The sequence below is a fragment of the Sus scrofa genome, chromosome 13, assembly GCF_054392235.1.
Source record: "Sus scrofa isolate SSC_HxYL_T2T_F1_AM1 chromosome 13, Sscrofa_HxYL_maternal_Yorkshire_Landrace_v2.0, whole genome shotgun sequence".
Taxonomy (NCBI): domain Eukaryota; kingdom Metazoa; phylum Chordata; class Mammalia; order Artiodactyla; family Suidae; genus Sus; species Sus scrofa.
In genome coordinates, this window is record NC_139395.1 from 60,792,966 (window position 1) to 61,722,019 (window position 929,054).

General features: G+C 40.2%; 2 protein-coding genes and 2 long non-coding RNA genes across 63 annotated transcripts; 2 read left to right on the forward strand and 2 right to left on the reverse strand.

The window, feature by feature from the left end:
• Window positions 1–63,984: 63,984 nt before the first annotated feature.
• ADAMTS9 (ADAM metallopeptidase with thrombospondin type 1 motif 9) lies at window positions 63,985–237,413 on the reverse strand. 28 transcript variants are annotated; one of them, XM_084988877.1, is made up of 40 exons: window positions 236,952–237,413; window positions 235,976–236,376; window positions 230,250–230,412; window positions 204,942–205,231; window positions 202,062–202,145; window positions 201,847–201,962; window positions 200,684–200,724; window positions 200,462–200,567; window positions 194,773–194,919; window positions 193,367–193,508; window positions 190,212–190,316; window positions 183,155–183,269; window positions 174,928–175,109; window positions 174,697–174,833; window positions 173,099–173,216; window positions 172,778–172,873; window positions 164,438–164,604; window positions 164,217–164,346; window positions 163,486–163,612; window positions 158,078–158,288; window positions 157,426–157,590; window positions 155,634–155,798; window positions 151,859–151,978; window positions 149,043–149,147; window positions 148,740–148,907; window positions 146,400–146,669; window positions 140,613–140,774; window positions 138,019–138,195; window positions 113,239–113,406; window positions 105,963–106,136; window positions 92,331–92,504; window positions 87,100–87,294; window positions 85,968–86,100; window positions 85,661–85,755; window positions 85,450–85,544; window positions 85,224–85,357; window positions 82,697–82,788; window positions 77,294–77,398; window positions 67,565–67,659; window positions 63,985–65,528 (listed from the first exon to the last, which is right to left on the reverse strand). In XM_084988877.1, the coding sequence occupies exons 12-39, from the start codon at window positions 183,265–183,267 to the stop codon at window positions 67,570–67,572; spliced, it is 4,068 nt and encodes a 1,355-aa protein (XP_084845003.1). In that variant the 5' UTR covers window positions 183,268–183,269; window positions 190,212–190,316; window positions 193,367–193,508; window positions 194,773–194,919; window positions 200,462–200,567; window positions 200,684–200,724; window positions 201,847–201,962; window positions 202,062–202,145; window positions 204,942–205,231; window positions 230,250–230,412; window positions 235,976–236,376; window positions 236,952–237,413; the 3' UTR covers window positions 63,985–65,528; window positions 67,565–67,569. The 28 variants fall into 28 exon arrangements, with proteins under 28 accessions (XP_084845003.1, XP_003132346.5, XP_013837305.3 ...); XM_003132298.7 differs by having other exon boundaries at window positions 183,155–183,300; XM_013981851.3 differs by having other exon boundaries at window positions 172,742–172,873; window positions 183,155–183,300.
• LOC102162007 (uncharacterized) lies at window positions 105,990–142,260 on the forward strand. 12 transcript variants are annotated; one of them, XR_014823481.1, is made up of 7 exons: window positions 105,990–106,154; window positions 113,544–113,844; window positions 113,919–113,979; window positions 117,646–117,893; window positions 129,276–129,370; window positions 130,764–130,845; window positions 132,036–133,384. It is a non-coding gene; the product is annotated as an uncharacterized LOC102162007 (long non-coding RNA). The 12 variants fall into 12 exon arrangements; XR_014823482.1 differs by having other exon boundaries at window positions 117,747–117,893; XR_014823483.1 differs by having other exon boundaries at window positions 117,767–117,893.
• LOC106505633 (uncharacterized) lies at window positions 234,337–630,875 on the forward strand. Of its 22 annotated transcripts, XR_014823460.1 has the most exons (10): window positions 234,337–234,771; window positions 355,356–355,424; window positions 394,773–394,878; window positions 487,700–487,942; window positions 498,202–498,264; window positions 510,358–510,532; window positions 545,610–545,709; window positions 625,041–625,187; window positions 626,518–628,941; window positions 629,991–630,875. It is a non-coding gene; the product is annotated as an uncharacterized LOC106505633 (long non-coding RNA). The 22 variants fall into 22 exon arrangements; XR_014823478.1 differs by lacking the exon at window positions 355,356–355,424; XR_014823465.1 differs by lacking the exons at window positions 625,041–625,187; window positions 626,518–628,941; window positions 629,991–630,875 and adding exons at window positions 497,807–497,986; window positions 552,804–554,657.
• LOC146397369 (uncharacterized) lies at window positions 277,860–398,535 on the reverse strand. The gene is made up of 6 exons (XM_084988919.1): window positions 398,307–398,535; window positions 351,190–351,334; window positions 346,454–349,321; window positions 337,694–337,807; window positions 323,866–323,906; window positions 277,860–277,940 (listed from the first exon to the last, which is right to left on the reverse strand). The coding sequence occupies exons 3-5, from the start codon at window positions 346,756–346,758 to the stop codon at window positions 323,876–323,878; spliced, it is 450 nt and encodes a 149-aa protein (XP_084845045.1). The 5' UTR covers window positions 346,759–349,321; window positions 351,190–351,334; window positions 398,307–398,535; the 3' UTR covers window positions 277,860–277,940; window positions 323,866–323,875.
• Window positions 630,876–929,054: the final 298,179 nt, after the last annotated feature.

Here is a 929,054-nt window from a genome sequence, read left to right on the forward strand (position 1 = left end):
AGGGTCTGACTCATTGCAAATGCTTCCCATTTATTAAATAACTAAATAGAAGGCTGTTGCTTTGGCTAGGGTGGGGGCAGGGAGTGTTAGCAATTCAAACCCCAGTTATAATCAGTCCCAAGCCCAGAATGCCCACCTGACCTTCTCAGTAGGACTACCACACACCCAGCTTAGCACTGCACTGCACATGGCTTTGTAACTGGCACAAGCAGGCCAGGGAGGGCAGTGTTCACACTATGGTTATTACCGATTTGTATTTTAATTACAAAGATGTTTAGCCAAGGTCAGTAGCAAAACTCGTGCATTCCAAGTTGCTAACGAATGGAGGGCATGATCTGTAACTAGAGGAAGCAGCATCTTTTTTTCGAATTCCCTGGAAAAAAACCCAAGGGCCAGTGGTATGGCCCTGCCCCACTTCTTGCACCTGGGTGGTGAAGGAGGCAACAGCAGCAGTGCCATGGAGAACACGGTTTAAGGGTTCCTGGGCCTTAACTTTTGTTTCTTGATCAAAGAGGAAACAAGATATAAGTGGTCTCCATATGCTTGACTGAACCAGCCAAGTGCACAAGACACAATCCCACGTCACAAAGGGGGGTCGTAAAGATTGTCCGCCACCCCCCCCCCACCTGCCACAAAAGCATCTCATTGTGGCTGATCTATTTCTTCAGAGCCTGAGACAATTTTCCCTGGGCTTATTCACACTTGAGGCTCGCTTATGTGGGGTACTATCTTACTTATCTATTCAGCAACCATTTTAATCTTGCTTAGGAAGATGAAGCTTAGTAGTAACCCAGGAAGAAAAAGGTATTTCTGTCAGCCATAGGGAAACCATAGACAGTTTTATTCTGCTTTATCACTGCATGGGCCCTTCATAGACATCTTTGATTTATGTTCCTTCCTCATCTCTCAAGGCAATGCAGTGACTCATAGAACTTGAAGAAATCCTCATCCATGACTATTGACATGGGCAGATGCCTTCACTATAATATAAAGCAGAAAAACAAAACCAGTATACAGCTGCTAGGCTTTAGCTAGTCTTAAGATAGATGTATCAAGGAATTGGAAAGAAATACACAGAACCTTGAAATGGATGGTGAAATGATGTGGTTTTTTTTTTTCTTTTTGCCTTTTACATATATTTCTTAGCATGAATATGTGTTCATTTTTTCAGTTAGAAATGTACACTTATTTATCTAGATGGAGAACTGGGCCTTTGTTGCCTGAAGTCTTTTAACATCAAATCTATATCAAGTGTAGCAAGGAGCTGTTTATCACCCCTTCCCTTGGCCTGTATGTACTGGTCTTCTGTATTTTGGCTTTTATATTTTTTTTCTTTTTCTTTCTTTCTTTTTTTTTTTTTTTTTATTGCCATTACTCTAGAAGATCTGAGAAGATATTGTTGTGGTTTATGTCAGAGAGTGTTCAGTCTATATTTTCCTCTATGAGGTTTATAGTATCCAATCTTATATTTAGGTCTTTAATCCATTTTTGAGAGGGTTTGGGGTTTTGCTTTTTTTTTTTTTTTTTTTTTTTCGTTTTTAGGGCTGCACCCATGGCATATGTATAGAAGTTCCCAGGCTAAGGATTGAATTGGAGGTGCAGCTGCCAGCCTATACCACAGCCAAAGCAATGCCACATCCTTAACCCACGGAGCAAGGACCAGGGATCAAACCCACATCTGGATTCATTATCCCTGAAACACAATGAGAACTCCTTTTTTTTTTTTCTTAAGCCAGGTGAAGCCGCTGATGCCCTGTTTCTACACACCTGCAGGAAACCTCAGGGATGTATCCACACAGTACTTTCTTTTTTTCTTTTTAGGGCCGCAACTGAGGCATATGGAGTTTCCCAGGCTAGGGGTTGAATCAGAGCTATAGCCACTGGCCTACGCCACAGCCACAGCCACATCAGATCTGAGCTGCCTCTGTGAACTACACCACAGCTCATGGCAACACTGGATCCTTAACCCACTAAACGAGGCCAGGGATCCAACCTGCATCCTCATGCACACCAGTCAGATTTGTTTCTGCTGAGCCACAATGGGAACTCCCAAAGCGCCCTTCTAATGAAAAGTCTACAATGAGTATTTTGAAAAAGACTGTGTAAAATCATGCATGGTGAGGGAGGGGATGGAGGTGAACAAAGGGCAGTTTCTCTCTCAGTAGTGGGATGATAGGAGACCTTCCTCTTTCTTCCCAATGCACATATGTCTGTAGTCTACACATTTTCTCTGTAGGAGCATGAAACTGACATATACCATCAGAAAAAATTAAATCAGGAGAGAACTGGAATACAGGGACAGTGTTGGAGAGCTAAATATTTCATAGGGCATTAAATCATCTTACACTCATAAATGTATTTTAATATGCTTTAAGTAAAAATATTTGAAATGATAAAATGACACTGAGCAGTCTACATCCTTCTCTTTGAAAAACCTTAGGATTCTACAGAGACATTGCCCCAGCTTATCTTAAAAATTAAGTTACCAGAGTTCCTGTTGTGGCTCAGTGGTTAACAAATTCGACTAGGAACCATGAGGTTGTGGGTTAAGGATCTGGTATTGCCGTGAGCTGTGGTATAGGTTGCAGGCACAGCTCAGATCCTGCGTTGCTGTGGCTCTGGCACAGGCCAGCAGCTGTAGTTCCAATTAGACCCCTAGCCTGGGAACCTCCATATGCTGCAGGTACGGCCCTAGAAAAGACAAAAATGAACAACAACAAAAAAAAAAACCCCACAAATAGGTGGTTAAAGGAGAGTCATGGCAGTTTTGTTGCTAAGAGGAAAAGGAAAAATTGCAAATGAATGAAATACTTAACATTAGGTGACCTGTTAAATAAAAGTGCATCCTTCTAATGGAATTCTACCCAGACATTAAGAATGAAGTTGCAGGACATGGGGAAATGTGTATGAACATTGTTTGGGTTACAACTTAGCAATAAGATTTTGCATTTACAGAAGAGCCTGGATACTTGCTATGCTTTCAAAAATACACATATTCCAATATTGAAAGATCCAAAAACTGTAACAAAAAATACTATAGATTGTGATCGATTGTTTTAAGGTTTGAGTTTCAAGTGATTTAATAGTGTCCCTTTTCCTCACCTAACTTTTACAAAATGAGCATGCATTCCTTGCATAATACAGGTAAAAATATAAAATAGGTAAATAATTACATAAGTTTTTAGAGTTCTAGATGATTAGGAGGTCCTGAGTGGTAGGATATAGATGATTTTTTTTTCTTTTTTCAAACTTTGTTTCTGCAAGAAACATTGTAGTTTTGAATTTAGGAATCTTTTAAATTTGAAATTATAATGGATTTTAAATATGTACAAATAATTATTTTATGAGACAAATACCATTATTCTTTCAGAAGGAGGAATTTCAAGTTTTATGTCTTTCCAATTTTCTAAGTTTTTTACCCATGACATATATGTCTTTGGAAATAAAAGAAAAATCTATTTTTGTTTTCCCTTCCTCTGACACTCCCTTTGACCATGCAGTGAGGGTTTATAATTCTGTGTGCCTGGTTTTCCTAGATCCTTTATAAAACCACAAAGATGGAGTTCCTATTGTGACTCAGTGGGTTAAGGACCCAACATAGTCTCCATGAGAATGTGGGTTCGATCCCTGGCCTTTGCTCAGTGGGTTAAGGATCCAGTATAGGCTGCAACTGTAGCTTCAGCTCCAATTGGACACCTGGTCTGGAAACTTCCATATGCCTCAGGTCTGGCTGTAAAAAGAGGAAAAAAAAAATAATAAAAGCACAAAGATGCAAAGCTGACTCGTTAGACAGTCCTGTGCCCTTAGGCAGACATCTACTGTTTACAGAGTACATTCATAAATATCACATTGGAAACCTGAGACCAGCAGGAAGGTCAGAAGAGGAAACACACTCACTGAGGTAGTGTGATCAGCTTAACACTTTGTGCTGTTAAGAGAGATGGTTCCAGAAAGAATAAAGCCCAGCTTTGTTATCCCAGGTTTTCACCATCTGTTCCTGCCCTTTGGAATCACTTTCTATTAAAGCACATTCTCTCCCACTCACACATCCACACACTAAGCATTCAGGGTTCCTCACCTGCCTGGGGTGGGAGGTGGATGCATCCAAGGGGGCCTTTTAATTTACACACAGGTGCACTCGAAGGTCCAGCGTATTTAGGAAGTTGAGTGGACATCCTTCCCTTGACCACGTTTCTTTCCACTTATTCCCAGTCTCTCTTCCCACACCTCACTTCTCAAGGCTGCCCCTTTACCTCAGCTCTCAGGTTGTATCATCTTCCTGCAGTGCCTTCTGCCATGTGAAGAGAAATCATGAAAAGGAGACAGAAGGGTACCTGGTACCCATTTCTGCCATCCTTGTCTGTTGCTTGAAAAGCATTCTGCAAATGACGGTATTAGTTTGACATAAGGAGCTGGCATTTTCCTCAACCCTAACTCAAAAATAAAGTCTAGTCCCCCCTCTTCCCACTCCACCTCATATTTAATGGCCTGTTTGTCTCACCGAGACACAGAATTTAAGGGGGGTTCCCATCGTGGCTCAGCAGAAACAAATCTGACTAGTATCCATGAGTATGCAGGTTTGATCCCTGGCTTCATTCAGTGGGTTAAGGATCCAGTGTTGCTGTGAGCTGTGGTGTAGGTCACAGATGCATCTTGCATCTGGTGTTGCTGTGGCATAGGGTGGCGGCTACAGCTCTGATTTGAACCATAGCCTGGAACTTGCACATGCCCCCGGTGTGGCCCTAAACACACACACACACACACACGAAAGGAAAAAGAAAAGAAAGAATGAATGAATTCAAGGGGTTCTAAAACTGTCTAGGTTTATACACAGTTTTTCTAATGGTGGGAGTTGGAGAGCTCACTTATAAGGAATTAAAACACTCAAAACAAGACTAAAAGGGTCAGCAATCAGGACAAAGCAATAGCTCTTATAAGCTAAGAACCTTGGTTGTCCTTTTCACTTCCTCTTTAGCACTAACCAGTTTGTACAGAGTGTCTCAAACTTGGCAGAGTGCTAGGAATGACTTGGGGAACTCTTAAGAATCCCAATGCACAGCCCACACCCTGGGCCAATTAAATCAGAATCTCAGGGTATGCAGCCCAGGCATCAACATTTTAAGGACTCCCCCTGTGATTCCAAGGAGCAATCACAAAGCAGAACCATTGCCTCTGCAGTGCCTCAGGCAATGGCTGTGATTTGCACACCCCCCATGCTTTTTTCTTCCTCCCAGAAGCAGTGCTCAGAATAAACTGCTCAGCATCCAGGTAACAGCTGATAACAAATCCTTAAAGAGGGCAGGTCTGGGTTTCTAGAGGGCCTTGTGTTTGCTCTGCCTAGAAACAGGTAGTCAAGTTGTAACCCATCAGGACCCAATGGGGCCTTCCCATGAAAGATCCCCCACCCCATGTTCTCTGTCTGCCTCTTGTCTGTAGAAAACTTTAGCCTCCAGCTCTTCCCTGATTTCCAAAGAATACATTTAATCAAAGAAGTGAGAAAATGCAGAAAGGAAAACAGTCATGCAAGATAAAATAATAATTTAGCTATTAAACAAAATCAAAGATCTTTAGTTCTTCCTCAAGGGCTATAGATATATTCTGAGCCATGACCTTTCAGCTGTTTGGCAGACACCAAAACCCCCTGCAGGTGAAAGAAGTTCACCGTATGCTGCCTGCAAGCAGAGAGACCCCAGACTTGTTGGAACCAGAAGGTTGAAGTTAACACTGATGACCTCACCACCAACCAATCAGAGAAATGTCCAAGAGCAGATCATGCATTCCACAGCCTCCACTCCCTCACCCAGTCTTTAAAAACCTTTCCCTGAAACCCTTCAATAAATGCTGCAATAAATGCTGCCCCTTCCTTCAGCTCAGCCTAGTGTCAGTAGATGAGCTTTATTGCATGCAGGCAAGTGGGCCAAGTTTGGCTTGGTAGCAAAGTGTGGTGCAGATATGACAGAGCCAAACTCTGCTCCAAAGTTCTAAAAGTTTGGAAGGGGGAGGTGGGTGGAGGAGCCTCTCCTTATTGGCTGTGTGCGAAGGCTTCCCAGGAAGAGGGAGAGAGAAGTGCCCAGGGGGTCTGTTCAAGGGGAATGTTGTACAGTGCCTGACGTGGCCACTGCCCCGAGGCATAAGGAATCTTCCGTAAAACCACAATATTGGCAGATACATACATCGTATGCTGAGATCCCGGAATGGGGCTGAGCTTTGTGTTCAAGGCTGGCAAAACACCAGCTCTGAGCTGGCTTTTGGTGACAGTAAGGCAGCCCACCCCTGGATTTCGAGAGCTTAAACTCAATCACAGCAACACCAATTATGATCATGGTCAGAGGGTGTTGGAGCATGTTTGCTGGGCTCAGGGCACCTCAAAGGAGAAACCACCGAATTGGGGCCTTCATTGATGACTGCAGCCAAGAAGGCTTCTGTGTTCCAGTGAGAATCATTCAATAGCCTCTGTAAACACAGAGGACCATCAAATCCACAATGTTAATGAATCCAAAAGAAGCTCCAGTTCAAAAAAAAAAAAGAAAAAATAAAGGCATGGATTTCACATCTCCCATTACCTTTGGTTTCTCAACAAACAAACAAATGCCTTCAAATACTCTGAGCTAAGTTATCGTTTCGGCAACAAGAGATTGAGTGTTCTTCTAACAACTTAATCAAATGGATCAGGTTTTTCAAGGTTTCAACCTATTAGCTTCTTTTACTTGCAATTTTCATGAGGCTTTTTCCCCCTAAATTACCAGCCCCCAAACCAAACCTGATCTAGAATCTTGATAAAGATGACTGATTCTTTTCAACTGGGAAAGCTGCTTCTTGTCTAGCCCAGAAGTTCTCAACCCTGAGTGCACACAAGAATCACCTGAGGGGTTAATGGCTTTAATATGGCCTGTCTGGCCCCATCCCAGTCAATTAAATCCATGTTCCTGGGTGAGACTTGAAAATGGAGAGTTGGAAAGCTCTCCAGGTGAGGTGAAAGTCCAGCCAGGATTGAAAACCTCTAAGCCATTTCTTTTTCCATGATTTCTATACTCATCTGCCTAGATTTCCCCCCCTGTCTGCTGACTATATGTCATCCTGATCCAACACTTCCCCCTCCTCCCCATCCGAAGCAGACGATACATCTCTTCTATGTGGGTGACAGGGGAAGAAAAGTACCTTTGTTTTCCTAGCTCTTCAAAGGTGATGTCAGCCTTGAAATGACTACCTGAGAACTCCCTTTACTTATATAATCCTGCTAACTCAGAATTTGCGCTTAAACAAGATCCCCAGATGGTATGAATGCACACTGGAGTTTGAGAAACAGTGTTCTAATTGGGACAGAAACCCACATCCTCATTACAGACCCACCCTGAAGCTGCTCCCTCATGTGCCAGGACTAGAATTATGTGCTCCAAGCCTTCAGTCCCCCCATAGGCCCAGTCCTAAATGCTGCCATAGACACAGGGTCATTTTATCCCCGTTGCAGCTCTGTGAAGTCAGTTTATTATTATTATCCTGAAATGAAATAAAACAAAGCTCAGAGAAGTGACCTTGTTTGTCCAAGTCAGTTAAGTGATAGAATTGGGATTGTGGGTGGCAGAGATCCATGTGATTCCAAAGTTGGTTCCTTTTATGATAAAACATGTGTCAGGGTGCTTCTTCCAGAAACAGGCTGGTACACAAATCAGGTGGAATGGCTCCTGCATTCCTAGCCCTTCTGGCTTTGCACTAGAACTTGCTAGATCCTCTCTCTGAGGAGACCAGAGAAATTGAGTCCAGCAGTCCTGCTCCAGGGGTGAGTCATTGTTTCACCGTGAAAATGACCAAAAGGAGTGTTAAGAATGGTGTTCACGGCACCATTGAGAACCCTCCAGAGAGCACAATCTGTTTGGCCCTTTCCTGGCGGAATTCTCCCAGACATGGAGTTCATTTCCTCTTCAGCAAAGAATCGGATCTCTTGAGTATTAAAGCTTATACTTGTCTTTCGTGTTCTCTTCCTCAAGCCAAAAAATCATCAAACCAGATGGCCCTTTCTCTGTCGCGTACAGGACATTCACAGTTTAAAGCAGTTGTAAAAAAAAAAAAAAAAAAAAAAAGTTGGAACTTAGTTCTGAACAGAATCGAACCTTGGTACTTAGCTTAGAGCTGGAGTCAGTATGACCAAATGGCTAAGTGAGACTACTCACTGGCCCACAAAGCCACCTCTTTCATCTTTTATACAGGATAATCAATGCCACAGACTAGGCTGAAAATGAGACCTCAGCAGAGGCTGCCAGCATTCCTTAAGCTTGTGAAATAGATGAGCAGGAGACTGAATTGTCCTTTCTTCATAAAGGTGGTTGCCAAGACATGTGTCTGTATTAGTCATGGCAGCCCCAGCTGGTCAAACAGTAACTCTCACAGGCCAATCCAAAGAGCTGTTTATTTCTTGCTCACATTGCAATCTAAGGGGAGGGGGAGGAGAAAAGGTGGGGGGGGGGTGATGTTCTGCCCCACCCAGACATCCAGGCCTATGATTCTCCTCACACTTGCATCTGGCAGCTTCCACAGCTGCCCTGTCCAATATGGCGACTCTCAAGTCCCATATCAGAGTATATACTATTTAAATTTATTGAAAGTAAAAATTTGGAGTTCCCGTCGTGGCGCAGTGGTTAACGAATCCGACTAGGAACCATGAGGTTGCGGGTTCGGTCCCTGCCCTTGCTCAGTGGGTTAACAATCCGGCGTTGCAGTGAGCTGTGGTGTAGGTTGCAGACGCGGCTCGGATCCTGCGTTGCTGTGCCTCTGGCGTAGGCCGGTGGCTACAGCTCCGATTCAACCCCTAGCCTGGGAACCTCCATATGCCACGGGAGCGGCCCAAGAAATAGCAACAACAACAACAAAAGACAAAAAGACAAAAGACAAAAAAAAAAAAAAAAAAAGTAAAAATTCACTTCCCCAGTCACACTTGCCATGTTTTCCAATCTCAAAAGCCACATAAGACCAGAAGCTACTGGATTGAACATTGCAGAATAGAAGCTTTCCATCATTCCAGAAAGTTCTGTTGGACAGTTTGTTCTAAACTTCAGGGTCTTTCACTGGACTATGTGCCTGTAGACTGCTGGTGAGGAAGAGGGGAGAATCTGGGTGGTCAGAGGAGGATTCAAATCAGCTGTGAGAATGGTGGACGAATTCCCCCCAAGGCTATCTGTAAAAACTTAAGACCGGCCCACCTTACTCAAGGGCACTGGGATGTGACAAGTCTCTCTGTGCGAAGCAGCATAGAATCATCAATACAGGTGAGGCCTTGGGCCTTCTGACCCCAGGAGCCTTCTCACATGTGCACAACTCCTTTCCTCATGCGTCTAGAACTAGCCAAGCTTGGAAGGAACAATGCATTATTCTCAATTGTTGTAGAGGTTAATTCTTCATGAAAGGAATGGAAATTAAGGTGTCAGTGAGGGTAGGCTCTTAAGTACCTGAAATCTTTGAAAATAGCCATGTCACTTGACAGAGAGGGCCTCATGACGCTCACCTCCTCAATGGCAGGCCATGTGGAAAAGATATTCTATTTTTTTCACTTTGAATTGTGGTTGGTAAATTGACTCTGTAAAGAGCCAAATAGCAGGTATTTCAGGCTTTGCTCTTGTAGTCTTTAGCCCCATGACACAACTCTGTAATTGTAATGAAAAAGCAGTCAGAGATGAATGGATGAGCCTGTGTTTCAGTAAAACTTTATTTTTTTTAAAAAAGGTGGTAGGTCAAATTTGACCAGTAGGCTCAGTTAGCTGATCTCTGCTCCAAGTCTTTCACAAGGTTCTCTTCATTTACTAGCAAAAGAACCTTTTCTTCTGCTCATCTCTCACCCCTAAAATGGATGGTAAAAAGAGAAATGGAAATAGTGATGCATGCAGAGAAGCAGCACCCTGCTGTGGTACCCATTTGAGTTCCGTGAAGTCCACTTCCTTAACATCACACTTTGGGTTACATTTTTCATTGCCCCATTTTACAGATGAGGAAGCTGAGGCACAGAGAGATTAAATGACTTTCCCAGGGTCATGCAGCAGGTAAAGGGCAGAGCTGGGATCTAAAACCAGGTTTGGATGTTCCCATCGTGGCTCAGGGGAAACAAATCTTACTAGTATCCAAGAGGACATAGGTTCAATCCCTGGCCTTGCTCAGTGGGTTAAGCATCTGGCGTTGCCATGAGCTGTGGTGTAGGTTGCAGACGCAGCTCAGATCTGGCATTGGTGTGGCTGTGGCCACAGGCCAGCGGCTATAGCTCCAATTTGACCGCTAACTTGGGAACCTCTATATACCACAGCTGTGGGCCTAAAAAACAAAAGACAAAAAAAAGAAAGCAAAGCCAGGTTTGGCTGATGCAGAGGCTTAGATTCTAAATGCATGGTCTGTACTTCCCTAAAAGTCATTGGAGTGCTCTAAGTCAGTAGTATTTTTAAATACCCCCCAACATGCTAATCAGGGACAGACATATATAGACAATATCAGAGAAGGGGAACTAGATAAGAGCTGGGGAACAATTACAGAAAACAGTTGGGAATTGGTGGGATTTATTGATGAATACCTGTGCCACCTGAGGGGAAGGGGTTAGAAGAAGGAGGAGGCACTGTGTCAGCTATGTGAAGCACCAAGGTCTTGCAATGGAGAAATGAGAAAAGTGCTATTGTGATGAACACAAGGTTTATGAATGCACCATGGTGTCCAGCTTTAGCCCCCACCCCGCACATCTCATAAAGAGAGTGCTATCTTGAATGTCCTCTTCTCCTTTCCCCAGTTTCTGGCTTAAACAAAAAAAGCTAAATCATGATATTGGGTATAAAGAAATAGGCCCAGGTAGAATGGAAGAAAGGGGGAAAAATTTTTGTCTGTTAGACATTTTCCTGGGCTCTCTGTTGTGGAAAGTCTGGGTAGCAGACAACCAGGGGAGAGAAAAAGAGCATCCAGAGGGATGAAAATCAATCTACATACTATACTGCTGAGAATGGAAACAGGAAAGAGCCTGAAGAGGGATGCAGACTGATCTTCGGGAAATTTGTGCCTCGGGTGGTGAACGGATGGGTATTATAAAAGAATTAAGAGGAAAAGGGAGAAGGATTTTGAGAAATGTTACCACAGGTAATGAATTTACCCCTGACGACATTCTTTGGGTGTGGCTGGTAAAGCCCTAAATTACCATTGTAATTATTTTTGCTTTTGAAGATGTGGTCCTATGCAGAGACTGGGCCCCATGGGACTTTGGAATTTTTCTTTGGTTACACATGCAAAGTGACTCTGTTTTTCACCTCTGAAAGGATGAGAAGGATCCAAGTTAGAAGCAAGAGAGAATAAAACAGGCATAGCTGTCAAAGAGTAGAATGGATTAGCTCAGAAGGTAGAAAGTTCTTCTCCGGAAGTGCTCATGTAATAATCTACTGTGATGCTGAAGGGGAGAAATCCATGAGCCATCTAAAGACAGGGCTCACCAACCTGGCCAAACAGCCAAAGAACCAGAGCTTTCACAGTTCATAGGCCCAGGCCCCCTTTTTAATGGTGTAGGGCCTGGACCAATTGCAAAATTTCTCTAGGGAATTCTAAGGTCTGAGAGCCGATGATGGCCAGAGTTGGTCAAGGTGACCACTACTTCCTCTTTCAAGTTTGACACAGCATTGTCCTCTGCAAACCCCTCCTTCATAAAAAGATGCCTTGCAGAGACATTTAGCCAATCAAAGCACATTCTATGAAAAGGAGAGTGCATCCAAAGAATCTCACAAATAAATATAGAGAAGGAGAAGGCACAAAGTCACTATGAAGTTACATCCTGCTTATTTTTAGGTTGACTTGGATGTTACCTTAAACACATAAAACTAATCCATTTATTTATCTTTGTACCCTTTATTCAGGTCTGTGGGGCGCCACCCTTTCTCTGAATTCCCTCCAAAAACCCCTTTCAAGGGAAAAGAAAATCGGATGGACAAAAAAAGAGAAAAAATGTTCTTTGGCCTGGCACAAAAATTCTTCTCCAGTCCCAGTAATCATGGCTAAGAGTTGTATCTGGAAAATGGTAAATAAATGAAATGTTTATAAATGCAGTTCCATGTGAAAAGCTGTACAAGAGCTCCTTATGGCAAAGACCAAGATAGAAGAATTTTTCTGTAAAGTGAATGTGTGTATCAAGGTTTTTGGTTTTGTTTTTTTTTTCCCTGGCTGAACCCAAGGCATATGGAAGTTTCTGGGTCAGGGATTGAATCTGAGGCACAGATGTAACCTTACACTGAAGCTGTGACAACACTGGATCCCACTGTGCCAGGCCAGGGATTGAACCCATGCCTTCTCAGTGACCCGAGCTGCTGCAGTCAGATTCTTTTTTTTTTTTTTTTTTTTTTTTTTTTTGTCTTTTTTGTTGTTGTTGCTATTTCTTGGGCCGCTCCCGCGGCATATGGAGGTTCCCAGGCTAGGGGTCGAATTGGAGCTGTAGCCACCGGCCTACGCCAGAGCCACAGCAACGCGGGATCCGAGCCGCGTCTGCAACCTACACCACAGCTCACGGCAACGCCGGATCATTAACCCACTGAGCAAGGGCAGGGACCGAACCCGCAACCTCATGGTTCCTAGTCGGATTCGTTAACCACTGCGCCATGACGGGAACTCCCAGATTCTTAACCTACTGCACCACAGTGGGAACTCCCAAGGTTTGTATTTTTAGTGGTTTGCTCCTAATTGCAAAAATAATCTATATTTAATGGCAGAAAATATAAAACATTTAGAAAAACAGAAGAAAAATTTTAAATGTGTAATTCCATGACTGAGGCTTATTTTCAACATCTTAGAGTATGTTTCCAAATGAACACAGATTCATAAGATATATGTTAATATATATGTCTGTGTAATAAATTGTTTTCCAAAAAACTGGAATCAAATTGTACATACTTTGTAACCTACTTTTTTTCTACTTCACCTATCTTGAGCATTTTCTCATGTTGCAAATATTTTTCCATAGCAAACTTTCCAAAGGCTGCAGAGAATCCTATTAAATCCTGTTGTTGGACATTGAGGTTGTCTCCAGTTGTTGATATGATAAATAATGCTACCTGTCCACATTAATGTTATTTTAAATCAAGATGCACAGATAGAAGAAGTGATACCAAGTAAGAGTGACACTGCCGAACGTCTCATGTTTTATTTATTCTAAAAACACTGAAGTGATGCTTTGGGAATGGGTTGACTGATTCAAGTGTGTGAACAAACCCCACTCCTCCTGGGGAGCTGGTGAAATGCTGACTCAGCCATCCTGGGGTTCAGAGACGAGAGAATCCCCTCAGGTGAACCAATGCTCTGGCTGACACTATGGCTCCTGGACTTGGGAAATTTCTCAGCCCCTCCAATGATAATAATACTGAAGGGATAGAAGAGGAAAAGGAGTTCCCATCGTGGCTCAGTGGTTAGGGAACCCAACTAGCGTCCATAAGGATGAGGGTTTGATCCCTGGCCTCGCTCAGTAGGTTAAGGATCTAACGTTGCCGTGAGCTGTGGTGTAGGTTGCAGACATGGCTCGGGTCCCACATTGCTGTGGCTGTGGCGTGGGCCAGTGGCTATAGCTCCGATTGGACCCCTAGCCCGGGAATCTCCATATGCTGCAGGTGAAGCCCTAAAAGGACAAAAAGACTTAAAAAAAAAAAAAAAAAAAAAAAGAGGAAGACGAAAAGAAAGTGTATGGCTTCTCTTTGGGGCTAAATTGTGCCTCCCAAAAATGCTTAGCAGTAATGAACCCAACTAGTATCCATGAGGATGTGGATTTAATCCCTGGCCTCTCTCAGTGGGATAAAAGATCTGGCATTGCTATAAGCAGTGGTGCATGTTGCAGACCTGACTTGGCTCTAGCGTTGCTGTGAATGTGGCTGTGGCTGGCAGCTGCAGCTCTGCTTCAACCCCTAGCCTGGGAATTTCCATATGCCCTGGATGCAGCCCTAAAAAGACAAACAAAATGAAAACAAAACAAAACCAAAAACTATAGGTTGAAGCTCTAAACCCCTAGTACCTCAGAAGGTGACTTTATTTGGAAATAAGATCTTTAAAAATGAAATTCAGAGAAAATGAGGTCATATAAGGGATTCATACCCAACATATATGAACAGTTCATACAAGTCAATATCAAATAACCAAAACCCAATTAAAAACTGGGCAGAAGTGAACAGACATTTTTCCAAAGAGGAAATGCAGATGGCCAAGAGGCACATGAAAAATGCTCAACATTGCTAATTTTCAGGGAAATGCAAATCAAAACCACAATGAGGTATCACTTCACACCTGTCAGAATGAGTATCATCAAAAAAACCACAAATAACAAATGTGGGTGAGGATGTGAAGAAAAGGGAACATGTGTACACTGTTGGTGGGAATTTAAATTGGTGCAGCTATTGTGGAAAACAGTATGGAGGTTTCTCAAAAAAACAAAAAATAGAACTATGATGTGACCCAGTGGTTCCACTCTGAGGTTAGACCAGAAAACAAATAAACAAACAAACAAAAAAAACACTAATTCAAAAGGATGCATATGCCCCAATGTTCACAGCAGTATTAGTCAAAATAGCCAAGATATGGAAACAACCTAAGTGTCCATCAACACATGAATAGGTAAAGAAGATGACACAATAGAATACTGCTGAGCCATAAAAAAGAACAAAATTGGGGGAGTTACCATTGTGGCTCAGCAGGTTATGAACCCGACTAGTATCCATGAGGAAGTGGGTTCAATCCCTGGCCTCACTCTGGGGTTAAGGATGTGGTGTTACTGTGGCTGTGGTGTAGGCTGGCAGCTGCAGCTCCAGTTCAACCCCTACCCTGGAAACTCCCAAACGCCCCAAGCGTGGCCCTAAAAAAAACAACGAATAAAATTTTGCCATTTGCAGCAACATGGATGGACTTGGAGGGTATTATGCTTAGTTAAATAAGTCAGACTGAGAAATACAAATACTGTACAATATCATCTATATGTAGAAATAGAAATAGTGAATGTAACATAATAGAAGCAGACCCAGGAGTTCCCTCTGTGGCACAGTGGTGAAAGAATCTGACTTTAGTGGCTCAGGGCACTGAAGTGGTTCAGGTTTGACTCCCTGCACAGTGGGTTAAGGATCTGGCCTGGCCCCAACTGTGGTGTAGGGTGCAACTTCAGCTTGGATTCAATCCCTGGCTCAGGAACTTCCAAATGCCATGGGTGTGGCCATTTAAAAAAAAGAAGAAGAAGACCCACAACATAGTGCACAAACCAGTGATTACCAGTGCTGGGGGAGGGGCCATACAGGGTAGGGGAGTGGGAAGTGCAAACTATTGGGTGTAAGATAAGCTCATGGATGGCCTGTACAACACGGAGAATAAAGCCCATATTTTGTGAACACTTTAAATAGAAAGTAACCTGTTCCCATCATGATGCAGCAGAAAAGAATCCAACCAGTATCCATGAGGATGCCAGTTTGATCCCTGGCCTCAATCAGTAGGTCAGGGATCCGACGTTGCCATGAGCTGTGGTGTAGGTTGCAGATATGGCTCGGATCCTGCATTGCTGTGGCTGTGGTGTAGGCTGGCAGCTACAGCTCTGATTCGACCCCTAGCCTGGGAACTTCCATGTGCCATGGGTGCGGCCCTAAAAATAAATACATGAATAAATAAATAAATAAAAAGTAACCTTTAAAATTAAATAAAAATCAAAGATTAAAAAAAGAAAAAAGAAACAGAAAGATAAAATGAGGTCATATGGTGGGCCTTGATCCAATAGGATTACAACATTGTAAGAAGAGGAGGTCAGTATACAGACACACAGAGAGAGGACCATGGAGATAGTTGGTCCATCATCCCCATGCCAGGAGAGAGGCTTCAGAAAACAACCAATCCTGCCGACACCTTGATCTTTGACCTCTAGCCTCCAGAATCATGAAAGAATAAACTTCTGTTGTTTAAGCCACCTAGTTTGTGGTACTTTCTTAGGGCAGCTCTAGCAAACACACACAGCTTCCTAACTCTTCTTAAGAGAAATTCTATTAAAACAATTTTTTTCCTACCAAAAAACCCAACTATTTTTTTACTTATAAAAATAACAGTGAGTTCTTGTCATGGCTCAGAGGAATCAAATCTGACTAGTATTCATGAGGACGCAGGTTCGATCCCTGGCCTTGCTCAGTGGGTTAAGTATCCAGTGTTGCTGTGAGCTTCGGTGTAGGTCACAGATGCAGCTCAGATCCCGTGTTGCTGTGGCTGTCGTAGGCTGGCAGCCATAGCTCCGATCCAACGCCTAGCCTGGGAACCTCCATATGCCTCGGGTGCAGCCCTAAAAAGACAAAAAACAAAGCAAAAATTGCCCCCACCATGGCCTTTGATTCCAGTGGAGTTATATCCACAGAATAGGCAGCTGTAGATGCAGAGAAACGGGACTGCTATGAAGGCTTAGGACTCAGGAGCTGAGTCATCTTCAGCATGACCTTGACGTTTGTGGGCCTCAGCAAAACCTCATATTTGAATAACGGTAAAGAGTCCTGTCATTAGTAATACCCACCTTTGGGAGGATTTTGAGCCTTCAGAGGCAGTGGTTGAACCCTATTAGCCCAGGGCCTGGGCAAGCTGATCTCCACCCTGTCAGATAAAGTGGGTTGTGAGCAACCATACACCTTTTAAAAAGAGAACTTAGTGCTCAGAGCTTTTTGCTTGAGGGCAAACTTGCTTTGCCCGCGGAATGTTTTTTAGAACTTCAAATTAGTTGTCAATATTTTTAAAATTAGGAGATGCTACACGAGTTCTGAATTTCTGGCTTTCTGGTTGGGTTCTGACGGAGACACCAAGCACTGCCCAGATGCCCAGCTCATTCAGGTCTCTGGCCACAGAGCTCATCTGTGTCACCTGAAGGCTCTGTAGCATTGAATTTGTAAACCTAACCCTTAATGTAGAAACTAATTTTCTTTCTTTTTTATTGGTTTTTTTTTTTTTTTTTTTTTTTTGGTCTTTTTAGAGCCGCACCTGCAGCATATGAAAGTTCCTAGGCTAGAGGTCAGACTGGAGCTACAGCTGCTGGTCTATACCTCAGCCATAGCAAGGCCAGATCTGAGCCACGTCTGTGACCTACATGGCAGCTCACAGTAACACTGGTTCCTAAACCCACTGAACAAAGCCAGGGATCACACCCACATCCTTATGGATACTAGTCGGGTTCTTAACCCACTGAGCCACAACAGGAACTCCTGTAGAAACTAATTTTTATAAATAAAATACTCACACATATGTATACATATGCACAGAAATGTGTGGGTGTGTGTGTCTAAGGCTCATGCCTCATGACTTCATTGTTTTCACACCTTTTCCTTTTTAAAAAATCCACTGTGACTCAGAACACCTACTTTTGATTCAACACATTGAAATCTAAAAACTCTATCACCCCATACGTCCTAGAAATGTAAGGGAAATGTTACAGCTCCCCTAATCTGACCTCTTATTTTATACATGTGATCACACAGCTAGTGTAGAGCCAACAATTTAGCTTCAGAAGAGGCATCAGAAATTATTCAGTCTTCATAAACCCTTACTTTGCTAGAAACCTCATTTAGGAAAGGTTTTTGTTATCTGATTCAGTTTTTATAAGAAATAAAAGAGAAAGAATCAAAGAAACTCAAACATTTAATTAGTCATGTTAATTTTCTTTCTTTCCCTCCCCCAAATCCCCAAGTATCACAAAAATGCTCCTAGATACTCCAAAAACAGGTTTACCTCCCCCTAGCCCTGAGAACCTCTGTGCTGTCTTGTATTAGTTGCTAGGTAACTGAAGAAGATTTATGCACATCTATTGTTAATTTTGAAGACAATTTTCAGCTCTGCCATAAACAGCGCGAGAAGCAGACACCACACTTGCTTAAGAGAAACTCCTCTCACCTTCTCTAAGCCACTGCATTCCAGAGCACATCTACAAGGTCCAAAATATTCTGGTAAATCTCCAGCTGTCTGCAAAAGTGGTTCAGCAAATCTGAGACGGGTGGGCCCATCTCCAGTGCCCTCTTGTGCCAGACCCATTGGAAGTTTTATTTAAAGACCATAACCATTGTCTGCCCTCTTCGTTAGCCCGCGTGAAATCTAATCTTGTGCTTAGATTCCCTCGCCTCCTTCAACCCTGTTCTTCCCTGCAGCACCATAACTTCATCTTGGAATGGAAAACTTTGTATTGCAGAAGCATCTGCAAAATTATTCTCAAGCCAATGGTTTCATTACCTTCTTAAAGACTCTTGTTAAGCACAAGTACAATTTATACTGGTTTGGGTCACAGGTATGGCTTTTATTGGTAAAGGGATGAGGGGACTCAGCTTATGCGATGGCCCCCCGAACCAAAGTTTTATAGAGAGATCATCGTTATAATGATCCTGTGTATTTGGGAAGCAGTTCATGTTTTACTAGAAACTTCCCTGGACATCCTACCAGTTGATTCTCACCAAAATGCCACCAGAGGCAGGGTCCCTGGCATTGCCACTCCTGGCTTAGATGACTTGCAGGGTTCAACAGTCAGCCAACTGATGATCCAGCTTTGTTGTATACTAATTTATCTGCCTCATAGGCGCCAAAGAGGTGTCTCCAAAACAGAAAACTCAAGTTCCCATTGGGGCTCAGCAGTAATGAACCCAGCTGGTATCCATGAGGACAGGAGTTTTATTTCTGGCTTCACTCAGTGGGTTAAGAATCTGGCATTGCCATGAACTGTGGTATAGGTTGCACATGCAGCTTGGATCTGGCGTGGCTATGGTGTACGCCGGCAGCTGCTGCTCTGATTTGACCCCTAACCTGGGAACTTCCATATGCCACAGGTATGGTACGGCCCTAAAAAGACAAAAAACCAAAACTAAAACAAAACAAAACGAAAAAAAAACAGAGACAAGAATATGCCAATTAATTGAAACCAGCTAGTGACATTTCATCACTTACAGGATCCAAGTTCACATTCCTTAGCATGGAAGCTGAGGGCTTCCATCCCTGCTGGCTACCTCTTCATCATTTCCCATCAGGTTCGCTTCAGGTTTTGCATCCCACCAGCACTGCCTTCAGTCCAGTGCTCTGTATGTCCCACCATTTCTTGCCCTGGGGGCTTTGGTCATACTGTTTATTCTGCTTCCAAATCACACATTCCCACCATTAAATTCTTGCAGCCTCTCCATTGGGAAGCCTTCTCTGACACCCCTTCCCCACTTCACCCCTGCTGAGCTAGATGCCCCTCCTCTGGGCTCCCAGAATACTCAATGTATAGCTCTGTCAGCACATCTGTGGAATTGTTCTATCATGCTTTGCTCATCTGTCTGTCTCCCTCACTACCTGCTTGAGTTTTTTTCAAGGCAGTGTCTATATATTCTCTCCCTCCTTTTGATATGCCCCAGAACACACTACTCAGCCCATCTTGATCCCCAGTTTGCGGAAGGGAAGGCACAGAGAAAACAGAGAAAGCAATTGTAACAGGGAGGCCGGTACCACCATCAGCCTGAATCACAGAGAAGGCAACCCTGGCTCTGAAACCCCAGGCAACGCGTTATCAAATGGAAGATCTGGAATGTGAACAGGAAGAAGGATCCTTAGAGATAACCCAAACTATCCTTTAATATAGTGGAAAGAGCTCCTGCTTGCATACTTCCAAGGATGGGGCACTCACTGCCTCCCCCGGCTGCTATTCCCTTTGTTGATCAGCTAGCCTGTGAGACCGTTTTTCCCTTGGGTGATGCTGAAACCAGTTTCCCCATGATGTGCATCAGCCAGATTCTGCTTTTGTCTTCTGCTCTTAGACATTTCCTCTTGGCAGACAGAAACCTCAGACTTCCCGCTGCATGGATGAGACACCCTCGAGTTGTTCCTGCCTCCCTCGATCATCATCAAAAATGCAAAATTACCAGATTCCTGGCCTGAACACAGGCGCTTTCCATGCACTTTCTAACCCAAACCTCCCTGAGACGCAGTTGAAAACCCCGTCCAAGATCACACAGCTAGAAAGTCACAGATCATGCCTAGACCCCAAGGGATCCATTTCACATTCATGGATTTAACTACCTCACTCTCGCCTGTCTGAGTGCTTCAGCCATTGACAGTGAAAAGCTAAGCTGATTAAAGGTACAGAATTTGCACACCCTCTCTTCCCCACCCTTTCCTCTAATAGAGCTTTATGGGGATATCTCTCCTCTGAGCTTTGTTTTTAAAGATAAATTTATTTCTTATCGTTCCTCCTTCCCCAGCCCCATCTGAGGAAAAAGATGTCTGGGTTGCTGGCTCTGCAAATGTCCTGTGATTCACTGGTGCTGCACCAAGATGAGCCAACTCATTAGTTTCAAAGTCTCAAATTAATCTTACATTACTGTTCCTGAAGGTGAAAGGTCATTTTTTATCTTCTTAGCTGTATCCACCCGCTCTGGGAAGAAATTGGATCTTTCTGCAGGCAGAGACCCCACCCCTAATGGACCAGCTGTTGATGTTTCTCTTCTTTGTCCTGAGCGAGACTACATAGAGAGCCAGGATTGCTTGAAAAACCCAGAGGTGGTTGTTTTTAAAGCAGGAGGGTTTTGCAAATTGTAGGGCAGAGAAATGAGGAAGAGGCTGGCAACGGGAGTGTTGAAAAAAGCTAGAGACTGACACAGAAGACTCTGCCAGAAGGAAGCCTGTGGCAACTGGAAGGAAAGTCCCTTCTCCCAACTCCAGCTTTGCAGCTCCCTCCTCCGGCGCCTCCTAGTGGCAGAACATAGCATGGCACCAGCTGGCTGGCAGAAATGGCAGTTCTAGCGACCATATCACCAAACTGCAGAGACTTTGAAGCTTCAAGACAACAGTTTAATAACCGGCACCAGCCATCATACCTACAGCAAACTCTGTTATGAATTTGATTGGGCTGGGGGGCGGGAGGGGCAGGGGTGGAGGTCCTGGTAGGGTGGGAGTGCTTCATGGAATGGTCCTAGCTCAATCCTGATAACCTCCCAAATCACAAGGGGCACTGCCCCTCCAGAATGAGACATGGTTCCCAGGTTGGGCTGTCTCAGTTACAGTGAAATTCCTCCTGGATAGCCCTAACTGGATCAAAGCTGCATTGAGGAGGGGAAGAAAGCTGCATTGAACGCTGCCTGCTTGTGTTCACAAGAGCTATTGTCTTACCCTTAACCTTGTAATCAGAGCGAATGCATGGACCAGTGTTTGCTTTCCCCGACCTGGACCTTCTTCTAAACATTTTCTCCCAAACATTTTCTCCCAACCCCATGGGGAAGTTTGGTATTGAAAGGAGGGTTGAAGGGGGTGGAGTGCAGCTCGAGGAGTAATGGGAGTAGAGAAAGCATAGCCTTCCCTTTACATAGTGAAGTGCATCTCCATGATAGAAGCCTTGGAGAAAGCATGGACTGTCCTGTAGCTTTGGGGTAGGATACCATCTGAAGGAGACAGAAATTAGGTTTTTTTATTTTCCAGTGTATTAGGCATCAAAAATACCCCAGGAATATCTTGGAGCCAAACGCCATTCCTTAAAGATAGCAGAACTAAAGAGAGCAGGGAAAAGGTCAAGGTAGAAGGTGAGATTTTGAGGAAGGAAGCAAACCATAACCACTAGAGTTTTTAATTCATCTTAATTTTAACTGATATTTAGCAAGAATTGAATGACCCCATGAAACCAGGCCATGGTGGTAATATTTATTGCATGTCATGCTTCCAATTTGGTTTAATTCTCCCTCAAAGACAGAGAGGCAGCAGGGCATGAACCCGCTAGAGATTAGAGCCCCATGAGTGCAATTGAGGAGCAGGGCTGGCAAGAAAGAATGGCTCTAAATCAGGTCCAGGTGTGGAAGCAGCAATTATTCCAGCTACTGCTTTTTACCTCCAGTTAAGCTGGCATCATGGGGAAGGAGGGCAAGTTGCCAAGTAGTAGCCTGCCCATGGTCTGAAGCCATTTTCCCCATTCCAGCCTGGAAGGGGACAGAAGTGAGGAACGAGATCATATCAACCTGGGTGGCTCACCAAATGCTGTGTCCTGGGTCTCCATCCCCTGGCCAACTGATTTTTTAGTTTGAGTTGACTTTCACCCTACACAGACAGGTGTAGACATGAATAAGGCTGGTTCCTGGCTTAATATGGAGCAATGGACACAGGTTTCTACAGACCCTTCAGGGATGGGGTATTGAGAGTCAGTAACTCTGTTTGCCCAGCATCCTTTCTACCTTCTTCTGGCCACAGTAGCATGATTTTCTCATGGTGGACCACCACTTCTTCACTTTCAGCAAATTAAATCTTGGTTCTAGATTCTTCTTTTTCCAACTTTACCCAGCACTAGGATTAGACATAATTCTGGCCAACTGAAATCAACCCAGGGATTTTTGCTGGAACCCTCAGGAAGGAAAATGTTTCTTCTGGGGGCAGTTGCTGGGAGAATAGCTTTTGCATCCCTCAGCTATGGTTACAAATCTGCATCACAGACCCTCTCATGGCCCAGGTGTCCCGGGTAGCACAACAGTAAGTGTTGATTGTCACACTGACAGGTCTGCAGGTTGGCTGGCATGCTTCCACTTCCAGCTCATGTCTGTGGTCAGTGAGCCAGCTCTGCCCTAAAAGTCTTATTTTTCCTTCCAGGACCCTCTGGCTAACTGGGGCATGTTCTCATGGTGGTTCCAGAAGAACAAGAGAAAGGCAAATGAAAGCAGGCAGTTTTTTTTAAGGGTGAGACTTGGAACTGATGCACTGTCATTTCCAAGCATATTCTTTTGGCCAAAAGAGATCATATAGTTACACCCAACATCAGGAGTGGGTGCAAAGTCAGTGGCATGTAGGAAGGGTGCTAGATTGGGAAACTTCTTGCCATCAATCCCACAGCATAAGCTGCCTTCCCTGGTGGCCACTTTACCACATGATGGGACAAGCTCATCTGCGTGAAGCCACCAGAAAATAGAGCAAAGCAAGAGTTGGAAACTTGGATGTGATAATATCACTAGAGTCCCTGAATCCTGTTGTGTCCTAACTTTTCAACTATTTCATTGTTTAAGTCTGTTTCAATTGAGTTTCTATCATTTGCAATAATAAGACTGATGGATCTGTATTGCTCAGGATGCTCGGGAAGTACAGTGGCAAGTCTGAGAGGAGTGGCTGGATCCAAAGGGAAGTCAAGAGAGAGAAAATGGGTTCTGGAAGCTGAGCCCAGAACAGCTGCCAGAGGCCATTGGGCTTGGATGGCAGAGCCTTGCAAGGCACCCACAGGTGGCCAGTGAGCATGCTGGAGGTTACTGGCCTTAGCTTGCTTGGGACCAGAGATCTACATGGGCTCTTGTTTCTCCAGCATTCAACAGAAACAGAGGAAGCCTATCAGAGGAGGCCCTGCAGATTCGAGCTGCACTTCCCACCCCCAAGGAAAGAAAGGCTTCTATTCTGGCAAAATGCCCCTGGGATTTCCAAGGTTGTAGGTACTAGACCAAGTCCTTGAACGTGTGATTCTAGAAAAGGAACCAAAGATTGGAGAGAAGCAAGTGAGGCTTCTGGCCTAAGAGGAAGGCCCACAAGGACACCAACATCTGAGTAGCTTTGGAAACCACATTAACTAGAGCTGCTGCAATTTTTTTTTTTTTTTTGGCCTTACCTGTGGCATGTGTCAGTTCCCAGGTCAGGGTTTGATCCCATGCCACAGCAGTAATAATGCTGGATACTTAACCCACTGAGTGACTAGGGAACTCCCCAACATTAATATTTACTGAGAATAACCCACACAGCAAGCACCCGGCCAAGGAATTGTCAGGTATTAGAATATCTACTCACAAGCAATCTAAGAAGTCGGTATTTTGCTGTCTTTGACAGAGGAGGAGGAGGATGAAGTTGGAGAGTCTCCAGCCCCTCTAGGGTCCTCGGGCTGAATCCTTGTCCTGCACCAGAGCCCTCATAGTGACATCAGGCTGCCAGCCTCCATGACTGTCATTCTCCTTGTTCTTTCTGGCCCCAGAATCCACAGAATGAACACTTCTTCCCCTTCACATTTTATAGCCTCGTATTCTTTGAAATGGGGGCCCAATATCAGATCAGAGAGAAAAATATCCTATGGAGCACAGACCTTGAGTGTCATTACAGAGGGCCATTGTGGATTCCCTTGCCTGGCTTCTTCTGGGTAAGAGCACCTAGATTTCCTCTGGGGAATCATCCTCCGCCAACCCTCAGTCCAAGTGATCAAGGTGGGCCTGGCCCCATACAGGCGACCTTGCACCCCTGCTTCCCATTCCAGGGCTAGGCTGCCCACCGTGCATTCCATGATGTTACAGAGGCTCACAGTGTGCTGGGGCCAGAGTGCTGTGTGACCTTGAGCCACTTACCTAATCACTTCTGTGTCTCAGTCTTCCCATCTGTAAAATGGGATAATGAAACTTCTGTAGGGCTATTATGGGGAAGAGTTAAGGTAATGCCTATAAAACATATTTTACACACCCTCAACAAGAAACAGCTATGATCATCATGCATCCAGGCATGGCCTCTCCCCTACCCCAACCCCCATCCAAGCTGATGGGAATCTGTGCCGTGATCTTATTGGAAGTACTAAGCAAGCAGCTCTGCCCATCTCCACCTCTCCCCTTCTCCCTCTTTCTCCATCTCTCTGGTGGGGATATTAAGCAGTGGGCTGTGGCCTGGAACAGCCAGTGGAAAGAGATGGGAGAGGTCCAGGAATAGCTTTTTCTCAGCTTCATTTGGGGGCCTGGGTCTGGCTGTGCCTGCAGTCACCACTTCCCTGGACTTTCCACTAGCATGTGCCAATGATCCCCTTTGTGGGGTAAACCAGTTTTATTTTCTCTCTCTCTCTCTCTTTTTTTTTTTTCTTTTTTGCTTTTTAGTGCTGCACTTGAGGCATAGGGAGGTTCCAAGGCTAGGAGTTGAATCAGAGCTTCAGCTGCTGGCCCACACCACAGACATAGCAATGCCAGATCTGAGCTACATTTGTGACCTACACTGAAGTTTGCAGCAATGCCAGATCCTTAAACAATTGAGCGAGGCTGGGGATCGAACATGCATTGTCATGGATACTAGTCAGGTTCGTTTCGTTACTGCTGAGCCATGAAGAGAACTCTGAAAACCACTTTTAGATGGAGCCGGGGAGGGGATGTGGCAGCAGAGTGAAAGGGGTAAAAACTGTGGGAATATTTTCAGACTTCAGCATCTTCTGACTTTTCTCTCTTAACACATGAGACACAGATAGTAGTAAACTAGGACAGGGGAGGAGAAAAAAGAAATCTTTATGGGATTTAATTCCCCCCCCCCCACAAGTCAGGCCAAAGAGCATAGTTTTGGTACCACACACACCCAGGTAGCACCTCTGCTGAGCCATTTCCCAATTATGAAAACACGGGCAGTTTTTGTAAAACCCTGGTTCAACCATATGAAATGATCATTTTTGTAGGTCAGGAAATACTGACAACCTCACATCATTCAACCTAACCTTCCCTGCCTTATGGGGTTTTGTTAGGATTAAATAAAATGATAAAAACGCAGTTCTTAGCAAGATGCCTGCCCCTGAGATAATGACTATTATGTGTTAAATGCTGCTCCTACAATGATGGTGATGATGACGGTTAAGAAACAGTCACAGGAGTTTCCATCATGACGCAGTGGTTAACGAATCTAACTAGGAACCATGAGGTTGTGCGTTCAATCCCTGGCTTCACTCAATGGGTTACGGATCTGGCATTGCCGTGAGCTGTGGTGTAGGTTGCAGACGTGGCTTGGATCCTGCATTGCTATGGCTCTGGCATGGCTGGCGGCTACAGCTCCGATTAGACCCCTAGCCTGGGAACCTCCATGGTGCAGCCCTAAAAAGACAAAGAAAAGAAAAAAGAAAGAAATAGTCACAAATCAAAGGCACAAGAAAGAGCAGCAGCCGTCGGCAGCTTGACTGACTATTCTGTTTATTCAACCCCCCACCCCAACAAAATCTTGCTCTTCGAGATTTTTGCCATTTCTATCTCCAAAGAGACAGGGAGACAAAAGTTTGCAAAATAAGCCCGATCCCTTCAGGCCTCAGTGGCTCTTATGTATTGAGAAGATCCCCTGGAAAGCCTGGGGTTGGAGGGGGGGCTGTTGCAGAATCACTACTCCTATTTTTTTTTTTGCTTTCTAGGGCCATACCTGTAGCATGTGGAAGTTCCTGGCTAGGGGTCGAATTAGAGCTACAGCTGCTGTCCTATGCCACAACCACAGCAACGTCAGATCCGAGCTGCATTTGTGATCTACGCCTCACCTTGCGCCAACGCCAGAGATCAAACCTGCATCCTCACAGAGACAATGTCAGGGCCTTAACCTTGTGAGCCACAACAGGAACTCCTATTTTTAAATATCTTGACGTCAATAAAACAGTTTCCAATTCAGTGACAACTGAGGCATTTGTTTTGATCGTGGGTTTCTCACCCACCAGTAAGTTATTTTGGTTCAAACAGAGCATTTGTTTTCTGATAGCGGACAATGTGATGCATAGTTATTCTCATTTCCTGAGCCTTCCAGGTATGGCCACCCAGTATTCAAGCTGCACTTCCCAGCTCCAGGCTTTTGGACATGTTTTTCCCTGAATCTAAGTGCCTTGCCCTCCTTTTGCACCTAGCTCACTCTGCAGAGCTCCCAGTCCCATTCAATCTTGGGACGCATTTAGGCACCTCCAGTCCATTGACTCTTTGTTATATGCCTGTCTATGACTTGCTAATTTCCAATGTTTTCTCCATTGGACTCTAAGCTCCAGGTGACAGGTGCTAACTGGGTCTGATTTACTGTCCACCATCCCTAGGACCTGGCTGGAGGGATGGCCCATGGTGGATACTCAATGATATATGTTAAATGATGAATCCATCTTTAAGTAGTTCCTAATAGTTAAGTCAATAACTGCATTAATCAGTGGCAGAGGAAGGCTTGGACCCTCCCTGTGGAAACAAGCTTGGTTTTTGAATTGGGATGCAGGGGCCACCTGGTCCACTGTCTGAGGAGGCAAACAAGAAAGGAAAATCCTTTGAACATATCCCAACTTGTGAAATCTGGGAAAGAGGATTGAAAGACATTCCAGCACTGGGTAAGGCAATCATAAAGAAGTGTCAATGATTCATGGAGTTCCTGCTGTGGCTCAACCTGGCTGGGCTGCTGGAGTTTCTGCTCACACCTGAGTGCAGGAAACTGAGCATGCTCCCTCAGCAGGGAGATGCTAGGGCCAGGATGCTGCCCTCATCCCAAGCTTCAGAGAAAGACCAGACCAGCACACTGACCTTCCAGTATTACTATGAGCCTCAGAAAACTAAAACTGCCCTAAGGAGCTGAACCAGAACTAGAAATTAAAGAGCAGGAGTTCCTGCAATGGCACAATAGGATCTGCGGCGTCTCTGCAGGGTCAGGATGCAGGTTCAATCCCCAGCCAGGAATAGCTGGTTAAAGGATTCATCATTGCCTCAGCTACAATGCAGGTCAAAATTGCGGCTCACATGTGATCCTTAGCCCGGAACTCTGAGGCAGAACACTGACTCATGTGGTCAGTATAGGAGCATGGGCTTCGATGCATTCTTTGATATGGTTATTGATTAACATTTGTTGTTTAAGGGCTCCAGAGAGTAATTCCCCACAGGCCTTGTTTACTATAGGAAGTGTACCTATCCCCACATGCACCTTAATCTCTAACCCACTCCTCAACTGACAGAAAAGGAATGAGAGAAATGGTGACTCTGTCTAAGGGAAGAGGACAAAGAAATCATAAACCTTATGGGACATTTCCACCCCTAAAACCCCTTTAGGACAAGGACTGATATAGGTAACTGGGCAAGGCCAGTGGGAAAAAAAAAACCACATCTTTCTGGACCCCACGTTGGTACCCACTCCCCATCTTAAAGGGATAAAAACTCCTATAGGACAACAGAGAGCAGGGGCTCTTCTCCCCGCTCCCAGCAGCCCTGGGAACTATTTGCTTTCCTGTAATAAAGAGTTTGCTTGCTTGTGGCCTGTGTGTTTGCAGAGTTCATTCTTCGACTGCATGAACAAGAACCCGGATTCTGCTAACATCTTTTTGGGCATCAACTCCGTATGCCAAAAAAAAAAAGGAGTGTCAATGATTCATTTAAAGTGAACAATGATAATGCAGAATGTGAGGACATCTACATTAGAATTAGATGAGGTAAAGGTAAGGGACCCTTGTCCTTCACCAGGAGACGGTGTTCTTCATCACAGATTCAGAGGCAGGCCTCAGGTACTGTCTACAGCCCCATGGGCCAATCATTGGATTTTGCAAAAAGGAACGAAAATCACAGCAGATGTAGGGAGGGAACACTTTGTTTGGGTTACACTTACCAATCAGACACTAATCTATCTGCCGTCTGTGAACTGGAGTTTGGCACTTGCCATCTGCCCCTACATGGATTAAATCATGAGCCACTGCAGCTGCTGACCGGCAGCACCTGCTGAGCAGAGCTCAGGGTAGAACCCTGGAGAGAGGCACTCTGTGCTCTGGGAAAACTGGAAGAGCCTTCTTCAAATAGCGAGCTATTTTTAGGAGATGTTTTATGAGCCCACTTCTTGCATCTCCCATCTAGAGAAACATTAAAATCCTTCATGGTGTCTACTCTTTGTGACTAGTAGTGATCTTCATGAGACCAGCCATAGACTTTGCAAAATCCGTGCCTGGCTGCCTACACCTCCCCCTTCACCTTTGTCACTTTTGTCTGGATATTTCCCCTCTTCTCTTTGGGTGGTATTTCAGAGCTATCTGAAATACTGCCTCCTGGGCTGTATTGAAGTGGACAAAACAAAAGATGTCATGGTCACCAGCAGTGAGAACAGCTACTCCCAAGAGAAGGCCAGTGAGCCCTGAGGGAACTCAGGAAAGAAACAATGAATAATGGCCCAGAGCGGAAGTGCATATCAAAGGAGTGATTCCAGTAAGCCCAAATCTTTATATCTTCCATAGAAACTGGTTTTCTGTAAATCTGGTTATCTGTAAATCCTTTGTTCCTACTACCTTCCCTTTGCTACAAAAACTCACTTATCCCAGCTTCCCCCTTGGCCTCCTCAGACTGGTTTCTCAGGGCTACCTGAGATGCAGACTCCTAGGCTTAACTCCTAATTTTGCCCCAAATAAAACATAACTCTCAACTTTCAGGTTGTGTTTTTTGTTTTTGTTTTTGTTTTTGTCTTTTTAGGGCTGCACCCACAGCGTATGGAGGTTCCCAGGCTAAGGGTTGAACTAGAGCTGTAGCTGCTGGCCTACATCATAGCCACAGCAACACATGATCCAAGCCTCCTCTGTGATCTATACCACAGCTCACGGCAATGCTGGATCCTTAACCTACTGAGCAAGGCCAGGGATTGAACCTGTGTCCTCATGGATGCTAGACAGATTCATTTCCACTGAGCCATGACGGGAACTCGAGGTTGTGCATTTCTTTTTGTCCACACATCCATGGTTGTCTTCTCTGCTAGACAGCATGCCTTCTGAGGTCAGAAAGTGGGCCTTGCTTTTCTTTTCAATTTCTATTATCTGGAATCAGTGTCTTTGCATGAGCAATAGGAATCATTTCTTTACTGCCATATAGCCTCTCTCCCTCCAAAAAACAAAGCCTAACCCAAATCTACAGGTCAAGGTCATTCTCATTCCATAAAATCTCCATTTTCAAGAAACACATGTTCACAGAATACTTACAATGTACTATACAGCCCCCCATACTTTGAGAGTTGCACAGGGACTAGAGTCTTAAAGAGTTTACCTGGTTAGAAAGTACATAGTAAGGAGTTTCTGCTGTGGTGCAATGGGCTAATGATCTGGCTTGTCTCTGTGGAGGTGCCAGTTCGATCCCCAACCCTGCACAGCAGGTTAAGGATCCAGTGTTGCCACAGCCATGGTGTAAGTCACAGCTGCAGCTTGGATTCAATCACTGGCCTGGGAACTTCCATATGTCATGGGTGTGGCCAAAAAAGAAAAAAAAGAAGAAAGTACCTAGTAAAAAGTGGATCCATATACTAGAAACCTGTTTGATTTAACTCAGGAGAAAAAAAGAATAGGCTATGGAATCCAAGTTTAGGCAACAGAGGTTAGCCAGGTGACATGAACAGGAAAACCAAGAATAGAGGTGACGTCACTGTCTCTCTCAGGTCATACTGAAGCAGGAGATAGATGGGTCCCAGACTGAGCAGCTGTAATCTGTTCCCAGCTGGACAGATAATTTGAAGGTAAAAGCTGCATTCTGCTTGGATCAAAGATAGAGCACAACTATTTCTCATTCTTGAGCAAGGAGACCTCGGTAACTACACACTTGCAGAAAGGTTTCTGGGGTCAGAGAAAGCAGGGGCACCAGACCTTGGTACATCCTGTCAGCTTCCCAGAGACCCTGGTGATAAAATCCATCCTGAGTCAGGGCCCTGAGTCAGGCCATGCCAGATGAAGCAAGATGACTGGCCAGAGGAAGCCTGGAAGGACCCTCCCCATCGGAGTGATTTAAAGGACCTCCAAAGCATAAGTTCTTCTCTTCCTCTCTCTTTCTCTCTTGCTTTTTCTCTCTGTGTCTCGGTCTTTCTTCTCCCTTTCCACCCCCGACCCCAGCCTTCCTATGCCTATATTTTCTCCACACCTGCCTTCTCTCTCTTTTCTCTTTAAACAATTGCCTCACTGCCCTCGGTCTCTTTGCCTAATTCTTTTTCCAAAGGGACAGAGTTCTGTGGACTCACATCAAGTGGTTAGGGTTCAGCATTCTCACCCCACAGCCACCCAAGAACAGTTTCATCACATGTAACTCATCACATGTGGGACCCAAGGTGGTGGGCAGCCCCAGTTCTACATTTTGGCCCTGAGGGTCAAGTGCTCACCTGACGGATCCGTCATGGCTGGGGAAGTATGGGTCACACAATTCACTGCCTACTTACCTGGGCTATGGGCCAGTTGCCCTTGGAAGGTCTGGCACACAGTGACTGACCTTTCAAGTAGGGGCGAAAAGGATCCACATACATGAAATGGTATGAGAAGAAGGGACCAGCACACAGTGTTTACATTCCAGGTTTGTAAACAGAACTGTAGCTGGGGAAAAGCAGGTCCCAGAGTCCCAACCTCTGTCTAATAAGGGGTCCCAAACCTCTCCCATGAGCCCTGGCTGTGAGGAATCAAGGAGCAAATGGACTGCGAGCAAAACACATACTGTTGTCTTCTATGTGTATGAGTCCCATAATGAAGGTCAGGATCATGATTAAGACTAGAGAATCCAAGGGAACTTTGGCCTCATCTGTGATAGATTAAGATTTTTTAAGAGTTCCTGTTATGGCTCAGCAGATATGAATCTGACTAGTATTCATGAGGACGCAGGTTCAATCCCTGGCTCAGTGGGTTAAGGATCCGGAGTTGCTGTGAGCTGTGGTGTAGGTCACAGACGTGGCTCGGATCTGGTGTTGCTATGGCTGTTGTGTAGGCTGGTAGCTGCAGCTCCGCTTTGACCCCTAGCCTGGGAACCTCCATATGCCGTGGGTGGGGCCCTAAAAAAAAAAAAAAAGCAAAAAGCCAAAAGAATTTTTTAAAATGGAGAATGGCTTCATGTCATACTTGGGTAATTATAGTTTAATATTTAAATAGGAAACCTGGCTGAGAGCACGCTTCTCCAAGGAACTTCAAGAAAGAGAAGCTTAGCTGCCTGATTTCCATGAGGCCAGGTCAGGGTCCAGCCCCCCTACTCAGCTCTCCACCTATCATGTGGTCCCAAGAATTTAAGAAGCTGGGTTTTCCAGCTTAATTATGAACGGAACTGAAAAAATGACTTTCTGGAGAGTATTAATGTTGATGTTGATGTCAACATGTTGATTTCTTTTTTTAAAAGGAATCATCTGGTTATGTTTTTCCAACTATTGTTAAAGCAAAATTAGATGGGAAGACAAATGTGCATAAATTGCTATTCTGGGGGACTCTTGAGAAAACAAAAATATGAAATAAACAGAGCATCAAGAAAATGCGTTCAGCTGTGGATGAGGCATAACTACCTTCTCCACTCTTCTCGGTGAATTTCAGACACACGCCTTTTCCTAATTTTGTTCTTACAATTCTCAGGAGCTCAAGGATGAAAAATCACATAATCAACATTTAAAAACTGTCAATGGATCAGACATGTAATGGAGAATTTATAGCCACAGATCTTCCTAAATCTCCCAGCTAACCATTGGTCTCAACTCCTTTAGCTACAATCTTGATCAAATCCACTGCAAAACCACAAATACTTAAAAAATCGTCACATGTAAAGCACTTTATACTCTTCTTTTCCCTCAGCCTGTTAGAACTGGTGTCATATTCTCCCTCCTGTTGGGACCATATTGTGTAAAAAAAAAAAAAAAAAAAAAAAAAAAAAAGATTCCCTGGCCTCTTTATGCCTCCCTTTAAGGCATTCTGAATATCTAGTACTTCACGGGAGAAACTAAAAATAATTCAAATCTCTTTTTTGTTATTCTTTATCAGAAACTGGGAGGAATCGGTGAACTAAACTATAGAATTAGGTAAGAGTGTGTTCTCTGACTGCACTTGGCGCCTGGGAATTAAGGATTTCTTCCCCCCCCCCACTTTCTTTCTTCCCTTCCTTCCTTCCTCCCTCCCTCCCTTCCTTCCTCTCTTTCTTTCCTCTTGCTTTTTAGGGCTGCACCCACATCATATGTAAGTTCCCAGTTTCCAGACTAGGGGTCGAATTGAAGCTGTAGCTGCTGGCCTACGCCACAGCCACGGCAATGCCAGATCTGAGCCTCATCTGTGTGCAACCTATACCACAGCTCATGGCTTTGCTGGATCCCTAACCTACTGGGCAGGGCAAGGGATCAAACATGTGTCCTCATGGATACTAGTCAGGTTCTTAACCCACTGAACCACAAGGGGAACTGCAAGGATTTCTTTAAAAGACCAGGAACCCAGGAGTCACCTCCAGATCACGGATAGTGCTGAAGAAAAAGTCACCTACCAGCGAGAAGGACAAGGAAGACACCCCTGGGAAACCTAAGTGAAGAAATTGGAGGTTACAGAGTGGCCTGGACATAGACATAACCACAGCTGACAGATAGGGAGGTGCCGCCAATGGCAGACACCATCTCATTTAATTCTCTTCACAACCCAGTCAGTATCCCCACTGCACAGATGCAAAAACTGGAGGCTAGGGAGGGGAGGTGATAAAATTAGTAGGCAGAGGAGCTGGGATTTTAAGCAAAGCAGTCTGAGGAAGGAAGGAAGGGAGGAAGGGAGGAAGAAAGGAAGAAGGGAGGGAAAGAGGGAGGAAGGAAGAAAGGAGGGAAGGATGGAGCAGTGTTGGGAAGGAGGGAAGGGGGAATGGGGATGAGGGGAACAGATGGATCATTATTACTCTGAGAGAGACTAAAATTGAGATATTTCTGGTGTGGGTACAATCAGCAAATATCTTGACCATAAGCAATGTTTGGAGGGGGAAGTAAATCTCAGTAGAAAGGCTCCTAGAGCCATGGGGAATATAAATCCAGCAAAACCCGAAGGCGCATATATGCCAAAGCAAGGTATGTCAGTCAGAGCCCTAATGGAAAGAGGTGACACACTCCAATTAGGATGATTGGAGGAAGATTTATTTAGGAAGTGACTATTTAAAGAAATGCAGGCACAGAGGAGCGTCAGGGCTAATGCCATCACCCTGGCGGGCTGGGGGTCCATCATCCTGCTCTGAAGGGATGGGGGAGGGAGTTGTTAGCTATTAGCAGAACCGACAGAGCTACACAGGGGGGTTAGCCTGAGAGGAGCCAAGACCTTAATCTAGAGCTCACACCTGGCCAAGGTGACCTTGCAAGGAAGGACCGAAGAAACCCCCACTGCTCCTTCTCTTTTCTGTCCCTCCAGAACCCCTAAGACTCAGCATTGACAGATCCCACCTGAACGCCCCAGGATAAGGGTACCTTGTCACAGCTGGGCGGCCACAGGCACAATGGAAGGAGTGGGGGGAATCCAAGACACCCACCCTGAGGATGAAGGCAGTGTTTTCACCTAGAGACAGAGTGAAGGAACTTCTGCTGTGGAGCAATGGGATCAGCAGCGTCTTGGGAGTACTGGGACTCAGGTTTGATCCCCGGCCTGGCACTGCGGGTTAAAGATCCAGCATTGCCACAGCTGTAGCTTAGGTCATGACTGAAGCTCGGATGTGATCCCTGGCCCGGGATCCATATGCTGCAGGCAGCTGACAATGAAAGACAAAAAACCAAAAATCAACAACAAAAAGAGAGAGTAGAGGAATGGGTAGTTAAGGGCTGAGGTCACAGACTCACTCTAATATTATGGAGTCATAACATGCAAACCCATCCTCAGCCCCTGGGTGGGAATTACCATTTTCACAGAGGTCACCTAACTGGGGGGTGGCGGTGGGGGGTGAGTGAAGCACGTCATAGCTGCAGCAAGTTCTTGGAGCCCTGTGGATGTTTACCTGCTCCATACCAGGCATCATCACGTGCCCCATATGGAGTACTGACAGCCACACGGGTTGCTGCAATTCTGGCAGTGGCTGATGGGGAGAAGGACAGACAGCCAACCTTCTGGGCAGTGGGGCAAACCTCCAGCAGTGAGAAGCACGATGGGCAAGGAGCCAGCCCCAGGGATCCCTCCACTCCTTACTCGAAGGCACCACCAGTGCAGAGGGCGTCTCTTTATTCGCATCTGGACCCCACTCCCCAGGGACGGAGGGACTCAAGTAACAGGGCTGGGAATGAGCCATGTTCAGAAAAAGTTAAAAAAAAAAAAAAAGGAGTAGGTCATTCAGGCAGAGGATTCTCTCTGTTCTTAAGGGCTTAGATGTAGAGTGAAAGTGAAAGTAAGAAGCCAAACAAAACACCTTTTCTTCACACAGGGCTGTTTGTGCTTGGGACCACAATTCTTGTCCAAGAAGCTGGGCCTTAGGACAGTGAGTAAGGAAGCGAGGATCTGCAGTCCTGATGCAGGAAAGCCAGCCCTGTGAGCTGATGGGGCTGCCCAGGCGACAGAGGAATCCTGTAACTCAAGGTCAGGCCAGAAGAGGGGACAGGCCAGCCGCCCAGAGTGCCAGTCCATGAGGAACACTAATCATCTCTGGAAGACACTGGAAATCAGGGGCCCACTAACTCCTGTTTCTTTATTCAGCCAGCTGGACGCAAACTGGTCCTAATACAGTCAAAGCAGAAATTACCCTAAGGTGGAAACAAAACCATGTCCATCAGGACACACCTACGTCCGGAGGAAATTGTTGTCCCTATCCACTATGGGCTAGAACGTTCAACCCCTGAATTTCCAGGTTTGCCAACTGACTGTTGTGTAAAAGCCAGGTCTAAATAGATGAATATTTTGAATCAAGACATACTTGATAGAGCGCTGCTTCCTGGGAACCAGGTATTTTCTTATTTACATTTTAAGCCTTGAAAAAACTTTTTTTTTTTTTTTGCTTTTTGTTTGTTTTTTTGTTTGACTTTTTAAGGCTGCACCCATGTCATATGGAAGTTCCCAGACTAGGGATTGAATCAGAGCTGTAGCCGCTGGCCGACACCTCAGCCATAGCAACGTAGGATCCAGGCCGAGTCTGTGAACTACACCACAGCTAATGCAACACTGGATCCTTAACCCATTTTGGGCAGCCAACAGTGGATCCTAGTCTGGTTCTTAACGGCTGAGCCACAGAGGGAACCTCCCTGAAAAAAGTTTAGAAGAAGTTGACTGCTTTATAAAATTGCAAGAAACAATTAAAGAGAAGGGCAGAGAAAGGGAGGGAGGATTTCTTTAATCAGTGAATGAAGGAATGAAGGGAATTTGTCATGAACAAATACTCTGTGACTAGAACATAAGCTTGTTCTTTAACCCTACTAAGTACATGATAAAGAAATATTGAAAGAATTCTAGCTTGAAAAGTAAGAAAGTAGCAGCCCTGTTCCAGGCACCCCCTGTGGGTACTGAAAACTGACTGGGAGCTTTTCCTCGGGGAAGTCTGAGCATCTAGTTCCACAAATGAATAAAATGTGTCAAATGCAGCTCATGGCTTTGCTGGCTGGTTTTCCTAACTTTGCTGGGTTTTTTTGGACAAATTCAAGCTTATTGAGCTTTTTCTATATGCCAGGCTCTAAAGGTTGAATATGGCTTATTTTATTTAATACCTAAGGGACTTTCAAGGATACACAGACTTTGATCTCAGATACATTTCTTCACACCTCACTGTCCAATATGGCAGCCACCAGTCACAGGTGGTTATTTAAATTTATTATAATTGAATACAATTTAAAGTCTAGTTCTTACATTTTAAATTAGCCATGTATCAAGTACTCAATAGCCACATGTGGTAACAGACTCCAGCACTGCACCAGGCAGACACAGGACATGTCCATCATCACAGAAAGGACTGTTAGATAGCACAGTTCTAGACACTTCAGAGCCGTTTCTACCTCCTGGGAAATCATTTTAGGTGGAAAAGCTACTATTAATTAAATACCTCCTCTGAGATGTTCAAGGTTCTGAGTCAGTTATTTAAGATCATCTCACCCCACTTTAGAGGTGAATGAACTAAATAGAGCACAGAGAGGCTAAGTAACTTTCTCACCGTGGCCCAGCAATTGAGTTGCAAAGCCACGGCTTTTCTCATTCAGGTGATGCCATCTTCTAAGAGCTTCTTCCCCAAAGTGTGAGTGAAAGCAGCACCAAGTATAAGAAAGAGCTGTTGGGATTTCTGGCTCTTCTGCCAGAGAAGTGTTTACACACTTTTGGGGTTGTATAGGCTAGACCACCAAGCCCAGTTTCACAAGCTGGGTGACCCTGGCCGAGTCATTTATCCTAAGTGTACGTAATATGGGGCTGCTTACGGCACACAACTCGTAAGATTAAGAGGGTTACGTGGTCCACGGAAAGCACTTAACACAGTATCTGGTACAGAGAGGCTGTGTAGTACACGCAGATATGATTATTTCCACAGTGAATTCCTCTCTACTAGTTGACTTGGAAACAGCAACCAAGGTTCGCCCCACTCCGAACAATGCACATTTCTAAGTCTAGCACACCCTCTGCTGGTAGCTCCTTGGATACATCACCGGGCTGGATGTTTCCTGAAGGGTCCCATTCTGAACGTTCTGGGGCTTCTTGGCTTTAAAACAGGAGTGTCCCATTGGCGCATTAGAGACAGGGGGAGGGGTCCCTCAGCATTCAGGATAAAGAGCTTTCTAACTGTGCTACAGTCTTTTTTTCTGCCTTAAATACAAGGCAAATAGAAAGGATGTACCTCTTAAGCTACCTGGGCTCTGTGTCCAGCCTATGTTCCCAGCATCCACTGGCTGCCAGTGACCTACAAAGTGTAGGTTCTTATTACGCTGGAGTTACCTTCAGCCTGATGCTGAACGTGAAGTCCCACCCCTGTCCCCACAGCAAATCCATTTAAAAGTCTTGCTGATTTTATTTCTCCTGAATGTATTTAAAACCTGTTTCTGATTCCCCACCTTTTCTACCACCAGCCCAGTCTAAGTGGCCATCTTCACTCTCTTGGACCTCTGCATCAACCCCCTAGTTGGTCTTCTTGCCTCTTCTCCCTTCTCCCTCCAGTCTAGTCTCCACAGCCACCAGAGCTATGATAGCCAGAGCTACTGGAACGCCTTGGGGGAGCTTTAACAAACTACCAACACCCAAGTGCCAACTCTAATGCTGTCAGAGTCTGGCAGGGGTGGTTGGGGGGGGGGGCGGGGGAAGGGGCGGGGTGTCTCTCAACAGGTACAGCTCCTTAAATGCCGGGATGTTTCAGGCAGTCAGATTGGAGAACCCCTGGGCTTCCAGTCTGGCCTGCAAGCAGCAGCAGCATCACCTGGAGGGCTTGTTAGAACAGACAGCTGGGTCCCACCCCAGAGTTTCTAGTTAAGCAGATCTAGGCTGGGCCTAAGAATTTCCATTTGTCGCAGGCTCCAGGTGATGTTGATGCTGCTGGTCTGAGACCACATTTTGAGAACTATGGTGGTAAAAATATAACTTGGACCACAAAACTCCACTTAAATGGCTCTCTCTCTCTCTCTCTCTCTCTCTCTCTCTCTCTCTATATATATATATATATATATATATATATATATATATATATTTCACTGTCTATACCATGGCCTGCTGGGCTGGGTACAGCCTCTCCTATCTCCTGGCCCCTCCTCTCCTCTGCTCCAGCCACAGCTCCTCTGGCTCCCATCTGCCTCTTGATCATTTAAAGACCTTTGCACCGAAAGGCTCCTCCTTTAGTTCATGTCTCAAAGACCTTTGCACCGAAAGGCTCCTCCTTTAGTTCATGTCTCAAAGAAATGTCACCTCCTCAGAGAGGCCTTCCCTGACTGCCCCATTCAGCCTGTGCCTGACCCCTGATTCTCCCTCTCAGCCACCTGTTTCCTTTCCAGCATTTATTACAGTTGGCAATTATTTTGTGTCTTTGCTCACTTATCTACCTCTCAGCTAGAGTGCAAGCTGAGGAGAAGGGCTTTGTCTTCTTCCTCTGTGGCTGGCATAGTAGGGGCTCAAGAAACAGTAACTGAGTGGAATGAGTAGAAACACAGCATCAGAGAATGTGAGGGCTAGACATAGCAGTGACAATAGAAGCAGAAGCCATTTTTTCCCTTGAGGAGTTGCTGTGTGTGCTGGTCTTTTAACATTACGTCTCGAATCCACACAAGGACCTGGCAAGGCAACTGACATCACATTCAATGGACAAATGTGGAAATGAAGCCCCAGAGAGGTACGAAACTTGGGTGAAGTCATCCAGCTTAAAGTGGCAGAGCCAGCTGGGAATCCAGGCCTGCTTCTACGTTCACCAAAAGGTGGAAAGGAAGGAAGGGAGGGAGGGAGGGAGGCAGCAAAGACAGAGCTTGAAGAACTCTTCCCTCAGGGAATTTTTAACTCTAAACTTTGAGCCAAGTCGAAAATAAAAAACTGAGCTGAAATCAAAGAACCCTTGCCCTACTTTCCAGCTCTCTGATTCTCCCAGCATCTTTTCAGAAGAGAATGATCAAGCCATGACGGGTGTCTCAACTTGAAAGATGTTTTAGCAGCTTGCCCAGAGCCTTTGGATGAAAAGCCCAGGGAGGAAATGAAGAAGGCAGGACCTAAACCTGGCCGTGCTTCCTGCAGAGCCAGTGTGCCCCCATGCACCACACCTGGGAATAGTTCATTCAACTTCCTTTTGTGGCCACCACCTTGTGACTATATTAGTTAAGGTAACACTAGATGCTAGAACAAATAACCACTTCATTCCCCAAACTCAATGACTTAACATAACAGAAGTTCTTCTCTCCAGTTAAGTCCAAAATAAGTGCTTCTGAGCGGGGTAGGGAGAGCCCTCCTGCTGTGGCTGGGAAAGGGGACAGACTGTGATGGTTTCAACAGCCAGGCCTAGAAGCTGTTTATCTCCTTTGCACCCACAGTCAGTAGCCATAACTCAGAAGGGTGGCCCCACTTAGCTGCAAGGGAGGCTAGGCAATAGAGCCTAGTTGTCAAAGTCATCCAACAGCCAGCTAGTCTCTGCCTCATTCCCTGAGCTCTGTGCTGAAATCTCCACCCCAGTACATCTCCTCTCTCTGATGACACCATTTCTACAATCACAGAGAAGACTGTGGATGCAACCAGCCGTAGGAGGGAGACTCACCTTGATTTTAAATTTACATCACAGGAAATGACAGGTGTCCAGAGGTCCCCTGAGGGGATGCTGGAGGTAATGGGAAGGGCAAGGGAAGGAAGACAGGCTAAGACAGGACAACAACTTCATCAACCATTTTGGTATGGTTTCCAAAGTCTACCTTGATTTCAACTCTAGATTTTTCAAAATTACACTAACCAAGCAAACATATATAATTTATTGTTTTGTGTTGGACTTCAAGGCGTATTTAATGAAATAGAACTCAAAGCCTCCGGTCAAGACAAGATTTACCAGACCTTTATAACTGCCCCACCTATCTCACTGCAAGGCCCCTTTCCCCATCTTGAGAAACCTGTCCTACTCCTTCTATACCCTACTAAGAAAGGTATGTGGCCCACTCTTCACCCTGCCCCTATAGGGGGTTTATACACTCCCAGCCAACCAGCAAGTGCATCCTAAGACCCCCCTTCCCCCAACCAATCAGCAGGTCAGCAGGTGTACAGTAAGACCTCTCCCCCTCCCCGAGCTATAAAAACAGACATGACCATACACCTTGGGGTGGCTCTCCCTGATTAATATGAAGTCTGGGTGCTGTGTTAACAGTGTCTCTCATCTCAATAAACTCTTCTTTCTCTTCACCTGGCTATTTCTGGAAATTTTTTTTTTGGCCTGTGTACACATACCACAACATTTTGCAGACATAGTCCTAGGCATTTGGGATACCAATAATTAAATAAAGAATATGATATAGGCCCTATTCTTTATCTGGTTGAGATTTTGAAATATCTTTGATAGAAATTGGACACAAATAATATCCAAGATTGTATTCAACATGTGCTATAAATGATCTCATTTAATCTTCACGATAATCTTATGAGGTAAGTATGATTATCGTCTCCATTTTATAGAGGAGGAAACCAAGACATAACAGAGGAAATAATTGTCCCAAATTCTAATGCTCATAAAAGTCAGGCAAGAGTCTTAAGTAAATTATGCTATCTATATTAAACTACAGGACTATATGCACATTGACATAAGCACAGGCATGATGCAGATGGCTTCAGCAAACAGAAGGAGATGGAGTTTTAAACAGTTACTAAACTCAAGAACAGGCTGAAACTAAGCCCAAGTAATTGCAACATGACCTCACAGTTAAGCAAGCTGGGTGGCTCTGGAGGAGATGCTCTCTCTCCCTGTTCATCAGTTCCCCCTTCTGTAAAACAAGGGAGCTGGCTCAGATGACTCCTAAATGCCTTGTTCCTATACAAGTAGTGTGGCCATTGGGAAGGCCAGAAGTTGTCATCTGTCAGAATCAAGTTCTTTCTGCCTATCTCAGCCTTTGTTTTCCCACCTGTGATACTGGAATGGGGTCTGATTTGCTCATTTTTCTCTCCCTCCTGTCTGACACAGGGAATATAATAGGAGCTGAATAAAACCTGGTCACCCCCTTCATCTCGCATCTGAATACAGATGGCAGGAATCGTGTGAATAGAATGCAGATCCTTGAGCTGTGAGCTGCCTCTGGCAGTACGGGGCATCTGAACCTCCACCCTAGGGAATGAGGGGCATTCGGGAAGCAGCTTAGGACCAAGTGTAACATCGCACAAGGCCTCCCCCTGCCCGTCCTCACCATAATCTAAGCCCTTTCCATCAAGGAAAAGGCAGTTTCCAGCCCTGTGAATCTAGATTCCCATGGATCCCTCAGAATCCCCCACAAACAGGTTCCTACAACTTTGGGTGGCAGGGTCAGAGAGAGGACTATTAACTGTCCCTGCAGTCCTCCCTAGCAAGCCTTCTTTTTTATAATGTCTTCGGTGATGCTCCCAGGAGCTGTGCTTGCCTGGCAGATATTGAATAAGGGGCATGGAGGAAAAGCAGTGTCTTGGAACGGTTGCCTGGTTACTCAGAGGTCTGGATTGCAAGGTCTCCTCCCCAGGAGGCTGAGCCTGAGGTACTGAACAGGGGAGCAGAGGGGAGGGGCACTGGACCTTGCACAGGGAGGAGGAGGGGCAGCTAGGGTCAGCTCATAGACATGGGTATCTTTTTTCCCCCACCCCCAACTGCCCACAGGCCAGGCCAGGACAATGGGACAAGTTGCCTGGGTGGGGAGCCTGACTCACCTACTGACCAGCTGTAGGATCTGGGCAAGTTGATATAGCTTATCTGCACCTTCCCTTCCTCATCCTTAAAATGAAACTGATAATAGTACATACCTCACTGGGGTTCCCAAATCTTCAAAACGGGTAAAGATAGGAAAAGGGTTGAGCATAGGGCTGGAATGCAGTAGGCTGATCATTAAAAAGCTAGTGCTGCCCAGCCAGAGCTGGAGTCTGATGGAGTCAGAAGTCCCCATCAGGACTGGCTACCCAATTTGAGGTCCCAGTGCATATAAGAAATGCAGAACCCCAGTTCAAAAAGCAGGAGAGAAGTGCTATTAAATGTCCAAAAATAGAAAGCTTTGTTTCCCCTCTTGCAGTCTTTCTGGATGACAGTGCTTTTTGCTTGCTATTTAATGCCCTGGTCCCTGGTCATGGGGACAGTGCACATCATCACAGGCACCTGGGAGTGCACCCCACATCTTGGCATATGTGTGCATTGCCATAAGCTACCAGGTGACCCCAGATATGATAACCTCCACATTCGCATGCACTGGGTACTTGAATCAGGGTCAGAAGAGACTCACTCCTGCTGAAAGGGAGAAAGGGATGGTTGCAGACACGCCCTCTTCTAGGACCTGGATGGTGATGGGGTGGGGGTGGATGGTACTGGCAGGGAGCAGAATGGGCCACCAAGACACCAGGGGGTTGGGAAGCTGGCAGTAGGTGCGGGCTGTAAACCTACCTAGGGAGGTGGAGGGGCAGGTAGGAGGGAGGCTGGGGGAAGGTGGGGCTTCACATGAACTGAGTGAACCCTGGGTACCTGCACCATTGTCCCACTGGACTCTACTTCCAAGACATGATTTAAAGATTAAAGTTTTAAATTTAAAGATTTAAGAATTTCAAGATGTGACAGCAGTGCATTCAATTCCAAGCACAGGTTCTGAATGACTGTACTGGCTGGTCACACACCATCATGGAGACCCTGTTCTGAGTTCTGATCCTGGTTGTCACTAAGTCCTCCTCCCAGGACCTTGGTTTCCCTGTCTCTAAATGAGGGGGCAGGGCTACGTGGTTTTTATGCCCTCTTCCTGCTTTGGTATTTTATGACTTCTGTCCCATTGACATGCTGTGTGGCCACAGGCAAGTCCGTTTCCCTTGGGTATCAGTTTTCCCATCTGTGAAATGGGAATTTAGTGATCCTGAAGGACTGATCCATGGCTAATGCTCAAAGACAAGCCTTTTCTCCTTTCTTTCCTTGTTCGAGGGGCCCTTTTCTTTTGGAGGAGGTCAATTCATCAAGCAGGTCCTAGGACACTTCTGGTCTTGTCTTTCTGCCCAGGAGGGAAGAGCAAGCAGCCTGTGTCTTGTGTCCCTTGTGAGATAATAGAAAATAGACAATGGTCTCTTCCCCCAGTTTCTGGAGGCACAGAGCTCTTGCAACCCTTGTAACTTCCTAAGTGATTAGAGCACTAAAAGCATCTTTTGTTCTAATATTTGGTCTTTGGCTCTGGTTCCTGACACAGGGAAACCCTTGTAATTTCCTGGGTGATAGCAGTGTCTTTTGTTCTAATGATGTAACTCTGGGTGGGTTCCTGGATGGCTTCTGGATGGCGGTTGGTCACTGCCAAGACCCAACTGTAATTAGAAGCTTAGAATTTTCAGCCCCCTCCCCCTTCCCCCCATTCTCTTGAGAAGGGAGAGAGGCTGAAAATGGAGTAAAAGATCCATCATACTTACACAAGGAAACCTCCCTAAAAATCCCCACAGTACAGGATTTGGGGGGCTTCCATGTTGGTAAACATATCCCCTATGAGGAAGGAGTCACATCCCAAGACCATGGGGACAGAAGCTCCTGTACTTAGGATCATTTCAGACCTCGCCCTGTGTGTTCCTTCATCTGGCTGTCATCATATTCTTTAGAAAACTTGCAAACAAGGAAGTGTTTCCTGGAGTTGTATGAGCCACTATAGCAAAGTAATTGAACCTTAGGAGGGGGTTGTGGGAACCTCCAATTTGTGTCCAAGTCAGGCAGAAGTTGTGGGTAACATGACATTGCAATTGGCATCTGAAGTGGGAGGCAGTCCCGTGGGATTGAATCTGTAACCCACAGGATTAATGTAGTCTCCAGGTACATAGTGTCAAAATAATGAAACTGTAGGATACCAAGCTTGTATTGCTTGGTAGGGGGCAAACCCTACAACTTTGGTGACCAGAAGAGTCAGAAGTGTCCTCTGTGAAAGTAAAAAAGAAAGACAGAGGAGAACTGTAGGTTTTCCTACTTCACTCCCCAACCCCATTAGGTCGTATGTTGAAGCCTTAACCCCCAACGTGAGGGCATGGGAAGGAGGGGTCTTGAGGGGTAATTAGGGTTAGAGGAGGTCATGAGGGTGGAGCCCCCTCACCTCACTGATGCAATTAGTGCCCTTTTAAGAAGAACAGAGACACCAGACCTTCTGCTCTTCCTTGCATGAGGATACAGGGACTATTGGCAAGCCAGATAGAGGGGCTGCACCAAGACTGAATCTGCCAGCATCCTGATCTTGGACTCCCCATCCTCCTGAACTGTGAAAAATAGATGTCTGTTGTTTAAAGCCATTCAATCTACACCATTCTGTTATAGCAACTTGAGCAGACTGACACAGCCTATAAGGAAGGCTGACCAACTGATGGAACAAAAAGGCAAAGAACAGATCATCAGAGGAGGGGAGAAAGCCAGCAGCACTGTACAACTGACTCATTCATTTATACATTCATTCATTCATTCATTCATCTGCCTGCAAACTGCAGTGGCCTTTACCATATCTCCATGCTATTCCCTTTATTTATTTATTTATTTACTTTGGTCTTTTTGTCTTTTTTTTAGGCCCACACCTGAGGCACATGGAGATTCCCAGGCCAGGAATCCAATCGGAGCTGTAGCAGCCGTACAGCAATGCCGGATCCTTAACCCCTGAGTGAGGCCAGGGATCAAACCAATGTCCTCATGGATGCTAGTTGGGTTCACTAACCACTGAGCCATGATGGGAACTCCCCATGCTATTCCCTTTTAATGCACTCTCTGCACAACAGCCTAAGGGAACTACTTATGTGATAAGCAGAACCCCATCTTTCTCTTCTGAAAACCTCCATCATCTGGAATTAGGTTCTGCTGGGATAGACGACGCACACTGAAAGTGTCTTAAATAAAAGAGACATTTATCTTTCTCTTAAGAAGCCTCAGGTGTTTGGTTACCCAATGTCATTGGGCAGCTCAATGGTCAGAATGCAGGCTCTATCCCTGACTTCCATTTCCAAGATCATTTCAAAGTCCAAGATGGTGCTAGGGCTCCAGCCATCAAATCTATATACCGCAGAGCAGAAAGGATGGGGGGGGGGCGTGCCCTCCTTTCCAAGTTACTTCTCAGAAGTTCTCACACACCACCTGGGCTGAAATACTAGTTGCTGGAGCTTAGGTCACATGACCACACCCACAAAAGCATCTGGGAAAAGTAGGCTCTATTCTAGGCAGCCAGGTGCCCAGGTTAACACTGGGTTTTACCAATGAGGAAGATGGGGGTGGGGCATGATTGCTTGGAAACAACTGTTGATTTTTACCACCCAATCCTTCCATAGCTCCCTACTGCCCTTAGAATGAAATTTACACTCCTTACTATGCCCCACTAGCCCATTTTCCTACCCCTTCTCCTCCCAGTCTCCTTCCCTCATCAGGCTTCAGGCCTGAATGGGTCTCTCAAAGGCCTCCTCTGGGTCTCTCAAAGGCGAAGTCTTGTGCCCACACAGGGGTGTTTACCCACAGTGTTCCCTTGGCCCAGAATGCCCTCACCCCACTCTGGGCAGCTTTTGCTTTGGGCTCCATATTTGTGTTACTTCCTTAGTGAGGTCTTCCCACCATGCCGTCTAACATCTAACAGAGTTCCTTTCATCTTCCTTTTTTTTTTTTTTTGCTTTTTAGCGCCACACCTGCACACATGGAGGTTCCCAGGATAGGGGTCCAATCAGTGTTGGTTGTTGGCCTACGCCACAGCAATGTGGGATCTGTGACCTACACCATGGCTCATGGCAATGCCAGATCTTTAACCCAAGAGAGAGGCCAGGGATCAAACCCACATTCTCATGGACACTATCCAGGTTCTTAACCTGCTGAGCCACAGTGGGAACTCCTTGACTCCTTTTTTGACTCCCAACAGCCCTGGAGCAGCCAAGCTTATGGTTGGTGTCCTTTTTAGCCTCTTTCCTGGCTCCATCCTTGGTCCCCACCCTCTGTTAGTGACCCACTTTTATCTTCTATGTTCTGTGGTTTATTCCTTATCCTTGTAAGCAGCTTTACATCCTTTCTGGGGGAGGGTGGAGTATAAACAAACAAATACAAGATAAAATACATAAGGTACTTAGGTGGATCCAGTATCCAGGAATAGAAGCCTGCTCCAAGCAGTACCAGGCTTCTCATGGGGATGAGAGAGCCCAGCAGGCACCCAGCCATGGACTTGCCATCTCCTCTTGGGTGTCTTCAAGGGCTTCAGCTGGGTGTGTCCAGAAAGCAACTCACAGTCCCTTTCAAGATGCTCTCCTAGTCTTGGGGAATCAGTTGTCCCAGGACTGTCCTCAAGAGGTCGGTGGCACCATGGTGAGAATAGTTCTTAACAGTGTGACTGGATATATTGGGTGGATGGTCCACTGTGGTGGGGGCTGGCCCATGATGGTAGGACATTCAGCCACCTTCCCAGTCTCTGTCCATGAGGTGACAATGGCACCCCCACCCCTGAGCTGTGACAACTGCAAATGCTTCCAGATACTGCTAAACATCCCCTGGGGCAAAACTGTCACCACTTGAGAACCACTGGTTTAGACAAAGGACTTAAACCTCAGACTTTATGGGTTCACATTTCAACTCTGCTGTGGAATGTGGGGCAAGTTAGTCCCTCTTTCTGTGCCTCAATCCCGCTTTTACAAAGTGAAGAAACTGATAGTCCCCCGTAGAGGAATAAGTGAGCTAGTGACTATAGAAGGGTGCCTGGCACAAAGACAGGTTATGCTAGTTATTACTCTTACTTTTGCAATTATTCCTGGTTCCTCAAGCCAATCCATCATCCATGTCTACACAATTTCACTTTATAAACATCTCTAAATTCATTCACCTTTCTCTATTATTACCTTTATCTAACCCACCCGTATCTCTTGCCTCTGATTAAGGCTGCCGGTAGCTCACTCTCTCCAGAGGAACCAGTTTCATCTGTTCAAACCCTTGGATGGTTCAAACCAGTCACAGAGTCCCACTGTTTTCAGGAAATAGTCTTCAACAGCCTAGAGATTATAGAATGACTTTGTCCATCTCTAAAGCCTTGTCTCATAGCTACATCTCCCTTGTTCACCAAATTTCAACCACAGTGGTTTTTCTCTCCATTTCTCAAAAATGCCATTTTTATGCCTGCTACCCTGAGGCCTTAAAGTGTTCCATACCCTCTAACTATAAACTCAAATGCAGTGATAGTAAACAATTTTTTTTTCAAAATATAGACAGGCTATTTCCTGGGAGGAGAAAGAATTGAAGTGACTGAACCAGGAAGGGCTGCCTTGTTCAGTGGGGCAGTGTGTGCACTGCACAAACACTCAGCCAAGGTAGCCAGAAGAGACTGCAATTCATCCCAAGCTCCACTCACTAAGGCATACCCTATTGGAGAGCCATATGTTTGTTTGTAGAGCTGTACTCTCTGAAAAAGGACATCTTCTGGTAATTTGCAATAGATGCCCTAGGGTTTGGTGGCAGCCGTACAGTCAGTGTGCACAGGAGTGATAATTAATAGAAGAGCTACATTTTAAAAGTACATTTCTTGTCTGTTGCAGGTACATTAAAGGGCCAAAGACAAGGGAAGAGACTGATTATACCAATGACCTGGCTCTCTTGTGTTCTCTTTCTTTCCAGAGCTAGAAAGTAAACAGTTTCCACATCTCTGGTTCTAGTTCAGAGCCAAGGCCAACTGAGAAAAACTGCCCCTTACTTTGTGCATTGAGCAATTGGACAACTTTCAAGTCTCAGGGTGATACAATTAGCACTTTTTAAAAATTAAATCCTCTGTAAAATGCCTTCTGGGAATTCAATATCTTTTTTTTTTCTTTTTGTAAATGAACTATTCTTATTAACCTCATTCATCTGTCTCATAAAAACTGTCAACTAAGGCCAGCCATGCAGAACACCCATCCTAGCCAATCTAATTATCACTAAATATTTAGCTTCACAGTTAAAAAACTTTCAGAGCCAAAGACACTGGAAACATCACTAGAACACACATTCACCTTGATTATGAATAAACTGGGGCTCAGAGACTGGAAGAACGTCCCCTGGGTCACTTACCTCAGAGGTGATATTGCAAGAGGACACCTAGGTCTCCCGTTTGCCATGCTAGTGTCCAGAGGCCAGAGTGGAAAAAGGGAAAAAAAAAAAAAAAGACCCCCTATTCTCTCAACAGGCAGTAAGTATCAATGAAAGCCACATTTCTAACTACTTGGTCTGTATGCAAAGGGTGCACTTTCACAGCACTCGTGGGCAGCTCTGCTTTGCATCTAATGACAATCAATTGCAAGGACTATTGTTGACTTCAGATGCAACATATTTTGAGAACATCACTATGAGAGGAATACTGGGTCTGGGTTGCTGAGACCCAAGCCAAGATGCATGTTGGCATTTTCATGTTATTTAACAGGATTGGGAGCTCTGAGACCATCAAACTTTAAGCAAATCTGAGTCCTACATATTTAGGTCAGCAAAACATAAAAGTGAATGAGTTCCCAAAAGTCTGCTCCCCTTGCACATTTTTTTTTTTTTTATGGCCGCACTCACTGCATGTGGAAGTTACTGGGCTAGGGATTGAATTGTAGTTGCAGCTGAGGCCTACGACACAGCCACAGCCACAGCAATGGCAACGTGGGATCTAAGTTGCAACCACAATCTATGCTGCAACTTGCAGCAACACTGATCCTTAACCCACTGAGCCAGGCCAGGGATTGAACCTGCATCCTCACAGAGACAACACTGGGTCCCTAACCCAGTGAGCCACAGTGGGAACTCCTTCCACTTATACATTTAAATGGGGTCACTTCCTATAATCCATTTACACCCATTTTTAACTCAAGGCCATAGAAGTCAGCATTTAATGACATGCACATGTGGTGTTCCAGTGGGCATAGCTGTGGAGGTAGTGTCTCCAGCTGATGCTGTTGGACAGACCTGGGCTGCAATTCTGACTGTACCACCTACTTATTGTCTCCCATGCACTTCACCTCTCTGGGCTGCAGTGTTCATGACTGTACATAGAAATGCTAATAGCCACTTCCCAGAACTGGTAGATAAAATAATACAATGTACAAGAGAACACTGTGAGCTCCCCAAGGGGAGTCCTTTTTATCCTGTTCCTTTAACAAGGCTGTGGAGTCTTTTTAAGGCCTTTGCCCATTATTCTCACCTCATCAGGGTGTCTGCAATGCCAGCCACAGGGACTTCTAGTCTAGTCTGTGCTCAATAAGTATTTGTTGAATTAATTAACAGACGTATGAGTGTGAGAATGGGTTACATCTTTTCCTGTGTTTGCAACATGAGCCAATTGTAATGGTTTGAATGGTGCCCCCTCTCCACCCCCCAAAAAAACCCTGATATGTCCATGTCCTAAACCTCAGAACCTGTGAATGTGACCTTATTTGGAAAAGAAGTCTTGGAAGATATAATGAATTTAAAGATCTTTATATAAGATCCTCCTGGACTATCTGGGTAGGACGTTGATTTAGATCATTCCGGCTGCTGTAACAAAACCACCATAGATTAAGACGCTTATAAACAATAACATTTACTTCTCATGATTCTAGAGGCTGGGAAAGTCCAAGATCGAGGAGCCAGCAGACTTGGTGTCTGGTGAGAACCCACTGCATGGGTCATAGCTAGCTATCTTCTCTGTGACCTCACATGACAGAAGGAGTTAGAGATCTCTCTGAGGTCTCTTTCATAAGGGCACTAATACCACTCATGAGGGCCCCATCCTAATCCCTAATCCCTATCTCCAAATACTATCTCATTGGGGATTAGGTTTCAACATAAGAATTCCGAAGGGACACAGAAGTTCAGTTTAGAGCAAACCTAAGCCATGAGACACAGAAGTCACAGAGAGTTCTTATGAAGATGCAGGCAGAGACTGGAATGATGCAGCCACAAGGAATGCCAATAGCCACCGGACATAAGAAGAGAAAAAAGAAGAATTCTCCCCTACAGCCTCCAGCAGGAGCGTGGTCCTGCTGGCACCTTGATTTCTGACCTCTGGATTCCCGAACTGTAAGAGAATACACCTCTGTTTTTTCAAGCCACCCAACTTGCAGGAAACTGTCATGGCAGCCACACAAAACTCACATGCTAGCATGTGGCAGGCACTCATTAAACACTGAAAGAAACAAACTGAAGAGATTCTGACTTGCGTTTTCACATCAAATCCTTGGACACTACTGTGTACCCAAAGAACTTCACCCAAGCCGAGTCACCTATAAATTAGAAATTTGGAGGGGGGTACATTAAACGTTTGACATTCCATGACAGAAGGGGCAAAAAATCCTGAAAAGCCACTAGATGATACTAACTTACTTTTATTAGAAGAATATACAATATACTTCCTTTCCCCTGCCCCCCACCAGACACCCACAGCAGATAGTACTTCTAGATAATACCTGCTTTTAGCCAAGTCAGAGACATCCATTAGTCATCCACTGGAGTTGCCAAAGAGCAGATGGACATTCCACCTGGAGCTGGCATCCAGAATGGCTCCAGCCCCCACCCTGTGATCCACATTCATTATCCAACATTTCCCCCACTGTCATGTGCAACTTCTCCACCTCCAAATCCAGCCACGTCATTCTTCAGTCATTCTGCTCTCAAGTCCACCTGTGGTCTCATCTCTCTCTTCCCATCACATGGTGCTACCTTGAAAATATGCCTGGAATCCAATCACTTTGCACAATCATTATTGCAGACCACCGGGCTTTCTAGACTGGACTAATTTAAGCTTTCCTTACCTGTTCTTTTCTGCTTTTCATAGTCTCCTTGCCTCCTATTTTTCCAACTGACAGCCAGAGAAAGCTTCTTTTTTTTCCTTTTTATGGTCGTACCTGTGGCATATGGAAGTTCCCGGGCCAGGGGTCAAACTGGAGCTGCACCTCATGGCCACAACAATACTAGATCCAAGTAATGTCTACAACCCACGCTGCCAGATCATATCCTTAACCTTAATACTGAGCGAGGCCAGGGATTGAACCTGCATCCTCATGGACACTATGTCGGGTTCGTCACCTACTGAGCCACCATGGGAATGCTGAGAAAACTTTATAAAATCTAAAAAATCAGGTCAAATGGATTTCTGGTTCATTCAAAATGGAATTTAAGATTCTTATTCTGGTCCATAAAGCAATGTATAAACTCCCCATCCTGCCTCTCCCTGTTGTGATTTCATCTCTTCCCACTCTCCCTTCACTTGCAGACAGATTGAACCTCCCAATCTCTGTTCTCTTTGCTCCTACCCCATTGCATTGCATCTACCATTCCCTCTATACCTGTCAGCTATCTGTCTGGCGTTGTCCCTTCCATTATTCAGTCTCTGATCCTGTGTCACCTCCTAAGAGAACTCATCTCTGACTACCCAGCATTTTCTAACTCATCTACTCTGCTTTATCTTTTTCTCTATTCGCATTGCATATCCCGTGAATAGAATGACCTTGGACATTGCGCTTAAAAATCCCACACCCTGCTGAGAGTGAGCTACAATTTAATCAGAATTCTGTAACAATTGTGTGGCCATGAGATTATGAAAGAAAAAAGCACTAGATTCTAGTCAATTACATGTGTCTTTTAGACCTGGGGATAGAGGGACTTCTTTACAGAATGAAAGAAAGACCAAACCCAACCATGTGTCCATCTGGGTGAAGAGTCCTTAGTCACATGTGAATTTAAGGCACATGGGTGAAGTCATGAAGCTACCATCATCGTCTGGAAAATGGGTTCAGGTGGCAGGTGACACCTCAGGGTATAGCTGCATCATGATTACTAAACTCAGTGAACCTGGAAGGCCACCTCCCAAACTGGAAGAGGTTTGTTCATACCATCATTTCCTTAGAGGTTAAGCATATTTTGACCCCTGGGAATTTCAAATTAATTGTAAAGATGTTTAAGAGAATCAAATCCATCATATTAATATTTACATATTAAATATGTTAACACTAAAATGTTCATTTTACATGATTATTTTGTCTATTGGAATGAACAGATCAGCCTAGTAATGCATATTTAAACTCGGCAATGGAGTAATAACTGATCTTGACTTAGGATTTAATTTAAAATCCTACTAAAATGATATAAAATGTTAGAACATTTAAGACACTTTAAGGATCATCCTATTTATGAGTTTAACATATTTATAAAAATTACTTAAGCACCTAGGAGGATTTGTCAAAAACACAAGTGAGCTACTAATAAAATGAAACTGAATACACAGACTTTATCAACATAGCTTAATTAAGTTTGCAAACGCAATCACTTTCCAAATGCCCTTAAAATGATGGCTCATGTTTTAGAGGTAGATGTATAAGCTGAGCTTAAACCCATGCTTTTTTAAACATGTGACTTTAATAAAGCAATCATTAATTTCTAAAACCAAGATAGACTTCAGAACAGTCTTTTCTTTACCCACAAACCATGAAGGACTGCAACCACTATTTATCTCATTTACCCTCATTTGATAATGGTTTTTGCATGTTAATCTACAGCTGTATTCTTAGTCCTTACATTGTGTCTAGCACACAGTAAGGACTTAGGAAAAGACTGTTGAGTGAGTGGAGATTAATACCCTTGCCCCTAGACCCTACATGATTCTTAGGTTCTTAGTATGTCCTGAGAAACAAAAGGCCAATGACAGTATGGCAGATGGTCAAGATCCTAAATAAAGTCAAATGGTATAACCCCTGTAGAGAACAGTAATGAAGTTTCTTAGAAAATAAAAAATAAAACTACCATCTGATCTTGCAGTCCCACTCCTGGGCATATAGCTGTAGAAAACCATGATTCCAAAAGATGCACACACACAATGGTCACTGCAGCACTATTTACAATAGCCAAGACATGGAAGCAACCTAGGTGTCCATCGACAGAGGAATGGATAAACATATACACAAAGGAATATTACTCAGCCATTAAAAAGAATGAAGTAATGCCACTTGCGGCAACATGGATGAAGCTAAAGATTGATTCTAAGTGAAGTAGCTCAAAGACAAATATCATATGATACCACTTATATGTGGAATCTGATTTTTATTTTTTTTATTTTTTATTTTTAGGGCCTCTGTGGCTTATGGAAGTTTCCAGGTTAGGGGTCAATTGGTGCTGCAGCTGCTTTGCCTGTTCCACAGTCACAGCAATGCCGGATCTGAGCTGCATCTGTGACCCACATTATGGCTCACGGCAATGGGGAATCCTTAACCCACTGAGAGTCTTTAATCCATGTTCTCATGCATACGAGTCTAATTCAATACCACTAAGCCACAACGGGAACTCCTTGGAATTTAATTTTTAAAATGATACAAATGAACTTATCTACAAAACAGACTCACAGCCTTTGAAAACAAACTTATGGTTACCAAAGGGGAAACATGGAGGGAGGGATAAATTAAGAGTTTGAGATTAACATATACACACACTACTATCTATAAAATAGATAACCAAAAGAACCTACTGTATAGCACAGGAAATTCTACTCAATATTCTGTAATAGCCTATATGGGAAAAGAATCTGTAAAAGAATGGATATATGGATATGGATAACTGAATCACTTTGCCGTACACCTGAAACTAACACAACATTGTCAATCAACTATACTTCAATAAAAAAACATGTAAAGGCAAATAGAAGGGTTCAGGGACAGTATTAGGATCATGACTTCCTGGACTCTGCTCTTCATTGGCATCTATCCTTGCTACCTCCTCCATGAAGGCCTCCACTGGACTCAAAGAGCATATGACGTCCTTTACAGGGCTCAACCTTATGAGATTGGACTTCTTTGATTTCCTCTTACCATGGGTTGAAGGGCTCTACCTTTCTATGCCACACCAACATCCTCATATGCTTTTCAAATGAATGAATATATAAGTGAATGGACAACAAATGGCACCTTTATAAAACAATGTTTGTGCCCATTGCTGAAGCAGAGGTTAAAGAGCCCAGGCTTTGCAATCAGGCTGTAGGGTACTACGTTGCAGTGGTGTGTGCCTTCAGCCTGTGCTTAAGAAATTTTAAAAATTGGGAGTTCCCGTCGTGGCGCAGTGGTTAACGAATCCGACTAGGAACCATGAGGTTGCGGGTTCGGTCCCTGCCCTTGCTCAGTGGGTTAACGATCCGGCGTTGCCGTGAGCTGTGGTGTAGGTTGCAGACGCGGCTCGGATCCCGCGTTGCTGTGGCTCTGGTGTAGGCCGGTGGCCACGGCTCCGATTCGACCCCTAGCCTGGGAACCTCCATATGCCGCGGGAGCGGCCCAAGAAATAGCAAAAAGACAAAAAAAAAAAAAAAAAAAGAAATTTTAAAAATTCTTCAAGCTTTAAAAGTAAACTCTAGCCTCAGTCTGCTACCAGGCAAGATGAAAGGAAACGCTAACCTCAGGACACAGTAGAAACATTTAAAATTGTTTGCTTAAGATACGTCAATAGATACCTGCGAATATAAAGACTTACCGGGACATGTAGGCCCTTGGGGGAAAGAATTTCAGCGTGGTTTACATTTCAGCTTCAATATTTATAAACAGAATGAAGTCCGGAGGGAAGGAGCCCCGGGAAGATAAGCCTTTAGGTAAACAGTTCAGGAAGCACAGAGAGCTGCTTCCGGGGATGGGCGCTAGGGCTTAACAATGGGGGGTGGGGGTGGGGTAGAGCAGGAGAATAAGGTGAAAGAGAAGGAGGGAAAATAGAAGAGACCAAGATTTTTTTTTTTTTTTTTGGCAGCACCCATGGCATATGGATGTTCCTGGGCCAGGGACTGAACCCGAGTCACAGCAGTGCCAAGGCTGGATCCTTAACCACTAGGTCATCAGGGAACGAGGATTTTAGACCAGGGCTTCTTAAATTTTAAAATGCACGTGAGTCACCTGGGCCTCTTGTTAAATGCAGCTTTTGATTTAGTAGGTCTGGGCTGAGACTCAAGGTTCTGCATTTCTAACCAGTGCCCAGGTGATATCAATGCTGCCAGGACACATTTTGAACAGCAATGGAGTCTGGGAGAAAAGCATCCCAGACAAATATCAGTACACAAAAACACCCCCCGCCCCCCCCGCCCCAGAAACCCAAAAGTACACACAAGGACTAATGCTGCATTTATTCTTATTGGGTAGGTGTCCTAGAAGCTTTTCTTAACATAAACTACCTGGCAAAAATTCTAAGATTCATTTATTTGGGTAACAAATATTTTGGGGCATTTATTGTCAGACACTGTTTCGAGTTTTGGGGAGACAGTGGGGAATGACCAAGACAAGTTCCCTGATCTTAGGAATTTAGTTCCAGTATGGGAAGTCAGATGAAAACCTCATAAACCCATAAAGAAAGCCACAAGCCAACAAAGATAAAATTGTCTCAGATAGGGATAAATACCAAATGAGAATAAAACAGAGCTAGGGGTTAGAGAGTGGTTGGAGAAGGAGGTCTGTTGGGAGGGTGAGGAGTCATGAGCCTGTAAAGCTCTAGTGAGAGAGTCTTCCAGGCAATAAGTGCCAAGGCGCAAAGTGAGAAAGAGTTTGGCAAGATTGCGGGCCAGTCACTTAGTGTAGCTAAGGTGCAGTGACCGGTAGGGAACAAATTAGCCCTGAGCCAGATTAAGGGGAAGAACTGGGATTTTATTCTAAGTGTGATAGGTTTTAAGCAGAAGGGTGAACACTTTAAAAAGACCACTCTCATCAACCATAAAATCACTAGCTGTGGCACAAGCCATTAGGTACTTCATAATAAAATAGAATATGGAGGGCACAGCGTTGCTTATGAAATAATCTCACTGAATACAGGTATTTAGATCCAACATTTACAGGAATGACAGGGGACAGGGGGACAAGTTCAAAGACATCATGAGGAAGCACTCAGACCGTGGAACCACAGGCCTCCTTTCTTCTCAACAAATCAATGGCATGAAAAAAGGGAGGGGGTGGTGCCTTAGATGAAGAGAGAGTTAAATGACATCACAATCCAATGCATACAAGACAAGGCTCCAATTAACCATCTGTTAAGGTGACATTTTTGAAACAACCAGAAACATTTTAAGATGGAAACAGGATCTTAGGTAATAACAGAAAATTATTTTAATTATTTTAGATGCCATAGGATGTTTAAGGAGAATTGTAGGTGTGAAAATTCATGTTTGAAATTTGCTATAGATGAATAGAATAAAGCAAAAGGAATAGGATGTCACCTCCAAGATGAGGTTAGAAAAGCCATGCAACTTCCATCCTGCTGGCCTTCTCTTTCTAGCTCCAGCGTCTTGACTATAGCCTCTAAAAGACCCTGAAAGGGACTCAGACCCAGCTAACCAGACCTGCATTCCTGATCCACAGATACTGCGGTGGGATCATACAAATGTGTGTTGTTTTAAGTTAATAAGTTTTGGGGTGACTTGTTATGCAGCAACAAATGATAGATGGTAGATAGATAGATAGATACAGATTACCTATATAATATAACACTATTATATAGATTTACCATAATTCATTTAACTCATCTATTACTAAGGGGTGTTTAGGTTATTTCCAAGACATCTGCTGTTATAAATGCAGTAGTAGGAGTTCCCTTTGTGGCTCAGTGGAAACGAATCTGGCTAGCATCCATGAGGAGGCAGGTTGAATACCTGGCCTCACTCTGTAGGTTAAGGATCTGATGTTGCTGCTGTAAGCTGTGGTGTAGGTCACAGATGAGACTCAGATCCTGCGTTGCAGTGGCTGTGGTGTAGGCTGGCAGCTGCAGCTCCAATTCGACCCCTAGCCTGGAAACTTGCATATGCCATGGGTATAGCCCTAAAAAGATAAAAAATAAAAAAAAATAAAAAATAAAAAAAATCAGCTTGCTCATCTTTGTAATTGAACATAATGCTTTAATTTGGCTAATGCTTCCCTGCCAGTCTGTAATTTATCTTTAGGCCATATTTATGCGTTTGCTTGCTTATTTTTTCATATCTAAAATTTTTACTTTCATGGGGTTAAAGAGGTAATTATTCTTCTTTATAACTTCTGGGTTTTGTGTCATTTCCAAAAAAATAATTCTTACTGGAAGATGAGGAGGAGGATAGTGATGAGAGTGGGGGGGGGGGGTGGAAGGATGATAGTGCTAACTAAAAATTGGCACTTGCCACCTGCCTCTACAAGGATTAAATCACAAGCTGCTGCGACTGCTGACCTTCAACACTCCCTGAAAGGAGTTCACGGTGGAGATCACGAGTGAGGCACTCTGTGCTCTGGGAAAAAAAAGCTGGCAGAACAGGCCTTCACATAGCTAGGTACTTTCAGGAGCTTTTATGAGCTCAATTCTTGCATCTTCTCGTATCTAGAAAGGCACTAAAATCTTTCATGATGATGTCTGCTGCTTGTGACTAGCAGCAACCTTCTGCAAAATGTGTGCTTGGTTGCATGTACCTTCCCCTTCACCAAAATTACATAGACACTGACCGTCCCCCGGCCTCTCTGGAGTAGTTTCTCAGAGCTATCTGAAATGCTGCCTCCCAGGCTATGGTGATCGTTTTGCCCCCAATAAAACTTAACTCACAACTCTCAAAGCTGTGCTTTTTTTTTCCCCTGTTGGCAGTATTTACTTTCTTTATCATGCTCTAGTCACTGTTCTAGAACCTGATTATTTACCTAATCCTTGAATTGTCTTTTTTGTGTGTGTGCTTTTTAAGAGCCACACCTGCAGCATATGGAAGTCCCTGGGCTAGGGGTCTAATCCGAGCTGTAGCCGCCAGCCTATGCCACAGCCACAGCAAGTCAGGAACCAAGCCAAGGCTACAACCCACACCACAGCCCACAGCAACACCAGGTCCTTAACCCACTGAGCAAGGCCAGGGATCAAAATCACATCCTCATGGATACTAGTGTTGGGTTCTTAACCCTCTGAATCATGGGAATTCCTGGAATTGTCTTCTGAGGTTAATGCCATGCACGAGCAGTCTGATTTACAAATGAGGAAAGTGAGTTCTAGAAAAGTAAGCAACTGATCCAGGTTTTAGAAACTGCACTCTTCAGCACCGCACATTTGCAAAGACTGCTTTTGATGCCGTTTCTCTGTCAGAGTTTAAGCTGACCCAGAGCCCTCTGGTCTGTGACGGCCAAGCCCACTCTACTTTTTGGATGCTGCAGCTGATTTTAACGCTTTTCCATTACCAAGGAAACCTTTTATTCCATAGGTAAATGGAGCCATAAATGGTTGCACACACACAAGGAGGCAGAAATGGAAATGGTTGCTGAAAACCAGCTCCTACCTGAGTGATGGATTGGGACTCAAACAGAAGCCTGGCCTTTCAGAATTGCTCACATCCTACACCAATTAAGTGTTTGGGGAAGCCGACAATGGCTTCCTGATGTGGAAATCACTTTGAAACGTGTAGGCTGGTAGTTAAAGCCATTAGTCTCACTTGGGCTTCAAGCACAACTACAAAGAAAATATTTTGTAAATTGCACATGAAGCATGGATTTGTCAACCCTTGGTTAGCCCAAACTGGTCAAGCAATTGCTTTTAACACTTTATTTCCTAAGTGGACTGATACCTGGGGGGAGATGGAAAACAAACTTGACTTCAGACAATATAGGGCTTCTTAAAAGCCGCAGGTCTCTGCAGCAAACAGCTGCTGAGTGAAGAGCTTGGCTCTTTCCTCGGACAAAGAGTTTTTATTTCTGGCCCAAGATCTGTTGAGGGAGGGCCGTAAGAGGGAGATGCAAATGAGCCCAGAGTCTCTAGCCTGACCTTTCCTGGATGGAAAAGGGATGATTGCTTCAGGGGAAAGGACACAGATGCAGGCATTTCTAAGCGCTGCTCAGTCATATTAAAAGTTGAGCCACAAAGGCCATAAGTAGATAGGAGCTGAAGTCTAACCAATTAAGTGGAAACTGACTTTCATCTTAACTTCGTGGAGCTTGTGACTCTTAACTGCTGGTATCTGGTTGAGAATATAGTTGAGCATCACAGGAAATATTCCTGGCCGGACTATTTTCCTTCTTCCTCCGCTCGCTCATGTGAAACAAGGTTCTAAAATTTCTCTTCTCTTCTTTCTATGAGGAAGCTTGCTGGCGTGGAAAGTCGGTGTATCTGGAGGGAGATGGCAACTATGGTCTTGGCCTCGGCCTTGGCCTTGAAATAATTTAATGCCCTGGACACGGCAGCACCTTTGGGTCTCATCCATGCGGAGACAGGGCTTAAGACTCTGGGTTTGGGAGTCAGGCTGTCAGACTTTCTTAAGCCCTGATTTCCTCATCTTTAAAATGGGAATAAAAAAGAGTGGCTCCCTTAGAGAGCTGTCATGAAGTTTCCATGAGAGGACACGTGCAAAGCAGGGAGGGCTCAGGGTGAATGGTACCCCCTGGAGTTGTGCAAGGGAGTGGCTTTGGCCTGTCACATATTGTATTACTGAGGGTTCTCCAGAGAAACAGGACCAACAGGAGATATCTACCTATAAATATAGACTATATCTATTTATATATAGATATAAATATGGAATATATCTATGGCTATATATCTCTCTATATAGATGTATAATATATAATATTCTACTATCTATCAGTCTGTCCTAATGTAAAGAGGACCCTATAAGCCTTGACGACAGGTCAGATATACCCAAGCATGAGAGAGATCCAGAACTCAGCACACCATCACTTTAGTACCATGAGAATTCTATGCCCATCATTAATATGTCTACAAATTACAAATGCTGGAGAGGGTGTAGAGAAAAAGGAACCCTCCTACACTGTTGGTGGGAATGTAAGTTGGTACAACTACTATGGAAAACAGTATGGAAATTCCCCAGAAAACTTAATATAGAACTACCACAGGATCTAGCAATCCCACTCCCAGTCACAGATTTGGACAAAACTATAATTCAAAATGATACATGCACTCCTACGTTCACTGACACAGTAGTCACAATAGCCAAGACATGGAAACAACCTAAATGTCCACTGAAAGAGGAATAGATTAAAACGATATGATACATATATACAATGGAATATTACTTGGCCTTAAAAAGAATGAAATAGTGCCATTCACAGCAACATGGATTCAATGAGAGATTATCATATTAAATGAAGTCAGAAAGAGAAGGACAAATACTGTTTGATATAACTTATATGTGAAATCTAAAATATGGCACAAATGAACCTATCTACAGAACAGAAACATACAAACATGGAGAACAGACTTGTGGTTGCTAAGTGGGGAGGGAATGGGATGGACTGACTTTGGGGTTAGCAGATGCAAATTATTGCATTCAGGATGAAGAGACAATAAGGTCCTACTATATAGCACGGGGAGCTCTATCCAATCTCCTGGGATAGACAATGATGGAAAATAATATAAAAAGTATATATATATATTGTATGACTGAATCATTTTGCTATACAGCAGAAATTGGCACAACATTGTAAGTCAACTATAATTTCATTAAAAAATAAAAATATTCTATGTCCTAGGAAGCATATGCAAAAACACAGAATTCCTGATAATTTCAAAAGTCTTTGGACCAAGACAAGACGATATTTATATATAATGCCCACATGCAAAATCCAATCAAGCAATCTAACTGTTGCAGAGTTTGGAATGAGGGTAGGAAAAAAAATCAGGGAATATCTAGAATGTGAATCCAGGAACATGGGCTATCGGACCATCCTTCTCTTGAAGTTAAGGGTCACCAACATAAAGGCTAGTGTGGTTTATTGAGGTTTTGGATAATCATGTCAGCATTTAGGGCCAATCTCTATAGTCCCTAAATGTGTGGAAAATGTAATAGACAGAAAAATGACTCCCTCACTCTACCCCAAAGATGTCCATGTCCCAATCTCTACAACCTGCTGATATGTGACCTTACTTTTCACAGGGGACTTTGCAGATCTGATTAAGGTAAGGATCTTAAGATAGGGTGGTCATTCTGGGATATCTGGTGGGTCTAATGAAATCACAAGGATCCTGAAAAGAGGAAGGCAAGTGAGTCAAAGTTTGAAAGAGGGGATGTAATGATGGAAGTGGAGGTAGAGGGGGGGAGAGAGAGAGGCTGGGAGGTGCTACTTCACTGGCTTTGAAGATGAAGGAAGGGGCCACCAGCCAAGGAGTGCAGGCAGCCTCTAGAAGCTGGAAAAGGCAAAGGAACATATTCTCCCTAGGAAATAGAGAAGGAATACAGTTCTACTAACCCAGTGAGATGTCTGACTTTCAGTACTATAAGATAATAAGTCTGTGTTGTTTTAAGCCTGGTTTGAGGTTACCTTATTACAGCAGCAATAGGAAATCAAGGAATACAAAATTCTTCCCCAGATGGAGAGAGAGGAACCATCTTGGTCTCTGCTGTTCCAATTCTTACACCCAAGGGGAACCTCTGGTTCTGCAACAGTGGGATGAGCTCACAACTTTTATTCCTGTTAAGAGTAAGATTTAGGATATACAATTTTTAAGGGAATCAGAACCACTGTGTTTAGATGTGTTTAGGAACATGTGAAAATTTGATGGCTTATATAAGTGTCATGATTTGAAACATTAGAGTGGTAGCTCAAAATGCCACTTTAAACCATGTCATTGAGTACTTGATCTAGATTTGTCATTTTAAGGCAAAACCACACTAAATCAATTTGCCACTTAGTAATATTTCAAAGAAATTTAGGGTCACCAATTTATGTAATATTTATACTTTTGTACTTATAAAAAGTATTTAAGTAGTCAGAAATACGTGCTTAAGTCAGATAATTGAAGGGCTTAAGATAAAAAAATTCATTAAATGTATAAATAATGTATAAAATATTTAAAGGCTTTTTGTTGACTAAATGATAAATGGAGAAAACACTATTCAAATGTTTTATAAAAAGTAGTTATTAAAAACCAGGCTGATAAATAAGTAAAATAATAGGATTTATAAGCTGAACCCAAAGCTTAAGGAAGAACATTGTTTTGAACTTATAATAAACCATTAAATTTTTCTACATACAAACACTATTTAACCTCACTGTAACTCTATCAGCAGTCTGTAAGGCATTTGATCCTAAGTCATAATACAGTGACGTAGTACAAGCTGCATAGGAATGTGTACATTTCTTTACAAAATTACATTTCATCTTCTTTCCATTGTAAACGAATGCTCCTTTTATTAGTCTTTTGCTCCTTTTGTCCTTATCAGACATCATTGTGATTAATAATGTTATAAAACTAGTTGCTTTACCTACTGAACAGAAAAAATACATGCCCAGGGCTACAAGCAAAGATAGTCTTCAGGTTTCAGGGAGAAAATTGCTATATAGTGTTTTTTTTTTTAAAGTAGTTTTCATGGGGAAGAAAAAAAGCCCTCTAAATTCATGGTCTGGAGTTATTTTAAATTTTAGGGATTTCAGGGGAGTAACAATCTTTTCAGGACAAAGAACCTCTAAAGGTCTTATGTACACCCTGCATAATCACCTGTAAAATCAGCAGAAAGAAACTGCAGGCTTAACAGTGCAATGCCTAGACTTGATACTAAAATATCAGTACAGGACCTCTCCCGCCATCTGTTGGTGACAGGTAGAGTTTCTCGTGGCCACTGTGGCAGACAGCAAAGCTAGGGCTTTGTTAGCAGCTATGTAAATTCCTAAAGAAGGAATTCCTGACCACCCTGTTTAAAACAGCAACATGCTCACCCAGGAGCACCCAGCATCTCTCTGGCTCGCTGCCTTTTTTTTTTTTTTTTTTTTTTTTCTTTTTAGGGCTACACATGTAAGTTCCCAGGCTAGGCTAGGGGTCGAATTGGAGCTACAGCTGCTGGCCTACGCCACAGCCACAGCAACCCAAGACCTGAGCCGCGTCTGCGACCTACACCACAGCTCACAGCAACGCCAGCTCCTTAACCCACTGAGGGAGGCCAGAGATCAAATCCTCATCCTCATGGATACTGGTCATATTCATTTTTGCTGTGCCACAGCGGAGACTCCCCCTCCAGCTCCCTGCTTTATTTCTCCCTCTGGTACTTCTCTACCATCTCACAGACTAGGTTTTGCTTGCTATTTATTACTTTTGTATCAATCCAAAAGAAAAACTGACACGCTAAGGCAATAATAGACATGTAACAGCATGTGTGAAAGCTTTGGGGGATGAAAGTTCATGGTGTTTGGGGAATGGCATGCTGTGCCATGATTGTACACGGGTGGCCATTATGGAAAATATGCTCAGATCTATTATTGGAAAAGAACTGCAGAGCAGTTTCCTTGTTCATTTGTTTATTTTCTCTCTCATCTGCCACCACTAACACGTAAACTCCGAAGGGCAGAGATTTCTGTGGTTCTTGCTCACTGCTTGTGGCAGAAGCAGCTAATTGGCCCAGTGGCCACTCTTCCCTCCTTCCTTTTAGTTCTTGAAACCCCATCTCCACTGAGCATTAGTGGGGGAAATGTGGTTGCTATCTAGAGTCCATTTCCTTCTGCAATTCGAGTAGGCTGTGCATCTAAGCAATGCCTAATAAGCTATAAATAAAAGTTATCCTTGAACCTCCAGGTATTGCCTTCAAATGACTGGCTCCTCCCTACAGGCTAGACACTGACAGAGGGAAGATGAGCCAGATAAGGGCAATACCTTGAGAAAGGCCCAGCCACCAAACAGAAGGAGCCCAATGCTCCGCTGACATTCAGAACAGTCACCCACCAGGCCCAGCTGCCTGCTGACTTCTGCATAGAAAAGGAGAGAAAAAGAAACATCCATCTTATTTTGGGGTCTCTTTCTTACGGTTCTGTGAGGAAGTGAATTTCTGCTCCAAATTTGCACATTGAAATTGTCACCCCTAATGTGATTGTACTTGGGGAGACCAAGCCCCCAAATTCCACTTAAATCCCCTGTTCTGTCTGCTTACTTGTTCCCCATCTCACAGACAAGAGGTTTATATCTCTGATGCTCAGCAGAACCACTTCAACTGATTTAAGTCATGAAAAGACAGAATTGGGGGCCATCCCCGTCCCTTCTCTGTCTCCAGAACAGCAAATGTAATCAACGGGATTAAGCAAATCTGCCTTTCTTCCCAACTTTGCAATCTTATAAACTAGAGACTTGCTCATTCCAACTTGAATCAAGAATCCAAAAACCATGTGAAACAGAAATGTTTGGATGTGGTTGTGGTATTTATTCATAGTATATTTTCACAATGTATTAATGATGGAGAATAACACTTATTCATACATTGAATATAACTTCCTGGAGGGCCTTGGAGTTTGGGTTTGGAGAATACTGCCAGGTTTCTCTGAATCTCTGGTTTTCGGAAATGGGAGGGTTTCTCAAATCCAAGTGTCTGACATGAATAATGACTTTTCCTCAGTCGAGGCAGAAGAGCAGAAACACCAGGGCTTTGGTACTTCTGTTTTGGAAAGAAGTAACCAAGAGCATGTCCAAAGATTCACAGAAGCTGAGAAAGATTCAGGCATCTTGAACTCCACAGTTCATTTCTTCTTGTGAATTCCAATTACTGCAGCAGTCACCAACACTGGCAGAGCTTTAGGCTTCTGGCCTAAATAGAAGTCAAGTCACCAGCCAATGTTTTCATGTAGAAGGCAATCCCGATGATGAAGAGCCTGGTCCTTAGTTTCTTCAGATATGCTGGGGGTGCTAATAGCACCCCATCCCATGCATCTTTCTGTATTACAATTGTTAAAGTAGACACCATTTGAGAATATCTTGTCAAAACGCTGAGCAGGTCTCATTTGCTCAATATCACTTGGTAATGAAACTGCTTGTGGGGACCCTCCATTTAACCAGAGAGAGAGCAACGCACCATGGACTGAAGCAAAGTATCAGTAACAATAACAACAAGAAACAAGTCCAAGTCTCTTTCCAGAAAGGTATGTCTCAAAAAAAGGGTAAACAGTCTTATTTTATCCAAGTGATTCTGTCCACTGGAAGCTGTCCTTTGTTTTCTCCCTTTTATTAAACTGTTTACATTTCTGAGTCTGATGATCGCTTAAATACATACAATATTAGCACCAAGGCAGCAATCTTTTTTTTTTTTCCCAGAGATCACATGAAACTGAATAGATATTTAACATAATTAAGAGCTGGTACAATCTGTGACATCACTAAATTACTTATTGGCTAATGATACTTTCCTAGAAATGCCAAAAATATCTTCATACGACTCTTGTAGCACCTTGATGGCAGCTAGGTTGTTCCTTTTTTTTTTTTTTAAATTACAATTTTAAAAAAGTAACAAGAAAACATTTACAGATAGGAAGTAAACAATAGTGTACCGTGATAATGAAGGATCACTCTTGTCATAGTACTACATATAATGTAGAGTACGTAAAATGCAGTGGTCTGACTGCAGGGGACAAAATAATGCCAAAGGCAGTCATAATAGAATCATTTTACGTACAAAAATATTACATCACAATAAATAATTTCAAACATAAATATTAAACTTTACATCATTAGGATATTCCACATCTATATACACACACATATATACACACACATACATGTGTGTGTATATATGTATATATATATATATGCATATGTACACACACACACAGACATACAAGTCCACACACACATACAGACACACACGCACCACACACACACTCACACAAATTTTAAGGTGGAGGTATTGCATCACTATCCTTCATCCATCCCATAATGGCTTCCTCTTCAGAGCATCTGAAAACAAATGAACCAACCAGGAAATGTAAATCTTCTGTCTCCAATGACATAGAGTCAAGAGTAGGTCAAGCATAAATTTTTACATATGGAATTTTAAAATAACACTATTTTCTATAGATTTTATTTGGTTGATTTATTTTTTGGCCATACCCATGGCATGCAGAAGTTCCTAGGCCAGGGATCGAACCCACACCACAGCAGTGACCTCAGCCACAGCAGTGATGATGATGGATCCTTAACCTGCTGAGCCACCAAGGAACTCCTCTCTAGATTTCAAAAATAATGCTTATTATAAGAAACATGGAAACGTCAGTGGTGTATAAAGAATAAAATAAAAAAACCACTAGCCTTTGATTCCCTTCACCTAATGTTCTTCAAATACTAGTGTGTTTCCTCCTAGTCTTTGTTATACATAACATGTAAATGTTATATGTGCTCACTCAAATCTTACCATACATAAAATACATACAAAAATTTACTAGACATGAAATACATACACTACATATAAAACAGGGATCTCTAATGGATACCTGCTGACTTTGCCTGACTTTATCCCATCTCTTTTCTGATAACAAACTCCTTATGGTCCTTTGAGAACCATCTCTCTTCCAAATGAAGCTACTGGTCACCTGACTCTAGGTGGTACCTGATCTCGGTCTCTTGGACGTTGTGATTGGTTTGGAAATGGACATGTGACACAATCAGAGGCAGAGTTCTTATGCAGAATAGATGCTGGAGGTTAGCATTAACTTGGGGCTATGAGCTGTAAGGATGATGTAAGCCTAGAACTGCCAAGAACCATCTTGTGGGAGAGATGATCAGCCTGAGAATGAAGCCACATAAGAGGCAAGCATTGCTGATGGATGGAGAAAGAAAAGAGTCCTGATGACCCTGTTTGAGCCTCTGGATCCAGCCATACCTAAAGCTGGACCATTGCTTGGACATCTCAGTTATGTAAGACAATAAGTTTCTTTTTTCCTGTTGCCTCCTGCAGTGGAAATAATCCTAATTTAAGATCATGATTTTGAGTATGGATATTTAATTAAACATTGGCACTGATATCTAAGTGTCAATCACCATCTTGAAGAGCCTAACAGGGTAATGGGCTGCTGGAAGCTTGAGGGAAATCGTAGGATGGGGGGGACTGGGATGAGAAAAGGGACAAAAAGAGTGATTGGTTCAGTCCTCTGCCCAGCAGAGGGCGTACTTGCTGGCATAATGTAGTTAAACCAGGAATTGTTGACCTTTCACAGACTCTCCCACAGATTTGTTAAAATGCAGATTCTGATTTTGTAGGTCTAGAATGAGCTTGAGATTCTGCATTTCTGACAAGTTCCCATGTGATGTGGATCCCACCAGTGGATCACAGTGGTCCTCAGATCACACTTCAGTAACCAGTGTGCGGAAGAGTACATGAATTCAGAGCACTGGCTTTGGGGTAGGACACTCCTAGGTTCTGCCAAGGGAATTCATCATGACCTTGAGCAAGTTCCATAACAACTGTGGGTCTCAGCTACCATCTGTAGAATGAGAATAACTACCCCAAATGATAATTTCATTGTGAGGATTCACTGAAATAAAGCCTGACCAGTGCTTAGCATGGTGCCTGACACATGGTCAGGGAGCAATGAATGCCATTAATACCACTCTTTCAACAACACTCCTGGGTGCTATCTCTCAAAGCATGATCTGTGAGTCACCTGCATCAGAATTCCTTGCATTAAAAACAGGTTCCTGGGTCCACCCAAGACTTACTAAAGCAGGACCATCAGAGGTGGAGCCCAGGGAGCAGCATTTTTAAGAACTGTAGAGGAATCTGATGCAGGATGTCTAGGGTGGCACGTCCAAGGGTGGAGAACAGATGGCCTCAGTTATATGAGGACAGATGTGTAGCAGAGACAAAGATGGAACAGCACTGAGTCAGCTCAAGATGCTTAGCAGTCACCTGTCTGGGGGGGCAAATGACCTACTTACATTTGTGAATCATTAGGCTACAGAAAAAATAAGAGAGAGAGAGAGACAGACAGACTTACCTTAACTATAAAACTCGAACCTCCAGGCCAGTGCCAGAGGATGGAGCACATTTTCCGCAGTAACCACCGCATTTCCCTATGACTCGAGTACCATCCTACAAAGAGATGCATTGTCTTAGTCCACCTGTTTGGCTGATCTATTTCTGGGGCTTGTGCTGGCTTTCCTGTTCCCATAGCAGGTAGGCCTTCTGAACAGAAAAGGGACCCAGCATCCTCACCAAAGTCTAAAGCAGGTGTGGCTGAAAGGTGAGCTGTGGGCCCAATCCAGCCTGCCTACTGGTTTTGTATGGCCCACATTGTAGTCGAATACACCTCAGCTTTTCTGCCCCCATGTTTGCTCACCCTCTTTGAAATATGCTCAGTTATACTGTTTCACAGAGATCATACATGGAGACTAAGTCTTTGGTGCCTTAGACCTGGCACAGTTGCTTCATATAAACAACAATTGAAGAGTATCAATAAGATCTAGCTACTCATCAAGAGCAAAGGAAACCACTCCAGTTAATTGCTTTTTTTCCTTTTTCTTTTTAGGGTCACACCATGGGCATATTGAAGTTCCTGGGCCAGGGGTCAAATCAGAGCTGCAGCTACAGGCCTACACCACAGCCACCACAACGCCAGATCCTTAACCCATTGAGCAAGGCCAGGGATCAAACCCATGTCCTTACAGAGACATTGTTCGGTCCTTAATCTGCTGACTTACAATGGGAACTCCTGCTTTGTTTTTTTGTTTTGTTTTGTTTTTGTATTTTTCTAGGGCCGCTCCAGCAACATACGGAGGTTCCCAGGCTAGGGGTAGAATCAGAGCTGCAACTGCCAGCCTACACCACAGCCACAGCAATGTGGGGTCCGCACCGTGTCTGTGACCTACACCATAGTTCACGACAAGGCCAGATCCTTAACCACTGAGTAAGGCCAGGGATCGAACCCATGTCAGGGACACCAGCTGGCTTCATTGACACTGAACCATGACGGGAACTCTGAGATAGTCTGTTTTAAATTTTCTAAATTCCTGACCATTGCTTTCCTCTCAGTCAGGAGTATTTTGACAAATGCTGAGTTTGGTCATGCTGGTGTAGATGGTATTCTTTTAGCACAGCTGTAGTGTCGCTGCATGATAAACATCAAGCTTTGCCATCTAAATGTGACAAAAGAATAATCCACATGCTCTTGATCTTTAAAAGTGCAATAGTCAAGTCTACATTTTTCTTGTTTTGACATACAATGGTAGTTTTTTTTTTAAAAAAAGAAAATGTTATAATATAGCAACACACATGGCACTCAAAACACTGTCAAGTTAAACTGTGCTGCTGTGACTTGTAGTGTGTGGAGTGGCAGTGTGAGGCCATAAGAGGCAGTGTGAGGCTATAAGAGCCAGTGTGACTCCTCACCCCTGCTGTTGTCACATAAGAGCAGCCACAGTCAGGAGGCGAATGGAGGGACAGGTCTGTGTTCCAGGAAAACCTGATTTATGGACCCTGAAATCTGGATTTTTTTTTTTTTTTTTTTAGTAGAGCCACACCCATGGCATATGGAAATTCCTAGGCCAGGGGTCAAACTGGAGTTGGAGCAGACAGCCTACACCAAGCCACATCAATGCCAGATCCAAGCCACGTCTGCAATCTATATCACAGCTCATGGCAATGCCAGAGCCTCAACCCACTGAGCGGAGCCAAGGATCAAACCCGAATCCCCGTGGTTACTAGTTGGTTTCGTTCCCACTGAGCCCCAACAGGAACTCTGGAAATCTGGATTTTATATCATTTCCACATGTCAAGAAATAATCTCCTTGTTTGCTTCTTTTCACCCATTTAAAGATATAAACCCTATTCTTGACATTGGGAGTGACCTCAACTGTCAGTTAAAAAGCAAAGCAAGAGTTCCCACTGTGGCTTAGCAGGTTAGGAACTAGTGCTGGTAAGAAATATGTGCAGAGGAGGAAAGGCATTAGTTGGACTCATTTACAAAACTTGTGAAAATGTAAGATGTTGAAAGCCTGTGATTAGTCATTGCAGAAAACATACGAACCTACCCAGTGTTACTGAGTTGGCGGCATCAGTGATGACCTGCTTTTTCTCTCATCCACTTAACCATCATCAGGAAATCTGGGGTCAGGACGAGAAGCTGAATGCCCTGACTTACTCTAACATAAAGGGGTTTGATAACTAAGCAGTGAAGAATTTTTACAGTGATTTTGAGCCCAGGGCCAGGATTAAAATCTTTCTGAACAAGAAGAGCCATTCTCAATCACTGTCATTGAGCATTAATGGCTTTGGGCATTATCTTTTGCTACTGAGTTGATAATGTTTCTTAATGAACTGAAGCTAAAATTACAAGGCAAAAATTGCATGTATAGGCCAAAACTTACACTGTGGTAAAGTCATTTCAATAGCAACATTCTTCGAATCATAAATCAAGTTAAGGCACATTGTACACTTCTCATCCTATCAAATGTTAGAGCAAGGCTCTCTGCTGCCATTCCACATACATTTACAGTGCATATATTTCCTGAGCACAAACCCCAGTTCCAGCAGCATTTCTGGACTTTGATGTCCATGCAAAGGAAATTGTCATATTTCAAAACCCATCTAATGAGTTAATTGAGGACCTTCCATCTCACCTTCAATTACAAGTGATTAATCTGTAATGTAATGGCATGCTGAAAGGCAAATATCAAGTGAAAAATCTAGTAGAATTCCACAAATGCCTGTGAAGGCATGAATATGCCCAATTAAAATGATGTCGTTGTAGATGATATTAGTGTTTGGCAATATCTATCCCTGCAAAGAGACATTTACAAAGCTGAAGTACAAAAATATCTCCTTTCAGATTGGCATTAACAGATACATATTTGTAATCAGTTCTGATAACAGAGAACACTAATAAAGCAAAATGTTATCTTCTCTCACTATTCCACACTTTTCCTGGGTAGATCTGTATAGCAAAACTTGATACTCAAATATTACTATGTTTTGATTTATCACTAAAAGGTTTGTGTAAATTTGTTTTTGCTCTTGTCATATAAGTACATATGTAATATTGATGATATTTACCTCTTGGCTGGCAATGTCTACAATATTTTTTATCTGGTCCTTTACAGAGTTTGCTGAACCTTGGTCTCCGGCCTTGTGTGGCTGTCCAGGATTCATCCTGCTCCATTTTTTCCCTCTACCCTCCCTCCACCTCCTCCTCTGCATTTCATTGCATTGCTCTTCTTACACGCCTCTTATAACACAGGGCCTTTGCACGTGCCACTTCTCTAACTGGAACTCTTTTCCCTCTCCCTCTCTGTGGGCACTGGACCAGCCATCTTTTGTCTGGCAAATTCTTAGGAACTCAGACTGAGAAACCTTTTTGATGCAGTTACCTGCTGCAGAGCATCCTGTTAAAATGGGGAAATTCTCTCTTCATGTCTCTCTCTCCCCCTCCTTGGAATGTAAGCCCCAAGATGGCAAGGCCAGTGCCTTGTTAAAATCTGAGGGTCTCTAGAATGTAGCCGTATTTGGCTCATAGTGGTCTAAATACACATTTGTTGAAAGGAAGGAAGGAAGGGAGGGCGGAAGAAAAAGCCTGAAGTTCAAGTACACTCTTCTGTGTGAACTCCAATTCAGACGGCCCTGCTTATCAGTCCCCTTCATGCTTCCCTGTGTTATGAAAAACTCCATGTTTATCAGCGGCATCACATCCCGTTTTGCAAATCACCGTGTCATATAAGCCACACCCACCCCGATTCCTGCACGGTGTTCAGCATCTAAGATGTTTTACATTTTCCTTCTCCTCCATGCTTTTTGAAGCATACTTGTGCCTGCATTTCAGGTTATCTTTGGGCTATAATTGGTTCATATAGCCAAACTATGGAAGACTCTCGAAAACAATGGATAATCTCGTTTTAAAACATAAAAGGAAAAAAGAAAAAACTTGCCAATTAAAAAAAAATTCACTCTTTTAAAAAATTTGCATGTTTTTGATTATGAGTGAGATTAAGGTGGGACTCTGATTTCCATCACCCTACTTGGTCCTGGTTTTAAGGGTCCATGATAGTTCTGGAGTTAGTTGGACACCACCAACTAGGCAAGATGCCAGACCAAATGATCTTCTAGCCAAGAACATTCACCCTAGGCTGAAGTATAGGTCTGGTGGCCTTAAGGATGCTGACACAGTAGATACCTTCTGTCTTATTAAAGCTTATATTTTAGCCAAACTCTTCCTGACACAGCAGCAGAGACTGGATTGACTTGAGTTTGTATTAAATCTTAAAAAAAAAAACAAACAAACCTCTTTAAACTTCAATTTTCTGGTGCATCTGTAAAATGGGGATAATACTAGTCTCCCTTATGGGTGTGCTACAAATGAAAGAATGCATTAAAAAGAGCTTAGCTTAGTTGGCCTAATGTACTACTCAGTAAATAATAGATTTTTTTTTTGTCTTTTTAGGGCCACACCTACAGCATATGGAGCTTCCCAGGCTAGGTCTAATCAGAGCTGTTGCTGCCAGCCTATACCACAGCCCCAGCAATGCCAGATCTGAGGCGCATCTGCAACCTACAGCACAGCTCACTGAGCAAGGCCAGGGATCAAACCCACAACCTCATGGCTCCTAGTCAGATTCGTTTCTGCTGCGCCATGATGGGAACTCCAAAAAATAATAGATATTTTTGTCATAAAGGTATTTTTATGTGTGGATCTCCCATCACAGCCTAATCTCATGGAGATGAGGCTGGCAATTATAAAATTGCTGATATCAGCTTTGCAATGTTCATGTTATTTTTAAGGACTCCATTAATTTGATTTAGGTAAAGGCTATGCTAGCTTATTTCTACTATATAATAAAAATACATACTGAGAAAATGAATAGCATAAACATGGCTGTCAGGGAAACAGTACCTATTGAAAAGAAAAAGGGATGTTTTCCAGCATTTTTGAGGCACCCCCTCACAGACAATGAAAACCTAATTGTAAATCATTTTTATTTCTTCATTAAAGCCATGTCCTCTAAAAATCTCTTTTCAATAAATATTTTGTGAGCAGAGTTTGAGCCACTGCATGTATTTAAAATGAATGACTCTCTGTTCCATTAAGAATAGTTTATAGTTCGTACTTGTCACTTATTTCTCTGCTTTTCACAACTGATACGACCAGAAGAGGTTGACTCATGGAATTGAGGACAGCCAGCACATCTCTGATGGAAGTGTGCTTATTTGCATTTCTTTGGAGTGTGCTGGGAGTTAAATTGCCCATAAAACACGGTTTTTGGTTTTTTTCAAAATACAGTCCTAAGCACACTTACATGTATGTATATAAATATATATATCTATGTGTGCATAAGTATATGTAAATATATACATACATTATGTATAAATGTCTAACTTCAATGGGATTTATAGAATAAAATGTACACACATATAAATGGTAGTTTCACTCGTGTGCAGTATGATTTTTACACTTGGTGGATAACTGGATTTTCATAAATGACTTGTGGGTTAGGAGGCAGCCTGTGATAGATAAATGAGAATTGATTCTGTGCTTACTACACATACACACACACACATACACACACTCATATTGATCTCATGTTACCTTAACTCCACTGGTTGGAAATGAACTAAAAGATTCAACATATGAACTGAGTCATTCTCCTCTATGGCAATGTCACTTTCATTAATTTTTAATTTCAAAGCAATTCTTCCATTTACAGCTCTTCCCCCAGAATAAGGAATGACCATTAGGTCTGGGGTCAGGCATCCAGGCCTTAGTAATATAGGCCCCTGGCTGCCCGCTGACCCTGCCAATCCCTCAGGTACAAAAACAGCACAAAGCCCGGCCTCAGTGAGCCTCCCCTCACTGTGCCTCACTCTGAAGGCCCTTCCAGGACCTCCTGGACCAAGGGCCAGATGGCATCTCTGAGAAAGGGCATTTTGAAGGGGTACTTCTAGATGGGGCTGAGGGCCCTTTCACACCCTGAGTCCACTCGTTGGGGAAGAGTGCCCAGAACATCACTGGCAGAGGAGCTCAGAACACCAACATTTCTGCTGCAGTCTCACACCTGGGCCACACCCTCTCTGCAGCCTGTCCCTCACACGGAAGCGGAGTGGAACCTGGGTATCCCTGAGCCAGGTAGGCACAGTGGAAACACTTGTCTACAAGTCCATCCCTGGGCCGGGGGCATCCCCTCCCCCCACTCTGTGCCTCACTCCCAGAAGAGGGGACAAAATTCACTGGGTGCCGTGGGTGCCAGCCAGGTCTAGGCTTGGCCTCCGCTCAGGCTGAACCTGCTTCCTTCATCCCCTCGACCAATTCTGAAACCTTATAGCAAGCCTCAGGCCTATGAAAACACTGCAGCATTAACTGCAAATACTGGGCCCCTACTGTCTGCCCTGTGACGTGCTGACAGCTTTACCTCCTTATGTCATTTATGTACCACAAGAATCCAGCTGGATAAGGACTAGCATGATCCCCATTTTACGGATGAAGAAACGGAGGCTCCTGAGAAGTTACATAACTTGCTCAAAATGGCAGAGCTAATAAGTGCCTGCCAGGCGATCTGACTTAATTAAGGTTTGTACTCTGCAGCCTCTGTGGGCTTTGATTTCAGCATTTTACTTTGAATTTGAGAAAGCCAGAAGAATGGGATCTCAGGCATGTAAAATGTCCAATAAATAGTAGCTATGTCAATGACACAAACCATTATTATTATGAGTTTTTTTTTTTCTTTTAAGGAGAATTCTTAAAAAAAAAAAAAAAAGAAAAAAAGGAGAATTTCTTCCCATTACATACAGGCAACCAAGAGTGAACCTGACACAGACTTTTCCCAGTTTTGTTCCTGCTGGTAAGACCGTGTTCCCACCCTTCAAGCGGTCCTGGCAATTCAGTTTTATCCTGAAAGACTAGAGTTTTCCTGTAGTTTTGCTTGGGGAAAACATTTTATTGCCAAGCATTGGAAAATGGAGGTATTCATTGTGTTTTTCTCTCAGTGACTCCCAGCAGAAAAGTGAGAGAAAGTGAGGACTCAATCAAAGCAGGGCTATTCGGAGAGAAAATTAGGAGCAGCCTCAGCCCCTCGGAAGCCAGATGGTGGTAAATCACAATGGGAGCTGGGACATCAGTTTTCCAAAGTGTGTTCCATGGAACACTGGCAATCCAGGAAAATTCAAAGGTGTAACTTTGGAAAAAAGGCTCTGTGGTTGGTTGAACTCAGGTCAGTGGCTCTCAAAACGTGGTCCCAGACCAGGACATCAGCATCGTCTGGGAAACTGCTGGAAATGGACATTATGGGCTCCTCCCCAGACTGGCTGTTTGACCAAGTCCTGGAGGTGGCACTGATGCACATGCCCAAGTTGGAGAACCAGTGATTGGGGGACACGCTGACCTGAATAAAACCACACAGATTTCCTTCCTGAACTCTTTAGCCCAACCTCCAATCCACACATGCTCACTGGGACTCTTTAAGAGGGAAATAAAACATATAAGGTTTCCAAGTGTCTTTGGCTGCAGAGGCTTAGTTTCCGTGGAGCATCCCTGGGGGATGATGCTGGATGGCATAGCAGGTGGGGTACACAGCATCATTTCTCCCTGCTGCTAGGAGACTGAGATTGCTCAGTCCTGGCTCCTGGGGATTCATCAGGAGTGCTCGATAGACCCTGGAGATTAATTTTTTTTTGAGCTCAGGCTCTCTGAGCTGGCAGGGAATACCAAAATTGAAAGGAAAAAAAAAAAATGCTGACAGGTAATTGTGAAAGCAATTCCCTCCAGCACAGGCATACCTTCCCCCAAAGGCTGGAAGAAAGAAACAGCTAAGGCAGAGTGCAGTGACCACTGTCTCCATACGGTGGTGCTCCTGGATGTATTTTTAAGTTGTGGAGAAAATCTGCAATATTGACACTGACTAACAGAACTAAAACTTGTTACACCATTTACATAGATGGCTTCCTACATAATCAGGCTTCATGTATGATCACATTTTGGGTAAATAATCTGTGCGTGTGTGTTTGTTTCTCGGACACTAAAACATAATATATTGTAGGAGCGGGACAAAACATTCTAATTTCAGGGCAGAGTGTAAAGCTCACATTCGAAAGCAAACTGTGCTGTCTCTTGGCTCTTTTTATTCCTTTCAGTACAAGGGAAAAAATGACTAATTTATAAGCAAATGATATGGCCATTTAATCAGATTTGAAGGAGCTGATTGTCTTAGATAGAAAAAAAGAGAGCTTGAAAGAGGTGTTTTTGTTTGTTTTTTCCCCAAGACACAGATTTACCCCTGGAAGCTAAAAAAAGGATCATGAACCTCGGAGATTTTGCTGGCATGTCACAACTCATGTTCCTTCCCTTCCTGGGTGGAAGCACGTTACACTTACATTCTGAGCTTTTTTTTAAGGGCCGCACCTGTAGCATATGGAGGTTCCAAGGATAGGGGTCGAATCAGAGTTGCAGCTGCCGGTCTATGTCACAGCCACAGCATCGCCAGATCTGAGCTGTGTCTGTGACCTATACCTCAGCTCACATCGGATTCTTAACACACTGAGTGAGGCCAGGGATCAAACCCGCGTCATCATGGATCCAGTCAGGTTCCTTACCACCGAGACAAAACGGGAACTCCCCAATTTTGATAGGGTTTAGCAAATAAAAATATCGGATGCCCAGTCAGATGTGAATTTCAGAAAACACACACTTTTTCAAGAACAAATATGTCCTATACAATGTTTCAGACAGGTATATAGTAAAAAGTCTTCCTTATTTATTTGCAATTCAAATTTCACCAGGTACCTGTATTTTGTCTGGCAACCCCACCTTGGAATAATATCCCACTTGCTAGTTTATTCTCCCCTGCCTCTTAATCACATTTCTGGAGACCCTGTGGGCAGAGGTCATGGCTAATGCAGGACTGGGACCAGAGGCCACACCCTGGTAAGTTTCCTTGCCCAGGGGTCAAGCTCTGGCCCCACATTCTTGGAGCCTCCCAAAAGACTGTGAAGGACAATGCTTTCCACCCAGGCTTATACATTAGCATCACCTGGGGAATTTTAACTTCTCCCCCTGCATCAGTGCATCTGGGAGGGGCTGGGCACATGCATGCTAAACTCTCCCACGTGATTCCAACACACGCCCAGGCTGAGAAACAGCACATTGACCAGAACTTTGCCAGCTGTCCTGGCAAAGATCCTGCTCTGAAGCCCCAGAAACTGCATTGTCTACAAGCTCTTGGTTGAGGTGGACGCTCTGCAGGGACACACCCTTAAGCAACAAGATGCTGGAGCATGAAAAACAGACTTGCAGAACCTGTGTGTGCTTCTCAAACTCTCCAGAAACCCTCCTGATTGAAGGACCACAGCCCCGTTTGTATTTCAGTTCTTCTGAAACAGACATCATTGTCGCTAAGTTCTCACAGGTGGATGGCATGTTGGCTAATTAACTGAGTGTGTAGTCTGAGCCACACACTTTGCTGAGGCTGCTGATTGCTTTTGTTTCCTACCTAGGCATCTTTTTAATCACACCAGTGCTTCGCATGTTCACATTGGGAAGAATTCACCAGAAGGGAAGTAAGACTATGCTCCAGTCACCTGTACATGCTGAACTTTGATTTCCGTCCTCAATTTTCTCCCTGACACTTTGTAAAATGGTTTGAGAAAGTGGAAAAGCACACCCTGCTCCTTTAGCATCACTACCTCAGGGGGAGGGAGAGAGGAAGAAAGAGAAAACAAAACCCATCCTCCAACCCATTGGTAACCTTACCGGGGACTTCTTGATGTCAGAGACAGCATAATTCCCTTGAGAGATCCATCTGGCAGATTCAGCTAGAGACAGGCCAGTTCCATAAAGGTTGATGCTGAAACGACCCTGGAATAAACCGCCAATGAGAAAGATTTTTAGTCCACATGACATCCCAAGCAAAGGCCACACTATCATCAAAGGTAAGGTGGAGAAAAATATTAATTAATTACGATAGCTACTAATGACTGAGGATTCATGGGGAGGGGGGACATTTTATGTACATCATCTCATCCACTCTCACCAGAGCTCTTTGAAAGGAGTTTTCTGTACACACGGTAACACTAAGGCCCGGCGCAGGTGGTTCACTTTTTCCAGGAGACAGGGAGAGCCCAACGCACATTTTCCTGACTTCAAAGTCCTCGCTCTCAAGCACCGCTATTCTGCGTCCCTAACACAGCAATCCTGATGTTGCTCACAATTATCAGATTCCTTCAGAAACAAAATGCCACAGTGTAATTTTTCTAACAAGATCTCGCTGCCAAAGCTTCCTGGGCTTCAGCTCCCCGCGGCGCTGAGCACGCCGAGTCCTAAGCACAGCGGGGCGGGGACTTCAAAGGAGAGGCGCTTTCTCGGGACCTGCCAGCAGAGGGCGCGCGCGACCTGCTCTAGGCTGCGGGGCCCGCACCGCCGCTTCCTTCAGGGGCCAGGGGAACCCGGACCTCCCAGCCTGGATCCGGGATTCCTTCCCAAACGTGGCCTCGGGTGTTTCCCTTTTTCTTTCCAAGGAGTCTGTGCAACGGCGAGTCTCTCTTGCTTTCGCCATCTGGCCATCTGTCTCCGTTTCTTTCTCTCTTTCAAAAATGACTCCGCAAAGTCATCTAAAATAAATACTTGAGGTTTCCTACTCCAAGAAAGTTTCAGAGGTAAAAGTGTACTTTCTGGATGAACGTGCTCACAGTGAGTGAATGCTTCCTCTCCGAGCTTTATGATCGAGTTCTTTGTCAAAGTGGTCTTTAATAAGTCAAGGAGAGCAGCGAGGCGGAGACTTGTACTCAATCAGACCTAAGTGTAAATTCAGCTTTTTTTTTTTTTTTTTTTTTTTTAACCTTGTAAGAACGTTGGTTTCTCTACCTGTAAAGTGGAAGCACCTCCTTCAGAAAAGTGTAGAGAGGACTAAATTATGGCTGGTACCTTGTAGATATTCAGAAATACTGATACTAGGAGTTCCCTTGTGGTGCAGTGGGTTAAGGATCTGGCATTGTCACTGCCATGGCTCAGGTTGCGGCTGTGTGTTCATATCTGGCCTGGAAACTTCCGCATGCTGTGGATGTGGCAAAAAAAAAAAAAAAAATACTGATATAAGCCCTGATAAAGTCACACACACAACTGTTTTGTGTTACTTTTTTCTCCAATACAACAGTAAGCTCCTTGAGAGGAAGGGCTTGATATTTGTTTATTTTTATCAGTTATAGTTTTTAACATGTCTAGACACTTGATAGAGTCTTCCTAAATATTATGTCCAAGCTCTTCAATTAAGACTTCCAGGAAAGTTCCATTGTGGCTTAGCAGGTTAAGGACCCAACACAGTGTCTGTCCATGAGGATGCAGTTTTGATCCCTGGCCTCCCTCAGTGGGTTAAAGATCAAGCATGGCCACAAGCTGCGGCGTAGGTCATAGATACGGCCCAGATCCAGTTTTGCTGTGGTGTGGTGTAGGCTGGTAGCTGCAGCTCCAATTAGGCTCCTAGCCTGGGTTCTTCCATATGCTGCAGGTGTGGTCCTAAAAAGAAAAAAAAAAAAATTCCAGGACTAGGTATAACTTGGAGGTTTCCTCTCCATGTTGGTTCCATAAATACTTGCTAACCAGAGTTTATGAACTCTTTGGGGCCCTTAAGTTCCACACCTGTACACTGGGGACAAGTAGGATTTCTGTTCACAGAGGTGATGGGAGGACTAAATTTGCTCTAAATCAGTGGAGCGCATCAGAGGTCGAATTTGCTCCCAGAGGGAGTTGGCAATATCTGGAGATATTTTTGGTGGTCACATTACCACAGATGGTGGATGTGTGTGTGCCATTAGCTGCTGGTAGAGAGAGACCAGAGATGTTGCCAAATATCCTACAATGCACAGCATGGTCCCCTACAACAGAGACTTATCCAGCCCCAGGAATGCTGAGGTCTGGGGGATGGATTTATCCTAGAATCCTGACTCTTCTACCTTTTGCGTGACCTCAGGCTAGTGGCTTACCTTTCCTCAGTCCATCTGTAACATGGATTAATAAAACCTAACCCATGAATAGGAGGCAATTAGACAGAAGGTATAAGGCACCTAACACATTACCTGGCAGAGGGTAGGTGATATTTAAAAAATATATTTGTGAGTTCCCCCTGTGGCACAATGGGATCGGTGGCATCCTGGGAGTACTGGGATGCAGGTTTGATCCCTGGAGGTGCACAGTGGGTTAAAGATCCAGCACTGCTGCAGTTGCAGCTTGGGTTGTGACTGCAGTGGCTCAGATCTGATCCTGGCCTGGGAACTCCATATGCCAGGGGGCAGCCAAATACATACACACACATATTTCAAACTTATTTGTGACAGTACTATGCAAATGTTAGTAATTATTAAGGCTGAGCAGTTTTAATACCCAGGTGATTGTGGCTACACCGGAGGCTCAGAACCCTCCTTGCTCGGCCTCCTGAGACTCTGGTTTCTGCGTTCACCATGCCCAGACCACGCTCTCTTCTCTCCCTCCCTATATGGTTTCCCTCTAGGACTGCTTGTCCCACCTGCATTGAAGAAGGTAACCTTGATCTGCTGACGTCAAACGTATATCAAAGGTCTTAGAAGGCCAGGCTTCTAGCCTGAGGATACCACCAGCTGACCTAGGTGTCCAGTGTCTGAGTACGTAGCCCAGCTGACTGCGTGCTAGCTAGATTTGCTCTTTTGGAGCAGATGCTATTGTCTCTATTGTCTTTCTGCCTGTTCAGGTTTAGGGCTTTGCATGTTCAGCCAGCGTCCTAGTTGATAAAGAGCTCTCTGAAAGTTGAGTGTCATCAGAGTCAAGACCCACTGTCCTTTCTAGCTCTAGTCTGGGATATCTTGCTCTTCCCCAACCACCCCGCCAAAAAAAAAAAAAAGGTCTTATCTTCTGGGTCTAAAAAGCAAGAGAGTTTCAGCCTATCACTGGCTGCTGATTTAAAAGAGTAATTAACACATGCATACAGTAGGTAATCCAGAAGGGTTAGTGAAAGACAGACCTCCGACAAAGAGAGGTTTTGCTTTCTGTTTGACAAGGGTGAATGCTGCTGAAGGTGTGTCTGGAAGTGAGATTAGCCAGACCGTCTGCCATCATGGGTTTGGACTCACCCATACTTGGGATCAAATCTGGCCTCTATTGAGCACCGGTGTAGGTTTGGGTAAGTCACCCAACCTCTCTACACCTCAGTTTCCTCATTGGTAGGAAGGGGCATGCTGTAGGAGGTGGTGGATGATGAAACGCCAGTGATTTAGGAATGCTAAGCACAGTGCTTCAAGCATAGTAGACAATTAATGCTATTAGCACCAGCATCAACAATAATAATAATGCCATATCCACTGTGATCGGGATAAGAAAATACTCTGGCTGTATCTGGAATAGAGGGCTCTTGGGGAAACCCACCCTTATCAAAGCAACAGCAATGGCTGAGGAGCAAGAAGCAGCAGTCTGTCAGAAGGTCCCTTTGCTTTGACTTCCCTGTAGTCATGAATCAAAGGACAAGCCAGAACTCTGAGAGGAATTCGCATACTCATGCTTTCTGCAGATTTTTTTCCTGGACAAGTGATTTGAAAACCTTGGGTCTTTCATCAATATAGATGGTGCTCAATAACCTTCTAAGGAATTGAATTCTTAAAGTATCCAATAGGGTTTGAAGAATGGGCTGGAAAAAAAATACAGATGAGCCTTTTGCTGGCTTTGGTTTTCTCCTGTAGCAGCAGTTGTAGTGTCGGGATTTAGAAATCAATCAGTTCATTTGTCTCTGAATTATCAAAATACTGAATTTAAATTACCTCTCATTTCCTTAGGTTTCTCCATAAAGATGCACATATCAAAACCAGAAAATCCCTGAGACCTTTGAAAAAGGCAGGACCAACCAATCTATAAGCTGTTAAATGCAACCCATACGAATAGGGTGTTTGAAGTCCTCCACTGCTCTAAAGAAACCGCACTTCAAAAGTTTTCAATTCCTGGGTAATGGAGAAAAGGCCCTTTTTAACATTCTGTCCTTTGTTTATTTTCTTTCTCCCTGGAAAGCTTCCTTTACACTTCTCTAAACTGTTTAGCAATACTTTCTAAAGCTTGGGGCTGAGAAAACAACATCGTTAAAAGAAAATTCAGATGTGTTTGTCTTCAGATGGTCTCTGTGGTTGTGTGGAAAGGCATCCTGGGGAGACAGTGCCTGGGATCCTGAGCAGCACCCAGTCCCAATTCCTAGAATGTGGGACCAGCAAAGGGGAAAATTCCTCACCCAGAGTTTAAGGGCTTTTCTGTGAAGACCGCAGGTAAAGCAGGTAAATAACAGGGGCCGCCTTCACCTGTTCAGAATCACCTAATTCACTGTCTATCCTGTCTTCTTACAGGAGCTTCTGGCAAAGACTGATACCTGCTTTGCAAAAGGAACCCAGGACGATTATCACAACACATTCCAAAAGGCAAGTCAAAACTTGCCATACCTTGGAGGAGGCAAAAATGTGGGCAACTGCCATTCAGCTGCTCTGCTACAGAGGGATCTCAGGAGATAACTTCCTGGTCTGAACGCTGCACATGTACACAGATGAAGCAGGAGGGACAGTTTTTTGGTTTCATGTAATATTCAGAATTTTTTAATGGCTGATCTTGGGGTGTTGAAACCCGCTCGTACTGGCTTATTGAGAGACAAGTATGTAACTTTCTCCCAACTCTCCATTTCATGACAGCATACTGATGGCTTGAAATCAGTTGGGGAGAAAATTTACACCACAGAAATGGGCAAATGCCACACAGCACTGCTTTTTCCCCCCTATTTCTCTGGAGCACAGGTCATTAAACATTTACCAGCACATGACATTCATTTTATGTTAACATCCTAATTTGTCTAACCAAACCCTTGCCATCTGATATTTAATTTGTTTCAAAATTGTTACCATGATCTCAGATGCATTTTGCTGAACACAGAAGTTGGGCACGCAGCTATGATCATTTCCTCAAGAAACACTCATAGGGGTGGAGTGACTCAGTTATAGGCTGTGAGCATTTGTGAAGCTCCTGATGCAGGTGGTCAAACTGCCTTCTAGAGCAGCTGTCCTAATGACATCTGCAGAAACAGATGCTGCTGAGGGAGTGGTGGGGGACAGGGTGGTATGTGGATCCCTGGTGGGGGGTGGGGTGGGGAGGACTCTCAGCACCTACCTGTGGGCACTTGGCAGCGCTGTAGCAGTCCCCAGCGGTGGCAAAAGGTACAGGATGTCCTTCGCTTGTTCGGGCAAACTGTAAGTCGGTGGCTGTGGGGTTTTGGAGAAAGGGTTAAAGGGAGCAGAAGGGTGAGAGTGGGAGAAAGATAGAGGGCAGGGGGCAGGATATGAACAAGGGGACAGAAGAAAAGAAGAAGAGTTAGATAAATAAGTGGGGATGAAAGGGAAAAAAAAAAAAAAACCCACCCAAAGTCTGCTTAGTGAGCAAACAGAGGAGGCAGGTGTACGCTTGCTCTCGCCACCCCCGTGACATCTGTGGTTCCTGGCACTTCCTCTCCTGGCTTTTACCTGCACTGTCTTTCCCAGGATGGAAGCCCCAAAGGGGGTTTAAGATGTTTTGGAATAGATTCCTATCTAAATAAATATGTGAATCACCTGTAGTGTAATTGGATGACTATGAATCTCCTATAGACAGTGGCCTCAAGGCTGCAGGACGGGAGAAATAAAGCAGTAAAGCATTTCCAGCTCCTCAGCAGTTATTCCCCGAGGCGAGTCTCCTCCGTCCACCCTCGGCCCAGGCACTACTATTCTTGCCAAAATGCAGAGCAATCAGAACCCACATCTTGGAAGTATTAATGGCAGAGTCTCAAGTTTGAGGCTAACTTGTAGTTTAAAAAAAATAAAAAGATAAAAATGCTCATGCGTTTAGCCCTCTTGCTGCTTCTGAGAGCTGCTTGACCAGGGGTGAAGGTGGTCAGGAGAAAAGAGGTTGAAAATCCTGCAAAATCTATCCCACTATTGGGCATATATCCAGACAAAAGTTTCCTTGAAAAAGACACATGCACCCGCATGTTCACTGCAGCACTATTCACAATAGCCAAGACATGGAAACAACAGATGATTCGATTAAGAAGATGTGGTATATATACACAATAGAATACTACTCAGCCATAAAAAAGAACAAAATAATGCCATTTGCACCAACATGGATGGAACTAGAGACTCTCATACTAAGTGAAGTAAGTCAGAAAGAGAAAAACAAATACCAAATGATATCACTTATATATGGAATCTAATATACAACACAAATGAAACTTTCCACAGAAAAGAAACTCATGGACATGGAGAACAGACTTGTGGTTGCCAAGGGGGAGGGGGATGGAGTGGGATGGACTGGGAATCTGGGGTTAATAGATGTGAACTATTGCCTTCAGAATGGATAAGCAATGAAATTCTGCTGTATAGCACTGGGAACTTTATCTGGTCACTTGTGATGGAGCATGACAATGTGAGAAAAAAGAATGTATACATGTATGTGTGACTGGGTCACCTTGCAATGCAGTAGAAAACTAACAGAACACTGTAAATCAGCTATAATGGAAAAAATAAAAAATTATAAAAAAATAAATAAAATTGTGAATCACGCACACACACACACACAAAAGAAAATCCTGTAAAATCTGGTGGAACTGGGACCAGAGGCAGCTTTGTAAACTTCTCTGCTTTGTTTTTTGGGAATAGCAAGAGAAGGCCTTCATCTTTTTGTAGTTTGGTGGGAAGGAAACTTGAGTGCCCTGTGTTGAAAGGCAAGAAGCCCTTGTCTGCTTCCATACACAGAAGCCCTGAGTCTTAGCATGGGGTGTTCTCTAAGCAGAGAAACTACAGACTCTGTCCTTAGCCCTCATCAGTCTAGCTGAAGGCAATTACAAATATCTTGGTACAAATCAAGTTTAATCTCCCTCCAGAGGAAAGCAATGTAATATTATGGGAACCATGCTAATGAAGAAAAATTAATTATTCATTATTTCTGTTTTTCCTCTCTTCAAGGGAAGGTGTTTGGATATTTGAGCTGTCTTTAACCATTCCTATGATTAATGGCCCTAACAAAAATGCAGTGTTGGCCAGAGTATGAAATCAGCCCACATGCAGGCCAGTTTAAAAAAAGGTAATTCTGTCCTCCATTTTTCTTCTGTAAATCTACAGAGAAAATTAGTTTTATGCACACGCATGCATGTGTGTGTGTGTACATGTACACACTGGGCTGGTGGGAGCCCAGGGTGGGGTGAATGTAGCTACATGAATAGCTTTGGGGTTTGGACCTGATAATCTCTTCTCCCTTAAAAACTTCTGCTACCACTCTTGCTTTGCCCACCTTGATACCTGAGGCTCACTTCCACTTGGCCTTAAGGTCTCAATTTCAATGTCAGGTTTTAGGGGATGAGGCCCTGGCTCTCCCCCCCACCCAGCAATGGCACCCCGTTAATGTGTCTCTATGGCCTCCATTCATTCATTTGTCACAACTCTGATGGAGCACCGCCCTGTGCTGGGCACTTTCCAGGCATTGGGGTAAGTGTTGAGGGGAACAGCTGTGATCCAAACCCACCCTCAGTGATGACCTGTCATTGCTGCATCCCAAGGTCCTCTTCGCATGCCCTGTGCCTCGGGCTAGCCCCTGAGCAGGATGTATCACTGCCTTTACGGAGAGACAGATGAACATGTGCCCCAGGGCATCCTGCAGAACTTACTTATGATCTGCATGGTGGTCAGGTCTATTCTGATCTTCTGGAAGCTGGAAAACCCAGCAGCCGTGTAGTCCTTCCGACACTGACAGTCATCACGCCGGCTTCCGTTGTAGGGACATTCGGTTGGGTTGTGCAACCTATGTTTTGGAGAGAATGTTCCAGTGAGGAGGGTGAGGCGTCTCCTGGGATCTCCCAGCCTGCAGGCTCTTCTGAGCCCTAGCATTCCTACCTGTGCCCATAAACCTCAGAGAAATTCTCAGAGTCGCCGTGAACCAGTGTCATGTACTCCTTGGGGTGGTCAGAGTGCATTCCAGCACAGAACACCTGAAAGACAGATCAGAAACATCCTGCAAAAGGGCGGATGGGAGAGGGGATCAGGAGAGCCAGGGCTGCTGGCTCTGAGACCAGTCTGGAAATAATGACTGAGCTGTGATGCTCACCTTCAGGAGCTTTCCCATGACAATCAGGAAATACTCCCCATCTTCACCAGCACCTTTCAGCCTTTTGACTTCCTTGCAGTTCTGGGGCAACTCGCCTGCAAAACACAAGCCGTGAAAATGGGCTGTGATCCTCCAGGGTGTCCAGAGGCTCAACCTGATGAGTTACACTGTTCACCCTCACCATTGTCAGTAAGGGGGCCAGTTTCCCCAAAATTAATTCTATATTTCTGAAAAGGGCAGGCAGACACATCAACCATGAAACCTGTTCTTCAAGCTCCAGAAAGGTGGCTTTGGTTGGCCAACTTACAGTTATAGATATTCTGGCAGGTTTTTCTTTCTTCTGGCTTCAGATCAGCAGGGCATAAGTGGCTGGGCTGGTCTTCATTGGTTAGACACTGCACGGATCTGTGCATCACTCCGACGCCACAAGACACAGAGCACTGTAAGGCAGGGCAGGATCAGTGATGTGGCTATGGAATCCGGAACCATGGGCTTCTTGTGGTGGAGCTCAGAGCCTGGGGGCTTGCACAGGACCCCATGCTGCTGAAAACAAATATCTGACACATACAGAGCACTCACTACAGGCTACGTTCTGTGCTGAGTTTTACACATATGTATATGTACATATGTATTCATGCATATGATAAATATATATCATATATATATACTATATAAGTTTATATGTATATAATTTTCTCATCTAAGCCTCACATAATCCTGTGGGATAGCAGTAGCATTATTCTATTTTTTTTTTCCTTTTCTTTTTATGGCCACACGTATGGCATATGGAAGTTCCCCGGCTAGTGGTCCAATGGGAGCTGTAGCTGCTGGCCTACACCACAGCCACAGCAACACCAGACTTCAGCCACATTTATAACCTACACCACGGCTCACGGCATCGCTGGATCCTTAACCCACTAAGCAGGGCCAGGGATCAAACCTGCAACCTCACGGATACTAGTTGGGTGTGTAACCACTGAGCCATGATGGGAACTCCTAGTGCTTTTTCATTTTAAATTATGGTCCAATATATGTAACCAAGAAATGTGCCATTACAACCCAAGTGCTTTTGATGCATGAACCCATTTCATCTTCGCAACCACCCATCCTGCAGGGGAGGAAATGGAGACGTGAATGTTAGGCACGCTGTCCCAAGTTCGTTCAACTGGGAAGCCTCAGAACCGGGAATCCCAGGAGGCTTCTGGCTTCAGGGACCCTCTGCGCCCCTGCCCTCCACCCCCCATCAAGCACCAGGCCATGCAGCCCAACAAGCGGGGAAACCTCCTTTCCCCATCAGCACATTTCAAGATGCTAACTCCTGTTTCTCACCCAAGGCTGTCCTGGGAGGCAGTTACAAGGACAGCTTGGGCAAGATGTGGTTAAGACGGGGTTTGAGATTCCAGAGCTTTCTGGAATTGATGACTCAGCCATCTACTTACACTCCCCCAGTTGCCGACTCTCCAGGAGGCTGAGACCGGGCACTCCCGCAGGTAGCAGGGCTGGACGCTGGGCGGCTGCGTGCCCGGGCAGTTGATGGTGGTTTGGTAGCTGTACTCGTAATTCTCCTTGCCGGTATAAATCTCACTACAGGAGACAAGCCTTTGTCTGTAGCCCTTTCCACAGGTCACTGAGCACTGAGAAGAGAGGGGATGAGAGCAGAGGTTGGAGCAGGGCCTGGGGGCAGCCACAATAGGCCCCTGACCTCCACACCGTCGAAGGCTGACCCCGGGACAAGGTGGCGGCAGAAAGCTCTCACTTTATTAGCTGCTTCTGCGTTTTGAGCCCCAGCCCCCAGCACACAGGGGACGTGCAACCCAAGGACAAGAGCCTTCCTGGATCCAGTGCCGCCAGAATATTTTCTGGCTCCCACTGCAGGCAGGGGCACCTTAAGCCCCTGCTCTGGATTTCAGGAGAAGGGGATGGGGGAGGCACTCCAGCTATCAGTGGGGCCACTTACAGCATCCACAGCCCTATATGTCTGCTGACAAATCATGCTTTTCCCAACCTACAAGGACTGCATCAAAGAAGGAAGCAAGAGGGGTGGAGAGAAAGCCAGAGATCACCTGTGTGTAAAATCCAGGCACTTCCCCCAAAGGCACCCTGGGACATAAAATGCATTTACTATGAGCCCATCTTTTGTCACTCTACAGTTTGCTTTCCCATCTGCCCTCCACTTAGTTTCTTTCTCCCTCCTCTCTCCCTCCCTATGTATCTTGAATTGTTACCTTTCTGTTTTGCTCTTTCTGTCTCTAAATCATGCAGTCATTTAGGCCTTCTGCCATAAGTACATAGCATTTTCTTTTTCTTTTTACAGCTGCACCTGTGGCATATGGAAGTTCCCAGGCTAGGGGTCAAATCGGAGCTACAGCTGCTGGCCTATGCCACAGCCACAACAACACTAGATCAGAGCTGCATCTGCTATCTACACCATGGCTTGCAGCAATGCCAGATCCTTAATCTGCTGAGTGAGGCCAGGGATCAAACCCATGTCCCCGTGGTGCGACACTACATTGGGTTCTTAACCCACTGAGCCACAATGGGGAGACCATAACTATACAGCATTTTAAAATACTCAGAGAATACAGAGAAGGAGAAGGAATATGTGTTTTACTGGTGCCAACTCCCTCTGTGATGGGACAACTACTTGGTTACTTATAAGATTTCAGTTTACCCAGCCATAAAAAAGAACAAAATAATGTCATTTGTGGCAACATGGATGGAACCAGACTAAGTGAAGTCAGAAAGGAAAAAACAAATATCATAGGATATCACTTATATATGGAATCTAATATATGGCACAAATGAACCTTTCCACAGAAAAGAAACTCATGGACTTGGAGAACAGACTTGTGATTGCCAACGGGGCGGGGGAGGGGAGGGAGTGGGATGGACTGGGAGTCTGGGGAAAATAGATGCAAACTATTGCATTTGGAGTGGAAAAGCAATGAGATCCTGCTACATAGCACAGGGAACTATATCTAGTTACTTATGATGGAAAATGATGGTGGATTATGTGAGAAAAAGAATGTACATATATGTGTGTGACTTTGGGTCACTTTGCTGTACAGTAGAAATCGACAGAACACTGTAAACCAACAATAATGGAAAAAATAAAAATCATTGAAAAAAAGATTTTAGTTTATGTTCAACCTCCCCAGCTAGGTATTTTATATAATATCTAATTTCAAAAAGAAAACTCAACTAACCAACAAATTCAGTTTTGATGATATCTTTAAGCAAAGTCACCAAGTCATTGGCCATACTCCGTGACGTAAAAATTAAGGTAGCATATCAGGATTCTGGAGATCAAAGGTTCTTCGGTGGGGGGAAGGGGGCAAGATGAATCTTGGGAAGAGTTTGCAGCATGGGGTGTGTTTTGCTTTTTCTGGGATGAGAGACCAGAGCCTCCATCTGTTCTGATTCGCTATGAAATCCAGTGTTCCTCTTTTTCCTGGTGTCTTCTGAGCTGTTGCTTTAAGCCACACAGCTTTCCTCTCTGGTGACTTTTTCAGAGGGAAGGCTCCCCTTGACATGGTCCCAGAGGGAGGAGGGAAGAGGCCCAGCCACAGGCACGCAGAATATTGCTGTGCCTTCCCTTCCCTTCCAGCTGACTTGGGACCTGGAAATACTCTGCGTACATTTCTTCCTTCTTTGGCTGCCACTGTTCAAATGCCCCAAGACCCAGGTGACACCAGGCTAGGGGAGTGCAGAGCTGGTCTGAGGTGTTTCAGGTGTGGACAGACAGCTGACAGATGCTTCTGTCCAAGCCATGGCTATTTTAGAGTATCTAACTCAGCGCTTGCATGCCTGACCTCAGTCTGTACCAATTTAAATGAGGTTGTACCATCTGAGAAGGCAAGTGCCAAGACCCTTTACCACTGCCCAGGAGCCAAAGCAGCCCAGTGGCTATTTATGTGGGGGATGCAGTGGGGAGGCAGCATTTGCAGATGGAACTGAGCCCCCAGTATGGCCAGGCTTTACTAAGAGGGCTCCACATCTTTGAAAAGAAGCTGGAGAGAACACCCACTCATCAGTAGTTTTTAAGAGCATCCTGAAAACATTGACTGCCTCTGGCTTCCTTAATCCATTGCAGACCAGAGTTCTGACATGTAAGAGACTCTCTCATCTCTGGGGAGGGAGAGCAGCAAGGGGTGCGGGAGTCTTACTGCTGACTCGCCATGCTCCGGTGCCACATGCATGTTCCCTCATGAGTATGAGGTGCTTTTCTAATTTGAAAGGAACAGTAAAGCAAAATGAAACAGTGAGAATGTGGGCTCCTTGCACTGGCAATATACTCTGGGCCCAACCAGAGAAAGACACACATTCAACGGGGGGTGATGGCGCCCTATTCTCCAGTAGGGAGCACACAGAACACTCTCAGAGAGAAGGGGTATCTTCCTGTGGCTCCTGCATTTTACTAGAAGCTTTTCTAGAGGAATTCTGGCGCAGTTCCTTGGGCATCACTCCCTTTGCAGAGTCCCTTCCCGTGGTCCTTGTGTCTGTACCAACTCCTGTCTCCAATGCTCTAATCTTTGTGTATAATTTGCAGACTTTTCAACTCATGATACATCTCAGAATTTGTGTCTGTATGGAACACTTTAAAAAAAAGCTCTCTCAATCTCATCTTTTGGGCTTTAAGAGTAAGGTGATACAAAAGCCATTAGAGTAACATGACAAGTTTTAGAGAGACCAGAACCCTTTCAGCATAATAATAACCACACATCCACGACCAGCTAAGAAGAGGATGTCAGCCTTGACAGTGTGAAGGGCATCCAAACTCTAGCAGGATGAGTGACCAAGAACCAAGCCAGAAACTAAGAAGAGGAGGCAGAGAGGTGAATGGTCCAAGGAATGGAGGTATGAAGCAGGAGAAGGGGCAGAAAGGAAGGCTTTCCTCTGCTGTGTGCCAGGGGTTGGCCTTGTGCAGCAGCCCTGGGACCTGAGGTTAGGGACCAGGCCTTTCAAGGCACCAGCAGGGGTGAACTGATGAGACGATTAGCCCCCGCCCCAGGCTCCTTCCCCTACTCCACCTTGGTATCTGAATGGGTTGGCATTTATGCCTCAAACCCAAAGTCAAGGACTATTTTCAAGTCCTCTGGGCTTCCCATGTATCTGGGTGGCTGATAGTAAATCTATTTCTAATAATCCAGGCTACATCTTTTCTCCACTCTTTGGAAACATATGAAGAACAGGTAGGGTTGGTGTACAGCAGGGTTTCTCAGCCTCAGCACCACTGACAATGGGGCAGGAGAGCTTTCTGATTTGGGGCAGTGCTATTCACTGTGCATGGTTTACCAGCATCCCTGGTCTCTATCCACCAGATGCCAGTAGCATCCCTCTTCCCCCATTTGTGACAACTAAAAGTGTCTCCAGACAGTGCCAAATGTCCCAAGGGAGGGGGAAGGGGGAAGGAAAATTCACTGGAGTAGAGTGAAGGATGGGAAGACATAGTAGAAAAGGCTTTAGGAAGAGTTTAAGAGTAACAACTATTCAACACCCAACACACATACCATCTAAGTGCAAATATCTCTTTAAAACATGATATTGCTGCTCTGTCAGACTATGATGAGACCTTATTGATGGCAAGCATCTTTGCTATGCCCAGAAACTTCCCTTCTTTGGGGCAAATGACAACTGTTATTGATGTTATTTAAGGTCTTTTAGTATTTGAAAATACAACGAGGTTTGAAAATATAATCATGTGACTATTACTTTTAGATTATTAATAATAAAAATTGTAGGTAGGCACTGTGTACCGCAAGAGATAAGGAAAAATAGACTTTTGATATCCCTTGGATGTTACAGAGAATTATTTTGTTCCTCCAGATCAGAGATGGTTAAATATGGGTGGGCAAGCCATATCTGGCCCAAGGTAGTATTTGGTTTGCCCCATACAAAGCTTTAAACAAATAATTGCAGCCCTCATTTTCTTTTTCTTTCTTGCTTTTGTGTTTTGGCCGCCCCTTGGCATATGGAGTTCCTGGGCCAGAGACGAGATCCGAGCCATAGTTGAAACCTATGCCACAGATGTGGTAACACCCTTGATTCTTAACCCACTGTGTCGGGCCAGGGGTGGAACCTGCATCCCAGGGCTCCAGAGATACAGCCAATCCCAATGCACCACAGCAGAAACTCCTGAGTCCACATTTTAAAATTAGGAGAGCTCACATTAAAGCCCGTATTTGTGTCTTCTCTTAAAAGCTCAGATTTGGTAACAGCGGGCCCAAATTTCTGCATGGCCTCCATTGGAGAGAAAGACAGCCTGTTTCCTTTACATATCACATGCTAGTTGGTCACAGATCTCACTGTTCCCTATTGCCTCCCTGACATGAAGACATTTTCTTATACTTTCTATTTTCTTTAGACACCAACAGATATCATATGAATTTGTAAGTCCTGTAAGAATTGTTTTTGAATCACACTAACAGGACGGCAAGGTGAATGACAGAATGAAGAGGTGAGGGGAGCATGGATACCATCATATGCACTCCCTCAGTCTTCACATGAAGGACTCTGGCCCAGGAAGACAGAGGGACTTGTCTGAGGATTCACAGTTCTCAGGAGTAGAATCAGCAGGTGGGGGTGAGTCTTCTACATTCCTGCCCTCATACTCTACTATCCTTAGGCCATCATTGACCTGAAAGTGGTGACAGAATCCCCAGGACCATACCTCTGACCATTCTCCTGTGATCCACACATACTCGCAGGGTTGCAAACTACAGCTCTCGCGGTCCGCAGGCCGTGTGCTCATGTCACAGTGCACGCCATGAACCTCACCACCTTTGTCCTCATCCACGCATACCACCTTGCGGTACCTGGAGCCTTCGCCACAAGTCTTGGTGCACTGTTAAAGACAGACAGACAAGTGGTGACATGGAAAGATAACAGATACAGATGACTTCTCATATCCTGTGATACATCATCATAATTCATTTTCCTATTTACCCTTTAAGACTGTAACTTTTTTTTTTTTTGGTTTTTAGGGCTGCCCCCATGGCATATGAAAGTTCCCAGGCTAAGGGTTCAGTTGGAGCTGCAGCTGCCAGCCTTTGCCACAGCCATAGTAATGTGGGATCCAAGCTGCATCTGTTACCTACAACACAGCTCACATCAACACCAGAGATCCTTTAACCCACTGAGTGAGGCCAGGGATCAAACCCACATCTTCATGTGTACTAGGTGTGTTCACTATGTCTGAGCCACACAGGATCTCCCAAGACTGTAAGATTTTGAGGGCAGGCAGGGAACTCGTTATTTTATGCCCATTATTTAACAGTGTAACAGAGAAGAACAAACTGACTCCATACTGAAGCTCTTCCTTTAGCTCGAAGTCTTGGGCTCTGCCACCTATGCTTAGTCATGCTGGCTCTGCACCTTTGTAAAAGAATGCTGCCTATAGTCTGAAATCTACATTACAACCCATTCTCAAGGCTCTGACCTTTAAAGGTATAACACTTACCCATTCATATAAAGACCAAAAGCTGCAGAAAAGAAAGTAACAATGGTTTTGTTGGAGAATTATAGGAACATTTTGACCAGAACTACTTGGACAGCTGTAAGAACAAAGGATTCCTGGGCCAAGAAATTGGCAACAACCAGCCACACCCCCTTCTTCTTTTAGCCTAAAAGAAGACTGAATTCTAACTCAGATAAGATGGTTCTTTGGGACATTAGTCCACCATCTTCTCAGTTTGCTGGATTGCTGAATAAAGTTGCCATTCCTTCCTGCCAACACTTCTTCTCTTGATTTACTGGCCTGTCACACAGTGAGCAGTATGAACCTGGACTCATGTAACAATGACACTGTTCCTGGAACAGCATTTGGCATTCAAAAAGTGGCTATCTGAATGAAGCAATCAAAGTGTGAATGAATGGATTTCAGGTTTAGAAAGGACCTTAAGCCCTGATTACTTCACCCATTCGAACACTGACTCTCTTTATGGCCAGATGGTGTTGGAATACCTCTAGAATCAGGGAAGTTATTCCCTGTCCAGGAGGCCCGTTTCATGTTCTAAGCCCATCTCTCTGCAGACTCCAGCCTCTCATCTTAGTTGTCAATTTCAGGGGACAGTTTCATACCCCATAAATAACCCCCTTCAGGGACTTGAGAAGAGCTTTTCTGTATACTTTAAAATTGTTAACATGGTGAATTTACAATATATGTATTTTACTATCAAAAAAGAAGAAGAAAGGCAAGAGGTATATCAGGAAAGACATTTCTGAGTCAAGTTGGATTCCAAACTCATGGGATGAGGCAGTTAATAAAAGAGAAGGAGGCTAATGAGGGAAAAAAAAGAAGTGGAATTTATGGGCCTCCCTAAAGAGGCTAAAGGAGAAAGTTTAAAGGACATTATGTGAACAACGACAGCTTACAGTAGTGGGATAAGGCCCAGGGGCAACAGGTTTGTAATCCCTGGTTAAAGGGAACTTAAACTGTCCTTAACCCAGCTTGGTTACATGGTGGCTTTTCAATGTAATCTAGAGTTTTAAAATGCTGGGTGACGCAGATGCTTCCGATAGGATAGGCTTTGGAAGACCTTTAACAACACAGATAATTTAGGTAAAAACCTCTAAGGTGGGCTTTGCTGTTGGTTAAAGCAAAAAAAAAAAAAAAAAAAAAAAAACCAGAAGGAATCTGTGGTCGGCACAGAGATCCTCCTAGAATGGAACGTCCAAGAATACCACTTGCTCTATTTTCTCCACTTGGTTTATGGGAATGAAAACATTGATCCCATCCATCTCACAAAAACCTGGGTATCCTGGGATCAATTGTTTAGGCTAACTCCCAGTTTACTCATATGAAAAATGGAATTTTAAATAATAACAAAACCTTGCTACTTAGCTGTCTACTTCTTCAGTGTCCATCTTTGCTACTAAAATATAGCTCCTCTCTGAGGGCAGAGGCTGTGCTATTTGTGTGCACTCCTGTTCATCTCCCCTTCCTCCCAGCCTGCAGCCACCACCCATCTTCTTCATATCACTATGGAAGTCATCTGATATACGGCCTTTCGTGTCTATCTTCTTTCATTTACTTATTTATTTACTTATTTATTTTTATTATTAATTAATTAATTTATTTTGCTTTTTAGGGTCACGCTTGCAGCATATGAAGTTTCCAGGCTAGGTGTCAAATCAGAGCTGCAGCTCCCAGCCTACACCACAGCCACAACAACGCGGGATCCAAGCCACGTCTGTGACCTGCACCACAGTTCACAGCAACACCAGATCCGTAACCCACGGAGCAAGGCCAGGGATCAAACCTGCATCCTCATGGATACTAGTCGGGTTCCTAACCCACTGAACCACGACAGGAACTCCTGGATTCTTTTATTTAGCATAATGCATTCAAGGTCCTTCCATGTTGTACATAAACCAGTACTTCATTCCTTTTTATGGCTGAATAGTCCATTGTATGGATATACCATGTTTTGTTTATTCAAATGTTAATGGACATCTGGGTTGTTGGCTTCTTTGGCTATTTGCTACTATGGACATTCATACAGAAATCTGAACACCTGATTTTGGCTCTTTTGGGTATATCCTTAGGAAAGGAAAGGCTGGATTATCTGGTATACCCACATCTTTTGGGAGCTGTTTTGTTTCTTTTTTTTTTCCTTTCAGAAAGTAGAAGGGATATGTAGGTGGTATGTCCTGGTAGCCCCTTATCATGTACAAACTTAACTCAAGGTTTCTGCCCCTTGGAAGCAAATCTCAACATTGAGAGTACAGAATCATTCATAAGTTTTCTGGGGCACAACTAAAAATAGAACACAGTGTGAAATGAGCAAAGAGGAACAAATCCCTTCCCACCAGTGCAGGAGGCTGGCTGAGCCCAGTATCTAGCTCAACCCTGGCTTAGCAGTTCTGGTGGTTTTTCTTCCCCTGGAGGATTCTGGGAACCGTTGTGAAGGAATAATGTTTTTGTTTCTTTATTAAAAACACAAAAGCCAAATAAGGCACTGAATGTTACAAAACAAAACAATGGTTAATCTGTGATGTCTAGAACTATGAAGAAGACATATTTAACTCCCCATGGAGAAGTAATTCCTTATTAAATCAGGCCTTAGGTGACTCAGAGAAGACAATGATTATTGAACAGCCAACCTGGACCAAACCATCCAGTGTTCTCTTCCATTTTTACTAATCCATAGGGCTTCAACCTGTATCAATAAATAACAGTTTAGAGCAGAAAAGCAAGGATTACTGGGAACTTTCTGCCCATTAAGTGATTCTGCCCTGGTCTTAGATAATGGTTAACTACCATAAAAACTATTTTCTCAATGGTGGCAAAGGGCGTTGGGAAACCTTACTTTGAATATAACGTTTAAAAAAATTAAACTAAGTAAATAAGTGACTTGCCCGGTGGTTTGGAATGAGTCAATAGCAGCTCTGAACATCATGAGCATGGCTTTTCTCCTGGAGTTTTAAATGCTAACTAGAGCATAGGGGCTGGGTAATCAGAAAGCAAATCCAGCCCACACTACAGGATTTTTTTATCAGCTTTCGGTAATATCACTTTTCCCACCCACTTCGGATTTATGACTTCTCTGTCCTGGAATATGATCTAGAATGTTCTAAAAAATAGCCAGAGAGCTTAACTAACCTTATTTTAATTTCCAAAAGATTTTTTTTTTCTCCAGTTTCATTACAGCTTTTAGGAAAAAACTATACCAAGTATAGTCATACCACCAGCCTCTTTGCAATTCAGCACACACTGTAATTAAGAAAGCAGTATCACAGCCCTGGGTTAACTTGGGTAGCTTGCCTATTGTCCCATAGCTACATGTGATCGTAAATATGGTGAAACCAACAGGGAGGAAATAACTTTTTAAAATTGAGGGCTATAAAATAAAAAATAAATAAGCTATTTTATTTAGCTAGGTTGGTTGGCTACAGGGTGATGGTCTAAAAGGGTCTTTTAATACAATGGGTAGAAATTGTCTCCTTCAAAAGTGGAATCAAGTTGCTTTACACTTTTTTGGTGAGATACCCTAATCATGGAGGGAAGAAAATCATTCTTCATAGTCACCTACTCAACTTTTTAAGGTTATTGATTTTCTCCATGGATGAAAGAACTTGTTGCATCCTTATGAGGGCCAGGCTACCATTACTGGGTAGTGTGCGGACAACCAAGTCAAAGGACAAACGGGGAAACTGATGGTGCAGCATCTGAATGTGCTACACAGAGTCTTTGTGAAAAGGAATGCAAATTACAAATCAATTATTTAATATTGCTTTAAATTTTGCTTTGTTTTTTAGGCCCACACCTATGGCATATGTAAGTTCCCAGGCTAGGGGTCGAATTACAGCTGTAGCTGCTGGTCCATGCCACAGGAATAGCAACACCAGATCCGAGACACATCCGCAAACTATGCAGCAGCTTGCAGCAACACCAGATCCTTAACCCACCGAGTGAGGCCAGGGATCAAACTCGCATCCTCTTGGACATTATGTCAGGTTCTTAACCTGCTGAGCCACAACAGAAAATCCATAACATTTCTTTAAATTAAAAATAGAAAAAGCCATCCTCAAATTATCAGCAGGTTCATTTTCAAAGTCAGATGTGTGGAGTTTGGACATCTTTGTCCCCCAACAGTATACTTGCTAGGGAAAAAGGCAGAAATAATACTGTGGAGACATTTCAAAAATTTAAAGTTACTCACTCATTCAACCAATACAAGCAGACCTCAGAGACTTTTAGGGTTTGGTTCCCGATTATTACAATAAAGAGAATACCACAATAAAGCAAGTCACATGAATTTCTTGGTTTTCCAGCACATGTAAAAGTTATATTGACACTATAGTCTACTAAATGTGCAATAGCATTATGTATAAAAAAAAAAAAACAGTGTACCCAATTTAAAAAATACTTTGCTGCTAAAGAGAGCTAACCATCACCTCAGCCGTTAGCAAGTTCTAGTAGTAACATCAAAGATCCCGGTTCACAGGTCACTGTAACAAATACAATGGAGAAAAACTTTGAAATATTGAGAGAATTATAAAAATGTGACACAGAGATGCAAAGTGAGCAAATGTTTTTGGAAAAGTGGTGCTGATTACTTGCTTGACGCAAGGTTGCCACAAACCTTCCATTTGTAAAAAAACCCCAAACACCCCACAGTACCTACAAAATGCACTAACATGAAGCACCATAAAATGAGGTCTGCCTATCTGCAATGGGCCAAGTTCTGTGCTGGGCATGGGGTTAGAGCCCTGACATCATCCTACTCATCTACTGTCTCTGTATGACATCCAGTGTGGCTGCTTCTTCCAGCTGGAGGTCCATGTGTCAAGACAGCTGGTTAACTGGTGACCCCTGGGGTTTAGCACTAGGGGCCACCTTGTATGGCTGTGTGAGCAGGTTTGGGTTTCCTAACAGAGAGTGTGAGAGGCATCAGGGTATCTGCAGCTGGGACAGTGAGAGAAGAGGAAGGACCAAGGGCAGGAATGATCACAACTGGAAAGGGTGCCCAGGGAGTGGGAAGAGGCGGAGCTGAGTTAACTAGGTTTAGGGGAGATGTGGGTGATAGAGGTGCTCTCAGGAGGGGTTCAGCAGGCATTGCTGGAGGTGGGTGTTGTGGGGAAATGGAGCAGGGGAAAGACTACAGCAGTCTGAGGTCCTTAGAGCCTTCAGTTTGAGATGGGGATTCCATAAGGAGGGTGGAGGCCAGGTCCCAGAAGGGCTTGGAAATTTCCTACACTGCTTAGGAGAAAATTCAAACCCTTGTCCTGGCTTACAGAACATATAAAATAACCTGAGCACTCCTGTGGGTCCAGCATCAGTTCAGCCTTCTGGTCCCTTTGTGAGCTCTCTCCCAACATGCTCTGCCTTTGTCCTCAAACACACAGGGCTCTGTCCTTCCTCCTTCTACCTAGAATCACCTCCTCTTGCCCCTTACATCCAACCACCCTAGAGAAGGAAGGACTGGCCTATCATGCTCTGTCTCTATCTCAATACCTTGCTTTTTGTTCCCATCACAGCATTTCTGTCTGCTTGTTTTCCATCTGTCTCTCTCACTAGATCATCAGTCCCACTACAGCAATTTCCCATTTTCCACTGCATCCCTAATGCCTAGTGCCTGGCACTTTGTAGGTGCTCGATAAATATTTGTTGAATCAATTAATGAGGGAATGAGTAATAAAGAGTCAATATCTGGTCCTTGTTCATACATCAGAACCTGATCATTCCCTATTGAAAACTTCATAAAATCTTTGTGACCAACTGACTGAGGACCTGCAGCTCATTACTAATTTTCCTGTGCTAAGGAGATGAACTTGGGTATCATTCCCCAGCTGATCTCAATAAAAGTTTTTAAAATCCAAATATGCATTAAAATGGCCCAAATCCCTGCTCTGGGTCAAACATCCATGGGGTGGGCAGCTCTACAAAGGCCAGAAAGGTCCAAGCACAGCTTGTCCATGGCAGTGTGACAAGGAAATAAAACAGCTGTTCTTGCAGGCGAAACAGAGTTTGTTGGACTGCTCTAAAAGACACTCTAGAATGTCATGATTCTAAAGAGTTAAAAAAGAAAGGCCCAATTGGGAGACATTGTTCTATAATGTCTTGCTTTTCCCCTCCTTCCTTCCCTCTCTCCACCCAACTATTATTTTGTTCCTCCATTCCATCATAGATTTATTCATGCATCAACTGTCTTCAGTGTTGTAGATACAGTGCTAAATGCTAGGGAAAACTCTGGTGAACACACTTTCTGAGCTCAAACAGCTGATATAGCATAGACAAGGAAACAGGCAACAATAATGGGGAGTGCTAACTACTTAAGCAGAGTATTTTCAGGGTGATATGAAGGCTGAGAGGAGGGCCATTAGACTCAGTCATTTGAGGGGAGGTGTGATCAGCAAGGCCTTCTGAAAGGACGTGACATCTTGATTGAGGCCTGAAGGATGAATAAGGGTCAGTGAAGTGAGGGAAGGAGCAGGGCAGCCTTGTTGTGATGCAGAGGTACCAGGGAGGAAAGAGAGTATCCTGGGTAAAGTTTAAAAAAAAAAAACACTTGCAAGACCCAGGAGATTCACTCCTTATTAAAGCTAAGAGATACATAACTTACATACTCACAATTCAAACTTGATCAAAAGACCTCTGCAGTTCTAAGTAAATTCATATATTAGATTATAATACTATTAATAAGTTTTTATGACAGTAATTTTCAAAATAATTTCAAAGTCATATTTAAACTCAGCCTCATGAGTATAATAATTCTTTTTTTTTTTTTTTTGTCTTTTGTCTTTTTTTGTTGTTGTTGTTGTTGTTGCTATTTCTTGGGCCGCTCCCGCGGCATATGGAGGTTCCCAGGCTAGGGGTTGAATCGGAGCTGTAGCCACCGGCCTACGCCAGAGCCACAGCAACGCGGGATCCGAGCCGTGTCTGCAACCTACACCACAGCTCACGGCAACGCCGGATCGTTAACCCACTGAGCAAGGGCAGGGACCGAACCCGCAACCTCATGGTTCCTAGTTGGATTCGTCAACCACTGCGCCACGACGGGAACTCCAATAATTCTTAAAGTGAGTAAAAAGTGAGCAGTGAAAAGCTAAATAACTAGCCCAAAGTTGGCGGGTGATCTTAAAAGCCCAACACTGTTACAGAGACTAAGCTGAAGTGCTGATTGTCATATGAAACCTCCATCAAGAATCACCTGTACAAAGAAAAGGAACATTTGTTGTAGGTCTAAAATATTCTAGGCACCATGCCAAATCCCTCACTTAATCCTCTCCATGACCCTTCAGCAAAGGACACCATGCAATTCCCATTTTGCAGATGAGTTAATTGGAACTGAGAGATTTGAAGTCAATTTCCCAGAGCCACATGTTCAACGGTTTTTGTTTAAAAGACAGTGATTCTAAGGCACAAACAAATGGGACATGAATGTCTGGAAAGAGCATTTTTCTCATCTCCAATTATTTTGCTCTACATCTGAAAGTCCAAGCTCTACCCTTATGTTATGGTGAAGGCACACTGGTGCCCCTTTCCCTGCACAGCCAACAGGCCTCTCAATGAATAATGATGAAGTGCTTTGTCATCATCAATACTCTCTCCCAATTACATGGCTTAAGATCTGATTGTCAACTAACTGGACCCAAAATTTCCTTTTAAGAAGGGAGTGGGAGTAGTCACCAGTAAAGGGAATTCTACTTTCAGGCCAACTGTGCAGAAAGAGGTTGGACAAGCCATTAAAAATAAAAGCGTTCAGGGAGTTCCCATTGTGGTGCAGCAGAAGCGAATCTGACTAGCATCCATGAGGACTCAGGTTTGATCCCTGGCCTCACTCAGTGGATCAAGGATCTAGTGTTGCTGTGAGCAGTGGTGTAGGTCTCAGACACGGCTTGCATCTGGTGTTGCTGTGGTTGTTGTATAGGCCGGCAGCTGCAGCTCTGATTCAACCCCTAGCCTGGGAACTTCCATATGTCACAGGTGCAGCCTTAAAATGCAATAAATAAATAAATAAATAAATAAATAAATAAATAAATAAATAAATAAAAGCTTTCACATTAGATGCATGTTGACATGGCAGGCAAGTAGAATATAAAGATTCAGAGCATGGGATCCAGAGGTCAGGCTGCTGGGCTTCAAATCCCAGTCTTACCACTTAGCAAATGTATGAACTTGGAAGAATTAACCTGGCTGAGCTGCAAATTTTCTCATCTTTAAGTGAGGATAAAAATTTAATTATGACATCACAGAGTTATGGAACAGGTTAAATGAGGTCTTCCATTTAAAGATACTAGACAAAGGGCTTGGTCCAGAGGTTAATAAACAATGAGATAGATTATTTTTATTACCTTCTACATCAGGGCCAGTGCACTATACAGCTCCTCACAGTGTAGCTTTGGGGAATGGTACTCCCCAAGGTTGTGCAGTGTATCTGTGCGACTGTATATAACATCCTTGATGATCATGCTCTTGTGGGTGTGCAGAACTCATTTCCTCAAGGTGGGCACCTGGACTATTTCTCATGAAGAGAAGGGTGCCATTGGCTATGTGCCTGGCATGAAATACGTCTTCCAACAAAATGGTGGGTATTAATATTGTCTGGGGGGAAGCAAAAGGGAAAAGTGCACACTCAAAAAGCAAACAGCAGATTTGAATTGGTTCCCAAAAATGGCTAAGAAGAAGAGAACTTCCTATAATGGAATGAGGTAGGGGTGGCTTCCAGCATCTGATTCAGTGGGCTCTCAGACTGTGCTCTGCCATCTCACTGCTGTATCAGGTCAAGGTGTCACCAGATAAGGGGAAGAACGTCACGACACATGCCTGCACAAAGCAAGCATCCGGTAAAACAAGAGCAGAGTAAGTGGGTGCAAGGGAGGTGGGAGCCAGAACAGAGGTGAAGCCTGATTGAGGGGAGCCTGAAGGGTGCTTTACTATCAAGTACTGCTTACAAGGACATGTTGGATCAAGAAAGTAGGGGCAATGAATAATTATACCAGGACTGCCCCAGGCAGAATGAATAGGACTGCTCCAGGTAAATAGGACAACTGGTCACTCTTTTCCTGATTTGGCTAAGAAGGTAGTTGCCCTTCTGCTGGCAACATCATTCCCTTGAAGCCTTGTGGCTGTGAGGACATTCTGAGAGGAACACCAGCATGATTTTCAAATGAGGAAAAGAGGCTTTCTTTTTTCTTCTTTAGTGCTGCACTCTCAGCATATGGAAGTTTCTGGGCTATGGGTCTAATTGGAACTGCAGCTGCCGGCCTATGTCATAGCCAAAGCAACACTGGAGCTGAGCTGCATCTTTGACCTACACTGTACCTCATGGCAACGCCAGACCCTTAATCCACTGAGTGAGGCCAGGGATCAAACCCACATCCTCATAGGTACTAGTAAGGTTCTTAACCTGTTGAGCCACAACAGGAACTTCAGGAAAATACACTTTGGATGAACCTTCTCCCTTTCCCATCCAGTTGCCCTGAGCCTCCCTTTGGCCAATTCATTGTCACTTGGGAGTCTCTCACAGTGCTCCCACCTCCCTCATCACCCAGGTCCACCAGCTTCAAACTCTCCACTTGGGGTCAGGCAGATGAGAAAGCACGTTGGTAGGAGGGTAACTACCAGAAAATGCTTTTCTTGTTGCTTAAAGACTGTTTTCTCTTTGGGAGGATAGTTGACCTCTGGTCAACTTCTAAATTTAGTCACAGACCAGGCTATTTTAGGATGTCTTCTGTTCATATACGGAGCCTGAGAGCAATATTAGAAGAAGGATTCATAAAGTTCCACCTGCAGGACCCATGCAAACATGATAGTTTCTAGGCCCATTTTGGATGATCAGAGGAGAGGTTTTCCTTAGCACACATTTGGCAAGGTTTCTAGTCCTTGGAATTCATAAGGAATTTTCAATGGAGATTACATTTTCCAAACTGGCTCTAGCATTTTCAAAAGTTGGCTAAAGCATGAGCTGTCAGTTTAGAGTCATTTCTGAACACTCTCTTACTTTGCGTCCCTTGGAGCAGTCACATGGGCTGAGTTTGGCAGAACTTGAAGAGAGAGAGTAGGTAGTAGGTCTGAGGCAAGAATTACAAAGACAATCAAGAGGTAACACACAGGCAGGCAGAGATGAAGAAACCTCTTCTTCCTTCTCTATCTGATGCTGTCAATCCCCAAACCACTGTCTTATTTCTAATTTTCTCAGGACAACTTTGCATAGTTATCATTATTTCAATTTTACAGATGGCAAATACAAAGCACAGAAAATTAAGCTTCCTTGTTCTAAGTCACACAGCTGCTGACTTAGAACAGAGCTGGGAGTCTGCATCCCCACAAGGGTTAAGAGTGCAGTTGTAAATAAATAAATGTTGGTTGTGAAAAAAAACTGCAGTTGTAAGAAAACAAATTCCATTTAAAACTGCATCAAAAAGAATAAAATACCTAAGAATAAATTTAACTAAGGAGGCAAAAGATCTGTATGTTAAAAACTGTAAGATGTTGATCAAAGAAATTGAAAACAGAAATAAATGGAAAGATACTCCATGCCCATAAACTAGAAAATTTAACATTGTTAAAAGTGTCCATACTACCCACAGCACCACATGCAAAAGTGAAACCGGACCCCTATCTTACACCATACCCCAAATTAACTCAAAATAGATTAAGAACTTGAATGTAAGACCTGAAACCATAAAACTCCCAAACTCCTTGACATCGTTTTTGGCAATGATTTTTTTGTTTTGAATTTAATACCAAAAGCAAAGGCAACAAAAGCAAAAATAAACTCAAAAGTAAACATTTTGAGCAAACTCAAAATGGGCAAAGGACTTGAATAGCCGTTTCTCAAAAGAAGACAGACAAATGGCCCACAGATATATGGAAAGGTGCTCAATATCACTAATCATCAGGTAAATGCATGTCAAAACCACAATGAGATGTCAACTCATACCTGTTGAAATGGCTATCATCAAAAAGACAAGAAATGGCAAATATTGGTAAGGATGTGGAGAAAAAAGAACCCTCCATACACTGGGGGTAGGTATGTAAATTGCAGTAGCCACAATGGAAAACAGTACAGAGAGGGTCCTCAAAAAGTACTACACGATCCAGAAATTCCACTTCTGGGTATTTATCTGAAGGAAACAGAATCACTAGCTCAGAAAGATATATATGCAGCATTATTTACAACAGCCAAGATATGGAAACATCCTAAGTGTCCAACGATGGATGAATAGATAAAGGAAATGTAATAGAAAGAAAAAAAATGAATATAATTCAGCCATAAAAAGAAGGAAATCCTGCCATCTGCCACAATGTGGGACTTTTATGCTAAGTGACATAAACAGACAAAAACAATATAGTTTCATTTATATGTGGAATCGGAAAAAAAATGAACTTAAAGAGGACAAATTCATGGCTGCCAGAAGTGAGGGCAGGGTGGGGAGCAGGTGAACCGGTAAAAGTGGTCAAAAGATACAGAGTTCCAATAGTAAGATACATAAGTCCTAAAGATGTAATGTATAGCATGGTGACTACAGTTAACAATACTGTACATTAAACGTGAAAGTTGCTAAGAGAGTAGATTTTAAATATTCTCATCACAAGGAAAAGAACTGCAACTCTGTGAGGTGATCAGAGTTAAGTGTAACATAGTTATTGTTAATAACAAACACACTTATTGTAGTTATCATTTTGCAATATATACATATCTCAAATCACCATGTTTTCACTTAAAATGAATACATTCCATGTCAAGTATATCTTTAAGAAATGTGGGGAAAGTGGCATCGCCATTAGCATTTGCGTTAAAAAAAAAAGAGAGACAAAAGAATGCAGTTGTAGCATCTTATGGTTTAAGAGAATTAAAGAGAATTGCTTCTTCTGTTTGCTAAGTGTCTGACACTTGGACAAATGAGGTTGGGTCTCCAAACCTCCGTTTCCTGTGATAAAATGGGATGATAATAATAATACCCACTTTGTGCAGTGGTCAAAAAGATTAAGTGAGATGATGAACATAAAGCACTGAGCACAGTGCCAGCACTGTTTCACCTCGTTCTGAAAACCATTCCTGATGTGAAATTCTTATCTTACCCTTTGTATTGCTGAACATTTTACAGCTTGTACTTTTTGTTTCATTCCAATGTCAGTGGACAGGATTTTCTTTTTAATATCCTTTACTGCCCCCCATTTTCGCTCACTGAATCTTCTGTACTGGAAATAGAGGTGACCTTCTACTTGTGTTCCAGACTTGCTAGCCAGGCCATTCCCTAGAGACACTTAGTGTTTTCTTTAACTAGACATTAACTTGGAGTGGGAAAAAAACAAAGTGGCTATTTCTGCATCAACGGAGCAGTTCTTCAGATGCCCTCGGTTTTTTAAATGTTGGAAATCCTTCACTAATTAATCAGGATTTCGAATGCATGCCTATCTTCTAGCTGACAGCCAAAGTCACAGAAGGAGGACAAAAATTCAAGACAGGTCCTCCCTAGAGTTGGCCTCTGGGCTGTTTGAACTCATACAGAAAGACCAAGTCCGAAGCCACAGATTTAAAATATTTTTTCCATCTCTGCCTCCTTCTGTGAAAGTTATCGTGAGTGTATTTGGCCCAAGGCCTGTTAAACTTTTTCTGGAGGCAGGCAGATTTTGACAGTCAAGAGCACAGACGTAGGAACAGCAGAAAAAGGAGGAGCTCTCCCAACCCCTGTTGGACAGAGTGAACTCTGCTGGCTGTCTGACAGCAAACCTTTTGGGAAACAGCCAGCCTTGCACCGTGCTGGAGGGCTTCACAGGGGAACGGATGTGATGAGAGCAAGGGGGTTGAGCGAAAGGGCTGGCAGGTGCCCACTTCCTGGCTCTACTTACTTCTTGCCACTCCTCTGCCCTCCAAGTGTAGAGCGGACACGGTGGGGCTTGGCAGGCACGTTCCGACTCTGGTCTGGTGTACTGGTCGCACCCGGTCTCTCTGGCTACTTTGTGTGTTCCCATGTGACAGCCCACATTTCTCCGCTGGACGCCTTGGCCACAGGATACAGAGCACTAAGAGGACAAGAGAGTGTAAGTGGGGGCTTTGGGTCATGTGTGGGAGGGGGCAATTGTTGCGGTGGAGAGGGTCACAGGCCTGGGGGACGCACCCGTAATCCAATGACCTTCACAGCTATTCACAAGGCTTTCTCACATCTTAGATCTGCAAACTCACTGCCTATCAAAGCTGGCCGAGTGAGGAGGAGACTCAAGTTTGGGGGCAAGCTCTGGAGTTAACAAAACTCTTGGAAGAGGCTGGGGGAGCTCATTAGGAAACAAACAGTCAGTACAACCTAGAAGTGTCACCTTGTGAGATGAAAATCCCAAATGAGTTCTCTCCCCGAACATTGGAGGGTCTTAAAAATGGGAGATACATACGGCGATTGTACAAGAAAACTTCTTGGCAGATTAAAAATGTAACCCAAGGAAAGGAAATCACTGAAGCTTTTAGGGCCTTATAAGTAGAATTATTTCCCCCAGTCTTTCTTTTTTTTGCTCCTATTCCTGGAGATAGGAGATTTTTTTTTTTTTTTTAAACTATGGAATTCGTTACACTCTTTGTCTGTGTAGAACCTCAGATGAATATATGAAAAATAAAAGCGGACAAAGAAAAACCAGTTCCTTGTGTGTTGTGTTTTCAGCCCTTGAAAAATACTGTTAATCAGGCTGAAGCATTTTGTTGACCAAGCTGCAAAACGCCATATTAATCTGCAATTAACTCTCCTCTAAATTAATTTTTTAATGGTTTCCTCATTGCTGTGTTTCATAATCTCACTTACGGGCAGGCCAAGAATTATTGTCTTTATTAAGCTTTGGACAGTCAGAAACTAAAGGCAACGTCTGACTGGAAAGCACAGTCTATTATTTCACCTAGCTATTAAAAATTATTACCAAGTTTTTGTGATCGCTCAGCTTCCATTCATTTGTCTGATTGAGAACACAAGCTTAACATACATTAAGGCCACATTCCTAAGAGGAAGTCTTCTTAAAGAAGAGAATCACGCCTTTAAATTAGACAAAGATTCTTGTCCAATTAACCTGCAGCAGGATTCATCCTACTCAGAGGCTAATGGGAATTTACTATCAGGAAGCACGCCCTAATGAATTCTGCTGCAAATGAATCTTATTTCCATTTCAGATGCAAAGAAAACAGGGGGCAGTGTTTAGAAGTCAGCTTGGGAAATCATATCATTTCACATGAGCCTATGGCAGGCAGGAGCTTAAATGTTCACGTCCAAGCTAGCTGAAGAGAAGGAAATATTTTGGAGCAACATAGCTACTATTGTTTGGGTTTAATGGCATTAATTGGATTGAATGAGTTGATGACCCACAAGAAACCCGACTTTGAAAGTTATTATGTACTGGGGGGAATGAGAGGGTGCCTGAGACAAGTGACTGCCTTGTCTACAGAGGATGGTCATTTAATACTTATGGGAGCTACATGTATATTTCCCAGTGATGAGACAGGAAATGAATGAACTCTAACATGGGAAAGTTAGCACATGAATGACAGAAAGAATCATCTAACGCTGGCAACAAATAACAACCAAAATATCCTTTGGCTATTTGAATTTGAGGTCTTAACTATAAAGGAGTACACTTTCAGAACAATGCATCCAAATGGAAATACAAAGAAAAATAAGAACGACAAAGTAAATAAATTTGAGTTTGGCACAGGGCTGATATGTATTCAAAATCTCATGATGCTTTAACAAGGTAAAGAAAAAGGAAAACATGTTACGGGCTTTTAGAGTGTCTACTATTCAGGCTCCAAGAAAATGAAACTTCTTTTTGATGCTATTGTTAGTTAGCGAGTAAATTATTACTCACGGTTCAGCAAAGGCAAGGTACAAAGAGCCATAAGCATCCAATATTTTAAAAATCACTTCTACAATGTTCAATCATTTTTCAAAAGGCAAATAAAGACAGAGGAAATTTCAATTATATCACATGTCATTGTGACTTCTGATTTTCTTAATGTTAAAGCTAGCTTTGCATTAGCACATTGAAAAATTTCAACATGACTTATCTGTGCAGCAAGGTGTGGGTCCTGCCTCTGTGAATATCTCATCCATGGTAATCTTTGTTCAAAATGAAGTACGCTGCCTCAGAGTTAGTTTTCTGTGTTCACATTTTCTTCCTGTGCTGTCTCAGGGGAGGCATCATTTTGCATACAGAGCCAGCCAGGCTTACTTGTTGAATTCTGAGAGATTTGATCAGAAACCCCATGAATAAAACAGCATCAGAAAGACCTCTGAATGACCCTGGAGGTGGTGACGGAGGTGGTGTGTGCATGTGTGCATGCTTAATTCTTCTTGTTCTATTTAGTCCAACTTTTAGTCTGCTGAGGGAAAAGGTTGAACAGTCTCTATTAACGTGTCTCCCCCACAGCTATCGTTTCTGCATGGCAGTCTGTGCAGGTTTGAAAGTAGATGTTTTTAGTTCCAAACTACTGAGCTGGGAGCTGTGTTTCATCTCTCTGTACTCCCTCCTGTGCAGGTGCCAATTTAAAGGGGCAACCTACGCTTATTTCCATAGATAAAAAGAATCTCTGAGCTTCTGATGTTTGGGGAATTATAATATACACCTCAAAACCTGGACAGAATTTTACATACTTTCCTCCAGGGTTACTGCTGAAATCACAGTGGTGATATTATTTAGGGGAGGCACTAGCTTGAAAAACTAACCAAATATGAACCAACTTTAATAAATAATAACTGTTAATAATGACAGCAACTTCCTAGGCACTTACTATGCTGGGCTCTACTCTCAGGTTTTTCAACTTAATAATTCTTTGTTGTTGGGGGCTGAACTGTGCATTGTAGGAAGTTTAGCAGCATCTCTGGACTCTTTGTTACTAGACGTCAGTTGCATCTCCCCTCTTTTGCCAAATGGAGACAACCAAAACTGTCTCCAGACATTGCCACACGTTTCAAGAAAGTACAATATCACTCCCAGTTGAAAGCTTAGTTCTATTCTAAGCATGTTACATAAAATATTTTTCCTACTTCCTAATAAACCTTTTAAGCTGATGCCCCACAAATCAATAAAGCAAAGAAAGGAGATAGTCACCCTAACTCAAACAAAAGCAAAACCAAAATATAGTTCAAGTAAATTCTATCCTAGGCAATATACCAAAGCTACTATGGATTAAAATTTGACTTCCAGTTTTAAAATATGCTGCTCATATGATACAGGCTTTTGTACTATATCAGCAAAAATGTGGGTGAAAAGCCTGTCTTCAAACAACTCAACATCCAATGACTGCAATTAAAATACAAAGTAACAGAGGGTAGAAATCACTAATGCAATGCCAGTTCTCAGGACCATCTGCACATGGTTTCCTTGGTTTCTCAAAGGACACATGCTACCCATTTGCCATGTTTCTCCATTAGATACTCGTGGAATATTTTGGAATCAGACATCACATCAAGCTGCTCTCATTGTAATCATGAGAAAAGTCCTAACCAAAAATGTATGGTAGGTTTATAACACAATTTGCCATTTTCCATTTTGGCATGACCTCTGAAAATCTTTTAAAAATTAAATATTTTCCCCAATTTAAGACACCACTGATTCCAAGACACAGTATTATACGTTGTATCGCTCAGAAAGAAAATCAGAGTGATTAATTAAATCATGGCTTTTTACTGGTTGTTAGGCCCACTCTACCACAGAGATATTAAAGTATGAAAAAGACAGGCATCTCAGGATTAAATGAATTCATGATCAATTAATGATGATAAAGTGTTATTTTCATTTTAAGCTGATCATTTATTCTGTTGATTTCTAAGCTTCATTTGTTTAAAAAACTTCTAAAGGAATAGAATTCAGAAAATTCATTTTCCTCTGGAATGCTTTTGAATCATCATACCTTGGAGGCTTCACATTTATCAAGCTGAATCAAGAATCTGATGCTGGAAGTTCCCATTGTGGCTCAGCGGTAGTGAACCCAACTAGTATCCATGAGGATGTGGGTTAAAACCCTGGCTTCGCTCAGTGGGTTAAGAATCCAGCAATGCTAGGAGCTGCTGCAGTGTGGGTCACAGATGTGGCTTGGATTCCGCATTGCTGTGGCTGTGGCATAGGCTGGCAGCTGCAGCTCCAATTTGACCCCTAGACTGGGAACTTCAATATGCCGCAGGTGCGGCCCTAAAAACAAACAAACAAAAAGAATCTGATGTTGATTTTGTCTTAAAAGTTCCTCCCTCGGCTCTTAATCAAAGCCATCTAAACAAACTGAATGTGAACTACTGGAAAAAAAAAGAATGCTTTCACACTTTAGTGAGGATTTTTTTTTTTTTTGACAAATTCAAGATTTTCAAAAGATGCAGAAGTGAAACCTTCCACTTTAAACTTCAAAATACCAATTTTGAGGGAGAAACAAAGATGGACATGACTGTACTAGTTTCCTAACCTAATATTCTACATGTTTAATTGTCATCGGACATTTTGACATGATGAGAAATTGTAGTAGTTCTTCCCCCTACCCTGAAGAAGAGATGACCAGCATATAGCTACCATCAGAAAACAGAAGGACCAGATATAAAATCGCCTAAATACTGTTGCAAATGGATAATCATTCCTCTTGCATTATATTGCTGCCTTGGGATATTTCTGTTTACCACTGGATCATTAGAAAACCAATAATCTTTTAATCATGCAGACTGTCTTTCTCTGTCAACCACTGGGTCCGATTATTTTCAGGTATGCTTTTAAATTGCACAAGTCAGATTTCACCCGTGCACCATCTTGTCTTGCCTGCTTTTCTAATTCAGTTCTACAAATCAAATCAGAGCATTAGGAAGTTGGCCCCAGACCATTACATAACTGTGTTTGCTTGCATGTTCCACAAAGGTAACTAGACTTTTCTAAGCAATCATTTTGAACAGGTGCAGTCTTTTCTGCAGAGGCATTCTGATAATCCTATTACCTTATGTTTGAAAAAATCCCAAGGGTTCAAACCTAATCATCCCGGCTTTGTGAGCAATTTCAGACTTCCCATCAGGATCACAGGATACGAGAGTAAAACTCAGTTTGTGGTTACCAATAAGGAGTAAAAGCTTCTTTTAATCGTCCTTTTTACTGAATGAATTGGCCTTTAATATGAGCATCATTTAAATGCTCTCAACTTTATATTCAGGACAAGATGCAAATAGATAAGCAGAGGCCAAAGAACATAAAGAAAAGTAACAGAGCAGGAAAGTGCACCAGAGGACAAGCTAATTAGTGCAGTGTCTTGAATAATGTTAGCTGTAGGCTTCTACATGAATTGAATAGCTCCAAAAATAAAAGGGCTGCAAGTTACAGATGACAGTAGGTACTCAGACAAACCATTAAGGAGGACAGGTATGAAATACTGCTTAGAAATCGGATCCTTAAGGAAGCCAGAGGAGGAACCATCTCTAGCTGGGCATCCATGCTTTGATTGCTAAGTTAAATAAAAACTTCCAAACATGATCATTCTGATAAAAGCACTGAGAAGGATGAGGCTGTTCTGCTGGGGAAGGATGCAGGCCAGGTTTTCTACCTCTGTGAAGGGAAGCATGACTGGGAGGCAGAGGGTCCCATGATGACAGCTCAGGGCAGTTAAGAAAAAAATCACATTTCTTGGAGTTCCCATTGTGGCGCAACAGAAACGAATCCGACTAGTATCCATGAGGATGCGAGTTTGATCCCTGGCCTCTCTCAGTGGGTCAGGGATCCAGCATTTCCATGAGCTGTGGTGTAGGTCACAGAGAAGGCTCAGATCCCATGTTGCTATGGCTATGGTGTAGGCCAGTGGCCTCAGCTCTGAATCGACCCCTAGCCTGGGAACTTCCATATGCCAAGGGTGCAAGCAAGGAAAAAAAAAAAAAAAAGAGAAGAAGAAAAAGAAAGAAAAATTCACGTTTCTGGAGGAATTTTCCATGAGTCATATTGGAATGGAGGATCCTCTACTCCTCCTCCTGTCAGCACGGCTGTGCAAAGCTTTTTGGGGGGTCTTAGAAATCAAGACCCAGACTCTGAAAGAATCAATTCTAGAGGCTGCCAAACCTGAATCTAGTTTTCTATAGGTCCTTAGGAGGGTCTTCACCCTTCTCCACTGCATGGGAGAACCACATGTTTAGAAAAACCTCACCAAATCAACTAAGTGGAGAGAAAGAGCAGCATTAAATACAGAATATATGAAAGGAAATTGGGCCTTGTTACTCTTAAGCAAGCACCTCAACCCAGCTGAGGAAACGTCCATGTGTGGGGTGACAAAATCTACTCTAAGGACCAGATGTGATGACTTTTGTTCACCCATCAGTTGTTCATAGACAAATAGAAGCTTGGAAAATTCCCTCTTGAATTCAACAGGGAAATGCTCATACCCAGTTTCTGATCAGATTACCATTAGAACTAACAGAGTCTAACTATAATCAGTTTCTTGGGTACTTACCCTCCCCACACTCCCTTCCCCACTGGATATACCACATTACACTCATCCAGACAAAATATCACTCTTGAGAGCTTATGAAAGGCCAGTGAGCTAACTACGTGCATTCAACTCTGCATTAAATCCTCAGAAGAGCTACATGAAGTCAGCTCAGGAAGGTTAAACAAATCACCCAAGGTCATATAGCTAGGAAATGACAGAGCACCCACCCCATCTGTTCCCCTACTTCTGTTTTTTACAAGCTAACAGGCAGAGGAATATTCTCTAATACTTTATATTGACAGTCCTTTCTTTAAGAACCTCAAAGGTAAATTCAGACTCAATTCCTGTCAGATGGCCAGAGTCAACCTTATTGGAATCCAAATTAGTGGTTTTCTAAGTGGTCAATGATAATAAAAAATGCCATCAGTGGAGGATGGAGGAGCTACTCTGTCCTGGACAGATGACATCTACATCTACCACCACTTAAGACTTCACCTTCACAACTGTCATAGGTATTATCCAAAGCACCAAGGGCTGAAGCCACGTGGTCAAGGTCCCACAGCGAGTAAGTATCCTGTCATAAAGATCTTTCCCTCCCTGCTCAAGCTCCCCTCTGAAACACCAAAACCGTGCAGGGAAAACAAGCCAACACACTGGTGTCGGCCATGTGGCCGAAGGTAAGGAAGCAGTTGGTAGAGGAGAAGCATTGCTCACCTGACTCCAGGCGCCAGCCTTCCACTTGGGGCATCGTCCTCCTCGGCACTTTCTGTGCCCATTTGGCTTAGGAAGGTGTTTACAGTAATCACCTTCTAAATGGCTTCCATCTTTTGCCATGCAGTAAACATTTCGTTGTTTATGCCCTCGACCACAAGAGACAGAACACTGAAATATAAAGCAATGGCAAGGTTGTTGTTGTTTTTTTTTTTTTTTAAACCACATGGAATTTGATTAAAAAAAAAAAAACCTGTCACAAGATGCTAAGTTCATGCTAACAAGAGTCACCATTCCCCCTTCTGCAGCGCCATACTGGAAAACATCTCAAGGCTCAACATGGAAGGAAGGAAGCCTTGGAGGGAAAAATGTGGACAGCATGACAGCAGGAACCCTGTCTAGTATTTTGGGTCACTCAAGAGTGAGGGTAAAATCTTGATAATTGAGGCCAAAAATGAAGGCCATGAACCTGGTATTACTATGAAATTCTGATTTAAAGAAGATATACTATGAATTAGTAGAATTCCTTTTGGACATCTCACTTTGTGCAATCTCTGATGAAGGTATTTCTTCAACAAACTGCCTCGTGATTCACTCTTTTGGATAAAGGTACGTTCCTAAAACAGAGCTGTGTCCCATTTCCTAGTGAAATGATTTAAGGAAACTCTTCTACCATTTTTCAGAGGATAAGCTCTCATTTTCCCAGCACATTGGAAAGGAAGTGAAAAAGGCACGTTTTGAAAGGTAAGCTAGCAGGTGGGTCTGTGCCAATTTTGGGAGGGAGGCATTACCTTTCAACTTTGATCTGAAGGTTCACTGAACTGTTTTAAATGTGACCTTGTCTGACCACATCTAAGAAACTTGACTTTGATTTCCGAGTAGGTTTCTCAGGAAGGTTTAGGAATCAAAGTGCCCATGGACTCAGGACAAAAATTTGATATGACAGCTTCTTGTGGAACAGGCAAGAGGCTGGCCCCAGTGAGTATGCTGAGATATTCAATGTCCATTGCCTCATTAGCGATTACAGAAGTCATTACCCCTGGGATTATAAGCTTGCTGGCTCCGGTTTTCAAGACACATTATTTCCCAATATAATGTTCTTGCATTTCAGAGGGAAATGAGTTTAAGAATGAAGAGCAAAATGGGAAAATGCAATGACAATAGATTTCAAGTGTCATTTCCTTCTACTCAATATTTCGAATTTCCTCTGCTAACTTTGCGATGTTATTAACTTAAATGGCCAAAGTGCTCTTTTATGGCTAATAGATAAATAATACCATGTAAAACATGTAGCCTAATATAAATTCAACCACTATGACCCACATGCTCAAAGTGATACCATTCATAAATGAGCCAGATGTGCTTTTCTAGTTAATATAAGCCATTTAAAAATTTTAATAGTTGCTGGTAGAGAAATTTAAAATATGTATATTAACATGTTTAGCTGTAACTTTTTACTTTAGGTAATGGAAACACTATTCTTTTCATCTGAGCTCTCACCTTGTGATTATTATGATTTAGTGTACCCATTCTGGAACTTTTAATAGAGAATACAGTGTGGAAGGAAGGCGCCCAATTGGAATATCTACACCAAAACAAAAACATCCATCTTTAAACCTACCGTATTTTGATGTATATAAAGACTTTGGGTTCTAATTCCAGAAGGCTTTTAGAAAGAATTTCTAAGAATTAATGCTATAAACCAATGGTCTAACGACTTACACATAGATAATCCCTATTATTAGTGACTAATTTTTATATTTTTCACTGTTACTTTCATGAAAAAATACAGGCAGAATTAGAACTTGGGGTGAGATCACTTCTTTAGTCAGCCAACATTTACTAAGCACCTATGTTTCAAGAATTATTCAAATTTCTGGGAATATAGTGATGAATAAAACTGACCTAATCTCTGTCCTCATGGAGTTTACAGACCAGTGAGGAAGACCAGCATCAATCAAGTGAGGGCAGGAGTAAATATGTACTTGTTAATTGAGATGAATGCTCTGCAGAAAGAAGGCTAGAGTGGTTGCAAGAGGGCTCCCTGAAGCCAGACTATGCAGAACTCGTGGGTCATAATCATATACTTTATTCTCCACAAGATGGAAAATCATTGACGAGTTTTAGTTGGGTTAAGACATGGTCTGATTTTTGTTCAAAAAATTCTACTTTGACTACTGAGTATACAATGAGTAGAAATATACCATGAGCAGAAATAAGAACATTGCTTAGGAAGCAAATGCATTTGTTCAAACAAGAGGTGGTGGTGGCTTAGATTAGGGTGAGAAATAGTGGGGTGAGGGAAGTGGGTGGATGTAAGATATTTTTTGAAGTAGAAATGATACTTTCTAAGGCAGGTGGAAGGCAGAGTTAGGAAGGCCTCCCAGGTTTCTGGCATGTGCAGTTGGAGAGACAGATGGGAAAAACAGCACTGGGAGTCAAGAACACATTTGTAGGAAATAAGCTGAATTGAAAGGCTATAGATTTGTGGGTGGTAACATGTGCTTTATTTGGGTGAAGAAACAGAGTTATCTTTGAGTATCAGATGAACATGGGTCAACTTAAAGCTTGCCTCTCTCCCTGAGGGATTATCATTTTAACATACAAATAGTCCAGACAAGCTGTCCCTTAATATGGAGGGGAAAAAGAGAGTTAATGGAGATGTTGATTTAGAAATCTGTCCAGGGAGTTCACATCATGGTTCAGCAGGAAATCAATCTGACAAGTATCCATGAGGATGCGGGTTTGATCCCTGGCCTTGCTCAGTGGGTTAAAGACCTGGTGTTGTTGTGAGCTGTGGTGTAGGTCACAGATGCAGCTTGGATTCCACATTGCTGTGGCTGTGGTATAGGCTGGCAGCTGTAGTTCTGATTCGACCCCTAGCCAGGGAACTTCCATATGCCAAGGGGGCGGCCCTAAAAAGCAAAAATAAATAAATAAATAAATAAAAGAATCTGTCCATTGGGCTGTAAATTCCAAGAGGGCAGGGATTAAGACAGTTTCATTCATCACTATACTCCCAGCACTTTGCATAATTCTTGAATTTAGTAGATGCTCAATAAACGTTGAATCAACAAATGAGACAAATCCCATTTAATGGTCATTGGAAGAGAGACCTTAAAAATACAGAGCAACCTATAAAGGCAAATTTGAAAAGGCACAGCTTCCTCCCATTCATTATATGCCAGGCACTCCTCTAAGACTTTATAAGCATTATTTCATTTAATCATTCCCCAAACCACAGACATAGGTACATTATTGGAGACATTACTGGAGACAACTGGGTTTTCAAAATAGCATAATCATAATGCACAAGATTTATATATCTTCCCACATGACTCCAACACAAGTGGCTAGATATCTGTTGGGAACAAGAAGAGCACAATGAAAATAATTAAGTTATCAACAATATTACTGATCAGAATTCATCTGAGGGGCATCACTGATGCTACTCATATCTACTGCCCATGAAATGAAGATAAAGTTGATCTGAAATGTGATACCTTAAAAATCTTTTAAAAATATCTGGATTAGCTGCATCCCCTTCATTCCTATATGTAGTCCTCTTAGTTGGGGACTTAAATGGAACTGACTTGGAATAAAGGATGAATACTTCAGCATGAGTCACTCACTACACACAGTAATTGCCAAAATCAAGATCTAAAAGCGATAAGGAAATTCTCATGGTATCTAATCTGATAGAAAACACTTTTCATTTCATGCTTTCTAAATTACCAATGAAGAAAAGCAGCTGCTTGTGGAAATTTTCATGTCTTATAGGTTTATTAACAATTTCATAATAAGGTCTATTTCTAACAGGGTCTATTATGATTTCATAAAGAAGTTGTTTTGATAATCAAATAAACACAGGTTTTAGCTCTTCTATTCTGAGGGAAATTTCCATCTGATCATTTCCAGTCCTTTACCAAGCAATGACTTTTGCACCAATGTGCATCAATGAGTTAAATTTAGTGCATCACCTAATACATGCTATTTATTGGCTAAACAGCTGAGCCTTCTTGCTTTGGGGAATATTTAACTTCTTATATTTGTAGGCAGAATAGCCTCCCAGTTTGCCGGTAGGACTCTTGACTTTTTCTCTCTTTGGGGAAACAAATGAACTTGTTCAAGAGAAAAATTTTTCCCCTGGACTTTGAGTAATACTCTTAGACAATGTAATCTCTGCTTATTACATAGAGACACCAAGGTCAGTATCTCAAATGTCTGGACTTTCAGGCGTTTGTTTCTGTAAGGGTGTTCAAAAGGAATGTTTAAATATGGGGCTCTGTTCAGATGTTGTCTTAACTTTTTAGACTAAGGTCTCAGAGTTTGAAATCCTTGCATTTCAACATATCTGGTGGAAGTGAAACTCCAGTCAGAACCTCTACTGAGAGTTGGCTCTCTCTGCAGTGGTAGATTTGGATGCTGGATGCATTTGTTTGCCACTGTTCCTGGTGTGCTGTCCCTAGCATTAGGGATGCTCTGCATTGGTCCTTTCACTCATATTGAAGGTTTGGTCTCTGAGTCACAGAGAAACCAGAAAACAATGTCTGCCTTCATGAGAACGGCTGCAGACCTAGAGAGAATGAGATCCCAGTATTGCTGAAGCTGCTGAGAACCTGGACATTCAGATGGATATGGAGGACCACACAGAATTGGTAAGGATACCATAAGAAACTAAGAAGGAATAAGAAGGGGAAGGTGGAGGTCAGGGATGCATGAAGAGTCTGGCCAAAAGACAGCTGCTCAATGGGGCTGGATGATGCTGGGGTTTAGAGGAAGCACTAGAGGCAGTGGGTTGTGGACCAGCACTGAGCTGTAGCAAATGCTTGATACATAAGGTTACTGGGTGGTCCAGGAGGACGGCCCCGGCAGAATGTCTGGGCACAGTTGAGTATATCTGGGTGGCTCCTACCTCCAAGTGATATGTACACAAGAGATTCTGTTGATATGAAATGTATTATGGAGGACAGTGATCAACTAGTCCATATTTCCAACCAAAGAATTGCCTGACAGCAGGTTAGAAATAAGACAGAACTGAAAAGCCAAGAAAAAGGCCACATTCTAGAAGCTAATACTAAGCTAAGCCAAGACTCTGCTGAACTGAGGATTTTTTGACAATCAAATAGCTAACCATCACTCTGAGACTGGTGGAAAGAGTTCAGTTGTGAGGCAGGAGATTTTACTAATTATTATTCGGGGCCTTTCCCTTGAGATGATAGAAAATACGAAAATAACATCTAAATCACTTCTTTTAAAAAGAAGTGCATATCTTTTCATAACAACAAGCTCTTCTCGATTCTACTCTCATTTTGACTTTACCAAAACATAAAGTTAATCCTCATCTGTAAAGTATGATCTCAGAACTTCCTTTGCCAATTACAGTGACAAATGAAGTAACTATTGCATGAACATGACACCATCAGGAAAGGAAAAGGGATTCCATCCAATACCCACTGTTCCACCAGAAGAAAAAAAAAGAAGAATGTGAGCACAAAAATATAGACTTAGGGATCAAAGTTTCAAAATCGTCAGTGCCAGACTTGAAGAAACATACAGGCTTGTCACATAGAAAAAAGACAGTAACTGCAGTTCATATATGTTTACTATTGCTTTCCACATGGTAGGCAATAAGCAAATATTTATGGGAACGAATGAACACAGGAAAGCTAGAGCCATCACAGAAGTGTACTATAAACCAAATGCCATGTTTTCCTAAAGATTCCAAGAAATAACCACCTGGAACCTGCCCTATAGTGCTAATGCTGAACTGATTTGGCATGGTTATTTAGATTCACAGAGGCTGCTCCAAGAGCCCTGTTTCAGCTGGAGCAGAACTATTAGAAATCACACTAGCTGACTTTCACTGAGCTTTTACTATAAGTAGGACTATGGAATGAAGGATACTGGCTTCTCCCATTTAATCCCAATAGCAGCCTTATGACTCTGGTACTATGGGGATTCCTTTTTACAAATAAGGAGACTGAGGATTAAAAGGGTGACATCACTTGCCCAGGGTAACAGAGCCAGGAGGAAGCAGAGGCAGATTTCAAATATAGCATGTGTGTTTCCAGAACCATTATTTTCACAGGCGGCTCACCTCTTGTTCTACAAGAGAAAACTAGGACCTCAAAGAAATATCTCTTAAGACTATTTTAGAGACCTCTGCCTCTTTAGTCTCTCAGGAGGAGGGTAAATACACAATGTTTCTCTGACTTTAATACTTTCTGCACAATCTCTTTAGCATCTTGGGAAGAAAGAAGCTATGAAAAGCAAATATGCAATCATGTAAAGATAAATAAAGAGCCACATGTCGCTTTGGACAAAGCCACACCCTAGTTCTCTCTTGGCTGATTTTCAAGGTTGATTTACTCTTTGCAGCTGGCCTGATGCCACATGATCATCTCTATTCACTGATGAAGGGCCCTTTGCATGATCATGAGTGGAAGGTTACAGGTTGCAGATTCACCAAGGACTAAGCTCTCAATGTTTGAGGTATAGGTCATCTCAGAGATTATTCAGCCCATGTATTTATTTTACAAATTCAATGCAATGGAAAAGGAGAGAAGTCATGCTCACAATCACAGAGCAAGGAAGGAAGAGATGTGTGCTTATGACTAGGAGCTCCGGTACCTAGCACATTACACTATTTGGCACCAATCGCACTAGGGACTTCTGACCAGATTCTGGTGTTCTCTATATTGCCTGGGAACCACAGATAACTCAGACATCCTGGTCCTTTCCACTTCAATTCAAATAAGTTCACAAAGAGCTAGCAAGATGGGCTGGGGCCAACCAAGGCAGGCATAGATTCTGCACCTCTGGCTCTGAGGGACTGCCAATACCAACAGGATTAAGTATAAGGTGCCAGTTAAGAACAAAGTCCAAGGGGTGGCTATGCCTGGCATATCACAGCTCACCTCATGGGTGCTTGTCTTCCCCTTGCTCTAAAACACACCCCTTCAAGACTAAGGCACAGGTTTCCAACCAAGTCAGATCTTGGTTGGAAAGCTATCTACTGTTTTACCATGGTGCTATTAGGAACAAGCTACCTTTTCTCAGCTCAGATTTGTTCCCTGTAAACTGAGGATATAGCACCACGTACACTCACAGGAACTGCAGAAAAATTAGGTGAGACAGTGCCTATAGACCTTTTGGTGTTTTGGGTGGACAGTGCAAAAATCAACACCGTCCCTGTTACTACTCCTCCTATTCAGTGGAGTCTTTCAAAATATCTCCTAACATGCACTTTAAAAGGTGAACATTTAAAAAAATATATGTTAACTAAAAAAAAAAAAATTAACATTCTAATACAGGCACTGCTGGGTGAAAGAGGGACTTAGTCTGGTAAAATCTCTTCCGTGTGAATGGGTGAAGGGCTTTCCTTTCTAAAGGTCACAGAGAAATCCCCAGAGCAGACATAAATGTTGACAACTCCTTCTTTTCTGCAGTGCCCTTTTCATCCTCATAGGCTATTACTTATTAATACTCTTTCTTCTAACCACAGAAGACAGAAAGACAAGAGGAAAGAAAGACACCACACCTGAAAGCCACCCCTATTTTCTATTCCATTGTTTCCTGCTCACATTTACTATCTTAAGAACTCCTGTGTTTCTCGTTTGTTTGTTTGTTTGTTATTTCTTTAAATGTCTCCTCAAGCACAGAATCAACATCAGCGATGACCGTGACCAAACACATATTCATTCACTTCCCTGCTGGGTTCAGCTCAGCTGTGGGAGTGGTAAGAGCCCTTTGTCAGAAAGCAGAGCTCCTCATTGGCGATGTGAACCTATTTAGGGAAATTTTTATAGGGCTTCCCACAACTCAAGAATGGCTCTGAACAGGGGCATCAGGGAACCAAAATGACCGAGCAGAAAGGAGAGGAAAGCTTGGCCAGGAAACAAGGGCTGTGACTTCAGGGCGTAAAGCCAGTGCTGACAGGCCTGCCTGATGGCCGTTTATGTCCAGGACCACCATGGAACTTATTACCATGAAAAGGAGCTAAGAAAGCATGAGATTGGCAGGGAACACCCTGGAAGAAAGTGGATGTGGGAGTCACGGTCATGGCAGCTGGCCATCTTTCCACCCTCAACACCCCCAGCCTTTTCAAGGCTACAAAGATCTAAGACTCGGGAGGAAAAGGAACTAAGAGCCACATGTCAACTGCTAGAGCACACTTGAGGGCTCCTTTCAATACTCTGTCCAAGTAGGTGGCCCTGCATATGCCTTGCAGGGGAGATGGCAGGGCCAGGAAAAGATGGGGAGGCAGGGAAAGGTGCTCATGATCCCCACTTCCCATCACCCCTAAGAATTATGAGGTACCGGGTTCTCTAACCACCCTCTGCAACCTCAGAATGGAATAACTTTGTAATAAAGAAGGGAAATACATTTAAACATGAAATATAGTAGCATATGAAATTGGCTATGGAACTTGTGAAACCCAGATTGGGCTGCTTCTTGTTTGTGGAGGAAAAACATTACAGTTTTTGTCCCTATCAAGACAGAAACAAAACCTAAGAAAATGTGCAAAAGCCATACATGGTCATTCTAGCCTGGCTACACCTAATTGGTGCCAGCAGGAATTTGAGGTTCCATTACTCCTAACATGCCCTCTCTCCATTCCCAAGCACAGTGCCTATATTTGTAAGGATCCTTTTCATGGTTAGATGTGATGATTCTTTGTAACATGGCCTCAGCAAAATCATAATACTGGTATCTTTCAGGAAAGAGATGAAGATGGTAGCAGGACCTATACTCTCTGCTTGCTTGGGGCTATTTATAAAGGCAGCTTGGAAGATGGGGAGGGTAGTAGGTGAGGTTTTTGTTTGAGCATTCTTTATTCCCAGCTATCCCAAAGGTGGGTGAAGAAGAGCCTGAGTAAATAAATGATGGAAAAGTTATGGCTGGTGACAATAAGAACCCAAGTTTTTTGGTGCTCTGAAGGTGAACTGTGACTGAAGGCCAAGGCTAGAGGGTTCAAGGGGTACCTGGAGATGTCATTCTGCTAGAAGGTGACAACATTGGAAAGACCCAATTGTGACTTAGGCTACTGTCATAGGCAGCCAGGAAAAGATCCAGGAAGCTTACATCACTTTTGGGAAGGCGTCTATAGAAAAGCAACCCATGGGGCTGACTTTGGACTTTCATGCAACCAACCAATTTCTAGTCTTTGAGCTTTTTCCTCCCCCCAAAGAGCTAGACTAAGTATAATTCAGTCATTTAAAAGACACTTGGGCAGAGTTCATTTAATTGCCTCTTTCAGCCTTCCTTTCTCTGCCTATCTGGCTCTTCCTCCATCAATTTGGTATGAGAGGACCATCTTTATCTGCCAGCATGTCAAATACTTTACACTGAAAAATTTACAAGTTTGGGGGCAAATAGTTTATGTAATGAATTTGCCTTTGGGTGGGTATTAATGCCACTCCAGAACCGAAATGTGCAAACCTGTGTCTGTAATAAGAGAAACAGATCTCAGCAAGAGAGAAAAAGGTTGTCTTAACCACTGTTGAATGAGATGTTCATCCTCCAACTTTGTAATGCTCTACTGCGAGTTCCATTAGGACCAAAACTGCTACCAATATGCACTGTTCAAGTTCTTCATGGCTTTCCTGTCTCTTTCTCCTGCTTACCTTTGGTAAAGGTAAGAAAAGGCTTTGGTAAAGAAAAGACTCAAAAATCCCACTATGAAAGGATGAGATGAAAAGAAATAAAAAAACAGCTAAAGTGAAATGGCTCACAACATGGAACTGAGCATGAGAAGTGGCTAAAATTTTATGTGATGGTTTTCCATGAATTTCAATTATTCCTGCACTATTCTGGCTACTATTTAAATGGAAATTCAAGGGTTGAGGCAGAAGAATGTGGGAATTATGAACTTGGTTCTGGAATCAATCAGACCTGGTTAGACCAGTACTATCTCCTTCTTTGTGATGTGATGCAAGCTGCTTAACCAGGTATGAAATGATGACGAGGAAGCATCTTAAACCTAACATGTCTGAAAAAGAAGTCCTGATCTTCCCATTATCTTCTTCATTTCAGTCAATGGATGGAAATGCTATCCTTCCACTTACTCACTGCACAGAATTTGGAGTCATTCCAGCTCCTTTCTTTCTCTTGTATCCCATATCTAAAGTCAGAGTGAATCCTTCAGCACTCCCTTAAAATATATCAGAGTCCTACCACTTCTCATCACTTCCACTGAACATTCTCATCAGAGTATTTCAATGGCTTTCAAGACCTACTTTTATCTTTGTTATCCTGTAGCTTCCCCTAAATTCAGAAACCAGACTCATTCTTTTAAAACAAATTTAGGTTCCTACTCAACTCTCCCTCCCCCCAATCCCCATTGGCTTCTGACCTCAGTAAGTAAGCAAAAATCCCTCCAAAGATCTCTTTCTCTCCTTCTCCCATGATCAACTTCCATGTTCCTCTCCATCAATACCATCTCTAATTTTATATCTAACCAGCCACACCCCCTCTATTCCAGCCACACTGACCTCCTTGTGATTGCCAAGGTATTGCTATTACCTGGCACACTCTTGTCTCCAGATCTTAACCCAAAATACTCTTCTCCTAGGTATCCACATGGCTTACTTTTATGTTGTCTCATTTCTCTGCTCAAATGACACCTTATTGGAGACCTGCCTGACCTTAAAATTGCAGTTCCATCTCTTCTTCCATGTCATTTTCTCTTTTAACATCTATGGAAATGTCACTTTCTTTCACAATATATATTTTACCTTTGTTTTGTGTGTTATTTATAGGTTATCTGCCCCTCCCTGCTAGAATGTAAGCTTGAGGAGTTCAAGGATTTTTGTCTCTTTTGTTCACTGCTATCTCCCCAGTGCCCAGAGCAGCGCCTAGTTTACAGAATAGTTAATACACACACAAATGCATTAGTGAATAGTATCTAATACAGACTAGAGCCACTTATCTCACAAAAATTTTTAACAATTAAACAAACATTCTGTATAATGCTTAGTTCATTGTAAGAACCAAATAAATAATGACTGCCCTCTTCTATCTCCTGTGTCTATTCAGTCTAAAACTGGCTAAGCACTCTCGAGGTTTAATATTTAATTTATAGTTACAGAACTGCATACTGCACAGGGGACATCTAAGAGGAAAGTTATCTGAGAATGTAAGATAATGGAAAGCAAGGGGTAGAAGCTGGGAAAAAAAAAGCAAATAAAAAACAACAAACATACAAACATTAAAAAAAAAAAAAAAACCCCAAACTAAAGACTTACACACCTGTTCCAAAATAATGTGTCTAAGTTTGAGCCTGATTTTTTTTCAAGTTCCTTTTCCTTTAAAAAAAGACTCTTGAATGTATGGTATTCAGAACTATAAAATCAACATCAAGCCTGAGACTGTATAACTGCAGACTGAATTCAATGGAATTAAATAGTTGCCACCCTTCTATACCCTCTCTGTAAGCTAGCTACCACAAGCCTCTCTACTAAGTGAGGTGGTTTTACCCAAATAATAGGATCAGGCCACATGCAGTTTTCTTAGTTCAACAGATCTCTCCTTACAGATATACTAATTCACATTCTCGTGTGCTAGTGCTATAAATGTTCAGGGAAAAATTAGCTCTTTTCAGAGCTCTGCTCTGAGAGTGGGTGACCAAGCCCAATTTCTGAGTTGCTCTGAAAACCATTCAAAAGCAAGTGAAGTGTTAAAAGGGCTTATTCAAAAATTCAGACCCCAGAGACTCAGCTTCTAGGGCTTTTAAAAAGCAGAGGAGAGCTAAAATGGTTTCCACTATGGCAAGAGCCTGTTTCTTTTATGTGTCACAAATCCAAATCCGAACTTCTGGAAGTTTTGGAAGCCCTACCAGAGAGGAAGTGGAAAAACATGAAGCTTGGGAGTCCGCTGGGTCTGGATCCAAGAATTACTTATTGTATGATGCTAGCAAACTTGTTTAGCCTTCTTAGAGCTCAGTTTTTCCTACCTGCATAATGGACACAATAGAGTCCACTTTGCAAAGATTAAATGAGGATTAGTAATAATGCTTACAAGGCACAAGGCCCAAAGCTTGACTCACAGGAGATGTCTCCTCTTCTAGTCAAATCCATCTGGTCAAATGCAGATGGATACTTCTATGTGCACATCAAGACATGTAAGGTAGCAGGTTATCAGTTGGTGACTGGGATGTGGAGAAAAACCATTCATTCAGAGAAGTGAGATTTCAAGGGTGGCTTCATCTTCTCATAGCCTCTAATAATTGGCAATACTATACTTAGTTAAAAAGCAAAACTCCACTTCTAATTTGAAAGAGATTTGACATAGTTAGTCCATTGGTAATTAATTTAAGATTCTAATTACTTCTGGAAGGTGGAACGCACTCATCTTATGGAGAACCAAGGTCTCTTCTCCACTGAGCTCCAATGAGTATTTTTTTTTTTTTCATAAAAATTTCTGGTCTTCCATTCAATAAAGTTTAACCACTGTAGGAAGAATCCAATATTTCATTAGGGCTTAGGTACCACCATAAAATTACTGAGGTTGATGACAGGACCATGCCATTTTGCTTGCTTTTCCTCTACCGATAGATTTCTTCTTTGGTCTTAAAAATTTGGAGTCGCTACTAGAGTTTATAATCATTTTTAGTGACCTTTTCGAACAAGAAGAATTGAGACTGATTTTCCTTCTAGGGCCAGGAGATGCATCATCTAAAATGTTCTGTCTCACTGATCTCAGAGTTGTGCCTGCCATTCTGATCATATACACATATGTCTGCAGGGCATGGGGGCTAAAGTTGGTAAATGCATAGCAATGTTATTTGCTAAAGCAGGAAAATTTGCAAAGTGGAAAAGGAGAGGTATGCAGGGGTAGAACTTGAGAAACTTTCTTCCCCAGAAGTTCAGGCACTGAAGAGCCAGGTTAATGCCACACATCTGAAAAAGCTGCTCACAGCTTGCCTTCTTAATGCCTATTAGAATATGGAAAGGAAAGTTCTGCTGAAAGAAACTCAATGAATCATGGAGGAGAGATGCCCCCTCCCAGAGGACATTTGCCAATGTTTGAAGATACTGTTGGTTATCACAACCACAAAGATATGCTGCTGTCATCTTGTGGGTAGAAGCTAAAGATGCTGCCAAACATCCTCGGATGCCCAGAGTAGCACCCCGACCAAAGAAACTTCTGGTCCCAAATGGCAATAGTGCCAAGGTTAGGAAACCCTGCTGCAGGCCTGTTTGCAACTCATGGAACACTTTCTGTACCACTGTCTCGGTCTCTAGTCAGAAACATGGTCCCACTAAGATTAATTATGCTTTTATAAAAGTATCCCCCCCAAACCTTTAAACAGTCAACTCTGAAACCAGTTCCTAGATATGGCTGGACCATTACACATGTGCAAATTCTACCGTGGATGAGGGAAGCTGTTTGTTTGAAACATAAAATGTAGTGGAGTATTTCTCTCTCTTGCTTGCTCTATTTATCATTTATCATTTATCTATCCATCCATCCATATCTATACAAACAGTGCTATCAGAACAATCTAAACGTATGAACATGTTGGAGTAATCCTTGTTTTCTTAGAAATTCTCATCCTCCTTTAGGCCTTTCTATGCAAAGTTGGTCTCCCCTGCCAACACTGCCATGCAGAATGTCTGTGGACCGCACTGGGCACATCTGTACACATTCACAACTTCCCTTCCTGGCTCCAGAAAAAGAATGACACTGCCTGTTGGTCTGTAAACTCATAGTCTGGTTGGACAACTTTGAAACCTCATATTTTCAAGTTCATCTCTGAAAATCTTTGACCTTGCTGGGTTCCTAGGATTCCATATACTATCTGACGGAAAATTCAACTCTTCAGAGAGAAGTGTTTTTGAGAGCTAACTAGCATCATTCCATGGGGCTTGCAACTGTGACTTCAGCTTTGACTTGAGATTATGAGTCCTCCCTCTCTTGTGGGGGCCACACTGTATATGGTAAAATGCTTGGAAATAACCCTGCTTCTCTTTATTAGATGTCAATAATACCTCGGAACCCAACCAACAAAGCCTTTAGACATTGCCCAATGTCCACTGGTGGGTAAAAATCACCCCCAAGGGAGAACCACTGAATTTTCCTGAGGTTTTCAGAAAGTCCTTCAACAAGCTCTCAAAATTGAGTTGATTTTAATTGACTTGATGGGGGCCATGGCACACAGAGATTTTTCTGGATGGGGGCGGTAAAGGGCCCACTGAACATTAATTTAACAAGGTCAAGATCCTAGGCTAAAAGGGTTGGGAGGCCCTGGTCTTAGAGAACATGACACACACAGTGTAAAATCAATTCCCATGCACAGCGATGGAGATCACAACTGCAATGAAACAAACAGGCTCTTCTGGACATCCCTTCCTCAATGACATCATAGCCATGACCCGCCACTGCTAAGAGGTTCCCAGATATTCCATATCTGACTAAGAGACAACCAAGGAGAAAGAAATCATGATTTCACTAAGAAAGGGAAAACTGCAATGCAGGAAGAGGGGAGTTGGTTGGGGGAGGGCTTTTTGTTAAGCCCAAGGAAAACAAACTATGCATTTTTGGAAAAAAATCTTTAGTTTTCAAAGGAATCTGAGCTTTGACTGGGGATAAATAGGTAACAGTGGATACCTGTATTTGGCCAGGTATGTACTGGCAAGGCTGGAAATGAAAGTCTGGGTTTTCCTGGGAAAAGGGGAGCCAAAAAAAAAAATTACACACACACACACACACACACACACACACACACACACACACACACACACACACACACACCCCATTCTCAGGGGACTTTCATTTTAGCTTCCACTCCTGTGGGAGGGGTGAGGGAGGAAGGGAGGAGACAAGGAGAAGAAAAAGTTCATGGGAAAAAAAGGCAATGAAAACTTAGGAAAGAGGCTGTGTGTACCAAGCTCAGACTAAAGCACCTACTTTTATTATGATGCTACAGTGCAAATCTTAGATTAAAAACAGCTTCATAAAATGTGTCAGAATTTTTAAAGCCCTGAAATAAATTCAGACCTACCTTCATCTCCTTGTGAAGTAAAATACACACTCCAAACATATTTATGTTTCCCTAAGAATTTTTTTAAAAATAAGAGTTCCTGTTGTGATGCAGCGGAAATGAATCTGACTAGAAACCATGAGGTTGTGGATTCGATCCCTGGCCTCACTTAGTAGGTTAAGGATCCATTGTTGCCGTGAGCTGTGGTGTAGGTCACAAAATAGGTGTACACCAATTTTGTTCCATTTGTGTACATGACTGTGTTGACACGGCTTGGATCTAGCATTGCTGTGGCTGTGATGGAGGCCGGCTGCTGTAGCTCTGATTCGACCCCTAGCCTGGGAACCTCCATATGCCGCAGTGTGGCCCTAAAATAGAAAAAATAAAATAAAATAAAATAACTTATTTAAAAAAATTTCATACTTGAAGAAAAACTGCAAGAATATCACAAAGAACTCTTTCTCCCTCTTATCCAGATTCTTCAACTGCCAACATTTCACTACATTTGTTCCTTCTTTCTTCCTCCCTAAACACATTCATATATGCCATTATCATTTTGTTTTTTCTAAACAGCATGCAGACAAAATGTCCCATCATCTCAAAAACTCTAATTTTCTCAAATCAAGGATACTCTCCATGAATACCATACAAGTTGACAAGTTGGAAAAATCACTATTGATATACTACCACCATCTAAACCTCTGTGTTTCTTTTTATGATTCCCTCCTATAAGTTAGTTTTTTATTTCCCTAGTTTTAGGTCAGCACAATAAGGATTTCAGCTCCTGAGCAGCATTCAGAATGGGGTTGCTCATTCATTCATTCATTTGGATATTGTTAAGGATATGCTTTGTGTAAAGCACTGAGCTTGAACAGTGGGCCTCTACAGGCCAAAGGAAATTTTGGTTTGGGGCAATTAAATAAATTATTTGGTTAAAAGGAGTTTCACTTGAAATGTGGTGGCTATGTTTACATCTCTTCCTTTGTTTTAGTTAGAAAAAGGAAGCGAATCCACTTTTTTCATGTCAACTTTTCCCTCACTTCATCTTTCACAGCTCCTACATGATAACCACGTCTTAACACGCACCTGCCACATGGATGGAAAATACGTCAGGAGTTGGGAGGACAAGGAGTGAGGAAGGAAGCAAATGTAAGGACAGAACTCAAGGGGGTTAACTGTCCTGTCAACGGGCAGGAATAAGCCTGACTATTGCCAGAAGAAAAGTTCAATTCCTGTAGCTTAGTTTTAGCTTAAGAAAGAGTTTGCAAGATATCCCCATGCATTTAATGTGCTTCATTTCAACCAGAAAGTTACTACTATGAGATCACTTTTTAATAAACTTTAATTAGTTCATTTTCATAAATCACTTGTAGTGCAACAGCATATTATGTGCTATGATAAACTTTATCACCACAAACACCTATAAATCCTCTAATTGGCTTTACCAAAATCTAACTTATCATCCTGATTATCTATATATCTACTGAACAAAGAAAACACAGATTTATTATCTCAAGTTATTCTATTCCTCTTTTGTATATTAAAATGTCAGACATATCACCTAATGTGCACTTAGTAAGTACTGGATGCCCTTTTTTTCCCCTCAGAATCTCCTAGAAGGTCCAAATCTTGCTCTTTACTTGGTTTAATTTTTAAGAGAAACAGTTTTCTCATACTCATTCCTTTAAAGTGCTTAGCCAAATTTGAAAATGACTCAATAATTCCAGAATGTTTCAATCTGGAAAAACAGAAAATCTTAAACTGCAAACATTCTCTTTCCACAGCTTTTTTGCCACTTCCCCAACTATACAGTAATATGAGGGAATTACATCTTGGTGATGAGGTTCAAATCCTGGTTTAGCCAGTTAGACCTAGAACCAACTTGCTAAGTTCTCTGATGGTGCTAAGCAGAAGAGATTAAATTTGATTACGTGAGGAAACGGCTTTGCATAATTCCTAGCAAAAAATAAATGCTCCAAAACATGACTTACAATAAAAACTCAAAACCATCACAGTAATTACAGAAGGAAATTTTACCAAATCAGTGAGGGAAAAACAGCTCTTTTGTGAGTAACTGAAGTGATCCATTCATCTCCTTGCTGAGATACTTCAGAAGAAAGTAGCTTAGGGACAGTCATTTGACTTATTTTCCATTTTAGTACATAGACAACCTAAGAGTGGGCATAACAAATTAAAAAAGGCTTCTAAAAAATGACCATCTGAACAGTTAATAGATTAATTCAGATGTCAACCTAAAGGGGCAAAAACCCCTCACAATTCTCTCAGGCAGCTGGGAAAGAGAACTGATGACATCATTGAACAATTTGCAGCCAGTGTTGTTACATACATTTTGATATCTAGAGGTATCAGTATGGGATATGAATGCAAAACAAACCATGATCATTTTCTTAACACTAGGGAGTTGAAGTTAAAGGAGAGCAATTGTAGCCATGGAGGAGACACTGCCTCATCTCTGGTGTTCTTCTGAAGAGTCTTTGAAAGAGAACTCCTTAAATCTAATCTGCTCAACCTTTACCTACAGGGCTCTGTGAATATGGAAGTTCCCCTCAAGAAACTTCTCCTTCAAAGAAGGAGTGATCTCTTGGAATTCAAGCTCCTACAAGGTGGCTACCTGGTGTTGTCCATTTCTGCTTTCTCCTAAAACGCATCAATCAAGCCTTGCCCTTTCAACCCACAGAGCACATAAACATTCTTTCTCCTTAACTGAACTTACTGCCACGGTGAACTTGAACTCTGAGATGCACAAGAGGAGAGTCTGTTTTAACAGCTGCTTGGACACAGAGGCCCTGGAGTTACTACTCTCAAGACAGCTGGTTCTGTCTCTCTTTTCACTGTCCTATTTTTTCAAGGCCCAGCTGTCAGGATATACCCACTGAAGTGTTCCCAAACAAAGGCACAAAACAGAAGACAGGCAAGAGAGTGGTACTTATTGGAGACGAGGGCATCTGACACTGGGACCCTTTACATGCTGACATAGGGTTTTTCTCCCCAGTTTATTTTTATAATTGACCCCGTGGCTAGTTGAATATTAATTGCTAAGTGCCTGAGGCTGCCCTGCCCAATTCTGTTTAAATGTAGAGTAAATGAAATAACAATTTAAAATGCAGGATCCATGTTGCACTTAGCCACATAACAAGTGCTAAATTATCAGTCACATGTGGCTAGTGGCTTCCATATTGGGAAGCTAAGATAGAAGATGTTTCCATCATTATAGAAGGTTATTGGACTGCTTTGGCCAAGGTATAATCTCGTTCTAATAGGAGAAAGGGATGCTGATCTGGCTAAGAATGATAGCTTTGTAGGTTTAGCCTATATTGATTGTTTTCCATCCTACTTTCTATTCACTCTTTTCTTGACTGCCAATTTTCTACTTTTATAAATTTCTGCACAGGGATGTGATGGTGATTAAAACAATCCATGACAATGATCCCACTTTAGAGGAAAAGACAACATCAAGAAGCAAAGACAGTGGTGTGGCAATCCACACATTCCAGATCTTTTTATTAGTATCTATGAAATAACAAAGGGGGAGAAGGACTCTCAGCCACAACTTCCCACACTAGTGTGGAGGCTGAAAGATACCTGTGGGGAGAGGCAGAAAGTCAGGCCCTCCACAAATCCTGGCTCTCAGATCACTGAACTATGTCTGGGTTCTAATATAAAGGTGAATAGAAACACACTTTTTCTCAGAAGGTTTTTAAAGTTTCCATATCATTAGCCAGGAAGCATTGTGTCAGTTTTTTATGTGTTCAGTTCTGTTTGTTTAATATCAAATTTTCTCTGTCTCCACCAGAGTGAAGAGCTCTGACTTGTTCATCGCTGAATCCTTAGCATTCAGAACAGCCTGGTCCCAAAGAAGGCACATAAAAAGTATTAGCTGAAAAACGAATGCCTTTTTTTTTCTTTTAAAGGAATGACCCAGAGTCTTTTACTCCCTCCCCATAAAATAAATCTTCCTCAACGGCCTTAATAATCAGGATTCCCTCCCAGCCAATTAGACTTGGACTCAGCCTCTGCCTCCCGCTCTACATTCCAAAGTTTCCTTTGCTGGCCATTCCAGAAGGGCAACTCCCTGAACAGAGTCGAGGGAGGAACTACAGTCCTGCTCAGGGTCTAATGTCTCCCCCACTCCTGCCCCCACCCCTACCTTTGGGCCTTTAAAAACTGTAAAAATAGAAATCTGTCAAGCTATCCTGAAGTGTCAGCTGCCAGAAGGCAGGAACAGAGTCTCTGAAGGCATATAATCACTCTACTTAACAACAACAACAAAGTCCAGCTGAATTTTATCTCCAATGAAACAGAGCAGGCCAGGGTTTGCTTTTTTTGAGCATACTTGAGGTGAGTTGTTTATAGAGTCTTAATCTACCCTGAGTTCAGGTAAACACTGTAATTTCATATGATTGCAATGTTTTCATTAAAAAAAAAACCGATATTATTTTTTATACTCCATATTAATAAAGCCAAATAACACATTTTTTAAATTTCTTTTTTTAAAAGACACTAGCAGTACAATTAACATGTGCCTTCATTAGTTAAAACAATCTTATATTTATAAAAAAATGCATGTGCATTTAATGTGATATTCCTTGTGGCCAAAATCTTTTTATTATCCTTCTAATCTGGCCATTATTATAACTTTAAAGTAAAAAAAAGTTTTGGGTTTTTTGTTTTTTTTTTTTGGCTTTTTAGGGCCACATCCATGGCACATGGAGGTTCCCAGGCTAGGGGTCGCATTAGAGCTGTAGCTGCTGGCCTATGCTATAGCCACAGCAACTCGGGATCCGAGCTGCGTCTAGGACCTACACCACAGCTCACAGCAACACTGGATCCTTAACCCACTGAGCAAGGCCAGGGATCGAACCTGCACCCTCATGGATACTAGTTGGGTTCATTAACCACTGAGCGACAATGGAAACTTCAAAAGGACTGGTTTTTTTTCCCATTCCCTTAAACTTAACCATTTGCTTGATGTGTTCATAGTTGCTGGTTATGGGAATTTAGCAATAAGTTATAAATTTGGATTTTCTGCTGCTAGAGTCAAATGGACAACGTCAATATTAGCTAAGCAACATTCAGGTCAGATGGAGTCTGGGTTTTAGGTGTACCCTTTTATTGAATATAAATGAGAGTTTAAAAAATTCATTCTGAGCATGGACTGTTTCTTTCTACCAACATAAAGTGGATTAATATAGTCAAGGATAATGTCACTGAAGTCTTAGCACTAGATTATCACATAGTCAAATGGGTTTATAAAAACACCTCTCTTATGGGGTAGCATGGATGCTAAATGCGACACATATTTCCTTAACTTGGCTTGGTATATAGTAAACACTCAGTAAAATAAGCTACCATCACCTGCTTTGGAAAAGTTCTCTTACTCAGCACCTTATTTAAAAAAAAAAAAAAACAAAAAACCCTCAGATACATACAGGGACTCCCTTATTTTGTCCTTTCCCCCTCAATTACCATAAAAGACTAGAGTGCATAATAAGGTCATCCTCATGATTTATCATTTGTTTTGGAATGTGCAGGTTCTCAAAACTTTCAAGTTTATTGTTATATTTTATTTTTCTCTAATAAGAAATGCTTTCTGACATGTATTGCAGGTGAACAAATAAGAAAATGACAAATGTCATTAAGTCTTTTACAGTTATCCAGACACAAAGAATAAGGTATGATCCAACTAATGCACATTAGGTGAGCTTTTTGCTGTACCTGGCTCCTCTTACATGTTCAGAACCATTTCTCCTAATCACTTGTTTTGTCTTCTGGCTATGCCTTATCATTATCTACAAATTCAATAAATGGAGCATCCATATTTCATAGTTGGGACTCAATGAATCAGGACAACAGTGTGAGAAAAGAAAGAAAAAAACAAACAAAATGTTAAGCCTCATATATTTTTGTTTATATCACTAAGCATTGTTCCCAATTCAGAAATATTTTTTTGAAGTATCCCTTTAAAATACACACTTTAAACTATCCAATTCCACAAAGCTTGCCATTTGGCTACTCAGATTTGGGAGAGGGATGGTACAGGTTGGGGGGGGATTTACAAAATTAAAAATGTGTCTTTTTAAAACCAAAAGAAACATATACATGCATTTCTAAGAACATAACCTATTTGCCTTTACAGTCTGCTGATAAACACTCATTTTTCAACATTGTGTATAAAATTAAATAACATGGAAAAAATAAATATGCTTTATTATATAAACATAGAAATCTGTACTGCTCAAAATATTCAGATAATACTAGGCTTGGCTGCTTAAAATTGTATTCCGAAAGTGGGGTAGTGATATTTACAATCTTTATTTTTGCTAGAGACAGATGTGGTGAGGTGATAAAATACTGATGTCAGGCATTTTCTCTTCCTACCTACAGAAGCTGCAAACTTTAATATGAAAATGAGGTAGACACAAATTCATAAGTTGGTCAGGCAGAAACAAAAGCACAGTTCCTTCGTGAGCTCATAAATTCTCATTATTCGGGTCGACAAGCATTACTCCAAAGCACCTAAAGCAAGGCTCAGAGAACACTTTCAGGCTTGTCATGAGAAACACACACGCCATTTTCACCTAAGGAGACCGGCGGTCTCCAAGACAATCAGCCAGCAGGTCCACCGGGCAATGCAAAATGGAACCATCTTGGAAAGGGGACATCCCACGCCACTTTTTGGCTTTATCTCCAAGCAGCTCACTCTAGAATGCTACCAGTTTTTAACCCATTTCCTTCCACAATTTGACAGGATCGAGCTCTCTTTCCAATTTATCCCTCTAGTCACAGGGTGGGTGCCTGCACTAGGTGAATCTGGGTAAGAACCTTATTTCAAAAAACAAAACGTTACCAAGTCAGAGTGCAAGGACACATGCAAAAGAGGACAGAGAAGATGAGGTCGGGTGAGGATGTTTTGCACAATCATGATTCTAAATCACTGGTGACTTGAACAAAGGGCCTTAAAATGGGTACTTGAACCCTACATTCACAGAAGCTTCATTTTATAGTCCTGAAGCCATGCTGACGGGGATTTGGAGTTTCTTTCTTAAATGCTGCTCTTTAGTAACAACTGTTGATCTAGGCTATCTCCATTTTGACCTTGGAAAGGATCTACTCACACAGCAATAGCTGCTTCTCAACACTATCTTCAGTGTGGGAGTACTTGGGAGAAGAAAGCAATACAGCCAGAGGACGGCTAACAGCTACCCTTGGTCTCTAATATATCTAGTTGGCTTTCTCTTGAAAGCAACATGTTAGCACCTCAAATAGACTTTTTGTTGTTAACGTCACTGTCAGTTACAAGGATAAAGCACCATAGAAGTGGCTTTATGGCTATTAACACAATTCACTGAGGTATGCTTCAATTTAGAATTGCTAAAAAACTGTACCAAAGCATCTATCTAAATCAACACAAAAGTAAAATCCAAATACTACAGTTAAGTCTGAAGGCTGCCCTCACACACATAATTTAAGTATGTTACAAATTTAATTAATTACAGATTTAAATAAAATGCTTTTGATTTAATTTAAAAAATCACAATGAAAAGCCTTGTAGAAGTGGCCTTGCTCTCAGGCTGCAGAGGGATTTAAATATATATTTGACTAATAATCATTTTATAAAAGAAGCATTAAAATCATATAGGCAGCAAAAATACTTTAAAAATCCATGCATTGGCTCCTGTGCATTACAGAGCATTTAGAGTCTCTCTCTTTTTTTTTTCCTGTGTGCTTTTCAAAAAACTATGCACAGGTCTAAGAACAATAACTACAATAAGAAAATGTTAAACTCTTTGGTTAAATTAATTAGCAGATCATATTTTAAAATTTACACATTTAAGCTCTTAAAATATCTGTGGGAGAGTGGTGATCCTGTGTGAAAGAAAATTAAGACGTGTTTAGAAAATGTTCAAAAAAGAGGAGTTCCCGTTGTGGCGCAGTGGTTAACGAATCTGACTAGGAACCATGAGGTTGCGGGTTTGATCCCTGCCCTTGCTCAGTGGGTTAACAATCTGGTGTTGCCGTGAGCTGTGGTGTAGGTTGCAGACACGGCTCGGATCCTGCGTTGCTGTGGCTCTGGTGTAGGCTGGCAGCTACAGCTCCGATTCGACCCCTAGCCTGGGAACCTCCATATGCCGCGGGAGCGGCTCAAGAAATGGCAAAAAGACAAAAAAAAAAAAAAAAAAGAAAGAAAATGTTCAAAAAAGAGAATGCAGTGGAAACTAAAATGTATATAATATATATTGTATATTGTATACAATATATAATGTATAGTGTTATATTATTATTATAGTATATATATACACACACACACACCCTCTGAGGGTCAAATGTTTTTTGGTCAATATTAAAGAAACAGAGCTTTTTAGAGAGCTATTAGACTTTTTGATATGTAACTTCAGTGTGGTGTTTGTGTTGGCTGAGTGAACAGAGTAGAAATATAATGGGTTCAAGAGGGAAAATTTCATGAAAAGTAATATTTAATAGGTGACTTACGGAGGTTGAAATGTCAGAAGATGTTCCTGACATTCTGAGGTTATTTCTGATCTTTTTCGAAATGTTCATTCTGGAAGAGTGCCAGTATTACAGACAAAACACTGTGTGAACAACACATCTGAAATGCCCTTGAGTAAAATCTTTAACAGCCCAGCCAAATAGTACCAGTTGAGATGACACTTTAAGTTCTTCCAGATTTCTACCTAATAGAAAGTACATTAATTATACAGCTTGTGTTCAACCTGCAGACACAATCTGCGACATTGAAACCCTTGATTCTTAGAAGCATCAACAGAGATTAACCATGTCAAGTCAGTTAATCGGCTCTTTAGATGGTTTCAGGAATGGTTAAGAATTTTCCTCCGAACCCTATGAAATAAAAAGACTTCTGGATATGACTCGCTATAACATGAATTCAGCTTCAGTGCAATTAACGTATTTACAGGAAAGTTTACTCTATTTACATGAAACAACCCTAATGGCTCCATACCTATGGCACAATTTAGCCAAAGTATTGCTTTGACATAGCCAGTCTTTCTGTTTGCCAAGAGCTGCCCTGGAAGTTTGCATAGTATTTACAGTGGCAAACCTGTCTTACAATGTCAGCTAAGAGCAGATCGCAAAGGAAGTCTAGGATCAGAGGAAAAATGGCCTCAAATGGGCTTTGTTTCTTGATAGACGTGAGAGAACATTTCAGATGCCTTGAATGGCATCAAGTCACCGAGTCCACTGTTGGTCTTTGGATGTTTCCCAATGATTTCAATCAGCTTTGTGGGCACAGCCTTCATGGTGCTTGTGTTGAGAGCTGTCCCCGAGTCACAGAGGCAAAGTATAGCCACTGAATCAAAAACTTGCTTTGGCCTTAACAAGCAGGTATCTTCCCGCCGAAGTCAAAACTACCGGCTTCGTAAAGGAAAGAGTATCTGCTTTTAAGTTGTCTACTTAAATCACTTTAGCACTTAATAATGACATGGAGTTATGCCGTGTCTTTAAAAACACACACGCAAATATATACAGTCTAGTTCTAGGAAAGGAAGCTATTTCTTGGCATCGGCACCAGGCCGGTGTGAGGTACGTGTATTCTCTGAAGTCACTTTGGCAATATCATAAAAAAAATTCATTCTGTCGTGGCTCACTATGAAAAGAGTAACAGACTATTTAAAGCACAGTTTCAGGGCTGTCTTGTAAGATCACGGTCTGTCTCAGAGGAGTGCCCCAAACACCTTGGAATTGGGTGTGTTAGTTTAGGTAGTAGGCTTAACAAACATGAACAGTTAAGGCCGTACCGAACTCCAAGGGCCAGTACTCCAAGCAGGGTCTTGAGGACAAGCCTGGGTGTTACACTGCTCTCGATCCGGAGGCTTATCGAGAATTTCACAGCTCAGATCTGGAAACCGTTCCCCGCTGGGCCTCTGACAGACCACAAGCCTTGTTCGCAAGCCTCCGCCACAGAGCTTAGAACACTGGAAGAAGGAAATGGAAGGCAGCAGTTATTTTGTCAGCAAATTTTCTTTTCCTGTAAGAAAAATGTCTTAGCTGGACTCTATGATGGCATCAGGCCAGCTAGGTCTAGATGCAGAATGAAGCCTATTTACCCTAAGTAATATATACAGCAGATGGGAAACTTCTGCCTTCATGGTAGGTACTGTTTACTGAGTGTGTGCGCTTCATCTGCACTAAGTGCTTTTATATTTATTTTCTCATCCAGAGGAGAGTGTTAATTATTTGCCACTTGCTATATATGGGGCAACTGAGATGAAGAGAGGTTAACTTGATCAAGGTCAATGGCCAGAGTCAAGGATAAGGTTACAGCCTCTGAGGTATTCAAAACTAAACATCAAACAAATAAAAATCTAAAAACCAGTCAGTACCAAATAAAGGAAATAAGGACTTAGCTGGTTTTATTTTCTGGCAACCTCTAAGAAGCCGTCATTGACTTTTGGCTCTTCTGTGACTCCAGTCTCCACAGCCCCCGTGACGTTAAAATATTTTACGATATTTCTGCATCTGAGGATAATGACGGCTATCCCCTAGGATGGGTAAACAGTGCAGTGGGAACGTTGGATAAGGTTCTGACTGTCGGCGAGACCCACGCTTCTGAGGCAGGAACAAGCTGTATTTCTTGCATAATCCCAAGGCGCTCGCATCCAGGAACACTGACAGTCTCTCCCCCCCACCCCCCCACAATGCTGTGTCAAGGCCAGATCTCCCACAGAATTTGGAAGGATCTGGTCCGTGCTGACAGCCAGCATCCCGGCAAATGCGTGTACTCGCCTGGCCTCAATCCAGTTACAGAAGCTGAAGCACAGGGCCCCATGGGACAGAACTTCACGAGGAGTTTTGGGAAACTCACAGTACACAAGTCTCCAAACCTGACTTCCCCTTCTGGCCTTTCAGAAAAACCTTGCAGGATGACGTACTCTCAATGAAAAGTCAACAAAACTCTCCATTAGGACTGCCTATGACTACCTGGTTACGTGTATGGGATCATGAAATGTGGGCATGTGATTTCGCTTAGCCAGAAGGGGGGACCAATATGCCCATGCATCTCATCTGTCTTTCACCCTGCTCTTGGTAGGGAGCGGGGTCTCCAAGATGTTAACCCTCATGTTTCATTTTTTAAATGTTAAGAGTCAAGACAGAACAACTCAACAAACTTTAAATACGTGCTCTCCCTGTGGATTCAAGAGTAGAGGGATATGGTCTTTGTTAACTAAACACAAAACAATAAGCATCTGAGTCCTACCCATGATAGTGGTTCAAAGTCCCATTCAATAATAATAGTCTTACCAATGATAATTATTAGCAATAACAATGATTATCCTTATTACAATAGCAGTGAACTTTAATTGAAGGCTATGTGCTGGGCTTTTGACAGACAGATTTCATAAAATAGACATGGATACTGTGAAGTGGGTGTCCTTACTACTCCCATTTACAGGTAACAATACAATAGAGATAGTTGGCAAAGTGATGTTATTTGTTAAAATTACAAAACATTTAAGAGCCATGAGTGGGAACTGGGCCCAGTTTTGTCTGTTCCAAATATCTGACTGCCTTTCAGTGGTCATAGTAGGTGGCTCTTAAAAGGTAACAGCTGAAGAATTTTATTATTTGAGACTACACAGCTAATTATTCACCTCTATGATTAGAATGCATCACCTTTGATAGGAATAACAACTCCTATTCATGATGGCTCCTCAGGGAATTGAAATATTGGGAGACATGATGCCATGGAACCAAGGGTACATTGCATACACCCCAAAAACCATGAAGAACATGGCAACATTTCCAGAGACTAATTTAACACATTTTTTTTTCTTTTTATGGCTACACCTGTGGAAAATACAAGTTCCCAGGCCAGGGGTTAAATTGGAGCTGTTGCTGCAGCCTATACCACAGTCATAGCAACACCACATCCGAGATACGTCTGCAACCTGTGTTGCAGCTTATGGCAATGCTGGATCCTTAACCCACTGAGCAAGGCCAGGGATTAAACCCGCATACTCAGAGAGACAACACAGGATTCTTAATCCACTGAGCCACAATAGGAACTCCAGCACATTATTTTCAATCACTTTAAAAGTGTCCGTTAACAATTTAAACAGAGGTTAACAACTTTACCATTTTTCTGTATTTCTTTCTGATTTTTCTCTCCTATGTATTCAAGCTGTTTCTACTTGGTAATAAATGCACTGAAAGAGTCCAGAATTAAGGCAGGTCTCCTAATTAATCTGAAAATCAAGAAGCTTTAACTAGCTCTAGATTCCTTCAAATAAATTCCCTCAAATCAACTATGAACAGTAACACAGTTTGGTGGTTTTTTATTTTTTATTTTTTTTCTTCCCCCAAAGGATGCATAAATGGAGTTGGCTCTCACCTCTCCCCAGCTGCCGTAAGCCCACTGAGGGCAAGGGCCGGATTCACAGGCTCTCTGCTCATCTGGTTTGATTCTCTCCACACAATCATTGGCGGTGTATCCGTTTTCATCTTGACACACAACAACACGCCGCTGGGACCCACCAGCACAGGTACTGGAACACTGAACATAGCAAACATTAGTCAACAGGTTACTCCTCACCTCGCTCTCCATCTCAGGGCCACAAAAGCCACTGGCTGAAAGGTCTGAGACAAATTTGACAGGAGCTGTTCTCAAGTCATCTACAACGGACAGAAAGCAATCCTGAGGACCTCCCTTTCAAGGGGCTGTTTAATGTTCGAGTTTTATCAACACTGGAAGGCAGACACATACCTTCCCCTGTAAGCCTGATAGGTCTCAGTTGGTGTTTAATAAATGCCTCATGAGTGATCATGCCTCCTGATTTCCAAAGCTGTCCTATTTATGGTCCACATCTCTGAGTGGTACAGAGGTGCTGACTGACACCACCGTCTCCTGGGACATTCTTTTCAAAACTGCAAGTGCTTTTTGAGAACCAGGATTTAACTCCCCTTTCAACACAGGGGTCAAATCGCATGCTGAAGGAATTGCTGGTTGTTGAAATTAAGCTTCTCTATATATACACTCCTTCAATTACCCAAGGAAAACATCACAGAATGTCACTTACATATCATTTCTTTGCAGGTAATGTTCTTTTTTCTCTCTTCACAAAAGTGTCTACTTCCGTGGCAAATGGTAGCAAGATCTGTTTTCCTTCTTTATTTTTATTCCCCAATGAACTTGCTTTTATTCCCTATTGACAAACCTCTCTTCAGTGTGCTTTCAGCCTAGCGCTCCCTCTCATGGTTGTCACAGAATTGTGTTTGCCCTTCAGTTGATTTCTTACACAAGCTTCTCATAGTTCTCTTATTTATCTATATCTTGAGTGTTTTCTTCTTTTCCTATGTGTTTGCTAGTACCCTTCACTCTGACCCTTGACTTGGAAAATCTGTTTGTCCATAAAGCAACCATCTAATCCTCCAAGCAAGGCCATTCACATGAATAATCAAGCCTCAAACTGCATTTGCAACATTGTTTTGAGTTTCAGGTTCTGACAGCTGATTTGTGTGCTGTTTAATACCAGCTCAAACCAGTGTTATTTCAAAATAACGCTGCTTGGCTTTTTCCATAAAAAGATGTAAACACATATCTTTTTGGCTTATTGCACTGGACTTCTGCTCAATTTCCCTGCCCATGCTGGTCAAATTGTGAATGATTTTCTAATATACTGAGCTTGACTTTTAAGTATAGAGCAGGAAATAGATTTATGAATTCTGAGAAAATGTTTAGGTAACTTTTGGTTGATAACAATTCTACCCTATTCTCTGAGGGTGTGATATACTTACTCCAAACTTGAAAATATATCTTTTCTACTTTTAAACAGCTTAGTTTTAGAAATACAGAGAACTATTATTTTAATTGGCTTTGCTTGGGGGCCAGAATTGTAAACATTAGGAAGGACCCTCCATATTGCAGATAGGTTTGGTGTGTGTGTGTGAGTGTGTGTGTATATATATATATATATATGTATGTATATTTCAGCCCTTAAATTTTTCCTTTGATAATAAAATCTTATATTATTTGTTGATTTTGTCACCTGTGTTATTGTTCCCCCAAAATGGTAAACTCCTTTGGAGGGGATCAATGTCATACCTGTAGCTATACTAGCTCTCATTGTGCTGGTAATAGTATTTACTGCTTGGTCTGATTAGAGTTTCTGAAAGCAAGAACTCTATAAACCACAGGCGACCCTCCCTTCAATATGGCTGACAGAGCAGGGGAGGACAAGAGATCCAAGGTCAGCTAGTCCACTGGCTGCCCAGTGACCAACCAGATGTTTCCCACTGAGAATCTGACCAAAAGAGAGAAAGCGCTCAGTAGGTGGCCAAGCCATTGCACTGCACAGTCTAGAACCTGCACTCCACGTTTCTTTCTTTCTTTCATTCGTTCGTTCATTCTTTCTTTCGTCTTTTTGTCTTTTTAGGGGTGTACCCTCAGCATGTGGAGGTTCCCAGGTTAGGGGTCTAATCGGAGCTGTTGCTGCTGGCCTATGCCAGAGCCACAGCAATGCCAGATCCGAGTCTCGTCTTCGACCTACACCACAGCTCAAGCAATGCCGGATCCTTAACCCACTGAGCGAGGCCAGGGATCAAACCTGCAACTTCACGGTTCCTGGTCATATTCATTTCCACTGTGCCACGAAAGGAACTCTTGCACTCCACCTTTCTGAACCCAGTGATGGCCTGGGTCTTTATACTCCAATACATGGGTGAAGAGTTAACACATGATCTTTCTCCAGGTCTAATTTTGCTATTTTTTTGATTAACAGGGATGTTTAGCACCATTCCCATGTTACAGAATTTCACCCTGGACTTCTTCAGTTTAGCAATTTTCCTGTCCTCTTCAGATGACATATTTTCCTAGGTAAACATTCACTGTAATAAACCTTGCACCTATTATTCACACTGCACAAAACAAGAGAGATGACTGGCTACTAGGGAAACAAGATATGATGGACATCTATTTTTTTTTTTTTTACCTGCCCCAGACACTTCCCTTTAACACGTGGCAGCTCAATTTTCTTTCTTTTTTTCTTCCCTTTTTATGGGTGTACTTGTAGCATACAGAAGTTCCTGGGCCAGTGGTCAATTCTGAGCCACATCTGCAACTTAGGCTGTAACTTGCAGCAATGCCATATCCTTAACCCACTGACCGAGGCCAGGGATCGAACCTGCATCCTCATGGACACTGTATCAGGTTCTTAACCCACCAAACCACAACAGGAACTCGTGACAGCTCAATTTTCCTTTGAGAAACATTTTCTCTGCCAATTGATGCCACTTTAGTGGGTCTGTCTTTTAAGATTCTATACATTTCCCTGATCAGGCTGAGCCAACTGCACTTTTCTGGAAACTTGAATCCTAAACAGAACAACTCAAGGGTGGTTCAGAGATGAAAAGGGCTCCTTAGGACAGAACCTCCTTAAAGACATTACCCTGTATACACTGTTCCATCTAGATCAGGGATTGGCAAGCCACAGTCTGGGGGCTGAATGTGGCTCTACCAGCTGTTTTTATAAAGTTTTATCAGAACACAACCATATATGCTCACTTGATTATGTTTGTTTATTTGTATTAGGGCTGAACCTACGGCGTATGGAAGTTCCCAGGCTAGGGGCTGAATCGGAGCTGCAGCTGCTGGCCTATACCACAGCTGCCACAGCCATAGCATGGCCACATCTGAGCTGCATCTGTGACCTACACTGCAGCTCATGGCAACTCCAGATCCTTAATCCACTGAGCGAGGCCAGGGATCAAACCCATGTCCTCATGGGTACTAGTAGGGTCCATTACCACTAAGCCACAATGGGAACTCCTGATTATGTACTGCCTAGGCCTGCTTTTGTGCTAGGACAACAGGGCTGGTTAACTGCAGTAGAGACTGTATAGTTCACATAGCTGGAAATATTTTTATCTGGCCTTTTGCAGAAAAAAATTTGCCAACCTCTGCACTAAATCTATGAAGATGCTCTGCTCCCAGTCTCTACTGGGGCTAAATGAACAGTTTTGTTTGTTTTGCTTTCCAGTGAAAGAGCCACTTTCTCCTCTGTCACTTGGAACCAGAGATGCTTAATTAGTAACACATGGTAAACCTCACACAAGGTTCAAGTTTATACAGAAACATGCTGTAAAATGAAGTTCTGATTCCAGAATCTATTGAAAATATTAGATTCCCATTCTCTAGTGTTCACAGTTCTCTGCTGCCTTTTCTGCTCTGGAGGGAGCAGAACCAGGCCTCCCCAACCAGGCAGGGATGTGTACACATGCCGATGCCGCACTCTCCTGGGAGCAAGTAAGGCACATCAAGCTGGAGCTGAAAAATCACATTGTCCACCTTCAGCCTCACTTAACTTAGAAAAAATAAAAAAATCCCCAAACAAAAAACAGGCACGGTGAAGAGAAGAATGGTATTGCCCATTGCTGCAAAAAGGTTACCTAATCCTCCCTAATTGGGATCTCTGCCCAAGGGCAGAATCATTCAGTCTTAAAGGAATGCATTATCCACAAATGCAGTCCTCAATAAGAATAGCTTTCAGGGCTCTATTTTTTTTTTTTTTTTAAGTTTTAGTGCTATCATTAGAATACACACATGTGAGTTGTGAGTTTTTCAACTGGAAAAATCATGGGACACTCAGCGATGACCTCTCTTGATTATCCTTTAATTTCTCACAACCCAAATGTCTTGCAACCCAGGCAAAGGAAGGCTTAAAGAATGAGGTGGTGAAGGTCCCAGGCAACTTGGCAGATGTTCTGCTTACAACCAACACCTGCAGTGTGTGAAAACACTCAGGGGCTATCAGCATTCACAGCAAAGTAAACCTAATTTATGGAAACATAACCATGGTGGGAAACTGACAGGTTCCTTCTAATGCTTTCCAGCCCCCAAATAATTAAACACAGTTGGCAGAACTAGAAGGAAACAAATAGCAAACAATTAAAAAGAAGACTCCCTGAGTGATTAATAAACACCTAACTCCCAGACCTCCCCTACTATCTTACCCCTCTTGTACTTCCTTTAGACATGTCCAGGACTCCACAAGATAACTGTTTTTTGGAAAATTATTTAGTTAAAAGTCCTAAAACTTTTGGAGTTCCAGCCATGGTGCAAGGGGTTGTGAATCCAACTGTAGCAGCTTAGGTCACTTTGGAAGTGCAGGTTTGCTCCCCAGCCTGGCACAGTGGATCTGGCATTGCTGCAGCTGAGGCACAGGCTGCAGCGGCAGCTCAGATTTAATTCCTGGCCAGGGAACTTCCATATGCTGTGGGTGAGGTCATAAAATTAAAAAAAAAAAAATTAAAAACTTTCCATAGCATATTTTTCCTCTGAACATGAAATATTGTTTGTCAGGTTCTTCCTAATTTGAAAGACAAAGATAATGATGCTAATAAATATAATCATTGATATTTAATAAATTCTCAGAACCCTGTGGCAGACAGAGTGTAAAACAATTTATTTGCATCACTGCTTTTCTTAACAACAACCCAGGAAATCTGGAATTATCATTAACTTTGTTTTACAGATGAGGAAACTGAGGCTAAGAGGGGAGAGGAGAACTGTTGGAGACCCCAGACTTTGAAAAGTGCAAGTCCTCGGATCAAACAGAGGCACCTTCCTTCAAAGTCTGTGCTGATAACCACTAAATTATGGTATCGTCCCTCTAAGCACAGATTTTACCCAGATTAGTGTTTTCTTTCCCAATCCAGAACAACGATCTACTACTACACATGGTATAGCAACTGGGCCATTCAAGACGACAGGTATCTATCTGGCAAAGAGCATGCAGGAAAATGACTTTTTCATTTTCCTGAAGAGCATTCAGGAAAAACTCCCTTTCAGAAAAGTTCTTCTGTCCTTTCAAGTCTCCTTCAGGTGGAAGCTGCTCACCACCTTCAGGATCAATCATCATGACCTTCATGGTCCCTTCCAGGATGCCATCTGATGGAGCTGTTCAGGAGCGGCTCCCTGCCTGCTCCACCCAGTTAAGGCAGCTCAGAGATGTCTGCAGATCCTCTCAATGGCCATTGACCCCAACAAATGAAAATGCACAACATCCATCCCTCCTGAGATAAAAAAAACGCTCCAAAGGTGTTCCTAATTTGTCTCCTCCAGATGCTACCTCAAGTGAAAGGGGAGAAAGCAGATTCAGGAAAGACTTGAGTGAATACTCACGGCTCCCCAGGGACCTGTCCTCCACTGGTTTCCTCCGAGCACGTGGGTGCGGCTGGGGCTGATGCTCCTGGGGCGATAATCCTCATTTTGGAAAGGGTGCTGAGCGAGGCCACCATCCGGGGTCCGTTGAGGGCATGGTGACATGGAACAGTCTTGGTCGGTTTCTGGGATATGATCTGGGTCACACTCGCTTTGATCAATCACATGGTCGCTGTAGTTGACACAGACCACTTGCCGGGTCGCCCTACCTTGCCCACACGTTGCGGAGCACTACATTGGAGGTTCAGAAGAAGAGAGGGTGGGTCACGTGCATGTGTATTTTCTGTAAGCGGCCCAACGCTCAGCCAGTCGGTCAGCCCAAAAACCTTGGCAGCACCCTCTTGTCTCATCCCATTTCTTTCCACCCCATGGCTGGTTCATGGAGAAACCCTGTTGGCTTGGTATTCAAAGTATATCCCCAATCAACCACTTCTCACTATCATCTTCTGAATTCAAGCCATTACCTTCCTTTGCCAGGACTATTGTAATAATGGCCTTTCAGCAGGGATCCTGCTTGGAATCTTGATGCATTTCCATTCCCTTACCCCACCCCCAGTCTCCTGTCCACATGTCACAAACTGTGAGCCTGGCAAACAAAAGTCAGATCATGTCATTCATCTAGTGACTTCCCAATTCCCTCTGAATAATGTCCAAAGTCCTTACCCTGACCCAGAAGGCCCTTCATGATGTGGCCGCTGGGAGCTCTTTGACACATTTCATCACTCTCCACACACTGCACTCCAGCCCCACTGGCCTTATGGATGCTCTCTGAGCAGGCCAAGAACACCTCCCACTCAGGGTTTTCACAGCACCTGCTCCACCTTCTATGTACAACATGGATATCTGCATGGCTCACTCCTTCACTCCATTCAAGCACTGCCCAATGCAATGTGGAGCCTTTTCTGACCATCTTATATAAAAGCACATCTCTTCTTTCTCACTGCCATTACTCTGCTTGACCTTTGCTTTAGTAATTATCAATATTTGGTATATTATATATTTCTTTCTTTTTTCTGCCTTTTTTGTAAGGCCGCACCTGTGGCATATGGAGGTTCCCAGGCTAAGGGTCAAATCGGAGTACACCACAGCCACAGCAACACAGGATCTGAGCCACATCTGTGAACTACACCACAGCTCATGGTAATGCCAAATCCTTAACCCACTGAGTGATGCCAGGGATCAAACTTGGTCCTCGTGGATGCTAGTCAGATTCGTTTCCAGTGAGCCACGACGGGAACGCCTATGTTTATTTCTTTATTTGCTCACTGACTATAATTTTGATAAAGGAAAGGACAGTATTATTTTTCAGTCACTGCTCTAAGTAAGTTTTTCAAATATTGGTGAGTAGATAGACATATCTGATAGACGGATGTATATATGGGTGTAGGTACATATGTTTTGAAGCTCAGGGCGTGAAAGTGAGATTATTTACCATTTATTGGGAACCTCCTTCGTGCTAAGCATTTAACAGATATAATCTCACACAATCCTGACAACAAATAGAGAGTAGGTATTCCTTATGGCCTTTTCAAGAGCAAAAGAACCTGAGGTTCAAGGTTTTACACCAGACTGCTCAGGGTCATGCAGCCAGTGAATGTCAAGGTCTGGATTTTTATACAGCTCTCTTTGAATCCATCCCTCAAGTTTCCTATCTGTATCATGGTATTTATTAAGATATTCATCTGCATTCTCTTCACCTATCCTAAGCTCTGTATTTCCTACCCTGGGGACTTTTTGCAAGGCAGGAAGCAAAATTTACCTGAAGACAAAGGACTTTTTATGATGCAAAGTCCACGGATGGTACTTGGTGTGGACCTGGGCATAGGAGTGCTTCGGCATAGGAGGCCATGTCCCCAGCACTGCATGAGGATCCCCCACTTCCCACTCTTGGCAAGGAAGCCAGAGGCACTGGACTTTAAGTGACCAGAGGATGCAGGAGGCATCCAGATTCAAGATAAGAGGCCCTTTTCCAACTCCCATACTTCTCCCTGCCACTTCTGACACTTTCCAAACCCACTACATTCTGATGTGACTTGGCTCAATTAAGACTGGATTTTCCAATCAGCCCAACAGGATGTGTGGGCTTAAGCAGACTGTAAGTTGATTTACACATTTTTTAAAGCCATACATTTCTTGATGTATGGCTAAGATTCCTACCAGCTGCACATACATGGAGAAGAACAACTCGCGAACTAAGTCCAGTTCTAACACAGTACCCAGTGGCCTTTGGGATGCATGGCTAATCATCTTCCTTAAAGCTGCCCTGGTCCTTGCCCAATTCCAAGGAATTCACTTGCTTACAGGGCTCCAGTCCATAGCCTTCCACTGCCCACAGGGGGTCACTGAACATTCCTCCTTTGCCACCGGTCTAGGCAGGGTCGCACAGGCACTCTCATCAGCCACAGAGCCGTCCTCGTCCCGACAGCTGACGTATCTCATCCGGGTACCCTTTCCACAGGTGGCTGAGCACTGGGTGTTGGAGTAAAAGGGTGCAGAAATATTATTTGAAAAGGTCACTCACCGGATAGAAACCCATTTTCTAAAATCATGTCGGAGAACACCTGCCTCCCCTCCCACCCTCTCTTCTTCCGTTCTACTTCTTACTGGAGTCCAAGACCCAAATCGCCACTGGGTCCTTGGAGCACTGTGCGTGCTTCTCCTTGGTTCTGGGGCAGCTGGGGGAGGGTGACAAGATGGCAATTCACAGTCCTAGACGTGAGATGAGAAGAAAAAGCCAAAGTCAGTCAATGCACACATTACTGGTCATGGTATATACAAATATAAGGACTAAAAATTCTAAGAGCTCTTAGTCCTTATATTTGTATGATTTGGGGCAAGGCACATGACATCTCTCAGCCCCAGTGGCAAATTCAATCGTAAACTAGGTTGTGATCTGAGTCACTTTGTGGGTGTCTTTATACACAGCAGGGATCTACTGTATGATTTTTAAAACTGTTAATGTGAAAAGACATTGTAAAATGGCCCATAATTTAGGAAAGAACGGAACACCCTTTAAAATTATTGTTAATTAAAAAAAAAAAAAACTATGAAGGCCAAATTCTGTTCCTACAGTAACATCATCTGTATGTAGATAAGAGTCTCAGATTTGCAAATAGGAAAACAGTAGTACACATGTGCTTGTGATCATTCTCAGCCTCAGTGGCTGGCAAATACTCTTTGATTAAATATATATCTGTTAAATGACCAAGATGTACTGGGCAGGGTGCAAAGTACTGGAGGCTCAGCACTGAACTGACTATAGGAGGCTTACCAACTGAACAGGAAATTCTGCTACTTGGCTCCAGACCTTGCCTATTATTCTGCCAGGGGTTCAAAGAAAGGCATTGAGAATGTGTCACATAGTGAACACTTTATCCACGTGCTACAACTGTGGGAGCTGCCCTGTAGTCAGCATGGATATTATGGAATGACTTAGAAATGTGCAGTTTGAATCTCTGGGAGTCGCCAAGTCCTGCCTTCCTGATTGTTAAGATGTAGTAGCTAACACTTCCCAGGCATTTATCATGTAGTGGGTGAGAACATTTCAATAAAGTAATAAAAATAAAGATGAGACAAGTCACAAATGGTGTTTGGTTAACTGATCAGAGATGACAGCACGAACAACACTGCCATATTCATTTACTTTTTTGAGACTCTTCATCCATCAACAACACATGTTGCAAAGTAGCAGACTGAGGGTGTTCAGAGCCAATGCAGTGCAGTGGCCAGATGGGGCCTCAGAGTGTGAGTTCTGGACATGGTCTATGTTTGGGTTCCACCTTCTACAGTTAGCAAAGTTGATCGGCAAACCCAAGTCTTCTCTTTACACATTCTCCTTACATAATTGATGCCAAAAGCAAGGTCCACATAGAATAGTGTGCTGGTGAATGATTATTAATTAGGTCTCTTTAAGAAACGAGGTGTGCTTATGTGTGTTTGCAGATGTGATATATATACACACATATATATATTACACGAAAATATGCAAATATGTGTGTGTGTTTATATATACATGCTTTTTTTTTTTTTAATAGGGCCACACTTGTGGCATATGGAAGTTCCCAGGCTAGGGGTCAAATCAGAGCTACAGCTGCTGGCCTACACCAGAGCTCACAGCAACACCAGATCCTTAACCCACTGAGCGAGGCCAGGGATTGAACCCACATTCTCATGGATACTAGTTAGGCTTGTTACCACTGAGCCACAATGGGAACTTCCTATATATGATTGTTTATAAGTTTTTCTGATACCAAGAATGCATAACATAAAATTTATAAATAAGAGTAAAATAGACAATTCTTTATTTTAAGTTTCATAGAGCCAATTGATTCTCACAGAATACTTTTGTTGAACTCTTCGATCTGTGGCCAAACTATGGTTGTAATTCCTGGACAAGTGTGGCTCTGGTGTGAATGTTAGTTGATATTTTGTTTATGTTTAAAAGTACAGTGAAAGAGAAATAAGGAAGATGGATGTTAGAACGGCACTCACTCACCAATGACATGAACGACTTCTCTGCAGAACCAAAAAATAAATTTCAAATACCAGGACAGTATTTCCTTAATTTTTTGTATTCTTTACAGTATAACGACTGTAGACACAAGACTTTCTAAAGTTTAATCTGCATTATTAACATCTGCTCCATCACTTTTTAGTCTAAAAAAATCAATACAAGAAACTCTGAATTATAGCATCTGCTGATTTCTCTAGTGTAAATACTCTCCCATAGCCAATTTCTTTTTTTTTTTTTTTTTTGCTTTTTAGGGCTGTACCCGCAGCATAAGTAGGTTCCCAGGCTAGGGGTCTAATTGGAGCTGGCCTATGCCACAGCCACAGAAATGTCAGATCTGAGCCATGTCTGCCACCTACACCACAGCTGACAGCAATGCCAGATCCTTAACCCACTGAATGAGGCCAGGGATTGAACCCATGTCCTCAGGAACACTATGTTGGTTTTTAATGCACTGAGCCACAATGGGAAATCTTGGGAGGTTTATATTTTTAATTTTTAATAATGGCTGTATTTAACAACCACCTTGCAACATTTCTGAAAATTTACTACTCATCGCTTGTGAGTTGGAACAAGCCAGCTCCAGGACATGCCTAACCCTACACTGAAATCATTAAAAAAAAAAAAAAAATCTGAATTCAAGAAAACCAGTTCAAAAAGTCAACCTTTGCCATCTCATAAGAATAAGAATCAGACCTACATACAATTCAAATAAGCAGAGAAGAATAAAACCTGGTACTTCAAAATATGAGATCCAGAATTTAACAAGTAAGTCAGTCCAGAACAATTTAGCTAATCTACTGTTTCCTCTACTTACCTATGAAAGGACTTCAATTTTGACTGTGCCACTGGGAAGTTTTGGAATCTTAGTGCCCAAAGACAATCAATGATTTGAATAAAGGAAACTAACCTGGGTATCAGTTGGTCTAGTTGCTGCATTGCAGTCATTGTCATCCACCACTGACATGTAAGTCCCAATGATGCATTTCACTGCTCTTAGTTGGTATCCCTGTCCACAAGTGACACTGCACTGGGGGAAAGAAATAAAACAAAACAGATATACAATCCAGCAATCCTCCCATTGGAATTTTATTTGTAGGAGTTCAATAACTGTGAACCCATGGAAGGAGGGGGGTGACTTTCAATCATTTTACATCTTTCATATTATACCTAGCAGAGTGCTGTGGCTAAAATACCGTATTTGACCTCTGGAAATTTTTCTTAAAGAAATAATCAGAGTTTGCATGAATATTTTTGTATAAGAATGGTCTTTGCAATACTATTTACAAAAGGCAAAATATTAGAAACCACCCAAATAGGTAAGAATCAAAAGTCAATTAAATGTGCTATGGCAAACAGATCATAAAGAAAACAATGTAGCCACCAAAAGGCTAAATGTTAGATTTTAAAAGCAGTCTGAAAAACAATAAGGAGAGAGAGTGATGTCATCGAAATGACAGATTAGGAAACTCCAAGAATTAATCCCTCCACTGAAGCAACTATTAAGCTGGCAAAAACTAGCAGGATCAGTTTTTTTTTTTCTTTTTGAACTCAAATTTAATCAAGCACAGTAACTAGGTGAGTGCTTACTGTCAAATTTCAATAAGAAAGTGTTGTGACATTTTTGCTTACCCCCAACCATAATACACTTTTCTCTCAAATGCACATGGATCATTCCCTAGTATAGGTCATATACTAGGCCACAAAATAAGTATCAATAAATTTTAAAACACTGAGAACCAAAGTATTGTCTCTGGCCACAGTGGAGTGAAACTAAAAAGCAATACTGAGAAAAACTGAAAAATTCACAAATATCTTCAAATTAAACATCACAGTCTTAAATAACCAGTAGGTCAAACAGGAAATCAGAAAGGAAATTAGGAGGTACTTTCAGATTAATGGAAACGCAAATAAAACATAAATTTATGTTTTAATAACTATAAAAATGCAGCAAAAGCAGTGCTAAGAGGGAAATTTATGTCTATAAACACCTATATCATTAAAAAAAGAAAGCTCTATAATCAATAATCTTTTATTATTATTGTTTTCTTTTTTTAGGGCCACACCTACAGCACATGGAAGCACCTAGGCTAGGGGTTGAATTGCAGCTGTAGCTGCCAGCCTATGCCACAGGCCAGGTGCAGCAAATGCTGAATCCAAGCTGCATCTGCAACCTACATCATAGCTTGTGGCAATGGTGGATCCTTAACCCATTGAGCAAGGCCAGAGATTGAATACGCATCCTCATGGGCACCATGTTAAGTTCCACTGAACCACAGTGGGAACTCCTGAAATCAGTAATCTAACTTTACACCTTAAGCAACTAGAAAAAGAAGAGCAGATTAAACTCAAAACTAGCAGAATGAAAAAAAAAAAAAAGACTTGAATAGAAAAACAACAGAATAAATAAAATTATAAGTTTGCTCTTTAAAAATATCAACAACATTTATAAACATTTACTGAGACTGACCAAAAAGAGAAAGAGAGAAGATGCAAATAACTAAAATCAGAAATGAAAATAAGTACATCATTCCTGACCCTATAGAAATAAAAAAGGGTAATGAGAGGACTGTGAACAATTATAGGCCAGTATATTACACAATCTAGATAAAACACACACATTTCCAAACATAACACAAATTACCTAGAAACACACAAATCACAAAATCTGACTTAAGAAGAAACAAAATTTGAATAGACCTACAAGAAGTAAAAAGACTGACTCAGTAATCAAAGACCTCTTAATACAGAAAAGTCTAAGACCAAATGGCTTCACTGGCTGTGTTATACCAAATATTTATAGAAAAATTAAGCACTATTCCTAATAGCCAGAAGGTGCAAGAAATTCAAATGTCCTTAGAAGGATGAATGGACAAATATATCCATATGTGGACTATTACGCAGCCATAAAAGGGGTGAAATACAGATGTGTGCTACCACATGGATTACCTTTAAAAATATTATGTTGGATAAAAGTAACCAGAGTCCCATGTTGTCATGATTCCATTTGTATGAAATATTTAGAAAAGGAAATCCATGGAAGTAGAAAACAGATTGTTGGCTATAGGATTCAAGGGGAAATGGGAAGAAATGGGTAATGTAATGACAGCTTAATGGGTGTTTAGGGTGACAAAAATATTGTGGAATTAGACAGAAGTGGTGGTTGCACAATATTATGACTGTACTAAATGTCATTGATTTGTTCACCATAAAGTGGTTAATTTTGCTATGCAAGTTTTACTTTAACAAAAATTGGCCAAGTACAATCCGAATATTAGTTCTTAAAACATAAGAAGAAAATCATAAATGTATTAACTTTGCAGTGTAGAGTTAATAATGTGATTTTCTTCTTTTTGTTAAATAAGGAGTATGAGATTAACAGATACACACCACTACATTTAAGATAGATAAATAACAAGGATTTACTGTATAGCACAGGGAACTATATTCAATATCTTGTCATAACCTACAAAGGGAAATAATCAGAAAAAAATAGATATATGAAATTGAATCCCTTTGCTGTATACCAGAAACTAACACAACATTGTAAATCATCTATACTTCAATTTAAAAAAATTGGAAAAAATAGTCCTGTTAGTTCTAAAAGATGTTATATTCAAATCATAGCAGTAACCCTGAGGTGTGTTCTCCTCCTGTTACTATTCACAAGAGTTATGCAGATGTAGACAAAAAGGAGGCAAGATCTGAAGGGTTAAGTGAACCCCCCACCCCTGTTTACTCAGTGTAATCAAACACGATTAACCATTCTGAGTGAGGATGCTGTATAATGGGAAGGAGTCAGAAGGGCACTGGTGTTAAAGACAGAAATTGTCAGGGGGCAGTAATAAAGCTGCTCGCATTCACTGTACACAGGTTGGAAATGAAGACATAAGCTAGAAGGCTAAAGAGGCTGTGGCTCTTGCTGGATAGGGTAAAGGGAGAGTCATTCTTTAAAGAGATTACATAAGTGACAGCAAACAGCTGCCCTGCTTCTCTTGGGAACTTGGAGTGCTACTTAAATAGTACCGGGAATGCTTTTGCTTCTATATTAGGAAGGCTTCAACTCCAAGAGTAGTGGCTTCTCAGATGCAAGCCCAAGGGAGACTTTCACTCTTTCCTTTAAGAACTGTTCAAGTCGCTGTGGAACCTCCACTGGGGGGTTGGAAAAGATTCTTTCAAAGACAGACGATTTCCGTGACTTCTGATCTAATTAATTCTGTTTGAAGAGTCTGACTTATTTACAAGAGGTGAGCTTAGGGATCACGACACTGCAAGCCAAAATATCCTTTGCCAAATCCCCAGTCCAGACCCTTCTGCCAAAGACGCTGGCGCTGGATCACATTCTGTAACAGACCCACAGCCACACGCTGGTAGATAACATCAGCCAGACATGAGATCTGTTGTGAATTTGTTCAAATGTGCGTGTGCTCAAGCTAAGGTTTTAACCCAAGGGTGAAGGCACGCACGTGGGTCTGGAAAGGGAATAATTAGCTCCAGGAGGGCAAGCAGCAACCCTCAGAAGTGGGGCAAAATGGTTGCAGAGTTGCTAGCACTTGGTGCCATGGAGGTACCTTTGCAAGCCACATGCCATAGGGGTTAAATCCCTGCTTCTGGAATGTCCCTCAACGAGCCTACTCCAGATAAGAAGGAAAGAATGTAGTTAAGAATGTTATCATTCAAAATACCTGTCCCCAGGGACCCGCCTGCCAGGACGCACATTCTGGCTGCTGACAGGTCTGCATGGAGGTTGGCTTGGTCTCAGGGTCACAGATCCTATCACTTAATCGATCTTCACCAAACTGACACCAGACTTGGCGGTGCTTATGCCCTTTTCCGCAGGTGACCAGGCACTGTAATAAAAGATACAGTCAGTCAGGGTCATTTCTGAACAATTCACTGTGGTTCCCAGGGCTGAGTAACTGATTTAGCAGGACTGAGGTAGGTTCTTTTCCCACAGCAATCCCTCTCTCTCCTTGCAATTGGTAAATACTTCAAGGCTCATGCTTTTCACGCCTTCACTCCTTCATTCATTCTGTCTTTAACCAGGATCTGGGCCAGTTTCAAGCACAGAATAAATTCAACAGTATCATGCTCTGAAATCCTGAAACACAGCCTTCATGGTTTGATAGCATAGGCATGAAAGGCATGGGAATTTATGAGTCAGACTAACCTGGGATTGACTGGTTGATTGATTGAGTGAGTGATTTTTGCTTTTTAGGGGCCCAACACTCTTGGCATATGGATGTTCCCAGGCTAGAGGTCAAATTGGAGCTATAGCTGCCTGCTTACACCATAGCCAGGGCAATGCTGTACCTGCGACCTATACCACAGTTCACAGCAACACCGGATCCCCGACATACTGAGTGAGGCCAGGGATTGAACCTGCATCCTCATGGATACTAGTTGGACTTGTTTCCACTGAGCCACAGTGTAAAATCCCAAGCTTAAAAGTTTTTGCACAGCAAAGGAAACCACTGACAAAGTGAAAAGACAACCTATGGGATAGGAGAAAACATTTGCAAATGATGTGACCAACAAGGGGTAAATATTTGAAATATACAAACAACGCACAACTCAATATAAAATAACCAAATAACCCAATCAAAAAATGGGCATAAGACCATGTCTACAAAAGGCAAGAAAGAGGCACTACTTTCTCTCTCTTGCTGGCTGAGGCCACCTGTGCCAAAATGGAGGGTTTGCCATTTGCCTCATCAGGTAAGGACAGTCAAGGCGTCAGTCTGGAATACTCAGCCTGGTCCTTTCGCTTTTCCTCAGGTTTTCCACCATCAACGGGATGAGTAATCAAATGGTCACTCACTGAGGTCCAATTCTCTTATTTCAAAGATAAAAGAATTGGAGAACCTCATTTTTTGACTTCAGATCTGAGCCAGAGCAGCTCTATAATTAATAAGGCCCCAATTTCCTTCATAGCAACTTTGCCAGGGATCAAAGAGGAAGGTAAGTGAGGAACTAGAACTTTAAAAATCACCAACAGACGTGTTCCCGTCGTGGCTCAGCGGGCAACGAATCTGACTAGCATCCATGAGGATGCAGATTCCATCCCTGGCCTTGCTCAGTGGGTTAAGGATCCAGTGTTGCCCTGAGCTGTGGTGTAGGTCACAAACACAGCTCAGATCCTGCATTGCTGTGGCTGTGGCACAGGCTGGCAGCTACAGCTCTGATTCGCCTCCTAGCCTAGGAACCTCCATATGCTGTAGATATGGCCCTAAAAAGCCAAAAAAAAAAAAAAAAAAAAAAAAAAGTCATCAACAGAAGCTCCCATGATGACTCTGAGGTTTCCAGTGGACCAGTCAGGTTCATTACGACAGACATGGGGCAGGTGGAAGGCTGGAGTTGTTTCCTCAAGGGGAGGTGGAAGAAAGGTACAGCTGGTTTAGCCTTGAACTAACCTGGGGAGGCTCAGAACTGAGTATCACAGATGACCCGGGGAAAACAAGAGCCCTCCCATCTCACCTCTGACCAGTGTCCCGATTTCCACTGTGGACAAGAGAATTCATTACACCTCTGAACGGTGACTTTCTCTTGATGTGTGCATTTGCTGTCATCCAGTACATCATTACGGGTGTTGACACAAATAGCCCTTCTCCTCTGGGTTCCACCATCACAGCTTTTAGAACACTGAAAGGAAAGAAAAATAAATAAATAAAACCTGTTGCTAACTCTCTCATCAAGCATGCTTAAGACACTGGCTAGGCTAGCTTGTCTCTTCCAGTCCTTAAGAAATAACCAACCAACAAACCCTGGTCAATTCTACTTGTTACTTGAGGTGTATATGTTCATATCATTAATTTATTTACCAGGTTTATACTGAGTCTTTATTAGCAAACAGGCATAGGAAAACAAAGCAGGAAATGGCCTGTGGGGTGTGAAAAAAGTGACTGGTTGAGTTGTTCCATCACTCCCAATTTTCTACCTGCCATGCCCAAGCTAGACATTACAAATGGATCATGGCACCATTTTCTTCAGTTTTAATGGGGGGGGGAGGCATTATAAATCAATCATACTACTCTAAATGGGGTTTCTCAGTGCAGCCCTGCAAGGCTGATCATCAACTAATTAGACTTAGTGCTCAAGAAGAAGGCTCTCTGGGTGAAAAGCAACTTACTTCAGTCCAAGCAGAATAGCGCCAGCCACCTGTGTTGCATTCTCCTGAACATTTTTCCCGGTTGCTTGGTTTGGGGTGACCACTGCAAAAACTGTCATCAATCTTCTCAGTCTTCCCATCTAACCTGCTGTATTTGGCACAGTAGATGTCTAAGGTGCGGTAACCCAAGCCACACTGGGCACTACATTCACTCCTGCTGGCCACGTGCCACCTACACATAAGGAAGAAACCAACATTTCTCTTAAATATATATGTCTTATCTAGGCTCAGCAGTTGGAAGAGTTGAGTTCTATTTTCTTTCTTAACTAAAATCCCATGAAACCCAAAGCCACAGTCAGTTACTGAAATCCAATTTTAAACCAACACATCCATGTATTTTTTATGGCTGTCGATGTACGTGGAAGTCAGAGTGACAGTCAGATCTATCTTTGTGAAGATTCTCCCTGATACAGTCAATCTGAATTCAAGCAACCAAAAATAAAAAACATTGGAATTCAACAGAGCAAAAAAAGCAATTTTATATTTAAAAGGTTCGTGCAACCCAGCTTTTGATTTATCAAGTAGGTTGCTTTAACAGAGAACCACTATTGGAAAGACTCCCTAGGAAGTCTCCTTTATGTGTGCCTTTGCTGGAAAATGCTCAATAAACATTCTGTGAATTAATGAAGGAATGGATCATTTGGACTATAATTATGAATTTCATGTATGCTAAACAGTATATACATTATCTGTGAAAAGACGAGAAGTTCCCTGAAGACATGTATCATAGTCTGTATAAATCCATTGTTAAAAAGACTAATTTTTTGGAGTTCCTATTGTGGCTCAGTGGTTAACAAATCCAACTAGGAACCATGAGGTTGCGAGTTCCATCCCTGGCCTTGCTCACTGGGTTAAGGATCCGGTGTTGCCATAAGCTGTGGTGTAGGTCACAGATGCAGCTCAGATCTGGCATTGCTGTGGCTCTGGCACAGGCTGGAGACTACAGCTCCAATTAGACCCCTAGCCTGGGAACCTCCACATGCCACAGGAGTGGCCCTAGAAAAGGCAAAAAAAAAAAAAAAGACTAATTTTTTTCGAGCAGTTTTAAGTCCACAAGAAAATTGAGAGGAAGGTACAGAGCTACACCTTGCTCCTACACATGTGCATTCTGGGCATTCCCCACCACAGCCCTACAGTTGTTACAACAGATGAACCTGCACTGTTACGTCGTTACCAACCTAAAGTCCACTGTTTACATGAGGGTTCGCTCTTGATGTTGTACATTCTATAGGTTTAGACATTTGTAAGGGTGAAATGCATCCACCTTGTTGGTATCATACGGACCTAAAAACACTATTCATCCCTCCCTCCCCCACAATTATACACTTTTAAAATTAGAGTCTTTAAATTTTTGCCAATTTTGAATCCCTAATACATATAGTAAAACTTTCTTGGCACACAGTAGATGCTCAGAACATACTAATAAACTAACTGGCTCTGTGAATGCCCCAGGAACATGGCCAGTACTTAAAAAAAAAAAAAAAAAAAAAACACACAACAACAACAACAAACCTTATCCTGAATAGAACAAGCTAAATAAATGAACTTGAAATGTGTTTTGGTGATCATATTTAGCAATTCCCCAAAGGATAACTTCTTTATAATCTTAATTTGAATTTTCTCTTGATTGTTAATTCTTTCTTGCTTAGAACTCTGGTGGTTTGCTGAATACCAATGCCTTAAGAATTCTCCCATATACACAGGAAAAAAAGAGGAGCATTGGACACATGCTTATCTTAGAATTTCTCACAAATGCTCAAAAGTAGGTCAGAGTTGACTTATTTCTACATTTGGCATGTAAAGAGAACTAATGAGATCTTCCCCTAGAATGACATTGTCTTTGGAGGATTTTGTTCCAACAGGAACATGTTACATGAGGGATTGTAAAACAGTGCTTTATCTCATCCTGTCAAAGTTTAATCTGGGCAAACTCTCACTTCCCTAAGGAAGTGAGGCCAGAAAAAATGTGGGCCAGTTCAACAGAGGCATCTGGAACTTTCATCTGCCCTTTGATTCTTGGCCACCTTCTCTTTGCCTTCATCATCATTTCCTTGTGGAAAGGTTATTTTCCATCCTGGCTGAGGAGGCAGGTACCCTACAAAAAACCAAAAAAAACAAACCAAAAAACCAAAAACCCAAAAACAAAACACACCAGCAGCTTGGGCTGGAAAAGTGTATCAGTTTCCCTGATATTCATACAATCCCCGGAATCCGTGCAGAGACAGTGCAGGAGTCTGTGGAAAGGTCACAGCACTGCCTTAGGAAAGTTCTTCCCAAAATGCTATCACATACTTGGTGTTTTCACTTCTGGAGAGTCCTCTTACCTTCAATGTTTTGAATTCATTCATGTGACAATTGTAATTTGTTACTCTATTTCAGAAAAGCAAAGTGTTAATGAGTGGGGGGAAAATGGTGTATGTCTTTGGGTGTGTTTGGCATTATGGCATTGAATAATTCAAGGAACTACTGATTTAATCAGTTTTCTACATTGCAGAACTTCTCAGGGCCTTCAAAATGTTAATCAGAATTACTAATCTTCACGTGGTGGAAGAGACCGTAAGACTTCTCGAACATACTAGTTCACCATGGATCATCTTGCAGAACTAATGTTTCATAAAAATGTTTCGGGAAAAACTATTTTAGACTCTGAGCAAACCTCTCTCCAGTCTTCTGGTTTTGCACACAATACTAGAAATACTGGCAATAATAATTAGTATAAATATTTACACTATAAATAGTATAAAAATAATTGCTATAAATCACAATTAGTGACTATCAGGTTGACAGAGAACACAGACAGTAATGCCTTCTTTGGGCTTGTTTTCAGCATTTATATGCTTTTCAGTAAACAACTTTATTCTTCCAATACTCTTTAAAGCCAGTAAGATATGACTTTGAATGCTGACAAATAAACATGATATTTTACTTAATTTCAGATGTGAGCATTCACTTGTCTAGTTATAAAGCTGTATAAACTAATCCTGAATGCTTCTTTTTTCTTTTCATTTTTAAATTCTTGCCCCTAAGATCTGTCATTTCTACCATAGACACTTCTGTCAAAAGACATGGCTATAATTCCTTCACTTTCTTTTCTTTAATTAGCCAGAGGTGCTATCTTTATCCAATCCTGTTCCCTGAGCTACTGTCTTGCTTTGGTATCACTAGATTTAAAGGTTTTTTTTTTTTTTTTAAGTATAAAAAAAGGTGATTTTCTCCAATTGAGGAATTTAGAGTAGCACCTTTGACATACCTACCATAGGAAATGTAAAGATTTTAAGCCCTGACTTTACCGAGGTATTGTGCAATGAGCTTTAATAAAAATCAGAACCAGAAAGACCTGCGTGCTAATACAAGCTCTAACACTTACTAGCTAAGTGACTCCAGGCAGGACACTGAACCTCACTGAGCCTCAGCTTCCCTGTCTGTGAAATGGGGGAAAGTAGGATCCAATTCATAGCACTATGAGGAGGATTAAATGAGGCAAGGTATATGCAGCATCTAGTACCCATGGCAGACATTCAAGAAAAGTATTATTATTATCACTACCGCCTTTGTTTTATTCCTTCACCAAGTTCTGAGTATCATGTAACTTCATGTAAATCAATAATACAAAGTGAAGAGAAATCCAGTTGAGATCTTCTACAGAATTCTACTCATGGATTTGAAGATACCTTTTAAACACATTTGCGACCTATGACACAGTTATGCCAATGCTGGATCCTTAAGCCATTGCACAACAGAGGGAACTCCAAAGTGGAGATAATGTTAATATTTATGTCACTGTGTTGTTTGAGGAATTAATAGAATATTAATTACACAGGATATACATATTAATAGGATATTAATTATGTTAATAAGATAAAAGTATGGATAAGAACTACTAATATAAGAATATTAACAAGATAACATACAATTGTTAAAAATAGTTCTTAGTAAATGGTCGACTCTTATTAATACTTTCAGAGTAGTGCCAGTCAGAATTATATTAATATTATTGATATTATTTAATATTATATTATTTTCAGTGATAATTTGAAATGAGGCTAATATGATAATGTCACCTTTCCCAGTTTAACAAGGTTATGCCTCCAACAGTCTACCCAATAACTCAATGTTTTTCCCCCCTAAATTTTAGTGATTAATTCAGTTCAGCAATTAGTTAACTAATTATTTTTTTGAAAAGACCTTAATTCTACTTTAACTAATTTAAATCTACTGGCTGAAGCTATGGGTTTATATGGATATTACTTAAAACATGAATTAATACTACCTAGTATAAGGTCTGTCTTTTAATGTATTGTTCTTATTTGTTTTGTCTTGTTTCATTTTTTGTTTTTCCCTGTAATGACTTTTTGGAGAGAAAGTGCAGTGGGGCAGAAAGACACTGAGCTTTGAAGTCAGAGCTTCAGGTCAGGACTGGCACAGATGTGGCACATGTGTCACAACCCCCCCTCCTCCCATGACAGACATTACCAGTTGATCATAGCACTCCTCTCTTCTCTCAGAGCCTTGAGAGTGCTTAAGACTCTCTACTCTAGCCCAGGCCTGACAATCCTACCACTTACTAGGATTTGCTATGGTTATGTAGAACCTGCAAAATGTTTAAATATTCACTTTGCTGCTTATGAATGATGAGACCTTAACAAATACCAACCACTACGTGCTGATAATTTTTCTTCTGTAAAAGAAGGATAAAGTACCAACTCATCTTACTTTTGTGTAATTGACAGGCAGACTATATAATGCAACCCCCAGACTACCGAATACTCAACTATGAGAAAGTCAATTGCAGGAAAATGGAAAAGCTTTATAATTCTCTACTTACTCACAAGGTCTTCCTTCAGAGTTCTTATTTTTCTTAAACATAGAACTGTGTGCATTTCTAGACATCTGTCTATAGATTTTCTTCTCATTCCTTCCATTACTCTACCTTAGTGCACTGCAACTTTCATGTCTGTAAAAGTTCTTACACTGGGCAATAAACACTCTGGATGGACATAGAACACTGTGGATCCTTTGATGGATGATGTTTACCCTTTTCTGCTGACTTTCAAACCAAACTTTTGCATTAGATGTGACTCAATGAAAATAATACCTATGGAGCAAGTTGTGAGGGTCAAATGAGAACTGTTTCCGGCAAGTGCCATACTCTATTAGCTATTTGTAATTCTTAGGAGAAGAATAAGAAATTTGCCGGCATATGTCTTGGATAATCAGTTTCAGAGGGATGGAAAATTGGCTAAAGCTTATTTCGCTGAAACACACGGGAGTCTAAAGACTGACATTCACACTTGCTCCTCACAGAGAGAGACCTCCTACAAAACCCTCTCAACTCAGTACTAAAGACCACGAGGAAACACTGGCCTCACCTTAGGTCACAGTCTGTGCCACAGGGTTCAGTAATGGGTGCTGGCTGGGGCAGCCGGTCACATCTTTGATCAGAAACTGTAAGCTGATCAGATTCCCTGGTGCAAACAGGTTTTCGTTTTCGCTCTCCTAAGCAAGGAGGAAAAAGAAAATTATTCAAAGGACCCTACTCCATAAACTGTTTAGACCAGGAATTGGCAAGCATTTTTGTAGAGTTATAAAGTCAATATGTTTGGTTTCGTGGGATGTATGACCTCTGTTACAACTACCAAACTCTTGTTATAGGGTAAAAGTAGCCACTTAAAGATATTAAGAAATTGGTATAGCTGTGCTTCAATAAAACTTTATTTATAAAAGCAGGCAGTGGGCTGGATTTGGCCCACTGGCTGTCATCTGCTAATTCATAATTCAGGCAAAAGGAAACCAGATAAACTGCATATAATACAACCATTAAATCTATGGCTCTGGAAAATCAAAGTGGCAGAGCTGATGTTGCTCAGCTTCATACGTGTGCATGAAACCGCTTAGGATGAGAAAACCTAACACTGCCTGTATCCCTTAAACAGCTTAACTTACCAGCCCAAAGTGACCAGATAGATGCAGAGAAAGGTTAGGAAATGCATGCAGATAGAAAGGTTTATAGACTGTATGTATTTGGCTGCTTCTCAAAAAAAAAAAAAAAAAAAATTAAAAAACATCTCAAGTCCCCAAAACTCAAGCTAAAAGCCAATACCTTGGCAGGGTTTGCTGCATGCTTGCCAGGGTCCATAACTGTTCCAATAAAACTGCTGGGGTTTGTCTTCAATTGGAATATTGAAAGAATAGCGCACGTCAGGGTTGTATAACTTTCCCACTGACAACACCTAGGATGTACAACAAAATGGAGAGGCTGTTGGGGGTCCTGGTGACTCCAAGCATTAGAAAAGGTGCATGGGCTCATGGCCAAGTTCTCACCTGAAGCAAAAGTTCTTGATCAATGCGATCCGTAGAGTTGATTCTTTCCACAACATTGTCGGACCCGCTGTACTCTATTACGGCATTCCCAATCCGGATTTCCCTTTTGGACATTGTGACAACAAAGTCTCCATTTAGCAAGAATTCACCTTTACTGCTTGATAAAGCTGGAGATGAGAAAAGGGAATTCACTGATTTGCTGCCAAGGAATTTCTGTTGGCAAAATGAAATAATACTTTGATAGGCAGAGAGTCAGAATGCCAAGAAAGAAGACCTTCAGCCAGAGAGGCATGGGCTGGAATCTGAGCTTTGCTACTTGCCAGCTACGTGGCCTTGGGAAGTCACTTTCCTTAATCTCAGCCTTGATTTCTTAACGTCTAAAATGGAGGTAAAAACAGCTATCCTTCATGGTGCCTGTGAAAACTAGCTGAAATATAAGTATAATAATTCATTGAGGTTTGTGATACAACCCCCGCAATTACAGCATTATAGACGGAAGCAATGACTTGTGGTTACCAGAGGAAGAGGGATGGGGGGAGGAAAAAAATGGGTAAGGGGGATCAACTGGGCGGTGATGGATGCAAATGAAATTTTTTGTGGTGATCACATGGTATATACAGAAGTAGAAATATAATGCTGTATATGAGAAACTCATATAATGTTATAAAACAATGGCACCTCATTTTTAAAAAAGAAAAAAGTGTTCTGATTTAAAAATAGAGACTAATGAAATGGACATTTACAAAATTGGTTCCCCCACAAATAACCCTTTCTACTTCACAACAGAGTTAGTTGAGCCTACTGCATCTTCTTAGTTTTCTTTGTTTAGACAGAGGTTGAAAAGTGAAAATCTATAGCCAATATGACACTCAAATATACTTGGTCAGTGAGGCCCACTGAGATAGCTGGCTTCCAACGTGGCCCCAGTGATCCTTGCCTTCTGATAGTCACACCTTGTGTCATCCTCTCCCACACTGAGTAGTCCTGAATGTATAATCAGTAGGATACTGTGACTTCCAGGGCAAGGTCAAGGGCATGATGGCTCCACCCTGCTCTTCTTTGAATCAATGGCTTTGAAAGAAGTCAGCTGCCACTCTGTGAGGATACACAAGCAGTCCCACTTCAGCCCCACCTTGCCTCCTGCAAAGAGCAATGAGGAACCGAAGCCTTCTTCCATTAGCATCTAAGTGAAGCATCTGTAGGTGGATCTGCAAGCCCAAGTCTAGCTTTCAGAGAGGATCACAGCCCTAACTGAGGTCTTAGCAGCCATATCAGGAGAGACCTCAAGCCAGAAACACCCTGCTATGCTGCTCCCAGATTCCTGCCACAAGGAAACTGGAATATTGTATACACTTGTTGTTTTAAGCCACTAGACCTTGGCATAATTTGTAACATGGTAAAACCTACCCGGATCATTCTTTTTAAAACTGCAAGTCCCTCTCACTGGAAGCCCAGGTTCCATACTTTCTGTGCTATTTTCCACCTTAATTTTTCCGCAGAGTGCTCTGTTTATGCGCTCTCTCCCCAAATAGGAATGAAAGCAAGGATTTGGGGACTATTTTATTCACAGCTACATCTCAGCTTCTGAAAGAATACATGGTAGATGCTCAATAAATAGTTTTGGGCACAGGGTGGGGAGAATGAATGAATCTACTGAAAATCATGCAAACAATGAACAATCAGCCAAAGTGAAAAAGTAATGTTGGAGAACTGCTTGAGTCAAGTGCCAAAACACCAGCCAACTGAGAACATGACAGGGTTAGGCCAGTTAGAAACTTTAGAAAAGAAAAGAAACTGGACAAACAAGATGAGATGACTGCTGCTTCAGAAGGAATAATTTATTTATCTAAGTGTCAGAGAGGCTATTGGGAAAGTGAATACGAGCTTAGGAAGCTTTTCAAAAAATGATTCCTTTCCAGGTTGAACTGTTAAATTCAAACTTTAAGCAAAGAACGTACTACTCTGCGATCAAATAACTGGACTGGAAAATTTAGGCAAAAATATTTATCAACTGCTTTATCCTTTATTCTAGAAACCTAGGCATGACTGACATGAAGAAATAATTTTGTTAAGCCTAAGAAAAAATAAAATTTATTCTTACACTTTTTGATTAATTTCTCAGATAAAATCCCAATCAAATCTTTTTTCCCCTAGTATTCATTATAAAATTTTGGTTTTAAGCCCCCCCCCCCTTTTCAGTATTATTGCTCCTTGAATAATGAATTCTGGTGTGTATTGAGCTTGACATGTAGCAGGTACTCAAGAATGCAGAGCTATTAAACATTTGAGCTCGGGACAAAATACTAGAAAGAGGCCCCTTAACTTTTGTAACTTGTGCACAATTAGCAAATCTCAGCAGGGAGGGAAATCTTGAAAGGCACAAGCCATGTATTTAAGTGAATAAAAGGAATGTGGAAATTTGAGTCAGGGCTGGCAAAGAGGTTTCATCCCAGACACCAATGGCAATCTTTCAGTACTGGCTGCTCAAGAAGCCATGCAGAGCAGGATTCACTGACAGTATCACGTCTCAGCATCATTTTAATGACATCTGCATTGGATATGGGATGAGAAACAGCCAAGTTATCTTAGGTATTTGACCATGGAGACCAGAGCTATTTATATGTAGAAGAGGTTGAGAGGATTTAGGGAAAGTAGATATGGTACCCATAGGTGGAGATGAATGAGGGTTATGATGAAGCTCTGAATAGTCTCTGGAGCTTAGTAGCAGCAGGGTCCTTGATTCTTTGGACATGGGCACCTCACAGAGTTCACTCAGTTGGACACTACACTGATGGAAGGATTAGTCTTGGCAGGATCAGGAATTAACTGCATCAAATTTGGTCCCTCGACCTGCATTTCACCTGCTAGAATTCCTACTCATGTAAGTCCCATCTTGGCTGTGAAGAAAGAATAAGATGCCTTCATTTGAAATGGTTTGAAAGAAAGTGATGAAATTGAAAAAAAAAAAAAAAAAAAAAAAGCTTTCAAAAAGATAATCTTTTAAAAAAGGCAGCCCAAAACCTTGGCTTCTTCTTCATGATTCAAAATCCTTTGACTGTCCCTAGTACCTACAGAATGTAGTTCAGACTCCTTAGCATAACCTTTCTATATCTTTACAAATTTTATCTTTACTTATCCTTCCAACCTTTTCCATTCAGTCCCATTAATAAACCTCAATTCCCAGTCTTGTTCATCCCCAAGTCAGCTATATATTTTTCTACATAGAGGCAGTAAAGTGAAGTGGTTAAGGGTAAAGGGTCTGAAGTCAAACCAGTAGTAAAGATTTTAATTTTTCCCACTTTCTGTTTGTGGGACCTTGGGTAAGTTATTAAACCTCTCTAAACCTCAACTTCTTCCTCTGTATAACGGATTTCTTATAGGATTATTGTGAACATTAAGCAAAATCATGTGTATTCATTAGCTGTCAGATCAGAATGCCTTCAAATGCATTTCCTCCTTATCACACTTTTATAGATACTTATATTATGGATAAGAAAAGCATGCTTAACATGCTTACGATACTTCCTAAGGCCAGGTGACTTCTAATCATGCAAGTCTGTCTCCAAAAGCCCATTAACCACTAAAGGTTTTCTAAGAAGTGCAACAAAAGTCCATTAAATGAGTGAATGAATTCAGCCATTTTTTATATTCTGTGCAAACTGAAACCAAATCATGTTTTGCAGCAGTTTTTTTAAAAATTTAAGTTGTTTGTTTTGCTAGAGTGCATGAGCCTATTGAAATCAAGCCAACGTTTAAAAATCACTTTGATAAGCCCAAGACCGTTCTCAGTCCATAGTAGGTGCTCAACCAATGATGCTGAAAGAACAAGTGACTGATTGAACCTGGCATTCTTGACAAGGAGAACAGAGAGCTTTCAGCCAAATAACTGCTTCCCCATCAGTATAAACCTCTGACAACCTTGTCTCCCCTGCAGCTCCTGCAGCCCTGCAAGATGCAGGAGTTTCAATGGGTCACTGGCTGCAGACGAGCTTGTTTCCGTGGCCCCTCAGGCCTCCTGAGGCTGCCTCCTAATGTGGGTCACTTACACGGCGATGGCAGGATATGCTGCCAACAAAATCACCCAGCGCTTTCAAGTGAAGTCGCATGCTAGCTACCCAGCTGATGTTTCATGGAAAGGGGGGAAATGAGATGTCACACGGCCAGGTCTACAAATGAAGCGATAAGCCAGTTCTGTTCATATTCAAAAAGCCAATGTCGAGTCTAGGTTAATGATGGGCCTCCTTTCCAATGTCTCTCAGCCTTCCTCTCAGGCTTATGCTGACTTGGGCCATTTCACCCTTCACTGCATGCTCCTCATCCCAGGAGATGGTGGGGAGGAAATGAGATAGGAGTCATCAGGTGAACTGGAGTTCCCGCTTTATCTCAAACTGCATCAGTTCCTATCTTCCTGCTGCCACCATTCATCAAGGGCTAAGTGTCCTGGAGATGAATAAGCACCACAGGAATGACTCCTTTTTCTTCTACAGAAATATGAACATGGCAGCAATGGGTGCAACTTGGCTTTAACCCAACTGGAGGGAGGGGTGTCTCCTGAAAGGATGACCTTTGACAGAGAGACTTTCTGCTTCAGTACCTTGTGAAACAAATAGTTTCCTGAAAACAACAGCCTACTGCCCAACCTCCCACTAATGCGATTAGGGAGCTAATTTCCTGGGTTGGTTTTCCCCCCCATTTCACCCATCACAGCTTCATTGCTACAAAGGCCATCTCTCCTAGAAACTGCTCCTCCACCAACACATGCGAAAAGAGCATGACTTGACTGACCTTGAAAAAAATATGAGGGATAAGGATGAAGATTGCTTAGCAACCAAACAGCTGTTACTAGACTCGAGCAACACTCAACCTTAAAACCTTCCTAGGACATTTGCTGCACCTTCCTTCAAGGCAAGAGTAAATGTTTACACACGTCAGGTTTGATGATGACATCATATCCTTCCTAACTTGTTAAGAAACCACTGTAAGGTTCAGGGAGTTCCCGTTGTGGCGCAGTGGAAATGAATCCGACTAGGGACCATGGGCCTGCGGGTTCAATTCCAGGCCTTGATCAGTGGGTTAATGATCTTGCCGTGAGCTGTGGTGTGGGATCTTGTGTTGCTGTGGTTGTTGCGTATACTGGCAGCTGTAGCTCCAATTCGGCCCCTAGCCTGGGAAACCTCCATGTGCCATGAGTACAGCCCTAAAAAGGCAAAAAAAAAAAAAGAAGAAGGAAAGAAACTACTGTAAGGTTCAAAGGCTCTGAGGGCTTGACCTTCATACTCAGTCAACTGTGACTCATCATCTTTGCTTGAAATTTGCATTTGCTTCCAGAAAGACATTCTTTAGGCCAAGAGGTAACTTTCCCATAATATTCCATTAGAGAGCCATGACTACCTTAGACTGCCTGTCCTAGATGACAAATCTTTTTTAAAAATTTTGCTCTCATTCTTCACAAGGAGATTAAGAAACCTCCAGGGGGGAAGGAAAGGTTATTCCCAATGCCTGGCCTGGCTGATAAAGATGAACTGAACTGAGGCCATTACTTGGAAGGAGATTATTTTTCCAAGAGGGAGAAGCACAGTGGAGAACCCTTCTCCTTTTCGAGGAGAAGCAATGAGCAGCTCAACCTGGCATTCAGCTCTCAGGAAATTAACCAATAAAGGAGATCACATGCAATGCTGCTGGATTTAATTAGGAAGTAGCAAGGTCACAGCAGTCACAGGGTCAACTTTATAACCCAGGGCACACGAAGAAAAATTCTTGACCCATTTTGCACAGTGGTGGAAGGAGAAATGTTGGATTCCTCAAAAAGTGTCTGAAAAAGGTCTCTAAGAACTTTGTTAACTGTTTTGTAAGACACCACTCATTTGGATATTTGGGGTGGGGAAAAGCTGATGCAACCACTGAGAGATTCCAACTAAGGTTTTACAGCCTTTAAAAGAAGGGGTGACTGTATATTTCCATGGTAATCCCATCCCTGTTAAATGTATAGTAGGTACTCAGTAAAGACAGCATGAGTAATGATTATTCAGCAATGCAGACATCATTACTTAGCTCATCTCGTGTGAAGGCTTTATGTCAAGAACTGAAGATATAAAGCCACAGTTTCTGACCTTAAAACACTAGCAGTCACATGGATAAATAAAGTCTCATCTCAGTGAATGGCAACTCCTTCCAGTTGCTCAAGCCAAAACTGTGTCCCCCCCACCACCACCCCAACTTCTCTTTCTCACTCACCGTGTTCAACCCATCAATTAATCATGATGGCTCTACCTGCAAAAGATATCCAGAATTTGACTACATACTGCCAACTGTATTTCTCCCACTTGGGGCCAAGCCACCAGTATCTCTTTCTTGGATTACCGAAATAGCTTCCTAACCGGTCTTCCTGTCTCTACCCTGTACCCATCTCTCCAACCCCATCCATTCTGAACATAACAGCCAAAGTACTCTTTTGAAAATATAAGTATGATTATATCATGTTATTCCTTAGTTCGAATCCTCTAGGCTCCCCTTGTCTCTGAGTTCAAGTCCTTTCAATGGTTAAATGCTGATACCTATTTAACCTCATTAGGACTCTCTGTGCTTACCCAGCACCTGTCTCACTGGCTTCCCTCTATGCTTGGACCAATCCAGACATATTCCATTTTCAAGGATTTGTACTGGCTGTTCCCTCTTAACAGAATGCCTTTCCTCAGATATCCATTACCTCCTGCTACAATTCAAACATTTCAGTTCCACTAGTCCCACTCCATCCTCAGTATCCCAATTTCCTTGGTGCTGCTCTATTTTCTCATTTTACTTATCACCTTCTACAGTGTATAGTTTGCTTTTCTATTAAGTCATTGTTCATGGTCTATCTCTTTCCACTAAAAAGTAAGTTATAAGACAGTAGTTTAAAAAAAAATTTTGGGGGGGTTCTCTTTTGTTCATTGTACCTAGAACAGTGTCTGACACATATTAAATAAGTGGCTGAGTGAATGATAAAACACTGCAGAAAATGCTACAATGGAGGAATATGTAAATGTTATGCTGGGTTAGCAGGCTTGGCTTTTGGATCACTGTCTATCTATAAAGGATTTCACACAGACCTTCCAAATTAAAGATACAGGTGCTAATTCAATTCAACAAATTCTCATTTACTAACTCAACATGTGCAGGTGCTTGGAAGAAGCCGCTATAGAGATAAATAGAGTCCCTCCCTGGACATTATAAAATGCTCCATTCATTTATTTCAAAAACTGACTGCCCAGCAAGAACTTCCTTGATTTCTTCTGGATCTAAGTGCAGGCAATGTTTATTTCCTCAACAAAGAAGAGTCCTGTCGTGTAAGGTAATCAGTTGGATTCTTTTCTGTCATTACCCCAGTCCCTGCGTTCTTCTTTTAATTAAAGATGGCTGGGCGAGTTTCTTAATCACTTATGGAAGTTTAGAGAATGATGAACCAAAGTAGGACTGGGCCGAGGAAACAGGTGAAAACGAACACAAGGGATGCTGGTGTGATGTGATTTGAAATATGGGAATAGATATGAATTAACCATGTGCCTGGGCATGGTGAGAGAAAGATGAAGAATCTATGAAGTAGCAAGATGGACCATGTTAACAATGATGTAAGAAAAACACTGCCCCTACAGAACTTTTTGGAATGACCAGACATAATGAAATGAATACATCCACCAGAGGCCTGCTCTTAGTTGAGTAACTCCTCTACTAAAATATATGCATGTCAGTTACCCAAAAGCCAGATTTCTTTTTTTTGAAGACTCAAAGAGAGCAATGATTTTAGGCAAAACTCACAAGGCAAGTACTTTCAAAACTCTGATTGGGGGCATTTGAATTTCCTAAGATCTAGAGCCAGTTTCTTGATTTTGTTTTTGTTTTTGTTTTTTGGCCTTTTTCTAGGGCCACTCCCAGGGCATATGGAGGTTCCCAGGCCAGGAGTCTAATCGAAGCTGTAGCCATTGGCCTATACCAGAGCCACAGCAACGCCAGATCCAAGCTGCATCTGCGACCTACACCACAGCTCACGGCAACGCCAGAACCTTAACCCACTGAGCAAGGCCAGGGATCGAACCCGCAACCTCATGGTTCCCTACTCGGATTCGTTAACCACTGAGCCACGACGGGAACTCTGCCAGTTCCTTGATATTGACTAGTATAAGTTTATGACTGCAATCAGTATTCTGAGGGAGTGATGTATAAGGGAGAAATGGAATAATGGGCTTCACAATCAATTTCTTTTATGAAAACACATGACACCCGAAAGCTTTCCACATGCTGTAGGGCAAAGGGAGTAGCATCTGCTACCTGCTCCAGAGAACCAGGACTCCTGTAGACTCTCACCTAAGTAGTTATCATCCTCTGATTTCCCTGAGAAACTGTGCTGCCGCACATCGATATTGGTAGCACCAGCTGGGATTCGGACCACAGTGTTGTAACCTGAAAAGAAGTGAGCAGAACTTGAGCATGCCACAGAATGGTTCATGTTCTCCAAGCATGGAATACAGCAGAAGTCTCACTATTAGGTGCCTTACAGCCAGATGGGTAACGTACCTTAAGATGGATTTTACGCTTGGCACTAATACTTTTACATAACACATGTGGTTAACAATGTTCACACTTCGACCCTTTCCCTTCTCACGGTTTTTAGGAACAAATTCTTACCATAATGTACTGTATTAAATGTTCCTGCCACTGTTTTGCACGAAGAATTATCGCCACCACAAACCCCACATTTATCTCTCCGGGCTTTTGAGTTTAAAACATGATCGCATCCAGCTTGCTTTTAAAAAGAAAACAGTTGAAATAAATGGTAAGTATTAGAGATTATCAAATGGTAAGTAATGTGTTTCTTTGAATGCAGTGCATTCAAAATGACAAGAAAGTTCAGTCTCTTCAAACCTGCAAGGATTGGAAACTCAGATTGTTGTTAGCCTTGCTATGGGAAAATGTGGTCCAAGGACCAGCTGCCACGGGCATCCCCGGTGATGCTGGGGATGCAGAATCTCAGGCCCCACCAAATGGGCTGAGTCAGAGTAGATTTTCTGGCATGTTAATAAGATCCTTGGGTGCTTCATCTACAGATTAAAGTTTGAGAAGCACTCATCTACGAATAAGTGGAACAAACAAGAAAAACAGCTCAGGAATGAACATATGTACAAAGGAGTGGGTGAGGACTGTATCCAATTAAAGAGCTCACTCTCCATTTTGAGGGAGCTATCCATTAGAGGCTACTGCTGCCATGCAGAAGTAGGGGACAGTGTAGACAGTTCCCAATGTTTCAAGAGGCTCTTGCTATTTTGATTTTACATGAAACCCCATGTTTAAATACTGGAAATGAATGGAAAATAAAACATGACTGCAGGCTGCTGGGTTGAGGCTTCTGGCCTCAAGTGGCCTCTTCAACCTCTTCAAGTCTTAATGCAATAGAGCAGTGTAGACCGAGCACTGAAAAGGACCCCAGTGACCAGCAGAAGACCAGGAGGATGGAGTTCACATTCTCGTGCAGTTTGTTCCTTTGAATAAACCGGTCTTTGAGGATAAACTCAATGTCTGGCTCTGGGATGGGCTGACAAGGAAACCCATACTGTAGCTGTGGGTCAGGAAGTGGGTGATGCTCACAGGGCTCCACACTCACATCTGATGTGACTCGGACCCACGCAAGGGACAAATACATCATTCCAGAGCTTGGCTGCATTCAGGATGATCTCTGACTGTTAAGAGCAGGGAAATGATATCAAGCCCTGGAGGAATGAACACTTCTGATGCTTTCCTATCTGTTCAGAGGATCTGGACTTTCCTGCCAAGAATAATCTGCAGGTATGCATCTGGTAGATGTTATCATGCTTCAAATCAGCAAAAGAAATCTGAGTGAGGTGGGCTCATCCTCAGAACCTCTTTTTTGGAGCAGAGCTACTCAACCTACAAAACTTGCTGTCAGGAAGCTTTTGGGTTTAACCTTATGAACTGCGGTTAAAGTAAAAAAATGTGTATGTGTGTCAATAACAAATCAATTTTCAATGGGAGATTTTGTACAGACCCCACCCCCCACCCCCACCCTGAGAGTGTTGGAAAAATCTAGCAGCAGAGGTTCTCAAACTCTGGCATGGTGATAATGCTGGTCTGGGGACCCTGCTTTGAGAACCACCACCTTGGAGCTAATAATACACAGACACCAGCAGCTCCTATTCTATCAAGGTAGCAACACATCACAGCTGGGCAGCAGGACAACACAGTGAAAAAAACGGCAAACTTGGACTCACCCGGCAAAGGCCTTGAACACAGATGTCATTGGTGTCCTGGCCACATGGAGTCCCATCTACCACTCTGTCACGGAGCTGATAGTAGGCCGTGTTCCCCGCCACCCTGCAGAACAGCTTGCAGCGGTCTTTCATCAAAACTAGACAGGGGAAACACCAAGCATCGTGACTCTCTTGTGCCTGGGCTGGAGGGGCCAGCCTGCCAGATGCGGGCACCTCCCTGGAGGCACTTACTTCCACTGTACTTCGGGACCCAGCGCACATTGGGAAGCAGACCATTGATGTTGAAGTGCTTCCCATCAAAATGAGCACACTGCTCGTCTCGGAAGTCTCGCTTCTGCTTGAGACACGGCTCCGTGTTGCAGGATTTAAATTTCATTCTGCGCCCAACACAGTACTTCCCACCGTTTTTTGGCCTGAGGAAAGGTAAAGAGCGCGTGCGCTGTATCAGACTGTGTTTCTCCCCACATCAGTCTCCCCTCTGTGGCTCCCTGTCATCCAGGGAAGCAAATGTGAAGTGGTCAGAGACAGAGACCAGAGTCAAGGGCTCCAGAACTGGGTTTGCACTCTGTCTTCATTATCATTAAGTGCATAACCTTGGGTCAGTCACCGGACCTTTGCAAACCTCAGTCTTTACATCTATAAGATGGGAAGGCACCATCTGGTAAGACTGTTCACACTCCTGTCTGCCTTCCATCCATGGTACTCCTCTTATGGACTACCACCCTAAAACTTGTGCTAGTCCACTTCCATTCATTTCTGGCCCTCTTCTCTCTCCCCCTGAATGACCACTGTTTTGTTCGTTTTGTTTTACAAATCAGATAGACTGAGATGTGCTCATATTTTGACTAATTTAATTGGAGAAGCAAGAGAGAGTGTACTGGTTTCAATACCTTTTGTGTGGCAAGGGTATGGAGGACACCTTGCAAAGCATCAAAGTGCACATTTAACCTCAGCATGCAGCCCCGTTCATGTATTTTCCAGATGTGACCCACTGAGTGAATTATACAACCCATCTCCCAGCAGTCAGTAGCTTGCCAGATGCATCATGGAAACAGGAAGATCACAGAGTCAGAGGAAATCAGGCTCACCAACTCCACACTGGAACAGTTCGGATTTCACAGTTACTCTAGGGCACCCCTCAAATGGAAAGATATCCACCTTTCATCTTTAGAATGAATCTTTCAGAGTATTTTGGACCATAGGAACCATTTGTTTGTTTAACCAGAGTTTGGAGGAATAGGAAATCATCCATGCCCATAAAACACAGAATGAGGGACAATCCAGCAAAGCATGGGAGGCTCGAGTTGCAGCTGGGTTCCAGTCTTGGCCCCATCCTCACTGTGTGACCTGAGACAAAGTTCTTAGGCTCTCAGAGCTTCAGGTGGAAAACTAAAGGACTCTAAAATAAGTACACATGGGAGATGCCTAAAAATGTTAGCTGCTATGATATATGTCAGCACAACCAAACCTAATTCGATCTGATTCAGCAGTCTGCTTAGCCATACTAAATTTGAGCTATGACGTGCTGTGCACTGGGAGGCAGGACTCAGTGGTACTGCAGGAAGGGCTGCCTGGCCATGATGTTGTTGGAAACATGCTCTCCATCAAAGATTTGTAGAGGGAGGCAGGAGCATAGGGCTTTGCACTTACAAGTTGGGAAACAACATGTGAGTTACCTGACCTCCCTGAGCTTCATGTAAACAGAGACAACTCCATGCACCTGAACGGTGTGTTATAAATGAGGACCTTCGCAAGAAGTCTGATAAGTATTCATTGTTATTTATCATGAAGAAGATTGCATCTAGGGGTGCAAAACGGCACATAACCCAGCAGTATCCATGTCTGATACCCATTAAGCCCATATAAATTATACCTGCTTTGGGTGCTTGACCCCTCCAAAACCCACTCACATCTTGCCCAAGGGGTGGGCAGTTGAGGTACTTTTATATCAAGGGAAGGTTCAGAGAGGTTAAGAACTTTGCCCAAGGTAACACAGCTAATAAAAGGGCAGAGACTGGAATTAAAGCTTCCCAGATTCTTCCTCTATGCTCTTTCTGCATCATTATCTGGGAGCTTTTGTTCAGAGTTCTGTCTTTTTCATCTTTGGTGCCACTGAGAGATATGGCCTTGGTTTCCTGTATACCAAGTTCTTTTCTCAGTATCAAAGCACCTCAGTCTCATGCAAAAAATATCAAAGATGACACATGAATAATAGCTCAGGCCCATATAGCCAGTCAGGTGAAACCTATTTTAAATATGCTACAAGGAAGACCCCCTTCAATTTTTTTCTCAAATTGAAATGATCTTTGTGGAATCTTTTTGAATGTCCCAACTAACTAGCAGATCCATCAGATCATTCACCTGTTGCCTGAAAGTAACTCCTATTTCTTTTCCATTGAAAAAAAAGTAAGTTGATTTCCTTTCTTTTTTGATTCTCTTATATAAGGAGTCTTAACTGACTCCTGAAATTGATCAAGTGCTATAGTTCTTTGTACAGCAAATGCTTAATGCTTGCAGGTGGCTTCCCCTCACGTGGTCACAGATTCCATCTTTGCCTGTTTTGACCACTCTCAAATGCAAAGAGCATTTTGTGGTTTGTTTTTATAAATGACATTTTAAAATAAACAACACATAGAAAGCACTCAATGTAAGAGGCAATATTACTGAAGGTGATAGATATGAACTCTGGAAACAGAAGGTTTGCATTCCAGCCCTAACTCTGAATCACAGTGCAATCTCAGGCAAATTGCCTAAACTCTCTAAGCCTCAGTTTCCCTGTCTGTAAAAGGGAGATGATGCCAGAGGGCTGAGTGAGGGTTAATGGGTTAATAGAGTCAAAGCACTTGAATGCAGTAAATGTTCAGTTATTACAAGAGTATGTAAATTACAGCCTGTGGGCCAGGTCTAGACTACTGCATGTTTTTATATAGCTGATGAACTAAAAATAGTTACGTTCTAAAAGTAATTTAAAAGTAAATAAAAAGATATTTTGAGACTCAGAGGAATGACATGAGATTCAAACTTTTATGTCCATAAAGAAAAGTTCTATTGCAGTATAGCCACACCCACTCTTTACATATTGTCTATGTATGTTGCTCACTACATCAACAAAGTTGGAAAGTAGGCACAGACATCCCACGATCTGCAAAAATCTAAAACCTTTATTATCTGGCTCTTTATGATCAAAGTTTGCTGACCCCTGAGCTATTCGTGCATATAAGACACCATGTCACTTTCCAAGTTCTGTCACTGACTGTGCACTACTTTTTATATAAAGGCAAATGATATTATTTTTTAATAAGCATAAATTTGCCCTTTAGAAATGTATGTCTTTTTAATATCCAAGACAACAGGATCTCTGCCTGATTTGTACATACTAAGAAATGGGTGAGGGCTTTAGCTAACTGAACTCACCTTTCAGCATGGAAAAATTCATGTTATAATTTAGTAACTTAGCTGGAGAGGAGTTTTTTTCATACAGGCAAATACTGAAAATTATAGGAAAGGTAGCTTTAAAAAATAATGCTAATTACATTTTTGAACTACTAAGATCCTTTCAAAATATTATTTGCTAAACAGGGAAGGAGAGGACTCAGGGACAATGCTGATTAATTACTATGAAAGTAACTAGATTCAGCACAGGCAAGCTGAATCTTTCACGCACATGCCTACTAATATATACAAAGCAAATCTGTGATGTTTCAGGGCCAAAGCTATGTGAGAATTTCTACAAAGATCATCACAAGTGCATTCTGCTCTTGAGGAAAGCTAAACTGTGGTCTGCAAATGGGTTTGAACGAAATCTCATCTATGTTTACTTACAATCATTAGCACAAGGAAGAAACTGCTCATGATACAATAGGCAGCCTGAGAAAGTAGAGTGTTCCTTATACGGATGATTTTAAGAACAGGTCTGATGACCAATAATGGAGGATGCTGAAAGGCTATTCAAAGATTAGATCCGATGGACCAGGAGCCATACTAATGATCATTAATAATCCTGCAAAATGGGGCAGACTATGAGAAGGCATATCTCCATTCATTCATTCAAGGTTCTCCCACAGCTGCCAATTCTTGACAGTTTCAAGAGACAGAACTTTCTCAGCTTATGAAGGGATTATGTCCTGATAAACCCATTGAAATTTGAAAATACCTTAAGTTGAAGATGCATTTAATACACTTAACCTACTGAATGTCACATCTTAGCCAATAGCCGAGCTTATCTTTAATATGCTCAGAACACTTCGTGGTTAGTCTATAGCAAAATCATCTAACGCAAAGCTTATTTTATAATAATATAATAATACATTATACTAGGTGTGAAAGAATAGAATGGTGCTAAGTGTAACAGTTGTTAACCCTGATCACATGGCTGGCCAGGAGCTGCAGTGGTCACTACTGCCCAGCATCACCAGAGCATCATTAGCTTGGGGAAAGATTAAAGTTCAAAATGTGAAGTACACTTTCTACTGAATGTGTATCGCTTCTGCACCACTGTAAAGTACAGAAATCTCAAGTCTAACCAGCATTAAGTTGGGGACCATCTGTAAATTCATCCAACTCGGTGCCTCCCAAAAACTTTGCCACAATTCCTCACAGCCAAATGAGACACTAGTTTTCTTAGATGAAAAAGACAGAAGTTTATTCACTTTTATGAAAGATTTCATAAGCAGTTGTTATGGACAAAGCCTAAATGGGAAATATTTAGTGCACAGTTTTGTCTTTTCCTCAAATTTATGTTTATTATTTTTCAGTTTAACCTTCCTCCTCAATTAAAAGCAAAACAGAAGCACAAAAAGGAAATACTTTGCCTTTCCTAAAGAAGTGGTAAGATTTTTTATTTTGATGGACCGTCGCAATTCTATTAACCATTTGTTCCAGCCACCAGGAAGCTCAGAGCCTAATTTAGAGCACAAAATAATATGTATATGGCCCAATGGCCTGGTAATGCACCTTCTATTTCCAATGTTTTGTCTAGTTTGGACACTCTAGTTAGGTTTGTGATGGTTCTGATTTTAAACCTTATTCTATTACATATTTCTTATAGATCAGGTGGCAAAAATTAAAAAAATCTTTAACCCAGGACACCTTGAGAATAAGCGAGTTAACAATACCTTCTCCAGGACAACAGACTAAAATCAGGACTATTCCTACGAACTAGCACGTTTGCTTAGCTTATCTCTAGGGCATCAGTCAAAAATGGGATTAAAAAAATAAATAAGCATTTATAGACAAAATATTGGGTGGGGATCCATTTCATGATGGCAAACTGATTGAGACCAAAAATTTTTTTAACCAAAATTAGAAAGCATATGCTTTCTCTTTTTTACCTTGCAGGCTTTCAAGAAAGAAAAAAAACAAAAACAAAAACACATAAAAATACAGATTAAACTATCCAGATGCTAAATACATTCCTTTTTGAGGAATACTGAAGTATAATTAATTTATAAGGCTGTGATATTTCTGCTATACAACAAAGTGACCCAATCATAATATACACATATTCATTCATTCTCTCTTGGATTCTTTTCCCTCATAGATGATCACAGAATACTGGGTAGAGTTCTCTGTGCTGAACCTCAGGTCATTCTTGAATCACATGAACACTGTCAAAAAACGGGGACAATCCCGTGTTTCTCTGCTAGAAGCATACTTTGGATTCTAAACACAGAGCCCTTCATTATATTCTAAGGGCTCCTCAAGTTGAGAAAAGCAGTCTGCCAAACTCCTTGAGAATCAGGACAGCCACCACTTCTGCAGTCTACATAATGAACCATCTGGTCTGTGAATTTTTCTCAACAAGCTTTTACACTGACTTGGACCTGATTTTTCTCTTTCGAAGTCCCCTTCTCTTGTCTGATTGACTTCCCCAGTACCATTGTGACCTCGGTTTTGTGAGGCCACTCCTTCCTGGGTTCACAGGGACATCCCAACGTGCAAATAACTCGGAGGAGTTTAAATGCAATGATGTCAGTGCTGACAGTCAACTAGGTGGATTGTATTGTTTTAAAACCTCCCCTAGCCAACAGCCAGGACAAGGACCTCTAATTGAGGTCTTTAATGATCCTTCTTAACTTCTGAATGCGAGGATCTTTGCTTTACTTTGAAGCTCAAGATCTTTTCCTGCTGAGATCTTTACACAGGGTGGTTTTCTTTGTCTGGCCCATTCCAATTATGGAGTGATTTATCTCTTTCTACTTTTCACATTACTCCTAGAATTGCTCTAAGACCTCTAAGACTTTAAAAAAAAAAAAAAGTAAAAAAGGAACAAACACTTCTTTTGAATAGAATACTCTTGAGTCGAAATGTTAAAAGTGCCTACTGTTTATAATATCCACACCCTCATGATAATAATAGCTTACTACAGTAACAATAATTTGGTTCAATACAGCCACCAATGGTTTTTAATTTAAAAAAATCATCATATTTGCTGCTAGCTTAAAACATTCGATTTTAAAACTTCAACAATACAAGCAACTAGGATATATAATTGATTTTAACAAGGAAGATGTGTAATAATCTATACAGGATGACCTTTATAATACATATTACATCTATAATCTTTATTTAAGTCTGAAATTATACACCACGAATTGTTTTCTGGTGGTTATTTCTTGTGGGGAGTAGGTAGGGATAAGAATAATAGTGATGATTTTTTATATCATATACTCCTGTGTCTGAACTTTTGGATACCATGTACTATATTTATATTATCATTTAAAAACTAATACTAAGTATAGATCCTATGCAAAAAGCAAATGGTTATTAGCTTATATCCATAGCCACAGTGTTAATTTTTTTTTTTGGTATGTGCAAGTTCCAAAGGCAGGAATCAAACCCATGCCACAGCTGTAACCAGAGCCACAGCAGAGACAACCACTGAGCCACCAGGGAGCTCCTGCCACAGTGTTAATTTTACAGACCAATAAACTATGTCTTATAGCTCTTTACTTGCCCTTAGAGACTAATATTACCTGGATATGAACAGAAACAAATTGATCACTGTCTGTGATTTGGACTATACGAGTATTTACTTAGATCAGGGCTTGCAACAGTTGGCTAAAGCTGTGTCCTTTTAGGTACACACAACTCAGATTTTCCTTATAAAATACTGGAAGCTTTGTCAACAGTAGACCCTTTTCCTGAGGAGCACTCTACCCTTGGTCTCTGCACTCTGCAGCACAACCTAGCCTATCGCACTAGCTCACTTCATTCTTACCTGCTTGCTTCTCGCTGCAATCCAGCCTGCTATTCTTAAGGTAGGGTGTTAAAAATAAATGAGTACTGCTGAGCCAAACCATTTTACATAATCCCAAAGCAGCTGGTTCTTAAAAATGATTGTGAGTCGGCACATCAAAAAGCTATCTCTAATCTGTGAAGACCTCTTGGGCTATATAGGTTCAACGGCAATAATATCACGGATTTTTTTCGATTCTTTTAAACTTTATACATCTTAGAGCTACACAAAATTTGATGTCATTTCTTATAATGCAGAAAGCAACTATTTTAACCTACATATAAACAGCCTCCCTCCAAACATGTATCTACAGCAATCAGATGCTGGGAAAAAAGCCTGTGGATATTCTTTGAACATGTAAGTTTCAATAAGGTTCTGCTGGTAGAGATAACCATGGTCATATTCTGAGAATTATCCTGAAAAGCAGTTGTGGAATGGGACCTCAGGAGAGTGGGAAGCAACTAGCTTGATTCAAAAGAAATTCCTGACCTGGGGTTCCAGGTCCCTTGGGATTTGCTAATGCCTCCTTGAGGGTCTGTGTGCCCTTTTCAGCCTTTCAGTAGCTAACTAGAAAGAATATCTTCATCTACGAACTGCATGGAAATGTCCCCATTCTTTGCTTCCTTGTGAAAAATCCATTTGTTCACTTTATTAGCATACCATCGCAAGCTGGGGGAGGAGCAGTGAGATATACCTCACTGTCAAAATTGGTAAACAGTCTGATCAACACAAAGCATCCACCGTTTAATAATAAAGGGTCATAGTAGACAAATAATACAGAGGAATAGAGTTTAGATATCACCGGTTTAGGGAGCTCTACATGTTCATCCAATTCCCTAACTTCTAATTTGGAAAGAGCTGCTGCTTTTTTTTTTTTCTCTTTTAATGGCCGTACCTGTGGCATGTGGAAGTTTCCAAGCTAGTGGCTGAACTGGAGTGGCAGCTACTGGCCTAAGCCACAGCTACAGCAATGCCAGATCCAAGCCATATCTGCTACCTACGCTGCAGCTATTGGCAATGCAGGATCTTTAACCCACTGAGCAAGGCCAGGGATCGAACCTGCATCTTCACAGACAGTGTGTCTGGTTCTTAACCCACTGAGCCACAAAGGGAACTCCTGGAAAGAGCTCTTAATCAGCCTGCAGCTGAATAATTCCCTTTAGCAATTTTTCACCCCTGCTACCCCCAGAATAGTAGCAATGAGTGAGTTCTGAGACTTACTCTGGTCTGTTGCACTCTCGAATAGCTGTTTTGATGCCCCCTCCACATGTTCTTGAGCAGGTTCCAAAGTGACTCCAGCTTCCCCAGGATCCATCAGTCACAGGGACCTCCATTTCTTTGGGAACACAAAATCCAAACTTGCAGTGCTGTATTTAATAAGGGGAACAGTGAGGGAGAGCTCGGAGCTTGAGATATTATAGGACCCACTGTCCTTTTAAATATACCATACTTTGCTTTTCACATGCTGCTTTGCAATGCTGCAATTCTGTCATCTATGTGAGTAACAGAAACTGTGGAGATTTGAATTTCAGACTTAGTGACTTTAGGGGCTGTGACTTCATTTACAATGCACTTGATTAAAACTGGCCAATGAGTGGTGGGCTCCAGGCCATCAGGGTAATGCTAATGGCCAGCTTTGAAGTGCTCAATTAGTCTATTGGAAAAATGAGGCATGGAAATGGGCTGTCTTCTGGTTGTAGACAGGGTGGAAATGACTTACTGGATCTGCAGAGAGCATCTTCATTAACAAGGCCTAGAGATGTTGTGAGCCTGGTAAAATATAATGCTTTACTGCTCCTCGTGGATTTGAAAACTCAATTTTAATTAAATGGGAGAGGAAAAAAAAGCTAGTTACACGATTCCTATAAGCTCACTCTAGCAAAGCACACAGGATGAGACTAAAGCAAGAGTGGACACATTACAGGGAGCCCTAAATTTTATTGCTTTTTTGTTACTAATGGTTTCAGATTCTCCAGCTTGGAGCAGGAAGGAGGACATGATGCTTAAAACAAAACAAAACAAAGTAAAAAACTCCTCAGCAGGACAAGGGAGTGGAGAAGCTCATTTCAACCCTCTGCCATTGTTGGGGTGTGAGGCCCTGACACAAAGCCGGGGTCACTGAGCACTGGACAAAGGAAGAGGGGCAGCAGTGGCGACAGGAGGGTGACGCCCCGCCGTTCGCTCAGATCTCTGAAGCAGAGCTGGTGGTAGCCACTGTGATTTATTCACAGGGAGGACCTGGGCACAGAGGGAAGAGGCAGAGGGCCACAGAGGCCAGGCAGTAGGGAGCATGCAAGGAAAGGAGACAGATAAGAGGCTGGTGAAGGTCTCAGGCGGAGTGGCCAATCCCAGCAAAGGCTTGGCAAACAATTGTTTCAGAGTGCAACTGGGCTTTCCCTGTTCTGCTCTGCCTTCTCTCTTGTAATAATCCTCTGGAGTATGAGGACACAGCCCTGTCCCTGGGCCATTTGGGGGAGGCTTAAAAGGTTTGGCATGCAAAGAACCCTGGGCAACTCTGTACCCGGAGAAATGTGGGCAGAGGCAACCATATCACTCCCTGAAATCATTTTATAGTTGTCTTTACAGTGGTGTTGAACATTCCTTGGAACTCATGCACATAAAATCAATGAGAGAAGCAGCTTGGTCTGGAGCACCACCATCCAACAAAAAAGTAACATGGGCCGCATATGCAACTTAAAATATTCTAGCAGCCACATTAAAACAAGTAAGAAGAAAACAAACTGATTTTAATATCTTTTATTTAGTTCAAAATATCTAAGATGTGATTACTTCTCCATGTAATTTATAATATACAATTATAAATCAGATCTTTTCCCATACTTTTTCATGTTTGACCTTTCACAACTGCTGTGTATTTTCATTGGGCACAACTCAGTTCAGACTGACATTTCAAATGCTCAGTAGTTACACGTGGGTAGTGGCTGCCATGTTGGATAGTGTGTAGGTCTTAAAGGAATGTTAGCAGGCAAACAGCCCAGCAGCGAGTGGTGGCTATTCCATAAGCTAACTCTATTACCTTGGGTGAGTCACTGAGTTCTACTTCCATAATTGAAAAATGTGGACCTACCTGTCAAAGTTGTCTTGAGTATAACATGAGACAGTATATGGAAAACGCCTAGTACACACCTGAGCACACAGGAGACCCAACTTGAATAAGCTTCCTAATATTTACATAGCCCTTAATATTTGCCAAGCACTATCTGAAGCACTATATGTGTATACACACACATATACTTACTTAATCTTCACAGCATACTATGGTACACATATTATTATTACCCCCTTTCTACAGAAAGGAAAACGGAGGTATTGGGGGGGTGTTGATGCTGAACATCTGGTAAGGGGTTGAGCTGATACTAAAACACAGACAATCTGGCTCTAGAGTACTATACTGTATTCTTAACTGTGACACATGCTACCTCTTAACTGTGAGCAAATGGGAATCATTTTTGATGTCTAAATAAAGAGTCAAATTTAGAAGCAAGAATAATGAGATGGTTAAGTGAGGCTGACACTCCAAATTGTCTACCCAATATCCATTCTCTCCTTCATCCTTTTTAATGGAATCTATATTTCCCTGGATTCTTTTTTTTTTTTTTTGTCTTTTTGTCTTTTTGTCTTTTTAGGGCTGCTCCCAGGGCATATGGAGGTTCCGAGGATAGGGGTCTAATCGGAGCTGTTGCCTCCAGCCTATGCCAGAGCCACGGCAATGCCAGATTCGAGCCGCATCTGCAAACTACACCACAGCTCACAGCAACGCTGGATCCTTAACCCACTGAGTGAGGCCAGGGATTAAACCTGCAACCTCATGGTTCCTAGTTGGATTTGTTTCTGCTGTGCCATGATGGGAGCTCCTCCCTGCATTCTTATAGAGATAGGAATGGTCAAAGAGATGTTAGCGGAGTGAGATTCCTGGGAAGGTCCTTTTGCCCCTTTGTTCCTTGCCCTTTGGCTTCATTCTGTTTGGAACTCAGAGTTGATGGCTGGAGCCAGAGCAGCTATTCTGTGACCCTGCAGATGACAGCTATTTGCATATGATAGTGAAACAGAAAGAAATTAGAGGAGCCTGGGTCTGTGATGATGTTGTAGAGCTATCATAACAGCTCTATGACCTGCCTATCTCTGACTAGTTTTTTGGTATGTGCCAGAAAAAGAGCCAATTTGCTTACACCACTAGCCATTTTGCTTAACTAGGTCTGACCTGAACAAACCCTGATATACAATTGAGATCACAGCTGATGCCCAAATTCCACCCTCAAACCTTGATGCCATGATACACATTTTATAAATTCTACAAACTAAAGAGAACATTCCTATGACTAGACATGGACTTTTATAATGACAAGTTGTCTGGAAATACATTTTATTTCCACTTAACTCCAGTCTTCAGTCTTTTGATCTCTCTACTCTATAGATTCCACCTTCACACAAAAACAATCTCCAAGGTGACCACAATTGTCATTAAGCATTACCATAAACCAGGGCAGAATAAGGGTGTAGGTTAAACAGAGTGTTGTCATTCAGGACTGGATTCAAATGGCCTCATAATGTCTCTTTTTAATAGAAAACCTAGGAGTTCCTGCTACAGCACAGTGGGTCAAGAGTCCAAATACAGTGGGTTGAGAATACAACTTCAGTGGGTTGAGAATACAACTGCAGGTCACTGCGGAGGTGAGGATTAGATCCCTCGCGCAGCACAGTGGGTTAAAAGATTAGGTGTTGCTGCAGCTGAAGCATAGGTCACAGCTGCAGCTCAGATTCAATCCCTGGTCCAAGAATGTCCATATGCCATGATGAGGCCATTAAAAAAAAACTGATTTAAAAACACATCTATAAATTAAATATTTCTTAGTGATATGACCATTGATGCAAGTTCAAAGGGGAGGGACAACCTCAGAGGAACAGGAGTACCTGAGGTAACAGGCTGGAACTACGGATTATTTGGCAAATATATATCAAGATAATCTATTTTACCAGGAAATGGAACAAACAATAATTATATACTGGAAAAGCCATTACATCATAAGAAAGTAATGGGCAACTGGTGGAGCCAGAGCCAAAATATAGTCGGCCTTTCCTAGAACTGTCCAGAATCATTTAAATAATATTTTACATAAATGCTTTGTTTTAAAGAGATTGGAAGAAGTTCTTGGAAGCAATTTTGTTCCATGGAGGCTTAAAACAAAAGAGTTTCATACCTCAGATTTACAAACAGGGTTAAAATGAAAATGTTAATGGACTTAACAAGAGAATGGAGAAAATAAAGGGACATTAAAGAGTCATTCATCAAAATAACACTGTGTCAGCAGCCCAAGACAGATTACTGCTGAGGGAGCAGGGCAAAGAGAAGAGAAAGAAAAAAAAAAAAGTTAACCCAGCAGTAAAGGGAGTCAGAATTTGCTAGAGAAAAGGCATAGGGGTTTTACTGCCAACTCTATGAAAACAAAACAAAATGGAAAAACACAAAGAACTTCCGTGCCAACATATCTACCATCTTCGGCATTTTGTAAAATGAATAAATACTCTTCACATGAACATCCAGATCTCTAATATAAGCTGCTAGCTTTAGCTTCTTTTCTGAAATAAACTAAAAATCTACCTATCATTTTCTTTGCATAGTTGCTTCTCTGAAAGTATTCTGAGTCTGGGCTTTGGAATGCCTTGATGTTGCTTGCTCTCACTGAATACATGGGAAACGGTTTGTAGAAGCTCTCCCAAAGTCCCCATTCCTCAGGTAGAAGTTTACCCTTCAATCTCTCATCTTCTGTTTCTCTTACAAAAACAGAAGATTAGCAAAAGACACAACAGACCTCTTCTCAAGTTCTTCTGTGCGCTAGGATTGACTGGGGAAATCATAACACTGTATGGAGATTGGAAGCCTGTACGTGACAATTTTACTAAATGCAATCCATTTCATCATATGATTGAGAATTCTTCTTAGTTATGGTTTTTTTCAGCAGTAATATGTGACAGAACTGGACACAGTAGGTGGGTGCTCAGATTGACTAAGAAACAGGACTTAATACCAGTAAGTTTTCTGAGTTCAAACAGACTCAATTTAAATCGTATAGTTGCCTGGCTTTAACTCAAGCCAACAAACCAAAATATCAACTCGATACCATGTCTACTGTCATCTCCCATCAATTGAGAGCAGCTGAATGGGTCACTGTTTTTAGAAGGACTCTGAGGCCACATCTTTACTTTGGAAGAATAAGTGAATTCTTGTTTTCTTCTTGTTATGGCTACACCTGTGTCATATGGAAGTTCCTGGGCTAGGGGTTGAATCAGCTGCAGGCCTATACCACAGCCATGGCAATCCCAGAACCAAGCTGCATCTATAACCTACACCACAGCCTGTGGCAACACTGGATCCTTAACCCACTGAGTGACGCCAGGGATCGAAACCACATCCTCACAGACACTATATTGGGTTCTTAACTCACTGAGCCACAATGGGAACTCAAGAATGAGGGAATTCCTGATGGCTGCCATGGAAACCTGACAACCATATCCCCAGTCAAACCTATGATGCTCTAGTCATCAACACATTTGAGTTAAACGTTTTGCAAAAAGTGAAAAGTTTTCTATGGCCAAGGAGATATGTTTCTCTTTAAGCTAATGAAAGGTGCAGTGCAAGAGCTGTTATGTCTAAGTCCTTATGTAGTTTTGGTTAAGTTTTTCTTGGAAAAAGTTGTATTCTCAATTGCTAAGGTTCTAGACAAGCAAGACCCTGAGCTGAAAGAGTCACCAAGCTAAGTCAGGTACAAAATAATTTTCATTGTAACTTTATAAAACCACCCTGAGAGATGAATGAAGAAAGCACTGGTTCTCCTATTTGACCACAGAAACTTAGGGAGCTCAGGGCGCTTGAGTTATGCCCACTCCTGTGGACCCTGGGCGCTTTAGTTATGCCCACTCCTGTGGACCCTGCAGCCCCTTCCCACCAAGAAAGCAAAAGAGGGAATAAGAGGGGGAGGGGCTGGTGTGTGTGAAGACTCTATCCTAAACGAGCTGAGTGACCTTGAGCAAGTCACTTCTTTTTTCTGTTCCCTATCTAGAAAATTGGGGAAGGGACTATTTCCCATGTTTCCAGGGAAATAGTCTGGGAGCTATTGATTCTACAAGGGAAAGTGGAAAAACAGAAAATGAGATGAGAACACAACATTAAAAATAAGTAAAGTGGTCAATGAGAGATGAGAAAAGAAAGGAAAAAAAAAAATGTGAGATGGCACGAGACTCACAGTGCAGGGAATGGGAAATAGGGAAGAGAGAGAACACCATTTTCTGCATGGATTTAAAAAATCAGGTTTATAGCTAAAAGCTTTTTGTAACCAAATCACTAACATACTCTTTTTTTTGTCTTTTTTAGGGCTGCACCCGCAGCATATGGAGGTTCCCAGGCTAGGGGTTGAATTGGAGCTGTAGCTTCTGGCTTACACCACAGCCACAGCAACACCAGGTCCAAGCCGCATCTGCAACCTACACCACAGCTCATGGCAATACCAGATGCTTAACCCACTGAGCCACCAGGGAATGAACCTGCATCCTCATGAATACTAGTCAGATTCATTTCCACTGAGCCACAACAGGAACTTCCCCCACGTTCTTTCTTTTTTTTTTTTTTAAACGACACCAGGTGCAAAAGGTTGCATTAATCATACACTTAGTTGCTGGAGTATTGTTAACACTGGGCTGTACGAGCAGCAGATTTTGTTTTGTTACTAACAAATAAGTGGGACCATTATAACCAACTCAGAATTTGCATTTGTATATATCCCAGGTGACATCACAGCTCCTTAAAGGGATCAACACAGGCTGGGAAAGCCTGGTATCTGACTTGTGAGCACAGTGAGTTTACTGTCCTTCTATATTTCCTTGATTTTAAGATGTTCCATCAACTTAATAAAAGCCTTCTACTATCACCCTGAAGAGAGAGAGAGGAACAATAAATGCTACCCTACATTAAATGCACCCATAACTTAAAAAGCACAGTGGGATTTTAAAAACATTAAAATGAGGAAAAAGTATGTCTTTAAATTGAGGCCATGATGATAGCCGTGTCCCTGGTGTCATGCTATATGCTATAATGTAAACTTTCACAGTAAAGATGAACCTCTTGCCTCCAAAAAGCCAAAAAGTATTATGCATACTGACACACACTGCATTCATAAGTTCTAAACAATGGTGCCTGAGCCTACAGCTTAAATCTTACCCATTTCCACCCCAAGACAGAAGGATGGATCAGGGCGTTACTTGCCTTTCCAGGCTCACACTCGGTCCCATCAGCCCAGGGTGTGTGCTGAGTCCGGCAGCCTTTGTGCGCTCCCTCCACGTTATTGCACCAGAGCCGTCTACACTGCATCTGCGTGATTCAGTTAAACGCAAATCAGTGACAGTGTAATTACACGATATCAAGCAAAGGAAAGGTCGCTTTCGTAACAAATGTTTTGTCAGTGATATAGAGTATAGGTTGGAAAGGGATCTTTCTTGGTATGATAAATGATAAAATATCCCAAGACATGCAGAGAGCAGCCCAGGGAACATATGTCTATGCTTGGGAGGACATGCAGGGGTGTCAAAGGGAAACTACTGTCCGCTGGGAACATATGAGATGTCGTGTGGTCCCAGTAATACTTCCTCATATTACGGATGAGGAAACTGAGGCTGGCAAAGACCAAAGGGACTCAGTATCACACTGGATATATGTGATCTGGGATTAAGTTTCTGATGAGTTGTGCCTGGAGAATGGATGTTGAGTTACATTGTGATTAGACTTTAGGTGTGGCTTGATGTCAAAATTGTTGTTTTTAACCTACTAAGCCACACATTATCATGACCAGATTATGACTCTTTTCTAGGGCTTTCAGGGGTTATCAGAGGAAAGAAGGGACAAAATATCATGAAATACTTCAGGCATACAAAAAGTATGAACAGTCACATAATGGATACCACATGCCCATCACCCCACTGAAGAAAGAAGACTGTACAGGCCCAGCTGAGGGCCCTGCAGACCATTCCTCAATCCCGGTCACGGCCCCTTTTCCCCCCGATGACCATTATTCTGGTGGTGTTCACCACTGCATCATTCCCATCGCTTTTCCTATGAATGTATAAATATCTACCAATGACATACAACATTTTGGCTTTAAGATACTATTCGACATTTCAGAATATATGGATATGTCCTACAACTTACTGTTTCTCCCCCCTCTATACACTACATTTTTTAGACTTATCCAAGTTGATATATTTAGCTCTACTTCAGGGTATCTTTTTAAAAGATTATTTTCCTCCTGACTCTTTTTTTTTTTTTTACATCTTTTTTTTTATTACTCAAATGAATTTATCACATCTGTAGTTGTATAATGATCATAACAATCTGATTTCACAGGATTTCCATCCCACAGCCCAGGCACATCCCCTCACCCCCTAAACTGTCTCCTCCGGAGACCACAAGTTTTTTAATGTCTGTGAGTCAGTATCTATTCTGCAAAGAAGTTCAGTCTGTCCTTTTTTCAGATTCCACATGTCAGTGAAAGCATTTGATGTTGGTGTCTCATTGTATGGCTGACTTCACTTAGCATGGTAATTTCTAGGTCCATCCATGTTGCTAAAAATGCCAGTATTTCATACTTTTTAATGGCTGAGTAATATTCCATTGTGTATATTTACCACATCTTCTTGATCCACTCCTCTGTCGATGGACAATTAGGTTGTTTCCATGTCTTGGCTATTGTAAATAGTGCTGCAATGAACATTGGAGTACATGTGTCTTTGCGAGTCATGGTTTTCTCTGGATAGATGTCCAGGAGTGGGATTGCTGGATCAAATGGTAGATCTATTTTGAGTTTTCTGAGGAATCTCCATACTGCTTTCCACAGTGGTTGCACCAATTTACAATCCCACCAACAGTGTACTAGGGTTCCTTTTTCTCCACACCCTCTCCAGCACTTATGGTTTGTAGACTTTTTGATGATGGCTATTCTGGCTGGTGTAAAGTGGTACCTCACAGTGGTTTTGATTTGCATTTCTCTAATAATGAGTGATGTTGAACATCTTTTCATGTGTTTTTTGGTCATCTATATGTCTCCCCTGACTCTTATAATAAACCATGCTCAGGAGTTCCCGTTGTGGCTCAGCAGGTTAAGAACCTGATATTATCTCTGTAAGGATGCAAGTTTGATCCCTGGCCTTGCACAGTGGTTAAGGATCTGATGTTGCCACAAGCTGTGGCACAGGTCACAGATATGACTCAGATCCAATGCTGCTGTGGCTGTGTTGTACGCTTGCAGCTTTAGCTCCAATTCGACCCCTAGCCTGGGAACTTTCATATGCCACAGGTGCGGCCCTAAAAAGAAAAAAATAAATAAATAAACAATGCTCATAGTAGAAAACTTTAGAAGGTCCTAATAATTTACTTTTAATGGGAAAAAAAGCTTTAAATGACCTAGTATTTCCTGAAGCTTTTCTTCCCCAGTTACATTGAGAACATACTTGGTAAAATAATTGCCTATTGTGCTATTTTAAGTTGAAACTAGAGCATGAGTATATTCCCATATGTAGTTGCCTTTCAAGTTGTATAGTATTCCATGAGATGAAAATACTATAGTTTGTTTAACCTTTCTAGTCTTGGGCATTTGGGTTACTCGGAATGTTTGCTATTGTGAGAGAGATGAAGATAATCATGGATACATTTTTCACACATTTTTTAAATTATTTCCATAGAATCATTGTACTTTCCAATTCACTGTACTACCTCTGAGCTCTCTCCCAACAAAACAAACAAACGCCCAAAGGAAGAGACTGGGGCATCTCATAAAAGCACAGTTCTGTTGATATGTCTCCTAATTACCACTGATTCATATCATTGGTCCAAATGGTAAAACACACACATCAAAACATCACACCCATGCCAGGTGAGCTACTACCAGAAACAAGTTCAAGCCACAGGGGGTCATAGGACATAGCCTTGACAAGCTGCAACAGGGAAACAGGCTTGTCTCATGAACTACAGAATCTAGAAGAGTCCCTATAATAAAGACCATCTAGACGAGTCCATGGGAAGAAAAGGGGCCAAGGAGAGAAAAAAGCTGAAGTCTGTCGTGATCAGCTCTATAACCTTGTACCCTCTGAGCCTCACTGACCCACTCATAAAATGAAGATGGTAATGGCATCTTATTTTTTGGGTTGAGAGTGCAGTGAAAAAGGGCTGATAAAGCCCCATTCAACACCAACACGATTACTCTTTATCCCTATCATCATTCTTGCTACTGCCATTAATAGTCAACAGACCGTTCAACTTTTCTATGAGTGGTTTCCATGACTAAGAATCCCATGCAAAACTATGAATAATAATAATAATAATAAAGCAGAATCCATCTATGGGGACAGGAATAGCCCCTAAATACTTACCATATATGGGCACACCTGAGAACCTGGTCCAAAAATCAATTCACATTGTTTATTCACGTTGTAAAGGAGGCCTGGCAGTTGGGAAGGCAAAGGGTAGGGTCTGGATTCAGGTTCATTAAGCAAACACTCGCCGTAACCAGTGCTATGGAAAGTAGAAAAACAAAGCTGGTGAGGGCATTGGATAAGATGTGATGGCAAAAGACTCCAGCAGACAGTGGAAGCCCTTCTGCCGTTTTAATGGCAGAGAAGATGATTTCTTTTTTGTATTTATTTTATTCTTTTCATTCAAACTTGCGTCTGGGAGCTGCATTTCGATTTCTGGTGTATATTTGTTTGTGAAACCACTGGCTATGCATGCAAAATAACTGACAGCAAATACATACCTGTTCTAGCACTTATCACATTTCAGGGCAATTATCTATTTATTTTTTGCTATCTTCTCCAATAGAGTATAAACTTCTTAGGGGTAAAGATAGTCTACGCCTTTTTTCACCCGAGCATGGGGCCCCATCCGTAGGAACAGTAGGAACAAGTGTTTAGTAAAGAGATGCTGATTAGATTGGTGAGTGGAATCAATGACTATGATAAGAAACACTTTAGATCATCTACTTAAAACAAAAGCAAAAACAAAACGGGCAACCTGCCAGTTTTGGGACATTTCAGCAAACATCTCTTCTGCAAAATTCACACCCGGTGAGTTCTGATCAACAAAACCCCCTCTTCCCTGCGGCTGGAGAAATATACACCCAGTGACCTTGGGACAATCACTTAACCTTTTGTACATCTGGGAGAGAAGAGCAATAAATCTGTGACACAGGGATATTGCATAGTGTAATTGGCTCTTTGTGCAGCCTGGAGGGAAGCTTAACAACAAAAACAAAAAACAGAAAACAAAAAAGAAAGAAAGAAAAAAGAGGAGAGAAAGAGAGATAAAGAAAGAGAGTGTTCTCAATGGAGCAACATGGGGGTCCATGTAATTTTCATCCACCCGTATAACATTCTCTGGGGGCCTCTCACTATCTTACACTTTCCCGTCCAAAATTACTAAGTTAAAAGCACATAAACATTTGTGGCCTTCCTTCATCGTGCAATCACATTCACGGTCCCTTCCCTAAGACCTGAACTCATTTCATAGCTTTACCAAGAATGAAGCAGCATTTACGGATTCTCTTTAGGATCCCAACCTTTCCCTTGAGCTCAGCCTGTAATCTTCTAAACTCTGGCGAGGACATGAACTATCCAGATGTCAAGAGAGTATTTCTTTTTCCCTCCTCCCAAGGAATGTCAACAAAAATAACAACTCAAAAGGAATTCTTGGCTCTACATTTTCTTTCCCACAATTAATTCACTACGTGGAAGGCAGAGACTAGTCTGAAAGCTGGGCTCAAAGAAAGTTCAAGTCTTACTCTAAAAATTCAGTGATATATTTTCGACTGCACTTTGACCACATCCAGGGGTTGGTATAGAAGTTCAACGTTGGGGCCATGACATGCTGGGGGCTCTTAACTCCTTCTTCTTTGCACTTGTTGTTGTCATCATGAGGCATGTTGAACCTAAGGCCGAGAAGACAATGATTAAAAAAAAAAAAAATCAGTAAACACTAAAGGATGGAAATGTTATATTGATTCGAGAATGCATCTAAAAGAAAAAATTTAACTGACTATTGCATTATGGATAATCACCTGAATCCTGGTGATTAGAACAAAATTTACTAAATGATTAGAGTTAGAGAGTAGAATAAAATATACTTCTGACCCAATTTAATGCAAAATACCTTTAACGTTAAAAAAAAATGTGAATTGGGCCATTATTTTGTTTAGATGTATTTTTGGGGAATTGCAGAAGCTCTGCATGTGCTGCAGCTGCTGCTAGAATACAATAGTTGGAGTTCCCAATAAGCTGTTAAAAAAACAATTTACAGTCCAGCACTTGGCCAGTTATGATAATGCTGTACATATAAAGCATCAGTCAAGTGTCACAACTTGAAGCCAGAAGCTTCCTCATAAGAGGTCCACGGTGGGTCTTGGCATCTCCTTCTTTTGGGGTCAGGCTGACAGATACTACAACCATGTAAGTATACCATTATAAAGGTATGCAAAGTCCATGCACAATAAAACCCATTAGGAAAAGCTGCTAGCATGAAACCAGAGGTGCGCCAATTCAGCTGGCTTAACTCAGATGGCAAACAGCTTCATGCTTCATGCCAATGACAACTGATTGGTACAGGCTTCCTGAAAATCTGGGCACAAAAGGATTCTTAAACTCATCCAGGTTCCACCCAAGAAAAAGCTGTGATGTAGTACTAATGTCCTCTTGGGTCTGGGTGGGAACTCAGCAGTGGCATTAACACATATTTGCCATTCTTGGCTTAGCCAGAGGAAGTGGGGGAAAAAATGGGAGGAAGTATTTCTCAATCCAGAAAACATCAGTTTGAGGACCCACGTGGCTTTCTCAGCTCAGGTAATTATCCGCTGGCTAACAAACTACAGGGACTGTCCTCGCTGGAGGTCTATTCCCCATCACAAAATTGATGTATATGATTAACTGGGCATAAAGGGAGGGATTCCCTTCGCAAGTTCATCTTGAGAAACAAAAACAAGGGAGTCAGACAAAAGCATGTAGAGCTGCTTCATATAAAAGTAAAAGCTGGGAGTTCCCATCATGAATCAGTGGAAATGAATTCAACTAGTGTCCATGAGGATGCGAGTTTGATCCCTGGCCCTGCTCAGGGGGTCGGGGACCTGGTGTTGCTGTGAGCTGTGGTATAGGTCATAGACTTGGCTCAGCTCTGGCATTGCTGTGGCTGTGGTGTAGGCTGGCAGCTGCAAATCTGATTAGACCCACAGACTAGGAACTTCCATATGCCCACAGGAGCAGCCCTAAAAAGGAAAAAAAAAAAAAAAAAAAAGGGAAAAGCTGGAATAAAGGTCTATGAAGTACATCCCAGTAATTTCTCATGTTAGATTTCCTTTTCTTTTAAAAATTTGGACCCCTCAATAATTGCCAGGCAGGAAATGAGAGATGAGAAAACGCTAACCGTCTTGGTTCAACTTAATAGTATTTAAGGGAACCAGGGAATATATATGCATGTAGAACTGAGTCACTTTGCTGTAAAGCAGAAATTATCACAATATTTTAATCCAACAAATATACTTCAATAAAATTTTAAAAAAAGAAAAAAATAATCATTGATGCTAGAGTCCATTTTCTTAAAACAATGACTGCCCAGGTTTCTAAATGTCAGATGCAGAGTCAATGTAATACCTATATCAACAAACCTAATTCAAGCAAAGCTTTCAAAGCTTCTTTGTTTTTCTCTGGTGCAAAGAAGCTGGTGTTATTTTCCCCTCCACCGTGACTTGATAAAATCCCATCTATTTCCTCATATAAACAGAAAACTTTTTCTTCATTCAAATGTCAGGCACATTTGCTTATAGCAGGGGTTGTATAACAATAAATATTCATTAAGCACTTACTAAAAAATAATTACCAAGACTTTTTTAGCATCCACAATGCACCAGGCAGTGTGTTAAATGCATTTGATGCTTTATTTCTTTTAATGGCTTATTTGACCCAATGATTAGTGTGCTACTACTAGCCACATTTTACAGAAGAGGAAACTGAATTGTAGAGAGGTTTAACTATTTGATGAAGGTCACAAAGCTACTAAGGGGTAGGGGGTGGGGGATCTGGGATCCACTTCAGTCTGATTCTAAAAGCTCCTGTCTTAAACTACATAGCAACTACATTCCCTCCTGTGAAACAAATTGAGGAAGAACTGTCAGAACACTGAGAAAGGATTTCTTTCTGTATCCAGGAGAGACTCAATTACCTCCCTAACTCTCCCTAACTTAGATTCTTGGTGTCTGTGAAGCTGGTACAGAGAAGGAAGGAGCTTTTTTTTAAAGCATCCTATGATGCTCAACAAACACGAAGTCAGTTGCTTTATCCCTGAAAGAGCTCTTAGGTTTTATACTATCTCAAAGACATGACTGTTAACAAATTAACATTTAGTTTTGCAAAAGGTTGTTAGAAAATTTGCTGCAGAGTACAGTAGCAAGAAAAAAAATTTTTTTATTTTTTTATGGCCACACCTGAGGCATATGGAAGTTCTCAGGCTAGGGGTCGAATGGGAGCTGCAACTGCAGGATCTATGCCACAGTCATGGCAACACCTGATCTGAGCCACATCTGCTACCTACGCTACAGCTTGTGGCAACGCTGGACACTTAACCCACTGAGTGATACCAGGGATTGAACCCCCATCTTCACAGAGACAACATCAGGTCCTCAACTTGCTCAGCCACAATGGGAACTCCTTTTTTTTTTTTTTTTTTTTTTTTTTAAAAAGGATTTTCACTTTTCTTAAAATACAAACAAAGCTATGAGACACAATAAAAATAATAACTCACTAACAGGCTAGGGACACACGTTTTGTTTAAACAACAGCTCACATCATTCACCAATTATTTCATTTTTTAATTCTTGACACATTTGATATGAGGTGCATAGGTGCTGTTTCCATCATACAGGAAAACACACAACATATATTTTTCTCAAGTCAAAGAGATGTTATAACAGTTCAGTCCAGAATGTGGGTACCTGGTGCCTTCTGACTTCTACCATGGAGCTGAAACGCCAACATCATAGGCTCCTATGCCAGCATTAGCTACTAGACTTTGGATAATTTACCATCTCTAAATAAAATGCAGGGAAACAATAATATCTACTTTGTAGGGATTATAAAGATTAAGGGAGGAGTTCCTGTCATTCATGGGTCAGCAGAAACAGTCTGACTAGCATCCATGAGGAAACAGGTTTGATCCCTGGCCTTGCTCAATGGGTTAAGGATCTGGTGTTGCTGTGAGCTTGGTATAGGTCGCAGACGTGACTTAGATCTGTCACTGCTGCGGCTGTGGCGCAGGCCAGTAGCTACAGCTTCTATTCAGTCCCTAGCCTGGGAACCTCCATGTGCCTCAGGTGTGGCCCTTAAAAAGAAAAAAAAAAAAAAAAAAAAAAAGATTAAGGGAGACAACATAAATGAAAGGTCCTAGAACAATGTCAACAACATTTTTTGTGTGTGTAGGGAGACATCTGTTAATTGTGAAATGAGGCTTCTCTATAGGTGAAAATATTTCATTTCTGCTACTCAAAATTCTTACTTTTTTTAAAATATCAACTTTACAAACTAAAGTTTATCTAAAATGAATTTTATAATCTCTTCTGTTGGAAAGGAATTAATAGGGAATTAATTATATTTCTTTAAATAGTATATTCTTGTTAGCCATTATTTTGGGTAGAAATGTTAATCTGTTCATTACACAAACTCTTGCCCTTTGAATACATTCCTGCTTCTCTTTCTCTATTCCCATTTCTGGGGCAGGAAGAACTGCCCCTTTGAAATGCCACCCTATTCCTCATGGTCATATCTACACTTCCTATTTAAGGGTCTAAAGTAATTTACTAGATTTCATATAAAATAAATAAGTGAAAATCCCCCAAAGATCTGTTAAAATAAGTTTGGGAAAACTGAGTTAAAAAAAATTAACACTTTTATACAGGACTTGTCAGAGCCTTAACTTTATGCCATTTGGCCTTAGGACTCCAGGCAGAACTAAAATCAGAAAAAAAATTTTTTGAATCATTGGACTACAAAATCTCCATCCCCACTCCCCTGCCACCATGGACCATTCTCTTGGAATCAGTGTTAGAGTCCTTTTGGAAATACTGGTGGAAGCAGCAGTTTTCAAACCTAGTTCCAAGAAACCCCTGAGTTTCATGAAGGTGTTTCAGAAACCAAAAGGACAGAGAGGTGACTGATTAAGTAGGACTCTGATCAGTCCCAAGGGCTTAGTTGAAAGTCATGCCTCTTTTATTCTCTAAATACTGTACATCTAACAATATTTCCTTTGGAGAAAGAAAGGAGGGTATACTCTTAAAATATTTTTGAAAGATACTAGTTTTAAAATATACTCATTATGGAATTCCCTTCATGGTGCAAGAGAAACGAATCCAACTAGTATCCATGATGATGAGGGTTTGATCCCTGACCTCGCTCAGTGGGTTAAGGATCCAGCATTGCCACAAGCTGTGGTATATGTTTCAGAAGCGACTTGGATCCGATGTTACTGTGGCTGTGCTTTAGGCCGGCAGCTGTAGCTGGGAACTTCCATATGCCGTGGGTGTGGCCCTAAAATAAAATAAAATATACTCATTATATGTTGAACTGAATTAGAGATACCTCTATATAAGCATCTTGCTTTATGCCTAGCATGGTACACTGCACATAAGGTGCCTTCAATAAACATTTGCTGAATGAAAAGCCTGCTTAATAGATGATGTTATCTCTAAAGGTTAACATCTGACATGCAGACTGATCTATAGCCATATTATACTAATGACATCTTTTGAGAAAATTACCTCAAAAAAAAAGAATTTAATCATTCTAGAAAAAAAAAAGAATGCAGATCTAAAATTGAATAACTCTGAGGGAATTTAGATGACTCTGTCCCATATTCTAAAGAACAAATAGGAAAAGTCAATTTCACAATGACCAGATGCTTAGTGACCAAAATTAGGAAATGTTTTCTTCTCTGGAGCTTTGTTCATTCTTTTCCCTGAGAGAGAGATAGCTCTGTTCCTGGAGGCTAACATCTGAATGACAGCCTTGCATAAGGAGAATCAGGAATGATGTGGTTTTGGGAAATCCTATGAGCCAGAGCAACTTTGGAAAACCCTACTAAACAAAGGTATTAAGTCAGCAAAGTTCGCTAAGCTGAGAGACCCCCTGCTTCAGTGGAGGGGGCAGAAAGACCTTTCCCAATAGGAAAGGGGCGTGTTAGACAATGTCTAGAAAATGTGTACAGTTAAGCCACAGCCGTGTGAGTTACGGCTGAAGAGGGTACACTGCTTTACTTGGCATCTTGAAGGCAAACTCATTTCTCCCAGTTAGATTCGAAGCTTCCCAACCCTGCAAACTCAGCCATGCCTGGAGAAGCATTTTACGCCCTTGAAGTCAAGCGAAGGCTGACTGATGCAAAGAAACACAAGTTTTCGGTCACTCTGAATGAAATGAACATACGAAAAAGAAACGTACACGTGGCCCAGTTCATGGGCTATTGTAAAAGCTGTACTCAGTCCACTATCTTCACTAATAGAGCAGCTTCTGTAGGGATCACAGATGGTTCCCAGTTCAGCCAGACCTATGAGAAGGAAAACAACAACAACACAAGGATTTACTTTAAAAGGCATCTGTGGCTTGGAAGAAAAACATGTTGTAAACTGCCGTAGCCAGAGAGGATACGCACAGTGGACTCACCTAAGGTATCACATTTGTCATGAGCTCTGCAGATATCCTGCCTGAAAGCAAAGCAGACTTAGGGCCTTGACAACAAACAGTAAATGGCAATACAAGCAAACACTTTAGAATCTTTGAGGCATTCACGACAGCACAGCTTCGGGGTGGGAGTAGTGGGGTTACAAAGAGCAAGCTAACAAAGCCAGGGGTTTGCAACTCAAAAAAGTTGAAGCATCACTGGCTTACAGATTAAAAGCTGCAGGAAGAGGTCACCTTCTGTCACAGGGGTAGCCAAGGCCAAGTGGAAACCTCTTTTTCTCATATCTTGAAGCTGGTGATTCTAGTTTCTTAATGAACATCCTGAGAAGGCTCTAAATGCCTTTATGTTCCTTTAAGAGCGTTTGTGACCCTAATGGAGTTCCCGCTGTGGCGCAATGGGTTAAGAATCCGACTGCAGCGGCTCGGGTTGCTACAGAGGCATAGGTTCAATTTCTGGCCAGGGAACTTCCATATGCTGTGGGTGTCACCATTAAAAAAAAAAAAAAAAAAAAAAGAGTATTTGTGAGCATATCAAACATGGCCAATGGGAGGCAAAATTAGGCCAGCATACCTCTTCGTTGTCCCGCACAGCATTTTAAATATTTCTGAGCTAGAAGCTACCATTTTAAAATTGAGAGAATTCACATTTAAAAAAAAAATCCTTATTTCTGGCTTCTTACAGAATCACAAAAGCTGGCAACACTGAACTTACATCCTGCACAGTAACAAACAGCTCAATCTGAATGGCAGCTGCCCCCTGTATAAGTTTACCTTCAGGCCTGCCTAATGTATTAATTGCCTACTTGGCAGCTACTGGTCAGTGGTTCTCAACCAGGAGTTATTCTGCCCTCCCACCAGACTCCTTCAGAGGGCATGTGGCAACATCTGGATGACATGGTTGGCTATCATAACTAAAAGGAGGAAGGACTACTGGTATGTAGCAGAAAGAGATCAAGGATGCTGCTGAACATCCTGGTGGGCACAGGGTACTCCCTACAACACAGAATTATATGACCCCAAATGTCACCCAATTCAATTTGGCTGAATTTGAAAAACCCTGGACTAGGGGCTGGGTACCAGGACTATGACTTTATCCCATCAACTTGCCCGGAAACTAAGACTGGAGGAATAAGACATCCATATACCTCGTTACAAGGACAGCTGTATCATGCTGAATTCCACCAGGATGGTTCTTTGAATGCTGCCACTGGCAAAAGTTTTTTAACGTTGTCTGGGCATTAAAAGATATGGAAGGTCCCTCCTAAATACAGAAAAGAATTTGGTTGGTCTGTTGTACCAACACCAATCACTTATGCCATTTCGGATACAGATAGAAGAAAGAAGAAAAAAACTTTATTACCTGTTCATTATGAATCACAACTAAGTTCACAATAACAATATTAATTAAATTTCCAATACTTGGGTCTTTATAGATAGAGGCTACCTGCAACCGAGATAAATTTTTCAAAGTTAATTGTGAACTCTGTGTAAGCAATAAGCAATTCACGTCTTACGTTGGGCTCCACCTCTTTTTATGGTTCATGCAACATATGCACTATGGAGTTGTGAGTTTTCATTCCATCAACAAACATTTCTTAAAAATCTCTTTGTAAAATTCACAGATGGCGGTTTTAGACAGTAGGCATGCAAACAAGTTTAAATATCAAGGTGTTTTCCAAGGAAATTGCATTGCCACATAACTTAATGCTTCTCTGTGCCAAAACACTGGATATTAATTTTTGATCAAGCTTTTTCATCCCAACTGAAGTCCAGGATGGACTGCCATTTATAGATTCTCACACAGAACACATGCTTGCTAATCCGGCAGCTGCTCATGTTTACCAACCACTTGTGTTCTCCACAACCTGGTAACCTGCTTTTGTTTTGTTTTGTTTTCATCACTATTATGAATTATGAGAGCTAACATCCTCTGAATGCTTAAGGTGGGCTAGATCCTTGCTGAAAGCTGCATATGCCTTTGCTTTTAGTCCCCAGAGCAAAACTGAGCTATTAATACAATCTTTGCTCAAAAAATGAGGAAACTGAGGCTCAGAGAAGTTAAGCAACTTGTCCAAGATTAAACAGTGGTGAGTAGCAGAACTCTCAGCCAAGATCAATTTGACCCGAATCCATGCTTGTCACTGAAATGCTTGACAAGTCTGAATTTATGGGATCAAAATGGAGTTGTCGGTGCAAGGCCTGACTAGGTTTTTCTTTCCTTCCTCCAGAGCAGGAGAGGGCTGGGGTACATGGGACTGAGCATGAGGAAGGGGTCTGAGAGAGAATGGGGGGGGGGGGTGGGTCTGGTTGGGGAGATGGGGAGCACAGGGGGAGGGTTCACAGCGGTGGGGGGGAAGAAACCACAGGCCACAGAGAGGGGAGAAGAAACTCTAAACTGATGTTCCCAAATGGCTGCTTTTCATCCATTTGGGGAATTTATTACATGTAGATTCCCATTTAAATAAATAGGATGATTCTATTAATAGGAATTCTACACTGAGCCTTAACATGAATGAAGGCATATCATATGGGCTATTATGGAACAATCTCCAATCTTTTAAGAAAACAGCAAAATATAAAACTGTATATAAGAGTTGCTCCAGTTCTGTTCAGAAAAAAAAAGTATATTCAGACACATTTGCTTAAGAAATATCTTGAGTTAGACTGTCCAACACAGTAGCCACTTGTCCCATGAGGTCACTGAGCACTGAAATGTGGCTAGTCTGAATTCAGATGTGAAAACACACACCAGCTTTTGAATACTTAGTATGGAAAAAATGTTAATGTCAGCAATAATTTTTAAAATGATACTATTTAGATATAAAATAAGATACAGGAGTTCCTGTTGTAGGTGCAGTGGAAACGAATCCCACCGGTAACTGCGAGGTGGCAGGTTCCATGCCTGGTCTCGCTCAGTGGGTAAAGGATCCAGCATTGCCTCAAGCTGTGGTGTAGGTTGCAGATGTGACTCAGATCCCACCTTGCTGTGGCTGTGGTGCAGGCTGGCAGCTGTAGCTCTGATTTCACCCCTAGTTGGGAACTTCCTTATGCTGTGGGTGTGGCCCTAAAAAGCAATAACAGTAGTAATAATAATAATAAATCATTAAAAATAATTTTACCTGTTTTTTGTGGTGTGTGTGTGTGTGTGTGTGTGTGTGTGTGTGTGTGTGTGTGTGGCTAGCTGGAAATTAAAAGTTATATATACTTAGGAGTTCCCTGCTATGGCGTAGTGGGTTAAGAATCCAACTTCGGTGGCTTAGGTTGCTACAGAGGTGCAGGTTCAATACCCAGCTGGGTTCAATGTGTTAAAGCATCTGGTGTGACCCCAGTTACAGCATAGGTTGCAGCTGTGGCTTGGATTCAATCCCCTAGCCGGGGAACTTCCATATGTTGCAGGAATGACCATACAAAATATATATATATACCTATATTTTAAAAAATGATGTACATGGCTTGCCTTATATTTCTGTTGGGTAGTGCTGGTTGAAACATGGGCAAAAAAACTTGTCACAGTGGTTGCCTCAGGGAAGGGAAGGGGCCTGAGAGTCTGGGTGGAAGAAGGCACTTAGACTTTCTCACTAATCTTTGAATCTGTTTGATTTGTTTTTCCATCATGCAAATTTATTACATTTTCAATTCAAAATGGGAGTAGAAAAAATTCAAAATGGGCATGAGAGATTACTAAACCTCACCCCAGAGCCGCTTAATGAGAACCCTGGGGAGGGAGGGTAGAGACAGACAGCTACATTTTTAAAAGCTCCACCAGTGACTCTGATTCACAACCCACATCCAAAAGTCTTACCAGAGACTCCCATGCGGCTATGCAGGTTCAAAGAGCCCTGGTCTGGGGAACTGGACCCGCTAATGGTCACAGGCACTCTCTAAGCCACTTGCTAGCTTTTTGTGACCCTGGGCAATTGACCCAACTCCTCTGAGGCTCAGTTTTCCTAGCTATAATATGGGGATGACAATCTACCCAGTGGAGTTGCCTGGAGGATTAGAAATGATGCCTTTTTAAGGCAGGAGCACATTGCCTAACACAGAATAAACACTCCATATTGAAACCCATTATTGCCAATATCAAAAGGCAGCCAATGAATAATCTTACAGCCTCTTCAGTCACTTGCCTGAATCACTGCAATGCCAGCCCTAAACAGTCCTTCAAAGCACTGGGTGGAAACCCACTCCCCAATGGCACATCTAAGGACATCATAAATCACCTTCTTTTGAATGTACTTACAATTGACATTAAAGTTAAAATATAGTGTTGCAGGTTTGCTCCATGATATAAAACCATTCTGTTGTCTGCCACCACCATCACTTCTACAAACCGTGGATAGGACAAAAAACGTTTTGTTCTTCTGTGGGTCCTCTTTTCCCTTGTGCTGTCCGTCTTGTTCCCATAAGCAGAAAGTGCCTGTGTGGCTAAGTTGCTTTTTAATACTGCCACATCATCAGCCAGGCTCCTCCTCGCTCCCCATTTTCTCGTCCTCGTTTTTCTCTTGTCCTGACTGTGACTACTTTTGTGTTCTGTAACAAATCAGATGGCATGCATTACATTTCAAGCCACATCCGGTTCATATTAAAAATTTAATGTGACACAGCTTAAAGTGATGCCTCTGTAGTCAAATTACATACAAAATCAAGTTCTTCACGCCATGGACTCTCCATGTGAAACTCAGCATTCTCATCTAAATGACTAAGGACTTGAAATTAGCTTCCCTGGAAGCTTGATCAATGCTCACCTAAGGTATTAGAAAATCAGGCCTGAGTTTAGGGGAAACAACTGCTTATTCTTTCCAATTGGTGACAAGAGTCTGGCTGTGATTTAAGTGGTTTGTATACATTGTTCTTTGTCATACAGAGAATAAGGGCCAACAACACTATAGAGATTTAGAGATTGGATACAGAGATGCTTCACATACACGACTTTCGATATTCATTGAGATACAGTATACAGACGCCTGAAGGTGGGCAAGCTAGTAGACAATGCAAAGGATCTACAGAAAATGCATGACAAAGTATTATTCTATTACCATATTCAGTTCTTGCAAGGCATGAATGGAAGAAGAGAATCACTGCTGTTCAAGGCTCCCAAAGTTTTAATTAATTTATTTCAGGGCTCAGTAAAGGAAGTAGATTACACTCAGAGAGTATCAAGAGACAGCTGGGACTGTGATGTATAATGCCAGATAAGCTCTCCTCATTTCTGACTCTTAGACTCTACACAATCTTGCAGCTCAAAGTGTGGTCTGTGGACCAGCAGCACTGGCAATCCCAGGCGCCTGTTAGAAATAGAGATCCTCTGGCACCATTCCAGATCTGATGAATCAGAATCCACATTTTAACAAGATCTCTAAGTGATTTATAATCATGTTAAAATTCTGACAAGCACTACTCTTAAATTTGGTTGGAAGCTTGTAGTGCAGGTGAAGATATTCAATTTCAAAGTTATCAACTGCACGATAAACCGAAAAAGCATAAAAGTGCCTGCCAAAATACACTTCAGGTAAAAAAAAAAATTTCATCAGTGATCTCGCCTATCAAATCATAAATGTCTTTCAAAGCTTTAAGGCCACTAGTTTGTAGTCAAAGCAGGCAATAGAGGAGTTTCCGCTGTGGCACGGTGGGTTCAGAATCCAACTTCAGTGACTTGGAGCACTATGGAAAATCAGGTTCGATCCTGGGCCTGGCACAGTGGGTTAAAGATCTGGCATTGTCACAGCTGCTGCACAGGCTGCAGCTGCAGCTTGGATTCAATCTCTGGTCTGGAGAACTTCCATATGCCACAGCTGCGGCCATAAAAACAAAAAACAAACAAGCAACAGAATTGCACAACTAAGAATTATGCTTTCCTAAGACACAAGAAAGAAATTATTACACTAGTAATAACAACAAGAAAGTCAAACTCTAAGTAGTTTCATATTTGAAGAGCTCAAATATTTAACCATTATAAGCTATTGCTAAAAAAATCAATTTAGGCCAAGACGTGTTTTTTGCCCAAGTTGAGTGTTTTAGTGGTTGTTAAAATAGTGAAGTCAGTCCAAACTATCAAACAAGCTATATGAGGTGCAGCTATAGATAAATGATCAGCTCAAAGCCTGGCATGTAGTAGGATTCAACATTAGACTATTGTTCTTCCAGTCTGTCTTTCAAGAGTATTCATATATGCATACCCATGCCATGTAGGTAATTAAGCTGTCATTCCACTTTTATTTTTTTATTTTATTTTACTTTTGTCTTTTTGTCATTTCTTGGGCCGCTCCCACAGCATATGGAGGTTCCCAGGCTAGGGGATGAATCAGAGCTGCAGCTGCTGACCTACGCCAGAGCCACAGCAACGCAGGATCCAAGCCGCGTCTGTGACCTAAACCACAGCTCACAGCAACACCAGATCCTTAACCCACTGAGTGAGGCCAGGGATCAAACCTGCAACCTCATGGTTCCTAGTCGGATTCATTAACCACTGAGCCACGATGGGAACTCCTCATTCCATTTTTAAATCACCAATGATTATAGAATAGATACCAGTCAAGTCTCTACTATGTACCAGATACTGAACTAGGCTCTTTTGCATGTTATAATTACTCTCAGATTGAGAAAACTACATCTATTTTACAGACAAGGAAAATAAATCTCAAAGAGATTACGTGTACTTGTCCAATGTCACATGCAGAAAGTGGTGGTATCAAGAATCAGGCACAGATGTGATCAACACTCTAAACAGTGTCCTTTCTGTCAGGCAAGACTTCTCAAGAGCTGGGAACTGAAATGGGCTCATGGTTTAGCTGACAGTTTCTAAACTGAATCTGAATTGGAAAAAAGACAGTGCCTAGGGGATATTTCCATAAACATTAGCTTTTTACAATATGTGTAAGGAAGCCACATTGAAAACTGAACATCTGGTTTTCTTAAATTTTGTTATTATAGTTGATTTACAATGTTCTGTTAGTTTCTGCTATACAGAAAAATGACCCAGTCATACATGCATATTCTTTTTCTCATATTATCTTCTATCGTGTTCTATCACAAGTGCTGAGTATTTTAAATACATTAAAACATGTCACTTGTTTTGTGAAAAATTATCCTTGCTTAATGCCTTTTGTAAATATTTTAATATTACTTATTATAATCAGTAAAGTTTCAAAGATTTTAAAGCCTTTCATTTTTCTATTTTTGATTTTATTAATTTCTGTTCTAATCTTTGGTATTTCCTTTTGCTTGCTTTAGGTTTAGTTTTTTCTTCTCTTTCAAAAAAGTATCTTAAAGTGGAAGATTAGATTTTTAATTTGAGATCTCTCTCTTTTTTTTTTTTCCAGGGCCACACCTGCAACATATGTAGGTTCCCAGGAGGGGTCTAATCAGAGCTACAGTTGCTGGCCTACACCACAGCCACAGCAACACAGGATCTGAGCCACATCTGTGACCTATACCACAGCTCATGGCAACACCAGATCCTTAACCCTCTGAGCAAGGCCAGGAGTTGAACCTGAAACCTCATGGTTCCTAGTCAGATTTGCTTCTGTTGCGCCACAATGGGAACTCCTCTTTTTTTTCTTGAGAGAAACATTTAAGACATAGCTATAAATTTCCCTCTAAGCCCTGCTTTGGATGCATCCCATAAGTTTTTATATGTTGTATCTTCATTTTCATTCATCTCAAAGTATTTTCTAACTTCTCCTGTGGTTATTTAGGAATGTGCAGTTTAGTTTCCTAATATATTTTAGTTTTCCATTTTTTCTTCTGTTTATTGATTTCTAATTTCATTCCACTGTGGCCAGCGAAGATACTTTGCATTTTTTATGGCCTAGCATATGGTCTAGTCTAGGGAATATTTCATGTGCACTTCATTTTTTTTTTTTTTTTTGTCTTTTTAGGGTCACACCCATGGCATATGGAAGTTCCCAGGCTAAGGGTCAAACTGGAGCTGCATCTGCCAGCCTATGCCACAGCCACAGCAATGTGGGATCTGAGCTACCTCTGCAACCTGCAAGCTCATGGCAATGCCAGCCAGATCCTTAACCCACTGAGCAAGGCCAGTGACTGAATCTGTGTCCCCATGGATCCTAGTCAGGTTGGTTACCACTGAGCCACAATGGGAACTCCTTTAATGTACTTCAGAAGAATGTGTGTTTTACTGCTGTTAGAGTTTTCTACAGATGTCTGTTATGGATACTTGGTTTATAGTGCTGTTTAAGATTTCCATTTATTGGTTCATCTTCTGCCTAGCTATTTTATCCACTACTTAAAGTAAAATATTGAAATTTCCAACTATTATTGTCAAATTTATTTTTCCTTTCATTTCTGTCAGTTTTTCCCTCATGTATTTCAGTGCTCTGAGATGCATATATGTTTATAACTGCTAAATATTCCTGATGAACTGCCTCTTTTATCATTATAAAATATTTTGTTAAACTTTATAAGTAAAGTGAAGTAAGCCAATCACAAAAGAGCACATATTATATGATTCCAGTCATATGAAATATCCAGAATAGGTAAATCCATAGAGATAGAAAATAGGTTAGTTGCTCAGGGTTGGAAGTATGGTGGGCACACGGGGCATGGGAGTGGGGAGAGTATTGATAGGTAATGGGTACAGGCCTTCTTTTTCAAGTGATAGAAACGTTCAACTAACTGTGATGATGGATGTGCATATCTGTGAATACACCAAAAACCACTGAATTGGATACTTTAAATGGATTAACAGTATGGTATGTGAACTTCATCTCAATAAAGCTGTTAAAAAAAGAAAAGCTGTCACTTAGTTAAAAAAAAACTAATCTTTGCTTATTGTCTTCCATAATTATTTTGATTTATCAGGTTTATTTAGAGAAAAGTATAACTGAAGTGAGAAAAATACTGAGGAAATGCTGTACAGAATTCACTCTTTGGACCCCTAAGGGGAATCATCTCTCAGAGAGTCGTGAGAGGAGACTTGGGCATGGAAAAACCTGGGAGTAAATCAAGGCACTAAATGGAAAAAAGGTACACTTATTTAAGCAGCAAAGTAGAAGAAATTAAGGCATTAATCACACACAAAAAGGAGATTTCCAACACATAACAATTCTAACAGAGATAAACCCAGAGTAAATTCTAATGTAACTGGAAGACATTACATCCACAACTAACCTGTGTATCAAAGAAACAATCAGGATGCTTTATGCGGTATAAATGCAGAAATAAAATTACTTCTTCAGAATTGAAAGCAACATTTTCTAATACATATTTCCCAGTCTTATACCCATCTGACCTTCTATCCTAATGAATTAGAATAATATTTATTGACCTAATTAGCCTGACTAATTTCTACTACATTTATTTTAGCAAGCAGTTTTGAATTTGGCATTACAACGAGTATGAGCTTTAAAGATTCAAATATTCACTGTGACTACAGATGCAGAACATTTCTACTGAAAATGAAAAAAAAGGGGGGGGTACTATAACTGGTATATCTGCTCAAAACACTTTGCCTCTGAATAGAAACTGTTAGTATCAGAGAATTATTTCCACCAAGGGATGTGAACTGTTAGGATAAAAAGAAGGTCATTCACATTTCTTCTTGGTGACCTTTTAGCATAATGGAATTGAGACTAGTATTTCCAATTTTCAATGTTACTTTGCTAACAGTTTTATCACAATGGGATACATGATGAAATTTCACCCTGGGAGAAAGCACATTAAAAATGGTCTGTCGGGAGTTCCCGTCGCGGCGCAGTGGTTAACGAATCCGACTAGGAACCATGAGGTTGCGGGTTCGGTCCCTGCCCTCGCTCAGTGGGTTAACAATCCGGCGTTGCCGTGAACTGTGGTGTAGGTTGCAGACGCAGCTCGGATCCCGCGTTGCTGTGGCTCTGGCGTAGGCCGGTGGCTACAGCTCCGATTCGACCCCTAGCCTGGGAACCTCCATATGCCGTGGGAGTGGCCCAAGAAATAGCAACAACAACAAAAAGACAAAAAGACAAAAAAAAAAAAAAAAAAAAATGGTCTGTGATATTTGCTCTTCCTTTTACTCACATAAGACTTTACATTTATTATTACTTTTTAGTGAGATATAATTCACATACCATAAAATTCACTTTCTTGGTAAAAATTTCAAGGTTTTTAGTTTATTTATAGAGTTGTGCAATCATTTCTATTATCCAATTTTAGATAATTCTTATTGCCCTCCAAAGAGATGCTGTACCCATTAGCCACCACTCCCCATTCTCTCTCTCCCCACCAACCCCCAGTCTCTGGCAATCACTAACCTACATTTTGTACCTATGGACTCTCATTTCATACAAAAGGAGTAAAACATTATGTTGATTTTTTTGTGTCTGGCTTCTTTCACTTAGCATAATGTTTTCAAGGTTCACTCATGCTATAGCATGAATCAGTACTCTATTATTTAGTATTGCCATCTAATACTCTACTGTAGAGATATACTACATTTTGTTTTGTTCATTCATAAATTGGTGGACATTTGGGCTCAACAACTCAACTAAATAATGTTGCTATGAACACGTGTGGACAAGCGTTTTTGTGGTCACGTTTACATTTCCCTTGGGTATATACCTATGTTTCATATTTTGAGGAACTGCCAAATTGTTTTCCATTGTGGATATACCATTTTCATGCTTCTTCCTAAAGTTAAAGTACAACACTCAGAAATAGGAAATCATTTTTTGGTAGCTCTTCATTTCACATTTACTTAACAAAAGAGGTTATAGGCAACCTGGCCTAGTTAAAATTTTAAAGTAGCATGTTGAACCAAAGAAGGTGTGCAGATGGCAAATAAGCATATGAAAAAATGCTCTACATCATATATCAATAAAACACAAATAAAACAATAATGATACCCCCAAATCCAAACACAAACAACAACAAATGCTGATGAGGATGTGGAGTAACAGAAACTCTCAGTCATTGTTGGTGGGAATGCAAAACAGTACAAGTCACTTTGGAAGACAGTTTGGGCGTTTCTTACAAAACTAAACATACTCTTAATGTATGATCCTGCAATCATGCTCCTTGGTATTCACTCAAAAGAGCTGAAAATTTACATCCACTCAAAAACCTACACTTGGGAGGTTTATGGCAGCTTTATTTGTAATTGCTAAAGCTTAGAAACAGCCAAGATGTCCTTCAGTGGGTAAATGGGTGGATAAACTGTAGTGTAGCCAGACAGTGGAATATTATTCAGCCCTAAAAAGAAATGAGCTATTAAACCATGAAAAGATTTGGAGGAACCTTCAATGCATACTAGTAAGTGAAAGAAGCCAATGTGAAAAGGCAATGTACTATATGATTCCAATTATATGACATTCTGGAAAAGGCAAAACTATGGAGATTGTAAAAGATCAGTGGTTGTCAGGGATTGAGGCAAAAGAGGGATTTTTAGGGCAGTGGAACTATTCTGTGTGATACCATAATGACGGAAACTTGTCATTATGCATTTGTCCAAAACCACATAATGTACAACACCTAGAGGGAATTGTAATGTAAACTACAGATTTTGGGTGATAGATGCATCAATGGAGGTTTGTCAGTTGTAACAAATGTACCCCCTAATGGGGTTGTTGATAGTGGGGAGGCTGTGCATGTGTAGGAACAGGGGAAAATGGAAAATCTCTATATTTTATTCTCAAGTTTTTCTGTGAATGTAAAATGGCTCAAAAAAAAGCAGACAATTTTCTGCAAATAGCATGTGATATCTCCAAGAATCAAATGCACACTTGCATTTGGGAAAAAGTAAAATATTCTGCAATTTGAAGCCTTACATGTGCATGAAAACAAATTCATGTTAAATTCATGTTAAGCAACTCTAACTTGCAGTTGTGTGCTTTCTAATGCCAAGACATATGCATTACAGCGATAACGCTTTATTCCAAGATCATAACTTAATGTTGGCTTTTACAATTGTTTTGGCCTTGAGAACCATGAAAGGGAAGTAGTGATGCTTATACCACTGCTTATAGCCAGGGCTCTAAGATCTCATTCTGAAGGAAGTCAGCTTCAAGGTCTATTTAACCTTGGGCAAATAACTGACCTTTTCTCACCCTCATTTCTTCCACTTATAAAGCTGAGTAAGAAAAGTACTTATTTCAAAGAGCTATTTTGAGAAATAACTGGAGATCATGCATGTGAAGGGTATAACAGATAGGAAGCAATCAATAATTTTTTTAACCAGTTATAAAATCAGGTAGTGAGTTAGAACTAAAAGGAACCATTTAAGGGAGAGTGACTATTCTTCTTAAAAATAATTTTCTGGCTTAAAATAACAATTTTAAAGACACCCTTAAATGATATTCCTGAATCACTTCTCTTGGCCTCAGTTTCTGAACCTCTTAAATGGGTAAACACATGGCTATTAAGGCTAATAGCCACATTAAGGCTATCTTGAAAATTAAATAAGAAGATATATATAACATTCCTTGTAAATTATAAACTGATTTTTTTTTTTTCTTCTCATGGCTGCATCTGTGGGATATGGAGGTTCTCAGGCCATGGGTTGAAACAGAGCTATAGCTGAGACCTATGCCACAGTCACGGCAACAATGGATCTGAGATACATCTGCAACTTACACTGCAGCTTAGGGCAATGCTGGATCCCTAACTCACTGATCCAGGCCAAAGATCATACCTGTATCCTCACAGAGACAATGTTGGGTCCTTAACCCTCTGAGCCACAACAAGAAGTCCAATGAATTTTAAAATATTATTGTTTGCACCTATTTTGTACAAAGCACTGGAGTAAGTAAGCTAAAATAAACACAGCAATAACAAACAAAAATAAAACTTGGGGCCGATCCATAAAAAGGAAGTATCATAAAAATGTACGATGGTATCAATATTAAAAAAACCCAACAGCTAAAAACTTTAACATTTGCTTCTTTACTGGTAAAAATGTTTTCAATGAACTTCATTTCATATCACCAGGCAATAAAATGCATAGGGCATTGCTAAAAAAACTGGAATTATTTTAGAAGGTTAACATCCTTGCCTGGTTATTCCCCAGTTACTCATTGAGTGTTTCCCACCCACTTGGTTTGAGCTAAAGAGATTTGAATGTTAACTTTAACAGCTGGGAAGTTAATTATTGCTCTCCATGTTCATAAGGTTTATCAAAATTTAACTGAATTTCCTTAAGGCACTGAGCCACCCGGTGACCTCGTGGTCTAGGCGGGCAGCGGAATTTGAGCACAGGACCCAAGAGCAAGTCCCCCTTCTGTTCTTCCAGGACTTGACAGTCAAAAGTGGACAGGAATTGCTAGTGGTTTCACACTTGGATTCTGGAGCCAGACCAGCCCTGGTTCACATTCCTGCCCCAGTGGCACTCTAGCAGCCCTTTTCTGTGCAATTTCCAATCTCAAAGCCTCAGTTATCTCATCTGTAAAATGAGGCTATGAACAGCACCTACCTTAAAGTGGAATTGTAAGGGTTAAAAGAGAGAACATATCAAACGCCCATGGCACGGAGCATGGTGCTCAGGAAAGGCGCATTCAATAATTCATGCAATAAGAATTATTAACTGTTATTGCTTTGCTAGCATGCCAAATATCTCCTCTTTATAAATGAGAATGTTGACGTCAGGGTTTCTCAAACAAAACAATTCTATTTTTGAAAGAAGCATCTAAAGGAATTGGGGAGAGGGGGTAGAGGAAGGAAAGTCATAAAGACCAGCCCCTGCTCAACTTCCAATCCAGGCAAGGGGCACACAGAGAGTGACGTGAGAAGACCTAGCCTGAGATGTAATTAGATGGAAAGAAATGCCACAGACACTTCCGCCTCGCAACTGGCTCCAATAGCTCATAACACACGGGAAACAAAAAGTGGCAGCTGACGGTAGCTCTTGGCCCTCTGTTCTAGCTACATCTAGGATTGGCCCTCTGAGAGTTACTCAATGCAGTCTTCAGAAAGGGACTCCACGGGACAGGAACAACAGCCTAGAGGGATCAGAGGAAGATGGGTAAACAAGCACAACGTGCAGGATTGGGGTGGGAAGAGATAAAACATAAAAATGAAAACAGCCATAAAACCAACGAATGTTCTAATAATAAAGAACAATGTGTTTCCAGAAACTGGGCAGGGAGGGAGCTAAGGGAAGGAATTGTTCTGTGTATATAAAGCTCTAAAGCGTATGAATGAAAATCACTAAGGTTTAATTCTTTTCAAAGGTCCTCAATTTGACAGCCTTAAAAACAACAGTGAATTCCTAGATACTCACAAGAGTCACGTCCCCAAACCCATTTCCCTGAACAAATGTGAGCTCTGCAGGGGAGACGTGTTGTGCCCAGCATCTAACAGTGCTCCACGCACAGGGTACAAAGGGACATGAGTACAAAGGACAGTGGCAGGAGAGATTTCCTTTCTGGCTGGTCAGAACCTTTACGGACAAAGTTTCCCCAAGATTGGTGTATAGAACATTTGGCCCTAGAAGATATTTCTCAAAGCAAATTAAGCAGGTTTGCAAAACACTTTACACAGCGTTCACATTTGGGATTCTCTCCACATACATGGCATTTTCAGAGCTCCGAGAAGTCTTGCAGGAAAGAAATCAGCCTACATTTTGTTGAGCCATGGAATTGGGAAACATATAGGATCCTGGCCAATGGATGAGTGGATTGAGCCATTCCTGGAAGAAGAACAGGATGAAGGGAGTGTGTGGACAGGCTTTTGTCTTGGGGAGGGGAGGAGATGCTGTTGGGAGAAAAGTTGAGAGGAATCTTGCAGTTCAAGGGGCTGTGATGGGTGATGGTTGATGTGTGGTGGGTTGTGGGAGGCATGTCTGTGGGTCATCTCACTACCTTCAGCACTTAGGGAGGTAAATGTGCTGACTCAGATGCACCAGCTGGACCCCCTGCTCCAAGGCTATGCCGCACCCTCTCTCATTCAACATCCTGTGGCTCTTCAACTCCATGTGCTATGATGCCTACTGTTATGGTAATCCTGGCTAATGTTCATGGAATCTTTTCCTCTGTGTCAGGCACTCTTCAAAGCACTTAGAGGGATTAACCTCCTGATCCCTCACAGCCACCAGATGTGGCTATTATCGCCATTTCATAAAAGAGGAGACTGAGGCACTCTTGAAATCACTTGAGAAAAATCTTAAAGCCTCTATTTGAAATAGTATAAAATGCTGAACATACCTGGGCCTGTGATAAATTATGTGGTTTGCTGTTGATATTCCGCACAATACATCCTAGGGAAATGCTGGTTTTGACTCACTCCACCTCTGAGCGGAGAGGGGAGATTGGACCTTCTGCCCAACGGGTGGGGTCCCAGCTGCCCAGAGTCACCCTGCTTTCTGCTCTCTCTGTGGCCTGTTTTGTTTGTTTGTTTGTTTTTAAGGGCCACACTTGTGGCATATTTAAGTTCCCAGGCTATGAGTCAAATTGGAGCTGTAGCTGACGGCCTATACAACAGCCACAGAAATGAGGGATCTGAGCTGTGACCTACACCACAGCTCATAGCCAACACCAGATCCTTAACCCAGTGAATGAGGCCATGGATTGAACCCACATCCTCATGGATACTAGTCAGGTTTGTTACCACTGAACCATGATGGGAACCCCCTTTTTTTTTTTTATTTTTAGCCACCTCTTGGCACATGGAACCCCTGGGCCAAGGATCAGATCCAAGACACAGTCGCAATCTAAGCCACAGCTGTGGCAATGCCAGATCATTAACCCACTGTGCCAGGCTGGGGATCCAACCCACATCCCAAAGCTTCCAAGATGCTGGCAATCCTGTTGCGCCATAGCGAGAGCTCTCTATGGCCTGCGTGATTTTCTAGGCCAGTACTCTCCAGGAGGAATAAAATGTGAGCCCCCACTTGGAAGGTAAGAATTTCTGGCAGCCACTTTTTAAAGTCAAAAGAAATAAATGAAATTAATTTTAGTAATATGTCCTATTTAGCCTGATACATCCAAAGTACGATCATCATGCAGCACTAGTCCCATTTCAAGGGCTCAGGAGCCATGTGAGGCTACTGGCTGTGGTCCAGGGTGGTGCTTTCAAGGCAGTAAGTGTTTGCAGAGGGAATATGGGAGCCAGAGGGACATGCTAGGTAAGAGTATGACAGTCAGAGAGACCTATGTTCAAATGCCAGCTTCTGTGCATTCAATCTGTGAGACCTCAGGCAGGTCACTGAAGCAGTGTGTGCCTCGGTTTCCTCATCTGTGAAACTGGGATAATAAGGGTTCTCCCCTTATAGGGTGGTAGGGAGGGTTGACTGATTTCATACACAGAAAGTGCTGAAACAGGGCCTGGTGCAGAGTGAGGGCTCTAGGGGAATTGGCTGTGGCAACTCATGATGAAGGAAGAGCCACCTTTTAAGGCTGTGGGAATAAAGGGGCTCCTGCTAGGTGACATTTCAGTGGAGCTCGTGGGTGGCCCTGTGGTGTCCGTGGTGGGTCTAGATATCACCTCCATATCAGAGATTAAAGGGCACCTGGGGTTGGAGCTCTTTGAAAAGGCTTCCAAGCAACTCCTAGGGAACACTTCTCCCAATTTCCTTTGACACACAAGCTTCCCAGTTTGCAGGCAACTGAGGACGAGTTTATACACCAGGGCCTGCAGAAGAAACCCTTCCTCATCCCAATGTCCACATCCTGGCCACTGTGGTAATGAATGGTCACAGGGACATGCTGTACTCAGATCACAGGTTGAACCCACCAGGGACCCTCCAACCACAGGCCATCTCCCTGCAGCACCCTGGCCCAGCTCAGATATTTAGTTGCAATATGCTGAGCTCCTGCTGTGACAAGTTAATCCGTTAAGTAAATTAAAAGCCTAGTATCTTTCTCTATAGCCTTGATAGGACTTCTGAAACGATCCCACTAGTTTATTCTTACTTATCCTATACTTAAAACAGACCCAGTGACACTCTCTAAACCTCATGTGAGTTGCACTCCTGAATATCCTCTTTCTAGACACCATCCACAGAGAGCTTTTCCTTGATTGACAGCCTGGAAGAAACACAGGACTGGGAAGGAAGAAGTCTGTGTTCAGGCTTCCTTGCCTGTTAAGTTGTAGCGCCAAGATTACGAATCCCTTCCGATTTCTAAGCCTTGATCCTCTTATCCACAAAGACAGGGACTAGAAGTTCTCTCAAGTTCCTTCTAGTATTAAAAGTTTATGAGTCCTTATTTCTGTAAGATGAAAGTGAAAAATGCTAAAAATTCAAGTCTTAAGTTGATGCAAAAGGGCAAAAGCCAGCAGTCTCCTCTCTTGGCCACTGTCGTTCTTAGAGAGGGCAGCAAAGAAATAACCTAACACAGGGGGATTCCATTGTGCCTCAGCAGTAATGAACCCAACTGGTATCCATGAGGATGCGGGTTTGATCCCTGGCCTTACTCAGTGGGTTACGGATCTGGCATTGCTGTGGCTGTGGTGTAGGCCGGCAGCTGCAGCTCCGATTTGACCCTTAGCCTGGGAACTTCCATGTGCCTCGGATGCAACCCTAAAAAATAAAATAAAATAAAATAAAATAAAAACCAAATGCAAGGTGAGGGGCAGAGGAAGACAGAAAAGCTGTAGTGGAGAGAGATCATCAGAAAAGAAGTAGGGGAGTTCCCGTCGTGGCACAGTGGTTAACGAATCTGACTAGGAACCATGAGGTTGCGGGTTCGGTCCCTGCCCTTGCTCAGTGGGTGAAGGATCCGGCGTTGCCATGAGCTGTGGTGTAGGTTGCAGATGCGGCTCGGATCCCGCGTTGCTGTGGCTCTAGTGTAGGCCGGTGGCTACAGCTCCGATGAGACCCCTAGCCTGGGAACCTCCACATGCCGCGGGAGCGGCTCAAAGAAATAGCAAAAAGACAAAAAAAAAAAAAAAAACAAAAACAGAAAAGAAGTAGGCTATGGCTGATGTTAAATAACATCCAGGAAAGTGCCATATACGCATGTCCATTACTCACTGCAGGTTTATTTTGGACCTGAAAAAGTAGGTAAGAGTTTCTGAAAAGTATTTCCCTTCTCCAATTTGAGTAGTTACAGTAGAATAGCATCCAATTCGAGGATTGGGAAATGGGTTTAAAAAAAAAAAAAAAAACAGTGCATAATCACAGTTAACTTTGGAACCATTCTATTGCCCACAAAGCGCAGAATAGGAACTCTGGGGAATAATGGAGTTTTATCTCCTATTCCTTTTCCCCCAGGAGCAATGGAACATGGCTGTACTCTTAGGAAGCCAGGGCTTCCTTTGTAATGATTCTCATCCATAAACCAAGAGGAACCCATTTCTATCATTAACTACCTGCAGTTGAAATTCCAAGTTGCATTTCTAGACATGAACTGGAAATAAAAACAACATCCCTTTCTGCTGGCAAAGACAATGGCTTTAAATAAACAGTCCTAAATAAACCTTTCCTGGTTCATTTCTCAGTTATCTGTGTCTTAGACAAACTCTATACTTTGCTCTCTATATGCTTTCGTATAGTGTCATCCTGTTACAGCATTAAATCCACCTGGCATGAAATGTTTGTAATAAAATAAACGTGTATGAAATAAGTGTCTGAAAATGAAAAGAATGAAAAGACAAGACATGGTCTGGGAGAAAATATCGGCAAATTACCTCTCTAATAAAGGGCTTATAACAGAATATATTCTCTCAAACTTCAAAAATATGAAAATAAATATTCCATTTTTTTTAATGGGCAAAAGATTTGAATAGACACTTCACCAAAGAAAATACATGGATGGCAAATAAGTGCATCATTAGTCATTAGGGAAATGCAAATTAAAACTCTGATGAGATACCACTACACACCTATTAGAATGGCTAATATTAAAAAACAAAACAAAACGAACAAAATACTGGCAATACTGAGTGCTGGCAAAGACTGAGGAGAACAAGAATTTTTTATACTCTGCAGCTGGGACTGCACAATGATACAGCCACTTTGAAAAGCAGGTGGGCAGCTTCTTACAAACTTAGGTGTTTAACATATAACCAGATATCTCCCTTCTAGGTATCTCTCCAAGAGAAATGAAAAAGTATGTTCACCACCAAATCTGCATGCAAATGTTGATGGTGGTTTTATTCGTAATTGCCAAAAACTTTAATCCTCCCCTAGAGAAAAAGTGTGGTCTACACAAACAATGGAATACTATTCAGCAATACAAAAGGAAGAATTACTGATATGGGCAATGGTGTGGATGAACCTCAAACGTGCTATGCTTAATGATTATATTTATACAACATTCTGGAAAAAGCCAAGTTACAGAGACAGAGAATACAGGGCTGCTCCCAAGCACAGCAGAAATCCTTCTCTATTTTGACTGTGATGATGATTACACAACTGCATGGTATTTACCAAAAGTTGCAGAATTTACCCTAGAAAAGACAGCTGATTCTGCATGTAAATCAAATCTTAGCAGAAAAATGTGGAAGAGCAGTTTCCATTGTGGCACAGTGGAAACAAATCCGACTAGGAACCAGGAGGTTGCAGGTTTGATCCCTGGCCTTGCTCAGTGGGTTAAGGATCCGGCGTTGCTGTGAGCTGTGGTGTGGGTCACAGACGTGGCTCTGATCCTGGGCTGCTGTGGCTGTGGCACAGGCCGGCAGCTGTATCTCCAATTTAGACCCCTAGCCTTTGCATCTGATGGCAGCCAGCTGCCCTCCACTGTCATTTCTCATATCCCTTCTTTAGAGGACGTGCACCTTACACTGTTTCAGGGAGTTACTGGGAAGATAACAAACTACCAAGTATCCGTCTGAGGGTTTTCCTCAGCTGGGAATGGGTTTTTGAAGAAAAATAAACAACCAAGATTTGATGTTAGGTGACCGGGAAGGGCCCTCTCTTGGGACTGAAGGTGTGGCAGGCCACCCTGGGGCTATCTCTGGATCCAGAAGCTTATCAAAAGGGCTCCTGGGAGGGGACAGGAAAACACACGTCCTACCTCACGGAGACCTAATTTCACATCCAAGCCTAACTTGCCATTTTACATTCCCAAATGCAAACTGGCTTTTCTGGGCTTCAAAACACAGGTGAGTGAAATTCTTGGAATGGAAGATAAGGTTATCTCAGTAAACACTGTAAAGGGAGGATCTTTCTGTTGGTGGGTTTAAGAAGAAAAGGTCATCCAGAGTCAAAAAACTACCTTTTGTGCTCAATGAAATTATGAGTGGCTCATCCTGATCTTTGTTTCTGGTAGAGATTCTGGGTTGGGGGGCTGACTCTGCCCTTTCAAACTGTTGCCAATGCACCTTATCATAATAAAGATGAATCAAAGAGTAAAAGAAATGGAAAGGAAGGAAAGGGTCAGGAGGAGCAAAACTAAAACTAGAAGGAAAAATGGCAATTTTTATAGCCAGGGCAATGACAACAAAGTGAGAAGTTACTTTAGAGACCTAACAATAACTGCACTGTACCTTGTTTGGATCATCATCTAAACAAATAGTAAAAAGGCATTCTGGGGACAACATGGATATCATTTAGGTGATGGGGGTAATTACTGTTGATTCCGATCGCCATGACAAATACTATTACAGGTAGATTTAAAAAAATTTGGTGTTCCCATCGTGGCTCAGTGGTTAACGAATCCGACTAGGAACCATGAGGTTGCAGGTGCAATCCCTGGCCTCGCTCAGTGGGTTAAGGATCCAGTGTTGCCGTGAGCTGTGGTGTAGGTTGCAGATGCAGCTCCGATTAGACCCCTAGCCTGGGACCTCCACATGCTGCGGGTGCACCCCTAAAAAGACAAAAAGACAAAAAAAAAAAAATCCTAGTTTTTTAAGAGAGGTATATTGGGTATTTAGAAAATTTCACGATACGTGGGTTTACTTTAAAATACCCCAACAAAAAGGAAAAATAAGCAAATGTGGAAAAAAAATCTTTTCATCATTAAATGAAGACAGTGCATGCTAGTGGTTCCTTTACTGTTGCCTCTGCTTTTAAGTGTGTTTGAAGATGTTTGTCATAAAATGTTTTTTTAAAAAATGATGAATTTTTTTATACATTATATGAGAACAGCTCCCATATTAGAAGTTTCTTTCTTTTTTGGGGGGGGGGTGTCTTTTTGCCATTTCCTGAGCTGCTCCCACGGCATATATGGAGGTTCCCAGACTAGGTGTCCAATCGGAGCTGTAGCCATCGGCCTACGCCAGAGCCACAGCAACTCGGGATCCGAGCTGCATCTGCAACCTACACTACAGCTCACAGCAACGCTGGATCCTTAACCCACTGAGCAAGGCCAGGGATCGAACCCACAACCTCATGGCTCCTAGTCGGACTTGTTAACCACTGAACCATGACAGGAACTCCAGAAGTTTCTTTTTTACTATCCTTCGCCGAGCTTTTGAAGTGTTGCACTATTAATACCAACATTTAAAAAAGAGAAAAGAAAAAGGAATATTTTAATATTAATGCCACAAGAAAAAGTTGAAGAAATAAGCTTGAGAATTCAGTTATTTAAAAGAATGCTTTTTAGTAATTTATTAAGGATTTTAGAGGTTATAGCTTATAGTGACTACTTTTTAGACATAAAGTCCATTGAGGGATATAAAAAAAGGAAAAAAGCTATAAAGATGGATGAGGAACAAAAAGAGGTAAATGAAAAGAAATTAAACCCCAACAACACCAAAGGGCAAAAACCATCTTTAAAGATTCTAATTGTTCCCAGGTTTGGGGGCTAGCTGTTTCCCTTACACACTGCAGACAAGCTCATTCACGTCTCGGAGTTTAGTTTTCTCACGTACAAAATGGGACTAATTGGAATATCCTCCACCCAGGGCACTGTTCCAGGAGTAAATGGAAGAACTCATAATGTGCCTTCACACTGCCCTAGCATAGGGCTCTATCAGTGCTACCCGTTGTCATGGTCACAAGCTACGAGGTTGAGGGGGAAGGATCTGAGTAGAGAGAAAGGCTATGGGAAAATGGCGGCAGGTGGTCCTCTCAGCCAAATCATTAATCAGTCCACCACCACCAACCTGCTCAGGCCCAGGCCAGACTGCCAACTCAGCCAAAGCGTCTATCACTGCCTGGACCCCTCAAGCTGTCCCAGAATTGTTGACTTGCAGTCCCCCTCAGAAGTCTGCTCCTTCAGTGCTGTCTCTCACTCCGTTTGGGCCCAACTTTCAGGGACGCTAATCTAATCAGCTAATCTATGCTAAACTATTAATGGGATCCAAGAGGTTAATGTGTAACAAGTCTATGCTCCAAGGGAGGCTTGCTGGAGACACAGGCCTTGGTGAGTCATCAGAGTCTTGGTGGGAATTCCAGGCACCAGGCAACTCTTCTCAAACCAGATCAAATTCTAGGAAGTCAGTTTAAAAAGCATGCCGGCAAAAAAATATAATTCATATGTGAATGCAATTGAATCAACGATGGGACAGGCCAAAAAATCCTTTCACTCGACCAGGACAAAAGGGTTATGGAAAACGGTACATTTAGGAGTTTTGTAACATTACAGAGTTTTTTATGTTTCTGTTTTCCCATCTGCAAAGCAGAGGTTAAGGTAAGGCAAGAAAGAGTGCCTGCCATGCAATGCGTACTCAACAAACCTTAGCCATTGTTAATATTACTTAGCGATAAATTGGATAGAAGTCAAAGGAGATGCTCTGAAAATTTCAGTGAAAGAGGATTTCCTAGATGGTGGCTTTCATTTGTGTTTTCAGTGCAGTTTGGGGCACAGGGTGGCACACTGGAATCAGATCTGGGTTCAAGTGTCAGGCCCACTTCCTACCAGCTGTGTGACTTTGGACAAATGGCTCAACCTCTCTTAGCTATGATTTTATCAACTATAAAATAAGGATAAAATTACCCACTATGTAGTATAGACGAATGAACTACATAGGATAATGTATGGAAAATATGTAGCATAGCGATTCAATAGCCCAACAAATGACAGTTTAATCATTGTCTTGTATTTTCCAGCTTTATGATTGCATCCAAAGGACCCCAACCAAGAATTGATAGTGCAATCTAATGGGGGTGATGGGCAGAGTCCCCAGTGCCTAATAGAGACTAAGCCATGGTAATCCCATTAGAATCCCAATAGCTGATGAGTCCAACAGGCACAAGTCTACTTAGCTGGAAGGGGATGGAGCCTTGGGTTTGACCAGCTCTGGTGTCCCAAAGAAGTAGACATAAGGCAGGAATTTTATCTGCCCGGTTATTGAGATTATCTCCTTCCAAAGACAAAAACATGGGATCCTGGGTTGGCTATTGATCCCTGGGGACAAGAGCCATGGGACTATGAAATAACTACTTGCCATTACTCCCATTTCTTTTTTTTTCTTTCTTTTTAGGACCACACTCGGCACATGCCACAGCCACAGCAATGCCAGATCCAAGCTGCATCTGCAATCTACAGCACACCTCACTGCAACACCGGATCCTTAACCCACTGAGCAAGGCCAGGGATCGAACCCACAACATAATGGTTCCTAGTTGGATTTGTTTCCTCTGTGCCACAATGAGAACTCCTCACTGCATTTTTTATAATTAAATTATTATAAAATCATGGCCAAATATATATATAAATAAAAAGGTAATGATATATATGTTCCTACCAAAAGAAATATTTTGGTGTATGTTACTTCAAATTTTTTCTTTACATACACGTGCTCCCACATATACTTTGCCATCATTTAAAAAAAATGAGATCATACCATACATACTCTTTCATCACTTGTGTGTTCACTTAACATATCTATTTCTGTGTTTGTTAACCTCAACCTATGCTGTCATTTTTAATGGCCGCCTAGGAATCCATCAAGTGCAGGCTTCATAAATTATTGACCTATCCTCCAACCAATGGCACTTAAGCTGTTTCCAGCCTTTTGCTGTGAGAAACAACACCAGGCTGAGCATTCTCACATAAACGCCTTTACACAATTGTCCAATTATTTCCTTAGAGGTGGTATTGATGGGTCAATGAGTGTACAATTCTTAAATGCCTTAAGAAAAAAAAGCTAAACAAAACAGCTAGCCTTGCTGAGATGGGAGGGCCAGAGAGGCATTTTAATAACAGAAAGACACCGCCTTTTAGACCCTGGCAAACAAAACAGCCTTCTGTTGCCCTCCCCCACCTCCCTGCCTTTCTCTCATTCACCAAGCAGGGAAACACTGATAAAAACAACTAAATCCTCTTGTACAAATTCCAGGGTCAAATAGCAAGTGTCTTCGAGACAGAACTACTTCTCGAAGAACTCTGGGGTGTCATCTGGAAATGCAAAATGAAGGACCATCAGGAAGTGGCTCATAAAAGCAACACACTCTCCTGAATGGCTCCTGGTGAGCCTGCCACATGGCCCCCCTAGTGTGTGGGGCGGGCAGGCAGGCAGCTTGGTCAGTGACCTGTTGAGCCTGAGGACCTGGTGTGTAGAGGGGACACAAGGGCATGTCCTAGGAAAGAGAAGCCACCCCATTCCCCACTCTAAATCTTGAGGAACCTACAAATAGGATGAAAATCACAAATCAGCAGAAACACTCAAGTGGGCCCACATGCATACACAGAGACACAACCAATGATGGCAAGATGGAGATGCAGCCACTGGCCAAGAGAAAGCAGCAAGAAAGAACATTTCAAAATGCTGCATTGGGTATAGAGAAACATGCAGCCATAAGGGGCTCTCAGCCCTGCCACTCACTGGCAGGGAGACCTAGGGCAAGTCCCATAAGCCTTTAATGACCAGGTGACCAAGAAGCTCTCAGCTTAATCCCAGGAACCTGATTAACTTTGGGGTTTGGTATTTTGAGGTTTTCTTTCCCAGGTTATGGTGTTTTCATTTCTCTTTTTATGATTTCTTAAAAATCTACCATTCAGATTGTCTACCATCTGCTGAAAACTGTCCTGGGAGCTTTCATTATTTCATACTCATGTAATCCTGACTACCCCTTTGGAAGGTCCATGTTATTCTTCATGCTCTCAATGTGCTCAAGGTCACACAACTAGCTGGAAGAAAGATGGTTCCTGGTTTTATCCTCCTGGCACAGAGGCATTACTGAATAAACACTTCATAGCTGAATGAATAAATGCACACATGAATAAATAAATTGTGCTGTAGACTCCTTTCTAAACCCATGAAGTTTTTACCACCTAAGACTCCTTCTGCACATGTCTTTTTAATACAAGTTATCTCAGCATTTTTTTTTTTGAAAATCTGCATACATCAAGAATCAGAAACGAGCAAGACTATTTCATCTGTAGGCAGGAATGTGACAGCCATGATGCCCTGCCCTGGGAAAACTCATCAACCAGCAACTAAAGGGTTACACTGAGCTCAGCAGGGGGCTGCCAGGGGCCTGTTCCCAGGCCTGGGTGATCTTAAATTCTGATGGTTTCTTGCTAAATATATAGAGTATCACTCCTGGAAATAAGTAACTTAACATCCCAGGCCTATCGTTTGCTCAGCTGTGCAGAATTTGCATGTTGACCTAGAGCTAGTTTCCTCTAGCTCCAATATTCTATCACCCTATGAGAAGAGAAGACAGAAAGCAATGATAGAAAAATTCAAGTCCAGGGCAAAGTGAGCATTGGCTATGGATAGTGGTTATTGCCCTAAATCCAACATTAGCAGGAACCCTCACATTTTTTTTTTAACTTCTGAATCACTTGGCATATTTAATAAACCCACTGATTCTTTTTTTTTTTTTTTTTGTCTTTTGTCTTTTTGTTGTTGTTGCTATTTCTTGGGCCGCTCCCGCGGCATATGGAGGTTCCCAGGCTAGGGGTTGAATCGGAGCTGTAGCCACCGGCCTACGCCAGAGCCACAGCAACGCAGGATCCGAGCCGCGTCTGCAACCTACGCCACAGCTCATGGCAACGCCGGATCCTTAACCCACTGAGCAAGGGCAGGGACCGAACCCGCAACCTCATGGTTCCTAGTTGGATTCGTTAACCACTGCGCCACGACGGGAATTCCTAAACCCACTGATTCTTGCTCCATCTCACCTCCCTGGCAAGAGGGGTTTGTTTGCTTGTTTGTTTAAAGAATTGACATGAGGTTCCCAGGGTACATCTAAAGTTTACCCTTGGTTGCCAATCATAGTTCTTGTGGGGGGACTCCCTAAAGCTGACTTATTTTTGCAGGGGGGGGGACAGTTTCCTCTCTGGACAGAGGGACTTCTGTCACTCTTTACCAACTTTCACTCCCTGTACAAAGGCTACCTGATCTGGGAGGTTTCCATGACCTACTGGTCCATCCCTCTAATGGCTGCTGGTGAACTGTGCCAAATCCCAAAGGTCTTTCCCATTATTCTGAGCCTCCTACATCTGAATTCAAAGAAAGGGTGTAAAAGCAGCTGGAAGAGAAACCAGAGTGGTAGACTCCAGCACCAACCTTTGAAAGAGCCAATCACATCTGCTGGGCTCTGGATTCATCACACAGGGCAGAGGAAGGGCCCGTCATATTGGTCACTGGCAAAGCAAAATCAGGAGGGAGACTAAAAGCTGGCACTGGTGATTTGGAAGGAGGCAATCAAAGGTCCCGATACCAAGAATGACTAGAACCCAAATAAGCTATTTTGAAAAATTGGGACATCTTCTATTGTTCTCAAACCTCATGTTTTCAGATTCCCATTTTTTGTGTGTTTTTAACTGACCTTGACAATGATTTGCACTTTAGTCCAGAAAATCAAATGTCCACTGACTCTGATAATTGATTAAAAAAAATGGACCATGAGAAACTTTTGAATGATAGTATTAAGTAAGACTTCCCTCTATCTTTCCTCTCCCCCCTCCTCTCTTTCTCTCTCTCATCCAATGCACACACCCATACACATCACAAATGTGTTGTGGAATACCACAGGAAAGCATGAGTTGTCATTACGGATTAGCTATGAGGTTATGGGCAGGTTGCTTCTTCTCTAAAAGCCTCAGCACCTTTACTAGGCACATTGGAGGGTAAAAACTGGGTCCATCTCACAGGGTTGTGGTAAGGATTAAGTGAACTGGTGCATGCAAAGTGCTCTGTCCAATGCCAGTAAAGAACAGGACTCTAATAAACGGTATTTTCTTGTTTGTTTCTCTTTCTAGGGCTGCACCTGCCACATATGGAAGTCCCTGGGCCACGGATCAAATCTGAGCTGCAGCTGCAGGCCTATGCCACAGCTGCAGCAACATCAGATCCAAGCCACATCTTCAACCTATGCCACAGGTTGTGGCAATGACAGATCCTTAACCCACCGAGCAAGGCCAGGGATCACACCTGCATCCTTGCAGATGCTATGTCGTGTTCTTAACCCACTGAGCCACAATGGGAACTCTGTAAATGGTAATTTAAAAAAAAAAATGTTGGTATGCTGCCACTTGAGGGCTGAAGAATGTCACAAAGTGCCATTTTTCAATAAGTTGATCAAGGAAAATACTGAGTATCTTTTGGACATATGCTAAGAAATAGAAGTGGAGTAATCCCGTATTTCCCATCACATGATATATGTATGTTTTATACCCATGTTTAAGATACGCAGCTGCTATTTCAGATTTGGAAAGTCCAAAAGTAAAGGTCAACATTCTTACTAGCAAAGTCAAAAATATGTTGATAAAAGAATTTGCCATTGACCTTTCGAGCAGACAGCAGCCTTGGCATCATGCAAGACGCAGGGACTATTGTTTCTGAGTACTCTCTTCCCTCAGCCCTCCAATTCCACCCCTGGGCTCTGTAGAGAGTCTGACAGAATATTTCAGTTATGTACCATGTAGCCCTGAAGGTTAAGAACACGAAACTGGAAGGGATAAATTTGAAAGATGTACAATACCTATGACTTGCCTATTCCACATTCTAAGCAATGAATGTCATTTTTTTTTTTTTTTTTCTTTTTAGGGCCATACTTGCGGCATAAGGAGTTTCCCAGGACAGGGGTCAAATCGGAGCTGTAGCTGGTGGCCTTTGCCACAGCCACAGCAACACAGTATCTGAATCGTGTCTGCAAACTATACCACAGCTCAGGGCAACACCAGATCCTTAAACCACTGGGCGAGGCCAAGGATTGAACCTGCATCCTCGTGGTTACTAGTCAGGTTCATTACTGGTGAGCCACACTGGGAACTCCAATGTCATCTTTTATTAGAGGATTCACTTTAAAAATAATAATTCCTTTTCTGTGGAAAGGTTCATTTGTGCCTTTGGAATGGATTAGCAATGAGATCCTGCTGTGTGGCAATGGGAACTACATCCAGTCACCTATGATGGAGCATGATAATATGAGGAAAAGGAATGTATACATGAGTCACCATGCTGTAAAATAGAAAAAAATAATAATGTACTGGGGAAATAAAATAAAAAAAATTTTTTAAATAATAATAATTCCAAGAGAGACCAGGATATCACATTCCATCACAGTGGAAGAACCTGTTATAGATACAAGATGAAACAATTCATCATTTTAGGAAAATACCACTTGGTTGTGAATTTTCACCTTATTTGGAGACGTCAGAAAGACCCTGAGAAGTTATCTAACTAGGGGAGGCAATGAAGCAACTTTTAAAAATAAAGAGGGAGAGGGACAAATTTTTTTTTCCTTTTTACGGCCATACCTGCAGCATACGGAAGTTCCCTGGTCAGGGGTCGAATCAGAGCTGTAACTGAGGCCTATGCCACATAATAGCAACACCAAATCCAAGCCGCACATGTAACCTACAATGGATTACAGCAGTACCAGATCCTTAATCCACTGAGGCCAGGGATCGAACCCACATCCTCACAGAGACAACATCAGGTCCTCAACCCACTGAGCCACAATGGGAACTCCAGGATAAAGTTTTAGAAACAGCAAGTTCAAGAGTTTAAAAAGTAGTATTTTAACAAACATCCTAAAACACAAGACAAAATAGAGGTATGATTTCTAATGATATGCCATCATCAGAGAGAAAGTTACTAGGCTTCAAGGACACTTAAAGTCTGCTTCAAGATTGCAGCCTGAGAAGCACAGACAAGCACAAGCATCCCAAGGTGCCCTAGGACACACCCCTGACAATGGTCAAGCCTGTCAGCACCAAGCCTCAAAGAATTTGGCTGGAATGGAAGGAATTCTAGTGGTGGGCATATCTACATTTGATTGAAAACTGGCAGTGCAACCCAGAGCTCCATTCTTATACTTCCTGAAGCCACAGAACATTAGCTAAACTGACGTTGACTGAAAAAAAAATTCCAGTAAGCACACTAAAGTTTTTGTGAGTTCCACTGGTAAGAATTTCCCATAACCCTACATGGTAAAAAAGAAAAGAAAAGAAAAAACCAAATGAATAGAAAACACTAACCAAGAAAACAGAAGCAACTGCTGATTGAAGATCTGGCTACATTAGTCTCAAAGCATTATTAAAGCCTAATCCTTAAAATTAGCAACTTCAGCAAAAGAAGTCAACTCTACCCAGGGTGGGTTTGGAGTCCCTGGTATTTGAGTTTGAATCCTGCATTTGTCACTTATCAACCATGCAAACTTGGACAAGTTATTAAACCTCTTTTTAGTTTATCTGTATAATGGGGACATATCTGTCTTGAAGACTAAATAAAAGGGAGTGCAAATGGACACACTTTGTAGCCTGTGAAAGAGCTACAAAAGAGCACTGCAATTAACCCAGTTCATGCAGCCAGGATCTCTGATCAAGCAAGAAGCAAATACCTGGGGTGTCACATGCATGCCTTCCTGTTAAGGGCTCTCTGCGTGGGGTGCTGCGCCTATAGATAATGTGGGGTTTGTTTTGCTCCTCTTCATCTTCTTGTTCATCGATGGACAGTAGTGGTTCAATAAAATAATCCCCATCATGGGACCGGAATGTGCCCAGCTGCAAATAGAGAAGAGAGGTTGATGTAATATAACTCAGCCACCGGGAGGAAAAGAACAATGGAACGTTGCCAATGGAGTGGCTCCATCTTGCCCAATCCCTTTCCCATGAGGACTGCTTAAGCTGGAAATCCTGCCCACATATTTGGAGAAGCAGTTTGGGGTTTTTTTGTTTGTTTGTTTTTGCTCTCTGCCATACCAAGACATTACCCTTGATTTCACTCTATGTTATTGCATCTGCCATCCAAATTTGTATCTAAAAAATATTTCTGGAGTTCCCGTCATAGCACAGTGGAAAGGAATCCAACTAGGAACCATAAGGTTGCGGGTTTGATCCCTGGACTCCCTCAGTGGGTTAAGGATCCAGTGTTGCCATGAGCTGTGGTGCAGGTTGCAGACGCGGCTTGGATCTGGCATTGACATGGCTGTGGCATAGGCTGGCAGCAACAGCTCCGATTAGACTCCTAGCCTGGGAACCTCCACATGCTGTGGGTGTGGCCCCAAAAATACAAAAGACAAAATAAATAAATAAAATACTTTTTTGGTGCTCAAGTTCTCATTTCACTCCTGCGGGCTGATGAAAGAGAGTTTCTGTATGTTAAGACAGCCTGGAAACTTAGGGACAAGTGTGAGATCCAAAGGGAAAAGCTTACTCATGAAAGCCTTATCACTACTTCAAAATCAGGAAGGATATGCTGACCAAAAGGCATTCAGGGTGGTGCCACCTGTGATGATGGCACAGGACTCTCTTACTACCCCTTTGCAAGAGGGAGTGACATGGGACCAGACTTGGCAGTGAGGCCGTCTGTCCTATCTTCCAGTCCCAGTCTCACTTACACACCCACCTGGGGCAAGTTTCTTAACTGCTGTGAGCTTCAGCTTCCTTGTTTGTCAATTAGAAGATAAAAATACTGTCTCTTATTTATTGTGCAGATTAAATGAGATAATGCATACAGAGTGTTAAGCAAAGTGACACTTTGTAAGGGCTTAGAACGCATGAGTGGCCTTTGGGGTTGCAGTGTTAGTCTTTAACCACCAGGATACAATTGACATTTGCCAATCATTCTAAGCAACTTGAAAGAGGTAACTCTTTCTCCTCCCCTTCCCACACACCCACAGATTGTGTGGGAAGGTTAAATCACCCAAACTAAAGGCTATAAGAGCACTTAAAAAGTTCCTTGTGCCATGCCGGTGGGCAGTGTTTCAAGGAAGAAAATCAAGCTCTTCTTTTTGTCCATTGTTCCTTTTCTTTTAGCTGAGGAAAAAAAAGGACAGAGGCCATGACTTTCTCCTGGACACAAGGAAATGACTGTCCTCGAACGTCAGAGGTAGCATCAGCATCATGCAGGAGTTTGTTAGACATTCAAATTGCATTCCATCCCACATCTGATCTACTGAATCAAAGTATCTTTAGATAGGGCCCAGGAATTGGAATTTTAGAATTCTGAGGCAGGATAAAGTTTTTCAAGTACTAGGCTAAAATACAAAGGTTGCCAAACCCAGCTAAGTGTGAAAACTGCCCAGGAAGTTAAAAAAAAAAAAAAAATTACAGGAGTTGTCATTGTGGCACAGTGGAAACGAATCCGACTAAGAACCATGAGATCGCAGGTTCAATCCCAGGCCTCTCTCAGTGAATTAAGGATTCGGCATTGCCGTGAGCTGTGGTGTAGGTCACAGACATGACTCAGATCTGGCGTTGCTGGTGTAGGCCAGCAGCAACAGCTCCGATTAGAGCCCTAGCCTGGAAATCTCCATATGCCATGAGTGCGGCCCTAAAAAGACAAACAAACAAAAATTACACTTGGGGGTATTACCCCATATCTGCAGATTTGGAATTTCCAAAGTCGAGGTCTAGAATCTATTTTTTAAAAGCTCTCCATGTGATTCATAGGTCACTGACTTAATAAGGAGACAGCTCTAGGGTAGTCTGGCATCAGAATAAGAGAGAGAGTAGCTGGTTTCCAGAGAAGAAGCGATTTAACAAGTTTATTTTCACCCAGGCATCTTTCATCTTTCTGTTTTCAACACACAACTCACATGTTCTCTGGGTACAGAGAAGGAAGCAGGCCACAACACGTGAAAGCAACTAGAGACAGGCTATAAATACTGGGAAAGAATCTGGCAGTTTTGATTAGTAAAAGGGGAAACTGAGGCCCGGGGGGAGGAAGTGACTTGTCCTAAGTTCCCCCTCAGTGACAAAGAAGCAGCTGCATCTGAATCATACCAGGGCTGAATCTAGAATTCAGGTACCCTGACTTCGGACCAGTGCTTTAAAAAAAAACAAAAAACAAAAACAAAAACACTTTGAAATTCCTCAGATTCAGTCTCTGGTCCACGGTTAACAGCATGGGTCAGAAGGACTGGGTGGGAACCCCAACTCTGCACTCAACTAGCTGTGAAATCACTAGCAATTCCCCAACTCTCAAAGCCTCAGTGTCCTCATCTGCAAAATGGATTGTTCAAGGGTTGGGCCATTGTGAGGATTTGGATGAAATAATGCAAACATAAAGTACTTACTACAAGATTCATAATAAGAGTTCAATAAATGGTATCAATAGCAAGCTAAATTAATTTTGTGGCGATTCACAAAACAGCTGCTTGACTGAAGAGTAATCCTTTCTTGGTTAAAGTCGCCATTCATTCAAACATTGGTACTAAATACAACATTCAAGGCTCCAACTTGGGAGAGAAATAAATTGATGCTGACCCTGCTGCCAAGGAAAAGGGGATAGAACAGGTGTACCAGGAGCTATAACACAAGGGAGCGCATACTAAGCATCAAAGAGAAATGCAAGCAAGAGTCTAGGAAAGTGGAGAGGGAGAGATGACAGCAGGCTTAAGGACTAGGAAGAAGTTTCTGGGGGAAAAAATATGGAAGTTACTCTTTGAAAGAAAGGAATGACTTGAGCATGTGACATTGGGTAAAACGACCAAGTAAATCCAAAAGGTCCAAAGGCCATGAGGTAGGACAAGGATGGGTGGGAACTGCAGAGAAAAGAGCAAAAGCAGACTGCCTGAAATACAGGATTTGTGAAGGAAGCTTGATAGGTGAGACTGGAGGATGGGTGAGAAGGTACCCCTGGAGGGTGTGAGAAGGGGATGTGCCAGAGGTGAGAGCATACATTGTCAATGGTCTGAAGTGTCAGATGACAGTTTATAGTTGTTCTAGGTGATGGGAGCTCTGTGAACAGGAATAAGTCAACAGGGCAGCGATGTGATCTTGCACCTTGTCATCCTTAATCTGTTAGCAGTGTGTGGCAGGGATTAGAGAGAAAAGACTGGAGAAGCAGCAGCCAGATGGAAATATTTCTTAGACTTTAGTCCCAGTGAGAGAGGTAGAGAGGGGGAAAGGGGTCTAGAATGTTCGGAACAGGTGAGAAACATCTGAGAGGTACCTCATTACTGACGGTGGGGTGGGGGTAGGGGGAAATGTTGGCAAGACTCACTCTAAAGAGGGAAGATTTCCTGGAAGGTTTACTGCCTAGGAATGCCATATCATCACTGCTGTTGAAGTGGCTAAGGGGGCGTCTTGGGAGGAAAGATAAATTCCAGAAGGAAGACAAAGGAGCAAGAGTTTTGGAACTAGGTTCACTGATGAAGATAGTAATAGCTAGCTCGCATATTTTCAGTGTATGTGGGACCCTCCCCACCATGCCCCACCCCCGAAGAGCCAAATTGCCAATTACACACAATAAAATGAATTCAGCGAGCTCTAGGCATTCAGCCTTCCTGAGGTTCGGGCCCTCAATTCCCTAAGAGAGTCACTACTTGCAGTTCCACGTACGAGTCACCACCTAAAATTACCAACAGAAATGAAGATCCTGCGCAGCAAAACATTTATACCACTGTTGGGGCCACTCAGCGGGGTGTGGAGGCGGGGAGGGAGGAGGAGTAAGGGCTGTTTACAAACTTGACGTACACGCTCAGTCCTATCAGGAAGGTTCTGGGATTGGGGGTTACAGCCTTGGGCTCTGGGGCGCTCCGATGCTTTGGGATCCCGCGCCCGACTTAAACCCACCCAGACCATACCTTTTCAAAGCACAGCAAGATTCCAAGCATCTCGGGGCAACGGTGACTCACTGCAGCACCCTCACCTCTTTCGCCAAACTGCCGTCCCCGCCGCCCCCCAAATAATCTCAGCAACGCGCCGCGGCTTCAGGCGCTTTGCCAGGGGCGAAAGGGGTTCAACTCCATCCCCATATACCAGCAAGCTAAACGCCCCACCCGCCTTCGGAGTCTTCAAGATTGCCTCGCTCCCCAGCAGACCATTCGGCTAAGGGGCAGAGATGGATAGGACACCCACATGCGGCATTCTGGATCCACTAAAAGCAGCGCGCAGGGGAGGCAACCAAGCGCTTGAGTAAGTATTCAAGCTCCTACTTAGAAAAGTAACGGTGGGGAGTGTGAGTGCTCTGGGGAAAAGTAATCGCATCAGCCTGGCACCGAGCGCCTTGCGCTGGGAGAGCCTGGCTCGGGATAGTTTCTGCGTCATAGCGCGTAGCAGAAACGCACATCGCTCGCGAAAGTAAAAAACAGTTTTCGCTCAGGCCAGAACCTTACCGCGGGTCCTCAAATATCATGAGAGGGCGGACGCCGTGAAGGACCCACTGGGGGGAAAAAAGGGGCGAGGGGTGGAGGTAAGCATAGGGTCGGGGTACCAGCTTGGATTCCCTGCTCTGCTGCGTGTTTTGCTACGCGGGGATGTGGTCGCCCCGCCCTCTCGCCCTCCCTCTCTCGGGAAACGTGCGCCGCAGGCTCTCTTTTTTGATTCTCTGAAACCTCATGGGTCGTAGAAACCCCAGAAGAACTGAAATCTCCTCCAGGCAGCCTTTCCACACTCTCTCCCATTAGTTCTGTTTTCTGGGGCCACCCCACCAGCAGGGTGCAGAGTCGGACTGCGCCGCACCCCCACTTCCAGTTCCTCCCTAATTCGAAGCGTCCGGGGCAGGCTCCGCCCTCTTCCCCGCCCCCGGGCCCCTCGGCCCACCCTTCCGTTCTTGGGACGGGACCTGTTCCCTGTCAATCCAATTCAGCCTTAGGGTTCCCGGCGCGTGAAAAAAAAAAGGCTCTAAGAGAACTCGGGGACTCTAGATTACGCACCGCCCTTCATGACAAACAGAAGGAACTCCCCGTACCCGAGGCTGGGGATCCTCACCCCACACCCCCGACTCAAGACTCGCCAATGAGGAGTCGGGTTCTCGCGCTCAGCTGCTCTGCTCCTGGGCGGCTGAGTTTGCCGCACGGAAGGACAACACTCTTCGAGTTTGGAAACTGACTTCTCAGCCGCCTGCTGTTTGGGGCAACGCACAGCTGAGTCGATTTCGGACCCTAGAAAGCTCGGAAACATCCAGAACCTCCCGGTGGCGGATGCGTGCGCTCCTCTCGAGTATAAGCGCATGCACCAGGCTAGCCACCCAAACCGCAGGAGGCAAACTAGTTTGTAGCTGTTATTTAACGTCAGAACGGATATGGCGCTGTGAGGGTCTTAGGCTAGAGAGCAGTTAACTCTTCCAGAAGCGGGTGAGAAGGCGGGAGGGCAGGGGAGGGATCGTACACCCACTTACCATTCCTGAGCAGAGGCTGATGACCGCCGTGTGCTCGGCCTTGGTGTTGACATGTCCTTTGTAGAAACAGTGCTTGAGTTCCGCTTCCTCCTCGGAATAAAACTTTGTCTGGTTCACCCCGGGTGCCCCGAGGAGGGTGACAGTGAACAGCGGAGCGATGAATCCCGCATGAGCGGTGAGATTAAATAAAAATTGCTGGCCGAAGGCGGAGAGGCGGTAATGCGCCTCGGAGGAGGTAGCAGAGGAAGAGGAGGCGGCGAAGGTAGGCCAGGGGTCAGAGGCAGAGTTAATGCTCCGTCGCCTTCTTTTGAAGTGTACATTTGTGGGAAAGGGTTCTCCGAGAGCGTTCACTCGGATGGGAGACGCGATTTCATATTCGCTCAGGGTCTCTAATAATTTCACTGTGGAGAGAAGCAGAGGTATATGAACCAATAATTCGATTTTACGCAAGTTTTACTTTAAAAATGAAGGTGGAGGCTTTGTCCTGAGTTATTTCCCAGCCCCCCGCCAATTTGAGCCAGTGCCTTCATCTCAGTCCCTGGCACATATTCGCTCAACACCTACTACTATGTGCCAGGAACAGTGTTAGGCATTGATGATACACCATTCGGAGCTAGACAATGAACAAGTCAAAGTAGTTAAGATGATTTCAGATCCTGACAAATACCCTGAAAAAGTAAAACATGCCACTACATGGTGCCCCCAGTTGCTAAGTAACTATAGTTTAGGGCCTGGGGTGGAGAAAGAAAAAAAAGGCGGGGGAGGAGGACGACTAAGTTCGTTCTACAGTGTCTCTCTCTAGAAATTGGCTGGGAATGACCTAAAGGGAGAGGCTGCAAAGCGGGACATAATTCTTTCTAGGAAAAGGAGAGAGAGAGAGAAGGGAGCCTCCACTACTGGGTGCCCGCTGTGGGACGCGAAGCCTGGGGAGGTAGCGTCAGGGGCGGAGGGGTCCCGGTGGCCGGAGCCTCGTTACCTTGCCTCGGGTGCAGCCTGTCCTTGCGCACGGCCGCTGCGGCGTCTGGGCTCCCCATCTCAGCCAGGTCCCGCACCAGGAGCGTTAACAGTGTGGCCCAGGATACAAACTGCATGGTGCTTCCCACCCCTCCCCCGCTGCCCCCACCCCCCCCTCCCTTCTGCCCTCCTTGGCTGCGGCGGCTACGCGAGGCAGCAGCCGCGGAGAGCGCGCGGAACCCGGCGCCCGCCGCCAACTTTTGACTTTAGGAGTTGCTGAGGTCTCGCCGCGAGGGTCCCGTCTGCGATCGGCTGAGCAACGCCGCCGCCTGCCGAGAGCTGAGCCGCTTGGGCTGCAGGAGGAGCCCGAGGAGCAGGAGGAGAAGGAGGACTGGGGCTCGGCTGCTCGGCCGCATAATGTCCAGGGAACCGGCGGGAGAAGACGCGGAACGTGCGCTCCGAGGCGCGCCGGGCGCGCTGTGCTGGCGAGGGTAGTGGAGCGGCTTCTTGAATGGGGGGCTGGGGGGGGGGCGGAGGCGGGGGGGGGGGGACCGCGGGTCCTCTGCAGCTCAAATACTCCCGGTACCCGCCTCTAGGAGGAGAGGGGAGGAGAAAACGGAGCGAGCCGGGACCGCCTCCTCTCAGACTGTCCCCTCCTCGGCTGGCCCGTGCGGGACTCCCAGACGGCCTACGCTTGCAAAAGGCGGGGGTCCCAGGCGGCGTGAACGCCCGGGCAGCCGATCGCCGTCCCGCGGCCTCACGCGGATGGGCTTTTCTGAGATTCTCTGCCCTGCGTTGGGAGAGCAGAGAAAGTTCTCTCTTTTTTCTGGTGCTAGCAGTATCTCTGTCTCTCGCGTCTCCTCTCTCCTCTTTCTCCCTGTCTCTCTGTGCAGCTCTGTCTCTGCTGCCCTTTCCCTTCTTGTGGTCTTTTCTCCTATTATGCCCCTCTCTAGTGCCTGCATCTCCCTCTTTCCTTTTCTCTTTCTTTTCTGTCCCCATCTCTTCCTCTTCTTTCTTCCCAGCTTTATGAATTTCTTTCCCTGACTATTCCCTTTTAGTTTCTTATAAGTGAAAGTGGCCTAGCGCTGGAGCGCCTTCCCTTCCTCCGGTTTCTCCCTGGGGACGAGATTTGACATCTAAACTGCGTGCACCTCTCTTGGTTTTATCGCCCTAAACCAAGAGGTTTAGCGTTAGGGTTCTTATCTTGCAGTTCGGGGTGTGTTTAAAATTCAGGGTCTCCCGAAAGTTTGGCAAAGCTTTAAAGCTGTTCTTTCCCCAATCTCTGTCCCCATTGCCATAGGGTCCTTAGCTTTCTGTAGGTCTCCGGCCCAAAAAAGGTTAAGAACCGCTTTGGAAAGCGAGAAGGGGCGGGGATTTCGGCGCCCCCGAGTGCCTCCGGGTTTAGAGATAGGCTCGGGGGTGTGGGTGGGGGTGCGAGGGGAGTGTCGTCTACTCCTAGGGGAAGCACCAGCGCCTGGGGGGATTTCTCAATCACTTCCGCTTGCTCTTTGCCTGAGAGATGCTGTGAGCAGCTCAAAGCTGACACTCCGTCTTGGGATGCAAATTTGGAAGTCAGAAATTATGCCAGAAAGGGAGGGATGTGGGATGTGTGTGCGTATGGGGGGTGGGGGTGGGGTTCTTTAATCCTGGATATTTCGAACAATTTCTGTAAAAAGTATTACTAATGAATATTTGCCCAAGAATCCCAGAACTAGAGTTTTCTGTTGCTTAGCTGGCACTCGGGGTTGAAAATATCAAAGATTGCCAACACTGGGAACCAAATAGCAATATTTTATAAGTATCTACTACTGCAGAAACATTAATGCATATATTTCTCCTTTTGTAGAGGTAAGTGACTTGGTAGGACTAAAATTGCCTAAATAAGTTGTTAATCAATGTTGCCATCATCTAACTATATGATTGGAATTTATGATGGGTATACACCATATAAAGATGGCACAACAGAAATACCTGTCAAGTGTACAGCTAGCTTTTTAAAGGATAACGTTTAAAGCTGTTTCTTAAACCTTCAAAGTAGTTGACAAAAAGACATTTCTAATACACAATCTTTCTTTCCATTATGTAATAAAAATTCCTCAGTCACAGGGTCTGAGATTGGCTGAGAGTTTAGCAGAATAGAAAAGTACCAAGAAAGCAAACTATCAGCTGATTCCCATGGAAAATACTCTAGGACCTCCACTGTAAAGTTGCTTAAAAAATGTAGCACCTTTCAATATTTCCCATTAGACAATTTCCCTCTTTTTCAATTTAAATCCCCCCGATAGAGAATTTAACGCTGTAGGAATTATTATACGCAAGGCTAGACATATCCATTGTGTACTGTTTCTCCTTAGCTTTCTTTCTAGTACTTGGCATTAAAGGATGAACTTTGTTACCGTTCTTTAACATTGCTCCCCTAGAACTCAATCATTTCCACAGCTGAAAGGGATGAAAATACCTTATGGGAGTTCCCCTGTGGCTCAGTGGTTAATGAATCTGACTAGGAACCATGAAGTCAAGGATTCGATTCCTGGCTTTGCTCAGTGGGTTAAGGATCCGGCGTTGCCGTGAGCTGTGGTGTAGGTCGCAAACGTGGCTTGGTTCTGGCAGTGCTGTGGCTGTGGTGTGGGCTGGCGGCAACAGCTCTGATTGGACCCCTTGCCTGGGAACCTCCATGTGTGGAGGGTGCGGCCCTAGGAAAGACCAAAAAAAAAAAAAAAAAAAAAAAAAAAATGCAAAGTATCTCTTGCAGCCTGCTGAGTTGACCAGAGCTTAAGTTTTCAAATTTCTCATCCTCAGTGAGTAGGTTCATCATTTAAGTGATAATTAGCTTACCTTTTAATTTACATCCATAAACAAGTCTCAAAGAATCTTAGGAAGATGTTTGAAATAACAAGAAATGAGTAGGACAAGTGAGCTAGCAAACTAAATAATTCAAGGCAAAGTCTTGTCTGAATAATAATGTTAATAATCAAATTTTATTGAGTGCATACCATGTGCTTAAACCATGTGCATTTAATTTGATTCTCACAGTGGCCCTATGAGACAGGCAGTACCTGTAATTTAATTTTACAGATAAGGATGTTGAGGTCTAAAAAGGTCTAAAAAGGCAATTTTATAAGGGTCCTCCAACTAGTAAGTGACAGACGTAATTTAAATTGTTTTGGCAGTTTAGTCCAAGTTCATAATTATATATAAGGAATAAATGATCAGAAGTGGTGCTAGGTTTTAGAGGGTGGTTTTGGTGGGAATCATTGAGAGAACTGCCTTGATTGTTTTTGTTACGTATACTTTTTCTTTAGCTCTCTATCTCCTTTTTCTAATGTTGAGTATTTTACAGTAATCATTTCAGTGACCTCAGTGATATTTCACGGTGTTTTCCTCAACATCTAGTACAGGTCTGGCTCACAGTAGGAGCTCAAGAAATTTCTTTTTTCTTTTTCTTTTCTTTTTTTTTAGGGCCGCATCTGTGGCATATGGAGGTTCCCAGGCTAAGGGTTGAATCAGAGCTACAGCTGCCAGCCTAGCCATAGCCACAGCAATGCCAGATCCAAGCTGCATCTGCACCCTACACCACAGCTCATGGCAAAGCCAGATCCTTAACCCACTGAGCAAGGCCAGGGGTCAAACCTGTGACCTCATGGCTCCTAGTCAGATTCTTTTCCACTGCGCTGTGAGAGGAACTCCAAGAAGTATTTATTGAATGAATGAATGGATATAAACCTACTTTGTTTCAATTGGGATGAAATGATGTATCACATTTATAATAATATAGTTAGAATAATCTATATTAAAATACATATATAAGTTAATAAATGATAAATAAACTTATACTTGATATCCTTTTTAAGGAATATTTGCCACCAAAGTTCAGGCTGGAAAGTCACTAAAATAACTGTTTAGAAAAGAATCACAATGATATTTTTTAGATTTTTGCTATATACATTGAGTTGTGTACAGATTAAAATATATGTGTACTGATTCTCAAAACAATCAATGAAATAGAAATTATGAAAGAAAAAATATATTTATATGCCATTTGAAAGGTGGTTCTATAAATAGGAATGTAAAATTACCTGAGTACAGGAGGGCAAAGTGGATTTTCTAATAATTGGTCTCTCACAAGAGCTTCCTCTGAAAGAAGAACAACTTGTTGAGGTCACCTGGAGTTAATGTAGGAGGGAAAGTTTTGAGCCCATTTTCTTCTCTGAGGCTTTACTGGAATTGAATGTTATTGTAGGTTAAATGAGAAGCGTCTTTGGCTGCTGCTTCATGAAAACTGAATCCCAGAGGAATGACCATTGAGATTAGTCACTGGGGAGAGATAGTCTGGTCAATAGAAATACGAACAATGACATCACAAATGACTTTGCAGAACGCCAGTGAAAACAGCAGGAAGGAGATTTGAAGCAAAGCCATCTATTTCCACAGCAAGGGAAAACCCACACCCAAATGATAGGGAGAGACCAGGAGCCAGAATTAAAGTGAATAGTTTCCTGAGTGGTCAGCAGTGAGTAGTTTCAGCAATAGATAAGCCATGGTACTGGGTAGCATAGGATTCTGGTAAATGAAGCACCAAGCAGGAGGTAGCTGACCTCTGAGGCCTTGAACAGCGCCCTCAGTACCCTCTCTGATCCAGTTTCATGTTTGCAGAGTGGAGGTGGGGAGACACTGTGTCATCTTTTACGTGACATGGGGGACATGATCTTAGTATATTTTTGAAAGCCTTCCAGTTACTGATTTCAAGCATAGCATAACAAAGTAGTTTATATCCTTAGTAATAATAACATGAGATTCTTTTCACTGAGTTCCTACTTTGTGCTAGTTATTTAATCCTCCTAGCAGTCCTGCCCTGTTCTACTCTCTACATTTTATGTACGTTGAAAAATACTCAGCCAAGTTAAGTGACCTGCCCAGCATGACAGAGCTAGAATGTGATGAGTTGGAATTTGAACAGGAGTCAGTTTACCTCCAAAGCTTGTCATCTCTGTTCATCAGAGCAGCCTAATGGCACAAAAATGTTCACTTTTTTTTTGGGGGGGGCTGCACACTGGCATATGGAGGTTCCCAGGCGAGGAGTCCAATCAGAGCTATAGCTGCCAGCCTGTGCCACAGCCACAGCAATGTGGAATCCAAGTCACGTCTGCAAGCTACACCACAGTTCGCAGCAGTGCCAGATCCTTAACCCACTGAGCGAGGCCAGGGATCGAACCTGCGATCTGCTGGTTCCTAGTCAAATTCGTTTCTGCTGCGCCATGACAGGAACTCCCGCCTAACTGTTCTTGATCTTTCAGCCCTTACACCTGGCCTGATGAGTATCTGAAAGAACATTTTTTATTAAAAAAAAAAAATCCTTTTGCTTTAATGCTAAATTTAAAGTTCTAAATAACTTTTCTTGAGCCTATATGTCAAGTCGTAGTCCCAGTTTTTAAGATGGCTCTAGAGAGCTCATGACTAGCTTATGGCAGTTCCACAAAGGTGTTCACTCACCAGGTGTTCTCTGCCTGCTTGTCATTCCAGAAGACCATACTTTAGCTATTGCCCAGACCTTGGAATCCCAAACAAATCCCATTAATAATCCTTGAGATTCTTTGGGCCTCAAATCCTTATTCTGCTCCCTCTAGTATCTGTGTGATAAACCTTCAGACCTGGGGTTCAGCATTATAACTAGGAATGATTCAGAAGTGCAGGACTTCTAGCTCAGACCCAAGCCACTCTTAAACTGAAGCTTAATTAGAAAACAATACACTGTGCGCATTTTCTAAAAGTGCAATTGAACATAGACAGTTGTTGGAGATAAGCTTGCATGGAATCTTGACAATGCTCAGAGTTTTGTGCATGGCACCAGAATGCTGCATGGCTGCTGAGCCCTGAGCTTCTCCTGCCTTGTTTCTTTGACCATTTTTTGTTCTTGTTGTTTTGCTGTTTTTGGTTAGCCTTTCAACCACATGAGGGCAAATCGCTCACCCCCACCACTTTATCCGCTTCAGGGTACTTATTAGGCACTCAATAAATATTTCTTAGATGATGGTATTTACTGTTGCCACAAACTGTTTCTGGTTATCAGAGCTGGTGCTTCTTTTAATTTTTAACAATCACATTTTTTTTCATTCATATATACCCATACATAATCCCAGGCATGATGGAGGTAATCTCTGTTTCTCACAATACCGCTACTCATGGGAGGGAAGTCCTGCTTTAATTAGAATCTTATCATGATTATTATTTTCTGAAGTAGCAACGTCAGGAGCTAGTCTTTCCCCAATGCCTGCTTCAGGATTGTGAGCATAGAAAGTCAGAGACTGGTACTGTGGTCCATTTCCATATCCTTTCCACATTCTGAAAAGAGGGTAATAATCAGAGCTGCCTGGCTTGAGGGGATGCTGTGAAAATGAATGCACTGATGCCATTGCAGGCTTAGTGGCAGGCAGATAGGAAGTGATCACTAAACATCCAGATCATCAGTCTCACCTGCTGCCTAACCCACCTGCTAGATAGGCAGTATGGTTCCTGATTCAATTTGACAGAGAAGAATGATGGCAGCCTAGCTCTTCTGCCTCAGTTAATAGCCTTCCACCCCTCCCCAACCCTCATCATTTTATGGGCCCTTCTTCTACTGGCAAAGAAACCATGCCATGAGGGTGCTTATGTTTCATTGACTATATATTTTTTCATACTCCTTTCACATTCTTCCTGTCAGCTCTCTTGTCTTTGTAAGGTTTCTTTTCATTTTTCAACCAGCCCTACTCTCTCTCATATTCTACTTAGATTAGCAGTTTATAGAAGTCTGATTTAGCAGTTTTTCAAGCATTGGGCTTTTTTTTTTTTTCTGGCAGAATATTCTAAAGAGCCAAAAATATTAACCAAAACCAATTTCCCTTGGAAAATCTCAAAAAAATTTTTATAGGGTAAATAATACTTACGCATGCAAACAAGTCATTTCCTCTGCCAGACAATGCTTAATCAGCCATTATAATAGAATTTATTATAGTAAGGGTTAACCTTAGTGATTGCTTACTATTTCCAGGCACAGTGGATAAGAGGGTACTCAATGTGTCTGACAAGCCAATGAAAGAGAAATGCCATGAGCTCCACTTTACAGAGGAAGAAATAAAGACACAGAGAGGATGAGTAACTGGACTGAGGCTACATAGCTAGTGAGCAGCTGAGTGGGCCCTCAGAGGTGGCTTTCTGTGATTTCAAGACCTGTGTTCTTAACTACGACGTTATTCTGACTTTCACGTGTACTTATGTTTTGTTAAGCTTAATAGAGGGTAAATGGTGATGGTCAGGGACATAACCTCACAGAGTGGAAAACTAGTCATTAGAATTTATTCAGATATCAGGCCAACTGGAGGAGGGGGATCTGGTTTGGAGAGTCAGTAAGGTAAGGAATCTGGACATCCTACCAACTGGGGTGGAGGAGAATGCCTTTCCACACCCAGATCACTGGTACCTAACTCTAAGGCTGGCCCTTGGGATCATTGGTCTTCTTCACTGGCCTTGAGACAACAGCCATCCTTATAAACTCCTATGGGCCTCAGTTCAGCCCAGCATCTGTGTGATATTCAGGCTATACCGTGGCCTTGACTATTAAAGCAGCACAGGGCCAAGAGGCCTGCCATGGAGTCATAAAGTGCTGCAGAATTTCAATTCCCCTGTGAGCTTATGTGGAAGTCTGCTACAAAGCAGGTCTTTTAAAAATGCTTCTAAGAAGCTGCAAGATATCTCAGCTCCTGGAATGACCAGGCACAATGGAGAGGGGCTGCGGGCAGGGAGAGATAACTTCATTTTCCAAACTGATGTTCAAAAACACAGATGTGGGAGTTCCCCTTGTAGCTCAGCAGTAATGAACCTGACTAGGATCCATGAGGATGCACATTAGATCCCTGGCCTCGCTCAATGGGTTAGGGATCTGGCATTCCCATGAGCTACAGTGTAGCTTGCAGAAGTGACTGATCCAGTGTTGCTGTGGCTGAGGTATAGTGTGGCCCTAGAAAGCAAAACAAACAAAAAACAAACACAGATGCATTGCATGCACAGGTTGACCCACGAATGAGACTGACATCAAATCAATACCAACAAGTAATGGTGTATTCACCGTGCATTGCCTTAGTATTACTTGACACCAATAACACAAAATAGGTGACTTCCTGAAACATAAGCCTAGCCATCAGCACCTTGCCAATTCCATATTAGAAGTTGGAAAGAAAATTGGTTCCCCCACCCCCACTTAAAAATAAGTTGAACAGTACGTATTGATGGCATTCATGGCAAGCATAACTAAAATAAAGTTAAGCTACTTCTGTGACCTGTGCTAGAGTTGCAGTTACAAAAAGTAACACTTTGGAGGTTGTAATTGTTCTTTTGGGCAATCTTCCCAAGGTGGTAGTGGACTGGAATTCTCATTACAGTTGTAACACAAATGCACCCACAAATTTTTTTTTAATCAGTACTTCTTAAAGCTGATTATTCAGTTCATTAATTCTGACCACAAATCTGAATCTCATGGAACTTACATTTTGCTCTAAGTTACCTTTTCTGACAAAAAAGAGGCCACAGGAGAGAAATGACTCCTGGGCGGTGACTTTGCTCCTCGTGTCCAGGAGGGATGGAGGTCCCAAAAATTGAAAATATACAATTCAAGACTCTGTCCTCCCCAAGTCACTGATAAGGTAGAAAGGGAGGGAAACCATTAAGAGAGAGTAAATGCAATGAAATATTAGGCAGTTTAGAGTCAGGAAAAGCAGTGTGTTTTAGCACATAAATATGTCCAAGGTGTATTATTAAGGAAGTAAGTCACAGTGGGGTTTGTGTAATTGGTTCCTATAGTACTGTAAACAAAATAAAACCACCACAACAAAATCTCAGCCTGTCCTCCAATAGCATCTGCATAGAAAAAGAAGTGTAGAACGATGAGTACACGTCGCATTATAACCTTGACTATGATCTCTGAGACTGGGAATTATGAAGATCTTTTATATTTTTTATATGTCTATGATACCCATTTCCATAATTTGCTTATGTTTTACAATAAGAATAGGAGTTCCCATTGTGGCTCAATGGAAACAAATCTGACTAGTATCCATTAAGATGTAGGTTTGATCCCTGGCCTTGCTCAGTGGGTTAAGGATCCGGTGTTGCTGTGAACTGTGGTGTAGGTCACAGATGCAGCTCAGATCTGGCATTGCTGTGGCTGTGGCATAGTTTGACCCCTAGTTTGGGAACCTCCATGTGCCTTGGGTGCCACCCTAGACAAAAAATAAAATAAAATAAAAAATAAATTACTTTCTTAATGAGAAAATAGTTTTTTTAAATAAAGAGACAATAATAAAGAAAATACTTTATCACCACCCTTATGGAAATGTTTCTCACAAATTATATATAATGTTAGCTTTTCCTGTAACCTTTGATGTGTGTTTCACACTTTGAAAATAAGCTCATATACATTGTGTTTAGGTGAACACTAAGAAGAGATTTATGATAGCTATGTCTGGCTTTTGAGGGAAGATTATGATTTAGATAGAAATATAAGCATTTGATATATAGTAAGTGTGGGTTTAAAATGTGATTGGAGAATAATAACTGAGTAGCAGGGAAAAGTATAAGCTTACCTACCCCCTGACTGTATAAACAAGGAAGACATTTGTTTATTTATTCAATAAATATTTATTGAACACCTACTATGTACCATGCAGTGGGGCAGAGAGCAGAGAAGCTCACGGTTGAGTGGAGAAAAGAAACACTAAGTAAACAGGTGAACAAATATATAATTAAACACTGTTCAAAGTATTGTAGGGGAGATTAAAGGGGAGATAGTTAAGATGAGGTGGACAGAGAAGGCCTCTTTGAGAAGTGCCAGATAACCTGAAGCTGAGATAGCAAGAAGGCGCCAGCCTCTTCAAGAACAAGCAGAAAAAATTCCGGGCAGAGAAAACAGCAGAACAAGGTCTGAGATAGGAAAGAAGTAGGAGGGTTCCAGAGCCCAAGGAAGTCCCTGTGGGCGGAGTTGTGTGAAGGAGCAGGAGGAGATGGAGAGTAGGGCTGTAGTGAGCCAGGGCCCGGTGATGTGGGGCCTTTCAGGAGAGGGGTTTGCCTTTTACTCTGAACAGGAGGAAGCCATGGAGGATTCTTGGGCAAGGAGATGGCAAGACACTCTTTGCATTTTGGGAAAAAAAAAAAAAAAATCCTTCTGGCTGTTTTGTGGAGGATGGGATCAAGGAGGCTATTGTGTTGTTCGAATGAGAATGAAGGTGGCTTTAACTGGGGATGTGGCAGGATTTAGATATGTAGAAAGTAGATTTTAAAGACAGAATCTACCTAGGATATGGTAAAGGAGGTTATCACAGCGATAAGAAGTCAGAGCAACAAGAATGAGTCCCAAAATGATTATGCAGGTATTGTTGTCTTTTATATATATACAAATTACAACCAGCTAGAGAATATCAAAGAAGAAAATCCCACATACAATAGCAACAAAAATCACTGGGGATAGAAAAAACAAGAAACATGCAATACCTATACGAATAATATTTCAAAACACTAACGGGAGTTCCTGTAGTGGCTCAGCAGGTTAAGAACCCGACTAATAGCCTCGAGGATAGGGGTTCAATCTCTGGCCTTGCTCAGTGGATTAAAGGATCCAGCATGTCCATGAGCTGTGGTGCAGGTTGCAGAAGTTCAGTGGGTTAAAGGATCCAGCATTACTGTGACTGTTGTGTAAGCCACAGCTGTAGGTCAGATTTGACCACTATCTTGGGAAAGTCCAAATGCCACAGGTGTGGCCCTAAAAAGACAAAAAACAAACAAACAAACAAACAAAAGCCCCCCAAACAAAAACCCACTAATGAATGATTTCTCTTGTGGTACAGTGGGTTAAGGTTCCAGGATTGTCACTGCAGCAGCCTGGGTCACTGCTGTGGGGTGGGTTTGATCCTTGGCCCAGGAACTTCCACATGCCACGAGCACAGCAAACAAACAAAAAACCCCACCACACACTAATGACACTTTAAAGGAGATGTGCGTAGATGGAAAATACTAAATTCTTAGGATGACTGACCATCGCAAAGGTGCCCATTCTCTCTACATTCTAAGACAGTTTGTAAAATGATTGGAAACAAAATATAAATATCAGTAATTTGTTTCTGTTGTTTTTCTTTTGTTTGAATGAGACAAAACTGAGCCAAAGTTTATTTGGGAAGACAAACAAAAAACAGGTTGGAAAACTTTGAAAATGAAGAGCAATGTGGAGAATCTAGCATTAATGCCTGACATTAAAATATAAACTAAAGTCTCAGTAGATAAATAGAGTGATACTGGATCATGAATGAACAGAGAAGCCCAGAAAATCTAGAAAATCCAGATACAGATTTAGCTGTGAGAATTTAATTTCTAATAGAGATGGCTTCTGAAATTGATGGGGAAACCATGGACTCCTCTCAATCTAGTGCTAGAATGACTGGGGAGCCATGTGGTTTTAAAGGTATTTTTATTAATAAAAAAAATTTTAAGTTGATGGTGAGGATGTGGAGAAAAGTGTACCCTCCTGCACTGTTGGTGGGAATGTAAATTGATATAGCCACTATGGAAAACAGTATGGAAGTTTCTCAAAAAACTAAAAACAGAGAACTACCATATGACCGAGCAATTCTACTCCTGGGTATGTACCTGAAAAAAAACCAAAAACAAAACAGTAATTCAAAAAGATACATGTACCCCAGTGTACATAGCAGCATAATTTACAGTTGCTAAGGTATGGAAGCAAAACCTAAGTGACCATCAGTAGATGAATGGGTAAAGAAGAAGTGGTATATGTATACAATGGAATACTACTCAGCCATAAAAAATTAAAATAATGCCATTTGCAGCAACATGGAGGAACTTGGAGGGTATTATGCTAAGTGAAATAAATCGGAAAAATACAAATGCTGTATGATATCACTTATAGGAGGAATCTAAAAAATACGACAAACTAGTGAATATAACCAAAAAGAAGCAAACTCACAGATGCAGAGAATAAACTATGGTTGCCAGTGGGGGGAGGGGCAATACAGAGGTGGAGGAGTGGAAAGTACGGACTGTTGGGTATAATATTGGCTATAAGGATGGATTGTCCAACGCAAGGAATATGGCCAATATTTCATAATAACTGTAAGTGGAGTTTAAAAAATTTTACAAAATTTTTTTTAAAAAGTTGAATCTATACTCATACTTTAAACAATGCTTGATCCATATCAAATGGATCAAAAATCAAATGTAGGGAGTTCCCGTCGTGGCGCAGTGGTTAACGAATCCGACTAGGAACCATGAGGTCGCGGGTTTGGTCCCTGCCCTTGCTCAGTGGGTTAACGATCCGGCGTTGCCGTGAGCTGTGGTGTAGGTTGCAGACGCGGCTCGGATCCCGCGTTGCTGTGGCTCTGGCGTAGGCCGGTGGCTACGGCTCCGATTAGACCCCTAGCCTGGGAACCTCCATATGCCGCGGGAGCGGCCCAAGAAATAGCAACAATAACAACAACAACAAAAAGACAAAAAAAAAAAAAAAAAAAAAAAAAAATCAAATGTAAAAATTAAACCAAAACAGGTTTAGAAACAAACAGGAATGAATAATTACTTTCCTTCAGTGGTGTAAGGAAGGCCTCTTGATGATGACTGAGAATCCACAAGAAAAAAAGGTGAAATATGTAACTTCATTAAAAAACAGATAAATAAAAACAAGTTCTGCCTACTAAGAAACATCACAATCAAAATCAAAAATCACAATCAAAATCAAAATAAAAAGTCAAATGACAAACCAAGAATATGTATTTTCAGCTTATAACACAGCTACTAATACTTTTCCTTAATCTAAAAAAAAAAAAAACTCTGCAAAAGGTATCAGCTCACAGCTGACAACAAGGAACATGCAAATAGTGCAAACTTGTGAAAAGATACTTAGTTTTATCATAATAAGAAAAATTTAAAACTATACCAGTACCAGTTTTGGTATAGTTTTACAGCTGTCAGGCCATTCCTGATAAATATAATCAATGATTAAGACTTTGGGTAACTCTGATACATTGTTATTGAATGGAAACATTGCCACAGCCCCCAAAGGCAATATGACAACATCTATCAAAACTGCACAAGTCATATACCTTTTGACTTAGCATTCTATATTCTCTATAAATCACATATTTGTGCATATGTAGAAAAATGACATGCACAAAGTTCTTCATTGATTGCAGTATTGTTTCTAATGGCACAATATCACAAGTGATAAAAATATAATCTGTAGGTGACTGACTAAATCAAATAAGAGCTACACATTAACAGTGAAATGCACATCACACAAAGCATCTGCAAAAGGAATGGGGCTATGTGTGTAAAAAATGGAGAAAAATAACTTTACATATTTTTATTTGCTTCTATATCTAAAAAACTCTGGCCACATAAGAAGCTAAGCCCAGTGGTACCCTGGGAAGAAGACTGGGAATTAGACAGATAGGGAAAGTTGAGGTTTTTCAGAGAAACAGAACCAAGTGTGTGTGTGTGTGTGTGTGTGTGTGTGTGTGTGTGTGTGAGAGAGAGAGAGAGAGACAGAGAGAGACAGAGACAGAGTTGTAAAGAGATTTATTATAAAGAATTGGCTCTTGTGATTATGGAGGCTACCAAAACCCAAACTCTACAGGGTGAGTCAACGAGCCGGACACCCAGAAGAGCTGATGGTTTAGAACCATCTGAAGGCCAGTAGTCTCAAAACTCAGGGAGAACCTGTGTTTCATTTGGAGTCTGAAGGCAAGAAGCAGATGATGTCCCAGTTTTAAGGCAGGAAGAGTTCTCTCTTAAAAGGGAAGGTCAGCGTTTTTGTTCTTTCTGGGCCTTCAGCTGGTTGGATGAGGCCCACTCCCATTATGGAGGGTAATGTGCTTGACTCTGTCCACTGATTTAAAGGTTCATCTCATCCAAAAACACCCTCACAGAAACACCCACAATGATGTATGATCCACTCTCAGGGCATACTGTGGCCCAGTCAAGTTGACACAGAAAACTGACCATCACAAAATACCACAGGCTGGGTGGCATACACAGCAGAAATGTATTTTCTCACAGCTGTGGAGGATGGAAGTCCAAGACCAAAGTACTGGCAGGGTTATTTCCTGGTCAGCCTCTCTCCTTGGCTTACAGATGGCCCCCTTCTTGCTGTGTCCTCACTTGTGCGACTTATTCCTGCCATCTTTTCCTTTTCTTATAAGGACACCAGTTCTATTGAGTTAGGGCCCCACACTTATTTAACTTTTTTTTTTGCTTTTTAGGGTCGCATCCAAGGCATAGGGAAGTTCCCAGACTAGGAGTTGAATCAGAGCTACAGACACCAGCCTACAACACAGCCACCGAAACTCGGGATCCAAACCATGTCTGTGACCTACACCACAGCTCACAGCAACGCTGGACCCATAACCCGCTGAGCAAGGCCAGGAATTGAACCTACATCCTCATGGATACTAGTTGGGTTTGTTACTGCTGAGCTGTGATAGGAACTCCTCATTTAACTTTAAATATCTCCGGAAAGGCCCTATCTCCAACTCTAGTCGCATTGAAGTTTAGGGCTTCTTTTTTTTTTTTTTTTTGTCTTTTTGCCTTTTCTAGGGCCACTCCCGTGGCATATGGAAGTTCCCAGGCTAGGGGTCGAATCAGAGCTGTAGCCACCAGCCTATGCCAGAGCCACAGCAACGCGGGATCCGAGCCGAGTCTGCAAACTACACCACAGCTCACGGCAATGCCAGATCCTTAACACACTGAGCAAGGCCAGGGATCGAACCCCCAATCTCATGGTTCCTAGTCGGATTCATTAACCACTGAGCCACGATGGGAACTCCATTGAGGGTTAGGGCTTTAATACATGAATTTGGGAGGAACACAGTTCGGTCCATATCAGGGAGTAAGGGTGGGAGGGAAACGTTCACTGTTTACTTTCTATACCTACTAATTTTAAGTCACCAGGGTGTATGACCTATTTTTTATAGTTTTGAAGATGAATACTGCATTTCTACCTCTAGCAACTTGGACTATACTTGTGCCTTTGATGGGTTGGAGAAGGCTTGGGGCGAAAATAATAAAATATTAATATATTTTTATTAGTATTAATTATTAAATATTAATAACAAAATATTAAAATAGTTGGGCATGCGGGAGTGGGGCAGGGAGCATTGGAGATGTGGGGGAAGTGCCCTAGTGGAATATTAGTGGAGCAGCTGGTGTTCAGGAGAGGAGTTGAGGTTGGAGGTGAGAAAAAGGAGGTTTACAAGTTTACAGTGTCAGGAAAATGTGGATCACCGACGGCACTGGTTTTTAAGTTTGATTTAGCATGCTTCAGGATCATCTGGAGGGCTGGCCTAAGCTATACTGCAAGGTACCTGGCCCCTCCAGTTTTTAAGGTCAGTAGTTTTAAGGTCAAGCTCAAGAATTCACTCTCCTGGAGTTCCCCTCATGGCATAGCATAAAGGCATCCGACTAGGAACCATGAGGTTGTGGGTGTGATTCCTGGCCTTGCTCAGTGGGTTAAGGATCCAGCACTGCCATGAGCTGTGGTGTAGGTCACAGACGTGGCTTGGATCTGGCATTGCTATGGCTGTGGCATAGGCTGGCAGCCACAGTTCAAATTGGACTCCTAGCCTGGGAACATCCATATGCCATGGGTGCGGCTCTAAACAAAAAAACAAACAAACAAAAAGAATTCACACTCCTAAAAAAATCCCAGGGGATGCCAGTACTGCAGTTTTGGGACTCCGCTTGGAGAACCATCAGCCTAGGTTCTCCTTTCTAGTCTCCTGTTAATATCAAAAGGAAAGCTAAGAGAAAAAAAATACCATTACCTGCAATCACCCCACTGCAGGCCAATCATGTCAGAACTTCTGGGAAGTGAGCTTGGGGGCTGGTACATTTCAAAACCTTCGCAACTGATTCTAATGGACAGCTTAGAAAGAGAGCTTCTGGCCAAAGGAAAGAGACTCTGGAAAAACAAGCAAAGTCCAAGAGCGAAGACCTTGAGCTGTTACCTTTGAAGTGGGCTGGAGGCAAGGAGGAGCCAGGCAAGAGACTGAGAAATGAAGAGGTCAAAGGAAAAACCAGGAGCCCCATGCATGGTAGGCAGTCACCAGCTGGCAGGCTCTGTGCTGGATTCTGGGGATAGCGATACAAATCAGACAGACCCACATGGCTTTCAAGGAACTTCCGAAGAGTTAAGGATCAAGATGCTCTTTTAAAGAAGTAATGACATCATCTCTCCACTTTTTGATGGGTGTCCTGCAGAAGTACTTGTTCAGGTGCCCAAGAACGCATGTCAGGGCTAGTCACGGCAGCATTGCTTGTTAGAGTGAAAAATTGGAGACAGCATGTTCTCAGCAGAAGAATGGTTACAGTCTAGAAAATGGCACGTTTATATGGCAGAACACTGTACAGCAGATCAAAGGAGAGAACCAGGTAGACTTTAATTGGTGAGATCTCAAAAAATCTTGTTGAAGGACAAAAAGCAAGTTGCAGCATGATGTGTGTATCTCTCATGTTCAAAACAACTCACACATAGGGGTATTCATGCATAAATATAAAAAGAGGTCTGGAAGGATGGAGTCTAAATTCATCCCTGGAGAAAGGGAGAGGGGACAAGTTTGAGGGTTCTGGGTAAAGGGACTTAAGATTTATGTGTCATGCTCTTAAAAAGTTTAAGGCTTCTAATACATGCACATATTTAATTACCTCCATGCTGTGCTAATTGAAATGTTTTAAAAGTCTTTTACAAAAGTCAATAATTATTAGCAAATGCAAAGTTAATGTATGCATACACTAGAATTTTTTACTTCATGTGGGGCCCTCAAATAACCCTGTTTGTATCCCCCTTCTGATTTTGGGGTTAAATGAAAATCTTCACTCACCGCATGAGGTAGTATCTGAAAAAAAGGCAGAAACTGTAACTTCAAAGGAAATAAACCACTTCTTGGCTGTTACTCCTCTCTGAATTTCTGCAAAAGAATCGTGTTTGAAATAGCATTTCAAAGATACAGACAACTTCCTTCCCCATAGCCTTGCCTGGCAGACATTCTAGTTATTCAGTCAAGGAACTGTGCTGGAATGCAATTCTAAAAAGGCCACTGAGATTTTTTATTTTGCAGGCCCCTGATTTGCAGATAGTAGGTAAACAATGCTGGGAGATGCTGGAGATAACGCTGTGAAAATCAACTGAAGTACAAGTTAGCCGACCATATCTGTGACCTTCTAGAAAACGAACCTTGGAGCTACGTGTGATGACAAACCTCATTGTCTCCTTGGAAAGCAATAACTTTTAAATCCTTAGATCTTCATTTTCAGAGTCAGAAGGCAAGTTGCTTCTGTAAGTTCCAGGAAAGCAGGGACCCTATCTGTATCATAGCCATTGTGTCTCCAGTGCTTTGGTGGACAGTAGCCACTGAGTAAATATTTGGGCAGTGAATGAAGCCACACAATAGAAAGATAAAATCATGGATGGATTCTATATAATATTGAGCCAAAGAAACTAGACACAGAGAAAAGCATATTACATTTTTCATTTCCATAATGTTAAATAATAGATACGATTAACTGGGGGTGAGAGAGAATGGTTCCTTTGGGGTGGGTAGTGATTTGGAAGGGCACAATGGGGGCTTCTGGGATGCTGATCAGAGTCTCTTACTTGATCTTGGTGGTGGTTACAGGATGCGTCCCTTTTGTAAACGTTCATTAAGCTATATAATTATGTGCTGTGTCATATATTGTACACTTTGCTGTAGGCATATATATGTATTTTTTAGTGTAAACTAAATGAAAGCAACTCTGTCCATGAAAATAGTTACTGTTGAATAAAGACATATTAGTTGAGGTTTTGGAGTTTTAATCCTTATGTCATCAATGATTCCATCTCTGTGAAATTATTTTCCAGCCCCAAAACATATCTTCGTTTTGTATTTCTAAAGAGATGTATAACATCACCTCTAAGGCTCAAAGGCTTAGCTTGTTCTCTTCCAAGGTATGTGCTCTTTCTTATCAGAATTCAGTTGATGGTAAAACAGCTGTTGGAGGATTGGAAGCAGCTCTGCTCTTGGGTTTTTAGCACCCATTCTTTTTCCTGCCCCTACTCTTTTGAAATTTCTGACCCCTTAACAGACGACAGAGACTATTAAAAGAAAACTAGAATGCAATCTGGGGAAAATATGTGACATTTCCCACCATTTAATAACCACCAGACTTATTAGATGTTCTATTTTTTTTTTTCTCTCCCTCCTTCCTTTTTCTTTTTTTTTTTTTCTTCTTGATAAGGTCATAATAACAAAAGCATTTAAAAAAATCCTTGAACCTAGGAATCCAGAAACTTAACTTATACACATATGCTTGCCCATGTACAAAGTAGAGAATTCCAAGATAACCCACAGATATGTATACATTTGGTTAAAGACAACTGAAATCTCCATCAAAGAGGACTTTTAAAATATCTAACATTCAGCAATGGAAATGTGTATGACGGTAAGAAAGGGTGAAGAGGCTATGTTCATGATATATAGGTAAGTGCAAGGTACACAGTGTTTAGAATGCTACCATTTATGAATACATAAGTTGTTTCTGGAATAATACACAAGAAACTGTTAATGTTGGAGGCCTCCACAGGGGGAATAGTGTACATGACCAGGAGACAGTCTCCAGTGTATAGCCTTTGGTTCCCTTGACATTTAAACTGTATTTTGTATTGATTCATCAAAAATAAATTTTTAGAAACATAAAATAATACTTTTGGCAATGGTCAGTAGAGAGAACTCTAATTCTGTGAAGGATGCAGAACCAGGGGCACAATCTCATGCCTCATTTTGGAGGGGGAAACTGAGATAACCTAACAGGAAGGCAATTTGTCAAAACCTATCAAAACCTTTCAAAGTTTCCTTTTGACTAGATATTTCCAGTCCTAGGAATTTACCTTTAAGAATGTAACTGTAACTATTAAGACAGCAATGAAAGACATCAAGGAAGACAGAAATAAATCAAAGATATCCCATGCTCGTAGAGAGGAAGAATTAATACTGTTAAAATGTCCATACTACCCAAAGCAATCTATACATTCAGTGTAATTCCTACCAAAATTCAATGGTATCTTTCTAAGAAATAGAACATATAATCCTGAAATTTGTATGAAACAATAAAAGAACCTGAAGAGGCAAAGTAGTCAGGGTGAAAGGAAAGAAGAACAAAGAAGGTGAAAAGAAGTGGAAGAAGAACAAAGCTGGAGGTTTCATGCTTCCTGATTTCAAACCATATTGCAAAACTAGAGGAATCAAAACAGTATATACCAGCATAAAAATAGACAACTAGATCAATGGAATGGAAGAGGGAGCCCAGAAAAAGATCTGCATACATATGATCAATTAATTTATGACAAAGGAACAAAGAATATGCAGTGGAGAAAGGATAGTTTCTTCAGTAAATGGTGCTGGGAAATCTAGACAGCACATGCAAGAGAATGAAACTGGACCCCTGTCTTACATCATCATCATCACCATCAACACACACACACACACACACACACACACACACACACACACACACTCACTCACTCACTCCTAAAAACAGGATTAAAGACTTGAATATAAGACTTGAAACCATAAAACTCCTAGAAGAAAGGCAGTAAGCTCCTTGAGACACTGGTCTTGGCAATGATTTTTTAGATTTGACACCAAAAGCAAAAATAAACAAGCAGGGCTACACTGAACTGAAAAGCTTCTGCATAGCAAAAAGAAGCCATCAACAAAATGAAAAGGCAATCTATAGAATGGGAGAAAATATTTGCAAATCCTGTGTTTGATAAGGGGTTGATATCTAAAATATAAAAAGAACTCCTACAACTCCATAGCTAAATGAACGAACAAATAGAATCCAAATAAATAATGGGCAAACAATCTGTATAAATATCTTTCCAAAGACGACATACCAATGGCCAACAGGTACATGAGAAGTTGCTCAGCATCACTAAACATCAGGGAAATGCAAATCAAAACCCCACTGAGAAGTCACCACATACCTGTTACAATGACCATTATCAAAAAGACAAGGATTTCCCATTGTGGTGCAGTGGAAATGAATCCAACTAGTATCCATGAGGATGCAGGTTTGATCTCTGACCTTGCTCAGTGGGTCAGGGATCTGGCATTGCCGTGAGTTGTGCTGTAGGTCACAGACACAGCTTGGATCCCATGTTGCTGTGGCCGTGGTATGGCCCAGCAGCTGTAGCTCTGATTCAGCCCCTAGCTTGGGAACTTCCATATGCCATGGGTGCATCCCTAAAAAACAAAAACAAAACAATTACAACTCCCCCCTCCAAAAAAACAACAAAAACCCCTGAGAAATAATAGGTATTGGAACAAACTGAACCCAGGGAACCATTCAACAACCAGACATTAAGGACAGGAACCAGGTGGTTTTGAGGAGCACAAGAGTTTGTGGACTTTGCCTCCAACACTGTAGTAAACTTGCCTCCCTACTTCCAGTTTTCTCTCTCCCATTTCAAACACTTACATGACAGTATCTTACTCGCTCAGCGTGGATCAATATTGGTCCCTGCCAGGGATGCAGAACTGCAGAGTCCAGTTCCCTCTCTTTAGGACTTGGGTGCTCTTTCTCCCAGATGCCAGCAGGGTTGGCTGTTGCCCACTCTCTTGAGCTGAATCTTTGCCAAGGACTTGCCCTTGGCTGAAGATACCTTATTCCTGCAGCCAGTGATGGGTGATGCAGGACAAGTCTGAAGGATCATTCCAGCTTCAGAGCTAAAGCCTTCTCATGGCTGTGTCACAGTTCAATTTTTTCTTTGCCCAGTCCTCCTTCCCTCACTTTCCTCCAGGTACTGATCCCCAAAATACCTCCTGCAACTAATATCTGACTTAGATCTGTTTCTCAGGAACCCACGCTATTAAAGTCTAATCCAGTAGCATTGGTTGAGGCACTGTTGTAACGTCCTGGGATCTAGAGCCAACATCCGAGGAGTTGGAAGCTGCTATCAGAAATGGAAGGGCTGGCTTATGGTCTCCTACTGTGGAATAGTGAAATGGTTTACAGGTGTGATCTTCCAGTAACACTGGAATGAACAGCCTCCATTTTTGTGTTATTTTGAATGAACTCCTATGAGTTAGATTATCATTGCTCCTGTGTATTTTCATGCTGCTTTTAGGAAGATTTTGCCGATCAACAAAGCCAGCAGCAATGAGCAGATACTTCTCAGAATTTTTAATATACTTGTAACCAGAACAGGGATGGAAAGAGGTGATATCAGGTGTACTAGGAAACCTGCCAGGTGGTTTAGGTAAATCCAGTGTTGTTCTCTTTATCTCTGGCAATAACAGTAATTAGAAAACAAAGCAAAACAAAACCAAACCCCAACATTACTTGAGCTATTGCATCTGAGAATGAACACTACGCTTTCTAACTTGTCCCCTACTTAGACATGTGACCAAGTTCTGCCCACTGGGATGTGAGCAGTCATTGTGGAAAACTTGCATTGTGCCTTTAAATGAAAGGGGTGTACACCCCACTTTACCTTTCTCCTTTCTGTTGGCTGGAATGAGATCAAGGTGGTAAGCCATATTGAACAATTAAAGGTGAGAGCAACATAGTGGAAATGGCAGAGCCACAAGATAGAAGGAACCTGGGTCCATGATGCCATCAAGCCACCATACCAGCCCCAGGCTACTTGAGCTGTTTTTTTTGTGGGTTTTTTTTTTTGTTTTGTTTTGTTTTTTTAATATGGGAGCAAAATGAAACTCTTTCTTGTTTAAAACACTGATTTTATGGATCTCTATGATAGCAGCTGGATCAATATACGAACTTATACACAATACCTGTCTTCCCACTCTGTCTTCACAACAATCCTTTGGCAATAGGTATTTGTGTCATTTTAGATATTAAGAAAGGGAACATCACAAGTAATAAGGAATTTACCCTAGAATCACATAGCAGAAAAGTCTGGATCAAATGTGGGTATCTGATTGGAAAGACAATATTGTGCTAGTCCATATTTTTTTCACTGTTCTTTTCCTGGAAAATTTATAATCCTTGACAGGCACTTAATTTTCACATTTCTACATGGTTGGACTATATTGTAAGATCTTCATACACATTATAAATTGCAGTAATCACACTGTTAACAGTGTAGAGATAAACACTGCCTTTTCTCTCTACATTTATGACTTCTCTCCCTTTCTTGATTCATTTTTTTCCTGATCTCCATACGGAATAGGTGTGAGAGCTATTTTTAAGTAATCTGAAGTTTTTTGTACAGTTTTAGGTGCTAAGTAAATTTGATTGATTTATTCACAGATGTGTAGGAACACTCACTATATGCAACATCATGAAGAGAGCAAACCAGATCCTCCCCAGCCCTTGTCCTCTAGGTGCTCACAGTCCTGTGAGCTTGATAAATAATTTTAACCTGTGGGAGATGACAAGAAATATGAGAAGTACAGGGTACTAGGAGATTGTTAAGGATAAAGGGCCATCCTTTTTTTGAAGCTAGGGAAGCCTTAGGAATTTGTTGATCTTCAAAATGAACCCATAATTATGGGTAGAATTTTGTATAACTGAGATTTTGGTGTTTTGGTTTTTAGGGAGAGAAGCCCAGTTCAAGCTGATCTAAGCGAACACAGAAATATGCATTGGTTGAGCTAACTGAAGAATGCATGGGTATCTTACTTCAGGCATAGTTGTATCCAGGGCATCTAAATGTTGCCCTTAGAGCGCCGTCTCTCTAGTTCTTGGTGGTTTTACCTTATATTGGCTATGTTTTCAGACACACTTATTCCTTGTGGAGGAAAGGATGAACAACCATCTCTCCCAGGCCACGCTTGTTACCAAAATCATCAATGACATATTCATATCTCTCTTGATAAATGGAGCAGAATATACAAAGTGGGCTCTGACTGACCTGGTCTAGATCACATGCCCGCTTCTGAACTTAAAGATGAGCTCTGTCCAGTGACCCTTGGACTGAGCTTGCACAGGAGTGGTTCCCTTTGAATTAAAGAGGATGCTTTAAAATCAGAAAGGGGAAATGGATGCTGGGTAGTCAAGAACAAGAGATGTCCATCACACATTTCACAGGTACAGAAGAGAGTAAACAGGAAATTCTAGGAGGAAACAACAGACTGAATAAAGGCATGGAGGCAAGATAGTAAAGTCCAGTTTGACAAGAAGAGAGAAAAATTAAGCTGGAACTCTGTTTTAGAAAGCCTTGACTGTCAAGGTGTTCAAGCCCAACTTTTTTTTTTAGGAAAAACTGAAGTATAGGTGATTTACAATATTGTTCTAGTATCAGGTGTACAACAAAATGATTCAATTTTTTATATATATATTTCAGATTCTTTTCCATCATAGGTTATTAAAAGACATTGAATATAGCTTCCTGTGATATACAGAAGGTCCTTGTATATCTGCTTTATATATAATAATATGTATCAGTCATAATATATATTATATACATAATTATAATATGTATTATATATTATATAATTATAATATGTAATTATATATGTATTTTAATAAATATGTATTATGTAGTATTTATATATAATAATATGTATCAGTTATCTGCTTTAAATATAATAATATGTGTCAGTTCATCCCAACTCTTAATTTATCTCTCCCTTCCCCTTTCCCCTTTGGTAACTGTAAATTTGTTTTCTATGTCTATGAGTCTGTTTCTGTTTTGTAAATAAGTTAATTTGTATCATTTTTTCAGATTCCACATGTTATATCATACAATATTTGTATTTCTCTCTCTGACTTACTTCTCTTAGTAAGATAATTTCTAGGTCCATCCATGTTGCTGCAAATGGCATTAGTTCATTCTTTTGCAAGACATTCCAGTGTGTGTGTATGTGTGTGTGTGTGTGTGTGTATACATATACAAGTCCAGTTTTAAAGGCAGTGGGGATCCAAAGAAGCACCCAAAAATACCACATATTACATATATAAATAAATATATCACCAAGTATAACTGAAAAATCAGTTTTCTTCATTTTCTTTAAGAGTCTGGTATTTACAGAGTTCCCATTGTGTGGCTTAGTGGTAACAAACTTGACTAGTATCCATGAGGATGCGGGTTCGATCCCTGGCCCCCCTCAGTGGGTTAAGGATCCAGCATTGCTATGAGATGTGGTGTAGGTTACAGATGTGGCTCAGATCTCAAGTTGCTGTGGCTGTGGTGTAAGCTGGCAGCTTCAGTTCTGATTGGACCCCTAATCTGGGCACTTCCATATGCTATGGGTGTAGCCCTAAAAAGCAAAAAAAAAAAAAAACAAAGTCTGGTATTTAGTTGTATGCTTCATTTATAAGGCATTTAGTTTCAATTAAGCTATAAAACTTACTTGACCTACTACTTGAAAAAGTTTCATTACATTTTTAAAATGTACTTGTATCTCCCAGCTTATTAAATTTCACTCTTGTCTATAACTTTGGGATTTGGCTAAACTGAAAAATACATATTAGTATGGGCAAGCCCAGGTGAAGGACCAGAGAACTCTCAGTGATAAATAAAAAGAATGCAACCAACCATGAATTCTTGGACTTGATGGGCAATTTACAACCTTACCACTTTAAGGCACTCATTTATTCTTCAGTGAAAGTTGTTCTCTCAAGCTTAGCACAGACTTTGGAAAAAGAAATATTTCATTATAATATTAATTAAAAGGTGCCTTTGGAGGAAATAAGTTGCTGATGAAGGATAATTTCTCTCTCCCTTCCTCCCTGATTTTCTGTGTGTCCTCTCTAAAAGCAGAAATGAGAAAATGGTTGACCAGAGCCCCAGAGTAATGGATCACAAAGTTCCCAAAGCAGGGTCAACCTGGGTTGACCACAACAGAGTTTTAATGGCCTCCCTTCATGCTGGGGTTACATGAGAAAGGGCTTTGCAGAATTCATGCTTCATATGAATTCATTATCGTCATCTCAATAAGCAGGTGAGATCCACGAAGTGGGGTTCCCATGGTTCCCACTTTTCTGATGTGAGGCAGTGTAACTTTGTGATAGCCATGCCTTGAACTCCCAAATAAGATGGTTCTGGGTTTTGTTAAGCCCTCACAGCCTCATCTGTGCTAGAGAGTTATAAACGTATCTACTTATCTAATAGAGCTCTGGGGAGGATTAGCTGAGATAAAGATGAATAAAAAGCAACTAGTTCAGTGTTTCAGCCTGACCCACTCAACCCAGTCTCCCCAGAATCACCCTGGTTTTAAAAGTGTCATAAAACCCTTATCCTGGGAACCTACTTAGTCTCAGGCAAACTGTGATGGTTTTTAACCCAAGAGGCAGGAACTCAAACTCTCTTAGAAAATATTAGCTATTTTTGTTTCAGAAGAGAAAAATAAAGATTAAAATACTTAAGATGGTGTAAGGAACATAGGCATTTTGTTAAAAAAAAAAATCATCCATTATAACTACAGAATTCAACTTCAAGTTTCATATCTAAGGCTTCTAAATCCAAATCCAGTTCTTTTTCTGTGGTGCTCTTATTCATTCTTTCATTCTAGTCCTCATTCACCTAATTGATCACTGCCCTTATAGAGCTTACAGTATAGACAACACAGACTTTTTTTTTCTTTTTAGGGTCACACCCCCAGCCTATGCAAATATGTAGGCTATGGGTTGAACTGGAGCTGCAGCTGCTGGCCTACACCACAGCCACAGCAACATGGGATCTGAGCCATCATGTCTGCGACCTATACCACAGCTCACAGTAATGCCAGATCCCTAACCCACTGAGCGAGGCCAGGGATTGGACCTGCATCCTCATGGATACTAGTTGGGTTCGTTACTACTGAGCCACAATGCCAACTCCAACACAGACATTTAATAAATAGCTACCTTACCCATTTAAACTGTCTTTGTGCTACCTCTGGCAGTTGCTCATGTGTGGTTTTCTAGGGATTTTCCTGAATCCATCCACTCTCAAGTCTTTCCAGCTGTGTATGTTTTTTTTTTTTGGTAACACGGATACTTTGGGGTTATGGTTTAGCCTTTGGCCATGGAGGAGGGGAAAGTTAATTAGCCTGAAATGACATGTCAGGGGGTTCCTTTTTTTACCTTTTCATGGCTTAGCAGATTGAAGGAGCCTGGGGTCCTCTTCTCTATCAGGGGACCAGTCCACAGTCACAGAAGGCTGGCCTGTAACCAAAAGCAAGGGCCTCCCTGATCCTCACAGGTCACTGGGTCCCCATCTGCCTCCCTGAGGTCACAAAAAGACCCGAGAGGCTTACATTTCCCCTCACACTCTCACCATCCACAAGAAAGGGAAGGTAAGGCTTTCCAAATGTATTCCCCCTACGGAACTGTGTGGTCTTTTATTTTCATTTCAGTGGAGCCAGGAAATTCAAAATCAGTCACCTAGTCCAAAATATAATAACCTTTTGGTATTCTATTTACGATAACATTATCATAAGGTAAGTGAATACTTCATTTGGGAGCCAGGGCAGTCACTGGGGGCTGACTTGCCTTAGCAGCACCATGTTAATAAACTCAAGAAGGCCCTATACTAGGTTAAAATGCGACTTTTCACCCCCTGCTGGCATGGCCAAGTGAATGGGGGAAGGCAACCTCTAGCAAAAGAGGATTAGATTTCACAAAAAGATATGGGAAGGGATACAAAATCCCTCACCGTGTCTCCTGCAAAAATAAAAGAACAAAAGCGCCAGTGGCCATTTCTTCAAAGAAGAGCCTTCACTGGACTGTTTCCACTTAACATCTAATTTTTTTCTTACCTTTAAATTTGGGTGGCCAGTGTTTAACCAAATCTTTACAAAGCTCAGTGTTTTATTTCCTTCTTATTTTCATTTAAGATACATTTCAGGGAGGATTGGTAGGTATTTGAATTTGGTAGGAAATTCTATGACCAGGTCCTGAGAAGAAAATAGGCTTTTGGGTTTTTTTTTGGTTTTGTTTTCTGGGTGTTTTTTTTTTTTTTTTTCCTTCCCGGTTTGGACCTCACTGGAAAGACAAGTAGGAAACTGGGAAGGACAGTGGTTCTGTGGCACCAAGTATCAACAAGCTGGCTTGAAAATACAGCCTCAAGGGTATGTCAGCCGCAGCATTTTTATGAGCTTTTTCTTTCTTTCTTTTTTGAAATTGCAGCAAGTCTGTGGCTATTTCTTAAAGGAATGTAGTGCAAAAGTTGTGCCTCTTGCTATTCTGAGCATTCTGAGGTCTTGCCCAAGATTTGAAAATATGCCCAATACAGATATGATCTGAGACTTCAAATGAAGAAAATAAGTTCAAAATAATATTTTTTTCTTGATGGTGGGGTGGGGGAGTGTTAGAGAGGACACGCATCTGGTTTTCTTTCCTTTTTTCTTTTCTTTTGCTTTCTTTCTTTCTTTTTTTCTTTTTAGGGCTGGATCTGTGGCATATGGAAGTTCCCAGGCTAGGGGTCTAATTGGAGCTGTAGCTGCCAGCCTACACCACAGCCACAGCAACACGGGATCCGAGCCACATCTTCGACCTACACCCACAGCTCACGGCAATGCCAGATCCCTGACCTACTGAGTGAGGCCAGAGATTGAACCTGAATCATCATGGATACTAGTCTAATTTATTTCCGCTGTGCCACAACAAGAACTTCTGCTTTCTTTCTTTCTTCCTCCCTTCCTCTGTCTCACTCCCTCTCTCTTTCTTTCTTAGGAAGATCCTTTGTTAATCAGACATCCTAGAAGGAAATTAAAAAGGAGTGATCTTGTCATTGCTAATTTTGCCAAGTGTTATGGGTTGGCTTGTGTCCTCCCCACCATGCCCCACTTCACACCAATTCACATGTTGAGTCCTGAGCCCCAATACCTGAGCATGTGACTGTCTTTGAAGCCGGGGGCCCTTAAAGAGGTAATTAAGGTAAAAGGAGGTCAGAAGGGTGGAACTGAATCCAGTATGACTGACATCCTTATAAGAAGAGGCGGTTTGGACTCAGACATGCACATCCAGAGCAGGGACCATGTGAGGACACAGCAAATCAGCATGGCAAGGAGAGAGGCTTTAAAAGAAATTAACCTTGCCAACACCTTGATCTTGGACTTCTGGCCCCCAGAATTGTAAGACAATTCATTTCTGATGTTTAAGCCATCTAGTCTGTGGTATTTCGTCAGGGCAGCTCTAGGAAACTAGGACACTGAGTCAAAGGACTGTTTCTGCCAAAGGATGTTGCCGCTGGAGCATGATAGCGCCTTGTTTGAGGAAAGAGTGGCTTGTTTTCCTTATCTCTTTGCTGTGTGTTTTTAGCTACCATTTATTTATTTATTTTATGTATTTGTTTTAAATTTATTATCATTACTTGCTTTTTTCAGGACTGCACCTGTGGCACACAGAAGTTTCCAGGCCAGGGGTCGAATCTCAGCTGCAGCTGCTAGCCTGCATCACAGATACAGTAATGCCAGATCTGACCCGCATCCACAACCTATACCACAGCTCATGGCAACTCCAGATCCTTAACCCAGTGAGTGAGGCCAAGGATTGAACCTGCATCCTCATGCAAACTACTCGTGTTCATAATCTGCTGAGCCCCCAGAGGAACTCCATTTTTAGCTACCTTTTAAATGTGCACATAGAATTAGGGAATTTTGGTTTCATAGTTATTTTGGCAGAGGTAGGCTGGGAGAGATGTGAGAATGTATTTCAGTCACATTTTATTAATGTGAATTCATTTTAATATGCTTAATAAAATTCTGAATCATATATGGCCTATAGTATAATTTAAACCTAAAATAATATTTATGTATTTTTTGCGAGGTTTTGATTTCTTTGCATGGCCTAACTTGGATTTCGCTTTTTAAACTTAAAATAACAGTGTAAGTTTTTTTTTTCTCCTAAACTTTGTTAAGTTGCTTAAAATGTCCAGGCTCAACTTCAGAGTAATTAAGGTAAATATGAGATAGACATAGATGGAATAAATGCAGCTGTTGTAAAAAGATGTTCCAACACCATGTCAAAAAGTATTTTTAGTGTGAACTGGAAAAATGATTTAAACTCATTGTATGTATATTATTACTGCAATTATGCATAGTTATATGTAAAGTTTGTATATTATAATTATATAGACAGCATTGTTACAATGAGATTTTTTCTAAAGCCTACCATAGGAAAAAGCACTGTGAGAAATATACTGAACAGTGATAACTTTTAGGGAATGGCATTATGACTGCTCCTTTCCCCATAGTTTATTCTCCTTTTTGCCTACATTTCTTTCATATGCATGTACTGCTTTTATGATTAAAGAAAATTATTTCGCCAGTGTGAAAAATGCATGTGAGTTCATTATACATTAATAATTAAATGAACTAACCACCACCAGGTGTAAACACCTGGCATAGTACTCGGTCCAAACTATGAGCTCAAGTTGAATTCTCTTGGTCTACTCTAGGCCAGACCAGTTTCCAGGCAGACAACAGGACATGGGTGTCCCAGAGAAAAAATCAAAGAGTCCACATGATTTAGAATTGTGGGTAGGAGGAGGAAGGAAAGGGAATGCAGATCTCATAATAAATAGAATTTCATCTTTTTACTGAATCAGTACTATTTTATGTTCCTGAGTGGTAGCCTTGCATATCGTTTATTAAGATGTTATCAATTAAAGAGTTTTGTGGAGTTGCCAATATTATGGATGCCTCCCCTCCAAGTACAAAAGGATATTCTCCTTCAGAAAGATGGGTGGAAAAATGAAAGCTGTGTTGCAAGTTTGAAACGTTTTGATGAAAAGACATTCTTTCGGCATCGCATAGACTTTATGTAAAATACTGTTTGGGGTTATTATTGAAATAAGTAAGGACTGCTTCATTGACCAGGCTGCCTTTGCATTTGGACACAAGACACTGGGCGAGAGTATGGAGGTGCCATAAAATTTCTGAGCACATCTGGTTGATAGCAGTAGAGAGACTGACCTGGGGCCAGCACTCCCAGAACTGTGCCTTTTTCTCTTGCTACTCTGTTTCCTGACCCTCCTCTTTCCTTGGGGGGGAAAAAATCCCTAAGCCACTTTTAGAACAGCTAAGGAAGTTGTGTAATGAGGCATAGGAAATGCTTGCTGGTGATTCTAAGAGAGGGCTTTTCAATATGCTCTAGCCAACTAGAGAATTCAGAAATTCTAGATTTTTTTTTTTCTTGAAGGTGTCTAGAAACCTAGAACCTAACCAAACTAAAAAATCAAACGCCAGGTGCAATCTACAATCTTATTCATCCTCCCACAGAGAGACAAGTACCTTCAGTCAGGACAGGAAAGTTTCTGGTTTATCAGTACTGTTTCTTACCTGATACAACTCTAGCATGTTCTTGATAAAGTGGAGATAAAAGCAGAGTGAAGAAGAATCTCTGAAAGATCTGCCCCATGAATCCTTTGTATTCCTAGATTCTGAGTCAAGTAGTTCTTTCTGAACTCAACAAGGTTCTTTATTTTCTACTTTAATGCGAGTTGACCTGAAACTTTAGGCCTGGGCCAAGTTACAAATATACCCTACCAGGAATTGGCCCGGTTAACAAATTCCAAACTGGAGTCCCATTTTTAACTGAGATCTAGCTCAACCTCACCAGCACAGTAGGGCTCGCTCTAACAATATGAGCTTTCAGGGCCTTGCTATTTAAGATTCTTTCTCTCAGACTAAATAAGCAAAACTACTCCCAGACATCCATCACAAGTATCACAAGAGTGACTTAACATATCATGTAACTTAGAACGGGCTGGTTTGGTTCCTTCAGACTTCCTGACTTGAGTTAGCTGCATCTGCTTGTGTTGGGATTGTGTTTTGAAGACATTGTATCATTTGGCCAAGAAAATGGAAAGCCGGATGGCTTTGAAAGAATATTAAATGGCAGAAGTCTCTTAGAATGCTTAACTCTTTCTAGACATTGTGCTTATATTTCTTAAAGAGTGTCTTCTTTCGCGTAAAATGCTGCTCTTTTATCCAAACCAGAGGTAAGAAAGAAGATGAATACTTTCAGGACATTTTTTTACAAAAAGGATGATGAAAGCTTTTTGAAAAATGATTAAGTACAATTTTGAGTATCTTGTATTCAGAGGATATTCAAAGGATGTTTTTAATCTTACTGACACATTCTCTTTTATTAGAGAAGGCATAATATTTACTGTTAGCTTTCAGAAATGTGTTTCCTATGCTGAAGGAAAAATTTTCAAAACTAAAATGATATATCCTTTGCTCATAATATGGTAACCTAAGTACACATCAAGAGGATGCAAAGTATGCATGTTGATCTTTCCTGTCACTGGGATTAATAATATCATGTAGAAAAAATTCTTAGAATGATGCCTGGCCCCTTATAACTGCACAATAATTTAATTACTGTGAAGCTGCAGACTCAGAAAGTCAACCTCTCATTTCACATCTCCTCTTGACTATGTCCCAGCCACCTCAAACTTGACATATTCCAGGATGAGTTATTTCTTTCTTCCCTGTTGTAGTCTGGCTCCTCCCACCAACCTCCCTTAGTAAATGACATCCTACATTTGTTCAAGCCGGAAATCTTATGAGTCACACCTGATACCTCCCTCACGTCTCCACATTCATCCATCACCAAGTCCTGTTCATTATATAAAGACATTTTACATTTATCTACTCACCTCTATCTATATTGCTAAACCTCTAGCCTAGGCATGTCAGCCTCTGCACTATTGATATTTTGGGCCAGAAAATGCTGTGGAGGGCTGTCCTGGACATTGTGGGATTGTTAGCTGTACCCCTATTCTCCACTACTGGATGCCAGTGGGACTCCCCATTGTTGACAACCAAAAACGTCTCCGGACCCTGCCAATGTTCCCCAGGGAGCAAAAATCTCCCTCTGTTGAGAACCACTGATCCAGTCCAAATGGCTGTTATCTCCTACTTCAACTCCTACAAAGCTACTTCAACTCCTACAAAGCCTCCTTACTAGTGTCTCCCCAGTAAGGACAAGACCCCTCCCTTCACTCCCCTTTAAGCTTTTTTCGAGGGAGCTGTCAGAGAGGTCTTTACACCATATGAATTTCATCAGTTCACAGAGCAGCCTAAAGCCCCAACCTGCTTTTGCTTCACACTTAGAACAGATGCTCCCAACCCATGTCCATCTTCACTGAGTCCTGGTCCTCTCTCCAACCTAATCCCATGCCTGTCCCTCCTTCTGCTCTGGCTACAGTGGAATTCCTCCCCCATATACCAGACATCTGCACTACAGCCCCTGCCCACTGTGCTGCACCCTGACTTAATTCTCATCCATGCAGGGGCCTGCTATGACTTTCTATCACAGGACCCCAGTAGTTTCCATCAGTGCCTTCACCATGATTTTCAGCTCTGCATTTTCAGTCTTTCGTTTGTTGTTTGGCTCATCCTAGGCTATACCTTTCCTGAAGGCAGGAGCAGGTCTGTTTTATTCTTTACTCAATACCAGCACCCATCCCAGTGTCTGACACATAAGAGGACAATGAGGCATATTGGTGGAGTGAATGAATGAATGCTGAATGAATGAAACAAAAGCAGTTTTGGTTGGAAGTTGCTGTCCCCATTCTTAGCACTGGGGGGTGCTAAATAAATAAATAACTTTATCATAGCATTTAGGAGGTTTGGATGTTCCTTTCCCATGATACCACTTAAACTGAGTGGCCCAACCAATTGTTTTTCACAGTATTAAGATTATTAAGTTGAAAGAGTTGTGCTAATGAAATGAAACATTCCTGCAAAGTGCTTTCCACAGTAGCACCAGGCAATTAGAAGTGCTCATTAAGTGCTAATTGTTATTTTAATCTTAACTTTTTAAAAATTCGGTCTTTATCAGCCTTCCCATGAAAATGGTTGGGAAAATAGTTTAAAGTGAAGGACCATTGCTCTAACCTATATTCCCCTTAAATGACTATACCCATGACCTGGGCTTTTCACTATTTGCATTGAAACATACTTTCTGACCCTTACCAAAATGTGATCACTTTGAAATACAGAATGGCTAAAAATGTGAAGAATAAAGTACTCCATAAAAATGTTAGAATGACTTCATTTTAAAGTCAATCATTGGTTTTCTAATTCCTAAATAAAAATGTCATATGATGAGAGACTTATCTGAAAATTCAGCCTTGACTCCATTTAAAATTTATTAAGGTTTTCGAAAGCCCTGTTGCTGAGTGAGGATTTTATGACACATCTCACTAAATTGGAATAGCTACAGGTTGTGTATCCCTTTGCCAACTCAGAAGCCAAGTCTTGGTAGTGTCAAATGCTGACACATTGCTCTGATATTTCTCAGCAAAATATTTTGAGTTACATGGTATTCACAGCCTTCACTTCATCCAGAATGCTGAAATTCTACCATCTAAGGGCATTAAAATCTCTTAGGTAGAGAGAGTATGAGAAGAAATAAAGAGTGTCTTGCAGCTATCTTTTTGTCATATATGGTGTAGTGATGGATATTTTTCACACTGCAAAAGAGGATGTAGGTACAGAAGTCGTAATTTCACTGTTTTCTGCTGTCCCTTTAGATATTCAAATTGCCCTGATTTCTGCATTTTGGGGTGACATCTGTAATTCTGTACCCATTAGATCACCAGAATGAAATGGAGTGGTTACTCTTAAGTCCCAGGAAAACGCATTACCTCCTAATCAAACTTTTACCCAAGGAGCCATTATAAATGGAAGAAAAATACCCCAAAGGAAAATTCATGGAGGATAAGAAAGGACCCCAATAATAAAACTATTTCATGCAGGCAGTTCTATTGTGCAGCCAATGAAAATAACTCAGGGACTAGTTTGGGATTTCATTTTTCTTTCATGTCAGACTAGTTAGCTCAGCTGGTTACAAGTGTGGTCCCAGTGAGGCCAAGCTATTATCCAAGCTGGCTGCCTCTCTGGTGAAAGCTAACAACCAGCTTACCAGCCCCAGCTCCTGTTCACAGGGCAGCCTGGCCTAAGGACTCTAGAGGAATAATTTCCAGTTTGTAGAATGCGAAACACAATTCAAAGAGTTTTGGCCTGCAATGATAGGGTTTTCTTATTTTTCAAGCTTGTATATGTATAAAATTGGCCTTTAGAAAAGCATCGCAGGTGAAGGTAGGGGTTAGATAGGAGAGAGGATCACCGAGCTTATCAGTATCATGCTTATCATCATCTTCATCTTAGTTATCTTCTACTTCATCCTCCTCCTCCTCATTATTGATACCAGCATCAACATCATCACTGCTATCATGTTCTAATTATGAGCCAGGCCCTGGGCTAAACGCTTTAACTGTGTTATTTAATCTTCTCAACCATTTCGTGAGTTTGTCTTGGGTGTCTTCATCTTATTGTTAACAAAACTGTGGATCTAAAAGACTACCGAACACCTGCAAGAACACCCAGTGAGTAAATTTCAGAGCCTGGATTCAAATCGAGGTCTCTCTGATTCCAAGTTCCTGATCTCTGCATCTACACACATATGCTAACCTCAGGGCAGTAAGGCTGCCAGCTTCTGTTCTACGCCAGCCTCTGTCCAAAGGTTGGGTTATCTTTTTCTAACAAAAACTTTTTTTGTGGTAAAGTTTAAAACTCTTTTGAGGAAAACTTTACAGTGACCCAATTCTTATGACCTAGATTCTCTAAGTTAGCTTCCAACGGACACTTACCCTTAAAACATTATGAAACATCCTTCTGTTCAACTCCTCTAAAGAGTGTACCAAGGTCAGTATAGGCCTATCTACCAATAAAAAGAAAACTGCCTCAGACGTCTGACACCCAGCAATGCTGTGGAGATAAATCCTGCCTTTTTACAAGGAATACCTTGCAAAATACATTGAAAAGGGGTGTGTTTGTAACAGTAGCTAACCATTATTGAGCATTTCTCCATTCTCTTGAGAAAGTCAATTATTTAAATATTTTATGCACACACATAATTTCTGAGAGTTTACTTAACTGGTTTTTCTTGTATATGTGTGGTCTTAGGGAAGGGATGGTATTTTATCCTTCTCACCATTGCAGTCCTTGGTACATAATAACTGCTTACTCAGCTACTTACTTGATGATATTAACTTATGACTTACTATCACAATAGACTTACTGTTGTTTTTAGGTTATGAACTCCACAGACAATGTCTACCTTAATGATTACTGTATCCATAGCACCCAGCACAGTGCCAGGAATATAAGAAGGACTCATTATTAATAACTGATTAACATCAAACTAGGACTAAATCTTCCTTTGTAACCATTCACCATGCTGGACACCTAGCATGTGCTCAAATATATTCTAGAAATTTCACAGTGACCTTTGGCTGAGAGATGAAATTTTTCCTACTTGCTGCTTCTACCTCCCTGGTAATGGAATTGTGCTGGTCCATCCACCCAGGTCTACTCTGTCACTTGAAATGGGGCTGCCCATGGAATGGAACCAATCGTAGCAATAACATCTTAGAGTTTGAATAAAGGGAAGTAACCCCTACATGGATCAAAACCACGACCTTCGCATCTCCAGTTATTGCTACAGTAATAAAAAAAAACGTGGTCTCACAATAACAGAAGGAACGTTTAGGAGCAAGTGAATACCATCTGGTCAGAAACTCTATATTAAAATGCTAGATGCATCCCAAGCCAGCCTCCTAACACCCCATTAAATTAAGTTGTATTTCCTAAAGTAGGGTCTGAGCTGCCAGGTGGCATGTAAGGGACATTTTGAGGGGAAAGGTGTTTTTTATTGCCAAGAAGCTGAAGTCTAGAAAATTCATGGACTGGCTTAAAAAAAAAAAATCCCCACTCTTTTATGAGTCTTGAAGGAAGAAATTTTTCTATAACCTGAACAGCAAACCTGATAATAAAAGGAGATGGAAAAGTGAGCCTGTTACATTTAGGAATGCCATTTCATAGCCTGGTAGAGTGGTGAGACACAGAACTTGCTGTTAGTAGACTTGGACATACGTATCTTTGCTTTTGCCTGTGTTGACCTTGGGCAGGTTGATAACGTTTTTGAGGCTTAGTTTCCCCATCTATAAATGAGGGCTAAATCTCTTGGCCTAGCACCATGGGGTGATGAAACCCTGTGATCAAATCTCACGTCCAAGAATAATTTCAATTGTAGATGTTTGACATTATCACTAAAAAAGTTTCATTTAATGTTCCTTAGATAATAAAAGTTAATTATATGGCTTAAAATGTATGTTCTATTAATAGACAGCACAATGCATTATAAATTAATGTGTGTTTGTGTTTTTTGTAAATTCTGTATTTATCTTGCTTTAACAAAAGCATATTACATCTGGTTAATGTAAATATTTAAGAATGTAGCACAATTTTCTGGACTGGGGTAATCTTTCATTACAATAGAAAAGCTGAGCTGAAGCACTTCCTTTGAAGCTGCCCCCACCCAAAAAGTTATGCTAACTCTACATTTAAAAATGGTTAAAGTATAGAGTTCCCGTCGTGGCTCAGTGGTTAACGAATCCGACTAGGAATCATGAGGTTGCGGGTTCCATCCCTGGCCTTGCTCAGTGGGTTAAGGATCTGGCGTTGCCGTGAGCTGTGGTGTAGGCTGCAGATGAGGCTCGGATCCCGCGTTGCCGTGTCTCTGGCATGGGCCGGCGGCTTCAGCTCCAATTGGACCCCTAGCCTGGGAATCTCCATATGCCGTGGGAGTGGCCCAAGAGACAGCAGAAAGACAAAAAAAAAAAAAAAAAAAAAAAAAAAAAAAAGGTTAAAGTATGAGGATTCCTCAAAAAACTAAAAAGGGAGTTGCCATGTGATCTAGCAGTCCCACTCCTGAGCATACATCTGGACAAACTATAATTCAAAAATGCACGCACGCCCATGTTCATAGCAGCACTATTCACAAGAGCCAAGACATGGAAAGAACCTAAGTGTTCATCAACAGATGAATGGATAAAGATGTGGTGCATGCGTGCGCGCGCGTGCACACACACGCACACACACACGGAATACTACTCAGCCATAAAAAAGAATGAAATAATGCCATTTGCAGCAACATGGATGCAACTAGAAATTATCATACTAAGTGAGGTAAGTCAGAAAGAAAAAGATAAATACCATATGATTTCACTTATATGTGAAATCTAAAATATGACACAAATGAACTTACCTATGAAACAGACTCTAAGACATAGAGAAGAGCCTTGTGGTTGCCAAGGGAGAGAGAAGCTGGGGGAGGGGTCAATTAGGAGTTTGGGATTAGCAGATACAAACTATTTTATGTAAATATAAAATGGATAAACAAAAAAGTCCTACTGAATAGTATGGGGAACTATATTTAATATCCTGTGATAAACCATAATGGAAAAAAATATGATGGAGTTCCTGTCGTGACTCAGTGGTTAACGAATCCTAGGAACTACGAGGTTTCGGGTTCAATCCCTGGCCTTGCTCAGTGGGTTAAGGATCCAGTGTTGCCGTGAGCTGTGGTGTAGGTTGCAGACGCAGCTCGGATCCTGTGTTGCTGTGGCTCTGGCGTGGGCTGGTGGCTACAGCTCTGATTAGACCCCTAGCCTGGGAACCTCTTGCCGCGGGATCAGCCCAAGAAATGGCAAAAAGACAGAAAAAAAAAAAAAAGAAAAAAATATGAAAAAGTTTATACATGTGTATGACTGAATCACTTTGCTGTACAGCGGAAATTAACACGGCATTGTAAATGAGCTGTACTTCAAAAAAATTAAAAATGACTAAGATGGTAAATTTTATGTCATTTATTTCACCTAATTATTTTTAATTTTTAGAAAAGAGATAATTATTATTTCTCATTTAAATTAATTAACTGCCTAATGTAAAGCAGTTAATAGAAATAGCTTAAAATTGTGGTGCCAATTCTGAATTTTAGATGAAGAAAGAAATGGAGCATCAAGATTTCCTTCCCTTCTACACATATTTGTGGAGCTGCTACTTATTTGCTGACACTCTTTGAAGAGTTAGGAAATAGGGATAAAACAAAGTTCCAGTGCTCATGGATCTTTCTAGTGAGGGGTGGGGACAATACATAGGAAAACAAATAATGTAAGAGATAAATGCGATGAAGAAAAATAGTCAGGAAAACAAATATTTATTGACCTTCTACTTATTTGCTGACCCTCTTTGAAGAGTTGGAAAATAGAAAGAAAACAAAGTTCTGGTGCTCATGGTTCTTTACTTCTGGTGAGGGGCGGGGAAAATAAACAAGAAAACAAATCATGTCAGGCAGAGATAAATGCTATAAAGAAAAATGGTAAGAATGTATTGGGGGCCAGTGCTGTTTGGGAAAGGAAGTTTTCCTCCTCTACTCAGGTGAGTGGAAACTTGAAAGAGGGGGCCTACAGCTACCTGAAGGAAGAGCTATATCTGGGCAAAGAAGATAGTGTGTGCAAAAGCCCTGAGGTAGGAATATGCTGAGGGTTCCAGGAGACCTACGGTGCTCTTGTGCAGAGAATGAGTGAGTGAGGGAAAGAATGGTGAGAGCTACAGCATGAGAGATAGGCAGGAACAGAATTAGGTTCTTGTGGGTCATTTTACAGTGAAGAAAGTGAGGCTTACAGAACAGAGATGACTGAACCCAATCTAGAGATAATGCTCTTCCACTCTGGAAGCTGCTCAAGATGATTAAGAGCCTTTTTTTTGGAGGGGGGGGAGTTGGTGTTGATTGTTTTGGGGTTTTTTTTCCACTAGAAATTTATCTTGTCTGTGCAGAGTCAAGTTACAAACCTGACTCAATCCTTTTTTGGTTCTTCCTTCTGAAAACTGAAAGTATCATGAAGTTCATGACACCGTATGTGAATGAAACGTGATTAGCTCTCTCCCAAAATTTGTGACTATATGTATATGCCTTGAAGGAAATGCAAAAAGAAACAGCACATGGGGAATGAAGAACACTCTGTAATTTGGAGAACTTGCATGATATAGTCATTTTGGAATTGTTTTTAAACTAAATCCAAGCATAGTTTGATAAGGGTTATAATAATATGTACAATTAAGCAAGCTTAAATTCTACAGCCAGATATATTTTAAAGCTATGTACATCAGATGTATGAAATTATAAGACTTTACAGCCAGTGTTGTTTAATTGTGCAAAGCAGATCTGTAACTAGCGGGTTTTCTGGTTTTCAGGTATGCTGTGCGTGTCTTTGTGCTAGTTATTTCTGTTTTTGAAACTGGTATTTCTTAGATTATTACCTAGCATTGATTTCTACTTATGGGCATTGAGGGTTTTTTTTTCCCCAGAGTTTTAAACATGCTTCATTTTCTAGCCACACAAATCAAATTCCAATCGTGAATGGAGCAGAGCTCTAATGCAGTTAGTCAAAGTGGAAATTGTTCTGCGGTTCTGGAGTTACTTAGAGATGCTTCTCCATCTGCGAATGGGCATAATTCCACTTGGCTCACCTCTCCAGATTGTAGTTTGATGAAATGAAAGAGCATTTTTGAAATAAAATGCTTCATTTCCACCAAGTGCCTTGTGTCCTTCTAAATGCACACAGGTATGATGCATCATGACCGACAGCCTGTGTTCCTAGGCTTAAAGAAACACTGGTCTCTGATAATAATAATTTTTAAAATAATTATTACGATACAAATGGAAGCAACTATCCTCTACTGGGGGCTTCCGCAAGCCAAATTTTATGCCCTGTTTGTGTTGTCTCCTTTAATCCTAGAGTTTTTCACTAAGGTAGTGTGTTGTACTGTATTACAGTTGGAAAAACCAAGGCAGGGAAAGATGAAGTACACTGCCATGGTGACACTCTGAGGAGGGAGCAAAGCTAGTACTTGAACCCAGGTAGCCTAATTCCAGAGTCTGTGTTCCACTGGTGGTCTAGGTTTAGTTTTTCCATTCTTGTTTATTTTTCTAGTTTCTTTTCCTTACAAGTTGAAAAACCTCAAGAGATGCTTCCATAAGAACTCACATTTCCTTAAGCATGTATTAGGTGCTAGGATTTTGCTTATTGTTGTTTTTGTACCTTTCTTCCTCTTTCATGTCTATACATCCTAGGATGGGAGGAAGGAAGCTCCCCGTGGAAGTAACAGATAAGGACACAGAGGCTGTGAGAGGCTGGATCACTTAAAGTTCTAGAGCTCCCAGGAGGCCTCTGGTTCCATCCCATGCATATGCTATTTTCTGTCACAGCTATCCTGGAGCATCTAATAATTACAAGGCCTTGAGTGCAATGGGTGTGTTGTGCAGAGATGCACTGCAAGCTTTATGCTCCGTGATCAGAAAGCACCTGGCCAGAAACCCTCTAGATTGTGGTGATCTGAAAAACAATTAAGCAAAAATATTATCTTCTGAAAGGAAAATAAAAAGAGATAGCATTTTTCTGCCAGAGTCAAGGCTTGTAGATCATGGGGCCCCTTTTTAAAGCTTCTGCAAGTGCTTCATGGTCCCCCTGATGGTTTTTCTGGTAGGAAATGTCCCCGACACTGACATCCTATTGCATGACAAGAAGACAACAGTGCTAAGAAGGGGCTTTCCCAAATGTGACTCCGAGGTGCCTGTTGAGATGTTTTCAGGTTCTAAAATAGCCACTTCCATGCAGGGTCCTGCAGGGTAATTATAGCCGGGCCATTATTCCCGGCCTGGCGGTGATCCAGGACTCTGCTCTCCTTACCTCATGGCCTCACCTCCTCTCTGCTGAGGCCCTTTCCTACGCCTGTGGGGACAAGCTGAGCCTTCCCACCAGGTCTTCAGTCTAGTATTTCCCTGAACATACCTGCACGTCCCGAGGCAGCTCCTGATGGAGGAATATTGAGGAGTCAGCCTTTCAAAGAGAACAGATGGGACAAATGGAAGGTGTTTTGTAGTCTGTGAGTCACAAGGGTGCTTGTAACCTCTTCTCCAGGTTTGGGTGTGTATTTATAGACCGTTATAAGAATTGGAGGGTTTGGGGTGGAAGGACCGCTCTCTCCAAGGAGAAAAGAAAAACATCCTCTCCCACTCTATTTCTTTTTAAGGCCACCGCTGAAGTCATGCTTACCTTCCACTGTGAGGCACGGTGATGTTTTTCTAATTGTCTGCAGTCGGGTCTGCCACACTTCCTTGACTGCATCTTTCCTTCCTGTCGGGGACAGGTTCCTGGGGTCAGGCACGCAGCAGGCTCCAGCCCAGCAGGCCAACTCAGAAGTCAGGAGCCACAGTGTCCTTCAGATGGAGATCTGTGGCTCAGGACTCAGACTTCTGAACGTGGACGTGACTGGAAGCCAGAATAAGCCCCTGCACACCCGAGCTGACCTCGGGCATCCTCACCTCTCTACACTGGTTTTCTGCTGGTGTTTCACTAGCAGCCTGGCTCATTAGAGGGGCCTTGGCCAATCAGCAGAGCTCAGTGTGTGCACTTGGCCAATCACCAGAGCCCATGCTGAGAGGAGGTGGGGCTGGTTAAAGTGTGCTGTCACCCCTAGGAGCAGAGTTGGTTGCCTTCCAAATACTCTCTCAAATAAGTCCTCATGATCACCTCCTTAATTGCTCCTATTATTCCCATTTTAAAGATAAGGAAACTAAGGTTCAGGGAGATAAACATGTCTAAGGTTACACGGTATCATCTTGGTTTGTGCTTTGACTTGAAGCAGAATCTGTGACAGGATTTGAGTGAAAGTAGTTTATTTGAGATGTTCAGGAAATACCAGCAGAGGCATGGGAGAAACAGACACAGAAGGGTTGGCTGCTGATAAAGGCGGTGCTGTCAGGCCAGTGGGAAACCAGAGGGTTACCCTAGAGGGAAACTTGAGAAAACAGTGTAGAGCGCATGCCTCAGAGTCATCTCTTCCAGAGGGTGGGAATGACAGTGTATTTTTACACCATCTTCTATTGATCATTGAAGAAGGGTGGGTGGAGCGCAGATGGAGTGTTCATTTCTAAGCTTGAACAGAGCCCTTGCAAGGCTTTGGAGAAAGCCCCCAGACAGAGAGATCCAGATACTGATAGTTGGAAGCCAGTGATCCTGCACGGATGTGGTGAGCTCCACCAAAATAAGAGCTGGGAACCAACACTGTGCTACATACCTTGAGGGGCAGGGTGACACCTGCCCCTCTCGGCTAACTCTTCCTACAGAATAAACCACCCCAAATTTAGTGGCCTAAAACACCAACCATCATATTTGTTCACAAGCCTATGGGTCTGCAATTTGGGCTGAGTTCAGCTGGACTATTCTTCTGCTGGTTGCACCTGTGATCACTTGAGTAGATGGACTCATTTGCTAGTCTAACTAGGGAGCAGCTTGTTTGGGGTGGGTGGCAGGGGGCAAGGGCCAGATAGTCAACATTTTGCTTTTTCAGGGTATTCAGTCTCTGATGCACCTACTAAACTCTGCTGCTTGGAATGTGATGGTAGTCACGGACAGTACAGAGACAAGTGGGCATGGCTGGGTTTCAATATTTTATCTACAAAAACAGGTGGCAAGATGAGTTTGGCCCATGTGTCATACTCTGCCAATCCCTGAGCTAGACCAAACTTCACCACATAGGGCTTTACATTTTGAGAGTGTTAAGGCAGAAACTACCAGGCCTCCTGAGACCTAGGCTCAGAAGTTACACCACGTCCGTTCTGTTGCTTTTTACATCTCAAAGTGAGTCCCCAGCCCAGCCCAAGTCCAACATTAGCAAGAGAGACTTCAGCTCCTGACGGAAGGCTCTGCAACATCAGATTGCAAAGGGTGTGCCTTCAAGGAGGAGAAGAGTTTAGATGTTCATCTTTGCCAAAAGTCCACCCTCCAGCTTTTTCAAATAAATGTTCCTCCCAGGACCTCAGCATTCCCAGCTATAAAATGGGAATGCAGCAGCCCTCACAGAACTGTTGTAAGCATGGAATTATATAAAGTACTCATTACAGTGGCTGGTTCCTAGATAATCTTAAATAGATGTCCAGTTATGATCATTATTATTTATGTTATACAGTATGTAAGTCAGGGATCAGTAACTGTGTTCTCATTGAGCATTTATTATTTGACAGTTACCATGCATCTTGCTCTGCCCTCATTACTTCATGTAATATTTTCAACCACCTTATAGTTTAATAAACCCCTTCTGCAGATTAAACAAAACAAAACAAAACAAACAAACAAAAAAACAACCCAGAGGCTCAGAGAGCTTAACTAACCTGCTTAAGAACAGTGGTGGTGTGGTATTCCCACCAAACCCTATCTTGAACCACTTTGGTGTGGAAGACTGGATGCTGATGCCTTTGACTTTCCACTCAGAGTGCTTTGTTTTCTTTAGGGTTGTGTTGGCAGACTCTTTTTAGAACATGTAGTCAGGCTAGAAGTATGATTGGCTCTTTAAATACATCCTAGCAGTTATATTAATAAACATGGCTTAGATAAGTGCCAGAGAATTGGCCACCATAGCCAAGGAACAGCCAAAGGAAAATTACCAACATAATTTGGTTCTATCAACAAATGTGTCTGGGAGACACTGTGAGCTTTACTTGCTCCCAGAGACCTGGATGGTGATGCAACTCAGGGGACAAAGCTTATTGTCAGTCTTTAACTGTACCTGCAGGGGCTCAGGATTCCTACTTTGGAGAAGCAGAACTGACACATGCAGCATGACGTTTGTGACGCAACATGGCCTAAGAGCTAAGAGCACAGGCTTGTCGTCAAATGTTCAGGGCTGTGAAGCCTACTTTGGTCCCTTCTGGCTGGGTGAACAGAGCCAAAGACTTCTATTTCTCTGAGTCCCAGTTCCACTTATCTATGAACTGCAAATAATGAATATTTATACCCTAACTTGTTGCTGCAAATGTCTTGTGAATATGGAGATAAAAGAGCCCAATGCAAACATGATATACAGCTACATATGGTTACCACCCATCGTTAGCTATTACTCTTTAGGCCTAGATATCAGCATATAATGAGTGCTCTGTTTTTGGAAAGAGTACATTACTCCCCAAAGATTTTTAACCAGTGTGTCCTGATGCAAAAGGTATTAATAAAGGAAAAGAAAATCCAAGAGGGTAGAGACATTGTTCAGAGGGCTACTGAGGGAAGAAGTGGGCTGAATTTGGGGCACAACTTTTAGGAGCACCCCCTGTACTCTGTGCTAACTTGGTCTCTTCCCAACCTTTAAAGGACCCTGCAGATTTGGAGAGAGAAGGCTAGTCTGAGAGGTGAGAGGAGATGGCTTCTTGGATGGGGAGTAGGTGGTCCTGTCTCTCCCTCCAGATGGAGATTAACAATGACTTAATTCGAGAAATATTGTCAGCAAGTAAAATAAATAGACTAATCACTGTGGGCAAATTGTATGTTAATGAATCTAGACATTGTTTCCAGTCTAACCCTTAAAGATACATTTAATCAATCAAGATGGATGAGTCATCCTATCCTTAATTAATCTTTTTGGACATTTATAGAGAAAAGGCAAACTCTTTACAAAGATCTTATAAATGTGTTTGAGGTTAGTATGGATTTTTATTTATGTGCCTAGCACAAGAAGCCCTTACTTCTAAACTGATAGCTTATTTTGAATGTTCTCAGATTTTCAAAATGTCTTATGTCTACCCTTGGGGAGAGAATCGGGGTTGAGTAGAAACACATGATGGCCAGTTCCATGGCATGAACTGGTAACCTTTCTGGAATGTGCATGTTTGTTTGGATGTTAGAACACTGAGAGCAGAGACTGGCAGAAAGAGATGGAAATACTCACTCTCCCCAAGGCCTCAGTTAGGAAATGGTGTCACCATTCAGGGATTTGTCTCAGTGGGGGTGACCCTGGGCTCAATCTCCTTTGAAATCATCAGTATCACAAAAGCATTTCTCTGGAGGCTGGAGGATGGCTCTTCCAGCAAACACCAGTACAGTGCTCAGTGGCACTTGTCATGGGCTTTTGTTGTGGTAATATCGTTGGGGATTAACCATTTGCTGGGACTCAGGCAGTTCAGTTCTAATGCTATTTGTATGGATTTAACTTAAATTGGAATCACTTCTTCTAGGACACAAGCTATGTGTATATGTGTGTTGCAGTGAATGGCAACACTACATGGTCCTCTAGCTCCTCTTTGTCCATTAGAATTTTGGACTTCAGGATCAATTATTTTTGCTACTTCTGGCACCAACTTTAGCTTTTGGTGCTTGTGTGTATTGAGCACATTTGCTGTGGCAGGCATTGTGCTGATAGAGCAGGTGTTGAGAGTACAGTGTTGTATACTGTATAGACCAACAACTTGTTTTTATAGGTTTAGAATAAATCTGAATTCAAGATACCAGTGACTGCCATGAAAAAGTGAAGCAAGGTGCTAAGGGTAGCATCTTTGAGAGGCAGGAGTAAGTCTAGGGAAGCTGGAGGCTTGTGGACCAGGCAAGTAATGGGTTGAGATGTGGCCAAAAATGTGGTTAGGGACCAGGTGGGTCTCAAGGACCAGACACTGGGTCTCAAGGAACACAATGAGTTGGATTGTATTCCAATAATAGTGGGAAGCCACTGGGGGATTTTAAGCAGGGGATTGACATGAGCTAATTTAGGTTTTCCAGAGATCTCTGTGACACGTGTGCAGAGCTTCCCACCCAGAGCACAGTTCATAGGTAGACTGGCTGCATGAACACTGTTTGGCAGTTGGTTAGAAAGGCCTCACCCTGGTCCTTTGACGCAGCATCTGCATTTTAAACAAGATCCCTAGTTTGAGAAGTGTTTTTGCAGAGAATGGAGAAAGGCAAGGAAGAGTCATTGTACAAGCCCTCCAACTTCACTCTCTTCTCAGGTATAAGAGGTGAGTTGTTCTAGACAGCTCTCAAAAGGCCAACCTAAGCATGGTTCCAAATTCCACTTCTTTTCTTTTTTTAAAAATTTTTAGGGCTGCACCCATGGCATATGGAAGTTCCCAGGCTAGGAGTCGAATTGGAGCTGCAGCTTCTGGTCTATGCCACAGCCACAGCAATGTGGGATCCAAGCCTCTGCAACCTACACCACAGCTCACAGCAGTGTCAGATCCTTAACCCACTGAGCGAGGCCAGGGATTGAACCTGAATCCTCATGGATACTAGTTGGGTTGGTTTCAGCTAAACCACAACGGAAGTCCCCCAAAGTCTACTTCTGATTGAACTGTTTCACATATTCTGTTCTCTTATTTCTCTAGTTCTTAGGTAACTCTCCTTACTTTTTACCCAGCAGGTAAACTGTCCATTTTTGGTTTTTCTTATTTTGTCATTTCACTTATCTACTGATTGTGTAACTCTCCAACCCCCAAGAAATGACCACCATTTCTTTCATAATTCCAAGTGGCAGTTGCATGAAATACCCACATATTAACAGAAAGACAATTGGATGCTGTTACACGGTTGGCATTCATATTTGTAGTCTAGCCATAATTACTATCAGGATTTTCCTGAATGCTGTTGCCATTTGTGCCAGTTAGGATCAAGTTTGCCTTAAATGAATAAACTTGTTACAATGGCTTATAGATAGTTTATTGTCTTCATGTCAATATCTGGAAGTGGGCAGTGTGGGCTTATTATGGAGGTTCTATTCCATGAAAATCTCTGGAACCCAGGCTTGCTCTAGCCTCTATTTTCAGTGTGTATGGCCTCCCTATTTTTTCCAAGATCATGGTCCAATATGGCTGTTTTACCTCCAGCCAAAACAATGAAATTCTAGCCACCAGAAAAGAAGAAATGAAGAAGATGGAGTGCAGGAAGCACAGTAGCAGACTTTTTAGGAAGATTTTTAGAGCTGCCACATGATACTTGCAGTTACAGAGTATTAACCAGAATTTAGACACATGGCCCCAACTCTGATAAGTACAGTCTTTGTTTTGTGTGGTCAGATACCCAGCTTAAAATCAGAGGTCTCTTTCTACAGAGAAAAGGGAAAGCATGAAGGAACAACTGGCAGTTCCTAATACAGTATGTTTCAATGAATGTGATTTGATGTATCTAAATATATAACAGTACCTCCCCACTGCATTTAATCTAGGCAGAATACTTTGCACCATCATCATCTCATTATGGTATCTTGCATTTCTTTCCATTTTTCTTTCCAAACAAAAATATGTGTCTGATGTAGCAAGAATGCACTTCTACATTCGAAGTTGAAATGTGAGGATAAACCTCACCCACTTGAAATAAGATAAAAGAAATTCCCTGAATAGAGGAAAATATGCAGACGGTTCTATGAATACAAGTATCTTTTCCTGAATTTCAAATTATGCAACAAAGGAATTAGAGGTCTCCTACGCTTACCGTAGTGTTACTGGCAACAACTCCTGATGCTAGCATTACTACCAAAGGATTAGACCTTCAGAAGACTCTAATTTCAAATCTGGCAAAAATGTTTCAGTTCACTGGCTCAGAGGACAGGTTGTGGAGTCATCTAGGCCAGAAATGGTGTATTCCTAACCAGCGGATAACTTTGGGGGCAAATTATTGCTGATCTGAGCCTATATGCTAGTTAAGTGGTTAAGAGAATACGCCATCAATGGAGGGTTCATTAGAAAATTAAATGAGACATTATGCAGAAAACTCTTGGCACAGAGCCTGATTCATTGTAAATATTCAAAAAAAAAAAAAGTCGGGTATTCTAAATTGAGCCCATATTACACATTTAAAAAAAAAATTTAAAGGGATATTTAGGGATACCCTTGAATCATATATATGATATTCTATATTTATTCCCTTATTGGTTCATCCATTAATTCAACAAACATTTGATTCCTACTGTGTGCCAGGTCCTGGTAGGTACTGTTTCCAGGAAGGGAAAGGAAATATACTAAGATAAATAAAGCAATTTCTGCCCTTAAGCTTAAGGAGCTCACTGCTTAGTGGAAGAGAAAAGAACTAAATGAGCAATTACATGCCAGTGAGAAAAACAAGAAGTATAAAGCATTGCCAAAATGAGAAGAAAGAGTTAGAATCACAGGCACTGAATCTGTGGCATTTCTTTGAGGAATTAAGACATCTCTTAACATCAACTTTTTTTTTTAACTTGGGTTTTTTTTGTTGTTGTTAGTCAAATGAATTGATCACATCTGTAGTTGTTAAACATCAACTTTTTAATGGGGGCAAAGGAAAGAGAAATCTTACATTAAATATATACAATGATTCTAAGACTTAGTTTCAGAAACATGAATACGTCAAGGAAAAGGAAAATGTGTCTAAGAGTTAAGGGAAATAGTCATTTAGAAATAGTCAGTAGCAAATTACTTTGGTATTGTTAGATGACACAACATTGGATTGGCATGCAAGCTGCAGGCCTGTGGACTGCAGCCTCAGAAGGGATATTCCAGCAGAGAAAGAGCTTTGCTTCAGATGAGGACTCATTTCCACCTCATTCCAAGGTAGTGCCTGGGCGCATCAAATTTTGGAATGCAGGGCTCCGTTTTGGGCTCTCCAGGCCTGGAGCTGACTGGTTCCTTATCTCTCAATTGGCCTATAGAACCATCATACCCATGGCAGGAACCCCTGGACTCTGCTAGGAGGGTAGGATGGTGTAAAGTCTTCATGCCTTTGCTAATAGGCTATGAGTGAGAGCTAAGCATTGATTTATCTCCCTACAAAACTCATCATGGTACCACATACCCTCTTCAACTAGCAGCTTTCTGTTTCTCTTAAGATAAAGACCAAAACTTTGAACATGGCCTAAAAGACCTTCATGACTTCATTCTCATCCTCTTGAGCCTCCTCAACCTAGTAGAGCAGTTCCATGATCATGTTTAGTGTCACTGAGCCTGAGTGCCTTATACCATGTTATTCCATTCCTACTCTGATTCATTCAATTAGCTTTTTTCCTCAGGTCCTTATACTCATCTTGTTTTTTCCTTGCACTGTCTTCACATGTCTAGAAAGCCTTTGCTTCCACTTTTTGTCTAGAATATTTGGATATCACCTCAAGTACTTCAGATCCTCCTGAAACCTTATCTAATCTACCCCTTTTGGGGGAATAGGGGAACTTGCTTTGCAGTTAACATCTCAAGATTTTTTTTTTTTATTTCTCTCTTTTCACCATGAGACCATAGACATTTCCTGCTCATGTTTCTTCTTGATTCTTGTTCTCATAAATTCTTGAGTATTTCTTTATCTCTGGTTTTTTCCTGCAAGTGATTTCTTCCTTCAAGGTTGCCCTGTTAAATGCTCTTGTAGACATCTTACTCTCTTCAAAAATTGGGTAGGCGATGAGAAGAAGGCTAGTATTGATAATAATAGCAACTGACACTTATGGCCCTGTGTATCAGCGTTGTTTGAAGGTGACCATCATGAATGGAGCAAACAGGTGCCTTATCCTACACTCTATTAACAAAGAGTTTCTGTAGCCTAACAAACATCCCCCTGATTGGACTACCTTGATCCTGTGGCCAGGGGGATGCCTGCTCTAATTGGCCAGGATGGGTTTCCTAGCCCATCACCACTGTAAAGGGAAGAGGATTTCTCTGTCTTTGATTGCATTGGGGCCCAACCCCTGGAGCAAGTGGAGCAAATCTGATGCTGTGGCTGCTAACCATTACGAGATGGGGGATATCCACGTTGGATCCATGTTAAGGACGCAAAAACCTATTCCACTGCTGCCAGGCATCCCATTAACCAAATCTAGTGGGCAAGTTTGCTCTCCACACTGCTTGACTTTAACATTGGTGCTTATCTCAGACTTTGAGAGTAAGCAGATTAACACCTTTTACTTTAGGATCTACTATTGTCACCTACAGTGTTTACAGGGACTAAAAGCCTATACTCCACTAATTCTTAGTGCTAATCTCTAACAAAGTAAGGATATCCATAGGATCAATAAACATACTATTAAGTTTGTTGAACTGCATTTAGCACCACATAAAGAAGGCATCTCAAGGTGAGATGGCTGATTAGATTTATCAGCTCCTTTTAAGAACCAGTCACTTTTAGCCTTCAAAGACACATGAAACTGCTTATTCACACCTACTTAAAGACTACTTTCAAGGATGGCTCAATCTCATCCTGCCACCTACGGGATTAGAAAAGTGAGTTGTTTTGTTTTGTTTTAAGAATACCAGTGAAAGGTGTCCGCCTATGCAGAAGAAAAGGTCAGAATTATCTAATGTGCATCATATTCACCTGGGCTTGTTAAACACAAATTCCTGATGTGATCCAGCAATCCCACTCCTGGGCATATATGCAGACAAAACTTACATCAAAAAACAAACATACACGCCTATATTCATCACAGAACTATTCACAATAGCCAAGACATGGAAACAACCTAAATGTCCATTGACAGATGAATGGATTAAGAAGATGTGGTACATGTATACAATGGAATACTACTCAGCCAAAAAAAGGATAAACTAATGCCATTTGCAGCAACATGGATGAAACTAGAGATTCTCATACTGAGAGAAGTAAGCCAGAAAGAAAAAGACAAATACCATATGATATCACTTATTTGTGGAATCTAAAATATGGCACAGATGAGCCTATCTACAAAACAGAAACAGATCACAGCTCAGAAGAGCAGACTTGTGGTTCCCATGGGGGTGGGGGGTAGCAGTGGGATTGACGGGCAGTCTGGGGTTTTTGGATGCAAACTGTTGTATTTGGAATGGATGGGCAGTGGGGCCCTACTGTACAATACAGGGAACAGTGTGATTGGGACACTTTGATGTACAACAGAAACTGAAGAAACACTTTAAATCAACTATACTTAAAAAACAACAACAACAACAGAAATTCCTGGCTTCCAGCCCCAGCATTTCTGATTTATTAGGTCAAGGGAGGGGCCTAGGATTTTGCATTTCTGACTGTTTCTTCTATGCCACTGCTGCAGGGACCAGGTTTTGACAACCACTGAACTATTACGATCCCATTTGAAAATTTGAGACAGAGACTAGAATTTACCCAAAGTTTACCATGCTCCCTTTTGAAAGTATGACCCTAAAATTGTAAACATCATTATCAGTCCAGGAGAGCAATTCCATGACTATTTTATTGTCTATGTACCCAAGTGTTTTCTACCTTGTGCCTGCATTAGAACACACAAATGCTCCCTCCTTCCGTAAATAATTGGAGACTCTCCTCTGACCCCCTCTGAGTGTCCAGTTAACCACAGCTAGGTTGAAGAGCTCACTTTGGGATAGGACCAAGCTCCCTGGAGATCCTAACAATTATTTTGGCAGCATGTAGTGAGCAGAATGGTCTTCAGCTTGGTTGGCATGTTGCTAATGGCTCATCCAGCATTATGGCATTTAAACCTTACCCTACCCCTGTGGATTGATATTCATTTTACTCCTATCTTCTGGTGAGGAAACAGAGCCTGAGAAGAGGGTAAGTGGCTTCCTCTTTTTACCAAGCAAAAATCCAGCCCAGGTCATCCTGACCCCATGCCCAAGCTCTCAACAACCCAGTAATACTGTCTGTTAGAGGTAACTCAAAGAAAAGTAAACTCTGGAAAATCTTTCTACCATGATCTCAAAAGCCCTCCTCTTCCCTCTCAGATTCCAGTCCTATGCACCATGTTCCCCCTCTAATCTAAAGAAAACAGTAAAAGGGCTGTGATTCCTGAATACCTATTAATCAGAGAGAAGCAAAAAAAATCCCTACCGCAGCATGTTACTATTCATATCAGCATCTCAGGAGAGAAGTTACACTATCCATTACTTTGATGGGTCCTGGAGGGAGGGTAACGATGAGCTCAGCCCCAAACGGATCTAGGAGTTATTGGCAAATACAGCTGGAGAGGGTGTGTTTGATACTTTTTCCCAACCTTTGACAGAGGATAAATAGCATATGACAGTAAGCAGTTATCTGTTTGAATACACAACTCAAAAAGTCTTGCAAAGGGAAAAATGAAGTCAGGAATAGAGAAGGTAGCAAAGCAAGGATGAGCGCTGTATTTCTCTGTCACTCAAGACTTGGCCATGACTGTGTCATACTTATCATCCCTGAAATGACTTCTACTCAAATTATTTCTAAATTTCTGACCTTAGGTTTGTTCCTAGGCAATGAAGAAACAACCCTAGGTTTGTCTGTACCCATTGATGAAAGGTAATTTTTTTGTTTTTACTTTCAGGAAACTGAAGACATCAGCCTGAGAATGAGGCAAAACTGAACCTTGGCTAAAAAGAGTGTTTATAAATAGTTGGGCTGGGATGACAAGAGCTTGGTGGTTTTTCCCTACATTTGCTCCGGTAGAAGGTTGTATGTTTAGATTTGCTCTGCAATCCGCCAGGCAGTTTGCTGTGGGCTTGGACTTGACTCCCATGTCCTCTGTATTTATTATTTTAGAATCATTGCCCCCAATAAGTCTTCTCGTTCAACATAGATTTCCAGTAAATGGCAAAGGCACCTTAAATCTGTCTGCAGTTTTAGAACAGACTGGCTCAAAGCCTTACCATAACCCTGGGTGGGCACTCATTGAAGGGCTTGCTGTCATGTTTATTTACACAGTTCAAAGGTAGGAGGTTGCCTGCCAGCTCTGGGAATGCATGCAGATGCTGTGATGATGAACAGTTGAAAGGGAGTGCAGGCTAAATGGTTGGGCTTGGAGGAAGCTGGCTGGAACCATAACCCAGACAAGGTCAGAGAGGAATGCTATTATTATTTCATTCACATTATCATCATCACTTTATTTCCCCAATTACCCTGTAATGGGTCCAATGTATCTGCAAGTCTGTGACTAAGACACAGATCACTTATCTTCTGTTCAGCAGTCATTAGAATTGTCCAAGGCAGACTTCAGCCCTTCTGGCTCTAAATCCAATCTTGATCTTCTTCAGTGGTTATTCAGCTCTTACTTACGTGTCTACTTAGAATTCGCCTTTAAACTTTGAGGCATCGAGGGTAAAGCCAAAATTAGGGGTATTACATATTCATGCGGCTCACAGCTTTTATATTTACTATAGAGATTTTAACACTATTTTTTTCAATGTTATTTTGAAAGACATTGTTTCACTATGCTGATGTATAAGGTATAAATACTCAACAGAAATTCCTCCTGACATGATTGCTGAGGGAGTTAGGTTTTTCTCCCTTTCTTTTTGCTCTAGGACATGGTTTTTCTTAGATAAATTCTGCCTGGGATAATTTTGAGTATTAGAGGAGGATGGAAGTAAAATTCCTAATGCAAGTCAGTCACCAATACATCTTAGTTCCTTTCCTACTTGTTTTCAATTCTGATCTTAGAAAGCTTAGAATTCTTCTACATTCATGCAATAAGTTTAGGTGAAAAGAGTTAATACATACCCAGTTCCCACAATTAATGGATTGACTTTATTTGCCAGTTAAAATGTATGACACCTAGAAACCACTTGACTGGGCGTTTCTTGAGGTCAAGTGCTGTTCCAGACCCATTTCTGTGTCCTTGTCCCCTAACAGAGCACTTGTTCCAAAGAAGGTATGTATTCAGTGATTGATGAATTAAATTTCCCCATTTCTGCATCATTCTAAGTACCTTTCTAAATGTAGGATGATATAATAAGATAAAACATAATAAAATAATTGAGTGTTAGTAAGGATATTGTTTTAAAGGTGGCGAAGCAGGTATGGAGAGGTGATGTGACTTAAGGCTTCAGAGTCAGAACTATGAGAACTGGCTTCAGGTCTCAGTGTCCCAAGAGGAGACTCTGTCCACCATAGCCTTCATTTAGAGCCACTGATATTTTTAAAGATGACGTATTACCCTTAAAAATCACATATTTCCCAAATTTTACATTCTAACCCCCTAGTACCACAAAATATGACCTTATTTAGAGATACAGCCTTTACAGAAGTCCTCAAGTTAAAATGAGGTCATGGGAGGGCCCTAATCCATCATGACTGGTGACCTTAGAAAAAAGGGAAATTTGGACACAGAGACACGCATGGAGGGAAGACGATATGAACAAACCTAGGAAGAAAATGGCCCTCTACAAGCCAAGGAGAGAGAGATGGTCCTCTACAAGCCTGGAACAGAATCTTCCCTCCTAGCCCACAGAAGGAACTTGCCCTGCCAACCTTGATCTTGGATCCCTAGGCTCCAGAACTATGGGACAGTGCATTTCTGTTGCTTAAGCCACACAGTCTGTGGTACTTTGTTAGGTAGCTTTAGTAAACTAAAACTGATTTTGGTATTAGTTTTCTAGGGCTGCACTAAAAAAAAATGCCACCAACCAGGTGGCTAAAACAATGGAAATGAACTGTCTCACAGTTCTGTAGACTAGGAGTCCAAAATCAGATGTTCTTCCAAGGGCTTAGAGGGCAGAATCTATTCCAGGTTCTCTCTTTGGCTTACAAATGGTTGTCGTCATGTTCAAATGGTGTTCTCCTTGTGTTGACATGTCTTATGCTTTTGTATGGTATGGAATAAAGAAAGCTGTTTAGTTTTCTCTCTCTCCTTAATCACATCTAAGGCAATATTGGGTCTTCTCGTGTTTGCCTCTCTGCACTTTCACAATCTTTCATTTGCTAAGTAAAGTTTACAACATCATTTTATTGCCTTCTTTCCTGTCTTACTATCTTCCCTTCCCTCCTTTCTCACTTCTGAAGCTGGCCCCAGGCCTCTTTTATATAATTCCTTCTCCCTGAGTCCCATCACCACCTTCTGTGTATTGGTTTTCTATTGCTGTATAACCAAATACCACAGACTTAGTGTCTGAATAACATTCATTTGTTAGCTCACAGTTCCATAGATCAGAAGGCTCAGAGGTCCCCTACTTAGGGTCTTTCAAGGCTAAAATCAGGTGTTAGCCAGACTGGGGTCTTATCTGGAGCATCTGGGAAGTATCTACCTCCAAGATGCTCCAGTTCTTGGCAGAATCCAGTCTCTTACAGCTGTGGGATCAAGGTCACCTTTTTCTTGCTGGTTCTTTTCTGGACATGTGCCCTAAGCTCCTGGAGGCCCCCCCAGGTCCTTTTCATATGGTTTCTTCCAATGTTGAAACCAACAACAGAATCTCTCTCTTGAATTGAATCCTGTTCACACTTTGCATTTATTGGGCAGCTGCTTCTGGCACCAGCTGAAGAAGACTTTCTGCTTTTGAAGAACTCGTGATTGGGTTAGGCCCTTCCAGATAATTTCTGTATTTTAAACTCAACTGATTAGTAACCTTAATCACATATACAAAATCCCTTTTACCATGTAACCATGGGAACTAGGGGGTAAGAATTAGGGGGTCACCTTAGAATTTTCATACCACTCTCTGTTACTCAATTGAAGGAAAAACAGTGGATAAGAGAAACAAACAAACAAACAAACAAAAAAACCCTTAAACTTCCAAACTTAACTATTTCATCCATTTGTTGGCAATGGGGGCATTCCAAATTAAGTAGGCATTTGAAATCTAAGAATAGGGTTAGAAGAAAAGCGTTCATGTGAGGAAGGCTATGCTCTTTAATCCAAGTTATTTATCAACTTCCACTTTAAGAGTAGCTGTTGTTTATTAAGGGCCTTCTATGGGTCAGTACATTGCTGGCAGTATTTTGAGTTTTAACGGTGATTCCCCAAAATGAGGTGCACCAAAGAGGAAGCTGAGACACTGGATTTAACAACATGCACAGGTGCTGGTGAAAAGATCCCCAGTTCAAACCCATGTCTGGACAGAGCAAGTCCTAACCAGAGGCTTGCCTCTTACCAGGAAAACCCACAGAACATATGTGGGATTATTTATGCATAGGACAGCATTATAAATCTAGCCTGCCTCATGAGGTGATTTAGAGAGCATTTCCTAATAAAATTAAGGTGATTCCATAGAGGCCACCATGAAGCAGGCACCCTAGAATCTGGAATTGGGGAGATAACACGTCCCTATGAAATGATGCTGTAGTAAACAGGGCTGATGATAAGAACAAAGTTAAATAGGATGGTGATATATAGATAGACAGATACAGATATATAGATATATATCTATATCTGTCTATATCTATATATAGACAGATATATATATCTGTCTATATCTATATCTATCTATATATATAAAAGATTCAGAGTGGCCAGTTCGGGGCCAATATGTCTTCATTTCCCTAGGAAGAAAAGTTCATTTTTTACATAGAAAAGGCTTTGTAAAACAGACAACTAATTAAATAAGCTGTACTAAGGCTTGATAGCAACACTCTCTTTGATGTCCATTTCCCTCACTTGAACTATGATTTACCATTTGGTGTGTACTCTTCAATAAGATGTTTCATCTAGAAAAGTAAACCTAGTTCTAATACGAGATGCTTTCTCCCTTCTTGCACCTCTTCTTTGTTAAATCAGTCAGTTAATCTTTAGTAAGCACCAACTATGTTCTAGAAATGTGTTAGGCATGGGTGATAGGACATTATCTATCCTCCAAGAACGTCCAGCACGTCAATTCTGTTCCTGTTTTTCACCAGGTGACATGCAAAGCAAGAAAATAAGATGCCGTTGACCAGTGGTGGCATTCAGAAAAACAGATAGAACCAGGGGGAACAGCACAGGCAAAGAATGGTCTTTGAGAATTATTTCCAATGTGTAACGCACAGTTGTTCAGAAACTTGCTATGATGAAAGAAACATTCTAGACATCTGTGTATCCAAAACGGGAGTTAGTAGCCACATGTGGTCCTTGAGCACTTAAAATGTGACTAGTATGACTGAGGAACTGAATTTTATTTATTTATTTATTTATTTTTATTTCCCTGATACATTTATTTTTATTTTTTGTTGTTATTTCTCCAATACAATTTTTTTCCTACTGTACAACATGGTGACCCAGTTACACATGCATGTATACATTCTTTTTTCTCACATTATCATGCTCCACCTAAGTGAGTAGAAGTAGTTCCCAGTGCTACACAGCAGGATCTCATTGCTAATCCATTCCAAAGGCAATAGTCTAAATTTTACTTAATTTTAATTACTTCAGGCACATGTAGCTGGTGGACAGTGCAGGAAAATATCTACAAGTATCCGAAGGTTTTCATCCACTGGGTTGTTTTGAAACCTTTACCACTCTCCTAATTCTTGACTTCTAAATGTATTTTATCCAATATGAGTTATTTCCTCATGTAAATTAATCTTCTGAGATTAGTTTCTGGGATCAATGTAAAGATACAGCAAACCAAACAATTTTTTGAGGTGGAATCACAAAGCCAAATACTGTCTCTTTAAACAAGCTGAAAAAGGGTATCAGCCAGGGAAACACACCAAGGGATTGAAAATAATTAGTCGCATCATGTTCTTTCAATCCCATGTCTCCGTGTTCTAAGCAGACTCATCTCCTGTCATTTGGAGAAAGTTGCCAACATTTGCCCTTCTGTCCTTGGAGGAAACATGCCAAACATGCTTTTGTTTCATCCTGTTTAGACAGTTGTTTTAATGCCCTTTTCTGATGTTATCCCTGAACACACAATTAACAGCTTTCTACTGAGATGCCAGCCGCAATGAGAATTGTCTATCTGTCACTCGTATGTTGCTTCAACCTTGGCTCCCTTACATCAATGGGCAATCAGAATCTATAGTGACTTTAAGCTGTTCCATCCCAACAATAAACTCCATGGATTTTCGGTCCAACCCTTTTTTTTTTTTTCCATTGGGCAAGTTTACCTTTTCTGTTCTGAGCCTCCGTTGAGCCTGCCATACCACTTTTAATAGGCTATGAAAGTTTTATGGGTTTTGGACCATTCTGCCTCCTCCAGGCATTTTGATGCCCAAGATATCAGACATACATTCCTATTTCTTTCAGCCAGTGACTTGCATCTGTGGCTGCTTTGTTTATTGTTTGCTTTTTAGGGCCACACCTGTGGCATATAGAAGTTCTAGGCTAGGGGTCAAATTGGAGCTGCAGCTACCAGCCTATGCCACAACCACAGCAACTCCAGATCCAAGCCATATCTGCAACCTACACCACAGCCCAGGGCAATGCCAGATCCTTAACCCACTAAGCAAGGCCAGGGATCAAACCCATGTCCTCATGGATATTAGTCGAGTTTGTTACTGCTGAGCCAGTGGAGGAACTCCTGCCAGCTGCTTTTTTAAACAGGTGTATGTGATTGGAAAGGAGCCCTGAGATTTTTCTGGCGCAATAAGAGAGACTATATATTGAGGCTGTTGTTGCAAATCCCAACCACTATCCTCTCAGATTCAGCAACCCAATAAGAATGTGTCCTTTGGGCATGACAACAACTCCAGCATGAGGTCCCTTCTTTCTCAGGGGTAAAGGGACAAGAGGTGGGCTTAATGAGGATGTGAGAAAGAATGGTGGGCTCTCTGATGACATTTTCAGGAAATATACTTTTTAAAAACACCCACATAACATGGAATTTTAGAAAATGTTAAACATAAGCATGTGCTGAGAAGGTTATGACCTAGCAATAAGTCTGTGACCTAGCAATTCCATTTTCAGGCGTCAATGGTAGACACCTAGTTGTATATGTGCCCAAAGAGGCCCCCTGGGGAAAGATAATGAATTGGCAGAGGTAAAACCATCTCAGTGTTCATTTGTAGGGGGACTGGGTAAATTAATTGCAGGACATCTCTATGATGGAATAATTTTCAGGCATTTGAAAAAAAAGATGGCACAGATTTCTAAGTCGTGATGTTGAATTATTTATTTATTTTTTGCTTTTTAGGGCTGCACTTGTGGCATATGGATGTTCCCAGGCTAGGGGTTGAATCAGAGCTGTAGCTGCTGGCCCCTGCCACAGCCATACCAGATCCAAGCTGCATACGCAACCTACACCACGGCTCACGGCAATGCAGGATCCTTAACCCACTGAGTGAAGCTGGGGATTAAACCTGCATCCTCATTCATACTAGTCAGGTTGTTTACTACTGAGCCACAATGGGAACTCCTTGAATGATATTTAAAGTGAATTAAGGGGGGGACAGCAAAGTACACAACCACGTGTTTTGTTTGCTTCTATTTGTGTTCTTAAGAGGCTGATTTATACAGTATAACTCCAGTTGCCCACCTATGTGCTTATGTATACAAACACAAATTTGGAAGGTGACTCAAGAAACTGAAAAAGTGGTTATTTGAAGGGGGTTGTCTTTTGAATTCCATTTAAACTGTGATCTTTTGAAACCATTTGTACTGTGGACTTTTTTGAAACCAGGAGCATGTTTTAATTTTTCCAGTGAAAAGTTGTTTAATAGAAACTTAATGAAAATCATCTGTAAGCCCACAACTCAGAAAATATGTTAACATTTTGGAGTATATTCTTCTGGGCTTTACTTTAGCTTGTATATGGCATATGTCAGATAATGTTGTACAGCCATTTTATCAATTTGTTTTTTTCCCCAAGTAAAAATCTCTCATGTTTATAAAACACCTCTTTTTTGTTTTGTTTTAAAAAACTCTGTTGATAATGCAAAGACAATAAAATGCATCCATTTTAAGTGCACAGTGTGTTAACAAACATGGAGAAAAGCATACAATATGATTTTTAATGGCTGCATAGAACTGCTCCATACTAAATAGTGATTTCTGTCTCCTGGGTCACAGAAACCAATTCAGGGATAGGTGGATGAACCAAGTCAGCCCAAGTGGAACCATTCCTGGAATTTCTGGTGGAAATGCCACACTTTATTGCCAGTTCCGGAGAGATGGATGTTTAGGATCTTTCTGATTTTGAACTATTACAAATAATGCTGAGATAAATGAGTATTTTTGTAGCCAAGTCATTGCAGATGTCCTTAATTACAGCATTTTCTTATTATAAGTTGCTAGGAGTAGATATTCTGGAGGGAAGGATATAAATGATATTGCTAAATTTCCCTCAAGAGAGTGTGCTAACTTATGCTCCCTGCCCTTCAATTATCTCTTTTGCTTTACCTCTACCTGTTATATTTGCCACCTTGGGAAATGCAACCAGGTGTATATTGGAGCACAGCTCACTAGTTGACCAAGTAGATATGGAAGGTTGGGATGCATTTGAAGAAACCATGATTTCACGTAAGGGAGGTTTTTTTACAGAGCAGGGTTTCATGCTTCCATCTCTGTGTTCAAACAACTTATTGCTCTGCTGGAAGTTTGCTTCCCCCATCTGTAGGATCAGTCCTTTCTTCTCTCCTGGATGGCCCTCGCTCAGCTGTTACCTCCTCAGTGAGGTTTCTCTGTCCAGCCAGGTGCATCTGTACCCCTTATACCTCTTCCTCACTTTATTTTCTCCTTAACACTTCTCTCCTCTGACTTACCAACCATGTTTCTGTTTTCATTGATTCTGTCCTCCCATGCCAAAATATAAGCTTCTTTTGAGCATGGATCAGTGTTCTGCTAGCTGATGTATGTGTACTGGGCACAGAATAGGCCTCCAATAATTTGCTGAATAAAGGACAGAGTCATACCTAGGATCCTAAGAAGCACTTTTACACACAAACTGTCTCTTGATCACCACTACATCCTGTAAAATGAAAGGGGCTGGCTCCAGCCTTTATCTTCCAAATGAGGAAGCTTGAGTCTTCAAAGGACCAACTGACTTGCCCAAGGTCACACATGCCTTTTCTGACTCCAAGTTCAGCTTTCTCTCCACCTTACTTGGTGCATTTCTAAGCACAGGTTATAGGCTATATCTTTCTCCAAGGAGACTGTCCTATTCTCTCATCGGTGGAGAAATAGTACAGGTTATAACAGTTGGGCCAGGGACTCATGGAATGAAGGGCTGAGAGTCAGGAGAATTCTAAGGCTGCCTTCTGCCACTGAATCACACATGCAGTGTCAGTCAACATTCTTTCTCTCTGTGGACCTCAATTTTCCCCTTTATAAAATGAGATCAGACCAGATGATCTGAGGTCTTTTCCAGCTTTACTATTCAAAGACCCTAACAGGAAATATCCACCCTGGATAAATAGATGTTATCCGTCATTGGAGGCCAACCCTCGTGCATTTAAATTCATGAACCCAAACTGTCTCCAGTCCACCTTTGGCTCTAAAAAGGCCCCAGTGCAAGAAAGTGTGCTATCACCTACGTGTCTCCTTATCACAAGAGATGGTGTCAGGATGGAGCACCAGCTTAAAGATGACAGAAAATTCCATTCTTGAATCCCAAGCTTGTTAAATTCTAACATTCTGTTCTAGGTACTTGGTTTGAGCCTGTAAACATTTTTATTTTTTCCTATTAGTCAAGATTCTTTTCGTCACAAGAGCTTGAAAGCTGACCTTAACCAACTTAGGCAAAAATGGGAGTTTTATTGGCTCATGATCCTGGGAAATTTCAAGGGGATGTTAAGCTCTAGTTGGGGCTAGATCAAAGCAGAGTCATTAGAACTGTCTCTCAGCTCTGCATCCCTCTCTGGTCACAAAGTGGATGCCAGTGCTCCATACTTTCATGCTATTCTCTCAGCTCTCTTAAATCATCCCAGGATTTCTGTCAGAAGTACATGAAATGGTTGTGATTGGCCCAAGTCAGAGATCCCATCCCTCAAAGACAGTCTCTCTCTCTCTGGTCCAGGAGATGGAAGACACAGACTTCAAGGCCTGAATCCTGCATCTACCTCTGGATCACAGGGCTTGGTCTCTCATACAGATCATGTGAACCAAGAGAGGGACAGAGGAGCTTCTCTCCATGAAAACAAAGATACTTACAATCTAAGGTGGCGGGGGGGAGATAGGCTTGGCAAAAAAAAAGAACAAAAGTTCACTGTCTTCTGGCCAGTTCCACTTTCCCCTTCCTTATACCTCTCCAAACAGCTTCAGGATATGGCTTTTGTTCTTGGGGTGGTTGGTGTAGTTGTTGAGGAATGAGAGCATTTTAAAGCTCATTTGATTGTGAACTACTGGGGAGGGGAGGGAATTCCCTCGTGCCCTGTAAGGTCCCTGGAGATTCCCAGGGATGTTCAAACAACACAGCTCACTGTTACTGCTTTGGAGAAACAGCCAACAATGCTTGCCTTGATGCTGCTCAGGCTTGCTAGAAATGTCTCAGGATGCAGTGGACAGAAATGCGTCTCAACAAGATATTGGAAAGGTCAGACTCCTGAGGGCCCCAGCATGCAGGCCCCAACAATGAGGCACAGCAGACCCTGCCAGCATCCTGGGAGTTGGAAGGCTTACCAATTATAATCTGGAATCTTCAGAAGAGCCAACTATTCAGGGCCTAAAGATTTGAGAGGAGACATTTCCTGTGTCCTTGTTTCCCCCCACAAGGGACACAAAAAGACAAGCTTTATACTCATTAATCTTCCCCCCCCCCCACACACACCACCATAACCCAAAGACAACATTAAGCATTTTAGAAAATCTTTTCTGCCATGTCTTGGGGAGAAAGGCCCACTTGTGGAAGAACTGCAGTAGTCACAGAAGATTGATTGACTGATTGGACCATCTCCATTCTTACGTTCAATCCTATGTGTTCTCAGCCACCATTACACACCATGCTGGCCCAAGGCCTCATGTCAGGTGCTGGGGATACAGGGATCAAAGACTTGGTCCTTGTCTGCCAGGTTCTCATGGTCTCTGATTAGGGTCTTCACAGACTAAAGCTTAAGAAACTACTGGAAATGAGATTAGGAGTGGGCAAACTACAGCTCAGAGGCCAAACCTAGCCCATCATTTGTTTTGGTCAGTGAAGTTTTATGGGAACATAGACAAACTCATTTGGGTAGGCTTTCCTGCTTCAGTAGCAGGATTAAGTAGCCTAAAATATTGACTCTCTAGATCTTTAGAGAAAGTTTTCCAAACCCTGCCAGAGACCATGGTACCTACCCCAGCTACCATGGTGGTGGTAGCATATGGGGAGGTGGCCTGGAGAAGCAGTACCACAACTGAGATGGGGGGAGGCAGAGGAGTCAGGTGAACAAGGCTCAGAAGCCAGGAGAGGCAAAGGCAGAAGGACTCCTTGTGCCAAGACAGGGGGATAAGACAGCGAATCTTGAGGTGGCGGGGTGTGCAGATCTGCAAGGGCGGCCAGACCAGAGATAGATGCTGTGTCTGTGATGTGATTATTCAGAAGTCAAGGGGAGAGTCTTGAACATTTTAAGCAGGGCAGGGGTGGATCAGATTTGTGTTTCAGAAGCTCAGTCTGCTGTTAGCTGAGCAGATGTGTTGAAATAGAACTGTTTCCTTTCCCTCCACTCTCCCCTCCCCCACCTCTCACAATATTCAGCTCCTGGGAAGCAAGTCGGTATAAATGTCCAAAACCATCTAGTCTTCTCCCCATTGGCCTTGGTTACCCATGTGACCCCACGGCCTCTCTGTTCTGTGACCACCTGGCTGTGTTCCACATGGGCTGCCTTCTCATGCAATGTCACGGAAGGAATAGGGGACGAGGGAGGCTTGAGAAGCCATTTTCCCACTTGGCATTTATTGTCCCCTCAGCCTCCAGATAGAAATTTCAGTGGCAGTAATTGGATAAACAGTTTAATTTAATGGTAACAGAAGAATTGGGCCCAGTGCAAGGAATCTCATTGTCCTTCTCTCAAAGTGCCTTTCGTTTCTATGCATTACGATGTAGCAAAGCTATTGGGGATGCAGAGAAATACAAGGGATTGATTTTGCCTGGCAAGGAGGTCAGACTGCAAGAGGCAATTTTAATAGTCTTGCTGTGAAAGAGATGCGGTGGCAGGGTGGGGGTGGGGGGCAGCAGATCAGAGCTGGGTGGGGAAAGTCAGAGGGAGACGGAAGGGAAAGAATATATGTTTCCTATTTATTTTGGACAGCGAGATATACCTGTTCAAGGTAATACCTCTGTCCTAATTTCAAGTTCAAGCTAGATAATTCCCTTATATACTTGGAGCTTTATTTCCTTTTCTTTATTAAAGAAAAAGAAAAAACCAACTCAAAGCATTCCTGCTAGAGACATACTTCTGCTCCCTTTACTTATAAAATTACTCAATTTGAAATGTACCAAAAAATTTCCAAACTTAAATTGGTGAAAATTCCTTCCCTGGGACTTTTTGCCCCAGACTCTTTGCCCCAGAAAGAGACCTCAAAAACCTAAACCTCTAGTGCCAGGCAGACCTTTGTTTCAAAGCCTGGTTAGGCAAGTCCGTAGAACCTCCTTGTCTCTCCTTCTCTCCTTCTTAAGTATAAGTTTGGCCTTGCATCCAGGTATCTGGTTCTGGTTATCCCTGTGCAGTGTTTAGTAATAACCAGGGTGGTAGCCAGCATGGATACAAACCCTCTTCTGAATATTAACAGATGGTCCAGTTTCCAAGAAATGGGTATTCAGAGGGGATGTAGTCATAGTCGGCTGCGTACCTGGCTGACACCTGAGGCCAAGATTTGTTAGTCTCTAAGCCTATGTTCACAGCGTTGCCGGGAGTACCACTGCCCTACCTGGGAGAGGGAAGGGATTTTGAGAGGTTCTCCATTATGTGCTCAGAAGTTGGCAAGCAGTGGCAGGAATAACCACACACAGCAGACCAACAATAGACTTTCAGAGATGACTCTGGAAACCACTGACCAGCAGCTTGGGCCTTCCCATTTAGATATTGCTTAATAAATTTTATTATTTCCTATGCTATTTTATTCCCTAAGCAGCTAGAAGGAGAGGGAAGCAATTCAGGTAGGAACGAAAGGGGGCCAGAGAAAATCTATGCACATGTAAACCAATTTTGGCCCTTGGGTGAGGCACCCTGTCTTTTCCCTTTTCTGCCTCCCTTTCTGCTCCTGCTCCTCTTTCTCTGTACTGTGTGGGCATCAAGCAGGTTCTAAAGGGAGGTCTAGTAATTACTCTGTGGGATAATTTGTTGTGTGGGATGTTTGCTGTATAGAATGAAATAATGGCGTCATTGTAGAATGGACTTCAGAACTGAGGTTCTGGAGTGACACTATAGAAATGCAATTTCTGATTCCCTTGTGTTCAATCTCAGTGAACTGGGACAGGTGATTGCCCCTCCCTGGGCCTTCCTTTTATCACCCATGGCAGGAAGAGGGTGGTGGTCCTGACTTCATGGTATTGTTGGGATGACTCAATCAGATAACACACAGGAAGGGCTCAGCCCTGTGCCCGGGTATTGTAATTCCATTCCAAAAATCAAATAGCTTGTGTATGGTCATGGCCATAAGGTGAGCATGTTTACAGATCTGTGGGCACTCTTCCTGCCACCAGCGTCACCAACTGCTCCATCCCTTGTTCCATCAAATACATGTGGACCACCATTCATACCTAAGTCATGGGAAGTGGCGGCAAATGGGAGGCAAACATGAATGGCTGGTGGGCTGGGCATGCAAAGGAAATGAAGGGAAGAGAAATAGCCTGTGGCCCGAGTTTTAATTCAATAAATATTTACTAAACTCACACCATCCTCCAGGTATAAGAACAGGGTATAAAAAGTCATGGAGGACACAGATATGATCCCTGCCCATAAGGGCAGAACTCTTATAATTAAGATTTAGGAAAGGTATAAATGTGTAGGAAGGATATTTGGATAGAGAAAGGAAAGCCAGGGAAGGGGGGTTTAAAAAGAAAACACAAAAGAAAACTAGGATGGAGCAGATGGAGGTACAGGCATATAAATTACATACAATTAGACATCAGGCCTGGCTTTTAAACTGTCCTGCCTAGAATGTCCTCTCTGTCATCCTAGGCTGATGAAATATAACACAATATCCACCCCCAGTGCCACATCCTCTGAGAAGTCTTTCAGCATCAGAAGCAGACAGAAGGGATCTCACTGTCTGTTTGTGTGTCTCTCTCCTTCTCTCCCTCCCCTCTCCCCCATCTCTCTGTCTTTCTTTCTCTCTTTCTCGCTTTCTCTGCTACTCCTCTAAGTGTTAATACATTGTCAGGATAAGATTCCTATAGCACTTACTGTAAACCACTTTGACTATTTAGACCAGCTGTCTGTGCTGCTCAGACTTCATGTGAAAATGTCTGTAGTGACTCAGTGCTTCCTGACTGATGGCAGCCACACCGTTGAACCCCAGAGTCACAGGCGGCATTTGCCTACCCAGATTCCCATGTGCTTACAAACACAGCTGTATACAAATTACAAAACCACGAACTATTTACCTTTTCTTCCCAACCCGTTATGGCTACATGATCTTATTGAAGACCCGACTAGGGAACTTCAACATGACACCAGGAGGTGCAGCTGTGTTTCTAAATGCTGCAAGAGGCTCAAATAATTCAGAGTTTACATGAGATGCCTCTCAGTATTAACAAGGTGTGGGATAAACTGTTTACTGATGAAGGCTACGCCTTCAGGTAAGATGAACACTTCTCAGCAGCTTGCGTTTTGACACTGGCAAAGCAAGTGGTCATAGCCAATTTTCTTGGAGGCCCAAAGGCTGTTTATCTTCCTAAGAAGCCAATTACAAGCAAGCATCAGAAATATATAGCCCAAAAAGAGGCCAAGTGTTTAGCTTCTGCCAGAAGGACCAGAATCTCAACTCACGACATGCAAACACTAAGGATGTTTGTTTTCATCTTCTTTACCAGGGAGATAAATGTCGTTTACTCTTTTAAGAGGATCTTTTAAGGCCATTTATTTCTCTTGACTTCGAGTAGAAGCTGCAGAGAGGGACCAGTGGTGTTTAAAACCTGGGTCCATTTTGTGAGGAAGCGGGCCTCGGGCCATGTGCTAGTGCTATGGGGCCTCGATGGGAATTCCCAGGTTTTACTCTAGGAGCCGAGCTAGGTCAGCAGAGACAGGCCATGTTTACTGAGGAAAGCTCATCTCAGCAGATTTACTTCTCTGTCCAGAAAAGGGCATTTTGTTGTGATCTTTCTTGGACTTTACCCTTATAGACTTGGATGGACCATTAACTGATGTAGAAACAGCTGAAAATCCCACATTGGCTGTGTGTAACACGTACTTCTCTCAGGTCTTTATTTTCTTTACCTTTTGATCTTGCAAGATAAAGGCAAAAGATTCTGTATATGCCCTGTCTCGTCAGCCACCCTGGTGGGGCATTTACAAAGAGAATGACCATAAGAGCTTCTTAATCTTTTTGCTGGTGAATTGCTAGAAAATGCTAGAATACTTGATTTTGGCTTGGCCCCAGGTCCATTTTACATGCCAGACACAGCAGGGCTGAATTTGTTCGTGTTCACTTGAGGACAGGGAAGCAGAGGAAGTTGTGTAAGGGGTTTGGAAATGGATGTGGTGAGGGGGTGGGACCTGGGGGAGGGCCACTGCAAATCTCTAACAAAAGGTAGTTTATTTGTTCCACAGAATATGCCTTTCAGGAAAAGGCCATTTCTAACGTACAGCAAGCTGCAGTGAGGGGAGATGGCAAAGATAGGGAACTACTTTGTGTTTCTAATTCAGTGAACTTAGAGCGTCTGATCTTACTGTTAAATTCAGCAAGGAAAAACTAATCCACCTATCCACAGTGAAGATATTTGATGGGGAAGAAATAGGATGGAGATAAGATAACGACTGAACTCAAAAGAGAGTGATATAATGCAGAAGAAAAATTAGACTTTATCTCTTGCCTTGTATACAAATCAAATCAAAATGGATTGAAGATGTAAATAGAAGACCTGAAACTGTAAAACCATTAGAGGAAAACACAAGGAAAAAAACTCCTTGACATGGATCTGAGCAATGATTTTGGTGGGGGTTGGGGGCAAATAGCATAGGCCACAAAAGAAATAACAGGCAAGTGGGTTGCATCAAACTCAAAAGCTTCTGAACAGTCAGGAGACAGCCTATGGTGTGGGAGAACATACATAGGATAAGGGGTTAATATCCAAAATATGTAAAGAACTCAAACAATTCAATAACAAGAAAACAAATAAGCTGACTGAAAAAGAGACACAGGACCTGAGTAGACACTTCTCACAAGAAGGCATACAAGTGGCCAACAGATATTCAAAAGGTGCTGAACATCACTGATCAGGGAAGTGCAAATCAAAATCACAGTGAGATGTCTCATACCTGTCAGAATGGCTATCATCAAAAAAGACCAGAAATAACAAATGCTGGCAAGGATGTGGAGAAAAGGGAATCCTTGTACATTGTTGGTGGGAATGTAAATTGGTGCAGCCACTAGAGAAAACAGCATGGAGATACCTTCATATGTATATATGAAGGAAATGAAATCTGTATCTTGAAGAGGTGTCTGCGCTTCCATGTTCATTGCAGTGTTATTCACAACTGTCAAGATAGGGAGGCATTCCACTGTGGTGCAGTAGGTTAAGGATCTGGCATTGCTACAGCTGTGGCATATGTCTCAGCCATGGCTCAGATTTGATCTCTGGCCTGGAAACTTCCATATGCCATGGATGTGGCTGGAAAAAAAAGATAATGAAACAACCCAAGTGTATGTTGAAGAATACATGGATAAAAAATGTGTTTTATATGTGTGTGTGTGTGTGTGTGTTATATATGCACACATACAGACACACATGCATACTATACAATGTTATTACAATATTATTTAGCCATGAGAAAGAAGGAAATCCTGCCACTAGTGGTAACATGGGGCCTGGAAGAGAATATGCTGGGTGAAACAAGCCAGAAACAGAAAGAAAAATACTGTATGATCTCACTTATATGTGGAATCTTAAAAAAAAAAAAAAAAAAAAAAAAAAAAGGTCGAGCTCCTAGAAGGAGAGAGTAGAACAGTGGTTACTAGGGGCTGGGAGGGGCAGGGGCAATGGGGAGACTTTGGTCAAAGGGCATATACATTTGTAATTATGTCAGATGAGTACATCTGGAGATCTAACGTAGAAGAATGAGGACTATACTTCATGATAACTCTTTTGAACAATGGAAATGTGCTGAGAGGATAGATTCAGGTCACTCATCACACACACACAAATGGCAGCTATGTGAGGAGGAGATGTGTTAATTAGCTCAGCTGTAGTGATATTTTCACAGTGTGTATGTATATCAGATTACATTGGAAACCTTAAATATATACAATTTTTATTAAAAATTTTTAAAAAATTAAAAGGAATAATATGGGATATAGAGAATCTTTAAATGAAATTCATGTGTGTGTGTATGTGTGTGTATCTATTTAAATATGTCTACATGTTTTTTTAAAGATCTAGATTCCAATCTTCGGTCTGGTACCTACTAGCTTCTAGTTGACTGCAAATCACTACTGTGACCTTGAGTAAGTTACATAGTCTCTTTGAACTTCAGTTTTCCTAACTCCAATTATGTCACCTTAACAGAGTTGTGAGGTTTCAGTTAAATACTTTGTGTACCATGCCTGCTATATAGCATGAACCTGTCAATAAGGGGACTTTGAAATTGTAATAGGCATTTTAATAACATGGATGGAAAATAGGCCTTATTTCTAGGATCAGCTCTGAGTCATGAGTTATGACTGCCTGGACTGCTGTGTTTGGAATGACTGTGAGATTGAGAGGAGACTTGTCAGAGAAAGAGTACTGTGATTGATTATTGATGTCTGCTACTGACACCAAGCGAGGGAGTACATTTGCCATCCTGAATCTAGTGAAAAGGGACATAAAACGTCAGTAGGCTCAGTCTTTCAGCCTCCAATTAGCTGGATAACCTGGGAACATCTTTTATCCCCTCTGGGCCTCATTTTTCACAGTGTAAAATGAATGAGCAGAATTTTATAATCTCTTAGGTATCTTTGGGTCTGAGTCCTCTGATTCTAAGCTAGATAATATTGTTACTGCTTCACAGCTTTGGAATGGTAAGTTTTACAAAACGTTTTGCAGTAAGTACCTTGATCTATGAGAAATTATTCTGTGGCCCTGTTTTGAAGCATATTCACTATCACCTAAGTAAAGAAGTGTGTAGGTCTGTATATAAAGTCATATTTGAGGCTTCCTCTTATGACCTGTGTGCTCTTATTTCTGCAAAGATCTCTCTGGGCCTCAGTTTCATCACCTGAAAAAATGGAAATGGAAGAAAGATTACTTCTGTACCCTCCTGACTCTCTAAGACGTGGAGGAAAGAAATGGGGACACGTTTCCTCGGTGTTTTGGACTTGTCAGAAGGCAGACCATATGAGACTCTGAACTACAGGTATTCTTAAAAATGTGGCCTAGAAATCGCTCCCTTGATAGGGTGCACGTTAATATCCATTTGATGTCCTACAGCTTTATTACGACAGAGAGACACTTACAGAAGGAAAATGAGTTTAGTTTAAACCACCCAGACTTTATCGTTTTCCATTTAAGTTGAGCTTCTCTTTTCTGGAGGTGTAAACCCTATGGTCTCCAAGGTCAAAAACAAAGAAACAAACAAACGAAGCTGAAAGAAGCTTGGTGGCAAAGTAGTCCACTTGGCAAAAATGGCCTCGACAGGAGTATACATGCACTTGCTACTTACAAACACTTAAAACCAACTTCCTATTGAAAATATGCAAAAAAATGAGTCCCCCAGGAAGCTGAAATATCTCAGCCCCATAAATAGTTACAACAATTGATCCTAGGGCCAGATTCTGTTCCTGTGGACAAAGCCAGAATTGGAAAGAGGTCACATGATTCCCCAAAGCCAACATTCTTAAGAATGACTAAATTAACAATGGGAAAAAAGTGGCCCCAACTCTCATCTCAGACTACATCTAGGACAAAGAAGATAAGCCTAGCTATGTAAGGAGGATAAATTTGCTTCTTTTTGATAACTGTGAATAAACAACTTTAACATGTAAATAAAAAAAAAAACAGAATTTCTACCATTTATTCCATCTGAGTATATTTCTTTCTTCGCCTCTTACTGGTAGATTCTGGGCAGTGATGATGACAGTTACAGTAATTGCTATGGCAACAAGCTTTAAGAATGGAACTCCTGTCTCTTTCAACTGAGGTGTCAATATAATAGATTCAAAAGGATAAGGCAAGTAAAACAATTGTGTGTATGTGTATTTTTATTTATTTATTTATTATTCTTGTTTTATTATTTTAATTTTTTCCCACTGTATAGCATGGGAACCAAGTTACCCTTACATGTATACATTTTTTCCCCCACCCTTTGTTCTGTTGCAATATAGGTATCTAGACATAGTTCTCGATGCTACTCAGCAGGATCTCCTTGTAAATCCATTCCAAGTTGTATCCAATAACCCCAAGCTCCCGATCCCTCCCACTCCCTCCCTCTCTCCCCTGGGCAGCCACAAGTCTATTCTCCAAGTCCATGATTTTCTTTTCTGTGGAAAGTTTCATTTGTGCTGTATATTAGATTCTAGTTATAAGTGATATCATATGGTATTTGTCTTTGTCTTTCTGATTCATTTCACTCAGTATGAGAGTCTCTAGTTCCATCTATGTTGCTGCAAATGGCATTATGTCATTCTTTTTTATGGCTGAGTAGTAGTCCATTGTGTATACATACCACATCTTCCTAATCCAATCATCTGTCGATGGACATTTGGGTTGTTTCCACATCTTGGCTATTGTGAATAGTGCTGCAATGAACATGCGGGTGCATGTGTCTCTTTTAAGTAGAGTTTTTTAAAGAAAAGATTTGATAAGCTGGTCTAGTACTCTTGACAGACTGCCCTCCTCCCTTCCGCCAGTCCCACCTTTAAGGTTATCAAAAGAAGCCAGAGTGTGGAGGGTGAGTTAGTGTGAACAGATGGGTGGGGAGGCTTTTTGGGTGAGACTTCTTGTATTCTGTGTGACATCTTCATTTCCTTGGTGTTTGTGTTTTGTTTTCTGGAGGAGGGGCAAGGATTCTGCCATCTAACCCAGAGTCAGGAAGCTATAGCCTGTGGGTCAGATCTGGTCTACTGCCTGGTTTTGTTAAGGCCCTGCATTCATAATGGTTTCTTGCATTTGTAAAATGTAAAATGTGGGGGAGTGAAAAAAAAATACCTTATGGCATGAAAATTCTCTGTAGTTTAAATTTCAGTGTCCATAAATAAAATGCCATTGAACACATTTACTTGAATAGCATCATCTATGGCTGCTTTGGTGCTACCTGGGAAAATTTATCTTTACAGAAGTCTGCTGGCCCCACAAGTCTGGTGGAAAGAGATTTCAAGATACTCTTGGAGAGTTTGGAATGTATCCCCAGTGTTTGGGAGACTTAGATGACTAATGTCTGATTCAGGCCTGAAAAATCCCAACTAAGGGGACTGTGGCCTGGGGACTACCTCGTTCTGGGGGAACCAAAGAAGGTTGGTCAGCTGCTCTGGGAGAGGCTGCTGGACTGGCACAGGCTTGTGTTTTCAGAATGTGTTGGGGACTGGATGCAGGAGCATTGCTCAAGGATAAGATGGGATGTTGGGGAGAGGCTGGTGTGGGGTCCTCTTGGCTGCCTGGAAAGGACCTCAGTAGGAAGTAGAGTTGGATGTACCCCACTGGAGGCCTAGCTATTAAGGATGTGGTCACGAGAGACCCCCTGCAACAGCCAGCACTTTGCTTTTCTGCCAGTCCCAAAGTGGCCTGGCCAAGTGCAAGCCTTTCTATCCTGCCATGAGATAGCAGTTAACAAAAAGAAGGTGACAGGGAAGGTGAGGAGGGATCAAAGCCAGCCATGCCCTATCCATCTTTCCAGCTTTCTTGAAATTACCTTCACCAATTCAAGAGACGGTGAAAAACAGAAATAGTTATGTTGTATTAATGCCGGGATCCATGCATAGCCAATGCTACACCTCTACAATTTACTGAGCAGTTCCAATAAACCAGGGCTCTATCGCCATATTCTCATTTAACTGTTTTGACAGCTCTATGAGATTTGGTGGACCCATTTTATAAGTGAAGATACCAAGGTTGAGTGAGTTTGGAAATTATACTGTCTCAGGCCAGTAAGTGGCAGAGTCAGGGTTTAGTCTGCTGGATACTCAAGTGTGTCCTCTTTTCATTGTACCCTGGGGGCTTTCATCTTAGAAATGATAGTTTTGGTGCTGTATTTGTGTCCAGAACCCACGTACCCCAAATGTTCATCAGGCAATTTTGTGGTTAATAAATAAGCATTTACTCAGGTTAACTTAAGAGACGGGTTTTTCCCAAAGTTCACTGCAGTGCTATTCACAGTAGTCAAGACATGGAAATAACTAAATGTCCATGACAGCAGAAAGGATAAAGAAGATATGGTACCTATATATAGTGGAATACTACTCAGCCATAGAAAAGAATGAAATAATGCCATTTTCAGCCACATGGATGAACCTAGAGAGTATCATACTAAGTGAAGTAAGTTAGACAGAGAAAGGTAAATATCATTGATATCACTTGTATGTGGAATCTAAGAAAATGATATCAATTAACTTATTTATAAAATGAAATAGAAACACAAACATACAGTTACCAAAGGGGAAAGGGATAAATTAGAAATTTGAGATGAAGAGATACATACTACTCTATATAAAAATATGTAAACAACAAGGACCTACTGTATAACAGAGTGAACTATATTCAATATCTTGTAATAACTAGAAAAGAACCTAAAAAAGAATATATATATATATATATACACATATAACTGAATCACTTGGTTGTATACCTGAAATACAACATTGTAAATCAACTATACTGCAATAAAAAATTAAATTAAAAAAACAGAGAGGTTTTTTTTTGTTTGTTTGTTTGTTTTTAGGGTCCCACCCATGGCATATGGAAGTTCCCTGGCTAGGGGTCATATTGGAGCTGTAGCCGCCAGTCTATGCCACACCCACAGCAACACAGGATCCAAGCCATGTCTGCGACCTACAGCACAGCTCACAGCAATGCTGCACCGAACCGGCATTGTCATAGATACTAGAGGGGTTCGTTAACCACTGAGCCACGATAGGAACTCCAAGATGGGGGTTTATAGTAAGAGCACACATTGCCCCAGTTCACCCATCAGAGGAGTTCAAACTCTGAACCTTGGAGTTCCCATTGTGGTGCAGTAGGAATGAATCCAATTAGTAACCATGAGGTGGCAGGTTCAATCCCTGGCCTCACTCAGTGGGTTAAGGATCTGGCATTACTGTGAGCTGTGGTGTAGGTCGAAGATGTGGCTCGGATCTGGCATTGCTGTGGCTGTGGCATAGGCTGGCAGCTGTAGCTCAGATTCAACCCCTAGCCTGGGAATCCCCAATGCTGGGGGTGCAGCTCGGAAAAAAAAAGAAGCAAAACAAACTCTAAACCTCTGTGTAGAATCGCCTCACTTCAATAAGAACTGTGTGGTGGTGGAGCAGTTTATAATCATCCAAATTATTTTACACATTCCTTAATTGAATCCTTGCAATAGTTAATGGAAGCAACCAAGGACATTTTTGTCCTCATTTTTCATGTAAGTAAATACAGGTTCAGATACTCCAAAAATAGTGATAGTGAATATTTGCTGAATTAATAAATTAATGAATATACTCCACCCCTCTGTGTATATATGTGGATAGCCAGTCACTCCTCTATGCTTGTTTGAATCTTTGATTAGGCTTTGAGCCATGGCAGCCCCATGTCCATACCCAGTATTTCCCAACATAAGACCTTGTATACAGTGAATGCTCCATAGATGGTAGTGCAGAGTCTTCATTATCCTCTAACAGAAGAGTCTTTCTAAACAAATGTTTTGTATTAAGTAGTGTCCATAAGGGACTTAATGCAGCTAAGGTGTTTATTTCCTTCAGGGGCCAGGCTTTGGATGAAAAAGAGCAGGATCTCAATTCTTTTGCCTTCACCTACTTAATTATGTTTCTAAGAAGTTAGCAGACATGGTTCTCAATCCTGCTCTACCATTTCTTGGCTCTCTGACTTTGAACAAGTTTGTGTCTTTATCTGTAAAATGGGCCTGAGGATACTCCCACCCAGCTGGCCTTTGAGACTTAAGTGATTCAAGCTGCCTGGTTGATAGTGGCTACTTGATAAAAGTTATTTTTATTTCAAGTGGCCAGCTGATGCTTTGATTTTCTGAAGTTTACTCTGACCTCTTCAAATCAAATAGTACAAAACTTAGCTCATGGGGAAGGGACTAGGTTCTGCTACCCCGTCCACGTAAAAGGTGGCAAGTTCTCAGACTGTGTGGATATGCTATTCAGACTTTCTAGAACCATTTGGGGGCCATAGCTGACTATAATAACAGCTATGGCCCCCAACAGATCTCAACAAAACAGGCGAAGTCAATGAATGTCCTAGGGTGCAAAGGAGCTGGGTTTTCAGTTCCTTATCCAAACCTGGTAGATTTATTTTTGAAATTTCCAATCTTGTCTTTTCACTTAGATCATTATGTAATATATCAAAGGCATCTTAAACTCAGAGGATAACCTTTCATTTACTCAAGTCCAAATTCAACCATTTTCCTACTTTCATTTGAAGCTGGTGATGACTTAAGAAGAATAAAAGGATCAGTGGTTAGAGAATAAGATCAGGAGCAGGGAAGATTTTTGAAAAAGATTTTTATCTGGACACCTTGCATCCCAAATAAATTGAGCTCACTAAGTAAATTAGATCCCACTAAAGCATGATTTTCTAATTCATTGACTAATTAATCATGCATGCAATGACTGAAACAAAGTGATTTTCCTCTGTAGATATAGTAAGTTACTACTTTGCAAGTGAAAAATACAATTTCTTTTAAAACAACTGATGAACATCTTCCTTGGTGATGCCTCAAGTATCTTTTCTCTGGATCTAAATCTGCTTTAATCCAAAATTTCTTGATGTCATCTGGTTCTTCAGTCTAAATTGAATGTAATTATGAACTGGTCATTTGTGTTTTATTTTCAGCACATAGTTCCCACTTTGCACTTGTTTCCTTTTCTGCTAGTTTTTTGACTGCCCAGAGTGCTCCTTGAGGGGGAATCTGCTTCTCCTTATTTTCATGCTATTCCCATCCCTTTATCTAACATAGTAGGTAAAGAGTAAATATGCTTTGAAATGGAATTGAACAGCTTAGTTAAGTGTTTCCTGCCCAGAAAGGCCAGCCATGCCAATCATTGGGTAGCAACGAGTTATGCCAATGGGAAAGGGAAGTGAGTGGTATCATTTCACACATGGTGAATTCGGCCATAGAGTAATGCATCTGGGAAATGCACTTCCCACTAACTGGAGGGATTTGATCTGCTCTAACTAGGTGGCCCAATTGGAGTCCTCCACACTAATATTATTTGGTCACAGATTCTCTTTCTTTTCTTTGATGTCACATTCTGCCTTGAGTGTTTCATGCCATGAAACACATGGTCAAGGGGCCTGTGACAAACTGAATGTTCTCCAGACTCGGCTCCCTCAACTTGTTCCATCTTTTCCTATTGTTTTTGTGGTCACATGTCTCAGGCAGGAACTGAAGCATCCAGTGTCCCCTGATTACAAAACACTTACAGCCTGGGGGTGTACGGCCAGCCTTTGCATCAAGTCCAAACAAATAGAGATAGAGAGGCTCTCCTATGGGTACTGATCTTCACCATAATAGCAGCATGGTGCTCTCAGGGTAATCCCAGTCTAAACAACCAATATTTAAAGTGACATAAACCTTTTCCTTGGGAGCCCGGCAAGTTTGCACAAAACCTCACTTGGCCCTTCCTGAAACGTCTCAGTTCTAAACTCCCTTTCGTTTTGGGTCATCGATGCAGTTCCTTTTCAAGAGTTGGCTTGGGAGATTATTTGGATTTGATCCTGCTGGCCTGGGACTGCATACTTTACTGGCTGGGACTTCCTGGCTCTGCTGATGATACTGCACAGCAGGAGCAGAGAAGGAGTCTTGGTAATTCAGATACCCCATGCTTGAGCAATTTACAGGGATCATTGGGAACAGATTTATCTATATATATATTTATAATAGTTTACATATATTATATGATATACATAAATATATGTTTTTGTCAGTATACCTATTGTTTCTTACATACCACAATTCCAATGACAGTCTTTCACACTGCAGTTTGATTTGCACCTTATGGAGTTGCATAATACACATCCTGTACAACTGTATTCAGAAACCCTGATTGCCCTATCTAACATTCATTGAGCACTTACTATATTCTAGGCACTGTGCCAAGCCCTTTCTGTAAATGATCCCTCCAGATTTTCATAAGAGCTTTATGAAGTTTCACTTCATAAAAGGAACTGAGTTTCAGAGATAATTTGTTTTTCAGCTTTTATTTTATTTCCCCAATACATTATTTTTTTTCTACAGTACAGCATGGTGACCCAGTTACACATACATGTTACACATACATGTAGACATTATTTTTTCTTACATTATCATTCTCTATCATAAGTGACTAGACACAGTCCCCAGTGCTACACAGCAGGATCTCATTGCTAATCCATTCCAAAGGCAATAGTCTTCATCTATTAACCCTGAGCTCCCAGTCAATCCCATTCCCTCCACGTCCTCCTTGGCAACCACAGTTCTATTCTCCAAGTCTTTTTTGTGGAAAGGTTCATTTGTGCTTTATATTAGATTCCAGATATAAGTAATATCATATGGTATTTGTCTTTCTCTTTCTGACTTACTTCACTCAGTATGAGAGTCTCTAGTTCCATCCATGTTGCTGAAAATGGCATTATTACTCAGCCATAAAAAAGAACAAAATAATACCTTAAGGAGTTTAGACACAGATAACGTATCAAAGAAAAAGCAGAACTGTAATAACTCAAGATTATTTGTAAGTGTGCCCTACCTCTAATCCTCAAGTGCAGGGCATTTGTATCCCAGGGGGCATATCAGAAATCTCTGTGGGTAGGTTGATGGAATGGATGGGGAGTTAATAAAAGCACATTCCATGTTGGAGTTTAATAGTTGGAAATTAAAAAGCAACTTACAATTTTTTATAATAGAATTGGGGGAAGGTCAAGCTTGACAAATGTTGCCATGTGGTCACCTACAGAAGAGAGAGTTTAAATTCTGGGGTTGGTGACTTTGAACAGTGAAAGAGAGGAAGAAAGAGATGAGGCTCCTCCCCACCCCCACACAACCAAGGATATGTTTCAAAAACTCTGAGGGTTTGGTGTGGGATATTTAGGTTTATCAAAGGGCATGGGTTGTAAAAGGTTAAGGAAGTCCAATTAAAGGAAACTGATAATTACCGAATCTCTACTATTGCAAAATTATGTAGATACAGAAAAGACTAAAAGTTGTATTTTCATTCTGGTTTGCATTATACTGATTACTGAACAATGACTCTGTCTTTCCCTCTGTGAAGTTCTGGCTGGGCAAAGCTGGACATTGCACAGAATGTACACATTGTGTGTGATCGCTGGGAAAATCAGACCTTAAAACTAGAGGATTTATGGTTCTACAACCCAAACCAGCACTGCAAGGCTACACAAAGATTAGAAAAGAGATATTTGGACTGAAAACAGCAATAAAATGCTTCTCTTTCTCCACACATGGCTATCTAGGATTTTTTCTCCAAAATTGGAGATTAGACCAAGAAAATCATAGCTACCTAGAGTGGAAAGGGCCTTTGAGAACTATTTGTGGCAATTATTATCTATTGGTAGAAAATGAAAGCTCAGATTGGGCTTCCCTAAGGACGTAGAGTGAGAAAGAGTAACCAAGCTGGGATTCAGAACCACTGCATCCATGCTGACTTTTCCTTCATTCCGTCAAGACGTCTGACAGTAGAATGGAGCCCCCTTTGTTAGATTATTACTATTGATGTTGCTGTTGTTATTATTATTATTATTATTTTGGCTGTGCCCATAGCGTGCAGAAGTTTCTGTGCCAGGTACCAGATCTGTGCCACAGCAGTGACCCAAGCCACAGCAGTGACAACGCTGGATCTTTTATTTTTCTTGCTTTTTTTTTAGAGCCGCACCCATCATATGGAAATTCCCAGGCTAGGGGTCAAATCGGAGCTACAGCTATCGGCCTATGTCATGGCCACAGCAATGTGAGATCCAAGCCACATCTTCAACCCACACCACAGCTCATGGCAACATGGGATCCCCAACCCACTGAGTGAGGGCAGGGATCAAACCCACATCCTCCTGATTAGTAGTTGGATTTGTTTCCGCTGTGCCACAACAGGAACTCCCCAGCGCTAGGTCCTTAACCCACTGAGCCACCAGGGAACTCCCCCTTCATTACATTACATTACTGACCAACAAACTGAGTACCCCTCTTTTATGCTTATTGAGCTATGTTTTCTTTTTCTTTTTCTTTCTTTCTTTCTTTCTTTCTTTTTTCTTTCTTTTTAGGGCTGTACCCACAGCATATGGAAGTTCCCAGGCTAGGGGTCAAATCAGAATTGTAGTTGCCAGCCTACACCACAGCCACAGCAATGTGGGATCAGAGATGCATCTTTGACCTACATCACAGCTTATAGGATGCTGGATCCCTAACCCACTGAGAGAGGCCAGGGATCAAACCAGCATCCTCATGGATACTAGTCAGATTCATTTCTGTTGCACCACAATGGGCACTCCCTTTGCTATGTTTTTAATGGACAGTGTTATTTGGCAGATGTCTCTTAAACTATGTCCTGAAACTTGGGTGAGGTGGTAGAATGTTTTTGCTCTGGTTGTCCCAAATGGTTCTCCTTTTCTTTGGGAGCATAAGTGTGCAGTGGATCCTTGAAAACCATGGGTTTGAACTACTTGGGTCCACTTATACATGGTATTTTCAGTAAAGATGTACGTTAGTACTACATGATCTATGGTTGGTTGAATCTGTGGAAGCAGAACCTTAGATATGGAAAGCTGACTGTAAAATAATACACAGATTTTGACTGCATAGAAGTTCAGCATCTCTAGCCCCCTGCACTGATCGAGGATCAAATGTATATCTAATCTTAGTACTCTGACTGTGGCCCATGCTAGTGTCCACACAGACCTTCCTTGCAGTGTGTCTAAAAGTTAAGTCTGTTCCCCTTTGCTCAAGGAATCAGTAGTGTAAGAGCAGTGGAGCTACCAGTTACCGTCGACTCCACCTTGTGAAGAAGCATAGTGACAAAACACAGAGTGAAGGCAACATCAGTGTTCAACTGTCCAAGTTCAAATGCTCGCTCTGCCTTTTCCCACATTACTCTGGGGAACTTCACTTCACTTCTATGAGCCTTAGTCTCCATCTGAAAATAGGACTAACAGGGTGAAAATTCAATTACATGTATTAAAAGTACAATTTAGAGTGCCTGATACATAAAAATGCAGAACAAAACAAAGAAGGGAAGGTAATTAAGATCCCTACTCTATTTATCTCTATGGAATTTGAGTAACTACATTTCTGTGTGTTCTTATTTTATACATGTGGTTCTTGGCAGAGTTAATCCATACCATTCACAGTGGCTTAATAATTGTTCTTAGCGTTTTTATTGTAAGTGGTCAGGTAAATATGGTGAATAACGTTTATTCTTGTTAGGGGGGTGCTGGGTAGGGAGGCAGGGGAGTCTTGAGGGTCTTAGTTAGCTACAGTCAGCAATTTCAGCTTTCTAGCAAAAGTAAAGATGAAGGGTGGAGAGTGTTGTTTTCCAGAATCTGGGTCTATCTTCTGTCCTGTGAGGAAATTGTGGCTGGTGGATTTCTACTCTAGCCATGACTGTGTTCGTGGTTCACAAGACCCGTTCACTGGTTCATTGACTGTGTTTGGAAACTCTTTTTGGAAGCAAATTTACACATTTTTCCAGTTCCAACTATGAGAAACAATTCCTGGTCTTAAAAGATATTTATGTGTTGTCTTTCACTTATTCAATGATATTTATTGGGCACTTACTGCATGCCAGGTTCTCTTAAAGTACCTGGGGGTAGGAATATTGATCTATTTTGTTACTGCTCTATCATTTTAAAATTTGCTCTTTTGTCACATGGAGAAAATTCACATAACATAAAAAAATGAATCATTTAAAAGTGAAAAATTTAGAGGCATTCAGTTCATTTGCAATGTTGTGCAACCACCACCTCTGTCTACATCCAAAATATTTTTATCACCCAAAAGGAAAACTTGTACCTGCCAAGCATTTGCTCCCCACTTTCCTAAAACCTGTCTATGGATTCTTCATACAAATGGAAACATACAGTACGTGACCTTTTCTGCCTGGCCTTTTTCACTCAAGCACCATGTTTTCAAGGTTCCTCTGTGTTGTAGCATGTATGAATACTTGCTTTTTTTTAAAGGCTAATTAACATTTCACTTATACTACATATAAATATACATACATGTAGTACATATATACTATATTATTCTTAACCATTTATCTGCTAACGGACATTTGGGCTCTTTCTACCTTTTGGCTATTATGAATAGTGCTGCTGTGAATATGCATGTATATGTACTTGTGTGAGTACTTGTTTTCAATTATTTTGGGTATATACCTAGGAGTGGAATTTCTGGATCATAAAGTAATTCTATGTTTAACTTTTAGAGGAACTGAAAAACTGTTTTCTAAACTAGCTGAACCACTGTACATTTCCACCAAAAACATATGAGCATTTCAATTTCTCCACGTCTTTGCTCACACTTGTTATTTTCTATGTTTTCTGTTACAGCCCTTACAGTGGTTGTGAAGTGATGTCTCACTGTGGGTTTCGTCCTTCCTCATGACTACTGATGATGTGGAGTGTTTTTTAATGTACCTATTGGCCATTTCTTCTTCTTTGAAGAAAGGTCTATTTAAGTTTTTTGCCCATTTTTAAAATAGGTTTGTTTATCTTTTTGTTATTAAGTTGTAAGAGTTCTTTATATATTCTGAATACTAGACTCATAAAATACATGATCTGTAAGTATTTTATCTCATTCTGTAGGTTGTCTTGTTCTTTTTTTTTTTTTTTTTTTCCTGTGGGATAGTAAGTTCCCAGTCAAAGGGTCAAATCAGAGTTAAAACTGACAACCTGCACCACAGCCACAGAAATGTGGGATCTAAGCTGTGTCTGTGACCTATGCTGCAGCTCACAGCAATGCCAGATCATAACCCACTGAGCAAGGACAGTGATCAAACCTGCATCCTCATGGATACCAGTCAGGTTCGAGCTGCAATGGGAACTCCTGGTTGTCTTTTTTTTTTTTTTTTCTTTCTGGCTGCATCTGTAGCATATGGAAGTTCCCAGGCCAGGGAATGAATCTGTGCTGCAGTTGTGACCTGTGCCACAGTTGCAGCAATGCCACATCCTTAATCTGCTATGCCACAAGGGAACTTTCAAGGTTGTCTTTTCTCTTTCTTGAAGATAACCTTTGATACACAAATTTTTTTTATTTTAAGGAAGTCCAGTTTGTATACTTTTTCTTTTGTTTCTATGTTATATATAAGTATTCATGTTCAAATAAAAGGTCATGAAGATTAATCCCTATGTTTTCTTCTAAGAATTTTATAACTTTAGTTCTTATATTTAGGTAATTGATGCATTTTGAGTTAATTTTTCTACACGGTGTGAGGAAAGGGTCCAACTGTACTCTTTGGCATGTAAATATTCAATCTACCATTCTAAAATAAGAAAACATAATATCATGAACATAGTAAAAAATAATTGCCAAGAGGAGTCTAAGAAGACATACAACTAAATGTAATAGGGCATCCTGGATGAGATCCTGGAAAAGAAAACAGACACTGTGTGAAAACTAAGGAAATCTGAGTAAACTGTGAATTTTAGTCAAGAATAATATATCAGTCTTGGTTCACTAATTGTGACAAATGTACCATACTAAAATAAGATGATAACAGTGGGGGAAACTAGGTGTGGGGTTTATGGGAACTCCTTGTCCTGGTTTGCAATTTTTCTGAAAATTTAAAACTCTTCTAAAAAATCATTTTAAAAAGATAAGTTAATAGCATCAGAAACAACTGCAAGATCCAGACCCAGACAGCTTCACACGCAAATTTTACCAAATACACAAAGAACTTACACTCATCTTTTTCAAACTCTTCCAAAAAATGGAAGAGGAGGAAACACACATTCTATGAAATCACCATCACCTTGATACCAAAAACAAAGGCACTTCTAAGAAAAAAAATTACAGGCTGATGTCTTTCATGAATATAGATGCAAAAATTCTCAACAAAACATTCACAAATTGAATCTAACAACATATAAAAAGGAAAAGGATCATACCTCACAATCAAGTGGTATTTATCCCAAGTTCATAAGAATGATTCAACATACACAAATCAATGTGATACACCACATAAACAAAAGTAAAAAACCTCATGATCATCGCAATAGATGCACAGAAATCATTTGACAAAATGCAACATCCATTCATGATAAAAATTCTTACCAGAGTGGGTATAAAGGGAACATATATCAACATAATATGAATTATGTATGATAAACCCACAGACAATATAATAAATGGGAAAAGCTGAAAGCCTTCCCCCCAAAAATCTACATAATACGAATTATGTATAACAAACCCACAGACAATATAATAAATGGGAAAAGCTGAAAGCCTTCTCCCTAAAAATCTAGAACGAGGCCAAGATGCCCACTCTTTTCTGTTCAATATAGTATTGGAAGTCCTAGCCACAACAATCAGACAAGAAAAAGAAATAAAAGATATTCAAATTGGAAGAGAAGAGGTAAAATTTTCATTATATGCAGGTGACATGATACTATATATAGAAAACTCTAAATACTCCACACAAAAACTATAGAACTGATAAATTCAGCAGGGTAGCAGGATACAAGATTAACATATAGAAATCAATTACATTTCTTTACAGTAACAATGAAATATCAGAAAGGGAATGTAATAAATACCTTTTAAAATTGTACCACCAAAAATAAAATACTTAGGAATACACCTCACCAAAGAGGTGAAATAATTACATGCTGAGGCTATAAAACATTAATAAAGGAACTTGAAAATGATTTAAATATATGGCAAGATATCCAGCCTTCTGGATTGAAAGAATATATTGTTAAATTGGTCATACCACTAAAAACAATCTACAGATTTAATGTGATCCTATCAAATTACCCATGACATTTCTCACAGGACTACAACAAATAATCCAAAAATTTATATGGAACCATAAAAGACCCAGAATTGCCAAAGCAATCCTGAAGCAAAAGAACATAAGAGGAGGCATAACCCTCTCAGACTTCAGATAATACTACAAAGCTATAGTAATCAAAACAGTGTAGTACTGGAACAAAAGCAGACATATGGATCAATGGAACAGAATTGAGAGCCCAGAAATAAACCCACACACATATGGGTCAATTAATCTTAGACAAAGGAGGCAAAAAATATACAATAAGAAAAAGTCTCTTCAGCAAGAGAAAGATGTTGGGAAAGTTAGAGAGCTGCATGTAAATCGGTGAAATTAGAAAACACCTTCTCACCATACTCAAAAAAACTCAAAATGACTTAAAGACTTAAACATAAAACATGACACTATAAAATTCCTAGAAGATGGAGTTCCCATCGTGGTGCAGCAGAAATGGTTCCGACTAGGAAACCTGAGGTTGTGGGTTCGATCCCTGGCCTTGCTCAGTGGGTTAAGGATCTGGCACTGCTGTGGCTGTGGTGTAGGCTGGCAGCTGTAGCTCTGATTCAACACCTAGCCTGGGAACCTCCATATGCCACAGGTACAGCCTTAAAAAAAAAAAGCAAAATAAAAGAAATAAAAATAAAAGAAAAATAAAATTCCTAGAAGAGAACATAGGCAAAACATTCTCTAACAGCAACCACTGTTGTTGGTGGGTATGGAGAAAGGGAACTCTCCTACACTGTTGGTGGGAATGTAAATTGGTGTAACCACTATGGAAAACCGTATAGAGCTTCCATAGAAAACTAAATATAAAAACCACCAGATGATCCAGAAATTCCACTTCTACTCATATATCCGGACAAACCTATAATTCAAAAAGACACATGCACCCTTATGTTCATGGCAGCACTATTTACAATAGCCAAGACATGGAAACAACATAAATGTCCATCAACAAATGAATGGATTCAGAACATGTGGTACAAATATACAATGCAACACAACTCAGCCACAAAAAGAACAAAATATGCCATTTTCAGCAACATGGATGGAACTAGAGATTATCATACTAAGCAAAGTAAGTCAGAAAGAGAAAGACAAATACCATATATCACATATAGGTATAATCTAAATTATGGCACAAATGAACCTATATACAAAATAGAAACAGACTCATGGCCAAGAGAACAGACTTGTGGTTGCCAAAGAGGAGGGAGTTGGGAGAGGGATGGAATGAGAGGTTGGGGTTAGCAGATATAAGCTATTATACATGGAGGGGATAAACAACAAGGTCCTACTGTACAGCACAGAGAATATATTCAATGTCCTATGATAAACCATAATGCAAAAGAATGTAAAAAGAGAATGTATATATAAATATAACAACTCACGTTGCTGTCCAGCAGAAATTAATACAACATTGTAAATCAACTCTTACTTTAATTCAAAAAAAAAAAAAAAAAGCACAACTGCAATACCTAGAGATAAGCCTCATGAAAGATCTACAGTATCTCTACACTAAAAGCTACTAAATACTGCTAGGAGAAATTCAAGAAGACTTAGTGGAGATAAATCACACTCATAGATTAGTAGACTCAGCATTGCTAAGATGTCAGTTCTGTCAAATTTGTAGATTATGGCATCCTAGTCAAAATCTCACCAAATGGTTTTGTAGAACTTAAAACGTTGACTTTAGAATTTGTATGGAAACACAAATGACTAAAGACAGCCAAAGTACTTTGAAAAGGAAAAATTTTTGGTGGGAAAAATTCTACCATCTGATTTCAAGGCTAATTTTAAAGCTTCAATAATCACAACAATATGGCAATGACAAAAATATGACATATAGATCAATGGAAAAGAACACAATCTGGAAAAAAGCACACACACTGATAGTAAATGAAATTTTGGAAAATGTCCCAAAGTAATTATTTGCGAAAGTAAAGTCGTTTGCAGTAAGTATTTTGAGATCACCTAGATTTTCATATAAAAAATGAATTTTGCTGTCTACCTCATGGCATAAACCAAAATTAATTCATAATAAATGCTATGTCTAAATGTAAAAGCCAAAAAGATAATATTTCTAGAATAAAATATGAGGGGAAATTTTTTGTAATTTTGAGAAAGCAAGGGTTTCTTATACTAAACATAAAAGAAAAAGTGATAATTTGGGATTTATCAAAATTAAAACTTTTTGCTCTTCAAAGGACACCGTTAGGAAAACCAACAGGCAAGCCACAAATTGGGGGAAAACATTATTAATACATGACTCTGTCTTATGTCCAAAATATATACCCCAGAATATATAAAGAGCTTTTAAACTCAATAATAAGATGACAAACAATTCAATTAAAACAGGCTAAAGACTTGAGAAGTCTATATATCTGAAAGAAAATATATAGCTACTAATCACAAGAAAATATATTTAACATCGTATTAGTCTTTGTGGGACCACACATTAAAACAAATGAGAGACAACTTGACAGCAATAAAATAGCTAAAATTAAAATGGCTAACAATAATAAGCATTGGTGAGCATCTGGAACTCTCATACACTGCAGACAGTTGTGTAAAATTGTACAAAATTTTTTTTTTTTGAATTTTTAGGGCCGCACCTGTGGCATATGAAGCTTCCCAGGCTAGGAGCTATAGCTGCTGGCCTGCCTATCCCACAGCCACAGCAACTCTGGAATTGAGCTGCGTCTGCTACCTACACCATAGCTCATGGCAATACCAGATCCTTAACCCACTGAGGGAGGCCAGGGATTGAACTCGAAACCTCATGGTTCCTAGTGAGATTTGTTTCCACTGTGCCACGACAAGAACTCCTATACAAATTTTTGAGCAAACATTTTGGGAGGTTTTTTTAATTGACTTAAATAAACACTTACTCTATGAAATAGCAATTTCATTCCAAGGCATTTACCTAAGAGAAATGTCCACAAAAAGAATTTTGACACAAATACTACAACAACTTTATCCATTATAAGCAACAAGTGGAAACAACTGAAATGCCCATGAACAGATGGATAGATAACACAGTGTGGTATATTTATGAAATGTTAAATAAAAAAAAGTACATTATAAGATACGAAATGGTATATTTATAACATGTGGTATGTGATAGGATGAAAATTTATAAAACAGAACCTTAAGCAATAAAGGAGAATGAGGTATTGATACATATGACAGCATGGATTTAACCTCAAAACATGCTTAGTGAAAGAAGGCAGATACAAAGGAGAACACATGGTGTAATTTCATTCCAAGTCTTTGAAAAGGTAAAGGTAATACATAATGGTAGAAAGTGGATCAGTGTTTGCATGTGTTTAATTCTGAGAGTTAATGCTTTCCTAGCTTTCTGCCCTAAATACCTCAGTCACTTCACCCTAGTCCTGTCTCTGATAATCATTTAAACTTGTCTTGTGAAATAAGTCTGTTGAGAAGTAGCTTTGTGTCAAAGATTTGGTCTGAAGCCCCACTACTCACCCCATTCTCGTTACTGTTCTTCCTCTTGAGTCATCAAAGTTCTGCAAGAAATAGCGGTGAAAATATTTGAAGTTTTTTCTTGAAAAATACAATATAACTTTTGAAACCAATTTAACTTTCTTTAATGCTCAAGAGAATTTAAGTCATAAGTCCAATTGTGAGATGTCACAAAAGCAAGACTCAAGCTTGCCTCATGTGGATAGTTTTTTAAAAATGAGTTATATATTTACTTTTACATCATGATCATGAAGTTCAGTTTGCAAAAATATATAAGATCTTTATGCACTGTTCTCAAGGACCACACCTAAGTTTTGATGCTTAGCCCTTCTCTCTCTCTCTTTTTTTTTTTTTTTTTTTTGCTATTTCTTGGGCTGCTCCCGCGGCATATGGAGGTTCCCAGGCTAGGGGTCGAATCGGAGCTGTAGCCACCGGCCAACGTCAGAGCCACAGCAACGCAGGATCCGAGCCGCGTCTGCAACCTACACCACAGCTCACGGCAACGCTGGATCGTTAACCTACTGAGCAAGGGCAGGGACTGAACCCACAACCTCATGGTTCCTAGTTGGATTTGTTAACCACTGTGCCACGACAGGAACTCCAGCCCTTCTCTTTTGAGACATCTATAATGTCATCATGCTTGTTTATATTCCTTTCTTTTGTTATATCTCATTGCCTTTGGGACAATAAGAGCAATTCTGCTCAGTTGGTAAGAGCCCATATATTTTGTAGTATTTGTTTTATTTTGCATTCCATTTGCATTATTTTTGCACTTTGGGGTATTTTAAAATAGCAAACAACCTATGAGACACAGATTGGCAAGTGATTATACAATGAGGAGAGAAAAGCTAAAATTAAAGCAAGGGCTATTTGAGGGAAGATGAGTTTTAAAAGAGGTCTTTCTTTGGGGACACAGGAAATGAACACTAAGGTGATGGGGACCTCCAATACTTGGAGCATAGTTCACTGAAACAACATCGTCCTGAAATTAAGATGCTTTTCAAATGGAGTCAGTTGTTGATTTCAGTAAATGATTCTGGGATAACTTCTTAACCATATGGAAATAAATGAAAATGGATCTTGACCTAATGGATTAAAACAAAAGTTAAAAGAAAAAATTTTTAATGACTAGAGATAAATATAGAAGAATATCTTTATGACATCAGAGACAGGGAAGTCTTCTTAAATTAGATTAAAAGCTCAAAGAGAAAACCTCGATGAATATGACTACATTTAACATACATAAGTCTATCAAAATAAATAATTAAAGAGTAAAAAACTATAACTAGAGAGAAAGAATTTAACATATACACAATGAAAACAAAGACCTATATGATGGTACACATAGTTTATACAGATAAATAAAAAGAAACAAATATGAGAAAGACAATGTGTATAGGTGTACGGCTAGGCCACTTTTCTAGACAGCAGAAATTGGCAGAATGGTAAATCAACTCTAAAAAAAACTTAAAAATAAAAAGAAACTAATATTTAAATAGAAACTTGCATAAGTAAAAATGCTAGTGGCTGATAAGCCTAGTAAGAAAAGCTCAACTCAACTGAAATATAGAAAATACAAATTAAAATCCAATAATATAACTGGTGCTCCTCTGTTAATAGTATACTAGTTAATTTTAAACAAATTCTCCTTCTGAGAATAACTAGACAAGCTCAACAAAATAAAAATCTCTTTAAAAACATTGACAATATCAATACGGTAAAAACTTGCAACACTAGGGTTGGAAAGGGAGTGAAATCCCAAAGAAGTGAGCCTGAAATCTGAACTGCGTTTCTCCTTAAGGAATTTGTTGATATGAAAGGAACGAATGGTTCAGAACTTCAAATTATTTCTATAGCTTTTCAAAGCCAATGTTCAGCACTCAGAAACAGGGAGAAACACAAAAAGATAAGAATTGACTTCTACATAAGAGAAAAGAGTAAATAGTAAAAACAGACCCCTAGAATATCGGGATATTTTTGTTATCAGACATGAATATTAAAATAATAAAGGTAAATATATTAAAATATTAATTAATGAGAAGGAATATTGATGGAGAACTGGATATTATACAGTGGGATCAACTGGAAACTTTAGAATTAAAAAAATACAATTAACTGAGATTAAGAACCCAATCACTGGGCTTAACAGAAGTTAGGTACAGATGAAGAGAAGCCAGAATCATCTTAATACCAAAAACTGACAAGGATATTCCAAGAAAGTAAACCTACAAGTCAACCTTTCCCATGAAAATATATTTTAAAAATTCTAAGCAAAGTATTAGAACACTGAATCTAGCATATCTACAATAAAGCTGAAATTATTCCAGGAATGTATGGTTAGGATTAATATTCAAAAAATCAATCAATACAACTCAACAGATCAAGAGCATGGAGGAGAAAATGTATATCTCATTAGTTGCAGAGAAAGCACTTAATAAATTCTACATGCTTTTGTGATAAAATATAATAAACTACTTATCAAGGGGGAACTTCCTTATTCTGAAAATAAAATTTTGAAACCTTCAATAATGTCATATGTAAGTGAAATGTTGAATTTTACTTCAGACTGGGAATAAGACAAATGTGCCTGTTATTACCACTTCTATTTAATGGCATCCCATTTGTCCTAACTTTTATGTGTTTGAGAATACTTCTGTGTTATATATTTTTTTCAAATCAATAGGAAATAGCCAGACAATTCAACATAATAAAGTGGATAAAAGTGTTGGACTGGTACTTCACAAAATATGTTGAACAACAAATGAACTTTTATAAAAGTGCTCACCTTCAATAAGCATTAAATAAAAGAAAAATAAAAGCACAATGTGATACACAGCCATCACTATGGTTACTCTCATACTTTGCAATGGGAGAGCAAATTGTATTATCCCTTTGGATAATTATTTGACTATATCTGTTACAACTGGACTTACATATAGCTTTAGACTCAGCTATACCAACACGAATATGCTTCAAAAGACCTGTACATATATAAACATGGCATTAAACTTATTCAACTCATTAAACTCATACAACCCAATTAAAAATTGGGCAGAAGACCTAAATAGACATTTCTCCAAAGATATATGGATGACCAGTAAGCATATGAAAAGATGCTCAATATCTGTAGTTATTGGAATAATGAACATCAAAACTACAATTAAATACTGGTCAGAATGGCCATCATTAATATGTCTACAAATAACACATGCTGGAGAGGGTGTGGAGAAAAGGGAACCCTACTATGCTGTGGTGGGAATGTAAACTGGTACAACCATGACAGAAAACAGTTCTGAAATATAGAAAATACAAATTAAAATCCAATAAAATAACTGGTACTCTTTCTTGTAATAGCATACTAGCTAATTTTAGACAAATTTTCCTTTGAGAATAAGTAGACAAGCTCAACAAAATAAAAATCTCTTTGAAAACATTGACAATATTAATACAGTAAAAACCTGCAATTCTAGGATTGGAAAGGGAGTGAAATCCCAAGGAAGTGAGCTTGGGAACTCACTTCTCAACTATTTAGGGACTATTTATATGACCCAGCAATCCCACTCCTGGGGTATAGCCATGCAAAACTATAATTTAAAAACATATACCCCTATGTTCACTGAAGCACCATTCACCATAGCCAAGACATAGAAGCAATCTAAATGTCCATTGATAGATGAATGGATTAAGGAGATGTGGTACATATATACAATGAAATATTACTCAGCCATAAAAAAGAATGAAATAATGCCATTAGCAGTAACATGGACGCAACTAAAGATTATCATACTAAGTGAAGTAAGTCAGAAAGAGAAATACACATGATATCACTTATATGTGGAACCTAAAATATGGCATAAATGAACCTATATACAAAACAGAAACAGACTCATGGACAAGGAGACCAGACTTGTGGTTGCCAAGCGGGAGGCGGGAAGGAGTAGGATGGACTGGGAGTTTGGGTTAGTAGATGCAAACTATTACATTTAGAATGGATAAGCAATGAGGTTCTTCTGTATTGCATGGGGAGCTATATCCAGTCTCTTGGGACAGACCATGATGAAAGATAATATAAGAGAAGGAATGTATGTCTATGTATGACTGAGTAATTTTTCTGTACATCATAAATTAACACAACATTGTAAATCAATTATAATCTAGTAAAAAAATAAAAAATATGGCATTAAATAAATACTGGAAAAACTCAAATGTTGAAATAAATAATTTTAAATTAGATATATACATAACTATACAAGCTATACAATAATGAACAGTAATGAGTAATTACTGGGCACAACAGAAATGTGTCTCACAAACATAATGTTAAACAAAAGAATCCAGACAGAAAAATGTGCTGTTTGGTACCATTTCCTAGTAACACAGTTTGTAATAGAGAAAACAAACAAACAAAAAAACAACCCCCCCAAACTAAAGATAATCCCAAGTTCAAGATATCCATGAACAAGAAAACAGATATGCTGTGAAGTGTGTACATAATAAAAGTCCAGTCACAGTGAAAATGGATGATCTAGCATTCCATGCATAAATATATTAAATGAAAAAAGCAAGGCATAGAAGAACATTTGAGAGTACGACAGTAAACTAATATCTTGCTTGGAGATATATGTATTTATGTAGAAAAGGGAAAGATCAACCCAAATTTTAAGTAGAGGTTTCCCTTTATAAAATGTAAGTTCCAAGAGTCAGGGCTTTTTGTCTGTGTTTTGTTGTACTGTTTTGCAGTACCTAGACAGTGTTTGATACATAGTACTCATTTGTATAAATGTTTTTGAATAAGAAATGAATGAAGAGAGAGAGATTGATCGATAGAAATGGGAAATTTCAATAGGCTGGTAAAGTTCTCTTACTTAACACTTGGGGATGGGTACCCAGAGTAGGAGTAATAGTATTCTTTACACTGCATATATGTGAGATGCAATTTTCTATATTGTAAAATATGCTTTAAAATAAGAAACTGTACTACTGACATTTCACATTGAGAAACAATACTAGGTAAGTATAAAACAGACCACTTCATTCCATCCCTCAGACCCACTGTACTCCTGCCTCTGCCCTCATGGAAAGTGAGTTGGATTGCTGAGTAGAGGGTAGGTGTTAGTCACAAAAGGCGCCTCAAAGAGTTTGCTGACCCTGTATTTTAGGTAAATAAAAAAAAGATTAAAACTCAACATTTTTACATTATGATTGCAATTCAGAATTCCATCTTGGTATGTCCTGCTTTGTGCCTGTGTGAGAGCTAAGAACTCAAGAAGAAAGAGAGATAGGTAGGTCCACCTGGGGGGATCTGAGGTCATGAATGACTTCTAAGAAAGAGTAGTATTTAATTCATATTTCTTTCCTTTCTTTAGCTCCAAAGAGAATTTTCACAGTATATGCACAAGTCTCTTTCAGATGAGTGAGTACCAAACACCTATACCGGGGTATCCCCCAAATCCTGTCTTAGACAAGTGGAAAATTGCCCATCTAATCACATGAAATAGTCTGCCCAAAACACCATTTCCCCCATACCATGAGGATCAACTGGAGATCAATCCCATTTAATTTCTTTTACAATATGTTCTTCTTTCAAAAAGAAGCCATCTGTTTAAACAACTTGGAGGATGAATGTTCTTACTGGTGTGCCTTTTTCCACAGAGTATTTTTGTTCATTCCAGCAAGTTCTGGCTGAGTGCCTGTGATGTGCCTAGCATGTTATGGATGTGTGGAAAGCAGTAGGTTCTAGTTCAAAAACAGCTCAAATACAGAGCAAACCCTCTATCACAACCAACTTGATAAGTTAAGAAACTGGGTAATTTCACTCCTTACCATGTTATCCAGAAATCTACACTGGTATTGTTGAATGTCAGACATATGTCATCTTAAGAACTCTTATTCTTTAGTATATCTTTAAGACATTGCAAAGATAAGTTAAAAACTTCAGTAAGATCTACAGTAAGTACACATAGTCTTCAAAGAATTGTTATCAAAATATGTGAAAATGTCTGCAAACCAATAAGAGTAACACAAACAACTCAAGAGAAAAATGGACAGAAAACAGAAGTAAGCATTTCGCAGAGGAGAAAACACATATGTACAATATATGCATGAAGAAATGTTCAATACTATTAGTGATCAGGGAAATACAAATCAAGATCTCATGAGATACAATTTTCTTGATAGTTGAGTGGCCCAAATGAAGAAGGCTGATGATACTAAGTACTGGAGAGAATGTAGATCCATAGGATTTTATATACATTGCTGGTAGGATAAATTGTGCCATCTCATTAAATTCTAGTTTGGTATTATATCTAAAAGTTACAGATTCACATACCATATGACAAAGTTCTACAGTTAAACGTTTGCCCATATTCGACAGGAGACATGTACTTAAATGTTCAGAGCACTTCTGTGCACAATGGCAAAAACCTGGTGACAACACAAATGCCCCCCAATGGCTGAGTGGATGCTTAAACTGTGATAGAGTCATCAATGGATTATAATACAGCAGTCAAACCAAATTGCAGCATACAGCAATACAAATGATTCTCAGCAACATATTAAGTAAAAAAAAAAAAAAAAGCCCCAGATACTGCTTAAGCATGATACACTTTTTATAAAGTTAAAAAACAGCCAATACAAGACAATAAAGTTTAGAATGTACAGCATGGTGACTATAGGTGATAATACTGACTTAAATTTGGAAGTTGCTAAAAGAGTAGATTTTAAAGGTTCTTATCATAAGAAAAAAAGTGTAACTATGTCTAGTGACAGACGTTAACTAGACCTATTGTGATCATTTCACAATATAAACAAGTAATGAATCATTGTTTTATAATTGAAACTAATATAGTATTATATGCCAACTATATCTCAATAAGAAAGTATAATCCTCTATTGTTTTGATATGAAATTGTATATACTTAATTAAAAAGGGAAGTAGAATACATTAAAAATTGAATTATTAAATATTTTCCTCAATTAAAAAATAAAGTTTACATGCAGAGAGGCAATTGATCTATTTAAACAGAAAGCAAGAGAATGGTGATCATAGTATGTAGCGTCAGATATAAGGATGCAGAAGAAAAGAACCCGTGTATCATGTTGCCTACTGTGAAGATCTTAGCTTTTGTTTTGCCTTTTGAATTTGGGAGTGCTTATTAAGGTATAAAATAACTAGCAACATAAATATAAATAGGTCATGAAAGGACCAATTATGGCTGTGTCATGGGGTCAGGATTATAGTTAATTTAATTCTGTGCATCTCAGATTCATAATAAAGAAAACAGTAAGAAAAAAATAATGTATTGAGGAAATAAAAAAATAAAAATACAAAAAGAAAACAAACACTTTGTCATAAAGAAAATATAAACATTAAAAATGTAGAACAACTTCAAAAAGTGTAAAAGAGAGCATCTGTGTATGGCTTCAAATCATCCTTTGTACCACCAGGGATGTATACAGTATGGAAACAATTGCCCTAACTTATGACAGTGAACAGAGTGTTTCTGCTTGCAAGGAAGTCATGGTTGATAGGGAACATAAACGAGGGGGTAGTTAGAATTAACTAAGTGATAGGATAATCATAAAGAAGTAAAAGCATAGGGTAGGAGGTATGAAACAAGCTCAGGCATGGAAGAAGGCATCTTAAGAAGATGTAGAATCTAATTTTGAACTTGAAAGGGCAAGATATTTTAAGCCCTTTCAAGACCCTCACAGGAAGGAGAGCGATGGGGCTTGGGAGGTCAACAGGAGCCTTGTCATGAGGGGCCTTGTAAGGTCTAAAGTGGACTTGGGGCCTTATTTCAAGAGCCACAGGAAGCCATCAAAGAGTTTAAGCAAGGGAGTCACCTAATTAGACTTCTTGCTCGTAGACAGCAGGACCACGGGTAGGAACGATCAGTTAGCTGTGGAGGTTGATGCAATTGTCCAAGTGGGCCATGGTGATGAATACAGTTAGGAGAGAGAAAAGTAGGCAGAGGAGGCACTTACTGAGGAGGTAGAATAAGGAGGACTCAGAAATGTATTGGGTATAGGAACCAAATAAGAGGGACAAGTCAATCATGACTTTCGCTTTGAGGAGCTGGGAAGATGATGGTGCCAGGTGCTAAGGCTTGAGAAAATGGGGGAGAGAGCACACGTATCTTCTTTGATAGTATATCCCATTTGGCTCAGCACTGGTTCATAGTGTCTCCCAAGCCTTTTAAGATGAAGCTGACATTTCTCAAGAAAGGAGGGCTTCCAAACTCTAGAAACAACAAAGATCCTCTTGTTCCCAGACACCTGGACTGAGCTAGTAAGAATGCTGTCCCAAGGTGCCGTGGGAGGAATGTTTAAATCAAGGTTTCCCAACCTATGACCTAACATCATAAAAGCTATTTCATTTTATTTTCTAAGTAATTCCTGGATTTGTTACTTGTGTGGCTAACGATTGGTGCCAATGACCTCTAATTATAAAGTGAGGTCAGAGTTCCTCTGAGATTATTTTCCTTCTTTTTAAATGCAAGAGAATTACCTAAGCATAGTTCTAATGAGCAGTACCTAGTAACAAAATCTTTTGCTTCAGGTATGTCATAAAGCAATTGTACGTATCCCCTCCTTTCATATAGTGGACCATAAACGTGATGTAAGCAACATTAATTACCTAGAGAATGATTGCTGAGATTAAACTTTCTGATCACTGATAAAATGGGAAGGCATGGACCTGAGACCTGTGACACACCTAGTACTGTGGTCATTTTATAGATAATTTCCTCAGAAACCTTTAAAGGAAGATGGCCAGGGAGTGATGTGCTGCCAGCCTGTAAGAATTGTTGATCCATTACCACCAAATCAGTCCATGAAGGGACTGCTAATATTTGGCATCGGGGAGAGGAGTCAATAAAAATTCACATTTACAGTATTTATATACTCATGTGCAAGCAGAGGGAAAGCTAAGGGAAGTAGAAATTGTTTACATAGCACATAATGAGCATCATTAATATTAGTCTCCAATTGTCACACTGCAAATGTGTGTGTTTACATGGATGCTAATATTGCAAAGCAGTTAGAATGGAATTTCGTGTTGGTGAGACTAAAGTCAAATCCTAGCTTTCCCACTTAAAAAGCAATGTGACTTTGAACAAATTATTTAAATTTTCTAAATATTAGTTTATTCATTGATACAGTGGGACAATATGCCACTTCCTTGGGTTTAATGAGTTTAATGCATGCAAAGAATTTAAACCAGGACCTGGTGTATCTCAAAATATTCAACAAATGGAGATAATGGAAGTGAAGCAATGTAAATGTATAGTAATGATCCATAGCAGGCTATACTGTCTGATATTAGACCCAGAGGCCTAGTATAATGAAAACATTGTAAAATACTTAAGGGAGTTCCTGTCGTGGCACAGCAGAAATCAATCCAACTAGGAACCATGAGGTTGCAGGTTCGATCCCTGGCCTCGCTCAGTGGGTTAAGGATCCAGCAGTGCCATGAACTGTGGTGTAGGTTGCAGATGCAGTCTGAATCTGGCATTGCTGTGGCTCTGGCATAGGCCAGCAGCAACAGCTCTGATTAGACCCCTATCCTGGGAACCTCCATATCCCACAGGTGCAGCCCTAAAAAGGACAAAAAGACAAAAAAAAAAAAAAAAAAAAAAAAACCTTAAATTTGTGGATGGTTGATTTTTTAACATGGTCTGCAGGAAACACAATAATACCACATTCCATTGACTCGATGATGCGCACTTTTAAATATTTAAATGAGAGGCATTAACTGCCTGAACGTACATATCAAAACTTGCAGAAAGGATGACAGCAGCTTGGAAGAAAATCCCAGACCCAATAATGGAATATTCTTTTCAGCAATGTTACATCATCAATGCTCTTGTTGACATGGAGGATGACACTGTGGAATGTCACTAAGGATGCTCATCTGCAAAATGATTCAGAAGAGCTGGACCCTGAGCAGATCTAGAAAACACCTGCTTCCATTTATTTTGTTTATGCTTTCTGTTTTATACATGCACAACAATAACATTAGATAAAAATGTATGTCTAACTAGGTCTTCTTATTAAATAGAGCATTTTCAAATCAATATAAAATAAACATGCTAGTGAAAAAGTGCCGTGTCACAATTTAACTGTCAGTCTTGACTGTATTAGCTCATAAGTACTGAAACATCTCACAACTGATGACAACTTAGCGTTACTGAAAAACGGTAAACAAACAATAAACAGTTAAAAGTGAGAATTTAGAGAAGTTACAAAACTGAGTTGATAATGGCAAATTTACCTGGGTTCAAATCTTAGTTCCTCTCTTTCCAGTTAAATTAACTTTGAACAAATGACTAACCATTCACCCAAGCCTCTGTAAATGGCAATTTAACCTAAATAATGAGGTAAATTATGTGGATTAAATGAAATTATACAGATGAAATGTTTAATATCATACTAAGTTCTTCAAGACTGCAATAGATGATTGATATTATTATAATAATATACTGTTTTATTTTAAAAAATCAAACTACTTCAGATATGTGTCACAGCATATAATAGAAAACTGTATTCTATCTACCAATCACCTTCATAAAACAAACATACACATTTTAATATATTAACCTAAGTTATACATTAAGTTACTCCATGTTTTTATTTAAGGATAACAGAAAAATGAATGAATGTTCACCAGATTTGAAAGTTACATTCATAGTGGTATGGATTAAAATACAATTCAAGTTCCCTACTCAGGAGTTTCCATCGTGGTGCAGTGGAAACAAATCTGACTAGGAACCATGAGGTTGTGGGTTCAGTCCCTGGCCTTGCTCAGTGGGTTAAGGATCTGACATTGCCATGAGCTGTGGCGTAGTTTGCAGATGTGGCTTGGATCTAGTGTTGCTGTGGCTGTGGTGTATGCTGGTGCCTATAGCTCTGATTCAACTCCTAGCCTGGGAAACCTCCGTATGCCACAGGTGCAGCAAGTTTCCTACTCAAAAATTTAAGTTGGGGAGGTCCTAGACAGGAGGCCATTTTCTAGCTGAAATGATGAATGGGAGGAATAAGTGACTGCTGATCAAAAAAGTTAAGCCATGTGTACTGAGAATACAACAACTGAAAACATCATTGTCACCAACAGGGAATTCAAATATAAGACTTAAACTGGGAGATTTATAGGCTGATACACTAACATTACAATTGAACTCTTACCTATATAGATAATTATGAAGAATGCTCTAGGGCACCTAGAAGGAGTTTTTACTTCATTTAGCAACAGCTAATGAGATGATAGTGTGTTAGAGATACACGTGCCTTTCTGAAGATCCTCTCATTGATTCTCAAATTTCAGATTCCTTGTAAAGAAAAATTGTGGTTTTCTGGTGTTTTCAAATATTTGATTATAATGCTACTTAAATGTGTACATATAAAGCTAGATATTAGCAAATATAAATTAAATAGAAGCAAAGAAAAAAAATAAAGCCAAGCCAATACAATTAAAATTGATTGCATTTGTTAAATGGACTTGCTGAAGCCCAGTAAATGCTTGCAACATGACCACAGTGTTGACTGAACAAAGATTCCTTTGAGTTCAGCCCACCTCAAACACCAAGCTGGGGATGATGAGCCATTTTCCTGTCACTTTCCTTTATGTGAACTATTGCAAAACTCTCTCACTTGACATGCAGTTATTAAGTCTGCCTCTCTTCTCTTCTCTAATAAATACATGGTTCCAATGCATCATAAACCCAACTGCAAATAAGGACACCATAGTAGTTATCTCTTGCTTTTTAACAAACACCAAAAAATTCAGGGGCTTAGAATAGCAGGAGTCATTTCTCTCTCATGCTTTCTTTGAGTCAGGAAAACCCAGGAGGGGCTCAGCTAGGTCATCCTGGCTTAGGGGTATTTGATGATGTTGTACTCGGTGGCTGAGGCTAGAAGTTCTTAACACTCACATAGCCAGGAGCTGAGCTGGGAAGACTTGAATAGCTGGGGCTCCTCTACCAGCCTTTGTGTTACCTCTTCATTAGGTCTCTGTGGCATGACAGCTTTAGGAAAGCCCCATTCCTTATATGGTATCTCATTGTTTTCCCAGGAGCATGCCCCAAGACAGAGAGCCAGGTGGAAGCCACATCTTTTCCAACTTAGCCTTGGCAGTCATGCAAGGCCATTTCCCCTCATTATTCTCATTAGGAGCCAGTCACCAAGTCCTTACTGCATCCAAGGGAAGGAAAATTAGAATACTCTTGTGGAAGGGAGGTGTGTGAGAGAACGTGCAATACATTGAAAACCCTTCAGATACCTAACTCAGGTGGCTATATTTCATTTCAAAATGTTCATCTACATGGTTCAGTGTATGCTTTCATCCCTTTACACATCTCATGGGGAATTCACAGAACTCCAAGAAGAGGTAAGCCAACCCCCACTGGACTATGGACCCCAGCTTGAGGAAAATTTAGTTATGTTGTAATTACAGTAACATGGAACAGAGTTCCTTTAGATCACAGGGTAGGAGAGAATGAACTTCAAGGAACAGGAAGAAAGAAACTGCAGTGTTTTTCAAACTGAAGAGGCTGAAGAACTTGATGGATGCATGGATGACTTTACACCTATTTAACTGCCTTTCCCATATATTCCTTCTTTTTTTTTTTCTTTTTAGGGCCTCACCTGTGGCATATGGAAGTTCCCAGGCTAGGGGTCAAATTGGAGCTGCAGCTGCCGGCCTACACCACAGCCACGGCATCTTGAGATCCGAGCAGTGCTGCAACCTACACCACAGCTCACAGCAACTCTGGATCCTTAACCCACTGAACTAAGCCAGGCACCACAACTTCATGGATATTAGTCAGGGTTCTTTACTGCTGAGCTGCAGTGGGCACTGTCCACATATTCTAATGATGGCAAGGAGCTAGGATTTGATGCTGAGAACCTTCAGTGTTCATTCATCATTCAGTAAGTATTTGCTGTTGCACACAACACAACACCCTTCTAGGTCCTGGGGATCTGTGGGTAAGACTAGTGCAGTCTCAGTTCCCATGGGTATTATGGACCTCGTGGGGAAGACAGGTATTAATAATTATAAATGTAATAAGTGCTACAAAAAGGAAACCATAAGGTTCTAGGGGAACACTCACTTAGTCTAGGGGAGGAGGCTGAACAGGGAATGACAGGTAAGCAAACAGTCAGAGAATGAGAAGGCACTCACTAGATGAATGAGGGGGAGATGAGTTTTCTGGCTTTTCGATATTTGCTGTCAGCCCCTGTGATACCTCTTGCTTCAAACGTTATTCCACAAACTTGTGTTTACCACTGAAATAGATTCCTGGTCCATGAAAGAATATTGTTGGTGATGGCATATAAATCCATATTCAAGAATTATTTGGGGAGTTCCCACTGTAATGCAGTGGGTTAAGAACCTGACTACAGTGGCTTAGGCTGCTGTGGAGGTGCAGGTTCAATCCCTGGCCTGGGGCAGTGTGTTAAAGGATTCGTTGTTGCTGCAGCTGTGGCTTGGATTCAGTCCCTGGCTGGGAATTTCCATAGGCCACAGGTGCAGCCATAAAATATGTGTGTGTGTGTGTGTGTGTGTGTGTGTGTGTGTGTGTGTGTGTGTGTGTTTGCATAAAATTTGGTGATCTGCAAATTCTGTAAGGTCTAACAGGAGAAAAGAAATGAAATGGCTTGAGTGAGTCTTCTGCAAATCCACATCTCACAGAGGCAGGCCATTGGGATTTAGATGATTTTCAGGCTGGCTAGTAGCCCATGATCAGCTGACTCTAGCTGGGTCATTCTGCACATCCGCTAACAATTCATTTCCCCATCTCTGCTGCAAGAAGGGTCAGAAAGAACAGCTTACCTCCCATTGACTTCAAAAGGCGCCTGGGCCTGAGGTGCCCACAGCTGGCAAGCATCGCTTTTCTGGTATTTCTCATTTGTTGTCCGTGGGGCTCTCGTTACTTGACGCATGGCTCTGCCATTCCAAAAAGAAACAACGACAGTGAGAGAGGGTGCAAGACCTTTCCTATTTCTGACAATTCAGATGCCCCGAACTCCCATCTACAGGGTAGGCCTTTTTTTTTTTTTTTCTCTTTAACAAACGCCTGAAAGGACATGGAAAGGCCTCTTTTATTTTTTTAAATTTTTATTTAAGTATGGTTGGTTTAAACTGTTGTGCTAGTTTCTGCTGTACAGCCAAGTGACCCAGTCATAACTTTATATACATTATTTTTCTTGTACTATCTTCCATCATGTTCTATCCCAAGAGATTGGGTATAGTTTTCTGTGCTATACAAAAAAAAAAAAAAAAAGCCTCTTTAGAGTTTCTAATGCCCAGCCTATGTTTTCTCTTTCTAGGCACTCCCCCGCCTTGCCCCCCCCCCCCACCATACTTTCTCTAGCATCCTTGGCATAATCAGCTTTTCTTATTTGAGATAGGGATGCTATCCCAAATGACTGAGATGTAGCCTGCAATACCCCTGTGAAGTTCCCATTTCCTGGAGGGATGACTGTGTGCTGGCTTTTGTGTCAATAAAGGGCTCCTTAAAACTACCTAACAGAGGGAGAGAAGGAGCTGACTAGTCAGAATGGAAGCGTGCCACAGAGACAGACCTCAGCCCTTTAATTTCTGAATTGTGGGGAGGCCCAGGAGCCCGAGGGGAGAGGAAAATAGCCTCAGGACAGTGAGGCTGGCTAACTGGTCTGGACATATTTTAGAATTTTAACAACCAGTGCTTCTGTAATAATGGTGACTGTTGAGTAACTCAGTATTTGGTGTGGCTTGCACACACCCTAAAATGACAGGTGTGCTCTGCAAAAGAATTGGGGTGTTGGGGCTAGATTTTAGTGCCTGCTTCTGTAACTTGCTATGTGACTTTGGGAAAGGCACATCTCCCTCAGTCTCAGTTTTTCTATCAGGCTAAGTGATGTTTAAGCCTCCTTCCAGTCCTAACATCCATTTTCACCCCTGAAAGCCGTGGTCCAGGATTTTTATTTTTAATTAATCAATTTGTCTGCAGGCTGCACCCGCAGCATATGGACCTTCCTGGATAGGGGTCAAGTCAAAGATAGAGCTGCAGGCCTATGCCACAGCCATAGCAACCTGGGATCCAAGCTACACCTGTGACCTATGCCGAAGCTTGCAGGAACACCAGATGCTTAATGCACTGAACAAGGCCCAGGGATGGAACCTGCCTCCTCATGGATACTAGTCGAGTCCTTAACCCACGGAGCCACAACAGGAACTCCTGTTTTTATTCTTGAACACACAATATTGTGTAGTGATTGAGAGCCTGGGTCCTGCTACTTGGTCTGAATCCTGCTCAGCAATCCTGGGCGGGTTCTCCAAGCTCCCTAGGTCCCATTCCTTTAAGTGTCTGATGGGGAATATAATCAATCCATCCACCTAGGGTTGTATCAGATGAGGGCTAAAAGGGATAATGCAAGAAGGGAATTTAGAACCACGCTTGGTGCAACAGGATGCAAAACCTGTTACTTTTTTATTACTCCAAGGGCTAGAGTGAGGTGAAGAGTTAAAGAGCATTTCTTGTCATCCTTCAAACCCATCCATGAACTGCAAGCCTATTTTTGCAGTACAAAGCTGCCTTAGCCCTTGAGCGTATTCCTTGTTAATGGCACTCTGAGTGTGGAGGTGGGGGGAGGGGGTACAGGCCATGTCTTTAGAACGTGTTCCAGGCATGGCCAGGGGCCCATTCTCTGATGTCTCAATCTGTTCAGCAAGACTCTGCCACGTGCCAACTTTTGCTAAGGCATGGAAAGATTGAGTTTAAGGTGAAATGAGGTATTCGACAAAGGTGAATTCTTTCTTTGGTTGGGATGTAGCAGAGATATTTCAAAGAATCTTCATTTCCAACAGGATCTTTTTTCCACCTGTAGGTGTGATTAGGCTAAGGCAAGTGGTGGGGGTTCTGGATGTATATCGCCCAGTTAGCATTTTCCTACTAAATTCGAATTTGAAGGATATGAACCTATTAAAGAACAGCTATGACTCAGAATTTTAATATAAGGGAGGAATGGACACGTGGGTAAATTATAATTGGTTATAAGATGAAACCAATCTGGGGAATTTAGAGCCCATTTCATTGAAGGGTCCAGGAGATGTACTGACTTCTGTCTTGGCTGGTTCGGGTTGCTCAAATATTTTCACCGAGACTTGTACTCTCTCCATCTTTCAGCTCAGTTTTCCTCTATTCTGGCTTCATTTTCAGAGGGTCTTTTCCCAAGAGGTGGCTAAGAAGTCCACTAGCAACCCTAGGCTTGCATTTTGCCAATTTCTCAACCCCAGCAGAAGAACAACACTTCTTTTCCAATCACGCCAGCAAAATCTCAGGTGGGATTCTCAAGGGTCCAGCTGGAGTTATGTGCTCCTCTCTGAATTCACTGAGGCCAAGAGAAACATCACTCTGACTGGCTGGGCTCAAGCTACAGACCATTCCCTTGAACTAAGAGGAAGTACTACATTCAGACTTCACCTACTAAGAACCAGTGGAAAGTTGGTTGCCCCCCAAAAGATGCATATGTTGTTTCCAAAAGAAAGCAGCCAAAAAACCCAGAAGATCTCATTCCAAATAAGGATTTAGAATGAAGAAAGCCATCCACATACACGTGCCCACAGATGTTTATCTGGAAGCTGTTGTGAAATAGATGGAAAAATCAGGTGTTAATGTTGATGAATCATTTCACTGTTTCCTTTTCTTTAGCAAAGCCTCACCTCTGTAAAGCCTTTACTCTGTGCCTGGTGGTGTGTTAGCAGCTGAGGATAAGGACAGAGAAGGACGCTCTGGCTGAGAGCCAGAATATACCATACATTTGTTTTATTGCTCCCCAACAAGGATTTCTATATCCTATCATTCTTTCAAGTAGCTATAGATCTGCTTCTTCCCTTTTGAATGCTGAGGGCCCGTCTCTGAGTTCCTTTGCTGGAAGGCGTATTATGAAATGGGATGTCCCGCCACAGACACACCTAAGAAATCTCAACTGATTGGCCTCATGTAAACCCCACGGGGTCTCAGTCAAGGGATCTTTCCCCCTTGCAACAGGTGTAGGGACAAAAGGCCAATTGTCCTTGGGAGCCTATAGGATAAATAGAAAGAATATGTCCTTGCTAGTTAATCTGCTGCTGATAAAGAGTATTGTTTTATCTCCTGCCATCTCCACGATTCTAGGGGATGAGAACTATTGTGACACAAAGTCCCCTTTGTCTTTCTAATCCAATGAGATGCTCAAATTGACCTTTCATATAGCCTTTGGTTGTCACAATCTGAGCAGTGAATTGGTATTAGGCACTGAGGCGATTACTTCTGTTCCTAAAAGGGCACTGTCATCTACAGAGATGCTGTGATGCTGAAAAACAGCTTGATTCCCTTCTGCTAAAAAACAAACAAAAACAAAAAAACCCTATTTTTTAAAGCATTTTTAGGTTTACAGAAAAGTTAAACCCAAAGGAGAATTTCCATCTACTCCCTCAGCCTGCGTTGTTCCTGAGCCCCCACCCTTGCATTAGTGTGGTAGTGTGTACATTGCCTATGACTGATGAACCAGTATTAAAACATGATCACTGGGGTGCTAAAGGGAACAAATTGGAAGGGATGGACTGGGTGTTTGGGACTGTGTATGCATGCTGAGGTATATGGAATGACTGGCCAATGGGGACCTGCTGTATATATAGCACAGAGAACTCTACCCAGTATCTTGTGATCATCTATGTGAGCGAAGAATCTGAAAAAGAATGGATGTATGTACCTATATAACTGAATCACTTGGTACAGCAGAAATGATCACAACCTTGTACATCAACTATACTTCAATGAAACTTTAAAAAATAGAAAAAATCATGACATAACATTATCATTCATCAAAATCCATCATTTACATTAGGGTTCACTCCTGACAGTGTACATTCTGTGGGTTTTAACAAACGTAAAATGACACCTACCCACATTGTCATACAGAATCATTTTACTGCCCTAAAAATCCTCTGTGCTCTGCCCCTTTAACCCTCTCTCCTCCTCAGTGTCTGACCCCTATAGATCTTTTCACTGTCTCCATGGCTTTGCTTTTCACTCAATGGCATGTAGTGGGGATAATGTGGTAGGTAGCATTTTCAGACTGCTGTGTTTTACTTAGTGATATGCATTTAAGGCTTCTCCATGTCTTTCTGCAGCTGGATAGCTCATTTCTTTTTATTGCGGGCTAGTTTCTGCTTAATATTTAAAGCATTCAGGCTACGAGAGGAACAGAGTTGTCCTCACCTCTCACTTCCTCCTTAACTGGCATTTCTTTCATCCTAAGAGATTACTAGGGCTCACCTAAGTTTTAAAAAATAGGCTTACTCTGGTGCGTTATTTCAAAGAATTAAATATTCTGGAACAATTTCCAGTACCTTTTGTAAGACCAAAGAACCAGTTCTAGTATTTCCATCCCAGGCAAACTAGAGGGGGGTCTGTTTCAGCTGTGGACAATACTGATGTTCTTGGCATTTTTACCCTGAAGAATTTATAGCCATATAATTCATGTTTTTCCAAAAATAAATGATTTCCTGACTTTTTTTTCCTCTAGCAACATCGGAGGTCTTCCTCACTTGCTTAGTAAGAACATTCGTTTTAAGTACGTGAACCCAAGCATTTTCCCTCTTTATTTACATTTCCTCAACAGAATCTACTTTGTTCATGAAGAGCACGGTAGAGGAGGGGCCTCAGGTCTTGTAACTGCTATTTGATAATCCTGAAATGTGCAGGCTTTAGAATTCAAGGAAGTGAGGTGAGTGTCCCGCTCTGCACCCTTTACTCACTGGGTGCCTTTTAAAGAGTCCTTTCTCCTCTCTCTGCCTCCATTTTTTCCCTTCTGTAAACTTCAATGAAGAACAGGCTCTTTCTTGTAAGACTGTTCTGGATATGGAAGGAGAAAATCCAAGGAGGGCAGTGAGCACAGTTTCAACAACAGAAAACTGCCTCCAACATCAGCCAAGCCACATCAGGTAATTGGCCTGTGTATAAAGGAAATGCTGAGTTCACAGTAGATGCTCATGAAATTATTCCTGATGTGCCAAGGGGGGCAAAGAAAGGGCAACCCCATCACATGAAGGCTCTTAGAGAGCACTATGGAGGAGATGGACTTAACCGGGGTGGAGTGTGATGAAGCAGATTAGGTGCCCTTGCAATCTCATGGAACCGAGGACATCACTTCTACCATCTTTTGGCTCTGCCCTTGCTGAGACAGGGCCACTGCTAAGAGCTCACATACTTTTCTCCAAAAGCCCATTTCCTACAAGCACATGCTGTGGAAAGGTGATTAGCCAACAGCAAAGTTCCCAGGTGTTTTTCCTTTTTGATTTTTTTTTTTTTTTCTTTTTGGCTGCCCCCACAGCATATGGAAGTTCTTGGGCCTGGGATTGAATCCAAGCCCCAGTTGCAACCTATGCCACAGCTGTAACAATGACAGATCCTTAACCCACTGCACTGGGCTGGGGATGGAACCAGTGCCTCCACAGAGACAAGCCAACTCGTTAAACCACTGTGCCACAGCAGGAACTCCCCAGTTCCCAGGTTTAATAAACAGTTTCTTTAGGGTGAAACTAAATAGTATAGCCTCATTCTCTGTCTCCACTTCTCCTCACCGCACCCCCAACCTCTCAGATAAAATAACTTATCCCATAGTTATTAAGATACTGATGGTGGAAGAAATCTCAATCCCACATAACAGGAGAGCTAACTACATAGGGACTGTGGGCACTCTTTTTTTTATCCTACTTTTACTTTTTGATTCACTTTCCTTTTGCAGACAAAGACTCCCCTGCCAAAGGCAGGGTAAATAAACTCAGACACATCCTGTCTCCTTTACATCTTTGTTTATCCATAAACCGTCAAAGATACAGATGAAAATCCACCAAAGTGTGCATGGAGAAGTTAGACAAAGGCTAAATGAGGCAGGAGCATAAAAGCTCGATGATGGGGAAGATACTATCTGCAGTGATGCCAAGCTGGCTCTATGTGATGACATGAATATAGATTAAAGAAATCAACAAAAGATGACAACTAATATAGTTAAGAATGGATTTGGTTATGAAAGGAAGCGATAATGGAAAAAGGCAATATGAGAAAGGATCTGTATACTTACTGGGAAAGTGATAACACTTTATCACCACCAATGTGCTCTGTTGACCGCCTACAGCCCTGAGGGGGGTGGGGGAGGGGATGCTAGAATGCCAGGCTCAGTTGGATGGAGCTGGGACAGGTGATATCCTTGTGAAATTCTTAAGAGACTTGAGAATGAGAGTGTGTTTGAAACCTGGCTCCTCATTTACCTTTTCCCTTTAACTGGGTGACCTTTAGCTACTCCAAACCTCACTTTCCTTGTGTATAGATGAGATAAGTTAATATCTACCTCAGAGGATTATTTAAGATTTGTTGAGGTAAAGTATAAAAGTGCTTGATAGTGTTTGGCTCAGAGGAACTTCCAGTAAGAGTTAGCTGTTACTTTTTTCTTTTTATGGCAGCACCTATGGCATACAGAGGCTCCTGGGCTAGGGATCGAATCTGATTCTTAATTTACTCAGCAGGGCCAGGGATTGAACCTGTATCCTCAAGGACACGATGTTAGGTTCTTAACCCATGGAGCCGCAGTGGGAAATCCTATGATACTTTCAATATAGTAATAAAGATTATGAGTCAAAGGGCACATTGCACTCAGTGTTGCCCCATTTTTGCCACTATGAAACTTCTTATTCCAAGGCATCCCACAAGGTTAATGTTCTGCAGAAAACAATTTGGAAAATGCTACCTTAAGTAAAACCAAAGCATTGGGTTGGAGGGCTGGGGTTTAGGTGGGAAATAGGATGTATGCCTTGAATATCCTCATTAGAAAGGTAAGACTTCTAAAGTGGTATTTGTGGCAATTCCTCTAGCATTTGGAAGATCGAGTCTGGGGTCAAGAAGGTCTTCTTTATGCTGTCCTCATTTCTGTGGAAAATCAGATTTCATTTCCATCATGCCTGCCTAACAGTAGTTTTTCTGGGACCTAAATGAAAACAAGGACTGCCTGCTCAAATTGGTTACAAGATTTGCAAAGCACTGTTTTCTCTTTTGACCTCTACCCCGGCAGCAGGCCTGCATCTACACTACCCTGCTCCTGGGTCAGAATGTCCCCTCATGTCCCATGAGCACAGAGCTGTCACATACCCTTGGGAAGGGACTGGAGCCTGGAAGAAGCATCTGGAGAAGAAGAAACTGTCTGCAAGGCTGTGGATGTTTTATGATCTGGAAGGGATGGAAAATTCAAGGTACAGGCTTGCAGCTTATGTTCCACTCCCCTCCCCCCAGTCCTCTTTTTTTAACACAAGTCTCAGCAGTGAGACTCATTTTCCACGACTCCCAAAGTGGTTGTGCAGTATATCTGTTAATTTAATCAGCTTCCTCCATGGAGGCCACCTTCTCTAATTGCATTCTTGTGAGGGATGATAGATATGACAAAAAAGATTTCATCTCTAGAAAGGAAGCCAGTCTCATCACTGATACTAGTAATCAATCTCCCATCCCCCCAAAAAATAGTGCATGAGCCTCAGGTGCCACTTGGCATTGGGCACACCCTGTCTCAGGTCACATTTGTTTACTAGAGCATCATCTCTTTCTCCTCCTTTCTGGGGCCAACGATGAGAAAGTGAAGAGCCTGAAGTGAAAATGGAGTGTCTACAGCACTACCTGGGCCAGTAAGTAAGTGGACTAAGTTGCTTTCTAGAAGTAACCCAGAAGATTGCATTAGTGCGATGGGAACTTGTGTTAAGAGTGAAAACAGGAGTTCCTGTCGTAGCGCAGTGGTTAATGAATCTGACTAGGATCCATGAGGTTGCAGGTTCGATCCCTGGCCTTGCTCAGTGGGTTAAGGATCTGGCGTTGCCGTGAGCTGTGGTGCAGGTCGCAGACACGGCTTGGATCCCACGTTGCTGTGGCTGTGGCGTAGGCCAGTGGCTACAGCTCCAATTGGACCCCTAGCCTGGGAACCTCCATATGCCATAGGAGCGGCCCTAGAAAAGGCAAAAAAAAAAAAAAAAAAAAAAAAAAAAGAGTGAAAAAAGTAGAACACAGAATCTGAACAACAGGATCTTGTTTCTTTTCTTTTTCTCTGGTAGGGTATTTCCTCTCCTCTCTTCCAATCTTAGCCACAGTGGTGGGGTTTGGAAGGGCCCCTGGCAGGAATGTCATACACACAGCTGTTGGCCTAAAAAAATCAAGAATGTGCAACTAGATGCCTCCTGTTCCCCAATTATTGGACACATAGAACATCCAGATCGAGCTGGTATCTGTTCGGGGCAGGTCAGTTGCTGAGAGAGAGATCCTAGAAAGGGAGTCAGGCCTTTCAGAATTACCTACCCCGTCTGAAGGGGTTGGAGAGGAAAGGCAGATGCAACCTAGGTTTTTTCATGCTGGAAAATGAGAGAAGCAAAGCAGGAATTAGAAGAGGAGGAGAGGGAAGAATTTCACAAGGATGTCACCTGTCCCAGCTCCATCCAACTGAGCCTGGCATTTTAGCATCCCCTCCTCTGCCTCCCCTCAGGGCTGTAGGCAGTCAACAGAGCACACTGGCAGTTATAAACACAGGAACTCACCTGTGGTCAGCGGACAAAGGATGAAAACTGGAGGAAGAGCTCTGACAAATGCCATCGTCCCTGCAAGTTGGATGCAAACACAAAAGAGCCAGTGTGCTTCCTCCTCTGTAGCCGCAGGCCCTCAGTGGCGCGTGAATAGGGGCACTGATGGGGCAGAGTGGCAATAAAATCCCAGGTGCCCTCATTTCAGTCCGGAGTTGTGGTTTCCCTGCTTCCTCCCACTGGACAGCTTCAGCATGAATTGCTCCCAAAACCAACAGTAAAATTGAACCACCACTCTCGCAGGAAAGAGAAGAAATTCTCATCTCTTCCGGGAATTTTCTTTTGGTGCAAGTCTTGCAGGCTTTGGCACGCCTCTCAGATACACACAAACTTTGGGGTTTCCAGACATCTTTCTCTGTAGAACAGGGCTCTCAACACAGTGTTGTCCTGGGACAAGGAGGATCAGCAGCACCTGAGAATCATTAGGAATGCAAATTCTTGGTCTCACCCAGTCCTACTGAATCTGAAGCTCTGGGGCATTTCACAAGCCTCCAGATGATTCCCATTGAATGCTTAATTTTGAGAGCCACTGATACAAGCTGATTATTTTTGCAGAATTCCTCATATTTCTGTACCTATATCTTTGGTCCTCCTAGTCCCTCTGTTTGGCATACTTCTTTCTGTTATGCTTAGCAGTTTCCTAATCAGTCCTTAAAGCCCTCCTCAAAATGCCCTATCCTATGTGTAAGCCTCCCCTGACACCATCCTCCCCACCTTATTTGTGTTCTGACAACACTTCAGGCAGCCATTAATATTATATTACAACCCTGTATGTATTTTTCATACCAGGCTGAGAGTGTAGGAAAATGTCTAATTCAGCAAATATCTTGTAAAAAGTATCACAGGCCTATCTTTGTGTTAGTGCTGGTGATGCCGACATTTAGTAATAAAGATCTTAATTAAAAATTGGATACTGCCTCATTTACATAATTCACTGTTGCATGCCAAAGGAGATTGCAAACCCCTGGCTTAGTCTTAACTCTGACAAATGACAGCTGTGTGACCATGAGCAAATTAACATCTTTAAATCTCCATCATAGTAAGGAGATGCTCTTCATATGTACCTTAGTGTCTATGGGATAATTAGAAATATGTGTACAGTGCTCTGTGCAGTACCTGGCCAGAGTAAGTGCTCAGTGAATACCTGTTGTTATTACCAGTTATAATATTAACATCATCATCAATGTCATCATCATATCACTAACAACTTGCATGGTGCCTGGTACAGGCAATGTGAGCATAAGTGTGAAGATTTGAAAAAGGGCAAGGTTCAAGGCCTATCTACCTTACTTCATGGAGTACTTGACACCTACCATAAGCAAATTTGACTTTATAGAGGAGGTTTCATATATTGAAAAAGATACAGAGAATTCCAGCACTGTCCCCCTAAGTTGCCCAGTGCAAGAATCAATCAGTACTTTGAATCTTGCTGGTTATTTCAAGGTTGTATGATGTTTACTCAAATTCTACCACCCTCCTCGCCTCTACTCCTACCACATGTACACACTGTGATTGGTTCTCAAATTTGATTTCAGGTTAGAATCACCTGCAAAGCTTTTAAAACAAACTTGCGATGCTTGTGTCTACCTCTTAAAGATGTAGATTTAATTGCCATGAGGTATGGTGTGGGCAACGGAATTCTCAGCCCTTTACTTCCAGTGTTGGAAAGCATATGGAGAAAGTAAAGGGTGTCTCAGGATAAATAGGGAATGATAATAAGTCTTGCTGTGGAGTTCTCGCTGTGGCACAGTGGGTTAATGATCCAGCTTTCATCTGTGGAGGCCCAGGTTCAATCTCCGGCTGGGTGTAGTGGCTTACGGATTTGGCGTTGCCGCAGCGGTGGTATAGGTAGAAGCTCTGGCTTGGATTCAACCCTTGGCCTAGGAATTTCCATATATCACAGCTATGTCCAAAAAATTAAAAGGTGAAAAAAAATAAGTCTTGCCATTTTTCACAAAATTAAAGTTGGATGACTCTTGGTGATGTGAGAATACTAAAACAACTGAAGGGTCTAAAGACATGTTTTAAGTAATATAACATTCGATGTGGGTAGGACCATCTTCAACAAAATGATGCCTAAATCTGCCAGCATCGGGAAGAGCATTTCTATGGCACCTGTATCTGCTGAATTGACCTTAACTTTCAAGTTGGTTTCACAGCTTTCTCCTCATGTCTTCACTCTGGGTAAATCAACTTCCCCTAGCAACAAAGCTCCAGAGGACCCTGGGAGGTTAGCCGTCACATCAGCCTAGACTCAGCTGCTCAAACGGCCAACAGACATCTTGAGACTGCTTTTCTCTCTGCAACAATTTACAGGTTGTCTTTGCTTGGTAACAAGAGTCCCATGGATTAAAACTTCTTTTCCAGACTCCACATCAATCTTCAAGCGTTTCTCTCCGACACTGCTTCTCTGATAAAGCAGCCCAAGTATGATGGCAAGGAGGTGGGTTCTTGGGACGGAGTCCAAATGCCATGCTAATCCTCCTCCTCAGTGCTGCTTAGGACCAAAAATGAAGGGTCTAGATGGCAGGTAGAGTTTATTTCAATAGTCAATGTGTGGGAGAGGCGCCAAGGCCCTTAAAAAGGTAAATAATGCTAAAATAGCTATTGGGGGAAATGAAACAATAATCAAGCCTGGGGTAGACTTTATATGGAGAGAGAATTCCTTTTAACTGCATCTTCAAGAACTGAAGCTGTTTTGACAACCATTTTTTAAAGTCACCTTGCTGCTAAGCATGAGCTCATTCCTTTCCTCTTATTCACTTGCTCCTTCTTCTCTCTTCCTATGAGCATGTTCAGGGTCAGGGAAATCTACCATGGTCCATGCTGCAGGGACGTGAGGAAGGCAGAGGGCAACTGAGCATTATGGAACAAAATCTCCTTTAATCCCCACAATACCCCACAAAGGACTATTATATACCAAAAACAATTGAATAAGGAAAATGAGGCTCAAATAGTAAAATACACTTTTCCCAAGGAGGTATAGGTAGCAGGTGTGAGAGCCAAGATTCAAATTCTGAGCCCAGGTTCTTTATATTGCACTGAGCTGGGCTGGCAACTGCCCTCTTCCAAGTCGTCAGTGACACTAAGTTTTGTGTGTCTACGAATGGGGGAAAAGGCCCCGTTTGGGCATATCGTCTTGGCTGGTGAGACTGGACCAACAAGACTTCAGAATGGATAGATCTCTATCTTGTACTCTAACTCTAGTCAGACTTTCTAAGCATGTGTCCATGCCTGTGACCCTAGGGGACTCCATGACCCAGGCACAGACATACCAGAGGGGTTGTCTAGACTTTCACAGTTTCTTTATTAGTGCAGCATTTCTTATATTTGTAGGCAGCAGAAGGAAGACAGACAGAGAGAGGAAAGTCCCAGGCAAGTAAGAAGCAGTGGGATTGGTAGATTTGGAGTTAGTAGATGCAAATTATTCCATTTAAAATGGATAAGCAATGAGGTCCTACTGTACAGCACAGGGAACTATATTCAGTCTTTTGGGGTAGACCATGATGGACGACAGTATGAGAAAAAGAATGTATACATTTGTATGACTGGTCAGTATGCTGTATGGCAGAAACTGGCACAGCACTGCAAATCAACTATACTTTAACAAAAAAATTTAAAAAAGGAAGCAATGGGAGAACAATCAGCAGCAAATTCAAATGCCTTTGGATAAGCATCAATTCTCAGACTCAGGCTTGGCCAAGATTATTGCTCTGAAGCGAGAAAGGACCCAACTGAGTGAAATGGGTGTTGCTTCTGGCCGGACCCATTTCTTCCTTTGGGAGTCTAGGACAGCCTAGCAAAGGGAATTTTGAAATGGGGTCCCACAAAGTGAAAAAGATTGAACATAGGCAAATGAACCATTCACTGAATCTCTGAGTTCTTGCATTTTATTATCCAGTCATTGGTGGGCTTTGCAACTCAAAAATGGGAATAAATTCTAAAAATAATACCCCTTTTCATTAAAAAAAAGCTAGGCTGTAGTTTTTCCAGGGTCAGCAGGGTACTATGCATATTTTCATAATTTCTTTGGGTTTTTGGAGTGGGACTGGTTTGGTGTTATTGCAGGAGAGAGGATTTTAATGTATGCTTTTCTCTCCTCTTTCTGAGGTTGTGGTGGACAAGCAGGCATTCAAATTTTGCAACTCTGTAAAAGAAAATGACAACCTTACTTCATTTGGTTTGGGGCTGTTTTTCCAGGAGTGGGCACAGATGGTGTTTCTGTCTCCTTCAGAGAATGTTTCAGGACGTAAAGTCTCTGAAATACATTATTCAACTGAGGCCAAAATAGTCTTCTGGAAAAAAATCATATATGAATAGGAAATAAGAGCAGCTTGGCTGGGGCTGAAAAAAATTTAAATGCAGCTGGTTTTCAGAAATGGTAATATTTGTAATGTTTGTATTGGGAATGTAATGAGACCTGGAATTGTGGAAGGGGGTGTGGCTTTATCCAGGAAATTTAGTGACTGTCCTTTCATTTCCGCCCCCTCCATCCACCTCCTCCCCCTCCTCTTCCCCTAACTTCCTCCTCCTCCTCCTTCTCTCTCTCTCTCTCTCTCTCTCTCTCTCTCTCACACACACACTCACACACACACACACACACCCACACACACCCACCTACCCACCAGCACAGGGATTGGTGAAGACTAGGCAGAGGTCTTTACTTCTAAAACTTTGATGTACAGATGAATTACCTGGGGATTTTGTTCAAGTGCATATTGAGGTCTGGGGTGAGGTCTGAGAGTCTGCATTGTCAATTAGCTTCCAGATTAGGCTGGTTTCCCAGCCCACAGATCCTGCTTTGAGTAACAAGTGCCAGGGGAAGTTCCATCATTATATCTAAAAAAGAGAGTAGAGTAAAACTGAGTTGCCAGGCGAGTACAAGAATTCTTTCACTCATTCCTTCAATAGGTATTTATTGCAAACTGCTCTGTTCTGGGCTCTGGGCCAGGTGTTGGGGAAAAAAATGGTGAGCCTAACAGACCCCATCCCTCTCTTTGTTGAAAGTCTAGTGTATATGACAATCAGATAATCACATCTTGAAATATTATATTGCAACTATATTAAGTCCAATGAAGGAGGTTGAGAAGATCTTAATATGGGGTGTTTTTATTGAGGGGGTCAGAAAATGCTTCCTGAGGAAGTGATGTTGATCTGAGCTATGAGATAATAAGAATACTTGTTATTGTTATAATAGCAAGCAGCTAGCCATTGTTGAGCATTTGCATTGGGCTGGTGCTTTACAATCGCTGCACCTTATCTCATTAAATTCTCATAGCAAGCTGATAAGTGAGGTGCTATAATTATCCAGATTTACAGAAGAGAGACCTGAGGCTCAGAGAATGAGAACTTGTAGATGTCACTCAGTACAGAGCTGATTCACGATGGATGCAAATACGGGTCACACATAGTCTTAATGACTCTACTTAACACCTTCTGTTCATCATCTAGGACATTACCTGGAAAGATCACTGGAATCAAATGAATTGGCCACTTTGCCCTTTGCTGTAAAAACAGCCACAGGGGAATTAGTTCTGCTCTTGTGACATGATGTCATGGGGAAGTCTCTGAGAAGGAATCAGAAAGTAGAATTTTGGGTTCTAGCTTTGTCAATAACATGCTATGTGTTTGGGCAATGGTCATGACAGCTACCACTTTTCAAGTACTCACTGTGTGCCGGCAACCTTGCCAGGAGTTTAACATATGATAATCCCAAATTTTCAAATAATTTTATCAGATCAGAGATATTTATTATCATTTCCATTTTACAGGAGGGAATTGAAGTTTGGAGAATTTTATGTGGCATAATTTGTAAGAGGTAGGCCGTAGATGGGAGAGGTCATTCAACATAATTCTAAAATTGTGTTTTGTGGAAACCTCATCATGCCTAAGGCCTTTTCACAGGGCTGTATGGTCAAAACTCTTTGTATAATAACACTAAGACATTGCATAGCTAACTTTTATTATTTTATTGACATTTGCACTAAGGACTCAAAAGAAATAATAAGTAAAGTTGTTGGTATCATAGCAAAATATTTAATTTTTTATTAATGATATTCATTGTATAAGGTGAAGTAATTTTCCCCCTTGAAGTATCTGAGTACTTTTGATAAATATGCTTGCATAAATGAACAAAGTTTTAGAAGATCAAAGCATAACTGCAACTAGAAGCTAATGCCTAGAGATATATGCTATGTCAATGATCATAAAAGCCTCTGGGACAATAACCTGAAAGTATTTCTTGCCAACAGTATAATTTTTGAACTCTCAAACAAGACCTAGAATTTTGGAAAACTTGTATCTGCCACCATTAGTTTGCCAGCTTTCCAATTCCTAAAGCCCTTAAAAAAAAAAAATGAGGAGTTCCCATTGTGGCGCAGTGGTTAACGAATCCGACTAGGAACCATGAGGTTGCGGGTTCGGTCCCTGCCCTTGCTCAGTGGGTTAAGGATCCGGCGTTGCCGTGAGCTGTGGTGTAGGTTGCAGACGCGGCTCGGATCCCGCGTTGCTGCGGCTCTGGCGTAGGCCAGTGGCCGCAGCTCCGATTGGACCCCTAGCCTGGGAACCTCCATATGCCGCGGGAGCGGCCCAAGAAATGGCAAAAAGACAAAAAAAAAAAAAAAAAAAAAAAAAAAAAGAAGAAGAGGAAATCTAGATAACATTGAATGCGATAATGACTTTAGATATAACAGCAAAAAAAAAAATGAGAGCTGTTACAGACAAAGAAAACAAACTGGTAGTTACAAAAAGAGAGCAAAGGGAGGGATAAATTAGGAATCTGGGATCACAGATACACACTATTTTAAGCAAAATAGTTAAACAAGGACTGACTATATAGCATATGGAACTAGATTCAACATATCTAGTTTATCAGTATAAGTTTATCAATATAAGTTTCAAATTTTCACATTACAAAATTTACGAAAATAGTACTTATCAAATTTAGTATACAATCCAAGAACAGCTACAATTATTAAAAAAAAAACTATTAAACTATTCTCTTCTTTTCCAATCATGTATCTGTGTGAAGTTTAATTTTCTTCATCTACTTTAATTGAAACAACATATAATCAAAGGCAGAAGAATATATGATCATCGAACTGTCTCCTATTGAGTCAGACATTAAATGTAATATGTATATGACACTCTTTTTGCCACCTGTTTTCTATTTTTGAAAAATATAATCATTTCTCTTGGAGTTTCTGCTGTGGTGCAGTGGGTTAAGAAACTGACTGCAGCAGCTTCGGTAGCTGCAGAAGTGCAGGTTCCATCCCTGGCCTGGTGCAGTGGATTAGGATCTGACATTGCCATAGCTTGTGGCATAGGTCACAGCTACAGCTTGGATTCAATCTCTGGGCTGGGCAATTCCATATGTATAACTTTTTCTCTTAACATGTTATTTAGGTTAATATAAAATGAGTTTGTTGATATTATTTTGATGTTATTTTCAAATGCGTTAAAGAAGAAATTTTTTTTTCTTTTTAGGGTCACACCTGCGGCATACCGAAGTTCCCAGCCTAGGGGTCAAATTAGAGTGTCAGCTGCTAGCCCACACCACAGCCACAGCAATGCCAGATCTGAGCCACTTCTGTGGCCTATACTACAGCTTGCAGTAATGCCAGATCCTTAACCCGCTGAGCGAGGCCAGGGATTGAACCCATATCCTCATGGATATTGTCAGGTTCTTAACCTGCTGAGCCACAGTGGGAACTCTGAAGGAATATTCTTAAAATGTCTTAGTTTTGATTTTGAATGTAATAAATAACTTCAGGTGTAATGCACAGAAACAAAGCTCTTTGGGGTCTTTAACATATTTTATGAGTATTAACGAGGTCCCAAGACCAAAAATTTTGAGGACACTTGGCATAGTGCACAAGAACATGGACTCTGGGGTCAGATCTTCCTGAGTTCAAATCCTCATCACCATATCTCATGAGAGAGAGGGTCTTGGGCACATTGTTCCCACTCTCTCTGCCTTACTTGTCCCATTTATCTCATGGGGATGAGAACAATAATTCCTATCTCCTTGTAATGCTAAACAGGCTAATACTGATCATTCTGAGAACATTTCCTGAAGGTATTAGCTCTTGTCTGATTCCAGAGCCAGTGTTCTTTCCACTAGATTCACTTTTCTCAGCATCACCTTCCTAATTTCTGAGACTTATTTTTAAAGCCCCTCAGCTTATCCATTGCATGCTTTTGCAAATATATTCCCTACTGATGAGAGAACATAATACAGTAGCATTCTAGCCAAAAATGGGGCTAGCTTGGAAAACATGCTATTTAGCCTTTGAATAGAGGTTAAATGCACTATCTAGACAAAGGAAATTATTTTAAAAGCATACCTGGCTTTGCTATAGATTTAGAAGTGCTCTGTGGATTTGAACTTAGGTATTTTTTTTAGAATTGACTGGCTCTGATCAAGTATTTTGATTATGAAAGTGAGCACTGCTAACATACCAACAGGCACTGGGTTGCATTAATTTTTCCAGCAAATACTTATGGAGCCCCTCCTTTGTGATCAGTATGCTTCTTGGTATGGGAAGAAAACAGATGAAAGCAAATGATGGCAGGAATGTGTATTCTGCATGGGACTATCAGGGGAGAGACAAACTACAAACAAATAAAAATGAATAGCCTATTAGCTGATAATAGGCACAATGAAGAAAGATAAAGCAGGGAGAGGGTATGGGATGAGAATGTGGGCTGCAATTTTCATGAAGATAATTAGAATCACTGCAGAGGGGATTTCAGAGTAAACCTGAGGATGTGATCCATGTGGATATCTGGGCAGAAGAATGCTAGCCACAGGGAGTTGCAAGAGCAAAGACCTAACAGAAATCTTCCTGGTGTTTTACAGTAACGACGAGGAGGCCAGTGCGGAAGGAGTTGAGTGGTCAAGGCAAGGGTAGAAGATGTAATCAGAGAGGTAAGGCAAGCTGGACAACATAGGGTTTCAGTAGCCTTTACACACTGATTTGGAGACATTGAGGAAAGGTGGGACATGTTCCGCCTTCATTCTAACAGAATCAGAGAATCTACTAGGATATTATTAAAATAACATGGTCAGAGATCCCAGTGACTTGGGTTATGAAGTAGCCATGGAGGTGGTGACCCATGGGCAGATTCCAGATCTATTTTGAAACTAGAGCCAATGGGAGTTGCTGATATACAGGATGTGTGGCTTGAGAAAAAGCATGGAACTGAGGATCACTCTCAACCTGGATGCCTGGTAGAATATCTGAGACAGAGGAGACTAAGAAAGGGGCAGATTTGTTGGGAGAAGAGGGGAGATCAGAGATCAGGTTTGAATATGTTAACTGTGGGATGCCTACCAGGTACCCAGATTTCTTCAGATAACACTCAAGGATGATCCAAATTGATGCAAGCAGCTGATAGATTGTGAGAAGTTGCTAAAAGCATTTTAGGTGGCTGCATTTCTTTCTTGAAAAAGAAGCCTGGAAAATTACATCTAAGTTTTTTTTTTTTTTTTTTTTTTAACATTGCTCTGGTGCAGTTCCAGAACCGAACACCCTACTCCAGGTGCAGTCTTATTAAAGTTTTAGAAGAAAAGACTATCTGTTTTGAGACACAATGCCTCTACTTATGGAGCTAAAAATAGGCCAGCTCTCACTCCCTAGTGTGTACAGGGATCTCTAATTGGTCATTCACTCATGCCCATGTTGCTTTGACAAGTGAACATGCAAGGCTCACCTGTCCACCACTCATACTGTATCTGGGTTTTAGATTCATTTTACTTTTCTTATAGCTTCTTTTGCCTTTCTCACCAACTTTTTCTCCTGCATTTTTCCCCTCTCACTGATGCTATTGTTGAGTCTGGCTGCCTGATCCATTGTCATTAATCACAAAAACAGCCTTTCCCAATTTAGTATCCTCTGCAGATTTCATTAACGAGCTGTTGGTATTTTTGTCCTGATATTTCCCAAGAATGTCCAATAATACAGATAATCATTTTACAATTAAAGTCAGGGAAAGGTCTGTTTTTTGTTTTTGTTTTTGTTTTAGGATGAAAAGGGATAGGCTTTCTGTTGTTATTTTTAATAGCTCCTTTGCTCAGAAAACGGACAAGAAAAAAGGAACAGGGACAGATTTTTTTTTCTGAGGATGCTAATCCATTTGTGGGTTGGGGAGACTTGGCCAGAAGCTTAAATGATATTCCTCATCTACATTATGGCACATATACTTTCTAAACAAAGGCAAAAAGGAAACACAAATTTCATAACCTAAAATCTCTTCAGTTTCATCAGATGCCAGTAAGCAAATGCCATGGCAGAATAAAACATATTAATATGTTTGACATAATGATCGTGCCTGTTTCTCCTTAATAAGCCAAGCTTAGGATTTCCAACCATATAGAGGCAGGGCAGGGCTGTCAAAGTACCAAATGTGCTCCAGACTTCTAAGGGACATTTCCTTAATGGACCATCTAAGCACTTGTCTCCACATCAGCAGTGATGCAAACATGACATGTCTGAGCTGGAGAGTCACTCGTGTGCGCAGACAACTTCATGAAGTCATGGGAGAGGACTTGGAGAGGAATTTTTAACAGGGAACACATTTCAGGGCTCAGCTATAGGCTGAACACTCAGAAAGGAATTCCCTTTCAGCTACTCTGTGAATCCATGGAGCAGAGCCGTTCTATTTTAGCTCTGCACAGCTGGTCAAATGAGAAGCTCTATTTTTCTCTTCTCAGAGCAGAGAAACATCTTTTTTTTTTTACATTAAAAAGATTTAAATTATAGTTGATTTACAATGTTGTGCCAATTTCTGCTGTACAGCAAAGTGACCCAGTCATTCATATATATAGGAATATACACAGACACATACTTTTCTTTTTTTAATATTGTTTTCCATCATAGTCTATCCCAGGAGATTGGATATAGTTCCTTGTGCTGTACAGTAGAACATTGTTATAAACCCATTTTAAATGTAATAGTTTGCATCTATTAACCACCAACTCCCAGTCCATCCCACTTCCTCCCCCATCCTCCTTGGCAACCACAAGTCTGTTCTCCATGTCTCCAAGTGTGGAGAAACATCTTGTTCACGATTTTTAGAATGATTGTCCCTGATTCTTTTTGGTGATTTTTGTTTTGTTTCTCTCAACTGGGATATTTCTTCTCACCTAGGTAATTCCCCACCTTAATTTTTTTGGCTCATGAGTAAGGTTTGTTTTTGTTTGTTTGCTTGCTTGGAACAAAAATCACATTGGGTTAGCTTCATCAAAAATAAGGCTCTGCCATACAGATGCAATGATATTACAATGGAATGATGAGTAGGAATGCAGCGAGGGCTCAGAAAAGACCAGAAGAGTGAACTTTGAGGGAAGGCAGAAAGCAGAGCATACACTGTCTCCAACTCTGCTTGTATCTGCACATCTGTTGCCTTTTTTTTTTTTTTTTTTTTGATGACTCATCTCTGCTCCTCATTCCACATGGTGGGAGAAAGATGCCCACACACAGCTCCCAGGGACACATGTTGAAGTTCTGGACAAGTGGGGTGACTGAATACATTCCATTCTCTAGCTCTCTGCTCTAATTCCAAATTCCTGGGAAACATTGACCTAACTGACTTCAGCTCTCACTCCAGGTCCAGTTGGCTGTGAAATTCCCTAGCATGGCTTCTATGAGTCCATTGCTCTGAGTCAGATGAAAACTAAAGAAATAATGGTGAGCATTTCAGAAACTCCAAAAAGTGTCTTCCATTGTTGCGGGAGGGTATTCAGGGCCAGATGAATTTAGAAAAGCAAAAATGAAGGGCACAAGAAAGGAAAACTCTGTTCTCATTTTTCATGCAAAGTAGGACACAGTATTCCAAACATACCCTCCTCACCCCCCAGCCCCACAGAATCTGTCAAATGATGCTTAGGAGCGGTTTAGCAGACAAACTGAAAAAATCGGCAGACTTGTCCTATGTTTTCAACACCATGAAAACATCAGACTTGGCTCTCCTACATTATTCACCCACAAAGCATCTTCCCTCTGAATGGCTCATGTGCTGGACGAGAAGATAAAGTTCTGTCTTCAGGACTGTCTTAAAATGCAAGGGAAGAGTGTGAGACCTGATTGTCTTTTTGATTTGGGTTTTAAGACTTTGGCACATAGACAAACATCAGTTTGTAAGGACTCCACGTAATTTTTTCAGTGAATGTTTTCTGAGCATCTCCAGTACACCAGCTGCTCTGTCAGGTAGTGATAGTTATTTTTATAATGACAAGTATATGAAAACTTAACATATCAGCTCATCTACTTGGAGAGCCTGGAATAGCCCTAGCTAAATAGACCAAGTAATTCAAGCAAATGTCATCAGAATTTGGCCACTGTACATCTTTTTCTTCTGCTTCTACTTCACTACTATCCAGGATCTCTCTACATGGTAGCTCCAGATTTATATTGTCTGATTTAAACATTAAAAAAGAAAAAAAGAAAAGAAAAAAATTCCCTCTTTTCCACAACTCCCCTCAACTTCTTTTTCTTCCTTATTTTAGCAAAAGTCCTGGAATTAGCCTTGATTGGCTGTGAATGGTCATAGGTCATTCCCAAGCCAATCAGTGAATTTAGGAGGAGGTGATACTCTGACTGGCCACACCTGAATCATGTGGGCAATCCTGGAATTGGAACAGGGATAGCTCCAACCTAAACACAGGGATGGAAAGTGGGGGAGGGGTCATTGTGCCCAGGAAATCAGGACGGTGACACCCATTTAGATATTGTGAGGAGTTAGATACTGTGAAGGCAAACCTTATGAAAGTCTACTACACAGGCTAAGAAATAAGGAGAAACACACACAGATTACTGTCATAAACACCGATGGTCATAGGTATTCTCAATGAGGTATTTGGAGAAAATGTTGAGAAGCCATTAATTCTGAGAAATCTAGAAATATGGTTCTTTGGAAAAGAACCTTTGTGTTGAACTTTGAAAGATATGAAGATTTTGAATTGAGAAAATGGTGGGGGGTGGGGCATGGAGAATGGGAATGGACAATTCAGGCAGAGGGAATAATATGTAAATATAGTGTGAGACATCTAAAGTGGTATTACATTTTGGAGCATTGTAGGCCAGTGTTGTACTGAGGGCACTGTAGGTTAATACAGTATGACATTCCTGACCCTTGAGGCCTGAAAGGTTTCCTTGGCATCAATGTGTGTGGGTATTTATGAAGACACACATATAAGTTTTCAACTCACAAATTATAAGCAAGCATGGACACATTACATGCAATGGTGAAATCAGCAGAGACTGTGAATGTAGTCAGACCTGGTATGAATCCCATCTCATCCACCTACTAGCTGTAGGACTTTTGGAGAAGTAATTAGAGTTGTTTAGCTTTAGTGTTTTCATCTATAGGATGGGGATACATCAATACATATTGCCCTTCTGAGAACTAACTGAGATGATTTGTGCAAAGTCAGATGGTATCTGTGACATAATAGACACTCAATAAATACATTTATTTTCCCTTCCCACTTCCCACATTTCTCTATGTTCCTCTTCCCATTTTCTATACTGTCAGAAAGGGAAAGTTAAAAAAAAATCCCATTAAAAATTTCATCCAAAAAAAAAAAGTTAAAAATAAACCTGACTAAGGAAATGAAAGACTTACATAATGAGAACTATAAAACATTAATAAAGGTAACTGAGGATGATTCAAAGAAATGGAAAGATATTCCTTGGGTTGGAAGAATTAATATTGTTAAAATGGCCATACTACTGTAAGCTATCTAAAGACTTAATGTGACCCCTATCAAATTACCCATGGGTTTTTTCACAGAACTAGAACAGAAAATCCCAAGATTTATATGGAACGACTCAGAATTGCCAAAGCAATCCTTAGGAAAAAGAACAAAGCTGGAGGCATAGGATTTCAGACAATACCACAGAGCCATGGTAAACAAAACAGTGTAGTATAGGCACAAAAACAGACATATGGATCAATGGAACAGAATAGAGAGCCCAGAAATAAGCCCACACATTTATTAACTAATCTTCAACAAAGGAGGCAAGACTATACAGTTGAGAAAAGACAGTCTCTTCAGCAAGTGGTGCTGGGAAAGCTAGACAGTCACACTTAAATCAGTGAAGGCAGAACAAATCCTCACACCATACACAAAATAAACTTAAAGACTTAAATATAAGATATGACAACATAGACTCCTAGAGGAGAACACAGGCAAAATATTCTCTGATATAAATTGTACATATGTTTCCTTAGGCTAGTCTCCCAAGGCAATAGAAGTAAAAGCAAAAATAAACAAATGGGACCTAATAAAACTTAAAAGCTTTTGCACAGCAGGGGAAACCATAAACAAAATGACAAAGCAACCTACGGACTGAGAGAAAATATTTGCAAACAATGTGACCAACAAGAGCTTAATTTCTAAAATATACAAACAGCTCATACAACTCAATAACAAAAAGACAAACAATCCAAAAAGAAATGGACAAGAGATGTAAATAGTCATTTCTCCCAAGAACACATCCAGATGGTTGATAGGCACATGAAAAGATATTCAGCATTGATAATTATTAGAAAAATGCAAATCAAAAGTACAGTGAGGTTACTAGCTCACACTAGTCAGAATGGCTGTCATCAAAAAGTCTACAAAACAATTAATGCTGGAGAGTATGTGGAGAAAAAGGAACCCTCCTACTCTGTGGGTGGGCATGTAAGTTTGTGCAGCCACTATGGAAAACAATATGGGGATTCCTCAAAAAAACTAAAGGTTGAGTTAGCATATGATCCAGCAATCTCACTCTTGGGCATCTATCTGGAGAAAACTCTAATTGGGGAAATAACAATTTTAAAAAATGATATAGGCATCCACTGTTCATAAAACACTTCTCAGAATAGCCAAGACATGGAAGAAACCTATATGTCCATTGACAGAGGACTAAACAAAGAAGATGTGGTATATGTATACAAAGGAATATTACTCAGCCATAAAATGAATGAAATAATGTCATATGCAGCAACAAGCATTCTCATATTAAGTGAAGTCAGACAAAGACAAATACCACATAATATAAATTACATGTGGAATCTAAAAGCTGACACACATGAACTTATGTACAAAACAGAAACAGACTCACAGACATACAAAGTGAATTTATAGTTACCAAAGGAGGATGAATCAGGAGTTTGGGATTAGCAGATATGAACTACTATGTATAAACTGGATAAACAATAAGGTCTGAAGTTCCCATCCTGGCTCAGTGGTAACAAACCTGACTAGTATCCACAAGGACACGGGTTCAATCCCTGGCTTTGCTCAGTGGGTTAAAGATCTGGCATTGTCATGAGCTGTGATGTGGGTCCCAGATGCCACTCAGATCCCACGGTATTGTGGCTATGGTGTAGGCTGGCAGCTGCAGCTCCAATTCGACCCCTAGCCTGGGAACTTCCATATGCTGCAGGTGAAGCCCTAAAAAGACAGAAGAAACAAACCAACAAAAAACAAGGTCCTACTGTATAGCACAGGGAACTGTATTCAGTATCTTGTAATAAACTATAATGGAAAAGAATATTAAAGATATATATGTATATACATATGAGAAAGAGCAAGAGACAGACAGACAGACAGACATGTTATTTGATAGACGCAAACTTTATCCAAACCCCACCAGAAAGGTAACAGAATGTTGGAATCAAGACAGGTCTCCAGCCCATACCACACATCCCACAAGACCATAGAGAGAGCGCCCTTTGTTCTGATTTAGAGCTTAACAAGGATCTTTCGGAAATAATTCTGTGTTCCAAGGAAACTGATTTCAGGAAGTCCTGACCCTTAGGAAAAAATATATCTTCTGTTGTTAATTGATGAATTGCCTTTCTGGCTGAGAAGCCAAACTTCAGTGGTTTCCTTAGGCCTGACCAGTATAAGATGAACAAGTAAAATGTAGTTCCTTAGTGCTCCCCACCCCCACGCCCTCAACCAAATTGAGTTACCTGGTGAACTTTATCCTAAAAGAGTCTGGCCTTTATTATTTTATTTAGCAGGCATTCATCCAATACAAGTATAATAGTAATAACAGAAGCTACAATAATAAGGGGGTTTCACGTGTATTAGAGATTCACTCTGTGCAGGTACAAGGCTAAATGCTCTACACGAATTGTGTCATTTGCCCTCCATAATTTTCAGGTGAAACAAGGTAGATCATCAATGGAATGCTTGCTGTGTGCCAGGCATGTGACTGGTGATGGGGATGTAAGGGTGAGCAGGGTCTTGATTTAAAGGAACTTAATGTCTAAAAGAGACAAATAATCAGCGAAGAATCACAGAAATAAAGTAACATTTATAGATGCATTAAATGCTACGTGTGCTGCTATAGTATTCACTGCAGAGATAAGAGAAATCACTTTGAGAGAAATGACATGATTGGTCCCAGGTCACAACTTAAGAAGAGCCCGACTTTTGGTCCAGAACTGTTGACTTGGACCCTTCTTGGGAACCACTCTGCTATGCCTTGACCCATGCCTACTTTTCTCCACCATTGTTTAAAGTTCCACATGCTTGTCTTTTCTGTTGGTCATCTTTAAGTGGACAATTCCGCCATGACTGCTTGGCTCCAGAGTTTAGTTTTATTGACTCTTATTACAAACATTCCTCATATGTGGACATTTTAAAAAGTGTCCTCAAGTCATTTCTGGAGTCTCTGACACCGACTTGCTATCTCATTCCATTAGGAGTTTGATTCCAGGCCCACTTGTGAAAAGTGAAAGTGTGTACTCAGTAAATTCCTGAAACTGACAAGAACCCTTTGGCTATTATTCAAAAATGTCTAATACCGTGAACTAAAGTGGCGAGTTATTTCCGCCTTCCACACACAACCCCTCTCCCTGTCTCCTTCAAATTAAAGTGCTCAACTATGTTTAGCATCAGGTACCAAACCATTTCCCCTTGCAGATAATGTGATATAATTTGATAATGATGGTGGATTGGAGAGCTACTTTGACAAAAATCTATTGAAATCTGCTATGCTTTAATAAATTTACTTTAACTGACCCTACTTGTATGCAATAAACTATTTGTATAGGACTTTAAAATTAAACTTCACACACTGTTAACTAGAGATGGCATTAGTAAATACAACTTTTCCTCTTATATTAACATAGCTACACTTAGGGTAAACTTGCTTTAATTTTTTTCTTCCCCATAGTATAGTCATTTTTTTCATATATAAGCAATATATGTGGGCAGTGCCTGAACAAGCCAAAATTCACCATGCACCTAATAGTCCCTGTAGGTATATTAGGTATATACAAGCGGAAATGTTGGCTTTGTACCCAATTTAATTTTTTAAAAAAGCTTAGTTTTAAGTTTTTCTTTTCCATCTGCACCCAAGATCGTAATATAGTACAAATTAGTTTCAAACAATTTACTTTTTTTTTTTTTTTTTACATTTTTACAATTTGAATTAATGGCAAAAATACTTAAAATAGGCATTTTTCCCCCTTTGGAATAAACATACTTGACAACGTTTCCTCTGGGCTGCTCACTGGCAAACCAGCTAGCAACTCAAGGAATGACCCTCAGACTTACATAGGCAGCACTGCATAATCAACAGCACAGATTGTGACCAAGTATACAGCACAATTCAAATCAACACAGCAACTACACAATTGTCCAGGCCCATTAAAATGGGTGACAAATGCCATTTAAGAACCTGCTCTTCCATTCATCACTCCTTCCCCCATCTCTATATCTGTTGTAGCAGAAGATTCCTGAGACATCATTTTCATCCTGCCTAGAACTGGTCAGCTCTACTTTAGAAATCCCAAAGTAAATACTTACAATCTCTGTACCTTAAGTGATCAGTCAGAGGGGACATGACATGTTCTTTTAAGTGCCAAACAGCTGTTTCATTTCCCAATTAGGGGAGACTACTGTAAATGACAGTTCTAAAATAAATATATAATGTAATCTACTGATAAAGACTATGTAAATATGTATGGCAATTAGGGAAACAAATGTACACATATTTGAATATTCACCAGAGGTCAAAATCCTTCCATTGTAAACCTTTGGCAAAAAAAGTTTCTGGTGAGTTCTGCCGAGGAAGTGGGGCGTTTTGCTTCGAATCTGGCTCAGGCTCTAAAAATGCTTAGGGGAGTAAGATTCCAAAGGAAAGAGACACTTTGAGTAAACTGCCTTCTGGAATAGAGGCTGGAATCCCTGTTCTCTTGATTTTAAATCCTGGGTGGGATAAGACTGAATATTCCCTTGGTGTGAGGTACCGAGAGACAGAAAAGAGGGAGTTTGCAGAGGCCTGGACAATCCATTTTATACATAGTAACCAAAGAGATCAAAACATTGCTTCAGTGTGAGAACATTTTTTTTCCCAGATAAGGTTGTACTTCTTCATAAAGCACATAAAATTAAAAAATAAAAGAATATATTATGCATTACAATATTGCCTCCAATTTTATGAAAACCCTACTTAATTTTAGACCATGCTTATCTGAACCTTAGTTTTCCCATCATTAAAAAGGGATTGTGCCATTCCCTCACACTGTGTACAAAAGTAACTCAAAATGGTTTAAAGACCTAAATGTAAGAATGGAAATCATAAGACTCATAGAAAAAAAACATAGCCAGAAGACTCTTTGACATAAATCATAGCAATATTTTCTGGATCAGTCTTTTAAGGCAAAAGAAATAAAAGCAAAAATAAATAAATGGGACCTAATTAAGCTTAAAAGTTTTGTTTGTTTGTTTGTTTTGCTTTTTAGGGCCATACCCATGGCATGTGAAGTTCCCAGACTAGGGGTGGAATCGGAGCTGTAGCTGTCAGCCTATGCCAGAGCCACAGCAACACGGGATCTGAGCTGTATCTGCGACCTACACCACAGCTCACGACAATGCTGAATGTCCAACACTGAGCAAGGCCAGGGATCGAACCCTCATCATCATGGATACTAGTCAGATTCGTTTCCGCTGAGCCACAACGGGAATTCCCAGACATGAAAGTTTTTGCACAGGAAAGGAAACCACTGATAAAGTGAAAAGACAACCTATGAAATGGGAGAAAATATTTGCAAATGATATGACGGACAAGGGGTAAATATCCAAAATATATGAACGACTCACACAACTCAATATAAAAACCTAACAACCCAGTCAAAAAATGGGCAGAAGACTTGAAGAGATATTTTTTCCAAAGAAGAGAGATGGGTAACAGGCACATGAAAAAATGCTCAACATCGCTAATTATCAGAGAAATGAAAATTGAAACAACAATGAGATATCACCTCACATCTGCCCAAATGGCCATCACAAAAAGTGTATAAATAACAAATATTGGATTGGATGTAGAGAAAATGGAACCCTCCTACACTGTTGAGGGGAATGTAAATTGGCACAGCCACTATGGAAAACAGTATGGAGGTTCCTCAACAAACTAAAACTAGAACTGCCATAAGACCCAGCAATTCCATGCCTGGGTAAATGAAAACACTAATTGGAAAAGATACATGAACTGCATTGTTCATAGCAGCACTATTTATAAAAGCCAAAACATGGAAGCAATCCAAGTGCTCATCAAGAACTGAATGGATTAAGAAGATGTGATATATAGATATAGATACAAATGCAGATAGAGATACACACACACTCACAAATGTCACTCAGCCGTAAAAAAGAATGAAAGTTTGCCATATGCAGCGATATGGGTGAACCTAGAGAATATGCTTAGTGAAATAAGTCAGAGAAAGACAAATACTGTATGATATTTACACAAAGAATCTAAAAAATAATGCAAATGAATGTATGTGCAAAACAGAAACAAACTCACAGATTAAAAAAAGTAAATTTACCCTTACCAGTGGGTAAAGGGAAGGTGGGGAGGGACAAATTAGGAGTATGGAATTAACAGAAACAAACTACTGTGTATGAAATAGGTATGCAACAAGGATATACTGTATAGCCCAGGGGACTGCAACCATTATCTTGGAATAATCTACAATGAAGTGTAAATACTGAGTCACTATATTATACATCTAAAACTAATATAATATTGTAAATCAATTTACATAAATTGATTTATAAATTTAAATAAATAAGTAATTTTAAAGGTGGAAAAAGGGATTGTGTTATATCCCTTCTAGCTTTCTTATTCCATGCTTTAGAAGACAGTTTGAAGTTCCAAGGACTATACTTCAACTTTTTAAGACTATTTCCTGATTATAAAAATAACAAATGGTCATTATAATACAACGATGAGTGAATAAAAAGACAAAAATTATTTATTTTTCCATCATCAAAGTTTTCACAATGAGTATATACATGTGTACACACACATAATACACATATGTAAAGACTATGATGAATATACATATTTGAATACCACTTCTGTGATCTTGCTATTGTGAATATTTCTTCATATCACTAAATACTTTGTGAAAATATGGCTTTTAATGATCCACAGTATTCTACTGTGTGGAAGAATTGCCATATTCTTAATGGCAACTATTGTGAGATATTCAGATTCTAATATCACAATCTGTATAAAAAAATGCCTGTCCTTGTGTTTTAGAATCTCTCACTCTCTCTCATGGTTGATTCAAGTGCTAAGACTGGGAAGTCAATAAGCTCTTGTTACCAGTGTGATCTCTGTGGATGTTTAACTTCCTGGGGATCTCAGTTTCTGGATCTGCCAAATGAGGACCACAAGCCCTATCTTTCATGGTCATGGTGAAGGTGTGTTTATATGCATGCCACACAGAGGGATCCTAGTAATAATCAGATTTTTTTCTCCTTCTGTCTCCCTTTGTTTTTTGCTTTTGCTTTTTAAGGCTGCTCCACAGCATATGGAGGTTCCCAGGCTAGGGGTCGAATCAGAGCTGTAGCCACTGGCCTACATCACAGCCATAGCAATGCCAGATCCGAGCTGCATCTGCAACCTACACTACGTCTTGTGGCAACACCAGATCCTTAACCAACTGAGTGAGGCCAGGGTTGAACCTGCATCCTCATGGATGCTAGTCAGATTCATTTCCACTGAGCCAAGACAGGAACTCCTCCCTTTGTTTTAATCCAGGAGTCCAAGCCGTCATGATTAAGTTTCAGTGTCTCTATAAGAACCCCTAGAAGTGTGAGCTAAAAAAATTTTCTTATTTTTAAGCCCACACCTACAGCATATAGAAGTTCCTAGGCTATGGGTCGAATTGGAAGCAGTAGCTGCTGGCCTACACCACAACCACAGCAAGGTGGGATCTGAGTCACATCTGCAACCTACACCACAGCTTGACACAATGCTGGATCTTTAACCTACTGAACAAAGCTAGGGATCAAACTCACATCCTCATGGATACTAGTTCTTTTCTTAACTCACTGAGCCGTAATAGGACCTCCGGTGTACAAATTTTTGTTCAAATATCTTCCAGAGGAAAAAAATCCACAAGTATAAGAAACATCACAAATTTCCATCCTCCTCTGTAGCTTTCCATTTTACCATAACATGGTAGGACTGGCTTAACCTGGTCCCTAAGGGCTGCCTTATTAGCTCTGCTTTCTCTTTGAAGATTTTCCTCATTTGTTGGGGAGCTAACTGTTCAACAGGAACCCAGACTGGAACACAATCTCCATGCTGACATTCCAGGATGCTCAGTCCATTCCTTGGCACACAATGAACATTCAGTCACTCAATCAATGTGATTTTTTGCTGAGGTTATTATATACATGAGGAATTTTTTAGTAGAGGTTCATGCATGTTAGATTAAATGACTAACATGATCATGGAAGTTATGGTACATACAAATAGCCCCCTCTTTCCTTCTCTCTCTTTCTCTTTTTCGACTGAGACCTGTAAGGATTTAGCAAAATCCTGAAACACTTCCAAATTCCATTTATCTTATGAAGACTTACACATAATCAAATGAGTCAGAGATTACAATTTCTTTTATTTTCATAGCAAATGATGGGTGCAGGGGAGAGGAATTTGGCAAGTGGCAAATATCAGTATAAGATGTTAAAATAGGATGATGGTCCATCTGTCACGAATAATTCAGACCACAAGTTGACTAGCAAAGAGGAAACTTCTGAGGTTCTTTCCAACCTTGTAATTCTCTGATCTTACAGGTGGTCCATTTGACAGATCTCTTGAAAGCAAATATGTTCTAAAATGTCCATTACCTTGTTAGGCTACTTGAGCTAGTATGCATATCAAGGCAATTCCTCCATTGTGAAGCTTCAGGAATAGGTCACTGATGCCACTGCATGCTTTCTAAATTGCTAACTTCAAAATCACTTGATTTATTCCTTTTTGCTCATAGCAAGAGCATTCTGTGACAATGCTCAAGAAAATACAGGGGTTGGAATTCCCATTGTGGCTCAGCAGGTTAAAGACCTGATGTTGTCTCTATGAGTTTGCAGGTTTGATCCCTAGCCTTGCTCAGTGGGTTAAGGATCTAGTATTGCTACAAGCTGTGTAATAGGTCCACAGATGCAGCTCAGATCTGGTGCTTCTCTGGCTGTGGCTGTGGCCGTGGCCAGCAGCTTCAGCTCCAATTCAACCCTAGGCTGGGAACTTCCGTATGCTGCAGGTGTAGTCATAAAAAGAAAAAGAAAAAGAAAAAATTAAAAAAGACCTCAAAGGTTTTTTTTTTTTTTAGTGCTGCATCAGCCACATATGGAAGTTCCCAGACTAGGGGTCAAATCGGAGCTATAGCTGTGGGCCTAAGCCCAGCCACAGCAATATGGGATCCAAGCCAAGTCTGCGACCTATACCACAGCTCATGGCAACACTGGATCCTTAACCCACTGAGTGAGGCCGGGGATCAAACCCTTGTCCTCATGGACACAAGTCGGTTGTTGCCGCTGAGACATGAGGGGAATTTCTCAATTTTTTTTAAAAAGGGAAAAAAACAAGGGTTTCTGTCTGATTTTCTTTTGCTGTATATAACAGGTGCTTCTAGAAATATCTAGAAATGAATTCAGACCATCAGAAAAGAGTAGTCAAGGAAAATAGAGCCTGGACTCACTTTATCCTTAGGTTGGGTTAGGGAAGTGAATGTTTTGGAAAGGCTTGGTTTTGAACCTCCCTTTGTTTTAATCCAGAAGTCCAAGTTGCCATGATTAAGTTTCAGCATCTCTATAAGAACCCCTAGAAGTGTGAGCTAAAGAAGTTTTAGCTGAGAACCTCAATGCATGTGGGAAAAAAAAAAAAATCTCTGCATCATTTTCCCCTAGTCTTTTCAGAAGCCAAACTACAGTCAGTATCCCAAATCTTAGAGCATGCTTCCTTTGTTCCTTTAACCACACTACCCAGGTCAATTAGAACAAGCTTTTTTCTTGCCCTTTACCCTTGACCAGTGTGTTAGGTCCCCAGTGAATCATGCCTTCCTGTATCTATGCCCTTGTGTAGTCCCCTCCCACCCTGACCAGGTGTGGCTATTTGATTAGATGTGGCCAGTGGGATGTGAGACGATAATGTAAGCAGAGGCTTGAAAAGTTTTTTGAACTGGGGCTTGTCTCTCAGAATGCTATCACCCTATGCAGAAGCCCAGACAACTCTTCTAGAAACACATGAGCCAGCACCAAATGCTGCACATGTGAGTGAGGCCATCTCAGAACCTCCAGCCCCAGATGAGCCACTTGATGATTGCTGCTGAATGCATGGTGCCAGATGAGACTGACTGAAGAACCACCCAGCTGACCCCAACCCACAGGGCTAAACTCTAATCAGGGGCAAATAAGATAGTTCTTTTAAGCCACCGAGATTTGGATGTAGGAATGGATAACTGAGACATCTCTTTTTGACTGAGTAGAGGTTGACAAATCAAAGATTGCTGGCTGTTCACTTAATATTCATGCAGTTGACTTCCCTCTCTAGTTCAGGAGGGGCTGACAGATGAGAAGATGGGGGAAGTGGATGACAGCAGAAGGAGATAGGAAAGTCTGAAAGAAAGAGATGACTTCTTTCTCAATTCTCTCTATTCCCTATTTAGTTTTCCTTGGACAGTTATGCTGGGTTCTCCTTGGCTGGTTGGCTGAGCAGAATTTTAATAGTAGATAAATAAGACTTGCTTTCCTGCTTCATGCACTACTTCTTCAGAAGGTTTCCTGAAGAAGCCAACCTTTATATTTGACTCACATATTTGAATGAAAAGTTATTGTCATTTTTTCCCCTTTATTTTTAGAGTTGTACATGCAGCATATGGAAGTTCCCAGGCCAGAGGTCAAATCAGAGCTGCAGCTGAGGCCTACGCCACAGCCACAGCAACATTGGATCCAAGCCACATCTACAGCCTACACTGCAGCAATGCAGGATCCTTAACCCACTGAGTGAAGCCAGGGATTGAACTTGCATCCTCACGGACACTATGTCAGGTTCTTAACCTACTGAGCCACAGGGGGAACTCTGGGATTATATTTTAATGGAATGCCACTGAGTTCTATGGTATGCAATGAAAGATTTCATCATAGGTCAGCCTCTACTTAAACTTGACATTCTGAAACCTAAACTTCCTGGCACAATTGTCAATGTGAGGCTTTACCACAGCAAGTTTTGGGGTTTTTCTATTAGAATATAAGTAACTACCTGGTAAGTGATGCAAATTCCTTTTCCTTTACCTACAAAATCTAATATTACACTTTTTGTAGCATTAAAAAGTTTTTGTATTTAACATAAGTAATTGTGAATTAACCGCAAATATAAATATGCAGCAACACAAAATAGGCAACATCCTCTAGGTCTTTAAGTTCTAATGTATTTCCCAATATAGTTTAACTAATGAATAACATCTAGGATATATATCTGAAAAATGAATGTGTCATCCTGCTTTCACATGTCAAATGTTCCTGTGTTTCCTCAAAACTGTGTTCTGGAAAGGATGGGAAAGTATAGCTAGAAGAGTCCCCACTAGTCTCTACCTTTACTGCTACATGATATAGTCTGGAATTTAAAAACTATTATCTGTTAGGATTAAGGGCTGTTGGATTCTTCGAAAGAATACTTCTACAATTACATGGGTGGACAAACACCCTGAATAAAGAAATGAGCAAACTTTCCCAAGAGCTTCCTTGGCTGGCTGAGTCACTGAATGGCAGCTGACAAGGTTTTCAATAATGCCAACTCGGCTGATTCTATAATGCTGTGTGCCCCGAACATAATTTAAAGCATTAACAATTCTGTAGCCTTTATCAGACCATATTCCGCCCCCTGCATGCCTTCAGTGACCTGGTCACCACTACTAGAGACAAATAACTCTCTTGTTTGACTTTATGTACTAAGGTCATTGTACCCGAGGCAACTTCTCTGACTGTGTCATCCAGAAACCTAGGAATCTCCACAGCCTACCCAGATGGATTACACGGGGTCACTCCAGCAGCATCTCTTTCCTTTCTTGGATGGCGGCAAACAATTAAGCCTCTTGGAAGTTTTAATGAGGAGGGAAATGCATATGGTTTGGGTCATGTTCTGTCAATTACTGTAAGTCCATCCACACATTAGTGAAGTGAGCTAGGTTTCCTTGTAGAACATTTGCAGTTGAAAGGGACTTGAGAAATCATCAGGTTTATGTTTTTCATTTTGGAAAATTAGGGCTGTAGATGTGAAATGGTTTACTAGATTCTGAGCCTTCTACCTGCTCATGTCCCCTTCCTATGCGCCAATGTAGAAATGTAAGAGTTTGTATCCATACCTCTAGAGCCAGGATCAGGGATTAGACCACCCAGGTCTAATTCCAGGGGTGGAGGTAGTCATTAGTGATTAAGATGAAACAATACCCAATATTCACTCTTTCTTTCTTTCTTTCTTTCTTTCTTTCTTTCTTTCTTTCTTTCTTTCTTCCTTCCTTCCTTCCTTCCTTCCTTCCTTCCTTCCTTCCTTCCTTCCTTCCTTCCTTCCTTCCTTTCTTTCTTTCTTTCTTTCTTTCTTTCTTTCTTTCTTTCTTTCTTTCTTTCTTTCTTTCTTTCTTTCTCTTTTTTAGGCTGTGAGTTTTTTTTCTTTCTTACATGGCATATGTAAGTTTCCAGGCTGGGGGCCAGATTAGAACTGCAGCTGCTGGCCTACGCCACAGCCAAAGCAACACTGGATCTGAGAGACATCTGCGACCCACCCCACAGTGTGTAGCAACAAGGGATCCTTAACTCACTGAGTGAGGCCAAGAATTGAATCCACATCCTCATGGACACTATGTCAGGTTCTCAACCCACTGAGCCGCAATGGAAACTCGGATGCCCAATATTCTTAAAAGGTGAGAGTGAATGCATATTAAACACCTACCTAACGTCTCACTTGTATTCAGTACAGAGTAAATTGCAGTGATTATTTTTTCTGATATGTATGACATTACAGATGAATGGGTGATAGACAAGACTGTTACCTTCCTTATTAGTCTGCTGGTCAGAAATGAAACCCTTCTGTACTCTGCTAGAATAAGCATGGTGACTTGATCACAGTCTTCTTTCCCTGATGATTCTCCTTGGAGCCTTAGAATTCTTCAGAGGGCATCACTTCCAAGAACCACCACCAAGTGGTCTCCAATTGAAACTTACTTGTTATGCTTTAAGATCAGGATCTCCACCCTGTTCCCCTCTGCATCTCCCCCCCCCAGGACTCTCATATTGCTTTGTGCAGAATAGGTACTCAGTAAATATAGAAAAAACATACCATCAACTTAACACCAAGATGATAATTACAAGAGTGCAACAAGGGGGAAATTAGAGGTTGGAGATTGCTATTTATTCTGAAAATTCCAAGCCTCTTGCAGGGTTGCTGGGAGGAAGGACTCAAAGGACCAAGTCAGAGAGACATCTTGGCTCCTTAGAGCTCCTTTCATAGTTAACACAAGAGTGCTGGGGGAGAGGGGTGGTCAAGGGGCACCTGGACCTGAGCTGAAGCCATGTGGTTCTACTTGGAGCTTCCAAGTCAGTGGCGCCAGTAGTGTTTTACTCAGTTATTTCAGACCAGCATCTCCCCGCCTTGGCATTGGTTCTGGATCTTTGTGGCTGAACACTCACCCTCCATGGCTCCACATGAATACTTCAGGGAGGTGGACCGAAGCCAGAAGCTACTCCAGAGCCCCGCATTCCATCCTCAGCTCTCAGATGAGCTTTACTTAATGGCACTGAGCATCAGGAAGAAGAATATGCACAAATGATTCAGCATCATAGCCCTTAAGGGGAGGAAAAAAGCCCCAGGGGAAGAGAGGAGCATTTATCTCCTGTGAAGTTGAGAAGATAGAAACTACTCACCAAAATATGCTCACTGGAAATAAAATTAGAGATGAATCAAATCTAAATTAGACATGTTAATCCAGTGAAATATTTAATTAATCTTAATTAGCTACCTCTGAATGTAGCTTTGCCTCCATATCTTTTTTAAATTTTTATTGAAAATTAAAGTATAGTTGATTTATGATGTTGTGCCAGTTTCTGCTGTACAGCAAAGTGACCCAGTCACACACACACACACACACATATATACATTCCCTTTCTTATATCATCTTCTACCATAGTCTATCCCAAGAGACTGAAAATAGGTCCCTGTGCTATATAGTAGAACCTCATTGCTTATCCATCCTAAATGTGATAGTTTACTTCTACAAACCCCAAACTCTCAGTCCTTCCCATTCCCTCTCCCTTGGCAACCACAAGTCTGTTCTCCATGTCTGTGAGTCTGTTTCTGTTGTGTAGATAGGTTCATTTGTACCATTGTCACCATTTCTTAAACATAATAGAAACATTTACAGCTCAAGTTCTAGATTGTATGATGGGTGTCAGCCTACACTGATGCATAAATGCTGATAGAAGTGAGATGGTGTTATACATATTTAAAACAGGGGTTTCAAATTTGAAAGCCTTCTTGTCCTATTGCTGAGATCTTAATTTGAGCAATAGGACAAGAGGTTACCTGGGATGAAGTTTTTTTTTAAATTTGGCTTAATCTTTAAATTTAGTATTTTCACACATTCCTGGCCATTCAAAGAAAACCCCTTCTGCAGTTCAAATTTGGCCAAACCATAGGTGTTTACAACCCTTGATGAAAAGATGTTCTATAAGTGAATTTTAACTCTCTTTTTAAAAAATTGTTATACTCAAATAATAGATGAATCATTCATCAGGGTAGGGTTATTTTCCAATTCTTCATTTTAAATCTATACCTCCTATCCCATCAATATAAAGATGGGCAACTGAGATCACAAGAATGTTTAGCTATAGAGTGAGAGTCATATAGAATGGAAATATTTAACAAAGAGTACAGTTAGGTGTTGGCCAGTGAGAATGGATGCCAGCTGAAGAACCAGAGCCCCCTTAGAAAGCTAGGCATTTAATTTCTGGAATGTGAGGAGGTTTGTAGGACCTAGGGTGAGGGGAGGGGAAGCTAAGGTAGAAAAGAGAGGCATTTGGAGGGCTTACACAGTGACTGTTTACCCACCACTATGGAAAAAATATTTAATATCTTAATAACCAGTATGGCTGCTCCGGCACTTATTAACTGAATATCCTAGGAGAAGAAGCAAGTTCAGAAATTCATCTAAGTACCTCTCCCATCAGAGTTTTAATGCTAGCTTTCAAAAGTAGTTTCCATATTATGAATTCTAGCAGGATGTGATCTGGCCACTGGGGCTCCCCCAGACTTGGACTCTCTTTCACTCAGCTCACCACTGGAACCCTTAGTAGACACCAGAACGCTCACAGCCTAATGATTTTCATTTTCATACCTGACAGAAGATAAACTCGCAATCACAGCCTCAGAGCTAGAGATCTTAGAAGATGACCTTATACCTTCCACTTTCCCACGTACGTTCGAGAAGAAATACACCTGGATCACTTTATCTCTCTTCACTAGTATGACAGAGGGGGGATTCAGAAAAGGTAATGGAAGATGATGAGGGGTGAGCCTTAAACAAGGCTGAATCTCAAATCTGCCAACAGATCTGTTTGCATTTATCATAATCTAAATGGCCTAAAATGACAAGGTGATACAGTGGTTTGGAAGATGTGTTTTGAGATAAGCAGGCTTAATGTAAATCCTAGTGCTACTTACTTGCTGGGCGATCTTTGAGCAAAAGAATGAATGAACTTTAAAGTGGGTGTAATAACGCCAGCTGTATAGAGGTATCGTGGATCTCAAATAGGATAATGTATGTAGCCCTGTCTCTGGCACAAAAAGACTATAGACATGTATGGCTGTGAAATATGAGTTAGGTCTCTTGTTATTTCAAGAGAAGACAGCTGCCTATGTAATGCAGAAGATGTTATTGGTTCATGTGCGATTTTGCTTTTCTTCTTTGCAAGGAGAAATGGGCAAGCAAGCCTTTAGCAAGAAAGGAACATGTCTTCAATTTGGCCTGCAATATCAGCAGCAGGAGACCTTTCAGTTATTGTTGTGGTTTTTTTGTTTTTGTTTTTGTTTTTTTTTTTTGGCCATGCTTACAGCATGCAGAAGTTCCTGGACCAGGGATTGAACCCCACTGCAGCTGCCATTCAAGCCAAAGCTGCTGTTGTGCAGGATCCTCAACCTGCTGAGCCACGGAACTTCCTCCTTTCATTTACTTTTAAAGAATATTTTAATGCCAGCCCCCACCCCTCAGGCTCCTTCTCCAGCACTAAGAACCCCTAACTTGACTCAGCTCTTAATTCAGAGCAGGTTGTACTTCCTCTCTTAATGGCAGCCCAGCTACTTAGGTCTCTACCTCCATCTGCATTGTCTGCACCTGCCAGTCCTACCCTAGCTAAGGCACAGCCAGCATTTCCATTTTCTTTGTGAAGGTGTGCATTTACATGAGTGGTGTAATTTTTACATCTAAAGTGGCCACTGAGAGCCACACTGAATCATCCACCTTAGCTGGCCAAGTTCTTTCCCCATGGACCAGTTGTCTTGGGTTAGTGCTCTAGTTGCAAAAGTGCATAGGTTTTGAGCAATCTGCCCCTAACATTATTTGCTCTATAGTCTTAGTTATTTTCAGTGCTTACTTTTGCCCAATAGGAGATTTTTTTTAGGAATGCATAGTATACTTTGTGAAGTGATGGACCTGTGGACAATAAGGGAAGAGACATCTGAATGAACACTCTTTCTATAGAGTAGACCTTGGCTCTATCCCCAGAAAGGGGATCACATTTACTGACCAGGCTTTCACTCAGATAAGTGGAAAGCTATTGAGTCTTTAAGGTTATTCCTAGGTGTTAGCAGAATTGTTAGGTATCAATAAAAATAGAAGACCCTGTTTCCATCTGTGTGGCAAGGAGTACCTTTATTCAGTATCACTTCTTATATTTATACTCCTCAAAATATATCTGTTATCTTTTAGACTTACAGCAACCCTATGTGGAACATTTTCTAATCCTCATTTTGCAGATGAGGAAACTGAGGTGGTCAGAGACGCCAAGGTTGCCCAAGTTTTCTTAACTATAACTTGAATGCTAACATCTCCTGACCCTAAAGGCAGAACCCTCAAACACAACCGGTACTGCAGATAGAAGGCCATGTTTGTCTGGCCCTTTGTTAAACTCTAAAGTAGTGCTATCCAAAAGAAAGATAATCTGAGCCACACATGCCAGCCACATGTGAACTTGGTTCAAAATTTACCATTTGATGGAGTTCCCATTGTGGCTCAGCAGGTTAAGATCCAGACTGGTATCCATGAGGATATATGTTTGACCCCTGGCCTCGCTCAGTGGGTTAAGGATTCAGTATTGCTGTCAGCTTCAGTACAGGTCACAGATGCAGCTTGGATCCCACGTTGCTCTGGCTATGGTGTAGGCTTGCAGCTGCAGCTCCAATTTAACCCTTAGCTTAGGAAATTCCATATGCAGCAGGTGCAGCCCTAAAAAGCAAAAAATCAATCAATCAAATTTACCATTTTATAATTAGTATAACTCAGTGGCATTAAGTACCTTCACCATCACCACTGTCCATTTCCAGAACTTTTTCATCACCCACAACAGAGACTCTTTACCCTTTAAAGACTGTCTCTGTTCTCCCCGCCCCCAGCCCTTGATCACCTCTATTTTACTTTCTGTCTCCATGAATTTGCCTTTTCTAGGTACTTTATATAAATGGAATCATCCCACTTTGGGATGCAGTATGTCTTTTTAAATTTTTATTTATTCATTTTTGGCCACACCCATGGCATGCAAAAGTTCCAGGGCCATGGACTGATCCTGTGTCACAGCAGTGACCCAAGCCATAGCAGTGACGGTGCTGGATCCTCAACCCTCAAGAGCCACTAGGGAACTCCTAGTATGTATTTTACATTTACATTACATTTTAATATGATCTAACCACATTTCAAGGGCTCAAAAATCACATGAAGCTGGTCAGAACCACTCTAGAGATTTAGTTGGGGGCCTTCTCTTTAATGATGTTCCTTTGAGCCTGAAACCTACTGCTGTAAATTTCCCATTGGGTTTCTGTGACATTTAAATGATAATAAGTTAAATATATAGGGTTAAATAAAAAATGTTATTAATTTAATGTGCTTCTTTTGACTTTTCTTTTCTTTTTCTTTTTCTTTTTTCTTTTTTTTTTTCTTTTTAGGGTCATACCCGTGGCATATGGAGCTTCCCAGGCTAGGGGTCAAATCACAGCTGTAGCTGCTGACCTACACCACAGCCACAGCAATGAGGGATCCAAGCCGCATCTGCGAACACCACTACAGCTCACGGTCATGCCCAATCCTTAACCCACTGAGCAAGGCCAGGGCTCGAAACCACGTCCTTATGGATACTAGCTGGATCCATTAACTACTGAGCCATGATGGGATCTCCTCTTTTGACTTTTCTAATGTGGCTCTAGAACATTTAAAAATTCATATGTGAGGAGCTCCCGTTGAGAGAGAACTCCTACTCTGTCATTTCTGAATTCAAAGCCCCACCAACCACCCAGGTTGACCCAGAGCCTGGGACTTATCATTTTAAAATAGTGACAGTCTTGAGCAAACTGGGACAAGTGGATCAGAACCCTAATGCCAAAGTTCTAACACTCTGCTCTAACACTCTAGCAATGTGGGGCCCTTGCCCAGCAGTTTAAAGAGGCCTTTTCATTAAGCATAAAAACATACATGGCAGGTACTGCTGCTGTTCCATTTTTTTCAAGCTTTCTCATTCTTGATGTGAGTTAGCAAGAACATTTTTTTTAGTGGCCTGGGTAATAGTTGGAACAAATTCAGCAAATACAGGCACTCCACCATGAAGGTACAATACTTACTGTGGCAGCTTCATGGACTGTTCCACTTCACTCTAGAGCTGGGAGTTCTTAACTTGGGATTGACATTGTGGGGCATCCATGAAGTTACATCATTATTTTCATTAACATCTAACTGAAATGCTGCGTTCCCTTCAATTATTAATGCAACCATCCATCTACAGAACTAATAACTGTACCTGTGACTTTGTCACACATATAAACTGTATGTATTTTCATATCACATTATGGCTGCTGAGACACTTCAGACTATCATTTAAACACATCATGGCTTTAAAATCCCAGTAATTATCAGGACAACTGCTAGCCCTGATATTTAATATGTTAATAAATACATGGATTACTGATCCAGTTTGAAAAGCAATATTTTGACAAGTAGATTCCAATATAGTTTGCTTTGCAATCTTACATTCTTTATTTTATATATTTTAAAACATTCTGAGAAGGAATCCATGGCCCTCAAGAGGTTAATAACCCCCAGATGAACAACAAATTCCTACTATAGAGCACAGGGAACTATATCTAATCTCCTGGGAAAGACCATGAAGGAAAAGAATATAAAAAAGAATCTATCTGGGTCACTTTCCTATACAGCAGAAATGGGCCAAACATTAAATCAACTATACTTTAAAACAAACAGACAAACAAACAGAACACTACCATCAAAAAACAAAAGAAGCAGCAGAAGCAGCAGCAGCAGCAGAAGAGCCCCTGTTCTAAACCCAGGGGTGACAAAGTTCCTTAAATCAAGATCAACACTCTTTTTCCATTCCTGACACCACATTACCAGCCTATTGCTTCTTTACAGGAACTCAACCATGGTGCCTGTCTTTCAAGATCTAATCTAAGGCTCTCTTTCAGGCTCTAATCTAATCCTGTTCAATGGGAGGATATAGGGCCACAATCAACTAAATTTAGAAAATAAACATATCCACCATGTAGGAAGTGAGGGACTGGGCTTTAAGCCTTAGAAGGAAGAAGGCTCCGCCAACTCCATGCAGCCCGCCCATTCCTTCACAGGGGCATTTTTCTTCCCTGACCAATTGTAAGAGTCCCTTTGTGAATAATGTGTCTGGATTAGTTTGCTGAACAATTGCCTCGTTTTTAGTTAGCCTCTGATTGTCCTTGCTTTTGTGAGTCAAAAATCCTTAATCTTATTTGAATGCAATTTAATTCCGTAGAGAGCTGAATCTTTAGTCTCTTAGTTTTATAAAGTGAGAGCTTAGAAAAAAGCTCTCCCATGCAGGAGAGCTGACATGGGACTCCTTTAAAGCTAGGTCAAACTACCAAGGAAGTAATTAGATAAATGTGTACTCTAATTTGGGAGAGGAGGAGAAAAAGAATTTCTCCACAAATTACCTTTAGGACACTTAAGTGGAATTGAATTCGATTGGCAAGGGCCAGACAGCTCTCAGGAGGTCATCTGATCTAGTCCCCTGTTACTGGGCAAGGGCACAGATGTGAAAATCTAGCCCATACTTAAAAAGCCTCAGAGATGAGAACAAACACTGTACATAGGTAGGTCCTGCAAGGTAGGCAGGAGGAGGTTGTGGAGTTAAAGGAATATTCATAATAAGCCAAACAGTAGCAGAAACTCATTAATTAATTATATCACTAATTAAACACATATTTGTTGAGGCGCCACCATATGTCAGAGACTGCCCTGGGCACTCAAGACACATCAGTGGGCTTACATTCCAGTGAGGGGAGACCAATACGCAATAAACCTAACAAGAATATGGGAAGGTATGTTGGAAAGAGAGAAGTACACTGAAAAACAGAAAAAAAGTAGGGAAGAAAAGTAGAAGTGCTGAAGTGTGGGCAGAGAAGGGGTATCTTCATAAACTTGTAAATATAAACAAATTACTACATGTAAAGGGCTGAGAATAGTGCTTAGCATGGTACATTCTCAATAAATATATATTTATTAATGTAATATACATACTATATTTAGTAAAACATATAACATATATTATGTAATACATATTAATGTATTCATATTTGTATTTTATATATATATATGTATATATATATATATACACACACACACACACACACACATATGACATTTTGGTTAGTATCATGTTAGAGGAGCTTGTTTGGGTAAAGAGATATACTTTGCCTAATTTAAGAAAAATTGGAATTTTTTTTAGAATGGTGGTGTGGGTAGCTCTGAAGAACTAGAATTGGCCAAGAAGCTGAAGCCTGCAGAGCATGCTACAGCCTTACCTGCCCAGGCCTCGGCAGGGTGGGAGGAACAAAGGAGAAGATGGTCTCAGGAAATTGGTGGAAAGTGATGCAGTCAGACTGAAAGATTGTCTCTTCCTAGTTAATCACCTGACCTAGGTCTTAAGGTAGTTTGGTTTACAAAAAAGTTACCTAAGGACAGTATTACATAGACCTAAGACTGGACATAACCCAATATGATGTCACATTTGGTGGGTGAGTTTTAGTTGAGCAGTATGTCACGTATACTATCCCTTTTCTGTCTAAAATAGTGCCTAACACCGTTAGCAATAGAGAGACTGTAACCGCAGCCCTGGCAAACTCACTCTTATAAAACTGTAAATGGACTCTGGAGAAGTAGGTAACCTCTGATGCAGCAATTCCTGTTGCAAAGGTAGTCACCTGGTAACAGATGAAGGGAAACCAAACCATACATGTCCTTTTGACTTTGGATCATCTTTTTTCAAAGCAAACAAAACCACAGTTGCATAAAACAACTTACCCTCCCCTTGGCGTCCCTCCTTATCATCCCCTGTTGCTGCCTTAATTTAGATCTGTCCACATGCTTACAGCTCTGACACAGGAATTTGTCTATTACCCAGAGTGAAACCCCAGTGCCTTCAGGTTGAAAGGTACCAGGGCTCTCTGTGGTCTACTAAAACTTGCTTTAGTGTATCTGAGTGTGTAATGACCAGTACCCTGTGATTTAAAAAATTTTCTCATCTGAGACACAATAATTAATCACATGATAATTCTACTTAGGTAATTTAAACACTTGTTTGTCCCCTTGAATTTCTCCCAGTACATTCAAAGCCTGGGATCTCTTTGCCACACTATCCCTGTCTGCATATTTTACTTCCAATCTCTGGGCAGGGAAGTTCCCTTATCCTTCTTAGACAGAAATCTCACATTTTTCAGTGAATCATGCTTATTTTGGATGTCATCATGTTGCAGGTGTGCGAAGATTTAGAGGAAGGATTTGAGTATGAGATATAAATGATGTGAGTTTCAAATATGGTAGGCCAGAGAGACTTATATTTTTATGACCAAATGGAACAGTAATATATTTGGACATATGGAATTCACGTTAAGTTTCATTTTCTTCAATGTTGTTGGCAGGAAAGTCATAGCAAGAGAAATGGCTTTCTTTTCCCTTGTGGTTTTGCTTAAGTAGGGGAGAGTCACCAACCAACATTTGGTTCTCACATTGATCCTCTGCTCAGGCTAAAGAGTCACAAGCTGTCAGTTCAATAGACCCTTCTACCGCCAAGTGTTGGTGGAGGTTAAACAACAAATACAGGCCCATTACCTACTTTAGAGCTTACTGTTTGTTTGTTTGTTTGTGTTTTAGGGCCATACGTGCAGCACATGGAAATTCCCAGGCTAGGGGGCTAATTGGAGCTACAGCTACCGGCCTACGCCACAGTCGCAGCACACCAGATCCAAGCCAAGTCTGAGACCCACACTACAGCTCACGGCAATGCCAGATCCTTAACCCACTGAGCAAGGCCAAGGATCTAACCCACATCCTCATGGATACTTGTCAGGTTTATTACTGCTGAGCCACTGTGAGAACTCTAAGCTTACATTTCTTAGAAGTACCACAAAGGAGATAGTACCATAACAATTTCATAAAAAGAAAAATCTGAGCCAGAGGCATCAAGGGTATACCCCAAGTATTAAAACCAGTTTTCCTTCTGACCTCCTTAAAGATTTCAGAACCACAACAGAAAATAAAGGAGATCCACTGTTGGCGGGAATGTAAATTGGTAAAACCACTAAGAAAAACAGTATGAAGGTTCCTTAAAAAATTAAAAATAGAACTATCATATGATCCAGCAATTCCACTCCCAGGCATCAATCTGGAGAAAACTGTAATCTGAAAAGAAACACGCACTCCAGTGTTTGTTGCAGCAGCATTTGCAATAGCCAAGACATGGAAGCAACCTAAATAAACAGAGGAATGGGTAAGGAACATATAGTACATAGATAAAATGAAATATTACTCAGCCATAAAGAAGAATGAAATCATGCCATTTACAGAAACATGAATGGACTTAGAAATTATCATACTAAGTGAAGTTAGTGAAAGACAAACATCATATGCTCACTTATATGTGAAATCTAAAAAGAAAAAAAAAGGATAAAATGAACTTATTTGCAGAATAGAAACAGATTCACAGACTTTAAAAACAAACTTATAGTTATTAAAGGGGACAGGTGTGTGTAGGGGGGGCTGGGATTTACATATGCATGCATATATGGAATGACAGGCCAATGGGAACTCTAACCAACATTCTGCAATAATCTATCTGGGAAAAGAATCTGAAAGAGAATGGATGCATGTACACCTCAATCACTTTGTTATAAAGCAGAAATTATTACAACATTGGTAATATACTTCAATTATACTTCAAGAAAACTTTTTAAAACTGAAAAAAAAAGGTGATTCAAGGCAGTGTTCATTGAAGTAAAATATGTACCTATGTTGGTAGGCAAATTTCACTAACTAGACGCTGCTACCAGGCACTGTTCTAAGCACTTTACATATATTAACCCACCTAAAATCTCGCAATAGCACTCAGAATTGGAATTCTTACCTTGATTTTTACAGATGAGGAATGTGAAGTACAGAAATGTTAAAGGCTTGCCCATTATCACAAAGCTAGCAAGTAGCAGAGCTGGGATTTGAACCTGCTGGTCTGGCTCCCAGGTCTGTGCTCTCAGCTACCATTCCTAACACTTGCACATGTGTCTACTGTAATGCATCTTTGAAATGAAAAGACAACAGGCTATTACTACACTGGATAAATCTAAAGTAATCCATTTGGTACAGGTATGATGCCCAAATGTGCTGATGAGTGGGTCAAACCTTCAGTGACAGCATCTTCAACAGTATCATATTGGAAAGAAACCCAAGGCACCCATATTAAATTACAGATTTTTTTTTTTTTTTTTTTTTTTTTGTCTTTTTGCCATTTCTTGGGCCGCTCCTTCGGCATATGGAGGTTCCCGGGCTAGGGGTCGAATCGGAGCTGTAGCTGCCAGCCTACGGCAGAGCCACAGCAACCCAGGATCCGAGCCGCGTCTGCCACCTACACCACAGCTCACGGCAACGCCGGAACCTTGACCCACTGAGCAAGGGCAGGGATTGAACCCGCAACCTCATGGTTCTTAGTCGGATTCATTAACCACTGCACCATGACGGGAACTCCCAGATTTATTTTAAATTTACAGATTTATACGGATATACTGAATATGTCTGTATATGGTTTTATTCTTTTCAGCACTATACTGCAGGGACATTTTGACACAAAGTGGCAAAAACTCTGAAGGCTGTGTTTGATTGATTCAGTCTGGGAAATACTGATGTTAGTCCAAATCCTCTATTTCACAAATGTGGATTTTTTTTTTTTTTTTTTTTTTTGTCTTTTTGCCTTTTCTTGGACCACTCCTGCAGCATATGGAGATTCTCAGGCTAGGGGTTTAATCAGAGCTGTAGCCACCAGCCTACAAATGTGGAATTTAAAGTCTGGGTTGTTGGAGTTCCCTTGTGGTGCAGCAGATTAAGGATCCAGCATTGTCAGTGTAGCAGCTTGAGTCTTGCTGTGGCAAGGGTTTGATTCCTGTCCTGGGAACTTCCACATGCTATGGGGGTGACAAGTAAACAAACAAACAAATAAATAAAAACTAGGGTTTAAAAATAAAGTACAGTCTAGGTTGCTAAAGCAACCCACTTAAGGTAATATAGTTCACTAATGTTAATAATGGTAAATGATTTTTTTGAGCTCTCACTATGTAACAGGTACCATTTTAAGAGTTATGAGATCTATGGATTTAAATTTAATTATAACTTGTAAGGTAAATACTACTGTTATTATTTCCTTTTACAGATAAAAAAACTGAAGCTTAGAGATAAAATGTAACTTATCTGAGGTCATATAGCTCTAAGAGTTAGAGTCAGGACTTGAATCTCAGTCTGTTTTATTCCAAAGCCTAGATGTCATCTGTGCAACTATATTTCCATTCATGAAGTGTTAGCAGTTAGTTACAAAACAAATCCTTTTCTATAGTTCTTTCAACATCACATGAGCTCCCTCTGCCTCTGTTTATTGAGATAAGCTGCCATGAAATATAACTTTAGAAGGAAAAGGTGCAAAGTATTATGCTCAAGTGTTACCCTTCACCCCAAAATAACTATTTGAAAAGTTTCAAAATAAATGCAGTTCACAGCAGAAAGCTATTACCATGTCTACCCCAGTAGCAAACATTCTTGTGATTGAAATAATGCCATTGAAATACAAAAAAAAAATTAATGGTACATTCACAAAAGTTTTGTAATACCATAATAATGGTATTGTTCCATAACAATATGATGTAACTTGTTAAGGGACGAGCCAAATATAATTTAACTTCTCACAAAATTCGTGCTTTCCTGCTCCAACCCTCATTTTGTTTTGTATTTTTTAAATTTTACAAGGCACAGATATTACCTCAATAACAAACAATAGCCTGTAGGTAAGTCTTTCAATCAGAAAGAGAATCTCAAGTTTTCCTTTATAAATAGCATGTTGATTAACTTCTACCCTTTGGTGATGATAAAATGAAGCTAAGTTAATAACTTTCTATTCTCATTTCCAGTCAAAGACAGTGACTGTAGAAGAAATGTTGATGCTCTATTTGCAGGGTATAAGGCCTGATATTCTACTTAAAAAAAGCGGAGTTCATGAAGCAAAGCTGACATGTAAACATGAAAAAATCTACTCTAGGGAGACGGAAGAATTTTCTGAGTTTTTAATCATCATAGTCTTATGAGTCCATTTCATAGACCTGGGAGACTGAGGCCATAGAACCAGCAAGGAGTGGAGCCCCATGAGCGCTCACACCTGTCTGCTGTAAATTCACTCTCTTGCCATCATTCCGTGCCGGCACAGGCGGAAAGCTGGCAACGCAGAGAGAGTCCTCAAAATAGACACATTCCTGATAGTGATCCTCCCCTCATTACTTCAGTTTCCTAAACACTTTTCCTGTGATTAAGAAACTGAATTAATTATTGATGAGGCAGCTGGCCAGTCATTGGCAAAATTTCCACTCGCGTGGGGAGCTGGGAATATGTAGCACATTGTTTTTTGTTCTTCCTTTGAGAGAATGCTTGACAATTGGTCAGTGTCTGGTAGTCTGATCTTTAGACATAAATAATCATTGCCCCAGAGAAGGCTATTAATGTAAGCCATCTTACCTGCAGTCCCCACAAGGTGCACTGCACTGAGAGTGATATCATGGAGAAAGTACAAATCTCATTATAAAGCATATTCATCAGTGAATCCTGGGATGGGCCACAGATCAAAGAAAGACTATTTATTCTAGCCATTGGAATGGATTTAATAATGTTCAGTAATAAGAGAAAGTGATTCCAAGAAAAGGGAACATGCCTATACTGTTGGTGGAAATGTTAATTGGTATGTCCATTATGGAAAGCAGTATGGAAGTTCCTCAGTATAGAAGATCCAGCAATCCCACTACTGGGTTATATCCAGACAAAACTATAATTCAAAAAGATACATGCACCCCTATATTCATAAAAGCAGTATTCACAATAGCTAAGACATGGAAACAATCTAAATGTCTATCAAAAAATGAATGGATTGGAATTCCTGCTATGGGAAAGTGGGTTAAGAATCCTGTGGCATAGGTCATAGCTGTGGCTTGGATTCAGTCCCCCGGCTTGGGAACTTCTGTATGCTGCAGGTGTAGCCAAAAAAAGAAAACAAATAAACAAAACAAAAACCAAATGAATGGATACAGACAATGCGGGGTGTACATATACACACACACATACATACAATGGCTTACTACTCAGCCATAAAAAAGAATGAAATAATACCATTTGCAGCAGTATGGATGGACCTAGAGATTATCATATTAAGTGAAATAAGTCAGAGAAAGACAAATACTATATATCACTTATATGTAGACTCTAACATATGACACAAATGAAGTAATCTACAAAAGAGGAATAGACTCATGGATTAGGTGTTTGGGATTAGCAGTTGTAAACTATTATATATAGAATGGGTAAACAACAAGGTCTTACTGTATAGTACAGGGAACTATATCCAATATCCTATGATAAATCATAATGGAAAAAAATGAAAAAGTCTTTCCAATCATTTGTGATAGAACATGATAGAAGATAATATGAGAAAAGGAATGTGTATGTGTGTGTATATATATATATATATATGCATAACTGGATCACTTTGCTGTACAACAGAAATTGACATAACATTGTAAATCAACTACACTTCAATAAAACTTAAAAAAAAAGATTGAGAGCTTGGGGTTAATAGATGCAGACCATTGCCTTTGGAATGGATTAGCAATGAGATCCTGCTGTGTAACACCGGGAACTATGTCTAGTCAGTTATGATGGAGCATGATAATGTGAGAAAAAAGAATGTATACATATATGTGTGACTGGGTCACCATGCTGTATAGTAGAAAAAAATAATGTATTGGGGAAATAAAAATAATAATTATATATATATAAAGACTGACTCCAAGGTCTAAACTGCCCTCCAAAGGTCTTACCATGGCTCACAAGGCCCTTCATGCTGTCATCTGCTGGCTCTCTGCCTCCCCACCAACTTCCTCAGGGTTGGCTCCTCTTTGCCCCAGTCTCAACAGTAATCTCACCTTCTCAGAGTCCTTCCTCCCCACCAGGCATGGCCTTTTACATAACCTTTTAAGTTCCCGTCTCTACAGCATTGATTGCTGTCTGAATATCTGGGCTTTGATTTTCTCTGTCTCCATCACTAAAAAGAGTCTCCCTGAAAGTAGGAATGGTCTTTGGTCTAGAGTAATTTCTTCAGCACCTAGAATAATGCCAAGCATGTAGTAGATGTTCAGTAAATACTTGCAATTTTTAAATACTGAAATCGGGGGCATAAATACAGATTATCTCATTGTCTTTTGTTTTGTTTCATTTGTTTTTTTACAATAGAATTACCCTGAGAAAAGAGAGGAGTATATAAAATGGCAAGGGTTATCAGTGAATTTATTATTAACTAGATCTTTTTTAGTCTTCACCAAATTCTCTCTTTTTTTTCCCATTAAACAGCACCCGTAAGTTCCTTCTTTCCAGTTCTTGAGCCTGCTGATGTAAGCCAAGCACCACCTTCCCTGCCCCAAACCCCTCATCTCTTCTCCAGCCATTTCTTTCTCCTCTTACTGGTTTTCCTAATATGACCATATCATTCTCCAGTTTAAGGCATTTTCATTACATACCAATGCCCTTAGGATAAAGTCAACTCTAGCATGTGACTTGGAAAATATTTTGCAATCCTATCTAATCCTATCTCCAGCTTCAGTGTTTGCTCCTCCCTTTTCTTCCTTTCCAAATACCAGCCATTTATATTTCAATTCTGAAATCACCATGTTCTCTCTTGCCTTTGAGCCTCTCTCTTATTTCTCATCCCTCTGCCTGGATCATACATTTCCTCCAGCTCACCAAACTAATGCATATTCATCTTTCAGCTTTGAAGTAGAGGTTACTTCCTTTTGGAAGCTTCTCCAATCACCACTCCTTCTCCAGTACCTTATACTTTACCAATTATCACACTCATCATATACTCTTACCTTGAGCTTCCTAGTTTGCCTCTCCCATTAGACTGTCTTGGTCTTACATATTCTCATACCCTTAGAGGTGAGCACTATGCTTAAAACTTTTTTGTCATTTAGTAATTTTTAAAAATAGGAAAAAAAATCAAGGGATGTTCATGACACGGTTTTAAAGGAAATCTCTCTGTTGCCACTTGGCAACTTTTCAGCCAACTGTCAAAATGTCTGATAAGTCCACCATGCCCAGAAATCACTTTGGCCCTCTCTCCTTTTTGAACCAACAGGCATTGTAATCCCACCCCACCCTCCCAACCCCAGGAGACTTAGCTCTTCGACTCTGCCATTTAGAGCGTAATGTAAGAAGTCCTTTTCTGGAAGCAACAATGTGCATGGTGGTACCTTTTAGCATAGTTAAAACTCGAAAAATAGGGTGGTCTCAGCCAAGGGTCAAATTGCAGATACAATGCTTTATGTATTTGGCAGTGCTCTAGAGACAAATACATAATCACAGAGCTATGCGATCTGGTTGGAAAATTCAGGCCAGATAGAATGACATGGGTAGAAATGCACACACACAAACACATAACAATGAGCACTCTTATTTGTAAAAACCACATTAATGGATGGCAGCTCCCTACCTCTGAAGTGATTTATAAATTAAAATAATTGCCTCTTTGAACTGTTCAGATATTAATTGACCTATCACTAATGTACATACAGTCTCTAAACCATCCAAACATTACCTAAACATCTTATTCCCTTTATTCTGGAAACCCCAAAACCCACAAAAATAGGCTCTTTGTTCTGGTGCCAAGGGTCATAAAGGAAAAGCCATCATCTTTGATGACTTTGCAATTCTTATTCTAGTTCTTCGTCAAATTAATTCTGAGTGAAATAGTGAGGACTCTGAGCTTGAAATAAGTCTTCCCATTACCCTTCCTTTGTAACAATCTCATCCCCAAGCACATGGATCCAGTTCTGGCTCAAATTTCTGGTAATGAGAGCAGGGCAATTCATTATTTTTTTAAATTAATTTTAGCTTTGGGTACATATCCCAAACCACTCTAGATTGTGGGCGCCTGGCATTTCCTTCCTACATAAAATGAAGGAGAAACAAAATTGGCTGAGGCCCAGACATGCATGGACTGTGACAAACTTGCTAGGGGCCCGTTCTGTAAGGCTGATCTTGACCTATACTGAAAGACAGCCAGAAAAGCATAGCACTTAATATCTGAGCTTTAGGGTAGTCATTTCTATACTGGGGTGATTTTGCCTCCCCCAGGGGGAATTTGACAATGTCTGAAGATATTTTGGATTGTTACAATTTGTTGGAGGGAGGTGTTACTGGCAACTAATGAATAGAAGCCATGGATGCTGCCAAACCTCCTGTAATACCAAGGACATCTCTCCCCCCATGGCCATGACAAAGGATTATCCTGTCCAAAATGGATAGAGCTGGAGTTCCCGTTGTGGCGCAGCAGAAACAAATCTGACTAGGAACCATGAGGTTGCAGGTTCTATCCCTGGCCTTGCTCAGTGGGTTAAGGATCTGGTGTTGCTGTGGCTGTGGCATAGGCTAGCAGCTTTAGCTCAGATTAGACCCCTTGCCTAGAAACCTCCATATGCCACAGGTGTGCCCCCCCCAAAAAAAAAATTGGATAGTGCTGAGGTCCAGAAACTGCCCTTGAGTCTAATACAGTTGAATTCCCATCCCATCTTTGCTCTTTTATGTCTGTGTGACCTGGAGTAAGTTTCCTGATTCCTCTGAGCCTTAGGTTTCTCTTCTGCCAAATGGAGATAATGAAAAAGTATCTACTTTGATGGCATTTTATCGAGTTTGGCATTTTTAAGGGTTTAAAAATACTGTATTCTGTTTTAATCCACTTCTTAATGTATTTTAAATGGAAATACAAACTGCCACAACTATGAGGGGATACCGTCAACTTTTAAATATTAGTACCAAATATTCCAGATTTTATTTTTTTTTATTACTACATAATGGAAGGAACCAAAATGCATAATTTTATTTATAAAATAGATTTGGCAATAACTGATTTCTCTTTTTGTGTGACTAAGTAATAATAATTTCAAAATCACCAAGACCCATTTTGTTTTGATTCAGTAATAGAAAAGGCTGCATTATGAATATATATGTTTTTCAGCATCTACAAAGACCCACAGTTGCTAAGCCAGAAATATAGTAACACTGGCTTCAATCCAGACAGTAAAAAAACTTAAAAAGCCCCAGATTTCCAGTGACCAAAGATACAAAACTCTAAAACTGCCTATGAGAGTAGAAGAAAATGGAAATATAAATCATATTCCAATATTTTTCTATGTGACAATGATATGTAATTCCAGGTTAAGCAAACATGACAAAATTTAATATTTATTTGAATAAAGAAATCATTTGGACATATAACATGTTTATACAAACTAGTTTCCTGAAATTGTTTCAAATAAGTGTTTTAGTATTACACAGAAATAGTCTGCTAGTGCTTTATATCAGCTCTAAAAATACTGTCACAAAATAATTTGATACATGAAAAGCGTGACTTCCCAATACTTCTTCTTTTTTGTATTTTTAGGGCTGAACCTGCAGCCTATGGAAATTCCCAGGCTAGGGGTCAAACTGGAGCTGCAGCTGCCGGCCTACATCACAGCCACAGCAACATCAGATCCAAGCTGCACCTGTGGCATACACTGCAGATTGCAGCAGCACTGGATCCTTCACCCACTGAACGCAGTCAGGGATCAAACCCACATCCTCATGGACACAATGTTAGGTTCTTAACCTGCTGAATTACAATAGAAACCCCTCCCGATATTTCTTATTGCTACAAATCCCACTTCTTTATGCTAGTCCTTATTTAATGAACTAAAGAGCACCGTCTTTTGGTCATTCTGCAGATATTCATTGAGTGCCAAACATGTTTTTCCATAGAGATGGGTTCTGGGGTTATTCCATGTTGTGGTTAATGCTGATGGTCAGGAGACTACACAGTTTAATGAAGAGGATCAGAATTTTGGAGTTAGAGAGAAGTGACCTGACCTCTGGACTTTTGGCTAATCCATGTGTTAGGTTGGTGAGCCTTTGGCAACCTACTCAACCTGGCTGAGGATCAGTTTCCTCATCTGAAAATAGGCTGTGAGAGAATTTCTCATTTGTTTGTCAAGAGGATGATGGCAAATAGCCCTGAACTTGAGGCTTGGAGGCTTGGTGTTTATTAAGAATCACTCAAAAATGATTAGCTATATTACTATAATGACCACTATGTTATTTTTATTATCCAGAAATGGACTGGTTTTGGAAAAGGGAAGTCTTTTTTTGGTATTTTCTTCTTGAAAAATTCAAGAAGAAAATTAATGGAAGAATTTAAAAACCATTATAAGCCAGAAGTTGAATAAACCATATTTCTTAGTACAATGTGTATAAGCTTACCAAATGGGACCAGCTGTCACAAAATAACTCAGTGTTGTTAGTGGTGGTTTTCTTTCTTTCTTTCTTTCTTTTTTTTTTTTTTTTAACTTCTGATGGCCAACTGGATGCTTAATCCAGTAGCTGGACAAGCTTCTCTACGCTGCATTGTTTACATGTTTTCCTTAGACATGGAGTAGTAGTATGAAACAAATCCTTCAGGAGGCACACATTCAGAGCTGCTTTCTAATTGGACTTCAGATAAATAACTATAAAGACAGCCAGCTAATAAAATTCTAAATGGTTTTGAAGGAAAAATTACAGATTACACAGTGAATAGCATCTATTACTTTTCTTACTGAAAAACAATGCATATTTCTTGTGGAAAGTAAAAAAAAAGAAAAAGAAGAAAATCCAAAAATTTACCTCTAATTTCAGTGATCAGAGCTAACTTTGAGTGTGTGTGTGTATATCCACAGAGTGTTACTCTTCTTAAACAAAATTTTATTATTTCATTTAATGGTGTACTGAGCACTAAATGTTACTACTCAAGAGCAGAGGTCAGCAGTCTTTTCATGAAGGGCCAAATTATAAATATATTAGACTTCACGGGCATGCAGTTTCTGCCCCAGCTATTTAACTCTGCCATTGTAGAACGAAAGCAGCCAGACACAGTCTCTCAATGAATGGATGTGGCCAAATTCTGCCCATGTGTGCTGGGTTTCTACCCCAATCTGTATTTCACTGACCCCTATACCAGAGCCTTATCAATAATAATCATATACTATTAAATATAATTATACTAGAGTATCATCAAGAATTACATTTGTTATGATAGTCAATAGGGAAAATGTTTGACATTTTTAAAAAATCTTCTAGACTTGGAGATTTCTTCAAGAGTTGTCTTGTTACTGTACATTTTGGAGAATCAGATATAAGCAACAACTTGGCATTAAAAAAAAGTAGTTTCCTGGAGGTCAATTAAAAAATGCAAGAACTCTGACACTGCTCCTAATTAAGTCTGTGTTTGTTCCCTCATCATAATTTCCTAAATTCCTAATGTTTTGGAAGCAGCATTCCCATGCAATGAAGGACAACATGCAATGAATGGAGGTTACTCCAAGCTATGAGTGTTTCTGTTGTATTACATGAATAGTGTGAATCTGGCTTTCTGCTGCAGCTGCTACCAAGATCCAGTCTCTTTCTCAAATAATAATGTCATTTGTTATAAGATTGTTCTAATGGGGGAGAAAAAGCCCTTGAATTGATTCCTTTGTGTTTAATTCTTTGAAACATAGAGGCAAGGGTTATAGGTTGTGCTCTGTGAGAAGCTAACTCTGGGAAAAATATTAACATTGGGAAATTTTATTAGCAAGTGCTCTTGGGATGAACACCTGTGAGCTGGAGGAGGATAGAAACAAGATGGGGTAGAGAGAGAAATTGGGATATATTATCAGGAAAGGCCTCACCTGAGCCCAAGGAAAGCTCTGGAGCTGGGGTGGCCCTGCTACATTGGCCTGAGATGGCAAGAGTCTTTACACCTTGGTGTTGATCAGCTATTGGTCTAGGCCGCCCCTGGAAGGGTGAGGCAGCTCTCCTCAGCAGTCTTTTTCCAGTGGGGGCCTACCCACCCAGGGTTGCCTTCTGGCTACATGTCCAGCAGTTGGGAAGTTAGGTCCTTCATTCCTGGCAGGGTGTCTGAGTGGTGCATCAAGGCATCTACCAACTCATGGATGAAATCCAGGTGAGAAACTTGCCCAGGTTGATGCTCTATATTTAGTGTGAAAAATCAACGTGGTGATGCTTTTGAGGCCATGTGGAATTTTAAGTGTGGTTGAATGAAACCATTTGGTTTAATAATTTCATTTGGTCATTACATGAATACCAAGACCTACAAACCCTGAATGTGCAAGGCAGGTGTGTGTAAGTTAAATACAAAACCAAACTCAAGACACAAGGAGCTTGGAGGCTCTTTTGGGAATGCAAGGATGTGAATTACAGGGTGACATGGTGGCAGTATTGGGGGTGATGTAGCAATTCTTGGTCCTAAGAAATCATGATTCACCTAACCCAAATTCTCCTTTTTTTTTTTTTTTTTTTTAAGATGCTGCCCTTTTAAGTTTTATTAATAAATGGTATCACTAATGATCAGGGCTCAGTGTCCACTGTAGGGGAGCCTGGAGTCATAAACAGAATGTAGATGTGTGTCAAGGTTTGGAGATGGATGTCATGGCTAAGATTCATTATTTCCAATAGATACTTCATTATCAGAAGTCCCCTGTGTCAGGTAATCTAACTCTCAGCATAGTGATCTATAACCTTCTTTTGGATGTCACTCTTTTCTTCCCTTGATGATTCTATATATCTTACCAGCATATTATAATGCATTGCAGATATCACTCAGGGGCCCCACTGAATAAAAATACTATATTAAAAATGTACTTTGACTCACCAATGGAATCCAGCTTTAGCTCTTTTTCACCTGCAAGTCAAAAATGAGGTCCCTGTATAATTAAAAAACCAAAGTGGGACTTTATATTGGTACCTGGAGGGTTGTGAACCAAGTACAAGATTATGAAAAAGTACTTGTAGAATTCCTATAAGGACAAAAGAGGTCTCATTTGGAACACATAAAATGCCAAAATAACTGCTTCAGTGTGACATATATGCAAGGCATATATAACCACACGGGATTTTTCAGTTTTTAGGATATACTGGACACCACATATAGTTTTCTTTAATAAGGCAATTCTGTAGAAATGGTTTCATTTACTCATCCATTGACTTATTTATTTATCTATTCTTTCATTCAATATACAGTTGCTCTGTTCTACATTTCCAGGGAGCACCAATGATATCATTGGCTATGTGGATGGTGTCCTTAGAGCTGGATGGGACACAGACTGCATAACTGTATTCAGTGGCACTGATTCAACAACATATACTGGGTGAGTACATGCCAGGCACTGTGCTTGGCACTAAGAATAGAGTGGTGAGCAAGTCAGACTTGGATCTTGTCCCAAGGAAGATTTGTTTCAGATGAAGTCAGACAAAAAAAAAAAAGAGACAGAGAGAGAAAATCTAAAAAAAAAAAAAAAAATTGACTATAAACAGATAAATCATGGAAGTGTAGGGACAGGAGCATGTAACGATCTTTAAGAGGAGAATCTACTACCTGGGGCTGCTGGAGAAGAAATTCAGAGGAAGCAACGTTTATGTTGAAACCTGAAAGTTTGTTTATGGATATGAAAACCGGGTTAGGGAAGGATGTATCAGGAAGAGAGAATAACAACAAACTGGGTAGGAAGGAGTATGGGATAGCGACAGAACTGAACGAGACCACTGTAGCTAGAGGGCAAAAATGGGAGATGAAGTAGATGGGACTGGAGAGACAGGGGCCAAGCCTTACAGAGTTCTGAAGGGTATGCTGAGAACTTTGGTCTTCATTCTAAGAAAGACTGAAACACTAGATTCCTATGCAAGAGAATAACCTGTAGCAAGGTCAGGTTTGTACATTATGGAGAAGACATTTGACATGGACAAGAATATATGTGGTTGATAATATGGGGACTCTCTGAGTAGCCCAGGTGAGAGATGATGCTGGCTTGTCGAGGGCAAAACCAAGAAAGTGGGGAAGAAGTGAACACATTAAAGAGGTTTTCAAATGAAATGTCTTTACCTAACCTCATTCTGCTATTTGTTGGCTAGTACCACTCAGTTATTTTGACCAGTGACTGCTCTCAGACAGTATTAAATTAATATTATTAATTAATTAACTATCATGAGTGACTCTATGAAGAGCAGAATTATTTGATGTTAACATCAGAGACCACTGCAATCAAGCACTGGATTTTTCTTATTAATATGTCATATAACCAATAAAATAGTCATTACCCTTTTACTCCTCAGAAGCCTACTGACAACCTAAAATTCAGTCCCTTTTTTTCTTCCATAACATGTAGTACCTACTCATTTGAGATTGTGGTGAAGATGCAAAGAAATAATACACATATAAAACACTTAGCACAATGCCTGCTGGTGTTGCTGGCTACTTTTTACTACTGCTATTTTTCGAGTTTGTATTAGGTTGGGGGTTTAGGATGTGAATGATGCATATTCTTTTCCCTCGAAGTTGGGTATCTCTTGAGAAAAGAGATGCAGGACTCAAACCAAGAGAGATGAAAATGCTTTCTTATTGTTATTGCTGATTAAAGAATGTGATTGGCTTTTATGCCCACCTCTGCTAACTTTACCAATTGGTACACCCAACCCAAGGAAACCTGTATAACTGTGTATACATCAAAATTACTCTTGTGCCTCCACCAAGGACTAAGAGGGTTGAGCAAGGCCGAGACCCTGCCCCCACTCAGGTATGTTTAGATCATGGAAGAAGTAAACAGAACACTCCCACTCCTCAGGGGAACCACAGAGCAGAGAAATTGAGAGCACAGATCCTGGAGTTAGATTGTGTGAATAAGCCTGGCTGTACCATTCTTCAGCCAAGCAGCCAGGCAAGTCTTGCAGAGTTTCTATGACTCAGTCTCCTTATTGAAAAGGTGGGGATGGTAAAGGACGACCTCCTAGGACTGTTGTGAAGATGAAATAAATGAAAATGTTGGTATCTGGCACATAGAAACCCTAATATATGTTTGTCATCACTAGTATCTTAAAAAAAGAATACAGAAAATGCTGTACCCCATGCTTCTCCAATCCCATCTACCAGAGTAGTTACTGTTCTTCCCAAGGGGAAGCGCCAAGGAGGAGAAAATATTCCTGAAAAGGGTGTGGGACGTAAAGCTCCTCCTCCATGCTAAACATGAGGGGAGTAACGGTCACCCTCCCATGTGTCCTATCACATGATACAGTTGCCCTGGAATATTTTCTGTCCCTGCAAGTCCCTGTATCCACCTGGAAATAAGGGAATTTATCATATTCTTCAGTATATTTTTTTGCATAATATAGGGTCATGTGCTTTGCTTTGCATCTACTGTGTTAATTACACTTAGTGCTTGATGGATTTGCATCTTTCTCAGAGCTATCTTGTTCCTAACAGACTAAATCATGAGGGGCTGGTGCCTGGTGGCAAAACACAGACCCCGAGCAGGAAGTATGAGGTTTCCATTTGTCTGCTCCCTTTCTTCAGAACAGTCTAGGCTTCTGGATCTTGATTTTCAGGACCACCCAGAAAATGCAGGGTGCCTAAAGCTAATAAAAGTTTTCTCAGCCCAAGACAAACACATTTCACATTCACCTTCCTTACCTGTACTTTTTTCTTAACTAAAATCGCTAGGCTTCTCTCCAAAGCGGAAACAAAGAATTTAGAAAAGGTTTATTATCAGATGAACACCTTGATTTATTTGTTCCCTTCATTCGTATGCTCAACAATTAGGTTTAGCTTAATATACAACACAGAAGAAGGATGAAGTAAAATATGGGATCATTTCCTTCATTGTTTTAGTTACTCTCTGAAATTATTTATTTGCCATTTTATGATTTTACTGCCTCAGTGTATGTTCAGTGAGACTTATTTTGTTTGTCTCAGACTCCATGGTCTTATGGCAGAGTTTGGCAAGCTGTAGCCAGCTGGCCAAATCTGACCTACTGCCTGTTTTGTAAATAAAGTTTTATTGAAACACCACCAGACCTATTTGTTTACATATTATCTGGGGCTGCTTTTGCCCTACAAGACTGACCTGAGTAGTTGTGACAAAGACTACACAACGCTCAAAACCTAAATCTTTTACTATGTGGCTCATTACAGAGAGTCTTTGTTGATCTCTGGCCTAAACCACTAACTAACACATATGAAGTGCTTAATAAACACTTGTAGAGTGAATGAGAGAATCAAGGAATGTGTATATATATGGATAAAAAGTGAAAGAAAATGCAGATGAATCAAAATAGTGTGTTCAAGGGAAAGGCCTATCCTTGAAAAACTTTTTTTTTTTAATCCTGTAATATTTAAGAACATCATTTTTTTTTTTTTAAAGCAAAAACAAAATTTACAAAGCAACACCACCACCTTTGTAGACTGCTGGGGATACTGAAGTCTTTTGGTCCAAGAAGTGCTACAAATCCAGATTATTGAGCTGTTTACTCGTTTTTTCATTTTTATTTCAAGTCAAGAACCCTCATTGCTAATTATCCTTCTAATTGTGAATTAAGAGTGGGGAAAGCTGTCTCGTGGGGATTACTTGAGACATTATTCCCACAGCAGACAATGTGGGTTGTTCAAACATGAATGGAACAGAAACAGACCTGACTTGGGGAGTAATGTAAATAATATTTCCCAAACTGGTCATTCATCAAAATTAAATTGATCCAACGCCCCATGAGGCTTGGTTATCTTAGTCTCTATCCCAGACATAACATTTACCTGATAATTCACAGAGCTGCCAAGCCAGCTCCGTCCTCCTTAGCTTGGCACTTCTTCCTTGGGCCTTCTTTGTTTAAACATCGTCGATCTGTTCACCAAGAAGAAAAGCAAAGAGCCTTTACATTTTTAAAAGATCAAGAAAAGAAAAGAAGAAAAGAGACATTTTATTTGTTTCACAAAAGGATGAAAATTGGTCTTGCTCACTGGCTCTATCCATCTTCAGGTTCCTGTGACTCTGGTTTCAGGCTCTTTTATAATGATTTGCTCATTTGTTTAATGCTTCTTTAGGGGAACTTCCAGCTAGGAGCACAAGCCAAAAGAGGAGAAGCAATCTATTCACCAAAAGGTTGCATTTTTAAGAGACATTGTGCATACGCCATTTCACAAAGAAACAGTGGTTGCAAGAGATCTGGGACATTAAGTTTTCACAGGCCAAATATTCATCTTTAAGGCACATGGCCATCAGTTCAAAAAGTAATGTTCAGCCTGTGTATATTGGCTGGAGTAATGCTATTCAAGACTTCCTCCTAGTTCTCTGTTGAAGAATAGTTTTACTTCTTGGTGTTCAGTGCTTTCCTTTGCATTTTAGAGCCCTGGAATCAAATGTAATGGGGTTGCATGTTGGATTTGGATGGGGGTGGGGGGCTATGTGTTTATGTAAATGTGCAGGCATTTATATCCTTAATGAACACTGGTGGCATTTTTTCTAAAGTAACTCAACAACAGGGTGCAAATTACTTTTTTTTTTTGCCTAAAGTTAGTGAAAGATCACAGTGCCCCAGTGCCCCAGAAAGAGGCCTGGCCACCTGAGTGACCTCACTAAACACGGCTGCCCCATCCTGCCCAGTGCTCCCATTTGTAATTCATTATGAAAATAGCTAGATTAAGTAGAATTTGGTTATAATGAAGGGTCAACTTGTCTCTTTGGCAGCGAAAATCAAAATGATTTTGAAGCTCAGGGTGATACAGTTCTTTGTGAAGGTTCACTTCAGAACTGACCTTTCTTGAGTGGAGAGGTGAAATGCCTGAACAAGAAAAGGTAGTGGCCCCAGCAAAACACCACTGATGTATATAAACACACAGAGAATGAAGAAGAGATCAAATGGGACAGAATGCCAGAGACACTCAAAAAGTCCTGCCATCAGAAATGGAGCAGTGGTGCTAGTTGTGAATCTACTTCGTAAGGGGTATGTTTTCTTAGGCCAATAACTTATCTTTCTACACAATTTCAAATGTTAGGCTATCACTTAAGCCTCTTTTCGCTCTCTATCTAAGGCTACAGGAAATCCAGCAGCCGTGTCCTCTGCTTTTATTAGGTTGAGTACATCCAGATGATTTTAATAAAGTTTTAAAAGGACATTAGTTTCCTGCTATTTCAATGAGAACCACTTGCAAGATGGATTTAAAGCAATAGATTTATTTCATGTCAACACATGCTCTCTTCATGCAAATACACCGCTCTCTTATAACAGCCATAGACAGTCATCAACTGCCTACGACGTGGGAGAACAATGTCATCATTGTAAAGGTTTAAGGATGAAGAAATGGAGAGTGTGATGGGTGCCAGAGTAAGCTGCCCAGATTTCCCTGCACGAGGATTGAGGCTCTCGTTACCTCAACTACTGAAAGCTTATTGGAGTCCCTCTCAGGGAACTGTCAGTCATATAGTGTCTCATCCTAGGTCAGGCCTGTCCTTCAGAGACAGCTTACAATCCAATGACAGGTCAATATGTGTTTGGGAATGGGAGGACCAGGAGAGGTGCATAAAGCTGGGAAGCTCCCAGCTGGGAGCTACTGAGACCTTCCTTGTGAGCACATTATATTTCAGCATCTCCTTGGGCTGTGTTCTACTTCCTGCCTTCTCCCACAGGATTTACTCTCCAGAGCCCTGCATGCAAATCCCCACCTCTGAGCCAATTTCCCAGAGAACCCAACCTAAACGGTGAAGAAAATTCCTTCCCGATTTCTCTCACACTGCTTTTATTTTTAACTTTTTATTATGGAAATATGCAAACATTCACAAAAGCCATGAAAAGACTATAACTCATCAAACTTATAAACATCTTGCCATTCTCGTTTCATCTAATCCTTTTTTAAAGCTGCGTTCTTGTCAAATAAATAATTTCACCTATAAATATTTCAGTACATATTTAACATACAAAAGTTTTTTAAAAGCAATAACCACACAGCTATTAGAACATATAAAATTAACCATAATTCCTTAAAGCCATCTAAAATCTGTTCTGCATCTAATATTCCTTAACTGTTTCCATTTTTTTTAGCATATTCTCATATTCTTTGATTTGTGAATTTTTATTTATTCCCAGTCCCTGAACTCACCCTCACCTTCAGGTATTCATGACCCCTTGCAAAGACCCTATCTGGTCTAATCTCTATCTCATTTCCTTCCTCTTTTTTTTTTTTTTTTTTTTTTCTGTTTATGGCCACACCTGTGGCGTATAGAAGTTCCCTGGCTAGGGATCGAATCACAGCTGCAGCTGAGGCCACAGCCACAGCAACACTGGATCCAAGCCACATCTGTGACCTATGCTACAGCTTGTGGCAATGCCGGATCCTTAACACACTGAGTGAGGCCAGGGATTGAACCCACATCTTCATGGATACTATGTCAGGTTCTTAATCCACTGAGCCACAATGGGAACTCCTCATTTCCCTCTTAAGAAGCCTTTCCTGCTATTAGGTCATTTTCCCTAAGATTGGTTCTGTAGTTCATATTTCCCATCACAAATAGCACTGTTTCTCAAAGGAATCTGTCAGCTACTTTTTAAGAAAGGAAAAAAATTTGATAAAATGAATATTCCATGGTCAAATAAACCTAGGAAAATCTGTGAAATTTTTTTTTCCCTTCTTGGATGTTCATAATGCACACTAGCCTATTTAAAACTCTAGGCAGTTCTACAGTAAAGAAACGGTCAAACCTTTTTAATCCAGTATTTCCCAGACCCCTTTGGTCATCCAACACTGTGTTTAAGCCCTGTTAACAGCCTACAGAACCTGCGCTCTGTGGAACACCACTTGGGAATCAGCAACTTTCTAGAATGGCACTCATGGCCCTCTATAGCCTGAACATCCTCCAAGTATGGAGTCTAGGATTTTCTTTTCAATTTTCTTCTCTTGCATGCCCTTTAGTTTCCTCTGCCTTGGACAGTCTTTTGTTGAATCCTTTTTTTGTTGAAATCTAACACAGCTTAAAATTCCAGATTCTCCTTTAAAATGATGCAAATAAACTTATTTACAAAACAGAAACAGACTTTCAGACACAGGAAACAAACTTAAAGTTACTGAAAGGGAAGGGAGAGGAGAAGGGATAAATAAGGAGTTTGAGATTAACAAACTACAATATATAAAAAAGATAAATGAGAAGGATTTACTATATGGCACACGGAACTCTACTCAATATCTTGTAATAACTTAGAATGGAAAAGAATCTGAAAAAGAAAATACACACATACATACACACATATAACTGAATCACTTTGCTATACACCTGAAACACTGTAAATCAACTATACTTCAACAACAAAAAAGATTTCCAGATTCTCCAAGAAGCTTTACACAAATCTCTCAGCTGAATTAATCTTTTCTTTCTCTGAATTCTCAAAATACCTGTGCACTGTATGGCAGTAACAAAGACATCAGATTCCAAATCACGGTTCTGTAGGTTATCAGAACTAGGACTTTCTTATCTACAAAATGAGAATAATGTGGCATTTAGCCCACTAGAAGGGTGGTGTGGATTAAACAAGAGAATAAAGGCGAGTGCTAGTAAATCTAAGGTTTTAGAGTTAAGGATTGCGTGGAACTCCTGTTTGTGGTTTCTGATGAGTCTTGTACAGTTTTGAATACAATAGACCTTAACTTATGTTTGCTGGAGTGTTATACTAGACTGTCAATAGAGATTCCAGATCATGCGTTATCTTCTTAGCATACTGATAAGATAAATGATCTATTCCTTTGGAAGAGAAATTCTGTGTCTTAGACTATCACCAGTCATCCTGAGTGTGCCAGAGAGGCTCTGAAGTCACTGACCCTCTCTGGAACTTTGTATCCAGATTTGCAAAATTTAAGGGGTTGGACTCAATCAGTGACTCTCAAAAATTGTTCTAAATCACCAATAACTTTAAAAAATTAACTCTCACATGATTTGAGAGCTTTTTAAAAAAGGAAGTAGCATTAATTGGAGTAATAATCAATGATCTCATTTTTTATAATCAGTCATACTAAATAAGTTGATTTTGCTTCTTCCTTCTTAATCACAAATAAGTGGACAATGTTCCCTGGGCTTTCTGTAATATTGAGCCCCAGTACTTAGACACAGATCATGGACTTCCTTGATATATAAGGAACATGAGCTGGCAACCTCTGCTCTTCATCATTTTTATGGTGCCCTTTTGCTTAAAAATTCAGTGATGTTCTAGGATAAATCAAACCATTCAGGATTCAGTTCTTTCATGGTTCTCTCACCTTTTCTGTATATGCTTAATATAGCTTGTGATATTGTTGTAAAGGGACCAAAGACATTAGTCCCAGGGGAAGGGAGGCCAGAGCAAGGAGTAAGCATTATTTAGACAAGTAACATGATGAGGGGGTGGGGTAGGAACAGTGATCTAGGTGGAAGGAATTGGTTTATGGCCTAAACATGGAAGAGATAGAGCAAGTTTGATACTTTAAGGAAATGTGTGTGTGTGTGTGTGTGTGCATGCATACACACATGACACACATTTATACTGGGTAATGGTATAAAATTTCTAACTACTTGTCGAGGTCAAAACAGTTTGTTCAACATGACTCCAGACTTCAGGAAGTTTTCTTACCAAAGCCTGCAACAAGTCACCATGGTAACCAGGTGAGACATCAACAAAGCCACACAAATCCATCTCTTCTAAAACATGGGGCTCTGGAGAGTGTGTCGTATTGCTGATAATGTCAGCATCTACTGACAAGTTCAAATGAAAAGGATTTCCTTCAGAATACTCAGAAATGAACTGCTACAGAGAGATGCATCAGTTTAATGTATTTCATGTTCGTCAGTGGCAGTTCTGAGCCATTTCTGTGGTGTTAGATATTTGTGGTCGCTTTGACTTCCTGTGGCTCAGTCACTTTTTTGCTTAGCATCTACCATGGGAGAGCTGGGACCTGCCATCTGTGCTGAGAACTTCAAAGATGTGTTTTGGTTTACATTCTGTTACAATGAAGTCAATGCAAATTGTTTTTATGGTTTTTTTTTTTTAATTTTATTTTACTTATTTTTGGAAGGGGGAGACTAAGAGGAGTGAGCAAAACCGGCCGTGATTTCATATGATGTTGGCCTGACTTAAAAAAAAAAAGTCTAACAGATGTTAGTTTTGATTCATTGTTTTCTGTGGGAATTGACTTTTTACTATTTTTCAAATTCTGTTTGGATCCAGATTTGTCTTAGCAGAGAAAAATGTTAAATTTCCATTTAGATATATTTGCTTTCACAGTGGCAACTTGCCCTGCTCTCCTCCTTATTTTCCTTATTTTTTTAGAAATAACACAAACACTTCCTTGAGCTTGAGGCTGACCTGAACTTCATTTCATTCCCCTTCAAAGGTCAAGTAAAAGGCATCATTTCTCAGAGAGAAAAAGAATCACAGAGTTTAAAGTGAACCAGAAGAGACCTTAGAGAAAACTGAATACAATTCCTACTAATTTTGCAGAAGAGGCAATCAAGCTTTAGGGAAGCAATGTAAATTGCCCAAGGACATGAGGTGGCTGGTAGCAGAACTGGACCTAGGACTGAGCTCAGGAGGACGTGATAAGGCTCTTTCCATTTGGCCTCACTGCCTCTTCAAATGCTTGGCAATAGCTCTTCCAAGGTGAAGGTTTCATGGAAAACATTAGCCACCCAAGTCAGATGAAAGTCACCATACATTTTGTTACTGAAAAGAAAATCTCAAAAGTAATGGATGTTGTAGAATTGGACATTGTATCTATTGGCTAATTGAATATATTATTATAGTAGGCCTCTCCAGAGAAAATTGGCAGTTTATTAGGGGTATTTACTGTGATGGATAAAAAGATGGAAGTTTCCAAAGAATAATTTTCTAATGTGGTAGAGAGAATGGTTTTCCCTTAGAATTAGGATTATTGGAAATGTATAAATAATAATTGGAGGAATTATCCAAATCACATACTGGAAGTTGGCATTGAGAGAGGAAAGTTTCTAATAATTTAAATAAGGGTATCTTAACCTCAGCACTAGTAACATTTATACTAGACAAATTCTTTGTTATGGCGGGGCTAACCTGTGATTGTAGGATGTTTAGCAACATCTCTGGCCTCTACTCAGTAGATTCCAATAGCACTCTCTCAATTGTGACAACCAAAATTGTCTTCTGATCTTGTCAAATGTCCTCTAGGGGGTAAAAGTATCCCCAGCTGACAATCACTAACTGAGGCAAATCAGGGTGTTTTGTCTCACCCAGACAAAGGGGTTTAAGGAGATCGCTTATTTTTATTTATTTATTTATTTATTTATTTATTGTCTTTTTGTCTTTTTAGGGCCACACCTGTGGCATATAGAGGTTCCCAGGCTAGGGGTATAATCAGATCTGTACTCGGCAGCCTACACCACAGCCACAGCCACAGCCACACAGGATCCTTATTAAGAGAGAGGCACGAGCAGAAGGAGAGGGGGAGAAATAGAGGTGAGAGACACAGAGAGGTATTATTCCTTTTGACTATAAATGTAACAAATACTTACATTTATCAAATATGGATATACATGTTACTTAAATAATACCAAATAACCCAAGGTCATTCTCAATTTGGTGTCAGAGTCAGCAAAATCACCAATTTAACATGATTTCAAAAATCAATGAAAATAAAGTTAGCTCTTTACCAAAACCTCCCTAAGAGATATAGGGACCAGAAATGAAGTTCATGACCTCTGAAATGTCCTTAAGACCCTCTTCAACCATCTATTCCATTTTGCTCATCACAATAGGTGCTCTTTCACAACCTCTCTTTTCCTCTCTCAAACTCAACTCCAAGTGTGCTGACTTTCCTGTCTCCTCTCCCAACCCATGCTTTAGTGTTCAGTGACTCAGTCCTTCCCAAGTGGTTCTCCACCCTTTCTGGTCAAGATCCAGGTAACCTCTTACATGTGGCTGCCTTACCCCTTGCCTAGATCCACACAACAAAAGTCCAGGAGATCAGGGAAATGCTAAATCCTCCTTGGAATGTGGAATGTTCTGAGATGTGGGAAGGTTCTTATACAAGACTACTTAAACCCCAGTCATACTAGAAAGAAGAAAATCAGGGTCAGTAGCAATTCTTTACTCACAAACTCCAGAGTTAATGATGGTGGATGTCTAGGATGGTGGTTTAAACACTTGGAGCTATGAGAAGAGAATCAAAGTGAATATATATAAAGCTTGCATTCCCCACTCATGAAGGGAAAATATGATGATCTGACTTTTGCTTCCACATGTTATTGCACTGAATTATGAAGCTGACTTCAAGATGCTTCTGTTTTATGTGGGGCCACCATATCATCATCATCATCATTTATTAAGTGCTTACTATGTGCCACATAATTCTTAGATTAATCTGCTTAGATTTTATAAGAATGTCCTACCTCACTTTCTTCACCACTGCTAATAAAGATAGTATTAACATTTCCAAATGATTAGCAAGGAAATTAAGTCTCATGGTGGTTAGGTAAGCTATCCAGGAAAACATAGTTATTAATTTTTCACTTATAAGTGTAGGAAAAATTCCCATGCTCAAGGATCTGATCCTGCTTCCTTTGCCATGTGTCTGTCTTCGAACACCTGGTGTAGTAGGTGGCCTGGTTAGGAGCAACATGTTGCTATCGCCATTCTGTCTTCTAACAAAAGTCCATGGATGACTGGAGGAGGGCTGGTCAGGCAACAGGAGACATTTTGGCCATAATTTCCACTGTTAAGAACCTATTCAAATACTCTTCCCCATGCATGTCAGCCATGCCCACTCTAGTTCTTTTGGAGTGACTTGTAGCCTTGCTACTCAAAATACACTCCACAGACCAGCAGTATCAGTGTCACCTGGGAACTTGTGAGAAATGCAGAATCTTGGCCCATACTCCAAAACTACTGAATTGTTTCCAAAGTGACCTGAATACATTCCCTTAGGATGTCAGAGGTTCCCAACACAAGACCTCTGTGGTCCTGTGGTTCTCAAACCAAGCGTATGTCAAGTTCACTTGAAGGGCTTAAAAACTCACAGATTGCTGAACCTCCCCTCTGCCCTAGGATTTTGGAGCTCGTAGATCTCAGGTGAGGCCCCAGATTTTGCACTTCTCACAAATTCCCAGGTGGTCTGGAAACCCACAATTTGTGAATCATCGCTATGATCAAATACAGTGAGAAACAGCTCACAGTTAAACCCAAACTAAAAACCCTTGATTTTCTAACAGGCCTCAAAACTATTGATATGCTAATACCTGGTTTCTCAAACTGTCGACACTATTTGGGGGTGGGAAGCAAAATATCACTATAGATTGGTATCCTACACAATGAACTCTGGGAAGCACTGCTCTACATACAAGCAATATAAAGTTTGGGAATTATGATGAAAGGGGGAAAGCTGAATGTCATAAAATGACCTCTTAGGCAAGGATTAGTCTTGGTTTTGGTGTGGTGTCAGTCCAGCTGTTATGTCTTTTAGCAAAAGAATGGCACATTTCTCCAAGGGATTTGTACAGATTGAAAATATTAATTTTTGAGATTCACATAACACAGACCAGGAATTTAAAAGGGTCAAAAAATATATCGGCAGCATTCAAATTGCTGTTTCATCACCCCTATTGAAACACAAGCCAAGAATAAAACATTGATTAAATAGAAACCATTGACATTTTACTCCTGTGCTGCTGGATACCAGCCTAGACAAAGAGCCGGTTAAGTTTGAAAGACAAAGGGTCCTTTTGTGAGGCAGTAAGTTCATCTGGGAGAAATATTAAGTGAAGTCTCAGAGGAGAGAATTCTCCAGCATCTTTACCTATAACACTCCTTGAGAAGTACTAGGTAAAATCACATTTGAAATGTACAAGGAAAGAAGGATGAAGGAATTTATTACAGGATGGAACAGGGATACATAAAACTCAACTTTTGCCTCTAGTGGGGGAAATTTATATTAGGAAATGAAAATCAAAATGAACAATGAGAAATGAGAAATAAAATACATTTTTCTGAGCAAACAAAACATAAAATGTCAATTTTATCATCCTCTCTCAGGGTAGGCAATATAGCAGTGGACAAAATGAACATTTTTGTCTCCTCTCCAAGATCATACACAGTGATAAGGAGTACAGGTTCAAAAATAATAAAACAATAAATCAAATAGGAGTTAAGTTTGAAGATAAACAAGGAGAAGAGACAGAGAAAAACAGAGTTTGGATAGAGTTGCTTTAGAAAGTGTGCTCAGAGAAAGCTTCTCAGGTGATTTATTTGAGCTAAGAAAGAAGAGAACGGAAGAAAGGACCCATCTAAATGTTTGGGTCAAGAGCATTTTAGAAATCCAAAACAGTGTATGAAAAGGTCTGTAATCGAGAAAGAAGCAGGGGTGTTTTCAGGATGGAAAGGAAACCACATTAATTGAAGACTTGCTTTGTGCAAGTGACCATGCTGAGTCATAGGTGTGAGTCTGAGAACATGTGCAGGTGTCAGGTTAGAATGGGGGAGGGGTGATGATGTTCAAGATCAAGTTAGACTTGGCCTCCTCGTTTGGGCCCTTTCATTTCTCAAGAGTCATTCATGCAGCCCCCAAATGTTACAGCTGGTTTCTACCTTGTTAATACAGAACAAATAAATCATTTGACTGGGGTGAGTTCCACATGTAGAGGCATGTGTAATATTAGTAATTATTGTTCTTGCTAAAATATTCTTTGATATCCCCTGCCTGTTGTTGAGAGCTATTCCTTGACTTTCATGCTAAGTTCAATTTGGGGCAAACAGCTTTAACAATTTAAAGTTGCTCAACAACTTTAAATCCTCAAGGACACTTACCACATCTTCATGGTAGAGCTATGATGAGAAATGAAAGAGGCTGTGGACAAATATTGGGGAATACTGAATCTACGATGGCCAAAATTCATCCCCCTGATTACATATTATTGTAAAAGAGTTTCAGATGGATGGGTATATCACGTAGATTTGAAATATAAAGAAATGATTGGTTGAGGTATGGAATGAAATAAGATAAAGACTTCTTAACCCAAGATTTACAAAAATGAGTGTGCAAAGGAGATAAACATATATAGACATAATTTTGTTGGAAGCACATTTTAGAAAGTAAAGGCACAGCAGATTACTTTAATAAAAATAAAAAGGATGCAGAAAGATCCTTGAATGCTGGGATTCATTATCAAACCGTTTTACCTAAGTCTTACAGGGTATTAATTCCTGAAAGACAAGGAGGGCTGGCGAGTGAATTCAACAGAGCAGGAGAGCTCAGACTTGTAAAAAGAAAGCATTTATCTTCCCTCCTGTGATTTCCAGTGCTAACTATGGATCTGGACATTTGCCTTCTAAGAAGTTCAAATCCTTGAAATAGAAACTCTCCCTCTGTCCTAGCAGAGCACGGGCTAAGAGATTACTTCATTACTCACAAGTTCCTAATATTGTATGTGCTCTATGCTTTTAAGTGGCATCAAGTAAATCAAGGCCTGCTGAAAGTATTCGAGGAAGAGGCAAAAATCTGCTTTCTGTTTCTTTCTGCAAGATGGCCTGATTGTGTAATCATACCTCGGCCAAATCTGGCTTGTGTTGTTAGAGGAATTATCTCCTCATTAAAAACAAATCTTAATAGGCCTAATTTGAAGGCTGCTTTTGTCTGTAACTTGATCAAGAGGGTAATGACTGTGAACCATGCTCAACCAAGGGAGAGTAAAAGAAAGTCAGAAACATTAAACAGTGCAGATTATATTCACATTAGAGGGCTTTTGATATGCAAATGAAGCACACAAGGCAAAAAAAAAAAAAAAAAAGCAGGCGGGGGTGGGGGGAGGGGTGCTTGCTTCTATTTCTTTCTTGATACTCTCCTTAGGGCAAGCTGAAAAATCTGAGTTTCTAAAGAAATAGTTTAGTTCGACAGACATATAATTGCTCTTTTCAGAGCCTTAGTCTCCTCAGATGTAAAATGGGGATAACAATGTTTATAATTATTATAGTAGGGTTGTTATAAGAATTAAATGAATTAATGTAGATGAAGCATACAGAATAGTGTCTGGGTTTCTAATCCATTCAGCACATAGCTAATGATGTAGCGCTTATTATCATTAGGTTTAGGTCTTATTGGTTCTGTTATTATTATTGACTTTTTTCTATTTCTGTCCATTCAATATATATTTTAAACAATTTCTACTTCTATACTATTCTATATCTGTTTCTATTTCTATACCAGTCATAGACTCACAGAACTTTGGGACAGGAAAAGTTTAGGGTATTGTTTCCAGAACTGTGTTCCATGAATAGCCACTATTATTAAGATATCTGTTGTATCGGAGTTCCCATCGTGGCGCAGTGGAAACAAATCTGACTAGCAACCATGAAGTTGCGGGTTCGATCTCTGGTCTTGCTCAGTGGGTTAAGGATCCAGCATTGCCGTGAGCCATTACTGTGGTTGTGGCGTAGGCCGGTAGCTGTAGCTCTGATTAGACTCCTAGGCTAGGAACCTCCATACTCCATATGCCGTGGGTGTGGCCCTAAAAAGAAAAAAAAAAAAAAAAAAAAGATATCTGTTGTATCAAAATGGGATTCTCTATTCAAAGACTTTTATAAATGCTAGGTTGAATAAAGTAAAAACCATTTCACCATAAGACCTTTCAGAGTCTTTAAGTTGCCAGGAATGTGACTCTCAAAGAAGGTGGTATTTTAATCACTTTCCTAAAGGTATTTGATCACAAACACATTTTTTCATAGAATGCCTTATAACCCCTGAAGAAACATTAGTTGTTGAAAAAAATTATGATGACAATTCAGAAGGGAAAATGACTTCTCCTAGGCCCTCAGCTACTTAGAGGCAGAGTCTGGACTTAAACCTGGGTGTCCTGGGGCCTCTAGGATGCCTCTCTTTTTTTTTTTTTTTGGACCGTACCTGTGGCATATGGAAGTTCCCAGGCTAGGCATTGAATCAGAGCTGCATCTGCTGGCCTATGCCACAGCCACTGCAATGCCAGATCTGAGCCTCATTTGTGACCTACACTGCAGCTCATGGTGATGTTGGATCCTTACCCTGCTAAGCAGAGCCAGGGATCAAACCTGCGTTCCCATGGATATTAGTTGGGTTCATTAGTTACCACTGAGCCATAACAGGAACTCCTCTAGAATGCTTTTTATAAAGCTCATATCTTGATGTGGGCTGTATTTCTGCAGGAAAAGATTTGGGTGAGACAAGGAGTAAAGCCTAGTGGTTAAAAGCTTGGACCTGGCTTAAGTGCCCGCTTCCCACTGTATGATCTCAGGGCAGTTGTTTCACTTCCCTGGGCCTCATTGTTTCATTTTTCTCCACTGAAAATGGGGGTAATGACTGTATGCTTTGTGGGGTTGTTGAGAATTTAAATGACAAAAGGCATGTAAAACACACACGTTAATTGTGCACAATTTATCATTGTTCCTGGCACATAGCAAGTGTTCAAAATAGGTGGCCAGGTATTGATAAATAGTATTTTTCAAAGGGTAAGGGGACAGATTCCAGAGTAGAAAAGGAAGATCTGATGGCAATGAATTATTTGCTGTCAACTTAAAAGAGATTGTCAGTAGAAACTCCTCAATAATTTTCCGCTTGGAACAATGCTAGGAAGTTCTCTGTACTACTGAACCATCACGTGGCCAAGAAAAAAAGACCATTAACCTTTTCAGGCAGCAGAGGAGATTCTGGCCTAGGCTTGGAGTCCGTGGAGACTGTTCAGAAATTTCTCAGATAGCTATCATCCACAGTGCTCTAGTCCCATGCTACTTAACCACAGGGAACTTGATAGTGGCAATGGACTAGGCTCATCTATGAACTTCCAGTTACCAGCCCACTAGGTAAGTACAAACATTGAGAGTAAGCATTTGGAAACTTTTATAGCAATTTGCCATGTAATTTTATGTCTCCACATATGTTGAATCCAAATAACAGTTTTTCATCTGAGGCTCCTATTTTTATGCCTTTTGATTATTTTATTTTTCTAGTACATGATTTGTATTGTATTTTACAAAAAGCATCTGTCTAGGCCATTTTATAGTTGATAAAAGAAAGTAAAACTTGTCCTTTACCTTAGCTAGTTTCAGAATTTGTCTCGAATAGTGGCCCTCACCCTCGTTAAGTGTGATCCTGGACCAGCAAAATCAGTATCTCCTGGGAACCTGTTAGAGATGCGGTTGTCAGTCCTACCCCAGACTTGAAGCATTGAATTCTGGGTAGGGTCCAGCAGTCTTTATTTTAACAAACTCTTCAGATGATTCAAATGCACACCAAAATTTTAAAAGCATTGAAAACATCTCTAGGATAATTGTATCTTCTTCCCAATTCAGTAGAGCAGGAGCATTATGTCCAAAACTCTGCTGTGCAGAAATAATATAACACAATTTCTCTAAAATCAAGTTAAATTTTACTCTGAACTACTGTTCATTCAGATTAGAAGTATTTCCAATGTCTGTGGGGATTAGGTTTAATGGCAGGAAATGGAGATCCAAAATACCATTGGCCTAATCAATAAGCAGACTTTTAACTCTCTTACACTGTTAGTAGGAATGTCAACCGATGCAGCCACTATGGAGAACAGTATGGATGTTCCTCAAAAACCTAAAAATAGAATGGCTGTATGATCCAGAAATCCTACTCCTGGGCATATATTCAGATTATAAAAGATATTTGCACCCCTATGTTCATAGAGGCACTATTTACAATAGCCAAGACATGGAAACAAGCTAAATGCCCACCAACAGATGAATGGATAAAGTAGATGTGGTACATATATACAATGGAATATTATACAGCTGTAAAGAAGAATGAAATAATGCCATGTGCAGCTATGTGGATGGCCCTAGAGATTGTCATACGAAGCAAAGTCAGTCAGAAAGAGAAAGATAACCACTGTATGATATCACTTACATGTGGAATCTAAACTATGACACAAATGAACTTATATACAAAACAAAAGGAGACTCACAGACATAGAGAACAGACTTGTGGTTGCCAAGGGGGAAGGTGTGGGAGGGAAGGATTGGGAGTTTTGGGTTAGCAGAGGCAAATTGTTTATATATAGAATAGATAAACAACAAGATCCTACTGAATACCACAGGAAACTATATTCAATATCCTGTGAGAAACCATAATGGAAAAGAATATGAAAAAATATTTATTAGAACCACGTCTCTGTACATCAGAAACTAATATAACATTGTAAATCAACTGTACTTAAATTAAAAAAAAGCAGACTTTTGAAAACAAAAGCCAAGCAGAAAGGGTTCCCTTAAGGTGAATTCTGCTTTCTGCCCTATGATCCAAGTCCTTTGAAACAAGTGGAAACAGAGATCTGCCTACCTTTTTTCATGGAGTAGGAAAATCTCAAAAAGGACCCCAAACCAGACTCTAGTATACTGTTCTCCCATATCAGTTGTATTTAATCACCCACTGTGGTAACCCTGAAACCAGATATTTGGGGCCCCACTCTAAATAGATTGGCATTGCTTTTGCATCAACTAGGTGTTTTTTCCCCCCTTTAACCACTGGCTGCTGAGGTCTGTCAAATTCCCTTTACAAGTTTTGGTACCAAAATTATTTTCTTTTCATAATAATTGGTCTGTCCAGCATTTCCTCACTTGTTAGAGACTCTTATTTTCTTGGTGCATTTCTTTAGAACTCTCAAGAAAAAAAAAAAGGTGGTGGAAGTACAATTTATGAATTTATTCTCATGACTTTGGTATTGAAGTCATTCTCTAATTGAAAAAGTAATCTCCAGGGGGGCATAAATTAGATGAGATTGATGCTTTGTGTAAATTCAGTTTCCTTCCAGTCTGCCCTATTTCTCTGGGTTCCTTTTTTCATTATTTCTAGTTTGTAGCTAAGGCATTCCATATTTCCACTGGTTTGGGCTACTAGCAAGAATGTTTATATAGTGATTTTTTAAAAATCTAAGTGAAAATATTGGCAACTTTATTTTTTAAAAGTTTAATTGAAGTATAGTTGATTCACAGTGTTGTGATAATTTCTGCTGTACAACAAAGTGATTCATTTATACATATATACACATCCGTTCTTTTTCAATTTCTCTTCCCATAAAGATGATCACAGAATATAATTCCCTGTGATATGCAGCAGGTCCTTATTGCCTTTCGAAAATATTAGCAACTTAGAATGAATTGACATACATTTTCCAATGGCTAGTACTATGTCTAATGAATTATACATGTATTATTGTATTAGATAATTGATTATATATTTGTTATATATTTAGTTGTAAAGTTTTCAAAAATATATATTCAGAAAACCAAATTCAATTTACTCCTGTTTATGTTTCCCATTATCATCTCTGTTCTAGTAGAGTAAAAAATCCCCAGAAAACATAAGCTTTTGAATTTAGATATATTTGAAACTGATTTTCCTTCTATCTCTGTGTACTTCTTTAAGGAAGATTTTCAAAAAAAGGGGGAAAATGAAATCTTATCAAATCAAATATTATATGACAATTTGGACATCAACCTCATTCTTTATTCCCTCTCAAATTCATATTTCTAGTGTATTTTTCCCTTGTTTTTCTAGCTTAGATTTAAAGAAGAATAAAATTACTGCAATTCCACACAAAGACATCCACCTTTGAATATTTTAGTTCATTTCCTTCTCATCTCAAAGAAAGATAGCATTTTACAGACCTTGCCTTTATTTTTTAATATCTGCATGTATTTTACTTGTATCCATATGAATTCTTTTGCCCATGTATTATGCAGTACAAACTTATTTTCGCATATACAAAGCAAATAGAGTGCATAAGGGAAAGAGTGGGCTGTGCTTCATTGCCAGTTCTTTGGAACTGTTTGCCCAAAGATCTTAGAAATCTGCATAGCTTTAGTAACTATTGGTTGGTTTTTAGTGGACCTTTTCTGCCAAATTATTGGGAGGGCAGATAATCCTCCAGATCCCTTATGAACTGAAAGATAACATTTAAAATAGATGTTGTTCTGCAACATCTTCTCCTAACAGGTAATGTCAAACTTACTCCTCTGGGTTTGATAGAGTAAACTGTACCAAGTAGCCTAGTGATTGAGTATGAGACATAAACTTTTATGTTTCAAAGTTTTTCTATTTAACTAGATACACTGGACAATTTTTTAAGTATGGCGTTAAGAAGAGAAAAGGCACATATGGTTTTTCACACAAGAAGCAGAAAAATGATATGAATCCGGCATACTAATCAGCTATATTTTCACCCACTAAGGATTAGGTGAACCTTGTACATACAAATTGAATCAAGAAAATGTAAACTTGATACCCCTCAGTTTTTTGAACTTTGCATTTTGCCTGGTCTTTCATTTTGTACCAACTGGGAAGAGCCACCATGGTAGTGAGATAGAATTTCTTTCTGTGATCTCTTTGATTCACTCGAACCAGAATCTATTATCTCCTCTCTCCTGAGAGGAGGAAGATGGATTCAGAAGAGAGGCAGATCATGAGTGCAGAAGATTTATACTCCTGATTAGACCCTGATAGCCACTCAGCTTGTTCCAGAGATTGAAGGGAAAGGTTTATGAGAAAAAAAGAGGGAGGATGAAGGGGAAGGGATGAATAGCTGTATCACTTATATTTAGCCCCAGAATATAAATATATGGCACACTTGATTTCACCTCTCTCCTGCCCTTGACAGACATTGCTAATCAATCAGGTCACATTTCCCACTGAGCAAGGGTATAGCCTTGGAATCTTTCTCAGCATAGCCCTCTGGGCAGCTTCTACCAATCTATCTGGGTTAGCTTGGGAGATTGCTTTACTGAATGCATTACTTATTCATGTATTTGATATCTATTGAACATCTTGACTGTGCCAGGCATGATAAAGGCTTTCAGGAGCAAGACATGAGACTTACATTCTAAAGTGAAATGAAAACCTGTGATGGCCCTTTGCAGCCCCACACACTTGCTTGGCGTGCAGTAGGTGCTCAAGAAATTGGTTTCATCACATTGCACTGAGTTGGCTTGGGAACAGCATCCTGGCATCAGCTGACCCTGCTGAGAAGTGGAGTGTGGCTCTGATTCGCCCTCAGATAATGAGAACATTTGTTCCACCTCGGTTCACTTCCTGCTTAAGGTCAATTAAAAACAAACTCCCCCTCAAGATTAATTCTTAACTGGATATGTTGCCAGGGGCAGGGGGAGATAGCCAGGAGAAGAATCATACATGGAAACTCATCTCATGCCTTAGATCTGACCTCGGAATGTCTTTTAGATCTGCTGATTAGATTCTTGCTAGAACGCTATCAGACTCCATCCTCAAAAGAAAGAAATTAAGCTGCATCCCATGAGGACAAATGGTTGACAATGTGCTGTTGCCCGCATCTTGTGTGCAGCTGTGAACAGCTGTGTTAGTGCCAGTTAAGCTGTGATAGCATCACCGAGGGGAGAGATAAAGGGCAATTCATTCACAAAGCACTATTCAAAGGGTCTCACAGGTGTGTTCTAAGGATTGCTTTTCTGCTATCTCCTTTCTGTCTAAAATTTATACCCAATTGTGGTGTTTGGGTGATATAATTCTGCCAGAATTATAGGTCGGCTCTCTCCAGGGATGGTGTTTTGGGAATACATGTTGTGGCATTCATAAACAAATACAAAATCAGGAAAAGCATTCCCCACTCAACAAAGAGGATTAGCTTCTGACTCTCTGGAGTGATTCTTTGACCATTTATTCATTCCTTTATGAATAAGCCTCAGTTGTCCCCCCTCTGGTAAAGGAAAGCACAGAATGTGCCAAAGAGACTGGCTCTTTTAGAGAACAGTTTTATTTATCACCCTTATTTGCAATTTCTCTTCCCTAAAAGGAGCCCTCAGCTGTTCATCCACTGACTACAAATGGCCAGCTCTCTTGGGGAACAAGGGGGGGGTCAGATGCTAACTGCTGGTGAAAAGGACAAAATGAGGTGAGAAAAGGGCATCTTGTAAAAAAGAGAATGAAAGGGCATTTAGATGTTTGCTTAAAACAGACTCCAGTTTGCTGCTTGAAGGGAAGATTGTGTGGATGAGATATCCTCTTGAGAAATGGAGGTTGAAGATAAAGCAGCAAAATTAAAATTGGACAGAGGTCCTGGATTGGTGTTCCCAAATGCTGGCCCAGTTGCTGGGCCACCTCCTTGGAGTCCATCCCCTAGGAAACTTGTTCAAGCTGCAGGTTTCCCTGATTTCACTTCTGGCTGCAGAATCCCTAGGAAGAGTGCCTGGGTTTTTCTAAGAGGCTCCTCTAGATGAGCCTAGAGTATATAGCTAGATTTGGGAATTATTGCTAGATCCAAGGCTAAACAAACAAAGAAACAAACAAACAAACACAAATAAAGCAGCTGAAATATTTAAGAGGGGAAAACTGCAAACAAAACCAGAAAAAAAGAGATGGCAGAGCTGATCCTCTGGAGCCAAACCAATATAATATTTTATAATCAATACATAATCATTGTAGACTTACTATGTAGCCAGTGCTAATCCAAATGCTTTCCATTTCTTACTTGTTTTAAGCTTTAAATTGTAAGGAAATTTATGAGCAGAGAAAGATCCAGGAAGCTGCCAGCATGCAGGAGACATAGCATTATTAAGGTACTCAGAGAAGATAGCACAGCCGATAGGTAGGTGTCTGAGCCAGGCTCCAGACTCAGGCAGCCTGGTTCCAGAACATGTGCACTAAACCTCAACCAGGTAACTGTCTTTCCTGTGCAAATGCAGGCCCTTGGGAAATGATGTTTAATAAGTCAGCGTCTTCCCTTAAGGAGTTCACAGAAATTTACAATGTCAGGTAGCAAGGGCAGTGTGCCAAGTGCAAAGACAAACTTAAATGTCCCTGCAGATCACAGAGGACCAAGGATGGGGAATGGGCTTTCTGGAGGTGGTGACTCCTGAGCTGAAATCTTCAAGGATGAATAAGAAAGAGCCACAAGAATACTGGAGGAAGGGAAAGGCGTTTCAGAAGGAGGGCATGAGCAAAGTCTCAGAAAAAAGATATAGTAGTCTAGACTTCCAGGGAATATTAACCAGAAAAGTGAATGGATACAAGATGGTAAGAAGAGTCTCTACTCAATTATTGAAAACTACTATTCATGATTATTATTTAATGAGAACTACTGTTAATAACTTATCACAACTGATAACTGATGTGAATGGTAATTGTGTTCCATAAACTTATGGCTGGGTAATAAATGTTCCCCAAACTTGGTACCTTGAAATGACCACCCATCTACTATGCTCTTGGAGTCTGTGAATCAGGAATTCTGACAGAGTACAGGTGGGATAGCCTGAGTTGCCTTCCTCATGACTGGCATCTCTGGAGGAGGGAACTTGAATAACTGGGGCAATGAACAGCTGAAGCTGGGGGTCCCCTCCCTAGCAGGATGGTCTAGCAGCTCGGTGGGAATGACTGGAAGGCTGGGTTCAGATGGGGCTGTTGGCCAGAGCATCTCGACGTGCCCTTCTCAGCAGGGTGGCCTTGGGGAAATGGGACTTATTTTAAGGTCGGTTTCCAGGTGGTTTCCTGTTCCACTGAACAAGGAAGAGCTGACATCTTTTTGACCTAGTTTTGGAAATGTCCCCTACACAGAACTGTGTTAACGCAGTCATAAGCTCATGAAGATTCTGAAAAGGGGACAGAGCTCCACCTTTGAGGAGTGTCAGAGAATCTGAAGCCAAGGGGTAACATCACCACATGTGGTTCACATTTATGAAGTGCTGTCTCTGGGCCAGGCATTGTCCAAAGGCTCTATTGGGAGCGTCCCATGTCAAGTTTTATCACAATGGTGTGAAATGTATGCTATGTAATTATGTAATTCTAATTGACAGATAAGGGAATCACAGGCTTAGGGAGGATGTGTAACTTGTCCAAGGTCAGCAATAAGTGGCCATATTGGGAACTGAACCCAAATTTGCAGGACTTAAATGCCTAAGCATTATCATCTTGGTATTCTTCTTTGTAACTCAGCTCTGAATCCTGACCCCATGAGCAGGGTAGGCTCATTTTGAGGGTTTGTGGAAAGGAAGAAATTCACAGCACTATATATCTAATGGAACACAAATAGGGACTTTGGAAGGCAACATCACGTTCTGCAACTACTGAGTTCTCTTTTGTTCCTGTCACAAGTGGAATCCTTAGGAACCAATGGGTGTATGGACTTCAGGCCTGGCATCTACATTTCTCATGTAAAATCATGTTCACATCATTTTCTCCCTGGTGGCCTGATCTCCAGAGGCCTTGTGCCTGTATCCTGAAATCAAAGAAATGGAACAAGCTTCCTTTGGAAAATGCTTGAAGCAAAGCCCTCTCAGATTCAGGAGGAATATCACAAACTGGGAGCATTCATTCCCAGGAATAAGGACAAATATCTTTTGATGACTTTTTGCAAGTACTAATTATAAGAAGCCTTATTAATGACATTTACACTCAATTTTATTTTCACATATCCACTCACCCAACAAACTCATATTGTCCCAGACATGATGCTGGGTTATGAAAATACTGCAGCGAACGAGACATATTATGGTCTTTCCCCCACAGACCCTGTAATCTAGCGAACGACACATAGTCAAAATAAATAGATAACATTGAAATCTATAATTGCTAATTCTCAGAAGTACTTTGAAGAAAATCAATAAGGTGATAAGATAAACATAAGATAGGAGTAAGGTGGGAAATCTTATTTATATATATGTGGGCTGGGTAGGCCTTTCTAGAAATATGATGTATAAGTCGAAATACAGATAAAGAAAGGAAAAGAAAGGCCATTTGTTTACTTTATTCTGACTACTCTTTGGTCCCAACTGCCTTTCCTCTGAGATCAATCCTTTTCAAAAAAAAGTAAGCTAAAAGACTTTAAGATGTTGATGGAAGAATTTAACTGATCCTTATTCCAGTATCAAGTATGTACATGGATTCTCTTCACAGGCAAGTGTAAGCCCTGAGGTTTAAGGGGTGACTTCATTCTCCACAGCATAAAAATCCAAAACCACCATCACTGTCAGCCTCAAAGTTCTTGGTCACTTCTGTGCCCACCAAGCCACTTGGGTCCTCATGCCAGCAGAGTCTTGGTGAGCCATTATGCCTGTCTTCTAAGGGCACCTTCAGCCAGCAGAAGTGGGCTAGGCCATCAGGCTAGAAGCCATTGTAAGATATGTTCCCAAAAAGCTAATATAAGTTTTACTTTTCAAGAAGACATTCAGATGACCAACAGGCACATGGAAAGATGACCAATATCACTAATTATTGGAGAAATGCAAATCAAAACTACAATGAGGTATCACCTCACACCACTCAGAATGGCCATCCTCAAAATGTCAGCAAATAACAAATACTGGAGAGGGTGTGGAGAAAAGGGACCCCTCCTGCACTGTTGGAGGGAATGTAAATTATTGCAGCCACCATGGAAAATAGTATGGATATAACTTAAAAAACTGAAAATAGAGTTACCATATGAGCCAGCAGTCCCACTCCAGGGCATCCATATGAAGAAAACTCTAATTCAAAAAGAAACATGCACCCCAATATTCTTACATTAGCCAAGACATGGAAGCAACCTAAATGTCCATCAACAGAGGAATGGATAAAGAAGATACGGTACTTAGATACAACGGAATATTATGCAGCTATAAAAAGAATGAATAATGCCATTTGAGTGGACCTAGAATTATCATAAGTGAATTAAGTCAGACAAAGACAAATAGTGGGAGTTCCTGATGTGGCTCAGTGGGTTACAAACCTGACTAGTATCCTTGAGGATGCGGGATGAATCCCTGGCTTTACTCAGGGGGTTAAGGATCTGGTGTTGCCATGAGCTGTGGTGTAGGCCAGCAGCTGCAGCTCTGATTTGATCCCTAGCCTGGGAACTTCCATATGCTTGGGTACAGCCCTAAAAAGAAAAAAGAAAAAGAAAAAAGAAAAAGAAAGGCAAATAGCAAATGATGTCACTTATATGTGGAATCTAAAATAAAAGAATACAAATGAACTTATCTACAAAACAAAAAGAGACTCACAGTCATAGAAAATATACTTTTGGTTACCAAAGGGGAAAGTGGGGAGAGAGATAAATTAGGAGCTTGGGATTAACATATACACACTACTAGATATAAAAGAGATAAACAATAAGGTTCTATTGTATAGCACAGGAAAATATATTCAATATCTTGTAATAACCTATAATAGAATATATTCATATTTAGTCTTACACAAAACTAATAAAGAATATATGTATTTAGTTATATATATAAAAGAATATATATAATTTAGTTTGATATATATAAAAAGAATCTAGTTAGTTTTATATATATAACTAAATCACATTGCAGTACACTTGAAACTAACACAACATTGTAAATCAACTACACATTAATTAAAAAATTACTTTTCAAGAGCAAAACATATTTATCAACATTAAAGTATTGATATTTAAGGAAACCTAGCCTTGGTGTAGGAAGGGGATCAGTTCCTACTAATAAATACCCATTAATGTAGTTGTTAAAGTTTAGATATTTATTGATCTGGTGACAGGACTCTCACCTGATATTTGGGCTCTCAACATCTATGGCAATTGCAAGAAGTGACACAGGGGGCTTTTGCAGGATAGTAGACTTCATGTTGGTGCATTTTAATAGTTTGTAGCCTATCTAAACAGGTAGTTATTATTTGAGACCATTCTTTTTTTTTTTTTGTCTTTTTGTCTTTTTAGGCCCACACCCACGGCATATGGAGGTTCCCAGGCTAGGAGTCAAATGTGAGCTGCACCTGCTGGCCTACACCACAGCTCACGGAAACGCTGGATCCTTAACCCACTGAGCGAGGCCAGGGATCAGACCTGTGTCTTCATGGATGCTAGGCAGGTTTGTTAACCACTGAGCCATGATGGGAACTCTGAGGCCTTTCCTTAGAAACTGCTTCATTCATGCCTGTGTATGCACACAATAATACATATGCACATATTTAACAGAATAATTAGCATGTATACATTTAATCATACATTAAATTATGATTTAATTCCTAAAATAGCAGCCAATATCCTATTGTACACTCACTTATCTCACTGAAATCTTACCACAACCCTATAAAATTGTTGTTATATGACATTCTACAGGCAAAGAAGCAATGTTAAGACGAAAGTTGTCCAAGAGCCTAGATATATGTGGCTATTTAACTGAAATTATTTAAAATTAAATAAACAGTCTCTCATTCACACTAGCCAATTTTCAAATGTTTAGTGGAACATTTCCATCATTGCAGAGAGTTCTGTTGGAAAGCTCTGCAGGCTCTAGGGCAGAGTTTCTCATCTTTGCCAACATGGAGATTTGAGGCCAGATAATCATATGCCATGGGGAGCTGTCCTGTGGAAGGATGCCTAACAGCCCCACCCACTTGTCGCCAGGAAACCCCTCCCCCCAGTCGTAGCAACCAAAATTGCCTCTAGATAGTATCAAATGTCCTCTGGGAGCAGAAAGAAAATCATCCCTGATTGAGAACCACTGCTCTAAACACAGCCTATGGTTTATAGGCTGGGTGGGAACTTGGGTAAGTTGTTTTTAATTCTTTTCCTCACTTATAAAAGATTAAAAAATAAAACACATATTCATAGGGTTTTGTGAGGGTCAAATACTGTCGATAAAGTGCTTGGTGGATAATAAAAGCCCATTAAATTGTTTTTAGGACACTAATGCTCCAACTGCTCCCTTCACTGAAGGATATCTGCATTAACTAATGTGGCATCTGGAAGTCAGGAAACCAAGATTTCTGCTGACCATTCCAATGCCCCATCCATGAACTTGGGCTTCCACGTTCAGATAACTGAAGGGGTTGAGACAAATGACAGATCGGCTCCATTTGTTTAGACAACAAACCCGAGGGACAAGAAAACTTAAAAAGCTAGCAGATAAAACTCCAATTGAACACAGAAAATGATTTTTCAGTCTCATTGCCTGAATTTCTTTAGAAAGGCCTTGAGAGAATATAGAACAATGAGACAATCAATTAATGAGAAAGGTTTTAAAAATTTCTCTGTAAAAGTTAAAACAAACATTTAGATCAAGTATAGTGAAAATGATAATAATATATCAATAGACAACTGTCATAAGTTTCCAACCTCAAATGTCTGAAAAGGCATACTTAGACAAGCAGTCCTATCATTGTATCAGGTTCAGACAACAACATTAGTAGGGTGGAAAGATAATTAAACAAATATTTTGTGTGTGCCTATTGCTGCCATGGAAAAAAACAAATTTGGATGTTTTAATGGGCTTACATTTCAGGGGAGACTAACATCAACTTTTATTTTTTTCCCCCACTTTTCAGGGCCACACCCATGGCCTATGGAGGTTCCCAGGCAAGGGGTCAAATCAGAGCTGTAGCTGCCGGCCTACACCACAGCCACAGCAACGCTGGATCCAAGCCGTGTCTGCGACCTATACCACAGCTCATGGCAACGCCGGATCCTTAATCCACTGGGTGAGACCAGGGATCAAACCCGAAACCTCATGGTTCCCAGTCCGGTTCATTGGGCGATGAGCCACAACAGGGAACTCCAACATCAACTTATTTTACCCTTGACATTTTTCATGGTTTGTAGGATTAAGCTGAATATAACTTTTTGAATATAAAATCATCACTAGCGAATAAAGTAAACAATATGAACCAATATTTGACCATTTTTGACCTACAGGAAGGGAAATTCCTTAAGATTTCAAACCAGTTCATTGAAGAAGGGAGCAGAAATAGAAGAGTGCATTGCTTCAGTTTATGTTTTGCCAAATGATACCTGATGTTGCTAATTGACACCTCATCTCTCTATGAGAAACAGAGTTGAGTTTCCCCATTCATATAATGACCTAGCTGTTCATCATGCATTTGCAATATATCAGGCCCCATATTAAGAATTAAGCATTGGAGTTCCTGACATGGCTCAGCAGTAATGAACCCAACTAGCATGAGGATGTGAATTTGACCCCTGGCCTCGCTCAGTGAGTTAAGGATCCCACATTGCCGCGAGCTGTGGTGTAGGTCACAGACACGGCTAGGATCTGGTGTTGCTGTGGCTGTGGTGTAGGCTGGCAGCTGCAGCTCCAATTCGACCCCTAACCTGGGAACTTCCACATGCTGCAGGTGCAGCCCTAAAAAGAAAAAAAAAAAGAATTAAGCATTACCTTCTTATCCTCATTTAAGTGTCACAACATGTCTACTATGATGAGGGCATTATTTATTTCTATTTTGAAGATGAGAAAACTGAGGCTGAGAGGGTTTGGATTAACTTGTAAGACTCAGGTCTGCAAAATTCCAAAACTTGTGGCTTGCTGCCATCCTAGAGCTGCGGGTCAAAGATGAAATAGATGTTTATTCTCACGTGCTGTAACTCACAGTCATAACTTGCATGTTAGATATGCTCACTGCACCTGGATGGCATAGGACACGCCAGGTGTCATCTTTTATGGTCTGAGTACTTTTGCCATGTTAATTCATTCGATTAGCTTACAAACGAGACATCTTTCACACTTTGGTTACACTAACTATTTTCTGAAAATGATCCAATCAGCCAAACTCTCTGCAAAAAAGGAAATATTTTTCTGGTCCCTTGTTCATAGAGAGAAATTCTGATGTGCTATTTTAAAAAATGAAGTAAGTTCTTAACTAATCCATCAAACCTGTCCAACGCCACCAGGCCCAGAATAAGAGAGAGATTAAAAATGTCTCAAAGGAAAAACTCACTAAATTCGAGTTACTACAGGGAGAGGCAATTCTGAATTAATAAAGTATCTTAATTAAAGTATGAGTTAAAAGAAAGCCTTGGAGTTCCCGTCATGGATCAGCAGAAACAAATCTAACTAGCATCCATGAGAATGCAGATTGCATCCCTGGCCTCGTTCAGTGGTTAAGGATCCAGCATTGCTGTGAGTGGTGGTGGTCACAGACGTGGCTTGGCTCGGATCCTATGTTGCTGTGGCTCTGGTGTAGGCCAGCAGCTGTAGCTCCGATTCAACCCCTAGCCTGGGAACCTCCATATGCCTCAAGTGCAGCCCCCCCCCCACAAAAAAAATGTCTTATCTTTTGATATCTGATGGATGAATGAAAACTGGAGTGTGGAAAATATAGAATTACATCAACTGAGCAAAAAAAAAAACCAAAAAAACAAAAAAACTATGGGGAGGTCTCATTGGGGCTATTTTGATGAACAGATGAGGGCTATTTGAATACAGTTTGCTATATACTTTGAGGTCAAGGTGCTACTATAGTCTTGGGTAAGCAGGTAAACATTACCGTTACCCTTAGGATCTCTTTATACTATATTATAGATATACATACATAAAATATATAAAATATATATTCTGTACTACATAGGTTTACGTAGGGAGAGAGAGAAATACCAATTTACTGACACCAATTTTACTCTTTTTTTTTTTTTTTTTTTTTTTTTTGTCTTTTTAGGGCTGCAACTGCAGCATATGAAGATTCCCAGGCTAGGGGTTAAATTGGAGCTGTAGCTTCTGGCCTACACCACAGCCATAGCAAAGTGAGATCCGAGCCGAGCCACGTCTGCAACTTGCACCACAGCTCATGGCAATGCCATGTCCTTAACCCATTAGCAAGGCCAGGGATAGAGCCTGCATCCTAATGGATGCTACTCAGATTCGTTTCTGCTGAGCCACGATGGGAATTCTGACATCAATTTTATTCTAACACAGAGAGGTACAGAAGTGTTGAAGACAATGATAAGAAACCCCTAAGACTGGAAGTTTGCAATCCCTCTAGGTGTGAAAGAGAAAAGAGAATATTAACATCTTCAGAAAGAATCTGGAGACTGCTTTCAATTATAGCAGGAATTAATGGCAATAATATAAAGTCATAAGCCAAAAAATGTATATATTTTCTACTGTTCTATATACGATCTGTGCCATATATATGAAATCACACAATGATAATGATCTCCCCAGACTCCATCTAAATAAAGTTTGAATTGTTGGGGGTAGAACTCATAAAGTGTTTTATAGTTGAACTTAAAAAAATAACTGAAAAAGGATAGCTGAATATGGCTACTTTCTCCATTTGAACCAGTCACATTTTGTTCCATCAAAATTTTTTTTTTTTTTTTTTTTTTTTTTTAGGACCACACCTTCGGCACATGGACGTTCCCAGGCTAGGGGGTCGAATTGGAGATGCAGCTGTCAGTCCACACCACTATAGCAGGCCAGATCTGAGCCATGTCTGTGACCTACACCACAGTTTGTGGCAACGCCAGGTCCTTTAACCCACTGAGTGAGGCCAGGGATTGAACTTGCATCCTCATGGATACTAGCTGGATTCTTAACCTACTGAGCCACAATAGGAACTCCTGGTCTATCAAATTTATCACTTTTCTCATACCAATATAATGGGAAACTTGATTCTAATTTGAAGTGTTAATATTCATTTTTAGTTCAGTAAAGTATTTAGACCTATCTCCAATATGTGTCTAGAAGAAAAACCCATTGGACTGTTGTAAAACAGAGAGAATAGCCAACAAATGACAATATAAAATCTTGTAGGAGGGAAAAAATAGAAATAAATAGGAATATATTTATAACAATTTATCCTCAATCTTAGGGGCTTAAAACAACAAACATGTGGAGTTCCTGACATGGTGCAGTCAGTTAAGAATCCAACTGCAGTGCCTCAGGTCAATGTAGAGGCACAGGTTTGATCTTCAGCCGAGAGCAATGGGTTAAAGGATCAGGTGTTGTTGCAGCTTTGGTGTAGGTGACAGCTGTGGCTCAGATTCAACCCCTGGTCTGGGAACTTCCATGTGCCACAGGAGTGACCATTTAAAAAACCCAAAGAAATAAAAATACAAAAAAATGTATTATTTCATGTTTTCTGTGGGTCAGGAATCTGGAAGCAATAGCTGGGTCTCTCATAAGGCTGCCATCAAGGCAGCAGCCAGGGAACAGGAATCTAAGGCAGGACTGAGGTATAAGGACAGATGTGGTGGGAGGCAGGGAGGTGGGAGGGAGACAGGTGGGCAGGGTGGGGATGGAAAATGAATCCAAGATGAAAGCCAGTCTTTCCATAACCTAGTTTTGGAAGTAATATTCCATCACTTCTGCTAAATTCTGTGTGTTAGAAATGAGTCAGCAAGTGGGGCCCACACTCAAGGAGAAGGAATTATAGGGTCTTCCCTGGTGGCATGGTGGGTTAAGGATCTGGTGTTATTACTATTGTGGCTTGGGTCACTGCTGTAGCACAGGTTTGGTTCCTATCCCAGGAACTTTTGCATGCCATGGGCACAGCCAAAACAAAACAAAACAAAAACAAAAACAAACAAACAAACAAAAAAAAAAAAAAGGAGAAGGGACTTTGTGTAAGTATGGACACCAAGAAGGTCATCTCAGAGGCTGCCCACCACAGTGAGTTTTTCCATTCTGAAGGCTGTAATCTCTGTAAAGCATAACCTGGGGACATTAGAAATCTCTGTAAAGCATAACCTGCGGACATCAGAAGGACAAATAAAACAAGGAGGAAATGTATCCAAACTATGCTTTTGCTCTTTATTTTTTTCCTTGTTGAAATTTTCCCCTAAGCCACTTAAAAAAAAAAAAAAAAGATTCTTCATCTTCTTCATCTATTAACCTCAAACTATTACTTCGAGAATGGATAAGCAATGAGGTCCTGCTGTAGAGCACAGGGAACTCTATCCAATCACTTGTGATAGAACATGATAGAAAGTAATACGAGGGGAAAAAAAGTGTGTGTGTATATATATATGTATAGGGGGGTCACTCTGCTATACAGCAGAAATTGACAGAATGTTATAAATTATAATAAAAAAATTTTAAAGAAAAAGATTTTGTTCACAGATATCGTGACTGCTTACCCAGAGTTGACAGCCCAGAGTTGTACAAGGATTGGTCATTCCATTGTATGACTTGAGAGAAGTCAGGGAGCCCCCCCGCCCCCATAGCACCTTAAAAGAAGCTATTAGATTCTTGGGGTGTAAGATGTACATTCTCAAGGAAGGGGGGAAATACCACCCCCAAGGGGGCAAAAATTGGTCCTTGAGGGGCAAAGAGCTGTTACTCCTTTTACATATAAAGCAAAGATGTACACATAGTACATACCAGATACATGGTATATCTGTAGTATTAAAATTTTATAGGTAATGATTAGGGCTGGAATTCCTTCAAAAGCTCCTTCAGGAGGGTGATAATGAGGAAAAGGGTTGAGAAAAACTTGATGAAGGACAGGCAGCGATAAAGGGTTCTTAAGGAAGGCTTCAGGGAGGGGTGTAGGGATATAGATTCAACTAGGGGAGGAGGAGATGAAGTTTGGAAACTGGTAGAGTATGAATGAGTTTTCCCACACACACACTGGACTTGGGTGTTACTCACTCTTCGATCTGATTTTACTTATTGTCTACCTTCCAGGGATTCTTCACAGTTTATGACCCACTGAGTTCCTTTCTGGTTTTGGAGAAAGGCTATGTACAAATTCATTTTAAACATGTTCTGTAATGTTTATGGGAGACTTGGGGTTGGCAGGAAAGGTAAGTTGGTTAACCATCCAGAAATGGAAACTGTTGAAAACAGGGTGAGAAAAGATTGGATCCATTTTCTCTCTCCTTCCCCCTTCCTCCCATTCCACCATTGGATGGAGGCAAAGTCTGTGAGATGAAGAAGAGAAAAGGATGGGAAGCTAGGCAGGAGGGTGTGGAATCCAGTAAAAGAGAAGGCAGTGCAAGAAACCCGGCATATCAGCCACCATATGAGAATCTAGTCCTGAGGCTATGGATCTAGACCCGTTTTCTCCCTTGTAATATGAAGAGTTTGTATAAAATAATATTTAAGGTTGACTTCAGCTCTGACATTATATGATCCCATGAAATACCATCTCCATTTTCACAAGAAGGTCTGGAAGTACCACTGTTCAAGTTGTATATTTTTGGGTTAAGTTGGTGATTCTCCTGCTGGATTTCAGCTATTCGGGGAAACCAATCAAAGTTAAGTTGTTAACTTACAACTGTCTCCTTCAGGTGAACTGAGCATCACCATCATTACAATTTAAGCAAGAAAGACTCCACTTCTAAAGAGTCTTAATGGATTCAGTATAGAAACCAAGGTTCAAGTTTTGTAGGTCCTCTAGGACTTGAAAGACTCTGAAGACATATCAAGCCAAAAATCACAATCTTTCTTATTACAGTGAACCACACAAAAGTCCCATTTTCATAGGTCAGAAATTGTTGAATGTTGGCAAATTTATATAGTTCCACTTAGAGTTTAATGAGCAGATCAGTCTTCCTTAATGAGAAACAACTTCCTTATTAACAAAATGTTTTTATCTATCTTATGGCACTTTAAAGAATTCTCCTGGATTTTTTTCCCATCTTTTTTTTTTCTTCCATTTTTCCTATTTTGTGCCATTAGTTAAATCCAAGTATAATTAACTGACTTCGAAAGTGAAAACAAAAGGAGAGGTGTCTATTTATAATGAGTTGGCTTACAAAACAAAAACAAAGTTATTTTTCTGGTTCTAAGGAGAGGTTTCTCCCTAATAAATGTGGTCAACTTGCAGTCTTTAAGAACCTGCTTCATCTGTTCCATATGTTTCCCATAGGGTTTGCAGCAATAGTGGAACTGGCCCAAGAAAACAAGAGAAAATGCACAGAGGCAATTATAAAAAGATGGATGGGACCTTGTTTCACATTTGCCTGGTTCTTCAGAGTCTACTCTGGGATTCTGAGAAAAAAATCTAGATTTGACTTCTCTGCTACAGTATGAGTTAGCTAGATATGTAGGCTGAGGCTGAGGGGTAAAAGGAGAGAGAGATGGATGGAGGAGAAAGAGAAGAATTAGGATAATCAGGAGATGGAAGATAAATATCATATGATATCACATATGTGGAATTTAAAAAAAAAAGATACAAATGGACTTTTTTACAAAGCAGAAATAGACTCATAGATGTTGAAAACAAGCTTATGGTTACCAAAGAGGAAACACTGGAGGGAGGGATAAATGATGAGTTTGGGATTAACATATACACAATTTTATATAAAATAGATAATCAACAAGGACCTACTGTAAGCACAGGGAACTCTACACAATATTCTGTAATAACCTATATGGGGAAAGGATCTAAAAAAAGAATGGATTCATGGATATGTATAACTAATTCACTTTACTGTACTCCTGAAAGTAATACAACATTGTAAATCAACTATACTCCCATATAAAATACATATTAAATTTTTTAAAGAAGGAGATGGGAAAAAATGATAAACATTGGGAACAACAGAAGAATTTGGAGGGTAAATGGAGTTGGAAGAAGAACTGAGGAAGAAGGCAGGGGGAACAGTGAAGAGAAATGGAGGAGAGCACTAATGGTTTCTGACCCAGCATTCCTAGATGGATCACTTCAAGAAAAGAGAAGGCTGATTTAAAATTTTAAAAAGTTTGAAAAAAAAAAAGAAAGAAAAAGAAAAGAGAAGAGATGCTAATGTGACTTGTTTGTATTTTTTTTAAATCACAACTTTCTCCTCCCACCTCCTTCCAAAAGAACTTAATGGGTCTAGGAGAGCAAAGCAACGGGAATATTCTAGAACTGCTTTGAGAGAAAAGCCTTCAGAGAATCTTCTACTTTTCTTCTGCTCCCAGTGCCAGACTACAGCCCAATAAAATTAAAGTAGAAAATGAAGAGTTAAAAGAAATGAGTGGCAGGGCTCTAGAGATTCCCTCTGTCGTCTGTCACAACCTCTATTCTCTCTTGGTTTTTATATGTTTCTCTGAATTTTGACCTCTCTGGTGATCAACTTGGACATGGCATATTCTGGAAACAGCTAGAAATGTGGTTTGACATGTGGATTAAACTGTGCTGACAAACACAGAGTCCACAAAATACTGTCACCTGGAGCAAAGGAAGCCCTGAGTAGCTACATCTTGTCTCCTGATCTACATGGAACTGTCTCATTTCTGAGCAGAAGCACAGCCAAAAGAGAGGACACACAGACTAGTTTTCAGGCCATTTCCTTATTTACGGGTCATGGCAGTCAGCAATTCCCAGGACAACACAAGCAACTATCCTTACGAAACAAATAGACAAATAACAGCAATGAAGAAATAATCCCTCTCGGTATTCCTTCTCAAGGTCTTTCTCCCTGGACAACTTTCTCTTCTCCCGAAGCAAACTCTAAGGTGGAAGATAAGGATGTTACTTGTATACACCCTGGTTCATTGGCAGTATAAACTTTCTGTCTGCCAAAAATGTGAAAAGGAAGCATGCTGAATTTAGCTTCCCCAGAACTGAATTCAACTGGATGTCAAACTTCTAGTAGGGCTTGTAAAAGTTCCACTGTTGTTGGCATCTGCAGTTCTAGCCCAGGACAGCTGTAAAAAACATCTTCTTGCCAAAACGTGATTTGGGAAAGGTCATCTTATTACATGATTTATTTATATTGTTTCCCCACAGTACAAAGCGTTCTGAAGAGGACTCAGAGCTAAATGGAGGAGAAATACCTCAAGAAATCCTTAAGCTCCCCTGCTCCATTCACCAGCATTGTATGGGCCAAGGAGATGTTTGGTGTAAATTCTTTTCTGCCTTAATCAAATTAAAAGGAAAGTTCTATCAGGATAAAAGCAATCTTTTCTCTCCTCTCTTCTGAAACAGTATCAGTAAGAAACGTGATTAGAAGTAGATCTTGGTTTTAAAGTCCCTAAGAAAAATGAAGATATTCTTTCTCTTTCAGAAAAGAAAAAAAAAAAAAAAAAAAAAAAGTCAACTTAATCAGATTTCCAATAGTTTATCTTCTTACACATTGTGTTATCATTTTAAAGGACTTACCTTTTCTCTCCTGGATTTCTTTTCCAGAAGAGACCTGTGTTAGTTACATTCTAAACAGACAGTATGTAATATGGAAAGTTGAATATCTTTTTAAAAGAAAGCAGATGGGCACTTTTGTTTATCTTGCCTTGATTCTGCCACTGTGTCCTAAACAGGAGGGTGGGATTTTTTTATACCAAGTTTATAATGGTGACAAGTAGGATTTACTACATACAGACTTCTTTGACCATGCGTTTTATTTAACCTCTCCCTGATGTGGAATCCAAGCTAAATGTTTCTGGGTTTTGTTTTGTTTTTCAATCATTGTTTCTCTTTGTTTATTGCTAGAATGTCTCAGACACTAAGGTCAGGTATTTGAAAATCAGAACCAAACAGAGTGTTTCCTCTTGCCTTTAGAGTGTTAGCCAGGGTGGTGACTTGGTTAAGCTTTTTGCTTCACTGACTGAAAAGTACTTTAAAGAAAAGAAGCAAAAAGAGTGAAATATTGAGAGAATAAAGAGTATGACTTGGCTTGCAGTGGTTCCCCTCAACCTAACCAGTCCCAGGCATCTCTTTTTTATATTTCTGCAAATGTTGATATAGGTAGCAATTTCCAGTATGCTCTAGCCAACGGTGAGTTATTTGATAGGGCAGACTTTATCATCTTAACTTCAAAAAGTGGCTCACAGGGGAACGCATGCGGTAGGATTGTATTCTCTGATAATGTCTGTGGCTATGTTTGACTGATTTGCCTCTTAGATGATGAAGCCTGTTGTCTCTGTGGAATTCCATTTCAGAGAGATTTAAAAATTAAACATCATGAATATTCAGCAAAGCTGCCTGGAAGTTCAGCTCCAAGTGACTTAATCATTTTCTCTGCATTTTTCCTTAAAGAAGCCACTGTTTGGACTAGGAAAGAATTTTTTTTTTTAAATAGAATAAAACATGTAGAGTTAAATAATAGTATCATGCAGAATAATTCCTTGAAATATTCACTTTTTAATGCCTCTCAAAAAATAAACACACAAATTAAAAAAACCTATCGCCCTAGCAAGGTCCCTTTTAGAGGGCAAGATTATTTCTTAATGGCATCTCTCTGCTCAGAAGCACATTGCATTTAGCTTCCAAAGAACACAAGACTAATACAGAATTGATCTCCATTAAGTCCATTTTTCTTTTTTTTTCTGTCAGAAAAGAGTCCCAAATCATAAAAATGTCCCTTTAAAAATAGGAAGACTTTCCCAACAGTTGGGGTAGAAATAAAAATGTAGGAGAGGCAAAGGTATTCATAAAAATTACCCAAAACTTGATATAAGGCAAAAAGATTACTGGGAGCCCCTTCGAAGTCCTAACAATTTTTCCCCATGGCCCTCGGAAACAGATAAGAACCAAAAATATAACAAGCAATCTCAAAGATTAATGAGAGAATTTCCTTAGATTACTGCACATTTGCACACTTTGTGAAATGATTAATAAAGCTGAAACTGAGGCCAGTAGTAGAGGCTGTGAGTTGGCCATTTCCTCAGCCAGACTCTTAATTGAACTCTTTGTGGTAATTCAGTAACTATACCACAGTGGATCAAGTCCAAAGCTGAGAGGTCTGAGACCAATTTCTTCTCTAAGGTAAACTGTGAGATTTCCTACCTATAATCTAAGGACATATCGATTAATTGAAATCCAGGTTCATTAGAGGAGTTATTCACTAATGATCCTATTGAAATAACACATTATATGTATTCAGCACTTCTTCCAAGTCTCAGTACCTTAACCTTGGAAAGGAGATATTATCCTCATTTTCCCACTAAGGACATAAGTGCCTAGAGAGGTCAAACAACTAGTAGTCTGTGACAGTCAGAGCTGGGAATGGACGTCAAGACTTTTGTGAGCTGTGAGTGAGTTTGTGCAGTTAAACACATCTAGATTTGAGCCACAGTTTCCATACTTACTAGCTGAGTAACCTTGAGTGTGTCACTGACTTTTCTGAATTTGAGTTCCTTCCTCTTTACTAAGAAGAAGACCACTACTAACTCCGTGCTGAGAGCATTAAAAGAGATCCTTCGCTTAAAGCACTTAGCACAGTGCCTGGCTTATGGTAAACACTCAGTCAACCTTAGCTGGAGAGCAAGAGAAAACGAGATGATGACACAAAGTTGATTTCAAAAGATTCCCTCAATGTACTCAAGGGGATATATTCAAAGTACTAGAGTATTCAACTCAAATTTATGATATCCCCAAATAATGGTGAGATGCATCATGTTTACTGTAACTGAAAAAGCAAGAGGGTGAACTTACCCTTTCAGAAAGCTTTTGAACAACAGCAGTGAGACAATGAAACCATTTCTAGTTAGCCTCCCGTTAGCTTAAGAAATCAGTGGATATTCTGGTTTATATAAGTTATATGTGTTTCTGTAAGCCTCTTTAACTACAAGGGGCTTAAAAAAATTAAAAGGGTAGAATTTTAAGACTCTCTGAGAACCACCGGGATTCCCTTTGAAACTTTCCTTTTCTGGAGCCTCTAGTGATTTATAGCAAAGTTTACTTGACCTTCCAGTAAAGGCTTCAGTTATTTGAGGAATAAATTGAAAAATGGGAGATTAAATAAATCATACAGTTGCAGAGGTTGCCAGAGCTGGTGAAGTGATTTCAATCTGAATCCGTGAGCCTTGAATCCCCTCAGAGAGATTACTAGCAAATCCAGGGCAGCACACCAAGCCAGCAGCAGACAAGCTTCAGTACAGAGCAAACCAGACATTACTGCTTATTAGATCCTGATGCTGAAGAGGCATCAAAAAGGAGACATTGAAGAAGGCATTCACTCCATCTATGAACTGTTGAAGACTTTAGGAGTTAGCAATGAGGGGCTGTTAATTTAAGAAAGGTGAAACTAGCTTGAGACAGCCAGAAACACATAGAAGGGAAATTTCTCTACTTATATCTCCCCTTCTAAGTAAAGTATATCAGGGATCAAGAGAGTGGGTCTGTTTGTCTCTCTCTCAAAATCTTAATCATCTTATAAATAGATCTTGCAAAGTAAAATCAACAAAAACACTCTTGCACCATCTTATTGTAAAGATAACATATTTCCTTGTTTTTAAGCTTACACAAGCCTATTTCTTTGATGAGAGCATAGCTTTGGGAACTTCACTGATAATAAAGTCCTAGCAACCTATTTACTTGGGAATCTCCTAACCAGAATCCTTTCCCAACCATTGGTAACATTTAAGTTCAACATGTAAGAACAGTTCATTCTGGAATGTCTGCGATGGAGAAAGGGGATGAGAACCATTTTCAAGGGCTTTCTCGTGACATTTACTCGTCAGCTCTGCAGGAGAACACGTCAGCCCTCTCAGACCACAGCTGCATGTAGGCATGTAGGGCCGTCCCTCTTGACTCTGTGCCCGGGGACTGCGTCCTCCAACCGTCAGTCTCATCTGAGAGCTGGACGCAGACCATCAACGGGCAACAAACATATTGGTCCCTTCCTGCTCGTTACAGCAAAGGAAGGAAAATGAAGGTTGATGGAGGGGAGTATGGACGGGGCAAAGGTAATGAGAAAAATGCCCCCAAACTCCGAAATTAGGCAACCAAATTATCGGGAACACTTTCAAAATCATATTAACTGTTCTAATTAGCCCACCTAAGGGCTGCACTGTCCAATAGAATAGCCACTATCCATGTGGCTCTTCAAAGTCAAATTCGAATTCAAATTAAATAAAATTAAAAAATCAGCTCTTTGTTCACTCAAGCCACATTTCTTTTCTTTTTCTCTCTCTCTCTTTTTTTTTTTTGTGAACTTGATATTGAGGCAGTTTCAAGCCCCCTTGGGTTTATTTTTTTAATTTTTTCCTTTTGTTTGTTTGTTTGTTTATTTATTTCCCCAATACATTATTATTTTTTTTCTACTGTTCAATGGAGACATGAAGCAAGGGGTACCATATTAAACATCCTCGATAAAGAACATTTCCGACGGGGCAGAAAGTTCTATTGGATGGCTGTTCTGAAGGAAGGTAATTTTGCTTTAAAATCTACTGTTAATTGGAATTCAGGCTCTGAATAATTAGATACATTTCAAATAGTTTTTCCCCCTTGAAATGCAAATAATTCTTGTCCAGAATAAGAGATAACTCTACAAGTTATGGTTTTATTTGCCCTGAAAGAAATTAGTTTTATTTCTAAATTTGCAATCTTGTTCCAGCATTTCTTAAATTGATTAAATATAAATTTCTTATATCCTCTCTTGGATCAACTTTATCATCCAGCTGTGTCGCTTGTTACTGAGTTAGAGAAATCCTTGACATATACCCACTGTACATTTGAAAGTATATCTCTAACTTTTAAGGACTTGTACTGTGACAAAGGGATTGATCAGATACACTCAGTGTGATTTCGATTTAAATAGGGTCTAAACTAAACACTGGGCAAACTGTTCTCTTGGAAAAATTTATGTAAATTCACCTCAGTTTTTCCAACAAGGCAACAGTATAGCAGAGAGTTTAAGACTCTAGGCTTAGAAGATTTTGTTCAAGCTCTATAGAAGCTACTTCCAAGATAATACACAAGAAGGAAACAGAAACAAAATAAAAGAAAAAGTTGAGGAAGATGGAAATTTTCCCTTTGTGTAATACTGTATATTTTTTGAAAAAATAATGAGCACATAAAACTACACAATTAAAAATAAAGCTAAAACTAAAGTTGCATATACAGGGAGTTAATATTTAGTATTAAGTCAGCACTCTACAACATCCTAGCTGTGTGACCTTGGACACATTATTCAATTTATCTAAGCCTTGGTTTCCTCATCTGTAAAATGAAAATCTTAACAAGTAGCTCATAGGCCTGATGTGATGATTAAACTAGATAATGTCTGGTACATAGTAAGGACTCGATCAATGTTAGCTGTCATTCTTATCACAGCCGGGACTCCTGAGAGTTACTAGGAGAAAGAGCAACATTTAGCATCTCCCATCTGACTTTGAAAATTCATGTGAATTCTACATTCTTATCCATGATTTATTTCAATTTGAACATAATTTTATCACATTCTTCCAGTAAAGATGTTCCACATTTAGCATGACTTTTCCTTTTTCTTATAAGCTCAGTGTATAACCAGGATTGCCTGATCATTCAGAGGAAAGCCAGGCATCTGTACCAGATAATAGGCTCTGGGTTCAATTTTTCCAAACTCTAACTGGAAAAGCCATTAAACCTAAGTGTGGTTGACTTTGAACAATCAAGAGTGTATAAAAAATATACACACACACTTACACAAACATACGTATCCCAAAAGATTGCTTAATAGTATTTTTACTAATATACAGTATAATAAAATATTTAATATTATTACTTAAAGGATCACTTTCTTTGGACTTAAATAGGCTGTGGCCATAAGTGCCATATAAATGGTTTCTGCCCCCTATAGTCTATTATTTTGAGAAAACTGTCCAGTCTCTACTTCCTGGTTTTCTTCATATATGGTGTTTAGCACAGTTCATGGGAGCATGGAAAGCATTTAATAAGTGTTGGATGCCATTGTTACCAGTACTGATCCTACTGTAAGGTCATTATAAGGAGGTCAATTCCTAGTATTTCTTAGACCTACTGAGTAAACACCAGTTGTGTGATTTATCCAGATCTTGGCAATAAATAGGATGCACCATCACCTCCAAAGTTAAGTGTAATGATTAGGTGTTAGTGAAGGAAGGTGTGGGTTTTGTGAAACAGGAGGTGGTAAGGAACCCAGAGACTAGCAAACCTAAGTAGTCATGACCATCATTATCGACTGAATGTTGTATCCCCCAAATTCACATGTTGAAACTCTAACTCCAAAATGTGATGGTATGAGAAGGTAGGGCCTTCGGGAGGTAACTAAGTCATGTGGGTAGTGCTCTCATGAATGCGATTAGTGCCTTTCTAAGAGGAGACAGGAGAGTTTACTTCCCTCTCTGCTATCTACCAAGTGAAGATGCAATGAGAAAACCAGGAAGTGTTCTTTCACCAGATACCAGATTTGCCAGTGCCTTACTCTTGAACATCCCAGCCTCTAGAGCTGTGAGAAAATAAATTTCTCTTGTTTAGGCCACTCAGTCTATGGTAATGTGTTATGGTGGTTCAAGCTAAGACAGTTATCCCTTGGGCTACAGAGATAAGTGATAGCCTTGGTCATTTCTAGAAGAGATATGACAAAACCGTAAGGGAAGAGGGCAGAAATACCTTGATTTCTCTTGCTCCTGCCCTGTGATTTTCTTTCTTTCTTTCTTTTTTTTTTCCCCTTTTCTTTTCAGCCACACTTACAACATGCAAAATTCCCAGGCCAGGGATCAAACCCATGCCACAGCAGTGTGACCCAGGGCACACTGTGACACTGTTGACACTGTGTGACAACAGCAGATCCCTAAAGTGTTGAGCCACCAGGGAACTCCTACCCTCTCACTTTCTCATAAGCCTCATTCTCTACTTGAACCCACCTTGAGGCTGGCTGGCCAAGGAACCCCAGATGCAGCTACAAAATTAGTCTCCTGTGCTTCAGAAATGGGCAAACCAGAACTCTGGGGGCATAGAGACAGAGAATAAGTATATTTTAAGAACCTGGAGTCAACTATATGGTTAAGTTGCCTATTTGCGCCTGATGTTTAAAATTCTCTATATACAGGAGGCCCATCCCAGCCTTCTGTCCCTCCTTCTGGCAACTTCCTTCCCTTCGTTAGTAAATGCTGCCATTAAAACAACAACCTAAGCAAGTCAGAGGATGTACAAAGACAAGTTGTGCTACTTAATTTCAAAGTTCCAGCTCTTTGTACAGCATTAAAGTCTGTTTCTCATCGAAGGCAAATTAGTTAATTTCCAATGGGTTCTGTGAATATCAACAGACCACCCAAATGTTTACTTGTAAGCCATCCCCCTAGTAGGTTAAAAGAATCCATTTGCTTGGAGAGAAAGAAGGGGTGGGCATTCATGCATATAAATTGTCTAAATGAAGGGCCAGATCCATATTAAAACAACATTAATTATTCATTTAGCAAAGGAGAAAAATTTACCTATCGTGAAAAAGCCCTAGGGTGACATTCTTTTCTACAAACTTGCGTCTAAGCCAAATAACATCCCAAATAACCCTCTTATTCAACTGCTCTTTCTGGAAATGAGAAAAGGCTATGGGAAGAAAAACAACCCACTGCTTTATGGTCACACCATGTCTTAGAGGTTGAGATATGCAAATTCTCCTGGACCAGGAGGTCAGATCCAGAATTCCAGAGCTGAAGAACTGTATGTGGAAAAACCCCTGGCCTTTGCCTCTCTAATAAAGGCCTAACTTTTGAAAAAGTCAGTGGGGTTCTGTTCCCAGGATTTTGGGGCCTGTCAGAGGAGGTGGCTAACACCTGGCAGAGTTTCCAAGTCCCCTTTCCTTCTCTGCTCCCCAGGGACTTTCTGGAAGCAGAAAAATCATTGTCCAAACTCAACTCACAGTTGTCCAACAAGAGAAAAGTCTACTGTTGTGCCAACTGGAAATCTCCAGATTTTCAACAGCAGACTGAAGGCATGTGCTTAGGGCTGGAGGAAGAAGAGGTCCAAAGAACACATTTTTATCTGCTACCAAACATGCACCTTTTTCACTTAATCATAACAAAGTCAGGGATCAGAATCTTTCTCCTCTAGTGGCCTGAAAAATGTTGGGCTTGCCATGATTCCCACCGTTCTCCCCCCCCCCCCCCGCAATACTATGGAATCATAGCAATTGCCTTAAAGAATTTTTGCTGCTATTTTGCTTTTACTAAAGTGAAAACTTTAATATGTATTTTATTTTAAGAAGACTTGTATATGAACTTGACACTGTGGGTGGCACAGGGTTGTTAAAATGTTCAGAGTAGCAGCTATCTACCTGGAGCCTTGGGGAAGCCCATGGACCTACAGAGATCTCAGTTACTTGTTTGAATGATCTGAAATTTTCAGCCTTTAGAAATTTATTTTTTTGCATGTTACAACTGTCTTGCCTTCTATGAGACATATATTCAAGCAAATAGTACAAGAAAGGATACACTTGAAATTGCTGGGATCCTGGAACCTTGGGAGGAAAGTGCACAGAGGAGTAGGGGGTTCCTATGGCTTCAAGGAGGGGAATGAAGAAGGTGCTAAAAATATGAGTACCTACTTTATAACTTTTCTGAAGGTTTATCAGCACGGTACACATTTATTTTGAAAGAGAGAGGCTTAAGGTTTAGAACATCCTACTTATTAGCCATGTGGCTAATTATTTAAACTTGCTAAGCCTCAGTTTCACCATCAGTAAAATGGGACAGCAACACTTACACTTTATGCAAGAACTGTGAGGACTACAACTACGTGAGATAATTTATATAAAGTTGCTAACACAAAGCTTAGAATGTAGTATGTGTTCAGTAAGTGGAATATGACGATGACAGTGGTGATGGTAATACCATCTGTTCCCTAAAAACAGATAAATAAGGAAGGACATTTAGATGTGTACAGAGTAAAGAAAAATCAGGAAGGAGCAGATGGTCGGAACATTTCAATAGCAGCTGGCTTGCTGTTTCACTCTTACACTGCTCCTGTTCCTTGCCGTGAGGCTCTATAAAGGAACTGCCTCAGCTTTCTGTAGAGCTTATCCACTCACAGGACAGAGGGAGACACAGGGGAAACCATAAATAGATGCAGCTGTCTGATTCCTCAGGTTGTCCCAGGGAGAATATTTACTTAGCTCCAAGGAAACGGCTTTATTTAGCAGATTATGGTTTTAAAATTTCTTGCATTTGAATGCTAACATATTCTCTCTCCAGCTAACTCCTGTGTAACGTGAATAATGTGGACTTGTGATAATATTTTCTACTACCACTAGGCTGCCTGATATTTACCTAGCCTGATATAAGCCTACATCAATGCTTCATGTAGTGATGGCACCGTCATCTGGGAAGGTACTGGGAAACAAAGAGGTGAAATATTGGAGTTCCCATCGTGGCTTGGTAGAAATGAATCTGACTAGTATCCATGAGAACACAAGTTTGATCCCTGGCCTTGCTCAGTGGGTTAAGTAAGGGTCTGGGGTTGCCATGAGCTATGGCATAGGTTGCAGATGGGGCTTGGATCTGGCACTGCACAGGCATATAAGAAATCATCCAGGGAGAATCAAGGATAGAGAAGGAAGGAGAGAGGTGAGTTCTGATGTTCCCCAAACTGCCAGCTCTGCACTTACCCAAGGGGCACTGTAGCTCCCTGGATTTCCTGCCAATTTCACCTACTCAAGCTTCAGCTGTAGGGACAATACCCTTCTCTCAAGCTCAAATAGCACTTTGTCAAGTGGGCCCTAATACAACACTCTGGGGCTACCATGTCTCAAAGATTGTCTGCAAAGAGCTCTAGAGGTTTCAGGTCCAGAATGTGAAACTGGACCATGGGTGTCCTCACATCCATTTCCACCTGTAAATTTTAAGACCCACCTTCCAGGTTTCTCCCCACTCAAATCCCACTGAAGACACTCTTGGTTCCTCATAGTCATAAAACATTCCAGACATGTTGCAGACCCCTCTAGGCTCACCTAAGATTCCAGTGAATGTGGATCTCCAGATTGCCACACCCATATCCTCAGGGAGTAGAAATTCCATACGCACTCTATGTAGAAGACCAGAACTTTCTAGGCAACAAGCATCACTTGGTCAGATGCTCTTCATGTCAATGCCACTCTCTTTCCTTCATCCAGATCCTAGTTCATGAGGGTACGAAACCAAGTGTATGTCAAGTATCTTCTTCAGAGAGATTTGAAGTTGTTTATAAATAGGAAGACTATTGTACTCCTCTCACCCATGAATCACTATTAATAGCACCTCCTTTCCTCTTGAAAGTGTCACAATTTCAGTGGTAATATTTGTGATTTCCATGTCCTTAGAAAAGTCACTGTCATGGAAGGTCCCTTGAGAAACCATATCATCCCTCCATGTTAATTCAGGCAAAGGTTATGCAGCTATAACAAAGGGACTCCCAAAATACTGTGGTTTAAAGAATACAGAGTTTATTTTCTTTCTCAACTAACATTGCTGAGCTGAACTGTCCAGTTTGGCAGATCTTTGCTCCCCCAGCACTGACCGGGCACCAAAAAGTTCCTTCCATATTTTTGTGCCACCATGTCTTCGGGGGTCAAATTTATCTACATATTTGAATCGAATTTGTACTTTGGGTTCCATCTCACAGGAAGGGGAAGGCAGTATATGGAGGACAGCATGCACAAAGGCTGAGGGCTCAGAACCAAAGGCAGCATACACATCATCTCTGCTGCCATGTCTCTTGGCAAGAACCTAGTCACCTAGGCCGTGACTAGTGTTTTAGCCCGAGTCCCTTTGAAAGCAAGGCCTGGGGCAAAGAAGCTTTCATGTGATTTTATTAGGGAGTGCAATGCCAAGAAGCAGAAGCGAGGAAAAAATGGATTGGCAGTAAGGAAGGAGTGAAAGCCAACATGAGGGAGCATTACTGAGTGGGCTAACACTTGGTATCAGGTTCTTGTGGGATCCTATTGTGGGAGGCCATGCAAATTGTTGGAGAAAAATGTATTCACTGGTTTCTATCTCCTGTTGGTAAAAGTTTCAGAGGCATTAAATCTCTGAAGTTTTAAGGTGAGTATCTTTTCTCTTTTCCATCCATCCATCTATCCATGCAACACACTCTACAGTGTAAAGTTCTATGAGTTAGGACCAATGACTACAGTTGCGTAGCCATTGCCATTAAGATAAGCAATAGCCCGTCATCTCAAAAAGTTCCTTTTTACCCATTTGTAGCCATCCCCTCCTCTCCAGTCTCTGACAACCACTGGTCTTTGTTGTACTCCTGTATTTTGCCTCTTGCAGGATGTCATGTAAAGGAAATTACACTATATGTAGCCTTTTTTCCTTTTTTTTTTCTTTTTTGTCTTTTTGCCATTTCTAGGGCTTCTCCCGTGGCATATGGAGGTTCCCAGACTAGGGGTCTAATCGGATTTGTTGCTGCCGGCCTACGCCAGAGCCACAGCAATGCAGGATCTGAGCCGTGTCTGCAACCTACACCACAGCTCACGGCAATGCTGGATCATTAACCCACTGAGCAAAGCCAGGGATGGAACCCGAAACCTCATGGTTCCTAGTCGGATTCGTTAACCACTGAGCCACAACTGGAACTCCCCTTTTTTCCTTTTTTGTGGCTATACTCACAGCATATGGAAATTCCGAGTCCAGGGATTGAATCTGAACTGCAGCTGCAACCTACACTACAGCTGTGGTAATGCCATTAACCCACAGCACCAGGCGAGGGATCGAACCCTTGCCACTGTAGAGACTACATCACATCCTTAGCCCATTCCACCACACTGGGAACTCCCTGTATACAGCCTTTTGATTCCGTTTTTTTTTTTTTTTTTTTCCCGCTTAACATGGTTGATGTTTATCCATGTTGTTTTCCTATCAACTTATTCTTTCTCATTAGTGAGTGGCTTTCCACAGTACAAAGGCAGCACGGTTTGATGATCCATCAATAGTCAAAAGACTTGGAGTCAAAAGGCTTGGAGTTCCTGTTGTGGCTCAGTGGTTAACGAATCCAACTAGGAACCATGAGGTTGCGGGTTTGATCCCTGGCCTTGCTCAGAAGATTAAGGATCCGGTGTTGCGGTTAGCTGTGGTGTAGGTTGCAGACATGGCTCAGATCCTGCATTGCTGTGGCTCTGGTGTAGGCCAGCGGCTATGGCTCTGATTCAACCCCTAGCCTGGGAACCTCCATATGCCACGGGAGCGGCCCAAGAAATGTCAAAAAGACAAAAACAGAAACAGTAGGCTTGCCTTCAATTTTAGATCCTTATGAATAAAGATGCTATAAATATTCACATACATGTTTTGTCTGAACAGGGTCTCAATTCTCTTATAAATCCCACAACAATCTTTTGAATCTGATATTACTGTCTCTATAATACAGGTGAAACCACTGGGTTAAATAAGAACTAAAGAAACTGGATGTGAACCCAAGTGCCTCAAGCTCGTGGTCTTTGACAAAAAGACACATAAACAAATAATTCTATTGTACATAAGCAAACACATATTCAGTAAATTATGTAATAGAAAAATAAGTGCCAATAAAATATAATAGAATCTGAGAAAAGTGTCTAACCCTTTTCCCCAGGTGATTATGGAACTCTCCAAGGTGGGCTTAATATTCTCTAAGTCTTTAAGCATCAGCTAGTGTTCTCTAAGCAGGCAGATGGTGGATGGGCTGGAAGGTCAAGTGTGCCAGAGACAGAGATTTGGTCAGTTTTGTGGTCTACTGCCTCACAAACACCTGAAATGGTATCGTGCAAATAGCAGGCATGCAATAAATTGTTTTTAAATGCAAGAATGAACTTCAGGCAAAGGGCATAGCCTGTAAGGGCAGGGCACCTGGTTTGTACTGAGTCCCGTTGTCTGGTACATGGCCTCCCCTTCAGGTGCTGGAGACATTTTCCAGCTGCCTCCCACAGAGGCCTTTGCAGAAATCTTAACATGATTCTTAAACTTCCAGCTGTCCAGTGGCCACACCCTGTCCCTGGAGCCCTGGGAGTCAAGAGCCTTTATCTCTAACACACTCCTTTGGACAAGCCAGGCTTTGACCTCTGGGAGCTGCCCCAGGGTGTAAACAAAACAGAGATGGGAAATTTCCAAGGCAATTTATCTGCCAGTATTCTGCCAACTCCTTGGAAGTCACGGATTTTGTTTCTTGTCTCTAAGGCACCAGCTCAGTCTGGCTAAAGAAGGCTGAAGCTGGAGTTCCTGTGGTGGCTCAGGGGTTAATGAACCTAATGAATATCCTTGGGGCCTGGGGTTTGATCCCTGGCCTCGTTGGTGGGTTAAGGCTCTGGCATTGCCCTAAGCTTTGCAGATGTGGCGGCTCAGATGAGTTGCTGTGGCAAAAAAAAAAAAAAAAAAAGAAGGTTGAAGTTCATGGAGCGGCACAGCCCAGGGAGAGAAAAGGGAAAGAAGAGCTATTGTTCTAGAGGTTGGTAAAAGGCATTCAGGCATCTGTGCTGAAGTCAGAAAGGCAGGTGGAGAGGGTGCAATTTTAAACCACCATCAATCAAAGGAGTTGAAAACGAGTCCCCTTCCCAACATGGAAAATCACAGTCAATATACCCAGCATAGAAACTTCTCTTATTTTCTAGGGGTGCTTATGGACACACAAGCCCACACAATGGAATGATAGCTGTAGCCTGCATTCTCATGTAATAGAGAATCAGGAACAATTTATATCACCATTAATTATCAACTACTCTATTTTTAAAACCTGCATTTTGTTTGAAGAAAACTGATGTATACCAATCGTCAGGATACATTTTCATTTAAATAGTTTTATTGTTTTCAAAAATATATGTTGTCATGTGGTGCTTCAGAGAATGGGCTTTAGTGTGGGTTATGGATTTCAGTCCCATTTTCTGGCACTTTCTGGGTGCAGAACCTTGGCCAAGGGACTTAATTATGTTGCTTCCTCAATAAAATGAAGATGATAATAGTACCTGCTTCATAGGTCTCTTGCAAAGAGCCATGGAGATGATTCACATGAAATATTTGGCATGGTACCCACCACGTAAGAAACCCTCCATATTCATAGCTATAACAATGAGTATAAAAATACAAACAATATAGAAAAATATAAAATTTTTAAATCCCCTGCAATCCTACCAGCTAGGATAATTGATGTTGATTGTGTCATATTATACCGGGGCTCCAATAAACATATACTGCAGGCATCTTTTCCTGCCAAGTAGCATTGTCCTGTAGTCAATATCCCTTTTTTATTTTTTCTTTTTTTATTGTTTTCTTTTTTTGCTTTTTAGGGCCACACCTGCGGCATATGGAGGTTACCAGGCTAGAGGTCAAACTGGAGCTATAGCTGCTGGCCTACACCACAGCCACAGCAATGCAGGATCCAAGCCGTGTCTGTGACCTATACCACAGCTCACAGCAACACCAGATCCTTAACCCGATGAGTGAGGCCAGGGATTGAACCCGAAACCTCATGGTTCCTAGTCGGATTCATTTCTGTTGCACCATGATGGGAACTCAAATATCCCCTTTTTAAATGACTGGAGAACATTACATGGTTATGAATATGGCAGGATATATTCTTGATAGAGAAGAAAAGAAAGTTCGGAAGAACACAAACCCTGGGTTACATGCCTGGCCAAATCTTCACGGCGTGTGTTTCATAACGTCAGCTAAGAAATCATCTCACCACAAACTCAGCTCTGCAGAGTCAGGAAGGATCTGCATACTGTGGCCCAGTTTCCTAGTTGGAGCGGACCTTGATTGTTCCAGGACATCACCCTTCACCTGCACACTCTGCAATCTGGCATTCAGGCTGATGAAAATGGGAAACAGTCATATTCCCCTGGTCGCTCCTGCTGATTCAGCGATCAGGGGCCCTGGGAGGGTTCATGGCTGTTTGGCCAAGCAGGCATTCAGGCTTCACTGAAAGTCACAGTCTCCTGGGGTCCAGATGGGGGGTGGGGGGGGGTTGTTTACACTGCATCCAGACCAAACATCTGGGGAAACTGTAACCCCTTTCGTTTTCCCCTGCTGCCTTGAAAGAAAATCTGATGTTATCACACAAAGAAGACATTTCTTTTTCTCATTCTCTGTTTCTTTCTCTCCTTTTTTTCCTCTTCTATGTTTTTCCTTCTTATTCCTTCCCCCTTCTTTTTTCTCTTCTCTGCTCCCTGCTTGCCTCTTTCTCCCCCTCTTTTCTGCTTTTTCCTTCTTTCCAACTTCTATAACAAAGTACTTTGGGAGAGAAAGTTTAAAAAGAAATAAATCTTTTATTTTCAGAACCAGAGGATTTTTTTTTTCCACAAAGATTTATGCGCAGCTGAAAGAACTGGAGAAATAAATGGGCCAAAAGCCTCTTTCTTATTCAGGACAAATGTCCATGGAAAGTACTAAAAGGGCTGAACTTCTTGGTGACCTTAGCAAATGTATTTTTGGAAAAAGTGGATTAGAGTTTGGTTTCTACCCTGTCCATGCCTCTCTGGTCCTCTGTTCCTGTTCTACCTGCTGTAGAGTTCACTCCTGCAATCAAAGGTCAGGAAGTGACACTGAAAACAGGAATGGCTAACCCCCAGTGGTATGTCATCTGGAATCTGACAACTATCACTTCTACAGTCTCTTAGGAGTCATTGGTCAACATACTGCATGAGATAAAGACTCACGGCCTGCAACTACAGCCCTCTCATTTTAATCCCTATTTATTTACTAGGAAGGCAACATGGAGTGGTAGTTAAAAGCACTAATTCCACCTCTGCTATTTACATACTGTGTATCTTCAAGACTATGACAACCTCTCCAACCCCTATTCCCCCATCTCTGTAAAGAGGAATAACCATGGCACCCATTTGACAAGGCTGTGTGTTCAGAGGCTCAGCATGGCATTTTGCTCAGGGAATTTACAGCCACTGGTGGTTATTATGGATAATTAAGTTAGTTGTGATCCCTGACTCATCAAATTATCTTCTAGCCCACACTTTCCATGTGGACAAACACACATCTGTCTATCAAATGCTCTTGTTGGAATCAAAGAACATGATACCTGGACTACTTTATTGATTAATCAAAAACAAACCCCTGAAAGAGGAGATGAAGTTACCTCTGTATGATTAGAACTTCTGCAGACTCTCACCTGTCACCGGCTAAGCTGTCCTTCCTGAATGTTTTTAAAGTGTGTATTTAATAATGGGGTTCCAAATGCTTTATCCATTACCTTCTACTTTTTAGAATCCACATATTTCTCATTTTTGAAAACTGGAATAACATATTCCTGTATCCAATTGCCTGGCCTTACTCCCAGTCTCTGATTTCACTAAGATTGCTGACAGTGGTTTTGTAATCACATCTGCAAGTCTTTTCTATACTTTAGAATTTAATCCAACTTGAATTCAGTAAGTGTCTGGTTCCCCTTTTGTTATCTCTTATGATATCTCAGGCTTCATTTTCTCCTTAAAATTATATACACACACACACGTATATACACACGTGCACACATATATGTATATATAAATGATAGGCATAATACATGTAGATATGACTATATAATGATATATATGTACAAAATGAGATACAGATCAAATAATATAAATATATATATATAATACATGTTTATGGCTGAACCTTTTAAAAACACAGTTAAGCAAAATGATGAGACCAGAAACCATTATTAATCCTAGCACACAGATAATATTGATGCTTCCTGATTTGGTATGACACCTTCTAGTATTTTTCTGTGTAGAAATAGAAACAGAAGCAGTTGGATGAATAAAACACAAAGATGTCTCCATATCATTCTTTTTCTACATCCTTAAATGTAATGTTAACACAGGGCTTCAGTGTAGGTCTGTGAAGTCATTTTTTACTAAGCTCAGCCCCTTTGAGCACTTTGGCTTTTTAGCTATTTGCTACTTTATCAAGGTTAGAGTCATGACTTTGGAAAAAGAAGCAGGTAGTAGGTAAAGAGGTGCTGATATTCTTATAAAAGGAAGCGCCAGAGGCACGAGGTCACGGATTGAGTTGGAGGTGCAGCGTCCTCCTGGGGCTTCTCACCCCCATGTTGTCTGGCTGACCTCAGGCAAATTATCCCCTTCCTTGGGGACTCAGATTTACTTCAGAGAATTCTCTCCTGTACAAGGCTGTGACAGACAGTAGCTCACAGAATGGGCTCTTGTGAAGGTTCAATGTGACCCTGAACAGATTGCTTGTAGTACATGGCTTGGCTCTTCAGAATTATCTAAAAAATTGTAGCTGTCATTGTTACTATGATTTTTGTTATAAGCTCCTGTATGGTTCAGTGTCTATGTACTTTGAAAATAAAGACTTTGTTAGAAGTCAATGACTCCCTTCATTCTGGAATTTACATTTTGAACTCTATGCAGTGAATGGACTCCAAGAGCAGACCATAAAAAATGTCAGCACAAGGACTCATGTGGACACATGCATGTCATACACAACAGTTAGTTCTGCTGTGATGGGCCATGTCTGATCCTAAAAATTATCATGCAATGCAAAGTGATGTGAGAAATACCACAGGGCTCATGGGAAATGAGGTTATGGCGGGGACTCCAGTTACTCACAAAATCTCGACATCTCATGTAATTTTGACCCTCTCCCCAGGGAACATTTGGCAACATCTACAAACGTTTTTGTTTGTCACAACTGTTGGGGGAGGGGAAGAAGTGGTGCTACTGGCATCTAGTCAGTAGAGGCCAGGGTTGTTGCTAAATAAACCCCCTATTCTGCCCAGGACAAGTCCCATAGCACAAAATGATCTGGCCCCAAATGCCAACAGTAACAAGGTTGAGAGTCCTGGATTTAAGGGCACAACACTCAAAAACTTGTCAATGACACATTAAAAAAAAAAAAAAAAAAAAAGGATAGGAATCCAATAAAACAGAAATGAAGTTTTGCTCGTGTTAAATGGTTAAGAAGTGCACAAATAACTGCAGTAAATATTACACTAAGTCTCAAAAAAGACCTAATGTTGCCTGTGGAAATGGGGGTTGGAAGGGTTTCAGCTAGTGAACAATTGTGAAGCGGTGGAAGCAGAATTATCTGAAACTGGACAGAAAGTTCTAGCACAAGATGTAGACAGTGAGGCTCATAATATGTGTTGTGAAATGAGGTAGCTAGTGGGTGTCTGAGAGTGTGTGTGTGTGTGTGTGTGTGTGTACGTGTGTGTGTGTGTGTGTGTGTGTGTGTGTGTGTGTATTCCCATGCAGCCCAGTTCAGTTTGTGATAGCTTTCTGTCTTCAACTATTTTGGGCGGAAGGGTGGGGGTAGGAGGTGGGTGATGAAATCATGCACAAGCAAACACAAAACTTGATTATACCCAAGTTATTCTCTAATATATCAACAGCACTGGAACAAATCCATGTGCTCAAAACATGCCTTAACTATACAAGAACTGACTATCCATATTTACATATTTACTGAATTGACTTGACTTTGTACTTCACAGCAACAATGCTTCTTGAAAGTATGCTAGACTTCATTATCAAACAAAACTTTAACTAACAGAAATTATCAGGCATAAATATTTCAGAAAAATTCTGTTTAAATGAAACCCTTTCACATGCCATTGTATAGCATGAGACTGTTCCATGAGCTGGCAAGTGGCCCATACTATTTATAACAGTCTATTTAAAACTCTGTATAATGCTGAAATATTTAAGGATAAAATTATATGATGTGTGGAATCTGCTCCAGAATAATCCCAGAGGGGAACAGTGAGTGGTGGAGCTAAGGGAAAATAGGAATGGCCATGAATTCAAAAATGAAATGAGAAGATGAGAACATAGGGCTTGGTTATTATCGTCTCCTTACTTTCGGGCAATAAAAAGAAAAAGAAGAATAGTTTACCTAAAATTATAGCTAAGCCATGCATTTGCAAGCAGGTTCATATAAATGCTGATTTTTAAGTAGTGGTATGGCTGTATTTGCACATAGGGTTTATGTGTGTAACTATTGCAGTGATGTATCACGTTAAAAAGATGCGATGCACTGAAGGAATTGAAAGCATGCTTTCTTTCTGCAGTTTCCAAAGGCCTGGCTCTTATAAGTAGAGTCTGATGATTAGGAAAATTAGGTGTCAAAAGGAGAAAATTAACACTCAAGCCAAGGTCAGTACCCAGGGCCTATCACTTGGAGGGGTGTTTCACAAGCTGAACATATCAGAGCCCTCACCATGGTGGTGAGACTACGAGCTGGGACCTGGGTAGATTTGCTCTGTGTGAAACATGGCTGGACAGGGTATCACAGGGGGCAGAATAGAGGGCCCTTAGATTCTGACCTCGCTGGGGAGGCCTCGTTCCACCAAGTGACCTTGGGCAAGTTCATCTAATCTCTCTGGGAAATTTGGTTTCCCTTCAAGTTTGTGAAAGCTGGATTCTCTGTGTAAAGAAAAATAAAAAAGAGCAAGATTTAAAGAAACCACAACAGGGATGTCTGTAACTAAACAGTGGTCAGAAGAGATTTGCAGAAGACCCTGAACAGCTTTGTATTACTCTTTGGAGCATCTGATGAAAATGAGAAATACTCACACACGAATCCACAAAAACATTTGCATCCATGTCTGGGGAGTTACAGACCCCTTAACATCCATCCAGGGCACTGGGTTAAGAACCTGGATTACAGCTGCACCCATCTTCAGTCTAATACCCGAGGGGTGGGGACAGGTTAAATATGTTCCTGTCACCACCACTGCCTTCTCCTGATCTATTTCTCCAATCTGAACTGTTTCCTCTGTTCTCCAAATTCTACCCAATTCTTCCCAGTCCCTCGCTTTTCAGGAAGCCTTTCTCAGCCAGTGCTATGGACAGGAATTTCTCATCTGAACTCATAGTAAGTAACTGATCACTGCTGCTATTTTGGTCCTTAATTGTACACTCTTTAAGGGTGCCTGTCTCCGAATACCTGTATCTGTGTATGTTGGTATTGCCTATATAACTAGATTGCACCAACACCATTTATCACCCTTCCTGGTAGATCCTCCCAGAACCAGCCATTAGAAAACTAACAAACAGACATGAGGTTTGAAGGTAGATATTCCTGAAATACTTATTGAATGAACGCAACAATCAAAATCTTTTACTCCTTACCTTACTCCTTTTCCTAATACTTCACATTTAGCACTCTCTACGATTTCTGTCTGGATCCCCCTTTTCCTAGGATTCCCTAGCAAACTCCCATTTATGCTTTCAATCTCAGCTCTGAATCAACTATAATGGAAAAAATAAAAATCACAAAAATAGATAAATAAATTCCACTTAAAAAAAAAGTATCTGCAGACAAGTCCTCTGTTCCCCCAACTTTCTACCTCTCTCACCTCCCTCTCCTTTCTTGACTTCATGGGATGGGCTCTGCAAAGAGCTCTGTCAAGTATCTACATGCAGTGCGCCATACGGCAGTGATTCTTCATGAATGGTCAATCCCACCCCACTGAGGATATATGAGGTGCAGTAGGTATGTGGTACATGGGGGAACAGGTCCACTTGCTTATGCATTTATTTTCATGTGCATTTGTAACCATGTAACTAATACATCAGACGCTGGATTTCGCAGAGTGTATGGATGAGAATGAGGCTAAGTGAAAAAGAGAGACAGAAAGTCATTTTAAAGAAAAGTAGTGAGTGAGTGATATCCTCTTGATATGGTTTTAAGGAAAAAAATCTGTGAAAGTGGGGTGTGTTCATTCAGTCAGGGTTTGGAGCACCAGGCTGGCGTGTGGAAAAGGCAGGTGTGCTGTAACATAGGCTTCTTCATGTCCATCTCTATTTCAAGGAGGCAGCTCCAGGTGGGGCAGGGTTAGGACCTAACCCAGCCTCATAACTCCCAGAGTTGGAGCTCAGGCGTGGTTGGCTGAATCAAATCGGGGAGAACTGAATTTAAAAACTCTGTCCCAGGGAATTCCCGTTGTGGCTCAGGGGAAACGAATCTAATTAGTATCCATGAGGATGTGGGCTTGATCCCTGGCTTTGCTCAGTGCGTTAAGGATCCAGCATTGCCATGAGCTGTGGTGGAGGTCGCAGACATGGCTTGGATCTCTCATTCTGTGGCTGTGGCGTAGGCCAGTGGCTACAGCTCCTATTCGACCTCTAGTCTGGGAACCTCCATATACCACAGTTATGGCCCTAAAAAGCAAAAAATAAAAAATAATAAAAATATTAAAATAAATAAATAATAAAAACTCTGTCCAAGCATCAGCTTTGCCCTCGTTAAAGCACTATTGTTTTCTGCTCCCTGGAACAGAGGGAAAACATGAAAAGGGGAAGGAAGATCACAGCTCCTCCTCCCCCCTCCACATCCCTAAGTGGGTCCAAACAGACCATGACAGGAGCCTCTCCCCATCTAATCCCACCAGATGCCTTTGTTTGCTTAGGTCATCTTCCTGGGTGTTCTAGCCAACATGAAAGCATACCAAGGCATGTGCGAAGAGTGCTTATTGCCATTAAAACAATTAACCAAGGACTCTCAGAGTCTTCACCATGAACAGAAGTAGTTTTACCCACGTAGGCATCTGCTAACTCCAATGAGCAAACATTATTACCTAGCTAATGGGAAGTTACTGAAAGAGAGGAAAAGCAAAACTCCAAAATCACCCAGAGGGAAAACTGAGTCAACTAGCACTTGCCAGAGGAGACTGAAGGCTGGGAGTGGAGGGGAGAGGTCCCCCAGGTCTCTTCTCCATGGAGGCTGCTGAAATGGCCCAATTCTGAAGGTCTTTGTGTAAGAGGTGAGGGGGTGTGGTGGACCCAAGGGGGTGTGGCTGGCTGCAGAACAAAGAAAGGAAAAGGGAAAGGCAAAGGTGCTTCCACTTTTCAAGGTGACATAGTTGAACGAATCCAAAACTGAATTGGCTCTAATCACTGGTGATTCATTTTGAGAAAATCACAAAGGGGCTCTTTTCCCCTCCTCCTCCCCCAGTTTCCGCTTTAGGGATTTCCCAGGCTAAGAGGGCAGCACAGTTTGTGTCACTGGGTTTAAGAAACCAAGAAATGATAAAGTGAAGCAGATCAACTACCCTCCTAAGGATCTTAACCCTGTGTTTACAAAAATTCTTTTAACAACAATTTATCTATGATCAAATCTGGATTCTTGTAAGTCCCTATACTATGGGACTTCTGATTTTCTTTTTCTCTAGATTTTCCAACTTTGTTTAAATGGTCAGAAATCCACCTAGAAAAAAAATGACAAGTTAAAATTATAATCAGTTACACCTGCTGTTAATTACCAGGTATGAGGTGCAGCTCTCCTTCTTTATGGAGAGTGGTTAGGTATCTTTAATTGGGAAACTTCACTGGAGCATCAATATAATTTCATTTCTATTTGACTGAAAATAACAGTTACTATTTTGAGGGTCTTGTGTATTCCAGGCACTTAACATACATCCTTTTCTTTATTTCACAAAAAAACCCCAAAGAGATAAGTAATATTTCCTCACTGAACTACTAAGAAAACTAGGACGTATAAAAACTAAGTGATTGGTCTACAACCACCCAGCTAATTAGAGGCAGAGCCAAAATATGAACTTCAGGTTTTATCTGTTCTAAATTATAGGTCTTCCACTTCCCTTTTGCTGTTCTAGAAACTCTATAGAAAAAGGACTTAAGGAAAGGGAAGTGGGAGTTAGTAGTCAAGTAAAATATGAATTATCACAAAGAACCATCACAAATGGCATATCTCTTGTTATGAAATAATTGAACAACCTTACTTCTTCCTTTGTATGTGCTGGTCATCCTCTCTGATCTCCTTGGGCATGTATGTGCCCTAATGTCCCCGGCCTATCCCCCAGTCAGATAACCTCAAACCACACTAACATCGCCCTATTTATTTTGTTAATGGTTGGGAAGATGGAGAATGGACATTTATGGGACATGCACTGTTTATTAAACTATTTAATTCCTGTTTGTGAGTACTAAGGGCACAGTGTTCAGCACTCACTCATTTCCAAGAGGTTCCTAGGTTCTGAAAAGTTTCATCATGACTGTAGATTCTCTCTTGTCATTTCTAATTCTAGGAGTACCTTCTCTCACTGTGAGAATTGAATAGCCAGGGTCAGTAGAGATGGAGGGAAAACAAAAGGGCTAACATCTCTCAAAGGAGCCAATCAGAGAAAGTGAAGGGAATGCCAACCTTCAAGGACCAGAGTTTGTGACTCTCTGCCATACCCAGACCTCGTCACCATGATGCACCATCTTAAACAATACTGCCACTGCAATGCTTTTATTTTCTGAGTACTGGTTTCAATGCTTAATGACAATGTATGGGGTATCACCTTCCCAGAAACAACCTCCTTATTTGTGGACTGTCTGAAATTGATTGCTCAATTTAGCACTGATAAACATAAAATACAAGGACTTCATATTTCTTAATTACCAGAGAGGAGAATAACTCATAGCGCCTGGCCCCAAGGATGTCTGCTCACACGTCCCTGCCATGTTCATCCCAACTGCCCTCTTGGAGAGAGTTCTGCCTAGGAACTTGTAACCTTCAACTTTGTAATGTGCTACCATGAATGCACTCCTAGCCCTTCTTATCCACAGGCCAAATATCGGGGTATCAACTGTCCCTGGGTGATATTGTCCAGACCCTCTTAAACCCACTCTCACATCTGCAGCATTCTTGGAGGCTGCTAGAAAAACTAGAGCTGGGTCGGCTTATAAAAAAAAAATGAGGAATTTACTTCCTCCTTCAAGATCCCATCAACTCAGCATACTCTCCCTGGGGGGTTGTGCATTCTTTGGCTCCCCCAAATCTCCAAGCAGAATCCTGAGCCAAGGCTTATGTTTGAGTTGAACTGAATTGAGATAGGAAGGGCACATCTTGTTATCATTTCCAGTTACAGATGGTAAAACCAAAACCAATAGATTAAAAGTCATCTGCCTGGTATAGCAAACCTAACTGAACATAAATGGTCAGGCTGTCCATTCAATTCTTAAATAAGGAGGGTTTTAGTAGTTGTTGGAGATATATTTTTAGAGGATAAAGTTGGATGTTAGGGACCTAATGTATCAAGGGCAGCAAATGAAAGAGGGTGGGGCAGCAAAAGGGGACAGTGATATGAAGGAGCAGTGGGAAGACCTCTTGAAGTCACGGGCTACACAGCCAAAAAGGTGAGTGCTGTCTTTGCCACAGGTAGCTGAATGTGAACTTTAAGAGTATGGGCTTACACTGTCACTAAGTACAGAAAGTCTGCAGGAAAGATACTTAAATTTCTCTTCACCTCACTTTTCTCATGTCTTACAAACACAAATAATACCACCTACTGTGCAAGGTTGTTATATGGAAGAAATGTGAGAACCTAGATCAGACTTTCTCAACAGAAGCATGATGGAAATTTGGGGGCTATATAATTCTTTGCTCTGGGGGGTGGGGTAGGCTAGCTTGGGCACTGCCTTGTGGGATATTTAGGAGCATTCCCTGGCCTCCCAGTAGATGCCAGTATCCCATTCCCTACCCCAAGTCCTGACAACCAGACATGACTCCAGACACTGCCAAGTGTCCCTTCGGAGGCAAAACTGCTCCCTGTGGACAACCACAGATCTAGACAGAGGCCTTGGTATAGTGGTAGGTATACAGCAAGAACTTAATAACTCTTGTTAAGATTGTTCATTCCATCTGCTCTTTCTTCCTTTCCAAGGTGTCTTTCCTTTGATCCGTTCCAAATAACTCCATGTCTTCTGTCCCATCACTTGCCTTTAAAAACCACCTTACAGAGGAAGGAAGCTGACAAACATATTTGCATCAGGCATGGTTTCATTTTATTCTGGGTACAGCACCTTAAGTCAAGGACTTCAATAGATTCAGTTTAGGCACCAGTGACCTGTGTGAAGAGAATATTTTAGGGAAGTTTTCTTCCCAACCTCTCAGAAGACAATGTATTCAAATTGTTATGTCTGTTGCCCACTTGAAAGATGTGGAATGAGGGGTTCCCAAAGTGTGTTGTCTGGAACACATCTGAGGGGATGGGGGTGTTGTATAGTAAGAAGATTCTTCAGTTAAATGAATTTAAGAAATTCTGGGTCAACCAAAATTAAATCTCTTTAATTCTCAGTACTTCTTAGAGTTTTAAGATGCTGTTATGCATCAGGAGATATGGTTTGTAGATTTTCACAAACTCATTTTCACATAGCATCAATTTTTGTTAGGTCAGGGGTTGGTAGATTACAGACTGAAGGACAAATCTGGTCTACTACCTATTTTTGTAAATAGAATATTATGGACACACAGCCACACGCATTCATTTTCACACTATCTGTGGCTGCTTACATACTGCACAGTAATCTAAGTAGTGACAGACACCCTACAGGCTACAAAGTCTAAATCCTTCACTGTCTTTTGTTATAAAGAAAACATTTGTCAACTGCTGTTACATCCTGAATAATCTGTGAGATGCACACTAGGAAACACTGTTCAGAGAACCTCAGTGTTGGAGGATTTTATTTTTATTTATTAAGTATTTATTTATTTATTTATTTATTTTTAGGGCTGTACTTGCAGCATATGGAAGTTCTCAGGCTAGGGGTCTAATCAGAGCTGCAGTAGCAGGCCTACACCACAGCCACAGCAACACCAGATCTGAGCTGCATCTGCAACCTACGCTATAGCTCATGGCAATACCAGATCCTTAACCCACTGAGCAAGGCCAGGGATTGAATTCACATCCTCATGGACACTATGTTGGGCTCTTACTTTGCTGAGCCACAACAGGAAGTCCATGCTGGAGGATTTTAAAGGTCCTCTAGCCTACTTGTGGCAGTGTGACTTCACCATGACCAGAGCCTTCATAACCACCTTGGGAGCCTGTTAAAAATGCAGATGCCTGGGACTCTGTGCTGACCCACTGAATGTCTAGAGGAAAGGCCTATGAATAGCTGTTTAACCAAATCACCCCCCAATTCTTACACATAGCTAAACTGGGTACACTTGACCTCAACTGACTGTTAATCCAGTACCTGAATTTCCCTTCATGGATCCTTGGCCTCCTTTAAACCTCCAATGGTGAGGAATTCACTGTTTCCTAGGTCATTGTACTCTTCGTCCGGAATAACTATCAGAAAGTTCTATATGTTGAACACAAATAGGTCTTCTAGGAATGTCTGTCCACTGGCTTTCATTCCCTTCTAACCTCTCTTGTTTCCAGATGCAGAGTGTATATAAGCAGGAAGGCAGAGGGTGAAGCCGCCCAACCAAAATCTACATTTTCCTCTTTCCTAGATCTAGTATTCCTCAGGAATCCCCCTCTGGTCTTTCTGCACAGAATTACCCATAAACTTCCCTAAATTCTCAAAGTATACTGCAGTCTCTTCTATGTGTGCATTCTCCACATTTCTTTAATTCGGGGTTGTAATAAAAGGCTAAGACATCTGACAAAGTCAACAAAACTTGAAATCTTATCCCAACCAGTCACTTCCTAGTGGTGAACTCTTTGGCAACTTATTTTATCATGGGCCTTTATTTTCTTCTCTGTAAAAAGGGTATGATTATAGCACCTACCTGGGGATAGTTCTGAGACTATCACAGGTATAGAGTTTAGCTCAGAACTGGTTCACCATCAGGGCTCAATCAATGTCAGCAAGGAGGAGGGTGGGGTTGTTATGTCCCCCACTAGATGTTGAACTTCTCCAGGGAAAGGACCATCTATAACTTATTTTGCTTTGCAGCCCCAGTGCCCATAACACAATAAATGCCTAAAAAGAAAAGATTGACTAAAGGGATGATGAAGTATTGAAAGAGGGCAGATAAAAGAGTGGTCAAGAGCAATGGGACTGGAAGATCACCCGCCTAGTTTCAAATCCCTTCACCACCTGTTGCTTCATGTGTGGTCTTGAGGAAAGAACTTGATTTCTCTAAGTTTTAGTTTACTCCTGGGAAAAATGGAGTCCCTCCTTGGGTGGTTAGGAATATTAAGTAAGATAATGCAGGCAAAGCATTTAGCACATAACAAAATCTTAAGAAAAGCTAAAATAATAATAAGAATCATCATTATTACTACCATTTTTATTAACAGTATCCCCTCAATATGCCCTAGTGGTTGCTGGGATAAGAGACTTGCTTGGAAAAGAAACTTTTTGCTCATGGAGAAGCCTTTTCTGTGCTTTTTTTTTTTCTCCTACTTCCTATCCTTAGGTCCCTTGGGAAATAGATGGCCAGGAACATAGCTTGAAGTTGGGACTAGGCTAATGGAAGCCCACACAAATCTATCCTAGAATTATACACATAGTAAATCCTGTGGCTACAAAGCTGTGCAGAGTTAACATTCCCTCAATGCCATAAACCAGACACATCTCTTCCCCCAACTGTTTGTAGCATGGTAGGTGCAGATTTAATTAAACTCCTAAACAAGGAAACGACAAAACTTGAAGGAGATGAAGGAGTGTCTTGCCTCCAGACCAAATAAAGGAGAAACCATAAATACCAGGGATCTGAGACATCAACATTTATACTCAGAAGGCTCTTCTTACTGTTAAACCTGACTCTTTTAATCCCCCAGAGAGTTGCCCTTGATTACCTCCCTTTGAGTGGAGACTATTGGCCAAACATGAGCACCTGCTTCTAAAGAGGTCAAATAAGCTGAATGTTGAATGTCATACCCTCTATGAGCTGAACATTGATCTAGGCCCCAGGGACAAAAGACAGACATACAATTCTTTCCCCTATGGAGATAATAGTCTGGGGCAAGGTTTGGGGGTGTGGGAGAGGTAGGGAGAAACATCAACCAGAGAATCACATCCAAAAATGTAATATTACAATGAAAAATGTTATGAAATAAAGACTCAGGGTACTTTGTCATATAATGGTTATGTGTCTGCAAGGAGGATAAAGAAATGTTCCATCGGGAGCTAATGAAATCAGTGGAAATCTGATGGATGGGTAGGAGATAAGATGGAACTGAGATGAGAAAACGAAACTTTAGATCTGAAACTAGGAAACGCATAGCTCCATTCTTTTAAAAAAAATAACATGGTATTTCTCCAAAGATAGAAAACAGGTTATTCAGTCTTACGGGGCAATGCTGATGACCCTTAAAATCCATACTGCTGCATTACAAACTTAACCTAAAAACTATTTGCATGATTTTCAATAAGAGTATCAAGATCATTCAATGGGGAAAGGACAATCTTCTCAAGAAATGGTGCTGGCATAACTAGACATTATTCACAGGAAAGAGAGTGATGTTGGACCCCTACTTAATACCACATACAGAAATTAATTCAAAAATGGATTAAATACTTAAAACTATAAAACTCTTAGAAGAAAACATAGGACAACAGCATCATGATATTGGATTTGGCAATGATTTCTTGGCTATGACACCGAAAACAAAGGTAGCTACCAAAACAAACAAACAAACAAACAAACAGGAATACATGAAAATTAGAAAATTTTGTACATCAAAAGATACTGTCAACAGAATAAAAATGCAACTCACAGAATGGGACAAAATATTTGCAAATTATATATTTGATAAGGGGATAATATGCAAGATCTACAGGGAACTGCTAAAACTGAGCTATAAACAGCAAGCAAACCAAACCTGATTCAAAACTGAGCAAAAGAAGACGTAGAATCACCAAAGCAATCCTGAGAAACAAAAACCAAGTAGGAGGCATAACTTTCCCAGACTTCAAAAAATATTACAAAGCCACAGTCATCAAAACAGTGTAGTACTCGTATCAAAACAGTAGTAGAGAACAGAATAGAGAACCCGGAAATAAACCCTAACACCTATGGTCAATTAGTCTTTGACAAGGGAGGCAAGAACATAAACTGGGAAAAAGAAAATCTATTCAGCAAGCATTGCTGGGAAACCTGGACAGCTGCATGCAAAGCAATGAAACTAGAACACACCCTCACACCATGTGCCAAAGTAAACTCAAAATGGCTGAAAGACTTAAATAGACAGGATACCATCAAACTCCTAGAAGAGAACATAGGCAAAACACTCTCTGACATCAACATCATGAATATTTTCTCAGGTCAGTCTCCCAAAGCAATAGAAATTAGAGCAAAAATTAACCCATGGGACCTCATCAAACTGAAAAGCTTTTGCACAGCAAAGGAAACCAAAAAGAAAACAAAAAGAGAACTTACAGAATGGGAGAAAATAGTTTCAAATTATGCAACTGACAAGGGCTTAATCTCTAGAATATATAAACAACTTATACAACCCAACAGCAAAAAAACCAATCAAGCAATGGAAAAATGGGCAAAAGACCTGAATAGACATTTCTCCAAGGAAGATACACAGATGGCCAGCAAACACATGAAAAAATGCTCAACATCGCTGATTATAAGAGAAATGCAAATCAAAACTATCATGAGATACCACCTCACACCAGTCAGAATGGCCATCATTAATAAGTCCACAAATATCAAGTGCTGGAGGGGCTGTGGAGAAAAGGGAACCCTCCTGCACTGTTGGTGGGAATGTAAACTGGTACAGCCACTATGGAGAACAGTTTGGAGATACCTTAGAAATCTATACATAGAACTTCCATATGAACCTGCAATCCCACTCTTGGGCATATATCCGGAAAAAACTCTACTTAAAAGAGACACATGGGAGTTCCCGTCGTGGCGCAGTGGTTAACGAATCCGACTAGGAACCATGAGGTTGCGGGTTCGGTCCCTGCCCTTGCTCAGTGGGTTAACGATCCGGCGTTGCCCTGAGCTGTGGTGTAGGTTGCAGACTCGGCTCGGATCCCGTGTTGCTGTGGCTCTGGCATAGGCCGGTGGCTACAGCTCCGATTAGACCCCTAGTCTGGGAACCTCCATATGCCGCGGGAGCGGCCCAAGAAATAGCAACAACAACAACAACAAAAGACAAAAAGAAAAAAAAAAAAAGAGAGACACATGCACCCGCATGTTCATTGCAGCCCTGTTCACAATTGCCAGGACATGGAAACAACCCAAATGTCCATCGACAGATGATTGGATTCAGAAGAAGTGGTATATATACACAATGGAATACTACTCAGCCATAAAAAAGAATGACATAATGCCATTTGCACCAACATGGATGGAACTAGAGACTCTCATACTGAGTGAAATGAGTCAGAAAGATAAAGACAAATACCATATGATATCACTTATAACTGGAATCTAATATCCAGAACAAATGAATATCTCCTCAGAAAAGAAAATCATGGACTTGGAGAAAAGACTTGTGGCTGCCTGATGGGAGAGGGAGGGAGTGGGAGGGATCAGGTGCTTGGAGTTATCAGACACAACTTAGAATGGATTTACAAGGAGATCCTGCTGAGTAGCATTGAGAACTATGTCTAGATACTCATATAGCAACAGAACAAAGGGTGGGGGGAAAAATGTATACATGTAAGAATAACTTGGTCCCCATGCTGTACAGTGGGAAAAAGTTAAAAAAATAAATAAATAAAAAACTGAGCAAAAGATTTGAAAAGACACTTTTCCAAAGAAGATGTGCAAATGACAAATAAGCACATGAAAAGATGTTCTCTTTCACCAATCATTAGGGAAATGCAAATCAAAACTACAACATACCACTTCACACCCATAAGGCTGGCAACTAGCAAAAAATTAAAAAGTAATATGTTGGTGTGGAGTAATTGGAATACTTATGCACTGTTGGTGAAAATGTAAAATGGTAGAGTAACTGTGGAAAACTAAAAATTAAAAAGAAAACTACCACATGATCCAGGAATTCTGGGTATATTTTCGAAAGAGTTGAGAGTTGGGTCTCAAAGAGATTGGTGCACCCGTGTTCATAAAGGAGCGTCATTCACAGGAGCTAAAACATGGAAGAAACCCAAGAGTTTATTGACAGATGAGATAAGCAAAATATGGTATATTCATTCATGTGGTATATTCAACTGAATATTCAGCCTTAAGAAGGAAGGAAACTCTGACACATGCTACAACATGGATGAAACTTAAGGACATTATTCTAAGTGAAATAAGCTAATCACAAAAGGAAAAATACAGCATGATGCTGCTTATATGAGGCACTTAGAGTGGTCAAGTACATTGAGACAAGAATGTAGACTGTTGGAATGATGCTCACCAGAGACTGGAGGGAGGAGGCAATGGGGCGTATTTTTCAGTTGCCAAGATGAAAAGAGGTCAGGAGATGGATGGTGGTGATGTTAGCACAACATTATGAAAGCGTTTAATACCACTGACCTTTACACTTAAAATGGCTAAAATGTCAAATTTTATGTTACATATGTTTTTAATGCCAATTTAAGAATTTGGGGAAATATCTGGCACAAAATCAAGGATCCTCTGTGAAGGGCACAAAATAGAGATGGTCTGGTTATGCTCTGGTTAAGTGGAATATATAATTCCATATTAAAAATTCCTACTTCAAAAAAAAAAAAAGACTATTAGTAGCATAGAGTGTTTTACACTGGAATCAGAGTCAAGAGAATGGGTTCAAATCCAGTTTAGCCACTTCCTGGCCAGTGATTAGTAATATCTTCATCCTGACCCTCAGTTTTCTCATCAGTACAAAGGAAATGATGAACATGGTTTTGCTGGATTATTACAAGGTGAGAAAGAGATTGGGTGAGAATTAAATGTTGATTATGTGTTCCAGTTGCCTGGTACTGAGCTTGGTATGTATATATATTAGCTTGTATCTCTATATGAGACATTGCCTGATAGACACACAGAAAGATGAAGGGTGATTTTTTAAAGAATGGTAACCACATCTCCATCCCTAGCAGGATAGAAGATCATCTTCAACAGTGGCTGGTGGATTTAGAATTATAGGTATAGAGCAAAATTTCATGAGCCTAAGGATAGGGCAAAGTGTTTAAAACTTTTTTTTGGATCACGATCTTCAGAAAGAAATTCATTATATGTTGTGAGCCAGTAATACACTCTGCTCTTTTCCATTTGATCTGATTCCATTTCATTAAAAAAAAAAATCTCGTCATGACTCACCAAAGTGATTTCCTGACCCTAAGGTCACGACCCACAGTTTGAAAAACAACTGATTAGGAAATTCACATGCAAGTCCTTCCAGGAAGTCTTCCTGAAACATCCTCACCCTATGGAGGTTGTTCCCACACTTGAATTTCCTTGGCTTATTTGCTTCCAGGCTGTGCCTTATCATCAATTCATTAACTCTTCTCTTGCCAACCTAGAAATGTTCACTGCTGGTGTTTCCTTCTTATGTTACCCTCTTTCATTACTTTACATCCAGAAGACTTGATTTAAGATTCTGGGACAGTTTAATATATATTTATGGTGATGGAGGAAGGGGTAGGTGGCCAGTGAAACTAGCATTTTTTACAGATTAACCCGTGTTGGCTGAACACTGGCACTGTGCCTTGCGCTGCGCGAAGCTTAGGAAGAGAATTAGGCTCTTCCATGTTCTCAAAGACTTTGAGGCTGGGCATGAGCTCAGAATGAGGGAGCAGAGCACACACTCTTGAGTATGAAAACTCTAAAGGCTTCTGAACAGAGACATGGTACAATCAGATATTTGTCCTGTGCCAAATAATCCTCCTTAGCAACTGAACAAGAATGAATTGCCTACTGGCAGAAGAATGTACTTTCCATGCTCACTTGTGGGAAATAACCTTTGCACAGAGAGCTCACCTTCCTGTGTGAAGTGCACAGAAATCAGGAAGCTTCCCTCTGCAGGTACTGAATTCTAGCAGGTAGGCAAAGGAATTGATTGTGTTTCTTGAGAAACCAACCCATTGGTGAGTTCATAGGAGCCCTGCTAATGCAGAGAGCGGTGGGCTTGTCAGGAGGCAGTCAGCACTGGACTACCCTGTTCCCTTTACCTCCTTTAAAGCTGTTTGACTATGGAAATGTTTCTTTACTTCCCTGAGCTCCTCTTTCTTCAGTGTAAAGTGGACTGATAATAATACCTAGAGAATAGGGTTGTCAGAGGCAAATGAGATAATGCACATAAAGCCCCCAGTACAGTCCCAGGCATATTAGAAGTCCTTAATAAATGTAAGCTAGGGTTATTATTTTTCAACACTCAATACAGAATAATTGAAGGGAAAAAGGCAGTCATCTAAAACAGCTTTTCTTCCATCAAGCCAAAAGGACATAGTTTCCTAGTGAGAAAATGTGGATGTTTGGTCCTGATTGCTCCTGGAATAACACAAGATTTTATCTCCAGAGTCTCTGTTGTGCCAATGTGCACATGTTACTTGCTGAGGCTCATCTCTTAGCCCCGCAGATGCTGTCATTTGGCTCCTGGGCCTGCAGCCTTGTAGAAGGATGTCTCTGGCTTCAGGCACCTGCCTTTTGGGGGACCTCCCAAGCTCAGAAGACTTCAGGCAGGTTCTGAAGCTTCTAGGAAGCAAGTTTTGATAGATAGTCTCTGGAGGGCTTCAGTGTCTCCTCTCCCCTCTGCTCTTCTGGCTTTACTACACAAGCCACCCATACCTGTTCCCCTGGGAAAGCACACCCTGTGGGCCTCTACCTGTTCCAGTTCTAGCCAGCTCCCAAGGCCTTCCTTCATCCTCCATGCAACTGTCCCAGAGGACTCTGGCCTGTATCAATCATTCCTTCCTCTGAAGTCTTACAGTAAAAATTTAGCTATAATTGTGCTATCCAACAAAAATGTAATGTGAGTGAGACACATTATTTCACATTTTCTAGTAGTTACATTAAAGAAAGTAAAATAGGTGAAATTGACTTTAAGAATATATTTTTAAGTCTGGCATGGATTTTACACTTATAGTCCATTTCCCATTCGGACTCGCCACATTTCCTGCCCTCAATAGCCACATGTAGCTAGGAGATTTTGACAACTTAGTACCCAAAAGAGTAAAATAGTTCATTAATAATTTTTCATATTGATTACATGTTGAAATGATAATATTTTGGCTAGATGAGGTACAATAGAATATAGTGCTTCTATTGAATCCTCTCTGGCTCTTAAGTTTCCATAACTGGGTCTGCCTTTGGGACCAAGAGGCAGGTTGGACAGGGAGAAAAAAAGAAATCCACAGTTGTTCCTCCCATGACTTCAGACCACAGTTCCTCTGGTTAGAGAGGTTTCTCTTCACTCAAGCTTTCAGATACCTGCCTAAACTCTGCTGCTGTTGCCAATGACCAGGATCAAAGCTCCTGGAAGTGAAGCCTGCCTGAGGGCTGGAGTAGCAGAGGAAGGAAAAACACAAAAAAATTACAAGGGATTGCCTTCACTCTCTCTGTTCTTAAGGAGCCACTTCATGCTCCTTGGACCAGAAGGAGAAGTTTCTCTCTGTGCCCAGGTGCTGTGTCAGAATTCAGGTGGCCCTTGAGCCCAGGCTAGGAGACGTGGGAGTGAAAACCCCAGGAAACCATGGTCTCAATTTTCCCTAGAGTTACAGTTTCCTTTCCCAATCCACCTGCTACCATTTCTTTTCAGAGGCCTCAGATAGACATTCTACGCATTTTATCCAGGGTTTTTGGCTGCAATCAGTTTGAGAAACAAACTAGAGGGTGCTTACTCCATCTGAACCAAAACCAGAATCCTTAAGACACATTTCTTTCAGTGTGTTATATTGCGCTCAATCCCTATGACTTGCTCATCTACAAATGGACTCTAGAGAAACTTTAGATTGGATTAATTAGAATACCATATTCCCAGACCATGCCAAGTATCCATGATAATCCCATACTTAGAATGGAACAGAACTGCTTTTTGCATTAAAAACAGACACAAAGGGATTTCAACACTTATCCTTGAGTCGGAAATGAACTAAGAGTCACGGTTGACTTTTTTTCTTCGTGAAAAGTTGAAACATCAATTACGCCACAGTCTTGACTTTGTCACATATGTATTTAATTAGGTAATGTATATTGCCTCCATGTTTTCAGACTGCATTTTTGTAAACATCTGACTTGATAAGGCAGCTGTGGATTTTATTTATTTGGAATCTCTAATATTCACTCTTGGTAGCCTTGAGTGTCCTTTTATGGTAGACAATAGATTTTGAAGTTAAGTTATTAAGGGTGTATTGCTGAGAAGCAATACATCCATTTATACAAGTAAACTAATTTCCAGAAGTATTGTCTACCTAACCCAAAAGGAAGTGATCCACACCTCTAAAATTATTAAAGGGCCAGTCATCACTTTGGACACATTATGTGCTCAAATACTCATGCAGAGCTGATAATGTACTGATAAAGATGAGCTAAATTCCAGCAAAAGTTGTGAAATAATATGGTGGTTAAAAACATTAAAAAAATAACATAGTTATTGGAAATGATAATACAGATATTTGCATAGCAATATGTGCCACATGAAATGTTTTTATTCAACTGATTATTCATTCTTACAGTCATCATTTATGAGATGTCTATGATGTGTAATCACTTTGCTAGACACTCTCATAGTCATAATTTGTAACCCCAGGTGAGCTCTGCTTTCACCAAATCTTGTATATAAATGTCGGAATGGACAGAACAGATATAGTGAGATCCTGATGAAGAAAAATGTTTGAGTCTTTAACACACTTTCTTTTTATAAACATTAAAGCTACACACATTTGGGGAGATTGTATACCCCAAGGATAAGGGGCAGAGGAGGCATGGGTTTTAGAATCAAACTCCTAGCTTCAAATCCTTGAAATTAATTTAAACCTCAACTTTGTCATCTGTAACTTTTGGAAGAAAGCGGTATGTATGTCAAAGAATTGTGGACAAGCACACATAATGTAATGGAGTTCAAGTACATAGCACAATCAAGCACAGGGTAATTACTTATTAACTACTCTGTAATAAGAGGTTTATTTGCACAGCATCTAAAATAAATTATTTCTCAAAGGTTGAAATACACATATTTTTCAAATATACAGGTATGTTCTATTACCTGTGATGTTGAAGAAGAATGACTACATCAAGGAATAAGCTTGGTAGGGAATATGCCAGCATCAGATATATGAATTTTCATGTTTTCACAATGCTGAGCCTCAAATGAAATCCTTTTTAACGTATCTTATTTTCTTGTACTATTTTTACTTCATCACTTACTAAGCATCTACAATGTGTATCTGAGGATCTGCAGAACCCATGTGAGATATAATCCTTGCTCTCACAGAGTTTACCTGCTAAAAAGACAAGACATATATTAACAGGTAATTTTTGGGAATGAGGATTCCCATTCTAAACAGTGCTAAACTGTGCAACAGAAGGAAGGAAAGTCCATTCACTTTTTTTTTCCTGTGTTGCTCATTGTGTGGTAGATTTAATGAGATGAAAATACTTAGATTTTCTTACACTTTCAAGTACGATTGAGCCTATCATTTAAGTGAGAAGAAAGCAAAGCTGAGATATCACCATACTGAGATAATTTAGAAAGCCTGTAATCATTACAATGGTAATATCATTTGCTAAGTACCTACTGAGTGAGTGCTGGTCTATGTGCTAAGTATTTTCACATTTAATCTACACAATGAGGATGTATTCTTACCTCCATTTCACCTCTGTCATCAATGAGGCTTAAAAATGCTTCGTGACTTGCACAAAGCACAGGGAGCAAAGCCTGGGTTTAAACCCAAGACTGTCTGCTTTTTCAACACTATTTATTCCTTAGCTCAACTCAAGAATATGCAGTGCTGTAGAATGCAAATGTCTGTTCCTTACAAAAACCTTCTCCGCTATTGTTATCCTTCCTTCAACAAGTGAAGTTCTAGTGATACAAGTGTGCTACTGGTACCTCACTCCCCTCACTTGCGGCTCTGGCAAACATCGCTACCTCACAAGAATGCTTGCTTCCCAAGAAGCTGGATTGAGCCTCAGAATCCTTCTCAACACAGCACTCCAAAGAAGTCACTCTCAAGAAACTGACAATAACAAACACTAAAAGTCTATGACATGTCTCCCACAGCACCTTGTTAATGACTCTACTATCAGCATATATTTTGCTATGTTTCAATTATTTACTTCCCTTTTAGTTTTAGCTGTGAAACCTCACTGACAGGACCATTCATCTTTCTGAATCCAGCCTCCTGTGCATGGCGTACCACTGAACACATGGGCACCCTGTCAAAGTTCTGTTGGTCGAATATAAGTAAATACTTTTAGATTAAACCTATTTAACTGCCGAATGCTCAACATATGCCATTGGTTAATAATAAGACTAGCTAAACTTTTTTTTTTAAGCATTTACTATTTGCCATATACTGAGCAAGCCATTCACCTACATTAATTTGTTTTACTAAAACAATGATCCTGTGAGATGAATATATTACCCCTATTTTATAAAAGATGATACTAAAAGTTCAGAGAGCTTAAATGAATTGTACTAAATCACAGAACCCAATCCAGGTATTCTGACCTCCAAATCCATATTCTTAACCACTATACTGTACATAGCAGGAAACGCACATAAAATGTAATTTTTCATCTTACAATACATTATATAAATGTATTATTGCCCATTACTGGCTTTCAAAAACTTTTACCAGGTGATCGTTGAGCTTTATGTCCAAATGTTGGCAGAAAATCAAATACCTCCCATTGTTCTTTAGGTACACACGCGCACACATACACACACACATGCACACACATATTACACACACTTGCGAATTAACAGAGGACAACTGGATTAAGATCCTAGGGAAATCTCTCTCTCCTTCTCCAGTTTCTCACCACCAGATCCACTTTGGGGTCTACTCTGTGCTGGCCATGGGGACAGGTGCTGTGGGTGCAAAGATGAGTAAGACACATTCCCTGACATCAAAGTACTCCCAGTCTAGTGGGGAGGCAGCCTCCTAATGACGAGGGGGCTGTCATGAAGAGAAGTAGAAGATTCCATTGGGTAAATGAGGAAGCCACACTCAGTTTTGCCTGAGAGAATCTTGAACAATGAAGAAGAGACATCCAGGAGGGAAAGGAAGGAAGGGAACACCATAGAAAGAATATATACAACATAGTGCTTTGGGGTCTAAAACCAGGGCATTTCTGGGATGTGACTGTTGAGATCAAAGTCCTTAGTATGTACTTTTTAATCCCTCTCAAAATATCTGGATTTTTCAGAATAGAAACCAGGTAGGTTTTCCCTGGAACTCCAGAGTCTCAGGCATTGAGTCTACCATTATGCATGTGCTTCCTACACCAACACATGGAAATAGTCTTCTATTTATTTATTATTTTAATGCAGTGATTGATCATGGTTGTTGAAGGGGATCATGAGTTTTTGAGGAATTGAGTGTACCTTTTCCATACCCCAGGGGTCCACCTTCTGAAGTCAATGAATGCCTCACAAGCATACTCTTTCAGAACAAGACCTTCAAAATGAGGCACGTAACTTTCCCAATTTCCTACAAAAGATGTGATTCTAATGTCCTCAAGTGACAGCTGGTCTAATAATCTGCAAAAACGTGCTCCTTACACTCCGAGGTCAGCTTTGTTTCCCTTAAGAGTATTCATTCACACCAGTACCATCTGGAGCCCACATCCTCTATCTTCACTTCAAATAAATCCTAATTTACCTCAGAAAGGTTTGCCAAGAGTCTGCTTGCTAGAAAATGTCCAGTCTCTCCCCTTTGAGGCCTGCTTTTGCAATATATGACACCTTGGAGGCACTTAATAAATGACTGTCCATTGGGATATGACTTTGGGTGCTACAGAAGGTATCTGTTGCCACAGACATTGGGTAACTCTAGCTAAATTGTGTGTGTATGTGTGTGTGTGTGTGTGTGCGCACATGTGCAGGATGGAAGTCTGGCAAAATTATTTACTTTTCTTTTAGCTGGAGCATCCTAATCCAAATTAAATCTACATGGGCTATATCAACATTCTGACTCAATAATCCTGACATTCTGTTGCCAAACATCTTTTCAACTCTCGGAATTCGTAAAGTCTGGGGCACATTTTGATCTGATGATGTATATGTGTATAGAAAAAGAAGGGATGGATGTTTGAAGATGGACTTCAAATTCTGGGGGGCGGGGAGTGGGAGGTGGATCGTATGCTATTGTATCCCTGAACAATCCTGAGAAATGCTTTTGGTGAGTCTTTTCCACCACATGCTGGTGGCATGTTTGTGGCTGACACCATGCATGGGGGATACATGGGGCCTTAGTGCTCTTACTTGCTCTCTGGGACAACATAGGATTTCATTTTCAAAACAGGTCCATATAGGATTTCATTAATAATTCCAAGGTGTTATCTAAGCTCAGTCCTCAGTCCAGTGATTGCACTCTGGAAAATGCCATAAGCATTTGAGCTAAGTAAGCCACTTGAGAAAAGCAAGGAAGCTAACCCAGCTATATATATATTTTTTTAACCAGCTGTTTGACCCACTGATGCTTTGAGCACTGGTTTGCCTGCCAGGACTGGAAGTGGAACACTCCTGTACTTGTGCATTGACTTCCCCGAGAGAGCAGAAAAGCATCCCTTTCCTCTTTCAAGCAGACCCGGATGCAGAGTCAATCAGTTTTTAACTCCTTTGCAAGCTTGATTAATAGTCTTTAAAGTCAATTCCTGGTAGAATGTGGTTCCCACATATATAATTTTTTTTCAGAAATAGGGAAATGAGTAATTCCTAAGATTGGGGCCAGGAAGAAAATTTGGAACTTTACAAGGATTTTTTACTTTTTTTGGGGGGGGGGGACAATTATAAAAGCTATTAAAATAAATTTATTTAGAAAATAAATAATGCCATTATTGAATAATGTTTTACTAGTTTAAAAAAATCTAGTCTTCTAAATAAGTATTGTAAAAATTTAGGTGGGATTTTAAGGTATAAGATTTTTGCAGAATGTACTTTTTACTAAAAATCTTGTGATCACTTTCCTACATAATCATTTCCTAAATATTTTCAAAAATTTGATCTTCAAATGTGAGCTAATAATCCACAGAATCCTCTTTGAGGAACACTATGTAAAATCAAACCAGGAAACACATTATGGCACATGATAGAGAAGCCGCCAATAAGAAAGACCTGAGCCTGAACCCTGGTTCTCCCACTAGGCAACTGAATTTGCATAAACAACACATAAATAACATCATAATATTTACTGAGCATGTGCTATGTAGCACGAACTTTGCTAGGGCCTTACATGTATTAATTTCACTTAATTTAAGAACCCCATTAAGCTGGTATGATTACTATTCCTACTTTGCAGATGAGAATGCAAAGGCTAAGGAATGTTTACTATTTAATCTCACAAAGCAAATACATGAACTTGATCTGGCTTGTGTCCACTTCATCAGACTGAGTTCCTCTAGCTGCCAGAGATCTGACCCCTCTGGTCAGTTCCCCTGATACTTGGCTCCTTCTCACTCCCAGCCTTAGCACCACCCTCAACACTTATCCCTTCTCTTCACCCTTTAATGTCTTCCCCTACGTGACACTTACTCAAGGAAGCCTTCCTGGTACATCAATAAACACTCGCTTGGTAACCTACATTTTCACTTAGAACACTTAGGAGAGTTTATTTTTTTTTGTAACTATGAGTTCAATATCCATCTCACCTGCTCCACTGAGGCACTAAGAAACTCTCACATCTGTATCTCATCCCTCAGGGTGAATAATTGACTCATTAATGACACATCATTTTCAATTCCTTAACCATCAGTATTCTCAGTTCCCATCAACTCATTTCTAACCCGTGGCTTTCTGCATGACAAAGAGGAAGGTACAAGAAATGACTGAAACTGCCAAGTTAAATTGTAGGATTTGGGGTGACTAATCCTGGGAAGGAAGGCGTCTGGACGACCTTGTCCATTCTATGTTCCTTTTAGAACAGAGGCATGATTCTGGACAGACTATTTTTGCCAAGAGAACGTGCAGATGGCTGTGGAAGGAGTGCTGTTGCATTCACACCACATTTTTTTTTTTTTCTTCCGGCAACATAAAGCTTTAAGGCTACAGAAGTGTCCCCATGCAAAAATGCTAACATGCCAGGTCTCAGTCACAGAGCTTCTCCCATGGTGAGGTCAGGATGCAAGAGGAGGACACAATCTTAAAGTGTGTTGTTCTAAGGCCCAGTGATTCCACACACTTCCTCATGTAAAGGGGCACCATGGTCCTAGTCTCCACAGTGAAAAATAAAGGAAATGCTATATCAACTTTTGTCTTGAAATTCACAAGGCACATTAGCACATGAGAGAAGGCAAGAAGTCCTGCAGGGGGAAAAATTTTATTTCGCTTTGTTCAGTTCCTAAGTTTATTTGACTGTGTTTAGCCATAGAATGCAGTCTTGGATTAGACTGCACCACAAGCAGATTCTGAGATAAAGATTTAAGGGCCAGCAGTTGTATTTGGGAGGTGAGTTTATAGAAAGCACTGGAAAAGGAGACAGGAAGTGTGGTGGAAAGGCCAACCCAGGATGCATTCATGAGCAGATTTACTTCTGTGGGAAACTGGGGCTCCACCTTTTTGGGGATCAATGGGAAGGACCCACCTCAGGGGTGACCCATCTCAGGAGAGAGGGAGCTGGATATTTATCCACTGACTCTCATCCATCATAGATGAGGGTTGCTTCTGGGGTCACTAACTTCCTGGCACTTGCAGCCTGCCCTGACTGGCATCAAGAGAATGAGGTCAGGCAAAAAGTAGCTGGTGCATGTCACAGAGCAATTCCTGTATCTTGCATGGGAACTCTGAGTGCTGGGGGTGGGGGGAGTGAATAGGACATTGCAATGTCTGCTGCCCAGGTGGCACCTCTACATTTTTGTTTTTCATGCAGGACACCCATTAATGCCTGATGGGAGTAGTACTTGAGGGAATTAAGTACTACTTAATGAGAAATTAATTAGGAAAACAGAACTCCAAAACTGGGAATTCAAGCTGTTTAATGAATTCCAAGAGCTAACAGGTAGCTGAACACACAGAGTTAAGGCTATGCTATAGCTGGTAAAACTCCAAAGGGAATTCCTGGAAATGTCACCAAATACCAAACATATAAATCTCAAGGTTAAGCAGAAATAGCCTTAGGCAACCATAACTTATGGGACACTACATCAAAGAGCCTTTTAAGGATCCCAACTTAGAATCAGATTCTAACTTGGTTCTCCTGTGAAAGGGATAAGTCATCTTTCCCACAGTCAAGGAACAAGACAGGGCACACTTGGTCCTATGGATGGGGATGATCGGCTACATCACAACCTGCTAGAGGTTGTCACACAGACAGAGACACGGGCAAAGACAGAGAGATCCCAGGACCCCACTCCTAGGAATGGCTCTCCTTCTAGCAGAATTGGACTATGCAACATCAATAAACCAACAGAGGAAATAACTACCTGCTATAAGGGTTGTGAAGACATTTGAGAGGATAATGGGAGAAAGAGCAGCTGGAGGATGATGACTAGGTTGAGTGATCGAGAAGGGCATCTTTGAGGAGGTGAAATATGAACTGATGCATCCTTAATTCAATGGACCATGAAGGAGGAGGAAGAACAGCAAGTGCAAAGGTCCTGAGATGGGCATAAGATCAGCATATTTGAGGACTTGAAAGGGGGGTCCTCGAGTATCATAAGTGAGGAGTGAAGTGGGATTAGGGAAGATTGATGAATAAGCCCTCCGCTGGAGCTCACCTCACCAAGTGGACATTTGGTATGATTTCCCATCCATTTCCTTGTTCGCAAGGAAATAGCCTCCAAAAGCACTGGAGAACCTTGACTAAGGACCAAATGATGCTCCCATATTCCTTGATTTCTGAGAAACCTAAGGAAACCCATCAAGTCCTGTTTTTAGGCAGCCATCCTAATGGTTTCAAGCCACTTTCCAGCATTTCTCAGCAAGAATCACATGGCCTCACAAATTAAAACTAGTCCCTAAAGGTGAATGTCCATCTGCTCTTCAAAGGCCTGTGTCCTGGGCTCGTCCAAAGGCAATCATGTAAAGAGACTACACAGCATCTCTAGGGCCCACTGTCTATTGGGAGGAAGTTAGCTGAGTCTCCACCATTTAATCTCAACTGTGCCTTCAAGCCAGCACCTCTTGTTATCCCCCCAGGGTGGTTGCCTTCTAGAGCTACTCTAGAACTACAAGACTCCTTTGACTTCACCCTTGAGGATGATATTGAAGGGTCTGTCTCAGGAGTACACATGGCCATATGTGGTAAGAGAAGGCTGATGTTCCACCTGGCATGGTCAGGGTCAGCAAAGAGAGGGAAGAAGAGGCCAGCCCTTGGCCTCTGGGAACAGGGCCATCACAGGAGAGGCTCTATCACCCAGCAGAGCATCATCCTAGAGTCAGGACAAACCTCGATGCTATCGCATAGATGGTTACTGGGCCCCTGAAAGGGAAAGAAACAGAACACTGACCACTCCAAGTGGCCAGAGAATTTTGGGAGAAAGAGGCCAGGAGGAATGGATGAGCTCACTGGCTTGCTCTGCCTTGATGGCAGTTAATGGGACTGACCATGTGCCTGGAGGACCAGAAGCCTCCCTTGTTACACCTATGAGTCAGGCATTTTGAGACTGAGGAAGAGGTGAGACTGTGTCAAGTGATGGAGCCTTTGCTATCAAGAGATGTCAGGAAGAAATCTGGACCAATGGTCCCTTGTCTCTCAGGGCAACAGCATCTCTGAGGGCAGGATGTTGGGATGTCTTTACAGAAGTTTCTTTTTTCCAGCCTCACTACCTTCACCTTTTGCTCTGCTGTTCCCTGTGTATCTGGGTCCTTCTCTCAGAATCTTGTTTTTAACCTGCCTCTAAGCAGATGCTCTGTTTGAGTGTGAAGATCAATTCTTTTATACTTAACCTTGGGCAGGATGCTTCACTTGTGTGTGCCTCGGTTTCCCCATCTGTGACAGATGGATACTATCAGTACCTACTTCAAAGGGATTTTTTTGAAAATTAAATGAGTTCATACATAGACAGAATGGTGCTATTTTAATTTTTGGCATAGGGCAATTCTCTCTGGTCTCGCTAACTGTGGGTGGCAGCCTCTCGTGGACAAACTGGCAAATGACCAGAGTTCATTTCTTTGAACATTGGATGTTAAAAAATGTAAGGTCTCCTGGGTGCTGAAAATCTCTCAGATTCCTTTCCATCACAGTATGTTTCCAAACATATTTTAAAGCTTTTCAATCTTATCTGAAAATAATGGAAGCGCATTAAAAATTATTTAGAAAAAAATCATCTAACAAAAAGCAGATGAAATCTCATCACCAAGTAGGGGAAATATGATTTTTATCTGCCGGCATCCCTCCCTTTGAGGAGGCAACTCATGTGATTGCACAGTTATCCTGCTCAATCCATGTAGTTCGCACAGAGCTGACCCCACCACAGGCATGGGCCACTGGACCAGGCTGACTCTCCCCTAGCGTTTCTGCTAGAGCTACAGAGAGATGCTCTTTTCTTCTGGGACCCATGAGACATATGATTAATATGTTTGAAGTGTTGCATGGTGAAGAACAGAGAAGAAAGCAGATTCTAGTTTTCTGGGTTGAGAGAAAGAAGGGTGGGAAGTAAGATATCTCCAAGGATGGTTTGAGGACCTGAATAGAATGGTCCCTGGAACCATGACCTCTCTGTGAGCCAAAAAGTTCTGTGAACCAGTGTGCTTCTTTTTGAATATTTTGTCACTTAAACTCATTTCAGGTGAGACTGTCTTGTAAGCAAAAACATTTTGACCAACCAGCCAGCCATAACCATAGTCTATTTATACATATATATTTCCAGGCATTTTTTCCTCTCATTTTCTCCAAATACTCCCCCCTTTTTTAGGGCCACACCCAAGGCATATGAAAAGTTCCCAGGCTAGGGGTCGAATAGAAGCTGCAGCTGAGGACTATGCCACAGCCACAGACACGCCAGATCTAAGCCGCATCTGCAACCTCCACTGCAGCTTGTGGCAATGCTGGATCCTTAACCCACTGATCAAGGCTAGGGATCAATCCTATATCCTTGTGGATGCTAGTCAGGTTCTTAACCCATGGAGCCATGACAAGAACTCCTGCATACCTTTTTAAAAATGAAAATGGGATGTAATCTACAAATTTTAATATTTTTTCCTTTCCTGATTCTGTTACAAAATGCACTGACTATGATTAACGTCTAAGTCTTTTTGAGAAAGAATAAACTTCAGCCCCCACCCCAACTCTGTCACCTTTCCAACCACCAGGGAAGGTATTTCAGAGAGCAAGGGGCTATCCCATGACATCCTTGGATTGGCAGTTCCCTCCAAGCTCGTTCTATACTACTGGGGCTGGAGACCATCAGCTTTGATAGATACTTTGGTCTTAGGCCACCTTGGACTCCTTCCTGGTCTTTCAAAGCACTTTCTTTTTAAAATCCCCAAACCCAGCATTTTCCATAAATATTTTCCTACCTTTTTTTTTTTTCTTGTGTGGAAAGAGATTCAAGGATGAGCATACTGTATATTAATGATGGTCTAGAGACATGAAGCAGGGGCAACAGTTTCAGAAACCCAAAAAGATATGCACATAATATATTTTCCTGCCAAACAAGCATTTGGAGTGTAATAGAAAACTGAAACCACTGTAATAACGTGGTAGGAATTATACCTGTGATTCCTAAAGAAAACGTGAGATGCTGTGGCTATAGCTATCTAATTAGCTGATGAAATAGTATAGGGTACAGAACATTTGCTAGCAATTATGGCGCTTGCTTTGCTCTGCTTATAGCTCAAAAATAACAGCAAAGTTTGTTTTGCTAATCTCGCCCCTGGATTTGTGAATTATTGTTTTTATTATCTTAGAGATAGACGGGAAAGAAAAATCCAATGTGGGGGAATTTTTATAAGACAGAACACTTGAGTTGTCTTTGGATGTGGACACCACACTTAATTTAATAAAAACCAAAGCAGACCATGTTGGAAGCTCTTAGGAAGGAATGTATTTATAATGAGGGAAGTGCCATGGGTCAGAAAAGAAACACGGGCTTTGAAAATGAGGATGATGGTCATACCTGCTACACCTTATTCTGCTGGGTGATTCTGAGCAAGTTACTCAGGTTTCCTGGATTCCTCTGCCTAGTGGTAGAATCAAACCTGCTCTGCTCACCTCAGAGACTGAAGAAGAACAAAGGAAGTGGTGTGCATTAGACTACTTAGTTTTTTTAAAAATAAATATAAATAATAAGCCACAACATTATTACAAGAGTCAGAAAACAGCCTCTAGAAATTTATGCAGTGTTCATATACCTAACAGATAGGGTTAGTGCTATACTTCCTAGTTATTTTCTCCACCCTGTAGATTACATATCTCAGCTGTTTAAGGAATGGAAAGAAATTCAGCTTTAGGGTAAGACAGTCAGGGACATGAAATGCAACTCTGGCTGTGTGACCTTAGGGAAGTTAGCAACTTCTCTGGTCTTAGATACAGCTCTGTACAATGGGGATGAGGCCTAGCTCCCTGAAGCCTTTTTCATGGATAGCAGGTATATATATCATCATCACAATAAGCAATAATACTCAAATATTAGAATCCAATATGCTGATAGATAAATATACTGGTAATAGCAGTGATAATAACTTCCTAATAGCTGTTATTTTTTGACCAAATTCTCTGCCCTAGATGCCATTCTAAAATTTTCACATGTATCTGCGATACTTACAACAGATCTATGAGAAAGAATCTGTCGTTCTTATTTTACAGATGAGGCAACTGAGACATGGAGGGCTGAAGGATCTTGTCCAAGGCTACCCAGCTAACAAGTGGTCTTGCTGGGACTTGATGCAGGAAATCTGGCTCTAAAGACAACCCTCTGTATTTTTTTTTTTCTTTTTAAAGCCCCACCTGCAACATATGGAACTTCCTGAGCTAGGGGTTGAATTTGACTGCAGCTGAGGCTTAAGTCACAGCAATAGAAACATTAGATCCAAGCCTCATCTGAGACCCATGCTGCAGTTTGTGGCAATGTGAATCCTTAACTCACTGAGCTAGGCCAGGAATAGAACCCACATCCTCATGGAGACAACATCAGATCCTTAACCCACTGATCCACAATGGGAAGTCCTGCCCTCTGTGCTTTTATACTGCATTGTCTAACTGCTAACATTTATCGGGCATTTACATATAAGCTTAATTCTTCTAAGTACAGTTTGGACCTTGAACAACACAGGTTTAAACTGTGCGGGTTCACTTATATGCAGATTTTTTTCAATAAATACATAGTATATCACTACCCATCCTGAGGTTGGTTGAATCGGCATATATGGAAATTTGGATACCAAGGGCCAATTGTAAAGTTATACACAATGCTCAACTACACGGGTGGTTGGCACGCCTAAACTTCCCCCTTCACTATAATGTTTAGGGGCCACCTGCAGTTTACATTTATTAACTTTTAAAACACTCAGCAAACTTAGATCAGAGCTATTGTTTAGTTTAAAAAAAAAAAAAAAAAGAGGAGTTCCAATGATGGCTCAGTAGTTAACGAAACCGACTAGCTTCCATGAGGACATGAGTCCAATCCCTGGCCTCACTCAATGCATTAAGGATCTGACCTTGCCATGAGCTGTAATGTAGGTTGTAAATGTGGCTCGGATCCAGTGTTGCTGTGGCTGTGGCATAGGCTGGCAGCTACAGCTCTGATTTGACCCCTAGCCTAGGAATCTCCATACACCATGGGGGCAGCCCTAAAAAAAAGAAAGAAAGAAAGAAGGAAGGAAGCCCAGTTAAGTTTGATTTTTAGATAAATGGCAAATAATTTCTAATCATTTGCAATAATATGCAATATTTGAGATGTATCAATATTTTAAAATATGCATTCTTTATCTGAAATTAAAATTAAAATTTAACTGGACATCCTATATTTTATCTGGCAACCCTAACTTAGATGAGGCAGAAACAAATCAAGTTTCTGGTACCAAGTAGACCTCAGAAAATAGTAAATTCTATCATTATGGGTTTTTTCAGGTCATTTTCACATTTGTTTTAAATTATTTCTTCAGTTCACCTAAATTCAGAAGCTATATGCATGAATAGAATAATAATTTTGATGTATTAATAAAGTCTTAAAATAACAGTGCCTCTGTAATTCACAAAAGTTACCTAAACGGAACATAATGACAATCCTGTAAATTATATATCATGCCCATTTATTAATGAGAAAAGTGACTCTCAGCATGACTACATAATTTGCACAAATAAAAAAAAAAGTGGAGCATCACATTCTAGTCCCTAAGGTAAAAGTCGTCTTATTGCATATTAGGTTGTATGATGAAAATATGTAGGATTTTGCAGCCTGGTCCCAATTTCTGTCAATGGTAGGACACATATGAAAACTCAAGGCACAGTCACCTAGAGCAATAAAACCAGTCATCAGCAAAAGAAAAGGCAGAAGGAGAAAGCATCTTCAAAATCACTATTAAATTTAGCAATAGGAACAGTCATGCATATGTGCTTTTGCTCTTGGGCTCCAGTTATGCTTCTGTGATACCATAACCCTCAGTGATAAGTCTGGATAATTTGCATCTACTGAGAAGTGTTAACATTCCAGATACCTTGATAAGAACTTCACCATTCCAAAAAATAACCAAGACATAAAATTTGCACTGCACATATGGGAAAACTAAGGCTCTGAGAATTAAATCAGTTGCACTAGGATTAACCAGTTAGAAAGTGGCAGTGCTGAGCCTGCACCTCATTCTTATATTACACTTCAATTTATTTTCAGGACAAATACATGATACCTGTGCTACCATACTCTTTCCCATGCCCATTGCAGACATTACTAGTCAATCATGGAGTACTTTCCCTTTGAGCCTGAGTCCTGTTTGATCTCAGAATCCTTCTGCATACAAATTACTCTGGGCAGGCACTACTGGCTAACAGCCTCTGGCATTCAAGGTCATACATAGGCTACTCCTCTATCACCTCTTCCTGCTGAACACCTTTACCTTAATGGCTAGTGAAAAAAAAAAAAAAGATTCATCTCTGCATGCTGTGTGGTCAGTGCTACTTTCCAAAGACTGTCTGGTAACTCCTAGAAATGATATTCATCTAAGATGTGATGGTTCAGAGGCTGCAGCCCAACTACCACTTATAAAGAGAGGATGCCTTGTAAAGAGCCTGGGGCTCTCTGCCACCAAGCCAGTTGTGAAGCCACCATTTCCAAAGTGTTGCTGCTGTTGTGATGGTCTGTTGCTTACCACAGGAGGAAACCAGCACTTGACTCCATGCCAACTGTGGGGCTTGGAACCCCGCCTCCTCTCCGAGGGGCTAGGTTTCATGCTCAGACAGCAAGCTCTCACAAGCATAATGACTGGTTGGAGGCTGAGAGTGCCCTTGGATCATGACATGGTACAGATTTACAAAAGGAACTGGTCATTACCCTGGCTTCCCAGTCCTTCAACCAAGGCCAGATGGTTCACCTCTTCATGCCCCAGTGCCCCCACAATCCCCCTTCTAGCCCATATACATATAACGATGCTTTTCTTCTTTCTCTTTCTGAGGAGCAGGATTTAAGAGCTGCATGGACACACCCAAAGCATTGTTAGTGAAAGTTCAGGAAGAGCCCGTGAACCTAGTTAGGAATGAACAGAATCAAAATTCGAGTTGGAGGGGGAAAGAAAAGGGAATTTTATTCTTGGAGTTTGCCAATTTCTCAGACAACGGAACTCCAAGACCTCAGGAATAGGACCCCCCAAAGACATTAACCTTCAAACTCCACCCATCACTGCCAAAATCAGTATTGAACCAGTGAGAGAAGGGAAATGAGGCTCAGAGCCCCCAAAGAAAGTAGGGATGCAACAAGCTTGGGAAGGTGGTCAAAGGGTATGGTCATTGGAGGTGCTGTACAAGAAGAAAGGGGGACAAGACAAGTTCTAGAGCAGACAGCCAGGGCAGGAAGGTGGCGAGGATGAAGGGCGTGAATACCATGCACACAATAAAGAATGAGATTTGCATGTGAAGACCAACTCTTAGGCAGGGGCTAAGAGTTTAGACTCAAGTCCAACTCTGGAGATTGAAGTTGAACTCACCTCCTGTTACCTGTGCAGCCTCAGGCAAGTCACTTACATTCTTTCCTGTGAATGTAATGCCATAGTTTCTTCATCAATAAAATGGGCACACCATTAATAGTACATGTCTCATAGTGCTGATCTAAGAATTCATTCCTGTAAAGTGCTTGGCACAGAGTCAGGTACCTAAACAGCTCAAGATGTGAAAATCATCATTATCATCTAAGTATGTCCAACATATGTTATTCAGATAGTACTTATTTATTTATTTTCTTTTTATGGCTACACCTGCAGCATTATGGAAGTTCCTGGACTAGGGTTGAATCAGACCTGCAGCTGCACCTATGCCACAGCCCAGATCTGAGCTGCATCTGCAACCTACCCTGCAGCTTGTGGCAATGCCAGATCCTTAACCTAAGGACCAATGCCAGGGATCAAACCTGTATCCGCTCAGACACTACATCAATTTCTTAACCTGCTGATTTACAATGGGAACTCTGTTACTCAGATTTGTAAAGTTTCGTGATCCTGTTTATGAAATGATCCTATTTATAAAGAACATTTTCTTTTTAATATATACTTAATCAAAGAAAGGAAAAAATCAACATAAAACCTTTAAAAGACATTTTCTTCATATACGTATATATGAAGAAAGAAAGGAAAATAATCAACATAAAACATTTAAAAGATAGAGACCCAAAACTCTTAACCATAAAAGATAGAATGATTTTTTTCTGCTTTATATATTTCTATATCATCTGGTATTTATCTTTATGATGAGCATGTATCATTTTTATATGAAAATAAAGATAAAATGAAAAATTCAAATGACTTCTGGCCCTAAAACTTGGGGTACAATGTAGGTCTCGGAGGGACCTAGGTGGCCTGACATCCTTGACAAGCAGACATTCCCTGCCAACGCAAGCCTTAATGGCAAGAAAGACTGCTTGGTAAAAAGAATGACAGCAAAAAAGAGGATAGAAGCACTCAGTGACACGAAATGGGGCAAAATGTACAAGGTTTAAGGCAACAACACAACACCTAGTATTTTTCATGCCAAGAGTAGACATGACTTTCCACCATTTCTAATCAAATAAGGTGCTTTGTGTTGTCTTCTATGAAGATAAAGTTTATTCTTGTGGCTGAAGTTTGGTCAAGTAGAAATGTATCTTGAAGAACATTTTTAGAACCAATTTGCCAAGGAAAGAAGGATTTCTATTTCTTTTGTGGAAGTATTCTGAGCATAAGAAGATAATTTTGAAAAATATAAAGATGGGCCTGATTCATCAGATTGAGGTTTCTGAACCTATCCATTAATCCAAGAAGCTGATTTTAATTGACTAGAGAGGGACTAAGGTGTTTATTGCATTACTCTACTTGTGATGAGTATTAAAAGTATGATTTTCTGACCACCACTGGAGAGTGAAAAAAAACTTTCTTGTTTTTCTGTCTTTTGAAGAGGATGTTGACAAGGCATGAAACATGTGTAAGCACCTCTATTGTATTTCAGCTTCTGCTGACATCAATGAAGCCATGAGCTTAGTGTTCTTAAGTAACTCTGGGGACAGGGGATCCCAGGTGGTTTATCCTCATGGCTGCAAAGGATGTCAGCAGAGGCTTCCATCCCTTTCCACAGTCTCTTCCTGAAGGGCCCTTCTCCAGGTCTGCTTGTGAGTGCTCCAGTATAATGGCTGGATTTAGTCAAAGCAAGTTGTCCAAAGATGAAGGCAGGACCTATAATACCTTTTATAACCTAGCCTGAAACTCACATACTAGCTAAGAAATGAACATGGGCAAGCCCTGATTCAAGGTGAGAGCCCAATACACAAAGTGAAGAAGAGCGGGTAAGGATTATTGGGAGCCACCTGGAAGACTAGCTACCATAGGCACCAATAGAGACTGAAAATTTTTTGAACCTATTGGAAGCAATGTTGGACAGAGATGACACTTGTGGCAGACCTTTTCAAAGCCTGGGTTACACACTGGAAGTTTTGTAATCCCAAGACCAGATACCAAAATGTCTTGATGTAGGGATCGATGGTTGGACCTCTAAAGTGTGTGCTGGCTTTACATTGGACCTATTTCTCAGTTATTTCTAAGCTTAGGACATTCTGCCCTAGAACTAATTGAAATATTAGTGAACAGATTGATTCCTTCAACTGAATGTTTATGGAGTAGCTGCTATGTATTTGATAGAATGCTAGGCTCTTTAGTTACCCTTAACAAATAGCACCTGTCCCAATGAAGGCTGTCCTGATTAATGAATTATAAATTTTTAAGCAAAAAAAAAAAAAAAAAAAAAAAAGAAGGCGGCGGGGGTGGGGAGTTCCTGTTGTGGCTTAGCTGTAGCGAACCCGACTAGTAACAGGATGCAGGTTTGATCCCTGGCCTCGCTCAGTGAGTTAAGTATCCAGCATTGCCATAAGCTGTGGTGTAGGTCTTAGATATGGCTCAGAGCCTGCATTGCTGTGAGTATGGCATAGGCTGGCAGCTGCAGCTCTGATTCCATCCCTAGTGTGGGAACTTCCATATGTCTCAGGTGCAGCCCTAAAAAACAAACAAACAAACAAAAATTAATAAAAATACAGTTTTCACAAGAAAAATCATAGGATGCCATGAGGACTAAAATTAGCCAGCAAGTGCCAGGGAAGTGATATTAAACTGGGAAATGAGGAGGAGGATATGTCCAGAGAAAGGAAGGAGGAAGAAGGAGTTGAACGTAGAGGGAACAGCATATGGAAAGGCCATGAGGTGGGAATAATAAGATGGGGTCCTCTGAATCCTGAACTGCCTGGCCTATACTTAGCAAGTTACTGATAACTCTGATTCACCTGACTTGGGGTTTGATTATTGGGACAAAATTCTTCATCATTTAAATAGTAAATTATTTCTTCTCTCAGTTCTGGATAAAGACATTCAAGTTGTTTTCCAGACACCCAGGGTATCAACCCAAGGTTTGGGGAGCACGTTTTAGGAAAAGAAAACTTTATCTATATCTCCTAGAGTAGGAAAAACATCTGAATTAGAGCAGAAAATAGAACTGGCAATTTTACTGCCAAAAGCTCTGGTTCCTTTCAATGCCTAAAATTAAACTGAGCAGTTCAAGAAACATTGTGATATGGGTATTGAAATCTCATGACCCTTGACATCAAAGCCATCATTTTACACAGGCAAATCCTTACGAAGGGACCCTCAACTACATGTATAGATGATCAACTTCATTCCTTGTCTAGGCCCTTCAGCTATAAAGATCAGAAAGGAACAAAAGCAAAACCATGTAATGGTCCCTTTAAGATAAACCTGGCAGTGTTTAACCAGAAACACAGTAACCAGAAATTACTGACTGTTCTAGAAATGACATTCTGTGTTCTGCAGTAAGGAGGAGAGCTTTTTCGTGTCTGTCTTCTCCCCTCCCATTTGGTTATAACAATGAGTCACCTTTACCTGCAAAGCTAGACATGTAGATTCGCTTCTTGTGCCAGAAAGGCAAACCACTTGTTGGCTGGGATTTAAAATGAAAAGGGGAAAACTATTTAATTTACAGATTTAATTAAACATGAAAGCTTCCAGGGAGGAAAACGTATTCCCCAACCTCCACCCTCCCACTTTTAAAAATGTCTCCAGTGATCTTCATTCCAAAGAGGCTACATACATTTGAGAACTAATTTTTAACAATGTGTGTAAAGCATCAATTTGCCCCAAATCAGAAAAACTCTGTAATGAAAACTGGTCTAGACAAAACTTGGAGAGTTGTCTGAACAAACCACACCTCTAAAGGGTGTTCATATATTTAAACATTTAAATGTACAGGCTGAATCTTGTGCCCACCTCTCTTTGGCCTCTATGGCACAGTGAAGGTGAGGTATTGGAAACATAAGCTCAGAGGTTTCCTAAGATATAAGGTTTACATCAGGCCTGAGTTAGCCTCCTAAAACAACCCCTCTCTCCAGCCTTTTTTTCCCCAAACCTGATCTTCCCAGCCAAGAAACCTGACCCTTATTTTCATAATGCTTCAGGCATGCATAGCAAAGAGCAGTTCTTTCTGCCCCTATAGTTTAGGCAGGACCCCTCCATCTGAGCTGAAAAGTTAGAATTTCACCTCTTTGTCTTTATGAAACTGAGGAGTCAGAAAGAAAGCAAGAGGGGAACTCCTACGACACCTTTCCAAAAATAAAAGAAAGTGGAAAATGAATGTGAGCACATATGCTTTTCAAAATCTCTCTCAATGAAGTTAATAGAAGTGTTGGTATATATGTATTTCAAGCTATTCACGGGGTTCTCTGGGCATGGATGGATTGTTTTATAACTTACTCCAAGATCTCTTTAGCATCTGCATATTCAACTTTAATTAAGTTTCAAGTCCTGAAGCCCAGTTTTCTCAATTTTAATGAAATGTGTCCAAACGTGATTGCCATGACTAAGTGACAATGGGAGGCTAGGCTCTTGGTTAGTGGAGGTGGTGGTATAAGATGACAAAAAGTTTATAGCATACAACTGAAGGGGGGGTGGTGAATTGAACCCCTCATGAAGGGGAAGCACATTTTCTGTGTGTGTCTGTGTGTGTGTATGTGAACCAAGTCTCTTTTCTTAGAAAAAGGATGATGTTTGAAACTCAGGTAGATTTTTTCAGAGGCATGTCGTTCAACAGGAAATATTACCTAAATGAGATTGTTTGTCTAATAGACCAGAACTGTTTTTAATTCTATGCTCTGCACTGTTAACATTCAACAAATGAGCAGCAATATTACTACAGTGATAAGAGGTTGATGGAGTTCCTTACTCCACTTATTGCTGCATTCAGGGCTTTGTCTGGAACCTAGATGGTCACAATGAAAAAAGGCAGACACTTTTAAAGGGACATTCGTGTCCAAATCTGCTTATATATTCCTTTTATACCACCCACAACAAGACTTCTATTTTCTTTTTAATTTTCTGATAAATTTCTCTAATACATTGGACCTTCAGTACCAGTTTCTTCATCCTCACTTTTACAGAGATTTTTATCATTTCTTAATTCATTCCCACAGAGAAGACAATGGCATCCAGAAAGGTACTGGGGATTTGTCTTTCTGTCTGCTCAACATATCTCCCTTCATCACAAAATAATCCCCCTTGGAGTTTCTGCAATGGTACAGTGGGTTAAAGATCCAGCCTTATCTCTGTGGTGGCTCTGACTCCATCCCTGGCTCAGGAATTTCCATGTGCAGCAGAAACAGCCAAAAAAAAAAAAAAAAAAAAAAAAAAAAAAGAAAGAAAGAAAAAAGAAAATCCCCCCTTTAATTTCAGAAATACTCCTTTTATAGCTTTTGGTCCTAATGGGAGTTGTCACTTTAACCCACCTGCCTGTTTACATGGATGGGCATGTTGGGCATATGATCCAGCCGGGCCAATCATCAGGCCACACCTGGGATTGGCCTGAGAGATTGACATGCAATCAGTTTAAGCCAATGAGAGTCCTGTTTGGAGTTGATACAGAGAAACCCTTTGGCTCTGGTGAGGACATTGGTAAGAATCGAGCTTGGAAACTGCCCTAGAATCTGCCTCTGGCCAGGGCAGGAAGCTGATTGAGGAAAAGGAGCCAACATTCAGAAAGAGATAGGGAAGAGAGAGGGAGATAGTAGATTTGAAGTCTGGCTTCTGACATTGTTCATTCAGCTTTTACTTCAAATATGTGGGCTACCCAGCATTCTTTGAGCTAATTACCCTCTCCTACTCCTTTGATTGTTTGCGCTGGGTTTCTGTCACTTCTTCATTGGTGCAGGCCCTGATTGCACCAAGAAGCACCTTGCATAGTGCTCTGCACATGGTGGGCACCTAATGTAGGTAAATAAAAGGGTAAATTTTTGTTTGTTTCTAACAAATGAACTTAAGAAAACAGAAGAGGAGATTCTTCATTGGATGACTGAATTTTTTTTTTTTTTCTTTTGAGGGGTGTGCCTGCAGCATATGGAAGTTCCCAGGCTAGGGGTCGAATTGGAGCTGCATCAGCCGGCCTATACCACAGCCATAGCAATGCCAGATCCGAGCCGCATCTATGACCTACCCCACAGCTGAAGGCAATGCCGGATCCTTAACCCACTGAGCGAGGCCAGGGATGGAACCTGCATCCTCATGGATACTAGTCAGGTTCATTTCCACTGAGCCTCAAAGGGCAACTCCCGAATTTTCTTGCTATTATTAGCACTAATACATTATGTCAGGATCTATTAATATTTCAGGTCTTATTATGTGAAGTGATTAAAAATATAGACTGATGAAGGCCAGTGGAAATACAACTTGAGCCACATATATAATTTCAAATCCTCTAGTAGCCACATTTTAAGATGTAAGAAGAAGCAGATGAAATTCATCTTAATATTCTACTTTATTCAACTCAATATATCAAAAACATAATTTCATCATCTAATATAAAATTATTCATGATATTTTAATATCCTTTTAATTTTTGTACTCAGCCTTGAAAATCCAGTAAGTATTTTATATTTAGAGTACATGTCAGTTTGGAAAAGCCACAATTCAAGGGATCAATAACCACATTTGGTTTGTGGCTACTATACTGACCAGCACACTTATATTTCCTGATTTTAATTCTCATTCCACCACTAATGCATCCTAGGACTGGGGAAACCTATTTGGTATATTTGAGCCTCAGTGTCGTCATCTGTAGGATGGGGATGATAATAATCATCCTGTCAACCTAGGGTGGATAAAGACATGGAGATGAATGGGTTGTATGAAGTTCCTTTCAACACTGAACTAGACTCTAGCAGAGAGTATAGGCAACTTAGTGGTGTAAGTATAGGCAAAGAAAATAATGTCAGATGGAGCTAGAAAGCAATTTAACAGATTATTTAACAAGTCACTATGTGGGGGATGGAGAATGAGGCTGCTGAAGTCCCTTAGAGCAGGTTATCAGGGTGGGCCTCTCCAAGAAGGTGTTCACCTGGGAGGTGAACAGTGAAATGCAGTTAGCCACATGAACATCCAAGGTAGAAGGCCAGGATCTGTGTGCCTAAAATCCAAAAATTGTTTTCCAGAAAGAAAATACAGAAATAAGTATCATGGCGGAACCCATATGCCCACAGCCGGCACCCCGTCGTTTTCTGAGTTGCAGTGTGATGAAATGCTGCTGGCAACATCTGCTTAGTGAGGCAGGAGCCTCCTCCTCTCAAGCAGCCCCTGCATCTGTTCAACCCCCCAAGAGAGAATGAAAGAGAGAAAACCAACTCTACTGACAGAAGGAAGAACAGGCCTCGGTGGCATGAAAAAATCAAAGCAAGGTAATTTCAGGCCACCTGAGATTGGCATAAGCTGGTACAGGTGCTATGGGGCAACCCTGCCAGGACTTCCTCACTGACATGGGGTTTCAGGACAGTCCTGAGCTTGTGAGCTCCTGCAGAGATGCACTCTCTGGGCGGTGCACCTCTAGTAGTTGCTGCTGCCAAGTGCCAAATTGTCCTGGCGCAGGGCTGGGCCCGCTGCTGATGTTTTGTGTTTATTCCCTCTGCTGATTTCTCTTTGAAAGCAAATTGCTTCCCCAGGCTGTTTCTGACACATCACAGGCAGCTGGTCTGGCAGCCTCTAGAGTGGTTTGGGTTTGCTAGACAGGTGAGAAAGCTTGAAAAGTTTAGCTGCTCCCCACATCATAAAGGGGTTAAGAATAAGGTTTGTGCCAAGAGCTGGCTCAATGCCCAATTTGCATCAACTCCTTTCATCCTCCTCAAGACAACCCCAAGAGAGAGGCCCTACTGACTCCCATTTTTCAGTAGAGGAAACTGAGGCTCAGAAAGGTTGTCATTTTCTCAAAGCCACAAAGCAATAAAGTGATGACTCAAAATTCTTTGATTATTTCTCCTGCTCTGTGCAGAAGGGGAAGAGTTTAAGCTGGAGAGAGGGCAAGGCCACAGGGAGTCATGGGACAGTCTGTGAGTCTTTCATAGGTGAGAAACCCCAGTGAGGAAAGAACTTGAACTTGACCCTATTCAGACTCTGACTTCACACACCCAGGTCATTTGTTTACATTTTTCATTTTGTTCCTGAGTCCGGTCCAAAGACAACAGGTAATACTTAGAAAATACACACTTTAAGGGCATAGGGAGGATATCAGTGGGAGAAACATCCAGAAAAAAAGGAAGGAAGAATTTGGATCAGTACTGTAATGCCAGATGCTGAATTCATTAATAAAAGCCTTTATGAGAGTTTTTAGAAGCACAAGATCCTAAGATGAGGACCCAAACTCGAATGAGAGATAGAAAGCAAAAACAGATTGCAGCACTCATCCTCAAAAGGTCATACTTCCAGCCTGCAGCAGTAATTGGAGTTTTCATCCTATATGATGTAAGCATATCATATAGGTCACATATATAGGATGTAAACATTCACCATGGAAATTTTAATACCCACTCTTTCTACCCCACCCCACCCCAACTTCCTTGCATTGTTTCCTTGTCAGATTCAATGCTTTCTTTTTTCTTTAGCATCCTTGGTTATCTTTGATCTCCATGCCACATTTGACAATGCTTGTCATCCTTTCTCAATACCATATCCAGCCTTGCCTTCTGTCCATCAATTAAGAGCGTCTTAGTTCTATATTGCTTTGTAACAAACTAGCCCCAAACTGAGGGGATGAAATGCCACACATTTCTCATCTCATAGTTTCTGAGGATCAGGAAGCCAGACACAGCTTCCTAGGGTCCTCTGTTTTAGCTTCTCCCACAGGCTAGAGTCAAGGTGCCAGTGGGAGCCACAGTGATCCCAGCTGGGCCTGGATCTAGGCTCGCTCACTGGTGGTTGGCAGGCCATAGGTCCCATGGGTGGTCGATAGAGGCTTCCAGGTATCACTGGCTGAGCAAAGCAGGCAGCCCTCAATTCCTCTCCTACAGACAGACTTACATAGGAAGCCACCTCAGAGCAAGCCAGGGGAAGGACCACAGCAAGACGAAGTCACAGTCTTTTGTCACCCACTCTTGGAAGTAACATTCCACTACTTTTTCTATGTGCTATTTGTCTGAAGGAAGTCACCAGATCCAGCCCATACTCAAGGGAGGAGACCTTGCAGGGGTATGAAGAGCAGGAGGTAGAGCTCCTTGGCGGCCATCTTAGAACTCCACCAACCACAAAAATTAGGTGCACCAACTCTATTTAGCACCACACCTGATACATCGAGAGGGCCTTGTTTAATATCACATCCTCCTGCTCTTCTACCTCTCCCACTGCCCTTGGTTCACCCAAAGAAGACGGCACCATTACTGTGCATTAAGCATAAAAAAACTGAAGTATCCCTCCCACACCCACTCCTCACACACACTTTTCTTCACTCACTGGGAAGCCAGAGTGATCTTCCTAAAGCCCAAATCTGATCATGTCACCTGCTCAAAACCTTCCAACAGGTTCCATGTCCTTAACACATCCTGATCATGGCCATGGAAGCCCTGCGTGGCAAACCCAGATTTACCCATCTAATCTAATTTCTCTCCACATCTGCTCTCTCCTTTTTTTATTTCCCTTCACATTTCTCCCTTTATATTTTATATTTCATGTTTCCTTTCTTTTAGCTCTTTAAACATGGCATCTTCCTTCTCCCCATTCTAGGCCTTTGCCAAATCTCCTTCTTTTTTTTTTTTTTTTTTTTTTTGTCTTTTGTCTTTTTGTTGTTGTTGTTGCTATTTCTTGGGTCGCTCCTGCGGCATATGGAGGTTCCCAGGCCAGGGGTGAATCGGAGCTGTAGCCACCGGCCTACGCCAGAGCCACAGCAACGTGGGATCCGAGCCGCGTCTGCAACCTACACCACAGCTCACGGCAACGCCGGATCGTTAACCCACTGAGCAAGGGCAGGGACCGAACCCGCAACCTCATGGTTCCTAGTCGGATTCGTTAACCACTGCGCCACGACGGGAACTCCCCAAATCTCCTTCTTGACTTCAAGTCTTTGCACCCCAAGAAAAGGAGGCACCCCTTGTCTTACTTGTACTCCATGAGCACAGAACTCATGCCTAGTAATGCATCACCTCATTCTCAGTACCAAGCACACTGTATGGTAACAGGTGACAGCCACTGAGGTGAGACTCTACCCTGCAGAAAATGATGGCAAAGGTTTCCTTTGCCCTGACCTCATCCTATAAGCAGATGGACTGTGGGCCTTGCTGGGTACCACCCTGCCCTCCCAAACCTACCCCCCAGCTCTACCTCATCTCAGATTCCCTTCTTCAGAACACAGAGAGAGATGACATCATACTTCCATGGCATTTTTAGAGCAGCCAAATGCATGAAGAAACATTTCTATCAAATACTTTCGTCCTGGGGGTTCTGACATGTGTTTGCAAATGAATAAATGACTTAAGAGATCCAAATACAAAGAACACCAATCTTGCAAATGACATTAGGCAGTGTCCTTTAATGACTTTTCACAGGTCATTTCAAGGTAGTAGTCCCTCACATAATATTTACAACAACACCATGGGGAGATGCGATTAGTCCCATATTACAGGTGAAGAAAATGAGACTCAGGGAGTCAGTTACTTGTCCACACTTGTATAGTTAATAAGTAAACTGAATTGGGATGATAATGCCAGCCACTGTTAACTACACCTTTACTATAAGCTAACCTTTTACTAGTACTTGACATGAGTTCTCTGACTTAACACTTAGTAACCATTATAACAGGTACTTTATAATCCCTAATGAAAGATGAAGAAACTGATATTCAAGGAATTTAAGAAGACTCCCCCAATTCCACAGCTAGAAGGAGGCAGCGCTAAGGTCTACCTTTTTAAGTACATACTTTATTACAGTAATAGTTTAGCAAAGAATTTCATTTTCAAATATGAAATGTAGCAGTAAGTTAAGACTATAAGCTGCTAACAGTAGCCAAGGTTAACCATTTTTTTCCCCTAAGAAAAAAGGCTAGTGGAAATATTTAAGAGGCTCAAAATTCTATCTTTAACAAAAAAGTGAAATATGTGTTGCAATGAGTTTTAGGTCTATTTGATAGAGAAATCAAGATTAATGCAAAGCTGGACATTAATAGGGTAGTCACCTGTATGTTATTCAAGAAAAGAAAAATCTGTCAAAATATGAGAATCCTGAAATACTTTGTTCTTATTTCCCATGGTCTTGAAGACAGTTACTAAAATGTTATGCAGGATGTTATTTCTCTAGCCTGGCATCTCACTTGTTCCATGAAGATGATGGGACAGACATGAACTATGCCTGGTGCCCAGGCTTCTGCTATTACCACACATAAACGACCTACCCAGGCTGCTGGACCAACCACAAAACATAGGAAAAATTTGTCCCTCAAATGCCAAGATGTTTGAATGCTATTGGTTGCTTATGCAAGTCAAGGCCACAAACTCTCTGGATTCCACAAAATAATTACCAGGCTCCTCTGAGTTCTTGCTGGATAACTCATTGCCAAAGTTTCCCAGGATTTCATGGAAGTCCAGTGGTTTTCAAGCAGAGTTATAATAAGTATCAGCTGGAAGGACCATAGGATATACAATCCCAGGGACAATCACAGACTTAATAGACTCAGAATCTCCAGGTCCAGGGCTCAGGACTTCAGAAGGTCCTCTAGGAATTTGATGGCTGGCCAGAGTGTATTCTGTTCCCATTTGTCCCTTGGAAGAAGCACACCCCAAAGCCTGCAAACCTGCCCCCTTCCTCTTTATAAACCCTACAGGAGGATGCCCTGTGGCTAGCTGGTGACTAAGTCAACCTGAGGAATAGGAGGACGATTTTCCATTTCTTTGGAGAGGTTTATCATTTATCTAGCCTGTCACATGTCAGATCCTATTGCCTATTTCTCCTGACTCAACCCAAATGCATATTTTTTCCAGATAGTATGTATAATTTCCTTTTTGTTTTTTCTTTTTATTTTAATTGAAGTATAGTTGATTTACAATGTTATGTTAGTTTATGGAGTATAGTAAAGAGATTCAGTTATATACATTTATATATTTATGTAAATATATATTTATTTATATTTATGTATATTATATATACATATATTTATATATGTATATATTTATATTTATGTATATTATATATGAGATTCAGTTATATACATTTATATATTTATGTAAATATATATTTATATTTATGTATATTATATATATAATATATGTATATGCATTATAAATACTTTTAAATATTCTTTTCCATTATGGTTTATCACAGGATATTGAATACAGTTCTTTGTGCTATAAAATAGGACATTGTTGTTTATTTATTTTATATATATTCTGTATATAGTAGTTTATATCTGCTAATCCTAAACTCCTAATTTATCCCTTCTCCTATCCCTTTCCCCTTTGGGAAACCATAAGTTTGTTCTCTATGTCTCTGAATCTGTTTCTATTTCATAAATAAGTTCATTTGTATCATATTTTAGATTCCACATATAAGTGATACCATGATATTTACTTTCTTATTTCACTTGGTATGACAGTCTCTAAGGTCCATCCATGCTGCTGGAAATGGCATTATTTTGTTTTTATGGCCAAGTAATATTCCACTGTGTGTATATATATGTACCACATCTTCTTTATTCATTTCTCTCGTCAAGGACATTTAGGATGCTTCCATGTCTTGACTATTGTAAACAGTGCTGCTATGAACATTGGGATGCATGGATCTTTTCGAATTAGAGTTTTATATTTTCTGGATATATGCCCAGGAGTGGGATTGTGGATCATATGGCAACTCTATTTTTAGTTTTTTGAGGCACCTCTTTACTGTTTTCCATAGTAGGTATACCAATTTATATCCCTACTAACAGTGTAAGAGAATTCCCTTTTCTCCACACCCTCTGTAGCATGTTATTTGTAGACTTTTTGATGATTGCCATTCTGACTGGTGTGAGGTGATACTTCATTGTAGATAAATTCCCTTTTTTGAGTATTAAATACAAGATAATGATGATGATGATATTGATAGCCATCTATGGGACACTTACTAGGTGTTTTGCATATGATATCTCCAAATTCAACTACTCTACAAGGTATATTTTATTCTCCCCAATTTGCATGTAAGGAAATCAAGGCTCAGAGAGGTTAAATAACTTGGCCAAAGATGTCTATCCAGCAAATGGCAGAAGCAGATTTTGAACCCACTTCATCTTAACTCCAAAGTCCAAGTTCCTTCCATTCTCCACTAGCTGTGTCATCCTGGGCAAGAACTTAACCTCTCCATGTCTTAATTTTTCCACATGTTAAAAAAAGGAAACAAAAGTACCTAACCCATAGTGTTGTTGCCTAGATTAAAAGAAACAATTCAAACTTGATTTAAAAAAAAAAACAATTTATGTAAAACCCTTAGCACAATAATCTTCAGTATTACAATAGTTTTTTTTTTGTTTGTTTTTTTTGTTTTGTTTTGTCTTGTTCTGTTTTGTTTTAACACCAGGACTTCTCAAACATTTCTTAGAAAGCACTCATACCCCTGAAATAAAAAGTAGCAGATAATTTCAGCTTGGGCTGCCAGTGATGTCTACCTGGCTGTGGTTCTCATTATTTATTGGCAGGTTAAAGACTCTGAGAAGTTCCACAGTAAAGAGTCCACATTCACCACAAGATATAGATACTTAAATCAGTTAATTTTCACTGAATATTCCAGTTCTACCAAGAAGGAAGGGGGCCTTTTATGCCTGATTTGGAATGGAATTGCTTTGATAATCTCACCCTCTGCCAGTGTTTGGAAAAGGCCCTACTGGAGGAGCATACCATTAAGAAGGGCCTCGCTTTGATACTGGCTGTTAATCCCATGGCCCAGCTTGACATTGTCTCTTAGCAACGTCCTGTCCTTTTCCCCTTTTCATTCTTGTGCCTCTAAAGACACTTCCTCTCTTCTGGTTTCTCTTCAGCCTCTGACTTTCACGGCCCCTTTAAGCCTCGTTTACACAGAGAGAAGCAGGAGCTGAAGGCCCTGAGCACATATTTATGTTAATAGTACCAAGGGGAGGAACAGCCTGTTCTGGGGGCTGCTTTCCAACTGTCACATAAATCAGGAAAAAAAAAAAGTTACTATTTTCACAAAGACACTGCCAGCGCAGAGCAGTAAGTCTTGGAAAGGCATCATTTCCCCACCCCCACCCAAGTCCCCTTGTGTCCACCCCCATAAGGTCCCCTCCATCATCAGGAAGGAGTGGGGGAAGGATTTCATAGATGCCGAGTATTTCCAAGTCAGAAGGGACCTTTGAGATCATCTAGTGCTAAATCACACAGAAACATCTAGTAAATACCTCTGCCTGGGTCCTTCCCCAGAATTTCTGATGCTGTGGCTTGGAGGTGGAGCACAGGAAAGATTTTTAAAGCTTTCCAGGTGACTCTCATGTGCAAAGAGGGCCAGGGGACTGATGTCATCATGGTCCCATGAAGAGACAGGACCAGAGAATAGATTCTATGGATCATCCTGGGAGCCAGTGATTTGGTGGAGCCCTGACAACCAGCCATGTTTTCTTTTGTGATGTCACACTATCACTGAGCACTGGGAACAGCAGCAGAAATGCTAGAGATATTATGAGAGCTGTGCACCAAATCACTTGGGGGAGCTCATGCAAACTCACTTTTGCTCTCCTTTTGCTCTACCTGGACCAACTGAATCAGAATCTCTTGGTGGAACCCCAACACATAGGTTCTGAAAAAGCCCTTGGTGGCAACTGTGATGTGTATCCCAGTCTAAAAAACACTAGCCTGGGTAAAAGATCACTTATTTTGGAGTTAGAAAAATGGGGGTTCAAGTCTGGGGTCTAGCAAATATTAACATGTTCTTTGGACAACTTACATAATCTCTCTGAGCCTCAGTTTCTTTATCTGCAAAATGGGACTACCCTGCTAACTCTCCCTTATTCTTCATTTTTGCAGTTCAAAACTCATTTCTCCTTGGAAGTCCAGGCTGAGCTTGCAGATGAGTCTAGTCATCCATCCTCCCAAGATATGTCCTGACTAAAAGCAGTGGAAACTTCTCCTTTGTGACACTGACCACAATTCACTGATTGAGTAGTGAGAGATAGAAAACATGGTTTTTTAATGGATGAAGAAATAGTTAATGATGCTTAACTACATGTGTAGTAGATTACTCACTCCCAGTCTCCACCACCAGTGTTTTGTGAGATAAGGAGATGCAGTATCTTGTTCCCTGCTGCATCCACAGTGCCTAGTGTGAGGCTAGCACTCAACAGACTTTGGCTAAACACATGGCTGAACACCTGCCCAAACAAGGAACTAATATATATGGAGTAGCTGGCACAGAGGGAATAGGCAACAAACATCAGCTGTTCTAATCATTATCTTCAGATAGACTTTGTGTCTTCCCAAAAGACACACAGTAGAGCTGAGACTTGAACTCAGTCCTCTGGACTGGCACCCTCATTTTTCATCCCTTATGTCATTCTGCCTTATCTTCCATGTTGAGGGGAGGGAATCTAGGAAAAAAATGGCAGACTGTCTCTGCCCACTAAAATGAGCTGGAAACCCAACAACTTCTTGCACACTCCCAGCCTCCATGGATGCACCTATGCAATCCATGCAGACAATAATAACTACTGGCATGGGGCCCCTTGGTTCTCTCTTGAGAAAGTTTTGGATCGTAAGCTCCCCTTGAGGAAAGTGACCCTGGTTTTGGCCCCCACCACTCCATAGACCCATTTGAACTCTACTGCTTGTTAATGACAGGTTTGTAGTGGCAACATTGTTTTGATCCCAGCAGCAGTCAAACCATATGCATAGCGGGACCAAATGCCTCTGATGATTTCCACATTTCCCCATTGGCCATCATGCTGTCTAGGATTGGAGAGAAGCTGGAGCCTGGAGGGTCACAGGAGAGGAGATGGAATTCACACTACTGGCTGCTTAAGCACCACTGGGGAAGGGAGTTGAGAATAAAAGTAGAGGTGGTGTTTCTGGGAATGACTCTGGGTGATCCCTTATCTTTCTATGCTCGCATGGAAATCATGGACCTCGTGTAGTTAAAAGTTACTATGACCCAGATACTCTGCCAAGTGCTTTACAGACATAATCTCATTTAATTCTCTTGACTCTGCGGGTTTGAAATCATGAGTGTCAGTATCTCATAGTGGAGAAAACTGAGGCTGAGAGTCATTTGCTAAGGGTCACAAATGTCAGTTCAACCCAAGACCAGCACTGGAAGCAGGCCTGATGATTCCAGGGCCTCAATTCATTCCACAAATATTTATTGAACACCACAATGTGCCATGTTTTCTAGCTGCAAAGAATACACAGTTGGTGTTCCACATCTGCAAGTTCCACATCCAGGGATTCAGAGGTCCACCTATATATTCATTGCACTATGCCTTTTTATAAAGTGGACTTGAGCATCTGTGAATTTTGGTATTTGAGGAGACTTCTGGAACCAGTCCCCTGGGCATACTGAAGAATGACTATGTTACAGACAAAGGTCTATGACCTTGTGGGTCTTTTTTCTGTGGAGACAAACCATAAATAATAAATCTAAACACGAAGGATGTAATGTGATCTTCTAGAAAGTGATAGTGCTTTAAGAAACAGTGTGGTACAAAAAAGATGGAGAATGGGAGATGTGTGGGGAAGGGAGTCTCTGATACACATTTGCATCTTACATAGGGCTATCAGGACAGGCTTTAGTGATAGAGTCATGTATTAGAAAGAAGGAAAAAGTTCTAAATTATGCCGTGTTCATTCTGCCTCAACCACTACTGGTGCTGGGCTAAGCATTTTATCCATAACGTCTCATTGAATCCTCCCAAGAACCCTATACAAATAAGATCATCTGCACTTTTCAAATGAGGAAATTGAGACTCTAGAGGATAAAAAAAAAAAAAATTGTCCAAAATGATTCAGTTAATAAGTTATAGGGCTGACATTTCAACTTGGCTCCTCTAGCTCCAAAGTCCCTGGCCCTTTTGACAACCAGGATGCTGATGGAGAGTGTGGGGAAGCTGGGGGCTGTCAGCAGAGAGGTGCAGTGCGGAGTCCGCCCTTGATTGAGAAAGTCACCCTGCAGCGCCTCCCTCTGGAGACAAGGTCACTCTGGAGGCTGGGAGCTCTCCTGGTGATGCTGGGCATCACAGAGGCAGGTGGCGTGGTTGACGTGTGGTGCTCTCTCCACATTGCATCTCCTCATGTTTGTTTTTCCTTTTTTCCCATAAGGTTTTGAAATCATTTCTTTGGTAGTTGGAGCAGACAGATGTAGAGAAGCAGTTCTTGAAGAACCACTTGCAGATGTCAGAAAACACAAGGTTTCTGGAAGCTGCACAGAAGGGCTGCTCTTTCACGGAGGAACAGTGGCACCCTGGGCATGAGGGGCCAGAGGTTAAGCATCATTTTAGGGTGTGTTTGGGGGAACTGTTTATAAATTTACCAGAGTCTGGTTCTCAATTTGGCAATCGCTGTTCTCCTGAGTGATCCCCTCCCCCATGTCTGACGTCATTCCCTCGCACTACACTTTCTCTTTCCCATGAAGATCAAGAGTGCAGTGGTCTGAGAGGACTTTGCTTGTGGAATGAAGGTCTCTCAGCTGACAGTGTACTCCATTCTCCCTCCAGGATCCTGAGAACAGCCATGCAGTCATGTCAAGTCATCCATCTAAGAGTCTGTTCCTGAAAGCGGTAGGTTGCTTGACTGCTTTTGGTCCCTCAGTGAGACAGTGAAAGGACTGTTGGGTGAATGCTCTGAAAAGGCAGGAGCACCACCCAAATATACTTGGGAGATAACAAGGAAGAGAAGGATAGAATCCATTCCTTCTGGGAGGCCCCGGTTTCACAGCCTCAGTTCACCTTCTGACCTCATGGCAACTCAAAAGCACAGATTCCATCCTTTACAGCCACCATCTATATACATGTGGAATGTATATATATAACAGTGGCAACTCGTATTTGTTAACATTTTTTAATGTTCTGAAAGCACTGCTCATGGGTGTTGACTTGTTTAATCTCATTCAAACAGCAGAGCAACCCAGTTAATGGGATATGATAATTTAAATCCCTTTTGGCAAATGAGGAAACTGAAGAACAAAAGTTCAATGACTTGACAAGGTCAGGGCTGGTGAAGGAGAGGGCGTGTGACTCAAGCCAAGGTGCCCTGAGTCAAACTGTCATGTTTCCTCCCTGACAAGGTAAGGGTGTCTGGTACCAGATTTGTGCGGAACAAGAACAGTGGCGTCACACTCTTTCTACCCATCTCTCTCTTCTTCCTGTGTCTCTCTTTACTCAAGGTCTCTCTTCTCCTCCTCTCCTTTCCCCTCCTCCTCTCCTTCCTCCATCTTTCCCTTCTCCTTCTTCCTCTCTTTATCTCAACTTGGAGGTAAATGTCCTCCAGGGTGAAATGTGCAGAAGTAGCCTCACCTACAATTGTGATCCTGTGGCAGACACCCCAAGGGGAGTAATGTAAGGAGACATTCATAAGTGCCTCCAGGGCCCTGAGCTGGCCATGTGCCTTGGGGCCTTACAGGTGAAACTCGCTCTAGAAACTACATCTTGGATGGTATCTCATGACCACACAGGCTCCCACAGAGGGAGAGATGATCCATGTCACAGAGTCCAGGCCAAACCCAGAGTCCCTCAAGACCTTTCCTGGTTCCTTTATATTCATCACACTTTGAGCTACTTGCCTGTCCATTGTCTGTCTCCCCATTTGACTGGGTGATATCAGGCATAAGGACCATGAGGACTGGGTATGCCTTGTTAACCTCTGTCCCCTTGGTTCAGAGCACTGTAAGCCCTCACAGATATGTGGTGAGTAAGCAAATGAATGAATAAAAAAATGATGCAATAACAATAGCTTAATATGTCATTCTCTCCAGCTACACTTGCACTTTGAAAGAAGATTCTAATGAAGGATGTGTTTTAACATCATTAAAATTTTCATGTGGAAGGAGTTCTACATGGAAGGCCCATTCTGGAGTGAGTGATGAGGAGTGCATCTGTCCAGCGTTTCTCCAAATGGTACACAGCAGATGCCCTGGCATTAAATCAATCTCATCCCCAAGACCAAGGGAGGTTAGATCTCAAAGAACAGGAAAATCGAGGAAGCTGGGAAAAAAGGCAGTGGGGGTCTGACTTTTTTCCACCCAGATGTCCCCTCTGTGAACCTCTGGTTATTCTATCCTGAATGTGAGGTTAAATGTGTAGAGGTCTGCAGCCACAGTCTAGGAGGCAAAGTTCTTGTTGGACAATAAAAATTCAAGCCCACTGCTGGCCCTGCTGGGTCCATCTGTTATTGGAATTAAGTTCCCCATCTCATTCCAATCAAACTGCAAAAGCTCTCTGGCAGGATGTCAGGTTTCAAACAGAAATGTCAGCCAAGGACTCCTGAGGCCAAGGTCTGATCAGAGCAAACTTGAATCAATTTACGTATTAGGCAGAAATTTATAGGGAATTTAGTGGTGTGGTGGGCCTATTTGTTAAGTATTCCTCATTTGCATGCTCTGGACTAAAAATCTACAAAGAGCTATGTATAAAAATCAATGTCAAAGGCCAATGTAACTTCTATCCAAAGGGAGCATATATCCATAAAGGAATGTGAAGGGCTGACCAGAGTGATTTTCTTCCCCAATATAAGAGCAAAAAGAGCTTGAATATGTTCTAAGCCCAGTTTAAACCTAAGCCCCAATTTAAACCTTGATCTATGACTCAGGCAAAACTAACCCTAATAATAATAATAATAATAATAATAATAACCTTCATTGACTATTTAGTATATGCTAGACTCTGTGCTATGTACTTTGCATAAAATGGTATACCTTCTCTATGTGCTGACAATAAAACAATGCTTAAGACATTCTTAATTTAAAACATTTACAAAGCATGGTATTATCCAATGATATCACACACACACACACAGAGTGTATTTTTTTAAAAAGGAAGGGGAAAACACACATCAAACTCAGAGATTAGATTAACTGTGGGAAAACTCCAGGGTTTGAGAGCACAACCCATTATTCATTCATTCAACAGATAATGTCTAGCACCTTCTATGCCAGGCACTGATGCTGCAACTTTGCAACTGTGACATCTACATCCTAGCATTATTGTTCTGTTAGGTATGTTTACAGAATGAGTGTGTGTGTGTGTGTGTGTGTGTGTGTGTGTGTGTGTGTAACTATAAAAAAAAATAAGTAAAAAATAAATGCAAATTAAATAACATATTTTTATATTAACAAAATGTCAAGTGACTATTCTGGCTTTTGAGAGTCCTTACATATTGTCCCAAACATAAATGTTGTATGTATTGGTGACTACCACTGGCTACAATAATTCCTCTCATGGTCCCCTTCAGAAGGCTAGCAATGACAGTGGCGCAGTGACAATCAATCACAGTACGACGACTTACACAGATTTGGTTCATTCCCTCCATTATGTTTTTTGAGAGTATCACTAGCCACAAAGTACTGAGTAAACCCCAATTTGATTATATATACATTTACCAAAAGACATGTACAGAAATGGTCTTAGCAGCATTAGTCATAATAACCCCAAACTGAAAACTACCTAAATGTCTAGGTAGAACAGTTGAAAAGATAAAAAATGTTCTATATTTACACGAGACTATACAGAAGTTAAAAGCAATGCATTTAAACTGTGTGCAAAAAATAAGTGGATGAATCTCACCAATATAAAGGAAGCCTGGTATAAGAATAACACCCTACATAGTTACATTCATAGGACATTCAATAATAGGCAAAAACAAGGCATGATATTAGAAGGCAGGACAGTTACCCTCAGGAGGGAGCAGTGGCCATGGTACATTATGGAAGCTTTGGGGTGTACCGGAAAAGTTTATCTTCTTGCTGTGGGTGATGGTAATATGAGTATCTTAGTTTAGGAGAAGTTGTTGAGTCTTATAGTTATGCTTTGTAACTTTTTTGCAAGTATATTTTATTTCCATCAATAGTTTACCAAAACCAAAAGAAAATGAAAATATAAAACCCTGAAATCCAATCTGTGTCTTTTTGTTGTTGTTGTTTTCATACTATTTGTTTGTTTTTATTTCCCCAATACATTATTTTTTTCTACTGTACAGCATGGTATGTGTAACTGGGTCACCATGCTGTACAATCTGTGTTGTTTGAATCTCCTCTTTGGTAAGCCTTCTCTGGGCTTCGGTTATAGCATCTGTAAAATGGGAGAGGGATTTGCTAGCTGATCTGTAAGGGCCCTTTCAGCTGGACTACCTGTGTATGACCTCTTCCAATCCAACAATCAATTTCTGGAACAATGGGCAAAAATTGAGAATGAGCCTGGGGTCATTAGCTCTTCGAATGTGTAAAAGGCTGATGTCACATGTGAGCCAATTTTAAGGCATTTTTTGTAAGTTAAGGACACCATCAATGCACAAGGGAAAGCCTGTCTTCCAGGAAAACGCACATAGCTAATTCATTCCCAAAGTGCTTGGGGGATAAGCATGAATATGCCAAATGCTGTTTCTGCCAAGCTTCTTTCTGTCCTGCCAATTCATAGACCCTGTGATGGGAGGGTCAGTAGTTGCAGAGGTGGGGCTGTTCCTGGTAGGAAGGAGGCAGCTACCATGCTCTCCACCTGCCCACCGCTGTTTGAATAGGCACTTCCTCTCTGAGGGGAGCTGCTTCGTAATTTTCCTCTTACCGCTACTGGACGTCCTGGAATGGCAACATCACAGCCTGTACCCATTCACAACAGGAAAGTTGGACATCCGCAGACAATTCTGGCACGAGAGGAGGAAAAGTCCTCTCCTGTGTGTCAGCTTCTATATTAGAACCAGGAAAACCATTTCTATAGTGTAGACCATGCTGTAATCTTCACAGGAGATTTGGGGCTCCAAGTAGGGAAACGTCCCAGAGTTAAACTCAAGCCTGACATCTGCAGAACAGAGATTCCCAAAGAAGGCATTATTTTGACCCTGAACAGACACACCATGGTAACTCTAAATCCAAGGAAAGGTGCGTTGAGGGTTAGAGACAATTTCTGGTGAGTGAATGAGCTGTAGGGTGTTATCCTAACTGTAGGATGCCTGGGCCTCCTGTGAAAGGTCACTTCTCATAAGAATGCTGAAATTGGCAGCTGAAAATAACCAAGTCCAAAATCTGAATCTACATCATCTACATTGTTTCTTTTATCAAACAATCAGAGGTAAAAGACCTGTTTTGTTGTTTTATTTCTTTTTGTTTAGTAATTTACTTCTAATCTTTCACTGGCTAATGCATTTTAAATAATACAATGGAAAGGAAGGATTAAAAATGAAATAAAGAGAAAGGCAGAATACAAACCCCAATGTTTGCTTGTTAGTTTTGACAGACATTAGTGTGTTAAGTAGCAATCAGAATCCATAAATGCCTCTTCTTGAGCTGGGTGCTGGTCAAATAGATGGATTTAGTTTATGAAAATTGCTGGTTGCAATGTCTACACAACATAGTGAGCTGGTGGTGGTCTGTGGATTTTAGGATCATTGCTCCATGGAGGCTTCTCACTATCCCAAGAGTATACTTTTTTGAGAAGAAATAGACTTAACACAATGCCCCAAAGAGAGGAAAGGATCAGGGAACAGGATATTGTGATTAAGAATGGTGACTCAAGATAAGAGGATGGAAGAGCAGGTAGGAAAATTGATGTGTCTTAAAAAATCAAGATTTCATTGATGAAGAAATTTTTTGGTGACAATGAGAGAAACCTACTGTCTTCTGAAGAGTGGGACCAAGGGAACATCAGTAAATAACCAGAGTAATTATGGAGAAGGAGGCATACAGATTTCTGCTCATGGTGTTCAGACAATCCAGATGCCAATCCAGGAGATATTCAAGCTCTCATTCAGGTCAACCTGGGGACACCAGGCAGGTAAAGCATCACTTCTCTCCACTCATTTTCTACTCAAAAATGGCAGATGGAAAATCACTTTTTACAAACACAACTTTCCTATTTCACTGAATACCAAATATAAAAGCTCATGTCATTACAATTGCTATTAATAAGTCCTGAAAGCAAATTGAGAATTAGGACAATTACCACAACACACCAAGAGAATAAGCTGGAAAACAATTTCTTTAAAGTCACTGCGTAATGTCTCACTGAAGCCAGCCAACCCTTCTTGTCTTGTTTTGGAATTTTGGAAAAGAGAGCGCTTGAAGTAGGGAAGACAAAAGACAGAAATCCTACAAGCAGTTTAGTTTCCAGTCCAAGACAGCTGTTGGGTGACTTCACCCATTGTGAGAACAGCCATGCGTGGAGGGAATTAACAGATGAAAAGCCAGCAAACTCAATATGGGGCATGTAAACATGCTTTCTCAGTCTCTTTCTTTCTTTCTTTCTTTTTTATTAAAGTATAGTTGATTTACAATGTTCCTTCAATTTCCGATGTACAGCAAAGAGATCTAGCTATCCATACACACCCATTTTTTTCTTTTTTTCTTTTTTTTAACTTTCCATCAGGTTCTTACCCAAGAGATTAGATATGGTTCCCTGTGCTGTGCAGCAGGACACCATCACCCATCCATTATAAATTAAACAGTCTGCATCTACCAACCCCAAACTCTCCCTCAGCCCCCTTCTCTACCCTCCCCCCCGGCAAACACAAGCCTGCCCTCCATGTCCATGATCTGTTTCTATTTTATAGATAGATCATTTGTGTCATATTTTGTACTCCTCATATAAGTGATATAATATGGTGTTTGTCTTCTCTTTCTGACTTACTTCACTCAGTATGAGAGTCTCTAGTTCTATCCATGTTGCTGCAAACAGGATTATTTTGTCCTTTTAATGGCTGAATAGTATTCTATTGTATATATGTACCACATTTTCTTAATCCATTCACCTGTCGATTAAAGGCCTAAATGTAAGGCCAGATATTATAAAAATGTCAGTATCTTTTGATTCTCCTTAGTGACAGACACACCTACAAGTGAACTTACATATGTGTATGTTTATATGAAACATAGAGGACACAAGAAAGGGTAGGAGACATGAAAAACAGTGGAGGAAGATAAAAATTTCAAGATTCAAATCATGTTGCTGCTACCCCACTTCAGAGAGTCTCTGAGGAAAGAGCTAGAAGGGCTGTTCACCACTCAGCTTCCTTCCAAGAAATGAAATTATGAGCAAAGGAAGGGCCAAGAAAATGCCAATTTGTGTCACACTAACATCTTTGTTAAGGCTGAACATGGACTTCAGAAATGTAAACTTGGAACTCCAGTGAGCACAGCCAGCCTTGAGGGATTGATATTGGGTTCTTCTGAAGGACTGAGGGAGATCCAAGAGGAGATCCAATGAGATACTCACTAATGAGAAAATGTACTGACACTAGGGTTTCATTTGCAAGAGTAGCGAACTCAGAAAAATGGAATCCCTAAAACTGCATTTGGAACTGTCTGTCATTAGAGACAGACAGAGACAGTGATTGCTAGAGAAAAATGAGACAACAGACAAACCAAAGAGAGAGGCTCTAATTGAGAGGACCTGGGGGAACCAATGAAAAAAGAAAAGCCCAAACTTTCCTGCCTCAGGTGCAAACTGCTACATTTGGAATGGCTGGACAAGGGGGCCCTACTGTACAGCAGAGGAAACTGTGTGTGATTGGGTCACTTTGCTGTATAATAGAAATTGAAGTAACATTGTAAATCAACTACAATTTTAAAAAGTGTAAACTTACTGAAAAAAAAACCTTCAAAGGCTACCTTCCTCCTGGTTGGTGGACTGCAGTTGCTTGGAATAACCACCAACGCCTTATACATATTTCAAACTCTCCTTCCTGGGTTTATAATTTTCACAGAGGCAGCTGCAAATGTAAGTCATGAATGTAAGATGATGCTTCTTTGCGGGGTTGTAAAGACAATCTAAGAACAAGTTATTTCAGAGTCACAGAATTCACAGCTGGAGACCTTTTCCATTGCCTAATGCACTTACCCGTGAAGCTTTCATTGTTTCACTCTTACCCAGTTGTATCATTATTTAACTTACCTCATCAGGGAAATCATTGTTTAAAAAATGAATATAAATGGCAAAAGAGTTTTCTACTTATCTGTTCCAGGATAATAGCCTCCCTCCCCCACTTCCCGCCACAGAAGGGTTAGGCCCCTGTGGGTGATGAATGGTTCCAAAGAGTCTGACAGTCCCAGCGAGAGACATGAGAGTAAAAATAACTAGCTGATTACCAATAGGGAGCAAATTGGCCACTTGAGAATTCAGTGGCTGGAGGGACGATGAATGAGAAAACAAAAATCCTCATCAAGAGACTAGGCTTTCTGATTAGTCCAAGCGCTGGTCACCGTGTTCCATGCCTCTCCCTCCCTGCTGTGTGATGATTTACATCCGTTTGGACATCATTTTGTATTTGGGGTAGTCATTTCCAAAAGGGTGTTTAGAAGACTTTGAAGTACTTAATTATAACCAGGAGGCAGTTAGGGGCCAAGAAGTGAAATGGGAGCTGCTGTCTTGGGCTGTGGAACGTTCATGTATAGAAGAAGCCCATGTCTGGTTGGTTTGATCTGGTTTTTCATTCCATCACCCCATAAGGCAGCCTTCCAAGGTTTTCTGGACTCTGGAAGCAAATTAAAATGAGAGTATTCTTGGCCAAGGGAATCCACATTCAAGGCAGCTTCAAGGATTTCAATATGTGAATGGACTGGGCTTTCTGTTAATAGTCAACTACTAAAAATAGAAGTAATTTGAGAATCTTTTGAAGGGAGACCATTTTTACTAGTCTTCATTTGAACAAACCCATTAAATGAGGGAGGATATATAATGAACCATTGACAGGCTAGCCATCCTCAAAAAGCTTCAATGCTAAGTCATATATATGTGAAGAGATGCAGGATGATTAACCACTAGCCCCCAATTGGGCATAGCAATATGAGCTGTAGGAATTAAGAGAAAGAGGAGGATTTTAAGTTAGCTAAGCAGAAAAGGATGCAGGGAAGAAGGATGATATTACCCAGGACTTGAAAAATGAAAAGAACAATGGTAAATTTCTGGGAAAATATGGCTTGAATCTGTTTTTTTTTTTTTTTTTTTTTTTTTAATGATTTGTCTTGAGTAAGGGGTTCTGGGAAGATGAGCCTGGATATCATTTCCCATGTATGCATGGTCCTTCAACATCAGGCAGGGAATGGCTTTGGTCTTAGGAACAATGGAAGAACATTAATGATTCTGAGTAGAGTCAGAACTGTGTTAGAGATCTGTTATCTTCATAGGACAAAAACAATGTTCTCTGAAACTTTACCAACTGGAAAGATCAAAAGTTAAGCCCATCAATTGATTCTTCTTTGGTGTAGACACCTGCACTATGGGAAAGAAGAATGCATAACACAGTGCCTGACACATGGAAGGGTATACCCAATACTACTGAATAGATGAATGAAACTGAAGGTACTAGTATTTCTAGAAAGAGCTGAGGAAGACCTGAGGTTACCTCAGCCCTCTCAAGAGGCAGGGATGAATGATTTGAAGAGGATCAGGTTAGAGGTTAAGTGAACTTGGGTATTTGACTTGACCTTCCTGGGTCTTTATCTCCTCACTTAAAAAGACAAAGATAAGTTTGTGAATAGGATCTAACTACACAAAGTTTCTTGTATGTATGTTTGGGGACACAGATGCCTGAATAGCTTGAATCGAGTGCTTGGAGGAGCCCAATATTCCACTTAAAGTTAAAAACCTGGGGATTAAATTTCCTTCATACTTTAAGAGGCTGAGATTCTCAGAATCCAAGGATGTTTCTCTTCCCTGGAAGGACAATTGGAATGCCTGACCCCACAACTCTGCTAATTTTGTCATCTTGGAGGTCCATGGCTGATTGGTTTCACTGAAATGAGGAGGAAAGAATTTTGCTTCTAAGCATCAACTCAGATTCCCCAGCAATTTAAGGAGTATTATTGATCTGATCAGCCATGCTGGGGTGTAATTGACCATCAAAAGAGACAAATCACTGAAAGTCACTTGCTCCATCAGAATGTGACATTGGCAAAGTGTAATCTCTGACACAGCCCTTTTTTGTAGAATTGTTTTTTTCCATTTCTGCTTCCTTTCTTTACAATGGCTTCTGTCATAAGGTTATTGGAAAGAATAACTAGTTAATGATGGGGAAAAATTACTTGGGAAAATGATGTACTTTTGCTCTGAAGACTATTGTTCAAAAACAATATGCAATAATATTTTTGTTGAACGAACACATTCAGTAGGTGCTCTGATTTGGGGACTTGTCAATAATGACATGATGCTGACTGGCTGAAATATGAGCAGTTAAAGAAAATGTTATCTTTCACCAGAAGCTATTTTCAGTATAAAACTCCAGCACGGAAATGTAGTTCTTGCAATTTACAATGAGACAGGGCTTTTAATAATGATTTTTGGCTTAATGTATTAATGAATGGAGATCTGAAGGATAAAGGACTTACAATGTAATAAGGAAAGCTCAAGAAGAGATTAGACTCTAATCAAAATAAATTGTGTTTTAAAATTGATTTCAATAAATTCAACTGTTTCCCTTTATTTATACTAAAAAGAAAGGTACTGTGGTAAGCTAATTCATATCACTGAAATAAAAAGAATGCATATTATGTTTTAATATAATATTAATAAATTGCAAGTACCAGTTTACAAGAAGAAACCATATATAGGCAAGAATAGATATTCTTGGTGAGAAAAAAATGTTACAGTATAAATGTCAATAAATTTATTTTTTCTTTCTGAATAGTACCTGTCATTTAATTGAAGAGCTGATGAGCATCATAGAAAAATACCTAAAATGTTATGAATAAAGGCAATGAAACTTATTATGATTACCTTTTCTTTCCATTGTTTCTCTCTCTCAGTTTCTTCTACTTCTCTCAGTAGTAATGATGTTCTTTATTCTTCATTAGGCAACCTAAACTCAGAGGAGACACTTTCCTCCAAGAAATTTCAAGAACTCTAATATACTTCACTTATAGATTTCTATAAAGAATATTGCAAAATGAGTCAAGATCACTCCACTTAGTACGTCACCATTCTAAACTTGTCCATATCTTAATATTTTATGTCTTCAGCAAGAGCAGAAATGTATACCCCATCTGTAACGTTCCTTCTTCCACTGACAACAATGAAAATAAATTATCAAGCAGCACCCAAATCTCTGTCTCCCAGTGAGCGTAGAAACTTCTTCCTGGTTGCCTACAAGTGAACCCTATGGGTTAACTAACTCTGGAGTCCAGTGCAATGCCTTAACCTACTATAGGTTATAAGTCATACAATATTTAGCTTACTCTCCCATGGTATCAGCAATAGGAAGTGTCCAATACAAACTACTGAAATAAAACTGGAAAAAAACCTAAATTGCAGTCACTCTGTATTTGCAAGTAGTGGGACTCTATGGTACAACCCTAATGGGGGTCCTGAGGTTTCCCAAACTATAGAGTCTTCTTCCATATCATTGCTCATGTTCTGAAAAGAATTGATTCAATGAGTCTTTATTGTCATATTAATCTGTTATTCTAAAAATGATACTGTAGGAGTTTCCATTGTAGCTCAGCGGTAACAAACCCAACTAGTATTTGTGAGGATGAGGATTCGATCCCTGGCCTCATTCAGTGGGTTAAGGATCTGGCATTGCCCTGAGCTTTGGTGTAGGTTGCAGATGCAGCTCAGATCCTGCTTTTCTGTGGCTGTGGTATAGGCCAGTAGCTGCAGCTCCAACTAGACCCCTAGCCTAGGAACTAACATATGTTGCAAATGCAGCCCACAAAGAGCAAAAATACATAGAGACATAAATAAAAGTGATAATGTAATGTAGAGAATAGACTTGTGTTTGCCCAGGGGGAGGGGTGGTGGGAAAGGGATAGATTGGGAGTTTGAGATTAGCAGATGCAAAATATTATATATTGAATGGATAAACAACAAGGCCCTACTTCACAGGGAACTATATTCAATATCCTGTAATAAACTGTAATGGAGAATAATATGAAAAATTATTTATATTTAGATATATAACTGCATATATATATATATATATATAAAACTGAATCACTTTGCTGTACACCTGAGACTAACACAACATTGTAAATCAACTATACTTCAGTAAAATCATTTCTTTAAAAAAGAGATACTATATGTAATATGTTTTTTAACATACTAACCAGATTCTACTCTGGTAGAATCTAGGGGGTAATACTGGAGTCAGATTCTCATAATCGTGAACACCTACTTACAAAGGATAAAAACTAGGTTTATCCATACTGAAAGGTCACTGACTTCCTGAGGATGAAAGGATCTGACTGTAGATGGTGTATCCAAATAAAAAACATATATGGGTATTTATTAAATACCTTTAGCTATTATGGTAAATTTAAATACCAACAAACACTTTAATTTTCTGTATAATATGGAATCACTGGTGTTATCACGTCAAGACTGTGGTTGTATGTTAGTTCCATGGTAAATGTTAATGAATCCTGTATTATAGTTATAATTGCTGCTGGAAACTCAGAATTTAGTGGTGGATTTACTTTGGCATTTGAAATACAGCATGGTGTTTTTTACTGGACTCTCCAAAATTGCTGTTTTCTACATGCTGAGGTAAGTTCTCATCAGAGAAGAATTAGATCTTGAATGTTTTACAATGCCCTCAAAATGTTGGAAAGAGGCCATGGATTCCAGACCATTCTGATGGGTCCCAGAAATACAAGCTAAGCTCTAAGGGATTCTGTGCTTTTTATTCATTCCTAATAATCATACCTCCCTCAGAGTGTGATTCTCTCCATTTCACAGATGAGGAAACCAAGATTGTGAAGTTAACCAGTCATCTGCAAAGACACAGATAACATCAAGTCAACCCAAAATCATTTCATTGATTTAAAATTTTGAGAACTTTCCAATAGGGTCCCAAGCCGGCCGTACCCCTACAAATCTACCTTGGAGGCTCTCAAAACAAGATAAAGACTTTGTGAGTATGAGAGGAGAAAGAAAAGTAAGGAAATGCATCTGTAATGTTGCTGTCTGGGTGGGCATACAAACACACACACTTGTATTTTAAAGGTTCAGCTCTGTTACTGTGTTTCTCTGACTTTGGGGAAGTCACTGTTCAGGCTTTCATTTCCTTATTTGTCAAACTGGGGCATGTGAAAGAATGAGTGGCTCAGTACAATTGCATGCATTCTTCCAACTGATGCTGAAGGATCCTATGTGTGTATATATATCATAGAATGATCTGTAAAAGCCAGGAAAAATACTGTAATTTGGGGGTCCCCTTTTCAAGATCCTTCCCCTCTCTCCTACCTCTAAATTTGAGAATTCCCGGAGTTCCACCCCAAACCCTCCATTCTTCTCTAGCACTGCTTTCTCCTTGGGTGGTCTCACCCTTTCCCAGCTCTTGTTTTAAAGTCTATTTTGTCTGCTATGAGTATAGCCACTTCACATTGCTTATGGTCACTATTTGCTTATCTTTTTCCATTGTTTTGCTTTCAAACTATTTGTATCTTTGAATCTAAAGTGCCTCCTGTACACAGTATATAGTCAGATATTTTTTAATGTACTCTGATAATCTCTGCCTTTCTACTGAATTGTGTGAGCATCCATATTTTAGTATCATCCATACCCATCATTACTAATATGGTTGGATTTACACCTGCCACTTTGTTTTTGGTTTTCTATGTCTCAAGTCTTTTTGTTCTTCTGTTTCTCTTTTATTGCCTTCATTTGTATTTAATGGCTATTTCTTACTGTAGCATTTCACCTGCATTAATTTTTTCGCTACATTTTAAAGTTTTTTTTTAATGACCACACCTGCAACATATAGTATTTCCTGGGCCAGGGACTGAATCTGAGCTGCAACTGGGACCTGTGCCACAGCTATGGCAATGCTGGATTCTTTAACCTACTGCGCCAAGCCAGGGATCTAACACCCACTTTCATAGCAACTGCTGTTGCTGCAGTCAGATTCTTAACCCACTGTGCCGCAGCAGGAACTCCTAAACAATTATTTTCTTTGTGGTTACTCTAGGGCTTACTATGTACATCCTAACTTATCAAAATCTACTTCATATTTATGCTAACATATTTCAGTGAAACATAGAAACTTTATTCCTGTATAACTCTATTCTCTCCTCCTTTTGTAATATTATTTTTCTACACATGTGACCTAAATATGTTCCAAACCCAACAATGCATTGTATTGCTTATTACTTTAGGTGATCTTACATATTTTACACACACTGGGAGAAGGAGGGAAATATTTATTTATTGACTTTAATATATTGCTTTTATTTATCATTTCTGATTCATCTAATTTTTCCTGTGGAATTGAGTTATCATTTGGTATTATTTCTTTACCCCAAACCAGTTTTGCTCCCACACAATTCCTGTGTGCTGGTGTTTTCAAATGGATTACATTTCTACACATTATAAGCCCAACTATACAATTACATATATATTGTTGTATATATACACATTTACTTTTAAAATCAGTTAAGAGAAGAAAAGGAAGAAATAGTGCAATTACATCTTCTTTTTTGTCATTTTTAGATAAAATTAATATACCATATAATTAACCATATTAAAGCATATAATTCAATAGCATTTAGTTCAGTCATGATATTGTGCAACTACCAACTTCTCTAGTTTTAAAACTTGGCATCACCCCAGAAGAATATTTCACATCTAATGAATATTCACTGCCCATTCTTCCTTCCTCCATTTCTTGGCAAACACTAATATGCTTTCTGTCTTTATGGATATAACTATTCTAGGTATTACACATAAAAAGAATCATAAAATATGTGTCCTATTGTGTTTAGCTTCTCTCACTAAGTATAATGTTTCTGAGGTTCATCATCTTGTAGCATGTATCAGTATTTCATTACTTTTTATGGCTGAATAATATTTCACTGTATGTATATACCACAGTTCTTTTTTTTACTACTCATTTGTTGATAGACATTGGTTTGTTCCCATTTCACCTTTTGGCTATAGCAAATAATGCTAATGTAAACAGTCATGTATAGGTTTCTGAAAGACATAGGTTTTTATTTCTCTTAGATATAAACCTAGGAGTAGAGTTGCTGGGTCATATAATAATTACATGTTTCACTTTTTATGGAATTACCAAACTCTTTCCATAGTGGCTACACCATTTTACATTCCCATGAGCAATACACAAGGGATCCTGTTTCTCCAAATTCTAGTCAACATATTATTTTTTTGTTCTGTAATTTTTAAACAGCCATCCCCGTGGGTATAAAGTTGAATCTCACCGTGGTTTTTATTTGCATTCTTTAACAATCAGTGAGGGTGAAGATCTTCTCATGTGCTTTTGGTCACTGGAATATCTTCTTTAAAGGAATAACTATTCAAGACCTTTGCCTATTTTTTTTAATCGGGTTGTTTGTTTTCTTATTTTTGAGTTGTAAGAGTACTTACATATTCTGACTACTAAAAATTCCCTACTAAATATTGCAAATATTTTCTTCCATATTGTAGATTATCTCTATTTTTTAATAATGGTTTTGATTTATGAGTCTTTAATCTTTACTAAGTCAATTTTATCCATTTTTTTCTTTTGTTGCTTATGCTTTTAGTGTTATATCTAAGGACCCATTGCCAAAATGAGGTAATGAGGATTTACCCCTATGTTTTATTCTAATGTCTTTATAGTTTTACCTCTTATACTTAGGTTGTTGATCATTTTTAATTTTTATGTATGTTATAAGCAGGGGCCCAATTTCATTCTTTTTCATATGTTTGTTCAGTTATCTCAGCACCATTTCTGAAGAAAGTATTCTTAACCCTCTTAATAGTCTTGGTACTCTTGTTGAAAATCAATTGGCCATTCATATTTAGGTTTATCGCTAAACTCTTCAGTTCTTTTCCATTTGTCTATATGTCTATCCTTATGCCAGTACCACATCATTTTGATTACTATAGCTTCATAGTAAGTTTTGAAATCATAAAGTGTAAGTCCTTCAACTTTACTTTATTCAATATTGTTTTGTCTGTTTGGAGTCCCTTGCAATTCCATAAGAATTTGAGGATTGGCTTTTCCACTTATGTGAAATGGCTACTGGAATTCTAATAGGGATATACTGATTTTGTAGAAATATTGGGGAATATTGACGTCTTAATAACACTGTCTTCCAATGCATGAATACAGAATTTTTCCCATTTAATCATATTTTTCATTTCTTTTAGCAATGTTTCATAATTGTCAATGTACAAGTCTTTTACCTCCTTGGATAAATTTATTACTAGGTATTTTATTCTCTCAGATGCTGTTGTAAATGGAATTATTTTTAAATTACCTTTACAGGAGAGAGGCAAGATGGCAGAAGAGTAAGAGAACATGCTCACCTTCTCCCACAAACACATCAAAAAACACATCTACATGTAAAACGATTCACACAAAACATCAACTTTTTGGAACTTAAGTCTCCAAAAAGGGCAAGAAACTCTTGACATACCTGGGTAGAAGAAAAGAAAAAAATGAGAATAAGAAAAGGATTCAGGACGGGACTAGCACTCCCCTGAAGGAGCTGTGAAGGAGAAAAGGAACACACACCCTGGGAAGCCACCTGACTGATGTAAGATCGGCTGAGTTGGAGGGAACTCCAAGAAGCCAGGAAAAGCGCAGCAGCTGGACTGAGAACCAAAAAGCAGAGTGAGAGATGAACAGACCATCTGAACCACTGGCACAGACACCACAGCCTGAGACGTTCTGGTGGGGGCTGGGCACTGAGACTTAGGCTCTAGAAGTCAGTCCCAGGGAGCAGGCTAGGGTTGGCAGTGTAGAGACAGCCTAAGGGACTAGGGAGCAGTGCACCATGGGCAGAGGGAGTGCTACACTAAGGGCTGGGGAGTGGAAAGCCATGGCAGAGGGAACCCAGGAGAAGGTCCCTACCAGAAGGAGAGACAAGGTGCTGTTGTTGGGACGGGGAGAGGAGGAAGGGTGGGCTGCCATAGAAAATTCCTTGCCCACCTGATCTCAGAGGGTGGAGAGGTCCAGACGCAAAACTCCCCCATCCCCCCCCTGTGGCCAGGAGCCCCTGCTGGCCCTGTCGCATGCTCCTGGCACCCACACCCACCACCCTCCTTTCCAGCACCCTTCCTCACCTGCACAGAGCTGCCTCCAGCTAGCCTGCCCTGGACTGTGCCAAATTACAGATTGGCTTCCCCAAATTCACAGAAAAAGAAAAACACAGGTATGATGAAGAAGCTCAGAAATCATTCCCAGTTAAAGCAACAGGAGAACTCACCTAAAGCAATCGATAATGTAACAGACCTCTGCAGTCTGACAGACTATGAGTTCAAAAAGGAGACAGTGAAAATACTGAAGGAATTAAGAGAGGGTATGAACAGTAATGCAGATTCCCTCAGAAAGGAAATAGAAACTATATGGAGGAGCCAAGAAAAACTAGAAAACTCACTTGTAGAGATATGAACTGAGCTAAAGACAATAAAGACCAGAATGAATAATGCAGAGGAACGAATTAGTGACGTGGAAGACAGAATAATGGAAATCACCCAAACAGGACAGCAGACATAAAACCAAATGAAAAAAACGTGAAAGCAATATAAGAGACCAATGGGATAATATAAAGTGGGCTAATCTATGCATAATAGGAATTCCAGAGGGAGAAGAAAAAGAAAAGGGGATTGAAAATATATTTGAAGAAATTATGGCTGAAAACTTTCCAAATCTAAAGGATACTGATCTCTAGATATAGGAAGCACAGAGGGCTCCAAACAAATTGAACCCAAACAGGCCCACACCAAGACGTATTATAATAAAAATGGTAAACGTTAAAAATAAAGAGAGATTCTAAAGGCAGCAAGAGAAAAGCAAAATGTTCATTATAAAGGAACCCCAATAAGGCTAGCTGATTTCTCTACAGAAACACCACAGGCCAGAAGAGAGAGGCAAGATATATTTAAAGCACTGAAAAGAAAAAATATGCAACCTAGAATACTCTATCCAGCAAGAACATCATTTAAAATAGAAGGGGAAATAAAGAATTTCTCCAACAAACAAAAGCTGAAAGAGTACAGCAATATGAAACCCATTCTAAAAGAAATACTGAAAGGGCTTCTCTAAATTTAAAAAAAAGAAGAAGAAGAAGTAAGAAGAAATAGGATGGAGGAAACCACAGTTGGAAAGCAGTCACTTAAATACGTCAGCATACAGATCCAAACATGAAGATGTTAATAAAAATAACATAAAATAAAATAAAGACATCAAATTAATGCAATGAGGGCAAGGGAAGTAAGAAAATATAGATTCTTTTTTTATTTTAATGATGTATTTGAGCCTATATGATTATCAGGCTAAAGTAAGCAGATATAAGAAAGGGTTAATATACTTAAAAAACAGGGCAACCACAAATCAAAACCGAACATTACATTCACAAAAACCAAAAAGAAAAGTACTCAAGCATAAAATTAATGGAAACCATAAAACCAAAAAAAAAGAAAAAAAGAAAAGAAGAAAAGAGAAACGTAGAATGAACTGGAAAACAAGGTTTAAAATGGCAATAAATACATATCTATCAATAATCACCTTAAATGTCAATGGACTGAATGCTCCAATCAAAAGACACAGAGTGGGAGATTGGATAAAAAAGCAAAAACCTTCAATCTGCTGCCTACAAGAAACTCAGCTTAGGGTAAAGGACACATATAGATTGAAAGTGAGGGGATGGGAAATGATATTTCATGCCAATGGACAAGACAGGAAAGCAGGAGTTGCAATACTCATATCAGACAAAATAGACTTTAAAACAAAGGCCATAAAGAAAGACAAAGAAGGACACTATTTAATGGTAAAAAGTCCATTCAAGAACAGAATATTATAATCGTCAATATATATGCCCCTAACAGGAGAACCCAGATACCTCCAACAAATAATAACAGACTTAAAAGGAGAAATTGATGGAAATACAATCATAGTAGGAGATTTTAACACCCCACTCACATCAATGGACAGATCCTCTAGACAGAAAATCAATAAAGCAACAGAGATTCTTTTTTTTGTCTTTTTTTTTTTTTTTTTTTTTTTGCTATTTCTTGGGCTGCTCCCGCAGCATATGGAGGTTCCCAGGCTAGGGGTCTAATTGGAGCTGTAGCCTCCAGCCTATGCCAGAGCCACAGCAACGCAGGATCCGAGCCACATCTGCGACGTACACCACAGCTCGCGGCAATGCCAGATTGTTAACCCACTGAGCAAGGGCAAGGACCAAACCCGCAACCTCATGGTTCCTAGTCAGATTCGTTAACCACTGTGCCACAATGAGAACTCCAGTAACAGAGATCTTAAAGGAAACAATAGCAAAGTTAGACTTACTTGACATTTTCAGGACATTACATTCAAAAAAATCAGAATACACATTCTTTTCAAGTACACATGAAACATTCTCAATAATTGATCACATAATGGGGCACAAAGCTAACTTCAACAAATTTAAGAGTATAGAAATTATTTCAAGAAACTTCTCTGACGACAATGGCATGAAACTAGAAATCCACCACAGGGAAAGAAATGAGAAAAAACTTACTACATGGAGACTAAACAATATGCCTCTAAAAAACCAAAAGGTCAATGAGGAAATCAAGAAGGAAATTAAACAATACCTCGAGACAAATGATAATGAAGACACAACCACTCAGAATCTATGGAATGCCACAAAGGCAGTGCTCAGAGGAAAGTTCATAACAATACAGGCCTTCCTCAGGAAAGAGGAAAAATTTCAAATTGACACCTTCACCCACCACCTAAATGAATTAGAAAAGAAGAATGAGAAAAACCTAAAGTCAACAGAAGGAAGGAAATCATAAAGATCAGAGGAAATCAAGAAAATAGTGATTAAAAAAACAATAGACAAAATCAATAAAACCAAGAGCTGGTTCTTTGAAAAGGTAAACAAAATTGACAAACCTCTGGCTAGACTCACCAAGAAGAGGAGAGAAAAAATCCAAATAAACAAAATAAAAAATGAAAAAGAAGTCACAATGGATACTACAGAAATACAAAAAACCATGAGAGAATACTATCAACAATTATATGCCAACAAATTTGACAACCTAGAAGAAATGGACAACTTCCTAGAAACTCCCACCTGCCAAAACTGAATCAAGAAGAAACAGATCAACTGAACACACTGAACACTAGAAATGAAATTGAATGTCACAAAACACCCCCTATAAATAAAAGCCCAGAATCAGATGGCTTCACAGGTGAATTCTATCAAACATACAAAGAGGAACTTATACCCACCTACTTAAACTGTTCCAAAAGGTTGAAAAAGGAACACTCCCAAAGACATTCTATGATGCCACCATCACCCTAATTCCAAAACCAGACAAAGACACCACCAAAAAAGAAAACTATCAGCCAATATCTTTGATGAATATAGACGCAAAAATTCTCAACAAAATTTTAGCCAACCGAATCCAACAGCATATAAAAAAGATCATACACCATGACCAGGTGGGATTCATCCAGGTTCACAAGGATGGTTCAACATATGGAAATCAGTGAACGTTATACCCCACATTAACAAAAGAAAAGTCAAAAACCACATGATCATCTCAATAGATGCAGAAAAAGCATTTGAAAAAGTCCAGCATCTATTCATGATAAAAACTCTCACCAAAGTGGGTATAGAAGGAACAATCCTTAACATAATCAAAGCCATTTACAACAAACCCACAGCAAATATAATACTCAATGGAGAAAAGCTGAAAGCCTTCCCACTAAAATCTGGAAGAAGACAAGAATGCCCACTCTCACCACTGTTATTCAACATAGTACTGGAAGTCCTAGCTACGGCAATCAGACAAACAAAAGAAATCATCCAAATAAGAAGAGAAGAGGTAAAACTGTCACTGTATGCAGATGACATACTAAACCCTAAGGACTCAACCCAAAAACTACTTCAACTGATCAACAAATTCAGCAAAGTAGCAGGATATGAGATTAACATTCAGAAATCAGTCTCATTTCTGTATACTAACAATGAAATATTAGAAAAGGAATACAAAAACACAATACACTTTAAAATTGCTTCCAAAAAAATCAAATACCTGGGTATACACCTGACCAAGGAGTTGAAAGACTTATATGCTGAGAACTATAAAACATTAATCAATGAAATTAAAGAAGATTTAAAGAAATGGAAAGATATTCCATGCTCCTGGGTTAGAAAAATTAATATTGTAAAAATGGCCATACTACCTAAAGTGATCTACAGATTCAATGCAATCCCTATTAAATTACCCATGGCATTTTTCACAGAACTAGAACAAACAATCCAAAAACTTACATGGAACCACGAAAGACCCAGAATTTCTAAAGCAATCCTGAGGAACAAAAACCAAGCAGGAGGCATAACTCTCCCAGACTTCAGGCACTATTACACAGCCACAGTCATCAGGACAGTGTGGTACTGGTACCGAAACAGACATACAGACCAATGGAACAGAATAGAGAACCCAGAAATAAACCCTGACACTATGGTCAATTAATCTTTGACAAAGGAGGCAAGAACATAAAATGGGAAAAAGACAGTCTTTTCAGCAAGCATTGCTGGGAAACATGGACAGCTGCATGCAAATCAATAGAACACAACCTCACACCATGCGCAAAAATAAACTCAAAATGGCTGAAAGACTTAAATATAAGAGAAGACACCATCAAACTCCTGGAAGAAAATACAGGCAAAACATTCTCTGACATCAACCTTACAAATGTTTTTACAGATCAATCACCCAAAGCAACAGAAATAAAAGCAAAAATAAACCAATGGGACCTAATAAACTGACGAGCTTTTGAACAGCAAAGGAAACCAAAAAGAAACCAAAAAGACAACTTACAGAATGGGAGAAGATAGTTTCAAATGATGCAGCTGACATCATTAATCTCTAAAATATACAAGCAACTCGTACAACTCAACAGCAAAAAAGCCAATAACACAATGGGAAAATGGGCAAAAGACTTGAATAGACAATTCTCCAAGAAAGAGATACAGATGGCCAAAACCACATGAAAAAATGCTCAACATCCCTGATTATTAGAGAACTGCAAATCAAAACTACCATGAGATACCACCTCACACCAGTCAGAATGGCCATCATTAATAAGTTCACAAATAACAATTGTTGGAGGGGGTGTGGAAAATAGGGAGCCCTCCTGCACTGTTGGTGGGAATGTAAGCTGGTACAACCGCTATGGAAAACAGTATGGAGGTACCTTAGAAAACTGTAGATAGAACTACCATATGACCCAGCAATCCCACTCTTAGGCATATATCCAGATAAAACTTTCCTTAAAAAAACACATGCACCCGCATGTTCATTGCAGCATTATTCACAATAGCCAAAACATGGAAATAACCCAAATGTCCATTAACAGATGACTGGATTAGGAAGATGTGGTACATATACACAATGGAATACTACTCAGCCATAAAAAAGAACAAAATAATGCCATTTGCAGCAACATGGATAGAACTGGAAACTCTCATACTAAGTGAAGTAAGTCAGAATGAGAAAGGCAAATACCATATGATATCACTGATAACTGGAATCTAATATACGGCACAAATGAACCTTTCCACAGAAAAGAAAATCATGGATTTGCAGAATAGATTTGTGGTTGCCTAGTGGGAAGGGAGGGAGTAGGATGGATTGTGAGCTTGGGGTTAATGGGTGCAAACTGTTGCTTTGGAGTGGATTAGCAATGAGATCCTGCTGTTAAGCATTGAGAGCTATGTCTGGTCACTTATGACAGAGCATGATAATGAGAGAAAACAGAATGTAAGCATATATGTGTAATTGGGTCCCTATGCTGTACCAGTAGGACAAAAAAAATGTATTGGGGAAATAACAATAATAAAAAAAGATGATAAAAATAAAGGCAAAAAAAGAAAAATAAATAAATAAACTTTACAAATTGTTTGTTGATGGTATATGGAAATATAACAGCTTTTTCTGTGTTGATTATATATCCAGCAACTTTGTCGAATTTGTTTATTATCTCTAGCACTTTTTTGTTTGTGTGCATTCTTTGGGATCATCCATATGCAGAATCATGTCATATACAAATAGCAATAATTTTACTTATTCCTTTCCATTTCAGATGCCATTTTTCCCTTTGCCTAATTGCTCTTGCTAGGACTTGCAGCACAACATGAAATAGCAGTGGTTAAAGTCTGCATCCTTGTCTTGTCCTTGATCTTAGAGAGAAAGCTCTTAGTCTTTCAACACTAAGTCTGATGTTAGCTAATGATTTTTGGTAAATGTGCTTTATCATGCTAAGCAAATTACATATTATTCCTAGTTCATAAGTATTTTTTGTCATAAAAGGATGTTGAATTTTGTCAAATGTTTCTTCTGCATCTGTTGAGATGACACTGTTGTTTTATTCTTTAATTCTGTGTGGTATATCACATTGATTTTCTTATATTAATTACCCTGCATCACTACTTAGTCATAGCACACAATCCTTTCAGTGTGTTGTTGCATTTCTTTGCTAGTGTTTCTTTGAAGTTATTTGCATCTATAAGGGATACTGGCCTGTAATTTCTTTACTTGTGGTATCTTTGGATTTGGTTTTAAAATAACGCTGGCCACACAGAATATGTTAGGGCAATTTTTTTTTCTTTTCTAACATTTGGAAGAGTTTGGACAAGGATTGGTGTTGATTCTTCTTTAAATGTTTGGGAGAATTCAGCAGTTGAACCGTCTGATTCTAAACACTTCCCTGTTGGGAGGTTTTTGATTAGTGATTTAAACTTTGTTTTAGGTACACTGAGATATGCTATTTCTTTCTAAGTCAGTTTTGGTAATTTGTATGACTTTAGAAAATTTTCCATTTCATTTAGGCTAATATGTTGGCTTATAATTGTTCATAATATTCTCTTATAATCATTTTATTTCTATAAGGCCAGTTGCAAAACCTCTACTCTTATTTTTTATTTTAGCTATTTGTGTCTTCTCTTTTTTTCTTAGTATAGTTAAATCTTTGTCTTAGTATGGTTAAATTTTATTCATTTATTCAAAGAACTAGCTTGGTTTCATTGATTCTATTTTCTATTCTCTATTTCATTTATCTCTGCTCTAATCTTTATTATTTCCTTCCTTCTGCTGCCTTTGGGTTCAGTTTGCTCTTCTTTTTATAGTTCCTTAAAATGTTAAGTTAGGTTGTTGATTTGAGATCTTTGTCTCTTTGCTTTTTAATGTAGGCATGTTGAGCTCTGAAATTTCCCTCTGAGCACTGTTTCACTGCATTCTATAAGTTCTGATATGTTGTGTTTTCATTTTCATTTGTCTTAAAATATCTTCTCATTTCCCTAGTCATTTAATCTTTGACCCAATGGTTGTATGACAGTATGCCATTAAATTTCCATATGTTAGTGACTTTTCCAGTTTTCTCTCTGCTGTTGATTCCTAATTTCCATTTCATTGTGGTTGGAGAGCACACTTTGTATTTTTCAGTTTTTTTCAATTTATTAAGAATTGTTTTATGGCCCAAATATGGTCAGTCCTGGAGAACGGTCAATGTACACTTGTGAAGAAACTGTATTCTGTTAATATTGAGTGGCGTGTTCTTTGTATGTATGTTAGGTCTAATTGGTTTACAGTGTTGTCCTAGTCCTCTATTTTTTTACTTGTCTTCTGTGTAGATACACTGCCCAGTCTTGAAAGTGGATTATTGAGGTCCCCAATTATTATTGTGGAGCTGTTTATTTCTCCCTTCAATTCTGTCAATATTTACTTAATATGTTTTGCTGTTTAGTGTGTATGTTTATAATTATTATAATTTCTTGATTTTCATCACTTCATAATATCATTCTTTATCTCTTGCAACAATTTTTGACTTAGTGTCTACTTTGTTTGGTATTAGTATAACAACTCCAGCTGTTTTGGTTACTTTTGGCATTGAAGAGCTTTTCCATTCTTTTAATTTCAACCTATTTGTGCCTTTGAGACTAAAGTGAGTTTCTTGTAAACAGCATATAGTTAAGAACATTTAAAAAATTAATTCTACCAAGTTTTGTCTTTTAATGAGTTTAATCCATAAAATTATAATTGATAGTGAAGGACTTAGCTCTGCCATTTTGCTATGTATTTTTTATATATCTTATTTTTGTCCCTCAGTTCCTCCAATACTGCCTTCGTTGTGTTTGAATGATTTTTTTTTCTCATGTACCATTTTGACTTCTTCATTTTCTTTCCTGTATAACTTTCAGTTATTTTTTTAATGATTATCATGAGGATTACAATTAATGCCTTAGATTTACATCAATCTAGTTTAAATTGATAGCAGTTTAATAGCATATGTTAACTCTGGTCCTATCCAGCCCTCCAACTCACTTTTATGTTATTATTGTCACACATTACATCTTTGTAATACTGTGTGCCCATTTACATGGATTTATATTACTGTCCCAGGCTTTTGTCTTTTAAATCATGAAGGAAATAAAAAGAGGAGTAACTAACCAAAAAAGCTAGACAGAATACTAGCTTTTATGTAGTTACTATTACTGTGATAGGATTATACCTAGAGGACTTCTTTAGCATTTCTTGTAGAATAGATCCAATAGTGATGAAATCCTTTAGCTTTAATTCGTCTTGAAATGTCTTAATTTCTCCTTCAAATTTCTTTTTTTTTTCTTCTCTATCTTTTTTTTTTTTTTTTGGTTTTTACGGCTGCACCTGTGGCATATGGATGTTCCCAGGCTAGGGGTCGAATCAGAGCTACGCCACAGCCACAGCAACATGAGATCTGAGGCATAATGTGACCTACACCACAGCTCATGGCAAGGCTGGATCCACAAACCACTGAGTAGGGCCAAGGGTTGAACCCACATCCTCATAGATACTAGTCAGATTCACTTCTGCTACACTGCAACGGAAGCTCCCTGTCCTTCATTTTCTTATATATATAATGATTTTTTTTCATTATAGCTGGTTTATAGGGTTCTGTCAATTTTCTACTGTACAGCATGATGGTGACCCAGTTATACATACATGTACACATTCTTTTTCCTCACTTTATCATGCTCCATCATAAGTGACTAGATACAGTTGCTACACAGTAGCTTCTCATTGCTTATCCATTCCAAAGGCAATAGTCTGCATCTATTAACTCAAAGTTCCCAATCCATCTCACTCCCTCCTCCTCCCCCTTGGCAACCATGAGTCTGTTCTCCAAGTCCATGATTTTCTTTTCTGTGGAAAGATTCATTTGTGCCTTATATTAGATTCTGGATATAAGTGATATCGCATGGTATTTGTCTTTGTCTTTCTGACTTACTTCACTTAGTATGAGAGTCTCTAGTTCCATCCATGTTGGTGCAAATGGCATTATTTTGTTCTTTTTTATGGCTAAGTAGTATTCCATTGTGCATATATGTACCACATCTTCCTAATCCAGTCATCTGTTGATGGATATTTGGGTTGTTTCCATGTCTTGGCTATTGTGAATAATGCTGCAATGAACATGCAGGTGGATGTGCCTTTTTTAGGGAAAGTTTTATCTGGATATATGCCTAAGAGTGGGATTGCTGGTTCATATGGTAGTTCTATCTACAGTTTTCTAAGGTACCTCCATACTGTTTTCCATAGTGGTTGTATCAGCTTACATTCTCACCAACAATGCAGGCCTCGCCTTCATTTTTAAAGGACAGTTTTGTCAGATATGAAGATCTTGGTTGATATTTTTCCACCATATTAATTACACCATCTCACTGTGTTTTAGCTTCCATGGTTATAGAGGAGAAACTGGCTGTTAATCTTGTTGGGGATTCCTTATATGTAATGAGCCACTTCTATCTTGCAGTTTTCAAGATTCTTTGTGTAACTTTTGACAACTTTATTATAATGTTACTTGGTATGGATTTCCTTGAGATTATTTCTTTAGAATTTTTCTTTTTTAGTTTCTTTCTTTTTTTGGAGGTTTCTGGGCCAGGGGTCTAATCAGAGCTGGGGCTACTGGCTTATGCCATAGCCATAGCAACAGCAGATCCAAGCCACACCTGTGACCTACACCACAACTCATGGCATTGCTGGATCTTTAACCCACTGAGTGAGGCCAAGGATTGAACCTATGTCCTCATAGATAGTCAGATTCATTTCCACTGAGCCATGCTGGGAACTCCTAGTTTCTTAGATGTATATATTTATGTATTCTATCAAATTTAGGAAGCTTTTGAAGTTTTTTATTTCTTCAAAAAACACTTTCCTCATTCTCTTCTTTTAGAATTTCCATAAGTAATATGTTAGTATTGTTGATGGTGTCCCCTAGAGTCCGTTAGGCTCTGTTCACTTTTCTTTATTCTTTCTGTTCCAAACACTAGGTAATTTATTATATTCAAGTTTACAGATTCTTTCTTCTGCCTGATTACATCTGCAGTTGAACTCCTTTAGTTAATTTTTCATTTCATTTTTGTATTTGTCAGCATTTGGTTCTTTTAAAATTTCTGTCTCTTCATTGATAATCCCTACTTGTTCATACATTGCTCTGTCAATTTTCTTTAGGTCATTGTCTGAATTTTTTCAGTTCTTCACACATATTAGTACAGCTTAAAGTCTTGTTGGTATGTCCAATGTCTGAGCTTTTGAAAATTTCTGTTGATTTTTTCTCCCCTATGAACATATTTCTAATTCTTTGCTGTGTAATTTTTATTAAGAAATGGACATTTTCAATATCATACTGTTGTAATTCTGGGAATCAATCTCTTTTGTAATCTTTTTGTAATCAGTCTTCTTGTAAAGGGGTGTAGTCATCAATATGTTTAGTGACTTCTCTAAATTATTTTTGTAAGGACTCTATTCCTTGTGGTACCTCAATGAATTTGTTATTCTATTGTCACAGCATTTAGCTAGTGACCCTACAGAGAATTCCTTGAATGCATGGATCCAATAAAGAAAGAACAAAAGGTGTTTTGTTCTTTTAATTACCTGTGGCAGGTGCTACCCAGGAAGCTGCTTTAGTCTGAGAGAGATGAAATAATGGCCAGTTCCTGCAGTGGTCCCTCTGTGATCTGCCAGACAAATCAATACATACAACTATGATCCTTGGAGGATAAGGTGCTTATTGCCCAACCTGGAAGTGGCAGTCCACACGAGGAACATGGGTTGCCAACCCCACAACTGCCTGTTGCACAGCTGAAGAACAGAGGATGGTAGCTTCTCTGTCAAATATACAATTCACTAAAATATCCTAACCTTTTACTTCAATAAAAACCAGTGTTTGATTAGACTTCAGACTTCTGAAGTACTTAATTTCAATATTAATACTTTTTCAATAGTATTCTTTTTTACTTTTCATTGGTGGGACGGATCCCTAGAGTTTCCTACTCCATCATTTTCCACTTCACCACTGTACATCACTGTTTATAATTACCTTCACTGGCACTCCTTTTTTTTTTTTTGAGTGAATTCAAATTATCATCTGATGTCACTTGAATTCAGCTTAAAAAAACTTCCTTTAGCATTTCTCATAAGGAAGGTCTTCTATCAATAAATCTCAGCTTTTGTTTATCTGAAAATGTGTGTATTTTGCCTCCATCGCCAAAGAGATTTACTGATTTTCAGATGGCAATTTTTCTTTCATCTAGGTATGCCATCCTATTGCCTTCTGGTCTCCATTGTTTGTAATCAAAAGTTGGCTGTCAGAGTTCTTTTGTGATGCAGTGCGTTAAGGATATGGCATTGCCACTGAAGTGGCTTGGGTCAGTGTTGTGGTGTGGGTTTGAACTCTGGCCTGGGAACTTTAACATACCATGGGCACAGCCCCCTGACCCCCCCCAAAAAAATGAAATTTTGGCCATTTATCCTGTTGGAGTTTACTTATAGGTGATGAGTCATTTTTCCCTTACTGCTTTCAAGGTGATCTCCTTACATTTGACTTTCAGATACTTCACTATTAAGTATCTGAATGTGGTCAGCTTGTATTTATCCCACTTACAGAGCTTCTTGGATATGCAGATTAAATTTTTAAATAAAATTTGGAAAGTTTTCAGCTACTAATTTTTGAATATTTTCTTCTGCTTCTTCTTTTTCTCCTTCTCTTCTAGTATTTCCATTACACATGTTGATTTGTTTAATGATGACCTACATTTATCTGATGAACTGTTCATTTCTCTTCATTCTTTTTATTTGTTTTTAAGTTTACATAATATCTAATGATTTATCCTCAAATTTGGTGATTTTTTTCCTGCCTGATAAAACCTATTTTTATCTCCTTTCTGATTTTTTTTCATTTTTTTTTTATATATTTTAACTCCAGAATTTCTATTTGGCATCTTTTTTTATTATTTCTATCTCTTCATTGACATTTTTTATCGGAAAGGCATTGTACTCATACTTCCCTTTAGTTATTTAGACATGCTTCTTTAGTTTTTCAGATATATTTATAATGACTGTTTTAAAATCTCTGCCTGCTTGTTTTTTATTGTTTTTGGTTTTTTGGTTTTTTTTTTTTTTTTTGCTTTAGAATGTCTTGTACCTTTTTTTTCTGTTAAAAAATGAACATTTTAAATAATATAGCAACTCTGGATATTAATTCTAGGGATGCCTCTGCCCCCAGGGACCAATATTGTTACTGTTGTTTTCCATGTCACTAATTTCTTTGCTAAGTTACTTGGCTAAACTAACTGTGAAGTCTGTTCCCTCCAGTGTGTGGTCTGTGGTATCCCTACTCCTATTTTTTCCTTGTTTTGGCCTTTTAGTCCAACTATTTAAGGGTCACCCATGGACTGGCATAAGCCACTTATCAGTCAAAGGTTATGCTTGAATCTTGTTGGCAGTTAGATCTTTACCTTCATTGCTACTTATATTAGCAGCTTGAAGGCTACTTTTACAAGTGATGGAGTTTTAATTTCCCCTCTCTTCATTTAGGGACTAGCAGCTTTGATTTTCTTTCTCCATTCACTCTTGAGAGAGTACAGCCTTGGGCAAACACACAGTCTCCCAGACTGTTAGGGATACATGTGGTTTTATTTTTAAGCCTAGTTTCTTAGGAGTTGCTCTGGAGTAAGAGAGTAGCTTGTTGTTCAACCAGTGTTCAATTTGAGGTTGTCCTTAAACCACTAGCACCATTTCCAACTTTATCTCTTTGTTATAGACCTGTATGCAGTTTGAAAAAAGTTTTCAAGTCTTCCTCTTGTCCTATTCTTACTGTTATTGAGTGGGTGCAACCTATTGCTTGTGTATACCACTTCCAGTCTCCAAGGCTGACTGTGATCCCAGAAAGGCTCATTTTGGTTGCCTCTTCCCAAGGGTCTTCTCTGTTAAATGTCTGATGGCTCTGCTGTTTTACTCATTTCTACAAATATCATGGAGCTATGAACATTCTCTTAATTGCCATCCATGAAGATCTCCATTGTTTCTGACAACACTCTAGACTTGAACTTCACCATGCTTTCTTCCAAATAATGTCAGTTCATCAGGGAGAGTTGTAATGGCCTGGCTTTCCCCCCGGATGAAGATATGTACCACTTCATAAGAGTTCAGGATGGGGATGGAGGTCCACTTCTCCTGAAGTGACATCTCTACTTTATGGGCAAGCTCAAGGGAGGAATAGGGTAATGAATTAGCCCATGTTCTTCTAGGTGTGACCTCCCTGGCATAGGAATCCTGCTCCACCAGGAAGATACTCTAGGGTAATTGGTGTTTAGGACTGTTGGCCTGCCATATCTGACGGTAGCTTCTGTCCCACAGATGGGGGCTAGGTGGAGGAACAGAGGCCCAGTTCTCTCAGAATAGAGCTCCTGCAACATGGGGCTTTGGGAGAAGCTTGAAAAATGCTGGCAGCCTTCTCTTCCCATTGTGATTCCAAAGATGTAGCTGGGAGGGAAGTGTCATGGTTCAAATGTCAAAGAGCATCACTCTTCTTACTGAGATTTAGGAATTTTACTTTGAATGAATATCGCTCCAAGTGCTGTCTGCCCTTAGGACAATTTTCAGAGAATACATAGAATTTTCTTCAGTTAAATGACTGTTTCATTAGGGAGAAAATGTGCTGTGTTTTCTCACCCCATCATTCCAGAAGTTAGTCTCTTATCCTATCTCTTAAATGTCATTTACAAGCTAATGATGCCCATGTGCCTATCTCCAGCCCAACCTTTCATCTGGATACCAGACTTCAGACTTCTATATCTAGCAGACTACTTGTCATCAAGTAGATCTGGTTAGTCTTCCTCAAAAATGTCTTTTTAATTTTAGTACCTAAAACTACCACTGACCTAGTCAATCAGGTAAAAACCTGAACATCTGCCTGGATGCCTCCCTCTTATCAACCACAAGTAATCCATCAGCAACTCTCATTGGTTCTTTCTGTCAAATATATCTAGAAACTGCCCATTTCTCTCCACTTCCATGGCTATTCCCTAATCTAAATCACTCCCCTTCTCCTGGTATATTAAGATAGCCTTTTAATGGATTCCAATTTCATTCCTCCTCCCCCTCCAATGTGTGCCTCACACAACTCCCAGAGTGATTATCTTATATGTAATATTAATATAGTCCTCCTGGCACATACCCTACCACTGGCCTTAGCCTTGTGTGAATTGGCTGCATGCTACCTTGTCTTCCAAACTTATCCCGAGCCTCTCCATTACCTGCTCTATTATAGTCATGCTGTCCTCCTTCATAGTATATTTTCCTCTGCCTGGAGTTTTTTCTCCTTTTACCTTTGCATGGCTGTCATTTCTCCTCTTTGTTTAGCTTAAATGAGAAGTTTTCTACATAATTTTTCCATTATTATTCCCTGTTGCTTCATCCCATTCATTTCTTTTGCAGTTCTTGACAGAGTTTGTAATTATTAACTTGTAGTGTTATTTATTGTCTGCTGCTCCCACTAGATGGTAAATTCCAGGACAGCAAGAACCGTAGTTGATTTGCTCATCACACTGTAATAAATATCTACTACTATTATTAAGGGCTCCCTCTTACCAAGCTAGAATATGTGCCAGAAACTGATGTAAGATACATATGAAAATCAATATTATGTATATATATACACATACATATGCATACACATATTCACTCATATATATATATATATATATATATATAGATAGATAGATAGATACATGCATGTACATACATTTACATAGCTTCAAACATACACGTGCCCATTTATTCCTCATAAAAACCCTATGAGATAATTTTATAATGTTCATTTATACACAGGGAGGTTAGATAATTTTATAATGTTCAACTTATGCACAGGGAGGTTAGTGAGTTGCCTACAGTGTCACAGTAAGTGAGCAGCTAAACCCACTGTTCCAGAGTCTAGGCTCTTACACTTTGCAGGCTTTTCTCAGAGTATTGCCAGGAACAAAGCAGGTGCTCAGTTAATACTGCAGGATGGATGGACAAGGAGTGAAACAAAATGATGTTATCACTCCTAAAGTAGTGCTGTCAAACAGCTTTTTGAGATGATGGACATTTCTACATCTGTGCTTTCCTATATAGCAGTCATGGGTTTTACATTGCTGCTGAGCATGTGAAATATAGCTAGTTTGACTCAGGAATGGAATTTCTAATTTTATTCAATTGTAATTAATTCAAACTTATATACCTACATGTGGCTACTGACTACTACATTTGATATTAGTCTAAGACTTTTATGAAGTAGTATCACTTTTGATGCCTTGAGGTTTACACATACGGTCTTGATGAATTTAACTCCAAAAATAGAACACATAATTCCCTCCTGAATTTCTTTCCCCCAGTATCTTCCACTACCAGTTTTTCAAACATCCTTCATCCTCCTACTTTATTTCATTCCAGCCTATAGAAAGAAACCTCTTTTCTTATTTGTAGCTCCAGCAAAGTCATTTCCCCACCCCCTCAGCAGTGCCCTAAACAGTCTCAAACATCTAGACCATACTTAAATGGAACATTGGCCCAGGTCCTGGGGAGGGGTGGAGGGAGAATGAGACACAAAGAAAATTAAGCAAGACTCCCTGCTTAATGGGGAAGGAGGTGGTTAGCCTGATAAACTCAAACGTTGTAAGAATTCAGTCCAGAACAAGGAGTGGAAGGAAGGGCTGAGCATCTATCTAGGTATGCAGCCTCAGGGATCCAAACTGAGGTGCTGGACTGTGCACTTAACCAAAATTGCTGCAAAATGGCACTGACTGTATTCATACCTGGGCCAAAGGACTAAATGGATGGAGCCAGGTTTGCTTTCAAAACCAAACTGGTGATGGATATAAAGAAAGTCTTACCGGTGTCTAAAAAAGAGATGACTGACCCAGATAAAGAGAACTGTTGTTACATTTCACCCCAATTGCTTCAGCTGATGGGAGGTGGATCCAGTTCTTGGAACACCACCCTGCATTTCATACAAAGAGAAATAATAAAGATCAGACTGAGATCCAAATATTAAAGAAGAAGAGGAAGAAGAACAAAGTGGTGCACATCCATCATGCAACTTGTGGGCAATTACTACTCCTAGTCTACACAATAATCAATAATTGGGGTAGAGAAAATGCATTTCTTTCCTCCCACCATTTGCATACTTGGAATCTCACTTACATTGTATGTAGGTTAGAGCAAAAAGATGTCCCTTTGTTTGGATTTTGCTTCTTCTGTGGAATCTATTATAAAGCAATGTGCTTTTGTGTGTCAAAGAGCAGAAAGGCTCCACTTCCTCTTTTCAAAAGGATTTGGGCAAAAGTCAACTACTGTATTTATTCCACGCAGCTTTCTTTTTGATTACTAGATGTGTGCTGGTTGTAGATGCCACAAAAAAGCAGTGAATTTTCTCTCGACAAAGCGCTTTCTATCTTAGGCTATGTCTTACGGCATCATGCTTCTGAAAGTGCAATTTTCAGCCAGTCCACTAAATGTCACTCTATGAGTAAATAGCATAAAACATATAGACACACCCAGATGATACCAAAGTGCTTCATTTTTCATCCAGGTCTATCTGTTATGAGTACACAGGTAAAGTAACTGTGTCTTTCATTTCCCCAAAACTTCCTCTATTTCATTCTTTCCAATCAAAGTAGATGGCTGAATGCAAAATCAAATGAGATTTCACATGATGCCTCTCCCACACTTTCCTTATAAACGGCATCACAGATCAGAAACTCAAAATACAAGCAGAAAAGAACAAGATCCGCTGTTCCCTTCTATTCTAGACTGATGGAAATATCACCTAAAAAATTAACTCCTTGATTATAAGTTAACTCCACACTTTCCCACAATATGTTTCTAAGAGCACTAGTTCCATGAATTGATATTACCACAAAGAAAACATTTCATGATGAAATGCCCTAAGCCCATTTGGCCATACAAAACGGTCTGACTTTTTTCACAAAGGTTTTCAGCCTTCATGTGTGCCCTCAATCTCACATCCCTGCTGCCAAATAAGTCCTAATGCAAGCAAGCCTTACACCAAATTCTGCCAAACACACAGATGTGCAATAGTGTATAAGCACAAGAAATGGAAATGCTTGTTGTTCCTGTAAGCTTTGGGAAGTCCCAGCCTGCCTTAAGGTTCTTGCGTAAGCTCCTTGCATAAAATGATTACTCTGCCTGAGACAGGCTAACACCACAGTCTTCTGGTGCCTGGACCAGTGACTATAGGTCAATGTCAAGTGACAGAGCCTTCCATGAAGTGGGGATGGAGGACCTTGAGGATCAAAGAAATTAGGAGACTGGTTCTTGGGTTCCTACGCTTTATTTGTGGAAAGGCAGTAGGGCCATGCAATCATTCTGGCCCATAACATCTCTGAACACCTTTGATTTTAACAATCAAAAAAGCATTTCTTTTGCAATTAACAAACCCTACAGTGTAGATTACAACAGACACATTCGAAAGGTCTGAATAACTACCTCTGACATTAGCTTCTTTCTAAGGTGCTTCAAATGCTAACTTTTCCCTACCGGGTTGGCTAATGGTGGTTTACACATGCTTGTCTTCACATACAAAACATTACCCTGTTTATGTTCAATGCTTACTTAAGTGAATCACCACACTGATCCAATCATGCATGCTTGGGTGAGTTTGGACATCCTCTTGGGAATTCACAGAACTCGTAAACATGGTAAGGGTTCTCACAAGTCCTGCAAAAAGGAAACCTTGACTAAATTGGCAAAAATTCAATTTCTTTGGCCTTGGAAATCTCAGGACACATACATCTGAAGAAAATACTCATTCCACATAATCCAAACTGAATTTTGATTAAGAGCTAATGTTAGATGTCACTCCAGGTTCAGCAATTCTTTACATATGAAGAAATGGATATTCTGGTTCATAGATCATTTTCTTGTGAGTCTAATGTGCAAAGATCCACCCCCTTAGAATCTAATATCCTCTATCTGACATGGTAAAACTGAGTTGGGAAACCAGTAAAATTTACGGTCATGCCACCCCTTTGCAGACCAGATCTCCTGCCTGTAGCCAACCTCTTGAGTTCAGCCTCTTCCAAGTTTAGGCTTTAGCAGCAAACTAGTTGCTCTCAGCCAGGGCCAGCTTTGTAGATGTGATATCTATGCAATTGCATTGGGCCCTGTGCTTAATCTAGTGCTTTCCTCTACCATCTTGAAATTCTTAATAATTTTTGAACAAGGAGCCCTACCTTTTTACTTTGCACTGAGCATCACAAATTGCATGGCCAGTGCTTTCCAGAGCACATAAGCTATCATTGGCATAAGCTTTAAAATCTGTGTAGAGTTCAACCTAAATTGCTACCTAGTCTGAAAGAAAGACCTGGAAGCTCATCTTGGGATATACTGTCCAGTCCTAGGTTGTAAAAAAAAAAATTGCCTTATTAAAACTGTAATGGAAACAGAGAAGCTAATTATTACTCTACTAATTTCCCTGAGAAGGGTTTTCAAAACTCCTGAACAATGGGCATGAATTTCCCATTCTCTGACACATAACCCACTTCTATATACTTAACTCCAACACACTGACCAACTAAATGATTGTGAGATCACAAATCACTGGTCACAAAACTTACATTATTAAGAATGCTCCAAATATGTCACACTCTTTCATATCATGGCACAAACTATTGGTTTGGTAACAAAGAACCATTTCTATCTTCCTTGTTAACACTTCCCCAAAGAGGCTGGAGAAAAATTGGAGACTTGCTTCTTTCCCGTCCTCTTTTGCAGTGAAGTGTCATCACATGATTCAATTCTGGCCAGTGAGATGGGAAGGGAAGTTTTCATGGAGACTCCTGGAGAAAGTTTTTCCTTTTGTTACTAAAAGGAGAGTTCCACCACAGGAAAAGAGCTTTTCAATTGCCACAGTTTGTCCATCTCCTACTTGGTTTTGTATGGTGCTATAGCAGCCAACTCATGACAAGGAGGTAAAATCATGACTATGAAATGCCAGCAACTAAGATGGTAGAGTAGACAGATGGGACACAGGGTGCTACCATGGAACAAGTGAACCAATACTGGTGACTTTTGATTAAATTACTATTTGTTTAAATATCTGTTATCTTTTTTTTCAACCAAAAATCTTCTTAACACACAATTTTTCCAGTCTGACCCCTTTGGGAGTTCCCGTCGTGGCACAGCAGGAACAAATCCAACTAGGAACCATGCGGTTGCAGGCTCCATCCCTGGCCTTGCTCAATGGGTTAAAGATCTGGGGTTGCCATGAGCTGTGGTGTAGGTAGCAGATGCAGCTCAGATCTGGTGTTGCTGTGGCTGTGGCCTAGGCTGGCAGCTGTACCTTCGATTAGACCCCTACCCTGGGAACCTCCATATGCCTCGGGGGTGGCCCTAAAAAAAAGACAAAAAAAAAAAAAAGATCCCTTTAACTAAAGGACAAGACTTACATTACCTACTGGGGAAGAGCCAGTTCATTAGCTGTGAAGGGTAACTAAGATCAAGTCTCCAAAGCACTTTGTCCTTCCCTCTAGTTCTTCAAAACTCAACACATTTCCCTTTCCTTATTTGTATAGCTATTACCAAATTACACACATTTTTGTGGCACAGCCTGTGTCTTAGCATGCATTCCAACATCTACCACACAGCCTGACACCAGCAACCCCTCCTGGGAAATTGGTTCAGTTGATACTATGGCATTCTGTCACTTTCTTCAGTGACAAAATTTCATTCTTCAAAAATTTTGTCCTTTTGCAACTGAATTTAAAAACGAAATACCTACCACTTAAGATTTTGATAGGTGATAGCCTTAAAAATTATTTTAAGGAAAATATTATTATATAATAACTGAGGAACGCTAACTATAAAACTGATGGGGTTCTAATAGGGCATGATTGGTCTTGGAAGTGACTGATAGAATCTGCATTCTATCATGTGGTGTACCGTGTGGTGTGGTGGCAAGGCACAGAAGTCAAAGGCAAATGCGGTAGAGCCAAACTAACTTGGACTCAACTTCAGCTCTGTCACTTACTTACTAGATTCCCTTAAGAAAATGTTTTCCTACTGATCCTTGGCTTCCTTATGCTAAAATGAGGTCGGGAGTTCCCATTGCGGTGCAGTGGAAATGAATCTGACTAGGAACCATGAGGTCGTGGGTTAGATCCCTGGTCTCCCTCAGTGGGTTAAGGATCCTGCATTGCCCTGAACTTTGGTGTAGGTCGCAGACATGGCTCGGATCTGATATTGCTGTGGCTGTGGCATAGGCCAGCAGCTACAGCTCCCGTTCGAGCCCTAGCCTGGGAACTTCTGTATGCTGTGGGTGTGGCCCTAAAAAGCAAAAAATAAAAATAAAATAAAATAAGGTGGTCTCTAACTCAGAAAGGTTGTAAGATAATTAAATGAATGAGAGAAGAAAATATAAAGGGCTTAACACAGGGCATACACTTAGTAAGTACTCAATAGATTTTAGTTACTGGTTTTCATTTCAGGTGCTATCTGGGAGTCTCTTCTCAAAAATTCTCAGGGCATTGCTTTCACATCATGTCTAGCACTTAGAAGTCATGTGATACATATTTAAAGGAACATTTTAAAAAGGTAAGTAGCACACCTATTAGCAGGGCCACAATCTGGAACACTGACAATACCAAATGCTGGCAAGAATGCAAAGCAACAGGAACTCTCACCCATTGTTGGGAATGAAAAAATGGTAAAGCCCCTTTGGAAGACATTTTGGCAGTTTCTTACAAAACAAAACATGCTCTTACCATGCAATGCAGCAGTCATGCTCCCTGGTATTTACCTAAAGGACTTGAAAACTTATACCACAGGAAATCCTACACGTGGGTGTTTATAGCACTTTATTCATAACTGCCAAAACTTGGAAGCAACAAAGACATCCTTTAGTAGGTAAACAGGGATAAATAAACAGTGCCACAATAGACAATGAAATAGTATTCAGCACTAAAAATAAGTGAGCTATCAAGCCATGAAAAGACATGGAGGAGCATTAAATGCATATTTCCAAGTGAAAGAAGTCAATCTGAGAAGGATAGATGCCGTATGGTTCCTACTCTATGACTTTCTGGAAAAGGCAAAGGCAACAATAAAAATTTTCCTGGTTGCTGGGGTAGTGAGAAGCACAGGAGGGATGAATAGGCAGAATATAGAGGACTGTCAGGACAATGAAAATACTCTGTATACTACTATAATGATGGATACTTGTCATTATATATTTGTCCAAACCTGTGGAATGTACACCACCAAAAGTGAGACTTAAGGTAATCTATGGATTCTGGATGATTAGGACATGTCAATGTAGGTTCATCAATGAAACTAAGTATATTTTCTATTTTGCCTTGTTTCCTTTTTAGAGAACTAACATATCATCTGGTAGGGGGTGTTGATAATGGGGGAGGTTGTGCGTATATAGGGCAAGGAACACATAGGAAATTTTTGTGCTTTCCTCTCAATTTTCCTATTTACCTAAAACTGTTCTAAAAATAAAGTCTTAAAAAAAACAAACAAACAAAAACCCAGTGATGGATAATTTCTGAATATCAAACTAATCATCATATCAGACCTAAATAGGATATCAGATCTTGGGGTGTTGGATCCAATGGCCTGATGTTCCTTCACTGTCTAGCTATGTCACCAAAGGCAAGTTAGTTAAAATCAAGTGCCTTAGTTTCCTTAGGTATAACATAGGGATAATAACAGCAGCTTCCCTATAGGATGTGTGCAGGAGTGAATGTGTTCTGTCCAGTGTCGACACTTAGTAGTCAATAACAGCTAATTTTTAAAATAAATCCTATGTGAGGCTCTGATGTGCTGGGCTGAATGAAAGTATACACTTTATTAAAATATCTTTTTTGCTGTCTGAGGTTCTTTCTTTCTCTCATTTATGGATACTAGTTGGGTTCATAACCCACTGAGCTGCAATAGGACCTCCCTCTTTCTTTTTTTAATTCAGCTACCATACTTTTTTATTTTTTGAATTATAGATGATTTACAATGTTCTGTCCATTTCTGCTGTACAGTAAAGTGACCCAGTTATACATATATATTTCTTTTTCTCATACTATCTTCCATCATGTTCTATCACAAGTGATTGGATATAGTTCCCTGTGCAGTACAGCAGGGCCTCATTGCTTATCCATTCTAAATGTAATAGTTCTGAGGTCACTTCTAAACCTTGCGACATTCAGCTACACAATGTGATCAGTCTTCCAGATCTTCCACTACCTGTGTTAACTGAAAGTCACCAAGTACAGAATACACACCATGGTCACCTCTTACTTAATAAAGCAAATCAAGTTCCTTTTTTTAAAAATTACTTAATGAATTGTATTACATTTATAGTTGTACAATGATCATTATCACAACCCAATTTTATAGCATTTCCATCCCAAACCCCCAGGCCATCCCCCTCCCCAAACCTGTCTCATTTGGAAACCATAAGTTTTTCAAAGTCTGTGAGTCAGTATCTATTATGCAAAGAAGTTCATTGTGTCCTATTTTCAGATTCCACATATAGTGATAGCATATGATGTTGGTGTCTCACTATCTGACTAACTTCACTTAGCATGATAAATTCTGTGTCCATCCATGTTGCTACAAATGCCATTATTTCTTTCCTTATAATGGCTGAGTAATATTCCATTATGTATATGTACCACATCTTCTTTATCTACTCCTCTGTCAATGGACATTTAGGTTGTTTCCCTGTCTTGGCTATTGTATAGAGTGCTGCAATGAGCATTGGAATACATGTATCTTTTCAAGTCATGGTTTTCTCTGGATAGATGCCCAGGAGTGGGATTGCTGGATCAAATGGTAATTCTATTTTTAGTTCTCTAGGAATTTCCATACTATATATATATACACCACAGCCACAGCAATGCCAGATCTAAGCTGCATCTTAGATGAGATTGTTTTAAGTTGTTGGTCTCTTAATTGCAAGTACATCTCCAGTGTCCTGCATTTGTACCCTCCCCTTCTCATGATTTCTGATTTTGATAGCATAATTATGTGTAGATGATTTCCTACATTTACTGTGTATATGCCTTTAGTAGTGATCCTTGTCATTTGCAGTATTTTTGTTTCTAGTTGTGGCCTTTTCTTTTCTGCCTAGAGAAGTTCCTTTAGCATTTGTTGTAAAGCTGGTTTAGTGGTGCTGAATTGTCTTAGCTTTTGCTTGTCTGTAAAGCTTTTGATTTCTCCTTCAAATCTGAATGAAAGCCTTGCTTAGGTAAAGTAATCTTGGTTGGAGGATTTTTCCTTTTATCACTTTTAGTATATGGTGCCACTCCATTGTGGCCTGCAGAATTTCTGCTGAAGAATCTGCCAATAACCTTATCAGGGTTCCCTTGCATGTTATTTGCTTTTTTTTCCCTTAGCTGCTTTCAATATTTTCTCTTGGTCTTTAATTTTGGCCAGTTTGATTAATATGTGCCTCGGGGTATTCCACTTTGGGTGTATTTTATATGGTACTTGCTGTGCTTCCTGGATTTGAGTGAGTGGTTCCTTTCTCACGTTAGGGAAGTTTTTGGCTATTAACTCTTTGAGTATTTTTTTCTGTCCCTTTCTCTCTCTCTCTTCTCCTTCTGGCACCCCTGTAATACGGATGTTGCATTTAATGTTGTTCCAGAGTTCTCTGATACCCTCATTTCTTTTCAATCTTCTTTCTTTTTTCTGTTCTATATCAGTGATTTCCACTAGTCTGTCCTCACCTCACTTATTCATTCTTCTGCCTCCTGTGTTCTGCTGTTGGTTGCCTCTAATGAATATTTTATTTGTTATTGTATTTTGCATCTCTGCTTGCTTAAGTTTTAAATCTTGTATTTCTTTGCTCAGTGTTTCTTGTAAATTATCAATCTTTTCATCCAGTCTGTTTCCAATGGCCTTTAGACTATCATCAGTCTAAAGTCTTTTTCATGGAGGCTGAGAATCTCCAGATCACTTAGCTGTTTTTCTGAGGTTTTTTCTTTCTCCCTTATCTGAGTTATAGTTCTCCGCCTTTTCAGTTTTATAGGTTTTTGGTGTGGTGTCCTTTTTGCAGACAATAAGAGTTGTAGCCTCTCTTACTTCTGCTGTCTGCCTCCCTTGTGGCTGAAGTTGTAGGCTTCCTGATGGAGACTGGTGCCTGCCCACTGGTATGTGGAGCTGATTCGTATCCCTCTGGTGAGTAGGGCTTTGTCTCTGGGTGAGAACAGAAGTGGCTGTGTGCCTAGGGGGTCTTTAGGCAGTTTCTTTATGCTGGATGGGGCTATGATTGCACCTGGATTGTTGTTTGGCCTGGGACTTCTCATTGCTGATGGGTGGGGCCAGATTTTCCCAAAATTGCCACCTCTAGAGGAACACATGCCAATGAACATTCCCAAGACTTTGCCTCCAATGACCTTCCCCCACAATGTGCCACAGTCACCCTTCCCATCTTCCCAGGATATGCTCCAAGAACTGCAGTCAGGTCCGACCTAAATTTCTGTGGAGTCTCTGCTTTGCTCTGGGTCCTGGGGCACATGAAAGCCTATGTGCACCTTTTAAGAATGGGGTCTCTGTCTCCCCCAGTCCTGTGGAGCTTCTGCACATAAGCCCCACTGGACCTCAATGCCAGATGCTCTGGGGACTCTTTCTCCCAATACCAGATCCCCAGGCATGGGGACCCAATGTGGGGCTCAGAGCTCTCACTCCTGTAGGTGAGTCTTTGTGATAGTTACTTTCCAGTCTGTGGGCTGCCCACTCAGTGGGTATGGGGTTGCTTATATAGCATAATAACCCCTTCTACCATCTTGATGTGGCCTCTTTGTCCACAGGAGTAGGATATCTCTTTTTGAAAGTTTCCAGTCCATTTGGTTGAAGGTTGTTCAGCGTTTGGTTGTAATTTTGTTGTTTTTATGAGAGGAGGTGCACTCCAGTCCTTCTCTCCCACCATCTTAATCCCATCTGCAAATCACTTCCTCTGAGAAAATCACTTCTCACTTGCCAGTTCCTATCTTTTTAGTTCTCTAAAAGCCAAGTGCAAATTGAACCAAGCAAATCATTCCTGGAATACTTTTCTGGTAAATTCAGATGAACCGTGGGCCCGTTCTGCAGTGCCAGAGATGTTGCATATGGTGGCAAAATTGTGTCTACATGTTTCCTAGGAAATTTTAGAGGTTCTTCCTGGCTACCTGTACCTGCAGACATGGTCCTTTAAAGAAAAACTAAAAGGTGGCCAAATGGACATCATTCATGTGTAAGAAGGCAGATCTCCAGTGGATAGATGACAATGGTATGGAGAAGAATTTTATCCTAGTAAAACTGGGCAGAATGAAGTGATGGTAAACAGAATCCTGATACACAAGCAAAGGATGTAAGGCATTTGTTGTGTTTCCCTGTTCAGCAGCCATGCCTTCCTTCTTCTTTTTTTTTTTTTTTTTCTTTTTTAAGGGCCTTACCCATGGGATATGGAAGTTCCCAAGCTAGGCGTCAAGTTTGAGCTATAGCTGCCAGCCTACAACACAGCTACAGCAAATCAGGATCCAAGCCATGTCTGCAACCACAGCTCACAGCAACGCCAGATCCCTAACCCACGAGTGGGGCCAGGGATTGAACCAGCATCCTCACAGATACTAGTCAGGTTCATTACCATTGAAACACAGTAGAATTCCACATGCCTTCCTTCTTTTGATAGCAATGCCTCAGTTTCCTTTGAAGAATCTTCTAGCCCTTATAGTTTAAGGGCCTGATAGGCTTGGGAGGAACAAATGATTCAGATCCAGCCAAAGAGAACTTTCAGAGCTTTTAATGAAATACTTTAGAAAGTCATGCTCTTTTTATCCAGATGCCAGGCTGGCAGGATATGAGCCCAGAGCTGATAGAGTCCCTCACAGAGGTGAGTCTTCTTGAGAATAAAACCAACACAGAGAAGCTAGAGTGAGAAGAGGAGGAGATGTGGTTTTGCTGGGTCATTGGTCGAGAATCAAGATCTAGCCAGCCATGAATTCTCTGGACTTTTCAGTTCGGAGAGCCAGGAAATTCCCTTTTCATCTAGACAAGTTTCAGTTAGTTTCTGTCACTTGCAACTGAAAAAAGACTGACTCATTACTGAGGTGAAAGGGGAAATCACATCTACAGATAACATGTTGTATCTCTTCCTCTACCATCAAGTATCTTGGATTTGATCTTTACATTGCTCTCTGGTGGCCATATTTTCCCAACCACTTCCTGACAAAATCAGCCTATGGGCTCAGACAAGTAAAATTTTACCAATAGAACAGATCAGAATGTTTGAAAATCAGAGCTACTCTGAAAACCTGCAACATGTGGAGAAAACACACATTCTAATCATAGTAATCACATGGTTTTGTTCTCCTAGTGAACTTTGGAGGCATGTATTTCTAACTCACATTCCCTGATTTAGTAATCAGGCTAAAAATACCTTTTCTACACTCTCTGGGTGAAGATTGAAACACATTGCTGAAAGCCATTGCACCATGTATCTGCAATAAACTCTAAGCTGGTTAGTCAATATTTGGACACTGTGGAGAGAATCCCAGGGGAGAATTTAGCCTACATACTCTTCCTGCCACCTTGTACATTGGGAGTGACCCATTTCATTAACTTGGTTCCACAGTATCTCAGTAAATATTTTGCCATGCAAGGCTAACACATCTTATATGTAGAAAGGTTCTCCCTAGAATCTGTGCCAACTCAAGTTTGTTCACTTTAGACCTGTGGTCTATGCATGATACATGATCATTTCAGAGATGATCCATTTCTAATTATTACAGATTGGCAGTTGGCAAGGGGTTCCTAACACTGTGATTCCTGGTATGATTGATGGAATCATTATTTTGCTTTTGAAATCCAGAGGGCTCTCCCTGTATTTAGCCCTTACTGCACAGCAGGCATAATGCCAAACATTTTGCATGCAGTCACCAATTAAATATTTATACAACTCCAGGACATAGGGTCTGTTGATGTCTCCAATTAACAGATGAGGAAATTGAGGCTCAGAAAAAGTTAGGCAAAATTCCCAAGATGATATACTTAGTAAATGTTGGAACTGGAACTAAATTCTAGGGCCATCCCTTCTACTTCCAATAATTCATGGTCTTTAATGCCTACTATAGTCAGACTCTTACCAGAATGTTGGTATTTTATCTGCGAACATCAGTTCTCATTTTTATAATTTGAAAATATTTAAGAAGAGAATGTGAAGATAATTGATAAGGCACAAGTGTAGCAGGCACGCACAACAGTAAGTGTAACTTAGATCCTTCCCTGGGCCAGGCACTAGGCTTTGGGAATACAACAGAAGATGAGAGAGACATGAGCTCATGAAGCAGCATAGAGTGGCAATGAGAAAGGGAGGCTAGTATCTTCCTGGGGGAAGCTGAGGGTTAGGAAGTCAGATACTTCTATTCTGGCATCCACTCTGCTCTGCCGCCAGATGGCTATGGGCACTTGGCAGAACAATATGCCCTTTGGGAGCTCAGTGTCCTAATCAATGAAAGAGTAAGGCTGGGCTAGATGATCTCCAAAACCTCTTCCAGCCCTGGCATCTGTGGAGCCTCAGGCTCACTTCCTGGGTCCCTGAAGGGACATAAAAATAGGCAGATTCATGCTAAAGCATGATTCTCAAATTTAGCGAACATCGGTAAAATCTGGAGATCTTGTTAAAGTAAGATTTCCAAACCAACAGCCATAGGGTTCCTTCCAGAAGCTCCAGGATGGGGGCCCCTAGATCTGCATTTTTAATAAATCTCCCAAGGGATTTTGATAGATGAATTATGATTTGAAACACTGGTATTCAAAGCACTGGCAATACTTGGGCACTTATCAGAAATGCAGATCTTGGATCCCACCCAAGATCCACTGAATCAGAACCTGAATGTTTCCAAGGTCCCCAGGTCACACTCATATTAAGGGGCTAACCTGGTTAATCTTGATATTGTGTTCAATCTTGATGCCAATAAAACTGCAGTATACCCTTACCTATTTGTTATTAGTTTAATTTCTCTTGTAGTGGATTTTATTTTCCTTTTTTAGGCTGCACCTGCGGCAGATGGAAGTTCCCAGAGGAGGGGTCAAATCGGAGCTGCAGCCATTGGCTTGTGGCACAGCTATGGCAACATCAGATCTGAGCTGCATTTGCAACCTATATCACTGCTCACAGCAGTGCCAGATCCTTAACCCAGTGAGTAGGGCTAGAGATTAAACCCACATATTCACAGATACTATGTCGGTTCTTAACCAGCTGAAGCACAACAGGAACTCCTGCAGAGTATTTTTTTAACCAGGAGAGATCTGCAATTATATCATCTGGAAGAGTGTTTTTCAAGTTAAGTTTTAGCAGAGGCTTAGGCTTGAGTCCTTCAGAGCCATCAGGGAGGAGGGATTATGTGAGGCAACCTGGAATGAGCTGGCCTCCAGGCTACAAAATTAGTTCAAACAGAGCTGCCCTACTTTGATCAATTTTAGAAATTGGGATAATAATTTGGTTTTCTTTGAAAAGAAGGTTTTGCTGCTTTAAGTTTCTTCCCCACCAACATCACACTCCCCAGTGCCCCTCCATATCACTGGTACCTTCCCCATGTTACCCAAGACATGGGTTTAGGGAGTGAAGCTGGCTCTATTTTCCTATATGCTTCCCTTGGGGGCTGAGACTTGACCTTCAAAATGTCAAAACATGCTCCTGTTCCCAGGAGGGCTGTAAAGTCACTTTCCTATCCTACTTGAATATACAATGGCCATGAAAGACACTAATGTGGAAAATTCTGACTTTGGCTCACATGCCATCCCTAGTTTGTCTTCTAACTAAAGCTCCATGTTTCTTTTCTTATAATCCAAAAACGTTCCCACCAGTCAATGGGAATTTGATCTTGAAGGTAAACACAAGCAGTCCAGATCTTTCTTTAGACCAATATTTGCAGTACATCTGCACTGATTAGCATCACAGGGTGGCTCTAGAGTTAGGGAGTCTCAGAATTCACCTAATAAAGAAGTCACAAGCAGCCCAGGAGAGAAGATAACTTTAGTTTCATTAACATCTAATGAGTGGATCTCAGTCATGGTGCACATAATAATCTCCCCAGAAGCTTTGAAAAATCTTGATGCTTAGCCCACACCCCAACAAATGATATCAGAATTTATGAGATTGTGTCTCAGGCTTTTGTGGGACCCTAGATGATTCTAATGTGTAGCTGAACTGGGGATCCACTGACCAGTGCACTAGATGTGGGAGCCCTGGAGATGCAGTCCTATAAGACACATGCCCGCTGGCCCTCTTCCTCCCTCTCTTGGTCACCCTCTCCTGCACCCAGAAGGTCATTCATTCACTTAGAAGTTATATGTTGGAAATCCATGATATAGTCATTTGGAAATGATTGGCCAATGGGGATCTGCTGTATAGAGAACTCTGTACAGTATTCTATGATAATCTAGTGGGAAAAGGATCAGAGAGAATGGGTATGTGTATATGTATGACTTGGTTGTACAGCAGAAATTATCACAGCCTTGTAAATCAACTATACTTCAATAAAATTTTTAAAAAATCCTGTCTTTTTGAAGCTAAAAGTACTACAAACAAAACTGAATTTAAATTTCAGGTGTGGAGTTCTCTCTGTGGCACAATGCATTAAGAACCTGACTGCAGTAGCATGCGTCACTATGGAGGTATGGGATCAAACCCCAGCCTAGTCCAGTGGGTTAAAGGATCCAGCGTTGTCACAGTTGTGGTGTAGGCTGCATTTGCATCTCAGATTCAGTCTCTGGCCTGGGCACTTCCATATGCTGTGGATGTGGCCCTCAAAATTCTGTTTTTCAGATGTGAATAGGTACTATAAAGAAGACAGAATAAGATGTTAGTGCAATGTATCGACACAGGCTCTCCAAGAAGGTGAAATTTGCATTCTGGGATAACACCTGAATTGGAGTAATGTCAGAACTATAGGATGATCTGAGGAAGAAGCTCTTAAACAGAAGGAATAGTAAGCACACAGCCCACCCTCATGGGAGGAAACATGCTTGGTAAATGGAAAGGACAGATAAGTGTAAGGGAGCCTGCAGCAAAGTGAATGAGGAATGAAGTTAAAGGAGATGAGATCAGAGTGGGCCAAGAAGGAGTTGGTGTTGGTCTTTATAAGCCATAAAAAAAGAGAGTAGAAGAGATAATTTGACAAATAACTTGAACAGTGAGAAAATATCTATACAAAAGGCTATAGCAATCACATGAATGATAGCCTTTACTTTAACATAAGGTTTCTACATTTTATTTTACTTTAGTTTTGGTTTATGGCAAGGAGGAGGAGCAGAACTGGTTCTGTTCCCTGGAGACAGATACCAGAATTACCCAAGAAAGGGCTGCCCTCAAGCAGGATGGCACACTTTGTCCTCTTTACCACAAATGCACTTCTCTTACATTCTCTGAGGGCTGTGAGCCCTACACTTAGTGAGTGACTACTCATCACAAGGGTAGACTGTATCCCCTGTCTACCCAACAATGTTCACACTCAGCATTTTCAGGTCTATATCTTCAGTCTAGTTCATTCACCCTAAACTTCAAACTCCTATACTCTCTAAACAGCTCTATCAGGTTCTCCCACAGCACCTCAAACAGAGCATAGCCAACTCAGAACTCATTTTTATTTAAAAACTGACTGGTATCTCCTTCTATAATGTCTCTGTAGGTTGATATCAGTGGATGGTGGAGGCTGGATTACCTCATGGTTTCTTCACATACATATCTGCTGCATGGCTGGAATACAGAAGAGCTAGAAGCTAAGGCAGGTCTGTCTATCCTCTTGTGTCTAACCTGGGCTTCGCCACAGCATAGTGGTCTTGGGGTTGTTGAACTTTGTATATGGCTGCTGGCTTCTCCCTTAAGGAGTGTTCCAAGAGGCAGGAAGGAAAAGCTGCCTATCTATTAAGACCTGGGCCTGAAAATAGAAACAGTGTCCCTTCTTCCATATGTTCCTGCTCAAAAAAATTTCTGAGCTCACACAGATTCAAGGGGAGGAGTCACAGACTTGCCTCTCAATGGGAGGAATGCTGATAAATTTGTGGCCATGTTTTGTCCACCGCAAAATGTGAAGCATACACATACACACAGAGTATGTATACCAGGTCTGGATATAATCTTTCAGATAGAATCTACAGTCATAGCAACTAAATGCTACCTTCATTATCTTATAGGGATGTCCTGCAATCTTTTCATGTACGTAGTGGAAGATAGCACCTGGCAAGTGTTAGGTGAAAACAGTGAAGAGTGACCAATAGAAGCAATGAAAAGAATCATTAACTTCCCTGTCAGAGGCATGAGTCATCCTCCATCTGTTGAGCACAGGAGGATTGCAGGAAGTTGCTCATGATCCTACCAAGGCAATCATTGTGAGCTCAAATAGAGAGAGGGTGGCCAGGAAGACTCATCTCATGGCACCTGCAGGGGGTCCTGGGTGCTTTTGTGTAAAATGTGGCACCAACTTCAGGAACAGGATATGCCAGTGTGACAGTGAGTCAGCAAGTGAAACCAGGGCTGCTCAAGTTGTGACGTCTGCAAAAGCTAGGAGAAAAGAAATTATCCCAGTGTCCCATTCCCCCCAAAGGAAGAGCAAAGTTTCATCTCAGGATGTTCACAGGGAGGGGGAAAAACAGCTATTTTCATATAAAAGTATTATTGGATTCTTTTAAGGATAAGGATAGACCCACAATTTTTCTTGAATTATATTGAGAGGAAAAAGTGAAAATAAGCCAAGCTAAGAAAGTAATATATTAGATTTGAAAGTAATTTATTATGACCAAGTTGGGTTTATCCCAAGTATGTAAAGTTACTAGACATTACAAAACCTTACTGATGCCATTCCCCCATGAACATATTGTGGTAGCTGGTCTCTAAAGATGGTCTCTTGGAATCTTGTATAGTCCCTCTAGCACTGACTCTGGCCTGCGATTTACTTTAACCAACTGAAGAGGGCAAAAGTGATGCCATGCCAATTTCAGGAATATGCCTTAAGAATGCCTGGCTGCTCCAGCTTTACCCTTTGGGCCACCATGTAATAAATCAACTACCCAGAGATCTTATAAAGGGTACATGTGGAGGCCACACGGAGAGAAGCCCTGAGACTATGTGGGGGGAGACAGGACCAGCCGTCCTGGCATCCCATCTGCACTGGGACTTCAAATCACCTCCTAGGAGATGCCATCTAGGATGTTTCAACTTCCAGGCTGAGCTTCCAGATGAATTCAGTACTGGATAACATCTCACTGCAAGGGCATGAGAGTGTCCAAACAAGAATGGCAGAGGAGCCACATTGCTGAACCCTCTCAACACACAAAATTGTAAGAGATAATAAAATAGTAGTCTTTTTTTTGGGGGGGGGGGTACCTGCAGCATGTGGAATTTCTTGGGCTAAGGGTCAAACTTGCATTGCAGTTGCAACCTGCACGACAGCTGCAGCCACGCTGGATATTTAACCCACTGAGCCACAAGGGAGCTTCCTAAAATGTTAGTCTTTTAATCCACTAAATACTGGCATGGTTTGTTATGAAATAATAGACAAAAGAGAAAATTCCTAAGATTATCTTAAAAAATGCAGAAGTGCAGAAAAACCACTTGAAAAAAATTGTACATTCATTCATGAAAAAAAAAAAAAAGATAACCTCACAGCAAACCAGGAATAGAAGGGACCTAACTTCCTTAATTTGATAATAGAAATCTACAAAAAAAATTCAGTGATCATACTTGAAGATGTAGTCTCGCTTTGAGAACAAAAAAAGACAAACTTGCCCACTATTAAACTTCTAATCGGAATTACACTGAAGGTTTCAGTCAGTGCAGTGAGGCAAAAAAAATAAAAAGCATGGGAACTAGAAAGGAAGCAAGAAATTTGTCACTTAAAAATGATATGATTTTATGACACCAAAAAAAACCTACAGATATATTTTTTACAAATATATAATGAGAAAATTAAAACATGTTTTCTAGATTTAATATTAATATGAAAAAATCAATTGTACTACTACATATACCAGCAAACAAAAATGAAAACTGGTAAAAATAGCATTCATGATAGCATCCAAATACAGAAGAATAAAGGAGTTAAGACTTCTACTGAATAAATTATAAAATAGAACCAATGGACAGTTAAAAGATGTAAATAAATGGTCATAGATTTAAAGCCTCAAAATTGTAAAGATATAAATTCTCCTCCAATATAATCCCAACCAAATGGTCAAAATTTTTAACATATGATAAGCTGAGTATCAAATAACTATGGAACTGAAAAGGATGAATAAGATGAATAAGAGCCAAGAAAAACAGCAACAATTTGGGAGGCATGCCCCACCAGGGATCAAGGATTACTATGATGTGAGAATTAACTAGATCAGGGATAGGCAAACAGACCAGTCAAACAAGATAGCAAACCCACAAACAGACTTATGCATATAATATGGGTATTTACTGTATGACAGAGGTATCACAGTGCTTTGGTAGGGGAAGGACAGATTTCAATAACTATTGAAGGACAATTTGGGTTGCCATATTTTTTTTAAAAAGAAAAAACAATACCACACCTAACATCACATAGACAATGATTCCATTAGTTTATAATCCAAATAGGAGAGGATAAACTATAAAACTTATAAAATAATGCAGAAAGAATATTTTCATGAGTGCAAAGTAGATAAAAAAAAGGATGCCTTAAACAAAATACAAGCAACCAGAAGGAAAATATTGTCTATTTCATTACATTAAAAAAACTGCTTATTAAAACATACAATTAAAAGATTAAAAAGAAAAAGCATGGATTAGGAAATACATATAACCAACCAGGAACTTATTTTCAAAATATAGAAGAACTCTCCCAGGACAGTGAAACAAAAATAGCCAATGTAATATAAAAACACCTGCAAAAGTTTCGTTTTTTTGCTTTAAAAAAGCTAAAATTCAAATGACCAATAAATATATGAGAAGGCATTCAATCTCATTAATAATCTGACATACACAAAAAAACCAAAATGAAATACTATTACCTGAATACCAGATTCACAAAAACTCTTATGTTCTGAAAATGCCTAATGTTGGGAGAGTGTATAATATTGGGAATCCTCGTGCCCAGCTAGTGTGAAAAATATAATCACTTATTTTGTCATTGTGTACTCAAATCAAAGATATATCTACCCTATGATTCAACCATTTCAATCTTAAGTATATATCTTAGAGAAATTGATATGTATATGCACAAGAATTACTGAAAACTCTTTGTATTAGTGCAAATCTTGGATGAACATGCTGAGTAGAATGGATAAATTATGATATAGTCATACAATCATATGCCCTGCCCCACTGTAAATGAACTATGTGGATAAACCTTGCAAATGTACAGAGAATCAAAGAAGTCAGGCACGAAAATATGATTCTATTTTTATAAAAGTTCAAAAACAGACATTTTGGAATATTCATCCATATTCACTAAAACTAAGTAGAAAAAAATAGCAATCACAATGGTGGTTATTTCCAAGGGAGCCTGAACAACTGTGATAGGGAGGGGGCTCATGGGCTGCAGGCAATGATCTTTTCCTGGCCCAAGGTGGTAGTTAAATCAGTGTTCTCTTTTCTTTTTTTTTTTTATTGTGATATAGATATACCATAAAATGTACCATTTTAACCATTGTTAACTGTACAGATCTGTGGTCTTAGCTATACTCATATTATTCTCCAACCACTGCTATTCATTTCTTACAATTATTCAACTAATGGTAAAAAAGTTTTATATATTTTTCTGCACATTCATTATATATCTCACAAGAAATTAAGCCAAAATATTACCAACTCAGGGGGCATGTATGTGAAGGTTTGGTTACAGAGGTATTAACCATAATATTGTTTGTAATAGGAAAAAAATCTGAACCACTGAACCACTGGTTTGGATTACAAGAAAGGATGGATCAAATCCATCATCACATAGAGAGCCACAGAAGGGAGTTCACGCAGCCTCTAGAAATGATATCATAGAAGAATATCTCATGGCATCTAAAGACAATTGAGGATCACAGTAATGTGGGAAAAGATACAGTACATTATGTAAAAATATTCCAATGCCTTAAAATAAACTACAAATATTTATACAAGGAAAAAGACTGGGAGAAATATAAGATTAACTCTGTATTTGGGTGATGATTTTAAGAGTAATTTTTGTTTTCTTTGTTTTGCTCACTTGTATAGTTTCAGTATTGAGCAATGAAGATGGATTATTTTTAAGGAAATAAACAGGAGATAATATATTTTATTGGAAAACAACAACAACAACATCCTAGAGATCTCAAAAAAAGGGAAAAAGAACCCTAGTATTGATTAGGCAATAAGTATGTTAAGAAAATAGCTGGAATCCTACCAGTTCCTATTTATCCATTTGAATATAATTTTTCTCTGTCAGTTACCTTCTTTCTACCTGGTTATCATTGTTTCCAGAGCCCTAGTTCTGATAGTAAAATCAAAATCTAGCTGTGTGCTTTGGAAGCAATAGGACAGGTAGGGGTGTGTGTGTGTATGTGTGTGTGTGATCCTATACAACAGCCTGCCCTAATTGAAAGGAAGTGAAAAGCTCCAAATGTTGCAGGGATGGCTGATAGATCATCCTTCAGTTCTAATCCATCTGGTCTACTGCCTCTTACAGAAACCAAAAGAGGAAAAATGAGGTGTATATGACATAGGAAATGAGGGCAATCATTTGGATGATATAGTACCACCTGCCCATAAAATGTGTGAGTTGGGATGGGCAGCAAAATATAGGGCACCAGTTACAGCGTTCGGATCTGACTTCACACTGGGTAGGTAGGTACCTGAAAACATCAAACAATGAGTGAGTGCAGAGGACTCCACAGTCAACACACAAAGATTCCCAGGAACTGGGGTGGGTTCACCCTATGCATCCCTGTTAGCTGATCAGAATGAAATGTCCTGAGTGATAAGTTGTGGCATAGTTTCCCCACATTATTGATGCCCTCAGACTTTGGGGCAATGGCTTCCCTCCCATCTGAGCCAGTTCTTCCTAAATTTACAGAAAAATTCAAAGAATATTTTATGGCAGGCAAAGAAAGTAAAAAAATCATGAAATGATGAAAGATGTTAATGATCCATTATGGATATGTATGGCATGCAACTATAATAATTTTAATTATATATGTCTATAGGTATCATGACATATGGGAAAGTACTGGAGCTACTATAGATCAGCTTCACATTGAAAAAAAAGAAGAGTTTGCAGTGGGTAGCGGGGTGGCAGTGAGCTGCAGATGGGGGTAGAGGTTTTAGTACTATTTTTCAATGGAAGTTGGACTACTGGTAATAGATGTGGTGTAAAATAAGGGTCAAATGAATTTGGGGAAACTTAAGTTTAGTAAAAGTATACATGGTTTCAGGAATTCCTAGGGTCTTTAATTAATTAAAATGCATTGTGGCCCTGCTAAGCATGTATATCTACTACGCAAGTAAAACAATGCGGAGTTATTGTGCAAAATTTTGTGACACAGAATATCATATAAGGAACATACTTCGGGAATTTTTTTAGTAAAGGAATCCTTCTTTTGCTGTTTTATTTACTCAGGAGAGACAACATGCTTTTTTTTTTTTTTTTTTTTTTTTGCATGGACTTCACCCAGTATGCGATAGGGAAGGGCTCTGTCTCCACACAATGCTTCAATACTTCCTTCTCTGATGTCCTCACCCTGGCTTTTCTCTGTATTGATGGCTAGTGATAAACCGGATAAAGCTCAAACTACTAACAAGTATCAGGGGTTTTCATCAACCAGACTAAGTCCATAGATTTTGCAAAATGACCTCCCAGAACTCAGAGGTAATCCATTGCTGGAACTGTTAATACATGGCCAGAGAGTGCACTTTGTCTTTGTTTCCCATGTATTTTCTCTCCCAGAAGAAAAAACAAATAGCTCAAAAAAAAAAAAAATAAATAAATAGAGGAGTGTGTAGAAATATCTTAAAAATGGCATCTTTGCAACTTTGCCAAATAAACGAAGAATGAAGGAATAATTTATCTATGTACACGTACATGCTTGCCACGTAAAACTGTCATTGTCTATGGCACTCTTGATTTTCTTTGAAAATAATAGGATATAAATATTCAGTCAGAAGGATTGTCATATAGATGGAATTAAGTTCTAATAAGGACTAAGTTAAGAACATGGCTAAGAAATACAGAGTCTTCATAACTTCACTTTTTTCTAAACTTCCAATTACCCTCCCCTCTCTTTTTTGGCAGCAGCAGAAACCCTAGCCATAGGAGCAAAATTCAAATGAAGTCTGCACGCCAAAAGAAATAGAACTTAGCGTTTACTCTCTGCTCCTGCTTCCACTTGGAAGGTGTCTTTTCCCTAAAAAACATTTATAAGGATATAAAAGTGGCTTTCTATTTTTGGCCAGGAGAAGAAAATGAAAAACAATGGATTAAAAAAAATATTAACTTTTCCAGACGAAATAATGTGCGATTTTTTGCGGTTTTTCCAACTTTTGAAACCGAGTCTGGTAAAATGCTTAATTCATTCAGCCAGTGAATCACCTTTCCTTTGAGGGAATATTAATGCCAAGCTAAAATTTCTCCGTATGAGGAAGGAAAAATATATAAAGCAGCAAAGCTGGGAGTAGATTGGAAAATTCAGTCAATTCTGTCTCTACCTCATTAATTCTGCCCTCATCATTTGGAGGTCCTGTGGGCAGTAGCAGTGCATCATTGAAATGGTACCTTCAGGTGTTTCACTGAGACATAATTAAAATTGATGCTGTCATCTGGTGTTTCCTTGTGCCATTTGTCTAACTCCTTGCAAATGGCAAAACAGAGCTCTTCATTATGATTTTGTTTCTCTTTAAGAAACTGCCTGAGATTTCCTTGAAATGCTCTGGAAAACACTTTAGCCAACTGGAAGACAACTTAGGGGTCACCAAGTTCTCTTCAGGGATTTCCTTGGCAATATAGCCAATGAGCACATTTGAATGGACTGGCTATAACAGGTAAGCCAGTATTTAAGACATTCTACTTCATAGTGGAACAGCACTAATGATTTTTTTTTTAATCTTGTATTTATTTATTCCCTCAAAACATGTGTTACTAGGCTCATACTATGAACTTCCCTTTGGAAAGAGGCTATGACAGATGACAAATTGCATCCCATAGTGGAGCTCAGAGTCTAGCAGCAAGGCAGATATCTAACTAGTAATTAACAATCGCATGTGAATGCCAAATTGAAAGGAAGGAAATGATGCTGCGGATTTAACCTAGGGGTCAGGAAGGCAACCCTCCCCAAGGAAGCAAATTCAAGAAACCTCCTAAAGGATGCTGAGGGAGAATGGGGTGGAAGAGGGTACCAAGCTGAGGGAGAGTATGAGCTGATCATCGGAAATAAAAGAGCTACTACACACGCACTTCCCGTCTTTCCTATTTTGGTCCAAGATTTGCCTTTGGTTTTACAAAGGGTAAGACCATTTACTCCTTATAGAAGATTATTATTAAGATTCTGTTTTCTACAGTATTCATGTCTTCTGTGTTTCCTTAGAATATGATGATCTTGTGTTTCTTTAGGAAACACAAGAGCTACTATTTGCTGAACCTTCACTTTGTGCCAAGCCCACTGAATTTTCACAAAACCTCTTATTTGATCCACACATTTTGAGGGCAACTGGGGTATGGCATGTTGCCCAGCAAGGCCATGGCTGAGCTAGGGTTCAAAGCCAGATCTGAGACTTCAAGATTTTCACCACTTTTGGCGGGTTTCAAGTCCACAAATTCTTTCACCAAAGTGATGGGGGTAGTTTGTTGGGAGGGGTGCGTATTTGTTAAAAAGAGAGATTCCCAGGGCTCCACCAGCTATTCTGAGTCTGAATCTCTGAGGATGTGGTCTGGGAATATGCATTTTAACGAATTTCCCAGGTGCTTGCCTTGTGTTTGAGAATCACTGAACTTCATCCCGATTCCATGCAGTTTTAAGGGAGAAGGTGGTGCTGGGGAAAGAGGAGGGAGAGAAAGGGGACAGACAGAGGGACAGCCACTGATGCAGTTTGCATTACTCTTGCCCACATTCTTGGAATGTTCTTCTGGTTATTTGATGAAACACTGTAATTCAGCCTGGTTATGATTTTCAAAGTGAAAAAAATTTAGCCTCCCATACCGGGCTCAGGAGAACAGCTTATTCAGGCTTCCGCCAAGCTGTGAAAAGTGAGGCTTTTTGAGAGGAAGTGAGATAAGACAAAAACTTACAAAAACAAACATCCTGAGGCCGGTGTTCTAAAGGCCACTGGCACAATCTATAGTCTAATGCGAAGTGAGCTAAACAAACACATTACTGGGCCATCCAGGAAACGTGAAGCAGATGCTTGGAAGAGGGATTGTGTTTTCAACCTGGGTAGAAATATCCTGGGGAGTGATGATATGGAATCAGACACAAAGTTCAGATAAAAACAACAAGGGGGGATTTGCAATGGGCAGCCTATCCAGGGTGGACAGGAGATGCTATAGAGTAAGTTCAGGGAGGGAGAATGAGCAGTGCTCTCATCTTATTTAAAGCTGTACATCTGACTTTTCTCCTTGTCATGGGCTTACTTGACAGAAACTAGTTAATGAAAGAGTGGTGATGGAGGCCCAGTGGCCAGGGCCAAAGTTTAGATGTTTTGATACTGAAAAGATTATAGTACTGCCCCCCACCTCCTAATATATACTTTAAAATAAAAATAATACCAATTCAAAATATGAACAAAGGTAGCCCAACAACTTTCCCGGTTTTCCTTTGAGACAAATTCAATGTTTTTTTAAAAATGCAAAATATCAGTGTGTGGCAAAAAAAAAAAAAAAAAAAAAAAAGGCTTCTGTGATTCGCTGTCACAACACCATACAGAAGCTTAGTCTGATGAGATGGTGTCTGCGAAATGGGCATCAAACCCCCCACCCCAGCAGAGACAAAGTACTCATTCAATGCTGGTTATTATTACTTTTAATAATAGCAACATATGTTCTCCATTACATTTACTGCAGCTTCCTTCTCTTTAAAGGAATACTAGGGCTCTCCCTTCTGTGCACTCATTTTTGCTAGTATTTTACTATTTGGCATCGCTGGAACTTGGCTCTGCAGAAATGAGGAGGTTGATGCTAGTTTCTCTCTCTTCAGAATCAGCCGAATTTTCTGACCTGGCTTCCCCCAAGCCCTTTCTTTCCTGTACTTTCCCTATCGCATCATGACATTTAATTAGTTATCATTTTTAGCTTGCTTTTAATTAAAGAAACACTGTTTGCACTAATCTTGGAATCATTCACTGAATGCCATCTAACTCTTGACATTTATTTAGGAAGCATCATTTTGCAGAGTTTTTACAGCATGAATATTTGATGACTAGAGCCATTCTAGACCCTCTCCAATCACATGCTTTTCCCTCTTCTTCTATAAGATAATACCAGTCAGATCAACCTTAACATTCACTATAATTGCATCACTCTGCAATTTCCACTGCGTTTTGCATTTACATCATCAGTGACAATTGGGAAAGTAATAGCATATTTAAGGTAACCATACATGTTTTTTGTTATGCCTTGAAAAGTTGCATGTATTTTCTCAACAAAAAATATTCCTTGGTAAGTGATTTATTTTGCTACCAGCAATGTTAAATATAGCAGTTGTCATGGTAATGCCTAATTATTATTACAAGTAACTTTTTCCAGATCTACATCTGGGCATGGGCAAGATACACTCTACAAAAAAAATAAAGCATCAACAAAAACTCTTAGCCATTATTTCCTTTGTTAAAATGTTACATTCAGTCCATTTAATTCTGTTCATGACATCAAGGATGCCTATTTTTATGAAGAGCTTGTTTTACAGCAGGAAAATGATCCTTTTCATTATGATGCCTAATGATTCATGGCTCTTAGAGAACTCTTTCCCAGAACAAAGCAGATTGGATTGCTGGTAGAGTTTGCATTCCACAGCATCTCTTAGGATCTCTATGGGAGTCAGGGATTTAGGTCCTGGAAATTGTGTTTAGGATCCAAGTTGTCCGGTTCCACTTAGTGCAGCCTCTGAGGGCAATTGTAAAAACTGGTAAAGAGGCAACAATATGAGTTGAGGCAAGACACCACAGCCCAAGGAAAGACACAGGGGCCACCAGGGGTCTCGGCTCTCAGTAAGGAAGCAGAGACGCCCACTAAGAATGGAAAGAAACATGGGCCGTAGAGAAATGTGGACATAATAAAGGGACCACAATGCGTGTCAGATTGTTTAACTTGTGAAAATTACATTTGGAATTTGGGACTAATAGATACACACAACTGTATATAAAGCAGATCATCAATAAGGACCTACTGGAGAGCACGGGGGACTATATTTATTATTTTATAATAACCCATAATTGGAAAGAATCTCCAAAAGAAAATATATATAAAACTGAATCACTTTGCTATACATCTGAAACTCATACCACATTAAGTCAACTATGTTTCAAGAAAAAAGTTATCTGCTTTGAAAAAAATTATGTATTCTTTAAGTCTTGGGATAGCCAAGGTTTTCTAGCCTCAGAGGCATCTTGAGCTGTGAGAGTGTGCTTTCCAATACACCCTTGCTCTTTTCGTCTAAGTTCCTGATTCTTCCATTTATTTCTACCAAAGCACCAGTTATAGGTAATCTTGGGGCAGCTCATGTTTTAACAAATTAATTCTGAGAACTTACTCTATGAAGAATATACATACCCTATTTCTTAATTCTACAAAGACCATCCATCAAATGAATATTGGGATGTAGGGAAAAGGCTGTATTAACATAATAAGGGGTATCCCCAGTTCATAAAGTTTATTTTAAAATATGAAAAAAGAGTTTATCTTAGATAGGATTCTTGTAGAACACGCAAGAACACAGTTATATTAAGAATATGGCTTTAAATTAGATTGACTTAGGCTTAAATCCTGGCTCCACCATGGGTGAGTGAGCTTGAACAACTTATTTAAAAACCCTGTTTCAGATTTCTCATCTTCAAATCAGGATTTGATTTTTTTTTTTTGAGAGCCTGAAAATAATGTTAGCAAAGCCTCAATATCATTACCATCATTATCCTTCTAAGGTTAGAGCTAGAGATTCAAAATGTGATGGTTGTCAACATACAGAGACCAGGTGAGGGAATAAGCATAGTGATTAAGAATTTGGAAATTGAAATGTGGCTTTCTTTTTTTTTTTTTTTTTTGTCTTTTTGACTTTTCTAGGGCCACTCCCTCAGCATATGGAGGTTCCCAGGCTAGGGGTCTAATTGGAGCTATAGCCTCCAGACTAGGCTAGAGCCACAGCAATGCGGGATCCGAGCCACATCTGCAACCTACACCACAGCTCACGGCCACACCGGATCCTTAACCCACTGAGCAAGGCCAGGGATTGAATCCGCAACTTCATGGTTCCTAGTTGGATTCGTTAACCACTGAGCCACAACAGGAATTCCCGACATGTGGCTTTCAATCTCATCTCTGCAACTTCCTAGCTGTGTGACCTTGGGTTTCCCCACCTTTTCAGAGCCTCAATTTTCTTGTTGGTAAATAGGAATAATAATGGCACTAATTTCCAAGAGATAATGGAGTGATTAAATTAATGATTAGACATAAAATGACTAGCTCAATGAGTGGTACATGGTAAACATTCAACAAATTTTAGCAATTTTTCTTATTACTATACTATGCTTATTTAACACTGTTTCTGCTGCAGTAAAATATACATAACCAAACTTACCATTTTAGCCATTTTTAAGCATGCAATTCAGTGGTATTTAGTGCATTCATATTGTTCTGTAACCATCACAACCATCCATCTCCAGAACCTTTTCATTTACCCCAAACTGAAACTCTGTACATAATAAGCAATCACTCCCCATACTCCTTTACTCCGGCCCCTGGTAACCACTTTTCTTTCTGTCTCTATAAATTTGACTACTCTAGGTATATAAGTGGAATCATACCTATTTGTCTTTTTGCATCTGGCTTATTCCATTTAGGGTAATGTGTTCAAAGTTCATCCATATTGTAGCCTGTGTCAGAATTTTTTTTCTTTTTAGGCTTCATGATATTCCATTGCATGTATATGCATTGGTTATCCATTGATGTACTGATGAATATTTGGGTTGCTTCCACCTTTTGGTTATTGTGAATAGTGTGAACCTTGATAAACAGAATAGTTATTAAAATCCAACATCAGAGAACATGAGAGAGAAAAGCCTAGACAGCCCCAACACTTAAGGGGCAGGTGGAAGTTCCCCAGTGACCTAGTGGGTTAAGGACAGCTGTGGCTCAGGTCACAGCTGTGGTGTGGTTTCGACCTCCAGCCCAATAGCTTCCAAATGCAGGTATGGCAAAATAAATAAATAAATAAAATAAAAATAAAGGCAGGCAAAGGAAGGCATATTCCCTCAAGAAATTTAAGTTCTTTGATTTTAAGTTGAGAAAGGGTTTAGTCTCATTCATGGTCCAATTTAGGACAGCAGCGTTGAATACAGTATGTTCAAGAGTGAACATTCATTCATGTGCACCAGGGAAGTATCACAGAGATCATACTAGCAAGAACAGACTAATCAGAACTTCACAGTCCCACTGGGAGACAATTTGCTATCCTCAGGTGCTTGCAACATGCCTGGCACTGTGCTAAGTCCATTATGTCACACCTTAATCCTCCACATTGCCTCCAAAGAGTACCATCCCCATCCAGCCCATGAGTAAACCAAGCATCATTGTGTAACAGCTGTAATTTCAGAGAGCTGGCCAGTGGTCAAGTCAGCATTTCACCCTGTGCCTGCCTCCTGCTAACACCTGGATTCACAAGCCATGTGCTCTGTGCCAGCCCCGAGTGAGGCAAGAACTCCTTCCACATTCAGCAAAGAGTCCTTTGAATCCGTGTTCATGCTTCTTTATCTCTTCGAACTGTGTATCTTTAAAATATTTCCAGAATCAAAGGGGGGTCCTTTGAGTGTCTAATGGAATTGACACATTTATACTCATAAATTTTTAAGCTTGCCAAGGAAACACAAACAACATCACAGCATCTGATCACCCTAATCTTTTCTTCACTAAATGTTCAACTTAGGCTCTCTGGATCACAGCACAGTAAAGCCATTAAAGGGTAGATCACAGGCAAGAAATGTTCCCTGATTACAACCCCCTGTTATTTCAGGTTCTATTTTTTTAAAAAAGGGGGGGGGGCAACTCAAGAAAACAACTTCTTTTAAAATTTTTTTTCCCTTTTGGCCACCCTGTGACATAGGGAGTTCCCAGGCCAGGGATCAGATCCAAGCTGCAGTTGCAACCTAAACCACAGCAGTGGCAACTTCCTAGCCAACTCCCTAGCCAGAGATCAAACCTGTGACCCAGCATTCCAGAGACACAACTGATCCCATTGTACCACAGCGGGAACTCCAGAAAATCACTTCTAATATCTTTTGCTGCCTTTCAAAAATATGATTTTTTAAAAAATCAAATGTGTGGCACAATCATGACATCACTTCCAAAAAAAAAAAAAAAAAAAAAAAGAGGCAGTCCCCTAAGCTCTATTTTCCTTTTGGGTGAGTTCACACATGCCCAGGGAGAGGGACATGAGTAGTCCATATCCTGAGTATTTCCTTCTAGAATCACTTGACATGATTTGTTGGTGACTCCTCAATAATTAAGGTATTATAATAAGTTGAAAAGTCACTTCATAATATCAAAAACTGAGAATATATGTATGACTGAGTGACTTTGCTGTACAGCAGAAACTGGCACAACATTGTAAATCCACATACTTTAATAACAGAATAAAATTTAAAGAAATTATATAAAAAAGAAAAGCTACTTAAAGAGATTCAATAGGTAAAAATCATTTCCTTTCTATAAAAATGGTTCAATGAAAGTTATAACTGTTTTTTTAATTTATTACAGTTGATTTACAATCTCCTGTCAATTTCTTCTGGACAGCAAAGTGACCCAGTTATACATATACATACTTTTTCTCACATTATCCTCCATCATGTCCCATCACAAGTGATTAGATACAGTTCCCTGTGCTATACGTCAGGATCTCATTGCTTATTCACTCCAAATGCAATAGTTTGCATCTACTAAGCCCCAAATCCACTATAACTCTTTAACAGGGTTGAGGTGATGTATGTAAGTATATTTTGCACTCTCTAATGTGCCTTGTACACATAAGGAATTACTATGATTTTTATTACAAACGGATATTTTACATTTGATGTTACAAACATGAATGCACTTTGCACCAGAAATCTATTGATGTGCCATGTTAAAATCTAAATTAAAGGTTTAGCTTCTTCTTTTAGCAGGCTTACAAACCCAGGAAATTAGCATATGTGATTATGGGGTTGAAGGGATGATCTAGATCTGGGTTTCTCAAATTTACCACTCTTGACATTGTGGTCCAGATAATTCTTTATTATGAAGGCTGCCCTGTGTGTTGTTGGATGTTCGGCAGCATCACTGGCCTCGTCTATCTCTCTCTCTGAGTCATGACCATCAGAAAGGGTCATGACACTGCCAATGTCCCTTAGGAGGCAAAATTGCCCAAGACTGAGAACCACTGCTCTAGACAACCGAGTTGGAAAGCCTGGCATATTGGCATAGATGATCAGTTCCATATTGTCTTATTTTTATTTATTTATTTATTTATTTAGTCTTTTTTTTTTTTTTTTTTTTTTTTTTTTTTAGCTATTTCTTGGGCTGCTCCCGTGGCATATGGAGGTTCCCAGGCTAGGGGTCGAATTGGAGCTGTGGCCACTGGCCTATGCCAGAGCCACAGCAAGGAGGGTTCCGAACCGCGTCTGCAACCTACACCGCAGCTCACAGCAATGCCGGATCGTTAACTCACTGAGCAAGGGCAGGGACCGAACCCGCAACCTCATGGTTCCTAGTCGGATTCGTCAACCACTGCACCACGACGGGAACTCCCCCCATATTGTTTTAGATCTCTCCGTGCTGCTTCTGATTTGGGAGCAATTCATTTTCATTCTTCTCCTCGATGAGTATGAGAAATTGAACGGAAGGTTCTGTAGCATGCCACTGAATTATGTGGCTAACTGCTAAGGTTCTAGGGGATTAGTCATGCTTGGCTAAATTAGCATTTGGAATTGTATCAGCATGGGGACCCAGAAATGAGCAAAAGTAAAAGTAGTTAAGGTGGAGTTTTCTTTCCTCTGTTCCAAATGTTTTATATTTTTGGTGTAAAAAAAGAAAAACTGCCAGCATTACCAACACACAATTCAACATATAACTCTCTCCCTCTCTCAAGCCCCCAAGATCCTGTGCTCTTTTCTTGTAGGTAAAACAGGAAAAAAAAATTAAAACAAATCAGCCTGCTAAGCAGTAATTTCTTTTTTTCATTTCTTTGTAAACATAAAACTTCACCAAGTTCTCAATCTCTGAGAACTTTATCAAAGTTACTTGTTATTGCTACCTATTAAATACGATACCAAATCCTCAGAGCTTATGAGTTTCAGAGAAATCTGAATAGAAAATATGTGTTACACTTGACACTTGAGTTACACCTTTCTCTGAAAGGCCCCCAAGGACTCAATAGTTTAATTAAGACTTCAAATTTAGAGAGGACAACAAAGATATAGATTAAGTGATCCACCCAAGGTCCTGTAGATGGAAAATAAGAGACCATTAAGTGAATACCAATGAGCCAATGAGATTTTAAAGTCTCTTTTCCTAAGTTTTTTTTTTTAATCTCTCTCTCCTACCTTCTATTTCCCCCACCCCCCCATGCTGCTTCCCTTAGTTTATTACTGAGGATTCTGTCAACACAATGCTTGGCTCATAATAGATGCTGGAGAAATATTTACCACTTAATGAAAGAAAGATGCAAACCACAGATACCAAGGGAAATAAAGCAATTCACCACTGAGGATATTATTTGCCTCAGAAGAATATGGCATCGTGACTGCTTAAAAGTAAAAGTGTTGACTGACACTGCTTTAAATACATGGCCACAGATCTCAGATGGAGGTTCCCCAATAACTGGCAATCCTACTGTATGACACATTCGATTCCCTACCTTCTCCAAAACCATAAATCAAGAATCTTAGAGACCCACAGACATCACTGATGAACAACAAAATAGTAAAATAAAAATAGGTTTACAGTAGAGGTTGGCCCAGCACAGCCTTAAAAAAAATGTCTGCTTTTGATGACGCCTATTTATAAGGAGGGGAATATGTAAAGATCAGTCAAAAATATTTACTGGAACTTGAAAATTCACAGCTCATGAGCCTCCACGCATAGTCATTTGAAAACAGATGTCATGCCCTCCTTTCTTTTCAGATATCCCATGAACATCAGTACAGAAAAATCAGGAACTCATTATGCTGGTTATTCCCTGCTTTCTCCATTCAACTTAACATCAAGGAAATGGAAAAGAGATCAAGGGCTAGTGCAACTCCTCCTATCCTTGCCAGACAAGTTCACTACCATGGTAACCACACGCACATGCCAATATTTGCAGAACCCCTGAAGTTCAAGTTTTTTGCACATTACTATAATCACGGATATAGGCACTTTGTATATTCACAGTCCTTGGCAAATGATAAAGTTTTGAGCACTAGTCATGGCCTTCCAGCTTCCCTAATTGTTATTTCCCCTGAGAATCCTGAATGGAATTCTTGCAATGTAATCAGACTTATACAAACATCTCACATTCATGTCAGCTCTGACCGGGGTCCAAATGAGTACAACCAATGACAAGGGAACAGATAAATAAATACATCTCACTTGTGTTCCTCTGCCCTGCTGCACTTGAACTATTGTAATCGCCCACTATCTCCATTCCCTGCTTCCCCAGCACTCCTCTGCCAACCCCGTCTCCTTCCCTAAATTGAGTGTGAACATTGCAGCTGGAGTGATAGTTCTAAAATTTAAATCAGACCATGTCGCCTCCCTGTTGAGAACTCTCCAGTGCCATTTCATTGTCTAGGACTCTGGCCCCCACTTAAGCCACCCTCTCACTGTCCCAGTAGGCTTTCACAAGGGAGCTTCAAGTCAGTCCAAGCTCTTCCCAGGAGCAGTGCCCCCTGCCTAAGAAACTGCTTCCTGGTCTCAATGTGCATTTGCCCCCCTTCTCCCAGGCAGTAGGGTTTGTCAGAAATCACTCCTCTGAGGGCTTATCTCCATAGGTCTCCTCTTCATTCTGGATCAGGGTACCCCAATCCCTTTCTTCAGAGCAACTACCTCAGTTTGCAAAACTTGTGTATTAATCGCTGTGTTTAGTTATATCCTTATCTCTCCCCTCAAATCAGTAGATGCAAACTATTACATTTAGAATGGATAAGCAATGAGATCTTGCTGTATAGCATGGGGAATTATATCTAATCACTTGTGATAGAACATGATGGAAGATAATATGAGAAAAAGAATATATGTACATATATGACTGGGTCACTTTGCTGTACAGAAGAAATTGACAAAACATTGTAAATCAATTACACTTTAATTAATTTTTTTAAAGTAAGAGATTGTGTCTATTTTACTCTCTGCTGTGGAGTCAGCACAGCAGACATTCCTTAAATGAAACATCTACCATGATACAAAGACGATGACAGCTGTGAAGGGACATATTTGCCTCTGAGAAGAGACCAAAGTTAAGACTTCTGCCCAATGATTATATAGATCCATTTAACCCTCTGTGTCTCTTCTCCTCTGGTCTCTTGCCCTTCGACCACGTTTGGGATTTATGGGAACTCAAGGTTTTCCAAGGTGGTAAAGCCCAAGGAAGCCCCGAATCAATCTACTGCTTATTTTTCAGGCTGAGATTTTTGACCCCTGTATTTTTTTAAGACAAACCCAACCTCAATTCATTTATATTTGATGAAAATGATTTCATCTAATTGACCTCATTTTTTTTAATCAAAACCTTCTTTTGCTGATACAGGAAGTCATATTTTGTCAAGACAGTATGAACTTGAACTCAGAGAGGTTTGAATTCTCCTGTAACCTCAAAAACCACAAAAATGGAAGAAATTCTGGAAGTCAAATATGTCCTTGGGTCTTGTTAAGAGGGCCTAACATTTTGTACATTTTGGGAGGATTTTTTTTTTTTTTTTTTTTTTTGTATTTTCTAGGGCTGCACCCACAACATATGGAGGTTCTCAGGCTAGGGGGTCTAATCAGAGCTGTAGCCGCTGGCCTATGCCAGAGCCACAGCAACGTGGGATGCGAGCCGTGTCTGCAGCCAACACCACAGCTCATGGCAATGCTGGATCTTTAACCCACTGAGCGAGGCCAGAGATCGAACCCACAACCTCATGATTCCTAGTCGGATTTGTCAACCACTGAGCCACGATGGGAACTCCTTGGGAAGATTTTTGTGTCACCAGTTTCACGCCTACTGTGGTTTCTGGGTACAAGCACATGATACAGTATGGGGACTCCAATATCAGAAGGCAGTTTTCACAACAACCCCTTTTAGCCTTTTGAGTTTCTAAAGTAACCTTTGAAAACAGCTGGTCCAAATTCCATCTTGCCCTAGATATACACAGCCCTCCTCTGCATTGTGTTCACTTTGAGGACAGAGGACATCCAGGAAGGAGCACAGAGCAAGATGTGATCTGGCCAAGTGATTACAGCTATATTACAAGTCGCCCAGAATACAGATTTTATTCTTTTTTTTTTTTTTTTAAGAAATCTTGAAATGACTTAAGGATCTATACCCTTTGATACTTTTTTCCCCCAAAGCAGAGATAGAAAGCCTAACCCTACTGTGTGTTGTTTTATGCATTAAAATAAACTCTGGGAGTTCCCAGCATGGCTCGGTGAACCATGACAAGTAACCATGAGGTTTCAGGTTCAATCCCTGGTCTCACTCAGTGGGTTAAGGATCTGGTGTTGCCATGAGCTGTGGTGTAGGTCACAGAGGTGGCTTGGATCCCATGTTGCTGTTGCTGTGGCATAGGCCTGGAGCTACAGCTCCAATTCTACCCCTAGCCTGGGAACCTCCATATGCTGCAGGCATGACCCTAAAAAGACAAAAGACAAAATAAAATAAAACAAAATACAATACTCTGGACATTCAGGCAGAATACCTCCTCATGACCTGATTAAATTCCAAATACACAAAGACGACCATAGACCTTAATTTCCCTCAGTGAGGTCCAGCAAAATTTAATTCAATGATGGATGGGACCCTTCCAACTCTGAACAAGAGTTGTTTATGTAGGCAACAGAGTATAAAAGAAAAGAGATCTAGCCTTAAGCTTGGAATCCAACAGTCTTAGCTCTTTTGTCTTTAAAATTACATTATCTTTACTTCAGATTTCTCATCTGAAAAGCTAAGTAATAGAAACTCATATATCAGAGGATACTGTGATATTCAAATAAGTTAATGCAGGAGTTCTCTTATGGGATAGTAGGTTAAGGGTTCAGCATTGTTAATGCAGTGGCTTGGGTCACTGCTGTGGCATGGGTTCAGCCACTGGCCCAGGAATTTCCGCATGCCACAGGCATAGTCAAAAAAAAAAAATTAATGCAAGTAAGTGCTTAGCAAAGAGCCTGGCATATATTATATACTCAGTACTTAAAAGCTGATATCATTATTGCTTTTTTTCCCTTCCTTCAGAATAATAGATAACATCAAAACTGTCTGACATAGAATCTGGGCATTTGATTGGGATCCTTCAATAGTGAAGCACACAAGTGTATATATCAGCCTTGACAAGTACAATTCAAATTCCTACTGCAACAAAATGGTGTGTGACTTCATGGCACAAATCTTAGCAAGTGCTTTCAAAGATACTAAACTGCGAGTATCAATTATCTACTATTTTTTAAATTTTGCTTACTGGAATTTGATATAAGAAACTAATTAAAATTCAACGATGTACAAAAAATATTTTTCACCCAAAAATGAAGCATTTCCCTTAAAATCCCATGTGAGAGAGATATAAGAACTTGGTATCTCCATTTTGGAAAAGGAAACAAAAATATTTACTGAATTTTTAGAAAACTTATGCATCTCCAGATTTAGCAATTTCACTTCCCTGTATTTAACACTAGAGAAATGCTTACCTACAGAGACAGACACCAAATAATTCAGAAGAGTATGGTTTGCAATAGTGAGAAACTGGAAACAACTGAAAGACTCTTTTATTTTTAGGTAAGAGAGGCAAACTCTATAGATGTATTCCTAAAAATTTGAACAGATTAACGAATTGATGTGGGGTTCATTGGCATCCTGCGTGGTGATTTCATGATCCAGCCTTATATTATTGTCTGTGGCACTATGATCCTCTAGGGGACCTTGGAAACATGTATCAGATAAGGTACTGATCAAACTTATATATCTGATAAGGTATTGATTAAACTTTTGCTAAATCCTTTGCATCTAGCTGGCACAGGCGATAGGATAAAAGGCATGGAAGATTTCATAAGATTTTAACAGATCAGAACTGCAATATATATCACTTTTTTCCACAACCCAACAGACAGAACTCCAGTAACCTAGCAATACCTAATCACACATGAGGTCTAGATATAGGTTTAGGAAAAAAGTGAAAAAGGCCTTTGGTGAATAGCACCTGAATTTCTGACACAAGTACTATAAGAATATAAAAAGAATAGGGCAGATCTATGTTTACTAGTAAATTAGCCTTCTGACACACACTGTGAGTGAAAAATTAAGCAAGAGGCATGTCATAGGATGGGTTCCCTGCATCTGACCATAACACACATTTTTTGCTGGTCAGGATATTTATTAAGGAATATTCCTGCTATTAAAAGGAGGCAAGATTGGGCAGAGAGAGACGTTGAGCTATAACACAGACCCAAGAGCAGCCCCAGTCACCCCATGCACAGCTCTCAATCTTGAAAGGTCATTCTGAGTCATCCCAGGTTGGGCCAATGTGACAAAGTTTCATAGCCTTGCAATGAACTTGCCTAAGAACTTGCACGTCAGAACTGGATCGATTATTGGAGGTCGGCTGACTCTGGAGGGGGTGAGGCTGAGATGTCTCTGTGCAATTGAGGCAATTCATGAAGGGTCCAAAAGGAAAAGACTGTCTGCTGACAGCACTCTCCTCTGAGGCCACGGTCCTTCAGTGAAGTGGGGTTTGGGCAATGCATCACAGTGTCTACCACATAGCTAAACAGTCGTCTGTCATTACTGTAAAACAAAACAAAGGCTGCTTATGTTCTTTGACTAACTTTCTATGTAAATACAAAAGAAAAAATCTGGATAGATTTTTTTTAAATGGATACTTTATGGTAGTAATAAACAGATGTCAAGATTTTTGTGTTCCTTTTGAGAAAAAGAGGCAGGTTTAAGATTGAGGTTAAAAGTAAAAAAACAAAAAGCCAAAACCCAAAAAACTTCATCAGTATCTGTAATGTTCAGTATTTTTAAACAAAGAAAATGAACTGATGCTTTACTCGTGTAATAGAAATTTAGTAAAATTGTATTTGAGGTGTGCTTGTACAAGTATATCTGATAAGGTATTGATCAAAACAATAGTCTACAAGGAGCAGGACCTTCCATTTCAAAAGCATAACATTAAAATAGCTCTTATGTCCTCAAGGATTGATCGACTTTTCCTTTTCTCTTCTTCCTCCCACAGCTTTTTGGCCATTCCAGTTGCTCCCTAATATCCCCATCAAAGGGTGACTGGGGCTGGGGTTATTGGGTGTGGGGAGGAGAGGAAGGAAACTAGAATCAGTAATTCTCATTACTTGCTAGCAACACTGGTAAATAAGTTTAGTGGGGGAAATGCTGAAAATCAGTTATTTGGATTATCTGAGCCTGTCAACCATCCATGTTACACCCTCTTCCCATTAGCACAGACTCATGAGAATTGGCCATAATTGCATTTGCAGTGACGGTGACTGAAACAAGATTATTTTCGATGATTATGTGGTTCTGATTAAACCTTCTTTTCTCTTTCAAATGGTACATAGGCACAAGGCATTTTGAGGAGACATTTCCTATTGTATTCTCATCTGTGACACATCTACACATCTTTCAGGATGGGATAGTTAATCTAGATAGATGAGGCCAATTTCCTTGAATTTGAAAGGGCATTTTATCTTCTGTTCTGGTCGGATAATAAATATTTTATTTAGGAAGTCCAGTAGTAAAAAAAAAAAAAAAGTATAATGTAATCAATAAAAGACAATCAATATTTGAATAAATATTTGTTGGATTTAACATAATTAAATATTATTTATAATGCCAATGTTATAACTCTATCTTTAAAAAAATCTCTGTTATGACTGTTCATACACTGAGTTTTAAACAACTCAAGCCAACAAATAGGTGGAGAGTTTTCTCTTGGAATTATAGAGCTGTGTTGGAAAAAGCTTAGAATAAAATTCAAGAACTTTGGGTTCAAACTGAGACCACCACTTACTTAATTTAATGATTTTGAGGCAAATTCAAAAAGCCCTGCCTCAATTTGTTCAGCTATAAAATGAATAAAAAAGGAAAATTCTTATGCTTCATGTTTTATGCTTATTTTTGTATCACTACCTTTACCCTGACATTGATATTAATGAGCTATGGAAGGGTTTCATTGGGACTAAATCTCAACTTCAATTGGTTGTTTGATGTTAGGGAAGTAGCCTCTCCAAGATTCATGCCTTCGTTTGTAAAACGAGGATACCTAGACTACACCTATCACTGGACTGCTGGGAAGGGCAAAGGGGCAAAAAGCATGAAAAGGACATAGCACCATGCCTGGGACACAGCCATCCATAAGAAAATGGAGTTATCTTCAAGTCTCAGTTTTCCTTCTACCAAGACCCACTCTGTTTTTCTCCTTTGCTAAGAAAAAGCACACCCTGTAAAATAAGCATTCTTCAAAGACAACGTGAAGGCGTCTGGGAATTCCAAAGGCTGAAAATTCCAGAAGTTTCACAGAAGCTTTCACTAATTCCACTGATCTAAATACAAAAAGAGAGAGGCTCGACCATGTGCCCAAACTCATTTCTGATGATTTCCTTCATTCTACTCCTGCTGCCTCCCTAGGGGTGGTTGTGCCTGTGAAAACCATTGAAATTGGCAGAAACAGAGCCAGCTTTCAAAACTGGAATGTCAGAGGAGTCTTCTTTTCCTCAGACCAGAAGGAGCTTGGCTGGGTAAGAGATTGCAGGTTTGCAAGGAGACAGAGCTGGGATCTAGGAACTGAAACAGATACACAACACAAACACCTTGGGAGAGTGCTATGTCAAAAGAGATTAAAACAGGGCAGAAACAAGGTCATGGAGCTAAATGAGATAAGAAACCCCAAACTCTGTCTACAAGCTCTAATGTATGTTGCAACCAGAGGCTGATAACATCCTACAAAGTCCCAAATTATGTAACTGTAACGGGAAATGGTCACTCTCTCATAAAAAGAGGGGATTTGTTTTCCCTTGTATGGCTAAAGAGAAAAGCATGAGAAGTAACTCCATGAAGAAGTACAAAGTGTCATCATGGGAGCTGGTATATTTCAGGTGAGTTAGACTGAAAGGATTATCCAATGGGGTTGATTTTATACAGAGCCAAACCTTATTTCTAAAGGTGTTGAGAGACAAATTGGGGACAGTTACTAAAATGTTCAAGTGCTCTCTTTTGTTGTAAATAGGCCATTACACAATATACACTAGGACACAGAGCCTAAGAAAGGGTTCCACTTCCTCACTAGAATATAAGCTCCAGGAGGGATTATCTATTTTTTTCACTGTTGTATTTCTAGCTCCTAGAACACACCCAGCCCTTGATAAGTATCTGTTGAATTAATTAACCAGCTGTGAAGCCATGGGAAGAAACTACTCCATCTGTGTTATAAGAGGATTGGGTTAGGTCATTCCAGCTTTAAAATTGTATGGTTCTATCAGAAACTATAAGTAAAAAACTGTCATTACTTCTTTCATCTCCACCACCTATGTCATTTCTACATTCAGTGTTTATTGATCTACTCCAGTATGGCCAAGGGTAGAAAGTACTCCGGTAGAATACAGGATGCTTTTGGTAGCCCAAGGATATATTTTGTTTATTTTTAAAGAGTTATTTGTTTATTTTAATATATATTTGAAAGATACAATTAGTTCTTCAACTCAATTTATGATAATGTTGTAGAGTTTACTACTTTTCAGATAAATTTAAATGATAAGCAAGTCAACTTAAACAAAATATTTAATTATAATGCAAGTTCTCCATAGCAAAAAAAAAATCACAAAGTTGGGCAAAAGCAAGTGCTGTTTGGGAAATAGTCACCTCTGTCAGTACTAATGAATGCATCTAAAACTTAATTTTCATTTGTGCTCTCAAAGGGAATAAATCACATCCAAAGTAACCACAACATTTGGCTGGGAAACCTTTAGCAATATATCCATGTATGTGATAAAAATAACTGCCCTAATTTTACTTTTATGAAATTTATACTTGTTCTTCTTCTGGCCATGATGGACTAATTACAAATTAAATGACCACCCACCATAAATCATTAGCAAACTAGGAAAAAACACATGAACCCATGGTTTTCAGACAGTGGACAACACGCAACACAAGAATATAATTCCCTAAGAGAAAGGAAACAAGTGAGATGAGGATGTAATACGCAAGATATTCTTTTCAGATTGCCACTCAAGGAAGGAAAACCCAGGTAGGACCTGAGGACTTATGGAGGAGAGGAGACAGGGATCACAGAATGAGGAAGCTGAAGTGACTGGAATTTGGAGGCCAGAGTACTGAGAAGGAAGATATGTAGGAAGAAAATTTCAAAAATACACACAAGGATGTCTTTGAGTTTCTGGCTAATTATTAAGTTGTATAAGGCACGATTCTACAAGAAAAAGAGCAACTACTATGGAAAGAATAATAATGGAAGACTTATAAACTGATTATCCTATCTCCCATTGGGCTGAAACACATTCAAGTTCCAGTCAGCCATAGTGGAGAAACATCACCAAAGCCATAAGAATTCAGTAGAGACCCTAGAATATTCATACCTCAGTAGATGCAAAATTATCTACTACTTAAGACTACTTCACAACTTCCTTAACAAATCTTTTTTAAAAATTAAACTAATTCACACAAAATTCAAATGTTTGCCAGGTCAAAGAGCAACATTCCTTAAAGGAATATAGTAAAATACAGATATTCAACAATGTAACATCAACATAGTCCAGCATCCAACCAAAAGTTACTTGACCAGGAAATGATTTGGAAAAATTCTTTTCTCCATAACCAGGAAAAAATTTGTCAACTGAAATGGACCCAGATGTGACACTGATGATGGAATTAGCAGATAAGGGCTTTAAAGTAGGTATTATATAGTTTTAGTATTTATTTTTAAAAAATTAATGTAACAAGAGAAGTGTGAACTTTTCTTAAAAAAGAACCAATAAAACTTCTAAAACAGAAAAAAATATATAGTATCTAACTAAATTGTTACAATAGTAGTTTTATGCTACAAAATAAAAGGTCAATGAACTCAGAACAGAGCACAAAGGGGCTAGGACAGTATTTGCAAAAAGTGGTGCTGTAACAATCAGATGTCTGTATTGAAAAATAACCGCTTTGAACCCTACCTCTTACTAAATGCAAAGATAAACTGAAAACAAATAATAGAATGAGATGTAAAATCTAAAACTGTAAAACTTCATGACTTTGCATACGGAAAGATTTCATAAGACACAAAAAGTACTAACTATTTAAGAAAATGGATAAATTGGACCTCATCAAAAGATACCATAAAAATAAAAAATATGACAAGGCAAAGATTTAATGAAAGTACTCACAATACACATCTTTAACATAAATGTGTACCTAGAACATAAAAAAAACTTTTATAACTTAATAATAAAAAGACAAACCAATTTTTAAAATGAGTAAAAGATCTGAACACATATCTCACAAAAGAAACAAAATATGAATGGTCAATAAAGACTACACACAGAATCACCTTAAAAATGCAATTTTAAACCACAATAAGACACTATACCCACTAAAATAGTTAATATTTTAAAAGACTAATATTACAAAGTTTGGCAAGGCCAATATTACCAAGGATGTAGATCTGACAATAAAATATGACGCTGAAATTAAAAAAAAAAAAGAAATGTAAACTGGGATGGGAAGCTAGTGTCAACAGCTAATTTATATTCTTGGTGTTGCAATTTATATTTTCCACTATTTTAGATAAATAAATTCAGCTTCCACATGGAAAAACAAAAACAAAACAAAACAAATGAAAAGGATAAAAACCTGGAAAAGTCACTTTGACAGCAGGAATGTAAAATGGTATAATAACTTAAAACACAGTTTGGTAAGTTTCTTATAAAGTTAAAGACAAATTTACCAGCTAACCCATCAATTCATCTCCTAGGTAAGAACCTAAGAAAAATAAAAACATATATGTATACAGACTGTATACCTATAGATGAATGTTTTTCAATACATACAATACAATGATTCTAAAAAAAAAAAATGTTCCTTGTGTGAAAGCAGCCAAACACAAAAGGGTACCTATCATAGGTACCCTTGATAAAAAAGTAAAGGCACATGGAGTTGTATTAGGAGGTTGTCTGGACTGGGGCAGAAGAGTATTTTAGGGTGATGCAAATTTTGTTACTTGAGTCTGTTTCTTGATGGTTAAATGTGTTTATGCATATATCAAAACTCAACAAGCTGTCCATTTGGAGGGCCTTTAGTCCTTTTTTTAGCTTTTTAAATTTGTTTTTGATCATTTTTTAAAAGTTTTATTGAAGTATAGTTAATTTACAAGGTTGTAATAATTTCTGCTGTACAACAAAGTGACCCAGTCATACATATATACCTATCCATTCTCTCTGATTCTTTTCCCACATAGATCATCCCTAGCTACTGGGTAGAGTTCTCTGTGCTATAGAGCAAGTTCCCATTGACCAATCATGCCATATACCTCAGTGTGCACATGCCAGTCCCAAACCCCAGTCCATCCCTCCCACCCCTTCCTCCCCTGACCTCTTTGGCAATTATAAGTTTTCAAAGCCCCCCTTTGGCAATCATAAGTTTTCAAAGTCTGTGATTCTATTTCTTTCTGTTCTACAAATAAGTTCATTTGTATACTTTTTTTTTTGTTAGATTCTACATGTAGGTTACATCATATAGTGTCTGTCTTTCACTGTCTGACAAACTTCGCTTAGTATGATAGTATCTAGGTCCATCCATGTTGCTGCAAATGGCATTATTTCATTCTTTTTATGACTGAGTAATATTCTGTTGAATATATATATATATACACCATAGCTTCTTTATCCATTTCTCTGTTGATGGACATTTAGGGTGCTTCCATGTCTTGGCTATTGTAAATAGTGCTACAATAAACACTGGGGTGCATGTATTTTTTCAAATTATGGTTTTCTCCAGATAGATGCCCAGGGGTGGAATTGCTGGATCATAAGATAGTTCTATTTGTAGTTTTTTGAGGAACCTCCACACTGTTTTCCATAGTGGTTGCTCCAGGGTACATTCCCACCAATAATGTAAGAGGGTTCCTTTTTGTCCAAACTCTCCAGCATTTATTATTTGCAGATTTTTAAGAGTTGTCCATTTTACATGATTACATACATTCTCTACATGAATTATATTTCAATAAATTTGATAATATACATATAGGTATACATATATAGGGCAAATTTATTTTTATCATAGATTTCTAGCTATACATCTTTCATATCATATTTCTTGATTTTTTTATGTATTAGCTTTATGCTAATCTATGTCTCTCTCTTCCTACTCTTAGGCTTTAGCCCTCCCCCCAATATGTTGCATGACCAACATAAGTGATAGCTGTTGTCATACAAATAACTTCAGTTGTACAAAAAGAAAACTCTCATAGACTGTGCCCTATTAGGTAGCATGCCCATGAAAGGTTTGTGGTATACTTATTGAGACCCGAGGATCTACAATGTTCTACTCATATTAATACCATAATGCTTGAGCTAAATTCTCCTTGTGCAGATCCTTAATAACTCTGCTTTTTGTCCCTTCTAATAAACACGATAAACTAAGGATATTATCCCAAGTCTCTGTTCCTAAACACCAGGCATTGGTGAAAGAGAGCAAGAAAGAAGCTTAGAGTAAGACTCAACATGCCTCTCCATGATCTGAAAGCCTCTTTGGGCCAAATATAATACAGACTGTGGGTCTGCTTGCCAAAAGTATCAGATTTTTGCTTTCAGTTCATGATCCAAAAGCTCAGAGCATGTCAACTGGGTAATGATATCCAGGAATAATTCAGTCCAATAGTCTTTGTACTGTGATGAACAAAATGAATGTCAACAACATTAAACAGACAGGAAACAAAAGTATATTGTCAGTGAGCAACAATAAGAGAATCTTAATAGATGTAACTTAAAGCATTATTGTTGATGAAGTTAGTAACCTTTAGCAAGGAGACAAAGAATCAATAGCTGCCTGCAAGTTTGTAGCTGCAGACATTTAAATGGGAATTGACCAGGAATTCAGGTGTAAGAGGAGCTAGCAGAATATTTAGACCAGATTTAAAAAAAAATAAGGTTAATGAATAAGTGACCAAAAATGTGCCATTAGAATAACAATTTCTTCCCCTTCCTAGAAAAACTAGACCAATCTTTATTCAGAATATACTACATTTCGAGAACTATTCATTGATGGATTCATGAAAAGGACTTCTGGGTATTTAAACAGTAGCTTTAAAAATGCAGAATGGGAGAATATATTTTTAAGATTCAATGCATGCCCTATTTATCAGTGTACTATGTATTTCTCTGCTTAGATATTATGGTGTTATTTTTGATATGCTTATCATACAGCCTACTCAATTCGACCATGCTATGTCAATGTACAGAGTTAATCAACAGAATAGATAAGTGATAAGGCCTCAGGGAAGAAACGCATTAAAGCTCAACTTCAACACAATGAACCTTCAACCCCCTTGGGAAAGCAGAGCTATTAAACAAAACAAAGAGGCCATATTGCTCCATGAATTCAGTAGGATCTGATGGGAATTTCAGAGTAACTTTATTTTTAAGATGTGTAGGAAGCTTAATAAATCCAAGTACTTTTCTAATCCAAAGCAAGTCATCCCACCAAATCTTTTCAATTAACACTAATCAGTTTGCTTAATGCAATAGGAAAGGAACGGAGGCCTCCAGGTAGAGTGATACTTCTTTAAATTTTGCATTTAAAACTCCTTTCACAGCCTCCAACAAATCTATAGTCTCTCTGCTGTCACAACTTAAGAGTATCTTTTGATTTCAGAAAATGTAGGAATATTTAGGATGCTTGTTGTGTATGATAGTAAAACATTTCTGCAAACAAGCAAAAATAGAAGATGCCATCAAGCTGACAAAATGAACAGACAATTTTGAATAACTTCAATGTTTAGTGCAGCAGAATGAGATATGTTTATATCCACAAACATTCCATATTCCTGATTTAAAATATTTTAAAAGTGACACGAAATAAATCTTGACTTTTGACAACACTTTGCTATTTATTCCCTTACTTGGCCTTACAAGTCTATCAGCCTGATGTCAGAGCCTCAAGAGTATTCTGGGGATTTTAAAACGTAGTGATTATTTCATTTTAGACTCAAGGTCCAAAGACAATTGGACTTGCCTTTATGAATAATTAACATTCCATTGAAGGCTTTCTTACTTTCACTGTCTTATTCAGAAATCACCAATAAATCATTGTATTTAAACTTAAAATTAAGAATGACTTTTATGAAAGAGGATAAAAATTCTAACATGACCATTTTGACTCAGGAAAATATGATCCGTTATGCATATTAACTCCTTCTGTAAGACCAGCTCTATTGTTGGCTGACTACCATTGTGCCAGTAATAATGGCAATCACAACTACAACATTTCTCTCTGTTCCAATCACTATTCTAAGTCCTTTACATGCAACTCGCCAAATTCTCTGAATAATCTTAAGTGTTAGTTATCATTATCTCCATTTTGCAATTGGAGAAAATGTAACAGTGAATAATTTCCTTGCCCAAGATTACAGAGTTTAGGAAGAGATGAAACAGGGGCTTGAATTTTGCACAAAATGACATCCTTAAATGCGCAAGGAACACAATAGGAGTGGGTCCATGAAGCTCCACCTGTGGATGTCCTTCAACTAAAAATACTAGCCCTGCTGAAACGGCAAAAACCTAGTCAAATGACTGTCAGTCAGGGAGTGGCAACCTCTCTCTATGTCCAGATGAAAGACAAACTAAAAATTCTCTCATGCAGTTAGTCTGCATAAACTTGGGCTAAAGAAGGAAAAAATTCTGAAAGCAGTGCAGGGCATCCTTTTAAAAATAAGAAGGAAATTTTAGAATAATATTCCAATGGTACCGCTTATTACTGAAAAGTGATTTCCATGACAAAGCAACTTTAAAAAATCACCAACATGGGAAGTAAATTGATGCAGCCACTATGGACAACAGTATGGAGGTTCCTCAAAAGACTAAAAATAGAGTTGCCGCATGATCCAGCATCCCACTCCTGGACATATATCTGGACAAAATCATGATTAAAAAATATACATGCACCTTTATATTCATAGCAGCTTTATTCACGATAGTCAAGACATTGAAACTACCTAATGTCTAGAGACAGAATAATGGATAAAGAAGATGTGGTACCTATATAAATGAAATATTACTCATCCATTAAAAAGAATGAAATAATGCTATTTGCAACAACATGGATGGACCTAGAGATTTTCATACTAAGTGAATATCAGAAAGGACAAATACCATATCACTTATACGTAGAATCTAAAATATGACACAAATGAACTTGTCTACAAAACAGAACTAGACTCACAAAGAGAGAAGAGACTTATGGTTGGGGGTGGGTGGAATGGGAGTATGAGATTAGCAGTTGCTAATTGTTATATTGAACGAATAAATAACAAGGTCCTACTGTATAGCACAGGCCAATATATTCGATATCATAAACCATAATGGCAAATATGAAGGAGAATGTGTATACATATATGGATAACTGGATCACTTTGCTGTACAGGAGAAATAAACACAACACTGTAAATCAACTATACTTCAATAAAATAATTTTTTAAAAAATCACCAACGGTTTGGCTGTAGTTTACTAAAAGGTGAGCTGGTCAAAATGCTAGATTTTCTCATCTGTTATCATAGAGCAGGGCATAGTGAATGTTCGCTAAGCAGGCACTGAGATAGGCACTTTGCATTGCACATAAGGTTAGGAATTATGTTCTTTTTATAAATGTGGAAACTGAGGCTCAAAGTGCATCAAAGATCACACGCTAGTAGGCTGTGATGCTGGGATTTATCTCCTGGTCCATCTGATTACAAAATCTCTCATTTTTTCCATCACCCTAGGCTTTGAGTCCCATCACATTGAAGCCCAATATACAAATAAGGACAGATATCACTGTCCAAGATGAGTTTCACTTGTCAGCTTATGTATTCCAATAGACATTTTGGCTTCAGAAAAGAAAACTACTGCTTAGTCTTTAATCCTATTTCAACTCTGTCTTTCAGCATACATGAGATATCACCTTAAAATTTTAATGTTTACAAACAAATCAAATCTGCAGATTTCAGATTAATTATATTTTCCAAACAAAGAAGGGTGAGAAAGTAACCTGACATTGTTCTTTTTTTTTTTTTTTCTTTTTCTTTTTTTGTAGAACCACTCCTGAAGCATATGGGAATTTCCAAGCCTATGCCACAATAACGTGGGATCAGAGCCACTTTGCAAACTATACCATAGCCCATGGAAATGCTGAATCCACTGAGAGGGGCCAGGGATCAAACTCACATCCTCATGGATACTAGTCAGGTTCTTAACCCACTGAGCCACAAGGGGAACTCCAATCTGACCTTGTTCTTGAGAATGCATATGCTTAAAGCCATGTGTAAACCCCCCCAGGGGAAACTATTCACTACTTTTCACCAGTTTGGCTCAGTTTCTGTTGCCTGATTATTTTCTTATCACCAAATATTGCATATTTACACAGGTGTTTCTCTGATTTAATTGTTTGGAAGCAGTCACTGGAAGCAAAGCTATGTGACTCAGCTTTGGGGATGCAGTCCAGCTGGGGTCTGACAGGTAAATAATTACCACTAATCAAAGCCTAAATGAATTCAGGTTCTTCAAAGTCAGATGGGGGAAGGGGAAGGGGTTATAAATGAACTGTGAGGGATATCAGGAGAAATAAGACCTGGGAAGTCTAGGCTTGGACGAAAACAACAAAGAGAAGGGCAAAGAATAAGACTTCAGCTGCCACCCATATTATAGTGCAGAGACCTCTGGCAGGCTCTGTTATTCCCCCTTAGGCATCATTAGCTTAGGATCTGAGCACTTGTCTATAAAACTTGAGTCCGATGATGGGCTAGGTTCTTTCCAGCCCTTCCAGGGTATGATCTCATGATTTCATTACACAGAATTCAGATTTCTTGACATAAAAAGGAAAAAAAAGTCTCTCTCTGGGCTCTGTATCAGTACATATCGCTTAAGATAAAAATCAAGAATGAACTAAAAAAAAAAAAAGCTAGTTAAGAAAATTCTTATACTATATCAATAAAATATTTAGAAAAAGCATGTTAAAAATAGACACATTCTTATGAAATTTAGTAGGCTTATATAATGTTATAAAAATGTCTTGGGCAAATTTAATGCCATATTGTCTTTGAGAAGAAAAAGGTGGTATTATAAAGATGATAATTACTAACAAATTATTAAAGTATAATGTGCTTCCAAAAACATTAAGAAAAAGTAGAGGAAGACATATATATACTGATATTAAAATGTTATAATATTACCTCATAATGTTTTATTATATTTTCTCATATTAAAATATTGTATGATGTTTTGAAAAAATCAAGAATGAACTCGTATTTGCTCCTAAGAGCATAGCATCATCTCTGAGCGCTTACTAACTGCACACATGGAGGTAGGAGGCTATCTGTCATCTCAGGACCAGAGGATTTCAGCAGAGATTTCCAGGGAATTTTCACAAAGGATACCTTCCCTGAGGCCTCAACCCCTACATTATATATTCATGAACTTTGAGGGCATTTGTTTCAAAGTCAGACTGTACTGGCTGTAGAAAGCCTTTCAGCCTTCTTTGCAGCTTCCTGGTAATGAACAAAACAGGCCTGATCATTGTCAATAATACACTCAGGAAATGTGTGGTGTAGGACTGCAGCTTCTAAGCTGTTAACACAGAAATCTAGTTTGATCTACACTGAGAGCCATGCCCAAAGATGCCTTCTGTGCTTTGGGACCAGTCAGGATGGCTGTATCAGCCACAACAAGGCCATATTTTGACTGGTTTTCATCAATTTGACTTTAGTGAGATTTTGTTTTTCCTTCTTCTCTTTCTTTTACAGCCTCTTGTAAAAATATTTAGCTTCAAAGCAGAAAAAATACCTTTTCAGTTGTAACTCAAAGTACTTTCTTATTGTCATTCATAAAAGTTGGGCTGGAAGATTTACCTTATGGTTTGGCTCCTGGCTAGCAGTAAAGGTCCAATATATCAGAGAAAGATATTCAATGGCCACTTGAGTTTTTCCTCTGAATTCTCTTCTCTAGTCTAAAATTGTGGTACATAACCCTAGGCCCTGAGCAGAATTCCCACCTTGGCCTCAAAAGTGGGGTCTGGGAGAAACACGTGCTGTGTTTTTATCAGAAGGAGCACCTCAAATATCACAACCCCAAAGAAACAGACCACCATCTGAAGGAAGTGATTCTGACCCACTAAGGCCTTCCAAGATGCAGGACTATGTGCTGACTCAGGGAAACTTAGGGCCACATGCTGAAAACATTTGCAGGCCTAGAAAATAACTGGTTTAATAATTCAAGATGCTTTTAAGTTACAAAGACAAAAGAATACATAAAAACAAATAAACCTTCCTTTCTAAAAATAATGGTGTAGGATGGGCTGCTCCTGAAATGAAAAACAAAAAACAAAACAAAACAAAACAGAGTTTACCATCAAATGCAAATTCCACTCTTTGAAACTCCTAAACAACTGACCAAAAAACCTCATCACCTCAAGCCCCAAATGGACAAATGGAAATATCTATTTCATGACTTCAAAATATTTAGATGAAAAGTAAAATATTTAGTCAATACCACAGATGTATTTTCATCTGAATGTCATACAACTCAGTGCTTCCAAAAGGGTTTTCCAAGTATTCCATATTCCTGGATCATTTTAGGATTTTTTTTTTTTTGTATTGCTACACAGCAGATACCAAGATATACATCAAACTTTCTGTACTTTGGCATTATTAACACTTTGGGCTGGATGATTCTCTGTTGAGAATGCTGTCTCTGCAATGTAGGATGTTTCAAAGCCTCCTGACTCACTAGTCCCTTGATGCCAGTAGCACTCCCCCAGTTGTGACAACCAGAAAGTGTCCACACATTTCTAAATATCTTCTGGGGGAGCAAAACTGCCACCATCCAAGAACACACTTTACTCAATTTACTTAATTTACACATTTTACTTAATTCAGTCCCAAATACACCTTATACAAGAGGTGCCATTACTACCTCCCTTTACTTCATCACTTACAAATAATGAGAAGAGAGTTGAGAGTGCTTCAAGTAATCTGTTCAGTTTCAGAGTCCAAGAAGTGGCAAAGAAAAGACTTCAACCAAATCTGCAAAGTTTAGACTCTTTACCCCTATACTGTAAATACCCCAAATCTGAGTTGAACAATGACGTTGGTGCTCTCTAGGCAGTCTAAGAGCTCTAAAAATGCAGAAACAAATAAATGAACACTTTCTTGAAAGGGTCACAAAATGATTGTACTCAAATTTCCTCCCAATTCAAGGATGTTCATTGGAAGGCAGAGAAGGGCCACACAGTTGGTCATACCTGGTGGTGGATAACTGAGTCAGGAGTAAATGCTTCCATTTTCTCCTTAACACTTGCCTGTTATTTCAGTTACTTGAACAAAGAGATAGGTCTAAACAGCATGCCAGACTTAGCAGACTGCTATAACACTGGCTGGCAACAGATCCCCAGTGACAGAGGAAAGAGAATGGAATTTGGGAGTTGGGACACCTAGGGTTTTCTGCTCACTAGCTCTGGGAATTTAAGGAAACAAACTCCCTTTAGCTTCTAATTCCTTTTTCTGAAAAAAAAAAAGGACAATTATAATATCTTGCAAGGTGGTTATAAGAAAAAGTTAATACATGCAAAGCCCATGATGTAGAACTTGTTATATAATAGGTACTCGATATATGGCACCCATTATCATGATTCATTTAATAGTTGTGAGACATAAAAGGAAATTTTACAATTTTTTATTAGAGAATTGGTAGGGGAGACAGACCACATAATACTTACAGGGTTTTTACAATATACCAAGCACTGTGCCAAGTGCTTTACATGAATTATTTGACTTCATCTGTGAAGTTCAATGCCTGCTAAACATGTGTATTAGGCACCTCTTCTTTGGTTTGTTTGCTTATCTGTTATCTGTCTCCTTCACTCATAGGAGAGCATGTCTGTTTTACTCACTGGTAAGGTCCAAGTGCCCCATACCTCAATCAGTGTTTGTTGAATTAAAAAATTAATGAACCAGTGAAAGAAGAAAGGTCCCCCTAGGAAGGATATTTGACTTTCTTCATCTATCAAGTACTGTTGATCCTTTAACGGCAGTATTTCTGGGATTCATTCATTTCTCATCATTCCTAGAATCACTAGCCTGCTCCTGACCCTCTCTGCCCTAAGTCTGAACCATTGAAGCCACTTCATAATTCTCACTCCTACCCGTCCCTTGCTGCTGTCACAGGAATCTTCTTCACATGCCTCCATCATTCAATCATCATCAGTGACCAGATCCAAGCCAACATCTTCGACTCAAACCAAAGCCTTTCAGGATCAAGCTCAGCTTGCCCTAACCCATCTTGCCTTCCCCCACTGACTAATGTTTTTTCTGTTGCAGACAGACCATTTTCTGCTTGAGCATTTTGGTACATGAACCTGAGATTGTTCTGCCATTTATGTAGCATAATTTATGTAGCATATAGTTTACTGGTCACCCTCCTTTATTCAGGCACTATGTACTATGTGTGCTACAGCACCAGACATGATTCCTGTTCATTAGAGCTTAAAATATAGTTAAGGAGAAAAGCACCATAACGATTGCAAGGGTATGTTACCCACCACCTGGGAAGTCAGAGAAAGGTTCCCAGGGGAGGGAGGGTTAGACCTGACATCTGACACCTGCAAGATGAAGACAGTTTTTCTAGGAAAAATAGAGAAAATAGTAGCATGTGCTAACCCTCCAGGAAGAGGAATATGATTCATTGGGTGAACTGAGAATAGTTGAGACTATTTAGAGAGTGGAATGAAAAGGAAGTAGGGGAGATACTTGGAGATGTGAGTGGGAATCACCAACATGTGGTTGTCCACCATTTGAACCCCAATGTCAAAACAATGGGAAAGCACAAAAGAAACTGTAAGTAGGTTAATTCAGAAGTTACTGTCTGAGACTCTAAAAGAGGATGGCACTGCCAGGAGCAAATAAGTTACCATTTTTTTTCCTTCTAAAATATGGTCCTAGCAAGCAAATCCATTTCCTGGCAGAATCAGGGATTGTCACCTGCAATGTAACAAAATGGTTTTTATCCTCAAGTTCTGGAAGAGCTCTGAAAAGCCTACATGCAGGTCTTCCCTGAGCTCCATCAACAACTTCGGTGCATTTCTGTGCCTTAGTTTCCTCTTCTGTCAAATGATAGAAAGTAGCTGACTAATTGATTTCCCCAGGCTATCTCAGCAGTTGCCTCCTCTGAATCCTGGCCTCTTGCAGATGGTCATCTTAAAGCTAACCACTTTCTGAGAAGAACCATAAGAGGGGCTTGTTAAAAAGCACAGAAACCCACAACTTGGCCTCTAAAATGTAGGTATTGTAGGTGAGGACAATTAAAAAGAAAAGTGCCCCATGTGAATCTCATGCATTGGTCCTCAGACTAAACTTTGGAGAAATCCTCTGATGGAAGGATGAGACCCTTCATTTTAATAGGAAAGAGACCTGGGCATGCTCACTCTCTCAGGAATTGGCCCTTATAAAGTTAAGGAATCCCAAGTACTTAACTATACCCATAGAGTGTAGAAGTCAAATTAGAACAGATCACCTATGGAATTGCAATGGAGAGAATAAATATCCTCCCTTCTTGATTTCATGCTGTTTGTCCTGCCCTGTGCCAGATACTTGAAACCCATTAGCTCCTCCACTTGTCACCACCAGACAGGCAGCATCACTAGGCACCAACATGAAGGGATTTAAGTAGGGAGAAGGAGGCCTGTGGCATTTGTGGGCGAGGAAAAAGCATCACAAATGATGACAGATTTGGTTATCTTTTCTAGTTTCCCATTATTTGCTCATTGACGTTTCAACCAAGAATTCAACAGATTTGCCCTTTGCTTTAGGGTTGCCTTTCCTTTTAAGGGAAACAACATCGATATAGTACCATAATATATGATTGAAAATATGTCACTCTCAGAGGCTGTGCTCAAGGGAATCAATTTTCCATTCCCTCCTTTCCTTTGAGATATGCCAGGAAATAGGTAAGATCAAAATAAAATGCATCAAAGAATTTTATATGGACATCTTTGCAGAAAATGATCCATCAAACCTTTGAGACAATCAGTCTGGCTCTTAAAGCCAGGGTAACTCCCTGCATACAAAATGATAAGCTAATGTCAAACTTGAACAGGCCTGACACCAGATACTCTCAAACAATGAAATAAAGGGAACATAAAGAGGATTTGATTTCAAAGGTGAAGCATGGATGCTGAATTATCCAAGGAAATAGGTATTAGATACAGAGAACTGTTTCTTCTCATCACCATCAAAATATTCTTGACATCGAGGAAGATGTCACAGTAGCCAGAATAGGGTGGGTGCACAAAACTTTAAAGCAATGCTTGCTTGATATAAGGTCACTATACATCTTGATTTAAGGTCACTATACATCCTGATTTAAGGTCACTATACATCTTTTTGCTGCAAAGGTTAGTTTCTAGAGGGAACTTACTCATCAGTGTCCAGTACTAATTATACTGTTGGTGTAACTTCCATGGAGAAGAAACATCCTGACTTAGATGACAAGGTGGCCAAAGGGGACAAAATGAACTTTGGACACAGACAGACCTGGATTCACATCCTCGCTACACCACTTTCTAGATGTCTGTCTTTGGCAAGTTGCAAAAGTTCTTGGAGCCTGCGCTTCCTCATTTGGAATGGGAATGATAACTAGTATTTGAAGACAGGCTATAAAAATGAGAAGTAACGTGTAACACGCCCAGGACACAGCTTGGTAAAAGAAGGCATTTCACAGACAGTAACCATGATAATTGAGTGGCATTCGAGTGAATTGGTTTCCTTGAGCTGAATCACAAGCACCACCCTTCCCTCAACGCAGGCATCTGTTAAAAAAGTGAGTTTCTGAACCTGCAGATCTGGACAATATTCTACAGACACTCTCAATATTCTGCAAAAATAGGCTGCCACTTTCAACAATCTCCATGGTGGTAAAAAAAAATCTTTGTTACAATTTAGTAGCAGGCCTTGTTCTACACAGGAATTTTCAACAGTCTTAGTGTCCAAATCTCCATGAAACACTGTTTTGAGACTCTTATATATCAAACTGATGGTACTTATTAAATAATAAACTTATTCTCCCAGTTTTTATTACTCTAAGGCATTAATAAATTTCTAACATAGATTTTAAAGTAAGATCATTCATTCATCAATATATGTTTATGAAATACATTGTGTTACATGCTAGAGATAACAAAACTGACCAGGCAGAGCTTGGTCCTGGCACACAGTTAGATGAGGAGACAGACAAGTCAAAGGACTGAAGGCTGAATAAGAGGTAACCAAGGAAGGAGACACAGAAAGAATGCTTTGGGCAAAGGAAGAACTCTTGCAAAGCTACCAGGTGAGAGAACAAGTCAGATTCCATAAAGGGAAGATACTTGGTAGGGTTGAAACATGACCTCCCATTAGACCGTCCTCCAATGCCTTATGTAGGTCAAGTGTTTGATTTCCCTTAGACTTATTATAGATTTCTTTCATATCACTGGTATTTTCACAGACCCCTAAAAATTTATAGAATGCCAATTGAGAATAATAAAGGGCTTCAGGCCAAACAAATCCAAGCTAAATCCCTAGTTCTACAGCTGAGTGTCTATATAACCTTAGGCTGGACACATGTCATCTTCAAGCCTCAACACTGACATGTACAAATGGAAGAATAATACCTACCTTCTTGAGTAGTTGTGACTGTTAAATATAGCATTTTTTTTGGTTAAAGTACCTAAAATGCACATATCATACCACCCTAATATGTGGAATACACTCAATAAATTACAACCATGAGCCATCACTGACACCTGAAATCTGTACATTTCCAACTGGCCAACACTGATAAAGGGCCCATAGTTATCTATAACTGACTCACACTGTTGTACAGCAGAAATTATCACAGCATAGTAAATCAACTACAATGAGACTTTAGAAACAAACTGGTTTATCAAAACTCCTCATTAATAATAATTATACAGTGATAATCTTGCTAATTACTCTGCACCAGACACCATGGAAAGCATGTATCTTAAGTTCTTGTTTAACTCTTAAACAATCCTATGAGGTCATTTGTATCTCATGAAACACTGCTCCCATTTTCTACAAAAAGAAAAGAACAAAATTCATTAACTCACATATATTTTGACATTTTGGATTAAACAAAATTAAATGGGTTTATTTCCTCCAGAACTTCTCAAGGACTTTAATCTGACAATAGGTATTATCAAATCCAAAATAGAGGAAAAGAGGCTAAAGGGTTTTCCAAATGTATTTGACCATTGAATCTCTTTTTGAGTGGATACATATTAAAATACCTTTTAAATGTGTCTTATAAAAGGCTAAAATAGGGAGTTTCCATTGTGACTCAGTAGGTTAAGAACCCAACATAGTGTCTGTGAGGATGCGAGTTCTGTCCCTGGCCTCTCTCAGTGGGTTAAGGATCCCCCATTGCCAGAAGCTGTGGTGTAGGCCGCAGATGTGGCTCAGATCTGGTGTGGCTGTGGCTGTGGTGCAGGCCAGCAGCTGTTTCTCTGATTCCACCCCTGGCCTGGGAACTTCCATATGCCACAGGTGCAGCTGTAAAAGAAAAAAAAAAAAAGAAAAAGAAAGAAAAAGGCTAGTATATATGAATTATCAGCTCTATTTTAAATCTGAAAAAAACGGCTCAGAGAAGAAATAATGCGCCTGATGTCACACAATTAGCAACTAGGATGGGCCATGATTTGAAATCATGTCTTTCTGATCCCCAAACCACATTCTTGACCACAAGGTCATGATATTCCACACTGTCCCAATTCTGAGAAACTGTTTAGTCTATGAAAACATAGGCTGCTTTGCTAAGTTATGACAGCTTTGGGTATGATGGCCTCCTGAACAAAAACAAAGAAAACCATAGGGGATCAGGTCAGGAGTTATTACCCACCTGCCCACCCCTTAACCCCGAGCTTAGAAAAGGGGACCCTAGAACAAATTCTCTCTGTCTGTGGGAGTTGCAAAGCCCTGGACACAGAGCTCAGCTGGATACCTATCTTACTGCTTCCAAGTGATTCCCAAGCTATTTCTCTCAGGCCCCACCTACATGGCCCAATTCTGCTGAATACCTCTTTACCATTTTAGTGGTACTTAGTGACATCCTACACCTGGCTGTTCCCTGAGCAAAGGGAACTGCAGCCCACTGCTGAGCGTACTCTGAAGTAAATAACTCACTGAGCCCAAATCTAATAATCCCTCCACAAAACTCAGAGAATATGAAAAAGAATCACCCCATCCAGTTCCTTCAGCAATAAGAGAACAGAGCGAGACTTTCATTGACTCCAGCAGTCCATGTGTTTGAAGGTCAAACAACACCTGGGTATTTCTTTGAAATAAACTAATTGAGCCCGGATGATTTAGAGGCAGTCTTGCTGAAAAGCTCCTTGGATCACCAATGGTAAAGCAAGACCTGCTTTTGAAAAGTCTGGGTCCTCCAACCCCAGCTTTGTCAAATGGCGATGAATATTGGCTGCTGTTCGAAGATTAAGACCTGGACCAAAGTGAGTCAAGAGAAAAAGAAAAGACTGCTTTCAAACAGCCATGAAAAGGCGCCTTGGCCCCAGGTGTTCAGGAGGTGAAGAAATCAGAGCCAGCCAAAGGAAAATCAGGCAGAAGGCCTGAAAAGGAATAGTTCCCCACGACTAAGTGTGCATAGAAAGCACCTGGGAAACAAGTGAATAATGCAGGCTTCCCAGCTGGCCTTTGCCTTTTGTTCCCCTTTTAGCTGGTTTTCATGGAAACCCTGTTTGTAAGAAAAACACAATTCACATGTACAGAGCCCAGCGGGATTCAGAATGGGAGAGAAACCATCGACTTCACCTACTTGGTTTGCATCACATGGCACCATGCACACCCATTGTGGGTCTGGTTTCTGCACAGGCAGCTTCTACCTGAGAGCCAAAGGCAGGTCTGGAGGCTGAGCTTCTTAGTTCACATACACTTGGGACCTTCTCCCAAGCCTTTTCCATAGCATCTGTTGCCAACCTGGTGAAAAACTTCCTTACTGAACTTGGGCTGTTAATACCATTTTCCCCACTAGACTGCCAACTCTATAAGGAACACACCCATCTTGGCTAATATATTTCCAGAACCTAGTTCAGTACCCTTATGTGCACCCTAATTATTTGCCAAAGAAATGAGTGAATGGCATTAGAAACCAATAGTAAGTCTAATCAGAATTACCTGGAGCAAATACATGGTGAGATGAGTAGTGTTTGGGGGGGGGGGGGAAACTCAAGACATTGTACAGGCATTGATTTTCATCTTATAACTTAAACATATACATTCTTGTCAAGAACTATACTGTTTAGTTTTAGCTGCCCTCAATCATAATGATTGAGGGAGATTTTTGGAGCCTGGAATAATAACAGTAGAATCATAATAAAAATGATGGTGAGAGCTCACATTTATCAAGGACTTGTGAGCTTGGCCCAGTGCTAGGTTTTGTGCATATATTACCTTATTTGTCTCAGCAAGCCTATAAGGTAGGTATCACCATTTTATTTTTTCATTTTTTGAAGTATTATCTTATATATATGTGTGTGTGTATATAAATATAAATATAAACATAAATATAAATATCTATATGTATTTGTCATTTGAGGGCCACACCCACAGTATATGGAAGTTCTCCTGCACACAGAAGTTCCCAGGCCAAAGGTCTAACTGAAGCTGCAGCTGCCAGTCTATGCCACAGCCACCCCAGATCCATACCATGTCTGTAAACTACACCACAGCTCTTGGCAACACTGGATCCTTAACCCACTAAGTGAGGACAGGGATCAAACCCGAATCTTCATGGATCCTGGTTGGGTTCACTACTGCTGAACCACAACGGGAACTCCAGGTGTCCCCATTTTAGAAAATAAGAGGAATGGGAGCTGACCATGAGAATTCCAGTCTCTCTGTGCTTTCAAACAGTATGCAGATATTGCAAGGAAACGTTTCTTCACTTGTGTATTTACTCATTCAACAATTTTCTGAGCACGGGCTCTATTCTAGTACCAGACACTATAGATAAGAACAAGCAAAAAGATACTGTCCCAATTCTTTTGGAGTTTATAGTCTAGTAGGGAGACAGGCATTAACCAATAACTATACAATTTTTTTTTTTTATAAGAAAACTGGGAGTTTCTGTCGTGGCTCAATGGTTAGCAAACCTGACTAGGATTCAAGAGGATGTAGGTTCGATCCCTGGTCTTGCTCAGTGGGTTGAGGACCCTCATTGCCATGAGCTGTGGTGTAGGTCGCAGATGTGGCTCGGATCCCATGTTGTTGTGGCTGTGGCGTAGTCTGGTGGCTACAGTTCCAATTGGACCCCTAACCTGGGAACCCATATGCTGTGGGTGTAGCCCTAAAAGACAAAAAAGACCAAAAAAAAAAAAAAAAAAAACTGTTTTAAGCACGATGAAGAAGAAGTATACAGTATTAGGAGGAATTAACTGCTGTCAGCCTTCTTGAGCTAAGATGTGAAGGAAGGGTAGAACTTAACCAAGGAAAGAGAAGAGGGAGAAACTTTCAAGAAAGAGAGAAGAGCTGTTCAAGGTTCCTGTGGTGGAGAGAAACATGGTGTGAAACAGGGGAATGAAAGAAAGTCGTAGGAGGCTAAAATAGTTAGAGCAAAAAGCCAAATAGTGTTAGAATGGTAGGTAAGCTCCAGAGCAGTGGTTTTCAAACCTGAGTATACACATCAGAATCATCTGGAGGACTGTTAAAACACAATCTGCTGGATTCCATCCCCAAAGTTTCCAACTCATGAGATTTGGGGTGGGGCCTAAGACTTTGCCTTTCAGAACACTCCGGGGTGATGCTCATGCATTCAGACACTGCAGTTTGAGAACTGCCCTAGCCTATACAGCATCTGGTAGGCCAAAAGATTAATTTTTTTATTCTGTTCCAAGGAGAAAGAAAAATTATTGAATAATTTTAAAACATGAAGAGTGATGTGACCCAATTTATCTTTTGAAAACTACAAAGTCTCTCTAGTTGCACAGTGGAGAAAAAACTAGGTGGGGAGTCCAGTGTAGATGGAGGTAGACCAGTCAGAGGTTTGCTGCAATGGCTCAGGAAAGAGATCATGGTGGCTTGGACTAGGGTGATGGCAGTGGAGAAAGAGAGAAATAGATGGATTGAAGAGAGATATTTTGGAGGGTGAAATCTATAGGACTTGGTGGTGAATATGAGGGTTATGGGAGAGAAGAGTTCCTTGGCTTCTGCCTGAGCAACTAGATAGTGGTGCCATTCACTGAGAAACCCTGGATGAGGACCAGGCCTGGAGGAGAAGATGATGAGCTCAGCCTTGGGCTGGCTGAGTGTGAGGTACCTTAGAGGCATTCAAAAGATGGCAAGTAGACAGCTGATTTATGAGTCTGAAGTTAAGTGGCAAGATCAAGACTGGCGATAGAAATTGTGAGTCATCTGAGTGTACATGTGATATGAAACCATGGGGGTGGATACAACCACCAGGGAGAGAGAGCAGGATAAGAGGAGCAGAGAGCCTAGGACCTCCCACATTTAAAGGCTAGGTAGAATGTGAGCCAAAAAAAAAGGGAGAGGCAAGAAGTGATAGGATCAAAATCAAAGAGAATTGTGCCCTGAAGCCAAGAGAAGGGAGGCAACAGTAGGCAATAATACAAGTGCTTCTCAGAAGTCAGCTCAGTTAAGGACTGAGGCAAGACTATTGGATTTAAGAAGGTGGAGCTGATGGTCATGAGAGCTAATCTGGCCGAGGGAGAGAGAAGGATTGGACTAGGCTATAGCTGAAGTCAGGACAGCAGAGCGTTTCATCCTCAACCTGCATTTGGTATTATTTTCAATCTCCTCCCAGCCTAGTGATAGCCCAAATCTGTTATTTCCCCTCTCCATTTACTGCCAAGTGAATCAAGAGTTCCCTCTTTCCTTTTTTCACCTCTCATTTACCCTTCCCACTACTCCAATTTGACTTCGGGTCTCATTATATTTTTCTTAAGTACCATATTCATTTTTTATTTGTTGTACCAACTCATTGAATAGTTGCAAATATTTACCTACTCTTTAACAAGAGAGGTCCCATCTCTTATTTTTCATTAAAGGTGATCTCAAAAATGCTAGGCCCTAGGTTCTGTTTTTACTTCTCTCATTGGCCAATTACCTTTGGAGAATAGATAATCGTGGAAAGATTTGCTGTCTAGGCAGCAGAAGGGAAAAGCAACGGAAAGTTAAAGATCACAGAAGTGTTATATGAGGAGTCTATTTGAATGTTTTATGGCGGTGGGGGGAGGAATTTTTCTTTTTGACCCAAATCACTCCCTTTTCAATATCAAGCTTCAGGTTTGATATTGAATTCACCACGGTAAGAATACAGGAGTTCCTGCTGTGGCAAAGTGGAAATGAATCTGACTAGTATCCATGAGGATGCAGTTTCAATCCCTGGCCTCACTCAGTGGGTTGGGGATCCAGTGTTGCTGTGAGCTGTGGTATAGGTTGCAGACCCGGCTCGGATCTGGTGTTGCTGTGGCATAGCCTGGCAGCTGTAGCTCTGATTCGACCCCTAGCCCAAGAACTTCCATATGCTGCAGGTGCAGCCCTAAAAAATAAAACAAACAAAAAAAAATGCATACTTTAACTTTACAACTTCCAAGATGTATAACCTTGGAAAAGATGCTCAGTCTCTCTGAGACTCATTCATTTTTTATTTATGGATAAAATAAACATAAGGATAGATACCTTAAAATACAATTGTAAAGGATTAACTGTTGGGCACAGTGCCTAACTCATGTTGAGTAATTAACACATTTTAATAGTGGCTGGAGTGGGTTGAGCAAACACCAAAAAGAAGGATGAAAAGCAACTCTATAAAGTGGAAATGTTTTCCAAAGCTTAACCTTAAATCTCAAGTATTTATTTGGGCTTTTCTACACTAGTCTTTTGAAAGAACTTTTAAATCCATTACACTTTTTAATTTATTCACTTCGGGTTGTACCCTTTTCAATCAATATTGTACTTTTCCAAAATAAAGAGCATGTAGAGTTCCCATTGTGGCTTATCAGAAACAAATCTGACTAGTATCCATGAGGACACAGGTTTGATTCCTGGCCTCACTCAGTGGGTTAAGGATCCAGTGTTGCCATGAGCTATGGTTTATGTCACAGATGTGGCTCAGATCTGGCATTGCTGTGTCTGTGGTGTAGGCCAGCGGCTACAGCTCCTATTTGACCTCTAGCCTGAGAACCTCCATATGCCACAGATTCAGCCCTAAAAAGACTGAATAAATAAAAAGCATGTTGAAGTTGCTTTTGAAAATAAAACTGTCCCAAGTTTTTAATTGCCTCTATTCAAATAAAAACAAGTAAAGACGTAGGTTATAAACTAAGAGAAAAATACATGAATTGAACAGGTTGGTTTTATTTATACATGCAGATAAAACAAACATAAGAAAAAAAACAAAGCATAGCCTAACATCTTTTCCTAAGTGAAGTGGGAACAAAATAGACAATGTAAATGTACATCCTTCATTCATTCAACAAGCCAGTTTTGAACACTGAATAAAAGGCCCTGAAAGACCCAGAAATGCCAAAGCCATTTTGAGGAAAAAGAACAAATAAGGAGGAATAACCCTTCCAGACCTCAGACAATACTACAAAGCTATGGTAATCAAAACAACATTGGTACTGGCACATGAACAAACATATATATATATATATATATATATATATTTGTTTATATATGTGTGTGTATATATATACACACACATATATATTACATTATATATGTATGTAATATTCCATGCATACATACAAAATGGAACATTACTCAGCCATTAAAAAGAATGAAATACTACCATTTGCAGCAGCATGAATGAATCTACAGATTATCATACTAAGTGATGTAAATCAGAAAGAGAAAGACAAATACCATAAGGCATCACTTACATGTGGAATTTAAAATATGACACAAATCAACATATCTACGAAACAAAAATAGATTCACATATATAGATAACTAGCTTGTGGTTGCCAAGGGGGAGGTGTGATGGGGAGGGATGGATGGAGTGGGAGTTTGGGATTAGCAGATGCAAACTACTATGTATAAGATTGATAAACAATAAGGTCCTACTGTATAGAACAAGGAACTACATTCAATAGCCTATGATGAGCCATAATCAAAAAGATTATGAAAAAGAATATATATATATGTATAACAGAGTCACTTTGTTGCACAATAGAAATTAGCACAATATTGTACATCAACCATACTTCAATAAAATTTAAAAACAAAAAGCAAAAGAATCAGACTTTGTTGTTGGTTTTAAATTTCCATCCTACCAGGTACAGCCTTAACTCATTACTATAGTAGCAGTATAGTTAATAGATTGTATGCCAAAGGGAAGAGAAGAGGTGTGATATGTGCATGGAGTTTTTGCAGTTTGGTACAGGAAACCATGAAATTACTGCATCAAGATTTCCATATCAAGTTCATTATCCGCCTATTTCCAAGTTAACAAAAATATTATTCAGAATTTCTCCTTCCAGTAGCATCACTAATCAGCTCATGGGAAAAATAGTGATAGTCATAACAATTCTGGTGGTGCTACTCCTGCTACTGCTGTTGCTGCTTCTGCTGACAACAGAAGCATTGATCTCATATTTTAAAGCAGCATGCATGCATTTAGTTGTTATGTCTTTTAGCCTTGGAAAACCTCATCGAAGGCAAAATATTATCATCCCCATTTTGTAGACAAAGAAACTGAAGACAGAAGGGGTTAAGAAATTTGTCCAAAAAAGTCATGATGGTCAAGAACTTAGACCTAACTGTGTGTGCTCCATAGTAGAACTATCCATTTAAAATCCACAGAAAAGAAAATCATAGACTTGGAGAATAGACTTGTGGTTGCCAAGGGGGAAGGGGAGGGAGTGGGATGGATTGGGAGCTTGGGGTGAATAGATGCAGACTGTTGCCTTTGGAATGGATTAGCAATGAGATCCTGCTGTGTAGAACTGGGAACTATGTCTAGTCACTTATGACAGAGCATGATAATATGAGAAAAAAGAATCTATACATGTATGCGTAACTGAGTCCACAATGCTGTACAGCAAGAAAAAAAAATAATGTATTGGGGAAATAAAAAATAAAATAAAATAAATTAATTTAATTAAAATTAACTTGCTCTTGGGTCTAAAATTTTAAAAACTCTAGTTCTGAATTTTAAAATTCTATATTTTGATTTACCCAGTCTATTGACTCCTTGAAGGTCATAATGGTCTCCACAAATCAAGTGTGACAACGACCCTTTGTTTTTATTTTTTGAGCTGCTCTGCAAAGCAGCCTGGGTACCTAGATCATTCTTCATCCTCCCAAACGAGCTTTCCCTACCACCTCTCCAAGCAGGGCAGCCCCATCTAATTGACCCTGAGAGCTTTCTGCAGATTAATCACTCTGAATCCTGAGGCTCAGCAAAAAGTTCCTCATTCTAACCAGACTACAACGACTATTTCTGGCACCCAAAGAATGCTTTCCTGGGCTTTCTGAGACTAACCAAGAGGAAATGGCAGGACTCTTCTTAACTGTGAGGTCATCTAGTGCTGGTGGCCCTGCTAAGGACATTGGATATCCTTGAGGGTAAGGTTTTTTAACCATAGACTTGGTTTACTGTAACCAAGTTTTTATCAAGGACAGAGTCATCTCCCTAAGGACCACCCTCCTTTTTTATCTTTCATGACTCATTTGGAACTTTGAGATTCAACTCTAGTTAGTCAAGCATCAGATTCCTCCACTATTGGGGGTTTTACTTTTAAATGTAAGATCTAATCATTTTACGCAAAAGGCCTGTGTGTGTTAATGAAGTTTCCGAGAGCCAGCAAGCACACAAAGATCCTACTCTCTATTCAGCATAGGTAGTTACATATGGAAACCAAGCATACTTTTGGTTTACCTCGGAATGAATTTTGGAGCATTTATTATACACCAGCCTTTGTGCCTATGGGCTATATATACTATGCTTTTATAATCCTTACATGAACTCTTGGGTATGGGAATTATAATTATTCTCCTTTTACTGAAGAGAACATAGTTGAATAACTTGCTCCAAATGTTGACAGTTTTTGAAATGGGGTGATAGGTACATGAGAGTTTATTGTAATATGCTCTCTAATTTTATTTACATTTAAATTTTCTTGCTAATACAGTGTTTTCACTGTCACTTTTATGTTAACATCACAAAGGCACCGATTTCATGAGTAAAACCTGTGGTTCCAAGTTTAAAGCCTACAAAGCCCAAAGTCTTAAACATGACCCAACTGTTGACTACTGTCCACTTGAAAAGGTTAGTCAATGTCTACATAATGCCCAAACAACTTCCTAGAAAACCCAAAACCAAACCCAAACAAGCCAGCCCATGCGCTATACTCAGCAGCAGGCAGCCATCCCAAAATGATGCTTGGATTGAAATTCCTGCATGTATCACACTACAAAAAACTTTTCCTAGGTGAAAACGGTGGAGTGGCTTAAGCCACATTCTTACCATGAGTTAGCTTCATTTAATTATTTATTTGCTCATTTATTTACTCATTTATTTATTTAGCATACCATTTGTGGTATAAACACGCCCTTCTTAATGGGCACAGCAGCAAACATGGCATCTGGCTGCAATCTTGGCATAAAATGAGCACCACATTTGCTGTTTCCTAGTTATTTATCCCTCAGGATAGAGATCCCTCATCTCAAATCATGGCCAGGGGATCTTTGAGATCTAGATGATCAAGGCTACCCAGGATCCAGATAATCCTTTTACTACACACCAAACAGAAATAAACGCAGCTCATGGGTCCATAACCTATCATTCCTTATTTTCTGGCTTCATTCTTTTGCTTCTTAAGGTGATATATAAAAATATATTTGTCTTAGCCGCTGTGACACAAGCTGCCATCCTCACACAGGGAAAAACCAAGCTTAGGCTTTACCCTGACAGCCATTCTCTAATGATATTTGTGAACAGCTTCTAGCCCCAACTTCAATAGACATATCCCTGTGCTGGGCCACTGCATTATGTCCTTGAAGAAACAGACCATTTCTCCCTCTTTCCAGAGTTTGGTTTACATGGACCTCACACTGGCCTAAAGGGTATTTTCTGGAGAAGCAAGGAGTTCTGGGAACCATCAACCATCTGTCAGGGGGTGGAGGAGCATGACTTAGTTTGTAAAAAGAAGAAGAAGCTCTGTGGAGCTTAAGAACATAAACTGGGGGGAAAAAAAAAGGAGGGGGCAGCTGTTGGATTGCGTTCTTCCCTTATCACTAAAATGGCTTATTTAGATAAATCTTCTCAGTGGAAACCGCTCTGATGCTGTGGTTTCTGAACATGAGGAAAAGATTGAGCCACTGAAAATGCTGATAAAGCAGGAATACCACACCATTTTCATGGCCAAATCTGTTATTTCATAAAGATGTGTATCAGATATATGTTATTTAAATATTGCAAAAAATAGTAAAAGGCCTATCTACCTCTTGTTCAAATAGATGAATAAAAATTGATGTATCTCAGCAAACATCACTGTGGCACTAGGGAGGTCAGATCAAAAGCTGAACAAAGATTCACCTCTCCTCCAAACCCTTCCCAGCCCCCAGCGCCACCCTGAGTTTAAGCAAACATGTCTTTGTAATTCTCAGGTTTGAAGTCTTAATCCAGGAGTTTTTATGCTTATCAAAACACACATCCCCTTTTGATGACAAATATTTGATAACATAACCAATCTATACACACAATTTGAATGTTAACACAATGATGTCCTTATAGAGAAGAAAGAAAATTAATTTGTCATAAAATAATACACTTTTAAAGTGTAAGTGCTTAGGCATGATTACACTAAAAGGCATCCTGAGCCTTCATCCCCTTACACCAGATCATTTTGGATTTAAGAAAAGCTAGAGTACTCACGGGACATATCCATTCTTTCCCTTTCCACCTGACATTTTGAAATGAGAATGAAGTACATCTGCTTATATATACATGCACAGAATCACCATGAGTATGACAGCTGCAAACTCAAAATGATACTCAAACCCAAATTTTTATAAGTTATATTGTCCTCAGTGAGATCATTTTCTGAAATGGTGAACAATGTTTGGCAAAATTCTGAAGGCAATAAACCATGATCTATCTTCTCTAGTTGTGCTCCCGGAAAATATAACAATATTAAACCATTATCTATCTATCATCCATCTATCTATCTATATCTATCTATCCATCCATCCATCATCCATCTACCTACCTAAATACCTACCATATTTTGTAGTCTAGGATTTACACAAGGTAATTATACACATGTTTTTCAAACAAATAAATGTCCAGCAAAATATCTCAAAGTCATACAGGACTCAGGAAAATTTCCTATTTTGTGTGTCTGTGCCTAAAGTAGGCATAATTTACAGGATGTCTACCACCCTCAGATTCTACCCACTAAATGCCAGTAGCATCCTCTCACTTGTGACAACCCAATGCATTCCCACAAATTTCAAAAAAAGCCTCCTAGTGGTTGTGCTCCCTTTGAGAACCAATGTCTAATGGTAATACCAATGCTTTCCTATACAATCAATACTGTAGTTCCTGCCAGGGATTCCTTTTTCTCACCTTCTTCCAAGATGCATCCTCATATCTTTTTAGAGCTCAATAAATTCAGCTCCTCACCTTTGACCTGGACTGCCACTAATCCTTCTAGTCGGACTATATCTCTACTACTTCTGAATTCCCATTACATGGATTATTTCTAGGGTTCACATCAACAAGTAGCTATATGCTAACCCAGGCTTATATTTGAAAGTCTCATATGAACATGTCTTATCCCTCCAAATCAACTGGAAATTTCTTAAAAGCAGTCTTTTCTGTATTTCTATTAACGAAACTCTCTACAAGCACTGTGTACTAAAGCTAAGTTGAGAAAGCTAAATTGACAAAGTTGAGCCACTGGGCAAGTGGATTTAATACTTTTTGGATTTTAAAAATGCAAAAATTGGATCAATCCAGATTATAATTCAAATTTCCAAGTTATCTTGTCTCCTGAATGTTATTCCCACAGATTCACTCTGACCCCAATTTACAGCACCTGGAGTTCTTACTCATATCCTTTTTGAACTTCAAACTCCCAAAAACCAATCCATCTGCTTTCTCTAAACCAGTGCATCTCAAACTGTTTCTACAACTTGCTTCAGAATCAACTGAGATAATTGTTTAACAAAACAAAACAAAACAAAACAAACAAACAAACAAAAAAACACAGAAGTTCTACAGTGGCTAGTGGTTAAGGATTCGATCTTGTCACTGCTGGGCCTTGAGTTCAATCCGTGGCCTGGGAATTTCCAAGTGCCATGGGCACAGACCAAAAAATGAACAATCATGGATTTGGAGAAGAGACTTGTGGCTGCCTGATGGGAGGGGGAGGGAATGGGAGGGATCGGGAGCTTGGGCTTATTAGACACAACTTAGAATAGATTTACAAGGAGATCCTGCTGAATAGCATTGAGAACTTTGTCTAGATACTCATGTTGCAACAGAAGAAAGGGTGGGGGAAAAAATGTAATTGTAATGTATACATGTAATTGTAATGTATACCTGACCCCCTTGCTGTACAGTGGGAAAATAAAAAAAAAATTATTAACAAAAAAAAAAAAATGAACAAACAAACAAAAACCCCAAAAAACAAAACAAAACCAAAAAACAATACTGGGTAATGTCCTCTGAAATCTACACTTTGAGAAACATGGTTCTGTATAATATACCTGCATTCAGTTACGCTAATTCCTTCATGACAAAATCATTCTTTCACGTTTCTTGATTGTGACTAGGACTTTTCCATGAAATACGAAATCTAGTCAAAATGGTACAGCAGCCTCTAAATCCAACTTTAAAATCCTATGGCCCCTAAATCTCATGAAAGCCAAGGTGAAGAAGTGGGCTCATTGACAGTTAACTTTTAGCGATACTATCTTATTTCAAGGTTTCAGCACTTAGTGTTTGCCTGTTATTTCGATATTTTGCCTATTTTGATCATTTTGCTGGTCAAAATCTATATTTCATTCTCAGATAAACTTAAATACATTTATTTAAAAAATAATTCATGCCCAAAATCCTCAGGAGACAATTTCTTAGTGGGGGAAAAAATAATCAAGAGGGATTCCCTGTAATGCATTTTTTTTTTCTGCTGGATTTGAGACTCCAGGAGATCAGGGACTGTCTATCCTGTTTACTCCTATCTCTCTTTTCTTGCCTGGCACATATGGGAAAATTCATATGAATGAATGAATCAAACATTCACATAAAAATATGTGAACCAGAACACTCAACATTAGTGACAAGTGCTAATTTCATTCATCTGATAAATATTTGTACATTTCTTACTAGATGGACTTCATGCCATGAAGCCACTGCCATTGGTTAGAAGAAGTTAAACCTCCTGATAATAACAATGGCTACATTTATGAGGTATTTAAGCTGTGTTGAATGTTTCGCAGATACCATCTTGTTTAATCCTTAGACCAACCCTAAGGAGACAAGTACCACTCCTCCTATTTTGCAGATAAGAGAACCTTAAAACTTGGAAAACTGAAGTATCTCTCCACTTCTGAGCAGCAGCAGCAGAATTCCAGCCTAGATCTGTCTGCCCCCAAGGTCTGTGCTCTTAATCACAACACCCTTCTGTTCTGTGCTGGGGTGAGACGAGACGTGGGTACAATAAAACACAATGATCAAAGCTGGAGGTCACAGAGATGAACAAGATGAAGTGTCAAGGAGCTAATAATAACTGCATGAGGGCTGCTTTCAGAGCCAGGGGCCATGAGAGAAGGTGGCAATGGAGACATGAGGGTGAAGGTCACTCTTGGAAGAAGATTGGGATGTGTCCAATAAGAGAAGGCAAACAAACGTGGGATGGAGGCAGCTCTGTGGCCCCTAAACACACAGGAGGGGGTGGAAACAGTGAGCCTGACTCAGGAGCTTGCAGGAGATTCAGCAGGAGGCAAATGACAGGAGATGAGCCCTCATAGCAGCTTGCATCCATGCCTCATGGATCTCCTGCAAAGAACCTGCGTCTATCTCATGCAAGCCCAGGGCCTTTGTTTCTAGCCCAGCTAGCCACACCCTGTTAGTCACAGTCCCTGTATCTCTTCATAGCCAGCTGTCTGCAACTACCTCCAAGGAGGACAGATGAAAGACGAAATGACCCATCTGTGTTTCAGTGCAGGCCAAGCCAACTGCAGTCACTGATAGGCAAACCTCTGGAATTCAGGCTCAGGGTGGCGAGTCACTGAGAAGCAGATGCCAGCTATGGAGAGCTTAGGTGACGCACCCCATCACCATGGGCAAGAACAGCTGGATTAGAGGCCACAGCCAAGAGAGGACCACTCTTGAGGTGGGCTATGGAACACTCTCCAGGTGGTCTGAGTACTTTCCTTGAGCCAAGAGCTGGTGATGCCCTTTCCTCTCCCTGCCTCCTCCCCATGAAACCGTGGCCTGGAGCCTCCCTACGCCTGTTTAGTTCAGAAGCAGGGAACTCAACATGTGTATCAAGGGTGTGGAGGAGCCTGGGCTTCTGTCCAGCTCTGGGCAATAAAGAGAAACCCTCACTCACCAAAAGTGGTGCTTGGTCTCTAGTAAAAATCTCCAAATCAAATTTAATGCAGCATGACATGTCCAATACTTAAGGGAAAGGCACCATATCTACATATCAGGTCCAGTCCTAGGGATTTTACAGGGCACCATCTGCTGTGGTTAGGATCACAACACCCCTGGAAGGCCGCTGCTACCATCATCCCTCTTTACAGGTGGGAAAACTGAGGCAGAGCAAGAATATGCAGTCAGTTCCACCGCAATGCTTGTGAGTGCCAGCATAACTGATGTGTTAGGGGATGGTTTGAGCCTAGCGTGAATTTGTGATGTTCATGTTTGCTGATGCTCAATTCTTACTGCAAGAAAGACAGGGTAAATGCAAAAACTGCATGTGGCTGAAGAGGCTCCATCGAACTATGCAAAATGCACACCTGCACATCCCTCAAGCGGTCTCACTTAACTACAGGTGTCCCAAGTCATACCATCAATACCTGGTGCTACAACTTTCTATCCCACTTCCGCCACTTCACAAGTGCTCAAAAACTGCAACCCATTCAATGCTCATTTCCACAGGAAAATCCTAATCTTTTTCAAGGCGATGTGTAATATTTATTATATTTATGGGACTTCCCAGCTATTTAACACATGGAAACTCTCTACTGTTTATGAGAGTCCTCTCTTTTTTTAATGTATCTCTGACAAGTGTTTGCATTGTGGCCCCAGCTTCAATTTTCCCTATAATCTCTGTGATTTTGTGTGTGTGTGTGTGTGTGTGTGTGTGTGTGTGTGTCTATTCTTGCAAAGAGCAGTAGTTTTTAGGAACACATATGCTATGCTATAGCATAACTGCATGAAACTCGCCCAAGGTCACATGGATAACTAGTAGCCCAGGAAAGATTCAAACACAATCCACTCGGAAGCCCAAGCTAGCTTGTTAACCCCTGTATTTCTTCACTTCGACTTTCATGATCTCTTCTTATCTTCACAACAGCCTTACGAGAATCTTATACATAATGTCCATTTTACAATGGAAGAAATAAAGATTCAGAAAGTAATTTACCCAAGGAAACCTTGGACCAAGTTAAGGTCTAACTCTGCAATTCACACTCAGGTCCTGTTTTTCTTCAAGTACTTACCCTGGTCAGGATCCCAGAAGCCTGCATAATTGGTAAGAGTTCATGGTAAAGCGATAATACCACAGGTCTACCCAGCCCTTCAGTGACAGTTTACTAATGCAACTCTTCTGAGTAGGTTAAGAAAAGATGCCCACAGTCTGTAATCACTATGTGAACTATTATTAGTTCAGTTTTTTATTATTCTTTCATTCATTCATTCCTTCATCAAGGAGTTTGGTGGTTACAAACTTATATTTAAATGGATAAGCAATGAGGTCCTATTATACACCACAGGGAACTATATCCAATCTCTTAAAATAGAACATGATCAAAGATAGTATGAGAAAAATTATATATATATATATATATATATATATATATATATATATATATATATATATATATATATGACTGGGTCACTCTGCAGTACAGAAGAAATTGACACAAGACTGTAAATCAATTATACTTTAATAAAAAAAAAAGAATGTATTGAGTGGTATGATGTTCCCTCTGTCTAGAATGCTCTCATTGCAACATCCAACCCTTAGGTATTACTTTATACACTATTCCCGGGGCTGCCTTCCATAATCTATGCCCTATCGGACCAGTCAGGAGGGTCCTTTATTAATAGCATTTTTCATCAGTCCTTTCCAGTACTTACTACAAGCAAAAATGGCATGATTATCTGTGAAGAGGATTTTGGTTCATCTTCCCAATATGAAGCTAAACTCAGTGACCACAGATTATGTTCATCCTTTTTATATGTATCCTCAATATCCCATAGTATGTGATCAGTAAATACTTGGTTCTTTTCCTAATGACCTTGGACCTGACACTGATATAAAAGGAGCAAAGAGAACATCTTCACACTAGACAGGTGTCTCTCGACAAAGTTTTAAAGGTTATTGAAATTCTTGGGCTAGAAGAATATATCCTTGCAGTGTGTGAATGGCAGGGCTGTAAAGAAAAATTAGCTGGTGGACAGAAAACTGATCCACAACAACGTCTATAAACGGACCATGAAATCATCAGGTTCCTTGGTCTTTTATTTATTTCTGGATGGAATCCCAGTCAGGGAAGATAACCTTCTCCTCAGAACAATGCAGTGCATCATATGTAAATGTAATGAGATGATGAATTATTCTAGTGTCATTATGCCCATGATTTATGGGGAGACATTATCTGCTAAAAGCCCAGGCTGAAAGAATATTGATTTCACTTTTACTAAGATAGCCATTTAAAACTTTTTAAAGAGACCAAGTGATTATTTAAAAGACCAGCCTCAAAAGGGCCAGTCTCAAACCATTTCATGGAAATAAGCAAGAGGAAGCAGACATGGCGATGCAGCTGCTTTAAAAGCCAAATGGACCCAGTGATGTCCTCTTGCTCTGTCTTCTAGAACACCTTATTCCTTTCCTTTGCAGCACTTGACTGCACTTACAGGATTTTTATTCCAAATTCTCCTTTAGGACCATCTTTAGGTTCAAAGATTAATTTCCTTTTTTTCTGGGCAAAATAATTTTCTTTATCCTTCTCACCCACCTTATTTTGAAATCCAGAAGCAATGGGATGACGCTATTTGGTAGCCACAGCAGTGGCAGTTAGGAGTGTTCCTTTCTCCTTTAAATGAAATAACTTAACTCTCTCAGTCAAATATTATGGTGTTGATGGTAAATTATGCTTCCACAAGAATTTAGGGAGAATATACTGGTGAATTTTTTAAAAGAAGGGTATGAGAATATAGACAAGGATGATTGGGTCTATGCTAGCCAATTTAAAGAAACATTTTCTGGTGTTCTAGATCATCTTATATCTGGGTGGGTTTTCTGCCACACAAAAGGAAGGAAGAAAATTAATTTGCTGAGTATCTTCAATATACCAAGCACTTTATTATCATGTTTTATTTTAACTCTCCTGCTACTTTTATCAGGATAGTTGTGTTGTCTTCATTTGTAGATATGGCAATTGAAGCCTGGGAATGGCAAGTCTAAAGTTACATTAACAGTTGACGGAGCTTGAGTTTGTGCCCAGTACTATCGGATTTCTACACCTCTTGCTCTTCCCAAAACCTTCTTTGTATCTCAGTTCATAAGATCCAGTGGCCTTGCTAAGGAGGCAATTTTAGTCTTCAGACTGTGTTATTTTAAATTTAGAATTAGCAACCAACCCTTTTTTGTCTACCTGGTCAGTTAGGTATAACTTTTATTCCTCATTTCTTCACAATGTTGGTCAACTGAGATAGATAGATAGATAGATAGATAGATAGATAGATAGATAGATAGATAGACAGACAAACAGACAAATAATAAACTCCAGTCACTTGTTGGTCCTATATACTGAACATTAATTCCTTTTTTTCTGGGTCAGACTTCTCTACCATAAAATGAAAATCCTGAAGTGGCAGAGAATCTTAGAATCTACGTTAGACATCACAAATTGGTGATGTATGGGCTAAATATGACCCCAGGCATGTTTTGTTATTGTTGTTGTAGCTATTTATTGATCATCCTCTAATAGCTGGTATATTCTTTTATGTATATAAATTTATTGAGATATAATTCACGTATACTACAATTCACCCATTTAAAATGTATAAATCAATGGTTTTCAGTGTATTCAAAGTTGGGTAAGTATCACCACGGTTACTTTAGAAAATTTCAATCACTCCCCAAAGAAATCCATACTATGCAGCAATATGGATGGATGTAGAGATTATCAAACTAAGTGAAGCAAGTCAGACAGAAAAAGACAAATATCATATGATATCACTTATATGTGGAATCTAATAAAAATGATACAAAAGAACTTATTTACAAAGCAGAAACAGACATGAAGATTTCAAAACCAAATTTATGGTTACCAACGGGGAAATGTTTGGGGGGGAGGAGTTAGAAGGCTGGGATTATCATATACACAATAGTATATATAAAATAGGTAAATAACAAGGACCTACTCTATAGCACAGAGAAATCTGCTCAATACTCTGTAATAACCTATATGGGAAAGAATCTGAAAAAGAAAAAATATGCATATATAGCAACTGATTTGCTTTGCTATACGCCTAATACAACATTATAAGTCAACTACACCCCAATAAAATTTAAAAAACTAAAAATAAATAAAAACAAAGTCAACCAACAACAACAAAAGAAATCTCTACTAATGAATAGTTATTCTCCTTCCTCCACAACCATATCCCCCAGCCCTCAGCAATGACTAGTCTAATTTCTATCTCTATATATTTGCCTATTCTAGCCATTTCATTTCATTTGCATGGTCATTTGTGACTCACTCCTTTTACTTAGCACAATGTTTTCAAGGCTTATCCATGCTGTAGTACATTACCATTTCTTTCTCTGACTCAAGAATATTCCATAGTATGGAATACCATATTTTACTTATCCATTCACCAGGTGGTAGACATTTGGGTTGTTTCTACTTTGGGGCTCTTATGAACTAGGCTTCTATGAACAATGATATACATGTTTTTGTGTGGATATATGTTTTCATTTCTTTTGAGTATGTATCTAGGAGTGGAATTATAAAATCATAGAGTAGAGTAACTAAGTTTAACTTTTTGAAGAAACTGCCAGACTGTGTTTCAAAGTGTCTTCAAATTTTTAATTTCTTATCAGTAGTGTATAAGGATTCTTATTTCTTCACATCCTTGTCCACACTTGTTCTTATTGTTGGCCATTTTTATTAGAGCCACCTTAATGGGTGTTAAACAATGTCACATTATAGTTTTCATTAGTTTTTTCCCTGAAGGCTAAAGATCTTTGCATGTGCTTATTGGCCATTCATATATCTTTTATAAAGAAATGTATCAAGATCGTATACCCATTATTTAATTGGGTTATTTGTCATTTCATTTTTGAATTGTAAGAATTGTTGCATCTATAGCTTTGATGCAGGTCCCTTATAAGATTTATGATTTACAAATATTTTCACCCATTGTGTGGGTTATTACGTTTTCTCCTTGTCGATGGTATCGAGTGCAAAGTTTTTAACTATGCTAAAGTGCAGGTTACCTATTTTTCTGCTTTTTAGAACCTCATCTGTGGCAAATGGAGGTTCCCAGGCTAGGGGTCAAATCGGAGCTACAGCTGCCGGCCTGCACCACAGCCACAGCAATGAAGGATCTGAGCCACGTCTGCAAACTACAACCACAGGTCACGGCAATGCTGGATCCTTAACACACTGAGCAACGCCAGGGATTGAACCCACAACCTCATGGTTCCTAGTTGGATTTGTTTCCACTAGACCACAACAGGACTCCTTATTTTTCCATTGCTGCTTATACTTCTGCTGTTATATCTAAGAATCTATCCCTAACAAAGTCACAAAGATTGACACCTATGTTTTCTTCTGAAAGTTTTACAATTTTAGCTCTTTTGTTTAAGTCCGTGTTGCATTTTGAGTTAATTTTTGTATATGGTATGAGGAACAGATCCAACTTCACTTTTATATGTGGATATGAAGATGTCCTGGTACCATTTGTTGAAAAGACTGTTTTTGCCTCCTTGAATTCTTCATGTCCTATTGTAGAAAATCAATTTAGTATAAATATGAGGGTTTACTTCTGGATTTTCCAATTCAATCCCATTGATCTAAATATTAATCCTATGCCAGTACTACAATATCTTGATTAATAGCATTGCAACGAGTTTTAAATTGATGTGGGTCCTTCAACTTTGTTCTCCCTGTTCAAGGTTGTTTTGAATATTCTAAATCCCTTAAATTTTTATAAAAATATTGGTTCATCTTATCAGTTTCTTCAAAAAAAACTTTTATTGTGAATAGAATTGCATTGAGTCTGTGGATCAATTTGGAGAATACTGTCATCTTAATATTAGTAGGTCTTCTGGCCCATGAATATGGGATGAATCCACTTATTTATTGTCTTTAATTTCTTTCAGCAATGCTTTGTAGTTTTCAGAGATAATTTCTGTACTACCATGCTAAATTTATTCCTAAGAGTTTTATTCTTTTTGATGCTCATATAAATGGAATTCATTTCTTAATGTCATTTTCACTTTGTCCCTTGCTACTTGTATAGAAATGTAGTTGATTTTGTAAATTCAGGATCTGTGTCCTGAAAACTTTCTGGATTTATATATTACTTGTAATATATTTTTTAGTTCTTTAGTGTTTTCAATATCATAGCATCTGCAAATAGAGAGACTTTTACTATTTTCAATTTGGATGCCTTTTATTTATTTTTCCTGCCTAATTCCTAACACCTCAAGTATAATGTTGAATTAATGTGGCATAAATGGGCATTTTTGTTTTGTTCTTTATCTTAGGAAGAAAGCTTTCAGTTTTTCTTAGTATAATGATAGCTATGGGCCTTTTGTAGATGGGCTTTTTGAATTAGGTTGAGGAAATTTCCTTCTATTTCTAGTTTATTGAGTGTTTTTGTCATAAAGGGGTTTTGAATTTTGTCAAATGCTTTTCTGTGCCAGTTAAGATGATTACCAGTTAAGATGTTTTTGTCCTTTATTCTATTGATATAATACATTTTATTAATTAATTTTTGACTATTAAACCAAACTTGAATTCCTGGGATAAATCCTGCTTTTTTTTATATTGCCGGATTCAATTTACTAATATTGTGTTGGAAATTTTGTGTTACTATTCAAAATAGATACTAGCTGTAGTTTTCTTGTGATGTCTTTGTCGAGTTTTGGTGTCAGGGTAATACTGCACTCAAGGACTGAGTTGGGAAATGCTCTCTCTTCTATTTCTGGGGGGACAGTTGTGAAGAATTGGTGTTCTTTAAATGTATGCTAGAACTCATCAGGGAAGCAATCTGTCATGGGGTTTTTTTGTGTGTGTGTTTTTATTTACTAATTCAATCTCTTATTACAGGTCTAGTCAGATTTCCTGTTTCTTCAAGTCAATTTTGGCAGTTGGTATCTTTCTAAGGATTTGTCCATTTCCTCTGGGTTATCTAATTTGTCATCCAGTTGTTCATAATATTCTTTCACAATCATTTCTATTTCTGCAAGGTTATTAGCAACACCCCCTTTCATTCTTTATTTAGTAGTTTGTGTCCTCTCTCTCTTCCTTTCTCCTTGGTCAGACTTGCCAAAGGCTAGTTGATCAAGTTCTGTTGCTGTTTCATTTCTAATAAGCCTGGGCATGTGTATGGTTACCCTGGGATGATAGTGTTTTTAGCAGAGTACTTTGTCTCCTTCCCTGATCTTTTTTTTTTTAATTTATTTTGTTGAAGTATAGATAATTTACAATGTTGTACTAGTCTCTATTGTATAGCAAATTGATTCATTCATACATATGCATATACTATTTTTTATATTCTTCTCCATTATGGTGTATTACAGAATATTGAATATTGTCTCCTGAGCTACACAGTAGGACTTGTTGCTTATCCATCCTATATAAAATAGTTTGTTTCTGCTAATCCCAAACTCTCAATCCATCCCTTCCCCATCCCCTTCACCCTTGGCAACCCCAAGTCTGCTCTCTATGTCTGTGACTCTGTTTCTGTTTCAAAGATAAGTTTATCTGTGTCATATTTTAGATTTCACATATAAGTGATATCATATGGTATTTGTCTTTCTCTTTCTGATTTATTCCCTTAATATGATAATTTCTAGGTTCCCTGATCTTTCTGTTAAACTGTCTATTGCTATCACACCCATTTTACTACACTAGCTACTGACTAAATGCTTTTTTTTTTTTTTTTCCTGGAGAATAAACTTCTCTACAGTCTGACAGAAATAAATTTAGGCCCCTTTGCGCATTATTTTGTAGGAATATGCAGTTTCAGGCTGAAAAAAAAACCTAATCCTGCATAATATATCATGCTAGTTTCTTGATTTAGTGACTCATGGTCACCCAAGCCCGCCATTTGTAGATGAGAAAACTGAGACAGAGCATGGAAATAACTTGCCCAAGTTCACTTCTACTGTAAGGAGCAGACTCAGAAGCCAAGTTTCCTAACTCCATGTTATCTTTCCTCTGCCACTTCATGTGAATTCAGGAAAGGCTCATTCATTTTAATATTTTCCTTAGCTAAACCTGAACAAGAGTTAAAGCTGCAGTGGCAGCTTGGCTACAAAAATGTCTTTTCTTCTTCCCACCTCAGCACCCTCCACAATGCAACTTTCAAGCCCCTCTTATGAAAACACAGAGTCCATTTTCTTATTTCTTGAGTGTGGGCTGGCATTGCAGTTATCTTTGGCTAATAAAATGTGGTTAGAAAGAAGGTGGTTCTAGATCCCAGCTAGGCCTCAATAGGCCTTCTGGCATCTGCTTCCTCTTGGAACCTTAAAACTTGGGAAACAAGTCTAGCATTGTGTACTGAAATGTAAAAGGCTGATGGTCCCATCAATGCATTACCTCAAAGCAAAACTCAGACAATGGCCAGAGATGTGAATGAGGCCGTCCTAGCCCAGCCAGCCTCAAACAACCTGCCAGATGGTCAGGCACACAAACTGGACAAGATCAGCCAAATCCAAGTCAAATCATCAGAACTACCCAGGTGAGCCACAGACCATTAAGTAACAATAAATTATCATTGTTCTAGGCCTCTGAGTTTTGAGGAGCTTGTTACATTACCATAGCTCATTGATAAATCTGCCCAAAAGAATAGCATCTAAATGTATTACACACATAAAATATAAGAAATCTGGGGATTAGATGCAATTTTGAATGATTTTTTTCATTTGACCTCATTTAAATGTGATATGTATAAGCTAGTGGTATGCAAGATAATTTAAAAATAACATGAATGAACAAACCTTTAAAGTTACATAAATATGTAGATAAATATATACCAGAAAACACTGGCTTTTTATAAACAATCATATAAGATTTTTGCCTTCAACCTAAAAAAAAGTCATTTAAAGATATCAAGTAAACAATGGTGTAGTTGACAGGAAAAAATAGTAAAACCTGTGAACCTGGAAAACGAATGCCTGAAGGTTGGGGAAGGCAGGTGCCCCGACATTGGCTATGGCATTTAATGCTTCACCAAGGTGCCTCACCCAAGCATTTGGCAATCTTTGGCGAATATTGGCCTGAAGGAATTTCTGCTCTAAGTGTGGGACAGCAGAGCTGGCATGAGGCCTGTCGATGTGAAGAATTTTGCCAAATAATTGAGTTTTATAGACCCAGGCCTATGTCTGTATGTGGCAAGTATGTGTTACAGACATACATTACATAGTGTTTACACAGGGCCTTATCTGAGGATCTCATTACCCTTCAAAGGCTTTAATTAAACTTCACAATACCCTTGATGAAATAGCTATTATTTGAGATGAGTAAATTGAGGTACTCTTAATCAAGGCTCCCAAACTGATGAGGCAATCTGCCTAAGGACAAGCAGAAAATGATTATCTAAGAGGCAAACAGAGGCTGCTAGTCTTTCTCTTAGTTTTCAACTCTATTTTACTGCAGAGCCTGAGGGAAGAGAAATTTTTTTTTAATGATTTCTTAGAGTAGTGTGAGACTGCCCTGCACCCTGGGCCTTATTCATATTCACATAGGGAAGAACACTTTGCTTGTCTTTTTTTTTATTTTGTTTTTATCACAGATGAATAAGTTCCTTATTCCTTCCTTTGGAGACTATTGCAAACAAAGGCCTTTCACAGACATTCTCTGGAATGATCTACCTGTTCGTTAAGGCAGACATTAAGACTCTGCTTTCAGGGAGGATTTTAATCCCTTATCTTAAAACGTTTTGTCAGGGTAAACAAGCTTGAAGGTGGGTCTGGTCTCTTATAAGGGCAATGGTCCACAGCCAGGGATTATCTTTGGCTCATTTGGACTTCCTGGAACCATGAGTTCAAATCCCACCAGGTCAGATTGGGCCTTCATCCTCCTAAGTTAGATAAATGGAGCCAAGGACAGTTTACCACATTGGGTTTCTTGGCTAAGACTTTGAAAGCAAGGGTCTGATTTAAAGGTCTTGGGATATTGGTCTTTTAAGAAAACTTGTTGACTTTACCTTGGATCACCAGATCAAAGCTAAATGCTACTAGGTAAGCACCTCTTTAAAAGCACTGATAATATTTTCTTTTGGAAATTTTTGCCAGATTTTTTTAAGTAGAAGCTATTCGTGAATGTTGTCTAGGATATCAGATTATTTTTCTTGTTTACACTGTAATGAAATACTCACGCACTTGAATTGTTCTTAATACACATGATTTACTTAATTATATCTTTTGTATTTTATGTTAGATGCTCCTACTGGCCTGAGACTAGTGACTCACTGCAGCTCACAGGAAATAGTCATTAGGAGCCAATGGGAATGTTAAGAGGAAGATGGTTCTGATTATGACCTTTCATTTCACTTTTGTTGATTTTGGAGAAGTCTCTTAACTAATCTGTATCATAGTTCTCTCATATAAACTGAGGATGATAATTACTGCCCATCTCATGCAGTAACAGCATGAGAATGAACAGAACAGACTGTACGCAAAAGCATTTTACAACCTATGGAGAAACATAAAAACTATAAAGGGTTAGTTACCTAATGATTCTTATATAGTACATTGATTACTTATATGTTAATGTATATTATCAATGACTGAAAAAAATTGTGTGCTTCTTCTAAATAATTCAACTCCTCCTCTGGTGTTTTATTTGGCATGTTGTTTTGGTTCTGAATAACAGAAACTTCAACTCAAGGATGAAGTCTTTATACAAATTGAATAGTCTTAAACAATCTTAAATAGAAAAGGAAATTGGTTGGCTTATAGATGGGCCAGATTCAGTGGTCAACAAGAATTGTCTGAGATAAAAGAATTATTAATAATTTTGCTATGGGTGTTAATAGCATTATAGTTACATTTTTGAAAATCCCTTATCTGCTGGAGCTACAATCTAGCTTACTTGTGGAGAAATGAAATGTCTAAGATTTGCTTTAAAATACTCCAGCAATGGAGTTCCCATTGTGGCACAGTAAAAACAAACCCAACCAGTATCCATGAGGATGCGGGTTTGATCCCTTGCCTCACTCAGTGGGTTGGGAATCCAGTATCGCCATGAGCTGTGATGCAGGTGGCAGGGACGGCTCAGATCTGGCATTGCTATTGCTGTGGTGTATGCCTGCAGCTGCAGCTCCAATTCGACCCCTAGCCTGGCACCCCCAGATGCTCGAGTGTGGCCCTAAAAAGCAAAAAAGAAAGAAAGCAAGCAATCAAGCAAGCAAGCAAGCAAGAAAGAAAGACCTGTTGGGGTTGGGGACAAGTAGGGATATATTGGTAAAATGTCATTAACTGATAAACGTGCATTCTGTGCAAAAGCCAGAATGGGAGGTTCATTATACTTAATCTCTCTACTTTTACCGTATATTTGAAAATATTCATAACACTAAGTTAAAGATACTACTTTTAAATGCCACCACCAGGCATGTGGTAGATGAAAGAAGGTAAAGCAGGATGGCATAGTGATTAAATCCGACTAGGCGACCATCACACTAGGTTGCTCCAGATCATATATTTTCCCTCACCATGACTGGGCAAGTTATTAACTTCTCTGGCTCTCATTTTGCTCATATGTCAAATAGGGGTAATAATAAAAGTGCCTACTGCATCGGAGGATGCATGCATCATTGAGAGGATTAAATAAGTTAGAACATATCAAATGATTAGAAGTGTGCCTGTAATAGAGTGAGTCCACTAATACTAAATAAAAATATATCATTATCCACCAATTCCTGTAGTGGTAAACAGAGGCATTCCTATGAGAACCTCATGGAATGGTTTACTGTGTATAAAAGGAAGCTTAGCTTCCAGGAGATGGGGATATGAGAATACTTGCTGGTCAGATAAAAACTACAGCTTGTAGACACTCCACCATGGTATCTACAAGCTCTACTGGTGTAGCAAATCTTTCTTTCATAGAGCATTCAAAGTCAAACTTCATTCCAAGTCTGGAAAAATGACCTGACCTCCAAATTAGAATGTTGTGAACTAGATCACTTTCCTAGCTGTCATTTAAAACCTCTCCTAGGAATATTTATACATGCAAATAGAGAATTCATTAACATTAGTTTTTTCTATTATTAAAGTCCTTATGGTAGGATTTTAATTTAATACCCTACCAGCTATTGATCCCTGATACAGGAAACTAAAACCTCGAGTCTTCTGAAAAGCCCTTTAATTCAAATATTTCTAATTCCTATAGTTTTGTACCAGCTACTGATAACTCCATCCTAAGTTTAAGGCCTACTGAAGGCAAGAACTATATTATTCATTTTTTAAAAAAACATATCTAACAGAAAAATTTATTCAAGAAATATTAATTTGCTCTATGCCTAGTCCTGGGTATGCAATGGTAAATGAGAGAAATGCTTATGCCTTCATGGATCATATGTTTAGTTTTTTAAAAAGGACAATATTAAAAAAGTACTAAGAGTGTGATAGGATGACTGTTAAGCTAAAAGAATTCCAGAGAAATGTAAGGGCACTTATCTCTGTCCCAGAGTCAGAAATATTCTCCTATGGAGAGAAGGCTAAGTAGAAATTTGAAGAAAGTAATTCAGGGAAATGATTGGAAAAGATTTATTTCAGGACCACAGATCATGAAGCAGTTAAATAAATTAGGAAAGCCCCTCTCACACACTGTCATATGTCGAGGGTTCTCTGTGAATTAGATAATAGAACTTGAATGTTAAAATTCAAATACACTAAAAATTCTTAGATATTCCAAGTAAAGGCTAATAGGAGACATTTTAACTGATTGTTCGATGATTTCCTTCTGGAACAGTTTCCTGACCTTGCCACTACTGACATTTTGGGATGGGTAATTCTTTGTTGTGAGTTAATTCTTTCCTGTGGGGGACTATTCTGTGCATTGTACGATGCTGAGTAATATCCCTGGCTTCCACCTACTGGATGCGAGTAGCATTCCCACCTCCCTGCTGTGACAAATATAAATGTCTCTAGATTTTGTCCAACATCCACTGGAGGAAAAAATCATGCCCTTGTTGAGAACTACTGATCTAGAATATGGTATCTGTATGGTATGGTGTTTGTAATATACTGATATGGTCTTGAGCCTGGTCAGAAAGATAAGTACCACCTCCTACCCTGAACCATAATGGGGAAGCGGCCTGTGACTGACCTGGCAAAATAAAACTCTGTTTAGAGGAAGCTCATGAAACAGTTTTGGCCAGGAGGATGAGCTAACCTCATAATAAGTACTTGCAAAGAGAAACCACTCCCCAAATGTGCGGTGTGTACCATGACCAGGGATTGACTTAACTAGGGGAAGGAATCATATAATCTTCTGTGTCTACAGATATGTTAAGTAAGCCAAATGTGTGTTTCTTTTTTTGGTATCAAAAGACAATTCAAGAATAGTATTCACTGTCACGTTCATTTTAAAGTACACCCACAATGTCAAAAGTCTAAATGACTATACATTTTTCACTCTCCTCTAAAACTGGAAGGCACTAAATAGTACAATGATACGTTGTCACTCAAAGATTTTCACACTCAATTCTATTTCAAAAATATATCTGCTGACACCCATACTTTATAAAATAATTCCTGTGTGATAGTTACATACCTTGAGCTGAATTACCAGTGCCTTCGTCTTGAGTGCCTAATATATTCTATGGGAAGTGCCTTGAGAATTTCATTTCTGGTCACTGCCAAGAGAAAGAAGTATTAGCTGTTCACAATGAGACACATTGAATTTTGTACATAACAAAAATTGCAAGTCTTTAGGACTTAAATAGGTTTTTCTCCAGAGCCTACAATAATAACAACTATTCAAAAAATGTTTAGGATAGGGGCTGTATGTCCTCCACATATTAGACACTCAATAAACTGTTGGTTCATAAATAACCTAACTCATGGTTAAGAGACTATGTCACTTTGTATCTAAAGGTCCAAGTCTCCATGCTCCACCCACTAGTTATGTGCTAAGTAAACTTATTCACTTATTTTTCTCAATTTCAATTTCCTAACTGATAAACTAAGACTGATTAGTAATGTCATATTATTTTGAGGTCTAAATGAGAAAATCTACACAAGGCTTTTACCATAGCACAAACAGTGCTTTATAAATTTTTGTTATTATTTTGAGAACTTATTTCTCCCATATATCCAAAAAGATTTTTCATTTTGGGGGAAAATGATAGTTGCATTTCTAAAAATGGTTACTTTTGATCTTTTGGAAGTCAAACTTCTCAACATTTAGCTTGAGAATTACAAAGTATCTGAGGATCTGAGAAATAATCACTTTCAGATATTCACATGTTATTTAGAAACAATCACAGTGGCAATGGGAGTCCACTTTCTTGGTAATGATCTATTTGTATCCTTTAAAAAAATAAAAGCGCAATTCATTCAAATATATGCTTAGTGTTAAGAAGACATGGGGTATAAATTATAGTTTTATTAATCCATTTTATTTTTTTATTTTATTACTCAAATGAATTTATCACACCTGTAGTTGTATAATGATCATAACAACCCATTTTCACAGGATTTCCATCCCACAGCCCAAGCTGTCCCCACCCCCCAAACTGTCTCTTCCAGAGACCATAAATTTTTCAATGTCAGTGAGTCAGCATCTATTCTGCAAAGTTCAGTCTGTCCTTTTTTCATATTTCACATGTCAGTGAAAGCATTTGATGTTGGTGTCTCATTGCATGGCTGACTTCACTTAGCATGATAATTTCTAGGTCCATCCATGTTGCTAAAAATGCTAGTATTTCATTCCTTTTAATGGCTGAGTAATATTCCATTGTGTGTATGCAACACATCTTCTTGATCCACTTCTCTGTCGATAGACATTTAGGTTGTTTCCATGTCTTGGCTGGAAATAGTGCTGCAATGAACATTGGTGTACATGTGTCTTTGCAAGTCATGGTTTTCTCTGGATAGATGCCCAGGAGTGGGATTGCTGGATCAAATGGTAGTTCTATTTTTAGTTTTCTGAGGAATCTCCATACTGTTTTCCACAGTGGTTGCATCAGTTTACAATCCCATCAACAGTGTACTAGGGTTCCTTTTCCTCCACACCCTCTCCAGCACTTATTGTTTGGAGACTTTTTGATGATGGCCATTCTGTGGTGTAAGGTGGTACTTCATAGTGGTTTTGATTTGCATTTCTCTAATAATGAGAGTGTTGAACATCTTTTCATGTGTTTTTTGTCCATTTGTATGTCTTCTTTGGAGAACTGTCTGTTTAGATCTTCTGCCCATTTTTGGATGGGGTTGTTTGTTGTCTTGGTATGGAGCTGCAGAAGGTGTTTATAAATTTTGGAGATTAATCCCTTGTCAGTCAATTCACTTGCAAAGATTTTCTCCCATTCTGTGGGTTGTCTTTTTGTTTTGTTTAGGGTTTCCTTTTCTGTGCAGAAATTTTTAAGTTTGTTTAGGTCCCATTTATTTTTGCTTTTATTGTCAATACTCTAAGAGGTGGATCTGAGAAGATGTTGCTGTGGTTTATGTCAGAGAGTGTTTGGCCTATGTTTTCCTCTAAGAGTCTTATAGTGTCTGGTCTTATATCTAGGTCTTTAATCCATTTTGAGTTTATCTTTGCGTATGGTGTTAGGGAGTGTTCTAATTTCGTTCTTTTCCATGTGGCTGTACAGTTTTCACAGCACCACTTATTAACAAGCTGTCCTTTATCCATTGTATATTCTTGCCTCCTTTGTCATAGATTAGTTGGCTGTAGTTGCATGGGTTTCATTCTGGGCTTTTTATCCTGTTCCACTGATCTCTATTTCTGTCTTTGTGTCAGTACCATATGGTTTTGATGATTGTTACTTTGTAGTGTAGTCTGAAGTCAGGGAGCCTGATTCCTCCAGCTCCATTTTTCTTTTTCAGGATGTCTTTGGCTCTTCTGGGTCTTTTGTGCTTCCAAACAAACTTTAAAATATTTTGTTCAAGTTCTATGAAAAATGTCCTTGGTAATTTGATAGGGATTGCATTGAATCTGTAGATTGCCTTAGGTAGCATAGACATTTTGATAATATTAACTCTTCCAATCCATGAGCATGGTATATCTTTCCATCTACTTGTGTCATCTTTGATGTCTTTCATCAGCATCTTATAGTTTTCAGAGTACAGGTCTTTTGTCTCTTTAGGTAGGTTTACTCCTAGGTATTTTATTCTTTTGGATGTGATGATAAACAGGATTGCTTCCCTAAATTCTTTTTCTGCTCTTTCATTGTTAGTGTATAGAAATGCCATTGATTTCTGTGTATTAATTTTGTATCCTGTGACTTTGCCAAATTCATGGATGAGCTCTAACAGTTTTCTGGTAGAGTCTTTAGGATTCTCTAAGTATAGTACCATGTCATCTGCAAATAGTGATAGTTTTACTTCTTCCTTTCCAATTTGGATTCCTTTTATTTCTTTTACTTCTCTGATTGCCATGGCTAGGACTTCCAAATCTATGTTGAAGAGCAGTGGCGAGAGCAGACATTTTAGATCTTGAATTTATAGACCAATTTGAGGAGGAATCATACAGGGATGAGACTGAGTGGGCATTTAAGACTTTTTTTAAAGATTTTTTTTTCTATTATAGTTGATTTACAATGTTCTTTCAATTTCTGCAGTACAGCAAAGTAACCATTATCTCTCAACAATTTCTGCATTATTTTCTCCTTAAAGGTATTGCATATCTTCTGTTAGGTATGCTTTGAAGGACTGTGTAGTCTTTATGAATTTGTAGGTGGAATATTATTATTACTATTTTCTAAGCGATCCTAGTAGGAACTGTATATATACTTTTTATAAATCTTTTATCTTGCAAACTTGCTGACTTCTGTAATCATTGATGAATAGTTTGCAGATTCGTTTCTATTTGCAATGTTGACAATCATACAAATAACCAATGCTTTCATGTCTTCCATTTTAATTTTTGCATATTTTATTTTTCTTATTTATTCAGCAAGAATACCTACTTAAAACTAAATGTAAATATCATTCACAGGAAATACTATTGGTACTTTTCCTAATTTTAAAAGGAAAAGGTCTAATATTTATTAACTATACTATTTGCTATAGATTTTTCATTCGCTGGGAATTCTTTTTTCTAGTATGAGTGGGGCCATCACACTACCAGATCCCTCCTTTAATAAATAAATTGTAGATATCTGAGGATTTATACAGAGAATTTTAACCAATGAACAGATTTTATTTAATAGTACAAAGAGAAAGCAATAGATAAAAGATTAAAAAAAGTGCAAGAGACAGAAATGGCTGGTCATCACAAGTCCCAGCGGAAAGGCAAGGAAGAAACAATGTTAGTGGGGGCAAAGCAATGTTTTATTTTATTTTACTCTTTGCAGAAGAGTTAGTTATGTAAAGCTTGCAAAATAACCATTGTTTTTGAAAATCTAAAAGGAATCAAAGAAGATTTGAAAGAAAGAAGATATTCCAAAGTAAGCCTGCAAGACTATGGTTACATAAAAGATAAATGTAGCATTCTGGAGTGTGGCATGATACTGCTAAAAAATGAGGTTTGAAGGTGCCCTGATATACCTGGATAGGTTCTGCCCCATCTTTTTCCAGGTTTGAAGCCTTAAGGAAGTCTCTGTTTTCCATAACCCTCAAGGTTATTCTGAGGTTTTAATGGCATTGTGACTACAAAGTCCTTTATTGTGTCCGGCACTTAGTGAGTACTCAGTGACAGTCATTCATATACCTATAAGTTTATAGCACCTGTCCAGCTCTGGAATCTTCTTGTTACATTGTCTCAAGCCCAGTAGCTTCCTTTCTCCTTTTTCCTTTCCCAATATAGAAAGCCTTGACCAAGTCTTGCCACCAAACTCTACCCGTCATCAGGTTTCTTAAGATAAAGGATTTAGCTTCTGAAAAAATTAATCAGTGTATACAGTAGGCCACACTTATCCTTGGCTGTGCTTTACACCATTTCAGTTACTCATGATCAGCTAGTCATTTAAAAAATATTAAGGGGAAAATTCCAGAAACATACAATTCATAAATTTTAAATTGTATGCCATGATCAAATCTCAGCCTTCCTACTCCATACCACCAGATACCAAGTCATCCCTTTGTCCAGGGCATTCCACCAATTTATTATTAGGAGTCCTCTTGGTTAACAGGTCAACTGTCCTGGTATTGAAGTGCTTACATTCAAGTAACCCTTATTTACTCAACAATAACCCCAAATCAAAACAGTAGTGATGCTGGCAGTTCAGATGTCGAAAGAGAAGCTTTAAAGTGTTTTCTTCAAGGGAAAATGTGCAAGTTCTCCACTTGAAAGGTAAAAAAAAAAAAAATCATATGCTGAGGTTGCTAAAGATCTCCAGTAACAACTAATCTTCTATCAATGAAATGCTAAAGAACAACAAAGAAATGTGGGCTAATTTGCTAGTGCACTTTAAACTTTAAGTTACAGCTAAGTTGTGTGCAAAGTGCTTAGTAAAGATGAAAAAGGCATTAAATATAGACAGCAAGATAATTTTGAGAGAGAGAAAAGCCATATTCATATAACTTTCATTACAGTATGGTGTTATTGTTCTATTTTATGATTATTATTAATCTACTACTGTACTTAATTTATAATTTAACTTTACCACAGATAGGTTTGTAGAGAACAAAACATAGTATATATAGGGTTTGGTAGAATGTGTGGGTTTAATCATGTCCCTTTTGGATAAGGGGGGACTACTGTACCCTGTCTTATGGAAGCTTAAGGATTGAATTTCTATACAACAGATTTACATTTAAAGACAAGTACCTGTGCTATGAACATGTTATTGTTAATATTTGTTTCTATGGTGAACTGTACTGAATAACAAGGAATTCAGACAAATAACCTGATATTGTGTGTGTGGGGAAGCCCTCTTTACTTCTTATTAATTCCAAGTACCCTTTGTACCTCTTGGCTCACCATTAGATTAGAGCACTTATTATTATTACTGAATCATAAGGTTATTTCCATCATCACTGGGGTTAAAATTTGCATACCTCTGCATAATTCCTGTGCACAGCTGCTTGTAAGCTTTGACTTTCATCTTAGTTTGCACAATTCATCTGGAATTTCTTAAAACTGGACTATTCATAATAACAATCTTGAAAGAACTTCAGGGGGAATGTTGAGTTCAACAATTTAGCAGCATCCTTCACTTAAATAAAAAGCTTCAGAGCCTCTTAAAGACATGAACAGTTTTGACTGAAAAGTCTAATATCAACCACATGGGCTAAATGATTGCAGAACAAATTTTTTATTACGATATAAATCTGCCGGAAACAACAAAAAAGGTCATCAATCTCTTCCTTACTTTTCATTGGCATTTTGAAATTACCCTCTTTTCCTTCCTCTTTGTTACTTCCCAAACTAAACCAGGGTATTCAATGTTGTCACAAATTCTATTTGTCAGTGATATTCCTTTGAGAAGCTGTTGAAACTTACAGGCCAGATGAGAGGAAATCGCATAAAAACTCAAGCCATTTGTACGAATCAAGATTGACTAAAAGGACTAAATGACTTCCACTGTATAGTGTAATCAAAAGAAATTGATCAACAGCCATTATATGAAATGAAGGAAAGGCAGCATAACAGAATAGCTTAAAAGGAAGGGTACCTCAATTTTAGTTTTGACTTTGCCCATAACCTGATGCATTTCCTTCAGCATAATCACTCAGCTTTGCATTAGTCAGACTTTTGGTTTCAGGTGATAGAACTCAACCCATTTGGTAAACAACAAGTAAAAGCAGTAGCAGGGCAAAGCCACTTACTAGCTCATATAAAAAGTCCATGGATAATTTTGGTTCAGGTGTCGCTGGATCCAGGGGTTTAAATGATGTCATCAAGAGCATGTTTTTCTTTATCCCCAAGCTGCTCTTTCCCGTAGGTTGACTTAACTCTCAAACATGATTTCACCTCCATGAAAAGATGGTTCTCAGCAGTTCCAGCGTGTATCAATTCAGTAATCTCAGTGGAAAGAGAACATCATTTTCTCCATTGTTTCTTCCATTGTTCCCATGGTCTTTGGAGAGGCCCTTTGGATCTCAGGCCCAACCCTGAACCAAGAGAGAATGTAAAGTAGCCAGGTCTAGACCATATGTACCATCTACTACATGGACTGAAATTTAAGGTGTATTTACTGAAAGGCAAATCAAGACACTGTTACCAGAGAAAGTGGAGAATGCATGATAAATAATGAGCAGACAAAAAGAATATACTCCCACTCCAACCTTTCTTGGATTGTAAAGTCCTCAATTAAATACCCTACTTAGAGTTGATGATGTAAATCTTTTTACACTAACATTCAAAGTATAGTTGTTTAAGAATCTTCTAAGGAAGAGATGGCTGAAACACAATTTCCATTTTCCTTCTCTACTTTTAGTAATACAACTCCCTGATTTTTGATAGGCAGACAGCAGGCAGAAGACACGTATTATTTCCCACACTTCTGTTTAGTTAAATACAGCCACATGACTGATGTGGTAGTTGGAAACATGGCCTCCAAAGATACCCAGATCCTAATCCTCTGGAACCTGTGACTGTTCCATTTTGTGGTAGCACACTCTGCCAGTGTGACTGAGTTAAGAATCTTGAAATGGAGAGATGATCCTGGATTATCCAGGTGGTTGGTAAAAACAATCATGGGTGTACTTATACAATAAGGCAGAGGGAGATTATATATGGAAGAGGAGAAGCCAATGTGGCCATGTTGGCAGAGACAGGGGTGAGGCAGTCAGAGCCAAGCAGTGACACCGGTCACCAGAAGCTGGAAGATGCAAGGAAACTCTCCCCTAGGGCTATCAGAGGAGTGTAGCTAGGTAGGCTTCTCAACTTCAGTTCTGTGAACTGATACAACTGGGAGAGTATACACTTCTCTTTGTTTTAAGCCATTGTATTTGCAGTAATTTGTTATGGCAGCTATAGGGAACAAATATAACTAGGTTCTGGCAAATAGAATATGAACAGAAAAGGAGGTGTCCATCTTCCAATTCATTTCTTAGAGAGAAAAGTGCTGCCTTACCTTTTCTCTCTCTTCTATCCAGTTGACTGGAATGTAGAAGTGCTGGTGCAATACCTCGTGCTACCTCCCCTTGTGTGAGTGATGTTAACAGGCTAGGATGGTAGAGCAACAAGATAGAAGGGGCCTGGGTCCCCAATACTCAGCTTGAAATCTCAATTTGGGAGATACATAAAATTCTACTTTTTTAACCACTGTATTCTAGAGTCTCTTATTATAGCTAATCTATATGCTAACAAAAAAACTGTTTTCATCTGCCATGAGCCTGCACTTCAAAGACTTCCAACTGGCACTGTAATTAACCAAGCCCCAAAGGCTGCAATCTGAAATCCACCACCACGCCTGCACCCAGCCCTCACTTCCCACAAGCTGCTCCCACAGTCTGGGTGTGGTGGGGATGCGGTCTTATTCCTGGGAGACATGGGACTCCTCTAACCACCAACCGTGATTCAAGGACTCCCTACTGGCCTTGCCAAAACTCCTTAGACATCAGGCAAGCTAAAATGCTTCTCCCCAACCCTCCCCCGACTCCCTTCACTTGGGGCAGGTGGTTTCACCTCCTGATGGCACTCCCAACCTTACCAGGTCCTTCCCCCATATTCTCTCCCAGGTCTTTCTCCTAATTAAGTCCCTGCTAACTTAATCCCATTCTGGCATCTGCTTCTCAGACTCACTCGCCATGTTGCTCAAAAGTTCAAGAACAAGGAGAACCTCTGGCAGAGTAAAAGCAAATAGGAATCTCATCAAGTAGTAAAAGTTTCTTGTCACAAACATATGTACCCAAGGTAACTCTCTGGGCAAAGAAGCAGACTTGGCCATCTTATGCTTTATTTTCCCTAAGAAATTTCTTGCTCACTTCTAAATTCTCTCCTGACACTCAGAAATATCGTGAGGCCAATAGAGTTTTCTCCCAAGACTTGGCAAACTCTTTCTTATAGACTGCAAATAACCGAATGAAAAGAAACATTTTATCAACTATCTAATTCTTTATGTAAATATCAAACATCGGAACGGATGATGGTAAGCAGGTAAAAGAATGAGAACGACTAAATGTTTTATCCATCTTTGGTCTGATTGAACCTAGTGTTGGTAGAATCCATTATCCCTGAATTTGTGCATGTTTGCATGTTTTTGTCTTGGTGAGTGCTAATCCCTTGGCCCGGATGTACAAATGTTCATACAATGTGCAGTCTTGCCAGTTCCCCCAGTTAGAAGTCACTGTTCAATCCCACTTTAGTCTACTGTTCACACCTTCAGTTATAACATTTCTTTCTGCATAGTATATTTGTCTCTGAAATTGTCATACTTTTTATTCATTTTAGGAATCCCCTCACTCTTCCTCATGCTTTCTTTATCTGCCTTCATCACACATCTGCTGAACTGAATTAAACATAAAAGAGGTGGAAAATAGGGTGCATTATTATTGTTGGAAACCAACACTTATATGATAGATTGGGATCATCCCCCCAGAAGCTGGGAACATCCCTCCAGAAATGGTTACTGGAATGAGAAAACATGCCATTGAGGGAATCTCAGGGATGGGAAATGTCTGCTCTTAGCAAAGGCTTTGAACACAAAACAGAGCAGAGCAAACTGAAAATGATGAGTTCTAATCCTTGCACATGTCATACATTTATAACAATGCCAACTGCAGGAAGACTCTCAAAAGCATGTCTTGTTATTGTTGGGTAGAAAGGGCATGTGTGTATGCGTGCACACATACCCACACAAACCCCTGTGCTGTCTTGTCTATTGTTAGACAAAAAAAAAAAAAAAAAAAACAGGCTCTTCTACTGCACTTCTGAAAACATATTAGATTTCCTCTTTTAAATGATTACACTGAAGAACTGTTACTGACATAGCTCCCAATTAAACATGTGTTTAGGTCTCAAAGGTCTTTTTAGGTTTTTACGATCTCTATTAATATATGAACATTAACATCCTTTTAAGTTTTTTTAGATGCATTTTATTGGAGTATGGTTCACTTATAAAATTGTGTTAGTTTTAGGTATAACAAAGTAAATTAGTTATATATATATACTTATATCCATTCCTTTTCAGATTCTTTTCCCATATAGGTTATTAGACAGTATTAACTGGATTATCCTGTACTATAGTCAAAAGGTTTTTTTTTTAATATTAAAGGACAACACAATTATGGCATTAAGAAAATATTATTAGAAAATTAATGAATTCTTAGGATATTGGTATATTAGTTATTTTAAACTGGAGGGTATAAAGCACATATTTTCAATTTTCAGATATGACTCTGACATAAACTAACAACACAACCTAGGATTAGTCACCTAAACACTCTGTGACCTGGCAACCTTATCTATACAAATGAAAGAGTTGAAATGTTTCAGAGATTGAAAACTGGTGGTTTATGGGCCAAGTGCAGCCGAAAGATATGTTTTCTTTGGCTAGTCAGCATTTTTCAAATTGAATTTCTTGCTTAACTTTAACTCAAGACATTTTGCCCCAAAAAATATAATTTCTGTGACTTCACACCCACTAAAATGGCTGTAACCAAAAAGATAGATATTAACTAGTTGTTGGCAAAGATATGGAGAAATTGGAACAGTCATATGCTGTTGATAGGAATGTAAATTTTACACACACTTTTCAAAACAGTCTGATAGCTCATCAAAAGTTTAAATTTAGGGCTACGATATGACACAGCAGTTCCATTGTTAGAGATATATCCAAGAGAAGTGACAATATACGTCCACATGAAAACTTGTACCTGAATGTCAATAATAACATTATTCACTACAGCCAAAAAGTAGAAACCACCAAATGTTCACCCATTGATTGATGGATGAACAAAATGGAGTATGCAGTGGAATATTACTTGGCAACAAAAAGGAATGAAATACAGAAACATGCTACAGCATGGATGAACCTTTAGAACAATATGGTAAGTGAAAACAGCCTGAAACAAAAGGCTGTAAGATATTATTCCATTTACATGAAATGTCCAGAACAGGTAAATACATAGAAGAGAAAGTAGGTTGATGGTTGCCAGGTGTTGGGAGTAGAAGGAATAGAGAATGACTCTTAGTGGATATGGAGTTTCTTTTGGGGGTAATGAAAGTGTTGTGAAATTAGATTGTGGTGATGGTTGTAAAACTGCAAATACGCTTAAAAAAAAAACCCACTAAATTGAATATTTTAACAAAGTAGATATTATAGTAAGTGAATTATATCTCGGTTTTAAAAGTACATGAGCCTCCAGTAGGATCTAAATATTCATCTCTAATATCCTTGTTAATATTGTCAACATCACAAAATTACTTTCTGCAATTATAGGTTAATCAGTATGAGCTATCCACATTACTTCAGAATAAAACACAGTTATGGCTAATGGTGGAATACATTTTACTTATGAAAGAATAAGTCTTGAGTTTCTTCTTTCAGAAGAAGGACTTTTGGGAGTTCCTGTCATGGCACAGCGAAAATGAATCCGACTAGGAACTATGAGGTTGCGAGTTTGATCCCTGGCCTCACTCAGGGATCCAGGGGTTAAGGTCCAGCATTGCCGTAAGCTGTGGTGTAGGTCACAGATGCAGCTCGGATCTGGCATTGCTGTGGCTCAGGCGTAGGCCAGCGGCAACAGCTCTGATTAGACCCCTAGCTTGGGAACCTCCACATGTCGTGGTCTAAAAGCTCATAAGACCAAAAGAAAAAGGAAAAGAAAACAAAAAAGGACATAAGGACATTTGGGAGAAATATTTTAAAGATATATGTTTTACTGTTTTTTGAAGTTTAAATTTTTTTTAATGTTTTTCCCTCAAATAAACATCTTAACCCTGTAGTACCAAACAAAATCTCTCTCCCCTTGTTTGCAGGCTGTTTCTGGGCAGGGAAAACAAATCCTAATCAATAAGTTGATTCATTTAAGTTTTAACATCATTTGGTATAATTGCCATCAATACTATGAGCTCACCATCTCTTCTGAATGGCAGATCAAGCTGGAGCATCTGGAAAATCAGCAGGTAGGTGTGTTTTCAAGCCATTCCTCCCACTCCCACTCTACTATTTAAACCTTAGAGGAAAATGGCCAGTTGTCTTACAATGGGCCTATAAAAGAAATTAATCTTCTAGCCAAAGGAAGTGCATATAGGCAAGTGAATTATACCATTTTCTCAGTATTTCTCTTCTTGACCAAGCACAAAAGGTAGTAAATTGTTTAACACTGTCCAACCAATTGGGGCAAAATTCAAGCATTAAAGGTGAAAATATGTTTTCCCCTAGAAAGGAGTTCATATGGAAAGGGCCATGAACACAGGTGTGCATATACAATGAGAAGTGGGGAAAAATATGTTATTTTCTAAAGTAGCTACTATTCGAATTGATGAGACTAAAAAAAAAAAAAAAAAAAAAAAAAAATGCAGTCTCTTGGCAGGAAATTTTCTTTGTTTAGAAAAACGCCTTTAGAAGTCTCCTTAACTCTCTGGTCTAGGTAGCAGCCATCCAGAAAGAGAAATATAAGTTTATTTGCATAATAAAATAAAAACAGTTCCTTAAAAAGTAATTTTCCCAGTGGCAAGAGATGCCTTTCAATCCATCCCTCCATCCTGCTCTGCTCTGCTAAACCATCTTCTATGGAAGGAAGGCATTAAACAGACTTCAGGAGGTAACGGCCCAAGATGGGAGAGTGGAGGAGTGTGAGACCAGGGTGTTTATTCTCCAGGCTCTCTCTGTGCTGGGCCTCTGCCTGGCAGAAGCTGGGCAACCCTTTCCCAAAGGGGGCTGCCTTCACTCAAGGTTCTGGAAACGGCTTGTCTGCCCTTGTCCTTCAAGCCTACGAGTTAGTAATAGCTCCCCACTGTTGCCAGCCACAGAGAGCTTCAACATAACAGTCAGTTCTGCCACAAGCAACATATGTCTTCTTCTAAATCATTATGTGGAACAAAACTGTGCAATAAAACACATGGGGCTTTAAGAGAAAATGGAGTTAGAGGCATGCACACACACAAACTAGTATCTATGACATTTCAAAAGATAGGAAGCTAATAAAATGGGTTGACAATGTTATACTTATTCCAGTAATGAACCTGACTAGTATCCATGAGGATGTGGATTCAAACCTTGGCCTCGCTCAGTGGGTTAAGGATCTGGCATTGCTGTGAGTTGTGGTGTAGGTCACAGACGTGGCTCGGATCCCGAGTTGCTGTGGCTGTGGCGTAGGCCAGCGGCTGTAGCTCCAGTTCGACCCCTAGCCTGGGAACGTTTATGTACTGTGAGTGCAACCCTAAAAAGACCAAAAAAAAAAAAAAAAGGAAACACATATACACAATAAATGTTGCATTGTGCCTTGAACAGGACCTTGGAATTTGCTGGTGGAAGTTAAGTTTCAGAAGGGTCACAACTTGTGAGCTACTGTGAAGTGGCATCAGGAGGCTTGTCTGAAATGGGAACAGAAGATTGTGGCACAGGATGTGGATGGTGTGGTGGATAACAATACGGCCAGCTGAGGTGGACAGAGGATGTTTAGGGAAGGGGTGTGCCTTTTGTAAGTTCCTACACTGCAAGGTTCAACTGGATACAGATTTCTATGTCCACCTAACCTTTCTCACAGATGTAATCACACATAAGGGAGCACAAAATTAGGCTTGAACTATTCCCAAAAGCATCAGTGATGCTGACCCAGAGCTGTATTTTCAAAACAACTCTTCAGCTGACTGTACGTAGTTCATTTTCCTATTTGCCTATGCCCTTATAAAGAGTACCCCTTGACTACATTCTTCTCAATGACTGAATTTATTTATGAATTGTGTCTCCTGTTTCCTGTCATAACATCTAGAGAGAGAATGAAGGGCAGTCTGGAGGCAAGAGTTCTGGTATTATGGTAGGAGGTTTGAACCTGATAGGAAGAATGGATAAGCAATGAGGTCCTGCTGTACAGAACAGGGAATATATTCAATCACTTGTGGTAAGGACATGATAGAAGAGAATATGAGAAAAAAAGAATATACACACTGGGTATACACAAGAATATACACTGGGTCCCTTTGCTATACAGCAGATGTTGACAGAACACTGTAAATCAACCAAACTTTAATTAAAGAGGTTTTTTTAAAAAAGGAATTCCTATCAGAAGCAGTTGCCAAGGAACTTTGAAAGATAGTAATGTGTCTTAACGCAATTCTAGTGGCTTTATGTTCTTTAGTATTTTACCTTCCCCGCCACAGCCTGCCCCTCCTCATCCTCTGTTAGATTCAACAGCTCTGTATTACTGAGGTTTGGGGAAGGAAAGAGAGAGTGGTGTATGGGACATGAAGAGGGGCAGGAAGCACAAGGGTCACCATCACCAAGAAAAAAACAAGAGACACAAAAACCCCTTTCCCCAGAATCAACCTTTGAAAGACACTAGGCACTTCCCATTCTGCTACTATGCATGTAACTCTGTTGGGGCGATTTGGTTGATAGAGACCTGGACCCCACATCCCAGAAAAAGAAGATGGTTTGTATTTCTACATTTTCCACAAAAGAAAGCTTTGCAACAATATTTTCCATTTCAAAGGCACTGTTCTGCAAGTCACAAAAACTGAAAAGTGAAAATATTCAATGTCTCCCCTCAACACGTCCTTTTACTTTTTTTTCTAACCTGAGTCTGAACACAAATATAACCTAGTCTTTGCCCAACAATATTAGCCATAGAAGCACATGCACAGGAAGGGATTATTAATCCTCAAAAAAAGCCTTGGCAGAATTTGATGAAAGCTGAAATGTATTTTCACAGATGGTTGTGCTACGGTGAATTTGATTTGAAAAATATTAAACAAAGCAATACCCCCATTTCTGTTTTATTCCCTGAAAGCAATTATTACATGAAAAGGTAGACAGGCAGGACACAGTTAACAAACAAAGACTAAAGAGTTGTCATCGGCTTAGAAATGTTCTGGAAAATAAATGAGGGCCACTTGCCAATAAGATGACTGTAAAATACAGAAATGAAAAATCTATATTGCAAACTTACACATACTTCTATCCTACATCACAGTTTGATGAAGCAACAGATAAATGACCCAACATTGATTGTTTTTACAGGAATATGACAAGCCCCCAAAGAAGAGAAACAGAACATCTCTCCATTCACATAAAAAGCAAATTACAGATGGAGCAGAAAAAAAATTCACTACTCTCAGAGCAAGATTCAATTAAAAAAATGTGTCTGGCTTTGACAGGGCAAATTCCAGGCGTAGTCTAATTTCATAGAAGTTGGTTTTAAAGGAAAGACTTGAGTGCTACAAAAGCTTATGGAACTTTTCACGGCTTGTCATAATTTCTCTGTAATACTAAACAAGGATTTCCGGATCCTGAGCTCATATTTTTCCTCTAACTGATCTTGCAAGGTGGTGTTTGGCTTTGGACAGTGTGTTTCCTCTCTGAAAATCACACTGAATAATAGCTTCATGGTAAATATTAAATAATAAGTCATACTGCCTTACTGGATTGTATACCCTAATATATCATGCTTTACCAAGGATTATATGTATGTACTTGTGTATGAAAACATGTGGTTAAACAGCAGATGAAACTGTGGAAGGAAGACCAGAGGCAGCTCGTCATGTCTCATGCAGTGCAACAAGGACAGCACAAATGGCATTATTTAAGCAGAAGGCAATTCTGACTCTGGGACATCTATTTCCAACCACAGCAACACTAGGCAAGAGCTCTTGTTTTTGTGTTGTTCAAAGGTTGAAGACAATACAAAGAACCTCTAAAAGTCACAGGAGTTTTGAGGTAAAAATTTCTGCATGTTCCCCTCCGTCTTGTCACCTTTCATCCACTCCGTACAGGGTATCATTAAGCATTTCTAGACATCAAGTTCTGGATCTTGTTATAATGCTCAGAATTGCTGTCAGTGGACAGGAAAAGAGCTCCAGTCATGAGGCTTGAGCTGTGCGAATAAATACACCCATTTGGGTGTTATAAAGCTGTTGCATTTGTCTTATCATTTCATTCTTCAATTGACATGGTGACCCTCAGAAAACCAAAGAAGACATTTCTTCAGTTCTTTACTCTCAACCTCAGGGCAGCATGGTCCTTATTCTCTGTCCCCCTTTGCCCTTTAGAGATGATTGCCTACATTTGGGTGCCTATATTACATATGTTTCAACCTGTTCTCTAAACATTAACTGTTTGGGATTAAAATAGTTTCTAAGAACCATTTTCAGGCTTTCCTTGAACTGCTGCCAGTCTTTGGCTCTGCACAGAAAGGAAAATGCTGAGCATTAAAAACAAAATGGGGATTAGTCAGAAGGAGATAATAAATAGCACATTACTACATGTGGCAGAACCAAAAAAAAAAAAAAGAAAAAAAGGAAAATACAGCATGTTTGTATTTTAGTGGTTTAACCATGACGATCGTTTGAGGTCTTAGGAAAGGTAAGAGAAACAGAGATCTGTGTCAAGAAGTAAGATTGGAGAGAAGCTTTACCACAGAAATCATCTCAGATCATGGACACTGTTTATGGAACCAGACTGAGAGTCTGTTGAAGCGTTCCCCCAGTGCATTATTTGCAATGCAAATCATAATTAAAGAAATAAATGATGTACTCAATCGTGATGAAGATGATATCAAAGCTAGGAGTTTGAAGAAGGTCTGCAGGATGCAGTTGTGCTAATATTATGCTAATGAAGGGGTGGGGCAAATACTATCCAGTCCGTGGTCTGAGTCTCTGCAGGTTGGGGTGGAGGGTGGCCTGGCTGCCACATGGGAATGGAGAAACATAGTGGTAAAATTAAAAAAAAAAATAACCATCACCACAACTAATATTTTTTTTAAAAAGCGTGCCCGATGAGGTTGCTGTGCTATGTACATCCCCACCTAAGAAATCAAGGTACAAAGAGAGCAGTGGAGCAATTTTCCGAAATTTATATGGTTGAAAGACGGCAAATCAAAGATTTAAACCACCACAATGCAGCTCATAAGAATCCCTATTCAACCCTACACTCTCCTGCTGGCATGAATGGGCTGGGAAAGTTGAGGCCTGGATACCATGTACCACCATAGAGGCAGGAATTTATCAACTGATCATGCACTTGTTCAGATGGTCAACAAATGCATATTAAACACCTACCATGTGCCAAGTGCTCATGCTGGAAATTGGGGATTTAATGACAAACAATCAGGTGAGTTCTCTGTTCCTTTGGAATTTGTAATCTGGCTTGGGAGAACAATGGAAAAAATTCAGGCTGCCTACAAAATTTTGGAGGGAAGCATCCTAAAGTGGGTCTGGAAGTTTAACATGCTTCAAAATTGCCAAAGAGGGCTTATTAAAACATGAATTGCTATCCCTATAGTTTCTGATTTGGTAAATCCATGTTTGGGCTCAAGAATTTGCATTTCTAACAAATTCCCAGATGAGGCTGGCCACCGCTGGGGTAGGAGCTATGCTTTAAGACCATTGCTCTAAGGGTTATGTGGCTGGTGGAGAAATATTTCTTCATGTTGTACTGTGCATCTGTTGAGGGTAATCTGTATTAGAAAAAAGAGTCACTGACCTATATAGATATAATTTGTGGCCTGCCAGAAATCTCTCACCCTGCTTTAAAACATCAACATGTTCCCTAATATGGGTAACAGTCCACCCCCCAACAGCCATTCAACATGGGATCTGACAAAATAAGACATAAATTAGCCAAGTATGGAGACCATAGAGCTGAAACAAAAAGCAAAGCATGAGGCCAGAGTGTGATGTCTTGAGTGCATTTTTGAGGCCTGGGAAAGTAATACTTAAGATATTGATGGAGTGCTAATGGGTAAAAGAGAATCACTGGAGGGGAACTTTTTTACCCATCAATCCAAGAAACACACTTCATTCTTATAGTTACATTATCATTTAATTGACAGGATAATTAAAATTGCCTCCAATCTCCTGGATCTGGTTTCAATATATGTTTAAAAGAGAAAAAAAAAAAAAAAAAACCTGAGTATTCCTTGTCTATAAAAGGGAGATTTTCCAGATTCTGCCCTTCTTGTCTATTGGAAAGATCCATGGCAAGAGTGAAAAGAAATACTGGGAAAAGGCCAATTTCTTTGAAAACCATATGTGGATATAAAATGCAGCATTATATATGAGCAGAATAAATACATATATAAATGTTTAATGTATAAATATACCTTTATATTTATATATTAAAATACACAAATATATTTGTTTATATTGTATTTATATTACATACATATATAATTATTTTATATATTTATATATTATATTTATATTTTTTGCATATATAAATATATTTAAATTTTTTTTCAAAAGAATGTTGATAGGTTAATGCTACAAGAAGCCTGCTAATGCAGAAAGGAGCAACACAGTGTTGGCATTCAGGTGACCTTCATTCCAGATCATGTAGAATGAATTCTTCACATTGGAGATGCTGTTTTGTTGTGCTCTGCAAATAGTCTTACTCTAAAGCCACTTAGGGACCTAATTAGCTGAGCAAATAAACTTCCAACTTTAGAGACAAACAAAAGTGATTTGGAAAGTCATTTCTAAAGTTGGTTAGAGGAGTTCCCGTTGTGGCTCTGCAGTAAGGAATCAAACTAATATCCATGAGGACGATCCCTGGCCTTGCTGAACGGGTTAAGGATCTGGTATTGCCATGAGTTGTGGTATAGGTCACAGACATGGCTCGGATCTCACATTGCTGTGGCTGTAGTGTAGACTAGTGGCTGCAGCTCCACACACCCTCTAGCCTAGGAACTTCCATATGCCATGGGTGTGGCCCTAAAAAGACAAAAAAAAAAAAAAAAAAAAAAAAAAAAGTAGGTTAGATCTATAATATCAGCTATCTGGTTACCCATTTTTTGTCTAGGCCCAGGTAATTAAAAGCTAGCTAGTTTTGTCAACACCTATGTTTTTAAGATGACAAACCTCAGGCCAATTCTGACCAATAGATATGGTTCACTGACCTGTATATTTTGCTCTTGTTGCTATGTCTTTAAACCTTGAACTGGAATCGCTGAAATGGAGCAACAGTTCTTCTCTATATGACCTTGCCTCACCATTATCCAATATCTTTTGCGTGGACAAGAAGACACCTTGAAGTTACTACTCAACCTCCTGGAGAGACTTGAGGTTTTGACTTCTGCTGCATAATTTACAAAATCACCTTCAATACCAGCATTCCTTTCTGATGAATTCTAACTACCTCATATTTTTTCTTCATTTCACTAGTGAAAGGATAAGTTTTTTCCATAAGAATTTTAATTGTTCCTGGGTGAGTGATATAATACTACATGAAACTTCGGGAGGAAATAAATTTTTCAGTAAGAGTACAGAATTACCTTGTTGTATGATTCATGGTACAGTTCAGATTGTTGATGTCTTTTGGACTGGCTTGGAAATTTGGGGCTGATTGAGTGAAACGTCAAGACTGGGAAATGACTTGATATTAGCAAAAAGCGCATATCACCGCCAGACAGGAATTAGCCCAGAGAATATATTAAATTGTAGGAGGTTTACAGTGGGCTTTTTAAAAAATAGAACACAGTGAGGAGGCTAAGAGAATGTGAAATGCCCCAAGGCAAGTTCATTTTTATTCTGTAATGAATAGGAAATACAGTGAAGTAAAAGCAGAACTAATGAGTCAAAAACAGGAGTTCCTGTCGTGGCGCAGTGGAAATGGATCCAACTAGGAACCATGAGGTAGTGGGTTCGATTCCTGGCCTCGCTCAGTGGGTTAAGGATCTGGCATTGCCATGCGCTGTGGTGTAGGTCAAAGGCATAGCTTGGATATGACGTTGCTGTGGCTATGGTGTAGGTCTGCAGCTACAGCTCCAATTAGACCCCTAGCCTGGGAACCTCCATATGCCACAGGTGTGGCCCTAAAAAGACAAAAAAAAAAAAAAAAGAGTTAAAACAGCTAGAGCTATTGAAACAGAATTAATCCTATTTACCTAACTCTGGTAACTGGTAAGAGGGAAAGGTGGTGTTGGAAAGCCAGCACTTGAAGGGAAATGGAATGGTGATGTCAAGAGTCCATGACCACTTCACACATGACTACAGAAAGCTCATGAGTGAAAAAGCTCACTAATTAGGAATAATTGGGGTGATGGCCACTCAGAATCACTGTGAAATCTGAGAAAATCATAAAGATACATGCACGCCAATGTTCACTGCAGCACTATTTACTATAGCCAAGACATGGAAGCAATCTAGGTGTCCATTGACAGAGGAACAAATAGAGAAGATGTGAAGTGTAGATACTTTTTAAGGAAAGGTAGCAGTATTGTTTTCACGGGCAAATACCAACCGCAAATGATTTGTCAAGGTCAGCAAGGTCCGATTGGAGCTGCTAAAGGGTAAAATCATTTGTGTTAGTACACTCATTATAGGTCAGGGGCTGCTTCTCAGGGTGTACCAACCACTATAAAACAGTTTGATGGTAAAAAGCCAAACCATCTCCTGCTAGCTTATCTAGGCTATTTATATGACTATTTTCTTCAAAGATGGCAGCAAAGTTGATTTGAACCCAAGCTCTTTCCTGAGGAATGCATTTCACTATGTTGGTGTCCAATGGATTGAAGTTGTCCCAACGATCTTAAAAGTTCTTACTGTCACCAGTGGGGAAAGGCTGAAAATTAAAAACATGCATATGTTTATGTGTGTGTCACATGTGTATGTGTAAAACTTATTCATTCCATCTACTCTATTCCTAAAACTTATATGATTGAATGGAATGGATTCTAGGAGGCAAGTATGGCCTCCAAATGTTTGTTCTGTGGCTTTTACTTGGTGTGTACTGGGATGCTATGGACACCATGACTATGAGGGACCCCTCATGAATGCATTTGCTGATGACTTCTGAGCTTAGAGTTCCTCTGGAAGCTCTGTTTTATCTATCTATCTATCTATCTACCTATGCCTCCATAATGTAGTTAGTACATTTGTTATAGGTCATGGGCTATTTCTTTCCCCTTGATCTGGGGTGCCTAGAATTCTTTCTGATAGGCAATAGATTCTCAATCAATCAATGTCAATTTATGAGCTGACTAGCCTCAGACAAGAGACAATTTCTTTGAGACTCTGCTTCTGCATCCCTGAAAGGAAGATAAAAGTAGTTTCTCCCGTATAAGTTTACTGTGATGACAAAAAAGGTACATGCCAGAAGATACTTTGGCATGGTCTCTGGTACCCTGGGAGTGCTCCAAAATTGTTGCCTATTATTACTGTCTTTATTCCTAAATCAAAAACTCATGCAGAATCATAATCAGAGTGCAAGAAGGGTGTAAGTAATCCTATGTGTGTGTGTATATATATATATATCTCCCTAAACCCATGCTGAACATAATTGTATTCATGTCCAAACCTATTTAAACAGCTGCTCTTAACCAAAAGGAGTCTTAAGAGAATTTCCATTTCTGAAGTGCTTGTTTAATGCCAGGCCTGGTGACTTCCCAGAGTGAGGTGCTTAAGAAAGGACAGACTAGTTCAGAAGGGTTGCAAATGTCTTGGTGTGATGGTTGGGGTCCATATATAGATGGATTGCTCAGAGATCCTGGAGGAGAAGACTGCCTGGGACTCGAGGGAAGACAGACAAAAAGAACATACCTCAAAAAAGGTACATGCCAGTAGATCCTTTGGCATGGTCTCTGGTACACTGTGAGTGCTCCCAAATTGTTGGTTATTACTATTGCTAGTGTCTTTTTTACTAAACCCAAAACTCATGCAAAATCATAATCCAGTGACTATACCAAATTCTGCACCTATATACATATTCCCCCATCTTTTCTAAGAGTTCTGACATAGGATTAGTGATTACTCTCGCTTGTATTTTGTAAAACCCTATCTTGGGGTTGGAGAGCAGGGAGGGCCTTCTAGACATCACCCCATGGAGGACAGTGTGTAGCAGCTATCTGCCTTCACACCACGTGCTTTGTAAATCAATAGGGCATTTGGGTCTCAGGCTGTGTTACCTTCCTGAAGTCTTAAATACACTTTAAAAGCAATTATTTTGCTTCTAGCTTTGGGAAGGAGTATGTGAAGAGAGGCCTGGCTGAGGCAAAGCTCATATTTCAAGGCATGTCAGGGACAGAGATCGATGATGCCCAGATAACAGTGGAAATGGATGTAAAACATAACCTCAGGTAGACTCATGACAAGGCCCACACAGAGCTCTCTCCCTGCTTCAGAATCAAGAGGAAATGGAGCCACAACATTCAAAACAGGGACTCACAGTTTCAGAATGACGGAAAGCTCAGTAATACGTAATATTGAGGGTTCTTGGAAATAAAGGCAATGTCCTGGCATTGTGTTATACTAGGGTTTTGGAGTGCAAGTGTTTCCCAATAATGTTTATTTGCCTACTTCCTACTCTCTGTGTTTAATTTCTTGGTTAGAATTAACAGTAAAGGCTACATTAAAAAAATCTTTTATTCCATGTGTAAGTGCTTGTTGCAGCAAATCCTTGAAATAGGAAGTGTTTTTTCATATGCCCATTTCACAGATGTGGGCTTACAGAGGTTGAGTCACTTTTTAGTGGCCACAAAGCTGGTAAGTTAGCACCATCAGAATTGGTGTATAGGTCTGTCCAATTTCAACTCCTCCACAATTAAAAACTACTCTATAACACCACAGACTAAACTAGGTTCCCAATGATACTCTCATAGCTCTTTGTATTTTTTTCTTCATAGCATTGACTTTATTTGTAAATAAATACATAACCTTGTGATTACTTTTCTAATACTTACCTCAGTACTAGACAACATCTGTTGAATATGTAAATAAATACAAAGTGGACATAAAGTGAGACTTCTGGTTAAGATAAAAATTCATTTAAATGTTTAAAAATAAATTAAAGGCACCTCAAACTCTTTAATTTTGTGATTTTTCTCCTTCTCAAAATAAAATCAGTATGTAAGGGTTTCTAATAATCCTTCTCATAGTTATTCCACAATAACATGGGAAATTCAAACACTTGTGCAATTAATCAATTTATTGTTTGACTTGTACGCTAATCAGCTGCCAGAATATATCTAAGATGTACCCTCTTACTTCTTTTTACTTCTAGTTCTTAATAGGCACTCAACTAAATTTATGGAACAAACGAAACAAAAATACTGTTGAGGGATTTAATATAATCCCCATGAAAATACTCATGAAATTTTTCAAAGAGCTAGAACACATAATCCTAATATTTATATGGAACCACAAAAGACCCCGAATTGCTAAAGCAATCTTGGGAGAAAAGAACAAAGGTGGAAATACCATTCTCCCTGACTTCAGACTATATTACAAAGACGCAGAAGTGAAAACAGCATGGAACTGACACAAAAACAGACTTATAGATCAAGAGAACAGAATAGAAAATCCAAAAATAAACCCAAGCACTTATGTTTGTTTTATCTATGACAAAGAAGGCAAGAATATACAGTGATGAAAAGACAGTCTTCCCAATAAGTGGTGCTGGGAAGACTGAACAGCTACATATAAAAAATGAAATTAGAACATTTCCTCACACTATATACAAAAATAAACTCAAAGCAGATTAAAAACCTAAAGGTAAGCCTGAAACCATAAAACTCCTAGATGAGAACATAGGCAAAACACTGTGACAAAAATAGTGGGGATATTTTTTGGGTTCTTTCTCCTAAGGCAAAAGGAATTAAAGCAAAAATACAAATACAAAAATACAAACCTAATTAAACTTAAAAACTTTTACACAGCAAAAGAAACCATCAACAAAACCAAAAGACAACTTACAGAATGGGAGAAAATATTTGCAAATAATATGGATAAGGAGTTAATATCCAAAACATACAATCAGTTCATACAACTCATTATTGGAGAAACGAATCAAATAAAAGATAAGTACAAGACATGAACAGACGTTTTTCCAAAGAAAATACACAGATGGTTAACAGGCACAGGAAAATATGTTCAAATCACTGTAATCAGAGAAATACAAATCAAAATCATGAGATAATACCTCACCCCTGTCAGAATGACCATCATCAAATAGTTTATAAATAACTAACAAATGTTGGCAAGGATGTGGAGAAAAGGGAACCCTAATACACTGTTGGCAGGACTGCAAACTGGTGAAGCCACTATGGAAAGCAATATGGAGGTACCTCAAAAAACTAAAAATAGAATCATATGATCTAGCAATTCCACTATTAAATACGCAAAGAAAAGCAAGAGCTAATTTGAAAAGATACATGTATCCCAATATTCATAGAAGCATTACTTACAGTAGCCAAGATCTGGAAGCAACCTAAGTGTCCATCAAAAGATGAATGGATAAAAAAGATGTGGTACAGGAGTTCCCATCGTGGTGCAGTGGTTAACAAATCTGACTAGGAACCATGAGGTTGCGGGTTCAGTCCCTGCCCTTGCTCAGTGGGTTAACGATCCGGCGTTGCCGTGAGCTGTGGTGTGGGTTGCAGCCGCGGCTCGGATCCTGCGTTGCTGTGGCTCTGGCGTAGGCTGGTGGCTACAGCTCGGATTTGACCCCTAGCCTGGGAACCTCCATATGCCGCAGGAGCGGCCCAAGAAATAGCAAAAAAAAAAAAAAAAAAAAAAAGATTTGGTACATATGTCAATGGAATATTACTCAGCTATTTAAAAAATGGTATATTGCTATTAGCAGCAATGCAGATGGACTTAGAGGATATTGCATTTAGTGAAACAAGGCAGACAAAGAAAGACAAATACTCTGTTATCACATGTGGAATCTAAAAAATAAAACAAGGAGTTCTGTTGAGGCTCAGCGGTTAACAAATCCAGCTAGAAACCATGAGATTGCAGGTTCGATCCCTGGCCTGGCTCACTGGGTTAAGGATTCAGCATTGCCATGAGTTGTGGTATAGGTCGCAGATGTGACTCAGATCCCACGTTGCTGTGGCTATGGTGTAGGCTGAAAGCTACAACTCTGATTAGACCCCTAGCCTGGGAACCTCCATATGCTGCAGGAGTGGCCCTAGAAATGGCAAAGTCAAAGATAAATAAATAAATAAATAAAATAAATTTCTTTTCTTTTTTTTTTTTTTCTTACTATTTTAGGGCTGCACCCACAGCATATGGAGGTTTCCAGGCTAGCGGTCAAATTGGAGCTGTAGCTGCCGGCCTTCACCAGAGCCACAGCAATGCCAGATCCAAGCCACGTCTGCAACCTACACCACAGCTCAGGGCAATGCTGGATCCTTAACCCACTGAGCAAGGCCAAGGATCAAATCTGCATCCTCATGGATCCTAGTCAGATTTGTTAACTGCTGAGCCATGAAGAGAACTCCAAACGAATGAATTTCTATAACAAAACAGAAAAAGGCTCACAGATATAGGAAAGAAGTCAGTAGTTACCAGTGGGGAGAAGAGAGAGGGGAGGGACAAGATAGGAATATGGGATTAAGAGATAAAAATTACTGTGTATAAATAAACAATAAGGATATATTGTACAGCACACTGAAAAGTTATTTTGTAATAACTTTAAATGGAAGTTATTAAATAGATTAAAGTTATTTAGTTTTATATAGTTATTTTTGCAATAACTTTAATCTATGAAAATATCAAATTACCTTGTTGTACACCTGAAACTAAAATAATATTGTTAAGTCTAGTATATTTCAACGTTTAGAAAAGGAAAAAGGAATACTAATGAGCTATTCATATTTTAATGAAAGTAAAAATGCTGGCACCTTTACATGTATCTTTTCTTTTTGATATGAATTTAGAGATTTTTAAAACTAGTTACTTTGTGACTTTTTAACATCCAAGACAAAACAGAATAATGTCTACTGATTCAAGGAAGAAACTCTGTGGTCATGAACCCAGGCTAAAGAGTTTGGTTGTTTTAGTTTGGTTTTCCCAAACAAAGTCGGGAGGTAAACCACAGCTTCTGACCACATCTTTAAACATTTGGAAAACTGGCTAAAATCACTGATGTGTAAACAGCAAGAGATTAATACTGTGCCTCTGCAATGGATTTTAATGAGTTCTTTGAGATTTCACTACACAAAAAGCTAAAATAATTGTTTCCAGAAATAAGTAAAATGAAAGTAATATGATTTTATCATATCTTTCATTCTTCCTTCTCTTAGGGAAACAAACAAAAAAACCCAAATAGACAAATCAAACAAAAAGCAAAAGAACAAAAGAATTTGGAAGAAAGGAATGGTGATAAAGTATAAAGATGGAGCAATATGCTATGAGGCAGGGAGAAAAGCATTCCAGTGAAATTAAAGGGAAATACTGAATGAAAGATGGGAATGCAGTGTGAGAATGAAAGAATGGTAAATGACTGGATGCAGACATAGAGGAATTGAGCTCCCGGCTGGTGAGTCAAATGCTGCAATAATCCAATTTTAATTATACGTGAGTCTCGTCTTTGCTATTTGTTTAATTTTCTTCTCCTGTGCAAATACAGAGACAGCTGTTTCCCTTTTGACACAATTATCTTTGTCTAGAAGCTTTCAAAACATCCCTTTGAAAGGTCCGCAGAACTTTTAAGAAGCCTGAACATATTAAGTGACAGACCTTTCAGATTTTAGACAAGGAAAGCATTTCACTAAAGTCCTTGAGTCTAAAGCCGGAGGATCGGGGATGATGGAACTAAACAATTTGAGATTTCAAGTAGGAGGAAAAATGGTATTTATTTGATACTGGAAGTCAACACCCTGACCACAAGCTTCATTGTACCTTCAGAGGAAATCTGACCCAAGGTGTCAACGCACTGGCTGACCAGCAATCAATCAAATTATCATCATGGAGAGTTTGAACAAAGCTATTCAGAGTCTGTAGTCAACAGTTGATGGATGCTAGATCAGAAAGTCCAACAGATTCTGGACTAGTGGTCATGATGGCCACACCAGCCCAGAGACAGAAAAAGAAAACTGAAGATCTCAGTTAAGAAAAAGAAAAAATTGAAAGACACAAAAATGGGAAAGAAAATGGAGATTTAGGAAAAAAAAAAAAAGGTGTTCTTGCTGTGGTGCAGCAGAAATGAATCTGACTAGTATTCATGAGGATGTGGGTTCGATACCTAGCCTCACTCCAGTGGGTCAAGGATCAGCAGCTGTAGTTCTCATTCAACCCTAGTCTGGGAACTTCCATATGCCAACAGTATAGCCCTTACAAAAGCAAAAAAATAAAAAAATAAAAAACTGAATGTGTGGCTCCGCAAAGAAGTATCTTCCTTTCCTATCAACTTTCCACATCCAGTCTCATGAAAACTCAATATCCAGATTAGTAACAAAAAATAATGGCCAATATTACTGAGCATATATCCAAGGCATCGTACATACAATGTTTCATTTCATCCTTAAACAACTCTATGAAGTAAGAACTATTATTATTCCCATTTTACAGATGGCAAACTGAGGATGAGAGATTAACTAGTTTGCTCACACAATCCTCATGATGAATGAATGAAACACATCAATTCTGATTCCAAAGCTCACACTCTTTAAAAAAAATTTATTACAATACAGTTGATTAACAATGTTGTGCTAATTTCTGCTGCACAGCAAAGTGACCCTGTCATGCCATATATACTTTCCCTTTCATACATTATTTTCCAACATGATCTAACCCAAGAGACTGGATATAGTTCCCTGTCCAAAGCCCACACTCTTAAATCCAGCTGGGCACTGCTTGTTGCATCTTTAAATTACCTTCTTCTTTATTTGAACAAGTTTGAGAGTTTTTCTTTTTATGGAAACCGGTCACCCTACTTGAGACAAAAAAGAAAAATTTCAAGATGTTGGGCGAGAAGGGTGCCCTCCCTCAATACTGGAGTTGTGACATGCAGGCAATTCTGTGCCTTAAAAGCCCATGACCCACTATGGAGATAGTAAAAAGGATCAGTGGTCACCAGGACTTGGGGATGGACGGGAAGAGGATCTTTAGGTCAGTGAAACTATCCTGCACAATACTACAATGGTGGACAGGTGTCATTTTATATTTCTCATTATACATTAGTCTAAACCCATAGAATGTATAACACCAAAGGCGAGCCTAATGCAAACTCTAGAGGTTTATTGATTGTAACAAATATATCCTGTGGTGAGGAAAGTTGACACTGCAGGAGGTCATGCTGGTGTGGGGATGGGGGTCATCGGGAACACTATATACTTGCCACTCAATTCTGCCATGAACCCAAAACTGCTCTTAAAAATAAAGCTTATTGGAGTTCTCGTCATGGCTCAGCGGTTTACAAACCCGGCTAGTATCCATGAGGATGTGTCTTCCATCCCGGGCCTCGCTTAGTGGATTAAGTATCCCATGTTGCTGTAGCAGTGGCCTAGGCTAGCAGCTGTACCTCCAATTCGACTCCTAGCCTGGGAACTTCCATGTGGTTATAAAGATTTAGCTTTTAATGTTTTTTTCCTAGTTCACTTTCTGCCTTTCTAGATTTTTACATTCAGCAAGTTGATTGATATAAAACACACTTCTTGCTAAACTTGGTGTTCGCTTATTCTCTTCAAAATAGTGTTCTGACCCCCTAAAAGAAGATAAGCAATGATTTAATATAATTTTTTAAACAGAGTAGGAAAAAGACCCGGAGAGAGGATGCCTTCAGTAATAAAGCAAACAAAGCTCAGAAAGTCAGATACTTATGTTTACTATGAAATCCATGTCAGAAGACCTTTACATGTGCCAAATTCTTTACATGTGCATCTTTAAAACTGTCCAGATGCATTAGATGAACACAGCATGACGATGGTCATACCCTCAGCTCCATCCCTCTCTCCAGCACAATGGATCGCCTGAATATCAATGAAGGCCAGGACATTCATTTAAATGCAGTATTGTGTGTGCTTTTTGAACAAGCTGTCTCAAGAAATATTCCTTTCCATGCACTGGATTTTCCAGCTCTTTTCTTGGGCTGTGTAAGACCTCAGTTGTAGAGGAGTGAAGAGAAATTTGAAGAAAGCTCAGTAGAAGGGAAGGATTTGGACCCGGTGTGACCACTGGCTGGTGATGTGACCTTGGGCCAGGCCCTGACCTACCTAATAAAAATTGAAAATCCTATTATTTACATCAAAGGGTAAGGTAAGTATGAGACTATGACTGGGATTGAGATAAAATAAATTACCATTAGAATCTTTAAATGTGGAATGTTCTAGATGATTGTTAAGAACTGTTTCAAAGAAGAGCCACTTTAAACTCCACCTTAATTAAAGGAACAAATGTAGGGATTTTCTGTGAGCCCAGCAATTGCTCTTTGGTGGAATGACCTCAACCTCATCATTCTTCTTGAATCTTTAGATTCACAAACAACAGAAGGTGCAGGACACGATCTGAAGGTGATCACAGTGCAAAGTGTTATCCATTCTCTCCCTGCCTCCTGATCTTCAGCCTCAGGTCCCTGTGCAGATGCAGAACAGGTTCACCCAGCAAAGGGGAGGGTCAGTGAAGCTATCCTGTACAATACCACAGATTAGTAACAAGGGCCCTGGCGGACACGAGGCCATTTCCACCCCATTTAACTAGGTCAAAATGATGGGTTCCTTGCTCCAATCAAACATTCTTTTGTTTTTAACATCACAGGCAAGATTTTCACAACCTATTTAGGGACATATACATACCCATCTATATGAAAACATGTTTGGTAAAAGAATAAATTTTAAACACAAGAGTATTTCCACAGAGAAAAGTACTCAATGACTGCCTTCCTCTTGGCAGGACAGTTTGGGGAGTGAAAATGGGCACTGTTAATAATTATACCACACATAAACTGAACTGCCTCAGGCAACGTGGGACATATGGGCTCTTTACCAAAAACAAACAATGCTTTGGTTTAATGTTGGCCCTGACCAAGCCATGGAGGTTAAGAGTTAGGGCTTTGAGGTCAACAGCCCTCGTCCAAACACCAACACTGCTGCTTACTATGTGACATTGGATAGGGTGTTTAATCCCTGAAGAGTTTTCCCAGTTGAAAAGGTAGTCCCTGCCTCATAGAGCTGCTGGAGGGATTACATAAGCTTGTTTTAAAAGGTTGAACACAGTGCCAGGCACCTAGAAGTCAATCAAGAACAACAATAACAACATTATTATTATTGTAAGTTTAGTAGCTGCTTTCATGCATATATACATATTGTGCCTGGAATCCTAACTGGGAACTATTTAATTCAAATAGTTGAGGCAAATCGTTGAGGAGATGGGAAAAAGAGCAATATTAATTTTCCCAGGGAAAAACATTATGTAACACTTCATGGAATACAACAAGCAAAAATATCAACTCCAAACTCACTAATTTTTTTTTAATTGTGTGGCTTCCTAAAGAAATGTGAAGCACAGTTACCACTGCAGAATTTAGGATTATAGTGTTTTTAAGTATAAAAGTGCAATCATTGAGATTACAGTGAGGAAAATTAAACTCTAGGAGAAAGAAATTTCCGGGCCTTGGAGAGTCAGCATTTCAACTTAAGTGTCTACCTTTTTATCAAAGCAGGAAACTCTCGATGATGAGGCAATTCTTTAGCTGGCTACCAATGAAATTCAAGAAATCTCTAAGTTTCATTGTTTGAAAACTCAGTCTTCTCTCCCACCATTTTGACTCTTTAGCTTCTTCAATTAATGAGTGTTCACTCTGATAACACTAGTTAAAATTCAGCCCTGATGATGGGTAACATTTACAGAGCAATTCTTGTGTGCCAAATGAAATTCTAAATGCTTATATTTATTTCAATTGATCTTTGAATGAATATATGATGTAGGCACCATGTCAATTCTCATTTACAGAGAGAGTACTGAGGCCCAAGAGTACTTGCGTTAGTGACTCTAAATCACTGAGCTCTGAATCAAACATAACTCAGTCGTAATCCAAACTCAGGCTCCTAAATCATCACATAGTAACCAAATTACACAATTAACTGCTGCTTTTGTCTCAGCTTATTCACTATGAACCACACCGGACTGACCTACACAGTTCCAGCTATTTGTCTCCTTGACCAATATTTCTTTTTCTTTCTTTTTCTTCTTTATTTTCTTTTTCTTTTTGTCTTTTTAGGACCGCACACACAGCACATGGAAGTTCCCAGGCTAGGGGTTGAGTCAGAGCTGCAGCTGCCAGCCTGCACCACAGCCACAGCAACGCAGGATTCGAGCCACATCTGCAACCTACAGCATAGCTCACATCAACGCCCAATCCTTAATCCACTGATTAAGGCCAGGGATTGAAACTGCATCCTCATGGATGCTAGTTGGGTTCGTTACCACTGAGCCACAATGGAAACTCCCTCCTGGACAAACACGTCTTGAATCACAAACATGTATCTCTCCCCAACTTTGAAACACCCTCAAGAGGTACCCTCCCCCCACCAAATCGAACTGTGGAAGGTTTTCATTAAAATCTGCTGTCCTCTCTACCAGTAAGTCCCCTGCCTTCCAGAATGTTCTCTCTCTGGCTACAGAAACAAGATATCTGATTGATTTTAATCACTCTCCTTACAATCTCAGCTTAAGGGGATACAAGTAAAAACAAGAAAAGGAGTCAGCTGAAAAGAAAAGTTCTTGGCTCCAAGTTAAAAACAATTCTGAATGCTCCATATTTGAAAAACGTGCAAATGATTCCTGGGAGGGACTTGGAAAAGAGCTTGCTTCTTACAGTAATATATCAACTGTCAGCCTCTTAATATTGGAGGTTTAAAGATACACGCTGTTCTTGTTACAGAGGGCATGTTCTTCCGTAGAAGAAGAAGGATGGTCATATCCACAGCAATTTATGATGACTTCAAAATCAGCTGCAAATTTCATCTATGTTTGAAATCCACCATTTATGTGCATTTTAGGAGGCATATAAAGTGATCGTAAGTGAGATAATATGTGTAAAAGCCAGTGAAAAGTTAAAAGCTGCTTATAAATGCAAGTATTGTTATTATTGGAAGAACATTTGTTATGTAATGCATGTCAGTCTCTTACACAGTATCCTCCTGGAGAAATGGGTTATGGCTTTAAAACTCTTCCAGTAAATCTGACTTTAAATGAAATACAGATGGGTATGATTTTCCTTTCTCTTGTTTCCATTCTCCGAGCGTTGACACACTTCAAATCAGTGAGTGAATCCATAAGGTGGTCAAATAGAGTCGTGTGGTCTTCTTGCTCCAGAACACTGTCCCCCGTTTTATGTAATACAGCTGACCAGGACGAGACATGCAGAAAATAACTCTTTATTATTATCTGCACAACATTTTCCGTCAGCTCCCACTAATTTCAACATTTCAATTACTCAGCTGTATCTGTGCTGAAATTTTTATCCTCAGCTCTCTCTGATGAAACTAGCTAAGTAAATGAAAGTATATACCAATTAAGAGTTCAGAGGAGAAAGTTGAAAATATATTTCTAAGTTTTGAATACATCCCCATGGAAAAGAAAAAAAAATTATTATTATAACTTTTTAAAGGAATGGTTGAATGGTTGCCCATAGGTTTACAATATACATGTTTAATTCATCAATCTACCTTCAAATATTATACTACCTCACACAGCAGGCAAGATGGCATTTAAATTGTTTCCCTTACACCATCCATCGAAATGAAAATACCATTTGCAATCTAATGCTCTCTGTTTCAGTCTGTTCTCATTAATGATGACTGATCACTCATTTTTCCTTCCTTTACTCTTAGATTCTGGGGTACTGGAAATGTTCAGTGTCTTCATTTGGGTGATGCTTTCATGGGTGAATACATACATAAAAATTCATTGTGTACATTATGACATGTAAGTTATGTCTGTTTTTAAAATGGGATGCACACTGTAAGTCTGCATCATTGTTCTTTCCCAAGACAGTACCACATTAAAGAAAATGTGGATAGAGCATCTTTTGAAGACTGTCTGGGCTTCTTGTGTCAACTCTCAGAGCTCAAAGGGCTGAAGTCTATGTTGAGCAGTTATCATCGCTCTGCTCTAATCCTCCAATGTTTTTTCAGCCCAGCCAGTCAGTTTATAGATGCCGTCTGTTCTTTAAAATAGCCAGATTCACATCAAAAGAAAGAGGTATCTTGGAGTTCTTGTTATGGCTCAGTGACAACAAATCTAACTAATATCCATGAGGATGAGAGTTCGATCCCTGGCCTCGCTCAGTGGGTTAAGGATCTGGTGTTGCTGTGAACTGTGATGGAGGTCACAGTCACAGCTTGGCTCTGGAATTGCAGTGGCTGTGGTGTAGGCCGGAGGCTGCAGCTTTGATTTGACTCCTGGCCTGGGGAACTTCCATATGCTGCAGGTGCTGCAGGTAAAAAGACCAAAAAAAAAAAAAAAAAAAAAAAGGAAAGAAAGGAAGGAGAGGAAGAGGAAGGAAGGCAAGAAGAAAGGGAAGGGAAGGAGGAAGGAAGGAAGCAGTATCTTAACCAGTGAAACAGTATCTTAAATCCAGATTGAAAATGCAGCATAGTGCTGGACATTTTGTATTCCAGCTTGGTATGAAGAATGCCATTTTAATAATGATGGGAAAACCCAGGAAACTGAGGATCATTCACATTGTCTTATTCACTGACCCTTTAGTGCATGCTCATTACCTGTTAGACTCCTGTGCAGGAGAGCGGTCATAGCTCCTAGAGGCTCACTGTACTGGAGGATATACAAGAAATGACAATCTAGAAACATGATAAGTGTATGATAGAACAGCAGAGTGCCACCCCTGGGCAGAACTGGCATTCTTCTGTGGCTGGAGAAAAGCAAAAGGCAATGGATATTGACATCTTCTTGGAGGTATGAAACATCATCATTGGAAACAGTCCATCAATTGAGTGCCAGAATTCTTAATTCCCACCCCTCTCCCATCTAAACAAACATGTTCCTCCCTTACTGGACTTAGTTTATGCCATTTTTTTCCTTTACTTGCTAAAGTTAAGAAAACAAAACAAAGCAAAAAAACAAAACTAGGAGTCCTGTGAAGGAGCACAAGGAATTCTTGAGAATTGGTAGAAATATTCAACAGTTCTAAATTGTGACTGCTTCACAGGTATATAAATCTGTTTACACTCATCTAAGGGAACCCTTTAAAAGGGTAAAGTTTAATCAATAAAAGTTGATTAAAAATCTAGGAGTTACCCTTGGTTAATCCTTTTCTCTCATTTCAAACTTATAAATGCATCTTTTTTTTTTTTCTTTTTTAATGGTTACACCCATGGTATGTGGAATTTCCTGGGCCAGGGATTGAATCCAAGCCATAGCTACAACCTAGGCTGCAGCTGTGGCAATGCCAGAGCCTTTGACTGCGCTGGGCCCAGGGATTGAACCCATGCCTCTGCAATTGACTAGAGCCATTGTAGTTGAATTCTTAACCCACTGCACCACAGTGGGAACTCCTATAAGTGCATCTAATAAGATCATCCCAATTCATCCACTCATCTCTTACCACCACTTTTGGCCAAGCCACCATCCCAGTGGCCTACACTACTCCTGACTGGTCTTCTGTCTCTATTCTTACTCTATAATCCTCTTCATGTAAATATAATGTAAATCTGGTCATCTTAAGTTTGTTTAAAACTTTCAAAGGGCTTCAAATCACACTTAGAATAAAACACAAGTTCCTTATGAGGTTAAGGTGCTACATCAACAAATGTAAAATCTTTTCATCTCAGGAGTCTTTTATACCACTTATAATTAGTGAAAAATGCAAAAAGCTAGGTTATACCTATCAATATTTACCCTATCATAAATTAAAGCTGAGATACTGTTATGCCTCTTTTAATACAACGTTTAGTGGTTGCTCTAGAGTTTAAAATATATATATTTAATTAGTCTACTTTCAAATAATATTACACGGATTCCCATGGCACACAAGAAGCTTAAAAGAGTCGACTTCTTCTGTGCCTTCCTTCTGCTGTTATTTTATGTATTTTACATATATATATTTATATATGCTACAAATACACAGTATATTACTACTTGCTTCAGACAAATAGAAAAGTAAGTTACATTTTAAGGCAATTTAAAATGAAAAAAATAGGAGTTGCTGCTGTGGCACAGTGAGTTAAGGATCCAGCATTGCTTCGTCTGTGGCATAGGTGGCAGCTGCAGCTCAGATTTGATCCCTGGACTAGGAACTTCCATATACCAAGTGCAGCCAATAAAAAGAGGGGGGAGGGAGAATGACTTTTATATCTGCCTTCATTAATGCCATTTCCAGTGCTCTTCATTTCTTCACAAAGAGCCAGATTTTTATTGTATTATGTTATTCTGCTTAAAGAAATTCCTTTAACATTTAGTAGAGCAGATCTGATGGTAATGGATCCCTCAGTTTTTGTCTGAAAAAGCATCTATTTCTCATTTTTGAAAGATATTTTTGCTAGGTGTAGAATTTTGCAGTGCTTTAAAAATGTCATTCTATTATCTCCTGGTTTGCAAGGTTCTGAAAAACAGTCCCTTGTAATTTTCATCTTTGTTCTTATTTATGCAATGTACCTTTTTTACTTGTATTGCCTTCAAGGTTTTATCTTTGGTATTCAGAAGTGTGAGTGTGTTGTGTCCAGGTTGAAGGGGTTTGTTTGGTTTTTGATTTTGAATCCTTAGTTGTCTCTAAGCTTCTCAGATCTGTAGTTTGGAATCTTCCATTTATCTTAGAACGTTCTCAGCCGTATTTTTCAAACATTGCTTCTATCCTATTCTTTATTTCTCCTTTTTCTAGGATTCCAATCATATGTATACTAAATCGTTTGATATTGTTCCGCAATCTTGAACACTCGGGTTTTTTTTTAATTCCTTTTTCCATTTGTGTTTCACACTGGGTAAATTTTTTTTTTTACATTTTTATACTTTGTTCACAGATATTGTTTAATAGGCCATTTCTACTATTTAGTCTTTTTAAAATGATTTTTAATTTTCCCATTATATTTGGTTTACAGTGTTCTGTCAGTTTTCTACTAAACTGGGTAATTTCTATTGGCCTACTTTCAACTTCATTGATTCCAGTTGAGTCTTGAGGTCTGTTGTCTCCTATAATCCAGTCTCACCCATCTTTCTGATATCATCACCAAACACTCTCCCACTTAACTCACTACCACTCAGCCATGCTGGTTTGTTAATTCTGCCTGCACACCAAGCTCTCTCACAACATAGATTTTTGGTCCTCTCTTCCTTACATAGAGTACTGTTTTCTGGGTTTTTAAATGACTGACTCCTTGTTATTCTCCAAATTTCAGCTTGAAAGGACTTCCTCAAATGGATCTTCCATGTTTACCTTAGTCTAAAGAAACCAAACACATATTCCCACTCTAAGACATTAGAAAATCACATCATACTATTTGCTCTCCTTTATCAAAAAGTACTTATTTTTATTTATTTATTTATTTGGCCATGCCAGTAGCATTCAAAAGTCTCCCAGGCTAGGGATCAAACCTGCACCACAGCAGTAACCTGAGCCACTGCAGGGACAACACCAGATCCTTACCCCACTGAGCCACATGGGAACTTGTAAAAATACATATAAATATACTTGGATTTTCAATATATTTCTTTTTTATTTTCTTTCTTTCTCTAACTTTTAGATTTGTTTGCTACAATGTCTAGAGTTCCTAAAACAACATCTGTTGAGTAGCAGAGCTTAAAAATGTGTGAATAAAATGTCTTAGACTATTTCAATGACTGAATTTTATCAATCATTATCAAGTTAATTGCACCTTTTAGAATCATTTTTTTTTAAAAAAAATACTCCCAAGGGACTGTTTCACTGACCATTAGCTTACAGGGCAAATGCTCTGTGAACTCAACTGGATTTTAATCTAGGATCAGTTGAACTCACTTCAGAGACAGGCTCAGCCACCAGAGACATGGAAGCATAGCTGAAAATCTAAAATGTGACTTCAACACATGATAAAGCAAACCTATTCCAACAGTGTGGGAGGTGCAACTCCCTCAACAGCCAACACCGGCTTTCCATATCACATTACCTGGCAAATCATTGTTTTCTTTTCAATAATCTTTGGCTTCCCATCCTTAGGCAATGTGAAAAACTAAAGGGGAAACTTGTAGCCAGGAGGCTGGTGGAAATCCCCTGCTTTTTCATTCTATTCTACTTGGATCCCCTAAATGATATTTCAACAAATAAAAGTGTCAGGAGTTAATGTAGAATCTAGAATTACGTAAAAACTCGCGATTAGGTGCCTAATTAATCTCATGGTACTTTTTCCCCTTAGGGAAGGTTATGAAAAATTGAAGGGAGAGGGGAGAAAAACACATGGTTCTTTTTTTATTTTGGCTTTTGGCAAGAAGTTAAATGCTGATAATTTGGGGTTTATTTTTCACAAATTAAAGATGTATTTTAGAAATAAACTCTTACTCAAATGTCTCAATCTAATTCATCAACTTTTCTTAAGGTATCTGATTTCAAAACTATGTTACCAAGTGGCTGAATCTTGTCTTTAAGGCTTTGATAATGGCACACAGAAAAGAAAAAAAAAAAAAAAAAAAAACAAGTGTGATGATCCAAAAAGCCCATAACTCAGTCCTGGACATATAGTATAATCTGTTAGAGTATGGAAAACATGAGGCCAAAATCTAAGTCATATTCATATGTATGTATATATATTTTTATGCATGTATATAAATTAATTCAACATGCATTATTAAGCCCTTATGCAACAGGTGCCGTACTAGGTAAATAATAGTAAGCCCACAGATAGAGTTTCCTCAATAGGTTTCAGTCTAGGAAGAAAACAAAGATATAATTAAATATGAAAATTACTGCATAATGAAAAATGGAATATGCTTTGAGGAAAATGAGTAATTGGATATATAAGCCTGAAAACTCAGAGGAAAGATTAATGGTGGAGATGAAATTGGAGGGCAATCAAAATACAGTTCATTTCTTGATGATAAGATGAACAGACTGCTCAATTACAATGAGAAAATAAATATAAGGAACAAGGAACAAAAGAACACTATGACTTATGGTATGGCTTAGAGGTGGAGAAGCCAGAAAATTAGGCCAATTAAAAGACATAGGACTGGGTCACTTTGTTATACAGCAGAAATTATCACAACCTCATAAATTAACTATACTTCAATAAAACTTAAAACAAAAAATGAGAAGTGCCACCCAAAGATTTCAAATTCTCTGTTTGATAAAAATGACTAGTGAGAGATTACTAACAATGAAGTATAAATCCAATAAATTCAGAGATAATCTGAAGGTCCAGATAAGTTCTCTGATCTAATAAACAAATGTTAACCCTCTGGGAAAGCCTTTTATATTTCAACATCAACCCATATTTGTACAGACATTGGAACAAAGTTTATCCATGAATAATTTTTTTTACGAAAACAAAAACAAACAAGACAGAGAAGAAAAATCAGGAAAAAACCATACCACAGAAAGCAAGTCACTGGTTCCCAGGAGTAGATATTAGTGTCAAATGATATGGAGAGGAGGTCCAACGAAACGAGTACCCAAAATGAATATTGAATTGGACAAGACAGAAGTCCCTAGTGATCTAAATATGATCACTTTTATTAGTCCCAGAGAAGGAGAAATCAGATCAAAGCAAGTTGAAGAATAAGGGGGATTGTCTGGGCCACACTGATGGACTGAACACACATCTAATTCACTTCCTTCCAAATGTTCAGTAGACGATCAAGTGGAAAAAAAAAAAAAAGACACAAGCCTACAAGGATGAGGAAAACAGGAGAAAAAGCAAAAGCTACAAACTTTTGAAAGCTTGAAAGCAGATGGATGAGTGGCAAACGGCTTAGCAGACTCAGGAAAGCTGATTCCAAGCTAGTCATGAAGAAATATGAGCACAAACCAATTTATACCACAGAGTCCTCAACAGACACAGGAATTCACAACAGCTGGTAACTCTAGACTAGGGGGCTGGGGAGATTACCAAAATGAAAAGGACTTGGTGAAAATTGTTTAAAAAATAGATTCCTAGGTTCCCTCTCCCATTTCATCTTGTTGGGTAACTGTTTCCTTTCTACCCTAGAAAAGTCTAGAGGTTTTTTTCTCTATAGAAAATAAAACAGAGGGTCTCAGAATTAGCAGAGAAAGTGAATGCCATACTGAAAACAAGTCAGATTAAATGATCATATGCATATTGAATGCTGACTGCAGAGACCCCCTCCCAATCTCTCTTTTCCCTACTTGGCTCCAAGCTCACATGGATTCCAAACCTACTCCTTGAGGCAGGAGATGGGGTAACACTTCCCTGGGGAACCTGATCAAAGCAAGACAACAGGACCTAAAGATATTTATATTGAGGGTTCATTAAAAAATAAGTAGAGTTCTATGCTAATAAGCCCTAACCATGCACCCAGGTCATCCCATCTTATTCATGAGCATGTTCTCAAGCATTACCAAACATGTGAAAGAAAGTCTCTAACATGGAAGACAGAGACCATAATACTATATAGAGAAAAGAACTGTTTCTGGAGGAAAAAGAACTACACGGACCATTTTGAATACCTCCTAAATAGTAGAAACAAGATATTTCTTCCATAAGCAAAAGATCTTCTTTAAATATGAAACACATGATAATGAAATTGAAAATTATGTAGGACAAGAATTGGAAAACAAAATTAAAGAAATCAGAAAGCAAATAATAATAATAATAATAATAAACAGAAGGAAAACAGAAGAGGAAAAAATAAGAAGACCACCAAAAAAAGTATAGAAAGTCCAACTTCCAAGAAATAGGAGTACCATAAACAAAGGAAAGAGAGGATTAAGAAATTATGAATAAAATAACTGAATATTTCCTGAGGGACATTAGTCACCAGATTGAAGGGACCCATTGAGTGCCCAGAGTAAACGATGAAAATAAACACATAGTGAAGATAAAGATAAGATTCCCTAATTTTTCACAGAGAAAAGAACAAAATAATAAGTCAGACAAAAAGAATCAGAAATCAGAATGTTTTTGGACTTAACATGGCACTAGAAGCAAGGAAAATGGCTTTCAACTAAAATTCTGCACTCAATTAAGCTGAGTCAAGTATGAGGGTAGGAAAAGTATTTAAAATGCATGTCCTCAAAAACAGTATTGCCTATGTAATCTTTCTTCAAAAGCTACCAAAGGATGAGTTCCATCAAAAATGAGAAAGCAGGAGTTCCCATTGTGGCTTAGCTGGTTAGGAATCTTGAGGTCGCAGGTTCAATCCTTGGCCCTGTTCAGTGGGTTAAGGATCTGGCGTTGCCATGAGATGTGGTGTAGGTCGCAGATGCAGCTCAGATCCCATGTTGCTGTGGCTGTGGCATAGGCTGGCAGCTGTAGCTCCAATCAGACCCCTAGCCTGGGAAATACCTTATGCCATGGGTGCAGCCCTAAAAAGCAAAGGGGAAGAAAGAAAGAAAAATGAGAAGTAAACTAAGAGGAAGAAATGAGAGCAAGAGACCCAGTCATGAGAGATAGTGACAGTGTCCCAGAGTGATGGCTATGCACCAGACATAGAAGGCTGAGTCCAGATTGTACCAGTGTGAGCAAGGAAATAGGAATCCTGAGGCTGCCATCACCATGATACCTGCCACTGGTTATCCTGATCCAAGGAGAGAATGCCCCAGATTCTTAACTGTACATGGCTAATCTAAGAATTGAGGACATTAACTCTTCCCTCTGTCCTTGTTTTCTGGATCATATGAGGATGTTTCACCTACCAGCACAATTCTGCTTTGACATCATCCTCAAATGGAGGTCATGGTTCACTTAACAGCAGAATATACAAAGTAGTCCAAATCTTTTAAATGTATTTCTGCTGAAGTCAGAAGTTTTTCCAAGTGTCTCAACTGTAGAGAACCCTATGTATTCCTGGTCATCTTCCATCCTCACTCACTTACTTTTCCAGAAGAGACTGATACATTTTCAAGAAAGGTAAAGCTAGACTCTGACCCAGAAGTGCTGTAAAGCTTCTCTTCTCCTAAGACATTCTTCTAATAATAAAAATACTGACTTTTCCTTTTAAGGAAAGCTTGTGTTTGCTTCTTAGTTTTTTTGAAACCAAACAAGTTAATATATTTTAAAATGGGTAAGGTGATGATTAACACAAAAGTCCTAATATGCTTACTCTGGGATTAGGGCCAGGAAAGATAAAAGAGGTGAATCTAAGTATGGGTAGTATTCAGTTTCTTAGGTTGGAAAATGAGTTTATGTATGTGCATTGTTATGTTTTTTCTTTTTTTTTTTTCTCCTTTTTTGTGTGTTATTTTTTTTAAGGGCCATACCCACAGCATACGGAAGTTCCCGGGCTAGAGGTCAAATCGGAGCTGCAGCTACTGGCCTATGCCACAGCCACAGCAACTCTAAATCCGAGCCATGATTGTGACCTACGCCACCTCTCAAGGCAACAACAGATCCTTAACGTACTGATCAAGTCCAGGGATTGAACCCAAATCTTCACGTTTACTAGCTGGGTTCTTAACCTGTTGAGCTACAACAGGACTTTTATTCTTTAACCAGCATAAATACATTTTATACACTCTTCTTATATGCAAGATACATTTAACGGTTTCAAAAATATTCCATCATAAAAACAATTTAAAAGGGGAATTGAGGACTGGAATGACTATGGTTTGCTTATGAAGGGAAGCAAAGAAATGAGATAGTAGCCATCAGAGAGGTGGACTCAAGGGAAGGTCTTATGATGATGGGAGATTAAGAGTATGTTATTACATTGAAGGTCATGTGCAACAGAGAATGTGGAGATGTCAGGGAGAGCATGAGCACCAAAGAGTCAAAACCCATTTGGAATTTTATTGTACCTACCTCCATAACACAAACCCTCAACTACAGCCATTTGTAGGCACTTTATTAGAAAATTCTTTAAAAGAGGTCATGTAATAAATAGGTGTGCATGTGTATAAATTAAACCTAATCTAGAATCTGGGGTCAGGTGAAGAATTTTAATCAAGTTAATTAGCATTTAAAAGACTCTCAACAGGAATCCATAATCTAGCAGTTCTACAGCAAGCATTTCAAATATTTCTATCTAAAGGCACAATAGAGAATCTATGAATCAGCCTAACAGATGTTTATGGGCAAAGTGAATAGTACTCAAGATATGTCATCAATTTTAAATGCTATCTAGGAGCTTTTTACCTTACAAAGATGGAGCCTAAGAAGCTGGTGAACCAAGGGACCTAGCAATTCTACTATAATGCTGTTCAGTCAGGTATAAGCCTATATCACTGCAGATTCCAATACCTAATACAACTGGGTTAGTTAATCCCACCACCAGAGCATGGCCACATTTGTCTTGAAGTGACCCTTTCACTCTAGGTATTGTTTAAAGAACTTAAAACAATAGAGAGCAGAGTTAGCTACAGGTTTACAGAAGAGAACTATTTGTAAATGTTCATACTTAGGGCAGAAATTGTTTTCAGCCTTATTCTTATTAATGACAAACCACCTAATAGAAAACTTTATATATAGGTAGAGAGACATGCACTTCTCATCCAGCATTTATTATCAGGGGCTACCAATATTTAGTAAATGATATTGACAAATGTGAATGAACAAACTAAGTCCATATTCAACACTTGTCCAGATACTCACTGGATAAATAATGCTCAGATTCAACTTTGTGGGTTCAAGCCTTTCTCCTACTGCCCTCCCTGCTCCAAATGTTCTCTCCTCTCTTGAACACCAAGCACACTCATCTCATTACCTCACTAGAACCATTCAAAAATTTGAATAATTCATACTATAAAACACCTTTTAACAACTTAATTGTTAGCTCCTAAAAGCAGGAACTCTGTTATTTACTTTTCTTATTAGTGATGATTATTACTATTATAATAAGTAATTGTAATAAGAATCAATTTTTCTCTCTCGTACCAGACAATGCTCTGGTATGTGCCAGATACTGCTCTGTGTGTTTAATATGAATGAATTCCTATAATGCTCAGTGGCAGATACCATCAATATTCACATTCTAAACAAAGGGAAATTGAGTCAGAAAATAGCTAAAATGTCCAAAATCACACAGCTATCATTCAAATCAAGCCACTTGGGTCTAGAACCACTATTGTGAGACTTCTAATCTGCAGAACTACAAGATCATGCATTTGTGCTGTTTTAAGCCACTAAAGTAATCATTGTTTGTTATATCAGCAACAGAAAAAAAAATCAACAATACTATCCCCATACGCATCAAACCACAAGCACAATTCTTTGTATATAATAAACTTTAAAAAGTAAAGATATGAATAAATATATACTTGTTGAACTTGTTACAGCTATCAAAAAGGACTTAATAGACACAAAAATTCATTTGTCATTAGGAAAAGTTACATAAATGTGAATTTCAAAGGAGAGGCAAGGGTGTCAATTGCTGAGACCAAAGGCCTTGATTAGGGACCTCATTTTGCCCAGATATGCCTATGTGATTCAAGCAGGTTTCTAATTTCTCTGGTCCTCCACTTCTAAGGTAAAGAATAAGAGAGTTGGACCAAGTCATCTTGGACTTCTGTCTGGTATTTCAATGTCTTTCTAAATATATTTTCTTTCTATTTGTTTAGATAAAATAATAATGCACCTCAATATTTCCTCTGAGATAGTCCAAACATACCATCATGAGCAGGGCTAATAATCAGATTCATGTTGAAATGCAGAAGGAGATACCCACAGCTGACCTTAAAGACCACTGTCTAATATAAACCTGATCTTGCTTTAGTGGCTTTCCATTCATCACAGAAACAGATCCCACAAACCACAAGAGTGTCAATCATATTTCTTGAGTCTATACAGTATAACCTCATTGTCTCTATAGAGTGCAGAGATTAAGACTTTCAGACAACATTTCTTTCTCTGCTGAAAAATAATACATGTTTGCATTATACCAATGATACTGGTCTTCTGAAGGCTAGCTCAGGGAGTTATAGTTTCCAGTAGAATATGCTTTTATGTATTATTTTTCTAACAGTACTGTTACTGTAAAATACAATGAGAGAGTATGCTGGGGAGAAGGGAGAGGATAAAAAAGAAATGAGAGGAGTTCCTGTCGTGGCGCAGTGGTTAACGAATCCGACTAGGAACCATGAGGTTCCGGGTTCGGTCCCTGGCCTTGCTCAGTGGGTTAACAATCCAGCATTGCGTGAGCTGTGGTGTAGGTCGCAGACTCGGCTCAGATCCTGCATTGCTGTGGCTCTGGCGTAGGTAGGCGGCTATAGCTCCGATTAGACCCCTAGCCTGGGAACCTCCATGTGCCACAGGAGCGGCCCAAGAAATAGCAAAAAGACAAAAAAAAAAAAGGAATGAGAGAGAGGAAGTAGAGGCTAGAGCTGAAGGGGCTGGAAGACACTTGAAGCTATTTGGCCTACTGTCCACAACTGGAAAAAAAATTTAAATTTTTGTGGGTTGTGCAGCTCCAGTTAGAATCTAGTTGAAATAATGAAAAATAATATGAAAGTTAGATGCAGAGAACTGAGAAAAACAGGGATTATGTGCAGAAGACTGCAAGCCTCAGGACGAAATACTACAAACATTTGGGCAGAGAACATAGTTTGAGCCTGTGTATACCCCTCACAGCCAGAGTAGCCAGTGATGAGTGGGATATCCAGAAGGAAACCACTGCAAGCCACTTGCAGTTCTTTTCTCAGTAAGCAATGGGATTATATCCAATTTGAGTTGAGAAAAACACAGTCAAGATATTTTTCTTTCTTTGAGTATCAATATAATGAAGGGAATAAGGATATGGGAAGGGATAAAGAAAGGGAGAACACTCTATGAGAGTCAAATACTGGTGGATGACTAGACAGAAAAGAGACAAAGGATAACAGAGATTTCTGGAGATGGATGCCTTGGGTACCAAAGGAAGAAAAAGAATAGGTTAGGAGAAAAAAAAAAGGAAAGAAAAAAACAAGAGGACAAGGAAGTGGGAGAAAATAAAAGGTGATTAAAGAAGCTTGTGGAGAAAAAGAATAGAAAATAGGAGTTCCTGTCATGGCTCAGTGGTTAATGAACCCAACTAACATACATGAGGACGAGGGTTCAATCCCTGGCCTCGCTCATTGGGTTAAGGATCTGGTGTTGCCATGAGCTGTTGCAGAGGAGGCTCAGATCCTGCGTTGCTGTGGCTGTACAGCTCTGATTCGGCCCCTAGCCTGGGAAACTCCATGTGCCCTGGGTGTGGCCTAAAAAGATGGAAGAGAAAGAAAGAAAGAAAGAAAGAGAGAGAAAGAAAGGAAATAGAAAAGAAAACAGAAAAGAACATAGAAAAGAATATAAAAAAGAAAGGAAGTAGAAAAAAAGAAAGTATAGGTAGGCTAATATGTACCCATGACCTTCCAGGGATACACATTAGCACATTAAGAACCTGTCTTTTAATGTCTGACCTACCTTTGCCTTCGCCTTCTCTTCTTTCACTTTGTCCCATACCACAATGGAAAAAAAAATAGGAAATGACAGAAGATATTTCTAGGTTTCCCCCTCATTTTCATGATAAAAGAGATGCACAACTTGATTTTCTTTCCCACCAAAATAGCAAAAAATGTGGTGGCACAAAAGGTATTATTACAAGACAGCATGCAATGATGTCAGCCTAAAGGAAATCAAGGTGCTGGTAGGAAAGGTAAGTCATTTTTGGCAATCAAAACGCAATCAATGAATCAATGTCTATAACAGAAATGATTCTCTGAACTAGTCCATTCTTGCATTGAGCTCTGATTACTCACAACTTAATGAAAGAGAGCTGATAAGAAGAGAAACCAAAAAAAAATTAAACGTCTTATAATAATGATTAAAAGATTTTCCCTGACCTAACTTCAAAAATCAAGACTGTAGACAAAACTCAACATACCTTTCTTGTGCTGTGAGTCTGTTTCTACAGTAAAATTCCTAGATTAATTGAACTCTGACTTCTCAAAATTTCCATTAACATGTGAAAACATCATCCCTTGAAAACTGAAATTGACTATAATTTGTCACTCTTGTAGCTTTTATATTTGTGCTTTCTTTATAACACCGCTCCTTTTGTTAGAATTAGGTATCCTAAAGTTTATCATATAGAAACGAATTGAAGCTTTTTATATGATTTCCTAAATGACAAGGAGTTTTGTTTTTGTTTTATTTGTGACTCATTATTCATTGCATTCCTACATTTTTTTAGTCTTAAAAAAATTTCTTTCAACATTTTTTCTTCATGAGGGTGTTATTTAGATCTACCAGGTTAAATTTTTTACATATGAAGTTCCCTTCATGGCTTAGAGGTTAATGATCCCAACTGGGATCCATAAGGACGAGAGTTCGATACCTGGCCTTGCTCAGTGGGTTAAGGATCTGGCATTGCCGTGACCTGTGGTGTAGGTCAAAGATACAGCTCGGATCCAGCATTGCTGTGGCATAGTCTGGCATCTGTAACTCCAATTCAACCCCTGGGAACTTCCATATGCTGTGAGTGTGACCCTAAAAAGAAAAAAAAATTTTGTTAATACACTAGATTATACATAATTGTGGTAAAAGACATTTACAAATGACTAAATAGCAAGGCAAAGATTTACATAAATACATTTGCATACAGGTGTATATTCAATATTTACCTTATACATAAATTTTGTCAGATTTTATGTTAAGTAGATGATTATTAAAATGTCAAAATCTGGATCTATGATAATACTGACAAGGACTGCTGTCTAGAAATGCTAAGTGAACGAAATAAGCTGCAGATCAATATACACAGTTTGGTCTTACTAAATTAAAAAAATAAATGTAGATGTATGTATTAGGTCATGATAGTAACAAGTTAACCCTGAAAATTATAATCATTTAACACAATGAAGGTGTATTTTGCTAATGAAACATATGTAACACAGATGTGCAGGATGAGAGAGCTCAAATCCACAGTCACTCAGGGACTAGGCTGACATTTTGCCTTTACACTATTTAGAATAGTCTTCACAACAAAGAAAGCTCACAAAGAACTCATTCTACAATTTTATGCCTCAGCCCAGCAATGACACATGACACTTCTGTTTACAGCATAGAGCCTAAGCTAGCCTCATGGTCCATCTGAGATACAAGGAACTGCTGGTGTAAAGAGCACACAAGTATTCAACTAATAGTAAGCATTTCTGACACACACACACTATATATATATATACATACAAGTATAGAAAATGCACATGAAAAGCTCTAGAAGGAAAAACAAATATTTAATGGGTGCTTCTGGGAAAGGGAGTCAGATTAGGGAAAGAATGAAGAAAATTCCACATTTTATATTTTACTCTCCCAAGTTTTTTGCCTTTTTAAAACAAAGAGCAAGTTTCACAACTGCTATTAAATTATTTTAAAAATTGTTATTCTGTCAAAAATGAACCAGTAAATAAGTGGTTAAAAAAAAAAAAATACAAGCAGTTTCTCTCAGTGGCTCAATGTCAAGAATGGGCACAGTTTTCAGGGATCAGCCAGGGCTCTCTATGATTTAGTAGCTGTTGTTTGATCAATGGCTGAAATGATAAAGTAGAGAGCATGCTGATTAAGTTTACGGATAAAGCGATATTAACTAAAACTTTGGGAGCCGTGATTAAGATCCAAACCAGCCTGTCAGAAGTGAGCTATGGCCAAGGGAGCGTGCGGCGCGGGGGGAGGCGGTGGGGGGAGATGTGAGTGTGCTTGGGAGAGAAGAATGAATCTCTGAAGGCTGCAAGGGTCAGACAAAAGTGATTCGGTGTAAATCAGATGCCAATGAATGGAATAGATGGGATTGCTCCAAGAAATGTGGGTATTGCTCAGGCATTTTAAGTGTTAAGAGAAAACAAGGTAGAAAAAAATAGGAACATACAGGGATGGTTGTACTGGAGATCATCAGGGAAATATGTATATATATACACTTACATATTTATATATATATAATTATATATTTTATATATGAATTATATATAATATATAAATTATATATGTATTATATATAATTATATTTTAATTTTACATATGTTTTTTATATATAAGAGTGTATGTGTGTGTATGTGTGTGTGTATGTGTGTGTGTGTGTATGTGTGTATTTACTGTATCTGGTAAACTGTATCAGTCCCTGCTGTAGTGGCAAGCAAAGTAGACATCATTTGGGTCCTCTTGGAGTGTGCATTCTGATTACTTTATATTTAGGCCTTCTCTCTCCTGCTACCTAGCCTGACTGTTCTTTAAGGCCTTGCTATCCTGAGTATGATCCAGGAACCAGCAGTAGAGACTCTCTGGGAGATGATTAGCAGTGCAGACTCTGAGGCCCAGTCCCAGATCCCACTGAATTAGCATGTGCTTTTTGAACAGAGACCCCCAGGTGGTTCATGTGAACATTCAAATATGAGAAGCATAGGTCTATGTTCTATCTGCCTCCCCCCACCCACCCCGTTAAGGAGAAAGGCTCCTTACTTATTTTGCGGTCTCCTCGCCTTTGATTTTGTCTAAAACAGACAGACAAGAGAATTGAAAGAGATGGGAGAAGCTAAGCAGACCTTCACAATGAAGTGACAGATAAGCAGAGCAGGGAAAGGCAAAGAGAAAGATTCAGTCAGGGTGAGTTTGTGGGTGAAGTTTAGGGAAATAGACAGGAAAGGAGAGAGATGGAGGGCAGCTCTAAACAGAGAGAGAGATGGAGAAGGCAAATGAGAAGATGCATTGTTGTGCGATGTTAAATGGGTCTCCATCCACCATTGTTTTAGAGATCTCATAAAAAAGATTTAAATTTCTTCTTTGCTATCTTTAGGCATCATTACTGGTGATTCCTTTACATGAAACCAGATGCGTGGGGGCCACTCTAGACCCTGGCTTTAGATGAATTATGTATTTGTGGGCTTTTCTTATCTTTTTTAGGCAGGATGATGGTGAAGTAATAAAGATTCACAGCAACTTCTACATTGTATGAATAGGCAGTGACCATTCTACACCATTGTAAAAAAGGGAGGATTTTTTTTCATTATTTCACAAAGTTTTTTTGTTGACTTCCATCCATCTTATCCCTGAATTATTTAACAATGTGAAATTAGAGCTAGATCCCCCAGTAGCTATAATATAGCAGTTTACAAGAAAGAGGAAGAAACAAGACAGATCCTGAAAGCTGGGTTTAGCTCTGTATTCCTAAGACTGGTGTGAATGAGAATAAGTTAAAATAATCTCCAAATCGTGGAACTCTATTAGCAACAAGAATATTTTAGCAGTGGTTTTTAGCTAAGTGAGCTGACTGAGTACTCAACAGCCATTATTCTTTCTAGGCGCAAAGCAGAGTATTGATTTTGGAGCCTAAATGAGTAAAGGTGATAGTGGGAAAGGGAATTTATAAATCGCTTGGCAGATACAATAACCCTTGTGATTGCTGTGTAAAATTTGTGCACATCAAAAAAAGACAAACAAAAATTGATCATGAAACATCTTTGAAAATTATTAGAGATGAAGTGATGGTTCTCCTTGGAAAACAACTCTCATAGCAAATTTTTAAATTTTGTTTTAAAAATTAATTTAATTAATTTAGTAAACCCACAGCATATGTAATTTCCCAGGACAGGAACTGAATCTGAGCCACATCAGTGGGAACACCGGATCCTTTAACACACTACTCCAGGTCAGGAATCAAACCTGTACCTCCACAGCAACCCAAGAATATAGTCAGATTCTTAACCCACTGTGCCATGCTGGGAACCCCACATGTTTTTATTAGAGTATAGTTGACTTACAGTGCTATGTCAATTTCTGCTATACGGCATAGTGACCCATTCATACATACATATATATAATACACACATTCTTTTTCTCATACGATCTTCCACCATATTATATTCCAACATACTAGATAAAGTTCCCTGTGCTATACAGTAGAATCACACTGCTACAAAGTATTACATTTAGAATGGAAAAACAGACATTTGTTTTTTAAATAATTTTCACACCAGGAAAAAACAAAGAGAAACTATTGAAGCCTTTTTTTTTTTTTTTGTATTTTTAGGGCCACACCCACAGTGTATGGAAGTTCCCTGGCTAGGGGTCAAATCAGAGCTACAACTGCCAGCCTACACCACAGCCACAGCAATGCTATATCCAAGCCGCATATTTGACCTGTACCACAGCTCACAGCAATGCTGGGTCCTTAACCCATTAAGCAAGGCCAGGGATTGAACCTGCATCCTCATGGATACCAGTCAGGTTTGTTACCACTGAGTCATGATGGGAACTCCTTTTCTGTTCTTTTCAGTGTTTGCTGGGTTTGAACTCAAGGTTTGGGGCTTTTATAACAAAAATACAGGATTTTGTTTTAATTTACACATAGCCTTTGATGTTGCTACACATGGTGACATACAATCTTTCTTGACTTAGATATATTACCACGTATGTAACTTCAGAACAATTTCAAAGACCCTCACAAGATAAGATGCTCTTTTTCTCCAAGGTGGTATTTAATTAGCAAATGGGAAAAGGTCTGTAAAACAATTTCGCAAGTACTGGATTGTAAGAAAATGCCAAACTTCATGAAAATATGGGATGAATAGTCAATTTTTATGAGTTATTATCACTAATTGCTGGTTTGGATATCACTGAAGTCTTCCAGAATTTTTTAAAAAGAGAGAGAGAAAGGGAGCTTGCTGATCTAAATGTGCTTTCCAAAGACCTTATCAAGATGATAATACTTCAAGTGTTTTGCAGGATATAATACAAATGTGGAAAAGGCAAAAAATGGGTTGGGTGATTGCTGCTCACAGAGCTCACTGTGTAAACCTCCTTGACATGGGCAGTGTGTCTCTTAGTAGAATTAATCCTCAGGCCATGTTGTCAGGGTGTTTTCTGGCTTGGTGTCAGTTATGAACTCTAACTCCAGTTAATATGCTAATTCAAGGTAGTAATCCTTCCCGAGTTACCAAAATGCATTTTAGAAATTGGCAAAAGTCAAAGCTGGAGAGGCAAGATAAAGTAAAATGCTGATAAGTACAAGATGCTGTAAATCTTTTGCTTAAATGGTTTCTATAGCTCTTGGGATCAAAGTCAACATCTTTAAGATGATCCAGCAGCTCCCTATTTTTGGTTGTACCACTCTATCCTTGGCTTGCTGGCCTTCAGCTGTACTGGCTTTCTTCCACCATAGTGTCTTTGCCCAGATCGCTGCCCCTTGTCCACTGACTTTCTTTCTTTTTTTTTTTTTTTTTTTTTGTCTTTTTGTCTTTTGTCTATTGTTGTTGCTGTTGTTGCTATTTCTTGGGCCGCTCCCACGGCATATGGAGGTTCCCAGGTTAGGGGTTGAATTGGATCTGTAGCCACCGGCCTACGCCAGAGCCACAGCAACGCGGGATCCGAGCCGTGTCTGCAACCTACACCACAGCTCGCGGCAACGCCGGATCGTTAACCCACTGAGCAAGGGCAGGGACCGAACCCGCAACCTCATGGTTCCTAGTCGGATTCGTTAACCACTGCGCCACGACGGGAACTCCTTGTCCACTGACTTTCTAACTCCCTCTTTCCATCCTTCAATCACAGTGTGAATGTCTATTTCTCAGGAGATGTCCACTCTTCCATATTCAAACTAGGTAGTTTGTTCTCTCTGTTATGTGATCTCATAGGACCCTTAAATTTTCCATGATGACATATACCACAATTGCAGTTATGCTACTATATGTGCAATTTTTTTAAAGGCCTACTCTTCTAGGCTTTAAGCTCTGTCCAATTCAAAAAAAAAAAAACATTGTTAATGGAATGAATAAAATGGAAAAGAGATATGAGTCAGATAATCCCATTAGGCACCTAATACTTTACCTGTACTTTCTCTAAGAGCCCCTTTTACTAATATTGCAATTACTTGTTTTTGAAACTGTTTCACCCACTGAATTGTGTGACCTTCAGGCAAAGGGTCTTTATCTGCCTTCATGCATAGCTCAGGGCCTGACACATATAAAACAGCTTAAAGATAAACTGTTTGGAGAAAAAAGGGAGGAAGATGTGGAGAGAGAAGATGGATGACCAGAAGGAAGTAGAGAAGGTAGAGATATGGGAAAAAATAAAAAGAAAATAACAAAGGATAGCGTTTCTAAGGACCCAAGACGGTCAAAATCTAAAGAAATTTTAGTAAGTCCTTAAAAAAAGTTAGATGAAATACAAACATAAGAGAAAATTCATGATTAAAACCTTCCTTTGGAAGAGGAGAAGGCTTATGCAACACTTTCGGCATGCATGCCAAACAAATTCAGCATGCTGACACCATATTATAAATAACACTGATTAAAAAATTGTTTTCACAAAGAGAAGGCTAAAATTCCTTCTGGTAATATTCCCATTATTAATAATTTTGATTTCAGCTTAACATTTTCTGGGGGGAAGAATAGAAAACTTCAGAGGGCATTTAAAATAGTTAGAAACCAATGTACTACCGTTGTTGGTAACAATTCCTGGGAAATTATGTGATGTCACTTGCTTTGAACATGAGGACCAGCTGTAAGTGGTACAGAAATATGACCAATGACTAAACGTTCACATGCAAAACCCAGACTTGTTGAAGAAAATTTCTGAGGCAGCACCAGTTTGTTAGGCTAAATTGTTGGCTGGTTTTCATTGAAAGTGTGAAAAGACACTGCACTATGCAAGATGGTGGTAAGCCAGCCATCTGATTATTAGCTGAAGGACTCTCACCCAAAAAGTTGCTGCAATGCCAGAACTTTCAACTATATGTTGTAGTTATTTTATAGTTGATATTCTGCATTTTTATAAGATGTGTTCAAAATGCATTTGGCGGGAGTTCCCACTGCAGCTCAGTAGTAACGAAACGGACTAGTGTCCATGAGAATTCAGGTTCGATCCCTGGCCTCACTCGATGGGTTAAGGATCTAGTATTGCTGTGAGCTGTGGTGTAGGTCACAGATGAGACTCAGATCCTGAGTTGCTGTGGCTATGGCGTAGGCCAGCAGCTGCAGTTCCAATTTGACCCCTAGCCTGGGAACTTCCATATGTTGCTGGTGCAGCCCTAAAAAGATCAGGAAAAAAATGCATTTAGTTTTTCTCAAAAAGACTTCCATCAGCTAGTATTCTACACTTTTTATTTATACTAACTTACCCAAGACAATATATTTGTTTACTGTCCCCTTCTCAGAAGAGATGTATTATTAACATGTTTCAACTTCTTGGTTTCATTTTGTTTTGCTTTTTATTCCCAGGACATACACTTTTATTGACAATCTTAGGCCTTTGGGAGGAAAAAGGAAATTTTATTAAATCTGTAAGTGTTTTGTTTATGTTCAAGAAGAGATATTGGAGTATGTTGGTTTGACGGAGTCTCTTATGTCAAGCCCAGCGAGTCTCTGACATTAGTCAGATTTTTTGCCAAAACCAAGCCAACGCCAACTATACTCTGCACGTAGCAGTAGAAGATAGCAATGCTGATACTAACCACTGTCCAAATGGTGACATTTGAGTCCTGGGTCATAGGAATGATACCTCATAGAAAGGCTGGTAACTATCAAGCAAGCAAGATCACCCGACCCTATGTCTCTAATGCCATGAATTTTACTCCTAAAATATATTTTGTATCCACCTGTTACCCATGCCTTAAGCTACTACAGTGGTTTCCTAACTAGGCCTCCAGCTTATTTTCTTGACCTCTTCAATCCATCCTTCACAAGGTAGCCCAAGGGATCTTTTAAAAACACAAATCTGATCACATCACCTTTCAGTAATGTTCCTTGCACTTAAGTAAAACTTTTTATCCGTACCCTTAAATATCTCTCCATCCTCTGCAAACTCATCTTTTATTACTTGCCATCAGTATCCTATTTGTTTTCATCTTAAAATTTAAGGTTAGATAACACTATGTACACTTTTACTCTGGTGTCCTGACTCATCCTGGGTCACTCAATCACAGTAACTGTGGCACCTACTGATTGAGGTCCACCTCCTGTTGGCTCTAAAGGTCAGCAGAAGAAGGTAGGAGGCTTTTTAATTTATTTTACTTTATTTTTTATGGCCACACCCGCAGCATATGGAAATACCCAGGCTAGGGACTGAATCTGAGCTGCAGCTGCAACCTATGCTGAAGCTGCGGCAATGCCAGATTCTTTCACCCACTGCACCAGGCTGGGGATCTAACCCACACCTCCATAGCAATTTAAACAACCCACTGTGCCATAGTGGGAACTCCTGGGATGCTATTTTAGATGGGGGTGGGGAGAGCCATTTGGAGGGTCTTGGTTAAGGTATGATCTCATCCAATTCACAGCTTTGAAGATTTTACTTTGGTTTTGAGTGAAGAATGGCAGCAGGTTAGAACCACTCTAACAGACTGTAAGATCTTTAAAACCTAATACCATGCTCTGAGGTAGAGAGGGTAATATTTCATTGTTGAATGAACAAATAAACAAAGAAGAATTAAAACAGCAGAATCAAAGAATGAGTCAAAACCAGGGATGACTTATAGCCCACTGAAATTCACCCTGTGTCCATTTGTGACCCTTCCAGTCAGAAATTAGGACCCCTGACCACTTCTGTTCTGGATGTCAGCCAACCTTGTGCTCTCATTTCAGACAGAGTGTATTTTCCGATTTATCTTAATCCTCCTACCTTCCGTAGAAGTACATCACCGAAACATTTTACTCGGGGGAGGAAAGATGGTAAATGATCTCTTCAAACATCCCCTTTAAACTTCATCTGATGAAAGCAAACTTCCAAACTCACACATCTGACTGGGAACTAATGGTGATAAACCAATACCCCACTTCTCCCAGTGAGATCTCAGAGGTGACCCTTGCGTCTGCCATTGCTGAATGAAGCTTGTAATACACAGACAAGATCCCTACCTTCATTCACATTTCAATTTCCAACTAACTATAACCCAGAAGGCAGAAGTTGCTCAAGTTCAAATAGGAGATCACTGTGGTCCCTTAAGTTTTCCACCAGCCTCTTTTTCTTTTCTGAAGCTTCCTTTTTTCACTTGTGACATGGATGCCTCTCCTTGACTTGCAAATCTCCTTCCAGGGGCTGTCTAAATAGCAAGCTTCTTTGATCTATAGTCCAGTCAAAGGTAGGATCTGTATTTCCAACATCCAGTGCAGGCTGCCTCCCTGTTGACATTAATCTTCTGCCTTTGCCAGGTCTAGACAATAGGGGTTGGAGAGTGTTAATCTAAAGATTCACCAGACATCAAGCCATAAATCTGCCCCCGGGGTAGGTAGACTTGTGGCATTTTCTATCTGCTCCCCTAAGAAGTCTCTAGGCTCTGTTTGATTCACCATTGCCTTTGCCCTGAGAGATTGAATTACACACAATGTCAAAATCCAGTTTCTTCAGAACATTTCACATGCAGCAAAGCTGAGAGTGAGAACAAAAGCACTTCAGGAAATGAGTCAGAAAACTGAAAGGGAGACATTGAGGAGATATGATATTTAGATGTTTTGCGATGTTTTGTTTTCTAATAGAGTAAACCAGGGGCCTATTTCTTATCTTATAATCTCATCGCTCATGAGTGATGTTGACATTTTCCTACCTGCAGTATCCATAGGTGCTTTCTAACAAAATCTATGTTAGGATAAAAGTTCTCAATTAGCTTCCAAAGGATAAGGTGTTTACAAGAGAATGCTACCAATGAGCTGGATCTCTTCAGGATGTTTTTACAAAATTCAATTGTTAAATAGTAAACCTGGAAACTTTTCTATATCCAAAGTGATAGATTAGGTTAACTGTGCCCACAGAATCAAAGCCATCACTATATCTTGTCTGTAAGCACAATTGATAAATGATTTCACTTGCAAAGTGATTCCATATTTTTTGTTTTGACTTTTGTTTCCCCTGAGATTAACTGGACTGTCAATGTGTGTGGCTATAGGCTTAAAAATCATTTTTTTCTCACTTTTTTTTTGCATCAAAGAAATCTTGTAATAAGTTATTTCTCTTAACCATTTCTATTTGTCCTGGCTTAAGAAAACATCTATCTTAAAGTGCTGGTCCTAGGGACAAACTAACAACTAGAGATAACTTCCAATGCAAGAGTTTTACAAAGAGTAGGCAATGCTCTGCAGCAATTAGAGGGATTCTTTCTTGCACCTCTCCTGATAAAGTCTGTGTTCTCTTATCCTTGAGGGTTCATCTATATGTTGCCATTACTTAAAAGGGATACCCTGGCATATACAAAAAGAAATGTTTCATTTCATGTGTGGAGAATGAGTTGATAGCAGCTTCTATGTTTAAAAGGATTCTGAGGCTCCATCCTTCCTTAATAGAATGTCAAGATTATCAGGGCTGGAGTTCCCGTTGTGGCGCAGTGGTTAATGAATCTGACTAGGAACCATGGGGTTGTAGGTTCGATCCTTGGCCTTGCTCAGTGGGTTAAGGATCTGGCATTGCCGTGGCTGTGGCCGAGGCCGGTGGCTACAGCTCTGATTCAACCCCTAGCCTGGGAACCTCCATATGCAGTGGGAGCGGCCCTAGAAAAGGCAAAAAGACCAAAAAAAAAAAAAAAAAAAAAAAAAAAGATTATCAGGGCTTACTTGCATTAAAATGGAAAGTTTCATAGGGACACAAGTTAACTTTTCATAATCTCTCCCCTCATGTGTGTTTCCTGTTGACAGTCATGATTTTGAACTGTTTACTTAGCCATCACTTCTAGAGTCTCTTAACCAAAGATGTTCGTCCAATTTTCTTCAGTTTTCCTGGACAGAAGAAAATAGATCCTGGGCACTCATGCAACCTCAACTTGCCTGCAACATGGCTCATTCTTTGTGTTTCAGCTTCCAGGCTAATTTTACAAGTAATTTGTATTAGAGTAGCTCTAAGTGAGAATTCCATAATGAATCATGCTGCCCAGATAATATATTTACATTTTAACTCAAATTTGGGGCTTTGAAAAGGCAGAGGAATAGACTTGCCCCCACATAATATGCATGCAGAGTTCTGCAGCTTATCTCATCATACCAAAATGGTCAGTGCCACCATATTATGTCAGCCCTGGTGCAACACTAATTTTTTCTTAGCACATGAAAACAGTGCTCAAGAAAATCTTATAACCTCAGGATTCAAGTCCTATAAGAAGAGAATTGTAAATCTGTGCACAGAAAGGACAGTATCTTAGAACCATACAGAAAAGATGTGGGTTGCAATTTTTACTACAGTGCACTTTTGATGATTAAAACAAGCTCAACATTCCACATTAAATACTCATGCAGATTTCAGCTCCTTTAAGCATTGGTAACCAAGAAACACAACCTAGGAAATAAACCCCCTATACAAAAATAACCTGGGAGGAAGGAGTAACAATCACATGTGGTAAAAACCCATTTGTAATCAGTACTGTAAATCATGAAACTGATTAGTTAATGACCCAGAAACATACAAAATTGTCCTCTAAATTATTCTTCTAACGTATGGCTCTCCATTGACTCATTACTAAATTATTTGCCAATGAATGAATTTTCGTGTCTTCAAACACTGTTCAAGCTGGAAGGAGTTGGCACTGATGAAATGCTTTCTGCAAGAAGAGCGGTTATATCCATATAACCCTGAGTCAACTGGTTATAAAGTTGAAAAATTCTGCTGAAACACAGGGAAGTTTTCTCCTTGTATAAAGCAGCAATATCAGCCACTTGTTTTGTTATACCCTCTTTCTTTGGAAATAAAATTCACAGATAACTCACCAACAAATATAGCATTTAAATAAATATAAAAATATGCCCTACTTGTAATATAAAAGAGGACAAGTCACTTATTGTACTAAATATTATTCATTGAAGTATTTTCATGTTTTGGTGCTAAACTAAAATTCACAAATAAATGAGTTAGAATATTTCATCTGTACAGAGGAACACAAAAGCCAATCTTGGAACGACCAAAATTATACCCCTGTAGTTGGCACATAACCCCTAGAGGGAGGTGCTTTTGTTGAAACCCATTTTTCTACAACACAAAATGGCTAGTTTTATCATCTGTTTTTGATATTGCTGGTAGTGTCAGAGCCACTGAAGGGAACTTAGAACCACAAACCTTAAGTTTTTCTCATCTCTGTTGCTAAGTACAATTCTCTAAAAACACAATACTAATGAACAAAGCTTAGAAACTTGCCCCATTTCATGGTCTGCCCCATATTGGCACCAATAGAAGAAAACAGCACAAACTGAGGGTAATAAAAAGAAAAACAGCCCCCCTTCAAAGACATTCTGAGGTTTGTCTTATAGGCAAAAGCCGTTAGGTTTTCTCTATTCCCCATGAGGTGGGTCTCTGAAATTCCAAAAGGCACCTCCCTTGTGATGAGTCTGGAAAGCAGATTGCTAGTGTCCAAAAATAGAGGTCATCATTCTTGGGTTTCTACATGGAACTTTATTTTTCGCTAGAGTTACCCTCTGGTATTTGAACTTCTCTCTATCTTATTGTGAAGTTGGGATCAGAGGTGAAGGAAATGCTCTCAGCTATTGTGAAAGTGGATGAAGAAATTCTATTATAGTTCATTAGGCTTAATACTACCAAGAGAAAAAGGACAAATTATTCCCTCTAGGTTGCTCCTAAGTTACCCTGGAATAAAAATCAGTTTGAGTTTCTTCTTGTGGTAAATCACAGGGATTAAAAAAAAAAGACAAGGCACTCCAATTTGTCATTAGTATGTTTCTTCCTTACCTGCAGATATGTGAGGAGATCTCATATTTTCTAAAGGTATCAATGATATGTGTATATGTATATATCACATATACATTCTGTATCACATTATTCTATACACATGGTTCAGGTATTCAGGCTATGACTACTTTGTTATATTTCAGCACTAATTTACCAGAAAAATACCTTTCTGTCCTTTGATAATGTCCTTCCTGAAAAGAATAAATAATTTCTATCATTACCATGACTGCTCTCAAGTAGGCAACAGTTAAGAGTAGGAGCACAACTCGGGTTCTATACTTAAACATTAGAAAGACACAACAGGGACAGATGTGCAAGACATTGGGACCCAAGTTTTACATGAAGCAGATTTCATGAGAACTACTCAGTGAGTGCATTAAAAAAAAATTTTTCTCTAGTTTTTGGACTCTACCATCCTCAACACTGGAGCTTTACTTTAGGTTAGCTCTCCTTGTGGCTACAAAATGGCTGCCACAGTTCCAGGTTTCACATGTGGATGAAACAAGTTCTAGAAGAAAAGAGATTGCCACTTCCTAAACTTAAGAGTGAAATAGAATTTTCTTCTGGAAAAGTTCTTTCTCAAAAGTCACCCAGTCAACTTTTCCTGTTTATCGGCCAGGACGAGGTTTTGGTCCCACTCCTAAAATGATTGATTGGGAAAGAAAGTTCTTGATTGACTCAGGATCTACCTTTTGGCTGAAGAGAAGGATCTCTTTCTTGGAGGACTATCTGAGGTAGAGGGGGAAGGGAGTTCTACTGAAAAGGAATAAAAGGTTTGTTTTTTGGTGGGGGTGGGGGAAAGGCAAACAATACTGTCTGTTACATAAGACTTCTAGAAGCTATTGAGAAACTTTCATCACTTAAGTTTCCTTGTTTTAAGGGTTTCTCAAGAATTTCCACACTCCACACCTTTCCAATAGTGCCATTTTTGCTTCTTTGTCTCCACTACATTCTATCACAGCTTTGTTGCTTGTATAGAAAGTTCTCTTCAGTGTCCTCTCACCAAGATTTCCAAGCCAGGTCATTCAGGATGTCTAAAAGTGCTAATTATTATTCTTATTTATTCATTGTTAATATTTATTAATAATTTAGATAAATTTAAAATTTTTATTATAGTTTATTTATAATACTCTATCATTTCTGTTATACGGCAAAGTGACCCAGTTTTGTATGTATGTGTGTGTGTACACACACACACACACACACATATACATACATTCTTTTTCCTTTTGTTTTTCTTTTTTTCGTCTTTTGTCTTTTTAGGGCTGCAGCCACGGCATATGGAGGTTCCCAGGCTAGGGGTCGAATCACAGCTGTAGCTGCTGGCCTATACCACAGCCACAGCAACATGGGATCCGAGTTGCATCTGTGACCTACACCACACCACAGCTCATGGCAATGCCAGATACTTAACCCACTGAGTGAGGCCAGGGATTGAACCCACAACCTCATGGTTACTAGTCAGGTTCGTTAACCACTGAGCCATGATGAGAACTCCACATTCTTTTTCTCATGTTATCTCCTTTGTATTCCATCATAAGTGACTAGATATAATTCCCTGTGCTATACAGAAGGACCTCATTGCTTATCAACTCCAAACGCAATAGTATGAAGTTAGTGGATATAAAAGTTGCCTCTTAATGATTACTAAATACCAGGCATGGTGCTAAATGCTCCCTAGGCATGGACTTATTTAACCATCATTGTATTCTTTGAGGAAGATGCTATTTTATCATCCTTCTGTGATAATGCAACTGAATCCCAAAGAGGCTAAGAAACTTAAGTTCACACAGTTAAAAGTGGCAGAACTGGTCCTTTATCCTGTATACTGATTCCACAGTCCATGCTTAACTGTTAATCTGATAGCTTCTTTCAGATTATAAGCCACAGTGAATGAATTAATATAATGACTGATCAACTTCCATATTCATAATTAGTCAGAGATCTAGCCTTCCTAATAGATGAATGACTATAAACATTATGATACCCTATCCACAGAGTTCCTGAGAATTGGGAGTGGGCTGGGGTCATTACCAACATGGCTAAAGGTCATCAGATGAGTCAATCAGAGGCAGAGTTTCAGACTGAAACCAAAGTCTTCTGATTCCTGGACCATAGGTCTCCTCAGAGAAGAAAAAGTTCCTTATCCAGGATATAATCCATTCTCCCCTAAAGTTCAGGAGCTCTTAGCATGGTTATCCAAATAAGCTTATTACTCCCTAGTAAATATCAGATAATGCTGTTAACCTTGATAGAAGAAGCAAACCAGATATGGGGAAAGTGTGCTGGTTCTTCCATGGCAACAAGACAAGTCAGAGGTTACAGACCCGAACCACAGCCATCGCAGATGCCTTAGCTGATGCTCCTTCCCAAATCTGATTACAAACGTCCTTCTTATACTTCCTGCTGTCTCCAAGAAGACAAGAGGAAGGTATTTGGTTTCACTTTGTCCACAGGACGAGATTGCTTCTGCCACATCAGTTTCCCAGTCACTCAAAAGAGCATCTTAGTTTGTCAGTCTCAGTGAAGGAGACTAAGTAATGCTGTGGTGCTGAGAAAAGGAGAAAATCAAGCCAGGGAAGGTGAAGCAGTCATGCAATTGCTCTAAATGTAGCCTCCAGTCCAAAAACAAAAGTCTTAATTTCAGGGAGTTCCTGTTGTGGCTCAACAGATTAAGAACCCAACATAGTATCCGTGCAGATGGGGGGTTGATCCCTGCCCTCGCTCAGTGGGTGAAGGATCTGGCATTGCTGCAAGCTGCAAAGTAGGTCACAGATTTGGCTCAGATCCTATGTTTCCATGGCTATGGCATAGGCCTGCAGGTGTAGCTCCAATTCTACCCTCAACCCAGGAACTTCCACATGCCACAGGTGTGGTCATAAAAAAAAAAAAAAAAAAAAAAAAAACCCTTAATTTCTGTGGAAAAGGAATCCTCGCAAACCATCGCTTTCTTTTCTTGAGTATCTACTAGACCCTTCCCAAAGTTTCATCACCTCCAACAAGGGGTAACGCCTCTGTGTTCACCTAAAATGTAGGATTTGCGGCAGGGGAGACCGCACAGTCTGTCCTTAAACATAATGCACACGTACACATCTTCTGTTGCTGGTTCAGACCAAAGGCAACCTGCCCCTATGGCTTGGAAGTTAAAATACTGCTTCAGTAACTGGTTTGAGTACAGTATAGACCTAGTGAGTGGATGTTCCTTTGGATTTTTGTGTGAGATATTTGTGTTGTTAGAGGATGGTATTTGTATACTAGAAAACATCTTGGGCCATTAAATCTGAGTATATAGGAACTGATTTTAGAAAACTACCACAAATCATAATCTTTTGCCCTCTGCAAAGAGGGAGAGACTGTCTCCTCTTAAAACCGATCTGCCACACCTCTGCCAGCCATCTTTCATAAAATCTGCCACTGCCACAGCTTAACTCACACTTTTTCAAAGAGATCTTGAGCCATTAGTCTAAAGCAACATCTAACATTGTCTTCCCAGGGCCTGCCTCCAAATGCCTTTCCTTTCCATTTGTTCCTGACCTATTTGCCTACAACAGAGCGTAAACTCCATGCGAACTGGGACCTTATCTAGTGTTCCAATTAAGATGAGTGTGCTCTGCTGTTCATGGAAAATCCAAACTAATAGTGGCTTCGACTAGATAAGAACTTATTTTTCTTTCACACAGAAGTTGTCCAGAAGTAAGCCGTCCAGGGCTGATAAGGTGGCTCCATGATCCTCAAGGGGCTCAGGCTCTTTCCAAAAAATATAACCATTTTTTTTAAGTTGAAGTATAGTTAATTTACAGTGTTGTGTTAGTTTCCAGTGGACAGCACAGTGATTCAGCTACATATATTCTTTTTCAGATTCTCTTCCTTTATAGTTTATTATAAGATATTGAATACTGTTCTATGTGCTATAGAGTAGGTCCTTATGGCTTATCTATTTTACATACAGTACTATATATATGTTAATCCCAAACCCCTAATTTTTCTGCCCTCCCATACACTTTGAGAACCGTAATTTTTTTTACAGGTCTGAGAGTCTATTCCTGTTCACTTAAATCGGCTGCCTTCAATAGGCTTTCACCTAGAGGTGAAAGTCACTACTTCTGTTTCCCAACAAACAGAAAGGAAGACTAGGTGAAAAGAAGTCCTTCCTTCCTTTAAATTTATTTCTGCCTATATCTCATTGGCCCACACCAATTCACACAATCATATCTTCTACAAGGAAGGTTTGGAAATGTAGTCTTTATTTCTAAACAAGCCTACCCCAAACAAACAAACAAACAAACAAAAGCCCCACAGGGATTTTATTCTTAAAGATTAAGGTAAAAGCTAATACCAGAGTGCAATTAGCAGTTTCAGACACATCTGTCTTATATGCCGCTCTATACCTAGGATCTGGCCAATGCCTGTCATTTAGGCTGTCTGTTGAATGAAAATGAGTGACTGAATTGCATTTCTTGCCTTATGCACCCAAATATTTTCCATTGCTTATAGGGTTAAGACCCAAAACCTTAACAGGACCTCCAAAGTCCATATGATCTGAACCCCATATATCTCTCCAGGCTTTTGTTTGTTCACTGTTGCTGCTCTCTTTTGGCTTCATCCATGTTGACATTCCTCAGCTCCTGGAATATTCCAGGCTCTCTCCCCACTATACTCAATAAGATATTCCCTGATCTTATTTCTTTTCTTTCATTTATTTAATTATTTATATTTTTATTATAGTGTATTTACAATGTTCTGTCAAATATTGCTGTATAGCAGTGATCCACTCATACATATGTGTACATATATATGTGTGTGTATATATATATATAGATAGATAGATACACATTCCTTTTCTCACATTATCCTCCATCATGTTCCATCATAAGTGACTAGATATAGTTCCCTGTGCTATACAGCAGGACCACATTGCTTATCAACTCCAAATGCAATAGTTTGCATCTTATTCCATTTCTATCTCCAATTCCTAGAAAAGCATCCAGGATAGAGAAGATACTCAAAAACTACTTCTTGACTGTTGGAACTTAAATATCTACTTTCTTCAGGGAAGACTCCCTTACTCTCCAGACCAAGTTAGGGTCCCAAATCTCTTCTATAGCAGTCTGAACTTTTCCTTTCTGATACTATGTCTCTTAAAATTATTTACTTAATTATTTAGAAGTACTTATTAAATACCTGCCATCCTCCATGGACTAAGATCCTGGGGGTTAAAGATTTTTTAGTCTCGTTCTCTGCAAAGTCACCAGAGCCTCAAATAGTGTGTGACACACAGTGGGTGCTTCATAAGGTACCTGTTTACTATGAAAGAATGCTTCACTTGTGGAAGCTACTAAATGTATGTAGGCTATATTTCCATATAAGCTTTTGCTGAATCAATTAACACAATTACTCCTCCTTCTCATGGAACTAATGTTCTAAGGAAGACACATGAGCATATATGTCCATTCAGGAAAGGACTAGACAATAACATGTGTTCATACCCAGACTAATTTCATCCAATGCCTGTTTGTAAATGAAGCAACAGGGGGCCTCACCTATTGTGTGTACTTGAACTCCTAGAAATAAGTAGGTGTATTATGGTCTTTCATGGACATGGCCGAGAAAACTTAGTGCTTAATTCTGTGTCTGTGAAGGGGACATGGAAGGCTTCAGAGAAGGGCATCTCAGAACTCCACATGAAAGGGGTAAAAATGAATGTCTTCATACCTATAACAAGATGTAAGATTCAAGCTGTTTAGCTTACTGGATGTGCTAAGGCTCCTATCTGACTCTGCCTTGGATGACTTTGTATTTCCCATCACTCATGGGCTCCTCTTCAGAAGTTGTGATACCTCTCAGCTCCCAAGGTCATGGGTGTATTTTCTCTGACTGTGTCCACATGTATACAAAACATGTAACATGCTGTGACACAGGCATTGTCAAAAGCAATAAGTCGAAAATATTTCACTGCGTCTACGACAAACTACTTTTGAGGAGAACCTGCAAACCCCGATAAGGCAAGTCAACCTTATTTCATTCTCATTCCTCTAACAATCATTCTTTAAAACCCTCATTAAATTCAAATCATAATTCAGATGACTAATAGATGACTATTGAGATGACTGTAATTAATGCGCTATTTGAAAAAGCCTGGCATGACCCTGCCTTTGAAGGAAACAAAATGTTACATGGAGAGGAAACGTTTTAATTTTTTACATTAGCACATCCATTTGGCTTCTAATGAGGAATTAGTGGCAGTGAATTCACGCCCTGCTCGAGATAAACACCTGTGCATTTTACCTTGGAAATAGAATCATAGAGTCTGTATCTCATTATACATTTCTCCAGATAACTCATGAAGTTGTGGTCAAGATAACATGAGCTACCTGTCTTAACAACCCAATCTCTTCTCCATGGTTGACTGGCAAAAACAGCCTCCCACCATTCCACCCATCCATGGCACACATGCCATTCCTCCCCAAAGAGGTGAAGTGTATTTCCCCTTTCCTTGAAAGTGGGGTGAACCCATGACTCTCTTTGGCCAGAAATGCAGCCACCATGATGTTATGTGACTTCTAGGCCTCTACTGTAAGGAACTTGGCAGGTTCTGTGTTTGCCCTCTTGAGATCCAGCCACCACATTAAAAATCTTGGGCTAGACTCTTAAATGATGAGAGACCACTGAAAGACAGAGAAGCTCAGTCAGACCCCTGCTTTCCATCCACTCCCCCAAGGCCCTAGGCATGTGAATGAGGCTATCATGGCTCTTCCAGCTCTAGTCAATGCCTTCCCATGCCCCCCCAACACACACCAGTACCACATGGAATAGAATGAACTTTCCATGTCGAGCCCTGGGTAATTTGTGAATAATTAAGTGGTTATGATTATTTTAAGCCACTAAATTGTGGGATGGGTTGTTACATAGATGTAGAAGACTAAAACAAAGGAGGAAACTGAAGCACAAAGGGCCACCATAGCTATCAAGTAGCAAAGCTCAGTTATGAACCCAGGCTACCCATCCTGAGTGGCCACACCTTAACCACTATTCTATGTTGACTGCTTGGATGTAAACAAAAGCAAAGCAGAATGAGAGGGCAGATCAAAGCCACAGTCTAAGAGGTGGGTACAAATAAAGGAAAGGGAAAAGGAAATAAACAAATCCAAAAAAGAAAAAAAAAAATCAGGCCAGGGATCTGAGTTAATGGACTCAAGAAAACTATATAGGAAACAGCATGGTTTTCAATTTGTGCTTTTGCCCTTTAACTCCTGCCTGAGGCAAGACACGCTCACCTTGATCTTCATGCATTTACTATTCCTTAGGAATCCCATAGGAAAGGCCCCAGTTAAGAGCTCCAACTTTAAGTAAACTCTCAACCCCCTACCTTCACATTCTCCTCACATCATTTCTGAGCCTTTGTTCCTTCTTTAAAATGGACACAATAATTTGGTCTAACTCATAATTTGTTGTAAGGACTAATTGAAATAATATATGCATGGTTAAATCTCAATAAATGAGAGTTATTATTGTGATGGAAATCTACTCTACAACATAGCCCAAGGACCTTTCTCCTCATGTTTTTGGAGTTGCACTTAATTTCATTTGATTTTAAATCTTACACATTCCATCTCCAGTTCTATGTGTGGTATCAGCCACCAGATGTCTGCCTCCAAACACTACTGTAGGCTGATCCCTCCTTTACACACATTGCTAAACTATCACAACTATTTGTCCTACAGGTTCAGGAAGCTCTCTTTTAAGGCCCCAACTGATGCCAAATCTGAAATGCCCCTCTCCAATCCAGGATCTCATTTTGAATCTCTTCTCATATTAAAGAATAAATAACTTACTACTTGATCAAGGCAAAAGCTCCTTCAAAAGTTCCTTCCCTTTTCTTTCTTCTTTTATCATCAATCTTTGTTGCTAGCCAGGTCATTTTTTTTTTTAATGGCATGGAAACTCTGCTCTCATGGGCTTTGGATACAGTCTGTTCTCTCTTAGTCTACAATGCCCCAGTCCTCCCTCACTTTTCCCATTATCTCAAATTCCCCGACGACTAGAGTGATACCAACAAGCCGACAACCCACTTGGCTGCCAGATCTCTTCTAAGCACTCATTAATTCGGCTGGTTGGAGAGCAACATGCTTCACCACCAGATGCAATTCCTTTCCTTCCTTTTTTCATCTTTCAGGCAAGGTGCCTGCATCTTGGAGTGGCCATGATGGATTGGTTTTTACTTTAATGTATTCCAGCATGCATAAAGAAAGCATGGAGAGTCCAATTCCCTTGATTAATGTGCCAATCCACTCCCTGAGAGCCTTCGTGTTTGCTCCTAACCACGCTTAGAAAGATCAGCCTGTAATGTGCAACGGTGTCAGCCACCACATTCCACTGGGGGCGCTATTCTCTCACGGCATCTCCTCAGACAACATGGAGCTCTTCCCTCTAGCTACTGGGTCCTGGAAACCATCCCTCACCTTAAGTATCGCCAAGTTTTACATCTGTGCCTTCTTGTAAATACCACGAGAAACCTGAATTTTAGAAGAAACATAGGACACACTCTAAGAGATGTCTCAGATTTCCAGCAGGAAAAAACGATTTGGTAGGAGCATCAGTGGCTTCTACCAAAAATACTGGTAGCCCTTCTAGAGGATTTCCTTAGAGGCAAAAAGTACATTTTACTCTGGGAGGTAAACAAAGTCCAATAACATTTGCTCACTTTCTGAAAACTTGAAAAACAATAGATGAAAAGACAAATCAAAACTCTCCTCACACACCTATTTTCCTTAAATGCACAAGAGAAATAGAGGCCCAGATAGAGGTGACTCAATCTTGCCAGCTATTAGAGAGTATCAGGGAGATTTGATGAAAGTGTCAAAAAAAATGAAGATATTTTTGTTTCCCAGCCTTTTTTTCCATATTTTTATTACAAAGTCCACAAAAATTATAGAGTAGCTCTGGAGGATTGGAGGAAAAGGCTTTCTTCGTTCACTGCATATAAGATAAACAGATCACAAAAATAGGACTGTCTTACTTTCTCTGAGATCTGATGCACTGAAAGTGGGAGGAGCAGAGAGAGAGAGCCAAGAAGAAACTAGGAATCAAGCAATGGAAAAGCTGTACCATCTGTCCAGTTGAAGACAACTTTGTAATCAGCAGCTTAATGTTTGAGTCACTCCCCTTCCAAGGATACTCATGTCCACCTCACCTCTTGCTACTGGCCTGGCCACATACACTTTCTGCCCTGTTACAGGTGACATCTGAATGCCTTGGGAATATTGCTTATGTTTTTGGAATTCCCCACATCCTCCATTCTGACTCCTTTCTCTACCGCTTGAATCGTGTTTATCCTTGTGTAGCCAGTCCAAGCACATTCAGCATCTCTCTGAAGACTTCTCTGATGCATTTAGCTATAATTTCTTCCTCCTTCATTAGAGTCCCATCATCGTCATCACAGCTGTCATTCAATGAATGCTGGCTTTTTCTTTTTCCTTTGTGTTTTTTTTATTCAGCAAACATAATTACTCAGGGTATTTATGGTGTTAATTGCTGCCTATTTATGGATGGGGAGGTGGGTGTAAGGGATAATCAGAAATTAAATTTGTACTTTTTTTTTAAGTTAAATGACAACAAAAAAATCATGATAGAAGGGAAAATGGAATCTTTCATGGTTTGGATACCCTGATTAGCTGGGCTGCTTTCTTGAATTATTTAGCTATTGGCATATATTTCATGCCTATATAATGTAAACTCTGTATATTTTATTATCCTAGAGAAATATTAATTTTTGGTATCAGAGCATTTTTGATATATTTGTTTGGGTCAATAAATGTTTATTAATTGTCCATCATATGCTGAACATGCTGATGACCAGAGTGGGTTTGGCAATGAAAAACACAGGCATGATCGCATGATCTCTATCTTTAATGAGCACTTTAAGTGTAAGTTAGAAGAGAAAAGGTCATCAGATAAAGACATGAACGGGTGTGTAATTGAAGAGAGTGATCAATGGTCTAAAGGAAAGGGGACGTGGTTTGGTGAAAATATATAACTACAGAACCTTACATGCATGGAACCAGCAAAGTGTTCCATGGATGTTGAGGATATGGAACTTAAGCTAAGATCTATTTTTTTTAAAGGTAGAGTTTAATATGGAAAGTAGAAAAAGAGGAGAGCATTCTCGACCAGAGAAATAGCACAATGAAAACTCAGTGCTAGGAAAGAGCAATTGGACAAACTGACAGAAGGTTGATGTATAGATTAGAATACCTACAAAAATGTTTGAAAGATGATTGAAAAGGGAAGCACATAAGAAATAACGGGAGAGAATTTTATGTGAGGCTGGGTCAGCTCACACAGCTACTTATTCAGCACCCTACTTGCTTGAGGCACAGTGCTTAAAGAGAGGCAACTAACTATTCCCTTAAAATCCTTTCTACCATCTCTCAATATACAAATATCTCATACAGCTCAATATCAAAAAAATAAACAACACAATCAAAAAAATGGGCAGAAGACCTAAATAGACATTTCTCCAAAGTTATACAAATGGCCAACAGGCACATGAAAAGATGCTCAACATCACTAAATACAAAGGAAATGCAAATCAAAACTACAATACCAGTCAGAATGTCCATCCTCAAAGGGCCTCTACAAATAATAATTGCTAGAAAGGATGTGGAGAAAAGGGAACCCCCTACAGTGTTGGTAGGAATGTAAATTGGAGAAGCCACTGTGGAAAACAGTATGGACGTTCCTTTAAAAACATCCATAAGGTCCAGCAATCCCTGCTCCTGGACATATATCCAAAAAAGGTGAAAACCCTAATTTGAAAAGATACATGCACCCCAATATTCATAGAAGCACTGTCAGACATGGAAGCAACCTAAATGTTCATTGATAGAAAAATGGATAAACAAAATGTGGTACATATATAAATGGAATACTACTCAGTCATAAAAATGAATGAAATAATGCCATTTACAGCAACATGGATAGACCTAGAGATTATCATGCTAAGTGAATTAAGTCAGAAAGAGAAGGACAAACATCACATGATATTACTTACATGTGGAATCTTAAAAAATGATACAAATGAACTTCTTTGCAAACAGAAATAGACTCAGATATAGGAAAAAAACTTATGATTATCAAAGGGAAAAGATGGGGGAGGGAAAAATTAGGAGTTTGGTGTTAACAGATACACATTACTATATAAAATAGATAAATGACAAAAACTTTCTTATAGCACAGAGATGTCTACTTGATATCTTGAAATAACCTATAATGGAAAAAAAATCTGAAAAAGGATATATGTATAGACATAGATATATATATATCTTCTTCAAAGATCTGAAATGCTTTGCTTTGTACCAGAAACTAATACAACATTGGAAATCAACTATACTTACATAAAATTTTTTTAAAAGAACACTTATTTCTTAGTTTTGCACAAAGCAACCTGCAATAAAATCTACACCCCCTAGATCCCTTTCCAAATAGTTATAACCTTGACTCTAATAGGCTTATGGAATATAAGCAAAAATGGTGTTGCAACATTTTAGGAAATTTCCTCTAAGAAAGAGGGAATGCCTTTTGCCACTCCTTTCTGCTTACTGTTAGAATATTGATGCAGTGGCTGGAAGATGCAGCCATCTTGAACCATGAGATGTACATGAGGAGAAAAGTATATGTGACAGGAAAAAAGGATGGAAGAAATCTTGTTCTCTAATGCCATACATCATCATGCCATCCCTGAGTGGACTTCCTCTAGCTTTTTAAGTATTAATAAGAAAAAGATTCACATCAATCATTTTTAAGCCATGGCTAATTGGGGATATTTTTTTTCTGTTATTTCCACTGAAATATTAACAGGGCTGAATATTAAATACACACTGACTAAATTCCTCTAAACTGTTATGGCACAATTTACAAAATTGTTATAGTCATAATTAGAAAATAAATTTTCTTTCAAGAAATCTAAGCAAGGAGTAAGGTTAGTATAGATTTTTGAACAAAAAGCCCTAAAAGTAAAAACCATATTTTAAGAAGAAATGCTGCATGCCAAGTTGAAATGTCCATTTAAAAGAGAATAACTTTTGGAGTTACTACACTGGCACAGTGGCTTAAGCGTCCGACCATAATGGCTTGGATCATTGTGGGGGAGGCACAATTTCAATCCCCAGCCTGGTGCATTAGGTGAAAGGATCCAGTGTTGTTGCAGCTATACCATAGGTTACACCTGTGGCCCAGATTCAATCCCTGGCCTGGGAAATTCCCAATGTCACAGGTGTGGCCATAACTTTTCTTAATTTAAAAAATAAATAAATAAAAATAGGAAGTTCCTATTGTGGCTCAGTGGTAATGAACCCAACCAGTATCCATGAGGATGTGGGTTCAATCCCTGGCCTCGCTCAGTGGGTTAAGGATCTGGCATTGCCACAAGCTGTGGTGTAGTCACAGATGCAGCTCAGATCCTGCGTGACTCTGGCTGTGGCATAGGCCAGCAGCTACAGTTCCAATTTTACCTCTAGCCTGGGAACTTCTGTACACTGCACATATGACCCTAAAAAAAAGGGGGAGGCACAATAAATAAAAAAATATATGCCCAACATCACTGATTATTAGAGGAATGCAAATCAAAACTACCATGAGATACCACCTCACACCAGTCAGAATGGCCATCATTAATAAGTCCACAAATAACAAATGCTGGCGGGGTTGTGGAGAAAGGGGAACCCTCCAGCACTGTTGGTGGGAATGTAAGCTGGTTCAACCACTATGGAGAACAGTATGGCGGTACCTTGGAAAACTATACATAGAACTACCATATGACCCGGAAATCCCACTTTTGGGCATATATCCGGACAAAACTCTACTTAAAAAAGACACATGCACCTGCATATTCATTGCAGCACTATTCCCAATAGCCAGGACATGGAAACAACCCAAATGTCCACTAATAGATGATTGGATTAGGAAGATGAGGTATATACACAATGGAATATTCGGCCATAAAAAGGAACAAAATAATGCCATTTGTAGCCACATGGATGGAACTAAAGACTCTCATCCTGAGTGAAGTCAGAATAAGAAAGACAAATACCATATGATATCACATATCTGGAATCTAATATATGGCACAAAGGACCCTTTCCACAGAAAAGAAAATCATGGACATGGAAAACAGACTTGTGGTTGCCAAGGGGGAAGGGGAGGGAGTGGGAGGGACTGGGAGCTTGGGGTAAATAGATGCAGAATGTTGCCTTCCAGATGGATCAGCAATGGGACCCTGCTGTGTAGCACTGGGAACTCTGTCTAGTCAATTATGATGGAACATGTAATGTGAGAAAAAAGAATGTATACATGTATGTGTACCTGGGTCACCATGCTGTACAGTAGAAAAAATATATAAATAAATGATTAAATAAATAAATAAGAATCACTTTTAAAAATACATTCTTCAAATCACCAGATATTAGTGAGCACATCAATTTCTTTAAAAACTATCTTATAGAGAGTGGAAACAAATAGACATCTTTCAGCCACCTGAGCAAGTCTGCTCACACCATCATGGCTAATGACTAGAGCAGTGGGCTTTTATTTCTCTCTTTCCAGTATCTTAGAGATTTTGTGAAGATCGATATTCTGATTCTGTGCATAACTCAAGGCATAGCTAATCTGGAAACAAGAACGGATGTAGTACCAAACTGTTCTTTATCTGCCCCCTGTGTTTTCCTACCTGAAAAGCCACACCTAGGCAATAGAACAGTATAAGACTTAGATCAATGTACCCAAGAATTCTATCAGAAGACTGAGCCATATAGAGTCAAAAGGCAAATGCAACTTACCACAAGGACATGGACTAAGAGATGTTTAGAAGAATTACCACCAGATTTTTCAGAGAGTAGCAGCACAGAGCATTTAAAGGGTCAGCCCCTACCCATAGGGAGGGTAAGCATCTTGCACAGGACACACCTTCCTTACCTTCTGAGGATGCCCTGAAGTCAAGCTGCTGATTGAGGCATTAGCGAAGGTCAAATTTTTCTTTGGTGCTTCCAAAGACATATCGAAGTCTGAGAAAGGCAGAAATGGTTGTGAGTTAAACAAATAAACTTTTAAGAAAACCTCATTAGTCTTTGGCGAAACTCTGCATCAATCAGTACACTAGGATCCAAAGAAGTTTCAGTAAACACAGACTCCTATTCTATAGTCAGAGTAGGGGAAATGATTTGGGTGCAAAGAGAGGAAGTCCATCCCCAGCAGTCACATAGCTGGAGACTGCAGGCCTAGATCCCAAGCAGGCATCCCGCTGCTCAGGCTTCTCTCAGCAGCATCATGGCATGTGCTGGTACTCCCAGTTCCACTCCTTCCTTCTCTTCCACCAAAACCACCAGGACCACCCACTGCACAATACCAAGGGGTCCTCAGGAGTCTAGAAAACCAGTGTGAGTGCAAAGTCATGCTCTCTTCTGCCACCACCTTACCCTGCCTACATCTCTCAAGCTTGTGGGAAGGAGTATGTTCCATCACCTGCATGGGAATGGAAAATAGGACACAAAGAGCTATCCTCATTAATCAGCAGGCTGTGCTGGAGGAGGGAATGGCTTTGTGCTTGCCACTGCCTCCCCGCCTCATTGGCTCAGCAAATTCTGCCAGGATAAGAGGAGAAAAATGGAATGCCCAATCACTGTTTTAGCTATGCCCATTTTACGGATGGAAAACTAAGGAACAGAGGGACTAAAACATTCCTAGGATTCAAACTCAAGTCTCCTGATTCCCCACTGAATGCTCTTCTCATTATGGTTTTCTCCTTCCAGCAAAATCTCAGACTAAAATTACCTAAGAATACAGAAAAGTGCCCCCCATCCCAACCAAATAAAATAAGTTCCTTTTATGGGTTGAATTATGTCTGACCAAAAAGATATCCCTAGTCCCTCAGAAGATAACCTTATTTGGAAATAGGGTCATTGGAGATGTAATTAGCTAAGGTGAGGTCATACTGGAGCAGGGTGGGCCCCTCATCCAGTATGACTGGTATCCTCACAGGAAGGAAGCTGTGTGAAAAGAGACACAAAGGGAGAATGCCATGTGGTAACCAGGGTTTAAGTCACATTTACAAGGCAAGGATATCAAAGGGCACCAGCAAACACTAGATGCTAAGAAGAGATAAGGAGGAATTCTCCCCTACAGGTTTTGGGTTTCAGAGGGATCAGGGCATTCCCTCTGAAAAACAGATATTCAAGCCCCCAGGACTGTGAGAAAATAAATATCTGTTATTCTAAACCACCCAGTTTGTAGTATTTTTTTATGACAGCCCTAGGGAATTAATAACACTCTCATTTAGACAATCCATAAACAAGAGAAGAGTATAAACAGTTTAGTGTCTGGTAAAGAAAGAGAGAAAAGCACCCACATGGGATCAACTTGGCCTCAGGCTACACCTCCAGATCCCTGTGTGACCTGGGCAACTTACTTCTCTTCTTTTGGTCTCTATTTTAACAACAATAAAGTAGAGATGGTAGTAATAGCTCCCTTATAGTTTGAGGTAAAGGTTTAAATGAGGTAATGCATGTTAAAACACAAAGCACAGGAGCTACCGCTGCAGCACAGTGGGTTAAGAATCTGACTGCAGCAGTTTGGGTCACTGCAGAGATGCAGGTTCTATCCTCAGCCTGGTCCAGTGGGTTAAAGGATCTGGCATTGTTGAAGCTGCAGCTTGAATTCAATCCCTGGCCTGGGAATTTCCATGTGCCAAGAGTGTGGAAAGAAAAAAAGATCACAAAGCACAGAAAACACATAGCACAGAATAGAATGAGGACTCAAAAAGATTATTACCACTAATATTATTAATTTTTCAAGGCGGATTTAAATGCAAGAAAGGACAATGTACTAATTTAATAGACATATCAATAATCAACTCACATATTACAACCTGCTCAATAAGGTAGCTATTACACACCTGTGGCTATTCAAATTTAAATTAATAAAATGAAATGAAAACTTCAGTACCTTGGGCACACTAGCCACATTTCAAGTGCTCAACTACCACATGTGGCTAGTAGCTACCATGTTGGATGGCCCACAACAGAACATTGCTAGTATTGCAGAAAGATCGGTTAGATAATAATGCTACCACTCTTCAAGGCATAGGTAGTGAATTTGCAGAGACAGAAGCCAAGATGTCAAGGGTGTGGTATTTTCCTTTCAACTTTTAAAGGATTTCCAATGCTGCCTCTGTAAATGGACCTTTTCTAAAAAATCCCCTTATTATCAGTAAACATGAAAGTCAGTTCTTATCATAACTTTCAAATAGAATGCATAGTTCCAAGAATCGTTCATCTACAGTTGAAGATGCTGCTAGAAGCCATGAAATGGGGTGTGTTAATCATGTAAATACCAGGATATGAATAGCTTCCTTAGCAGTATCCATAAAAATGAAACGGGCTTTGAATTTTAGAAACAAGAATTGGTACAAACACATGTAAACTGAACCCCAAACTCACTTCAGATTAAGAGAGGCTATTCTGGTATAACATGGTGACCACACAAATATATCTTTAACATTCAGCACCTGGGATGGATTAAAAAACACATGGAGGATTGTAGCCAAAGCCGAGAAAACACAATACTAAGTGATAGAACAGAAATCAAAGTGACAATATAGTTTATAAGTCTCCGGGTAGATGTCATCGACAATGCTTTGTTCACTGTAATTGGCCTATCAAGAAGACATTATGAAATGAACAGCTTAAGAGACAGCCTATGATGTCTCCAATCTTGATACAATTTCTAGTAGGGGAAAGAGCATAATAAGCAAATCATTTCTGCTTCAATCAAGAGAGGGAAATCACAGTTCAAGAAAAAGCAAACCAAAATAGAGAAATAAAGTTCAGCTTCCTACTAACCAGAGATGACATTGAAAAGGACAATTGAAGCTTTGGATGAAAGCCCAAAACTCTAAAGAAATCCCTTAATCCCATGTATAAATGGGCAATAGGGTCTTGGTGCTATTGAGCCAAGTAAAATGGAGACTAGGACCCTTTGAACCTTTTATATCAAAGGAAAAGCCTGACCAATAGGGGGAAGAAGGTGTAGAAGTGTGCTGGAAGTAACCCCAATAGAGTCTCCAGGCAAGCCCAGTGGCTTCTTACTGTCCACCCAGGCCTCATCTAAAAGACCCCTATCCCTCCTAATGGGTTCCTAGGACAATCTGAGGGGATCCACCCTGGATGCCTGCCACAGTCACCCTGTCAAGATTTCCCCTATCTTAGAAAGTGATCACATCTCATCGGGCATCTACCCCAACTTTTATGGAGTCTGAGTTATCTTCCTCATGTCTCATAAATGTCAGTGTGGGAAGTGGGAGGGTCCAAAGACCAGGCTTTAGCAATATTTTCCTGATGCCACCATCTCTAAGGTAAATGAAAGAGATGATAATCCACACAAAGGAAGGGTTCTGTCAGAGAAAGAGCACCTGAAGAAAGTCTTCCTTCTGGAATAGCCATCTCCATACAAATTCACCACTGCCTTGCTGACACCTCAGAGAAACTGCCATGATCTCCCCAATTGTGGCATCAACCCACTGGAGTGGCCACACTCCTTTCTCATGACATCTGTCTGCCATCTGGAGAGATGCACTCAGTCCCTTTCCTCGAGGGATTCTGCACATGGCAAGGTGGCCTCAAGTTAAAGGCAAGCTGGAGGTTGGGAGTCACAGAGTCCAGCTGTGAGATGTCTATGAGGTCAGACCTTGAAGTGGTCCTATCACACTCCTGCTGTTAGCATGGGTAAGAAACAGAAACCATTTATCGCATGATTTATCTCTGGACACCCTCCCTCTGCATAAAATGGATTTGTTCTTCTACCTGAAAGAGAGATTCCAGATTGTACAACCGGTTAGAAAAAAAAGGCTTTAAGATAGTCCAAAAGTATGATCTTCCAATTATAAGCTAAATATATACCAAGGATGTCAAGTACAGCATGGTGAACATAGTTAACACTGCTGTACGATCTACAGGGAAGTTATTAAGAGACTAAATCCTAAGAGATCTCATCACAAAGAGAATTTTGTTTTCCTTTTTTCTATTCTTCTTTTTCAAAAAATATATCTTTACGTGAAGATGGATGTTAGCTAAAGCATCAGATTCAATGCAATCCCTATCAAATTACCAAGGACATTTTTCACAGAACTCAAACAAAATACTTTAAAGTTTGTTTGGAAACACAAAAGACCCATAATAGCCAAAGACAACCTGAAAAGGAAAAACGGAGCTGGAGGAATCAGGCTCCCTGACTTCAGACTATACTGCAAAGCTACAGTCATCAAAACCATATGGTACTAGCACAAAGACAGAAATGTAGATCAGTGGAACAGGATAGAAAGCCCAGAGTTAAACCTACGCACCTACAGTGAACTAATCTATGGCAAAGGAGGAAAGAATATACAGTGGAGAAAAGACAGCCCCTTCAATAAGTGGTGCTGGGAAAACTGGACAGCCACATGTAGAAGAATGAAAGGAACACTTCCTAACACCATACACAAAAAATATACTCAAAATGGATTAAAGACTTAGATATAAGGTCAGACAATATAAAACTCTTAGAGGAAAACATAGGCTGAACACTTGCCAACATAAACCACAGCAACATCTTCTCAGATCCACCTCCTAGAGTAATGATAATAAAAACAAAAATAAACAAAGGGGACTTAATTAAACTTGAAAGTTTCTGCACAGCAAAGGAAACCCTAAACAAAATGAAAAGAAAACCCACAGAATGGGAGAAAATATTTGTAAATGAAGTAACTGACAGGGGATTAATCTCCAAAATTTATAAACACCATCTGGAGCTCAATACCAAAAATATGAACAACCCCATCAACAAATGGGCAAAAGATCTAAATAGACAATTCTCCAAAGACGACATACAGATGGCCAAAAAACACATGAAAAGATGTTCAACATCACTCATTATTAGAGAAATGCAAATCAAAACCACTATAAAGTATTACCTTACACAAGCCAGAATGGCCATCATGAAATAGTCTACAAACAACAAGTGCTGGAGAGGATGTGGAGAAAAGGGAACAATATTATACTGTTGGTGGAAATGTAAACTGGAGCAACAACTGTTGAAAACAGTATGGAGATTCCTCAGAAAACTAAAAATAGAATTACCATTTGATCCAGCAATCCTACTCCTAGGCATCTATCCAGAGAAAACCATGACTTGAAAAGACACATGTACTCCGATGTTCATTGCACCACTATTTTCAACAGCCATGACATGGAAACAACCTAAATGTCCATCAACAGAGGAGTGGATCAAGAAGATGTGGGACATATACACAATGGACTATTACTCAGCCATTAAAAGGAAGGAAATACCAGCATTTTTAGCAACATGGATGGACCTAGAAATTACCATGCTAAGTGAAGTCATCCATACAATGAGACACCAACATCAAATGCTATCACTTACATGTGGAATCTAAAAAAAGGACACAATGAACTTCTTTGCAGAACAGATACTTACTCACAGACTTTGAAAAACTTATGGTTTCCAAATGAGACAGTTTGGGGGGTGGGGGGATGCACTGAGGGTTTAGAATGGAAATGCTGTAAAATTTGATTGTGACGATCATTGCACAACTATAAATGTAATTAAATTCACTGAGTAATAGAAAATAAATTATATATACATATATATACACACACACTCACACATGTATCTGTTTGAGAATATGGACGTTAGATAAACCATCCATTCATTCATATCATGGTTACAATTTCACAATATATGGAAAATCAAACTATCATGCTGTACACTTTCAACTTATACAAGTGGTGTTATGTCAATTATTTCTCAATAACAGTGGGAAAATAAGAAATATTTGATTAAGATTTTAAAAGATGGTACATGCATTTTGCAAGATAATGACCAAGATAATAAATAAATTTAATGATGAATTTATAGTCAATAAAAGACGGTGATATCAGAAAATGATTGCCAAGATATTAAAAATTCCTTAGCAAAAACTCTAAGAATACTGATTAGTCCAATAACCCATCAGTGGCAAAGGTTGTTATTCTGAATGACATATTGGTGAGAAAATCAGAAATAGGTAACAGACTAGCTTAAAAGAGCTCTTAAAATCAGCCTGTACCCTGTCTCAGAATGTCAGAAGCCACCTCTGGAAGGTCCTAACCTTCCACTATATTTCCTCCCTTTTGACAATGTCTACACAGCCTGATGACTTTGTGATCCCCTTGAAAGACTATCCAAACAAGAAGACCTAGGGATTATGTTTTTTCACTCTTAACACTCCTCTGCTTATATGTTATAAAGAGCAATGCATACACCCACCCTTTTTTCAGCTGTGATCCACTTGAAGCACAAAATTGATGGGTAGTAAATCTGAGAATAAGCAAAACTCACTAGCAATACTAACAAGATAATCCTAAAAATAGCAAAAAATTACTGTGCACTTACTAGGTGACTTGGCGCTCCTCTAAGCGATTTACATAGAACTCAGTTAATCCTTGCAAGAACCCTATCAAGTAGATACTGTCATTTTCCCCATTTGATACACCAAGAAACCAAGGCATGGGAATATCAAGTAACTTGCCCAAGGTCACATAACCAGGCTTCCAGAGACCCTGCTCCTGACTGCTAAACTCTGCTGCTTATTAAGAAACATAAATGTAATTGCATCCTTTTCTCTTAATAAAACACAACCAAAGGCAGAGAAAGTGAGAGTTAGCCTTAGAGGACTTTAGATCACACAGAAATATGGTCACCATGCTGTATAGTAGAAAAAAAATAATGTATTGGGGAAATAAAAATAAACAAATAAGCAAAAAAAATTAAAAAATAAACAGGAAATAGTCCTCAGATGTTGGTACAAAGAAGCATTGATCAGTACCAAATGACTTGAGACAACACTTCTAACTGTGGATCCTAGCTCTGTGGTCAAGTTCACTGGGAGGTATAGAGCAGAAGTTGCCAGAGAGAACCTGTGGGCAAGTCTTGAATACATGTTCTGCTTAGCCCATATGTTATTTTTAAGTTTTTAAAAAATGTTCTGCCAAAATGCAAAATTTTTCAGGTTTCAGACTTTTCTAGGAGAAGCAGTTTTGGCAGTGCCCCCTCCTGCAAAATTGAATAGAGAGCTATAATATAGGTTTGTCCTTTAGATGGGGCATATGGTCTAATTTGCCATACTTATCACCACTCCCTATTGTCTTATACCTCACAACTTCTCTCCTTTACATTTCCTTCTAGGACCTCATAAAGCATTTGAGCATATGGGTTCTGATTTAGAGGAAAGGAGAAGTTACAGAGGAAAGAATTCTGAACCAAAAAGTGAAATTAAGGGATTCTAGTTCTAGCTGTGGAACTGGTAATACCACTTAACTCCCTATATCCATTTTTTAAATGTGAAGTCAGGCTAGATACAAAGTTTACTAATGCGGCCCTAAAAAGCCAAAAAAAAAAAGATTGCAAAGATTTTAAAATGCAGATCGAAGATTGAAACAATAAGTTTTTGTCTGTTTTTTTAATCACAGCAGTGAGGAATGAGCTTGTCACTGTTTCAAAGGCTGACTAGAACAGGCTCCTCCTATGCACAGCATAATGAAGAAAAGAAACTGGCCTGGACCAGTTAAATGAGACTTTTGCCCACCTTTGGAACATGACACAGCTTCCAATGTTAGTTCCTTTTTTTTTTTTTTTTTTTTTTTTGGCTTCTTAGGACCATACCCGCAGCATGTGACACATGGAAGTTCTCAGGCTAGGGGTCAAAGTGGAGCTGTAGCTGTCAGCCTCTGCCACAGCCATAGCAATGCAGGATCCAAGCCACATCTGTGACCTACACCACAGCTCACAGCAATGCCAGATCCTTAACCCACTGAGCCAGGCCAGGGATCAAACCCTCATCCTCATGGATACTAGTCATATTCATTTCTGCTGAGCCAGGATGGGAACTCCCCCAATGTCAATTCTCATTGGTGTATATAGTATACGCTTCAGTTAAGAGACAATAGGTCTTCATTCTGCATTGTTATAAGCCTCTCAGTTTCACTCTGGTATTCATAGGTGAATTTTTTTTATTTTTTTAGTTTTTATTTTTTTGGCCACATCCACAGCTATGGAAGTTCCTGGGCTAGGGATTGAATTCAAGCCACAGATGCAACCTATCCCACAGCTGCAGCAGTGCTGGATACTTAACCCACTGCACCATGCCCAGGATTGAACCCACACCGCTGCAGCAACTGGAACCACTGCAGTCAGATTCCTAACACATTGTGCCACAGCAGGAATTCTGGTTTTTTAATTTTTTATTTACTGATATATACAAATTCATTAATTTATTCCATAAATGTGGATGAAGCTCTGGGCATTGTGCCAGGCACTATGATATAAAACTAGAAGGTGATATAGTGGACAAATGGGGAACTAAAGCATAAGTGCCCATCAGATGGCTGCCATTGTGGGGAGGTCACATGCAGTTCCTGAAGGTAACAGGGTCCAGCCCTGGAAAACTTAGGCCACCTGCTCTGGGGTGCCCCCCAACTCTTCGAGGAAATCACTAATGCTTCACAAAATACTGAAAGGGACAAACTTTTCATGGAAAAAAAAAAGAGTTAGGACTTCGTGTTAAGATGAAGCATAAGGCAAAATCTAGAAGGCTGAGGAAACTCAGGAAGCAGAACGAGAAAAGCAGAAGTACCAATGCTACCAAATGGTGGGGAAACTTAGAGCTTCTGTGAGTTATAGAAGGTTCAGATCAAACATGGCCTCATCAGAACACACAGCAGGAGCTCTCTAATGGTTTATGGATGAGGCCATTTTTTGCACAGGATAAAAGGCTGTCTGGAGTGTGTCTGTTTTCTGATTCCAATCTCATAATCCAAAACTGCCCCAAGCAAGGCCTTTCATCCAACTGGGCATGAGAGAGGCAGCTGCCTCATGCTCAGTCTGATTCCACACCCAGGATGGTATTTGTCTCCATCCCACTTCAAGGGGTTCCCTTGAATTTATGGTAGCTCTGGCAGAACTGTGGGAAGATACATGAGTCCTCAGATGGAGGCCTTGTGCTTTGGCCCAACGTTGTTTCAGCCAGGGAGTGTACCTCTGTGTCAAGACTGTACTGCCAATCAGCTGGAACTCTAGGCACAGGTCATGTGAAGTTACTAATTTTGTGGGAGTGAGCAATATGTTAGTGTATGTTATGACCCAGTGTTTTTTCTCCATGGCATTTTCACCCAGATCTTCCTAAGTAGATTCTAGGTACCAGCAAATCCCTTCTTCCTAGAGTCACAGGCTTAGGCTCCTGTCTCTGTACTTTTTGACCCATAGATTATCACTTAACTTCACAGTATCTCCCAAATTCTACTTTCTTTGTTTGATTCAATTGGAAACCTTCGCTTCCCCATTTTTTTTTATTTCCTCAATACATTATTTTTTTTCTACTGTACAGCATGGTGACCCAGTTACACATACATGTATACATTCTTTTTTCTCACATTATCATGTTCCATCATAAGTGACTAGACAGTGCTACACAGCAGGATCTCATTGCTAATCACCTCACATCAGTCAGAACGGCCATCATTAATAAGTCCATTTTTTTAAATGGCTGCACCTGCAACATATGGACATTCCCAAGCTAGGGGTCAAATCAGAGCTGCAGCCACAGGCCTACACCACAGCCACAGCAACACCAGATCTGAGTCACATCTGCAACTTACACCATAGCTTGCAGCAATGCCAAATACTTAACACACTGACCAAGGCCAGGGCTCAAACCTGCATATTCATGGACACTATGTCAGATTCTGAACCCCCTGAGACAAACAGGAACTCCACACTCCCCATTTAAAGCAGAACCTAAATTTAGCAAGCAAAAATCAGGTTGCTATTCCCTTGAGGACAAGACTTTGGTCTCCAAAATAGAATTCTTCAATTCTAGTTCATGGAAGTCAGAAGAAATATTTACTTGCCATCCTTCAGAAAGACATCTCATTCTTTTTTTGTTTGTTTGTTTTTGTCTTTTCTAAAGCCACTCCTGCCACGAATATGGAGGTTCCCAGGCTAGGGGTCTAATCGGAGCTGTAGCTGCTGGCCTACACCAGAGTCACAGCAATGCAGGATCCAAGCCACATCTGTGACCTACACCACAGCTCACGGCAATGGCAGATCCTTAACCCACTGAGCAAGGCCAGGGATCGAACCCACAACCTCATGGTTCCTAGTTGGATTCATTAAGCACGACAGGAACTCCAAGACACCTCATTCTTAAATGAGCTAAATCACCTCTTCTAGAGCAGCAACAACAATAGATTTTCCATTTTAAAAGAGGTTGAAATTTTACCTACAATGATATCTGCACTATGTATATAAACTCTCTCTCTAAATAAGCTAATTAGGAGAAATGTTTACCTTTTCTCAAATTAATTGTTAGAGCCCAGTGAAAGCTTCATTATGGACCAACAAAAACTTTACAAATCTGAGTTCACAGGCCTGGGAACAATCATAGGTGTAAAGCAATACCTTAAATTCAGATACACCTGACCCCCATTCGGATCTCAACTCAGACACTTAATTGTTCAGTGTCCTTGGCAAGTTACTTAACTTCTATAAGCCTCCAATTTCTAATCTAAAGAATGAGTGTAATAAAGCCTCCTTCCTCTGAATGGCCCTAGGTGATACCTCAGAGCTAATACATGGACAAGCATTCAGCACAGTACCTGGCACAGAGCAGGGGTAGGGCATGTTAAGCAATACTAATGTCTTGGCACAGAAGAGATAGCAATTGAAACAAGGAGAGATGGTTCTCACTGTATCATTGTTTACCAGAACACCTGAAAAAAGACTGAAGCTTCAACTCTTGGCATAAAGTATATTTAAAAGATCACTTTGAAGTGGAGGAGATAAGAGCAAAGAAATATACCTCAAAAATCACAACTAAAAAAATGAGATATTCCATGTTCGTGATAGGAAGACGCAGTATTGTCAAGATGTCAGTTTACCCCATTGATCCATAGATTCAATGCAATCACTATTAAAATCCCAGTATGTTGTGGATATCAACAAACCAGTTCTAAAGTTCATATGGAGAGGCAAAAGACACAGAGTAGCCAATACCATATTGAAGGAGAAGAAAAAATTTGGGAAAATGACATGACCTGATTTTAAGGCTTACTATAAAACTGGAATAATCAAAAACAGTGTGGTACTGGCAAAAGAATAAACAAACAGATCAATGGAACAGAATAGAGAGCCCGGAAACAGACTTCTATAAATACAGTCAATTGATCTTTTACAAAGGAGAACAGAAAATACAAGGGAGCAAAGACAGTCTTTTCAACAAATGTTGCTAGAACAAATGGACAGGCATAAACAAGGAAATAAATCTAGACCCTGATGTTATATCCTTCACAAAAATTATCTCAAAATGGATCATAAACCTAAAGGTAAAACACAAAACTATAAAACTAGATGCCATACAGAAGAAAACCTAGATGAGCTTGGTTATGGCAATGACCTTAGGTATGACATTTTTATGTGTCATTTTCTTTTATTTTTTTTAGTGATTTATTTTTTTCCATTATAGCTGGTTGACAGTCTTCTGTCAATTTTCTACTGTATAGCAAGGTGACCCAGTCATACATACACATTCCTTTTTCTCACATTATCATACACCATCATAAGTGACTACATATAATTGCCAGTGCTATACAGCAGAATCTCATGGCTTATCCATTCCAAAGGCAATAGTTTGCATCTGTTAACCCCAAATTCCCTTTTTAGATATACCACCAATGGCATAAAACATAAAAGAAATACTTGTTAAGCTAGACTTCATTAAAATTAAAAACTTCTGCCCTGCAAAAGATAATGTCAAAAGAATAAGAAAACAAGTCACAGAAAGGGAGAAATATTTGCCCGACACATCCAGTTAAGGACTACTATTCAAAATACACAAAGAATTCTTAAAACTCGACAATAAGAAAACGAACAATCCAATTTAAAAATGGGCCAAAGACCACAAAAACACCTCACCAAAGATATATAGATGGCAAGATGACAAATAAACATGAAGAGATGTTCCACATCATCTGTCATCAGGGAAATGGAAATTACAATAATGAGGTACCTACACATTGATTAAAATGGCTAAAATCCAAAACACCAATATCACTAAATGCTGGCAAGGATGTGAAGCAACAGGAACTCTCAATCATTGCTGATGAGAAAGAGAAATAGTACAGCCACATTGGAAGACATTTTGGTGGTTTCTTACAAAACTAAACTTACTCTTAGAATATAATCTAGCAATTATGCACCTTGATATTTATCCAAAGGAGTTGAAACTTATGTCCATAGAAAAACTTGCACAAGAATATTCAATTTATTCATAATTGTCAAAACTTCGAAGCAGCCAATGTGGCCTTTGGTAGGTAAAAGGATAAAGTGTGATACATCAGACAATGGGATATCACTCAGTGCTGTGAAGAAATGAGTTATGGGGAGTCCGCCTTGTGGCTCAGTGGGTTGAGGACCTGACACCATCTCTTGTGAGGATGCAGGTTCAATATCTGGCCTGGCTCAGTGGATAAAGGATCCTGAATTGCCGCAACTGCGGTGTAGGTTGCAGATGTGAATCAGATCTGGTTTTACTGTGGCTGGGGTAGAAGGTGGCAGCTGCAGCTCCAATTGGACCCCTAGCATGGAAACTTTCATATGCTGCAGATGTGGCCATAAAAAAAAAGAAAAAACAGAGAAAGAAAGAAATGAGCTGTGAAGCCATGAAAAGACATGGAGGAACTTTCAAATGCACAGTACTAAGAAAAATAACACAATCTGAACAGCTATATACTGTATGTTTCCAACTATATAACATTCTGGAAAAGGCAAAACTATGGAGGCAGTTAAAAGATGAGTGATTGTTGGGGGCAGACAGGGTTGAGACAGAACACGGAGGGTTTTTCAAGGCAGTGAAAATTCTCTGGTACCATAATGATGATTCCATGTTCATTACACATTTGTCCAGACACCAAAAGTGTAATGTAAACTATGGACTTGGATGATTACAATGTGTCAGTGTAGATTCATCAATTGCAAAAGGTCCCCTCTAGTGGGGAATGTTGATAATGGGGGGAAGCCAAGCATATGTCCAGGGAGGGCGGTAGGTAAATAGCTATCTCTGCTTTCCTCTCAATTTTACTGTGAACCTAAACTGCTTGAAAAAAATAGTCATAATAAAAATTCAGCTGCTGAATACTGATTCTTTCCACCAATCTAAACTGAGTAACATCTTTATATCAGATGAGGGCTAAGCATGGGGGAAGGGGAGAGTATAATGGTGAAAAAGATTAGTGTCCATTATCATGGAGCTACCAGGAGCTAGAGCTAAATAAACAAGTAACGATATTAAATCGTGGTAGTACTCAGGAATATATAAGATATTCCAGAAGCATATGCATAGTAAAGCCCCCTCCTTGCTGGGAAAAGCAGCCTTCCTAGGGGTTGGGCCATCTCAGCTGAGATCCACAGTGTAAGGAGAAATTAACAGGGTGAAGAAAGTGGGTGAAGAAAAGAAAGTACAAAGGTTTGGATGTGAAAGCAAATGAGTCCCTTCAAAGAAAAGAAAAAAGTCAGCAGAAGTCTGGAATGTTAGGAGCCACCAGGTGTAGTGGGGCACTCAGCTGAGTGTTGTGAGGATGGGCAGTGGGGGAGGGGGCAGGCTCAGAGGAGGGGATTTGAACTCAAACACAGTGGAAAGCTATCAGGGAGATTTCAGCAGAAAAGTGGCTTTTCTTTGGGGAGTGGGAAGATGGAAGGTATTTTTCCCCTTCATTATTGATTTTTTAAAACCCCTAAAAGGAGCACTAATTATGCAATTTTAAAAACTGTTTTTAAACAGTTCACTTTAAAAAGAAACAAGTACAATAAACTGTACATCAAAGAGGCCCATTCTGGGGAGGACGTCAGTGATCTAAACATCACTAACATCACCAAGAAAGCAAACTCACAATTTAGAAAGAGGAAAGAGGTAAACATAGTCTTTGGCTCAGTGCATCCATCAAGAGATGTAGGTCAGCTGAGACACAGAGCAGGACTTCAACATGAAGTCCTCAGAGATTATTATCTCGAAGATGTCAGAGAAACAAGCTGAAGGAAACTTACTCAGAGACCTCCTAAGTGGTTTCCAAACGTTTTTAAGAAAATGGCTTTTTTATTTTTCAAATAAAATCTTAAAATGAGTAAACGATTACTTGCAAGTTGAACAGGATAGGAAACGAGGTAGGGAAAACCCAAATGGTGATGACTTGATCTCCTTTATTTCCTAAGGTTAATTCTTCCCCCAAGGGCTCTGCGAAACACTTTGAAATTTACCGACCTAGATTCACCATGGAAGAAACTGCAGTCCCAGAGGGGAAGTCAAAGCTTTTAGCACAGGAAAGTATCAGAGTACAAGGTTGTGGGTTTGTGCAGAGCAGAGGCATGAACCCACACAGGTGCTCTGGATTCCCACTGGCTTTCTCCACCCCCAAAATGGATTTAAAAAATAATCGTCAGAAATTGGGGTGTCCACAACAAAGAAGTGGAATGGAAGCAGAGCTGGGAATCTCTTTATGGATCCCCTACTTCACTTCCCAGGACCCTGTCCAGTCTGCTGGAAGTTCCATTCCACTCCTCAGAGGAACTCCCAGGGAGCTCTGTGTATTTGTTTGCATTCAAATCCTAGAACTTCAACAACAACCACCAAAGGGGTTCTTATCAACTCAAAAGAGAAGGCTAAGGGCAGTTGTTCCCAGCACTGGCCAGATCTCAAAAGAACACTTCTCACCATCTCCTGGTTCAGTTTCCCTCTGAATTGCTTCTTAATCAAGGCAGATTCTCTCCATCAGCATGGCCGTTGATAACTCTGAGTTCAAATTTCTTGACATCCAAGACCCTAAAAACAAGGGCAACTCTGGCTCTATAGTTCCAGCAAAAGTCTTCATAAAGGCTCTGATCTGCCTGAGCCAATCTTTGTGATCAGAGGAATTGTGATTTTCCAGTTGGGTCCAGGCTGAGTCTTGAGCCATCAAAGTAGAATCAGCCCCAGCTGGGGGTTGGTGGGCATGGGAAGATGGGTGGTTCCTAAATGGAAACTTGACCTGCTGTTCTCTAAAAAGAGGCAGGGGTGCTTGTCTAGCAAATACAAGACAGAGCCTGGACATTGCACGTCTATACCAGGTTATTTCCTACTTGCTGAAAATGGGACTATATATGTAAAAGGGCACCTCAGAGGTATGTGAGATGCTACTTTCCTATTCACTGATGTAAAGAGTCAAACACTGCTTACAATCCTAATTGAATCAGGCCCCAATAAAACTAGGTTATGTCAACCGGAACTGAAGTGAAATCAGCTGAACTGAAAGATTTCTATGTTTTACCTGCCATCAGATGGGTCCCAAATCATTTCTAAAAGTGCAAACTTAAGCCTAATTCTGGCATGTATTCCTTATCTCTGCTATAGGTGCCTACAGAGAAAAAGTATTTGAATGCATATTAATTAGGTTTATTATGTCCACCTTTAGGATAAGTAAAACCATTTAAAAGTTCTAAACCAGTTTAAAAGTCTTCAAAATATGAAGACTTTAAGACCAAATTTTAAGGATTTTTACAAAGACCACAGTGGAAAAAGTTGAGTGTGTGCATATGTAATAGAATTTATGTATATATAATTATATAGACTATATAGAATATATAATTATGATAGAATTAATGGTTACTTTTTTTAAGGATATCATCTTCCAGAGCACAGAAAAATACTTACCATCTGGCTTGGCCTTCCCTGGACTATGGGCATTGGGAATAAGGTCAAATGCCTATTTCAAAGCTTAGACATTTCAAGTTTTCTACTCCTTGGGTTTCCAAAATAGCTCTCAAATTTCTTCAAAGGTTTATTCACAAAACAGAGCTAAAATGTAATGAGAAAAGGCTGAAAGAAAAGCTCTAACCCAGAGATGTCAGGTGGTTTTTGAGAAGCACCTGAATGACAAAGCTGAAATCGACATCTGTTAGCACCTCTCATAATGTCCACTGGAAAATGCACTGAAGCCATTTAACTCTTGGCAGCCAACAATAAGGGCTTCTCCAGGTCTGGCAAGTTTTAGACACTCTAAACAAAGACATGGAGTGGCTCTTATGGGACAAAAACAATACAAAATGAGCTAAAATGAAACTCACTTGCCTTCTCTTTGCTTGTCCTGCCCTGAAGGGAAAGATGACGAAATCCACATGGGCTAACGTGCTGTACAAGTGAACCATGGGTAGGGGCCTCAGGTCAACCCAGGACAAGAGAATGACATCTGTTAGTGTTTGAGAGTGGTAACATTTCCCAGGGACCTTGAGAAAACAATGCCAGCTTTGAAACAGTGCTGGTCACTTTCCCCTTCCCCCCACATAAACAATATCCTTCAAACTCTAATAATAAGGAGCAAACCTCATGCCATATTTAAACATGGTAACATAACCATTCCATAACTTTGCTATGGAGAGTCCATTTTTTTTCTTTTTTTGTCAAAATGTTTCTCTACTAGGTCAGTAGAATACAACAGTTTGAAAATACACAGAATACTTACATATGGTAAGTAAAATACATACATAAAATACATATGGTAATTAAAGTCAAATATTGAAAGGCCTGAGGATTAAAATTACATTTTCCCAAACCCAGTTTGGTAGAATCTTTATTCACAGTTGGATTATTCCTTCTATTCAGAGCAATCTGAGTAATCCAAAAGCATGTAAATACATTTAACAGACTCACAGACTTAGAAAACAAACTTACAATTACCAAAGGGAAAGGTTGGGGGGGGTATAAATTAGGAGGTTGGGTGTAACATATACACAACCACTGTACATAAAATAGTTCACAAGGGCCTACTATATAGCACAGGGAACTCTACTCAATATTCTGTAATAACCTATATGGGAGAAGGATCTGAAAAAGAATGGATATATGTATATATATATAACTGAATCACTTTGATGGACACCTGAAATTAGAAGCACTGTAAATCAAATATATTCCAGTATGAAATTTAAAAAAGCTAAAAAATAAAATAAATATTTCCTTTTTACATAGTAACACACATGTACCTCTGTATGGAGAAAAGTCTGGGAAAACATTGTGGAACACAAGGAGGTTTGTACCTTTACCTCAAACCCCCTAAGTTTCACTCTTTTAGCTTGCATTTTTTGAAGGCCTCATATATGCCAGACATTGGGAGTATAAAGAGAAGCAGAAGTTCACCAGTAGGTGAGTCAGGGAAATCAACACATAAGAAAATGATTGCTATCCGTGTGACCATTGAAAGCAGGGGACTGGTGAAGAAAGGGAGACTAAGTTAGCTAGGCAAAAGGGGTGTTATTAGGGAAGCCTCACCGGGTAGGTAACCTTTGACACTTGAGAGTTGAGTAGGAACTCACCAGGTAAAAAGTAGTGCTCAGTGGAGGAGACAGAGCAAGGTGTGGGGAGTATATTCCAGGCTATGGAAGACAGGTGACTTCATCTCAAATCCCAGTGCTGATGGACCAGGAGAGCGACAGTGAAAACAATGATGAAGCCATGCTTCTAATTCTATTTCTTAATCCATTCAATCCACTTGTGTTCACCTGTGGCCTCAGTGGACAGTTGTGTTCCTTGCTAATAGCCTCCCGTGTCAACCACCTGCAGCATTCTGCTTCTTTGAGGATTTTCTCTGATTCTTTGGGAGCCCAAGAGCAAGGCAGCCTGAAAATATTGTAGATTTAATGCCCCCATGGGCAACCTTTATCCAAAAAGAAATGGAAGTCAGTGGAAAAATACACAAGTTTCCCTATCCATTGGTAACACAGTTCCCAGGTACATGGTAAATAATTCTTAATGATGTGCCAGTGGGATTGAGCCTAGTTGTCCCTATGTTAATTCTGTAGCCCATGACTCATCTTCTTTACTCCCTGATTTCAGCTTCCTGGGATCACCATTCAAACAATATGCATTAGTTATCTATCGCCGCATAACAAACTATCCCCAAATTCAGCAACTTGAAACAACAAAAGCCACCTATTATTCTAGTAGCTTCCATAAATCAGGAAATTAGGGAAAGTGCAGCTGTGTGATTGTGGCTCAGAGCCTCTCATGAGGTTACTGTCAACTGAAGGCATGACTGGGGCTGAAGGATCCACTTCCAAGGTGGCATCTCAGATGACTGGTAAGTTGCTGCTACCTATTAGCAGGAGGCCTCACTACTTGGATTTTTCTGCAGAGCTGCTTGAGGGTCCTCACAACATGGCAGCTGGCTGCCTTCAGAGGAGAGGATTCAAAAGAGAACAAGGGAGTAGCCACAAACATCTTCTATGACTTAGTCTCAGAAGTCACACACTGTGGCTTCAGCTCCATTCTATTGTTCAAACAGGCCAGCCTTAGGCAATATGGGATGGAATGACACAAGGGCATAGATACATGAGGGAGGCAAAGATCATTAGGAGACATTTCGAAGACTGGTTATCATACTTTATCTCAGAGTTTAACATCAACATGCATCCTGTTACACTAGTGATATCTGCCTTGAATGGGACATAGGAGGACTGTCATATCTATGTACATGCATGCTGGAACCTTGAAATTCCTGGATTTAATCTCCAACACTTTCAGAGATTAGGGAGATTCTGACCAAAGTCTGAAAACTCTCCCATTTTGGGTGTAACTGTTCCAAGATTAAGCCAACCTTTAATTTTTCTACTAATGTAGTCTTCCTTTTGGGATTCATGTTACTGAGCAGGTCTGGGTGAAATGCCTTTCCACCTCACTTAGAAACATTTTCAGATCTTTCCATTGTTTATGACAATGCTATACTACTTCAGTTACCAATACAAGTTCAAAATTCTAAAGATGTTGTTTCTTCTAATTTGTAATTTATATGCAATCTTTAGCAAAAACCAGTCACTAGGAAAAAGCAACAGAAAATCTAAATTACTCTTCAAGATTACCATATTCATATCCACATGGGAATCACATAGTATAAATCAGATCTAAACAAGAAACTTCTGCCCCCAGATTCTGTAAAATGTATAAATGATATCAGATAATTCAACTTACAGAGGACATTTCAAAGCCTTCTTCTTTGTCCTCTTGTGACAAACATAAGATAAATATGTCTAGAGTGGAATAGCTGTCAAATGGCTAAAGAGGTTCACCAGGAGGAAGAGTTATGCTTGATCTATGTTTGAACCTCTCCCTAAAAAACTTGTCAATCCACAAAATGAATAATATGCTTAGATTGCTCCCATGAAACATTTAAATTGCAATCCAGTTTCACAGTTTCATTTCCTCAAGGGGATGGCTTTGGCTATATCCAAGATCATGTGAGTATGTAAGATTTAAGTTAGCAAACACAGAGCAAAACATAAAATATTTATGCATGTGAACAGCTGAAAACTAAAATGTCCAAACTCAAACTTGAAATTTCTTATGTGCCCCTTCTATTTTTAAGGATGCACTTGGTTATTTCTCATGGCAACTAAAAGCATCTCAGCAGGATATTATCTACTTATATTCGTATGTATTCAAGGGGCTGGGACCAAAATGTTAGCCACTAGAATAAAATCTGTAAATTAAGTAAGCAAAAATAATGACCTGTAAAGAAATGGACCAGACCAACAAGAAATAAGGACCAATTTAGATTTAGGTTAAAATCACCTTCACCACCGAAAGTCTCAACTGTTTTGTTGATTATTATGACATTAGGTAGAAGAGTTTGAGGTTTTTTGGGGTTTTTTTTTTTTTCTTTTTCTTTTTCAAGAAGACATCAATCTCTTTTTAACCATTCTCCAACTTAAGGGGAAGGAAAATACTTAAACTCTGAGCAGTATATGCTTTATTTAGGATGCCAAGGAGACAGACTTTAATTAATTTAATCACAGTGAAATCTCACAGTCTAAAATAATTACCACCACCTAGCCAAAAAACCATTATCTGTTGAAGATAATCAGTACAGGGAGCCAGGCTGACAGGTAAGGATCTAACAAAAGCCTTTTTACTGTTGTTGATTAAGAGCAGAATCATCAGACCCAGGTTATCCGGCCTTAATTTCCCTTTCTCATTTCTCTGCCAACTCAAACTCAGCTTAAAATGACAAAAGCAACTTGGATATATTTATGGATGAATCCCATCTCCATATGTTGTCTGTGAAGAAATCTGTTTTGTTGATCTAGTTTATAACAGTGAGACTTGGTGGTTACATTTTGTTTAATATATGTTCACTGGGTTGCAAAAGATTTTGGCTCTCTTAAAAATATAAGTTAAAAACTACTGACTTCTGCTGAATCATTCATCCACAGAAGACCTGAGAATATTGAGAACAGCTGGGGAATGCCTTTATCTTTTTCTTTTAATAACAGCTTTTTTTTTTTTTTTTTTTTTTTTTTTTTTGTCCTTTTGCCTTTTCTGAGGCCAATCCCCCCGGCATATGGAGGTTCCCAGGCTAGGGGTCAAATCGGAGCTGTAGCCGCTGGCCTCCACCAGAGCCATAGCGACACAGGATCCTAGCCGTGTCTGCGACATACACCACAGGTCACAGCAACACCAGATCCTTAACCCACTGAGTGAGGCCAGGGATTGAACCCACAACCCCATGGTTCCTAGCTGGATTCATTAACCACTAAGCCACGACGGGAACTCCCCTTAATAACAGCTTTACTGAGATATAATTCACATCTCATAAAATTAGATATATAGTTTGCAAATATATGGATTGTCTTATTTATTTTTATTTATTTTTTGTCTTTTTAGGACCACACCCATGGCATATGGAAGTTCCTAGGCTAGGAGTCAAATTGGAGCTGTAGCTACTGGCCTATGCCACAGCTACAGCAACACCAGATCTGAGCAACATCTGCGATCTATACCACAGCTCATGGCAGTGCCAGATCCTTAACCCACTGAACGAGGCCAGGGATGGAACCTGCGTCCTCATGGATACTAGTCAGATTTGTTTCTGCTGAGCCATCACAGAAATTCCTGTATTGTCTTGTTACTTTATTGATGATATCTTTTGAAGCACAAAAGTTTAAATTCTGATGATGTCAAACTTATCAGTACTTTCTATTGTTGTTTTTGTCATCATTTCCAAGAAATAATAACTAATAAAATGTCACAAAAATCTGGTTTAAGTTCTTGCATAAAGGAATATGACATATTTTGAGTTAATTTTGTATATGATAATGGGGTAGAGATACAAGTTCATTCTATTGCACATGGGTATCCAGTTGTCCCAGTAGCAGTGGTTGAAAAGTCTAAGCTTTCCCTACTGAATTGTCTTAGAACTCTTGCCAAAAGTCAGTTAAAATAAATCTGGGGGTTTATTTCTGGACTTTTAGTATTTCATTGACCTATAAGTCTATCCTTATGCTGTTACCACCCTGTCTTGATTACTATATATTTTTAATAAGATTTGAAATCAGGAAGTGCAAATTCTCCAGGTTTGTTCTTTTTCAAGTTTGCTTTTTCTAGCCTGGGTCCTATACTTTTCCATATGAATTTCAGGTTTGGCTTTTCCATTTTTGCAAAGAAAGGCAGTTTGGATTTTGAAAGAGATTGTGTTAAATCTGCAGATTAATTGAGGGAATGTTGTCATCTTAACAATATTCTTCTTCAATCTATGGACATAAGGTATCTTTTCACTTATTTGGATATTATTTCACTTCAATCAATGACATTTTTTAGTTTTCAGGGTACAAGACATACTTATTTTGTTAAATATATGCCTAAGCATTTTATTGTTTTTGATGCTAATGTAAATGGAATTGCTTTCATAATTTTGTGTTCAATTTATTCACTGCTAAATAGGGAAATACAATTTTGTGTGTGTGTGTGTGTGTCTGTTTTTGTCTTGTTTTTTCTTTTTAGGGCCACACCCATGGCATATGGAAGTTCCCAGGCTAGAGGTTGAATTGGAGCTGCAGCTGCCAGCCTATGCCACAGCCAGAGCAATGTGGGATCTGAGCCACATCTGCAACCTACCCCAAAGCTCACAGCTACACCAGATCCTTAACCCACTGAACAAGGCCAAGGATCAAATCCATGTCCTCATGATTACTAGCCAGGTTTTTTACCACTGAGCCACAACAGGAACTCCCACAATTGACTTTTGTATACTAATCTTGTGTCCTGCAACTTGCTGAACTCATTTATTAGCTATAATCATGTGTGGAGGGGGGCGGGGGTTCCTGGTGATTTTCTGCATAGAATTTTTTTGGTCTTCTAAAATTCCCAGGTTTATGTCAGAAAATTTCAAAATCCCATATGGGCCTCCCATTCCTCAATTTTTCTTTTAAAGTTTGTTGGTTAACCTCTTGTTACCCCAATTCATAGTGGTACCTCAGGCCACTATAATGTTAAACTATTGCCACTATTTTTTCCAACAAATACCCTAGGGAAAATGCTGTTCATATAGAGTAAGTTCTGAACCAGGTTAAATAAAAACATGCTCTGAGAATGGAGTTTTTTGGCAAGATTCCAAACAGATAAACTAGTAAAAATTCTCTGGGGATTGGGCTTTGGGGGAGCTCCAAACTCATTTTTTCTCCTCCAATAGCTGGTAGACTGCTGGCGTCCATAGCTATCACAGTGCAAGGCTGTTGTCTATCAAGCCTACCAGAGCTGAAGTAAAGGGTGGAATTATAGCAAATTTAAAATTCCATATTTGAGTTCCCACTGTGGCACACTTAGGTTAATAATCTGGTTTGTCTGTGGCATCACCAGCTTCATCCCTAGCCCAGTGCAGTGGGTTAAGGATCTGGCATTGCCACAGCTGTGGCACAGGTCTCAGAAGCAGCTCAAATTTGATCCCTGGCCCAGGAATTTCCATATGCCTCTTATTTAGCCAAAAAAGGGAAAATTAATTAATTAATTGCTATGAAATTTGCTGTTCTTACCAAGAGTTAGCCATTTTTCCAGAATAAACCCTCCCCAAGTTGTTGGAAGACTTTAATTAATTTCTAGAGTTCCCAAAAAGTTGATTTTGACAGTTTTTTCCAGTGCTCTCGTTTCTTTTATGGAGGAGTGAATTTTTGGAGGTCTTTATTCCATAATTCCAGAAGTTAGCTCAATGTCCTTTTTTTTTTCCTCTGAGACTGCTATTCCAGCATTCTGAAAAGAGTGATCAAAGATAAGATTTGAGCCAGTTTCCTTAGAAATATGCATTTAATAGGAAGTAAGCAAGTAGAGTAGTTGTCAATTCAAAAAAAAAAAGACAGAGAGAGAGAGAAATGTATGTGCGAGTTAAACAAAAGCATTGAAAATCTTTTTTTCAGTGACATAGCACACTCTTTGTACATATAAGCTTCATTTCCCTTTGCTTACTATTAACTCAGAACCAAAGAGAGTTGGGAATATTTTCACTATGCTAAACATTCATGTTCCTATTATATATCTTGATGGTACTTGCTAGGGAGAGTGAGGAGGGGAGATTCCCTATTTTTGTTGCTTTTGCCATGCCCAAAGGATGTCTCAACTAGTATACTGCCAAAATGGGGCATGTTGTGGCAGATACTAGAGATGAAGCAAAGTGCTGAGAAAATTAAATTCTTTCACACTCACCCTAAAAAAACTTAACCCTTTAGTGTTATAGCAACATCCCAGGGATTTACCCCAAATTCACTGGAAGGGAAACAAACAAACAAACATCCCACTGGTAATAACAATGCATACATTATTGCAGTCTAGGATTATATAGGGATAAATCTTTAAAAATATTTTTAGGACAGCATTTAATATCCAACTTTTGAAGTTATGTAGATTTTTAACATTTGTGGAAAGCACTCTGTGAAATAACATTTCAATATAATTCTTATAGTTCATAACATTTCACCCAGCCATCAATAGCCTAATGAAATCCATCCTTATCACTTTCAAAATTATTGGTGATGTTAGCAGAGAGGAGGTAGCAGAAACTTTTCTCCTTTAGACATCTCCAAAGAGCAGCACTTGCTCCTTATCCATTTATAGCCTAGGCACCCAACCCAACAGCTGCTTTGGTGTAATGAGAGTTAAGTAAGATTCTTAGCTTAGATATGAATGAGCTTTGAGACAGAATAAAGGTGTACTATGTTCTTTTTTTGATTCAGCTAATTGCTGAATGACATTTTAATAAGCACCTGAGATAGTTCAAACCTGCTATTTATATTAAAATCGGCCTCAAGCTGCAGAGAAGAATTTTGACTCTAGAATCCAGAAGGAACGCCCCAGAAACCAAAGTTGGGCAAAATGAAAACACCCTAATGGCTGTGTATCTTTGAAGTCCCAATACCAAGGAAGAGGAAATCTTTCTCCCCATCTGGAAGAAGACTCAAAATAAAAGACCAGAGTAGGAATAATTTTCCTACACAGCGTTAAAACCCTAATTAGAAATTTCAATTTGAAGAGTCCGATAGCTCTTTACTCTCATGTTTTCTGAACCAACATTTTAGAGAGTTGGTTTGTGATCTTCCAGAAAACCTTGCTTCAAGATAAGCACTTACATCTTTCAAATGGCTTTGGGGTATTTCTCTCAGTGCCAGGAATACAGCCATCCATTGCATAAATGAGGCCAAATGATGACACAATTTGGCCTTCCTTTTACAAACATCCTTCCCAACCACAAAAAAGCAGTGAATGTTTCAATGGCCTCTGAGACTTACAAATTATCTCTGTAAATCTCCCCACACAAAGAAATCAATAGATATTTTCAGAAAGTCAAAGAGTTCCCCTATGTAGAAATAAGCTGAACACAGTCAGAGGGGGAGGTGTTGGAGGATTCTACTTCTGGGATGAGTGTCCTATTTTTGTCCCTTAGCCTATTTTCCTACCCTAAATCCTGAGAGAAGATAGTCTTCCTCCAAGACAGGCCAGCCAGTCCTTAGCCAATAAGACTTTGAGCAAATCATGTAAGCCATATTGGCTCCACTCTCCTTGTATACAATGGGAATAATAACAGTACTGACCCCAGTGGGTTGTAGTGAAGTATAAGGCTATATAAAATGTCTATCCCAGGACCTGGCTTCCAGTCAATGTCCAACAAATAGCTCTGATGATGACAAGGATTAGATTGATGATGGTGCTGATTGATGATTGGTAAGGAAGAGGACACTGATGATTAGCTGACATCAAAATTTACCATAGAACCTCCCTATTTTTTATCGTCTCCTTTCTCTCTCCCTTACAGTGTTCTCCTCTCAACACTCAAAGAGTCTATATCCCCCAAACAGAGACTATCAAGATTTTAGTCAATTTAAATATATGTGATTTAAAGAGGACTACAAGAAAATAATGGATGAAGTACTCGACAGTGTGAATTTAGGTGCTGGAGCATCTATCTAAAGCAAATTTTTGGGGGCAGCCAGGGAAGAAGGAATGAATGGGATCAAGCAAAAGGCAGAAGAAACAGAGCTCAACTGAGAACCCACGTCGATAGATGGTCTTTGTGGTCTTCGATTCATGGCTGTCACCAGAACAAGTGTTTTGGTCCGAGCCATGTGACTTTCCCTAGTTCCGGGAGATTAGACTCTTTCACAAAGCAACCCAGATGCAGCCTTCTCTTCCTCTCCCTGCCCTCCTCCTCTTCATTTCACCTATTGATTTGATTACTCAATTTAACTTTTCAGTTAAAGATATTTCTTCCTTCCACTATGGTTATCCTTTCTATTAGATAATAAGAAAGCTTACTGGAAAAAATCAAGAGAAATATTTCATTCTAATTCACAGAGCAAAGTGCATTAATACTTGAAGAATCAAGTAAGATCTGAGCTTGTAAAATTTAAATTCCAAGGTTTTTGTGGTGGGGGGAGTGCTTCCATTTGATTTAAAGATATGGTTGTTGATGATTAAAACTTTTTTAATGAGTTAATATAAGGAGGGCCAATCTGATACAAGAGTGATCACACAAAAGTTGAATCCAATGATTGGATTCAAATTCCATTTCTGGCTCTAATTACATACATTACTATGAGAAATTCATTTAATTTCTCCATCCTTAGTTCTCTTACTTGTAAAGTGAGAGTGCTTGATAACATAGTTTCTTTTGTCCATGTGCTTTTTAAAATCTTTATACGTACTTATAAAAAAATTGCAGGGGTATGTCAAGGTAACAGCAATTGCCTCCTCAATTCATGACCCACAATTCTCACCCCTCAGGGGGTAACCACAGTTAAGAGTTTGTATGATATATATTTTTTATTTTTAAAATGAGTCACTATATGGACTATTTATCCAATTCCTTTTTTATTTCCAACAATATTTCATGAACTTCATTTTAAGTGAGTCCAGGTCAATCTACTTCATCCTTTTTCAATATTACATAACATGATATGTAGCATTGTTTAACATTTCATCTATTTGGAAACTTAGGTTGTTCCTATTTTTGCTTTTTAGCTGATACAAATAAGGCAGCAATGAAAATCCTTGGACACAGATGCGTGAACACTCAGGCTCATACGCTTGTTGACAATGGGTAGTACAGAATGCAACTAAGAAAAGTATTGTTTTTTCTTTCCTAAACCATTATTCTGTCTAAGAACATATTTCGGAGAGATTTAGCACATGGTTCTGAATGACCTCTCTCTTAAAGAAATAAAGATACAAATAAAATGACATTTTACCAAAAATCTGACAGAAATCCTGAAGAGGGGGTTTTAGAACATGTTATTTAATATTGTCTACCATGGGATACAGTTTAACCTGTCAGGCCTCTCAGAATTTTAAGGAAATATTTAGAACTTGATGAATGAGAATAATAACAAAGTAATGGCATAGTGGAGGAGGGGGAAGAGATGTTAATTATCTAAAAACATTGTGCAGAGCTCGGCTGAAAAGAAAAAGTCTCCATGCTGACTGACAGAACTGAGCAACAAGAATAATTCAACTTCAAAGCCAACCCCCCCCAAAAGTCACTACTCACCATAATTTAGGAGTAAAGATTGACAGTTTGCTACAAAAGTTAATCTCCTGATTCATGTTCAAGACATTGACTCAATAGAATATCGTCACTTACAGTACTGCCTCAGAACTAATGAAATTTGCTATTGCAGATTTTACAACTTCCTGTATTTAAGAGCAAAGGTGCCCCCCAAAAGAACTATAATAACCTGAGATATCCTTTTAGTGTCCATGCCCCCTTTCAACTTAAATACTGCATATTACATTAAATCAATGACATATGGTAATCAAAACCAGTGAAATTTACTACAAAGGAAATGGAGAATATGATGGATGGCCTGTTCACCTGTTTCTGAAGGTAGAGTATCAAGTCAAAGGAAAATTCAGCCCAGAATGACACGACCATCATCTTATTTTCTTCCAACAATGCTTTTATCCAACAATGCATACTCACCTTCCACATGTGTTATTTTTATTGTGACATCCATGTGTGAAGGGAGACTTTTAATAAATTATTTATGCATCCAAATTTTCTGAGAGGAAAGAATAAGTGCAATGAGAAAATTACCAAACCCAGCTCTTTGAACACATACAATATATATTTTTGTTGTATAGAAATCTTCTTGCTAGGGGGCCAAATGAGTCTAGGAAACATTCCAGTTGGGCCAATTAGTCACTCCAAGCAGGGTATTCTTTCTCTGTAGCTGCATCATTGAGAAAGTTCTGAATGTGTTAGAGCCCGGGGCTGATAATTTCACAAAAATTATAGTTCATAACGGCTCTGAAATTATTTATACTAATACACTCTGAAGGAAATCCTGAGTATATAATAATTCCATCTAACATGTAAATGAAACTGAAATTTTTACGATTTCATCATATTCGGTGCCTACTTTCTCAGTATTATATTGTGAACCAAAAGTTTTCTATAGGTTTTGGACATTTTTATCAGTTTAGGACTATTCCTGGAAGTGTGAAAATGCCAACATAGAGTAAACAGGTATGTTTACTATAAAGCTCACAGAAATGTTTATCTTGGGCCATCATGTTTCACTTAGAAACTTTGTCATTAAAGAAGTTTGGATTCAACACAATGCTCCCATTAGAGACAACAGTAGTCTGAATGTTTTATGCTGTTACCTGTCCAACTTCCTTTGCTCATCTTTCACATTCTGATTTTCTTTGTACTGCCCTTTTCATCATCTCAATAAGATGGTATGCATCATCTCCACAGTTCCAGGTAGGCATGTGATTTGAGCCTAGCCAATCAGGGTATCACATCCCTGGGACAACACTGATTAGTCCAGGGATGAACAAAAGAGTTCAATCCAGGCTGTTTATGGTCAATGAGTTTCAATGTCAGGACTCTATTTTGGAAGAAAGATTTTGTGTTTCCAGGAAGGTTACTTTTCATGAAGGCTTCCCAAGCAAGTTCTCTCCTTATTGTGCTTTTGGCCAACTTCTCAATTTACTTGGAGCATTTGGCAAATGAAATCAACCTCAAACTTGGATATTTCACTCTTTTTTTTGTTGTTGTTTTGTTTTTCTTTGCTTTGATCATCTGACTTTTTTTTTAAATTTTATTCTCACCAAATCTCTTTAAGTCTTATTCTTTTAGAACAAGAGTATCCAGGAACCATCCAGAGAATGGAAAAAATGTTGTTTCTTAGGAAGCATCAGGATCCAGGCACCATGTGGAATTCAGTTGGAGAGTTTCTTACATTGTTCTTTACAAAAACAACAAAAAGAAGAGTAAATAAAACAACTACATTAGAAAGCAGCCAACCCAGCACTTTTCTTTTTTTTTGAAGCTTGGCTGGGCCTCCTGCAAAACAAAGCAATTTATGGGCAATGTGAAGATCATGTGTCAGTTACAACTCTCTCTTGCATGGAGCTGAAAACTCAACTATTACTGACTTCACTTAAAAAAGAGAAGCTATTGACCTCTTTTTCAGAAATGTCCAGTGTAGAGGTTGGCTTTAGCACAACTAGATTCCAGATCCAAATGACATTATCTTGACCCATTTTTACTCCCTGTCTCCACTTTGTCTTCCAATGGATTGGCTTTATAGTCGAATCCGCAGGATAACACTGAAAAATCTGAGTTGAAATACCCCTTAGAGCTAGGAGATAAAGCATATGCAATCCATCCATTCAGTCATTGATCTCAGTTTCTCTCGACATAGTTGTTTTCTGCTTATGTACACATATCTGATAGTGGCATCTCTAAAGTGGTGGCTTCAGATTACAAGTCTGTATGATTGTCATCTCTCCAAAGGTAACTAAATCACTATGCCCAATTGCAAAAATATCCTGGAGAAAGGCTTTCATAGATGCCATCAGTGTCTACCCCTTGTCAAATCAGAAGAGCCATGAAAACTCTACTTGACTATAAGGGTCCCTGTGAGAGCTGGCAGGGAAGAAAGGAAACAATAGATTGCTCCCCCATACCAGTTCCCATCCATCCCACCCCTACCCATTCCTGACAATACACATACACATTTCAAAGTCACTTAGGCTCTTTTTATTTATTTATTTATTTATTTTGCTTTTTAGCGCTGCACTTGCAGCACATGGAAGTTTCCAGCCTAGAGGTCTAATCAGAGCTGCAGCTGCCAGCCTGCACCACAGTCACAGCAACACCAGATCTGAGCCACATCTTCAATCTACACCACAGAGCATGGCAATGCCAGATCAAACTCACACACTCATGGATACTAGTCAGGTTCGTAACCCACTGAACTACAATGGGAACTCCCTGTCTCTTATTATGCCACCCTACTCTCCCATGTGGTAGAGGAATGGAGACACCACTGGAAAATTCTCCCCATTCAGGCTGGTCGGAATTCCCATTTCCAGCCTCTCCATGTGCTCCCAAAGTGCAAACTTCCTCACACACCTCTGAAGCCAGGGTAGCAAATCTTTTGGAATACTCTAAACACAGATGAGTCAGTGCAGTCAAACACTTGGCCAATTCTAGCATAATTTCTAACTAGGACCAGAAATGCCAGATACAATGAGTCCATCAGTGATTAGCCCTAGTACCTTAGGCAAGTCATTCAACTTCTGTTTGCTATGTTCTCCTAAAAGGTAAACTTATGTTCCCTGTGGTGTCTTCACTCCGGGTCATGATTTTCTATAGCAGGACAGTTTTCTGGTGCTATTCTCTTAGACGTGTATCCCTGGTAATGTTCTTAGTTTTCTACTATCAAATACTACTCAAATGATGATATAGCAAGAGAGCCTCAGCATGGAAATACGAATCTGAATTCCCAACCCAGCCCTAACCTCAGTTAGTCTCATGTTGCCTTGAGAAGGCACTAAACTTGGGCGTCCAAGTTGTCACCTACAAAACGAGGGAACTGAAGTAATTGTCTCCATATTTCCTTCCAGCTCTATGCTAACAATACCCCTTCAGCGTAACAACTATTTTAAGACTGGACTTGAGGTAACTTAAATGTTACCGTCATGGAAAAATTCAGATGCCTTTGTTCAATAAAGGAAGTACCAGGACACTGTCAAATATGGAATTCTCTTGTATACAAGTGGCAGGAGGAAAAAAAATGTAAGAAAGCAACCTCTTAGCAAGGATTCTGAGAGACTCTCTGAAGTAATATCCCTGAGAGGATATAGCTGCTCACTAAGAGGCCTGGAGCCTGACAGAGCAGGAGAGACAACACATAGAACACTTTCCCTTGTAATCTGTGGCTCGTCTTTCATGGTCTGTGTTTTCTGCCCCTCTCTTGATTCCATTTATTGGTTAACTACAAATAGTTTCCTTGGCCTGGTGGTAAGCCCTATTTGTGATTTATAAGATGGATTCCAAAGCAATCTTTGTTTTGTTGCAGGCAGAGAAATTGGCTCGCTGGACCTCTGGCCTTTGGAGTTCTGAAGGAGGCTTAACCTGAGCAGAATATTATGTCTGAGGAGCCAAGCAGTCCCTGGGCGGCTACAATCGTATATCCATAGCCTGCCAGAAAATATGCTTTTGTTCAGGAATCATTTTCAAGTCACTGCCCATGCCTCTCCACAGAAACAAATGCCATTCAGTCATTATTTTCTCTCTGACCTGTACTTGAATACACATACATTTCTCCATGGTATCAAATGCTCTTCTGCCAAGACTCTGGCCTCAAACCATTCTCTTAGAAGATGTGAACAGAGGACACCTAGCTTCACAGCACAACTCATTTTGCTTATGTGTCCTGTTTGGTGAACCTAATCACATCTTCCATATTAAAAGCAGCAAAAAAAAAAAAAAAAAAAAAAAACAATGAGAGATGTAAAATTCAAAGATGAGGATGGCCAAGTGTGGTATTTGATGCTCTTAAGAAATGAGGAGGGTTGGAGGTCCCGCTGTGGCACAGTGGGTGAATAATCTGACTACAATGGCTAAGGTCGCTGCCAAGGCATGGGTTCAATCCCCAGCTGGCCGAGTACAGTAGGTTAAAAGATCCAGCATTGCCACATCAGCAGGTCAGATTCAATCCCCGGCCCCAGGAACATCCATATTTCATGGGTGCAGATAAGAAAGAAAGAAAGAAAGAAAGAAAGAAAGAAAGAAAGAAAGAAAGGAAGGAAGGAAGGAAGGAAGGAAGGAAGGAAGGAAGGAAGGAAGGAAGAAAGAAAGAAAGAAAGAAAGAAAGAAAGAAAGAAAGAAAGAAAGAAAGAAAGAAAGAAAAAAATGAGGAGGGTAGAAAAAACATTTGTAGAGCATTTACTACAGGTTAAGTTTTAAGTGTATTTGTCAAATTAAATTGAAATGACAGTGGTGGGGGTGGGACCTGAACCCAGGTTTTGTTGACTCCAAAGCCTGAGTTTTTTCCTTACTCCTAAAATACCTGATTTTGATTTAGTACAGTTGGGAGAGCATGGCCCTCGTTTCCTAAGTCAGACTCAACCTTGATATATTTTACCTAAGGTTTCCCATCTGACAATCAGGGCTTCTTTCTACAATATTTTCCTAATGCCCCAGAAAGTACAGTTTTTCTCTAGAAAAAGCTCTTAGAATTTTACTATCTTGCTTACTTGAAAAGTCAGATTACACTCCACATTCAAAACAAAATAGCTCCCCCTACAGCTTTTACTCCGTCCACATCCTCTGCTTTGGCAAAGGACCCTGAGAACCTCAGGTCTGATGCAGCATGGCTGAGCTGGGTGTTTGCCCTTTATTGATGGTCATAATTTCTAGTCCATTGGTTTAGAGAGGATTAGCAGGTACAGGACTAGGGACTGGGAGATGTCCCTTTAGCATTTTCCATACTTTCAGCAAAATAAATCTATACCTTGTTCTGATTTTGCCTGGCTTTCTGGAGCTTCAGTTCCCTTCTGACTTGCAACGCAGCATAACTGACAAAGGCAGGCTCTGTCAGCCTTCCAAGTGCTAAGATTCCTCTGTGACATCAGGAGTCCCAGCTTGGCTTGGCGCCCACTCCTTCCCCGGAACTGTTTGGAACCCCACAGGGCTGTGCGTCAGCATCACTTCGGAAAGCGGCACCAGCATGCTCTCCTGCGGGTTGACTGCCAGGGAGGCCGGCCAGTGATGCAAGGACTGATGGGAACCTCTCTGTAGTGTCATCAGTGCCCAGGGGCGTGGGAACATTCTACATTTGAAGTGGCCTAATGTCATTTGTTCTCATCATTATCCCTTCCAACAACTAGCTGTCTCCACCCCTCTTTCATGTCATTCCCTCTCCTAGAGCATTTTTCCAGGAAATACGGGGATAGGGGGAAGAGAGGACCGTTGTATATCCATGCAAACCCGACCTACGTGAATAAATGATGTGAGATGGCTAATGATCAGGCTTCCAACCACCACTACCTAAATTAAAGATGTTAAAGATGATTAAATGAGAAAAGGCAGCTGAAATGTGCCCTGTAGAACTGAAAGTGCAAAGAAATCATAATAGCTACCAGGTCATGAGTTCTTCACATGTGGTAACAACCTTACATGTAATATTTCACTTAATCTTCAAAACAGGCTTGGGAGGTCAGATCTATTAATAGATTCATTCTGCAAGAGGAGGAGAATGAAACTGAGAGAAGTTAAATAATTCCACCAAGATGATACAGCTATCAAATCGCAGAGTGAAGAAGTGAACCTGTATCTGTATGACTCCAAAGTCCATGGTCTGAGCGCCCTGCTGCACTGCTCCCCAAAACAGATGCCAGTTGATGAGAAGCTGTTTATAACAGAAAATATGATCAGATACTAGGAATGATATTTAGATACTCAGATACTTGAGAAAACAAATGTTAAAACATGAGCATGCTTTTCCCCTGAAGTTGTAATCTGCATCCATAAATTCTTTCACCTTGATGACAGGACATGATAATTAACATGTATAGAATGACTTGTGGCTTTTTAAGCATTTCCACATAGGCAGAATCTATGACAAACAGAGGGCAGGAGTCATTGTTATTCCCACTTTCTAGGCAAAACAACTGAGGCTAAAGGAGATTAAGTGACATAGCTAAGAGTCCATAGTTTTAAAGCAAGAGTCTTCTAGTTTTTGGTTCACGGTTTTTTCTACTTCCCTGAGATGTCGGACTTGGGAACAAATGGTAACTTCAACATTTCACCTCCCACCCACAGCAAAACTTTTCCTTCAGACCTGCCTTCCTCCTTAACAAGACAACTCTATCCAGAGATGGGATATAGTCATTTATTTGCATTTATCCTCCCTGACTATCCAGCTTCTTCAGAAAATTCCCCAAGTTTCCTTGACCAGATGAGAGTTGTGAGCAGTGGAAAGAATTACAAAGCAGGAGGAATGAATGGAAGTGTGGCAGACTAAACAATCTGGGGACGACATTGCCTAAACTGGTGGATTTATTTTCATTGAGTAGCTTAATTCGAGCCATGATTATCCCTCCCTTGTCAATGGTATCAACGGAACGACACCCTAAGAGTCCCTGCCGACCCAGTCTAGCCACTTGGATCCATTTCTCAGTGAAACCAGTGTAATCTTACAAAAAATGCATGTCCCACTCCAGCTTTAAGCCTCTCAGATGCTTCCTAAGGCATTAGGATTAAGATACCAAATCCTCATAATAACATACGACCCTGGTTTACCTGTCCAAATTCTTAGGTCACTGCTTCACGTGCCGCCTTTCCCCTCTGAGTTTTCACCCTTTCCTCTTGATCCAGTGTATGGGAAGTCTCTTAACAATAGCTGGGACCATAATCCTCAACCTTGGCTTGAGCATCTCAAAGGACAGCTGGACAACACAGCCATGCCTCAATAGACACATGAAATGACCATTTACTAGCTGAATCTCAATTCACTCCTTTATAACTTAGTCTCTGTAGTTACATGAGCCAAAATCCCCTTCCATTACACACCAGCTTTATGAGCTCTGTCACAGAGCCTCAGTTTCCTCGAGATATGGACAACCTCATAAAGTCGTTGTTGCAATTAAATGAAAGCATGCGTTAAGTGCTTCCAACAATGCCTGGCACATAGTAGGTGTTCAGCAAATATTAGTTCCAGCATTATCGTCATGATCCATTTCCTCACATTTCTTCCATTCCCTTGGCTACACACCCCATGTTTCTTCAACTAATGCACAGTTGTAGTAACTGTTTAAAAATTCAGCTAGCATTTATTGAGTTCCAACAGGACATAGACCCCAAGACCTTTTTATCTACGCAGAAAAGGTCCTGGATTATAGCAAGAGGTTCCCTAGCCTTGCTGCCAAATTTATGAGGTGTTTTCTGACCAGGACCATGGGTCTACTGCCCACATTCTCCCACGCAGTCACACCCACCTCATGCCCATACACAGGGACCAAAGGGTCAATTAGTTTCCCAATTAAGTTGCCTTTGGAAATGGATTTCTAACTCAGCTTGAGTTTACACTACATCAGAGGTATATATGGAATAGAAGAGAAGGAAGATGACAAGCTAAGACTAGGGGCAGCAGCATAAGAACTTTCCTTTTAACAGAAGGAGAGAGAAAAGAAAAGAAAAGAAAAAGAAAAAGAAAAGAAATATCAAGGAAAAAAAAAAACACCTTATGTAGTGTCCTCATTTGGGTTTCAGGTTCACAGTGAAAAATCAATATGGTCTCTGTGTTTTCTTTCAAGAACTCAAATGCTTCCTACTTCAAAGCCTATCATCTGTTTAGTGACTGCCTTTCACAAAGAGTCAAAGTGAGATGTGAATTTGTGCAGGATAAACTGACTCTCCAAAAGAAATGCATAGGAAATGGATGTGAGAAGAATCTAGGGATGTCAGTGCAGTAAAGCTTGCTACCCAGCATCGATGATGTGAGTAAACACATCCGGCTGGATCTGGGCAAATGCTTCCACTATTTCACCCTGCTCACATCACAGCCTGCATTCCAAACCAGAAGTATCTGAAGAAGCATCATATTTTCTTTGTACCTACAGCCTCTTCAAACCATAAAAATGTGCCTAACATAAGAAACTGATAAAAAGCATGAGCATGTATTTTTTATGGTAATAAACCATACATAGTTGTATACTTACCACTGTGGGTCAATTGGTGATAAACAGATCAGAGAAAAGAAAGGTCAGTCTTTAGAATATGAATGTAACTCAAAATCAAAGCCCCATCCAAGGAATCCAGTTCATCTTGCCTTATCACCTCAGAAGAGCAGCCAACTCAAGATGAGGAGAAGAAATTAATTTGTCACCTCTCACTCACTTCATGATTGCTCCTCACACCATCAAGTCTTCATCAGGTTCTGCTCCAAGGAAACAGAGCTCATGAGAAAGTGGGCAGTGATGGCTTTTCTCTCCATCTTCAGGGCCTAATCTATACTTTTATGTCCTCAAGGCACTCAGAACACTGCTGGATAATTTCCTGGGACTCCTTTGGTTGCAAGTGATGGATATGAAAATTAGTTAAGCTAGACTGGGATGATTGGCCCAAATAATAGGAGGGTCCAGAGGGTAAGCTGGCCGCAGGGAGCCCAGTAACTTAGACAAAGTGATTATGCTTGACTATTTCCTTCTATCTCCCAGGTCAGATTCTGCTCATGTCCTCCTTTTCTATAGATTGGCTACTTCCTGGTGGCCACCTTGAGAGATGGAATGATAACATGATTGTGAATGCAGACATCTCTGGCTTTCCATCATCCCTGCTTAAACCCATCACAACTTCTCTGGTCCACCACTCTGTATATACATAATTGCAGGGAAGGATTCTGATTGGCCTGGACTGGGTCATGTGTTCATCCCTGTAGCCATGGAAATAGGTAACTACAATTTGCCAAGCCTCCTTTGCATACCCATTTCTATGGCCACAGGGCTATGTCCTGCAATTGACAGATCCTCAGAACCACATGGAGTGGAAGAGTTCCTAGAAGAAGGGGATTATTTGTTGTTCCGAAAACATGTATGGGAAAACAAAAATAGATATTCACCAAATTATATTGCTGAATAAAGACTTAATGAAAAATTATCCCATTAATTCTTTATTTCCAGGATGTTCATATACTCTGACCCTCTTTCACCTTAACCCACAAGCTCTCCTTACAATTAAACAGTCCCTGTAAAACCTTTATAAATACAAGCCTTTTTGGATCCCATCCTAAAGCCTTACTTCAACATATTTTTATAGTTAAAAAAATTCCTTCTAGCAACCAGTAGATAAAAAGCAATTTAAATATTTACTACAGTTTGATAAGGAAAAAAGCCAATTTCAGAATTACTCTTGTAACATCCAGAAAAATCATCACTTACCAAACATTCCCTCTTTCTCAAACTCCAAGAGGCATGAAGGCCAATACCCATAATTGCTCTTCAAACCTGTCCCACTTTCCATTTCCACCTTACTAATTCTATTATTTTCCTCCTGCCACTGGCTCTTTGACCTTTCTAGAGTAATTAGTTAGTATCTCCAGACCTCACCATGTACAATGATCTATGAGAAAGACCAAGAAGTTGGTAATCAAGACGGAAACCTACCTGGTAGAGTAGAAGTACTTGAAGTTTTTTCTTCAGCAAGTGAAGAAGAGAGAAGTCTGTGAATATTCACACGAGGATATATTTTCCCTGCTATGTCATATTCATTGAAAGTCCACTTTACCACAGCCTCTCATTCCACAAACTCATTCATAACCAGACAGGGTTGTACAAAGCATGTAGCCCTGTCTACGTTCTCATAAAAGGTTACATGATGAAGTCACATAGTAATCAAATACCTTGGAAATGTTTCATATTATATCCCCCCATTTGCAATGTATGATGTATCATCATAATTTCTGCAGGAAACAAATGTGTTTAATATTTTTTACCTGGCATTTCAAAAATGAATCTGTTGATTAAACTCTTCAAGGGAACATGTATTAACTGTCTCGGAATAGATTTGGAGAAATTTTAACATCATGAGATCTGTGGATAATAACATCATCTCTGAGAGAATCTTCATTGTTTTGGAAGGCTCACCCAAACAACAGAGCTCTAGTGGTGGAGATGGTGGGCATGCGGCTGATCAGTGGGAGATACTGGGAAACAGGACTTTCTGAAAGCTACTCTTCCATTGCCTGCATTTAGCTCAAATTGCTCTCCAGTCCTGGTATCATGAGTAAGAGAAGAATAATTTTGGCCCTACTGGAAGGCCTTCCTCCCAGCCAACCACTTTAGTGCTTTTGTATATCCTACTGCACCTTGGCTAGGTTAGCAGTTTCCTCAAAGTGGACCCAGTGCTTTTTAGCAGTGTTTCTGGAAACTTCTCCAGTTTCCTCCCATTTTTGGTCTTAAACATGCTCCCTCCATCTTGCCATTTCTGGCAGAGGATCCATGGTAAGGGTTCAGATTGGGTTTCCATCTCTCTGCCTGCCCCCCTTGATTTGATGTTTTATTCCAGAAGGCTAGTTCCAGTTCCACATCTACTCTCATAACCCAAAACTGTAGGTCAGCCCCACTATTAAACTCAGATTTTAGAATCCCAGATCAGGAATGAACCTCTAACCTCTCACTGGTCTTCAAAAGAAAAAAGTTCCTTCCCTTTAAAACATTTCCTAAATTTTACCCCTTTGTTTTGTCAAATGTAATGCTTCCTGCTTGCATTAGTTTTGCTATTCACGACTTAAGTCCCTGATTCCACCTTCTCTAAGATCTCAAGCTTCTTGAGGACAAAATTCTATCTCTGTTTTTTTTCCTGTATCTTTTACAATGCCTAAGTAAAGTCAGTTGCATGCAGTAGGCACTTGATGAATATTTATTGATTCAATGAATTGTCTTCTTTTTTCCTTTTCTTTTTCCTTTCTTTCTTTCTTTTTTTCTTTTCTTTTTTCTTTCTTTCTTTCTTTCTTTCTTTCTTTCTTTTTTTTTTTTTTTTTGGCTGCCCCATGGTGTATGGAGTTCCCAAGCCAAGGATCAGATCCAAGCTGAAGTTGCAACATACACAACTGAGGCAATACCAGATGTTCAACCCACTATGCCAGCCCTGGGATTGAACCTGCATCCCAGAACTGCAGAGATGCTGCCAATCCTGTTGCATCACAGAAGGAACTCCTGAATTACCTTTTATATAGCAAATGGCATTTTGCTTCTGAACACCAAGAGAAAAGACAATATATTCAAAAAGGCAACAGGTAAAAATAAGATAACAGTACCTCTTGCTAATATAGAATTTTAATTGTAAAGCTTTGTTCATTCCCATCTTGGGGTTTTGCCTCTCTCCCTGACCCTCAGGTACATCTGGCAATGTCTAGAAATATATTTCATTGTTACAACTGGGATGGGAAAACAAAGCTATTGGCAACTAGTGAGTAGAAGCCAGGAAAACTCCTCAGCATCTTACAATGCACAGGACAGGCCCCCATAACAAAGATCATGGGACTCAAAAATGTCAGTAGTGCTGCTAAGAAACCCTGCTATAGAGGTCAAGCAAAATCCATCCTTTTCACTGCTCAATAACAAAGACTTGCTAAAGAAATTAATAACCTAAAAAGATTACAACTAGAATTCAAGCTGTTTTCAAGGGCTTCAAGTCACCTGATTTGCTTTCATCGAAGAGTGATCTTCATTATTGTTATTACTATTGCACTCTGTAATCACCCAGAATGCTTTGCTTATGCTGTGTGTTAGGCCAATTGATGAAATGAACTGCTTAAATGCTTTCACTTCTTAGTGACGCTTTTGTCTGTATTACAGGGTAGGAACCAAATTTAATTCCCTAGTCATAGGACAAATATTTACCACAAACAATGGCATTCCAAGAGTTTGAATCTCCCACTGCCAGAATGGCTTCTGTAAAAGAAATGGTAAGCACAAACGCTCAGTTAGAGTTAAAAGACCCAATTGCTCGTAAGCCAGACAGCCCTGGCAAAAATTACTGCTTTCTTCACTTGACAACTGCTGTTTTTCTCTTGACACATCCACTTAAAAATTATTTCTGACAAGAATCTTAACAGCTTTAAATCAGTCTAATTAAAGGTAATACATTTTTGCTAGAAAAGTGTTTGAAATTATACAGTATCTCACAGTTCACTTTTCAAATCAAGTTACTGAGTGTATTAATAAACGCCAAAAACACCTCCAGTGACATATGGCCATCTATCAAAGAGAAACATTTCTAATGTTCTTCTAGAAGTTCTTAACTGCAAACTTATAGGTGGCCAAAAGTGCTTAGAGGGTTTTTTAGCAGTGTATCAGCACTCTACCCTCCAATATTGCTTAAGATAGATGTGGTAGCCTGCTTCTAGCAGGGTCCCCAATGACACCCACTTCTTGGGACCCACATCCTTGTGAAATCCGCTTCCCAGAAGTATGTACAGGACCTAATGGCTCACTTCTGACAAGAAGAATGTAGTATAGGTGGTGGGATGGCATTTCCATGATGAGGTTACAAAGCAGTCTGCCTTCCATCTTGCTAGCTTTTCTGTTTTGGTTGCTGGAACTCTCTTATCATCTTGCTCCCTTGTTCCCATGTTTGTCAGTGACCCTGTGGAGAGGCCCACATGACAACCAACCAAAGGTCAACAGCTTATGAGGAATCGAAACTCAGTCCAACACCACACCAGGAATTGAATCTTGCCAACAAACACATGAGTGAGCTTGGAAGCAAATTATTCCCAGTTAAGCCTTGAGAGGACTACAGCCCCATGAGAAACCCAGCTAAGTTGCCCCTGGATTCTTGTTTTTCTTTTCTTTTTTGGCAGGGTGGTACAGCTGTGGCATATGGAAGTTCTCGAGCTAAAGGTAGAATTGGAGATGCAGCTGAGGCCACAGCCACAGCAATGCCAAGTCTGAGCCATATCTGCAACCTACAGCATAGCTCATGGCAACACCAGACCCTTAACCCACTGAGCAAGGCCAAGGATCAAACCCACATCCTCACAGACACTATGTTGGGTTCTTGACCACCTAAGCCACAATAGGAACTGCCACTGAATCTATTAAATAAGAAATATGTTGTCTTTTTCAGCTGCTAAGTCTTGGGATATCTGGCCATGCAGAAATAGATAACTAATACATGATATGACCTCCAGATCTTTACCTCTTCTTTCAATCTCTTTATACTAAAAAGGCCCATATCTCCTATCCCTTGATGGACTTTTTTTTAATGGTTCCATCATATTCTTAAACTGAACTCCACATCTCCTTAACCCACACAAGCCGTTCTTCAAAAGCATGCTCCTTTACTCTCTTTTTTCCTCTTTTCTAAAGCCCAGGTGAATGGGAATGAGAAATGTTAACCCCAACCATTTGAATTCAGAGCACTGGTGTCTTCTGTACTGACAATTCTACACAGCCTCAGTGCCCTCAAGCTGAGCTTCCTTCCTTCACAAAGGCTCTCACATCCCTCCCTCCTTTCTTATTGTTTCCTTATGTCAAAACTATTATAATTGTCAGAAACAGATTTCTTCTCAATTCGTTTTGTACATACAAAGGCAGATTACTCCTACAACACAACTTTTCTCATTTTACATGAAGCCTAAAAATGTAGAGAACTCTCTTCATGTTTGGAAAATTATTTTTGACCATGACATTTAATCTGAGACTACACCTGGCATGCCAGTTTCCATCACTTTTGTGACCAGGACCTTATGAAAATGTGGCTTCTATGGTTCCCAAGTCTTGGAGCAAAATAAAACACCACAACCTGTTTGACATAACATACCCATCAAGGCTGTTGTTGCAGATCAGGTTTTCAGGAAGCAGTCTGTGAGATGGAAGTCATCCCAAGAGATTATTAGGAAGTCTTTAAAAACTGATAATTAAGTAGAGAGTGAAGGGGGAAGGACTGGACAGAGGGAGAAATTTGGCAACCATGCAACCACTACAAAGGCCTCAGCCTTATTCAAAAATAGCATCTTTATTCACAGAAGCCTAAAGCAGGGAATAATTCAAATTGTTTACCAGGAAAATCAATTCTGATGTAGTCAAACAAGGAGTGCTATATGTAGTAATTTTTTTTTTAGAAAAGAATCAACTACTGTACATGCAACAACATGGAAGACTTTCACAAACATAATATTAATCAAAAGAAATCAGACACCAAAGGGAAGTAACTACATGCTTCCATGTACATAAAGTTTAAGAAGTGACAAAACTAATCTATGGTGATAGCTGTCAAAAGAGTCTTCTTAAAGCTTATTGACTGGGAAACGGCCATGAGGGAATCTCCTGGGTTGTAGGGTGCCAAAAACATTCTCTCTTAATCTTGAGTGCTTGTTACATTGGTATATACACATATAAGACTTAAAATATACCCTGAATATTTGAGCCCTGCAATCGATGCATGCTATAGCTTCTTTTAGAGAGAAAAAAAATAAGCATTAGCCTAAATAAAACAAACCCAATCACAAATAAATATGTCCACCCTCCTTGGCCAATCAGGTCAAGTTGCAGTCAATTTTTAAAATAAATTTTCACACAAATATATCCACTTTCCTTGGCCAACCAGCTACAGTTACAATTTTTAAATAAATTTTCATAGCTGTAGGGTTTTATGTGTACCTCTACCTATAAAGTATAGGACACAGGCACCCGCTGAAAAGAAAGACTCTTGTATAATGACAAAAGCAATTTCTGGGCATCATAATTCCCTGTCATTTTCATTTTCTCTTTTTCACCTCTTTGATTTTTGTAAAGTGAACACTGATTATTTTTTGCGTTAAGAGAAAGTGTGATTATTCTTTAAAGATGCATTATAATTCATTGAAGAATGGCCTAAAGGAGGAAGAAAATATCAGAAGTGAGGTCATAAATACGGTAACACTTAGAGTATGTATTAAACAGCAAGGTGAAAGGGAGTGTCTTTCTCAGAACAGGAATGTGGGAGGCAGCACAGAATGCCAATGGGGGAAAGGTGTTGTGTTACAAACTAGCTGAAAACAACCGAAGCTGGAGAAATGAGAAATTCAAATGGGAATGTCCAATTTGAAGAACCAGAGCATCACTGCTGACAACCAGTTAGGGATTTCTGGCTAGCGGCTGGCAGAGACAGAAGGGCTGTCCCTGAAACATGGTTCTGATCTCCCAGCCAGCCAAAAGAGAGGTCAGTCCTCTGACAATGACAGGCTCTCCCACAGGCAGCCTCAGATGCTGGACAGAGGACAGGCTAGACAGATGCAAAGGCAAGAAAACCTTTCAGTCACATTCAGATGCCAGAGCAACAGGACTGTCAGCCCTTTCGCCTGGGAATACCCAGAGTAAGCCACAGTGACAGGTAAATAAAGAAGGGTGTGAATTTGTCAGCTTCTAAAGGCTTCCAGCCATCCTGACTCAGTGCCTACTGAAATCATTTCACAATGATCAGACTATGCCCAGAGCCCCTTACAGTGAAGCATCACGTTCTCTGCCAGCACAACTCAGGATCATGAATCCCCAGAGGCAGCTGAGCAAACAGACATTTCAAGGAAGAATTTTGATCATAGGAGGAAAAAGATTCCCTACCAAGAATATTGAAAGCTCACAGAAAGAAAAGCCTTCATTTCTTGATCACTTAGGAGAAACAATAGGATTACTTAAGAGTAAAAGAATAATGAAAATAATAATTTAAGGATTTATATTTGGGGAAGGAACAGAGAGATAGGGTGTTGGCTCTGAAAGATGCCATTTGTTTTTGTAGAAGCAAAAATAGCCTTGTGATGAAAAGCACTAGTGCTGGCTCCCTGGCCATGGGCAATTTCCCTCTCCCTGTGTCAGCTTCCTCCATAGAAATTTGGGGAAATGATGGCACCGATCTCACAGACTGTTGTGGGGAGTAATGGGAATTACACATATTATGTGTGGTCAGCAAGTACATATTAATAATATCTGCTATGTGAAACAGACTCACAGACATAGAAAAGAAATGTTTGGTTACCAAAGAGGAAGGGGGGGGATTAATTAGGTATATGGGATTAACAAATACATACTACTATGTATATAAAATAGATAAACAACAAAGACATTGTGTAGTCTAGGTAACTATATTGATCATCTTGTGATAATCTATAATGGAAGAGAATCTGAATATATACATATTTGAACCACTTTGCTATAAGCCTGCAATATTGCAAATCAACTATACATCAGTAAATAATAATGATACTATATGTTATGTGATACATGCTGTTGTCATGGTTATGGGTAGTTCCCATCATAACCTCTTGTGATAGTGTATTCCAGTTTCATTCCTGGTGTAAAGTCTTCTTTTTCATGTCTTTTATTGTGCGCTCTTCTTGCTAAAATAGAGTCTAGCCTTATAAAAGGTATATTTGATGAGGGCCAACCCAAGCCATCTGACACAAGGCAAGTGGAAGTGGGAGTAGCACATGGCAAACCCAGTGAGATAGAAACCTAGTTAGGACAATTGTGCAAAGTCAGTCTACCTGACTTTTCCCATTCAAGAAACATCAGAATCTTGCTTGACTCGTAAAGTATGATATGAGCCTCTTGTCTAAGTACCTACGCATGAGAACAGACATTTTATTTAATCACAGAATCTGAGAGGCGCATAGAAAATGATGGAATCTGTATTCTAGAAGAAAATCCACATTCTATAAAATGGGTAATAAAAGACACATAGTCTCCAGCCAGTGCTCACTGAGGAATTGATGATAGCCTCTCAACAATGAAGGTGAGGAAACACTTCTCGTTCTATGTCTGGTAACGAACAAACATTTTACTTTCTGTTTAGTATTTGCTAGAAGCATAGTATACTAATTAAAGGGGTGGATTTGGACATCAGAGTACCTGGGATTCTAAATCCAGCACCAGTGATAGCTGGATGACTGATTTAGGTATACTACTAACATCTCTGTGCCTCAGTTTTGTTAATAGTAACTGGAATTGCCTGTCTCAAAAAAAAAATGATGGTAAGCATTACATAAACATTTATGATAAGATAAAACAGTGAATGCTTGGCAAATAGCAGGTAAATCTTCACCTATTTTTATTAATTATTGATTAATGGACTTTTTTTCTATGTATTTTATTTTTTATTTTAATAGTTATTTCCCCAATACAATTTTTTTCTACTGTATAGCAGGGTGGCCCAGTTACACATACATGTACACATTCTATTTTCTCACATTATCATGTTCCATCATAAGTGACTAGACATAGTTTCCACTGCTACACATCAGGATCTCATTGCTAATCCATTCCAAAGGCAAGAGTTTGTATCTATTAGCCCCAAACTCCCCAACCACCACACTCCCTTCCCCTCCCCCTTGGCAACCACAAGTCTATTCTCCAAGTCCATGATTTTATTTTTGTGGAAAGGTTCCTTTTTGCCGTATATTAGATTCCAGATATGCGATATCATATGGTATTTGTCTTTCTCTTTCTGACTTAACTCCACTCAGGATGAGAGTCTCTCGTTCCATCCATCTTGCTGTGAGTGGCATTATTTTGTTCTTTCTTATGTCTGAGTAGTATTCCATTGTATACATATACCACATCTTCCTAATCCAATCATCTCTCAATAGACAACTGGGTTGTTTCCATGTCTTGGCTATTGTGAATAGTGCTGCAGTGAACATGCAGGTGCAGGTGTCTTTTTCAAGGAAAGTTTGGTCCAGATATATGCCCAAGAGTGGGATTTCTGGATCATATGGTGGTTCTATGTATAGATTTCCAAGGTATATCCATATTGATCTCCAAAGTGGTTGTACCAGCTTACATTCCCAACAACAGTGCAGGAGGGTTCCCTTTTCTCCACACCCCCTCCAGCACTTGTTATTTGTGGACTTATTAATGATGGCCATTCGGATGGATGTGAGGTAGTATCTCATGGTAGTTTTGATTTGCATTTCTCTAATAATCAGGGATGTTGAGCATTTTTTCATGTGCTTGATGGCCATCTGTATATCTTCCTTGGAGAAATGTCTATTCAGGTCTTTTGCCCATTTTTCAATTGGGTTGTTGGCTTTTTTTTTTTTCTTTTGTCTTTTTGCCATTTCTTGGGCTGCTCCTGCAGCATATGGAGGTTCCCAGGCTAATCGGAGCTGTAGCCGCCAGCCTAAGCCAGAGCCACAGCAATGCGAGATCCGAGCCGTGTCTGCGACTTACACCGCAGCTCACAGCAACGCCGGATGGTTAACCCACTGAGCAAGGTCAGGGATCGAACACGCAACCTCATGGTTCCTAGTCGGATTCGTTAACCACTGTGCCACGACGGGAACTCCGAGTTGTTGGCTTTTTTGCTGTTGAGTTGTATAAGTTGATTGTATATTCTAGAGAATAAGCCCTTGTCAATTGCATCATTTGAAACTATTTTCTCCCATTCTGTAAGTTGTCTTTTTGTTTTCTTTTTGGTTTCCTTTGCTGTGCAAAAGCTTGTCAGTTTGATTAGGTCCCATGGGTTTATTTTTGCTCTAATTTCTATTGCTTTGGGAGACTGACCTGAGAAAATATTCATAAGGTTGATGTCAGAGAAAGTTTTGCCTATGTTATCTTCCAGGAGTTTGATGGTGTCTTGTCTTGTATTTAAGTCTAATCCATTTTGAGTTTATTTTTGTGCATGGTGTGAGAGTGTGTTCTAGTTTCACTGATTTACATGCAGCTGCCATTCCAACATCATATCAAAAAGATCATACACCATGACCAGGTGGGATTCATCCCAGGTGCACAAGGATGGTTCAACATATGTAAATCAATCAACGTCATACACCACATTAACAAAAGAAATGTCAAAAACCACATGATCATCTCAAAAGATGCAGAAAAACCATTTGACAAAGGCCAACAGCCATTCATGATAAAAAACTCTGGGTATAGAGGGAACATTCCTTAACATAATCAAAGCTATTTATGACAAACCCACAGCAAATATAATACTCAATGGAGAAAAGCTGAAAGCCTTCCCTCTAAAATCTGGAACAAGAATAGGATGCCCACTCTCACCACTGCTATTCAACATAGTACTGGAAGACCTAGCCACAGCAATCAGACACACAAAAGAAATAAAAGGCATCCAAACAGGAAGAGAAGAGGTAAAACTGTCACTGTATGCAGACAACATGATACTATACATAAAAAACCCTAAGGACTCAACCCAAAAATGATTTGAACTGATCAACAAATTCAGCAAACTAGCAGGATATAAGATTAACATCCAGAAATCAGTCGTATTTCTGTATACTAACAATGAAATATTAGAAAAGGAATACAAAAATACAGTACCTTTCAAAATTGTACCCCAAAAAATCAAATACCTGGGAATACACCTGACCAAGGAGGTAAAAGACTTATATGCCAAGAACTATAAAACATTAATCAATGAAATTAAAGAAGATGGAAAGATATTCCATGCTCCTGGGTTGGAAAAATTAATTCTATAGAAATGGCTATACTATCCAAAGCCATCTACACATTCAACGCAATCCCTATCAAATTACCCAGGACATTTTTCACAGAACTAGAACAAACAATACAAAAATTTATAAGGAACCACAAAAGACCTAGAATTGCCAAAGCAATTCTGAGGGACAAAAACCAAGCAGGAGGCATAACTCTCCCAGACTTCAGGCACTATTGCAAAGCCACAGTCATCAAGACAGTGTGGTACTGGTACCAAAACAGACATAAAGACCAATGGAACAGAATAGAGAACCCAGAAATAAACCCTGACACCTATGGTCAATTAATCTTTGACAAAGGCAGCAAGGATATAAAATGGGAAAAAGACAGTCTTTTCAGCAAGCATTGCTGGGAAATCTGGACAGATTAATGGACTTCATTTTCACTAGTTTTTTACTATGTTCGCTTTAGAAACTTCAGAAAATAAATTTAAAGGAAGAAAAATAAAAGGGAGAAAATTTAAAATCTTCTGTTATCCAGTCTCTCAGAGATAACCACTATTAACATTTTGGAAAAGTTTTCTTCTCATTTTTTAAATATATAATTTCAGAGCTAAGGATAAAGTACACATGGGATTTTATAACTCATTTGTTTCCACTTAACCATCAATAACTAGAAAAATATCATATTTTTCACTTAACTATACTTCATGGAAAAATCCTTGACATTAATTATCGTTCTACAATATTTTTATGTCTAATGCAGAATATTGCATTGCCTAGGGGTATTTAGTTAAACGTTCCCTTATTACTAGATATTTAGAAAGTTTCCAAATTTCTAATATTCTCAAAAATTGTTGAACATCCTTGCTGGTAAATGTTTGTGCAGATCTATGACCTTTTCTTTAAGATAAATTTCTAGGAGTAAAGGTTTCCAATATCCAAAATAAATAAACATTATTAAAGCTTTTGGTGTATTCAATGGATTTCTACAGGGAATGCATTATTTCTTCCCAAATGCTCTTTAAAATTCTGGCTGAGAATGTGATGCTACAGTTCTTTGCCTCTCTAATCAATAGAATCTTTTTTCAGTTCCATTATGAGATCCACACTCTCTTCTGTGTGACAAAAAGAAGGGCTTTTAAAACTTTCTAATGGAACAGAAGCCTTTCTTCTTGCCTTGAAGCTGGAATTGGATGATGCAAAAATATGAAGCCCAAAATACCTATTGTGCAGCTTCTAGTAATAGCATCTCTAAATGTTGTCTTTCATCACGCGAAGCTCAGTAGCTTGGGTGTTCCGCTGTTTACCAGTGTGACGCTCAGCTGGAGTAAAGGGCTCTGCATTCTCCTGACCATCTCTCCACTTTCCTTTTTCACTTTCTGAACTGGAATGTTACTTTCCCATAGACCAAAATAAAATTTTTTAACATCAACTCCCCAAGCTTCAACAAATTTAGAAACTGGTACACAAGTCAAATATTCTCTAGTGGCGTCCTTGGAATTAGAATAAATCTCACCCTCTTCCAGGGACATGCAAAACCACAGAAGCTCTGGCCCCTGGCTAGTTCTCCAAGTTCACCACTACATCCCTCTTTCCTTTGCTCACAAAACTCTCATCACAAGAAACATTCTTCATTCTTCAGGTCTTTTAACACTCTTAGTACCTTCTGACACTAGAGCCTGCACATGGGCTTTTCCTTCCGCTTGGATGCTTTTCTGCTCTTTCTTGTCGTTCAGACCACAGCTCAAGTGACATTTCCTCAAAGGCATTCCCTGGCCATTCAAACATGCCTCTCACTCATTTTTTTTTTCTCTTTCTCCCATCACTCAATTTAAGTCTCTGTACCACATCTGTCATTGTCTGATCTTGAATAACATCAAAGATGTTACATCCCTGCTGTATCCCTAGGAACTGGTTCTTGGCACATAGTAGGTGCTTAAAAATATTTATTGGAAAATTTTGTTGAATAGATTATTTTTAATTGTTTATTATTTCCTGCTTGAAGCTGCCAGCCAAAGCTGATTTCTGGAAGGAAGGGAATTTATAATGAGAATAGGGTGAAACTCTGTAAGAGGAATGTCTATTATACAATGAACTTGGGAAACCAACAGTTAGCAGATATATGGTTACCAAATAGAGAGATTTGGAGACTGTAAAGTGCATAGAAACTTTCTTCTGATTGTCAACATGGATAGAAGGAGAGAGGGAACTGGAGCTTGAACAGAAGAAACAAAGGAAAGGAAGACCAGGGAAGAGAAAAAGCAAGACAAGGAGGAGGGGAGAGAAATAGTGAATTCAAAATGGGCCTTGAAATGCTACCTGGATGATATTTTATGGAGGCACAAGCCACATGTAATGGACCCAGAGAAAACAAGAATGATGGATTACTTGGCCAGGCAACCAAGGAGTTTCAAGGAAGAATTCGAACTGAGCTTGTAGAATAAGTAATTTTTTTTCCTAAGAGAAAGAGAAGGAAAAGAAAAATATAGAGCCTAAACAAAGGTAGGCAGAAATAAAATTGGGGGGCTGGTTCAGAGAAAGGGAGGTCATTTTGCGGGGCTGGTATACATGAATAATACAGAGGACAATCTGAGAGAGTACTGCCTGCTCATATGTATGTATTCGGCACATGCATTTCCCAAGTGTGCCAGTTGTGACCTGTAGCAAGAAATGCCAATCATATAATCCATGTTCTTACTGGCTTCCCCTCTGATTTTCTTTTTTTTTTTTTTTTTCTTGACATTTCTAGAGAGCTATAATACACATATTATCTGATTCATCCTCCTAAGTGTATACTTCAATGTTGTTTAGTATAGTCACTAAGTTGTGCCACAATCACCACCAGCTAATTCCAGAATATTTTCATCACCCTAAAAAAAAAATTCCATACCCATTAAGTCATTCCTCATTCCCCACCTTCTACTCCTGAGCAAATACCAATGCACTTCTAGTCACTACAGATTTGCCTGTTCTGAATATTGCGTATAAAAGGAATCCTACAATATCTGGTCTTTTCTGACTGGCTTCTTTTACTTAGCATGATGTCTTCTAGATTCATCCTTGTTGTAGCATGTATCAGTACTTCAGCCCTTTTCTTGACTGAATAGTAGTGCATTGTCTGGATATAGCACATTTTATATGCTCATTGATCAGTTGATGGACATTTGGATTATTTCTACCATTTGACTATTATAAACAACGCCACTATTACATTCATATACAAGTATTTCTATGAGCATATATTTTTATTTATCCTGGATATATACGTAGGAGTAGAACTGTTGGGTCATATGGTTCACACTATCTTTAATATTTAGAGAAAGTGCCTCTTTTCCAAAGTGGCTATACTCTTTCACATTCTCCCCAGCAATATCTGAGGTGCCAGTTCCTCTACATCCTTGCCAACACTTATTACATCTGTCATTTTGATTATAGTCTTCCTAGTAGAAGTGAAGTGTTAGCTAATTGCAGTATCTCATTATAGTTTGATTTGCATTTCCCTAATCACTAATGATATTGAACATCTTTTATTGTGTGTGTGGCCTGTTCAACTTTTTCTGCCCAATCTCTCGTCTCACAGAAGCAAAATTATAGTCTTTAACTTATGCCAGGTTTCAATACTCCCTTGCCTAAAATCTTACAAGGCCACCCCATATCACTTACACTAGAATCCAAATCCTTTCCACAATATACTGGGCCCTGCATAACATTACAACTTGAAATTACTTTACTGATTTTAATTTACTAAAATAATGAACAATTCATTATTGTTATTCAATATTTATTGCATATTTCTTATATTATTCATTAGAATATATTTTATATTATTCAATATTCAATATTCTATTTCAGGGTATATGTCAGTCTTCCCCATTCAGAAGAGCAGCAATTATTTCTGCCTGTCTTCTGTGAATCCCCATGCCTAAAATAATGTCCAGCATATGGTAAAACACATACTCACCAAAGGCATGAATAATTGAAAATTTAAAAATAAATGATTCCCCCCAAATATAGCTAGATAATGCCCAGTGCTATGTGAATGAAAAGGGATATATTTTCATTTATTTAGACAGAATAATTATGGTACATCCCCATAAAACATGTGTCCTAGTTGATCTAGAAGCAGAGAATGTAATGAAAGTAGACATACTTATTGTACTTAATTCAATCACAGTCTCTAAAGAGTGTTGTCTGCTGTTTTGAGACTTTGAACCGATGTAACTTGTATCCACGTGCTGTACATTTGTCACTTAGTGATGTAAAAAAAAAAAAGAGGGAATAAATGAGTCAGGCAACAAGGCTATTACGCTTATGCAGATTTATAATGCAGGCTTTATTACACAGATTGGCACTGATGCGTTGATTCTGATTCTGTGAACAATGAGTATATAACAGCCAAATGAAAGTGTCAGCAGCTCTATTGTGAGTTTCTGTCTTAACACATTCCACAGATATTGTGATTCTCCCACAAGCCAGCCTTTGTTCAATAAAATATAAAAGTCACTCTGAACCATGCTACAAAATTTAAGTTTCTGTGGGGATTTTTGGTTGCTATTGCCACATCCTGAGAAATTAGTTTATAGTAATTAGAAGTTGATAAAGAAAGAAGGCTTTCATACCACATGTTACTTAAAATGAAAAGCCATCAGTTTGATGGCTTGTGATCTTTTACATGGAAAGCAACATTTTACCTTCTTCTTTCTAAACATATGACTTTGAGGATTAAAAACAAAACATACCCGGAAGTAGCTGCCACCTAAGCCCCACTGACCAAGGCATAATTTTCTACGTATTTGTCCCTAAGAACTCATCTTGTTCTTCAGTTAAATAAGCTTAACTTATATTTCTTCCAGAAAGATTCTTATCAGTGCACTGTGCGGTAACTTGAATCATCCACGTCTTTCTACCTTCTCAGCCACCACAGGGTCAAGAACACTTTCATTTCCTTCCTAGATGTCTGCAGCCACCCTCCTGTTCCTCCACCTCTACTCATTCTCCCCTCCAGCCCATCCTCCACCCAGCAACTCACATCACATCACTCCCCATCATTATTGAGTGGACAAACCAATGAATGGAGGATAAACCATTGGGGAGAAGTAGCAATTCTAATAATCATGTTCTCATATGTAAAGCATTTGTTCATATCCTCAAATCAGCCTTTTGATGAGGATGGGTGGGAATTATTGCTATTATTAATGCCATTTTCAGATGAAGGAACTGAGGTTGGGGGCATGAGATAACGTATCCAGGGTTAGATAGCTTGGTCTGGGGACAAACAGAGCCAAGATTCTAATTTGAAATTCCAAATTCCTTGTCCTGTGTTCTTTCCACAGCACTCTATTTTCTCTGCTTTCTCCCACCCAAACACCCTCCATGATGCACACACACTCATCACCATGCAGGCACGTGCACACATACACACACACCCCAGTTCAAGTGAAATCTAGGGTGTCTAATCTGTTTCTGTCTTCAGGCAGAGAGAAGCTATTGCTTGAACATCTCTGATAGCAGAAACATACAAGTGGGAGATGATTTAATTTCTAGGACAGAACCAATCATGCTGTCCCCAGAACTGCCCAAGAAGTAACTCCCCATTTCAGAACACACACACAACTCAAATTATCAGGAAAGCCAGGAGATAAGAAAGTCATGATCTCCTTTCAAAAGAGGTGCCTCAAATTAATGTTCAGCTGAGTGTATCTAGAAAATGGGAAAGATTAAAATGCTCCTTGACACTTTTCTTTCTTTCAAGCAAGTTATTAAACTAGACAGAGCTCCTTGTGAAAACTATATTTCTTGTAGTTCACAGAAGGAACTCACAACATCATGAAAGTCCAGGCAAAGGAGATTAAAACTGAGCTAAGAGACTGGAGAAAGTTGAAGAAAAAATGAGAGAATCATAAGCTGTCTTCATACCAAAATATACTACAACATAAGACAGGCAAGGTACCACTGTGCTACAAGACTACCTCACTGTGGCATCTTTTTTTTTTTTTTTATGAATCATCTTAGTCTTCTTTCTCATCCAGGACAAGAACACTACCCTGCATATTCTGGAGGAGGCAGTTAGGTAAAAACAAGGAGAAAATACTTCCACAGTTTACCTGAAGAAACTGGTTACCTGATGGTATATTTTCCCTAACATTGGTCAAAAAATGAGCCCTGGATTAGTACATGCAAGCTATTACATTTGGAATGGATAAGCAATGAGATCTTACTGCACAGCACAGAGGAATATATCCAGTCTCTTGGGATAAAACATGATAGAAAATAATATGAGAAAAAGAATGTATATCAGGTCACTTTGTTATACAGCAGAAATGGGCACAATATTATAAATCAGCTAACTTTTTTTTTGTCTTTTTGCCTTTTTTTAGGGCTGCTCCTGCAGCATATGGAGGTTCCCAGGCTAGGGGTCCAATTGGAGCTGTAGCTGTCGGCCTACACCAGAGCCACAGCAAGGCAGGATCCAAGCCGCATCTGCAACCTACACTGCAGCTCACGGCAACACCAGATGATTAACCTACTGAGCAAGGCCAGGAATCGAACCCACAACCTCATGGTTCCTAGTAGGATTTGTTAACCACTGAGCAATGACAGGAACTCCAATAAATCAACTAACTTTAATTTTAAAAAAGGTTTTTTAATGAGCTCAGGCACTAATGGGATCAAAAGGGTAACCAAACAAAATTATCCCAGATGTAGAAGTCAAATGTAAAAGAGAAAAGGGATGAATCCAAGCCTGAGTTAGAAATACGCAAGAGTTGGAGTTCCCGTCGTGGCGCAGTGGTTAACGAATCCGACTAGGAACCATGAGGTTGCGGGTTCGATCCCTGCCCTTGCTCAGTGGGTTAACAATCCGGCGTTGCTGTGAGCTGTGGTGTAGGTTGCAGACGCGGCTCAGATCCTGCGTTGCTGTGGCTCTGGCGTAGGCCGGTGGCTACAGCTCCGATTCAACCCCTAGCCTGGGAACCTCCATATGCTGCGGGAGCGGCCCAAGAAATAGCAACAACAACAACAACAACAAAAGACAAAAAGACAAAAGACAAAAAAAAAAAAAAAAGAAATATGCAAGAGTTGAAATTCTTCCTTTAGATCAGCTTCCTTGCTCCTATAGCTAAGCAGTCCCTCTACTCTTTTCCTTTACAGTCTCTACTTTGTGAGTACCCTACCTCTCCAAGTTGAGTCTTTTTTCCCTTAAGTTCTCCAAATGAGAAATTAAAAAACAAAAACAAAGACAAACAAACAAACAAAAACCTTCCAGACTCCTGGGTAAGTGAAAGCATTAACACATTGTTCTGCCAGGACCATGTCTACATCACATTTCTGTCCATGTCATTGTCACACTATAACCACACACACTTCCACCACAGAGAATAACATCTCTCTCAGTTCTTTAAACACTCCATACTTTAGATTCCTTGGGAAACTTAAAAATGTTTATTCCCTTCTCTAAAATGATTTTTCTTTCATTCTTCCTTGAGAGCCTGCCTTGACCTTGCCCCCACCCCACCCCAACCAGATGTAATTAGTTCACTTTGTCTTATGCTCATAATTATCATATAAACAAAGATAATTAATGAAGTAGTTATATATTGTTTGTCTTCCCTGTTAGACTAAGCATTTCAAGAGGGCAAGAATATGATTAAACTTTCCTTACTCCAAGAATCCCAGTGTGTAACTCCTTGTTTGGCACATGTCACCTTTCAAACTCTGTCCTTTTGCTACATGTCACCTTTCAAACTCTGTCCTATTGCATCATCTTTCTCAAATTGTATGTCAGTGTATACTGACTTGGAGAAGAAACACAAGTGACCAGAAGGAGTTTGTTATTCACCAATGTCCAAGATGTAGTAGGGTTGCCCCTCTTTATAATAGCCTGTTTCTATGACATAAAGTGATATGTCACCATTTCTTTTGTTGCATAGCCAAAAGTCTAGGATCATTCTTGATAACTGTCCCTCCCCCGTCCCTCCCCCTCATATCTAACCCATTATATAGGATCTTCAATTTTATCATTTGTTTACTGGCTCTGCCAAACACTTTCCAAGCCCCCTCCACCATTTTCTTCAAGCAACAGCATTCTCCTAGTTTGTCTCACTGCTTCCCTCCTCCTCCTTTCCCCTCCATTCTCCACTTAGCAGCCAGAATTCCTTGTGAAACATCTGCCATGCTATATCATGCCTTCAGTGACTTCCCATTGTTTTCAGGATAAGAAACAAAAGCCTTAATTGGCTAAGAGGCCCTCACAAAGACAGCCATTGTGCTCCTCACCCACCTCAACTGCAGCCAGTTCTCCACGTGTTCTGACACTCTGACCATCTTACGAACCCATGGCCATGCCAAATCCTTGGTGTCACATGGCCTTGTGCAAAGGCTCTCTCAGCCTACAGTATTCTCTCACCCCTTGCCCCATTAACCCTGTTCATTCTTCAGATTCCTGCTCAGTGTTCTTGCTTGGGAGAGCCTTTTGTGACCACATTCCCACCCTCAGTTCTTTCCCTTTTCAGGGTTTGGATGCATTTTGAAATATTTCTAATTAGCATTCATTCAATAGGATTGCAATACCTGTCTTTTGTACCAGATTCTAAGTTCCTGGAGAGCAGAGACTTGAGTATTTTAATGTTCGCCAACATCCTCCATGTGTAACAAAATACCTAGCACATAGAAGGCACTAAATAAACTTCTGTAGATGGATAGATAGGTGAATAAATGGATGAGTGGATGGATGGATGGAAGGATGGATGGATGGATGGGTGGGTGGTGGATGAGTAGATTGGTGGATGAATAGTCTGAGGTGCCATTTGTTTGTCATCTAAGCCAGGCATTACAAAATCCCATTACAAGATCCCACAGGAGGCATGCACTTAGCAAAGACATGTGAATTATGCTGAGAATTATTAAAAAGGAGTAGTGGAGAATGTACTGAAATCTAAAATTTTCTTGAAACCTTAGGTTAGCCAAACAAAATGCCCACGTTATTGTATCTTTTAACTTCGGCCTTGAAGGAGTCTGTTCCAAGAAGCTTTTCCATCAAGTCCTACCTACTTAGGCCTCAGAGAGGAAGGAGGGTTTTGGAGGTCACGGGTCACCACCATAGTCTCTCCCCTAAGACCTTGTCTGTCAGGAGGAAAGTTCTATTCACAGGGAGCAAAGGGTATCCATGCAAATCCAGGCCAGTGAAGAAGGCTATCCCATAATCTAAACTCCCACATCCACTTATTCTGACTCATTTCATGAAATTTAAATGACTAGAAAAGGTTTAAAACTTAAATGTTTTGTATAATCCCAGCAATTCACTTGTTCAATTTTAAAAAAAAAAAAAAGTTAAACTTTTTAACAATAGTATGCACACACAAAAACATTTCCTGGGAGTAAAAGGAGAATTGTGCCTTTTATCTTATTTACTTGAAATTCTGTCTTTTATCTTCATGGGACAAGAAAAAGCTTATAAGCTGAAAAAAATAAATTTCCTTTTGGTAAACTCACAGGACCTTGGCTATTGCTTCCCCACTACCTCAAATGTTTATTGTTTTGATTTGTTTTTGGCTGATCTATGCCTTGACTGTGTAGAAATGTTCAAGTGAAAAATCAAGGTCATTTTCACTTATATTTCTTATGCTTTCCTGTGAAGAGAATGCAATACATTTTAGGTTTGCATGTGATTTTGCTAGATTTTTGCCATTACAAATCTGTTTTTCTTTAACTATATACCACCTGATTCTGATTTTCCCTTGCCATAAATCTGGATTTTTACTACATTTTATCTGAGATTCACAACAGATGGGCTATGAACCAAGAAAAACAAAATAGGAGGAAAGAAAAGATAAAATTATTGGGCAAAAACTACAGAGAAGATGAAACAACTCTCGGATAGGCTAGAATAGGGATGGAAGAGGTATTCACAAGAAAATAAAAAAGAACCTCATGACTACCTTTAAACGAAGAAAAACATTTTCCTAATAAAACTGTAGAAACAGCTGTATTCACCTTAAGTATTACTGCAGCCCAGAAAGAAGATATCTTGGCATTATATCAACCATATTTTTATGCCCTGACATCAAGGATTTCTTTCCGCTGCTCTCTGTACACTTACTGGTCATAAAAGAGGGCAACTATATTCAATGATATTAAATGCACAGATTCCCATATTCCTGATTCAACACTACATTTTTTTCCTGAAGCAAAATTCACTAAACATTTTTAACCAGCCCTGCAAAAAGACATTATGGAAACCAAGGTCCACTCAAACTGAAACCTAGCTCATCCAAACATTCTAGGAGAACTGAGAGCAGAGCAAATCGATGGAAGAAGTACCTCCAATCTTAAATGTTAAAATTCATGGTTAAAAGACAGAAGAGCAATTTATACAACAATGCAAGATGTTCAAAAGTGTATCTCTCATCACAGATATATACATGATGACAAAGGGCTTATCGGAAAATCACACATTAAAACAGCTGTCTTCACATTGGCAACTTGTTATTTAATTTCTATAGACTCTTGGTCCTGTAAAATTTTTCTGATGCATATTCAAGCTTTATTTTTTTAAATATCTCAGTAGAAATTCAAGAACTGCCTTTATCTGATAGAAGAGCCCCATTTCTCATGAAAAAAGCTACTGATAAAACTTAACTTTCGATCAAAACTTCATTTCCCAGAATCTCTAGAATACCACTTTCAGGAAACTTAGAAAAACATTCAGCTTGGCGTTGTTGTTGCTGATGATGACAGTTTTTAGGGTTTATCCCTTTTGTGTTAAAAGCTCATTTGATCACAAGTAACAGAAATTATATGAATCTGGAGTTCCTGTTGTGGCACATCGGAAATCAATCTGACTAGGAACCATGAGTTTGTGGGTTCGATCCCTGGCCTCACTTAGTGGGTTAAAGATCCGGTGTTGCCATGAGCTGTGGTGTAAGTAGCAGAGGCGGCTTGGATCTGGCATTGCTGTGGCTCTGGTGTAGGCCAGCAGCTACAGCTCCGCTTAGATCCCTAGCCTGGGGATCTTCATATGCTGTGGGTGCGGCCCTAAAAAGACAAAAAAAGAAAAAAGAAAAGAAAGAAAGAAAAGAAAAAAGAAAGAAAGAAATTATCTGAATCTTGCTTTGGAGTAGGAGATGAACAGAATATACTGTGGAACTCAAGGGTGGGAAAAAGTTCTTGGTTGGGAACCAAGATCTAGTCAACCAGTCTCTGGATCTCCATTTCCCTGCGTGATGATCTGGCATCTCTGTATAGTCAACTCCAGTCTTCTCTCCATAAAACAGCTTTCTTTGCCATTCCAGGCAGATGTGACAGAAATTGACCATTCCTACATCTCACAAGATTACAGATTCCCCCATTCAAATGATGAGACAGACTACCTTTCCTGACTCTGATTTCCACATGAACTCCAACTAACAATCAGCTTTCAGGAGAGGGGCAACTTTTCATGGTACAGCAGTCTGGAACTACTCAGGCAAATTATGTACATGCATTTCCTGTGACCTAGAAATCCCATTCCAAGGAATATTTTACACAGGTTCATAAAAGGACAGTAGTAAGGATGTTCTCTGCACACTGTTGGCTAGAACCTCCATGTTCATTACTGCGAGAGGAGATTAGGGAAAACTTGAGGGATGCATCAATCAGGGTATTATGAAGCAGTTAGAAGCAAAGGACTTCAGATAGCCATATGGAAGATCTTTGCTGAGTTCAGGGCTTTGTCACACACTATGTAAGCTACAGACAAACAAGGAGTCCCAGGGAGAAGGACTATAGCAGGAAGATAGATAACACAATTGCCCTTTACCACAGCATTCCCCAGAGAGAAGCTCTTGGCTCAAAGTGTAATCACATGTAACATGGGTTGTGCACTAGGAGGGAAAGCCACCCTTTTTCATGACATTTGTGAGAGCTGCTTTGCATGCAGCACAACAGGGCCAAACCAGGCTGTTCATACATCTTGGTTCTTTGGGGGAGTTACATGCCCATGCTGATAGCATCTGCAGGAACTTTGTGGAAAGAGAGACTGGGTGCAGCCCAGCCCACTGGATAGAGAGGAGGAGGCCCCATTCCCAGCCAGAGTCTTTCCAATTAATGGGAAAAGAATGCTGGATCCTGCAATTGACCTCTCTTTTATTAGTCACTGAAAATCTGAAATGCCCAATGCTTAGTGGAAAAAAAAATAGGTAGGAAATAGATAAAGTTTTGTAAAATAATAAAAAATACCATTTGCATTAATGAGAGTGGGGCATGTGAGAATGAAATGTAGTGAATGATAATAGAACAAAAGATGATCTTCCAGGGAAGAGTGGTGGTAAGCAACTGGTGAGTGTAGTTAACTGAATCCCTTCTACTGGAGGTCCAAAAACAAGCCCAAACCTTTTTTCTTTATTTTTTATTGAAGTATAGTTGATTTACAATGTTGTATTAGTCTCGGGTATATAGCATAGTGATTCAATAGTTTTGCATATTATATTGCATTATACGTTACTACAAGATAATGGGTATAATCATCTATGCTGTACAGTAAATCCTTGTTGATTAACTATTTTATGTATGGCAGTTTGTATTTGTTAATCCCACACTCCTAATTTGTCCCTTTCCCCTTCTCTCTCCTCTTTGGTAACCACAAATTTGTTTTCTATATTTGTGAATCTGTTTCTGTTTCGCTTATGCATTCACTTACATTATTTTTAAGATTCCACTTAGAAGTGATATCATATAGTGTTTTTCTTTCTTTGTCTGATTTATTTCACACTAAGCAAAATAATCTCTAGGTCCATCCATGTTGCTGCAGATGGCATTATTTCATTATAATTTATGGCCAAGTCTATTGTATATACATACCCTATCTACTTTATCCATTCCTCTGTCAATGGACATTCAGGTTGCTTCCATATCTTTGCTGTTGTAAATAATGCTGCAATGAACATTAGAGTGGATGAATATTTTTGAATTATTGTTTTCTCTGGAAATATGCCCAATATTGGGATTGCTGGTTCAATATTTAGCTTTGTAAGGAAATTCCATACTGTTCTTCACAGTGGTTGTACCAATTTACATTCCCATCAATGTAATATAGGAGAGTTCCATTTCCACACCCTCTCCAGCATTTATTGGGTTTTTTTATATATAGCTATTTTTATTTTTTTCATTATAGCTGTTATACAGTGTTCTGTCAATTTTCTACTGTACAGCATGGTAACCCAGTTACACATACATCTATACATTCTTTTTTCTTACATTATCAGGCTCCATCATAAGTGGCTAGATACAGTTCCCAGTACTACACACCAGGATCTCATTGCTAATCCATTCCAAAAGCAATAGTCTACATCTATTAACCCCAGGTTCCAATTCATCCCACTCTCTCCCCCTCCTCCTGGCAACCACAAGTCTATTCTTCAAGTCCATGATTTTATTTTTGTGGAAAGGTTCCTTTGTGCCGTATATTAGGTTCCAGATATAAGTGATATCATATGGTATTTGTCTTTCTTGTTCTGACTTCACTCAGGATGAGACTTTCTAGTTCCATCCATCTTGCTGCAAATAGCATTATCTTGTTCTTTTTTATAGCTGAGTAGTATTTCATTGTGTACATATACCACATCTTCCTAATCCAATCGTCTGTCGATGGGCATTTGGGTTGTTTCCATGTCTTGGCTATTGGAATAGTGCTGCAGTGAACATGCAGGTGCAGGTGTCTTTTTCAAGGAAAGTTTGGTCCAGATATATGCCTAAGAGTGGGATTGCTGGGTCATATGGTAGTTCTATGTATAGATTTCCAAGGTATCTCCATATTGATCTCCATAGTGGTTGAACCAGCTTATATTCCCAACAACAGTGCAAGAGGGTTCCCTTTTCTCCACACACCCTCCAGCATTTGTTATTTGTGGACTTATTAATGATGACCATTCTGACTGGTGTGAGGTGGTATCTCATGGTAATTTTGATTTGCATTTCTCTAATAATCAGGGATGTTGAGCATTGTTTTATGTGCTTGATGGCCATCTGTATATATTCTTTGGAGAAATGTCTATTCAGGTCTTTTGCCCATTTTTCAATTGGGTTGTTGGCTTTTTTGCTGTTGAGTTGTATGAGTTGTTTGTATGTTTTAGAGTTTAAGCCCTTGTCAGTTGCATCATTTGAAACTATTTTCTCTGTAGGTTGTCTTTGTTTTCTTTGCTGTGCAAAAGATTGTCCATTTGTTTAGGTCCCATTGGTTTATTTTTGCTTTTATTTCTGTTGCCTTGGGAGACTGACCTGAGAAAACATTTGTAAGGTTGATGTCAGAGAAAGTTTTGCCTATGTTCTCTTCCAGGAATTTGATGGTGTCTTCTCTTATATTTAAGTCTTTCAGCCATTTTGAGTTTATTTTTGTGGATGGTGTGAGGGTGTGTTCTAGTTTCATTGATTTGCATGCAGCTGTCCAGGTTTCCCAGCAATCCTTGCTGAAAAGACTGTCTTTTTCCTATTTCATGTTCTTGCCACCTTTGTCAAAGATTAATTGACCATAGGTGTCAAGGTTTATTTCTGGGTTCTCTATTCTGTTCCATTGGTCTGTATGTCTGTTTTGGTACCAGTACCACACTGTCTTGATGACTGTGGCTTTGCAATAGTGCCTGAAGTCTGGGAGAGTTATACCTCCTGTTTGGTTTTTGTTCCTCAGAATTGCTTTGGCAATTCTGGTCTTTTGTTGTTCCATATAAGTTTTTCGATTGTTTGTTCTAGTTCTGTGAAAAATGTCCTGGGTAATTTGATAGGGATTGCACTGAATCTATAGATCTCTTTGGGTAGTATGGCCATTTTTACAATATTAATTTTTCCAACCCAGGAGCATGGAATATCTTTCCATTTCTTTGCATCTTCTTTAATTTCATTGATTAATGTTTTATAGTTCTTGGCATATAAGTCTTTTACCTCCTTGGTCAGGTGTATTCCCAGTTATTTGATTTTTGGGGGTGCAATTTTGAAAGGTATTGTATTTTTGTATTCCTTTTCTATATTTCATTTTTAGTATACAGAAATGCGACTGATTTCTGAATGTTAAACTTATATCCTGCTACTTTGATGGACTTCCCATGTGGCTCATGGCATAACTACTCAGCATTTATTGTTGTAGAATTTTTGACAGCAGCCATTCTGACTGTGAGGTGATACTTCATCATAGTTTTGAGCCGCATTTCTCTAATAATTAGTGATGCCGAGCATATTTTCATCTGGTTTTTGACTCTGTATGTCTTCTTCAGAAAAATGTTTATTTAGATCTTCTGCCCATTTTCTCATTGAGTTTTTGTGGGGTTTTTTAATAGAGCTACATGAGCTGTGTATATATTTTGTAGATTAGTCCCTTATCAGTTGCTTCATTTGTAAACATTTTCTCCCATTCCATAGATGTTCTACAAATTTTTTAAATAAATAAATAAAACATGTGGCTGCAGTTTCAGAATGCTGGGGTCTCAACCTGAGAAGAGAGCCCCAAAGCTGCTCATGAAGATCCATCACTAATCATTTTTATAGATATTAAATACTGATTCTGGACCAGAAATGAAGGTTGTTATACAGTGGAGTTTAAATGACCTTTAAGTAACAGCCTACTTTTGCCACTGGAATATTTTTCACTTAACCTGAAGATGCTAGGAAATAAGATTAACTCTCCATTTCTTTGAAGGCGGTAGTGATGGGAAGATCAAATATCCTCCTGACCTCAAAAGTCACATAAATAACAGTGCAGCAATGCAATGCTTCATTGTCATCAAGGAAATCTTGACCATGAGCAGTTAAGCATTTGTAGAGAAAGAGGAAAAAGAAAGTGTCTGGCAAATGTTTTAATAAATCACTACAGTTTGGAAATGTGTCTGAAAAGGCACATGGCATAAATTGATCTTTAGATTTCTGATCTTAAAAGTTTGAACATACTTGATATCTGCAAAAATCAATCTGCTTCAATGCACACCATTTTTCAAAAAAAAAAAAAAAAAAAACTTGAATCGAGCCAAAGATGGACTCAAGTCAAAGAGCATCTCTGTCTAATGTGGAATAAGGCAAATTTACCAGGTCAGAGGACAATTACACACTGGATTTTTAACTATGAATTTTCAATTCGACATCAACTTAAATTTCCAACTTTTGCCTCGTATCAACAGAACAGAACTGCCAGGGGGAAGGCTTCAGGAGAGAAAATGCTGACTAAAGCCAAACTGGAGTTTGAGGGTCAAATGAAAGCAAAACTGCTATTTTCCCTAGAACTTCTTGGACTTGCAAAGAACATAGATGACTGAGTCTGCAGGAAGGAGGCCCGGGGCCACCAACAGGCAAGCAGAAGGTCACTAGTTTAATGATGTACACAATGTCATGATGACCCCTTACTTAGGTCTCAAGCTCCACATTTTATAGTTTGGAGGTTATATGACCTGAGAGAATTTGTGGAGAACCATTAGTTCTCATTAGAAAACGTTTTTTTTCAAGCTCCATGTTTTTCATAGGTCATCTCTAGAATTCTTACAAAGGGCACTATGTACAGAAAAACTCTCAACACCCAAGAACTTGGCTGAACCAAGGCAACCCTAGTAAGCAGATAATAGCTCTTTCTGTATCTCAAATCTCTCAGCTTCCATCCACTGCTGCTCTATGATGAAGCCCTTCTCTCCCTGCCCAGATAGCCTGTCACACACCCTGCATTCTCGGTCCTTCAATACTCAAATTCTTCTCCCCTTCCCTGACTTGGATTTTTGCCAAGAGATTACTGATGAGAGAATGAATTCCCAATGTGAAAGTGTCAAGAGGTACCCAGATTCTCAAAGTTAGGGATGCATCACTGAGTAGACCAGGTCTTAAGTAGCATCTGTGCTGAGAGCTCAGTGCCAGCCATATTGTTAAATACTTTAATATCAACCGGCATTGGGAGCAGGTACATGGTACACATGCCTTTCCTCATCTTCCCTCCAGTTTCTCTGCTCCCTTACCCCAACCCAAGATTCTATCTCATGAGTCCATGCCAAAGGGAGTCACCATGACCAATGAAGGTATGTGGTAATCCTAGCTGTTTTGATTCAGAAACAAATACCCAGGGACCAGAGCTCAGGTTCTCAAGGCTGGTTGCATATTCAAAAGTTACATGAGAGAGCTTTTCAAAAATACCAATGCCCAGTTCTACCCTCTGCCAAATAAAATATATTTTCTTGTAGCTACTGAATAGCAACAATCATTTTTAAAGATTCCCCAACTGATTACAATAGTAATCTTGATAGCAACTGGGTTGCTGTTTCCAGAGAGCATACCGTATCTGTGCTTTGGGTTCTATAAGGCTTTAACTCAAAGGAAAATTTTACAAAGGAATTTTGGGCACTCTAGCAGATCAAATGAAATATGTTGGATCTGTTTGGATATCACATGATATGATCAGTTTCTTCTTCCATCTCAGCACGGGATGCCAGCCTTGTGTCTGAAATTCTCATCCTCCTTACCCAACAGGGAAATCAGACTGGAAGACTCTGGTGAGAGAAGCTCTGGTACCCGCTGGGGTGTGTCTGATGAAAACCTTCTCTTGACGGTTATGTTCATGCATGGAAAGGCAAACTCCATGGTCCTGGGCTATTTGAGCACTGAACTTTAAAAAAAAGCAAAATCTATACCCTCAAGACACTCTACTTTTTCATGCTTGATTTACCCTACTTAAGTTTAGTCCATGCTGGCATTTCTATATTAAATTGTTTTTCCTGCTGTCTTACATGTTGAAGCCCTTTGAGAAGTCTGACATTAAATTGGCCACACAATAGAAAAATTGGGAGATGCAGACTCCCTCCCACTCTCTTTTGTTAGCATGATTGTTTTTGATTAAGTCAAGTCCAAAATGAAAACCACAGGGGCCTTCCATCACAGACATCCATCATAAGCCATGCTGAAGTCTTTCTCAGAATCCTATTAAAATCTCTACTCATGTGAATGCAGAGAAATTTGCTTGCAAATTCTGGCAACTTAGAAATGTTTCTGGGGAGTCAGGGTTTGAGATAGAGGTACAGGCAAGAATCATTAAGTTAAATGGCTCGAGACTAGAGAAATATTTCCCTAGAATAGCATTTTTTTTCCGATTAGTTTTTCCAGGATGATATCACCACAAAATCCAAGTCATTGTTTTACTTTTTATGGGTTCCTCCTCTCCTCAGTTGCTTTTGTTTGAAGTTGTGGATATTTTCTATCTTGATTCTGGTGCCTCCATAACAAAGATTACCCACCATACATAAAGCAGCATTTTTCTCCAGAAGGGATGGTGATCAGGGAACTTGTACTTAACACAGACTGCCATCTATTTTTCTAACTCCAGACAATAAAAATAATAAATGCAGCAATCATTCATTCTGTTTCACATAGTGCTTACAGGCAGCGCCTATTAAAATTCAGTTCACGGAATCTTGCTTTGTCTTCATAGAACTAACACTAAGTCTCACTGTGGACCAGGCCTGGAGCTCCATGTTTTATCTCCACTTTCCTTATTTAACCATCACCGTAGACATTCTTCTCCTCACTTACAAATGAAGAAACTGAGTTTAAAGTAGTTAAGTTTACTTGTTTTAGGCCACACAGATAGCATGTAGCAGTCCCAAAGAAAGCCTATTAGCCCTTTTTTTTTTTTTTTTAAATGGCTGCAGCTATGGCATGGTGGAAGTTCCCAGGCTAGGGGTGGAATTGGGTAGGGGCCAGCCTATGCCACAGCTGCAGCAACACCAAATCCGAGCCATAGCTATGACCTATGCCATAGCCTGTGGCAATGCTGGATCCTTAACCCAGTGAGCGAGGCCAAGGATCAAACTTGCATCTTCACAGAGACAATGTCAAGTCCTTAACCTACTGAGCCACAATGGGAACTCCCAAAGCCTATTAGCTCTTAATAGGAACTCGATGTAGACTGTTAATGTAGACTGTTTATCATAATATCAACTACTAAATATATTTGATGGAGCCTATTTAATATAGACTACTAAACAAAACCTGAGAGCAAAAATTAATGCAGGCTGATCCTCTGTTCTAAATCCTCCCAAGGGTCACAATGGTGGACATGAGACGGAGGTGGAAGGTGGGGACGGCAGAGACCAGATAATTCATTTATAGCAGGATTTCTCCACTTTTCAATACAGACATTTGGGGCCAGATAACTCTGTGACAGGGGTCTGTCCTGTACATGGTAGGATGTTTAGCATCCCTGTCTGCTACACATCAGATGCCAGAAGGACCCCCCTGCTAGTTGGGACAACCTAAAAAAGACTTTAGATATTGGAAAATGTCTTCCAGGAGCAAAACCATCCCCAGCTGAGAACCAGTGACCTAGACTAAAATGAGAATGGGAGCCCTTGAACTTGCAGGGTCAGCAACCCCACTCCATCCATTTATTACTAAAAGGCTCCAAGAGAAAATTGGGACCCAAGTCAAGTGAGTCAAATCGAGGGTGAATGGCTGCCACTAGAACACCCTGAGATTATCCTAAGGCATTAATGCACCCATCAGATTGATGGCTCTGGAGTCTGCACCTCACCCAAAGTCAATGAATCACTACTTTACAGATAGCCTCTGTTCTCATTTCCCTAGGAGCTGTCCAGCTAATGCGACCTTGCAGTGTCTGGTCTATGTCATACCCTGCCTGATCTATTATCTGCCCTGGGCTGTGGTCTCCATTTCCCATCTCACAAAAGGAGAGCAGAAAACGGAGGCACTTAGATTCAGCAGAGGTAAAGTCTTGTAGTCAGTGTGTATTTAAAGTCTTGCTGCTAGTCTGGTCTCCTTGGCAGCATAATGATTATTTCTGTCCTACAAAATGTCCCTCTAGCGTATATTCCAAGGACTTTTTGCCTAATGTTATGACAATCTCCAACGCCCCCTCCCCCAAGGAAACTAGGCAAAATAAACCACTAAAGGCAGTAGGTTAAATGTTGGGATGTTAAGGCTTATGTTAGAAATAAGATCCTGAGAGACTCCGTATAAGGAATTTTAACCTGAGCACCAGGCCATGTTAGCAAAACAGAGTGACCATGACACTGATTTAATTTATGTATTGGTCTTGGTGTTCTGATCATTTTATCTCCCCAAGTGTTGGTCCTAGTAGAACTGCAGATACTTTCAACTCCAGTTTAGGACACTACCTAGGCGCCAACTTAATAGTCGATAACCAGTAAAGAGGGAGTGGGGACAAAAATTCTCTAAGATTCCCAAGAATGTCCTCTCCTAAGTATGCCTGCAATTCATTTTCTGTTTCAAACAAACTCAAGATGGTAGGCTCTGCAGAATTATACACAATGTTCAAAGGCTTTAGAGTTCAGTCTTTTCGGGTCCTTTTGCCTTCTACCACCCTGGGATGTCATTGGAGATGCGGTCCCTTTGTTGTCATAGCAACTAGGAAGCTACTAGTTTGGCTGCCAGCCACCGGGCCTGGAAATAATATTCACATCACATGGACACTTATCTCTTGGTACTTTAGGGTCTCAAATTGAACCAATAGGAACTGTGTCCCTGTTAAAAATAACTGTAGGGGTTTTCCTCAAGTGAAGTGGAGCTGGACCCCAGCTTGGCCTTGAAAGCTCTTCCTGCCACTGAACTGAGTTGACAGAATGAGTTATTTCAGGCAGGAGAGCCTCCTTTGAGTTCCAAACCTCCCTGCCCCTTCCAGATGACTCCAAAGATGAATCTTATTTTTCCTCCTTCTTTCTAATCTCCCTTCTGAAGTTCAGGCCATGTGCATGTCTCACAAACATTTTTACAAGCCGGAGAGCAAGGAAAGGAAAACAAAGCAGCTCATTGTCCCACCCTGCCCCTTGAAACATTCTCCTGCTAAATAAGAAAAAAAAAATCACTGGCTGAAAGAGCCACATCTGAAAACTTTTCCCTCTTTAGGATCATGCCATCCGTTGGTTTTATCAGTAACTGTGGGTTGACAAGTTCTTGCCCTGGTGCTTGACATTAAGGCTGGTACATTGGGAGCACTTCACGTACATGTAAACGAGATAAATCCCATGGGTCCAGTACAGCAAGTCTTGTGCAAGTTTCAAGAATGGCAGTCAGTGGAACACAGTCCAGAAATCAAAAAGGAATTCAAAGCACATAAATTCTTTCCTCAGTCACCCAAAGAAATGCCAGACCAGGAGCCTCTTAACTGGTCTCTCTGCAACCTCCCCTAATCTACCATGGTCTATTTTCCACAATGTAAACAGAATGATCACGTGAAAATCAGGCCAGGTTACTCCTCTTCTTAGAACCATAAAAGCCCAAGTTTTATCCTGGCCTCTCTGATCTGCTACTGCACGGATCTCATCTCCTATCTTTGCCCTTTCAGGGACCCAATCCAGACCTCTGGCTTGCTTTTTCTCTTGGAATGCACAGAGCAAGCACCAGTCCTTCCCTGGCTCAAATGACCACCCATCAAGAAGGCCTTTGCTGACAAATCAATAGGGCCCCCTCCCCTCACCCAGATTATTCTCTAGCTCCCTTACCTTGACTTGCTTTCTTATCATATTAAACATTAAATGTTAATGGGTTTATCTGTTGTCCCCTAAGAGGGAAGCTCTGTCACAGCAGAGACTTTGTCAGTATAGGGATCAAGGAAGACTTTCTCTGAGGAGGTGACATTTAAGCACAGACCTCAGAGGCCCCCAAAAGGACACGATCAAGGGATCAAGTTAGGGGAAGAGAGCTCCTATCAGGACACAAACACAAAGACTCTGAGATGAGACTGGGCTCAGCCATTCTGGGAAACAAGGAAAACATTTTTCAATTCTTTTATAATTATTTCTTAATAGTGGCATCATTTTGAAAAAAAAAAACTAAACAAGTTTCTCTTTCCAATGCTATTAACTATCTTTGAGAGAATTAGATGAGGACTCTGCATTCTTATAGATTTACAAGTCCTTTCCTCTATTCATGTAGGAAGATATGAGAGGCCAGTAGGTATTTTGTTCAAGAGGGTATCTCCAGGGGGGAAAAAGAAAGCTGGACTGCTAATCCATCCCTCCTGTAGCCCTCAGGAGGATTCTTATCTGGACATTTTAAATGCTTTCTTGTTATTTAAGTCCTTTTCTGACCCTTTTAGAAAATAGGGATTAAGCAAACGAAGGGTCTTCTTGACCATTACCAAAAGAGACTGGTCTACCGAGCAAAGAGACTAACACCTAATTCTCTAGAAGGACTTAAAAGACAGGCCAGGGGCCTTTTCTTGCCGAGATTAAGTCCTAATTCAGGGGTTACTCCACGTCTCTGCATTACTGGATGTTTTTTCCTTTATTAGGGAGAGTATTTGAGATGTTGTGAATCCTTAAAATGTTTTTAAGATACACATGCCAAAGCTTTGTTTAGAGCAAGGAATTCCCCACCATGTCACACCTTTGGGCAGATGGGAGAATCTAGGCCGGGCATTTGTAATTCCATCATGCCAAAAGTTCTGGGTGGGTCATGTTTTTAAGACACTTTAGTCTCTTTATGTGCCTCTGAATGAGGAGCTATAGGGGAGAGCAGACCCATCTGTCACCCAGTGAACAGAAAAAGACCTTAGAAGCTATTTCACCCCAAGGTGATGGCAATTTAGTCCACTACCTCTTCCACAGATTAGGGATTATAGTCACATTGCAATTGTAATAATTGTAATATATTTAGCATTGCAATTTCACTTTGCTAAAAAATGGATTAAGCATCCCACTATGAACCAGGGTTTCTGTTCATTGATTAAACTTATATCAATGACTCATAACAGAATAAGACTATCAGAATTGGGGAGGGAGGGGGAGCACATAAGCAGTTTGAAAAAAATTATAATAACTCTATTACTTTCATAATATAAGCTATATAAATTAATGCTCAGCCAAAATCTTCTTGGCTAGTGGGCCTTGAGGCAGCTGACCCTGGACTTTGATCTTTAGTAATTCTGCCTCTTCTCTTTGTCCCTCACCCCTCGGGGTAGAACAAGCTTCCTGAAGTTGCTGTCTGGTGGTCAACACCCACTGGCTTCTCAGCCCACCTTTCATTACCCATGCTACCAATTCTCTGCACTGTATCGGCTCAATTTTAAATACATAGAGTGCTCTGCTTTTCTCATTGGATCCAAAATGAAACAGAATATACCTAACACTTCCAAGGTCACAGTTAAAAGAAGCTGAGCTGAGGATGAAACTCAAGTCTGTGTCCATCTAATACCCATTGTTTTCCCACTGTTTCTTGCAGATTGAATAAATTCACTCATGCAGTGAGTAATTTATTGAGTTCCCACAGTCTGCTAGGCACTGTACCAGGGAGTGGGTGAATAAGATTCTGAAAGCCAAGACTTACGACTGACAAAGACCTCAGATGTGGCCCTAACTTGGACCCAGTGTTTATAGATCAAAGTGTTAAGAGGCTTTCCTTCCCAAGAATCAGCCTGGTTCATGGTTCTCCCTGCAGTTACAGCCACAAACTCCAAAGGTCAATTCAGACACTGAGGGGATATACCGCAGACTCCAAATGGCCAACAAATGAATCACAAAAATATCCTAATTTAAGTACACTGTCCATTTACTGTAATGTCAGGAGAGGCAACTGTGCTCTGAGATAGTCATCGGGGTCTCCAAACTCCACTACTCCCACCACCCCAACTCACAAATACATCCTGCCTGAGCTCACTGGTGTGTCCTTTTTGGTTGGGTCCCCTGAATCATTCCCACCTCCCCATGGAGATACATGGATGAGGAGTCTGTACTGTGTATCACAAGTTTGTCATAAAACTCATATTTCACTATCTTCTACTCCCAGAGCAGGTAACTGCTAAACGTTCTCATGAAATCCATTTTGCTTTTACTCCTCTTTTTGAATCTTACCAGCAGAGAAACAGGGGAATCATAAAATCCATCTTGCATGCCCCATCCCTTTCTGCATCTTAGCAAGGAAAGAGCAGGAGTATATAGCAGTGACCTGGAGGCAGCAGGCAATTCTTAAGAGGATGAGCTTGTCCATTTTAAGGTTTGTAGTGTTTAGGCACATCTAGAAGGAATTTGGTAATATACATATATAGAAGGGCTTTTGTTTTATGTGTATGAGGCTGAGAACCTCAGGATGAAAGCTTTTTGTTTTAGAAATGAGCTCCTGAATAAATTAAACTCCATGCCCAATGGAGCCCAACAAAGAAACCGAGGATCAAAAAGATGACTCATCCAAAGACCAACCCAAGTTTGTGGCAAATAGAGTTAGTAAGACCAGCCATTAAAGTGTTTCTCAGACATTAAAGGATGGCTGCTTCACCTTGGTTTTGACAATAAAACATTTGAAACCATTTATTTACACATAGAAAGATAAACACAACTGAAAATTCAGAAATTCTTGGGAAATATACTACCAATAATGGCGTGAAAGGAGATGAGTCAAACTTCGAGAGCAGAGAGCAATTCTACCATATTCGATATATATTTCCTCAATTAAAAAAAAAACAAACAAAACAAAAAACACCAATGCTCTATACAAGAAACTAAGCCCCTGAAGATCACCAGGACTCTCTGTTTGCACATGAAATATAAAGGCCTATAACTGAGCAAGTCCACTGCCCTCCCTTTCCTGGGAGGATTGCTCAAGTCAACACATAAAAAAAGGAAACACATTTCGGTGTGTGTATAAATTCTCGGTATTAAATCACACATTTCTTTGGGATTTGGAGTACTGATTAAGAAAATAAATGTAATCTTTTTTTCTAGTCTAGAAATTTAAAACCTCAATCCTTGGATTTAGTGACTTTATCAAAGACCCGTAAGTCTCAGTCAAATCTTGATCTCATCTGGGAATAATTCACAATTAAGTGCTGGCTCAGAAAAGTAAAAAAATAAAATAAAATAAATTAATCCACAAGAGATGATTTAAAAACATATTCTTTGATGCTCTTCTCATCAAGAGTGGGAAGAGTAGACTCTCATTCCACTCCCCTTGGGTACAGCTAAGGAAGCGAAGACAATGGATTTGTGTGTGTCTTCTGAGGCTAGATCTCTAGAAGGTGCCTGGCTCTGTCTTCTCTTGTGACATAGACCTTGGAACCCTGAGCCTCCGTGTACGTCTGGCTATCTTAAATCCTCCACACTGGCAAGACAACATAAAGAGAGAGAGAGGAGCCAGGGATTCCAGCTGTTCAAGTCTTTCCTGTCCAGGCTCCAAATATATGAGTGATGATGCATTTAAGGTGCTCCAGGTTAGCCTGACTGCAACTGCTTTAATGATCCCTAGTGGGAACCAATAGCTGAGCCTGCCAGCCCATGGGACAGTGAGTGATAAAGAATAAATGATTATAATTACTTTCTTCCATGAAGATGGAGTAATTTGTCATGTAGTGGTAAAGAATCATAACATTCTCAGAAATAAATTATCTTTCTACTAACTGGAATTTTTTTTTCTTCTTAGAAAATATTCCCCTCTCCAATTCCTTATGATTTTTCCAGACTTGTCCACCAAGTAACTGAGTCTTCTGCCTCAGGGGCAGATATGTGGCTAAACCTAGCCAATGAGGTAAGCATCTCACCCTGCATATAGTAACTGCTCAAAGGAAGGGGACACATGATCTAGCAGAACCAATCAGAGACCCTTGGGGAAATCAATGCAGACTCTAGGAAAAGGAGATGTTGCCCTTGTTTCTGGATTCTCTAACTTTGGAGTGGCATCTTTGCTGACAGCAGGAAAAAGCTTGGCCTGGAAACAAAGGTAGAAAAAGATAATGCAGAGTACAGCAATAGAGGTCTGGAAAGGAGAAAATGAAGGGAGTAGAGAGACAGAAAGCAACTGAGTCATGGTAACTGTTTTGAACCTGTGCGCCTAGTCACGCCAAAGCCAGGATTCACCTCCTTGGACTTTTCACGCAAATGTATTAATAATGCCTCTGTTTGCTTAAGATACATTGAGTTTGGTTTCTGTCACTTACAAAATAAGTTCTAATTTAATATTCTTTTAGAAAAAGGGGCCAGGAAAGAACTAAAGAGATAGATATAATTTTAGCCAGAACAAACTGCAATGATAATTATTCATACAAATGCTACATGCCAATGATGTAAAACAAAAGGTGCAATTCACTTTATAAAATACATCGCACACTTAATTCAATTGAAAACAAAGGGGTAAACATACAAAATTAAGGGGTCAGGATAAAGGTCGGAATTTGAATTAGTAATTATTCTACTTTAGGAGGCAAATCTAACTTTAAGACTAAAACTTAGTGGTTTAAAACATTTAGTATCTCACAGTTTCTATGGGTCAAGTAACCAGGAGCAGCTTGGATGGGTCCTGTGTCTTGGTACCTCTCAAAATATCCAACCAAAATATCATCCAGAGCTAGAACCTCATCTGAAGGTTCAAATGAGGGAAGGATCCACTTCCAAGCTCATTTACGTAACTATTGGTAGGTTTCTATATCCCTGTGGGCTGTGCACCAAGGTTTCAGTTTCTCACTGGGTGTTGGCAGGAGGAAAACCTTAGTTCCTAGGAACACGAATTTCTTTGTGGGTAGCTCACAACGTGGCAGCAGAATACCATCAGGACAAGTAAATAAGAAAGACAAAGCAAGTGAAAGCAAAACAGAAGTCACAGTCTCTCATAACCCAATCCCAGAAGGGACAACCCATCATGTTGCCCTAGTCTATGCCTTAAAAGTAAGTCACTAGGTCCAGTCCACTCTTATATAAGGACATGAATACTGCAAGGCAGGAGGGGTCGAGGTGAGCATTTCAGGTATTACATATTTCTTCAGGGATATTCTTACTTCTCCAAAGGGTTCTGTATTCTCTGAGGCCAAACTTAAAGCCACAGATGTTCTGTGACAGAGTTCTTGGTAATGACGATAGGAAAATCCTTTTAGGAAATTGAAAGTAAGGGCACCCCAAAACCCAAGGCTCAGAATTATTATCAGCGTAAATTAGGGGACTGTGGTCAACAGTCTTGTTAGAAGGTGAAAACTAAATGTGTCCCATTTCCTTTTAGCTTGTCAATGAGTAGTTAAGGAGTGAGACCAGTGGATAGAGAATATAGTAGGCCTGTACTCTGGCCTTGAACCAAGGCCTTCCCATCCAAGTCACTGAGGTCACTCTCACCTGGCACCAGTGCTTAGGAACACCATGCATTTGGGTCTGGAGGAATGTAGTTGGAGATCAGAGTAAAGAATTTGGTGGACTAGAAAGAATATGGCAAGCTATCTGGTTATCAATAGCACTGGGCCCCCTTCATTTCAAAAAAAAAAAAATATGTCCATTCCTCCTTCTTTCTACCCACTAATTACTCCATAAAATCCTATTTGGCTATTATAAACATATTCCCTCAGCAAAACGAATCTGTAAAACCAAATTAACACCATTAGAACAGCTCTCTGTTAGGCTTTTAAAAAAAACTAACATTATTCAGAATTGGCACAAGAAAAAGGATGAAATCACTTGCATGAAATTATGGAATATGCAATTAAAAGAAGACTTAGGCTCCAGGGTGCTTTTATTCTAAAATTAGTTTCACCTTTTTTCAAGGGAAGCATCTATAGAAGAAGTTATTCACATTTTTTACTTAGGTTTTTTCCTCTACATAGAGTGAGACATTCTAGATTTTGCACATTTGCTACTCATTCTTGAATAAGTGCTTCCATTTTCCAATCTAGGTAAAAGGTGATGTTTGATTGCCCCTGGAGAACAGCAGGCACTCACCAGCAGCCTGAAGATATCTCTTGTGGGTGTGTGTCCCACATAGGAAGGTCAAGGTTGAGGCACCATAAAGCAGCAACAGAAAATTTTCTCACCTTCATTCAACTTTGGGCATGGGTGGATTCATTCAAGAAAACAAAAAATAACCTACCACCTAGTTTTGAAACCAAGGCATGTGATCTACAGAGAAATATTGTACATCAACAGAGAGCTCTGCTACAAAACTGCTTCCCATCACCAAAATACCATTACAATAAATAATACTTTATAGTTGGTTCTGACCTTCAAAATTGTCATCAACCCTCCCTAATGTTTCTTTGCTAACTAGTTACAGACAACAAAGTCTAAGACTCAGAGTTTTCTATAGGAAGTGGCTTGAATGTGCTTCTCTCTCCTCATGCCCTTCAACTCAAAGATCAGAAAAAAGGATGGAAAGGATAAGTATCTCCACTTTGTGGACTTACTAACTGTTATCCATGAAAGGCATCTTCCCTGGATGGGAGGCTGCACTGGTGAGAACAGCTCTCAGGTCTTGTGGTTAGAAGAGAGATGCCATAGGTATAACCTCCAGGAACTCCAAGGTGGAAATGGTCTTTGAATCCATTTCAAAGTGGTTTGCTTGTATATATAATGCCATTGGATGCAAATATAACAAGGGACATGATAGCCAAAAACTTGGCATATTGGTCCTCACTCTCAGACTCTCCAACTCTGATGGGAAAGTCCTATCCTTCCCATCTGTGATGGGAACATCACACTTGTCTTTTCTGTCATCTTTGTACTCTTCTTTGATACATGGTTCTTACTTAGGAACTATTAATAACTTCCTATCTGGACTCACCTTATTTTTAGCAATTTTATCTAAAGCCCCAGATTAGGCATTGCGGTTACTTACCTCTTACCTCCACATAGTCATTCTTTCAATTCCCCACTGGAAAACAGACACACAGTTTGGAAAGATGGATCTCACCTCCATGTCCTCCACCCCTGGTGAGTTGTGCTGAGATTTCCCAGTCTTTCACTTTTCTTGGTGGCTAAGAGCAGAGGTGCAGGTGTCAGAGAGCCTGAATTCTAATCCTAGTTTTGCCTCTTACTCTCTCTGGCCTTCATTTTCTTCATGTGATCACACTGGAGTTACTAAGAGTATCTACTTTACAGGCCTGTTTCAAGGGTTAAGGGAGATATCTATATAAAGTGTTTTGAACAGTGAATTTAGTGGATGCTCAGAACACAGGATAATATTAGAATACAGCAGAGCTCAATAAAAAGCAGTGAATGCCATCATTATATTGGTGGTACCAAGGTTGTGAGAAGAGTGAGCCCTCACATTCAGAAGCCATAAAACTTATGGAATAACAAGACACAACCTGGTTAGGAAAGAGAGAGCTTAAATGGGCAATAGGTATGTGTGTCTTGTGGCTAGAGTTACGGTAGCACAAGGAAAACACAAGTTCGTGGGCCTTTCCAATTATCCTCCCATCCTTTAGTGGTCTGATGAGGCCATAACAAAGTATTAATATCATAGAAACTTTCAAGTGTCAAATACAACCCTCTAATTTCACAGATGGAGAAATGGAGGTCCAGCAAGGCTAAATGACTTTCCCAAGGTCATGCAGTTTGTGCATTGTAGAAGTACTGATGGAGTAAGATCTCGTGATAGCCCAGCCAGCATATTTTACCCACCAACCAGGAATCTAATTAGCTTTGATTATGATGTCATCATGAAAGTGTTCAAAGTGTCGTAACCTTAAGTTTACAACACGCAGGTAAATCATACGCACAAACTTCAGTTTAAATTTTTACTGTTGAGAAGGCCAATGTGGCCCTGCAAGTTCCTTTCCAACAGTGAGAAGGACAGAAAGTAACTATCATGCAAAAATTTCCAAATCATTGAATCATCAAATAAAAGATATTTATACTAGGGCATTGATCTATACATAAAACAGAGTGAAGCACAGAACACACACTGGATACAAACAGAATGGGGGCATGGGGGATGTTGATGAACAAAAATGGTCCAAGCTAAACCAGAAGAACTAAAGGTGCTCTCATCACTCCAAATTTATTACTTTGACCCTTCCAAATGTCATGAGACCTGGGACACAAAGATGTACATTTCAACTCTCTTCCACTTACAAGCTATGTGACTGAAGCCAGTAACTGAAACTCTCAGGGCGCCAGATTCTGCTTCTATAAACAGAAGATAACAACATCTGACTCACAGGCTTGTTTTCATGAGCTGTTAGGGAGAAACTGTTGACGATGTCCAGGAAAGGGCCTGGCCTGTGGTGTTTGGCACTGCCTCTCCCAGTCCAGGTATATCCAAAGATATTCATTCCCTGGAAAAGTAGTAACTATCTATTATGCACCAAGTTTTTCTTAATTGGGCTCTTGTTTAGTTTTGTTTTAATGATTTTCCAAATTAAAGAGAGAGCGAGGAGCTGGTTTAGATTACAAAGTCACCACAAAATAGCTGAGACTGTAGATGTGACCTATTTTTAAGCTGCCACAGCATAATTGAGAATATTCTCTTTGTCTTGGGGAGGAGCCAGAGCTGGAAGCTTTCTCTCCTCTGCTTTGTGGATTAGACCAACGAAGGCAGACTCTTTGACAGCTCTAAGGCCAAGGCTCAAGCCCAGGATCTTCCTCTGACTTTTCTTTCTCTGAATCCCTAGAAGGCTTGCTTGGGACACCACTCAGAATTATTGAAATGTCCTCTGCTTACAATGAAAGCTCCAACCAAGGTGATCACTAATGCATTTTGAAACCACTGATTCAACATCTAATGTCATCTTTTGGTGGTAGGTAGAATTGATATGCTCCTGATCTAGCATGTGGCTTAATTGTAGAATTCAACAAAGAATTCATTGTCTTCTACCATGGTTACTAATCCATCTTATGAGAAACACTACAGTAAGTTCATTAGGCTGAAAATATTCCCATGTGGTAATTCAAATCCACACCAAAAAATAAAGTACACACCAGTAAAGGTAATTACGTAATTATAAAAGATGGTATGAATCCTTATTTCTTTTACTTTCTTTTCTTAACTAATTTAAAAATTGTACCAAAAATATGTATATAATTGTACTGTTAGGCCTATAATGTGTAGAAGCATAGACTGTTTGAAATTAAAGAAAATCAGTGAAACAAAAGACAAGTCACCAATACACCTTCCCTGTACACACATGCCCTTGCTACCATTAAGAGGTGAGGGTCTATTACTCTTCCCTTTGAATCTTGATTGTCATTATAACTTGCACTAACTAAACAAATACAGCAGAAATGGCCATAAAGTGGCCATCAGGCCACACAGGTCTGGGCTAACCTGCAAGAGAGGCCTCAAGGAGAAGCCCTAGAAGAAGAGATGACACAAGGTGAAGATCCAGGACTTCCTAACCACCAGCCAGTGCTGAGAATTCTGACATGTAAGACAGGACATCAGGAGTCTTAGAGCCCAGCCCAGTCGCCCACTGAACAGAACTTCATAAGGTATCTCAGCCAACACCACACACACAGAAGAACCACTCAGCTCTCTAACAGCATTGTAAGAAAGAGCATGTCATTGTGTTAAGCCTCTAAGTGATATATAACTAAATACAGTTCTGAGGTTTAAAGGTCATAATCAGAGGAACTTCTCATCTAGTCAATATTGGCTGAAGCTCAATCTCATGGTCAATAATGTTGAAGACAAAAGGCACCTGATCTTCTGGTCCAAGGGTCTTCAACCTCTCACAGATGAAACTAGAAGGAAGTTAAGTTTCTCTGGTTGAAGGAGAGCTGGTGGTGGGGAGACACCCAGAAACCCACTTCTGTTCAGCCTCTCTAATTCCCTCTCAGAGGATTCTTACTGCCAGACCTTTGAATAACCAACTAATGTTATCAATACCATGAGAAGACCCATGATTTAAGTCAATACTGTGATTTTACAGACAATGCACAGAAAGAGGAAGGGGGTTACTCAAGTCGTAGAAAAAGTTACCAGCTGACTTGGAATCAAAATCCAAGCCTCCTTGTCCTCCACACCAGGGATTTTCTGAAAACTACTTCATTTTGTGCTCACTTTGGGGATGATTTCTCACTGTTAGAGGCCAGATAGAGTGTAGCAGTTAAGATACAGACTTTAGAGCCATATTCTCCTTCCAGTTATGTGAACTTGACTTCTCCCAGCAGCAGAGACCAGGACTGAGTCTCTGATATGACACTTCCCCAAGGTGGCAGGTTGATTACATTGGACCCACTTCCATCACAGAAGGTGCAGCATTTTGTTCTTACTGGAACAAACACTTAATCTGGATATAAATTTTTCTTCCCTGTGCTCAAAGCTTCTGCTAAAACTACCTGTGGACAAATAGATGCCTTATCCACATTCATGCTCTTCCACCGAGCATTGCTTCTGACCAAGGAAATTGCTTCACAGCAAATGAAATGTGCTATCAACCCATGCTTATGGAATTCGCTTGTTCTTCCATGTTCCCCACCATCCTAAAGTGGCTGCCTTGGTAGACTGGTGGAATGACCTTTTGAAGACTCAGTCACAGTGGCAATTAGGTGGCAATGCCTTGCAGGGCTGGGGCAAACTTCTCTAAGAGGATATATATGTTCTGATTCAGCATCCCATAGCCAAGATTTTTCCAGTAGCCAAGAGTGAGGGATCTAGGAATCAAAAGCATAGCCACCAATAAATATCCCTAGTTATCCACTAGCAAATTTTGCTTCCTGTTCCCAGAACCTTAACTACGTGGACCTATACTTCTTAGCTCCAAAGGTATGCTTCTACCAGAAGCCACAATAGTGATTCCATTGAATGGAAGGTTAAGACAGTCACCAAACCACTTTGGGCTCCTCAGTGCTCCGAATTAACATGCAAAGAAGAGAGTTACTCTGCTTACTGGGGTGACTAATCCTGGTTATCAGGGGAAGTTGGGCTGCCACTCCACAGTGGAAGCAAGGAAGAATACATCTGGGATACAGGAGAGCCCTTGGGGTGTCTCTTAGTATGCAATCTTTTGTTTTGTGATTGAAGTCAATAGAAAACTATAACAACTCAATTCAGGCAGGACCGCTTAAGGCCAAGACCTTTCAGGAATGAAGCATGAGGTCACCCCACCAAGAATCACAAACAGCTAAGATCTTTGCTGAGGACCAAGGACATAAAGAGTAGATATTAGAGGAAAATAGTTATAAATACCACCGGTGACATGAGGCCAGTTATAGAAGCAGGGACCATGAGTGTCATGAGAAGTTTCTCATTTAGTTGCAAATATGTGTGTATGGATTAAGCAAATATCTTTTTCTTCCCTCTCTTACTCCCTTTTCACTTAATATAGAATTTTTAACTCTATAGCACAGTATTTAAGTATTGTTCATTTTACATCATAGTATTTGAGTGATAGGATAATGAGAAAAACAATGAACATCATCTAATAACTTTGAACCCTCTTCTGGTGAAATTATTTGTGAATTTGTGGTTATAAGCAAGATATTTACATCAAGTTAGCAGAAGTATGATCTTGTTACTATCTTTATTTGGAAATGGTGTATGTGGTTTAAGGGTGTGTATATAAGTGCCCAGCTGAAAAGAGTGGACTGTTAAAACTAATTTTATGTGTCAACTTGGCCAGGCCATGGTACACAATTTGGGGTCAAACATCAGCCTAGATGTTATTGTGAAGTTTTTTTCAGACATGATTAATATCTAAATCAGTAGACTCTGACTAAAGCAAATTACTCTCCATAATGTGGGTGGGTCTCATCCAATGAGATGAAGTACTTAAGAGAAAAAGACTGAAGTCCTCTGGGGAGGAAGCAATTTTGCCTCCAGAGGGTCTTTGGACTCAAGCTGCTACATCACCTTTTCCCTGGGTCTCCAGCATGTCAGCCTGCCTTGCAGATTTTGGACTTACTGCTCTCCAAAGTTTTGTGAGCCAGTTCCTTAAAATAAATCCTTCATTCTCCTGGAGTTCCCATTTTGTCCAGTGCAAATGAACCTGACTAGTATCCATGCGGATATGGGCTCGATCCCTGGCCTCCCTCAGTGGATTAAGGATCCAGTGTTGTCATGAGCTTTGGTGTAGGTCACTGATGCGACGGATCTGGTGTTGCTGTGGCTGTGGTGTAGGCTGGCAGCTGCAGCTCTGATTCAACCTCTGGTCTGGGAACCTCTGTATACCTACGTGTGGCCTTAAAAAAATATCCTTCCCTCTCACTCCTTCTAATGGGAAAACATATTTATCTGTTTGTTGGTTTCCTATACTGTTTCTCTGGAGAACTGACCAATAGAAACACGACATAAGCATGTACTATTATATTATTGTCAGACACTCCGTTATTTTAGGTATCTTTACATGTCATCTGAATTTTTCTTTGGACTATGACATCAATTCCTGTTCACGAAACACTTCAAATCACATTATGGGTATTACTCTCCCTTTACCAAAACATTAAGACCTTAAGGACAAAAGCCATTTTTATTCATCTTTCTTTCCCAAAGAAAATTGCAGATGATTAATAAATATTTTGAATGAATAAATGAAATAATGGATGAAAAAAATCTGCCCTATAGCAGACAAAAAAAAATCCACTTATTTGTAGCTCAGGTCAATTCCGTCAATGTAACTGTTGGCTAACCTGTGGTAATGCTGAAAGAGAGCTTGGAAGCAACTATTTGAGTGATGAGTGACTTAGCATAGAATCCATAAGTGCCTCATCATTTTTTTTAGAGTATAGGTGGTTTATGGTTTTGTGTCAATTTCTGCTGTACAGCATAGTGATCCAGTCATACATATATATATACACATATATACATATACATATATATATATATATATATATATATACACACATTATTTTTCTCATTCAATCTTCCATCATGTTCTGTCCCAAGAGACTGGATAGAATTCCCTATGCTATGCAGTAGGACTTCATTGCTTGCCTTGTCATTCTTTAACTAACATCAATTAGCTAAAATTTCCCCAAAAGTCTTAAGCACTATATAGAAAGAATTTCTTCAGTTTTCCAAAATAAGTTTCTACAGTCTCTGCTGTCTTTGGGCTGAAGTTGTTTAAGAACTATGAAGGCATGTTTGGGAAAAATGTGAACAGCTCTCAAGACCTCATGATTTGTCAAAACCAAAGATCCAGAAAGAAACCAGAGCCCAATAATCCTTAGTCCATCATCCTTCTTGAACTTGATGGTTTGGAATTCACATGGTGAGTATTTAACTTACTGCTATTCTTAGTTGCATGTTCTGTTTTCCAATTTTAGCATATTTGCTACATCAGTACAATCCAGAAGAAAAGCAGTATATCCAGAGTAATCAGCATATGTATTCCCATGGGCTGATGAGAGTAATTGCTGGAATTTCAGGAGAAATAGTCTTTTACTTATCACTATAATTAATAATAATAATGATAAGTAATTTTCTAACCAGCAAGGATAAAATTGTTCAACACTGAAATTGATACAAAGTCTCATTCAGGATTATAAACTCAACTTTTTAGCTGCTTGAAAATCTAATAGTTCTTTTGAGGAAATGAGCATGAGGATTTGGGAAATCTAGCTCATATACAGTCACAGAATCCCAGAGTCTCAGAAGGTCAGAGCTAAGAAAATCATCTACATTCATTCTCCTCAGAAGACACCTACCTATAGGCACAAACATGGAAATATGTTCAAAATGAAAAAAATAAATTACAAAACAATATACGCAATATCAATTTTGCATAACATAACAACCACAAAAAAAACAAGTAAAACGTACATATCCTGATAAAATATGCTCTAAAAAATAAAAATAGGAGCTTCTGCTGTGGCACAGTGGGTTAATGATTTGGGGCTCATCTCTGTGGCATTCCTGGTTCAATCCCCAGCCCAGCGCAGTGGGTTAAGAATGCACCATTGCCACAGCTGCTATGTAGGTTGCAGCTGTGGCTTAGATTCTGTCCCTAGCCCAGGAACATCCATATGCTGTGTGTGCAGCCAAAAAAGGAAAATAAATGAATAAATAAATAAATAATTATTATTATGGATAAATGCAGAAGATTTAAAATATTAACAGTGATTATTTCTGAGGGAATAAATGTACAGAATGATTGCAAAAATAGTCCATATTATTTACCCTTTTCATATATACGCTGCTTGCAATGTGATTTTATAACTCCTCCCACAAAACTATGGAATCAGTTTCTCCTCCTCTTGAATCTCGGCTGGCCATGTGACTGCTATGGCCAAGAGAAGAAGCAGGATAAAGGAGCGCTGGATACAAACACAGTTCTCAAAATGATTCCACTTGTTCTTGTAGGGCCCTGCTTAGCCACCATGAGAATAAGCCCCAGACCAGCTTACTGTGTAAGAAAAAAGACACAGCCTTCCAGACATCTCCACTTCCCCCCTGACAGCAGCTTCGCCAGATTTACAAATAAGACCATCCTAAACCAGTTAGCCCCACTCATCATACTAGCTCACAGCAGACACATAAGCAATCTCAAGTGTGATCTGCTAACCTTGGACCAGATCAGCAGAACCATCCAACTAACACATCTTTCCACTGTTAGGAGTGCAAAACCAAACACTTATTATTTCAAGCCTCTGGATCCAGGTGTAACCTGTTATGCAGCAGTAGTTAACTGACATCATTTAACAATGGTTCCTTAGACATAATTTAATAATCCTTTTCAATAATATTATAATTTTACAGTGAGTGTATATTGTTTTTTAAATTAAAAAGCAAAATAAAGATTTTTAAACTATCTCACCCTTTAATGAGAAGAAAAACAAAGCCCTGAATGGGAATTGCCCAGACAGGAAGAACTCTGCCTGCAAGCAAAAAAATCAAATTCAAAAGCAAATCAGCTAACTTAGCAAATGAAGGGACTCTAAGGCCACAAGTGGAGTACTTCCCTTGTCAGTAAAAGTATAGGTGATCAAAACATATTTGTCCAGAATAATATTTTTCTACTTTTATATCTCCTTTTTTCTTGTTTGGCTTAATTCCGAAGCAGGTACTCCTAACAGTGGAAAGATGGGAGGTTTAGCAGCTTCCCATGTAAAAGAGATTTCTCCTTTCCTAGAAATTTAGGCAAAAGTCTCAGGATTTACTTGTATTAGCCCAATTTGGGTCACAGGCCCATCTCTCATGCAATCATGATTATTTTTTTTTTACATATAATTGTTTTTTTTTTTTTTTTCATTATAGCTGGTTTACACTGTTCTGTCAATTTTCTACTATATAGCATGGTAACCCAGTTATACATACATGTATAGATTCTTTTTTCTCACATTATCATGCACCATCATAAGTGGCTAGATACAGTTCCCATGCTGTACAGCAGGATTTCATTGCTTATCCATTCCAAAGCAACAGTTTGGATCTATTAATCCCAAGTTTCCAATCCCTCCTGCTCCCTCCCCTTCCCCCTAGGCAACCACGAGTCAATTCTCCAAGCCTATGGATTTTCTTCTCTGTAGAAAGATTCATTTGTGCCACATATTAGATTCCAGACATAAGTGATAGCATACAGTATTTGTCTTTTTCTTTCTGACTTACTTCACTCAGGATGGGAGTCTCTAGTTCAATCCATGTTGCTGCGAATGGCATTATGTTGTTCTTTTTTATGGCCAAGTAGTATTCCATTGTGTACATATAACACATCTTTCTAATCCAGTCATCTGTCGATGGACATTTGGGTTGTTTCCAAGTCTTGGCTATTGTGAACAGCACTGCAGTGAACATGCGAGTGCATGTGTCTTTTTCAAGGAAAGTTTTGTATGGATATATGCCCAAGAGTGGGATTGCTGGGTCATATGGTAGCTCTATATTTAGTTTTCTAAGGTACCTCCAAACTGTTCTCCATAGTGGTTGCACCAGCTTACATTCTCACCAACAGTGCAGGAGGGTTTCCTTTTCTCCACAACCCCTCCAGCATTTATTATTTTTGGACTTATTAAAGATGACCATTCTGACTGGTGTGAGGTGGTACCTCATAATAGTTTTGATTTGCATTTCTCTGGTATTCAGTGATGTTAAGCATTGTTTCAAGTGCTTGTTGGCCATCTATATATCTTCTTTGGAGAAACATCTATTCAGGTCTTCTGCCCATTTTTCAATTGGGTTTTTGGCTTTTTTGCTGTTGAGTTGTATGAGTAGTTTGTATGTTTTAGAGTTTAAGCCCTTGTCAGTTGCATCATTTGAAACTATTTTCTCCCATTCTCTAAAATGTCTTTTTATTTTCTTTTTGGTTTCCTTTGCTGTGCAAAAGCTTGTCCATTTGTTTAGGTCCCATTGGTTTATTTTTGCTTTTATTTCTGTTGCCTTGGGAGACATACCGGAGAAAACATTTGGAAGGTTGATGTCAGAGAAAGTTTTGCTTATGTTCTCTTCCAGGAATTTGATGGTGTCTTCTCTTATATTTAAGTCTTTCAGCCATTTTGAGTTTATTTTTGTGGATGGTGTGAGGGTGTGTTCTAGTTTCATTGATTTGTATGCAGCTGTCCAGGTTTCCCAGCAATGCTTGCTGAAAAGACTGTCTTTTTCCCATTTTATATTCTTGCCGCCTTTGTCAAAGATTAATTGACCATAGGTGTCAGGGTTTATTTCTGGGTTCTCTATTCTGTTCCATTGGTCTGTATGTCTGTTTTGGTACCAGTACCACACTGTCTTGATGACTGTGGCTTTGGAATAGTGCCTGAAGTCTGGGAGAGTTATGCCTCCTGCTTGGTTTTTGTTCCTCAGAATTGCTTTGGCAATTCTGGGTCTTTTGTGGTTCCTTATAAATTTTTGTATTGTTTGTTCTAGTTCTGTGAAAAGTGTCCTGGGTAATTTGATAGGGATTGCACTGAATCTATAGATCTCTTTGGGATGTATGGCCATTTTTACAATATTAATTTTTCCAACCCAGGAGCATGGAATATCTTTCCATTTCTTTCCATCTTCTTTAATTTCATTGATTAATGTTTTATAGTTTTTGGCATATAAGTCTTTTACCTCCTTGGTCAGGTGTATTCCCAGTTATTTGATTTTTGGGGGTGCAATTTTGAAAGGTATTGTATTTTTGTATTCCTTTTCTAATATTTCATTGTTAGTATACAGAAATGTGACTATACAGAAAATGATTTCTGAATGTTAATCCTATTTCTTGCTACTTTGCTGAATTTGTTGACCAGTTCAAATCGTTTTTGGGTTGAGTCCTTAGGGTTTTATATGTATAGTATCATGTTGTCTACATATAGTGACAGTTTTACCTCTTCTCTTCCTGTTTGGATGCCTTTTATTTCTTTTGTGTGTCTAATTGCTGTGGCTAGGACTTCCAATACTATGTTGAATAACAGTGGTGAGGTTGGGCATCCCTGTCTTGTTCCAGATTTTAGTGGGAAGGCTTTCAGCTTTTCTTCATTGAGTATTATATTTGCTGTGGGTTTGTCATAAATGGCTTTGATTATGTTAAGGTATGTTCCCTCTATACCCACTTTGGTAAGAGTTTTGATCATGAATGGATGTTGGCCTTTGTCAAATGGTTTTTCTGTGTATATTGAGATGATCATGTGGTTTTTGACTTTTCTTTGTTAATGTGGTGTATGACATTGATTGATTTGCATATGTTGAACCATCCTTGTGCACCTGGGATCAATCCCACCTGGTCATGGTGTATGATCTTTTTTATACATTGTTGGATTCAGTCAGCTAAAATTTTGTTGAGAATTTTTGAGTTTATATTCATCAAAGATATTAGCCAATAGTTTTCTTTTTTGGTGGTATCTTTGTCTGGTTTTGGAATTAGTGTGATGGTAGCATCATAGAATGTGTTTGGGAGTGTTCCTTCTTCTTGAACCTTTTGAAAAAGTTTAAGGAGAATAGATAAAAGTTCCTCTTTGTATGTTTGGTAGAATTCACCTGTGAAGCCTCCTGGAGTGTTTTTATGACATATTCAATTTCATTTGTAGTGATCAGTCTGTTCAGTTTTTCTATTTCTTCTTGATTCAGTTTTGGCAGGCTGTAAGTCTCTAGAAAGTTGTCCATTTCTTCTAGGTTGTCAAATTTGTTGGCATATAGTTGTTCATAGTATTCTCACATGGTTTTTTTGTATTTCTGTAGTATCTGTTGTGACCTCTCCTTTTTCATTTCTGATTTTTTTAATGTGGGTTTTTTCTCTCCTCTTCTTGGTGAGTCTAACTAGAGGTTTGTCAATTTTGTTTACCTTTTCAAAGAACCAGCTCTTGGTTTTATTGATTTTTTTCTATTGTTTTTGAATCTTCTATGCTATTGATTTCCTTGATCTTTATGATTTCCTTCCTTCTGCTGACTTTAGGTTTTGTTTGTTCTTTTTCTAATTCATTTAGGTGGTGAGTTAAGTCATTAATTTGATATTTTTCTTCTTTTTTGAGGAAGGCCTGTATTGCTATGAACTTTTCTCTGAGCACTGCTTTTGCAGCATCCCATAGAATTTGAGTGGTTGTGTCTTCATTATCATTTGTCTCGAGGTATTGTTTAATTTCTTTCTTGATTTCCTCATTGACCCATTAGTTTTTTAGTAGCATGTAGTCAGTTTTTTCTCATTTCTTTTGCTGTGGTTGATTTCTAGTTTCATGCCATTGTGGTCAGAGAAGATACTTGAAATAATTTCTATACTCTTAAATTTATCGAGGTTAGCTTTGTGCCCCAGTATGTGATCAATCCTTGAGAATATTCCATGTGCACTTGAGACTATATATTCTGATTTTTTTTTTTGGATGTAATGTCCTGAAAATGTTGATTAAGTCTAACTTTTCTATTGTATCATTTAGGACCTCTGTTGCCTTATTGATTTTCTGTCTAGAGGAGCTGCCCATTGATGTGAGTAGGGTGTTAAAGTCTCCTACTGTGATTGTATTCCCATCAATTTCTCCTTTTATGTCTGTTAGTTAGTATTTGTTGTAGGTATCTGGGTGCTCCTATATTAGGGGCATATATATTGATGATTGTAATATCCTATTCTTAAATGGACCTTTTTACCTTTAAATAGTGTCCTTCTTTGTCTTTCTTTATGGCCTTCATTTTAAAGTCTATTTTGCCTGTTATGAGTATTGCAATTCCTGCTTTCCTGCAATCATGACTATTCTTATTGGCCAGGCCTTTTCACATCCCATCCCTCATTCAGAGATGTGCGTTGAATGGAGAAAGGACAATTACTTAAAGGAAAATTGAGGAGCTTCTACCCTAAGAAGAGGAAAGTGGGATATTGGCAGGAAAAAATAAAAAGAATCTCACAACACCCAAGAATATATAATTAGTTGAGACTAACTCCCACATCTTCTGACTCCCAGCACATCATTGGAAAATGCCATTCCATATCCTGGAGTAGTATACTCTATTCATCTCTGCCCTTGCACTCTTCCTCTATCTGGTAAGCAGTGTAAAAAATAATAATAATAATATATATATATATACATATATATACACACACATATATCTATATATGAAATGTTCTGCTGCTGTGAAACCTCATAACAAAATACTATGTTTTTACAAATTAAAGTAGCCATCACCCATTATAGGGAAGCAATGAAACTTGAACTCATTTATTCCACAACTATCTTCTGGCTGCCACAATTTGTCTTAATTTGTTCTATGACTCTATCAGCATATAAATGAAAAGCAATACAGATACTCTAAAATGGGATTTAAGTCTAATTATCATCTTACAACCCATCAGTTTTGCAAACCTTTCCAAGCAGAGTGGAAAAGATGCCTTATGATAGCAGAAACATAGGAAGGGAGGCCATCATTTGGTATATGGGATAAAGTGAGTCAGTGGAAATAAAAGCCTTAAGGGGGTTTTTATTGTACCTAAGTAACCTCACCCTGTTCTGCTGCAGTTTCAAAATACTGACATATTATCACATTTGCCACAACCTCTGATGGCAAAGCCTCCCAATACACCATAAAGAAAAAGAAAGCTAAGACCCAGAGGGAGAAACCAACACGTTCAGCGTTCCTCTTTGACTAGATATGTCTCAGCTCTGATCATCCAGGAGTGGGAAGGAGTCTGACCTGCAAAGTGGAAGGCAGAGACATTCTTCTTCCATGTATTGTGATGTCACATAGACAAAGCTAGTGTATATTGGAAAACATGATGTTCTCACCATCCCCAAATAAATGTCCTCCTTTTCCAATTCATTTGGTAACTAATCATGGATTGCCTGTGACACTTCTTTCTCTAGTTATTTTGAAGTGGGAATATCATCTTTATACTTGACTTGTCTTACGTTTGCTTTAACTCTCAGTTAGATAAAGTGACTTGGGAAGTCTGATCATCCAGGGAAGACCAGTGGATTTCTCCCTTTGTGCCATTTCCAGTCAACTGCTGGTAACTGGTGGGATGTTGCAAAGTTTGAAGCTAGGGTTTGCTCTATGGGAAAGAGGGCTGAAGTCGTTGGGAATGCCTGCCATGTGTCTCCTAGGGCAGGGAGGGGGTGAACTCAAGTTGTCTGGGCACTTGCCACCTTGTCAACCCAGTCCCCAGCTCCCTTCTCATTTGACACCAACAACTTCATGCTGTTCATGAAACATTATTCATGTGTTTTCTTTATCCAGAATTCCAATCTTTGTACCAGTGTACATAAATAAAAGTTATGTCAGTACCCGTATATATAGGAAATATTTTTAAAAATCAGTTTATTTTGTTTTTCAATGAGAACATTAACATGTGCTTTGTGTAATAAATCTAAAAAACAAAAGGAAAATGATAATAACTATAATAAGATAAATTTAAATGATTGTAATTATGTCATCCAAAGATAACCACTGACAATATTTTTGGAGGGTTCCTTGACAGCCAATTTATTTTCCTATTTGTGTTGTTCCCAAATCTGGTTTATGCCAGAATGTATTTTTTAATGTTTTTATCACTTAACATTGTATCATAAACATTTTAAAAGTCACCATTCTTCCCCCAAAATGTGTTTACTCTAAATAATGTACTTTTATTTGGATTTCCATGTGATGATTTTCAATTTAATTGAGGTTTTATTTATATTAAATTATGTTAGTTTGGGCATTTTTTTTTTTTTTTTTGCTGCACCCATGGCATATGGAAGTTCCCATGCCAAGGACTGAATCTGAGCTGCAGCTGCAACCTGCACCACAACTGTAGCAATGCCAGATCCTCAACCTGCTGTGCCACAGTGGGAACTCCTGGCTTTAATAATTTAGATAGAATTTTCTTAAGAGCAGTGGGATATATCACTGCATCATTACACTAAATAAAACATTTTCAGAGGTTCCACTTCCAGAATGGAAAAACATCCTGAATATGAGTCTACCTTGCTTATACACTGTTGGAAACACAAATGATCTTATAAAGAAATGAGAATAATAGGTTGCATGTATCTACTGGAATATAATCTGGAAGTAAATTAAATCTTTTGTTTTTCCTTTACTCAATTAAGAATTTACACTACACAATTGGTTATCTTCCCCCCTCCCTTAATTGTTTTTAGAGTCTCTACATCCTCCAAGCCAGAGGGGAAAGAATTATGTTATGAGCAGAGAATCTTATTAACCTTATGGCAAGTAATACATTCAGGGAATGTTCCATAGAAGCTGTCTTCAAAGAGAAAAAGGAATCAGCAAGAGCTAGAACATTCTAGCAATCATCCAAGGTAGGTCACTTGTAGGCATTCTTTTTGTTTTGTAGACTTCAAAAGAAACTTTAAGCCTAGTTATTTAGTTTTATTAAATTATTTAACATTGATCTACATTAGACATTTCTAAACTTAACTATGCATAATTATTACTTGGAGGTTTGTTAAAAATTCAGATTCCCAGGCTTTACCCCAAACCTACTAAATCAGAATTTTGGAATAGAGAGAAGAGAGAAGCCAGAGAATCAGTATTGTAAAAAAGTTCCCCAGGTGATTCTGCCGCAACTTATGGGAAATTACTGCCTCAAAATATACAAGTAGAATTGAAAATCTCAGTCAATAACCTGTTACATGCTCGACTTGACTTAAATAAACTGAATATCTTATCTTAAAGAAATGCTCCCCTCCACAAGCCAACTAATATATATTAAATATTAACATTGTGCTCATTTATGGCCTCAGCAAATGGTTTGAAATCCTTTCAAACCACAGGCTCCGATAACTAGTCCTCTACACCCATCCCAGAAATTTCTATAATGTCCTCAGCAGCTAATTGTCACATCTAGCAAACAAAAAATAACTAGGATTATCACCACGTTGATATAGTTGCAGCAAAGACAATTGATGATTTAATTGGCTTTAGGATGGGAAAACATACCATGTCTGGTTGACATTTTAAAATACTACAAATAGGCCAAGGATTCTCATCCGCTACCCTTTACCAACCAATCTCTAGCTGGGATTTGGGTTGCTAGCAAAGTATAAGGTAGCTCTTTACCTAAGAAACACAGTGTGATGGGAGAGAACAGAATTTACATCAAATAACAAGGGAAGAATAAAAGACACCACATAATCGAGGGCTAGATTGTGAAGAAAAGACCCTGAGTACCAGAGGAATTCAGTGAAGAGCAAAACTATATGAGATTTGGTCTCCGTAATTACATTAGCCTTGCAGATGGCAACTTGCTTGCAGTCGAGTAGTTTCTCATGATCTTTATTTTAAATGTCTCATTATATTACCACCTCTGGAACCTGGATGGGTTAACCATTTTTGTCAGCTGATATATTTGGGGAACTTTTTTGAAAGCCTGATTGTTACCATAAAGCAATCAGTCAGAACTCTCAATGTAAAATCCATTTAAAGACGCAATTATAATTCACCCTCTCCTTCTGACTGTACTAAGATTATTTTTCACCCCAGTGATCCAATTGTGAATTGCCCCAAAGACATCACTTTCAGAAAGTTTGTCACATGTGATAAAAAAAGAAAACTTTGATCAGTTGTCGCTAGCTTCATTTCACTGTTATTGTAGAAGAGAATTTTTGTTTTAATGTAATAGAAACATTAGCATTTAGAAAACAAACCCTACTGAATACTGCTTTGGATATAAACATATTTTAAAATTAAATATAACCAGAATATTTGTTACCAAAAAAAGGATTTTTATGCCTATAATTCTACCAGCCATACAGAAGCACTATTAACACCTCCCAAGTATTTTCCTAAGTTTATCACACACACACACACACACGTGCACACATAACACACACACATAGCTATATTTGTATTATACATATGATAAGAATTTTAAAGAAATATGAAATTCAGATAGTTTATTTTTATAAATAAGGCAGCATTCTATACTTAGATTTTGTAATCTGCTCTTCTTACTCTACGTGTGAACATTTTTTCCTATATTAAAAAAAGTTCATCTACCATGTTAATCTTTCATCAATAACTTGGATTCTATTAAACAGATCTGCACAAATGTATTCAGCCAGTTCTACATTGGTAGACATTTTGATTCTTTTCAGAAGTTGTTTGCCATTATATCGAACACAATCATGAACAGCAAAAAAGGAAAAATATTTTTACCAGTCATGATTACATTTTCAGGATGAATTTCTTCATGTGGAATTTGGTGGCCACATAATACCAAGTTTTCCCAATCTCAGCCCAGTCAAGAACTATTTTCTCAAGGTCTTTGCATGAGAATGGAGCAACTATAAAACAAACCAGCCTTTTCTAAATAATATGGATCTCCTGCCCCACCTACATGTTGGTGAACACATCACTGAGCTGAAAGGCCTCCTCCCCATCACAGGTCAGGCAGGGCAATGTCAGTAAGGTGAAGGTGAACAGAATCCCCACCAGGCACAATCCACTCACTCATTCCAGCAGCATGTACTTCATTCCAGGTACTGCGATTAGTGCTGGTAGTTCAAAGTTTACCAACCAGCATTGTGATCATAGATAGTCACGGATTCTCATAAATAATCCTGGAAGGATGTGTAAGTTATGTACAGGGTGCCCTGAAATCCCAAAGGACAAGGTAACAGGCTGTACCTGAGAGTTCTGAATCATAGATCAAAGAGAAAATCAACACTTCTGAGTCCTCCTCCTCCCCCCCTCCCCACCCCGGACAAAAACAGAAGTTTTGCAAGTAAACAAGCAGTAAAAGGGAGATAACAGATAGCAAAGCCTCAAGTGCCTGCATGAGAATGGCACGTTTTGAGAAATGGCAAGAAAACTATGGCTATGGGGAAAAGGCACAGATCTCAGCAGCACTGGGACATGAGGATGGAAATTTGCCCTGGATCTGTTCTCAAAGGCCCCTCCATGCCGTGTTGAGGACTTGGGTACCAGAAGATTTTTAAGAAATCTTCTGAGAAAAAGGATTTTGAGAAGGAGATTTTTTTCTTCTTTAGAGACACAATCTCATTTGACCAGAGAGTGAGTGGTTAAACACAAGATTTGGGAGTCACCTGAAGTTGAAGAGAATAACTATCTCACATTTACTAGGTGTCACATACTTTCACACATTACACCATGTAACAAACCCCCAAATCAAGTACTATTCTACAGACAAATAAACTGAGGGTCAGAGAGGTTCAGCAACTTGGCCAAAGCTACAAAACAGTAAGTGGTACAGTCATACATGAGCCACATCATTAACTTTAACCCTCTGTAAACTGTCTGTCCAAAGGATCCAGATGACCCATTTCTTCAACAACAAGTCCTATATCTTTATAGAAGCCATCATCAGCTTTGAGACAGGCTTTATCCAGAGCTGATGGGTCTGTGTTGGTCCCAGGGATCATTGGCTTCTCAGGTCATAGAGTGGCCCTGGCATGTTGCCATTCTGTGTTTTGCAGAAGGACAATCTCTTATTTAAAAACCTGCACAGGGAAAAGGCTCTTTGCTCCTGTAATGGGCTGATGGGAATATCAGCAACTGAGTACCACTGCCTAGCAGTGTGTCTGAGGCTGGTGATGAATGGAAGGGGAGAGCGACATTTACTAAATCAGGTCATTCTCCACGCACTGGGACAAGGAGCACTGGTAAGCAGGAGTGATTCACTGAACCTGCATTCACAATCTATGAAGACTTTATTCCAGATGCACAGGAGGGAAAAACATACTTAAATCTTGCCCAAAGACCTGTCCAGGAATGAAATCTATCATGTCACTGTAGGGAAAGAGAGAGAAATCAGCTCTGCAATTGAGGGCTATGTCCAGTGACCAGTCACTCCCGTCAATAGTCAAACATCCCCGGGATGCGTAATGAGAGGCAACCAGCAAACTCTGCGCATGTGGCACAGTACCCGCCAAGGCAGGTGGGCAGGCGGGCAGGCGGGCAGGCGGGGGTTGGTGGTGGGGGTGAGTGGTGAGAATGTTCTGCTGGGAAGCGAGGAGCTCTGATGTCATAGGAAACACACTCGTTGCATAGAGGATGAGAAAAGGGTTCGTTGAAAGGCTATAAACCGTTAGAAGGAATAAATGCAGGATTCTAAGAGGGAGAACACACTACATCTACCTTCTCTCATGGTCAGCCATTGTCTTCCTAAACTGAACGTGAGTTTGCTGTGAGCTCCAGCCTCCTGCACAGGGAAGGTGGGTCAAATGCATGGCAGTATCATAGGTAAAGGGAAGCAGGAAAACTTTAGCAACTAATTACCATCCTCTTTGCTAACTTTAGTGCCGAAGGTAGATAATAGATGATAAATAGATAGATAGATAGATAGATAGATAGATAGATAGATATAGAGAGAGAGAGAGATCCTAGTCTTTGCTGAGCCTTCACTATGTGCGAGGCATTGTGCCAAATTCTAAGTTCGTTAAGACTATTCGGTTTGTAAAACAACCCCCCAATATGGGACCTATTATTATCCCTAATTTGCAGATGAGATGTTTAGTAACTTCCCTGGGTTCACCCAAGTCAGGAGTAGCATTGCCAGGATTTATATAGAGCCTTATACCCTAACCACTAGGCTCTACTGCCTCAAGTGTTAACACTGGGTTCTGCTTTCAAAGATCACTGCTAAATTACAATTTCTCCAAACCATTACTGATTTCCCATTCTACCTCCTTCATAATATTTATTACAATGTGGATATATTTATTTCATCCTTTCTTATTATTATTCTGTTCTCCTCAATTGACTATAATCTCCAAGAGGCCAAGGACCTCATGCATCATGGTCACCAATGATTCATCGCACTTAAAACCATGCCTGGCACATGCAAGGCTTTTACAACACATTTGTTGAATAAATGTTTTGCCACTATTACTCTAGGTTTTAAGTAGGTATATGGGTCATGAGCTTCTCAGGATCATTTATTTCTAGGCCTTATTATCTAATTCTGGGCCTTGGCCCAAAGTGAATGTCCAATTAATTAATACTCATGGTCACGTGGTATAGTTTTAAGAACAGGCATTTCCCTTTTGGAGCAGACAGACCGGAGCTTAATCACTCATTAATTGTGAACTTAGAAAGTTACTTAAACAATCTTTGCCATCATGATTATACCCTCTATAAAATGGCAGAATTGTGGAGAAGATTAAATGGTAAAATCTTGGCAGCTAGCTGTATCCTAACATTACTTGTTAAGTTCTTTATCTTCCCTGTCTGGGGTAACGTCAAGTATATAGAAGAGGCTCAAAAATGTCTGTTGAGTGACTGAAGGGAAAAATCAGTGTTCTAGGAGATGGGGCTCCTGGGAACTTCCAAGTCCATGTAGTCAAGAGCTGGCACTGCAGGGCTGTGGGTAGGCTGAGCCCATTAAGTTGGTTGAATAGTAGTTTCATTTCTTCCAAATTCACGTCCACTCAGAACCTCAGGACATCAGAATGTAACCTATCTGGAAATAGAGTCTTTGCAGATGTAATTAGTTAAGAACCAAAGATAAATATAAAAACCACCTGGAATTTAGGGTGACCCTTCCGCCTTTAAGAGGAGAGAATGCAAAGTGACACAGAGAGCAAGATCATGTGCAGACACAGAGGCAGAGACTGGAGTGATGATGCCACAAGCCAAAGAAGGCTGGGAGCCACCTGAACCCAGATGAGACAAGGATTCTCTTCCGAGGTCTTGTAGGGCATATAGCCCTGCTGACACATCGATTTCAGACTTCCAGCCTCCAGAACTAAGAAAAAACACATTTATGTGGTCTTAAAGCTATTCAGTTTGTAGTCATTTGGAATGGCAGCCCTAGGAATCACATACAGTAATGAATATAGATGCTATTTAATAATGCAGCTCAACTTAAATAAAAAAAGAACAATTGCAAATTACCCATAGTTGAAGCACTACAGGGACACCTCTCTGGGGTCATCCTTTTAATGAATAAAAGTCTTAATTCAGAGACAAGAGGAATTAGAGAACAAGAATCATCTCATAATGTTTCATCATAGGGTCTCCTAAAAAAATAAATTCCAATCAGTAGGATGTTTTTACCCACAAATTTTAATCCAGCACTTAGCAGAATAAGACACAGTTATAAAAACCATTGTTGTTGAATTAATCACAGTCCTTTTCTTCACTTGATAAAAAGAGCTGCCCTGCTTATTTATTAGACATCTCCCTTTGTGATATTTTTTTGTCCATGGTGAGGGCATGCAGAAGTTCCAAGGCCAGGGATTGAACCCGTGCCATAGCAGTGACCTGAGCCACAGCAGTGACAATGCCAGATCCTTAACCCACTGAGCCACCAAGGAACTCCTGTGATTTTTTTTAAGTAATATTTCACTGAAGTGTAACCTACGTACAGAAATTTCCCTGCATATATAACTGTTGTGACTCAATGAATTTTTACAGGTTGTTCATACCCAAGGAATCAAAAAAATAAAAAATAAAATATGATTGGCATTCTAGAGGTCTCTCTCCTGCCTTTCAACTGATCACTACCCTTTCCCCATGAGAGGTAGCCACTAATCTGACCTATATCTTTAATCATTTTGGCCTGTTTCAAAAATCAGATAACAGAGCTACACAGTATTTACTCTATGTCTGCTCATTTTGCCCAGCATTACATCTCTGAGATTTGTCATGTTGTTGCATGCACAGTACTTTGTAGTTTTGACTTCTGTGTAAATTACAAAACAATCCATTCTTTTTTTTCTTCTTAGGGCTGCACCTGTGGCATATGGAAGTTCCCAGGCTAGGGGTCAAATTGAAGCTGCAGCTGCCAGCCTATGCTACAGCCATGGGAATGCCAGATCTGAGCCATGTCTGCTCATAGCAATGCCCACTGAATCCTTAATGCACGGAGTAAAGCCAGGGATCAAACCCACATCCTCATGAATACTAGTCAGGTTCTTAACCTGCTGAGCCACAGCAGGAATTCTCTTATTTATCCATTCTTCCGCTGATAAAACATGGGTTGATTCCAATTTTGTGGCCATTAATAATGCTTTTATGAACATTCTTTTTTAATAATGATTTTTATTTTTTCCATTATAGTGAAACATTCTTATATCTGACCTTTGGTGCACATAAGAACACGTTTCCTTCAGGATATTCATCACATTAGTGTTGAACATTAAGGTATTAGATATATACTCATATTTTTGGTTTGCTGACATACAGTCAATTTTACCCATTTTGATAGATTTATAGTGGTATTTCACTGTGGTTTTAATTTGTATTTCTATGGTAGTTAATGATATTGGGCATCTTTCAAATATTGATTGTCCATTTGGTTATCCTCTTTGGCGAAGTGCCTGTACAAGTCTTCCATTTAACAAAAACACAGGGTGGCCAACTAACACGTTTTCAGCCTCAGGTTTTCCACGTCAGTATTTTACAAAGACCACGTGACAAACCTTTCAGCTGGCCAAGTACTATAGACAAGAGACTGAAAATAACAGGAATTTCTATTTTGCCATGTGGTTGGACAACCTCCCTTTGTTGCTGGACAGACAAGAGCCTCGAAAAAAGATAAAGTAGCTGGGGCTTGAGGCTAGAGATCTATTCAAGAGCCACAAAACTGGAGATGCCACTGCATACATGCTATGGAAGTCCCCTGGAAGTTAGTTGGAGATTTTAAATCTTTAATTTCCAAGTCAGGAGCCACACTTTATAAGTAATTTGAAGACAGCACAAATGTCTAGGGTCCAAAATGCTCATCGTTTCCCAACTTGTGGGAACTCATCCATCAGTGATTGCCTTGTCTTGATACACAGAGGTGAGATTTTTCAACTGAAATCCTTACAGTGTTCTTCTGTCCTTTCTTGTCTCACTAAAAAGAAGTGATTTTTTTTTCTAATTTTTACTTTGCATCCATAGAAAATATGTTTTCTAATAAGTGTGACTGGTTGGCTTAGGTCTGGTTTCTGTCCATACTGAAGCTCTATTCATCACTGGAATGACCAATTTGAATTAGTTTGTCCTGGTGAATGGTAACATGACACAATTTTCCAGAATTTGGGTTGTGCAAAAGGTCCCTAGAATAACAGTTTGAGTTCTCTTAAAGAGTAAAGAAACTTTTGTATTCAATAGAGAGATCACCATTTCTATTTGGCATTTTAGACCTTTGGTTTAGAGGCAGCTATTCAGGAAAACCCTGGGGAGTTGAAAATGCAATCCTCAGGCACTTTTATTAGGTGAGTTTACCAAATATTATTTTTAAATGAGACTCCCCAGAGCAGACTCAGTCTCAGGGGAAGCTACATGTAAATCAGGCAGGGTAAATTTTCACCAATTATCAAGCTTCTCTCGCAATGACAGACGTTAATTTTCTACCTGGGGCTTATACCCTGAATCTAGGGCTGGAGATCACAACCAAAGCTGATGACAAATAGTTTTGTTGTTTCTGCTTGCAAAAAACATCCTAATGAAATAATAAAGGATATACACAAAGATTTACATGCAAGAATGCTCATATCAGCATTATTCATAATGGTCACATATTTCCAATTACCTAAATATTAAGCAAAAGATTTGACTTATTTATTATTATATGTCCCTTATTTTTTTTCTTATGTTTTCTTTCTATTTTTCCACAAAAATATGTATTTCTTGTTGAAGATATATTTTTTAAAATTAAGTGATATTAAAAATCAAGTTAGGTAGTTAAAGAAAAGAATTCAGGAGAGAAACTGCAAACAAGTATTTCATAATCTTTGAAATACAGCTTGAGAATGCAGCCACATAGGGCTGGGCTTTCCAGTCTGAAGTAACTTCCTTTAGAAAAGGAAGATAATGAAATAACAGTAGATGAGGCAGCTGGTTCCTGCAGAGACTCTTGTTTGACAGCAAATAGTAACAATAGATTGGTCCTTGACCCTAGTGACAATTACCATTTAAGTGTTATTAAATGTCAGGCCAAGTGCCAGATGGAATCATTCTGTGTATCACTTCATTTGGACAAAGATGCGATGCAGGCATGGCTCGTGCTCAACACCTCCATCTCCCTGACAACGCCATCTTTCCTATCTATACCACTATTCCCCACTCCCAACCCTCTGAGGAAGGGGCTGCGGCTGCCCTCCTGTTCACCAGAATTATTACCTCATTTCTGCTAGTCATCTGGAGTCTTCTGGACCTTCTCCTCTACCCCACAGTCATTGTTATATACAGGAAAGTCACTCATTCATTCATTCTTCCACTCAACACTGAGTCAAGACCCAAACAAACCCTGGCAGGCCACCTCCAGAATCAAGCACTTCACCTTCTCTACTCTACCAGCTTTGACTCACACACAAGCTTTGATCTACACAGACATGGGTTCAAAGCCCCATGCTGCCAACTTCTGGTCAAGACCTTGGACAAATCAGCAAACACCCCAAGGCACATTACCCTTATTCATAAAAATCATTTTACTGATGGTAACTGTCTCGTAGGCTTAATTGTGAGGGTTAGATTAAATAAGACAATGTGGCAAAAGCTCTTGCACAAAACCTGCATGCAGATGATTTAGTTCAATGGATTATAAACAGACTGAAATAGTGGCCCATCAAATCAGGTTCCTGAAGGAAAAATTTATTGTGTTAAATGCAACATTTGAAAGTGTCTGAAAATGAACCACATAAATGGAGCCATTTGGTAAGTATATAAATACTAAGTTTCCGGTGGGGTCATTTTTTCACCAGTCATCCCAAATTATCATTTTATAAAGGGCTAATGGAGAGCCTTGTGTTTGGGGAAGTAAGCATCTCTTGTAGCAAATGTTTCCCTGACCTGCCTTCTCTCTCAGGTGTAATATTCTGGCCCCTTGATTCCCCCCACCACCACCACCACAAGATTTAAAATAGGATATTATATTATGTCATACTCCAAAAACTTAAGAGTGTTTGTAACAAGGAAGGACCCTCTGAGATGGTCCCTCCTGCTTCTTCTCAGTCTGTAATGTACACACAAATCACCTGGGGTTCTTGTTAAATAAAACACAGCCTCTGATTCAGTAGACCTGGGATTAAGCCTCAGTTGTTGCAGTTCTAACAAACTCCCATGAGATATGATGCTGCTGGTCTAGGGATCACACCTCGAGTAAGCATATGATTTTTAAAAATTATTATTTTTAGTAGAGCATAGTTGATTTACATTGTTGTGTCAATTGCTACTGTACAGCATAGTGACCCAGTTATACATATATATACATATACATATATATACACACAACACATATATTATATATATACATATACATATATATACATATATGTGTTGTGTGTATATATATATGTATACATATATATATACACATTATTTTTCTCATCTTATCTTCCATCATGATCTATCCCAAGAAAATAGATATAGTTTCCTGTGCTATATAGTAGGATGTCATTCTTAAACATCCCTTTATATTTGAGTCATCTCGGAGCTGTTAAAATACTGCTGCCTGGTTGTTACCTGCACATTTCGTCAATGCATGATACACAGTGCATTGTGGGCAGTGGGCATTTTGGTTGTCAGTAGCTAGACATACAAGATTTTTAGGAAATGGTAGCACATTTTTATTGAAGTGTTCATAGGTAAGGGCAGGGAATGAATATACTGTGATCTCCAGAAATAAGTAAATAGATATTTATATAAATGTATGGCCCAGATTGCTTTTTCTTGAGTAGAATCCCTCTTCAGTACAACCATAATTATTGGGGGCATACTGTGTACCAGGCACAGTATTTCACATATTTCACTTGACTCTAAGACAACCTTCTGGGAAAAGTATCATGATAGCCATTTCACATGATACTCAAAAAATTAAGCACTTGCCCAAGCTAACACTAATACAAGAGGCAAAGCTGAAATCAAAACCAAATTGGTGTGATGGCAAGTTTTGGCAATGTGTGCTTTTTATTTTTAACATCTTTAATGAGGCGTAATTGACATACAAAAAACTGCATAAAGGGGATAATTTGATGAGTTGGGAAATGTGACTATATCTATGAAATCATCATCAGAATCCAAAAGAGAATTCTTTCTATCTCCCCTAAAGCCTTCTCATGCGCATATATCACCCCTCTCTCCCTGGCCCCATGCCACCCCTAGGCCACCAGTGGTCTTTCTGTTACCATACCTTGGTTTGCATTTTCTAGAGTCATATTTAAATAGAATTACAGACTATGCAACTTTTCCGATATTCAACATGTAAACCTTGAGATTCAGGAATTCCCACTGCAGCGCAGGGGAAACGAATCTGACTAATATCTCTGAGTATGTGAGTTCGATCCCTGGCCTTGCTCAGTGGGTCAGTGATCCGGTGTTGCCATGAGCTGTGGTGTAAGTCACAGATGCAGTTAAGATCTCTCGTTACTGTGGCTGTGGTGTAGGCCAGCAGCCACAGCGCCAATTCCCTAGCCTGGGAACTTCCATATGCCATGGGTGTGGACCTAAAAAAAGAAAAAAAAAATCTTGAGATTCATTCATGTTATTGGGGGTATCAGAGGCTCCCTCCTTTAAATTGGTAATATTTCATTTTAAGAATATTCTACAATTTGTTTATCCATTCTCATACTGATAAATATTTGGACTGTTTGAGACTATTACAAATAACACTGCTAAGAGCATTCATGTAATATCTTTTAATATATGTTTCTTTTTTTTTTTTCTTTTTACCGCTGCTTCGGCAGCATATGGAGGTTCCCAGGCTAGGGACTGAATGGGAGCTGCAGCTCCTGGCCTATACCACAGCCACAGCAATGCCAGATCCAAGCTGTGTCTGAGACCTATGCTGAAGCTTGTAGCAATGCTTCATCCTTAACCCACTGATCAAGGTCAGGGATCGAATCCTCATTCTCATGGACACTATGTTGGGTTCTTAACCTCCTGAGCCACAATGGGAACTCCTTAATATGTTTTCATACCACTTGGATAAATGTGTAGGAGTGGAATGAGTGGGTCATATATTAACTATATTTAACTTTTTGAGGAAATGCCAGCTTTCTTTCCAAGATGGCTACACTATCTTACAATCTTGCCAGCAGTATTAGAGAGTTCCAGAAGCTACCCACACTTGGTATGTGTTCAGTCTTTTTAGTTTAAACAACTGTAATGAATATGTAGTTGTTGTGGTTTTACATTGCATTTTCTCAGGGACTAATGATGTTGAACATCTTTTCATGAACTTATTTTAAATGTGAGCTTTTATATTCAATATGACTGTTTTCCAAGCAAATACAGTATGAATCTTTTTATTTTTATTATTTTATGAATTTTTTCATTATAGCTGGTTTACAGTGTTCTGTCAATTTTCTACTGTACAGCAAGGTGACCCAGTTACACATACATGTATACATTCTTTTTTCTCATGTTATCATGCTCCATCATAAGTGACTGGATATGGTTCCCAGTGCTATACAGCAGGATCTCATTGCTTATCCATTCCAAAGGCAATAGTTTGCATTGATTAACCCCAGACTCCCAGTCCATCCCACTCCCTTACCCTCCCCCTTGGCAACCACAAGTCTGTTCTCCATGTCCATGATTTTCTTTTCTATGGAAAAGTTCATTTGTGCCATATATAAGATTCCAGATATAAGTAATATTATACGGTGTTTGTCTTTCTCTTTCTGACTTACCAGTGTGGATTTTTTAAATAAAAAAAAAATCATACCAACCCCCAAACTTTACTTAAATAATTTTTATAGTGTATTTATTTTTATGATGATATTAACAAAATCCCAAATATAAAATTATGCAAACATTTCTTTTACTTAATAAATTTTATGTAACTATAAAAATTAAATATATAAATCCATGAGTCCCTGTCATGGCTTAGTGATTAACGAACCTGACTAGTATCCATGAGGACATGGGTTCAATCCCTGGCCTTGCTCAGTGGGTTAAGGCTCTGGCGTTACTGTGAGCTATGGTGTAGATTGCAGATGCAACTCAGATCCCAGGTTGCTGTGGCTGTGGTGTAGGCTGTCAGCTACAGCTCTGACTCGACCTCTAGCCTGGGAACCTCCATATGCTGTGGGTACGGCCCTAAAAAGACAAAAGACAAAAATAAATAAATAAAAATATTAAAAATATATAAATCCAAAAATTGAAAATTCACACTAACATAAATTATAATAGGAGAGAGGGCTGTTTGTTGACCCTAAGTCACCACTTGTAAATTTACTTGACTCATTCATATGGTATGCCATGATATTATGTGGCCTTCTCTTGGCAAGAATTCAGAATTCACGTGTAAGTTCTGCCTTTACTCTTTAGCCAGTGACAATCAAAGTAGTTCTCCTTGGCTCCAAAAGAATCATAAAAACCAGTGCGAATGCAGGCCCTGGCATTGCATGGCAATGCTTGATTATAAGGAGAACCAGATGATTCAAAACACGCTTGCATTGTTTTTGTTAGATTTTCATCCAAACAAAAGACACAATATTGAAACATGCTCATAGCAACAAAGTCGTCCCCTAAAGATAGGACTGTGAATTCCAGGATTTGTCAGATGCCCTAGGTAGAAAAGCTCTTGACCCAACCAGACACGTCACTGTGTCCAATACTCCTTGCACTGTCCCACAGTGTTAAAGGCACATAGTTTGGAGTTCCTGTCATGGCTCAGTTGTAATGAATCCCAGTAATATCCATGAGGACATGGGTTCAATCCCTGGCCTCACTAAGTGGGTTAAGGGTCTGGCATTGCCATGGGTTGTGGTATAGGTTGCAGACATAGCTCGGAACCGGTGTTGCTGTGGCTGTGGTGTAGGCTGTCAGGTACAGCTAGGATTTGACCCCTAGCCTGGGAACCTCCATACACCACAGGTGCGGCCCTAAAAAGGCAAAAAAAAAAAAAAAAAGACATAATTTATTGTGTCACTGGATACTCTCCCTCAAAATCTGGCAAATAAGGTCATCACTCTGAATTGCAGATCAGAAAGCCGAGGGAAATAAGTCTAGGTGAACCCTGTAGTATTTCCATAACTGAACCTAAAGGAGTCAAGACTAAAACCACTTCTTCCAATTCCATCTTCTCTCCTACATCACATTACTTCCCTGGCATTATTATTAGAAGACACATTCTGGAGAACACATAAACCTGGGGACGTTTTTTAATAGCTCTTCTTATGATCAAACAACCAAATGTTTTCCACCCATTTCATTTCCACTAATCCAAAACAGACTCAGTGCCCCTTTTCCCTCTCATTCATGTCTATTTTTCCTTTGTTGTCTCTTGATCTTCTTCAATAGGAAACACAAAGTCCCGGGCACACAACTGGGTATGACATAATCCAGCTGCCACCCACCATGCTGCTACTGCTCATAGTGTAAAAACCCCTTCCTCCTTCTTTTCCACAAAACAACGAGCTCTGGTGTTCTTAGAATCATGCCAGCTTTCCATGTCCTTAGCACATTCACAAATGTCATTATGGATGCCACATTTCTTTTCCAGGTGGAACATTTCAAACAAAGCTTTAAAAACAATTACAATAAAACTGTGACATCTGCCATTCATTGAGCTTTAGTTTCCTGCCAGGAATTATGCTAAAAATGTGCACGTGCCCCATCTCCAGGCCTGTCCCTAGGAGGCAGATATTTTCTTACTCCCATTTTGAAGACAGTGGAGTGAATTTAGAGGAGTGCCAGTGTCACACAGCTAATAATTCGTGGAGCCAAGAATCAAACTCCAGTCTTTTCAGTGCCAGTAATGCCTGCATTTCATCATTATGTGAATATTACTTCTGAAAAGTCATTCCCAATTTCCCCTGACTGTAGGGTACAGTTCCTTCCTCTGAAAACATGGAGCCCTTCAACTATATCCCTTGTACCCTGCTTAGTTTATGAGCTGTAGTCAACTCTCCTAGGGAGTCTTACATAGGGCTTAGCACACTGCTGTGCCTATAATACACTTTTAGTAAATAGCTATCCTTTTTTTAATTTTTTCCTTTTTCTTTTTCCTTTTTTTTTTTTTTTTTTGGCTAGCTGGCTGGATGGGTAAGTGGGTGGATGGACAGGACCCAATTGCTTTCCTCTGCCCATCATCCATTTTCTGGACCTGGCACCCACGACTACCACCTCCTCTTATACGAGTGGTCAACCATGGTGTCCATGCCCTTCCCTGGTCACATGAACAAAAATATTTCTGAATTTCCCTGGAATAGCAATTGGTCCAGGAACAGTAACTGATCCAAACAAACTTCATCCCAGAGTTTGATCCAAACAAACTTCTTCCCAGATAAAGACACAAGTAGAGAGAAGTACCTCTTCCTTCTGGAATGGCTTAACTGGGACAATGGTACTTGGGAAGAATCATAGCTCATTTTTTGTCATCTTGAGAAAAGAACCTGCATGGAAGTTGAAGGAAATATCATTTGAACCCCTACATTCAGCCAGTCATGCCTGAAGCATGAACCCCTACAAGACTTACCAGCTAAATGACCCATGTTTACTTTATAATTTGCATACTGGCCACTCCCAATTTCAAGGGTCCTGAAAAACACAAGAAAACACAGGCCTGGAAAAGGGCAATTTTATTTATACAAATTATAACTGTTTTTATTATTATTATGAAATTGGTGATGATACATGAGAAAAGCAGACATGATCCATGAGCTTCAAGCAATCTGCCATCATTCACATGCCAAATAGCATCTAACACATCTTAGACATCCTGGCACTCAAGTGGGGCCTCTTCTCTCCTCTTTTACTTGTATTCTTATGCACAAAATAAGCAATTTATTTTCTTACCTAAATGAAAAGTCTAGAAGTAAAGCTGATTTCAGTCAGGGTAGAGGCAAATAATACCATCCAGGATCTGATTCTTCCCCATCTCTTCACTATGATTCTTCCCTTCTTGACGTTAACCTCAAGCTTCACATGCTGGGCCCTTGGTGGTTCCAAGCTCTCACTTTATTGATACAAAATGGCTGCAGGAGGTCCAGAATCACTTCCTCACACTCTAACATCCAGAAGAGGAAGATGAGCCTCTTCTTGTTGCTCCTACCAAGAGAGCTTGGTAGAAGTCAGACTGTCAGACTCCCACCATCACATGATTAAAAAGGGGAAATCTATTTTGCCCAAAGCAAAACTCACATGTTACCATGATGAGATAGCAGAACATAAATACACACTCACATATACATCCACAGAGAGAGAAAGACAGAGACAGAGAGAGAAGAGCACAAGAATGACAAAAATTGATCACTGTGGAATGCAGGTGGAGAAGGCACATGGATATTCACTTCAGTGTTTGTTTTTTTAACAATTCTATGCATCTGCAATTTTCGTGATAAAAAGATGGTGGAAGAAAAAAGGTATGGAGGTCATTAGTGCTATTCACCAAGTATTTTTAGCCCTCTTCCTTTAAGGCATACAGCGATTTTATACTTCCCAGCTTCTTTGAATTTAGATGTGGACAAGTGACTTGCTTTGGCCTATGAGGTGTGAGCTAGGATTGCTTATGAAAGAAGCTTTTTAGGCCTATTTATGATTCCCCACATCCCTATCCCACTGCTACAGTGACCAAGGAAGCATATAGTAAGATAAAACCTCCCTCCAACTGGGTTTCTGAAGGACTCCCCCAGACAAGCAGTGGACAAGCATGAAATAAGATGTGGGGATTGTTTGTTATAGCAGCAACACCTAGACCATCCTTAGGGGTAGAGAACCAAGTGCTGTGCAGGAAAAACAATATGCCATCCTCTAAATAACAGGAAGCTTTAACCATAAAGGCATAACTCCTAGACCATTCCTAAAGAGGAGCTATCAAGTACACACTGAGAGAAAGCTAAAAATATTGATTCTGTTATTGTTTCAAAGGATCAATTAAATTGTGATGTAATACCAAACACAATGTGCTCATTCTTGTAAGATATCTGTGTTATTAAGTAATATTGGGGAAATGATTCCAATTTCTCTATTTCCGTCTTTGCTGTCTGCCAATAACATATTCCAGAATGGTATTGAAGCAGCTGGAAAGAATTTTTGCAAAACTCTAGACTCTGTCCTATTAGCTGGTTGCTTGTGACTCAGCTAGGAACAGGAGGTGCAAGCAGCCTGCACATTGGAAAGCAGATCACTGCCCATTAAATCAAACTGTGAGACAAAGAAAAGGGGCAAATGTACCCAGCCTGTAGGAAATTTCCAAGAAAAGTTTACAATAGGCAAGTGGAATTAGAGTGAATTCACCAGCAATACCAACAAGAGAAGTAAATTGCTTTTCTCTACCACTAAGAGGAAATCTTTCTTAACGACTTAAATCCCATTGTACCAACTCCACAAGCATTACCTGTTGTAGAAAGTGGCACTTGATAGGTCACTATGAGATTTTTCTTAAGTAGCTCAAGTGACCTCTCCAAAGAGGAATCATTGAAAGGTAGAGAAGTTACCTGGAGTCCAATACTCCCTGGAACTAAGATTCTCTGAGAGCCAAGGAAGAATAGGTAAAGAACACAATGAATGGGTCTATATCATAAGGAAAGGATCACAGAATTTTTGGTGAATTATGGCTCCCTGTTAGGGACAACATGGAAACCTATCTCACCCAGCTTTGAGAGCCCATGCCTCATGTTACCCCTCAGCAAAACCTGCAGCAGCTGTGTCTGAACACTTCGTCTCTGTCTACATTGACTTAGAGACCATATGATCTCAGGCAAGTTACCTAAAATCTCTCAGCCTCAGTTTCCCCTTCTGTCCATCTGGACTAAGACTATTATAAGGATTAAATGAGGAAGTTCCTGTTGTGGCTCAGTGGTAACAAACCTGACTAGTACCCGTGAAGATGTGGGTTTGATCCCTGGCCTCACTCAGTTGGTTAAGGATCCAGCATTGATGTTCACTGAGGTATAGGTCACAGATGCACCTTGGATCCCATGGTGCTGTGGTTGTGGCCTAGGCCAGCAGCTGTAGCTCCAATTCAACCCCTAGCCTTGAAACTCCCATATGCTACAGGTGCAGAAGCTTAAAAAGCAAAAATAAATAAATAAAATTAATGAAATCAAAATGTATGAGAAAACAAAATATAGAATTAACATATGCTCCAGCAATCCCATTCCTGGGACAAAACTATAATTGAAAAAGATACATGCACCCTATGTTTTTTTCACAATAGCCAAGACATGGAAACAACCTAAATGTCCCTAGACAGATGAATGGATTAAAAGACATGGTACATATATACAACGGAATACTATTCAGCCATAAAAAATTAAATAATGCCATTTGCAGCAACATGGATGGAATTGGAGATTCTCATACTAAGTGAAGTAAGTCAGAAAGAGAAAGACAAATACCATATGATATCACTTATATGTGGAATCCAAAATATGGCACAAATGAACCTATCTACAGAACAGAAGGAGACTCAGAGACATAGAGAATAGACATGTGGTTGCCAAGGATGGGGGAGAGTGGGATGGATGGGGAATTTTGGGTTGGTAGATGAAAACTATTATATTTAGAATGGATAAGAAACGAGGTCCTACTGCACAACACAAGGAACTATATCCAGTCTCTTGGGATAGAATGTGATAGAAGATAGTATGAGAAAGAAAATACCTATATACGCATGACTGGGTCACTATACTGAACAGCAGAAATTGGCACCACACTGTAAATAATTATACTTTCATAAAAAATAAAATTAAAATAATGTAAAGAGCTTAGCAAAGCTGAACACATAGTAAGATCTCGATATATTTAGTTACTATCATTATAATTTTTATGTCTTCATTAGAAGGATCTTATTCATCTACTTCTGTTGGCTAGCCTTTTTCTTTCTTACTCTTCAATGGCTCAAGCCTTTATTTTCTTTCCCTCTTTAATTCAAGGACATTATACTCTGTGCTGGGCACTGTCCTCACAGATTGTTGACAATGATGAATGGAACAGATTTCCTTGTCCTCAATAGACAATACAGGAGAAGGTAATGTAATCAGAATGCAATGCAAAAAAAAGAGCCCATGGCACCAGGGAGGACAGTTCCAATGGTATTACTCTGAGTAGCTGATATTGAATGGCACCCTCTTCCCTGCAAACAGCTCTCTATGATGTTAGGAAACTAAAGCAAAACTCCCCACCCAGCTTTCAGTGCTGTGAAAACTGGCCTGAAGAAAAGAGGTCCAGGAGGCATGGATAAACTCTAAGGCATTGCAACTGAGGGCCTGAGACCGGCATGGTTTTCTTGCTTGTGGAAGAGAGACATTCATACCAGAATCCAAAAGGATAGAGCTTCTATTCTAACAAAATTGGGGAAATGATTTAAATTGCTTTATTTCCTTCTCTCTGCAATTTCTGTAATAGTTCTTACTGCATGCTCTTACTGTCACATAAAGCTTCATTTAAAAGTCTCCATGCATTTGGAATCTGAATTTATTGCTTCAGCAAAACTTATACATTGTTTTAACGTGACCACACATCCTGATTTGGCTAGAATAGTCCAGCTTTATTCCTGTTGTCCTAGCATAATTATTAATAGCATTGCCTTTCACTTGCAAAGGTGTCCCAGCTTGAATGATAAATGACAATTATACAGTCAACCTAACTTTAGTAAATCTCTCTTAAAAAAATTTTTTTAAGTTTAAAGCTATTTTGATGCTGAAAATTATAGAAGTTGAACTCCTTTTCCATATCCTTCCAATACTAGACTGACAGAACCATAGTGATAATAAAATTACCATTTATTAAAAAGCAAATTTACAAGTCATCATGCCAAGGATTTTGCTCATTTTATTTCACAATAAGCCTTACAGTTTCATTTTTTTTTAATTTCCCCAGTACATTTTTTTTCTATTGTACAGCATGGTTACCCAGTTACACATACATGTATACACTCTTTTTTCTCACATTATCATGCTCCATCATAAACGACTAGACATAGTTCCCAGTGCTATACAGCAGGATCTCATTGCTAATCCATTCCAAAGGCAATAGTCTGCATCTATTAACCCCAAGTTCCCAATTCCTCCCACTCCCTCTCCCTCCCCCTTGGCAAACATAAGTCTATTCCCTAAGCCCATGATTTTCTTTTCTGTGGAAACATTCATTTCTGCCATATATTAGATTCCAGATATAAGCAATAAAATGTTCAACATCACTGATTATTAGAGAAATGCAAATCAAAACTACTATGAGGTACCACCTCATACCAGTCAGAATGGCCATTATTAACAAGTTCACAAAGAACAAATGCTGGAGGAGGTGTGGAGAAAAGGGAACCCTCCTGCACTGTTGGTGGGAATGTAAATTGGTATAACCACTGTGGAGAACAGTATGGAGGTACCTTAGAAAACTATACATAGAACTACCATATGACCCAGAAATCCCACTCTTGGGCATATATCCATACAAAACTTTCCTTAAAAAAGACACATGCACCCACATGTTCATTACAGGACTATTCGCAATAGCCAAGACATGGAAAAACCCCAAAAGTCCATCAACACATTGTTGGATTAGGAAGATGTGGTATATATACACAATGGAATACTACTCAGCCATAAAAAAGAACAAAATAATGCCATTCACAGCAACATGGATGGAAGTAGAGACTCTCATCTTGAGTGAAGGAAGTCAGAAAGAGAAAGACAGTTTCATTTTTGACAAGTTTCTACAGATATGGAGATGAAGCACAGGGCACAGAAGTGGCTTGTTGAAGAACCATCCAGGGGTAGGTAGAAGTATGCTGCAGAAGGAAGACAAGGTCATGATCCAGAAGGAATGGAGAAGTTACTAAAAGAAAAAGCCTGGCAAATAGGAACAATGCATAGATAATGAAGTGTGCTACATTCAAAGCCAATCACACCCCCTGGCTAGTGCCTTGCCGAAGTTGAAACATTAATGCTTCTTGAATTGGAGCCTGAGTCAACTATTCAACTGCCCAAATGGTAACGTGAAGCCCTGAAGTCCAATGACCCTGGGACATGGAATAGAAGCCTCTGCAATAATGCAGTTTCTTCCCATTTCAACTATCCACCTCCCTGCCACACCCCCAGCTTTTCCTTGGCCATGCACCATCTCTTCAGAGCTCTCTAGAGCTATATCAAATTATAAAGATAAGCATGACTAAAAGCCAAGGGTCATTAAAAATGGATTCAAGAGTTAGCATGGCCTTCAAAATCCCTATGATGGCTCAGTTGCAGAGGACAAATTTCCTATCTCCTCTCCAATTAGTCTACTGGCTGATACCATGAAGCATGGTCAGTGGATGTGAGCACTGAGGGATGGGTTCCAATTACTTCTCTTGCATCATTCACATTTTCACTGCCACGAGCACAGAAGTCTTATTTCCAACATCACAATTAATCTAATCCCTCCAGGTTTCCACAACTAACCACATCTTCATAAAGTTTAATTTAATGTAATTTAACGTAACACTGCCCTCTTGTGCCTCACCAAACGAGGGGCCTTTTTGGGGAAAGATTATTTTTAATTAAAAATAAAATCTATAATTTCAGTACCTTCTTCAACATTATGCTGGAGAGGGGAAGGTGTATTTCTTGCTTATCCCCCTTCATCATTTGTTCCAGTCTTTTGTTACAGTGGTTTCCACCACTGATAACTGCTGGCCAAGGAAATCAATGCTAAAGGCAGACTTTAACATAAATCCACATGTGATTATTTTAAAGTAGCATATGGACGGAAATAGCAAACAATGAATCCAGGCTGCCTAGGAATGAGGAGTACAGAAGAAACTGAGTAAGAAATCAGGAAATGAAAAGAAAGTTATTAAATAGACTCACCACAGCTGGCTTAGTGATTTCAATAGACTTGGTTGATGGGAAAACAATCAGAGAGAGCCCTTTAATTGCTTTTCTGCTGAGTTCCTTTCCACATCTCCATGTTTGCAGAGATTAATTAGGAGTTCCAATCACAATCTAAAACTAAACTCAATAAGACAGATCAGAGAATTTTTTTTAAATGATAGTATGCTCTGGAAACTTCTGAGCAGTATGTCTCATAAAATTGATGGTCAGTGGTTCCACTTTGCAAAAAGATTATTTGTAAGGAATAAGTAATATAAGAACAGAACCTAACATTAAATAGCACACAAGTTGCCACTTTTTAAGTCATATTCCCAGCTCAAAAATTGAGTCTTAGTATGTTTCTCTTCATTAGCCACATCTCAGCACTCTGAGCAAGAAATGATGGGTAGAAAGATGATCAAGGAAACCTTGAATGCTCTACAAATTACAGAAGCAAAAAGGAGGCAACCAAGTTGACCTCTAACATAAGGTGAAATAGACAGGGACTGCATAAACACCTTGGGTGATGTGCTCTTCTCTTTTTAAGGGACAGAACTTCTTAAAATTGATCTACTATTTCCATTTGGTTTTCTAACTCCAGCATCCATCTCTGTGATTATCTTACAAGATGGATGCTTTGGACAGAATAGATGTCTAAGAATTGCATACACAGCATAGATGCCTAAAAAATCCAGCCCATGTGTTTCTCTTTCACTCCCTTACTTACCCCTTATTAGGCCATCTTCTGCTTTCTGACAAATTCTTTTTATCAAGTCCAGAAATTTCAGCTTTGCCCAGGGCTCAGTACATTCCTGATGTCTTGAATGACCAAGAAACCCCCTCTCTCTTTCCCCCATGTTCCCACTTTTTTGTTTCTGTTTTAAGTATCACGCCCCCTGCTGGTCTCTTTCACACAGAACCTCATCAGTGTTGCATGACAAAGCCAGAGTATTCTGAGAGGTAATGATGGGGTCACTTTACCTAGTTTAGTAGGTAGAGATAGGTGTCCCTGAGGGACATTCACAAGCCCTGAGAAGGGGTACCCTGACAGTGGGTAAGGAAAAGGAAAAGAAAAAGAAAGGAGGATCATTTCCAAGAGAGGTACAGCAAAGGTGAAAATCATAACAAAAGAAGTAGTTCATTTCCAAGAGAGGTACAGCAAAGGTGAAAATCATAACAAAAAAAAGTAGTTGTTGGGAGAATTTAGAAACAGTTAAAACCAAATAATCAGGAAGGAGACTGGTAAGGACTATTTTGTGTCTTTTCCAGGAAAGAGCAAGAACTTTTATTATCATACTCAGGCTCCCCTTTCTTGATACTTAGTTCCTCCATTCTCAAAGCACACAGAGTTCTGTACCCAGCAATTCCCTCCACCCATCAAAACTACATCTCAGTCACACAGCTGATAAAACTCAGTCAAGGAGAAGTGACTATAAAAATGTAGTGTCACAGGAGTTTCTGATGTCTCAGTAGACTATGATATCCATGGAATCTATAAATGGCCTGAGTTCAAATCCAATACTTCACTCTGGCCCTCAGTTTCCTCATCTGTAAAGTGTAAATATTAACAGAACCTTTCTCACAAGGCTTCTGTGAAGATTACCAAGATGTTAAGTAAAGTGCTTAGGAGATACCCAGAGTGTCATAGGAAAATAATCTTAGCTATTATTTGCATTTCAATTCCAAACAAATCTTTAGGCAGAAAGAACAAATCTAGTGGCATTTTAGGTAAGAGTGGGCTAGAAAAGGCACCCTGAAAGGCCAGGTTTACTACTCATGAAGCAAAGCAGGATGCACTTCATAAAGCTGCACCAGTAAAGGCTGGGTTTGTAGCCACCTAGCCTGGGGAGGAACCCCACACACCAGAGTCCCTATAGTAATTGCAGCCCAACCATGGCAGAGAAGCACACACAGCCCACACAGGGGATATCCCTGGAGCACCTGACACTGGAGACCAAGGAGGATTATGCCACTGTGTCCCCAAAGGACATCTCCTACATAAGGCTACTCTTTCAAGACCAGGAGACATAGATGATATACCTAATACACAAAAACAAACACAAAGTTAGGCAAAAGTGAGGAGACAAAAGAATACCTTTCAAGTGAAAGAACAAGAAAAAAACTTCAGAAAATGAACTAAACAAATAGAGACAAGCAATTTACCAAAGAATTCAAAGTAATAATTATAAAAATGCTCACTAAACTCAGTAAGAATGTCAACAAAGAGAGAGAAAATATAAAAAAGAACCAATCTGAAATAAAGTATCCAATAAGTGAAATGAAAAATACTCTATAAGGAATCAACTGCAGATTAAAGGAGGCAGAAAAAGAGATAAGCAATCTGGAAAACAGGATAGTGGAAGTCACTCAATTGGAATAGCAAAAAAAAAAAAGTTTTTAAAAATAAGGATAGTTTAAGGGACTTCTGGGACAACACCAAGCATACTAATGTTCACATTACAGGAATCCGAGAAGGAAGAGATAAAGAAAGGGGAAAGAGGAACTTCCTTTGAAGACATTCACGGAAAGCAAAAAAAAAATGCCAAAAAGATACTCCACAAAAATGGAAATGAAAAGAAAACTTAGATAGCAGTACTTACATCAGAAAAAATAGACTTTAAAAAAAGAATGTAACAACAGACAAAGAAGGGCATTCCATAACAATAAAGGGATCAATGCAACAAGTCAATACAACACTTGTAGATGTCTATGCACCCAATAGAGGAGTACTTAAATACATGAAGCAAATATTAACAGACATAAAGTGGAAAATTGACAGTAACGCAACAGCAGTAAAGGACTTTAACACCTCACTTACATCAAAGACTATATCATCGAGACAGAAAGTCAATAAGTAAACATTGGATTCTAGTAACACATTAGATAAACATACTAGACACACATAGGACATTCCAACCAAAAGCAGCAGAATACACATTCATTTAAAATGCACATGGAACATTCTCCAGGACAGATCACATGTAGGCTACAAACAAGTCTCAATAGATTCAAGAAAAATAAAATCGGAGTTCCCGTCGTGGCGCAGTGGTTAACGAATCTGACTAGGAACCATGAGGTTGCGGGTTCGGTCCCTGCCCTTGCTCAGTGGGTTAACGATCCGGCGTTGCCGTGAGCTGTGGTGTAGGTTGCAGACGCGGCTCGGATCCCGCGTTGCTGTGGCTCTGGCCTAGGCCGGTGGCTACAGCTCCAATTCAACCCCTAGCCTGGGAACCTCCATATGCCGCAGGAGCAGCCCAAGAAATAGCAACAACAACAACAACAAAAAAAAAAAAGACAAAAAGACAAAAAAAAAAAAAAAAAGAAAAATAAAATCATATCAAGCATCTTTTCCAACTAAAACAGTATGAAACTATAAATCAATTACAAGAAAAAAAAAGAGGAAAAAAAGATACAAACATGTGGAAGCTTAACAATACTTTAAGTTTAGTGAAGAAATCAAAGAGGAAGTCAAAAAAATATCTGGAGATTGACAAAAGTGAAAACATGATGATTCAAAAATCTATGGAAGCAAGAAAAGCAGTTTTAAGAAGGAAGTTTACAGTGATACAGGCCTATCTCAGGAAATAAGAAAAATCTCAAACAATCTAAACTTATACCTAAATAATTCAAAAAACGAACAAAGCCCAAGTTAGAAGAGGAAGGAAATAATAAAAATCACACCAGAAATAAATGAAATAGAGACCTATGAACAATGGAAAATATCAATGACTAAGATCTGATTCTCTGAAAAGATAAACAAAAGTTACAAACAAACACAACAGAAATGATCATAGGAGCTTACTACAAAAAATCACATGCCAACAAGGTGGACAACCTATAAGAAATGGATAAACTCCTAGAAACATGTAATCTTCTACAACTGAACCAGGAAAAAATATAGAAAATCCAAACAGATTAATCACTAGTAACGAAACTGAATTAATAAGCAAAAATCTGTGAACAAACAAAAGTACAAGATCAGATGGCTTCACAGGTGAATTCTACCAAATATGTAAAGAAAAGTTAATTTAAAGATAAAAGTATCTTCCTTAAACTCTTCCAAAAAACTGCAGAAAGGAACATCTCCAAATTCATCCTATATGGCCCGCATTATCCTGATAATGAAATCAGGTAAAAACACCACAAAAAAAGGAAATTACAAGCCAACATTCCTGATAAACCATGGATGCAAAATTTCTCAACAAAATATTAAGAAACTAAATTCAGCAATACATTAAAAGAATCCTACATGAGGGTCAGTGGAATTTATTCCATGAATGCAAGTATGGTTCAATATGCAAATCAATCAATGTGATACACCATATTAAAAAAACAAAGGATAAAAAGCCTGTGATCATCTCAATAGACACAGAAAAATCTTTTGAGAAAATTCAATGTTCATTTATGACTAAAAATTCCTCTCAACAAAGTAGTATAGAGAAAATGTAACTCACCATAATAAAGGCCCTATATGACAAACTCACAGCTAATATCATACTCAATGGTGAAAAGCTGAAAGATTTTGTTTAAGGCAGGAACAAGATAAAGATGCCCACCATTGCCACTTTTATTTAACAGCATATTGAATGTCCTAGTCACAGCCATCAGACAAGAAAAAGAGATAAAAGACAACCAAACTGGAAAGGAAGAAATAAAACCATCAATATTTGCAGATGACATACTGTATATGGAAAATCTTAAAGCCATCAATACACTGTTAGAACTAATAAATGAATTCAGTAAATGTGCAGGATACAAAATCAATATGCAGAAATTTGTTGCATATCTACACAGTAATTAAAAACTATCACAAAGAGAAATAAAAAATTCTAATTACAATTGCATTAAAAAAGAATAAAATACCTAGAAATAAATGTAATCAAGGATGTAGAAGAGCTGTACTCTGAAAACTGTATAACAATGATGAAAAAAACTGAAAATAATACAAATAAATGGAAAGATACATTGTGTTCATGGAGTGGAAGAATTAATGCATTGCTAAAATGTCCATACTATCCAAAGCAATCTACAGATTTAAGACAACCCCTATCAAAAAACCAATAATATTTTTAACAGAACTGGAACAAATAATTCTAAAATATGTATGGAATTACAAAAGTCAAGCAACCTGAATAGGAATAAAGTTGAAAATATCATGCCTCCTGATCTCAAACTATACTACAAAGCTATGGTAATCAAAACTATATGGTACTGCCACCAAAACAGACACATAGATTAATGGAACAGAATAGAGAACCCAGGTGCAAACACATATTTATAAGGTCAATTAATTTATGACAAAGGAGTCAAGAATACATAGTGAGGAAAATATAGTCTTTTCAATAAATGGTGTTGGGAAAACTGGACAGATGCAAAAGAATGAAACTGGCCACTTTATTGAACCATGCACAAAAATAAATTCAAAATGGATTAAAGTCAAATGTAAGAGGAAATAGTAAAATTCCTGGAAGAAAGCATAGGCAGTATGCTCTTTGACATTGGTCTTAGTTATATTTCTTGATATGTCTCCCAAGGCAAGGGCAATGAATGCAAAATTTAGCAAATGGGACTACATCAAACTAAAAAGCTTTTGCACAATGAAGGAAACCATCCACAAAAGAAAAAGGCAACCTATTGAATGGAAGGTATTTGTGATATATTCAATAAGGGGTTAATATCCCAAATACGTAAAGAACTCATGTAACCTAACATAAGAAAAAAGATTCAATTAAAAGGGGGGCAGAGAATCTGAATATACATTTGTTCAAGGAAGACATACAGATGGCCAACAGACACCTGAAAAGAAGGTCAACATCACTAATCATTAGGGAAATGCAAATTGAAATCACAGTGAAACACCATCTCATACATGCCAGAAGGGATATTATCAAAAAGACAACATATAAGTGTAAGCATATATGTGGAGAAAAGGGAAATTTTATGCACTGTTGGTGGAATGTAAATATATGTAGCCTCTATGGAAAGCAGTATGGACATTTCTCGAAAAATTAGAAATAGAACTACCATACAATATAGCAATTTCACTTCTGGGTATTCATCTGAAGAAAACAGAAACACTTATAAAGATATATATATCCCTATGCTCACTGCACCATTATTTACAATAGCCAAGATATGGAAGCAACCTAAGTGCCCATGGAGAGGTGAATGGATAAAGATGTGGTATATACAATGGAAAAATTTCCAGCCATAAAAAAGAATGAAATCTTGCCACTTGCAGCAATATGAATGGACATAGAGGATATTATGCTAAGAGAAATAGTCAGACAGAGAAAGACTAATACTATATGGCTTCACTTAAACATAGAATCTAAATTAAAAAACAAAAACAAAAACCCAGCAAACCAAGCAAAACAGACTTACAGATACAGAGAACACACTGATGACCACCAGAAGGGAGGGGCATGGGAAGGTGGTGAGATAGGTGAGGGAAATTAAAAGGTACAAAATTCCAATTATAAAACAAATAGATCACAAGGATATAATGTACAACATAGGAAATATAGTCAGTAACATTTATAATAACTTTATGTGGTGAAAGACAGTTACTAGATTTATTGTGATCTATTTGTAAAGTAGATAAACATGGAATCACTATGTTGTACACCTGAAACTAATATATTGTATGCCAACTATAACTCAACTAAAAAAAAAAGAAAAAAGTATGTCAAATATAACATATATAAAATAAATAATAATAAAGAACAAATCTGACCATACCACCTCCCTGAACTACATCTTTTCAGTGGAATGCCATCCCCTATTAGGTAAAAGATCTGACCATTACTGACAAGATTATTTATGATGTTTCCTTGTTCCAAGAGCTCCATAGAAATCCTTTGCAAACATCAATGTACATAACATGGCTTGAGGTTCTTGTCAAAATGCAGATTCTGAATCAGAAGTTCAGAAGTAAGTTCTAGGATTTTGAGTTTCTTACAAGCTCCCAGGTATGCTAAGGCTCTAAAGACCACACTTTGAAAAGCAAGGGACTACAGCTTTCTTTGAGGAGCTCTCTAAGCCTTCTTGGCCCATTGCCAATCTGGAATGAGTACACTTCTGAGCCCTTTTAAGTATTCAATGAATACTTTATAATCCTAATGTTGTGTGCACTTACATGTCTTCCTCACAGCTAGTGAGCTACTTGAGAACATGAAATTCTTTGTCATTTATACCCCCATGGACATTACCCAGTACCAGGAATGGAAAAAGGGATGGATGGAAAGATGGATGGATGGATGGGTAGATGGACGGAACTATATGCATAAATAGATGAGATAATGAATGAATCAGGGACAGATCAGTCTTTTCATCTAGACACATATAGAAGCTTGACTTGAATGAAATTCTTAGAAGCTGTTTAAAATACATTTAGCTAAATGCATGGTGACAAAAATCACTGTGTGTGCTCATTAAAATCTCACCAAAAAATGTCAAGCATCTCTAAAAGTAGAGCTCTTCTTCCCAAGAAGGGCACTATGCCCTGTATTTTGGCTTCCAACTATGCTAGAGAGGTGACAATATAATCTGTTCTTAAAAAGTCATTTGAGAGTATCTTCTTCCACTGTGCTGTGTGCTTTTTCGTTCATCTTATGTAACCCACAAAGTACATCTCAGTTTCTGCCACCATAGTTGCTGCATTATAAACTCAATTATAGTAACAAGATCAGCTAGACTTTATTAAGCACTTTTTACCAGCCAGGAAGCCTGTCAATCACTTCTACTTGAAACACCTCTTAAAAATTTCATAATGACCCTAGTCTATGATACAGATGAAGAAACTGATATTAAAGAGGTTAAGTTAACTACCCAAGATCAAACAAATGGAAATAGAATGTAACTTGGAACCCAGGACTCTCTGACCTCAAATGCCATAATTTTAATCTGTACATCATAGTACCTCCTAAGACATGTGCTTTGGTCAGCCAAGGGCACATCAAATCTGTTGGGACATTTGTTTGGATAGAACTTTGGATTTGTTGCTTCTTCACTGGATGACCATTCAGAATGTTCATAATTACAAACCCCTTTGCAGAAAAATCTTTGCATTAGTTCTTAAAGGATAAATCCCATCCAGACCTCTATGATCCTCCACCCTCCTGGATAGCCTTGCATTTCTTCATTCCCATATCTTCTTTTATTAAAGCAGTGGGGGAGAATCAACATGCATCTGGAAGCAAGTAAAAGGCACATTAAACTCCCAAAGAATTCCACAGATCCTGAGTCTCCCCCAGACTAACAGGGTTTTCTTAGTGTTACTTGCAATTTCTGCACTGATGAGGCTCTCAGGCAAGAATCCCAGCCTGTAGCTGTCCTTTTGTTACCCATATGGTTGCTATTGAGACCTCTCTTCATCGGAGATGTAGGATAACTCGGTTTTTGCCACAATTACATTGTTTCTGCCACTTCCCCATTTCTCCTAGATCCCCAGTTCTGCATGTGTTCTGTGTCCCTCCTGTCAACTCAGATGAGAAATTCAGTGCCTTGACAGTTTCTACAAAAGCATGATGAAAACAAGGAAGAATTAGAGGCCAGGGACCATAGGAGCAGTCACCTCCGTACTCCTGCCACATCACCCGTCTTTCTCTTTATTGCCCTTCTCATTCATTGCCCTGAAAATCTAACCTAATCTCTCTCAAGTACGCAGAATATACACTACACACTGATACCTACATAATCAGCAACATTTCCCTCTTTTACATCCTAATAGAACCCTGAAATTTTAGAGACCCACCCGGACAAGCAACTCTGTGCTTCAGAGAACACCCCCTCCACTTCCCAGCTCCAGCAACAGGCTTGACTTGTCAAAGAGCAATCACATTACACTTCTAGGGATGGCAAATGATGGTCAATGAGAAGTGAAGGAAGATTTGCTGGAAAGCTTCTGGGAAAAGAACCCTCTTTCAAAGGAGATGGCAAAAAAGGAGAGAGAGAGTTTCTTGTCTTCTCTCAACCATGGAGATTAGATGTGACACCTGGAACTGCTGCAGCCATCTTGCTACCAGAGGCAAAGGAAGGTGACTTTGAGAGTGACAAAGCAGGAAAAAGATGAAAAGAACTCATGAGACAGATATAATATAGTAAGCACACTAAAATCATTTTATTTTCCTCCTGGGCACCCATAAAACCCCAGTTAACAGCCTCCCTTTAAGTTAAGAAGTGTCGTAAAATTGAATTCTGACCTACAGATATGGGTGGGAGGGATGTTTATAGCTTCTAGACCTGATCTCTCAAACATCCTTCTTGATCTTCCAAATTCTTTCTCTTTTTCCAACTGCAGGATGGATTGTACCATGATTCTGAAGCCATGTTCAGAAGGAAGGGCTACAGCATAGAAGAAGCCAAGAGCCCTGGATGTAAGAAAATCCTCCACTTCCACAGAATGGTTCCATAAATGAGCAGTGATGACGTATTGTGTGAAGCCACTGGGATCTCAGGACTAGCTTGCTAGAATGTATTATAGACTGAAGGTTTCTATACTCTCCAAATCCATATGTAGAAATCTAATCTCCAAAGTTATGGCATCTCATGATGAGGCCTTGGTAGGGTAATTTAGTCATGAGGGTGAAGCCCTGATGAATGGGATTACTATCCTTATAGGAAGAGGCCAGAGAGCTGGTCCTCTTTCTTTCTGCCATGTGATGCTATAACAAGTTGGCAGTCTGCAACGCAGAAGAGAGCCCTTGACAGAACCTGGCCATCCTGGCACCCTCATCATAGACTTCCAACCTCCAGATTTTTGTTGGTTTTAAGTCATTTATTTTGTGGTACTTGTTGTAGCAGCACAAGCAGGCTAAGACATACCACGTGGCATTTCTTACACTGATTAATACAACAAAATTCCTTGAGTGCTGAATCAACCAATCTTGAAATCATTTTACTGTTAGACTTTCTCTTATGAGCCAAGCTTTCTTTCATCTTTAAGCCCATTTGGGGCAATATCTTGTGTTACTTTCAGTACAAAGCATCTTAACAGAGAAATTCCTATCACTACAGCTCCTACTCTCACACTTGTATAAACAAACCCATCTAGATGGTCACAGAACCAAGGCCAGGATCTACTCTGTTAAAGGTTATCAGTATATAAAAGAACTTTTTAAATACTATCTAGGGGTCATCTGCTTTCTAATTCTTGCTGTGTGATTATCCACCCCCTATTGGCAAGATCTATTTCTGTGCTTAGTTCTGCCTGAGAAGTCCAGTGAAGTCTCCTAACCAGCATTCTCCTCCAGCCTTTCAGCAGTGGGCATTCTATAACACCTCTTTAGGTAAATCTACTGATCAGAATTCCTTGAGCAGTTCCCTCAGTCTTGCAATAAGTAAGATTTTCTTTTGAGTCTTATTTTCTCTGGGTTTTTTTGGGGGGGTGTTGTTGTTTTGTTGTTGTTGTTGTTGTTGCTTTTTAGGGCAACCCCTGTGGCATATGGAGGTTCCCAGGCTAGGGGATGAATTGGAGCTATAGCTGCCGGCCTATGCCACAGCAACAGCAACGCCAGATTCAAGCCGAATCTATGACCTACACTGCGGCTCACAGCAATCCCAGATCCTTAAGCCACTGAGCGAGGCCAGGGGTCAAACGCACATCCTCATGGATGCTAATCAGATTTGTTTCCACTGAGCCACAGTGGGAACTCCTTTTCTCTGTTCTTGGTTCAGTGGTCTCCCCTTAGGAGATGGAAGTTAGCATGAAGGCCCTTAGAGTGAAGGCCCTTGGACCAACTTCCTCTGTGCACACTATTATCTGCTCCTAGTCAAAAGGTACAAGCTTGGCCTTTCTCCCATTGCCAGCTTCCATCTTTCTCAGCCTGGTGGCTCCATTTTCCACCTAGGATTGATGCATCAGTGAACCTACCTACACTCTAAAGGCTACCAGATGACCTCTGTTGGTCTTCCTGCAGCTCTCATGGGCTATGTAGACATAGGGGTCATAGAGGGAAAATAAAATAGGCCCAACAAGTAGGTGTTGTAGCCCTATTGATATGTGTGGCAGATATCTGCATATCCTCCCTCTATGGTATTTTCCTTTATAAAATGAGATAATTTGTCTGAGCTCCAAAATCTTTCCTGAAACTCCTCCTCCTTTCTTCTCACATTGGAGTTCATCACTTTCTTCATCTGTGAATCTTATTATGGTCCATACTGTCCTTTGGTGTGTTCACTGATATAATAGGGTATAGAGGTTAAGAACTTGAACTCTAGGAGTTCTCACTGTGGCTAAGCAGTAACAAACCTGACTAGTATTCATGAGGACATGGGTTCAATCTTTGGCCCTGCTCAGTGCGTTAAGGATCCAGTGATGCCACAAGCTGTGCCGTAGGTCATAGATGCAACTCGGATCCAGCATTGCCATGGCTGTGGCGTAGGCTGGCAACTGTAGCTCCAATCAAACCTTAGCCTGGGAACTTCCATATGCCACAGGTGTGGCCCTAAAAAAAAACAAAAAAGAAAAGGAAAACAAGAGCCTGAACTCTAGATAGGCAGCTTTGGCTAGATTCCTAGTTCTATCACTTACTGGCTATGGAACCTCAGTCAAAGTAATCTCTCTAGGCCTTAGTCTCCTCATCTGTAGAAGGGGGTAAGGATACTACTGACTTCATGAGGTAGCGGTGAACATCAGCTAATGAAATTGACTTAACGTGACTAGAGTAGTATGTGGAACAGAGTAAGCGCTCCATAAATATGCATGCAGCTATTTGTCTCAGCTCTTCTTAGATTAGAAGTCTTTTTGAGTTGAAAAACAGACTCTAACCCATCTTTTGTATTTCTAATGGTAGATTCTAAGCAGTGCTCTGTATGAGTTACTTCAAAGAATGAATGAATCAATAAGAAATAAGCGACTGAAAGAATTTCCAAGTGTGTTTATGGCTAATGAGTGATTATTTAGAGAATGTTCCACCACAAATCACAGCTTTATAGCTAGAGAATTCCAGTCTTCGTATCGTCTGTCATAACACAAGCCAAGCTTGCTTCAGTTTTCTCAGCAATAGCAAGGTTCTGATGCATTTTCTCTTCCATCCCCACCCTCTGCCCCCACCCAGCTCTGTCCCCTGGCCTGCATGAATACATCCTGTCTATCCATCCACAAGAGAATGGCTAAGTAAGTTCACACATACTATGAGGTCACTGAAAAGATGGGTTAAATAGTTCATCCTTCTGTGGAAAGATTTTTGTAATAAACTGTTAAATGATAAACAGGGACTTGCTGTATAGCACAGGGAACTCGACCCAATATTCTGTGATAACCTCTATGGGAAAGGAATCTAAAAGAGAATGGAGGGGAAGGAGTGGGATGGACTAGGAATTTGGGGTTAATAGATGCAAACTATGGCCTTTGGAGTGGATAAGCAATGAGATCCTGCTGTATAGCACTAGGAACTATATGTAGTCACTTATGGTAGAGCATGATAATGTGAGAAAAAGAATGTATATATGTATCTGTGACTGGGTCACCTTGCTGTACAGTAGCAAATAATTGACAGAACATTGTAAACCAGCTATGACGGAAAAAATAAAAATAATTTTAAAAAATTTAAAAAATAAAAGAGAACATATGTGCGTACATGTACAATTGAATCACTTTGCTGTAGAGCAGAAAATATCACAACATTGTAAATCAACTATACTTCAATAAAACTTTTTAAAATGAGGAAAAAATCAGGCTATAAAACTGTATCATATACTAGGAAATGCCCAGATCTGTGGTTTTCACCTGCACATTAGACCTTTAAAAACAACCCCTGCCTAGTTCCACAATAGACCCCTGGAATCAGAATCTCTGGGAGAGGGGTACAGGCATTGGTATTCCTTAAATCTCCCCAAGTAATTCCAAAGATATAAAGTGATATGTTATCAGTGACTGTCTTTGCCTGGTACGATTGTTGGTGTTGTTATTTCTTCTCTTTGCTTATCTTTTTTCTTCCTCCTTTATACATGTATTGCTTTTGTGATAAGAGGGGAAAAAAATACATGCAATAGAAAGTGGCACTGGAAAGGAGGGCAGAGTTGGGGCAATTCTTTAACATCAGCTAATCCCTTAATAGAAGGGAAAGAGCTTTCTTTCTAGAAACACTTGCATGCTGCACTGTTTAAATTGAGATTCCACAGGACTTCACTGGAGGAGCCAGCAGCACGAACATACCATTGCTTTGTAGATCAATGCCAACCAGTGAAGAGATAATTAAATAAGCTGGGCAACTCTAAAACACTAGGCTCATTTTTAAAGTTTATTAAATTTCTTGTTAATTAAAACCTGGCTTTAAGCGTCAACTGCCATCAGACCTTAACCAAAAGAAGTTAACACTGCATACAGTAGTTCCTGAGGTCTATAAAGCTGTGTGGTGATGAAGCAGGGGCCAATGTCTTCTATACAAACAAATCCAATCCTCTCCAATGCACAGTGTTTGAAAAAAATCTCTGAGCTGTCTCTAGAGTTTGATAATGATACATGCAGGGAGTTACACCAGTGGCAGGATAGATAAGGAGATCTGAGAAAGCCCCACCAGTAACATTTGTAGGGCTGGGGTACAGATAGAGGGCCACACACTATATGAAATTGTTTTATAAGTCAGGATAACGAAGTTATTTAGTTAAATGAAAGGAGACTAAAGAGACATGACCACAAAATGTAACATGTGATCCACGATTAGGTCCATTTACTGTAAAGGACATTAATGCAACAATTGACAAAACTTTTTTTTTTTACTCAATGAATTTTATTACATTTATAGTTGTACAACCAATTGACAAAATTTGAATGGGGCCTCTGAATTAAATGATAGTCATTTATTAATGTTAATTTCCTGGTGTTAATGATTATACTCCAGTTATACAGGAAAATATCCCCATTTAGGTCAAGTATTGGGGGCACTATGATTGCAACTTACTCTGAAGTGATTCAAAGGGGGAACTTCTTTGTATGGTTTCTTCAACTTTTTTGTAAGATAGAAATCTTAATTTTTTCCTTCTAAAGTCAAAATTTCATGTAATATGACGCTTTTGCCAAACATTACTAAATAAGTAGTGTTTATATATTTCAACTTACATCTTTGCTTCAGTTTTTTTTATTATTATTATTTAAGTATAGCTGATTTACAGTGCTGTGCCAATTTATGCTGTGGAGCAAAGTGAAGTATATATATATATATACTTCATACACATACACATACACATTTTTTTCTCATATTATCTTCCATCAGGTTCTATCCCAAGAGACTAGATATTGTTCCCTGTGCTATGCAGTAGGATCTCATTTCTTATCCATCTTAAATGTAATAGTTTGTGTAAGATGCAAACTTTAAACACTATTTTTAAATAACCCTTCACCCTAAAGTTCCACTATGATTGACATTACTAGCTGTCTCCACAAGAAGAAAATATCTTTTCTTGGCTCCTCTTTTTAAACTACTAATATTCCCAAAGGGGAATAACATATTTATTCAACAGGATTTTACCCATCTAGCCAATAATTATTTTAGCACCTACTATGTGTCAGGGACTATGTTAGGCAGTAGGGATATACTGGTGAGCAAAATTAATCTCGATCTGGCTTTTGATATAGTAAAGAAAGAACAAATTGATCCAAAAGTCACACAAACAACTATAAAATTTCAATCATGATAAATACTATAGAGAAATATGTGCTGCCACAGCAGACCATAATAGAGGAATCGACCTAGTTTGTTTAGAATGCTGAAAATAAAAGGGTAAAAGGACAACATACACTCAAAGCACAATAAAGAAAAAGTACATACCAATTAACTTTGTTATGACATAAGTCTAGTAAGACTAACGTGAAAAAAAGTCATTCAGAGCTTAAAGAAGGTTTTGATCTTTTTTTTTTTTCTCTTTTTCTGTCTCCTTTTTATTTTTTTTTTTTTTTCCCACTGTACAGCAAGGGGGTCAGGTTATCCTTAGATGTATACATTGCAATTACAGTTTTTTCCCCCACCAAGGTTTTGATCTTAATGTGAACATCAGATCATGGAGTAAGTGCCACCTGATCCGTATCTTGAAAAGTGAGTAGGCAAAGAAGTGCATGCATATCCAAGGGATTCATGTGAGTGAAGGTAACAGAAGTCATTGGGAGGGGGGTGGGGGGAACAAAGGCTTATTGAGAGGTAAATATCACAGTATGACTGTCCCACACCCTCTGTGAGAAAGTAGGTAGGAGGCGACTTTCAAGGCAGTTTAGGATTAGATTGAGAAGGGCCAAAAATTTGGGGGGTTTTTTGTTTTTTGGGTTTTTTTTTTCTTTTTTTGGCAACTTGGCACCATTACAGTTTGTAAACAGTGGAGTTATTCAGCCACTCCTCTGTGTGAAAGTTAACTACACCCCTCCACAGAGGTGAGATTCCAAAATGTTGAACGAATAAATGAGTATGACACCTAAAAAGGTGACTTAAAAAGACTCCTGAGAATATTACAAAATAGAACATAACATGCATTGCCGATATAGTCATCTCAGTTTTAAATGACACAACCTCATTCACCCAGTGTCCATAAAGGGCTGAGGTGTCCAGGCTCCCACCCTCAAGGAGCTCCCATTAATGCTGCAAGTGAGCCTCTGAGAATCTGTCCTACAAAGAAATGTGGAGTTCTTTTAGCACTGAAATGTTAATTTCTGTGAGAAATAAGATGCTACAATCTCCATGATTTTTACAAAGAGAGATGGTTTCTAGCTATAAATTCGGGAGAGGGGCCCATCAGATTATGTCAAGTTACATAATTATGAGTCAGAACGCTATATCATAAGTAACAGAAACCCAGCTGAAACCAGTATAAGCAAAAGGGCATCTATAGGATCATGTATCTGAGGAATCCAAAAGTTAATGGACTTAGACATAGTTTGACCCAGAAGTCCAAGCAAAGTCAGAGGAATTCTGTATCCATTTTTATCTTTCTGAATTTCAGGGGCTTCATTTTCAGACAGGTCCTATCTTCATGGTGGCAAACTATCACCAGCAGACCCACCACCCCCAATTCATAACCCACATGTTTAGGATTTGTGGTAGTAAAAATAAGACTTTTATCATACCTTTAGCAGCAGAGCCTTGGGAGTTCAGGGAGGAAGACTCTTACAAAACTAATACAGGTCAAGAGTACATCTCTAAACCAATCACAGTATCTAAGGGGACATGTTCATCTAATTGGCTGTTCTGAGCCAGCCCAATTCAGATCATACAGCTGCTCAACCGAAAATGAGAAAACTATAGAGAATGGTCCAAAAATTTTACCCTAAATGGTGGAAAATCAACCAGGGTACCCTTAAAAGATGAAGTAGCCATTCCAAGAAAGGTAAGAGCCAAGAACTTTCATCTTCTTTCCAGCAAATCAAACAGTGACTGAAAACTCTTTTGTGAAGGAGCCTTCACTTTATGCTAAGACAGGCAGGTCTTAACACAGGAAGCAGCTGCTATGAATGACTTCATTACCAATAACTGCTAAGCCTTCTCACTACTGACTGAGAGGTTCTGGAAGAGTTTTCCCACAAAGTTTTTTGTTGTTCTTGTTCATATGTCCTTTAAGAAAAGAGGTGTTGTGGATAAAAACAATTTCCTCTCAGTGCATCAAAATAAAAGTGAGGGTGCTTGGCTCCCACATGTTTTACAAGGAATTTAAATTTTAAAGATATGTGACTTTATCATCTTTTGCATGTCTTGCTTTGGCACTTGTAAGAAACATCCCTTCAAAGGAACGTGTATGCCTACTTTAATATTTATCAAAATTCTGACCTGGTCTCAGCCTGAATCTCCAGTCACTTGAGAAATTATCTGCATCTGTCGTGATGCTGGCAGATAACCATCACAGAGCTTAAAGCCATTTGAGCAGAGGAAAAAATCCTGAAATCGCACTGAGGGAAGCCCCAGATTTTCCAGTTTTGTTTTAATGCAAACTTGTTCATTCCATTCTACAAGAAATAGAGTCCCTCCAGGCTGTTCCTCTGGTGGACAGATTCATTACTGCTGAGAAATCAGAGAGCAGTTTCCACAAAATACTAAGGGCTGTGGTACTGACTGTATTTATTAATCCACCAAGGATAAAATATTAGTTGTGATGTTTCAGATATCACATAAAATGATCCATGGAAGGCAATCACTTTTAACAGGTTGGGGGAGGGCCAGAGAGACTGGTCATCAGAGTTGCCCAGAAAAAACAGAGAGTTACTATTTGTTGTTAATAAGAGACCTTGTAAATTATTGACTTGGAGGTGATATACAGAGCCATGAGACATCGTTGAAGGGATAAGAAATTAAAAGCCATATAAAATGAGTGTCAGAGAGCATAAAATCTAGACCTTTGAAGGTTAGTTTCCATATGCATGTGTATAACAAAAGAAAAAATTGCTACAAAAGTAAAATAAAAGTGAACTCAATGACCGAGCTTTGTCACTTGCTAGTTGTATGAGTGGACACATTTCACAGACTTTCTACAGCTCAGTTTACTCATCTCTAAAGTGGCCAATTGCACACACAAGAGTTTTTTTTTTTTTTTTCACAAAAGAGTTTAGAACAGTCTTCAAATATGGACTAAATGATCAATGTTGTTATTATTGATATTACCACAGCATGATTAGTTTCCTAGGAAATCAAATACACAAGTGACAACATGAGGTGGTCCCCAGATAAACCAATATTAGCCAAGGAAGAAAAGAATATAGTGTTTGGGAGTTCCTGTTGTGGCGCAGTGGTTAACGAATCCGACTAGGAACCATGAGGTTGCGGGTTCGATCCCTGGCCTTGCTCAGTGGCTTGAGGAACCGGCGTTGCTGTGAGCTGTGGTGTAGGTTGCAGACACGGCTCAGATCCTGTGTTGCTGTGGCTCTGGTGCAGGCCAGTGGCTACGGCTCTGATTGGATCCCTAGCCTGGGAATCTCCATATGCGGCGTGGCCCTAGAAAATGCAAAAAGACGAAAAAAAAAAAAGAGAGAGAGAGAGAGAGAATATAGGGTTTGAAGGCATTATGATAAAACAACTGTAAATCAAAACCCACTTTTTTCAGATCCAGTAGCATTAAGGAAAAGGCCTTACTGGTATTTCCCTTTGAATTGCTGATTTTTAAAAAGCGTTTTTTAAATAAAATAATGGAAAGCAAATTATATGGATTGCATATGACAGACTTCAACAGAAACAAGAGGATCTGTGCCTGGTCAGTTTGCAAAGGTGACTCCACTCCTAAACTTGCTTAAGAGAATAAACTAAGATTCACAGACATAGAGAACAGACTCGTGGTCGCCAAGTGGGAGGGGGTAGAGGAGGGAAAGATTGGGAGTTTGGGATTAGCAGATGCAAACTCTTATATATAGGATGGATAAACAACAAGGTCCTATTATAAAGCACAGGGAACTATATTCGGTATCCTATGATAAACCACAATGGAGAAGAATATTAAAAAGACTATATATCTATATAGATGTGTAGTAATCATTTTGTTGTACAGAAGAAATTAACACAACATTGTAAATCAACTATACTTCAATAAATTTTTTTTAAAAAAGACAATAAACTATATTTACCTTGATAGAGTTCTTCGTACATGCAACTCTGCGGCTTCTCCTCTCATTTCTCTGACATCTCCACTTTTATATCCTTGGCAAAATTATCTGTGTCCACTTGCCTTTTTTATTTGTATTGTTCCCAAGAGTTCCATTGGCTTACTCTGATGGATAAGATGTACTTACTGTTCGGGTCTCTACACTTACACCTGACAGTACCTCACCTTGATTTGAGTTAAACTGAAAAGAGTATTATTATCAATGCAACCAAAAAACCAGATCGGTCTATGGACAATGGCAGAGCAGAGTCCAGATACTTAGATGGTATCCATTAGTAAGGTGTTTTTGTCATAACTCTGGATGGCTCTCTTCATGGTAGGAAGTTCACCACCAGATGTTGATCTACTTTCTACCAGCAGAGAGTACCTTGTTTTGCTAATACATCCATCATATATTTTGAGGCTGACACTTACTGGTCTGACTTGGATCCCGAGCCCATCAGGGAACCAATCACTGAACCAGTCACTGAACCACCGTGCCGTGTGGAAAGAAGATACATTTAGTCAGACCTCGTTTATATGCTCACCACAGATAACAGAAAGTGGGAGTCAATCATCACATCTAAACTAAGGTAACCCCCCCAAAAATTAATGTTTTCTATTAGGAAAAAGGATGCTGTGTGAACAGAATACTTATTGCACACACCAAGCCCTCCCTGGTCTGGCCCCACCCTTTTCTCCCACCCCTCTGGATACTACCTGCCAGGGAAACCCAAGGAAACGCCTCACTCGTCCTGTAACACTCTGCTCAGTTATCATTTCCTCCAAGAACTCTTCCTTGACCATTCACATCATCATAACCCTAGGCTGGATTAGGGACCCCCAGGATCCTCTAATTCCTTTGGCCTCTATCATCTCTATCACCATACTTGTACATCTATGCTCTAGTTTGGGGTTTTTTTTTTTTATCTTTTCCAATAATTTATTTATTCATAAAAATATTTTGTAACTATTATGTGGCAAGAGTTTTGTGAGGTACTATGAGTAAAGATTTGAAAACACCTTTTTAAATTTTTTATTATGATTAAAATATAGTTGGTTTCCAATGGTTCTTCAAGTTCTATTGTACAGCAAAGTGACCCAATTGCACACATTTTCTGTGCTGTACAGAAGGGGCCCATTGCCCATCCATTTCAAATCTAACAGTTTGCATCCAAAAAACCCCCCAGGAGTTCCCATAATGGCTCAGCAAAAACAAATCTAACATCCATGAGGAAGCAGGTTCAATCCCTGGCCTCTCTCAGTGGGTTAAGGATCCGGCATTGCTGTGAACTGTGCTGTAGATCACAGTCTCAGCTCAGATCTCATGTTGCTGTGGCGTAGGCCAGCAGTTACAGCCGAGCTTCTACCCGTAGCCTAGAAAACTCCATATGCCACAGGTGTGGCCCTAAAAAGACAAAAAAAAAAAAAAAAAAAGCCCATCCATCCCGTTCCCTCCCCTTTCCCTCCTGGGAACCCCAAGTCTGCTCTCCTTGGCTGTGATTTGTTTCTATTTTTTTTTTTAGATAGGATCATCTGTTCCATATTTTAGGTTCCACAAATAAATTATATCATTTGGTATTTGTCTTTTTCTTTCTAGCTAATATGAGAATCTCTAGTTCCATTCATGTTGCTGCAAATGGCATTAGTCTGTCTTTTTTATGGCTGAGTAGTCATCCATTGTATATATGTATCACATCTTAATCTATCCATCTGTCAAAGACATTTAGGTTGTTGCCATGTCTTGGCTATTGCAAATAGTGCTGAATGAACATAGAGCATGTATCTTTTTCAATGAAAGTTTTGTTCAAATATATGCCCAGCAGTGGGGTTTCTGGATCATATGGTAGTTCTATATTTAGTTTTCTGAGGTACCTCCATAGCGTTTTCCATAGTGGTTGTACCAATTCACATTCCCACCAACAAGGAAGGAGGGTACCTTTTCCTCCACACCCTTTCCAGCCTTTGCTATTTGTTGACTTATTAATGATGGCCATTCTGACTGGTGTGAGGTGGTACCTCACTGTAGTTTTGATTTGCATTTCTCTAATAATCAGTGATATTGAGCATTTTTTCATATGCCTGTTGCCTATCTGTAGGTCTTCTTTGGAGACATGTCTATTTAGGTCTTCTGCCCATTTTTCAATTAGGTATTTTTGTTGCTGTTGTTTAGTTGCATGAGTTGTTTGCATATTTTAGAGACTAGGCCCTAGTCTGTTGCATCGCTGACAAAGATTTTCTCCCATTCTGTGGGTTGTCTTTTTTTTTTTCCCCATGGTTTCCTTTGCTGTGCAAAAGCCTTTGAATTTAATTAGGTCTCATTGGTTTACCTGAATCTTTATTGTCATTATTCTAGGAGGTGGATCAAACAAGATGTTGCTGTGATTTATGTCAAAGAGCATTCTGCCTATGTTTTCCTCTAGGAGTTTTACAGTATCTGGCCTTATATTTAGGTCTTTATCAAATTTGAGTTTATTTTTGTGTATGGTGTTAGATAATGCCCTACTTTCATTTTTCACATGTAACATTCTAATTTTCCTGGCACCATTTATTGAAGAGAATGTTTTTCCTTCACCACATCTTCTTGCCTGCTTTGTCCTACATTAGCTGACCATAGGTGCTTGTGTTTATTTCTGTCACTTATTGAAGAGACTCTTTCTTCTACTGTATGTTCTTTCCTCCTTTGTCATACATTAGTTGACCATAGGTGCTTGGGTTTATTTCACTAGTTTGACACCTCCGCTAAACTCCTTGTGCTCAGGAATTATCTAACCTAAATTCATACCCCCAGAATTTAGTACAATATCTCACCTATAGAGTAGGCACTCAGGTTTTATTGAGTGAATGAATTGATGAAAGAAATTTCAACATAAGGTCATATGCCAAATAATTAGATACATACATATACAAACACACAGATGATATTCAGAATAGTTAACAATTTGTAAATTCTCAGACCAATCAGAAAAGAGGCTAGCTGTAGGACTGGGGCCTAGAGGCATCCTCCAAAGGCCAAGTTTTGCCACTTTTGCTGCTGGACCTGGGGAGATGTAGGGTTAGGGGGATGGCAAGAGGAGCAGGTGAAGGCAGCAGCTATTTACCAATTTCTATGGAAATATTGCAGGATTTCATCTGCTAGTTGAACTGGTGCATACTTGCTGATTACCAACTGTGTATGTGTTTGTGTGTATTTATACATACAATATAGTTTATAAACAGGTGCAAGTATGAACAATAAGATTTCCATCCATTTGCATTATACATTCTCTTATCCAAAAACTTCCAGTGGTATCCTGGTAGATATCCAGATTTCTAAGAAGTGTATCTTTGTCCAGAAACATACAATAAATCTCTTTCATTATTATTTCCATCAAAGATGCATCTTCAGGTCCCAAAGCAACAGTCCCTGATAGAGCCCTCGGAGATGGCTTTGAGGTGATGCTAGTCTCAGTGGCACTTGCTCCTCTCATAAGCAATCTAGTCATACTCAGCCTTCCCCTGAATTCGTATTCATTGCCCAAGAGGGTTAAAAACTCTCCTCTTAAAAGATGGAACAAACACTACGAATCTTAAGTGATCTAAAGGCAACTAGGGTTGGAAAAATCTTCAAGGAGGCTAATTTTGCATTCACAAAGGAAGCAGCGGTGGTCAGGTCCTGCCAGTGGGTGAATTTACAACATATAATTCTTTCAGAATGAGATATGCAAATTAAATCAATTAAATCCTGGCTGTGCTTGGCCATTCTGATGTGCACACTCATCGCCACATTAATTGAAACAGTGCTGAAGGAGTCTTAAATTCAGGGTAATAAGTTGTGTCTGAGATAATCAACAGGCAATGCATTCATATTAGGAATGAGAAGGAAGAGTTGATTCTAAATCATTCAAGAATCAAGCACTGCATACGAGAGAGGTGAGTCATACGGTCCTGGTAACAAAGAGGAGCTCCATTTTTCAGTTAAATTGGCAAAAGGTACAAGTTGCTCAGGAGAGGAGCTGCTTTTCAGTCTCTGGACACTGAGCAGGCATGAGGGTGAGGAAGAACAATGACTGAGATCTTGACTTAGCAAGCTCCAAAATTTCAGAATAAAACAAGGCCAGTAGCTAGAAATCAAGCCAGAAATTGACTCTACCATGTACCGCTTCTGGCTCAAGACAGAAACCTGGAGATTATCCTGTATTCCTTCCATTCTAGTGATCCTTCTCCACCTGTTACTCCATCACTAAATCCTCATTTTTTTGGCCACCTAATTTTGTCCTTAATCCATCAGCTTCTCTCACCCTCTCTTGGCACCATCATACTAGACCGAGCCATTACCATGTTTCCTCTGGACTTCCGTAATTGCTCCCATACTATTTTGCCTGATTCTGCTGGTTGCCCCCCCCCCCCGCCAGCCCACTCACCTTAAAGAAACCATGGCCATTGATATAAAAAAAGGCACTAATCATGTTATACCTTAGAACCCCTCAATAGTTTCCTGTTGTACTTTGAGTAAAATTCAAACCTGTTTTTACTGAGGGATAGTTGATGTACAGTATTAAGTAAGTTTCAGGTGGACAGCATAGTGATTCATAATTTCTAAAGGTTATGTTCCATTTAAGGTTAGTATAAAATATTGGCTATATTCTCCATGTTGTACAATATAACCTTATACTTATTTATTTTATACATCGTAGTTGGAACCTCTTAATACCATCTCCCTAAACTGTCCCCTCTTCCCTCTCCTCACTGATAACCACTAGTTCTCTATATTTGTGAGTCTATTACTTTCCTGCTATAGTCACTAGTTGTTGTTTTGTTTGTTTGTTTGTTTTTCATGTTCCACAAAAATCCAAACTTTGTATCATGGTCCAGTTGGCCACACCTAATGCTCCTCTTTCTGCCTCTTTAACCATGTCTGGTACCCAGTCGCCTCACTCGCCCTTCACTACCTCCTCCTCCACTCTGTCATTACAGCCACACTGGCCACCTTTAAGTTGTACAGATATACAGCTCTTTCCTCCCAGAGCTGTTCTCTCTGCCTAGAACATTCTTCCCTACACACCCCCACTTCTTTGGATGGCTGGCTCCATCTGATCTTACTGGTCTCACCTTAAATATGACCCCCTTAATGAGCCCTTCTCTGACCAATCTACCCAAAGAACATTCTTTCTGACTGCAAGCCCAATCACATGCCACACCATCTCCCCCAAAATAAAGTTTGATACTTCCTTCTAGGGTTTTCACATTTTCCCCTTTAACTTGTCTCAAGAGACTGAGAAGCGGAGACCCCAATTTTTGTCCTGGCTCTTTCAAGCCAGTCAACACCACTGCAGTAGCAGCAAGAGATTAAAGAGTGGGCGCTATCTGCTCCTGCTGGGCTCCATTTCCTCTGTCTGCAGGCATGCTCCAAAAGGGATAGCATTCGGATGGCGGGGGACCCACTTGAGCTGATTTGCTTTCAATCCAGTCAACAAGGCAAGGCAATTTAGCCTCCCATTTAGTACCACTTGCTTTGCTAAGTACATTCTAATACTTTTAATGACCTAACCAAGGGAGCCCTCTATTTACATATAAGTTGATTGGTTGAAAATTTGATTTCCCCACTGGAAACCTCACTATTAATCCATGACTTGTTAAGCCATTAGTCAAAGGTTTCAACACCCCAAACATGCTGTCATTAATCCTTAAGCTATCCTATCTCTCACCTTTCTTTTCCACTTCTTGGTATGACTTCCAGGGGCTGCTGCCTCTGGGTGTCTGCCTCAAGGTCCAGTGACATCTGCATCTCACCTCATGTTCTGCAAACACCCTCCAGCCTTGAACTCTGATTTAGCCAAAAAGGCCTTAACAGAATTTCCCCCAAAGTCTTCACCAACTTCTATACTATTTTTCCTTTTTAAGGTCACACCTGTGGCATATGGAATTTCCTGGGCTAGGGGTCGAACTGGAACTGCAGTTGGGGCCTACAGCACAGCCATAGCAATACTGGATGAGAGCCGTATCTCTAACCTATGCCACAACTTGTGGCAACGCCAGATCCTTAACTTACTGAGCAGGAATCAAACCTGTATACTCATAGACACTATGTTAGGTTTTTAACCAGCTGAGCCACAATGGGAACTTGACTTCTATACCTCTTAATCTGACTTCACCTATCTTGACCCTGGAGAGTTTTTTAAATACCTCCAGAGAAGCTTTCCATTTTTCTCAACTAATGAACCCAATTCAATCAGATCCACGTTTTGCAAACTCTCTCATTTTTACAAATATGCTAGGGAAACATGATGCAAAAGAGGCATATATAATGTATGCCATCTCTGACATAGTCCATCAAATGGCTCATTTTTGGATACTTGTTTTTAAATCTAGTTTCTAAAAAAGAATTTCATCTCTTTATTTATTCTTCTCTGGGGTTAAGGAAGTGAAGTCTGGTGGGAGATAATAAACCACTTATTATTACCACTGTCCTAGCCTGTTAAAAAGACATTTTCTTCCTACTGACACTGCTATAAATAATAAGCATTATTATCTTTCAGCTTTATCTCTTGACATTTATTCCCATTATCCATCAGAATTCCTAATCCTAAGAAACAAAAAATGAACTCTCAAGGTCTGGAGATAAAATGGAGTTTATTAGAAGGAAAACTCCAAGAATCATAGAATCAACTAGAGATGAAAAAAAGCAAGGAACATATAGAGTTGCCACTGTGACACAGTGGGTTAAGAAGCCGACTGCAGCAGCTCAGGTCACAGCTGAGGCTTGGATTCCATCCCTGGCCTGGGAACTTCCATATGCCATGGGTGCAGCTACAAAACAAACAACAACAAGGCATGTAAAACATTAAGGAACCATGAGACACTGACAAGCTGGGTATCAGGGATATTTTACCTAGTCATTCCTCCCATAAATTTCAAAAGACAACTATGCTTCTGTGACCTTAAGTGAATACTATTGGACCCTTCTTCCCTCCATCCTTTGCTTAAGACTTAAAGTCTTTGGTGAGAGAGTGTGATGTGCTGAGCTTTCAAGCATGCACATTCCATAGCAACCAGGAAACATGGAGACCAAGACCAGGAAACTGACCCAGGACTGGATGCTGTAGTACATTGCCAGCCCTTCCTTTCAGGGTCCAGGATGTCACCTGTTGACAGCTCACAGAGAAGTCCCTCCCAAGGAATCATCCTCTACTAGGAGGAGCTGCCTCACCCAGGGGTACATGCTCTACTAGGGGCCGTCTGGATGCTATGCAGGTGGGTACAGGGACACAAAAGCCTGGCCCCTGTACCTCAGGGTGGGACATCCTTGAAGGAATATCCCAGACTCTGAGTTTCTTGAGGGGTTGGCTGACATGTCTGTGCAAACTACATCCCAGTTCAAGGTAATCCTGTGTGCAGTCCTGTTTTCTTCTCTCCTTCACAGGCCTTGTTCCTAAGACTGCACCCCAGTGAAACACACACAGTTGAAGGTCCATTTTACTGTCATCTTCAACCTATGACAGCCCCCTCAGTTTCCCAAAAGGAACTACCCTTAATGGGAGAGTCTGTCATAAATATGACATGGCTTGTATAAGGGGTATTAAAAAAAAAAAAATGGCATCGTTCACTATGTCCCCAAACTTTTCCTTGTTAGATTAGTTGCTGACATCAGTGAATACTTAGAGATTTATAATTTTTTAAATCCTAGAAAACCCGAGAGTTTCCTTGTGGTTTAGTAGTTAGGACTCAGTGCTTTTGCCACTGCAGCCCAGGGTTCAATCCCTGGTCCAGGAACTGAGACCCCACATCAAACCACTGTGCACTGTGGCCAAAAATAATAATTAAAATAAAATAAAAATTGAGTAAAATACTAGAAAATTCTTATCAAGTAAAATGAGTTTCCTAACCCCTACTCATCCCCTCACTTCCCCATTTTTCTTCCCATTCCTGTATCTGTATGATCCTCTCTTTCTCTATGTAGCTATTTCTTTCTCTAGATAGGAGAGCAATAGAGATAGAGACCCACAGAGAGACACTAGGTACAATTTTATTTCCATCTGTCCTCATGATCATTTCCCTTCCTGGAATTCCTTCTCCTGTTTTCTCTCTGCCAGTGTAAATCCTGCCTGTCCTTACTTATAAAACCAAACCCTTACATTTGAAAAGCACTTGGAGAGTTCAAAGTGCTTTAAGACCCTTTAACTGATTTGAGCTTATAAAATCACCACGAAGAAAGCAGAGCAGATGTTGCTGGCCCCATTTTCCCATGGGGAGACCTGTCCTGGAAAGGTCTCATCCAAATTCATTCGTCCATCGTCGTGTCCTTTGAGAATCTTCCATCCCAGTATGGCCCATCATTAAGTCATTCTGATGATTATAGTGTGTCCCCTAAACTTAATGCACAGCATGAAGTGTCATTCTCCCGGTATGTCACTAAATAGTTACAAAAAATGTATTTAGTGTTTATCACATGTGAGCCCAAATGTATATATATATTTCAGTCACATCATCTTTTACAAAACACCAACTAATCCCTCTGCCTTTCCACCAATCACGCACCCAAAAAAGGGCAGCCATTTGTATGTCTGTTATTTTTACAGACTGTCACAGTCCACTAATACATACCGCATTGTATATATCACAAAAATGCAGTATTTTATAAACCAGAAGCAACTCTCACTTTGAGGATGTCATAACTTGAGCCCAGAAAATAAGTGACAATACAAAGTCACACAATCAAAAGGTAGCGGTATGGGAGTTAAAACCAAGTCTAGAACCAACATCTCTTCCTCTAGTCCACAAACAAATAGGGTTATTTATCATCTGCTGGCTTTCTCTCAGCCCCATGATAAAAACACTGGATGCATCAGAACACTGGTGCATCAGAAGAGATTAATGCATTTCATTTTAACCAAGTCTCAAAGTTACTTGGTTGCCAGAAATGGAAACCCACTCAGACTGCCTTAAAGAAGAGGAGGTGTTTTTTGTTTTGTTGTTTTTTTTTAAGAATCAGGAGTATCTTACACAATTTCAAGGCTGTTGAGAAACTAGAAAAGCTAGCTCAAACCAAAGAAGCTATTTTCTGCCTTGCTGTTCTCCATTCTTTACTGTCATATTGTCTCTCACCTTTTTTTTTTTTTTTTTTTTTTTTTTTTTTTTTTTTTTTTGTCTTTTTGCCATTTCTTGGGCCGCTCCCGCGGCATATGGAGGTTCCCAGGCTAGGGGTGGAATCGGAACTGCAGCCGCCAGCCTACACCAGAGCCATAGCAACGCAGGATCCAAGCCGCATCTGCAACCTACACCACACCTCAGGGCAATGCTGGATCCTTAACCCACTGAGCAAGGCCAGGGATCAAACCCAAAACCTCATGGTTCCTAGTCAGATTCATTAACCACTGAGCCACGACAGGAGCTCCTCATCTCTCATTTCTGCTTTTCCCCCAACTATAAACATTCTTCTCAGGCCCAGTTTTCTCTGCTGCTTCTTAACCATGAAGGAAACACAGCTGCCAGAATGCCATATACTGCTTCCCAGTTCCAATGCCACCAAATAGCTCACTATCATTGCTGGGTCCCAATTCCAAATTCCCAGATAAAAACAGCTGATTAGCTGAGCACAGCCAGTGAAAAAATTCACTCTAGTCAGATGTCTATGCTCACCCAAGCTGTTGGAGTCATGGAGGAGTATAGTTACCTAATGTAATCATGATTACAGGGTGTCACTTTTTGTGTGCAGAGAGGGACAATTTATCAGAGAAGGAGCAGCCCAAAGTAGCTACCAGAATAACCTTGGATATTAAAATGACCATCTTGTATGAATCATCTGGCTTCTCCCAAATATCTCAATGATGGGTATCTCCATTTATGCATTATGATGATTCATCCAAAATGAGATGTGACTTCTAATAGTGCCAAAATCATGGGGGAGTGTCATTTAGGTTTTCTTTCAAAAGAGACACTGGCTTCTCAAAGGGATATTTTCACACCTATGTTCATTGCAAAAGTATTCACAATAGAAAACAAGTAGAATCAACCTAAATACCCATCAACAGATGCATGAATAAAAAATGTGATCTATACCTACAAGGGAATATTATTCATCCTGAGAAAAGAATGAAAAGAATGAAATGCTGACACATGCTGCAACATAGATGAATGGTGAGGACATATGCTAATAGTCACAGAAAGTCAGATACTGCATGATTCCACTTATATGTAGTATCTAACATAGTCAAATTTTTAACAACAGAAAATAGAATGGTGGTAGCCAGGGGCTGTGGGAAGGGGGGAAAGAAAAGTCACTTAAGGGATATCAAGTTTCCATTGTGTCAAATGAAAAAATTCTAAAGATCCCTGTACAACAATGTGAAAATAGTTAACATCACTCTAGAATGAAAAATGGTTAAAATGGTCAATTTTCTGTTATGCGTTTTTGACCGCAATAGGGGGTAGGAGAGAGAGAGACAGAAAGAAAAAGAGAGGGACAGATACTGCAGTTAGCTGTCAGTCTCCACAGTGGGTATCTTCAGAATCCACTTCAACTTTGAGCAGAGGCCACGCAGTTCACTGACATACTCCAGCCAGTGACGAAGGACAAGGACAGCACGGGGCTCACCAGCACTTGATGCCACTAGAGTAACCCTTATGCCACTGCTCCCTTCGAGCTGGCTGAGACATTCTCAGACCTGTCCTGCATTGTGAGCTCTTCCTCCTTCCTTTCCCCTTACCTTTCATAGGTGTCAGCCCAACTTCAAGGTCTGAAGATTTCCTCTGCCTACTCTTCTTCCTTTCCTCTTATCCTTCATAGGTATTATCCCCAACAAACCTCTTACACCCAACCTCTACCTTGGCATCTGCTTCCCAAGTAACCTACCTGCCCACAAAAAACCGCCCACAAATAAGTTCTCCCATACCCGCAAGGGAGGAAGGGCATGTGTGTGCATGTACACCCATAGCTAAGGATGCTGCACGAAGAAGCCACTCTGAGCAGCAACCTGACATGCCCAAACAGCATTAGCTCTTCTCCATTTCCACTGCATCTTTTGAACCTCCATCATCACACTTAGCACCCCATCACAGTTCTTTACAAGCCCAGGATCCCACTGTGAATATGCTCCTTGAAGGCTAAGGGCATACCCTTATGTACTTCTGTATCCCCTGCACCAGGGAGTACCTGGCAGCCCCTGGCAGATGGGACATGCTCAGGACATGTTGGAGGCAGGAGAGAAGAAAGGGAAGGAGGGAAGGAATGAAAAAGGGTTAAAGGACAGGAACCAATTTTGATATATCTCTGCACGAGTCCAGAAAAATGCTCATCCACAGGCTGCATGTGTACAGTAGTCTGCCACTTCCTGTCATCCACCCAAGAGTTACCAAATATATGTTGAGTGCTTCCTGTGTACCAGATGGAAAGAGAATGCCTGCATGACTCATACATGTGCTCTCTATTCGGAGCATCACAACACAGAGGCATTGGATTCTACTGCAGTCACTGTTTCCCAGCACTATTTGGTCAACAAAGCATGCCCTGTGCACTGTGGATTTTGACACGTGTGAGGAAAGGTGAGGGTCATCAACTGGGAAAATGGACATTGATGTCACTGAGAGTTCTCCCAAGATGGTACAGGGAAACATTCCATTTAATGACTCATTAGTCATTTTCAGGTACAGCGTGAGCTTCCCCTTCACTAATTATATTGACCTTTCTTGAGGCAAAGACTGACACTGCGAATATATTATCTGTTTCAAAAGTCATCTGTTTATCTGGGGAAATATGCAGATGCGGCCACAGGCATCTGCCTCCCATTTGGAAGATTTTATCACATTTAAGTCATTCGAGTCTTTTAAAACAGTTGCCCCAATTATGATGAAATCTGTGGACTTCCTTCAAGGACAAATACTATTCAATATAGCCCCATTTTAGCTCCATTTTTAAAAATTCATTTTTCTGACTCATCCCAGCTTTGGGTGGATTTCTGAGTGCCAGGGTGGAGTGACCAGCAAGTGATGGAGACTTGCTTCAGTTCAGTGTCCCTTAGCAACAACCATCATTTCACTTTCCTGTTGCCATAACAACTATAGCTTGAACATCAAGGTCATCAAGCCTACTGAGCCTCTCTCAGGGAGCTGAATCTCTCACACTCTTCAGCCTTCTCTTCCCTGTGTGCTCTCACAGAAGATGTTTTATGGCAAATGACATTTGTTTCTCCCTTCCTCTACTCCAGGTTACTTTCGAAAGCAATCTATTTAAAAGGAACAAGGTAATCCCTAAGGAAGAAGATGAAAAGAAATGATTTGAAGATTGATAGAGCCCGTATAACGTGGTGTTTAAACTTTGCTGTATCTTCAAATGGTTTTTCAAAAATGAAGGGACAACATGGCCAGGGGAAGGATTTTGAAATTCTCAGTCTTCAACTCCAGTGTGACATTTGTCACCATCTGAGGACTCACTTAGGTCCTCCAGCTGGAAATTTCTGCGGCAAAAAGGAGGGAACACTGTATGGGATGATTTCCAAGGCCCCTTGCAGTTACATTTTGTGAATCCACATTCCAACGTGTCACACTTTGCAAAGGCTTGTTTTTAAGTGGTCAACGGAAGCCAGTCCCAGCAGAGGCAAGCTTGTCCACCTCTTCACTAAAACAGCTTCGTGGAACAAAGGCAAATGGCCCCTCTCGATGTGAACTTTTGTGCCCACACTGATCCATGTGTGGCAGATTTGGCGCTCCAGAAATGGTGAATCACCATGAATAATTATGCAACAGCAAACTTTCCCTCCTTTGTGTTCTCTTAAGAATTATAAATAGTCAGTATGAAAAGGGGTTTTTCACCTCAGCCCTCACCCCTGAAATCAGAGGAATTTGCTAGATATTAGCACTTGGAGATAGCATAATTCTGCAGCTCTGTTAAAGCAGACAAATCTCTCAGCAAAACTGAATCCACTTTGGGGGAAAGAAAGGTCTACTCAGGTACCTACAAGACTAAGTGATAGTTTATTTTAGATAAACTCCACTCACCAAGCTTTCCAAGTCATCACTCTTTACTACAACCATCTTCAGAAACTCCACCCTGCTAATCACACAACATAATGAAATAAATTTGATCTTAAGACTCTTGCATGGAACTCATTTATTGAACTGAAGACCTCACCTTCTTTCTTTACTTTTGGATGATTTCTCTGTTGGAAAAAAATGTCCCATTAGTTGAAAACGGTTCTGATGGTATGGTGTCTTCTATTTGCCAAAGTGTTTATAGCATTGGTATATTGTTTCTCCTTTCTTTTTTCCCAAAAGGCAATGTGAGCTGAAATTAATGTTCAAAATTATCATCTGTCCCCTTGCTTGTTCTGCCAATCCTTCCTGACATCAAAGTCTTAGTGCTTAAAAAAAAAAAAAAAAAAAAAAAGGAAAAGGAGTTCCCATTGTGGCTCAGTGGGTTAAGAACCTGACTAGTATCCATGAGGATGCAGGTTCAATCCCTGGCCTTGATCAGTGGGTTAAGGATCCAATGTTGCCACAAGCTGCAACGTAGGCCACAGATGCCCCTTGGATCTGGTGTGGCTGTGTAGGCCTACAACTGCAGTCTAATTCAGCCCCTAGCCTAGAAACTTCCGTATGCCACAGGAGTGACACTAAAAAGAAGAAAAAAGAAAAAAAGCCTTAAGACTAGCTAGTCAGGACCTTCTCCCCCTGCCAGCACATAAAGGGCAGAAACTGGGGGGAAATATGGCCCCAAGCCTTACATAGTTGAAAATGTTTTCTTTGGGAAAAGTCAAAACATTGCAAGAGAGAAAAGGTGCTTCCTGGTTGCCCTTGTTTCATCTGTGCATTCAAAGGAGGAACAAGACATCTTGGCAAAGGAGGCAGGACACCTAGAAACTAGTCAATGATTTCCTCCCGTTGGCCTGGAGATCTGAATAGTGTGTTCTATCAAAATGGAAGATGACAGACATAGCAAATGCTAAATTCCTTATAAAAATGCTAATTAGAAACTGATGCCTGGCACATAGTGGGCACTTAATAAAAGTCTCCAGAATGAATACATGAATCCCAATGTCAGTAATTAACATGGACTGAGTGGAGGTAGAATAAAGTTGCAACACTGAAGAATTAAATCAAATGCTTCCACTCACAGATGATCCATATAATTATAGCTTACATTTCTAATTTATATAGCATTTTTGCTTTTCAGTGCTCTGCTACACACTCTCCCTGGCACACACAAACATCCCTAGGAGCAGAAAATTCTTCTACTCCCATTGTATAGGTGAAGAAACTGAGATGAATGTTAAATAACTTACTGAAATCATATATATGGCTACAGCACTGGGGGTTAAATTTAATGCATCTGACTCCCAGCCCAGTGGCTTTATCCTAAGGTGGAAGTTTTTCTACAAAGTGGTTTAATTTTGAATTAGAATTCCTTACCTAATAAAATACAGTTAAAGCATCTTTAAAAAAAGAAAGAAAGAAAGAAAGAAAGAAAGAAAGAAAGAAAGAAAGAAAGAAGGAAGGAAGGAAGGAAGGAAGGAAGGAAGGAAAGAAAGAAAGAAAGAAAGAAAGAAAGAAAGAAAGAAAGAAAGAAAGAAAGAAAGAAAGAAAGAAAGAAAGAAAGAAAAAAAAAAGGCATCAGTTAAGATTCCTGGCTGCGCGGGGCCTCCAAGTCTTCCGGGAGTCCGCCATCCAAGAGACAGAGGGATGGCCCAGGTGAGGAGCCCAGGCTGCTAGCTGGGAAGACACACCTTGAAGACTGAGGCTCTGTGCTCTTGGATAGGTTCAAAGCCAGCCATCAATCAGTAAATGGTACTGGTTTTCCTGTGGCCAGAAAGCTTGGGTCCAGAACACAGTGGGAGAGGGCCCCTTACTCCCTAAGTGTCTGTGTTTGCTCTCTGCACGTGCAGCTCTGGGAGCTGTTGGTTTCTAAGTCTTGGTGTAGGGGAAGGGATTCATTCCACAGGGGGACATTTCGCCCTGTACCCAGGTTTTCATGACTGCGATTGACCCTTCCTGCTGCTGCACTGCTCACTGTACCTCCTACATGGACTCTAAGTGGGTGGTATTCTTCCCACCCCAGGGGTGGGCAGCAGAGGCAGTGACACTGGGATGCTGGTGTCAGCAGACCTCAGAGGCCCAGCTTAGCCGTTGATTTGTGGATCTGAATCGCTGGCAAGGACATGATTTGCTCCACACAAGGCTCCAAAAGCGCTTCTCTCGCAAGGCAGAGAAAGGCAGCATTTGGAGATGGGAAGCCAAGAGTTAATGGTTAAAACACACACGTGCGACAATTCCATGCTTCTCCATGGCTGCTAATCTCTGACATGAAGTGTGGGACAACAGATGGGAAATGAAAGCAAAGCAGGTTTTGCCAAGAAGCCTGTAGGCCATGATGAACAGAGCAAAGCTGGTGCACCCCTGATGGTCTGAGCTACATGACTGCCCACTCAACTTTAATAAATGCTTTCTCTGGCTTCACTGTCTTAAAAGAAATTCCATCTGAACTTGGGACCCTTGTCAGTGGAGGGTCATGAGCTGCTCTGTCATTCCTCTCTCCCACCAGCTCTACAGCCCACCATGATCCCTCTGTGCCAGCCAACACCAGAACTGGCCTTCTCCCCTGGGGGGTCCCAGCCCTCAGATCCCTGCCCCTCAAGTCTCTCAAACACCATCTGGAGGAATCGCACCTGCCTCTCTCCTTTAACTCCCCACAGTGCATGCTCATAATTCAACCCGCACGCATTTTCCCCTGGGGACTGTCAGCTGCAACTCCCTGGGCCACCTGTCCTTGGCCAGCATCACCTGCCTGTTTGTGGTCAGTCAGTGCCTATCTTTTCAGAAGTCTCACTTTTCAGAGTGAGGTCAGAGCTAGGTCAGAGTAAGGTCCAAGTCATGTTGGCCTCGTTACTGGTGGGCAAGGTGACCCTGAGCCTCTTTCTCATGTCCCAAGCCCCTGAAGGGCAGGGCGCTGCTGGCAGGGCTGTGGGGGGAGGATGGTGTATGCAGGGTGGGGGGCGGCTGGAGGGGCAGAACTGCACTTCACCTCCAGGGTTCCCACTGCTGGCGGGGGTCCGCATTTGACTCATTTAAACACAGCTATGCACAGCCCTCCCCAACCTGTTCCTGCAGAGAAACCATCCTCAGGAGGCCCTCACAGTGTAGATGCAGCATCCGGAAGGGTCTGTCCTGGGTGCCTTGGTCGTTTTGACACCCTAGGTTCCACCCTTATTTCCCCACCTCTCTCCTGCCTCCTTCCCCCTCCCCACTGGTAGCCACTAGTTTTTTCTCTGTGAGTTTTATCCTTTTTTGTTTTATTCACTAGTTTGTTGTACTTTTTTTTTTAGATCCCACATGTAAGTGATATTATATACATATTAAAAAATATTCCTTGCTGCAAGGTCGATAAACCAATTGTGATCAACTTTAGCAAGAAGTATTACTTGGAAGGATGTCAATGGCTCACTTCCAACAGGCAGGGAAAGTGAGGTTTGGTGCTGGCAAGGGCTCTAGGGGCTGATCTGCTGGAAGCAAGAAGCACAGCAGCTCTCTGTCTTCAGAAACAATATAGCCAGAAAATGCAGGTGACACAGCTCCTGTCACTGCCAGTGCCACCAAATGAAAATTCCTCCCAACATTTTCTTTCTTTTTTGTGGGGTTTTTTTGTTTGTTTGTTTGGTTGGTTGCTTTTGGGTTTTTTTAGTGGGGAGAGGTTTGGTTGTTTTTTTGTTTTTGTTTTTTTTGTCTTTGTTTTTGTTTTTTTGTCTTTTAGGGCTGCACATACAGCACATGGAAGTTCCTAGGCTAGGGGTCAAATCGGAGCTGTAGATGCCTGCCTACACCACAGCCACAACAACACAAGATCCTAGCCATACCTATAACCTACACCATAGCTCACAGCAATGCTGGATCCTTAACCACTGAGCAAGGCCAGGGATTGAACCTGTGTCCTCATGAATACTAGCCAGATTCAATACCACTGAGCCATTATAGGAACTCCCCCTCCACCATTTTCTTTCTGCCCATGTCACTGGAGAGTCCCAGGAGAGAGCATCTGATTGGCTGAAGTCAAGTCACTCACCCAGCCCCTGGCTCCTTCAGAGGAGGAATCTGCTTTCCATTCCCCACCCAGTATTTGGTTTCTGTAGCAGGAGAGAGATACATGGAAGCCCACATCCAATGGAGGAAGGATCATTCTTCAGAAAAAAACAAAACCAAAAAAAAAAATCTGATGGCATTAAGATGAATGATTACTGAGCCAAAAATGGAAGTCAAGTACTCATCATTCCAGGTTATAGATAAATATATTACCCAAGAGAATTTCACTAGGAAGCTATTGCCTAGATGTAGAGAGGTGGGCCACCTCCCATCACTTGGACCCTTTTTGGGGTCACTGGAGTAATATAGTGAAAACAGAAGCTAGTAGGACACATAGAATCGTAGAACACCTGAGTGACCTGGTGAGATGTGATTAGGAGGCATCTTAATTCCCACGTAAGGAGTCTACAAAGACATGTTGGTTAAGCCCTGTTGTACTCTGTGCTATCCTTCTAATTACTAACCCCACCCCATTCTTTTTCACCATGATAAACAATACCTGTAACTACAGTGGGGTCTTTATTAGGAAAGAAGGCAAGAGTAAGCTGGCACAGGTAATGTTTGCCCTTACTTTGGAATTTGCCATTGAGGGCCTCACTTAGTGATTGAGTGGGTTCGTCCAGCCAATGAGCTCTTCTTTCTAAGACTTTTTAACTTCAGAGATACTCATTAACCTTCAAGGTATGTTGGCACCACGGTGAGTAACCGTTAGTTTTGTCTCTCCAGCACCTCATTTTCTTCCTTCTAGAATAACATCTGGGTTCTAACAAGGGAGAACAACACCTCTCCTGCCCTCAGAATACGTGGTGATGGTTCTCTCCATGCTTGTTTTCAGCAAATGTAAGAATGATAAATCCATCCATTCATTCAGTGGGCATTTGCTAAGTACCAGGTGCTCTGATAGGTACTGGGAATACTATATTGCGCAAAACAGGCTTGGGTGCTGCCATCTGGAGGGTGGAGCCATGAGTCTATTAAAGACACAGATAAATATGCTTTGAAAAATGGTGAGGCTTGCTAAGAAGGAAAATACAGAGAACTATGAGAAGGCCACTCTGTTTTTTCCTAGGACACAGAAGAGATTATAGATTGTCTACAGGTAAAGAGGATGTTGATAGTAGTGAAAAATAAAGGGTCATCTTCAAGAAAGACCAAGGAAAATGCAACTAGACAGTTAAGGCAGTCTCCCATTTTGAGTATCCCTCTTTTTTTCAGTATGGTAAGTAGGCAGTAAGAGATTTACTCTCTAAAATTTTTAAGTGCACACAACAGTATTGTTAACTATAGGCACAACATTATACAGCTGAGCCCAAGAATTTATTCATCTTGCATAACAGTAATTTTATACCTGTTGAATAGCAATTCCCAATTACCCCTTCCCTCAGACCCTGGCAATCACCATTCTACTCTCTACTTCCATGCATTTAACTAGATACTTCATATAAGTGGAATCACACAGTATTTGTCCTTCTGTGACTGACTTTTTTCACTTAGTATGATGTCTTCCAGGTTCATCCATTACATGCAGCAGGGCTTCCTTCTTTTTGAGGCTGAATAATAGTCCATTGGATGTATAGACCACATTTTCATCATCTGTTCATCTGTGATAGGCACTTAGGTAATATCCACTTTGGGCTACTGAAAATAATGAATATGAGAGCACAAATACCTCTTCAAGATCCTGATTTCAATTCTTTTCATCTTTTTAAGGCTCTCCCAACATAGACCAGGGATATAGAGATGAGAAAAAGAAGGGTTCCAGAGCAGGGAATACAGTCTCAACTTCAAATGAACAAATTTCAGAGAAAACATCCTAAATGATCCCAAACTTGGTCAGCTTGTTTTCAGTAAAGGAACCTTATTTCATCAGAACTGGGCTAAGCCCTGAGAGGGGTGAAAGAAGGGCGATAAAAAACCCATTGTCTTTCAGATGCTCCCAGTGTTTGTATAGAAGAAACAACAAGTCAGTTTATCCAAGGGCATGGTTATGTGAAGCAGACAAACGATGTTCAAAGAGTGATTCTCAGCAAAGAGGAAGAAGGCACTTGATATTTGAAAAAAGTATACAATACCCTAAAAACATGTGTCTTTATTATCAAGTTTGGGACTGGTACTGATATACAGACAACAGTGAAAAGTACTAAGGGAACACGGGTTTTTAAAAGTTCTAAAAATGTTTCGGAGTTCCGGTCATGGCTCAGTGGTTAACGAATCTGACTAGGAACCATGAGGTTGCAGGTTCGATCCCTGGCCTTGCTTATGGGTTAAGGATCTGGCGTTGCCGTGAGCTGTGGTGTAGGTTGCAGATGCGGCTCGGATCCCACATTGCTGTGGCTCTGGCATAGGCCGGTGGCTACAGCTCTGATTCGACGCCTAGCCTGGGAACATCCATATGCCGCAGAAGTGGCCCAAGAAAATGGCAAAAAGACCAAAAAATAAAAATAAAAAAGTTCTAGAAATGTTTCATTTAGAGGATAGGTTCATGACAGGTACAGTAGCAATAGAAGATAGCACTTGTAAGTTATAAGGGCTTTGGAGTCAGATGGTCCAGGGTTCAAATCCCAGCACTGCCACTCACTAGCTGTAAGGAACAGGACTGTGGGCATAAGATCTCACTTTTCTGAGTATCAGATAACACTCTTAAATAATAGAGATAATAATATGGCCTACTTTAGAGAGTAGTTGTGATGATGAGATGGGATAATTATTAGAAAAAATTTTGAAAAAAAAATTTTAATGCGTATGTATATATATGTACAACTGGGTCAATTTGCTGTACAGCAGAGATTGGCACAACATTGTAAACCAACTATACTTTAACTTTTAAAAATTTTTAAAAAAGAAAGAACTTTGTGCTTTCTGGCCCACAATAAATACTCAATAACTCAGCTATTATCATGACCATCACAGCTCTGATATTTGATGGATAGGGAAGGTATGGATAGATTTGGCTCTCAAAGACTAACAGTGCTCTAATAACAAATAATAACAGCTAACTTAAATGGAATATTGATGGCATGCCAGATATCATGGCGAGTTCTTCCCACATTAATCCTCACTCATCGCACAAGGGGCAGGGCAGCAACTCTTATTACCCACGTCTACCAGGTAACAGTACTGAGAAAGTACAAAGAAGTTACTAGTCTAGTCTCACAGCTGAAAAGTAGATATGCAGGGATTAACCTGATACAGTCTGACTCCACACTTGGATGCAACACTAAGCAAGGCAGTTCTCAAGTCTGTCCAATCCTCCTACAAAAAATTTTTAAAAGACTTTATGTCAGGGCCCACACCCAAATCTCCCATTCAGTAAATTGAGGTGGATCTTAAAACTCTCCAGGGGATTCTGAAGAGCAAAAGAATTTGCAAACTCCAGCTTTAGAGGACCATGACCCTGATGACCCTAGAGGGAGTTAACTGTAGCTGTCCACTGCATCCCCTTGCCCCGCCCCCCAAATCCTCCAGCCTCCTGGTCTCCAGAATAGACAATGCTGCATCTTTCACCAACATTAAAGAATTGTTTTCCTGCAGAACTTAACTCATTTGGGACCAACTATAACTCAGCAGGCAGGCACTCATTCCAGGTGTCAATTTCCTGCATCAAAGTCAAGAGTTATCTTTGCCCAGACTTAAAAGCCACTTAAATATTAATTTTAGTTCCACATAAATCATGAATGATAGCCCATGCCCACAGTCCTTTAAAATAGTTGGAGCTCCCTAGATTGATGACGTCTGTGACCCACTATTTATTTATCCCTCTCCCTCCCGCAATGTTAGGTTGTCCACTAATGACCATTCCTGGTCCCCCAGATCACAGTCAGGCACCAGTCCTTCAATCACCACAAAGAGATAGTGAACATTCTCCAAGTGATTCAGAGCCAAAAGCTCCCATCATGTGTCTGTGTAGGTTCAGAGGAAAGGAGTTAACTGCTTAAGTGGTCTCTTTATACTCTGGGCAAGAGACACACCACAAGTGAAAGTTCTATTTGATTTTCTAAGAACATCTAGAATGAATGTTGCTCTCAGCAGGCTTCCCAACCAAGTCCGGAAGTTGTTCTCAATAGTTGGTAAAAACCACCAGAGCTGAGAGCTGTATACATGTGGCTGTCAGCTCCTCATCCAAATGAATGGATTTTCACCATATGACACCAGAAAGCCATTAAAGATTAATCTCAAAGATTATTTGAGATTAATAACCGAGGCAAATATATCCAACAGTACCCAGAGTCAAGGGGCACCAAGGACATGTTAAATCCAGTCCAGGTATTTACATGCAGTGGAACCATGTAGCTGCTAAACACCTTCCCTCTTTTTCTAGTATGATATCCCAGCATTCATTGCCTGCAGCAGCAATAAGCCTTGTTTAGACAAGTGTTTGAAGCGCATTGTTCACACAATAATGGAAAGAGATACATTGAGCCAAAGCTCTGTGCTTTGACTGATGTGCAATACAGCTTAAGGTGACATAATATAAAATATTTAGCTGAAACAATGCACAGAGCAGGAGCTCTTATGCAAATGTAAACATGAGTACCTTCACAGCAATTACCTCATTACCTGCTGGTGGTTTTTCTACACAATTGTATTCCACCTTCCTCTTTGACAGAGTATTCTGGGGGATTTCTTACACTGACATTCATGTATTTTTAATACAGATTTTTAACTCTATTAAAGATAAATTGATTTTTAACTCTATTCAAGAATTCTAGGGGCTATGTCTTTTTAAATCTAAAACAACCATTATCTTCAACACAAGGGAAGCAGTAAGGATAAACAGCTTCCATCTGTGAAATGGATCTCTTCAGGATGTATGTGGACAAGCAGAGAAGTGAACTACCTTCCAGCTCAGCCACCTCTACCCTGCTTCCCTAGAAAACAGATTGAAAATAGATTCTCGAAATGTTAAATACCCCATCCCTGAATTCCCAAATGAACGAGCAAATCATGAAATTAAATGTAAGCAGGTGAACTTGGGGAATGTCTCCTCTAAGGGTTTTCAATCCCTATTTGTGATTCCTCACCATAAATGTGTTAAATATAACTACATGCAATTATTTATCTGTCCTAAAACATATCCTTTTGTGCCACTGGGGAAATTTATGCTCCTTTAGTAAGAGTTATTTCCATATTTTTACAATCAATTTCTTGCCCCTATTTTTCTTGGTTAATGGCACATTCAGGATGCACTCTGGAATGCCCGTTTAATTCTCAGTACCACAGTGGTTAAACACATTCAAGTGACAAACATGTATTGAGCATATCCTTCGTGATGAAGGTGCAATCTCTGCCCGCAAAAAAACTAAAGGAAGGCATGTATCCTCATCCTTCCAAAGGAGCGGCGTGCCCTTCACGGCAGTCACCAAACCATCATTTGAGAACCACCATTTTCTAAGAGCAATTTCCTGGTTTTGTTGTTTATTTATCTGTTTGAGCTGCTTAAAGCCAACAACAATCCCCAGGTTGCAAGCAAACCAGTCATGGGAGCTAAAACCAGAATAACAGAGATAAAGGAAACAAAAGCTTACTGGACAATCCGTAGTGATTTCCCATACTTTCTCCTCCTTTCTGAACAGCCTTCCATTTGCATTTGGAGATCCACATGGTTCTGGGAGGCTGACTCCACACCAGAGTCCATCAGGGGAAACTTTGAGCTCAGCAGAGCCAATCTATGCCTTCCACCCTTCTTGTCAGTGACTGCTTCAGGATTAGGTAGGTATTTTAAAAAGGATGTGGCTGTGAATGGGACAGAAACTCAAAATTAACAGGGATTTAAAGTTCATTTCTCTATCAAATAAATCCAAACGGCTGCTCCGTAGAGCCAGCAAGGGCCCAATTGTCTATCTTCTTGCTCTTTTATTCCTAGAATTCTGCTCTTATCTGCATATTTCCAAGATTGCTTACAACTAGAAAACTCCCATGTTTCCTCCTCTTTACTTTAGGGGAAAAACACTGAAACTATACACACTACTTGCTTCCATCTCATTGGCTAGAACTCAATCATATGGCCACACTAGTAGCAAAGGAAGGTGGTAAATACAGGTGGTTTGTTTGTTTGTTTGTTTTCAGTTATATAATGCCAAGCTAAAATCATGTTTCTAGGAAAGAAGAGAATAGACATTAGAGGTCATCTAGTAGCCTCTTCCTGGCATGTGATCTAAACTGTTCCAGATCTTCGTGTAGTAGCTTGGAACTCAAGAAAATAAGTACATATTCCCCACCCCTTGGGATGTATCATTTGCTGAAGTGAGAACCTGAGGTGACAGTAACAATTTTTACAACCATAAGGAAACCAATAACAGGATGAAGCTGACACACAGAAGACGGCAGAATCAAGCAAATCCCAGAGAAAAGTACCTATACATCTACTAACATCATAAAATTCTGGATCAAACCACATCTGGAACTCCATCTCCAGACTTTTCACTTATGTTGCCACATAAATTCTCCATATTTGCTGAAAGAGCTTGAATTGAGATCTTATTTTCAGTCAAAACATTCTGAGATTGGAGTTCCCTTGTGGTACAGTAGTTTAAAGATCTGGTGTTGTCACTGCTGTGGATCAGGTCACTGCTTTGATGCAGGGTCGATCCCTGGTCCAGGAGCTCCCACATGCCCTGGGCAGAGCACCCCCACCAAAAAAGTCCTGAAATATAGAATGAGAAAGGTGGAGTTCCCGTCGTGGCGCAGTGGTTAACGAATCCGACTAGGAACCATGAGGTTGCGGGCTCGGTCCCTGCCCTTGCTCAGTGGGTTAACGATCCGGCGTTGCCGTGAGCTGTGGTGTAGGTTGCAGACGCGGCTCGGATCCCGCGTTGCTGTGGCTCTGGTGTAGGCCGGTGGCTACAGCTCCAATTCAACCCCTAGCCTGGGAACTTCCATATGCCGCGGGAGTGGCCCAAGAAATAGCAACAACAGCAACAACAACAACAACAGACAAAAAGACAAAAGACAAAAAAAAAAAAAAAAAAAAAAAAAAAAAAAAAAAAAAAAAAAAAAATGAGAAAGGTACAGAGAAAGAGATAAGGTGAAAGACCAAAAAATATTGAAGGATGCAAGATGGCCATTAATATAAAATGTCGACAAAAGTGACTCTTTGAGACATGAGGGTTATAGTTTATTTAAAATAGAGGTACAGGAGTTCCCGTTATAGTTCATCAGGTTAAGAACCTGACACACTGTCTATGAGGATGCAGGTTTGATCTCTGGCCTTGCTTGGTGGTTTAAGGATCTGGCATTGCCACAAGCCATGGCACTGGTCACAGTTGTGGCTCGGATCCAGCATGGCTGTGGCTGTGGTATATGCTGACAGCTGCAACTCCAATTCAACCCCTAGCCTAGGAAATTCCATATGCTGCTGGTGCAGCCCTAAAAAGAAAAGTACATATATACATACATACATACATCCAACATACGTAAAACAGAGGTGCTGAAAAGTAACAAGAGCAGAGAATGACCCAAATATTACCAAGACTTCTTAGAACAAAGAATAAATGACAAAGAATAGCAGGTATTGAGCAGCCAGGAAATATGTTTTAAATAATTCTTTCCAAAACTGTTAGCCAGAATTAACTCTATGATAACAGCACACTTTACTCCATCCTCTTTCATAGAAAAGACTTTGTTGGGTGAGATAATGCCTTAAACCTAAAAGCCTTACTAAGTTAGCAATTATTCTAGATCAAAGCCTTGGGTAGATGCCATTGGCCTTAATTCTTCAACAGATTCCATTGCGGTGCTCAGCTTTGTGAACTTCGAAGTATTTCATTTAAGGCCCCTTTAACTCTTGGCTCTGATGAAAAGACCAAGCAATTACAACCCTTATGGCCTTTATTTTCCCCTAAGATCATCATCAGGAAGTCAAAACATCCAATATAAATGAAGACAAAATAGGAGCGATGTTGAGAAAACTATGAAGGGAGTTGTTTTCTGTAAGATAATCAAGGTGAATAAGATAACATGGTTTAATAAAAAGGAAATTGAAGACATGAGAAAAACGTAAGTTGGAAAAGACTATGTTCCTCATGGTCACTCATACATGAGAGCTAGAGATGGATTTAGAACTGGGGATCTATTTGTTCTAACAGACACCCCACCTAAAATTCTTTCCTTTTTTTTTTGGATTTCCAGAGTGAGAAGACATATGATAGGGATAAGTACTGATGGAAATATGGCTTAAAACTGGTATTCTCATACTGCAAAAAGCCTGTTCAAATGTGAAAACAAAAGTCAGACATTCCAGTAAATATTTTCACACATTATTTTGCATATGAGACAGGGAACCGATTGTGAAGTAGGACATTCCACAAACACCGATTGCTCCTACCATGCCATGCCATGAACCACTCTGGGTGCTGAGAATACAGTGTTACATAAAACAGACAAGAAACACCTGTGTGAAGAGGCCTTAGGCCACAATAAGGGCTTAAAAAAAAAAAAAGTGTAAGGGGGCTGGGGAGTTCTCTAATAGCAGGACAGGAAGTCGTTTACAGTAAGAGAGTCAGGGAAAGTCTCCCTGAGAAAGAGACTATATTGGTTGTTTATTGCTCCATAGAAAATCACCCTCATAACTTTGCATCTTCAAACAATAAACATGTATTATCTCATAGTTTCTGTGGGTCAGGAATTTGACGGTAGCTTAATTCAATGGTTCTGACTCAGGATCTCTCATAAACTGCTGTCAGCTGGGGCTGCAAGCGTCTGAAGCTGCCTGGCACTGAAGAAGCTATAGTTAGGCAGAGCACAGGGACATCTCTGTGTATTCCCCAAAACCCTAACAACTCAGCAGTCAGCTCCCTCACCCCACCCCAGAGCAAGTGATGAGAGAGAGAAATCAAAACAAAAGCCACGGTTTCTATAACCTCATCCCAGAAGTCGCAGGCCACCCTTCCACTATATGCTCTTGGTCAAACAGATGAAGCCTGGGACATTGTAAAAGACTACCTGCACTGTGACCATCAAGAGGCAAGGATCGCTGGGAGCCCCCTTGGAGGCTGGCAAACAGTGACATTAAATAAATACCTGAGAAAGATGAGTTCAGTGTCACTAAACTTCCAATGAATCACTTTTACAAATTTCAGTTTTCTCATCAATGCACTAGAAATTGTTAAAATATCTCCACCAACATCATGTTGAGAAGACTTATACTATGTCAATGAATGTCCTTGGCTCGGTGCCTGGCATTCCATCAACAAGCAATACATGTTAGCCATTATTGCTATTCTCATTATTGGTGATGTGGTTGTCATCATCATGTTCATTCGATAGATGAGAAAACTAAGCCTTCAAGATTTAAATCCTCACTGATGCATGCCCTTGAAACAGATGATCATTGTATTCAAGCTTTCTGAATCTAAGAGCTTCTTTATTTCACTGTGTTGACTCACTGAGATCATGGGAAGGATGGAAAAGGAGGTAAAGATTAATCCAAAGCATGAATCAGAAATTTTAAATTCTATGAGGAAAGAAAGGCCAAATATTCAAAGTCAACTCCACTGGCATTAACCAAGCAAGAGCTATCAGGAGTGTTTTTTGCCTTAAAGGAATAGAAAACCCAGCTCTCTGTGGCTTAAACAAGAAGTATGATGGTGGGTAATTGCTAGCTTTCATTCTGACAGTTACCTTTTGGTTTTTAGTCTGCATGCTTGTTGCCTCGTAGTCACAGGATGACTGGTATAGCTTCTGGCTCCACACTCACAATTCAGGAAAACGCTCTGCTTTCCAAGATGCCTCAGCTGACATTCATTTACACCTAAGCAGCTAGAACTCTATCAGCAGCTCCCCTAGAACAGGGGTAGGTGGTGAAAGCATGGATCAGACCATCATGATTCACCCCTAGGCCTAGACACATTACTGCCCAGGTAAAACCTGGGTTCTGTGGTTTTTTGGGGGGAGGGGGATATAGCTATGTCCATTGCAGGCAATTGATGTGTTCCTCCATAGTCATGTGGATTCCCCAAGAGAAAAGTACCAATTAAGCATGGTTGTCCCGCACTTTTCAAGTGAAATCCACACAAATACTTTCATGGTAACTGAGAAGTTAGTAGCTTCTATGTCAGAGATATAAATGCTGTGGAAGAGGAAGTTCCCTGGTGATGCCAGCAGGTTAAGGATCCGGCATGTTGCAGCCGTGGTACAGGTTACAACTACAGTGCTGGTTTGAGCCCTGGCCCAGGAACTATCACATGCCACACATGCAGCCAAAAACAAACTTGTAGAAGAGCCGCTGGGCAAATGGGCACCCGCTCATTGAAAGCCCCTAATTTTATTTATAACCTCTCTCAGACGCAGGTGAGAGAAATCTGGCTTCAACTTACTGTGGCTCCTTAAAGGGCATGAACCTATAAGACCACCTGCCAAGTCAGCCGGACTGTGCTGACACAGCCATGCATATTTCTACCCTTCCTTGCCTCATCACAGCACTGCACTGGCCCTGTGTTTCCTTCCAGGGTAATACAGGACACCACTTCTTGCCCCTGGTAGGTAGCAACAAATGTTCTAGCAATTCCAAATCCCAAACATTATGCTAATCAACCGTTAGCAAAGAACGAATTTTTTTCTTTTACTATTTTTCATATTTGATGATTTCTGCAAACATTCTCCATTCTTTGTGGGGCCAGAGAGCTCCTAGAGATATATTCTACAGCGGAAAATTTCTAAAAGCTCCCAAAAGTACAGGATAGACTTTAACCTGGTTTGTTTGTTTTTGTTTGTTTTTGCTGCAACAAGCAGCAGCTTGGTGTGGGATCTCACTTCCCAGACCAGGGATTGAACCCACATCATAGCAGTGATAGCCCTGAGTCCTGACCACCAGACCACAAGTGGAACTCCCACAAGACAGACTCTGAAAACAACATAAAAACAATGAAATTTACTCTCAGATAATCAATAATCAAATGAAAGCACAATGTAGAAGGTTTTTTAATTTAATTTAGGGAAAGCAGATACTTTAAAAAAAAAATCCATACCATTGAAATGATGAGGTGGTGTGGTGTATTAGAGCAAAGAACATCAGAATTCCTAGGTTGTAAGCCCTGTGTGTCTAGCTAGAAGCCCTGAGGCATGAACCAAGTCATCTATGCTGAGGCTGAGATGTTTTCTGCCAACAACAGAGACTGAGGTGGTGGACCTGGGGTTAAAAAAAAAAAAAAAAAAAGTTGTATTTTGTGTGGAAGTGCTTTCTCAATAGCTACATTTTTTTTTATGTAATAAGTTTGTGGCAGATCTTATGCAGACTTCACTTCCACCTCCTTTGCTCCCAATCTATATGGTAGGTGTGGTTGTTACTATTTTAGAGTTGAGAAAATAGGGTATCAGAAGAGCTATAGGGACCTAGCCTTGATGACACAGACAGAAAATCATAGAGCTTGGATTCAAATTAGAATCTATATGGCTCGTTCCACCACAGTATTTTTTTTTTTTTTTGGCTGTACCTACAGCATACAGAAGTTCCCAGGCCAGGAGATGAAATCCCAGCTACAGCTATGATTTATACCACAACACCAGGCTAGTTTGAACCCATGCTGCTGGAGAGACAATGCTGAGGATTTTTGCTTTTATTCAGAGTTGCTTGCACATACACATAAACACACACACACACACACACACACACACACACACACACACATTCAGTGCTAGTAATTGTATTGTCTACTCTTGTCTACTTTCCAAAACATCTCACTGTCCTTCAGATCTGCCCAAGGTAATATTTTAGAATCTTTAAATGAAATTCAACAACATACTCTAGTACACTGGCTTCCCATGACATGTGTTATTTTAACAATACAGAGATATTCATGCACTAACACACACACACACACACACACACACACACACACACACATACAGACACGCACATATGTAACACAAGGCATTTTAGATCTTATAGTTTGGGGTAAACTATCAGAACATGAATAAAATGACTGATACAGATTAAATTTTTTAAATGAAAGGAATAAAACTGCTGAAGCTACAAAACTTTTAGAAGTCAATAATCTTTTAACAAAGAGGCTTACTGACATTTTGGCTTTATGGAAAATCAAAGAGATGGGAATTATGAGAATATAATTCTACATTGTATAAATGAGAGGAAGGAAGAAAACAGAGCAGCATAAGCAAGGGAAGTAATTATAGTAGAATACATCTAGTTTCAGAAAAAGTTCTTTGATAACCAGAAAACACCACATTATAAAGTTAAGGATTTAATACTCCCAAGTCCATTACAGATAGAATCTTTACCATGCTGGAAATAATTGAAAAGCAGAGTCATGCAATGGACCACTTTATGGCTTCTTTGATTTCTCAGAGCTGTTTGAAGATCTGAATTCTGGAAAGGATTTGAAAACTGGGCATACCAACCCTGACCAGCTAATTGCCAATGAAGAAGAATGAATTACTCTGAAATTATATTAAAGGTGAAAGAGGTCCCAGGGAAAAATTCTAACCAAGAAAATGGACTTAGGATAAAAGCTTGATTGGTAACAGCCATGACTATTAAGATGTTGAGTCTGAGTTCAAAGGAAGGACAAGATCAATTTTATGTTTGACAGTCTTAAGACAAGGTCACCACCCTCTGCCAAGTATATGCCAACTTATTCAGATATGACATTCCATGTCATATATCCTTTCTTTACTCAGCAAAGATTTTTAAAATTCTATCATGTTTGTTTACCATGACTTATACCTGAAATTTTCCTTAAGATTTTTGCTTCCAACTCATTCATTGGGCCATTGTCAAGTTACAGACAAATTTATGACAGAGGAGCCTCGACAGACTCATTCTTCTGGACTTGTAGGTAGTTAGTCACCTTATGGAACTCATTAATCCCCAAAACTGATAGAGCTTGAAAATAGAGATAGATTGCAAGCAGGTTTTGACAATTCTTGGATGACGGATCATAATGGGTCCTAAAGAAAAAAAGGGGTCCAACAATTATCTTGAGCATCTAATAGGGTTGCCACACAAAATACAGGACACCTCATGAAATCTGAGTTTAAGAGAAATAATGAACAATATTGTAATGTAAGTGTGTCCTATGCAGTATTTGAAATATACTTTAAAAAGATACGGTTTATCTGAAATTCAAATGTAACTGATTGTCCTGGTTTGGTTTGGTTTCTGTTGGCTTGCTTGCTTACTTACTTGTTTGTTTTTGATAAATCTGGTAATCTTACTGTCTATTAGAATCAGGTCTTATCTCACATAGAGTTAGTTTCTTAGGTGGTGAGTAAGGAAAAACTGCTGTCTTAAAAATTATCATGACTGGAGTTCTTGTCATGGCTCAGTGGTTAATGAATCCTGACTAGGAAACATGAGGTTGTGGGTTCGATCCCTGGCCTTGCTCAGTGGGTTAAGGATCTGGCATTGCCCTGAGCTGTGGTGTAGGTTGCACATGTGGCTCAGATCTAGTGTTGCTGTGGCTGTAGCATAGGTCAGCAGTAACAGTTCCAATTAGACGCCTAGCCTGGGAACTTCCATATGCCATGGGTGCGGCCATAGAAACACACACACACACACACAAAAGGTTATCATGAAAAATCATTCAAATCACTCAAAGTCTAGTCTACCTGATTTTGTCACTGTACTATCTCTCAAAGATTCCCAAACAGACCGTTTTCCCTTAATATTAAAAAGTTCTCAGAAGAGGAAGGCAAGATGGCAGAAGAGTAGGGGGACATCCTCACCCTCTCCCACAAACACAACAACAAAAAAAATCTACAGGTTAAACAACTCACACAGAACAGCAATTAATCACTGGGAGAAGAACTTAAACTCCAATAACAGCAAGAATCTCATGACACAATGAGGTAAAACAAGAGAAAAGAGAGTGAGAGAAGAGGAATTGGGGCTGGACAGGTGCTCCCGAAAGGGAACTGTGGAGAAGAAAGGGATCCCATACCGTGGAAAGTCACTTAATGGACGGAAACATCAAATGAATCTGACTGATGTCCAGATGCGGAGAAGAGCACAGCAGTACGTCTGAGATCTGAAGAGCAGAGTGAGAACCGAACAGATCATCTGAACTACTGGTACAGTCACCAAAAACCGAGAGGCATGGGTGGGGGCTGGGCACCAAGACCTCAGCTCCGGAGGTTAGTCCCCGGGGTTACTCCCGGGCTGGGGAGGATAGTGCGGAGATTTCCTGGGGGATTGGAAGCGGTCCATCAGGTTGGTGGGGCAGAGACTGCCTGGAAGACTAGGAAGCAGAGTGTCACAGGTGGAGGGAGCAATATGCTAAGGGCTGGGAAGCGGAAAACCACATCAGAGGGAACCTGGGAGAAGAGCTGGATCTGCAGGAGAGACAAGGCACCAGTGTTGGGGAGGGGAGAGGAGGAGGAGGGGTGGGCCACCATAAAATACTCCCCCCACCACAGTGAGCTCACTTGCCTGCCAGCTATAAGAAAGCTTCCCAGTGCATCTCCCCTCCCCCTACCCCTCACACACTCCAAGGACCTGAGACTGCCTGCAATCCTGGAGGGCTGGCCTCAATATTTGTGGGAAGCCAGCCACCAGAGGGGATTTCCCTTCCCTGGCCTGCCGCCCTCTAGAGGGGCTACACCCCCGTGAAGCAGCACCCAGCACCACCAGCCCCTGAAAGAGCCCCACAGCCCAGAAAAGCTAGAGCAAGCTCGGCCCAGCCATGCAAAATCTGTTTCCATTGTGGGGCAGTCATGACAGTTCCAGCAGCCCAGGGGAAGAGTCCCTTGGGTTATCAGTGGCCCAGCTAGCCACTCCCAGCCTCAGGGGGTGCTGCACTCCCATGGAACAGCTGCCCAGCACTGCCAGCCCCCTGGAAGAGCCCTGCAACCCAGAAAAGCTAGCACAAGCTCTGGCCAGCCGTTCAAAATCTGCATCCACTGTGGGGCGGTCCTGCCAGTTCAGCTGCCCTGGGGAAGGGCCCCTTGGTTTCTCACCAGCCCAGCCAGCCGCTCCCTCCCTCGGGGGGTGCTGCACTCCCATGAGACAGCTGCCCAGCACCACCAGCCCCCTGGAAGAGCCCCACACCCCAGAAACACCAGAGCAAATTCTGACTGGCCACGTGAAATCTGCTTCCATCTTGGAGCAGACCTCCCAGTCCTGTCTGCCCACAGGAAGTCTCCTTTGCTTCAGAGAGACCCTGTCAGCCCCGCCCACCCTCAGGAAAAGCCACGCTGCCTCAAAGAAGACCGACCAACAACGCCAACCCTCAGGAAACATTCCACGGCAGTGCCAAGGCAAACCCTGCCTGGCCACAGGGAGTACAATTCCAAGAAAAAGAAAACAACAAGCAAGATGAAGAAGCTGAGAAACCACCCCCAGTTAAACCAACAGGAGAACTCACCTAAAGCGGGCAACAATGAAACAGATCTCGGCACTCTGACAGACCTGGAGTTCAAAAGAGAAATAGGGAAAATACTGAAGGAATTAAGAGAAGATATGAACAGTAATGCAGACACCCTCAGAAAGGAACTAGAAAATATAAGGAGGAGCCAAGAAAAACTAGAAAATTCATTGGCAGAGATACAAACTGAGCTAAGGGCAGTAAAAACCAGAACGAATGATGCAGAAGAACAAATTAGTGATGTGGAAGATAGAATGATAGAAATCACCCAATCAGGACAGCAGACAGAAAACCAAACGAAAAAACATGAAAGCAATATAAGAGACCTATGGGATAATATAAAGCAGACCAATCTATGCATAATAGGAATTCCAGAAGGACTAGAAAAACATAAGGGGATGGAAAATATATTTGAAGAAATTATCACTGGAAACTTCCCAAATCTAAAGGATGCTGATTTCAAGATACAGGAAGCACAGAGGGCCCCAAACAAGTTGAACCCAAATAGACCCACACCAAGACACATTATAATAAAAATGGCAAAAGTTAAGGATAAACAGAGGATCCTAACGGCAGCAAGAGAAAAGCAAAATGTTACCTATAGGGGAACCCCCCATAGGGTTATCCACTGATTTCTCTACAGAAACTCTAGAGGCCAAGACGGAATGCCAAGAGATATTTAAAGTGCTAAAAGGAAAAAATATGCAACCTAGAATACTCTATCCAGCAAGAATATCCTTTAAAATAGAAGGGAAATAAAAAATTTTTTCCAACAAATAAAAGCTAAAGCGTACAGCAATACAAAACCCAGGCATAAAGAAATATTCAAAAGGCTTCTCTAAACCAAAAAGAAAGGAAGGAAAGAAAGGGAAAAAAAAAAGAGGAATACTAGGACTAGGATTGAAGAAACCACAATCAGAGAGCAGCCACTCAAATAAGCCAGCATACAGATTTAATCATGAACATGTTTCAAACAACATAAAATTAAAAAGAAAAAAAAAAGAGTCAGCAAAATCATAAAATGTGGGCAAGGGAATTAAGGAAATTAATAGACTCTTTTTTAAAAAATGTTTTTGTTTGTTCATTTCTCTTCTTAATTTTGGTATAGTAATGAAGTGTTTGAACCTACAGGACCATCAGGCTAAAACACACAATTATAGGAAGGGGTTAGCATACTTAAAAAACAGGGCACCCACAAACCAAAACCAAACATTGCATTCACAGAAAATGAAAAAAAAAAAAAAAAAAAACACGCAAGCAGAAAAAAATTGGACACCATCCAGCCAAAAAAAAGAAAGGAAGAATGGAAAACCATAAAATCAACTGGAACATGAGGTTTAAAATGGCAATAAATAATCATCTATCAATTATCACCTTAAATGTCAATGGACTGAATGCTCCAACCAAAAGACACAGAGTGGCCGAGTGGATAAAAAAGCAAAAACCTTCAATCTGCTGCCTACAAGAAACTCACCTTAGGACAAAGGACACATATAGACTGAAAGTGAAGGGGTGGGAAAAAATATTTCATGCCCATAGGCATGACAGGAAAGCAGGAGTTGCAATACTCATATCAGACAAAACAGACTCTAAAACAAAAGACATAAAGAAAGACAAAGAAGGACACTTTTTAATGATTAAGGGATCCATCCAAGAAGAGGATATTACTATCGTCAACATATACGCCCCAAACACAGGAGCACCCAGATACATACAACAAATATTAACTGACACAAAGGGAGAAATTGATGGGAATACAATCACAGTAGGAGACTTTAATACCCCACTCACACCAATGGACAGATCCTCTAGGCCGAAAACCAATAAAGCAACAGAGATCCTAAAGGAAACAATAGAAAAGTTAGACTTAATTGACATCTTCAGGACACCACATCCAAAAAAATCAGAATACACATTCCTCTCAAGTGTGCATGGAACGTTCTCAAGAATCAACCACATATTGGGACACAACGCTAACCTCAACAAATTTAGGAGCATAGAAAGGATTTCAAGTATCTTCTCTGACCACAATGGCATGAAACTAGAAATCAACCATGGGAAAAGAAATGAGAAAAAACCTACTGCATGGAGACTAAACAACATGCTACTAAAAAACCAATGGGTCAATGAGGAAGTCAAGAAGGAAATTAAAAATTACCTTGAGACAAACGATAACAAAAACACAACCTCTCCAAATCTATGGGAGGCCGCAAAACCAGTGCTCAGAGGGAAATTCATAGCGATACAGGCCTTCCTCAAAAAGAAGAAAGGTCTCAAATTGACAACTTAACCCTCCACCTAAACGAACTAGAAAAAGAAGAACAAAAAGACCTAAAGTCAGCAGAAGGAAGGAAATTACAAAGATCAAAGAGGAAATCAATAAAACAGAGATTCAAAAAACAATAGAGGAAATCAATCAAACCAAGAGCTGGTTCTTTGAAAAGGTAAACAAAATTGGCAAACCCCTGGCTAGACTCACCAAGAAGAGGAGGGAAAGAACCCAAATAAACAGAATTAGAAATGAAAAAGGAGAAATCACAACAGATACTGCAGAAATATTAAAAAAAAAAAAAACCATAAGAGAATACTATGAACAACTATATGCTAACAAATTTGACCATCTGGAAGAAATGGACAACTTTCTAGACTCTTACAGCCTGCCAAAACTGAATCAAGAAGAAACAGACCAACTGAACAGACCGATCAATAGAAATGAAATTGAAGATGTCATAACAACACTCCCGACAAATAAAAGTCCAGGACCAGATGGCGTCACAGGCAAAGTCGACCAAACATACAAAGAGAATCTGGTGCCCATCCTCCTTAAACTTTTCCAAAAGGTTGAAGAAGAAGGAACACTCCCAAACACATTCTATGATGCCACCGTCACCCTAATTCCAAAACCAGACTAAGACACCACCAAAAAAGAAAACTATCGGCCAATATCTTTGATGAATATAGATGCAAAAATTCTCAATGAAATCTTAGCCAACCGAATCCAACAACATATAAACAAGACCATACACCAAGACCAGGTAGGGTTCATCCCAGGTATACAAGGATGGTTCAACATACGTAAATCAATTAACGTCACACACCACATTAACAAAAGAAAAGTCAAAAACCACATGATCATCTCAATAGATGCAGAAAAACCATTTGACAAAGGCCAACATCCATTCATGATCAAAACTCTTGCCAAAGTACGTATAGAGGGAACACGCCTTAACATAATCAAAGTCATTTATGACAAACCCACAGCAAATATAATACTCAGTGGAGAAAAATTGAAAGCTTTCTCACTCAAATCTGGAACAAGACAGGGATGCCCACTCTCACCACTGCTATTCTACATAGTTTTAGAAGTCCTAGCCACAGCAATTAGACAAACAAAAGAAATAAAAGGCATCCAAACAGGAAGAGAAAAGATAAAACTGTCACTGTATGCAGATGACATGATACTATACATAGAATACCCGAAGGACTCAACCCAAAATGTATTTGAACTGACTAATAAATTCAGCAAAGTAGCAGGATATAAGATTAACATCCAGAAATCAGTCGCATTTCTATATACCAACAATGAAATATTAGAAAAGGAATACAAAAATACAATGCCTTTCTAAATTGCACCTCAAAAAGTCAAATACCTCGCAATACACCTGACAAAGGAGGTAAGGGACTTATATGCCGAGAAATATAAAATTTTAATCAAAGAAATTAAAGAAGATGTAAAGAAATGGAAATATATTCCATGTTCATGGATTGGAAAAATCAGTATTGTAAAAATGGCCATACTATGCAAAGCAATCTATAGAGTCAATGCAATCCCAATCAAATTACCCAGGACATTTTTCACAGAACTAGAACAAACAATCCGAAAATTTACATGGAACCACAAAAGATCCAGAATTGCCAAAGCAATCCTGAGAAACAAAAACCAAGCAGGAGGCATAACCCTCCCAGACTTCTAGCACTATTACAAAGCCACAGTCATCAAAACAGTGTGGTACTGGTACCAAAACAGACAGACAGACCAATGGAACAGAATAGAGAACCCAGAAATAAACCCTGACACCTATGGTCAATTAATCTTTGACAAAGGCAGCAAGAACATGAAATAGGAAAAAGACAATCTTTTCAGCAAACATTGCTCAGAAACCTGGACAGCTGCATGTAAATCAATGAAACTAGAACACACCCTCACACCATCCACAAAAATCAACTCAAAATGGCTGAAAGACTTAAATATAAGACAAGACACCATCAAACTCCTGGAAGAGAACATAGGCAAAACATTCTCTGACATCAGTCTCATGAATATTTTCTCAGGTCAGTCTCCCAAGGCAGCAGAAATAAGAGCAAAAATAAACCCATGGGACCCAATCAAACTGAAAAGCTTTTGCACAGCAAAGGAAACCAAAAAGAAAACAAAAAGACAACTTACAGAATGGGAGAAAATAGTTTCAAACGATACAACAGACAAGGGCTTAATCTCTAGAATATATAAGCAACTTATACAACTCAACAGCAAAAAAGCCAATCATCCAATGGAAAAATGGGTAAAAGAATTGAAGAGACTGTTCTCCAAAGAAGATATACAGATGGCCAACAAACACATGAAAAAATGCCCAACATCCCTGATTATTAGAGAAATGCAAATCAAAACTATTATGAGGTACCACCTCACACCAGTCAGAATGGTCATCATTAATAAGTCCACAAATAACAAATGTTGGAGGGGGTGTGGAGAAAAAGGAACCCTCCTACACTGCTGGTGGGAATGTAAGCTGGTACAGCCACTATGGAGAACAGTTTGGAGGTACCTTAGAAATCTATACATAGAACTTCCATATGACCCCGCTATCCCACTCTTGGGCATATATCCAGACAAAACTCTACTTAAAAGAGACACATGTAATGGAATACTACTCAGCCATAAAAAAGAATGACATAATGCCATTTGCAGCAACATGGATGGAACTAGAGAATCTCATCCTGAGTGAAATGAGCCAGAAAGACAAAGACAAATACCATATGATATCACTTATAACTGGAATCTAATATCCAGCACAAATGAACATCTCCTCAGAGAAGAAAATCATGGACTTGGAGAAGAGACTTGTGGCTGCCTGATGGGAGAGGGAGGGAGTGGGAGGGATCCGGAGCTTGGGCTTATCAGACACAACTTAGAATAGAATTACAAGGAGATCCTGCTGAATAGCATTGAGAACTTTGTCTAGATACTCATGTTGCAACAGAAGAAAGGGTGGGGGAAAAAATGTAATTGTAATGTATACATGTAAGGATAACCTGACCCCCTTGCTGTACAGTGGGAAAATAAAAAAAATTAAAAAAAAAAAGAGACACATGTACCCGCATGTTAATTGCAGCACTATTCACAATAGCCAAGACATGGAAACAACCCAAATGTCTATTGACAGATGATTGGATTAGGAAGATGTAGTACATATACACAATGGAATACTACTCAGCCATAAAAAAAGAACGACATAATGCCATTTGCACCAACATGGATGGAACTAGAGAATCTCATGCTGAGTAAAATAAGTCAGACAAGGACAAATACCATATGATATCACCTATAACTGGAATCTAATATCCAGCACAAATGAACATTTCCACAGAAAAGAAAATCATGGACTTGGAGAATAGACTTATGGCTGCCCAGAGGAGAGGGAGGGAGTGGGAGGGACTGGGAACTTCGGGTTATCGGATGCAAACTATTGCTCTTGGAATGGATTTACAATGAGATCCTGCTGAGTAGCATTGAGAACTATGTCTAGATACTTATATCGTAACAGAACAATGGATGGGGGAAAAAAAATGTATACATGTAAGTGTAACTTAGTCCCCATGCTGTACAGCAGAAAAAAAATAAAATAAGATAAATAAAAAATAAATAAATAAATAACGAAACAAAACAGAAAGTTCTCAGTTGAAGAGCAAATGAAGTCTTTGGGTTGTGTTTGTGGGCCATGCTGTTTACAAAACATATCATCTGACTTTTTAAATTAATGTTTATCAAAAGAGTATAGGTTCATGGTTTTACATGCCAAATAGTACAGTTGGTTGAATGACATAATGAAAAATTACATTCCTTGGCCTAACCTTTCCTCATACTTCAGAGTAACTCCCCAAAGGAAACAAACACTCAACTCTTTTCATTGTTTTCCGTGGTATTTACCTCCATATTTACAAATAATAAGCCTATCCTATTCTTTCTTAACCTACCCATTTTAGACATTACCTACACATTTTATGCTACTTCTGACCCAATATGTATTTTATGACCATTCCTTCCTCTTCAGACAATCCTTCATAGTTCTTGGAGTCAATCATTCCCTTGGGTTGGTTGGTTTGCTTACTTGTTTTTGCCTGATTTTCTAAGTCCAATTTTTTATTATTTTTCAAATGCTGCAATATCTCCGCCATGTACCTGTGAATAATATTTTCCCTTTACCTGAGCACAGTTCTATTTGTTTTCTTCCCCAAAGACCTCTCTCCCAGAGCTTTCCACCCACTATGCTCCATTTTGGATCTTCCTTTCTAGGCCTACTACTCAGCTGACATCCTAGGTCTTTTCCTTTGCAAGTCCCTTGTGTTGGAATGCCCATTCTTAAATTCCATGCAGCCTTGTCTGTTTGTTTGTTTTTGTGGTTTATAGGAACACACCCTCCAGAATCTTCCTAGGGAAGGCTTCCCTGAAGATAAATATTTTGAATCTTTACCAATATGACAATGTCATTTTGCCAGAAAATAAATATCCTGTTTCTTGTCAGGGGTGCAAAGCGAAGGACAGTCTACTGGCCAAGCAGAGTAGAACAGGGACTCTGTGCTCTAACAGCACTGTGTGATTTTCTTCTTTAACCAATCTCTGCTCCTTCCACCCCATTCATTACCCTGGCTCTTGGTAAGAGATTTTTGAATACAGAGAAAAAAAAAAAGAAGTTACTAATTTTAAGGCCCCTTACACTGGGCCCTAAAAGTGTACCAGACGCTTGAGCTAATTTTTAAAAAGACACCATCAACCAAATCATCTCCTCAAATATTTTTTTTTTTAGTGATAAGGAGAATGAGTCAAAAGGTCCTACTTAACGCGATATGCAAAGGGAGGGATGGCATTTGCCAATAGTCTCTCAAAGCTATGTTGGAGAATTTGAGAATAGGTATGGGCTAAGGACACAGTAAGAGATAGAGTTAGGAAATCCCTAAATGGCTAGTGATGTACTGCTAATTGGGAAATAAATAATACTGGTACCATACTAGAGCTAAGAGGAATCAGGGAAAGAATAAAGGATACCATGTTTAGGACTGCAGTAGTTAAGAACACCAATCCAAGTTGACTCCCAGCTCATGTGTCTTCTCACCAACTCTGGCTCCTCTTTCTATCTCATGCTGAATTCTGCAACATTGCTCTGAATCGCTCCCTTCCTGTGATTTTCTGGAGAGTGTCAGATCACAGTGAACACCATCCCAGTGCCCTCACTTCACGAAGTACTCCAGACAAAAGATTATAAGTGTCCTCCTCTGCAGACAGTTTAGAAAGGAGTGATGAGGCAGAGACAGGGGAGGGGAGATTCAGTTTGACAGTAATTGCCCCATAATCGGACTTTGGCCATCACCTTTTTTTAAACCCTCTTTGACTGGTACCAGCTTTTGGCTTGTCTCTAGCTGATTTGATGGCTAGCCCTCTTTCCTCCAGAGCCCCTCTGCCTCTTTCCAAAATGGCTCTTGAGAGCTCTCCGATTTATGTTTTTTTATTACGAGCAGAATTTAATTCTCTTTGTTTCAATTTTCTACCTTCAGATCTTGTATAGAGACCATCATTTTGTTGATAAATGGCCTATTAATATATTTTGCTAAGCTAAAGTTTATCGGATCCAGAAAGAAATGTTGCCATCACTTAAAGAGCAGATGTGGCTCTACATGTTTTATCAGCAAGGAACAATTTTGCTTTTCTCACACCTTTTTATAGTTGTACAGTGTGACCACATTTTGATAAATACATATATGTGTGTGCACATATACTTACACAATTTACATACATACATAACATGTATATGTTACATGTATAAATTTACATACATATAAAAAGAGGAAGTTAGAATTATATATATTAATTATACTTAATTATTACATTAATTCTACTGAATATCTAAATATTAAATAATACTTTATTTAATAAAGAAATACTTTATTAAGAATATTTACCAAAACCCTTAATAAAGGGTCAGAGAAGTCATCTCTGCAAAGTGCTATTAAAGAAGAGTTTGGGAGTTCCTGCTGTAGAGCAGCAGGTTAAGGATCCAGCCTTTTTTTTTTTTTTTTGCAGCAGTACAGTTTCAATTCTTGGCCTAGTGCAGGTAAGGTAAGGGATCTGGTGTTGCTGCAGGTGTGGCAGGTCACAGCTGTGGCTTGGATTCAATCCCTGGCCGAGGAACTTCCATATGCCATGGGTGTGGCCACTGGAAAAAAAAAAAAAAAAAAGCAAGAATATGGGTTTTCTACATTTTTACAGAGATGTGCTCCTCAAATAATGAGGAAATGAAAGCCAAACTATCTCCATTTAGAAAAGGAAAGTAAATTGAGAATGTGTCAGATGAGTAATAAACATAAAAAGTCTAAATAGAACCACAGAGAATATAAAAAGAAAGAGGGAGGGAGGAAGCCATAATCTTAAAAACTCATTAAACAGAGGATAACACATCTTAGGTAACATTCCCATAACGGAACAGAGATCCTAAGTGCATTTCATGAAGCACACACACAAACAAACAAACAGCTAAAGATTAAGCCACAGGGAAGGAAGTTAGTCGTTTGACCTGCCAAATCTGTGAGATCTGGAATTGCACTCATGTTAAGGAACTGAGGGGCTCACACTTCCCCTCCCAATTTACTGCTTTATGGACAGCTCTGGTTTTTCTACCAGATTAATCCAGCTCAGATAGCTTTCTTTACAGAAACATGTTAAATAAATTAAGGAAATTGGCCAATTTGGTCAACTTTCTAAGGAAATGGTGGCTAGGTATGCAATCCCATATCCGGTAGACACAAGAGTAAAGGACCAAATTTCATTGCAGAAGTTACCATATGTTCACACTGTTTCCCCTGAGCACTCTGACGCTGATGGTACCACTGGGGGTGGGGGGGGGGGGGAAGAATCCCAATAGTTAGAATTAATTACAAAGTTAAAAAAAAAAAAAAGAAAGAAACAGAATGGAGCATAAATCAAAGAAAAGAAAAATTCCCAATTTTCTTAGTTTTTTTTCTGATTATAAAAGGAAAAAATGAAGATGGAGAATTCTTTAAAAGGTTGATGAGGTAAAAATAATTAGGTTATTTGGACTAGCCCTCCAACACAAAACAGTTAAAACTGCTGCATTCAACATTTATAATCCTTTTAACAGCATCAACGAGCTGACAAACTAGGAAGGAAATACCAAAAAAGTACTAGGATAAAAAAGGTAAAAGGAAAACTTACAAATAATTTGGCTCTGAAGATGTTTGCCAATCTGAAAGAAACCAAGCTGGGTTTTTGACGGTGTTGTGAGAGGAGGGAAAGAAAAGTCAAACCATGGGCCAATTCAGTGTTGTGTGTCTGATAAACCACCTCCCATTTATGCATTAAGCTGAGATCTCAAAGGGCTACAGCACCAGGCAAAGCATCAATCAGGATATTCATCCCACTCCTTCTACCACAGTAGTTAGCAGAGCAGGAGGAAAGAAAGCAGGGGAAAACAAACTGTCCTTGAAAGGGTATAAGCCACAGATAGGCTCTCTCAAGGGTTTACCATCCCAATTTTGCAGCACCTAAGTGGTCAAAAAAAACATACACTATAGTTTTAACTTAAAATAGTTCTCTAGTCATCAGGAAGTACCCTCCCTACACAGACACACACACATGCACACAAACCTAAATACTTCAGATACTGCAATTATCAGACATGGAGTATTTTTAAAAAAAAACAAACCAACAAAAAAAAACTATGCTCCTATGATTAAGGAAATGAGATAAATTTGAAAGTAAATGAAAGGTAAGGAAGGTTTTTTTTTTGGTTATTTTGTTTTGTTTTGTTTTTTTTTTTTTTTTTTTTTTGGTCTTTTTAGGGGCTTGACCTGTGGCATATGGCAGTTTCCAGGCTAGAGATCGAATTGTAGCTGCTGGCCCACACCACAGCCACAGCAATGCCTATCCAAGTCTCATCTGCGACCTACACCACAACTCACAGCAACGCTGGATCCTTAACCCCCTGAGCAAGGCCAGGGATCAAACCCACATCCTCATGGATCCTAGTCAGGTTTGTTACCACTGAACCACAACTGGAAACTCTGATATAGGAAGCTCTAAAGACTGTTACAGAGAATTTGAAAAAGAACTAAATTGAGTTTGCACAAATTAAAAATACAATAACCAAAATGTAAAACAACATATAGATGGGGCAGCAGATCACACAGAAAGAGAATTGGTGAACTGGAAGAGAGAAGGCACTTATTCAGAATGTAGCACACAGAACAAATAACTGGAAAAATAAGTGAGCCTTCAGAGAGGCCTGGCTCAAAAGAGCTATTCAACAAATAGTTGTTGAATGCACTTAAAACTGAAGACACTTTGATTTTACTAATGAGGTGATTATCTGGCTTCAGATGTGAGCTGGCTCTTCTAGATTGCGACTTGAAGAAAATCCTATAAAAGGAATATCAATTTAAATGGCTGAAACTGGAAAAAGCGATATATCATCAGACATTTGCTGAGAGCTTAATAACTGCAAAACACTGTGCTAAGCATCAGAGTTAAAAATACATATATTGAGGTTCCCATCGTGGCACAGCGTAAACAAATCCAACTAGGAACCATGAGGTTTCGGGTTCGATCCCTGGCCTCACTCAGTGGGTTGAGGATCCGGTGTTGCTGTGGCTGTGGCGTAGGCGGGCAGCTGTAGCTCCAATTAGACCCCTAGCCTTGGAACCTCCATATGCCGCAGGTGTGGCCCTTAAAAAAAATACATGTATTATCATACATATATATATTGCTTTTTAGGGCTGCACCCACCACATTATGGAATTTCCCAGGCTAGGGGTTGAATCGGAGCTATAGCTGCTGCTACTAGCTATAGCTGCTAGCTATAGCTTATGGGATCTGAGCTGCGTCTGCAACCTATACCACAGCTCATGCCAATGTCGGATCCTTAACCCACTGAGCAAGGCCAGGGATAGAACCCATGTCCTCATGAATACTAGTAGGGTTTGTTAACCACTGAGCCACAAGAAGAATTCTCCAGAAGAATATCTGACTAAATACCTGCATACCCTGCAGCCCAGTCAAGTGGACACAAGCAAATCAAACCATCACACAAGCAGTCAGATACAATCCTGATACACCAGTATGGACCACTTCATGGGTACCTGAAAAACAAAATCCAAGACTTCCTTTAGGAGTAATTTTTTTTTAAAGTATCCTCAGTCCCTACAATGTTATATTTAGAAAGTCCAAGAGGAAGGGTAGTAAAATATGAACACCAATATTAAGGGAGTTAAGGATAGTTGAAGAAAACTGACTATTGTGGCTTAAAATGTTTCTTAGCCCTCAGAGAAGAGCTATAGTAAAAGTCTTGGGAATAGGTAGAGAAAACATGGCCGCCAGCCCCTTGCCCAACAGAGACCTTCATAACTGCTCCCAAAGGAACGGAAATCACCAACGCTCAACCTGGAAAAATGAGACCTGAGCCACCAGCCCCACTACCAGCCTCATAAGCGAAAACAGAACCATGTACCTCGTCAGCATTACAAAAGCTTTCCTGATGTGAAATTCAACATCTTTTTGATCATTTTCCCTGATACTTTGGAATTTGCGTATAATGAGCATATAAAGCACAAATCTGTTTATACATTATAAGTGATTTCATGAGCCCAAAGGAAAGTCCCAATTTACATGTGACACTTGCTCACTCATTCATCGACTTGTTGGATCAATTACTGAGTGCCAAGTAAGCATCAGGCTCTGGGGACACAAAGCCAGGCACTTTGTAAAGAGGTTTAAGAAGCCAGTTCTGTCCTCTAAGAGTTAATCATCTCATACTAACACTGATACACAGACACTGACCTCATGGCACAGAACAAAAGAATTAATCCAGGACATTCTCAGACAGTGAAGTATTTATGTCACAGACAAATTAGCTTAGCATTGAAGTTAATATTTGCAAATAAGAGTAATTGGACATACAATGAAATGTGTTTCCGTGTAAACTTCCATCTCAGGTCTAGTGGAGAAAGCTTGGGCAAAATGCAGAGCCTCTGCAAGCCTCATTCTTCCCATGAGGTAAACAAAGATAATAATATCTAATATTATGGGTTCCTTGATGATTCAAGAACAGTCACTTATGATGGAGCATGATAATGAGAGAAAAAAAGAAGGTATACATGTATGTGTAATTGAGTCACCTTTCTGTACAGTAGAAAATTGACAGAACACTGTAAACCAGCTATCCAGGAAAAAATAAAAATCGTTATTAAAAAAAAGCTTATGGGAGTTCCCGTCGTGGCACAGTGGTTAACGAATCCGACTAGGAACCATGAGGCTGCAGATTTGGTCCCCGCCCTTGCTCAGTGGGTTAATGATCTGGCATTGCCGTGAGCTGTGGTGTAGGTTGCAGACGCGGCTCGGATCCTGTGTTGCTGTGGCTCTGGCGTAGGCCAGTGGCTACAGCTCCAATTAGACCCCTAGCCTGGGAACCTCCATATGCCGTGGGAGCGGCCCAAAGAAATAGCAAAAAGACCAAAAAAATAAAAAATGAAAAAAAGCTTATAAAGTATACAGCACAGTGTCCAGCCCTGAGTAAATGAAAAGCAATTTTCATAGCTTCTCCTACAATATGACAATTGCCTGAACAATACAAATCTCACTAGAAAACTAAAGGGTTTACATACCGTCTATATGTAAATTTCACAGGCCTACTTTTTTCTACCAAAGAGCCATAGTCCCTAATCTATCCCTAGTGACTCAGTTCTCATCAAGGCAAAATGTTTTATTGAAGCAAATAGTATGGGGGCTGAAAGTAGAGGAAGAAACTAAATTAAGTGATTCTTTAAATGCTTTTGCCAGTCAGGGAATGAGCCACTGTTTTGCTTTATCAATCCCTGGTCTTCTGAAATTCTTGTCACTTCATCTTCTGTTTAAAGTGAAAAATTCTAGGAGTTCCCACTGTGACACAACGGGATCAGCAGCATCTTCGAAGCCCGCCATGATGTAAGTTCCATCCCCGGCCCTGCACAGTGGATTAAAGTATCTAGCATTGCTATAGCTGCAGAATACATAGGTCACAACTGCAGCTCCTACCTGACCCCTGGCCGGGAAACTCCACATGCCTCAGGGTAACCAAAATAGAAAATTAATTAATTTTTAAAATGAGCAATTCTATATTGCTAAACTGTATTTTTTACATCCTTATTTTAACACATCCATATTTCCGTTTAACCTAACACTACTTTATTCATTTGTCCACTCATTTCTTAAAACAATGAGTTGAGCACCTACTAAGAGCCAGGCACTGTTCTAAATCTAACATGTTACACAAAATCATTAAAATGATGCAGTTCCTAATCTCAGCTTTTTTGGTCAAGGCTACAGTTCCAAAGTGTCACCCAGAGCCTTTCCTATCAGGCACTTTCCTGCCCACTCATTGTAAAATGTAATCCCTTAAAGATGGTCCATAGCGTAAGTATCCACTGAACTCCAATCTTTATTTATAGACTGCAATTCATCAGGATGACTTTGATTTCCACTCGTCCACAGTTTCTCAAGTTAGCAGGTCCTAGGATGGACAGGTGTACTGATGCTTAATTTCTGTCGTTGGGAAACTGTCCGTGTCAAGGTTTGATTGAACAATAGGTCATTCCTCTGACACAAATGAGGTCCTAATGCCATGTGATGATGACACATAAAAAGGCTTCCCAGTAAATTCTCTCAAGTTTTCATCAACTCAGCAGGTAGGAGATTGAATATCTGCTCCAAGTATATGCTTATGCGGGACAGATGCACTAAGACATGAGCTATCATTTTCCCAAGCAAGATCTTAAACTCCAAGTACTTTCATGTTACAAGACATTAAAGGCCCCAAACAGTCACTGCATGAATTATAGCCGTTTACTGTATAGGGAACCAGTGGATAAGGCTCCAGACATCAAAAGACATTGCCACCAAATTTTCCATCTCTCTCACAACATTAATGCTGGCCCTGACTGATCCTGTATGAAAGACTAGCATATATTTTTAAATAACCTTTTTTGCCTTATGTAACATTCACGAACCAGGTATTGAGGAAAAAACCTTAGCAAATTTCTCGGAAGTTGAAAGCATGTTTTGTTTCAGATGTTCAGCCTCGAGTTCACAGAGAGATGCGATAAACACATTTCCAGAAGTCCAGCAAAACATTTTCAGAAATTCAACAAAAACTCCTGGAAAGCCAAGAGCTATCAATTCCTTCCAGCCCATCAGCATAATCCCAGACAAGGGCTTAACAAAGAGTAGCACAAGGTCCATACTGACGTCTTTTCTCAATCGTCTAATTTATACGCAGGAAGTAACTCACCCAGTGGGACCTTGCCTCTTTGTTTAATCATCCGCCAACCCCTTCACAGCCCAGTTATGGTAATAAAACACATCATTTGTACCCTGCTGCTGGTCAGCAGGTAGGAGCACCCCTGGGTGTTTACAGGTTGGGAAACTCTCTCATTCTGACATTGTTGTGCTTGTCTACTAGTCTCCAAAGCAATGTGACTGACTGATTCTGTCCCTGGGTCTATCTCTACCTCTAATTCTCCCTCCTTGACTGCATTTTTTTATTGAATATATTTTGCTTTTTTGTTTTTAATTTTATTGGAGTATAGTTTATTTACAAAGTTATATTAATTTCAGGCATAAAGCAAAGTAAATCAGTTACACATATACATACATACATTCCTTTTCAGATTCTTTTCTCATACAAGTTTATCACACAGTACTGAGTAAATTTTCCTGTGTTATACAGTAGGTCCCTGTTACCTGTCTATTTTATATATAGTAGTATGTATATGTCAATCACAACCTTGCAATTTATCCCTCCCCTCCGTGTTTCCCCTTTGTAAACATAAGTTTGGTTTCAAAATCTTTGAGTCTGTTTCTAAGTTCTACTGTATCATTTCTCTTAGACTCCACATATTAGTGATTTCATATGATAATTGTCTTTGACTTTCACTTAGTATGATAATTTATAGGTCCATCTATGTTGCTACAACAGCATTGTTTCCTGCTTTGGGTGGCTGTGTAATATTCTATTATACCACATCTTCTTTATCCAACTCTTCATTGATGGACATTTAAGTTGCTTCCATGTCTTAACTATTGTGAATAGTGCTGCAATGAACATTGGTGTATATGTATCTTTTTTTAATTTTTTAATTTTTATTTCCCCAATACTATTTTTTTCTACTGTATATCATGGTGACCCAGTTACATGTACATGTTTACATTCTTTTTTCTCACATTATCATGCTCCACCATAAGTGACTAGACATAGTTCACAGTGCTACACAGCAGGATCTCATTGCTAATCCATTCCAAAGGCAATAGTTTGCATCTATTAACCCCAAGCTCCTGATCCATCCCACTCCCTCCCCCTCCCAGACTCTCATACTGAGTAAGTCAGAAAGAGAAAGACAAATACCATATGATATCACTTATATCCGGAATCTAATATATGGCACAAATGAACCTTTCCACAGAAAAGAAAATCATGGACTTGGAGAATAGACTTATGTATCTTTTCAAATTATGGTTTTCTCTGGATATATGCCCAGGAGTGGGATTCCGGTTCATATGGTAGTTCTATATTTAGTTTTCTGATGTACTCCATACTGTTTTCCACAGTGGTTACACCAACCTACATTCCCACCCACAGTGTAGGAGGGTTCCCTTTTCTCCACATTTATTGTGTGTAGACTTTTTGATGATGGCCATGCTGACTGGTGTGAGGTGATACTTCACTGTAGTTTTGATTTGCATTTCTCTAATAATTAGTGATGCTGAGCATTTTTTCATGTTCTTTTTTGGCCATTTGTCTGTCTTCTTTGGAGAAATCTCTGTTTAGATCTCCTGACCATTTCTTAACTGGGTTCTTACTTTTTAATATAAAGCTGTATGGGATGTTTGTAAGATTGGGATATTAACCCCTTGTCTGCCAGGCTCCATTTCTGTCACCTTGTGAATCTCTCTGTTTACACATATCTCTATTTTTCTCTCTACATGGATCTCTCCCTGTCTCTCTTGATCTGTGTCTTTCTCTGTCTCTTTATGTCTCTCTGTCTCTGTTTTTCTGTCTCCATCTCTGTTTGCCTCTCTCACACATATGCATGCATACACAAACAATGACATTATGGTTTATCTTCACTATTAATCCAATCAACTGTTTCATGTCTATCACACTATGGCAATGAAAAACAAAGTTTCTCTGCAGAGAAATTTCATACACTATTAGGGAAAAAAATCCCAATACTAACACAAGGCAGATCTTTATTATCTTCTGCATCCAGTATTTGACAGGAAGACCCAAACGTAAAAAACATATAGGGAGGGACCATTCTCATCACTTAGATGAGAAGTACAAAATATCCCTGGATGGATCCTCAAATCCAGAGGTACCTCTATCCCTGGGTATAGATAGAGTAAGTTATATATTCTATATTTGAATTTACTATATTTTCTAAATATGTGTAACTCGACCTTTCTTTTTGTTTTCTGGCTTTTGTCTTTTTTTTTAGGGTTGCACCCACAGCATATGAAAACTTCCAGGCTAGGGGTTGAATCAGAGATGTAGCTGCCAGCCTACACCACAGCCACAGTAACACAGGATCCCAACTAACTCTGTGAGCTACACCACAGCTCACAGCAACACCAGATCCTTTATCCCACTGAGCAAGGCCTGGTATCGAACCCACATCCTCATGGATCCTAGTTGGGTTTGTTAACCACTGAGACAAAACAGGAACTCCTCAACCTTTCTTAAAAGAGAAACCATGGATGTCCACGATGGGTGGTTTAAAGGGGGCCCATGAATACTCTGAAACTGCACATCATTTTCTGCCTACAAGCATGTTTCAGCAGGAAAGTCCACAGTTTTCAGCAAGATTCCAAAAAAGTTCTCATCTTATACAAAAAAATCATCAATGGGGTTGTTATTTTCAAAAAATTATAAGTTCATTATAAAGATTTTGCTTTTGGTCAATATACATCTTAGCAACCAAGGGATGCTAACAGGTGCATAGTCACCATCATATGGAAGTTCACAAAACATCATGACAATTAAAACAGTGCAAATCACTGTTTAAGAGGCTTATAAATTCTGCCTCCAAGGAATTTTTTCATTTGGCATTGCTGTTATTCTTCAATCTTTTCTATAATATTTGCATACTATTTATGACATAGTCAAAACGAGCTCCATCTCCATGAATGATCACCTTCCTGAACATTTCCAGAGAACCTTTTCTTTTTTAACACAGATCCTTAAATACACACTCAAAGAAGAGGATAAAGGCATGAAGCACTGAGCAAGAAGCACACTCTTCTCTACAATTAGTCCCACTAAGGACTTGTGGTAGAGAAAATGTTGAAAAGGTCACCTATTGTCTTGCTTCTCAACGCAGGATGAATTTGTGTGTTTGGCTTCAGCAACTCCCCAAATAATGAAACGATAGAACATGGTCAAGGTTAGTTCAATGGAGATGTTTTACTTCAAATGCAATTATCATTTCATTTCAAAAACACTTCTAAAAAGAAAGGATTGCTTGGGAAATGAGTATCTAAGCCAAGAACTAAAATAAAAAATGGGTGATTCCTCAAGGATGCTGGCTTTGGAAAGCAATATAAGGCCAAAGATGGAGAAGTCCTTTAAGAATTCCACCGTGTAAAAAGGGGAAATCTCTCAAACTAGCCTTGAGGGCTCATTAAAATGTAGCATGAAACTTCCAATCCGTCTTTATCTCCAATAGTCCCCAACAGCCAGATTACCTCTTCCCTTCTCTCTTGAAGCCAGAATTCTAATAACTCTCCATGTCTTTGTGGCAGACAGACTATAAGGTGGCCACAGCATCCCCAATATGCCTGGTGTGTTCCCATCCTTCTATCACCCAATCCCTTGAGTGTGTGCTTCCAATCAACAGAATATAGATAGCATAGGGGATGAGATGTTACCTTAGGTATGTTATATAAGATTCCATACTCCAAGCATATTCATTCTGGAATCTCTCCCTCTCTCTTCCTCTCCCTTTCTCCCCTTCTTCCTCCCTCCTCTCTCTCTTACTCTCACCCTCCCCATTGCTCACTTTAATGTAGCTGCCCTGAACACTACAGCCTCAAGGAAATTAATTCTGCCACCAATTTAATGGAATTTAAAAGTGGATCCTACCCCATTTGAGCTTCTTATGAGAACCAGCCCTAGTTAACACCTTGATTGCAGACTTGTCAGATTCTGAGCAGAGAACTCAGTCAAGCTTTGTCCAAACTCCTGACCCACAGAAATTGTGAAGTAATAAACATATACTATTTTTCTTTTTGGCTGCACCTGTGGAACGCAGAAATTCCCAGGCCAGGGATTGAACCCTTACTATAGCAGTGACCCAAGCCACAGCAGTGAAAATGCCAGATCCTTAACCTGTTGAGCCACCAGACAACTCCCAAATGTGTGTTATTTTAAACTGCTAAGTTTATTACACAGCACAGAAAACTAATGCAGGAACACTGTGCTGTCTGTCTAGAATGCTCTCCCTCTTCATTGAAATCCTGCTCCTTTGTCAAGAGTCAGGTACAAAATTTCCCCTCTGTCTTTTTCTCACCTAAAAACTAACATTTTGTTTCAGGGCTTCCCTAGCAGTTTGGTTTTCAGCCTCTTCCCAAAACTCTTTTCCCACAGGAGAGATTATAATCCTATTTTCTTGAATGATTTCTCTGCTTGTGTCCACATAGATCACCATGACTTTAAATCTATCTATACAATCCACTTCCTCTGCCTGGGAAGTTCTTCATGTTTTTGTGGTTCTATTTCCACGAGCCCATCACTTCTCCTTCTCTTGTCACTCAACTCTTCCTCTCCCCACAACAAAGGCCAACTCGAGCATCTTCTCAAACTCTATTGAGACCCTTTAGACTTGTAGCCTGGTTTCTTCCAGGGTCTGAGCCCAGGCTGATTTCTGTGGCCCACCATACTCCCTCACAAGCTTGAGAAGGGCTCAGTTACAAATCACCCCATCAATGGATACAGCTCTTCAATCAACTCCATGAGGGCCTCACCGCTGGTATAATGGGGCAAACACCTGTGAGGCCAGGCTTTCATCAGTCACCCAGCCAGCTTTTTTCAACACTCAACACTCAGATGCAGGAAAAAATGAGCCCCTGTTTGAGTCCACATCCAGGTCACAATAGGTCTACCTCACTTTACTTCATCTGCACCTTGTAAGCACCAGATGAGGACAGAGATAGCCTTCAATGTCCATCACATGGTACCCAGTGCATATTAGGATGGATGAGAGTGTCAACTGAGAGACCATTTTTGCAGAACAATTTGAAATATCTATCAAAATAGAAGAGCTTATACCCTTTTACACATGTCAAATGATAATGCTGTACACCTGAAATTTATACAAGAACAAAAGAGTTTATACCTTTTGATCAAGTAATTCCACTCTGGTGAACATCACAGTAAAACATCTTCACAGCAGCACAAAAGACAATTCCAGGGCCATTCAATGGAGGATGGTTTTTAGAGTAAAAATGTGCAGGGAAAATGTTTAAGATAGATGAAATATGTTATGATATAACCATACATTCATACTAAAGAGTGATATTCATCAGTTTAAAAGAACACTAGGACCTCTGCTCCCAGGGAAAGGGAATAGACATTCTTTTTCCTATTCTTCCTGCTAAGTATAACTAAAAACCCTGGGCATTATACGTAAAACAAATATAGGGAAACTCTAAAAGAAAGCAGAGCAGCTAGGGATCTGCTATCAAAGGAATGGCACTGTGGTATACATACCCTGACTTTTCTTTGTGCCTTCTATATCCCCTAACTGAAATTTAAGAAGTCAAAATCCAGCGTGTACACAAATGTTTCTCACACTCTAGATTGGCCCAAACTGGTAACAACCAAGATGACCTTTGATGTGTGAAAAAATTAAACAAAGGTGGTATATCCATACCATGAACTATGACTCAGCATAAAGCATAAACAGGAACTGTGAATACATACGAAAACCTCAATGAACTGCTAGAGAATTACACTGAGTGAAAAGAGTTGATCCCAAAATGTTACACACTGTAATTGGCCATGTATATAACATTCTTAAAATCATAAAATAATAGAGATAGAGGAGAGATTAGCAGTTACGTGGGTTAAGGAGTGGGTGGGGCAGGAAAGAAGTAGGCATGGCTAATACAAGGGCAACAGGAGGGGTTCTTCTGATGGAAAAGTTCTCTATCTTGATTGTATCAATGTCAATATTTTGGTTGTGATATTTTACCATAGTTTTGTAAGATATTATCACTGGGTGACACCTGTGAAAGGATACCCAACATCTCTGTATTTTTTTCTGCATGTGAATCTACAGTTATCTCAAAATAAAAGGTGTTAAGTTAAAAAAGAGAGCGAGAGAGAGAAAATACTGTGCCTAAGCTTTCCAAGATTTAAAAAAAAAAAAAAACAGGGCTAAATTTCAGAATATTACCTCCAGTAGGAACCCATTCGTACTTATAGAGACTTACTGGGTAGCAGGCACTGTTTCAAGCCTTTTGTAAATATTCACTCATTCAAGCCTCACTTTAAGTCTCCAAGCTCAGCACTCTTATTATCTGTACACTAGAAAGAAAGAAATTGAGGCTCAAAGAGGTTGCCTAGCCCAGACAAGGCCACCTTATCTAGACTCAGAATAGACCAGGGCACCTAGGATAGACTCAGAATTTGAACTCAAGCTACCTAGCTCCAGGGTTTATGCTCTAAACCATTTAGTGTATGTTGCCTGCTTTCAGCCTGGAAGAAAATTTTCCATATAAATAAGTAGAAAAAGGTCTTAATAGATGCATATGACCAGTGGGATCCTTGTAAACAAGCTTTGCAGGGGGGAGCTCTGATTTTTCTATGGTACCAATATGCGCAATTGCAATGTGATGTCCCTAAACACAAAAGTAATTAGAAACCAGCTCCAGCACATCACTGTTGGTTGTGTCCCTGTGTGTGATATAACAGATAAAAACTATGATGCCCTTGGGGAGGGGAAAATGGGGGATAAAAAATAACAAATGTGATTTTTACCTTGTATTATCAAATCATTTATAGTGTGAGTATACACATTACTCAGACATTTTAAAAATGCAAAATAAAAGCAAGGGAATGTAAATTGGTGCAACAGAATGGAGATTCCTTAAAAAGGTAAATATGGAACTATCATATGACCCAGCAATCTCACTCCTGGGCATCTATGCAGAGAAAACCAGAATTTGAAAAGATAAATGCAACCCAATGTTCACTGCAGCACTATTTACAATAGCCAAGACATGGAAGCAACTTAAATGTCCATCAACAGAGGATTGGATATAGAAAATGTGGTACATGTATACAGTGGAATATTACTTGGTCATAAATAATAATAAAATAATGCCATTTGCAGCAACATGGATGGCCCTAGAGATTAACATACTAAGTGAAAGTTAGACAGAGAAAGATAAATACCATATGATATCATTTATATGTGGAATCTAATTTTAAAATGATGCAGATGAACTTATTTACAAAATAGAAACAGACTCAAAGAAATCAAAATTACACTTATGGTTACCAAAGGGATAAATGAGGAGGTTAGGATTAACATATACGCACTACATACATAAAAGAGATAAGTAACAGGATCTACTGTATGGCACAGAGAAATCTATTCAATATTGTGTGACAACCTATATAGGAAAATAATCTGAAGAGGAATGGATATATGTATATATATAACTAACTTTACTGTACACTTGAAATTAATACAACATTGTAAGTCAACTATACTGCAATAAAAAATTGTTATTTAAGTATATCCTGTTGGGTAAGAACTAAAGTCCAGAAAGGCCAAAGTCCCTTCCAACATATTCCAGTGCTCAAACTACATCAACACACCAATTAACCACAGAACACTCTCCTAGACCCCTTCTCAGGACATAAAAGTCCTCTCAAAGAGTCTGACCTTGGCCTGGTTCCAGCCTCAGTTCCTGCCCCTCTTTCACACAATGTCCCCTGCCACAGACCATTTGCCTTGCACTGTCAAGTTACCATGCTTTTTTTTCATGCCATTTCCTCTTGCAGAATGCCTTTTCCATCTCATTTCTGTATTCAAGCTCCACAGCTGACATAAAACCTCCCATGAGACTGTACTCTCCCTTATAGGAAACATCATTTCTTACTCTCTTTGCTCACTGAATTCTCATAGCAACCCTATGCGAGAGGGTCATTTATTATGCACATTTTAAATGGAAGGAATACACGGATTAAGAACTCATTCAAGATTTATTAGTTATCTATCGCTGTCTAAAAATTACCTCAAAGGTTAGCAACTTAAACCAATGATATTTATCTCTCATGGTTTCTATGTGTCAGAAATCTGAGTACTAATGTATCTCTGGCCCACATTCTCTCACAGGCTCTAATAAAGGGTTGCCAGGGCTGATGTCTCATCTCAGTGTTTAACTGGGGAAGGGTCTTTTTCCTTGCTGGCCACTGGACTGAAGGTCTCAGTTCTTCCTTGTCTGTGGCTGGAAGTTGTGCCTAGTTCCTTGCCACATGGACCTCTATATGGGACAGCTCACAGCATGGCAGCTCGCCTCACTGGGGGAACAAGTGAGAGCAATTAGAAAAAAAACATGCAAGCAAGATGGAAGCCACAGTCTCCTAAAACCTAATCTCAGAAGTGCTGTCCCATCACTTTTGCCACATTTGATTTGTTAACCTGAGTCACCAGGGCCCCATCCTCACACAAACACAAGGAGATGGACACCAGAATGCAGGAATCATGGTGAGCCATTTTTGAAACTGCCTATGCACAAAAGTACATTGTAGCCAATGTGCAAAACACAGATGTGCAGAGCATGTCCAGTATCTCCACACTCATAATCTTTTATCTGCCTGTGTTCACGGCTAGTATTCTCTATCTTGCCATACAAATATGTTTCTTGGACACCTCTGACATACAAGACACCGTCCTGGGTGCTGAGGGATGGCAGGGAACAAACAGACTGAAAACTCATGTCAAATGATAAATGATATCTGATGATAAACAAGGTCAGAGAATGAGGAGAGATGTTGAGGAAGATAATGGTTGAAGATATTCACTCTGAACAGAGACATTAAGGAAGTAAGGGGGATGCAGGAGAAGAAAATTCCAAGCAGAAGGAACAGTAGATGCAAAAGCCCTGAGGTAGGATCATGCCTGGTGTGCTTAAGGCACAGAAGGGAGACAGGGAGGTGACAGGGATGTGAACAGGGCGAGAGAAGGTCAGAGAGGTTGGCAAGGTCTTGCAGACCATGGTAAGGACTTTGGTGCCTTACTTCAAGGATGTCCCGAATAGACTGGAGGGTTAAATTTTCTTTTTAAGACCACATCAAGTAGTAAGAGAACAAAGTATTTTTGAGCCATTTTCTGACCCTTATGACTGTCCTGACCTCAACAATTTTTGTTTCCTCTATTTCAAAGGAAGGAGTTTACAAATGATCAGCATATGATATATCCACATGGATATCTCATATATCCATCGTGAGCCTGGTCTCCTTCATGGGAGCCTTTGCCCCTTTTCCCTCCCTGGCTTCATTGGAAAGGTCAATAGCAAGTTGCTAACACAACAGTAGAGATGGCTTTTCCTCTTTATTTTCAAAGCAATCCTCTTGATTTTTCCCTGAACAAACATCATCCAGTTTGACTGAGAACACACAAACACTAGCCAAAATGAAGTCCAGAGTCCCATCAGCTGAGGACAAAGCTGAGCCATTCAGAGCACCTGTGTAAGCAAACACCCCCACACCGTCCAGTACACACACAAGGGGTCCTTACAGCTTAAAGAGGCTTTGTGCTGTGTGTGTTTCTGAAACTATACTTCCTGCTTCATCCTCTCCTTCAGATTTGTTTTTGTTGTTGTTTATTAAAGTATAGTTGATTTACAGTATTATGCCAATTTCTGCTGTACCACATATTAACCCAAATGTATATATCCCACATCATTCTTTTTCTCATACTATCTTTGATCATGTTCTATCTCAAGAGATTGGATTTGGTTTCCTGTGCTGTACAGGAGGACCTCATTCTTTATCCATTCTGTTTATCCATTTTATACTGTAAAACAATATAGAGGTTCCTCAGAAAACTAAGTACAGAACTACCATATAATCTAGCAAACCCACTCCTGGGCATATATCCAGACAAAATTTTCATTCAAAAAGATACATGCACCCCTATGTTCACTGCAGCACTATTCAAAATAGCCAAGAATGTAAACAACCTAAATGTCCATCAACAGATGAATGGATAAAGAAGATGTGGTACATATACATACAATGGAATACTACTCAACCGTAAAAAAAGAACAAAATAATGCCATTTGTAGCAACATGGATGCAACTAAAGAGTCTCATACTAAGTGAATTAAGTAAAAAAGAAAAAGACAAATACCATATGGTAATACTTACATCTGAAATTTAAAATATGGTACAAATGAACCTATCTACAAAACAGAAACAGACTCACAGACGTAGAGAACATACCTGTGGTTGCCAAGGGGGCACAGGGAGGGAGTGGGATGTGTGGGGAGTTTGTCATTGGTAAAGGGAAACTTTCCTTCAGATTTGAAGTTAGCAGACCCATAGCTATGATGCTCTACAGCATAGATATAAAGCTGGTTTCTCAGCCTTGGCACTGTTGACATTTTGACATGAACAACTCTTTGCTATGGGTCTGTCCTGTGCACTGTCAGATGTGTAATAGTGTCCCTGGCACCTTCTCACTAGATGTCAATAGCACTTTCCCAATGTGACAGCCAAAAATGTCTGCAGACATTGCCAAATTTCCCTTAGAGGGCAAATGCCCCAGTTGAGAACAGTTGGACGGTTTCCGTAAAGGCTCAGATGTGTGCCCTTGGGAATGTTTCTAATTTCTTTGACCCTCTGTTGTTTATACAGACAGCGGGCCTTAGGATAGAAAGTTGAATGATGTGATTCTCTGAGATCTCTGTGAAAGATCTATGCTTATGTGAATTTGTGATACTTAATGAAGTCATTGTATGGATTAAGCCATTTCTTAATTAAGAATCCATGCTTAATAAAAGCACCTCTTATGAAACTGAGCTACCTGAGGGCCAGAATGGAATCAAGCCCAGTGCATGGCATGCAGTATATTTTTAATAAATTCTGGCTTGATTATATATACATATTACACATGCTATTCTTCTCATGGCTGGCACTACTAGACCTCTTGTTTCCAGCACAAGGGAGGTACTAATAAATGCTTAAGAGTGTTACACAATGAGGTGAGGTCACTTTAATTCAGGTCCTTTGTGAATTCAAAAATGTTCAAGGTAACGGATTCTATTAACCATTTGTAACTATACAAGTACGAGACAAATGGATATGAATGGAACATGGCTCCTGCCAAAGAGCCATGCTATGGTAGAATAAGCTAATCCCATATAAAATGAGATTCCACTCTGCAATGAAAGATGTTACAGTCAGGATGGCAGAAGGATCCAAGGATAATTCTTTTCCTTGCATCTATTCCCAGGGGAAGAAACTGCAAAGAAATGAAGCATATTAATCAACTACATTTTATAGAAATTAAGTCATTCTTTGGCAAAATCCTTCATGAAAATGGTTCACATATTTTCCCACTTTCCTAACTGAATCACATATATAATTGAATCCAGGGGTGGTTTCATCCTGAGTGCCAGCTTTGACACACATTGGCTTCCAGAAGAACTATGTTGAGTATGATTCTGAGGCCACATTCCAGTCCATGCTCGTTGTCTATCAAGGATCCAGAACAAAGAAACAGTGGCTATCTCATCAATATGACATTGTAAATATGGTCCACCATGTCAGTAAAGGGCAACTCCATCCTTGATTTTCTTGGGCCAGCATCCCTGGAATCATCCTGGACCCCCCTTTCACTCTTACAGGCTACAATCAAACAGTCAGCAAATGTTAATGGTTCTACCAGCAACATATATCCATCTCCACTGCTTCCACCCTGTTTCCATCTCCTGTGACTCACATTTGGACCATATTCATCCCATTGCTGTCCTTGAACAACAACTTGGGACTTTCAAGTTTCTAGTTCTTTCTAGTTGGCATGCCCTGTCACCAGATAACTTCACAGCTTGACCCTCCTCCTTCACCTTCTCCTTTTTTGTTCTTCCTTTATTCTTTTGGCTGCAGCTTGACATATGAAAGTTCCTAGGCCAGGGATCAACTCCAAGCCAAAGCTGCAACCTGTGGCAATGCCAGGCCAGGGACTGAATCTGTGCTGCCACAGAGACAACACCAGATCCTTAACCCACTGCACCACAGCAGGAACTCCTTCCTTCACCTTCTCAATAAAACCTTCTCTACTTTCCTATTTACAACTGCAAAAAATTAATTAGAAAATGGGAATTAAGTTCCCTGGTGACTCAGTGGGTTAAGGACCTGGCGTTGTCACTGCTGCGGCTCAGGTCACTTCTGTGGCATGGGTTCAATTCCTGGCCCAGGAACTTCTGTATTCCATGAGGGTGGCCAAAAAAAAAAAAAAAAAAATCACAGCTCCCACATCCTCTCCTTATATCAAACCTTTTCCCTGACTTGTATCTATTCCTCATCATCAGATAACATCCTACATATTTTTGTTTCTTATTTATTTAGTGTATATATATATATATATACTTCCACTAAAATATATGCTGCGGGAGAACAAGGTTTCTCTTCTGTCTGTTCACTGTTATATCTCTAGCACCTAGAAGAGGGCAAGAATGTGATGTCTGCTTAATAAATATTTATCAAGGGAAGAATAGCTAAAGAATAGCCCTGGGGTGGGCAGGGCTACAATTCAATGAAGCTCAGCAATTTTTGGTATTTTAGAAGCCTTTTTGTCCATATACCAAATGACCTTATGCTATAATGCTTTGGTTACTTCACTATAGCCAATGAGTCTATTTAGAGATGTGCTGTTTGGTGTAATAGCAACCAGCCACATGTGGCTTTTTAGATTTAAATTTACACTAATGAAAAGTAAGTAAAATGGAAACTTCAGTTCCTCAGCCACATTAGCTATATTTCAAAGGTTCGACCACCCCATGGGGCTGGCAGTGACCACATTGGACAGCACAGATACAGAATATTTCCATCACTGCAGAAAGTTCTATTGTTCAGCACTGGTCTGGAACATTCACTTTGACTACCCCAGAGTAATTACTGTAATTAATCTGCTGATTTCAGAGACCAACTAAATCAACTTGTTACAATTATACAGAATAAGAACAAATGGAATATCAATCAAGGCCTAACTAATTCTTCTATGGGACTGTGGGCCTGGGCTTTCTGACTTCATCCTACCAAAGTTTTTCTTTCCTCATCGTGGCTTTTCATTGCTGTTCCAAAGTGCTGAGTTTTCTGGGCAGACGGCTTATAGACAGGCGACCCGATATAGTTTCACTTCTACTGCATAAAAATTGCCTCCTTAAATCAAAATTCTATTTTGCCAATCTTCTAAGATAAAAGACACATGACAGCTGTCAGAAATAAAGAGAGGAGTGGGATAAGATTCTCTGTGTGGCTAGGGATCAGAAGAGGAGTAGGTGGGTAGGAAAACAGGAAGTGGAGAAATTACAAAAATAAGTGGACAGAACATCACAAGGTCAATTGTAGTTGACATTCATAGTATGGGATAAACACACACTCTGTGTTTTTAGTACCAAAACATAGCTTACACTAGTTATCTTCCACTTGGGGATTATGATAATCCAGGGAGAAATACCCATTACCAGTTTCTGTTTCAGTAGGTCATGGGACCCACATACTGCTTCATCATTGATGCCCCCAAGATTCTTTACTCCAGCAGCCACCAGCAAAGTTGGGACAGGCAAATGTCCTTCAAAATACAGTGGTTTCCCCTGCCTGCCTTTAGCTCTCTCCTCTCCTGAGGACAAAGTAATCTGCCGCTGCTGAAGCAAGTCCGCACTTCAACACAGGTAACTCTCACCTTCAGGGACAACTGCAGTCTCTCTCTCCTTGCTTAATGATAAATTGCTTTCACATCCGTCTAAGGAACTGTGCCTATCCCTGGTGGACAACAAGCCTTAAGATCCCTCAAGGCTAAGACTAGAGGTTAAGTTCAAATGAGCTATGGGCACAATCTGACCTAATTTTAACCCTGCTATATAATGAAAAGAAAAAAAAAATAAGCAAGCTTCTGAAAGAGTACTCAAGATGCCTTTTAATTTGCAATTAAAATGAATTTATTTTGAAAACATGCCATGTTTCATCCCTTTCTTTTCTCTAATCTGAGGAATACTCTTGTTATTTCACAGCCAAGATGTTCCTATCATTTTCTGAAGGCAAAAATGTTAATGTGGTGATTTTTCACTATTTAATGTTTGTTTCATGAATAGCATGACTGTGTTCTAATTTTGGTCCATGATTAATTGGTTCTTCCCTTATCTATGCCTCAATTCCATACTTTAGAAAGCTGGCTAGTGGATGATGAGGATTCTGAATAAGTCTTATCCACTTCTTTTGTTCCTCATGGTGCCGCATAAAGAATCTGACCATCAACTGGCATGGAATTCTTGAACAAATATACGAATGAATGAATGGATATGGAGTCGCTAGGTAAAGAAGTCATCACACACTTCACATCACCAGTCATCAGGGAAATTCAAGTCAAAATCATATGCAATATCAACTCACACCTGTCAGAATGGCTGTATCAAAAAGAACACAAGTAACAAATGTTGATGAGGATGTGAAAAAAGAGAAACTTCATACATTGTTGCTGGGAATGTAAACTGTTACAGCCACTGTGGAAAACGGTATGGAGGTTTCTCAAAAAACTACAAATGGAACAATCATATGACCCAACAATTCCACTTCTGGGTATATATCTGAAAAGAAAACAAAAACACTATTTGGAAAAGATGCATGTATCTAAATGTTCACAGCAGCACTGTTTACAATTGCCAAGTTATGGAAGTTACCTAAATGCCTATCAATAGATGAATAGATAAAGAAGAATTGTGGCATATATGTATATACACACACACATATACATATATACATATACATACATATATACATACAATGGAATACTACTCAGCCATAAAAAGGATGAAATTTTGCCATTTGCAGCAACATGGATGGACTTGGAGGGCATTATGCTGAATGAAATAAATCAGACAGATAAAGACAAATACTATTTGATCTCACTTATATGTAGAATCTAAAAAATATAACAAATTAGTGTGTATAACAAAAAAGAAGTGGACTCACAGGTATAGAGAACAAACTAGTAGTTACCAGTGGGGAGAGGGAAGGGGAAGGGGCAATATAAGTTTTGGGGGGGAGGTTATTATGGGATTATATGAAATCATGTTTGGAATTTAAAGACTCTTTCATTCAGTAAAAGAAAATAAAAGTGATCACAGGTGACTGTTGAATGGCCACTCTTGGCCTGTGTGTCTGTACTTGGAGAGTGTTCTCAGACCCTACACCTACAAGTATATTTACCAGTGTGACTCGGTTGTTGTGTTGTTGTGCAGAACAACCCAGCTTAGCCCAGATCAAGAGTAACTGGGGGCTGATGAAGGAGAGCTACTATGAGAAGACTGGGATGCAACACAGATGCCACATAACTGAATGGGTTTAAAAAAAGAAAAGTCTTGGAGTTCCCTTCGTGGCTTAGCAGATAATGAACCTGACTAGCACCCAGAAGAACATGGGTTTGATCCTTGGCCTCACTCCCTTCTACAGGGTTAAGATGGTAGAATTGAGAGATTCGAGCTCACTTTCTCTCATAAAAACAACAAAATTACAATCAAGTGCTGAACAACCTTCAACCAAATGGACTGGAAACTCGAAAAGGATATCCTACTCCAGAAGACAAGGAAGAGACCACATCAACATGCTAGGAGGAGAGTTCCTGAGTTCCTGTCATGGTGAAGCAGAAGTGAATCTGACTAGGAAGCATGAGGTTGCAAGTTTGATCCCTGGCCTCACTCAGTGGGTTAAGGATCTGGTGTTCCCATGAGCTGTGGTGTGGGTTGCAGAGAAGGCTCAGATCTGGCATTGCTGTGGCTGTGGTGTAGGCCAGAGGCTGTAGCTCTGATTAGACCCCTAGCCTGGAAACCTCCATATACTACAGGTGCAGCCTTAAAAATAGAAAAAAAAAAGGTAGGAGGGGTGATTACATGATATAAGCAACCCCATACCCACCAGATGGGAAGCCCACAGACTAGAAACTTACCATATTACAGAGACTCACCTACAGGAATGAGAGTTCTGAGCCCCACATCAGGTCCCCATGCCTGGGGATCTGACATTGAGAGAAAGAGCCTCTAGAACATCTGGCATTGAAGAACAGTGGGGCTTGTGTGCAGGAGTTCCATGGAACTGGGGGAAACAGAGACCCCATTCTTGAAAGGCATACACAGGCTTTCATGTGCACTGGGTCCCAGGGCAAAGAAGAGGCTCCATAGTAATCCGGGTTGGATCTGACTGCAGGTCTTGGAGGATCTCCTGGGAAAATAGGGGGTGACTGTGGCTCATTGTGGGGGAAGGATATTGGAGGCAAAGCTCTCAGGAATATTCATCATGATGTGTGCCTCTAGAGGTGGCCATTTTGACAAAATCTGACACCACCCATCAGCACTGAGAAGCCCCAGGCCAAACAATAATCCAGGTGGGATCACAGCCCTACCCATCAGGGAACAGACTGCCTAAAGACCCCACCAGGCACAGAGACAAAGCCCCACCCACCAGAGGGATAGGAATCAGCCCCACCTACCAGTGGACAGGCACCAGTCCCTCCCATCAGGAAGCCTACAGCAAGCCCCTGTACCAACTTCAGCCACAAGAGGGCAGACATCAGAAGTAAGAGAGGCTACAACTCTATTGTCTACAAAAAGAACACCACACCAAAACTTATAAAAATGAAAAGGCAGAGAACTATAACTCAGAAAATGGAGCAAGAAAAAAACCCCAGAAAAATAGCTAAGTGATCTGGAAAGATTCTCAGCTTCCAGGAAAAAGATTTTAGACTGATGATGCTGAAGATGATGCAAGACACTGGAAATAAACTGGAGGCAAAGACTGATAATTTACAGCAAACTTTGAGCAAAGAAATACAAGAGTTAAAACTTAAGTAAGCCGAGATGCAAAATACAATAGCTGAAATTAAAAAAAAAAAAAAAAAACATTAGAAGCAAGCAACACAAAATACAGAATGAAGAAGAAAGAATAAGTGATGTGGAGGACAGACTAGTGGAAATCACTGATGTGGAACAGAAGAGAGAAAAAATATTGAAAAGAAATGAAGACAGTCTCAGGGAATTCTGGGACAACATTAAACTCACCAACATCCATTTTATAGGAGTGCCAGAGGAGAAGAGAGAGAGAAAGGGAAAGAAAAAAATATTTGAAGAGATAACAGCCAAAAACCTCCCTGACATGGGAAAGGAACCACTCACTAAAATCCAGGAAGCACAAGTACCATATAAAATAAACCCAAGGAGGAATACCCTGAGACACATATTAATAAAACTGACCAAAATTAAAGACAAAGGGAAAATACTGAAAGCAGCTAGGAAAAGAAACAAATAACATACAAGGGTACCCCAATAAGGTTACTGGCAGATTTACAGCAGAAATTCTGCAGGCCAGAAGGCAGTGGCACCAAATACTTAACATGATGAAAGGAAAAAACCCCAAAACCAAGATTACTTTACCCAAAAGGCTCTCATTCAGATTTGAAGGAGAAATCAAAAGCTTTACAGGTAAGCAAAAGCTAAGAGAATTCAGCAACACTAAACTAGCTTTACAACAAGTACTAAAGGAACTTCTCTAGGCAGAAAAGAAAAGGCTGCAACCAGAAACAAAAATACCACCAATGACAAGGCTCGCCAGTAAAGGCATATACACAGTAAAGGTAGGAAATCACCCACAGACAAATATGCTACCAAAATCAGAAATTGTGAGAAGAGGAGGGTACCAATGCAAGACAATGGAGATGCACTTTCAATTAAGAGACCAACAACTTACAACAATCATATATATACATATGTGTGTGTGTGTGTGTGTGTGTATACATATAGACTCCTATATCAAAACTTCAGGGTAACTGCAAACCAAAAATCTACAATTGATACACACACAAGTAAGAAAAATCAACTCAAATACAACACTAAAGATAGTCATCAAGGGAGTTCCTGTCATGGCTCAGTCGTTAATGAATCCAACTAGGAACCATGAGGTTGTGGGTTCGCTCTCTGGCCTTGCTCAGTGGGTTAAGGATCCAGCGTTGCCATGAGCTGTGGTGTAGGTTGCACATGCAGCTCAGATCCTGCGTTTCTGTGGCTCCGGCATAGGCCAGCGGCTACAGCTCCGATTCGACCCCTAGCCTGGCAATCTCCATATGCTGTGGGTGCAGCCCAAGAAATTGCAAAAAAAAAAAAATATATATATATATAATCAAACCACAAGAGGAGAGAACAGGAGAAAAAGTGAAGAAAAAAAGAGCAACAAAAACAAATCCAAAACAGTTAATAAAATGGCAATAAGAACATACCTATCAATAATTACCTTAAATGTAAATGTATTTAAATGACCCAACCAAAATACATAGACTGGCTGAATGGATACAAAAATAAGATCCACATGTATGCTGTCTTCAAGAGAACCACTTCACTTCTATGGACACATACAAATTGAAAGTGAGAGGATGGAAGAAAATATTCCATGCAAATGGGAATCAAAAGAAAGCTGGAGTAGCAATACTCCTATCAGACAAAATAGACCTTAAAATAAAGAATATTATAAGAGACAAAGAAGGACATTATACAATGATCAAAGGATTAATCCAAAGAGAATATAACAACTGTGAATATATATGCACCCAACATAGGATCACCTCAATATATAAGGCAACTGCTAACAACCTTAAAAGGAGAAATCAACAATAACACAATAATAATGGGGGACTTTAACACCCCACTTATAGCAATGGACAGATCATCCAGACAGAAAATCCACAAGGAAACTCAGGCCCTAAAAGAAGCATTAGACCAGATGGAATTAATAAATATTAATCCAAAAGCAACAAAATACACATTCTTCTCAAGTGCACATGGAACATTCTCTAGTGTTGATCACATTCTGGGCCACAAATTAGGCTTCAGTAACTTTAAGAAAACTGAAATCATATCAAGCATCTTTTCTGACCACAATGCTATATGACTGTAAATCAACAAGAAAAAAACTGCGAAAAACACAAACATGTGGAGACTAAACAATATGCTATTAAACAACCAATGGAACACTGAAGAAATCAAAGAGGAAATTTAAAAATACCTAGAAGCAAGTGATAACAAAGATACAAACTCCAGTGAGTTCCTGTTGTGGTGAAGCAGAAACAAATCCAACTAGGAACCATAAGGTTGCAGGTTTGATCCCTGGCCTCTCTCAGTGAGTCAAGAATCCACTGTAAGCTATGGTATGGGTCACAGTGGCAGCTCTGATCTGGTGTTGCTATGGCTGTGGTATAGGTTGGAAACTGTAGCTCTGACTCGACCCCTAGCCTGGAAACCTCCATATGCCACAACTAAAAAGTGAATAAAGAAAAAAAAAGTTACAACACTCCAAAACCTATGGGATGCAGCAAAAGCAGTTCTAAGAGGGAAGTTTATAGCAATACAAGCCCACCTCAGGAAACAAGAAAAACCTCAAATAAACAACCTAATTTTACATCTAAAGCAGCTAGAGGGAGAACTGACAAGACCTAAGTTAGCAGAAGTAAAGAAATCATAAAGATCAGAGCTGAAATAAATGAAATAGAAATGAAAAAAAAAAAAACATAGAAAAGACCAATGAGGAGTTCCCATCGTGGCGCAGTGGTTAACGAATCTGACTAGGAAACATGAGGTTGAAGGTTCGATCCCTGCCCTTGCTCAGTGGGTTAACGATCCAGCATTGCCGTGAGCTGTGGTGTAGGTCACAGATGCGGCTCGGGTCCTGCGTTGCTGTGGCTCTGGCGTAGGCTGGCAGCTACAGCTCCAATTCGACCCCTAGCCTGGGAACCTCCATATGCCGCTGGAGCAGCTCAAGAAATGGCAAAAAAAAAGACCAAAAAAAATCAATGAAATGAAAAGCTAGTTCTTTGAAAAGATCAACAAAATTGATAAACCCTTAGCCAGACTTATCAAGAAAAAAAGAGAGAAGACTCAAATCAATAAAATTAGAAATGAAAAAGGAGAAGTTACAATGGACATTACAGAAATACAAAGGGTCATAAGAGATTACAACATGCAACTATATGCCAATAAAACAGACAACCTAGAAGAAATGGACAAATTCTTAGAAAAGTACAATCTTCCAAGACTAAACCAAGATGAAACAGAAAAGATGAACAGGCCAATCACAAGTACTGAAATTGAAAATGTGATTTAAAAACTTTCAACAACAAAAGTCCGGGACCAGATGGCTCCACAGGAAAATTTTGTCAAACATTTAGAGAAGAGATAACACCTATCCTTCTGAAACTATTCCAAAAAAATTTCAGTGGTAGGAACACTCCAAAACTCATTCTATGAGGTCACCATCACCCTGATACCAAAACCAGATAAAGATACCACAAAAAAGAAAATTACAAGCCAATTTCACTGATGAACATAGATGCAAAAATCCTCAACAAAATACTAGCAAAACACATCCAACTATACATTCAAAGGATTGTACATCATGATTAAGTGGGATTTATCCCAGGGATGCAAGGGTTTTCAATATCCACAAATCCATCAGTGTGATACACCACATTAACAAACTGAAGAATAAAAACCATATTATCCTCTCAGTATATGAAGAAAAAGACTTTGAGAAACTCCAACACCCATTTCTGATTAAAAACCCTTCAGAAAGTGGGCATAAAGGGAACTCACTTCAATGTAATAAAGGCCATATATGACAAACCCAGAGCTAACATCATTATCAATGGTGAAAAGCTGAAAGAATTCCTGCTGAGATTAGGAACAAGACAAGGATATCCACTCTAACCATTACTATTCAATATAGTTATAGAAGTTCTAGCCTTGGCAATCAGAGAAGAAATAAATAAATAAAAGGAATCAAAATTGGAAAGGAAGAAGTAAAACTATCACTATTTGCAGATGACATGAGACTATACCTAGAAAACCCTAAAGATGCTACTAGAAAACTGTTAAAGCTCATCAACGAATTTGGCAAAGTCACAGGATACAAAATTAATACACAGAAATCGACTGCATTTCTATGTACTAATAACAAAAGATCAGAAAGAGAAACTAGAGAAACAGTCCCATTTACAATTGCATCAAAAAGAATAAAATAATTACGAATAAACTTACCTAAAGAGACAAAAGACCTGCACTCTGATTATTAAGATGCTGATGAAAGAAATCAAAGATGACACAAACAGATGGAAAGATACACCATGCTCTTGGATTGGAAGGATCAATATTATCAAAATGACTCTACTACTCAAGGCAATCTACAGATTCAACACAATCAGACATTTTTCACAGAACATGAACAAAATATTTTAAAGTTTGTTTGGAAGCACAAAAGACCCAGAATAGCCAAAGACATCCTGAAAAAGAAAAATGGAGTTGGAGGAATCAGGCTCACTGACATCAGACTATACTATAAAGCCACAGTCATCAAAACTATATGGTGCTGGCACAAAGATAGAAATATAAATCAGTGGATTGCAAGAGAGGCAAGATGGCAGAAGAGTAGGGGGACATGCTTGCCCCCTCCCTCAAACACAACAACAAAAAAAACCACATCTACAGGTTAAACGACTCACACAGAACAGCAATAATCACTGGCAGAAGAACTTAAACTCCAATAACGGCAAGAATCTCATGACATAACTGGGTAAAACAAGAGAAAAGAGGAGAGTGAGAGAAGGGGAATTGGGGCTGGATGGGTGCTCCCAAAAGGGAACTGTGGAGGAGAAAGTCACCTAATGGACTTAAAGATCAACCGAATGAGAGCGATCTCCAGATGCCTAGAAGAGCACAGCAGTACATCTGAAAGCTGTAAAGCAGAGTAAGAACCGAAAAGATCATCTAAACTACTGGTACAGTCACCAAAAACCGAGAGGTTTGGGTGGGGGCTGGGCACCAAGACCTTGGCTCTGGAGGTTTGTCCCCTGGAACAGGCTGGGGAGGGTGATTCAGAGACTGCTTGGGGAACTAGCAACCGGTGAGTCAGGGTGGCATGGAAAAGACCACCCTGGGGGTCTAGAAAGCAGGGGCAGAGACTGCCTGGGAGTCTAGAAAGTGGAGTGTCTCGGGTGGAGGGAGCGATATGCTAAGGGCTGGGGAGTGGAAAGCCACATCAGAGGGAACCTGGGAGAAGAGCTGGATCTGCAGGAGAGACAAGGCACCAGTGTTGGGGAGGGGAGAGGAGAAGGGGTGGGCCGCCATAGAATGCTCCCCACACCACAGTGAGCTCGCTTGCCCACCAGCTATCAGAAAGCTGTACTTCTCAGGGCATCCCTCCTCCCCCTACCCCGCACACATGTGCCAGACTTGAGACTGCCTGCCATCCTGGAGGGCTGGCCTCACCATTTGCAGGAAGCCGACCACCACAAGGGCTTTCTGTGCCTTGGCCTGCCTGCCCTCTGGAGGGGCTACACCCGCTTGGAGCAGCACCCAGCACCGCCAGTCCCCTGGAAAAGGACCACAGACCAGAAAAGCTAAAACAAGCTCCGCCCGGCTGTGCAATATCTGCCTCCCAACCAAGGTGCTTCTGCCAATTCAGCTGCCTGAGGAAGAGCCCCTTGGGTATTCAGTGGTCCAGCTAGCTGCTCCCAGCCTCAGGGGGTCCTGTACTCCTGTGGAACATCTCCGCAGTACTGCCAGCCCCCTGCAAGAGCCCCCACAGCCAAGAGAAGCTAGAACAAGCCTGGCCCAGCCATGCAATATCCGCCTCCATCCCAATGCAGTCCTGCCAATTCAGCCGCCCTGGGGAAGAGCCCCTTGGGTTCTCAGTGGCACAGCTAGCTACTCCTGCCCTGGGGTGGGGGGGGTGCAGCACTCCTGTGGAACAACTTCCCAGCACTGCCACCCCCTGGAAGAGCCTCACAGCCGAAAAACACCAGAGCAAGCTCTGACTGGCCACGTGAAATCTGCTTCCATCTTGGAGCAGACCTCCCAGTCCTGTCTGCCCACAGGAAGTCTCCTTTGCTTCAGAGAGACCCTGTCAGCCCCGCCCACCCTCAGGAAAAGCCACGCTGCCTCAAAGAAGACTGACCAACAACGCCAACCCTCAGGAAACATTCCACGGCAGTGCCAAGGCAAACCCTGCCTGGCCACAGGGAGTACAATTCCAAGAAAAAGAAAACAACAAGCAAGATGAAGAAGCTGAGAAACCATCCCCAGTTAAACCAACAGGAGAACTCACCTAAAGCAGGCAACAATGAAACAGATCTCGGCACTCTGACAGACCTGGAGTTCAAAAGAAAAATAGGGAAAATACTGAAGGAATTAAGAGAAGATATGAACAGTAGTGCAGACACCCTCAGAAAGGAACTAGAAAATATAAGGAGGAGCCAAGAAAAACTAGAAAATTCATTGGCAGAGATACAAACTGAGCTAAGGGCAGTAAAATCCAGAACGAATGATGCAGAAGAACAAATTAGTGATGTGGAAGATAGAATGATGGAAATCACCCAATCAGGACAGCAGACAGAAAACCAAACGAAAAAACATGAAAGCAATATAAGAGACCTATGGGATAATATAAAGCAGGCCAATCTATGCATAATAGGAATTCCAGAAGGACTAGAAAAACATAAGGGGATGGAAAATATATTTGAAGAAATTATCACTGGAAACTTCCCAAATCTAAAGGATGCTAATTTCAAGATACAGGAAGCACAGAGGGCCCCAAACAAGTTGAACCCAAATAGACCCACACCAAGACACATTATAATAAAAATGGCAAAATTTAAGGATAAACAGAGGATCCTAAAGGCAGCAAGAGAAAAGCAAAATGTTACCTATAAGGGAACCCCCCCTTAGGGTTATCAGCTGATTTCTCTACAGAAACTCTAGAGGCCAAGATGGAATGGCAAGAGATATTTAAAGTGCTAAAAGGAAAAAATATGCAACCTAGAATACTCTATCCAGCAAGAATATCCTTTAAAATAGAAGGGGAAATAAAAAATTTTTTCCAACAAATAAAAGCTAAAGCATACAGCAATACAAAACCCAGGCATAAAGAAATATTCAAAAGGCTTCTCTAAACCAGAAAGAAAGGGAAAAAAAAAAAAAAGAACTAGGGTGATTGAGGAAACCACAATCAGAGAGCAGCCACTCAAATAAGCCAGCATACAGATTTAATCATGAACATGTTTCAAACAATATAAAACTAAAAAGAAAAAAAAGAGTCAGCAAAATCATAAAATGTGGGCAAGGGAATTAAGGAAATTAATAGACTCTTTTTTAAAAAATGTTTTTGTTTGTTCATTTCTCTTCTTAATTTTGGTATAGTAATGAAGTGTTTGAACCCACAGGACCATCAGGCTAAAACACACAATTATAGGAAGGGGTTAGCATACTTAAAAAACAGGGCACCCACAAACCAAAACCAAACATTACATTCACAGAAAATGAAAAAAAAAAAAAAAACACACTCAAGCAGAAAAAAATTGGACACCATCCAGCCAAAAAAAGAAAGGAAGAATGGAAAACCATAGAATCAACTGGAACACAAGGTTTAAAATGGCAATAAATAATCATCTATCAATTATCACCTTAAATGTCAATGGACTGAATGCTCCAACCAAAAGACACAGAGTGGCCAAGTGGATAAAAAAGCAAAAACCTTCAATCTGCTGCCTACGAGAAACTCACCTTAGGACAAAGGACACATATAGACTGAAAGTGAAGGGGTGGGAAAAAATATTTCATGCCCATAGGCATGACAGGAAAGCAGGAGTTGCAATACTCATATCAGACAAAACAGACTCTAAAACAAAAGACATAAAGAAAGACAAAGAAGGACACTTTTTAATGATTAAGGGATCCATCCAAGAAGAGGATATTACTATCGTCAACATATACGCCCCAAACACAGGAGCACCCAGATACATACAACAAATATTAACTGACACAAAGGGAGAAATTGATGGGAATACAATCACAGTAGGAGACTTTAATACCCCACTCACACCAATGGACAGATCCTCTAGGCCGAAAACCAATAAAGCAACAGAGATCCTAAAGGAAACAATAGAAAAGGTAGACTTAATTGACATCTTCAGGACACCACATCCAAAAAAATCAGAATACACATTCCTCTCAAGTGTGCATGGAACGTTCTCAAGAATCAACCACATATTGGGACACAACGCTAACCTCAACAAATTTAGGAGCATAGAAAGGATTTCAAGTATCTTCTCTGACCACAATGGCATGAAACTAGAAATCAACCATGGGAAAAGAAATGAGAAAAAACCTACTGCATGGAGACTAAACAACATGCTACTAAAAAACCAATGGGTCAATGAGGAAACCAAGAAGGAAATTAAAAATTACCTTGAGACAAACGATAACAAAAACACAACCTCTCCAAATCTATGGGAGGCCGCAAAACCAGTGCTCAGAGGGAAATTCATAGGCCTTCCTCAAAAAGAAGAAAGGTCTCAAATTGACAACTTAACCCTCCACCTAAATGAACTAGAAAAAGAAAAACAAAAAAGACCTAAAGTCAGCAGAAGGAAGGAAATTATAAAGATCAAAGAGGAAATCAATAAAGCAGAGATTCAAAAAACAATAGAGGAAATCAATCAAACCAAGAGCTGGTTCTTTGAAAAGGTAAACAAAATTGGCAAACCCCTGGCTAGACTCACCAAGAAGAGGAGAGAAAGAACCCAAATAAACAGAATTAGAAATGAAAAAGGAGAAATCACAACGGATACTGCAGAAATATAAAAAAAAAAAAAACCATAAGAGAATACTATGAACAACTATATGCTAACAAATTTGACCATCTGGAAGAAATGGACAACTTTCTAGACTCTTACAGCCTGCCAAAACTGAATCAAGAAGAAACAGACCAACTGAACAGACCGATCACTAGAAATGAAATTGAAGATGTCGTAACAACACTCCCGACAAATAAAAGTCCAGGACCAGATGGCGTCACAGGCAAAGTCGACCAAACATACAAAGAGAATCTGGTGCCCATCCTCCTTAAACTTTTCCAAAAGGTTGAAGAAGAAGGAACACTCCCAAACACATTCTATGATGCCACCGTCACCCTAATTCCAAAACCAGACTAAGACACCACCAAAAAAGAAAACTATCAGCCAATATCTTTGATGAATATAGATGCAAAAATTCTCAATGAAATCTTAGCCAACCGAATCCAACAACATATAAACAAGACCATACACCAAGACCAGGTAGGGTTCATCCCAGGTATACAAGGATGGTTCAACATATGTAAATCAATTAACGTCACACACCACATTAACAAAAGAAAAGTCAAAAATCATATGATCATCTCAATAGATGCAGAAAAACCATTTGACAAAGGCCAACATCCATTCATGATCAAAACTCTTGCCAAAGTACATATAGAGGGAACACGCCTTAACATAATCAAAGTCATTTATGACAAACCCACAGCAAATATAATACTCAGTGGAGAAAAATTGAAAGCTTTCTCACTCAAATCTGGAACAAGACAGGGATGCCCACTCTCACCACTGCTATTCTACATAGTTTTAGAAGTCCTAGCCACAGCAATTAGACAAACAAAAGAAATAAAAGGCATCCAAACAGGAAGAGAAAAGATAAAACTGTCACTGTATGCAGATGACATGATACTATACATAGAAAACCCTAAGGACTCAACCCAGAAACTACTTGAACTGGTCAGCAAATTCAGCAAAGTAGCAGGATATAAGATTAACATTTAGAAATCAGTCCCTTTTCTGTACACTAACAATGAAATATTAGAAAAGGAATACAAAAATATAATACCTTTCAAAATTACACCCCTCAAAATCAAATACCTGAGAATACACCTGACCAAGGAGGTAAAGAACTTATATGCCTAGAACTATAAAACTTTAATCGAAGAAATTAAAGAAGATGTAAAGAAATGGAAAGATATTCCATGCTCATGGATTGGAAAAATCAATATTGTAAAAATGGCCATACTACCCAAAGCAATCTATAGAGTCAATGCAATCCCAATCAAATTACCCAGGACATTTTTCACAGAACTAGAACAAACAATCCAAAATTTATATGGAACCACAAAAGATCCAGAATTGCCAAAGCAATCCTGAGAAACAAAAACCAAGCAGGGGGCATAACTCTCCCAGACTTCTAGCACTATTACAAAGCCACAGTCATCAAAACAGTGTGGTACTGGTATCAAAACAGACAGACAGACCAATGGAATAGAATAGAGAACCCAGAAATAAACCCTGACACCTATGGTCAATTAATCTTTGAAAAAGGAGGAAAGAGCATAAAATGAGAAAAAGAAAGTCTATTCAGCAATAATTGCTGGGAAACCTGGACAGCTGCATGTAAATCAATGAAACTAGAACACACCCTCACACCATCCACAAAAGTAAACACAAAATGGCTGAAAGACTTATAAATATAAGGCAAGACACCATCAAACTCCTGGAAGAAAACATAGGCAAAACATTCTCTGACATCAACCTCATGAATATTTTCTCAGGTCAGTCTCCCAAGGCAACAGAAATAAGAGCAAAAATAAACCCATGGGACCCAATCAAACTGACAAGCTTTTGCACAGCAAAGGAAACAAAAAAGACAATTTACAGAATGCCAGAAAATAGTTTCAAATGTTGCAACTGACAAGGGCTTAATCTCTAGAATATACAAACAACTTATACAACTCAACAGCAAAAAAGTCTACAACCCAACTGAGAAATGAGCAAAAGACCTGAATAGACATTTCTCCAAGGAAGATGTACAGATGGCCAACAAGCACATGAAAAAATGCCCAGCATCCCTGATTATTAGAGAAATGCAAATCAGAACTACCATGAGACACCACCTCACACCAGTCAGAAATGGCCGTCATTAATAAGGCCACAAATAACAAATGCTGGAGGGGGTGTAGAGAAAAGGGAACCCTCCTGCACTGTGGGTGGGAATGTAAGCTGGTTCGACCACTATGGAGATCAATATGGAGATACCTTAGAAATCTATGCATAGAACTCCCATATGACCCAGAAATCCCACTCTCGGGCATATATCCGTGCAAAATTTTCCTTGAAAAATACACATGCACCCACGTGTTCGTTGCCGCTCTCTTCACAATAGCCAAGACATGGAAACAACCCAATGTCCATGGACAGATGATCGGATTAGGAAGTTGTGGTATATATACACAACAGAATGCTGCTCAGCCATAAAAAAGAACAAAATAATGCCATTTGCACCAACATGGATGGAACTAGAGACTCTCATCCTCAGTGAAGTAAGTCAGAAAGAGAAAGACAAATATCATATGATATCACTTATGTCTGGAATCTAATATAAGGCACAAATGAACCTTTCCACAGAAAAGAAAATCATGGACTTGGAGAATAGACTTGTGGTTGCCCAGGGGGAGAGGGAGGAAGTGGGAGGGATCAGGAGCTTGGGGTTAGTGGATACAACTTGGAATGGATTTACAAGGAGATCCTGCTGAGTAGCATCAAGAATATGTCTAGATACCTATACACAACAGAACAAAGTGTGGGGGGGAAATGTATACATGTAAGAGTAACTTGGTCCCCATGCTGTACAGCGGAAAAAAATTAAAATAATAAAACAAAAAAATTTATTGGAAAATAAATATATATATATATACACACACACATACATATATATATACATATTTTTATATATATATACACACACACACACACACACATATATATCAGTGGAACAGGATAGAAAGCCCAGAATTAAATCCACACACCTACGGTCAACTAATTTATGACAAAGGAGGCAAGAATATACATTGGAAAAAAGATAGCCCCTTCAATAAATGGTGCTGGGAAAACTGGACAGCCACATGGAAAAGAATGAAATTAGAACACTCCCTAACACCATACACAAAAATAAACTCAAAATGGATAAAGACGTAAATATAAGACCAGATACTATAAAACTCTTAGAGGAAAACATAGGCCAAACACTCTGCAACATAAACCACAGCAATATCTTCTCAGATCCACCTCTTAGAGTAATGACAATAAAAACAAAAATAAACAAATAGGACTTAATTAAATTTAAAAGTTTCTGCACAGCAACGGAAACACTAAACAAAATGAAAAGACAACCCACAGAATGGGAGAAAATATTTGAAAATGAAGTAACTGACGGGATTAATCTCCAAAATTTACAAACACCATCTGGAGCTCAATACCAAAAATATGAACAACCCCATCCAAAAATGGGCAGAAGATCTAAACAGTCATTTCTCCAAAGAAGACATACAAATGGCCAAAAAACAAATGAAAAGATGTTCAACTAATTATGAGATAAACGCAAATTAAAACCACTATGAGGTACCACTTTACACAAGCCAGAATGGCCTTCACCAAAGAATCTACAGACAATAAATGCAGGGGAGGGTGTGGAGAAAAGGGAACCCTAGTACACTGTTGGTGGGAATGTATTTGGTGCAACCATTGTGGAAAACAGTATGGAGATTACTCAGAAAACTAAAAATAAAATTACCATTTGATCCAGCAATCCCAATCCCGGGCATCTATCCAGAGAAAACCATGACTCATAAAGACACATGTACTCCAATGTTCACTGCAGCACTATTTGCAATAGCCAAGACATGGAAACAACTGAAATGTCCCTTGACAGAGGAGTGGATCAAGAAGATGTGGTACATATACACAATGGAATGTTACTCAGCCATTAAAAGGAATGAAATACTGGCATTTTTAGCAACATAGATGGACCTAGAAATTATCATACCAAGTGAAGTTAATCAGACAGTGAGACACCAACATCATATGCTATTACTTACATGTGGAATCTGAAAAAAGGACACAGGATCTTCTGACTCACAGACTTTGAAAATCTTACGGTTTCCAAAGAAGACAGGTTCAGGGTGGGGGGATGCACTGGAGGTTTGGGATAGAAATGCTATAAAATTGGGGTGTGATGATCATTGTACAACTATAAATGCAATAAAATTCACTGAGTAATTAAAAAAGAAAAAAGTGATTGATCCTGTGATAACAATGACAATGATGATTATGTTGGGAAGCATGTACTTTCATTAGAGAGGCCCATTCCACAAGAGTGCCATAATCCAAGAACACAGCTTGTATTATGGACAGATCTGGACTGTTTCCACAACCTTCTATGAGACTACAGAGGAAGGGGTTCCACTGTATTTCCATACACGCACCCACTTGGGAGAGGATCTTATGGCACAGACCTCCTAGACCATTACCACAAAAGTGGAAGGAAGCAGAATATAGCATTTATTAGCTCAAAGCTCAGCTCCATCACTTACTATCTATGCAGCAAGGACAACTAGACAACCTTGCTCTGTTTCCCCCACTACAAAAAGTGATAAAAGCAGGGCCTGTTTCCTCATACTGCCATGAAGATGAAATAAAACACCACACATAAATTCTCTAGTCTTTCTCTGTGGAAGAAGTGTTCCATATAAGGTAGCTATGATGATTTATCTTTTTGGTTAAGATGCTGGTGGAGAACATCAACCTGTTTGAGTCCATCATGGGACTTTGACTCAAAGAACCACTGATTCTAAGTTGCAAGGGGCCTCCAGGATCATTTACCCCATGTTCCTTTCTTCACAGAGGAGAAAATCTGAGGCCCAGAGAGGGGAATCCACTTACCCTAGATTACCTATCTGGGCAGAGGCAATGGATTAGGAACTAGTTCTCCTACAGAAAAGTGGTTGCCAAAGCAGGAGTGGGGAGGGAGTGGGATGGATGGAGAATTTGAGGTTAGTAGATACAAACTATTACATTTACAATGCATAAGCAATGAGGTCCTACTATATGCACAGAGAACTATATCCAGTCTCTTGGGATAGAGCATGATGGAAAATTATCTAAGAAAATAATATATATGTATGACTGAGTCACTTTTTTGTAGAGCAGAAACTGGCACAATATTGTAAATCAACTACACTTTAACAACAACAACAACAAAGAATCACATAAGAGAAAAGAAAAAAGAAAGAAACTAGTTCTCCTTATTTCCTGGTCTGGAGCTCCTTTAGCAACACCAAACTGATCCCCTCCAGGAACACAGCCCTTCTCATTCTTCAGTGCTGTTTCCTTCACCTTATCTCACTGAATTGGGTGCTACCAGTGCTCTAGCCATCATTTCTCAGCACTTGTTTCTCAGTTTCTGTTTTGCTTTTGGTGGCGCATCTCTGAGGATGATATACACTGGCCCTCAGGGATTTGCCCCTGGGACTGGGCCCCATCTAACCTCCCCCCAGCTCCCGCGCCCCGGGTGGCCTGCTCACTCATCCACCTCCTGTGGACTTCCTTCCTTCTTTCCCCCGTCCCAATTCTCATCACCTTCCCAGAGCTCCCTGGGTCACCTTCCAAATGAAATATTTGCAGTCAATGGTTCATCTTTTGGTCAGCTTCCAGGGGACTACAATCTAAGATACCCACATACAGGATGACTGTTTGTAGAGGGAAAAATGGAGGAATAACATAACAGAAAAAAAATCTGCACAAAACAAGACACGTTGCTTGCCAAGTATACAGGTACTATCTGGGCATCACAGAGAGCTCAATCAGAAAGTACAAGCTAGTCATCGGGAGTTACAAAGACTAGAAAACCTCAAGCTCAAGCACCCTGGCTTGTCTCTGGGTCAGACCTTCAGCCAATGGCAAAGTCACCATACTCTTCTATGGACAATCCCACAGCATAACACGGCCTCTCATACCCATAATTCTGCCAACCTATAAAAAAAGCCCATTTTCCTTCTCCCCTAAAAACCTTGCTCCCCACATGCTTTTTTTTTTTTTTTTTTTTTTGTCTTTTTTAGAGCTGCACCCATGGCATATGGAAGTTCCCAGGCTAGGGGTCCAATCAGAGCTACAGCTGCCAGTCTACACCACAGCCACAGCAATGCAAGATCCAAGCCACATCTGTGAACTACACCACAACTCACAGCAACACCAGATCCTTAACCCACTGAACAGGGCCAGGGATTGAACCCGGCTTCTCACAGATGCTAGTTGGGTTTGTTATCACAGAGCCATGCCGGGAACTCCTCCCCATGCATTCTTGGAGTATAAATCCCTAACCCTGGAAAATTCAGTCTTTCATTTGCGTTCCCCAACGCATGAGTGGGGAGGGTCATCTTTCAGACTGTTTATGGCTCAAGCTTGAGAGCCAGGAAAGCTCGTTCAACTCCAGGCTTCAATGTGACCACTAATAGGAGACAGGACTTCACTATTATGAGCTTCTGTTTTCTGTAAAATGGGATAGTAAGACCTGCCTCCAATAATGTTGTGATGATTAAATGAAATAGTGTCTGTAAGGCACATATGGACCTTTAGGAAGAGCTAAAGAAGCAGCAGCAGCTACAAAGCCAGGGCTGCATTGTCATGGGTGTTGCGATGTTGCTCTTATTTAACAGCCTCACTTGTCGTCACTGCCTGAGCCTTCCGAGACTCTTTCCCAGGGTACCACGTATTCTACAGTGAAGGATTTCAGAAGCAAGCCATCCTTCTCATTTACGAGGAAAGATTCACTTGAAGTTTATCTTTGAGCCACTGAGGGAAGAGGAAGTAGAGAGTTTGTTAGCGTACCATCTCTAAAAATAGAGACAGCAGGCTAACAAACCTGAAAGGAAGATGTCTCGGGAACAAAACCCAGGGCCACAGAAAACCCAAGAAAAAAAGATGCAGTGATAAAACTTAAAGCTTTCTTGCAAAAGTGATGCACAAGCCTCTGTTTCTTAATTTTTTTTTTTTTTTTTTTTTTTTTTTTTTTGTCTTTTGTTGTTGTTGTTGCTATTTCTTGGGCCGCTCCCGCGGCATATGGAGGTTCCCAGGCTAGGGGTTGAATCGGAGCTGTAGCCACCAGCCTACGCCAGAGCCACAGCAACGCGGGATCCGAGCCGTGTCTGCAACCTACACCACAGCTCACGGCAACGCCGGATCGTTAACCCACTGAGCAAGGGCAGGGACCGAACCCGCAACCTCATGGTTCCTAGTCGGATTCGTTAACCACTGCGCCACGACGGGAACTCCACAAGCCTCTGTTTCTAATTTAAGTTCCACTGTGGCTTGCAGGAGATCTTGAATAGATGATGTCATTTCTCCTTTGCTGTCTTTGTGATCAGGACAAGTCATACTTACACGGTAAATTCCACTGGCAAATGAACGGCATAGTATCTGTTTGAAAACATGACCATTATGGCACTGGAATCATTCCTTTTTGCCTTGAGGAAGTGTTATGGATAATCCTACAGAAGTCCATCTAATAGAAGGAGCATGTAGAGCAAAACAAACTCATAAGTAACTGCTGTCTGATGGTGGCTCACTGCTGTAGTGTACAGATTCTGAGATGTTTAGAAGCACAAACACACTGAGGTTTATTTCTTGTTCGTGTAACAGTTCTGAACAGATAAACAGGGTAGCAGGTATGTCCATCCCATGCAGTCATTTGGAAACCCAGGCTGGCAGAGGCCCTACCCTCATCAGCATGTGACCTCCACAGATGCCTGGGAGTTGGATCTGGCTGGCAGGGAAAGAACTTGGAGGAGTGTGTGTGAGAGGCTTATGGGCCAGAACTGTGATGGTGCTTATGGCTTCTTCCCACAGCCCATTGACTGGAACTCATTTTCATAGTTTTGTGGTACTTGAAGAGAAGAGGCTAGTATTGGCGTGCAGTCAACAGCCTCATTCACAGAAACCCAGATTCTGATTCCAGAGCCATAACTTTTTTTTGTTCTTTTTCTGGCCTCACCCAAGGCATATGGAAGTTTCCAGGTTAGAGGTTGAATCAGAGTTGCAGTTTCCAGCCTATGCCACAACAATCAGGATCCAAGCCACATCTGCTACCCACACCACAGCTCAGGGCAATGCCATAACCTTAACCCACTGAGCAGGGTCACGGATCAAACCTGCATCCTCATGGATACCAGTTGGGTTCATTACCGCTGAGCCACAGTGGGAACACCCAGAGTCATGACTTCTTGACCTAGGTAATAGCTAGCGATGAAAAAGTAATTTGACATCTCTAAGTCAAAATGAGGAAGCTGGGGGGGTGGGGTTTACACCACAGGTGCAGAAAAATTCTTCTCAAACTACACAGCAAGATTACAGGAAGGCCTCTCTTGCCTTTCGCACTGAGGTATATCCCAGTGTGGTTCCTCAGTGGTGGAGGCGGGGATGGGGGGGTTGCTGGTTCAGACTCTCTGGAGTTGGTCTTCCAGCACTGATGGGTGTGTGTGGCCTCACAGATCGCAGAGGTGCAAAGGACCTGGCAATAACAGATGCCTAAAGGCTGCTTCCAGCTCCAACACTCATGCATAAAGAAGCAATCCAGCAGTTTTTTCCCCACAAGATATCGGTTTTTATAGAAGGTAGGGGAAGATCTTGTCTGTGCTTATCCAGCCTGTTAAAGACTTTCTGGTTGCAGAACTGGATATCCAAAGCCAACATGCAATGCAAGCAGAACACTGAATGCAAGGAAAAAGGGAGAAAGAGCTCTGTCAACATTGTTTGAGATTCTGGATTTGAATGTGTCTGAAGGCAGCAAATATCCAAAATTCCCCAAATCACAAACTGATAACCTTTTTTTAATTGTGCTGTCTTGAACTGGATGTCTGCCCTTAGCAACCAAGAGCACTAATACAAGTTCTTTGGTTATTAGCAAACTTGGACTCACAAATGCACCACTGAACATCAAACCAATGTACTGGAAGGGTCTTAAGATAATACGCAGAGGTAAAGGAAGAACAAAACACCAGAGAAGCTTGGGAACAGCATCCTCAGATGCTCACTCCGTTTCTTTCTGAGATAGTTGCAAAATATGCCTTGGCTCCAGCTGCCTTCCATCTGAAAGAACTACTATTTGAGTCTCCAAATGCCTAGGAGAAAAAATTACGATTGACCCTACTTAGGTAACAAGTCCCCATCCTAAAATAAGCATTTCCCAACCTCAACACCATTGCCATTTGAGTCCAGAAAATTCTCTACTGTGGTGGGGCCTGTTCTGGGCATTGTAGGTGTGCAGCAACCTCCTGAACCCTACCCACTAAGTGCCAGTAGCACCTGCTCCAGATATTGCCAGTGACCCCTGTAGGGCAAAGTCACCCCTGGCTGAGCACCACTGCCTTAGACTTGGAGCAGCCAACAACCAACAGGGCCACTAGGAGATGTGAGGTAAACTGGGCCTCCATCCTAGTATGTGTCTGCTAAAAAGAATTTTCCACTAGAAACAGACTCACAGGAGTTCCTATTGTGGCCCAGCACCTTAAGAATTCAGCTAGTATCCATGAGGATGTGGATTTGATCCCTGGCCTCACTCAGTGGGTTAAGGATCTGGCAGAGGCTGCAGATGCGGCTCAGATGCCATGTTGCTGTGGCTGTGGTGTAGGCCGACAGCTGAAGCTCCGATTTGACCCCTAGCCTGGGAACTTCCATATGCTGTGGGTGTGGCTCTTAATAAAAAGGGAAAGAAACAGACTCACAGATGAGAGAACAGACTTGTGGTTGCCAAGGGAGAGGGCTTGGGGGAGGGACAGACTGGGAGACAAGGATGAGCAGATGTAAACTATTATATATAGACTGAGCAAACAACAAGGTCCTACTGTACAGCACAGAGAACTCTATTCAATATTCTGAAACAAACCATAGTGGAAAAGACTGTGAAAAATTATATATATATGTGTGTGTGTGTGTGTGTGTGTATAACTGAGTCACTTTGCTGTACAGCAGAAATTAACACAATGTTGTAAATCAACAATACTTCAATTTAAAAAAAAAAAGGATTTCTCTACTGAACTTCAAACTCTTTCTCTTAGATGCCTTGAGGTCACTCCATCTAAATATCATCAAACCCAAAGAAGAGCAGTATTTCATGGCTTGGATCTGGCGTTGCTGTGGCTCTGGCATGGGCTAGACAGCTGTAGCTCCAATTATACCCCTAGCCTGGGAACATCCATATGCCACGGGTGTGGCCCTAAAAAAAAAAAAAAAAAAAAAAAAAAAAAAAAAAAAAAAAAAAGCAAATAAACTTCTCATCCTCATGCATCTCTGGGACACCATCTCTGACCTTCTCAGAAAAAGTCATTTATTCCCTTCTCTGTGTTCTCAAGCATTCTTTGTTCCATCTACTGTAAGACTTTGTTAATAGAGTTGGAATGACCTGTTCCTCCATCTGTCTTCCCCACGAAGTAATAGCTTCTCCAGTCAGCAGTGACATCTGCCAGCACCTACTAGACTACTGGGCACCTAGCAGACATAGAGAAACGTTTTACTGAATGGGTTTGTCACCTGAAAGTTTAGGCTACTTTTTTTTTTTTTTTTTTTGTCTCTTTAGGGATGCACCCATGGCATATGGAGGTTGCCAGGCTAGGGGTCAAATTGGAGCTACAGCTGCTGGCCTAAGCCAAAGCCACTGCAATGCCAGATCTGAGCCACATCTACACCTACACCACAGCTCAGAGCAACACCAGGTACTTAACCCACTGAATGAGGCCAGGGATTGAACCTGTATCCTCATGGATACTAGTCAGATTCATTTCCACTGAGCCATGATGGGAACTCCAGTTTAGGCTATTCTTGCAAAGGCAGCATAAAATTGTTAAGCAGAAGGCTCTGGAATCAAAAAGGAGCCTGGTTCCTATACTGGCTTTTCCTACACCTGCTGTGTAATTCTGGACAAGTTTCCCTGTCTTTCTGTGTCAATTTCCTCTTCTGTCACATGGGGATAGACACAGCAAGTTCTGCATGAGACTGTTATGAAGAGTGTTAAAAAGGGTTAAATAAGGTCACCTCTCTTCCACACTTACCCCAGTGCCTTTGTATCCTGGAATGTGTGTTAGCTGCTATTATTCTCACAAATCACCATCATCATTATCCATTCATACTCTGCCAAAAGGCAATCAGGTCCTCTGTTAAAAAGCCATTGCTGGCTCTAAGTTGGAAGAGAGCCAGAAAAACTACCCAGATTTGAAGGGTTGTGCCCGGGGGACATTATCCAATACCAGCTGCATAGGTGATATTGTAATGAGGCTGAACATCAGTGGACGTCAGACCATTCTAAGGCTCAGGACAGCAGAGCATTCCTCAAAGCATAGTGCAGAGGACCATGAGGATGGGAAATCTGGCTTCCATCCCCCGACCCCTGGGCAAGTGTCTTCTAGGTCTCAGTTTCCTCATCTGTAATATGGGCACAAAATTATCACATACACCTCCCCAGACTATGGGGAACTATCCATGGGACATTTTATTGTCATATCACTTTACAAAGATTTAACACAATGCTAGTGCAGGGGCTGTGGTTTTTCAAAGTGAGTTGTAGCTGATCTTCACCAGCTGCTCAGCAAAATGATCTGGGCTGAGGTAACTCAACAACATGCAGGACCAGAGAGCTCAGAGAATCAGGATAGAAACTTGGTCCATCTCTCAAATCATTCAGTGCACATAAGGCCTCAAGGCTGATTGGATCCACATGAGTGCACACACACAAAAAACACCACCTTCCCTAAAGAATGGCATTTCAGAGCCAGGAAGGGGAAGCTTGTAACCCAAGGTCACAGGTAAGTAGTGAAGAAACCTATTAAGAACCCAAGCATAGAATGTCTAGACAGGAACATAGATACTGCGATTTTCACAGAATACAGATATTCCATAGTTAAGATCTGCAGTAAATATACAAATCATCCTGCAACATGTCAGTCACTTTATTAGGCACAATATATACTCTATTTTTTAAATTAAAGTATAGTTGATTTACAATGTTGTGTCAATTTCTGATGTACAGCAAAGCCACCCAGTCATACATATATATACATTATTTTTCTCATATTACCTTCCATCATGTTCTATCTAACAGATTGGATATAGTTCCCTGTGCTATAAAGTATGATCTCATTGCCTATCCATTCTAAACATAATAGTTTGCATCTACTAACCCCAAACTCCCAGTCAATCCCACTACCTGCCCTCCCAACCCCTGCCTTGGCAACCGCAAGACAGTTCTCTATGCTTGTAAGTCTGTTTCTGTTTTGTGAAAAGGCTTATTTGGGCACATACTCTACTCTTAACCTTTGCTCAAATTCTAAAATGGTAGGTATAGGAAGTCCCATTGTGTAGGGTAATTGAAGCCCAGAGAGGTTCAGTAACTTGGCCTGGGTCACACAGCTTGTACAAGGTAGGATAAAATGGGAATCAGTGCCTTACCCCCAAAGCTTGAATTCTTTCCACCCTGTGACATCCTGCCTCATGTTCAATAGATACAACCTCCTTGAAACATGAATTGCTTTAGTCACTTTCTCCTGAGCTTGGCTAATTTAAATTTTGCAGCTAACAACAGCTGCTCAAATGTGATTCAAAGAGCTCCAGGGCCCCTCTCAAGTTGAAAACCTCTGAGAGATTAGGGAGAGGGAACAAATGCAGCTTGTGTCCAAAAAAAAGAGGTAATTCAGATTAAGTGAGGCTGGAATCAGGCTAGTCTGCAGGCTACTTTCCCAGTCAGAGCCAGGGGAGGTCAAGGTCGACAGGAAATCCCAAATGAGAAACTGAAGTGCTCAGCTGCACACCAAGAGGGCTGCCAAGAAATTAATTCATTAAAGAACAGGCTCCAGTGCCTTGAAAAGCACACAGCTTTTGATAAGGGCAGAAAGGCAAGCCCACAGCCAAGAGAACCTCCTTGCAAGGAGCAAGTGGCTGCCTCCGTTTTGCAACCTTGGTGGCATCCAGCTGGGGGCTCCCTCTGACAACTGGCTCTCCCAGTTAAGACAATTTCCATGGTTACAGTGGCTATTTATTCATCATTAGAAATGGTGTGTGTGGAGTTCCCATCATGGCGCAGTGGTTAACGAATCCGACTAGGAACCATGAGGTTGCGGGTTCGGTCCCTGCCCTTGCTCAGTGGGTTAACGATCCGGTGTTGCCGTGAGCTGTGGTGCAGGTCGCAGATGCAGCTCGGATCCCGCGTTGCTGTGGCTCTGGTGTAGGCTGGTGGCTATGGCTCCGATTAGACCCCTAGCCTGGGAAATTTCCATGTGCCGCGGGTGCAGCCCAAGAAATAGCAAAAAAAAAAAAAGAAATGGTGTGTGTGTGTGGACTAGGAGAGCACAGGTGGGATGGGAGTAAATCTAGAGAAATGGGCCAAGCCCAAAGTAAAAACATCCAATGTTAAAAATATAGAAAAGTCTTTGAAAAATAAAACTTGAAGCCATGTTAAGGTCAAGAAGAGAAAATAAATGACCTTTTTCTTTTTTTAAGCCCATCACTTTTGCAAGAACAAAGGATATTCACTAGTCTATGTTCATAAAAAAAAAAGGGCAGGAATTCATGCTATCTTTAAATGAGGATAATCATTTCAAGTCTTCCTCTGTTACTGCCAAGTTGGTGCTGAAAGAGACTGGAAATTTGTCTGGAAGGGAAAAGCTTCAGAGAAAGTGAGGTTAAGCAAGCAATTAATGCAATATTGACAGTGGGCTTTGCTGATAGACTGCTCTGGCTCCTGGCATCCTGGCATCTCCACCTCACTTGCATGAGCAATTTTTGGATTAGGAAGAGAAGGTGCAAGAAACAACCATTTGTCAAGGGGTCAGAGGATCTGGGTTTTAATGGATTGAGAATTTCTCCAGGGGAGGGACTTGCAATAGGGCATGGGGAGAGTGTAGATAACTGGAAAGTAAAAGTGGGAAACATTATCTTTTTTTTTTTTCTTTTCTTTTTATAGCCACACCTGCAGTATATGGAAGCTCCTGGGCTAGGGGTCAAACTGGAGCTGCGGCTGAGGCCTACGCCACAGCCACCAAAACACCAGATCTAGGCCACATCTGCAAACTACACCACAGCTTGTGGCAACACTGGATACTTAACCCACTGAGCGAAGTCAGGGATCAAACCCTCATCCTCACGAAGACTATGTCTGCTTCTTAACCCACTGAGCCACAATGGGAACTCTGATAAAAGTTCCCTTTTATATTAAAGCTGCATTTTCATAAGCAGCATAAAGCTCTTCTTTGGATTGTATGTATCTGTGCAGGGCCTTAAAGGGACTGATGGACACATGGGCATCTTTGTTTCTTACTAGTTATGTGTGATGTTGGGCAAGTTACTCAACCTCTCCAAACCTCAGAGATCCATCTACACTCACTGAAGGCTCACTGTGTGCCAGGCATTGCCCCCAAACACTACAACCAGATGAAGCTCCCACCCTCAGGGAGCTTACATTCCAGTGGGGATGAGAGACACAAAATATCAGTGGATACTTACACTCTAGGTGGTGTCAAGGTGAATAAGAGAACAAAGAGTGAGTGGGGTCAGAAGTGGGGGAAAACTGTTTTGGAAAGAGGGCATCTACATTTTCTTCCGGGAGGAAAATAATGGGGCAGAGAACTGAGCAGGGCCGGGTTTTTACCCTTGGCCCTGATGACATTTGTGGCAGGTAACTCCAGGTCATGGGGGCTTCTACCTACTAAACGCCAGTAGAACACTCCTAGTTGTGACATCATTTATGTCTCCAGATGTCTGCCAGATATTCTCTGTGGGCAAAACTATACCAGTTGAGAAAGACTGGCAAAAAGTTAGGGAGAGAGTGAAGTGGTTGTTCAAGGGCAGAGACTTCCAGGCAGAGGAAGGGCAAGTGCAAAGACACCTTAGAGGGTAGGAAGAAGCTAGTGGTTTGGAGGAACAGGCAAAAGTCTGAATGTCTATGGCACTGATGTCAGGGAAGAATAAACTGCTTGACAGTGAAGTCAGAGCAGCAGTGAGGGGGCGAGTTCATGCAGGGCCTCAGAGTGGGTGGTGAGAGGTTTGGGATGGGAGTGGCAAGAGAAGTTATTGTAAGATTTGGACAAGAAAAGGATTTGACTGCATTTTCATCTTGAAGAGATCACTCTGGCTGACATGGGGAGGACTGACCCTCGGGGCTAGAACAGAAGCAATGGACCACTTTTGGAGGCTCACTTGAGCATCTGAGGAGAGACACTGGTATGGAGACTGTGGTGATAGCAATGGAGATAGGAAGATGTCATCAGAGGGTTCTATTTAAATGGAAGAACTGCCTGAAATGGGTGATGTCTTGGATGGGAGAAATGAAGAGGAGAGAAGCCAGAGAAATTCTTAGTTTGGCGGGTGAAGAGCTGGGTAGGGCTGCTGCCATTACACTGGGCTTGGCAAAACTGGTCAAGAGCATATTTGGGTGCTCCTATTGGCAGAGCCAATAGCACCAATTGGATGTGTTCCCTTGGATCTGCTTCTCTAGCATCTCAGGTGGGGGTTCTGCCCAATGCTTAGCACATAACAAGAGTTCAATGAATGGGGGAAGAAAGAGAGGAGGGAAGCAGACAGTCCTGGACATGTACAGCATAGAATTATTTACTTTAGGAAGGTTTATCAACTGTCCTTAAAATTATACATTTCCCTCACATATTACAGTTCAGACAAATTTGGGAAAAGGATTTCATCCATCACGTACCTCTACCTTTTGTTCCCAGTATTTTCATGCTAAAATAGAAGGACTTATTGGAGTAGCTGGGATCTGTCAGCCATGAGAAGCTGGGTTAATCTTCATGACTGTCCCTCCATTTATTGATTAGACAGTAAATCAGTGGCATAGTTAATTGGAACCAATCTCCTTCCAACATCTTTCTCTAAGGTTTCTTACATTCAAGGAAAAAAAAAAGTTGCACTCCAGAGGGACAGATTATAGACTTGGAGATGTTAACTACAGAGAAAAGTGACTTTCAAGGAGTTTAAGGGTGATATTTCTATTTAGAACAAGCTAGACTTTCTGTTGTTGAGTAGAGAAACTGTTACTGGTCATTAATTAAACACACCCCTGCTGTGTTTCCCCATAGGAGCATGATGCATGTGTCCATGTGAAAAGCATCTGTGGGTGGCTGCCATTTGGAGCATCTATGTCTGCAAAGTCAAGTTTTTTCTTCTTATTTGTACTCATGGTTTCCTCTGCCCTTGCAATCATAACCCATATGGCATATCTCTTTCTATTAGTAGGACCTGGAACCTTAGTCTTAGATTCTCTGGATTAAAGATGAGCACATTTTTTTCTCTAAAGGGCAGAAAATATGGATTTTAGACTTTTCAGACTGTAGAATGTCTTTCAAAATTATCCAACACCTTGTGGTTGCCAAAGGGTTAGAGGAAGGAGTGCGATGGATGGGGAGTTTGGGGTTGGTAGATGCAAAATATTCCATTTAGGAGGGATAAGCAGTGAGGTCCTGCTGTATAGCACAAGGAACTATATCCAGTCTCTGGGGATAAAACATGGTGGAAGATAATACCAGAAAAAGAATGTGTATAGATGTATGACTGAGTCACTTTGCTGTACAGCAGAAATTGACAAAACATTATAAATCAACTACACTTTAATTTTAAAATTTAAAAAAATCTATGCTGCTATGGAGACAAAAAAGCAACCATGGATAACATGTAAACAAATATATGACTATATCCTAATGAAACTTCACAAAAACTGGCCACAGGTACAATTTGGCCAATAGACTCCCATGTTCACAGCTCTACACCATAGGATGAATCTCTTTCAAATGACACCCAATCGGAGTTCCCGTCGTGGCGCAGTGGTTAACGAATCCGACTAGGAACCATGAGGTTGAGGGTTCGGTCCCTGCCCCTTGCTCAGTGGGTTAACGATCCAGCGTTGCCGTGAGCTGTGGTGTAGGCTGCAGACGCGGCTCGGATCCCGCATTGCTGTGGCTCTGGTGTAGGCCGGTTGCTACAGCTCCAATTCAACTCCTAGCCTGGGAACCTCCATATGCCGCGGGAGTGGCCCAAGAAATAGCAACAACAACAAAAAGACAAAAAAAAAAAAAAAAAGACAAATGACACCCAATCATTTGTAGACTGACTTTCACATATACAAAAACCCCACATTAAGACAATCATTTAGAGCACAGCCTCCAAATCTGTTGAAAGTCAGTAATAATACATAGGAACAGAATTATACTTTTTCTTTTAAGTTTTGTGTTAGAAACCTAAGCATTTCTAACCCAATAGAAGAAAGACTTGGTAGCCTATCAGCTCTATCCTTCTATTAACTACAATGAGGCTATATGACTAATCACTCCAAAACTTAGTAACTTCAAACAACATCTATCATTCCTCCATCATCCAGTGTTCCTCTGGATGCTTCTGCTAACATGTGCCTGGCTTGCTGATCTGAGCTGGACTGGCATATGTGTCTGCCTTTAGCTGGTGGGTTGGCTGGAGATGGTTGGCCTTGGATAACCTTGACTAGGCTAACTTAGTTCTTCTCCACATGGTCTTCATCCTCCAGAACACTAGCCAGAGCTGGTTCTCATGGCTTGGCTATAGTCCACGTATGAGCATGACCAGTTATGCAAGAGAAGAGTCAAGAGTTCAAGGCCTCTTAAGACCTAGGCTCCAAACTGTCCTACATCATTTCTACTAATTTCTTTTGGCTAAAGCAAGCCACAGGGCTGGCTCAGAATCATATAGACATGCAACTACAAAGTTTCAGGGCAAAAGGAAAGAAACCAGAAGGACCATGAATTGGGGTCAGCAACGCAGCTGGCCACTCCAAAACCAGCTTCTTACTGACCTGCATTCTCTGGATTACAACACCTCACATTATCACTTAAGCAGGAAAGAGTGAGAGAAATCACCTGACTCTGAGTCTTTGAAAATTTATATTCCAATAAGTCAATTTTTTTAAATAGCTGAATAACAGCATTGCTTATTTTCCTCTACTTAATCATGTTTAAGAGAAGTATTTTTTATTTTCGTCTTTTTCTTTTTTTTGTCTTTCTAGGGCCACAACCTCAGTATATGGAAGTTCCCAGGCTAGGGGTTGAATTGGAGCTACAGCTGCTGGCCTATGCCACAGCCATAGCAATGCCGGATCTGAGCTGTGTCTGTGAACTATACCACAGTTCACGGCAATGCGGGATGCTTAACCCACTGAGCAGAGCCAGGGATCGAACACGCATCCTCATGGATGCTAGTTGGATTCATTAACCGCTGAGCCAGGACAGGAACTCCAAGAGAAGTATTTTTTAGTTGAAGCATGGTTGTCTAAAGATATACTTTCTCCCGAAAGTTAATAATTAGCAGAGACTGTAAGTCTTAAGAAGTAAAACAGCACCAAAATATCCTGGTTAGAGGGGCAAATGGAAGAAAAAAAAATCCAAAAACATGTCTGGAAACAAAACCACAGAAAGCTGTGCTCCCCACCTTCAGGTAGATGGTCCTCCTGTAGGCACAGGATACTTTGTATTTCTCCCCCTGAATGATTTGGACCTAAGTCTTCCACCAGGAAAGCACATCAAAGACCTTTCACTTCTTTTGTAGCAAGCTCCATGGAAACTGCATTCATTTGAAGCCCATAGTTGCAAGTAACAGAAACCAACCTGAGCTGGCTAAAGCATTTTTTAAAAATGGCTTGTAAGGATAAAGGTTGTCTCTCAGAACCCATGGGGAGAGATGCAACTGTGCTTTAAGAAGAGGCTAGAAAATAGCCAGGAAACAAGATAGTCCTCTATTTCTCTCATCTCAGTCAACTTTATTTTCCTCTCTGCAGACTAGCTTTTTCTGTTACTTAGCCCACATGGTAGAAAATACGATGTGGAAAAATGGCTCTCCCATTTTCCCTATGGTTTCTTTATTTCTTCTCAGAATGAAACAAGGATGCCTAAATTCGTATGGCTGAGAAGGTGGGTTTTATTGATCCAGCTTGTGTCAGAGGGCCATGCTTGTCCAGTCACCCGTGACTAGGGTTAGAGGCTATAACCACAGTTCTTGGGGCCCCTTGTTTTTTTGAAAGCGAAGGAGGCATTTAAGAGGTTGATGAGAGTTGCAGAGGCATACCCCCAAAGTGCTTATGACAGCAGTTCTCCACACTTTAGGAACGAGTATCATTAAGAAGGAAAAGAAGTCAGTCTGGCTATCTCATGAAAAGGTATTCATTCATTGAATCTTCGACAATTTGTGTTCCAAAATATCATATTTTTAGAAAAGCTAAAAGATAACATTGTTTATTTTCCTCTATTTAACTTTGCTTAAGAGAAATGTTTTTATAGTTTTAATTTTTCTATTATAGTTCATTTACAGATGTTCTGTCAACTTTCTACTGTACAGCAAAGTGACCCAGTCACACACACACACATTATTTTTCTCACATTATCCTCCAACATGCTCCATCACAAGTGACTAGATACAGTGCTATACAGCAGATCTCATTGCTTATCCATTCCAAGTGCAATAGTTTCCATCTATTAACCCGAGACTCCTAGTCAATCCCACTCCCTCCCTCTCCCCCTTGGCAACCACAAGTCTGTTCTCCAAGCCCATGAGTTTCTTTTCTGTGGAAGTTTTATTAGTGCCATATATTAGATTCCAGATATAAGTGATACCATATGACATTTGTCTTTCTCTTTCTGACTGTGAGAGAAACTAGAAAATATGAGAGTCTCTAGTTCTATCCATGTTGCTGCAAATGGTATTATTTCATTCTTTTTAATGGTTGGGTAGTATTCCATTGTGTATACATAACACATATTTTTAATACAATCATCTGTCGATGGACATTTAGGTTGTTTTCATTTCCATGTCTTGGCTATTGTGAATAGTTCTGCAGTGAACACCTGGATGCATGTGTCTTTTTCAAGGAAAGATTTGTCAGGATATATGCCCAAGAGTTGGATTGCTGGGTCATATGGTAGTTCTATATTTAGTTTTCTGAGGCACCTCCATACTGTTTTCCATAATGGTTGGACCAATTTACATTCCCATCAACAGCGTAGGAGGGTTCCCTTTTCTCCACACCCTCTCCAGCAGTTGTTTTTTTGTGGACTTACTAATGATGGCCATTCTGACTGGGGTGAGGGTATCTCATGGTAGTTTTGATTTGCATTTCTCTAATTATCAATGATGTTGAGCATTTATATGAAACCATAAAAGACCCAGAATTGCCAAAGCTATCCTGAGGAACAAAAACCAAGCAGGAGGCATAACTCTCCCAAACTTCAGGCAATATTACAAAGCCACAGTCATCAAGATAGTGTGGTACTGGTACTAAAACAGACACATAGACCAATGGAACAGAATAGAGAACTCAGGAATAAGCCCAGACACATATGGTCAATTAATCTTCGACAAAGGAGGCAAGAATATAAAATGGAGAAAAGACAGTCTCTTTAGCAAGTGGTGCTGGGAAGACTGGACAGCTGCATGTAAATCAATGAAGTTGGAACACACCTTCACACCATGCACAAAAATAAACTCAAAATGACTTAAAGACTTAAATGTAATACAAGACACCATCAAATTCCTAGAAGAGAACATAGGCAAAACATTCTCTGACATCAACCTTACAAATGTTTTCTTAGGTCAGTCCCCCAAGGCAACAGAAATAAAAGCAAAAATAAACCAGTTGGTCCTAATCAAACTGACAAGCTTTTGAACAACAAAGGAAACCATAAAAAAAAAGAAAAGAAAAGACAGGCTACAGAATGGGATAAAAACAGTTTGCATCAAATGATGCAACTAACAAGGGCTTAATCTCTAAAATACAAACAACTTCTACAACTCAACAGTAAAAAACCCAACAACCCAGCTGAAAAGTGAGCAAAAGATCTGAACAGATATTTCTCCAAAGAAGATATAAAGATGGCCACCAAGTACATGAAAAGTATTTTATTTATTTTATTTTATGCCATGCTCACAGCATATGAAGTTCCCTGGCCAGGGATTGAACCTTCACCACAGCAGTGACCAGAGTTCCAGCAGAAACAATGCCAGATCCTTAACCCACTGAGCCACCAGAAACTCCAAGAGAAGTCTTTTAGTCTTAATTTGGAGGTCTCCAGCAACAGACCCTGAATCAAGGATTCAAGAACAAAGAGCTTATTAAGGAGTTGATCCCAAGAAAAACCAGTACAGAAGTGAGACAACCAAACAGAGACCAGAAGGAACTAATGAATGGTGAATTAAGAAGCAAATTACGGAGTTCTCGTCATGGCGCAGCGGTTAACGAATCCGACTAGGAACCATGAGGTTGTAGGTTCGGTCCCTGCCCTTGTTCAGTGGGTTAACGATCTGACGTTGCCGTGAGCTGTGGTGTAGGTTGCAGACGAGGCTCGGATCCTGCGTTGCTGTGGCCCTGGCGTAGGCCAGTCGCTACAGCTCCGATTCGACCCCTAGCCTTGGAACTTCCATATGCCGTGGGAGCGGCCCAAAGAAATAGCAAAAAGACCAAAAAAAAAAAAAAAAAAAAAAAAAGAAGCAAATTACCACTGTGGGCAACTGATGCTTAAGCCTGCAGGAGAACTCTGAGAAACAGTGGTGTCATACACTCAAGGCTTGTCAAGCATTGGTTAAAGGCTGCTGGGATTGGGATATTTAATCCCTGGCCCTGACAGGCTGTTGCTTACATGGTAAGAATGGTTCTACTGACCAGAGACAGCTCAGGGGCTTCAAAATTCAGGTTCTGACCAATGGAAGTCCAGCTGATATGCACTACCCATAACCAGCAAGGGGAGTCATTGTGATGAAATAGGGAGGGGTCACCCAGGCAGATAATGACAAGATCTGATCTGCTTCTTAAAAAGTTCACACTAGATGGGGGCATCTGAGACCAATTAGTAAGTTATGTTAGTCCAGCTTAACATGCTAGTATCTGCAAAAAACATTAAAGGTGAGGCTGGGGAGCAGTGGTTGAACACTTTTAAGAGTTACAAGAAAGAACCCATAGGAACTACTGGTGGATTAGAGCATGACAAGGATGAGCTCAAGGCGAGTTTGTTGTTTGTTAGTTTTTATTCCAGGAAGGAAGGAATTCCAGGCCAAACAGCTGTCAAGGTGTAAGTAATTGCCAGGCATCAAAGACTGGATGTCTGGGGTCTTGGGTGGCATGGGGGTGAGGGAGCTGGTGGAAATTTTGTTAGGGGTCTGGTTCCAAAGGGCACAAGTTGCTTTGTCTTCAGCAGTGAGTGGCCTTGGGAAGCTTTACAGGGAAGAGCGACACGATCAGATCTATGTTTTACAAACTTATTTTGGCAAATCAAGAAAATCAAATCTGAGGAAAGAGTATAGATGCAAAGGGGTCCAGTTACAAAACTGACAATAATCCTGAGATAACAAGAGAAGGTGGGCCATCTTGAGGCAGACGCACTGGCAAAAAAAATGAGAAGGAGAGATTTAAGAAGCACTACAAGACTGCATAGGAAGAGTCAAAGGAGCTAGAGATCTGGTGTGGGTTTAGAACACCTGGATCAAAGAAGGCTCTGAGGTTTACTAGAGGTTGATAGGGAGGTTGACGAAGACCTTCCCTGAGCTGGAGGAATTCAAAGAGAGATCATTTTTTCTTGGGTGGGTTTCCAGAAAAAAATTCAGAAAACCCAGTTCCATATGAATTTCAGATAATCAATGAATAAATTTTCTAGGATAAATATGTCCCATGCAACGCTTGGAACATACTTATACTCAGTTATTATTTATCTGAAATACACATGTAGTGAAGACTTCTGAATTTTTCTTATTAAAATATGGCACCGTTTTCTTTGAATGTGCTGATTTTGAGGTACCTGTGAGACCCAGGGAGCAGGTGGAGACATAGGTCTCATATTGAGGGGACAGGTCATGGCTAGATGTACATACCTGAGAACCACTTATGGAGGATGATCCACACTTCTGCTTCTCACACTTGGCTGCACTTGGAAATCAGAAATTCTGTTTTAATTAGTCTACAGGGCAATCCAGGTACTGGGATATTTCCAAGCTCCCTCAGGTGATTCTAATAGGCAGCAAAGTCTAGGAAGCACTAATTGTGGACATAGCTGGAATCACAAAGGAGAAAATAATGCCCAAGATGGTTCTCTGGGGCCCATCAGTGTCTAAAAGGAGCAAATTGACAACACAGAGGGGTGGACAAGATAGGTCAGTGGGAGAAGAAGGAAATAGCTAAGTGGAGAGTCAAGGAGGGAGTGGTTAGCTGTGTTCAGTGCTGCAAAAAGGAAGAGAGGGAAAGCAGAGAAGTGGCATTGAACTTGTCTCCTAGGACTTGCCCATCAGCTTTTATGGGCTCCGGATCACAAGGGGTCAGTGTGGAAAGCCCAATTGCAGGGGCAGAGGAGTGGCTAAGAGATGAGCAGGTAAACTCACCAACATTTGTTGGCATTTGTAGACAAATACTTCATCGCTTTTTATCTGAATAACAGAGAAAATGCCACTTTTCCTACCAGACTTTCAGAGGGACAAAACTAGACTGAAAAAAAAAAAAACTGAAATGAAATTTCTGTTGTGTAAGGTTCTAGAAAGACTACATGTCTGACTTTGAAACAGTCTCACCATCATCGCTTCCTAGTGTTGTGATCATGGTCATGAGAGCAGCCTCTCTGGGCCTCAGTTATGCCATCTGTAAGCTGGGGACCATCATACACATTTCAAAAGGTGTTGTGAGGATTAGAGGAAGTATGCATCCCCAGGACAGGACCTGGCATATTTTGACTTCAATATTTTCACAAAATGCAAAAGGTTACACAGAGAGAATATGACAACGACAATGGTCATGGCTATAAGGGGAGAAGGAAGCAAACACAAAAAAGGGTTCAAAGATAGAGTCTACAGAGAAAATAAAGATTCCTGTTTATAGGTTATGCTTTACTTGAGAGATTTTTAGCAGAGTCTCATTATCATACTTTCCTTTTTATGGGGGGAGGAGGGGATACAGATTGAATGGATAAATATGAATGAGAGAACACAAACCATCTCCCTAATTTACTTATTGGTGTCTCAGAAGTACTACCTTGAAGTCTCCCATCACTACTAAGGGATTTTGATTTCCCTCTGGGTTTTTTTTTTTTTTTTTTCCACTTCATCTCGCCACTAAAAGAGAATCTGAAAATAGCCATCACAAATGAGGTTTGCATTTTTCTGCTGCGGGTCACTACTGCTTATTCCAATATCCTTCCTCACAGCAAACTAACTGCTCAGGCAAGCGAGAAGGCAGACTGGATCAAAGCTGCTTGTAATGGCTAAAAAGTGCCTAATTTGCCTAATTATAAAAGAACTCAAAGCAGGTTTTTTATCTTTAAAGCACCTTACTGAAGTTAACTAATAAATCCCCATAACACCTTCAGATGCACATATTATTATTTAACTCAAGATGACACTTCAGTTGGTGGCTGAAATTTAAATTAAGGTTCCTTGATTGTGAGAAGCAATCTTGAGTATGTAACCAAATTTAGCAGGACAATAGATTTTGCAAACTTCTTCCCAAGAAACCTATGTGTTATAACAAATAAATTAAATAGACTGCATCAGTAGCCATCTGGAAAAAAAAAATGCATAAGCAAAAGGAATTTGTTTACTGAGATGTCCATTTCAAAGACATTCAGATTGGCAATCTAGGAGGCTAACCTAAAAATTATGTCTTCCATGAAGTTAAGATGTCAATATTATTTAAAATTATTGCCCCAAATCCTACCAAACATACAAAGAAGAACTTATACCTATCCTTCTCGAAGACTCCCAAAATATTGAAGAGGAGGGAACACTCTCAAACTTACTCTATGAAGCTACCATGATCCTGATACCGAACCAGACAAAGATACAACCAAAAAAGAAAACTACAGGCCAACAACTTTGATAAATATACATGTAAAAATACTCAACAAAATATTAGCAAATCATATCCAACAACACATAAAAATGATCATAAGCCATGATCAAGTAGGATTCATACCAGGGTTACAAGGATGGCTCAACATACGCAAATAAACCAATATGATGTACCATATCAACAAAAGAAAACATAGTATTGGAAGTCTTCGTCATTGCAATCAAATAAGAAAAAAAAAATATCCAAATTGCCAAGTTGGAAGGGAAGAGGTAAAATTGTCATTATATGGAGATACAATACTTTACATAGAAAGCCCTAAAGGCTTCACACAAAAACTATTAGAATTGATAAAAACAAATTCACCAAGGTAGCAGGATCCAAGATTAATATACAGAAATCTGTTGCATTTCTTTATACTAGCAATGAAATATCAGAAAGTTAAAAAAAATCCATTTTAAAATTGAATAAAAAAAAACCCATACAGGAGTTCCTGTTGTGGCTCAGTGGCAATGAACCTGACTAGTATCCATGAGGACTTGGGTTCAATCCCTGGCCTCGCTCAGTGGGTTGAGGATCTGGCATTGCTGTGAGCTGTGGTGGAGGTCGCAGACAATGTTTGGATCTGGTGTTGCTGTGGCAGGGGCATAGCCCAACAGCTGCAGCTCCAATTTCACCTCTAGCCTGGGAATGTCCATATGCCCTAAGTGACCTAATAGACAAAACAAAAACAAAAAAAAAATACAAAACCTAGGAATAAACCTAACAACAGAGGTGAAAGATTTACATGCTGAGAACTCTAAATCACTATAAAGGAAAGTGAAGATGATTTAAGGAAATGGAAAGATATCTCACGCTCTTGGATTGGAAGAATTATTATTGTTAAAATGGCCATACTACCCAAAGAAACCTACATATTTAATGTAATCCTTATCAAATTACCAGTGACATTTTTCACAAAACAAGAACAAATAATTCTAAAATTCATATGGAACTACAAAAGACCTAGAAATGCAGAAAAGTATTCCTGAGGGAAAAGCTGGAGATAGATATAAACTTTCCAGACTTTAGACAATACTGCAAAGCTACAGTAATCAAAACAGTGTGGCATGGACACTTCAACAGACGTTGTTGGAGATCAATAAGTGATCTACAACAGATCAATGGAGAATAAAGATCCCAGAGAGAAACTTATATACCTACAGTCAATTAATCTTTGATAAAGAAGGCAAGAACATACAATGAAGAAAAGGCAGTCACTTTAGCAAGTCATGCTGGGAAAGCTGGATAGCCTCATGTAAACCAACTACATTAAAACACTCCTTCACACCATATACAAAAATAAACTCAAAATAGCTTAAAGACTTAAAAAGAAGACATGATACCATAAAACTTCTAGAAGAGATAATAGGTAAAACATTCCCTGACATAAATCATAGCAATAGTTTCTTAAGTCAGTCTCCCAAGGCAGAAGAAAGAAAAGCAAAAGCAAACAAATGTGACCTAATATAATTTATAAGCTTTTTCACAGCAAAGGAAACCATAAACAAAATGAAAAGATAACCTGCAGACTGGGAAAAAATATTTGCAAGTGATTCAACAAATAAGGGCTTAATTTCCAAAATACACAGACAGCTCATACAATTCAGTATCAAAAATACCCCAAACAATCGAATCAAAAACTGGGCAGAAGATCAAAAGAGACATTTTTCCAAAGAGGACATACAAATGGCCAATAGGCATGTAAAAAGATGCTGAACATCACTAATTATTAGAGAAATACAAATCAAAATTACAATGAGGTATCACCTCACACTGGTCAGAATGACCATCATCAAAAGTCTATAAATAATAAATGCTGGAGTGGATGTGGAGAAAAGGGACCCTACCTCCACAGTTGGTGGGAATGTAAATTGGTGCAGCCACTATGAAAACAGTATGGAAGTTCCTATAAAAAACTAAAAATAGAGTTGTCATATAATCCAGCAACCCCATCCTACACATATATCCAGAAAAGAGAAATACTCTATTGTGAAAAGATGTATGTACCCCAATATTCATAGCAGCACTATTCACAATAGCCAATACATGGGAGCAAGTGTCCTTCAACAGAGGAATAAAGAAGATGTGTTACATGTATACGACGGAATATTACTCAGCCATTAAAAAAGAATGAGCTAATGCCATTTGCAGCAACATAGATGGACCTAGAGATTATCATACTAAGTGAAGCAAGTCAGATAAAGACAAATACCATATGATATCATTTGTTTGTGGAACCTAAAAATTAGCACAAATGAACATATTTACAAAACAGAAACAGACACACAGGTATAAAAAACAAAGTTATCATTACTGAAGAAGGAGGGAGGAAGGGATAAATCAGTGTGTCTAATATATACGCACTACTATATATAAAATAAACAACAAGGATTTACTGTATAGAACAGGGAACTATATTTATTATCTTGCAATAATCTATAGTGAAAAAGAATATATATATATATGTATGTATAACTGAACCACTTTGCTGTATACATGAAATTAATACATTATAAACCAACTATACTTCAATGAAAAATAAATAAGTAAAATTATTTCCCCATCTGCAAGTCCCCAGCAAATCTCTATCATTCGACTTAGAGCTGTTTTTCTCAACCTTGGCACTACTGATATTTTGGGCTAGATAACTCATTGTTGCTGTCATGTGAATTGGAGAATGGTCAGCAGTCTCTGGCCTCTACCCATTAAATGCCAGTAGCACAGTACCCCTCCCCTTCCTCTAGTTATGACAATCAAAGTGTCTCTAGACACAAACTGTGCCCTGCCGTTGCGGCAGGGGTTGTGGCGGAAGCAAAATTGAGAATCACGACTAAGATAAGAGGTCAAAGCATTTCTCTCTAGTTTTGTTCACATCGAGAGGACTCTTGTAGACTTACCAGAAAAAATAATTTTTATTTATTGTCTCTGGATCATTATTAGTCTTTGATCTAAAGGAACAAAGAATTCTAGATTTTCCTATGGCATCGAGGGGTTTGGATGTACATGCACACAGAGGGCTCCTAAAAGAGGCACAGAATGTGAATGTGGCATTTTGTAACTGGATGTAAATCCCCCTGAACACCTGCGTCTGGATAGTGTCTGGAAACTGAGCTGGGGGTGTCCACCTATGGCTTGGAGATTTTCCTGTCCTTCAGGTTTCCCACTGGCAATGCTAATTTTTTAAGGGAGGCTTGCAGCCCACACAGGACATTTCTTGCCTTGTCTGCCTCCTCCAACTTTGCATCCTCAAATACCAGATTCTCCCACTTTCTTGGCAGGGAGAGAAGCAGCTGAAAACTCCGTGGGCTGGTGAGAATGAGTAATTGGGCATCAGCCTTTTAGACTTCAATCTCTTGCTTCCCTGTCCCTCCTCATCTCCATACCCTCTCCCTTGACTTCCCACACTCCCCTCCCAGGTGAAGGAAATATTGGTCTCTTTTAGAGCAAGGGACAAAATCATGCTGCATTTAAACTTAAAAAAAAAAAAAAAAAGTAAAGAAATTTCTCAGGAGTTCCCGTCATGGCGCAGTGGAAATAAATCCAACTAGGAACCATGCATGAGGTTCAATCCCTGGCTTCGCCCACCTCCCAGTGGGTTAGGGATACAGCATTGCCCTGAGCTGTGGTGTAGGCTGCAGACATGGCTTGGATCTGGCATTGCTGTGGCTCTGGTGTAGGCTGGTGGCTACAGCTCCGATTCGACCCCTAGCCTGGGAAACTCCATATGCTGCGGGAGTGGCCCAAGAAATGGCAAAAAGACAAAAAAAAAAAAAAAAAAAACCATAAAAACAAAACAATCTCCCACAGCAGATAAAGAGATTAAAGAAAGTGTAGTACATCCAATGCTGTATAGCACTGGGAACTATGTCTAGTCACTCATGATGGAGCATGATAATGTGCGAAAATAGAATGTATACATGTATGTGTAAATGGGTCACCATGCTGTATAGTAGAAAAAAATATATTGGGGAAATAACTATTAAATAATAATAATAAAACTACTAGTTATAAGTATTAAAAAATGTTATTGGGCGGAATTATATTTCCCCAAAATTCTTATGTTGACGCTCTCATCCCCAATGTGACTGTATTTGGAGATAGGTTCTTTAAGGATGTAATTAAGCTTAAATGAGGTCACAGGGTGGGCCCCCATTGGAAAGGATTAGTGTCCTTACTGAGGAGGAAGAGATATCAGGAGTGCTTAGGCACAGAGAAAAGGCCACTTGAGGACACAGTGAGAAGACAGCTGTCTATAAGCCAAGAAGAGTCCTCCCCAGGAACCAACATTGACACCTTGATCTTGGACTTCTAGCCTCCAAAATGATAAGAAAATGAATTACTGTTGTTTAGGCCACTGAGGCTATGCTGTTCTGTTTTGGCAGCCAGAGCAGACTAATACTCTACAGAATACTATTCAGCAGATTAACAAACAAGGAAAAAAACAAAACAAAACATGAGGACAGTCACTAAACTGGTAAGATCTGTGAGCTATATTAAGTGAGCTAAAACAGGTAACACTGCCAAGCAATATGTACTTTATCATGCACTTGTCATTTTACAACCTCACAGGCAAAAACTATGCATATGTATTTTTATGCATTTTTACATACAATGATGTGTCTGAATGGAGAGGCCCAATTTGACAACAGTGGCAAGCTCTGGGCTAAGACCAGAATTTGGGAGTGGGGTGTCATCAAGACAGCATATACTATTTGGACTTTTTAAAAAATAAAGCTAATGTAGTACGTATTACTTGCATCATAAAATAAAAAGCTAAGGTTTTTGTCCCATCTGCCTTTCCAGTACTTTCAAAGTCCGAGTCATGTCCTCAGTGATGACCACCTCTGGGTCCTTCTCAATGAATTATAAAATAATAGAGAATTGGGAACTCTGTCAGATCTAAATTCAATGAATGGAGCAGACCACTTCCCAGTCTTTGAGTTAAACCATCCATGACATCACAGGGGAGGGGCACAAATGATTAAACCCTTTCTCAAAATCTAAATTAAAGCTCATTAATAAGGAAAGACAATTAAGACATTTTCATTCTCTAAGCATATATTTTTGGGACTTCTTTTTCAATTCACTGCAGTGAAATTCAGGAAAAGAGAGAAAACAATTTTTTTTTAAATTAAGACTGAAACAAAAGCCATCCAAACAAAAATACACCCTGGTAATATAAATAAACCCCCATGAAGTCAGTTTCTAAAATAAAACTGAAACAGATTGAGGGGAAAGGAAATCATAAACCAGACTGGGCAATTTCAAGGGTTCATGACATTGCTTGATAATTTTGCCCATCGATCTGCAGGAAGCGTTTCCCTGTGTTACAAGTTTCCAGTAAGACCTGCCTGGTAAAATAAATAAATAAAGTGACTGTCAGCAAAGGTACTCCCAGTCTGAGTGCACTTTCTATAACCCAAATGTTGGCTCTGGTAGGAAGAACAAATAAAAGATCTGCTTCTTCGTAGAAAGGAGACGAACGTTTTTCTTTGAAATATATGTTGGCTGTTCTAATAGGCTTCAGGATTATAGAGATATCAAATGTGGTCTATTCTCACTGCTTTTCCTTCTTGTTTTTCTTCTTCTTCTTCTTCTTTTTTTTTTTTTTTTTCGTTTTTAGGGCCACATCTTTGGCATATGGAAGTTCCCAGGCTAGGGGTCTGTGTATGCAGGAGCTACAGCTGCCAGCCTACACCACAGCCACAGCAATATAGGATCTGAGGTGCATCTGCAACCTACACCACAGCTCATGGCAATGTGGGATCCTTAACCCACTAAGCAAAGCCAGAGATTGAACTGGCATCCTTATGGATCCTAGTTGAGTTTGTTAACCACTGAACCATGAAGGGAACTCCCTCTCACTGCTTCTTTTTGTGGTAGATATTTTAAAAGTGATGGGAGGGGTCACTTGGTTCCCTTTCAATTGCTCCTTTGGGCTCTCTTTCCTCTCCCACTGGACAGTGTGTCTCTCTCCTGAAGGCTCACAGACATTTTCCAAGCCTTGCTTCTACCTCTTCCTTCCTATTTAGTCCCATGGGTCTTCCATTCACTCTTGAACAAGCTGCACTCAAATTGCCATGAGGTCTCTGCCGAGGTCTTCTCCTTGGCAAGCCTTTCCTCCTCCTTGCCTCCTTTCTTTGCATTGTCCAGAGTAAGTCATCCTCTTAAAACAGTCATGGGCACCACACATACCTCCACTGCTCTTACCACATTTTAACTCAATCATTCAACGTCTCTCTGTCCTGTCAGACTCTAAACTTCAGGAATATTGGGATTTTTCTTGCCTTTGACAATGAGCACTATGCCTGGAGATCATGCTTATTACATATTTGCTAAGTAAGTGCTTTGAAATAAGCTATATATTCAGGAGATAAAGGAGGGAGTTAGTCAACTAAGTTCTAATTTCCAAGAATACATGGAGAATCTGCCTCATAAAATTCCTTCCATAGGGCTGACTATAGTGAGGGCTGTCAAGCTGATGGGTTGGACAGGCAGATGAAATTTTCACTGGTCTCACCATATTCAGCAATTAGTTCTAGATTTCATGTTTATTTCAAATGTATTTCCCTTTGGTCCAGAGTAGGGCTGGTCATATCAATGGCGGCTCCTCCACCCCGACTGGGTGGATGTTATATCTCATGCTAAAAACAGGAGCTTTTACTTAAATTAGCATTTATTCACAGCACTATTTTCCCAAGAATCTTATTCCCCTTAAATTTTAAGGCTTATTATGTTCTTTGGATTATAGGAATGTCATGTTCCTTTTATTCAACCATGACATAATTACTTTTCAGCACCAAAGTTGTCTGCTAAAAATAGCTGTGTGGGGGATGGGAGTGGGGTGGGAAAAGAATTGAAAATACTTTGGAAGAACTTGGAAAACAACCTTTTATCTTCATGACTGCTAATTGCTAATTATTCAATATGCTCTTTCTCGTTAGGTTTTAGCATACCACATGTCCCTTTTCATAAGAACATTAAAATATTTCTCAAATGAATTTAAATGAAATTATCCTAACAAAATCCTGGTTTAAATGATGGTGCTCAGACCTTTGTTGAGAATGTAGTAGTCTCTCCATCATCCTTATTAGTGAATAAATTTAGCGGTGACAGGAATATTAAACAAATCACAATGGATACATATATGCTAAGTATCTTTATATTTGGCTAATAACTTCTTGGAACTGAAAGACTGTTTCAGTTTACCTTGAGAAAACAATCTCTAACCACCTCTCCTTTGAGCTGCTACTCTGCTGCAAAGTAAACAAGACAACAGCAGATGCTATGAAGCAGAGAGAAACTGACCCATGCACCCTCCCCACCCCAGCCTACAAGCTTAAGCAGATGGAGAAAGCAATGGTGACCAATTAGAAGCATCTGGGACCTTAAAACGAAAAAAACAAAAACCCATGCCACACCCCAGTCTAATTAAAGCAGGCTCTCTGGGGATGGGCCCAGGTATCAGCATTTTTATTTTTATTTATTTTTAATTATTATTTTTTAATAGTTATTGCCCCAATACAAATTTTTTTTCTACTGTACAGCATGGTGACCCAGTTACACATACATGTATACATCCCATTTTTGCACATTATCATGCTCCATCATAAGTAACTAGACATAGTTTGCAGTGCTACACACCTAGTATCTCATTGCTAATCCATTCCAAAGGCAATAGTTTGTACATATTAGCACCAAGCTCCCCAACCACCCAACTCCCTCCGCCTTGGCAAACACAAGTCTATTCTCCAAGTCCATGATTTTCTTTTCTGTGGAAAGGTTCATTTGTGCCTTATATTAGATTCCAGACATAAGTGATATCATATGATATTTGTCTTTCTCTTTCTGACTTACTTCACTGAGGATGAGAGTCTCTAGTTCCATCCATGTTGGTGCAAATGGCATTATTTTGTTCTTTTTTATGGCTGAGCAGCATTCTGTTGTGTATATATACCACAACTTCCTAATCCGATCATCTGTCCATGGACATTGGGTTGTTTCCATGTCTTGGCTATTGTGAAGAGAGCGGCAACGAACACGTGGGTGCATGTGTATTTTTCAAGGAAAGTTTTGCACGGATATATGCCCGAGAGTGGGATTTCTGGGTCATATGGGAGTTCTATGCATAGATTTCTAAGGTATCTCCATATTGATCTCCATAGTGGTCGAACCAGCTTACATTCCCACCCACAGTGCAGGAGGGTTCCCTTTTCTCTACACCCCCTCCAGCATTTGTTATTTGTGGCCTTATTAATGATGACCATTCTGACTGGTGTGAGGTGGTATCTCATGGTAGTTCTGATTTGCATTTCTCTAATAATCAGGGATGTTGGGCATTTTTTCATGTGCTTGTTGGCCATCTGTACATCTTCCTTGGAGAAATGACTATTCAGGTCTTTTGCTCATTTCTCAGTTGGGTTGTAGACTTTTTTGCTGTTGAGTTGTATAAGTTGTTTGTATATTCTAGAGATTAAGCCCTTGTCAGTTGCAACATTTGAAACTATTTTCTGGCATTCTGTAAATTGTCTTTTTTGTTTCCTTTGCTGTGCAAAAGCTTGTCAGTTTGATTGGGTCCCATGGGTTTATTTTTGCTCTTATTTCTGTTGCCTTGGGAGACTGACCTGAGAAAATATTCATGAGGTTGATGTCAGAGAATGTTTTGCCTATGTTTTCTTCCAGGAGTTTGATGGTGTCTTGCCTTATATTTATAAGTCTTTCAGCCATTTTGTGTTTACTTTTGTGGATGGTGTGAGGGTGTGTTCTAGTTTCATTGATTTACATGCAGCTGTCCAGGTTTCTGAGCAATGCTTGCTGAAAAGACTGTCTTTTTCCTATTTCAAGTTCTTGCTGCCATTGTCAAAGATTAATTGACCATAGGTGTCAGGGTTTATTTCTGGGTTCTCTGTTTGTTCCATTGGTCTATGTGTCTGTTTTGGTATTGCCTGAAGTCTGGGAGAGTTATGCCTCCTGCTTGGTTTTTGTTACTCAGAATTGCTTTGGCAATCTGGGTCTTTTGTGGTTCCATATAAATTTTGGGGTTGTTTTTTCTAATTCTGTGAAAAATTTCATGGGTAATTTGATAGGGATTGCATTGAATCTGTAGATTGCTTTGGGTAGTAGCCATTTTTACAATATTGATTGTTCGAACCCAGGAGCATGGCATATCTTTCCATTTCTCTACACCTTCTTTCATTTCCTTGATTAATTTTTTTTTAATCATTTCTTGGGCCGCTCCCATGGCATAAGGAGGTTCCCAGGCTAGGGGTTGAATTGGAGCTGTAGCCACTGGCCTACGCCAGAGCCACAGCAACACAGGATCCAAGCCACATCTTCAACCTATACCACAGCTCACGGCAACGCCAGATCCTTAACCCACTGAGCAAGGCCAGGGATTGAACCTGCGACCTCATGGTTCCTAGTCGGATTCGTTAACCACTGAGCCACGATGGGAACTCCTGATTAATGTTTTATAGTTCTTGGCATATAAGTCCTTTACTTCCTTGGTCAGTTTTATTCCCAGGTATTTGATTTTTGGGGGTGCAATTTTAAAAGGTATTGTATTTTTGTATTCCTTTTCTAATGTTTCATTTTTAGTGTACAGAAATGCAACTGATTTCAGAATGTTAATCTTATATCCTGCTACCTTGCTGAATTTTCTGATCAGTTCAAGTAGTTTCTGGGTTGAGTCCTTAGAGTTTTCTATATGTAGTATCCTGTCATCTGCATACAGTGACAGTTTCAGCATTTTTAAAGCTCCTGGGTGACTACACTGCTTGGTAATTCTCTCTGATGAGATATTGGTCTGTAGCCTATACTTTGCTAGAGATAGCTGTTCCCAATGAAAGCAGGCAAAGTCTCAACAATATTAGTGTCATCAGAAATAAAAAAGAACAGTCACAATGTATCCCTTCAAAAGTATTGAAACAAAACCACTCAAGGGTGCCAAGTTTTATATATAAGGTTGTTGGCTGCAGCATGTTTTTGTAATCCAATCCATACGGGAATATTTAAGTAAATGGTCAACTTCAGAATATGAAACTACTTGCAAATCAAAACTAAAATGAGCTATCACCTCACACCAGCCAGAATGCCCATCAGCAAAATAGTCCTCAAACAATAAATGCTGGAGAGGGTGTGAAGAAAGGGGAACCCTCCTACACTGTAGGTGAGAATGTAAATTGGTGCAACCAATACGGAGAACAGCATGGAGGGTCCTTAAAAATCTACATGAAAAACTACCATATGATCCAGCACTCCCACTCCTGAGCCTATATCTAGAGAAAAACCATGACTCAAAAAGATACATGCATCCCAATGTTCACTGCAGATTTACAAGAGCCAAGACATGGAAACAACCAAAATGTCCACTGAGAGAAATGGATAAAGAAGATGTGGTACATATATACAATGGAATATTACTCACCATAAAAAATAATGCCATTTATAGGAACATGGATAGACCTAGAGATTATTATACTGAGTGAAGTAAGTCAAAGATAAATACCATATGATATCACTTATATGTGGAATCTATTAAAGTGATACAAAAGAATTTACAAAAAAAAACCCCTCAGATTTCAAAAGCAATATTTTGGTTATCATAGAGGAAACAGTGGGGCAAGGGGAAGAACTGGGAAGATGGGAATGACATATAAACACTACTGTATAAAATAGGTCAATGGCAAGAACCTACTGTATAGCTCAGGGAAATCTACTCAATAATTTGTAATAACCTATCTGGGAAAAAAAGAATGGATACATATGTGTGTGTGTGTATCCAATTTACTTTGCTGTGCACCTGAAACTTATCCAACACTGAAAGTCAACTATACTCCAATAAAAATTTTTTTAAAAAGAATATGAAACTACTAAGAGTATACTTTATTTAGTGTGTGTTACATGAATGTCCTATAAATAGGATCCTGTTCTGGGAACTTGGAATTCATCAGAGTTCAGGATCAAGATCCTTGCTCTGGTGAAGCTTACAAGGCAAGCTATATAATTTGCAGGACCCAGTGCAAACTGAAAATGTGCTGACCCTTGTTCAAAAATTACTAAAATTTCAACATGGTGATGGCGGAGCATTAAGTCAAGCATGGGGTCCTTCAAAGCACAGGGTTGCAATTCCAGAAATCTCAGTTTCTAGAGGAGGGAGACAGGTCATAAACAATAAAGATAATAAGTAAGTACATAAAGTGTATGCATATTAGAAGCTGATAATTGCTGTGGAGGGCAAGAGAGAAGAGCCAAGAAAGGAAATCAAGTTGTCGATTTAAGCAGAGTGGTCGGAATGGACCACATGGGAAGGGTGAGATTTGCACAGATCTAAATGAAGTGAAGGAATCAGCTGTGAATGCTTGGAGGCAGAGATTTCCAAGGCCAGGGACTAGCTAGGGGAAAAGCCCTAAGTGAGGCTGGGGGTGTGCCTGGGGTGAGGATGAAGCCGACCTGGTGAGGAAGGGGCATAGAAAAAGGAAAAGGCCTTTTAGACAGCTGTGAGGATTCTGACCTTTCAGTTGACATTTTAAAAGATTTGCTTGGTTGCTGCATGGAGAAGAATCTGTAGGTGGGCAGCAAGAACAGAGAGGAAGCTATTGCCGTAACCCAGAAAGGGGGTGTTGGGCTGCGAGGTCCGTGGCTTGCCCAGCTTAAAGACTGAAGAGCCCAGAAACATCAATGGTTAAGTGAAGGGGAGAGCTTACATATCTGAAGCAAGGTCCCAGGACAGCACATAGCATGACATAGCAGCAGTCACCACTCCCGGGCTGGGGTTGGGGGCAATTGCCAGTTATAGGGGGAATTGTCACGTTGCCTCATTAGTTACCAAGGAAACCAGTAGAGGGGCACTCCCCTTACCTCCTCTTTGATAAGCTATAACTATCTGGCCTGGTTAGTAGGTAGGAAGGTCAGCTGTGTGTGTAGGGTGTAGATGAAGCAGGCACTGGCCAGGCAGAGGGTGTACAGAGACTAAGGGAACAGCCATCTTGAGTGGCCTGACCACACAGGAGGGCAGATAATGAAAAAAAAATGTATATATATAAGTGTTAAAAATTATCCACGGTATATAAGGAACAGCACAAAAAACAGTACTTAATGGCCCATTTTTTGTTGCATTAAAATGAAATCCCAAACTATGTATACATTTATATATAAGGAGAAAAAGATCATAAATGTCATAAAGCCCACTGTTAATAACAGCTATTTCTCTGGATTGGGATTGACAGGTAGTAAGGAACAATGTCACCTTTTCTTTGTTACTCTCCTGACACACTTGAATATTTTATTGTAAGTATGAATTAGTTTTGTAAATTAAAAAACCCCCACTGCTTTTCTAAGTAGGATACTCCTGGAGCAGTTCTCTGCTCCACAGAGACAGGGAGGTTTGACAAAAATTGCATCATACTTAACCGAGTTTCTATAGCTTGAGAAAGATGTAGTTAATCTGAAAAAATAACAACAAAAAAGAAGGTGTTTCCAATGTGGCTCAGTGGGTTACGAACCCGACTAGTATCCATGAGGATGCCGGTTCAACCCCCGGCCTCCCTCAGTGGTTAAAGGATCCAGTGCTACTGTGAGCTGTGGTATAGGTCACAGATGCATCTCGGATCCCAAGTTGCTGTGGTGTAGGCTGACAGCTCCAGCTCAGATTCGACCCCTATCCTGGGAAATTCCATATGCCACAGGTGTGGTCCTAAAAAGCAAAAAACCACAAACAAACAAAAAAAACAAAAATCCCCAAGTAACAAGATTACAAGGTTTGAAACCAGAATCTGGAAGAAAAAAAAGAAAAGAAAAATGTAGTGAGGTGGCAATGTATAAATCTGGAGAAAACCAAATAGAACAGCGAATGACTGACTTTAACATAGGAAACCAGATACAGAGTGTTCTGCATGTATGAATAAAGGTACTGTGAAGAGGAGGTGGAAGGATTAAGTTGGGGAAAAAATGAACTCTCCTAACAAGAGGATGATAAACATGGGCCAGGGGACTTTTCAGTTATGGGACCACACCTGCCATGTCTAGGTTGCTGTTTCATGGTAAGCGTTGCTCTCTGGCCTGGCACTAGTGCTTTGCAGGTTTCACCCTGACCGTCCTCTACCCTGCACTCCGTGCAGCTCCGAGGCCATCTTTGTCAAGCTCAAACCTGAGCGGGTCACCAGCCCCTCCCCTGGCACACATACATCTCCCTGGGGGCCCTGTTGCATTCTCCAGCGGTCTCCTATCGGGCTGAAGTCTCAAAGGCAGAACAAGACTCCCTCCGCGCTCTCAAGCTGCCGCCCCTTCCATTTTGGACCACATTTCCTTCTCTCACCAGTTAACTTCTCTTCCTTCTGGAGTTATAACCTTCATCAGTCTGGCTAAATCCCTTTTTTTCTCTACTAACACTCTGTGTTTCTCTCTGCAGTGGGGTTTAGAAAAAAGCATTTGACTCGTCGCCTTGCCCTCCCCAAATGGTACGTTCCAGACCAGGAGGCAGGTGTTTCTAGTCCCACCACCCACCTGGCCCAGCGTGGTCCTCAGTGTGTTTTAAGAATAAATGAGGAGCAGGCTTGCCTATTACACCTGTAGGAATTAGCAGACTTTCTGGGCTGTTTTCCCTTCACCTCTAGGCTCCTAGGAGATTCTAAGGGAATTTCTTTCCTAAAAGATAAGTGTACTTAAAAGGACAGTGTTTACTGGTGTCGTATGGCCTTTTACAGGGCCACGCTGTGCAGACCCATTTGTTCTTTTCTTGATGGATGTGACAGTGAAACTTTTCAGTTAGGTAAGGTGCTGAGTGAAAGGTGGCAGTCACATGCAAAACTCGAGTATTTACTGTTAAGACCACCTTGCTGAAATCTGTGTACTTTCAAAAAGATCTTGTGCTTTGACTCTAGCGATCACTGAATGCCTGCACTGAAGAAGTAGAACCATACCACTCCCGCCCCCAGCCAACAGGTATAATGATTAAAGGACATCACTGGGTGGAACTAGTCAAAAAATTTTCATAGAGGACCCATGCCTGCAAAATGAAAAAGAAAGAAAAAAAGAAGAGAAAGAAAAATGGTTGTTTTGGAAAGGGCCAGCCTCTTTTCTTCTTAGAAGTTTGTAATGACACACATTCCAAAATCATTAGGATCTTATTGTGCCTAAACACCCACATGCTGATGATGTTGGGGAAGTCTAAGAAAAGTCACCTGAAGGAATTTTTTTTTTTTTTTTTCTTTTTGGCCATACCCAGCAGCATGTGGAAGTTCCCAGGCCAGGGATCATATCTGAGCCACAGCAGTAACCCAAGCCACAGCAGTGACAATGCTCAGCCCTCAACTGCTAAGCCACCAGAGAACTCCGGGAGGAACTTGAAAGGGCTCTTCTTTTCAGGATAAATGCAGAGCAGCTAAGGTGGTTGATTGCTCACCAGCAGGGAAAATCCTTGTAGCTCTAATTAAGCCTCAGTACCTTCTTTTGGGGGTGACTTTTTACAGCAGGCAATGAACTTGTGCAACGTAGGGGTTTTACAAATAGTTTCAATTGTCAGCTATGCCAAAGACCACTGTAGATGCCTTCTTAGCAGAAGAGATATTTGGGAAGTGAGCAATATCCATAACTACAATATGACCAAAAAAAGCAACGTAACAGCGGAAGAGATGGATTGCAAGGAGGCACATACCCTTCTGAATGCCCAGGAACTCAGGTACCATAGGGAAATCCAAAAACCGTGTGAAGGAAAAGACAAAGTATCAGTAACTACCTGATCAACCAGGACACATCTAATTAATTAGCCTTTTCATCTAGATAAAAGTATGTATAACTCCACATGCATCTCTATCTCTGAAAGATATATTTGAAACTTTTCCTCAACTCTCACAGCATGGCATTTTAGATTTATATTTTAAAACACTGGTAAGCATACTTTTTCTACTTGCAAAGTAGTATGAACCACATCATTATTTTTAGAAGGAAGATAGAGGGCCTTCTCCATTTGAATAGTGAGAAAACATTTCTTCTCTTTGACTGGAAAATAAACTAAGGCAATGAAAAGGAGTAAAAAACTGGAGTTCCCATTGCGGCTCAGCAGAAATGAACCCAACTAGTATCCATGAGGATGTGGGTTCAATCCCTGGCCTTGCTCAGTGGGGTGGGGAATCCAGCATTGTGGTGAGCTGTGGTGTAGGTCGTGGACTAGGCTTGGATCCCGAGTTGCTGTGGCTGTGGCGCAGGCCAGCGGCTATAGCCCCGATTCGACCCTTAGCCTGGGAACTTCCACATGCTGCACTTTTGGCCCTAAAAAGCAAGAGAAAGAGGGAAAAAAAAAAAAAAAAAAGGAGTAGAATACTGATTGCCATACAGAAAATCCTTTTTCAAAAAAAGTTTACTGAGGACTTTTTTGATTGTCAGAGGTGGGCTAAGCACTTTGAATATACTTTTACCAACTCTATACGGTCTACCGTTTAAAAGACAAGGAAACTGAAGAAGTTAAAAGAGTTTCCATTGTGGTGCAATGGGTTAAGAATATGACTGCAGCAGTTCAGATCACTGTGGAGGCACAGGATCGATTCTGGCCTGGTACAGTGGGTTAAAGCTTTGCCACAGCTGCAGTATAGGTCATAACTGTGACTTGGACTGAATCCCTAGCCTGGGCACTCCATATGCTGTGAGTATAGCAACCCCGCTCCTCAACAGCCGGGGGGGGGAAAAAAAAAAAAGAGGTTAAGGAACAGCTCATCACTACGCATAGCTGGGAAGTGATGAAGCTCTTGGTTTGGTGGGTTTTGCTTTATTACCAGCGTTCCATGAATACCACAAAGCTCAAAATTTCACATGCTTTCACATTAGCTGGGGATCTTCGTAACTGCATATTCTGATTCAGTAGGTTGAGGGTAGGGCCTGAGATCCTGCCTTTCTAATATGCTCCCCTGCCCCCTGTGCACGAGGCAGCAGCCGGTCCAGGGACCACACTTTGAGTAGCAAGGTACTACACTACGGCCAGACCAGAATTTCCTCTC

Bases quoted from the DNA above. Each gene is read 5' to 3' on its own strand.
- LOC146397369 (XM_084988919.1), bottom strand. From the start codon at position 346,758: ATGAGAATTTCTTCTCTTTCCTGCGAGAGTGGTGGTTCAATTTTACTG. The intron at 337,808-346,453 runs GTGAGTTCCTGT...TTGGAATGGCAG, and splicing joins CCTTTGTCCGCTGACCACAG to AGCCATGCGTCAAGTAACGA. The intron at 323,907-337,693 runs GTAAGCTGTTCT...TATTTCTTGCAG, and splicing joins CCTTTTGAAGTCAATGGGAG to AACTTTGATGACTCAAGAGG.
- ADAMTS9 (XM_013981851.3), bottom strand. From the start codon at position 237,066: ATGCAGTTTGTATCCTGGGCCACACTGTTAACGCTCCTGGTGCGGGAC. The intron at 201,963-202,061 runs GTAATAAAGTTT...TTCTGTATTTAG, and splicing joins TTGTGATTCATAATGAACAG to GAGGGACCTTCCATATCTTT. The intron at 148,908-149,042 runs GTAAGAAGTAGA...TCCAACACCCAG, and splicing joins GATTTGGGTCTTGGACTCCA to TGCTCAGCCACCTGTGGAAA.